The 1,153,433-nt window shown below is 40.8% G+C and overlaps 2 long non-coding RNA genes and 1 pseudogene across 2 annotated transcripts; 1 reads left to right on the forward strand and 2 right to left on the reverse strand.

Annotated features, from left to right (window-relative positions):
- Nucleotides 1-203,515: 203,515 nt before the first annotated feature.
- Nucleotides 203,516-204,767, reverse strand: LOC137498383 (uncharacterized). The gene is made up of 3 exons (XR_011017771.1): nt 204,433-204,767; nt 203,952-204,110; nt 203,516-203,664 (listed from the first exon to the last, which is right to left on the reverse strand). It is a non-coding gene; the product is annotated as an uncharacterized lncRNA (long non-coding RNA).
- An 801,354-nt stretch (nt 204,768-1,006,121) lies between these two features.
- On the forward strand, nt 1,006,122-1,008,157 carry LOC136863036 (uncharacterized; annotated as a pseudogene).
- Nucleotides 1,008,158-1,099,586: 91,429 nt separating this feature from the next.
- On the reverse strand, nt 1,099,587-1,113,291 carry LOC137498384 (uncharacterized). Its single transcript, XR_011017772.1, has 3 exons — nt 1,113,177-1,113,291; nt 1,103,996-1,104,153; nt 1,099,587-1,100,187 (listed from the first exon to the last, which is right to left on the reverse strand). It is a non-coding gene; the product is annotated as an uncharacterized lncRNA (long non-coding RNA).
- Between the last annotated feature and the right edge of the window lie 40,142 nt (nt 1,113,292-1,153,433).

Raw genomic sequence — 1,153,433 nt, forward strand, 5'->3', positions numbered from 1 at the left:
ACAATCCGTCTTTGAGACGACTGAAAGCCGGTGTGAGAAAATGGAATAGAAAGTTAAAATATGACAAAAACACGAAAATTTAGGGGAGAATATGATAATAGTATGAAAAATTATCGGAAAATGGTGAAAAACGTTAAACGAGCCAAAATATCTCTGTATGACCCGTGAAAAAGGCATAATGTTAAACACCGTAGATAAAAGCATGCTTAACCTGTATTTTCCATCGAAATAATATAAAGAAATACAACATGGCATGTCATAAACATCCGGTCTTTTTATATTCGTTTGAATAATGCAGGGTGAAGAAGGAGGAGTGACCTAGGGTCAGTTTCTGCAGATGTTGAAGGACTTGAGTGATAGCATCGTAAATAATGAATAAATATCAATTTCTTTTGGCTCGCCTCGTCTCATTTTGTAGATAGGTTCTCGTCTCTTCCAGAATGTTCGCTAAAGAGTGCTGTTGTTTCGCCTCCTTGCTTGTTAATGGCCTGTTGAGTGTAACCTGTTCTTTTTACTCGAAAGGCCTTGTAGTATGGGTAATTATGCCCCTGTATATTATTTATTGTTCTTCGGGTAACCGTGTCTATGTTTAGGTTCCCTTTATAATACGCGTGGATAAACCCACCATGGGGCAATCGGTGTATGAACACTATGAAGTGGGATCATACTAGGGTTACAGAGTGTAACTGAGATTGTAATAGGAACTGATTGCTTGATTGAGGCCAGCTTCTATTGTATCTGGGAGCTGAGACTCCTATAATATTGTACTTGTTCGCAGCAACTATGCTCCTTCATAACATTGTACCTGTGAGTAGCAATTATGCTAATTTCATATATAAGTTAATGACTGAGAGTTCTCCCAATTAATTTTATACCTGATTAAGGACTTCTAAGTCCAAGTCCTTGTTGTAGCTGACGAACTTGTTGTTAACGTAAATATCCTCAAGTTATATTTCAACTGTTCCTTGTTATGCCATTACATTTCTCTCTCTGAAGTTTATGAAAGGATATAAATAAAATTTCCAAATTTGTTAAAGTAAATGTTGATCTAAGAAATCCCCTGTCCAGCCATTCAATCCAGGCGCTTCCTATTCCTCTGTGAGCCACGGAGTCGCGGTGGTAATAATACTAATAACATTATTATTATTATTATTATTATTATTATTATTATTATTATTATTATTTTGCGTGGCTATTCCTAGCCTGGTGCAGCCCATATAAGGCAGACCCTGCAATGAGGGTGGACGGCGTCTGCCGTTTATGGGAAGTGCGTGTTTTTGTAGTGGAGGATAGTGATGTGTGTGGAGTGTGAGTTGCAAGATTGTTCCGGCCCGGACCACTTGTATCAACGGCCAGAATGTTTACCATTTAGCCATGGAGTGTCCGGCCTTCTTGGCTGAATGGTCAGCGTAGTTGCCTTCTGTTCAGAGGGTCTCGGGTTTGATTCCCTGGCGGGTCGGGGATTTAAATTCCGATTGATTAGTTCGTCTAGCTCAGGGGATGGATGTTTGTGATGCCTTCAGCATTAGAAATCATCTTGGGTAGGGCCCCATCCTCGCAGACATGCAGGTCGCCTATAGGCAGTATACTAGAAAAAGACCTGCACCAGACCTCTGGCTAGGGAGCAGACCATAGCCGTAATGGGCATTCAGCCAAAGAGCAGGTCGCCTATAGGCAGCATACTAGAAAAAGACCTGTACCAGACCTCTGGCTAGGGAGCAGGCCATAGCCGCAATGGGCATTCGGCCAAAGAGCAGGTCGCCTATAGGCCGTATACTAGGAAAAGACCTGTACCAGTCCTCTGGCTAGGGAGCAGGCCATAGCCGTAATGGGCATTCAGCCAAAGAGCAGGTCACCTATAGGCCGTATACTAGAAAAAGACCTGTACCAGACCTCTGAGTAGGGTGCAGGCCATAGCCGTAATGGGCATTCAGCCAAAGAGCAGGTCACCTATAGGCCGTATACTAGAAAAAGACCTGTACCAGACCTCTGAGTAGGGTGCAGGCCATAGCCGTAATGGACATTCAGCCAAAGAGCAGGTCACCTATAGGCCGTATACTAGAAAAAGACCTGTACCATACCTCTGGCTAGGGAAAGGGCCATAGCCGTAATGGGCTGTTACACCTTGGATTTTTTGTTTTTGTTTGTTTTAGTACGTCCAAGGAGTCAGAAAAGGAATGTGGACAAGGAAATAGTCTTTCAGTTGAGCTCACGGAACTGAATGAAACCTGTTCCAGTCCTCCGCCCAAGATTAAAACCTTTGGAGAAACCGGGTTATAGGTACCTCTACGTAAGAGACAGGCACACAACGTTACATATACACTACGGGAATGACATACAATAAGAAGGGTTTTGGGAACTAGAGCAATTGCAAATTTGTGCGTGATAGGGAGGGAAAATCACCCAGAGTCCCCGGAGTAAATTCTCAACAAGAGAATTTTTAGTTAGTCAACGTTAAACGGATGTGCAAACTAATAGACTTGTTATGTAAAGCTGCGAGTTCAGCGCTTGCTTTCTGCGAGCTGATTTAACAGACCAGACGATTAACACTTGAGCTTAAATATGAGAATCCGTGTCAGAAGATTTACGTGACTAAGTCATAAGCCAAGAGACTCACAGTTTTGCGAGGAATATCAGTTAATAGGATGTGACTTTCTGTTTCGAAATTCTCACCTCCATTGTCGGCTATTTGAACCACGGTGAGAAGCTAGTGACGAAGTCAGTGATAAAAAAGCGGTCGCTCCTTGGCTGAATGTTCAAAATACAGCCCTTCGGTTCTCGGGATCTAAACCCGCTTAGGCCGGGTATTTTAACCACATGTAGTTAATTCCTCTAGCTCGGGGACCGAGTGTTTGTGTTTCTCTTAATATATACACAATAAACCACATTACAAAACCCAACAGAAAATCACAATAGCGAATAAATCCTGCCACACACTGTTTGCGTCGGGGAAGAGGACATACTCCATATTAGTAATGACCCTAGATAACTGGGAAAATTGCCAGAAAAGAAGAAGAATTATCAGTAACCAGTTTACTTCTCCTAGAAGGCACCTTTTCAGGTGTGAGTGAGGTAAGGTGTACCATCAGAATTGGATTTTCGAAACACCGGCCACAACTTGAGATACAGTAGGCTATAATCACTTCAATTCTGACGTGCTTAATTTTTTAAAAAATTAAATATATTCGGAAGAGTATCTTTCTGGCGCCCAATATTCATTTTCTATTTTGCACGGCCTTAACTAAGAAGGTAGAGGAAGGAACAGAATAACTCTGACGATCATTCGTAGGATTACCTTTTTATCAATATTTTGTTGAAACCATGGCAGCTGTTCGGTGCTAGTATATTCTAATAGCTCAATTTCAGGCACAGTCACATAATACTTGAAATATACAAGCATTATGCCATGTTCACCACCGAATGCTATTACAGTACTTTGGCTAGACCGGGTTCTGCAGCCTGCCCCACCTCCAAGAGGAGATAAGAGTAATACTCGTAACAAGGTTCTGTTTCCACTCGAATTATGATTTCCATTTTTCTTGTCTGAGTCCCTTATGTATGTATAGTCACCATCTTGTGATCTTAATTGTCATGATGATAATGTTGATGATCATCATCATTGTAGGATACGAAAGATAAGTCTATCATTGCAGTCCTCTCGAAATAAGGATGAGGAGAATTCGGTGGTTTCCAGTAAATTTCGTCCAGTGAAACTGGCGCTCAGTAGGGTGCATATATTGTACCTACCATATAAGTGCGGATGGTGGACATAGTTATTGCTCTGTCTGGTTCTTAAGTCAGATATTTCGAATTCCGATTTATGCACACTCGAGAACGATGTATTTGTGTTTCCTTGATGCATTTCCTGAATCACAGCATAGAAACATAATGGTAAACGCTCTTATCTCTAAACATCCATTTTTAAGACATCTCGGGCAGCGATATGTTGCATTCGAAATATCTTGAATGTCAACAACATGGTTATATTTCACCCATTTAAGTCATTTTTTTTTTTTTTTTTGCTATTTGCTTTACGTCGCACCGACACAGATAGGCCTATGTCTTATGGCGACGATGGGATAGGAAAGGCCTAGGAACTGGAAGGAAGCGGCCGTGGCCTTAATTAAGGTACAGCCCCGGCATTTGCCTGGTGTGAAAATGAGAAACCACGGAAAACCATCTTCAGGGCTGCCGACAGTGGGGCTCGAACCCAAGTCATAATAAATGGCCACATTGTTGACTGGGGAATCAGATTTATTTTGCACGCCAGTACTTTGAACATACTTGTCACACAAAAACATGCATAAAATACTAATGAAGAAAATACACTAAAGATTTCGCATTCATGTCATTGAAAGTTATGACTCACCCATACTTCATTCCTTGAAAGACTGCAGGCTGCAGTTCAAATGTTTCATTTTAAATAATTTCAAAAAGAGAGGATACATGTACTCTAAATACATCGCAAGTTCAGACGGTTGGCGGAAGTATTTCTGAAACACAACGCTCATTTATCCAATTTGTCCTCTTGAATTCCAACTTTATCTTCTTTACCTCCTTTCAAACTTACTCGTCTACTAACGTCATTCCACGCCATTTCCCCACTGACAGCTCTGAACATACCACTTAGTCGAGGAGCTCGTCTCCTTACTCCCAAGTCTTCCCAACCCAAAATTTGCCGTTATTTTGCAAGTTGCTTTACGTCGCACCGACATAGATTAGTCTTACGGCGACGATGGACAGGAAAGGGCTATGAGTGGGAAGGGAGCGTCCGTGGCCTTAATTAAGGTACGTCAGCATATTTTGTCTGGTGTGAAAATGTGAAACCACGAAAAACCATCTTCAGGGCTGCCGACAGTGGGGTTCGAACCCACTATCTCCCGAATACTGGATGCTGGCCGCACTTAGGCGACTGCAGCTATCGAGCTCGGTCCCAAAGTTTGGAAGATATCCGTAACACTACTCTTCTGTCGGAAATGAAATGGCGTATGGCTTTTAGTGCCGGGATGTGTCCGAGGACTTCGGCTCGCCAGGTGCAGGCCTTTATATTTGACTCCCGTAGGCGACCTGCGCGTCGTGATGAGGATGAAATGTTGATGAAGACGACACATACACCCAGTCCCCGTGCCAGGGGAATTAACCAATTATGGTTAAAATCTCGACCCTGCCGGGAATCGAACCCGGGACCCCTGTAACCAAAGACCAGAACGCTAAACATTTAGCCATGGAGCCGGACTCTTCTGTCGGAAATCATCCAGAACAAATCGTGCTGCTTGCCTTTGGACCTCTTCCAGTTTTCGTAACAAGTAATACGACGTTTATTAACACGAATTAAAGAAATACTGCTGAGATAAGGAGCCACCGGGATGCTAGAATTTTGCCTTGGAAAGGAGTTCCTCATCAGTAAATATACTGACATGAATTCTTCACATGCAGGCATACTTAGATTCCAGCCCACTGTACTTGAAACTGAACCCGCAACCGTGAGCAGAGAAAGAGATGAAAATATCTGAGCTACTCAGGCAATTGGTAGCAAATAGCATCAACAGTTGAGAAGTGAATAATGTCCCATACGTGGCCACTTTAGAAGTAGTTTTCCGTGATTTACACATTAATCTCATGGCTCTGGTCCCATTCCTCCCCTAAAGGTGGAGGCGGATCTCAGGCCAGGAGATTTGTGGAGAAGATGAGGGGATTGACGGCCGTGGCCTATACTCCCGACATTCGCCTTAGCGCAAGAGAATGGAAAACCAGGAGGAACCATTCTCTGGACAACCGACTGTGTGCACCAGCCTCTCTCCGTCTCCCGAATGCTGAGATGCAGAGCCATGGTATAGCCCTGGCCACCCCTCCTCAACTCAATTGATTGGTCTCCCAAAACATGGAAAAGGCCATCCTGATATCTAACATACGACTGCTTCTTTCCTAACCCTAGCCCCAGTAATCTGCTAATACACAAACCAATCTTCAGACGCGGGTTGTCACAAAAACTCCGAACACCTCTTCATACATGGTCTCGACTACGACATTCCAAGCTCTTTATGCAAACAATGTCAACAACAACAACAACAATAATAACACTGAGATTAATATGATATTAGAAACAAATGTTTGCGGCAATAAACTGTAGCGAAATTGAGCCTGACCCAGCTTCGTGATGAGAAAGCACTCAAACAATGAGGCACAGTCATGTGACAAATTACAGCATTTGATTTGGAGAATTCAACATAAAGGTTCAGTCATAATAACCGTGAGTGACAGAAAACAGTCACCACATCGTTGTTAATGACTGCTTCCCTTCCTAGCGGCGTGATGGCTGCACGCAGGATGTGTACAATATTACTCCAGTGACGGAATAATTGATAATTTGTTACTGACGTGTAATGGTGGGAAACCTCTGATTATACATTCACTTTCCCAGAAATATAGCAGTAAAGAAGCTAAGATAATAATGTGTGTATGTTGGGTATTCAGCCCGAAGGCTGGTTTGATCCTCTGCAGCTCCACCAACAGCTGTCATAAATAGCCTAGGCGTCACTGAAGAGGCATCCTAGGGAAATGAGGAGTGAGGTAGTTTCCCGTTGCTTTCCTCACCGAGCCAGCCGCTGCGTTTACATATCAGTCTGCCAAGCCCACTGAAATGCATGCACCAACCGACCCTATGAGCGATATTTTCACACCATTCATAACAGGGACTGGCTGCATAAGGAATGGTATTACTAGCATCACTCATACCTCAGTCACTTTCATATTGTCAAAGCCAAGGATGAGACTGAGACAGGTCAATGAAAGTAACAAATTTGATATAGCCCATCCCAGAAGACATAGTGCACTGTAAACACTACATCTTGCCAGCAAAGGCATAAGATAATAATAATAATAATAATAATAATAATAATAATTTTCCTGGCCTAGCTTTCCGGCCATATGCCGTTCCTGACGCCAACCCTATATGGAGGGACATAATCACTATTGCGTGGTTCTCTGGTAGCTGCTAGTGTGCTGTGTCGTCTGTAGACGAAGAGATGTGTACTGAGATGAACGCAAACACCCAGTCACCGAGCGATCGGAATTAACCATTCACAGTTAAAATCCCAGGCCTGGCCGGGAGTCGAACCTGGGGCCCTCTAAACCGAAAACCAGTACGCTGACCATTCAGCCAAGGTGCCGGAAAATATTATTATTATTATTATTATTATTATTATTATTATTATTATTATTATTATTATTATTATTATTATTATTATTATGCGTGAATGGTCCCTTTCGGAACACACGAAGCTTTATTTATGATTTCGTTTGCGGAGGATCCAGGATGCTTTCATCTGTTGACTAAAGATCCTTTTCCTTTCTTCCGTCCACTTGGTACCTGCTCCTTTTGGTACTTCATTCTCTGGAGTAACTTCCCAATTGTCAATTTTCTTTCTATATATATTTCGATTCAAAATATCTTCACAGAGAATTTGTGCGTTCTTCATGTCTGCTTTTGTTTGTTGTATCCAAGGAAAATTCTTCAGTTTGTCAACTCTTTCAAGAACTTGGTGGGTTAGTCTAGTTTCTGGAAGCCTCTTAACATTACCATAAAATTTTAGCCTTTTTTTCCTGAGGTCTGCCGCAATATTAGATAATTTTTCTGTGGATTTCCGGGTTTGGAGGCGGTACCCTTCTCCCGTGTGTCTTGGTCCTAAAATTTTCCTCATGATTTTTCGCTCTTCTTTTAGGATATTTTCCAGTTCGCCCTTTCTATGAAGCGTTAGAGTTTCCCATTATTATTATTATTATCATCATCATTAACATGTTCCCCAGTAGAAACCTCTGAATGATTAATATTAACAGTAAATAATTGGAACATGGACCCCATCGGCGACGTCAATAACCTTTGCTGCTCTTCCAACATGACTGTGGTTGTGTCTTCAGCGAGAGGACCATTGTCGTGTCAAGGCTGGTTCGATGGCAGAGCGAGGTACGGGGAAGAGCGGAAAACGTGATATAAAGCTTAACTCACGTGTACCAATTACGCTGTTATTATATCTAATTTTCCTCAGGGCGGGCAATGATGTCCGGTCTTTATGTTAGCGCAGAAACTTCGTCCTTGCAATTCCAAAGCAAAAACTTTACTTTCCTCAGACGTTCACTGCAAGTTTCTATTCTTTTTGTCGCGTATTTTTCACATCATTCTGCCCTCAGTGGTGGACTTAACGTCCCGCATTCATTACCTTTGTCAACTCTTGAGTGAGACAAGAACTATCTACGAGTAGCATACTGAGTGTTTTAAAATAGTTTTAAAGACGCCCCTTGAATGAAAATGAGACAAAGACTTCATTTTTTTTTTGCTATTTGATTTACGTCGCACCGACAGAGATAGGTCTTAAGGCGACGATGGGAGAGGAACTGCCTAGGAATGGGAAGGAACTGGCCGTGGCCTTAATTAAGGTACAGCCACAGCATTTTCCTGGTGTGAAAATGGGAAACCACGGAAAACCATCTTTAGGGCTGCCAACAGTGGGATTCGAACCCACTATCTCCCGGATGCGAGCTCACTCCAGCGCGCCCCTAACCGCACGGCCAATTCGTCCGGTAGACTAAGACTTCAAGCCACGTCCCATGAAGTAGTTGAAGACTGAGGAAAATTGTGTGCTAAATTTTTTAACCAGCTGCAAGAGGTGATATTTTTTCCAGGTTACTATTCAATATATACAGTCGGGCTGAGTGGCTCAGACTGTTAAGGCGCTGGCCTTCTGACCCCAACTTGGCAGGTTCGATCCTGGCTTAGTCCGGTGGTATTTGAAGGTGCTCAAATACGGCAGCCTCGTGTCGGTAGATTTACTGGCACGTAAAAGAACTCCTGCGGGGCTAAATTCCGGCACCTCGGCGTCTCCGAAAACCTTAAACGGGTAGTTAGTGGGACGTAAAACAAATAACATTATTATTATTACTATTCAATATTGCATTTGAGAGGGTTATGAGAAAGATACGCAAGGAACGATAGTTAATGGAATGACTCAAGACCTCTTGTCGGTATAACATAGACGTGTTTTCTAGGAAAAGACAGGATCTTGAAGGAAAATTGAGGAAAACAGTAAATAGAAATAGGAATGAAGGTCAAAATATAAAAAACAAAGTATATGTTTGTTAATCCTTCCAGAGCCTAAATATCCAAGAACTATTATTACAAATAATAGCGATGTAATAGAAGATATTTTTATATACTGTATATTCTTATTACGACTAATGGCGTTCGGCCTCGGAAGACCATACGGCCAGTATTTACACAGTGAAAGAGCATACACTTATAGATATTCGAGGCTGAGATAGAGTCATAATTTAATACTACAGTCTGTTAACTATTGAGAAATTACAGGGCATAATTATGGAGTTAGGCTCGATACGAGGATGACAAATGAAGTTAGCAGTGAGGTATTTAATTTCAATAGAGAAGAGTGCAGGTCGTTCTGCTGTTGGGAGTACTTCTTACATGACAGTAGTATGAGGTTCAAGTCGGCTGTTTCTCTAGGGTATTCAGGGCAGTGAGGGTTGTCGAAGACCTTGATCCTGTGTAGATGGCTCGGATAGCATCAATGACCAAGACGTATTCTTTTTAAAGATGTGAGGTGTCTTCGTGTTAACTTCAAATTCTTGAACCAGACTTGCGTCTAGATGGTGGGCTGAATTCTAGCATAACGCTTTCCTCTTGCAAGCTGTGACGTTTTCCAGTACTCAGACCGTACCCTGTAGGCCTGTTGCTTGATTGCGGGCAGGAAATCAGAATATGGTAATTGTTTGTAGAGGTCGTGTTCACATGTTGTGACTTCTTTCGCTAGCTGGTTTACTATCTCGTTCATCGTTATACCAGCGTGTCCTTTAATCCTAGGAGATGTACTTCCTGAGTTGCTTTCTGGGCGGTATAGATACAGTTCAAAATGTCTAATACACACTGATGTGTTGATAGGTCCCAAAGTGAATGTTGTAACTTTTGAAGGGCACATTATGAGTCAGAATGTGACGAAATCCATAGCTAATGGCTGAATGGATAATAACTAAAATTTCTGCTGTAACGTCCCTTGAGGTAAGGAGTACTTTGTTGACCCCTGAGATGCAGCACATAAGAATGACGGGAATTACTTTGTCGTCGGCAGAGTAGTGAAAACAAGAAACCTTAGAATAAACCTTTCTTAATAATTTATCGTACTATGACGATACCTCTATTAACGTATGATTCAGGGACCTAGAAATGGCATGTACGAATGAGGAACTGTTAAGGAGATAGGAAAGAAAAACATTTAGAAAGAACGCCAGTATCCAGTATTCGGGAGATAGTAGGTTCGAACCCCACTGTCGGCAGCCCAGAAAATGGTTTTCCGTGGTTTCCCATTTTCACACCAGGCAAATGCTGGGGCAGTACCTTAATTAAGGCCACGGCCGCTTCCTTCCCACTCCTAGCCCGTTCCTGTCCCATCGTCGCCGTAAGACCTATCTGTGTCGGTGCGACGTAAAACAACTGGCAAAAAAAATTTAGAAAGAATATGGTCCAGTAAATGATTTATTTCGGAGAGTGTCGAGCAATAGAATGATCAGGGAATTGTACAGTGGACCCAATATCGTGTCAGAAATTAAACTTAACTGACTGCGCTGGCTGGGCCATGTGAAAAGAATGGCAGAGAATGGAATTGTCAAGAAGTTTTCCAAGGGAAAGCCAGGACGACGTCGAATGAGGTATAGGCCAAGAACTAGGTGGCTGGATGGAAGAGAACCTGAGAAGGATGGGAGTTAGAAGACGGCGAACTAAAGGGAACGTTCTAACAGCATAATCACACGATTAATACCCCAGTACAAGGAACAACAGGCAATGCGATTTGTGTCAGTCACCAAGCATTTGTGGCGTAGGGCAGTTGTGTGTAATAGCGGACAGAATGTTTGTTAATCGCTAACTGGTCCTCACCTGACAGCTGTCATACAAGGAACAACATAATTCTACGAGTTTCAGTAATATAACTTGTACAATACGTGTCCGATGTCTGACTTATAATGTCATACACTGTACCTACGGCAAACATTGTGTGCTGTAGGCCTATGTTTATATTCATGAGGTATGTTGCAACGGGATGAATTATACGACATACTTTCTAATTTTCTCCAAAAGTCGATCGACATTATGCCTGCATTAACCGAAGTTTATTTTATTCACAAGTCTTATCATCTAACAAAAAGCGTAATTAACATGTTCTCAATTGTACCGATGCCAAAATCGTACTACCTTCCTAAAAGCTAAAACAAAAACAACTACAACGGATTATGACATCTACTTCCCCAGCATTTGCTTGGTGTGAAAATGGAAAACCACGGAAAATGATCTTCAGGGCTGCCGAGAGTGGAGTTCGAATCCACTAGCAACGAAAAGAACGAGTGACAATGTTGTATATGTCTTAAAACTACGTCAACATGCCCTAGTGCTCCGGTAGTAACTGATATGAGCTGGCGATGATTTGTCTTAAAGGATCTGTCAAGGATTGAATGGCGAAGTTTACCAAATCGTACCGACCTACGTTTCCTAAATGGTACTGAAACTTACGTTTAATATAGTAGAAAATATCTAGTACCTAATAACTTGAAACATGAGCAACATCTGGCAGGCAAACAATGGTGCCCTACTTTCATACTTTGTGAAGCAGGCAGCCTGAATCAATTTCTATGGCTCAAACAAGAGGATACAATACGGAACGAGTGTATTACTTCATTTACCTTTAGTATCCAGTATTTGGAGCCGCCCCCCTGGTGGAGGTGTAGCGTACCTGCCTCTTAGCCGGAGGCCCCGGGTTCGATTCCCGGCCAGATCAGGGATATTTACCTGGACCTGAGGGCTGGTTCGAGGTCCACTCAGCCTACGTGATTAGAATTGAGGAGCTATCTGACGGTGAGATGGCGGCCCCGGTTTAGAAAGCCAAGAGTAACGGCCGAGAGGACTCGTCGTGCTGACCACACGACACCTCGTAATCTGCAGGCCTTCGGGCTGAGCAGCGGTCGCTTGGTAGGCCAAGGCCCTTCAAGGGCTGTAGTGCCATGGGGTTTGGTTTGGTTTGATCCAGTATTTCGAAGATCATGGTTTCGAACCCCACTGCCGGCAGCCATGAAGATGGCATTTCGTGATTACCAATTTCCTCACCGGGCAAATGCTGGGACTGTACCTTACTTAAGGCCACGGCCGCTTCCTTCCCACTCCTAGCCCTTTCCTGTTCCATCGTCACCATAAGACCTATCTATGTCGGTGTGGCGTAAAGCAACTTGTAATAATGATCAATTATTTTATCTTCTGAAAAGCCTATGCGATAGACACAAGCTAATTCCTACCAGAATAAGTTATTAAATGTGGAAAAAAGTGTGTTCTCTAAGGTACAGAAAAGAAGAAATATTGTTGCTCTAAAGGGTAAGAAGTAAGTCGGTGTGATCTCCAGCTGAGAAAGTTGAGTGAACATAACAACGGTAAGCTGTGTCAGCGCCTCCGTTTAGTATATTTAACCAACGATCATTGTCAAGAGGCAGATTAGCAAATGGTATTCTACCCAGCAGCATATAGACAACATATGAAACAGCAAACACAAATTCGGAACATTTTGTGAAATTACAGCAACACATTATTTCCGGTATCCGCCGTACGAAAGAAGAGTCAGTATTGTTACTACCCGATTGGAATGCTGGGGCTGTACCTTAATTAAGGCCACCGCCGCTTCCTTCCCATTCCTAGGTCTTTCCTCTCCCATCGTCGCCATAAGACCTATCTGTGTCGGTGCGACGTAAAACAAATAGCAAAAATTACCTGATTGGCATACGAATCACAGTTAGTAAAATAAGTTGACCAAGAAACAGTATTTGTAGTCCAAGTTAGGAACCCACTGGTCCAATTTAGGAAACCAGTTTTCTAATTTTTACCGATTGCAAATTTCCAGACATCTGATCCTGTAGATATCCTGGTACCTACCTCCAAACTTTTCTTAATTGCATATTGAACCCCTTTAAGATCCTTTGTAGGATACCTACCTTCCTTAACTATCAGCAAATTGGCATGACATCTTTCTCTTAGGTCGTTGATGGGTTCTTAGTTACTTGCTTAGGTAAGAGGCGGTTTTCAGTAATTTAAACTATGGTCTACAATGAAAAGAGTAGAGTCGAAAAATTGATAGTTAATGATCATGTGCGATAAAGTCGAAGAAACTTGTGACATTACAAACATCTAATCAACGAACTCAGTCTTGTCCATAAACAAAGATAACAACAATAACGATGATGAGAGACGCTGGCTTTTAATACCTTAACTCAATTGCCTGAGGGGCATCCTTACTAGAAACCACCGTCTTAATTCAAGTATGAAATAATGAAAGACTGGAGATTCCTAAGATCGGTTTCCATGCGAAACTGCATGTACCACCATAATGATTCGTGATGATCTAGCCCCCGTAACACGAGCTCTGGACTCTTGGTATAATTAAGGCAGTCCAATCGGTATGTGTCACAGAGTGGTTGTACGTTATGGACCCTTAATTGAATCGATGTGTCCTGTGACTCTGTCATGGGCCGACATCTAACTTTGTGATTTATGTTAAAGTCACTGTGGGCGATGACCGCAAGAAAAATGATGCTATAATGGCAGACGGCGCTAATCTAAGTCACTGAGGTTGATGATCCCATGACCATCCAAAATTCTAAGCTGAAGGCTGAACAAAATTAAGTTACAGTAGTTGATGATAAAGGTTTACGTATTAATAAATCCCCAGCACATCTGATGCTCAAAAAATCAAAATAAAAAATAATAACAACAACAACAAATGCTCACAATACTTGTGGCAGTAAAGTCCCTTACCATCGGACATGTCCCCTTAATCGTTACGTTAATAAGTTGAAATTTCCCAGCAAAAAAGCTAAGATTTTCAGAATACATGGTTTCTTTAAACTCCCTAACTGTGTAATTACCTTCTCGTTATCATTCGGATCTGTTTACTAGAAACATTCCTTTGACGAAAAATATTGATCTGCTATTGTTTATGCTCAACGTTTCCTTCAGCTGGAAAACGAAATACATTGTCATAACTACCATAACCATTTATTTATTTCATGACGTCACTCGAGTTTACATTATAACACTAATAATTATTAAGGAACTAGCTTGGATAACCATAACCTTACATCCTACAATCTGCATAAATTTATACACAACGCAAAATAAAATACCTATGTCAAATCGCTTATAACGCCTACGATTATCCCTTGGACTAATTCCGGCACCTCCTTCGATATGATTTCAGGTCGATGAGACTCAAGTGTCGTTATGCACCTCACCCAACTCTAGGGTGGATGGACTGCTGCACCCCATGTGCTCCACAAGCATGACCTCATATCACATGTACCTACATTTGTGCCTTGGAAACCAACAACAATAACAACACGATCATCCATCACGAACTGTATGGATTGACAGCTGTCGTGACGTTCAAATAAAAATGATCGCAAATCTTTAGACAACCCTCAACAACACGAAACCATGTCATTGCAGATTCTCAAATTTTGACATCCCTGAAAATGGTTATTTCCAACATAACATACCATCGAGTCATTTCCGTCGCTTCGATAATGAATCTCAATACTGATCTTGTTGTATGTCCGGCGCTCCCGTCTCGCCTCCGCCAGCCAGCTGCACGCGCGCCTGTGTATCATTCTGCTAGCTTCGACGCGCAGCCCTCAGTGCGCGTGCCTGACCATCGAGTGTACTATAAATAGGAGCTCCCTGCCTGCTCACTAGCCCACTTGCCCGGTGTCCAGCTCCAGAATACACCCTACGTCGAGCACGGAGGCTACTCCTCTTGAAAATGTGCTTCGACCAGGTGGACTGAATTTCTGGCAGTACGAGGTCTCACCTCTGGTCACCGCTTCCTTACCTGTTTCCACTGCCTATGTTCCGTAATTCTTTCACAAGCCATTTTCATTCCCTAAGTTATGCAAGCTCCCTTAGTTTCGCTAGGTGGAATTTCTTCAATCAATTGAACTTGCTTTTTAGGAATTCAGGCACTTCAACAAACAAGGACTCTCAAAGACATTTATGTTAGTGTGCCAGATAGTTTTCGACTATCAACGTGTCAATTCACAAAGACTATCTTTTCAAGATAGAAGTGTATATAAAGACTGTAAACCTGTACATATTGTATAAAGACAAACTTTTCGCAAGATTCAATATTCCTTTTTGCTTCAAAATAAACTTCAGTTATTTATGTAAATATCATAAAGTGAAGCAATAAAAGTTGTGTTTTGTAAACTGCAACCTTGGTTACAACACAACTCTATGGCGACGAGGTAAAAACGCAACCACCTACAATTCTTCGACCCCAGTTGCCAACTCTATGGCGACGAGGTAAAAACGCAACTCTACAATTCTTCGGTCCCAATCGCCAACTCTATGGCGACGAGGTAAAAAAGCAGCAACTCTACAATTCTTCGACCCAGTTGCCAACTCTATAGCGACGAGGTACTAAGCAACAAACTACACGTCATCAGCCCCAATCGCCAACTCTATAGCAACGAGGTAAACACGACACTACAATTCAACAGGCCCAGTTGTCAACTCTACGGCGACGTGCTACACAACAACGACACTCCAACCAGTTCTGACACACAGCTTACCTTACTCTTTCTTGCACGCATCTCGCAATGGCTACTGCGGAACAACTCGCTACGGTCTTCCAAGCCTTACAGCAGCAACAACAACAGTTTATGCAACAACAACAGGCAGCATTAATTCAGGCTATTCAAGCTATTTCTGTCTCTACACAGCCATCAGCTATTCCTCCGTTCTCTGCTTTTGATCCGGCTAAGGAAGAATGGTCAGTTTATTTAGCCCGTTTCCAACAGCATTTCATCTGCCATTCTGTCCCAGATGATCAACGCCGCCGCGCACTATTTCTTAGTTCGGTTGGCAATGCTACGTGTGAATTACTACGTAAATTAAGTCCGGAAGAACACTTATCTGAAGTACCCTTCACGCAGCTCTTGGCCCGTCTCACGGAACACTATGCCAAAGCTCCTCACATAGTGGCTGCTCGCTATAAATTTTTTCAAAGCAGAAAGCAACCCCATCAGACACATACTGAATGGATAACTGAATTGCGTGGTCTAGCTAAACCCTGCCAGTTCATCTGCTCCAAGGACGGTTGTGGTTCATCCTACACTGATTCTCTCATTCGGGACATGATAATTTTACATACTCCTGAAGACAAAATACGTTTTCACGCTGTCAAGCAGAGTAACCCTTCTTTAGAAGACGTCCAGCGTATTGCTACGGTTTATGAGCTTACTACCAAGACTGCCGCAGCCATAGCTTCTCCACACGAAGTTGCACAAGTCTCGCCTCAGGCCCGCAAGTCCTCTGCTACAGTGAACCGTACGGATAAGGCGCTCTCCACCAAGCATTCTCGCCAGGTTCCCTCTCGTAATGCTACACGGAAGCCCAATTCTAAAAGCACCTCGAAACTCCTGCCTTCCTGCCGCGGTTGTTTCAAGCATCATGAACGTCGTGACTGTCGTTTTTTCAAAGCTACTTGTGAACGATGTAATAAACTTGGACACATTAAGACTGTCTGTCAAAGTTCGCTCCGTCCTGCTAAGACTACTGCAGCACGCCGGAAGCATATACAGCCCCGCCAAGACCTGGAAGTTGATCAGATCAATCTTATTCTTCCCACAAAGGATTCTCACAAAATCATCATTCCTCTCTCATTCTCTGATCGATCTGTCGATTTTCAATTAGACACTGGATCACCTGTCTCTATTATTAACCTGACTACCTACCACAACTTAGGTTCACCTTCATGCTCTCCAGCGGACATCCAGCTCGTGACATTTAACAAGAAGAAAATTGACATCAAAGGTCAAATCAAGCTTCAGGCTAGTTATAAAGGAATTCAGAAGGCCATTCCTCTTCTCGTAGTTAACAACTACACTGCATCAAACATTATGGGCATGGATCTATTTAACTTATTTGGTTTCCAGATACATGACAACATTAACGTCGTATCTACATTGCATCCTACTTCTGACGTTACCGCTCTCCTAGCGCAGTTTCCTGAAGTCTTCGACTCTCAGCTCGGAACAGCAAAAGACTATACAGCTCACATACAGCTGAAATCCGGAGCTAAGCCTCGCTTCCTCAAATCACGTCCAGTACCCCTAGCACTTCAAGACCAGGTCACGAAAGAATTAGAAAGATGGATACAAACTGGAATTGTTGTACCAGTTACTTCTAGTCAATGGGCTACTCCACTCGTGGTAATCAAGAAACCTGATGGTAATGTTCGACTTTGTGGCGATTTTCGATCTACAGTCAACGCACAACTCGACACAGATATCTTTCCTATTCCACGTCCAGAAGACTTATTCCGTCGTCTCTCTGGTGGACAATTCTTCTCTCGAGTTGATCTTAAAGAAGCATATCTCCAGCTACTTTTAGACGAAGAATCAAAGAAATTTCTCACACTCAACACTCCTCTCGGACTGCTCCAGCTCCAGCGGCTCCCATTCGGTGTTTCATCCTCAGCGGCTATTTTTCAGCGCTATTTGGCTCAACTCACCGCCTCCATTCCCGGTTGTGCTAACTACCTGGATGATATTATTGTTACTGGAAAAGATCATCAGGAACATCTAACCAATCTACGCCTCCTTCTCCAGAAATTGAAAGACAATGGCTTACGAGCGAATCTCGCTAAATGTACCTTCTTTCAGCCTCAAGTTCACTACTTAGGACATATACTTGATAAGAATGGAATTCGTCCTAGTACACAGAATGTCTCAGCGATAGTAAACATGCCAGCACCTCAGAACCTCAAGCAGCTTCAGTCCTTCATAGGCAAAGCGAACTATTATCATAAGTTCATTCCACGCTTCGCTACAGTGGCAGCTCCATTAAACGCTCTACGTAAAAAAGGTGTTAAGTTTCAGTGGACTCCGCAATGCCAACAGGCATGGAAAACAATCAACAACGCCTTAATTCAAGCTATACAACTCACTCATTTTCAGCCCGACAAGATCATCACGCTAGCTACTGACGCTTCAGACTACGGTGTCGGTGCCGTTCTCTCCCAGAAGGATCGTAATGGACAAGAACGCCCCATCGCCTTCGCTTCGAAAACACTTAATGACCATCAACGTCGATACTCACAGATAGAGAAAGAAGCTTTAGCCATCATCTTTGGTATTCGCCGTTTCAATGAATATCTCTATGGCAACCATTTCCTGATCATTACCGATCATAAGCCTCTCGTACACTTATTCCATCCTGGTAATAAGATCCCAGAGAATTCCCTCAGAAAGCTTCAAAGATGGTCCATGTTCCTTTCTGATTATTCCTATCAGATTGTATATCGAGCCACATCCCAGCATTGTAATGCTGATGCCCTCTCCCGCTTACCCGTTGGTCCTGATACTGCCTTCGATTCTCAAGAATCTGAATGTCTTCAGTTGGACATAGAACTTGAAGATACTGTATCCAGTTTTCCTATTGATGCTACCTGCATAGCTAAAGCTACGGATAAGGACAGTACACTTGCTACTGTACGTACTTACATCCGCCACGGTTGGCCTCTTCAGAGCACACTTCCTGCCCACCTGGCACCTTATCATCGTATGCAGCATCGTCTCACGACTCGTGCCGGAGTTGTATTACTAGAAGCAGGCACCATCTTCCGAGTGGTTATCCCACTTAGCCTACAGAAACAAGTTCTCGGATTATTACACCAAAGCCATTGGGGTATCTCCAGAACAAAGCAACTCGCCCGTCAACACTGCTACTGGCCCGGTATTGATGCCGCCATCGAAAAGCTAATACGTCATTGTGAGCAATGTCAAACGAATCAGAACGCCCCGTCTTCTGATCTTGCTTCATGGCCTCCTGCTACTACTCCATGGGAACGAGTTCACATAGATTTCGCAGGTCCTTTCCTCAATTCCATGTGGTTAATAGTCATCGATTCACTGTCAAACTTTCCATATGTCGTGGATATGCATTCGACTACTACAACCGAAGCTACCATTCGGGCTCTCCAGAAAATCTTTACTACAGAAGGTTTACCGCAAGTACTCATTTCGGACAACGGACCTCAATTTACAGCTACTGCTTTTCAGAACTTTTGTACACATAATGGCATTCGTCATATCCTAGCACCACCTTTTCACCCTCAATCTAATGGTGAAGCTGAACGCTTCGTACAAACATTTAAAAGAAGTATGAAGAAAGCTGTCTCTTCAGGCTTAACTAAAGACCAAGCCTTGCTCCAACTCTTAAACAACTACAGAACTCTACCCGGCGCTGATAATATCACTCCTGCACAGAAGCTCCATGGACGACCTCACAGAACTTTACTTTCTCTGTTACAGCCTCTTCCGACCCAGCATAAGACATCACCAACGAAGTTCTCCCTCAACGACAAGGTCTACACCAGGACATTCAAATCCAACCCACTCTGGATACCTGGAGTCATCTGCAGATCTTTGGGTCATCGTCTATACGAGATACAGACTACGGAGAAACGTATCTGCCGCCATCAAGATCAGATACGTCTGCGCTACCGCCCCTGTCCTGCTATTGATGCTCTTGCTAAACCTGATAAATCTATTGCTGAACGCGCTTTAGATCATTTAATAACAATGGGTTCCTTTCAGGACGAGACAGCGCCACTCCGCCCAGTTCCAGCTCCGGACAATACAACAGAGACATCCGCAGCTCCGCCCCAGCATCGCAGTCGCCGCCAGCGCCGCCGCCGTTTCACGCCGTACCGGCGTATTTAGGAGGGGAGGGTGTTGTATGTCCGGCGCTCCCGTCTCGCCTCCGCCAGCCAGCTGCACGCGCGCCTGTGTATCATTCTGCTAGCTTCGACGCGCAGCCCTCAGTGCGCGTGCCTGACCATCGAGTGTACTATAAATAGGAGCTCCCTGCCTGCTCACTAGCCCACTTGCCCGGTGTCCAGCTCCAGAATACACCCTACGTCGAGCACGGAGGCTACTCCTCTTGAAAATGTGCTTCGACCAGGTGGACTGAATTTCTGGCAGTACGAGGTCTCACCTCTGGTCACCGCTTCCTTACCTGTTTCCACTGCCTATGTTCCGTAATTCTTTCACAAGCCATTTTCATTCCCTAAGTTATGCAAGCTCCCTTAGTTTCGCTAGGTGGAATTTCTTCAATCAATTGAACTTGCTTTTTAGGAATTCAGGCACTTCAACAAACAAGGACTCTCAAAGACATTTATGTTAGTGTGCCAGATAGTTTTCGACTATCAACGTGTCAATTCACAAAGACTATCTTTTCAAGATAGAAGTGTATATAAAGACTGTAAACCTGTACATATTGTATAAAGACAAACTTTTCGCAAGATTCAATATTCCTTTTTGCTTCAAAATAAACTTCAGTTATTTATGTAAATATCATAAAGTGAAGCAATAAAAGTTGTGTTTTGTAAACTGCAACCTTGGTTACAACAGATCTGCATTTAGGGCAGTCGCCCAGGTGGCAGATTTCCTATCTGTAGTTTTCCTAGCCTTTTCTTAAATTATTTCAAAGAAATAGGAAATTGTGGGTGACGACTTTCTTCTAAAATAATGAAATCTAATTCCAAACCATTACTACAAATGACAAAATCTCAGTTAGAGTTTCTTTCTAACAATAAACTGGTTCGACCGCCCAACAGCTGGCTTATTAACGGGAACACTACCCCTCCTCGCTATCTCTTGAAAGAACACATAAAAAAACCAAACCCCATGGCACTACAGCCCTTGAAGGGCCTTGGCCTACCAAGCGACCGTTGCTCAGCCCCAAGGCCTGCAGAGTACGAGGTGTCGTGTGGTCAGCACAACGAATCCTCTCGGCCGTTATTCTTGGCTTTCTAGACCAGGGCCGCTATCTCACTGTCAGATAGCTCCTCAATTCTAATCACGTAGGCTGAGTGGACCTCGAACCAGCTCTCAGGTCCAGGTAAATTCCCTGACCTGGCCGGGAATCGAACCCGGGGCCTCCGGGTGAGAGGCAGGCATGCTACCCCTACACCATGGGGCCGGCTGAAAGAACACATACCTGTATCAAATGAAAACCTCGCCTCGCTGACAGTTCGCTTGAAATAAAATTCTTGACCCACATAGACTAAATGAAGAGATTTAATTTAAAACGTAACTTGAAATATTCTTATCCATCACGGTCCTGCGGTTTCACGTGGAATCCTAACTATGGAATGACCCAATTCCCATATCATTAAACTATACAAAATAACTCCTTGGATTTTCTACAATGAAAATTCTGGCATAAAGTCTCTTCAACACTACAGGATTTTACCAACCTGATCCACATTCCTTCCCATCTTTGCAAGATTTGAAACACTTGCTACTACAAATAATCTACACGACAACAATATGGAATATCTCTCTTGGGTGACCCACTATGTTGTTACATAAAATACTCTGTGACAAACTAACCATCTCTCCTCGCATGTCTGAGATTGACAACCCAATACTTCCAAAACCGAAACTCACAACTTGACTTACAAAAATTCTTACCGTTATTTTCCTCCCATCAGTTCTACACAGATCTTAAGAGACTTTTGGAATAGCATTCCCCTTTCACAAATCACACACCGGTCTCGCTTCGTACCTTCCCTTGACAAAATTTACAGCGCGGAACACATGACGGTGTGCCTTCCGCAACAGTTGACATTCCATCATTACCGCGTACTCGCTCTAAATGGTAAATCACGGATTACACTTACAGGAGTTTCATCTTTTCACTGAACAGAATTTTATGATAAATTAATCTTAACTTTGGCAAACAACAAATATAGAAAATAGACGTACGGAAATGATACTTTGCTCTAGACATCATGTTCGTTTTACAGCCATCAAATCTACAATTATACAAACTGGGGAAAATATTCATTTATAGGAAGGGGAGTTAGGGATTGGTATAACTTACCAAGGGAGATGTTCAATAAATTTCCAATTTCTTTGAAATCATTTAAGAAAAGGCTAGAAAAGCTACAGATAGGAAATCTGCCACCTGGGCGACTGCCCTAAATGCAGATCAGTATTGATTGATTGAATATTTCACACGCTAGTATCGCGACTTTTGTGTTATCCACGAAACAAAAAAATATGCCTTTTTGTCGTATTCCTCTGACATTTTTACGAAATAAAAGGGTGACCAAAATGCGTGACAGATACACAAATAAAATGGTGATATCATGAAATAAATAAAATGCACTTTATGAGAAGGTAGTCTACATACCTGAAGTCGTACGTGGTTTCACATCGTAACAGGCCCACCAGCAACTTTCATTCTTTATCTAGCCATCGAGACAGACAGTGACTATACAAAACATACTTTTCCCGTCTTTACATTTGACATCATTCACTTGAAAATAATAACATAATTAAAAAATGCCCTTTAACACATTCTCTTCCTCGCGAACCGAACACGTTCGTCAAATCACCGATCCGCACACGCAAGAAAGTCAAACAATGATATTTCTAATTGAAGTGCAGAGGTTCGGCATTATATTAGCCGTCTGTTGCCCTGATGTGAATTTACATGATTGTTCCCTGTGGGAATACTGTTAATTTGACTGATAATCTCTCTCCACTTGGAGATGACGTTAGATAGCCACCTTTGGCCAAAACTGCCTCCCCTTCTGGAGACTTAGTCTCCACAACCGATTTTGTATGTTAGTCTGAATGACGCACGGTCGCATCAAGTTCGCTAAAAGCAATGCGAGAATGCAAATGGCGCGGTGTTCTTTTATAAAATTTAGTCCCACGCCCATGCCATCTTCATTTACCGCCAAAAATTTACAGACACTTTTTCCACCCCACAGAAATTATGGCTCATTACGACATAACACGTAGTTGCTTAGTTCAGTAGCGGTTTTGATGATAAACATTTAGTGTTTCTCTTAACTAACTGAGTTGTTAAATTAACTCATAAGCTGGGCACTATATCTTTTTCGATGTAACAGAGTTTGAACGAACAGGCGCGTCCTTCAACAATTTTCATCCTGGAGCTATTTAGCGGTCTAAAGTCTTTACCACTAACAACCGAATTGTTTCACTTACGATATCCTGACGTTTACTACGGCAGTTTCATCGCTAATTCTTCTTAAAATATACTTTTTCTAAAAAAAGTCCCGCAAATTCCTTCGTATCCTTGCACATTCTACATGTGTGGGTGACATAATTACTCTAGCGTGAGAAAGAGAATCACCATCTGTTCTTTACATACCGTCTTTGGTCAGAGATAAAAGAATGGAGGTAAAGCTCTTCCTGACTTGTAATTTATATGGGGCCTCATGTAATGAACTAGTACTCTGGCTCCTTATGACTCAAAGTTCATGGGTTGAATATTTCTCTCAACTCACTCTTACCCGGAGGCCCCGGGCTCAATTCCCGGCTAAGTCAGGGATTTTTTCCTGAATCTGACGACCGGTTCGAGGTCTACTTAGCCTAGGTGATTACAATTTATGGTGAGATAGAGCCCCCGGTCTAGAAAACCAAGAATAACGGCCGGTAGAATTCGTCCTGCTGACCACACGACACCTCGTAATATGCGGGCCTTCGGGCTGAGCAGCGGTCACTTGGTAGGAACAGGCCCTTTGGGGCTGTAGCGCCATGGGGTTTGATTTGTTAATAACGATTACGCTTTTGTTTTTCAATTAACTCTGAAAGTGATAATTAAAAGAAATAAAAAGTTACGAAAAATGTAGGCCCTTTAATTTAGGCAATCTTCAACTAAATGTAGATTGCCTATTACTAACAAAAGAAAGCTTGTTCTTTATGATATAGCCACGGGACCTCCATATTTACGTGAATTTGAACTACAGGAATGTGACTTTTTCTTTTAACAATCCCGCTTGCATTGGCCATCTTGGTGGAAAACCAGTGACGTCGCTCGACTGTCACAGTCCGATTCATTACAAACAGTTGGGATGCCTAGTGAGTGTATTAATTTGACATCTGTCTGCAAGAAGTATTTCGCATTTTTTATAAAGGGCTCGTTGCCTGAATAGTCAGCGTTCAGTTCAGAGAGCCCCAAGATCGATTCACGGACGGGTAGGGGGTTTGATCTGCATTCGGTTATTTGGTCTGGCTCGAGGAGTGGGGCTTTGTGTTCGTCTTAATACACACGTCTTCATGTACATACAACACACGGAACTAATAATTACCACAGAGACATCCAGTAGTGAGTACATCCCTCCACATAGGGTTGGCGTAATGGAAGACATCCGTTCCTAAAGCCAGGTGAAATCCACATCGAGTGACAACCCCAATAAATTGGGGAAAAGGCCAGGAGGAAAATAAAGTGGACTCGATTTCTGGATGTATCACAATTGAATTATCCGCCTCCGTGGTGTAGCGGTTAGTATGATTAGCTGTCACTCCCAAGGCCCGAGTTCGATTCCCGGCTCTGCCATAAAATTTGAAAAGTGGTACGTGGTCTACTCAGCCTCGGGAGGTCAACTGGGGTTTCGATTCCCTTCTCAACCATCCTCGAAGTGGTTTTCTGTGGTTTTGCACTTCTCCTCCAGGCTAATGCTGGAATGGTACCTAACTTAAGGCCACGGGGACTTCCTTCCCTCTTCCCTGTCTATCCCTTCCAAACTTCCCACCCCCACAAGGCCCGTGTTCAGCATAGCAGGTAAGGCCACCTGGCGAGGTACTGGTCCTCCTTGCCCAGTTGTATCACCCGACCAAATGTCTCACGTTCCAGGACACTGCCCTTGAGACGGAAGAGATGGGATCCCTCGCCGAATCCGAGGGAAAAACAACCCTCTACGGTGAACTGACTAAGAAAGAAGAATTAAATATCATAGTCGAAGGCATGTTAAATGAATGGTAAAGTGTCACTGCTCGCCACAGCTAATTTCACTGAATATCATTGAACATAAATTTGTAAGCTATTAAGTTATCTCGAACTGCAGGGCGGCACAGGAATCATGCGTGAGTTTGAGTCTTGTAACGGTTCAAATCCCGTTACAAGATTATATCTGTATTTTATTATTTTATCTGTATTATTATTATTATTATTATTATTATTATTATTATTATTATTATGATTATTATTATATCAGTATTATTATTATTTTATCTGTGATATTATTACTATTATTGTAATTATCAGTCTTATTCAATTCTATTTTGCAATGCCTGTTGCTTGCAAGATTGTACTTAGATGTATGCATATATACGTATGTGTAGAATAACACTCAATACCTGTACAGTGAGAATTGTTGTATATATCAGAGATTGGATGTGACGTTGGTACATTGTGCAAGATTGGTGGCGATTCTGCCAAGTCATTGCCACGCCATGGCTACGTCATCGTATCTAGTTAGCACTGAGCTCACTTTCTTTGAGAAACCCAACGAGCCGGCGGCGGTTTCACAACTGTATGTAATATTTGCTGCGTTGTGGGAGTATGTCATGGTAATAATAATTTCGTGTGGCTATTACTAGCCGATTGCAGCCCTTGTAAGGCAGACCCTCCGATGAGGGTGGGCGGCATCTGCCATGTGTAGGTAACTGCGTGTTATTGTGGTGGAGGATAGTGTTATGTGTGGTGTGTGAGTTGCAGGGATGTTGGGGACAGCACAAACACCCAGTCCCCGTGCCATTGGAATTAACCAATTAAGGTTAAAATCCCCGACCCGGCCGGGAATCGAACCCGGGACCCTCTGAACCGAAGGCCAGGACGCTGACCATTCAGCCAACGAGTCGGACTATGTCATGGTTATTTCTGGAGATTGCGTAGGTGTGTCAACCAATGGTTATAAGTACGAGGACCAGCGCCTTATAGAGTCAGTCTACGGGAAGGAGAGGCCTCAGTCGGTCATAAGTCATTAGTTATACGGATGCAGTACAGTGAAGAAGTCTACTAGATCAAGAGGCCTTAGTTGGTCAGTGAACGAGTGTGAACGAGAGATGGCGAAGACTCAGTGAGCCATTAATTATTGGTCATTGAGAGAGTGAGGACAAGGTTGGTCGCTCACACAGTTGAAGACACGGACGCAAGGGCTTACCATGAAGTCAGAGAGGGCAACCCTGGACCTGCCAAGAGGTCATACCATATTGACTTACAAAGAAGTCAGATGATATGGAGAAGAAGCAGTCACAAGGATGTATCACCAAGTTAGGCGTGACACATCTACAGTAAACACCAGATCAAAGGAATACGTCGTAATTACACTCAAAGTGTTGAAGGTACAGTCAAGTGAATCAGTGAGGGAAATATTTCGTATAAATTGTTAAATGTCCGGTCAAGAAGAATTCAAATTCATGCCTAGTTTCTTTCAGTTGCAATGTCATAATTTCATATTCTCATCTGTTTTATCGCAACAAGACTCACTATTTTTTGATATATTATTTAAAGAATATATATTGTTCTATCAAACGAATTCATAGTTTTATTTCATTGACAGTAAAATATCTTAACCTCAAAATTAATGGGGAAACCGAACGCCAATCTCCTTTTCCCAGAACTTATATGGTATGTTGTCAAAAGTAAGCTTATTACCCCACACCCTAGAGATAGTCAAGAGTCTCATTCTATTATTGCTGCACTGAGTGGCAGCTGGCGCCCTTCAAATAACGTATGTGTAAGTAAGCAGGTAACAAGTAAGTGTGAGTACAAGGTTCGACGAGTGTGTATTTTATTTAATGAATATTAATTTTCATAATTTTCATTATAAATGCAAATGTTCAGATTTTCCAAGTTAAATGCAGTTTTATATGTTTGTAAATTCAGTCAGACAGTTAGGAAACTTACAATGTGTCGACGCAACGTGGTGCTCGAATAAATTCAGAATTTGTTCTGAAAGACAGCATATCATAGGTTCATTTGGGAGAGTGTGCGCATTTAAGCCAACGGAAATTATTACCGGTAAATGTCAGGAGTGTAATTTTTTATATATATATTTGTATTTTGGGGACATGTCAAGGGATTTGAAGAGGGAAATTAATTTGAGATCGCGTACTATCACTAGTGAACCAAAGATGGACACGGAAGGCAGTAACAAGTCATGTAACGACGAGGTCATTGCTTCTGCGGACATCCAAGGTGAAATTCAGAATAGGGAGCAGGTGAGCACGACGCAAGTTTCTGAGGTAATTCAGGAAAGTGCAGAAATTGAGAAGCACACTGAAACTCAAAAGGAAATCTCGGGGGGAATGAACCAAGATTTTATAAATTTGATGATGGCCAAATTTACCGAGATCAGTAATGAAAACTGTAAAAAACTGAGTGAAAATAGTAAGGTAGAGATGAAAGAAATGAAAGAATTTTTTAGTAGTAGTAGTGAAAATAGTCAGAAACGTATGGAGGAAAAGATTGATACGAGTAGTGAAAATAATAAGAAAGAGATGAAAGAATTTTTTAGTAGTAGTAGTAGTGAAAATAATAAAGAGATGAAAGAAATGATTGGTATTAGTAATGAAAATAATAAGAAAGAGATGAAAGAATTAATTGACAATAGTAATGAAAATTGTAATACACAGATTAACGCTATAAGTAGTAAAATCGAAGAATTGATTAATGGTAACAGTGCGATTAATGATAAATTAGATAGGTTAAGTGAATCACTAAATTCTAAAATAGATACTAAGATAGTAGAAGTAACTGGTCAAATATACAAGTTAGAAAATAAGTTTAATAAAGTGTGTGTTGACCTTAGAGGAGAAAGGGAGTTGAGTCGGAGCGGTTTTCATACTCAAATTGAGCATGTCAAAGGAACATGTACAAACAAGATCGTACTGTTAAGTAATAACATTTCGAGTAATCGGGAAGAAATTCATGACCTAGTCGAGAAAAGATTGGACAAGAGTTACAATGCAGTTGGGGAAGATACGAGGGAACAGATTAGTAGAAATGAGCAAGTTGAAAGCAAACTTGTGGAGGTCATTGAACTACGGAATGAACAGGAAATGCTATCACAACAGGTGAGAGAGAGAGAGAGAGGAAGAATTGAAGGAAGAAGTGAGAATAGTGGAAGAGAATTCTGAGAGAGCAGCGGAAGAATAAGAAGAAGAAGTTGTGAACTGCCAGGAAGTGATACGGCAGGAAGGTAGAGGTGAGACGGCGGGAGAAATGATAGTAGCGAGTGGTTTGTTCAGTAGGGATCGTGATTTAACCGGGTTTTCTGGAAAACAGTTCAGTACTACAGAATTTGTGAAAATAGTTGAGAAAAGATTTGCAAGTAAGTCGAGGAATAATATTAATGAATGGGAATATGTGTTGGAGATTTTGTCTAATGTTGTTATTGGTGAAAGTAAAATATGGTTTCGAGTGTACTGGGATAATATGTCTAATTTGGGAGAATTTAGAGAAAATTTCATTGACAGGCTTTGGAAGGAATGTGTGGAAGGGCGTGCGCGTGAGAGAGAACGCATGATGTCTGGGGAAAGTAGTATAGTAGAGAGAAGGGGGAAAATGTTAGCCGTGTATCAGAGGAGAGGGGGTGATCATGATCCGCAGAGGATTAATAGTTGTGTCGATAGTGAGAGGAGTCAGAGGAGTAACGAGAGAGAATCAGAAGATGGGAGGCGTATGGATTTGAGTTGTGAGAGAGAGGATCAGAAGAGTAATCAGAGAGAATCGGAAGATGGGAGGCGTATGTATTTGAGTTATGAGAGAGAAAGTCAGAAGAGTAATCAGAGAGAATCGGAAGATGGGAGGCGTAGGGATTTGAGGTATAACAGAGAAGGTCAGAAGAGTAATCAGAGAGAATCGGAAAATGGGAGGCGTACGGATTTGAGTTATCAGAGAGATTATGATAGTCTGAATATGAATGTTACCAAGGTGTCGTTATCGAGCCAGAGTATTTCAGATTCACAGGGAATCGGGTAAATTAAGTGAACAGGTCCGAAGGTAGAAGATGAACTGGTATTTAGTATAAGTAGTTATGTAGTGAAAGTAGATTTAAGAGTATAGTGTGATTGTGACCTAAGTAGTGTTAAGTGAGACATTTAAGTAATGACGTAGTCGTAGATAATGATGTAATTAATGGTAGCAGTAAGTTAGACGTAAGAAGTGTTCTGGTAAGTGATGTAAGTACATATAATACTGAAAATATGATGTAAGTAGTGAGATAGTAACTCCAATGATGGAAATTGTGATGTGAAGAAGGTACTATTTTATAACAGCCGTTGGGTAAGTCACAGTGAGTAAATAAGATAGCGGTACCAGTCAATTGAAGATAATTGTAAGTTTCATCTATGCGTTGTACCAAAACGTGTGTATTCAGTTGTTTTAGGAGCTGACTTGGTTGCAAATCATGGAAGTAGAATAGACTTTAATTTAGGTAGTGTGTGTTTGTTCTGGGAGTAATCTAGCAAAGAAGTACATGTTAATTATGATGGTCTGAGGTAAGTGTGTTGGTGACGTGTGTTCTTTGAAATATATGGGAGGTAAGTTAAGTTGTTCCTAGTGAGAGGAAATGTTTTGTTGGGTGTGTTACGTGCCTGTACGACCAGTATCCGAGGGATAGTTGGTATGAGGCAGTGACGTGAGGTAATTTGAGTGAATTACAGGAGGAGTAATTGTGTTCGATGTTAGGTAAGCATCGAGATGTATTTAGTGGTAATTGAGGAAGAACACGTATTTGAACATAAATTTGTAGTACATGACCATTGATCGTTTGTGGGAGGCAAGTACCCCATTCAACTTAAAAATGCTAGTGAAGTCTAAGAACAAATAAACATTATGCTGGATTACGGAATAATTGAACCATCTTGTAGCCATAGTATTAATTCTTTAATTATTTTTGCCAAGTAGGATGTGATTTTTTGAGATATGTAAGTTTACAAGGGCAAAATTGATTCAGTTTGGGTGACAAGGTGCTACTCAGAGTTCCATTCCCATCATCTGCAGAGGCGGGAAATATGTCTAAATTCTTTCTTTTGTATCAGGGGTATTTCACTATTGTGAGCCGTATCGGGAAGTGTGCATATTCCTTAAAAGATCAGGAAGGGAAGATTGTCGGTACTTACAACATTAAGATTTTAAAGAAGTATTTCACGTGAGATTTGTTGAGATAAGAATAAGATGATTAATTTGTGTGAGAAAGTGGCAAAATAAAAACTAACATATGTGAATTTGCGTGTGAACCAAGTGTCGTATTGGTGTATTGGAAGAATAAGTGCTACATTGTCATGTGTTGTGTGGCAAAAGCGGAGAACAGGACATTGGACAGTTACCTGCGATAACAATATGCAAGAAAAGTTCTCATATAAGTGAATTTTCACAAAATATTTTGATATGTTAAAAAAAGGAGAAGAATGTTGTATATTGATTGAAAATTATTTGTGTGTGTTAAATTAAGGGCTATGCTCTTGTGAATTGTATGAGAATGGGACACTGGACACAGTTATTTGCGATGACAATGTGCGAGAAAAATTCTCATACCTTTGATATTTTAGAAAATGTATGGATGTTGAAAAAGAAAATTATTGTTGTATACTCATTTAAAGTGTTTATATGTGTCAGTGTTATATATATAATTTTGTTCATAAATCAATCGATTCTTTGTTCCTCGATTTATTTATAAGGGAGGCGAATTGTAACGGTTCAAATCACGTTACAAGATGATATCTGTATTTTATTATTTTATCTGTATTATTATTATTATTATCATTATTATTATTATTATTATTATTATTATTATTATTATTATATCAGTATTATTATTATTTTACCTGTGATATTATTACTATTATTGTAATTATCAGTCTTATTCAATTCTATTTTGCAATGCCTGTTGCTTGCAAGATTGTACTTAGATGTATGCATATATACGTATGTGTAGAATAACACTCAATACCTGTACAGTGAGAATTGTTGTATATATCAGAGATTGGATGTGACGTTGGTACATTGTGCAAGATTGGTGGCGATTTTGCCAAGTCATTGCCACGCCATGGCTACGTCATCGTATCTAGTTAGCACTGAGCTCACTTTCTTTGAGAAACCCAACGAGCCGGCGGCGGTTTCACAACTGTATGTAATATTTGCTGCGTTGTGGGAGTATGTCATGGTTATTTCTGGAGATTGCGTAGGTGTGTCAACCAATGGTTATAAATACGAGGACCAGCGCCTTATAGAGTCAATCTACGGGAAGGAGAGGCCTCAGTCGGTCATAAGTCATTAGTTATACGGATGCAGTACAGTGAAGACGTCTACTAGATCAAGAGGCCTTAGTTGGTCAGTGAACGAGTGTGAACGAGAGATGGCGAAGACTCAGTGAGCCATTAATTATTGGTCATTGAGAGAGTGAGACCAAAAGGTTGGTCGCTCACTCAGTTGAAGACACGGACGCAAGGGCTTACCATGAAGTCAGAGAGGGCAACCCTGGACCTGCCAAGAGGTCATACCATATTGACTTACAAAGAAGTCAGATGATATGGAGAAGAAGCAGTCACAAGGATGTATCACCAAGTTAGGCGTGACACATCTACAGTAAACACTAGATCAAAGGAATACGTCGTAATTACACTCAAAGTGTTGAAGGTACAGTCAAGTGAATCAGTGAGGGAAATATTTCGTATAAATTGTTAAATGTCCGGTCAAGAAGAATTCAAATTCATGCCTAGTTTCTTTCAGTTGCAATGTCATAATTTCATATTCTCATCTGTTTTATCGCAACAAGACTCACTATTTTTTGATATATTATTTAAAGAATATATATTGTTCTATCAAACGAATTCATAGTTTTATTTCATTGACAGTAAAATATCTTAACCTCAAAATTAATGGGGAAACCGAACGCCAATCTCCTTTTCCCAGAACTTATATGGTATGTTGTCAAAAGTAAGCTTATTACCCCACACCCTAGAGATAGTCAAGAGTCTCATTCTATTATTGCTGCACTGAGTGGCAGCTGGCGCCCTTCAAATAACGTATGTGTAAGTAAGCAGGTAACAAGTAAGTGTGAGTACAAGGTTCGACGAGTGTGTATTTTATTTAATGAATATTAATTTTCATAATTTCCATTATAAATGCAAATGTTCAGATTTTTCAATTTAATCCAGATTTATATATGTTTCAAAAGTTAGTCAGCGACTCAGGAACTTGTTCTCAGTCTTTTAAACAATTTTTTTTTCATTTTGAAAGAAATGCTATGATTTCAGCCACAAACATCATTTACAGGATTTAGAAATATGTACACACTAGTTGAGGAAAAGTATGTCCTTCAAATAACCATCATTCGCTTCCTCGCAAAGATATTTTACAGATAATTCTTCATAACTTTGTCAAGAAATTCTGGCTTTAACACACCCATTTTCGCTCCAACATCGACCTAAATTCCTCATTTGTTGCTGATTTGTTGACGAGCACTCCTTCAGATATTCTCACAGAAAAATACCGGGGCTGTCAACCCTGGGGAAAAGTGAAATAATCGATTGCTGATTTGCGAAGAAATGGTCGGTAAGTTTTGTAATAGTAATAGTAATAGTAATAATAATAATAATAATAATAATAATAATAATAGTAATAATAATAATAATAATAATAACCGGGCGAGTTGGCCGCGCGCGTAGACGCGCGCGGCTGTGAGCTTGCATCCGGGAGATAGTAGGGTCGAATCCCACTATCGGCAGCCCTGAAGATGGTTTTCCGTGGTTTCCCATTTTCACACCAGGAAAATGCTGGGGCTGTACCTTAATTAAGGCCACGGCCGCTTCCTTCCAACTCCTAGGCCTTTCCTATCCCATCGTCGCCATAAGACCTATCTGTGTCGGTGCGACGTAAAGCCCCTAGCAAAAAAAATAATAGTGTTTTGCGTCCAACTACTTTTACGTTTTTTGGAGACGCCGTGGTGCTGGAATTTCGTCCCGAAGGAGTTCTTTTACGTACCAATAAATATACAGACACGATGCTGATGCATTTGAGCACCTTCGAATACCATCGGCCTGAGCCAAGGTCGAACCTGCCCTGCTGGACTCAGAAGGCCAGGTCTCCACCGTCTTTGCTACTTAGCCGGGCAGTATATTTTGTCACCGTTAAGATTCCCGTGGATACTTACCCAAATAGACTTTAGAAAACAGTAAACAGCAAAAATAATATTGAAAAGGCGAAAGCTATGAGGTATTTTAGTCCATACGGGATTCTCTACTATCCTGCTTTCCAGGTGTTCAAGGAATTGACGACGCTCTCATTTCGCACCTTCTGACACTGTCATCAACGTTGTATCAGCATAATTGTTCAGACCTGGACGAATCGGATCACCTTACTGTTTAACTACTACTACTAAAATGTTTTCATTCCTCCCCTAAAGGGGGATGTGGGCCTCTTAGACGGTGACGCTGTCTCTGAGGCCGGGAGGTTTGTTACGGTGGAGATGCTCGGAGAAGGCGAAGGGGTTGGCGGCCGTGGCCTAAACTAGCAACTGTCCCGGCATTCGCCTCAGTGAAGGAGAATGAAAAACGACGGAAATCCATTCTTAGGACAGCCTATGGTTGGGGCCAGCCGCGAGGTCCAGCCCTGTCCCGTCTCCCGAATACAGAGGCGTAGAGCCACGGTAGAGCCGTGGCCACCCCTCCTCTGCTCGGCTGGCCGATCAGAGTGCAGAGCTGTTGGACTACGAAACAACCGTGGCCACTTGTGGGCCGAGACACACTCTGCATCCACCGACCTGCTACTGTTTAAGTCCACCACCAGGTCTGATAATAATAATAATAATAATAATAATAATAATAATAATAGTAATAATAATAATAATAATAATAATAATAATAATAATAATGTTATTTGCTTTACGTCCCACTAACTACTCTTTTACGGTTTTCGGAGACGCCGAGGTGCCGGAATTTAGTCCCGCAGGAGTTCTTTTACGTGCCAGTAAATCTACCGACACGAGGCTGACGTATTTGAGCACCTTCAAATACCACCGGACTGAGCCAGGATCGAACCTGCCAAGTTGGGGTCAGAAGGCCAGCGCCTCAACCGTCTGAGCCATTCAGCCGGGCCCACCAGGTCTGATGCACTCACGAATGCTCTTCTGAAGTGCGAGGAACACGCTCGAGCACCTTGTCAGAGAATACTATCTAATGAAATATTAAGTCATATAATTTTAATTTGGAGCTAATTATTTTAATTTTTACAATAGGGTTAATTATATATTTTGATTTAATAACCAGCATAAATCTTTTTTTAATCCTGCATTTTCCCCGTACTTTGGGGAGGTGAAGTGGGAGAGGAGGGTGTTGGCTCGCTTTCAGCCTTCACCAGGGATTTAAAACCGGTTGACCTTGCTGTCACAATACGCTCCTTTTAAAATTTACCTCTGAATTGTCCAGATTCACTGATAGTCTCACAAAATGGACGATTCTTTAAACAGAGAATAATTTTTGGAACATATCCAATACTAGCTGTCATGGCGGTTGTTGACGGGATAGTTTCTGTAGAATTGCAGCAGAATAATGTCATCTAGCCGCTAGATTCTAGCGGAGATGAGAAAGAACAGAGCGCACTTCAACTAACAACAACAATAGTCGGCCAGTTTCATGCTATTGTTAAAAAGTTTTATGGGCTAGTCACAGGCTACAACACGCTAGACTCCTTGGCTGAATGATCAGCGTTAAGGCATTCCGTTCAGAGGGTCCTGGGTGCGATTCACTGCCGGGTGGAGGATTTTTAGCGAGTCCGATTAATTCTTCTGGATGGGGAACTGGGTGTTTATGTTCGCCTCAACACTTTGTTCTTCATAGGTGTGGGAAGAAGTGGTAGAATAAGAAGAAGTCGTAGGCCATCTGAGTTTATTTTCTTCCTTCTCAATGGTATTAATGAATTCGACGTCTAGGCTTCCAGCCCTCTCTTTTCTTTTCCCCCCTCATTCTTCAAGTTATCGTTCTTTCTCGTTTTTCTGATTTTGGTAGCCTTCTTTCTTATCTTTTTCTTTCTTTCTTCCTTTCTTAGTTCGTTTACCGTCCAGGGTTGCTTTTTCCCTCAGACTCAGCGAGGGATTCCACTACTACCACCTCAAAGACAGTATCCTGGAACGTGAGACGTTTGGTCTGGGATAAAACTGGACAGGAGGACCAGTACCTTGCCCAGGTGGCCTGACCTGCTACGCCATCCTTGTGAGGGATGGGAAGATTGGAAGAAATAGGCAATGAAGAGGGAAGGAATCGGCCTTGGCTTTAAGTTAGAAAATCCCGGCATTTGTCTTGAGAAGAGATGGGAAACCACGGAAAACCACCTCAAAGATGGCTGAGGTGGGAATCGAATCCCCAGTTGACCGCCCGAGGCTGAGTGGATCCCGTCCCAGTCCTCGTATCACGTTTAAAATTTCGTGGCAGAGCCAGGAATCGAACCGGAGCCTCCAGGGGTGGCAGCAATTCGCACTAACCACCACACCACAGAGGCGGATCTTTGTTGTGTTCTTCTTCAATAGTGGCTAATGACTACGTCTTTTTTAAGATTATAAAAACAGTCACCACAATCGGTAATTAGTACGTAACCATGACGACTAAACAATATTTCGACATCAGCGATGCTGGCCGTTGATAGACTTAGCAATTAAAACCTAAACTTTTAATTATCACTAATATTACACGTCGTACGGTAAAACTGTACCAGTCGTAAATCATTGAACAATGCACGTTCTAGAATTGTTATGTACACTTGTTAAACACAACCTATAGTTCAGGAGATATTTGGACCTTTGTGAAAAATACAATAATCGCTAATATTTTTGTTATAAATCCGTCTTCTTCTTCTTCTTCTTCTTCTTCTTCTTAATCTGTTTACCCTCCAGGGTAACTTTTCCCCTGGGACTCAGCGAGGGATCCCACCTCCACCGCCTCAAGGGCAGTGTCCTGGAGCTTCAGACTCTGGGTCGAAGATACAACTGGGAGGATGACCAGTACCTCGCCCAGGCGGCCTCACCTGCTATGCTGAACAGGGGCCTTGCGGGGGGATGGGAAGATTGGAAGCATGAGGGAATGAAGCGGCCGTGGCCTTAAGTTAGGTACCATTGCGGCATTTGCCTGGAGGAGAAGTGGGAAACCACGGAAAACCACTTCGAGGATGGATGAAGTGGAAATCGAACCCCCCCACTTTCAGTTGACCTCCCGAGGCTGAGCGAACCCCGTTCCAGCCCTCGTACAACTTTTCGAATTTCGTGGCAGAGCCGGGAGTCGAACCCGGGCCTCCGGGTGTGGCAGCTAATCACACGAACCACCACACCACAGAAGCGGACATAACTCCGTCATATAATTGCACAAGTTATCTGCAATTATATTTTTACAACATTCATTATTTACAGTTTTTCGACAAAAGTTATATTAACGGAGGAATTTGACATTTCCTATTTTCGTCACTTTAATATTGCTACGCTAATATACAGTAACCAAGTACAGTATTATATAGGCGTAGTTCACACACCGGCTATTCCTAAACTTAAATACCAAGTTTTGATTAAGTCTGTTTTGAAGTTTTCCCATAAAGTCACAACAAATAAACCAATAAATAAGCAGACGAACGAACAGAAAAAAAAAAAAAAAAAAAAAAAACTGAACCTATTTTCGATCTTTGTTCACCTAATCCGAGAAAGTGACTTAAGCCGGAATTACACCGAGCAAATACTGGGCCGAGACAGTGCATTCGGCCGAGTGCTCGGCTAATGTGCTGAGTACAGCCAGTACTCGGCCTAGTAGCGAGCGAGTGATTAGGGCGAGACAGTGGATAGAAACGTGCCCCAACCGCTCGGCCGAATAAGCACCCGCACCACCTGCCCACTCACCCCGGCGCTTCACTCGCTCCTCACTCGGTCGGTGCGGTCAATCGAGTGACATATATGTAGGAGTGTTCTTGTTTTGTCTGGCGCCCTGTGATTCGAATTATTCATAAACATGGCTAACTGGAGTAATGAAACAACGTAAAAAGTTCCTCCTCTATTTTCTCTTGTTAATAGTCACGGTCTTATCTATTTTCTGAGGGACTGCCTGGTCGAGGCGGTAAAGGCGTGCTCGGTTCATCTGGTAGAACGTGGGTTCGATTTCCCGCCAGGAAGTCGAAAAATTTAAGAAACGAGATTTCCACATCCGGAGGTTCAGATGGCCCTGAGGTTCACTCAGCTTACACCAAAAATGAGTACCAGATTAATTCCTGGGGGTAAAGGCGGCCGGGCGTACAGCTAAACACTCTACTCCCATCAAGTGCCGAGGTTACGGATAGTGGAAGCCTTTACCTTCCACCCCACCAAGGGCCTTCATGGCCTGCACGAAGATGACCTTCCTTTGCTTTTATCCATTATCTATTATTGCTAATTTCATCTTCAATTCTGTCTATTATGGTAGGTATGAGCGCCGGCCCCGTGGTGTAGGGGTAGCGTACTCGCCTCTTACCCGGAGGCCCCGGGTTCGATTCCCGGCCAGGTCAGGGATTTTTACTTGGATCTGAGTGCTGGTTCGAGGTCTATTCAGCCTAGGTATATTGCAATTGAGGAGCTATCTGACAGTGAGATAGCGGCCTCGGTCTAGGAAACCAAGAATAACAGTCGAGAGGACTCTTCGTGCTGACCACATGACACCTCGTAGGCCAAGGCCCTTCAGGGCTGTAGTGCCATGGGGTTTGTTATTTATGGTAGGTATAACCAAGTTGCGATAGTATTTAAAAACACTCTTAATTCCTCTCATTTCCCTCCGCCGCGGAATCATGTGTACCGTAGCCTTTAAACTAACCTCACTGAACTGACTCGTCCTCTGTCTCTTGCACATGTGATCACCTCTACTCTTCAATAAGTTTCTCGGTCGAGCAACAAAGTGAGTTACTCGGCCCAGCACTCGGTAGGTGTAATTCCGCCTTAAGTATGAGACAAAACGTTTAATTGTACAGACTGCAGACAAAATTGTAATTGTATTCTTACGTTTATAGGAAGGGGTGTTAGGGATTGAAATAACTTACCAAGGGGGATGTTCAAATAATTTCCAATTTATTTGCAATCATTTAAGAAAAGGCTAGAAAAACAACAGATAAGGATTCTGCCACCTGGGCGATTGCCCTAAATGCAGATCAGTAGTGATTGATTGATTGATCCTATGGTACAATACAGTATTACGTGTAGGTGCAAGCACGACATTTTGAGCACCTCCTGTATCAGATAAGGGAGTAGGTTACTGTGTTGTACTACATAACATCGTCCTTGTTCAAAGCTGTAAACCGCCGGGCTGAGTGGCTCAGACGGTTGAGGCACTGGCCTTCTGACCCCAAGGTGGCAGGTTCGATCCTGGCTCTGTCCGGTGGTATTTGAAGGTGCTCAGATGCGTCAGCGTCACGTCGGTAGATTTACTGGCACGTAAAATAAATTCTGACGGACAAAATTTCGGCACATCGGCATCTCCGAAAACCGTAAAAGTAGTTATTGAGACGTAAAGCAAATAACATTATTATTAAAGCTGTAAACCACGTACTGTTGTTACTTTATACTAACTAGAACGACGGCACCCGGTGTACAAACACATAAGGCTCCCAATGTACCCATGTGTACAAGGCAACACATCAGTGGCGAAGTGCAAATATGTGCCCACCTCTATTTTGCGAACTCTTCGATTGCGAGCCCATGTTCACAGAGGCGTTTTTGCCCCATCTATCGTGCATTTTCCACCGTTTCGGCTTGTGCGAACACTTTCAATACATCCTGTATAAGCCGTGTGAACGTAAACTGTGTGATTGCTATGTCCGTATTGGTACACATATTTGCAGTTTAGGATTAGGGATAAACTTGGGAACGAAAACGACTCTGTCCTGTACGTCAGTTATTATTCGTTCATTCACCTGGATTTGATACCAAAAAAACCTCGAACTTTATGGCCAAGAGGATCACTTTTAACCCACTATCCGTCCCAGTTGTTGTCAAGTAGGCACGATCAGACCATTTCAGCCCTCGAATCAGAATTTACATCCCCCATAGTAGAGCTTAGGTTGTGATTTTGACCATCAGGGAAGGGAGGGCTCGGATTTTTATGGCATGTCATATTTTCATCGTGGTTTATTTTCCATCCCTAAACTAATATATGCACGTTTCTAACATTTGTAAACTCGACGAAGTTTTTATTGAAGCTTTTATTAGTTATATAAATACATATTTGAATATATTTTAGCGTTAGATCCTATTCTAGTCAATTCAAAGAATAAAAGCATACTTTTAATCATATTTATGTAGTATTTAACATTTTAGCAGATGTTGTTCTACACATCATTTCATAATGTTTGTGCAGCTGATCGTAAGGAGGTTTGTTTGCCAATGTTCATTTGATGGTAGAGGAATTTATCATGAATATGCTGTCAAAACCTGCGGGTGAAAGGTTATATACGGAGTTATTCAGCTAAGTTTTCCCCATAAAATTTCTTCTGATTCATTAAAAATATAGACATTCTGTTTTGAAATTCGTAAATTGTATTAAGGGGAACATAAAAAAATACCCAGTTCGTATCCGTCACGTACGTAAACCGGTAGCAACATTTCATTTTTAAATAGAACTGTACTAATTACTCCTCCCAAAAACACCCTAAGAATCGAGCGACAAGTTCAGTGGTGTGCTTAGTTTGCAAATCCGACGAGTACTTTAGGATATGTTAAAGGGTTTCTAATGTGTAGGCATTAGAAAGAAAGTGATGCGCCATAGTATCTCCCAGACACAAACTCTCTCTCTTCATTTACGTACATGTGTCTGAAAAACAACGCGTGTACGAATAAGCCAAGCGAGATGGTTTAACACAAGCGCAGATATGCTGAGAAAGATAAAATACCATATACTCAACCACTTTTTCGGTGACTGTAAATTTCCCCGCGTGATGAAGGTGGTTGAAAAGGGAAAGAATACAAGTGTATTCCTAAAATTACCTGAACCATTTTATCTAAACAGCGGTGTATGCTAGCATCCGTACCAGAGCTAATTACTCCCCAACTCGACCACTGCATGTTGCAAAGTACATCGATCTAACATGTTGGCTTTAGGAAGGATCAAAGAACACAGCAATAACGTTCTCTGATAATTTTTGCGTCCATCGTTTTCGTCAATGTCCATGTCATCCATTGGATTTTGAAGTTGTTGATTTCATTTCACGCACTGTGTACTCATGATAAGGACAATAAAACACTTGAATTATTTTTACAATCTCACTGTGTTATTTCGTCCCATTCCGATTTAACATCAATGAAAGACAAGTTTGGAATTCGGAAATGCTGTACATCGTACTGTTGATTCTCCGGGCCCGCTCTAGATAAGAGTGAGGTACACTGACTTAGCAAATGTCATGGGATAGTCACCTAATAGCGTGTGGGGCCTCCTCTGGCCCTGCGAACTGCAGTGAGACGCCGTGGAAGTGAGTCGACAAGTCCCTGGTGGTCCTCTGGACGCAGCTGACACCAAATCGTTTGCAGAGCAGCCGCCAATGCTGGTCTGTTCGTGGGTGCAGGATCCATGGCACGGAGCCTGCGTTCCAGGATATCCCAGATATGCTCGATAGGGTTCATATCGGGGCTCCTGGGTGGCCATGGCAGTCGTTGGACCTCCGCTGCATGTTCCTGGAACCATTCCCGGGTGACGTTGGAGCGATGTGGCGGCGTGTTATCATCTTGAAACACCGCAGAACAGTCTGAGCGCTGGAAGGCCAAAAATGGGTGGAGATGGTCTCCGAGCAGCTCAACATACCGCGTACCATTCGAAGTCTCTTCCAGAACAACTAGGGGGCCCATTCCATACCAGGAAAACGCACCCCAGGCCATAAGAGAGACACCAGCGCCCTGGACCACACCTTCGTGGCAGGCGGGATCCATCACTTCATGTGGTCTGCGCCATACACGGTGCCTCCCATTGGCATGTTGAAATGCAGTTGAAATCGTGATTCATCCGGCCATGTCACGTTACGCCATTGTTCTAGTGTCCATTCCTGGTGACTGGCGACAAATGCGCGTCGTTGTGCCCGATGACGTTGGGTTAACAGTGGCACCCGTGTGCGGCGCCGGCTCCCATACCCTATATAACCCATGTTCCTACGGATTGGTCACTGGGAGACGTGTCTAGCACGGCCTGTGTTGAATTGAGCCGTGATTTGTTGCACGGTTGCCCGTCTGTCACTATTGACAATCCGTCTCACATGTCGCCGGTCACGGTCATCGAGGGTGGCTGGACGGCCGGTCGTTCGTCTGTTGTGGACGGTGACACCCGCATTCAACCATTCACGATACACCCTGGACACGGTTGATCGTGTGAAGCCGAATTCCCGCACCACTTCCCAAATCGCACTTCCCATTCTTCGGGTACCGACCACCAGACCCCGTTCGAACGGCGTCAGCTCACGACGACGTTCCATTTTACACTTGTCACATGCACAGCCATTGCTCACAAGGTCTCCTATACAACTGCCGCTGGCACAGGGGGCGTGTGGTGCGCAGACAACACACCTGCGCATCAGTGCTCCACTATCCCATGACATTTGCGCAGTCAGTGTACGTGTGTTTATCAACACGGCGTGAGTCACAGCGAATGGGGCATTGCTTTCTGTCTAATGCCTATACATAAGAAACCCTTTACTATCTCCAAAAGTTCTCGTCGGATTTACAAAATAAGCACATCACTGAACTTGTCACTCGAGTTTTAGTTGTTCTATTGGGTGAAATTAGTGTAGTTCTAATAAAAACACAAAGTTGCTACTGGTTTCTCGGTAATTACGTACGTGATGGAGACGAATTGGACAGTGCTTCATGGGCCCCTTAATGCAATTTACGAAGTTGAAAAGAGAATGTCTATATCTTTAACGGATCAGAAGATATTTGAGGTGAACAACTTAGGTGAATAATCCTATATAATTATATAAGTTGTACCTACCCACCTTGACGGGTTCGTTTACACTAAGGCGAATGTTCCAAGAATGAATGCTAGTTCTGTGTTGCCTACTGTGGAGGCTGAAGACAACATGGTTATCACCCATTACTGTTTACATTTCACAGCCCGAAACAATGTCACATAAGGGATGTACACACACGAAGGATATGGTACGTAACATTTTCGTTATTGACATACTAAATTTTAGACCTCTTCATGTGAGGCCAATTCTACGATATTTGAGATACTTGGAGCCAGTCATTTTATCTAATGCTTCTTTGTACACCATATTCGTCGTTCTATTACCGTAAACACAAAGAAAGTGTGGTTTACTGTAACTAACACGGGATCATGAGATGCGCAGTTTGCCGTGTTAGAGGTAGTTCGACTTGAGGCCAAGTCCTCCAACTTTAGTCTGATCCTGTGACCAGCTGATAGTCAATCGCGTGAAACTGGAAACATTTGAACTGGAATGGATAGTTCGTAGGATCAACGAAATTCTTGGTATGATTATAATTGCCTCAATCATATGCCTGCGCAATGCCGTTAGTTGTAACCTGGTGTAACATTGCAGACTTTCGGAAGGGACAGATTCCTATGAAGCATGATTGGTGCTTATGCGCTGGCAGTCAAGGGAATGTGACAGAACTGAGGAACGGTACCGCATCATCCTAAATGACGACTCGATTCACCGAATTATACAACACCTCCTGCGTTTGAGGTCTGTTCATGATTGATTGATAGTTCTGGCTTTCTACTGTAGTTGGTCGGAGCTAGCACCGATCATTCACACAGCCATTCACTCGATTTCAGGTTTATTTCTTGAAGAATGGGGTAAACTTTGTTGATGTCTTCATCGATACTCGGAAGTATAACTTACACATTTCATCTGATAAAAAGCTATACCTTTACTTCCTCCCATCGTTCTATTGCCAATAGATAGGAGTGTCTCGGAAGCTTGTGCTGTCGGGAGTGCCTCCAAGAACAACTCTCGTATTTCGGGTGAGCGAGCGTTTATGAATAATGGCCATTGGACCTATATCTGATCTTTTCAGAGAGGCTTTAACTTCATCAACTCTGGTTCCGTTGGCGACAACAGTCAAAGTCTATCGATAGTTACCGGAGAAGAGGATTGTTACTCCACCAAAAATTGTGTTGCAATTGCTAATATCTCAAAGCATCCTGTCAACTTCATCTGTGGAATTTTTTGTGTGATATTGTGCACTCATCCCATACAATCAGTACACAATCCCGGAAAACCTTCGCTGTAGTGCTGGTTTTCGGCATACTGCACACTGGTGCCTCAGAGTTGTCGAGATCAATAGGCACTTCAAATATGAAATACGCTGTTTTACCTTCCAGTAGAAGAGTTGCAGTGATTCCGGAGTATTCAACAACGACAGCAATCTTGACAACGCGTGTGAGCTTGGCAACTAACTAATTGATTAGGAACGTCTTGCTTGTACCACCAGGGGCATCAATGGGAAATGTTTTGGTACTGCTTGTTCCGACACGGAGTAATACCTCTCGATAAACTGAGCACTGCTCGTTGGTCAGTTTCGGCTCATTATGGAGAACGGTGTTCGCCATGTTACACCTGCAGTAGCTTGTTTCTCTGAGATATTCTAAATTCAAGCATTTCTCATTATCAGGAACAGAAAGTCTGTAATTAATCAATTGCTGACCTATCGATAAAGAAAATGTATTCCAATGATCAAAAACATTCATTTTCTGCATTTATGTTCTGCATTCCCAAAGTGTCTGTGGCAGGTAGTACTTGTCTTCGAAATTATTTCCATTATTTCCATTTCCATTATTTCCTCTTTCTTATCCCACTGATGTAATGGATGAGCTGAAAGAAGAACAGTACTGTATACTAAAATACAGTAACCTTGAAAAGCTGCCGCAGCTTTATTGGACTGCGAGAAACAGAACTGATGCTCCCTTCATAGCGGAGTCCCAATGATAGTCATCTTCCAGAAAACCCAGGGTTTGCTGGCAATTAAATACACGATTTCGGTATTCCTATAAACCCCAGGTCCTTTCAGGGACTTTGAAATGGGATGAGTCCAAAAATATACATACATGGATTATAAATATGAAGTTTGGTTCAGATATGTACAGTGATTTTCAAGTTATTAGAAATCAGCACTGCACGCACCTGTTGCTGGGCTATGTCCCCTAGGACTTAGACTGTAAAACATTCAGTTCAGAATATCTCCCTTATTTGTCCTGCTATCGGAAAGTGTACTTGAGAAAAATGTTTTAGAATAGAGTTCCATTAAAGGTTTTGTTGCTCATGGCTATTTTGTGGGGAGTAAGATCACTGTTTCGGTCTTCCTATAGATCCCGAATCCATTCAATGATTCTGAAATGGTAAGTACCCTACAACCTACGTTTGGGTAGTTGGATTCTAAATATGAAGTTTGGTTCGGTGATAATTTTTATGTATATATTTTATTTTCTAAAATGTGTGGAGTGAACATTACGGCTGAGAAACGTTTTACAGTCCAATAACATTGTGATACTTCTAAACATAAAAACTATGTAAAAAGAGAATTAGCCGCGGAAAGCAAAGAGCGATTGCTGTTTGAGGAACCACACAGCAAATAATCTCCAACGGGCAATAAACCTCAGTTTTCTAAGGAAATTTGTATAATTATGGTTTTATCAAACATACATTCATATAAAATAGAGGTATCTAGTTTCCAAAAGTTCTCAGAAAAGTACAAGACTTGTCCGATTTCTCCGCGTCTACATAAAGAAAAACTATCTGACATCCTGTTACGATGATAAAATGAATGAATAATAAATAGTGTCGGCAACAACAAGTATGAGTCCCCATAGATGGAATCACCTACATAGGCAATAGATTTGTGGCAAATGTTACTGCAAGCACCCTTAAACATGACCAGCCTGGAGAAATATGTCTGTTGGCGTGTGAGGTGTTGGATAGAGTTAACGACTTCTCCATCGCTGCTTTTTTCGAAACTGCAATGCATTTGTTGTAAGTAAGGTTGATCGAAGAATGTACTTATCTTCGTAACGGACGCTGCTCCTTACATGGTAAACGCTGCAAAAGGTCTTCAGATTCTGTATCACAAAATGGTGCATGTAACTTGTCTTGCGCACGCTCCCATTGAGTGGCTGAAGAGGCTCGAGGGAACTATCCTGAGGTGAACACCTTCTTGCTGACGGCAAGAAGCTATACGTATAAGACTTCGCTTCGAGTGTATGAGTTTAAAGAAGTGCAATCAATCAATCAATCAATCAATCAATCAATCAATCAATCAATCAATCAATCAATCAATCAATCACTGGTCTGTATTTAGGGTGTCGCTCACGTGCCAGATTCCCTATCAGTCGTTTACCTGGTCTTTTCTTAAATAAAATCAAAGAAGTCAAACACTTATCAAACATCTTACTTGGTAAACTATTCCAATTACTAATTCCCCTTGCTATAAACGAGTATTTTTCCAATTCGCCCTTTTAAATTCCAAATTTATCTTCACATTTTCACTACCCTTTCCCCCAGAGCCCGTTTTAACACGTAGGGGGACTTGGCTTAATGGTGGAAACTACTATTGCAGAAACCACAGTGAGATTGAGATCTTCAATACCTTCGACAGAAGTGATTGGTCTTCATTCAAAACTGTACAAGAGTTGTTTTCATCCACCATGTCAAAACATTTAGCGTACATAAAATCAAATTTCTCCACGACATCAAAATCTATCACTCACCTTGAAACTGTGGGTATGGGATTGTGTGATGCATTAAGCAATTTGAAGTAAACTGAAAGTGAGTTATTAAGAGAATAGGGTGAAGTAGTTGACAGGGTTAAGGAAAAATTACGACGTGTGCTTGAACGAAATCCTAGATACACAACAGTGTGTAATGTTGCTGATATTCTTTGTGGAAAAGAAGCAGAATTAGACGAAAATCAACCGGAACTTCCCGCGAAATATTTAACTTTTGTTAAGTATGCCCCTGTTACGTCGTGCGATGTAGAAAGAACTTTCTTCAAGTACAAGGCTGTACTTTCTGACGACCGGACATCGTCAAGTTTGCCAGCTGAAACCCCATGTCGTCATCCAGTGAACTCTGCTGAAAATGAAGGCTAGGAAAGGTATGAATGCATATCTTCGTTCGTCGTTATAATTTTTAAGTAATATTTTCAGTTTTAAGTCGTATTTTGGTAATATTAGGACATAAATGCGTGCATATTTCAAGAGTTTTTAGGTCATAGATATTCGGACCCTAATGATGCCTATGTATGTATGTATGTATGTATGTATGTATGTATGTATATTTTAAGAACTGGGCAACACTAATCACCTCTACGACCACTCTTGTAACATGAAAAGAGGTGCATTGAGTATGATATAAATACTAGCATTTTCAAGACTACAGTGATGTCAGTACGGAAGAAACCTAAGGGAACTGAATGTCAGATTGGAAACACAAAACTGGAACAGGTTCAAGTACTTATGATATGCATTCTTACAGGATGGTAGTTTAGTAAGTGAGATTGAATCAAGGTACAGCAAGGCTAATGCAGTGAGCTCGCAGTTGTGATCAAATGTGTTCTGTAACAAAGAAGTCAGCTTGCGGGGGAAACTGTCTTTACACCGGTCTGTTTTCAGACCAACTGTGCTGTATGTGAGTATACTGTATGTCGTTGTGAGAGCTATAGAGAAGAATGCTAAAAGCAGAGTTACAAGCAACATTATTAAAATATGCAACTCTATTGTTTTTCAATATAGAATGTATTATTCATAGAAATAGATCTCATGAATGCAAAATGTTACGACTTGTGGCTAAATAATAAAAAAAACGATGATAATGACGGTAGTAAAATTAATTTTAAAATGTATTTATTTATTGACGCGTAAGTCGGCTGTACTGTGAGTGGTTTCCCCATTTGAATTCCGGGCAAATGCTGGGACAGTTCCTGTTCATAGGCCACAGTTGATTCCTTCCACCTCCTTACCCAATTTAATTCGCCATCATTCATTCCATCTTCATTATCTCCTCAACTGAGGTTGGTGTCAGCAAGGGCATCCGGCTCTAAAACATGCCATATATTGTAACATATCATCTCCGACCCCGACATACATACATACATACATACATACATACATACATACATACATACATACATACATACATACATACATACATACTGTGCCCTTCTGACCGCATTATGGGTGCAATACATACATACTTACATACATACATTTCTTGTCGTATAAAAAGACCATTAAACATGTTTGGTCAGACCCAGAATAATTATCTGCTCTTATTAAGGCCTGCAAATCATTTACTGACTTATCTACCAATGAAACCATTTTCTCTAACATTAAATATTTAACTGTGATTATCCTTTCTGTTTAATAATATTGTTGTAGGTTCTACGTCGCACTAAAAACTTTTACACCGGGCGAGTTGGCCGTGCGGCTAGGATTGCGCAGCTGTGAGCTCGCATTCGGGAGATAGTGGGTTTGAATCCCACTGTCGGCAGCCCTGAAGATGGTTTTCCGTGGTTTCCCATTTTTACACCAGGCACACCTTAATTAAGGCCACGGCCGCTTCCTTCCCATTCCTAAGCCTTTTCTGTCCCATCGTGGCCATAAGGCTTATCTGTGTCGGTTCGACGTAAAGCAAATAGCAATAGCAAAAAAAAAACTTTTACAGTTTTCTTGAACACCGAGGTGCCAGAAACTTGTCTTGCAGGAATTCTTTTACGTGCCAGTAAATCTACCAGCACGAAGCTAACGCATTTACGCACCTTCAAATACCACCGGACTGAACCGGGATAGAACCCGTCAACTTGGGCATTGAAGACGAGCGATCTATCATCTGAGCTTCTCAGCCCGGCTCCTCTCTGTTTATTTGCAATATTATCTAACCGGACTTTCAAACGTACTACGAAAGTTTCATACTTAGGGACACGTTTTGTTTCTATTTGTAGTATGTTTTACCTCTTTTATCTGAACAGGTCTTAAAAAGTTTATTTCTTGAGTATTTACTGCCCGGTCAAATTTTCATTTCTTGTTCAAAAATGAAAATCTACAGCTTGTTTCCAGACATTCGATTGGGTCAGGAATGGATTACAGTGACTGTATATGTACGGTACAGTGTGGCCAACGAATGTTTCATTCTGATTGGCTCTGCCATGTTTAGCCAAATGTCCCATCAGCTGATTTAAACATATGTATTCCGCAGAGGGTGAGATCATTCTTTATGCAAATTCAGCTAATTACAGGCTACCTGTTTTAACATTAATACTACCGAAAATATTAAACCAAGAGGGAATATTTAGTCGACTATTATTACTTTCTAAATGTGTGTGAATTTACGTATTTCTGGGGTCTGAGTTTTGAAGAAATTTGCGGCAGGCTGTTGTGCTTATGGATACAGAAATAGATCTGGAAGGGGTTTTAAAATGAAATATGAAAATTGCTTGTTTTCAGCTCTGAAGTTACAGGAAAGGTTACTTCCGATCATTTATGTCTAATTCATTTTCACCGTATGAGATGTGATTGATGTACTTATTCTCGGATTCAAGCGTTCATGGCTATTCATCTCTTAAAGGTTGTGGTTATAAGTGCCACCTAGCATCAAGTTGATATTTTTCCATGCATTATAATGATAATTAGAGTCCGACTTCGTGGCTGAATAGTCAGCGTACTGCCCTTCGGTTTAGAGGGCCCTGAGTTCGATTCACTGCCAATTGGCTCGGGCTTGGGGACTGGTTTATTCCAACACTCTCCTCTTCATCTTCAGACAACACACCAAACTACAAACCACCACAGAAACACGCAATAGTGATTACAGCCCTCCATAAAGGATTGGCGTCAGGAAGGGCATACGGCCGTTAAACAGCGCCAAATTCACATGTGTGACGTAGTTCGCACCCACAACCCCACAATTGTGGGAAGAGCGGTAGAAAAAGAAGAAGGTAATGATAACAGTAATAACAATGCAGGCCTATTAGCACAACCGATAGCAGCATATAGAATGTTTAAAATACAGCGGGTATCTACCTGTACTAAACGAACCGTTGCACAGAGTTAGTCGTACATCACAGGGATCGAACCGCGGGTGGTCGGTTACCGAGTCCTGAATACAAGTACTCCGGGACCAGAATAATTGCTTGTTTTCACCGAGCAACAAATAGTATTTTCTCAAACTACATTGTATAGTGATACCAGTATTTAATTGCTCATTGCGGGGATCAAACCGTAGCCGTCATTAACAGAGCACTGTACACAACTATCCCGGGACACGGCAGTTGCTTGTTTTCACCACTAAAGAGTAGCAGGTTTTCGTTATTGTATATACACTGACTGACAGAGCAAATGCAACACCAAGGAGGAGTGGTTCGAAAGGGATGAAAGTTGGGGAAAAAACAGAGTCGGCACGGAAGAATAATTGATGTTTATTTCAAACCGATATGCAGGTTACACAATGCGCACGGCATCGACTCAGTAGGATGTAGGACCACGGCGAGCGGCGATGCACGCAGAAACACGTCGAGGTACAGAGTCAATAAGAGTGCGGATGGTGTCCTGAGGGATGGTTCTCAATTCCCTGTCAACCATTTGCCACAGTTGGTCGTCCGTACGAGGCTGGGGCAGAGTTTGCAAACGGCGTCCAATGAGATCCCACACGTGTTCGATTGGTGAGAGATCCGGAGAGTACGCTGGCCACGGAAGCATCTGTACACCTCGTAGAGCCTGTTGGGAGATGCGAGCAGTGTGTGGGCGGGCATTATCCTGCTGAAACAGAGCATTGGGCAGCCCCTGAAGGTACGGGAGTGCCACCGGACGCAGCACATGCTGCACGTAGCGGTGGGCATTTTACGTGCCTTGAATACGCACTAGAGGTGACGTGGAATCATACGCAATAGCGCCTCAAACCATGATGCCGCGTTGTCTAGCGGTAGGGCGCTCCACAGTTACTGCCGGATTTGACCTTTCTCCACGCCGACGCCACACTCGTCTGCGGTGACTATCACTGACAGAACAGAAGCGTGACTCATCGGAGAACACGACGTTCCGCCATTCCCTCATCCAAGTCGCTCTAGCCCGGCACCATGCCAGGCGTGCACGTCTATGCTGTGGAGTCAATGGTAGTCTTCTGAGCGGACACCGGGAGTGCAGGCCTCCTTCAACCAATCGACGGGAAATTGTTCTGGTCGATATTGGAACAGCCAGGGTGTCTTGCACATGCTGAAGAATGGCGGTTGACGTGGCGTGCGGGGCTGCCACCGCTTGGCGGCGGATGCGCCGATCCTCGCGTGCTGACGTCACTCGGGCTGCGCCTGGACCCCTCGCACGTGCCACATGTCCCTGCGCCAACCATCTTCGCCACAGGCGCTGCACCGTGGACACATCCCTATGGGTATCGGCTGCGATGTGACGAAGCGACCAACCTGCCCTTCTCAGCCCGATCACCATACCCCTCGTAAAGTCGTCTGTCTGCTGGAAATGCCTCCGTTGACGGCGGCCTGGCATTCTTAGCTATACACGCGTCCTGTGGCACACGACAACACGTTCTACAATGACTGTCGGCTGAGAAATCACGGTACGAAGTGGGCCATTCGCCAACGCCGTGTCCCATTTATCGTTCGCTACGTGCGCAGCACAGCGGCGCATTTCACATCATGAGCATACCTCAGTGACGTCAGTCTACCCTGCAATTGGCATAAAGTTCTGACCACTCCTTCTTGGTGTTGCATTTGCTCTGTCAGTCAGTGTATTAGTACCACGAGGAGAATGGTACAGTATATTATGTTAACATATTGTGTTAGGATAAATATGGAGCTAGGTAATAAAATTTTGTCTACCCATAGGTTAACTAACCATATTATTTTCTATCTTCTGCATGTGTTAAGATTATATACATACCGGTAAGTCATACATAAAAAAGTACTTTTCTATGTATAGCTTGATGATATTGCATTGTATATTCTGATATCTAAAGCTATATAAGCTGGAACATGGTAATGTAAGGTAAGGTAAGGTAAGGGTTTATTCTGGCCGAAGGCAGGTCCGAACTCCGCAGAGGTTTGCCTGATCCGGAGTTTACGTACGGTAGGTTGGCCAGTTCCTTTCCGCTCCCCCATTCACTTACCCCCACCAGGAGCGCGAGGCAACCCATCCAGATCTGGACCACGCTCAATATTGCTTAACTTCAGAGATCTCACGGAATCCTGTGTTTCAACACGGCTACGGCCGTTGGCTATGGTAATGTTGATTTTTAAAATTTAAATATAAGGTAACTTTACAGTCATCACATACATTATTCAAGACAATGATTGTACTATTTTATGCCACATGTATTATAAATTTATGAATAACATCTTAAAACACTGGACTACTTTATTCTTGATAAACAATAATACTAACACTCTCCTTCATCTATCAGCTGATTGAGTACTTGGCTAAAACATGGTGGCTGGACTGGACTCGGCCACAGTGCATTATAGAGTTACTGTAGATTGGAATGAATGAAGCCCCCATCTAGCGACGAGAATAAGAACTGTGCCGGCTGCCGAAGCCTGCCGCACTCCTATGGGGCAATTATTAATAATAACTGACAGATGAAATGAAATGATATGAAGAGTGTTTGTGGAATGAAAGATGAGAGGGAAAACCGGAGTATCCGGAGAAAATACTGTCCCATCTACGCTTTGTCCAGCACAAATCTCACATGGAGTGAAGGGATTTGAACCACGGAACCCAGCAGTGAGAAGCCGGTGCGCTGCCGCCTGAGCCACGGAGGCTCACTTTCTTGTTCAGTCAATACATTTTATTATTATTTTCTTCTATCGACAGCTTCACATATCTCGTTGCTTTGAATCGTCTTCCCTTTTGTAATATAAATTTGTTTAAAACAATAACAATGGCGTATGGCCTCCGGAGAGGCCTGGTGCAGGTCTTTTTCTAGCAGACGGCCTATTAGGCGACCTGCATGTCTGTGAAGATGAGGGCCCTACCTAGGACGATTTCTAATGTTGAATACGCCACACCCGAGCCATTGGAATTAAACAATTAAGGTTCAAATCCCCAACCCGACCGGAAATCGAACCCGGAACCCTCTGAACCGAAGGCCAGTACGCTGACCATTCAGCCAACGAGTCGGACATTAAAACAATAATAATAATGAAACGTAAAGCAATTAAGCACCAAAAACCACGGTTCATCGCTAGGTATTTTGCCTTGCACTACGTCAGGTAGACCTACAATGAAATACGAGGCAGGTTGAAACTAATGTCCCCTAGAGATCTATTTACTAAAGACTACTTAGTTTAGACTCATTGTGTCGGTGCGACGTAAAGTAAATTCTTAACAATTAAAAAATCTCACCTACTGAACTAATCACCAAACCCCGCCTTTATGCTATTTACTTCACAATGATAGCAAGTGAGTAAGATGGCTATAAGGAAATGTAAACCCCGGTTTCTAATAGAGAAGTTCAGGAAAGGTCAAAATGATCTTTAGCCGAAGAAGTGCGGGATTTCCTTTCCTGATAGCAGCTTATCGTATCCAACAGGAAGAAATTGTGCAATATCCTATTCCGTTTCTTATGAACAGGAATATTATTTCACAGTTTCGTCACATTCCTGTAATTGCGGTTCTCCCTGATACTTCTGTTGTCTGGCTTCACGGGTCTGAGGGACATTAATCGTATTCATTTCATACTTGTTAGCTTACACTGCCGTTATCCAGTCAGATGTACAATTGAAGGGAGAGAACTAATAACTGAACCTCACCTTTATGCTCTAATTCACCTTTTCAGTGTTATTTGAGGAGTATCGTTGCAAAACGTGTTATGTGAACTGACTGAAACTTTTTTGAGAGAAACGAATAAATTATTATAGGCAAACCAGGTAATTAATCACGATAACAGTATAGTTGTTCTACGTTATACACGCACCCGGGAATGATAGAAATTGAAATAATTTCAGATTTGGATTTTATGGAAAGTGAAGAAACACTCCGGACATAATACGACATTTTTATAAGTTGCTTTACGTCGCACCTACACAGATAGGTCTTACAGCGGCAAAAAAAAGAAAAAAGAAAAAAAAAGAAATGACGTATGGCTTTTAGTGCCGCGAGTGTCCGAGTACAAATTCGGATCGCCAGATGCAGGTCTTTTGATTTGACACCCCTAGGCGACCTACGCGTTGTGATGAGGAACAAATAATGATGAACGACACATTCACCCAGCCCCCGTGCCAGCGAAATTAACCAATTATGGTTAAAATTCCCGACCCTGCCAGGAATCGAACCCGGGACCCCTGTAACTAAAGGCCAACACGCTAACCACTTTGTCATGGAGCCGGTTCATATGATGACGATGGAATAGGAAAGGACTAGGTGTGGGATGGAAACGGCCGTGGCCTTAATTAAGTTTAAGCCCCAGCTTTTCCGTGTGCGAAACTGGGATGGGATACCACGAAAAACCATCTTCAGGGCTGCCGACAATGGGGGTTCAAACCCACTATCTTCCGAATGCAAGCTCACAGCTGTGCGCCCCTAACCGCACGGCCAACTCGCTCGGTGCAATACGATTTGATCCGCACAGAATGGCAATAGATTTTTTACATTTATATTTAATTAGTATACTTAAATTATGGAACAATATTGCAAACAAACGCATTTACAAGAAATGATACATAAAGACGTGTGTAAAATGACTGCATTTCACGTTTAACATTCAGATCTTGCTCCATCATTATATCGGAACTGAACTCCCTCTGTCCAATGTTGTTAGTGACCGAGCGAGTTGGCCATGCGGTTAGGGGCGCGCAGCTGTGAGCTTGTATTCGGGAGTAAGTGGGTTTGAACCCCACTGTCGGCACCCCTGTAGATGATTTTCCGGGATTTTGCATCTTCACACCAGACAAATGCTAGAGCTATAACTCAATTAAAGACACGGCCACATCCTTCTCACTATTGATCATTTCCTATCCCATCGTCACCATAAGACATATGTATGTCATTGCGACGTGAAGCAACTTGTAAGAAAATTGTCGTGAGTGAATGGCGCCTAATTTACAGAATATGCAACAAAAGAATGCAACGAGCTTCCATTATATCGAATGAACAAAACATATCCGTGGATATAAAAAGGTTTGCTCCAGTCGTTCCGATGGACAAAATGAGAATTTAAAGGACAGTAACATTTCTAGTCTCATTTATCCTAGTCAATCTTACATTTTGACACAATTTGATTTCGCAGTATGATACAACCCATGAAAACCTGCACGAAACTGCATCAAATTAAATTTTGTCCATTGATGGTTATAATATGGTTTGCAATGATACTCATCATTTGGTGCTTGTGAGATTCTCTTTTAGCCACATAATCATCTTCTTCTTCTTCTTAATCTGCTTATCCTCCAGGGTCGATTTTTCCCTCGGACTCAGCGAAGGATCCCACCTCTACCGCCTCAAGGGCAGTGTCCTGGAGCTTCAGACTTTCGGTCGGGGGATACAACTGGGTAGAATGACCAGTACCTCGCCCAGGCAGCCTCACCTGCTATGCTGAACAGGGGCCTTGTGGAGGGATGGGAAGATTGGATGGGACAGGCAAGGAAGGGGAAGGAAGCGGCCGTGGCCTTAAGTTAGGTACCCTCCCGGCATTTGCCTGGAGGAGAAGTGGGAAACAACGAAAAAAACACTTCCAGGATGGCTGAGGTGGGAATCGAACCCACCTCTACTCAGTTGACCTCCCGAGGCTGAGTGGACCCCGTTCCAGCCCTCGTACCACTTTTCAAATTTCGTGGCGGAGCCGGGAATCGAAGCCGGACCTCCGGGGGTGACAGCTAATCACGCTAACCACTACACCACACAGGCGAACAGCCACATAATCTACGATGAATATTTCCTGAGGATTCAATCTAAATTCGAGCAGAGGATGTAATATACCCACTTTCGACATATCCAGTTGGGACTGATAAGCCTTTCCTAAACCATTCACTTCTTTCCTTGACACTTTTCGCACATCGTGCTGAGTTCGCGAGTAATGTTTCAGTTGCACATATCGAGTCGTGTCTGTTTTACGGCTGGCTGACATTCCTGACGCCAACTTTATGTGGAAGGGTGTATTGGACTGCCGGTATTGTATGTTTCTATGGTACCGAGTTAGTTGGCTGTGCAGTTAGGGGCGCGCAGCTGTGAGCTTACATTCGGGAGATAGTCGGTTCGAACCTCACTGTCGGCAGCCCTGAAGATGGTTTTCCGTAGTTTCCCATTTTTAACCAGGCAAATACTGGGGATGTACATTCATTAAGGCCACGGCCGCACTCTTCCCACTCCTAGCCCTTTCCTATCACATCGTCGCCATAAGACCTCTCTGTGTTGGTGTGAGTAAAGCAACTTGCAAAAAAAAAAGTTTCTGAGGTGACTGGAAGTGTGGTGTGTTATGTGTAAATGAAGAGGTGTGAATGTAAACAAACATAAACACACAGTCCCCCAGACAGAGGAATTAACCAGACTTGGTTTAAATTTCCGGCCTGATCGGAAAACGACCCCGAGAACCCCTGATCCAAACATTCTGCCAAGGGAAGTTAAACGAGCTCTCCATGCGGAGTTCACAAAGGAGTCCATTCGAATGAAGAATACTTTCTCGGTTAAATGTGCCAGGGCGTAAGCAGAAAAATATTTTAGAAAGGAGGTGAATGATGAGCTGAAGTTGCATAATTACAAAATTATAAATACATGTTTGACTACTTAAAAACTACAATATAATACTTTAATAAATAATATTAATAGAAATTTGGTTTAACGTCTCATTAACTACTTTTTACGGATTTTCGGAGTCACCCATCTGTCGGAGTTTTGTCCCACAGGAGTTCTTTTCTCCGTCTAGCAAGCCAATGAAAGCGGCCGAGAGGATTCATTACACTGAAGGCCTGTCACTTCATAATCTGCAGTCCCTTGGGCTGAGCAGCTATCGCTCTTCAGAGCTCTATTGCCATGGAGTTTGTTTGTTTAGGAGTAGGCCTACTTTAGGTGCCTACAAATCTAAGGAATCGAAGCAGACGTATTTGAGCATCTTCAAACATCACCGGATTGCGCCGGGCTCAAACGCGCCGACCTGGGCAGAGCCACTCGATTCGGCTATTATTATTATTATTATTATTATTATTATTATTATTATTATTATTATTATTATTATTATTATTATTATTATTATTATATTTCTAACACTAGCGGTAATGCTGTGATTTTTGCAATATTTTTTGCGTAAAATGTGATTAATTATTTGATTAAAATTCCATATGTTCCTTGCATTTTATGCGTCCTTGAGGAATAAAACGAAATATACTAACAACGTTAAAAGTACGCGTTTAAGAAATGTTCCGAATTCCTTGGGAAAGCTGGCCTATATTTACAGTATGTGAGGCACTTCCGAAGAGTTGTTGAAAATGTGGACTTATTTTCACGGCAATTAAAATTAATATTGTATCATCAGTACATTATTATTCTTTCTTTCTTTCTTTCTTTCTTAATCCGTTCACCGTCCAGGGTTGGTTTTTCACTCAGACAAAGCGAGGGATCCTACGTCTACAATAGCACTGTTCTAGAACGTGAGACATTTGGTCGGGGTTACTACTGAGCAAGAGGACCAGTAACTCGCTCAGGTGGCCTCACCTGCTATGCTGAACAGGGGCCTTTTGGGCAATGGGCAGAATGGAGGGGATAGACAAGGAAAAGGGAAGGAAGTGGCCGTGCCCTAAAGTTAGGTACCATCCCGGCATTTGCCTGAAGAAGAAGTGGGAAACTACAGAAAACCACGTCGAGTATGGCTGAGGTAGGAATCCAATCCCTTCTACCCAGTTTACCTCCCGAGGCTGAGTAAACCCCGTTCCAGTCCTCGTTCCGCTTTCCAAATTTCGTGACATAGCCGGGAATCGAACCCAAGCCTCCGGGGGTGGCAGCTCAACACACTAACCATTACACCACAGAGGCGGACATTTTTAATATTACTGGTGAAAATATGTGAACGGCATGGCCATGCTGAAACACTGGCTCCCGTCAGAACTCTGCAGTTAAACAATTGGACATAGGTGAGTATCCCACATACTATTATCTGGTTCAGGAACGGAAAGAACTGGCCTCCCTATCGCAAGTAGGATCATACTGTAGTTGAGCATGCCTGATCAGTGGCCCGCGGTCTTGCTGAGGGAACTAATTAGGTCTTCAAAATGTCGAGCTATGGTCAAGATACTTGGTGGTGTTTCTGTGATTCCAATAGTAATTTCGAAAAGTTCAAGCCCGATTTGAACCCGACAAGCACACCTTGACCCATGCCCGGCAAACTGGTCTAAACGTCGGTCCGGGCATGGCGCGAGCGCGAGAACATCTGAATATCTGCCCCAGATTCACCAGTGGGTTTGACAAGAGTCGTGGCATGCTGGAGCTATAGACTCCACTTAACGAGAGAATCTTCTTTCTCCAAAGTTTTTCCCACTCACTGGTCTAGTGCGAGTTTGACTTGTCCCTGTTTTATTGTCTTATGCCCTCCAGACGCCAACCCTATGTGCAGACATGAATTCATTATTGCGTATCTCTATGTTGTTTCGTGTGTAAATTAAGATAAACACAAACTAGCAGAATTAACCAGACGCCGATTAGATCTCAGACTCGGCCGGGAATCGAGCCCGGGACCGTAGGTCACTACGCTGACCATTCAGCGAAGGAGGAGCCCAGTGCACTCCACTAGAAGATAACGCACAACATTTAGACTAAAATTTTATGAAATTGTTCTCCTTGTACATGCCTGTCAGGAGAGGACATTCCGTACCACTTGAAAGAGAAGAGGTTTATTGAGAAGTAAAAGCGATTTCCTAAAGGATGTATTCATTTGTACATCCATTGTCCACTACTGTCCGTCCGCACGGTGTGACCACTGCTGACGTTTACATTCCGTCGGGCGTAATTGACCTGATTGGGCGCGTGTTAATTCTCATCACGTATTCGTCATTCGCGGGGAACCTAGCTACTTCCACCTTTAAGTAGTTTCCTGTTTCCGCGTGACCTTCAAGCACATATCGACCAGTTCATCAGAATCTTTTATTTTACTTACTTGATACTGAAATAATGCAGTAGTTTATAAATATTCACAATAATACTAATATTATCCATCCTTGATGCCTTTGCTGGCAAGATGTAGTGTTTACAGTGCACTATGTCTTCTGGTATGGGCTATATCAAATTTGTTACTTTCATTGACCTGTCTCAGTCTCATCCTTGGCTTTGACAATATGGAAGTGACTGAGGTATGAGTGATACTAATAATACCATTCCTTATGCAGCCAGTCCCTGTTATGAAGGGTGTGAAAATGTCGCTCATAGGGTCGGGTGTGCATGCATTTCAGTGGGCTTGGCAGACTGATCTGTGTTAGCAACGGCTGGCTCGTTGAGGAAAGCAACGGGAAACTACCTCACTCCTCATTTCCCTAGTACGCCTCTTCAGTGATGCCTAGGCTAATTATGACAGCTGTTGGCGGAGCTGCAGAGGGTCAAACCAGCCTTCGGGCTGAATACCCAACATACATACATCCATCCTTGTGCTCGTCAGGCACATTGCGCCTGAACACAATGTGTACTTCTATTGTGTTGTTTTGTTTCAGGCTTTATACTTCAAAAAATCGACTTTCTTATGATATCTACGTAAACATAACTGATAAGTATAGTTTAAAGGGCAATTATTAAAATAATATACAAGTTTCCTTCAGCAAATGTTGTAAATTATTTTTGTTCCTGATTTCTAAAGTGTGCCTGTCAGGCGTGGAAATGGAATTTCAATTTGGTATCAAGTGGTACGAATTGTCCTGGCGTAAATATTTGGGGATTACGGGAAAACCGTTCGCAGGTAGATAACGACCTAGGTGGTACGAAATGTCCTCAAAAATCAAGTGGTACGGAATGTCCGTGGTACGAAATGTCCGGACACTGACCGTGTCGTGAAGAAGACTAGTGCTCGCCCACACTTTCTACTAAGTATGCATTGCTCACCACCTCTCCAGATACAGTCACGATAACAACACTCTTGTGACGCCATTCATCCACCGATTAGTGGGACCCCACTGCCGTTGTCTCAAGCGTGTTGAGACATTCAGACTAAGTAATGAAGCGGTGTTTTATTCACCACCTCGCCAATAGGGACTCTGAATGCGGCATGTTTTGTCAGGATACCGATACCCTGTATACAGAGTGCCCGAGAACACACCAGGGGCACAATGATCCAGGATCTTATATTCATACTTTTTCCTGAACTGTTTGGATTGCGCTCATTTATTACTTAAAAACGTGATGCAATGAATTCACGAGAACACACCAGATGAGAATATTATTGTTATAGAAACAAAATAAACCTCATGGCAGTAAACTTTTGAAAGGCCTTGGCCTACCAAATGACCTATGCTCGGCCCGAAGTCCTGCAGACTACGAGGTGACGCGATATCAGTCCGACGAAGCCTTCCGGCCAATATATTTGTCATCAAGACCGGGGCCAATAGTTCGCCGTCAGATAGCTCCTGAATTGTTTTCATGTAGGCTGAGTGGACCTCGAACTAGCCCTCAGATCCAGGTATAAATCCTTTATCTGGCCGGGATTCGAACCCAGGGCCTTTCGGATAAGAGGCTGGCGCGTTACCACTAGACTTCGGGACAGGTGCTGGCCAGCTTTCCCAAGGAATTCGGAACATTTCTTAAACGTGTACTTATAACTATGTTAATAAAATCATCAAAATTGAACTACTAGTAAATCTCTTAAACTTAATATTTCGTTTTATTCCTCAAGGACGCATAGTACGGTCGACTGTCGTGCAAGAAACGTGTGCGCATAAGAAAATAAATGCAAGGAACACATGGAATTTTAATCAAACTATTAATCACATTTTACGCAAAAAATATAGCAAAAATCACAGCATTACCGCTAGTGTTAGAAATATAATAATAATAATAATAATAATAATAATAATAATAATAATAATAGCCGGATCGAGTGGCTCTGCCCAGGTCGGCGCGTTTGATCCCGGCGCAATCCGGTGATGTTTGAAGATGCTCAAATACGTCTGCTTCGATTCCTTAGATTTGTAGGCACCTACAGTAGGCCTATTCCTAAACAAACAAACTCCATGGCAATAGAGCTCTGAAGAGCGATAGCTGCTCAGCCCAAGGGACTGCAGATTACGAAGTGACAGGTCTTCAGTGTAATGAATCCTCTCGGCCGCTTTCATTGGCTTGCTAGACGGAGAAAAGAACTCCTGTGGGACAAAACTCCGACAGATGGGTGACTCCGAAAATCCGTAAAAAGTAGTTAATGAGACGTTAAACCAAATTTCTATTAATATTATTTATTAAAGTATTATATTGTAGTTTTTAAGTAGTCAAACATGTATTTATAATTTTGTAATTATGCAACTTCAGCTCATCATTCACCTCCTTTCTAAAATATTTTTCTGCTTACGCCCTGGCACATTTAACCGAGAAAGTATTCTTCATTCGAATGGACTCCTTTGTGAACTCCGCATGGAGAGCTCGTTTAACTTCCCTTGGCAGAATGTTTGGATCAGAGGTTCTCGGGGTCGTTTTCCGATCAGGCCGGAAATTTAAACCAAGTCTGGTTAATTCCTCTGTCTGGGGGACTGTGTGTTTATGTTTGTTTACATTTACACATAACACACCACACTTCCAGTCACCTCAGAAACTTTTTTTTTTGCAAGTTGCTTTACTCACACCAACACAGAGAGGTCTTATGGCGACGATGTGATAGGAAAGGGCTAGGAGTGGGAAGAGTGCGGCCGTGGCCTTAATGAATGTACATCCCCAGTATTTGTCTGGTTAAAAATGGGAAACTACGGAAAACCATCTTCAGGGCTGCCGACAGTGAGGTTCGAACCGACTATTTCCCGAATGTAAGCACACAGCTGCGCGCCCCTAACTGCACAGCCAACTCACTCGGTACCATAGAAACATACAATACCGGCAGTCCAATACACCCTTCCACATAAAGTTGGCGTCAGGAATGTCAGCCAGCCGTGAAACAGACACGACTCGATGTGTACAACTGAAACCTTGTATGCGTACATATGTTACCATATAACATGAACAATGGACAATAAGAAGAAGATTATTTCTGAACGTATGCAAGTATTCAATGTTGTGCTTGATACTTCATCTCAATTTTGTTTCTTTGAACAATTAACGTTGTTAGTGTCCAGTTATTTCTTTAATCTTTAGATTTTTGTAATGGCATTTTATTATTTGATTTATTTGATTTTCGAGTAGTATGATTCGGGGATATTTATGCATAAACTCATCCTACCCCATATTATGGTTTCTCATTCGTGTTATACCTCCATTTTCCTGCCATTTACTTATATTTAAGTGTAGAATTTCTAGGTTGTCCTTACAAATTTGGACAGGTCAAATTGAGATTTACAATAGTGAATGTGGTTTGACGAGCCATTCCGAAGGCTGGATATGATTAGGATCATGGTTCGAAAACTGGAAGTGACCAAGAGTTGGTATCCAGATAATTATTAAATTTAAGAATGATGGATAGGTAATTTCGAACCAAAGGCGCAATTTAGGAACCTGACAACCTAACGTTCAGACGTCTTGAGTCTAGAGTCCCATGTTCAGTACTACGAATTACAGTAGGCGGACATGAAAGGGCAAGGTTTCTTCGGAAATCGTGTATTTAGAATGCAGAGCAAAATCTAAGTGCATTACGTTAGGAACATCGGCAAAAATGTTTGATTTAAACTATGTTAGGAAGAATGAGAAACACATAGCCGATAAGTGAGGCGTGTCGTAGTAATAAAGGAACACTATTTGAGTCAGAGAACTATAAAAAGATTTCTCTAATGAGGTAGAATGGTCGATGACGTGTCCTTCAGACATGCGTTGATCTTGACATAGCCTGGAATTTGTGTGCAGAGCAAATTTCAATTGCCAGTAAGGATAATTTTATTTGATTTAGAGTAAGGCTAGAGAACTTAAGATCACCTCAGTCTTAAGCAAATGGTGGTGATGTTTACAATAAATGGTGATGATTCGAGACTGGTAGACCTATGCTGGAATATTAGCCTTGAGTCGGAGGTATTTATGGTAAATATGGCCCAGTACTGTTGTCTAGTACTTAGCCTAGAGCTCAAAAGACAGGTGAATTAATGTTGTTTAGATTATAAGAATTTGGGGCTACAATATTAGTAAAATCTTTTCAAAATTAATGATGATGCGTTTGTTTATGTTATTCGCGGTAGAACATAAATATCCCGAATCGATAGGAAGCTTCTATATGGCAATTTAGAGGCCATGTTTTCTTTGTGCGATGATTAACGTAAATTATAGAAGCTTTACAGTAAAGTCAATATTATTCGGACGGAGTACACAAGATACGGAATAGGATACTAGGCATCGGGGAGCATCTTTGCGTTTTCTCAGTATACGTTTTTGGTATGGCGGTGACGATGCAGGAGCTGTTGGCGGAGATGGACAGAAGGGAGCAGGAGCGTATGGCTGAACTATCGAATAAGTTAGATGAACAATTTAAGCAGGCGGAGGAAAGGGTTGATGAACAGTCTAAGCAAGTGGCGGAAGAGATTAGACAGGTGTTTAAGCAGGCGGAGGAAAGGGCTGATGAACGGTTTAGACAAGTAGCAGATAGGATTGATGAACAGTTTAGACAGGTAGTGGTTAAAACTGAGGTACAGTTAAAGCAGGCGGCAGAAAAACTGAGGAGCAATTCAAGGTGGCGACCGTTGAGCTACAGGGAAAGATTGACTTTGTTCGTGCGTGTTGTCTAGAAGGTATGGGAAAGTTAGAGAAACAACTAGATACCGTAGAACATAAAACACAGACGCAGATTGAAAAAATTAAAAATACTGTTGAGGAAATTGCCGGTCGGGTGACAGAACATATGACTAGCACTGATAAGCGACTGGGAGAGTTATCGTCTACTTTAGAAGAGGCAACAGCGGAAATTACACTTCAGCGGGGTGCAATTGACAAGCTGCGAGTTGATACGGAGACGGGACCGGAAGAGTTCACCACGGACATTGGTAAACAAATTATGGAGGCTCAACAGAAGACTGAAGATAAGATTGACCTGAAGCTTAAGGTGAAGCAAAGAGAGACCGAGGACAGACTGAAGGAAATAGAAAATCAGCTTCACTTTGAAATGCAGGAGGACATTGAAGAGACTGGGAAAGAAGTTAAGAGTATGATAATGGCAGACAGAGAAAAAACTAAGGAAGACTTACAGGTACTTGTTTCGAGTCTGGAGACGTGGACGGAAGTTTCACAGAAAAATCAAGTTAAGATAGAGACTGTAGAAAAGGAAATAGCTTATATGAAAGATAAATTGGAACTGTTAGACTTATGGACTGACAAAGAGCTCAGTAAATTAAAGTGTGTGGTTCAACAAACCAGTATGGAAAAGGTGCCGAGTCAAACGAGTGATAATGTTGCGCTGAGCGATATTTTACAATCACCGCGCCAGGAGGTTCACTGTTCGACTCCTAACGAGGCTCATAACGTTCCTATTTATAATATCTTACGGAGTAGTGAAGAAAAACCACGGAAATTCACGGGAAACGATGAAAGAACACCAAAAGCTTTCTTGAGAGGGATGGATGATTTTCTATCAGACTACAGAGTACCACTGGAGCGTAAATTGAGAACAGTAGATACATTTTTGGGTGACTCTGTTGCGGAATGGGCAAACGCTTTATGATACACGTTTACCACATATGAGGAGTTCAAGGAGGCTTTCCTTAAGAAGTTCTGGGACGTGTCGACACAACAGTCATTGCGAATGGAGCTGTACTCTCGCAAGTACCCAGCCACATCGCCAACGAAGTTCTCTCAGTTCTTCATTTCACAAATGAGAAAATTTAGGGACTTAGACATGCCCCCAAGCGAGAGCGAGATTATCGCCGCGATATCTCGGCAATTACCCCTCGAAGTACACAGGACATTAATCGCTGCTAACGTCAAAACGGCAGCCGAAGCGGAAGTGACTCTACGACAACTAGACTTAACGTCAAGTCAAAATCAGCCAAGGTTGAGGCATGTTGAGGCTATCCATACGGTAGAGGTAGAAGAATGAATTAATCCACCGAAAATAAGGAGGCGTGTAACCAGCAGAGCTCAGGGACTCAGACACTGCCTCGTGAGCAAACAAATGGAAATGCTGTACCTCAGGAGGGAAGTTGGCAGCGGAGAGACAGAAGAGATCAATACAGAAGAAATAACTATCAAGAAAATGGCACAAATCAGCGAGGATATAGTTATCCAAGTGGACATAATGGGAGGACTTACAGATACAAGTATCGGAACTATAGTGCACCCAGAAGGCCATGCTATCGCTGGGATGAGAAGGAGCGACATCCAAGAGCAGGAAGAGGAAATTACCAGGAGAACCACGACCAAAAAGCTAAGAGTCAAGACGGTATATTGAAGAGTTGAGAGGAAAAAGGCAAGAGGAAGACCGATGGAGAGGAGCCATACAAGCCAGCAGTAATGAAGACTGTCATGGAGCAGAAAGTGTTCCTTACAGGGAACACCGCGTAAGACAGCAAGAGAATAGGTTGAATCCCAATGCACCCAATTATGAGGGCAGAGGGGCGGATAAAAAAGCACAATAAAGAATGAGGAAGATAGCCTGAATTTGACTGAAGGGGATAATAATGGATGGACTGTAGTATCCGTGGACAGTTGGATTGTAAGACCAGAGGATCTACTGGAGGAAGAAGTGCCACAGAATTATAAATCTGTTAAGCGTCCACCCGTAATATATACTAGAGCTGGTCATTTATGTGTGAAAACTCTGGTGGACACAGGAGCGTCGATTAGTGTAGTGTCTCAGGCACTGATCAACGAACTGAAATTACGGATGAAAGTACTCACTATTCCCATATCAAAGTTAAAAGTTAGAGGAATTGCGACGGACAAGACTGCTGTATGTAAGGAGCAGGCTCTTTTGGACATCAGAATTGGGAATCCAGTCATGTCACATCCATGTGTAATTTTAGCCAAGATGGAATTTAACTTAATTCTCGGTGCAGATTTTCTCGGAGAATACAATGCCTTGATTAATATGGGAAATAATAACATAATTTTTCGGACACAAAATTCTAAAGAAGAGCTGAGATTGGACCAAGTCGAAGAAAATGTTGGAGATGAAACCATTTGGACAGCGTCTGTAACTGAGGGAAAAGAAGAATTGTTTGAATTCCCAGTAAATTTTGTAGAAAATTGTAATGAGCTAGCAGAGTATTTTGAGGCCATGAGGATAAATTTAGAAGCCGTGGAGGATGACAAATTTTCGAAATTGTTACCAGAGAAATTAGCTGAGGCACCAGTGAATGAAGAAGCCCGTGGGAAAATGAAAGAAATTTTGGTACAACATAAGAATGTATTTGGATCCAAACCAGGAAAGATACCTAACTATAGATACAAAATTATTGAGAATAACTGGGAACCATTCAAACAGAGGCCATACCCCATTTCCGAGAAGATATTCCCTCAGGCGAAGGAGTTGGTAGACGATATGGAGAATGATGGGATTATAATCAAATCGCGTACACCATTTTTAAGTCCTATCTTGGCTGTTCCAAAGGCAAACGGTTCTGTAAGGGTATGTTTGGATGCGAGAGAGATCAACAAGCGCTTAGTCCCCGAGTATACGCAAGCTCCAGCAATCAAGGATATTTTAAATAGGTTCGGAGGCATGGAATACTTCGGCACCGTCGATTTAACCTCGTCATTCCATCACATTGAATTACATCCAGAATATAGTATGCTAACCGGTTTCATGTTCAACAACCAGACTTATCACTTCTTAAGATTGCCATTTGGGCTCAAGAACTCAAGTTCTGCATCAATCTGTGCACTAGAAGATAATTGAAGTCCAGACATAAAAGCATTTACCATTATTTACATCGACGACATACTTTTCTGTTCAAAAACAATTGAAGAACATTTGGATGAAATCAACCGTCTTTTGGCAGACCTCAATCGTTGCAACTTCAAAGTAAATTTAGAGAAATTCCACTTTTGTAGTAAGAACACGTTATTCTTGGGCCATGTCATCGATGGAAATGGGATCAAGCCTAATCCGGCGAAGATATCAGCAATACAAAATTTCCCTAAACCTACCAGAGTTAAGCATATCAGACAGTTTTTGGGGCTTTGTCAGTTCTTCTCTGACCATTGCAAGTCGTATACGGATACTGTAGCACCATTACAGGAACTTTTAAAGGTGAACAACCGATGGAAATGGGGAGAAGACCAAGGTGAGGCCTTCAGAAAAAACAAGGAAATGCTGGCAAAAGCAGTGCAGCTAGGCTATCCTTCATATAACCGTCCTTTCATCATCCAGACAGACGCCTCAAGTGTAGGCATAGGAGCCGTTCTATATCAGGAAAATCCAGAGAACGAACCCAGGATCACTTACCTGGCATTCACAAGCAGGAAGTTACGTAACCATGAATTAAAATGGACCACGACAGAACTAGAAATGCTGTCAATTGTAGTCGCCCTAGGTCAATCAAAAAAGTATATCAACGGATTTCCGATCATCATTCGAACTGATCACAAGGCATTAACATTCATCCTAAAGTCAAATGTGGGTAGCGACAGGGTGTACACATGGTCGTTATTTGTGCAACAATTCGATCTGATACTAGAACATTGCCCAGGCAAATTGAACACCGTGGGAGACGCACTTAGCCGAAACCCGGATGATATTGAAGCTACTGTAAATCTGGCGATGCTGGGCGAAGAAGACCAAAACATTTTAGATAAGCTCCCAAGTTTAGACCAAGAACAGAAAAATTACGGACCAACTAAATTATTAATTGATTACTTCAATAAGAAACTCGAACCCGGTACACCAAGATTCATAGAAGCACAAAAGAAGGCACCCATTATCATTATTTAAAACTTACTACACATATTCATTGATGAGGAACATACCAAATTTCGCATTGTTGTTCCACCAGTGTTCCAGAGGGATCTGATATGGTTAGGGCATCATACCACTGGACACGCGGGTAAAGAAAAAGTAACAGCTACTCTACACGATACTTTTATTTGGCCAAGGATGAGGCGCATGATCCAGCAAGTTTTGCGAACCTGCGACACATGCCAACGTATCAAACCCAACACCTTTCTATTAAAACAACAACCGAGACCTGTATTGCCCACAATGTCCAGGAAACTGTTTGCGATTGACTATTTTGGAGCGTTGCCTGCAGGACGTCGTGGCGTGAAGTACATTCTAGTTTGCATGGACGTATTCTCTAAATATGTAACCCTCTGTCCAGTACAAAAGGCTAATACTAAATCCGGACTACATCAGATTAAGAACAAAATTATTCCAAGAATGGGTAAGCCAGAGAGTGTACTGAGTGATCACGGGCCACAGTTTACCTCACCAGCTTTCAAGAAAGAGTCAGAGAAAATGGAGATAAGACATGTGTTAAGATCGGTCAGACATCCGGAGTCTAACCCGAACGAACCTGTCATGAGAGAGATAGCGAAGTACTGTCGAATCTTCATACCAAGAGAACATTGGAAATGGCCAGATGTTGTACCGATTATCATGGAAAGTATTAACTCCACAAAATATGAAAGTACCGGACAGATTCCAAACATTATTCACCTTAACTAGTACCCACAGCGTCCCTGGCACGAGAAAATTCAATGTCCAAATGATCCACGGCCGTCTGCAGAAATATGCATACGTGAGACTGCAGAGAGATTAAAGGCTCAGGCAGATAAGAGGCTACGAAGAAGACGGAACAAGCGCTTCCATCGACAGCTGCGGGTCGCTGACCTTGTATTGATAAAACGTCCCCAAAGCTCAGATGTGTCAGCACGCTTCTGTCAAAAGTTTGCCGAACTATATATAGGTCCATATAAAGTTAGTCAAGTGTATGGAAACAATTCCTACAAAGTACGAAGCTTGGATGGATCAGTAGAGAAGGTTTTCAACTCTGACAACCTTAAGCTTTACTACCCCAGAGGTCAAATCAGAATTGACGACATACCGGAAGAGGAGGAAGGAGCGATAGCAGAGGAAGAAAGTGAAGAGGATGGAGAAGAAGAGGAAGACCCTAATGACGGTCCAGTGATGGTGGAAGGAGACAACAACGAAGAAGACAATGAGAACGTTAACTTTACCGAAATGGAAAGAGATACTCATTCAGAAGAAGAAAATTGCGAAGAATGTGGCAGCGTACAGCGACGTTTTCACGCACTATTAGATTAATATTACAACATCCGCCAAGACAATGAGCGATTATGGGAAGAAAATGTAAACTTGCGAAATGACAAATAGCACTAAAAGACAGAGATTCCACATATCCAGAAGATAGTATACAGTCAAATAAGATATATATATATATATAAAATAAATACACTGTATTCATTTTTCCCGGAGTGGGAGAGGGATGAGCCGTATCCTGCCGGCCCATAAGAGATACTCGGATTATTATTTGACGTAATATGTACATTTTATTGATATGAATTGCAGTCATAGATGGTAAAGTAAGGAATCACAGGATAGCTGAGACCGGAAGTTTATGGAGCCATCAAGTCGCTGGATATTGCCCAATACTTCCTCGGGACCGTGAGAATGGCTTAGCGTCACTAGGAGTTGGCACATCTCGGCACGTGTACAAAGTGCTGACCAAGCGATATATTCAGCCAATGAGAACGTGAGGATATGGCAAATATGGAGGCTACATCGCGCGCAGTCATAATCCCAGGTTGACCAACGGGTACAGTTGCTTGAGATAAATTCTGTTATTTGACGGATTTCCACAGGTCTATAAGTGAAATATAATCAGGAATACGGTACAAAAATTATAGGAAGAGATTTGTTATAATCTGAACTGTGTTTTATTGATATGTTATAATTGATATTGTGTCATTATAAATGGCAACCATTCTGATTGGTGGTTTTGTCTAGACAAGCGGGAATCCCATAGTTGCAACGGCGTTACCTACGCTTCCTTAGCACCCCAAGCTCTGGAGAGCGTCACTCTGATCGGGTAGTTTGGAGAGTGTAGAAGTGCGACTCTGATCGGGCAGTTTGGACAGTGTAGAAGTGTAACTCTGATCGGGCAGTTTGGACAGTGTAGAAGTGTAACTCTGATCGTGGATACTGACGTGAGGTGGACGTTGTTCGGTGTGCTCCGAGAATTGTACTTAAAGGTTGCCACGTGAATATATCATTAACAGAGTATGGTTAATAAGACCAATAAACAGTGTTTCAGTCGTGCAGTGGAATAAAGTAACTGATGCAGAGTTAATTGCAGATCATATTATCGCAAAGTTCACTACCAATATATAGACGGTGATAATTAGCCGCAGTGTAGAAAGTGCAGGAGAGACGTTCCATTGTCTCATATTTTCGTGTCGGTCGCGTTTCGCGAGGAACTCTCGATTCGTACCGCGTGCCGCTCTCAAAAACTGTGTACATAAACTCTCAAGTGTAAAATTTACAGTGTATTTATGTGTCAGTGAATTTGACTGAAGGGTTATTCGGCACGTGCAGAATTGAGCGGTGAAGAGATATTCATCCAAAGCCTTCTGTGTTGCAGTGTTCAATAATTTTCAGCAAGATGATGGCTTCGCCTATGGAAGAAGGAAGTGTATTTCTACGTGTTGAAGCAGTGATCGACATGGAGTAGACAACCAGTACGGCGGAGATGTGAGCTGCTGCCATGTATCCAGAGAGTCGTCCAAGATAAGGCGCATGTGTTAATTATGGAATGTTACATGGGTTATGTGAAAATACTAGTGCAGTTTAGAATAGGGATTTTATTTAACGTAAAGTAAGCCTGACGGCATGTGTTTGTTTCACTTTTATATTGTTGTATATACGGATAAAAGAGAAATGCATGTTCTCTTTATTTTTATTTTTATTTATGGCTAGATAGTTGGGATAATGAGGGATTTGTTAGGATTATTTTGTTGTTGATTTATGCATGATAATTTAGTTTAGTTTTATTCCGCTTTTCCCTTGTATATTAGTGCTAGGAGGATTAGATTGACAAGATTATCCAATTTTCAAAGTTAAACACTTGCTACGTTATTTTATTTTGGTCATTTAGGGAGTCAGTAACAGTTAATTGCATGACGCATGGTATTTCAGAAGCTGTACGTAAGGAGCTGTATAACAACGTTGAAAGAATAAGATCTTCGAATTTAGGTTGGAATCTGTTTTTGCCCAATGATTTGCACAGGAAACAAACCGGGTCTCATAATGTAAAAGGCTGATGTGATTTGTAAGAGATATGAGAAGTTATAATGCATGCGGAGTTATAAAGTGATTATGCAGGCCGATTGCATGCCTGATAAGTGAAAGAATAATGTGCAGTGGATATGTACCTGCCATTGTCTTCTGAGAGAATATTAATTATCAGAATTGACGGAATTGATTCCAGACCAATGAGTCTGATGTGTGTTAAATTGTCGAAGCATGCTAGGAAGGTATACGATTGTACGTGAGTTTCCGTGTAGCCGACGAAAGATGATATCTCATTGCAAGCTGATATATTGGCCGTGTTTTCTTAGACGGCGTGAATGAGATGGTATTTCCGTGTTACAATCTTGGCGGACAGAATCCAAGCCTTAGTACAGTGTTGAGTTCCAACATTTCTTTTCAGCTCACAGCACACCAGGAAATATGTGAAGGATGATCGCGCTGTTGAGTGCGCAAATGCAGCAGAAGAAGAAGAAGTCAATGTTGCCCATTGCTTTCCACATTAATATTGGTGGATAATTATATGTTTTTCTCTTACAGCAAGGTGTTTTATGATGTTTCATGTTGTTTGAATATGTTGTCTTGTTGTTTAATGGGGAACAGCCCGAGTGCTGAGTTATATTGATGGTCAATCTAGTTCTGACTAGATCTTTTGTGGTGAACCGCGATTCACGTAGAATCTGTGTAGTATGTAAGACTTTTCTCTTTATCCGATGTAAATAGATGTGTTATTTTGCTTACTTTGTTTATTGTAAATATAACGTAGGAAATGGCACTAGTATTTTTCATAATTCATATCATGTCCCATTGCGTCTTAATTTTCTTTTATCTTGGTTTTTCTTTTTATCGTAACTCTTTTATATTGTAATTTTCCTTTTAACGTTTAATCTTGCGACGACTCTAAATTAAATTACAAACCCGTATCGATGTGATACTTTCAAGTGTGACTCCATTTGAAATAAATACGTATCAGTATATGGGTACATATGTTACCATATAACATGAACAATGGACAATAAGAAGAAGATTATTTCTGAACGTATGCAAGTATTCAATGTTGTGCTTGATACTTCATTTCACTTTTGTTCCTTTGAACAATTAACTTTGTTAATGTCCAGTTATTTTTTAATCTTGAGATTTTTTAATGACATTTTATTATTTGATTTTCGAGTAGTATGATTCGGGGATATTTATGAATAAACTCATCCTACCCCATATTATTGTTTCTCATTCGAGTTACACCTACATTTTCCTGTCATTTACTTATATTTAAGTGTAGAATTTCGACTTTTAGCCTGAACCAATGACGACCAACCCACTCTCTGCCCAACCCTGAGTTAGTCGGATGCTCATACAGGAATGGAGGCATCATCCTAGAGGGTATTTACCCCTGGGTACGGTACAATACCACTTTTCAAATTTCGTGGTAGAGCCGGGAATCGAACCCAGGCCTTCGGGGCTGGCAGCTAATCACGCTAACCACTGCAACACAGAGGCGGACTATTTTCGGACCTTAGGAAGTTCATTATTTTTAGCCGTTCGTGGCCCTTTTCATTCTTTTGCTGATAACTTCATTTTTCGAAATATCGGACCTCTTCCACTTTCCTTCTGATTGGTGTTAATAGATGATGGTTACCAAGTTTTTCTTTCTCTTAAAACAATAAACACCACCACCACCACCACCACCACGTAATCTTACGTAGCAGGTACGGGACCTGGCAAACCTCTACACCATTTGTCTTGTGAAGTGAATTTTCAGCAGGGATTTGTGTAATATTAAAATATATTTAATGTAAATGTATTTTTTATCTATTAAGTTAAAATGAAATTGTCTTCTTTATTATTAACCGAGTACATTGGAATCCTATTTTCTTTTATTTCCATTGTTTAATTTTAATGTATAAATAACAGCAGAAAATATCTACAACTCAAAAGAGGCAAAAAAGGCATTACATTAGTAAATAGGCACCGGAAGTTAAAATAGGCAAAAAGATCAAAAAAAAAATTGGTCCTACCGTTCCCAAACGTACGGAAATATGTTTGTGTCTATTTGACACTTCGATATAAACATCCAAATAAAAAGGGCATTTTACCTAACATCCGGCCTCTAACTTATTGCAATTGAGGAGCTATCTGACAGTGAGATGGCGACCACGGTCCAGAAAACCAAGAATAGCGGCCGAGAGTATGCGTAGCACTGACCACGCCTCACCTCGTAATCTGAAGGGCTTCGGACTGAGCGGCGGTCGCTTGGTAGGCCAAGGCACGACAGGGCTGCAGTGCCAAGCGGTTTGGTTTTTTATTAAACACAGCAATACTTTTATCCAAACATATTCTAAGTCCAGATTTAAGGAAATATCATGATAAAGAAAACATAGGTGTTTTCATGTTGACATAACACAACAGCAGCTACTTCTTTCCGAACTGTTTTAATAAGAGTAAAGTATTATGGGCCCTGTTCCAAAATGAAGATACTAATTTTCTACATCCTTTTATTTCGAAATAAAACATGTTCGCTTTAATTGTTCCTATTAAAATGTACTATCCCGATACAGTGTCAGAAATCCTGGCAGAACGTCACTGTTGTCACCCCTTCCCCTGCCTCACATACGCCGCTTGAAGGACAAGCCCGTGTGGGAGAGTAACTGAAGCCTACACGATAGTGCACTGAGGTGTTGACTCCTGTACTAGGCCAGACACACTTTGGACTACCTGGAACTTCCTTTACTCAGAAATCTTTGAGCTAAACTAACCCTTGTCATTACAACATTCGAGATTGTAATGTTCACTTGTATCACATACTATGGGTTACATAGGGATATAAATTAAAATACCTGAAACTGGAGAGCCGAACATGTCCTCGGAAACTCCCGGCACCAAAAGCCATACGCCATTTCATTCCAGTGGTTATTATGAAGATGTTTCTCAGTTGAGAGATTCGATATGTACTGCTTTTACCGGCGGGTTATAATAACTGTTCTCTCACAAAATTGTGAGCAATATTTTTCTACGCGTCCGTCAGTTGATGTTCATCAGAATGAAGACACTTCCATTAACCATGCGCGATCACAAGCTTCTCTATGATACTCTGCAATAACGAGGCCAAGCGAGGCGGACACCAGTACTGTATGTTACACGCTCCGTCCGATTGGACCAGGGTGACAACATGAATGTCACCAGCCGGCCAAATACTGTAGGTGATGCCTTAGAATTTCTTCACGACTAACTGTTACCCTGGGCTTCGCACGCGTGGATTTCGTAATTTGATAAAAATAATAGATCATCGGTACTACACTCAGATATTATCTGAAAATTCCTATAGTATAAGAACTTCTGAAAAATTGAGTTTCATTTACCACACTACCTCCTTGTACGTTTGTGGTATTGTATTTCGGAGCTAAGATGATCAGGCTACTGGCAGAGCTAACACCAGAACATGCGAGATAGAACTGTCCAAGTGAAGAACAGTCATCCCTCAAGTGGATGCCGGCCATGTTCAGTGACTGTTTTTGAGATTTATTGATAATCATAGCAAAGTACACCTTAGAGAGAACGTAACCTTTTTTTTTCACTTTTTCACACCCCCCAAGTGCACTACTCGAAATTTTAAAAATGCGTTTCTTTATTTTCAGAGGAGATTGCAGTACCAATTTTCACGTCTGTAACATCTTCAATAGGGAACATGCATGATCCGGGGTTTTAATTAAAAATATGCTAATCAGACTCAAAATTGCATGCAGAATTCAAAAATGTGATCAGAATGTACAAATAATAACTCCAAACATGATAAAAATGTACGAAAATGTCACGTCACGCAAGTACGCGATCTCATTGGCCTGACGTCATCGTACAGGTTGACTGAATTAGCAGACGAAATAACACATAGTGTGCTGTGAGAAGCAGGATACACTACGCTTATTTCTACTTTACGTTAGTGTCTAGTATGGTTAAATTCGAGGTCTATACATTGGATAATTATCTCAGTGGTATATTTTAGACTTAAAATGAATCCTGCGCAGACAGTGAGGCAGAAAACTTATAAATGGTGTAGAGTTCCGATGTGTAATAGCACATCGCATACCATACCAAACAAATTGTTTATAAACGTTCAAAAGACGCTAAAACTAGGGAGAAATGGATTTTGGCGAGCTGGAGAAATGCTGGTGATATATCGGAAAAGATTTTAACGTAAGATGAATTTGTTTGAATTTTCAAATCACTTTTCCATGTCAGCTGTTCTAGTGGTAAAACTTTAAATTTTAATGTATGATGCTTTATTTAAATGCTTCAATTACATCTTGGAATATGAAAGTAATAAACAGTGCATTAAATAATGCTGATTATTAAAGTATTCTCCAAACCTAACTTATGTTTTGGGTGATCCATGTCAAGATAATAAATCAAAGGGGTTATGAACCATTTTGACAGCTCTAATTCTACCAATATATCTTGGCATGGGACAGTTATGTATGTCTTTATTGAAGAGCTTAATTGGTAAAGAAATTCAGGCTATATCTAAATACTCTATAATGTAACAAAGAATTGGCGTGTACATCATGAAAGGAAACAAATGTATAACTCTACACAAAACCAATGCTTGTCTGTTGGGGTCTTATAAGTTAACAATGCTCAATTATAATAATCATCATAATATTAATGAAATAAATAACATAATTGCACACAGGTGAAAATAGTGATGTAGGTGTTTAAAATATTATCCAACTTAGCCTAAGTTTTAGGATATACAAGCCAAGTCAATAAACCGAAGGGTAAAAATACCGGGCGAGTTGGCCGTGCGGTTAGGAGCGCGCAGCTGTGAGCTCGCATCCGGGAGATAGTGGTTTTGAACCCCACTGCGGGCAGCCCTGAAGATGGTTTTCCGTGGTTTCCCATTTTCAAACCAGGCAAATGCTGAGGCTGTACCTATGGCCACGGCCGCTTTGTTCCCATTCCTAGGCCTTTCCTGTCCCATCGTCGCCATAAGACCTATATGTGACGGTGTGACGTAAAGCAAACAGTAAAAAAAAAAAAAAGTAAAAGTCACAGCACCCAAAGACATTCCTGTATTGTGCGACTAAAATGTCACCAGGACACTTTTCTTTCCTGATATGCTCAGCTTGTTAAAAGCCAAATGTAATTAATGTTACTGGCTTCACGCCCCGCTAACTACTTCTACGATTTTCGGAGACGCCGATGTGCAGGAATTTAGTCCTGCAGGAGTTATTTTACGTGCCAGTAAATCTACCGACACGAGGCTGACGTATTTGAGCACCTTCAACTACCACCGGACTGAACCAGGATCGAACCTGCCAAGTTGGGGTCAGAAGGCCAGCACCTCAACAGTCTGAACCACTCAGCCCGACTTGTGAAAACTAGATGAAGTCATATTTATCTTTATCATGTTTAACTTTTTCCCTCCACAAAGATATTTAATTCTCTTTCATGGGCCCCGGAAGTGGGTAGGCCAGTTGTCCCAACCATAAATATATATATTTTTTGGGAATGATAGATTATAGCCCTATAGTACTATGATCTTTCTTTCTTTCCTTCTTTCTTTCTTTCTTTCTTAATCAGTTTATCCTTCAGGGTTGGTTTTCTCTCGGACTCAGCGAGGGATTTCACCTCTACCACTTCAAGGGCAGTGTCCTGGAAAGTGAGTCTTTGAGTATGGTGATGTAACTGGTGAGGAGGGCCATTACCTCGCCCAGGCGGCCTCACCTGTTATGCTCAACAGGGTCCTTGTTGGAGGATGGGAGGATCGGAAGGGATAGACAAGGAAGAGGGAAGGAAACGGCCGTGGCCTTAGGTGCCTGGAGGAGAAGTAGGAAAATACGAAAAACCACTTCGAGGATGGCTGAGGTGGGATTCGAAACCCTTCTACTCAGTTGACCTCCCGAGGCTGAGTAGACCCCGTTCCAGCCCTCGTACTATTTGTTTTCAACTTTCATGGCAGAGCCGGGAATCGAAACCGGGCCTCCGGGAGTGGCACACATTAACCACTACACCACAGAAGCGGACTAGTACTATAATGCTACCTATATGTTCATGTTAGTTCTGAAATCCGATTTCTTACTTTACTAATGCTAAAAGCCCGAAAATGTAATGTTATTCTTTAATAGGGGAATCAGTCTAGAAGGAAATGTTGAAAGTGATGTGATATCTATCCAGGTTCGTTGTTATCCTAATACTATGGGTTACAGTACATTGCACGTATATAAAAGACACCACTTACAAACTTGCTTGCTATCCGCGAATTTCTGCGGCCACAAAAGTCACTATTTTTCAAGAATGATGACATTTACACATGATAGATTGTCTGATTGTGCTGTTTTGAACCTTTCTTCTGTCATTTTGAAGTTATTCGCGATCATGAATAATAAACAATCGGCTTTTAGCAACGGCTGATGCACAACGGCTGGTAGAGCTCCATGCGGTACTGGATCGTGACGTCACAGCTCGCCGCTTACGTCAGAGGCCGTTTCACTCGCCTTGCGGAAAGGCACTAGTAAATATTTTTTTAACGGTAGAAAACAAGGCAACATACCACAATGTAATACGTTTACGTACTATTTCATTGGTGTACTTTTCAAAAAAAATATTTTTGAAAATGATGCATGTTCCCAATTGTTGAGATATAAGTATCCTCATAAAAATAATTCAACTCCTTTTTCATTTCTTTTCACCGCCGTTAAGTGGATTTTCCGAAACGAAAAATATATATGTTTTTATTTTTAAAGGAGATTACAAATGTCAATTTTCACGTCTGTAACATCTTCTGTTTTTGAGATATAAGTACTCTCACAACAAGAATTCAACCCTTTTTCCACTTCTTATCACTTCCGAAGTGGATATGCAAAAACAAAAGATATGTCCTTATTTTCTATAGGAGATTCCAAATAGAGATCTTCCACGTCGCAACATCTTCAGTTGTTGAGATGAAAGTATGTTCATAAAAATAATTTTAACTCCTTTCTCACTTCTTTTCAAATTACCTCTAAAGTAGACTTTCCGAAAACAAAAAGGTATTTATTTTTAAAGGACATTCCAAATATCTGTATTCACGTCTATATCATTTTCAGGTTTTGAAATATAGGTATACTCTTAAAAACAATTATTTCCAATTCTTTAGAGCCTCCCTCCCTCGTTGAATAGATTTTCCGAAAATAAAAGTACGTGTTTCTTTATTTTAAAAGCGAGATTCCAAATATAAATTTTCATCTCTGTAACATATTCAGATTCTGAGATATAAGCAACCTCATAAAAGGAATTCAATCCATATTTCAGTCCTTTAGACCTTCACACTCCCTCCGCCGTTTAGTGGATTTTCCGAAAACGAAGTAATTACGTATTTCTTTACTTTTAAAGGAGATTCCAAATACCAATTCTCACGTCCATACACATCTTCAGTTTTTGAAAAATAAGCATCTTTATAAAAATAATTCAACCCATATTTTAGTCCTTTACACCCCCGCCACCTCAAACTCCTACCCTCCCCCCCCCCCCCGTTCAGTGGATTGAAAACAAAAAAGGGTTTCTATATTTTTAATGGAGATTCCAGATGGAAATTTTCACACTTGTTACATCTTCAGTTTATGAGATATAAGTGTCTTCATAAAACTAATTGAATTGTTTCCACTTCTTTTCAGCCACTACCTCTTAACTAAATTTTCCGAATACAAAAAATACGTGTGTCTTTATTTTAATGGAGATTCCAAATACCAATCTTCACGATTGTAACATCTTTAGCTTTTGAGATATAAGTATCCTCATAAAAATAATTCTTCTTCACTTCCTTTCATCCCTTTTAAGTAGATTTTGCGAAAACAAAACATATGTGTTTCTTTAGTTTTGAAGGACAATCCAAATACCAATTTCCACGTGTGTAAACTGTTAAGTTTTTGAGCTATAGATATACTCATTTAAAGAATTAACGCCCCCTTTCACCACCTTAGTGATGGAATATCCAAGAATCCTTTCTTAGTGAGCACCTACAACTGTAATGCAAATGTATTCCCAAAATTTCATTTCTTTATGTCCAGTAGATTTGGCTCGGCGATAATGAATCTGTCAGTCAGTCAGTCAGTCAGTCAGGACATGTTATTACATATCTATATAGATAGATCTAGCTTACACTTGCAGAGACGACGGCTTCTTACGTCCTAATGTGCTTTAATACCTTGATAATTCTACCTCACATAACAAAACTTTATTATCTTCGTTCTACGCGCCGTAGAAATTAAATTGACGGAAATCTCTGCTCACAAGTAGGTAGTCACTTCACAGCGTGCTGACATTCTTTTTTTAAATTTGCTTTACGTCACACCGACACACATTCGTCTTATGGCAACGATGACCTAGGATCGGGAAAGATGCGGCCTTGGCCTTAATTAATGTATAGCCCCATTATTTGCTGGTGTGAAAATGGGAAACCACGGAAAACCATCTTCAGGGCTGCTGATAGAGGGTTTCGAATCCACTGCTTTACGAATACAATGAAAATAAAAAAATAATAACTACAACAACAAAGAACGCTCACAACACTTGTGGCAGTAAAGTCCCCTTGCCATCGGCCATGTCTCCTTAATCGTTATATTAATAAATTGAGATTTTCCCGCAAATAAAACTGAGATTTCCAGAATACATTTTCAAGTTAGGCACTTGGTTTTAAGCCGATTCTCAAATACGATTTCACTGAATTAAATACATTAATAAATGAAGTAATGTCCGACTCGTTGGCTGAACGGTCAGCGTACTGGCCTTCGGTTCAGAGGGTCCCGGGTTCGATTCCCGGCCGGGTCTGGGATTTTAACCTTAATTGGTTAATTTCAATGGCACGGGGGCTGGGTGTATGTGTTGTCTTCATCATCATTTCATCCTCATCACGACGCGCAGGTCGCCTACGGGTGTCAAATAGAAAGACCTGCACCTGGCGAGCCGAACCCGTCCTGGGATATCCCGGCACTAAAAGCCAAACGACATTTCATTTCAATGAAGTAATCTCATAATCATAATTAACAGCAAATTTTATCTACCCCGGACGAATGGTTTCTTTAAAATCCCTAATTATTTATTTTCATTATTGTTTTACCGGGACCTGTTTATCAGAAACGAAATTTTGATCTAATATTGTTTTATGATCATACTTTTGTTCATCGCCGCTGGAAACGGGATACATTGTCATAATTACCAGTACTATTTATTTATTTATTTATTTATTTATTTATTTATTTATTTATTTATTTATTTATTTATTTATTTATTTCATCACGTCACTCAACGAGCTTACATTATAACACTAACAACTATTAAGAAACTAGCTTGGATAATCCTAACATTAAATCCTATAATCTGCTTAAATTTACACACAACGCAAAATAAAACAACCCATGCTACATCGGTTATAACGCTTACGGTTATCCCTTGGACTAATTCCGGCAACTCCTTCGATATGGTTTAGGGTCGGTGAGACTGAAGTGTCGTAATGTACCTCATATCACAAGAACCTACATTTGTGCCTTGGGAACCAACAACGACACAACACAATTATCCATCACGGACTCTACGGATTGATAGCTATCGTGACATTCAAATAAAACGTTGTACAACCCTCAATAACATCAAACAATATCACTACCGATACTCAAATTTTGACATCCCTTAAAATGGTTATTTCCAACATGTCGTAACATCGTCTCATTTCCGTCGCTTCGAAAATGAATTCAAGTTTCTACTACAACGAGTCTCTTCTAAATAATGAAATCTAACTCCAAACATTTCACTACAAATGACAAATATCAGTTACAGATTCTTTCTAGAAGTAAGCTGGCTCGACCACCTAACAGCTGGCTGGAATAACGGAAACACGAGCTCTTCCCTGATATCTCAAAACCAAAACACTCACGCTATCTTAACTTGCATCAAATATAAACCTCTCCTCGCTGGCAATTCACATGAAATATAATTCTTGACCCCACATAGATTAGGCGAATAAGTTTAATTTAAAACGTCACTAAAATGTTCTTATCCATCACGGTCGTACGGTTTCACGTGTAGTCCTAACTATGGACTGACCCTATTCCCATCTCATTAAATTACACAAAATAACTCCTCGGGTTTCCTACACTGAAATTCCCGGCATCAGCACTTCAGGGTACAAGAACCTGACTCACATTCCTTCATTCCTTCCCATTTTCGCAAGACTTGAAACACTCGCTACCACAAATTCTCTACACGAAAATAATATGGAATATCTCTCTTGGCTGACACACAATGGTGTTACATAAAAGACTCTGTGACAACTAACCATTTCTCCTCTCTCTGAGCTAATATTTCCAAACCGAAACTCACAACTTGACTAACAAAATTTTTACCGTTATTTTCCTCTCATCAATTCTACATAGACTTTGGAAAAGCAATCACCTGTAACAACTTTTATCGGTCTCACCTCGTAACTTCCCTTGACAAAATTTACGTCGCCGAACACAACGGTGTGCCTTCTGCGCCAGCTGAAACTCTACTATTACTGCGCACTCGCTCTAAATGAATAACCACGGATTACACTTACATGAATTTCATTTTTACACCGAACAGAATTTTATGATAAATTAATGTCTTAATTTTGGCAGACTACAAATATAGAAAATAAACGCACGGGAATGATACGTCGCTTTAGACATTATATTCGTTTCTCAGCCAACAAATCTACTACTATACAACACTTCACACGCTAGTTTCGCGACTTTCCCGATTATCCAAGAAACATAAAACATAACCTTTTGTCATATTCCTCTGATATTGTCACGAAATAAAAGGGTGGCCAAAATACGTCACAAATACAAAAAGGTGACATCATGAAATAAATAAAAGCACTTTATAAAAGTGGTAGTTCACATACCTATAGTCGTACGTCGTCTCCCATCATTGCAGGCTCACCAGCCTCTCAGATTTTTTATTTAGCCATCTCGACAGATAGTGGCTTTACAAAACATATTTTTCCCTTCTCTGTCTTTGTTATCAGTCTCCTGAAAATAATGACATAAACAAAAATGCCCTTCACAGGATCTCTTCTTCGCGAACCGACCACTTTCGTCAAAACACCGATCCGCACACGCAAACGAAGTTAAATAAATAAATGTTGGTTAATTCGATTGCAGGACTTCGGCATTACAATGACCGTCTCTTGCCTTGATATGAGTTGATATGATGGTTCAACATGGGAATTCGTTAATTTGACTGGCAATCTTTCTCCACTCTGATATGATATTATATAGCCACCTTTGGCCACACTGCCCTCCTGGTGGGAACTTAGTGTACACAACCAATTTTTACTGTTCTTCTGAGTAGCGTGCGGTCATTTCGAATTCTCTGAACACAATGCGGTATTGCAAAATGGCGCATAGTTCTTTTATAACATTTACTCCCACTCTTATGGCATCTGCATTTACCGCCAAAAATTTACAGATCCCTTTTCTACCCACTGAGCTCGATAGCTGTAGTCGCTTAAGTGCGGCCAGTATCCAGTATTCGGGAGACAGTGGCTCGACCCCCACTGTCGGCAGCCCTGAAGAAGGTTTTCCATAGTTTCCCATTTTCACACCAGACAAATGCTGGGGCTGTACCTTAATTAAGGCCACGGCCGCGTCCTTCTCAATCTTAGCCATTTCCTGTCTCATCGTCGCCATAATACCTGTCTGTGTCGGTGCGACGTAAAGCCAATAGCAAAAACCCCTTTTCTACCCCATAAAAGGAGCTGCCTGGCCGAGGCGGTAAAGGCGTGCGCGGTTCGCCCGGAAGGACGTGGGTTCGAATCCCCATCAGGAAGTCGTAAAATTTAAGAAACGAGTTTTCCACTTCCGGAGGTGCATATGGCCCTGATGTTCACTCAGCCTACACCAAAAATGAGTACCAATTTAATTCCTGGGGGTAAAGGCGGCAGGGCGTTGAGCTAACCATTCTACCCCATCAAGTGCCGAGGTTAACAATGGTGGAAGCCTTTACCTTCCACTCCTCCAAGGGCCTTAATGGCCTGTACGGAGGTGACTTTGCTTTTTTTCTACCCTACAAAAATGTACTTATGGCAGATCACGACGTAGTAGCGGTGTTGATGATACGCATTTTAGGATTTCTCTTAACCAACTGAATTGTTAAATTACCTCGTAATATAGGCACTAGGCCTATATTTGGTCGATGTAACAGAGTTCGAACGAACAGGCGCGTCTTTCGACGAAATTTCTCCAGGAGCTATTTAGTGGTCTAAAATATTTACCATGGCAGTTTCGTCGTCAACTCGTCTTAAAATGTACATTTTATTGAAGAAAAAAGTCCCGACATATCCCTGCACATTCTACATGTGCGGGTGGTGTAATTCCTCTAGCGTGAGAATGAGAATCACCACCTGTTTCTTCACGTGCTGTCTCCGGTCAGAGATTTAAAAAATGTAGCTAGAGCTCATGACTTGTAATGTATATGACTTTAGGACTCTGGCTTCTTATGGCTCAAAGGTCAGCGGTTCAATACGTATTTCTTGTGGGTTTATTTATTGTTTGTTCGGTTTCTCACTTGAAAACTGTAGCACGCAGTTGAATTTAAGTACGAATCGCCACTGCTTATTTGTCAGCTATCCACTGGGCCTTCGGTCCGAGATCGGTGGAGACCGATTAGTAGTTCAAACGCAAGATGTACTCGTGAATTTCCCCATCAGTTTAAGATACTCAGTTCATCAGGAACTATTGTGACGCCTCTATAACGGAGGGAAAATCCTGTCTTTCCTTAGCGGAGTGGTCTTGCAGAAAACACGCAAGAATAATAATAATACGCACATACATCTTCATTATAGACTGTTATGCCCTTCAGAATTCAGCCTGCAAGCATTTGTGAAATTACTAAACGCCTCTTCAATTCTCTATTTGTAACTAGCTGTTTGGTCCTTTTAAGTTCGTTACCTCTCGTCTCTAAAACATCAGAAACTGAGTCTAACCCTTATCGTCTTGGTCTTCCTCTAGTTCTCTTACCCTCCATGACCGAATCCGTTTTTCTCCTACGTAACCTGTCCTCCTCAATTCAACTCACATGGCCCCACTACCGAAGCCATCGAATTCGTTCCTAACTAAGTCTTTATCTCCTCATTCCGAGTACCCACGTGCCATTGTTACACACAAAATATCCTGAATCAACGCAGCCTTCATTCACATACAGCACAGTTGGTCTAAAAACAGACCCGTGTAAAGACAGTTTCCTCCACGAGCTGATTTCTTTGTTACAGAATACTGTTGGTCGCAACTGCGAATCTACTGCATTAGCCTTGCTGCACCTTGATTCCATCTCACTTTCTATACTGCCATCCTGGGAAAAAGCACATCGTAAGTACTTGAAATGATCTACCTGTTCCAGTTTTGTGTTCCCAACCTGACATTCAGTTCTCTTAGGTTTCTTCCCTACTGACATCATTGTAGTCTTGAAAGTGCTAGTTTTAATATCATACTCAATGCACCTATTTTCAACTTCCAAGAGTGGTGGTAGAGGTGATTATTGTTTTAAGAAGAAGTACAACTGGCCAACCATCTTCTATTAATACTAATCAGAGGGAAAAAATGGAAGCGGTCCGACATTTCGAAAAATGAAGGTATCGGCCAATGAAAGACAAGTACCATGTAGGGCGTGAAAATTCCTCGGCAACGCAAAGCTTATGCTGTCGGGGTCGGAGAAGAACAAGTGTTGAACAAGGGAGGTCGGATAGGAATGATGAAAGTACATGAACCATGTAAACTATGAACAACAAAGGTGAAGGATTACCGCCTTGCCTAACCCCTCGAGGTACCATGAACTACAGTAAGAACTCATACTATCATCAATTCTCACTGCAGTCCAATTGTCAATATATATATATAAAAAACTAGCAAGATACCCGTGCTTCGTTACGGTATTATAATGAAATTTATAATTGAATGCTTAACGTTTTATATATAACCCGCCGAAATTCGCGATCTGACTCGTTTTCTGAGAGAATCAGCCAAAATTCGCGATCTGACTCGTTTTCTGAGAGAATCCGCCAAAAATTATGATCTGACTCGTTTTCTGAGAGATTACGGCAAAGTTCCTCCCATTTTTTCAATCGTTCTTTCCTGCAATCGACTTCGTACTTCCCGGGCTAGGTATAGGTATTCCACCGGGTCCGTTGGGTCTAAATCTGTGCCATTCTTTCCTATAAACATTTTTAATATGGATCAAATACTCGTGGAGGTCCGGTGTGGTGTCGTCTTCGGTGCCTTGGCTGTACTGAACCCGCGGCCGGACTGCAATCGTAGTCATTACCCGGCCAGGACCCGTTTCCAGCGCAGACGATGGTCAAGAACATTATTATTATTATTATTATTATTATTATTATTATTATTATTATTATTATTATTATTATTATTATTAATGTTCTGGACCCCACAGCAAGATGCAAGACTGCTACTTGGCGGTAAATTACATCTGCTGCCATTGTCATTACTGACAATGTGACCAGCACCATCGTCGCGCATAGGCAAGTACGGGAGATTTCTGACGACCCGAATGATATACTTCCGTGCATTACTGACATTATTATAGAGGTGAACAATTGTCCGGTCAATATCATTCCTATCGTTTAAATCAAATGTGTTTAAATTTTTATTTATGTGGCAGGAGAATGTACTGTAATCTAACTTTAAGTTTTCCAAATGAAAAGATTGCTATTGAAAACGAATACAGGCAAGATTAAAAATGATCACTTTATGATCAGAATAAGTACATGATGAACAGTAAAATCAATTGGTCTTTACTCCTTTTTCACCCCACCGCCGAAGGTATCAGACGTGAACATTGGTATTTGGAATCTCCTTAAATCATAAAGAAACACGCCTTCTTTTTGGGAGGGGGAATCAATTGAACGGTGGTGGGGTGAAAAAGTAGTTGAAAAAAATGATTTTACTCTTCATAATGTACTTATCCTAATCATAAACTGTTCATTTTTAATCTTTCCTGGGTTCGTTTCCAAGAGCCATCCTTTCCTTTGGAGAACATAAAGTTAGATTACAGTAGATTCTCCTGGCATATAAATGAAAATTTAAAAACATTTGAAATAAACGATAGGAGTGAAATTGACCGTGCAATTGTTCACCTCTATAATAAGGTCAATAATGTGCGGAAGTATATCATTCGTGTCGCCAGAAATCTTGCCTACGCGCCACGATGGTGCTGGTTACATTGTCAGCAATGGCAATGGCAGCAGATATAATTTATCGCCAAGTAGCGGTCCTGCATCTTGCGGTTTAACTCCAGAACATCAATAAAAATAATAATAATAATAATAATTATGATAATAATAATAATAATCTGGACCGTCGTCAAAAAAGTGCGGACCGCGCTGGAAACGGGTCCTGGCAGGGTTCGGTACCGCCAAGGCACCCAAGACGACACCACGCCGGATCTCCTCAAGGATTTGATCCATATTAAAAATGCTTATACCGAGCTCGATAGCTGCAGTCGCTTAAGTGCGGCCAGTATCCAGTATTCGGGAGATAGTAGGTTCTAACCCCACTGTCGGCAGCCCTGAAAATTGTTTTCCGTGGTTTCCCATTTTCACACCAGGCAAATGCTGGGGCTGTACCTTAATTAAGGCCACGGCCGCTTCCTTCCCACTCCTAGCCCTTCCCTGTCCCATCGTCGCCATAAGACCTATCTGTGTCGGTGCGACGTAAAGCAATTACCAAAAAAAAAATGCTTATAGGAAAAGATGGCAAAGATTTAGGAACCCAACTTACCGGGTGGAATACCTGGGCCTAGCCCGGGAAGTACGAAATCGATTGCTGGAAAATATTGATAAACGGGAGGAACTGTGTCGTAATCTCTCATAAAACGAGTCAGATCACGAATTTAGGCGGATTCTCTCAGAAAACGAGTCAGACCGCGTATTTCGGCGGATTATATATAGGACCATTAAGCATTCCATTATAAATTTCATTATAATACCGTAACGAAGCACGGGTATCTTGCTAGTACGTATAGAAAGATGAAATGTTTTTAATTACACATGTACTAGTTTATTAACATCATATCTACATTATGATACAACCGTTTAACATGTCGCTCACGCGATGGATTTGATATTCACAGAGTTCATCCGCGCAACTCATTTCACCGTATTTCCTTACCGGCCGACATGCTGCTTGTTTATAATTAACTCGCTCACACGACTGCACGCGAAAGTACCCGACCACTTCCGAGACGGGCTACCCCAGGAAGTGGGGCAGTGCCAATTCAGTGGCGTTCTCTTCAACCACAAACATACCGCCACACCTAAATGTATCACATTTAACAATTACACGAAATGTTGAATTTAAATTGAACAAATAGTCGTATTATGAAGTTTTTCACCATCAATACATATGCCGATTACGAGACACGCGCAACTTCAACACAATATAACTTGGCAAAAAATACACAGCTGTTCAAACAATGAAGAGTAAATGAAGGAATCAATTCCTACAATAAAAATTACAGCACTAGACACAAACAATACAGGAAACTGATCATAATTAAAATCTTTAAGACAAGAGCAAAGAATTTAACACCAACACAAAATGAGACACTGAATGTATTTGCAAGTATCAGCCTTGAGTTGGTAATGGACATAAATTATGTACAGAACGCCTTAAAATTCCATTGCTGGTGGGAATGGTAACCGTAGGCACTTGTCTATCCTTCCCAGGATGAGTTTTCTCGGCCGTTGCAAGTCGCCAAGAGAGAGGAGAAGTGTTGTCGTCCTTAACTAAGACGATAGTTCCAGGCTGAAAGTTAGGTCGACTCGTCAACCGTTTCTGCCACTGTTGTACGCTATTAAGATGGCATTAGACCACTGACTCAAAAAGTTCTGCTGCAGCGCCGAATGTAGCGCCATCTGGAAATATAAGAGTACACACCGTCAATAAGGTCAGGTTGAGGGAAGGATAGCAGGGGAGCTCAGATCAGAAAGTGGCCAGGAGTTAGATATGAGCGTTCATCAGGGTCGTCTGAGAGTCTAACGAGTGGTCTTGAAGTTAGGCATGCCTCTATTTGGCAAATTAGGGTATACATCTCGTCATATGTCAAGCACGCATTGACAGCAGTTCTTCACAAATGATGTTTCATGGTTCTTTCACTCCAGTTTCCCACATTCCCCGAAGTGAGGCGAATCAGGAGGAATGAAATGCCAAGTAAATCCCTCTTAGGTTGCGTTGTTCAGCATTTCTGACTTCCACTGCTCCGACTGGTACACTTTCAACAATTCATTTCTAGCTCCTACAAAATTAGTAACATTGTCGCTATTTATAGGTTTGTGTACCTCCCCCTCCTGGCTGCGAATCTCCGTAAGGCGGCAATGAAGGCCTGTGTGGTCAAGTCACGAACTAATTCCAAGTGTATTGCCTTGGTAATACATAGCATTTTACCTTGACCTTGCTCCTGGTTGCACCCTGTTCAATGTACAGCGGGCCAGAGTATTCAACTCCCGTATTCAAGAATGGCTGCTATGGAGTCACTCGAGGAGAAGGTAGCTGCCCCATGAGTTGCATTGCTGTTGAGGCTCGTATTCTCAAACACTTCACACATTTGTGAATGACAGTCCGTACCACTTTCTTTATGCTCACTACCCAATATTTGGCCCTAAGTGAAGATGTTACATGATTTGCACCAGCATATAGCTGCCGAATATGCTTGTCAGCCACAATCAACTGGGTTACATTATTACTCTGAGGTAATATGATTTGATGCCTTTCTGCAAATGGTTTCAAAGAGTTGTGTAAGCGTCCACCTACTCGTAATACCTCGTCCCCATCTAGGAATGGGTTCATATTTCTTAATCAACTTTGCGGTGAAACTGATGAGTTCGACTTCAACTCGCCTGTTTCCCTTGTGAATGTTACATGTTGAACAAGTTTGATACATATCTGAAGTCCCATCGCTAGCTCTTCTGCAGATAATGGCCCCGTTCTTCTTACGTTGTTTCTTCTGGAATTGAACACAAATCTTTTGCAATAAGCCATCATGCTCTGTAGACGACGGAGAGATGAGAACCTTGCGTGATTTCGTCAGATGGAGTGGCACTAACTAAACATTGTACCGTATCCCCTATTCCTGGACGTTCGTCTGCATAGACGTTTGAATCCTTAGTGGGCCAGCTACTTGCGTCTTGTACTAACCATGCCGGTCCATGTCACCATTGTTCGTTACATTGTAGGTTGACGGTCCTTCTCCCCTTGAAAGAACATCGGACGGGTTGTCTTCTGGCATAACATGACCCCACTCGGCTCTTCCATTCAACTGCTGTATCTCAGAGACACGACTTGTGACGAACGTTTTGCATCTCGTCGGTTCAGCTGCAAGCCACGAGAGTAATATTGTCGAGTCAGTCCACAAGAAAGTGTTGTCCATTTTCGGGTTGTACCAGACGTGCCAACTAAAGAGCCCCACACAGTTCTAATCTAGGTAGAGACTCTGGATTTCGAACATACCAAATGTACCGAAACTTCACCGTGTTGATTGGTACTGCGGATATACACACACGCTGCGTAGGTCCGTTCAGAATGGTCTGAGAAGCCACGAAATTGTATTTGGATTACTCTTCCTGTGCAAAGATTCAACTTGTCGATGTGAATGTTGTTCAGTGCTGGAAGATCAGTAAAGATTTTAATCTATCCCTCAAGTAAAGGAGATTATAGTGGTTCATCCCATCCTAGTTTTCCTTGCAGGCTGATGACCTAGATGTTATGCCCCTTTAAACAAGCATCATCATCTCGTCATCAGTTCTTCTTGCCACAACTGTTGCATTAAAATTTTACATAATACGATTACTGGTCCTATCAGCCCTATTGGATCAAATACAGAGGCTATTATTGAAAGCACCTTTCTTTTCGTAGGACCTCCATTTTTCTCCTTGATGTGGACCTCAAACTGGAACTTGTCAAGAAGGGGATGCCATAGCAATCCTAGCTTTTCCATGTTGTCTTCCTTATCAAATCATAGCGGTAACTGTGATTCTCTCAATTCTGTTGGTATCGTCTCAAGTACAGCGGAGTGATTCGAATTCCACTTGCGGAGCGGGAAGCCTCCACGTTGCAGCAACTGTTGTTGTTCTCCTCGCAGCTGTATAGCATTTTCCATTGTATGGCTACCACACAATACATCGTCCATGTAGAAGTCCCGCTTCAATACGCGAGATGCTGTAGGTAACAGGTGGGTTTCTTCTTTAGGTACGCTGGGTTACACATATTGTGGTTAGGAAGGACATTGAGGATGTACCGTACGTTACAGTCTTCAGTTGGTAGGTGTGTAGTGGCTCAGATGGATGTTTTCGCCAGGTTAACATCCTTGTCGTCTACTCTGCTCTGACTGTACAGTTTTGTAATGTCTGCAGTCATCGCAATCTGATGTGTGCGAAACCTTCTCAAAATTGAAAGCAGATCTTGTTGAACAGCAGGTCCCACCGCGAGAGTGTCACTGAGGGAAACGCCATTGTCAATTTTGGAGAGCGCGTGGAATACAATCCGTGTCTTAGTAGTGGTACTCTCCGCCTTCAAAACTGAATGATTTGGGAGATAGCAGAATGCTTCTTTGTCCTTGCATATATCTGCGGCCAACTTCATATGACCCAGGGTCTCATACTTCTCCATGAAGTTCATGTAATCAGCTAGCAGATCAGGTCTCTTCTCAAGCCTCTGTTCCAGTAATCTGAATCTTTTCTCCGCTATTTTGTAAGATTTTCCAAGTTGCAGACATTCTGCTTTCGTATGTAACCTCACAATGAAACGGGAACTGTTGTCCCGTCTGGCGTGAGTTGTGAAATGATCCTCGCAGTGCTGCTCTTCCTTGGTTTTGGGCATTCTTCTAGTTATCACTTCTTCTGTTGATTAGAATTTTTCCATCTTCCTGTTGAGATCATCGTACTATCTGAGGAAAATAATGAAGTTGGTGGAGTTTCCGCGTTTTCGCTAGTCCAAGCCTGGGATCTTATTGGACCTGATAATATCTATCTTAACAGAGTATTCTTCAAGATGGGTAATTCATCGCAGTTTTTCCGCCACCCTTCTCGCAACAACGGTATACAAATCTCAGTACCGATGAGCATATCCTCTGGTCCTGGCTTGTTGAAGTGAGGATCCGCCAATGTGATATCCTCAGGCAGGTTCCACGATTTACAATCAGTATGTTTCGCTGGAATATCGCCTGTTATGTGAGGGAGTATAGAACATGTTATACCGGGCGAGTTGGCCGTGCGCGTAGAGGCGCGCGGCGGTGAGCTTGCATCCGGGAGATAGTAGGTTCGAATCCCACTATCGGCAGCCCTGAAAATGGTTTTCCGTGGTTTCCCATTTTCACACCAGGCAAATGCTGGGGCTGTACCTTAATTAAGGCCACGGCCGCTTCCTTCCAACTCCTAGGCCTTTCCTATCCCATCGTCGCCATAAGACCTATCTGTGTCGGCGCGACGTAAAGCCCCTAGCAAAAAAAAAAAAGAACATGTTATAACAGTTTCAAATCTGGACACATTAGAAATGATACTAACGTCAACAGTTTGGCATGCGGTGACAGCAGTGTTATTTATACCACTAATTGGATTAGAGTGTCTATGCCGCTGCAGTATCAGCTTACTTGCAAGAAACTCTGTTGTGAAATGTGATTGCGATGCATTGTCAAGTGGAGCTCGGCACTGGTAAATTGGACCCTTCTGGTCTGCAAATCCTTCTATTGCAGTGGAGAGCATTACTTGCGACTATGGTTTGAATTTTAGTGTGCAATAACTAGCATTACTCTGACCTTGCTCGTCATTTCTAATACCGGTACCTCAACTGGCTTGGGTATCCTTGTTTGTAGACGTTTGTTTGTGCGTGGAATAGTCGAAGTGAATCAAAGTGTGATGTCTACGTTGGCGTGCCTTAGAGCTATCCGATTTGCACACGTTGATACTATGATGCCTAAAACGGTTAAAAATAAACCCTTCCTTTTGACAAAATCATATCGTTGTCTTGTGTTAGCTTGCAGAAAACCTTCACACCGATATAACGGATGATCTGAGTCACAAGAGTCACACTTCCCCCTTGTAGATACTTATGAGTTAACTCGAATTGAGCTTTCATTGTTTCTCATAAATTGGTGCTTAGGTGGATTTGCCGCGCTTCCATTTTGTTCCAGTGTCGCCATTATCAATTCTAACACTTGTGCCATTTCTTCCAAAACGATGAATACCTCAGCGAGTCTTGGAAAATCATCACTGTGGGCTTTCATCTCATATTCTTTACGGGTAGCGGGATCTAACTTGTCTATCATTAGCTGCTGGAGGAAGACTTCGTGTAAAGGCACTGAAAGGTTGAAATTTTGAATAGCACAAATTGCTTAATACGTGGTTGTTCAACTTCCTTAGGTCTGATGCTGTATCCTTGTGACAAGTAGGTAATGAATATAGAGCCTTGATATGCTGTGTTGCTATCAGTTTTCTGCTCTTGTACCTCTTGCATACGATTTCCCAAACTACTAAGAAGTTAGGTTTGTAAACAGGAATGTTCTGAATTAATTGATGAGGCTCGCCTTTGAGTGCTGGAAGTAGATAATGAAAACGCTGAACGTTTGATATTTTTAAATTATTAACAACTAAAGCCTGAAAAGTGTCTTGAAAATGAGTTCAAGTATCATATTGCCCATGAAATGTAGAGAGGTTAATGACGGGCAATCTTATCTTCATGTAATTCTGTTGGGAATTGCCGCAAGAATGCTGAGACAACTGATCGATATTCTGCTCGGAGGTTATGTTCTTTTCTATCAGCGTAGTCATTCCCACCTCTAAATCGTAATGGTTTCCTTCGAACTGCTCCCTGTCCCGTTCGTGATTTTCGAAGTTTTCGTCGTCATTAATTTCAAGTTTACATTGAACATGCGTATATTCTTCCCAGAGTGAAGGCAGTTGTTTCAACCTGCTACGTAATGCATTAATATCGGAGCCCGCCACAAACTTGTCAATATATTTACTAATTCGTGTTAGAGGCCCTTTAATAACCGCTCGTTGTTTCACCAACAGGTTTTTATCATTATACTCCATGATAAAATTAGGAAAGAAAGGAAAAATGACAGGAATGTCTGACCTCTGGAATTACTGCTGTGATGTGTACTTATCGTTTGTCCGCCTCGTCTCGTTCAGCATGCCGCAGGGATGATGATGCACGTGCTCCAATATTCTCTCCACAGATTGTCAGCACTCGGAAAATAGACTCAAAAACACCGGAGGACTACATAATATTATAGCATTACGACACTTTCACGAATCTGGTCCGGTATGGCCATGTTCCGACCTCGTTCGGACAGGTCCCTGAGAACACGTGGTGCTAGCAACCACATGCTGGTTCATACGTATAGAAATATGAAAGTCATTTAATTACACATATATTAGTTTATTAACATCATATCTACATTGTGATACATCCGTTTAACATGTCGCTCATGCGATGGATTTGATATTCACAGAGATTATCCGCGCAACACATTTCACCATAGTTCCTTTCAGGCTGCCATGTTGCTTGTTTATAACTGACTTGCCCACACGATTGCACGCGAAGGTGCCCGACCACTCCCGAGACAGGCTACCCCAGGAAGTGGGACAGCGCCTGTGCAGTGGTGCTCTGTTCAACCACAGACATCTTATTACTCTGTAAAGTCATTTCGTCCCTACTTTCCCACTATATTTTAACATTTCAGGTCTTATTTCATCTATTCCTTCTCCTTTGTGAAAATAGAGTTTATTCACCATCCTTTCCTTTTTCTCAAACGTAGGTAATTTCACTAACATCATTGTCCTCCTCCCCATGATCTTGGTTGTCTACGACGTCAACAGATACATTTCCTTATATGTTGAGAAGATTTTCAAAACACTCCTTCCACCTGTCCAGTGCTTCCCAGGGATCTGTTGTGAGTTCACTTGATTTATACAAAACACTATTCATTTCAATCTTCACTTGTTTTCTATGATCTTTATTACTGTTCAAAAAGGTTTTTGCCTGCGGCTTGAGTAAGTTTCTCCAGGTTTTTACCGAAACATTTCTACGACTTCTGCTTGGATTCAACAATTACTCGTTTCGCTCTGTTACTTTCATCTACGTACAATTCCCTGTCTGCATCAGTCCTTGTTTGGAGCCATTTCTGATACGCCTTTTATATAGTTTTACAAGCTTCGCTTCCTATATCCTGAAACTGCTTATTGCCTGTTGGTTGGAACTTTTCACTAATCATATCCATGTACTTCTGTTTAATTTTCTCGTCTTGGAGATTCTCTACATTTATTCGTCTGCAGACAGGTTCAACTTTATCCTAAGCCTAGAGATACTTAGTTCACTACAGGTCAGATTGTTGGTCTGTATCATCAAAAATCATCGGGCACATTCCTAACAGACTTCCTGAATTCAAAGTCAGTTATGGTATAGTTTACAATGTATCTGGTGCCCCTTCCCTCGTATGTGTAGCGGTGAATATTTGCTTGAAGAATGTACATATTCGTAATGCTGATCCCGTACTAGCAGAGAAATCCAGTAAATGTTACCCATTCCTTTAGCTTCAGTATTTTCCCCAAATTTACCCATCAACTTCCCACATCCTTCACTTTTATTTCCAGCTGTCGTATTGGAATCGCCTATTAGAACTATCTATCCCTTTTGCTGATTTCTGACTGCGGTATCACTCAATGCTTCATAAAACTTGTCAACTTCATCCTTATCTGCCCCCTCTCATGGTGAAAAGCATGAGATAATTCACGTCCAAATTCTTCCAAATGCTAAATCTACCCACATAATTCGCTCATTTACGAGCCTAAAACAGACTACGTTGCGTGCAATAGCATTTCTGATGAACATTCCTATCCCGCACTCTGCCCTTCCCTCTTTAACACATGTAAAGAACATTTCTAAATTTCGTATTTCTTTTTCGCTATCTCCCCTTATTCAGATATGATTATTTCCTGACTCGTTATAGACTGTTATGCATTCCAGCGTTCAGTCCGCAAGCCGCTGTGAATGAACTATGTGCCTCCAATGCCCTGTTGAACGTCGGGAGTTTCAAATCCAATTGAACAGCGGTCTACAAGCCTGGGTTATTTCCATTATGATATTCAGAGTACGTTAATTCCTAGTATCATTTTCACACTCGTACTGATGAAGACATGATGATGATGATCATGATCATGATTGTTATTTTAAGCGGCCTGACATGAATGTCATCCACACACAAGCCCGTACTAATATTTATCCCAAACCTAGGTTTAAACGATAATAACAGTTGCACTATCTACAACAGGCCTGCAAAGGTGTTATATTTCCGCGAATTTAGCCATGTCTGTGCAGTTCTTGTGACTCGTGGACCGAGTGTTTTTGTTTACCCTAATACATACCTCTTTATACACACATAAAGCACTGCACTACCCAACCAGCCAAGAAACGCGTAATAATGAATACCTCCCTTTACATAACGTTGCGTTGGGAAGGTCATCTGACTGTAAAACAGGACCAAGTCCACATACGTGACACAGTTCGCACCCGCGACTCACCAGATTTAGTGAAAAGCAGTGGAAGGATATTATTATTATTATTATTATTATTATTATTATTATTATTATTATTATTATTAATACTTGCATAATTTTTCCCTGTTTTCCTAAGCTTCGTTCAATCCGCTGCGTCGTTCCTATTTTTAAAGAGACCGGGCGAGTTGGCCATGCGGTTAGGAGCACGCAGTTGTGAGCTCGCATCCGGGAGATAATGGGTTCGAACCCCACTGTCGGCAGCCCTCAAGATGGTTTCCGTGGTTTCCCATTTTCACACCAGGCAAATGCTGGGGCGGTACCTTAATTAAGGCCATGGCCGCTTCCTTCCCATTTCTAGGCCTTTCCTCTCCTATCGTCGCCATAAGACCCATCTGTGTCGGTGCGACGTAAAGCAACTAGCAAAAATATTATATATATTTAAAGTGTGATGTTTTTGAGGCATACCTATGCTATAACTGAGGTGTGGTCATTCCTGCGTTACAAGGCGCGGTACTATGACTGTGTGGTGTCGTAATCTGAGTTACTGACAGTATTATGTGTGCGTAGATAATACTACTGTATTCGTCAGATCCAATGGCATGAAGAAATCACATCACGTGATTTGAATTATATGATGTCCTCTTGCAACTTGTTTATGATTTTCCTTCTTAGCTGCCAGGTAAGAACTGCACTCAGCTGCAACAGATAATTATATAGCGGCTATGTTTAGATAACTTCTACGTGATGTTGAGAAGAAAACTTATGCATTGTTGGTATAGTAGAATGAGCAAAATCTGCAGTAGGATATGTTTCGCAGCGGAATAAAATAATAATTCTTTGGTTTGTAGATAATGGAATATAATTGATCGATCAACAAAAGAATGTCAAGAGACGGCATTCTTGGTATGCCGTATGTACAATGATAGACATGTCTGAAGCCTGTCAAATAACTTGTATAGTAGTCATGTCTGTAGAAGGAACTCCTCATCAAATTCTTACAGTATGTGATAAATTTAGTTGATATTCTTCAGTAATACTATGTACAGTCCAGACTACTACTACTACTACTATAATATTAATAATAATAATAATAGCAATAATATTAATAATAATAATAATGTAATATTTCTAAAATCCCTCCAATTCCTAAAGTTTTTCAGAGACTTACTATGTGCCCGAATTTTGTTTCGCTGAATGTCCAGTTCGCCAATGACACGGAGCTTTAAGATTTAAACACTCGCAAATCCTTAACCTTAGCTGGTAACAGAAACTGGGCCAGGCTTTCGAACGTCGTCACACACACGCCAAGCTCAGTGGCTCAGACAGGAGAAGCGATGGTATTCTGAATCCAAATTCGTGCGTTCGATCCCGATTCTGTCCGGTGGTATTTGGAAGTGCTCAAATATGGTGTCGGTAGATTTACCAGCACGTAAAAGAGCTTCTTCGGGACAAAAATCCGACACCTTGGCGTCTCGGAAAAACATAGAAGAAGTTAGGATGTAAAACCAATAACATCATTATTTCACAAATTAAGTTCCCAGAAAGGAACAATTGCTTAATTTCACTGAATGGCAATAATACTGATATACGGTGGAAATGTCACGATAGAAAGGTTATAAAGAACCTGAATATTTTAACATTATTATTATTATTATTATTATTATTATTATTATTACTATTATTATTATTATTGTACCGGGCGGTACACCTCCACACCGCTAATTTAAAATGTGCGCCTGTTGAAACTCCTCTGCTGGAGGAAGTCTGAACTTTATGGACAGTATTAATTTTCAAGTTTCTCAGAAGATGTCTCTACCTGGAAATTTTGGAGTTTTTGAACTGTGTCATTTTCGACGTATTTTTGTTTTGCTTGTAGTAAGAAGTGTGAACTTTCTCTTCTAGAGGACACTACTGAAGATCAACAATAGTGCACCCTAGTGCGGAGTGAAAGAACTATTTTTTTGGAGAAGTTCTTATTTCAAAAGTTTGTTTCTTTTTAAATTTCTTTCTGTTATTGTTTAAGTTGGCTGTATACCCCTCTTTTTCCCCTTGTTTTAGATTTATCCAATCCCGAATTTCTTTTAGTAATTTCCGACCAATCCGATGTATCTTCCCCCAACTTGGATATGTTTCTGTACCCTAGCCAATAAAGTGATTGTGGGCGGGTGTTCTCTTCCCTAAAACGCCTAGAACCTTCCGCGAGAGTATTTAAACTGCTGATTTTTGGGTCTCCGGGCCACTTCTGTTCCATCTTTCAGTGTGTAAAGTACATAGCAGGGGGCGGGAAGCGCCTCTTTCTTCTCCTGCTGTTCAACACCAGGTAATGGCCTCTTAATAACTTGTTTTTTTGCTAGGTTGGCAGTTTAACTCTCGGAGCGGGTTCGAAGCGTTTCCACCATGTAACCTTTTCCTAAAATGTAACCAATCTTTTCATCTATTCTCTTTTAAAGCTGCATATCGGGATAGAGAGTGCTAACCCTCTCGAGCTCCCACTCACATGGTTTTGAGGTGAACATATTTTCTCAACCTATTCTTCGTTAACGTAAAACAAATTGCTCTTTTCTAAAGTCACCTCTGTAGTATGGGATTAGCCCTTGCATTAGTGGCCTAGAGCCAGATTAGGTTTTAAAAACAAGTGTATTAGGAGTGTAGATCGCCTCCTCTCAAATTGTTATTTTAGAGGTCATGTAATTGCCCCTTTTCATTTAATAGACCTCAGTAGGTTGGGTATTTTACCCCTGTGTCTATGTCCAGTGAGGACAACTCGAAGGTGGAGTTTGGTGTGGCCTTTGAGAGGCTTAAAGTTGAGAGCGTGTGGCTCTTTTGAAAATTGAGTGTTGTATGCCTCGTGGAGGCTTTTCAGTGTAATTTGGAGCAAGGACTCCTAGGCATGAATGGGGTTTTCTGCCCCTCTGTTGAAACTTGTGTTTGGGGTAAAACTGAGCTGATTGCCCAAGCATTGTGAAGTCAGGGCGCGAAGCCCAAATCCTGTAAATATTGTAACTACCCTTTGGACTTGCTACTTTGTACCTGCCATGCTTGTTATTTCTTTGTTTTTGAAGAGAAAATATAACCTTGTTAAATTTTACATTAACTTTGATTCCGTAGTTTGAGACCCGTTCACGCCCGCACCTTCTTTCACCTCTACCTACCACTAAAACACGGTAACAATTATTATTATTATTATTATTATTATTATTATTATTATTATTATTATTATTATTATTATGTCCGGCTCCATGACTAAATGGTTAGCGTGTTCACCTTTGGCCTAGGGGTCCCGGGTTCGATTCCCGGCTTGGTAGCGGATTTTAACCCTCATTGGTTAATTCCAATGGCTCGGGGGCTTTTGTATGTGCCGTCTTCAGAATTAGAATTCATCCTAGGTAGGGCCCCATCCTCACAGTCATGCAGGTCGCTTATACTGCATCAGCTCGAAAGACCTGCACCAGACATTTTCGGAGGCCACACGGCATTATTATTATTATTATTATTATTACTATTATTATTATTATTATTATTATTATTATTATTATTATTATTATTATTATTATTATTATTATTATTATTATTATTATTATTATTATTATTGTTACCGTGTTTTAGCGGTAGTTATGCGTAAAAGAAGGTGCGGGTGTGAATGGGTTTCAAGCTACGAAAGTATAGTGCATGTAAAATTAATTTAAAATTTAACAAGGTTATATTTCCTTTTCAAAAACAAAGCAATAACAGACATGGCAGGTACAATGTAGCAAAACAAGGGGAGTTACAATATTTACAGGTTTTGGGCTTCACGCCCTGACTTCAGCGATCAGCTCAGTTTTACCACAAACACAAGTTTTAACAGAGGGGCAGAAAACCCCATTCATCCCTAGGAGCCCCTGGCTCCGAATTACACAGAAAAGCCTCCACGAGGCATATGACACTCCATTTCAAAAGAGCGATCCGCTCTCAAAATTTAAGCCTCTCAAAGGCCACACCAAACTCTACCTTCAAGCTGTCCTCTAAGGACGTATTCACAGGGGTAAAATACCCAACCTACTGAGGTCTATTGAATGAAAAAGAAGGTTGATTACATGACCTCTAAAATAACAATTTGAGAGGAGGCTAACCGCACTCCTGATACACTTTGTTTAAGACCTACTTGGCACTAGGCCGTTAATACAAGGGCTAATCCCATACTACGGAGGTGACTTCAGAAAATAACAATTTACATTACATCACGGAAGAATTGGTTTGAGAAAATAAGTCCACCTCAAAACAATATGAGTGGGAACTCGAGAGGGTTAGCACTCTCTATCCCAATATGTGGTTTAGAAGATAGGATAGGTACCAGTAGTCTTTACATTTTAAAGGAAGGTTACATGGTGGAAGGCCTAGAACCCGCCCCGAAGATTAAACTGCTGAGCAAGCAAAGAAAGAAGTTATTACTTGGCCATTACCTTGTTGTAGACGCCGCCGAAGAAAGAGGCGCTTCCCGCCTCCTGCTATGTACTTAATACACTGAAAGATGGAACAGAAGTGGCCTGGAGACCCTAAAATCAGCAGTTTATATCCTCTCGCGGAAGATTCTAGGCGTTAGGGGAAAGAAAACACCCTCCTACAAAATTTTTATTGGCTAGGGAAAAGAAACCCCTACATAGAGGAAGAAGAAACACATTATTGGTGGAAAATTAATTAAAGAAATTCGGGATTGGCTAGATCCAAAATAAGGGGGAAAAGAGGGGTATACAGCCAACTTAAACAATGACAGAAAGAAATTTAACCAAGAACAAACTCTTGAAATAAAAATTTCTCCAACAAAATAGTTCTTTGACTCCGCACTAGGTCGCACTATTGTTGATCTTCAGTAGTGTCCTCTAGAAGAGAAAGTTCACACTTCTTACTTCAAGCGAAACAAAAACACATCAAAAATGACACAGTTCACAAACTCAAAAATTTCCAGGTAGTGACATCTTCTGAGAAATTAGTAGATTAATAGTGTAGATAAAGTTCAGACTTCCTCCAGAAGAGGAGTTTCAACTGGCGCAACTTTTAAATAAACAGAGTAGAGGTGTACCGCCCGGTACAGACCTCCCCCCCCAAAAGTTCCTCCAGGGGTGACACATGAAATCAGTTTGAAACAAGTTCCAAGTTATAAAGTGAATATGAAAATAGTTTACAAGATTTTCAGAATGTTGTGTGATTCAGTTTCACAATTTGTTGTTGCAGGTGAAGTAAAGTCTTTCTGTTTTTAGAATTTGAATTTCTGAAGATAAACTTTTAATACTTAAAGGTGAAGAAAAATTTTGCAATGTCCACCAAATATTGTTGTTGAATTCCCAAGTGTAGTTATTGCTTATGGTGACTGTCCATGTAGTTGATGTAGATTGAGTCGGATGGCCAGACCGGCCGTTGCAGCTTGCGTCCAACGGAGGCCGCTCGGACCCCTCAAGTACCCTGAGATACCGCTCGCCCGCACTATGAGGGGAGCAGAGGTGTTGAAGCACGCCGCGCCCGCGGTGAACAGATACAGGCTGCGGGCATGTAGCAGGTCGTGCGCCGCACATCAGCCTTGGCCGGGAGGAGAGTTCCGGCTCGCCGTGCACATGTCGTCCTCGCTGGAGAGGAGGGGGCCCATCCCCCTCCCCAGTCGCTGCACGGCGCTGCGCGGCTGCGGGGGCGCTGAAACATTAAAGCTAGGCGGCAGAATTGTGTTGGACTATCATCTTCTTTGAGGGTACAGGCTTGTGGAGAGGTTGAGGGGCCAGCGGCGTGTAGATATCCATGGCATTTACTATTATGAAGCCACAGTGTAAGGTGGAGCAGGAGACGGGAGCGTGGTAATGGCCGTGGCAAGAACAGGATGGCAGTTTAACGGGTCGGGGCAGGTTTTACATAAGGCTTACATCTAAAACCAAAATATTACAGAAGGGGCAGAATGCCTTAAAAGTGAGACTCAAAAAAAATATAACCTTCATATCCTTTCAAAATAATATGAAGCAAGTTAACACAGAAATTACACCGGTTTCACCTGGGACAGGTGAACTCTAAATATCCTCTCGGTGGCTGGATTACTTAGCAATAAGGTAACCGGCGTAAGAAAATCGAGGATGATACAAGGCCCATGAAATCTGGGGGCAAGCTTGCCCGCGGGAACAAAATTTTTGACCATAACCTGGTCACCTACCTTCAAAGAGGTGGGTCTCCGTCCACGATCATACCTTTCCCTAACCTTTTCATGAGACACTTTAAGATTAGCTTTAGCCTTCTTCCAAAGATCTTTAATGTTGTCCGGATCTATTGTCTCGGGCAGAATGTCATTCAGAGACCAGAGGTTAGAGAGCGGCGTGTTGGGAACAAACTTGAACATTAAAGAAGCTGGAGTAAATTTGTGTGATTCATGGACCGCCGAATTCAAAGCAAAAGCTAACCAATGCAGGGACGTGTCCCACCTAGAATGATCTTCATGATGATAGGCAATAAGTGCGGACCTGAGATTACGGTTAACCCGTTCAGCCAGAGATGGTTGAGGGTAATAAGCGGAAGTAGTTACATGAGAGATGGACAAGTCAAAACAGAATTTACGAAATAAATTAGATGTAAAAGCCTTAGCATTATCAGATACAATGTATTGGCACGGACCAAAAGAAGCGAAAATAGAATTTAGGCAAGTAATGGTGGACTGAGCGGTAGCCAGCTTAGTCGGAAATAACCAAGAAAATCTGGTAAAACCATCTACACATACAAAGATGAATTTGTTGGCATTTCCCTTCGACTGGGGGAAGGGTCCTACATAATCAATATACAGGCGTTCCATGGGGCGCGACGCTTGATGCGAAGACAACAGGCCTACCTTGGTGGACATGGTGCGTTTACTAAGCAAACAAGATTTACAAGCTTTTACAAGTTCACGGATTTCACCGTCCATACCTTTCCAAATGAACATTTCACGAATTTTTTCACGGGTTTTAAAGATTCCAAGATGCCCTCCTAATGGGGTCTCATGATAATACTTGAAGATCATAGGCACAAGAACAGCTGGAACGACAACTTTCATCATCTTGTCATGCCTCGAAGGGCAACATAAAACACCATTCCTCAGAACATAAGGGACAACATGTTCCCCAGAAGAAAGGGTTTCCATTATCGGAGCCAGCGTCGGATCTTCACGTTGGTACTTCTCAATATCTCTAAAGAGCATGGGAGCATCTGTTAGGATGGCATTAACCTCAGATAGTATGGACTCGGAAGGTGATGAACTGTCGACAGGTTCATGGGTCTCGACGTCGTTAGAAAACATACGGCTGAGTCCATCAGCAACAACATTTTCAGTACCTCTGATATGTCGTACATCGAATTGGAAGGCAGAAATACGGATGGCCCAACGGGCTATACGACCTGTACGATGGTGAAATACCTTCTACAATAGCCTGCACAATCTGATCTTCAGGAAAGTGCAGAGCAAACACCCTAGTGTAGAATTTGATATCTTGTATGAAATCAGCCAAGTTTTCATCCAAGCGCTGTACACGGTAATAGTACTTCTGAATCAGGGAGGACCTGGCCCTAGCCGGGATGAAGTTAGCTAGCAAATGGGCATGGAAATCCTCAATAGATGATTGCTCGGCAATGGCTCTTACGATTTTATCAGAGAGAATACCAATAGCATACGGATAGATAATTTGCAAAATTTGACATGGCGAAAGAGAAAAAACAAGAGCATGATCCTGAAATTCCACTAGAAATCTTAAAAATGAAATTACATCACTGGTGGTGTTGACGGAAAACTTAGAGATACCTCTAAGCAACATTGCCAATGGATGAGGCAAGCTACTGAACCCAGGTGACATAGTCGTTAAAGGTTTCAATGGCAAAGAAGTTAATTCAGAGCGGATGTTACCCAATGACGCACGGCGTTCAGATTCGTTGTTCGATGGGGCAGAGATAGTTTGAGCAGCAACGGTTATCCTATTGACTTCTCCCTGAGGAGGCTCTTCATCACTACCTACGTTCACTGTGGCGGGTTGATCAGTTTTGGGAGGAACTTCGCCGGTTAGCAATTGAGTAACCTTATTAGACAATTCAGAAATAGTTTCAAGGAGCGTATTAGCGTCCTTCCTCTGAACGTCATTCACCTTTAGAGACAACAGATCATTAACTCTATTTGCAAAGTGATACAGCCTGCCTTGCACACGCTTAATTTGATTAGGAGACGGATCGTTTTCATCAAAAAAGCTGACTACAGATGCTAGCCCAGTAATATTCTCGACGATCGTGGAAAGAGAATCATCAATTTCTTTCTCTCCCAAATTGGGGATGGAAATGGGCAAATCAAGGGACTCTCTAAGCTTGTTGGTGTCGATTGCAACCGTGCCTCCAGATTGCACATTTCTGATAGTTAACTCGTATATCAACTCCTCTTTGCGCAAATAGTTAAGGAGGAGAACATCGCGAGGGCCGGGCATGATGACAGAACAATTTTGAAAAACTCAAAAAATTCCAGCAACTGAGACAATTGTTAGAGTTCGAATCAAAGCAATGTTTAGCCGTCAAAAGGGGCTAAATTGAGACCCATTCAACCACGCTCTGCTACCACTTGTTACCGTGTTTTAGCGGTAGTTATGCGTAAAAGAAGGTGCGGGTGTGAATGGGTTTCAAGCTACGAAAGTATAGTGCATGTAAAATTAATTTAAAATTTAACAAGGTTATATTTCCTTTTCAAAAACAAAGCAATAACAGACATGGCAGGTACAATGTAGCAAAACAAGGGGAGTTACAATATTTACAGGTTTTGGGCTTCACGCCCTGACTTCAGCGATCAGCTCAGTTTTACCACAAACACAAGTTTTAACAGAGGGGCAGAAAACCCCATTCATCCCTAGGAGCCCCTGGCTCCGAATTACACAGAAAAGCCTCCACGAGGCATATGACACTCCATTTCAAAAGAGCGATCCGCTCTCAAAATTTAAGCCTCTCAAAGGCCACACCAAACTCTACCTTCAAGCTGTCCTCTAAGGACGTATTCACAGGGGTAAAATACCCAACCTACTGAGGTCTATTGAATGAAAAAGAAGGTTGATTACATGACCTCTAAAATAACAATTTGAGAGGAGGCTAACCGCACTCCTGATACACTTTGTTTAAGACCTACTTGGCACTAGGCCGTTAATACAAGGGCTAATCCCATACTACGGAGGTGACTTCAGAAAATAACAATTTACATTACATCACGGAAGAATTGGTTTGAGAAAATAAGTCCACCTCAAAACAATATGAGTGGGAACTCGAGAGGGTTAGCACTCTCTATCCCAATATGTGGTTTAGAAGATAGGATAGGTACCAGTAGTCTTTACATTTTAAAGGAAGGTTACATGGTGGAAGGCCTAGAACCCGCCCCGAAGATTAAACTGCTGAGCAAGCAAAGAAAGAAGTTATTACTTGGCCATTACCTTGTTGTAGACGCCGCCGAAGAAAGAGGCGCTTCCCGCCTCCTGCTATGTACTTAATACACTGAAAGATGGAACAGAAGTGGCCTGGAGACCCTAAAATCAGCAGTTTATATCCTCTCGCGGAAGATTCTAGGCGTTAGGGGAAAGAAAACACCCTCCTACAAAATTTTTATTGGCTAGGGAAAAGAAACCCCTACATAGAGGAAGAAGAAACACATTATTGGTGGAAAATTAATTAAAGAAATTCGGGATTGGCTAGATCCAAAATAAGGGGGAAAAGAGGGGTATACAGCCAACTTAAACAATGACAGAAAGAAATTTAACCAAGAACAAACTCTTGAAATAAAAATTTCTCCAACAAAATAGTTCTTTGACTCCGCACTAGGTCGCACTATTGTTGATCTTCAGTAGTGTCCTCTAGAAGAGAAAGTTCACACTTCTTACTTCAAGCGAAACAAAAACACATCAAAAATGACACAGTTCACAAACTCAAAAATTTCCAGGTAGTGACATCTTCTGAGAAATTAGTAGATTAATAGTGTAGATAAAGTTCAGACTTCCTCCAGAAGAGGAGTTTCAACTGGCGCAACTTTTAAATAAACAGAGTAGAGGTGTACCGCCCGGTACTATTATTATTATTATTAATAGTATTATTAAAATCTGTACACATAGATTCACACATAGTGGTCACTAAATCTTTCCATCCTTCATTCTTTCAAGATGCTGAGCATAAATTATTCACTTCCATTGAGGTCCATAAGTCCTATTCGATGTATGAACTTCTTGTAATACAGTTAAAACTCCTAACAGTAGAATGGACAGGTAATGATCTTGTACATTGACAACCAAGAGTTGCCTAACTAAGCCGGTGCACGGGCGTTGATTCACATTGTTTTAATTATCCATCAGGAAGTTCAGAAATTTTAAAACGAAACCTTCTGAAGTGGTGTACGGTCCCTGCTAGTCATTCAGCCTATACCAAAATATTATTCCAGGTTTATTTCTGGGGACTAAGGTGGTTAGACGTAGACCTGCCACTGTATCCACTAAGAGACGTTGTTACATACTGTGAAAGTCTTTACCTTACACTCCACCAAGGGCCTTCTATATTCATTCGGTTCATTTGTAAGGATATAGGTTCGTTTTTTTTTGTCACGAAGTCCAAACATTTGGAAACACGGTTTGCATTGTTGGAGTGGCACATGGCCCCGAGGTTCACTCAGCTTACACCAAAAATGAGTGCTTGGTTAACTAGTAAGGCAAGGATGGCCGGGTATATCCCAATTAGTGACGATGTTACGAATATTGAAAGCCTTTACTCTTCACTCCTCGATGGAGTGAATTTATGGAGATGGCACTGTTTTCACGAACAGTGTGAGCTTCTGTCTTTCAGCGTTTCAGGGAATCTAAAACAAGCTCCTAGTTTGCTGTCCGAAGTGGCGCTGTCAGTTATTCGTTGTCCTTCTCTTCCCAAAATAGTGAGTTTGATCTCAGCTCAGCTGAAGTTTGTGACGTTTGTGGATGTTTAAATGTGATAACTTCATATTTGACACGTTAAAGAACTCCTGCAGGAAAATATTCTGACAACCCATGGTATATTAACATCTATAGCAATTGAAGGGACTTTATGAGTATTGCCTTTACCATCACTGAAATTTGTAGTTTTACGCGAATTTTTATGTCATTATCGTAGCCACGGGACATTTTAGTTTTATGTGAAATACGAATGACACTGATGTGAATTTCCATTGCAGAGACTCCCAAATGTGTTGGGCATTCGGACCGCGCCCGTACTGGTGAGACGTTAGTGACGACCTCCCAGTCCATGATAGGTGGATTTGTGAAAATCAGGTTACGTTACTATGGTTTGGACTACATGTAAAAGAGAATATCCCTTTTTTATGATCGCGATATGAACAGACACGGGAAACTAACAACTTGCATGCCTTTTAATCATGCAACTATGTGGTTGAGGTACTTTTGACAGTTCTTCTAAAATCTTCACCAAAATTAATTTATGCCAAGTTTCGACGTAAGTTGTCAAAGCTCTTAGCAGGTATGAGTCTTAAATATTGAAATATAGACTCCGTGTGGTCTCCATAATGTAGTTACGTTACCACTTAGCGAGTTGGCTACGTGGCATGGGTCCTGTAGCAGTTAGTTTACATTCGGGAGACTGTGGGTTCGACCCTACCCACGGCAGCCCTGGCTTCAAAATTACATACCAGAAGAATACTGCAGTAGTAGTTTAATTAATGCCAAGCCCGATACCTTCTTTGTCCTAGTCTTCTCCTATTCCAGAGTCGCAGAAAACCTATCTGTGTTACTGTGATATTAAATGGTTGGAAAAAAAGAAGAATTATGTATTTGAAGCAGAAACGTTGACAAATTTAATTCGTTATACTTACATAGAATTTCATGGTACTTAATTATTTGAATCGTTATCATTGTCAGCCATCTTGAATACATAGAGCTGATTAATTTATGAACTGATGGAAAAATCTAATATATATACCAGTTTATAATACTAATTCTGTTTAGTTCTAAGTATTATTTAGTTGAGACGTTCGTCGTTGTTAGTAGGCTAATCTTCCTGTTTTATTCAAGCAGCAAAAAATTCTTCTTTTTCTCCCGAAATTAATCCCATCGGTAAATATTGTAACGACGTCACAGATTTTACGTAACGCAGTGCAAATAATGTAACTGACCAAGCTAGCTTAACACCTGAAAATCTACTCCAGTCAATGAGTATCCTTGTCTCGGGAGACTGGTAACTTTGACACCCTCCGTCGGCCATCTTCGGGACAGTGATTCGCGGTTTCCTCTATACTTGTTTATGTCATAATTGGTTGCCTGGTGTCTCTGTCTTCCATCCTCTATATAACACTAATCAGAGAGAAAAAATGGAAGGGATCCATCTCTTCGAAAAATGAATATATCGGTCAAAGAATGACAAGGGCCACGAAGGCGTGAAAATGAAGGACTCCCTAGCCCTCGCAAACCTAATAGCGTCGGGGTCGGAAAAGAACAAGAGTTGACCAAGGGAGGTCGGATAGGATAGATGAAAGAGAGGAGCCTGGCACAAGTATGTGGAAGCAATGCCAGGACTCAGCTAGGGGCCCCGTGGTCGCCAACCCACGCTCCAAAGTTCAGAGTCCCTTAGGCCCCTTTTAGTCGCCTCTTACGACAGGCAGGGGATACCGTGGGTGTTATTCTACCGCCCCCACCCACAGGGGGAAATGAGGGGTGGGGGCGGGAGAGGGGAGAACATGAATACTTCAAATACACACATCGACGAACACTAACCTACCGATAATTGAATATTAGCCTTGTGGTCCCTTATCAGATACATAAACATATTATCGTATCTTTATAATACTGAACTGTCCGGCTCCATGCCTAAATGGTTAGGGTGCTGGCCTTTGGTCGCAAGGGTCTCGGGTTCGATTCCCGGCGGGGTCGGGAATTTTAACCATCACTGGTTAATTTTGCTGGCACGGGGACTGGGTGTATGTGTTGTCTTCATCATCATTTCATCCTCATTACGACGCGCAGGTCGCCTACGGGAGTCAAATCAAAAGACCTGCACCTGGCGAGCCGAACATGTCCTCGGACACTCCCGGCACTAAAAGGCATTGCAAACCTACCATTGGAAGGAACAGGTAAGTCCCGCATACGTCATATTTTTAATTTATATTTTCAAGAAATCCAACAACACTTAATCAATACACTCGACTCTATGTTCGATTTGTTTCTTTTACCCTCAGTTTACGCTATAAAAGCAATAAACATACTTCTGTAAATTTTCACGAAATTTGTAGAACACGTTTTCTTTTATTTCCAATTTGTTATACGTCGCACTGACTCAGATAGGTCTTATGGCAACGATGGGATAGGAAAAGCCTTGGAGTGGGAAGGAAGTGGCCGTGGCCTTAGTTAAAGTACACTCCAGCATTTGCCTGGTGTGAAAATGGGAAACTACGGAAAACCATCTTCAGGCCTGCCGACAGTGGGGCTCGAACCCACTATCTCCCGGGTGCAAGCTCGCAGCTGTGCGCCCCTAACCGCACGGCCATCTCGCCCGGTCAACACGTTTTCTACTTCTCTGTAGCACGATTTTATTAAGTCTTCTGGATCCTGGTAGGTTTCAAGAAATATTATCAGGATATATTGTACAAACAAACAAAAACTCTCGTTCTTAACATTTTCCCCTGTGTATAGTTTTTTCTGAATCATAATACTTCCGGACTGGTAAGATATCGCACCTTATAAAATCTTCACCAATTAGGTCACTAGGCGACGTTAAAGTGAATTTTCAGTTTTTTAAAACTTAGTGAGTGTTTAATACGGATTCTTTAAATATATGAACCACCGGGCGAGTTGGCCGTGCGCGTAGAGGCGCGCGGCTGTGAGCTTGCATCCGGGAGATAGTAGGTTCGAATCCCACTATCGGCAGCTCTGAAAATGGTTTTCCGTGGTTTCCCATTTTCACACCAGGCAAATGTTGGGGCTGTACCTTAATTAAGGCCACGGACGCTTCCTAGGCCTTTCCTCTCCCATCGTCGCCATAAGACCTATCTGTGTCGGTGCGACGTAAAGCAAATAGCAAAAAAAGGGTTTATTTACGTGTCAGTAAATCTCCTTATACATCTCCCACGTTTTAAATATACTTCAGTGTCTAAGGATTGTGTCGCTATTCAATTCTGAAATCTTGAACAACTCCACTAAAAACTTGACCAGCAACATTCGGGAAATGAATGGTGATTTATATCACTTAAAAGGTACGGAATTTGTAATAAAGTAATGAAACTGGCTGGTTTTTACCTTGGTAGGTTTGTAAATGAGTTCGATTTCTTTCAGTTCTAACAGACTTTATATTCACGGCGAATTAATTATATTACGTGACAAATATGAACAAAATAAATACTTTTCTTCAGTTTATAGGGTCTCTTAGATGACCTGAAGTATGTACATTTATTAGAGTACAAGAAGATGGATTGTACACCGCTTACGATGTATGAGATGTGGAATGAGTGACTGTATCAGACACCAACATCTGTTTCTGCAAAAACGAGAGCAAAGAACGGAGCAAGGTTAACAAGGTCATTATTTGTCATTCAAGAAATAAGACATGGATTTACAAATGATAGACCTCAAATACACAGATAAAGCTAATTAATACTCCTTAATCAGACTTCGAGCTCAACAGTACAACAAGACAGATTTTCAAAGAACGAATCCAATTTAACGACGTGTGTAATTTTATTAAACACGTGTTCAGTGAACAACTCTACTTTCGTTTGTGGTACCTACCTAACATACTTTCTACATCCCATTATTTTAGAAAAGACTTCAATAGCCCGCTGATTGTGGAACATTTCTTTACAGAAAGTTGTCGGCAGCAGAGCTGAGTTGTCTCAGAGCAGGTTATCAAAGGCCAAGATCATTTCGCTATTTTGCTTGTCCTTTTTGTTATGAGCCTAACGTTCATTCAACTGTTGTCACTCTTGGAGAGTTACCACAGGCAGGTAGTTTACCTAAATAAATCTTCCTGAATGTACAGGTAAATTTGTAGCCATGGGTCTTTTCAATGCTAAGCGACTGTGCCAGGAATCGACCCTCTCATCCTAAGCGTAGGAGGCGAGTGCTCAGGCAATCACGCTACACAGCTGGACATGATCCTTTGTTTGAGATCACTTAAAGTCCATGGTTTACAGACACGTAGAATGTCGCAATAGTGGTAGACTTAACAGGCACTTACGTCAGCTCCAGATAGTTACCAGTTCTTGAGACATTAATCACCTAGTGGTCTAGAGTGTTATCCTAGCGGTCCTGAGTTTGGTTCGAAGACCTGGTCCCTTAATACACTGGTAGTAAACGGGATCCACTCAACCTCATGTTGAAAACTGAGGAACTATCTAAATTAATCATAAAGTTGGTAACAGTAGTGTTGTACGGCGGGGGGATCTGACTATGCGAAACACAGTTCTGCCAAAAAGAGGTCGGTTGACTGTTAAGTAGTCCGCCTCTGTGGCGTAGTGGTTAGCGTGATTAGCTGCCACCCCCGGAGGCCCGGGTTCGATTCCCGGCTCTTCCACGAAATTTGAAAAGTGGTACGAGGGCTGGAACGGGGTCCACTCAGCCTCGGGAGGTCAACTGAGTAGAGGTGGGTTCGATTCCCACCTCAGCCATCCTGGAAGTGGTTTTCCGTGGTTTCCCACTTCTCCTCCAGGCGAATGCCGGGATGGTACCTAACTTAAGGCCACGGCCGCTTCCTTCCCTCTTCCTTGCCTATCCCTTCCAATCTTCCCATCCCTCCACAAGGCCCCTGTTCAGCACAGCAGGTGAGGCCGCCTGGGCGACATACTGGTCATACTCCCCAGTTGTATCCCCCCGACCCAGAGTCTGAAGCTCCAGGACACTGCCCTTGAGGCGGAAGAGGTGGGATCCCTCGCTAAGTCCGAGGGAAAAACCGAACCTGGAGGGTAAACAGATGATGATGATGATGATGATGATGATGATGATGATGATGATGATGACTGTTAAGTTTAGTTAAATATTTAGACTGGACCCCAGTGCTGCAGAACTGGTATAATAATAATAATAATAATAATAATAATAATAATAATAATAATAATAATATTAATAATAATAATAATAATAATAATAATAATAATAATAGTAGTAGTAACGAATGAAAACCTACAACCTGTTTTCCAGTCAGAGATCGTGTCAGGTATGTAACGAATGAAGCATACATACGCTATTAGTACGATGGGGTCGCCACTCCCAAAGTGATTTTATTAATGACTGATAGATGCTACAAAATGAGAATGGAGGGTGTTGCTGGAATGAAAGATGAGAGGGAAAAGCGGAGTACCCGGAGAAAAACCTGTCCCACCTCCGCGTTTTCAAGCACAAATCTCACGTGGAGTGACCGGGATTTGAACCACGGTATCCAGCGGTGAAAGGCGGACGCGCTGCCGCCTGAGCCACAGATAATAATAATAATAATAATAATAATAATAATAATAATAATAATAATAATAATAATAATAATAATAATAATATAGAATTGGGATTGTAGCTGCCGTGGAAATAATTAAGGCACAACCCTGGCATTTCCCTAGTGTGAAAGTCACTCTAGTAATGGTGAACGCGAAGTGCCAAATGATGTTTACTGCTGTTGTTGATGTCTGGGCGATCTTGCTCATCAACCCTGAATTTTGTGAGTGACGTCTGTCTACACTGGTGTGTGTACTTATAATTCCCTGGGGGTAATGTTAGAAAGGAAGTGACCAGCACCTACATATTCGATAACGTCCCATGAATCATCTGGTGTTGAAATGGGAAAGAGAGGGAAAGTAGTTCCTGGATGTTCGATGGTGGGATTTTGTTAGCCAAATCTACATTTACTTATGTAACCCTCATTGTTTTTTTTTTTTTTTTGCTTTACGTCGCACCGACACAGACATGTCTTACGGCGACGATGGGATAGGAAAGGTCTAGGAATTGGAAGGAAGCGGCCGTGGCCTTAATTAAGGTACAGCCCCGGCATTTGCCTGGTGTGAAAATGGGAAACCACGGAAAACCATCTTCAGGGCTGCCGACAGTGGGGATCGAACCCACTATCTCCCGATTAATGGATACTGGCCGCACTTAAGCGACTGTAGCTATCGAGCTCGGTAACCCTCATTGGAACAGCCACATGAGAGGCCAAAGCTCCCCACACTGGTAGATGCTTTCGTTTCTTCCTACTAAGGCTCTTTCGCAGGACTGGCGAACCCACAATCTTCTGAATACAAGCTTACCGTTTCGTGATCTGTACGCGTAGCCGAATTATTATTATTATTATTATTATTATTATTATTATTATTATTATTATTATGGTCCGCCTCCGCAGCGTAACGGTTAGCGTTATTGGCCGCCGTTCTCGGTGGCCTGGGTTCGATTGTCGGTACTGCCAGAGATGTCAGAATGGCAGCAGGGCTGGTACGTGGTTGACATGGTACATGCCGCTCACCTCTATTGGGTGTGTGCCTGAAAAGAGCTGCATCACCTTGGGACGAAGACGGAAATTACTTTATTATTATTATTATTATTATTATTATTATTATTATTATTATTATTATTATTATTATTATTATTATTATTATTATTATTATTATTATTATTATTAACATTAGCCTCCGTGGCTCAGGCTGCAGCGCCCTAGCCTCTCACCGCTAGGTTCCGTGGTTCAAATCCCAATCACTCCATGTGAGATTTTTGCTGGACAAAGCGGAAGCGGGACAGGTTTTTTCCGGGCACTTCAGTTTTCCTTGTCATCTCTCATTCCAGCAACACTATCCAATATCATTTCATGTCGTCTGTCAGTCGTTATTATTGCTCCAGAGGAGTGTGGCAGGCTTCGGCAGCCGGCACAATTTCTATCCTCACCGCTAGATGGGGGCTTGATTCATTCGACTCCTGACCTATGACTGGAAACAGACTCTGGATAATAATAATAATAATAATAATAATAATAATAATAATAATAATAATAGCCCTACTCCTTGGCTGAATGGTAAGCGTACTGGCCTTCGGTTCAGAGGGTCCCGGGTTCGATTCCCGGCCGGGTCGGGGAGTTTAACCTTCTTTGGTTCATTCCAATGGCCCGAGCACTGTCTGTTTGTGCTGTTCCCAACATTCCTGCAACTCACACACCACATAACACTATCCTCCACCACAATAACACGCAGTTACCTACACATGGCAGATGCCGCCCACCTTCATCGGAAGGTTGCCTTACAAGGTCTGCACTCGGCTAGAAATAGGCACACGAAATTAAATTAAATTAAATTAAATTTTTTTTTGCTATTGGCTTTACGTCACACCGACGCAGATAGGTCTTATGGTGACGACGGGACAGGAAAGGGCTAGGACTGGGAAGGAAGCAGCCGTGGCCTTAATTAAGGTACAGCCCCAGCATTTTCCTGGTGTGAAAATGGGAAACCACGGAAAACCATCTTCAGGGCTGCCGACAGTGGGATTCGAACCCACTATCTCTCGAATACTGGATACTGGCCGCACTTAAGCGACTGCAGCTATCGAGCTCGGTATAATTTAATTAAAATGATTATTATTATTAGGGCCTATTATTATTATTCTAAGTCACTCTAGTAATGGTGAACGCGAAGTGCCAAATGATGTTTAGTGCTGTTGTTGCTGTCTGGGCGATCTTGCTCAACAACCCTGAATTTTGTGAGTGAAGGCTGTCTACACTGGTGTGTGTACCCTGGGGGTAATGTTAGAAAGGAAGTGACCAGCACGTATATTTTTGATAACATCCCATGAATCATCTGGTGTTGAAATGGGAAAGAAAGGGAAAGTAGTTCCTCGATGGTCGATGGTGGGATTTTGTTAACCAAATCTACATTCACTTACGTAACCCTCATTGGAACAGCCACATGAGGGGCCAAAGCTCCCTCCACTGGTAGATGCTTTCGTTTCTTCCTACTATGGTCTTTCACAGACGACAAATGCAACAAAGATTCTTCACATTAAATCGAAATCTTTCCAGTATTCAAAACAGTACTACTAATAAGGGAACATAGCTACCCTTTTGAGAAACATTTTCTTGCCTTTCATGGAAATATCGGTTTTGGGTACCGTAAACTCTTTCTCCTACAGAGCGGTGTTGATGTATCTGACGATATGAAGGATAATTTTAAGAAGTTGACAACGCCGTTCAGCGGCTATGAGCGGTACTGTCACCTCACTGAGCAAATACAGTTTAAATATAACTGCCGACATTATTGAGTACATGTTATTTCTTTGTTGGAGACTTAAAAATGAGTGGTCCTAAAGAAGGAACTCTTCAAAAATAATTCCACGCGGAAAAATCACTAACTGTCCTAGAAGTGATTCAAGAACTGCAGCTCAGATTTCCTCGGCGGTTGAAATTCTACACGTGATTACGATTTAGAGTTACGTTAGTTGCTCATTTCAACTATGGAATAAAGTGCATTGTATCATATACAGGGTCTTTATTTATGCTTGGCAGGGACTTTCTCGCTCGACCTTGACCACCAGTGACGGTTCAGTTGCCGGCTACCGCGCGTGCGTATGTACGGCAGAATACGGTGCTCAAAATCATTATCAGGCATTTTACTCACCATGTTTACAGTTTATGCTAAAAAATCATTACCATGCATTATCATGCATTTTACTCACCATTTTTACAGTTTATGCTGAAAATGTTCCCCATGCACTGTCAAAATAATCGGCATCTCCTAATGAAGTTTTCGGTTACTCTGCCAAGTTCTTCAGCACTGATGGATGCAATTGCAATTCTTATATTGTCTTGTTTTTCTTACTATTGGCTTTACGCCGCACCGACACAAATAAGTCTTATGGCGACGATGGGACAGGAAAGAACTAGGAGTGGGAAGGAAGCGGCCGTGGCCTTATTTAAGGTACAGCCCCAGCATTTGCCTGGTGTGATAACGGGAAACCACGGTAAACCATCTTCAGGTATATTGTCTTTAAGTTCATCTAGTGTGTGAGGGTTGTTCCCATAAACTACACTTTTAAACATTCCCCACAAATAAAAATCACATGCCGTTAAATCTGGGCTACGAGGGGGCCACCGATTTTTACTTACGATCCTCATACTTAACACGCTTCAGTAAGGAGATAACGACCTTTACGTCTATTTTTATTGTTTACTGAACCTGTAGGTTTGAATCTCTTGGCCAGTTATTTTATTGTCCAATTGACAGGAATGGGTCTCCATGGAAATTTTGCTCGAAACTTTTGTCTTGTCCTAACGCACGATTTTCTGCATTTAATGTAAGTATTGTGCAGATATACACGTTCACGTAACGAATATTTCACATACATTACAGCACCATACACAATCACAATAAAACACTATACAATACGACATACAGTACGCAGTAGCTTCATTGAACACCCTACTATCTCGGAGCTCAGCTCTCAGCAACTGCAGGAAGTGCCGGAAACCGCGCGCGCCAGTGGCCGTTAGCGACCTGTCATCGGCGGACAAGTTCGAGCGATAAAGCCCCTGCCAAGCATAAATAAAGATCCTGTATTAATGAGATGTTGCATAAGGACAGTTATAGCAACTTCCGTCAATAACAATTGCCTAAACATGCCTTTATTCCATATCCTCTCAGCAGACATCATATTTGATTGCATATGATCTGTAGCAGTGAATACATCTTATCATCAACGCTCTTCCTATAAACAAATCTAGCTGCACCACTGATTTCACTAATGGCTATCGTTGCTACTGATACTGGGTTCGCAGCCTCTAATCATTTGATACTTAAGGCTGAGTCAGCCCTCTTCCTACCCTCAAATGAAAATGAAAAATCACCAGTAATTAACCCCAGAAATCCGCATAAGAATCAGAACCATAATCCCTGCAGCATGAGGCACACAATATATGCCTATATGAATTCAAGACACAGGCAATTAAACAGTACTTAAAATTAATTGTGAGTTTTGAATTCATATAGGCATATCTTGGGCATATTTACCTAATCAACTGTTCTGCAAAGTCGATCTCGTTACGAAAGGAGATGACCGAGCGAGTTGGCCACGCGGTTTGGGTGACGTGTAACTATCAGCTAGCATTAGGGGGACAGTGGGTTTGAATCCCACTCTCGGCAGTCCTGGGGATGGTTTCCGCGGACTCTTATTTTCACACCAGGCACCTTAATTATGGTCACGGTAGCTTCCTTGCCAGTCCTAACTCTTTCGTATCCCATCGTTGCTAAAAGACATGTGACCGGGCGAGTTGGCCGTGCGCGTAGAGGCGCGCGGCTGTGAGCTTGCATCCGGGAGATAGTAGGTTCGAATCCCACTATCGGCAGCCCTGAAGATGGTTTTCCGTGGTTTCCCATTTTCACACCAGACAAATGCTGGGGCTGTACCTTAATTAAGGCCACGGCCGCTTCCTTCCAACTCCTAGGCCTTTCCTATCCCATCGTCGCCATAAGACCTATCTGTGTCGGTGCGACGTAAAGCCCCTAGCAAAAAAAAAAAGACATGTGTATGTCATAAAATAAATAGCGAAAATAAAATGTGAAAGTGATGCTGATATTCATAAAACTACACTGTTCATACGAAGGTGGTTCAGTAAAGTAACAAGACTTCTGGCATGTGTGCTTCCTTCCGATTCTTCGTAAACCCAGGTTAGGAATATCATTACTTCCCGCTATCGCTGTAACACGGTCATGCTGGGGGGGGGGGGGGATTATCAACCACTGTGGTGCGTGGTGTTACACAATTTTTGCCTTAAGATGGTATACCAACACCCGAGAAGAGTTGAAAAGGAGCGCATTTATCAAGAAATAGCAACAGTTCATGAAAATATTATATACCAAGTCCATATCAGTGGCGTACACTTATTTATTGATTCGCCGTCGTTATGTATCGTTTTCAAATCTGTTCAGCAGCTTTTTTTTTTTTTTTTTTTTTTTTTTTTGCTATTTGCGCCGCGCCGACACAGATAGGTCTTATGGCGACGATGGGATAGGAAAGGCCTAAGAATGGGAAAGAAGCGGCCGTGCCCTTAATTAAGGTACAACCCCAGCATTTGCCTGGTGTGAAAATGGAGGGGGGAAAGACCCAGCTTAACAAAGGAAAAAATAGGTTAATATTCATTCGATTGTTAAATATGCTACAATTGTTGTTGACAATTGCTGCACATATCGCAGTATTGGCATGCTTCCTGGCAACCAGAAGCCACTTTAATAATGTCAGAATTTTTATAATTTTAATATTTTAAAATAAAATGTTCAAAATTTCCCGCCTTTTAAACAATATATCACTGTTTCCCTTATAAATTGCAAATTCATAAGAATTTTCGTACTTTTCCTTTTTTAAAGTGTGTATCAAAACCCCAGCTACAAAATGAACCTCAATCATTAGCATGCACTGTGATTTGGATTTTTTGTCGCGTTTTTATTCCAAGCACCAGAAAATATTTATAGTTTTTGAAATAAAAATGTTATATAAAAACTAATTTAAATCTTATTGATCTGAACGAGGTAGGCCTACAGACTGTAGTACAACACTATGGAAGGAAACTCTGAAAAATTCATAATTATCCGCGAATCAGTAAGAGGGTTATGAAAGAAACCGTGCTATATTGTTAAAAAGGCGGGAAATTTTGAACATTTTATTTGAAAATGTTATAGTTAGAATTTTGACATTATTGAAGTTGCTTTTGATTGCTCTGAAGCATGCCAATACTGGGATATGTGCAGCATTTTTCAACAACGTTTGTAGCATATATAACAATCGAATGAATATTGGCCTACTTTCCCCGTGTTAAGCTAGGTCTCCCCCTTAATTAAGGTACAACCCCAGCATTTTCCTGGTGTGAAACTGGGAAACTACGGAAAACAACCTTCAGGGCTGCCGACAGTGGGGTTCGAACCTACTATCTCCCGGATGCCAGCTCACAACTGCGCCAAGTCGCCCGGTGTTTAGCAGTTTCAACATATTTCAGTAGGAATGGGGATTTCTTGAATTCTGTGTTCACATAGAATATTCCAACGCAGAATGAGTGGTATTCTCCAGGAGCGTTTATGAAAGAAGTGACAAATGTGTCGGATGTGGTTGTCTGGCTACTGCTGGTCCTAGCAGGTTCTCGTAAAATAAGCCATTACCCCGGCACAGGCTCGAAATGCCGACGCTAAAAGCTTCATGTATAATAGTTAAATTAGAGAGATAAGGTGTGTGTAAAGCTACAAATTGCCGGCCTCACAGTACTGGGTGCTAGCTGGTATTTCTGGTTTTCGGCTTCCGCAAAACCTGCATGGCTCGTGGAAGTCCGTCGCCGCGGGGCCCGCCACATGCATGAGATTGAGTTGTTTAGTGCAGTCAATTAGCATAGGAGCTGCCTCTATGTGTACACATGTCGCATTGATTGATTGGTCCTTAAAACGGAACATTTCAGGTGATAAAATCGTATCGAATTCCTCGATGAATATTTTAGTGGGGAAACAATGAAAAACAAATTTCCATGAGGGAAGAAAAATTCACTGAAGGAATCTCTTCTCACACCAACACAGAAACAATATGAGTCTGTTAATTTGTTAATACTGTTTGTAATGGAAACAAATTAAGGATGTTTGTGTTTCAGTTCCGTTGTAAGAGTTCTAGCCACTTCATACTCATGCGAAGAGGAATAAACACGTCCTTTCTCAGCACGTCAGCCCGAATAACTCAGATCAACATTATAAAAGTTATTAGTTTGCCATGGCAATTTTGATAGATGTTGCACATTTGCATCCCTCAGTATTTACAACGGATTACAATATTTTGGAGGTATTGTTAAAACGATAGTCTAATGCATTCAGCCATCATGTACGAAGATATAAAAAACATATTTGAAGCTCACAACAACCCGAAGACATATTTATTGTCTGTCCGCCATCTTGGTGCTTCTGAATGCTTCCCTCCAGCATGGTGTTAGTCTGAAGTAAACTGGCACTGGCATAGATTTCATGAAGTCGAGGTCCACAAGGTGCTCCTATAGTCACAATTCACGTAGCACAGGTAACGACTGACAAGGTACTTAGAAGTGGAGGTTTATATCAGACATACAGTACACTGTAAGAAGTAAAGTTTTTAATTTATCGATACATAGTCCTTGTTGCCTTCAAAGAAAGTAAACCTGTCTTTACTGCCAACATTTCGGTAGGATTTTGGAGCCAACCTGAGAAATCTGTTTCTTATTTAATTTTCCGCTTATCTTCCACTCCCATCTGAGTAGATGCATCGTCTTTATGGAACTTTCCTTTCAATGTTGTTCTTTCAGTCTGGGAAAGAGGAAGAAATCGAGGCTGCGTTAAACTCCGGTAGTATCTTATGGAAAGACTAGCAAGATACCCGTGTTTTGCTACGGTATTATACTGAAATTTGTAATTGAATGCTTATCGTTTTATATATAATCCGCCGAAATTCGCGATCTGATTCGTTTTCTGAGATACTCCGCCGAAATTCGCGATCTGTCTGGTTTTCTGAGAGATTACGGCAAATTTCCTCCCTTTTTCAATCTTTCTTTCCAGCAATCGATTTCGCACTTCCAGGACTAGGTCCAGGTATTCCTCCCGGTCAGTTGGGTCCCTAAATCTTTGCCATCTTTTCCTGTAAGCATTTTAATATGGATCAAATCCTTGAGGAGATCCGGCATGGTGTTGTCTTGGGTGCCTTGGTGGTACAGAACCCCCGGCGGGACTGCATTCGTAGTCCTTACCCGGCCAGGACCCGTTTCCAGCGCGGTCCGCACGTTGGACGCGGTCCAGATTATTATTATTATTATTATTATTATTATTATTATTATTATTATTATTATTATTACTACTATTGATGTTCTGGACCCCATAGCAAGATGCAAGACTGCTACTTGGCGGTAAATTACATCTGCTGCCATTGTCATTGCTGACAATGTGACCAGCACCATTGTCGCGCGTAGGCAATTGCGCGGGATTTCTGACGATACGAATTATATACTTCCATGCATTATTGACCTTATTATAGAGGTGAACAATTGCGCGGTTAATATCATTCCTACAGTTTATTTCAAATGTGTATTTGTATGCCAGGAGAATCTACTGTAATCTAACTTTGCGTTCTCCAAAGAAAACAAATGGCTCTTGAAAACGAACCCAGGAAAGATTAAAAATGATCGGTTTATGATCAGAATCAAGTACATTATGAACAGTAAATTCAATTGGTCTCAACTCCTTTTTCACCCCACCAGAGTTAAGTTGATTTACCCCCCCCCCCCCTCCAAAAAGGAAGGCGTGTTTCTTTATGTTTAAAGGAGATTCCAAATACCAACGTTCGTATTTGTTACCTTCAGTTTTGAGATATAAATATCCCCATAAAAAGAATTTACTTTCTTTCACTTCCTTTCACAGACCCCCCCCCCGGTTAAGTGATTTTCCGAAAAACATACTTGTTTCTTTATTACTAAAGGATCTTCTATATACCAATTATCGCGACCCCCGCACTCCAAGATGATTTTCCCCCCAAAATGCGTTTTTCTTTGTTTTCAAAGGAGATCCAAATACCAATTTTCACGTCTGTAACAACTTTAGTTTTTATTAGATATAAGCTTCCTCATACAATTAATTCGATTAATTTTTCAATTCCTTCAATCCCCCTTCATTGGATTTTCCGAAATCAAAGGAATACGTGTTTCTTTGCTTTTAAAGCAGATTCCAAATACGAATTTTCACGTCTGCAACATCTTTCGCTTTTGAGATAATAGTATCTTCATACAAATAATTCAACTAATTATTCAATTTCCCCCTTCAAGTGGATTTCCGAAAGCAAAAAATACGTATTACTCTATTTTTAAACGAAATTCTAAATACTAATTTCCATGTCTGTAACACCTTCAGTTTTTGAGATATCAGTATCCTAATAAGAATAATTCATCCCCATTTTCAGTAATTTTTACCCCCCCCCCCCGAAGTGTCTTTCCGAAAACAACAAATACATGTTTCTTTATTTTTAATAGATATTAAAAATATCATTTTCACTTCTGTAACATGTTACGTTTTAGCGATATACTGTAGACCTGCACATTTTAAAATTTCACCCCCTTCTTAGTCCCCCTTAAGTGGAGGTTCCGAAAACAAATTACCTTTGTTTCTTTACTATTACAGGAGATTCCAAATACCAATTTTTACGTCGTAACGTTTTACGTTTCTGAGATATACTGTAGATGTAGTATTTATAAAATTTCACCCCATTTGTCACTCCTGTTTAACCCCCATTAATCGGATTTTCCAAAAACAAAAATATTTGTGTTTCTTTATCTTTTAAGGAGTTTCTAAATACTAATTGTCAGGTCTGTAATATTTTCAGTTTCTGAGATATAAGTATCCTCATTAAAGGCATTCAACCCCATTTTCACCCCTCCTTGCTGGGTTTTCCGAAAACAAAACAATATGTATTTCTTTATTTTTAAAGGAGATTCTAAATATCAATTTTTACATCTGTAAACTTTTAAAGTTTTGAGATGTAGATACCCTTATTTTAAAAATTTCGAAAAATTCATCCCATTTGTCACTCCTGTTTAACCCCCATTAATTGGATTTTCTAAAAACAAAAAATACATGTTTCTTTATTTTTAAAGGAGATTCCAGATGCAAATGTTCAGGTCTTTAATGTCTTCAGTTTCTGAGATATAAGTATCCTCATTAAAGGCATTCAACCCTTTTTTCACACTTTTCACCCCTCCTATTGGGATTTTCCGAAAACAAAAAAAAAAATGTTTATATTTAAAGAAGATTCTCAATACCAATTTTTACACCTGTAAAGTTTTAAAGTTTTGAGATATAGATACACCCATTTTTAAAAGTTCACGCCCCTTTTTACCCCCTTAGCGACGCCGACGGAATATCCAAAAAATCCACCCTTAGTGAGCACCCAGTATCCTCAAAATTTCATTTCTTTATGTCCAGTAGTTTTGGCTCGGCGATGATGAATCAGTCAGTCAGTCAGTCAGTCAGTCAGTCAGTCAGTCAGTCAGTCAGTCAGTCAGTCAGTCAGTCAGGACAAGTTCTTTTATATATATAAATTCAGGTTATGTACATTATCGCACAGAAACGGAGTAAAGTTAAGCACAGAGACGGTGTAATCTCCCTCACGGAGACTGAGCGAACGTCAGCATAAATACATATAAACTCCGCTAGAAGAACGAGTAACTAAACTTCAGCCCAGAGACTGTGTAAACTTCAGCACAGAGACCGAGTAATCTTCAGCACAGAGACTAAGTAAACTTCAGCATAGAGACGTAGTAAACTTCAACACAGAGACGTAGTAAACTCCCACACAGAAACCGAGTAAACTTAAGCACAGAGACTTCCTAAACTTCAGCACAGAGACGTAGTTAACTTCAACACAGACACGTGGTAAACTTCAGTGCAAAGAGTGAGTAAACGTTCAGCACAAAGACGTAGTAAACTCCTGCAGAGTAACCGAGTAAACTTCAGCACAGCGAAGTACTAAACTTCAGCATAGAGACGTAGGAAACTCCCGCACAGAGAACGAGTAAACTACAGCACAGAGAGGTTGTAAACTCCCGCACAGGGACTAAGTGAACTCTAATGGAGAGTCGGAGTCAACTCCAGCACCATGGGTCCTTTACCAGTCTCAGTGTTTCCTAGCCCATCATATCATGTTTCTTCTCACATTACCAGACTTAGGACTGGTTCTACTCATTGCGTACGTGTAGGTAATATGAGATTTCGCTTATTTTACGTTTGAGTACAAGGTGGAAGTCTCATGAGAGATGTTTTATAATAAAATATAGGCTAATCCAAAATTTCAAAGTAGAGGTAATAACATCTCATGTGGGAGTTTTCGTCTCTGCTATATTTTGACCCTCAAAAACATGTGCCAGACGTAACATGTTTGTGATTTTGTGTGCGCTACTAAAAGAAAACAGACAACTCTGGCGGAGTTCACTATCACTTAGAAAGCGCATGATCACATATCAAGTGGCATGGAGGTTGTGGAATATTTGTGGCTCCGTGTTTGGCAATACATTAATAGACCAGAGTAGTCATGCATCATCACACAAAAAAAATCATCATCCATATGGCCAGAAGAAAGTATATCACGCATGCCCAGGGTCACGTGCATCTCTAGAATACACACCCCATTCTACAGGAGTAACTGTGACCTGATTGTCTCTGAAATGTAGATTTAGTTCAGGACTTGTAGTGACACAGGCTGTACCTCATGGGATGACGGACGAGGTAGAACGGTATTCATAATTAAAAGATCATGTCTTTCATATCAGCCCTTATGTCTTGACATTGTGTTCGGTTGACTGGAAAGCTTTTTCACAGTACGTGAGAACATTATTGAGTGGCTATCTGACGGTGAGATAGCGGCTCCGGTCTAGAAATCCAAGAATAACGGTGCAGTGAACCTCTAACCAACACTAAGGTGAAAGGATAAACATATCTGGCGTGGCCGGGAGTCGAACTCGGGGCCTCTGGGTGAGATGCAGGCACGCTCCCGCAGACAATGGGGCAGCGTTGTTCAGATATAGCACAGGCACAATTAATAGATACAGTATGTCGTAGTAGATTAAGATGTCTCCTCAATGGTTCTACTCACTTTATTTAAAGGGTAATGCAAATAAATAATAATAGATTTATCATCTATTTATATCATATATATTTGATATATCGTTTGTAAAAGTATAGGCTTATGTTTGTTAAAACCAAATTACTATTTTTTATTTATCTTCATAATAAGGTTTTGTGATATGTAACTTTCTGTAAATAGTACTGCAATTTTTAGAAGAATGTATTCAAAAAAATTAAATTACTTTAGAGAAAAATGTATTGTATTAATGAATCGGTCCCTAGAGGTCCTCTCTTCATATACGTGCGCTGAGCCAAGCTTTACTGCTCTATATGACGATTGCGGCATCTCAATGAAATAAGTAACCTTGTGCAGTTCCTGAATCTAAAGCCTGAATGCCAATTCCGTTTGTGTATAAGTCAGTTTCCTCGCCTTCTCAAAATCATATACATGTTTAGACATAACGTGTGAGTATACTAAGGTAATAGGTTACTCTATGAGTTGGGTTAACAGTGGCACCCGTGTGCGGCGCCGGCTCCCATACCCCATAGAACCCATGTTCCTACAGATTGTCCACTGGGAGACGTGTCTAGCACGGCCTGTGTTGAACTGAGCCGTGATTTGTTGCACGGTTGCCCGTCTGTCACTATTGACAATCCGTCTCAGATGTCGCCGGTCACGGTCATCGAGGGTGGCTGGACGGCCGGTCGTTCGTCTGTTGTAGACTGTGACACCCGCATTCAACCATTAACGATACTCCCTGGACACGGTTGATCGTGTGAAGCCGAATTCCCGCACTACTTCCGAAATCGCACTTCCCATCCGTCGGGCACCGACCACCATACCCCGTTCGAACAGTGTCAGCTCACGACGACGTTCCATGTTGCACCAGTCACACGCACAGTCACTGCTCACAAGGTCTCCTATAAAAGTGCCGCTGGCACAGGGGGCGTATGGTGCGCAGACAACACACCTGCGCATCAGTGCTCCGCTATCCCATAACATTTGCTCAGTCAGTGGATATATTGCAACGCAACCCCGAGATGTGAAGGAATGACGTCACGCTCACCAAACGCCATAGGGTTACGTTAACAGCAAAAAGAAGGTTGCGCAAACAAATATACAACACACAAACGCGCAAGAAAAAATAACTTACCCAGGCACAATCGGAAGCGATGAAATCTATACTGAAAACCCACCTCATAAGACAAGGTATATGATCCTCAGGAAATACTGAGCCAGGTCACCAAAAGACAACACCAGTATTCTTGAAAATTAAATTATTATTAAGTTTTGGAACAGATTACATTTACGAAGCTTGTTAAATCAATCACGTTTTTTTGTAAATGAATGAAAATTTGAAAATATAAGGAAACAAATAGTTATAATATAATAAATCTTCTACAAAATCAATCAATCAATCAATCAATCAATCAATCAATCAATCAATCAATCAATCAATCAATCAATCAATCAATCAATCAATCAATCAATCAATCAATCAATCAATCAATCAATCAATCAATCAATCAATCAATCAATCAATCAATCAATCAATAAAGAGACTAACATAAATATAGGTATTTAAATAAATTTTATCAATGAAAATATATTAGGATTGGTGCACCGTTATATTTAATTTATTTTTAAGAAGGTTTAAATGTGGAACGAACAACTAGGGTGAGTAAACGTGAGGAGCTTATCACAATTCCTTGTGGAGGTTTCACGCACCCGAGATATGGTCTGAGACATAGTTCCATTAATCGTCACATGAAATTAAAACGTAATGACTATCCAGACGAAAAACATTTAATACAAAACCAGCCCAAAATTTACGAAAAATATCAAACCCAGATAAATCAAACATAAATCCCAAAATGAAATAAAATATATAGTAAACCAACTAAATTAAATCTCATGGGCAATACTGTAACAATTTGATGAATACTACTAAATAAAATCATGAATAAAATATATAAATAAATAACATTACTCAAAAAACTTCATAAAATACTTTAAATAAATTAAATTAATAAAAATAGTTAATCGAAATGTCCGTAGTATGGGCGTCAGAGTTCACCAGAATGGATCCCTCGAATTTTGATAGAGCATGATAAACTTCATATCCCAGGGCGTGTACATAATGCTGCGTACTGGTACATCTGCTGCAGGCCTTACCTAACCTCCTGAAAACGAATAAATAGGTAGGAAATGCACCTAGGTTCATCAATAACTCCACTGATTCTAAAATAGCTAACTATATTCTTAACAAAATCTGTGCATGAGCATCTCATCAACACACAAAATTATACATATAATACATACGTAAAATATTTGTATTTGTAGATAGTCCGATGAACAATGTACATACATGTAGATAAATACCCTTCACTGTTTCTGTATCAATACTGCTTGCCAGTTCTCATAATCAGTACTTCTAACATCACACAGATACTGTACCTCGCAATACTGTGTTCACAGACTAACACTTGTTGTAAAGATATATACATTTAAGTAACACACGCTTATCGAACCTGAACATAAATTATGGAAAGTCTGAGATAGCTTTCACCAACATATAAAGCCAGGCCGCCACAAGTGCTACGATACTCAATGCGCAAGCACTCCACAATCATCCACTTTCCACGAACATAACAAGACTACGCTCCACGAACGTTTGAAGTCCAGTCCATTGCAGCCGTGTCACTCCAGTACCCTGTATCAGCACCACTTCCTTCCCGTACAGTGTGTCAGTTGTGGTTCTCTTCCGTAGTAATTCTCTGGTTCCCGCCGTTTGATCAACCTTCATCAGCATTCCCATTCCTCTCAGATAACACGTCAGGATTGGTCCTTGCCAGCCAATCATCAGTGATCCCTTTAACAAGACCATGCCCTGAACTTCCCCTTGGTTCCAGGACATAAATAAACGCTGGGGTATATCACACGAGTCATCGAACTTTCCTAGTACCACAACAAGCTCATCTCATCAGACTGGGATATATACATGACTCATAGAACTTCCCGACAACAAGTATATCTCAACAAACACTGGGATGTCCACATGACTCATCCAAATTACCAGAGTTATTAAAGCAATGTTTTCCCACTCGTGCAAAACAAATTACTCATACCTACATATGTGGAGATCTCCCAGCTTATAAATATAAGTGACAAAATATAGAAATGAAATACCGAAAATAATAATAATAATAATAATAATAATAATAATAATAATAAATCGAATACTGACAATAATATCTCTAACTTCTACATACAATTCGAGGGTGTGATATACGTACTATCACAATACAATAGAAATCAAGTCAGGCACGGTAACTTAAGGCGTCCACACACACTAAGAATCAACAACGATCAAACGCCAAGATCAAAACAATAACAAATCAGCGTCACCACGCGAGGACAAAAGAATTATGCGCAAGGTAAGGCAATTATGACACCATTACGTAATTGGGCAAAATGGAGGCAAGATAAAGCAACAATGAGAAGATTAGGTAAGGACATAAACGCTTGAAACACTCCACTAAGGAACTCATAAACCTCCACTACACATCTTACAATATTTCAATTAAACCATACACTTGAATTAAACAAGCTTTAAAGTATCTAGGATGTCCCAGCATTAATAATTAATAATCAAAGGTATTCTACTAAATTACTTATATGGGTATTAACTTTTGGAAAATACGAAATATTTACAATACTGAACAGGTTTTCAACATAACAAAGAAAATTTAAAATTTACTATACTTGAATGATTAAATAATAGTAATAATCAAACAATGTAAATTTTAAGCACTTGGGGATAAAATATCCATGTGAGGTAAAACATTTACGAAACAAAAAAATAATAACAAATTTAGCTTAAGAAGAAAAAGATGACAGATATGGTAATTACGCAGCGCATAGATCAACACGAGGTAATTACGGAATCAAAATAAACGCAATTAATATAAATAAACGTTAACGGAATGACGAAATGAAAACCCGCAAGAACACGGGGCAAGAAATACCACAAAGCACAAGAAAGTTTAATGGAAATAACACACGCACCAAACGTAATAATAGAAGAAAACACAAAACGAGCAGATATAATAATAATAATAATAATAATAATAATAATAATAATAATAATAATAATAATAATAATAATAATTAGAGAGGGGAAAGTGAAATTTGGATAACCCAAAATGAAATTCAACGTTACCGTTCAACAATGGGCATGCCATTTAAATATCACCAACATGGCGCGCAAACGGCAAATAGATGTAGAACAGAAAACCCGAAATCACACCATAATTCCCACAGCAATAATTGAAATGACACATAGTAAAACAATTACATGAGCCCACAACAATATATAAAAAGGAAGTACTTACAAGAGTGGAGAGGTATATGATAACGTCTTACCCGTGCTGACATATGCGCTGGTAATCGCCGACACCAAACAAAGTACAGTTAAATCTTGCATTCTAAGCTTACATTAGTAAAAAGATAATTTAATCCCCAAACGGATTCTTAAGAGGGATTCATCCGACTCTAGTCGGATAGTCTTTCATCTTAGAAGATGAAAGCTGAGACATGGCATCATGAGTCTACACTTGACCAGTCTCAACGGCAGACAGTCCCTTTCAGAAAGTGACCAATTGATGTCTGGCGAATAAGGTGCGCTCTAGTGATAGAGTCCGTACAGAAGAGTACTAGTCAATTCAGTGACAGATGGCGTCAGAGTCCACACGTAGCACATACGAGTTGCCACGAAGGATTGTTTCACAAGGAACACAATGACAATATGCCAAAATGAGCAGAAGAAGACCTTGACAATGTCGAATCCATATCAGAATTTAAGGTTAGCTGTGGTGTACAGACACGTATTTTAAAATACACTGTTTTTTGAGTAGAGTCTGATTACGATTAACATTTTGCTAATGTAATAACGTTACAATATATACATTTATTGTCCTTCACTGTTTTTGTGTATCAATACAAATTGCCGGCTCTCCCTACCAACACACGGTATACCACTTTGATACTGTACCTCTTTAAGCTTTGGTACAAACATTTGGTTTTAGAGAGACTTTCGCACGCAAAAACACACGCTGTTGTTCTATGCCTTGAAACCAGGCTACAGATTACCGAAATTTGCCATGAGATATAGAAGACCAAGTATACAGTATATACTAGATCAGTACACTAGCACAAGTGTTGTGTAAGTATTCGTAAATTCTTCGAAAGTAAATTGTTTGCTGGGACGCTTCCTCCACACGCATAAATATATTTCTTCATTCCCCACTTCCTCTCGATATTTCCAAGATCGTTCGGCGTACCTGTTCAATCACGAGGGAGAAATTTTCCGCACTATGGTACCCACGTGGCTGTTTACCGACCACACTCATACATACCACTTTTTGGTCCATAAGTAGCAACGGGGCCGACTTCAAGGATATCTATGTCCCAGACTTAGATTCTCCGTATGATTCACTAGAACATTCCCAGGATGTTTTTCCAGGCCTGGAAATAGGTCTGGTTTCCCAACTGCTTGTACAAAATAAACTACTACACCCATGTTTATAAAAAAAAACACCTTGAAAGACTAGAGATAGGAAGTTCATGTTCACAGGACATATTCATTTGTATCTTCTGCAGAAAAGATTAGCATTTCAGTTACATAGGTTCAGCATGTGTCCTGCTGCCTATAAGCACTGGGTCCTCCATGGGCACTGATAACTTGTTCCATGCGCCATGGCACCGACGCGCATAAGGTGCGAAGGACGCTCTGGGGTATAGCCATGCATGCTGCATTCACCTGTTTCCACAGTTCATCTGTGGTGGTTGGCATTGGGTCACAGCGTCGCACCCGTCGTTTCACCATATCCCACACATTTCCGATTAGTGACAAATCCGGTGACTGGGCCGGCCAGGGCAACAGTCTGACATCCTGTTCGTGCAGCAACATGTGGCCGCGCATTGTCCTGCTGAAATATAGCGTCTGGGCTGTCGTGCAGGAAGGGTATGGCTACGGTTCGCAGGATGTCATTCACGTAGGTCAAACTGGTCACAGTGCCCTGGACACGTACGAACTGTGGTTTGTGGTTGTACCCAATAGCACCCCTCACCATAAGGCCTTGAGTTGGCGCTGTATGTCTTTTGCGAATGCAGTCAATGTGATGACTCTCCCCCTGTCTATGGAGAACCACAATGCGGCCATCATTTTCAAACAAACAGAACCCGGATTCGTCCGAAAACACTATCTGCTGCCATTCCTGTCCCCAGCGACGTCGTTCCATACACCATTGCAGTCTAGCATGTTTATGCACATTACTCAAAGACAGGTGGAGAAATGGACGACGCGCCGGTAACCCAGACCGTAATAAACAGAGACGGACTGTCACTCCTGATAGTGTACAATATTTTACACTGTTCCACTGTTGCGCCAGAGCCGAGGAGGACGCATATCCGTCCTGCAATGCCATTCGGATGAGGTGTCGATCTTTTCGGGGGACGGTCTGTGTGGTGCGACCAGACACACCTCGTCGTGTTCTAGGGCCTTCTGTGAACCATTCTGCACACACTCGTTGGTACTGCCGACACACTTCGTCCCACACGAGCAGCGATTTCCCGGATAGATGTATCACGTTCTCGCATGCCAATAATGTGCCCTCTTTGAAACTCACTCATTTGACGGTACGGTTCTCGCATACGTCTGCGAGGCATCCTGCATGTCTGCCCAAGTCGTAGTGATCCATTACCTTCGGTTTATAGCGTCAACGAGAGCCGCAGGCACATTTTACCAGTCGGTGGTGGTGCGCCGAGATATCGATGTGGACCTTGAACCTGAGGGCCGACATGATTCAAATGCTAATAATTTTTCAGAACATACTAGTGCACATGTTATATGAGTATGAAACTCCTATCTCTAGTCTTTCAAGGTGTTCAGGTTTTTATGAACATAAGTGTACTATCTAACATCCTTCCAGCTTAATAATAATAATAATAATAATAATAATAGTAATAATAATAATAATAATAATAATAATAATAATAGTTTGTGATTAATACAGTGCGGGGGTGTGATATTTGTACCATAACTCAGTTACTGAACTAGGTCTACTGTTTGTTTGTTATCTGTTTTGCCCTGTACCCACACGTTTAATGTTCCAGTTTTTGTTTGTGGGGGTGTATATTAACTTTAACTTCAGAATAGCCTTTAGGTTGCCACCAGATAAAAAGTTGCTTTTTCTGTCCTCCTGGACCGTAGCAGGCAGGTATATGAGGTCGCCATTGTCGGTCTATACTCTGTAGGCTTTACTCTTACGAGCTGATCTTGGCCCGTCCACAGCAATCCTGCCATTCACTTGCCTACAACGTAACTAGAATTCATCCTGTGCTTGCAAGTATTCCGAAAAGTAAAATTATTTGACCTTATATTGCTTTGCTGCGTCTAGCGCCAAGCAGACAGGAAATAGCTAAGAGAGTGGGCTTTGGGGTTTGTGTAGTTCTTTCCAGTAGCGGAAATATCACGTCAAGCGTGCTTGACCCGTCGAGCGCGATAGCGGACACCGATGACTATTTTCGGATTTCCTGCTAGGCCACGGCGGACACGATTGTCGGCCTGCAGAGGTTAAAAGTGAAGTTTCCGTCCGTAGAGCAAAATTTCAGAAAGTAAATAAATTGGCGCTCAAAATGTTAACCTCTCCAAATCATAATTTATTCGGAGAGCTTAAATTCTAGTAGAAATTTAGTGCGTCTCTAAAATGATTTTAATACGATAGTCGAATTGAAGAATAAATTCACTTTCTGCGCAATCTCTAGTCTACATTACCCACAATCCAGGTGAGCTAACACTATCCAAACGATTATTATTTTCCTATCAGCATTGCTATCAGTAAAGGATGTTGTAGCTTCGGAGTTAAGCAGTCCAACTCTTATCTCTTTCTGCACAGCCGCTGGCCCGTGTAGTGACCTGTAAGACAAGATTGTTAGCTTTCCAGATAACCAATAACAGATACCGAACTAAAAGTACTAACAATTGCAGAAACCTTTACAAACCTATCATCGGCTAGGATGATGATTCTCACTGAAAATACACTTTCATAGTTACCAACTGGACTTTCCCCAGGTATTTGGGAGCAGTAAGGGGTGAACGAGGAGAATGTTTCAAAGAGAATATTTACAAAAATAGAGCTCATATATATTGTATACCAGGTGGGCCAAATAAAACTGACCCTTGTTCATGAACTGCCCATCAGAGGAAATGTTGAAAACTGAGATTTCGATGAACCAATGGTTTGCTGTTATGACTGCGCGCGGGCGTCTCCTGCATGCTCTGTCCCAAGTACGTCACTATGAGTGATTGAGAGGAGCAGACCTGTTTAGTGACCAGTTGAATGCAGTTCAAAGTGGTGTTCACGATAATACATCGCGTGTTCACTGTCGATTGTTGTGCGAAGCACGATTCGTGGAAAACCTGTGCACAGCTGTTTTTGCAAGAGTTTAAGAGTGGAAGTGTTTTGGCAAAATCTTCGGCAAAGTCTGCAATGCAAAACGTAGTAGCAAAATGGTTCGAAATGGGCTCTGTAGCGAATAAAAACCGTAACTATCCCAAATGGTTTCGATTTCGAACACCAGAATATGCTGGCGTGAAGGAAAGCCTGGAACGAAGTCCAACGAAATCTCGACGCCATTCATCTGTGCAAGTGGGAATTAAGAAATCGTCGTTTGGAAACATTATCAAAAAGGATCTTCATCCGTATTCTTTCTTACAAATTTACTGTTGTGCACGCGTTAAAAAGCATCCAGACGAATCTTCGCGTGTTGGATTCTGCCGGTGGTTTCTGAGTGAAGTGGATTCAGGACATTTGAATCCTCAGTTTTTCATTTTTTTCGGATGAGGCCTGGTTCAGCCTGTCAGGATGTGTGAACTCACCGAACACGCGCCATTATGTATAAGTAAATACCCATCAGTACGTCGAAAAGCAGTTGCATAATCTCAAGATTGGTGCGTGGTAAACAATATCTAGTGTCCGCATCGTAACACGATTCTGTCACCAAACTGTTAATGCTAACCGGTATGTCCAGATACGGTTTAATCCATATGTGGATCAAATCACTGATGATCAACGACTGTATAGATATTTCCAGTAAGACAGAGCAACAGAATACACCGCCTTGACAACCTTGTGCATCTGGTGTTCGATGAGGAGAGGACAATCAGCAGAGGCAGTGCAATCGAATGGCCACCGCGAACACCTGATCTCTCTCCCTGTGATTTTTACATGCGGGACAAATTGAAGGGTGAGGTGTACTCCAATGATCTTCACACACTCGAAGAGCTACAGCAGAACATTGAAAACGCTACTGCTTCTATCCGTCAGGCAGAGCTGCTACGTGTATCTCACAGTTTGATAAATCGAGCACAACAGTGCATCGACGTCAACAGTGGCCATTTCCAGCATCTTCTGTGATGTTCATTGACAAGGGTCAATACTGCGTAATCCTGTTGTAAGTATTTCCCAGGCCAGTTTTATTTTGTCCACCTTGTATATAAATGGAGTTTGGCTACTGCGAACTCAAGGCATTAGTTTTTCAATACTCTGCTTTCATTTCTATCACCATACTGAAAATCAGGTGTGATACACAGCCTAGTACTTGAAATGGTCCTTCTGCTACGATTTCTCTTTTCCGTACTTTTCGTATGATTATCACTCCCGTTTCAGGAAAGCGGCTCCTTTCTACGTTGAGTGGCTACCTGTAGAGTGTAGACATTTCCCTTTTTGATGAACTGTGGGCAACGACTGGGCGACCTTCTAGTTGCTCGTAAGGTACCTGTTGTTATTATAAATGAATAGTAACGTTATTTGCGTTATGTCTCACTAACTACTTTTACGGTTTTCGGAGACGCCGAGGTGCCGGAATGTAGTTCCGCGGGAGTTCTTTTACGTGCCCGTAAATCTACGAACACGAGGCTGAAGTATTTGAGCACCCTCAAATATCACTGGGCTGAGCCAGGATCGAACCCTCCAAGTTGGGGGTCACAACCGTCTGAGCCACTCAGCCCAGCAAGATACATATTATTATTATTAGCCTATTATGATTTGTATTATTATTACTATTATTATTGTTTTTATTATTATCATTCTTATTCTTCTTTTCTTCTTCTCCTCCTCCTTCTTCTTCTTCTTCTGCTTAGGCATCCAGTGTTTACGACATAACACCGTGGTTAGCTGGTTCGAATCCCACTGGTGGAGAAAAAAGTCACAATCAGAATGTTGACCAGCAGGGTAGGAAAGGTACTGGTATAAAATGAATCACTAGATAGCGAGCCAGAAGCCTAGTTTCAATTTCAAAAGTCTCCGCAGTGTTCATATTGGGTACGGGGGTATGGCGCTGTTGACGGAGATTTGCCCGTCGGATAGAGATGTTAAACCTTGAGAAGACCTCTTGGTGCTATTCGACAGTAGTAGGCTATGTGCCGACACCGGATTTCACCCTCTCCTTACTCATCCTAATAATAATAATAATAATAATAATAATAATAATAATAATAATAATAATAATAATAATCATCATATCTCACATCAAGATGCACAGGTCGCCCCTACAGGTCAAATTGAAAGATCTGCACCAGGCATCTCCGGAGGTCGCTCGCAATCAGTCAATCAATCAATCAATCAATCAATCAATCAATCAATCAATCAATCAATCAATCAATCAATCAATCAATCAATCAATCAATCAATCAATCAATCAATCAATCAATCAATCAATCAATCAATCAATCAATTATTATTATTATTATTATTATTATTATTATTATTATTATTATTATTATTATTATTATTATTATTATTATTATTATTAATGCAGCCGACCACGTGGTGTAGAGGTAGCGTGCCTGCCTCTTACCCAGAGGCCCAAGGTTCGATTCTCGGCCGGTCAGAAGATTGTGATTCTTGAACAGGGCTTACTTAGCTTTGCGAGACCAATGGACTGGATGTCAGTTAAGAAAGGCAGCGGGCCGGTCACGAAACCCAAACAGCGTGGCTGATGATGTTACGCTGACAACGCGCTCTCCAAAATCTGCAGGCCACCTGTCCGAGTAGTGTCCCAACGCCCTTTTCCATGGGTAATAATAATAATAATAATAATAATAATAATAATAATAATAATAATAATAATAATTATTATTATTATTATTATTATTATTATTATTATTATTATTATTATTATTACTATTAATTTAAAACTCAGAATTCTATTTCAGGGTCTTGCAAGTTGTCACAAATGGTATGACATCCACGTCCACTGGGGCACAAATGTTTCTGATAATGTTTCTACCTTCCGATGCAAAATTCCTCCCTTTCATATCGCTATCTGACCTCTTGGCTAACTCTTGATGATCCTCTCCGACTCGGACAAGATTAAGTTTACAAAGCATGGAACCTTTTATATTACACTTTTTATAACCAGTCTGCCTACTTCACCACTCAATGAGGAACACTTTGTCATTTTCTCTTGTGATGTGGCAGTAGGTCTAACAATAAACAATATTTTCAGGCCAATCATTATACTATTGTTGCAATCCCCGCATTTGCTGGAGTGTAGATTATTCCTATATCAGAAGATTCCCCAATAAGCAAAACCACAGCCACTTAGCCTTCGTATTCCTATCATTTTGCTCTCTAGACAACCACATTTAGATAATAATAATAATAATAATAATAATAATTGTACCGGGCGGTACACCTCTACGCGACGCAAGTTCAAATCTTGCGCCAATTGAAACTTCTCTACTGGGGAAACCCAGAACTTTAACCACTGAACTAACTCTACTAGTTATCAGAAGAGGTCACTGAGTGTTTTTGATTTGCTTCTGTTTTTTATTGATCAAGAAGTGTGAACATTCTCTAACAGATGCCTCTACCAAAAACTATGGTAATACACTCTGGTGTAATGGAATGTACTCTCCTGAAGAAATTTTGTATTCCTAAGTTTTGTTTTTACTAAATTTTGTTCTGTGGTTTGTGGGTTGGCAACAGTTATCCTTTCTTTCCGCCTGTTTTGAATTTAACCAATCACTAATTTTTGTAATTAATTCCTGACCAATAGTGTCTTCCTTCTTCGATGTTGATGTATAACTTTTAGCGACCCAATAAAATTGAGGAGGTGTGTCTACTCATTCTTGAAAGGTCTCGAATTCTCCACGAGGGTATAAAAACTGCTGATTTTCTTGTCTCGGTGCCACTAGTATAACATCTAATTCTGTGTGTGGGTATGTAGCAGGGGGCGGGAAGCGCCTCTTTCTTCTAGCAGCAGTTCTTCTACAAGGTAATGGCCTTTTAACACCTTTATTGCTTGCTAGCTCAGCAGTTTAACTCTCGCGGAGGGTTCGAATCCTTTAATATGTAACCCATCTTGTTAAAATGTAAATTCCTTTCTGTCTATGTAAAATCTACAAATTTTTTTCACTGTATAGCGGAGATAGAGAGTGCTTTACCCTCTCGAACTCCCCCTTCACTTTGAAACTGAGGTAACTACGTTTTCATAACCGTTTCTTCTTTTCCTTAATGTATTAAGGTTCTCGTACGGGTCACCCCCCTAGCTTGGGATTAGCCCCTGTGTACCAGCCTAGAGCCACTTAGGTTTTAAAGGTGTATTTTGGAGTGCAAGTTCACGCCTCCAGTTCCTTCTGTACCTTGGGCCAGTAACTCATCCTGATGTTTTGTTTTTTTCATGCAAAGGCCCTGTAGGTTGGGTATTAGATACCCCTGTTTCACTGTATGTGTGCCTTGAGGGCAGTTAGGTGTAAGGGTTGTTGTGGCCTTTGATAAGGCTGGTAAAAAACGAGAGCAGGTCAGCTCTTTCTGGTATTTTGAAAAGTGTCTCTAGGAGGCCTGACATGGTTAAGCGGGAGCAAGAGCTCCAGGTACTGAAGGGGTTTTCTGCCCTTTGTTGAATTGTGGCTGTGAGCTGGGAGCTCAGACTTTGGGGCTTGTAGTCCAGAATTGTAAAGTTGCTGTGTACCTGATTTAACTGTCGTTATTTGTTGTACGCTCAAAATTCTATGTTACCATTGTTAAGTTTTGAAAATATAACCTTTGTTAAAGTTTTAAATTAACTTTAATTTTGTAGTTGAGACCTATTCCAGCCCGCACCTTCTTTCACCTATAACTACGGATATCTCCGTAACAAGTGGTAGCAGAGCGTAGTTGAATGGGTCTCAATTTTGCCCCTTTTGACGGCTAAATATTGCTTTTGGTTCGAACTCTAACATTTTTCTCCGTCGCTGGAGTTTTTCGATTTTTCTAAATTTGTAAAGTTGTGCCATCATGCCCGGCCCTCGCGATGTCCTCCATCCCGGCTATTTGCGCAAGGAGGAATTAATCTATGAATAAACAATTAGAAATGTGCAATCTGGAGGCACGGTTGCAGTAGATACCAACAAGCTTAAAGAGTCCCTTGATTTGCCCATTTCCATCCCCACATAGGTAGAGAAAGAGATTGACGACGCTCTATCCACTATCACTGATAATACTACTGAGCTAGCATCTGTAGTTAGTTTTTTGAAGAAAATGATCCCTCTCCAAATCAACTTAAACGTGTGCAAGCTAGATTGTTTCATTTTTCTAATAGAGTTAACGATCTGTTGTCTCTAAAGTTGAATGACATTCAAAGCAAGGAAGCTAGTGTTGTTCTCGAAAACCTTTCTGATTTGTCCGGTAAGGTTAGCCTCTTGTTAACTAGAGCAGTCCCTCCCAAAACCGTCCAACCCGCTACGGTAAACGTAGTTAGCGAGGAAGACTCTCCTAAAGGAGAAGAAAAGAGGAAATCAGTAGGAGTGCAACAAACCTCTTCCCCATTAGACAATGAGTCTGAACGCCGTACCTCTTTGAATAATGCACGTTCTGAATTAGCTTCTTCGCCACTTAAGGCCTCTACCTACTATGTCACCAGGGTTCAGCAGTTTGCCTCATCCATTAGATCATGCCCTTGTTTTTTCTCTTTCTCAGTGTCAAATTTTGCAGATTATTTATCCCTATTCAATTTGGGTCCTATCAGACAAGATAGTTAGTGCAATTGCTGAACAGTCATCCATAGAAGACTTCCACGCCCATCTGTTAGCTAATTTTATTCCGGCTCGAGCTAGGTCATCTCTAATTCATAAGTACTATTATAGACTGCAGCGACTTGATGAAAACCGGCCAGACTTCATACAAGACATCAAATTCTATACTTGGGTATTTGCCCTTCATTTTCCCGAAGATCAAATTGTTCAAGCCATTGTGGAAGGAATTTCACCGTCTTACAGGTCATATTTGTGCTTTGCGTCACGTCCGCAAACCTTTGCCGAGTTGGAAGCTATGGCTGTTTCAGCCGAAGGGGTTAGGTATGCTGACACATTACGTGTTGCGAGGGAGCCCGTTCCGTCTTCAGGTACTTTCGGCCTCCGCCTCGCCGAACCGTCACCACTCGCAAATGTTATGCTTGTGGCTCAACAGATCATCTTCGGAACAAGTGCCCCTTGATTAAATCCAATGGGACAAACAAGGGAGCAGGGTCATCCCAAGGCTGTTTTAGATGCGGCGCGTTCTCCCATATTGCAAAAAATTGCCCGAATTCGAATAGCACTCCCTCCTGCTCAACTTCGGGTGCAACTTCCACCAACAATCATAAGTGACTAGTGGCGCCGGCTGAGCCGGCAGATTCATCTTTTCAAAGCTCAGCCCAGGTTAAATCCGACGAAAATTCAGGGAAAAATCCGAACTGTTCTACATTCCCATTTGTATGTCCCAAAGAATGTCTTAGGATTGCGGCGGATTCACCCGCACTTGTTCCCTTTTTCAAAATTGAATTGAATAATGAACCTGTAACAGCTCTATTAGATTCTGGCAGTGTTTGTTCTATTCTTTCGGCTGAATGGTATTCCAAATTAAAATCTGTCTGTAAATTTCCTGATTTTTGTTCGTCTTCAGTGCAATATGTTGCGGCTACCTCCTCTCCATTAGAAATCGAAGGTTTTCTGTATGCTAAAATTAGAATTGCCAAATTTACTTGGAAAGTTATACTGTTCGTGGCTAAGCACTTGTCTTGCCCCATTATATTGGGAGCGGACTTCATGTCCCACACTGGTCTAGTGCTCGACCTTCAGAGCAAGTCGTGCACTTTCAAATTTGCTAGTAAATTCAATATCCCTTTATTAAAATGTAGTTCTGTATCTTGTTCATCTGTTTCGCCTACCCAGGATGAGATGTTGTTAGACCTTAGACATCTACCTGAGGAGCAGGCTGATAGTATTCGTAAGTTGTGTCAGTCGTTTCCAGAGGTTTTCTCTGATACTTTTGGTGTTACTGACCTCATTGAATACAAGATTGAGGTTACGGATTCGATTCCAGTCCGGTTTCCGCCTTATAGGCTGTCTCCACCTAAAATGAAAGCTTTGAAGGAAATCATAGATCAGATGTTGAAGGATGGTATTATTCGACCCTCTAAGTCGGCGTATTCCTCGCCTATTTTTCTAGTCCCGAAACCCCAAGGTGGTTTCAGGCCTGTGATTGATTATAGGGCTCTCAATCGGAAGGTGGTGTTACAATCTGTGCCCCTTCCAGACCTTCACTCTTGTTTTTCATGGTTTCGAAAGGCTAAATTCTTCCCCATCTTAGACCTTAATCAGGCTTATAATCAGCTACCGATAGCAGAGGAATCTAAACACCTGACAGCTTTTGCCACGGATTGGAACTTGTATGAGTACAACCGCGTGCCTTTCGTGCTCCCCACGGGAGCAGCTGTGCTTACGAGATTGCTGGATAGGGTCTTCTCCGACATCAAATTCGAATACCTATACCAATATCTTGATGATGTCGTCGTATTTTCTGAGACCTTTGAAGAACTCATTGATCATCTGAAAGAGGTCCTGAGCCGCCTTCGAAAGGCAGGGTTAACGGTGAAGTTGTCCAAGGTTGCCTTCGCTAAACCTTCTATGTCATTCCTAGGGCATATTATGTAGCCCGATGGTGTCGCAGTCGATCACTCTAGAACACAGGCCATCCGTGATTTCAAACCTCCCAAGGACATCAAAGGCATTGCCAGGTTCATAGGCATGGTGAACTTCTTCAGGAAATTTATTCCAAATTTCGCCAATAGAGCGGCGCCCTTGAACCTTCTTCGTAGGAAAGGCATCAAATTTTAGTGGGGGCCTTCTCAACAAGCCGCTTTCGAAGACCTAAAATTAGCCTTTTGTAATGCCCCTGTCCTCGCTATGCCCGATTTCTCTAAGAAATTTATCGTCCAATTCGACGCGTCGTCGTCAGCGGTAGCTGCAGTACTTCACGAGACTGAACTAGGGAGGCGACCCATCGCCTATGCCTCTAGGACATTATCGGCCCAAGAATCCAAGTATTCCACCTACGAACTTGAAGGTTTAGCAGTTTTGTTTGCTCTAGAAAAGTTCCGCCTGTATCTGGAACATGTCAAGTTCGACTTGGAGACAGATAACCAAGCCTTAAGTTGGGTGTTAGGTAAGCCGCGTCGTATAAATCGCATAGCCCGCTGGGCCATCAGAATTTCTGCCTTCCAATTTGACGTTAGGCATATTAGAGGTACTGAAAATGCTGTGGCAGATGGAATAAGCCGTATGTTTTCGAATGACGTAGAGACACCTGAACAGGTTGATAGTTCTTCACCTCCCGAGTCCATACCTCCTGAGGTTAATGCCATTCTAACTGATGCTCCCATGCTCTTTAGCGATATTGAAAAATAACAACGTGAAGATCCGACGCTGGCCCCTATCATGGAAACCCTTTCTTCGGGGGAACATGTAGTCCCTTATGTATTGAGGAATGGAGTTTTATGTTGCCCGACGGGGCATGATAAGAAGATGAAAGTTGTGGTTCCAGCTGTTCTCCTATCTATGATCTTCAAGTATTACCATGACACGCCACTAGGGGGGCATTTAGGCATCTTCAAAACCCGTGAAAAGATCCGTGAAATGTTCATTTGGAAGGGTATAGACGGCGAAATTCGTGAATTAGTAAAATCTTGTAAATCTTGTTGGCTGAGTAAACCCACCGTGTCCACTAAGCAAAGGGCTCTTGTCTTCTCATCAAGCGTCGCGCCCCATGGAACGACTCTATATCGACTACGTCGGACCCTTCCCCCAGTCAAAGGGGAATGCCAATAAATTCATCCTTGTGTGTGTAGATGGCTTCACTAGATTCTCATGGTTATTTCCGACTAAGCTGGCTACCGCTCAGTCCACCATTTCTTGTTTAAATTCTATCTTTGCTTCTTTTGGTCCGTGTCAATATATTGTTTCTGATAACGCTAAAGCTTTCACCTCCAATCTCTTTCGTAAATTCTGTTTTGATTTGTCCATCTCTCATGTGACTACCTCTGCTTACTATCCTCAACCATCTCTAGCTGAACGGGCCAGTCGTAATCTAAGGTCGGCTCTTATTGCCTATCATCACGATGATCATTCTAGGTGGGACACGTCCCTGCATTGGTTAGCTTTTGCTTTGAATTCGGCGGTTCATGAATCCCATAAATTTACTCCAGCTTCTTTGATGTTCAAGTTTATTCCCAACACGCCGCTCTCTAACCTTTGGTCTCTTAGTGATATTCTACCCGAGACAATAGATCCAGATAATATTAGAAATCTTTGGAAGAAGGCCAAGGCCAATCTTAAAATTTCTCATGAAAAGGTTAGGGAAAGATATGATCGTGGACGGACGCCCACCAACTTAATGGTAGGAGACCAAGTTATGGTCAAGAATTTTGTTCCCGCGGGCAAGCTTGCCCCCAGATTTCATGGGCCGTGCACCCTCTTGGATTTTTTTAACGCCGGTGACATTGTTAGTGAGCAAACCAGCCACTGAAAAATCTTTAGGGTTCACCTGTCCCAGGTGAAACCTGTGTAAATTACTTGCTCCTTGGATCTTTAACATCTTGTAAGAACCCCAAAAGATTATATTTTTCTCTAAATCCTAGGTCTTCTGGCCCTTATAGTTTTACATTTCTTTTTTTTTGTTATCTGCTCTGTATAAATTTTGTGAAATCTTCTCTGAAGTTACTCTGCTGTCCCCTCTGTATGGCCATTACCAAGCTCCCGTCTCCTGCTAAACCACACCAGTGGCATTAAATTAAAGTAATGAAATAAAAGTTTCCACGCCGCTGGCCCCTCAGCCTCAACTCTAAGATAGTACCCTAAAACATTATTTTCCAACAAAATTCTGCCGCTGAGATCATAATGTTTCAGTGCCCCCGCAGGCGTGCGGCGCCGTACCGCCATTGAGGTGGGGTACGGGCCCACTCCACTCCAGTGAGGTCAACCAGTGTACGGCGAGCCGGAGTCCTCCTTCCGGTCAAGGCTGATGTGCGACGCACCACCTGCAAACTGCTCGAGGACTGTAAACAATCGTCGCGTCTGCGGTGTGCTTCACCACGACTACCCCTCTCATAGTAGCGGGAGACGTGTATCTCAGTGTACTTGAGGGGTCCGAGCGGCCTCCTCTGGATACAAGCAGCGGCTACAGTTCTTACAGTCAAAATTAATCGACAGCTTATATACTTCTTATGCCACATGGACATTCCATATCCGCAATTACTACATTTTTGCTCCAATTAACATTTGGTGGACTCAAAAAAAAAAGTTTTTCCTTTCAAGAATTAAAGTTTTTTTAAAATTCAACTACTACAAACATAGAGACCTTTCATCAAAATCTACCACTAAGAAACTCTAAAGCTGGACTTAAACTAGTTTCATCAGACCATTTAAGAAATCTTCGGCTACTGGAAAATTTTATTTTCTCTTCTAAATCCTTCTGCAACTAATTTCTATAATCAACACCACCAACTTGGACTTGGTTTTGGAACAATTTTTTTCCTCTGTGTCACCCCATGGATGGACTTTTTGGAGGGGGGGGGGAGGCCTGTACCGGGCGGTACACCTCTACGCGACGCAAGTTCAAATCTTGCGCCAATTGAAACTTCTCTACAGGGGAAACCCAGAACTTTAACCACTGAACCATCTCTACTAGTTATCAGAAGAGGTCACTGAGTGTTTTTGATTTGCTTCTGTTTTTTATTGATCAAGAAGTGTGAACATTCTTTAACAGATGTCTCTACCAAAAACTATGGTAATACACTCTGGTGTAATGGAATGTACTCTCCTGAAGGAATTTTGTATTCCTAAGTTTTGTTTTTACTAAATTTTGTTCTGTGGTTTGTGGGTTGGCAACAGTTATCCTTTCTTTCCGCCTGTTTTGAATTTAACCAATCACTAATTTTTGTAATTAATTTCTGACCAATAGTGTCTTTCTTCTTCGATGTTGATGTATAACTTTTAGCGACCCAATAAAATTGAGGAGGTGTGTCTACTCATTCCTGAAAGGTCTCGAATTTTCCACGAGGGTATAAAAACTGCTGATTTTCTTGTCTCGGTGCCACTAGTATAACATCTAATTCAGTGTGTGGGTATGTAGCAGGGGGCGGGCAGCGCCTCTTACTTCTAGCAGCAGTTCTTCTACAAGGTAATGGACTTTTAACACCTTTATTTCTTGCTAGCTCAGCAGTTTAACTCTCGGGGAGGGTTCGAATCCTTTAATATGTAACCCATCTTGTTAAAATGTAAATTCCTTTCTGTCTATGTAAAATCTACAAATTTCTTTCACTGTATAGCGGGGATAGAGAGTGCTTTACCCTCTCGAACTCCCCCTTCACTTTGAAACTGAGGTGACTACGTTTTCATAACCGTTTCTTCTTTTCCTTAATGTATTAAGGTTCTCATATGGGTCACCTCCCTAGCTTGGGATTAGCCCCTGTGTACCGGCCTAGAGCCACTTAGGTTTTACAGGTGTATTTTGGAGTGCAAGTTCACGCCTCCAGTTCCTTCTGTACCTTGGGCCAGTAACTCATCCTGATGTTTTGTTTTTTTGATTCAAAGGCCCTGTAGGTTGGGTATTAGATACCCCTGTTTCACTGTATGTGTGCCTTGAGGGCAGTTAGGTGTAAGGGTTGTTGTGGCCTTTGATAAGGCTGGTAAAAAAAGAGAGCAGGTCAGCTCTTTCTGGTATTTTGGAAAGTGCCTCTAGGAGGCCTGACATGGTTAAGCGGGAGCAAGAGCTCCAGGTACTGAAGGGGTTTTCTGCCCTTTGTTGAATTGTGGCTGTGAGCTGGGAGCTCAGACTTTGGGGCTTGTAGTCCAGAATTGTAAAGTTGCTGTGTACCTGATTTAACTGTTGTTATTTGTTGTACGCTCAAAATTCTATGTTACCATTGTTAAGTTTTGAAAATATAACCTTTGTTAAAGTTTTAAATTAACTTTAATTTTGTAGTTGAGACCTATTCCAGCCCGCACCTTCTTTCACCTCTAACTACCACGGATATCTCCGTAACAATAATAATAATAATAATAATAATAATAATAATAATAATAATAATAATAATAATAATAATAATAATAATAATAATAATAATAATAATAGCAAACTGAGTGAGCTGCTTACGATTGATACGGGTCGTGCAAATGTAGCTTGCGTTTTGGGAGAAGTGGGTTAGAACTTGACTGTCTATAGTAATGAAGATTGTTTTCCATGACTTCTTTTTTCACTCCAGACAAAATCCCGGAGTTGTTCATCAATAGAGGCCAAGGTCGTTACATCCCCATTCCTAGCCCTTTCCTTTTCTATCATCGCCGAGAGCCTGTTCAGGTTGGTGCTATTTCATACAGATGTCAAGATAATAATAATAATAATAATAATAATAATAATAATAATAATAATAATAATAATAATAATAATAATACGACGGATGACCGACTCTCGATGGACGAAACGTATCTTCAGTATATTTGACGCAAAACCAAAAACGGCAATGCCATGGTACGTTAATGTCAAGAAAGATCTTAAAGAACTGGGCCTACAAGCAGAAGATGCACAAGACCGAAATCTTTTCAGAGCAGCCATCAAGACTTTTGGGACTTTCCGGGACGAAAAACGGGCAACTGGTGCTAAATGGACAGAAGAACGTCGTGCTAAACACAGTGAGCTAATGAAGACGATGTGGATCAAGCGAAAGATGAACAAATGCCAGAATGTAAAGTGAGGCTTATCGTGGTCCCTAGTTGGCCGATTAGCGAAGTTGAATGAATGAATGAATAATAATAATAATAATAATAATAATAATAATAATAATAATAATAATAATAATAATAATAATAATAATAATAATAATGACGTTGACCGTGCGGTTTGTGTCGCGTAGCTGTGAGCTTGCATTCGGGAGATTGTGGGTGCGAACCCCACCGTTGGCAACCCTGAAGAAGGTTTTCCGTGTTTCTCTACAATCACGCCAGACAAATGCTGGGGCTGTAACTTATTTAAGGCCCTGGCCGCTACTGTCCCAGCTTTCCCATCCTTGCGACAACTACACATTTGATGTGTTGGTGCGACAACATACGATAATAGTAATAATAATAATAATAATAATAATAATAATAATAATAATAATAGTAATAATAATAATAATAATAATATTGTTTCTACGTCCCACTAACTAACTTTTAACGGTTTTCTGGGATGCTGAGGTGCCGGAATTTTTTCCCGCACTTCTTTTACGCGCCAGTAAATCTACTGACACGAGGCTGACGCATTTGAGCACCTTCAAATGCCACCGGACTGAGCCAGGATCAAACCTGCCAAGTTGGGGTCAGAAGGCCAGCGCCTCAACTGTCTGAGCCACTCAGCATGGCGACGACATTATACCACTGAGAATAATAACTATAATTATAATGACAGACTGGGTGGCTCGGACGATAAAGTGCTAGATTTCTGCGGTCATGTTGATGGGCTCGCTACTGGTTCAGTCCGGTGGTGTTAGAAAGTGCTGTAATATACCTTGCGCCGCTATATTTGATGTTGTTTGGGTCCTCAGTCCATATACTGATTTGGTGCAGCTTTCCATGCCACGCTATTCTGTACTAACCTTTTCATTTCTACGTAACTATTATATCTATTCTAATGCGTTTGTCATTATTCACACATTGGTTTACCCCTACAGTCCTTACCGCAAACACTTCCCTCAAAAACTAACTGAACAATTCCTTAAGACTTAAGATGTGTCCTATCATTTTATCTCTTCTTTCTTTCTTTCTATCTTTCTTTCTTTCTTTCTTTTGTTCTTTACTGGGTGAGTTTGCCGTGCGGTTAGAGGCGCGCAGCTGTGAGCTTGCATCCGGGAGATAGTGGGTTCGAACCCCACTGTCGGCAGCCCTCAAGATGGTTTTCCGTGGTTTCCCATTTTCACACCAGGCAAATGCTGGGGCTGTACCTTAATTAAGGCCACTGCCACTTCCTTACTATTCCTAGGAATTTTCTATCCCATCTTCGCGTAAGACCTATCTGTGTCCGTGCGACGTAAAGTAAATAGATTTCTTTCTTTCTTTCTTTCTTTCTTTCTTTCTTTCTTTCTTTCTTAATCTGCTTACCCTCCAGGGCTGGATTTTCCTTCGGATTCAGCGAGTGATCCCACCCATACTGCCTCAAGGGCAGTGTCGTGGAGTGTGAGACATTGGATCGAGGGATACAACTGGGGAGGCCGAACAGTACCTCGCCCAGGCGGCCTCACCTGCTATGCTGAACAGTAGGTTTGGGTAGACCGGACCATTCAGTTGTTCCAGAACATTAGGAGCTTGAGGTGGAGTGTTTCTGTATAGTGTGCCGGCACACGGCACACGGGACTGTAACTGCGCAGTAGAGAGAACTTCGTGAGGCAACATGACATGCTCCGCTTCAGCAGGAATGTGCTGCTGTACCGGACGCGCTGTGTGTAGTTACGGCCAGAGTAAAGCTGCACGGCACGTGAAGGAATAGTCGGAACACTCAAATTCGCGGCAATTAATAACGTTTAAAGGCTGCTTTTAGGTGAAGATTTTTCCGGTCAATTAGAAATACACATACTCCTACGCTGGTATCTTCATCTTGTCGCGATGTGGGAGCTTGTGTGCCTAAGTGATCCTGAGAGCTACTGTATGCCGGCGGGAGCATAAGCTCCGGTAGGGCCACCCAAGCCGGACAGGTCAAAGGTGATAGGCCACATTAGGAGGGATACCCTGGTCCTCCAGGTTGGGGGTTGATGATGGGGCTGACAACCCTATATCGGAAATACAACTCGTTACGAAACTCATAGTCAAGAATAGCCGGACTGATGACAATGGTAAACGACCCACGCGAGGAAATGGAAGATGCAAACGGAAATATGATATGTATATAGCAACCTAGAATGTACGAACCCTGAATAAACCAGGAGCCCTAAACAGTCTGAAACAAGAAATGGAGAATAGAATATTGGAATAGCAGCAATTCAGGAAGTCAGATGGAAAGGAAGCGGTGTTTTTAGAAGTGGTAGAAGTGGTGGAGCCAGAGGTACAATAGGTGGCTCAGGCTTCCTAGTGGATGACAGATATAAGTCAGCAGTTTTGAATTTTAAACCTGTAAATGAAAGAATATGCCCTCTAAGGATGAAGGCCCATTTTTTCGATATCACGCTTGTATGTGTGTATGCACCTACAGAGGAGGCTGAGGACGAAGGGAAAGATATGTTCTATTGACAATTGGAACAAGAAATAGAATGCATCCCAAGACAAGATGTAAAAATCATACTTGGAGATTTCAACGCTAAGGTGGCTAAAGAAGAAGCCTATAGGGAGACAGTTGGGAAGCAAAGTTTGCATGATGAGTCAAATGATAATGGACAGAGGCTAATTGATTTTGCCCTGGAAAACTCGATGGTGGTGAAGAGTACATGGTTTCAGAGAAAGAATATACGGAAAGCCACTTGGTGTTCACCAGATGGTGTCACCTTGAATCAAATAGACCATGGAGTAATCGATAGGAGACATGCCTCTGACATACTACAAGTTGACAGTTGTAGGGCAGCTGATTGTGATTCGGACCATTACTTGGTACGGGTAAAATACAGGCAACGTATTGCATCTTACAGATCTGCTGAGAAAGGGAAAGCTCTAAGGAGATATATGGTCTCAAAATTGAAAGATAAAGAAACTGCGCAGCTATATGGATCCAGTACGGAGAAGAAATTGGAGGCTAAACAATAAAGCTGGGCAGTGGAAAACATCGAAAGAAAGTGGATTTTATTGAGGGATGCATTGCAGGAAACTGCGGATGAAGTACTAGGAGTGGAAGTAAAGACTGAAAGGCAAGGATGGTTTGATGATGATTGCAGAAGAGCAATTGAGGAGAGAAATGAAGCAAGGAAGAAAATGTTTAGCAGGAAAACAAGAACATATATAGAAGGAATTAGGAAGGAGAGGAAAGAGGCAGACAGAATTTGTAGGAGAAAGAAGAGAGAGGCAGAGAGGAAATGGATTACAGATTTGGAGGAACAATATGATATGCAAGAAGTACGGAAGTTCTATGGGAAAATAAAGGACGTACTGAAAGGTTTTCAACCACTTGCTGTATTCTGTAGAGATAATGAAGGAAACATGATAGGGGGAAGAGACCTGATTCTTGACCGATGGGCGGAATACTTTAGTGAACTGTTGAATGTGGCTGCAGAGACGGTGAGACTGGAAGAAGAGAATGGGCAGCCTTAGCCGGATCGTAGCCTATATTTAAAACCAGTGCCTGTACAATCTATAGAAGAAGTGAGGACGGAAATTAAGTACTTGAAGAATAATAAGGCTCCAGGAAGTGGCAACATTTCAGCTGAGATGATTAAATACGGGGGTGAACAGTTGACGCAATTTGTTCACCAACTAATTGTGGAAGTTTGGGAAACAGAACAAATGCGAGAGCATTGGAGCTTAGCGATTATTTGCCCAATTCATAAGAAGAAAGGTAAAGCAAATTTTGAAAATTATAGAGGTATATCTTTCCTTAGTGTGGTTTATAAGGTCTTAGCCAAGGTTTTGTCTATGAGACTCACTCCACTGGTTGAGCAGATACTAGGAGACTGCCGAAGTGGCTTTTGCCAGGGTAGATCAACAACAGATCTCATCTTCACTATCAGCCAAATAATGGAGAAATGCAATGAATATAATGTGGATGTCCATCAACTGTTTGTATATTTTCGGCAGGCTTATTATAGTGTGAAAAGGAGGAAACTGTATCAAACAATGATGGACATGGAGTTCTCAACTAAATTGATAAGACTGGTACAAATGACCCTAACAGGTACTAAGTGTATGGTTAAAATAGAAGGAAATCTTACTAAAGAATTTGAAGTAAACCAAGGTTTGCGGCAAGGGGATGTGTTATCTACCCTGCTCTTCAATGTGGTTTTGGAGCGTGTGATGAGAAAGGTGGAGGTCAGAAATCCAGGCGGTACGCTCTTCAACCGTGCAACACAGAATCTGGCTTATGATGATGATGTTGATATGCTGTCTAGAAGATTGAAAGACCTAGAGGAAGGACTGGATAGATTAGAAAAGGAAGGAGGAGAAATGGGGCTAAGAGTGAATAATGCCAAAACTCATTACCTGTTTGCATCTAGGAGGACCATAGTTAGGGAAGACATAAAATTAAATGGGATTAACTACGAGAGATGTGAAAAGTTTAAGTATTTAGGAGTGCTGGTGACAACAGATAATGACATGAAAGAGGAAATAAAAGCGAGGATTGCTGCAGGCAATAGGGCTTACTTAGCTTTACTGAAAGTGTTTAGATCACGCAGCCTTAGTTGAAGATTAAAGTTGACAGTCTATCGAAAAGTTTTACGACCAGTGGTAACTTATGGCTCTGAAACATGGACAATGACCAAAGGAGACGAAGAACTGTTGAACAGATAGGAGAGAAAACTACTGAGAAAGATTTTTGGCCCAGTGAAGGAAGGGGAATTGTGGAGAATAAAGAAAAACAAGGAATTGGAAGAACTCTATGGACATCCAAGTATCGTAACCGAAATAAAAAGCAACAGCTTAAGTGACTGGGACATGCGGAGAGAATGCCAGATACTAGGGTTGTCAAGAAGATCTATAAAGGAAATCCAGGTGGTAGAAGATGGAAAGGAAGACCCTGGAAAAGATGGCTGGATGATGTGGAGGAGGATTTAAGAAAGATGGGAATAAGGAGGTGGAGGAGTCGTGCAGAAGATCGTGAAGATTGGGCTGCAATCGTCAAAGAGGCCAAAGCACTGCAAGGGCTGTAGCGCCGAGGAGTAAGTAAGTAAGTAAGTAAGTAAGAAATACACATAACACGGTTACAATGGCAGTACAGGTGTTTAAAAGTAACTAATCCAAGGATATTTTCACTAAATGAATGTATCAGCCTCTATTGTTAGCAATTAGGGCCAGAATAAAACTTCATGGCACATGAAAAAGCAGTCGGAATTCTGAAATTGGCACCCAGAAAATCATTTCCAAATGTTGTTTTTAGGATAAGAATGTTTTCATTCATTCTGAAATACACCTTTCATAATTACACTGGCAGTAGATGTTTACAAATGTTACAGTGTTATTTCACCAATTAAAAATATACTCGCACAGTTGAAACATTCGTCAGTGCTCTATTTCCGTACATAATATACAAGCGGAACACGAAAATTTAAAAAAATCATACAAGCAAAACACGAAGATAAAAATTAAACACTATATACAAGCGGAACAGGAGATTAAAAATAAAACTAGGCCTATACAAGCAGAAAGCGAAAATAAAAATTGTAGGAAGTTTAGGTTTCAAATGTCTCGTCATTGTGCCGGTTGAAGATCCCTTTGCAGACAAAATAAAAGAACATAAATTGCATGTCACTCTGTTCGGTTTTATTATAGCAAAAAGTCCTAAACAGGACTCCGGTGCGACATTATTCAAAGTTTAACGTCTTTCGTACAGTATATATTACTAGGCTTTAATAAAACACTCTCATAAAGTAGAACGCATTAAGTTATCCACATGTACCGAAGGCCAGTTGCCGGTGCAACGGAACTTACAGAACAAAGAGGATACGACGGAACGCGGAACACTCCAGCACATAGCGGCACACTGCCGGTATCGACAGTCAAATAGTAAGTAAAGGGCAGTGCATAGTGGCGCGTCTGACGGGACAGCGAGTCACTGTCTCGGTGGTGGCGTGCCAGATGCGACCGTGCCGCATGCGACCCGTGCCACTAGCGACCGCATAATCTGTAACCGTGCCAGATGCGACCGGCGTTGACAAGCCAATTGTCATTTAATAAGTTGTGTCATCACCCAAGATAAGGTAAGCTAAACGAAGTGCAATGCCATTTTAATAAGTCCTATAAGCAGCTACTGCCCCTACTTTACATAACACTTCTGGGGGAAACTCGTTTTACAACACGAAACATGGTGATGCGTTTACGTCGTTTTCCACCGGGTGAGTTGGCCGTGCAGTTAAAGGCGCACGACCCTGAGTTTGCATCCGGGAGATAGTGGGTTCGAATCCCACTGTCGACAGCCCTGGAGGTGGTTTTCCGTGTTTTCCCATTTTCACACCAGGATAATACTGGGCCTGTACTTTAATTAAGACCAGGCCCGCTTCCTTCCCATTCCTAGCCCTTTCCTATCCCATCGTCGCCTTAAGACTTGTCTGTGTCGGTGCGACGTAATGCCACTCGCAAAAATAGATCCTAATTCTCTGAAATTATTTACGACTTAGGCCTACTTACTTATCGTGTCCTATTAGTACCAGGAGTGTCCGAAGACGTGTTCGGCTTGCCTGGTGCAGGTCTTTCTATTGACTCCCGTGGGCGGCCTGCGCATCTGGATGTGGGATTATGATAATGAAGTAGGGAGAGAGGAAACCCGGTTTCGGCACGTAGCCTACTCCTCTCGAATAATACCAAGGCGTCTGCACAATGCTTTTCGTCGCCATCCGACGGCTGAATCACCATCAATAGCATTATATCCCCTCACTCAATTTGAACACTGCGAAATGGTTTGGATTTGAATCCAGGCTTTTGGCATGCAATCTAGTGATTAGAAACTACCTACCACCAACTTTCCTCCCCTGCCGGCCAACATTCCGATGGTGAATTTTTTTCATCCAGGCTAAGTGGCTCAGACGGCTCAGACGGTTGAGATGCTGGTCTTCCGACTCCAACTTGGCAGGTTCGATCCTGGCTCAGTCCGGTGGTATTTGAACGTGCTCAAATACGTCAGCTTTGTGTCGGTGGATTTACTGGCACGTAAAAATAAGTCCTGCGGGACTAAATTCCGGCACCTCGGCGTCTCCTTAAACCATAAAAGTAGTTACTGGGACGTAAAGGCAGCAACATGATTATATTTTTCTTTCGACCAACGGCACTCGAACCTGCTAACCACGGTGTCAGACCTTTATTTTAGAAAAGACCAAGTTAGCTACTTATAAGCAATCTGCCACTTGGTGACAGCCGTTAATGCAGATCAATTGTAAGTGATTGATGGGTCGCATGCGGCACGATGCTTATCTACTCGGTCGCTATTGGCACGATAATGGCCGGGTCGCATCCGGCACGGTCGCATCTGGCACGTAACCGTCTCGGTCTTGCTTGGGAATGTTTTGGAACAACTGATGCTCCGTGTTCCGGAAGAGCAGAACATAACTATGCACCGGTGCAGTGTGCCGAAACAGGGACATAGTGCCCAACGCTACTGATTATGGGCCTTGGTGGGGGATGGGAAGATTGGAACGGATAGACAAGAAAGAGGGAGGAAAGCGGCCGTGGCCTTAAGCTAGGTACCATTCCGGCATTAGCCTGGAGGAGAAGTGGGAATCGAAACCACCTCTACTCAGTTGACCTCCCGAAGCTGAGTGGACTCCGTTCCAGCCCTCGTACCACTTTTCAAATTTCGTGGCAGAGCCAGGAATCGAACTCGGGCCTCCGGGCGTGGCAGCTAATCACACTAACCACTACACCACAGAGGCGGACATTTTATCTCTTCTTCTGTTCAAATTTTGTCAAATCGTTATTCTCACAACAGTTCGATTCAGTATCTCTTCATTAATGATTCGTTCTACCCATCACACCTACAACATTCATCTGTAGCACCACACTGCAAGAGCTTCTATTCTCTTTCTGAAGTAATTATCTTCCATACTTCACTACCATACAATGTCACACTCCCGAGAGAGTCTTCAAAATTCTGTACCGATGTTCGAAGATAGCAACATTATTTTCTTTGGAAATGCCGTCCTAGTCTGCAGGTTATTTCTTTACTTCTGCTATTATTATCCTTCCACCGGGAAAGTGGCTGTTCGGTTTGGGTCACGTGGCCATCAACTTGCACTGGGGATATAGTGGGATCGAACCCCACTGTCGGCAGTGCTGAAGATTTTTTCCGTTGTTTCCATTTTCACACTAGGCTGTACCTTAATTAAGGCCACGGTCGCCTCCTTACCACTATTAGCACTATCCTATCCCATCGTCACCCTAAGGCCTTTCAGTGCCGGTGTGACGTAAATCAGACTGTAAGAAATAAAATAAAAACATAGTTATTTCACAAGCCAACTAACAATATTCATCTGCTTCCTTTAAGAAATCATTTCCTAATCTAATATTTCTTGTATCACCTGACTTGGTTCAATTGCTCACCATTACTTTTGCATTGGATTTACTTATTTTCATCTTGCACTCCTTGAAGACTGTGTGTACACCATTCAGCAATTTCTCCACATCTTCCGCAGAATCAGATAAAATATCAATATCATTGGCTTGTCCTTCTCAATTCGATCCTCTAAGATCAGAATCAAAGTCAGAATTGCTTGACGTGTTCCTACATTTCTACCGAGACAAACTGATCTTCCAACTCAGCTTCAATTTGTTCTTCCCTTCTTCTATGAATAATAAGCGTTACCATTTTGCGAGAGTGAGATACTGAACCGTTTTCACATCTGCCAGCACCTGCATTATTTCAAATAGGTATAACGACGTTCTGTCTAGAATCGTATTGCACTTCTTGTGTATCATAGATCTGACACACGAAGTGGAATAACCTCGTTATACTCGTTACCCATATGGCAGTCTGTATTTCTGAGGGTATTTCATTAATTCTAGTTACCACGTTGCTATCTAGATCTCTTAAAGCCCTGTCGAATTCTGACCCCAAAAATGGGTCTCCCATTTCATTGGCATCAATAGCGACATATTGTTTCAGACCCTTATTACATACTATATTTCTTACCCTTGATACAACTGTTGGATATGTTCCCGCCATCTTTCTGCTTTGCCTTCTTTCCGTAGAATGGTCTTTCATATGTGCTCTTAGCATTCATACACCCAGTTCTTCTTTCTCCAAAATTTTCCTATATTTTCTGGGTTTGAACCTCACTGTCAGCAGCTCTGAAACTAATTTTCCGTGGTTTGCAATTTTTAAACCAGGCAAATGCAGGGGCTGTACCTTAATTAAGGCCACAGCCGCTTCCTTTCCACTCCTAGGCCTTTCCTGTCCCATCTTCGCCATAAGACCTATCTGTGTCGGTGTGACGTATAGCAAATTGTAATTAAATGAGTCTGAAATTAGTCATGGAAAATTACACCTCAAATGATCGGGTAGTCGTCTTTGTAGATTTCCATAAAGCGTCCGATTCAGTCGACCGTGAAGTGTTAATTGACAGAAAATATCAAGCAGACTCTAACTCTCACCTGCCCTAAAGTAAAAGTCATGGGTGAATTTTCCAAGGAGTTTGAAATTAAAACTAGAGTATGGCAGTTGATGGACTGTCACCGACTCTCTTCTTTAATTGCGTGTGCGAGAAGGTTATCCGTGAACAGGAAAAAGAACTTAACAAGAAAGGTATTTTTCCAATCTGAATTACGTTGCACCGACGCAGGTAGGTCTTATGACTACGATGGGATAGGAAAGGGCTAGGAGTGGGAAGGAAGCGGCCGTGGCCTTAATTAAGGTAAGCCCCAGCATTTGCCTGGTATGAAAATGGGAAACTACTGAAAACCATCTTCAGGGCTGCCGACAGTGGGGTTCGAACCCACTATCTCCCGATTACTGGATACTGGCAGAGCTTAAGCGACTGCAGCTATCGAGCTCGGTAGGAGACAGACTGCCAGAGGGAGAACACAACGATACTGAGCTGCAAAGAAAGCTTCTAAAAATGTGTAAATGTTGCTTATGGCTGTAAACTTCTAAATAATAATGAAATGAATTGAAATGCCCTGTGGCCTCCGGAGAGGTCCGGTGCAGGTATTCTTATTTGACGCCCGTAGGGGACCTGCGCGTCTTGATGAGGATCAAATGATGAAGACGGCACATAAACCCAGTCCCTGTGTCGGGGGAATTAACGAATTATGGTTAAAATTCCCGACCCTGCCAGGAATCGATCCCGGGACCCCTGTGACCAAAGCCCAGCACTCTAATCACTTAGCCATGGAGCCGGACATAATAATAATAATAATAATAATAATAATAATAATAGTAATTATAATAATAATAATAATACGATTCATTTCACGCCCCACTATGTACATCCTGACGGTTTTAGTAGACCCCGAGATGCCACACTATTGTTCCGCAGGATTTCATTTACATACCCGCAAATCTACTGACACGGGGTTGGTGTATTTGAGCACCTTCAAATACTACCGAAGCGATCCGGGTTCGAAACTGCTATGTTGGGTTCAGGAGGACAGCCTATTACCGTCTGAGCCACTCAGCCCTCCTCGGAGAACAATGGATTCGTTCATAAAGGGTAAGAGAAGGAGAGGGAGACCTCGGTGGCAATGGGCAGTTTGTAATAGTAATGCATTTGAAAGAGGATTAGGCCAATTAAGCCTCAGGGCTTTTCACAAACAGAGTAATTTTGGTACCACGTAGTTCATTACAGAGAGTTGTAGACTGAACGTTCAAGAGTATAGCATTCTATAATGAAGATGCATGTAGTCAGGATACTTTTCTGAATGGTCAGGAGACTGGCCTTTAGTTCAAGGGACCGCGGGTTCAATTCCCAACCGGTTCGGGAATTTTAGGTGTGTACAATTAATTCCTCTGCTGCGCAGTCTGGATGCCTGTATTCGTCTCAATGCACACATTCTTCTACAAACAACACATCACACTAAAAACCACCACAGAAGCACACAATAGTAAATACATCCCTCTCCTTAGAGTTTGCGTCAGGATGGACATCGGAGCGTGAAACTGGGCTGATCCACACAAAATGCCGACTCCAGGGAAATCGGAACAACTACGAAGAAGATTGATTGAATGAATGAATGAAGATGCATGTACGTATGAAATTAATTAATTATTATTATTATTATTATTATTATTATTATTATTATTATTATTATTATTATTATTATTATTATTATTATTATGCCCGGTTCCATGGCTAAATGATTAGCGTGCTGGCCTTTGGTCACAGGGGTCCCGGGTTCGATTCCCGGCTGTGTCGGGAATTTTTACTATAAGTGATTAATTCCCTGGCACGGGGACTGGGTGTATGTGTCGTCTTCATCATCATTTCACCCTCATCAAGACGTGCAGGTCACCTACGGGAGTCAAATCAAACGACCTGCACCTGGCGAGCCGAAGTCCTCGGACACATCCTGGCAGTTAAAGCCATACACCATTTCATTTCATTATTATTATTAGTAATATAATTATGACAAAGTACAAGGTACGCACATATGTTGCTGACATTACGATGTGAATAATAATAATAACTCGTAAATGTCAATGGACTGCCATGGGAATGTATGAGTCGCAGTTATGACCATAGGAGGCGAGCATCTGAACAACTACACTACGCAGTGAATTGTGACTAATAGGGAATAGTGTTTGAAGTCCTCGTCAATGCTCTATGCCCTTGGTAACACTAAGTGGATGTCTATGAAATGTCTACGTCTGGTGATCATTTCATTGTATTTGCAATGTATTCCACTAAAATTGGTGTACACACACTTAGCCGGTTTTTCTCCCTATACATTTTGTTGTTCCTCATATATTCGAGGCATATCCCTCCGCGGTATCTCGATCACTTTTCTGAATACTACTACTACTACTACTACTACTAATAATAATAATAATAATAATATAATAAATTACACTAATTTTTGTATCACAGAGGGCCGAGATCCGTGCATTTATGGCACTGCAAATTACAAGCAACGTAAATCCAACATGTGCGGCCCTCGGACCTGGTGTAGTGCATCGACCTGGCACCGTCAGCAAAATGACCTTTGCTCCAAAAGACAGCGTGTTCTGTCACTTTAGGAATTAAACGTATGACGGTCGTGGCCGAGGCGGTCAGCACGTACTGGCTAGGCCGTAATGTGATTGTCAAAGTGCTTCAAAGAATTGGAATATTATTGTGTTTCGAGATTTTTATATTTCCTGCGAATTAGCATTCCGAGGTTATATCCATTCACTTGCTCGTGTGTCTCCCCCTCCAGCACGTCCGGCGCACGTCCGGCTGGGGATATCAACCTCACGGCAGGAAGTCTCGACCCCACCCTTTACACACCTGAAGTGTGCGGAGAGGAGGTGCGGCCCTCTCTCCAGATTCCACACATGCCGATTGAAAGCGGGGCCCAAATTAATAATGACCATTATTATTATTATTATTATTATTATTATTATTATTATTATTATTATTATTATTATTATTATTATTATTATTATTATTATTAATGAATTTATTTTCCTTTGCTTTTTTATGGATTTTAGAGAGACGCCGAGGTGCCGTAATTGTGTCCCAGAAGAGTCCGTTTACGTGCACGTAGTATAAATGTACTGACACGTGGCCGGCACACTTGAGCACTTTCAAATAGCGCCGGACTGAGCCGTGATCAAGCCTGTCATTTAGGGTTCTGAAGGCCTACAGTACCGAGCTTGAGAGCTGCAGTCGCTTAAGTGCGGCCAGTATCCAGTATTTGGGAGATAGTAGGTTCGAACCTCACTGTCGGCAGCCCTGAAGATGGTTTTCCGTGGTTTCCCATTTTCACACCAGGCAAATGCTGGGGCTGTACCTCAATTACGCTACGGCCGTTTCCTTCCCACTCCTAGCCCTTTCCTGTCCCATTGTCGCCACAAGACCTATCTGCGTCGGTGCGACGTAAAGCAACTTGCGAAAAAAAAAGAAGGCCTACAGTACTATCTGAGCTACATTAGTAGTTTTTTTTTTCTTACAAGTTGCTTTACGTCGCACCGACACAGATACGTCTTATGGCGACAATGGGACAAGAAAATGCTAGGAGTGGGAAGGAAGCGGTCGTGGCCTTAAGTAATGTACAGCCCCAGCATTCTCCTGGTGTGAAAATGGGAAACCACGGAAAACACATTCTGGGCTGCCGACAGTGGGGTTCGAACCCACCATCTCCCGAATGCAAGTTCACAACTGCACGCCCCTAACCGCACGGAAAACTAGCTCGGTCATTAGTAGGATTATTATTATTATTGTTAATGCCCGACTCATTAGCTGAATGGTCAGCGTTGAGGCCTTCGGTTCAGAGGGTCCCGGGTTCAATTCCCGGCCGGGTCGGGGATTTTAATCGAGTCTGATTAATTCTTCTGACCCAGGGACTGGGTGTTATTGTTTCTTCCAACACTTTCCTCTTCATATTCAGACAACACACTACACTACCAACCACCACCGAAACACGCAATAGTGATTACATCTCTCCATATAGGGTTTTGCGTCAGGAGAGGAATCCGGCCGTAAAACAGGGCCAAACCCACATGCGCGACACATTTCGCACCCGCGATCCCACAGATGTGGAAAAAAGCGGTAGAAAAGATTATTATTACTATTATTATTATTATCATCTGACTTGAGTCTCCATGTATAAATATGTAGTTTTATTGCGACGTGAGGTAGAGGTCTACATCTCAAAATGAGCGCTGGTCTCGTTTTCCTTTTTCTATTTGTTTTTAACGTCGCATCGACACGGAGAAATCTTATGGCAACGATGGAAATTGACAGGGCTAGGGAAGGGAAGAAAACGAACATAGCCATAACTAAGGTACAGCTTGGTGTGAAAATGGGAATCCACCGGAAAACATATTCAGAGCTGCCGATAGTGGGATTTGAACCCACTATCTCTCTAATGCAAGCCTGCAGCTCCGTGGGCAAAACCGCACGGCCAACTCACTCACTCGTTCGCTTTATTAATAAACAGCAAACCTGAGACAGTTGCTAGACTCATATTAAGGTCAAATAATTTTCCATCGAAGATCCTGTATGGATTGACACGTGTGGCAAGGAGATCTGTGGAAATCCCGGACTTCGAAACATTGATTACGTCTGTTACAATCCCTGAACTAATTTCACAATCAGGGACACACTACTACTGATTCAATGAATCAAACTATTTTCAATATTTTCATTTCCTGTATATTTGCCTTTTTTTGCTAGGGGCTTTACGTCGCACCGACACAGATAGCTCTTATGGCGACGATGAGATGGGAAAGGCCTAGGAGTTGGAAGGAAGGGGCCGTGGCCTTAATTAAGGTACAGCCCCAGCATTTGCCTGGTGTGAAAATGGGAAACCACGGAAAACCATCTTCAGGGCTGCCGACAGTTGGATTCGAACCCACTATCTACCGGATGCAAGCTCACAGCCGCGCCCCTAACCGCATGGCCAACTCGCCCGGTTTTTTATTTTTTAATTAGCAGTTTAACACCAGAAACCCTATTCAGGCTGCTGGCAGTGGGATTGGAACCCACCATCTTCTGAATGTACGGTTACAGCTGCACAACCCATGTTACACAGCAACTCGCTTGATTTCCTGTGGTATCCTAGTTTAAAACCAGGTGAATTTCAGGATGGTATCAAACATACAGGTCATGGCCGTTTCCCCCTCCCCTCCCCGCCAGTAAAGCCAACATCATGTCCGTACAGATTATCAAACAGATGTCTCAATTTCTAAATCTCTATTCATCTACGCTAGTGATTTAACCCTCGCATTAACACATGGAGATATTTCGGCGACGGAAGGGTGGGAAAGTGGGGACCATGGCCTTAATTAAGGGACAGTCCCAGCAATTGCCTGGTGTTAGAAAGGAAACAACAGAATCTATCAGGGCTGTCAACGGAGGGATTCGAACCCACAGTCTCCCGAATGCAAGCTTACAACTACGAAACCCAAACCACCGCGTGACCAAAGAGTTCGGTCTAAAAAAGAAAAAAAAGAATTCTTGTGTTCATCATAAATAGCAATGATTCATCTTTGTGTTTAGAATCACAAATATTGTCTTTGAATTCCCTTCACAATCCTACCATATACTCGAAATAAGTAGCATTTCGATGTCTTGACAAATGTTTTTTACTCACCTGAACGAGTGTGTGTGATCAGAATATCATTTTACTACCTTTATAACGGGTCTTAATTAGTTTTCCAGCCGCAGTTTCATAGTGCGTCTCTTTCTGCTTCTACTACTACTTTTCCTACACCCTAGTAGGTTCGCTGTGTGAACTGAGTCAAAGATGATTTGGCCTAATTTTACGGTCGGATCTCCTTCCTGACGCGCACCCAATGTGGAGGAATGTGTGGGGTGTTGTGATATGAAGAGATGTATAGTAAGACGAAGAGAAACGCCCAGCCTCCAAGCGAGGGGAATTAACCAGATGCGAATAAAATCCCTGAAAATTCAGTTGAAACGTCGGATATGAGCAGCACATAATATTAATGGCAAAAAAATGTGACGTAGACTTATGATTTGTTGATATTAATAGGTGACCACTGTACTAATTCTTCTTTCCTGATCTATTTCTCAGTTATGTGGGGTCAGACTACGATTGGGTGACCTTGCTGACATCAACCCTATATGAAACAATGTGTTCACTGCTGTACGTTTTTGTGGTGAATGGTAGTTTTTCTTTTCTGCTAGTGGTTTAACGTGTCACTAACACAGGGCCTCTCAAACGCCCAAAATCTCACGCGTGCAAACTGCGGCGCAGAGTTCCTGTCCACAGTGCATCGGTCCCACTCGGCTTGACTCAGACCAACGCTTCGTCTCTGGGCTACTCGGCTAAACTCGGCTTAACTCGGCTCGGATTTGGAGCGCTACGGAGCAAGTGAGGAAGAGGGAGACAGGCGGAGCGAGCAAGATAGGCGTGGGGAAAGAGAGAGAGACAGCGCTGTTGCCCCAAATCGAGGAGTGGGGGTCTGCACTCTGGTCAACCAAGCGAAGTCGTCTTTTGCACCGTGCACAGTGCATGCACCCTGGGAGGCCCTGCACTAACACATCGAAAGTTTTCTGTGACGCAAGGATGGGAAAGTAACAGCCATGGGGTTCATTAAGGCACAGGCACAGCATTTACTCGGTTTGGAAACCAGTGAAAACCGTTTCCGGTGGGTGTTTGAACCCACGAACTCCTAAATGCAAGCACATAGCTACGTGCCCTGAAACGCGCAGTCACTTTCCTGGGTGATGTGTTCTATGTGAATGAAGATACAGTATGTAAAGATGTGTATTGAGACGATCAAAAACACCCAACCCCCGAGCTAGAGGTATTAACTGATTGCGGCTAAAATCCCCGGCCATAGCCAGGAATCGAATCCGGTATCCTATTAAGCGAACGCCACTAAGCTGACCATCCGCCCAATGATGAGACGAGTGACCACTGTACATCCTACTATATGTTCTCGTAGACATGTAGACATGTTAACAGTGAGGTTTTCTTCTGATTAATATAATGTGAGGGAGTAGTGGAGGATATGTACTGTAGGTACTATTTTTTGAATATCAGTTCTCATTTGAAAAGTTTAAGATATTTAGGTTAAAGTTATGTAGTCAGTGTTAGTTAAATCCATTACAAATCATGGAATGATATTTCGCAAACAGACTAGTTGATTGATCGAATGAGTTTCCAAATGATTGCTTAAACTGTCTCAACCTACTATGTACACGTCTTGAGGTGAGGTCGATGCCTCCTAAAATTGTACAAGTTTTCACTCAGCAAATCGCATTGCATGAGTGACAAATTAGTGAAAATTCTACTAAAACAGCCACTATTCGAGCATGGCTGATGGTTTCTGCACAAAATAGACTTGTGTGGATTGACTCCCAGCAGCTGCAGTTGTGCCCGAATTTAAGTATGAATTAAAAATCGGATTTGAACACTGTTGGTGACAATAGTAAGCAGTCCAGTTGACCAATCTCTCCTCGGTATGTACACCATATCTTGGCAATGAGAGAGCCCCGTTCTTTGAGCTAACGGCATGAGCGCTGTAAGAGCCAATAGCAGCTGACTTCTACTAATTTGTGCTGTAAAGACTAGATGGCGACATGCGGAGCCTGGCGCAGGCAGTCACAGCAATGTACCCGGTTGAGTACATTATGTTTAAGCAATACAATAGTACAGTTCCTTTATGGTTCACGGTTTATGCTGTATTCTTAAACAAGCTTTTATTTTGACCTACAGTAATTCTATGAGTACAGGTAGTAATCAAATGAACGCTTAGGTACAACATGTCAAAATTATTAATTTTGTTTCCTGCACATAACCTATTGAAATGAATGCACAAGGTGTACAACTTTGCTTCCGCCGTTTTGTCCCCAATATTGGAGGCTTTAATGAAACAGATTACTTACACATGTATCATTCAAAGTAGTGTCCATCGCTGGCCACGGCTTTCTCCCATCTTTCGGGCAGTGTTCGAATTCCGTGTCGAAAAAATTGTTCATCTTTGAAGCGATCCACGAATCGATCCAATTTGTGACTTCTTCATCAGATCGGAAGTGTCGGTCAGCCAGGCCATGCTCCATTGATCGAAACAGGTGATAATCAGAGGGAGCAATGTCTGGAGAATACAGCGGGAGGGGTAGGGCGTCCAATTTTAACATTCCCAGGTATGTTTTGACCTCTTTTGCAACATGGGGTCGAGCGTTGTCGTGTTGCAAAATCACATTATCGTGCCTCTCGCTGTATTGCGGCCGTTTGTCTTTCAATGCTCTGCTCAAACGCATTAATTGCGTTCGATAACGAGCACCTATGATTGTTTCACCGGGTTTTAACACCTCATAGTACACGACGCCGAGCTGGTCCCACCAAATGCACAGCATGATCTTGGAGCCGTGGATATTCGGTTTTGCCGTCGACGTTGAAGCATGGCCGGGATATCCCCATGATTTTTTGCGTTTAGGGTTATCGTAATGAACCCATTTTTCGTCCCCGTTCAACGTCTCTTGGTTTCAACTCATACGGGACCCAAGTTACTTCTTTCTGAATCATGCCCATAGTCTTGAGTCGTTTTGAAATGGCTTGCTGTGTCACTCCCACTGATCGTGCCAATTCTTCTTGAGTTTGACGCGAGTCTTCACTCAGCAATGTCTCGAATTCTGCATCTTCGAAAACTTTCTCTCTTCCACCACTATGCCGGTCTTCGACGTTAAAATCACCGTTCTTGATGCGTTGAAACCACTCACGACACGTTCTTCCACTAGTAGCGTCCTCACCATACGTACGTGAGAGCATTCGATTGGACTCAGCCGCTGTTTTCTTCATTTTGAAACAAAACAGTAACACCTCCCGCAAATGCCGAGAATTTGGCTCGTACACTGCCATGCTCAATCGAGAACAACTTTATGATGCAGACACACATCGACTAAGTTTGAATGGGGTTATGTTGACTTTTTTTTTTTGCTAGGGGCTTTACGTCGCACCGACACAGATAGGTCTTATGGCGACGATGGGATGGGAAAGGCCTAGGAGTTGGAAGGAAGCGGCCGTGGCCTTAATTAAGGTACAGCCCCAGCATTTGCCTGGTGTGAAAATGGGAAACCACGGAAAACCATCTTCAGGGCTGCCGATAGTGGGATTCGAACCTACTATCTCCCGGATGCAAGCTCACAGCCGCGCGCCTCTACGCGCACGGCCAACTCGCCCGGTGTTATGTTGACTGAGGTCCAAGCTAACTGCCTGACGTCTGCGATTTGTTTCGTTCGACCGCTACGTACCGTTGTCGCCATCCATCGGCAAACGGCGGAAGCAAAGTTGTACACCTTGTAATTAAACGTATTTACATATATGTCATTTCACGAGAGTTTAATCCTGATGTAAACATGGTATGTCCACGCCTCCGCCAAAGAAAGAGTTGTGATTAGCTGAGCGTGTAGTACCCACCTCCACCCCGTCAACGTCTCGTGTTCGGACATACAGGGCTGCGCACCACATTCGACAACAGTGCGAAGTTCTGAACTTCTGAATAAACATCTAAACCTGGATTCTGTTCAATTAGTTTATTGAACACATTTACGATGCACTGCCTATGGTCACTCCTGAGCGGTTTTCCACTTTTGTGCTTCACTACACGCGATGGTCGTACCTCTTGTTCCATTTCTCTCTCGTATGAATACTGACACTGACTGCTGCGGGAAGATGCAACACCTTACCTCCACGCTGTACAGCTTGGGACTTTCCCTCACTACGAGAAGACTTCCTGTATTACACCACGCCTTGAGCCTTCATTTCTCGTTATTTAATCACTATTTTATTTACTGGTATATTGGGCAACATTATTTTAATTTGATTACGCACTCTTCCAAACTCTCTAAATGTAATAAACTAAAATAAAATAAAATTAACGCGACGTACTACTTTTCTTCGAGCTCGCATCCAGTCGAGTGAGTGCGACGGTTGCTTCTCCAATCAACCACGTCCATGTCCACGTGCAAAGGCAATGTGCTGCTCCGCCAATTTGTTTACATCAGGATTAAACTCTCGTGAAAAGCGGTATAGCACATGGTGTTTGTATTAAAATAGCTTACTTTGTTTCCTCACCATAATCTAATGCAGTGAACAGAACGAGACATTACGCACAATAAAAATGTTAAAAGTTTAAATCTGTTTAGGTACGCACCGCTTCACCAGTTGTAACGGAGAGCCGTGTAGGCAGCTGCTAGGCTGTATCTTCCATCAGAGAACGAACTCTGCCCCTTTAACATCCTGAACTGGTGCGCCATTCCTTGAGTAGAATTGTGCCTGCCATTGCTGTACATCAAATAGCGTGTCCTTTCTTCTAGCTACGGACATCAGTGTATTATCCTTGAAGAATCCCAGCTGTACATTGGCTTGTTCCATATTTTCTTTCGTTATACTTCGCCATCCACCTTAACGAACTTTCTCTCGGAATGAACAAGTAGTAAATGAAATGTCGTACGGCTTTTAGTGCCGAGAGTGTCCGAGGACATGTTCGGCTCGCCAGGTGCAGGTCTTTTGATTTGACGCCCACAGGCGACCTGCCCGTCGTGATGAGGATGAAATTATGATGAATACAACACCTAACCAATGATGGTTAAAATTTCTGACCCTGCCGGGAATCGAACGCGGAACCCCTGTGACCAAAGGCCAGCACGCTAACCATTTAGCCATGGAGCCGGTGAACAAGTAGTATTATTGTTGGACATGCGCGAGTAATGAACATTCGTAAGGACTTCCCCCTGATACACCCAGCACAACCCGGCCGTATGTTCCGTCGTTGCATGTCTCGTCCCCATTCCGTCCAAAAACGTAACCAACAGTCTGTCTCGTCACCGTTAGAAGTTAGGTCTGTCAAATCATGAACCTGTCTCGTCATCAGGTCCTAGTTTGTCAAACGATTGCAAATACAGAAATAACATTTTGACATGGTACTTTGGCCTTCTATGTATGGATGCAGGTGAAGTCGAAGATGGTTTCGTTTACGATTTGATTTGCTACCAATCACACCGAATAACGAACGGCTGAAATATTTGGAAATATATTTGACGAGAAACTATTTGTTTAAATTTCCTTCATCCTGGTCGATAATATGGATTGATTCTTCTGTAGCACGAACCAATCTTCAGAGTTGTCGACAGTATTGTTCGAACCCACTACCTCCCGAATTCAAGCTCACAGCTGCGCGACCCTCACCGCACAGCCAACTTGCTCCGTCAATGTATCTCTATGTACGTCATTTCGTGTTTTATAAATCACTAATTTATCAATAACTTATTTAACCATCACCATCCTGACAAATTTATTCCCGCAGGAGTACTTTTGCGTTCCACTAAATCTACTAACACGAGGCTGACGTATTTGAGCACCTTCAAATATCACCGCATTGAGCCAGGATCGAACCAGCGAATTTGGGGTCAGAAACCAGCGCCTCAACCGTCTGTGCCACTCAGTCCGGTAGTAAATTAACCAAATGCCCCGTTTTGAACAGAACAGTAACGTATTTCGAAAGTTGTCCCAGTGTCCCGATGGGTTTTATTAGAAAAAGCTATTTGTACCGAGCTCGATAGCTGCAGTCGCTTAAGTGCGGCCAGTATCCAGTAATCGGGAAATAGTGGGTTTTTGCCCCAATGCCGGCAGCCCTGAAGAGGGTTTCCGTGGTTTTCCATTTTCACACCTGGTAAATGCCATGGCTGTACCTTAATTAAGCCCACGATCGCTTCCTTCCAATTCCTAGGCCTTTCGTATCCCATCGTCTCCATAAGACCTATCTGTGTCGGTGCGACGTAAAGCAAATAGCAACAAAAGAAGTTATTTGTCTTATGTTTGTGGTGTACGGCTTCACCGGGAGTGCCCGAGGAAAAGTCCGGCTCGCGACATGCAGGTCTTTTGGATTTGACACCCGTAGGCGACCTATGCGTCGTGATGATTCTCAGCCCTGCTCCGGCGGAATTAACCGATTTAAGATTCCCGACCCTGCCGGAAATCGAACTAGGGACTCCTGTGACCATACGCCAGCACGCTAACCATTTAGCTATGGAGCCGGAGTATAGTACATAGATAAACAGTCAAGTTAACAAGTGTGTCATTTCGCGAGTGCTGTTATAAAATTGTATATTGTGTTTACAGTAAGTAAATAAACAGTCATATAGACAGAAGTGTTATTTGTCCGACTCGTTGGCTGAATGGTCAGCGTACTGGCCTTCGGTTCAGAGGGTCCCGGGTTTGATTGCCGTTCGGGTCGGGGATTTTAATCGCTTCTGGCTCGGGGACTGGGGTTATGTGTACGTCCCAACACTCTCCTCATCATATTCAAACTACTTACCACAGAAACACGCAATAGTGATTACATCCCTCCATATACACTACCGCTCATTAATTTCAATACACCCTGGTATTTAAGATTTACAATACAAATCCAACGTTATTTTTCACAAAAGATAATTATACTAACTTACACATATATAATACAATCACAAACATTATATTTTACTTTCATCAAAGTCTCCTCCTTTGGATTTAATGACTGCCTCACAAACTCGAGGCATGCTGTCAATCAGTTTTTGTAGGTATCGTGAATCTATATGATTCCACACATCCTTAACAATATTCCAGAGATGTTCCTTGCTGGATATATTAACTTCCCTGATACGTCTGTCCACTTCATCCCAGACAATTTCAATGGGATTACAATCGGGGATTTGGGACGGCCATACCTGATACTTCAGTACTTTCTGTTTTTCCTTTGATGCAATGTAGTTCGTACAGTATGCCGACCGATGTTTTGGGTCATTATCCTGTTGTAAGGTGAACCCTTTCCATATTAAGCGCAATCCACTTGGTACTGCATGATACTGAAGTATGCGGTGGTACTGCTTCTGATCCATACATCCTTCTATTCTCACAATGTCGCCAACTCTCTCCGCCAAAACATCCACAAACCATAATAGAACCTCCGCCGTGTTTGACTGTAGGTAGAGAAATAAGGAAATGCTATTTGGTCCTTGTTTCAATGACGGTGAAATCCTGACATTCACCTCCCCGCGGTAGAAAGGGGGCAACGACTGCATATAAAAATAATATTTTATATGCAGGCGGCTAACGAATGAAGGGACCGATTATCTCCCGGTATAAGTAGATCCCCTATTCCAAGTGCCAACAGTCTCTTTGAGAGTGGATGAGCGGGTATGGGTAAGGTCACTCTATTGTCCTGGGGACAAGAAATTGTTCCCAAAGGCGGATGAACCAGTTTGGTCAACGGCATTAGGATGCAGAAGGCAACGGGAAAACACTGGATTAAAGATCTTGAGAGATATTCCAATAAATCCTGGCATGGCTGCAACGTCAAGATCGGAGCTGGCCGTGTGGATCGTCCACCTCCGTTTGGAGACGACGCCTCAAGAAGAAGAAGAAGAAGAAGAAGAAGAATACACTGCTAGGCTAGCCTTTCCCCTACAAATCGGCGAACAAATATTCTCCTTTTGGTTCCAAAAATCTCGAACTTCGATTCATCGGTGAATAACACCTTCGTCCAATCTTCCGATGTCCAATTACGATGCTTTCTAGCCCATTCAAGTCTCTTCTGTTTATTCATGGGCCTTAGAAGGGGTTTCCTTGCTGTGACACATCATTTCAAGCCGGCTTCTATCAGTCTCCTTTTTACTGTTGCAACAGATATTGTTGTCGTGTTCATTTCTACCAATTCTGCACGAATTTGGGGCGCTGTTTTGAATCTATTACTCTTACTGGTAATTCTGATATATTTATCATCGCTTTTAGTTGTTTTACGAGGTCGTCCTGATCGTGGAATGTCCTTATTGCTGCCTGTTGTCTTCTGGCGGTGAAGGGTGTATTGCACTCCCCCTAAAGACACACTACACTGTTTTGCAATTTGGCGAACAGATAAACCTGCTTGGCTAAGTGCTACAATTGCAGCACGTTTTTCTATGGATATCTCCACTCGTGGAGCTATACTACGATGTGCACACTTCAACTGTCACGAACGAACTGACATGCAGGAACCACATGTTATGTATCGTGGCAATACTTGCCGTTCGCTGCAGATATCACATCACTAGAGGGAACAACACAGGTGCACCAAATGCGGCGTCCGTCGGGAAACAGGTAAACAAACATATCCAATAGGTACATAACGTTTATGTACACAGCATTGTTTGTTGGATACTATTGTGTCTTGATGACCATAAACAAAAATCATGACCTGTGTTCAACTGTTGTACTATTCTTTTGCTTTCTCAACCGTACCCACGGTATTAGACCTTATCTATAGAGAAGTAGGTAGTTGTCAATTATTGGGTGTATTGAAATTAATGAGCGGTAGTGTAGGGTTGGCGTCAGGAAGGCCATCCGTCCGTAAAACAAGGCAAAATCCACATGTGCGACGCAGTTCGCACCTGCAACCCCACATGTGTGGGAAGAAGCGGTAGGACAAGAAGAAGAAGAAGAAGAAGACATAAGTGTTATTTGTTCATTAATATAATAATGTTGCCTTACGTGTTATAGTAAATAGATAAACAGGCTTATGGTACTTCTACTTGCATTATTTTGAAGTAAAAGCTGGGTGGACAGAAAACACATACAGGTTTATCATTTAAAAAGCAAAAAACAACCTCCTGTATTAACAGGCTGCCATAAAAGAGAAGGTAACACAGATCACATGTGATGGAGATATTACAAAGGAATAAAACACAAAAAATGAGGCTATTGGTATCAAAAGGAGCAATCTCCACTTCTCGTTGAAAATGCTATTGTTTTACGTCGCACCGACACAGATACGTCTTATGGCGACGATGGGATAGGGAAGGGCTAGGACTGGGAAGGAAGCGGCCGTGGCCTTAATTAAGGTACAGCCCCAGCATTTGCCTGGTGTGAAAATGGGAAACCACGGAAAACCATTTTCAGGGCTGCCGACAGTGGGGTTCGAACCTACTATCTCCCGAATACTGGACACTGGCCGCACTTAAGCGACTGCAGCTATCGAGCTCGGTCGTTGAAAATGAGTTACAGATACCGTTGTATTGTAATAATAGCTGTCTATAAAACTATGTTGTTTGTCTTTTTCAAAAAGAACAAAATACCATCGTTTCAGAGCACGAAAGTACAGTGTGACTTTCAAACAGAACAATCTCCGCCAACGGTTGGAATCAAAAGGGACAATCTCCAGAACTACCAATCAGCTCTTCCTGCTCACGCCATGTGGTTGCCGCCATATTTGTTCAACTGAGTTATAAATTGAGACTGTCTTGCTTATGCATGCTTATTTTTCAGTTTTAGAGTAATACTGGAGGTATTTTCGGAGTTTTGAAGGTATATGAACGTGCACGAACATATTATATTACCAAAATAAACTGTAGCTTTCTTCAGTGTGTTCTCTGATGGACATGCTACCCCAAAACGTGACACCTGTGACACCCACAAAAGTGAGGAAATAGACTCACGATCATAGGAAATGGAAATCAGTTGTTGCAAAAAAGTGGCAATAACATTCAGTCAGTAAATATTTTCTTACCAGGTAGAAATTCAATTGGGAAATGGACTTATATACTCTTGTATATTCAATATCCATATGAACTGATCGTAACCTCAGGGCGCTTTATTATAACAGCTATCCGCCGCAGTCGCTTAAGTGTGGCCAGTGTCCAGTATTCGGGAGACAGTAGATTCGAACCCCACTGTCGGCAGCCCTGAAGATGGTTTTCCGTGGTTTCCCATTTTCACACCAGGCAAATGCTGGGGCTGTACCTTAATTAAGGTCACGGCCGCTTCCTTCCCACTCCTAGCCCTTCCCTGTCCCATCGTTGCCATAAGAGCTATCTGTGTCGGTGCGACGTAAAGCAACTAGCATAAAATATAACAGCTATCCTTACTTTACAGATTTCTCTTCCTTCTTTTTACTGACTATCTGAAGAATAATGTTAATTTTTAAATTTTATTGTACCCTATATTGAATTTATGGTAATAAGATTGTTTGCAAATATAAACTGGCAAATCTAAACTGATGTGCTTCTTGCTGGTGGTCTTCCGTTTTTCAGTCTGGGTAATATTATTTATCACTTTTGTAACTCTTAAATGAATGTTCCGGTACAGTTCATTATAGTGAAATTCTTGACGTTTCAATCTAGTGTAAAGAAAAGTAGTGTAGGTATCACAATTCTGTAAGTTATTAGCAAAACGAGCAATCTCCTTACATTTTGGTATCAAAAAGAGCAATATCCACGAAAATCTGAAAGTTAGTATCAAAAGGGACAATCTCCGAAATACAATTTAAAATATCTAATCAACCATTAATTATATGGTAGGTTTTCTTTGATTACTCGCTCACAGCCTGTCTGTTGTGTATATAAGACAAAAATCACCCAGATAGAGTGAATAGAAATGCATTAGATAAAAAATAACTCCCCCTGTTAAGTGCGGGAAGGTGGAGATTGCTCTTTTTGATACCAATAGCCTCAAATACAACATTTCGAAAGTTCTTGTTAGTAATGACATTATGCACTGCATACTGTATGTGGTGCCTCTCGTGTCTAATGGAACATTCGGAGAGCTGTCGTAACTATTTCGTGGATCACCTCCATGGGTAGCTAGAAACGGTTCCATGTGTCGGCGAAGTGTCGAGGTATGGTGCCGCATGCTGGGACGTTAATCCTGTTTCTTCAATCTCAATGTTGAACGATTAAGGGGAGAGGTTGAGGTTGCAAAGCTCTCAGTATTGTCAGCTGTCCCGTTGTCTTCTTCAAAAAACTTGATCATATGATATACAGAAATAAAATTTTGACATGGTACTTTGGCCTTCTATGTATGGATGCAGGTGAAGTCGAAGATGGTTTCGTTTAAGATTTGATTTGCTACCAATCGCACCGAATAACGAACGGCTGATAAAATTGGAAATCTATTTGACGAGAAACTATTTGTTTAAATTCTCTTCACTCTGGTCGATAATATGGATTAATTCTTCTGTAGCACGAACCAATCTTCAGAGTTGCCAACAGTATTGTTCGAACCCACTACCTCCCGAATGCAAGCTCACAGCTGCGCGACCCTAACCACACAGCCAATTTTTTCGGTCATTGTATCTCTATGTACGTTATTTCGTGTTATATAAATCACTAATTTATCAATAACTTGTTTAACCATTTGGAACAGACTGAAAAATTATCATTGAAATCTGTTGGGGGTTTCCGAGATAAGCTCCAACATACTACCAAATTCACAAACGTTCTCTTTTTATAACATTAACATACATAATAGATTGGTGGAATATTGTTTTCGAAAGTCGAAGACCTAGACTATATATTTCCGAACAATAAAATAGCTCTCTTTGAAGTGAATTCTCTTCCGAAATAAATGCAGAGCATGCAATTGACCATGAGCTGTGTAGAAACCGGAGGAGCATATGGATACGATCAAACCACATAATGTCAGTGAATTGAAGTAAGAAACCTACCATCACTACTCACCGTTGGCCGTCGTTCTTCAGCGGCACAAAAAATCTAGTTATTAACATACCGTCACGGACCTTTCGTGGTAGTCCGGACAGTACGTATTAAGCCAATAAAAGAGACAGGTAGATTACATACTCCCAGCGACGGCTTCCAATTCTCACTTTTCATTTTAGTTTCACCAGACAGATTCTTATCCAGCACGAACGGACTGTTTACCTGAAAAGAGAAAAATACTCCCATTGTTTGAACAAATTGACCCAATTAGGTTTATATTCTTTTAGTCTTGCCGATAAATTCCACGAGTAATCTTTCTATGGATGAAGTGTTATTTACTCTTCTCTATCAAGACTGTAATAAGAGACTGTCATATATGCTCTTTCCAATGTATGACATCTAATGTTGATACAGATATTGACGTTGATGACTGAAACGGTACATACTCTTCCATTTTATTATTACCTACTTATTTACCAACAATTGTTACACAATTTAAAGATTGAACATGAAAAAGGGGCGAGCACCTCTTAAACATTTGTGTCTCCAGCTCTATCGCTAAACTATACAGACTACTGCTTTTTCTTCTTCCTGAACACTTACAGGGATTAGACAAGGCTGTAATCGTTCACATTTGTTGTTCGTAGTTTATTCTGGGTGGCGGGGACGGATTCAGTTAGGTGAAAATTTAGTAAGCAGTCTGACCTAATGCTGACGACTTGGTCTTAATGGCAGATTGTGCCGAAAGCTTGCAGTCTAATATCTTAGAACTTGAAAATAGGTGGAATGAGTATGGTATGAAAATTAGCCTTTCGAAGACTAAATTGATGTCAGTAGGTAAGAAATTCAACAGAAGTGAACGTCAGATTGGTGATACAAAGCTGGAACAGGTAGATAATTTCAAGTATTTAGGATGTGTGTTCTCCCGGGATGGTAATATAGTAAGTGGGATTGAATCAAGGTGCATAAAGTCAATTCAGTGAGCTCGCAGTTGCGATCAACAGTATTCTGTAAGAAGGAAGTCAGCTCCCGGACGAAACTATCATTACATCGTCTGTTTTCAGACCAATTTTGCCTTACGGGAGCGAAATCTGGGTGGACTCAGGATATCTTATTCATAAGTTAGAAGTAACAGACATGAAAGTAGCGAGAATGATTGCTGGCAAAAACAGATGGGAACAAAGACAGGGGGGTACAAGGAATGAGGAGATAAAGGCTAAGTTAGGAATGAACTCGATGGATGAAGCTATACGCATAAGCCGGCTTCGGTGGTGGGGTCATATGAGGCGAATGGAGGAGGATAGGTTACCTAGGAGAATAATCGACTCTGTTATGGAGGGTAAGAGAAGCAGAGGGAGACCAAGACGACAATGGTTAGACTCAGTTTCTAACGATTTAAAGATAAGAGGTATAGAGCTAAATGAGGCCACAACACTAGTTGCAAATAGAGGGTTGTGGCGACATTTAGTAAATTCACAGAGGCCTGCAGACTGAATGCTGAAAGGCATAATGGTCTACTGTATAATGATTATGTATGTATGTACGTACGTACAGTATGTGTCACTGTTATTCGTACAGGCTTCAATTTCTTATCGAGTCTCGTATATTCACAGTAACCACTGAAAAACTGAAATAAATCTTACATTACGGGTAAAAACATGATTTGTCAATGATAATTCGTTCGTCAAAACCGTACTTATATACATACAGGCACGAAGATTTTATATGAATATGCCGGCATCGACAAACGGGTGTACCAATTGTATTCGTACACATGGACAGGATGAAGCGCACAGTTTACTTGCGATGCACGGAAAAGTCTCATTGACGGTATACGACTAGTCAAGTGTGTTAGTCTCCTTCCTAATGTATCTGTGGTGGACATGGGTAGGAGTGCAGAGTTAAGTACGGAACTTAAGAACACTATGTATATCAACTGCAACTTCAAGGATTTTCATTACGAAAAATTGGAGAGCTGGTCAATAGAATACATTCTAAGGTGCAATATGTGGTTGATAAATGTAAATAGACACTACAGTATTAAGAACACTCCAAGGAAACCCAGGAGAAAGTGTTTAACTGAAAGGAAAGAACATCTTCTGTTCGGCTGCTAAAGTCAGATTCCAAATTAAGTACACCAGTACTGATGCAACTCACGGAGGAACGACCTGGAGAGAAGATCAGCAACTCCACCATCCGTCGGATCCTGTATCGGCATGGGTACTAGGGAAGAATTCCATGGAAAAAGGCCATTCGTAAGTTGAAAAAACAGACGGCTTAGACTGACATTCTCTAAGGAGCATGTATATAAAGAGAAATCATTCTGGAATGACGTTATTTGGTATGGTGAGACAAAAATGAACCTATTCGGGTCAGATGGCATCCACGGAATATGGAGAAAAATTGGTACGGACAATTATTTGGCAAATACACTCCCAACTGTAAAATACGGTGGTGGGTCTGTAATGTTTTGGGGCTGTATGTTAGCCAGAGGTGTGTGTAACATATATTTCATTGACGGAATAATGAACAAGGAGGGCTATAATGCAATCCTAGGGCAAACGTTAAGCAGAGTACCGAAAAAAATGGGGTTTCCACCTGTTTATATGTTCCAGCATGATAATGACCCAAAACACACTGCTGACATTAATATGACATGGTTGATCTGGAATATTCCTAAGCAGCTAAGAACACCTCCCAAGTCTCCGGATTAAAATCCCATCGAAGATCTTTGGGCTACGTTAAAGAGGAATATCCGTAGGAAACGTGTGCGTACGAAGGAGGAACTTAAAAGCGTGATTCTTCAGGAATGGCAGAAAATCAGCTGTGAAATGTGCAAGAAATTAGTGTATCTATGCGGCGACGATGTCAGGAAGTTAAAGAATGCTAGGGGATATTCCACTAGATACTAACAAATTTCAGGAACCCTTTATTTTTTGTTTATTTCAAGTGTCCAGTTTGTTTGTACGAATAGGAAAGATACATGATTATGTGCGCGCTTTTCGTTATTAGAAGCTGTATGTTCTGTTAACATGGTTGCAAACAGATATAGTAGATATATGTGTTCTGAAGGCTCTTTTGAATATATGTTCAGTGAATAAAATCATTTTCAGTTTATTATTTTCTGGCAGTGCGTTGAGGTACTAAAGCAAACAGTCCGTACGAATAGAATAGGTACATACTGTATGTATGTATGTATGTATGTATGTATGTATGTATGTATGTATGTATGTATGTATGTATGTATGTATGTCTTATGTATGTATGTCTGTATGTATGACCTTTTCCCAACTACATGAGGATTTGTATGGATTTAGCTCAATTTTACGTACCGAAGCTTTTCTTCTCGCTAACCCTATGTGGTGGTCTATTCATCTTTGCCTCTTTCTTTGGTGGTTTGTAGTGTGATGTGTTGAATGTAAGTTAAGATTTATATTCAGACAAACACGAACAGCCAGCCACCGAACCAGAGGAATTAACTAAAGGACGTTATAATTCCCGGCTTGGACGGGAATTGAACGCAGGACCTTGGAATCGAAGTTCGCTGCACTAATCATTCAGCCAAGAAATCCGGGGTAAACTATGTAATAACGGTGATTCAGTTACATATCTTATATAGCCTACACTATTTCATGGTTATCCGTATTTACAATAAGTACAACAAATTTCTCTCTCTTACAGGGCGAGTTGGCCGTGCGGTCAGGGGCACGCGGCTGTGAGCTTGCATTCGGGAGATAGTGGGTTCGAATGCCACTGTCGGCAGCCCTGATGATGGTTTTCCGTGGTTTCCCATTTTCACACCTTAATTAAGGCCACGACCACTTCCTTCCAACTCCTAGGCCTTTCCATCCCATCGTCGCCATAAGACCTATCTGTGTCGGTGCGTCGTAAAGCAACTAGCAAAAAAAAATCTCTCTCTCTCACTCTGTCTCACACACACACACACACACACACACACACACACACACACACACACACACACACACACACACACACACACACACACACACACACACACACACACACACACACACACAATTTTAAATGTTTTGAAAGTCAATATGAGCTTTAGGTAATGAAATCTATCTATATATATAAAATAGCTTGTCCTGACTGACTGACTGACTGATTCATCATCGCCGAGCCAAAACTACTGGACATAATGAAGTGAAATTTTGGAGATACATTCATATTGAGATGTAGGTGCTCGCTAAGAGAGGATTTTCGGATATTCCATCGTTAAGGGGGTGAAAAGGCGGGTGAATTTTTAAAATTAGTGTATCTATATCTCAAAACTTTAAAAGTTTACAAATGTAAAAATTGGTATATAGAATCTTCTTTAAAAATAAGGGAACACGTATTTTTTTGTTTTCAGAAAATCACAATAGAACGGGTGAAAAAGGGTGAAAAAGTGGTTCAATACCTTTAATGAGGATACCGGTACTTATATCTCAGAAACTGAATACATTACAGACCTGAAAATTGGTACTTTGGATCTCTTTTAAAAATAAAGAAACAAGTATTTTTTTGTTTTGGGAAAATCCAATTAATGGGAGGGTGAAAAAGGGGGTGAATTTTTAAAATGCGTGTATCTATATCTCAAAACTTTGAAAGTTTACAGATGTAAATATTGGTATTTACAATTTTCGTTAAAAATTAAAAAACACGTATTTTTTGTTTTGGGAAAATCCCATTAGAAGGTGTGGAAAGGGGTGAAAAAGGAGTTGAATGCATTTAATGAGGACACTTATATCTCAGAAACTGAAGATATTACAGACCTGAAAATTGGGGTTTTGGATCTCCGTTAAAAATAAAGGAACACGTATTTGTTTGTTTTTGGAAAATCCAATTAACTGGGGAGTGAAGAGGGGGTGATTTTTTAAAATTAGTGTGTTTATATCACAATACTTTTAAAGTTTATAGATGTAAAGATCGGTATTTAGAATCTCCTTTAAAAATAAAGAAACACGTATATTTTTGTTTTCAGAAAATCCCAATAGGAAGGGTGGAAAAGGGTGAAAAAGTGTTGAATGCCTTTAATGAGGCTAATTATATTTCAGAACCTGAAGATATTACAGACCTGAAAATTGGTATTTGGGATCTACTTTAAAAATAATAAAGAAACAGGTATTTTTCGTTTTTGGAAAATCCAAATAATGGGGGGGGGGCGTGTAAAGGGGGTGAATTTTTAAAATGAGTGTATCTACATCTTAAAATTTTTAAAGTTTACAGATGTGAAAATTGGTATTTTGAATCTCCATTAAAAATAAAGAAACAAGTATTTTTTGTTTTCGGAAAATCCCAATAGGAAGTGTGTAAACGGGTGAATAATCGGTTGAATGCCTTTTATGAGGATACATATATATCTCAGAAAGTGAAGATATTACAGAACTGAAAATTTGTATATGGGATCTCCTTTAAAAATAAAGAAACACGTATTTTTTTGTTTTTGGAAAATCCAATTAATGGCGGTTAAACGGGAGTGACATATTGGGGTGAATTTTTTGGAAGTCGATATCTACAGAATATCTGAGAAAAGTGGAATGTTACAGACGTAAAAAGTGATATTTGGCATCTCCTGTAAATGTAAAGAAACATAGGTGATTTGTTTTTGGAAACTCCTCTTAAGGGGAACTAAAAGGGGGGTTAAATTTTAAAATGAGAATTTATACAGTATATCTAAAAAACTTAACATGTTACACAAGTGAAAATGTTATTTTTATCTCTATTAAAAATAAGTAAACGTGTATTTTTAGTTTTCGGAAATACCACTGGGGGGGGGGTAAAAGTGACTGAAAATTGTGCTGAATTCTTTTAATTCGGCGACCGTTATCTCAAAAATGAAGATGTTACAGACGTGAAATTTGATACTTGGAATCTGCTTTAAAAGTAAAGAAACACGAATTCTCGGAAAATCCCATGAATTGGGGGGGGGGGGGGGTGAAAGAATTGAAAAATTACTTGACTTAATTGTATTACTATACTTGCATCTAATAAAAACTTAAGTTGTTAGGGCCTACAGACGTGAAAATTGGTATTTGGATCTCCTTTAAAAACAAAGAAAAGCCCGTTTGGGTGGGGAATCATCTTGGGGGGCGGGAGTGAAATGGAGTTGCATTCCTTTCATGAGGACACATAAATCAAAAACTGAAGAAGTTACAGTCGTGATAACTGGTACTTAGAAGAACCTTTACTATTAAAGAAACAAGTATTTATGCCGGAAAATTCACTTTGGGGGGGGGGGGGAATAGTGTGAAAGTGAAACAATGTGAATAATTTTAATCTCAAAACTGAAGGTAATAGGCGTAAGCAATGGTGTTTGGAATCTCCTTTAAACATAAAGAATCACGCCTTTCTTTTAGTTTTTTTTTGGGGGGGGGGAGGTAAATAAACGGCGGTGGGGTGTAAAAGGAGGTGAGACCAATTGATTTTACTGTTCATAATATACTTATAAGGAGCCTCCGTTGCTTAGGCGGCAGCGCGCCGGCCTCTCGCAGCTGGGTTCCATGGTTCAAATCCCGGTCACTCCACGTGATATTCGTGCTGGACAAAACGGAGGCGGGACAGTTTTTTTTCGGATACTCCGATTTTCCCTGTCATTATTCATTCCAGCAACACTGTCCAAATTTCATTTCATTTGTCATTCATTAATCATTGCCCCAGAGGAGTGCGACAGGTTTCGGCAGCCGGCACAATTCCTATTTAGCCGCTAGATGGGGCTTTATTCATTCCATTCCTGACGCTGTCGAATGACTGCAAACAGGCTGTAGATCTTCGATGTACTTATTCTGATCATAAACCGATCATTTTTAATCTTTCCTGGGTTCGTTTTCAACAGCCATCTTTTCATTCGGAGAACGTTCTTAGATTACAGGAGATTCTCCTGGCATATAAATAAAAATTTAAACACATTTGAAATAAACTATAGGAATGAGATGGACCGTCAAATTGTTCACCTCTATAATAAGGTCAATAATGCACGGAAGTATGTCATTGGTATCGCCAGAAATCCCGCACACTTGCCTACGCGCGACGATGGTGCTGGTCACATTGTAACAATGACACTGGCAGCAGATGTAATTTACCGCCAAGTAGCGGTCTTGCATCTTGCTGTGGGTTCCAGAACATCTTTTAATAATAATAATAATAATAATAATAATAATAATAATAATAATAATAATAATAATATTCTGGACCGTTGTCAAATGTGCGGACCACCCTGGAAACGGGTCCTGGACGGGTAATGACTAAGAATGCAGTCCGGCCGCGGGTTCAGTACCGCCAAGGCACCCAAGACGTCACCACGCCGGATCTCCTGAAGGATTTGATCCACATTAAAAACGCTTATAGGAAAAGATGGCAAGGATTTTGGGACCCAAGTGACCGGGTGGAATATCTGGACCTAGCCCGGGAAGTACGAAATCGATTGCTGGAAAGAAAGATTGAAAAATGGGAGGAAACTTACCGTAGTCTATTGGAAAACGAGTCAGATCGCGAATTTTGGCGGATTCTCGCATAAAACGAGTCAGATCGCGAATTTCGGCGGATTATATATCTAAAACAATAAGCATTCAATTGTAAATTTCAGTATAATACCGTCGCGAAGCACGGGTATCTTGCTAGTATATATATAAAGTAACTTGTCCTGACTGACTGACTGATTCATCATCGCCGAGCCAAAACTACTGGACATAAATGAATGAAATTTTGAGGATATATTCATATTAAGATGTAGGTGCTCGCTAAGAGAGGATTTTTGGATATTCCGTCGCTAAGGGGGTGAAAAGGGGGTGTGAAATTTTAAAATGTGTGTATCTATATCTCAAAACTTTATAAGTTTACACATGTGAAAATTGGTATTTAGAATCTTCTTTAAAAATAAGGAAACCCGTATTTTTTTATTTTCAGAAAATCCCAATAGGATGGGTGAAAGAGGGTAAAAAAGGGGTTGAATGCCATTTAATCAGGATACCGGTACTTATATCTCAAAAACCGCAGACATTACAGACCTGAAAATTGGAACTTTTGTTCGCTTTTAAAAATTAAGAAACACGTATTTTTTTGTTTTTGGAAAATCCAATTAATAGGAGGGTGAAAAGGGGGGTTAATTTTTTAAATGAGTGCATCTATATCTCAAAACTTTTAAAGTTTACAGATGTAAAAATTGGTATTTAGAATGTTCATTAAAAATAAAGAAACACGTATTTCTTTGTTTTCGGAAAATCCCAATAGGAGGGGTAAAAAGAGGTGAAAAAAGGGTTGAATGCCTTTAAAGTGAATGCTTATATCTCAGAAACTGAAGATATTACAGACTTGAAATTTGGTGTTTGGGATCTCCTTTAAAAATAGAGAAACACGTATTTTTTGTTTTTGGAAAATACAATTCATGGTGGGGCTGAAAAGGGGGTGAAATTTTAAAATGAGTGTATCTATATCTCAAAACTTTTAAAGCTTATAGATGTAAAATTTGGTATTTAGAATCTCCTTTAAAAATAAAGAAACACATATTTTTTTGTTTTCGGAAAATCCCAATAGGAAGGGTGGAAAAGGGTGAAAAACGGGTTGAATGCCTTTAATGTAGCTACTTATATTTCAGAACCTGAAGATATTACAGACCTGAAAACTGGTGTTTGGAATCTCCTTTAAAAATAAAGAAACACGTATTTTTTAGTTTCGGAAAATCCAATTAATGGGGGGGGGGGTGAAAAGAGGGCTTATTTTTAAAATGGGTGTATCTATATCTCAAAACTTTTAAAGTTTATAGATTAAAATTGGTATTTAGAATCTCCTTTAAAAATAAAGAAACATGTATTTTTTGTTTTCGGAAAATCCCAATAGGAAGGGTGGAAAAGGGTGAAAAAAAGATTGAATGCCTTTAATGAGGCTAACTATATTTCAGAACCTGGAGATATTACAGACCTGAAAATTGGTATTTGGGATCTACTTTAAAACTAAAGAAGCAGGTATTTTTTCGTTTTTGGAAAATCCAAATATGGGGGGTGAAAAGGGGGGGGGTGAATTTTTAAAATAAGTGTGTCTACATATTAAAACTTTAAAAGTTTACAGATGTAAAAATTGGTATTTAGAATCTCCCTTAAAAATGAAGGAAAACGTATTTTTTTCTTTTCTGTAAATCCCAATAGGATGGGTTTAAAAGGGTGAATAATAGGTTGAATGCATTTAATGAGGATACATATATCTCAGAAACTGAAGATATTACAGAACTGAAAATTTGTATATGGGATCTCCTTTAAAAACAAAGAAACACGCATTTTTTTGCTTTTGGTAAATCCAATTAATGGCGGTTTAACAGGAGTGACAAATTGGGGTGAATTTTTTGAAAGACTATATCTACAGAATATCTGAGAAACGTAAATTGTTGCAGACGTAAAAAGTGTGTATTTAGAATCTCCTGTAAATGTAAAGAAACATAGGTGATTTGTATTTGGAAACTCCACTTAAGGGGAACTAAAAGTGGTGAAATTTTAAAATGAGAATTTCTACAGTATATCTCAAAAAAGTTAACATGTTACAGAATTGAAAAATTGTATTCTTTATGTTATTAAAAATAAAGAAACATGTATTTTTAGTTTTCGGAAATACCACTTGGGTGGAAGGGGGGGGGGGTAAAATGGACTGAAGATAGTGTTGATTTATTTTAATTAGGCTACTGATATCTCAAAAATGAAGATGTTACAGACGTGAAATTTGATGTTTTGAATCTGCTTTAAAAAGTAAAGAAACACGTAATTTCTGAAAATCCAATGAGGGGGTGGGGTGAAATTATTGAAAAATTAATAGACTTAATTGTATGAGAATACTTACATCTAATAAAAACTATATTTGTTACAGGCGTGAAAATTTGTATTTGGATCTCCTTTAAAATCAAAGAAAAACGCGTTTTGGGGGGAATAATCTTGGAGGGGGCGGGAGTGAAAAGGAGTTGAGTTCCTTTCATGAGGACACATAAATCAAAAACTGAAGAAGTTAGAGTCGTGATAATTGGTATTTAGAAGATACTTTACAATTAAAGAAACGAGTTTGTTGCAGGAAAATTCACTTAGGGGGGGGGGGTGGAGTGTGAAAGATGTGAAAATATTGAATTATTTTTATGGGGATACTTATATCTCAAAACTGAAGGTTATAGACGTGAACAACGGAGTTTGGAATCTCTTTTAAACATAAAGAAACACGCCTTCTTTTCTTTTTTGCGTGGGGGGGGGGATGAAACTAACGACGGTGGGGTGTAAAAGGAGGTTAGACCAATTGATTTTACTGTATATTCATTCCATTCCTGACCCTGTCGAATGACTGGAAACAGGCTGTGGATTTTCGGTGTACTTATTCTGAGCATAAACCGATCATTTTTAATCTTTCCTGGGTTCGTTTTCAAGAGCCATCTTTTCCTTCGGAGAACGTTCTTTGATTACAGTAGATTCTCCTGGCATATAAATAAAAATTAAAAACATTTGAAATAAACGATAGGAATGAGATTGACTGTCCAATTGTTCACCTCTATAATAAGGTCAATAATGCACGGAAGTATGTCATTCGTATCGCCAGAATTTCCGCGTACTTGCCTACGCGCTACATAGGTGCTGGTCACAATGTCAAAAATGACAATGGCAGCAGATGGAATTTACCGCCAATTAGCGGTCTAGCATCTTGCTGTGGGGTCCAGAACATCTATAATAATAATAATAATAATAATAATAATAATAATAATAATAATAATAATAATAATAATAATAATAATAATAATAATAATAATAATAATAATATTCTGGACCGTCGTCAAATGTGCGGACCGCGCTGGAAACGGTTCTGGACGGGTAATGACTACAAATGCAGTCCGGCCGCGGGTTCAGTACTGCCAAGGCACCCAAGAAGACACCACGCCGAATCTCCTCAAGAATTTGATCCATATTAAAAATGCTTATAGGAAAAGATTGCAAACTTTTAGGGACCGAACTGACCGGGTGGAATACATGGTCCTAGCCCGGGAAGTACGAAATCGATTGCTGGAAAGGAAGATTGAAAAATGGGAGGGAACTTGCCGTAATCTCTCAGAAAATGAGTCAGATCTCGAATTTTGACGGATTATATATAAATCGATATCCATTCAATTATAAATTTCAGTATAATACCGTAGCGAAGCACGGGTATCTTGCTAGTATAGGTATAAAAATGAATTTTTTTAGATACAATATTACTTCAGTACGACTGAGAAGGGATCATGTCGTGAAGCATATATCTAGCAAGATATTTGATTTTGAAGGCACCAGTAAGTCATACCTAGGGATCGGATAATTATGTGCTAAACTTTTCAGAAATAGTATTTACTTACTGTATGTGCTTCAAAAGTGGAAAAATGTGAGTAAATTTCCAAAACGTTTTCATAAATTGACACTATATTATACCACCCAGTTCCAAAAAAATATAGTTGAAACATCCAGCAGATTGACTAAGATAGTCCACAGTACAATTGTTCCGTCAGATGCACTTCCCGTCTAACAGGCAAGCGCTTGCAGCGATTTCCATATCCTTACAATACTTACTGCGGATTCGCGATACGAAAGCATGTATGTGCTGTTTAGAAATTTGATTTTAAAGTGTGGAATAAGAAGACACTTCGGAACATTCTCTAGCACTGATTGTTTTGTCTTATACTGCTACTAGAGTACCTGAAATAAAAAAATGGAATGGCGTATGGCTTTTAGTGCCGGGAGTGTCCGAGGACATGTTCGGCTCGCCAGGTGCAGGTCTTTTGATTTCACTCCCGTAGGCGACCTACGCGTCGTGATGAGGATGAAATGATGATGAAGACGACACATACAACCAGCCCCCGTACCAGCGAAATTAACCAATTAAGGTTAAATTTCCCGACCCTGCCGGGAATCGAACCCGGGACCCCTGTGACCAAAGACCAGAACGCCAACCATTTAGCCATGGAGCCGGGCACTAGAGCACCTGAATATGTTCGATTGAAGTTAACTAAAATTAAATTTGGTCCCTTGTACGCCTCAAACACGCATAGTCAGACAGTAACACAGCGATATCTTTATCCGTGAGTAGACCTCAAATGCACTAAAATTCGCTATTTGGTTTTCATCAGCTAGTTTCATTTATACAGAAAAATGACACCATTTTTCCCTTTGCGAAAATCAGATAATCATAAGTATGGTCTTCCGGTCATGGCCATCCATCAACGACTGCTAATTTCAGATCGCAACCAACCGTAAGACATAGCCTGCACGGTTGCTAGGTAACATACTACTACTACTACTACTACTACTACTACTACTACTACAATGTTTTCATTCCTCCCCTGAAGTGGGAGGCGAACCTCTTAAACGGTGACGCCGTCTCTCGAGCTGGGAGATTTGTTACAGTGAAGGAGATGCCCGGAGAAGGTGAAGGGGTTGGCGGCCGTGGCCTATACTAGGAAATGTCCCGGCATTCGCTTTAGTGCAGGAGAATGGAAAACCACGGAGAACCGTTCTCAGGGCAGCTGACGGTTGGGGCCAGCCGTGAGGTCCAGCCCTGTCCCGTCTCCCATATGCAGAGGCGTAGAGCCACGGTAGAACAGTGACCACCTCTCCTCTGCTAGGTTGGCCGGTCAGAGTGCAGAGCTGTCAGACCAGGGACCAGCCGTGGCCCCTTATGGGACGAGACCCACTTTGCATCTACCGACGTAGGTAACATTTTCTGACCATCCATCCGTATGTTACATCACTGCCTACCTGGCTGATATAGTTACACTTCCGTCTCACATTTCGTCGTGTTACTGTACAATACATAACTTTTCGGACGATCCCCAGCCATGAGACATATTTATGTCAAAATACTACAGCAATATTTTCACATGCAAGACGCATAGAACATATACACACAAAACGACACAAGATTTCGTAATTTCCAAATGGTAACATGTACACAAATAACGCATTAGTAATTCCACCACCAGCTGACTGCCAATGCCAAAGACAAAATAATGCATAACTCTACTTATGCCACTGGCTGCCACACACAAAACGTCTTACACTGGAGCATTTTACTTGCGTATAACACAAAGAAGGAAAGACAAAACTGCTTTGATTTCACGAATGTAACCATGTTTAATAACGTAAAAGAAATATACACCCTCTTTGTCATTCCAAATGGCAAAGAGAAATACATTGCACAGGTCGAAGCTTCCTCGTACGCTTTAGCATTACAATGGACAACAAACAGCACTGTACATTTTTCAGAACGAAAACTCTGTCCATTTTTAGTTAAAACCGAAAAGTTTCTCTCCACATCGAATGAGATCACTGGTGCATATTGAAAAGTTTCTAACTTCTTTAGTAATTTTAAAGACATACAAATCTGAATTTAAATGAAAAGATATGAAAATTAATATTCATTAAATAAAATACGCAATCGTCGGACCTTGTACTCACACTTAGTTCTTACCTGCTTATTTACACACACGTTATTTGAAGGGCGCCAGCTACAACTCAGTGCAGAAATAAGAAAATGAATGAGATTCTTGAATATCTCTAGGGTGTGGGGTAATAAGCTTACTTTTGACAACATACCATATATGTTCTGGGAAAAGGAGATTGGCGTTCGGCTCCCCCATTAAATTTGAGGTTAAGAAATTTTACTGTTTAAATAAAACGATGAATTAATTTTATAGAACAAAATATATTCTTGAAATACTTTCAATAAAATAGTGAGAACTGCTTCGATTAAACAGATGAGAATATAAAATTATGACATTGCACCTGAAAGAAACTAGGCATGAATTTGAATTCTTCTTGACCGGACATTTAATAATTATACACAAAATTTATCCCTCACTGGTACACTTGACTGTACTTTCAACACTTTGAGTGTAATTACGACGTATTCCTTTGATATGGTGTTTACTGTAGATGTATCAAGCCTAATTTGGTGATGTATCCTTTTTGTTTCACTGACAACTCAGTATCCATGTGACTGCTTTTTCTCCGTCGAGAGTACTTCTTTGTAAGTCTGTCCTGTATGCCTTCATGGTAAGTGTATCCCTCTAACTGAACTGACCGACTGAGGCCTCACCTTCCACTTGACACCATCACTGTTCACCTTCCACTTTACTTCTTCTCTCTTCACCTTCCGTTTGATTAATGACTGACGCTACAAGATACAGCTACCTTATATAGGCGTCAGTTGACGCACCTACGCCATCTCCAGAAATAACTATGATCTACTCCCACCTCGCGACAAATGTTACATACAATGGTGAAATCGCCGTCGGCACCCTAGGTAACTCCCACGAAGTGAACTCACCGCTAAATGCATACGATGACGTAGCAATGACTCGGCAGATACTCCAGTAGTATTTCGCAATATTACAATGTCACAAGTTATTGCACACACTACATCCACATCTGATATAAAGCAACTCTTACTGTACATGTTTTTAATGTTAATCTACACACATATATACGTAACAATTTGACTACAATCACGCAAGCGACAAGCATTGCAGAATTGAATTGATAAAAAATAATCGTAAATAAATAGTAGTAAAAATAATAGTAATAATATCACAGATAAAATAATAATAATACTGACATAATAATAAAATCGCAGATATAATAATAATAATAATAATAATAATAATAATAATAATAATAATAATAATAGCGATAATAATAATAATAATAATAATAATAATAATAACAATAATAATAATAATAAAATACAGATATAATTTTGTGACTGGATTTGAACCGTTACAATTCGCCTCCCTCATAAATAAATCGAAGAACAAATAATCTATTGATTTATGAACAACATAATATATATAACTCTGACACATATAAACACTTTAAATGAGTATACAACAATAATTTTCTTTTTCAACATCCATACATTTTATAAAATATCACAGATATGAGAATTTTTCTCGCACATTGTCATCGTAGATAACTGTGCAGTGTCCCATTCTCTCCCTCTCATACAATTCACAACAGTATAGCACTTAATTTAACACATACAAATATTTTTAAGTGATTCTACAACATTTCTTTTATTACATATCGAAACATTTTATGAAATATCACTTATATGAGAACTTTTCTCGCATATTGTTATCGTAGATAACTGTCCAATGTCTCGTTCTCCGCTTTGTCATACAATACATGACAACGTAGCACTTATTCTTCCAATACACCAATACGACACTTGGTTCACACTCAAATTCACAGATGTTAGTTTTATTTTGCCAGTTTCTCACAAAAATTAATCATCTTACTATTATCTCAACAAATCTCATCACTAGAAGTACTTCTTTTCATTTATAATACTATAAATACCGACAATATCGCCTTCCTGATCTTTTAGAAAACATGCACACTCCCCGATATGGTTCACAATTGTGAAATAACCCTGATACAAAATAAAGAATTTAGACATAATCCCCGCCTCTGCAGATGATGAAAATGGAACCCTGAGTAGCACATTGTTACTCAAACTGAATCAATTTTGTCCTTATTAACTTACATATCTCAATAGATTCATCCTTCTTGGCAACAATAATTAAAGAATCATTACTATGGCTACAAGATGGTTCAATTGTTCCGTAATCCAGAATAATGTTTATCTGTTCATCGACGTCACTATCATATTTAAGTTGAATGGGGGTACTTACCTCCCACAAATGACGAATGTTCATGTACTACAAATTTATGTCCATATACGTGTTCTTCCTGACTTACCACTAAATACATCTAAATACATCGAACACAATTACTCCTCCTGTAATTCACTCAAATTACCTCACGTCACTGCCTCATACCAACTATCCCTCGGATCCTGGTCGTATAGATACGTGACACACATCACAACATTTCCTCTCACTAGGAACACCTTCACTTACCTCTCATATATTTAACAGAACACACGTCACCAACACACTTACCTCAGACGATCATAATTAACACGTACTACTTTGCTAGTTTTCTCTCAGAACAAACACACACTACCTAAATCAAAGTCTACTCTACTTCCATGATTTGCAACCAAGTCAGCTCCCAAAACAACTGAATACACACGATTTGGTACAACAAGGCATGGCTGAAAGTTACATTTATCTTAATCGTGATTGGTACCGCTATCATTTTATTGACTCACTGTGACTTATTACCAACGGCTGTTATACCTCACTACTTACATTCTCAGTATTATAAGTACTTACATCCCTTAACAGATCACTTCTTGCGTCTAACTTACTACTACCATTAATTACTTCATTATCTATGACTACGTCACTACTTTAATATCTCACTTAATATTACTTAGGTCACAATCACACTGTTCTCTTAAATCTACTTTCATTACATAACTACTTGCGCTATATACCTGTTCAACTTCTACCTTCGGCTTGTTCACTTAACTTACCAGATTCCCTTGCGTTTGGAATAATCTGGCACGACAACCACTCTTGAATAACATTCATATTTGGCCAATCATAATCTCTCCGATATCTCAAATCCATACGCTTCCCAACTTCCGATTCTCTCTGGTTACTCTCCTGACCTCTATCACCATCGAAATAACTCTTCATCCTTTGCTCATCAGGATTACTACCTCTCCTCTGATACTCAGCTAACATTTCCTCCCTCTCTCTACTATACTACTTTTACCAGACATCATGCGCTCTCTCTCGCGCACTTGCACACATTCCTCCCAAAGCCTGTCAATTAACTTCTCTTTAAATTCTCCTAAATTAGACATATTATCCCAGTACACTCGAAACCATATTTTACTTTCACCGATAAATCATTCGACAAGATTTCCAGCACGTATTCCCATTCAATAATATTATTCCTCAACTTAGTTGCAAATCATTTCTCAACTAGTTTTACAAACTCCATAGGATTGAACTGTTTTCCAGAAAACCTAGGTAAATCACAATCCCTACTGAACAAACCACTCGCTACTATCACCTCACCCGGTGTCTGACCTCTAAATTCCTGCCGTATCACTACCTGGCAGTTCAAAACTTCTTCTGCTTCCGCTACACTCTCGGCATTCCCTTCCACTAGGCTCACTTCTTCCTGCAATTCTTCCTCTCTCCCTCTCATCTGCTGTGACAGCGTTTCCTTTTCGTTCCGTAGTTCAGTGACACCCCCCCCCCCCACCCACAAGCTTGCTTTCAATTCGTTCATTTCTACTAATCTGTCCCCTCGTATCTTCCCCAACGGCATTGTAAATCTTGTCCAATCTTTTCTCGACCCCTTCATGAATTTCTTCCCGATTACTAGAAATTTTATTACTTAACATTACGATATTGTTACTGTACTCTGTACATATTTTCTTGACTTGCTCGGTCTGAGTATGAAGATTGCTCCGTTCCAACTCCATTTCACCTTTAATTTCAACAAACTCTTCATTTGACTAACTTTCTAACTTACATATTTGCTTTGTTACCTCTAATATCTTATAATCTATATTGCTAATGATTGTATTATTACTATCAATTAATTTTTCCATGCTACTGTTAATGTTTATTCACGTTTTTATTATTACTACTAATTACTTGTTCCAAGTTGCTAATTATCTGTTTATTCCGATTTTCGAGTAATTCCTTCATGTGTTTATTCCTACCTTCATTATTAATATCAATCTTTTCCTGCATCTTGCTAAATCTACCAATAAATAATTCTTTCATCTCTTTCATCTCTTTCTTATTTTCTTTACTGATCTCGGTAAATCTGGCCATCAGCAAATTTATACAATCGTGGTTCATCTCTTCCGCGACTTCCTTTTGAGTTTCCGTGTTCTTCTCAATTTCTGCACTTTCCTGAATTATCTCAGAACCTTCCATCGTGTTCATCTGCTCACTATTCTCAACCTCACCTAGGATATCCTTAGAAGCAACAACCTCGTCGTCACATGACTTGTTATTGTCTTCCTTGTCCATCATTGGTTCACTAGTGATAGTACGCGATCTCAAATTAATTTCCCTTTTCAAATCCCTTCACACACCCCCAAAATACAAATATATTTCACAAAATCCTGGCATTTACCGGTAATAATTCCGATGGCTTAAGTGTGCATACTCTTCCCAAAATGAACCTATGACATGCTATCATTCAAAAACAAGTTCTGAATGTATTCGAGCCCCACGTTGGGCGCCACAATGAGAAGTTTCTAACTCCTTTAGTAATTTTAAAGACATACAAATCTGATTGAGATAATTTCAATAAAAATAGTGAGAACTGCTGCGATTAAACAGATGAGAATATAAAATTATGACATTGCAACTGAAAGAAACTAGGCATGAGTTTGGATTCTTTTTCACCGGACATTAAACAATTACACACGAAATTTATCCCTCACTGGTTCACTTGACTGTACCGTCAACACTTTGAGTGTAATTATGACGTATTCCTTTGATCTGGTGTTTACTGTATATGTATCAAGCCTAATTTGGTGATGTATCCTTTTTGTTTCACTGACAACTCAGTATCCATGTGACTGCTTCTTCTCCATCGAGAGTACTTCTTTGTAAGTCTGTCCTGTATGCCTTCATGGTAAGTGTATCCCTCTAACTGAACTGACCGACTGAGGTCTCACCTTCCACTTGACACCATCACTGTTCACCTTCCACTTTACTTCTTCTCTCTTCACCTTCCGTTTGATTAATGACTGACGCTACAAGATACAGCTACATTTTATAGACGTTGGTTGACACACCTACGCAATCTCCAGAAATAACTATGACCTACTCTCACATCGCGACAAATGTTACATACAATGGTGAAATCGCCGTCGGCACCCTAGGTAACTCCCACGAAGTGAGCTCACCGCTAAGTGCACACGATGACGTAGCAATGATTCTGCAGTTACTCCAGCAGTATTTCGCAATATTACAATGTCACAAGTTATTGCACACACTACATCCACATCTGATATAAAGCAACTCTTACTGTACATGTTTTTAATGTTAATCTACACATACATATATATGTAACAATTTGACTACAATCACGCAAGCGACAAGCATTGCAGAATTGAATTGAACAAAAATAATCGTTACAATAATAGTAATAATATCACAGATAAAGTAATAATGCCGACATAATAATAATAATAATAATAACACTGATAAATAATAATAATAATAATAATAATAATAATAATAATAATAATAATAATAATAATAATAATAATAATAATAATAATACAGATATCATGTTGTAACGGGATTTGAACCGTTACAATACTTAAAACACGCAATTTCTGGCAACGAAAATTCTTCTTTGTCGGGCTCTATATCTCCGATCCCACTAAGAACAATACTTATTTGCAAAAGTTTATTGTATCCCGGATTCTTTGATAAGACTTTCGTTAATTTCGCCTAAACTTCTTTTTCTGGCTCTCCAAGAGAATTCTGAAGCTACTCACAGACTTCAGTCATGTCCTGCAGAGACGACGAAAGCGATACACCTTCCTTTTCAAGTTTCGCGATTGTGGAACTTAAGAAATCAAAGTTGGATTCAATGTATATCAGGGGTCTTCAAATGACGGACACTGGTCGGATACGGACCCCAATGCATTTTTTACGGACCTGCACGGTTTATTCGATGTCAAGGATAAGAAGAAAAGATAACGAATTGTGATTAAAACTGTGAAAATATTTTAGAGAGTAATTTGCGACATATACGTACCCTAGGCCTAGAAAAATTTTTCTCCATAGATGGCAGTACCGTATCTTGAACATGGAGGTAAAGTATCGTAAATGCAAAAACTACTATTTTGAGATTTTACCGCATGCTGGTTTGGTCGTGACTACTTATGGGTAAACTATTGTATGTTTTGCAGGAATGAATATAAGTTATGTGATGCTATCGTGTTTGCAAGGGGAAATCAGCCATAAACAACGGTAAGTTATGATACAACAGTTCAGCCTTACGCCGTCCACCGCACTCCTTATCTTATTGGCTCTTACGATAGTTTGCCCTGGTCAGAACCGTCGATTCGACTTGCCTTAAATAGGTAATAGCATATGCGCCTCAGCAGCTTCTTTCAGTTCTCCTATGAAGTAAATGAAATTACATTTACGATAGTTTATCTCTGCCGACAAGAATTATTCGAGCCTTATCTGACTTATTTTTAATTACGTAGTCTTACTGTCCGTACATTTCGAATTTTCGGCCGACACTTCGTTTTTGTTTCGGATACGGATAATAATGATGAACTCCACCCTCTGATTTATTTCTATCCGTCTGTATGCGGAAGTATCAACACAAATATAATGGAATGATGGGTATGGATTGAGTAGAATGTATATACAGATGAAGGAGGCTACAAATCAGAGGTATCTCCAAAGCTCCTACGAGTATTTTGCACAAGAAACCACAGGATTATTTATTCCAAAAATTGTGCGTAGGATATATAACAAAATTTGTAGGCAGTCCTGTACAATTTCAACTTTTGCGTTCAAATTTATTTTTCTGGTAAGACGAGTCATTATTGATATATCTTCGAAAGAATGATTCTGATATTTTTTCACATTCATAAATACATAGTACATTATTGTTGTCAAGATAGACACCAAACCAACGCCCATTACAATAGTGCGTGCAACTCTATATGCCTACTAGTTCAGCGGATGATGAGGAAATCGAAAGAATATGTGAAAAGATAGAAGTTTTAATACAATATGTAAAAGGTGACGTGAATTTAATTGTGATGGGAGACTGGAATGCAGTGGTAGGCCAAAGAAGAGAAGGTAATGCAGTAGGAGAATTCGGATTTGGGCAAAGGAACGAAATAGAATGTCAGCTGGTTGAATTCTGCACCAATCACAATTTAGCCCTTCCTAATACTTGGTTCAAACACCACAGATGCTAGCTGTACACATGGACGAGACCTGGAAACAGTGGAAGGTATCAAATAGACTGCATTATGATTAGGCAGAGATTCAGAAACCAGGTGTTGGATTGCGAAACTTTCCCAGGAGCAGACGTGAACTCTGATCACAACTTGTTGGTCATGAAATGCCATCTGAAGTTGAAGAAATTGAAGAAGGGAAGAAATCCGGTGAGATCGGATCTAGACGAGTTGAAAGAAAAGAGTGTGAAGGATTGTTTCAAGGAGCATGTTGCATAAGGACTAAATGGAAAGGCTGAAGGAAACACAGTAGAAGAAGAATGGACAGTCATGAACAATGAGGTCAGTAGGGCTGCTGAAGAGATGTTAGGAAGAAAGGAAAGATCCAATAAGAATCAATGGGTAACTCAAGAGATACTAGACCTGATCGATGAACGACGAAATTACAAAAATGCAAAAAATGAAGAGGGCAGAAAAGAATACAGGCTATTAAAGAATGAAGTGGATAGGAAGTGCAGGGCAGCTGAGGAAGAATGGCTGAAGGAGAAGTGCAAGGATGTTGAAATTTGTATGATCCTAAGAAAGGTAGATGCTGCGTACAGGAAAATCAAGGAAACCTTTGGAGAAAGGAATACTAGGTGTATGAATATTAAGAGCTCAGATCTTCTAGGGAAAGAAGACAAGACAGAAAGATGGCAGGAACAAATCCAACAGTTCTATCTAGGTAAGGACGTAGATGATATTGTTCTGGAACAAGGAGAGGCTGTTTATGTTGATTAAATGGGTGACCCAATTTTGAGGTCAGAATTCTACAGAGCTTTGCGGGACATATATAGGAGCAAAGCATCTGGAATAGATGGCATTCCACCTGAATTACTGACTGCTTTAGGAGAAAGCAGCATGGCGAGGTTATTCTATTTAGTGTGCAAGTTGTATGAGACAGGTGAAGTGCCATCCGATTTTCGGCAGAATGTTGTTATACATATTCCCAAGAAAGCCGTGTTGACAAGTGTGAAAACTACTGCACCATTAGTTTAGTTTCTCACGCCTGCAAAATTCTAACACTTATTATTTACAGAAGAATGGAAAGACAAGTTGAAACTGAGTTGAGAGAAGATCAATATGACTTCAGAAGAAATGTAGGAACGCGTGAAGCAATCCTGACTTTACGTATGATTTTAGAGGATCGAATTAAGAAGGGCAGGCCCACATACATGGCGTTCGTAGATCTATAAAACGCACTTGATAATATTGATTGAACCAAGCTATGTGAGATTCTGAAGGTGATCGGGATCAGGTACCGGGAAAGAAGAATTATCGACAATCTATAAAAATCAGTCTGCAGTGATAAAACCCAGGGCTTTGAAAAAGAAGCAGCAATCTAGAAAGGAGTGAGGCAAGGCTGCAGTTTGTCCCCCATCCTTTTCAATGTTTATATGAAACACGCAGTAAAGTAAATTAAAGAGGAATTTGGAACGGGGATCACAATCCAAGGAGAGGAAATCAAAACACTGAGATTTGCCGATGATATTGTTATTTTTGATCTGGAGAAGTTGCTGAATGGTATGGATGGAGTCCTTGGGGGAGGAGTACAAGATGAAAATAAATAAGTCCAAAACAAAAGTAATGGAGTGCATTCGTACGAAGTCAGGTGATGCAGGAAATATTAGACTAGGAAATGAAGTCTTAAAGAAAGTAGGTTAATATTGTTACTTGGGTAGTAAAATAACTAACGATGGCAGAAGGAAGGAGAACATAAAATGCAGGCTAGCGCAAGCAAGGAAGGCCTTTCTCAAGGAAAGAAATTTGCTCACTTCGGATATTGATACAGAAAAAAAAATGTTTTTGAAGACTTTCTTTTTGAGCGTGGCAATGTATGGAAGTGAAAGATGGACGATAACTCGCTCAGAAAGAGAGAGAATAGAAGCTTTTGAAATGTGGTGTTACAGAAGAATGCTGAAGGTGAGATGGATAGATCGAATCATGAATGATGAGATATTGAATCGAATTGGTGAGAGGAGATCGTTTTGGGTAAATTTGACGAGAAGAAGAGATAGAATGATAGGACACATCTTAAGACACCCAGGACTTGGGCAGTTGCATTTTGAGGGAAGTGTAGGGGGTAGGAACGGTAGGGGTGGACCAAGATATGAATATGAGAAGCAGATTAGAGCAGATGTAAGATGCAGCAGTTTTGCAGAAATGAAAATGTTAGCACAGGACAGGATGGCATGGAGAGCTGCATCAAACCAGTCTATTGACTGATGACTCAACAACAAGTACATAGTACTATAACCTGGTTCCTTTGCTCAATGGTCAACGTGCTGGCCTTCGGTTCAGAGAGACTCGAGTTTGACTCCTGGTTGGGTTGGGATTTTAACTGCATATAGTTAATTCCTCTGGCTTGGGGCTGGGTATTTGTCTTTGTCTCAGTACACATCTTCACCTGCACAGAACTTAACGCACCACAAGCCACCACAGAGGCACAGAATAGTTAAAAGATCCTTCTACATAAGTTTGGCAAACAATCCTGCCGTAAAACTGGGGTGAATACATTCGAAGTGACGACCCCAGGTTAAAAGGTAAAGGCCAGGAACAGGAATAATAATAATAATAATACGAAGATAATGTTATAATTTCAATGTAACAAGGTAGGGTAAGGGTTATTCTGCCCGAAGGCAGGTCCGAACCTCCGCAGAGGTGTTCCTGAGCCGGAGTTTACGTGCGGTAGGGTGGCCAGCTCCTTTCCGCTCTTCCACTTCCTTACCCCCCACCAACAGCGCGTGACACCCCATCCAACTCCTGACCACGCCCAATATTGCTTAACTTCGGTGATCTCACGGGATCCGGTGTTTCAACACGGCTACGGCCGTTGGCAATATAACAAGAGGAGAAGAAAAATAAAGAACTCTACATTAAAACAAGAAACAAAAACTACAAGACAATTAAAAATTAGCAACGAGCAATGTAATGAAAACAGTCACATTATCATTCCTACGAAATATACAGAAAATGACTTGAAACATGTCAGTACGTGTAGCGTTACATAATTACAACGTAGTGGAGCAGACGCCGAGAGATTTGGCTGCGCAGTTCGGTCACGCAGCCGTAAGATAGCACTGAAAGTATTTTGTTGTTTTTTTTCCTCATTTTTACTCCAAGTACTTTTTTTTTTACAATTAGCTTTTACGTCGTACCGACACAGATAGGTCTTATGGCAACGATGGGGTAGGAAAGGGCTAGGAGTGGGAAGGAAGTGGCCTTGTCCTTATTTAAGGTACAGCCCCAACATTTACCTGGTGTGAAAATGGATAACTACGGAAAACCATCTTCAGGGCTGCCGACAGTGGGGCTCGAACCCACTATCTCCCGGATGCAAGCTCCCAGCTGCGCGCGCCTAACCGCACGGCCAACTCGCCCGGTGGTGCACATTGTACTAATTGCACTACATACACTGTTTTAAGGACATGACTCCGTTTATTTTAAAGTATTAAATGAAGCATTTCATCTTTTCTGCTCTGAAAAAGAAAATAAAAGAGAAGAAAGGAAATAAAACTGCCGGTTCCTTGGGGGACCAGACTGTTGGGTTTGGAACTGGACTATGTCTACGTTACTTGGCAGGGCACAGGTCAGTGTCCTGTGGGATGTCTCATTGTCGAGACATGCCCGGCAAGGATCGTTAAGATGCCCACTCTTATTGCAAGTGTGTGCCTTTTGTTTCCTCCTCTCTTCAAGTTTTTGATTGATTTACAAGACATTTTACTGCACCTATATGGTCGTTATTCATTGTGTTTTGTTGTTTCCCTAGTCAGTAAGTTCCTCCCTCCAAGACCTTCCCATGTTTTCTTCAAGGAGAACTCTCCCGTATTGGCTGGGTGACGGTAAGCCGTCAAGAGGGCCATTGATGCCTGCATATGGAGATTATACAGCCAAATGGGTTAGTTCTTCTCTATTTAACTGCTTAGGTGCGGTATGTGGTCAACGTCTGCATCAATCAAATTAGTTATGGCTAAGGATTTTTAAAATTAGTTTACTACTAGCAAGTTAAGTTCCTAGTCACGTAAACTTACTATTTCTATTGTTACTGCATTGAGACACGTTTACAATTGGCTTTACGTCGCACCAACACATATAGGTCTCACGGCTAGGAGTGGGAAGGAAGCGACCGTGGCCTTAGGCTAATTAAGGTAGAGCTTTTACTTGGTGTGAAAATGGGAAACTACGGAACACCATCTTCAGGGCTGCCGACAGTGCGGTTCGAACCCACTATCTTCTGAATGCAAGCTGACAGCTGCGTGCGCCTAACCACACGACCAACTCAGCCGGTGAAACTATCTTTACGTCGGAGTTCTCAGACCAGCTTTGTTTTAGGGGAATGAAAGCTGGGTAGGCTCAGGATATCTCCATGGCTAAATGGTTAGCGTGCTGGCCTTTGGTCACAGGGGTCCCGGGTTCGATTCCCGGCAGGGTCGGGAATTTTAACCTTAATTGGTTAATTTCGCTGGTACGGGGGCTGGGTGTATGTGTCGTCTTCATCATCATTTCATCCTCATCACGACGCGCAGGTCACCTGCGGGTGTCAAATCAAAAGACCTGCATCTAGCGAGCCGAACATGTCCTCGGACACTCGCGGCACTAAAAGCCATACGCCATTCCATTTTATCGTATTGATTAAATAGAAGTAACAGACGTGAAAGTGACAAGAATATTCACTGGTACAAACAGGTGGGAATAATGAAAGGAGGGTACTCGGAATGAGGAGATAAAGGCTAAGTTAGGAACGAACTCGAGTAGTGAAGCCGTACGGATAAGCCGGCTTGCGTGATGGAGTCACGTAAGGCGAGTGGATTACATTAGGTGATCTAGGAGAATATTGGACTCGGTCAAGACTATGTTTAGACTCAGTTTCTAATGGTTTGAAGATAAGAGGTATATAGGGACCGTGCGCGCACGAGATTTTTAGTAGCTAGCGCCCCTAACGGAAGCAGCTGCAGTCGTTTGATGGGGCACTCACGAGACCATTGACAGTGCAGTTCATTACAACCAGAGCAGTAAGCTTTGACTTGTGATTGTAAAATAAATAGGTAAAGCCGGACAGTAATGGTTCGACTGTAGCAGCGACCGCTATAATTTATGTAGGGTTTCAGACAGTGCAACACTCAGATTATTTCCGGGAATCCACGCTAAAGAAAGGTGCAGATTTAAATAGCAGTAACCATGTCTTTGACGTGAAGGAAAGGTTAGGGCAAGAAATATACTGCAAATGTCTAAGGGAAACGAGTATTAATCACTCACCATACAACGTTGAAATTAAGGTATTTACTATATTTTCTTCCTATTTCGGGAAATTGTTAATTAATTATTTATTCACAATAACTTTAGTCATAAATTATTGAATCATTGCGCGGGGCCATTACATACACTGAGTCCTGTAAGAGTTGTAATCATGAATTTAGAGTCGGATGCCTTTCCTGAAACACAATTCTTTCAACTGAACATTGCACTTCAGTGACACTGGGGTTCAAACCACGGTCACTAAAGTCAGAGGCTAGCGGCTAAGCTAACATAGTAAAAGCAAGCCAATTTTTCTCAGTTATTCTACTTTATTATAAAGGAGGTAGCGAGCGGCTTGCTTCAAGTTCCGGTGACTGTGGTTCAAATCCCGACAGATTTTCACTTTTTAAATAATGAGTGAGGAAGGACAACCGACCCGCTATTCAAGGCGACAACTTCTTGAGTGTACTTCCACTGTGCAGGCGGGATAAGCTGTGAATTATGATGAGATGGTTCAAAGATTATAACAAACTTAATTCCTAAAGGTGATGCGATAAATAATTCCTCATTATAAGTATTTTTATTTATTTTCACATTGATAATAACAGGAACATTGTTGACGGTGATTGTGGATGAAAAGCAGGTCAGTCGAAACGCTGTAAGGACATTGCTGCTTTGTGTTCCTTTATTAACTCCGAGAGGGACTCCTCCAAAACAACCATAGTGCAGCAATGGAAAAAATAAACCTAAGTGTGCTCGTAAGGATCTATATTCGAAAGGAGAGAAGATAGCAGAACTATTGAAACCATACGTCCACGTTGCTGAACAAACAGAATCAACCACTTTCAATAAAACGTGTTTGTACCAACGAGTAAAAACATATTGAGTGTGCCCTCACTGATATGCTCAAAGCCGAATGTGAGAGTGAAAATTACGTGGTGGCAAGTTCCATTCTACAAAAAGTTATAGATGATGCTGTAGAACGAAGCAAAATTGAGGATTTGATCAAGTGTCTGAACGAAGTACAAAATCGGAATACCCATGCAGTCCATAGGTGCTATTTTATTACAAAAATGCCCGCTGTTAAATTATCAATCAAACCCGTGAATTACCTCAATTTCTTGCCTCAAGATGTGCAACTATTTTATATCGCAAATGTTACAGTTACAACAGAACAGATGTACAAAATTGCGTTTGACACAAGGTTTCAATATCGCTGTGTTGCATGGTTCAAACAAAGAAAATTACGCTTATCTGCCAGCCAGCAAGCTGATCAGATTAAGACACTGAGAAGTGGTGATTATGATCAGCTTGCAAGGTCATTTCTAATTTCCACACCCCTTAACACACCTGCGATGAGGTACGGTAGGAACTCTGAACAACTTGCGGTGGCTGAGTACTGCAAACTCAATGACCGTTTTGTAAAACAGGTGGGAGTGTGTATCAAAGTAGAGCACCCATTGCTGTGTTCGAGTCCAGGCGGGATAGTATTTCATCCCAATGGCTTTTCTCTCCTGGAAATTAAGTGTCCTTTTCGTGTAAAGGAAAGCCTATTATTCAAGAGAAACGGAGCAGTGTACCGTATTCGTATGTGACACAACAAGGTGAAATTAATATTAGAGATAGTTACGTCTACTACACCCAAGTGCAAATATCAATGTATGTTTTGAACATCAACTTACGTGAACTGTTTGTATATTCTCCTAAAGGAAGTATCACTGTGAAAATTTCAAGGCATGAGCAATTCCTGAGTACTGCCATTCCCTTATTGGAAAGGTTTTATTTTCAGTATTATCTGCCATTAATTCGGAATATGTCGTTACGGGTACCGGTAGTGTCACATTGAGGGGCACGTGTATACACTTTTATCTTTTTATTTTGCTCACTGACGTACTTCAAAGTTTTCAATGCAGAGAACTAACAGTAACAAAGATACATTTTATTCGGTACCAAACGCTATCAGGGGTTGAGAAGACATTGCTTTCTCTTTTTTGGCTAACGTTGGGAGGCTTACCATGCTGTAAAACCCACCTTATGTCTCATAATAAAACAGGGTGAACACAACGAGGCTAGTTCATTTTAATTTGAAGGAGAAGTCCCCTACAATAAATGTTAATGTCAATTCCTTGCTGGGAGATGAGTGAAAGTTTCGTTTACTTTTACTCGTTCGACTCTCCATTCTTTCAGTTTACACCGTCATGAACTAAGCCCGCTGTCACACAGGGCATCGAACGATCAAGAGCGACCAACTGGCATCGAGTACTAACGACTAAATTCATTTACCTTGTCACACTGCTCATCGATCGAGAGGGATCGACTGCACGGAAACAGCTGATATTCCCGCCCAGTACCGTACAGGCTACAGACGTATTCATATTCACGGGAGAAAAAGAATGTGTTGTGAAAGCGATAATTCGGGTGGAAATATGATTCTAACCTATGAATATATTAGGAGAAAGGAAAGAACCAGACGATCGCAGTGGACGAGGTAAAGAGCCATGGAGAATTCCACCAAAGTGTGCCTTCGTTGTGGAATGACGAAGAAAAATTCAGGAACTAGTACCGAATGTTCATCAATAATTACGGTATAAGGAATTAGAGGAAAAAATGTAGTCACTAATAAATATCAGGCAAACAAATTACAGGAAAAGTATAAGTTCTGAGGAAAGGCTGACACTATCGTTAAATTCAATATTCACAACGATTTTTTTAGGTTTAAAGTCAGAAGTGATGTTCACCTCCGAAACAACTACTGTATGTCCGTGGCAAAATATATCAAATAAAGGATTAGTGGCAGGTACATTTCTTTGCATTCTGTAGGATTCTAATAAAGTATTGATAAAAAAGGACTGAAAACGGTTATGTAGCCTACATCAATTTGAATTCATAATTTGAAGGTGCTACAATGACCAGTGGAAATATATTTATTTAGGCCTACAGGTTTCTGGACATTGGTGACTCATACGGATTTAGGATTGCTCACAATACATCAGTGGATTTGTTCCTATTATTTGTGATGCCATTCATAGAGCACTACAGCCAGAATTCTTGACAGGGTGAAAGTTCCAACAAAAGCCTCACAACAGTGGCTCATTGTACTTCAAATATAAGACTAATACCATTTATGCTTATTTGTTTTAATGATGCTGGATCTTGGAGCATAGTTACTGTCTTTTCAAATGATATTTTGAGGTGTTTATTTGATGGAGGTTAACAGCTTTTTTTTTCCATACCACTTGGTGAGATCCCACCTACCAAAACAATAGACATATCAAGAAATGCTTCCAGTCAAAATTTACATTACCTAATGTAGAAATAATGTGTCAAGTTTCATTACAATCCTGTAAATAATTTTGAAAGGAAAAAAAAATGCACATATGCTCTGAATATTGTGAAAATGATAAAAGTATTGGAGTTCCTTACACTGTTTCTCTCCCTCATGATCCTCTGCAAATCTCTTGTTGCCTCTCCTCTTCTTTGTTATTGTGCCATGTTCAGAATAGTATCATATTGCTTTCATGACAAAGATGTTGCTGAATTTCTGTAGGCCTACTGTGTTTTGTGCAAAGAATCCAGGTCCATATCCAAACTTTGCAAGAATGACAATCCTGTCTTAATTTATATCATTGAAGACTACAGCAGCTTCAAAAGCAGCTAATTTTACCAAATGGCTGTGAAGAAAGGTTGTCTATGGACATCTCTTCCAAAGTAAATTCTCTTTGGGGTTCTGTGTATTCACATATGTGTACATTTCTTGAGGAGTTCAGGTGAGGCTAGTGCTCTACACTAGCTTAATAACTATAGGAAAAGCTTCTGGAATATTGTTCTAATAAGTTGGCAGTGTAATAGACTGATACTTGTCACAACTACATGTAAATTACACACAAGGTCTTGTTTATAACCCTCATCACTAAGCATAAAGTACTGTCCCCCCAAACTTCGCACTGGCAAGCTGCTCTAATTGCTCACTTGACAATAATAAACCAATTAATATAAATCCTGCACTTCCATCCAAGTTACTGGTAAACTCCTTGGTACAGAGTAACAACTTTTTCCGCAAAGGTCTGGTAGGACTCTCTTTCTTACCTCAATGTTGATTTTGCCTTTCTGTGCATTGTTCATATGTAACTTCTTTACTGATATGAACACTACGAAGCCTATCTATCCATCCTGAAATACTTTCCTTATGAATCAGTTCAAGGAAAATGAAAACTTTGCCTTCAATTTAACCCAAAATGAGAACCAAACACTGCAAAAAATAATAGGTGCTAATAACAAGCACCTTGCCTTCTATTTTTAGAAGTGAAGAGTGTGCCTTTCTAACAACTAAATACTATTGCCATCTACAGTAAAATGTTATTTAGGCCTGTTGCTCAGGTGGTAAATGATTTAATTTTGCTATTTCTTACATTGCCTGTCAAAACTGTTTGTAAATACCAATTATATAAATTAATGTTTGACAGAGTAGGGTGTATGGGTCTTTTAAGATCTTGGATTGACTTACAGGGTAATTAATCTACTCAACCTTTCATTACAAGCATGTAACTGTCATATGGATATACTTTTTATAAATATGTACATGTTCTGCCATCATATCCCCTTAATATCACATCCCGCAAAATACAGTTTTTTTTATGTTGTAGATTAAAATCTACAAAACTTTGGTAGAAACACCTGTCAAAATAGTTACAAATGAATTTTTCATCTTTGTTTTTCATTGTTTATATGGATCTACAGCACAAGAAATAAAATAATCGGTCTACCTTGATGCCCCCTGTAGGCCTATATGTTATTAATAAATTATAAGTACAGTAACAGACATGAAAGTAGTGATTGCTGGTGCAGACAGGTACCAATGGCAGGAGAGTACTTGGAATGAGGAGATAAAGGCTACCTAAGTTACAAAGGTATAAGATGGCAGGGAGGGATTCTGTCAGGTATAACTCTAGTAAGAATTTTGTCCTATGCAAACGACTTGGTCTATTGAAACTGTGCAATCTAATATCTTGCAACTTCAAAAAGGATGCAATGAATATGACATGAAAATTAGTCGTTTCAATTCTAAAGTGATGGCAGTAGGGAAGAGTAGTAGAACTGAATGTCAGGTTGAGAATACAAAATTGGAACAGGTAGATAATTTCAAATAGGTATTTAGGATGTGTATTCTTCCAGGATGGCAGTCTAGTAGGCAACATTGAATATAGATGCAGTAAACCCAATGCAATGAGCTTGCAGTTGTGTTCAACAGTATTCTGTAAGAAGACAGTTAGCTCCTGGACAAAACTACTCATGTCTTTACACTGGTCTGGTTTCAGACCACCTGTGCTGTACATACCTAATGCAATGAGTTTGCAGTTGTGATCAACAGTATAGGTACCAAAAGAAGGAAGTCAGCTCTTGGACAGAACTATCAATACGCCGGTCTGGTTTCAGACCACCTGTGCTGTACAACTGCTTACTACATACACACAGAAGGGACCTACTACATGTATTTCAAAATACTCCTTTCCTTGTAAACCATACGTGTTCTACCACATAAAATATACAAATTAAGATGTTGTAATAATGCTAATAATTTAAAAAAATTGGAGTTAAGGTTCTTTCCCATCAGGTGCTAATACACATAACTCACTGAGGATTCAAATAAATATTGATAGATAAGTATAACAAAAACTGATTTAATTAAAAAAGTAGAACATTTCTCAAGAACATAAATTTTATTTGATTCTTTCTTGATCTAACACTGTATACAACAGTTCCTGAATTTTAACTTTGAAAACCCTTCGACCTAGTACACTCATTCTTTCCATGTCATCACAAAGACACTAAAAATAACACTGATTACATTTTCTTTTCAGTTTTCAGTATCTTTTCTAAATATTCACTTAACACATCACTGTCACTGTCACTGTCACTTTCACATTTCTGTTTCTTTTATTTTTAACTGCTGGCAGAGCTGTTTGTAGAAGCAGAAGCCACTGGACTGGAAGTTGAAGTCCCTTCAGTAATTTCTGAACTGCAGGAGTTAGACCCCTCCAACACAAATTATTTCTGCTTCCTCCTCCTCTATTTCAGCTTGGTGAAAAGGCTCTCACACATCAGGTGCCACTTCCATAGATGTGTTTGTTACAGAACTGAAAAAAATGAACAACATATTAATGCAATTCTTCTAAATTGGAGCTATATTTTAGTCTGGACACAAGCCTTCTGCTTAAGAAATTGTTACTTTCAATAATTATTTTAGTAAGATGATTGTTAGGTTGGATTATATTATATTACTTTCAGTTATATCTGATAAATTAATGAACAGATGGGTGGAACTTATGGCCTACAGACTGAATCTTCCCCTCACTCTTTCACAACTATAACACTGGTCTGTAGTGTAGGCCTACTTTTAAAAATAAATATTACAGAATTGTACCTTTTTCCAGCAATGAAGAGTTCCAGAAAGTTGAGAGCATTGAAGTAGACCCATTTTATGTTTTCTGTACAGCAGAACCTGGGAGGAGAGGGAGGATGTTATCTCTCCAAGTTCGATATCCAGCCTTCAGAATTTGCCTTGTTTTGGCACAACTTTTTCCTGAAACAATGAATCAGAATATTGTGACAAAGAAAATATACATGTAGTAGGCCTACTTATGGCATAGGCCTACACTTATTTGTCATTAAAGCGAACAATGGTAGGCCTATTCATTTCATTAGGTACCGGTACGAGATGGAGGTTAGGAAAGCACTGCATATGTTTTCCAAACATTTCTTCAATTAAGTTACAAGAATGATAATTACTAGTTCTCCTAGTATAACTTTTTTTACCAATCTATTCCGTATAATATATTTTATCAATAAATAATCTAAGATAACACTATTCATAAGATAATCGTAAAAATATAATAATTACTTACCAGTTTTTGTCCCAGTTCTCGACGCTATAGAATGCCATACAAAATTCACGGTCTCCCTATTACTATATCCAGGGAGTCTAGGATTATACACCACTTTGTTTTCATACACTAAGCAAATTAATGTTTCGATTTCATCAACAGATGACTATGTTGCGTCCGCCATCATCGAACGACTGCGACTGAAAAACGGACACGTTTGTTTTCACAAACCAGTCGATCTTCATCGCTCGTAGTTGATCGCTGACGATCGATGCTGTGTGACTGGTGCCACTGCCCTCTGTAGGTTTGTTTTCTTAGTCGGTTGATCGCAGTCGTTCGATCGAGCCTGTGTGACAGCCCCCTAACTCGAGCGCTGGCTTGCAGCTTACCCCAGCAAACGTTTTCTGAGGTAGTCGCAAGAGCGCACCACTCGCCATTCGCACGGTCCCTATAACCAAACCAGGCCACAGATAAAGTTGCAAACAGATGATTTTGGAGACGTTTAATAAATTCACAGAGACCTGCAGAGTAAGTGCTGCAGTGCATAATAGTCTGCAATGAAGATATGCGTATGTATCTACGTATGTATAGTAATAATAATAATAATAATAATAATAATAATAATAATAGTAATAATAATAATAATAATAATAATAATAATAATAATAATAATAATAATAATAATAATAATAATAATAATAATAATAATAGCTCAGATTTCTATAATAAAATCTCCTTGATATATGCAGTTACTTACGCTATAAGAGTATCAAAGTATGGCACAAAAACTTGGACATACGTCGCAAGTGGATTTACACATTGTCAAAAGAATACACCAATCTACAACTATTATCTGCGCACTTTTTAGTGATAGATTTTTGTACTCGTTGGAGAAGTAAGAAGGGTTCCGTCAATACTGCCAACTGAATGGAAATGAAATCTGAATTGAATCGATAATATGATCGATCGATCGATATGACTTTTATAAACCTTTATTATTTTAAGCAAACAACTGTGTCACACACACAATATATAATACTATATAACATTTTCTGTTGCGAAACGTGTTCCTAGCATGAATTCAATAGTTTGGCTTTGCTGTGTAAACAACAACAGTACGAGTACTTAAAGTGTCCGCCAGATGTCGCACAGCGATGATAAGCGATTCTTAGTTTGTGTTTCAAAGGTTGCCAATACGAATCTCGAAGATAACCGAAGTCGACCACTTCAGCACTAGGATGTAAATCTATCACTAAAAAGTGCGCAGATAATATTTATGTTAGATATTAACTCCTTGTCTTTGGCCGCAGCGGACTGTCTACCATGTAAAAAGAAAATAGTATAGGCATACGTAATTTTTTTCCCAATATACAAGAATGCGCAGTGCAAAAGAAATACACCTCACTAGTCTTTCTTTTCAACAGCGTTCCAGTAGATGACGACATGCATTTTTAAGTTCTCAGTCTTGAAGGCCTTTCAGTTTTCATAATTATAGTCTTTACTTGGAGAAACTATGTTCTATTTCGTATAACATAACAACGGCATATTTAAAAACAGTCAATTCATTGCTGGAAAGACCTCGTTTTCTCTCATCCAATTCTGCTCCAGCTAAGGATTTTACACACTATATAATATCCTGGATTTTGTATAAGCAAAAATTGTAATTTTTCACTATCCCTCTCAACCTCATCAACCTGGAAACCTTCAAAATCACAAGAAAGTACATCATTTGGCATTATCGGCACAAAACATGTGAATAATAATTGAAAACTGCTGAAACATTCATAAGATCACTCATCGCGAGGAAAAACCAGATAAGTAATTTTTTTCGGTTTCTTTACTTTTGAAGTAACCTACTAAGGCCTATGCTCTTTACCTTTTGACACTTACAAGATCAGTTATTTCGTCATAATACTGAAAAGTAGCTAAATTGTATTTCCAGATTATTCAAGAATAGAAAACAGTCACCGGTAAGAACCAGATAAGTTGAGTTATCTTGGGAATACTGTTAATAAAAGTGGATTCTACCAGATAAGTCAGCTTGTCTTTTCTGTTGGTATTGCGGACGCGGGAATTATTGTCTTGTAAATGAGTTACTGGTAGTGAATTTTTCCTTTGTTTAAGAGAACTGTTAAAACTTACTAGCTAACAATACACACACGTGACTTACACCAGTTTGGTTTTGAATGGTCCACATCAGAAAATAATACAAGGTCATTGTAGGACAAAACACTTTCATTCAAGATTCAAAGCATATTTTGAATTAAACAAAATCAAACTAAAACCATTAAAAGCTATTTCATATATCGCAGAATGGTTTGACAATATTTGCTGAATCGGTGATTTCGTATTGTTTACAAACAAAAAGTTTCCTCTGAGAACTTCAACTTTCTTGACTTATCTTGTTATTCCTTGGAATGAGCGAAATATCGAAAAATATGCTTTTATACAGTTTTGTTCAAATGTGACTTGTAATAAAAAATATGCATGTATATGACCAATAACCTACCCTGTGAGCATGTGACCTTGTAGTGAAGGGGATGTTTGTGTGTCTCAGTAAAGCAGGTAGCCGAGCCGTAACTCCAACTATATAGCATGGGTGTCTGTCGAGACACTAGACTAACGACCTGTTCATCGAAATGGGGCTAGCAGCCTTTCGGAAGCTGCATGGTTGGCGGTCTGGACCATTGACTAATATGGCCTTGTAATAATATTGAATATGAATTTTCTATGTTGATATTCCTATACGGCTGAAAGCAACGGTAAACTACAGCCGTAGCTAATTCCCGAGGACATGCAGCTCTCTCTGTACGAATGTATGATGTACTGATGAAGGCTTCCTCCCGGGTAAAATATTCCGGAGGTAAAATAGTACGCCATACGGATCTTCGGGAGGACACAACACGAGAGGGAGCAATCCACAGGAAGATTAATACTGACATTCTATATGAGCCGGAGCGTGGAATGTTAGAAGTTCCAATCGTTGTGGTAAGTTAATGAATCTGAAAAGGGGATACACGAAAGTTAGTTGGAGTTAATATAAGCGTGCCGAATGGGTCGCGTAGCTGTTAGCATGCATTCGGGAGATGGCGGGCTCGAATCCCACCGTCGGCAGCCCTGAAGATGGTTATCCGTGGTTTTCCATTTTCACTCCGGGCAAATGCAGGGACTGTACCTTAATTGACGCCACGGCCATTTATTTCCTTCCTTCCTTCCTTCCTTCCTTCCTTCCTTCCTTCCTTCCTTCCTTCCTTCCTTCCTTCTCCCATCCTTGCGTCGCTGAAAACCTTCAATGTGTTAGTGCGATTTAAACAACCAACAAAAACAAAACAAAAAGCACATATATATATGTAAAAATGAAGTACGTTGAAAGGAAGATAAGGTAGATGCTAGTTGTTTTACGTCACACCGACACAGATAGGTCTTATGGCGACGATGGGACAGGGAAGGGCTAGGAGTGGGGAGGAAGCAGCCGTGGCCTTAATTAAGATACAGCCCCAGCATTTGCCTGGTGTGAAAATAGGAAACCACGGAAAACCATTTTCAGGGCTGCCGACAGTGGGGTTCGAACCTACTATCTCCCGAATACTGGATACTGGCCGTACTTAAGCGACTGCAGCTATCGAGCTCGGTTGTTGAAAGGAAGAGCGGGATTCTTCGTCAGGCGAATACAGAATGATCAATTCAAAATCAAACGAGGGGAAAAAATGAAATGGAGTATGGCTTTTAGCGCCGGGAGTGTCCAAGGACAAGTTCGGCTCACCAGGTGCAGGTCTTTCGATTTGACTCTCGTAGGCGACCTGCGCGACGTGATGAGAATGAAATGATGATGAAGACGACACATACACCCAGCCTCCGTGCCAGCAAAATTAACCAATGATGGTTAAAACTCCCGACCCTGCCGGGAATCGACCCCTGTGACCAAAGGCCAGCACGCCAATATTTTAGTCATGGAGCCGGACATCAAACGAGGCAAATGCAGGCTTTGGTTTCGTTATGAATAAGAGAGTAGGGCAGCGGGCAAGCTACTATTACCAGCATAGTGAACAAGTGTTATCAAAGCAAACACCAAGCCAAACACCAATGATGCAGAAATCGAAAGAATATAAGAAGAGATAGAAGATTTAATAAGATATGTAAAGGGAGTGAGAGTATAGTTGTGACGGGAGACTGGAATGCAGTGGTAAGCCGAGGAAGAAAAGGTAATATAGTATGAGAATTCGGATTAGGACAAAGGAATGTAAGAGAACGCGGCTGGTAGAATTCTGCACCGATCATGATTTAATCCTTGATGATACTTGGTTCAAACACCACCAACGACGCCTGTATACGTGGACAAGACGCGGAGACACTGGAAGGTATCAAATAATTTTCAGTATGACTGATTAGGCAGAGGTTCAGGAACCAGATATTGGATTGCAAGACCTTCCCGAGAGCAGACGCAGACTCTGACCATAAGTAGATGGTCATGAAAGGTCGTCTGAAGTTGAAGTAGTAGAAGAAAGGAAGGAAATCAAGGAGATGGGATCTAGACAAGTTGAAGGAAAAGACAGTGAGGGATTGTTTCAAGGATTACATTAAAAGGGTGAAAGAAACACAGTAAATGAAGAGTGGACGGTCATGAATAATGAGATCAATAGGTCTGCTAAAGAAAGGCTAGGAAGAAACGCAAGATCCAGTAAGAATGGATAACTCAAGGGATACTAGACCTAATTGACGGACGACGTAACTACAAGAATGCAAAATATGAGGACAGAAAAGTATGCAGGCACATAAATAATGAAGTAGAGAGAAAATATTGGACAATTAAGGTAGTATGTCTGCAGGAGAGCTAAGCAAGTATGGCTGAAAGGGAAGTGCAGGGATGTTGAATTTTGATTGTTGTAGGAAAGGTAGATGCATCACAAATAAAAATCAGGGAAACTATTGGAGTAAGTGAATGCTAGTTCAGATGGAAAACTACTCCTTTTTGCAAGTTGCTTTACCTCGCACCGACGAAATTAGGTCTTATGGCGACGATGTAATAGGAAAGGGCTAGGGGTGGGAAGGAAGCGGGGGTGGCCTTATTTAAGGTACAGCTCCAGCATTTGCCTGGTGTGAAAATGGGAAACCACGGAAAACCATCTTCAAGGCTGCCGACAGTGAGGCTCGAACCCACTACCTCCCGAATACTGGATACTGGCCGCACTTAAGCGAGGAAACTACTTCTAGGGAAAGAAGACAAGGAAGAAAGATGGCAGATGCATATTAAACAATGCTATTTTATCAAGGGATAGAAGTAGATGACGAGGTTCTGAAATAAGAAGAAGCTGTTGATGTTGGTAAAATGTGGGACCCAATTTTGTGGTCAGAATTATACAAGGCTTTGAGAGACCTAAATAGGAACAAGGCAATTGGAATTGATGACATGATCTCAGATTTAATAACTTACTTCAGAAAACCAGCATGTCGAGGTTATTCCATTTAGTGAGTAAGATGTATAATACAGGAGAAGAGTGATCCGAATTTAGACAGAATATTCTTATACCTAATCCCGAGAAAGCACGTGCAGACAAGTGTGAAATATACCTCACCATTTGTTTAGTATCTCACGGTTGCAAAATTTTAACACGTATTATTTACGAAAGAACGGAAAGACAAGTTGAAGCTGAGTTGGCAGAAGATCGGTTGGCTTCGGAAGAAATGTTCGAAGGAACACGTGAAGCAATGCCGAAGTTACCTCTGACCTTAGAGGATTGAATAAAGAACGACAAGTCCACGTACATGGCATTCGTAGATCTATAAAAGGCATTCGATAATACTGATAAGACCAGTCTCTTAAAGATTCTGAAGGCAATCGGGATCAGATGTCAAAAAAGGATTATCTACAATTTGTATAAAAATCAGTCTGCAGTGATAAGGATCGTGGGGTATGGGAAAGAAGCAGCAATCCAGAAAGGAGTGAAGCAAGACTGCAATTTATCCTCTCGCCTTTTCAATAGTTATACAGAACAGGTGGTAAAGGGAATCAAAGAGGAATTTTGAAAGGGGGTCACTATCCGAGGAGAGGAGATCAAAACTCTGAGATTTGTCACTGATATTGTTATTTTATCTGAGTCAGCAGACGATCAGGAGAAATTAGTGAATGGTATGGACACAGTCTTGGAAAAGAAGTACGGTAAAAATGAAAATAAATAAATTCAATTCAAAGGTAATGGATTGCAGTCGTACGAAGTCAGGTGATACAGGAAGTTTTCAATTAGGATATGAAGTCTTGAAGGAAGTAGATGAATATTGTCACTTGCGTAGCAGAGTAATTAACGATGATAGTAGTAAAGAGGACATAATGTGCAGATTAACACAAGTAAGGGAGGTCTTTCTTAAGAAAGGAAATTTGCTCACTTTGAATATTGATACAATCATTAGAAAGATGTTTTTGAAGACATTCGTATGGAGCGTGGCATTTATTGGAAGTGAAACATGGACGACAACTAGTTCATAAGGAGAGAGAATAAAAGCTCTTGCAGTGTGGTGTTACAGAAGAATGCTGAGTGTGAGAAGGGTAGAACGAATCACGAATGAAAAGATACTGAATCGAATTGGTGAGTGGAGAACGATTTGGCGAAATCTGAACAAAAGAAGAGAATGGTATTATGATACGTCTTAAGACACCCAGGACTTGTTCAGATGATGTTGAGAGAAGTGTAGGTGGTATGAATGGTGGGGGTAAACAAAGGCACGAATATGACAAATAGATTAGAGTAGATGCAGGATGTAATAGTTACGTGGGAATGAAAAGTTCAGCTTAATATAGGGTGGTATGGAGTGCTGCATCAAACCAGTTTATGGACTGATGACCCAGACAATAAAAACGACCAACGAAAACTGTGTTACCGTGTTTGTGAAAGCTAGATATATGTTTAATTTAATTTTGCAAAAACGGACCAGAATTGTCATAGAAACCCGAGGCGTAATAATAATAATAATAATAATAATAATAATAATAATAATAATAATAATAATAATAATAATAATGTACCGGGCGAGTTGGCCGTGCGGCGCGCAGCTGTGAGCTTGCATTCGGGAGATAGTGGGTTCGAACCCCACTGTCGGCAGCCCTAAAAATGTTTTTTCTGTGGTTTCTCATTTCCACACCAGGTAAATGCTGGGACAGTACCTTAATTAAGGCCACGGCCGCTTCCTTCCCACTCCTAGACTTTTCCTGTCCCATCGTCGCCATAAGACCTATCTGTGTCGGTGCGACGTAAAGCAACTAGCAAAAAAAGTAAAATAATAATTAACTAAACTCGTGTCCTCGTCCCTAGGTAATGCAGCTCTTTTTCAGACACTTCCCCATTAGAGGTGAGTTACGTGTACTATTTTAACCACGTACCTGCCCTCCTGGCATTCTTAAATTTCTGGCAGTACCGCGAATAGAACCCGAGCCCTCAAGGAGGGCAGCTAATAGTGCTAACCGTTACGCTACGGAGGCGGACATAATAATAATAATAATAATAATAATAATAATAATAATAATAATAATAATAATAATAATAATAATAATAATAATAATAATAATAATAATAATATGGTTTCAGCTACCACGTGTAGGCATTTTAGTTTTGACGCATCTAGACTCTCTCTGCGTTAGTTTCGACGTTCCGTTTTACTATACTGTGACACTTCGTAGAGAAAGCGGAAAATATGCGATCTATGGTTGAGTTTTAAGAATTATCTCTGTTTTTTAATACCAAGTTTGTGATGAGTGATGGCATCGTACAACATGGATCCTCCTAGTTCTTCCGGGTTCGAGCCCACGATCTTCGGATGCAAAGGCCAGTATTTTACCACAGGTCCACAGGTTAAGGTGCATCATTTACATTGCCTGAGTATATTTATTATTAACTGAGGATTGGAGAACGAAGACTCCAGCCTCGTTCCATAGAGATAGCAAGTTCGGGTGTTGAAAGAAGTTAGAACTATCAAAAGAAAGTATAGTTTCATCTCTAGATTATATCCAATAAAATAATTTATAATTTCCTGATAAAATTGTTAATCAGTTGTTAAGAAACTAGTCCTAGAAACATTTCATTCTATATTTACTAAATTATAGTTAAATATAAATCCATTTTTACATACGTTGAAACAGGTATTTTCAAAACTAATTGACCTGAAAATCTGTGGTTTTCACAGTTTTCTAAAGAAAACTCCATTATTTGCTCTAGTAGCATTTTTCAAACGAGAATGGCTGTCTAGAGTGTGGTATTTGCCTTATAATTAAGTGTTTAGTTATGGAGTGGAGTTGAATTACTTTGAGCATGATTTCGACAATTTGACACTTTACATTATTTTTTTTACACACGGGGTGTTTCAGGATTAATAATAAATAAGTCGGGAAGCTGTGGTGTACATTATTTCGAGAAAATGTCATATACAGTAAATATTTGTACGCTTATATGGCAGACATACGAATAAGCGTACAAAATGATTTAGGACACATAAAAGACAAATGACAATCTCACAAACTACTCAAAGTATATATTTTTTAATTTTCATCAACGCATTAGGGCAGTTAGGCTAAACAACCAAAGTGAAATTGTAGCAGAGTTTTTCTGATTATTTGAATTGACCAATTTGCATAATATACGATTTTCTCATAAACTACTGCTTGTAAAAGGAGCTCATAAATCTTTTCTAGTTACTACAATCCTGTTTCAGTGAAAACTTACAACCGATGATAAGTACAGATATAAATAATTTATTGTTTCTGCACAGATTTCGGAAATGCAGGGACGTGCATTAGGGTAGCGTGCCTGCCTCATACCCGGAGGCCCCAGGTTGGATTTCCGGCCAGGACAGGGAATTTTACCTGGATATATATTTTAGTGGCTTAACGTCGCACCGACACACATAGGTCTTATGGTGACGATGGGATAGGCCTAGGAGTTGGAAGGAAGCGGCCGTAGCCTTAATTAAGGTACAGCCCCAGCATTTGTCTTGTTTGAAAATGGGAAGACACGGAAAACCATCTTCAGGGCTGCCAACAGTGGGATTCGAACCCACTATCTCTCGGATGCAAGCTCACAGCCACGCGTCCCTAACCGCACGTCCAACTCGCCCGGTGTTATATCATATATCTCTCGTATAGCAAACATTATGTTAATTGGTATCATGAATGAAAGTGTACATGGTTGTTAGTTTCTATTTACGTAATTTACAATGACTATTAGTGGCCACTTCAAGCGATGGCATTTGAAAATTGCGAGAAAACATGGATAAAATTGTATTTGACTCTAACGGTACGGAAAATCGTCTTGTAGGAGTTAGTACCCCAGGCGGTAGATCACTTGATGAATCCACTATCGCATCAAGCGGTGCATTCTGGGGAACTTGCACCAGAAACTCTAACCTTGGACAGAACAAAATAAAGACCAAACTCTTTTTGGAACGCTTAATATAAACGCCCTAATTAAGACAGGAAAATAAATGGAACTAACTAAAATGTTGTATTAATATGACACTACACTCGAGGAGTGTCTGTTCAAAAGGTGCTATTTCCACCTTAAGGAATTTGTAGGAAAAGTGCAAGAAACGTAAAATAAAAGGTAAATGGAACGTACTCATGATTAGGTTTGGCACAACTTTTAAGGAATTTCATCCTCCTGGTCTGGATTGCTCAATGCAGTGGATAATATTCAACTACTGTAATGCATGTGGACGAAATACTGATTAATTTTTTCTAAGTGGAAATAGCACCTTTTGAACAGACTGTACAAGAAACAAGATACATGGATGAAAATGTTAAAGAAGTGGAAGCGTACGGAATATTCAAAGGAAAACCAGCAATAATAATTGGTAAAGGGATACCTATACTTGGCACAGCCTTATTTCTCAGCAAAAGAATTGTTGTTGCTGTAGTCGATCGTTCAAGTCCATCTGAGAGGTTATTCTTGTCAACAATGCGATGTGGGGGTAAGGGATACGCGCTCATCAGCGCCCACACATTGATTAACAATGATAACAGAACTGGCTTAATCGTAATAAGGTACTGTAGATGAATTGTGGCAGCTTTTGGAATACAAGATATCACACATACCACACAAAAATATTAACGTACTGCTTGAATTCAATTCACAAATCGGAAGGGAAGAGAACTTTAAGAACATTTTAGGAGACCCCCAACCCATGACGGTACACATATGTATCCTTCAACTTACAATTAACATCAACCTATTTTAGGTACCTGTCACGGAAACAGAAGACGATCATCAGGTAGCGGGGTTGGTGAGAAGCAGACCGATCATGTGGCGATTTCAAGAAAATCACTTAAGGAAGTAATGAACGTTAAGGTAAAACGAGGTGCGGATTTTTTTTCCTGATCATTACCTAACAAGGATTAAGACAATATTCATTCCATTTAGTAGGAGGCAAAATAAACTGAGAATCCCTAGATATGATGTTCAGGAGCTAAGGATCAACAAAGGGATGATAGAAGAATACCAATAAAATCTGACGGTAAAGCTAGCTGATTGGACTGACATGGCAAAGAATGTTCAGCTAAGGTGACCATTGTGGTATCTAGAAAGAGGAAGAACGTGTGCTGGAATGATGAATACGAAGAGACCTTAACCCGAAGACGAGAATAACGAAACAAACCATTGAAGGTCTTAGTTGTGCAACACGACAAGGTGCTAAAACATTTAGAATAGCCAGGAGGACATGCGGCAAACAACAGCTATCGCAAAATGAGAGTGACTTCAAGAGGAACAGGAGCAGAAGTTATGAACGTCCGTAACCTAATCCCATGGCACTACCACTGTTGCCAACTTATATTTTCAAGATCCGCTAAATACTACTAAAAATCCGCTAAAATTCCGCCAAGAATTCCGATCTCAAATAATAATAAAAATGAGCAGTAATAATAATAATAATAATAATAATAATAATAATAATAATAATAAATGTCTGCACTCACATGCCGGCGAGCTAAAACTTGTAGGCGTTTTAGTGCCGGGTGCAAACTGGGTAAATCCCCTACCTCAAGGGCCACACACAAAAGAGGCCAGTTCATTAAACGATCTTCCTTCATAGCATAAATATAAATGCTACCCTCTCACAGTTTCATTATCTGTCGTCATTCGTCAACTAAGAGATAAGAACCCTTTCCCCACGTTTTACAAATTTATGATACCATGATCTCATAACATCAAATCCAAATAACACGTTTTCCTCGTGTGATTACTAGCTCCTGATAAGAAATTCGGAATAGCTCGGAGACAGACTGGAGTACAAATTTTTAAAAAATGTAAAATTGATAGAACACTTAATTCCGCTATAATAAATCTAGAATTCCGCCAAAAAATCCGCTGTCCGCTAAATGATATTTTTCTCCGCCGACAGACAGTCTTCTAATTCCGCCAAATTTAGCGGAAAATCCGCTAAGTTGGCAACACTGGGCACTACAGCCCTGAAGGGCCTTGGCCTACCAAGCGACCGCTGCTCATCCCAATGGCCTACAGATTAAGGGGTGTCGTGTGATTAGCACGACGAATCCTCTCGGCCGTTATTCTTGGATTTCTAGACCGGAGCCGCTATCTCACCGTCAGATAGCTCCTCAATAATTGTCATCACGTAGGCATATATATAATATAACCAAATACTGAAAGACCTTCATTTTATGTGCTAACTACATCAATATAATTAATTATTGATGTTTGTGACACAAGATAATTCGAGGAATACACACGTCGTCAGCATGCAAACTTCTCTCTTTCGACCAAGTAATTCTATATGTCTGTGATGTGTTGGCTTATAGTGTTCAACGTTCTTGGTACATCTACAGCTAGTCATGAGAAGAGACTAGCTTTCTGCTCATATCTCTGTATGTTATGCGGAAGGTTTCTTTAAAAATTCATACCACTTAGAGCATATTGGTACCTTCTTATGTCTTAAATTTTTTAAATTATGATTTTTACACTGCAGATCTCACGAATCTCACCAACATTATAATAATTGTTTGTGACCATTGGCATATTCGTCAAACAGTTCCTCTATAGTCTTTATGAGACTTGGTACGCCCGTTCCAGATCACTATACAAACGAGAAAACGTTACATAGCGCAGGCGATGGAGTCTAAAACCACTTGGATTGGAGTAAGCACCACTAATCACTAAACTGGGACAGAATTCAGAGAACTAATCGCTTTCGCATTAAACCAATATCACCGAGCGACTTGGCTACGTTGTATGGTCATGCTACTGTAAACCCGCTTTTAAGAGTGAGGGGTTTGAATCCTGTCGTTAACAGCCCTGAAGATGGTTCTTGTTGTTTCCTATTGGTAGAGCCCTACACGGATTCGGATATCCGCGAATTTCGTGTCCTGGCGGATATAAGCTGTATGGCAGTGCGGATAATTCTGCTGATAATTTCTAAATAATGACATTTATTGATTTTCACTCAGGTATAATCTTGTTTTTGCTTGTGGTTAGGCGACCCTTGACATTGTTATGAGAGAAAACCAAACCCCATGACACTACAGCCCTCGAAGGGCCTTGGCCTACCAAGCGACCGCTGCTCAGCTCGAATGCCTGCAGATTACGAGGTGTCGTGTGGTCAGCACGACGAATCCTCTCGGCCGTTATTCTTGGCTTCCTAGACCGGGGCCGCTATCTCACCGTCAGATAGCTCCTCAATTCTAATCACGTAGGCTAAGTGGACCTCGAACCAGCCCTCAGGTCCAGATAAAAATCCCTGACCTGGCCGGGAATCGAACCCGGGGCCTCCGGGTAAGAGGCAGGCACGCTACCCCTACACCACAGGGCCGGCGGTATGAGAGAATAGTGATGTATAAAAAGCCTTGAAACCATAAAGCCGTAAATCTGACCTAAGCCTAACTGGCTCCTGCCCGCAATTAATGGAAGGAAGGAACGAAGGTCAATACGTCGGTAGTTGTCGCAAGAGGGAATTCCTCATAAACCTGTGACTGTAGAGGTTCTGGTGCGAGGTGTCAGGCCGATTGTATTATGTTTTACAGAACTATCCGTTTCAATACCTTGGGTGTAACATACAGTAGTTAAATTATCCACGGATAACCATTTTGCGGATGCTGATAACAATTCGAGGATGCGGGTGCGGATGAAGGACGTGCGGATGCAGATATTATTTTGTACATCCGCGCAGGGCTCTACCTATTGCCACACCATTCAGCTACTCTAATTAAGGTCAGGGGAACTACTCTCAGTTGCTGGGTTCTGCAGTTGTGCTAGACTAGTCTAGCAGTTAGCCCCAACATGACTATTCTCAGTTCACAATGCATCATACTGGAGTGTGGTTAGGCGTACGATGTATTGCTTGGGACGAGTCAGCTATCTTTTCCGCTTGGGTAGTACTACGCTGTCACCATAGAAAAGCGGTGTGTTCGTCACCAGCTGTTTACCTTTCCACGCACCCAAAAATCCCATAAACTAACGGTACATTTTAAACCCTAGCATTTTTCCATCCTACTGTCGTCAAAATCGTGTTAGTGTTAGTGCGACGTTAAGTTGCAAACAGCAAAATAAATAAAAATGTTTAAAACATAGCGGGGCTGAGTGGCTCGGACGGTAGAAACACTGGCCTTATGAGCTCAAGTTGGTGTGCTCGATCCCAGCTCAGCCCGATGGTTTTTAAAGATACTTAAATACGACAGCCTTGTGTCAGTAGATTTACTGGCACCCGAAGGAAGCTCTACACGGAAAAATTCTGACACTTCTTTCTCCGAAAACCGTAAAAGGAGTTAATTGTTCGTAAAACCATTATTATTATTATTATTATTATTATTATTATTATTATTATTATTATTATTATTATTATTGTTGTTGTTGTTGTTGTTGTTGTTGATATTATTATACAAATATAAAATACAATGGAATAAACCATATTTTCTGTTATTGCTATGATAGAATAAATGAATTGTAATACATTATTTCTTTTACTTCCTTCCAATTGCCATAGAACATCCTATTCTTGACCCTCATGAGTATGTTTAACGTGCTGACACGGAGTTGTCGCATTTAAGCACGTGATACAAGAAAATCACAGATTACGTTTATATACGTAAACTAGCAAGATACCCGTGCTTCGCTACGGTATTATACTGAAATTTATAATTGAATGCTTATTGTTTTAGATATATAATCTGCCGAAATTCGCGATCTGACTCGTTTTCTGCGAGAATCCACCAAAATTCCCGATCTGACTCGTTTTCTCTTATTTTACGGCACGTTTCCTCCCATTTTTCAATCTTCCTTTCCAGCAATCGAGTTCGTACTTCCCGGGCTAGGCTCAGGTATTCTTCCCGGTCAGTTGTGTACGTAAATCTTTGCCATCTTTTCCTATAATCATTTTTAATATGGATAAAATCCTTCAGGAGATCCGGCGTGGTGTTATATTGGGTGCCTTGGCGGCACTGAACCGGCGGCCGGACTGCATTCTTAGTCATTACCCGTCCAGTAGCCGTTTCCAGCGCGATCCGCACTTTTGATGACGGTCCGGAACATTATTATTATTATTATTATTATTATTATTATTACTATTATTATTATTATTATTATTATGTGTTGCTGGAATGGCTGATGACAGGGAAAACCGGAGTATCCGGAGAAAAAACCTGTCCCGCCTCCGTTTTGTCCAGCACGAATGTCACATGGAGTGACCGGGATTTGAACCACGGAACCGAGTTGTGAGAGGCCGGCGCGCTGCTGCCTGAGCAACGGAGGATCCTTATAAGTACATTAATCACAGTAAAATCAATTGGTCTCACCTCCTTCTACACCCTACCGCCGTTAAGTTTATTTACCACCCTCCCCACCAAAAAAAAATTAAAAGAAGGCTTGTTTCTATATGTTTAAGGGAGATTCCAAACACCAATGTTCACGTCTATTACCTTCAGTTTTGAGATATAAGTATCCCCCATAAAAATAATTTACTTTCTTCACTTCATTTCACACTACTCCCCCCCCCCCCTAAGTGAATTTTCCCGCAAAAAATACTTGTTTCTTTAATAGTAACGGATCCTCTAAATACCAATTATCACGACTCTAACTTCTTCAGTTTTTGATTTGTGTGTCCTCATGAAAGGAATTCAACTCCTTTACACTCCCGCCCTCCAAGATGGTTTCCTCCCAAAACGCGTTTTTCTTTGTTTTTAAAGGGGATCCAAATACGAATTTTCACGTCTGTAACAACTTTAGTTTTTATTAGATGTATGTATTCTCATACAATTAAGTCAATTAATTTTTCAATTCTTTCACCCCCCCCCCCCAAACGTTAATTGGATTTTCTGAGAATACGTGTTTCTTTACTTTTAAAGCAGATTGCAAATATCAAATTTCACGTCTGTAACATCTTCATTTTTGAGATATCAGTAGCCTAATTAAAAGAATTCAACACCATTTTCAGTCACTTTAACCCCTCCCTCCACCCAAGTGGTATTTCCGAAAACTAAAAATACACGTTTCTTTATGTTTAATAGAGATAAAAATACCATTTTTCACTTCTGTAACACGTTAAGTTTTTTTAGATATACTGTAAAAATTCTCATTTTAAAATTTCACCCCTTTTGAGTTCCCCTTAAGTGGAGTTTCCAAAAACAAATCACCTCTGTTTCTTTACATTTACAGGAGATTCCAAACACCCACTTTTTACGTCTGTAACATTTTACGTTTCCAAGATAATCTGTAGATATAGTCTTTCAAAAAATTCACCCCAATTTGTCACTCGTGTTTAACCGCCATTAGTTGGATTTTCCAAAAACTAAAAAACGCGTTTCTTTATTTTTAAAGGAGATCCCATATACAAATTTTCAGTTCTGTAATATCCTTCGTTTCTGAGACATATGTATCCTCATTAAAGGCATTCAACCCATTTTTCACCCTTTTACACCCCTCCTATTAGGATTTACAGGAAACAAAAAAATACGTGTTCCTTTATTTTTAGAGGAGATTCTAACTACCAATTTTTACATCTGTAAATTTTAAAGTTTTAAGTTGTAGACACACTCATTTTAAAAATTCACCCCCCTTTTCACTCCTGCCCCATTATTTGGATTTTCAAAGAACGAAAAAATACATGTTTCTTTACTTTTAAAGTAGATCCAAAATACAAATGTTCAGGTCTGTAATATCTGCAGGTTCTGAAATATAAGTAGCCTCAATAAAGGCATTCAACCCATTATTCACCCATTTCCACCCTTCCTATTGGGATTTTCCGAAAACAAAATAATATGTTTCTTTATTATTAAAGGAGATTCTAAATACCAATTTTTACATCTATAAACTTTAAAAGTTTTGAGATATAGATACACACATTTTAAAAAATCACCCCCTTTTCAACCCCCCCGCATTAATTGGATTTTCCACAAACAAAAAATACGTGTTTCTTTATTTTTAAAGAAGATCCCAAACACCAATTTTCAAGTCTGTAATATCTTCAGGTTCTGAAATATAAGTACTGACTCATGAAATGCATTCGACCCATTTTTCAACCTTTCACCCCTTCCTATTAGGATTTTCCGAAAACAAAATATACGTGTTTCTTTATTTTTAAAGGAGATTCTAAATACCAATTTTCACATCTATAACCTTTAAAAGTTTTGAGATATAGATACACTCATTTTAAAATATTACCCCCCTTTTCACTCCCCTTAATTGGATTTTCCACAAACAAAAAAATTCGTGTTTCTTTATTTTTAAAGGAGATCCCAAACACCAATTTTCAGGTCTGTAATATCTTCAGTTTCTGAGATATAAGTAGCCTCATTAAAGGCATTCAACGACTTTTTCACCCTTTTCACTCCTCCTATTGCGATTTTCCGAAAACAAAAAAAATACGTGTTTCTTTATTTTTAATGAAGATTCTAAATACCAATTTTTACATCTGCAAACTTTAAAAGTTTGGAGATATAGATTCACTCATTTTAAAAATTCACCCCCTTTTCACCATCGCATTAATTGAATTTTCCAAAAACAAAAAAATACGTGTTTCTTTATTTTTAAAGGAGATCAAAAGTACCAATTTTCAGGTCTGTAATATCTTCAGTTTCTGAGATATAAGTACCGGTATCCTGATTAAAGGCATTCAACCCATTTTTCCCCATTTTCACCCTTTTCACCCCTCCTATTGGAATTTTCTGAAAACAAAAAAATACGTGTTTCGTTATTTTTAAAGAAGATTCTAAATACCAATTTTTACATCTGTAAACTTTTAAAGTTTTGAGATATAGATACACTAATTTTAAAATTTCACCCCCCCCCTTTTCACCCCCTTATCGACGGAATATCCAAAAATCCTCTCTCAGCGAGCACCTACATCTTAATATGAATATATCTCCAAAATTTCATTTCTTTATGTCCAGTAGTTTTGGCTCGGCGATGATGAATCAGTCAGTCAGTCAGTCAGGACAAGTTATTTTATATATATAGATTTGAAATGTGTTCGTATCCTTTAGCAGTTGATAGGAGAAACTATTTCCTGTATGAGTTTGGGGAGATATTTACTAATTTAAGCACAATCTTTTCCAAGAAAATCGAGTGAGTTGGTGCAGGGTATGAGGTCTGGTAGCTGTACGCTTGCATTCAAGAGATGGTGTCTTCGAGCCCTCCCGTCGGCAGCCCATATTCTAGTTTTCCCGTTTTCCATGTTCAAGTCTGTCAAATGCGGGGCATATTCCCTCATTCAGATGCTGGCCGCCACCTTCTGATCCCTAATACTTTTCTATCCCAGCTTGGCGGAAATCCTAGTTGTGTTAGTGCGAAGTTAATCGAATAGTAAAGAAATCTTACATGAGATCCTCCATATTACTAAAACCGTTCAATGAATTTTAATTCCATTTCTGAATGAATGTCTATCTCTTAGTGCTGTTTCTTGATACATTTAAATGACCTATTAAATGATCTCTTACGGAAAAGAAAAGCCACAGCCTATTTCCAGTCATTCGACCGGGTTTGGAATGAATTTAATTTAAAAAATCCAGCGGCGAGGATAGGATATGTACCGCCCGCCGAAGCCTGTCGCACTCCTTCGGGACAATGATTAACACTGCATTAGTCGCGTGTTATCTGAGAGATACACGGTGGTGATTATTTGCTATAACATGGGCTTGCTTTAGGCTAGAAGCCCATCTCCCCTCCTAGCTTCCTGCCTCTTAAGTAGTGTTGTGACCTTCATGCAATACAAATGTCGTGAACTGCTGCCAGCTTTATCTCACAGATACAATGCGAGTAAATTAGTACAGTATTCATGTTTATCACTAATGCGTTTGATTTGCTGTTAATTAGCTCATTACTGTTTGTGCTAGTGCTTGCAGGTCGAGATTTTTGAAACTGAAAATGAAGGTGAAGATGATTTGAAAAACTGCATTGTGTTCAGTGAGTTGGTTGACTAATGAGTAACATTACAATCTGAGGATCCTGAAGACTGTGAAAAGAACAATCACATAATTAGTTTAATAATTTCAAATATGCCAGTGTCATTTCTCAATATTTCAATGGATATGTTGTAAATAAACTTTAAAGTACATTTTATGTTGATTTCTATCTTCTACAAATTATATAGGGGTTGTGTATATGGACTGAATTTATGTATCTCTCAGATACGACGCGAGAATTGATGCTACTTTTAAGACGCACCTAATGCAGTGTGAATGACTCACTGGTGAAATAAAATGATATTGGAAAGTATTTCTGGAATGAAGGACGACAGAGAAAACTGGATTACCCGGAGAAAACCTGTCCCGCCTCCACTTTGTCCAGCACAAATCTCACATGGATATCTCTAATGAAGCACTATGGTAAAACGAATAGTTTCTAAACTACCGTAGTTAAAGTAGTTTTAAATGTGCTGCGCCATGGACGTGTTTAATGCATACTGAATACATTTGCAATGTATTTTGCATCGTTTCTGGAAAGCCTATTCATTTTATCAAGAATTTCATACGAAATTATAAGTATTTGATTCTTTGTACTGGCTCAGAGAATTCAAGTGATTCAACAACTTTCGTAGTACATGTAACTTAAAATATAACCTATTTTAATTGATTTTAGAAACACCACAAGATTTTTCGAAATGTTAGCAGCCGCGGTATAAACGCGGCTTAACAAAGAGAGTTCAAACTGTCGATCTACTCTGAAATCCAGCAGGAGGTCGACAGTTCATTATAGTTTAATGCACGACATGTTAGGTTAGTGGAGGTTTCTTGGCAAAATATGGAACGCACACCATTCCCCATAACCAAGACATTGCCACACTTAAACGCCCCACAGCGCCCGGACCATGCATTTCCGGACAGGGGTTCACTTCTGGAAAATGATCAGTCACCCCTTCTAAGCGTTGTCGGTGCTTTTATCATCCACCCAGTAAATGAATGTTATGTGCAGATAGGGGTAGGGCTCGGTTCACGCGGAAGGACGTTCAATCGATTCCCCTGAGAGGAAGTCAAACAATTTTGAAACGATATTTTTCATTTGTGGAGGACCTCACGACCCTGAGGTTCACTCATTCTACGATAAAAATGAGTTAATTGGTTAATCTCTGCAGGCAAAGGCGGCCGAGTATAGTGCTTAACATCCTATCCCTCTTACTACCGAGGTTACAAATAGTAAAAGCCTTTACCTTCCACTCCTCCGAGAGCCTTCGTGGCCTGTACGGAGACAGATTTATTTGCATATGCAGTAACGAACTGTAAGCATGTTCATGTGTTCGAGAAGAAACTCGAGTTTTCATTAGTTCATGTTACATGTCCTTTCGTCGTGTCCAAGAGATCACCTCTGAATTGGCTCCAACCACTTACTGTAGATGGGTTATTGTCTAACAATAAATTCTCCATCCCAATTACTGTATTGGAAAATTCCAGTGTGGTTGGTACAACCCTCTTTCTTAATTTATATATGCAGGTGAGTGACGGAATGTGAATGATCTATATACGGATATTCCACTGGCGTGTTCGTCTAAGGTGGATTTGGAAACGATCTGTGACTTGGAATGTCTTACCTTTAAAGGACCTAATTGAGGGAACTTACAGCATAATTCCTTCACCATGATTTCCAAGAAAAAGGGTCCATGCAAGTTTTGCAGTCTTAAGTAGCTGTTAACTTCATGATCATAGGCACGGAAATTCTAGTTTTACATGGAATCCGAGAGACGTGTGTTCATTTAAAAATCTTACATACATTGGTTAGAATGTGAACTCTGGCCGCCATGGTGAGAATGAGAAGCGAGTGACAGTGTCACTCGAACAGAATACCCTTCCTCCCAATTCCATCTTAATTGTTAATATACCCATTGCCCACTAAATTACACAGGTCAGTTATTAACCTATCCTTATGTGGGATTACCCACGGTCAAGACTTAGAAGTCTGTTAGTGTGACCCAGTGGGCTCGTATCCTTCGAACGCGGTATCCCAACCAAATACAGTAAGTAGATGTCTGCCCATCCCAAGCCTGACACTTTTAATGAGGGTTTGTGAGGCATTAAGACCGTTTAAGAAATCATGAAGAAGAACCACCCAAAACTCGTACCCGTCCACAAACCGTGCTTCATCACTAAAGAAGTCCGGCTCCATGGCTAAATGGTTAGCGTGCTGGCCTTTAGTCTAGGGGTCTCGGGTTCTATTTCCAGCCGGGTCGGGGATTTTAACCTTCATTGGTTAATTCCGATAGCTCGGGGACAGGGTACTTGTGCCGTCTTCAGCTTTAGAATTCATCATAGGTAGGGCCCCATCCTGACCGACGCGCAGGTCGCCTATACGGCGTCAACTCGAAAGACCTGCATGCCACAAGCCATTATTATTATTATTATTATTATTATTATTATTATTATTATTATTATTATTATTATTATTATTATTATTATTATAAATACCAGTACTGAAAAATGTTGCCCAAAGTATTCTAGCGTGTCCTTGTCTTTAAGAGTCACCTTTCAACTTCTGGCCAACGGCCGTAGCCGTGTTGAAACACCGGATCCCGTTAGATCTCCGAAGTTAAGCAACATTGGGCGTGGTCAGGAGTTGGATGGGTTGCCACGCGCTGTTGGTGGGGGGTAAGGGAATGGAGGAGCGGAAAGGAACTGGCCATCCTACCGTACGTAAACTCCGGCTCAGGAACACCTCTGCGGAGGTTCGGACCTGCCTTCGGGCAGAATAACCCTTACCTTACCTTCAACTTCTACGTACAACACTGCTGGGTAGACAAATATGGCAGCTCTGAAAGTGAGCCATTATTTCTGGAAGGAACTGTTACTTTAAAATAAAATACCTTACGTCCTCTGACGAGTACTTACCATGAATATGACGGTTACTGAGTATAATTTTATGACATATCCTTATGATCAAGTCCCACGCTATTTGTCGTCTTGTACGGGTCGTTTGCATGGCATATGATCCACGTTTTATTACAGTTTGTTCGTTATATCCGTCCTGTGCTGTCTTCCCTCCTTCGTATACAGAGGCAGGGGAGGGAGAAATGGCTGTCTAAATCACACCTCAAAATACGGAAATCAAGAATATTTTACGAGTTCTGTTGCTCCCTACATTTTGATATCGAAAGATTATAACTGCAAGGACAGGAAATTCATTTCGACTGCAATATATTTTCCTAGGGGAAAAAGTGGTAATTTAAATTCAGAAAATAAGCAGAGCTTGCTCGTAAGCGCGTGGTCTGACCCAGAAAGTAAGGGGTCGGGGGAAGGGGGAGGGGGACTGCTAATTATCACATGGTGTTACATCAAAGGGGAGGTAGCGACTCGCAAGTGCTCCTGCGGTTGACATTTACAAAATATCTCCCTCACTCTTCTGTCTTCACACCCTCTAACCGAGCACTCAATTGTTTCCCAGCTGGTGAAACGTCCGAAAAAGAAACAAAATGCGAGGTTATTATGCTAATCGTATGTTTTCGTTACACAGCTAAGCGAAGTGCGCAAAACAGCTAACAGTCTACTAGAAAGATAAATCACGCTCAGTCAAGGGTGTTTTTGGATGGAAATTAATCCTTAAGTTATAATATCTGCATGGCTGCGTGAATTTTTTAAACATTCTCTCTCCATCAAATGTTAAGTTAATGTAGACTGCCGTCGCACAAGAAACCAAGTTGAGGAGAATCTTGAAGCTCAAATATTACTACCAAAGCAAGGTAATTTTCTTCAGCTTTATTACAACCACGTGCATGTGTTTCAAATTTGGCGCGACACCACCTAAGAATTTCTCACCCGTCACTTACACTGATAATTCCGTGCTAACTTCTCATTGACTTGACCAAAATTTCAAATTAGACGACATTTATGAACTGATAACAATGTTTGAACACTAATTTTGCAATATAATGCATAGTAAATGGAATAAAAAATAATTTTATCCAAACAGCACATTTGTCAGACAAGCAATTCAAGTATTATTATTATTATTATTATTATTATTATTATTATTATTATTATTATTATTATTATTATTATTCATAACAAGTGTTATCATTTTCAACTGATTTCACCCGTATCTCCTACTATTGAAGGCACCGTAAATTCCCTGTCCCAGAATTTAGCTGTTATACTAACCGTTACAGGCAACAATTACCACACGTTTATAGAATAGAACATTTCTTTATTTCCCACCCTAGTTTACACCTTCGGCTTACAGGCAATAAAGACAGAGTGAATCAAACAGAAGAAATACAAAAACACAAAGGCAAACATACAATATCTACTATAACTCTCTTACAAACTACCTAACTACATCACTAAATCTACTGAGCTGCCCCTAACAAAGGCGGATATCCTGACCACATGTTAGGGCACCCACTACTAAAACAAACAAAATCTATTCTATCTCTGAGCAAAAGTAAGGAAAAGAGAAAAGAAAAAAACAACTTACTACTTCACTAAATCTACTGACACACGTTTATATTGCTCAAGGAGGATGTAGCTTATCTCAATCTTGGAACCATCTCAAAGAAAAGTACAACCGGAAGCCAAGCATGTCTAAACTCTCTCTGAAAAACCATCAAACACCAATGATTTTATAAGAAAGTATGATTGGTGGTCTTGCAAACTGGGAAGAATGTTTGGAATTCAGCCCAAAGTGAGTTTTATCATCGGAGTTACTTCGAAAGACATAAAGGATGTTGTTCCTACTACCAGCGCCCTCATAAAATCTCCGCAGGATGAAATAGTTTTAAGCTCAACTTGCAAACATCTGAAACCGCTTTAGAAATCACAATGGCTAATTCAGAATAAATCCAACCTTTATATTGTGGCATTTCTTCTGCATCTAATTGCCCACCTCCTTATCAAATGGTCGTAAAAAGTTCTAATCATTTGCAGGTATAAAGGAGTTAGACTTACTCTAGTTCCCAGCAACACCTTAGTTTCTTAGTTTATGTACTACTTATTAATGACTTGTAAAATGATGAAATAAAATATTAATTATTTGTAAAATTAGTTTCTTCAGGGCATGACAATAATGTAATAAATTTCTTGCACCAATTCCTTCCATTGTCTATTCCATACACTGTGTTAAAATTTATGAAATATGTTGTTCACTTCATCAGCTGATGTATTCGTGTTACATACAGCCTGTGCGGGTATGAGGTATTCGAAAGGATTGTAGATTTCTAAATTAGCGCATTTGGAAAGTTTCTATTCAAACCACAAAAACATTTGAGCTACTGTAAACAATTTGATGGTGACTTCTCCACTATTTCTAACCTCATCCAAGAGAAATATCACGATCATCACACATGTACCCTGATCCGTAGTGGTCTATACTGAGACTATATCGATGTCATGATCCATGGAAATAGGATTAGGCCGTTGTTAATTATCGCAAAGTTTGACGAAGAAATTGTCGGAATACGATTCTCTGTCCAACTGAAAGCTGGACCTGGCTACCCTAGTATCGGCGTCTGGTTAGGATGGGAAAGCGGGCACCCCGGCGTTGTCATAATATTACCGTAGCTCTGCATTTGTGGGTAACTTGGCTCATGTAGAGTATAATGCTGCAAGAAAACAGACTTCAGGTATTTAAGAATCACACGGGTGTAATAAAAGTTCTGATACATTCTGTTATATTGTTAGTAAATATGAAGTGAGTGCTTTGTGGAAAAAATAGATGAAAGTATAAAAATACTTTATGAGAATTGTTTAGGTTGTAAATTAGTACATTAGGAAACAAATTGGGTTCCTCACGTCATGCACAATTCCTGTAGAGTGATGTATCGTTGGAAAAATACGAAAGAACAAAAGTGCCTTAAATATTCTGTAGCAACAATGTGTAAGAAAACGCAGCATTTAATAGACTGTTAATTTTTCATGAATTACATTAAAGGATTCACTGCAAAAATAAGAGTACAATTTCATGCATAAATGTGTCAACAGTAATAAGACCAACTGAAGTGAATTCGAGCAAACGTAATACCGATACTAAGCACAGGGACACTAATGCCAAAAAGAGATGATAAAGCGATAGAAACAGACGAGAAACTTATTGATGAACATAGTAGGATATCGATAACATTAAAAAAATGAAGCCGTTTACAGTCCGTACAGCATTAAATCAAGTGTTCCTATACTAGTACAGCTGCAAGTTTTAAATGATCTCATGGGTGATCTAGAGTTAACGAAATATGGTGCAGAACTACTGCTTCATTTTCTGCAAGAAAAGTAACTTCTTAACACCGAATAAGAAAGTCTCTTTTAAACGAGATAGAAAAAATTCCGGAAATATTTAAAAAATATGAAGAAACGCACTCAGTATGTTGCTGTTAAGTAAGATATTTAATGGACAACTTCAAGAATGACGTGTATAAAGATGAAGAGTGCAGGCTTTCCATCGATTGTTCGAAATGCAGCATCAAAGGTGTTTTACTGCATAATACGAACGTCTTCGCTCATATCCCAATATTTCACTTAACAGTACTCAAAGAGGAATATAAAGCAATGTAAACATGCTTTAAAGACAAAACGAAGTATGCAGATCGCAAATGGAAAATCTGTGGTGATCTCAAAATTATAACTATGATACTTGGGAAAACAATGTGGTTTAACAAAATATCCATGCTCCTTGTGGTCTGTGGGGTAGCAGAGATAGAAACAATCGTTACAGGAAAAAAGATTGAACCTGGCTCCAAAAATACCGTTCATGAAACTTGGTTTATCCTAAGAAAATCCTTATCCCATCCTCCACATCAGGCTCGGTCTCATGAAACAATTTGTTAAATATTAGACAAGGAAGGTCAGTGCTTCAAGCATTCAGGTCAATACCGAACTACTTCCGATGCTAAATTAAAAGAATGTTTGTTCGGTGGACGATAAATTCAGACTTTGTTCAAGGATAAATGAGCAATATTAAAAAGAGGTTTTGACAACTTTCAAAGCAGTAGCGACAATTTTCTTAGACAGCAAAAAGAGTCCCGATTACAAAGAAATTGTGGCTAAGATGATGAAGACTTTGAAAAGCTGAGGTATTTAATCAGTTTAAAATGAAGTTTCCTTGACTCACATCTGGATAGATTCCCAAAAAATCTTTGGAGATTATAGCGAAGACCCAGATCAAAGTGATGGAACAAAAATATCAGCGTAGGTGGGATGAAAATGTGATGGCTGATTTCTGTTGGATGATGAAGAGGAAAACAAACAGGAGGAGAAAACGTAAGTGGAGCTCTCTGCAAAGTTCTTTTGAAGAAAAAAAAGCACGTTACAATGGCAAAAACCTGGAATAGAGACAATTTGTTAGTTTTCTGAAATATGGTTTGTGATAAATAGATTTTAGTGTCACGTTCGGATTCAGCGAAATATATAATATGGCGTATGGCTTTTAGTGCCGGGAGTGTCCGAGGACATGTTCTTCACGAAATGAAAGACATAAACATATGTCACCTTGGCATGTTTCTTATATAGATATGACGTGGGTTGTTCAGGAGAGAAAGGTAGGTTTTCCATGAAATCTAACGTATTTTTACTCAGCGGAAAAGTGAGTCGTGTTGGGCCAATTCTGATGACGGATTTGGATTCAACGAGTCAAATTACATGAAAATTTGTTACTTTTGTATGTTTATTGTGTAAATAGTAAGAGGGTTATAGTGGATTCTGCAAGAAAACCTATTTTTTGGGAATTTCGACCTATTTTTGAGTTTTATGAGCAACTCTGACCCGATGGACCAATTCCGATGGCGGATTAGCTTTAGTGGGTCAAGGATATGTACAGTATGTTTAGTTACCAGATCAAGATATTTTTTTTGTGTGGCTGTGAATTCATTACTGAATGGCACATGAAATTGAACTGGTAATCTCATCAGCCGTATCAGTTGTCTCCCATGCCGTATCGGTCGAGCTACCATCCGATTCCCTAGCTGCAGTGGTATGGGTTCCTATCACTATCTTCATTACTACTTTCCAGATCAATATTTTTCACTATTCTCTAAATTCCTGCTCCATTAGTGCGTAACAGCACCAGTATTCTTTCTCAATATATTTAATTTTTGCATACACTTTCATCCAATCTCCTTTCGTCACTCTTCGCATGCTGTGGCGTGTTAGTTGTTTCAAAGCCGACAGCGAGAGATTAGATATTATTTGCGGCTAATTTTTGTTTCATTAAGTTCTCAATGAGTTCGATTGGTTTAAGGTCACGGTGATACGGAGGTAATCTGAGAACAGTAAACGATTTCTTTCAAAATCCTGTCAACCGTGTACACAGGTTCCGCTTTATTTCCTTTTAGGCCTATAAGTTCTACCAACTCACTCCTGGTCAGTCACAGCAATTTTGTTGTCCTTCAACCACGACACTAAAACGTCTTTGCAAGCAGCACGTGTGGGAGGTTTGCTTTCCTGAACGGTATGGTACGGTGCATTGTCAAGGACTACAGTGCAGCCAGGCATAATTTGTGCTCTTGACTTCATCATGGTAATCTTGTGATGATTCTCCTACCGCTTTTCCCATACCTGTGAGGTCGCGGATGCGAACAATGTCACACAAGTGTATTGAGCCCTGTTTTACGGGAAACCTTGCCTACTGCTAGACACTATCGAGTAGGGGAGATTTGAACAAGGGATGTAATTACTATTGCGCGTTTCTGTGATGGTTGGTAGTGTGGTGAGTTGTTTGAATATAAAGAGGAGAGTGTTGGAACAAACACAAACACCCGGTCCCCGAGCCAGAAGAACTAATCACACGAGAGTAAAATTCCTGACCCAGCCAGGAATAGAACCCGGGACCCTCTGAACCCAAGGCCTCAATGCTGATGGTAATGCTGTGATTGCGCCTTAGATCGTAAATCAACTCTGCACCTTGAATGAACCCCATTCCACCATCTGCATGAACCACAATAGACCTTTGACCTGCACTTTGCTTCACCAGCACACCTGGAACGTTTTCTTGCTGCCGCACTTCTTCACCGTGTAGTTGGTATGGGCCCATGTCTCATTATGTATACGGCAGACCTTTTAGGTCCATTTTCGTTCTGTCTCAGTGCGCGGAGAAATGCTGTGCGTCGTGCAAAAATACCACTACGCTGCATCAATATATCGATGGCTTATATCTAAAACCCCGTATGTCTCAATGCTCTTCCTATCCATTATATTCCTTAAGACTGTCTTTTTTTTTTTTTTTTGCTAGTTGCTTTACGTCGCACCGACACAGATAGGTCTTATGGCGACGATGGGCGATGGGACAGGGAAGGGCTAGGAGTGGGAAGGAAGCGGCCGTGGCATTAATTAAGGTACAGCCCCAGCATTTTCCCGGTGTGAAAATGGAAAACCACGGAAATCCATCTTCAGGGCTGCCGACAGTGGGGTTCGAACCTACTATATCCCGAATACTGGATACTGGCCGCACTTAAGCGACTGCAGCTATCGAGCTCGGTCTTCAGACTGGTCACGCCTCCCAGGCACGTATGCATATGCAGCTCATCAGAACAATTTTCGTTGCGTTCATTTTCCTATGCTAATGTGTAAACGAAAATGAACCTCAAATACATTATACTGTAGGAGTGCGTAAATACGCAATACAAACAACATCCCTACAATACGGTATGGTAAGGTCCATTTTCCTTTATACGTTAGCGTAGGGAAAAGAACACGACGAAGATTATTCTTGTAAGTTGCTTTATGTCGCACCAACACAGATACAGTAGGTCTTATGGCGACGATGGGACAGGAAAGGGCTAGGAATGGGAAGGAAGCGGCCGTGGCCTTAATTAAGGTACAGCACCAGCATTTGCATGGTGTGAAAATGGGAAACCACGGAAAACCATCTTGAGGGCTGCCGACAGGGGAGTTCGAACCCATTATCTCCCGAATACTGGTTACTTGCCGCCGATTATAATGGCAGACCGCCTTGCCTAACGTCAGTAACATTTTAAATGGGTAAATTTGTTTATAATGGCGGGAAACCTTGCCTACTGCTAGACACTATCGAGTAGGGGAGATTTGAACAAAACTCCATGATCCATTGCCTTCTGCTAGTCAAACCGAGAAGGGAATTATTCATTAACATGGTAGGCCTTCCTTACTAATCCCAATAAAAACAGGAGTTGGAGAAGGACACCACTCCAACTGCCAGTCAAAGCAGATGTGGGGAGAATTGAATAAAATAGGAGACGCCCTCCTATTGACAACCCCTTTTATCGCTCTCCATGTTTTTGGTCCTAAAACATTATCTAGTATGTCCCATATTTATGGGTTAGATTTAAATAGAAAATTTGAATAGGTTGACATTTGGGTACATTCTTAACACTTTACATTATTTTTCGCATACTTATGTGGAAGCTAGAATCATAACTTTTGGTTCAAATGTGGCCATCGGTCGTGTCAATGTGCGTACCAAATTTGATGACTCTTTCTTATAAGTGTGTCAAACAAGGCAGTATACCTGTAAAAATCATAAAATTTACGTACAATCGAGAAATACATCCAAATCTAACGTATAAGGGAGAGAGATACGATAAAACGTCATAGGACAAAAGTTGTAGATGACTCCAAATTGAACTGAGATTGTGCCATCCGTATCGTGATACGGCGTACCCTTTAGCCATCAAATACCTCGAAAGGAATGTATGCACAGTCATTAAAATCGACTCCATATTTCGATATATTTCCGGGGTAAGAAGTGAAACATTTAAACATCTTGGAATTTTTCCGTCGGTTACAGGTTAAAATCTATAATTTCACCAAACTTCAATTTTCTAGCTCGTCTGGCGGATTGTGGCGCCATCTTGTTTTGCAGGGAGGGAGGGTTAAAAATTAGGAATATCCTGATAGTTTTTAAGCCCACGAAACCTATAGGTTGTCGCTTTCAATAAATTATTATACGACTGTGTTCTTATGCTGAGCCTAAAATTTGAAGCCCCCAGCGTGACCCCCTCAGGGAATTTTGAGAATTTCGAATTTTCCAGGGATCCTGAGGTCATCAGCTTCTCTGGTATCAAATTATACGTTTCTGAGATGCGTGAAAGTGCCTCATTAATTCACGTAAATTTTAATTTTATACCTTTATATATAGATCTTTTAAAAACCGAGTGGTACAGCTGCCCCTATTCACTCAGTTTTATACAACCCGCAGATTATACTGTAGTCTAACCTACAAACATTCACCTTGGCTATTCACAGCGATGTCTGGTCTTACAACTACGCTTACTATAATTCGTTTATTCGTGTCAACAAAATCAGCACTGACGATAAAATACCGAATGATGGTAAAGAATCGTGAAAATTCGGTATCACAGAAACTTCATGTACAGAGAATATGATGACTGAATGACTAGAAATAGTGTTGATATAACGCTGGCAAACGACAGGTTGTGATAGCCGAGCGTGCTTGAAGTTATAGGAGGAAAAGGGTGCTTGTTAGGCGGAGGTTCGAGTGCGATATAAGACGAATTTTTAATTTCGTTGATAAATGTTTGTGTGAGTCGCGGCGTTGAAAACAAATTTAAATAATGATCCGTTCTCATGTTGCAGGTACTCTGTTATGTTCGTTTCTAAGTAGCTCTTAAAAGACCTATTTGCAGTAAAATAACCTATTACCGACAGGGGTGCAATGGGCTTGTGCATGGCCATCCGATAAATGAAGGAAATGTTCAAAACAACCACATCCTTCGTTAATGCATATCTGATCACGGTAGAGGTGAGCCATTCTTGCTTGCTGAAACGTATGTGGTGGGACCTGCCTACACTTTGCTGTAAAGATCACCATGTCCTGTTTCTTGTGCCGTACGTATGAAGTCTAGTCATTCTTCGAGTCGAACATGTGCAGTTGCTTGGCTGAATGGGTGTGTCATAATGCTGGCAATAAGTGCAGTGCTCTTCATTCGTTGTAGCCGTATGCCATAAGAAAGTCGCCTGCTATTATTACTTTATGATGTACGCTTTCTTTTTAAAGGTGAAAAGTGACTTTTGGCACTTAAGGAAGTTAAAATTTATTTCTTTCTTCTTTCTTAATCTGCTTACCCTCCAGGGTCGGTTTTACCCTCGGACTCAGCGAGGGATCCCACCTCTACCGTCTCAAGGCCAGTGTCCGGGAGCTTCAGACTCTGGGTCGGGGGATACAACTGGGGAGGATGACCAGTACCTCGCCCAGGCGGCCTCACCTGCTATGTTGAACAAGGGCCTTGCGGGGGGTGTGGGAAGATTGGAAGGGATACACAAAGAAGAGGGAAGGAAGCGGCCGTGGCCTTAAGTTAGGTACCATCCCGGCATTTGCCTGGAGGAGAAGTGGGAAACCACGGAAAACCACTTCCAAGATGGCTGAGGTGGAAATCGAACCCACCTCTACTCAGCTGACATCCCGAGGCTGAGTGGACCCCGTTCCAGCCCTCGTACCACTTTTCAAATGTCGTGGCAGAGCCGGTAATCGAACCCGGGCCTCCGGGGGTGGCAGCTAAACACACTAACCACTACACCACAGAGGCGGACAAGTTAAAATTTAATAAGTTAAACCTTAATTACGAATGCCTCTAATAGTATACGAAAATGAATAGCTCTTAGTAAGATTCGAACTCTGAATCCGTCGAAAAAAGACACGCTGGCTGCGATTAGTGCCATATTTCCACTCCAAGCGTCGAAGAGTAGGTCTCGTATCTCAGTACTAACGAATTAATCCACGCTATTGCTTCGAAAATCATCTTGTATGTTACAATTTCTGTCATGTGCAGACAGGTTCACCTTGCTGCAAACACCACATTAAGCTAAAGATTAATGTCTCTCTTAAGCCCAGATAGTAGCAACCATTACCTACGCGTAGAGTATGTACCTATTGCTTGGCAAAATGAATCCAGCATAATGTTTCCGGTGATATTCACAATGAAGTTGTCCGTAGGAGGTTCTTACGTGGCCATAATTATTATGTCTTTTTATTATAACTTCCTTAGAAGAAGATCTGAGACTTCAGAAAAGTCATGTCTTCGTAAAGGATGCATAGAAGGGTACGAAATGAAAATGAAAAAAAAAGACTCAATAAGGCTTCGAAATCTCACTGCTCCACGTAGCTTACCCACGTGCATCTAACATGCCAAATTCACCGTAGCTACTTCATGCGTGAACGTTCAGCTCTTACAACTCTGTACTCATGAGGGGGGGGGGGGGGGGAGGAGCGAAAGTTCTCGCTTCGTAAATTTACCAATGTGTTACAGCCTTAAGGTCCAGTTTTATGACTTTATTGAGCGCTGTAACGGTAGTAATTACATAGCGTAAGCTATCACATCAGCTGTACAGCATTTACGTGCCATAGATTATAAAATACTGTGAAAAACACGTTTCTATCAATTTCGATGTGATGAGACTCCACAAAATGGCGGTGAATTGAGATGTCTGTAATTGGTTCTAACCTATCACGTTTTCTATGATACCGTGACCACTCTTTTCTATCAAAAGGAAATGGCCTCTTGAACCAATCAGGTGCGCAATTCTCTACCAACAGAGGTAGGAGTGGCTATGATTTGTACAGTACAGTAACATTTCCTAAAATGACCGGAGTATTGGACTCCGCTTTACATAAAATGGTATAGTGTTTTTGAGATGGGTCTCACTTACTGCCTCTTGTATCGTTTTTGCATTGTGCGCGGAAGTCTAAATCGGGCTAACTGCACATAAAATTGCTATAAGATGTTGCGTAAGATAGGACTAAGAGACATTTATTTCCTGGCTGGTTGCATATGTTCGGGAGAAGCTAGGGGCAGCTGTACCACCCGGTATATAGACGAGCCAAGTTTGCTCACTTCTGCTAGGGGGAAATAAATCCGAACATATTATTCGCTGTATTTATTTATGTTTACATCATAATTCGCGTCAATGAATGGTTATTCTATAGCGAAATAGGAGGTCGATTTCAGCACTGACAAGTCGAAACAATTGGAATTTGCGATCCGAATGAAAAACCGAATGCAAACGGAAACAATCGATTGTAACGGCAGTTGACGACTATCGAATAATTCGGTAGTTTTCATCCAATAGTCCCATAACTAATACACACCACAGATATTTGGTTGATGATGATGATAATGATAATTATTATTACATCATATTCTGTTTCATTCATAAATAAGGACATGATTTTGAGCACAGTTACTTATGACCTGGTTTCTATCCCGATGAACGCGGTTTGATTCGCGATGATGGCAAATTGGAATTTTCTCCCGAAAATCATGTGGTGTCATGAAGGATTTCGGGTCTAAATCCCGCAACTAAAACTGAAGAATGAGCCAAGGTGCTTCCTGTGATCACAGTTATAACTTACTTTGCCGAAAGGATTCTCTCTTTCTTTATGTTCGTCTCATTAACTTGGGTCTGAGGAAAAATAAGCAAGTTTGCTGTTTTCATAACTCTTGATACCGTGATTGCAGCCACATGACTTCCAGTTTAACGTCGAATCTGAATCACAGATTCCTCAAATCCTACCTGCATTGTTCGGAATTTGAAGCACAGTCGCCTTGGTGAGAAGACAGTAATGATAACCACTCGGCTATCACGCCCCAAAGCGAATGAGATGGGAAGGATCTTGCCATAGAAATGTTCCGACCATGCTTTAAATAAGGTGCAGCCCAGCATGTAACTGGAATGAAAATGTGAACCACGAATAACCACATCTTAAGGGCTCCTGCGGGACAAAATTCCGAAAACCGTAAATATAGTTCCCGGTCTGGAAAGCCAAGAATAACGGCCGAGAGGATTCGTCGTGCTGACCACACGACACCTCGTAATCTGCAGGCCTTCGGGCTGAGCAGCGGTCGCTTGGTAGGTCAAGGTCTTTCAAGGGCTGTAGTGCCATGGGGTTTGGGGGGGTAAATATAGTTAAGAGGGAGGTAACATAAATATTACTATCTCGCCAATGCAGGCTGTACAGTATATATGACTCGTACCATGGAACCAGTATGCTCAGTAAAGGAAGTTCTATTTTATATTAGCCGGCCCCGTGATGCAAGAGTAGCGTGCCTGCCTCTTACTCGAAGGCTCCGGGTTCGATTTCAGGCTTGGACAAGGATTTTTACCTGGACCTGAGGGCTGGTTCGATGTCCACTCAGCCTACGTGATTAGAATTGAGGAGCTATCTGACGGTGAGATAGCGGACCCGGTCTAGAAAGCCAAGAATAACGGCCGAGAAGATTCGTTGTGCTGACCGCACGACACCTCGTAATCTGCAGGCGTTCGAGCTGAGAAGCGGTCGCATGGTAGGCCAAGGCCCTTCAAGGGCTGCAGTGTCATGGGGTTTGTTTTTTTGGTTATTTTATATTAAGGTACCGACAGTGGTAAATCCGCGTGGCGAAACCACGATTCACTCGGTGACGGGTGGGTTTCAATATTTTCATACCCTAAGTAGTTTTCTATGGTTTCTCTGTTCATCTCAAGCCTAACGCTCGTTTGATCTCTCTTTGATCTCTCTAACAAGGCCAAACGCATTTCCTTATCTTGCCAAAATATTACAAATATACACTTTTCCAAAGTAACGAATCAAACATTACTTACACATATATTAAGTACATGGAGCTGATACAGTCGATGCCCTGAAGCTCCTGAAATGATACACCAGCAACTGACTTACTTTACAGATGACCTTGACTACAAACAAATCACCAAACTGAAGGAGATTGCATCTTAGAAAGAGAGTTTTTCACTATGGACTGGATCCTCTTGGTGCGCTGGGGTGTTACTCCTAGCGATTCCTAGCGATATATCTCCTGCATCCCTACATGTAGCTCTGAATTGTTTCGCGAGTTGCCTCAAGTTATATCTAATAAATCAAAGAATGTGACGCATACGTAATGAGCTCATCACTCCTGCCGGAGGTAGTATAAGAATTTTCAATTCCTTTTTATTAACGTGATCTCCGTTATGGCTGGCAATAGAGGAAAGGATGAAATTCCAAACATTCCGTATGCCAAGAATACAAATATAATACCTATCATAAAATGCGTTTTTTCGCTTTGCTTCTCTCCGTCTCTCTAGGCCCTTTCCTTTATTGATGGGTTTAGAAGTAGAGGGGTGCCCAAAGTTGTCAGAAACTCAATTTAGCATTTATACATGTTGTCTTAGTTATTGCTTTCTAGCAGGAGCTCAGGGTTCCGATCTTAGTGACTGCGTTGTGGAATTTGCGTGTCCTATCAAGAACGTTCCTCGGGTCGAAACCGGAAATGAGCCAGGGTGGATCAAGTCACTTCTGTAACAACTAGAATATTTTTTTTTATTATTATCGTAGATTTTTGTAAGTAAATTTCATGTCACCATCAACGCTAAACGCTGCTTAAGAGGTATTACGACTTTCATCTCTATGAAAGATATTTTAATACGCGAACACGTCAGTAACTAACATCTTCTTATGCTTCTTCTTAATGATATCCATGTTGGAGGTGTGTGAGGGTAGTGGGTCTGCCTCGTACAGGAAGGCTCCAGATGCTAATCTCGGACTAAGGGTTGTAACGGGATTCAGTCAGCCTCCCGAGGTCAACTGAGGAGCTGTCTGCAGTGGATTCGGCCAAGAAATTATTGTATAATACGGCTGATCACGTGACAATACAGTATGTACACACCATCTTACTGAGCAGCATTTGCCGTGGTAGACCAAGACCATCAGTGGTTCCATGTGCCATTCGGTCTTAGGCCTACTGCACAGCTTTCACCTTGGCAGACAAAGTCATTCAGTACGCAGTATGTGCCACAGAGAATTGCTGGGCAGCATTGTTCCTGACGGACACAGACCTTCAGTGGGTTGTATGTTCGCAGGATCTTACTGGGCAGCATTCGCCTTGGCAGGCCAAGTCATTCATTGAGCAGCATGTGCCACAGAGACTTGCTGGGTAGCATTCGCCGGGACAAACTATGACGGTTAGTGGGTGCATGTGCCGTATGTGCGGACTGAGTCGGGATCACAGCACTCTACCATTTGAGCCACTGACACTGGCAGGATTAAATACCTGGACAAGCAGGTTAGAAGAGAGACACGCTGTCCCTGCATCAACCCTACCTGAATTATTATTATTATTATTATTATTATTATTATTATTATTATTATTATTATTATTATTATTATTATTATTATTATTATTATTATAAAGTAGTATGCGATATAACTCGTAAAACAACTCGATCCGCGCAGACACCCGATAATTTTCTTTCCGTCTGTAATGTTATAGCACCTTGCGTCAGGAGTCTCGAGTCCTAAGTCTATCGACAGACGTGACAGCATCACAATTCATCGCTACGCTTCTCGTCACCCACGCATTCCTCGTCCTGTCGCGTGCTCAGTCGATTTATTTCTTACCTCATAACCGAGGAACATAGCTTCATCCGTTACCTAATAGAGCAGTGTTTCAATTACCAGACATATCAACCTAAAGAAAATTTGACCGAGCTCGATAGCTGCAGTCGCTTAAGTGCGGCCAGTATCCAGTATTCGGGAGATAGTGGGTTCGAACCCCACTGTCGGCAGCCCTGAAGATGGTTTTCCGAGGTCTCCCATTTTCACACCAGGCAAATGCTGGGGCTGTACCTTAATTAAGGCCACCGTCACTTCCTTCCCACTCCTAGCCCTTTCCTGTCCCATCGTCGCCATAAGACATCTGTGTCGGTGCGACGTAAAGCCAATAGCAACAACAACAACAAGAACATTTTTTCACAACAGAACCACATGACTTTGAGAAAAGTTAACTTGACCTTGATTTTTGTTGAAGGAATAGAAAAATTATCTAGAAAAAGTTAACAACTGTGTTAGTTTTAGCATTTTACAAATGTATGGTCAATTGTTCTTTTTATTACCCCTTAGTCCTGTTTCTTGATAAGAGGTCGGAGATAATGTAAGATGAATTTATGTGGCAGGTTTTACGGCAGGATGCCTTTCCTGACGCCAACCTCTGTTGAGGAGCTAATGAAGATGAAATGAATGATAGTGAAATAAATTGGGTAAAAAGGTGGAAGGAATCGGCTGAGGCGTATGAATTGGAACTACCCCGGCATTTGCGTAGAAATGAAAATGGGTAACTAGAGAAAACCATTCTTAGTACAGCCGGCGGTGGAGCTCGAACTCACGAGTCTTCCGAATGCGGACTTTCGCTTCGATGTCGCAGCGCGAAAACGTGTGTGGCCACTCCGCTCGGTAAAGATATGACTAATTAATCACAATTTTTTTTTCTTTCTTTCTTTCTTCTTCTAGGGTTGGTTTTTCCCGAACTCAGCGGGGGATGCCACCTCTACCGCCTCAAGTGCAGTGTCCTGGAGCGTGAGACTTTGGGGCGGGGGATACAACTGTAAATGAGGACGAGTACCCCGCCCAGGCGACCTCACTCGCTATGCTGATCAGAGGCCTTGTGGAGTGGGGTGGGGGGTGGGGAAATTGTAAGGGATGGACATGGAAGAGGGAAGGAAGCAGCTGTGTTCTTAAGTTAGGTACCATCCCGGCATTTGCTTGGAGGAGGAATGGATAACTACGGAAGATCTCTTCGACGATCGCTGAGGTGGGAATCGAATCCCCTCTACTCAGTTGACCTCTCGAGATTGAGTGGACCAGAAAGTTATCCCAACATAGTAGGTTCTATACAAGTCTGACAAGTAGCTGAATGGCTCAGATGGTTGTGGGTACGATTCCTGGCCGGGTCGGATATTTTAGCCGGGTCTGATAGATTCCGCTGACTCGTGGGCTGAGCATTTGTGTTTGTATTAATACACACCTCTTCATATACACAGAACACATTACACTACCAATCGCCGGGCTGAGTAGCTCAGACTGTAGAGCTCAGCTCAAGTTGGCGAGTTCGATCCTGGCTCAGTGCGGTAGTAGGCCTACTTGAAGGTGCTCAAATACGTCAGCTTCGTGTCGGTAGATTTAGTGCCACGTAAGAACACTCCTGTGGGACAAAATGCTGGCACCTCGCTGTCTCCGAAAACCGTAAAAGTAGTTAGTGGAACGTAAAACCATTATTATTATTATTATTATTATTATTATTATTATTATTATTATTATTATTATTATTATTATTATTAACCGCCACAGAGAAACAGTATAATTGAATACAGTCCTCCATACAGGATTGGTATTAGGATGAGATAAATTCCTAGCGTGATTTTCAATACAGAATGGCGCAAATATGGCCAGGAAGTAAGGAAGAAAAGATTGTAAGTTATTCTATATACAGGATAGGCCCTTCATCATGGAGGCAGCGTGGATGTCTCATTTCCATTTCACTACACTAGCAGTTAGTTGTATAATATTATACCATGATATGTTGAAAATTTTATCTGATTTATAACTTGAACATTGTTGAAAGAGTGGGCTTTAGTTATGCTACTTGCTTTACGTTGCACCGACACAGATATGTCTAATGGCGACGATGGGATAGGAAATGCCTAGGAAGTGGAAGGAAGCGACCGTGGCCTTAATTAAGGTACAGCCTCGGCATTTGCCTGGTGTGAAAATGGGAAACCACGGAAAACCATTTTCAGGGCTGCCGACAGTGGGGCTCGAACCCACTATCTCCCGATTATTGGATACTGGCCGCACTTAAGCGACTGCAGCTATCGAGCTCGGTGCTTTAGTTACGCAAATATAGGCTACAGAAATAAATATTTCGTCTTAATCAGGTATAATTTATTCCATTTCTTCCTAAGTCTATCCCCATATTTTTCAGAGCATACCTACTGTAAATATGCAAACATTTTCGGTAACTTCATTACAGTCTTCGAAGCCAGAGTGATGATATCTCTTGAATGTCTTCTGAATACAAACGTGTGGGACAAGCTCATAGATAGTTTCACGCGCAGTACACATATTTCTAAAATGCTTTTTTTGCTAGTTGCTTTACGTCGCACCGACACAGATAGGTCTTATGGCGACGATGGGACAGGAAAGGGCTAGGAGTGGGAAGGAAGCGGCCGTGGCCTTAATTAAGGTACAGCCCCAGCATTTGCCTGGTGTGAAAATGGGAAGCCACGGAAAACCATTTTCAGGGCTGCCGACAGTGGGGTTGGAAGCTACTATCTCCCGAATACTGGATACTGAGTTCTAAAATGTACGCGTCATCAGAATAATCATACAAAAGAAAAGTCAATTCCAGTAATCAATGAAGCAACATTTGTGAAGAAACGGAAAGTACGAAAACGCAATATTCAGTACCGAATTCTACGCTAATCCCGAACACTGTCTCACATATCTTTTACATTTTCAAAAGAGATGAGTTGTAAAGAAACCACTAATTTCACGACTTTTTAATTTATCTGCTGGAGGATACAAGGATGCCGTTACTAAGAAAGGGCAGCCATTAGAGGCTGGTTTCCTGTAGCCTTAAATCCAGATCATAAATCGTTTCCACATCGGGCATTTTATGGGCCCATCAGAATTTCGAACGCCGTCTTTGCCGCCACATCATTAAATACGACATGGCAAAATTTTAGGCATTATGAAATAGATGCGAAGGAAGTCTAGGGTAATGAAATGGGGAAGACTGGATAAAGGAATCCGCTGTTACGTAACAGAGCTTCGTCTCGGAATAACAGAATGTAAAGATAAACAATGTACGTACCTTCTAATAATAATAATAATAATAATAATAATAATAATAATAATAATAATAATAATAATAATAATAATAATAATAATAATAATAATGTAATTTGTTCTCTGCACATTCTAACTGCTGATGGTCTTGACGAATGTCAGGGCCTGTGGAAATTGGTCTCACGAGTGTTCTTTAACGTTGCGGAGCCATCGTCACGGAGTTCTTGCATTTATACCCCATTAAATGCCAATGAGAGAGTCCAGGGTCATTCGTTAGGAATAGAAGTCCAAAGACCATCTGATCGTGCCACCGAGTATACAAGTACTTCCTGTTGCAAGGACAAAATCTTTGTATTTTGCAAATATAAAAGAAAAATCACACAAAAAATAATAAATAAGATATTCGCTGAATGACTCTAAGCAGAGAAAAGGGAATGAGCAAGTAAATTATGGTAAAGTCCAAGACAAACAGTTAGAACGTTTTGGAAATATAATCTTAGGACATTTCCGCCAAGCTGTTCTTTTGTAATCTAGAAACGCACTCATAAAAGGAGCGGAAAGGGAAACCAGTGGCTAACAAAGCTTCTGGTACTTTGGAAAGTCACGATTGAAAGATGTTTTTAATCCTTGCAATACATCTGCACAATAGACTATTATGTCTTCCAACTTTCAGGTATGTAAAAAAACCAAACTCCATGGCGCAACACCCCGAAGGGCCATGGCCTACCAAGCGACCTCTGCTCAGCCCCAAGTACTACAGATTACGAGGTGTCGTTTGGTTGGCATGACGAATCCTGACGGCCGTTATCCTGCCAACAGATAGCTCCTCAATTGTAATCACGTAGCCTGAGTGGCCCTCGAACCAGCCCTCAGATCCAGGTAAAGATTCCTGAAATGGCTGGGAATGGAACTCGGGGCCTCCGGGTAAGAGACAGGCACGCTACCCCTATAGCACGGGATCGGCTCTCAGGTCTGTAAGCCTCTATGAATTAACTGGACGTCTCCACAGTCCTCTATTTGCAACTAGCTCGACACACCTACCTTTAGGTCATTAAAATCTGAGAGTAACCATCGTCGCCTTGGACTTCCCCTGCTTAACCTTAATAACTTATTAATTATTCTCCTAGGTAACCTATCCTTCTCCATTCGCCTCACACGATCCCATCACCCCAGCTTGTTTATACGCACAGCTTCATTACAGTGTTCATCCAAATTGAACCTTTATATCCGCATTTCGAATACTCTCCTGAAAGTGTTCTCATCTGTTCATGCCGCCATTTAGTCTCGCTACTTTCGTTACCGTGCCGCTATGTCGATCTGAAAGAAAAAAATGTCATGTAAAGATATTTTCCTGGAGCGCACTTCTTTCTTACAAAACACCGCTGATCGCAATGGGAGGTACAGAAACATGATGAATTAAACTGAGTTCAGTTTGTCAATGTCTTGAATATTAAGATCGTGAAGGAATAGAACGAAATTACGAAAAAGGGAATCGTATAATCAAAAATTAAGTTCCCATAAGGAAATTTGAATTTAGTGCTTCCGAATGAGAATATTAAATAAATTGAGGTTATTCAATCTGCCAGATGGCCCAATGCCGCAATGGGGAAAAATACCGGTATTTTCCAAGTTTCCTAATGGGAACTTAATTTTTGATCCTGAAAGCCTAGGAGGGTAAATGCAGCCAGCGGGACATATCTTCTACCCAAGTACATCGTCAATGCATTGTGCTTATCAGAGAATGGCCTGTAGTTGCGTCACCGAGCAGTTCCATTTTGAAAGAGAGCTTTGCATTCGGGATGCGGTCGGCTGTCCTGAGAATGGTTTTACATGGTTTCCAAATCTCCTCAATAAGATAAATGCCGGGACAGTTCCTTTATAGTTCACGGCCGTTCCCCTTTCACCTTCACCTCACCTCAAATCATCGCTTCTTCTGGCCTGAAAAAGAGCGTCACCCACTAAGAGGCCAACCGTACCCTTAAAAGTAGCGTCAGGACGGTGTAGCCTACTAGCCAACCAGTGGTGCGGTATTACAACTGATAAGCTCAGTGCCACACTGGTGTCAAACACTGGTATTTTTGCGATTGAGTAACTTGAAGTCTGCCTCTGTGGTGTAGTGGTTAGCGTGATTAGCTGCCACTCCTGGAGTTCCGGGTTCGATTGAAAAGTGGTACGAAGGCTGGAACGGGGTCCACTCAGCCTCGAGAGGTCAACTGAGTAGAGGTGCGTTCGATTCCCACCTCAGCCATTCTCGAAGTGTTTTTCTGTGGTTTCCCACTTCTCCTCCAGGCAAATGCCGCGATGGTACCTAACTTAAGGCCACGGCTTCTTCCTTCCATTACCTCGCCCTTCTAATCTTCCCATCCCTTCACAAGGCCCCTGTCCACTATAGGAGATGAGGCCGCCTGGCGAGGTACTTGTCCCCCTTCCCAGTTGTATCTCCAGACCCAAAGTCTCACGCTCCTGGACACTGTCCTTAAGGCGGTAGAGGTGGGATCCCTCTCCGAGTCAGAGGGAAGAATCGACCCTGGAGTGTAAACGGATTAAGAAAGAAAGAAAGAAAGAAAGAAAGAAGAGTAACTTGAATTTATTTAAAGAGAAACACAATTGCGAAAGGAAACATAATAAATAAATAACTTAGTGAAGAAGGTTAAAGCAGCTAATAACCAAACCAAACTCCATGGCGCAATAGCCCCGAAGGGGTTTGGCCTGCCAAGCGATCGTTGCTCAGCCCAAAATCCTTGCAGATTATGAGATGTCGATTGGTCGGCACGGTGAATAATCTCGGCCTTCTAGACTAGGGCCGCCGTCTCACCGTCAGATAGCTACACAATTGTAATCCCGTAGACTGAGTAGTCTTGGAACGAGCTCTCAGATCCAGGTAAATTCCATGAACTGGCCGGGAATCCGGGTAAGAGGCGAGCACGCTACCCCTACACCAATTTAAGCACCTAGCTAGGCGAAATAGGCAAAATTGGGTGAGGTAGTGTACAATGGAAGGGCAGGATTAAAATAGTTTCACAAAGTAACAGAACCATCTCCAAACTTCTGTTACGGTTCCCACCGTTTGTATAAAATCAATAAGTTGTGGAGAAGATAACAAGCAACATTACACAAAAAGGGGGAGGGGGAATCACGTATTAGTGAGATCCTAAAGTTAAAGGTATTTAATAATGTTGTTTCAATGTTCCGCTAACTATTGACGGTTTTCGGAGACATCGAGGTGCCGGAATTTAGTCCCGCAGTAGTTACGCTGGAGGAAAGAAGTATCCAAACACCAAGAACGGGTTGTGCTAGATTAACGAACGTTGGTAGGTGTGTTTATACATCTGAAAGATGACGTTGATTCAAAATTTTCGCAAATCGCATTATGGTGGCACTAGTAGCGTCCCCATGATATTGCACATCAGGTTTGCTTTAACTACGGGCTGTACTGTGCGAGAGGGTTAGTTACCTGTGAGGTTGGACGGTGTGACTGTGAGTGGGTCAGGAATGCTTTTACGACGACGAAGAGGTCAGTATCAACCGCTCACTGAGGTTGAACGAGGCCGTATACTAAGCCGCGTATACACTTGAGCATTCGCCCCGAATGAGCATGCGTTTGCCCAGTTTTGCCCAGATGAGTACAGGGCGAACCGAATGGATCCGCATGCCTCAGCCCGATCCGAATGTTGTCGGTACCTCAAAGTGAGCATGTGCTCAGTGTGGACGATTGATGACGAGTGGGGTAGCCCGAACAGTATGAGCCGACTGCTTCCGCTATGCTTCCTGCAGCCAGAAATCGCAGTGTCACAGCTAAGCGTTCCTTGGCTTTCCTAAATATTGTGTCCTCTCTCTCATTCGTAGCCCTGATACTATGCAATATCCATTCAAAATCTTCGGATGACATTCTCGTAAAATTTTTAAAATTGTTGTCTCCTTTCATGTCCGATCGTTTGTAACAATTGAGCATTGCATCTCTCTTCTTACCCTTTGCCACCACCGCTTTCTCCTTTTTGTTTTCAAGGAATGCAACAAATACATATAACAATAACTGGCGACGATCAATTTTCGATTCGATTCACAATTGTAGCCTCAGGTCAGGCAAAACACTACACTACACCTAAACACAGACGGTGTTCTCGGTCCGCACGAGCTCCGAACACAGTGGAAACTTGCTCAACAGATTGGCATGCGAGTCGTGCTTGTGCGTTCCCGTATCGGCAACGCATGGTCATTCGGGGCGAATGCTCAAGTGTATACGCGGCTCTAGAGCTACGTCAAGGTGGATTTTCCTTCCGTGCTATTGCACAACGACTTTGCAGGAATGTCTCCACAGTGCATGTGTGCTGACAGCAGTGATCACGAGCACCGGACGTCCACATTGCACCACCGAGAGCGAGGACGTATGGATGTGGAGCATTCAACAGTCAGGCGATTACACCGGTTATTAATGGGCCAGCATGGCACATTTGCGATGGTTTTTCTCGCGCGGATATTAACTTGTAGTCTTGTATTTCTAACAAATTGAATATGTTACCTCGACAAACATATTTCAAAAATTTCCGTATTCTACATTCCTTACTTCATGATGTTTGAATATTATCTCCGCTAGTTTGTTTTTCGTGCCCGTAAATCTACCGACACGAGGTTGACGTATTTAACATATTTCAAATACTACCGTACTGAGCAAGGATCGAACTTGCCAAGTCGGTTTTAGGTATTTAATTACGGATGAAATATTTCGAGCTAGATAAGGTACACCATTCTATTTGCCAAGAAACAGAGAACAATAGTATTATTGGCTTTACGCTTTGGTAACAACCATGTGTACGGTTTTCAGAGACACCCAGCTGCCAGAATTATTTTTCAATAAATGCTACGACATGGAGCTGGCGTATTTGAGAACTCACTTATTTCTTTACGATTGTTAGGCTGTAACAATTCGTGACTATTTGCCCTGAAGGTGCATCTAATATAACCCTACAAAAGTCAGCTTTTGGCACATTACTCGCTTATTTCTGAGGTTATGAACGTTACCGTGCATTTTCGTCATCGGCAGCGCTTTCTGGTTCATTTTAGCAGCTGGAAATATGTTTGGTCACCAATTCAGTGAACGTTTTGTGCATAGGCGAGTTGAAACGGTATCATATAGTGAGTCCATAATTCCACATTGCTGAAATGCCAACTCTGAGATGGAGAAAAATCCGCGTCCACTTCTTTATTGCAAGCTCGCCTCGTATTCCGTGGCGTGTCAAGTCACAGCGGGAGGCGATCCCCAAATTATTGAACGAGGTCGGAACAATTCGGAAGATCTCGGGAAATTAATAATGGAATTCTGGATAATAACCCTCAATGTGAGACATGTCGGCACTGTTATTAGCGAACAAATAAGTAATTAAGAATTTTGGGAAACATTTGATGAAGCTACAGGGTGGAAATGTATTTCATTATGCTCAGAGAGAAGGTAGCATGCTTGAAAGCAGAGTAGAATTGCACGTGTCAAGGACATACGGTCAAAATACGCGGGAGATATCGTACAGGGAATTAATTAATTACGTCCGTTAAAGAAGCAGGAGAAATCAGCGATCAACGCCATTGAGATTGGAAAAATAGGCGGAATCTCTGGTGCGAGCCTCAAAGAAATCGGTCCGGCGGTCATCGAATGGAACGATTGCACAGTGATTGATAGAAGTAAAGTACCGCGTCTCTAGAGAATGCATAAATACCCCTTCTGCCAGTGAGACAGGCAGTCATTATTCAGCTGTCCGAGAGAGCGAACTTACGACAAGTGATATCAAGAAGAGGACTTCTGAAGTTAAAGTGTGGGAAATAGACTGGGAAATCTCAAACAGTCAGGCGATTACACCGGTTATTAATGGACCAGCATGGCACATTTGGGATGGCTTTTCTCGCGCGGATATTAACTTGTAGTCTTGTATTTCTAACAAATTGAATATGTTACCTCGACAAATATATTTACAGTTGGCTTGAGAGACGAAAATTTTACAAAGTGATAATGAGGAGTGAAGATAATTTAGATATTGAAACTTTGTATTTACAACATCCATCCCCGTGAGGGGGAAAATCGTAAGTAAAATAATTTTTGGATTCCTGAACTTTTGCGTAGAGGGACAAATGATTCATAGATATCTCTTTGAATAATTACAGACAAGGTTATTTTGGTAATCGGTAAGGGAGGACTGTTTTAGTCTAGCAGAAATAAGCTTTTGGCCTCACGGTCTTTCACATCTGTGCTACAACTGGAGGAAGAGGAGTTGGAAATTTCCACGAGGTGCATCAGTTGAATTTTCGACACAAGGCTGGGCGATTTAATTGTTGTATATGTGTACTGAAGAAAATTTATTGTTAAGTTTCATAAAGGAAATCAATGTGTGTTGCTTCAAGACGAGTGCGGAATCAGTGTATTTGTAAGGTAGTATTTAAGCGAAGAATGTGTCCTGCAATTATGAGGAGCTATGTCAGAGGTGGCTGGAGCAAGATGAAGCCGAGATAATGCCACGCCATGTGGCACAATTACAAGTGTCTCTAATTTAAATATTATGTTTTGTAGTTAGAGATGTAAATGCTTGGCCCTTTAAATTAATAAATTAATAAATCATAACATTGCGTTGTATACGTGGCGGGTGTAAATTTAAGTATGGTGCGATGCTGATGATGTGTATTGTCGTTATTCAAGTGTGGAGGCGAATTGTCTGTTATTTATGTCAGCGCGCGAGACGTTAAACTGTGTTTAAATTTCTTCAAAAATAAAAGTGAAGTTAAATATTGCAATGAAAATCAATGACATAATGTTCTAGCCGGTAAAAGTTATAATAATTATCACGATAAAATAACCGTTATGATTAAGATAAAGCCAAATAACAACGTATCCAAAAATAATAGTTGTAATAATAATAATAATAATAATAATAATAATAATAATTTCACGTCAGGATAAAATTTGAGATACTAATAATAATAATTCGTTCAGCAGTTATGTAAGCGAGATTTGCGGCTTATAACGAAATCCAGTGAAGTATGATAGAGTTGGCATTTTTTGGGAATTTATACTTTGTGACACCGTGTATTTGTGATTTAGAAGATCACGGAATGTTATTTTGCTCCTGAAGTCCGGATACGTTAGAGAAGTTAATTGTGAGGTAATTATAAAAAATTTTGTTCAAGGGATTGCTTGTTTTTAAGAAAAGGTCCAAGCAAGAAGAAAATGGATTGTAATGGAAATGAAATATCATGATAATAATTAGGAAGGTGTTAAAGGCAGAGTAAGCCTGGATTTTATGAGTGATGTAGAATACGCAGGACGCGGAGAATAAGAGGCCCTGTAGTTCGACGGAGAGGAATTTTTGTGACATGATGTGTAGGATGAGGTGTAATATTTCTAAGACAGGCTGTATAAGAGGAGCGATGTTCTGTAGCAATCCAGAACGATTGAATAATGTAAGGGATGTCAAATCCAAGTTGTAACGCCTATGATAAGCACAAGTTTATGTTCTCCCATGGTTACTATTTTATGTATGACCGTACGTAACGGCAGTTAAGTCTAGGTGACGATTCTATTTGATACCAACGAAGTACATTTTGTGATAGCCGACCTCACGAACAAAGCATATTCTGACACAAAGCAAGCAAAAGCAAAGTTATCTCCGTACAGGCAACGAAGGCCCTTGGAGGGTGGAAGGTAAAGGCTCCCACTATCCGTAACCTCGGCACTTGATGGGATAGAGTGGTTAGCTTTACGCCCGGTCGCCTTTGCCCCCAGGAATTAATCTGGTACTCATTTTTGGTGCAGACTGAGTGAACCCCAGGGCCATATGCACCTCCGGAATTGGAAATCACGTTTCTTAAATTTAACGACTTCCTGACTGGGATTCGAACCCACGTCCTTCCGGGCAAACCGAGTACGCCTTTACTGCCTCGGCCAGGCAGCACATGCTGACACAAGGTCAATATAATACTTAATTATTGTAAATAGAATTCTATTCTGCATCTTGACGAGACGAAAATATCGCTGACTGGAAATATCGCGGGTGCAAGAAGGAGTTTTATTAGACTGAGAGTTTAGCTTGCGTAGGTTGATGGGAAGTTACTTCACTGGACAGTTCACGATGATTCATGTTCGGAGTATTGACATGTCAGGTCAGTTGGAACCTCACACTCGAGTAATACCGTGAATAGTGATGGTTGTAATTATTGTTTTCAGTGATATTCCGTGGTATCAAACGAGATTTGAGTTTATTTACACATTTGTTTAAACTCTAATGAGGAATAGAATAAACTATTCGAACCTGTTGTTTAATTTCGATGTCATGCTTTATCGTAGGAAATAAACACAGTAATATTTCCAGATGCGAGTTCATTTTTGTAGCGAATGTCACTTCATGTGACAGAGTTTCAACGAGGATCAGATTCAAATGTCCGGACATTGTGTTAAAGTTTCGATTACCGGGCGAGTTGGCCGTGCGCGTAGAGGCGCGCGGCTGTGAGCTTGCATCCGGGAGATAGTAGGTTCGAATCCCACTATCGGCAGCCCTGAAGATGGTTTTCCGTGGTTTCCCATTTTCACACCAGGCAAATGCTGGGGCTGTACCTTAATTAAGGCCACGGCCGCTTCCTTCCAACTCCTAGGCCTTTCCTCTCCCATCGTCGCCATAAGATCTATCTGTGTCGGTGCGACGTAAAGCCCCTAGCAAAAAAAAAAGTTTCGATTACGCCTGGCTGTATGAATGATGTGTAGATACCATAAAGTTGGCTCAACGAGAGATTTATTATGCCGCGTGTATTATAATTACTGTATCATTAAGGATGAGTAGACACTGTAACGTTGACTCAACGACAGGATCAGAACGCCGTCTGTACATACGTAGGCGACTCATAGGTTAGGCATCTTTGCGAATCGACTTGAACAGTGTTAGTGTTTGCAGTAGTGGATACGAGTGTGGAAGATATTAGCAGATACTGTTTAGTCTATGTTTCGGCATAATTCTTGTTAGGCGGAAGGTGCTTCCATAATAGCAATGAATCAGTAGCGGCATGAATGTAAGGGATGTCCAACGTGGAAACCTGGCTAATTGAGATTGATCCCTACTACTTAGCCGTGTGTGTTCAAGTTCGATGAACTTTCGTTTATATTTGTTTCTTTCTTTACTTTAAGATTTATTGTTCGGGTGTCCGGTATATTATGATAGTGCTGTGTGTTGACACTTAGTTGATTTATGTAGAATTTACAATACGAATGCGGTTTTGATTCGCCAGCTGTTAGTATATTTTATTTTCATTTTTCGTTATTCACATTATTTACATGAGACGTTGATCTACCGATCACGTCTAGTTTGGTTTAATGGGACAAGTGTAGGTAGACAGATTTGTAATTGTAGTCGTAGTTATAGGAAATTGGAAAAACTTCCCGTTGTTTGTTGTATATTGTGGACTTGTATTTTAGCGAATTTAACGACGTAACTGTTTCATAACCTGAAAGTTGGTTTAGTAAGAACATTTTCAAGTGATTTAACACGTTTCTTTAACTGCAGTGTTTGGCGTTTCTTCTAAACGAATAATGAAAATGTTTTCCTGCATTTCGCAGTTTAGTTCCCTCAGAACGATGTAACGTAAGATCCCATCGAATGAAGTGTTGTTGTTCATTCAGGACATCTGTTTGGGGTGATGCATGTTTCAGCATTGAGATTCCTCTGTAACTTAAGGGTGTCACGAGATGACAGTACATGGTGGATTTTTATTTTTGATTGTGACAATTGCTGTTAGCTTGTAATGAGCACCATGCTTTCAAGCAATATTTCGCAAAATATCCAAAGCAACTGATGGTCGATTTGGTTCGATTAAGGATCCATTCGGGGCATTTTCCAATTTTCTATATGTTAGTCGACTGGTGGATAAGCTTAATTAAATGCAAATGTAGAATTCTACTTGTTGAAGGTCAGATTTTCCACGGATCGTGTGGGTTAACTCTCAGTTATCGTTTGGATCAGTGTTGCCCGATTTTCAGGTTTTCTATTCTTTTTCTGGTTTTGCTGTCCACAAAACTTACATTGCGTTTTCATTCATCGGAAGATAATAATATAAAGAATTTCAAGATACTTTTACCACTCACGCTGTGCATTGTAACTGTGTTATAACATGGTGTGAAAAATGTAACTGACTTTTCTTGCCTATTTAGTAAACAAATGATCGTGTTTTACATTCAATAAATATTTTAGTAAGCACATTTTTGCTCCTCAGTTGAAGTAGTTATGCTTTCCACTGAACTCTATAGTTTGGTCGATGAAGTGACGGAAAAAACTCTTTTTAATCGTAGTTGCTTTACGTCGCACCGACACAGGTAGGTCCTATGGCGACGATGAGACAGGAAAGGGCTAGGAGTGGGAAGGAAGCGGCCGTGGCCTTAATTAACGTACAGCCCCAGCATTTGCCTGGTGTGAAAATGGGAAAGCATGGAAAACCATTTTCAGGGCTGCCGACAATGGGGTACGAACCTACTATCTCCCGAATACTGGATACTGGCCGCACTTAAGCGACTGCAGCTATCGAGCTCGGTGGAAAAAGAAACACGTAACGACCCCAAGATCCAAGAGTACGATATTGCTCTACCGAAGCAGCCGAGGCAGACGGCCAACGATGGAACGGTAAGTTCAAGAGTTCAGTATGTGTGTGTGTGTAATATATGTTGAACTGCATGTATTTTATAAGACATGGTTTGGAAGAACGGCAAGCTTTATAGCCTGAGTGTCGCCAATAATTAAAGGTATAATAATGATAATAATAATAACAACAATAATAATAATAATAATAATAATAATAATAATAATAATAATAATAATAATAATAATAATAATAATAATAATAATAATAATAATAGTAATAATAGATACTTTGGTAGAAGTACAGTTGTTTTTAATGAACAAGAAAACAGCCGACACTTTGAAAACTTCCTTCAACTATGAGTAAGTACACTGTACAATCTCTGTAAAATGTAACCGTAACAGCCTAATTAAGATAGTTTTCTTGTTCATTAAAACAACTGCATTTCTACCAAAGTATCAAGTAACATTTCTTCATATTGTGGTGGTACCTTATCCTAACTAGAATGACGTTTATACACAATCAAATTAGTGGTGGCTAGTAACCACAAATTCTAAATTATCTCGTTAACCGTTCGTTTGAGGACCCATGTTTACGAAGACTTTCTTGCTTGTAGTATCGTATAATTACAGCTGTTTCAATTTGCGCCATTAATTGTGATACATCCTGTAGAGTCTACATAGGCAAACCTCCTTAACAAACCGCTACAATTCGGCACTAGAATTGCAGTCAAAAAGAATATATCAATATAAAGCTTTACATTTCCTTATGAAAGAATCTCACTACTATATATTGCACCCGCCCACCTCCTGAGTCCCAGACTAGCATTTATCTCAGGGGTGATCAGTTCGAAAACAAATAAAAAATTTTATATAAAAAAAAAATATATATCGGCGCATCAAATGAACACAGGGATGAACGGGGCATGAAAATTTAAGGTTACGGGGGACGACTCATTCATGGATACAAAATTCTGACTCCACAATAGGACTGGGAAGTGACAACTTAAATTCCATGGGCATACTGGACTAACTACAATGAAAAGATATGGAAGCTGTTTCCTATTGAAATTGCAATGAGGAGCAATTTACTCACTTATTTTGCATACTACACATGATGACAAATTTACATTGGGACACTTTTAATCCTGAAAAATAAATGACATAATATTTGGATTTTACCTCACTACTCTGGTAGTGTAAAACATCTGGTGAATTCGTCCCAATTGGTTACTGGGGATCGAATTCACATCCGTATGATTGGACGTTTCACCGCTGGAGATATTCTTTCGGCGACGAAGGCACGACAGTAACTTTTTACTGTCGTCTCCTCGTTCCGTTTGGACATGAGACACTTCCGGTATGTACATTCTGGTGAGCCGGACACCCACCGTAGAAAATGTTATCGCCTCGAAAAAACGGGAATTTATGATACGGACAAACTCTAGCCTATTATTTCCAGATTCACAAACACACCAGGTAGAGTTCATTAACTCAAAAGCTACTTTAATATTTACACTTGTCAATACGACAAGACGTACGGAAAGGTTCATTACTCTGCTCTGACCCTGCAAACATGTGCCGTCCGTGGGTTATTTACGTATCTACCGCTATCTCCCCGTGAAAACCCAACATGTGGTTCGGAGCAGTTCGACACAGGATGACTGTCCCTAGCATACCCTCCTATGATTATCAAATAATCTCATTACCATTCTTTATCTGATCATTAGCATATACTTTGACTACCATCAATTAATTTTATTATTATCATTAATTTCAATTATAATCCGGTATTTGATTATTATCATTTGTCATCCGGGATGATTATATGCCAACCCTTGCCGACGTTTCAAACGAAGGTTAGTTCTTCCTCCTAAATTATCCGCACAATATAATGATCAGCTTCCTCATAAATATTTTTATTATTATTATTATTATTATTATTATTATTATTATTATTAATAGTGGAAATCGTGATTATCGTAACCCGTAATCAACCTCGCTATAATACTTCAACTTCTCGCTCTTATTAAATTCATCAAAAAAAAAAAAAAGTTTAAAAAAAAGTACCTTCATTGGTTATTCTTCTTCTCCTTCTTCAAATATTTTATTTATTATTATTATTAGTTAAAAATCTCAAATCTTTCATTTCATCTCCCAACATCATTATTATGTCCAAAATATAAAAAAAATTATTCTTCAAAAAAAAGTACTTTTCTTAATATTTATTATTATTATTATTATTTTTAACAAAACTTAAATTCGCCTGTTACACGGTAGTTCACTCTTAATATGTTTAACGCATAACCCCTTTTACAATTCCGATTTATCTTGGCACTAAGCACTCGATTTAAGACAAGATTCACTTGGAGAATTATTATTGTTATTATTATTATTAAAAATGGAAAGATGATATTTTAATATCCACTCTTTAGAATTTAGTCACATATGTTAAATCCCGTTATGAACCACTAAGATCTGCTTTATATCGGTCGGGACAATACGGTATTCGGGACCGTACCTTCAACTTCGCACTGCCGTTAATTTTATATGGGGACACCTGTCCTCCCAAGACACATCTCACAACCTATGGCACATCGCGGCTGGGCAAATACCTCCAATGCCGGCGATTGCTAAACTATTCCTTCAAATTTGAAGTCCATTTCCTTTCATCGGAACTCTTCAAACATTTAATTCATAAAATAATCCTCGGTGCGTGGATTCTACCACTAAGAACACCGGCATATGCATTTATATCATCTTAGGCCTTGAGATTCATCTATTTCATCATTACAAACAATACGGCTCAATTTATTTCACGCCGGACATTCGTCCCTCATGACTTCCAACTCTAAATATGGGCTCAAATCATTCTGGGCTTTTAACATATCGTGACCCTTCTAATTCACGTGCCTATATCGCTTTTAAACAAAATTTTAATGGTTAAATTAAAGTCCAAAAACGTAACATCAAAAATTTACGTAAAATCAAACTGACTACGCGAATGAAAGTCTTTAACGCTACATGTCATCTCCACATTGATTATTATATCTGCACTGGCTAACTCGCGAAGCACCGTCATTATTATTATTATTATACTTTAACTTGCACACGCCCAAATATTATTATTAATATTATTTTACTTTCCTTTGTCGACTCACAAACATGATTATTATTAGTATTTTAATGACCTTCCGTACGCAACACAAATCTTCCATACTCTGGCTCTTTCATAATCTGGCTGTCTAATAGAAATTATTCCTAATTAAATTACAAATGATCACCTCAGTGATTGAAGATCAAATAAATGGGTTAGCACAAAAAAGGAATTTAACACTTGAAATGAACTTAAGTCAAAGTATTACAAACAGCATGCATTAATTGAAAGAAATATATCCCATATTTACATTATATACAACAAACAAATGCTCAAATTAATTAATCTAACCCATTATTACGTTAATATAAATTAGTTCGTCCGTCTAACAAAAAAATAAAATCATGGACTCGGGAAGCGGACCATGTTAAGTAACCATAATTAATTTACACTGAACCCCGTTTAGTCGCGATAACATCCCCTAAATATCAAAATTGTGTACTCATTCCTGTGTAGAATTCCATTGTCTCGTAGCGGAGGAGATATAGGCCTTACGGCCCCATGGTGATTTACTCGTTCATCATGTCGCACAATACAAATTTGACACAATAAAACACTTCTGGGTGACTACCCATGATTAATACCTTATTACACTATTTTACACAAAAATATTAATAACAAAAAAAAACACTTATAGGTGCTCCTAGACCCATGACACTCGCACAATCTACTCTTCATATACGCCCGAAACACACGTCGTGACACATTACGGCGAAATGTCGTTCATTTGAACCGGCGCGTATCGCGTCTTCAACCGGCACTTCCTGGTTTATTTTCAAGCCGTCTTGATCATCGCCTAGCTCCTATAATTCCCTGCTCGGATAGTTATTCACCGTCTATCTTGAGATGTTTACTTCAGGCTCCGCACACTGCCTTCCAAAGGTACTATCGGCGTTCAGTTAGTTATGTATTATTTAAACACATGACATTCATTAAATTTAACATACAATTGTACTGATTATACACCCTCGGTACTATGGATAATTTCACTGTTCGTATTCATTCTCCTAATAATTCACGTACTTTCAGCTCTAACTGACTTCGAATGCGTCCCGAGGTACTGACTTACAGAGTCAACATGTCAGAGTCTCAACTACTTCATTACGACTGACACGACTGGTGACCGATAACGACTGGTGACTTGTAAGAACTGAGTACTGGTAAGAACTGAGTACTGGTAAGAACTGAGTACTGGTAAGAACTGAGTGATGTGAGGTCCGCTTCTGGACTTTTATGGACGATATGATTTCCCGCCGGGGTCATCCACGGTCAACTTTTGGAGAGGGGGGTTGGTTATCCTAAATCGGCAGATGCAGGTGGAGTTGGATCTCTTGCTTTATCCTACTTAATACACTGGTGATACACATGCATGTGTCGTATTCTGAACTCCTATCGTTCGGTGATCATGGAAATATCACTTAATTTCTGTCCTCCACCTTTCGCGCGCTAACTCGGCGTCCCTGATGGCGTGCCCATCTCGACCAATGGCGAGATAGCGTGGGTCATTTCCACGAATTCATTACTTTAATTTATTACGATTACCATTATTCAACATGGGAACGATATCACAAAAATCCCCTCTATTCAATCATGTGGTTGGAATAATTTAATTATTGTTATCGGAGAAGCTAACTGGAGTTCACTCTGAGTTTTTCTTATGTTGGTTCATCTGCGGCCTACGATAAATTTTCTCATTGGTCGACACCGCTTTGGTTAGTTTTAAATCTCTCCCTGTTAAACGTGGCCACACCAAATGCCTCGGGCGTGAAAATACCCGGTACGTCATATTCTCGGTATTGGCGATACACCTGCTCGGCCTTGGTCCGAAATATATACTCTTTCACTTCCTTGTAGTAATTATTCTGTTGTTGTGAGCTCTAGATTTTAATCCTCTTATCTTTTGACCAGGAAACCTTCTTCCCCTTAATGACAAGCTTACCGTGGCGCCGGACTGTCGCGATCATGTTGAAATTCTCCCGTCCACACAAAACTGACACTGTATTTATTTAATATTCCAATATATCTGTATTTCTCATATCAAAATCAAATCATGAAACTAGGGGATATCTCATCAGGGTACAATATCAAATCCCGAAATACATATTATGAACTAGTCAATGCACATGCACCTACAAACAATTAAATCCAAAGTGACCCAAAAATAATAAGAGGACGTCTGGGGATTACTAGAAGAAACTACAACCAAAATTCCAGTACACAATTTCAAAATTCTGCTGGGGGACTTTAATGGCAAAATTGGTAAAGAAAACGAATTCAGGACCACTGTAGGATTCTACCCTGCTTAGAAAAGAAGAAAATCGACACACAATAAAAGTGAAGAAGGAATAATAGGCGCCTGCGGTAATTTTCATCTCAAATTAATATCAACCCATTTACAATCGCTTCCTCACAAGAAAATACCACGGAGATACACTTAAGGGCATTTCAAGTAGATCACGTGGCTAAATGCAAGCAAAACCACCAAGAAGTTTTGAATGTTTTAATGTCAAAGAAAGGAATCATTTACTCCGACCACCAACCATCCCTTATCACAGTAAAATTTCAACCCGACAGGCACAAACCTCAATCAGAAATACACGAATTTGTTCAGAATTTCTTAAACAAAACTCAAGCAAGTCGTCTTCTAACTGTCCAGAATTCGAAGACACACTCGCGAAAGCTTCCCTAAACATCGTTATAACCCCAGGAAACTCATGCACAAATGGTGAAATGTCACTTGCTACAAGGCTATAGAAATTTAGAAGTAGAGCCTGGCAAAAATAGGATTCCCATGGAACTGATGAAAATTGGCACGAATTCATCAAAACCCGGAAATAAACCTGAAACGTCATCAGATCCGATAATTCCGAAAATCGAAAATATGATCAAAGCGAACTGGCGGAAATTGAACGAGATCTCAACAAAAACTACACACGAATATCTACAGAACATTCAGAGAAGAGTGATCAAATTACCAGGAACCTAGTTTGTGTTTCAAAAGTCCGAAGAGGAGACTGGAAACAAATAATAAGGAAGACTGTAAAAACTTAGTGAATCCTTGTCTTACCGTTCCATCGTTGGTCGGCCACAGCGGCTACAGTAGAGCAATATTGAACTCTTAAATCTTGGGGTCGTTGCGGGAATGTTTCGGTCACGATCTTAACCAAACGATGGGGTTCAGAAGAGAGCCTAACTACTTGAAATGAGGAGCAAATATGTGCTTACTAACTTTTATTAAATTCTTAATGGCACAAAACAATTATTTATATAAATCCTTGATCAACAATTAATTATTATGAAATGTTTCAACGCAGTCACATTGCATAGCGTCTATATTTTCTTTTACAATATCGAAGAATTTGCTTCGGTGAAAGTAGGAATATCATAAATTAGTGGACGGCGAAACTGATAAAAGTGAAAGGAAAACCTGAAAAATCGGGCACCTATTAATCCAAACGATAACTGAGAATTAATCCACACGATCCGTGGAAAATCTGACCTTCAGCAATTAGAACGCTTGATTTACTCTCAATTAAGGTTATCCACCAGTCGAATACCATTTCGGATACGGAACACCCGTCGAATGGACCCTTAATCGAACCAAATCGACTATCAGTTGCTTTGGATAGGTTGCGAAATATTATTGGAAAGCATGGTGTTCACTACAAGTTAACAGCAGCATTCACAATTGAAACAAAATTCCACCATGTATTTGTCATTTCATGACACTCTTAAGTGATAAATTAAACCCGATGCTAAACGTGCATCACCCAAACAGCTGTTCAGAAGGAGCCAACAACAACACGATCCGCAAGGATCTTACGTTACGTCGTTCTGAAGGAACAAAACTGCGAAATGCAGGAAACACTTATTCATCACGCATTTAGAAGAAATACCAAACACTGAAGTTAATTAAAAAGTGGTAAATCACTTGAAATATATTATTATAAAACAGACTTTCAGGGTATGAATGGTTACGTTACGCTTAATAAAATTACAAGTCCACAAAGAAAAAAATACACAAATTACAGAATTCTTTCCTACTTAACAATGACTACCATCACAGATCCATCTACTTATTGTTTGTCCCAACACACTACCTACAAAGCTATCAATTGATCGAACTCAACTACGTATAAAAATGAAAGAACGACAAAGATTGAAAATAAAATATATTATTGGCTGACGAATCGAATCCACATTCGTAACTCAAGTCTCACACTAATACGTTGAGTGTCAACATGCACACTGCCAAAGCAAAAATGGACATCATAACGACAAAACAATTAGGTCCGTAAAATAAAATACAATACCGAAGTCATTTGAACTCAAACACGCATGGAGAACTACACCAAAATATTCAATCACCGTTAGCTCAGTACCCAATGTTGGACAACCCTCATTTGCCGATAGCGGTTCCATAATCTTAGGTAAACACCTTCCAGCTGTTGAGGGCTGCGCGCAAGTTTGACCACGTTATTACCGATCTAACACTCTTCCCATTTCGTATTTTACTGTAGACACTACCTTTGACCAGGTCACTTCGCAAAAACATCTAATCTAAGATTTGAGTATGTACAGCTGACCTACCAGACCTATCGGCGGGCCTACTCAACATCTGCACACCCTAACACTAACCTCTATGTACACGTACCTTCCTAATTCTATCGTTGAGCGTGAACTAGGGCGTCTCCTCATCAGTATACTCCTAGGATAACACGTGACGTCCTAAATCTATTGTCGGGCGGAAACTGGGTCGTATACGCTTCCCCTAGCATATCAGGCGAAATCGTAATTTCAAACAAACTCAGATATCTTTAGCTGTAAATCTGGTCGAAATGAATAACACACAACGAAACAACTCTAGCCACAGAGCGAACGCAAGTCGGAAAATGCAGTAAGTCTCTATCTTGTTACAAAATGAACGTGAACTTGAAAATAAATATCGCGTGGCGAACAATCCCCCACCTCAAACACGATCTCAGCATGCGCAATGAAGTTTAGGAAAGAATAATTTAGACTTCCCACACCCGTTTAACATTTAGTGGATGTCGTAAAAAATAATAATCATCACCACCGCAGAGATCCATACTATAATTTTAGGGTGAGGCCCTCAGATCGCCTACCGTCATTTTTCAAACATGCATATTGTAAGTTTCCTAACTCGCTGACTAAATTTACAAACATATTAATCTGCATTTAACTTGAAAATATTAAATATCTGCATTTAAAATGGAAATTATAAAAATTAACATTCATTAAATAAAATACACACACGTCGGACCTTGTACTCACACTTACTTGTTACCTGCTTACTTACACATACGTTATTTGAAGGGCGCCAGCTGCCACTCAGTGCAGCAATAATAGAATGAGACTCTTGACTATCTCTAGGGTGTGGGGTAATAAGCTTACTTTTGACAACATACCATATAAGTTCTGGGAAAAGGAGATTGGCGTTCGGTTTCCCCATTAATTTTGAGGTTAAGATATTTTACTGTCAATGAAATGAAACTATGAATTCGTTTGATAGAACAATATATATTTTTTAATTATATATAAAAAAATAGTGAGTCTTGTTGCGATAAAACAGATGAGAATATGAAATTATGACATTGCAACTGAAAGAAACTAGGCATGAATTTGAATTCTTCTTGACCGGACATTTAACAATTTATACGAAATATTTCCCTCACTGATTCACTTGACTGTACCTTCAACACTTTGAGTGTAATTACGACGTATTCCTTTGATCTGGTGTTTACTGTAGATGTGTCACGCCTAACTTGGTGATACATCCTTGTGACTGCTTCTTCTCCATATCATCTGACTTCTTTGTAAGTCAATATGGTATTACCTCTTGGCAGGTCCAGGGTTGCCCTCTCTGACTTCATGGTAAGCCCTTGCGTCCGTGTCTTCCACTAAGTGACGGACCAACTAACTTTTGGCCTCACTCTCTCAATGACCAATGATTAATGGCTCACTGAGTCTGCTCCATCTCTCGTTCACACTCGTTCACTGACCAACTAAGGCCTCTTGATCTAGTAGACTTCTTCACTGTACTGCATCCGTATAACTAATGACTGACGCTACAATATGCACCCACCTTTTATAGACGTTGGTTGACACAGCTACGTAATCTCCAGAAATAACAATGACATACTCCCACCTACGCGACAGATATTACATCCAGTGGTGAAATAGCCCTGGGGCGGCTGACTCGCTGAGCGCATATCTAAATAAATACAATGCCGTAGCCATGGCGCGGCGATGACTTGGCAGAATCGCCCCTAATCTTGCACAATGTCCCAACGTCACATCCAATCTCTGATATATACAACAATTCTCACTGTACAGGTATTGAGTGTTATCCTACACATACGTATATATGTATACATCTAAGTTCAATCTTGCAAGCAACAGGCAATTGCAAAATCGAATTGAATAAAACGGATAATTACAATAATAGTAACAATATCACAGATAAAATAATAATAATACTGACATAATAATAATAATAATAATAATAATAATAATAATAATAATAATAAAATACAGATAAAATCATACAATAATAAAAATACAGATATCATCTTGTAACGGGATTTGAACCGTTACAATTCGCCTCCCTCATAAATGAATCGAAGAACAAAGAATCGATTGATTTATGAACAAAATTATATATATATATATAACACTGACACATATAAACACTTTAAATGAGTATACAACAATAATTTTCTTTTTCAGCATCCATACATTTTATAATACATCACATATATGAGAATTTTCTCGCACATTGTCATCGCAGATAACTGTCCAGTGTCCCATTCTCATACAATTCACAAGAGCATAGCCCTTAATTTAACACACACAAATACTTTTCAATCAATATACAACATTCTTCTCCTTTTTTTTTAACATGTCAAAATATTTTGTGAAAATTCACTTATATGAGAACTTTTCTCGCATATTGTTATCGCAGTAACTGTCCAATGTCCTGTTCTCCGTTTTTTTTTGTCACACAGTACATGACAATGTAGCACTTATTCTTCCAATACACCAATACGACACTTGGTTCACACGCCAATCGCAGATGTTAGTTTTATTTTGCCAGTTTCTTTCAAAAATTAATCATCTGATTATTATCTCAACAAATCTCACGTGAAGTACTTCTTTACATTCATTATACTATAAATACCGACAATATCCCCTTCCTGATCTTTATAAGAATATGCACACTTCCCGATACGGTTCACAATAGTGAAATACCCCTGATACAAAATAACTTCAACATATTTCCCGCCTCTGCAGATGATGAAAACGGAACTCTGAGTAGCACCTTGTCACTCAAACTGAATCAATTTTGCCCTTATTAACTTACATATCTCAATAGATCACATCGTCCTTGGCAACAATAATTAAAGAATCAATACTATGGCTACAAGATGGTTCAATTATTCCGTAATCCAGCATAATGTTTATTTGTTCTTAGACTTCACTAGCATTTTTAAGTTGAATGGGGTACTTACCTCCCACAAATGATGAATGGTCATGTACTACAAATTTATGTTCATATACGTGTTCTTCCTCACTTAACTACTAAATACATCTCGATGCTTACCTAACATCGAACACAATTACTCCTTCTGTAATTCACTCAAATTACCTCACGTCACTGCCTCAAACCGACGATCCCTCAGATCCTGGTCGTACAGGCACGTAACACACCCAACAAAACATTTCCTCTCACTAGGAACAACTTCACTTACCTCTCATATATTTCAAAGAACACACGTCACCAACACACTCACACTTACCTCAGACCATCATAATTAACACGTACTTCTTTGCTAGTTATATCCCAGAACAAACACACACTACCTAAATTAAAGACTACTCTACTTCCATGATTTGCAACCAAGTCAGCCCCCAAAATAACCGAATACACAAGTTTTGGTACAACAAGGCGTGGCTTAAACTTACAATTATCTTCAATTATGATTGGTACCGCTATCATTTTATTTACTCACTTTGACTTACCCAACGGCTGTTATAATATTACCTTCTTCACATCACAATTTCCATCATCGGAGTTACTATCTCACTACTTACATCATATTCTCAGTATTATAAGTACTTACATCACTTACCAGAACACTTCTTACGTCTAACTTACTGCTACCATTAATTACTGCATGACCTACGACTACGGCACTACTTAAATATCTCACTTAACATTACTCAGGTCACAATCACACTATACTTAAATCTACTTTCACTACACAACTACTTATACTACATACCTGTTCAACTTCTACCTTCGGACTGTTCACTTAACTTACCCGAATCCCTTTGAGTTGCTCTGGCTCGATGACTATTCCTGAATACCATTCGTATTTGGCCTACTACCCTCCCTCTGATGACTTAAATCCTCACGCCTTCGGTCACTTTGGCCTATAAAGTTTCCTCGCCTTCCTTCTCCGGATTGCCCCTGGTAACTCTGCTGAACCCTATCACTATTGAAATTTCTATTAGTCGTCCGCTGATCATGATTATTCCCTCTCCAGCTATTCTGTCTATAATTCCTCACATAATTCACATCTGCACGCCTCCCATCTTCCGATTCTCTCTGGTAATTCTGTTGACCTCTATCACTATTGAAATATCTATCATTCCTCGGCTGATCATAATTATTCCCTCTCCAGTTATTCTGTCTATAATTCCTCAAATAATTCACATCTGCACGCCTCCCATCTTCCGATTCTCTCTGGTAATTCTGTTGACCTCTATGACTATTGAAATTTCTATCATTCCTCGGCTGATCATAATTATTCCCTCTCCAGCTATTCTGTCTATAATTCCTCACATAATTCTCATCTGCACGCCTCCCATCTTCCGATTCTCTCTGGTAATTCTGCTGACCTCTATCACTATTTAAATTTCTATTAGCCCTCGGCTGATCATAATTGTTACCGCTCCTCTGATAATTATCTGACCTGTTTCCCGCTCCCTCTACAGTTCTACTTGGCGGTCGATTACCCCCTATGCTACTATTCAGAGCCTCAAAACTATCTAACAATACCTCCATTTCTTTGATAGTACTGACTTTCTGCATACACGCAGCTTCCCTAATCTTATCAGAATAATGTTTTAACATAATCCTTACGATATCAACTTCTGAACCAATACTATTAAGATTTTTCCATATAAGCACGTGTGTCAGAAAGTATTCTGTCATAGACACTCCCTCCTGTTGTCTATATTTACCAAGCATAATCCGTTCTCTCTCACGATCTTGTATATTCTCATCCCAAAACTTGTCAACGAACTTCTCTTTAAATTCTCCTAAATTAGACATATCATTACGGTACACTTGAAACCAGGTTTTACTTTCACCGACGAAGGAATTAGACAAGATCTCTAATACGTATTCCCATTCGATAATATTATCCCTCAACTTATTTGCAAATCTTTTCTCAACTAATGTTACAAATTCCATAGGATTAAATTGTTTTGCAGTAAACTTAGGCAAATCTTGGTCCCTATTGTATAAACCACTCGTTACTACTATTTCTCTTGTAATCTGACCTTCTCTCATTTATTGCCGTAGTACCCTCTGGCAATTCAAAACTTTTTCTTCCGCCATTCTCTCCGCATTCTCTTTCATTATTCTTAATTCTCCCTGTAATTTTTCCTCTTTCTCTGTAACATTCTGAGACAAATTTTCTTGTTTGTTCTTTAGTTCTCTGACCTGCCCAAGCTCTTTTTCAAACGTTTCTACCTTACTGACACATTCCCTCATACCTTTCCCCACTGCATTATGGATCTTGTCCAATCTTTTTTCGACCATCTCATGAATTTCTTCCCGATTACTAGAAATCTTATTACTTAACTCTACGATATTCTCTGTAAATGTTTCTTTGACATGCTCAATTTGAGTATGACGATCGCTCCGATTCAACTCTATTTCTCCTCTGAGGTCAACACACTCTTTATTAAACTTATTTTCTAACTTACATATTTGACTAGTTTCCTCTATTATCTTAGTATCTATTTTAGAATTTAGTGATTCACTTAACCCGTCTAATTTATCATTGATCACATTAAAATTTTCGTTACAACTACCAATCATTTCTTCCATTTTACTACAGATACCAATCACTTTTTCCATCTGTTTCATATACTTTTCGTTATTCTTTTCAATCTGCTTTTTACAATTATCATTATTACTACTAATTAATTTTTTCATCTCTTCTTTACTATTTTCGTTACTACTAATTATTGTGGCCATCAGCAAGGAAAATTGATCTTGGTTCATCCCCCCTGGGACTTCCTTCTGAGTTTCTGTGTGCTTCTCAATTTCTGCACTTTTCTGAATTAACTCAGAAACTTCCATCGTATTCACCTGCTCCCTACTCTGAATATCACCTTGGATGTCCGCAGAAGCAATGACCTCGTCGTCACATGACTTGTTATTGTCTTCCTTGTCCATCTTTGGTTCACTAGTGCTAGTACGCGATCTCAAATTAATTTCCCTCTTCAAATTCCTTGACGTATCCCTAAAATGCAAATATATATCACAAAATTACACTCCTGACATTTACCGGTAATAATTTCCGTTGGCTTAAATGCGCACACTCTTCCCAATATGAACCTATGATATGCTGTCATTCAGACCAAATTCTGAATTTATTCGAGTCCCACGTTGCGTCGACACATTGTAAGAGTTTCCTAACTCGCTGACTAAATTTACAAACATATTAATCTGCATTTAACTTGAAAATATTAAATATCTGCATTTAAAATGGAAATTATAAAAATTAACATTCATTAAATAAAATACACACACGTCGGACCTTGTACTCACACTTACTTGTTACCTGCTTACTTACACATACGTTATTTGAAGGGCGCCAGCTGCCACGCAGTGCAGCAATAATAGAATGAGACTCTTGACTATCTCTAGGGTGTGGGGTAATAAGCTTACTTTTGACAACATACCATATAAGTTCTGGGAAAAGGAGATTGGCGTTCGGTTTCCCCATTAATTTTGAGGTTAAGATATTTTACTGTCAATGAAATGAAACTATAAATTCGTTTGATAGAACAATATATATTTTTTAATTATATATAAAAAAATAGTGAGTCTTGTTGCGATAAAACAGATGAGAATATGAAATTATGACATTGCAACTGAAAGAAACTAGGCATGAATTTGAATTCTTCTTGACCGGACATTTAACAATTTATACGAAATATTTCCCTCACTGATTCACTTGACTGTACCTTCAACACTTTGAGTGTAATTACGACGTATTCCTTTGATCTGGTGTTTACTGTAGATGTGTCACGCCTAACTTGGTGATACATCCTTGTGACTGCTTCTTCTCCATATCATCTGACTTCTTTGTAAGTCAATATGGTATTACCTCTTGGCAGGTCCAGGGTTGCCCTCTCTGACTTCATGGTAAGCCCTTGCGTCCGTGTCTTCCACTAAGTGACGGACCAACTAACTTTTGGCCTCACTCTCTCAATGACCAATGATTAATGGCTCACTGAGTCTGCTCCATCTCTCGTTCACACTCGTTCACTGACCAACTAAGGCCTCTTGATCTAGTAGACTTCTTCACTGTACTGCATCCGTATAACTAATGACTGACGCTACAATATGCACCCACCTTTTATAGACGTTGGTTGACACAGCTACGTAATCTCCAGAAATAACAATGACATACTCCCACCTACGCGACAGATATTACATCCAGTGGTGAAATAGCCCTGGGGCGGCTGACTCGCTGAGCGCATATCTAAATAAATACAATGCCGTAGCCATGGCGCGGCGATGACTTGGCAGAATCGCCCCTAATCTTGCACAATGTCCCAACGTCACATCCAATCTCTGATATATACAACAATTCTCACTGTACAGGTATTGAGTGTTATCCTACACATACGTATATATGTATACATCTAAGTTCAATCTTGCAAGCAACAGGCAATTGCAAAATCGAATTGAATAAAACGGATAATTACAATAATAGTAACAATATCACAGATAAAATAATAATAATACTGACATAATAATAATAATAATAATAATAATAATAATAATAATAATAAAATACAGATAAAATCATACAATAATAAAAATACAGATATCATCTTGTAACGGGATTTGAACCGTTACAATATCCATAACTATCCAGTGAAACAAAACCCAATGAATCTACACAGCCAAACATATCGCTTTAACGTCCAATATCTCATTTCACAAATGTTCCGATTTACTGATAAATTACCGCCTTGTAATTTATGAACTTTACTAATTGGAAACTCGTCATTACAGTCAAACAACACCAACCGTGTATTCAAATGCTCTTCCATCCTTGAGGTCATATTATTCTGATATTCATTACTGACTTTACGTAACTAGTCACTTGAAATTTAACTACCAAGAGTTACCATCTTCACCAAAATCGTTTTTCACTTGGGATCTTATTTGACATTTACTGTGCTTCACACAATAATTATTTCGGACCGACCTTCTCCAGGTCCCAGCTTTCGGATTGATAGCGGAATATCTACAACCTGCCACATAAATCTCACATTTAATATACAGCCTGTCTCAAAAATCCTTCCTCGGCAAATATGGCCTGTCTCAAAAACTCATTCTCCTCGCCTTCTCAAGGCGGTATTACGTAAAATCCAGGCTCCCTTTCGCCTTCAACATTTCTACCACTCTTATCTCCACATATATAAATTCTTCGCTCTCAATCCATTTTTCTTATATTTCAAGACCTTTTTCAAATCTCAATCCTCTTGTGAAAAACAACAACTTTTATAAAAATATACCTCCTTATTTTTACTGTTACTACAACTTTCGGACCTCGAGAATACAACAACACATCGTGATTTTCCATATCATCGACATTCACGATGTCACAAAATTTTACTTCCCATAAATAAAACATAACTTTATCGAATTTTACTAGAACTTTTCTAAACGCCCGCAATCCTTGTAGAACATACTTGTTAAATCCACTTTTAACATAGGAAAATTTTATCCCGCGGTAGACATTATTATTATTATTATTATTATTATTATTATTATTTCGACAAAAATTTTCTGAATTCAAACGATATTCGAAATTAAGACTTTCGCCACGACTACTTTATCATGATCACCTTCCTAAATTTCCTCACTTCGGACAATATCTCAAAGAACATTAACACAAGATTTAAACGTCGCATTTTATAGTTTCTTGATGTGAATTTTTACAAAACTAAAGATTTTCCCACGCTGACCAAAAATATAATATTTTTTCCTGATCATTACAAAATATCAACCCTACACATGCAATGAAAAATTTGGTTGGGACAAATAACATTCTAACTACAACATTGATTAAAAGTTACAGACCTGTGATCTTAGCCGTCATCCTTGGAGTTCTGGCTGCATTCAGCCAGCAAACCTCTCGTCTAGCCTACCACAACTAGGTTATACATCTTCTTTATAAATATAACTTAAATTACACAACACTTTCCTACGCACTTTCAAACGTTTAGCAAGCGTCGAACACTCTGCTCAAATGACCACATCTACTGTGTTCACAAGACTGTCCCCTTCTCGCCCGACTACGGCTAGGTATTCCAACAGATAAGAAACCAGACACAGTAGCTAACTTCAAACTCCTCTTTAACAAACACACATTGAGTACCGAGAGAAATTCAATTATTTCTAAACCTTCAAAGTTTCATTTGCTGCAGCTCAGACAATTTATATCATCTTCCATTCCTAACAGTAGATCCGAACCATAGCCGCGAACATGTAGTAAGTTATTTGGAGACCAAATTTTTAAACTTTTCTTTCGCCGAGTGATGTGGGCTCCGCCGCTCCAGGAACCAGACAGACACTGAGAAACATACGGAGGGAGGTTTCTTTTATACTCTATGGGGTGACGCTACTCACACCATGGAGCTTGGTTATGCAATATGCTAATTCCGCATCCAATAGACCGATTTTCCTGAAATTTGTTCCATAACTTCGGACAGACTTACAATTTATTTTGGCGTTAATTTCATAATTTTCCCATACTCGCAACAGGTGAAATAAATGATTTCTGCCCGGGCGTTTCGCGGGTTTTCTTCATTCATCGACCTTGGCACGTGTCAGTAGTCCGCGGATCGGACGCGGATTTGTCTCTAGGCTTAACTGCATTTATATTTACCCTGGGGGTTCTGTCTTCACGTAGGGATTAAGAATAATTTAGATTTAGATCTCTCGTTACGAAGAATTCCTTGAATTTGAAAAATTGTTGAATATTCGAAGTCCACCGAAGTGTCACGGTATTTCACGAGCTTGCGGCTCGGCTTGACATCGGGCGCTCGCTCCCACGAGACAGCCAGACTCATGAAATGGCCGCTCTCAAACAAGTAACTTTTATTTGAAATAAATATTGAGAAAAAATTCTCATCGTAGAATTATGGGTTCATTAGCAAATTATTGCAAGGAAAATAACATCACTGAAGAAAATGTAGCTAAAGAATGGTTATATAGAAAAATTTACAACGAAGATTTCAATTCCTCTTTCCAGTTCCCTAACAAAGACACTTGTGACGATTGTTATCGGCTCCAAAATCAATTGAAAGTTGCTGAAAATTACGAGGAGAAGCAGAACATTGTAAAAGAATTGGAAAATCACCATATAGAAGCAGATGGTAGGTACAGCTTTAAGAAGAAAGATAAAGAGGAATTAAAAGTAGATGCAATCAAGAGAACAATCACAATGGACCTTCAGAAATGTCTTCCTACACCATGCCTATCAAACTGTCAATCATTTTATTTGCACAAGCTCTGGACACTGAATTTAACAATCCATGACGCCGCTACAAATGATGGTTACTGTATGGTGTGGGATGAAACAATTGCAGGGAGAGGAGATAATGAAATAGCGTCTTGTTTGATGAAGGGGATTCAGTGTCATTTGTCGGATCAAAATCAGGTGTTAACAGTGTGGTCCGATAACTGCGCCGGTCAGAACAGAAACATTCAAATTTCTCCCATGTACATCTGGCTTCTGACACAGTTCCCACAACTTCATGAGATCAACCACAAATTCCTTGTGAAAGGCCACACACACATGGAAGTGGACAGTATTCATTCAACCACTGAAAGTAAAAAGTCGAAATTCACCAACTCGGAGATTGCTGTGCTATGTGATTGGGCTCAATTCATTAGAACATGTCAGGTAATAAGCTGCTAGTAGTCCATGAAATGCAATGTAGAGATTTCAAAACTTTTAAATCTTTAACTAAAAAAATCTGGATTCCCTTTCACGAATCGCAAGAAATCTACTACCGGTGAAATGTTTCTAATCTCAAAAGTTGTATGGCTTAAAGCTACAGCTGACAAACATGGATTTATTGCCTATGAGACATCCTTCAACGGCACCTGTTTTCAAGAAATTTATATCAGAAGGCATCGTAGAAATGCTATCCTGTTAGCAAAGGAAATCCCGACCGTATGAAGCGGACCCAAACTCATTAGTTAAGCAAAATACATGCACCTGCAATCATTACCTCAGTGGATTCCACAGCAGTACAGTGCATTTTACAGTGATCTCCGCCATGGAGAAGAAGATGATGAATATACCGATGAGTGATACTTCTACAGACATAAATTGAAATTATATGGAGGACATTTTATTCTGTAAAAAGTAATTTACAATAATTATCTTACGCAGAACTTCAAAGACAAAAATAATGTGTAAAAAATTGTGAATATTTTCTTAATGTGATAATTATTATAAAGTTTTGTGTGTGCTATATTAAGTTATCTTTGTTCATTTAGGCACAGAACGGATGTAGATTGATATTACAAACAGTTATTTTCGTATTAACTTACTTTTACAGCATTCAGAGTATAATAAGGAATTAAGAAGAAAATAGGCGTTTGTCCATTTTTACGGTTTTCCCCAAAAAACTTTAGATTGGGATTTATAAATATGAATTTATTACACATCTACATAAATATATGATATGCATAATAAATATACATAAGACATTTACAATTCTACTGTACTTGTATAACGAGCAATTGGCATAAATGTGCAGCCAGTTAGCTTATAGTGTAAAATTAACAAAATGGACATAAGCCCTTTTAATTCTCAGGTACTTCTCAGGTACGGGATAATAATTTTATCTCACGCTATGTACATGTACGGATTTGTGAGAAGTCGAAGTTCTAGAAATTTTTCCACAGGTGGTGTATTTGAGTTCCTTCATTTACCAAGCCACTCAGTCCGATGGTTCTTTTTAGTAAACGATATCGACTGCCACTACAGAAGAATAATTAGTTTGTGAGCTGGAATTTGGTCTCACAGGAGTTCTTTTACGTACCAGTAAATCTACCAACGCGAGTCTGACGTATTTGAGCAACTTCAAATACCACCAAATTGAGCCGGGATCGAACCTGAGAAATTGGGGTCACAAGGCCAGTGCCTCAACTGTTTGAGCAGCTCAGCCCGGCTGGAAATTAATTAACACGTCTTTCTTTTTCTTCCTTTCTTTTACAAGTACCGAGCTCGATAGCTGCACTCGCTTAAGTGCGGCCAGTATCCAGTATTCGGGAGACAGTAGGTTCGAACCCCACTGTCGGCAGCCCTGAAAGTGGTTTTCCGTGGTTTCCCATTTTCACACCAGGCAAATGCTGGGGCTGTACCTTAATTAAGGCCACGGCCGCTTCCTTCCCATTCCTAGCCCTTCCCTGTCCCATCGTCGCCATAAGACCTATCTGTGTCGGTGCGACGTAAAGCAACTAGCAAACAAAATCTTTTACAAGTTGATTTACGTCGCACCGACCAGATAGGTCTTTTGGCGACGATGGGACAGGGAAGGGCTAGGAATGGGCAGGAAGCGACCGTGGCTTTAATTAAGGTACAGCCCCAACATTTGCCTGGTGTGAAAATGGGAAACCACGGAAAACCATCCTTAGGGATGCTAACAGATAGGTTCGTACCCACTGTCTCCCGAATACTGGATACTGGCCGCACTTAAGCGAATGCAGCTATCGAGTTCGGTAACTGAACAAGTCTGGGTATCTGAATATAAATGTTTTACTAATTAATCTCATCTTCTGGTAAAATTTCACAAAATCATTCTCCTCTCACTAACTTGATATAGTATATCATCTTCCGTGACCAGATCTACCGTCCGACTCGTTGGCTGAACGGTCAGCGTACTGGCCTTCGGTTCAGAGGGTCCCGGGTTCGATTCCCGGCCGGGTAGGTGATTTTAACCTTAATTGGTTAATTCCAATGGCACGGGGGCTGGGTGTATGTGTTGTCTTCATCATCATCTCATCCTCATCACGACGCGCAGGTCGCCTACAGCCGTCAAATAGAAAGACCTGCACCTGGCGAGCCGAACCCGTCCTGGGATATCCCGGCACTAAAAGCCATACGACATTTCATTTTTCATCATATCTACCCATCTGACCTTCAGCATCCTTCTGTAACACCACATTTCAAAAGCTTCTTTTCTCCTTCTTTATGCACTGGTTATGGTCTATGCTCACTTCCATGCAATACCAAGCTCAAAATTAAAGTCTTCAAAACATATTTCTAATATGCATATCAGTCTTTGAAGTGAGCAAATATCTTTTCTGAAGAAAGGAATTTCTCTCTTGTGTTAGTCTGCATTTTATGTCCTTCTTCTGTTATAATTAGTTTTCTAGCCAAGTATCGGTACTCATTTAAGACTTCATTCTCTATTGTTAATAATATTATTATTTCTACAAGACCAAGATACTGCAAATAGATATCTAAATAAGATATATATAGTTGGTCTACCAATGCGTTCAGATTTGTGGGTTGTGCGATGAGGTGCGGTAATCCACAAGCTGCTTTCTGTACAGCTTCCTAGTGCTCTGCAGCTGTTGGCACAGAGGGCAGGTGTGCAATACACGACACCCACACATAGCTGCCACTCGGCGTACTGATGCGGAAGTGGGCACTATTAATTACCTCCAAATCTGTTGTACAATTTCTCACATATTTGAGTTTCTTAGTTTCTCAGGACTCGTACATACACAGTTTAACTCCTTGGCAGAATCAATCAATCAATCAATCAATCAATCAATCAATCAATCAATCAATCAATCAATCAATCAATCAATCAATCAATCAATCAATCAATCAATCAATCAATCAATGACCACTGATCTGCATTTAGGGCTTCACTGAATTTAATAGGGGAGATTGGGTTGTTTAATAGATTAGTTGCCTGTTCTTGGGTAACTATACTTACGTTTGTGATAATTATCGTTCTTAGTGCAGTTCATACATTGTATTTTTACTTATAGCCAACATGCTATGTTATATTCTGTAATGTATTCATGTTCTACTGTAGAGGATAAAGCCGTTAATTTATTTTATTGTTGGTACACTGATTGACGTTAAATATTTTAGTGTTGAATATGGATTTGAGTATCTTATGAGTGTGTTTAGATAGTTTAATAAAAATGTCGTTTAGCTCGATAGCTGCAGTCGCTTAATTGCGGCCAGTATCCAGTAATCGGGAGATAGTGGGTTCGAACCCCACTGTCGGCAGCCCTGAAGATGGTTTTCCGTGGTTTCCCATTTTCACACCAGGCAAATGCCTGGGCTGTACCTTAATTAAGGCCACGGCCGCTTCCTTCCAATTCCTAGGCCTTCCCTATCCGATCGTCGCCGTAAGACATATCTGTGTCGGTGCGACGTAAAGCAAATAGCAGGTAAAAATGTCGGTTTGTGATGGTGGCAGATTTCCTATCAGTAGTTTATCCATAGACGTGGTTAGCGTCGAGACCATCGGTTCATAAGTTCCGGGTTCGATTCCAAGCTGGCTTGAGGATTTTAACCGCGTCTGGTTAGTTCCTCTATTTTTTACGTTGCACCGACACAGATTGTTCTTATGGCGATGATGGGATACGAAAGAGCTAGGACTGAGAAGTAAACGACCGTGGCCTTAATTAAGGTCTAGCATTTTTGAAAATGAGAAAGCACAAAAAATCATCTTCAGGGCTGTCAATAATGGGGTTCAAACCCACTATCCCGAACGTTAGCTGACAGTTACGTGACGCAGACCACATTAATATTTCTGTCTCGGGGACTTGATATTTGTGTTTGTCCCAACACACTCCTCTTCATTCTGTATACATACACATAATACACGACACTACCAACCACCATTGAAAGACGCAATAGAGACTACATCCACAGGTTGAGGGTCAGGAAAGGTATCCGGCTGTTCACATGCGCGATGCAGTTCGCTCCGCGACCACACCAGGTGGAGAAAGGCGCCAGGAGGATGGAGTGTTTACATCCGCAATCGATAATAATTTTCACGGGATTCCCGTGGTTCACAGAATGATAAGAAGCGCCTAGGTTAAATGGCTGGACAAGGAATTAACAAGAGCAGAACGTAACACAGCAAATTTGGATATTTTATTTCCTTCCTTCCCTTTTTTCTGCTTTAAAATTAAGAGATAGAACATGTGAAAGTATAACAGACAGTATAACAATTTATTAATGAGCTCGTCAGCTCTAACAATATCGGGGACTTACGAGTCCGAAAATCAGGTACAAAAACTAGTGATAATTACCAGGCAAGAAATTTACATAGAAAGGAGCATTATTGCTCTCGACAGGTACAATATTTTACCAGAGCTCCAAGAAGGTACGCTACTCAGGAGTCTGAGCTCCGAAATACCCTAGTCTAACCTCGCAGAGGCAGTCCGTTTCCTTTGATAAACTGAAATTACACTTGGCCACATCGGGTGACCTCACTTTAAGGTTATCATTAGCTGATCCACAATAGCATTGATCACTGTTCCAAAAGGGAACCAAAATCAGAGAAACAGTTGCCCTAAGAATAATACATGTGACACAGAGGCGTAATTGCCCATACTACATGGCGTTAATGGAAAAAGGAAATAGTTACAAGGAGGCAAAACACCTGCACTTCTTCTAGAAATTATTAAAACCCTAAATGGGCTTACGGCCCGAAGATACAGAGCCTACTCCTATACTAGACGGGGGTGACTAAACGAGAAACGTTAATGCCAATACAACAATTAAGAAATTTATAGGTTGAAATATTTAGTCACTCAATGCAAGGTTGAATGGGAAACGACAGAGTTTCATCAATCTTTGTTCCCTTACATTACATATTTCCCACTAAGGAATAGACCAAACTCCTCACACCTCATACTTGCCGAGAATTGTACATTTAAAACCACTAGTTTACACAATTACATTAAAAGAAAAGAGGTTGAAACCTTCCTCTCAACCTATTCGCAGGAGTTATCCCACACATGTCTAGGTAAATTCTGCCATTACCTTGTGCCCTCACACAGGCCTCGCTGCTGCCTCCCTGCGGTCAGTTCGCACTCTCAAGCACCGGATCAGTTCGGACAAAACGGCCCTAAAGTGCCCTGCTGTTATAGTAACATAAAGGGGAAGCTTCCAGAACTCTTTACTGATAGGCTGGATTCTTGTACACACCCCCAGTTTTAATTGGCTAGAGAACATATTTCCAAGTATCTGATAGGTTGATTGCAACCGAGGAGAAAAGCAGGTGAAATGTTGAAAACTTCGGTACATTAAAAACAAAACAATCCTCAGAACCCAGTTTACAAACTTCAAAATGAAGTAATTACAAATCGATGGTCTAGACATCTAACGGTAGACAACAAAATCTTTAGAAGTTTACAAGTTCAAGTCCGTTGGCATAGATGCCCTTAGAGAAGGCGCGCAGTTTAAACAGCAGGGGAAGATGTAACTTACGCCTGGTACAATAATAATCCATTTAATTTCTTTGTTACCACCTATGTTGTTTTTATAGATGTAGATCATGACATAATCTTTCTTTCTTAATTCGTTTATTCTCCAGGGTTGGTATATCCCACAGACTCAGCGAGGGATCCCACTTCTACCACTTGAAGGGCAGTGTCCTGGAGCGCAAGACTTGGGTCGGGGAATACAACCAGTACCTCACCCAGACGGCCTCACCTGATATGCTGAACAGGGGCCTGGTGGGGGGTGGGAAGATTGAAAGGGATAGACAAGGAAGAGGGATGGAAGCGGCCGTGGCCTTAAGTTAGGTACCATTCCGGCATTTGCCTGGAGGAGAAGTGGGAAACCACGGAAAACCATTTCAAGGATGGCTGCGGAGGGAATCGAATCCCCCACTTTTCAACTGACCTCCCTAGGCTGAGTAGACAACGTCCCAGCCCTCACACCACTTTTGAAATTTCGCGGCAGAGCCGGGAATCGAAGCCGGGCTTCCGGGGGTGACAACTTATCACACTAACCACTACACCACAGAGGCGAACTCATGACGTAATACCATTTTAAGTTCCATTTGTTGAACGTCGAACGTCCTTTCTGTCGAACATGGTGCATCTCATCATTTCGAACCGAGTGGACCTCTATTGGAAGCTCCAGCCCATCTTGTTGAAGGGAGCAACAGGGCATCGTGATCTCACTAACATGCAAAATACACTTTAAACCTATGATGCTGTGCCCAGTGACATATAAAATGTGTATTATACTGAGCCCATAATTCTACATTTCTAAAAGAACTGCCGCACGGCTATGTAGGGCCAACAGCGAGAGGGGGAAGAAACGCGCATCCATCTTTGTAATACAGCTAGCTTCATGTCCGTAGCTTGTCACTTCACGTAGGCGATGATAAACATCGAGCGAAATCGGGACATTTCGGAAGACCTCGGGAAATTAATAATAAATTCTGGCTAATGACATATCTACTATGAGAGATTTCGGCACTCACATTAGCGAGGAAGTAATTAATTAAGAATTTTGGAATCATTTGATGAAGCTAACTTCACAGTTGGAAATATATTTAATTATTCCCAGAGAGAGAGACAGAGTTAAGTTACACGTGTCAAGGACATACAGTCAAAATAAGCGGGAATATTGTCCACGGAATTAATTAATCACTCCCGTGAAAGAAGCAGGAGAATCGAACAAATACACCGTTGCGATCGGAAAAATAGGCGGAATCTCTGGTGTGAGCCTCCTCAAAGCAATCGGACCAGGTGTTATCAGATGGAACGGCTGCACAATAATAGATAACGCGGGGTACCGCGTCCCCTGTGTGCGTATAACTACCCATTCTCAAAATTTAGAGAGGCAGTGAGTGATCGTTAGTCCGAGGTGACGAACCTGTGATAGTCGACATAGTGAAGAAGAACTGCAGAAATTAAAGTATTAGAAGGTAGACTTGGAAAGCTCACAAGCCAGTTGGCTTGAGAGATAAGAAATTTTTTAAAGTATTATTAAGAAATATAAACGACTTTGATATTAAAGCATTTTTTATTTACGACAGTTCATCCTGGTAGGAAGGAAAACCGTAGTGGCTATTTATAGGAATTATGAACTTCTGCAAGGAAGACAGCGAAGTCCCAGATATATCTCTGAAATTATTATTAATAAGGTTATTTTGACAATCTGTAAGGGAAAACAAATTGTTTCTTGTTAGAGATAGCATCATTGTCCCACGGTCATTCACATTTGGCGAACACCTGGCAGAGAAGGGTAGGAGCTTCCCACAGTTTCATTAGTTTACTGGTCGAGACGGAACGATGCGGTCCATTTTGTGTCAAGTGTGTAAAATCTGTTATCATGTTATAGTTACGGCTCAAGAAAATTAATTACATCAAGACAAGTTCAGAGTCAGTGTAATTGATAAGGTAGTTTTAAAGTGAAGAATGCCACCTGTCATGACGAGGGTATAAGTAGGAGATTGCTGGCTCGCTAAATGCAGCCAAAAATGTCGCCACATCGTTCAGCACAATTACACGTCTGTCGAAATTAAATATTAGGCTACTGTACCAGTAAAAGAGCCCGACTCTCAAATTAAATTTGATAGGGGCATGAAATAGAAATCTCAGGGCAAAACTGGATTAATTGTACCTAGGGCTCGGTACAGGAGGTAGGGTCCTATCTACAGAAAAACTTTGACTCTGATTGTATAAGAGTTTATTCAAATATGTCATGAATTTGCACATCACCTCTAAGTAGAATCGGACTGTCTTCCTCGTATTCCAATAGTATGGCTTGGGTTCTCCAGCTCACCAAGTCAAGCTGGTTGAAGCACGTTCCAGAAGACTCCAGGGATTCCAGGGACTCCAGATACTCCAGACAGAGGCAGCTGGACTGTCTGGATTGACGGCAAGTAGAGATGTCTCGAACTCTGAGGCCGGTGTTGAACCCCGATGATCCAGGCGATGTTGTAGATAGTCACGTACTGCCTCAGCCCAATGAGACTGAGAGGATTGATGTTCCCAAGGTCACTAGTAGCACTGAGTCCATGAACACCTTGGATGATCAACTTATAAGCAGAGATCTTGGTAATTGTACATCAAGACTTCCAACGCTCCTAAAATGATATGAGTGGTATTAATAATTTTAGAGTTCATCACTTGGAAAATCTTCGTCTCTAAATAACGTTTGGCAACGAAAAAATACAAGTCCCTTCTTGTGAAATTATAGTTAATCTCAAAGTTCATTACTGGCGAAGGTGCAAGTCTGCCTAAACTCGAACAAAAAAAAACACAAGTCCATTCACTTGGAAGTCTGAATATATTTAAAGTTATTCACTGGTGAAATTCATAAAGTCTTTGAGTGACGAAAACACAAGTCCATTCACATAAAGAAATTCACTGACGAAATTTATAAGTCTTTTAAACCAACACTGGCAAATGTACAAGTCTTTAAGTAAATGCAAGTGAAATCCTAACTCTGTTCAAAGCCGTTGGAAAGTTAAAGTTCATCACTAGCAATGTTAATCAATCACTGTCTATTAGAAGAATGAGTTCCTCAACAGTTGCAAATATTCCACGTAAAAAACACAAGTCCATTTTACGAACACTTAGAAAAATTCCAACTTCGAAGATATGTAAATAACACAAGTCCATTCAGTGAACACTTAGAAAATTCCAGCTTCGAAGACACATGAAAATAATGCAAGTCCATTCAGTGAACACTTAGAAAATTCCAGCTTCGAAGACGCGCAAATAACACAAGTCCCTTCAGTTAACACTTAGAAAAATTCCAACTTCGAAGACACGTAAATAATGTTCAGTGAACACTTAGAAGAATTCGGGTCTCGAACCCATGGAAATAATACAAGTCCATTTAGTTAACACTTAGAAAAATTCCAACTTCGATGACACGTAAATAATACAAGTCCCTTCAATGAACACTTGTAAATATTCCAAGTTCAATTACGAAGACTTAAAAAATTTCTACCACACTCGAAGTCTTATGAGTCCACTTTATAAAACTTGGAAGAATCGTCTTCCCACACTTGTATAATGACAGAGTTCCACGATGATAGTAGCAGCAAGAGTGTCCTCGCTGACTACTCAGCTGAGACTGTGTGAATAGGCTACAGTGGGTCCCCTTTTTATTCAATCCGGGATGTCTACGTCATAATACGGTTTGATTGAATATCTCCCGAATCCCTCGATTTGCTTGAAACTCGAGCATTGGGACGTTTAGGTGATTCCAAACACGATGACATATCGCTCGACTCGCTAGCACAATTATTATAGAAATTTCCAAATTTTCTCCATCGAACTCACTAGAACAAGTGACGTGGAATCCAGAAAATACCAGTCAAGGCTGGCAACACGTGTTGAGACGAGCGGGCTGCCTAGCTAGCCCCTGTGGCTACGTCACAGCTCACAGTCGTCATACACTTCGCTAGCTGGTCCTCGCTGTTGGTAAACAAACCATCCGCGCTCGGAACATTACGCGTGGTAAATAAACGTAACTTATGCTCAAAAAATACTTATGTACAGGTCGTAACCGGTACACTATGTTGTGAAAAATTTAATTGACATTTTTGGAATTCGGTAAAATATGATTACCGTGATTTCGTTGAAATGTTTTTTAGTAAGTACATTTTTGCTCCTCATTTGAAGTAGTTGTGCTCTCCTCTGAAAGAAGTGAGTGAAAATAATCCTACACGACTCTAGATCTAAGAATCAATATTCTTCTACCGAAGTAGCAGAGGTAGATGACCGACGATGGAACGGTAAATTCAAGGGTTCAAAACAGTAGCATAAGTGGATTCATAACATAAAGTTGAATAATCCAAGTTTAACGAAGTAGACTTACACTTACTTTGCACTTAGTTTCTTAGCATGTTACCTCATTTCCCATCACACTTTCACACAGAGACAGTAACTACTTGTACGGACATCACAACTGATATTACGTAACGGTTACTAATAGGTTAGTGTGATTAGCTGGCACCCCCGAAAGTCCGGGTTCGATTCCCGGCTCTGCCACGAAATTTAAAAAGTGGTACGAGGGCTGGAACGGGTTCCACTCAGCCTCGGGAGGTCAACTGAGTAGAGGTGGGTTCGATTCCCATCTCAGCCATCCTGGAAGTGGTTTTCCGTGGTTTCCAACTTTTCCTCCAGGCAAATGCCGGGATAGTACCTAACTTAAGGCCACGGCCGCTTCCTTCCCTCTTCCTTGTCTATCCCTTCCAATCTTCCCATCCCCCGCCAAGAAACCTGTTCAGCATAGCAGGTGCGGCCGCCTGGGCGAGGCACTGGTCATCATCCCCAGTTGTATCCCCTGACACAGAGTCTGAAGCTCCAGGACACTGCCCTTGAGGCGGTAGAGGTGGGATCCCTCGCTGAGACCGAGGGAAAAATCGACCCTGGAGGGTAAACAGATAAAGAAGAAGAAGGTTACTAATATCTCACTATTTCCTTAAACTAAACATCTGAGAAATTAAATGTGGAGACTGTCTACGTCGGAATGTGTAACTCGAACAAGCATGTACTGTTGGTAACCCGCATTTTCGTACGACTCCTGTCGTTAGATATTGTCGAGAGGTTCTTTCTTCAAATTCATAGAAAGGGACCACTATGACCAACCCTTAAGTCAGCCTGGTCAATTTTCCTTTATTTTCCAATGTGCTTTCCACTTATCTATGAAGGCAACTGTTATTGTTAAAGAGTTCCTGTGCGCATTAAAAATGATTAAATTGAATTATTATATAAATTTTAACCTTAAGCCAATTATAATATAATTAAAGTATTTTAAAATGTTTCAAATTCCGAACTGGATTTCAGATGGAATACTCTTGATATATTACGAGTACTTGTAAATCTTCAGTGTATGTGCTGTCAATTTTACCTCAGCGATGAGTGTTCTGACTTGCACATTGTTTGACATGTCCATAAGTGGTAAAGAAAAGCTAGAACTTCAATTACCGACGTCGATAGCTGCAGTCGCTTAAGTGCGGCCAGTATCTAGTAAATGGGAGATAGTGGGTTCGAGCCCCACTGTCGGCAGCCCTGAAGATGGTTTTCCGTAGTTTCCCATTTTCACACCAGGCAAATTCCAGGGCTGTACCTTAATTAAGGCCACGGCCTCTTCTTTCCAATTCCTAGGCCTTTCCTGTCCCATCGTCGCCATAAGACCTATCTGTGTCGGTGCGACGTAAAGGAAATAGGAAACAAAAAATCTTAAATTTTTATGGAGGTGTCTATCAAATTCAACTAAGTGTTTATTCCAAAGTGTTTAATATAAAGAAATCAACTCGGCAACATCTCAATTTCCTCCCTCAAATCTAGCAGAGTTCATTTTCAAAAAATTCTTGTCCAACGCTATCTATCCATTTCCCTCACAATTCAAATAGTATGTTCAGTCACCGCCACAGTATAATGACACAAATAATCTCAGAAGATCCTCTTACAAGTACACCGAAAATGAACAATGGTAGTCTATATCGATTGCCCAAATGGTTACCCTATAACAAGGAGTAATTCTCGTTGAAGGAAACTAACCTCACGCCTACTGGAAACATTCTTCTTCTGGTCATCCTTGGTTACAAAGATTATTTTTTATGTTTGTGGGCCCCGTGGCTACATCGGTATGAGAATAATAAAAGCATAGTTGTTGTTAAGGTTATACATAATTCAATATGCTAGGAACTAACGTAATCCCTAGCAGAAGAAGAGCTTCTCTGGTGTAGAAGAATCACAGAACTTCATTGTGTTCAAGTGACTTCGATGAGCACCTCGACGAAGAGTGCTTAGTAGTTCCACCACCGGGTGAGTTGGCCGTGCGGTTAGGGGCGCGCAGCTGTGAGCTTGCATACGGGAGACAGTGGGTTCGAATCTCACTTTCGGCAGCCCTGAAGATGTTTTACCGTGGTTTCCCATTGTCACTCAGGCAAATGCTGGTGCTGTACCTCAATTAAGGTCACGGCCTCTTCCTTCCAACTCCTAGGCCTTTCTTGTCCAATCGTCGCCGTAAGGTCTATCTGTGTCGGTGCGACGTAAAGCCAATTGAAAAAAGTAATTCCGCCATTTACACTACTGTGTGGGGAACGTGCTTGGTAGTAACGAGTCTGTGTTGATGTCTACACCAGTCATTTAGTTGGATCTCTTGAAATAAGGGCTTAAAATGAGATAGAACAATATTGTAGTATGTTCCGCCTCCTTAGCCAAACGGTTAGCGCTCTTAGTTGCCATCTCGGAGATCATGGTTCGATTCCCGGTACTTCCAGATATTTGGATGTATATATTTTAAGATTTGCTTCATGTCGCACAGACACAGATAGGTTTTACTCCGACAATGGGATAGGGAAGGGCTAGGAGTGGGAAGGAAATGTCAGTGGCCGTAATTAAGGTACAGTCCCAGCATTTGCCTGATGAAAAAATATGAAAATTCGGAAAATCATGTTCAGGGCACCCAACAATGGGGCTCGAACCCATTACCTCCCGAATGCAAGCTCAGAGATGCGCGACTTTTACCGCACGTGCAACTGGCGTGGTCAGACATTTAAGAATGGCAGAAGGGCTGGGAATATATGGCAGATGACACCCTCCCTCGCAAGTGTGCATCAGGCTACCAATAGCCACACGGAATTCTTCTCCTTATTATTATTATACCGGTAATTGTTATTGTCCGCCTGTGTGTTGTAGTTGTTAGTATGATAATCAGCCAACTCCTGAGGTCCGGTTTCAATTCCCGGGTCTGCCACGAAATATGAAACGTGTTACGAGGACTGGAACGGTGTCCACTCAGCCTCGGGAGGTCAAATGGGTAGAGGGGACTCGATTCCTACCTCAGCCATCCTCGAAGTGGTTTTCCATGGTTTCCCATTTCTCCTCCAGACAATGCCACAATGGTATCTAAAACCTTAAGGCCACGATCACTTTCTTGTCTATCCTTTCAAATCTTCCCATTCACCTCTCCCCCCCCCCCTACAAAGCCCAAGTTCAGCATATCAGATGAGGACACCTGGGCGTGGCACTGGCCCGCCTCCCCAGTTGTATCCCTGTCCCAAAGTCTCACGCTCCAGGACACTGCCCTTGAGGCGGTAGAGGTAGAAAACCTTGCTGAGTCCGAGGGAAAGCCAACCCTAGAGGGTAAACAGAAAAAGAAAATAATAATAATAATAATAATAATAATAATAAGTTGTTAAACATGTAATAGAAGAATAGTTGAACTACTGTATGTAATCTTATCAGAGGTATATGGGAAAAGATATCTATGAAAGTTAATAATAAGTGCGTGTGGCCTCCAACGAGGCCTGGTGCAGGTCATTCGAATTGACGCCGTATAGGCGACCTGCGCTTTTATGAGGGTGGGGCCCTATCTATGACGAATGAGTAGGGAATCAAACCCAGGCCTCCGGGGGTGGCAGCTAACCACACTAACCACTACACCACAGAGGCGGACTATAACTTAACAATAGTGAAATATTCATTTTAAAAATTCTACCTGTCTTATTCCAATCTATTTTACATTTTTCTCTGATTTCCCTTGTTTCTTTACAATCTTTGAGTAGGTCTGCCACGATGTCTTCATTACATGTCAGGTATGGAGTTCGCTTATCTTCGTGACTTGAGGCTTTATTCTTAAACAGAGTGTAACAATAAGGTAGGCTAAACATTCCTTACTCGTAAAAGAAGAAAATATATAGAGATGGATCCTTTCGCCTCTGTTGTGTAGTGGTTAGTGTGATTAGCTGAAACCTCGGAGGCCCGGATTCTATTTTCGGCTCTGCCACGAAATGTGAAAAGTGGTACGAGGGCTGGAGCGGGGTCCACTCAGCCCCGGGAGGTCAACTGAGTAGAGGTGGGTTCGATTCCCACCTCAGCCATCCTGGAAATGGTTTTCCGTGGTTTCCTACTTCTCCAGGCAAATGCCGGGATGGTACCTAACTTAAGGCCACGGCCGCTTCCTCCCCTCTTCTTTGTCTATCCCTTCCAATCTTCCCATTCCCCCCGCAAGGCCCCTGTTCAGCACAGCAGGTGAGGCCACCAGGGAGAGGTACTGGTCGTCTTCCCCAGTTGTATCCCCCGACCGAGAGTCTGAAGCTGCCCTTGAGGCGGTAGAGGTGGGATGCCTCGCTGAGTCCGAGGGAAAAACCTACCCTGGAGGATAAAGGGATAAAGAAAAGAACAAGAGATGGATCCAGAAACACATTATTTCCATGTTAGAAGTAATTTTCTATAACTCTGCATAGTATATTAATCATGGGAAAGACACAGGAACAGATCGTAAAAGCATACCACATGAAAGTTTTTCTTACGTGAAATGTTCAAAACGTCCTTCCTTACTATTGATACATGCACACGCAATATTTCAGGGACACATCAGCGCATCCAGGATTCAATGCGACGGTGGCTTGATGCGTGTATCAATGCTGACAGGGGGCATTTTGAACATTTCGTGTAAGAGAAAGTTTCTTGTGGTACGGTGGTGCATTCTGTTTCTTAGTGTTTTGCACGAGTAAGGGACTATGCAGCGTTGTAGAATATAAAGTTTTAACAAAAAAAGAAAGCGGTTTTTTTTACAATTTGTTTTACGCCGCGCCCACACAAATAGGTCTTACGGAGACGACGGGGGAGGAAAGTACTTGGAGTGGGAAGGAAGCGGCCATGGCATTAATTAAGGTATAGCCCACACGTTTGCCTGGTGTGAAATTGGGAAATCACGGGGCTGCCGACAGTAGGGTTCGAACCCACTACCTCCCGAATACACGCTCACAGCTGTGCGACCCTAAACGCACGGCCACTTGCGCGGTGAACTAAAGCGTTTCCGGATCCATGCCGATGTAGGATATTTTCTTCTACGTGTGAGAAATGGATCCTCAAAGTTGGGCCGTACATTATTGTTACATTCTGTATACTCCCATCGACCAACACATCGTCCCTCTGCCGAGCGAGTTAGCCGTGCAGGTAGGGTCGCGTAGCTCTGAGCTTACATTCGGGAGAGGATGGCTTCGAATACGCCGTCAGCAGCCCTGAACATGGTTTTCCGTGGTTTCCTCGTTTACACACGAGGCAAATGTTGGGAGTGTACATTAATTAAGGCCATGTTCACTACATTCCCAATCCTAGCCCTTTCCCATCGTTGCGTCGCCGAAATCTTTCGATATGTTAGTGCGGCGATAAACCGCTAGAAAACAAAAAAAATCAATCAAATTTCCGATTTCAGTCCTTCTTGTCATATTCTTACGTATGTGATACAATTCTACTAGTATTCTCTCGCTGTTACAATCTGTCCTTATTGTTTGTTTTTCTATGTCTTTCACTCATTCGACCACGACCTTACGCAATCTCATGTCATCCCTTGGTACACCTCTTTCCCAGTAGTACCCCATTACTATGTTATTTAACACATGCTTCATTGAATCCACCCAGCAATCCCCTCATTTTTACGTTTCATTTCAACTACAGGCACAAGCCTGGATGGTACCTAACCAATCGCTTAGGCCACTTCGTCATTAAATTGAGTTCCAGGTAATTAAAACCAGTACTAAAACCACAGTAATTCAGGTTATCACATAGATTTCATACACACAAAGTAAACATTGTTGTAGACCACTATCTCTCAAGCAACTTACAGGAAACAGCAACAAGAAGTAAATCTACGTCGGACAACACAACCATTAGAAGTGCCTGAAGCTGAAGACAATGCCTGTTCTACCTCCAAGACTTAATCAACAAGAGCATTAATTTTTATAAATGCCAATATAATGATCTGACCTAACATAAGGGCGTATTCGAAAGGTGTAACGGTGAGATATGGCTTTTATTAAATTCCCATTCATGGCCATTTGTGCCAGCTATTTTCATATTCATGTCTGGCTATTGTTCGAGTAAAGACGTGTATAGCTAGCCTCATTATGGCTGCTTGCTCGCTCACTGAAGCTTTAAAGTATTATGGCACAGTTACGAGTCTTTGTAAGATGATGCAATTTGTATACAGGAGGAATGGCTCTGACATATTGAAATCAATTTCGGTCATTTCAATATCAACTTTATACTAGAAGAGTGAGTTTCATTTAAACAGTAATTGCTGTGAGTTAAGTACTCCACCAGCAGCTATTTCTTGGTGGATGCCACATCTTTTCGTCTGTCCCTTGCAGAGCAAAATGTAGTTCCACTCAAGTCTTAGTCTTACTAGTGGTTGTGGCAGGACGGAAGCTGCTGACGTATGAGCGGCGTTGAACAATGGTATTCGAAGCATGAATAATGCGTCTGATTGTTGTGAAAGGTACTACCCTGAGCCAATAATTCTATACTGCTGAACTGCCAACTGCAAGAAGGAGAAAAAATGCTCATCCATATTTTTATTGCAAGCTCACCTCGTGTTCCATGGCTTGTCAACTCATAGCGGGAGGCGATCCCCAAAATATCCAACGAGGTTGGAACATTTCGGAAGACCTCGGGAAATTAATAATTAAATTCTGTCTAATAACCCTCATTGTGAGAGATTGCAGCACTGCCATGAACGAGGAAATAAGTAATTAAGAATTTTGGGAAACATTTGATGAAGCTCGGAGAGAAGTTAGCATCCATCCTGGCAGAGTGGATTTACACGTGTCAAGGACATACGATTAAATAGCGGGAACCATATTACACAAAATTAATTCATTACGCCCGTTAAAGAAGCAGGAAAAATCAGCGAACAACAACATTGTAACTGAAGAAATGGACGGAATCTCTGGGGGCTAGTCTAAAAGGAATCGGTCCAGTAGTCATCAAATGAAACGATTGCACAATAGTAGATAATGCAACGTACCGCTTCTCTAGAGAATGCATAAATTCCCCTCTACCAGCGAGACAGTCAGTCATCAGTCAGTTGTCCTAGAGGGTGAATCTAGGTCGAGCGATATCAAGCAGAGGACTTCTAAAATTAAAGTGTGTGGGATAGATTGGGCAATATCAAAAGCCAGTTGGCTTGAGAGACGAAAATTTTACAAGGAGGTAATGGGGAGTGAAGATAACTTCGAAATCGAAACATTGCGTTTACGAAGTTCATCCTGGTAGGTGGGAATATCACAGGAATTTTTGTAGGATTCCTGAACTGCTGCGCAGGAAGACAGCAGAGTCATAGCTAGCTCTTTGGAATTATTGCGGACAAGGTTATTTTGATAATATGTAAGGCAGGAATGTTGGAGCCTGGCAGAAATAACATCATTTGTCCTACGATCATTCACATCTGTGGAACACCTGGTGAAGAGGAGGTAGCAATTTTCCAAAAACTGCCTCAGATGAACAGTCGACTCGAGGCTGTGTGGTTTAATTTTTGTGTATATGATACAATTTCTTATTAGGTTAATTACTTCAAAAATTAATCTCTATTGCTTCAGGACGAGTGCAGAATCAGTGTATTGATAAGGTAGTATTTAAGTGAAGAATGCCTCCTACCATTATGAAGGCTAAATTCAGATGTGCTGGCTTGCAAGATGTAGCCAAGACAACGCCACGTCAAGCGGCACAATTACAGGTCTGTCTGATTCAAATATTATGTTTTTGTAGTTAGAGATGTAAATGCTTGTCCCTTTAAGTTAATTAATAAATCATAACATAGCGTTGTATATGTGGCATTTGTAGACTTACAGCATGTTGCGATAACCTTAATGCGTCCTGTCGTTATCCATTTGTAGAGGCGATTTGTCTGTTATTTATGTCGGCGCGCGAACGTTAAATTATGTTTAAATTTCTTTAAAAAGCGAAGTTAAAATGAAAATCAGTGAAATAATGTCCGGGCTGATAAAAGTTATAAATAATGATAACGAAAAAATAACCATTATAAATGTGATAGTCATATAACAACATAATAATAATAATACTAATAATAATAATAATAATAATAATAATAATAATAATAATAATAATAATAATAATAATAATAATAATATTCACGTCAGGATTAAATTGAGATAATATCAACATGCGTTCAGCAGTTGAGTAAGCGATATTTGCAGGTTATGTAGAAATCCAGTGAAGTATGATAAAGTTTGGCATTTTGGGAAATTTAAATATTGCTTCATGTTTATTATTTTTCTCGAGATCTGCAGTAAACAAATATCCTCTTGATCTGATAAATGAGAAAAATAACAATGTACAACCTTCAGCCATATTAACTAAAATGATATAAACAACAAATGCTGATAAGTGGCCATGCACAACTCCTTTCCGGAGATCCTATGGCCATGGCATTACGGCAGTAACGGCACACATATTTACAAACAGGCAAAATGTTATAGGAATGATGTAGGAATAAGAGGCGAAGGGGAGGTATAAGGGAATTGGTAAAGTAATTAGTGTGTTGTTTATTGGATACAGGAGTGAAGTTTGACAATTCTAGGTGAATATGCGTTTGGTATGAACTGTAAGGAAATGAGGCAAGTAATTAGTGTGTTGTTTATTGGATTTAGGAGCGAAGTATGGCAAAGTTATGTGAATATGTATTTGGTATGAATAGTGAATTGATGAATAGGGTGGTATAAGGTGAGAAAAGTGTATAATTGGTGTATTGACGATGAAAGCTTGAAGGCAATCTGAAGGTTAAGAGAGTGCATAATTGGTGTAATGATGGAGGTATATGTAGGGTGCTATTTGTAAGTTTGTAGGTAATGTGGAAAAGCAATTAGTGGGTTAATTGATGGTGCTATTTGTTTGGAGGCTGTTATGTTGGTGTAGGGATGAGAAAAGTGAATATTTGGTGTAAGGATAGTTGGTATTTGGTGTTCGTTGTGTAATTATTAGAGCAGATATATTGGATATAAGTATATGGCATTGGAGTAAATAGAACGGTAAATAAGCTATTGAGTGAAGAAGGCATGTAATGGAAATTGGAAGTAGAGTTGGCGGAGTATGTGGTCGAGGAGTTCGAAGCGTTGGACTGCCTTCCCACTGCACAATTGAGGGCAAGATGGAAATCTAAATAGTGCAATGCTGGTGAGATAATACAGGACAGCAGATTGAGTAAGTGTAATAATGTCATTATTTGGTATGTAGTAAGGTAATCTGAAATTGATTCGGAGTGTTAAGTGTAAGTGAATGATTGTGGAGTTGGATGGAGTTTTGGTAGATAATGAAGTATAAGTTGCAACTGGTATGTAGTAAGGTAATTTGGAAATGATCTGGAGGATGAATAAGGTGGTATAAGGTTGAGGAAAGTGAATAATTGGTGGAATGATAGATGCATATGTATGGTGCTATTTGTAAGTTTGAAGGTAACGTGGAAAAGTAATTAGTGGGTTATACGATAGTTTTGTTTGTTTATTGAAAGTAGAGTTGGCAGAGTATATAGTTGAAGATGTCGAAACGTTGGACTGCCTTCTCATGGCTCAATTGAGGACAAGCTGGAACTCTAAATGGTGCAATGCTTGTGAGGTAATAGAGGTAGTACAGCACTGCAGATTGAGTAAGTGTAAGAATGTCATTAAGGAATTTAAATGATAGAGGACTGCCCCGTGTAAACAGAAAAGTCAGCGCACTCAGCAGTAAACGCGATCTTGCCTGGGATAGCTAGGTGTGGAAGTGTGCTTCCAGACTAGCTGACTCAAGCAGACAATTTGGGACAGGATTAATGTTGCGTAACCCCAGTGGGTACGTAACATTGTCAAGTCAACTGGTATCAGCATCTGTCGTTCATTGTCAAATTTAAATATTGTGACACCGTGTATTTGTAATATAGAAAATTATGGCATGCTCTTTTGCTTTCTGAAGTCTGGCAAAATTTCGGGAAGTTAATTTTGAGATCATTATAAAGTTGTTTGGTTATGGGATCGCTTGTACTTAAAAGTTTCAAGGAAGAAGAGAATGGATTGTAAAGGAAATGAAATATTATGGGAATAATAAGGAAGAAAGTTAAAGTTAAAGTTAAACCTGTATTTTACGAGTGATGTAGAATCAGCAGGATGTCGAAGATAAGAGGCCCTATAGTTAGATGAAGAGGAAATTTGTGACATGGTGTATAAGATGATGTGTCATATTTCTGAGACAGGCTGTATAAGAGGAGCGATGTCCTGTTGCGATCCAGAACAATTGAAAATTGTAAGGGTTGTCAAATACAAGTGAGTGCGTTGTAACGCCTGATTTAAGTACACGTTGATGGTCTCCCATAGTTATTATTTTATGTAAGACCGTAAGCAACGGCAGTTCAGTCAAGGTGACAATTCTATTTGATACCAGCGAAGTGCATTTTGTGACAGCCGACCTCACGAACAAAATACATTCTGCCACGCGGTCAAGATAATATTTAATTATTGTAAATTGAATTATATTCTGTAGTTTTACGAGACGAAAACATCGCGGATTCAAAACATTGCGGGTGAGAAAATTAATTTTATTAGACTGAAAGTTTAGTCTGCGTATGTTGACGAGAATTTACTTCAGTGGACAGTTCACGATGAAACATGTTTGGAGTGTTGACACTGCAGGTCTGTTGGAGCCTCACACTCGAGTTTTGCCGTGAATATCGTGATGGTTGTGATTATTGTTTTCAGTGATATTACGTAATATCAAAGGAGATTTGAGTTTATTTTTATTTGTGAACTTCACCGCATATTTTTAATTTTTAATGAGGAAAATGTGAAACTATTCGAATCTGTTGTTTAATTTCGATTTTACGCTTTATTGCAGGAAGTAGACACAGTAATATTTCCAGATTCGAGTTCATTTCTGTAGCGAATTTCACTTCATGTGTTAGAGTTTCAACGAGGATCAGATTTAAATATTCGGACATTGTGTGAAAATTTCGACTTCGCCCGGCAGCATGAGTGATGTGTGGATACCACACCGTTGGCTCAACGATAGATAATGTTACCCGCGTGTATCATAATTATCATTAAGGATGAGTAGACACTGTAACGTTGACACAACAACAGGATTAGGATGCCGTCTCTTCATAGCCAAGTCATAAGTTAGGCACTTTTGCAAATCGACTTGTAGGATGTTGGTGTTTGCAGTAGTGAATAGGAGCGTGGAAGATATATTAGCAGGTACTATTTAAGCCATGTTTCGGCATAATCTTTAGTAGCCGGTAGGTGCTTCCATAATAGCGTTGCATCAATAGCGGCATGAATGTAAGGGTAGTCCCACTTGGAAACCAGGCTAATGGAGACTGATCCCTACTACTTAGACGCGTTCGTTCAATTTCGATGAACTTTCGTTTCTATTTATTTCTTTTTCTATACTTTATGAGTTATTGTTCGGGTGTACGGTATGTTATGCTTGGGCGTGTCACGAGATGACAATACATGGTAGAATTTTCTTTTTGACTGTGACAAATTTCTGTTAACTTGTAATGAACACCATGCTTTGAAGTAATATTTCGCAACCTATCCAAAGCAACTGATAGAAAATTTGGTTCGATTAAGGATCCATTCGTGGGATGTTCCAATATCCGGGAGGATAGTCGACTGGTGGATAACCTTAATTAAATGTAAATCTGCAATTGTACTTGTTGAAGGTCAGATTTTCCAAGGATCGTGTGGGCTAACTCTCAGTTATACAGTAGTTTGGATCAATGTTGCCCGATTTTCAGGTTTTCTATTATTTTTCTGTTTTGCTGTCCACAAATCTTACATTGCGTTTTCATTATTTGGAAGACAATAATATAAACAATTTCAAATTTCTGTTACCTATCATGCTATGCATTGTGACTGCGTTATAACATGTTGTGACTACTTAGTAAAATTAATTATCGTGATTACATTGAATAAAATTTAGTAAGCAAACGTTTGCTTCTCATTTGAAGTAGTTATGCACTTCTCTGAACCCCATCGATTGGTCAATGAAGTGACAGAAAAAACCCATAGCGACCCCAAGATCCGAGAATCGACATTGCTCTACCGTAGTAGCTGAGGCAGACGACCAACGATGGAACGGTAAGTTCAATGGTTCATCCCATAGGGTGTAATATGCTGTAAGAGCACTTTCTTATCCAATGAGAAAAGTAATGGTGAAGTACTTCTCTCATCTTCTTGCCCAGCAGTCGTACTCCTCACCCTGACGCCGCCGTCGGTTTTTGTTGTTTCCCTATTACTGCATAAACGTTGTTGGTGTTATGTGAGGATTCAATCAGCCACCGGGATAAAGACCTAGGAGACAGAGTTAGGTGCTAACTAACAGTTAAAGTTGCAGAGTATGCCGAGGAAGTCTATGTATGCCTCCTTAAAATGCTAAAACAATAGTGTCACTTGTATATTTGCTTAACATGGCAATAACTCATTTCGATTTTTTGGTGACGATGGGATACAAAAGGGCTACAATTGGGAACGCAGCGGCGTGGCCTTAATTTAAATACAGCTCCGATATTTACCTGGTGTGAAAGTTAGAATCTACAGAAAACCATCTTCAGGGCTGCCGACGGTTGGGTTTGGACACAGCATATCCCGAATGCAAGTTCACAACTACACGAAATCACCGTATGACAGATCAGGGATGTAGGAAGGATGGTTCACGGGAAGCGCCGTAGCAATTCACGCATGCTGCTTGCTCCGTGTGGCCTAGCGTTGTCGTGTGTATTGAGAGAATTAGGTCATTCTGCGAATTGCTACCCGCAAACGCGCCATCGTGTCGCAGTAATTTGCAGCATTCACTGTCGCTCCCATGGTGAGGAAATCAACCATCAGGACAATCCTCCCTACAGCCCTAACCTGACTTCCATCTTTTCGGACTGTAGAACGAGCACTTGGATGGTAAGCAGTTCAACGACGATACGGCTGTTCAGCAAGCCGTCATGACTTGGCTTCGGCGAATGGACACAGATTTCTTCCATATTCCTTCCGAGCTCAAATTGACAGGTTCGATCCCGGCTCAGTCCAGCGGTATTTGAAGATGCTCAAATACATCAACCTCGTGTCGGTAAATTTATTGGCACGTTAAAGAACTTCTGCGAGACAAAATCCCGGCACTTCGTCCTCTCCGTGAACCGTAAAATTAGATGGTGAGACGTAAAACTAATAACATTAGTATTATTATCGAGCGAGTTGGCCGTGTGGTTCGGGGTGCGCAGCTGTGAGCTTGCATTCGGGAGATAGTTGGTTCGAGTCCCAATTTCGGCCGCCCTGAGGATGGCTTTCCGTTGTTTCCCATTTTCACACCAAACTAATGCTGGGACTGTACCTTAACTAATGCCACGGCTGCTTCCTTCCCCCTCCCAGTTCCCATATCACCATAAATCCTGCCTGTGCCGTGCGTTGTAAAACCAATCTATATATATAAAGTAGCTTGTCCTGACTGACTGACTGACTGACTGACTGATTCATCATCGCCGAGCCAAAACTACTGGACATAAAGAAATGAAATTTTGGGGATATATTCATATTAATATGTAGGTGCTCGCTAAGAGAGGATTTTTGGATATTCCGTCGCTAAGGGGGTGAAAAGGGGGGTGAAATTTTAAAATGAGTGTGTTTATATCTCAAAACTTTAAAAGTTTAGAGATGTGAAAATTGGTATTTAGAATCTTCTTTAAAAATAAGGAAACACGTATTTTTTTGTTTTCAGACAATCCCAATAGGAGGGGTGAAAAAGGGTGAAAAAGGGGATGAATGCCTAATCACGATACCGGTGCTTATATCTCAGAAACTGAAGATATTACAGACCTGAAAATTGGTACTTTTGATCTCTTTTAAAAATAAAGAAACACGTATTTTTTTGTTTTTGGAAAATCCAATTAATGGGAGGGTGAAAAGGGGGTGATTTTTTAAACTGAGTGTATCTATATCTCTAAACTTTTAAAGTGTATTGATATAAAAATTGGTATTTAGAATCTCCTTTAAAAATAAAGAAACAAGTATTCTTTTGTTTTCGGAAAATCCCAATAGGAAGGGTGTAAAAAGGTGAATAATGGGTTGAATGCCTTTAATGAGGCTACTTATATTTCAGAACCTGAAGATATTACAGACCTGAAAATTTGCATTTGGGATCTACTTTAAAAGTAAAGAAATACGTATTTTTTCGTTTTTGGAAAATTCAAATATTGGGGGGTGAAAAGGGGGGTGAATTTTTTAAAATGAGTGTGTCTACATCTTAAAACTTTAAAATTTACAGTTGTAAAAATTGGTAGTTAGAATCTCCTCTAAAAATAAAGAAACACGTATTTTTTTGTTTCCTGTAAATCCCAATAGGAGGGGTGTAAAAGGGTGAAAAATGGGTTGAATGCCTTTAATGAGGATACTTATATTTCAGAACCTGAAGATATTACAGAACTGATAATTTGTATATGGGACCTCCTTTAAAAATAAAGAAACACGTACTTTTAATTTTTGGAAAATCCAATTAATGGCGGTTAAACAGGAGTGACAAATTGGGGTGAATTTTTTGAAAGGCTATATCTACAGAATATCTTGGAAACGTAAAATGTTAAAGACGTAAAAAGTGGGTGTTTGGAATCTTCTGTAAATATAAAGAAACATAGGTGATTTGTTTTTGGAAACTCCTCTTAAGGGGAACTGAAAAGGGGTGAAATTTTAAAATGAGAATTTTTACAGTATATCTAAAAAAACTTAACATGTTACAGAAGTGAAAAATGGTATTTTTTATCTCTATTATACATAACGAACCGTGTATTTTTAGTTTTCGGAAATACCACTTGGGTGGTGGGGGGTGGGTAAAAGTGACTGAAAATGGTGTTGAATTCTTTTAATTAGGCTACTGATATCTCAAGAATGAAGATGTTACAGACGTGAAATTTGATATTTGCAATCTGCTTTAAAAGTAAAGAAAGCCGTATTCTCGGAAAATCCAATGAAGTGGGGGGGGGGGGATGGTGAAAAAATTGAAAATTTAATTGACTTAATTGTATGAGAATGCATACATCTAATAAAAACTAAAGTTGTTACAGACGTGAAAATTCGTATTTAGATCTCCTTTAAAAACAAAGATAAACGCGTTTCGGTGGGGAAACCATCTTGGAGGGTGGGAGTGTAAAGGAGTTGAATTCCTTTCATGGGGACACATAAATCAAAAACTGAAGAAGTTAGAGTCGTGATAATTGGTATTTAGAAGATCTTTTACTATTAAAGAAACAAGTATTTTTTGCGGGAAAATTCACTTGGGGTGGGGGGGAGAGTAGTGTGAAATGAAGTGAAAAAAATAAATTATTTTTATGGGATACTTATATCTCAAAACTGAAGGCAATAGACGTGAACATTGGTGTTTGGAATCTCCTTTAAACATAAAGAAACAAGCCTTCTTTTAATTTTTTTGGGGGGGGGCGGGGGTGGCGGTAAATAAATTTAACGGCGGTGGGGTGTAGAAGGAGGTGAGACCAATTGATTTTACTGTTCTTAATGTACTTATAAGTATCCTCCGTTGCTCAGGCGGCAGCGCGCCGGCCTCTCACAGCTGGGTTCCGTGGTTCAAATCCCGGTCACTCCATGTGACATTCGTGCTGGAAAAAACGGAGGCGGGACAGGTTTTTCTCCGGATACTCCGGTTTTCCCTGTCATCAGCCATTCCAGCAACACATAATAGTAATAATAATAATAATAATAATAATAATAATAATAATAATAATGTTCCGGACCGTCGTCAAATGTGCGGACCGCGCTGGAAACGGCTCCTGGACGTGTAATGTCTAAGAATGCAGTCCGGCCGCGGGTTCAGTGCCGCCAAAGCACCCAATATGACACCACGCCGGATCTCCTGAAGGAATTTATACATATTAAAATGATTATAGGAAAAGATGGCAATGATTTACGGACCCAACTGACCGGGAGGAATACCTGAGCCTAGACCGGGAAGTACGAAATCGATTGCTGGAAAGGAAGATTGAAAAATGGGAGGAAACGTGCCGTAATCTAATAGAAAACGAGTCAGATCGGGAATTTTGTTGGATTCTCGCAGAAAACGAGTCAGATCGCGAATTTCGGCGGATTATATATCTAAAACAATAAGCATTCAATTATAAATTTCAGTATAATACCGTAGCGAAGCACGGGTATCTTGCTAGTCTATATATATAAAGTAGCTTGTCCTGACTGACTGACTGACTGACTGATTCATCATCGCCGAGCCAAAACTACTGGACATAAAGAAATGAAATTTTGGAGATATATTCATATTAAGATGTAGGTGCTCGCTAAGAGAGGATTTTTGGATATTCCATCGCTAAGGGGGTGAAAAGGGGGGTGAAATTTTAAAATGAGTGTGTCTATATATCAAAACTTTAAAAGTTTACAGATGTGAAAATTGGTATTTAGAATCTTCTTTTAAAATAAGGAAACACGTATTTTTTTGTTTTGAGACAATCCCAATAGGAGGGGCACAAAAGGGTGAAAAAGGGGTTGAATGCCTTTAATCGGGATACCGGTACTTATATCTCAGAAACTGAAGATATTACAGACATGAAAATTGGTACTTTTGATCTCTTTTAAAAATAAAGAAACACGTATTTTTTGTTTGGGGGAAATCCAATTAATGGGAGGGTGAAAAGGGGGTGAATTTTTAAAATGGGTGCATCTATATCTCAAAACTCTTAAAGTTTACAGATGTAAAAATTGGTACTTAGAATCTTCATTAAAAACAAAGAAACATGTGTTTTTTTTTGTTTTCGGAAAATCCCAATAGGAGGGGTGAAAAGGGGTGAAAACGTGGTTGAATGACTTTCATGAGGATACTTATATCTCAGAAACTGAAGATATTACAGACCTGAAAATTGGTGTTTAGGATCTCCTTTAAAAATAAAGAAATACATATTTTTTGTTTTTGGAAAATCCAATTAATGGGGGGTGTGAAAAGGGGGTGAATTTTTAAAATGAGTCTATCTATATCTCAAAACTTTTAAATAAAGATGTAAAAATTGGCATTTAGAATCTCCTTTAAAAATAAAGAAACACGTATTTTTTGTTTTCGGAAAATCCCAATTGGAAGGGTGGAAAAGGGTGAAAAAGCGGTTGAATGCCTTTAATGAGGCTACTTATATTTCAGAACCTGAAGATATTAAAGACCTGAAGATTGGTATTTGGGATTTACTTTAAAAATAAAGAAACAGGTATTTTTTTGATTTTGGAAAATCCAAATAATGGAGGGTGAAAAGGGGGGTGAATTTTTAAAATGAGTGTGTCTACATCTTAAAACTTTAAAAGTTTACAGATGTAAAAAAATGGTATTTAGAATCTTCTTTAAAAATACAAGAACACGTATTTTTTGCTTTCTTTAAATCCCAATAGGAGGGGTGTAAATGGGTGAATAATGGGATGAATGCCTTTAATGAGGATACATATATCTCAGAAACTGAAAATATTACGGAACTGAAAATTTGTATATGGGAGCTCCTTTAAAAATATGGAAACACGTATTTTTTTGTTTTTGGAAAATCCAATTAATGGGGGTTAAACAGGAGTGACAAACTGGGGTGAAATTTTTGAAAGACTATATCTGCAGAATATCTGAGAAACGTAAAATGTTATAGACGTGAAAAGTGGGTATTTGGAATCTCCTGTAAATGTAAAGAAAGATAGGTGATTTGTTTTCGGAAACTCCAAGTAAGGGGAAATAAAAAGGGGTGAAATTTTAAAAAGCGAATTTCTACAGTATATCTCAAAAACTTAACATGTTACAGAAGTGAAAAATGGTATTTTTATCTCTATTAAAAATAAAGAAACGTGTATTTTCAGCTTTCGGAAATACCACTTGGGTGGAAGGGGGGGGGTAAAAGTGACTGAAAATGGTGTTGAATTCTTTTAATTAGGCTACTGATATCTCAAAAATGAAGATATTACAGACGTGAAATCTGCTTTGGAATCTGCTTTAAAAGTAAAGAAACACGTATTCTCGGAAAATCCAATGAAGGGGGGGGGGTGAAAGAATTGAAAAATTAATTGAATTAATTGTATGAGAATACATACATCTAATAGAAACTAAAGTTGTTACGGACGTGAAAATTGGTATTTGAATCTCCTTAAACAAAGAAAAACGCGTTTGGGGGGCGGGAGTGAAAAGGAGTTGAATTCCTTTCATGAAGACATAAATAAAAAACTGAAGAAGTTAGAGTCGTGATAATTACTATTTAGAATATCCTTTACTATTAAGGAAACAAGTATATTTTGCCGGAAAATTCACTTACGGGGTGGGGGGGAGGGGAGTGTGAAAGGAAGTGAAAATAAAGTGAATTATTTTTATGGGGATACTTATATCTCAAAACTGAATGTAACAGATGTGAACATTGGTGTTTGGAATATCTTTTCAACATAAAGAAACACGTCTTCTATTTTTTTGGGGGGGGGGGGTGTAAATAAACTTAACGGCGGTGGGGTGTAAAAGGAGGTGAGATCAATTGATTTTACTGTTCATAATGTACTTAAGGAGCCTCCGTTGCTCAGGCGGCAGCGCGCCGGCCTCTCGCAGCTGGGTTCCGTGGTTCAAATCCCGGTCACTCCATGTGATTTTCGTGCTGGACAAAACGGAGGCGGGACAGGTTTTTCTCCGGATACTTCGATTTTCTCTCCCATCATTCATTCCAGCAACACTGTCCAATATTTCATTTCATTTGTCATTCAACGATCATTGCCCCAGAGGTGTGCTTCGGCAGCCGGCACAATTCCTATTGTCGCTGCTAGATGGGGCTTTATTCATTCCATTCCTGACCCTGTCGAATGACTGGAAACAGGCTATATAGTTTCGATGTACTTATTCTGATCATAAACCGATCATTTTTAATCTTTCCTGGGCTGGTTTTCAACAGCCATCTTTTCCTTCGGAGAACGTTCTTAGATTACAGTAGATCCTCCTGGCATGTAAATAAAAATTTAAACACATTTGAAATAAACGATAGGAATGAGATGGACCGTCAAATTGTTCACCTCTATAATAAGGTCAACAATGCACGGAAGTATGTCATTGGTATCGTCAGAAATCCCGCACACTTGCCTACGCGCGACGATGGTGCTGGTCACATTGTAACAATGACACTGGCAGCAGATGTAATTTACCGCCAAGTAGCGATCTTGCAGCTTGCTGTGGGGTTCATAACATCTTTTAATAATAATAATAATAATAATAATAATAATAATAATAATAATAATAATAATAATAATAATAATAATAATAATAATAATGTTCTGGACCGTTGTCAAATGTGCGGACCCCCCTGGAAAATGGTCCTGGACGGGTAATGACTAAGAATGCAGTCCGGCCGCGGGTTCAGTACCGCCAAGGCACCTAAGACGACACCACGCCGGATCTCCTGAAGGATTTGATCCATATTAAAAACGCTTATAGGAAAAGATGGCAAAGATTTAGGGACCCAACTGACGGGGTGGAATATCTGGACCTAGCCCGGGAAGTACGAAATCGATTGCCGGAAAGAAAGATTGAAAAATGTGAGGAAACATACCGTAATCTATTAGAAAACGAGTCAGATCGCGAATTTTGGCGGATTCTCGCAGAAAACGAGTCAGATCGCGAATTTCGGCGGATTATATATCTAAAACAATTAGCATTCAATTATAAATTTCAGTATAATACCGTAGCGAAGCACGGGTATCTTGCTAGTCTATATATATAAAGTAACTTGTCCTGACTGACTGACTGACTGACTGACTGACTGACTGATTCATCATCGCCGAGCCAAAACTACTGGACATAAAGGAATGAAATTTTGTGGATACATTCATATTAAGATGTAGGTGCTCGCTAAGAGAGGATTTTTGGATATTCCGTCGTTAAGGGGGTGAAAAGGGGGGTGAAATTTTAAAATGAGTGTACCTATATCTCAAAACTTTAAAAGTGTACAGATATAAAAATTGGCATTTAGAATCTTCTTTAAAAATAAGGAAACACGTATTTTTTTGTTTTCAGAAAATCCCAACAGGAGGGGTGAAATAGGGTGAAAATTGGGAAAAATGGGTTGAATGCCTTTAATCAGGATACCGGTACTTATATCTCAGAAACTGAAGATATTACAGACCTGAAAATTGGTACATTTGATCTCTTTAAAAAATAAAGAAACACGTATATTTTTGTTTTTGGAAAATCCAATTAATCCGAGGGTGAAAAGGGGGTGAATTTTTAAAATGAGTGAATCTATATCTCCAAACTTTTAAAGTGTGCAGGTGTAAAAATTGATATTTAGAATCTTCATTAAAAATAAAGAAATGCGTATTTGTTTGTTTCCGGAAAATCGCAATAGGGGGAGTGAAAAGGGGTGAAAAAGGGGTTGAATGCCTTTAATGATGCTACTTATATCTCAGAAACTGAAGATATTACAGACCTGAAAATTGGTGTTTGGGATCTCCTTTAAAAATAAAGAAACCCCCATTTTTTTTGTTTCTCGAAAATCCAATTAAGGGGAGGGGGTAAGGGGATAATATTTTAAAATGTGTGTATCTATATCTGAAAACTGTTAAAGGTTATAGATGTGAAAATTGGTATTTAGAATCTTCTTTAAAAATAAAGAAACACTTATATTTTGTTTTCGGAAAATCCTAATAGGAAGGGTGGAAAAGGTTGAAAAAGGGGTCGAATGCCTTTCATGCGTCTACTTATATTTCAGAACCTGAAGATATTACAGACCTGAAAATTGCTGTTTGGAATCTCCTTTAAAAATAAAGAAACGCGTATTTTTTGTTTTTGGAAAATCCCATTAATGGGGGGTGAAAAGGGGTGATTTTTAAAATGAGTGTATCTATATCTCAAAACTTTTAAAGTTTATAGATGTAAAAATTGGTATTTAGAATCTCCTTTAAAAATAAAGAAACACGTATTATTTTGTTTTTCGGAAAATCCCAAGAGGAAGGGTGTAAAAGGGTGAATAATGGGTTGAATGCCTTTAATGAGGCTACTTATATTTCAGAACCTGAAGATATTACAGACCTGAAAATTGGTATTTGAGATCTACTTTAAAAGTAAAGAAAAATGTATTTTTTCGTTTTTGGAAAATCCAAATATTGGGGGGTGAAAAGGGGGGTGAAATTTTTAAAATGAGTGTTTCTACATCTTAAAACTTTAAAATTTACAGATGTAAAAATTGGTAGTCAGAATATCCTCTAAAAATAAAGGAACACGTATTTTTTTGTTTCCTGTAAATCCCAATAGGAGGGGTAAATGGTGAAAATGGGTTGAATGCCTTTAATGAGGATACATATATCTCAGAAACGAAAGATATTACAGAACTGAAAATTTGTATATGGATTCACCTTTAAAAATAAAGAAACACGTATTTTTTAGTTTTTGGAAAATCCAATTAATGGCGGTTAAACAGGAGTGACAAATTGGGGTGGTTTTTTGAAAGACTATGTCTACAGAATATCTTGGAAACGTAAAATGTTACAGACGTAAAATGTGGGTGTTTGGAATCTCCTGTAAATGTAAAGAAACATAGGTGATTTGTTTCTGGAAACACCACATAAGGGGAACTCAAAAGGGGTGAAATTTTAAAATGAGAATTTTTACAGTATATCTAAAAAAACTTAACATGTTACAGAAGTGATAAATGGTATTTTTTATCTCTATTAAACATAAAGAAACGTGTATTTTTAGTTTTCGGAAATACCACTTGGGTGGAGGGGGGGGTAAAAGTGACTGAAAATGGTGTTGAATTATTTTAATTAGGCTACTGATCTCAAAAATGAAGATGTTACAGACGTGAAATTTGATATTTGCAATCTGCTTTAAAAGTAAAGAAACGTATTCTCGGAGAATGCAATGAAGTTGGGGGGGGGGGGGGGGTGAAAGAATTGAAAAATTAATTGACTTAATTGTATGATAATACATACATCTAATAAAAACTAAAGTTGTTACAGATGAGAGAATTCGTATTTGGATCTCCTTTAAAAACAAAAGAAAAACGCATTTTGTGGGGAAACCATCTTGGAGGGCGGGAGTGTAAAGAGTTGAATTCCTTTCATGAGGACACATAAATCAAAAACTGAAGAAGTTAGAGTCGTGATAATTGGTATTTAGAGGATCCTGTACTATTAAATAAACAAGTATTTTTTGCGGGAAAATTCACTTGGGGGGGGGGGGTTGTAGTGTGAAATGAAGTGAAAAAAGTAAATTATTTTTATGGGGATACTTATATCTCAAAACTGAAGGTAATAGACGTGAACATTGGTGTTTGGAATCTCCCTTAAACATAAAGAAACAAACCTTCTTTTAATTTTTTTTTTGGGGGGGGGGGTGGCGGTAAATAAACTTAACGGCGGTGGGGTGTAGAAGGAGGTGAGACCAATTGATTTTACTGTTATTAATGTACTTATAAGGATCCTCCGTTGCTCAGACGGCAGCACGCCGGCCTCACACAGCTGGGTTCCGTGGTTCAAATCCTGGTCACTCCATGTGACATTCGTGCTGGACAAAACGGAGGCGGGACAGGTTTTGCTCCGGATACTCCGGTTTTCCCTGTCATCAGCCATTCCAGCAACACATAATAATAATAATAATAATAATAATAATAATAATGTTTCGGACCGTCGTCAAATGTGCGGACCGCGCTGGAAACGGCTCCTGGACGGGTAATGACTAAGAATGAAGTCCGGCCGCGGGTTCAGTGCCGCCAAGGCACCCAATATGGCACCACGCCGGATCTCCTGAAGGATTTTATCCATATTAAAAACGATTATAGGAAAAGATGGCAAATATTTACGGACCCAACTGACCGGGAGGAATAACTGAGTCTAGCCCGGGAAGTACGAAATCGATTGCTGGAAAGGAAGATTGAAAAATGGGAGGAAACGTGCCGTAAAATAATAGAAAACGAGTCAGATCGCGAATTTCGGCGGATTATATATCTAAAACAATAAGCATTCAATTATAAATTTCAGTATAATACCGTAGCGAAGCACGGGTATCTTGCTAGTTGTAAAATAAAAATATGCAATAAACCGGAAGAGCTGTTGTATTATATCCAACAATTCGCTATGAAAGGGATCAACATCAGGTATCTGAAGTCAACCAGGAGAACCCAATTCCATTGAAAAACTGATATGTTATAGGACTACTGTTTGGCAGCAGGGGTACTGTGCCGTTATTATTATTATTATTATTATTATTATTATTATTATTATTATTATTATTTATTATTTGCTATACGTCGCACCGACACAGATATGTCTTATGGCGACGATGGGAGAGGAAAGGCCTAGGAAGTGGAAGGAAGCGGCCGTGGCCTTAGTTAAGGTACAGCCCCGGCATTTGCCTGGTGTGAAAATGGGAAACCACGGAAAACCATCTTCAGGGCTGCCGACAGTGGGGCTCGAACCCACTATCTCCCGATTACTGGATACTGGCCGCACTTAAGCGACTGCAGCTATCGAGCTCAGTGTGCCGTTGTTAGCCGGGAGACATATGAAAATCCTCGGATTTTCTTTAACTTCTCTTAATATCATTGCCTTAAACAGTATTAAGGACTCACTTAATATTCTCCATCACTATTTGTATTTCACGTGATCCTGTCACTAAACTATTCATACTGATACTCAACAATAAAAGTAATTGCGTTCTTGTTTCAGGACCCCCGTGGTCACTTACTATTTTTAAGCTGATACCTCTCTTGGAGAATGAAATGAAATGGCGTATGGCTTATAGTGCCGGGAGTGTCTGAGGACATGTTCGGCTCGCCGAATGCAGGTCTTTTGATTTGACTCCCGTAGGTGACCTGCGCGTCGTGATGATGATGATGATGATGATGAAATGATGATGAAGACAACACATACACCCAGCTCCCGTGCCAGTGAAATTAACCAATGATGCTTAAAATTCCCGACCCTGCCGGGAATCGAACCTGGGACCCCTGTGACCAAAGGCCAGCACGCTAACCATTTAGCCATGGAGCCGGACTCTTGGAGAATAAATAATAATAATAATAATAATAATAATAATAATAATAATAATAATAATAATAATAATAATAATAATAATACCGAGCTCGATAGCTGCAGTAGCTTAAGTGCGGCCAGTATCCAGTATTCGGGAGATAGTGGGTTCGAACCCCACTGTCGGCAGCCCTGAAGATGGTTTTCCGTGGTTTACCATTTTCTCATCAAGCAAATGCTGGGGCTGTACCTTAATTAAGTCCACGGCCGCTTCCTTCCCATTCCTAGCCCTTTCCTGTCCCATCGTCGCCACAAGACCTATCTATGTCGGTGCGACGTAAAGCGACTTGCAAAATAATAATAATAATAATAATAATAATAATAATAATAATAATAATAATAATAATAATAATAATAATAATAATAATAATAATAATAACATTTTCCATACCAGTGACCTACTGCTGTGTATGGTTATAAGCACATAGCACAGCAATGTATTCATCCCCTTGAAAGAACACATTGGTTGATTTAGAGCAATGTAGATGGTGTTGCACTGGTACCAGGCGGTCATGTGACCCTTAACCACTGATATATGACCATGGCAATGAAGAGAGAGAGAGTGTGTGTGTGTGTGTGTGTGTGTGTGTGTGTGTGTGTGTGTGCCATTCGGTTGTATGGAAACAGACTATCAACAAGGTCGAAGCAAAAACGTGATAGACCAGCGAAAGGGGGCCGTCACGTGCCCATGACCACACAGTGAATGAAGTTCCCCGATTTGCTGGTTATCAACGTGGACTGTCCAACGTGTCTGCAGGAAATGGTGTACAACTCGCTGTCATGAAACATGCCATAAGAACTGTGGTCGTAAAATGGTCTTAACCAACACGAACCGAAGACGAATTTTGTGCCTTGTCAACGAACATAGCTGCTACCTGTCCTGTATGTATTTATCCGGAATTAGGAACTGATTTTATTTTTGTACAGAGTGAAAATTAATCAGGAATCACACAACATTTCGTTCCGACATGGGAGAGAAACAGTTGTTAAAAGATACTCCTGTCTACTTTGCCTGATTTTGAACAAGTTATACATCTCTCTAGGGGCTGCCTGGCCGAGACGGTAAAAGCGTGCTCGTTTCGACCGGAAGGACGTGGGTTCGAATCCCCGTCGGGACGGAGTAAAATTTAAGAAACGAGATTTCCACTTCCGGAGGTGCATATGGCCCTGAGGTTCACTCAGCCTACACCAAAAATGAGTACTAGGTTAATTCCTGGGGACAAAGGTGGCCGGGCGTAGAGCTAACCACTGTACCCCATCACGTGCCGCGGTTAACAATGGTGGAAGCCTTTACCTTCCACTCCTCCAAGGGCCTTCATGGCCTGTTCGGAGGTGACTTTGTCTTTGTCTTATACATCTGTCTGGAGGTCGGATCATGTTCCGTTGCACAAGGGGATCAATTGTGTCACTTAGTTAACGTAAGACAATAAGAAGTGAGGAGAGTAGTTTATCTTCGTTGGATACAATGGGCTGAATTGTGTACGAATGTGGTATTCCAGACGCTGATTTCACTTGGACAATGGTGTCTCTTTCATCGAAGCTAGACAGTGTACGGTCTCTATGAACTGCATAATCAAATCCAGATTGGTCGGTATTCAACTGATGAATAATTACGAACGATCTTGTCACCGTATTCAATACCAAATATGCAATCGCAGAATTCTCAACATATTCATGCGAGTGAACATGTTTGTTAAGTTAACAAGTACGCAATGGCGTAAACTTCCAAACCCATGTCGATCCAGCTTTGAAATCAGTCAATCCAAGCGCTTTAGGTTTCGTGCACGCTCACCGACTAACACCCATTAGATTAGCCCTTGCCTCATGAAAAACTTACACCACATGTACTCCGGTATGACCTTGTGTTCCTCGCGTTTTTCCATGTTGTTCATAATATATCTGATAATGAGATGATTGTCTTTGACAATTCTAAAGTGATGAATGATTGCATGATGGTAAGCAATGACCATCCTTTTGCTTTCAGCTTTTATGACCATCTCCACACAATCGAACGGAACATAGTATATTGATACATCATCATTCAAAGGCTCATAAAAGGTTTCACATCACGGAAGAGATTTGCAATAGTTCTTCATCCTCCAGGATTTCAAGTAAAAATTTTCTGTGGCTATTCCTAGCCGGATGCCACCCTTGTATGGCAGACCCTCCGATGAAGATAGGCAGCTGCGTGTTATTGTGGTGGAGGGTAGTGTTATGTGTGCTGTTTGAGTTGCAGGGATGTTGAGGACAGCACAAACACACAGTCCCCGAACCATTGGAATTAGCCAATGAAGGTTAAAATCCCCGACCCGGCGGGGAATCGAACCCGGGACCCTCTGAACCGAAGGAGAGTCAGCCAACGAATCGGACATGATTTCAAGTGATAGTAGCGTATTCAAGTTTCTTGATCAAACTGAAAGTAGTGTTCGCAAGTTATCTTTCCCCCTCGTGTACTTCACGTGATGAAGACGATCATTCAATCTGGTGTAAAACCTCTAACACCTTATTTGCGTCAATTCTCATTGTGCAAGATACAAATGTAAAAGCACTCGCCGAACATCTGATATAAAATTCGACCATTGCTAGTACTGTCCCTGATTTGTGTACAGTTATGGTGAAGATGGTTTAGGACTGGGATAGAAGTGACCGTGGCCTTGGACAAGGTACAGGCCCATCACTTACCTCATGTGTAGATGGGAAACCACGGGAAACCATCGTCAGGTCTGCCGACAGAAGCTTTAAACCTACCATCTACCGAATGCAAGCACGCGGCTACTTGATCCAAACGGCGTAGCCAAATCGCTCCATACATTGTTACTGATTTCGTAAAAAGTGTCATACAAATTCTTGTTTGCATGTACAATATTAACCGCTAATGTTCCACGAGAAGGATGAGAAGTTTACGTTTAGTGGTCATCGCAAGAGTTCACAAAACAGAATAACCGTATGTCTCGTTTATGACGAGACACTCTCGTTATTTTATGTTGTCCCACATGTCCCGTCGGTTTTCCATTTTGTCCCGTTTTCAAAATGGATTTTTAAATAAAAATACACACAGTAGAATTTTGTGACAGTGACATCAGTTTCAGCATCGCCTTTTTTATGCCGTCCGGTATTCTGTGAAACCAACATATTCCTCACTAAAAAAAGTTTTCAGCCTTGCTTAATACGACAAACACATTGCGCGACATTGACGTCCAGACAAATTCCTTACTTTTCTGTCATTGAACTTCAGAAAACGCTGCAGACACGCTCCCTCGTCTCTCTTTCTTTTGTGAAATTTAGTACTGCATTTTATGCTGTACATACTTCAGTTTTACTCATTAATACTAAGACGTAAAAATAATTTGTACAATCTAAAATAAGCCTGAGTAAGTTTTTTCCCTAGATTGGCGTAAAATGAAATCCCAACAGCAAGAAGGAGTTGTGCTAGATAAACGGAATTCGGAGGGCGTGTTTGCATGCCTGAAATATGGCGGCTATTCAATTTTGCGTGCTAGACGACGAGGAGTGGTGCCACTAGCACCACTATGACCTTGCAAGCAAGTTTGCTTTAAATACGCTCTGTACACTTCCTGAACGTTAGTCATCGCCCGGTGTTGATGTTGTGAGATAGGAGTGGGTCAAACATACTTTTAAGAAGACGAAGGAGAAGTATCGCAGCTTACTGAGTTTGAACAAGGCCGTGTTCTAGGGCTACGGGCTATGAGGATGTGGATGTTCTTTCCGCGATATTGCAGAAAGACTTGGCAGGTATGTATCCGCAGTGCATCGGTGGTGACAACAATAATCACGGAAAAGCACTGTATCAAGAAGACGGAGGTCCGGCCGCATACGGGCCACTACGGAGAGGGAAGGCCGTCGTATTCGCCACATGGATATGGTAGATCGTAGTGCATCTGCAGCAGCCATTAGAGGTTCAATTGGCACCAGAGTGACACAGCGAACTGTAACAAATCGATTACTTGACCGTGCATGCCACTAACACCGAATCACTGCCATCTGCGACTTCAGAAATGTCAAGTTAGAACTCAGTGGAAGACTGGGTGAAGATCTGTTGTGTTTTCAGACGGGAGCCGTTTCTATCTTGATCCCATTGATGGCCGTAGGTTGCTATGAAGGTGACCAGGTGAGCGTTTGGAACCTAGCTCTCTGCGGCATTGACACACTTGACCTACACCAGGAGTTAGGTATGGGGAGTGATTTGCTTTGGCAGCAGGAGCACTCTCGTCGTTATCTCAAGTACCTTGACAGCGGAGTTGTACGCAGACTAGTGATTGAACAGGTTGTGCTGCCATTCATTCGCAGTATTCAACGGGGTGTTTTCCAACAGGATAACGCTCGTCCTCATACCGCTGCTGTCATCCAAGGTGCTGTACATAGTATCGACCAGTTCCCTTGGCCTGCGAGATCACCAGACGTTTCGCCCATTGAGTATGTACGGGGCATTACGGAATGACAAATCCAATACCAGTATTAATGGCTGCTAATTTGACTGACTAACTGCAACAGGCGTGGAACTCCATCTCACAAAATGACACATGCCACCTGTACAACACAATGCCCGTATGCATGCTTGCATTCAAAATTGTGGCGACTACAGTGGTTATTAACGTACCACCATGTGACATGTCTTCTCATGCAATTTTGAACCTGTGACCTGGAAACTTTAACCAAATAAATCTGTTACCTAGACAACTGCTAAGCCTAAATTGCATTCACATAAACCAATGTCTTCTTGATGTTCGAATTTCATTCTCCACCTCACTCGATTGATAGCATAAATCTGTGTTAATACACTGACTGACAGAGCAAATGCAACAGCAAGAAGGAGTGGTTCGAAAGGGATGAAAGTTGGGGAAAAAACAGAGACGGCACGGACGAATAATTGATGTTTATTTCAAACCGATATGCAGGTTACACAATGCGCACGGCATCGACTCAGTAGGATGTAGGACCACCGCGAGCGGCGATGCACGCAGAAACACGTCGAGGTACAGAGTCAATAAGAGTGCGGATGGTGTCCTGAGGGATGGTTCTCCATTCTCTGTCAACCATTTGCCACAGTTGGTCGTCCGTACGAGGCTGGGGCAGAGTTTGCAAACGGCGTCCAATGAGATCCCACACGTGTTCGATTGGTGAGAGATCCGGAGAGTACGCTGGCCACGGAAGCATCTGTACACCTCGTAGAGCCTGTTGGGAGATGCGAGCAGTGTGTGGGCGGGCATTATCCTGCTGAAACAGAGCATTGGGCAGCCCCTGAAGGTACGGGAGTGCCACCGGCCGCAGCATATGCTGCACGTAGCGGTGGGCATTTAACGTGCCTTGAATACGCACTAGAGGTGACGTGGAATCATATGCAATAGCGCCCCAAACCATGATGCCGCGTTGTCTAGCGGTAGGGCGCTCCACAGTTACTGCCGGATTTGACCTTTCTCCACGCCGACCCCACACTCGTCTGCGGTGACTATCACTGACAGAACAGAAGAGTGACTCATCGGAGAACACGACGTTCCGCCATTCCCTCATCCAAGTCGCTCTAGCCCGGCACCATGCCAGGCGTGCACGTCTATGCTGTGGAGTCATTGGTAGTCTTCTGAGCGGACGCCGGGAGTGCAGGCCTCCTTCAACCAATCGACGGGAAATTGTTCTGGTCGATATTGGAACAGCCAGCGTGTCTTGCACATGCTGAAGAATGGCGGTTGACGTGGCGTGCGGGGCTGCCACCGCTTGGCGGCGGATGCCGATCCTCGCGTGCTGACGTCACTCGGGCTGCGCCTGGACCCCTCGCACGTGCCACATGTCCCTGCGCCAACCATCTTCGCCACAGGCGCTGCACCGTGGACACATCCCTATGGGTATCGGCTGCGATTTGACGAAGCGACCAACCTGCCCTTCTCAGCCCGATCACCATACCCCTCGTAAAGTCGTCTGTCTGCTGGAAATGCCTCCGTTGACGACGGCCTGGCATTCTTAGCTATACACGTGTCCTGTGGCACACAACAACACGTTCTACAATGACTGTCGGCTGAGAAATCACGGTACGAAGTGGGCCATTCGCCAACGCCGTGTCCCATTTATCGTTCGCTACGTGCGCAGCACAGCGGCCCATTTCACATCATGAGCATACCTCAGTGACGTCAGTCTACCCTGCAATTGGCATAAAGTTCTGACCACTCCTTCTTGGTGTTGCATTTGCTCTGTCAGTCAGTGTACAACGCTCGTTTATAACGACACAAGTTATCAGGTTCCTTGGACGTCGTAAGGGCCTCCGTGGCTGAGGCGGCAGCGTGCCGACCTGTCACCTCTGGGTTCCGTGGTTCAAATCCCGGTCACTTCATGTGAGATTTATGCTAGACAAAGCGGATGCGGGACAGGTTTTTCTCCGGGTACTCTGGTTTCTCCTGTCATCTTTCATTCCAGCAACACTCTCTAATATCATTTCATTTGTCAGTCATTAATCATTGCCCCAGAGGAGTGCGACAGGCTTCGGCAGCCGGCACAATTCGTATCCTCGCCGCTAGATGGGGGCTTCATTCCATTCCTGACCCGGTCCAATGACTGGAAACAGGCTGTGGATTTTCATCTTCTTGGACGTCGTAGTAACCAAGTTCCACTATGCACTATTTTAAAATATTTTGTAGCACATGGCAATGTAATATTTAGTGACCTCCTCGACAGACCCGTTGGGAAGAGTGAAGATATGAATTCTTCCAAAGCTCTGTTTTTTCTCTTTATTTCAGCGACTTTTTTCTAGGTATCTTGATTACATTTTTAGTTATAACTGACAAAGTTAGAACACGTTATTATTATTTCATCCTATTATTTTTTTATTTAATACAGTTCCTGGCTATTGAGAAAAATTATATTTTTAACTTAATTGTTGTTCTGAAGGCGGGTGTGCCCCCTTAAGTGATTAATTTAATGTTGTTGAGAAAAATGTAAAAATTATGAAGATTCCATAAAAGTGAATAACCTATTGACATATTTGTACTTCATAACTAATATTACCCTCAGTAGTTCGTGGTTGAACCGAGTGATTTGGCTACGCTGTGAATGTGAGGTTGCATTCATGAGATTCTGGGCTCGAACCCCTCTGTCAGCAGCCCTGAATATGGTTGTCTGTGTTTTGCCAATTTACACCAAGCATATCCTGGGCCTGTACTTTAATTAAGACCATGATCACTTCCTTCCCAATACAGGCCTGTCCTAGCTTATCGTCGCCATAAAACCAGTCCGTTTCGGTGCGTCGTAAAACAGATCGCAAAAAGATATTTGAGATTGCAATTGAAAATATAACGAAATCAAAATACATTAGGGCCTATTAAGATATTTTCATTTTACGGGTTAAATAATTTGTTTTGAGGACAGATGACCCAGTTTTGAACTTTTAGAAATATGGTCACTCTGGCACAAAATCATCAAAGCAAACTTTTAACTTGTACCATGAGTAGTGCTTGCAGACCAAATCACAGCATGTTCGGCTCGCCAGGTGCAGGTCTTTCAATTGACTCCCGTAGGCGACCTGCGCGTCATGATGAAGATGGAATGATGATAAAGATGACACATACACCCATCCCCTGTGCCAGCGAATTAACCAATGATGGTTAAAATTCCTGACCCTATCGGAATGGAACCCGGAACCCCTACGACCAAAGGCCAGTACGCTAACCATTTAGCCATGGAGCCGGACACCAGACCTGGTAACAACACTAATGCACTTTAGTGGTCGTTCTACCTGTCACAGGGAATTGCAACTCTAATTATTTACATACTCGCCAATCGTCTAAATGTGTACGAAGTTTCATTGACGTACGGCCATTTCTTCTGGTGATTCAATTTTTTGGTAGGCAGTGCAAGTTTGTACAGATCTACACACAACAATAAGGCCCATTTACATTGTAACAAACACGTCCATTCTCTTATTTACTAAACTGGTTGGAAACGAATCGTGAAGTACATGTACACACTGCATAGAAGCCTGGTGGCGTTTATTCAAAATGTTTGAAGTTACACCTTGTCATTTACCAGTACATTCAGCGTATTTTAAATTAAATGGCAAAGGAGACCCTGGTTCTGGATGGCAGTGGCATACCCCTGTACGCCAAGCCTGTCGCATCCATAATAACTGCAGAACAGTCGACTAGCACAATCTGCAATAATAATGTTATTTGCTTTACGTCCCACTAACTACTCTTTCACGGTTTTCGGAGACGCCGAGGTGCCGGAATTTAGTCCTGCAGGAGTTCTTTTACGTGCCAGTAAATCTACCGACACGAGGCTGACCTATTTGAACACCTTCAAATACCACCGGACTGAGCCAGGATCGAACCTGCCAAGTTGGGGGTCAGAAGGCCAGCGCCTCAACCGTCTGAGCCACTCAGCCCGACACAATCTGCACTAAAGGTAGGTAAACGTTCACACACGTTTCGGCACCATGTAGCCCAACTGCAGTCACACCGAGAAAGGAGCGTCCAGTGACACAAATGACGAAATATTGTGTTCAGTAAGGAAGGCAGCTTGTACATTGGTACTAGTGATGGTCAGTTTCCTGAGCGGCGTCAAGAAAGGGAGCAACACTTTCCTCAATGAATTCAGTAGCGACTTACAGGATCAACGTCTGAAATCATGGTGTGGGAAACCTTAGCTAACAATATCCGTTCGCCTTTGGTGCTAAATCTCAAATTCCCTGGCCAGCAGGACCTTCAGACTTACCGCCCATACGGCATATACTGGACTGCATTGGACGTCTCTGTCCAGTCTACGACAATGGCGACAACCCTTTGCTACCTACGCCACGGCCGACTGGATCCCTCGCTGCGCTCCTTATACCGGCCTTGACAATCGCTTGTGAAGCCCAGCATAAAGCTGTAAATGGAAAGTTTCACCGTAAGGCCGCAGGAGCGCTGGCCTACTACCCACTGACAGGAAGCTGTATACCGCAAATTGCCGCATTTCCAGTTTTATTTATATGGTTTTGCTGTCGTAAATGTTGGCAATGTGTTCGCAATGAGGTGCTTGTTGGCTTGATATTGTGATCTGATAGTTATGCGCTAGTAAGTTTATTTTTTATTGTGTAGTGTGGTGATTACATTTTTAAATTGTGTTTACAAATCTTGGAATTTGTGACATTCTTGTGCACCTTTCCGTAGTTTGAGCAGAAATTTTATGGAAACAAGAACAAAGTGATTTCTCGCTGTAACTTCGCCCTAAACAAGGATTTTAATTTATGCGCTAATTCGTTTTTTAATGGTGTGGTGTTTGCTTTTCTTTAACTGTGTTAGGAAATATTCGAATATATATTGCTGTCTGCCTTTTTTGTATTCCGAACAGGAACAAAAGAGGCAAAGGGACACTATAATTTTACGAATTCTCTGTAGACCAGGACAAAACTACGGAGTGGCTAAAAGCAGGTAGCACTCTCATCTTAGTTTTCCGTTTCTATTTCGGGTATTTACCTTCATTCTTTCTTTCTTACTCTGTTTATCCCTTCAGGGTTGGCTTTTATCTCGGACGCAGTGAGGGATCCCACCTCTACCACCTAAAGGGTAGTGTCCTGGAGCGTGAGACTGCGCGTCGGGGGAAACAACTGGGAAGGATTACCAGTACCTCGCCCAGGCGGCCGCAACTTCTATGCTGAACAGGGGCCTTGTGTTGGGGATGGGAAGATTGGAAGGCATAGACAAGGAAGAGGGAAGGAAGCATCCGTGGCCATAAGTTAGATACCATCCCGGTATTTTCTTAGAGGAGAAGTGCGAAACTATGGAAAACCACTTCGAGGATGTCTGAGGTGGGAATCGATACCCCCTCTACACAGTTGACCTCCCAAGGTTGAGTGGGCCCCGTTCCAGCCTTCGTACCACTTTTGAAATTTCGTGGCAGGGTCAGGAATCGAACCCGGGCCTCAAGGAGTGGCAGCTAATCACGCTAATCAGGGATTTTTACCCATGGGTTTTCTTTCATAGAATAATCCTTTAGGCGGTGTCGTATTTGCCATATGACAGCAACACAACACAAATCCAAGATAATCTGAACATTAACATTTAAACATGTAAGTATGACGGTAAGGCCAACGTATGAAGTGTTGTTGCCTGAGCAATGGGGCCAATGACCTAGATGTTAGGCCCGTTTAGACAACAAGCATCATCATCATCGAGCAGAGAACAGTTTCCAATTTATTTATTCAAAATACTTTTCTCTCACTGAATTGTTTAAATTCTTCATCTTATTTTTTCGCTATTTGTTTTACGTCGCACCGACACAGATAGGTCTTATGACGCCGGTGGAATAGGAAAGGGCCAAGGAACCGGCCGTGGCCTTAATTAAGGTACAGCCTGATGTGAAAATGGAAAACCACGGAAAACCATCTCCAGGGCTGCCGACAGTGGGGTTCAAACCCACTATCTCCTGGACGCAAGCTCACAGCTGCAGGCCGCGCGGCCAACTTGTTTCACCCTAATGCATTTCAAGTAAAAAGTATTGTCTGAATTTAGCACGGCCAAATTGCCCGGTATTTAATATTCTGGTGAAAGGTATGAATGAAATGTAATCTGAAACTATATATTTTGAAATTAAATTTTAAACATGTTTGAGTCAAAATATATTATACATACAACGAATATGGAAAGAGTAAGACTTTTATGTTTTGCCCAGCCTCCTTCCTGAGAGCAGCGCTTGAATAATTTTAAAACTCTAATTGAACAATGACTCTTAATCTCAATATTAACATCAGAAGACAAAAGTATTGTGGTAAGTTCTGCTATGTATCTAAGTGCCATGATAATAAAAACGATTACTATTATTCCTCACAATTAAGGAACGTCAGTTGGACTACTCCATCGTCCGCAGTTTCATTTCACGACGTTATTTTGGCAAATATCAACGAAAGTAACCTTTAGGATCAACGATTTCAACGGTATTAACCAATGTAACACTCTCCACAACTCCAAATTACGATAAATAGGCAATCAAAGTCAATATATTTTCCATAAAGAAGTATGCATTTCTACCGCAAATAGGTCGGCCGCCAGCGCCACGTGTCGAGCTGTGTAACTACTCCGATTACAGTGCGTGGACCCGATTGTCAAGGCCGGTAAGGAGCTAGCTAGAGCGACGCATCAAGTCGGCCATGATTCATTTTACAGTGTTATATTCATCACCCCTACGATCGATCGATTCCGTGAGAGATCTGCATTGTTGGTGAATGAGGCCATTCGGAGTATTGAAACAGTCTGCAGGTGTCACTTGAAGTGTTGTCTTTGGTATGACACCTACTGTGCAATGTGTGTGTCAGTGAATAACATTTCCTTCCCCTAGGATAAAGACTTTGCCGAACTGAGTGGCTCAGACGGTTGAGGCTCTGGCCTTCTGATCCCAACTCGGCAGGTTCAATACTGGCTCAGACCGGTGGTATTTGAAGGTGCTCAAATACGTCAGGTTCGTGTCGTAAGATTTACTGGCACGTAAAAGAACTCCTGTGGGACTACATTCCGGCACCTCGGTGGCTCCAAAAATCGTTAGTAAGTAGCTAGTGGAACGTAACACAATAACATTATTATAATAAAGACTTTATGATGTGTTCTATTTTCTGTTATTCTTTTTTTTTCCTGGCATTAATAGCAATTTTTGAGGTCGGCACTTGATAGGAATTTGATCAAGTTTTACGCTCGGATGCCCTTCCTGACGCTAACCCTATTTAGAGGGATGTTACGTGTTTCTGTGGTGGTTAGTAGTGCCGTAATAATAATAATAATAATAATAATAATAATAATAATAATAATAATAATAATAATAATAATAATAATAATAATAATAATGGCGTATGGCCTTTAGTGCCCAGAGTGTCCGAGGACTAGTTCGGTTCGCCAGACGCAGGTCCTTTGATTTGACGCCCGTAGGTGAACTGCGCGTCGTGATAAGGATGAGATGATGATGAAGAGGACACATAAACCCAGCGCCCGTGCCAGCGGAATTAAAAAAGTATGGTTAAAATTCCCGACCCTGCCGGAAATCGAACCCGTGATCCCTGTGACCAAAGGCCAGTAAGATAACCATTTAGGCATTGAGCGGGACATTAGCACAGTGTGTTGTTTGTACAGTATATGCATAATTTCACAAACCTCCAGACCTCGAACCGGAGGAATAAACAATTCACAGTTAAAATTCTTGGCCCGCACAGGAATCGAACCCGGTGGCCATCTGTGCCGAAGACCAGTACGTTGATCATTCAGATATGGAGCCAGACCTTTTTCGCTTTCCGTTAATATAGACTTTTTGTTGATTTTGCCATTTAAAATTAATAACTGTAATATTGTCGACCGTTCATCTCAATAAGATCGATTACGCCAACAGCGAGACGTACCTAATTAAATTGTACGTCCAGTACCAACATTTGCGGGGTCAAATAACTGCAGAATGGGTTAGCATTTATCTGTGGGGTAGTGGTTAGCCTAATTAGCTGCCATCCTCGAAGGCCCGGGTTCGATTCCCGGCTCTGTCACAAAAATTTGAAAAGTGGTATGAGGGCTGGAACGGTGTCCACTCAGCCTCGGGAGGTCAACTGAGTAGAGGTGGGTTAGATTCCCACCTCAGCCATCCTCGAAGTGGTTTTCCGTGGTTTTCCACTTCTCCTCCAGGCAAATACCGGGATGGTACCTAACTTAAGGCCACGGCCGCTTTCTTCCCCCTTCCTTGTCTATCCCTTCCAACCTTCCCATTCCCCACATGGTCCCTGTTCAGCATAGCAGGTGAAGCCGCCTGGGCCAGCTACTGGTCCTCCTTCCCAGTTGTATCCCAGACCAATCGTCCCTGATTGCATTACTTCTCTAAACTCATTTCGAAGGTTCACAGGGACATAGATTGCCACCGAGCGTTCATATTTATGGCCGCTTCGGATAAACGTCACTATAGTGTGAGTGTGCCTAAAACAACCTTATAAATATATAAACGGATACGTCAGAAAGGCATTTGGAGCGGAGTCCGTTAGTTTTTCATAGAACATGAAACGGATTCATTGAAATCCCACACTGTGCAGTAATACTCTCGCCACAGTTTGAGAACTACTGACCTATAGGAATTGTAGAGGAATTGCTTAGGAGCAGAAAATCCTGTGTTAAGTGCATATGTAGCCCGTCTTGACGTGTCAATAAAACAGCAGAAGCGGGCGGCGAGCTGGTTGGAGTGCCCTTGTGAACTCCGTACAAAGTTTCAAGTACACGCTTTCCTTATATGGCCCGTTAGCCAATAAAGTGAGCTAAAGCCCGAGTATGTTATATACCTTAAAACTGATTTGTATGGGCGGAAAAATGCTCCAAAACTGGTCTAGACTTGGGCAATAAAAAGCACGGAGTGAAGCCATTTTTGAATGCACAAAAAGAAGAAAAAATATCATGAAAATAAACAAGTAAAAATGCGACCAGACGTTGGAATTTGAAACCATCTATTGTTAAAACTGACCACTGACCTTTCGTCCAGCATTGCAGCTCCAGCCAACTCTGCTTTGCTTTGCTTTGCTTTGGAAGAAAATAAAAGTAAGAATAACACTCAAAGAAGCGAAACTTGTAAGTAGACTAAATGCTGGCGTTACGGTACAGTCCGGTGCAGCCTCCTGTTGAGCACGAATGGACCTCGGTTGACCTCGACACCCAGCAGTGCGCGAGTGACAAGTATTTGTCGGGAGGGGGTGGTTATTTTAATGATGAGTATGATACTAGACTGAAGGGTCATCGACCTCTCATACGGAGAATGACTGAAGCAAGTGATAGAGGAAGAATAGATCTCAGCTCCAAAGGAATTAAGGTCACCAGAGTTTAAAAACAATGCGGCCAAGAGAAGCAGAATAGAAGATCCACCAAACTTCTCTAGAAAAAAAAGAGGAGGTGGAGCCTTATTAGGAATCCTGCGAGCTTACCAGTACCTCAATGCCCTACCTGCGCTTAGGAGCTTTAGGTTAACTATATGCATTAGTAATACCGTGTATAATTAGCTCCCAGGCAGAGCTTCAACTCCCGGATTTACAGATCGCGGGTTCAACCCGGCTGAGGTACAAGAATTTTTGAAGGGCGTAAGAAAGCCCATACACCGTACAGCATCTCTGCGGACATATTTGGAGTCTATCCGACAAAATTAAATTAATGTTCCCCCAAAGATCACCTAACAGTTTTCCCGCTCCTCTGGCACCTGGTAGTGTAAAAAGGGAACATCGAAACTGACATGCACATTCTAACTGGCGTCTTAGGCTTTGCTATTATTATTATTATTATTATTATTATTATTATTATTATTATTATTATACTTCCGAAATGTAACGGTTAGCGCTATCGCCCGTATTCGGAGGCCGGGTTTGATTCTCGGTGCTGCCAGAAATTTAAGATTGGCAGGAGTGCTGGTATGAACCGGTCCGGCGGTGTAGGGGTAGCGTGCCTGCGTCCGAACCGGAGGCAACCGGTTCGATTCCCGGCCAGGTCAGGGATTTTTACTTGATTCTGAGGCCTGGTTCGAAGTCCACTCAACCTACCTAATTAAAATGGAAGAGCTACTTGACGGTGAGATGTCAATCCTGGTCTAGGAAGCCAAGAATAAAGGCCGAGAGGACACGTTGTGCTGACCTCACGACACCCCGCAATCTGCAGGCCTTCGGGCTGAGCAGCGGTCGCTTGGGAGGCCAAGGCCCTTCGGGCTCTTGTGCCAGCGGGTTTGTTTCTTGTTTGTTTGATTTTTAGGAGTACTGGTATCTGTTTAAAAGGGTACATGCACCTCGCCTGCCTTGGGAGTGTGCCTGAATAGAGCTTCACCACCTCGAGATTGGAACATGAATTTTGTCAGTCTCATTGGTTGAATGGTCAGCGCAGTTACCTTCGTTTCAATTTACGGCCAGGTGAGCCAGGGGTGTAATATTAAATGGTTAATTCCCTTGGCTCGGGGACTCCTTATTTGTGCTAACCCCAACATTCCTGCAACTCATACACCATATACAATACTACCTTCCAGCACAGCAACACGTAGTTTCACACACATGCAGATGCCGTCCACACTCGTCGAAGGATCTGCCTTACAAAGGCTGCACCAGGCTAGAAATAGCTGCACGAAATAATAATAATAATAATAATAATAATAATAATAATAATAATAATAATAATAATAATAATAATAATAATAATAATAATACATTAGATCATGTTTGGCAGTATTATAATATAAACCAAATATACGCCCTTATAAGTAGAGCCCTGCGCGGATATACAAAATAATGACAGCATTCGCTCCGCATCCACACTCCCTTCATCTGCACCCGCTTCCGCATCCGCGAATGGATAAATGGATATCCGCATCCGCTCCGCATCCGCACTTCCTTAATCCGCACCCGCTTCCGCATCCGCAAAGTGGTAAGCAAACTCGTGTCCTCATCCCGAGGTGGTGCAGCTCTTTTCAGGCACACCCCTATTGGAGGTGAGCTGCATGTACCATTTCAACCACGTACCAGCCCTCCTGCCATTCTTAAATTTCTGGCAGTACCGGGAATCGAACCCGGGCCCCCGAGGACGGCAGCTAATAACACCAACCGTTACGCTACGGAGGCGGACTAAAACTCGTGTCCTCATCCTGAGGTGGTGCAGCTCTGTTTAGGCATACCCCCATTGGAGTTGAGCTGCATGTGCCATTTCAACCACGTACCAGCCCTCCTGCCAGTTCTACATTTCTGGCAGTACCGGGAATCGAACCCGGGCCCCCGAGGACGAAAGGAAACTCGTGTCCTCATCCCGAGGTGGCGCAGCTCTTTTTAGGCACACCCCTATTGGAGGTGAGCTGCATGTACCATTGCAACCACATACCAGCCCTCCTGCCAGTTCTAAATTCCTGGCAGTACCGGGAATCGAACCCGGGCCCCCAAGGACGGCAGCTAATAACACTAACCGTTACGCTACGGAGGCCGCAAAATGGTTATCCACGGATAATTTAAATACTTAACTAGAGTATATTACACCCAAGTTATTGAAACGGATAGATCTGTAAAAAAATACAATAGGCCTGACACCTCGCACCAGAACCTCTACAGTCACAGGTTTATGAGGAATTCCCTCTTGCGACAACTACCGTCGTATTGACCTTTGTTCCTTCCTTCCATTAACTGTGGGCAGGAGCCAGTTAGGCTTAGGTCATTTTTACGGCGTTATGGTCTCAAGGCTCTTTCTACATCACTATTCTCCCATGCCAATGTCAAGGGTCGCCCAACCACAAGCAAAAAGAAGAGTATGCCTAAGTGAAAATAAGCAAACATCATTATTTATAAATTATCAGTAAAATTATCCGCACTGCCATACAGCTTGTATCTGCCAAGGCACTAACTTCGCGGATATCCGCGGATAAATTCGCGGATATCCCCATCCGTGCGGGGCTCTCTCTATTTATAAGAGCGTGGTGCGACAGCCGAGTGACAAAGTCACTGGCTTCTCATCAATTCGGCTCCTTGAAACGAAAAGTCGAGTCCAAGGTCCTGTGGCCATTATCACGATATTAGGTCACATAAATCTACAAGCCTTATTGCTGCTCACTGGCCTCCCATCAAGGCGGGCGTGATTGAATCTCGGTCATTGAATCTCGTCGCTTGAGAATAGAGACCTCAAGTGTAACAAGAACCTGACTTTCCAGGAGTGACAAAAAAATGTCCTATTGTTGAAAATGGAAAATAAAATAATGTGAATGATTTTGATTTAAACGTTATAACAATCTTGTTGATTAGGACAAAAATAATGTTCTCACGAGGTACATGTAATACAAATTTCATAATATACGAGTCACAAGATGGTAGTGCTAGTTCATTTTGAGAAATTCTGTTGGGTTTTGTATTAGCCACAAAGGAATAATAAAACATATTTGTTTGCTAGTGGCTTTACGTCACACCGACACAGATAAGTCTTATGGCAACGATGCGAAGGGGAAAGGCCTAGGAGTTGGAAGGAAGCGGCCGTGGCCTTAATTAAGGTACAGGCCCAGCATTTGTTTGGTGTGAAAATGGGAAACCACGAAAAACCATGTTCAGGGCTGCCGACAGTGGGGATCGAATCCACTATCCCCCGGATGCAAGCTCACAGCCACGCGCCCCTAACTGCACGGCCAACTCGCCCTGTCGTAAATAAAACAATTTATTCGGGAAAATTTTAGACATGAGGTCTCCATTCTTTAGCTTACTTGCTTGTTGCTCTTATGTGAAGGGGGGATACTTGTTTTGAATATTGAGCTTGTGAAGTTGTGGAGTCAAATGATGCAGTCTAGAAGAAGAAAAGCCAAAGGTGTGATGGCCGAATTATATTGTCGCTTGGTTCTTACCAAGGTGGCCGTGGTTCCAATCCCTGATCCTACATGTGGAATTTCTGTAAGGAAAAGTACGACCATGGGGTTCGGGTTCCACGTAAAATTGGAGGTATCATGGATGTGATCATTACCAGTTACGTAAAATTACTGTTTGCTTGATGTGTTTAAGGCGAGAAGGCAATCTCAAGGTCATAGAATCAGTGATTCCCAGTAATAGTTTAGCTGTTGACACTAGAGCTGGGATGAGTAATCCGGTTGTAGCGGCAGAGCGCACCACCGACCCCCTCCGCTTACAACAGCAAGTACTCGCGGAGGACCAGAACACAGTGTAGGGCACGACCCGTGTTTAACAAGGGGAGACCACGATATTCGGATCACGGATTATCTTCAAAACTTGTACACTTTTAGTAGTCCATTAGGACAACATAATGTGCAAGTAGTAAGGCGTACTACTTACGCGTTTTCGAGAAAATCTCAAGAGAATTTTTGCGTCGAATATGTGCCGGTGCGTTGTAGTGATGGGACATTCGATTCATTTTACTGAATCGATTCATTGATTCCGTTCACGTTACTGAATCGATACAGTGATCCGATTCACGGCTCATTGGTCACCGCTCCTACTGCATCTGTGTAGTATGTGCTGGTAAGACAGAAGCAACAGCATTCAGTGCTCGCAGCTGCCATCTGGTCTTCATACTATGAACTCCTTTCTTAGAAAAAATGCTAGTTACTCTAATACATCGAAGGTTTCCGGCGACGCAGGGTGGGAAAGGTTAAGATTAGGAACGTAGCAGCCATGGCCTGAATTAAGGTACAGTCCCAGCATTTCCTGGTGTGAAAATGGGGAAACTACGGAAAACCATCTTGACGGCTGCCGACGGTGGGATTCAAACCCACCATCCGCCGAATGCAAGCGCATAGCCACGCGATATTAACCGCACGACAACTCGTTCAGTCATTTTTGAAAATATGTACACTGACTGACAGAGCAAATGTAGCACCAAGAAGGAGTGGTTCGAAAGGGATGAAAGTTGGGGAAAAAACAGAGACGGCACGGACGAATAATTGATGTTTATTTCAAACCGATATGCAGGTTACACAATGCGCACGGCATCGACTCAGTAGGATGTAGGACCACCGCGAGCGGCGATGCACGCAGAAACACGTCGAGGTACAGAGTCAATAAGAGTGCGGATGGTGTCCTGAGGGATGGTTCTCCATTCTCTGTCAACCATTTGCCACAGTTGGTCATCCGTACGAGGCTGGGGCAGAGTTTGCAAACGGCATCCAATGAGATCCCACACGTGTTCGATTGGTGAGAGATCCGGAGAGTACGCTGGCCACGGAAGCATCTGTACACCACGTAGAGCCTGTTGGGAGATGCGAGCAGTGTGTGGGCGGGCATTATCCTGCTGAAACAGAGCATTGGGCAGCCCCTGAAGGTACGGGAGTGCCACCGGACGCAGCACATGCTGCACGTAGCGGTGGGCATTTAACGTGCCTTGAATACGCACTAGAGGTGACGTGGAATCACACGCAATAGCGCCCCAAACCATGATGCCGCGTTGTCTAGCGGTAGGGCGCTCCGCAGTTACTGCCGGATTTGACCTTTCTCCACGCTGACGCCACACTCGTCTGCGGTGACTATCACTGACAGAACAGAAGCGGGACTCATCGGAGAACACGACGTTCCGCCATTCCCTCATCCAAGTCGCTCTAGCCCAGCACCATGCCAGGCGTGCACGTCTATGCTGTGGAGTCAATGGTAGTCTTCTGAGCGGACGCCGGGAGTGCAGGCCTCCTTCAGCCGATCGACGGGAAATTGTTCTGGTCGATATTGGAACAGCCAGGGTGTCTTGCACATGCTGAAGAATGGCGGTTGACGTGGCGTGCGGGGCTGCCACCGCTTGGCGGCTGATGCGCCGATCCTCACGTGCTGACGTCACTCGGGCTGCGCCTGGACCCCTCGCACGTGCCACATGTCCCTGCGCCAACCATCTTCGCCACAGGCGCTGCACCGTGGACACATCCCTATGGGTATCGGCTGCGATTTGACGAAGCGACCAACCTGCCCTTCTCAGCCCGATCACCATACCCCTCGTAAAGTCGTCTGTCGGCTGGAAATGCCTCCGTTGACGGCGGCCTGGCATTCTTAGCTATACACGTGTCCTGTGGCACACGACAACACGTTCTACAATGACTGTCGGCTGAGAAATCACGGTACGAAGTGGGCCATTCGCCAACGCCGTGTCCCATTTATCGTTCGCTACGTGCGCAGCACAGCGGCGCATTTCACATCATGAGCATACCTCAGTGACGTCAGTCTACCCTGCAATTGGCATAAAGTTCTGACCACTCCTTCTTGGTGTTGCATTTGCTCTGTCAGTCAGTGTATTTTTCTATCAGCTGAGGATTTTTTTAATCGTCATATTTTGTATCGGCTACCCGAGATGTACAGCAGCCCGCTGGTTTTCTGATTCAACATACTGTTATTGCGTCTGTCCACATATGATTGAAGTTTTGTGCAACGATGTGACATATGAACTGAGAGAATACTGAGCCGTTCTTCCCAATATAAAACAGGTACTTTTGAGTGGTCATGAGCATGACTCATAGTCATAGGGCAGGCTAGAGTCGAGTTTAATTGTCAAATGTCAACTAAGTTATAATACTAAGATTCATTAAACTAATAAATAGTATAACCTAATAGCCTACCTACTTACTAGCTACTTCAGAATTATGTTATGACTAACTTTTTAACACTGCAAATAAATCCATCTATTATTTAAACCTCCCTGTAAGAAGAGGACAGTGAATGCAAATGGGTATTATTTTCAAATGAGCTGAGCTCGAGAGTTCATTATAGCATACGATTCTTTCAGTGTAGCATGGCTCACTGTATGTCTCGCTCCAGTGAGCCGATAAGGAGCCGTGTGTATCATGTGTCTCACTGAGCCGCGCTCGTTCACGATTCCTTCGATGTGCCATGATTCACTGTCTCGCTGCAGCGGAAGCTCGGCTCCCCGTCAACGTCCAGTGAGTGCGCCACTCAGCACTGTCCACTGGGAGTAAGCTGAATCGTGTGCCGTGAGTTCGCCGTTCCTGTGAATCGATTCACTCGGACACTTCAATGAATCGATACACTGCTTCGAATCATGCATTCAGTAGCCAACACTAGTGCGTTGCGGTCACGAGCAGGAGATGGCGACGGTCGAGTGATTAGTGTACAAGCTCCGTAATCGCTGGGTCACTGGATCGAGTCCCGCTCATCAATTTTTTGTTTTTCAACACTTGTCATATTCTTTCATAGGCCCAATTATTGCAGGTCAAAGCGTCCAGGTGCTAAGCAGTTCCGTTTACCTTACCCGATTTCACTGTCAGGTATGAGGGATTTCGCAAATCACGACAGGCATATATTTTCAGGAAAACTTTATTCATTTGGTCGTTTACTTGTTGATAATTATAAATAATAAATGTTTTGTAGTCCGCCCCTGCGGTGGAGTGTTTAGTGTGATCAGCTGCCATCCCCGGAGGGCCGGGTTCGATTCCCGGCTCTGCCACGAAATTTGGAATGTGGTACGAGGGCTAGAACGGGGTCCGCTCAGCCTTGGGAGGTCAACTGAGTAGAGGGGGGTTCAATTCCCTCCTCAGCCATCCTCGAAGTGGATTTCCGCGGTTTCCCCCCACTTCTCTTCCAGGCAAATGCTGGGATGGTACCTAACTTAAGGCCACGGCGGCTTCCTTCCCTCTTCCTTGTCTATCCCTTCCAATCTTCCCATCCCTCCACAAGGCACCTGTTCAGCATAGCAGGCGAGACCGCCTGGACGAGGTACTGGTCATCCTTCTCAGTTGTATCCTCTACCCAAAGTCTCGCACTCCAGGACACTGCCCTTGAGGCGCTAGAGGTGGGATCCCTCGCTGATTCCGAGGGAAAAGGGAAAAGGGCAAACAGATTAAGAAAGGAAAGAAAGAATGAAAGGAAGAAAGAAAGAAAGAAGTGAAGAGCCAATTTCATGAAAATACACCTTTTTAAAAATATAACGTTGGGTCTGGGGATACAACTCGGGAGGATGGCCAGTACCTCGCCCAGTAGCTGCTATGCTGAACAGGTGCCTTGGTGGGGAATGGGAAGATTGGAAGGGATAGACAAGGAAGAGGGAAGGAAGCGGCCGTGGCCTTAAGTTAGGTACCATCCCGGCATTTGCCTGAGGGAGAAGTTGAAAACCACACTTCCAAGATGGCTGAGGAGGGAATCGGACCCACCTCTACTCAGTTGACCTCCCGAGGCTGACTGGACCCCGTTCCAGTCCTCGTACCACTTTGCAAATTTCGTGGCAGAGCCGGGAATCGAACCCGGACCTCCGAGGGTGGCAGCTAATCACACTAACCACTACACCACAGAGCCGGACTACATTATCTTTGAACTGCAATATATATGAAAGAATATGACCAGTGTTGCAAAACAAAACGACAAGCGGAACTCGATCCAGCGAACCAGCGATTACGAATCTTGAACGCTAACCACTCGACCATCGCCGTTTCGTGCGGACGATCGCAACGCACCGGTACATATTCGACGCGAAGACTTCTGTTGCGATTATCTCGAGAACGCCTTAGTAGTACGCTTTACTACTTGCACATTATCTTGTTCTAATGGAATACTCACTGTGTACAAGGTTTGAAGATACTCCGTGATCCGAACGTCGTGGCCTCCCCTTGTAAGTGTATTGTACCCGTATTCAGTCCGGCTCCATGGCTAAATGGTTAGTAGGCTGGCCTTTGGTCACAGGGGTCTGGGTTTGATTCCCGGCAGGGGACTGGGTGTATGCGTCGTCCTCATCACCATTTCATCCTCATCACGACACTCAGGTCGCCTACGGAAGACCTCCACCTGGCGAGACGAATATGTCCTCGGACACTCATCATCATCATCTGTTTACCCTCCAGGGTCGGCTTTTCCCTCGGACACAGCGAGGGATCCCACCTCTACCGCCTCAAGGGCAGTGTCCTGGAGCTTCAGACTCTTGGTCGGGGATACAACTGGGTAGAATGACCAGTAACTCGCCCAGGCGGCCTCACCTGCTATGCTGAACAGGGGCCTTGTGGAGGGATGGGAAGATTGGGAGGGATAGGCAAGGAAGAGGGAAGGAAGCGGCCGTGGCCTTATGGTAGGTACCATCCCGGCATTCGCCTGGAGGAGAAGTGGGAAACCACGGAAAACCACTTCCAGGATGGCTGAGGTGGGAATCGAACCCACCTCCACTCATTTGACCTCCCGAGGCTGAGTGGACCCCGTTCCAGCCCTCATACCAATTTTCAAATTTCGTGGCAGAGCCGGGAATCGAACCCGGACCTCCGGGGGTGGCAGCTAATCACACTAACCACTACACCACAGAGGCGGCTCCTCGGACACTCCCGGCACAAAAAAGCCATACGCCATTTCATTTCATTTACCTGTATTCAGTCTGAGCTTATTAAATTTGCGTCTATATTTCCTCCGCTTGTTGTGTTTTGTAGATAATGCAAAGTACATTAGATAATAATTGTGGTATTAGTTTGATATTTAATCCCATTTTTAGATGGTATTCATATTTTAGAATATTTAAACTAATTTAATAAATGTTCACAAACATTTATACCACAAATGCCACGAGAACCGTCTGATGCATGGCAGTTCTTTGAAATGACTGATGATAAAAATCAACAAAATGCAAATTTTGCGACCTCATTTACGCGACGGGTGGTGGTGTATCAAATTTGTCGGATCATATCAAGAGGCATCGCAAGGATGAAATGAGCAGGTCGGCTTCTGCAGCAGAAAACAACATTACTGTATTAAGCAAAACAGTTATATTGTGAGAAAAGGGCATTGAGTGGACGGGAGAAATACCTTTAGGCCTACGTTGTCATACCAATAACGTATTTAAACGTGCCGCTACAGTACATTCACTCGGCAGTTCACTCGGTAGTCCGCCTCTGTGGTGTAGTGGTTAGTGTGATAAGCTGCCATCCCCGGAGGCCCGGGTTCGATTTCCGGCTCTGCCACGAAATTTGAAAAGTGGTACGAGGGCTGGAACGGGGTCCACTCAGCCTCGGGAGGTCAACTGAGTAGAGGTGGGTTCGATTCCCTCCTCAGCCATTCTGGAAGTGGTTTTCCGTGGTTTCCCACTTCTCCTCCAGGGAAACGCCGGGATGGTACCTAACTTAAGGCCACGGTCGCTTCCTTCCCTCTTCCTTGTCTATCCCTTCCAATCTTCCCATCCCACGCAAGGCCTCTGTTCAACATAGCAGGTGAGGCCGCCTGGGCGAGGTACTGGTCATCCTCCCCAGTTGTATCCCCCGACCCAGAGTCTGAAGCTCCAGGACACTGACCTTGAGGCGGTAGAGGTGGGATCCCTCGCTGAGTCCGAGGGAAAAACCAACCCTGGAGGGTAAGCAGATTAAGAAAGAAAGAAAGTTCACTCGGTACAACCGGGTGATGACGTCACAACAACTGCTCTGCTCCGCACCGCTCCGTCCCTACCAGTAGTTGACACGTGGCGAATATTCGGTCAGTTGTAGTAGTAACGTCAACTCACGAGCCGTTTTCCTGTAAAGGCTCATGAGTGTTAAGTAATAATAATAATAACGATTTTTTTCCGGGGTGAGTGGCTCAGTCGGTTGAGGCGCTGGCCTTCTGACCCCAACGTGGCAGGTTCGATCAAGGCTCAGTCTTGAAGGTTTTGAAGGTATTTGAAGGTGCTCAGTTACAATAATAATGTTGTTTGCTTTACGCCCACTAACTACTTTTACAGTTTTCGGAGACGGCGTTGTAGGTGCCGGAATTTTGTCCTACGGAAGTTCTTTTACAATGCCAGTAAATCTACCGACACGAGGCTGGCTGAGCCACTCAGCCCGGCATTGTGCTCAAATACGTCAGCCTCGTGTCTGTAGATTCACTGGCAAGCAAAAATCCTGTGGGACTAAATTCCGGCATCTCGGCGTTTCCGAAAACTATAAAGGTAGTTAGTAGGACGTAAAGGAAAAAAGCATTATTATTATTATTATTATTATTATTATTATTATTATTATTATTATTATTATTATTATTTTATGTCTAATTACATTTTATAACGGTTTTTGGAAGGTGCCGGAATTTCGTCCCACACGATTTTTTCCCAAACATGCCGGTAAATCTACCAGCAAGAGGTATTCGAGCATCTTCAAATAGCACCCGACTAAGCCGCGACTGAACACTTCAACTTGGGCAACTTGGGCTCAGAAGGGTAGCGCTGGGTATTATCCATGCTGGCTACAAATACTGTACTTTGTCCGGCTCCATGGCTAAATGGTTAGCGTGCTGGCCTTTGGCCACAGGGGTCCCGGTTTCGATTCCCGGCAGGGTCGGGAATTTTAACCTTAATTGGTTAATTTCACTGGCACGGGGGCTGGGTATATGTGTCGTCTCCATAATCATCATTCCATCCTCATCACGGCGCACAGGTCGCCTAAGTGTGTCAAATCAAAACACCTGCATCTGGCGAGCCGAGCTTGTCCTCGGACACCCCCGGCGCTAAAAGCCATAGATAGATAGATAGATATGATTTATTTTAACTGGCAAAGTTAGGGACACGTGTCCCTGTCTTACACTTAACCAGTGAAATATATAATTAACATACTGAATAAATGAAAAAAGAGACTGAAACAAATTACTACGGTACTATGCTATCCTGCTATATATAAAAATAACTATTATAATACACAATATAAATTAAGATTTTGCTTCCTACGAAGAAATTAACATACAACAAAGAACGAATTACAATTTCAATAATAAAATTAATAATAATAATAATAATAATAATAATAATAATAATAATAATAATAATAATAATAATAATAATAATAATAATAATAATAATAATATAGATAAACCTACTAATATTTACAATTAATTTGTCCAATTCCAGAAATATATCACATTGACGAATGTTACAGTTTTCATGTGTTTACTGTGGGTGAAAAACATTGCTAAATGGGGATAGGGATAAGGATAACTATGCAGGAAACCACAGCTGAGTACTTTCTAACACTATTGATGAATAATAATAATAATAATAATAATAATAATAATAATAATAATAATATGAAGAAGAAGAAGAAGAAGAAGAAGAAGTACCATGGGGAGAAGAAAAAGAAGAAGAAGAATGAATAAGAATGACCATAATAATAATAATAATAATAATAATAAGACTGTCGCACTACGAGCTCGTTTCATTTTTATATTTTTCTTTACGCTATCCTCGTATTTTTTAAAGTTTGTTAGTTTAACGTTGAATTATGCATATTGTCTCCCAGAGAGGTTTTTTTTTTTGCTAGGGGCTTTACGTCGCACCGACACAGATAGGTCTTATGGCGACGATGGGATAGGAAAGGCCTAGGAGTCGGAAGGAAGCGGCCGTGGCCTTAATTAAGGTACAGCCCCAGCATTTGCCTGGTGTGAAAATGGGAAACCACGGAAAACCATCTTCAGGGCTGCCGATAGTGGGATTCGAACCTACTATCTCCCGGATGCAAGCTCACAGCCGCGTTCTCCCAGAGAGGAAATAGAGAAATTAAATAAGGTTTATCATAATTTGAGAAGTGGCTGAGCAGAAAAGAGAGGAGTTAAGAATTGGGACCTTTAGTACCATAATGTTGTGCCCTAAATTGGGTTTCTACAATTCGATTGTGAATCTATTGACATCATGGCTTCCTCGCACTTACGCGCATTTAACTGACAACCGACTTTGCCTGGATACGATCTCACAGCTTTGAATAGCTACGCAAAGCATGCGGCTAAACATTTACAATACATGCCCGAACTTCAGGTATTATTTTGCTTCCTTCTCAAAGAGTAAAGAGATACATTCCATGCATAATTACAAGTCACAGTACCGAGCTCGATAGCTGCAGTCGCTTAAGTGCGGCCAGTATCCAGTATTCGGGAGATGGTGGGTTCGAACCCCACTGTCGGCAGCCCTGGAGATGGTTTTCCGTGGTTTCCCATTTTCACACCAGGAAAATGCTGGGGCTGTACCTTAATTAAGGCCACGGCCACTTCCTTCCCACTCCTACCCCTTCCTGCCTCATCGTCGCCATAAGACCTATCTGTGTTGGTGCGACGTAAAGCAAAAAAAAAGTCACAGTTTTGATAAAATTTTCCTGTATTTCTCGAGGGTTAAATGACCAAAGGTACGCATTACATAGGGTGGGCGGAAATAACATGAACCGGGTATATATACATAAGAGTGTTTGGCATACTGATGAATCATTTGAAAGATATAATTCGATATCTCGTGCCATTGTCAATTTATCACCTCCTGAATTTAGCCAATCAGATCGCTTTGCGGGCTAATTGAAATGGGCTTTGCGAGACAGTGTTTCCAAATCTGCGCATGGTTTAAGACAGACTTGAGAGCCGTGTAGAGAACCGAGGTTTTCAGCCAGATTCGCCGTAGATGGCAGCTAATCACACTAACCACTACACCACAGAGGCGGGCAAGACTTTTCTTCAGATAATAAATTTGTTCACTTCGTATATTGATGTAGGAGTTAGAAATATGTTTTTGAAGACTTTTGTCTGGAGTGTTGCATTATATGGAATTGAAACGTGAACAATAACTAGCATAGAGAGAAAGACAACACAATCTTTTGAAATGTGGTGTTACAGAAGAATGCTGAATGTGAGATGGGTCGAATGAATCACGAATATCATTTTTGAGAAGAGAACTATTTGGTGAAATTTGACGAAAAGGAGATGTAGAATGACTAGATACATCTGAAAACACCCGAGACTTGCTCAGTTAGTTTTTGAGGGAAGTGTAGGCGTTTAAGAATGGCAGGGATAGACCAAGGTATGAATATGACAAACAGATCCGAGCAGATGTAGGATACAATAATTACGTAGAAATGAAAAGGTTAGCGAGGGGGGAAGGGTGGCATGGGAAGCTACATCAAATCAGTGTGTGGACTGATAACACAACATTACCGAGCTCGATAGCTGCAGTCGCTTAAATGCGGCCAGTATCCAGTATTCGGGAGATAGTAGGTTCGAACCCCACTGTCGACAGTCCTGAAAATGGTTTTCCGTGGTTTCCCATTTTCACACCAGGCAAATGCTGGGGCTTACCTTAATTAAGGCCACGGCCGCTTCCTTCCCACTCCTAGCCCTTCCTTATCCCATCGTCGCCATAAGACCTATCTGTGTCGGTGCGACGTGAAGCAACTAGCAAAAGAAAAATTAAAAAAAAATAAAAAAATAACAACATTACACACAACGCCTCTCAGGAACATGAACAAACCGTGTATCCAACTATCCAACACTTATGAGATGGCGGATAAAACCTGTATAATTCTATTTAACAAATGAATTTGGTATCGATCTCTCCGTTATACTAATCCTATGGAAGAGCGCAGGATATTGTGCATCAGTCCCTTAAAAGACCAAAATGTCTTTCACAGATCTGAAAATATATGAGGTGGTCGTCCATACTGGCTGACTATATATCATATGCTTTATGCCCATCACCATTTACCTGTATCTATATACATACATATTTATAAGCTTGGCTCTTATTTTTCAAATTGTAGAAAATAGGCCGAGTTCTTATGAAGGAATCACTTAAGACTCGTACAGGCAATGTGCTAGGGATATACATCGTATATTGTGCCTGCTAAAGAGGGGCTATTGAGAGACTTATTGCCGTAAATTGAGCAAAGGGACAGTCTTCTCTCTATTGGATTCTCATCGAGCCCTTCTCCCCTTGCGGCTCTTTGAAAGAGAGGATTGCTTGTTGATATAATTTATATGCTGCACCCCACGGCGTGTGGACGTTTACCTGCGTGTTCTTGACCTTCCCATCACCCCATTTGCCAAGCAAAAGACAGCACTTAGTTCTCTCCGTTCATACTGCCACATGCGAGAAAAGAGGGTTCTTTGTTAACTGTAGAGCATATTGGCACACCGTTGACATTTCAGCATTAAATGTACGAGAACACAGAGCTGTTATATAATTTTTGTCCATATTGGGAGTAAACACAGATATTAGGAATGTAAGGCTGTTAGTCTGCACTAGCGTTAAGCAACACATTCTCAAAAATAATTCCCTTTCCCCAGTTCATGTCCTAACACTTGACGATCTTCAACTAGTCTAGAAGTCGAGCGAGGTGGCCACGCGGTTAGGGTCACACAGCTGTGAGCATGCATTCGGATGGTGGGGAGTTCGAATCCCACCGTCAGCAGCCCTGAATATCGTTTCCAGTGACTTGCCATTTTCATAATAGGCAAATGCTGTGGTTGTACCTTAAGGCCTCGGCCGCTGCCTACCAAGTACCAGCCCTTTTCCATCCTTGCGTCGCCGAAAACCTTCGATGTGTTAGTCCGGCATTGAACCCTCTTCTTCTTCTTCTTCTTCTTTATCTGTTTATCCTCCAGGGTTAGTTTTTCCCTCGGACTCAGCGAGGGATCCCACCTCTGCCGCCTTAAGGGCAGTGTCCTGGAGGGTGGGACATTAGTTCTGGGAGACAACTGGGGAGGATGACCAGTACCTCGCCCAGGCGGCCTCACCTGCTATGCTGAACAGGGGCCTTGCGGTGGAATGGGAAGATTGGAAGGGATAGACAAGGAAGAGGGAAGGAAGAGGCCTTGGCCTGAAGTTAGGTCCATTCCGGCATTTGCCTGGAGGAGAAGTGGGAAACGACGGAAAACCACTTTCGGGATGGCTGAGGTGGGAATCGAACCCACCTCTACTCAGTTGACCTCCCGAGGCTGAGTGGACCCCGTTCCAGCTCTCGTACCACTTTTCACATTTCGTGGCAGAGCGAGGAATCGAACTCGGGCTTCCGGGGATGGCAGCTAATCACACTAACCACTACACCACAAAGGCGGACCCGGCATTAAACCACTAACAGAAAAAAAGAAAAGAGTCTACATATCGTAACGCAGATATGAAGGCGTATGAGCTTGTCATGCATTTGGAAATGCAAAGCACGAAAGCAAAGTCATCTCCGTACAGGCCATGAAGGCCCCATCCGTGACCTCGGCACTTGATGGGGGTATAGTGTTTGGCTTTACGCCCGGCTGCCTTTGCTCCCAGGAATTAACCTGGTACTTATTTTTTGGTGTAGGCTGAGTGAACCTCAGGACAATATGCACCTCCGGAAGTGGAAATCTCGTTTCTTAAACTTTTCGACTTCGTGAAGGGAAATCGAACCCACGTCCTTCCGGGTGAACCGAGCACGCCTTTACCACCTCGGCCAGGCGGCCCCTATTGGGAAGTGCCTGTGGACTTACGGAGATTGTTCTAAGATCAGAGAAAGTCATCCTAAGAACTTGAGTATATTTTCTATCGTTTCATTCATTACAGTTCCCAATACTCTAAAATTACACAAAACGTCCTAAAGCATGTTACGTTAACTTTCTGATTTAGTTGATAATTACAAAATTTTCACGAATATTGATGGAAATCACGAGCCTGGTTCCTTGGCTGAATGGTTAGCTCGGTTCAGAGGGCCCTGTGTTCGATTCCCGGTTGGGTCGAGGATTTTAACTGTGTATCGTTAATTGCCATGATTTGGGGGTAGGAAGGGCATCTTATCGAAACATTTGGTCAAATTCAAACACCTTCCAACCACCAAGACTTTGAGAAGGAGGCCAGGAAGGAGAAGTTACGGAAATCATGCACCAAACAAATTCTAGTGTAGTAGCGTGTAGATCGCCCTCCCGTCCGCATTTGTGGTGTAGTGGATAGCGTAATTAGCTGCCACCTCCGGAGGTCCGGGTTCGATTCCCGGCTCTGCCACGAAGTTTGAAAAGTGGTACGAGGGCTGGAACGGGGTCCACTCAGCCTCGGGAGGTCAACTAAGTAGAGATGGGTTTGATTCCCACCTCAGCCATCCTGGAAGTGATTTTCCGTGGTTTTCCACTTCTCCTCCACGCAAATGCCGGGATGGTACCTAACTTAAGGCCACGGCCGCTTCCTTCCCTCTTCCTTGTCTATCCTTTCCAATCTTCCCATCCCCCCGCAAGGCCCCTGTTCAGCATAGCAGGTGAGGCCGCCTGGACGAGGTACTGGTCATCCTCCCCAGTTGTATACCAGAACTAATGTCCCACGCTCCAGGACACTGCCCTTGAGGCGGTAGAGATGGGATCCCTCGCTGAGTCGGAGGGAAAAACCGACCCTGTAGGGTAAACAGAAGAAGAAGAAGAAGAAGAAGAAGAAGTAGAAGTCGCCCTCCTTCTAGATCCCGAGTTCACGAGTTCAAACTCGTCAAAGGGAGAAATGATGTCCATTGGGCACACCATGTCGTATGATGTGAGCATGCAAAATGCAATTTTCTATTGCTTTCACAGTGGTTCATGCTGTGGATTACTGTAATCACGTCCTAATTCGTGAAACATGGGCAACGGCTGAGTGGCCTAGTAAGTGGTCCTGAGAGTCGGGACACCAGTTGGTATGGAATGGGATTGGGCATCTCGGACATATTCTGAGTCATGGCACTCCGTGTGCTCAGGCGGCCAGGACTATATAATCCACCGGTGGTCTCTATCCCGTTAGAGGGGAGATCACCTATGTGGAGGCCAAGTAGAGTTGCATCCTGCTCCACTGAATTTACCGAGCCCAGAATATTTTAAGCAACCCTCGGACTAATGGGAGTAACGGAGTCCCACTTCAATTTGACAGGCGAGGGATCCCTTGGAAACAACTTCGCGAACGAAATGGAATTCGATACTGAGCTATCAGTATTAACGGGGGTTATGGAAGAAAGAAAGTAGAACTGGCTGAATCAGCTAGGATGATGCGTCTTGATGTGTTAGGAGTTAATGATGTTCCGGTAAGGGGAGATAAAGAAAGAAAAGACTGCAGATTATAAAGTGTTTTAACAGGTGTCAAAAAGGGAAAGGCAGAGTGTTCATCAGGAGTACTATTGCACGCAACATAGTTTCAGTTATGCACGTAAATGAGCGTATGATGTGGGCAGAATTAGCTGTTGGAGGAATTAGGGTAAAGATTGTTTCAGGGTATTCACTCTGTGAGAGTGCAGATGAGGACGAAGGTGACAAGTTTTATGAAGCACTGAATGACATCATAGTCAGATTCAGCAGCGAGGATAGGATGGTGCTGAAGGGCGATTTCAATGGGATAGTTGGAAATAAAGTATACGAAAAGGTGATAGGTAAATGTGGGGAAGATATGGAATATAATAGGAATGGGAAGCGTTTACTGGTTTTTTATACTAGCATGGAATACTTGCTTAAATCATAAGGTTATTCACCGCTACACATGGACTGGTTGGGGCACCGGATCCTTAACAGACTATATCACAATCGACTTAAAATTCAGGATTTCTGTTAGGAATGTGAGGGTTTCCCGGGTAATTTTCGATGATACAGGCCATTATCTGATCTGCAGTGAACTAAGTACCTTTAAGCTTAGGATAGAAAACGTGAAATCTGTCTGCAGACGAATAAGGGTAGGAAATAAGACAGAAATACGTTGATATAATTAGTGTAAAGTCCCGAACAATGACAATAAGCAAGTTCAAGAAATAGTAACAGAATGGGTGGCATACAGGGATGATGTAGTGGACACAGCAAGGGAATGCCTGGGAACAATTGTGTGTAATGATCGACAAAAGCGAGCATCTTGGTGGAGTGATGAAGTGAGAGTGGCTTGTAAAGGTAAAATGATGGCGTATCAGAAGTGGCTCCAAACAAAGACTGATGCAGACAGGGAATTGTAACTTACACAGAGGAAAGAAACATAGCGAAACAAATAATTGTTGAATCCACAAAGAATTCATGGGAATATATTGGTAAAAACATGGAAAGGCTTTGTCAAGCTGCAGGAAAACCTTTCTGGACAGTAATAAAAATCTTATAATTGGAAGGAAAAAGGAAATGTGTAGCGTTTTGTGTAAATCAGGTGAATTCATAGTAGATCCCAGGGAATCACTGGAAGGAATATATTTAAAATATTCTCAAAGTGTAAGGAAATCTTCCTGGCGACGTCGCAAACAACACAGCTCATGGGGAGGAGGACAATGAAGTCAGTTAAATTACCCTTGAAGAAGTGGAAGGGTTGGAAAATAAACTAACTTTTTTTAAAAATCAAATGAAATTAGAGGAGAAACGGGGAAATACGGTGGGACGGCAGCGATGAAATGGCTTCATACTGTAACGAGATCAGGAAGGATTGGACGAAAGCAGTAATTGCACCCATCCACAATCGAGGGAACAGGAAGGATTGCAACAACTGTCGAGGTATTTCGGTGATCCCTGTACCAGGCGAGATTTTCACTGGCACTTTAGAAATGAGGTTGCCATCAGTGGTTTAGAGTAATTTGGATGAACACCAGTGTAGTTTTAGACCACAGAGGGGCTGCCAAGATCAGATTTTCATTATGCACCAGGTAACTGGAAAGTGCTACGGGAGTAAGTGACAGTCATGTATATGTTTGGTACTGTAGATCTAAAAAAAAAGGCATATGAGAGAGTACCGAGGGAAAAGAAATTCACCGTACTGGGGGCCGGGGAATTAAGGGTAGATTATTAAAAGTACTCAAAGGTATTTATGTTGACAATTGTGGGGCGGTGAGAATTGATGGTAGAATGAGTTGGTTCATGTTACTTACAGGGGTTCGACAGGGCTGCAGTCCTTCACCTTTCTTGTTCATAATTTACATGGATCATCAACTGGGACGTATAAAATGACAGGGAGGGATTCAGTCAGGTGGAAATGTAATAAGCAGTTTGGCCTATGCCGACGACTTGGACTTAACGGCAGATTGTGCCGAAAACCTGCAGTGTAATCTCTTGGAACTTGAAAATGAGTGCAGTGAGTAAGATGTGAAAATTAGCCTTTCCAAGACTAAGCACTTCAGTACTGCATATGAACTGTTATTGCCGAGGGCTCGCCACACGCAGACCTTCTATACGTAACTGCTGTTTTTCAATGGGGCTGCCCCTAATTTGGAGAACAGACTCCTTTTGCAGCTGCACTAACCTGGAATTTAAAAAAAAAGAATATTTTGTCCACAGAGAGAACAATTCATGTTAGTAGGTAAGGAACCTATGATAATTGAATGTTAGGTTGGGAAAATAAAGCTGAAACAGGTAGACCATTTAAAGTATTTAGGATGTGTATTCTCCCAGGAATGTAGTATGGTAAGTGAAATTGAATCAAGGTAAGAAAGAAGTCAGGTCCAGGACGAAAATATCTTTACACCCGTCTCCTTTCAGACCGACTTTGCTTTACGTGAGTGAAAGCTGGGTCGACTCAGGATATCTTATTCATAAGTTAGAAGTAACAGACATGAAAGTAGCGAGAATGATCGCTGGTACAAACAGGTGGGAACGATGGCAGGAGGGTAATTTTAATGAGGAGATAAATACTAAGTTAGGAATGCACTCGATGGATGAAGCTGTACGCATAAACCGGCTTCCGTGGTAGGGACGTGTATAAGGCGAATGGTGGAGGACAGGTTGCCTAGAAGAATAGTGGACTCCGTTATGGACGGTAAGAGACGTAGAGCGAGACCAAGGCGACGATGTTTGGACTCCGTTTCTAATGATTTAAAGATGTGTAGAACTAAATGAGACCACAGAGCTAGTTACAAGTAAAGTATTTTTGCGGCATTTGGTAAATTCACAGAGGCTTACAGACTGAACACTGAAGGGCATAACCGACTCCAATGAAGATTTATGTAGTCTATGTATGTATGTATGTATGTATGTATGTATTGTGCCCTTCTCAAGGCAACAACTGCGGTGAACTCTTCCTTCTTCTGTGCGCCGGCTGCTCCTGTAATAAATGACATGTAAATCATACTCACCGCTGCATGTAGACTCTTCTTCCTCAGTCGTGACCGTCCGCTATCCCCGAAGAGAGGCCACCCGTCGAATCAAGGAGTGAGGAAATGAAAAGATGGGGGTAAACTAACTAAAATGACGGTACCCAAAGACTGAATTAAAATTTAAATAAAAGACTAATTTATTGAATAAAATGCAAAGTGCCAAAAGGAATGAACGTAAACTGAACTAGTGAAAAATGTAAACAAATGAACTAAATGAGACTAAGAAAATTAAAGATTGAAGATCTGCCTTACACTAACACCATAATCTGCCTAATAAACTGACTGAAGGTCAAACACATTGATTAAATAATTCCAGACTATGTTGTCACTGTCTCCAAGTTAATAACATGACTCAGTTTAAAACTCTGGTCAGAAAGACCACCTTCTTGAACTACAGAATGGTACTACGTAGAAAATATCTCTCCAAACTAAATTAAAATAGTTGAATCATAATAAAGTAATTAGTTACGTCATCAATCCACTGACTCATAGGAGTTATCAAATATTTATCATATGTGGCTCATTTGGTAAAATACCCAACTTTAAAATAATCATGGCCTGCACTAACCAAGTGTATCACATCAGGGATAATTCGAAGAAAACAGCCATGAACATCACCCTTCATTTCCTACATAACCATTGTCTTATTCAAACACCTCATGATTAAACAAATAAATTATTGAAACATCAATCTGAGTGTTACAACCACTCATCTAATTTTTAGACTTCACTTGCATAGCTGTGATAGACTGGACTGCTTAAAAATAATCCAAAGATTAGGCCAAGTGCCTGATGTTAACATTTTAAATGATAGCGATCCTTGTACATTGAAATTTCTATTCAATTTGCCGCTCACTGCATTTCATTATCAACGCATTATTTGTGGTACCACCACTAGATGGAGGCAGATGCCATCTTGTTTACCTCATTCATTGCGGCAGTTTATACAATTGGTTTATTAAAGATCGCTTCATTTCTAAATAAAATGTAGTGGATTTAAAAAAAAAAATTGGTAATTACTTAAATGCCTGGTATGAGCATACCACTACTATCGTTTCGACTGTGACCTAATCGACGATCCATTAACCTAACATCTGAAATCTTATTTACGTCATTAAATCTGTTAAATGGAGAAACATTGCTCCGACAAAGAAAATACAAAAATCAAAACTAGCCTATCTACACCTATCTATTTACATCAAATCAAATATAAATAATTCACATACGCCTACGTCCTACAAATAAACGGTAATAAAGTACACTCAGAAAGAAATAAAATAAGCAAAACTATATCCCACCATCGCGGCCTACTGGAAATTAAATAAGGATGGAATGCGCACAATAACCTCGGAGTCTCCAGAAAAATATACCCCGCTGCGAGTAGCAAAAATATTGCGAATTTGACGGCAATCTCTAACCTCAGACGATAAATGTCTGGACATGATACAATTCAACCTTTGTGGACAATAACTGTTATTTCATGTCATCCATGACTTTACATGATTATAAAAAAAAATAAAAAAAACAACATTGACTCGTCGCTCTGCTCACATTGTACAATGGCTAGCATATTTGCCGAGCATCTACTTTCCCTGGAATTATTTAAACAAATACAGGCTTCTGCCTACAATCATAACCCAAGTCGTAACACATTTAACACTCTTGGCTAAATTACTCATTTCACAATTCTCTTTGCTCATTAATTCTCGACGTCATCATTATTCATTATTCTCACAATACGGCCTCGCTCGTATCCGGCGGGCAAAATATCTGTCGTGCACATTACGACTTCTTACGACAGTTCATGACATGGTCCAAATATCATATTTCCATTATCAACGTAGATCATCAGGGATATTAATCATCTAGCTCGATCTCTTGATCATTCTCTGCTTCGCATCTCACAAAAAAATATTAGAGCTGACTCATCAATGGTTTCCTGGCACTCACTGTTTCTATATAAAAAAAAGTGGCGAGATTGCCTCTCAAAACACAGATGTTGAAAGATGTGTAACCGCAACTACACAGAAATAAATACTCGCGTCTACCAAAAATCGTCGCAAAAGACACGGGATAAGTACTATCAGACGCGGTCATCTGAAGGATGATCCGACAACATAAAACAAGCTGAATGCGCATAAAAGCAAAATAAACATTAAAATCATCGAGGCGGCGTTTACAAGATCAAAACTCCAACAAAAATATGACTCAAAACCAACGATATAATATGATGAATATTATAATTAATTATAAATCGGCATTACACTCATAGATCAAATATCATAGCTGCCTAAACTGTCAAAGTGACATACTACAGAAACAATCCATAACAACACGCAAACAACATCTACCTAAACGAAGTGCACACATAACCCTATTATTATTATTATTATTATTATCACTATTATTATTATTATTATTATTATTATTATTATTATTATTATTATTATTATTATTATTATTATTATTATAGTTACAATTATGATTATTTAAAAGATGTGAACTATTTACAATCCTACCTAATACTCTAAGCTACATTGATCATCGATTAGTCACGGTCCTACATTATTTATTTACATTATTTATTGATGCTCATACCTGTGTGATGGCAGCATGTTGGCTCACCCTCCAGCCTCGGTCATGGTGAATTTAGAATTCCATCTTCAAGCTGATGTGGTATTCCAAATTTTTACACACGCAAATTTGACACATATTTGCCATGGCGTAACACACGCTTACGTTGACAGAAAACACTCGTATTTCTCGCACTCCACTGCAGACTCCTGTCGTGAAGTTAGACGGTCGTCCCCGCTACCAGCCTGGAAATCACCTGTTGGTCTGCCACCGTTCTCTCAGCTTTTGTTTACATAGCAGCTTACCGTACATTCACCCCAACGGGACATAACTGTTTGCTCAAGTTTACCACTGCGGCCTTCATTAAAGAAAAGTCATTCTCCTCCCTGTCTGCCTTTACAAGTTTCTCCCCGTAAACATCTCGCTTGCCAAACAGTTTATTAAATGATAAAAAGCAAGCTAAATACAGTTCCAATGTTGTGGAGAAATTTATGCTTATAACAAATGTGAAACTACCCGTGGGTTAGAGAGGTTTTATGTAATTATGCTGAAAACATGGACTTGTTCCTCTCGACTCGTAATGTGAGTTTATTTAAGCCAAGTGTTGAAAGTGTAGCTCTTGTCTGTTATCTCTGCATAAATAGTAAGAGTTTGTTAAAGTGTTCATTTCTGTAGTGTTACTCTCCCAAGTAAAATAATACAAGGCTTTCTCAAAATGCCTACAGGTGTCTCTAATCACTTTCTTACCAGCCAAAAGTAAAGCTGACTAACTAAATTAGCTGTCACACTCTGTCACATTGTCGCTCTGATTCACACTGTCAAACTGAAGTTTCACCGAGAGTACTCAAGAACCACTGCGAAAACTCAAGACACACTGAGAATCTCAAGAAACACTGAGAAATCAACCCCCTGGTCGCTGGGTTTTGTAAAGAGTTCTCCCCCCACCTAGAAAATAGTTCCGTGGAAGGGATGTGGCGTAATGATCTAGCCCTCAGGAGCGCTTTATCGTACATCTGTAGGTTAGAGTTTCCGAAATTTATGTACAAATCTTCCTAATTTCAGTCTGACTTACATGTAATATTGCGCCGTGGGAAATGATCACAGGATAATCCACACGACGGCGCGCGTCACTGGTGTTATTTTCTTCCGGTGAATGGCTCCATCCCGCCATGACAGTTCGTTCTTCTGGGTCCTCTTACTCCTCCGTGTGAAGTTAAATTTTATTAATTAGGCACTAATTAACCACAGATTCGCACTGATAATTTTCCAAATATTATAAAGACGTCAGGACACTGTTTTTCACCACCACACCGGGCTTCAGATCGCGAAATACTGATTGTAGATTCCCGCTTATGACAGTTCATTCAAATTTAGAATATTGTGATTGGCTGAGACTTTCGCGCTCTTCGTAAAGTGGATACTTCCATTTCCTCCCAAGGATTGGCGGGTATTGTCGTTGTCCCTTTTGTCCTACCTAAGTAGGTCAGGCCTCAACGCGTGATTTTCTCGTGAGAACTAGAAGAAAGTCGCCACTCCTAGGCGGTGTCATAAAATTTATTGGAAGGAGTACTCAGGGTGGTTTACAAGTTGGACGTGCTCTAAGGAGAGTTTTGTGGATTCTACCCGCCGCCTGACTGGCGCCAGAAAGTTCCTTTGTGATTGCTAGTTTGCCAGCCTACTGTAGTATCCCATATGCGAAATATTCAACTTTTAATTTGTAAATTAATTATGTAAATTCGCTTATGGGTGCAGTATGTATGTATGTATGTTGATTTCATGTCGCACCGACTCGCTACAGTGGTCCAACAGGCAATGTAAATGGCGTGGGGCAAGGTGCAATATTTTCTATTCCGGACGAAGAGCACGTTCTGTGTACGTGAAAATGTTGGCAGGATGTATGTCTGCAGACAGATGGGGGAGTCACCGGGTGGCAGCTTACTCCACCAGCGCACCGCGTCCTGTTTTTTGATGATGTCAGTTTCGGTAACAGATCACCTCTCGTGCGATTCAGCACCGTAACGACGATTCCACTTACGTAAACACGATTGTGGGGACGGTCCTCCTTCCATATATTCAAGGGATCCCCGAGGCCACATTTCAGCAGAAAAACGCCAGACTGCATACTATTACGTGAAGGCGCGCCTTATTCCATGATTTTTTTTCGTGTGGCTATTTGTAGCCGAGTGCAGCCCATGTAAGGCAGACCCTCCGATGAGGGTGGACGTCATCTGCCACGTGTAGGTAACTGCGTGTTACTGTGGTGGAGGATAGTGTTATGTGTGTTGTGTGAGTTGCAGGGGTGTTGGGGACAGCACAAACACCCAGTCCTCGGGCCATTAGAATTAACCAATGAAGGTTAAAATCCCCAACCCGGCCGGGAATCGAACCCGGGACCCTCTGAACCGAAGGCCAGTACGCTGACCATTCAGCCAACGAGTCGGACATTCCATGATTACAGGAAGGTTTTTAATATCTGCTATCATATAGATATTTGCTCTTCGTTGAGATTAGGTTTCATTTTCGCAGGCTAGTAATTTCAGCTACAAGCTTCTAAACTGGACGCCCTTTGTTCGATCTTCGGCCCTGTCTTCTCACCTCAGGTAAATATTTATTATTATTATTATTATTATTATTATTATTATTATTAGTATTAGTATTATTATTAGGCTAGGGGACACTATCGTTTCCGTGGATATTGTATTCTGGCAGAAATAATGTGAAATATTTAGTCTGGAACAAAGAAAATACGCAGGTGCTGTTGGTCGCTATTAGCCAAGTCGTTCAGACGCAGTGTAATATAACGTGTGATTTCGATTGTTTTCACCATACCGAATATTTGTACATGTATTTTTATTTCCTTCTATGTGAATGTATCTCTTGAAGGTTACACCACATACCTGATGTAGTAAAATAAATGAACAAATATTTTTAACTGAATAAAATTAAGTAGTAACGCCTCTGTGGTGTAGTTCTTAGTGTGATTAGCTCCCAGCCCCGGAGGCCCGGGCTTAATTGCCAGTTCTGCCACGAAATTTTAAATGTGATAGGAGGGCTGGAACTGGGTCCACTCAGCATCGAGAGGTCAACTGAGTAGAGGCGTTTCGATTCCCACCTCCTCGAAGTGTTTTTCCATGGTCTCACACTTCTTCTGCAGGCAAATGTCGGGATGGGACATAACTTAAGGCCACGGCCGCTTCCTTCCTTCTCCCTTGTCCATCCCTTCCAATCTTCCAATCCCCACAAGAAGATCCCTGTGCAGCATAGCAGGTGAGGCCGCCTGGGCAAGGTACCGGTCCTCCTTCGCAGTTATATACACCGACACAAAGTCTCGCACTCCAGGACATTGCCCTTGAGGCGGTAGAGGTGGGATCCCTTGCTGAGTCCGAGGGAAAGAAAGAAAGAAAGAAAGAAAGAAAGAAAGAAAGAAGGAAAGAATAGGTTGAGTTTCGAAGACAGTCAAGTTACTAATGACAGCAAAAAAAGGGGTTCATTTCAAGAAACTATCAAAAGAATCTCGATGGTAAACTGTATGAGGAGCATGGACCAGTGGTACAGTGCCAGGAATATGAAAATGCCTTTCGAAAAGGGACCAAGAAGTCTTCAGAATCAGATGATGGTATTTTAGTACTTTTGGAAACTTTGCTGAATGAAGAGGATAGCGATCTTGAAACAGGCTACCTCCACCAAAAATGTGCACCAGGTAAAATCTGAAGGGGCAATGGCCGCTGGGGGTAGAGCTAACCACTATATCACAGTGCCGAGGTTACGACCACTGGCAGCCTTTACCTTTCATTCTTCCAACCACCTACAGGGCATTCTTTGCTTTTCTACCGGACTTCCAATTTTTTAGTTTTCTTCTCACTCACTTTATTATTGGAAAGGCTGATTTTCATATGCAACTCACCCACTCCCAGCCGAACCACCGCCACCCTACCGTAACGGCTAGCACTATTAGCTGCCGTCCTCGGGGGGCCCGGATCCGATTTCCGGTACTGCTAGATATTTAAGAATGGCAGAATGTGGTTAAAATGGTAGTCTACAAATAGCTCACCTTCATTGGGGGTTGGCCTTAAAAGAGCTGCACTATCTCGGGACGAAGACACGAGTTAACTTTTTACTCCCCCCAGCACACTCTCTCTAATGTTGCTAGAGCGCTGATGGGCCTTGGCCTACTAAATGAGCGTTGCTCAGCCCGAAGGCCTTCAGATTACGAGGTGACGCACGGTCAGCGAGACGAATCCTCTCGGCCGGTATTCTTCACTTTCTAGACCGAGGCCACTATCTCACCACGAGATAGTTTCTGAATTTTTCTCACGTAGGCTGAGAGAACATCGAATCGGCTCTCAGGTGCGGGTAAAAATTCCTGAATGTGCCGGAAATCGATCTCAGGTCTTCCGGGTAAGAGACAGGCTCGCTAACCAGCCGACATTCATAACTAATTCATTTCTTTTTTCTTAAGTAAATCCCTCACACGCATCGGTATACTGATGATTTGAAAAGCGCAACATATTGTGATCTTTAGGTAGATAACGATGGGATACTTTGCTCTTAAGAAACCTGTATTTCGTTCGCCGACAACTGGTGAATTTATAGCAAGGTTCAGCTGATATTCCAGGTAAGACAATGTGGCAAATGAACATTTTCAAGAGATACTACTAAGTACTGTACATGCGTTTTTGACATTCTGCTTCGAGTCAAAACCCGTACGTATAAGGAGACAGGTGAAGTGATGGCAAGGACAGGGAACGGGAGGTGAAAGCTGCACAATGCAGTGTGGGGGTAAAGCGCCCTTTGTCTCCCCTATAGCCGCAACTTCCTATTCGTTTCGTTTTTTCTTCCAAGTCACTGTATTGTTAAAAATGTTTCTATCATTTCTTATTTTCTACCCAATTCCTCTCTTTTTGTAGAAGGGTAGTTTTCTTCAGGATAGAAATCCCGCAGTGTGAAATATCACCTTTTGTACAAAACCTGTGAAACTTAGTTCGCAGCACGTTCCGACTTTTCACAAAACTTAATACACAGGAACGAAAGAAGGATAAAAAGATCGTTTCTCTACACTTTATTGTTAAAAGACCAGAAGCTAAACACAGTGCTATTTGCTGTGGGATGTGATTTATTATTGCAGTTGTTAAACTGTAAAAATATGTAATAAATCGCGGAGAAACGCAACTAAGTTCAAACCGAAGAAAGAGACAATGTTGCAACAAACGTGCATGAAAAGCAAATAGATCTCATTTTTTCTTCATGACAATCCGTGTATTAGATTTCTGTGAGGCATTCGGCCGAGGCTGTGCGTTCACAAGAAGGATTAACGTCGTACCTACAGTTTAGCTTTGCTCCCAACGTTATTATTTGAACAATCATCCATGTTGAGCAAACATGTTGATGTCAAAATTAATAATAATAATTGTTACGGAGTTATCCGTGGAAGGCAGAGGTGAAAGAAGGTGCGGGCTGGAATGGGTCTAAGTACAAAGCTGAGATATTAATTAAAATTGAATTAAAGGTTATATTTTCAAAAACTTAACAATTTTGACATAGAATTTGAACATACTACAAATAACAACAAGTTAACAAATCAGGTACAAGACAAGGAAAGCCAAGATTTAGAGATACTTTAATGGTCTGGGCTTCGAGCCGCACCTTTTACAATTTCTGAGCTCTCAGCTCACAACCACATATTACCAAAGGGCAGAAATTCCCTTATTGCATGGAGCACTTGCTCCCACCTTTTAACCTCAAGACTGCCAGAGGCACTTTTCAAACACAAGAAAGAGCTGACCCGCTCTCAATTTTTCAAGCCTATTAATGGCAACACCAGACTTTTACACTAAATTGTCATCAAGGCACCGCTTACATCAAATGAAACGGGGGTATCTCGTACCCAACCTACTGGGCCTCATTGGAAAAGAACATATTAATTAAGTGGCCCAAAACACCAAGATGAATGGAGGCGTTGCTTGCACTCCTACATGAAACCTTTTAAAACCTAAGGGGCACTAGGCCGATGACACAGGGGCTATTCCCAAACTAGAGGGTGACTCGTATAAGAAATTTTTTTAACACATTAAGAAGAGAAGAAAATCGGTTATGAAAACGTAGTCACCTCAAATCAAAAATGAAGGGGAGCTCGAGAGTGTAAAGCACTCTCTATCCCCGATTTACAGTTATAGTAATAAGAAAATTTTACATAAGCCGGCACTAAGTTACATTTTTAGACAGGTAGGTTACATTAAAAGGTTTCGGACCTTCCCCGAGGGTTAAACTGCTGAGCTAGCAAGAAATAAAGATGTTAAACGGCCATTACCTTCTTGAAGAGCTGCTGCCCGAAGGAAGAGGCGCTACCCGCCCCCTGCTACACGTCCATACACTAAGCTAGAGGTTGAAGAAGTGGTGACGAGCCGTGAAAATCAGCAGTTTTTAAACTCTCGGGGAAAGTTCGAGGACTTTCATGAATTAAGACACACCCACTCAACTTTATTGGCTGGCTAAAAGTTACACATCAAAATTGAAGAAGAAGGATACGGTTGGTCAAAAATTAATTACGGAAATTCTGGATTTGCGAAGTTCAAAACTGGCGGAAAGAAAAGATTTATATTGCCAACCCACAAATCAAAAAACGAAATTTAGTTATAGGAAAACTTATGAGTACAAAATATCTTCAAGGAAAGTTCCTTCACTTCGCACCAGGGTGCATGATCATAGTTTTTTAGTAGAGACATCTATAAGAGAATGTCCACACTTCTTGATTAATGGAAAACAAAACAAGTTGAACTCCACACAGTATTGACAACTTTGCAATCTCAAAATTTATGGTAGTGCCATCTTCTGAGAAAACATGTAAGTTGATACAGTTGTTAAAGTTCAGAGTTTCTCCTGTAGAGGAGTACTTAACGCGGAAAATTCAAAGGTGCGGCGTAGGGGTGTACCAACCGGTATAATAATAATAATAATAATAATAATAATAATAATAATAATAATAATAATAATAATAATAATAATAATAATAATAATAATAATAATTTAATTTTAATGGCATGTCGCCTCCGGAGAGGCCTGGTGAGGATCTTCGGAGCCGCTGCCCTGTAGATGACCTGCGTGTGCGTGAGGATGGGCCTTACCTACGATAAATTCTAATCTTTAATGCGGCACAATAACCCAGCTCCCGGGACGGAGAAATTAACCAATGGCATTTAATATCGCCGACCCGACCGGGAATCGAACCAGGACCCCTTGAATCAAAGGCGAACATGCTAACCATTTAGCCATGGAGCCGGATAATAATAATATTAAGAAGAAGAAGAAGAAGAAGAAGAAGAAGAAGAAAATAAAAATAAACCTAAGTACACCGAGCGAGTTGACGTGCGGTTAGGGTCGTGTAGCTATGAGCTTGCGTTCCGGAGATAGTGGGTTCGAATCGCATAATCGGCAGCCCTGAAGATGGTTATCCGTGGTTTTCCATTTTTACACCAGGTAAATGTACCTGTACCTGTACCTTGATTAATACCACGGCCGCTACCTTCCTTGCGTCGCCGAAAACTTTCGATGTGTTGGTGCAACGTTAAACCAATAGCAAAATAAGAAATGAAATTTTAAAAGATAATAATTGAAGTACAAAATATAATCAAAGCATTCAAAAAACAACAAGCCTTCTGGAGAAGAAACATGGAAATGTGCCAATGATGAAATGATCGGAAAACTCATACTTCTCCGAGAAGAAATTTCGGAAACAGAATAATTCCTGGAGAATGGTCATGTTCTCTGTTACATCCAATATAAGAAAAGGGTGATCCAACAGATGCTAATAATTACAGAAGGATCACTTTGCTACCCATAACATTTAAAACCTTATCTGAAGCACTTGTTGAATATTTTAGGAGAACAAGTTGACTGCCGAATTAGAGAATACCAAATGGGGTTTAGAAAGGGAATGTCTTGTGCAGAACAAATTCTAAATCTTAAATTAATCATCAGAATCCACTGCCTTGGTAACAGAGGTCTTGTACTAGTCTTGTACTAACCTTCGTAGACTTCAAGAAGTCAACTCAGTTGACGGAGATCCACTCTTTAATATGCTCCAAAAACTGGCACAGTTAAAAGTACCTTATCAATAATTAAGCAGGCATTAGCAAAGCCAGAATCCAAAATATAGTTTCTGGGAGAAATCTCAAAACATTATGAAATCAAAACTGGGATTAGACAAGGTGACGGTCTATCTCCAATACTCTCTGTGTTTTAGACAAAATGATCAGAAAATGGAAAATAAAACTCCAAGGAAAAGGATATTCAGGAAATCAGAATTCGATACAAAAATGTCGACATTACATTAAACTGTTTAGTCTTTGCAAATGATTGAGCTATTCTCTGAGATAATACAGGTACTACAACGGATCAATCGTCGCCGTAAGACCTATCTGTGTCGGTGCGACGCAAAGCAAATTTAAAAAAACAACGGATCAAATATTCGGTTCCATGGCTAAATGGTTAGCGTACTGGCCTTTGGTCGCACCAGTCACAGGTTCGATTTCCGGCTGGGTCGGAGATTTTAACCTTAAATGGTTAATTCCCTTGGCTTGGGGATTGGGTGTTTGTGCTTTCCCCAACATCACTGCAACTCACACACCACACATAACACTATCCTCCACCACAATAACACGCAGTTACCTACACATGAGAGATGCCGCCCACCCTCATCGGATGGTCTGCCTTAGAACGGCTGCACTCGGCTAGAAATAGCCACACGAAATTATTATCGGATCAAATTAACCTTTTGATAAAGAGCAGAAAAGCAGGGCTACAGATGTTGACAGGACAGAATTTACGATAAACATTAAAGATAATTCGAATTATCCTAACACGAAATATGGAAAAATTAACACTTTCAGCCCCATGTGTATCAAATTGATACACCGTTAAACCCAGCCAGAAAGTTGGTAAATTCACCCACAGCCCAAGGCTTACTATTGCATGAACTAGTTATTCTGGTGGCCTACGGGTGTTTTAAAACAAATAAAAACATTTTCTCATCTTTAACTCTCCTAAATAAGGTGTGAGTCAATAAGATGCACATGGACTATGAGTAAGTTATGCATGCATTTTTCGTGTGCGTAATTTTGATACACACACAAAAATAGTTTTAAAATATTATTTATTAATTTATTTTTATTTCAAACACTTCCATACAGATTTGGATATTGTTTTATGTTACTAGGGTTAGGTTAAGTTACGTTAGAATAGGCTAGGTTAGGTTAGATGACATGAATTTGAAATTTAGAAATGGACTCTCATGACAAGTTACTAGGCCACTCAGCCATTGCCCATGTTTCACGATCTAGGACGTGACTACAGTAATCCACACCATGAACCATGATATTTTATATGACAAAAAAATATACAATAAGAAATCTCTATCCTGGAACTTGAAATGAAGATATTACAAAACAGTGGCCCAGCCAGAAATGTTATATGCAGCAGAAACTCTTCAACTTACAAGAATTGGGGTTCTTGGGAAAATTAGAAAAGTGTGAAAGAAGAATTTTGAGAAAAACACTGGAACCTATAAGAAACAACAATGCCGAATTTAGACTAAACAGAGAGCTATATTTAAAAGATGAAAAATTGACAACTGTAACGAGGAAAAGAAGACTCCAGTTTTTCGAACACATTTATAGAATGAATAACAATAGACTAAGTATACAAATCTTCAACTTATTGAACAGTTACAAATCCAAGCCAACGTGGTTCATTGAAATTGAAAAGGATATTAAAAACGCTGGAATTAAAATAGATACGATAGAAAACAGAACACGTTTCAGAGTAGTAACACGAAAGATAAGATTTCAGGAGAGAAAGACGAAAATGGACTCAAGAGGAAAAGAAACAACATTCTCAGAAAATGAAGGAAGTTTGGGAACGAAGAAATTTAAATACAAAGAACAGTAACAAAAAGTGATTTATCGTACCCTCAGAAGGGTTATTCGAATAATAATAATAATAATAATAATAATAATAATAATAATAATAATAATAATAATGGTTTTACCGGACGAGTTGGCCGTGCGCGTAGAGGCGCGCGGCTGTGAGCTTGCATCCGGGAGATAGTAGGTTCGAATCCCACTATCGGCAGCCCTGAAAATGGTTTTCCGTGGTTTCCCATTTTCACACCAGGCAAATGCTGGGGCTGTACCTTAATTAAGGCCACGGCCGCTTCCTTCCAACTCCTAGGCCTTTCCTATCCCATCGTCGCCATAAGACCTATCTGTGTCGGTGCGACGTAAAGCCACTAGCAAAAAAAATGGTTTTACGTTCCACTAACTACTTTTACGGTTTTTGGAGACGCTTGCTTTTCATAATTAGAAATAACTTATTATTAGAAAATGCCCTTTGCACTTACTGCAACTTCGAGCATTCCGCCTGAGTGAAAGTTAAGGAATTAAAAGGTGTGTACTATTTAAGGCCTTGAAGTGAAAGTGTACCCACTAAATATTCCAGGGTAATTTACAATATTTAATTTCAATAACTATATGTCGATCACTTTTGGCACCTTGCGGGACTAAATTCCTTCCACTCCACGTCCCTTAGTTTTATCTTCCAGGACGATTCTACGTGTATCCTTGTTATCAATCAATCAATCAATCAATCAATCAATCAATCAATCAATCAATCAATCAATCAATCAATCAATCAATCAATCAATCAATCAATCAATCAATCAATCAATCAATCAATCAATCAATCAATCAATCAATCAATCAATCAATCAATCAATCAATCAATCAATCAATCAATCAATCAATCAATCAATCAATCAATCAATCAATCAATCAATCAATCAATCAATCAATCAATCAATCAATCAATCAATCAATCAATCAATCAATCAATCAATCAATCAATCAATCAATCAATCAATCAATCAATCGAAAAGCTACATTAATTTGCGTTTTAGATAACAAGAAGCTAATCAATAATACACTAAACATTTTCAGTGCAAGTCAATATCAAGGTGGTTTCCCAGAGAAGTTGTCTAATTTTGCGCTATTACGACAATAATACTCTAATACAATGTCTGCTGATCTCTATGCGCAGTCCTCATCCCCACTATCGGCTAACTTGATATATTCGCTTGTCAGTTCCGTGCTGCAGGATAAGTGTTCTTGCCTCTAACCCGGAGGCTCCGGGTTCGATTCGTGTCCAGTCCAGGAATAATAATTCTGGATAAGGGCTGAAACGTTGTTCGTTCTGCCTCGTGAGACAAGCCGAAGAACTGCCTGATATGAGAGACAGCAGAGCCATTTACAAAAGTCGAGTATTACGGCTGAGGATGTCGTCAAAGACGACCACGCGGCACTCAATTTTCTTGAGGCCAGGACATCTGGCTTGGTAACAGCGTCTTCGTAAGCTAAGGGACAAAATGAATGAATCATATAGTTTATCTCTAGTCTATTGGATGAGATCAAATCAACAAACCAAGAGGTAGACCTAAGTTCAATTAAATGTACACGAGAAGGACTTTCAGAACCACTTCTAACTCTCGAGTCATTAATTTTGGTTTGGCTAACATGAGTACCATTACGTAGCAGATGTCTACTGTCAGAGGTCACTGAGAGGCATCCATGGCGTGTAAGCCGAGACTGCTGGGTGTGTATTCGCAAACTATCACGGAATCGTTGATAGGCCTACACTCACATAATGTACTTCACCAATGTCGTACACTTCCTGGCACAAAAACTGAGCGCTGTCTTTTACGGAGGAATCAGCGGCAAACGTTGTATACCTCGCCCCATGCAATGATCATTCGTAAATGTATACATATATAGCTTCACGATTTTTTTTTTTTTGCTAGGGGCTTTACGTCGCACCGACACAGATAGGTCTTATGACGACGATGGGATAGGAAAGGCCTAGGAGTTGGAAGGAAGCGGCCGTGGCCTTAATTAAGGTACAGCCCCAGCATTTGCCCGGTGTGAAAATGGGAAACCACGGAAAACCATCTTCAGGGCTGCCGATAGTGGGATTCGAACCTACTATCTCCCGGATGCAAGCTCACAGCCGCGCGCCTCTACGCGCACGGCCAACTCGCCCGGTGCTTCACGATTTAATATATTGTATCGTGACGGCGGGTAGGTAAATAAACACACAACTGATATAATTTCTCTAGAATTTATTACCAACTAATAATTACTTACACAACTACACAAGTACACCAGGACCAACACTTACAGTACACAGTACATACTATTACATCATTTCGCGTTCTCTCTGCTCTCACTGCTCAGTCATTTATTAGTTGTTCACCCTATCGCTAACAGGCTAAAAAAGTCACATTACACACTCTTCCACACTGTCACGTAGAGTCTAAAACAGTTCCACAGTTATTCTCGCTGTACGCTATCACAACTACTTACATCACAGCCCACGCACAACAGTCTCACCATCCTTCATTTCGTACACTGTCCGTACAGTCACAGCAGACTTCGTTCACTGTCCCTTGCCGACTTCTCTCGCGCTGCACTAGAGACACACGTTCACCCACAGCAGCTGGGCACGAGAGACTTCAGTGGTCGACGACAGACATAAAATAAGGAATACTCTTTTCTCGGGCAGAACTGTACTCGTTGCACTGCGCTGCTCAGCAGCACTGAACCGCCGACTGACTGACTGACTGTGAAGTCCAAGGGAGTACTCTCACACAGAGTACTTCACCCAGTGCTTGCACACAGCACTCCCTAAACGGTACTACAGTAACTCTCTGAGTGAACTCCACATGAGACACTGGCAGAACTGAACCTCAACTTAACTGAACTCCACACACAACAGAACTTTAACTTAAATGAACTCCACACAGAACTGAACCACTAGAGTTCGTCCAGCCTGCCTTAAATATGGAGGCTGGCCATTCAAAGCACTTCGCGAAAGGAGAAGCCCCTAGAGTCTTCTCGAATCCGAAATATGTGAGTTCATCTTCTAGTTATTTCTCATAGCTATCTCCGGGAGATAGTGGGTTCGAACCCCACTGTCGGCAGGCTTGCAGGTGGTTTTCCGTGTATTCCCGTTTTCACACCACCAGGCAAGTGCTGGGGGAGCTGTACCTTAATTAAGGCCACGGCCGCCTCCTTCTCATGCCTAGGTCCTTTTTTATCCCAGCGTTGCCGTAAGACCTGTCTGTGTCGGTACGACGTAAAGCAAATTTTAAAGGTTATTTCTCACACTACTCGGAAGCCTCAAGTGAGGGGACAGGGATATGGCAGACTGGTGGCGAAGGGGGGCAGGTCATACACTCGCGGCTCGTTCCTAACTCGGTGGCGTCACTTATGGTCAGGACCAAGCTAACTTACTCTTTCCAAGGTCTTAGAAAAAAATTGACGGACAACGCCAGAATACACTTGTTCAATAGGTATATAGTTTGCCAGTACAGTTGTGTAGTCCTATTATGTTTGGAAGGTTACAAGCAGCGTTTGAGCAGAACTTGTAGCAGATGGTATCATTAGCACTCATTCAAAAACCATTTTAATTGTCAAAGTGTCCGGCTCTATGGCTAAATGGTTAGAATACTGACCTTTGTTCTAAGGATTCCCGGGTTCGATCCCTGATCGGGTCGGGGATTTTCGTATGCATTGGTTAATTCCTCTGGATCTGGGGCTGGCTGTTTGTGCCGTCTTCATCACATCGCTTTCTCTTTATCTCACCTACATGTTACTCGTTTTTATTTACATTCATCAGAACTGCGTACTGAAATATCGTTATAGCTTATATTTGACCAGAGTGCACAAAATCAAAGGACGTAACTCTGTTATTCTGTCCGACTCCCTGACTAAACGGTTAACGTGCTGGCCTTTGGTCGCAGGGGTCCCGGGTTCGATTCCCGGCAGGGTTGAGAATTTTAACCATAATTGGTTAATTCCCCTGGCACGGGGACTGGATGTATGTGCCCTCTTCATCATCATTTCATCCTCGTCACGACGCGCAGGTCGCCTACGGGAGTCAAATCGAAAGACCGGCACCAGGCCTCTACGGAGGCCACACGCCATTTCGTTACTCTGTTATTCTGATGTAGCCGACATCCGACTTAACGGCAAGCTGAAGCTCAAAGATTTTAAATGGAAAATTAAAACAGCATATTTCCGAGCTGAATATTTTGCTCTCCTATTAGGTCATAAGTACCTATGTATTTGAAGTTGTATAGCCTATTTATTCACTTTCATTTTAATTATTTAATTTTGTAGTTATGCTCAAAGCAAATTCAACTTGAGCTCCAGATTTCCTGTAGATATATTCTAGAGCTCTCGTTATTTGTGCATGTACTCGGGGACTTCCATTTCAAAAACTTGAAATGAACGCATAGTTTCTACCAGAACCTCACTGGGAGACGCAATCAAGATTCACTTCACAGATACCTTAACCATACGTCTTTTAAATGACTACATACGGAACATTCAAACGACTATCCTGAAAGACGAAAGTGGAAAATTTGAATATGAAAGAAACGTCATTCAGTTACTTCGTAATTCATTTGCTATTAGAGTTGGAATGCAGTGCTCTGATGAGGAGATCTGAGTAGGAAACTTCCTCGGGGTTGGAAAGAAAGCATTACTATCCCCATACACAAAAACGAAGGGGATGCACAATATTGTGCTTATCACCGAGGAATTAAACTACTTTGCCTTGCTCTAAAGCTCTGGGGGAGAGGGTAATCGAAGGGAGGTTAAGGAAAGAGACTTGCAACTTTAACCTGGTAGATCAACAACGGATGCCGTATTTGCCCTGAGAATGCTCATCGAAAAGTACCACCGGTACAGGAAATATCTGCATAGGGTCTTTATATATTTGTGAGAGGCTTACAATCGACTGCTAAGAGATCTGATTTGGTGGGCCCTTAAGTGGAAAAATGTTCCACATTCATATATCTCCTTCAATCAAGCTGTGTTTGATGAATGCCAGACATCTGTTTGCAGTTCATGCCGGTACACAGAAAATGTTGCAGTTAAAGAAGTGTGCATCAGGGCTCTGCAATTAGCATTTACCTCTCCATAATGATAATTTGACAAACTATAGGAGTAAATCCAGGAAGAAGCCCCTTGAAGTATGTTGTTTGCTGATGACATTGCGCCGGTGGCAGACAGTACGGGTGCACTTCAAGACACATTTAATAACTGGAGCGATATCACAATATCGACCAAAGAGATTCACAAGATATAACAGCATACGCACGAGGAAGCAAAATAAATTTTAATCAATTAAAAACTATCATTGGGACAGGAGTAATAGAAGACGATCTTAAATCTGCGGAAAAGAAGGTAACCTAAAGAAAAACACAACTACAGAAAATGTAAGACGCTACCTTGAGAGAAAAGGAATCAAAGATAGTAAGATATAGATTGCGAAGAACTACTTACCCAAGGAGACAAAAAGACCTTCAAAATAGTATTTCTGTTCAGTTTTATCGCGGACACACAATGAACAGATTTCTGGCCGAGAGGAGTAATGCCTGTTGCTCACGGTAAAATTTTCTGTCAAATTTATTGTACAATAATTTAATTTTATAAAATTGCTGTTGCTCACGGTCAAATTCAAGTTTTGTAAAACCTTTGATAAAACTTTTCAGAAAATAGGACATGTTCTATTCCGTAAAATTAATTTTACGAAACGAACCAATAGCGAAGCTGACATCACGATGGTGCTGGCGCTACGTCGTGAGAAGATTGTGAAGCTCGATTGTAAACAAACACTTCTTTGTAAAATGGCAGGACCCGGGTGGACTAAGGAAGCTGTTAGTGTTTTACTGGACGAATACCAGAATTATCCATATCTGTACGAGGTTAAAACGCCACTTTACCACAATAGAAATGCAAGAAGAGAGGCAGAAAACACAATCGCCGAATTCCTATATGAATCCTGGTCTTCTAACCTCAACTAATTTTCGACCAACGACAGCAATCCTCTACCTTCTTCTCTTCTTTTGATCCAATCCCGAGTCCAGCATTTCCTGGCATTTCTTTTCTTCCTTTTTACCACCGTACAACATATAATTGCAGCCAAAGCAGCAAGTGTTGCTTTGTTTGTTGGAGCCATACTCTCAAACACACTGTAAGTTGAACAGCTGATTCTTCGTTTATAAGTTCATCGATAGATGGCAGCACATGTACATCTTAGTTCAGAAGTGAGTTCATAGATGGTCATCCCGATATTTCCACGAATTTTATAAAATAATTTTACCGTGAGCAACACAACTTGTTTTCACCAAATTTTTATAAAATTAATTGTAGAACAAATTTTACGAAACATTTTACCGTGAGCAATAGGCATAAGGGTAAGGAGATTTCGTTTTCGAAAGGTTCAGTACAGCAGTGGTGCAGAACTGCTTACTAGAACATGTTCAAGATACAATAAGACACCCAGGGAGAAAATATTTTGTAGTCTTCATACATTACAGAAAAGCCTTCGATTTCATAAGTAGGGAAACACTCATCCGAAAAGCTCAGTCTGTTGATTGGCGAAGCACACCAAATAACGGAAATGCTTTCAGACATCTTAAAATGCAATTTCATCCAAATATATGATGATATCACGTTATCCAAGAGTTTAATTCAAACTGGCGGTGTTCTAAAAGAAAATCATATTAGTCCACTACTGTTCTATGTCATGACAGCAGACATTACAATTATCATTAAGGACAGTGCATCAATACTTCTGCTCTATGCAGGTGATATGGTACTAGGTTCAGAAGACAGAAGAAGAGCTCCAGAAGGTACTAAAGAGACTCACCTCATGGGCCCTAAAAATTACTTACAAATAAATCATGACAAAACTAAACAAATGACTTTCAGAAGAGGTGGTAAACTATCTTCAAAAGATACATTGACCCTTCAACATAAACCTCTAGAAGTAGAACCAAAATTCAAATATCTCGGAGTTACTCTTCAAACAACATTGACATCTTTTAACAATTATATCAAGGAAAGAACGACATCAGCAATAAAGGCAATTTACAACATTCAAAAACCGCAAATCTTTCAACGAAAACAGCAATGATACTATTAAAAACAGCTATAGTACCAACAGCAACTTATGGGATCCATATAATCCGGGATAAACTTAAAATTAACGACCGGATAAAATAGAGAAAGTTAAAGCTCGTTATATGAAACGAATTCTTGGTATCGGGAAGACAGCACCATCAAGACTAACCTATTTCTTTCCAAAAGAAACTTTCTTCATAGAAGACATCAGAATGCAAATACACCTGTCAAATAATAAGGCCTACGAGAACACATTCAAAATTTTCATAGAAAAACGCAGCTATATATGGAACGACTTTTATTCAACAGACGCCATAATGAGGGTTGATTGTTTTTTTTTTTTGCTAGTTGTTTTACGTCGCACCGACACAGATAGGTCTTATGGCGACGATGGGACAGGAAAGGGCTAGGAGTGGGAAGGAAGCGGCCGTGGCCTTAATTAAGGTACAGCCCCAGCATTTGCCTGGTGTGAAAATGGGAAACCACGGAAAACCATCTTCAGGGCTGCCGACAGTGGGGTTTGAACCTACTGTCTCCCGAATACTGGATACTGGCCTCACTTAAGCGACTGCAGCTATCGATCTCGGTGGTTGATTGGTAACAAGCAAATTACAAGCTATGACATGTAATAATGCGATATGCAACACATGGTTTTATCACAAGTTCTGCCAAAATAAGATAGACTATTTCATCACCCGTATGAAAATTGTGTTTGTGTGTGAATTGTGCAATGAACACTGTGAAAGATATCATGCAAATATCTGCAGTAAATGACTATTATCAATAACAAAACTAAGATTAGAGTAACGTAAGATAGTTTTTGTATTTTGCACATTGTGCGTGTTTTCGTTAATAAAAATAATAACTTGAGCGATATATTGAAGGAAAACTGATTAAAGTCAGTAGAGTTAAGACAGAGTACATGCACTGCAATTTTTCGATGGATGGCCAGACAAGTGCAGGACTGCTTCTTGACAACAGCAAGGTCATTCAAAACTGTACTTCCAATCATCCTGGATCTGTGGTGCAGGCGGACGGAGACATTGACAGAGATGTCACCGACCGGGTAAAATATAGATGGTCAAAGTGGCGGTCAGCAACATGAGTTCTGTGCGACAGGAAAATGCCTCTCCACCACGGTAGTGTGCCCAGCCATATTATATGGCTCTGAATGTCGGGTTACAAAAGAACAGATTACCGAGCTCGATAGCTGGAGTCGCTTAAGTGTGGCCAGTATCCAGTATTCGGGAGATAGTAGGTTCGAACCCCACTGTCGGCAGCCCTGAAAATGGTTTTCCGTGGTTTCCCATTTCCACACGAGGCAAATGCTGGGGCTGTACCTTAATTAAGGCCTCGACCGCTTCCTTCCCACTCCTAGCCCTTTCCTGTCCTATCGTCGCCGTAAGACCTATCTGTGTCGGTGCGACGTAAAACAACTAGCAAAAAAAAAAAAAAAAAAAAAAAAAGGAGAACCGATTAGCAGAGACTCCATGTCGCAGAAATGCATATGTTCAGATGGGCTTGGAGGGCAATCCGGAATGATGTTATCTACCATTCTCTAAGTGAGGAAAAGTTTCAAGAAAAGTGAATGAAGTGGTGCGGGCATCTTCAAAGATGACCTGACTATTATGTCGTACATGGAGTCGGCTGAGGGAAATCCAGCGATGGGACGACCGGAAATGAGATGGAAAGCTCGAGTACCAGAAGACCTGAAAAAACGCAATATACCCAGGAATACGGTCCAAGAGTGGTAGAGAATGACCAGAAAAGCCGACCCCAGATGATGGGAGAATGGTTAAGTAGAGGAAGATTTTAGTTTCTCGTCAGTGACTTAAACAATCCTTTTTATTATATTGTTTAAAAACTTTAAATTTCAAATTCTCAGACTGATTTTGTATAATTCATTTTAGTTTATCGTTAGCAGCTTAATCAATCCTTTTTAATGTTTATTTCTGTCTAACGACCATACTTACTGTTGTTTAAATTGATCATTCAACAAATTAATTTGAACTCTTACCCATTGAAAAGCCACAGTTGTTATATTAATTCTAACTAGGCAACACTCTAAACGAACGTTCTTCTTTTAATATTAATGATATTTGACACACCCTGCTTGCTGGCTCAGCTAATCTCTTGGTGTTTTTAGTGGTTATGGGATTACGCGGAAAACTGATGTCGCTACCAGCTAATAATTGAGGACCGTTTTTGCAAAACTTGCTTTCTGCAAAAAATTGGAAATTTACTTTTTTATTTATTCACATTCATATTGAAGTCCTCTATAGGATGGTGAAACCTGTTTTTGTATAACTTGCTTCTTGCTGCAGTAATGGTCGATAAAATTTAGCGAGCTTTTGCAAAACTAGCTTTCTACTACTTAAGAGTTACAGCAAAACTTGCTTTCTACAGGAATGATTTTCATTTTGAAGTCATTGAAACTGTTAATCTTTATAACTGCATGGATTTGGTTTAAAATTAATACGACAATGGTCCTCTTGTTGGTGTTAATAAATATCCGATAAAATTAGAATGATATTATTTTCCTTTCTTTTTGTGGTTTCTTTTATATTCATAAAGCGTATATGCCAATGTTTAAATTATTTTGAAGACTATGATGTCGAATAATTTTGAGTGAAAGGTGGATAAAATGTCCACGTAAATACATTTCATAGAACAAGAATAAAATTCTCTTCTGAATTAACTGATGGTGGTGGTGATTATTGTGGTGATTGTGGTGATTATTGTTTTAAGAGGAAGTACAACTAGGCAACCATCCTCTATATAACACTAATGAGAGGGAAAACTGGAAGGGATCCGACACTTCGAAAAACAAAGGTATCGGCCAAAGGAAAACAAAGGCCACGAAGGGCATGAAAATGAGACTCCCCAGGCCTCCATACGTAATACTGTCGGGGTCCGAAAAGAACAAGAGTTGACCAAGGGAGGTCAAATAGGATAGATGAACAATTAAGTGGAAATAATGCCAGGACTCAGCTAAGGGCCCCGTGGTCGCCAACCCACGCTCCAAAGTTCAGAGCCCCTGGGGCCCCTTTTAGTCACCTCTTACGACAGGCAGGGGATACCGATATTCATCAGAGTGTACATATCAGAAATTGCAGGAATGGTGTACTGTAAAACTTACACTGTTATTAAATACGTTTAATTGATGGAAAAACCATGATAACTCATGTTTTAGTAAAATTACTAACACTTTCTTCACTAATATTTTGTGTAGAATGCAAGTTTTGAAAGAACTGTTGACTTTTGAACCCTCATACAGTGTACAATTCTTAAATTAAATAAAACCCAAAGATCACCCTGTAATAAGCACTAATTATAAAGTTGATCAACAAAAACAAAGTTTATAACTAAAAAGCCCTTCTTGGAAAACAGTTTTTTGTCTCTCCTGAAAAATTTCACTTTTTCACAAAGCAAGTTTTACAAAAACGGTCCTCAATTGACCTTTCTCTCTTATCATGCCCCAAATGGGTATTAAAGATGTCCCATCGATTTATTTTGTTTCCAAGCAGTCGTGACCTGAAATGGAAATGAGGGTTCGTCACGATTTTATGATCCGTTTCACTTTGCACATTGATTGTTGTAGGCATGGAGAGTAATCCCGGCCAATGGACGTAATATTCTTGAAATAAGAATTCACACTGATAAAAGAAGTTGCGAAGATGACCAAAATAACAGCAGTCACATAGAACTACAAATGTTCTCGCTGCGTCTGCTACTGGACAATACTAGTCCATACTATTTACTTTTCGTAGAAGAAACGCATTATTTTCTTGCAACAGGAATTTGTAATATACTTCACAAGTAATTTGAATGATCTTGTATTTCACCGGATTCATCACGTTATTTAAACGTGTCAATAAATAATTAACATCCCTTTGCTCATCGAACGTTGATGAGAGTGGTCACAGTCAGTCGTTGCCATTACTGCCTGGATTAGCCAAATGATTCCTAAGATCATTGTTTTCATCTTATGTTTTCCCTTACGGAAAAGTTTGAATTCCATTGAATCTCAATTGCGTACAGGATAGTCCAGGGAGTCAATGTAAGTAGTCTGAGTAATTAGGTAATGATGATATCAAATTCCGTGGTCCTGTTTTCTTTCTGGTTGCGTAAAAAATCCGACCTCTGCAGGAAGGTTGCTTAGCAGTTTGTCCTTCTGTTCCAAGTTAGCGCGTTAGATCCTGGCTGACGTCCGTGTCTGCCCATGACCTAGATGTTAGGCGCCTTAAAACAATGAGTATCACATTAAGATCGTTGCCATTTAAGGATGCTTAAATGCAACAAATCCCTGATATTGACTTCCGGCATGTTAGAAATTGCAGTGAGGCACAATTCTGTCACCCTGGGACCTCCTAATATCTGCAGCAATTGAAGGGATATTACAAATAACGTTCTTCTTCTTATTATTATTACTCCGTTAATGTGTTCCCGAAAGGCCAACTAACTTATAATGCAATGGTTTGTTTCCTTTCACAGGAAGCATCGGAGAATATACAATCGTGTTTGAGCCAGTCACAGGCTAGAATCTCCCGTGATTCACACACATTACTAGTCATTCAATGTAATACACCATGAAACCAAACTTCATTTCTACATTTTTACACAGGTTAAAATTGCGCACTTTATATTTCACCTACGTTCGTCAGGGTCACTTCCTTGAAGAGATAGTGAGTGTGAAAAGCTGAACACAAGTGCTCGACGAAATTATGCTGTTAAGAAATGCAACGCTGATTTGCAATTTGCAGAATTCTTCATGCTTCATTTCATCATCGTAGTATTACTGTACACGTCATCTTATTCATGCAGCTCAATGTTTGTTTGGAAGAATATCCTTAGTGAAATATATTACTCGACTCCGTAAGAGTAGGTGGCAAGGACACAAGAATTTAAACGAATAATTTTGTCCCATAGAATATGTTAAGTTCTACTAGTAGTAAACTTTTGTCCTTGTGACTACATAAGATGTCAAGCGTTTGATGTTGTGAACATTGCCATCAAAACATCAGGTTCTCTGACTACATTCAATAATTTCCAATTCAGATAGCTCTACGGTTGTCAACTGCCCGGTATTTTACCGGCAGGGCTGGAAATATTATTACTATTTTAATTAAGGCCGGTGGCCGGAACGGACTTCTCACCGGCCCTGTATATAAGGTATTTTTATTTTCATTCGAGAATGAGAAATCCAAGAGCAATTTCGGACTGCTTAATGCACATGGGAATTTGTTTTGTAAAGACATTGTTGTGGCAACCCTTTTTATAAGTTATGTCGCGCGTATCCTATTTCGATACGTATGTCTTGTCACTTCTTTAGTCTTTATTGGCCAGCTGAGTTACTGCGTTTTTCGTTTTGTAAAATGTGTTATGTTCAGTGAGTTTGACCTGTTGACTGTTGTATCAAAATATCTTTAGATAGCAGTGATGATTGTTCCCCACCGTCAGGGAAGGAAAAGCGGTTACTGTAAGTTCAATAAAGACTGGCTAAAAGACGGTAAACACTCCGGATGGCTTTTTGCAGATGGCGGTTCAAATAAAGTTCGTTGTATCGCTTGTGAATGTGTTTTCAGTGTTAGATTTTGTGATTTTCAAGCTGTTCATGTTCACGCTGGAGAGAAGAAGTACATATCTGCAACAAGGGCGAGGAATACTACACGGGTAATTAATAAGATCTCTGTTAGAGAGACAGAAGAACAAAGTATAGTCCGCGCACCTTTTATCGATATTTCTTTGTACGGGGCGGTGGAGGAAGGAGGGAGCTCTCAGTGTTCCGGTTATACTGCCAACTGAATGAAAATGAAATCTGAATTGAATCGATAATATGATCGATCGATATGAATTTTCTAAACCTTTATTATCTTAAGCCAACAACTGTGTCATACACACTTTATATAACATCATATAACATTTCTCGATGCGAATCTTGTTCCCAGCATGAATTCTATAGTTTGGCTTTGCTGTGTAAACGACAACAGTACTAGTACGTAAAGTGTACGCCAGATGTCGCACAGTGATGCATAAGCGATTCATAGTTTGTGTTTCAAAGGTTACCAATTCGAATCTCGAAGATACCCGAGGTCGACCTATTCAGCACTAGTGTGTCCATGTATCGCTAAAAGGTGCGCGTACGGTATATCAATCATTGAAGCCAGTAAAACATCCTATACCGTCAAACATCACCTCAGCTACAATTCCATGACTGTGATAAACAGTTAAATACAACGATGTATGCAGATTCTAATGTAGCTTCTGAAGTTCTACCGGGAAGAAGAAAATAGACGCAATTGTTGAGAATGTTCTCGGGCCATTTTCTGACAAATACATCGAAAAAAAAAATATCCATGCCAACGGGTGCCTCCAATAAAGGCGATCGCAAGTTTTTCCTTCAGTGGTAAGGTTTTTGAACCTGAAAATGGATTCAACGATTATCTTTTGGGTTGTTATGAACGAACGAATCTTATCACTGTATCTCAGACACTACAATCGAGGCTCTTTGCAATCTCGATCTGGACATGGAAAATGTGGTACCATGTGCAGCAGATAACGCTTCAGTGAACTATAGGAAATGGGAAAATTAGCTTCGTTTTTCAAAAATTGTTATTGTTGTAACCAAATTAAATCAAGTCAAATTGTAAATGTAGCACACTAGGGAATGCCGGCAAGTATAGCTTCTCTCGTATTTTATATGATGTCGAAACGTTAGTTTTAAATATCTACAACCCATTTGCATCCAGTTCTAAAAATTTCGAATATCTAAAATGATGTTTCGATTTTCTACACCAAGATTATCGTGACGATTTGCGCCACATTACGGTAAGTTGGCTAAGTTTATTCAAAGCTATTGATAGGCTACTGATTCACTGGCAGGCAGTAAGTCATATTTCCTTGAAACTGGCGAAGAATGTGACCAGACGATTTGGAAATTTATTGGAGGTCAAGCAAATGGTTTAAATTCTGACTCTCAACCAACAATGGCGTAGTGCTATTTGTATTTTTTCACCATGTGCTACCCTTCTTTCAGAAAACTATTTTGATTTTAGAAAAGAATGACGTCAGTGCGTGTGATGTGTATTCTTCACGTGTAAATTAAGATATTCTTTGAAGAACGGACAATGAGATGATTTCTATGGTTCAAAAGCTAAGTATGGACTGAGGAGTTTAGACAAAATGGAAGCTTACAAGTTAAAACTCGAGAAACTTGGCGTGTATTTGCGCGCAATAACTTTTCAGCCATGGAAGTGTTGTAGTCTCTGGCATAATCTGCATATAAAGGACCTATACTAAATGTACAAACTTTATATAGACATCTAGATTGTTACAGTATTAATCTACTACGCTAGCTGTCACTGTAAAAAATCACCAAAGTCTCTACGGTATGCCCAGATTTTGCACTCAGTCACTATTTGTTGAACTGTGCTTCTCAGCACATCGGTCACATTCTGATGACGGTATTTTACGTAGGGCATCTGCACACGTTACATGGCCAGTCGAAATTCTATTGCAGATTGTCCTCATCCCATGGAGGATAACGAATATTCGCGCCTGTAGAATTCCTTAAACTACACGTATCCCCTGCGTGGTGCTAAATAACGGTCACTTCCAGAGAAACATCTAAAACTTGGAAGATTTGGCAGCCAGACACTCCCAGATATCTCCTGGCCAAATGTAGGAAAGTGGTGATGAAGAGGTGTTCCATACTATTTAAATTCGTCCTGTTACTTCTGTTAAGGTGCAGTAAGGCATACGGGCAACCGTAATTCATATTTAGCGAATTTCTATATTGGCTAATTCCAGAACATCCTATATATGTTGGAGTGAGCTCTCTGGTGGTGGGACTGTGAACTAACTTCTGCGCCCGTCACAAAGCACTGGTGGTTACGAATTGAACTAGTTATAGGATCCACTGCAATTGGAACTGTACTGTACAGTTGAGTTGGGAATTACATGTAGTGACTGGGGCTGACGAGAGGATTCGTCGTGCTGACCACACGACACCTCGTAATCTGCAGGCCTTCGGGCTGAGCAGCGGTCGCTTGGTAGGCCAAGGCCCTTCAAGGGCTGTAGTGCCATGGGGTTTGGTTTGATTGGGGCTGATAACAGGACCCGGATAATTGAGTACCGGGTCGCCGAGTACCTGTTTCGACGGTTACCCAAAGCAAAAATACCCGGGTACCCGTTACTTCGGGAATGGATTCGAAGTCCTGGGTTCCCATTACACATAATAGAGCCTACCAGTGCTTGCTTGTTTTCACGGCTATGCATTTGATTTCATTTTTCCCTGAGTTATTGCATCTCTGCTCTACTACTTTCCTTTTGCAAAACATAGCCTTCTTTGCCCAGGCAACAGTCATTCTTTCGTTTTACAAACAAAGTAAACTTTTCTAAAACTTTAAATTGAGAGCCACGTTTTTTCTTTCGTTGTTTAAAAATATATGCATATATAAATTAAAAATAATTTGATTTTTTAGAGTCCGTTTAGAAATAGTAAACTCATCTTGTCATCAGATTCGTCCGCTGGTAGGAATGTGTACGTTTTGTCCCATTATGCCACTATACCTTGTTTATGTACATAGAAAGAACTAATGTGAGATTCATTTATCTGACGAGTAGTGGTGACCTTTGTGCTGTAGTGGTTAGCGTGATTAGCTCCCACGCCCGGACACTCGGATTCGATTCCCGGCTCTGCCACGCAAATTGAAAAAGTTGTACGAGGGATGGAACGAGGTCTACTCAGCCCCGGGAGGTCAACTGAGTAGAGGTGGGTTCGATTCCCACCTCAGCCATCCTGGAAGTGGTTTTCCGTGGTTTCCCCACATCTCCTCCAAGCAAATGCCGGGATGGTACCTAACTTAAGGCCACGGCCGCCTCCTTCCCTCTTCCTTACCTGTCCCTTCTAATCTTCCCATCCCTTCACAAGGTCCCTGTTCAGCATAGCAGGTGAAGTTGCCCGGGCGAGGTACTTGTCCTCCTCCCCAGTTTTGATCCCCCGAATCAATGTCTCGCGCTCCAGGACACTGCCTTTGATGCTGTAGAGGCGGGATCCCTCGCTGAGTCCGTGGGAAAAGCCGACCCTGGAGGGTAAACAAGGGAAGTGTGTGTGCGCGAGATCTTGAAGAGGCAGAATTATTCAGTCAGCAGTATGTAAAGAGGGTGACAGATATGATACCGTGCTGCCAACTAAACCGCTGATGCTCCCTCACGCAGCAGCAGGTGGGCACTGCGGAGAAAATTTTCTGGCGCCATGACGTGGAGCTGTTCGTTTGCGTTGAAGTAGTCGGTGTGAGAGTAGGGAGGACGAACGGGTTTTAACGAAAGTGGGCATTATTCGCAGCTTATTTATACGAAGTGTCTCTTCGTAAATATGCCGTATCTGAAGGTGATGATGGGTTATAGGCCTGTACACGCTTCTTATTTTCCTGCCGGGTTGAGTGGCGCTGGCCTTCGGAACTTAACTTGGCAGGTTCGTTCCTGGCTCAGTCCAATGGTATTTGAAGGTGCTCAAATACGTCAGCCTAGTATCGGTAGATTTACTGGCATGTAAAGGAACTCCTGCGGGACAAGCTTCCGGCACATTGGCCTCTGCGAAAACCGTTCGAAATCTGGGCAAGCTATATCTATTGCTAGATGAGAGGATTGGCAATAAATACAACGCAGAGTCAAAACGGTACATGTGTCTGTTGTAAGTGGATCGCCGCTCCTAGCACAACAGCCTTGACTTCTACACTGTGAATCTTGGTGACAGAATCTTAAAAAATGTCCACACTGTATTACTGGACAAACATAAATGTCCACTGGACATCATGTCCCCAATATCATAACATGTGATGGTAAACACTGTGATCTAATCGTTAGTAAATACTCCGGAAGTACAATGGGGGATTTATTGTCCTGTCGTTTCTTATCATGAAGCGCTTCACATGAATAACAGGGAACTCACTTTCAATTTCTGTTCCTATTTCCTGCTCTATTAAAGTTACGTCAGCGTCGCGAAAAACGCCATATTTATGAATAAAAAAGTTTGGGATATACACTTCGAAATCTTTTTGCTGAAGAATGGTGGAAAGACTGAGGTTGTTAGCAGCCGCTGCAGTTTTTGTTTCGATTCTTATTCTATTGCGACCAAGCGGTTTCATATCAGTTATATCTGATGAATATTGCCTACATTCTTTTCAGAACATCCTACAAAGAGATACTGTAATACGACTTTATACCACTGCGACTGCAGTGATTTTCCCGACTACGATACTTGAAAGAAGGCTCGCTGTATCTATGTTATGTGTCGTGGGGAGTAGGAGTAGTTGTTGTTGTTGCCAAGGGCTTAAGTGTCCCATTTGGCAGAGACTCTTCAGCAACCGTAGAGTGTGAAGTGTCCGACATTATTTATTTCTTCTGCTTCTACAGGACTTGACTGAACACGAAGCTTTTTACGTTGCTGTACACTATCATCTTCATTTAAATTTAAAGTAGGATGTACCGAGCGATTTGGCCGTGCGGTTAGGGGCGCGCAGCTCTGAGTTTACATTCAGGAGATAATGGGTTCGAACCACACTGTCGGCAGCCCTGAAGATGGTTTTCCGTGGTTTCCAGTTTTCACACCAGGCAAATGGTGGGGCTGCACTTTAATTAAGTTAATTAAGGCCACGGCCACTTCCTTCCCACCCCTAGGCCTTTCTTATCCTATCGTCACCATAAGACCTATCTGCTTCGGTGCATCGTAAAGCAAATTGGAAAAAAAAGAAAGAAAGTATGATGCGTACCTGTTCAACTGTTGTCAGTAGCTGGTGGAACATTTGACATACCACTAGTAGCAGGTACGGGCATATCCATTAGCATGTGTTGTTGCTGCTGCATTAGATGTGTTTGTGGAGAGCTGGAATCCAAAGCACCCAACTGTACAGTGTCCGGATCCATGGCTAAATGGTTAGCGTGCTGGCCTTTGGTCACAGGGGTCCCGGGTTCGATTCCCGGCAGGGTCGGGAATTTTAACCATAATTGGTTAATTTCGCTGGCACGGGGGCTGGGTGTATGTGTCGTCTTCATCATCATTTCATCCTCATCACGACGCGCAGGTCGCCTACGGGAGTCAAATAATAAGACTTGCATCTGGCGAGCCGAACTTGTCCTCGAACACTCCCGGCACTAAAAGCCATACGCCATTTCATTTCAACTGTGCAGTATATCTTAACTGTAGTGAGTTTGTAAAGCCAGGTTAATGGTATGGCCCATATCAGTGGCCAAATATATTTTCCAGCTAATACATATACTCCCATCCACAATACTTAAACACCCAAAAGTACATATTTAGTTCTAATACACGCCTATAAGCTTGGTATCTACTCAAGCACAACAGTCTTAGCGTACACCACATTGTACGGAGAACAAGCACTGCGATGTTGACTCTACCAAGGAACAAACGGAACTGTAGCAGTGATTTTAGAGGTGAAGTAATAATAAATTACCTTGAAGTTCGCCTCCGTAGCCTAACGGGTAGCACTATTAACTGCCGTCCTCGGAGACCTGGGATCGATTCACGGTACAACTTACATTCACTTGAGATGACCTTGAAAGTGGATTAATAATTAAAAATAAACATCCACTAGGGATAACCTGCTGCCTGCTGTCATTTCTTGGTGGATACAGTACTTTTGCATCCATACCTTGGCACAGGCCAGAGTAAAGTATAGTTTCCACCGAAGTCCCAGTCAACATCCATGGCTGTGACAATATGGAAGTTGCTGGGGTATGGGTAGTGCTGAGTAATGACATTCAGAGCATGACTAGTGCATCTGAGTGTTATGAAAAGTGCTGCTCATAGGGTCAGTCGTGCTGCAATAGTACTTTCTGACCCAGTGAGGAAAGCAATGGCAAACTACCTCACTCCTCATCTTGCCCAGTACGCCTCATTTTGGTGCTGTCATTGGTTTTTGGGGTTTCCTTATAACCGCATAACATTTGGTGGTGCTACTTGAGGATCCAACCAACCTCTGGGCTGATGACATAACAGATAGACAGGGATAACCTTGAAGTTGAAATAATAATCCAGATATAACATCCAATAGAGATGACCTAGAAGAGGAATTAACAATTGATACTTAACATTTATTAGAGAAGACCTAGGGAAGTTGAAATAACCGAGATTAAGCATTTTCTAGCGAAGACCACGAAAGTCAAGTAATTATCAATATTATGCATCCGCTTGAGAAGAGCTTGAACGTGAAACAGTAATCGAGGTTTCACTTCAACGGGAGAGAATGTGAGAGCATTTTACTGGCAGCTGAATACATTTGATAATGTATAAACGAAACTTAGAAGTCGTCTTAAAAATGTCATTACCATCCTATCAATAGGCATTCATCATCATATCAAATTAATCCAAACTCACGTTAGGAGATTAGAAACACCATATGCAATTGCGTTTAGAAATATTGCAAACTTTTTGAAAAGCGGGTAAAAAATTTGCAAGTTAAAAGTCCTATACATAGAAATTACACATTGTCTAACTTAGCTGGTTTTGCTGTTCCCGTAATATGGACCTCACTATTCTCCAGACAGCGCAACAGCTGTTTAGTTTGGAACATGTGAGGTATATGTGAAATTTGTTCGAATGTATTGTTGGACCAAAATGGATGTTTTGTGTGAATGTAGATAATTTTACTCTCAGGAAAAAGTTTCAAAATGCAATACAGTGAGCTCTATAGGTGAAGTGTCTAAATACACTCTTGTGGGCTCTAGGAGTGGAGATGTGGACTGATTGATGGAACCGTTAAGGAGATAATTTTATTCCACATAAATATACACAGACGGACATAAGTGTTCACACAGATGCCCATTGACCTATTAGTCAGTGTAAAGTTGACACGGTAGCAAACTTTGTACGTTATTCAATCTATCATGAATTGAAATGATACATTATGCATACATACGCTAAAATACGTACTGTAAAATCTTGATTATACGTGATGAGATGAGGAAAATAAGGCCGGGCAGAGGTAGTATGCCTGGACAAAAGTCTACACACACCGATGAAAGCTATCCACAAAACAGAGTATTACACATCAGTTCTGACTTGGAACATTCGAGGAGTGAACACAGTTACGAGCCTTGTTTACATCAGAAGTTGATACTGGTGATTCAAGATGGAATGGGGAAAATTAGGAAGGAAGCTACAATTGAAGAAATGAAAATAATAGTAACTCTGCATGATGAAGGCAAATCATACGCCGAAATTGCACAAATCATTAAACGAAGCAGAAACACAGTGTGCTGTATCATCATCATCATCATCATCATCTGTTTACCCTCCAGGTTCGGCTGTTCTCTCGGACTCAGCGAGGGATCCCACCTCTACCGCCTCAAGGGCAGTGGCCTGGAGCTTCAGACTCTTGGTCGGGGATACAACTGGGGAGAATGACCAGTACCTCGCCCAGGCGGCCTCACCTGCTATGCTGAACAGGGGCCTTGTGGAGGGATGGGAAGATTGGAAGGGATAGACAAGGAAGAGGGAAGGAAGCGGCCGTGGCCTTAAGTTAGGTACCACCCCGGCATTCGCCTGGAGGAGAAGTGGGAAACCACGGAAAACCACTTCCAGGATGGCTGAGGTGGGAATCGAACCCACCTCTACTCAGTTGACCTCCCGAGGCTGAGTGGACCCCGTTCCAGCCCTCGTACCACTTTTCAAATTTTCGTGGCAGAGCCGGGAATCGAACCCGGACCTCCGGGGGTGGCAGCTAATCACGCTAACCACTACACCACAGAGGCGGCCCGTGCTGTATCATTAGGAAGTAAAAAAAAAACTTCAAAACATTGCTAAATAAAGAGAGAAGTGACGTCCCCGTAAACTCACTCTGAGAGAAGAGAAGACGGTAATTAGGTCAGTGCAAAAGACTCCGAAAATATAATCTTCCGAAACTGTAGCAGAACTTCAGGAGTTCCATGGTAAACAGATACATCCTAAGACCATTCGTAGAACTCTTCATAGAGCTGGATATCATGCCCGAAGTCCGAGGAAACACAAAGAAGAGATTGGGATTTGCTCAAGAGTACATAATGAAGAATGACCCCTTCTGGAAAATAGTTTTTTTTTTTTTCGGATGAAACAAATTTAACATTTTTCGCCATGATGGGACAAACTCCGGGCTACAGTTAAACACGGTGGTGGAGGTGTTATGGTGCATGACGGCTTAAGGTGTCAGCGACCTAGTGTTTATACATCTAACAATGGACCAGTATGTTTATTCGGATATTTTAAAAACAATTTACGACATAGTACCCTAAAATTGGGTCTACATTCTGATTACTACTTTCAGCAGGACAACGACCTAAACAATACTGCTAATAATGCTCGTTATTGGATTGTTGTCCGACTCGTTGGCTGAACGGTCAGCGTACTGGCCTTCGGTTCAGAGGGTCCCGGGTTCGATTCCCGGCCGGGTCGGGGATTTTAATCTTCATTGGTTAATTCCAATGGCCCGGGGGCTGGGTGTTTGTGCTGTCCCCAACATCCCTGCATCTCACACACCACACATAACACTGTCCTCCACCACAATAACACGCAGTTCCCTACACATGGCAGATGCCGCCCACCCTCATCGGAGGGTCTGCCTTACAAGGGCTGCACTCGGCTAGAAATAGCCACACGAAATTATTATTGGATTGTTTATAATACACCTCATATCCAGAACCCCCCCCCCCTCAGTCCCCCGACCTTAATCCCAATGAAAATCTATGGCATGAACTCGAACAAGTCAGAAAGCACCACATATCCAGCAAAAACCAGCTGAAAGTATTGCTTCTGCAAGAATGGAATACTATTGGTGAAGATGTCATAAGAAAATTAGTAGGTTCAATGCCTAACAGATTAAGAAGTGTTATTCGCAACAAGGGAATACACACACATTACTAAACCTTACACAAATGGTGACGAACGTGTAGTTTAAATTGTTGTGGGGGCATTTAGGTCCACCCATAAAAAGACTAGATGTCTATCTTTGTTTTATCTTTTAACAAATCAGCTCTTTTAAGTTTGTGTATTCTGTAACTAAATATACAGTTATAAACGAAATCTATTTCTTTTAAATATCTATTTTAAAAAGCAATTACTATTGCCAATAAATGTATATGACAAATGTATCTACTGCTGTGTGAACACTTATGTCCGTCAGTGTATGTTATCTTTGCATTTCCAGCCTAACTGAAAATTACTGTCGTTATATGTGTAATGATAATCATATCTCCATTTAACATGCTTCACTTAGCAAGTGGCTTTATGGCTTGGGTAACGTAGCTAACAGCTTGCATTCAGGAGATCGTGGGTTCGAGCCTCACTGTCGATAGCCCTGAAGATGGTTTTCCGTTCTTTCCCATTTTAACACTAGGCAAATCAAGGCCACGGTCGCTTCCTTCCCACTCCTATCCCTTTTCTATCCCATTGCCGCCACAGGCTTAGACCTGTCCGTGTCGGTGCGACGCAGAGCACATGGTATAAAGCTAAAACAATAATTTCATACCGTATGTATAAAATTTCTACGCCAGACTCCTGGTGCAACATCACATGAAGGGCCACTTCCTGCCAAGATGACTGCTGCCCAATCAGGTAGTCTGCAGTAGAAATGGTCTAGAGGTAGAATACTTATCATTTATTTGGAGTCCCCGGGTTCGATTCCTGGCCAGTCAAAGGATTTTGATCCTTGACTGAGGGCAGCAAACTCAGCCTTGTGAGACCTTCTGTGAAGAGCTATTTGATATGAAATGCGGCCTACCTTGTCACGAAATCAAGCATTACCTATGAGGATGCTGTCACGCTGACCAAGTGACATTCCAATGACTGAAGGCCATCTGGCTCAACAACAGTCGTTCTGGAAGGCCAAGGTTCTTAATGAGCTGTAAGTGCCACGAGTTTGTTCTTTTGTTCATTAGACAAATCAGAGTTTCGTAATCGTCTGTGTAAGAGAGGGTCATGAGCCCTATCTTCATCACGACAATAAAGCTTTTATCTATCTATCTACCTATCTATCTATCTGTCTATCGTTATGTTTTCGGCTCGTAAGAATTTTCAGATAGATAATTTACCATAACTTACTGGTATAATAATAATAATAATAATAATAATAATAATAATAATAATAATAATAATAATAATAATAGCCTTCCGTGGCTCAGGTGGCAGTGCGCCGGCTTCTCACCGCGGTATATCGTGGTTCAAATCCCGGTCAATCCATGTGAGATGTGTGCTGGACAAAGCGGAGGCGGGACAGGTTTTTCTTCGGGTACTCCAGTTTTCCCTGTCATCTTTCATTCCAGCAACACTCTCCATTAACATTTCATTTCATCTGTCAGTCATTTATCATTGCCGCAGAGGAGTGCCACAGGCTTCGGCAGCCGGCACATTTTCTATCCTCGCCGTTAGATGGGGCTTCATTCATTCCATTCCTGACTTGGTCGAATGACTAGAAACAGGCTGTGGATTTTCAATAATAATAATAATAATAATAATAATAATAATAATAATAATAATAATAATAATAATGATAATAATAATAATAATAATAATTCCCGGTCATTTGACCAAACATCTGGGGTCGGCACTATTGTGGATTAAGCCCAGTTTTGTGGCCGAATGCCCTTTCTGACTTCAACCCTATATGGAGTTATGTAGACTGTTCACTATTGCGTTTTTCTGTGGTCGTTGATAATATGATGCGCTGTATGTAAGTGAAGATGCATTTTAAGACGAACACAAGCCAAGCCCCCGAGCTAGAGAAATTAGCCAAACTTGACTAAAATCACCGATCGGGCTGGGAATCGAAAGGCTGCCCATTCAGCCAAGGACCCTGAAGTAGTAATAATAATAATAATAATAATAATAATAATAATAATAATAATAATAATAATAATAATAATAATAATAATAATGGTTTTAAGTACTACTCATTACTTTTAGGGTTTTCGGATATCCGTGGAGCCAACATTTTGTCCCGCATGACTTCTTTTACGTGCCAATAAATCTACCGGAACTAGGCTGATGTATTTCAGCATCTTCAAATAAAACCGGTCAGAGCCAGGATCGAACTCGCCAACTTAGACTCTAAAACCCCCGCGCTCTACCGACTGTGCCACTCAGCTCGGCCGTGAAGATTATAATATTAAAGACTGAAGTAACAGAAACATTCACCTGTCCATTACCATCACTACACGTTTAATCCTACTCACATGAATATCATCCTGAAAAGTATCACAGATCTAAGAAGCATGTGTTGACATTGTAAATGATCTATAGCTTAACATTCGCACCATTTATGAACCAAGGACTCTCATAATTATACCACGACAAATATTGAAATATTTAATGAAAATTTAAGCTAATTCCAGGGCAGCTGCATGAGCATGACTAAGTAGCCTATATGATATTATTCCCATATGCATGGCAGACTGCCAAACATATGTATCATTATTTATTTGAAGTCAGAAGTAATCATTCGGTTTCTCAGTTGGGGTGGGATACCTGCCGTGATGTACACTCATTAGAAGTAAAAAATGGGCCAGACAGTATCTTAGAAGGTTTATTTAGCTTTTTCTTTCACAAGGGTATTCTTGTTGATTACGTTTCATATTTCAAAATCTTTATCACGTTTTATATTCAATAACATGTAATAAACAAGCAAATTTCTATTTGATATTCTGTATAAATCCTGGCGCCCATTGTCTCTCTGTGAATACTTTACAACACTCAGGGCTTTCAAGGATGCTGGGAGATGACGTACACTATTAATCATGGAAGCTGACCGATGGAGCTCGTCACAAACCAAGTCCAAGTGTACAATAGTTTATAAAGCTTGCATCTTACACTCTCCCTTACTTGTCTCGATCAGTTTAGTATGCCATGTGGACAGTTCCCAAAGAAAGCGATGAGGAAACGATTAATAGCATAAAATAATGCATTAAGAGAGGTTGGATTATTTATTTAGGCACGAATATGTTTTTAAGTAAGGTCCTTTTGTCAATAGAACAAAATTAGTAATTATACTGTCAGAACCATTTTATTATGTCCTCTTTACACATTAAGCTATTTTATACACAGTTACCGTGTTTGTTTAAACATTCATCATAGCGTTACTCGAATTTTAACGTAGACTTCCGTTCCTGGACAACGGATACATGGAAAGACAAATTTTAAGACGCTTTTAGTGTTTGGGTTGAACGCGTATATCGCCAAGAGTGTTTTAATTACTGTTATGTTTAAGGTCTCAATTGACAGGCAAAAGAGGAGGGTACCTGTTGTAAAAAAAAAATTGTGCTAAGTATGTGACGTCACCGGGCGAGTTGGCCGTGTGGTTAGGAGCGCGCAGCTGTGAGCTCGCATCCGGGAGATAGTGGATTCGAACCCCACTGTCGCCAGCCCTGAAGATGGTTTTCCGTGGTTTCGCATTTTCACACTAGACAAATGCTGTGGCTGTACCTTAATTAAGCGCTTCCTTCTAATTCCTAGGCCTTTCCTGTCCCATCGTCGCCATAAGACATATCTGTATCGGTGCGACGTAAAGCAACTAGCAAAAAATAAAGTATGTGACGTCATACACACTCTGTTATAAGATGGTGGTGTGTTGACTCGCGCGCTCAGCTGGCGGATGATTTTCTCTAATACCAATTTAATTTGAATGTTGTGCCGAGCAACTATCCCAGCAAATTGTGCAATTCATTTTTTGATCTTCCCTTAACTCTTCTCATTACTCCCTAACTCTTTAATTATGTCTCTTGTTTCTCATAACTTATCTCAGGCCCATACTACACGGAGTTATTACGCACATTCCAAGTGCACCACTTTCTATTGAATAATATTTATTATCCACATAATACTGTCTTCTGAAATTGAAAACCTAACACCTGTTTTCCAGTCAATGGCCGGGTCAGGGATGGGATGAATGAAGCCCCCAACTTGCGGCAAGGATATGAATTGTGCCGAGGTCTGTCGCACTCCTCTGGGGCAATGATTAATGACTGACAGATGAACTGATATTGGAAAGTGTTGCCGGAATGAAATATGACAGGGGAAACCGGAGTACCCGGATAAAAACCTGTCCCGCCTCCGCTTTGTCCAGCACAAATCTCACATGGAGTGACCGCGATTTGAACCACGCTATCAAGCGGTGCCCGCCTGTTTCCATTTCTTGATGGATGCAATATTTATGTATCCATCTCTTGGCACAGGCCAGAGCAAAGTGTAGCTTCCACCGAAGTCCTAGTCTCATCCATGGCTGTGACAATATGGAAGCTGCTGGGGGTATGGGTAGTGCTGAGCAATGACATTTGGAGCACAACTAGTGTCGATTGTTATGAAAGGTGTTGCTCATAGGATCAATCGTGCTGCAATAGCACCTTCTGGTCCAGTGAGGAAAGCAGTGGCAAACTACCTCACTCCTCATCTTGCCTAGTACGCCTCGTTTGGGCTCTGCCATTGGTTTTTGTGGTTTCCCTATAACTGCATAGCCTTTGGTGGTGCTATTTGAGGATCCAACCAGCCTCTGGGCTGATGACCTAACAAACAAACAAACAAACAAACAAACAAACAAACAATCCAGCGGTGAGAGGCTGGCGCGTTACCGCCTGAGCCACGGAGGCTACCAATATTGTCTTTTATTTCTATAAAATAAGTCTACGAAACCCTCAAAATCCCGCAATAGAGACAGCCTACCGCCAATGTTTTAAATTCGCTCATAGCAGATCTCTGCCGCCTGTGAATGAAGCCGATCTTCCACTGCTGTTTTCATTCCTTCGTCGGTGTCAAACCGCTGACCGGCGAAGAACTGCTTCAGATAATTGAACAGATGATAATCGCTCGGCGCAAGATCCGGGTTATAGAGGAAGGGGGGGTCCATTTGCTCCCATGCAAAATATCGGATTAACTCTTGAGCTTGAGCAGCAAAATGTAGTCGTGCATTGCCATACAGCAACAAAACTGCAGATAATAGTAGACCACGTCGCTTATTCTGTACAGCACTCCGAAGCCTTTTCAGTGGCCTGCAGAACGCAGCTGACTTTATTGTTGTCCCTCGTGACATAAAGTCGAATAACAGGACACCATGTCTGTCCCAAAATATAGTTGCCATAATTTTGGGTGTTGACATTGTCTGTTTGGCATTCACATTGACTGGAGATGACGCGTCTCGCCATTCCATTGATTGCTGCTTCCATTCGGGAGTCGAATGCGAAACTTATGTTTCGTACCATGTGACAATGTGGTCCAAACTTCGATCTCATTCTTCGCTGTATCAGGACAAAAATGTCAAAACACAAGCCATTCTCCTAATTTTGTGTCCCTCAGTAAGCAGTTTGGGATCCCATCGTGCACACAGTTTTCTGAACTGCAAGGTGTCAGCAATGATATTGTATAGCACGGACATTGAAACTTATGCTAATTTCAGTGACAAGGCGAAAACCGTGAAACGCCGATCTTCATGGATGTTTGCGTCTACTGCACGCACCAAATAATCCTATATTACAGAAGTACGGCCCGATCGATGCCACACCCGAAGGCCCGGGTTCGATTCCACGCCATAAAATTTGAAAAGCTGTACGAATGCTGGAGCGGCGTCCACTCAGCCTTGGGGGGTCAACTGAGTAGAGGGCGTTCGATTCCCACCTCAGCCATCCTCGAAGTCGTTTTATGTAGTCTCCCACATTTCCTCCAGGCAAGTGCTGGAATGGTACGTAACTAAATGCCACGGCCGACTCCTTCCCTCTTCCTTGTCCATGGTTTCCAATGTTCCCACCCCCCCCACAAGGCCTCTGTTCAGCATAGCAGGTGAGGCCACCAGGCCGAGGTACTGGTCCTCCTCCCCAGTTTTATCCACAAAATCAAAGTTTCACGCTCCAGGACGCTGCCATTGAGGGGGTAGAGGTGGGATCCCTTGCTGAGCCCGAGGGAAAACCAACCGTGAAGGCTAAACGGATTAAAAAAGAAAGAAAGAAAGAAAGAAAGAAAGAAAGAAAGAAAGAAAGATTTTAAAACCGGAAACGTAGAAGCGACCAATATGACATTTTGTCTTTGAACGTCGAAAAGTAATGGAGGAATGAATGTTTTGTTTTATAAATATTTCGCATTTAATATGTAAAGTTAATTTTGCACATGAAACGGTTTCGGAAGAACGAATATTGTGACAATGTTTCAGAGGCAACCCCTCCTAAGCCCCTTAGGGAAGAAATATTTTGAAGTATTAAACCCTTGAACTTACCGTTCCATCGTCGATCGTGTGCCTCGGCTGCTTCGGTAGAACAATACTGATTTTTAGATCATGGGGTCGTGTAGGATTCTTTTCAGTCACTTCATTGACCGATCGATAGGGTTCAGAGGAGAACATAACTACTTCAAATGAGGAGTAAAAATGTGATTATTAAAATTTATTGAACGAAATTACGATAATCATATTTACTGAATAACAAAAAAAAATTATCATAAAATGTTACAACGCAGTAACATTGCATAACGTGAATGGTGAAAGCATCTTGAAATTATTTACATTAGTGTCTTCCAAAGTGTGAAAATTCAATGTAAGATTTTTGGACAGCAAAACCAGAAAAGGAACAGAAAACCTAAAAATCAGGCAACATTGACCCAAACGATAACTGAGAGTTAACCCACACGATCCAAGGAAAATCTGATCTTCAACAAGTAGAATTCCAGATTTACATTTATTAAGGTTATCCACCAGTGGAATATCCTCTCGGATTCCGGAACATCCCTGAATGTATTTTTAATCGAACCAAATTAACTGTCAGTTGTTCTGGATAGGTTTCGAAGTATTATTTTAAAGCATGGTGTTTATAACAAGTTAACAGCAATTATCAAAATCTGAAATAAAATTCCTACATGTGTTGTCATCACGTGACATCCTTACGTTATAGATGAATCCCGATGATCACCACAAACATATGTTCTGAATGAACCAAAAACACTCAATCCGAGGGGATCATACCTTACATGCTTCTGAAGAAACAAAATTACGAAATGCGGCGAAACATTAACTCACTACGCGTTTAGAAGAAACGCCAAACACTGAATTTAAGTAAAAGTGGTAAACAGTGAAACAGTTACGTGGTTAAATGAGCTGAAGTACAAGTCCACAATATAAAGAAACAACATGAAGTAATTCCAATTCTACATAACTATAACTACAATTACAAATCTGCCTACCTACACTCGCCCCTTAAACTAAACTGCAAGTGACCGGTAGGACAACGTCTCACCTAAGTAACGTAAATAACATAAAATAAAATATTATAACAGCTGAAGAATTGAAATCGCATTCATAGTGTAAATTCCTCATTACAAAAAAGTGAACTGAGTGTCAACACACTACACTATCGCAACATACCGTACACCCGAATAATAAATCTCGAAGTAAAGGAAAGCTTGAACGCACGCGGCTAAGCAGTAGGGACCTGTCTCCATTAGCCAGGTTTCCACGTGGGACAACCCTTACATTTAAGCCACTACTGATGCAACGCTATAATAGAAGCACTTTCCTGCTAGTAAAGGTTATGCCGAAACGTGGCCTAAATAGTACCTGCTGATGTCTTCCATACCTGCATCCACTACTGCAGACGCTATCATCGTTCAACTCGATTCATAAAAATGCCTAATCTATGACTTGGCTATGTACAAACGGCGTCCTGATCGTATCGTTGAGCCAACACTACAGTGTCCACACACCTAATCATATACCGAACTTATCGTTGCGCCAACACTAAGGTATCTACACACCAGTGATACTCTCGAGCGAAATTGAAAATTTCAAACCATGTCCGGATATTTCAATCTAATTCTCATTGAAATTCAAGCACATGAAGTGAAATCCTCTACAGAAATGAACTCGAATCTGGAATAATATTAACTATGTCCATTTCCTACGATAAAGTGTGAAATCGAAATTAATAAACGTGTTTGAATAGTTCAATTTATCACTCATTAAAATTTAAACATAAACAGTGAAGTTCGCTGAATTAAAGTTAACTCAAATATCGTCGGGTATTACGTGATATTAATAAAAACAATAATCACAACTACCACGATATTCGCGGCAAAATTAAGAGTGTGAGGCTCCAAATAAACTGCAATGTCAACACTTCGAACATGTGTCATTGTAAACTGTTCAGTGAAGTAAACTCTCAATCTGATAGATTCATTCTCTCACCCGCAATGTTTCCAATTCTGCGATGTTTTCCGCCTCATAAAGATGAAGAATAAAATTAAATTTCCAATAACAAGTATTTCCTCGACCGTGTGTAAGAATGTATTTTGTTTGTGAGGTCAGCTATAAATAAATCACTTGCCTGGTATCAAATAGAATCGTGAACTTGACGTAACAGACGGTATCTACAGTCTTACGTAAAATAATAATCATAGGAGAACATCACTTACACCTAAAATTAGCGTTACAAAGCACTCACTTACATTTTACAACTCTTACATTTTTCAATTGCTATGTTTAACATAATTCACGATTGCTACAGGATGTCGCTCCTCTTATACAGCCTGTCTCGGAAATACTACACATCATCGTATACACCCTGTCACAAAATTTATCTCAATCACACTACAGGGCCTTTTCTCTTCGGCATCTTGCTTAGAACTTCCCAATCATAACATACATGGCTTACTCTGCCTCATCCTTTCTTCGTATTTATTCTCATAAATAATTCCTAGTTTCGATCCATTTCTTCGTGCATGATCAAATTTGAAGTACAAGCTATCCCATAACCGAATAACTTCATAATGATCTCAAAGTAGCTTCTCTAAATTTACCCAGACCTCAGGAGAAAAATAGCATGCCGTGATTGTGCATCTCAAATACACGGTGTCACATAATTCAAATTTCAAATGCCAAAATTATCTCAGTTCACTGGATGTCGATATAAAAACTGTAAACCTCGCTCACACAACTGCTGATGCCTTATTATTATCATCTCAATTTACTCCTAACGTGAATATTATCATTGTGATTATTATTGTTGTTGTTATTTGACTTTATTACACTTATAATTGTTATCCTTCTCATTATCAGTATTATAACTTTTGCCGGCACGAACAGATTTAACGGATTTTCATTGTAATATTTAACTTTATATTTTAAGAAATTTAACACAGTTTAACGCCTCGCATGGCTACATGACCTAAAATCTCACCTGCAGTATTTCCTGGATCATTATCCAACATGACACATAGTCTTCATCGTAACACACTTAGTTCTACACATGCCACATATACAACGCGGTGTCATAATTTACTAATTCAAAGGGACATGCATTTATATTTCTAATTACAAAGACATAATATTAGAATTAGACAGACCTGTAATTATGCTGATTCATGTGGCATCATCTGCATTTAGCAAGCCAGGAACCTCCGACTTAGCACCTCGTAATGATGTGGCATTCATCGCTTCAGTACTAACTTATCAATTACACTGATAATGCACTTGTCTTGATGCAACATAAATTAATTTTTTGAGCCTGAACTAACATAATAAAAGATTTCATTATGCACACAACACAAAATGGACCACATCGCTCCGTCCTCTACCAGTCAACTGATGAAATCGTGGAAATCTCCTACCCCTTTTAGCCAGGTGTTTACTAAACGTGATTGACCGTGGGACAATGATGCTATCTCTCACACGAAACCAACCGTCCTCCCTTAACGATTGTCAAAGTGACTGTGTTAATAATAATTTCAAAGAGCTCTCTGGGACTTCGCTGTCTTCCTCGAAGAAGTTCATAAATACTACAAATGGCCACTATGATATTCTCATCTACCGGGATGAATGTCGTAAATAAAATGTTTTAATATCAAAGTTTTCTCTTTTCCTCATTAATACTATCAATTTTCTATCTCTCAAGCCAACTGGTATTTGAGATTTCCATGTCTAGCTTCTAACACTTTAATTTTTGTAAGTTCTTCTCATGATGTCGATTGTGGCTGGTTCGCCCTCTCTGACCGTTGATTGCTGAGTGCTTCTCTCCTTTTCAGAAGGGGTATTTATGCTCACTCTAGGGACGCGGTACAACGCGTTATCTCTGTTGTGCAATCGTGCCATCTTCTAACCGCTGGACTGATTTCTCTGAGACTCACACCAGAAATTCCGCCTATTTTCCCGATCACAGTGATGTTTTTCATGGATTTATCCTGCTTCTTTCACGGGCGTAATTAGTTAATTAATTAATTCCCTCGGTGATATTCCCGCGTATTTTGACTGGGTGGCCTTGCCTCATATCACTTTCACGCTGTCGATAGACAGGTGAACTTCTCTCTGGGCATAATTAAATATATTTCCCCCTGTGAAGTGAGCTTCACCAAATGATTCCAAAATTCTTAATTCATTACTTCCTCGCTAATGACATTTCCTAAACCTTTCGCAATAGGGGTTATTAGCGAAAAATGTTATTATTAATTTCCCGAGGTCTTCCGAAATTTTCCGATCTTGTTCGAAGTTTTAGATGACACCGTGATGTGAGTAACAAGCAACGGACATCTGGGTAGCTATTTTACAAAGACGGATGCGCGTTTTCCCTCTTACACAGCTGGTCCTACATAGCCGTGCGGCGGTTCTATCAGCAATGTAAAATTATGGGCTCAGTACTTCAAACGGTTTTTGAGGGACGAATAATTTCGTTTCCGGAGCTAACCACATTCAACCCTTCAGAGGTGAGAGGTTTTAAAATAGTTCCGATGCACACCCAGCCTATAAAATATATACCCCAATTTGGAGTTCTTTTTTGTACGAAAAACAGTTTCGGACGAGTATGTTTGTTTCAGAACTTAAATCCCATTTAACTCCCCGAGGGTCAATATCTTTATTTCTTTCTTCCTTTCTTTCTTTCTTTCTTTTTTTCCTTTCTCTTTTCGTTTACCCTCCGGGGCTGGTTCTTCCCTCAGACGCCGCGAGGGATCCCACCTCTACCGCCACAAGGGCAGTGTCCTGGAGCGTGAAACATTGAGTGGGGGATGAAACTGGGGAGGAGGAATGTTGACAGCGAGGATTGAACCCACAATCAGCTGAAGGTAAGCTAATAGCTACATGACCTGTGCCAGGTAGCCAACTGGCAGGGTACGTACATATTGAACCCATGATCTTTGTGCCTTAAGGATTTTAAATCTTAAAGTTACCACATGGGGCCCCATGTCAATTGTAATGGGAAGCTTGAACATATTTTTTATATCGCAGAGGCGACATGAGGCAAGAAGATGGCTACTCTCTTTCCCACGCTAAGAGATGTGACGTCATCCGCACGTGTTGAAGGTGGATGGATACAGCAGAAAGTTTAGGTTGAATAAATATATTTAAATAAAAGAATTAGCAGTGAACACAGTATAATGAGGATCCTGTATTTATCTATTAGATAATTGGTCTTTAGTAAGACAGATTTGAGGCTGATAAGCCATTTTCGTGCATATGTCAAGAAAGTCGCGCGTGTCCATTTTACCCACGCTGAGTCGTCAGAAAAAAATGCTTGTCAAATGAGGTCATTTTATCCCTCAGCGTCGCAGCCATTTGAAGAACTTCGTACCCCGCGGCCGGAAGTGATTTCAACTACGCGCGACTGAAATACATTGATTCACTTAAAGCGTTACTACAAGAATAAGAGTAGCCCGATCTTCAAGAAATTTAGAATTCTTTATGACAGAACTATGTACATGCGGATAATTACATAATTGTTTCACATTTCCTTAGTAATTTAGCTCCGTGTGATAGAGTTCGAAGCATTCTTCGAGACAGAGACCAAGTCACACTCCTGGCAGCAGTACACTGACGTCTTCTTTTCGCCGTGTTTTGAACAGACGATACAACGTCTCTGAGGTTTGGATTTCTCACATTTGGGTGCTAATTTCCTGATAAAATGTCTTTCCTGCAAACTTGGAACTGTATTATCTGATGCACGCCGGCCTTCAATATTTCCTTCTCCGCCCGAGCGAGCGTATTTTGTAAACAAACCTTTCACCCGCTGAGCTAGATAAGGTAATTGCTCAATATTTTTATCTGTGACCTGTGTGAATATTATTAGAGAATTTAGGAAGCAAAATTCACTGTTGAAAACTTCCCTTTGACCTGTATAATTATCTATAGTCTCCTACACGAAATTTCCAAGCACTGTTTCCTCCTCATCGTCACTCTCATCATTTACCACTGCCACGTCATCTATTTCATTATCACCTCTGCTCATACTATCACTACTACTTCCGACTAATCTTTCATCTGAGTTATACAATATTTCAAGTACGTTACTGTCAGCTAGACCACGGCTGGAGCTAGTCATTGAGCGTGGCGCGTCACATGGACTGATGAAGCTGCAGCGAGACCGAAAGCAGCAGGAAGAAACTGAATGAGGGGAATGACATTTATGACGAAACAAACCAACTCGATACATATTTCAGATGAAAGGTCGAGACATCGTCTTTCAAGCGAGATATATACCATGCACAACTGTCTCTCGTATCGTATGACAGAAAGTAGCACTTACTGATGCCTACACAGAGCGCTCGTTGAGAGTTACGACAATATTATGAGCTGAGAAATAAAGAAAAAAATAAGAAATAAACCGCACTCCCAATGTACAAATAGAGCAAAGAACATCACGCGAAAATACAAACTTCTGAGATCATCATTTCTTTATCTTATTCTGTGGGAAAGAATGAAGCAAACAGACTTTTAAAACAAGCAGAGATTAGTGCTCAGACTTACTTGACAAACAATTATCCTTGCAGAAACAACTAAATCTTAACGATTTTCAGTTCTTATTTACAACACTGATAAACCCGAATATGTCTTCTTGGAAACAAAACAATTTGCAAATCCATAACTCCAAAACTCTTCGCGCTATAGCCGTAAATGTGAAACCATGTATGGGTCTATACCACGTATAGAGGTCTGCGACTACGGAAGAAAAGAGGGTCTATACCACGTATAGAGGCCGGTGCTGAGGGGTTAACCGGTTTATGTAGTAAGAAATAATTTTCAATGTTCGTGAACACTGTCGATAGCAAGTTAGCAAATACTTGGTTACATCAAAAACTCTTTTTAATACAGTTCCACTAAGTCGGAAAACTACTCAAATTTTCTTGGCGCCAAAGGAGAAATGCCTGAGAGAGGGGATAGAGTCTATAAAATAAGAGAGAACGCCATCTTGAAACCCCCTGCATTTGTATCATTGAGGCTCTAGAGAGAGGGTTGAACTGTTCAGTAAATCGATCATCAAGAAGTAGACTAAGCTCAACATGTTTGGCCGATGTGACCGGGGTCTTGACTCCATGTGGAGATAGTTGTTCATTGCAGAAGTAAACTGATAAAAGGCGGTCAAGATACCGATGTAGTATTTGTGAAGTTGTAAATATTGTATTGTAAAGAAAGTAATTCGTGTGCGGGTAACAAATACAATCAGTCGAGTGCGATCAACGAATACACCGAGTGAAGGGCATTTCTTTTTTATGCTTTATTTTCCAGGAAAACATGAATAAAACCAATTGTAAAGCCAGAAATGTAAAAATGGCCAAAATAAAAAACGACAGAGGGATATTGGTAAGCCTAAAATGGAGGCTGACATGCAGTTAAGGTAGGTGAAATGCCATCTTACCGCCTACTATATCTTGTTTCACGATGTCAAACTTATATGTATTTGTAACGGGTATTTACGACGCAGTTGGTCACCCATTTGTTTCGTGAATGTCAGAAATATGGCGAAAGGTCATTTGTTTTATTTTCTGCTTGGACAAATTTTTAAAGTATTGCGAGTGCCGCGTAACATGTTGTAAAAGTTATTAATGATGGTTACGAAGTGATATCACGTACAAAGTAGATCGTCATTTCCGTTAATTTATTACCTATATTTTTGCGATGTCAAGATGTTTTATTTGACGTAAAAATTTTCTGTTCGATAAATGGAATTGGTGCAAGACATCCGTGGTTACCCATTTTCAATCGGGTGTAAGCGCGCTGTCATGGTGAGTAATGCACATCGGTGAATATCTGTCACGAAGTGTAATGCTATTCTATGTCCGTTTAAACTGTGTCTGATTGACAATAAATAACAGTAAAGTTTGTCAGTCATTTTTGTGAAAATCCAGTTTTTAGTACGAGATCATTTTATGCGAAGTTGTTCATTGTTAAAGTATTTGTGCGTAATTATGCGTCGTGGACTCTAAAGATTATTATTCCATTCTTTTGTCAGTGAGATTTGTCGAGTTTGAGACACAAGGTTAGATTTGTCGTATGAATTGAGGTAGGATTTGTGAATCAGGTGACTGGAAGCCTGTAATGATGCCGGGACATTTGCGTGAGCGCGAGGAAGATATTTGTATAATGTTTGGGATGGGAAAGTGTGAGAGAATCCACGCAAGTGTTAATCTGCGACGTGTACAATTATTGAAGGATATTTAAAAGTAAAATATATGTGCATAACTGTTTCGTCAGGAATATCGTTTTTAATTCTATTTGCGAAGTCGAAGATTTCATTCTCGTGGGACCAGTTAAGCGTGAAGGACAGATGTTTTATATCTAAACTGACAGCGAGGATGGTCGCTTGCTTCCAATGCCGCCAGCTGATCGAGGGTGGCAGTTCGCAAATAACGGGAGTTGTGCTGCGTGTTACGTGTTGAAAATGAGATTGCATTCTTTTGAACGGAGATCATTTATGTGCGCGAACTAGTTGAATTTTCATCCGGGAGTAACGTGTAGGTTATTAGATAATGTGAATTTGTTTAATTGAGATCGTAATGTATATTTGAAACCACAAAGTTAGACTATAATGAGTGAAGTTAGTCAATTCTAGGGTTGTCCAAAATATAGAGTGATGGTAGTGAGGACTGATTTATTTTTGAGGGGTGCACAAAGCTTCATGGAAATGTCATGACGAGATAAGACATCGTAATTTGCTTACATATTTTCGGTGAGTTACTTATGCAGATTTGTTTTGTACTTAATTATTAGGGTTATCCAAGTATTAATAATTGCTAGTATTAGATTAAATTTATAGTGTAGTGTCATGAAACGAGATATAATACTGGAAATAAATTATGTAAACTTTCTTCCAGCTGGACGATTCTAACGAAGATAAACCATTGTAACAATGATAAAATATAACTACGTCAGAGTTTGAGTAGGGACTTGTTAAAGAAACCATTCGTCCGCAGAGATAGAATTTGTTGTTCATTAAGATCCATTAAATCATTTAAATTTATTAAATTATTCAATTCAGTGGAAATCGTATTTGTGAAATAACTTAAAACCAAGTGAATAACTTGAGGGTGCATTCTGGACATCTTTATTTTTCTGGGAAAGTTCAAATATTAACGTAACGCTTAAGGGGACATATCCGAAAGTAATGGATTTTACTGCCACAAGGTATTGTGAGCGTTGTAGTTGTTGTATTGTTTGACTTTGATTGATTGAGCATTAAATGTACTGGCATTAGTAAAGTGTAAACTTTGGTCATCAACCGATGTAACTTAATTGTGTTTAGCCTTCAGCTTAGAAACTTGGATGGTCATGGGATCATCAACCTCAGTGACTTAGATTAAGGCCATATGCCATTTAGCATCATTTTCCTTGCGGTCATCATCTACAATGACTTTAAAGTAACTTAGAAGTTTAGAGGTCGGTCCATGACATAGTCGCAGGTCACATCGATTCAATTAAGGGTCCATGCCGTACTACCACTGTGTGGCACACACCGATTGGACTGACTTAATTATACCCAGAGTCCAGAGTTCGTGTTACGAGGGCTGGGCCATCAAGAATCATTATGATGGTACATGCAGTCTCACATGGAAGCCAAATTTAAGGATATTCAGACTTTCTTTTCTTCATTTAATATTTGAGACAATGGTTTCTAGTAAGGATGCCCATGAGACAGTTAAGTCAAAGGCTCAAACCAGTATTCTGATCCTCTGTGTTAAATTATTGTGGCATCAAGTGGAGAAGATCGAGTCCAAATTATTTTGAAATTTAATATTTTTCATCGTGATTTCATTAATAAATACAAACATTTTTTGAATAGACCTTTCATTTGGGTAGATAGATTAGGATTACTGAACCCTACCTTTTACCTCAGCAAGTGACGAAGAACCCGTAACGAAACAAGAGACATATCTCATGAAAACTGCTGATAGGTTAGGAAGGTAGGTATCCTTCATAGTGGCCCAAGGGTTCAGTAAATATACATATAATACTTACATTCATTTGACGTTGTGATTCCATAGCCGTTGGACTGAGTGAGTTGGCCGAGCAGTTAGAGTCGCGCAGCTGTTAGCTTGCATTCGGAAGATCGTGGGTTCATATCCCACAATCGGCAGTCCTGAATATGGATTTCCGTGGTTTTCCATTTTCACACCAGGTAAATGCTGTGGCTGTATCTTTATTAAGGCGACGGCCGCTACCTCCCCAGTCCCACCGCTTTCAACTCCTGCAGTCGCCGAAAACCTTCGATGTGTTAGTGCGACGTTAAACCAGTGGCATTGTAGTTGGTTCAATAATTTAATTTTAAAATCGACATGAACTCCAGGAAATCAACTGGCCAACAATATTCATTTATGAAAATATTCGAGATATTGCCTTATGTGAAGTTAGAAGGAAACTTTCCTAGTGTAAACCCGTTAATAATAATAATAATAATAATAATAATAATAATAATAATAATAATAATAATAATAGTGTGGGTCACTGCAGTCACGTCCTAGTTCGTGAACCATGGGCAACGGCTGTGTGGCCTAGTAAGTGGTTCTGAGAGTCGGGATACCAGTTGCTATGGAATGGGAGTGGGCATCTCGGACATATTCTGAGTCGTGGCCCTCCTTGTGCTCAGGCGGCTGAGACTATACAATCCACTGGTGGTCCATAACCCTTTAGAGGAGCGATCCTCACTTACACTATGTGCAAGTAGGGTAGCATCCTACTTCATGAATTTACCGAGCTCAGAACATTTTAAGCAAGCCTCGGACCTATGGGAGTAACGGAGTCCCACTCCCATTTGACAGGCGAGGGACTCCTTGGAAACAACTTGGCGAACGAAATGGAATTCGATGGGGAGCTATCGATATTAATTGGGCTTATGGAAGAAAGAAAGTAGAACTGGCTGAGTCAGCAAAGAGGATGCATCTGGATATGCTAGGAGTAAGTGATGTACGGTAAGAGGAGATAACGAGGAAGAGAGAGGAGATTATACAGTGTACTTGACGGGTGTTAGAAAGGGAAGGGCAGAGTATGGGGTAGGACTGTTTATCAGGAATACTATTGCACGCAACATAGTTTCTGTTAGGCACGTAAATGAGCGAATGATGTGGGTAGATTTGGCAGTTGGAGGAATTAGGAGGAGAATTGTCTCAAGGTATTCACCATGTGAGGGTGCAAATGAGGATGTTGATACGTTTTATGAGGAATTGAGTGACGTCGTAGTCAGGGTGAACAGCAAGGATTGGATATTGCTAATGGGCGATTTCAATGCGAGATTTGGAAATAGAACTGAAGTATACGAAAGGTTGATTGGTAAATGTGGGGAAGATATGGAAGCTAATGGGAATGGGAAGGGTTTGCTGGACTTCTGTGCGAGTAAGGTTTTAGCAGTTACAAATACATTCTTCAAGCATACGGTTATTCACCGCTACACATGGGAGGCTAGGGGTACCAGATCCATAATAGACTATACCTTAACCGACTTCGAATTCAGGAAGTCTGTTTGGAATGTACGGGTTTTTCTGGGAATTTTCGATGATACAGACCACTATCTGATCTGTAGTGAACTAAGTATATCTAGGCCTAGGGTAGAGAAAGTGAAATCTGTCTGCAAACTAATACGGGTAGAAAATCTCCAGGAAATTAGACAAAAGTACATGGATATGATTAGTGAGAAGTTTCGAACAGTAGACAGTAAGCAGGTTAAGGATATAGAAAGAGAATGGGTGGCATACAGGGATACTGTAGTAGAAACAGCAAGGAAATGCCTAGGAACGACTGTGTGTAAAGACGGGAAAAACGAACATCTTGATGGAATGATGAAGTGAGAGCAGCTTGTAAACGTAAAAAGAAGGCTTATTAGAAATGGCTCCAAACAAGGGCCGATGCAGACAGGGAATTGTATGTAAATGAAAGAAACAGAACGAAACAAATAGTTGCTGAATCAAAAAAGAACTCATGGGAAAATTTTGGTAATAACCTTCAAAAGCTAGGTCAAGCAGCAGGGAAACCTTTCTGGACAGTAATAAAGAATCTTAGGACGGGAGGGAAAAAGGAAATGAACAGTGCTTTGAGTAATTCAGGTGAACTCATAACAGATCCCAGGGAATAACTGGACAGGTGGAGGGAATACTTTGAAAATTTTCTCAACGTAAGAGGAAATCTTCATGGTGGTGTCGTGAACAGCCAAGTTCATGGGGAGAAAGAAAATGATGTTGGTGAAATTTCGCTTGAGGAAGTGGAAAGGATGGTAAATAAGCTCCATTGTCATAAAGCATCAGGAATAGATGAAATTAGACCTGAAATGGTGAAGTATAGTGGGAAGACAGGGATGAAATGGCTTCATAGAGTAGTAAGATTAGCATGGAGTGTTGGTAAGGTACCTTCAGATTGGACAAAAGCAGTAATTGCACCTATCTATAAGCAAGGGAACAGGAACGATTGCAACAATTGTCGAGGTATCTCATTGATTATTATACCAGGTCAAGTATTCGCTGGCATCTTGGAAGGGAGGGTGCGATCAGTGGTTGAGAGGAAGTTGGATGAAAACCAGTGTGGTTTCAGACCACAGAGAGGCTGTCAGGTCAGATTTTTAGTATGCGCCAGGTAATTGAAAAATGTTACGAGAGGAATAGACAGTTGTGTTTATGTTTCGTAGATCTAGAGAAAGCATATGACAGCGTACCCAGGGAAAAGATGTTCGCCCTACTGGAGGACTATGCAATTAAGTGTAGATTACTGAAATCAATCGAAGGCATTTATATTGACAATTGTGCTGCAATAAGAATTGATGGTAGAATGAGTTCTTCTTTCAGGGTACTTACAGGGGTTAGACAAGGCTGTAATCTTTCACCTTTGCTGTTCGTAGTTTACATGGATCAGATGCTGAAAGGTATAAAGTGGTAGGGAGGGATTCAGTTAGGTGGAAATGTAGTAAGCAGTCTGGCCTATGCTGACGACTTGGTCTTAATGGCAGATTGTGCCGAAAGCCTGCAGTCTAATATCTTGGAACTTGAAAATAGGGGCAATGAGTATGGTATGAAAATTAGGCTCTCGAGGACTAAATTGATGACAGTAGGTAAGAAACTCAACATAATTGAATGTCAGATTGGTGGTACAAATCTGGAACAGGTAGAACATTTTAAGTACCGGTATTTAGGTTGTGTGCTCACCCAGGACGGTAATATAGCAAGTGAGATTGAATCAAGGTGTAGTAAAGCTAATGCAGTGAGCTCGCAGTTGCGAACAACAGTGTTCTGTAAGAAGGAAGTCGGCTCCCGGACGAAACTATTTATACATCGGTCTGTTTTCAGACCAGCTTTGCTTTACGGGAGCGAAAGCTGGGTTGACTCAGGATATCTTATTCATAAGTTAGAAGTAACAGACATGAAAGTAGCGAGAATGATTGCTGGTACAAACAGGTGGGAACAATGGCAGGAGGGTACTCGGGACGAGGAGATAAAGACTAAGTTGGGAATGAACTCGATGGATGAAGCTGTATGCATAAACCGGCTTCGGTGGTGGGGTCATGTGAGACGAATGGAAGAGGATAGGTTACCTAGGAGAATAATAGTCTCTGTCATGGAGGGTAGGAGTAGAGGGAGACCGAGACGGCGATGGTTAGACTCAGTTTCTAACGATTTAAAGATAAGAGGTATAGAACTAAAGGAGGCCACAGCACTAGTTGCAAATAGAGGATTGTGGCGACGTTTAGCAAATTCACAGAGGCTTGCAGACTGAAAACTGAAAGGCATAATGGTCTGTAATGATAATATATGTATAATAATAATAATAATAATAATAATAATAATAATAATAATAATAATAATAATAATTTTTGTTCAATATCATTTCAATTGACATAAAATTTAAGATACACGTGGAGGGAGGAGGAAGCAGAATTTTGTCTCACAGATGTTCTTTAGCTTACGGAAAGTCAACAATTTTTCTCATTTATACACCTACAGATGCTTGTGACGAACTTACTCTAAACCGACTGCCGCATTGAGATTGGTAAGACACGCGTCTGCTGTCAAAAGGTGCAATGGTTGATCTTACTACATTGCCTGCTTAGCTTTCTCGGCATAGAAATGTTAAGATCTATAATGTAGGGATGATTGATAAACGCTGATATATTGCCTTATAAGAATTTCGGAGGGAACCTCCCAGCCCAAAGCCATATAATTACATTCACGCACACTGCAGTAAGACAACCATTACTCAGTTTTACAAACAGTTATTTCGCTACAGGTCTGAAGATCATAAAAAGAAAACAATAACAACAAAATACCACAGGGACCTGGAACAGTCATAAAGTTATCAGCTGTAGAATATTCATCTCACTATGTACTTGTAGCCGATGAAGAGACGACGAGTGCTATACTGGAGAAGTTTACTCGTTCCCCTAATATATGAACACTTCTGCGTAGTCATCATTAGTTTCTTAATGTCAGTCAGATACCCACACTCAATTGTGTCAAAATTAATCCTACCAGGTTGTTAATTAGAAACCGTGCTTGTTTGCCTTGAAAGTATATTTATGTACTGTAATTCCTGCGACGTAATTTAATGCAGTGTCTTTCCTTTCCATTTATTTACGTATCGTTAGCAAGTTAAATCAGAGTGCTTGTGGGTTCTCTACGTGTAAGGGCATGGTCTTGAATTCAACGTGGTCAATAACGAAGTATCGGCCTGAAAACCACACAAGTGATAATTCGGATTGGTATGAAATGAGGAATGACAGCGGAAAGTAGAATAGGTCTCCTGCTTCTTGATTCTTCTCTGGTTCTTTCAAGGTATTCCTGCGTAAGCTGGAAAACTGGTATAGAAATTTAAAGATCTATAATATAGCGACGATTGACAAAGGCAGGTCATTTCAATTGAATAGCCCCTATGCTGGGCCCAGGGCAGCTCCGGGCTCTCAGGTTTGAGAGCGAGTCTCGAAAGAGAGAGAGAGAGAGAAGAAAGAAGAAGGGGGAGTGAGGTGTATGAACGGCACATTTTATGAGACATAGGAAGAATTTTAAAAATCAACGTTTTGAAAATATAATACAACAAAAATATACTGTGCTTTTTTCTGCATATTTTCTTACAATTTGTTCTATGTACGTCGCACCGACACAGATAGGTCTTATGGCGACGATGGAATAGGACAGGGCTAGGAATGGGAAGGAAGCGGCCGTAGCCTTCATTAAAGTACGGCCACATCATTTGCCTGGAATGAAATTTGGAAACCACGGTAAAACATCTTCAGGGCTGCCGACAGTGGGGTTCGAGCCCACTATCTTCCGGATGAAAGCTCACAACTGCGCGTCCCTAACCGAATGGCTTTCTGCATTTGGAACGATAATTGACACTTTTAAATTTCATTAACTTAGTGATGCCGAAAAAAATTGTTTTAGCAGAATGAATGCGTAACCCTACTTCCAACGCAACATCGGACAAACATGACCCAGTTCTGTTCGTATTCAAATTCATGACTGAGAGTGTGTATTTGCAAAGGTATGCAGGGACTAATACAATACCGTTCGTGTTATCTGAAGCCACCTCCTTTCAGTTTCTAGTCGCTTCCATTTATTATAATTAAAATAGAATATTATACCTGAAAGAGAAACAGCTTAAAAATATTTACACTCTTTAGGATTTTTCAGTCGTGAAATTACCATCGTTTCGCCCCAGTGTAGCAGTGCGCTCATCAATTGGATTGCTACACCTTTCCGAGACGCTGGCGGCTAGTGCACCGTTGAGACTCCACTGCAAGCCTCTTATGTTGGGCAATGCAGTGACGGTGCACTGGGGGAAGCATGTGCCTCCACTTGTATAAATGCCTGCCTTTGGCCTTTATAAAAAAATAATAAGGTTCCTAGAAGGAAACCATAATATAATTTCATCGATTGTAAATGTTAAAAACATTGAGCTCTTTAGGCCTTTTCAATTGTGAAATTACCAGTGAGTGAGTGATATATTGAAGTTCTGAAAGTTAAAAAACAACTTAGTGAAAATAGAATAGAATTCTACTTATATTAAGTTGTTTCTTATTCTTTCTTTCTTTCTTTCTTTCTTAATATGTTTACCCTCCAGGGTCGGTTTTTCCCTCGGACTCAGCGAAGGATCCCACCTCTACCGCCACAAGAGCAGTGTCCTGGAGCCTCAAACCCTGGGTCGGGGGATACAACTGGGGAGGATGACCAGTACCTCGCCCAGGCGGCCTCACCTGCTATGATGAACAGGGACCTTGCGGGGGGTTGGGAAGATTGGAAGGGATAGACAAAGAAGAGGTAAGGAAGCGGCCGCGGCCTTAAGTTAGGTACCATCCCGGCTTTTGCCTGGAGAAGTGGGAAACCACGGAAAACCACTTCCAGGATGGCTGAGGTTGGAATTTGTTTAAAATTAAGGCAACCCTGCCTTCTTTTTACCGATATTTTCTTTCTTCCTCATTCTTTCCTGGTTTTTCGTTTCATTTTCTGCTTAAGGACGACATACACACCCAGTCCCCGAGCCAGCGGAAATAACCAATTAAGGTTAAAATCCCCGACCCGGCCCGGAATCGAACCCGGGGCTCCTTGAACCAAAGGGCAGCACGCTAACCATTCAGCCATGGAGCAGGACAGAATCGAACCCACCTCTACTCAGTTGACCTCCCGATGCTGAGTGGACCCCGTTCCACCCCTCGTACCACTTTTCAAATTTCGTGGCAGAGCCGGGAATCGAACCCGGGCCTCCGGGGGTGGCCACACTAAACACTACACAACAGAGGCCTTGAAGAACCTAACAGTTATAAATTAACACAGTGCTGGAAACAAATTCGCATGGCAATGCGTAGATACGCGGAAACACCCTTTTGTCTTCGTGTACTCGTTGGGTATAAGTAATGGTACCTGGCGAGCAGAACATATCCTCGGACACTCCCGGTACTAAAAGCCATACGTCATTTCATTTACAAGTAATAGTGCCTTGTGTTCGGTGCTTCAGTTTGTGACTTTCAGTAAATTTCGTAGTTGAGTTGACCGTTCTGAAAATTTAGAGCTATGTCTCGTAGACATCAGATTTCAATCTCGGAATTCAGAACTTCAATGTACCACTCACGCCACGATAATGACATGTGTTTCATCAGCATTAAAGCAAAATATGAAATTAACAATCTGAATATCTCTCCCTTGGTTTGCCATTTCATATCCAGGGGAAAGCCAGAATGATAGCTAATATATAGGCAACATTTTTCCAATCCCACTCCCAGTTAGTTACAAATGTACGGTGGTCCCTAGAATGTGCGAAGTCGATAGTAGGGTAAAGGAAGATATATTCGTAATATAGGTTATTTCGTGATACATTTTATACTAGTTCTCGCGAAATACCTATTGCAGCTGGTAACTGTAATTTTGTCCTTTTGTTCCAGGGAAGTTTCGCAGATTTCAGCATCTATCAGAAAGTTAGTTTGTAGCGGGAACGCAGCTGACAACTAACTTCTTTCAGTTGTAGCCATTTAGTTAGGTAGTGAGTTGAGACCAGATGCGCGCTGTATTTGTTCGACAATATCCTGAAGAATTCTAAGGTGTGTTAGCTGTAGGCTACTATACATCAGTTTATAGCCTAAGGTTTCTGTTTCAGATAAATGTATTCCACAAATTATTATAATGAATGATATATTGTCTATTTCTCCAAGCTCGTTTCATAGGACTTCAGCTACAGTAAGTCACTCAGAGTTAATTATTTTAAGTCGTAACAGATTTTATACACATTTCTTGAAGAAATGTCATGGTAGAAAACTAAATATGATGAAATTTAATATTTATCACTTTTTTCTGTTTTAAAATTGTGCATAGTCAGAAAATTACCTACTGTCATGAAATTAACTCCCATAATTTATCTTTCAGGAATAAGATGTGTAATAAATGGGGAAAATACCGTAACTATGACTCAGATTATCTACTTCAGGCTGAAAAGCGGGTTAGAGATGAACATTTCTCAATATACAAGCCTGCGAAACAAAACGGGGTCCCATGGAGTTCGCTGAAAGGTTTTCGTGTGAGAGGACAAGAGAGCAATGATAATTTACCTAAATTAGATAGACCTTACACCCTTACATCAGAAATGAAAGTAAAATTGTACACATACATAACTGAAGTGCAGGAACTGGTGTTTGGTCTCGCAGTTTCTATGGTTCGAAAAGAGGCACATCATCTAGCCGCGATTGGAGGAAGAGTACTGAAAATGACGGCCCACTACGCCCCAGTCAAAATCCATCAAGGATACAAAATTCGAAAAGTGGAAGACCGCTGAAGTCGATGACGTCTAGGAATGCGGTGTCTGTGCCATCAGGTTATCGGAGGACATGTGTCAGAAGAATGGTGCCATACCATGTGAGATGCCAACCAAATGATGGCAAGGAAGAAATTTTCATGTGTGACAACTGCTGTGTTCCCGAAAGTAAAAATTCCGACTAAAATGTGCCTAAAAATCAATGACAATGGTTAAGAGTTCCCAACAATTATAAATGATGATCAAGAGTTCGTAAATCTACTGAACTGAAAGTAGCCTAACATAATTGTTAAGTATTTTAATTTTGCAATAAAGATAGTTTTTGCAATAAATGCTCCTGATGAAAAAGATTTCCAGTTCACAAAATCACCTGCCTATTATCAAAAAATTAAATTATCCCACCAAAAAATGTGTCTTTTAAGAAATTCAGTTTTTTTTACCTTTTGCTAATACTGTTGAGGCAAAAATTTGTTGGTCGACGCAATCTCCTATTCAGGTACAATGATTGATAAAAGAAAGTAAGTTATCTAGCAATTACAGGAAGTGAATAACTACTGTCAAAACTCAAGAAGTATCACGACGTTACCTTACTTTACCCTACACCTAAAAACAACATAAAACGTCCTGTGAAAATGCGTCCTACGGTCATATGTTTACGAGTTAGGTCTATTCCTGTTCATGTTATCATCTGAAATGAAGGGGGATGTTCCTTATTTCGTGTTAATTTTTGGAGTCAGGAATTCTGTCTCAAGGCTTCGTATCATTTAATTTACCACCTAATCATTACGTGTTCGATGATGTCTTTTCTTCTTCTGTTGCCAAAATAACGTCGTACACGATTCCCAACAACACTCGGAGATACACTACTCAGTAGTCAAAATGCGTTCAAACTTGTGACACATTTTGTGCATTCCATGAACAACCAAAAATAAATGGTCACAGCTCCTCGAACTGGGGTATGGCAGGTAGGGCTTTTACAAACAATTCCTATACAATTTTTGAATGTCTGTAATTCGTAAACGATCGACCATAGAACGTATGTTCATAGGGACGTTTTGTGTGGTGCTTTTCTTTGAGGTGTACTGTGTACGGCCCAATTACTTTCCACGTTTTCTTGAACATCGTATATAAAAGCCAGAACCGACACGACAGCAGTACAGGTTATTAGAAATAAATTTCAAGCAAGATAGATACTGATTTTATCTTACTGTTAATATCGTGAACATAGCCTTAGGTTTTACCCTGAATCCGAATCGGAGATATGTCGCTATTCACTTAAAGTATCTTATAAATTTGGCCACGATTCAAACCATTGTCGCTTTGGTGAGAAGCCAGTGACAGCATCCCTCAGCTATCGCACTTCTTCCCCTTTAAGGATAGGGTGAATATTCTTATTATCTATATGTCTATCTACTTGGTTGAATGGTCAGCCTCATGGCCTTCGGTTCAGAGGGCCCCGGCTTCGATTCCCGCCCGGGCCGGGGATTTTCACTGCGTATGGTTAATTCCCCTGGGTCGGGAATCGGGGTTTGAGTTCGTCTAAATGCACAACTTTATGTACACGGAACACACAACACTACCTACGAACACTGAACACTCAAGAAAGATAACATCCCTCCACATAGGGTTGGTGTCAGGAAGGGCATCGTGCCGTAAAGCAGGCCAAATCCACACAAAGATCCTATCCGAAGGAATTTTTAAAAGCCAGGAAGGAGATTATTATCTATACAGTACATTCTGCAGTCATTTCTGGGTTTTGGTAGAAAGTATCAAAAATATTTTCATTAAATACAAATATACTTCCATTCTCTCTTTCGCACCTAAAACGTCCAGTCGGTTAAATCTCAATAGTTAAAGTGTGGAAATCGAACACAACGTTTGTAAGCTGAGAGCCTCCAGATTGCTCTACGTCGGGCTGTTAGTCAGAGTGCTTGATTACTGTAGTGAAGTTTATTATGTCTGGTTGTGGACCAATCAGTGCACTCGTTTGGTATAATAGAAGTATATTATGTTAATTTAAGCTAATAGTAAATTGCAGCGTATGCGCTCTAGCCTGTTAACATTTATTGTGTTGAAGTGAGTTAGTTGTTATATGATCAAAGTCACTCCCATACTCATCACAGAGCGCTGAGGACTCGACTACAGCATGTGAGAGCGATGGACGGGTCCCCGAGTCACAGTAAACGTATACACGCGGTAAGGCTGCTGGTTCCCTTCCACTTAGCTGTCTACCACAGCACGAAGAGGGCTCTCAGATGTCCTCAACAAAACGAAATACCTTACCGTACCTCGGATGGTTCGATTTCGGCCTTTCACCGCTCTGTTCGAAAATCAATCGTTATGTGTAACCTTTGCCGGCTGAATCCGGGACGAATTACTTTTTTATTTCGATATTACCTGTTTCCCATGTCCTTTTCATTATAGTATTGGTTCATTAGCATTCATTTTTCATCAGCTCTAAATTGCAAGACAAACTTCGTCAGATGACACAATATTCGTAGATTGGTACTGAACCCTTGAACTTACCGTTCCATCGTCGGTCGTCTGCCTCGGCTGCTTCGGTAGAACAATATTGATTCTTAGATCTTGGGGTCGCGTCGGGTTCTTTTCAGTCACATTATTAAACGATCGACAGGGTTCAGAGGAGAGCATAACTACTTCAAATGAGGCGCAAAAATGTACTTACTAAAAATGTAGGTTTTGAAAAAATCACGATAATCATATTTATTGAATAACCCCCCCCCCCCCAAATTAAATTTGTCACAAAATGTTATAACGCAGTCACATTGCATCATGAGAATGGTGAAGGTATTCTGAAATTATTTACATTAGTGCTTTCCAAAGTGTAAAAATGAAATGTAAGATTTGTGGACAGGAAAACCAGAAAAAGGAATAGAAAACCTGAAAATCGGGCAACATTGACCGAAACGATAACTGAGAGTTAACCCAGACGGCCCGTGGAAATTGTTTATTACAAGTTAACAGCAATTATCGCAATCTGATATAACATTCCACCATGTGTTGTCATCTCGTGGCATCGTTAAGTTATAGATGAACCCCGATGCTGAAACATGCATCACCCCAAAACAGATATTCAGAATGAACCAACAATACTTGATCCGAGGGGATCTTACGCAACATCGTTCTGAGGTAACAAAACTGCGAAATGCAGGGAAACATTCATTCACTATCCGTTTGTAAGAAACACCAAACACTAAAGTTAAATAAAAGTGATAAATCACTCGAAAAGTCTTTTTACTAAACCAACTTCCAGGTTATGACATGACACAGTTAAATCTTTAAATTAATTAAAGTATAATTCAACGGTATAAAATGACAACATGAAATCTTTCCAATTCTATATAACTAAAACTACAATTACAAATCTGTCTACCTACACTTGTCCCCATAAACTAAACTACAAGTGATCGGTAGACCAACGTCTTACCTAAATAATGTAAATAACGTAAAATAAAATATTATAACAGCTGACAAATCGAAACCGCATTCTTAATGTAAATTCCTCAATACAAAATAAAACTGAGTGTCAACACACTGCACTATCGTAATATACCGTGCATCCAAACAATAAATCTCGAAGTGAAAGAAAAACAATGTCAAATAGAAACGAAAGTACATCGAACTTGAACGCACGCCGGTATGTAGTAGGGACCAGTCTCCTTTAGCCAGGTTTCCACGTGGGACAACCTTTACATTTACGCCACTACTAATGCAACCTTCCAGCTATTAAAGGTTATGCCGAAACGTGGTCTGCTAATATCTTCCGTACCTGCATCCACTACTGCAGACACTATCATCGATCAAGTCGATTCATAAAAAATGCCTAACCTATGACTTGGCTAAGTACAAACGGCGTACTGATCCTATCGTTGAGCGATCGCTACTGTGTCTACACACCTCTAACAATAATAATGTACATACGACATCCCGAACCTCTCGTTGAGCCAACACTAAAGTGTATACACATCAGTAACTGTAATAGTCCGGTTCCATGACTGAATGGTTAGCGTGCTGGCCTTTGGTCACTTGGGTCCCGGGTTCAATTCCAGGCAGGGTCGAGAATTTTAACCATAATTGGTTAATTTCGCTGGCACGGGGGCTGTGTGTATGTGTCGTCTTCATAATCATTTCGTCCTCATCACGACCCGCAGGTCGCCTACGGGAGTCAAATCAAAAGACCTGCATTTGGCAAGCCGAACTTGTCCTCGGACACTCCCGCTACTAACAGCCATACGCCATTTCATTTTTTACTAACAGTAATCATGTACATACGGAATCCCGAACCAATCGTCGAGCCAACGCTATGGTATCTACACATCACTGATACTCTCGGGCGAAGTGGAAAATTTAAAACAATGTCCGGATATTTAAATATAATTCACATTGAAATTCAAACACATGAAGTAAAATCCGCCAGAGAAATGAACTCAAGTATGGAATTATATTAACTATATCCACTTTCTGCGATAAAGTGTGAAATCGAAATTAAATAACGGGTTTGAATAGTTCAATCTATCACTCATTAAAATTTAAACACGTGCAGTGAAGTTCGCTAAATAAAAGCAAACTCAAATCTCGTGTGATGTTGTGTGATATTACTGAAAACAATAATGACAACCACCACGATAGTCGCGGCATAGCTTAGAGTGTGAGGCCCCAAATAATCTTCAATGTCAACACTCCGAACATGTAACATTTGTAAACTATCCATTGAAGTAACTGTCATCCACATACGCTGCATAAACTCTCAATGTAGTATATCCATTATATCACCCGCAATGTTTCCAGTTCGCGATGTTTTCGCCAAGTAAAGATACAGAATATAATGCAGTTTCCAAAAGCAAATATTATATCGACCGCGTGTGAGAATGTGTTTAGTTCATGAGTTCGACTATAACAAAATCAACTTCGATGGTGTCAAACAGAATCGTCAACATGACTTATCTGACGTTATCGACAGTCATACGTAAAATAATAATCATGGGACACTTCACTTATACTTAAAACTTGCGTTACAAAGCACTCACTTGGATTTGACAACCCCTACATTTTTCAGTCGCTCTGGATCGCTACAGGACTTCGCTCCTCTTATACAGCCTGTCTCTGATGTATCACACATCAACATACTCACCCTGTCACAAAAAATCCTCTCCATCAAACTTCTGTGCCTTTTCTATCCACTCATAAAATACAGGGCTTACTCTGCCTCAAACTTTCTTCTTAATTATTCTCATCAATATTTCCTCTCTTATTACGATCCATTTCTTCTTGCTTGATCAGATTTTAAGTACAAGCTATCCCATAACCAAGCAATTTCATAAAAAATTCAATCTCGCTTTTCTAAATTTTCCAGACCTAAGGAGGAAAATAGCATGCCGTGATTTTATATCACAAATAAACGGTATCACAAAACTAAATTTCCAAATGCTATTCAATCTCTCCAATGCACGGTGTCACAAAATTAAATCTTCAAATGCCAAAATTACCTTACTTCACTGGATTTCGATATAAAACTGTGAACATCGCTCACACAACTGCTAAATGCATTATTATTATTATTATTATTATTATTATTATTATTATTATTATTATTATTATTATTATTATTATTATTATCTCAATTTACCCCTAACGCGAATATTAGTATCAATGATATTATTAGACCTTGTTACACTAATAATTTTTATCCTAACTTTATAATTATTATTACCGGTATTATAACTTTTACCGGCACGAAGAGATTTAACCGATTTTCATTTTAATATTTAACATTGCATTTAAAGGAATTTAACACAGTTTAACGCCTCGCGACAAAAATAACGGACAATTACACCTACAGTGTTTCCTGGAATACCGACGTGACACATAATCATCATTGCTACACATTTAATTCTACACACGCCACATATATAACGCAGTGTCATGATTTACCAACTAATTTAAAGGGACTTGCATTTACATTTCTAACTGCAAAGACATAATATTGGGATTAGACAGGCCTGTAATTGTGCCGATTGATAAGGCGACATTTTGGCTGCATTTAGCAAGCCAGCAACGTCCGACTTAGCACTTTATAATGATACGTTGCATTCTTCACTTAAGTACTGCCTTATCAATTACACTGACTCTGCATTTATCTTGACGCAGCACAAATTAATTTTCTTGAGCATGATATTATGCACATAACACAAAATGGACCACACCGCTCCGTTATCGGCCAATCAACTGAGGAAATCGGGGAAAGCTCCTACCTCCTTTTTGCCAGGTGTTCACCGAACGTGAATGACCTTGGGACAATGTTGCTATCTCTCACATGAAACCAACGGTTTTCTATTTCAGATTGTCAGAATAACCGTATTAATAATAATTTCAAAGAACTATTCATTGCCTTCCTCGCATATTCACTATGATATTTACACCTACCAGGATAAATTGTCGTAACATTCAGGGACGTCTCTATTCACCTTTAATACTTTACAAATTTCCTATCTCTCTAGCCAACTCGTTTTTGAGATTTCCAAGTCTAGTTTCTAACACTTTAATTTCGGCCAGTCTTCTTCTTGATGTCGATCGTCGCAGATTTGTCCTCCCGGACCGATGAAAAGTGAGTGAGTCTCCCGTTTTGAGAATGGGTATTTATACGCACTCCAGGGACGCGGTACAACGCGTTATCTATTATTGTGCAATCATTCCATCTGTTAACCGCTGGACCGATTTATCTGAGATTTTCACCAGTGATTCCGCCTATTTTACCGATCACAATGGTGTTGTTCGGTGATTTCTCTTGCTTCTTTCATGGGCGTAATTAATTAATTCCGTGGATAATATTCCCGCGTATTTTGGTTGGATGGTCTCGGCACGTGTCAATTCCACTCTGTAGATATACATATGGGCATAATTAAATATATTTCTCCCTGTGAAGAAAGCTTCATCAAATGATTCCAAAATCTTAATTAATTACTTCCTCGCTAATGACAGTGCCGAAATCTCTCACAATAGGGGTTAATAACCAGAATTGTATTATTAAGTTCCCGAAGTCGTCCGAAATGTCCCGATCTCGTTCCTGCGGTGGGTAACAAGCCACGGACATGAGGCTAGCTATTTTACAATGATGGATGCGCATTATTTTCCCTCTCGCTGTTGGCCCTACAGAGCCGTGCGGCAGCTCTTTCAGCAATGTAGAATTATGGGCTCAGTACTTCCTTATGGCACAGAATGTAGATACTTCAATACGCTAGGACATGTAATAATAATAATAATAATAATAATAATAATAATAATAATAATAATAATAATAATAATAATAATAATAATAATAATAATAATAATAATAATAATAATAAGGAGAATCCTGAGGAAAATTCTCTGCCCCCGAAAAACAGAAGATGGATATAGACTGAGGTCACGCAAAGAGACAGAAGAGCATTCCAACATTGCAGCAGACATCCGTAAAAGACGTCTGAAATTCTATGGGCACGTCCACAGATTGCCGGCAAGTAGACTGACACACAAGATTCTCACCTACATAGAACATCTAAAAAATATTCCATGGGTACTAGAAGTGAAGAAGGATCTGGAAAAAGCCCAGATAAACCCAAATGACACCGCGGACAGAAACCTTTATAGGAAAAAAATTAATGGATGGAAGGTGCAACCAGAGAACGAAGTGAAAAAGAAGACTGGAGCAAAGTGGACAGAAGAACGAAAAAGGATCCACGGAGAAAGGATGAGAGCTGTTTGGCAACTCAGAAAACAGAATCGTTAGAGCTTTGCGTGATCCATTGGGTCCATACGCACATAATAATAATAATAATAATAATAATAATAATAATAATAATAATAATAATAATAATAATAATAATATGGGCCCTGTGGTACAAAGAGCCCATTGGCGGCTGCCTAGGTGACTATTTTCTAGCGTGATGGACGACAGTACTTTAATGTCAGCTGGTCAGAGTGACGAATTCCACATTCGTATTACTTGGTTTTCTTGACTGAGTCAGTTACAATAGTTGCAAGCATGGCATCGCGAAGATGAGTGAATCCCACTGTAACGTTCAGTCAAGGAATAAAATACATGGGTGGGACTAGGAGCTCCCAGGAAAGAGACATACATGCTACCACAAAACCACGGAGCTGGGAACAACAACAACAACAACAACAATAATGATAATAATAATAATAATAATAATAATAATAATAATAATAATAATAATAATAATAATTTCGTGTGGCTATTTCTAGCCGAGTGCAGCCCTTGTAAGGCAGACTCTCCGATGAGGGTGGGCGGCATCTGCCATGTGTAGGTAACTGCGTGTAATTGTGGTGGAGGATAGTGTTATGTGTGGTGTGTGAGTTGCAGGGATGTTGGGGACAGCACAAACACCCAGCCCCCGGGCCATTGGAATTAACCAATGAAGGTTAAAATCGCCGACCCGGCCGGGAATCGAACCCGGGACCCTTTGAACCGAAGGCCAGTACGCTGACCATTCAGCCAACGAGTCGGACATAATAATAATAATGTCGCTATGTATTCAACGCCCCTTCAACTGCTATTGGTCTTGACAGACGTACGAATGAGGAGTTTTGCCCTGAAAACGACTTCTTCAACGTACTAGTCAATCCACTGATAATAATAATAATAATAATAATAATAATAATAATAATAATAATAATAATAATAATAATAATAATAATAATTGTACCGGGCGGTACACCTCTACACCGTTTATTTAAAAGTTGCGCCTGTTGAAACTCCTCTTCTGGAGGAAGGTTGAACTTTATCTACTCTATTAATTCTCTACTTTCTCAGAAGATGTCACCACGTGGAAAATTTTGAGTTTTTGAACTGTGTCACTTTTGATGTGTTTTTGTTTAGCTTGAAGTAAGAAGTGTGAACTTTCTCTTCTAGAGGACACTACTGAAGATCAACAATAGTGCAACCTAGTGCGGAGTCAAAGAACTATTTTGTTGAAGAAATTTTTATTTCAAATGTTTGTTCTTTGCTAAATTTCTTTCTGTTATTGTTTAAGTTGGCTGTATACCCCTCTCTTTCCCCTTGTTTTGCATGTAGCCAATCCCGAATTTCTTAAATTAATTTCTATCCAATCAGATGTATCTTCCCCCAACTTGAATCGATTGCGGGGTCCTAGCCAATAAAATAATTGTGGGCGGGTGTTTTCATTCCCCTAACGCCTAGAACCTTCCACGAGAGGTTATAAACTGCTGATTTTTGGGTCTCCGTGCCACTTCTGTTCCATCTTTCAGTGTATTAAGTACATCGCAGGAGGCGGGTAGCGCCTCTTTCTTCTGCAGCGGTCAACAATAAGGTAATGGCCGATTAATAAATTCTTTCTTTTCTTGCTCAGCAGTTTAACTCTCGGGGCGGGTGCGAAGCGTTCTACCATGTAACCTTTTCCTAAAATGTAACTTCTCTTTTCTTCGATTCTCTTGTAAAGCTACATTCTGGGATAGAGAGTGCTAACCCTCTCGAGCTCCCACTCATATTGTTTTGAGGTGAACTTATTTTTCTCAACCTATTCTTCGATAATGTAAAACAAATTGTTCTCTTCTTAAGTCACCTCTTTAGTATGGGATTAGCCCTTGTATTAACGGCCTAGCGCCAAGTAGGTCTTAAACAAAGTGTATTAGGAGTGCAAGTTCGCCTCCTCTCAAATTGTTTTAGAGGTCATTTAATTAACCTTCTTGTCATTTAATAGACCTCAGTAGGTTGGGTATTTTACCCCTGTGTATATGTCCTTTGAGGACAGCTTAAAGGTGGAGTTTGGTGTGGCCTGGGAGAGGCTTAAAATTGAGAGCGAGTGGCTCTTTTGAAAATGGTATATTGTATGCCTCGAGGAGGCTTTTCAGTGTAATTTGGAGCAAGGGCTCCTAGGTATGAATGGGGTTTTCTGCCCCTCTGTTAAAATTGCGTTTGGGGTAAAACTGAGCTGATTGCCCAAGAATTATGTTTCTGACTTTTGAAGCCCCAAACGGGGTACCTATGTAAATGTATTTTTCAATTGTGTTTCGGCTACTAAGTACCTGTTCTATTTGTTGTTACCTAATTTTGAAAAGAAAATATAACCTTGTTAAATTTTACGTTAACTTTGATTCCGTAGTTTGAGACCCATTCACCACCCAGCACCTTCTTTCACGCATAACTACCACCAAAAACGCGGTAACAATAATAATAATAATAATAATAATAATAATAATAATAATAATAATAATAATAATGGCTGTGCGGTTAGGGCGCGCACATGTGAGCTTGAATTCCGGAGATAGCGGGTTCGAGCACCACTGTCGGCAGGCCTGAAGATGGTTTTCCGTGGTTTCCCATTTTCACACCAGACAAATGCTGTGGCTTTACATTGAGGCTACAGCCGATTCCTTCCCACTCCTAGCCCTTTCCTATCCCTTCGTCTCCACAAGACCTAACTGTGTCGGTGCTACGTAAAGGAGATTGTGATAATAATAATAATAATAATAATAATAATAATAATAATAATAATAATAATAATAATAATAATAATAATATTGACGTATGGCCTCCGTAGAAGCCTACTGCAGGTCTTTCGAAAAGACATATATAGGTGATGTGAGCGTCTGTGAGGGTGGGGCTCCGCCTGTGATGAACTCTGATGCAATGAACCAATTAAAGTTAAAATCCCCGACATGCCCGGGAATCAAGTCCAGGGCCCTTTGAACCGAAGTCCAGCACGATGACCATTTAGTCATTGAGCCGGACAGTGAGTCTACTAACTAGAAGTGTTAGCAGACTGTGGCTGAATTCGCTCTGCGACCTTCAGCACATAAGGCCAGTGTTAAATCCATTCCACTATTCAGCCTATTACCTCACACTAAGGAGGTGTTCAGATGGCTCTTGTGGTTCAAGGAATGTAGATGGTTTGTTACTAGAAGTAAGCCTTGTTTTGTCTACTTCGAACTACTAACGTGAAACTGTTGAAAACATCCCACGACTAGAACTCGATACTGGCGTCTGCTTTCGCGTTTGAGGGTTTGCATTTAACGAGCATTCAAAGAAACATCAGTGTAGTGTTTTATATGAGAGAAAACTGGTAATGTTCGTAAGGATATGCGATATAAATACTAAAACAAACATGAGCAGATGTTCTCACAGCCCAGTAAGTCGAGCCAGGTCATCAAACCACTGGATAGACATGCGGAAATAATTGAAGAACTCTTTTTCTTCTCACACATGTGTGCAGAGTCATAAAAGCTCTCTACAGACGAGTCTCTGGGCTTCAAATGGGCGAAAGAAGGCTGTTTTGCCTTTTTAGTAAGATATTGAGGATTTTTCAATAGCCGAATGCGTTTCATGAACAAAAGAGCTTTGTAGACTGCTTGTCCAAGGAAGTAAGCAAGCGTGGGTTGTTTAGGTTTGAAAATCAGTACTATGTATTTTGTTTAGCTTCCAAACAATCTGATATCAACTTATATGTCCGTGCATTCATTGAAATGGCGTGTGGCCTCTGAGGAGGCCTCCTGCAGGTCTTTTGATTTGACGTCCGTAGGCGACCTGCACGTTGTGATGAGGATGAAATGATGATGAGGACGGCACATGCAATCAGTCCCCGTGCCAGGGGAATTAACCAATAAATTATGGTTAGAATTCCCGACCCCGCCGGGAATCCAACTCGGGACCGCTGTGGCCAAAGGCCAACACATTTAGCCGTGGAGCCGGACCGTGCATTCATTGATGAACGCCTTATGCTACGTAATAGGGGTAACATCATGTATCGAATCCCACTATCGGCAGCCCTGAAATTGGTTTTCCGTGGTTTCCCATTTTTACACCAGGCAAATGCTGGGGCTGTACCTTAATTAAGGCCACAGCCGCTTCCTTCCAACTCCCAGGCCTTTCCTGTCCCATCGTCGCCATAAGACCTATCTGTGTCCGTGCGACGTAAAACCCCTAGCAAAAACATGTATCAAGTTCTGCAACATCTGTTCTAAACCTCAGTTTAAATAAAAATGTAATACAATTTATTTTACGTCGCGCCGGCACAGATAGGTATTTTGGAGACCATGGGATAGGAAAGGCCTAGGAGTGGGACGGAAGAGGTAATGCCCTTAATTAAGGTACCTGCCTGGTGTGAAAATGGGAAACCACTTAAAACCATATTCAGGGCTGCCGACAGTGAGGCTCGAACCTACTATCTCCCGGATGCAAGCTCACAACTGCGCGCCACTAACCGCACGGCCATCTCGCCCGGTGGTTTAAATAATTACAGTTAGTAACACTTCAATAGAGCCTACACTAATACTGGATTTCTTGTAGGTTTCACAAATACTGCGCATTATCTGGGATAGTAACCGCAAATATTTATACTCATAAAATGAATAATTTCAACAACAACAACAACAATACGTTTACGAGATTACTGTTGTTCGTCATCTTCATTAATTTATGAAAATCTTTCCATGATTACAGGCGATGAAAATAACATACAAAAATGGTATATTTCGACAGAGAATTTGATTAGGTTCCTAACTACCTTATGGAGGATGTATGAAAAATGATATCTTATAATAGACCGTGAAAGAGGGTGACATGAAAATTTAAATATTAATAGGAACCAACCCTCTAACTCCCAATTTTCATCCAGAATCATCTAAGGAAAACGTAAGGTAGATTTGCAACCATAATTTATCAGGTAGGAACATTGGCATGGGAATATCCAGGGTGTTGCTGGTTCGTACCTGATTCAATGTAGGAGAGGATGAAATACTTTCCAGGTTTCTACTGACGTTTTACGAGGAGAAAAATATATTTTCCAAATACAATATTCAATGTAGAGAATTATACGAAGAATGACATAAATAATTAAAATAGTAATAATAAACGTGAAAAAATTACCTGAAATTAACTTACTTGAAAAGTCTGGATACTTTTTCACAACCACACAACCACGGTGACTATGTATATCATGAATTCATGATAAATTAAAACGTCCTTCGAAACGTCCATCTAATTTAATCTTCATGTCCTTTCATTCAGAAGTTGGTTTTTCTTTCGAAACAATATTACTTTTCTCACTAAATGTATGTGGTCCTAAGGAGTGGTATAAAAGACTTTCTATTATACAGTTACAATCAAAGGAGAATTCTTCATCAGTCAGTTTAGAAGCCATGCTTAGGAACTGTAGGTAGGTAAGGGTTGTTCTGCCCGAAGGCAGGTCCGAACCTCCGCAGAGGTATTCATGAGCCGGACTTTTCTTGCGGTAGGGTGGCCAGTTCCTTTCCGCTCCTCCATTCCCTTACCCCCCACCAACAGCGCGTGGCAACCCATCCAACTCCTGACCACGCCCAATGTTGCTTAACTTCCGAGATCTCACGGGATTCGGTGTTTCAACATGGCTACGGCCGTTGGCAGGAAGTGGAGGGGAAGGAGAAAAACACCGTTTGCCTTTGTGCCTAATGGGCAAATAATGCACGACACACTCTCATCAGAGTATTTAGAGGTTGTAGTAAAGATGTAAAGGATAGGGCATGAATGTCTTTGGTAAGGTTTAAATTAGAGTACGGTACCAGTGTATGAAACACTCACCAGGATTACTTGATTACATAACTGGAAAGAATCCAAAGAAAAGCAACTCGATTTGTTCAGGGTGATTTCCGACAAAAGAGTAGCGTCACAAAAATGTTGCAAAGTTTGGGCTGGGAAGACTTGGGAGAAAGGAGATGAGCTGTTCAACTAAGCGGTATGTTCCGAGCTGTCAGTGGGAAGATGGCGTGGAATGGCATCAGTAGGTGAATAAGTTCGAGTGGGGTTTTTAAAAGTAAGAAAGATCACAATATGATGATAAATTTGGAATTGAAGAGGGGGAGTTTGCAGTTGAAGCGCTGCAAGCACCATGTGGCCTAAATCGGAAACATTGAAGACGTTTTGTCTGTGTAAGTTACTATGTATCAGTTCGATTCTTCGGTGCTAGATGGCTATCTAACTGTATCTTTTCTGGCATGTGCTACGGGAACCTGGTGGATTTTGATTGTTGAAAGTACAAAAGTGGTTTAGTAAGGCAAAGCAAAGCAAAGTCACCTCCGTATAGGCCATGAAGGCCCTTGGAGGAGTGGAAGGTAAAGGCTTCCACCATTGTTAACCTCGGCACGTGATGGGGTAGAGTGGTTAGCTCTACGCCCGGCCGCCTTTGCCCCCAGGAATTAACCCTTTACTCATTTTTGGTGTAGGCTGAGTGAACCTCAGGGCCATATGCACCTCCAGAAGTGGAAATCTCCTTTCTTAAATTTTACGATTTCCTGACGGGAATTCGAACCCACGTCCTTCGGGGCGAACCGAGCACGCGTTTACCGCCTCGGCCAGGCAGCCCCTGGTATAAAAAGGAATATACTTAATTTCTATTTTTCTGTATGTTGTCGGCGATAACACCGGAAACTTTGGCCCTACGCCCCTTGTTTGGAATATCCGCAGTCGTGAACTTGGTGTCTGCTCCATTTTTATTTTATTTTTATTTTTTGCTAGTTGCTTTACGTTGCACCGATACAGATAGGGCTTATGGCGACGATGAGACAGGAAAGACCTAGGAATGGGAAGGAAGCGGCCATGGCCTTAATTAAGGTACAGCCCCAGCATTTGCCTGGTGTGAAAATCGGAAACCACGGGAAACCATCTTCAGGGCTGCCGACAGTGGGGTTCGAACCCACTATCTCCCAGATGCGACCTCACAGCTGCGCGCTCCTAACCGCACGGCCAACTCGCCTGGTCATTTTATTTTATACTGCTGAGTGCAAACATTTGATCTTTGACTTTCTATAACCTCTAGATATGAAGAAAAGAAGCGGGTTCTGCATGATAATTGCTATATAAGGAACGTTTTGAGACATCTGGGATGCAGGCCACGTCTGAAACGACATGACGTTACTTGTCTCATATGTACAGGAATGAAAATTTTAAGTTAAATACAGTAATTGTTTCGTAACCTCATTTTAACTATCCACATCTCCTGTGATTATTGAGCGGCTTGTTTTAGTACATCCTGTGTGTGTTCGTTTGTTATTCTTCCTGAAGTTTCTGAAGTTAGTGCTCGGCTGATTCTAATGATCTGAGAACCGCACCTTGTTTCTGTGGGCGAGCGCTCGTCGACCTATACGGGTATCGCAGATTGGCGATGAAGCAACACATTCCTAAATATCATTGAAACATGCTTTACTTAGCAACTTTATGAAAAGAAGTACTGAAAATGGCCGCCTTCGTTGTACAAATATTTTAATTTTTATATAAGACACCAGACATGCCCAGCTCCCTGGTCGAATGAACTGCCTAGTTACCCGTTCAGAAAGTCTTGGGTTCGGGATATTAGCCATGTATGGTTAATTCCTCTTACTAGGAAGCTAGAAGCTGGTGCTCGTCTTAATACAGATCTTCATTTAAATAGAACACATCACACTACCGACCCTGGAGTGAATACATCCCTCCGTTAATATCTCAATAGTCAACATAAAGCAAAAATTGAAAGAGAGAAAGAATTCCCTGCAATTGTAAACTTATTAAATATAGAATGGATTGCACCGCGAAGAGCAGCAAAATGTTTCTGCATTCTAAGAAATATATGGCAAAAGAAAATAAGAGAAAATAAAACAAGCTCAAACTTAACCAATGAAGGGTGGGGTACATGCTTGTCCTAGAGTATAAAACCATGTACAACACCTAGGACAAGAAAGATAAAACTGATCATTTGTAGAATGTGTAATAAACACTATCAGATTTAAATATAATATTTAATGTAGTAATAGAAAAATATTTGCAATAAGGAAAATCAAATGCATGTATAAAAGAAATGGGTTGCAATAAATAAATACTCTCCACAATTTCAGGTGATCCGGAATTCTGGGAAAGGGAGTATTCTATTCTGAATACATCCTTCCACGTGGTGTTAGTGTCACGGAAGATATCGAGCCGTACAACTCGGCTTAATCCATATCTAGCGCCAAGTTTAAGTAATTGGATTGAGATAGGAAGAAGAAGAAGGATGTAAGAAACTATGCATAAATTGTCGTGGGTTTTATTGAGTAATGCTGGGTATTTCCGGACTAATGTTAAATCTCAGTTCCCCGAGTGGACCATTTGGATTTGTCTTACACACCGCTATTTTTAGTTTACCTCTGAGGTAAGATCAGGAGACCAAGGGGTCCACAAATACCTGTCTGCTGAGAACACTTTCAGTATCACCTATATGAACTATAACAGAGTTATGTTGGATGAAGCTGAAATCACACTCTTTGACAGTACTGTGAAGAATGGTTGCTGAATTGTATTTATATATTTGCGGGAGTCAATTTCTGTCTCAAAGAAAATGGGTCCACACACCAGTTTTCTTCATGTTCTAGATCAGGTTTTGACAGCACTCCAATAGCGATTGTAACACGATACACGCAACCATGGATATAGAATTCAGCTTAGAGAGTAATATTTTGTTTTTTTAATGTGGGGTTATTTCTCCATTATTAATATTCATCATCCCTTAACAAAATGTGTGCCGGCGTAGGGGGTCACTTTTTCGAAGAGTATGCATTATAGTTATTTATACGTCTGTAAATTTAAAAGGACAGCAAAGCTAATGCAGTGACCCCGCCGTTGTGATCAACGGGATTTTGTAAGAAGGAAGTGAGTTTTCGGACGAATCTCTCTTTACGTCGATCTGTTTTCAAACTGACTTTGCTGTTCGGAAGTGGAATCTGAGCGGATTCAAGATATCTTATTCATAAATTAGAAGTAACAGACATGAGAGTAGCGAGAATGATTGTTGGTACGAGCAGGTGATAATAATGGTAGGAGGGTACTCGGAATGAGAAGGTAAAAGCTAAGTTTGGAACAAGCTCGATGGTTGGTGCTGTACGTAAAAACCCGCTTCGGTGGTGGTGGTAGTGGTGGTGTTGGTGGTGGTGGGGCATGTGAAGCGAATGGAAGAACATTGGTTACTTGGGAGAATAATGGTATCAGTCATGAAGGGTAAGATTGGTAAAGGGAGACCAAGGCAACTATGGTTATTCTCGAATTTTAATCATTCAGTGATAAGAAGTGTAGGACTAAAGGAGGCCGAAGTGGTAACAGGAAACAGAGGGAACATATCGATGAACTTGGGTTGGACACATTGGGCGAAACTGTGAGAACTGGTGTAGATGGCTGAATAATGTGATGCGAATAAATGAGAGTAAGTTACTCCATAAACTGTGTAATCAACCGCAGACAGTAAAACATGAAGATAAGAGACGAAGGTTAGACTCGGTATTTAGTGATTTCACGGTAAGTAGCAGTGGTAACAGGAAGGACCACAGTGCTAGCTATGGAAAGAGATTACTTCATTCAAAGAAGATGCAGGCATTGCAAGCCATGAACATCTGTTACGAAAGTGTATGTATGTATGTATGTATGTATGTATGTATGTATGTATGTATGTATGTATGTATGTATGTATGTATTGTCCCCGACGAAGTCAGTCAGCGAACACGAGACACCCCAGGGGTGCTCAGTTCGATGGCTGTAGGCTTATAAAAATAAATGAATGTGGCAGGATTAACATAGGGTTCGAAAAATAAGCATGTTCAAAATGTAGAACAAATATGACACTTTTATTGAATAAAATGAGATATTAGCCATCCTGCAATCTGTGATAATGGATATGATCACTACTTTACGTAATTTACTGTGGCTCTTGATGTAACAAAATCAAATGCAAACAAATGGGATGGTACACGTAAGTTGTTTTCCCTACCATTCTAACAGAGTATTTTACATTAGTGTATTCTTTTCTTCGATTTAATGTTATTAAATTAGTAATTTAAAGTCGAATTGAATTTGTTATTTTAAAAAATGAGGTCTTGACCAAACATTCCTCGAACAATCTGGAAAAATGCATTAATTTTAATAACGTGTATAAAAGAAATATCCAAGATTCATTAGTTTTACTTTCATGGCAATATAAGATTGAAATTCGTTTTATCAAAATTTTGGTTGACATAAAAAATATGAAAAGTTGAATTTGCCTTTATTTTTCTAAGTTAATCCGAGACGTCGGATATATCTGTTCATGTCGTCTCACATCTCTTTTCGTGAGAACTAATACAGAACTTATGATCATTTGGTTATTAACTGAACAAAATAACACGCCTTAGGAGCTTGCGAAAATTAATAAATGGAGAAATATCATCAGTGTGGAAATCCCATCCACAATCCATCAATACTGTCAAAGTGTCACACATCAGCACATCAAACACATAGAAAATAATTATCTTACAACTAGAAAATCACTACATCTACTACTAACTACTGAAATTATCAAGAAGAAAATATCTGCAATATTTACACGTCGTCTAGTGTCGATCAATCTTATCACTCTCCTGTTAACAAATGCCATTATGTTCCAACAAGATCGAGTTACCACATGAGTGTGAAATACTACTTTGAAGAATGAGCCTGCCTGGTTACGAACCGAATATTATTAAAATATTTAATTGAAGATCTGTTGTACAGACCTAAGTTCTTCATGAAGATCAACCCATACCTTAACTCGAAATTATTACATTTCCTAAACACGATTGGAGTATTATCACGAATTTGGGAGTACATCGAGTAACATGGACTTTATTTTATCATCTGAAGACACTATCATCTTAACTACACTGCGTAACGTCTCGAAGCTTCCATATTTTCATTACATCCTGATCAGCATCAGGCACAACAGTATTACTCAGTTTCACGAAGATTTATATCATACGCAGCTATTCCACCTATTTTACACGTACAGTGCATCACAATGACGACTCTAACTTGTCACACATGTGTAGTCGCGAAACATAAGGACCCATCATCGTCCTAAAAGTACATAATATTCTGCGTCTAGATGATTAACTGATCCAATTAATTATCACATGCTACAATGCACGTACTCTAATTAAATTCATACATGTAATTCAGAATTAATATCCCGATGACAAGTTATCTCAAACGTGAGGTACAAGTAGACGTCCTATTTCCATGAAAATGTCGAAAATATTATCAAAATATTACCTCATCGAATTCGCCAGACATAGATTAGCTCACATTCGTAACGAAATGCACACCATAAGCAAGGATGGTTTCGATAACATACGGATAACTCTATCAGAACCCTCGCTGTCAAACTCGTTGCCACGTGGTCATTAATCAGCCAAGTGTGCTAATTTTACGACATATCCCATCGGAAGAGACAACCAGAAAAATGTCTAGAAAATAAATTACTAGATAATGAAGGACAAATCTAAGAAGAAAGAATAGAATAAAGCTACATAGAACAGATATAAATAAGACGTAATCGACTTAACTTAGCAGATGTCTTTACATCAAGAAGTCTGGATCCTCAATCTCCATTCTAGGGTGAAAGACTCTGCATCCCGCCGTCGCTGACGGTGGTCGATGGTTTAAAACTTCATGGTGACACACTTGTAGTCCATAGCACGAAATTCCATCTTTTCCTGGAGATGATTACGTAGAGGTCCTCCTTCACGTTCACTCGTGAAATTGCTGAAACTTACACAAAGCGTGTTACAATAAATTCTAAACACACACGTAATTGTATGTTGGAAATAACACGTACATTAGGAATTAATATCTGCACATTCGACGTCTGATCACAGCACTATTCCAAGTCGTAGGTTAACATAATCATAGGAAGTGTAGAGCACAGGAACGAAGCCACTACCCCTGATGATAGTATTCCAAGGTGTTCTGCGTTGAAAATCCGCTGGCAATGTCTCCCAAGTAACTGATGATAATAGTTCAGGAACACGTCACCATGTGTGCGTATGTACTCGTATGACTTGACTTAAATATCGTGTCCGGCGCTCATGAACGGAAGTGACGTCAACGTAAGTACTGAATTCTTCTGCGGTATGACTATATCATTTTATCATCATTTTAGCCAAATGTCGTGGAAATTAATTCAAAAATTTTAGTTTTTAATTTATATAATCTATGCGTGCAATTACTAATCCAGTTTATTATAATATGATCCATGAGCATTCCATAGTTATACATGTTACGCCACCAAATATTATAAATATTTCATTCATTTTGTTCCATGTAATTACAGGTGACACGCGCTAGTTGCTTTTTATCTCTCGTCCACCTTTATTTTTATTTTTTTATCGGCCGTACTGCCACCCTCTTCACGTCAGAAACCAGTTCTCTGTCACCGAGTCAAAGCCCCACGCGCTCCCTTGCCGACAAGTGAACTCGGGCCGCACACCAACACATACACAGTCAGCTGTGACCTACTTACGGTCACAGTATGTATGTATGTATTTACTGAACCCTTGAACTTACCATTCCATCGTTAGTCGGCCACAGCTGCTGCAGTAGAGCAATATCGAACTCTTAAATCTTGGGGTCGTAGCGGGAATATTTCGGTCACGATCTTAACCAAACAATGGGGTTCAGAATAGAGCCTAACTACTTGAAATGAGGAGCAAATATGTGCTAACTTTTTTTGAATCAATTAAATGCAAAAAATATATTTATATAAAATAATTGATCAAGAAAAGAATTAATTATTGAATGTTTCAAACGCAGTCACATTGCATGGCGCTAGTTTTATTAGTTACAGTATCGAAGAATTTTCTTCGGAGAAAAGAATAAATATCACAGATTAGTGGACAGCGAAAACTAGAAAAATAAAAAGTAACCTGAAAATCGGGCACCTATTGACCCAAACGATAACTGAGAATTAATTCACACGAACCGTGGAAAATCCGACCTTCAACAAATAGAGTTCCAGATTTACTCTTAATTAAGGTTATCCACCAGTCAAATATCCTGTCGGATATGGCAACACCCGCCGAATGGAGCCTTAATCGAACCAAATTGACTATCAGTTGTTTTGGATAGGTTGCAAAATATTACTGGAAAACATGGTGTTCACTACAAGTTAACGGCAGCAGTCATAATTAAAAATAAAATTACACCATGTATTGTCATCTCGTGATACCCTTAAGTTATAGACTAATCCCGATGCTGAAACATGCATCACCCAAACAGCTGTTCAGACGGAACCAACAACAACTCGATCCGAGAGGATCTTACGTTACGTCGTTCTGAAGGAACAAAACTGCGAAATGCAGGAAACACTTATTCATCACGCATTTAGAAGAAATGCCAAACACTGAATTTAAATAAAAAGTGGTAAATCACTTGAAAAATATTATTATAAAACCAACTTTCAGGTTATAAACGGTTATGCTACGCTCAAGAAAATTACAAGTCCACATGGTAAAATAAAATAAAAATTTAGGAATTCTTTCCTTTACAACAACGACCACCATTACAGATCCATCTACTAATTGTTTGTCCCAACAAACTAACTACAAAGTTATTGATCGACCACAATCAACTACGTATTATAAAAATGAAAGAACGACAAAAATTGAAAAATAAAATATATTCCCGGCTGACGAACCGACCCCGCATTCGTAACTCAAGTCTCAGATAAATAAGCTAAGTGTCAACACGCAGACTAGCAAAGCAATCGAATGTCAGAACGACAAACAATTAAGTCCGTAACTAAAATAAAATACTGAAGTTCAATGAACTCAAACACGCGTGGCACACTGCAATAAATATTCAATCACCGTTAGCTCAGTACCCAATATTGGACAACCCTCACGTTCATGTCACTAGTGATTCCATAATCTTAGACAAACACCTTCCAGCTAGTAAGGGCTGTGCCAAGACATGGCCTCAATATTACTTGGCTAATACTCTTCGCATTGCATACACTACTGCAGACACTACCATCGCTCAAGTCACTTCGCAAAAACACCTAATCTAAGACTTGAGTATATACAGCCGACTCCCTAAACCTATCGTCGGGCCTACATAATGTATACACACCCTAACACTAACCTCTATGTACACACACGCACCTTCCTAAACCTATCGCTGAGCGTAAACTGGGACGTCTCATCATCAGTATACTCCTAGGATAACATGCGTCGTTCTAAATCTATTGTCGAGCGGAAATTGGGTTGTCTACGCTTTCTGTAGAATGTCAGGCGAAATCGTAACTTCAAACACACTCATAGATATTTTAGCTGTAAACCTTGTCGAAACCAATAGCACACAATGAAACAAATCTTGCCACAGAATGAACGCAAGTCAGGAAATGCAACTAAGTCCCTTTCTTGTTAATAAAACGTGAAATTGAAAATAAATAACGCGTGGCAAACAATCCACAACTCAAACACGATCTCGACATGTGCAATGAAGTTTGGAAAAATGATAAGGACTTTCAGCACACGCCTAACAATACGTGAATATCGCAAAAACAGTAATCATCACCATCGCAAAAATCCACACTGTAATTCTAGGGTGAGGCCCGCAAATAGCCTACTATCTCACTATTCCATACAAATCGTATCCATAACTATCCAGTGAAGCGAAATTCAATGAATCTACACAGCCAAACTATCGCTTTAATAACGTCCAGTATCTCATCCCACAATGTTTCCGATTTAATGATAAATTATCGTCTCGTAATTTATGAAATGTACTGAGTGGAAATTTGTTGTTGTTGTTGTTTGAGTCATCAGTCCATAGACTGGTTTGATGCAGCCCTCCATGCCACCCTATCCTGTGCTAACCTTTTCATTTCTACGTAACTATTGCATCCTACATCTGCTCTAATCTGCTTGTCATATTCATATCTTGGTCTACCCCTACCGTTATTACCCCCTACACTTCCTTCAAAATCCAACTGAACAAGTCCTGGGTGTCTTAAGATGTGTCCTATCATTCTATCTCTTCTTCTCGTCAAATTTAGCCAAATCGAACTCCTCTCACCAATTCGATTCAGTATCTCTTCATTCGTGATTCGATCTATCCATCTCACCTTCAGCATTCTTCTGTAACACCACATTTCAAAAGCTTCTATTCTCTTTCTTTCTGAGCCAGTTATCGTCCAGGTTTCACTTCCATACAATGCCACGCTCCACACGAAAGTCTTCAAAAACATCTTTCTAATTCCGATATCAATGTTTGAAGTGAGCAAATTTATTTTCTTAAGAAAGCTCTTCCTTGCTTGTGCTAGTCTGCATTTTATGTCCTCCTTACTTCTGCCATCGTTAGTTATTTTACTACCCAAGTAACAATATTCATCTACTTCCTTTAAGACTTCATTTCCTAATCTAATATTTCCTGCATCACCTGCCTTCGTTCGACTGCACTCCATTACTTTTGTTTTGGACTTATTTATTTTCATCTTGTACTCCTTACCCAAGACTTCATCCATACCATTCAGCAACTTCTCGAGATCTTCTGCAGTCTCAGATAAAATAACAATATCATCGGCAAATCTCAAGGTTTTGATTTCCTCTCCTTGGACTGTGATTCCCTTTCCAAATTTCTCTTTGATTTCATTTACTGCATGTTCTATGTAAACATTGAAAAGGAGAGGGGACAAACTGCAGCCTTGCCTCACTCCTTTCTGGATTGCTGCTTCTTTTTCAAAGCCCTCGATTCTTATCACTGCAGACTGATTTTTATACAGATTGTAGATAATTCTTCGTTCTCGGTATCTGATCCCTATCATCTTCAGAATCATAAATAGCTTGGTCCAATCAACATTATCGAATGCCTTTTCTAGATCTACAAATGCCATGTACGTGGGCTTGTCCTTCTTGATTCGATCCTCTAAGATCAGACGTAAAGTCAGGATAGCTTCACGTGTTCCTACATTTCTTCTGAAGCCAAATTGATCTTCTCCCAACTCAGCTTCAACTTGTTTTTCCATTCATCTGTAAATAATACGTGTTAAAATTTTGCAGGCATGAGATACTAAACTAATGGTGCGGTAGTTTTCACACCTGTCAGCACCGGCTTTCTTGGGAATAGGTATAACAACATTCTGCTGAAAATCGGATGGGACTTCTCCTGTCTCATACATCTTGCAGACTAAATGAAATAACCTTGCCATGCTGGTTTCTCCTAAGGCAGTCAGTAATTCAGAGGGAATGTCATCAATTCCAGGTGCCTTGTTCCTATTGAGGTCACTCACAGCTCTGTCAAACTCTGACCTCAAAATTGGGTCTCCCTTTTCATCAGCATCAACAGCCTCTTCATGTTCCAGAACCAAATTATCTACATCTTTACCTTGATACAACTGTTGGATATGCTCCTGCCATCTTTCTGCTTTGTCTTCTTTCCCTACGAGTGGTTTTCCATCTGAGCTCTTAATATTCATACACCTAGATTTCCTTTCTCCAAAGGTTTCCTTGATTTTCCTGTATGCAGCATCTACCTTTCCCAGGACCATAAAGCCTTCGACATCCTTGGATTTCTCCTTCAGCCATTCTTCCTTAGCTGCCTTGCACTTTCTATCCACTTCATTCTTTAATCGCCTGTATTCTTTTCTGCCCTCTTCATTTCTAGCATTCTTGTATTTTCGTCGTTCATCAATCAGGTCTAGTATCTCCTGAGTTATCCACTGATTCTTAGTTGATCTTTTCTTCCTTCCTAACATTTCTTCAGCAGCCCTACTGACTTCATTTTCCATGACTCTCCACTCTTCCTCTATAGTATTTCCTTCAGCCTTTTCATTTAGTCCTTGTGCAACATGTTCCTTGAAACAATCCCTCACATTCTTTTCTTTCAACTTGTCTAGATCCCATCTTTTTGCATTCTTTCCTTTCTTCAATTTCTTCAACTTCAGATGGCATTTCATGACCAACAAGTTGTGGTCAGAGTCCACGTCTGCTCCTGGGAAAGTTTTGCAATCCAACACCTTGTTTCTGAATCTCTGCCTAATCATAATGAAGTCTATTTGATACCTTCCAGTGTCTCCAGGTCTCGTCCACGTATACAGCCGTCGTTTGTGGTGTTTGAACCAAGTATTGGCAAGGACTAAATTATGATCAGTGCAGAATTCAACCAGACGACTTCCTCTTTCGTTCCTTCGTCCCAATCCAAATTCTCCTACTGTACTACCTTCTCTTCCTTGGCCTACCACTGCATTCCAGTCTCCCATCACAATTAGATTCTCGTCACCTTTTACATATTGTATTAAATCTTCTATCTCCTCATATATTATTTCGATTTCTTCATCATCCGCTGAACTAGTAGGCATATAGACCTGCACTATTGTGGTGGGCATTGGTTTGGTGTCTATCTTGACGACAGTAATTCTTTCACTATGCTGGTCGTAGTAGCTTACCCGCTGCCCTATTTTCTTATTCATTATTAAACCAACTCCTGCATTTCCTCTGTTTGATTTTGTGTTGATAATTCGATAGTCGCCTGACCAAAAATCTTGTTCTTCCTGCCAACGTACTTCACTTATGCCAACTACATCTAACTTTAGCCTATCCATCTCCCTTTTCAGATTCTCTAACCTACCACAACGATTCAAACTTCTAACATTCCACGCTCCGACTCGCAGAATGTCAGTATCCATCTTCCTGATGATCGCCCCCTCTCGTGTAGTCCCCACCCGGAGATCCGAATGGGGGACTAGTTTACCTCCGGAATATTTTACCCGGGAGGAAGCCATCATCAGTACATCATTCATACAGAGAGAGCTGCATGTCCTCGGAAGTTAGTTACGGCTGTAGTTTCCCGTTGCTTTCAGCCGTGTAGCAGTATCAACACAGCTAAGCCATGTTGAGTATTATTACAAGGCCGTATCAGTCAATCATCCAGACTGCCGCCCTTGCAACTACCGAAAGGCTGCTACCGCCCTTTCGATGAACCATTCGTTAGTCTGGTCTCTCAACAGATACCCATCCGATATGGTTGCACCTGCGGCTCGGCTATCTGCATCATTGGGACACGCAAGCCTCCCCACCGCGGCAAGGTCACATGGTTCGCAGAGACAGTGAAATAACACCAACCGTGTATTCAGAATGCTCTTCTACCCTTGAAGTCGAATAATATAATATTCATTACTCTGACTTTACATACATCGTCACTTGGACTTAACTGCTAAAAGCTACAATCTTCAACATAAATTGTTTTTCACTGGGGATCTTAACTTGAAATCATAATGTGCGTCAGAGAGCACTCATTTCGAACCAACCTTCACCCGGTAAGCTGTTCCGGATTGTTAGCGGAATATCACTACAGCCTGCCTCAGAAATATCACATTTAATATACAGCCGTCTCAAAAATTCCTCGCAATCGACAAATATAGCCTGTCTCAAAAAGTCATCTTTATCGCCTCTCACGGCGGCATTACACATGAAATACAGGCTTTCTCTGCCTTTAACATCTATACAACTCTTATCTCAACATATCATTCCGGCACAATCCATTTCGTCCTGTTTCAAGTCTTTTCACCTCAATCCTCCCGTGACAAACAACTTTTATATAAGAATCGTATTCATTTTTTAAAATTTTTACTACAACTTTCGCACCTCAAGAATACAATAACACACCGTGATTTCCTATATCACCGACATACACGATGTCACAAAATTTAACTTCCCACGAATAAAAACATGACTTTATCAGACTTCACTGGATTTCGAGACAAACGCAAACCTTATTGAACATATCTGTTAAATACACTTTTAACATAGAAAATTTTTATCCCACGGTATATATTAATTTATTATTATTATTATTATTATTATTCCGACAAAAATTTTCTGAACTGATACGATATTCGAAATTAAGACATTCACCACGACTACATTATCGTTGTCACCTTCCTAATTTTACTCAATTTGAACAATATCTCAAAGAATATTAACACATTATTAAACTTCGCATTTTAAAGTTTCTCGGCGTGAATTTTACAGCCCTGAAGAGTTTCACACGACGACCAGAAATGTAATACATTCGCCTGATCATTATTAAATATCAATTCGACACACGCATTGAAAAATTTATTGGGACAAACAGATTCTAAGTACAACATTGGTAAAAATATAGTCACAGACCTGTAATCATAACCGTCTTGGAGATTCTGGCCACATTTAGCCAGCTGGCCTCGTGCTTAGCCTTCCATGGCTACATTTGGCATCATCTTCTTATATATATAACTTAAGATACACAGATTTTTACACTAGGTGTCGATTAACACCGCAAATACCGCACTTTCTTCGCGTTTAACATGCGACGAGCACGCTTCTCAAATGGTGACTGCCACTGTTTCCCAGGACTCTGCTTTCGTTCACGCTACTGCTGGCCAGGTGTTACAAACAGATAAGAAAATCAGACCTCACGGCTATCCTCCAGACTTCCCTTTGAGAAATCTCAAACGCACACGATTGTAATACAGAGAGAAACTCAGCTACGTATTTTAACCAAATATCTAAACCTTCAAAGTTTTCATCGGCGGCAGTTCAGGAAAATTTCTATCACCTTCCACTTAATATTATACTTGAACCATTGACACGAATATGTAACAAGCTACTTTGAGAACGAAACCCCGCACTTCCTTGCAGATGAGTGACGAGGGTTTCACCATTCGGACCAACAGACAGAATGTGTAAAATAAGCAGAGGGGGTTTCTTTTATACTCTCTGGGAGGGACGCCACCCTCTCCACGAGGCTCGGTTATGCAATCTGCTAATTCCACATCCACTAGACCATTTAAAAAAAAAATTCCATACATTCCATACATTCCATACATTCCATACATTCATATTTTTCCCATACTTGCAACGGGTGGAATGAATTATTTCTGCCCTGGAGTTTCGCGGCTTTTCTTCATGAAAATGACCTCGCCACCAGTCGCCGATTCGCGAGCAGGACGCAAACTTTCCTCCAGGCTTAACTGCATTTATATTTACCCTGGGAATTCTATCTTCACACACGGTTTATAAATAATTTAGATCCTTTATTCCTGGATTTGCCATGTCACCAAAATCTCTCGTTATGGAGGATTTTTCGAAATTGGAAAATTATTCATTACTCGAGGTCCACCGAAGTGTCCCGGCATTTCACGAGCTCGCGGCTCGCTTGTCACGGAGATCTCTGTTCCCACGAGAGAGCCAGACTCTTGAAATAAAAACATGGCTATTCTCAAAAAAGTTGTTTGTAGCTGAAATAAATGCTTGGAATTATTATTCATCGTAGAATTATGGGTTCAGTATGTATGTACGAAGGGCGCACTATATCGTTTTACACTTAATTTTTTCTACACAAAAGAAGTATATTACACATCAGATGTTACGTCTACCTTCTCAACATAATCTCCTTGTAACTGTATGCGCTTTTGCTATCGATGCGTCAGTCTCTCCAGACCTTCCCGAAACCTTTCTTTCGGAGTGCTGCGTGCCCATGCCTTGACAGCTGTGTCCAGTTCTGAAAAATCTATAAAACGGTGACCACGCAGAGGTTTCGTCATGTTCCCGAACAGGTGATAATCACTTGGTGCCAAGTCCGGACCGTATGGTGGGTGTGGCAGCACCCATTGCATCGATTCTTGTTCGTTTGTGACTCATGTTAATGGAGCCATATCTCACCACCAGTCACAAGCCTAGCCATGAAGTCGGTTGGATCTTGATCATGGCGTTGCAAAAGATCTCTGCAAACGTCCACACACCTCTGCTTTTCGTCTGCAGACAAGAGTCTAGGCACCCTCGTGGATGACACCTTCCCCAATGGTAAGTTGCTGTGCACGATCCGCCACAGGGTGTTTCGGCTAATTCCCGTGGCTGCCTCCATTTCCGTAAATGTGATGCATTTGATCCCTTGGATGGCCTGTTCGACCAGGGCAATGTTGGCTGGTGTTGACACTGTCACATTCCTTCCAGAACTGGCTCCATTGTCCACCGATGTGCGCCCAGTTTTCCTACATTCCACCCAGTTGTAAAGTGTTGTCCGTGACGGCGCATGTTCTCCACAGACTGCCACCAAGCCCCGATGAATTTCTGCAGTGGTCACGCCTTCTTTCCATAGGAACCAAGTCGTATAGCGCTGTCCCTGACGGTTGCTCTCCATTTTGTCTGCTCTCACGCTGACAGTGTTGTTATGAAATGGCTATGAGGAGTGCATTCGCTGGCCCCTGTGGGTGTCCTGCTACCAAACGGAGGAACAAGACACTAGTTACACGTCACCACCTTCAGAAGTAAAATGTGAACCATACCCGGATGTACAAAAAATAAAGTGTAAAACAATATAGTACGCCCCTAGTCTGTCTGTCTGTCTGTCTGTATGTATGTATGTATGTATGTATGTATGTATGTATGTATGTATGTATGTATGTATGTATGTATGTATGTATGTATGTATGTATGTATTGTCCCCGTTCGAGTATCAACATCTTGTAATGCACCGACTGGTCAGCGAACTCCGGCTTGCTCAGCTCGTAAGAGAGATAAAGTAATGCAAATAATCATGAAGCCAAAATTTTGGGAACATGTACTTCAACATAAACGGAAATGGGAACAGAAGTAAACTACTCTATAAACGACTGGTAAATTTGATTATCATAAAGAAATGAATTGCTAAACGCAAGATCCATGAAGCATATGCAGTTTTTCAAATTTGTGACACGAGCTCGCTGATTCGTTATACAGCTTCACGTTGGGTGAGTCAACTTATACCATTCCCGTGCAAACATCACTGTGGCATAATATCCTTACCTGCGTAAACATCTAGGGGAATGTCTACACCTAATTATACATTATCTAAAATCTGAGGGGTTGCACGTACGATGATAACTACTGTACTTTGAAGACACTAAACCGGACAAAATATCCCAAAAATAGGTGTATTTAAAGACCACGCACGACACCGTATTTACAAGAAATGAAAAATAAGCACACCCATAAAAATCACTAATATGAACATACCTGTAAAACAAAATGTCGAAACATCCACTATTCAAGAATTCATGAAAAATAAAATAAAATTACGAGAATTTGAACCTCACATCGCCTACTAGAATGATATATTCATTTAATAATGAATTAATCATTTCAAAATTGATACCTTCAAACCACATACACTCAATGTTGTTTTCAGAAGAGGGAATAATCAAACTCTATCTTATACTAAACATACTTATCTTCGATGATCCTGCTCCTACTCGTGCAATTGTTACATATCTCAAATATAACCATTTCTATACAGTTATGAATGCTTTAGAGGACTACCGGGCGAGTTGGCCGTGCGCGTAGAGGCGCGCGGCTGTGAGCTTGAATCCGGGAGATAGTAGGTTCGAATCCCACTATCGGCAGCCCTGAAAATGGTTTTCCGTGGTTTCCCATTTTCACACCAGGCAAATGCTGGGGCTGTACCTTAATTAAGGCCACGGCCGCTTCCTTCCAACTCCTAAGCCTTTCCTATCCCATCGTCGCCATAAGACCTATCTGTGTCGGTGCGACGTAAAGCCCCTAGCTTTAGATGACTGACACAGAAGACTGACTAAGGACGTGGCTGGTAATAAGAAAATACGCCTCCCATAAGCAACATAAAACAATCGTTGGGTATCGAAATCAAATTATAGAAACCATACCTCGTTGGCGAAAATACAATAGAATGGAGATCACACTCTCCTCAAACAACGCAGCAAATTATATGGAGACCATTCTTCTCCTAGTACTTTGAAGATCCTGGCCTGTCGTTTCCAGGTCCATGGGATAATACTGCGGCGAGTAGACGATACACAAGGCCTGTCAACATTTAACACATTCTTCAACTTTTAACGATGACTTCCGTAGCTTCTGAACATAACAACATGCTAATCCATACACCCTGAAATTGATCCCTACTTGCGATATTGAAAGGTTTCTACCCCCAAAAATCTATTAAATGCACAATAATTCCAACATAAATAACTCAAGTGCGTTATCTAAGCACATTTTAAAGACAATCGTATCATGCACATGAACTTTAAGATTTTAACACACATTCCTCTGAATGCACACAAATGGATTTAATTATTTATTGATGATCATAAAATTAGACCACTAGAGGTTCACTACTTTCGACTACTAAGGCATCCATAAAACCAAATTTAAAATACTCTTAAAATATTGTAAGTGAAATTTAAACGTACAGAAGACACATTATTTTGACCAAATTTCTCACAATGTATTCATCGGATATCGAACTGAGATCATGTCATTCAGAAATCGCACATAAAAAGTAAAATATAGACGGGATGACATTGTAACACACATTTATTAATAGATTAGGGCACATCGTTGCCTTTTCTAGATTAATGGGCATCCGGGAGTCGTATATAAGAATAACCGTGCATAAACCTCGATGCGAAACATTCACAGGACATCGAACAGAAGACCATAATTAGTAAACACAAGGTATTCCTATATATACTACACTAGTGTCCAAAAGTTAAGCTGCAGTCGTTTAAGTGCGGCCAGTATCCAGTATTCGGGAGATAGTAGATTCGAACCCCACTGTCGGCAGCCCTGAAAATGGTTTTCCGTGGTTTCCCATTTTCACACCAGGCAAATGCTGGAGCTGTACCTTAATTAAGGCCACGGTCGCTTCCTTCCCATTCCTAGCCCTTTCCTATCCCATCGTCGCCATAAGACCTATCTGCGTCGGTGCGACGTAAAGCAACTAGAAAAAAAGTTAAGCATAAATTACGAGTAAGCAGGGCAACAGGAAATAGACCGCAAATCGCACGACATATGCACCAACCAACCTTACGTGTTCGCTCTGTATAGGAAAGGAATGTTCCCTGCTTTGACCAGCTGCGTAAACGCAAGGTAAACACAGCCAGTGCCTGCGCCCCATATTCCCTCAGTCGTGTTTGCCCTGTTATAGTGTGCGGAGTGTAGCCGCCTGGTGAACGTGACAACATAATGGCACAACGACACCATTTGGACCCCGTTTTCCAGGGTAGAATACTCGGCGGCCTGGAAGTAGGCCAGACACAGACCGAAGTCATCGTATCTTTGAATGTGCCACAAAGTGTCATTTCCAGGCTTCGGAGACGATTTCGAGACACAGAAGATGTTAGTCGTAGGCCAGTACAAGGTCGACCAAGGGTAACCACTCCACAGCAGGACCGATATCTGGCCTTTACCGCCCGACGAAATCGGAGTACACCTACAAGACAATTGTCGGCGGAGTTTGCTGCTTTCTCAGGGGTTGGCGTTTCCTTTCAAACAGTGTACTGGAGGCTCAGAACTGCAGGGCGGTTTGTCCGACGTGCAGTGGTGTGCGTCCCGCTCACTCCAGCACAGAGGCGGACCTATTTCCTGTGGAGCCGTCAACATCGAAACTGGACAATGAATGAATGGAAGCATGGGAGCAAATGAATCCCGCTTCAGTTTTCAGAACGATTCCCGTCGCACATTAATGTGGAGAGAACCGGTAGCCGATACAACCACAGGAACATGGTGGAACGGGACCAGTATGGTGGTGGTGGCGTCATGGTTTGGAGCACAATCATGTTGAATGGCCGTACGAATCTGCACATCGTCATGAGTGGTCCACGGAGCACTGTTAACGCTCAGAGATACAGGGATGAGGTACTGAGACCACATGTTCAACTCTTCAGAGGTGTGGTTGGTCCAGACTTCCTCTTAATGGAATATAATGCCCAATCGCACCGCGCTGCTCTGGTGGATGAATTTCTGGCTGAGGAAGATATTCGTCGCATGGACCGGCCAGCGAGGTCTGAGGATCTGAATCCTATAGAACATGCCTGGGATGCATTGGAGATGCGAATTGCATCCCGTCAGCCTCCACCATAGACCTTCGCATTGCCCTTTCGGAGGAATTGGATCGACAGCCACAAGAGCTCTTAGACCATCTGATAGAGAGCATGCCACGTCACAGCGAAGCATGTGTGGCCCCATTAACAGCATATTTCATTGTAGAAGACATTGCCAAGTTGTGTTAGTTGTTGTCAAATGTGTATCTTAGCTATCAGGACATTTCTGAATTTGTTTTTCTTGGACAAGTTGTGTGACATATGGTGTATGAGTCAGCTTCCGTTTGTTCAGCAATCTGTCTGACATTCCTGTCAGGTGGTGTGGCCTCGTTTAGTGATTATGCTCAACTTTTGGACACTAGTGTGCATAGTTCCTTGTCTCTATCTAACGAAATGTCCGTCTTCACAGCAAAAGTCTTAGCTAAACGTGAAGCATCGATATTAAGGTCGATCTAGAAACTTTTCCAAGATACTGATCATCTCCGACTCACGAAGTGCAATTAAGTTCGAACAACGTGAGAGATGTAACCACACTAATGCGTACCTCTCGCACAACTTGGACTATTGTTTACTTCTTAATAGGTTAGGGCACATTATTGTGTTCTTGTGGATGAAGGGACATACGAGAGTCGTATATAATAATATTGCTGACAAGTCGGCCCAATACGGGGCTTGCAATGGAGCTTTACTTGCGATACGCCTCCTGTCCTCAGACTTGTATGCTAAAAGCAAGCGCCAGATGTACGCCGAATGGACAGCTTTGTGGATACAGCCCAGCACCACAACGGCATGTATTATGCCTATATTCAGCCAAATATATCGAGACGACAATGGTATAATGACGTTCGGTGAGCTAGGAAACGGGAACTACTCGTACAATCATACGGATGAGATTTAGTAAGGGGACATTTGCGGCACATCTGAAGAAGACAGGTGTCACAGCTACATGCAGTTGTCCCTGTAGTGCTACAAATAGTGGGGATATGAAACATGTTTTTAATCCGGGAACACCGAACAGCATACCGCCGTTGCCGGGACAAAACCTCCTATGTGATAATATTTTTGAAGATATACTGACCCGCAGCACATACATTATGAAGAGCGAGAATGCCTTGACACTATGCATACAATATTGTACCTTAGATGACAGAACCTTTCCGGCCAAAGTTCTAAGCTAAAATATTTCACATAGGACGGCAGCGACGATATATTATACTTCGTCAAGTTTTCGTACAGCTTGGAGCTCCACAGCCAACAGGTGTCCATAATATACTGGAAAATTGCCTCTTTTCTGTAGAAAAGTGAAATTAAAACTATTAAGTACTGACAAATCTCTAATAATTCAGTGGTTATATTATTACTGTTGTTGCTGTCATTAGCATTACATTTGTGTTTGCAATTATTTATTTTTTACAGGGACTCCAACGGATATGGACAAAATGAACAGTTTTTCCAAGTAGCTATATAATCGTCTAGGTATTTGGAGTAATTTTGTTTCATTTTTGTCAGTGTATAGTGTTGATGAAAAAATGTCTCCTGGACAAAGGTCATGCCAATAAAAAAATTGCCTTAGAAATCGCTCAGTCCAGCTCCAATAATCATTGCAATTGGAACATAAAATTCGGTATAAATTTTATTTTTATTTAATCAGTTTACCGTTCAGGTTTGGTTTCTCCCTCGGACTCAGCGAGGCATTCCACCTCTACCGCCTCAAGGGCAGTGTGCGTGAGGCATTTGGCCAGGGATATAATTGGGGGAGGAACATTCCTAGCCAAGGCGGCCTCACCTGCTATGCTCAACAGGAACTTTGTGGGGGATGGGAAGATCGGAAGACATAGGTAAGGAAGACGGAAGGAAGCGGGCGTGACCTCAAATTACGTACCATCCCGGAATTTACCTGGAGGAGAATTGGGATACCACGGGAAACCACTTCAGGATTGCGGAGGTGGGAATCGAAGCCCCCTCTACTCAGCTGAATTACCGAGGCTTAGTAGACCCCGTTCCAGTCCTCGTACCACTTTTGAAATTTCACGAGACAGCCGGGAAACGAACCTGGGGCTGCGGGGTTGGCAGCTAAATCATACTAACCACTACACCACAGAGGAGGACAAAATCGGTATATCGGCCATGTAAATAACACCACTTTGGACGTGGTAGTCGTGATATTACTTTTTATTTCTAATTGATCACTGAGGATCACGCAACAATTTCATTTCTTCTTTGTCTGAAGTTTCCTCTTCCTCCATTTCTCCTTCATATGGGCGCTATGCTGTTTCCTCTGTTCATCTTTCCAGCCTCTTCCCGTCATTGCAATTCATTCGACATGAAACTCTTCCAAATTATGAATGACAATGATAATCCTCAGCCTATTTACAGTCATTCGACCGGGTCAGGAATGGAATGAATGAAGCCCCCATTTAGCGGCGAGGATGGGAATTGTGCCGGCTGCCGAAGCCTGTCGTACTCCACTAGGGCAATGATTAATGAATGACAGATGAAACGAAATGATATTAGAGAGTTTTGCTGGAATAAAATATGACATGGAAAACCGGAGTACCCGGATACCCGAAGAGAAACCTGACGCGCCTCCGCTCTGTCCAACACAAATCTCACATGGAGTGACCGGAATTTAAACCACGGAACCTAGCGGTGAGAGGCCGGCGCGCCACGGAGGCACCCCAAATTTTGAATCATGGTCCGAAATGTTTTCCTCTCTAACATCCGAACTTCCTGGAAGCTGGACTTCTCTAGATCTTTACGAACTTCCTTAATCCATGCCGTCGTCGTCCCCTTGTTTCACAGGTAGTCGAATAACTTTTTGGTTAACCTGGTTTTGTCCATTCTGTACAAATGACCGAGAAATAACCTTCTCTTTTTCAAGGTCTCTAAAATCTTCTCCACATTTTTATAGACTTCATTGTTGTTCCGAAGTTTCCAGCCGGTTTCAGTCAGGATTGGGCCCAAGATTTTCCGTTATCTTCTTCTTTCAGGTATCTCCAGCTCCTCCAACTTTTAGTTCATCGAGAGGCATTGGCTGGCTTACAGACATTCTGTTCTTATTACAGTGTTGTAATGCCTTATTTTGGCATTCCATGAGATGCATTTCTTGTTGTGGATGTGCTTAGTCAGTCTATAAGCTCTCTCCATTTTTGAGATACGATCCTCTACAGCAGCTTTCTCTAGTCCATTCTCTTGTATGATTTGACCAAGGAGTTTGAACTTTTTAACCCTCTGAATCCGTCCAATCTCTGTTTCAAGGAATTGTGTTTCATGTTTGTCGTTCAACAAGAACTTGGTCTTCCCTTTCGAGATCTTAAGTCCCGCCTTGTTAGCGATATTTTCTAGGAGGTTGATCTGTATGGCTGCTTCCTCTAGGTTCTCTGAAAGTACCAGAAAATCATCAGCGAAAGCCAAGCAGTTGACTTTGATCCCTCCCGACTTTCTTCCTATGCAGATCAGGCTTTTCCCTTGATTTTCACGTTCGGAATTCCAAATTCTCACAATCTTCTCCAAGACACATTTGAATAACAGTGGTGATAATCCATCACCCTGTCACACACCTGTCTTTATTTCAAATGACTGAGACAATTCCCTCATGAATTTCAACTTAGAAGTTTTGCCTGTTAAGGTTTCTCTGATAATGTTTGCAAGTTTGGTTTTGATCCCAAATTCTCTGATGATCTTATCTAGGGTCTCTTTGTCCACCAAGTCAAAGGTTTTTTTATGTCAATGGCAGAAGCCACTATATATTTGCCGTTCAGCACTCTGTGATGAATTATTGATTTCAAATTAAAGATTTGCTCAGCACAGGGGAGGCCTCTCCGGAACCCACCTTGGTATTCTCCAAGTTGCTTATATAGGATTCCTTAAACTCTGTTCGGAAGTATCTTGGACAGGATTTTGTAAGCGACTGGGAGTAGCGACGCGCTTCTGTAGTTGTTAACATCTTGTTTGTTCCCTTTCTTATGGAGTGGGTGAATAAGCGCTGTTTTCCGTTCCTCTGGTAGATTTTCTGTCACCCATATTGTCTGGAAAATATGGTACAGGTCGTCCAGGATTTCCGATTCAGCCTTTTTCACATTTCTGGCTTTGTTGTTCTTGAGACTTTTCAGGGATTCTTTTATTTCTTCTTTTTTTGTTGGTGGGATATCATTTTCTGGGTTCATAGGAGGAGCCACAAGTTCTAGTTTGTTTGTTGTAGGTCGGCAGTTGAGGAGTTTCTCAAAGTATCTGGCTAATGTATTGAATTTTCTTGATTGTTCAGTCCAATTTTGCCTTGTTCGCTTTTGAAGCTTTTACCTGGATCCTTTGGGCTCTTCTTTAAAGGTTTGGAAGAAGTCTCTGGTGTTATTCTTAAAGAAGTTGTCCTGGAGGTTTTGTAACTTTGCATTCTCAAATGATCGTTTGGTCCTGCGGAATATCGCTGATGTTTCTTTCCTCTGTTTTCTGAATTGTTCCAAGTGTTGCGTATCTCTTGAAAATGTCCATTTTCTTCACGTGTGAGATCTCTTTTCGAATGCTCTCTAACATTCTTCATTCCACCAGATTGTACGTTTCCTCTTTTCTAGTCTGAGTGTTTTCTTTGCGACTTCATTGATCTCTTGAGAGAGCTGTTGCCAGATCTTTCTTCTAGGAGAGCGGATTTCTTCTCTGAAGTTATCTATAATATCTTCTTTGTAGTTCATTCGGTTGGTGTTGTGTTTTTTTCAGTTTGGGCGGATCTTTTTTTTTTTGGTGGAAGAAAACGTGTTTTAACTTTAGAGAGATAGTGATCAGGGTCGAATTTAATATTTATAATCGTCACCTCCCTGGTGCTTTTCCTGGTTATTTCTACGTAGTCTAATTGCAATTCCCCTAGGTTAGGATTTGGAGATACCCATGCATTTGCTTTTCTTGGGCGTTTCCGGAAGTGAGTTGATGTTCAATTCAATTGGAAGGTTTTGCAAAGTTCGAGGAGCCTTTCTCCATTCTTGTTTGTCCTCCTGTGTGCTGGGTAGTCTCCTACTATGTCTCAGTATTTTCTTTATTTCCCTATTTGTGCGCTGAAGTCTCCCAGATGGATTTTTACATGGTTCACAGGTATCTGAGCGATTTATGTTTCCAAGAGGCCCCAGAAGTCATCAACTTTCTGTGGGTTCTTATTGTCTTCTCTGATAGGAGCGTGGAAGTTTATGAGAGTATACTTCTTGTTTTTTCACTTCATTGTCAATAGGGATAATCGTTTAGATTTTGATGAGAAATCTGTAACACTACATGCTATGGTTTTGTTAATGTAGAAGGCAGTCCCAAGGAGAGTGGTGTTAACTATTATCTTTATTGCTGGCTTTCCTTGGAATACTCCGTGGCGTTGTGTATCCATGATGTGGTCATCTAGGACTCTAGTTTATTGTACAGCCAAAATCTGGATTTGTTGGTCGTCGAGGAGCTATTCCAATTCCTTCTGTTTTCCAACTCGGAGAAGTGAGGTGACGTTTATGGTCCCAATGAAGTATTTTTTCTTGAATTTCAATTCGGAAGGCGTTTCAAGACGCTTCGACTCATCTTGTACGCAAATGGTGGGATTCCCCAGAATCCTACGTCCCATTGCATTGCGTCCTGCAATGATTGATTTCCCTTTCAAGTTACTACCTGGGGTAGTGCTCTCATTTAGCGACATTTCCATTCTGCATATGAAATTGTATGTACAGATAGGAAATTAATTCCAAAATGAGATCGGATTGTTAGTCCGAAATTATTGTTCCTCGTAGTTTACTCTACTAGGTTCTTCCTCTCTCTCTGCCGTTGGGAATTGAAATTTATCATCCGCCTTTGAGACCGTTGACCGTGTTTCACCCTCCTCCTTTCACAACCGGGCTTGGGACCGGCTATGGCGGAATTATTATTATTATTATTATTATTATTATTATTATTATTATTTCCTGTTTAATATCGTATTAAAGCAGCCAAGTTTTCTGCGGTGATAGGATAGGAAAGGAGCAGAACTGAGAGGACAGTAGTGTGGTCTTAAGGAAGCTACAACCCCCCCCCCCCAACATTTGCCTGGTGTGTTGGGCTGAGTAGAGAACTGGCCTTCTGAGCATGAGTTGCCCTCACTCCGATAGTATCCGAAAGTGCTCATATACTGCACCTGTCCAGGGCTCCAGTGCATAACAATTTACATTAATCGGCTTGTGAATTGGCTGTAAGGATTTATTTGACGAGACCCTCGGACGGACCCTGGAATCGAAGCCCATCATCCCTACTTGAGTCTTTCCTTGGCTTGCTCAGAGCTTGGGTGCGTGGTCTGTCCGGAAAGGGGCTTAAACTATTTAATTCTAAGTAGAGGGAAAGAGTCTCGGACATCAAAGGAATACGAACACATTACTAATGAGAAGGAACATCGTCTATTTTGCAGAAACACTTTTAATTAACTAAGGAAAACACTTGAAAATTCATTACATACAGATATGCCGAGATATTTATTAATACACTACAGTAATTCATACTCAGGCCTGAGCTTGAATGTCCTTTTCTGTCCTTTTCTCACACCGGCATTTGTCATTTCATAACCTTCAAATCATTAAACACACTGAAAAGGGCGTCCCCTTTGAATTACCTAACACATGAAGATCTTATTATATTAAGCATTTTACACATATATTATTTACAAGGGCATATCTTCTTCACGGCATGAGTTGTATCACTCAAGTTAATCAAATCATGTTAATTGAGGGTCGTTGAAATTATCGAATACACTTTGAAACACATGATAGCTATGTCACATTCTCTATGCTAATAACCTCGTCTGATTTATCACGCGGAGTATTAACCCCTCATAACGCCTGTTTCATAGGGATTTACCTAGGCGTTAATATAACACGTGACATTTCATTTCAACGGTGTTCCTAAAAATGACAGGCATATCAACCGACAACCAATAAATTGCATCACCTCATATAATACACTTACTGGAAGAAATAACATAACACCTTGCATTTGCTTCTCCATGCCAGATAAGAGGAAAAAACTCAGGATCTTGGTACAGCTCAGCTTAGTTACCACATGTGGGCAACAGTCTCCGTTGAACCCTGGAGCCTCGAGCTCAGGACTCCCATATGTGGGGTGTAAAAAAAACTGAAAATCCTATCACGGTTTTTATTTTAACAATAATAACAAAGGTGGAAGGAGTTCATTCATTTTTCAAACCTGAGATATATGCGACGGTGTCTTTATCTTGAATTATGCATGTTTTCGTTCTACTATGGAAAGAAGAAGGACTGAAAGCATCCCTTTACACAGTGGCCAGCGAGCTCCTCTCCTCCCCTCTAGGCCATAAACTTGTCAGTCGGCTCGGCTCGCCTGTCCTTTATTTTCTTTTTTTCTTCCCCCACAGAGCGAGGCTATTCACTTACTTGCTATATTTCAATACTCGTATTATCGCAAAACAACTTTTTCTCTGCGATTCATTGGCGCTGTCAGCGTGACATCCTACATATGGCCTCAGCCATCTCATTCATATGTCGGCATTTCCATCGTCGTTCTACCGGGAAATCCACATATGTAAACACACTGTACTTCCATACTTACGAACTCACAAATCAAGTACCGTCCTTTCGATCCTCATACTCCGAAAACTATGCACATTTAAATAAAAGACTCTAGCCTTCAGGACAAAATAAAAAAAAATCATGGTTAATCGCGGTCTATGTAGTTCAAGTACACCCCACAATTGGTTCATTGCCGTCTTGTAGTATGCAGCCTTAAATCTATACAGGAAGAAATTCTATCATCAGGTGATGTATCATCCTAAATAACTAATCGGGAATTTTGTGATGATTCGTAGTATTTAAACTCAGCCTTGGACGATCGGATCATATTATGAAACCTTATTCCCCTTTATTTACATCACGTCACCTGTAAATTATACTAGGGCCTTATTAATTACCATGCATTATATCCCCTAATTAATGAAGTGAGTGGCTCCAGCCACGAAGAAAATCTCACAGGAAAATCTTATCAACTATAATCCCTGAAACCTGCGTTATACTCAAATGATATTCAAAGTATTTACATGCAAATGATTTTACTTCCCTACACGTGACTAGCTATCAAGATAAATGAAAGAGTACTCAACACTTCTGCAATCAGCTCTCCTCAGGGAGTATATCCATCAGCTTAGGCGGTCATCGGGGCGTTGATATCTGCAGGGTTGTCCAGAGTCCTCATATGCCGGTTCGTCCGCATGCCGATTGGATCCTCAGATGTCGTCGGAAAGTCCAGAGTATACCTGATGTGTTGAAGTGACTATACAGCGGACCGCTCACCAGCCCTGAAGTTCTCGGAGGTCAAATATGCAATGAGGAAGGATTAATGTGTTTTAAATGCACTAATTGTGTCATATATTATAACTCTGTCACGGCTAAAGGTACTCTTATATTCAAGTATCCTAGCCCTAGATTGTTAATCTGTCTTGCAGCTCGACACCGTTGCCTTCCCTTGCACACACTAGTTCTCCATAAATACTGTAGTTGAATCTAGGAGCACCACACACTAGACGGGCGCACTCACAGGGTTCGAACATACGTGTTAATATATTTTTTTATCGGTCATCAATCGACCCACTCCGCTTCAATAACCTTTAATACAATGTGCAACTCACTGCGTTAGAGCGAATACGGCGGACACTGCCCGGTCTACAAAAAAAATGATGGCTGAATGCCAGTCACTGATGTCGTCGGTTCGAACCTCACTGCAACACTGTGATCGAACTATATCTTTAACACCCCGCGCCTCTCTGATACATAATCCGAATAAAAAATTCACATCCAGATCATTGTAGACTGCATTAGAAACATAATAAATATCTGGCTTGCAACGCACTGTCACTCACTATATGTTGTCATTTACTATTACATATCACTGTTCGGTGAGGAATTTCCACAATGTAAAACACTGAGTATTCATACTAACTGTTCACTCACGAATAGGCCTGTTGATTAGACCGAATGCACAGAATATACTGGAATACACTGGTCTCTTGCCTCTCGCCTATATGGTGGAAAGAATTATTTCTGGAGGGGGAATAAGTCCACGCCCTCTTGTCAAACATCGATCCGCTAGCAGATACATTTACACGTTGAATTTAGTATCGAATTAAAGCCTGTACATTCCACTTTCCGTTAATCAATTTTCATTGCGAATCCTTCACGGGCTCGCGTGTAATTATCAAAGCGTCATTACCAATTTAATGTAGGTGGAGCTTGACCCCCGGGAATTTTTCAGTCTTCCTTGTCCCGTCATAGCCAGGCATCTGGTTTTTCTCATCTCAGGCGATCAGCTATGTGCGTACTTCCTCTTATTCTTATTATGTAAAATGGCTCTCCACATGATTAATCCACATAAAATCCCCTCATTTATTGAAGCTGTAACTCGAAATTATCTATCAAGCATTTCCGAGTTATTAACGTTCATAGCCTCGAAACAGTTGAAAGCTATACATTGGTGCCACCAGATATTTAGGGGAATACATGGGGTGATATCGTCTCGAATGTTGGGACGACTTCTTTGAGGCTGTTTCGTTACCTCGCCTCTCAGTCATGTGACATCTCGCTTGCCCCAGCTCTCTCGCTTAGAGAGAGAAAGAATTCCACTTACGGGAGCCTGTACTCCCTGTTTTCTCCATTGCGCGCAACGAGAGGAGAGGCGCGTGACTCTACGGGGAGCGGCTCGCATCCCGGAACCGTCAAGATTATCCCCGTTCGGCGGCTATTTAACGTAGAACCGCGCGGAAAACGGCATATTCTCTCTAAAGGATGTCTCCGTATACGTATGACGATGTCATGAACGGTCACAATACATCAGCCTCATGTCGGTAGATTTACCGGCATATTACATAAATCCTGTGGGACAAAATTCCGGCACGTCGGCGTCCCCGAAAACGGTAAAAAAAGTTAGTGGGACGTAAAAATCAATGCCATTACTATTTGTCTGGCCCTTCCCCAGGATTAAGCCTAGTTTTATGGCCGGATACCCTTCCTGACACAATCCTCCTTAGAGAAATGTGTTCTGTATTGCGTGTTTTCGTGGTGGTTGTTAGTGCGGTGTGTTGTGTGTAGATGAAGAGAAGTGTATTAAGACGGATAGAAACACCGAGTCATTGAGCCAGAGTAATTCACCATACGTAGTTAAAAGCTCCGATCCTGCCAGGAATCGAACATGTGTCCATCTGAACCAAAGGCCGATATGCTTACTATTTAGTCAAGAAGCCGAACAGTGAATAAACTAATATAACACCTATAAATCAGAGTACGTTTCTGTTATCGACCGTAAGAGTTGACGATGGAACAATGTGTCATTAACCAAATGACGAAATAACATTCTTACAAACGCTCAATGGAGGTGTGGGACGGACGACCTTTAGTTTGCAGTTGCTTTATTTCACTTAAAATTAATGTTAATTCTCTCTTAACAATCTGCATGATGGCTATCTAAAACTTCCCGTACGTGCGAAGTTGGGCAAGTCGATTTCGTTTCTCAATCACGAATGTAAGAGATATTATCAACTTCAAGCCAGGTTTCGACAGTGGATTTGGGACGTGGTTAGGCCACTGTTGGGTCGAGTGTTTGTTCCGTCCAAGCATACGAGATGAGAGAGACTACTTCATTATGGCTTGCCTCATTAGTAATTTATCAAGATTCTCAGATCTCTTCTGGACAACGAAGGTCACTTTGATTAGTTCTCAGAATTCGGTGAAGAAGCAAGTAATTAGTTTAAAGAACTGTAAGAATATCAATAAGTTATCTTTCCAGTATTTAAAACTACTCTCCAGTAAGGCACAACATTTTGAAACCAATCTCAGTAGTGCTACCTGTAGTGTGAACGAGCGATGGTCTCATGTGGAACTCGAAATGAAAGTGAAGTCCATATATCGATCTCTGTTATGGACTGACTCTTAACATCCAACGTATTTATTTATTTTATTAATTCGAGAAAGTTTATTAAGTGATACAGTGGACGTATTCCGTCCTTTGTTACTAACATATCCTCGGAATGTCTACGAGTTTTGAATATTTTATTTATTTACTACGTATATATTTATTCCTCATTTCCACTTTCCCGTGTATGTATGGGATCGGTGGAGCCCCGAGCCTCAATCTGGACGTCGTATGCGGGTCTAAGGCCGGAAGCCCTTCCTGCCTTCTCCGTGTTTTATTTTAAAGTTTTCATTTCCCACCCTGAAGGAGTACGGCGGGCCACTTGAAGGGTGACGCCCTCTCTTGCCAGGAGATAGTGTGACGGTGATTTGAGGTGCGGTGAACGGTGAGGAGGGACCGGCTGTGGCCTATAAAAGGAATTGTCCCTGCATTTGCCTGAAAGTGGGAATGGGAAACCACAGGAAACCATTCTCAAGACAACCGGCCGTGAGGTCAGCTCACTCGCCTCCCGAATGCAAAGCTCGCCTCTCTCTTAAGGGTTGTGACGTGGATGTGCTGAGTGGTACTTGTCCTGCGAAGCGTTTGCGCCGCAGACTACCTGAAGCGGGCATGACACATTTGACAGCTGAGCCTCCTTACAGACTGAGTGAGAATTGCGCCGCATAGGACCAGCACTAGCTCGCATGAGTGGAAACATCAATAGTATGATTAAACACCTATTGCAAACAAATTTTAAATTTGTATTACCAATTTTTTTTCACCAAATCGGTGTTGATTCATTATACCTTGTTCAGGTAGTCTCCACTGAATTTATAATAACCGCTTATATATTGCTAGAATGATTTGGCTTTATTTAACAAACCAAGTTGCCTGCTGCCATTTCTTGATGGATACAGTACTTTTGTATCCATCTCTTGGCACAGGCCAGAGTAAAGTGTAGCTTTCACCGAAGTCCCAGTCTCATCCATGGCTGTGACAATATGGAAGCTGCTGGGGTGTGGGTGATGCTGAGTAATAGCATTCAGAGCACGACTAGTGCATCTGAGTGTTATGAAAGGTGTTGCTCATAGGGTCAGTCGTGCTGCAATAGCACTTTATGACCCAGTGAGGAAAGCAATGGCAAACTACCTCACTCCTCGTCTTGCCTAGTACGCCTCATTTTGGTGCTGCCATTGGTTTTTGCGGTTTCCTTATAACCGCATAAGCTTTGGTGGTGCTATTTGAGGATCCAACCAGCCTCTGGGCTGATGACCTAACAGACAGACAACAAACCAAGTCTGGCAATATTAAAAAAAATATTTTCTCGAACTTGTCATCCTAATAAAAACTACTACTTACAAACATGATATACACATTCGGAATAATGTTATAACCTAGTAAAAGTCTCAAAGCTAATATTTAAATTTTATGTTTACAAAATATTCGACGTTATCGAAACAGTATGCCAAAGATGGGCCGTTCAGACTATATGTCTAGTCAGGCTTGAAGTGATATATTGCTTTCAAATTTCTTTATGTCGCCGCTTTCTAAATATGTTTCTGTTGCTCTCAAGATTCTTTCACCATGTTTCCTGCAACATATCTTCCTCCTTTTCCCCTGAAAAATGAGTTCATTCCGGACGAACTTCATATTTCAACTTACCATTTACGGCTTCAGAAGGAGAAAAATATCACTCGTGGGTGTGAATAACGAAATGTGAATTTAGTTTCACCTACACACTTAAACAAGTATGTGTAAAGGGATATGAAGAAGGTAAATGGAGTAAAATGATTCATACATTCAAAACTCTTAGAAATCACGGAGGAATTTTATATTTTAGTAACAAAGGACGGGTCCAGCCCCGCGGTGTAGGGGGCAACGTGGCCGCCTGTCACCCGGCGGCTTCGGGTTCGATTCCCGGCCGGATCAGGGGTTTTAAATTGCAAATGATTAATATCCTTGGCCTGGGGTCTGGGTTTTCGTGTCGTCCTTAATGTTCCCTTCCTCACATTCAACACTCTACACTTCCGTAATTCCAATTACACGCAGGTTCATATCACATGGTGCAAGTAATGGCAAAAGGTATCTAAGAGTGAACGCCACGAACAAATATCAATTAAAAAAAGACGGAATACGCACAGTGTATCAGTTAATAAATTTTCTCGAATTAATAGAAGCCGAGAGAGAACCATGGAACCACGGTTGTATCCAAGGGAAATTATTGGGATATTTAGATTATACTTTCCTTATAGATTGGCAAATACAGTATGTGTGCGTAAAGGCGGCGCAGGTAACACTCGTCTGTTCTACATAGGTAATCAGACCCAACAAAAATGTATGGACTCGGCGCATCTAACAGGACATCCTCTCAAGCCGCTTCCTAGTGTATATGCCACCCGAAGTCATCGGGATTCGAACATGGATTGAAGTCGAGTAATTCCCTCGCGTGAGTTCATATTTAATTAATTAATTAATTAATTAATTAATTAATTTAAGGCCATATTTTTCACCTCATATTTTAAAACTGCATCGTCTTCTATTATAGTTGACCCAGATTTTTAGTAGCCTATGTATAGCCTACAGTATCTGTAAGATCACGATATCAGTACTCATGAAAAATTGAAACCTTGCTAACAGTGTCTGTAACTCATTACCGTAGTGTATTCTAAATAGCTCCTACGATCCTAACCAGTTCATAATAATGAAACCTACAACCTGTTTTCCAGTCATTCGACCAGGTCAGAGGTGGAATCGAATGAAGCCCCCATCTTGCGGCGAGGATAGGAATTGTGCCGGCTGCCGAGGCCTGTCGCACTCCTCTGTTGCAATGAGTAATGACTGACAGATGAAATGAAATGATAGTGGACAGTGTTGCTGGAATGAAGGATGACAGGGAAAACCGGAGTACCCGGAGAAAAACCTGTCCCGCCTCCGCTTTGTCCAGCACAAATCTCACATGGACTGACCGGGATTTGAACCACGGAACCCAGCGGTGAGAGGCTGACGCGCTGCCGCCTGATTCACGGAGGCTTCAGTTCGTAATAATAATAATAATAATAATAATAATAATAATAATAATAATAATAATAATAATAATAATAATGATAATAATAATAATAATAATTCTTTCACTTTTTCTTAATCTGTTTACCCTCCAGGGTTCGTTTTTCCCTAGGACCCAGTGAGGCCACCTCTACCACCTCAAGGGCAGTGTCCTGGAGCGTGAGAATTTGGGTCAGGGATACAACTGGGAAGGAGGACCAGTACCTCGCCCAGGTAGCCTCACTTGTTATGCTGAACAGGGGCCTTGTGGGGGGATGGGAAGATTGGAAAGGATAGACAAGGAAGAGGGAAGGAAGCGGCCGTGGCCTTAAGTTAGGTACCATTCTTTCATTTTCCTGGAGGAGAAGTGGGAAACCACGGAAAACCACTTCGAGGATGGCTGGGGTGGGAATCGAAACCTCCTATACTCAGTTGACCTCCCGAGGCTGAGTGGACTCCGTTCCGGCCCTCATACCACATTTCAAATTTTGTGGTGGAGTCGGGAATCGAACCTGGGCCTCCGGGGGTGGCAGCTAATCACGCTAACCATTACACCACAGAGGCAGACTATAATAATAATAATAATAATAATGTCATTGGTTTTACGTCGCAGTAACTACTTGTACCGTTTCCGGAAACGCCAAGATGCTAGGAGTTCTACAGAAACGAAGCTAATGTATCCTTTTAAACGAACACTACTTGTTTCTTCCCAATTCCTTGCCAAGGCTCGTTCTCCTTCCAAAGTTTCTATAGAGTAAGCAACAATCTGATTCCAAGGGCGATGCCACATTGGAGGATAAAATGATAAAAATAACAATTATAGTAAATAGAAAGCGCAACCAATGAAACCAAAATACAGTAGGCTATATCAAACTCGAAGGGAAAAAAAACAAAAACAAAAAAAAAAAAAAAAAAAAAAAAACGAAGCAAACATGCTTGCAATTTTAGTAAATCTTGAGATCCTTAGCCATGTGACGTATACTTTTACGTGTAACATGCATAACATGGACGCAAATTTCCCTCTTAAAAATTTAGGTACACACGTTGGTTGAGATTGGAACCGCTGTTGCCTTGGTGAGTAGACAGTGACTATGTCTCTCTGCTATCATGGTCCCTCCAGCAAATTGATCGAACCAAAATTCGTTAATTGCGTTCATGCAGTTAATTTTCTCTATACCTGGTGTTTAGTGCGAATGTAGATATCGTTAATAATACAACGTGATTTGAGGCCCTGTCTATGGCTAAGTTATAGGGAGACATCGGAATGCCGGAATATCGCCTTAAAAGGGATTCTTTAACGTACCAGTAAATCTACTGGCATAGATCTCTGCAGCGTAAGCATTCTGAAATGCCGACCGTCAGCACAGGATTCAATCACATTACCAATAGTGGACTTAATTTTAGTGTTCCCAACATCTTTGGCCATGTGATCCGTTCTGGACGTAAATGTGTGTGCCTGTGTTACTGCAGTCCATGAAAGTATGTTTAGTTACGTGCAAAATACCTTTCCTTTGTTTATTACAGTACAAAGCAGCTTCCCTGTTGTCTTCTCGAGGCTAGGTAACTAGATCAAGCTAATACTTGTAATTTCCTAGCAGAGTTTGTAATTGACTTCTATAAAGACTATTGCAGGAATGTGATCTACCGGTGATAAAGAATAACTTTCATCAGCTTATCCCTAGTATGTCTGGGATCGCCAGAGCCACCAAGACTCATTTTGCTTTTGGCTGGGAGTTTTTTAAGTCCGGATGTCCTTCCGGACGCCACGTGATAATTAAGATGAAAATTTCAACCCAAAACCGATCTGGATTCGAACCTGAGCCTTCTGAGTAGTAAGCCAGCAGCTATGCTGCTGAGCTAATAATCCCTCCTCCACAAAGTGTTACAAAATTCTCTGTACAAATTGATAAAGTGGACAGAGAACACCAAGGCGAACACATTCCTTGTTGTATATTCACCGAGGTCGGCAGCTGATGCGAGGAGATGTGTTGCTGTAATTGTGACTTGAGTAGGGAAATGGGATTGGAATAAATTATCAAGGGAAATGTTCGATTAATTTCAATGTTCGTCGAAAATATTTAAGAAGAAACTAAGTAAACGTCCGCTTCTGTGGTGTAGTGGTTAGTGTGATTAGCTGCCATCCCCAAAGGTCCGGGTTCGATTCCCGGCTCTGCCACGAAATTTGAAAAGTGGTATGAGGGCTGGAACGGGGTCCACTCAGCCTCGGGAGGTCAACTGAGTGGAGGGGGGTTCGATTCCCTCCTCAACCATCCTGGAAGTGGTTTTCCGTGGTTTCCCACTTCTCCTCCAGGAAAATGCCGGGATAGTACCTAACATAAGGCCACGGCCGCTTCCTTCCCTCTTCCTTGTCTATTCCTTCCAAACTTCCCATCCCCCCACAAGGCCCCTGTTCAGCATAGCAGGTGAGGCCGCCTGGGCGAGGTACTGGTCATCCTCCCCAGTTGTATCCCTGACCCAAAGTCTGAAGCTCCAGGACACTGTACTTGAGGCGGTAGAGGTGGGATCCCTCGCAGAGTCCGAGGGAAAAACCGACCCTGGAGTGTAAGCAGATTACGAACGAACGAACAAAGTAAACAATTTATAGGGAATCTGCCACCTGGGTGACAGCCTCAAGAGCGGATTATTGATGAATGATTTGATTTGATTGAATTGATTTTGATGGGGAAAGAAAACCAATGTGTTCCGCTTCTACTGCAGTTGCCTACATTATGCAGCCTCATCTATCCGGAAGATAGTGAGTTCGAACTCCACTGTCGGCAGGCCTGAAAATGGTTTTCCGTGGTTTTCCATTTTCACACCAGGCAAATGCTGGGGCTGTACCTTAATTATGTCCACGGCCGCTTCCTTGCCATTTCTAGGCCTTTCCTTTCCCACCGTCGCCATAAGACCTATCTGTGTCGTTGCGACGTAAAGCAAATAGCGAAGAAGACACCCACCGCTTTACAGTGAACGTCAGTGCTGATAGCCAAGTGTGGGAACATCGCTGGATCATCATCATCAGTAGCAGCAGTCGGTTTACTCATTGCTGAGCGTTGTGACCTCATTTCTTCACTTCATTAGTAACTGCATCATAACAAGACTTTTCCATCCTGAGCGATCTTCTTAATATATTGTGAAGAGGTAGACCAGTGATCTTCTTTGCTTGGTGTAACCATGTACTTGTTGTTCTGCCTCTTGGTCTGGTGCCTTCACTTTTGCCTTGCAGAATGGTCTTTCCTAAATTGTCGCCTTCTCTCCTCAAAATGTGTCCCACGAACTGGAGGTAACTTTCAATAACACGGAAAGATAAACGTTTTGTGATGCTCAGTTCTTCTATAATGGAGGCATTTGTTCTTCTTTCTGTCCATGGTATACGGAGCATTCTCCGCCAACACCACATCTCAAAGGCATCTATTCGGTTCTTGTCACTACCGTTCACAGTCCAGGTCTCACAACCGTATAGGAAAACAGAGAACACCAGTGATTCCACCAACGTATTTTCACTGTTTTGGATAATGCCCGGTTCTGCCAGATCTTTGTAAGTCTAACCATTGCGGCACGACCTAGGACAATCCGTCGTTTCCCGTGGAGCCCAGATATACACAATCAGTCACCAACTCCAGATTTTCCAGGCATCCTCTCATTTGCATTAGGATTTGACTTTGTCGGTTGATAACTATTAGTTTGGTGTTTTTGATGTTAATTTCTAGACCAAAATCCGAACTAATGATTTTCACTCTGGACACCAATTCATCAAGTTCTTGTCCACTTCCTGCAATGAGTTTAGTATCATCAGCGAAGCATAAATTGTTCATTTTCCTACCACCAATCGAAATTCCACTACCCCAGCCATCCAGTGCTCTTCTCATTACAGACTCTGCGTAGACGCTGTAGAGTTGGGGTGACAATATACAACCTTGTCTGACTCCATTTGTTACACTGAAAAATTCTGATAGGTCGGGGTAAATCCGTCACCCGATCTTATGAATGATACCTCTAAGGTATCGGAAGAGGGCTTCGTCTACGAATTGTTGCCGTCGCAGGAACTACTCATGGCAGGAGTTTTTGAACGTATGCGACAGTACAATCAATGTCGAGTGTTGTTATTCATGCGCTCATACCAATCATCGTACCTTCGAGCACCTTCTGTTCCTAGCTTTCCACACTATCTCCACCACCAACTTTTTAAACATTCTCTAGCGACAGCAGATGGATTCAGTGAACATGTATTATTATCCAAAATAAGTTTGTATTGGTGTGTTCTATTCCCCTGATCATTTTGCACAGACGGTTTTGCATCATTCGCAAAAAATATGCCCCACCCCTCCCCCCACCCGTGACATATTGTAAAGAAACATAAAACTGGCGTCATAGTTTTAGAACTCTTCTTGTGAGCCCCTGAGGTCTTCATTTCATTCCGCTCTCACCAAAGGCACGATGTACCGTGAGCGTAACAGCTGAGAAGACGCTAAGGCAAATGAACTATTACAAAGCTTATGTAGGTTAAGATTTACTGATGCGCTGTTCCCCACTGCCATAGTTACCCTTCCAGAATATTCTTACCGCACCACATCTGTTCAATATTTATCAGTTTGCGTGTGCCACGCCCAGCGTGAGTGGTGGGGTGTTCATTGAGTACCGGTGAGAGGTCAGCTGTGGTCACGAATCTCGACCAGTCTAGTTTGTGACGGACACGAGCCTAGCGCCACGCCAGACCGGTTTGCAGCCTCTTATCACTGGCTCGCCTCGCCTGGCATTCGGCTGCGGTTCAAACGCATATTTGTAACGCTAAGCCAAGTAGTCAGCCAATTATTCAGATCAGTACAGTTCTGGCTTGTTTCCTGTTCCCACCTACTCTACGAGCACTCAGTTCATCCTAATAATAATAATAATAATAATAATAATAATAATAATAATAATAATAATAATAATAATAATAATAATAATAATAATACCGGGTGAGTTGGCCGTGCTGTTAGGGGCACGCAGCCGTGAGCTTGCGTCCGGGAGATAGTGGGTTCGAATCCCACTGTCGGCAGTCCTGAAGATAGTTTTCCGTGGTTTCCCATTTTCACACCTGTACCGTACCTTAATTAAGGCCACGGCCACTTTCTTCCCATTCCTAGCCCTTTCCTGTCCCATCGTCGCAATGAAAGCTGTCTGTGCCGGTGCGACGTAAAGCCACTAGCAAAAAAAAAATATATATAATAACAATAATAATATTGGTTATACTTGGCCGAATGGTTAGTCTTCCGTTGTAACCGGCTAGGTTGCGATTCCCATCCTCCGGAATTTTAGCCGCGTCTGGTTAATTCCTCTGTCCGGCTCAATGGCTAAATGGTTAGCATGCTGACCTTTGGTCACAGGGGTCCCAGGTTCGATTCCCGGGACGGTCGGGAATTTTAATTATGATTGGTTAATTTCGCTGGCACGGGGGCTGGGTATATGTGTCTTCTTCATCATCATTTCATCCTCATCACGACGCGCAGGTCGCCTACGGGGGTCAAATCAAAATACCTGCATCTGGCGAGCCGAACTTGTCCTCGGACGCTCCCGGCACTAAAAGCCATACGCCATTTCATTTTTTTTTCAATTCCTCTGGCTAGGGGAGTGGGTGTTCGTCTTTTCTCAATGCATACCTCTTTATAAAGGCTACACACAACACACTACCAACTACCAAGGAAACACACAATAGTGAATATATTTCTCCCTATTTTGTTGTCGTCAGAAAGGGCATCCGGTTGTAAAACAGGGAGAAATCTACATGTGAGAGACGCGACCGCACAGTGTTGCACCTAGGGATCGGACCAAAGGACTAGTGAGAGAAGTCCGAGACCTTATAGCGAACCGAGATCCATAGTTTTACGTAGGCCTACAATATGCAAAACATTGACGTGAATTATCAAAGACGCGGGCGCCTTCATCTACACGGATCAATCTTCAGATTGATCCAAGAATCCAGTACAATAATAATAATAATAATAATAATAATAATAATAATAATAATAATAATAATAATAATAATAATAATAATACAAAATAAGAACAATAAAAATGAAAATAGAAAAATAAACATAAAATGCGGAAAAAGGAAATCAAGTAAAATAAAAACAAAAGAAAAATTAGAAATAAAATGTAACAATACAAAGTTTTATCAGCAAGTACTGACGATCTTTATTTATAGAGTGTATAACTGTACATATTGTGTACATATGACAATGAAGTGTTAATTATTTCTTCAGTCAAAGAAAGATACCTCCGTACAGACCATGAAGGCCCTTGGAGGAGTGGAAGGTAAAGGCTTCTACCATTGTTAACCGCGACACGTGATGGGGTAGAGTGGTTAGCTCTACGCCCGGCCGCCTTTGCCTCCAGGTATTAACCTGGTACTCATTTTTGATGCAGGCTGAGTGAACCTCAGGGCCGTATGCACCTGCGAAAGTGGAAATCTCGTTTCTTAAATTTTACGACTTCCTGACGGGGATTCGAACCCACGACCTTTCGGGCGAACCGAGCACGCCTTTACCGCCTCGGCCAGCCAGCCCCTAATTTCTTCAGTAATAAGTAATAAAAAATATCGTGTGAAATTCAGATGATATCAAAACGTAATGGTATTTTGAGCAGCAGTGTATTTTGGTATAGATATAGGATTAGGTGTCCTAAGAACGTGTAGGTTTCTATCTTGACACTTGATTCGATTGAGCTTGAAAGGAACAAAGAAGAGATTTCACCTTCGAATGGCCCAGTGTTACAGATTTTAAAAGAAACTTCTTGGAGCTACAGGCTTAATAGGCTTTGGACTACCAAGAGACCGCTGCTCTGCTCAAAGGACTGTTTATTGCGAGGTGACGCGTGGTCAACGCAACGAATCCTCTCGGCCATTATCCTTAGCTTTCTAGACCAGAGCTGCTATTTCACCGTCAATTGTTCTCACATGGGCTATGTGAATCTCGAACCAGCCTTCAGATCCATGCAAAAATTTCTGACGTGGTTTGGAATCGAATACGGGGCCTCCCAGGAAGAATCCCGGGGTCAACACTTTCCAGCTCCGTGGATGAAGAAAAGTAGGAACATAATCTCTCAAACTGATCTACATAATTTTGGATGGCGTTTTGGATGTGTTTGCAATGCCGCACCGATGTGGCGGATTATTCATCGTCGTAAAGGAAAGGGACTTGGGAGAAGACTGTATCTCACATGTACAGTTTTATGTCGCCTGGTCACCTTAGCTCCAAAAGGTAATAGGCCTACCACAAACATAGTTTACAAAGAATTTCTGGGGTAAATGAAACTCAATTTTTGGGTGTTTTAATAATTTAGGAATGTTCAGATAATGTCTTAGTACAATGCCGAGGAACGATTACTTACGAAATCCACGCGAGCGAAGCCTCGGGTAATTGCTAGTACCATAGAAAATCAGAAATTAAATCTAAGTTATGCACGACTAACAAGACTATAACCTCTACTAAACAGGAAATCTTCCCTCGAATTTTGAATGTGTATTACTTCTCTAGAAATCACTGCTACGTCCTTTATTCACATACGCCTTCCATTCTGGGGAGGGGCGGCTCGAACCACTATCAGACGTCTGCAATCATTCCAAAACAAAGTTCTCCATATCATCACCAACGCTCCTTGGTACGTCCGAAACAAACAGTTACATCGTGAACTTTTAGACACTCTGGAACACGTGAATACAACGCAAGCCAAGACGTTCTCCACGAAAGTACAAAATGTGCCTGGTGCTGTGTTCTTCGCCCTTGGAAAACGATCAACACTTCAACGCCGGATTAGAAGTAGACTTCCTCAATATATTTTACTTTCGCCAAGAGCGGAATCTGAAGATGATCAGTGAGTGTTCGTGTATTAAAAAAAGTGTACAAATTTCCACTCGTGTGCTGTTGTTCAGTGCTTCTCTTAATCCACTGCCAATTTACTTTTCAATGAAATATTTAGTATAACAAGTATTACAGAAAAAAAGTTAACCTGAAATGAAAAACTGGAAAATCCATTTGTCTTCGTGAACAATTGCTTTTTTTATTTTTATGTGCATGTGTGTGTATCTTTTCCAGCACTTTTTATTACAAAACTTTCCTCACTTATTATAGTTATAGAAGGGCCTACAGGAGGTCGACTTCAGATCACGTCGTTAGTTAGTAAGTGATTATTATGTTCTAAGATTTTTATTTGTTGCTTGTTTGGTTGGTTTTTTTTATCTCTTGTCAAGAGTAATCTGATATAGCATGCACTGAAAAAATGAAATGTCGTATGGCTTTTAGTGCCGGGATATCCCAGGACGGGTTCGGCTCGCCAGGTGCAGGTCTTTCTATTTGACGCCAGAGGCGACCTGCGCGTCGTGATGAGGATGAAATGATGATGAAGACAACACATACACCCATCCCCCGGCCGGGAATCGAACCCGGGACCCTCTGAACCGAAGGCCAGTACGCTGATTGTTCAGCCAACGAGTCGGACATAGCTTGCACTTATTCCGAACGACTAAATACCATATGTAAAAAAAAAAAATTTGCTCCTCATTTGAGGTAGTTATGCTGTCCTCTGAACCCTATCGATTGGTCAATGAAGTGACAGAAAAAAACTCGTAACGACTCCAAGATCCGAGAGACGACATTGCTCTACCGAAGTAGACGAGGCAGACGACCAACGATGGAACGGTAAGTTCAAGGGTTCAGTACATCACATCAGTATACCATACTGACATAATTATTCACCAAGGACTCCTTATGTGAAATGTTCCAAACGCGCTCCGTCAGCAGGCTGGTTGATGCTTTTAACAACGCTAACGGAGGGAATTTTGAACATTTCATGTATCCTACGAAAGAGTTTCATGTGGGTATGCTGGTACGTTCTGTTCCGGTGTGTTTCCCCATGATTAATGGAATTCTATGTAGAGTTGTAGAAAATGAGTCCTAAAATGGAAGTAAAGCGTTTCCGGACCCATGTCCGTATGCAATATTTTATATTTCTATGTGTGTGGAATGCGTCCTGAAAGTTTGGCCGCTACACCCTGCACATCATGAGAATTTCCCCGCAGGGTTTCGCCATCATTATTGTGCCACCATGGACCGCAGCAGTAGGAGATTGGAAGCCGCACAGTTTGTCCAAGGCAACCTTTGAAAATTACAATGCCCTCTTAATGCCTTCTCCTTGACCGAGTGAGTTGGCCGTGCGGTTATGGTCATGCTGCTGTGAGTTTGTATTTCAGATATGGTGGGTTCGAATCTCACCGTCAGCAGCCCTGACAGTGATTTTCAATGGTTTCCCATTTCACAGTAGGGAAAACCTGGGGCTGTGACTTAATTAAAGCCACGGCCGCTACCTTCCCAACCTAGTTCTTTTCCACTCTTGAGTCGCCTAAAACCTTCCATGTGTTCGTGCGACGTTAAATCACCAGGACAATAATTTTAAGAATGAAATCAAAACACATAATTCTTGGACATTCCCCAGTTTCTTGGGGTCGGCAATTAGTGTGAATTTGCCAGAGTTGTCTTTCTTTCTTAATCCGTTTACCCTCCAGGATGGGTGTTTCCGTCGGATTCAGCAAAGGAACCCACTTCTGCCGCCTCAAGGGCAGTGCCTTGGAGCATGAGAATTTGGGTCCGGGGTGATACAAATGGAAAAATTGGCCAGTACCTCGCCCAGGCGGCCTCAACTGCTATGCTGAACAGGGGCCTTGTGGGAGGGAGGGAAGATCTAGGGCATCGGCCCCGGGGAAGATTTAGAGGGATAGACAAGGATGTGGAAAAATAGCGGCCGTGGCCTTAAGTTAGGTACCATTGCGGCATTTGCATGGAGGAGAAGTGGAAAACCACGGAAAAACACTTAGAGTATGGCTGAGGTGGGAATCGAAACCCCCTCTACTCAGTTCACCTCCCGAGGCTGAGTGTACCCCGTTCCAGCCCTCGTACCAAGTTTCAAATTTCGTGGCCTAAACGGGAATCGAACCCGGGTCTTGAGGGGTGGCAGCTAATCACATTGACCACTACATCGTAGAAGTGGACTTGGCTCAGTTTTACGCCAGTTATCCTCCGTGACACCAACCCTATGTGGAGGGATGCATTCACTCCTGCGTGTTTCTGTAGTGATTCATAGTATTGTATACTGTGTGGAAGGGAAGAGATGTGTATTACAGCGAACACAAACACCTAGTCTCCGAGCAAGGTTAGCTAACCATACGCAGTTAAAATCTCCGACACTGCGAAGAATCGATCCCGGGGCTCTCTGGACTGAAAGCAACTACGCTGACGATTCAGTCTTCGAACCAGTCCATGCACTCCTGTCTGTGGCAAGAAATTATCATTCGCACTGATTTTCTCACGTTACCAAGGGAGGTCACAATTTAAGAACTTCCCCTACGTTGATGTAAGATTCAACATTCCGGATCTGCCAACTCCGAATTTGGAAATAGAATCATTTCTTTTTAAATATCCCGTGTTACAGTTTCCAGTGATAAGAAAATTTTGCTTATAGTATCACTTGACTGTCAATATCGTGACCATCACAATCGGACTTCCAGTTTTACGTGGAATCCTAAAAACTGGGATGTAACTTTTCATTTCCAAAGCCCCAATTGCATCTACTAGGATTCAAACCGCGGCCATTTTTGTAGGAATCCAGGTACGACGTCACTATACCACCACGTGCCCCTTTCTAGCAAAGACGGGGTGAAACTTATTTATGAATTAGTAGCCAATAAAAGGAAATTCTCGACGTGTCCTGGTGACTATGGAAACACGAATATAACACATTGTGCAAATATTGTGCAAGTATTCACTATTGTTTTCACTATTTTTATGTGATAATAAATCGTGGCTGCGTAGCAGAATTGATTATTGCTGTCGTTTCCTATGCTGAATTTGTGGGATCAACCCTCGGAGCCTTCACTTAAAATGCAAAGGTAGAAATAGTCACGCAGAAGAATCTTTTTAGTGGGCAAAGTTGCACAAATTCGGCATCTCCCTAGACTGATAGTAATTGTATAGATGTTAATGTCATGATCTTTTCTTTCTTTTTTTTTGTCTCTACACGTCGCACCGACACAGATAGGTGACGATGGAATAGGAAAGGCCTAGGAATGGAAAGGAAGCGGCCGTGGCCTTAATTAAGGTACAGACCCAGGATTTGCCTGGTGTGAAAAGGGGAAACCATGGAAAACCATCTTCAGGGCTGTCGACAGTGGAGTTCTAGCCCACTGTCTCCCGAATGCAAGCTCACAGCTGCGCGACCCTAAGAGCACGGCCAGCTCGCTCGGTGATCTCTCACTCCAGAAGGCCTAGGGTTCAATTCCCGGTCGGGCCAGGGATTTTAGCCGCGTCTAATTAATTCGTCTGGTCCGGGAACTAAGTTAGATGTTTTTGTTCGTCCCAACCGACATCAATATTCACAAATACACAAAACACATCACACTACCAACTGTCATAGAGACACGCAATACTGAGTACATTCCTCCACGTAGGATTAGCTTCAGGAATGGCATCCGGCCGTAAAACTGGGCCAAATCCACAAGTAGTGCCGATCTCAAGTAACTGGATGAAGGCCAGGAAGATTATTATTATTATTATTATTATTATTATTATTATTATTATTATTATTATTATTATTATTATTATTATTATTATTATTATTATTATTACCCATACTGTATGGATAGCGTGCCTGGCTTTTATTCGAAGGTCCCGAAATCGATCCCGGTCAGGTCAAGGACTCAATTCCCAGCCGTGTGCCGGAATGGAGTTCACTCAGCCTCGTGAGGCTGACTAAGCAACTGTTCGATATGAGCGACAGTGGATCTGGTGGCGAAAACCAAGCAATGCGGATGAGGATATCGTTACGTTGACCCGAGTAAATCCTAATATCTGTTCGCCTCTTGTCAGGCAGACGATCTTAACGGGCTGGTCCACTACAGGTTTGTATTTTGTTCTTATTACTAGTAACAAACATGTCCATATCCTTGACTGAATGATCAACGTAGTGGCCTTCGCTTCAGAGGGGCCCGGGTTCGTTTCACGGCCAGGTCGGAGGTTTTTTTTTTTACTATTTGCTTAACGTCGCACCGACACAGATAGGTCTTATATGGCGACGATGGGGTAGGAAAGGGTTACGAGAAGGAAGCGGCCGTGGCCCCGGCATTTGCCTGGTGTGGAAATGGGAAACCACGGAAAACCATCTTCAGGGCTGCCGACAGTGGGTTTCACGCCCACTATCTCCCGAATACTGGATACTGGCCACACATAAGCGACTGCAGCTATCGAGCTCGGTTCGGAGTTTTTAACTGTGTATCGTTTATTCCTATGGCTCGTTTCAATACACATCTTGATCTACACATAACACATCACCACAGGACACGCAATAATGATTACCGCCCTTCCCATGAGTTCGGCGTCAGGTAGGGCAATAAGCCGTAAACACAGGTCAAATCCACACACGCTCCGACCCCCAGAAATTGAGGAAAAATCCCAGGAAGTAGAAGAAGATCAAGAAGAAGGAGTAGAAGAAAAAGTAGAAGTAGCAGAGGAAGAATAATATGTGCTATGCGTTTTATGTCTAGTTTCGTTTCTATGTCCTTTTGTTTCGTCTTTATTTTAAAACCTCTTGTCGAGTCCTTGATTTTCTTCAGTATTAATGAAAGTAACAGTTGTTTTGACGGATAGGAAGCGAATGGCATGACTGTGTCATGCTGAGCGAAACCAGCGGTGCGTTTGCGTCAGTGATTCGTGACCCGTTTGATGAACGGACGTGAACCAGCCGCAATAGCTAGGACCACACTAACTGCTTTCGAACAGAGGCTGGGTTTGGGCAACTTTGTGAAAGCTTTGCATAATAAAATGACTGCTCCATATTCTACGTGTAGGTAAAATAATGCTAAAATTATGATCCTGCAAGTAACATGGTTCAACAATTTAAGGGGGGAGACCCAGCTTAACAAAGGAAAAAAAAAATCATTCGATTGTTAAATTTCCTGCAATTGTTGTTGACAATTGCTGAAAATATCCCAGTATTGGCATACTTCCTGGCAACCAGAAGTACTTCAATAACGTCAAAATTCTATTAATTATAATATTTTAAAATAAAATGTTCAAAATTTCCCGCCTTTTTAACAATATATCATGGATTCCCTTATAAATTCCAAGTTGATGAGAATTTTCGTAATTTTTCTTTTTTTAAAGTGTGTATCAAACCTCCAGCTACAAAATGAATCTCAATCTTTAACATAGACTGTGATTTAGATATTTTTGTCGAGTTTTTATTCCGAGAACCTGAAAATATTATTATTTTTGTAAATAAATATGTTATATAAAATCTAATATAAATCCTATTGATCTGAATGAGGTACAGATTGTATTACAACATTATGGGACCGAGCTCGATAGCTGAAGTCGCTTAAGGACGGCCAGTATCCAGTAATCGGGAGATAGTTGGTTCGAGCCCCACTGTCGGCAGCCCTGAAGATGGTTTTCCGTGGTTTCCCATTTTCACACCAGGCGAATGCCGGGGCTGTACCTTAATTAAGGCCACGGCCGCTTCCAATTCCTCGGCCTTTTCTATCCCATCGTCACCATAAGACCTATCTGTGTCGGTGCGACGTAAAGCGACCTTGAAAAATCATAATTATCCGTGAAACAGTAAGAGAGTTATGGAGGGTTATGATTGCTCTGAAACATGCCAATACTGGGATATGTGCAGCATTTGTCAACAACGTTTGTAGCATATATAACAATCGAATGAATATTGGCCTATTTTCCCCGTGTTAGGCTGGGATTCCCCCCCTTAATTATCTTTCTGTGAATATTATCGCCTTTGTAATGTAGCTGGTTAGACGTTCATTCCTCTTTATCAAGGTAGCGGGATCGAATTCCTTTGCATTTGGTTGATGTTCACGAGATCAAACATTTGAGAGATTTTCTTACTACGCACGTACTGGCATGTTCAGTACCGCATGTGGCATATGACCAATAATATTTAATATTGTGTGGCCTCCAGAAAGGCCTGGAGCAGGTATTTCGAATTGACTCCGTATAAGCGACCTGCGCGTCTATGAGGATGGGGTTCTACCGCGGATGAATTCGGTAACAAACCCGGTCCCCGAGCTATTGAAATTAACCAATGAAGGTTCAAATACCCGATCCGGCTGGAAATCGAACCCTGGCCAAAGGCCAGCACGCTAACCATATAGCCATGGAGACCGGCCGTCTGACTGTGTATTTACTTTCCTGGGTGATGACTAGAACGTGAGTTCTCGCGTCCCTTGGTGCAACTCGATACCCTTCTTCTTTGTTTGTTCATACCTCTTCTGTTGATGGTTTAGGTGTAATGTTTCGTTATAGATTCTGTTATATTTCGGAATTGATCGCAATATAGTGTGGGGGGTAGCTCAGAACAATGCATGATTTTGAATCCCACCAGCCGTAGAACATAACCTTCTTTGCTAATTCATTTGACCCCACTAATCCATTTTCGGAAAATAATAGTTTTATATTTCCCTGCGAGTAGGTGATTTATTTTGTGGTGTGTTTGTCACACTGGAGGCATTCTGGTGCCTCCAAATATTACTTCAAAGGTAACAGTTGTAGGGCTTACCATCAGCGAAGCAGTACAGTCGATGAGTAAACACCGTGTCGGTAGAATTACCGGCATGTAAAGAAATCCTGCGGGACAAAATTACGGCACCTCGACGTCTCCAAAAACCGTAAAATTAATTAGTGCGACGTAAAGCTAGTAACATTATTATTATAATGAGTAAACAACAGCTATTTTTTTAAAGAAATTACCTAAGGTAAAATGTAACCACCGTGGTGTAGTGGTTAGTATGATTAGCTGCCAGCCACACCCGGAGACCCGGGTTCATTTTCCGGCTATGCCACGAAATTTGAAAAGTGGTACTGTACAAGGGCTGTAACGGTGATCACTGAGCCTCGGGAGGTCAACTGAGTGGCGGAGGGTGGTGGGGTTTTTCGATTTGCACCTCAGTCATCCTAGAAGTGGTTTTCCGTGGTTTCACACTTCTTTCCAAGTAAATGCCGGATAATACGAAACTTAAGGCCACAGCCACCTCCTCCCTCTTCCTTGTCTATCTCTTCGAATCTTCCCATCTTCCACAAGGCCCCTCATCAGCATAGCAGGTGAGACCGCCTGGGCGAGGTTCTGGTCCACCTTCCCAGTTGTATCCCCGACCAAATGTCTTCACGCTCCAGGACACTGCCCTTCAGATCCGGCTCCTTGGCTAAATGGTTAGCGTGCCGGCCTTTGGTCACAGGGGTCCCGGGTTCGTTTCCCGGGAGCGTCCGGAAGTTTAACCATGATTGGTTAATTCCCCTGGCACGGGGACTGGTTGTATACGTCGTCTTCATCATCATTACGTCCTCATCACGACATGAAGGTCGCTTACGGGCGTCAAATCAAAAGACCTGCACCTGGCGAGCCGAAATCCTCGGACACCTCCCGGCACTAAAAGCCATACACCATTTCATGTTACTGCCCTTGAGGCGGTAAAGGTAGGATTCCTCGCTGAGTTCGGGAGAAAAACCAACCCTGAGGTGTAAACGGATTAAATAAATATTAAACAAATGGTAACTATGTTCTGCCGCAATTAACAGTTTTTTTTAAATTTTTAATTTCGTGTGGCTATTTCTAGCCGAGTGCAGCCCTTGTAAGGCAGACCCTCCGATGAGGGTGAGCGGCATCTGTCATGTGTAGGTAACTGCGTGTTATTGTGGTGGAGGATAGTGTTATGTGTGGTGTGTGAGTTGCAGGGATGTTGGGGACAGCACAAACACCCAGTCCCCGGGCCATTGGAATTAACCAATGAAGGTTAAAGTCCCCGTCCCGGCCGGGAATCGAACCCGGGACCCTCTGAACCGAAGGCCAGTACGCTGACCATTCAGCCAACGAGTCGGACGCAATTAACAGTAATCTATACATACAAGGATATTTAGTTAAGTTGCTGCCTCAAATAACTCGTGAACGATTAAATATATCGACATTCTGTTTTCACTTTCAATAATGGTACCACGGGGCTCATAATCGGCCTCACAGTACATTTTCATGGCGTAAGTATCTTCAGAGTCCGCCTCTGTGGTGTAGTGGTTAGCGTGATTAGCTGCCACCCCCGGAGGTCCGGGTTCGATTCCCGGCTCTGCCACGAAATTTGAAAAGTGGTACGAGGGCTGGAACGGGGTCCACTCAGCTTCGGGAGGTCAACTGAGTAGAGGTGTGTTCAATTCCCACCTCAGCCATCCTGGAAGTGGTTTTCCGTGGTTTCCCACTTCTCCAGGCAAATGCCCGGATGGTACCTAACTTAAGGCCACGGCCGCTTCCTTCCCTCTTCCTTGCCTTTACCATCCAATCTTCCCATCCCTCCACAAGGCCCCTGTTCAGCAAAGCAGGTGAGGCCGCCTGGGCGAGGTACTGGTCATTCTCCCCAGTTGTATCCCCGACCCAAAGTCTGCAACTCCAGGACACTGCCCTTGAGGCGGTAGAGGTGGGATCCCTCGCTGAGTCCGAGGTAAAAGCCGACCCTGGAGGGTAAACAGAATAGAAGAAGAAGAAGTACCTTCAGAGATATTGGTACTAACTTTTTTCTTGAATGGATCTACATTCATTTCTACACATAGCCTTAAACCTACAAATATTACCAATTCAGCACCGTGATTATTTTGTAAATCTGACAAGTAGTTCCTACTTCTCGATAAAACGTAATGTACTGTATCAAACCTCATTTGCCAGCTGGGGACTGCCCTGTTCGATTCGGGTACGTATGAAAGATGAACTAGCTGTTGCTTCACCTTCTTCTGACAGATACTGTAGGTATTCTCTCTACTGTACTCGTATATAAACTACGATAACATAGTGGTGTAGTAGTTAGTGTGATTAGCTGTCATCCCCGGAGGCCCGGGTTCGATTCCTGGCTCTGCCACGAAGTTTGAAAAGTGTTACGAGGGCTGGAACGGGGCCCACTCAGCCTCGGGAAGTCAACTGAGTAGAGGTTGGTTCATTTACCACCTCAGCCATCCTGGGAGTGGTTTTCCGTGGTTTCCCACTTCTCCTTCAGACAAATGCCGGGATGGTACCTAACTTGAGGCCAAGGCCGCTCCCTTCCCTCTACCTTGTCTATCCCTTTCAATCTTACCATCCCCCGACAAAGCCCATGTTCAGCATAGCAGGTGAGGCCGTCTGGACGAGGTACTGGTCATCCTCCCCAGTTGTATCCATTGTTGCCAACTTATATTTTCAAGATCCGCTAAATACTACTGAAAATCCGTTAAAAATCCGCCAAGAAATCCGATCTCAAATAATGAGCAATAAAAATTAGCAATAATAATAAATAATAATAAAATTAAATGTCTGCACTCACCTGATCTGTGAGTTTCACTGAGATTACCTCCCCCCTCCCCTGCCTGCGACCCGGCGAGCTAAAACTACTGTAGGCGTTTTACTGCCGGGTGGAAACTAGGTGAATCCCCTACCTCGAGGGCCACACAGAACAGGCCAGTTCATTAAACGGTCTTCCTTCATAGCATAAATATAAATGCTACTATCTCACAGTTCCATTACCTCTTGTCATTCGTCAACGAAGAGATAAGTAACACATTACAAATTTATGATACCATGATCTCATAACATCAAATCCAAATAACATGTTTTCCTCATGTAACTTATAGCTCCTGACAAGAAATACGGAATAGCTCGGAGACAATCTGGAGTACAAATTTAAAAAAAGTAAAATGTATAAAACCCTAAATTCCGCTACAATAATCTAGAATTCCGCCAAAAAATCCGCTGTCCGCTAAATGATATATTTCTCCGCCGACGGCCTTCTAATTCCGCCAAATTTAGCGGAAAATCCGCTAAGTTGACAACACTGGTTGTATCCCCCGGCCCAATGTCTCACGCTCCAGGACACTGCCCTTGAGGCGGCAGAGATGGAATCCATCGTTGAGTCCGAGGGAAAAACCAACCCTGGAGGGTAAACACATTAAGAAGAAGAAAATACTCCTTCTTTCAACAGTAGGCTATAATTTTAGAATCACATAATTTAAAAAAATGAATTCCGTTTTTTAAGAAAAGTACTTTACTTGCAGAATTTAGACTGAATTTTTTTTTCCACCTAGGATGAATTCAGTGAACCCGCAATGGACATCCTGGAAAAATAAACTGAAATTAGTATAACTCAAATCATATGCGGCTCAACCGGACTTGGATTACAGAAATTGGAATTCCGAAGCCTTACCTCAGTTGGCCTTACAGCACATCACAGTAGTCATCCCCAGGTTGTTAGCTGTAAAGGATCGTCGGTTTTCAGACAGAACGTTGCGGAACATCGAGAAACTTCCCTCCATATCAACGGATGTTAAGGGTTCCTGGCCAGTAAAAACGTAAAAAATGTAAAAATTTGCATAAAAAGATGTTAAGATCTAAAAGATGCAGTCGAAAGAAGGTGAATTTGCAAAAAAGACTTAAGACTTAAAATGTAGTCGAAAGAAGGTGAATTCGCAAAAAATGACGAAAAGAGGACCGATAAGCCGAAAAACTGTGGAAAAGGCAAAAAAGGACAAATAAACTCCATCATTTTTTGGCCTACAAAATCCGAGAATGAACATATATTATGTTGGGCCTCGTCTTCAGAAACACGAGGGAAAAGGATTTTTCCTCAACTTCCGAACCCTAGTGATAACACTAGGAAAAAATGCAAGTCGAACATGATTGACGTCATGAGGGACATCTCCCCGTAAAACTGGGCTAAATAAACATGCGTGACACGGATCGCAACACATCCCCACAATGTCGTGGGAAAAGTGACAGAGAAAGGTGGAGGGACTTCAATAAACAAAAAGAGAAAAGGCCCAGTTTGATGTTGTAAAGTTAGTGCTATTTGTTGAAGGACAACTAGCACAACTTGGCAATCACCCCTTCTTAACACTAATCAGAAAGGGAAAGGAAAGAAGTGGTTCGATTATTCGGAGAATAAACAAAAGAAAGAGAACAGCCACGGAGGCCACGAAAATGAAAGGAAGCCTAGGCTTCGCAAACCTAATACTATCGGGATCAGAAAAGAACAGGGATTGATTAAGGGAAGTCGGACTGGAAAGGAAACTTCTCACATATCTGCTTCTCCTTTACGACGTAAAGCAGATTGTAAAATTGGAAATCGTTAAATCTTAAGGAGACTTATCCGCGTCATAAATAAGCTTAGACGAGACAAAATTGCCCTTTCTGTGTAACAGCATGCGTAACTGATGGCAGTTTGCGTGCTTGTTACTAGTACCGCCACCGAGCTCGATAGCTGCAGTCGTTTAAGTGCGGCCAGTATCCAGTATTCGGGAGCCCTGAAAATGGTTTTCCGTGGTTTCCCATTTTCATACCAGGTAAATGCTGGGGCTGTACCTTAATTAAGGCCACGGCCGCTTCATTCCCACTCCCAGCCCTTTCCTCTTCCATCGTCGCCATAAGACCTATCTGTGTCGGTGCGACGTAAAGCAAGTAGAAAAAAAAAACTAGTACCGCCGATGAAATGGTCAATGTTTCACGCGTGTGTTTTGGATTCGAGACTCGCTAGATCCTTATTTTTTTGTTTTCTATTCTCCTCCCTTCTGCCTTTTCTTCTTTCATTGATATTATATCATTTTTCTCTTTGTCTATGTTGACTTATTGTTAATGTAAATTTAAAGCTTTTTTGTCGGTCGAAAAGACTACATATGATACATATAACACTGTCTCATGCCTGTAAAAATACGGACTATTAAACATGTTTCATTCTACAAAAACATTCTAAGATTCTATCAAATCACTTTAAATCATGCGCATATACCGGGTGGTCTACGCGAATTTACGATCTAGTTTAATGCAACACACCGCGTTTACTACAATTCTGAATACATCGGTCCCGCTCCCCAAACCGGGATAATATAACGAGATGTGTGGTTACGGGATAGACAGCAGCAGGAATCGTAAGTCCCCGTAACACGAGCGTGGATACAAAGAATACGTACCTTACAGCAGGAGGTGCACACACACAGACCTGGAACAGGTATTGTATAGGCTGGGAAATGCCGCTGCATGACCAGCCTCGCAATAGCTTACTTGGCGTTGGCGCGGTCAGTGATAAGACAGTGGTCAGCGCCCGATGGTATGGATAATCGAATCCCGGGCATGACATTTTATTTAACCGCCAATTGCCTGGGATGTATCAAGGTTGCATGTTCATAGATTCAACAGTCTAATTAATTAATGTATTTGTTTATTAATGAATGAATTAATTAATTAATTTATTTGGCCGCAACTTGTTTGAACGTCACTTATGTTGTATTGATACTCTCGCAATACGCCTCACATCTTGTTTTAGAACGTGCCACAGTGTAACGCCAGTAGTAGCATACAGAGCAGCCTGCACGGTGCCTATACTACAGACTTCAGGAAAGAATTTTATTTTATTTTTGCGTCCCATGAACTCCCTTACGGTTTTCGGAGACGTCGAGGTGCCAAAATTTTGTCCCATATGAATTCTTTTAAGTGCCAGTAAATCTACCGACATGCGACTGGCGTATTTAAGCACATTTGTTTTCCCATTTTTAACAGACTGAGGACTGCCTACTGCTACTGCAGTAAGAATGTTGATGGAATGCACCAAAATTAATTCCCCAGTTTTGAGGTAGAATCAATAATTATTAAAATGAAATGAGCGTAACAGTTATGTTTAAGCCGCAGCTGGTAAAAATTCAAAACATACATGTTGCAAGAATGAATATTTAATTATACCGCCTTCTTATAAACTATCAGTCCACTTCTGCTCACATTTTTTCTTCTTCTTCTTCTTCTTCTACAATTGTTCTTCCTAGGTTGATTATATTTCCACTCATCAATATAATAATAATAATAATAATAATAATAATAATAATAATAATAATAATAATAATAATAATAATAATGTCCACACCGTCTAGAGGAAGGGTGCCTGCTTCTCACCCGGAAGCCACAGCTTTGATTCCCGGCCCGGTCAGGAATTTTTACCGGGACCTGAGGGTTGGTTCGAGGTCCACTCAGCTTACAATTGAGGAGTTATCTGACGGCGAGATAGCGACCCCGTCTAGAACGCCAAGAATAACAGCCGTAAGGATTCGTGGGGCTGACCATTCGGCACCTCGTAATGTTCAGGATTTAGGGCTGAGAAGCGGTCGCTTGGTGTGCAAAGGCCCTTCAAGGATACTGTGCCATAGGGGAAGGGGTAATGTAATGTTTAGCTGACAGATAAGAGGGAGTGGCAGTGGTGCCGCCGTATTTAAATAGTCATTTAAAGTACACTTTTGTTGCAGGAACATGCACTATTATATATATATTTTGATCCAGGTGAGCTCACTGAATTCAAAGAAGTAAAATACTCGATATGAAATTTCGATGAGTTTTCAGGTCCACATGCCTTCAACTCAAGATTTCCTGGAAAAAATTACAAAGAAAGCTGAAGGGAGACTACAACAAGAGTGACTGTAATACGTGGTGGGGACCGAACCTTCTAACTCCAAATAGTGCTGCTCGTTTAATCGACCAAGAAGAAGGATAAGAAATTGCACCAGTAATGATTAATAATATATTTCCTCATTTCCTTACTTCTCTATAATACTTAATATTAAAAAAATAAAAACTACAGACTAAACATTTGATCTAAATGAGCATTCATGGTGGAGTATCTCTCCTTCTGCATGGAATTTCATCAATGTGTCTGTGATACTTTGCACATTCATGCTATTATTGATTGAGGTCATTATTTACACCAGTCCAATTTATCCGTTTGTATGAGAACTGTCCGACAACCTATTTTTTGAGACGCCTTTGGAGATGTATGTGTGCCCGTCCTAGTCAGTCTGCGAACACGAGACACCCCAGGGGTGCTCAGTTCGGAGGCTGTAGGCTTATAAAATAAATGAATGTGGCAGGATTATCATAGGGTTCATCAAATGAGTGCGTTCCAAGTAGAAAACAAATATGACACTTTTATTCAATTAAATGCAGTATTGGCCATCCTGAAATCTATGATTATGATTATGATCGTTACGTTACGGAATTTTATCTGGCTCTTGATGTAACAAACCTAGGCACACACAAATGGGATGGTACACGGCAGTTGTTTCCCTGACATTCTAACAGAGTATTTACATTGTAAAAAAATTTTTTATCGTCTCCAAAGTTATCAAGTTATTTGTTTAAAGTTGAATTGAAAATTTTCATTCAGAAAAATGAGGTCTGGGCCAAGCCTTCATCGATAATCTGGAAAAAATGCAATAATTGTAAGAACGAATTTAGTAAAGAAATAACCAAGATTCAAAAAGTTAATACTTATGACAAAATAATAAAATTTACAGTCGTTATCTTAACGATAAAATGAAAAGTTGAATTTGCCTTGGTTTTCTCTAAGTTAATCCGAGACGTCGGATATACCTGTTCTCGTCATCTCACATCTCCTTTCGTGAGAATTTATATTGAACATTAAGTATTTGACCAATGATTAAACTAAATAAAACGCCTCTTGGGCTTACAAACGTAAATAAATGGGGATAATACCATCCATGTGGATATCCTGTCCACTATCAATCGATAATATCAGTGTCACATGTTTCAGAATAGAACACATAAAAAATAACCCTCTAAATACTAATAAATCACTACTTCTACAGCTAACTACGGAAATTGGTAAGAAGACTGTGAGTACAAAGAAGAAAATATCTACACTATGTACATGTCGACGAGTGTCGATCAACCGCTTTACTCTCCTATTAACAAATTTATTGAGTTACAGCAGGATTGAGTTATCACATGAGAGTAAAATTACATCGACGAATGAGCTGGTATAATCACGAATCAGACATTATTTAGATATTTCGTCGAAGACTTGTTCTTTAGACCTAAGGCCTTCTCGAACATTCCTCTGTACCTTGAGATTGAAATTACTGGATTACTTGAGAAAATTTGGGATATTCCCACGAATTAAAAGTACATCGATAAACATGGACTTTCATTTTCTTCATCTGAAGACACTAATATTAGGCTACACTGCATTTATCGCGAATAATCAATAAACATGTGAAAAGCTCAGTATCGCGAAGATTCATGCCAATTATTCCATATACTCTATACGTACAATGTACCACAATGACGACTTTAACCTGTCGCATCTTAATCTCAAATATGTAGCCGTGAAATATCAGGACCTACCATCGTCCTACAAATACATAATATCCACTTAACAGTGTCTCGATGATTAATTACATCCAATTAATTATCACATGCTTCCAATGCACATGTTCACATTAAATTCGCACATAGAATTCGGACTCAATATCCCGATGACACGTTGTCTCAGACACGAGGTACAAGTAGAAGTTCAAAATACAAGGAAAATATAGAAAATACGGACGAAATATCCTGCCATTAAATCCATCAAACATAAACTAATTCATATTCGTGACGAAATTTACACAATAAGCAAAGATGGTGTCGATAACACATGGATAACTCTATCAGAACCCTCACTGTCAAATTCATGGCCACATGGTCATGAAATAATCACATGTGTCAGTTTTATGACGTATTCGAGCAAATAAACTGCCATAAAAAGTGTCAAAATAGCTTACTAAGGAAAAGAAAGAATAGAACAAAACTACATAGAACAGATATAAATGAGACGTAATCGACTTAACTTATAGATGAATCTTCATGTCTGGAAGTCTGGGTTCTCAATCAGCCATGCCAGGAAGAAAGAATCTGCATCCCGGCGCCGCCAACGATGGTCAAAGGTTTAGAACCTCATGGTGAAGCACTGATAATCCATGATGTGAGATTCCGTCCTCTTCTGGAATTTATTCACGTCCACGTCTTCCGCGTCCACTCGTAAGACAGCTGAAACTTACACAAAATGTTTTAGAGTAGGCTCCAAGCACACACGTAACAGTATTTTAGAAATGACACGTACTTTAAGGGATTAATGTCTGCACATTCGACGTCTGATCACAGCACTGTTCTAAATTATATCCAATTTTCAGACGTGTAGAGCACAGGAGTGAAGCGACGTTCCACGCTGAGCGACGGAAGGTGATAGTCCAAGACACGCCAGAGGGTGTGTGAGAGCGAGTATTCGTATCACATGACTTAAATGTCATGTCTGGTGCACATACACGGAAGTAAAGTCAATTGAGGGGCTAAATTCTTCTCCTGTACGAATTTACAACTTCATCACCATCTTAGCCACAAGGTCGTGCAAATTATTCCAAAATTTCAGTTTTTAATTTATATCCTCCAAATGTGCTATTCTTTTATCCAGTTTATTTTACTTTAGTCCTTGAGCCTTCTGTGATTATGCACGTCGCCACCAAAGATATTACAAATATTTCATTCATATCATCCCTCGCAATTACGAGTGACACGCGCTGGCCTCCTTCTTCCAGTCACCAACCTTCATTTTTCTATTTTTATTCCGTTAGCCAGTCGGCCGCTCTCTGCACAAAAAAACTCGTTCTCGCCCCTGCCCAAGGTCGCGCACACCCCATCTCGCCGACAAGCAGACACAAGCCGCACCAACACCTGTTCACTCATTTGTGGCCTCACGGTCACATCCACCTCTTACTGGGACAAAAATTTTTAAGCAAGGTTAAAAATTTTTACAATCGTGTTCATTCCTTAAAATGTGGTCCGTATGCTGCCTACTTCACTGTTTAATTTTCCATGATATTTATAATTTCAGGCATCTGTCAGTTTTCTGAACGGTAATCATTCTGCACGGCACAAACTGGTATTTCTTCGATAGCCGACCTGGGTCTCTTCTTTTTTTTCTTTCACTCTTCTGCTTTACGGTAGAGTCTTAGGTTCGAGGCATTGAATATAAATGTTCATAGGAGAGTAATGGTTTGATATCTTCACATTGGAGTCTTTCTTCTGGCGCCCTGATTTTCAGGTTGATATTGTGGTGCTGAGGGATTTAATCTATCGTCATGAGGTGAATTCCGGTGTCGCTGGAACTGTGGGCTCTCGGCTCCCATCACATCTGGATCGGTGTCTTGATTATGAATGGCGTCCTTCCATTTTGAGCCTTTTTCAGTTTCCTTCCTTAATTCTTCAATGTACCTCATGCTTTCTCGATGACGGTTCTCCATTTCATCTCTGAAATTCCGGTAGTTACGATCTGAATAATATCTAGGTCTATCATAGGGCCTATTCCGTCTGTAGTCCTGTGGTCGGTCCCGTGTCCTGTAATTCCCCCTTCTTCGGACATTCTTCGGATCTTCCATCCTGTCCTCTCTGGGTCTCATTCTTCTCTCTTCCCATCGACGATCGTACGCTCTGGGATAGTTTTTGTACTCTTTAGGTCCACTCTGATTTCCGTTTTCAGGCATTGGAGGCGAATTCCGGTTTTTCGGAATGTCTATTACGTTGACCTGATAAGTATTGCTCCTTTGAGTTTTCGGTACTGTTGAGACGTTCATGGTGTGGTCGAGCTGTCTGAGAATAGTCTCAGCCTGCACGGCGGTCTGAACGTTAGCAGCAATGAGTAAGCGCTGTACTTCCACAGGAAACTGCTTTGTTATCGCCTGGACCAACTCATTTTCAGATGGTGGAGTGTCGAGGTCTTTCATTCGTCGTACTTGATTACAGAAGTAATTAGCGTACTGCGTCTGCCCATCTGTGGAATATTTTCGTGAATACAAATCCAACCGTAGTGCTTGTTGCAGATCCGCTCCCCAGTATCTCTGTAGGAATAAGCGCTTGAAACCTTCATAGTCTTCAAACGTATAACGGAAAGCATGGTACCAGTTGAGCACGTCTCCCTCTAAAAATTTCTCCGCTGTTCGCAGATGTTTTTCAGTAGGGATCTTCTGTTCACGAATATATTCATCAAGGTCCCTAATGAAATTTTTAGGCGTGACCCCGTTTAAGTTGTTGAATTTTCTAGGCCTGTCCTCGCTCATTCGGATAAAATTAATGATTTGAGGTACGCTTTGTGCCGGTGTAGTACTGGGATTTACTGTGGGTTGTTCAATGTGGGTAATATTCTGAGACGATTCAGCTATGGGCGATATTCCTTCTGTTACAGTAGATTTAGCCTGTACGACCTCTTCGACATTACTCTGTCGGTCCATTAATGATGTCACTAAGACCCTAGTGCTCCTATCCTGCAACTTCAAGAATCCTACTTCTTTTTCTAATTTTTGGAGGGCGTCCATATTTTCCTCCATCTTCTGTTTCCCGGACTTGACATCTCCGGCAAGATTAATAATTTGTTCGAGTATTTCCGACTTGTCTTTGTCAATCATGCTCTTGATATCATCGAACTGGAGTGAAATATCTTGTATCTCCATTTGGTTGACTGAGATACTGTCCTTTACGGAACGGAGATCATCGTCGACCTTCTCTTTTATTTTCTTCAAGTCTTCTGCGACCTCTCCTCTAAGATTTTTCACTTGTTCTGACATCTCTTCTTGTGCCGTAGAAATCTCTACCCTTATAACATCTATCTCTTTCCTCACTGATTCAATGTTATTTCTGACTAGGACTACGTCACTCTGAAGAGCGGTGACCTTCCCGGTGATAACCTTATTATCCTCTTTAATCTGGCTCGTCAGAGTAACAACTTGTTCCAGGGTTTTTTTCTGATTTTCCCTGCACTCTAACACGATATTGTCAATCCGACAACTAGTTTCCTCCAGTTTTGCATATAGTTCGTCACGACCCTTTTTCGCCTCTTCCTGTATCGCAGCACCCATAATGTTCATTTTTTGACTCAACCGTTCATTACTATCTTCCTGAATTTTCCTAAATTCCTCTGTATATTCTTCCTGTATTTTCCTATTCTCTTCCTGTATTTTTCTGAATTCCTCCTTATTCTCGTCTTGTGCTCTCCTACTCTCTTCCAGCATCTTCCTAAATTCCTCTTTATTCTCCTCCTGTGCTCTCCTACTCTCTACTGTCATAGTCTCTAATAACTTCCTAATCTCCTCGAGATCCATTCTCTTATTCATAAAGTGACCTGTGTCAGCAAACGCCGAAATGCAGAAACTTTCCCCCCAGACATGTTAATTGTGATAAGGCAAATTCAAGTTTCACGAAGAAAATTCCTAACCCTCATTTTTCCATGTGAAACACATAATCTTAAGTAAAATACTCTGAAAATTCCGCGTACTCTGTTAGAATTCTACCTAACTGGGATGGCATTAAATCTGAAATGAACCTGCCGAACCGTGAATAATTAATAATTTGAGCAAGTCAATTTAAACCACGTGGAGAAGCAATTAATCAAGTTCCACGATGGATTAAGCCACATTTTTAAGCCACAAATCGAGCCCCACGGATGGGAAAAGCCACTAAGATGTGCCCGTCCTAGTCAGTCTGCGAACACGAGACACCCCAGGGGTGCTCAGTTCGGAGGCTGTAGGCTTATAAAATAAATGAATGTGGCAGGATTATCATAGGGTTCATCAAATGAGTGCGTTCCAAGTAGAAAACAAATATGACACTTTTATTCAATTAAATGCAGTATTGGCCATCCTGAAATCTATGATTATGATTATGATCGTTACGTTACGGAATTTTATCTGGCTCTTGATGTAACAAACCTAGGCACACACAAATGGGATGGTACACGGCAGTTGTTTCCCTGACATTCTAACAGAGTATTTACATTGTAAAAAAATTTTTTATCGTCTCCAAAGTTATCAAGTTATTTGTTTAAAGTTGAATTGAAAATTTTCATTCAGAAAAATGAGGTCTGGGCCAAGCCTTCATCGATAATCTGGAAAAAATGCAATAATTGTAAGAACGAATTTAGTAAAGAAATAACCAAGATTCAAAAAGTTAATACTTATGACAAAATAATAAAATTTACAGTCGTTATCTTAACGATAAAATGAAAAGTTGAATTTGCCTTGGTTTTCTCTAAGTTAATCCGAGACGTCGGATATACCTGTTCTCGTCATCTCACATCTCCTTTCGTGAGAATTTATATTGAACATTAAGTATTTGACCAATGATTAAACTAAATAAAACGCCTCTTGGGCTTACAAACGTAAATAAATGGGGATAATACCATCCATGTGGATATCCTGTCCACTATCAATCGATAATATCAGTGTCACATGTTTCAGAATAGAACACATAAAAAATAACCCTCTAAATACTAATAAATCACTACTTCTACAGCTAACTACGGAAATTGGTAAGAAGACTGTGAGTACAAAGAAGAAAATATCTACACTATGTACATGTCGACGAGTGTCGATCAACCGCTTTACTCTCCTATTAACAAATTTATTGAGTTACAGCAGGATTGAGTTATCACATGAGAGTAAAATTACATCGACGAATGAGCTGGTATAATCACGAATCAGACATTATTTAGATATTTCGTCGAAGACTTGTTCTTTAGACCTAAGGCCTTCTCGAACATTCCTCTGTACCTTGAGATTGAAATTACTGGATTACTTGAGAAAATTTGGGATATTCCCACGAATTAAAAGTACATCGATAAACATGGACTTTCATTTTCTTCATCTGAAGACACTAATATTAGGCTACACTGCATTTATCGCGAATAATCAATAAACATGTGAAAAGCTCAGTATCGCGAAGATTCATGCCAATTATTCCATATACTCTATACGTACAATGTACCACAATGACGACTTTAACCTGTCGCATCTTAATCTCAAATATGTAGCCGTGAAATATCAGGACCTACCATCGTCCTACAAATACATAATATCCACTTAACAGTGTCTCGATGATTAATTACATCCAATTAATTATCACATGCTTCCAATGCACATGTTCACATTAAATTCGCACATAGAATTCGGACTCAATATCCCGATGACACGTTGTCTCAGACACGAGGTACAAGTAGAAGTTCAAAATACAAGGAAAATATAGAAAATACGGACGAAATATCCTGCCATTAAATCCATCAAACATAAACTAATTCATATTCGTGACGAAATTTACACAATAAGCAAAGATGGTGTCGATAACACATGGATAACTCTATCAGAACCCTCACTGTCAAATTCATGGCCACATGGTCATGAAATAATCACATGTGTCAGTTTTATGACGTATTCGAGCAAATAAACTGCCATAAAAAGTGTCAAAATAGCTTACTAAGGAAAAGAAAGAATAGAACAAAACTACATAGAACAGATATAAATGAGACGTAATCGACTTAACTTATAGATGAATCTTCATGTCTGGAAGTCTGGGTTCTCAATCAGCCATGCCAGGAAGAAAGAATCTGCATCCCGGCGCCGCCAACGATGGTCAAAGGTTTAGAACCTCATGGTGAAGCACTGATAATCCATGATGTGAGATTCCGTCCTCTTCTGGAATTTATTCACGTCCACGTCTTCCGCGTCCACTCGTAAGACAGCTGAAACTTACACAAAATGTTTTAGAGTAGGCTCCAAGCACACACGTAACAGTATTTTAGAAATGACACGTACTTTAAGGGATTAATGTCTGCACATTCGACGTCTGATCACAGCACTGTTCTAAATTATATCCAATTTTCAGACGTGTAGAGCACAGGAGTGAAGCGACGTTCCACGCTGAGCGACGGAAGGTGATAGTCCAAGACACGCCAGAGGGTGTGTGAGAGCGAGTATTCGTATCACATGACTTAAATGTCATGTCTGGTGCACATACACGGAAGTAAAGTCAATTGAGGGGCTAAATTCTTCTCCTGTACGAATTTACAACTTCATCACCATCTTAGCCACAAGGTCGTGCAAATTATTCCAAAATTTCAGTTTTTAATTTATATCCTCCAAATGTGCTATTCTTTTATCCAGTTTATTTTACTTTAGTCCTTGAGCCTTCTGTGATTATGCACGTCGCCACCAAAGATATTACAAATATTTCATTCATATCATCCCTCGCAATTACGAGTGACACGCGCTGGCCTCCTTCTTCCAGTCACCAACCTTCATTTTTCTATTTTTATTCCGTTAGCCAGTCGGCCGCTCTCTGCACAAAAAAACTCGTTCTCGCCCCTGCCCAAGGTCGCGCACACCCCATCTCGCCGACAAGCAGACACAAGCCGCACCAACACCTGTTCACTCATTTGTGGCCTCACGGTCACATATGTGGTGGTAAATTTTGGGCGTGGGACTGTATAATTATCTCGAATTGGAATATTAAACTACCATAGCATTTGTCTGGGGTGTGGCTGTTAGAATCCGAAAAATAAACCCACATAGGCCTACAAGACAGCCAGTAATATTGCCATAGCACTATACCTTACAACTCTATTCTGTGTTTGAATTTCTATCATGGTTCATAGAGCTCGTAATTTAATGCATTTGGGTACAATGTACAATGAAATGCTTAACTTACTCTGTATAGTACCGGTAACGCTGAAGTATATTGAACCGGGCGAGTTGGCCGTGCGTGTAGAGGCGCGCGGCTGTGAGCTTGCATCCAGGAGATAGTAGGTTCGAATCCCACTATCGGCAGCCCTGAAAATGGTTTTCCGTGGTTTCCCATTTTCACACCAGGCAAATGCTGGGGCTGTACCTTAATTAAGGCCACGGCCGCTTCCTTCCAACTCCTAGGCCTTTCCTATCCCATCGTCGCCATAAGACCTATCTGTGTCGGTGCGACGTAAAGCCCCTAGCAAAAAAAAAAAAGAAGTATATTGAATGGTGCTATAGTGTATGGTTAGGATCTGTTAAAACATTTGGTTGTCCGAGATGTATTCAGATCTAAAATGGAATTTTCTATCAATTGTATGAAGGAGGTTTCTATAAATATAGTAAACATTAATTTCTCTTCTACAGCATTAAGTACAACGCTGCCCGAATGCAAGTGTTCCTTCTCTAAGTTTGAAAACATCGTGTGGTTTAGTTTAGAACATATAAGCAATGTCGTGCAGTCCTGTGATTGAACGTTCAATTGACGTTTAATATACCTATCTAAGTTAATATGTGAATGCATAGGGTTAACTGTGGTTCACTGGTCTGCAGGAGAGTTACAAGTTTATTTACGTCGCACCGACACAGATACAGTAGCCACATAAAGTATTTGTACACCAACATTTTAATGTATACCTTGTATATTAAGCACCGTGGAGTAATATAAACACATCCAGTGAGACATATGCATAAAGAAAAGACACCTGGGTGTACATTTGCTATGACATTTACAGCGCTCAACATAATAAACAAATGAACTCGTCTTTTAACACAACAAAAAGTATTCGTACACTACTAGATAATTCAAACACTTTCCGAAGTCTTTGTTCAAACACAGTCTTAATACTTTGTATGAATGCCTTTAGCTTTGATGACCTGTTCCAGACGTCTCGGCATTGAGTTAACTAAACGTTCGGTGTACTCTGCAGATATATTGGACTATGCATCTGAGAGTATCTCTTTTAAGATGTTCTTTACTACTAGGATGGCGTTTTTGCACTTCTCTGCCTAGATGATCCCACAGGTTCTCTATGGGATTGAGATCTGGACTCCGCGGTGGAGTGAGAAGTCTTCTTGCGGCACTGTACAGCATCCATTCACGGGTTATCATGGCACAATGCTTAGGATCATTGTCCTGTTGGAAGTGGAAGACTCATTCCAGATGAAGCTTGTGTGCACTGCCGCTTAAATTAAGGCGCAACACATCTATGTAGTTCCTGGCATCCATAATACCATCAATAAATGCGAGGCTCCCCAATCCATTCGCAGCTATGCAGCCCCAAACCATCACACTCACTCATTCATTTTTAACCGTGGGGGTTACATGTTGAGGTTCAAGTTCGGTGTTTGGCTTCCGCCATACCTTGCTGCTCCTACCAGTTCCAAACTGTGTAAACTTCGCTTCATCAGAAAGAATAACGGTACTCCAAAAGTCCCTTGCCTTTTCACAATACTCTTTCGCGAACTGTAGGCGCTTCTGCCTATTTCTTTCACTTGTAAGTGGCTTCTTTCGTGGACATCTACTACGCAGGTTCGCGCTGTGCAATACTGTCCTTATAGTTTGCACACTCACCGTTTTGTTGGACCTTGAAGCGAGTTCTGTAGCAATGGATGCAGCACTCCGGGGCGATTCCTTTCGTGCCGAATGCACAAATAATGCGTCGCTCCCCTACTGTCAGCACTTTTGGACGACCAGATCTTGGTTTGTTTTCCATTTGTCCGCTGTGCTTGTAGTTATTAACTATTGAACTCACCGTAGTATAGCTTATGTCCAGCTGTTTTCCAATCTGACGATAATTTTTACCTTGTTTGTACAGTACCACTATATTCTCTCGTTGACTCACTGAAAGTTCTCTCTTCTTTCGCCCCAAACTAAATAACCTTGCGACAACAACAGCACAGTGATGCCTGACCAGATAACAACCCCTCCTGCAGGCACAGCAGCGTAAACCTGTGCGACAACCGGTTTAACCAATCACAAAGGCAGTACACGCGCACTGTACGAATACTTTCTTGACAATACAATCTGCAGTCTGTATACAGTATCGTGCCGATCATGTTACATTTTTAAATGATCTGTATGTTCAGCGTGTATATCTGATGTCTGTCAGTAGTATAATAGGACAGTTCGGGCGCGGCCTCCTCCTCCGGGCTCTCAGGGGCCCCTCCACCTCCGCCTCACGGGAGGCCCTCCCAGAGGCCCCCTCCGCCTCCGCCTCACGGGTGGCCCTCCCAGAGGCCTCCTCCGCCTCCGTTACTCGAGGGGCCTTCCCAGAGGCCTCCTCCGCCTCCCGCGGGAAATTTGAATTGGTAAACAAAGCCACGTGCTTTCTGACAGCTGTCATCGACAACAACGCATCGCTAACCTCACTGCTGCCACCTTGACGGGCCTAAACCTCAGTGGTACCAACTTAACCTAACTAGCGCGAGATTTGAATAGAAAAACAAAGCCACGTCCTTTTTGACAGCCACGTGCTTTTTGACAGACAACAAATACAGTAGAGACAATACACGACACTTACGGATTTCGCCTTGCTAAAATGGGAGACAATTCGACGGTGGCGCTCCTAGTGACTTGACCTGAAGAAATCGCGCTAAATTCAAATATCAATGGAAATGTATATACGGAAATGGATAAATAAATTACGTCTAGAAAGAAAGTGGTATTGAGATATTAACTTCGAAGTTGCTAAAGCAATTCTGAATAAATGAATGAAGAATTATTTAAAAGGTTATTATTCAAAGACTGAAATTAGACATATAAACAAGGTGTGAAATGGACTGCTGTGAAATGGCTTGATCTTTCATTTATGCATTACTTTTTTAGCTTTAGAATACCTACCTGAAATCTTACGGTTGGGTTTGTCTTTTGTCCTCATTTAAAAACAATGTATCATCACATTAAGACATTTGTCAATAAAAATATCGGCACATTCCTTACACATATGATGCAATGAATTAACATTTAATAGCTGGGCAATTTTCCTCTTAACATGAAGCCTACTAACAGAAAGAAAATCTATAAAATCCCGGCTTTAATCTGAGAAGAGGGATAAAAGAAAGAAAAGTTTGAAAATGTTGTCGATAGTGATGCTTTGAGGAATATTTACGTACAATTAGAGTAAAAATGTAACATACCCTTGGCTGTATAGTCGAGGATTTTTAAAGTCGCTGGCCTGGAAATGATCTGAACAGATCCTATAATTCTTATACAAGCGTAACGTCCCTTCTTTCTTGTACACTTTATCCAAATCGCTTTTGTGACATTTCAAAACCCACAGATCACACCTACAACTACACATCGGTATTGAAGGTTAACTGCTGCACTATACAATAAAATATGCGTATTATATTTTAAGCCCGTGAAAACATAGGTCGAGCAGGTCAGAAGATTATGAAATACTATAAAAATCTCTGTCACTGGAAGAATATATATGCAAACACAATATTACTTACATGTTCTTGTCACGAGGGAACCTGAAGAACGACCGCGCATTTTTCTCTACTTCGTAATTACTGCAGCCAAACACAGCACATACCTTTCCCCTCATGTTGAGAGGAGATATCAGAAAATGACACACGCTACTATTTAATTATGTCAACTCACTGAAAACGCATAAATAACACCAAAAACTTCACACAAAAATACACGTGCTCTTATGACAGAATCAGTACCGTTCAGGTCTATCCGCTAGAGTGAGCTCCAATAGCTGTCCCTCGATATCTCGCTCAGTGTCGTGTATTGTCTCTACTGTATTTGCAGACAACAACACATTGCTAACCTCAGTACTGCCATCTTGACGGGAATAAACCTCAGTAGTACCAACTTAACCTAACTAGCGCGAGATTTGAATCGGTAAACAAAGCCACGTGCTTTTTTGACAACCACGTGCTTTTTGACAGACAACAACGCATCGCTAACTTCAGCGTTACCATCTTGACGGACCTAAACCTTAGTGGTACCAACTTAACCTAACTAGCGCGAGATTTGAATCGGTAAACAAATCCACCTGCTTTTTGACAGCTGACATCCGCCATCTTTCATCAACAGAGCACAGTGCTGCCCTCTTTAGCTACTTACCTTTGAAATGTGGCGGCGGATAATTTGAAAAATGCTTTTTGATAGCAGCCATCTTTAATCGACAGAGCACCGTGCTGCACTCTGGTGACAGACAATTCCACGTGAAAGCAGCCATCTTTAATCAAGAGAGCACAGGGCTGCACTCTATGTGGTGGCGGCAATTTGAAAAATTTCACATGCTCTTGTTTGGAAACAAAGCCACGTGCTTTTTGACAGCTACCATCCGCCATCTTTAATCAAGAGAGCATCGTACTGCACTCTCTAGTTGAAATGTGGTGGCGGCAATTTGAAAAATTCCACGTGCTCTTGTTTGGAAACAATGCTACATGCTTATTTGACAGCTACCATCCGCCATCTTTAATCAAGAGAGCACCGTGCTGCACTCTCTAGTTGAAATGTGGTGGCGGCAATTTGAAAAATTCCACGTGCTCTTGTTTGGAAACAATGCTACATGCTTATTTGACAGCTACCATCCGCCATGTTTAATCAAGAGAGCACCGTGCTGCACTCTCTAGTTGAAATGTGGTGGCGGCAATTTGAAAAATTCCACGTGCTCTTGTTTGGAAACAATGCCACATGCTTATTTGACAGCTGTCATCCGCCATCTTTAATCTATAGAGCACAGTGCTGCCTTCTTTAGCTGAAATGTGGTGGCGGATAATTTGAAAAATGCATTTTGACAACAGCCATCTTTAATCCAGAGAGCACCGTGCTGCCCTCTTCAGCTAGATACCTTTGAATTCCACGTGACAGCAGCCATCTTTAATCAAGAGAGCACCGTGCTGCCCTCTTTGTGGCGGTGGCAAATTCTTCGTGCTCTTGTTTGGAAACAAACTCACGTGCTTGTTCTGACAGCTGTCATCCGCCACCTTGCATCACAAACCTCAGTGCTGCACTCTTTAGCTAGATACCTTTGAAATGTTGTGGCGGCAATTTGAAAAATTCTATGTGCTCTTGTTTGGAAACAAAGCCACGTGCTTTTTGACAGCTGTCATCCACCATGTTTAATCAATAGAGCACTGTGCTGCTATCATGCGGGCAATTTCGTCAGCTGTCATCCGCCATCTTTAATCTACAGAGCACCGTGCTGCCCTCTTTATGACATGTAGTAGCGGGCAATTTGAAAAGTTCTGTTAGCTGTCATCCGCCCTCCTTAATCAAGAAAGCACCGTGCTGCCATCTTTAGCTAGATACCTTTGAAATGTGGTGGCGGCAATTAGAAAAATTCTATGTGCTCTTGTTTAGTAAACAAAGCCACGTGCCTTTTTGACAGCTGTCATCCACCATCTTTAATCAATAGAGCACTGTGTGCTATCATGCGGGCAATTTCGTCAGCTGTCATCGCCATCTTTAATCTACAGAGCACCGTGCTGCCCTCTGTAGTAGAGGGCAATTTGAAAAGTTCTGTTAGCTGTCATCCGCCAATCAAGAGAGCACCGTGCTGCCATCTTTAGCTGGATACCTTTGAAATGTGGTGGCGGCAATTTGAAAAATTCTATGTGCTCGTGTTTAGTAAATAAACTCACGCGCTTTTTGTCAGCTGTCATCCGCCAACATTCATCGCAAACCTCAGTGCTACACTCTTTAGGTACATACCTTTGAAATATGGTGGCGGATAATTTAAAAAGAAAAATTCTACAGCAGCCATCTCTCGACGCTAATTGCACAAGATGGTGGCTATACATGACTCCTTAAAGGTGCTTATGCAAGATGGCCGCTATACAAAGGTACTTATGAGACTCCCTTGGGATGCTTGCGCAAGATAGCGGTTATACAAGGCTCCTTATGAGACGCCCTAGAGATGCTTGCGCAAGATGGTGGTTGCTCTTATGAGGCGGCTTAAGGGTCCTTGCACAAGATGGCTAGAGACGCCCTAAGGATGCCTGCGCAAGATGGCGGACGCAAGATGGCAGCTATACACTACGCCTTAAGGGTGCTTGCGCAAGATGGCTGCTGCTCTTATGAAGAAAGCCAGCTTAGAGGCTAACGTGTCATGCTAGTTCGATTCATTAAATATGGGGCTTAAATGTTAAATATCTCGAAAACGGTGCATCGTAGAGCAAAACGGACAAAATATTTCTGCCCAATAACTCGGTTCGCAGAATGAGGAACAAGAAAAACATAGTCTGATGACGAGATCAACGGTTCGGTTCCTACTTAGGCCCTTTGGCATTCGCTCTGTTTTAGCTTGTATTGAAGCAAGTCTTCGTAACATGATCAGGTCTAGCTATTGTAGAGAGTATAACGTGCCGTGCAGGTTCGATTCATTAAATTTGGGGCTTAAATGCAAAATGTTAAATATCTCGAAAACGGACAAAAATATTTCCATCGAATACCTAGGTTTGCAGTATCAGGAACATGATAGCATAAGAGAAACATAGTCTAATGATGAGATCGACGGTTCGATTCCTATTTAGGCCCTTTGGCATTGGCAGCTATCTAATTCTACAAGATGGCGGCTATACATAGCTTCTTATGAGACAGCTTAAGAGCGCTTGCACAAGATGGCTGCTGCTCTTATGAGACGCCCTAGGGGTGCTTGCGCAAGGTAGCAGCGACAAGACGGTGACTATACACAGCTCCTTATGATACGGCCTAGAGGTGCTCACACAAGATGGTGGCTGCTCTGATGAAGAAAGCTAGCTTTGCATCGTGCAGGTATCTTTACAGCACTAAACCTCATACCTTTGAAATGTGGTGGCGGGTAATTTGAAAAATTCTACATGCTTTTTCTTAACAGCAGCTATCTTTAAACAATAGCGGCTATACATAACCTGTTAAGGCCTCCGCTTATGTCAAGGCATAGCTCTAACGGGATAGCTAGAGTAAGCACGTGCTGCAGTGATGACGTCATTATGCATGTTTAGACTTGCAAATCACAAAAGAAACGTAACAAGACTAGAATCGAACACTGCACTCTATGCCGTTAACTCTATCATGTGATCGGAACATTGATTGAAGTGTTTAGAACACTAAATAAGTGATCAAGACTAAAATAGAATACTGTACTCGATACATTTGTTTAGAACATGTCAGGGGATACCTTTGTTCTAAGAATATTAGATTACCGCACATTCCTTGTAGGGCTAATAGGCTAAAGGGCTAATGGGCAAAAGGGCAAAAGGGCTAAAGGGCTAATGGGCTAAAGGGCTAATGGGCTAAAGGTCTAAAGGGCTAAAGGAGCAACAACCTCATCGACCGCTATAAGCAAGAACGCTTGTACTTTGTTAAGTGTAGAAAATTAATCTTTATTGGTAAATGGTTTTATGTTCAGAACAAGGAATGGAACCTTGGGGTTACGTCTTACCTAATAAAATCCCCGAGGTGCGATGAGTTGCGTTTTTCTAACTAGTGTTTGGAACACTGAACTTTTCAAGATGATAGCAGAGAGGTTAGCAATGTTCTGTTGTTGGATTTTAAATCCCGCGCTACAACATGCATAAGGTGGCAGCCTTGAGGTTTACCACCGTAAAGATGGCAAGAGTGAGGTTAGCAATGTTCTGTTGTTGGATTTTAAATTCCGCGCTATAACATGCATAAGGTGGCAGCCTTGAGGTTTACCGCCGTAAAGATGGCAGCAGTTAGGTTAGCGACGCTCTATTGTCCTTCAAAGTGAGGTTAGGGTCCGTCAAGAAGACAGCTGTCAAGAAAGCACGTGGCTATGTTTACCAAACAAGAGCACGTGGTCCTGACGTCAAGTTCACGTAGTATGCTGCTTCAGCATGCAAAGTTCAATGTCTACACCTACGTAGTAAACAATCTGCTATGTTCACAAGATTTTTACACACAACTATTCTTTATGCTTTAAGTTCCTGCACATAGGTTATGTTAAGATACCAGCACAAGTACAAGCGATGGTCGCACGCTCGCGTAGAGGTTGTTTAGTACGATAGTTGATGTATGCATTATCAAAAGGTGATATGTACACGCTTTTAAATCTTGCTATTCTTACTGCTACTATGTTCGCAAGATTTTCAAACATCGCTATTCTTTGTGATTTAAGTTCGTTCGCTTAGGTCATGCTAAAGTAGCAGCGCAAACACATGTGAACGTTGTACATTCTAGCTGGATGTGTTTAGTACGATAGTTGTTGCATGCAAAATCGATAGGTGTTGTGTACACACTTTGAAACTTAACTATTCTTTGTGCTTTAAATCCGTGCACATAGGTTATGCTAAGATAGCAGCACACTCTAGCGGGAGAAGTTTTGTACTCTAGTTGATGCATATACAATAGATAGGCAATGCGTACACGCTTTTAAAACATTGCTATTCTTACTGCTGCTGTTATGTTCACAAGATTTTTATACATCACTATTCTTTATGCTTTAAGTTCATGTGTATAAGTTATACTAAGTTAGCAGCATACTTATAAGGTTGTCGCACACTCTAGTGTAAGAAGTTTAATACGAAAGTCGATGCATGCAAATTCGATAGGTGATGTGTACACTCTTTGAACTTGGGTATTCTTTGTGCTTTAACTTCGTGCACATAGGTTATGTTAAGATTGCAGCACACACAAGCGATGATCGCACGCTTTTGTGGAAGAAGTTTAGTACAATAGTCGATGCATACATCATCGATAGGTGATGTGTACACGCTTGGGAACATAGCTCTTCCTTGTGCTTTAAGTTCGTGCACATGGGTTAGGGATACACAAAAGTGATTGCTACATGCTCTAGCGGAAGAAGCCTAGTACGATAGTCGACGCATGCATCATCAATACGTGATGTGTACACGCTAATCTTTATTCTTTAAATTCACGCACATAGGTAGCAGCACACAATTGCGATCGTTGTACACTCTAGCGGGAGAAGTTTAGTACGATAGTCGATGTATGCAAAATCGATAGGTGATGTGTACGCGCTTTGTAATATAGCTATTCTTTGTGCTTTAGCTTTATACACATACGTTAGCAATACACATTTGCGATCGTTGTACACTCTGGCGGTAAAAAATAGTCGATGCATGCGAAATCGATAGGTGATGTGTACACGCTTTGAAACATGTTAGTACGAGAGTCGATGCATGCGAAATCGATAGGTGATGTGTACACGCTTTGAAACATGGCTATTCTTTGCACTTTAAATTTATGGGTATAGGTTATGCTAAGATAGCAGCACAATCTAGCGGAAGAAGTTTAGTACGTGATTCGATGCATGCAAAATCAATAAGTAATGTGTACACGCTTTGAAACATGGCTATTCTTTGTACTTTAAGTTCATGCGTATAAGTTATGCTAAGATAGCAGCAGAATCTAGCGGATGAAGTTTAGTGCGATATTTGATGCATGTGAAATCGATAGGTAATGTGTATACGCTTTGAAACATGGATATTCTTTGTACTGTAAGTTCATGTGTATAAAATTATGCTAAGATAGCAGCACAATCTAGCGGAAAAAGCTTAGTACGAGAGTCGATGCATGAAAAATCGATAGGTAATGTGTACACGCTTTGAAACATGGCTATTCTTTGTACTTTAAGGTCATGCGTATAGGTTATGCTAAGATAGCAGCACGATCTAGCGGAAGAAGTTTATTACGAGGGTCGATGCATGTAAAATCGATAGGTGATGTGTACACGCTCTGAAACATGGCAATTCTTTGTACTGTAAGTCCATACGTATAGGTTATGCTAAGAAAGCAGCACGATCTAGCGGAAGAAGTTTAGTACGAAGGTCGATGCATGTAAAATCGATAGGTGATGTGTACACGCTTTGAAACATGGCTATTCATATTGCTGCTCTGTTCCCAAGATTTTTAAATATAGCTAATCCTAATGCTGCTCTTAGCGACGTAGAGCTAAGGATTGATTACGTGACCGTGACATCACGACCACGTGCTCTTGTTTGGTAAACATAGCCACGTGCTTTTTTGACAGCTGTCATCTTGACGGACCCTAACCTCACGTTGAAGGACAATAGAGCGTCGCTAACCTAACTGCTGCCATTTTTACTGCGGTGAACCTCAAGGCTGCCACCTTATGCATGTTATAGCGCGGAATTTAAAATCCAACAACAGAACATTGCTAACCTCACTCTTGCTATCTTTACGGCGGTAAACCTCAAGGCTGCCACCTTATGCATGTTGTAGCGCGGGATTTAAAATCCAACAACAGAACATTGCTAACCTCTCTGCTATCATCTTGAAAAGTTCAGTGTTCCAAACACTAGTTAGAAAAACGCAACTCATCGCACCTCGGGGATTTTATTAGGTAAGACGTAACCCCAAGGTTCCATTCCTTGTTCTGAACATAAAACCATTTACCAATAAAGATTAATTTTCTACACTTAACAAAGTACAAGCGTTCTTGCTTATAGCGGTCGATGAGGTTGTTGCTCCTTTAGCCCTTTAGACCTTTAGCCCATTAGCCCTTTAGCCCATTAGCCCTTTAGCCCTTTTGCCCTTTTGCCCATTAGCCCTTTAGCCTATTAGCCCTACAAGGAATGTGCGGTAATCTAATATTCTTAGAACAAAGGTATCCCCTGACATGTTCTAAACAAATGTATCGAGTACAGTGTTCTATTTTAGTCTTGATCACTTATTTAGTGTTCTAAACACTTCAATCAATGTTCCGATCACATGATAGAGTTAACGGCATAGAGTGCAGTGTTCGATTCTAGTCTTGTTACGTTTCTTTTGTGATTTGCAAGTCTAAACATGCATAATGACGTCATCACTGCAGCACGTGCTTACTCTAGCTATCCCGTTAGAGCTATGCCTTGACATAAGCGGAGGCCTTAACAGCTTATGTATAGCCGCTATTGTTTAAAGATAGCTGCTGTTAAGAAAAAGCATGTAGAATTTTTCAAATTACCCGCCACCACATTTCAAAGGTATGAGGTTTAGTGCTGTAAAGATACCTGCACGATGCAAAGCTAGCTTTCTTCATCAGAGCAGCCACCATCTTGTGTGAGCACCTCTAGGCCGTATCATAAGGAGCTGTGTATAGTCACCGTCTTGTCGCTGCTACCTTGCGCAAGCACCCCTAGGGCGTCTCATAAGAGCAGCAGCCATCTTGTGCAAGCGCTCTTAAGCTGTCTCATAAGAAGCTATGTATAGCCGCCAACTTGTAGAATTAGATAGCTGCCAATGCCAAAGGGCCTAAGTAGGAATCGAACCGTCGATCACATCATTAGACTATGTTTTTCTTATGCTACCATGTTCCTGACACTGCAAACCTAGGTATTCGGTGGAAAAAGTTTTGTCCGTTTTCGAGATATTTAACATTTTGCATTTAAGCCCCAAATTTAATGAATCGAACCAGCATGGCACGTTATACTCTCTACCATAGCTATACCTGATCATGTTACGAAGACTTGCTTCAATACAAGCTAAAACAGAGCGAATGCCAAAGGGCCTAAGTAGGAACCGAACCGTTGATCTCATCATTAGACTATGTTTTTCTTGTTCCTCATTCTGCGAACCGAGTTATTGGGCAGAAATATTTTGTCCGTTTTGCTCTACGATGCACCGTTTTCGAGATATTTAACATTTAAGCCCCATATTTAATGATTCGAACTAGCATGACACGTTACCCTCTAAGCTAGCTTTCTTCATAAGAGCAGCAGCCATCTTGCGCAAGCACCCTTAAGGCGTCGTGTATAGCTGCCATCTTGCGTCCGCCATCTTGCGCAGGCATCCTTAGGGCGTCTCTAGCCATCTTGTGCAAGGACCCTTAAGCCGCCTCATAAGAGCAACCGCCATCTTGCGCAAGCATCTCTAGGGCGTCTCATAAGGAGCCTTGTATAACCGCTATCTTGCGCAAGCATCCCAAGGGCGTCTCATAAGAACCTATGTATAGCGGCCATCTTGCATAAGCACCTTTAAGGAGTCATGTATAGCCACCATCTTGTGCAATTAGCGTCGAGAGATGGCTGCTGTAGAATTTTTCTCTTTAAATTATCCGCCACCATATTTCATAGGTATGTACCTAAAGAGTGTAGCACTGAGGTTTGCGATGTAAGTTTGGCGGATGACAGCTGACAAAAAGCGCGTGAGTTTATTTACTAAACAAGAGCACATAGAATTTTTCAAATTGCCGCCACCACATTTCAAAGGTATCCAGCTAAAGATGGCAGCACGGTGTTCTCTTGATTAAAGATGGCGGATGACAGCTAACAGAACTTTTCAAATTGCCCGCTACTACAGAGGGCAGCACGGTGCTCTGTAGATTAAAGATGGCGGATGACAGCTGACGAAATTGCCCGCATGATGGCACACAGTGCTCTATTGATTAAAGATGGTGGATGACAGCTGTCAAAAAGGCACGTGGCTTTGTTTACTAAACAAGAGCACATAGAATTTTTCTAATTGCCGCCACCACATTTCAAAGGTATCTAGCTAAAGATGGCAGCACGGTGCTTTCTTGATTAAGGAGGGCGGATGACAGCTAACCGAACTTTTCAAATTGCCCGCTACTACATGTCATAAAGAGGGCAGCACGGTGCTCTGTAGATTAAAGATGGCGGATGACAGCTGACGAAATTGCCCGCATGATAGCAGCACAGTGCTCTATTGATTAAAGATGGTGGATGACAGCTGTCAAAAAGCACGTGGCTTTGTTTCCAAACAAGAGCACATAGAATTTTTCAAATTGCCGCCACCACATTTCAAAGGTATCTAGCTAAAGAGTGCAGCACTGAGGTTTGTGATGCAAGATGGCGGATTACAGCTGTCAGAAGAAAGCACGTGAGTTTGTTACCAAACAAGGGCACGTGGAATTTGCCACCGCCACAAAGAGGGCAGCACGGTGCTCTCTTGATTAAAGATGGCTGCTGTCACGTGGAATTCAAAGGTATCTAGCTAAAGAGGGCAGCACGGTGCTCTCTGGATTAAAGATGGCTGCTGTCAAAAAGCATTTTTCAAATTATCCGCCACCACATTTCAGCTAAAGAGGGCAACACTGTGCTCTATAGATTAATGATGGCGGATGACAGCTGTCAAATAAGCATGTGGCATTGTTTCCAAACAAGAGCACGTGGAATTTTTCAAATTGCCGCCACCACATTTCAACTAGAGAGTGCAGCACGGTGCTCCCTTGATTAAACATGGCGGATGGTAGCTGTCAAAAATGCACGTGGCTTTGTTTCCAAACAAGAGCATGTGAAATTTTTCAAATTGCCGCCGCCACATAGAGTGCAGCCCTGTGCTCACTTGATTAAAGATGGCTGCTGTCACGTGGAATTGTCTGTCACCAGAGTGCAGCACGGTGCTCTGTCGATTAAAGATGGCTGCTATCAAAAAGCATTTTTCAAATTATCCGCCACCACATTTGAAAGGTAAGTAGCTAAAGAGGGCAGCACTGTGCTCTGTTGATAAAAGATGGCGGATGTCAGCTCTCAAAAAGCACGTGGATTTGTTTACCGATTCAAATCTCGCGCTAGTTAGGTTAAGTTGGTACCACTAAGGTTTAGGTCCGTCAAGATGGTAACGCTGAAGTTAGCGATGCGTTGTTGTCTGTCAAAAAGCACGTGGTTGTCAAAAAAGCTCGTGGCTTTGTTTACTGATTCAAATCTCGCGCTAGTTAGGTTAAGTTGGTACTACTGAGTTTTAGGCCTGTCAAGATGGCAGTACTGAGGTTAGCGATGTGTTGTTGTCTGTCAAAAAGCACGTGGCTGTCAAAAAGCACGTGGCTTTGTTTACCTATTCAAATCTCGCGCTAGTTAGGTTAAGTTGGTACCACTGAGGTTTAGGCCCGTCAAGATGGCAGCAGTGAGCTTAGCGATGCGTTGTTGTCGATGACAGCTGTCAGAAAGCACGTGGCTTTGTTTACCAATTCAAATTTCCCGCGGGAGGCGGAGGAGGCCTCTGGGAAGGCCCCTCGGGAGGCGGAGGCGGAGGAGGCCTATGGGAGGGCCACCCGTGAGGCGGAGGCGGAGGGGGCCTCTGGGAGGGCCTCCCGTGAGGCGGAGGCGGAGGGGCCCCTGGGAGCCCGGAGGAGGAGGCGGCGCCCTAACTGTCCTATTATACTACTTCTGTCGTTATGCCGTTTATAAATCTAACTTCAGCTCGTATGCCATAATTATGTTCCATCACATTCCATAAGTGTACGAATACTGTCTGTGGCCACTATGGGTCTTATGGCGACGATGGTACAGGAGAGGGATTGGAGTGGGAAGGAAGCGGTCGTGGCCTTAATTAAGGTACAGCCCTAGCATTTGCCTGGTGTGAAAATGGGAAATCACGGAAGACCATCTCCAGGGCTGCCTACAGTAAGATTCGAACCCCTATCTCCCGAACACTGGATACTGGACACACTTAGGCGACTGCAGCTATCGAGCTCGGTTGGACTGCACGAGAAATTGCACAGTGCATCTTTAGAGCGACCCAATAAAACTGCAGGAGGTCTTTCGTCAAGAATGCAACCGTATTTCCCCAGACTCCAGTGGAAGTTGACGCATTTCGTGCCAAGGGTATACAAGACAATCTTTATTGTTAACGATGGTTATTTCAAGGAATGCAATGCTGACTTATTTAGGGCTAGGTGAAGCATTTTCACAATATAGTGCTTAAGTTTAGTTTCTTTATATTCGTCCTTATGAGTCTCCTTTCTGAAAGAAATCTGCAATGCAATGCTAGAAACAAGAACATTAATCTTGGCGCTGAATTTTACAACTAGAACTTATTAATAAACTCTGTAAGGTAAAACTTAATATTATAAAAATGGTAAGCCCAGATCGTTGGCTGAATGGTCGGCGTAGTAACCTTCCGTTCAGAGGGCCCCAGGTTCGAATCTCGGCCGTGTCGAGGATTTTAATTGGGTATGGTTAATTCCACTGGCAAGGGGACTGGGTGTTTCTATACGTCCCAGTGCATTTCCCTTCATCTACTTACATTACTAACCACCACAGAAACACGAAATAGTGTATACATCCCTCAACATAGATTTGGCGTCAGGAAGGGCATCCGGCTGTAAAACTGGGTCAGATCCAAAAGTGACTACCCCATTTCTTAGGAAAATGGCCAGAAAGAAGAAGAAGAAGAAGAAGTATATTATAAAAGTGATAAACATATTGTATCTGGAAATATAGTCATGTTACCGACAAACTGTTCTTTTACAACACTTTGTACTCGTCAATGGACTCTTGCGCCAAGCTGATCTTTGTTTATTCTTACAATAAGAAATCGTTTTCAACATGTTTAATAACGTAGGATATTTCCGCAGATATTTGAAGCAAGATAAATTCTGGGCATAAAATATATAAGCAACTTTAAATTCTGCAAGTCTGCTTGGTGATTTCCTTTTACAAATTCATTTTAATGTTTTTCTTCCAAACTTGTTCTCAGTTGGATCTCAGTATTCCAGCACTCTACCATCAACCCGGCCGAAGTTTGTATTGTGGTTTATTCAATCTCGTGACTAGCACTGAAAAGCTTTCTGATACGAGAAGCATTGAAAACGGTCGGGAGAAGTAAGTCTGAGCAGACCACTGGCTTTGTGTCTATGGTGGAGGATTTGATCGCTACTCTCACCTGTGCTATTAGAAGGTGTTCAAATACGGCGGCCTCATGTCGGTTGATTTACCAGCACATAAAATTACTCCTTTGAGTCAAGATTTCGGCAACTTGGCATCTCCGAAATCCATAAAATGGTAGTTAATGAGACTTAAAAACTATAACATTGTTACAGTGCGCTGAGCAATCTGGCACACTAAATACGAGTCACTTCAATATCCTCAGGCTATATAACTGGACAGAAGTAGTGTGCCATATCATATATGCCCCAAATATTAATTATATAATATGGTGTAACATTGTGCATCTAATACAAGCAGGAGTCAAGATGCAACCTAGAAGTTGCGTAATGCAGTATTCCGTCATCGCGTGACATCAGTAATAACTTCTTATCTTTCATAGTGACAGCGTATATCTCGGGTACTCCGTATGATTCAATCGGGGATTTACGAGAGTATGTGAGAGCGGCCGATTATAAAAAGCACCAGTCACAGCCCTGGAAGCGATATGGCAGAATGAAGGGATTTACAAAACAAATTAAGTCAGTCTTACCAACTTCTAAATTTACAGTGCTGCACTACTCTTTATTTTATTAGGCAATTTGTTATAAAGCTATACTCCACGGTTTTAATGTGAAATAGATACCAGTTAAACATTAAAAGATCTACCTGTAGACAGTTGCAATACTTAATTTGAATTAATAAAGTAATTAACATATTTCTATTGAATCAGCGCTTTTGCAGAGTAGTGGGTGAGCAGTAACGTCATCGCGCCAGTGGAATCCCCTAAGATATGACTAATACCGGAGGTTTGGTGTATATAGCAGCCTTTGGAAATGGAAAGTCACTCTGCTTTGAAGTGTCAAACGGCGCGGGTCGGCGTTTTTGATATTAAGCCAGTGGTATAGGAAAGTGACTTTTTTTAGTGACCAGTTTTGAACATATAAGTAGTCAATTTGTGAAACTGAAACGTTTCTTTTATGAAAACATGCATTACATGAATGCAAGTGATAGATTGTAGTTACGAGTGTGCATAATATATTAACAGAGCAATTACCTTTGCTATATAAATAATATCACGTATCACGTATGTCAAAGTGCGGTGGTGACACGGGATAATAACAATAAAAACGATAGTTACTGTCGATATTTCCGTACCCGTGTATACGTAATTTGCATACGGTTTGTGCAAATACCGTGTTCGGTACCCGTCCGGTTTCGCGAAGGACTTCTGCGAACCGACGTCATCGTATCGGTAAAATTAAATGGTGTGTGCGAAGCACTATTACTACATGATGAAGAGAGAAGAAAAGACTTGCAGAGTATTTGATAACGCCATGCAGTTTGGTGCAATAATGGCGTAATTTGCTGGACGCTGTGGCCTGGAATCATGAAGAAGCTGAGACGCTACCAGTTGAGTTCATTTTAATTATAGGCACGCTTAGATAGAAGGAATTAGGCTAATTCGATCCCAGTGTAATGTAAATGTAAATGCCAGTCTTGTTGTGACTGAGCTATGTTGTATTTTTGTAGATTAATATCATGTTTCAGGGAAATGCAGGTTTGGAACCCTGATTTTTATATACGTATTATTTTATTTCCTGTTTATAAGATGGGAAAGAGGGAAATGATTAGGTGTAGATGAGGATATATATGTCTAAAGGTAACTGTGTATTCCATTTTGGTACAAGATGTAGACTCTTTTAGTATGAAGGCTACACAGCCTAAAGTTTGGTCTGGGAATAAAATTTAGCAAGGTATTTTTTTTCCTGCATGTAGCACGTTTATAGGAGTGCATGGCAGTGATGACCAACGTAAAAGTGCACCGTCGAACTAATATCTTCTAGATCCGCAGATAGAACTAGCTAATTGGTATTGAGTTATGTATTTACGAGAAAAAGGCAAGATTAGCCTGACACTGAGATTACAATGTGTGTTACACAGGACGGAAGTGCCTAGAAATGAATATTGGGAAAGACACAATGGTGTTAGCTGCATGAAAAGAGAGAGGTTTGATTTGCCTCAAGTGTTCATTATGATTGTGAGAATCGAACTCACGGACCCCAAAGTGTTAGGCCAGATGTGTTGAGTATCATATCTGCAAGCCGTGTTATATTGGAATATGTAGTTAAGGCCATAGGAATGTCTATTGGTGCCTTAGTTTGAGATCGAGGCCTTGTGTTAATTAAATGAAAAGAGAAGTGAATGGCAGCGTAATTTATGTTCCCAAATACATTAGAATTTCTCAGGCAAGAATTACCAAACCAATTAGTTAGAGTCTTTTCTGGCGAAGTAAGATGTTTCATAGCTGAAGCATTAGAAGTGTTCCGTGATTTATATTACAGCGTGCGAAGTGGAAGATCAACAGACGGATAGCTGAGCCTGGAGTTCGGTGTTCTTTTTATATGAAGGAGTCTAGTATCTTATTGTTTATATTTCAGATATTGAATACACAGATGATATTTTTTTATTGCATGTCTTTACAGGTTTCTCCGAGAGTGTATTTTGTATTAATTTGTGTTACTTGGATTGTTGTTGATTATGTCATTGCCAGCGTTGATATATACCTGCTTTAAAATATGAGTCCGGAACTCATGTTATTGGGAAGTAGGCTTTTAAGCCATCCAATTTATAACAGAACAGTCTGTTAAGTAAATTCAGTGTAGATGTAAGCTAAGGTCCCTGAAATATTGATTTGATGATAAGTGATGTACATATAGTTTTATTATGGATCGGATTTAGCATAATTTTATTCTGTCGCGGTATGTCCTGTAATTATAATTTGAATGATATCCGTCAGGATGCGTTAAAATGTATTTAACTGCGTAAGTCGAAGCGAAGTGTGAATTTCTTCCCCAGGTCGTTGTGTTTATTTTGTTAATATTTTCATTTTCAAACGGGACATTGCCCGTCTTTTGTGACTTCTAATAATTAATGATATTTATGTGCTCGGCGCATATTAAATTTTTGGCATTTATTTGAGCCAGATTCTAATCGTTTTTTCACATTTTTGTTTATTTTGAATTTCAATAATGTTTATTAGTAAATAAATCCATCTTACCCCTTATTTTGAATTTTATTTCGGAAATTTATACTGTTTCCCGTTCATATACCCATGGTATTTATTTTATCCTGAGATTTTTAATTTATTTTAGCCCGATCAAATTTTTAAGAACCGAACACGCAGCTCTCCGATTGGCGCCGGTAGACTGTATTTCAGACGGGAACGGTATAGTAGCTCTATGAGGATGAATAAGGCACTTCAAAGTCTGTATGTACAAAGCCTCACGTTAGGCTAGACTACGCCAATGTACTAGCAGAAATATAACGACCGTGACCAGGTTTCATCGATGCTAAATATTTGAATTACAAGTATTAATCTCTTGGCTGATGTAGCTATGGCTAATCCTTCAGTCCAAAATCTATGACCACCTTCCAGCTGGTAGTTGTTCTAAGTGGTCATCATTTGATGTTATTGCTCGTAGAAAAATCCAGGAGTCATTTTCGCGTCCGACCAATAATTTCAGCTTATTTCTAATTATTTACCAGCAGCTAAAAATCTATTTTCGCTTAATGTCGCACCGACACATGTAAAGTAGGTCGTATTGCGACAATGGGATGGGAAAGGGCTAGAAGTGGAAAAGAAGTGGCCGTGGCCTTAATTAAGGTACAGCCCCAGCGTTTTCCTGGTGTGAAAACGGGAAACCATCGAAAACCATCTTCAGGGCCGACAGTGGGGCTCGAACCCACTATCTCCCGGATGCAAGCTCACAGCTGTGCGGCCCTAACCGCACGGCCAACTCGCTCGGTAAAAAAAACGATTTGGCGGTGAACTAATGGTGAATAACCATAAAATATAATCCTCTTGGAAACTGTTATCATACGGTAATTCCATACTCCTTTCGGAGCAGCACATTTTGCTTCTCGCTCACCATCTACCAAAACCAAAGAGCAAGCTAATTAAAGAGTCACTGTGAAATGGTCTGAAATCCAGGTGTTGCGTCGGCCACATAACGGGTCGTGCCTTCTTTGAGGTCACAGTTTTTCACTCCTTTTTGTGTTAGCACTGTATGTAACATACGTTAGAAAACATTAAAATAACGAACAACGAACGTGTGCATGTGGTTGTGTCTTAAAATATTTTACAGCCTTAGCTATCTTTCTTGTTATGCGACCAAGACGTAGATAAGAGAGGATCATAGGACAATTATTTCGACGTTAATGACACTTCCAGGCTACATGTTTATCTGATAATTTTGATAATCATGCGGAAAGAGAAGGTTGAATACTAATTTTGTGGAATTAAATTACTATGTTACATATACCACGTAAGAAATGAGCTACTTAAAACCCATGGTTTGATCGTTCAAACCTGTTCCTTATAGCAACCATTAATAATTATGGTTTCCCGACTTCGTCCTCCGCATTCACTCTTAACTAAGTTATATTTAATTCCCCGGGATTGCCTTCCTACAACTAGCCCCCAAATAATAATAATAATAATAATAATAATAATAATAATAATAATAATAATAATAATAATAATAATAATAATAATAATAATAATAATAATAATGTTATTGCCTTCTACTTCTCACTAACAACCGTTACGGTTTTCGGAGACGCCGAGGTGCCGGAATTTAGCCCCGCAGGCGTTCTTTTATTTGCCGGTAAATCTGTCCATACGAGGTTGACTTATTTGAGCACTTTCAAATACCAACGGACTGAACCAGGATCGAACCTGGCTCTTTGGAGTTAGAAGGCCTGCACCTTAAGCGTCTGAGCCACTCAGCCCAGGAATAATAATAATAATAATAATAATAATAATAATAATAATAATAATAATAATAATAATAATAGCAGCGTGGTGGCTTAACTGCTGGATTTCTACGCAGACACTGGAGAATGGTATCCGGCCGATTATGGCGCAGAATTATCACTTGCAAAGTCAAGTGGCGTAAGGAAGGAAATTCTGTCCTAAAGCATGGACAAAATCCAAAATGAACCAGAAGGTGGTTCAGTGACCATAGCCAAGGGACTTCCAGTTTTTCCAGGAATGCAGACCACAGTAATATGGTGTTTCATTTCAAAATCTCTCAAGCACTGGCCTGGGTTCGAACTGGGGTTGTCTAGGTGAGAAATCAGTGCAGATTTCATTCAACTATGACGCCCTACACTTCAGTGATAGCATTGATAGTTACATGCTTCTGAGGTAACCCTTTGAGATAGCTGGACATGGAATGTGTGTCCTCTGTAGTGTGAAGTGCAGACCTTGTCTACTCTTAATTCTATCTGGTAAATTCCTATAATTTTACCGTATCACGGTATTCAACCATTCCACTCCTGTTATCTGGGCAAAATCTGACAATATTGTGAAATTCTTTCCTATCGATCAATGAAAGCTACTGAAGTGTAACTCAGTTGTTTATGACCGTATCGGTTCCTAAGTGTTCTGACAGATAATATCAGCTGTTGGCGAAACGAATAAAGATGTGTACAGAACACATATAAAGGAGGAGTCCTGCAGATAATTATGGACATATCACCCTCGTCATCATCAGGAGTGAAACATGAAAGTGATGGTCGTGGAAGGGATGCTTCCTGCCTTGAGGAAGACAGGAAGGATGACCAGTGTTTGGCTAAATGGTCAGCATACCGACCTTCTGTTCAGAGATCTGTGGTTCGATTCCCCGCCAAAACGAAGGGTTCTAATTGTGTATGGTTAATTCCTCTGGCTAGGGGACTGGGTATTTGTGATCGTCTAAACACACATCTCTTCATCTATAACTAACACAGTTTTCCAACAACCATCACAGAAACATGCAATAGTGATTCCTTATTTTGTTTCGTTTTTTGCAATTTGTTTAACATGGCACTAACACATCGAATGTTTTCGGCGACGCAAGGATGAGGAAGTGATAGGATTGGGGTGGTAGCGGCCGTTACTTTTATTAAGGTACCGCGTCAACATTTGCTTGGTATGAAAATGGGAAACGACGGAAAACCACCTTCAGGGCTGCCGACGGTGGGTTTTGCGACGATAGGATAAGAAAAAGCTAGGAATGACAAGGAAGAGACTGTGGCCTTAATTAAGGTACAGCCCCAACATTTGCCTGGTGCGGAAATGGGAAACCACGGAACGTCATCTCCATGCCTGTCGATATATTATTATTATTATTATTATTATTATTATTATTATTATTATTATTATTATTATTATTATTATTATTATTATTATTACTGGCGCCTATGTAGTGTAGTGGTTAGCGTGATTAGTTGCCACCCCCGGAGCCCGAGTTCGATTCCCGGCTTTGCCACAAAATTTGAAAATTGGTACGAGGGCTGGCACGGGGTCCACTCAGCCTCGAGAGGTCAACTGAGTAGAGGGGGTACGATTCCCACCTCAGCCATCCTCGAAGTGGCTTTTCCTGATTTTCCACTTCTCCTCCAGGCAAATGCCGGGATGGTACCTAACTTAAGGTTACAGCCGCTTTCTTCCCTCTTCCTTGTGTATCCGTTCCAATCTTCCCATCCCCCCACAAGGCCCCTTTTCAGCATAGCAGGTGAGGCAGCCTGGGCGAGGTACTGGTCCTCCTTCGCGATTGTATTCCCCGTCCCAAAGTCTCACGCTCTAGGACACTGCCCTTGAGGCGGTAGAAGTGTGATCCCTCGCTGAGTCCGAGGAAAAAGCCAACCCTGTGGGTGTAAGGGGATGCTATGCTGAACAGGGTTTATTATTATTATTATTATTATTATTATTATTATTATTATTATTATTATTATTATTATTAGGCCTAATTCCATATAGGTCCTGATATAGAGCACAGTGCTTCGAGAATGAAGCCACAGGGCTACTTAAAATCTGCCTCAGGGCATTTATCTCCCGAACTGAAGAGTTACGCGACTGGCTCCTGAAGTCAGTAACATCAGTCATCTTATGTCCCTAATTCCTGCTTTACGTTGCTCCCCGCTCGGTGATTACGGACACTGTCCACAGCTATTAAAATCGGAGTGACCTTGGAGAGTTCAGCATCCTCCTCCCAGTACCTTCGATGAGCTCCATACTATTCGAGATCAGTTGAGCAGAGTGAGTTGCTTGAAAGGAGGTCACAAGTGCTAACTCTCTCGCCGATAATAAAACACGGATTTAATCGCGACCTCAGCCCTGGGGGCGCATCATGGGTGTACAGGCAGGGTTCCGTTCCACATTGCCGCTACCAGCTGCTACCACTACTTCAGAATTGTATTGAATTGAGCTGCTCGGCTAGACACTCACTTAGGCACACAATGAGGCCAATTTTTCAGTTAGCCAGGAAATTAATCTAAATGGAACAAACACAGAATAATACAAGGAACTTGTGGCAGTGCTTACCAGTCCTGACCTTCAGATGACTATGCGCTTGGATTCTCTACAGCATTTCTGCACAGAGTCGAAGGTCTGGTGAAGGAAGTAAGGATATCAGTCCTGTTGATTAAGTTCCCCTACTTCCTTCTCGGGGCCAACGTGGGATCACTCGGTGGAGCAGTGGTAACAGATCCGACTCGTGATTACGAGTTCGCGGGTCCAATCCTGTCTGAAGTGGACGAATTTTTAATGACGCTCGAATATACCGGCACGTCAAGTCATTGCTGTTTCTGTTACCCGGCAAAACTTCATCAATTCTACCATCGAATTCGGCTAGTATAATTCCGCTTGCCGCCTCTGTGGTGTAGTGGTTAGCGTGATTAGCTGCCACCCCCGGAGGTCCGGGTTCTATTCCCGGCTCTGCCACGAAATTTGAAAAGTGGTACGAGGGCTGGAACGGGGTCCACTCAGCCTCGGGAGGTCAACTGAGTAGAGGTGGGTTCGATTCCCACCTCAGCCATCCTCGAAGTGGTTTTCCGTGGTTTCCCACTTCACCTCCAGGCGAATGCCGGGATGGTACCTAACTTAAGGCCACGGCCGCTTCCTTCCCTCATCCTTGCCTATCCCTTCCAATCTTCCCATCCCCCTACAAGGCCCCTGTTCACCATAGTAGGTGAGGCCGCCTGGGCGAAGTACTGGTCATACTCCCCAGTTGTATCCCCCGACCAAGAGTCTGAAGCTCGAGGACACTGCCCTTGAGGCGGTAGAGGTGGGATCCCTCGCTGAGTCCAAGGGAAAAGCCGAACCTGGAGGGTAAACAGATGATGATGATGATGATGATGATGATAATTTCGCTTTCGTTGACAGATAGCAGCACAAACGGTATGTCGAAACAGGCAGACAGGCTGTCTAGATGGTACAACTTCAGAAGGTCTGCAACTCGGCAGTTGAGGCCATACGATTATTATTCATCATCATCATCATCATCATCATCTGTTTACCCTCCAGGTTCGGTTTTTCCCTCGGACTTAGCGAGGGATCCCACCTCTACCGCCTCAAGGGCAGTGTCCTCGAGCTTCAGACTCTTGGTCGGGGGATACAACTGGGGAGTATGACCAGTACCTCGCCCAGGTGGCCTCACCTGCTATGCTGAACAGGGGCCTTGTTGAGGGATGGGAAGATTGGAAGGGATAGGCAAGGAAGAGGGAAGGAAGCGGCCGTGGCCTTAAGGTACCATCCCGGCATTCGCCTGGAAGAGAAGTGGGAAACCACGGAAAACCACTTCCAGGATGGCTGAGGTGGGAATCGAACCCACCTCTACTCAGTTGACCTCCCGAGGCTGAGTGGACCCCGTTCCAGCCCTCGTACCACTTTTCAAATTCCGTGGCAGAGCCGGGAATCGAACGCGGGCCTCCAGGGGTGGCAGCTAATCACGCTAACCACTACACCACAGAGGCGGACTTATTATTATTATTATTATTATTATTATTATTATTATTATTATTATTATTATTATTATTATTATTATTATTATTATTATTACTTTCTTTCTTTCTTAGTCTGTTTATCCTCCAGGGTTGGTTTTTCCCTCGCACTCAGCGAGGGATCCCACCTCTACCGCCTCAAGTGCACTGCCCCGGGGCGTGAGATTTTGGGTCGAGGGATACCACTGGAGAGGAGGACCAGTGCTCGCACAGGTGGCCTCGCCAGCTATACTGAACAGGGACCTTGTGGGGGCACCTCCAAGTCCTTAGCGCTGCCACTGAAGATGATGATTATGATGGTGATGTCCTTTACAGACACCTTTCTGTGTCTTAAAATCACCCGACATTTTACCATTAATTCAGGCAATTACTTTGTTTGCACCATAAAGGATTTTTAATCAACCGAAACCGACGGTGCTCCCATTTCTAGTAAGATTTGCCAACTGAACACAAAAACCGTGCTGTAGTTTTGAAAGCAAATGATTAACAGAAAATTAAATTTCTTGTTTTTCTGAATTAGTCGTCTAATGTTCAATAGTAGTTATCTAATACGATTTCCTTTGTCAAATCGAGCCGGCAGTGGGAAATTTTGCGAAGTGAAGAAATTATGAAGCCTTTCTTTCAAAATAGGTCTGATTCTTCCAGGTCCTTTCTCAATTATCTGGGATTGGCACTTTGAAAGGATTTAGCCTTCTTTTATTGTCCTGACGTCAGCCCAATGAGCAGGGATGTAGTCACTATTCCCCGTTTCTGTGATGGTTTGTAGTGCGTTGTGTTCTATGTATTTTAAGATGTGCGTTAAGACAAAAACAAACGCCATGCTCCCTAGATAAAATAACCAGATTCAATTAAAATCCCCGGCCCACTCGGGAATTGAACACGGAGCCCTCTGACCTGTAGGCCTGTACGCTGATTATACAGCAAAAACGATGGTCACTCTTCCTAAATATGTATCTCTTTGTATTCGATATAGGGGCTGCCTGGCCGAGGCGTTAAAGCCGTTCTCGGTTCGCCCGGAAGGACGTGGGTTCGAATCCCCGTCAGGAAGCCGTACAATTTAAGAAGTGAGATTTCCACTACCGGAGGTGCACATGGCCTTGAGGTTCACTCAGCCTACACCAGAAATAAGTACCAGGTTATTTCCTGGGGGCAAAGGCGGCCGGGCATAGAGCTTAACCACTCTACCCCATCAAGTGCCAAGGTTACGAATAGCGGAAGCCTTTACCTTCCACCACTCCAAGGGCCTTTATGGCCTGTACGGAGATGATTTGCTTTGCTTTTTTGTATTCGATATTCTGTATCAAGTTGCCATTCAAAGTTATGTTCATTGGAACAAGCAACTCTGCAGTTCCTTTCACGATCATTTGCCATGGGCGTGATATAAAGAATTCTCACTGCATTCGTTCTAAAAATAAAAATAAAATGATCATGTAGTCCTGGCAAGGGTTGATCAGCTGCTTGTCATGGGAAAGGAAAAGATGGACACTTACGACATTTATACCGTAGCAGCAGCTGAATTATCCATCGTACTACAATGAATACACACACACACTCAGTGCAACTTTCGTGACGTTGAATGTCAGTAATTCGACAACCGATCACGGTAGCATTGCTGGTCATTGTAAAGAACATCTGTTATATTTCATCAGCGTACGCTTGGAAAAGGTGATCAGTCCATCGTCAAGGTGATCTTAATTTGTAGTGAAATAGGAATGTTAAGAGACCGAGAAGGAGAATACTTAAAAAAAAAACACAGTAGTAATTGGGGAATTAGAAAGATTTAATCTCAACATGAACTTTAATTCGATGTAGAACATCTGCACCAATCTGATTCCTGATTGCACGGAATGTATCCCTGTGGCCAGTGTTGGAAACGCATTGAGTTTCATTTCTTTCCAGCAAATTAGATGTATACATTCTTAAAGAATCAGTTGTTGAAATTATGATTCTCTTGCTAGAATTTCTTATGTTTCGGCTGATGTTGGAGAGAAAATTGAGAGTGGTCCGTTGGTGATTTGAATCTCCACTCATCTCGGTTTTGCTTCCTGTGTTCTAAGCACTTGAGTTACCATGACTTATCCCCATTTCTTCTCTGTCCATCACCATGAAGCTCTACAAACGACCCAACAGTTAAACACATTTATATATTATTTACCGAGCTCGATAGCTGCAGTCGCTTAAGTGCGGCCAGTATCCAGTATTCGGGAGATAGTGGGTTCCAACCCCACTGTACGCAGCCCTGAAGATGGTTTTCCGTGGTTTCCCATTTTCACACCTTAATTAAGGCCACGGCCGCTTCCTTCCCACTTCCAGCCCTCTCCGTCCCATCGTCGCTATAAGACCTATCTGTGCCGGTGCGACGTAAAACAAATAGCAAAAAAAAAGCATTTATATATTTTGCCATTGTTATCATAAAAGCGGTCAACTTGTGAAAATATTGTTGCACACACAGTGAAATTATAAAAATATTGATTATCTGCCATACTGGTCACAGGAACAGTCTGAATTTACTCTCCTCTTTCCAGCTGATTTTGGTCCATTTTGTATACGTCATTGAAAACTTAAGTCTGGCTTTTCTGTTCACCTCAGTAATGAGTGATTTTCGAGAAGATCGTCTACTATTGTGATCAACAGCTGTTAATAGACGTTTAAGCGTAGAAACTTTAAGCCCTTGATTTTTTCACTAGATCATCTCCTCCTGCTTGCGTGCTCTATTTTTAGGATCAGCTACCGACTGCCTACGGATGATTCTATCTTCTTTTACTGTTTGTTTTCCAATGCGACCACTCGAGATTGATTTGTACAGTCTTCCGTTTCTTCCGAAGCTACTTGGAAACTCCGAAGTGCTATGTCCCGTATCACATTGTTTTACTTTGATTAAAGGTATTTAACACAGTTTGTCTTAATTCAATAGGAAATGGTTTCTTTTCCAACATTTCTGTAGACAAATAAAAGTTAATGGCAAACATGAAAAACCTTAACATTTGATTACTGCGTCTTGATAACGCTACAAGCTACCCATGAGTTAATAGATGTTTACTGAAAATGCAAGTAAGTGTTTCCCAACACTCATCACATACAACTACGGAGATATGAGCTGTCTGCACTCTGAACCCTCAGTGGACAATGTTTTAATTCTGCTTGCAACTACTCAGGACTACTAACGGAATACCTCTAACACAAAACACATTTGAGGTCTACTATAGAGCCGACGGAAGCAATGGCGTACCGGTATACTGAAGGAGAATTTTCAAAGCATACTCTAAATAATAGAAATATTGCTATTAAGGTCTCTTAATCAAAATTCTATGGAATGAAAACGATAATGCATTATTATTATTATTATTATTATTATTATTATTGGGAGCTTCCGTGGCTCAGGCGGCAGTGCGCCGTCCTCTCACCGCTGGGTTCCGTGGTTCAAATCCCGGTCACTCCATGTGAGATTTGTGCTGGACAAAGCGGAGCCGGGACAGGTTTTTCTCCGGGTACTCCGGTTTTCCCTGTTACATTTCATTCCAGCAAAACTCTTCAATATCATTTCATTTCATCTGTCGTTCATTAATCATTGCCCCAGAGGAGTTCGACAGGCTTCGGCAGCCGGCACAATTCCTATCCTCGCCGCTAGATGGGCGGGATTTGAACCACGGATCCCAGCGGTGAGAGGCCGACGCGCTGCCGCCTGAGGCACGGAGGCTTATACCACGTAGTAGCTGATGTTATTCATAGTTCGAAAGGCGACATTCGCTATACCCTTGTTTCACTTTCTCATACTCCTTAGGAGGATTTCATATTAAAGATTACAACGTGTTGAAATCTCTACCGCAAGTTCTAGAGACTGGTAAGGTGGATGTAGAAAACGAGCCTTGTATACAATTAGAGGTCACTAACGTGCACCAGTAGATTGAAAACGATACGTTATGATCGTATAACACACGTGATATGGAAGTAAGATGGAAAAAATACAATTAATGTGGAACTGTATATCGTAATACCCTACAGACATGTTTAGCAAACATATGCGAGTGAAAATACTGCCATTAGTACTTAACTGACACAAGACCAGAAAGGACGCGATAATGTGATTCTGAGAAGATCAAATGCCTCAAATGTATTCAGAATTTTATCGCCATCTGACTTGTGTATGTTATGAATTATGCACAGTTGAGGTCAATATCTGCCTGCTGTCAATTCTTGGTGGTTACAGTACTTTTGCATCCATCTCTTGGCACAGGCCAGAGTCAAGTGTAGCTTCCACCGAAGTCCCAGTCAACATCCATGGCTGTGACGATATGGAAGCTGCTGGGGTATGGGTAGTGCTGAGTAATGACATTCAGAGCACGACTAGTGCATCTGAGTGTTATGAAATGTGCTGCTCATAGGGTCAGTCGTGCTGCAACAGCACTTTATGACCCAGTGAGGAAAGCAATGGCAAACTACCTCACTCCTCGTCTTGCCTAGTACGCCTCATTTCGGTGCTGCCATTGGTTTTGGGGGTTTCCTTATAACCACATAACCTTTGGTGGTGCTATTTGAGGATCCAACCAGCCTCTGGGCTGATGACCTAACAGACAGACAGAGGTCAATATATACAATGATTGGTTGCCGTGGTATTAAGGTATGAAAGTAGAAACAGAAACTTGGTCAGTAGTTCCAAAATATCATAAAAGATTGTATAGAAGTTACTTGTTATTTCATTTTTCTTCTGTTACAATTTGCTTTATGTCGCACCGACACAGATAGGTCTTACGGCGACGATGGGGTAGGAAAGGGCGAGGAGTGGGAAGAAAGCGGCGGTGGCATTTGCAATTGGCTGATGTGAAAGTAGGAAACTAAAGGAAAACCTCTTCAAGTCTACAGACAGTGGGGTTCGAAGCCACCATTTCCCGAATGCAAGCTAACAGCTACGTGGCTCAAATCACGCAGCCACTGCCTCGGTTTGTTATTTAATGTTTTTCCAAAATAATTTAAGTTGGTAGAATGTCAAAAAGAAAGACGATACGGTCATTCCGAACGGTAATCTGGAAACTTTTTCACTTCTTCAAAGGAATGGAGAGAACTTCAAAGTTCCTTGAATGCAAAATCGTTATACTCTCCTTAGAACTATTGTAGGCTCCAGAAATAAATAAATATTCCATGGTTACTGTTTTTCCATCTTAACTTCATTCGGAGTTCTCTCGGTGGTATACAAAGCTCCTTTTTCATGAAATCTCTTGAGGAAATTAAGTGAAATGAGCCTTTGCAATTAACTTGATCATATTTAACAAGTTAAGATACACCGATATTGACTCGGGAAGAACGTCCGACTACTCCTTATCAGACCTGCGGAAATTGGAATGATATTTATGCTCCTACCTGACTTAATGTCCTCTGCCAAGACATGTCATAGTTACTTGTTCAAAGCGACTACAAACTTGCTGTGCAGTGAATGTACCTGAAGGCTTTGAAATTCTTGTTCTGCCTAAGGCGTGAATCGTAGAATATGTAACTGTTTGACGTCAGGAGAAAGGATGTAAAGGATGGAGAAATGTATAGTAATGAAGCTTTGTGTCAACATATTGCTGCCGACAATTCCATTCTCTGTTGTACAAGACTTGTGCCTCTTTTAAGTGCATTTGTCTTCGCGTTATTACATTCTTCAAGGACTGTGTGAAGATAATAGAAACGGGATCTCTTCCTGAACCTGCTTCTCTCGCACCTTAACCGCACTGTATTACATATTATTCTGATTCATAGGACCAGATATGCCAGATATATATCGATATAATAAAGCTATTTCATATTTAATTGGGGTTGGATACCGATTTTTGATGACTTTTATAGAGCTGTGGGAATTAATACCTTTACGTGACACTATCCGGTCTAGAAAGTCAAGAATAACGGCCGAGAGGATTCGTCGTGCTGACCACACGACACTTCATAATCTGCAGGCCTTTGGGCTGAGCAGCGGTCGTTTGATAGGCCATATCCCTTCGGGGCTGTTGCGCTATGCGGTTTGGTTTGGTTTTAAGTGACGGTATATTCTGTGGAGAGTTTCTTCATAGATGCCTTATCGAAAATTGTTTTGCTTCCTTCTCCCATCAGACATGGTTTGCTAGCTACTGCTGTAAAATGTGTAGCCTTCTTTAGTTTATAGAATTACCAGCATTTCCTGCGGTTTTGCAAGCGTTGAAGTCAGAGTTAATTATATTTTTACACTGTTGGAAATACAAAATTGTGTACTAGAATAACAACGTACCCCTGATCACCCTCTCTGTCAAATTTCACCTACCCTCTCTGCCTCTACGTGTCCAAGGACATAGCCAGGGAACATCATATTTTTCTAGAACCTGTACATCTAACAGATTAGGCTGTGTATTTTCTTTCAAAGGCTGCAGAAGTTCATTTCTTTTGGACCACATTTTCTTTCATTGTAGCTGCCTTCCTCTTCAAACATTCTCTCACTGAGTGAATATGTAGACTGCGAGATTGTTAGACACGCGCCACTAATGGACACAAATAACGGTTTTCACCTTAACCATCTAAATGTACCACACTCGACGTGCGAGTGTCCCGGGCCGCTAGCTCGAAATGCTCCTTAATTACTTGAACCAAACAACTTTCTGGCAATCCTTTAGAGGTACGAAGAAAATGCATGTGTATATTTTATGGTAAATGCAATTCAAATTCCTTCATGAAGGGCCCTTTTCTTATAATCCTAACGGTTTACCTGTTGTTTTCATATCTATCGGACAAAGCGTACGCCAATATGCATAAAATAAGATTTTTGGAAACATTTTAAAGTTAGAAAATATTTCATACGAACTTATTTGTAGAGATTTGAATTCCTAGTATACTTGTCAATTTTCAATTTTTATTGAAACTATAAGTTCAGGCTGCGTATTATGTCAGTATTCTTCATTTAATTGTACGGCTTTGGGATTAGCAAGTTAGCCTGGAACGGCCGCGAGTGACGTCACAGAGTTAGGATCACGCCCGCTCGCCACTGTAGCAACCTGTCCGGATCCATCCAAGAGCTCAAGGCCAGCCTCATCTGCCACCACTCCGTGATCATATTGCAAGCCTCCCTGACGGCGTGAGAAAGGACTATCGCGAAGTATCTGGAAGAACTGGCCTCCCTATTAAAGGCACGCCGGACGAGATTCAATGGTTCAGTTTGGGTTCAGTCCAACTAGCAATTGAGGCTGTTCAGTTCCGTGAGAGATTGTAGCTGTGGATCACGAGATCAGTCAGTAGACAGTTACTGTGTGAGTGTGTGTGTGTGTGTGTGTGTGTGTGTGTGTGTGTGTGTGTGTGTGTGTTTTGACGGTGAGTGCAGGACTGTGAAGCTGAGCCACAAGGGACGGTAAACGAAGATCACTGTGAGAGTACGGGCATTGTACCTAGTGCAGATTTGTAAGACTTTGTTGCTTGCGTGGAATCTATGAACAGCGTAGCCGTGATAGTGTACAACCAGTGTAATTGTGAACTGCCCTAGGGTCTAGGTGACAGTTGTAGAAGAGTGCGTAGTGTGACTGTTTTAGTTTGTTGTGATAGAGTAAATAACTAGTATGACTGAACAGTGAGAGCAGAGGAAGAACGTACTAGCGTAATTGTGTGAATTAAAATTGAGTCAGGAAGAAATTAAGTTAAAACTAAAATCGGAATTAAGTGAAATGAAGGTTAAGTTAGAACATGAAGTGTGCTCTCTACGAATGATGGTGAAGAGTGGCATCATGCAGGACGTTAACTAAATGGTTTAGAAGCCGTTTAAGGAGCCCCGCAGGTTGTAGGGTCAGGCGTTCGATACCTGAGTGTGGAAATGATTGCCCTGCGCACACCAATGACGGCTGCGGAAATTCGCACCAAGCCCAACAGTTGCGATGGTGGATCGAACGTTGCGAAGGTGAAACCTCCACGTTATGATGGAACCACTTCCTGGAGGATGCTTCGCCTAGTTAGAGATCGTCTGTGTGCACAACGGTTGGATGTCGGAGGGGACGGTGGTACACCTGATCTCCGGACTACATGGAAAAGCAGTGGAGGTATTATACAGCCTCCAACCGGTTGCCACCTGCATGAGTTTGTGGAAATGCTCAACGGGTACTAAGGTACCATTTAGTTAACGTCTTGCATTATGCCACTCTTCACCATCATTTCAAGAGAGCACACTTCATCTTGCAGCTTCCAACCGAGCCCAGCTAAGAAAATGAATCCAACGCGCCTACGAGAAGCTGCAGGAATTCGCCGCCGAAGTCAAGAAGCTTGCCCACAAAGCCTTGGTAGGGCTACCTCTGGATTACATCCAGCACATGGTAGCCTATAATTTTATCGATGGGCTCTGCGACGCCGTCATCCGGCAAAGGCCGATGCTCAGCCATGAGCGTAACCTCATGTTTAATGGGAAGGATATTCCTAAGGATGGAGGCAGTTGAGGAATCTGCACCACCTTGAGCGAGGACTCACCGGAGGCTCCTCCATTAATAGGAGAGCAACGCACGCCACCGCCGAGATTTCGAGGCTCCTGTGAGTTCGCATTCTGGAACTGTGTACAGCGCGGCCAACTGAGGATGTAATGCCATATGGGGGTCGGCCCCACGATCAGAAAAAGGAGTAAGGACCGACAAGGAGAGGGGATTGTCGGCGCCGCCACTGCCATCCCCCTCATTTCACGCGAAACGTGGTCACCGTGGGGAGCGACGGGTGTTTGATGGCCTAAAGATGGCTCGGGGACTGCCATGCCGTGTCACAGTAGATACGGGGGCAGCATTAACTAGCGCCCGAACAAACATCGCCGAGGGATAGCAAGAGAGAAAGCTCTACAACACTTGTCTGCTGCGAAAAAATTCGGGAGACAAAATTCCTGCCTGAAGGAGAAGCTACTCAACATGACTCTGGGACAGCGACGCCTACGAGTCTGGGCTTTCGTTGCTGTTACCACGCACGAGATCATCTTGGGCTTGAACGCGCTACGGGCGTACGAGGCGACTGTCGACGTGAGGTGACATGTTCTGCGGTTTGGTAGGCGAGAGCGCATATTGATTAGATTCATTGCCTCGTCACACGATACGTTGCGGAGTGCCATAATCTGTTTAACTTCTCTTAACCTAACGTATTCCAGACACATTTTACGGTAGATAGATGGCGATCAGTATAATTAATACATCTAGGGCTGTCCTCCACGTTACATTCACGTTCATTATGAAGTCCGAAAACTGTAACGCATCTTTATGCCGATTTGCATGGTTTTTTGCGTAAGTTCGAAGCGTAACAGTTGAAACACTGGATTACTTACGAAATATGCATTTCTACTCGTGAGCGAAATAGTTACTGTTACGTACTCATGCGACTTCTATTGCCCGGAAGGAATGAGTGAGTCATGCTGGGAAGATCCCGACCTGCCTGAGGTCATGTGACGGTCTCTCCGTCTATTGTGCATTTTGACTGGTGTCATCGTAGAGTATCTAGAACTTTTCTATTCTGGTCTAACTCTTAAGATATTAGAATTTACCACGAATGTAAATGCAGGCTCACCGCGAGGAAGAGTAGTGTTGATTTGTTGTAGAGCTGTGTTTTATTGTCTTGTCGAGTGACATTTGTTTAGTAATTCAGTATGTTGAGCAGTCACGTGAGTTGATTGTGCGAGTTATAGGTCTTGTCTGGAGTCGAGGCATTCAACACTCGTGTGTTGTGATAACGAACATGGGTTCAAACCTTGCCACATGAAGCTGTGTGTGAAGTGACTGGTGCGTGCAAATCGAAGTGAAATGTGATATCTGGCAGTCAAGATAAGGTAAGGCTCACCCACTCCAGGTAAATACAGTCAGCCGAAGCCCGCTGTGTTACGCCATGAATTAAAACTGACATAATGAATAATGAACCAAAACCTGTTGACATCTTCTGATTGCACTTATATGTCCATCTTTCCATCCGTATGTATTGCTGAAACGATTGTAAGTTCAGTTGTCTTGATTTCCGTCGGTGTTCCATAATGAAATGAATAGTTGCTGCAGTGAGCGATAGAACTGCGTTGTTGACCGTGGCCGGGAGGAAAGCATATTCTATGTTGAGAAGTCGATATTCAAAGATGGGGTGTGGGGTCATATGAAGCATGTTGCATATTCTTGCGAAAGACCACGCCCATATGTCCGCACTTACACAAGACTTAACACGATGTATTAATGTATCTCTTTGTTGACAATGTTCACAGATATCGGAGTCAGACCGTCCATGTCGAAATAACTTATCCTTTGTTGGTATAGTTTCATTTATTGTTAAGTATAAAGTTGTTTTCCACTGGAGAGGAATCCATTTATTAGCAATATTATTCCATATTAGTTTCCAGTGTCGCGAGGGATACTTTGCCTGTATTGGAGGTGGTTTAATATTCTGGTTCATTATATGGTTATAGATGCATTTTGTTGTTACAACTGAAGTTGGAACTATTAAAGTTCTTGGAAAGTTATTTACAAAGCTCAATACTCGTTTGAAATGCAGTGGCAAATTATGATGGGAAGTGAGAAAGGCCACGCTTCGGATAATATTTTTCAGATCCGCCTTAGCATAATCGTCATCAGGTCTGCACTCACAATTAATAATATTTCGCGCGATAAGTGCAGTGCATTGAGCTTCTGCAGAAACTAGTCCTAACCATTCACACTTAATGCTTTGGTGCAATTGTGTTCTGGCTATCTTGTAGTGGTGTCCTCTCCATAAGTAATACCCAATAACTAGATCCACTTTCTTGACTATTATAGGTGGTGGAGGTAAAATGTACGCTACGTACCACAGTTTACTTAGTGCAAAGGTGTTAACTTAACTGTCAAGACTTCTTGACATATATTGAGGTTTCGAAGGTGTTGAACAAATAGGACAGCGTGAACTGTATTGAGCAATTTTCTCCAGTTGTCATCCATCATTTGAGTCAAATTCGCAGAAAATGTTATTCCGAGAATTGTATGTGTTTCGGCAGAGGGAATCCATTGATCTTGTGTCGGCCAGGGTCCAAATGGTAGTATGGCAGTTTTGTGTGGATTAATTTTTGCTCCAGAATGATGTTGATAGTCGTCTGTGACCAAACTTAAGATAACAGTGATGTCGTCCGCATAGACATGCGCTTGTAAGAATGTTGCACCTAGTTGTATTCCTAGAAGCTTCCAAGTTAATTGTCTAATGAATGGTTCCACACTGATGACCAAACTTAAGTCTTAGAGCTGTTTGTGCTGTGTCAAGATAACAGTGATGTCGTCCGCATAGACATGCGTTTGTAAGAACCTTGCACGTAGTTGTATTCCTGGAAGTTTCAACGTTAATTGTCTAATGAATGGTTCCACACTGATGGCGAAAAGAACTGCAGAGAGTGGACAACCTTGTCAAATCGATCTCTGAATGTGGATTGTTTTGAAGAGAAAGCCATTGGGTAATCTAGATATTGCATTGTTGTATAAGTTTCGTAGTGTTGTGATTATCCTGTTGGGGAAAGCAAATCTTTTTAGGACAGACCATAGATAAGAATGTCTAACGCAGTCAAAAGCTTGTTGAAAGTCTATACTGACGAGTGCGACAGAGCTGTTGGCTTGAGAAGGCATGTGCAGCACAACGTTACGTAGAGTTGAGAGTCCATGTATGATGTTGGAGTTATTCAACACATTATGTTGCTCGGAACCAAAGATATGAGGTAAGGTGAGTCGTATGCATCTGGCAAGAATTTTTGCAAACAACTTGTAATCTGTATTAATTAGTGTCAGCGGACGGCAATCCGACAAGGATTTGGGTGATTTAATCTTAGGTACTAAGACCATTATTCCTTCAGCGAAATTGTTCATCTGTGCTTCATTTGTGAATAGTTCTTGGAAAAGTAACAGTAAGTCATCCTTTATGTATTGCCAATAGGATTTGTAAAATTCGAAAGAAAGACCATCAGGGCTGGGTGATTTTTTACAACATGCGTTGTTGATAGTTTGTAACAGTTCATCTTGGTGTATGTCGCTCTCTAGTTGCTGGACGTCATCTATTGATAATTGTTTGTGTATAGGTTGTAAAAAGATTGAACTGTTGTGCTCTGTTGAGGCGAGTCCTGAGCAAAAGCTAATTCAAAACGATCGGTTGCCATTTGAATAATATTGTCAGTTCCTGTAATGGACCCCCCCCCCCCGCTGTGATTTGTAGTTTTGAGATAAAGTTCTTCCTATTTCTACCCTTCTCTTTGGCAATATGGTATAACGACGTCCTTTCGTCTTCGTCTAATGAAGGAATACGTGTGCGTGCCTGTACACTCTGTATATCATGTTTTATCACTTGACAGAGTATATGTTTATTTTCTGTTAATTTATGCTGTACGTCATATGCGTGCTGTTGCGCGCGACTCTAGTCGTGTAAGGCTTGTTCGTTATTGCTGATTGTGTCTTCGTTCCAGAGCTTTATGAAAGGACAAATTTCGGAATAAACATCGTATGGCAGGTTTAGCCGCGTGAATCCACCAGCGGAGTTGTGAGGAATAATGCCGTTTCCTGTCGACTATTCGTTCCCTAGGGATCGTCGTTTGGGAACATTATCAAAAAGGATCTGCATCTGTGTCCTTAAAAATTCACTGTTGAGCATGCGTTAAAACGTCCAGACGAACCTTCGCGTGTTGACTTCTGCCGACAGTTTCTGAGTGAAGTGGAGTCAGGTCTTCTGGATCCTCAGTTCTTCATTTCTTCAGATGAAGCCATTTCACGCATCTTCTATGATGTCCATTAGCAATAGTCAATCCTGTGTCAGTCCAATTGTAAATATTCTCCGGGCCAGTTTTAATTTGCCAGCCCGGTTTATCATTTTCTTCTGAATCTTCATTCTCCTAGGTGAACGCCTAATGTTGACTTTCCTGATTTCTGACTGAATGCATTGCATTAGTTCGGTTACCGAAAGCGAAGTATCTACATTACCTATTATAGATTAATTGTATTTATAAATTCGTTCCTTTTAACGTCCTACTAACTTCTTTAACGGTTTTCGCAGTTCCGAGGTGCAGGAATTGTGTACCGCGGGATTTCTTTTACTTTCTGATAAATCTACTGAGACGGGGCTGATTTATTTGACCACATTCAAATACAACGGGACTGACCTAGGATCGAAACTTCCAACTTGTTTTCAAAAAAGCCAGCTCCTTAACAGTCTAAGCAACTCAGTCTGACTTATTATACCTTGACGAGTGGTTAAAAACTGAGGTATATACTGCACCAGTCCAAATGATACCTTACGAAAAGGATATTTGGTTTAATTTGCATTTTATTCATGCATACACATGGGCCAGATAACAGCCGATAGCCAGGCCGTCCCGTTGAGAGGAATGTGTTCCGGAACTGGGTCGAGTGGTCAAGGACGCGTGGGCTACGTCACAGCGGTGTGCCAACGTCATGCAAGAAGTTTGAAGAAGGGGGTGTCAGAATTCTAGAATGATCCGTACTCTCGTGACAGGGAACAAAATCACAGTTAAGCTGAAATCTCGACTAATAGTAACTCTAATCGGGAGATTACGTCACTTTACTAGTTCATTGGTCGAGAGGTGTAATGTTAAGACGATGTGAGCGAACGAACATTCTTCTTACTTTTTTCCCCTCTTTGAAGAAGTAGGAAGGTGTGAAGGGACAAACATTCTCTTTCTGAAACAGTCTGGATGATACAACTTCGTCTTGTATACTACATCTGGAAACTTCGAATACGTCTACGTAATCTTATAGACTGTGTCTGTAAATGTCTTATGAGTTCGTATTTCAACTTCGAGTCTGAATTTCATTCTATGCTTTCGTGTGGGGTACTTCGTTCTGAAGTAAACTTGGGACATTTCAAGTCGTCGAGAATAAATTATTATTTCACGAGTGAACTTGTGAACCCGTCAAACATGAAGTGGATCAACATACAAGATTACTACCGTGCGTAAGTCACCTAGAGACAACTTCAAGCAGTTTATGGCGAGAGTTATACAATTTTAGGACATAGACTCAAGATATTAGCTAGGAGTGAAAGGTATTGGACATTATTTCAAGGTGCCAGAGGATAAATGTTGTACATCTTTGCGTCAAGAAACACACAACTTAAGTATAATAGTGCACAACTTAGTAATGTAATGCAAGTGGATGAAATTTCTAATTTGAATCTTAGTTTCAGCCTAACTACGAGAGCAAGATCATCAGTCATGGATCGGCGAGGGGGAATCTCCACAAGAATTTCATGGAATTATCGCCACAACTTCGTATTGCCTGACTTTGTAGACAACTTGTACTTCAAAGCTGTGATTGTATGAGCCTACACAATGAACTTGTACGATCCAACTTAATGGGGAGATGAGATCTGTCTTCACGTCTACACATCCCAGCTGAATCTGTCTGCACCGAGAAATATGAGTACAAATTAAATATCACTTTTTCTTTTCTGTATATTTTCGTCAGATTGTATTGTAGATTAATTCATTTCTTCACTATTAGATAAATTTGAACTTTGCTTTCATCTTGGTATTGGTTAATTAGAGCATGGGTGTTACTAGTCCACTAGTTGAATATGTGTGTGTGAATTATGACCTTCAAAGGTTATCACTGGAATAGTGAGGCCCTAATAATAATAATAATTGTACCGGGAGTAAGGCCTACACCTCAACGCCGCGCATTCAAAATTAGCGCCTAAATGAACTCCTCTTTTGGTAAAACAGTGAAACTGAAACTACACCAACTTGGAACTTTAATCAGAACATGTCACCCCCGAAATATTATGTAATTTTGTTATCGTGCAGTTTCCTAAACTGAGTGAATTTCTCCTTGTTTTGTTTGCCATTTATCAAGAAGTTTGGACATTCTTCCATAGATGACACTACCAAAAAAACTATGATCATGCACCCTGGTCGAGGTGTAAGAACTTATAATTTAAAGAAGTTTTGTATTTCTAGGTTTTTGTAACTAATTGATGTTCATTTATTTTTGGATTGGCAACACTTCCTTTTCTTTCCGCCAGTTTTGAATCTAGCCAATCACTAATTTCTGTAATTAATTTTCAACCTATCACTCGATTCTGAGTGTAACTTTGAAATTAACCAATTGAATTGAGAGGGTGTGGCTGGTTTATTCTTGAATGATCTCGAACCTTCCTGAGGGTTTATAAACTGCGCCTTTTCACGTTTCTTTGCCAATTGGTCGTCGTCTTTCTGAGTGTGTGTGTTAATCAGGAGGCGGGCAAACTCTTTCGTCGGCTGCTAGAACATCTACAAGGTAATGGCCACATCACTTTATTCTTTCTTGCTATCACCGCAGTTTAATCCGAGGGAAAGGTCCGAATCTTTAACCAAGTAACCTACGTTTCTAAAATGTAACTTTCTTTCGGCTAATGTAAAACTTTAAAACTTTCATAAAATCTTTAACTGTAAATCAATGATAGAGAGTGATGTACCCTCTCGAGCTCCCCTTCATCTTGGTTTGAGGTGAATACGTTCGTAACTGTTTTTCCTTCTGTAATGTGTTAAAGTAATTTCTATGCGAGTCACCTCAGTAGTTTGGGAATAGCCCCTGTTTCATCGGCCTAGAGCCCTTTAGGTTTTTATATTTTCTTTGTCTTGGAGCGCAGTGTATGCCTCCATTCCTTTTGTGTTTGGGCCAATTATTTAACCTGTTTTTTTCCATGAATCTCCCGTAGGTTAGGTATTAAATACCCCTGTATAAAATAATTTTTCAAATTGTAAGTTGTGCCTTGAGAGACCAGTGATTGCCTTAAGTAGGCTTGGAAAACTGAGAGCCAGTTAGCTCTTTTCCAAAGTTTTTGTAAGATTAACGAGTGCCTCCAGAAGGCTAGAAATTGTATTTTGTGAGCAAGTGCTCCATGAATTACGGGATTTCTGCCCTTGGATAAATTTGTGCTCTTCCGTAAATTTGAGCTGGGAGCTCAGAAACTGTAAAGCGAGGGGCTTGAAGCCCAGGATTTGTAAAGTTCACTAATTTTGGATTTTCCTTGTTTGTCATTGTACCTGATGTTTCATTGTTATGAAAAATTGTTACGTTTGAAGTCCTAAAAAAATAACCTTAGTTAAAGTTTTAAATCAATGTTTGATATTGTAGTTAGACCCAATCACCCCGGCACCTTCTTTAACCTCTTTCTGCTCCACGGGTAACCAGGTAATAATAATAATAATAATAATAATAATAATAATAATAATAATAATAATGAAATATTTTAATAATAATACTTTCAGAAGTCAACATTGAAGCAATGACTTAAATTAGAATATTGATTGAAGTTGAGACGTATACTATACACTGACTGACAGAGCAAATGCAACACCAAGAAGGAGTGGTCAGAACTTTATGCCAATTGCAGGGTAGACTGACGTCACTGAGGTATGCTCATAATGTGAAATGAGCCGCTGTGCTGCGCACGTAGCGAACGATAAATGGGACACGGCGTTGGCGAATGGCCCACTTCGTACCGTGATTTCTCAGCCGACAGTCATTGTAGAACGTGTTGTCGTGTGCCACAGGACACGTGTATAGCTAAGAATGCCAGGCTGCCGTCAACAGAGGCATTTCCAGCAGACAGACGACTTTACGAGGGGTATGGTGATCGGGCTGAGAAGGGCAGGTTGGTCGCTTCGTCAAATCGCAGCCGATACCCATAGGGATGTGTCCATGGTGCAGCGCCTGTGGCGAAGATGGTTGGCGCAGGGACATGTGGCACGTGCGAGGGGTCCAGGCGCAGCCCGAGTGACGTCAGCACGCGAGGATCGGCGCATCCGCCGCCAAGCGGTGGCAGCCCCGCACGCCACGTCAACCGCCATTCTTCAGGATGTGCAAGACACCCTGACTGTTCCAATATCGACCAGAACAATTTCCCGTCGATTGGTTGAAGGAGGCCTGCACTCCCGGCGTCCGCTTAGAAGACTACCATTGACTCCACAGCATAGACATGCACGCCTGGCATGGTGCCGGGCTAGAGCGACTTGGATGAGGGAATGGCGGAACGTCGTGTTCTCCGATGAGTCACGCTTCTGTTCTGTCAGTGATAGTCACCGCAGACGAGTGTGGCGTCGGTGTGGAGAAAGGTCAAATCCGGCAGTAACTGTGGAGCGCCCTACCGCTAGACAACGCGGCATCATGGTTTGGGGCGCTATTGCGTATGATTCCACGTCACCTCTAATGCGTATTCAAGGCACGTTAAATGCCCACCGCTACGTGCAGCATGTGCTGCGGCCGGTGGCACTCCCGTACCTTCAGGGGCTGCCCAATGCTCTGTTTCAGCAGGATAATGCCCGCTCACACACTGCTCGCATCTCCCAACAGGCTCTACGAGGTGTACAGATGCTTCCGTGGCCAGCGTACTCTCCGGATCTCTCACCAATCGAACACGTGTGGGATCTCATTGGACGCCGTTTGCAAACTCTGCCCCAGCCTCGTACGGACGACCAACTGTGGCAAATGGTTGACAGAGAATGGAGAACCATCCCTCAGGACACCATCCGCACTCTTATTGACTCTGTACCTCGACGTGTTTCTGCGTGCATCGCCACTCGCGGTGGTCCTACATCCTACTGAGTCGATGCCGTGCGCATTGTGTAACCTGCATATCGGTTTGAAATAAACATCAATTATTCGTCCGTGCCGTCTTTGTCTTTTCCCCAACTTTCGTCCCTTTCGAACCACTCCTTCTTGGTGTTGCATTTGCTCTGTCAGTCAGTGTATATTCAAATCAGATCGTAACATTAATTTCATTCCTTGGCAGCCACGTGATATTTATTTCTTCGGAATATTTTTCATGAGATAGGGAGTAATAATCAGAAAATAAAGGTCATGTAGAATAGGACAGGATAATTAAACACGTGTTGTTGAGTGTAAAATTTGGTTGAGTGGATTGTCGAAATGTGTAAGATGCCCAATTTGATTGTAATGATATGGAATTGAATCCATGCGGCGAATGTGGTGCATGAGTGGACTAATTGCGATGGTGGATTGAACTGTAACCACGTGGTGACTACTAGGCTACACGTTGGTCAGGTATAATATTAATTTAATTTAAATGAACTCAACAACAATTTATGATTTGTATGCTGTGATTTAATATTGGTTTCGCATGTTTGGGCGTGTGTTATCTGAATTTATCCCTAACTGTAGGTGGTGATCGCGGATTGATTATGTCTGATCGTGATTTATTTTCGTCTCATTACTTGTTTTCATCCAATGCTAGGAGTTGCGCGTGTCGTCATTGTAGGGTCATCTACATAATCTGAGGGCTGTAATCTAGAAAAGTAATGAATAATAATAATAATAATAATAAACCTAGATAATAATAAGTTAATTCCGTAAAGAAACCCTTATCTGATATGATGGTGTGGTTGCGATGTATTTTGGAATCTTGTGTACATTATTTTTGTGTTTATTTCATTTGGATTGTCGGAACTCTGTACGTATTCGCGTAGCGAGAGATTCTGATCACGTCGAAATCAGGACTATGATTTGTGATGGATTATGCTCTATATTTCCAACAAATGGTTTACATCAGTAAAATGTAATTTTGTTTACTGATGAACTAGATTGAATACAATCGAGCGAGATCTCGGAAAGGAGGGAATAAACCAAAGAATCTGATGAGTAATCTGATAAGAATTGTGTGTGTTCAGTCTTCAGCCCTAAGGCTGGTTGGATCCTCAACAGCTCTGCCATCAGCTGTCATAGATGGCCTAGGCATCACTGAAGAGGCGTACTAGGGAATTGAGGAGTGAGGTAGTTTCCCGTTGCTTTCCTCACCGAGCCAGATGTTGCTATTACAATCAGTCTGCCAAGCCCACTGAAATGCATGCACCAACCGACCCTATGAGCAACATTTTCACACCATTCATAGCAGGGACTGGCTGCATAAGGAATGGCATTACTAGCATCGCTCATACCTCAGTCACTTTCACATTGTCAAAGTCAAGGATAAGACAGAGACAGATCAATGAAAGTAACAAGATTGCTCTAGCCCATACCAGAAGACATAGTGCACTGTAAACAGGTCCTGCCAGCAAAGGCATCTGATAAGAATAGAAATTTATAAAAATGAAGGTAGTAAATAATAGAAACGTGTTGTAAAGGAATTGAGCCATACGGATATAATATTCACAGTTCCAGTTGACTAACTGAAGTGAGTGAGGTAAAAGTCTAATATGAAAAATAAATAAAACAATTAATGATTATAAGGTTAAAATGCAACATAAATTGACAATAGGAGTGAACCTTGCCGATAATTAGATGGGAAGTAGAAATGGTAACTTATGTTATGACATAAAAGGAAAATAACTGAAACTTAAAATAAAGCCTAAAGCAATTAGATTATTTCAGATTTAACTCGAATCTTTATGTATAAAATGTACAGTCGCATAGGCAAAATTTAAGACATAGTCTTAAATAATACTCTAATTTCTTAAAGGATGAAATACATGGTTTAACGAGCTACTGAGTAAGTAGAGTGCTCAATTTCTCAGAAAAACAAAATGTCATTGGAAGCAAATGAATTTATTTTGAAATGTAACATTGTTATTTGAGATGGTAGGAATTTTCACTTATGTTGACAATTTTGATTGATTTTCAGTTATTATGATTCACCTTCGATGCCTGGAAGTGGAGTACACAGACGATAATAAATAATTTCTTTGTTCATGTGTAAAAATGCTAGGGAAGTTCAAGAAGTATAAGCACATGTAATTTTCTTCTTCTTCACATTCAAGACAAGAGTTAAAATTTTATTTCGAGAATAATGTCCAGAATTGTCTTTGTCTGTTTTATTCTGTTTTTGTGTATTTTCTTGTGCCAGCCATCGCCTATCCTGCCACCAATGACCTGCGAATATGAATTTTAATAAAAATGTCCTTATATAGCAATTTCAGCTCTACGAACGTTCCACCCTTGGAACTCACGTGCAGCCGACTGACCGACCCCGGAAAATGGGCAATACATCTTCAAAACTTCAGATTTGAAGAAGTCGAGGGCTATAATTCTGCTTCTCGAGGCAAATGCCGTTAGCCTCATACAGATTCGATTTCTACCAATACCTTGTATATTGACAATATTAATTCACAAATTATCACATTTGCCAGTAAAAAAACGAAAACGCTTACAGAAAACTATTCGGCAATGTCCTGCAATATGCTCATTAACACTATCTATGTACACACAGAATGGGTCACTTGCGGATGACGAATAGCTATTGCTTTCCTTACGATATGGTGCAGGGGAAATTGGTTTATCAACTCGTATCAACCATCGAGCTATCTAACACAGACATAATTCACTTTACGTCACACCGACACAGATAGGGTTTATGGCGACGATGGAATAGAAAAGGGCTAGGAGTGGGAAAGAAGCTACCATGGCCTTAATTAAAGTACAGCCCCAGCATTTGCCCGGTGTGAAAATGGGAAACCACCGAATACCATATTCAGGGCTACCAACAGTGGGGTTCGAACCCACTATCTCCCAAGTGCAAGTTGATAGGTACGTGACCCAAACCGCGCGGCCGCTTGCTCGGTTCGGGCACTTGTTCAGACGATAATATACAAGAAATGTCGGTATCGTTATCATAGCCGGGCTGGGTAGGTCAGGCGGTAGAGCACTGGCTTTCTGAGCCCAATTAGGCAGGTTCGATCCTGGCTCAGTCCGGTGCTATTTGAAGGCACACAGTTACGTCAGCCTCGTGAAATAAATACACTGGCACGTAGATGAACTCCTGTGGGACAAAATTCCTGCACATTGACATTCCGAAGTTAGAAGTGTACACCTGTTTCCCCTCGGTCATGTCCGAGTCTGTTATAACACTGTTTACTTGCACTTGAGTGTCCTCCATAAATATACACACTTAAAACTATACACACTTAAAGTAGATAGAACAACAATCGAACAAAGGATCAATGGATGGTAATTAACTTATAATTTAATGTCCAGAGGATTTAGCCAATTCACTGCCTCTTCACATGCCGCATGAAGTTTGTGGTACCCTCCCTGGAAGCTCCGAAGTGGGCACATCATTACAACGTGGTGGACTGTCTGAGCCACGTCACTGCAGTCGCAATGAGGGCTGGAATTTTTTCCTCACTTGTGGAGCCAGAAGTTGCATCTTCCAAGAGCGGTCCGCACCCTTTTCAACGGGGATGGAGGTCAAGATTTTGATCTTCCATGCTTCTGAGGGTTGCAGTCCTGATGAATCGGCAAGAGTGTATTTGCAGTACGCTTTAACCATTCCTTCTTCAGAGCAGTTAGCCTTCGAAGGTGAGGAGGATGGATGTTAGTTAGTACTGGCAGCCATTTAAATGGTGTGGATTTGAGTGTGCCAGACGCTGTCCTCATGGTATCATTCAACTGGACATCAACTATTCCTGTATGTGCCCTGTTGATCCATACAGGGCTGCAATATTCTGCAACTGGGTATACTAGGGCAAGAGCTGTTGTTCGGAGGACATTAACATTTGCTCCCCAACTAGTGCCACTGAGTTTGTGAGGGATGTTGTTGCGTGTTTTAACCTTTGCTGCTGTTCTGCAGAGGTGTTCTTTATACGTCAACGAGCGATCCAGCAGAATACCCAAGTATTTTGGATAAGCGCAGTATTTTAGCTGTTGGCCTCTGAATTAAACTCGTGGAATGTAATGGGCTCTCCTGTTGTCTAGATGGAAATTACTAATCTCTGTTTTGTTTACGTTGGCAATATTGATAGAACGTAATAATACACGAACTAATGAACTAACGAGTACAATTGTATTACATTGCCTCATTATAGTCACCCGCAAAGTCTATTACCTTTTGTCTAACGTCGGGAAGCCATTCGGGACCGTTGGCAAGGCGTTCTCTTCTGATAACAGGTACGGAACGCCCTACTGCACAGAGTACAGATGCCACGCCAGGAAATCGGCGGCCTCAGAGGGGTTCCTTCAACTTCGCAAGCAGGTCGAAGTCACAAGGACTCATGTCTGGTGAGAACGGAGGATGTTCCAAGACCTTTCAATGCCACTGTTACAATAAGAGCTTGCCATTGTTTGCGACATGACAATTGCGCTGCCATGCAACACGATAGGGCGATCGTCTCGCAAATATGGAGGTTTGCGCCGCATAGCCGGACGCTGATGTCGCTCCAGAAGTCGGCAATAATAGGCACTGTTGACGGTTTGTCCCTCAGCCACAGTATGCGTAAGAATACCACCCTCGTGATGGTTACTTATACCATCGTGCACATGTATAAAGTAATAAATAAGTTACAAGATTGTGAACAACTGCAAAATGACCTTGATAATGTTGTGAGATGGACAGTAGTCAATGGTATGATGATAAACGCCGTTAAATGTCAGGTTGTGAGTTTCGTAAATAGCAAAAGTCCTCTCAGTTTTAATTACTGCGTTGATGGGGTGAAAGTTATTTTTTCGGGATCATTGTAAGTACCTAGGTATTAATGTAAGGAAAGCTCTTCATTGGGGTAATCGCATAAATATGATTGTAAATAAAGGTTATAGATCGCTGCACATGGTTATGAGGGTATTTAGGGGTTGTAGTAAGGATGTAAAGGAGAAGGAATATAAGTCTCTGATAAGACCCCAGCTAGAGTATGGTTCCAGTGTATGCGACCCTCACCACGATTATGTGATTCAAGAACTGGAAAAAATCCAAAGAAAAGCAGCTCGATTTGTTCTGGGTGATTTCCGACAAAAGAGTAGCGTTACAAAAATGTTGCAAAGTTCGGGCTGGAAAGACTTGGGAGAAAGAAGACGAGCTGCTCGACTAAATGGTATGTTCCGAGCTGTCAGAGGACGGATGGCTTGGAATGACATCAGTAGAGGAATAAGTTTGATAGGTGTCTTTAAAAGAAGGTAAGATCACAATATGAAGATAAGGTTGGAATTCAAGAGGACAAATTGGGGCAAATATTCGTTTATAGGAAGGGGAGTTAGGGATTGAAATAACTTACCAACGGAGATGTTCAATAAATTTCCAATTTATTTGCGATCATTTAAGGAAAGGTTAGGAAAACAACAGATATGGAATCTGCCACCTGGGCGACTGCCCAAAATGCAGATCAGTATTGATTGATTGATTGATTGATTGATTGATTGATTGATTGATTGATTGATTGATTGATTGATTGATTGATTGATTGATTGATTGATTGATGCCATAATAACAGACGTATAATTCTGGACGTCAGCGGTAAACTATCGTAAGTGGCATTTTACTAACTTTACAGGAGAGTAGGAGGAAGCTGCTGAGGCACATATTTTGCTACCTTTAAGCAAGTCATATCGACAGTTCTGGCCATGATAAACTATCGTAAGAGCCGGACGGCATAAAGTTGAACTGCACATACGATAGCATCACATAGCTGCGAAACATAAAATTATGTATCTATAAGAAGACACGACCAAAACAAGTCATATACGATAAAAATCTCAAAATCGTCGTTTATCATTTACGATAGTTTACATTTGACGTCCAGAACTAAAGTCCGCAGAAACCGTCCATCATGTATAGTCTGAAAATATATGTTTTAAGTCTATTTATAACAAGGACAGGGGTTTAACTTACTATTTTTATTATTATAATATTTGTATTTACATTCTCCAAGAGTCGTGACATAGAAAAGCATATGAATACACAAAAATTAAATGTGTACAAAAATCATTAGAATTAAAAAACAAAATCCACTGTTTGTAAGATAAAGATTTGTGGTTTTGAAGCGTAAGTTATATTATTACTGTACAAAGCAAATGTGAGAGTAGAAACAGAAAATAAAATAAAACAATGTTATAATTTTTCCACAACCGTAACGTTTACACGTTTGCATCTTTAAAAAAATTAGTACAAGAGAGCATCAAGTTGTTCACATAATATTTGAACTGAAAAAAATGAAAACAACTAATTCCCTTTTCACACTAGAAGCAGCGAATTGAATGTCTCATCTTTGTTATCATAATCACTTAACAATACACAGTTATACTAAACAAAAAGTACTCTTCACATGAACATAAAATTTTATAGATGTTACACACAACACATAATGTGAAGGTACTTCAAAATTTGTAAAGATGTTTTCCAAAGGCTTCTTGAAGACACTTCTGTTTGACCATCTTCCAGCGTTCTTTCCGGAGATGATCCAGGTACCCAGTTAATGTCGCACTTGTATGCTTAGTGTACGCCTTGATATTGTAATTAATTCTTCCAGCTATTATCCGTAAGCAAGCGTTTTCGCTCTCGATGTGTCCGTGATTTAGTTCCAGATTCAGTATCTCCCTCACTCTGTCAGTGGTTGTTGTTGTCCCTGATATCCGGTAGATAGCGTTTAGTGTCCATCTCCAAACTAATGCCGCATTACTGCATGTCGTAACTCGATGGTCCAGATTGCCCGTCTGATCACACACCAGGCATTTGTCATCAGATACGTGTCCATGTCTTTTCATTTTCTCAGCCGTAGAGATGATTTCATTTGTGTATATGTAGAGCGATACCCTCCATTCAGTTGGGATCCATTTTTTCCATATATTTTTCCAGATCTGCTTCCAGTCTCGATGTGAGTATTTCTGTTGTATTGTCGGAATAAATTTATATTGCGTCAATCTGAAGTTGTATATATTCTTAGCTTTGTCCAACTTTCCTTCCATAATTTCTGTTTCTCGAAGTTGTCGTAGAATGGAGAAAGCGTTTCGTAAGCAGCACCGAAATGGATCTTTTTGTAATAAGTAATACCTGGTTGCCAGCCATTAAGAATTTATGTAGGTAGTTACCTTCCCTGTCCCTTCACTATTGTTATTTCGTCTCGGTGCTTTCCAAATTCGAACGTTCCTCGTCGCCAAATATTTCATTCCAGGCTTGTGTCTATATCATACACCCGTCTATGTCATATGTTACGCAAGCACGTTATGTGAACCGCTTAGTCTGATTGTGATGGTTCGGTCAGCTTCCGCTTCGAACGCTAGCGTTGTGCCGCGTCCTGGGGGCCATCTGGTGGCGAATGAACGTACCATTTCCACTTCTATTATAAAGTCCAAATTTCAAAGTGTCATTGTTTAAGAAGCCTTTCTCGTGGTCTGTCGAGATTTTCTTCTGATGACGCAGAGCACAGTTTTCTGCGAAACGTTAAGAATTTCAACTTATTTTCTTGACACGGCATAACCCCAAAAGCCTATACAGTATCATGGATCTTCTTGTTTCAGGTTTGTTGTTACACACAATTTTAACATTGCACTATCAAATGCATCTTCTCTTGAGTACAATGCCTTAATGATATGTGACAGAAAGAGTGCTGTGCATTTCTTTTGGACTGCAATTAGACGCAAGCCACCATCCTGTTCAGTCAGGTGAAGTTGGTCTCTCCTTAACCCTGTATCTGTAGCCGTTCCATAGATAAAATCCAATTGCTATTCCAACACGTTGACAAATGACATGTGAAGCTGGAAGAATTTGGGCAAGGTACCAGAGCTTCTACAGAGCAAAAATATTAATATGCCGAATTTTTTGCTAAATGTTCAGACGCTTTGACAGTTCCTCATTTAGATGAAACCGTAGAGTGTTTAGAGCAGATGTCCAATTAGTCTCTATCGTCTCTGAAATATCCTTACTGAAGTTAATCCTCAATATCTTGCAGTGGTTAACAATTGGAATTCTGGAGCTGTCAAATATTTTTCGATTTTCGTTCGAACCTAATAGCAATAATGAGGATTTTTTATAATTCATTTTTGCACCTGACACCTTACAGAAGGCCTCCAAAGTCTCTTGTGCATTATTAGCATACTCGTCACTGGTCAAAAATAGGGTAATGTCATCCGCGTATGCGCGTTCTGTGAAGCATTCGTTGTTAATAGTTAGAACAGTTACAGAATTTTTCAAACTTTGAATCAGGGGTGCTATTGCTAAAATAAAAAGTACCATGGATAATGGGCATCCTTGTCTAATTGATTTGTTTATTGAAAATTTTGCTGAGAGAAGTCCATTAATCATAACTCGTGAGGATGACTTCTGGTATATGCGCTGTATTGTTTCTATAACACTGTTTGGAAACCGAAACTTTTTAAAACTTTTCAAAGATAAGAGTGTGCTATCGTATCCAATACTTTGCTGAGGTCAATGACAGCTAGTGCTCCTGAAACACTGTCACTCACTGAATGATATATGATTACATCTCGAACTGCCAGTAGTTTATGTACCGGTAATATGTTTTTCCTCGGTGTAGTGCAAAGCTCTCCATTATTAATTAATGAAGGGGGATCGTTGTGATACCGTTCACTAAGATCTTGACCAGTAGCTTATAGTCCGTATTTAATATTGTAATAGGCCTAAGTCACTGATATAGGTGCATCTGGAGAGTTTGGAAATTGAGATGATAATTCCCTCTGTAAATGAATTATTTAGCGTGTGACTGAAAGCATAATTAATAACTTGTGCCAGGTCTTTAACGATATTATTCCAGAATGTCTTATACCATTCATACGGGATCCCATTATAACCTGGTGTCTTATTTGGCGCAGTACAGTGTAACGCTTGCTTCACTTCTTCTTCGGAAATATTATTAGTATGATGTGCTATGTTATCTATTTCTATATGACTGTAGAATATCTACAGTATACCGCAAAAACGTAACATGTTACAGACGTGACAATTGGCTTTTTTAATCACTTTTAAAAATCAACTAACATGTATTGTTTTGTTTTCAGAAAAAGAAAACACTTAAGGGGGAAATGTACGCAAAAGGGGGTTGAATTATTTTTATTAGGATACTGATATCTCAAAAACTGAAGATGCTACAGACATGAAAATTGATATTTCTAGTTTCCTTTAAAAGTAAAGAAATACTTCTTTTTGGTTAAAAAAAATCCACTTAATGGGGGGGGGGTGAAATAATTGAAAAAAGTAGTCGAATTCTTTGTATGAGGATACTTGTGTCTAAAAAACGAAAGATGTTACAGACGTGAACATTGGTATTTGGAATCTCCTTTAAAAATAAACACTTATTTCTTTCGTTTTTTGTAAAATCAACTTAGCGGAATGGGGTGGGAGTGAAAATAAGTAAAGAAGAAGTTGAATTCTGTTTATGAGCATATTTATATCTAAAAAACTGAAGATGATACAGACGTGAAAGTTGGTATTTTTAATCCCCACTAAGAAAGAAACACGTATTTTTTGTTTTCGGAAAGTCCACTTAAGGGGGACAGGATTGGTAAGGTGTGAAGAAGAAGTTGAATTCCTTATGTGAGGACACATATAGCTCAAAAACTGGAGATGTTACGGATGTGAAAACTAGCATTTGGAGTCTTATTTAAATATAAATAAAGACGCGTATTCTTGTTTTCAGAAAATCTACTTAAGGGGCTGGAAAGAATTGACAAAGCGGGTGAATTTTTAAATTCAGTACCGATATATCTACAGTATAGCCTATGTCAAAAACATAACATGTTACAGACAAGAAACTTGGTATGTGGAAAGTACTTAAAAAATACAGGGACATGTATTATTTTGTTATCGGCAAAGACATTTAACTGGGGTAAGAAGAAGTGAAAAAATAGTTGAATTATTGTTTATTAGGATACTTAAATCTCAGAAACTGAAGATGTTACAGACGTGAAAATTGGTATTTGGTATCTCCTTTAAAAATAAAGACTTATATTTTTTTGTCTTCGGAAAATCCGTTTAGGTGGGGGAAGGACTAATAAAGGGGTTGACTTCCTTTTATGGGGGTACGTATATCTCAAAAATTGAAGATGTTATAGGCGCGGAAATGTGTATTTGAAGTGTCCTCTAAAAATAAAGAAACATGTTTTTTAGACTTGAGTGAAGACTCTTTTTCTCACATGTACAATTCTATGTCGCATGGTCATCTTAGTCCCAGTTCGGCTCCATGGCTAAATGGTTAGCGTGTTGGCCTTTGGTCACAGGGGTCCCGGGTTCGATTTCCGGCAGGGAATTTTAACCATCATTGATTAATTGCTCTGGCTCGGGCGCTGGGTCCATGTGTCGAGTTCATCTTCATTTCATCTTTATCACGACGCAAAGGTCGTCTACGGGCGTCAAATCAAAAGACCTGCACCTGGCGAACCGAACTTGTCCTCGGACACTCCCGGCTCTAAAAGCCATATGCCATTTCATTTTTCATCTTAGTCCCAAAAGGCAATACCACAAACATGGTTTACAAAGAGTTTCCGGGCTAAATGAAACTCAGTTTTAGGTGAGTTGTTATACTTTAGGGATTTCCAGATAATGTCTTTGTATAGTACGGAGCAACGATCACTAGTACTAATATATAATTTGAAAAAATTAATTCGATATCTATCACCGTTGTTTTAATAGCTTCTAAATTTAGGTAATCAGATCTCTTGCGGGCGTATTTAAATAGGCTTTGTGAGGGGATGTTGCTAAATCTGCACGTGGCTTAGGGCCGGCTTTAGAGCCATGCCGAGAAATAAGCATCACACCCAAACAGCCTGTGTCATCGTAGCGTACTTGTTGTGGTGCGATCCTGTAAGCACGGAGGCGATTGGTGTTCTCAAACCGGTCTTCAGCTACGTTCATATTTAGCAACACCGCCTCACAAAGACCCGTTTGAATTTGCCCGCGAAGTGTCCTGATTTGCTAACTTCAGCATCTGATAAAATGACAATGGCGCGAGATATCGAATTATTTTTCAAATTATTTATTACTATGACTAACCCTTTAATGCTCATGTACACGGTTTACGTTGTTTCCGACCACCCTGTACACGCTACACTCAAAAATGCCATTGTTTTAACTAATGCCATTTATTATTTTCAATGTTCTATATAAACCTCCTAGAGAATAAACGCATTTAAATGGGCATGCAAGGTCATCTCCCTGTATCGGAAATTGCGCCACGTCGAAAGATTTCAACTCTTTCGGGTAACCGGAAACTACAAACAATATTTTTAGCGTACGGTTTTATTAGTCTTTTATATATATTCGGCTGATAACATATTTTTTCAAAATGGTCACAAATATGGATCTTTTTTCCAAGAAGGTAATACAGTAAATAGGCCTACTTTAATCAGATGAGACACTCTACCTAAGAGCCTCTTTCTTCCAAAAAGTTAATACAGTACATACTTTCATCAGATGAGACACTCAACGTAAGTGCCTCTTTCTTCCAAAAAGTTAATACAGTACATACTTTCATCAGATGAGACACTCAACCTAAGAGCCCCTTAGATGAATGGCAATTCTCAGGATTAACTTGACGTAATCAATGTTCATTATCCAGCGAGTTGGCTAAGTCACACGTTAATAAATGCCTGGCCGGTATCTTCTCAATACAGCGCCATCGATGGCCTGCATATGTTAGTAGGACGTTAAGCCGATTGTTCTTTATTGTTGTTTTAAATGGATTAGCAACTAGGTCATCGGCCATCGTTAAACCGCTAGCAAAAATATTAATATAATAATTTACTGTAAGTGCGAGGGACGTTGAGGGAAATGGAGGAAGTTACAGCTAAGGGGGTGAAAGACCAAAGGACCAGCATTCTCTAATTGAAATAGGAAAGTATCGAAGATTCGTATCCCGAGACTAGATTGAAAAAGTAACGAGTTTTAGGTAAGGATACCAACCTGGGGTATTTCTGCATCCACAGGAAGGATATTAGAATCTTAGTATTAACCACGACCGCCGCTGTGGGGCAGCGGTTAGTGTGATTAACTGCTACCCCCGGAGGCCGTGGGTCGATTCCCGACTCTGCTACGAAATTTGAAAAGTGGTACTAGGGCTTGAACGGGGTCCACTGAACATCCGGAGGTCAACTGAGCAGAGGAGGTTCCTGTGGTCTCCCACTTCTGATAGTGATGATGATGATGTTGATGACGACGACGTTTGTTGTTTAAAGGCGCGCGGCTGTGAGCTTGCATCCGGGAGATAGTAGGTTCGAATCCCACTATCGGCAGCCCTGAAGATGGTTTTCCGTTGTTTCCCATTTTCACACCAGGCAAATGCTGGGGCTGTACCTTAATTAAGGCCACGGCCGCTTCCTTCCAACTCCTAGGCCTTTCCTATCCCATCGTCGCCATAAGACCTATCTGTGTCGGTGCGATGTAAAGCCCCTAGCAAAAATGTTGTTTAAAGGGGTATAACATCTAGGTCATCGACCGCTAATGGTACGAGTGCAACAAAATGAAACGAAAACTTCAAAATTTATCCACTGACTAGAATCTGAAACGAATGGATGATGAATAAATGATGATGAAGCCAAAACAATCAGTGGATACAATTCATATTGCTTTAGTTACTGGAATGCTGCTTATTATCAAAAGGGGTCCAAAATCCAGGTCACCGACCCCTCATAATGGTACTAATCACTGGAAAAGTGGAACCATGGTGTTCCTCCTGTGTGGTACTAATCACAGGTATCGCAGACCCATGATGTTCCTTGCATGGTGGTAGTAATCATAGGTGATGCAGACCCATGGTATGTCACACACAGTGGCACCACTCTTAGGTACCTCAGACCCAACGTAACGTAGACTCATGCTGTTCCTCACATTGTGGGACTAATCGCGGGCGCCGGCTCTATAAGCGGTGTTTCTCACATGGAGGTACTAATCTAGGCAACGTTGACCCACGGCGTATCACACATTATGGTAACACCCACAGGCAACACTGACCCATGGTGTTCCGCACATAAGGGTACTACTCTCAGGCAACGCAGACCCATGGTGTTCCTCATATAATAGTACCAATCACGGGCGATGCACAAAGTCGTGGTGTTCCTCACATAGTGGCACCAATCACAGGCAACGTAGACCCATGGTGTTCCTCGTATAGTGGTGCTACTCGCAGGTAACGCAGGCCCATTCTGAACATATTCCAGCCTGTACAACCGAGCGTCCGCTCACCCGCCCACGGTGGGATGCGCACAATGGTAATAATCAGAGGCAAGGGACCAGATCCGTGGTGAGCCGCACGTAATGGTACTGCTCATAGGTAACGTAGTCCCATGGTGCTCCTCACATGGTGGTACTAATCGTAAGTAACGTCGAGCCACCGTGTTCCTCATGTAACGGCACTGATCGCAATTAGTCTCATGGTTCTAATTTCATCATCCCTTTGTCGCTCCTTTTAGTCGCCTCTTACGATAGGCAGGAGATACCGTGGGTGTATTCTTCATCTGCGTCTCCCATCCGCAAGGGGTTTTCCCATTTCTCCAGGCAAATTCCGGGACGGTACCTAAGTTAAGGCAACTGCCGCTTCCTTCCCTCTTCCTTTTCCATCCTTTCCAACCTCCCCCACACCCCGCCACAAGGCCCCTGTTCAGGATAGTAGGTGAGGACGCCTAGGCAAGGTACTGGTACCTCACTACAGTTGTATCCCCGAACAATTGTCTCACGCTCGAATATACTGCCCTTGGGGCGATAGGGGTAGTAAACTTCGCTGAGTCCACGGGAAAAACCAACTCTGGACGGTAAACAGACGAAGAAAGAAAGAAAGATCAGCCTCATTCAGTATATTTCCACATATATAGCCTACTAGCCAAATTCTGAAACTGAATCCTATGTAAAGACATCGAACGTTTTTTCTCGTCCCATAATAAGACAATTCCAGAAAAAGCACACTAATGTGGAAACCATTTTAAACTATAATGCATACTGTCAAGCACGTCAGAAATTCTGCGTATGTCTGTTGACTGCGGGATCGCAACCTGTGTCAACGTTGTGGGATCGTATACTGGCACAAGGCTACACTAATGTGTTATCCAGGTTATGTGTGAAAAGGTAAGCATAATTGGCGTCAATTGAGAAATGTAGAGAAGTATTAACTACGAGGACATCGGAATGGTTCGAATTGCGCTCATCGGATTATTCCTTGGAAAATTTCCTGTACTCACTAAAGAGCTGAGGAAGAAGATAGGGGTCGTCTTGGCAAGTGCTGTGAGCTTGCACCCGAGAGTAGTGGGTTTGAATCCCACTGTCGGCAGACTTCAGTATGGTTTTCCGTGGTTTCCCATTTTCACACCAGGAAATGCTGGGGTTGTGCCGTAGTTAAAGCTACGGCCGCTTCCTTCCCACTCCCAGCCCTTTCCTGTTCTATCGTTGTCATAAGACCTATCTGCGTCGGGGCGACTTAAAGACAATTGTAAAGAAAAGTGACTGTGCTTACAATATGATAGGGAGTTGTATCCATCTCTTGGCACAGGCCAGAGTAAAGTGTTTTTTGCTACTAGCTTTACGTCGCACCGACACAGATAGGTCTTATGGCAACGATGGGACAGGAAAGGGCTAGGAGTGGGAAGGAAGCGGCCGTGGCCTTAATTAAGGTACAGCCCCAGCATTTGCCTGGTGTGAAAATGGGAAACCACGGAAAACCAGTGCCGACAGTGGGGTTCGAACCTACTATCTCCCGAATACTGGACACTGGCCGCACTTAAGCGACTGCAGCTATCGAACTCGGTAGAGTAAAGTGTAGCTTTCACCGTAGTCCCAGTCTCATCCATGGCTGTGACAATATGGAAGCTGCTGGGGTATGGATGGTGCTGAGTAATGACATTCAGTGCACGACTAGTGCATCTGAGTGTTATGAAAGGTGTTATTCATAGGGTCAGTCGTGCTGCAATAGCACTTTTTGACCCAGTGAGGAAAGCAATGGCAAACTACCTCACTCCTCGTCTTGCTTAGTACGCCTCATTTTGGTGCTGCTATTGGTTTTTGCGGTTTCCTTAGAACCGCATAACTTTTGGTGGTGCTATTTGAGGATCCAACCAGCCTCTGGGCTGATGACCTAACAGACAGACAGATGATAGGGAGTACAGAGTGGATTTGAACCATTGTAATTTATACTCTATCGCCCATGTACAACACGTCTACCAACTACTACTACATCTCACTGTCAGAACACGTCGCATGACCTCCACTTACCATAGAGATCTGTTATTGACGGGTTTATCGGAGTAATATCTGTTCCTTTACATTCTCGAAACAATTTCCTGCGCTTCTTTATGTGTTATGCGCCGATCTTTAAAGCGGATCTCATTGTCAGTGATGGCTACAGGCTAGATACTACATATTCTTCCATTTTACGACTAGTGCTGACCGTATGCCTGTAGGCTTATGTCTGAGAGCACATACTGACACTAAAACAAGATCAGGTTCGATACTTGTCCGATAGGAAGCATTTGTCATGTCGGCCAGTTTAACATCGTCACTTTCAAGGTTGGTGGTGTACATATATCAAGAGTAGAAGTGAGGTAAACAGCAAGTGTGTCCATTTCTTCCACTGACCGCATTCGAATTGTGACATTGTTGCAAAGTGTATCGCGATAACTGGTCGTATTGAAGTGAGTCAGAATGATTTCTTCATAGTTCGTAGAAAGTTCAGAGAGATACAAACGGTTGCTGATCAATGGACATGATGCTCACGCAAAACAACTTGCAAGGAGAATCAATATTTTTCTTGCTTCCAGCACGTCTTAGGCCCACTGCTGCGCCTACTACCACCTTGTTCCGCCTAAATCTTCGGAGGGCCAACGAATGGAACATGTAAGAGCGGAAAGTGCAAAACTGGCTGCACGACGGAAGAATGATATCAAGGAGGCCTCTGAACCACGTCATAAGACAGCTAGTGTCAGGTGGGAAACTTCTCATAGCCAGTGGCATCATGAACAGTGGAAACAAACGCTTTTTGCTGTTGTCACCAGAAGCTTGCGCCCATGCAGCAGGAGCATAAGAATCTGGAGACGATCCGGAGAGAGGTGGAACGAGCCGTTCTTCCTGGAATGCAACGGGGTTCCACTACCATCATGTTTTGTTTTGGGATCATGTTCGGATGACGTACGTCTCCATTTCATACCCAGGGTAATATGACTGGTCTGGTATACAAAGACAACATCCTCCAATCTGTAGCTACACAATTTGCTACCACTGTGAGCGAGGACTTTATACTAGTGAATGTTAATGCTCGTTCCCATCGAGCCACAATGCCCAATCAGTTCCTTCAAACGCATGATATAACGCGAATGGTGTGGTCGGCATATTCTGCGGACATGAACTGTGTGGCGTGAACTGAAGAGAGCAATCTCCCGCCGTCCCAATCCTCCTGCCAATATTCAACAACTGACTGAAGCTGCCGTTTAAGAGCGGGATAATCTGTCCTCGACAACTCAAAAAGCGGATTCTTTGGTGCTGAGTATGCCGCGTCGTGTTCAAGTATGCCTCACTGCCCGAGGAGGCAATGCACGATATTGTTCCGCCACACAAAGAACAATCATTTTTTGTTCAAAATCCTACAGAACCAAATCTGTGCTTTTGTCGTTTTTTGTACTTTTCTCATGCCTGTCTGCAAGTTCTTCGTAATGCACATGCATACGCATAGCAACATAAAAATGCACTAATCCAAAATGTACAATTATTTAGCACTGGAATACGATGAGCGTCCGCCTCTGTGGTGTAATGGTTAGTGTGATTAGCTGCCACCCCGGGAGGCGCGGGTTCGATTCCCGGCTCTGCCACGAAATTTGAAAAGTGGTACGAGGGCTGGAACGGGGTCCACTCAGCCTCGGGAGGTCAGCTGAGTAGAGGTGGGTTCGATTCCCATCTTAGCCATCCTAGAAGTGGTTTTCCGTGGTTTCCCACTTCTCCTCCAGGCAAATGCCGGGATGGTACCTAACTTAAGGCCAAGCCCACTTCCTCCCTCTTCCTTGGCTATCCTTTCCAATCTTCCCATCCCCTACCAAACCCCTGTTCAGCATAGCAGGTGAGGCCGCCTGGGCGAGGTACTGGTCATCCTCCCGAGTTATATCCCCGACCCAAAGTCTCACGCTCCAGGACATTGCCCTTGGGCGGTAGAGGTGGCATCCGTCGCTGAGTCCGAAAGATAAACCAACCTGGAGGGTAAGCAGATTAAGAAAGAAAGAATACAATGTGCGTTATACGACTCATTTTGTTGCGGGAAGAGTAACAGAAACTGTCCTGGGCTACTTCCCCTCTTCGGAACATCCCATCGTACAGAACTCTTAACCGCAACTCGGATATGCACATTTATTAATGGTATAGGTAACTTTATGAAACACACAAAATAACACCTGTTGCCGAAAAACTTCACTCGCCCTAAGCACATGGGTGGGCTTCTATTTCCAGTTCTCTTCTATTCGACCTCAGTGAGCTTGGAAGAATTTGAGGGGATGTTTAAAAGCGACAAATCCGTGTTACTGAATTCTGGCACAGTAAATAGCTCTTGGAGACTAATTTCTGCCACCCTGGCGTTTGGTAAGACCATTAGTATTTAGACCAGATGTTAATAAACTGATTGCATGATTAATTACAGCGGAGTGTTGACCTCGATGTTGTAAGTGCTTAAAATAAGCAATAACTTTACACAACAAAGGTTGGTCAAACACGGAACAATACTATGCTCCAGACTGTTAGAGGGACGATACAAAAATAGGCAATGAACCTTCGTATCTGCTTACAGCAATTCCAGAGCTTCTCTTTTTCTGCGAGCCACTTCGCGGCTTTCATACAGGTTTTTGTTATCTGCCTCCTTCTCAATGACGTCAATGGAAATTTTGTCCTAATTCTTTTCGCGCTACATCTGCAGAATTAGCCAGCGTACCTTGAGAGTCACAAAGACGTGATGTTGGTACGGTATATTTGTTATCTTCCCTCATCTTTCGAGGTTCATATGTTACCTCGTTTAATCACAGGATACATTGAGATCTACTCTGCCGTACAACAGGAACATTAAGTTATGTGTACAGTACAGCGTGTCTCAAACGTAAACTGCGATGATACCTATACAGAGTGTCCAGCTCCATGGCTAAATGGTTAGCGTGGTGGTCTTTGGTCACAGGGGTACCGGGTTCGATTCCCGGCAGGGTTGGGAATTTTAACCTTCATTGGTTAATTTCGCTGGCACGGGGACTGGGGGTATGTGTCGTCTTCATCATCATTTCATCCTCATAACGACGCGCAGGTCGCCTACGGGCCTCAAATCAAAAGACCTGCACCCGGCGACCGAACATGTCCTCGGGCAGTCCCGGCACTGAAAGCCATACGCCACGTTTTTACCTATACAGGGTGAGACACCTGAATAACACCGTCATTCGTATAATGACAGAGAAACCGGATGAGTAAGCCGTGCGGTAGGGGGCGCGCAGCTGCGAGCTTGCATCCGGGAGATAATGGGTTCGAATCCCGCTGTAGGCAGCCCTGAGGATGGTTATCCGTGGTTTCCCATTTTTACACCAGGGAAATGCTGGGATTGTACCTTAATTAAGGCAACGGCCGCTTCTTTCGCACTCCTAGGCCTTTCCTTTCCCATCGGCGCCGTAAGACCTATCTGTGTCGGTGCGACGTAAAGCAAGTTATACATCTTTTTAAAGTGATAGAAGAATCTTCATCAGAAAAAAGGCGTATGACTTGAAGAGGGGCATAATGCGGTCATTATATTTTCTTCATAGGTAGAGATGTAGACGAGATATCAAAGTCAGCTTTGTTATTTTAAATGGGCTCATGTTTATTATTTGTGTTTTAGTACGTATGAAGACGTGTACAACGACTGTATTTTCAGGATCATTCAAGAAAATTCGAGGTTAAAAACAAACATACCTCATGGCGCTGCAGCACTGATGAGCCTTGGCCAACCAAGCAACCGCTGCTCAGCCACAAGAACTGTAGATAAAATTTGACGCATGGTCAGTGCGAAGAATCTTCTCGGCTGTTATTCTTGGCTCTCTAGACCGGAGTCAGTATCTCACTGTCAGATAGCTCCACAATGACAGTGACATAACCGGGGTGGGGCAGCCAGGGTCTGTGCCCTGGACGCCACTTGGGGGTTGGGGTGCGTGGTGGGTGGGCTTGCTCATATAAATAAACTAGAAAAAACAACCCTGATGAAATTATTGATCCGTTCGCTACAGTAAAACTAGAAAACTATTATAATTTAATTTCAGTTTCGTCAATCTTGTTTTGATTAAAATCGAAGTAGTTATGATATATACGTATGAAATGTAAGTTATAGACATGAGTAATTAAATATGTGTTGTAAAGTTTAAAAAGGATATGTATTTTCAATAATGTTTTAAGTTCGTTACATACTACGCGTTGTTCACTTTACCGAATTATAGATTTTTTATTTTTAAAATCTGCTTTACGTCGCACCGATCAAGATAGGTCTTAATGCGACGATGGGATAGGAAAGGGCAAGGAGTTGGAAGGAAGCGGCCGTGGCCTTAAATTAGTACAGCGCGACTGTGAGCTTGTGTCCAGGAGATGGTGGGTTCGAATCCCACTGTCGGCAGCCCTGAAGATGGTTTTCCGTGGTTTCCCATTTTCACACCAGGCAAATCCTGGGGCTGTACCTTAATTAATGCCACGGCCGTTTCCTTCCAACTCCTACACCTTTCCTATCCCATCCTCGCCATAAGACCTATTTGTGTCGGTGCGACGTACCGCCACTAGCAAAAAAATTTATACAGCCCCAAAATTTACCTGCTGTGGAAATGGGAAATTACAGAAAACCATCTTCAGAGCTACCGATAGCGTGGTTCGAACACCCTATCTCCCGAATGCAAGCTCACATCTGCGTGACCCTAACCGCACGGTCTACTCGCTCACTACTTAATTTTTTTTAAAGCTACATCCTAATATTTGGAAGGGCTGCCAATTCACGGCGTATCCTGGGCGCTATTTTACTTAGTTACACCACTGCACAATTGTTCTCAAGTCAGCTGAATGGACAACGAACTAGCCCTCAGATCCAGATTCTGGACGGGAATGGAATCAGATCCGGCAGGTAAGTACCTGACTAAGGAAAACTAGTTTAGTGCTTAGCTTTCTCAACCGTATTACATTTGAAGTATTAGGTCGTGTTGAGTACATTCAGAATTATTCGTGCACTACCCTTTGTTAATGAGCGGCACGCCAGACGGCCCAGGCCAGTGTCACCAACCGAGTGACTAAAATGAGAATGCGGTGTTGCCAGGTTGCCACTTTTTCTTACACGCTCGAGGGGGTCATACGATTATTAACCAGAAAACTAAGTGCACTCGATGGACTGCAAACATCAGTTATCATGTGGACACCGCTATAAGCTTTTCAACGACCCTGAAATATTGCAACGCTCACTCTGCGTGGAGTAGTCACGCACTGCTACTGGATCACTGCTGTTGGAGAATGAGACAAATGAACGCAGCTTATAGATGCGGGGAGGAAAGAAGGTTCAGTTATTCCGCTAATATTATCACTTACTGTTACAGAAATCCTACTGGTCGTTAAGGAGCATAGTACGCGTGTGATATATGCCAAAGTGATGTTAAGTTCACAATTAAAATTGTCAACTTGACACCGGTTGGAGCCTGACCCACAACCTTCGAATTTCGCGTCCAATGATTTCTCGATTGAGCTACGGTGGAACCGGAAATTATTGTTCTATTGACAGGGATTAGAACTACAAGTCTAACACAACGGCTATCACAGCTGAAGAGTGCGAGCAAGTTACCCGCTGTGGACCATTTGAATTTAATTTATAGCCGTTGCGCCTCGAAATGTTACTATGTTGAGGGGAGAAATACTGACCCGCACCACACGTAACGCTTAAGAACGAAACTTCGTTGATACAGTTCATGCAATACTGAACCTTAGATGACAGAACCTTTCTGGTCAGAGCTCTGAAATGAAATATTATCACATAGAGGTTTTTCTAGGCGCAACGACCATATACTAGTAGGAAGTACTCGACAAGCCCTAATAAGGTCGAAGTCTACTTTAAAATTTGTTTACTTCAAGGAGCCGATTAACAGCTTGGTTTTCTGATTGCACAGTAGGAACCGTAAAAAATCGAATGCAAGCAAACATTCAACGCGTTGTACTGTTTCCTTCTTGTATCTGTTTACATGAAGACTATTAGTCTGTAGCATACTTTAGTAGTCATCAGATGACTTGCTCAGATTACTATTTTGATCACATGATCTAAGTCTGTTACCGCAAAGTGTGATCTGTTCTTTCATAAGAGTATTGCTCATCATTGACCTGCAAAACAACAACAACAACAACAAGAACAACAATATCATAATAATATAGATACTATGAGGGCATTTTCAATATTGAATTTACCAGTGTTTCACCCTCGTGTGGCATTGAGCTCGTGAGTTTCATGGCGCTGGTGGCTATGCCCGCGTTTAAAATCTATCTATCTATCTATCTATCTATCTATCTATCTATCTATCTATCTATCTATCTATCTATCTATCTATCTATCTATCTAGTATCTACTTATCTATCTAAGAACGTTTTCATTTCACACCCTGAAGGGGTGTGGTGGGCCACCTAGAGGGTAACGCACTCTGTATGGGCTGGAGATTTGTGTGTTTCGAAGTGGGAGTGAGATTAACATGTGATGGGTAGGGAGCATTGAAGAATTATTTTTATGGATTCAACGTCTGATTAGCAGCTGCCTGCAAGTGCACGAGTACGAGTGGGCGGAGGGGTGGATGTTATACAATACACCTTATCATGTCCTTCACGGGCTGCAGACGGGGTATTGTATTGGGGCGTGTTGAGTCTGTTATAAGACAAACAACGCTCAGAACGAATTAGTTGCGGTGGAGGGGTACGAAAAGCTTCCGCCTTTTGGTGATGGCGATGGATTGCAACCCCACTCGTCAGGACTCGATCGACGTCCTCACGAGTGGGATGGAATATGCTGACCATATAGGTGGCCTCGCGGGAATACCCTTTGCAATAAGTTCGTTTAAAGTAGTTTCTTCTGAAATACCTGGGTCCATCCCCCGGATCACACAGATAAATAAATTGCGCCTCAGTGGTGGTGGTGGCGGCGGGGTTCGAACTGGTGGCTGTGAGTGGGGTTGAAATGGAGCACGAGAGATCAGTTGTGCTAAGCCAATAGATTGAGTCAGTCTGCGCGCAGCGTCCTTGTCCTTGACTTTAATTATCACGCATTTTGATGTTGGGCGGTTATCAACCACTGCCTCCCTCCACATATTGTAACGCAGGAGTGTTGAGAATATGTTTGATGAGGAGCGGAACTTTAGTGTGGGGTTTAAGAGGAGGTAAGGGTGCGTGCCTGCAGGGGTTGTATAGAGGAAACGAGGGTTTGAAACAGGGTGACGTGTTCCCGATATTGTGAGTTCAGATATAGTTGGGTGGGTGGGTCGGGGTGAGGAAGGAGGACTTAGCATCCATAGGGCAAGCATCAGATGATGAGATAGTCGTGGCTGGTGCTGTCGAAGGATCAGCGGTGAGGCGGTGCGCAATGAGTTCGGCATCAGTCGAGAGCTGTGGCGCGGTACATTTATTTCACACCCGCGAGACCTCGCGCTGGAGGGCCGGAACCACCGTAACGAGCGTAATATCAATGATCGGCGTCAGCGGACATTAGGGCTGTGTGGTTGGCGACAAAGTGAGAGGTGATGGTAGTGGTGGTTTTCGTAGTAACGACGAGGAAGTACGGCGAGTATGGGTGCATGGTGGCGAATGGTGTTTATGAAGATTTGTTCAGAATGAACCTATTCTCTTCAGTGTTGACTCAGTTAGTGTAACTTAAAAGATTTTTAGTCTGTCGAAAACTCTGATTATAACACATATAACACTATAACATACCTGTAAAAAACAAAACAAAGAATGACGTTTCGTTCTACAAGAATATCCTCAGTTTCTGTCTAATCACTTTAAATCATGCGCATACAGTGTGGTCGTAAACAACGTGAACCAGAGTATATGAGTGGGTCTGCCATGCTGATAAATCCTTTGAAAAATAACAAATGGATGAAATGAATAGTCGTTTGGCTTTTAGTCCCGGGAGTGTCCGAGGACATGTTCGGCTTGCCAGGTGCAGGACTTTTGATTTGACTCCCGTAGGCGGCCTGCGCTTCGTGATGAGGATGACGTGATGATGAAGACAACACATGCACACAGTCCCCGTGCCGGCGAAATTAACCAATGATGGTTAAAATTCCCGACCCTGTCGGGAATTGAATCCGGGACCCCTGTGTTCAAAGGCCAGCGCGCTAACCATTTAGCCCTGGAGCCGGACAATAATTCGATATCTCGCTCCGTTGTCATTTTATCAGCTGCCTAAGCGAGCCAATCAGATCGCTTCGCGGGCGAATTCAAATGGGCTTTGGGAGGCGGTTTAGTTAAATCTGTACATGACTTCTGAGCGGCATCACAGCACCATTCAACCAATAAAACTGAAATCCCATACTTGAACAAAATAAACACACGGAAAAAATTAAAAACACTAGTCAACTGGGAAGATTTAACGACATTTCAACCGCCCTGTTTCAAGCCATTATTTTAATTATTTTTTCAACATGGTTCATTTTGAATCTAATATCAACTGTTGTTTATATTCACTAGACACTCCGTCTTCATAGAGAGTGTCCAACGGAGGTGATTAGCCGATGGATACTTCGACGAACTATTTTGTTTGTGTCTAAAATATAATTTGTCAACACAGACATCCAAGTTGAATTACGACGTAATGCAATATTTTTACATGAGCTGGTCATAAATCACATACAAAATTTCACATCTTGAAGCCATTTCTGATTAGACTGCATCAGGACCGTAATATTGAGGTAAAAAATCCTTTTTTGGAAATGAATACAAATTTGGAATCCTTTTCCATATTGTTTTACAATGTAAAATACGCGTACAGTAAATTGTAATTATATGTATTCTGCATTAATTCCTAATATTTTGTATATAAATTTTAAACTGTCTTCGAACATAGCATCAAATAAGACTTTAACTACCATTGTTGTCAATACTGTACATATGACGGCCTTCTTTTGAGTGAAAATTCACCAACGTGTTCACTAGTGTAACATTTTTTAATCAATTTGATATTTTGTTAATGATAAGATCTTGTAAATGTTTTTTAATGTATTCACTCATGCTACATATTTTTATAATTTCCAACCAGACGTCTGGTAGAATTTTGAGGTATTTGATATGACTGACTGATGATGCCCCATCAGAAGGGGCGAAACATGTCTCAACTATTTTTAACGATGTTTAACTAATATGTTGTAATACCTTGTACTGTATTGAATAGGTTGAGTTAAAATAAATTTCTTATATCATTATAAATTAAGATTCTTTCAATACGGAGAAAATGATTTTCATTACTTGTAATCACAGACAAATCGAAGAATAAAACTTCGCCAGGCGAGGAGTTTGAATACGGATCTCCGAAATGACGGGATCATGCCATGGCAAGTACTCTACCGTGGCATTGCCTGAAATCAACGGCGAACTTGCGTTTGACGCTGATATCTCGGCACAGCTCTCAAGCTGAGGGCAAGTCACGTGCACATTTAGCAACACTGCCGCGCAAAGCCCATTTGAACTGCCCGCGAAGTGATCTGATTGGCTAAATTCAACAGCTGATAAAATGGCAACTCTGCGAGATATTGAATTATCTTCTACGAAATATTTATCAGCATGAACAATACTCTATCGCTCATAGACACGGTTCACGTCATTTCCGACCAGCCTGTGTATATGTAATATTGTTTACATTGCATAAACTTGTCAATGATTGTGAATTGGTGATGTAATGAACAAGTGAGATAAATTATGAATGCAGTAGTCCTCAACAGTCAGCTTAGTAACATTGAGAAAGTTTTCTGTACTTATCTAAGCTACTAATCGCCCGTTACCTCCAATGACACTGTTTGGGCTGAAGACAGTTCCTTTGCTCTTTTCATGGTTGTAATGAAGTGGTGTGAGCGGAATTCTGTAGGCAGTAACTAATTCATTGGTGAGGGGCGGGGGGGATTAGGGGGTGAGAGGAATGTTGTAGGCATTAGCTCTGTTGACTGGAGAAAGGAGGGGAAGTCGTCTTCGTCATCTTATAATGTATTTTAGTGTATTAGGTAGCCAAGGCAAATTAATGGTTTTGATGAAATAAAAGTGTGGAATTGAATTAAAATCTTGTAAGAATATCAAGAGCTGTCCGGCTCCGTGGATAAATGGTTAGCGTGTTGGCCTTTGGTCCAGAGGGTCCCGGGTTCAATTCCCGGCCGGGTCGGAGATTTTAATATTAAATGGTCAATTCCATTGGCTCGGGGACTGGGTGCTTGTGCTGTCCTCAACATCTCTGCAACTCACACACCACACATAACACTATCCTCCACCACAATAACACGCAGTTACCTACACATGGCAGTTGCCGCTCACCCTCATCGGAGGGTCTGCCTTACAAGGGCTGCACCCGGCTAAAAATTGTCACATACTGAGCTCGATAGCTGCAGTCGCTTAAGTGCGGCCAGTATCTAGTATTCGGGAGATAGTAGGTTCGAACCCCACTGTCGACAGCCCTGAAAATGGTTTTCCGTGGTTTCCTATTTTCACACCAGGCAAATGCTGTGGCTGTACCTTAATTAAGGCCACGGCCGCTTCCTTCCCACTCCTGGCCCTTTCCTGTCCCATCGTCGCCACAAGACCTATCTGTGTCGGTGCGACGTAAAGCAAGTAGCAAATATATAATGAAATGAAATGTTTGGTCGAGTACAACCGTCAAATTACTTTCGCTGACCGGTCAAAGATGAATCGAGTTTAAACCAGTTTATGTAGCCTTCGAATTCAGATGGCCAGCTGGCGTCGCTAAAGTAGGCAAAATAAAATTAATTGGCGTTGCTCTGAATGAAATGTAAATGTGCGAAAACTGACTGCGACGATTTGGGCATGGGCTGCGAAGAAAATCTGATACTATTGAAAGTATGGGTTACACGCTGGAAGTCGTTGGAAAGAGTCCCAAGAGACGATCTACGCAACGATGGGCAAATACTTGGCACAGCAATGTTAAAAACGTAAACCTGCTTCTCGTCATGATATAGGATTGAATGAAATGGAGACAGTAGGACCACGTCTGTCTCCATGGCTAAATTATTAGCGTTCTGGCCTTTGGATCATAGGGACCCGGGTTCTATTAACGGCCGGGTCGGGGATTTTAACATTAATTGGTTAATTCGTCTGGCTCGGGGGCTGTGTGTGTGTGCCGTCTTCATCACTAGAAATGTCCGGTTCCATGGCTAAATGGTTAGCATTCTGGCCTTTGGTCACAGGGGTCCCTGGTTCGATTCCCGGCAAGGTCGGGAATTTTAACCATCATTGGTTAATTTCCCTGGCTCGGGGCTGGGTGTATGTGTTGTCTTCATCATCATTTCATCCACATCACAACGCGCAGGTCGCCTACGGGGGTCAAATCAAAAGACCTGTACCTGGCGAGCCGAACCCTTCCTGGGATCTCCCGGCACTAAAAGCCATACGCCATTACATTATCACTAGAAATCATTTAGGTAGGGCCCCATCCTCACAGACATGCAGGTCGCCAACAGGTCGTCTACTGGAGAAAGACCTGCACCACCCTCTCCGTTTGCCATACGCCATTAAATTAGTAGAACCACATGGTGGACCCTGCAACTGAAGAACAATTTCTATGATTTGCCTGTAAAAGCCTTCTACTTATGGTGACACCGTAACAGGAGAGAGAGCATTCTATTTCCTTAATAATCAACCATAAACATTATGTAGAAACATGACCGTTTACTCCTCTTGTAAAGATTCTCATTTACTTGAATAATAGTGAAAAGCTAGCCTTGAATAATATATCTCGAATCTCCTCATCAAATCTACAAAACCTAACAACTACCGGGTGAGCTGGCCGTGAGGTTAAGGACGAGCATCTGTGAGCTTGAATCCAGGAGATAGTGGGTTCGAACCCCACTGTCGGACTCCCCCAAGATGGTTTTCTGTGGTTTCCCAGTTTCACACCAGACAAATGCTGGGGCTGTACCTTAATTGAGACCACAGCCGCTTCCTTCCCACTCCTAGGCCTTCCCTATCCCAACGTCGCCATAAGACCTATCTGTGTCGGTGCAACGTAAAACAAATTAAAAAAACCCTAAGAACTATCTGCTGATTTGATTTTTATGTTTCAGTGAAAACGTTACTGAAGTATTTGAAGTGTTGTACTAGTTCCTGTTTGGCACTTCCTATTAGGAATGTAAAATCCTTGTCACTTCCTTACGAACATTTGTTATCTTCGAAATGGTGACTTTTATATCATACAGTACTATCTACATTTTGGTACAAGCTCTGAAAATTTAGACTGTAACTCAAGAAAGAATTTGCAAATAGGCCAGAGTAAAGTGTAGCTTTCACCGAAGTCCCAGTCTCATCCATGGCTGTGACAATATGTAAGCTGCTGGGGTGTGGGTGATGCTGAGTAATGACATTCAGAGCACGACTAGTCCATCGGAGTGTTATGAAAGGTGTTGCTCATAGGGTCGGTCGTGCTGCAATAGCACTTTCTGACCCAGTGAGGAAAGCAATGGCAAACTACCTCACTCCTCGTCTTGCCTAGTACGCCTCATTTTGTTGCTGCCATTGGTTTTTGCGGTTTCCTGATAACCGCATAACCTTTGGTGGTGCTATTTGAGGATCCAACCAGCCTCTGGGCTGATGACCTGACACACAGACAGACAACCCAGTAAGCAGGCCATAAACCTAAATTACTTTTCCGTACCAAATTAAGCTCTTGGTAAATAGCCCAATGTACAGAATGAAGGATAAGGACGAAATACTAGTCTTGTTGCACTCCAGTAAATTCTTTGAATCAAGAACTCGTTGTACAATCGATTTTTCACGCAGATTTATTGTCATCATACAGTTTGTCTTGTCTTTCCATTGATTGTGCGTAAAGTGCGTTCCCTTTGAAACAATCATCCATGAGAACCGTTATCTTATTTTCCCCTTGGTAGTTAATCCTTTGCCTTCCCCTGACCTACAAAACGTACTTCCTCAGATTATTACGAAATTATTTGAAGTGTGCTGAAAGTGTGGTCGTGACAGCCTCTTTTAAATCTCAAAACACACTATCAAGGTAATCTCTACACCGAGAAGTATTCGGGAGAGAGTGGGATCGAACCACACTTTCTGCAGCCCTGAAGGTGTTTTTCCATGGTTTCCCATTTTGACCCCAGGAAAAACTGTGTTTGCACCTTAATTAAGGCCACGGCCTATCTTAGTCGGTGCGACTTAAAGCAACTTGTAAGGAAATGGTAATCCCTATTTTGTAGGCCTACTTCAAGTTTCATAATTCTTCTAGATATTATTGTTCCAATACAAGTTGCTAATCATTCACTATTCTAGTTTGGTTCATTCAGAGGAATATCATTGTAAAAAAACGTGGGCTTGTAATATTGTATTTGACGTTTGATATTGTGATCATAGCCACGGGCTCTTTTTTACTTGGAATCCAAACCACAAGAACGCGACTTTTAATTTCAAAAATCCCTCGTGCATTAACCTGGATTAGAACCAAGTCCTCTTAGAGAGAAAGCGGTGACAATGCTACTTGGATATCACGCCCCTAGAATGAAGATTTTTCCGCAGTTTAAAAATCAAACGATCTCTACTGGATTTGACCCGCACACACCACTACTGAGCCAAAGGGGGAGCAATAGGTCTCCTGGTAGTGTTTTCATTCCTCCTTTCTGTGGTATAGTAAATAGGAATTTCGCAACTGACACTCAGGTAGCCTAGGTGGCGTCAAATAAAAGTCCGACTTGTTAGCTGATCCAATACGATTTATTATTATTATTATTATTATTATTATTATTATTATTATTATTATTATTATTATTATTATTATTTATTATTTATTATTTATTATTATCCTCTTCTTCTTCTTCTTAATCGACTTACCCTCCAGGGTTGGCTTTTCCCTCGGACTCAGCGAGGGATCCCTCCTGCTACCGCCTACTGCAGCGTGAGACATTGGGTCGGGGTACAATTGGGGAGAATGACCAGTAACTCACTCAGGCGGCCTCACCTGCTTATGCTGAACAGGGGCCTTGGTGGGGGATGGTACGATTGGAAGGGATTGATAAGGAAGAGTTAAGGAAGCGGCCGTGGCCTTAAGTTAGGTACTATCCCGGCATTTGCCTGGAGGAGAAGTGGGAAACCACGGAAAATCACTTCGAGGATGGCTGAGGTTGCAATCGAACCCACCTCTACTCAGTTGACCTCCCAAGGTTGAGTGAACCCCGTTCCAGCCCTCGTACGACTATTCAAATTTCGTGGCAGAGCCGGGAATCGAACCCGGGCCTCCGGGAGTGGCAGCTAATCACACTAACCACTACACCACAGAGCCGGACTATTCTTCTTCTTATTATTATTATTATTATTAATATTAATATTCGTCTCCATGGCTAATTGGTCCTTGTAGTGGCCTTCTGCTCAAAGAGCCTCGGGTTTGATTCCTGTCTGAGTCGTGGATTTTAACCATGTTCGGATAATTCCTCTAGCTCGGAAGCTTAATTCTTGCTTCATTTACACTCAACATATTCTTCTTCTTATTCCTGCACTTTTCCCACATATGTGGTGTAGCACAAGTGGATTTTGCCCTGTTTAACGTCCGGATGCTCTTCCTGACTCCAAGCTGTATGGAGGGATGTAATCACTACTGCGTGCTTCTCTGGTAGTTGATAGTGTAGTGCACTGTCTGAATAGTAAGAGGAAAGTGTTGGGACAAACGCAAACTCTCAGTCCCCGAGCCAGATGCACTAATCAAACGCTCCCCGACCCGGCCGGAAATCGAACCCGGTACTCTCTGAACTGAAGGCTTCAACGCTGACCATTCAACCATTGAGTGGGACCATTTACACTCAACATATCATTCTACAAACAAACAAACAAACAAACAAACAAACAAAAACCAACCACCACAGAAACACGAAATGGTGAATACATCCCTGCACATAGGCTTAATTCACATTAGTGTCGGCCCCAGATATTGGAGAAAAAGCCTGGAAATAATGTATTATTATTAAAATTATGGCAATTATACTAATAACTGCTGAGTCTACAGTAAGACAGGTTATCAGAAAGTTCCTACACTGACAAGATGTTCCAAGTTGTCTCTAAAATGAGTCAATGTCTGCATGTGACACCACGTACAGTATAACAGCAGTATAGGTCACCTACCACACTTGTTGACGTCACGTAGACCCAAAAGAACCTTGAAGACTGCGTTAGGATGGCCACTGGCGGAATATGTGAAGTAATTACCTTGAAGTGCATCATGCTCAAGTTTCGTAACGCCGTTGAATGATGTTTTTTAAATTAATGTTTTTTAACGTAGCGGATATCTAATATAATCGGCTGGTTTAATACAAAAGAATTGCTCTTCATATCATACATGGAAATTAGAATTAATTCTCCCAGAAAAAGATGTGACGCTTGATAGCGACATCTTCACAATCCACCACTGACTGGTAGTAGAAGCAGGGAAGAGACCTAACTTCTATAACCAAGACAGCCGGTAAAATGACCGACTGTGCAGCGTAGTTGATTGAGTTGTTTGGCTTCTGTGCTTAAAATTACGGGACCAAATCTGCACACAGTTGGTTCGCATAAAGAACTCGAATACGAGAGATGTATGTACCCAGTTATTAGTAGGTTTCAGGAAAACATTCTAGAATTTATTTCTTGTCTGTGCCGGGCTGAGTGGTTCAGACGGCTGAGGCGCTGGCCTTCTGACCCCAACTTGGCAGGTTCGATGCTGGCTCAGTCCGGTGGTATTTGTAGGTGCTCAAATACGTTAGCCTCATATCGGTAGATTTACTGACACGTAAGAGAACTCCTGCAGCACTAAATTCCAGCACCTCAGCGTTTCCGAAACCGTAAAAGTAGGCAGTGGGACGTAAAACTAATAACATTAGTTATTATTTCCTGTCTCTATGACTATGATCCTTACTACGTCAAGTCTACATGGTCTGACACCACGATTAACCGGTTCGAGTCCTGTTGGTGGAATAAAATTTCACCCTCAGAGTATTAACTGGCAGGGTAGGGGAGTTGATGGTATACACTTAATAATCGTCCACATTCGCAGCGTAACGCTTATTATTGTTAGCTGCCGCACTCGGGGGCCCAGGTTCGATACCCGGTGCTGCCAGAAATTTATGAACGGATGGTTGGCTGGTATGTGATTAAAATGGTACATGCAGCTCACCTCATGCCTTAAAAGAGCTGCACCACCTCGGCACGAGGACACGAGTTTACTTCATAATCACTAGATTGCTTGCCAAGAGCCTGGATTCAGTTCTATTTTTTTTTTTTTTTTTGCTAGTTGCTTTACGTCACACCGACACAGACAGGTCCTATGGCGGCGATAGGACAGGGAAGGGCTAGGAGTGGGAATGAAGCGGCCGTGGCCTTAATTAAGGTACAGCCCCAGCATTTGCCTGGTGTGAAAATGGGAAACCACGGAAAACCATTTTAGGGCTGCCGACAGTGGGGTTCGAACCTACTATCTCCCGAATACTGGATACTGGCCGCACTTAAGCGACTGCAGCTATCGAGCTCGGTGGATTCAGTTCTAAACCACTCCGCAGTTTTCATAATATGACGCTGTTAATGGTGATTCCTCCATCGGATGGCGACGTTAAACCTTGAACGGAACTGTTGGTGTTGTACGACAGGAGTAGGCTATGTGCCGACATCGGGTTTCACCCTCTCCATACCTCATTATCATCTCACACCAGGATGCGCAGGTCACCTATGTGTGTCAAATAGAAAGACATGCACCAGGCGAGCCGATTATGTCCTCGGACATTTACGGCACTAAAAGTCATACGAAAAATAAATAAATAAATAAATAAATAAATAAATAAATAAATAAATAAATAAATAAATAAATAAATAAATAAATAAATAAATAAATAAATAAATAAATAAATAAATAAATAAATAAATAAATTTTACTTGCGCTTCTTTTCCCATACTCTAGTGGGATAGCGGGCGGGAATCCTGCCGTACATGTGGACTTGGACCTGTTTTACGACCAGAGGCCCTTTCTGACCCCAACACTTATGGAGGTGAAAATGAAATGACGTATGGCTTTTAGTGCCGGGATTGTCCGAGGAAGCGTTCGGCTCGCCAGATGCAAGTCTATTGATTTGATGCACGTAGGCGACCTCCGCGTCGTGATGAGGATGAAATGATGATGAAGATGACACATAAACCCAGCCCCCGTGACAGCGAAATTAACCAATTATGGTTAAAATTCCCAAACTTTCCAGGAATCAAACCCGGGATCCCTGTGACCAAATGCCAACACGGTAACCGTTTCACTCTTCAAATACTTACAACTTGCATCATTATTGTGGACCGCTTGGATTATCGTCGCGGCCCCCCAGGGGTCCGCGGACCATTGTTTGAGAATTGCTGCTCCAGGGCATTAATCGACTTTGTCGAGATTCGATTCCACTGGAAACGAATATGTGTCTAGTTACGCTTCCATGGTGGTCCTCCTTTGCTAAGAAGATAGGTGTCTTTGTATGTATGTATGTATGTATGTATGTATGTATGTATGTATGTAATTAACTTAGATATTGTTTGGATCCACAGACAGGAACCCATGCGCTCCTCCCGAAATACGGCTGGTTACACACACACACTCACGCAATATGTTGTATTTCCTCAGTGTGTTGTTGTGGTCTACCTGCAACTTTTTATATGCCAGTGCCATAAAACGTGGTCTGGTCGTGTTCTCTTGCAGAGATGTTAAGTGTCAGTGGAGAGACGTCAAACAAGAAAAAGAATCCGGACAGATAGAGAGCTGAAGATAAGCCCATCACACTGGCAGTTGGTATTCTGGGATGAGATACAAGGTTTTGAAACAGAGGTTCGGGCTTTCTTCTGAGAAAAAATGTACCCATTCCGCTGAAGTTCGTCAGATTCCTCTTTGTTTCGCTTGTCGTAGTCGTTCTCCACTTAACTATTGCTATTTGCTCACAGTTCATAAGTTCAGAAAACCAAATATTATCAATATGAATTTAACATTGCTTGGATTTTTCTAGAGGTCGATCATGGACGTTTTTAGCAGTTTATTTAATCGTTTAGGGAAGGACAATGTCCGGATATTTGGCGTAATGGTAAGCGTATTTGCCTTCTGTTCAGAGGGTCCCGGGTTCGATTCCCAGTCAGGATGGGAATTTTGGTCGTGTTTAGTTCATTCCTATGGCATGACGACTGGATGTTTGTGTTCGTATAATACACACCTCTTCGTCCACACATAACACACGACACTACTGTAGTAACCTGCAGAGGCACACCCAATACTGTATACATCTCTCCACATAGGGTTGGCGTCAGTAAAGGCATTTGGCCGTAAAACTGGGATTGTTCAACCCCGAGTAATTGGGAAAGCGCTGAGAAGAAGAAGAAGAAAAATAAATAGGATAAGAAAGAAAGCTCCAGCTGAAGTGCGTGGATTTGAGTATCTCTCATATGATTAGTTCTTGTGCTAGTTCTTGTGGCTTTTAGTGCCGGGATATCCGTGGACGGGTTCGGCATGCCAGGTGCAGGTCTTTCTATTTGATGCCTGTAGGCAACCTGCGCGTCGTGACGAGGATGAATTGATGATGAAGACAACACATACATCCAGCCGCCGTGCCATTGGAATTAACCAATTAAGGTTAAAATCCCCGACCCGGCCGGGAATCGAACCCGGGACCCTCTGATCCGAAGACCAGTACGCTGACCGTTCAGCCAACGAGTCGGACGAATATTATTGTGACCCGTCTTCTAAAGATTATCCAACAGAGCGAGTGGCTGTGCGGTTTAGGTCACGTAGCTCCCAGCTTGCATTCGGGAGGTAATGGCTTCGAAACACCCTGTCGGCAGTCCTGAAGATAGATTTCCATGGTTTTCCGTTTTCAAATCAGGCATATCTTGGGGCTAAACCTTAATTAAGGCCACGGCTGCTTCCTTCCCACTCCCAGTCCTTTCCTATCCCATGGTCGCCATACGACCTATCTATGCCCGTGCGACGTAAAGGAAATTGAAAAAGAAAAATGAAATCCCTGGTTAAAGCTCGCCACATCTTTAAAGCTAAACAGCTGAAGTATAGAGACTGGGCATTTTGAAGTGGTTAGAAGAAGAATATTGTTTTCATGTCCCACTAATTACTTTTACGGCCTTCAGAGGCACCAAAATTCCGGAACTTTTTTGTATCGCAGGTGTTTTTTTTTTTTTTTACGTACCGCTAAGTCTATCAACACAAGGTTGGCGTATTTGAGCACTTTTCACTTACCAACGTCTACCGAAGTGGTTCGAAAGTTTTCTCCAGTTTCTTGTAGGCAAATATCCGCCTTCTGCGTTTTTTCTCTCTTCTAGGTTGTATTTATTAAAATTCAAGAACGATTACAAGTTTATCCTTCACCGGGCGAATTGGCGCGCAGGTGTGAGCTCGCATCCGGGAGATAGTGGGTTCGAACCCCATTGTCGGCAGCCCTGAAGATGGATATCCGTTTTCCGTGGTTTCCCATTTTCACACCAGACAAATGCTGGGGCTGTACCTTAATTAAGGCCACGGCAGCTTCCTTCCCATTCCTAGGCCTTTCCTGTCCCATCGTCGCCATAAGACCTATCTGTGTCGGTGCGACGTAAAGTAACTAGCAAAAAGAAGTTTATCCTTCAAATGCTGTTGACGTTACTTTTCTCAGTTTCTAGTAACAGACAAAGTCACCTTCAGGAAAGATCTCTTAATACTAACATAATTGTCAACTACACATACCAATAGTTTAATTTACAGGCCGTTTAATAAATAATAATGTTATTTTCTTTACGTCTCACTAACTACTCTTTTACGGTTTTCGGAGACGCCGAGGTGCCGGAATTCAGTCCCGCAGGAGTTTTTTTACGTGCCAGTAAATCTACTGACACGACGCTGACGTATTTGAGCACCTTCAAATACCACCGGACTCAGCCAGGATCGAACCTGCCATGTTGGGGTCAGAAGGCCAGCACCTCAACCGTCTGAGCCACTCAGCCCGGCTACAGGCCGTTTAATATCATACTAATTCTAATAGGTTATCGGTGCAACTGGTAGAGGACTGCATAAATTACAGTAAGTTGTACGGGTGGACTCAGAATTAACTTCAAATGCACATTTTTTTAACAAAACAAGTTACAATTTAAACCACATAAAATTAAATCAGTTCGTCCTGGTTTACTGGATTGTATCAAATTTTAAATCACAGAATAGTTGAAAAATTAACACGCGCATAGGCACAACTCAGTGTAAACCGGAAAAAGGTAGGCATTTTGTTAAAAAAAAAATCAGAACTAGAACGGAAAAGAACTTAAGAAGAAAAATGAAAAAATTTAAAAATGAAAGTCTTGATGTTGGAATCGTCTTCTGTCTTTAAGAACTATTGTTTAAATAGAGTGCTATCGATGTGAGCGCATTCTTCTTGAAAAGGGCGATGATATGCCGCCCACGCAAGCGAATGAAGGGTACAGCTCCAGCATTTGACTCGTGCGAAAATGGGAAAACCCCTGCGATCTGGAAGTTAACATAGTAGACTCGTAGCCCTGTGTTCTTTTCCAGGATTTACCGCAGAAGGCTTAAATCCTAACATAATTCCTTGGAGAAACATGCGCCAGCCACTTGAGGGCAACCCAGAGGAAACATAGATTCGAATCTCACTGTCGACTATCCTAGATTGCTTTCTTAGGTTTCACACTTTGATTTCAGACGTATGATGGGATATTATCCAACACGCATTCCTTAGCCTCAACCTTTGACGATCCTTGCCTCAAGTGCATACATTTCTTTTCTGTGGCCTCCAGACAAGATAGGCACATTACGCTTCCTCCACGGAGCTGACGCTCTACTGAAGGTAATACGATTAAAATACTTAGATCTAAGTGAGAAAGAAATAGTGTGAAACTATTTCATTACACATTAGGAACTGATAGTTACCCCAAATTGCCAAAAATAGGTGTAAGATTAACAAATATGTATGAAAAGCCGCTCAAGCAGAGAAAATTAACGTTCCCTTCCCAAACCATCATCATTTAATGTTGGTAAGTTGAAATGACATTCTTTCTTGTAATATGGTAATTCCATTCCATGTTAATTTTTTTCAAAATTGTTCCTGATTTAACTTGAACAAATCAACATACCAGACATAGTCCTCACGTGGATTATAGGTGTTAGCTACAGGTATAGAACTGAGTCAATCTTAGAAGACAGTGGAATGGTGTAATGGATATTTAAATATATTTACAGATGGTATGCTTATCGTACGTAATTTTTTTGAAACCTGTAATTTAACATCCAACCAAACTTCCGAAAGAAAGAAAGAAAGAAAGAAAGAAAGAAAGAAAGAAAGCGTGGTACTCTCCAAGTTCTAACATATGCCAGTTATTGGTGTTCTTACGTTAGGTCGCATTTGATAATTTCAGCCTCGTGTACCCTTGACCGCGTAGAGCAGCCGTGGCAAAAATGTGAGTAGCGATTGCATTTTGCACGCCACGCATTTCTCTTGCTTCCTAAATCCTCTCCCCCTCCCCTCCAACCCCTATTACCTATCTGGCCGGCAGTCGACTTCGTTTCCATTTATATTTGGCGTGCTGCTAGTGGTCAGACTCATGCGTCACTTCCACTTCAGATACTATTCCTCCTCCTCCTAATACTAGAAGGTCTCACTCCGTACCCCGATGGGGTACGACGGTCCTCTCTCCTGCCAAGAGATGTGTGCTGTGATTTGACGTGCGGGGGAATATGAAACGTCAGTGGCCGTGTCTTATAAAGACCAGTCCCGGTATTCGCCTTAGTGAGGGCAATGGAGAACCACAGAAATTGCAAGTGACTAATCTCATGTTTTAATCCGTATTGAAATCTTTTATTCGCAATTAAAAAGTTTTATTATTATTATTATTATTATTATTATTATTATTATTATTATTATTATTATTATTATTATTATTATTATTATAATCCACCTGTTCAATACATTATCATGTTGTTACATTTAAAATATCTTCATTAATTATAAAGTTATTTGTGGGACATGTTTCGCCCCCTTACAGAGCATCATCAGCCAAATCTGATTCTCGAAGAATAGTTATGTTCGTAAATAAAGGCTCAAGGACTATTAAACCATTTTTTCACAAACTTAAACTTACTTTACTAGAATATCATAAAATACAGAATCTGTGGTGACATGCCTTAATAAGTTGGGCTTACTAGGAGAGATACATTAAAATTGTGGTAGAATGAGATTTAAAAAAATACTTAACCCTTTGTTGCATTGTGTAACATATATGCAACAGAGATTAACGAACAGTTTAGCACGCCTCTTGTGGGCAATTCATGAACCAATGCACGTTCCACGTGTGTTTCAAGATGTTTATATAATATATTTGACCTTAGTTACTCATAGGTTGGCTGTATTGTGACCTTAGAGTAGCATATGGTATGAGATGGGAGAGCCTACACCTCTTTGTTGCATGATGTAGCATATATGCAACATAGATTAACAAATTGATTTGCACGCCTCTGATGGGAATTTCATGAACCAGTGCATGTTCCGCATGAGTTCCAAGTTGTTTATAGTATATGTTTGACCTTAGTTACCCATTTGTATATATTTTATGTAGGAAATAGTTGAATGGCAACCGTATCAAAGAGAATGTTTATTCATGATGTAGCATATATGCAGCATTATTGAAATTTTTTCAATATTTTTCCCGTTCTACTAACCTTATGGGAAGTCCAAAAATAACTTTTAAACGTGAAAATAAAAAATCATGCATTAAAGGGTTAGAACAAGTAGCATGTCTAAATCTTAGAAAGACGTGAAATTCAATCTTAAGAACTAAATTTGAAAATTTCTTTGCAATGAGATCTGGTAAAAAAAATTATATCCCTTAACACGTTCGCTGCTATTGTTACACTGTTGACATTAAGCGTGAGTGCGTCACGAGGCACATGTGACTCGTCCTACGGAAGTAGTTTTGCGGGCTGCCGTTGTATGGCGAAAGTATATTACTTCAAAATAATTAGATTGACACCTGCAAGTCATGTCATGTTCTCACATTCCTCAGCAGGAGGATGCACCAGTGCTCGGTTTAGCGGCAATAATTATTTTAGTCCACGAGTCACCCGTGCCTCGCGTAACACAGAGCAGAGCGTTAACATCCCTTTCTGCATGTTGGTAAAGATTGATTTACATGAGCATAAATGCATTTTTACGCAAACAATTGTATATCCTGTAGTTACCTCACAAGATGACAAGGGTATTAACACGCTGTCACAACTGATTTCCGCCAGCCTACAATGACGACTACAGCACGATAATACTCGATCAACAATACATAGCCCCTATTGTCCACCCCAGTTGAGCGGGACGTCTAGTGACTCGTATAGCAAATATTAAAAGCTGCATGACATCCATGCGTCAGGAATCACCCGTGCCTTATGGTGTAAGGTAGATGTTAAATGGACACCTATGCCATAGAACAACATAGATACCACCTGTGACTCCCTGTCGTACTGTTACGCAAAGTTATCATTGTAGCAGCATAGGAAAAAAATGTGTAATTTTGTCCAGTACCACATATTTGTGCTGTACGAGTCACATGTGACTCGCAAAGCAGGGAACGTCTTAAGGATAAGAGTCTATAAAGATTCAAAAATCTCGTCGATTTGACAATTGAACTTGTGACAGAATGAATATTGATCTTCATGAAATTAAAGAAAAAGAACCACAGAAATCCATTCACAGGACAGCCGACGGTAGGATCAGCCCACCACCTCCCGAATGAAGAGCTGTAGAGCTACGGTAAAGCCGTGGCCACCATTAAGCCGAAATCTTATATACTCTGTGCCCTTCGGGTTTCCTTCTCCTAGAAAGTTGCTATACACGTTGGAAAACCTACGTACACAGTAACCCAGCACACGTTTATATTTTTGCCAGGGCTGGAGTGGAGTATCTAAAACCTTACGTTTTGTTATATCTGTAATCTTGTACAATTCTTATTGTTTTAGGCGAGAATAGGAGCAGCATTCTCAAAACTTGGAGTAAAAATTGAGTGTGTAATATCCCCAGGATGTTACCATGAGCTGAGATCTAAACAATCAATTTTTCAATCCTAACATGAAAAGGGCACGTACACGCTCGGTTATGGAAATACAGGTTAAGAGAGAAAAACTTTTTTATCCCTTTCAGACCGAGTACGCACAATTGTGCGGGTTCGTATTTTAGTTATCCCTGGCCGTATTTGATGTTTTTTCGGCGCTAGACCGGACTGCAGTGATTGTGCGGGACTCGTGGCGTGTATTTCAATTGCTTTTAGTATGCGCTTGACCGCCAGGGCGAAGGAAGAAGAGTTTAAAAAGCACAGTTGATCGGCGAGATGACGGGAAGCAGTAGTGCCAAAATTAAGTATTTATTTATTGCATGTATGTTAATCTAGAAGCTTTACTGAATACCGGAATATATTCAATGAAGTGTGTACATTGGTTAGTGAACGTAAATTTTGCAGATACATCATCGTATGTGATACAACGAGGTTTTGAATTTTGATACGCACAATTGTGTGGGTCCTGCTTTTCGGATGTTAGTTTTTATTTTGTAAAATAAACTATCAATATGTGTATTGAGAAGCATTTTAGTAAGTTTTTGACATACAAACAAAAATTCACACCTCCAGTTTTCTTTCAGGTCTGAAAGGGATCAGTGGCTTGCGAATGAACTGAGTGCGTCCATCAACGGGTTTGTGCTCAGCACTGTGCAATGCGAGAAATCGTTAGAGATGCATGTGCGCTGCTCTGTTTCAGCCTACCTTTTCTTAGTGATATGGAAAGGTTATTGGCATGGTAAGAACTGCACAGCAACAATAATACTGACTGTTGCATACGCGCTTTTCTCACATATTGATACAATAAAAGGTAACAAGATAAGGAAGTAAAGAGTGTTGCAAAAAATGAGAAAGCATAAACAAGATAGCACGCCGCCTTTGTTATTTTTTCGGAAGTTAACACTTAGAGTGCCCAATACGATACAATCATAACATTGCTTTAATTATTATCGGTTTTCGTTAAAAATCTGTTCTGTTCTTGTTCATATGCATTGTTTTATAGATCATGGAATTACACAAATGAAAGTTTTCCAAAGCATTATCCATTGCGAATTTAAACAAGAAATAACGCTCGTTGATAAGCAATTCAAGGCGGAAATACTGGTTCTGATAAAAATATGCATAATACGTACTTTTGCTGAAATTGTAGGCTATAAGAACTGAAAGGCATCAAACAAAGTTTGAGAATTTGTGCTTTTTAGAAAGAAGTGCTGCTTTAAAAGTGTTCAAAATGTTCATTAATTTATAGAATGAATCTTCAGCTTTAACATGGAAAAAGGACAGACAAATACATCAAATATTTCTCAAGATATAAGAAATGATAAGGAGTGTGAATTTTTAGGTAGAATATTTCGGCAATTTATGTAGGGGAATTTGATAGATCAGCTGGCATTGAATTGGTTAACAAGGATCTGATTCATGAAATAAAAATCGTAAGAATAACTTAAAGTTACTACCATATAATATAATCAATTATTTTAATGTCTTTTCCATTCAAACATCAAATAATCACCACACTTTTGGGTCATTTTTCAAGGATCACAATTTGTTTTTAATCGAGAACGTGCCCAATAACTCATTCAAGAACGATAAGGACACTTCTTCTTCTTATTGCTTATCTTCTTCCTCTCCGATGTCCTTAGAGATAAGCTGAAAGGGTAAGGCTCGCATTTAACTCCGGTTCTCTGCCTCATACACTCCGAAAACCGTTTTGTCAGAAGTGTTATCATGTGTAGCGAAAATAGTACACTTAATATGTAGCCAAGGGTTAAAACAAGGACAGTCCAAATCGTTCCTTTGAGTCTTTGTCACAGAATATGGCGATAAGCCCGTTTTTCAGTGAAGTTCGGTAGTTCGCCTGAAGGAAGATGCTTGACTGACATTTTGTTAGTACCGGTACGCATCGGAAATACATTTACATTGTAATTACGAATCGTCCTATTCTCGAATTTGATGGTCAAAAGTAATTTCTTGTTTGGAAATTTTGAAGAGACCTGATAGAAAATTAAAGCAAATGATATGTGCACTTTCAAGGAAAAATATTTCCTCATTTCTTAATACGACAGACATATGTGTCTAGGTTGTATATAACGACATTTTAAACCTGAATTTGAGTTAAGAATTCCGCCATGCGGGAATGTCATCAACTGAAGCTGAAGATGGTTTCTATGACAATGATAGTCTGCCTTTGTATGAATTACAGCGAAAAATGGACTGTGATATTCTGAATCGATGCGACAATGAAACATATTCTTGAATTGACGATAGTCTACTTACAACGGAGGCACAGACAACGATATTATATGTTAAGAGAAGAATAAGGACAACCACGAAGAGGGGGAAAAAGAAAAATCTGATGTGCCTATCCCAACATTGAGTGTTGCTTTAGAAGCCAAAAATGTTGTGAATATGTTCTGCGAAGCTAGAGGAAGGTACCGTGAAACTGTGACTCAAATTATGAACGTGCAATTTAATTTAGGAAGTGCGTATTGGGCATGTAAGAGAAGATAGGCAAAAAGTAAACTAAGCTTGGCGAGTACTGTATACACTGTACGAGATAAAACTGTTTTATGAAATTCAATAATACATTTAATATTTTACATACTTCAATTATGTGATTTAATGTCAGGCTTAAATGTATGTACTGTAAAATAAAAAATGAACCTAGTAAAATTTTGCTCTGTATCATTTTCCACCTTAATCGAATGATAGGATAGATGATTACAATGACTCGCGTTTATAATGACACAGTTGATCAGATCCCTGGGATTATCCCTACAACAATTTTGAGTGGAAATGCATTTATGTAAAAGCGCAAAATTTAGGCAGTGAGAAATTCCTTGTTGTGATTTCGATTAAGAGGTTCCCATTACCTGCTTTAAAATCTTGTTGAAAATTTGCATATTATCCATTCTGTAGTTTGAGAGACATAAGAACGTATTATATTTAAAATATCAAATGTCAAAAATTCACATTAAAGTATTGCATCATGTGTAGATCCACTCATGGAAAAAAGCAAGCATCTCACACTGGTGAGATTTATTTCGATGCTAATGCTAAAAGCGTAACAAATGGATCTTCTTCTTCCTCCAGTTATTCTTCTTCTTATTTTTTCCTTCCCTATCTTCTCCTAATTACCTGGGTTCGGCATTTTATTTTAATTTGGCCAAGTTTTACGGCCGGGTACCTTTCCTGGCGCCAACTGTATGTGGAGGGAAGTATTCATTATTGTGGATTTCTGTGATGATTTGAAGCGTGTTGTGTTGTGTGCAAATGAAGATGTGTGTTAAGACGAACACAAAAGCCTAGCTCCCGAGCTAGAGGAATTAACAAGACATAGTTAAAAGCCCTGACCCGACCTATATCGAACCCAGGGCTCTCTGAACTGAAGGCCACTACGCTGATCATTCAGTCAAAGAGCCGAATTGACGTAAATAATGAACCTGTTTCTACATATTAATTCTCTGTCACTTAGTTTTTGAAGTGCAGAGATTTCAACAGATATTAAATGGAGTAATTTCTTAACTTTAAATTAATAAAACTTGTTTCTTAAATAAATTTCTTAATAAATCATACCCCAATTTAATACGGAAATTAAAACATATTTCGTGGTATGAAAATCTAAAAAAAGTCAATATTTTCGATGTTTAGAATTTCAACTCCCCTTTCTAAAAGTTACCACTTCTAGATTCAGTAACTTCAATCTCCGTCGAGAACAGTGGTGTGATAGTACATATATCACACCCCCGAATTATATGTAGAAGTTAGAGATATTATTGTCAGTATTCGATTTATTATTATTATTATTATCGGTATTTCATTTGTATGTTTTGTCATTTATATTTATAAGCTGGAAGATATCCACATACGTAGGTATGAGTAATTTGTTTTGCATGAGTGGGAAAACATTGCTTTAATAACTCTGGTAATTTGAATGAGTCATATGGCTGCCCCAGTGCTTGTTGTGATGTACTTGTGTCGGGAAATTCATGAGTCATGTATATATCCCAGCCTGATGAGATGAGCTTGTTGTTGTATTAGGAAAATTTGGTGATTCATGTAAAACTCCCGAGAGTTTGTTATTGTCTTGGGAGGAAGAAGTAGTTCAGGGCTTGGTCTTGACAAGAGGTTCACTCATGATTGGTGGGCAAGCACCAATCAAGACGTCTCATCTGAGAGGAGGGGGATGTTGATGTCTATAAAGGTTGATCATACGGCGGCAACCAAGACATTGTATTGAACATTGTAAGGGTGATTGTAGAGGTCATTGTAAAGGAACGAGAAGGAAGATAACTACAACTACAACTACAACTGAGGCACTGTACGGGAAGGAAGTGGTGCTGATACACGGTACTGGAGTGACATGGCTGCAATGGACTGGACTTCAAACGTTCGTGGAGCGTAGTCTCGTTATGTTCGTGGAAAGTGGCTGATTGTGGAGAGTGCTTGTGCATTAAGTATTGTAGCACTTGTGGCGGCCTAGCATTATATGTTGGTGAAAGCTAGCTCAGACTTTCCATAAATTTATGTGTTGAGGATCGACAGACATGTGTATATATCTTTACAACAAGTGTTAAAATATGTGAACACAATAGTACAAGGTACAGTATCTGTGTGATGTGATAACTGCCGATTATGAGAATCGGTAAGTCGAATTGATATAGAGACAGTGAAGGGTATTTATCTTCATACATGTACATTGTTCATCGGACTATCTACAAATGGTAACTTAGTTCTCGCTTTCGTTTTCCCACTGTTTTCATTATTATTATTGTTGTTGTAAATATGGAGTCTTCCAGCAATATTTTATGTGTGTATTATATGTATAATGTTGTATGTTGATGAGGTGCTCATGCACAGAATTTGTTAAGAATATAGGTAGCTATTTTAGAATCAGTGTTATTGATGAACCTAGGTGCAGTTCCTACCTAATTAGTCGTTTTCAGGAGGTTAGGTAAGGCCTGCAGCAGATGTACCAGACCGCAGCATTATGTACACGCCCTGGGATATAACGTTTATCATTTTCTTATCTAAATTCGAGGGATCCATTATGGCGAACTCTGGCGCCCATACTACGGACATTTCGGTTAATTATGCTTATTAATTTTATTAAGTTTTTGAGTAATTTTATTTATATATTTTTATTCATGATTTTATTTGATTTTATTTATTTATTATTATCATCAAAAAAAGTTACAGTGGGTTCTTGAAAATAGAAAAATTCATCCCACGTCCTGTCGTTCATGTTCGCATTGAAATACCTCTGGTGTTATTTAAACGATATTCTCCCGGAATTTCAACATAGAGTTCTCGGTTTTATCATAAAAGAATAGTAATAAGGTAGCGCAATCCGTTAGCGAGAACATACCAACAAATTCTATGCACAAGTAGCGCAGGGGCGGCACTTCAAAAGAATCTTATTACGGCTTCCGAGGATTACTATTATTATTATTATTATTATTATTATTATTATTATTATTATTATTATTATTATTATTATTATTATTATTATTATTGTTGTGTCTTTGTTATGCCCATTCAAATAGCGCGTTTGAACTTGTTCGTTGGCCTGATGGTTTTCGCCTTCTTATCTTCCGAAAATATCTTCATGTATGCACTGTGTTTCATCATGCGTTCAGTGGACCACTTCCTACCAGTGTTCTTTTCAGGGTTCTCCACGAATTTGTGCTTGGCTACTGTTGTACTAAAGGCTCCACGATCTTTTATGATGTCGTCCATGATATTCATTTCTTGAAGGTCCGCCTTAGTTTACAACCTAGTTTCCTTCTTCTTCTTCTTCTTCTTCTTCTTCATCATCATCTTCTCCTTTTCCTACCGTTTTTCCCACACCTGTGGGTTCGCGAGTGCGAACTGTGTCGCACATGTGGATTTGGCCCTGAGCTACGGCCGGATGACCTTCCTGACTCCAACCCTATATGGAAGGATGTAATCAGTATTCCGTGTTTCTGTGGTGGTTGGTTGTGTATTGTGCTGTGTGAATATGAAGAGGAGAGTGTTGGGACGGACACAAACTCCAAGTCCCCGAGCCGGAAGAATTAATCTGAAGCTATTAAAATCCCCGATCCGACTGGGAATCGAACCCGGGACCCTGTGAACAGAAGGCCAGTACGCTGACCCATCAGCCAACGAGTCTCTTCTACCCAGTTTTATTATTACTTATAAAATAATTGATATTTTCGAGAGTTTCTGGAAGAACACCTAAAAACAGCATTTCATAAGTCATGGAAACGATTTTTTTTTCTCGCAAACAGAAGATAACACGAAATATCTAAGACATGCATTTGGACGTATAGGGCATGTACTTATGCATAGTGCCTGAAGACAAATTCTGACTTCAAGAGATTCTCGTAGGAAAGTGACAGAACACAGGCCATTGGTAAACATTGTTTTTATTTTAGTAGAGACAGCAAATACACAGGACTACGTACAAAGGACAGGTCTCCACTGGTTACAGACACTGATCGGTCACCATTATCCGTACATCTTTGTCCATGGACACTGGACGGCCTGGGCGAGGCAAATCGGCAGTTGATACTCTACCCCTTCTGAACGTCTCCACCCACCTTGCCACTGTTTTATAGGGCATGGCATGCACACCTAATGCTTCCCGCAGCTCTGCATGGCATTGGCCTGCATTTCTGCCCCGGAAAACTGCTCGATCGTTGCTCCTGCTTGTTGACTTCCATTTTGTGACGCTCTCACTCACACACTGAACTTGGGGGCATGCTTAGACCCACACTGTTGTTTACATACACCATTTAGTGGCATCCTACGCAAGTACATACCGTACGTTTCCAAATGCATATCTTAGATTTTCCACGTTGTCTCCTGTTTGCGAGAAAAAAAATAGTTGCCATGTTTTATGACTCGACCTACGTACATGTATTCAACTGGAGGAGTATCGCCAATCGAAATTCCAGTATCCCTAAATCCCCACTGAGCGAAGCGCAAGAAAATAATCTTTAACACCAATCTAATTTGGAAAGGGGAAGTTAACACTTGCACTTTTTACTACTGTGCATGATAGAAAGGTTTCGTCTTGGTTTCTAAAAATGTTGATGATATTGATGAGTTTGCTATAAATGGCAGTGTTACCGAAATAAAATCCGGCTTCGTGGCTGAGTAGTCAGCGCCTTTACGTTTAGTCCTCCTGATACCGGATTCAATTACCGTCTAGGGCAAGGGATATTTTATCATAAACGGTTAATGACCTTGCCTCGGTGACTCGATTTTTGTGCTGTCCCCAACATTCCTGCAACTCATATATACATACCTTTATCGGAGGGTCTGCCTTAGAAGGGCTGAACCAAACTAGCTATAATCATATGGAATTATTACCGAAATGAGGGTTTTGCAAACACTTGAATGTGTGAAAGGGGTTCTTTTTAATTAAGAATTGTATTCCTGTTGAAGCCCGGAATGTGAGAGTTAATATTAATAATATTGGTTTCACGCCCCAGTAACTACATTTATGGTTTTAGGAGACGCCTACGTGCCTGAATATTTTCCCTCAGGAGTTTTTCCAGTAAGTCTACCGACGCGAGGCTACCATTGAGCAATTCAAATATCAACCCGTGCATGTGAGAGTTTAGTGATAATGTCACTATAATCTATTCTTTATTAGGTGACTGTAGTGTGAATCTCCGTCTTTCGTTATTATTCCATGAAATACTGTAAAGTTTTCACATTATTTCAAGACACGTAAATTATACGCTCCCTTTAAAGGTGTGCGTAGCTTCTTTCTCTCCATGATAGGGTAGATGAAAAGGCATATTAAGGGCTGAATTGTTATTTGTTTATCGGCCCTTCAATGGCTACATAGGTTAACAGAAGCAGGGAAGTCAGAATTTTGTCTCACATAAATTATTTAGCGACCAGTCTCGTGGTATAGGAGTAGCGTACCCATCTCTTACCTGGAGGTACCAGGTTCTATTCCCGACCAGTTTAGGACTGAGAGCTGGAACGGGTTGCAGTTAACCTCATGTGGCCAACTGAAGGGCCGGCTGATATGAGAGACAGCGGACCCGGTGGCGAATGCCAAACAATACGGCTGAGGATGTCGTGACACTCACCACACGGCACTCCAATACTTAATGTTCAGCTACCTGGGCAGCAGCACTCTTGACAGGCCAAGGTCCAAACACAGGTACAGGGAATCACCGGATTTGAGAACCTGAATTGTTATAGTCTCAGCAAGAATCAAACTCGTTTACCTTGTGAATGATTATTAACCGACTATACCACTGAGGCCGGCGTACAAATGAGATTAAGATGATCGCTTTAAGGTGCCAAAGATCGAGATCATCAGCTCCTAATAATAGGGAAACTCAAGTTGTGTTCAGGTGAGATTTCATCAGGACACTATCAAATTTTCGTGATAGAACCGTCGCTAATAGGAGCGTAACTGGATAGAGGAAACAAAAATGATCAAAGTGATCAATTTTAAGTATATGGTACATTTGTAGACCATTTTCTAATGGATGAAAATTCAATTACAATTTATCAATTCATGAGTTGAGGTTAGTGTGAAAACCCTAGGAAAAATATATCAGAATTTCAAACAAAATTTACCATGGCCGGGCTGAATGGCTCAGACGGTTGAGGCGCTGGCCTTCTGACCCCAACCTGGCAGGTTCTATCCTGGTTCAGTCTGGTGGTATTTGAAGTTGATCAAATACGTCAGCCTCGTGTCGGTAGATTTACTGGCACGTAAAAGAACTCCTGCGGGACTAAAATCGGGCACCGCGTCGTCTCCGAAAGCGGTAAATTTTGTATGATTCAGAATTGAACCTATGAACTTCGTCTTTCCAATCTTTAACATCAAAAGTGATTTAGCGCTATCGTCTAAGGAATTTTATCCCCAGAAGAGGGGTTTTATGAGGCAAAATATTTGGAATATCAATCTGCTCACTAGAAAATAGATCCATCCTTTACTACCACGAAATAAGATCAATTAATTGTTAGGACGCGGGTATTTGGTAACGGGAGTAGCCATCACTGAGTTGCGATTAGTTAATTGGGTGGAGACCATCTGGGTGTGAAACATGTGGAAGTATTCATTGGCGCAGGCATGCGTCTCGGGCTCGCGGCAGTCAGCTGCTGAAAGCAAACATTTGCTTTTCGTAGAGTAGTTGGCAAATGAGCGAGAAAGGTATTTGCGACAAAAGTAGGCTAGGTGCCGCCGTGGAGTTCAATACACTGGTCAGGCTGAATGGACGCGAAGAACTGTTAGATGGCCGGCCGCACACGCTGTTGGCTGAACTGTGCCATTCACGCCCGCCTTCAGCTAACTGTTGTTAGCCAGCTGTCATCAGGTACGCAACAAACAAGGAAACAAAGAGGGAGAGGAAGAAAAGAAGCTAAGAAGAGACGAAGGGCATAACACTCCCAGCGAAGACAATACTGGGTCACTTGTGCACGGAACCCGACTGTACGTTGTTTATGACAGTCATTTTAACTTTTTTATTGCAGACGGCTTTACATACAGACCATATCCCCCCGAGGGGCCACATAACACAAACCAATATTAATTTCCTGCACGTTTCCTGTTTAATTGAGGTCATGCATTTGCTTACCAGACTTCCAAGTACTTTTCCCAATATTTGGGCAACGAATATCTTCAGGCTTGGTCTCGGTTCGCACCATAATAGGAAACGTGACAAGCAGGATTAGTTTACGAAACAATACGAATCTCTGTTTACGTGATAAATATCAAGCCAGCACGCAGTCATACGGTAACAAAGAATATTGTTCTGCGTCTGCCTCGTACGCTGGCTCTGTTTCCTCAAGATCTTGCACGTGTGAAGCACTGTCTTCATAATTCAGTATTTAGAGCTAGGATGAAGAGTCAGGGACGTCCAGAGCGCGCTTCTTGGTGAAATACAGTGAGCGTCATCGTCCTAACGCGACGAGGACGTCAAAACGACAGGAGCCGATGTCAACTCCCTGAGTTAACGGTCCTCAAGCTTTGAGAGAGCGCAGCTCGGTAAATTCTTTTTTCTATAATACGAGGGCCCGATCCCAACAAATTTACCTACACTTAAATACGTATCCATTTTTTGACTTCATACATTTAACTAAAGTAACATAAAATAAGGCCCGCCTCTGTGGTGTAGTGCTTAGTGTGATTAACTGCCACCGCCGGAGGCCCGGATTCCATTCCCGGCACTGCCACGAAAGTTTAAAGGTGGTACGAGGATTGGAACGGGGTCCACTCAGCCTCGGGAGGTCAACTAATTAGAGCGGGGTTCGATTCTCCCATCAACCATCATCGAAGTGGTTTTCTGCGGTTTCCCACTTTTCTCCAGGCAAATGCCGGGATGGTACCTAACTTAAGGCCAGCGCCGCTTCCTTCCCTCTTCCTTGCCTATACCTTCAAATCTTCCCGCCTCGGGAGGTCAAATGAGTAGAGGGGAGTTCGATTCCCTCCTCAGCCATCCTCAAAGTGCTTTTCTGTAGTTTTCCACTTCTTCTCCGGGCAAATGCCGGGATGGTACCTAACTTAAAACCAGGGCCGCTTTCTTCCCTCTTCCTTGCTTATACCTTCAAATCTTCCCGCCCCCCCACAAAGACCCTGTTCAGCATAACAGGTGAGGGGAGAGGTACTGATCCTCCTACCCAGATCTATACCCGACCGGATGTCTCACGTTCCAGGAAACTGCCCTTGAAGCGGTAGAGGGGGATCCCTTTCTGAGTCTAGGAAAAAAAAACAACCGTGGAAGATAAAAGGGAGACGTTCAATACATTTCCAATTTCTTTGAAATCATTTAGGAAAAGACTAGGAAAGCAACAGATAGGGAATCTGCCACCTGGGCGACTGCCCTAAATGCAGATCATTATTCATTCATTCATTCATAAACGGATTAAAGAAACAAATCTATATATATAAAATAACTTGTCCTGACTGACTGACTGACTGACTGACTGATTCATCATCGCCGAGCCAAAACTACTGGACATAAAGAAATGAAATTTTGGGGATTTATTCATATTAAGATGTAGGTGCTCGCTAAGAGAGGATTTTTGTATATTCCGTCGCTAAGGGGGTGAAAAGGGGGGTGAAATTTTAAAAAGAGTGTATCTATATCTCAAAACTTTAAAAGTTTACAGATGTAAAATTTGGTATTTAGAATCTTCTTTTAAAATAAGGATACACGTATTTTTTTGATTTCTGAAAACCCCAATAGGAGGTGTTGAAAAGGGTGAAAATAGGTAAAAATGGGTTGAATGACTTCAATCAGGATACCGGTACTTATATCTCAGAAACTGAAGATATTACAGATCTGAAAATTGGTACTTTTGATCTCTTTTAAAAATAAAGAAACACGTATTTTTTTGTTTTTGGAAAATACAATTAATGGGAGGGTGAAAAGGGGGTGAATTTTTAAAATGAGTGAATCTATATCTCCAAACTTTTAAAGTTTGCAGATGTAAAAACTGGTATTTAGAATCTATATTAAAAATAAAGAAACACGTATTTTTTTTGTTTTCGGAAAATCGCAATAGGAGGAGTGAAAAGGGGTGGAAAAAGGGTTGAATGCCTTTAATGAGGCTACTTATATCTCAGAAAGTGAAGATATTACAGACCTGAAAATCGGTGTTTGGGATCTCCTTTTAAAATACAGAAACACGTATTTTTTTGTTCCTGGAAAATCCAATTAAGGGAGGGGGTGAAAAGGGGGTAATATTTTAAAATGAGTGTATCTATATCTCAAAACTTTTAAAGGTTATAGATGTGAAAATTGGTATTTAGAATCTCCTTTAAAAATAAAGAAACACGTATATTTTGTTTTCGGAAAATCCTAACAGGAAAGGTGGAAAAGGTTGAAGAAGGGGTCGAATGCTTTTCGTGAGTCTACTTATATTTCAGAACCAGAAGATATTACAGACTTGAAAATTGGTATTTGGGATCTACTTTAAAAGTAAAGAAATACGTATTTTTTCGTTTTTGGAAAATCCAAATATTGGGGGTCATAAGGGGGGGTGAATTTTTTAAAATGAGTGTATCTACATCTTAAAACTTTAAAATTTACAGATGTAAAAATTGATAGTTAGAATCTCCTCTAAAAATAAAGGAACACAATTTTTTTTGTTTCCTGTAAATCCCAATAGGAGGGGTGTAAAAGGGTGAAAAATGGGTTGAATGCCTTTAATGAGGATACATATATGTCAGAAACGAAAGATATTACAGACAATTTGTATATGGGATCTCCTTTAAAAATAAAGAAACACGTACTTTTTAGTTTTTGGAAAATCCAATTAATGGCGGTTAAACAGGAGTGACAAATTGGGGTGAATTTTTTGAAAGACTATATCTACAGAATATCTTGGAAACGTAAAATGTTACAGACGTAAAAAGTGGGTGTTTGGAATCTCCTGTAAATGTAAAGAAACATAGGTGATTTGTTTTTGGAAACTCCACTTAAGGGGAACTCAAAAGGGGTGAAATTTTAAAATGAGAATTTTTACAGTATATCAAAAAACTTAACATGTTACAGAAGTGAAAAATGGTATTTTTTATCTCTATTAAACATAAAGAAACGTGTATTTTTAGTTTTCGGAAATATCACCTGGGTGGAGGGGGGAAAAAGTGACTGAAAATGGTGTTGAATTCTTTTAATTAGGCTACTGATATATCAAAAATGAAGATTTTACAGACGTGAAATTTGATATTTTCAATCTGCTTTAAAAGTAAAAATGCACGTATTCTCTTAAGATCCAATGAAGCGGGGGGGGGGGGGGTGAAAGAATTGCAAAATGAATTGGCTTAATTGTATGAGAATACATACATCTAATAAAAACTAAAGTTATTACACATGTGAAAATTCGTATTTGGATCTCCTTTAAAAACAAAGAAAAACGCGTTTTGGTCGGGAAACCATCTTGGAGGGCGGGAGTGTAAAGGAGTTGAATTCCTTTCATGAGGACACATAAATCAAAAACTGAAGAAGTTAGAGTCGTGATAATTGGTATTTAGAAGATCCTTTACTATTAAAGAAACAAGTATTTTTTTCGGGAAAGTTCACTTAGGGGGGAGGGAGTAGTGTGAAATGAAGTGAAAAAAGTAAATTACTTTTATGGGGATACTTATATCTCAAAACTGAAGGTAATAGACGTGAACATTGGTGTTTGGAATCTCCCTTAAACATAAAGAAACAAAATAAACTTAACGGCGGTGGGGTGTAGAAGGAGGTGAGACCAATTGATTTTACTGTTATTAATGTACTTATAAGGATCCTCCGTTGCTCAGGCGGCACCGCGCCGGCCTCTCACAGCTGGGTTCCGTGGTTCAAATCCCGGTCACTCCACGTGACTTTCGTGCTGGACAAAACGGAGGCGGGACAGGTTTTTCTCCGGATACTCCGGTTTTCCCTGTCATCAGCCATTCCAGCAACAAATAATAATAATAATAATGTTCCGGACCGTCGTCAAATGTGCGGACCGCGCTGGTAACGGCTCCTGGACGGGTAATGACTAAGAATGCAGTCCGGCCGCGGGTTCAGTGCCGCCAAATCACCCAATATGACACCACGCCGGATCTAATAAAGGATTTTATCCATATTAAAAATGATTAAAGGAAAATATGGCAAAGATTTACGGACCCAACTGACCAGGAGGAATACCTGAGCCTAGCCCGGGAAGTACGAAATCGATTGCTGGAAAGGAATATTGAAAAATGGGAGGAAACGTGCTGTAAAATAATAGAAATCGAGTCAGATCGGGAATTTTGGAGGATTCTCGCAGAAAACGAGTCAGATCGGGAATTTCGGCGGATTATATATCTAAAACAATAAGCATTCAATTATAAATTTCAGTATAATACCGTAGCGAAGCACGGGTATCTTGCTAGTCTATATATATATAAAATAGCTTGTCCTGACTGACTGACTGATTCATCATCGCCGAGCCAAAACTACTGGACATAATGAAATGAAATTTTGGGGATATATTCATATTAAGATGTAGGTGCTCGCTAAGAGAGGATTTTTGGATATTCCGTCGCTAAGGGGGTGAAAAGGGGGGGTGAAATTTTAAAATGAGTGAATCTATATCTCAAAACTTTAAAAGTTTACAAATGTAAAAATTGATATTTAGAATCTTCTTGAAAAATAAGGAAATACGTATTTTTTTGTTTTCAGAAAATCCCAATAGGAGGGGTGAAAAAGGGTGAAAAAGTGGTTGAATGCCTTTAATCAGGATACCAGTACTTATATCTCAAAAAATGAAGGTATTACAGACCTGAAAATTGGTACTTTTGATCTCTTTTAAAAATAAAGAAACCCATATTTTTTTGTTTTTCGAAAATCCAATTAATGGGGTGTGAAAAGGGGGGTGAATTTTTAAAATCAGTGTATCTATATCTCAAAACTTTGAAAGTTTACAGTTGTAAAAATTGATATTTAGAAACTTCATTAAAAATAAAGAAACACGTATTTTTTGGTTTTCGGAAAATCCCCTGTAGGAAAGGTGGAAAGGGGTGAAAAATGGGTTGAATGCATTTAATGAGGATACTTATATCTCAGAAACTGAATATATTACAGACCTGAAAATTGGTGTTTTGCATCTCCTTTAAAAATAAAGAAACACGTATTTTTTGTTTTTGGAAAATCCAATTAATGGGGGGTGAGAGGGGGTGAATATTTGAAATGATTGTATCTATATCACAAAACTTTTAAAGTTTATAGATGTAAAAAATTAGTTTTTAGAATCTCCTTTAAAAATAAAGAAACACGTATATTTTTGTTTTCGGAAAATCCCAACAGGAAGGGTGGAAAAGGGTGAAAAATGGGTTGAATGTCTTTAATGAGGCTACTTTCATTTCAGAAGCTGAAGATATTACAGACCTGAAAATTGGTATTTGGGATCTACTTTAAAAATAAAGAAACAGGTATTTTTTCGTTTTTGGAAAATCGAAATATGGGGGTGAAAAGAGGGGTGAATTTTTAAAATGAGTGTATCTACATCTTAAAACTTGAAAAGTTTACAGATTTAAAACTTGGTATTTAAAACCTCCTTCAAAAATAAAGAAACATGTATTTTTTGTTTTTGGAAAATCCAATTAATGGGGGGTGAGACGGGGTGAATATTTGAAATTTGAAAAGTGGTACGAGGGATGGAACGGGGTCCACTTGTGGAGGGAAATTGTGAAATTTGATATTTGGATTCTGCTTTAAAGTAAAGAAACGCGTATTCTCGAAAAATCCAATGAAGGGGGGGGGGGTGTGATAGAATTGAAAAATTAATTGACTTAATTGTATGAGAATACTTACGTCTAATAAAAACTAAAGTTGTTACAGACGTGAAAATTGGTATTTGGATCTCTTTTAGAAACAAAGAAAACGCGTTTTTAGGGGGGGGGAATCATCTTGGTGGGCGGGTTTGAAAAGGAGTTGAATTCCTTTCATGAGGTCACACAAATCAAAAACTGAGGAAGTTAGAGTCGTGATGATTGGTATTTAGAAGATCCTTCACTATTAAAGAAACAAAGTTTTTGCCGGAAAATTCAATTCGGGGGGGGGGGGGAGAGGAGTGTAAAGAAAGTGAAAAAAGTGAATTATTTTTATGGGGATACTTATATCTCAAAACTGAAGGTAATAGACGTGAACATTGGTGTTTGGAATCTCCTTTAAACATAAAGAAACATGGCTTTCTGTTATTTTTGTGTGTGGCGAGGGGGCGGGGGGGTAAATAAACTTAACGGAGGTGGGGTGTAAAAGGAGGTGAGAATAGTTGATTTTACTGTTCATAATGTACTTATAAGGAGCCTCCGTTGCTCAGGTGGCAGCGCGCCTGCCTCTCACAGCTGGGTTATGTGGTTCAAATCCCGGTCACTCCATGAGACATTCGTGCTGGACAAAACGGAGGCGGGACAGGGTTTTTCTCCGGATACTCCGGTTTTCCCTGTCATCATTCATTCCAGCAACACTGTCCAATATAATTTCATTTCATTTGTCATTCATTATCCATTGGCCCAGAGGAGTGCGACAGGCTTTGGCAGCCGGCACAATTCCTATTGCCGCCGCCAGATGGGGCTTTATTCATTCCATTCCTGACCCTGTCGAATGACTGGAAACAGGCTGTAGATTTCTGATGTACTTATTCTGATCATAAACCGATCATTTTTTATCTTTCCTGGGTTCGTTTTCAAGAGCCATCTTTTCCTTCGGAGAACGTTCTTAGATTACAGTAGATTCCCCTGGCATATAAATAAAAATTTAAACACCTTTCAAATAAGCGATAGGAATGAGATTAACCGTCCAATTGACCCAACTGACCGGGTGAAATACCTGGACCTAGCCCGGGAAGTATGAAATCGATTGCTGGAAAGAAAGATTGAAAAATGGAAGGAAACTTGCCGTAATCTATTAGAAAAGGTGTCAGATCGTGAATTTTGGTGGATTCTCTCAGATAACCAGTCAAATTGCGAATTTCGGCTGATTATATATAAAACAATAAGCATTCAATTATAAATTTCAGTACAATACCGTAGCGAAGCACGGGTATCTTGCTAGTCTATATATATAAAGTAGCTTGTCCTGACTGACTGACTGACTGACTGACTGACTGACTGACTGACTGACTGATTCATCATCGCCGAGCCAAAACTACTGGACATAAAGAAATGAAATTTTGGGAATATATTCATATTAAGATGTAGGTGCTCGCTAAGAGAGGATTTTTGGATATTCCGTCGCTAAGGGGGTGAAAAGGGGGGTGAAATTTTAAAATGAGTGTGTCTATATCTCAAAACTTTAAAAGTTTACAGATGTAAAAATTGGTATTTAGAATCTTCTTTTAAAATAAGGATACACGTATTTTTTTGTTTTCTGAAAACCCTAATAGGAGGGGTGAAAAAGGGTGAAAATGGGGAAAAATGGGTTGATTGCCTTCAATCAGGATACCGGTACTTATATCTCAGAAACTGAAGATATTACAGACCTGAAAATTGGTACATTTGATCCCTTTTAAAAATAAAGAAACACGTATTTTTTTGTTTTTGGAAAATCCAATTAATGGGAGGGTGAAAAGGGGGTGAATTTTTAAAATGAGTGAATCTCTATCTCCAAACTTTTAAAGTTTGCAGATGTAAAAATTGGTATTTAGAATCTTCATTAAAAATAAAGAAACACGTATTTTTTTGTTTTCGGAAAATCGCAATAGGAGGAGTGAAAAGGGGTGGAAAAAGGGTTGAATGCCTTTAATGAGGCTACCTATATCTCAGAAACTGAAGATATTACAGACCTGAAAATCGGTGTTTAGGATCTCCTTTAAAAATAAAGAAACACGTATTTTTTTTGTTTCTGGAAAATCCAATTAAGGGAGGGGGTGAAAGGGGGGTAATATTTTAAAATGAGTGTATCTATATCTCAAAACTTTTAAAGTTTATAGATGTAAAATATGGTATTTAGAATCTCCTTTAAAAATAAAGAAACACGTTTTTTTTTGTTTTCGGAAAATCCCGATAGGAAGGGTGGAAAAGGGTGAAAAAGAGGTTGAATGCCTTAACGAGGCTACTTATATTTCAGAACCTGAAGATATTACAGATCTGAAAATTGGTATTGGGGATCCACTTTAAAAATAAGGAAACACGTATATTTTCGTTTTTGAAAAATCCTAATAATGGGGGGTGAAAAGGGGGGTGAATTTTTAAAATGAATGTGTCTATATCTTAAAACTTTAAAAGTTTACAGATGTAAAAATTGGTATTTAGAATCTCCTTTAAAAGTAAAGGAATAAGTATTTTTTCGTTTTCTGTAAATCCCAATAGGAGGGGTGTAAAAGGGTGAATAGTGGGTTGAACGCCTTTAATGAGGATACATATATCTCAGAAACTGAATATATTACAGAACTAAAAATTTGTATATGGGATCTCCTTTAAAAATAAAGAAACGCGTATTCTCGGAAAATCCAATGAAGGGGGGGGGGGGAAGAATTCTAAAATTAATTGACTTAATTGTATGAGAATACATACATCTAATAAAAACTAAAGTTGTTACGGACGTGAAAATTGGTATTTTTATCTCCTTTAAAAACAAAGAAATACGCGTTTTGTGGGGGAAACCATCTTGTGGGGCCGGGAGTGGAAAGGAGTTGAATTCCTTTCATGAGGACACATAAATCAAAAACTGAAGAAGTTAGAGTCGTGATAATTGCTATTTAGAAGATCCTTTACTATTAAAGAAACAGGTATTTTTTGCCGGAAAGTTCACTTAAGGGGGGGGGGGGAGAAGTGTGAAAGGAAGTAAAAAAAAGCGAATTATTTTTATGGGGATATTTATATCTCAAAACTCAAGGTAATAGACGTGAACATTGGGGTTTGGAATCTCCTTTAAACATAAAGAAAAACTCCTTCTTTTAATTTTTTTGGGGGTGGGGGGGTAAATAACATTAACGGCGGTGGGGTGTAAAATGAGGTGAGACCAATTGATTTTGCTGTTCATAATGTACTTATAAGGAGCCTCCGTTGCTCAGGCGGCCGCGCGCCGGCCTCTCACAGCTGGGTTCCGTGGTTCAAATCCCGGTCACTCCATGTGAAATTCGTGCTGGACAAAACGGAGGCGGGACAGGTTTTTCTCCGGATACTTCGCTTTTCCCTGTCATCATTCATTCCAGCAACAGTGTCCAATATTTCATTTCATTTGTCATTCATCGATCATTGCCCCAGAGGAGTGCTTCGGCTGCCGGCACAATTCCTACTGTCGCCGCTAGATGGGGCTTTATTCATTCCATTGCTGACCCTGTCGAATGACTGGAAACAGGCTGTATATTTTCGATGTACTTATTCTGATCATAAACCGATCTTTTTAATCTTTCCTGGGTTCGTTTTCAACAGCCAACTTTTCCTGCGGAGAACGTTCTTATATTACAGTAGATTCTCCTGGCATATGAATAAAAATTTAAACACATTTGAAATAAACGATAGGAATGACATTGACCGTCCAATTGTTCACCTCTATAATAAGGTCAATAATGCACGGAAGTATGTCATTCGTATCGCCAGAAATCCCGCACACTTGCCTACGCGCGACATTGGTGCAGGTCACATTCTCAACAATAACAATGGCAGCAGATGTAATTTACCGCCAAGTAGCGGTCTTGCATCTTGCTGTGGGCTCCAGAACATCTATAATAATAATAATAATAATAATAATAATAATAATAATAATAATAATAATAATAATAATAATAATAATAATAATAACAATGTTCTGGACCGTCGTCAAAAGTGCGGACCGCGGTGGAAACGGGTCCTGGACGGGTAATGACTAAGAATGCAGTCTGGCCGCATGTTCAGTACCGCCAAGGCACCCAAGACGACACCACGCCGGATCTCCTGAAGGATTTGTTCCATATTAAAAATGCTTATAAGAAAAGATGGCAAAGATTTAGGGACCCGACTGACAGGGTGGAATACCTGGACCTAGCCTGGGAAGTACGAAATCGATTGCTCGAAATAGAAAAATGGGAGGAAACTTGCCATAATCTATTAGAAAGCGAGTCAGATCGCGAATTTTGGCGGATTCTCGCAGAAAACGATTCAGATCGCGAATTTCGGCTGATTATATATCTAAAACAACATTCAATTATAAATTTCAGTATAATACCGTAGCGGAGCACGGGTATCTTGCTAGTAAAATAATAAATTTCGTTTTTAATATACTCACAACGAACAAGAGGAATCTTTGTTGTGGTGGATACTAATTTTGTCAAGCTTTCGTGAGGTTTTTCTACATTATTATTATATCAATATTTATTTCGGACGTCCGCCTCCATAGCGTAACGTTAGTTCCATTAGCTCCCGTCCTCGGGAGCCGGGGTTTGATTCCCGGTACTGCGAGAAATTTAAGAATGGTAGGTGGACTGGTAATGCCACTTCATTTCATTATCGGTATTACTTCCAGGATGTTTTTATCCGTCGCACTCAGTGAGGGATCCCACATCTACATCCACAAGGGCAGTGTCCTGGAGCGTGCGACATTTAGTCGGGGATAAAACTGGGTAGGAGGACCAGTACCTCGTCCAGGTGGCCTAATCTTCTATGCTGAAGAGAAACCTTGTTGGGGGATAGGAAGATTGGAAGGGATACACAAGGAAGAGGGAAGGAAGCGGCCGTAAGTTAGGTTCCATCCCGGCATTTGTCTGGAGAAGAAGTGGAAAACCACGGAAAAGCACTTCGAGGATGGCTGAGGTGGGAATCGAACTCCTCTCTACTCATTTGACCTCCCGAGGCGGGAATATTTGAAGGTATAGGCAAGGAAGAGGGAAGGAAGCGGCGCTGGCCTTAAGTTAGGCACCATCCCGGCATTTCCCTGGAGAAAAGTGGGAAACCGCAGAAAACCACTTCGATGATAGTTGATGGGAGAATCGAACCCACCTCTACTCAGTTGACCTCCCGAGGCTGAGTGAACCACGTTCCAGTCCTCGTACCACTTTTCAAAATTCGTGGCAGAGCCGGGAATCGATCCCGGGGCTGACGGGGTGGTACCTAATAATACTGACCACTGCACCACAAAGGCGGACCCAGATTTCAAACACCAATTATAATTCACATAAGCCAGTATTCAGCGAGTCATGTAACAGTTTGCTTCCAAGCTCCTCCGTGTAAACCAGGGCCTCTCAGGGTGCATGCGCCTGGTACATGCACTGTGCATGGTGCAAAAGACTACTTCGCTTGCTTGTCCAGAGTGCAGACCCCCTCTCCTCGATTTGGAGCAATAGCGCTGTATTTCTCTTTCCCCACGCCTGCCTCGCTCGCTCCCCCTATCTCCCTCTTCGTCACTTGCTCCGTAGCGCTCCAAATCTGAGCTGAGTTGAGCCGAGTTGAGCCGAGCTTAGACGAGTAGCCCAGAAATGAAGCGTTGGTCCGAGCCGAGCCGAGCGGGACCGATGTACTGTGCACAGGAACTCTGCACCGCTGTTTGCACGCGTGAGATTTTGGGCGTTTGAGAGGCCCTGGTGTAAATAAAAGGAGGACAGTCAAATAGTTTAAGTTTCAATCAAGCGATCAGTAAGTTGACGACCGAGTGAGTTGGCTGTGCTGTTAGAGGGCTAAGCTGTGAGCTTGCATTCCGGAGATAGTGGGTTCGAACTCCACTGTCGGCAGCCCTCAAGATGGTGTACCATGGTTTCCCATTTTCACACCAGGCAAAGGCTCGGGCTGTGTCTTACTTAAGGCCAGGACTACTTCCTACCTACTCCTAGCCCGTTCCCGTAACGCCTACCTGTGTCGGTGCGACGTAAAGAAAATTGCAAGTAAATTGACGAACCGTATACTTCAATGACAACTTTCACGTCATGCGACTAACTAGACTCTTCTGCTGTCTACCTGCCCTTCACCTCACTTGGCCTAGGCACGTGATTTCACGGCATAACTCTACAAAATTGATCAAGTAGAATTCGAACTAAAAGTTTTATGTTCCTAGGTGTGCACGAAAAGTATGTTAGTTTGCAGAAAGTGCGTTACTGTCACTATCTCAATGAAGGCGAGCGGGAAGTTATGTTTAGAGCCCTGCGCGGATATACAAAATAATATCCGCATCCGCACTTCCTTCATCCGCACCCGCATCCGCATCCGCGAATGGTTATCCACATCCGCAAATGGTCATCCGCGGATAATATAAATATATACCTACAATACATTACACCCATGATATTGAAACGGAAAGATCTGTTAACATAATACAATAGGCCTGACACTTGGCACCAGGACCCCTACAGTCACAGGTTTATGAGGGATTTTCTCTTGCGACAACGGCCGACGTATTGAGCTTTGTTCCTTTCTTCCACTAATTGCGGGCAGAATCCAGTTAGGCTTAGGTCGGATTTACGGTTTTATGGTCTCAAGGCTCTATATATCACCATTTTCCCATACCAATGTCATGGGTGGGCTAACTATAAGCAAACGTGAGAGTATACCCGAGTGAAAATCAATAAACATCATTATTTAGAAATTATCAGCAAAATTATCCGCACTGGAATACAGTTTGTACCCGCCAAGACACTAACTTCGCGGATATCGGCGGATATTCTTGAACTGAAAGAGGAAGGTTTCGTCGACATAGACAATGAAACAGTCCGAAAGAAAACAGTCTGCTGGCAAGTACTACCTAAACTTACAAAGGCTAAGAAACGTGGTGCTTGCTCTCTTAATATGTGTAAAGCTAAATTGGCGTGGTTTACAAAAGAAGATTCGATGTTGTTTAGTGTAACTGCCACTAAGATATACGATGTGAAGCTATCGCCACTACCCAGATAACGAAATATTCCTTCCAACTTCGTTTATCCGCGCACGCTCTCCTTGTGTGTTCACAAATGTGGCTTCAAATACTTGACTCCTCTAATTTTTCCTGTGTAGATTAGTCTTAATGTGCTCGGATTCGAGTCGGCATCGAGTTTCCTTCTCTCTGTTGATTCTCCGTATCCCTTTAAAATGTCCTCTTTCATACTTCTTTTTTAAGTACAGTATATGTTATTTCTGACGTGATGTGTCTTCCAGTACCATTTATTCTATTCGGTTCGTTACGACCCCTGAGAATCACGAGTGACTTGTTCGGCACGTCTTCTTACTTCCCAATACCTCTCCATTCTCTCACTCCTCCTCTTTCTCTCTGCTTTCGTGATCTGAATCTGGATCCTGGTGTCAGTCCATCTGTGATCTTCCACGAGCTTTCTGTATTTGGACCTATTCTGTACTGTCATCACTGGATATTTTTCCTTTATGCCAATAGTCTCCCAATCTTCTCTGACTTCCTTCATCCACTTATTTCCAGTTAATCAGGTTGCATTACATATCTTCTTCGTCCAGTAACGTTTATCAGTACAGTACTTCATTGTGAAATTTTCAATTTTCAGTTATTTATTTATTTATAATCTGCGGACGTATTTAAAAGGCATACAGTACATCTAAAAAAAAAGTCATCCGCCAGCTTGACCACTATACTACGAGAATACTAATTTGGCTTCTATAATGGCCTAAAGCTGGTGTTTGAAAACTGAAGCGATAAAATCTCAAAAAGTAAAGCTATTTCGGGAGAATTTAGATTACCCTCATGAAAGTTCGACAAAGACGGTACCAGCCACAATTATACTCTTCTTGTAAGAAGCATTCAAATTATTTCAACAAACGAAGCCCTATGACCTCCATACTTCAGAAAAAATGCAATTATCAGTCCACAGTCCAATTTGATGCAGCCCTTCATGTGCCCTATTCCGTACTAACCTCGTTATCACTATGCAACTATTGCACCCTACATGTTCTCTGGCCACCTTGTCATATTCATGACTTCTTCACCTCCTACTGTTCATGCACTCCACACTTCCTTCCAAAAACTGACTAAAAGGTCATGGATGCCTCAAAATGTCCCTATACTTCTACCGCTACTGGTCAACGTTTAATTATTCTCCCCTCATCAGCCTGATACAATATTTCTTCCCTCGTGATCTCATTTAAATATTTTCCGCTCTTTGGCTGAATGATCAGCGTAGTTGCGTTCTGTTCAAAAGGCCCCGGGTTCGATTCCCACCCGGGCTGGGAATTTTAACCGCGTCGGGTTAATTCTGGTATTTGTGTTCCTCTTAATACCAGAAACCCTAATATAAACACGTTATAGTGAATACAACCCTCCACATGGGGTTGTTCAGGACAGGCTTCCGATACCAGGTTATTGCGAAAGGCCCAGGAAGAGGAAAAATAAGATTTCATCTAAATATCTCACCTGCGACGTTCCTCTGTAACACCACATTTCATCAAGTTATGTTCTCTAGATACTTTCTTTATTTCACTTCCAAATAAAGTCCGCTTCCATACAGAGGTCGTCAATAATAACTTTCTAATAAAAATACCTACGTGGGGGGTGCATATGACTCTTGTTCAGAATATTTTCGTAACTTTGGGTAGTTTCTCTTTCATGTTCTCCTTACTTTTAACACCTAGTATTGTATTACTGCCAAAATAAAATATCCCTGTACTTCTTTGAATATGGCAGTCCCTAATCTGAGATATGAAGCATCACTTGACTTCGTTGGACTGCATTTTAAAACTGGCATATGGAAAGTTCATTGAAGCAGGATGTTGTAGAACATCGCTGAAGAAGAGGACTGCGCTGGTTGAAGGATGTGGAGAAAGACCTGAGACTGATGCCTGTAATGAAACAGGGAGAGAAGGTATGTGACATACAAGAATGAGCTCTTATGAGGGAAGCCAAGGGTTAAATTTTCTCACGGAAATGTAAGTAGTCCTCTTCGGACTAATATAAAAATTCGAATGGATTATTTCATATCATATAATAGTCCGATTACACTAAAACATAACTAACATTCTGGCTGCATAGATACTTCAGACCTTTCCAACTGATGCATTACAGATGATCAAATTGCAGGAAATACGTGGGTCATAGCATCGCTTTCTTCAGACGTCTAACTTTAACTTTCTGATTAGCTGCAGTCTTCGTTAGGAAGTAGGTCCCAAAGAGATCTTCCTCGGTCCAGGCCATCGGCAATTCTGTAATCATTACCAGGGATGGGGCTTGTATCACGGATCATCACGACAGGTTTTTTCACCACACTTGATGGCTGATATACATAAACTGAATAGCGAATAATACTTATATTCCGTTTATACATTATGAAATTATGGCACTCTTGTTCATAAATACATGATCACTAAGAAGCAGTTGTGACGGTCATATGATTTTCGAAAGAAGCATTTATTATGAAGATATGAAGTAATGATTAACATGTCACTGTCATACTGTCATCCGTTCCATGCACGAGCTGCTGTACCTGTCTAGGCATCGACTCATGAAGTTTTAATAGTGACCTGAGGAAAAGCCATTCACGCATCATTAATCGCGCCCAAAGTTCATCGTTTGCTGCAATATTGTCAAAATGTTTCATTCGTCCTTTAACAAGGCACTATAGCCACAGGAGAGTTTCGGTGTTGCTGTCGCCGCCACATTGTGACCTGGGTTTGTCTTGCTGACGTGTGACGTGTAAGAATCGAAACACTATTAGTCTCGGAACGTTCACTGATCTCTTTATTTCTCAGACCGTGCCATAGGTGGCACATGTCGATAGATATACAGTATAAGCATTTTAAACACTTTCGATTTAGAGTTTATTAAACTAAGATATCATCTTCATCATCATCATCTGTTTACCCTCCCTCGGACTCAGCGAGGGATTCCACCTCTACCGCCTCAAGGGCAGTGTCCTGGATCGTGAGACATTGGGTCGGGGGATACAACTGGGGAGGATGATCAGTACCTCGCCCAGGCGGCCTCACCTGCTATGCTGAACAGGGGCCTTGTTGGGGGATGGGAAGATTGGAAGGGATATACAAGGAAGAGGGAAGGAAACGGCCGTGGCCTTAAGTTAGGTACCATCCCGGCATTTGCCTGGAGGAGAAGTGGGAAACCACGGAAAACCACTTCCAGGATGGCTGAGATGGGAATCGAACCCACCTCTACTAAGTTGACCTCCCGAAGCTGAGTGGACCCCGTTCCAGCCTTTGTACCACTTTTCAAATTTCGTGGCAGAGCCGGGAATCGAAGCCGGGCCTCCGGGGGTGGCAGCTAATCACACAACCACTGGAGGGTAAGCAGATTAAGAAAGAAATGAATGTGTTTGTGACCCTAAGAAGAGCCGATTAGTTAGCAGGCCAGACACATACGGACCGGAAATAATAGGAACACAATTGCCTTGACAACGTTTTATCGCAGCAAATTCTCGATGTGATGACCATTTTGGTTTATGCACATTCGGACCCGGTATCCAATACATCGTCTTGCACGCTCAAGCATTCCAGGTATAATTGCTCGCCAGGCGTCCGCGATGAATTGCCGGAGCTTGTAGGGTTTTACCGGCGCTTGAGTGTAAACGACGTTCTTCAAATGCCCCCACAAGAAGTCTAACGGCGTTAAATCCGGTGATCTGGCGGACCTAGAAACAGGGCCCTCTCGTCCTATCCATTTACCTGGCAGTTCCTCGTTCAGACGGTTACGAATAATACTTATATTCCGTTTATACATTATGAAATTATGGCACTCTTGTTCATAAATACATGATCACTAAGAAGCAGTTGTGACGGTCATATGATTTTCAAAAGAAGCATTTATTATGAAGATATGAAGTAATGATTAACATTGTAACTGTTCCCTCTCGTTATAACACTTGGGGAGATGAAAGTTATTATCTTGGGACACATGAATATTAAATAAACTATTTGTGGCTTGCCCGCAAATTGCCACGCAAATAGAAACAATTAACATTCCATGGTTCCCCATTTCTCTATGTAATATTTGGGCGCCATGGTTACAGTTTTAAATAAAACCGTAAACCAAAATTTATATTTACTAGCATAGAGACTTATACTTAAATCACAGGGGTAGGATTTTAAATAATTAACCATTAAGTATCGCTTAAGAAAGAAAATTAACGTAATATAAAATACAAATGAATTTATTATACAAAAAAAATGAGATGAATCGGAAAAGTTTCCTTAAAGCGTGGAGGACTTTATAATTTACTGAATTTACCATTGCTTGCTTTATCTAATTGAAGCTCACCAATTGCAGCTTCCGTTGAAGTCATCTGGTTTCCGTGGTTACTCGTTCTCTTCTTCTCGATGTAGAATTTGCTCCATGGACATCCTTCCTTCCTTCTCTGATGTAGTATGGGCTATCTAGACTAACACTCCCTATTTGCCTAGTCTTTAAATTAGACATTGGCCCTATACTTGTAATAACTGATCAGCGTTGATCGTAAGAGGAGAAAATTCAGAGATATGAATTTTTCCATATTAGTAGAAATCTCAATCCAACTGAGCTATACTATGTATACGATACAGACTTGTACCAAAATTCCGTAGACTTGAACTAAACATCGTTCTTTGTCCATAATATTTACTGAAAATAACACAAGCCGTAAGCTTGTTTCGTTTCACGCAGTTCCGATAACATTACCGCTCTAAGTACTGTATCGAAGCGATAACACATTGTACAAAAATAACTATGTCGCGGAGCGACCGCACACTGTTTCAAAAATCAAATCACGTCGTACAAAGTAGATGTTCACAGTAGAAGTACTAGTGATGGAGTACACGTAGTTAGGTTGTAAGGTCCCGTTCTCGTGTTGAGAATCAGTATATATCCGGGCTCACCCCCACTCTTGGTAACAGTTCAATCTTAAAAACTCATATACAACGAAGTATCTGATTCGATAGATCGAAGCATCAACTCCCTTTCTCTTCTTCCTCGACAAGTCCAGAAGGCGTGGCGATGATATAGCTGACCAGCTTGCAAGCCTCGAGCACGGGTCGCTGTTTACTAGCCTTGGTCATAAAATAAACCCATGACTCACGCAAAATCCCAAGCTTCAAGAATAACCCTCCGTATACACAAATATGAGATGAAATGAAAACAACTATGTCTCAACATATTGACCGTATTTACAACATAATGAATTCTTATCCTACATAATATAATAATTTAAATAATAAAACGATGTTATCATATATACAATATGATTCCAAAAAGCCTTGATTACAAATGATTGACGTTGAAAAAATATGTTATTTACAAATAATTGCCGATGGCGGATAAACTTGATATCAAATGATATCGCGTAAAATGATATTATATTAAATTAGTAGGGCTGGAAAAGCCTGGACGGTTACAACATGTCACTGTCACACTGTCATCCCCTCCATGCACGAGCTGCTGTACCTGTCTAGGCATCGACTCATGAAGTTTTAATAGTGACCTGAGGAAAAGCCATTCACGGTTCGGTGTTTAAGACATTAATTACTGCACTGTTACCTAGTTTTATGCATTGATTCCCCTCTCCGTTACACCCAGTCACGAGGCATGGCACATTAACATAGTTACATGAATGGATGTCCCTACATGATTTCTAGGCGTCATGTTTTGCGAGCGAACGATATAACCTGTCGGTAGGGTTGTGCAAAATGTGCTCACTGGACATTTGTACCATACAATACGCTTGCAGGAGTATAGCCACCTTATAACCATATCGCAACTCAACAAAACTACATTGAAAGGGGTGGCTAAATCACACGGTATATATATGTAAGGTAGGTGAGGCAAATAAGGCCCACTTACAGATAGATAGCCGTTTGCTCTTAAAGTAACAGAGATACAAGAATTTGTTTCAAATAAAAAATGTTCCTTGATGTATCTTTACACCAGATATCACAAATAAATAATTGTAAATGTATCCGTGGTTCCCACATAGCACAATTATGTAATTAATGTAATTGGGCCTTATTTCCTGCTCTAACATGTAATAAGGCCCGCAGTGGAAGAGTACCTTAACCTCATCTCTATGGGCAATTACGACGTCAAATTGGAATAGGAAATGGCATGTTTTGTAGATAAGATGTGTTAAAAGACATGTTCATGAATTCGTAAATATTTATGTTGAAATTTTAAAATTGGAAATATAATATGAAACATTTACCATGCTAAGTTAAGGAGACATGAATTTTCTTCTTTAAAAGTCACAGGAAACATAATTTCCTCTCATCTTACTTCGAAAAACCAAGCTAATGTGCTTTAATAAAATTAATTATAACCACTAAATATGAAATTCTTGAAATTTAAATCACACAAACATTCAAAAAACACTTAATTTTCAGACTGTCATTTTTAACTTTTCCTTTCCCTTATTTAAAAACTAAGTTAATTTACTTTAAGATAACATTTAATTCTGTATGAAATAAAAGTCTTTGATATTTTGAAAACGAAGTCTGAAAACACAGAAACTTATGAGCAGTCAGGACAAAAATAATCTTCCTTGTCGTTTATAGTCAGTCCAACACACATTTCATGCACCCAAACGCGGCAAGTTTTGCAAGCTCGTATGTCCGCCACGTATTCTTCCTGGCATGCAGCACAAAACCAGCTTATATCTGGGGTTGTTTTTAATATAAAACTGAAAGCTTCCAAGAGAACTGCTGCTCGGCTTGTAGCCTACAGATGGAGAGGTCATGTGGTCAGCATAACGCTTCCCTTGGTTTTTCGACCGATGCCGCTACTTACAATTGTTCTCACGACGCTGGGATAACACCATTCCAGATCATCTGGCCTCCTGGCTTTTATAATTTACGTGCCAATACCGGGAATCGAATCCAGGCCAAGGAGCTAGCATGCTACCCTGAAATTACCGCGGCAGTCATTAATACAAAAGTCGTGTGTAAGAACATGTCTTCGACTTCAAATTCAGATCAATACCAATGTGTACACTGGATAAAAAATATAAAATTGTTTGCTTATTTAAAATAATTTTAGTCTATTTAGTATATTTGTGAAACTTTACGACCTAAAATAACATTGGGTTAGCATATTTTTGTATTAAATTGAAACTAAATATTTCGTAGCAGCAGCAGGAAATAAGGCCCACATGTTGCAAAGCGTGGGCCTTATTTTCTGCGTCGTGACCTTGAGGGTTTTTCGATGACACCATCTTGAGTTCTTAATCAAATTCAATAAAATATACACCGTTTCATTACTTATTTAATGTACTAGGAGGTACATATATTATTTTAATGCTATCCTAGCACTAACATTCCCTTTTTTTACTTCCCTTTCCAAAGAAAAGTTATAAAAATGAGATCAACTCACCTTCCCGCGTCTTAACTCTGGCCTAGCAACCAAATACTGAGGAAGGCCGAGTTCTCATTTTCTCCAACAGGTAGCAGGCATAGACAGTAAGCAGACGTATAGGTTTACTACCGACTAAAGAAGCGGCAAATACGAAAATCAAACAGTGGGCCTTAATACCTGCTGGGCCTTATTACCGCAACCTACCTTATATATAAATGGTATGCAATGCAGAATGCTAAAGTAGACAACACTGAAGTTAAATCATTGAGAAATTATTATTTGAAAGAAATGTTATACAATATTTTATGCATTGAACATAAGACTGATATCAGAGGGAACTGCTAAGCAAATCATTAATATCCTCAACAATTTGAAAGAGCCGTAGTAAGAGTCCGAGTTTCATTAAACTAGTTTACTACGGAGTTATTATTTTCATGAAATGCGTTTTCATTGGTCGAGGAATAGTGCATTAAGGGCTATAGACGGCTCAAAGTCACAGGATGTAAAATGGGTTAAAATACCACGATTTAGGGTCAAACTGCCAGTGCTTGTCTCCAGTGGACCATTGAAATGGTCATACATGTCACGTCAGCAAGCACGACATTTTTTGCAGCGTCTGGCTGAGTGCTCAACTTGACAGGTTCGAGCCTGTCTCAGTCCGATGTTACTTGAAGGTGCTCAAATACGTCAGCCCCGTGTTGGTAGACTTACTGGCACGTAAAGGAACTACAGTAGAGTCTCGTTAATCCGAACTAATTGGGACCGGAGTCTGTTCGGATTACGAAATTTTCGGATTAACCGGACAATATTTTCTAATAATAATGTTATTGCTTTTACGTCCCGCTAACTACTTTTACGGTTTCCGGAGACGCGTAGGTGCCGGTATTTTCTCCCGCAGGAGTTCTTTTATGTGCCAGTAAATCTACTTACACGAGGCTGACGTATTTGAGCACCTTCAGATACCACCGGACTGAGCCAGGATCGAACCTGCCAAGTTGGGGTCAGAAGGGCAGCGCCTCAACCGTCTGAGGAAAATAGTTTCTACAATACAGTACAGTACATACTGTAATTTGAAATGTCCATTCTTTAGCAGTTACATTAACAAAATACAAAATTACAGAAGGGTATTTAAAAACCCGTAGACGAGGAAACGACAGTGAAAATGACATTAGCGAGTGGATGGAAGCTGACTGTCATCAATTACAAACAGACCAAGGAATTGTAGCTATGGTGGAGAAAGAATCTGGAGTTGATGAGCAACAGAGTGACGACGAAGAAGACCACAATGGACAACTAGTGTCACATTCAGATGCCGCGGCCGCCTTAGAACTTGCCGTACGCTACGTCGAGCAACACTCCGCTGCTACGTCCAATGATGTGATGTTTATGAGACGCTGGTTTAACACTGCATCTTCGAGTAGGTTCCAATCACTACGGCAAAAGAAACCAACAGACTTTGTAAAGATAAACGGTGATTGATGGTTTATGATGTGTAATTATGTTTACATTAAGTTATTCTAGTAAAATATGACTAGTAAAATGCAAGGAAATCTTCATTCCATAATATGTTCTTTCATTTCAATAAGGAGATTTAAAAAATTGAATACTTCAGTTCGGATTAACGGGACTCTACTGTACTAACTAACCTAACCTAACTCAGCCCATGGCACTACAGCCCTGAAAGGCCTTTTCCTACCAAGCGACTGCTGCTCAGCCCGAAGGTCTGCAGATTACGAGGTATCTTGTGGTCAGCACGACTAATCCTCTCGGCCGTTATTCTTGGCTTTCTATACCGGGACCGCTATCTCACCGTCAGATAGCTCCTCAATTGTTATCACGTAGTCTGAGTGGACCTCTAACCAGCCCTCAGATGAAGGTAAAAATTCCTGACCTGGCCGGGAATCGAGCCCGAGGCCTCCGGGTAAGAGGGAGGCACGCTACCCCTACATCACGGGGTCGGCGTAACAAAACTACTGCGGGACAAAATTCCGGCACATAGGCGTCTCAGAAAACCGTCAAAGTAGTTAGTGGGACGTAAAAGCAATAACATTGTTATTACAGTCAAGTTAGCGAGTTTGAAAGAGATCGCGTTGTTGGCATGAGAGAGTGTAACACATCTTTTTGGCAGTATTTCTGTTGTCCAAAGAGTATGCAAAGAATGATTCGAAGAAGTACATACCATTCGCACAGAACGCTCTGGACGTCCCATGGACAAAGATTGCTGTGATAACATGCACGTGAGTGACCGTTCTGCTTCCTGTGGTCCGAGTGTCTAGCCTATCCTTGAACGCTGTTTTTCTGATTCAAATAAAAATGTATGCTGTTTGAAGAAATATATTGTATTCTGCGTTGCTGAGGCTACTAATTACTGCTAGAACTATTTCAGTAGGTCATGTAAACGAGTGACTCATAAATAAGTCTCATATTTTAAGAATTAATTGTTATATTACAACATTATAGAGATAAGTAAAACCGAAATAGAAGTCCCCAGGTAAGGTTCAGAAAAGGACTGTTATTCAAACACTTGAAACACTTTGAGATTTACCTGCATCACTGCAGTGCAAATAGAGAGTGTTGCGAAAAAGTATTGAACGTTATCTGAAGGATTTCATTTCCAGTTATCTATGATTTTGTCAGCGTGGACCTATTTGAGATAAAGGATCTGAAGTTTAGCGATGAAACTGTAGTTTTATAAGCAGTGTTTTAAATAATATACCGAAACATAATGAAACGGAAACTGTGTTAGAACATCACTGCAAGTTCTTATTGTATGGTTAAGTATTTGCACAACGGATCCCACAGTAACACACTCTACTGCACATGTTCCACATGTACCGCAGGAAAGCGTCCGGATTTTCAGCCACACACACACACACACACACACACACACACACACACACACACACACACACACACACACACACACAAGTATGGAGGGAAAGATATGATGATTACCTTCTATATTATTTTCACATTAACATTTCACACGCTCATGCCCGTTTCTTTCATTTTCACGCTTTGCATTGAAATCACACTTTAGCAATACAATATCTTTGATTGTTGACTCTCACTTCTAGTAACCTACTACTCATCGCTTACACTGAGACAATCCTACCCCTGTAAGCATATACATCTTCCCGAATCACTGGTTCATGCAAGACCCATGCAAACACTGTGTTAGGTGTTCCTGATGGACAATTCCACTCCTCACAATGAACTGGTTCTTTTCTCTCCGATTAAGAAGATTTTTTTTTACTTCATACGTTTTCTTCTGTTTCTGGATTTAGAACATTAAACTAGTAGTACTTCTTGTAATATTTTTTCCCATGGAATTACTTTTTGTACACTCGTTGTTGTAGTTATGTTTTATCTTTACTATCACTTTTAACTTGGGGAGTAGCAGCCTTTAGGAAGTTACAAGGACGGCGGTCTATATGATTGGCTGATATGCCCTTGTAATAATACTCAACATGGCTTAGCTGTGTTGATATTGCTAAACGGCTGAAAGCAACCGGATACTAGAGCCGTAACTAATTCCCTAGGACATGCAGCTGTCTCTGTATGAATGATGTACCGATGATGGCTTCCCCCTGGGTAAAATATTCCGAAGATATCCCATTCGGACCTCCGGGTGGGGACTGCATGAGAAGGGGCGATCATCAGAAAGATGGATACTAACATTCTGCGAGTCGGAGCGTGGAATGTTAGAAGTTTGATTCGTTGTGGTGGGTTACAGAATCGGAAAAGGGAGATGGATAGGCTAAAGTTAGATGTAGTTGGTATAAGTGAAGTACGTTGGCAGGAAAAGCATGATATTTTGGTCAGGCGATTACTGAATTTTCAACACAAAATCAAACAGAAGAAATGCAGGAGTTGATTTAATCTATATATATAAAATAACTTGTCCTGACTGACTGACTGACTGACTGACTGATTCATCATCGCCGAGCCAAAACTACTGGACATAAAGAGATGAAATTTTGGGGATATATTCATATCAAGACGTAGGTGCTCGCTAAGAGAGGATTTTTGGATATTCCTTCGCTAAGGGGGTGAAAACGGGGGTTAAATTTTAAAATGAGTTGCTCTATATCTCAAAACTTTAAAAGTTTACAGATGTAAAAATTGGTATTTAGAATCTTCTTTAAAAATAAGGAAACACGTATTTTTTTGTTTTCAGAAAATCCCAATAGGAGGGGTAAAAAAGGGTGAAAATGGGGAAAAATGGGTTGAATGCCTTTAATCAGGATACCGGTACCTATATCTCAGAAACTGAAGATATTACAGACCTGAAAATTGGTACTTTTGATCTCTTTTAAAAATAAAGAAACACGTAATTTTTTGTTTTTGGAAAATCCAATTAATGGGAGGGTGAAAAGGGGGTGAATTTTTAAAATGAAGGAATCTATATCTCCAAACTTTTAAAGTTTGCAGATGTAAAAATTGGTATTTAGAACCTTCATTAAAAATAAAGGAACACGTATTTTTTTGTTTTCGGAAAATCGCAATAGGAGGAGTGAAAAGGGGCTAAAAAGTGGTTGAATACCTTTAATGAGGCTACTTATATATCAGAAACTGAAGATATTACAGACCTGAAAATTGGGGTTTGGGATCTCCGTTAAAAATAAAGAAACACGTATTTTTTTGTTTCTGGAAAATCCAATTTAGGGGGGGGGGTGTGAAGAGGGAGTAATATTTTAAAATGAGTGTATCTATCTCAAAATTTTTAAAGGTTATATATGTGAAAATTGGTATATAGAATCTCCTTTAAAAATAAATAAACACACGTATTTTTTAGTTTTTGGAAAATCCAAATATTGGGGGGTAAAAAGGGGGGAGGGTAAATTTTTTAAAATGAGTCTGTACACATCTTAAAACTTTAAAATTTACAGATGTAAAAATTGGTAGTTAGAATCTCCTCTAAAAATAAAGGAACAGGTTTTTTTGTTTCCTGTAAATCCCAATAGGAGGGGTGTAAAAGGGTGAAAAATGGGTTCAATGCCTTGAATGAGGATACATATATCTCAGAAACGAAAGATATTACAGAACTGAAAATTTGTATATGGGATCTCCTTTAAAAATAAAGAAACACGTATTTTTTAGTTTTGGAAAATCCAATTAATGGCGGTTAAACAGGAGTGACAAATTGGGTGAATTTTTGAAAGACTATATCTACAGAATATCTTGGAAACGTAAAATGTTACAGACGTAAAAAGTGGGTGTTTGTATCTCCTGTAAATCTAAAGAAACATAGGTGATTTGTGTTTGAAAACTCCACTTAAGGGGAACTCAAAAGGGGTGAAATTTTAAAATGAGAATTTTTACAGTTTATCTCAAAAAACTTAACATGTTACAGAAGTGAAAAATGGTATTTTTTATCTCTATTAAACATAAAGAAACGTGTATTTTTAGCTTTCGGAAATACCACTTGGGTGGAGGGGGGGGTAAAAGTGACTGAAAATGGTGTTGAATTCTTTTAATTAGGCTACTGATATCTCAAAAATGAAGATGTTACAGACGTGAAATTTGATATTTGAAATCTGCTTTAAAAATAAAGAAACACGTATTCTCGGAAAATCCAATGAGGGGGGGGGGGGGGGTGAAAGAATTGAAAAATTAATTAAATTAATTGAATGAGAATACATACATCTAATAAAAACTAAAGTTGTTACAGACGTGAAAATTCGTATTTGGATCTCCTTTAAAAACAAAGAAAAACGCGTTTTGGGGGGAAACCATCTTGGAGGGCGGGAGTGTAAAGGAGTTGAATTCCTTTCATGAGGACACATAAATCAAAAACTGAAGAAGTTAGAGTCGTGATAATTGGTATTTAGAAGATCCTTTACTATTAAAGAAACAAGTATTTTTTGCGGGAGAATTCACTTAGGGGGGAGGGGAGTAGTGTGAAATGAAGTGAAAAAAAGTAAATTATTTTTATGGGGATACTTATATCTCAAAACTGAAGGTAATAGACGTGAACATTGGTGTTTGAAATCTTCTTTAAACATAAGAAACAAGCCTTCTTTTAATTTTTTTTTGGGGGGGGGGGTGCCGGTAAATAAACTTAACGGCGGTGGGGTGTAGAAGGAGGTGAGACCAATTGATTTTACTGTTCTTAATGTACTTATAAGGGTCCTCGGCAGCGCGCCGGCCTCTCACAGCTGGGTTCCGTGGTTCAAATCCCGTTCACTCCATGTGACATTCGTGCTGGACAAAACGGAGGCGGGACAGGTTTTTCTCCGGATACTCCGGTTTTCCTGTCATCATCCATTCCAGCAACACATAATAATAATAATAATAATAATAATAATAATAATAATAATAATAATAATAATAATAATAATAATAATAATAATAATAATAATAATAATGTTCCGGACCGTCGTCAAATGTGCGGACCGCGCTGGAAACGGCTCCTGGACGGGTAATGACTAAGAATGCAGTCCGGCCGCGGGTTCAGTGCCTTCTAGGCACCCAATATGACACCACGCCGGATCTCCTGAAGGATTTTATCCATATTAAAAATGATTATAGGAAAAGATGGCAAAGATTTACGGACCCAACTGACCGAGAGGAATACCTGAGCCTAGCCCGGGAAGAACGAAATCGATTGCTGGAAAAGAAGATTGAAAAATGGGAGGAAACATGCCGTAATCTAATAGAAAACCAGTCAGATCGGGAATTTTGGTGGGTTCTCGCAGAAAACGAGTCAGACCGCGAATGGATTATATATCTAAAACAATAAGCATTCAATTATAAATTTCAGTATAATACCGTAGCGAAGCACGGGTATCTTGCTAGTAATGAATAAGACAATAGGGCAGTAGGTAAACTACTACGACCAGCATAGTGAAATAATTGTTGCGTCAAGATAGACACCAAATCAATGCCCACTACAATAGTGCAGGACTATATGCCTACTAGCTCAGCGGATGATGACGAAATCGAATGAATATATGAAGAGGTAGAAGATTTAATACATGTAAATGGTGACGAGAATCTAATTGTGTTGGGAGTCTGGAATGCAGTGGTAGACCAAGGGAGAGAAGGTAATACAGGAGGAGAATTCGGATTGGGACAAAGGAAAGGAAGAGGAAGTCGGCTGGTTGAATTCTGCGCTGTTCATAATTTAGTCCTTGCTAATACTTGGTTCAAACACCGCATACGACGGCTGTAAACGTGGACGAAACCTGGAGACACTGGAAGGTATCAAATAGACTTCATTATGATTAGGCAGAAATTCAGAAACCAGGTGTTGGATTGCAAAACTTTCCCAGGAGCAGACGTGGACTATTACGACAACTTCATGGTCATGAAATGCCACCTGAAGTTAATGAAATTGAAGAAAGGGCGGAATTCAAGGAGATGGGGTCTAGACAAGTTGAAAGAAGAGAGTGTGAGGGATTGTTTCAAGGAATATGTTGCACAAGGACTAAATGAAAAGGCTGAAGGAAACACAATAGAAGAAGTGTGGATAGTCATGAAAAATGAAGTCCGCAGAGCTGCTGAAGAAATGTTAGGAAGGAAGGAAAGATCAACTAAGAATCTGTGGATAAATCAGGAGATACTAGACCTGAATGATGAACGACGAAAATACAAGAATGCTAGAAATGAAGAGGACAGAAAAGAATACAGTGGGTTAAGAATGAAGTGTACAGAAAGTGCAAGGTAGCTAAGTAAGAACAGCTGAATGAGAAGTGCAAGGATGTTGAAGGTTTTATGGTCCTGGGAAAGGTAGATGCTGCATACAGCGAAATCAAGGAAACCTTTAGAGAAAGTATATCTAGTTGTATGAATATTAAGAGCTCAGATGGAAAACCACTTATAGGGAAATAAGACAAAGCAGAAATATGGCAGGAACATATCCAATAGTGGCATCAAGGTAAAGACGTAGATGATTTGGTTCTGGAACAGGAAGAGGCTGTTGATGCTGATGAAATTTTGAGGCCAGAGTTTGACAAATCTGTGAGATACCTAAATAAGAACAAGGCACATGGAATTGATGACATTCCCTTTGAATTACTGACAGCCTTAGGAGAAACCAGCATGGAAAGGTTATTCCATGTAGTGTGTAAGATGTATGAGACAGAGGAAGTGCCATGCGATTTTCGGCAGAATGTTGTTATACCTATTACCAAGAAAGCCGGTGCTAACAAGTGTGAAAACTACCGCACCATTGATCTTAATGGATCGAATTAAGAAGGATAAGCCCACGTACATGGCATTCGTCGAACTAGAAAAGGCATTCGATAATGTTGGTAGGACCAAACTATTTAAGATTCTGAAGTTGGTTGGGATCAGATACCGAGAACGAAGAATTATCTAAGATCTGTCCGCAGTGATAAGAATCGAGGGTTTGAAAAAGAAGCAGCAATCCAGAAAGGAGTAAGGCAAGGCTGCACTCTGCCCCCCCCCCTTCTTATCAATATTTACATAGAATATGCAGTAAAGGAAACCAAAGGGAAATTTGGAAAGGGAATCACAATCCAAGGAGAGGAAATCAAACCCTTGAGATTTGTTGATGATATTGTTATTTTATCTCAGACTGCGGAAGATCTCGAGAAACTGCTGAATGGTATGGACAAAGTCTTGGGTAGGGAGTACAAGATGAAACTAAATAAGTCCAAAACAAAAGTAATGGGGTGCAGTCGAACGAAGGCAGGTGATGCAGGTAATATTTGATTAGGAAATGAAATCTTAAGGGAAGTAGATGATTATTGTTACTTGGGTAGTAAAATTACTAGCTATGGCAGAAGTAAGGAGGACATAAAATGCTGACCAGCACAAGCAAGGAAGAGCTTTCTTAAGGAAAGAAATTTGCTCACTTCAATCATTGATATAGGAATTAAAAATGTTTCTGAAGACATTCATCTGGAGTGTGGCATTGTATGGAAGTAGATCATGGACGATAACTAGCTCCAAAATAAGGAGAATAGAAGTTTTTGAAATGTGGTGTTGCAGAAAAATGCTTAAGGTGAGAGGGATAGATCAAATCACGAATGAAGAGATACTGAATCGAATTGGTGAGAGGAGATCGATTTGGATAAATTTGAAGAGAAGACGGGATAAAATGATAGGACAAAATTTAAGACACCCGGGACTTGTTCAGTTGGTTTTTGAAGGAAGTGTAAGCGGTAAGAACGGTAGGGGTAGACCAAGGTATGAATTTGACAAGCAGATTAGAGCAGATGTAGACGTAGAAATGAAAAGGTCAGCACAGGATAGGGTGGCATCAAACCAGTCTATGGACTGTTGACTGAAACAACACAGTGCTAAGCTGGTAGTAAGTTCAAACTTTGTATTGTAAGCGTAGTACTGGAAATTCTTGAGATGTGTGTGAATTTGTACATGATGATGCTGGATTATAGTTAAACTATTAGTATTTCGTGTCATATTTTCTTTCCATGGAAATGTCCGGCTCCATGCCTAAGTGGTTAGCGTGTTGGCCTTTGATCACAGGGGTCCCGGGTTCGATTCCCGGCAGCTTCGGGATTTTTAACCATAATTGGTTAATTTTTCTGGCTTGGGGGCTGGGTGTATGTGTCGTCTTCACCATCATTTAATCCTCACCACGACGCGCAGGTCGCCTACGGGCTCAAATCGAAAGACCTGCATCTGGCGAGCTGAACTTGTCCTCGGACCCTCCCGGCACTAAAAGCCATACGCCATTTCAATTTTTTTCCCATGGAAATTCTTGTTGTACTCTTGTTGTTGTTGTTGTTGTTGTTGTTGTTGTTGTAGGGTAATTATGGTTTAACTTCACTTTGTTATCACTTTTAATGTTAAGCTAGTAGTAACTCAACCTATAGTATTGTAAACCGTAGTGTTAAGCTAGTAGTAACCTCAACCTATAGTATTGTAAGCCGTAGTGTTAAGCTAGTAGTAACCTCAACCTATAGTATTGTAAGCCGTAGTGTTAAGCTAGTAGTAACCTCAACCTATAGTATTGTAAGCCGTAGTGTTAAGCTAGTAGTAACCTCAACCTATAGTATTGTAAGCCGTAGTGTTAAGCTAGTAGTAACCTCAACCTATAGTATTGTAAGCCGTAGTGTTAAGCTAGTAGTAACCTCAACCTATAGTATTGTAAGCCGTAGTGTTAAGCTAGTAGTAACCTCAACCTATAGTATTGTAAGCCGTAGTGTTAAGCTAGTAGTAACCTCAACCTATAGTATTGTAAGCCGTAGTGTTAAGCTAGTAGTAACCTCAACCTATAGTATTGTAAGCCGTAGTGTTAAGCTAGTAGTAACCTCAACCTATAGTATTGTAAGCCGTAGTGTTAAGCTAGTAGTAACCTCAACCTATAGTATTGTAAGCCGTAGTGTTAAGCGCTGGAAATTATTAAGTTGTGTGTGAATTTGTGTACGAAGATGCTGGATTTAGAATGTTAAACGAGTAGTATTTCTTGTAAAATTTCCTTTCCATGGAATTGCTTTTAGTACTCTTGTTGTTTTTGTTGTGTGTTGTTGTTGTTGTTGTTGTTGGGTAATTATGTTAACTTTATTATTACACAGCTGTGTGTGACCCTGGCTACCGGAATATTTCCCATTTGCGATGTATTTTTAATAATAATAAATGTATTTTCTTCCTCCCATAAACCTTAATCATAGACCACTAGTGCACCTCATCGCATACCTATTCACTCACTGATTTCCTGGAAGTCTCTGATCTATGAAATGGAAATGGGAATCAAACTCTTCTAGACTTGTTAAGGACTTTGTAACAGTACTTGCATGTTTGTACTGCGTTATTTACATGTAGTCACATGGACCATTTAACTCTAATAGTTTAGGGACCACCTATGAATCGAGTGGAATGGGTAGGCTAAGCACAAAGTGGTGGGGACGACTGAAATGCCTAGGATGCCCATTCCCGTTCTGTGGTAAAATAATGACACAGTAACATAGCAAAAATATCGCTTGCTAGGCCATTTATTATTTGCCATTGGTTCACGAACTACAACGTGGCTAGAAGAGCCCGTTCCAGGAATGACGTCGTCGTTGGTTATGCATAATTAAAATTATTAGAAAGAATATAATTCCACAACATACCACGTCACACTACAGGTCATCTAGTTGGACAGCGGCCGTCTGACAGACCAAAGCTCTTAATTAGCAGCATTTGCTAGAGGACTTGTATCCATTCTTGAAAGAGGGACAATAACATTGGGTGGTTATTCATTTTACTTTCTGAGGTTGTATTTTTTAATGAACCAAGCCCAGATAAAATAAATCAACGCTATAAATAATCCTATTAACTATTAGTTATTAATAGAGCTAGGAAGTTCGTCACTGAGCTTTTACAACTGGACACAGAATTCCCAGCATCAAGCAAAACACACGACTCACTCGATTCACATGACATGTGTCAGAAACTCGTACCGTCGTGTGCGGAACAAGCGTATCTTCGATTCATATTATCAGAAAGCAATAACCTACTGCCCAAGGATAATTATTAATTTTGTATACTTACAAATCTGTTCACACGCTAGCTGACGTTGGATATAACGACGTGCAATATCAAGAAACTTATAAAGTTCGGCCCCTTGGCTGAATGGTCAGCGTCAAGGTCTTCGGTTCAGAGGGTCCTGGTTTCGATTCCCGCCAGGGTCGGGGTTTTATAACTACCCCGATTAATTCCTCTGTTCAATTGAGTGTTAATGTTTGTTAAAATGTAATCATCTTTATATATACACAACACCACCAACCATCTCAGATATTCACAATAGTGAATACTTTTTGCTAGTGGCTTAATGTCGCACCGACACAGATAGGTCTTATGGCGACGATGGGATAGGACAGGCCTAGGAGTTGGAAGGGAGCGGCCGTGGGTACAGCCCCAGCATTAATAGTGAATACATCCCTCCGCATAGAGTAAGTGTCTGGAAGGGCATCAGCCTGTAAAACAGGACCAAATGACATGTGCAGCACAGTTCACATCCGCGACAGCATCGGGTTTTGGGAATAGTGGCGGAAGGAGGATGAGAAGAAGAAGAAGAAGAAGAAGAAGTAGAAGAAGAAGAAGAGGAAGAAGAAGAAATTGAATAACTTATAAGAAACAGCTGAAGTACTTATGTATGTGTTGACAAACAAGGGGAAATTATAATAGTCCTAATACTTCTAGTTCTGTAATAAAAGCTAATAACTTAAACTTTTGGACACAAAATTTGACTGGTCTAATGTTCACTATAAACCATTGAAGCCTGTACGGTATATGCACTTTGATAGCCCTATGATCCTTGTTTCGCATTTATGAATATTCACATGCGAAAGCGAGCCTGCAACAGTGAGAAAACCATGTTTTGGGACAGGCGGTGAATTTTCCGCGAAATATTTAACTTTTTTAAACACCACTAAACACTAATATTTTCTACACTGACTGTCATAGAAGACGTTGAGAATATATCCATCGACGTTTTAGGCAAAGGAAAAAGGGGAGGGGGAGGTGTGCACAGGTGCAGAGGCCTATAAATTTTGCTCACAAGTAGAGTGTCCCGGGTTGGAATCCCAGCGACTTCACGAGGGGTCTACTACAATCCGCGCATACTGACTGGAGGACATCCAGTTTTAAACCATACCGAAGATCTAAATTGAGCCTGGGTGCTCGACATAAACGCTGGAAGACGACGTATAAATCATTATAGGCAAAGAAAAATGAGCAATAAAATTCAATTCTTTGTTTGAAAATCAGTGCGCTATGATTTACAAACATAATTTTTGTTTTATACTGTCGCAAGCACATGTTCCTTATTGTTTGCCATAAATAAATAAATAACTAAATAAATAAATAAATAAATAAATAAATAAATAAATAAATAAATAAATAAATAAATAAAAGTAAAAAAAATACCTCGTATGGCCATAAAGAGTGTTGCATATTTTAATAATAATATGTGGAGAGCAGACTGGAATGGAGAAATACAATTTTAGGTATGAAAGGGAACTACTAGGAACTTTCGGAAGACTAATGAAAATGTCAGCCTTTTTCTCAAACACAGGACTTAATCCTCCTAGCCACGCACCCATTGCGCCACGCAAGGGAAATACGCTACAATAGCCTTGAAGGATCTTTTTTAGGCTGTCAATATCAGGATGTCTCTTCTTACAGACCATTTCCTCAAGCACTGATCACAATTTGGAATCTAAATAATTGAGTTTCGAACTACCAGATGGCCGAATTTGACAATATGAAAGTGATTGAGGTACGAGGCATTCCTTAGGCGCAGCTGTGAGCTCGCTTCCGGGAGATAGTGGGTTCGAACCCCACTGTCGGCAGCCCTGAAGATGGTTTTCCGTGGTTTCCCATTTTCACACCAGGGAAATGCTGGGGCTGTACCTTAATTAAGGCCACTGCCGCTTCCTTCCCATTACTAGGCCTTCTTTGTCCCATCGTCGCCATAAGACCTATCTGTGTCGGTGCGACGTAAAAGAACTAGCAAAAAAAATTCCTTAGGCAGCCTGTCACTGTGTGTGATGAATGGTGTGAAAACGTCGCTCTCGCAATAGGTTGGTGTGGACTTCTTACTAGACTTAACAGACTAATATGTAATACAGTAACACATTCGGGCCCAGTGAAGAAAGTAACGAGATACTACCTCACCCATCAATTCCCTTGTATGCCTCTTCAGTGACACCTACGAAGGAGCACAACAGGGTTCTGTTCTGGGTCTTCTCCTGTTTTCCCTCTATATTAATGATATCTCCTGTAACATAAAGTATAATAGATATCACCTCTTTGCTGGCGACCTCCAAATTTACTGTCACGTTAATATAAATGATATATTGAACTCAATAAGAGATATTAACTCCGACCTTCAACAACTCAGAGTGTACGCCAGTGAAAACTCTCTCCTCCTCAACGCCCAAAAGAGTAAATTAATCATAATTGCTTCTCGGAAATTATTGAACGTCGTGTATAAAAATCATGCTATTCTTCCGGTGGCATTGAATGCAACCGCAATCCCGTACAGTAAGGAAGTGAAGAACCCAGGTACGACCCTGACTGAAACTCTTGACCGGCCTGCACACGTAAGAAATACTTGTAGAAAGATGTACTGTGATAGTACATATATCACACCCTCACACTGTATTTAGAAGTGAGAAATAGTATTGCCATTTTATTATTATCATTATTATCAATATTTCAGCGGAAGCGCTGATGGACTGAACGAACTATGAGGTGCACATGCACGGATGCTATTCAGAATGTAGTTAGTTATTTTAGAATCAGTGCAGTTATTGATGAACCTAGGTGCAGTTCCTACATATTTAGTCCTTTCTGGCACTTCTCTTGCTATTCCTATCACCACTCTTCAATATCTGGGTCACGATTTTTGAATTCACTTCCAGCTGCTGTCAGGAACTCTAACTCAATATGAAATTCAAGACTGCATGTAGAGATTACCTGTTGAATACTGCTGATTGTTTCGTGTGATTGGTGCAGTACGATAGCGGTAGGTAGGCTAATAACATTGCCATTTTACTGTACAGCTGAAGAACGCTGTTGTTTTTAATTAATATTAGGTTATTATTATTATAGTGCAAATGTACATAATATTTAGCTTTTGACATAAGTATATAGATCACTGTTTATGGTCATACTTTAATTTCTATTACTTTATTATGTATTTGTTCTTTTTATGCATTGCTTATATTTTTCAGTTTGTATGTTACTTTTTTCATTATGACTTTTCTCTTTCTTTCTACTTCTATGTTCCGAATTTCTTTTAATTTATTTTATTTGTTGAGCATTGCTTTCTTTCTTCACTACATACTGTATACTCAAATTTGTAATTAAATTGCTTATATTTGATTTTATAATGGAAGAGTACATTTGTTTTATATAATATGTATTATTATTTGTAACTAGCACGTGCCCGCTGCTTCGCCGCGTTTATTAATTCAACCGTTGGATGTTTTGAAACCATTTATTTTAGAGCAAAAGAGAAAATAAATATATTTATTAACACACACCGTTTTTACATAAATTACATGAATTACATTATTTTATTTTTGTACAGTTGGCAATGGAAGAAGCACCGTTTTCGGAGATGGAGTCCTAAAACATTAAGCGATTGCCCTTGTCCCTTTTTGATGCACATGGCATGTTCAATCTTGACGGCGAATCAAATAATATTCGGCATCATTTTCTTGATAATCGTGTTTAGTTGCAGAGGGAAGGAGGATTCATGTTCCTGAGAAGGATAATTGGTGCCACAATCGTCCACTCCAAGATATTCAAGGGTAATCCAGTTGATCCAAAGTTATTCAAAAGCACTGTCGTGTAGTTGACAGCCTCATCTTTATTACATGTCGTGTAAATTTGTAGAACACCGAATAACTCTTGTAAATATTGTTTGTTGATGTCGTTGACAGCTTCATTTCTTGGAGCAAGAATTGTTCTTTGACACAGCTATGCTTGATCGGTGAAATGCTGTCTCTAACTGGTTCAGTGAGAAATTAACACATGTAGAGAAAGACACAACTGCCTTTAAAATTGTGCTGTAATTTGTGATTTTCTTCTTGCTGTAGTTTCTCAGGTCTAATGTTTTTCGTGACTTATGTTTGTAGTTGTTGTTGCCTTCTGAGAGTACCTGTGCAACGAATATCAGTTACGTCCTTTGGTTGGGACGTAGGATATATTACGGTACCCCATGCCTGTCGTAATAGGCCCCTAAAAGAGGTAAGCCTAGGTTCTGAACTTCAGACCGCAGGACCCTTACCCATGTCTGACATTGCTTCCACGTACTTCTAGCAACTTAACGACGTTCATCTTTCTATCGGACCTCACTTAGTCAACCGTTGTAGTCTCCTGATCCCGACAATATTTGGCTTGCGACGCCTAGCCAAACTTTTGACGTTCATAGTTCCCTGAACACAGAATATAAGATACACGCATGATATCCCAACTCTTGCTTGATCTGACCCCATCGTTGTTAGGTTTGTAAGATTTAGGGAGTGGACTAGGCCCAGTTTTACGACCGAATGTCCTTCATGACACCAACGCTGTGTGGAAGAATGCATGCAGTAAATGCGTGTTTCTGCAGGGGTTGGCAGTGTGCTGTGTTGTGTGTAATTCGAAGATGTGAAACAGAACCCTATGAATTAAATAATACTATTATTACTATTACTGCTTTACGTTCCAAAAACTACTTTCAAAATTTTCGGAGAAGCTGATGTGGCTTAATTTTGTCCCGCACAGTCCTTTCTCGTGACAGTAAATCTACCCACACGAGGCTGACGTATTTGAGCACATTCAAATACCACTGGACTGAGCCAGGATCGAACCCGCCAGTTGGGGTCAGAAGGCCAGGGCGTCAACCGTCTGAGCCACTCAGCCTGGCTGACCACATTGAAATATCGCTTCTACTGTCTGAGGCAATCAGCTCGACATACAGTTCAAGACCGTTAAGCTGGTTATTCAGTCATCAAGTACCCATCTCTGCGGTATTATTGAATTTTATATCTATTCTTTCTCTCTTACTTTCTTTGTCAATCTGCTTACCTCCAGGGTTGGTTTTTCCCTCGGACTCAGCGATGGATCCCACCTCTACCGCCTCAAGGGCAGTATCCTGGAGAGTGAGACTTTGGGTCGGGGAATACAACTGGGGAGTAGGACCAGTACCTCGCCCAGTTGGACTCACCTGCTATGCTGAACAGGGGTGGGGATAGGAAGATAGGAAGGGATAGACAAGGAGGAGGGAAGGAAGACTGTTACGCTCTTCATGTGTTCAGTGTGCAAGCCTCAGTGATATACTGTCATCCTCCACAATCTACTGCAACCAGCTCTGTAGCCTCGTTAGCTTTCTCATATCATTAAGAACTGAGTTTATACATTGTCGCCTTCGTCTCCCTTTACTTCTCTTAGACTCTATGGTCGAGTCCATTATTTTCCTAAAAAACATATCCTCCTCCCTTCGCCTCACATAACCTAACCGCCGAAGCTGGTTCAGGCGTTCAGCTTCATCCATCGAGTATATTCCTAATCTGAACTTTATCTCCTCAATTCGCCCTCCTGTTACTGTGCCCACCTCTTTTTGCGACCAATCATTCTCAATATGTTCAGGTCCGTTATTGTTCGGTTCCGTGGCTAAATGGTTAGCGCAATGTCCTTTGGTCCAGCGGGTCCCAGGTTCTGTTTCTGGTCGTGTCGGGGATTTTAACCTTAATTGGTTAATTCGTCTGCCTCGGGGGCTGGATGTTTCTGATACCTTCAGCATTAGAAGTCATCTTACGTAGAGCCCTATCCTCACAGTCATGCAAGTTGCCTAATAGGCTGTCTACTAGAACTAGACGTGCACAAAGCTTCTACAGAGACCATACGCCTTAAAATGTCCGTTGATTCCAACTTATGAATAAGATTATTTCAGTTAACCCTGCTTTCACTCACGCACAACAAGGTCGGTCTATAAACAGGCCTATTAAAGGACTGTTTCGTCCGAGGGCTAACTTCTTTCGTACAGAATAATCTGTGGCTTGGTCTTAAAAGGGCCAATGTCATTTTTAAAAATCGAAATTGAGATATTAACTGATACAAACGCGTTTTATCCTGGCTTGCAACATGTTATAAAAAGGGCCAATGCCTCTGTTAAGTACTCAACGAACAGTTAACGTTTAATTAAATAAGCCCTTGTCAATAATGTTAGATTAACAATAAAGATTAGAGACCTGGAAATGTTTAAAGAATACGTTAGAAAAACGTAGCGTTTAATAAGGTGCCTTCCACCAAGAAAGTATAAAGTTGTTGAAAGTTAGTTGCTGAAAAAAATAATTGGAAAACTATAAGCAAAACTTCAAATGGTCATAGCTCAAAAACAGGTTTTTTGACATTTGCCCTTTTAGAACCAAGCCACAGTAATATCCATCGCAACTGCGAGCTCAGTGCATTAGCCATTGTGCACTTTGATTCATTTTCAATGTGTACTCTTTACTAGAACTTATCATCCTGGAAGAATAGAGACTTTAAATACTTGAAACGATCCACTTGTTCCAGTTTTGTGTTCCCACCTGCCTTTCAGTCCTTGAAGGTTTCTTGACTTTTCATGACTGCATGTCTTTTCATGCCCCAGGACGTTAACCTGCGGGCTTTCAGCGCAGTCTGCAAAGGTGTCAGCCTGTTACAGTAGTAGTCGGAATAGGCCAAACCACTTACTACTTTTGCTCCCAACTGAATCTTTCCCTCTCATTTAATACATTTCAGTAAATAATCCATGTATAGAATGAACACAAAAGTACTCTAAAATATTTTTTGTGGCGTGTGGTCTCCGGAGAGGCATGGTGCAGGTATTTTGATTTGACTCCCGTAGGCGACCTGCGCGTCGTGATGAGGATGAAATGATAATGACGACGGCACGTACACCCAGTTCCCGTGCCAGGGTAATTAAACAATTATGACCAAAAGCCAGCACGCTAACCATTTAGCCATAGAGCCGAACAAGTAAAAGATAAGGTTGAATAATTTACAACAAATTTTGTTTCCATATCTTCATCACTTTAATCTCAGAATTGTTAATTTTCATATCATACTCTCAGCGCCTCTTTTCAGGTTCCAAGGCGCTACACCAAGGTATGCCATTATATCAAGTCATCGACGTGGGACAAACTGCGAACTATATTTCCATAAAACTGAATTCTTCCTTGCCATTTTATGCCCTTGGGTAAGTGATCCATGTGTTCTATGAACAACGAAGGTGACAGCGGTAAGTACTCTGAACAAAGAACTCATTGAACCATCAATTCAGACTGTGGCCCAGTTGTTAACACAGTTAACAACCTGGTCGTAATTCCATAATCCATCCGAACCACTCACATCTTTACCCTCTGTCATATGACTTCTCTAGATCTGCGAAGCATAGAGATAGCTGCCTATTCCTCTCGTAACGTTTTTCAGTTACTTGATGCATACTGAAGATGTGATCCTGAAATTCTCTCTGAAAAATGAAAACCTACAACCTGTTTTCCAGTCATTGACCAGGTCAGGGATGTAATGAATGAAGCATAGGCCTATATAGGCTGTTAGTACGATGGTGTCGCCACTCCCAAAGTGATATATTAATGACTGATAGATGCTATGAAATGAGAATGGAGAGTGTTGCTGGAATGGAAGATGACAGGGAAACCGGAGTACCCGGAGAAAAACTGTCCCGCCTCCGTTTGTCCAGCACAAATCTCACATGGAGAGACCGGGATTTGAACCACGGTATCCAGCGGTGAGAGGCCGACGCGCTGCCGTCTGAGCCACGGAGGCTCCTGAAATTCCCTCTGTGCTCTAAAATAATTCGAGGTCCACTCAGCCTACGTGATTAAAATTGATGAGCTATCTGACGGTCAGATAGCGGTCACGGCCTAGAAAGTCAAGAATAACAGTCGAGAGGTTTCGTCGTGCTAACCACACGACACCTCGTAATCTGCAGGCCTTCAGGCTGAGTAGCGGTCGCTTAAAAGGCCATGGCCCTTCGGTGCTGTTGCGCCATGGGATTGTTACGGTCTAAAACTACACTAGTTATCATCCAACTTACTATCCACCATTTATCACACCCTCGTTTCGAAAATGTCAGTGAACACCTTGCCTGGTATTCTGATGAATGAAATACTTCATTCGTTGTTGCAATCCTTTCTCTTCTCTTGTTCACAGATACGTAAAATTACTGCTTTCTTCTAATCGGAATGTGCCTTGCTCATCATCCTAATCATATTACTGTATGAAGCTAATTCATCCCTACCTTCCCACTATTTTTCACCATTTAAGGTCTAATTTAACATATTCTGTGTCCAGTAATGAGTCCATCCGATTTATCTAATATACTCTTCATTTCACTTTTCCCTCCCTTTCTAAGATCCCCTTGACCAAGCCTTTCCAGGTTATTGCCAAAATGCCCCCATGATGGAATGTTCATCTTAGACTCTACAATGACTTCTTTCACTCTGTTTCCTGTATCTACTTACACTTCCCAATGTAGTTGAGTTCTTGCTTGTAGCCATTTCTAATTCGCCTTCCTTTTACGTTCATAAGCTGATCTAACCTCATAATTTCAATAAAATGTTCGCATTCTCCCACCCTTGTGTGTTTGAGTCATCAGTCCATAGACTGGTTTGATGCAGCCCTCCATGCCACCCTATCCTGTGCTAACCTTTTCATTTCTGCGTAACTATTGCATCCTACATCTGCTGTAATCTGCTTGTCATACTCATACCTTGGTCTACCCCTACCGTTCTTACCACCTACACTTCCTTCAAAAACCAACTGAACAAGTCCTGGGTGTCTTAAGATGTGTCCTATCATTCTATCTCTTCTTCTCGTCAAATTTAGCCAAATCGATCTCCTCTCACCAATTCGATTCAGTATCTCTTCATTTGTGATTCGATCTATCCATCTCACCTTCAGCATTCCTCTGTAACACCACATTTCAAAAGCTTCTATTCTCTTTCTTTCTGAGCTAGTTATCGTCCATGTTTCACTTCCATACAATGCCACGCTCCACACGAAAGTCTTCAAAAACATCTTTCTAATTCCGATATCAATGTTTGAAGTGAGCAAATTTCTTTTCTTAAGAAAGCTCTTCCTTGCTTGTGCTAGTCTGCATTTTATGTCCTCCTTACTTCTGCCATCGTTAGTTAATTTACTACCCAAGTAACAATATTCATCTACTTCCTTTAAGACTTCATTTCCTAATCTAATATTTCCTACATCACCTGCCTTCGTTCGACTGCACTCCATTACTTTTGTTTTGGACTTATTAATTTTCATCTTGTACTCCTTACCCAAGACTTCATCCATACCATTCAGCAACTTCTCGAGATCTTCTGCAGTCTCAGATAAAATAACGATATCATCGGCAAATATCAAGGTTTTGATTTCCTCTCCTTGGACTATGATTCCCTTTCCAAATTTCTCTTTGGTTTCCTTTATGGCCTGTTCTATGTAAACATTGAAAAGGAGAGGGGACAAACTGCAGCCTTGCCTCCCTCCTTTCCGGATTGCTGCTTCTTTTTCAAAGCCCTCGATTCTTATCACTGCAGACTGATTTTTATACAGACTGTAGATAATTCTTCGTTCTCGGTATCTGATCCCTATCATCTTCAGAATCATAAATAGCTTGGTCCAATCAACATTATCGAATGCCTTTTCTAGATCTACGAATGCCATGTACGTGGGCTTGTCCTTCTTGATTCGATCCTCTAAAACCAGACGTAAAGTCAGGATTGCTTCACGTGTTCCTACATTTCTTCTGAAGCCAAATTGATCTTCTCCCAACTCAGCTTCAACTTGTTTTTCCATTCTTCTGCAAATAATACGTGTTAAAATTTTGCAAGCATGAGATACTAAGCTAATGGTGCGATAGTTTTCACACCTGTCAGCACCGGCTTTCTTGGGAATAGGTATAACAACATTCTGCCGAAAATCGGATGGGACTTCTCCTGTCTCGTACATCTTGCACACTAAATGAAATAACCTTGCCATGCTGGTTTCTCCTAAGGCAGTCAGTAATTCAGAGGGAATGTCATCAATTCCAGGGAACTTGTTCCTATTTAGGTCACTCACAGCTCTGTCGAACTCTGACCTCAAAATTGGGTCTCCCATTTCATCAGCATCAACAACCTCTTCATGTTCCAGAACCAAATTATCTACATCTTTACCTTGATACAACTGTTGGATATGCTCCTGCCATCTTTCTGCTTTGTCTTCTTTCTCTATAAGTGGCTTTCCAACTGAGCTCTTAATATTCATACACCTAGATTTCCTTTCTCCAAAGGTTTCCTTGATTTTCCTGTATGCAGCATCTACCTTTCCAAGGACCATACAGCCTTCGACATCCTTGCACTTCTCCTTCAGCCATTCTTCCTTAGCTACCTTGCACTTTCTATCCACTTCATTCTTTAATCGTCTGTATTCTTTTCTGCCCTCTTCATTTCTAGCATTCTTGTATTTTCGTCGTTCATCAATCAGGTCTAGTATCTCCTGAGTTATCCACAGATTCTTAGTTGATCTTTTCTTCCTTCCTAACATTTCTTCAGCAGCCCTAAAGACTTCATTTTTCATGACTCTCCACTCTTCCTCTATAGTGTTTCCTTCAGCCTTTTCATTTAGTCCTTGTGCAACATGTTCCTTGAAACAATCCCTCACACTCTTTTCTTTGAACTTGTCTAGATCCCATCTTTTTGCATTCTTTCCTTTGTTCAATTTCTTCAACTTTAGATGGCATTTCATGACCAACAAGTTGTGGTCAGAGTCCACGTCTACTCCTGGGAAAGTTTTGCAATCCAACACCTGGTTTCTGAATCTCTGCCTAATCATAATGAAGTCTATTTGATACCTTCCAGTGTCTCCAGGTCTCGTCCCACCCTTATACAGGCATTTCTTTTCTGTTTCTACTACGGCATCTCCGTAATCCGCAATTTCTCTTTCTATATTGTTTCTGTGGAACTTTTCACTAATCGTATCTATGTACTTTCTTCGTCTTGGGTATTTTTTATCCTTTCCGTCTGCAGACGGCCTTCACTTTCTCTATCCTACGCCTAGTGTTACATAACTCATCGCAGATGAGATAGTGGTCTTGAAAAATTTTCTGAATTCAAAATCGGCATCCTTGTGCCTGAAGAATGAATTCGCAGCTGCTAATCCCATACTTTTTTTTGCTTTTTGCTTTACGTCGCACCGACACAGATGTGTCTTATGGCGACGATGGGATAGGAAAGAGCTAGGAATTGGAAGGAAGCGGCCGTGGGCTTAATTAAGGTACAACCCCAGCATTTGCCTGGTGTGAAAATGAGAAACCACGTTAAACCATCTTCAGGGCTGCCGACAGTGGGGCTCGAACCCACTATCTCCCGATTACTGGATACTGCTAATCCCATACTAACACAGAAGTCCTGTAAACGCACCCCGTTCCTATTTGCTTTCATAATTTACCCTACATTTACCCATTATATTCTCGTATCCTACAGTTCTATATAAAATTCTCGCGTCCACATATCAATTAGGATTATCCTGTCCTTAACACTTGCCCCTCACTACGATATCAATAAATGCATCATCACACGTGTGTACTTCATTCTCATCTCCTTCCTCACATGATGAATACACTGAGACAATTCTCGTCTTACTGTCAGCAGTTACAAATCTATCCAAAACATCCATTTACGTGGCTAGCGGAAACTATAGGCCTATTGCGTGTTATGGGTGTTTCTGATGCACACTCCACCCTACACTCTGTCCTTCCCTGTTAAGAACACCTTAAAACCCGCTATTTCTTCCTCGTTATCTCTCCTTACACAAAATACCGATAACTCCTAACAGATCCAGACGCATATTCTTTGCTGACTCAGAGAGTTCTACTTTCTTTCTTACATAGACCCCATTAATATTATAGCATCATATCGAATAACACTTCGTTCGTCCAGTTGTTTTAAGAAGTCCCTGGCCTGTCAGATGGAAGAGGGACTCCTTTAGTCCCATAAGTCCGAGACTTGCTTAGAATACCCTGAGCGCAGTAAAAGTCTATGGAGTAGGTTATTTACCTACTTAAACATAGTTCAAGTCCGCCTTCGTAGTGTAACGGTTAGTGTTATTAGCTGATGTCATCGGGGGCCAGAGATCGATTCCAGGTACTGCCATAAATTTAAGAATGGCAGAAGGGCTGTTGTGTGGTTCAGATTGCACATGCAGCTCACCTCCATTAGGGTTGTGCCTGAAAAGAGTTGTGCCACCTCGGGATGAAGACACGAGTTTGCATTATTATTAACATAGTTCCAGAGAGAATCTCTCCTCCGACGGTTCAGCAGCCCCCGGTGGATTGTATAGACCTATCCCCATGAGGACAAGAAGGGCCACGAGTCGGAATATATCCGAGTGCCCACGCCTGCTATTTCATTCCAATTGATATTCCGACTCACAGGATCACTTAAGCTACTGGGCCACATAGCCGTTGCCTATGGTTCATGTGACTACACAACCCACACCACAAACCACTTATAATATTAATATTTAATTATAATATCCTTTCTACCAGTCAACGATCTTAACAGACACCTAGATGTGAAACGTAATTCTGCAGGAATTCTTTAATGTGCCGGAAACCAAGAATAGAGAGTGGGTTATTTAAGTACCCTACTTTTCCAACGACTCCAACGCGAACCTGGAACATGGTTTTTCTGGGCACACGTGGGCAACGAATACATGACTGAGGTGCTGAAATTGGGATGTTTTTGGGTCATCCTGATGAACAGCCCTATTTACTTACTGTGTGTGAAATATGTGTTGCTGTGCTGTCTGTACTAGTGTACGTACTTGTATTTGTGTTGGTCATGGTCTCTGTTTTATGTAACATCTCGACTTTCAAGTAGGGTTGTGATGGGAAACCACAACTGGGTTGGTCGAGGTTCGGACTTTAACCTACTCCCTTTCTCTTCTCATATATTACCAGGCACTGAGTCTGTGTACCCCATTCAGTCCCTTCAACCGATCGTGGCAGACCGAGAATCAAACCTTTGTCACCCGTACAGGAAGCCACATTGCTAACCGCTAGACCACAACGCCTACTCTGTCAGCCTTTGTGGTCTGGCGATTAGTGCTGCCGATTAGTTCTCATCTTGGCCGGGACCTTAAGTTAAAAAAAAGGGATTCAAAAATGGGTGGCGTAAATGCGCGAGGACATTTTTTTTTTGCTAGTTGCTTTACGTCGCACCGACACAGATAGGTCTTATGGCGACGATGGGACAGGAAAGGGCTAGGACTGGGAAGGAAGCGGCCGTGGCCTTAATTAAGGTACAGCCCCAGCATTTGCCTGGTGTGAAAATGGAAAACCACGGAAAACCATTTTCAGGGCTGCCGACAGTGGGGTTCGAACCTACTATCTCCCGAATACTGGATACTGGCCGCACTTAAGCGACTGCAGCTATGGAGCTCGGTAGGACAATTTTTAACCTTTTACCATTCATTAGGGTAGATCCATGTTAGGGACTTGCGAGATCTCTCTTAAAAATCTCCGGGTGACTTTATGTGGATTTTCTGTACGTCTGATAACCTGTAGTTCTGTAAAGAGGGCCACAATGTGTGTAGCTGGAATTATTTCGTCTAGGTTTTGGATGGTTTCTGTAGGCTACACGAATAGTTCCTAGGAGCGAGCCAAGTATCTAAAGAAATCACTTTGAACATTGACAACACCAGCACCACGATTTGAATATCAGTGAATTTGTGGGATGCATCGTGGAACGTGAGTAGATACGCGAGGGTGAACTGTTTAATATATTTGATGAGTGCCCGTCCACAAAATCTAGAGCAACTCTCGACCAAATGAGATAACGCTGATCAAATTTCGTGGTTTCCAAGACAAACGACAGGTTGCTTGAAGGCGAAATGGTTGCTACCTGAATGGGAGATATAATAGCAAAACTTCGTAAATTTCTCATTACTCTTATGTTAACATCGTTGATAATATTCATGTATCGAGCAAGTTGTCTGCCCGGTGAAAAAACCGCGTAGCTGCAAGCTTGCATTCAGGAGATGGTAAGTTTGAAACCAAACTTCTGTGGCTCTGAAAATGGATACGATATCCGTGATTTCCCACTTTCACATCTGGCAAATACATGAGATGCACCTTCCTTTATGCTGTGGGCACTTTCTCTCCGGTCACAGTCCGTTCCTATCACATCATCGCCGAAAACGTACCTATTTTAGTGCGACACTGAAACCATGTCATATTAAATTACGTAAACACGTAAAGTGACGAGCCGTGAGGGACTTGGATGCGGGAAACGAGTGGTCTCTTATCCCGAAAACGTACCTATTTTAGTGCGACACTGAAACCATGTCATATTAAATTACGTAAACACGTAAAGTGACGAGCCGTGAGGGACTTGGATGCGGGAAACGAGTGGTCTCTTATCCCGCTATCGGCTACCGACGAAAGATTAGTAATTGGTTTCCCATAACAACTTGATATAATTGCAGGTATGGTGTTTTCTTCAAGTCCATAGCCACTTCTTTTCCAGTCCTTCCCTCCACTGATTACAAACACCCCTCACCAGGAATGGCTCCAAATACAAGTTTAAGGTGGAAATTGACACGTTTAGTTAGTGCATGGTGTTGTTGACCAGCATATCCCATGCTCCTACAGTAACAAAACAACAACAATCACATTAAAAAAAACACGAATAAAAATCTTTCTATTATATACTACTATTCCCCAAAATCAGGAAACATATGAGAAGTGGCGCTATGGTATTAATTTTTACAGACAATTAGTAGGGTGGCCACCTTTCGCACCTATCACCTGCTGCACGTACGAGCCAGATAATGTTCAAATGGTGTCGTATCATATAACCATGTGCTCTCTATTTAACCAAATCCAAAGTTCATCAAGATTTTTTCTGATGGACGGTTGTACCTTTGAAATCATTCTTTGAATACGTTGTAGACTTACAATGGGTAATAGACTGGACTGTCTTGCAATCCAGGACAGTAATGCCATGTTGTTTTCACGGTAAAAGGCACGAGTTGGTGCTGTAATATGTGGTCAGTGTTGAAAAGAAAACCTACAACCTGTTTTCCAGTCAATGATCGGGTCAGGGATGGGATGAATGAAGCCCCCATTTTGCAGCGAGGATATGAATTTTGCCGGCTGCAGAGGCCTGTCGCACTTCTCTGGGGCAATGATTAATGACTGACAGATGAAATGATAGTGGAGGGTGTTGCTGGAATGAAAGATGACAGGAAAAACCGGAGTGCCCGGAGAAAAACGTGTCCCGCCTCTGCTTTGTCCAGCTCAAATCTCACATGGAGTGACCGGGATTTGAACCATGGTATCCAGCGGTGAGAGGCCGGAGCGCTGCCGGAGGCTTCATGTGGTCAGTGTTATGGTGCTGAGATACAGAATATTCTTGAGGATTCCCTGAAGATATGGAACGACTGGCCTCAGAACAGCGTTAACCTAAGTGACACCCGTTGTGGTGGTACTGAATCGTACGAGAGGTGATCTGTTGTCGTACTCAGTGGCATCCTAGCACCAGAACGTGGTCCGGCTCCATGGCTAAATGGTTAGCGTGCTGGCCTTTGGTCACAGTGGTCCCGGGTTTAATTCCCGGCAGGGTCGGGAATTTTAACCATCATTGATTAATTTTGCTGGCAAGGGGCTGGGTGTGTGTGTCGTCTACATCACCATTTCATCCTCATCATGACGCACAGGTCCCCTACGGGCGTCACATCCAAAGACCTGCACCTGGCGAGCCGAATATGTCCTCCGACACTCCCGGCACTAAAAGCCATACGCCATTTCATTTCACCAGAACGTGAAGTGTTCGTGCAATATGCCAGATGCAAATACAGGATGTGAGACGCATCTCCTTCTGCCTTCTGACAATCAGACCCGGTCATAATTTTCACGTAAGCAGAAGAGAGTTTTGTCCATAAACACAACATTGTGCCACTCGTCACGCCAGTTACCTCGTTTGTTGCACCACCTGCTGACCAGTAACTATAAGAAGGGGAGTTGATGGTAGCCGGTGGTAGAGTCGACGTTCACGAAGCCCAGTCTGCAATAAACGCCAAAATACCGTAACATCAGGCATACATCAAGCAATGTCTCCATAGGACATCTTTCATGCCGACAAGTCGCTGATGTGTCTGTACGGCTGTCTAACATGAAAATGATCACTGTTTGCTGGCCATCTACGGACCTTGCGACTTGCGTCGACTCATGTAACAAAATGACCAGCGGTGATAGGTCCATGACATTGTACTTGCTAATTGGCCTAGGGTCGATATGCATGGACAAATCACATTGCAAAGGTAATCATTTGTTTTCGATTTTATGTGAAAATAAGGATCATGGTGCAACTTCTCTTGTCTGTTCTACTTTGATCGAATAGTACTGCAATAACAAGAATATGGAAGTTTAAGGAAGATAACTGGTGTAATACTTTATTTGGATTTAAAATTGAAAAAAAAACCGGGCGAGTTGGCCGTGCGGTTAGGGGCGCGCAGCAGTGAGCTTGCATCCGGGAGATAGTGGGTTCGGACCCCACTGTCGGCAGCCCTGAAGATGGTTTTCAGTGGTTTCCCATTTTCACACTAGCAAATGCTGGGGCTGTACCTTAATTAAGGCCACGGCCGCTTCCTTCCCATTCCTAGGTCTTTCCTGTAAGACCTATCTGTGTCGGTGCGACGCAAAGCAAATAGCAAAAAAATAAAATAAAATTGAAAAACCTAGAGTATTATTCCAATAACAGTCGATGGTGGAATGCGAACCGGCTTATTTCAATAATCCACGAATTTAGCTACTCTAGTAGCTTGATAAAGCTTGATAGCGTTGTTTGTTGAGCGTCTATAGGACCATCAAATACTTTTTCTTTACAATTTGTTTTACGTCACACCGACACAATAGCTCTTATGGTGACAATGGGAAAGGAAAGTGTTAGGAATGGGAAGGTAGCAACCGTGGCATTAACTAAGGTATAGCCCCAGCATTTGCCTGGTCTGCAAATGGGAAAACGCCGAAGACCATCTTCAGGGCTGCCGACAGTGGGGTTCGAACCCACTATCTCCCGAATGCAAACTGATAGCTACGTGACCCAAACTAGGTGACCCAAACCACGCAGCCACTTACTCAGGAAGTCTAGGCATCACTGGAGAAACATGCCATGGGAACGGTAAGTTCGGTATAGATAGATTCAGTTTCAGCCTGACTAGTGAGTTGCCTGGTAAGTACACTCATGTGGCCCTGCTCTCCTGAAGATGATTTTCCATGGTTTTCCTTTTTTTTGCACACCAGTCATTTCCCTTGCCAATCTCGCGTCTTAGTATCGCTGAAAGTCTAATCGTGTAGCGTGACGTTTGACAACAACAAGCAAACAAAACAGCGATAGTTTCCCGTTCTCTTCCTCACCGATGTAGAGCATACTATTCTGTATCACTCTGTAACACGTACTGATATGCCTAAAAACCAACGGATCTCACAAGTGGCACTTCGCACCATATTCATTACAAGGACTGGCTACATCATAAGTAGTATAATTGGCGTTATTATTGCTAGTTGCTTTACGTCGCACCGACACAGATAGGTCTTATGGCGACAATATCATTGGCGTATTTCGTACCTCTGCCATTTTCATATAGTAAACACTAACGATGAGAATGAGACAGGTCGTTTTTTAGCCCATTTCAGAAGACAACTTGTATGGTAAACACTAGATCCCACTTGAAATGGATCCAAGATCGAGCTAGTATTCTAAAATCTCTTATTGAAGATGAATATTTTACTAAGGATTTTCGTTAAAAATAACATATATTTTAATAAAAAGCATTCCTTCGCAAAAACCCCTTCATATTTTACATATATTGTGACAATCATAATTACTGCAGTCTGTGGTAATTTGAGGAGTGTCTGTTCAAAAGTCGCTATTTCGACCATAATAAAGTTATGGAAAAACACAAGGAAATGTATTAAAAAAGGCATATGGAACGTACCCATGGTTGCATATGATAAATACTTTAAAGTATTTCATATATCACATCTGGATTACTCATGACATTCCATAGTATTCAACTACTGCAATGCATATGGACGGAATAATAAACATTCTCGTGAAGTGGAAGTAGCACCTTTGGTACAGACACTCCTAATTTGTGTAACAAAGTCTGTATATGGTAGAATAGGGGTAGGTGGACTGGAACTTGACACTGGGTAGAATCTAAACATTCGTTAAAACGAAAGCCACATTCGAATAGCCACCAAAATTGCTGTGATCTGAATCGAACACCATGACTTTAATGCCCTCGTCTTTATGGAGGAATGTTGCACTGTACAGTATAGAATTACCGAATATAAGGACCACCTGGATCATGTAATATACAGGAAATTAATCGTACTCATACTTGAAGTACTACATCAGGCAAATGATGGGGCTGTACCTTAATTAAATTCTTCCCACTCCTAGCCCTTTCCTATCCCATCGTCGCCGTGATACCTATCTGTGTCGGTGCGACGTAAAACGAATTCTAGAAGTACTACATTATACAGCTAATTGTGTATATGAAATGCGACAATATACAATGATGTGAAGCTCATATAAATCTCTGGTAAGATATATTATCTTGCCTGATGTAGGCCAGAACAAGTTTATTATTTCCTTAAACATTTCATGAAACAGTCTGATCATTGGCTTTGGCAATATGAAAGTGATTGGGATATAAGCGACGCTGGTAACACCACTTCCTATGTACCAAATCCTTGTAATGTTTTGCTATTATTATTATTATTATTATTATTATTATTATTATTATTGCTATTTGTTTCACGATGGGATAGGAAAGACCTAGGAATAGGAAGGAAGCAGCCGTTGCCTTCATTAAGGTACAGCCCCGGCATTTGCCTGGTGTGAAAATGGGAAACCACGGAAAACCATCTTCAAGGCTGCCGGCAGTGGGGTTCGAACCCACTACCTCCCAAATACTGCATACTGGCCGCACTTAAGCGACTGCAGCTATCGAGCTCGGTGTGTAATGTTTTGAAGACATCATTTAGCATATTTATTTCAGTGGGCCTGGCAGACTCTCTGCCTCGTAGAAGAAAGCAGTAAATAATGTATAGTACTCCTAATTTTTCTAGAATATTCCTTCATTGATGCTGAGGTTCACCATGACAGCTGCTGGTAGAACTGTACGGGATCTGAGCAGCCTTCGATCTGAGGTCTCAAAATACTTGAGTACAATATTATATAGTCCCGGGTTGTTGAAGCAGGTTATTACGTACGCACGGGAAGCAAACCACTTGTGAAGAAAAACATTAACATCTTTCATTAAACTAAGGAAACATGTTCGATGCTGAGCAGACTGAGACATACACTACACTAAAATGCAACACCGTCCAGAGAACAAAAATTTAAATCCTAGAATTGACAGTCACTGTCGTGAATGTGGTCTTCCCTCACTCCTTTCAAGTAAATGCTACTTCAAGTCCCTCGACATGGACACTTCAGTCCTAGCGTCAAATAATTACAAACATTACAATGGTAACAAAGCTATCGGGCATTTCCTGCCACCATAACCATACAGGATTGATAACTGAACATTATTCAGCCGGGCTGAGTGGCTCAGACGGTTAAGGCGCTGGCCTTCTGACCCCAACTTGGCAGGTTCGATCCTGGCTCAGTCCGGTGGTATTTGAAGGTGCTCAAATACGTCAGCCCCGTGTCGGTAGATTTACTGGCACGGAAAAGAACTCCTGCGGGACTAAATTCCGGCACCTCGGCGTCTCCGAAAACCGTAAAAGAGTAGTTAGTGGGACGTAAAACAAATAACATTATTATTATTATTATTGAACATTATTCACAATACAAATCGACAGCAACGCTAATATAACAAGAAACATAAATTCAGGAATGAAGTCGTCTTTGAACATGCCTCTGGAGATGTGGAAGGCGAAAGATGGCACTGGTAGTAAACACGATAGTAGCAATAATAATAATAATAATAATAATAATAATAATAATAATAATAATAATAATAATAATAATAATAATAATAATAATCGGACCCCATTGTCGGCAGCCCTGAAGATTGTTTTCCGTGGTTTCCCATTTTCACAACAGGCCACGGCCGCTACCTTCCCACTCCTAGGCCTTTTCCGTCCCATCGTCGCCGTAAACCTATCAGTGCGACGTAAAGAAAATTTTAATAATAATAATAATAATAATAATAATAATAATAATAATAATAATAATAATAACGTCCCTCTAATAGCTGTGAGATTAAAGCTACCCCTGGATAACGGAATTTTGTTCCGTAAGAGTTTATTTTAGTGCCACAAGCCAATGGCGCAGAATTGTCGCATGTTAGCACCCTTAATGCCGCAGACATCAGGTGGGATCGAACTTATTATCTTGGGAAGAAGAGGACAACACTTATTTGATTGCACTATTGAGGTTAATTTGTAAACGTAATTAACAAGGAAGTAACGCGGAGAGCATTAACTGAATAGATTTGTATTTTTACAATTGAGTGCACATGAAGTATATTATATTATATTATATTATATTATATTATATTATATTATATTATATTATATTATATTATATTATATTATATTATATTATATTATGTCTAGCCTCGTCACCTTTTCCGTCATATGTTCCAAAAATACGCCTGCTATTATTTCTTGATGATGCAGTATTTTTGCATTAATCTCTTGGCACAGTCCAGAGGAAAATGTAGCTTCCACTGAAGCCTGTGAGCTGAGCAGCATGAAATCTACTGAGGTATGAGTGGTGCTGAGTAATGACACTGAGAATACAATTTGTGCGTCATGGGGTTGTGAAAGGTAGTAGGCTACTCACAGGGCAGTAACACTTTCTGGTTCAGCGAGGAAGTCAATGGACGATCACCTCACTCCTCTTCATGCGGAGTACGCCTCATTATGGTATCACCATCGGTTTTTGCGTTTTCCCTTTAACCGCATAACCTTTCGTGAAACTATTTGAGGATCCGACCACCCTCCTGGCTGAATAACTAAGCAACAACGCTTGCTTCTCATTCTTTCTGGCACACACACAGCCGGGAAAAACAATCAGGCGGAGTTCATAGGCACTAAGTACACTGGGCCGTTGATCTTAAACTGAATCGCCTCCACCACCACCACCACTACCAACAACAACAACAACAACAACAACAATAACAACAACAACAATTACCTGCTGTGACTGACGAGTTCGAAATCTGTACGGAATGACGGACACATAGCAAGCTTGTATTGTTAATTGGCCATAGCCAGAGGACCTCCAGTTTTACGTGGAATCCTAACTACGGGGACGAACGATTTCACTACAAAAATTCCAGAGATAAGTCCGGGATTTTAACCTAACAGCCCTGGTAATGAAATGGCGTATGGCTTTTAATGCCGGAAGTGTCCGAGGACAAGTTCATCTCGCCAGATGCAAGTTCTTTTGATCTGACGCCCGTAGGTGTCCTGCGCGCCGTGATGAAGATGAAATGATGATGAAGATGACTTATACATCCAGCCCCCGTGCCAGCGAAATTAACCAACTATAGTTAAAATACCAGACCCTGCAGGGAATTGCACCCGGGACCACTGTGACCAACGGCCAGTACGCTAACCATTTAGCCATGGAGCTAGACATAGCCTTGGTGAAAAAGCAGTGACGATATTACTCATCTATAATGCCCTCGAATGATGGAGAGATTTGTACACGCAGTACAAGTGCAGACTGACATCAATAATTGAGGGCATCATTTTCACCATCCCCATGTACTTGAGAAAGTATGGACTGCCTGAGTGTGGAATAATTCAACTTATTGTATGGTCTGAGTGAGTGCAGTGTGTTCAGCTGTATTTATTAGGACTTACTTGGGACAAATTCCCAGAACCTGAAATGAGATGCTATAACAGAATGTACTTGAGTTTGGGCGGAAAATCGTTGTTAGCGTCGGCATTCAAATCTAAAATGTACGAACGGTCCAATATTCCATTGCTATTTCGGACCTATCGTTAAGATACCCACTCGACGTACATTTCAGAGTGCTTAAATGCAAGAGACCTGCAGTATTCGGTAGATTAATAATAATAATAATAATAATAATAATAATAATAATAATAATAATAATAATAATAACTTTACGTCCCACTAACTACTCTTATACGGTTTTCGGAGACGCTGAGGTGACGGAATTTAGTACCGCAGGAGTTCTTTTACGTGCCAGCAAATCTTCCCACACGAGGCTGATGTATTTGAGCACCTTCAAATACCACCGGACTGAATCAGGATCGAGCCTGCCAAGTTGGGGTCAGAAGGCCAGCGCCTCAACCGTCTGAGCCACGCAGCCCGGCTATTTGGTAGATTAACAACTTAATAAACTTGGTTAGGTTTCCGGCCGTGTCGAGGATTTTAACTGCATATAATTAATTCCTGCAGATCAGAGAATCACGGATCACACTACAAATCACAACAGAAACGTGGTTAGTGAATACATTCCTCGACATGGTGTTGACGTCAGGAACGGCATCCGGCCATCAAACTAGGCCGAATCTACATCAAGTGCCGACCGCAACGAATTCAGAAAAGGACATGGAAAATGAAGAAGAAGAAGAAGAAGAAGAAGAAGAAGGTGTACAGCCACCGATGGCTGCGTAGTTATGACCCTTAAGACGAGAGACCATCATTATTAGCAATTTCTACTGCTCGTGCTTGTATGAAAATGTGTTACATGCTAACAGTTTCCACAAGTAACATGACCGAACATTCATCTGGATTATAGACAGGTTAGCCAGTAGTGTGTGTGTGTGTGTGTGTGTGTGTGTGAGGGTAGGGGGGAATGGCAGTGGAGGGGGTAGAAGGGAGGGGAGCTCTTGGACTAGGTCTGCTTCAAGTGTTTCTTGAACCCAGCCCCCTCTCCGTCTGCTTATTATAAAGTATTTATGATAATGCGTTTTCTTGGAATGGATTTCTCACCTTATTTTTTATCTTGTTTTCTCTTCATTCTTGTTCCCCTTGTCTCCCATTGCGGCGTAATGAATTGGAGATGAGAGATAATCAGGATTACTGGCGATCATTAATATTTTGGTTTGTATCTTATTTGCTTTTTGCTCCACTATTTTTCTATTGTTCACTTCTTACCTCTTTTTTGCTCTTAGAACATTCCTACATATGAAGTCCGGTGTTGCCAGAGAGTGGGATGCTAGGCCTCACGTGAAGTGAAATATGAATTTGATGATAAAGCAAATTACATCCGTCTCGAAACTCTATTGAAGTCGAACACGGCCCGAGAGTTCGACAGCAAGGCCGTTAACCTCGCAGTAAGGCAACAGACGTGATGATTATCTATTTATCAATCGCAGAACGCCACGTGATAACAAGTAAGAGACCATTGTTACGGAGACGGTTTGAAATTAGTCTCACCGATCATGTTGGTTAAATGTATTCAAATACACCCTAATGAGATACGCATTTAGTAAGACATAATAATAATAATAATAATAATAATAATAATAATAATAATAATAATAATAATAATAATAATAATAATAATAGTAATAAAATAAGGCACTACACTACAGTGGTGAAACTTGAATGTACCGAGCTCGATAGCTGCAGTCGCAAGTGCGGTCAGTATCCAGTACTCGGAAGATAGTAGGTTAGAACCCCACTGTCGGCAGCCCTGACAATGACTTTCCATGGTTTCCCATTTTCACACCAGGCAAATGCTGGGGCTGTACCTTCATTAAGGCCACGGCCACTTCCTTCCCACTCCTAGCCCTTTCCTGTCCCATCGTGGCCATAAGACCTATCTGTGTCGGTGAGACGTAAAGCAAGTAGCAAAGAAAAGAAACCTGAATACCTATATGCAAGGGAATTCCGTGTACTAAACTATACTCTAGATTAGATAAACTTGAGGTACTAGAAGGGAGTATCATGAGAAAAATCTTGTGTGTGTGTTCAGTCTTCAGCCCTAAGTCTGGCTGGATCCTCAACAGCTCTGCCATCAGCTGTCATAGATGGCCTAGGCATCACTGAAGAGGCGTACTAGGAAAATGAGGAGTGAGGTAGTTTCCCGTTGCTTTCCTCACTGAGCCAGAAGTTGCTATTACATATTAGTCTGCCAAGCCCACTGAAATGCATGCACCAACAGACCCTATGAGCAACATTTTCACACCATTCATAGCAGGGACTGGCTGCAGAAGGAATGGTATTACTAGCATCGCTCATACCTCAGTCACTTTCATATTGTCAAAGCCAATGATAACACAGAGACAGATCAATGAATGTAACAAAATTGCTCTAGCCCATACCAGAAGACATAGTGCGCTGTAAACACTAGAACCTGTCAGCAAAGACATAGGCCCTGCAAAAACGACAGAAGTATGGACATTAAGATCTAATGATGAAATATACAGGAACATAGAAAACATAGCAGAAACCATAAGAAAAAGGTGATTGCAATTTTTTGGACATATTTATAGAATGGATGATTCTAGATTAACAAAAAAGGATTTTCAAGTACCTTTGGGACAAAAAGGCAACAACTGGCTGGGTTCAAGAAGTAAAGAAAGATTTAGAAAGAAATCATATAAGAGAAGAAGAAACTTCGAACAGAGAGATTTTTAAAAAAAGGGCAGTAAGTATGGAAGGATTCCAAGGAAGATTAAACAAGAAACCTGGTGCGAAGTGGTCCGAGGACAGAAAGAAACAGCATAGTGAAAGGGGCGGAAGAGAAAACAACAAATTATGAAGAATTTAATTGAAATTGTCACGTGGTCCTTGACAGGCCTCATCGGATATAGTAATAATAATAATAATAATAATACTAATAATAATAATAATAATAATAATAATAATAATAATAATAATAATAATAATAATAATAATAATAATAAGTGCTTTCTTAAGTAAAAAGGGGGGTGATATTCACCCGAATTTCATAAATTGAATCTCACACTTTATGGATATCTGTAGATCTACCGCCTTCCTCACTTCCAAAGGTATTGATTTTGCTACTGCCTCACTTTGAGGAAATGTTCACTTCCAGATGTTTTACCGGTCCTAAACTTGTAAAATCTTGGCATACATTACAACCTAGCATTTTGTTTTTCGCATAAAGCCACTCGTTTCTCTGGAAGAAATCATGTTTCTGAGTTAATATCCAACAATCGAGACCATCATGGTCAGAATTATTTCCCCTCTCGAACTGCAGTAAATCTATCGATATTTGCGATGTTTTCTTCGCATTCACTTGTTTCACTGCTAACAGGTTCAGGAGATACTTAAAAAAAATCGTCGTGGTTTATTTTTTTGCGCACTGGTACAAAATAGCTGTTTTATTAACTTTATTTCTCTATCTTGTGAAAAAAGTGCACCCCCTTCCTCCTACTAAATAACTATGAACTCGCTTGCTTCGGCAGCACAAAGCAAGTGTTTATGATTTTCAGATTATTTACAAACAACGAAAGCGGCTAAATTTAAACACTCATTAAACCCAAATTAACTATGACGATTAGCTGTTTACTAGCTTGCTGCTACGTTGGTATTAACGGCACTTGATGCAATACGGATACCGTTTGATTGTCCTTGACAAAAACAATTCCTTTGCAGAAGGTTGAGAAAACCAACCCCCTACTCCGTTGTATTCCAGTAGCCAAAAATATGGAAGGATAAGAAACAGCAAGACGAAGATTATCTCATTGCTTTCATTTAACCACGAACTGACGACACGAAATGGTTAAAAGCTAGTTGCTTTACGTCGCACCGACACAGATAGGTCTTATGGCGACGATGGGACAGGGAAGGGCTTAGGAGTGGGAAGGAAGTGGCCGTGGCCTTAATTAAGGTACAGCCCCAGCATTTGTCTGGTGTGAAAATGGGAAACCACGGAAAACCATTTTCAGGGCTGCCGACAGTGGGGTTCGAACCTACCATCTCCCGAATACTGGATACTGGCCGCACTTAAGCGACTGCAGCTATCGAGCTCGGTAATGGTTTAAAAGGATAAGAATGATAATTTTAGGACGGCAGTTTATAGTAAGTTCAATTCTGTGCTCGTGCGCATTATATATACAGAACCGTGATAAAAGAGGACAAACAAGCTTGATTTTAAGCCATAAGTTAAGTCAGCACCTCGCAGGACTGCAAGCATTTAGCCTCAGCCAGGAATTTCTATTTCATCTTCTTATTCTTCTTTCCCACCGCTTTTCCAACACCTGTGGGGTCGCGGGTGCAGTGGATTTGGCCCTGCTTTACGGCCAGATGCCCTTCCTAATACCAACCCTATATGGATGGATGTAGTCATTATTGCGTGTTTCTGGGTGGTTGGTAGTGTGACGTGCTGTCTGAATATGAAGAGGAAAGTATTGGGACAAACACAAACACCCAGTCCCCGGGCCAGTAGAATTGATAAGAGGTGATTAAAATCCCCGACCAAGCCGGGAATCGAACCCGGGACTCTCTGGACCGAAGGCCTCAACGCTGACCATTCATCCAATGAGTCAGACCAGGATGTACGAAAATTATCGTCCAATAATAATGGACAATTTTTTTTTTACAACAAAACGGAATACGGACTCTAGTACAGTTTTTTAATCTGAATTCAAATACTCACCAGAAATGTTCTACCAGTCACACTTTTTGTGGCGGTCACTTTTGTATATTCTCTCTATATATAAAATAACATGTCCTGACTGACTGACTGATTCATCATCGCCGAGCCAAAACTACTGGACATAAAGAAATGAAATTTTGGGGATACATTTATATAAGGTGCTCATTAAGGGAGGATTTTTTAATATACCGTCGCTGAGAGGATGAAAAGGGGGGTGAATTGTTTAAATGAACAAATCTATATCTCAAAAACCAAAAGTTTACAAAGGTAAAAATTGGTATTTCGAATCTCCTTTAAATATAAAGATATACGTATTTTTTTGTTTTTCGAAAATCCCCTTAAGGGGGGGGAAAAAAGGTAAAAATTTGGTTAAGTGCCTTTTATGAGGAGACTTATATCTCAAAAACTGAAGATCTTACAGAGATGAAAACTGGTATTTGGAATCTCCTTTAAAAATAAAGAAGTACGTATTTTTTGTTTTTGGTAAATCCAATCAGTGGGGGGTTGAACAAGAATGACAAAAGGCGTGAATTTTTAAAACGATAATATCTACAGTATATCTCAGAAACATAAATTGTTACAGACGTGAAAATTGGTATTTGGAATATCCTGTAAAAGTAAAGAAACATAGATAATTTATTTTCGGAAAATCTACTTAAGTGAACTGAAAAACGGGGGGATCTTTAAAATTGAAATATTTACAGATCATCTCATAAACTTAACATGATACGGACTTGAACATTGGTATTTTTAATTTCTTTTAAAAATAAGATACATCTATTTTTTGTTTCCGAAAAAAATTGGGGGGTGGGGTTTAAAAAGGACTGAAAATGTGGAAATCTATTACGATGGTGATATCTGAAAAACTGAAGATGTTTCAGAGGTGAAAATTGGTATTTGGAGTCTCCTTTAAAAATAAAGAAATACATATTCCTTTGTTTTTGGATAATCCTCTTTGTGGGGTGGGAATTGAAAAATTAGTTGAATTCTTTATACGAGTATAATTATACATCAAAAACTAAAGAGGCTGCAGACGTGAAAATTGTTATTTGGAATCTCCTTTAAATATAAAGGAACACGCATTTTGGGGGGGAAAGTAAACTTAGGGGTGGGGATGAAAAAACGATTTGAATTATTTTTATGAGGATACATATATCTCAAAATCTGAAGATGTTACAGGCATGAAAATTTGTATTTGGAATCTTCTTTCAATGTAAAGAAACACGTATTCTTTTGTTTTTGTAAAAGCCACTTAATGGGGGTTAATGAACTGAATATTTCGTTGCATTCTTTGTATGATGGTACTTATATCTCAAAAAGTTAAGATGTCATAAACGTGAAAATTGGTATTTGGAATCTCCTTTAAGAAATAAAGAAAGCGTATTCTTTCGTTTTCGGAAAATTACTTAGTGGGGGGGGGGTTGTAAAATTGAAAAATTGGTTAAACTATTTGTATGAAGATACTTATGTCTAAAAACTAAAGATGTTACAGACCTGAACGTTGGTATTTGGAATCTTTTAAAAAAATAAAGGAACACGTATTTTTCTTGTTGTCGGTAAATTGACTTAAGGTGGAGTGGGGATGAAAATAAGTAAAGAATGAGTTGAATTCTGTTATCATGGATACTTATTTCTCATAAACTGAAGATATAACAGACATGATAGTTGGTATTTTGAATTTTCATTAAAAATAAAAAAAAAAACAGGTATTTATTATTTTAGGAATACCCACGAAAGGGGGGAGAGGGATGGAAAGAAGTGAAGAAGAAGTTGAATTTTTTCGGTGAGTTTTTTACTTTATGGATTTTCAGATAATGTCTTAGTACAGTACCGAGGAACAAATTACTTTTAACAAATTACGAAATCCACGCGAGCGAAGCTGCGGGTAACTGCTAGTATACCTATAAAAATGTAAATCTTCCTTTGTTATGATTTTCGTAAGTGGATACTTATATCTCAAGAACTGAAGATGTTACAGACGTGAAGACTGGTGTTTGGAATCTCCTTTAAAAATAAAAAAGGAGCTGCCTGGCCGAGGTGGTAAAGGCGTGCTCGGTTCACCCGGAAGTACGTGGGTTCGAATTCCCGTCAGGAAGTCGTCAAATTTAAGAAGCGATATTTCCACTTCCAGAGGTGCACATGGTTCACTCAGCCTACACCAAAAATGATTACCAGGTTAATTTCTGGGAGCAAAGGCGGCCGGGCGTAGAGCTAACCACTCCACCCCCATCAAGCGGATAGTGAATGCCTTTACCTTCCACCCCTCCTAGGGTCTTCATGACCTGTACGGAGATGACTTTGCTTTGCTTTTTTAAAAATTAAGAGACATATTTTTCTGAGGAGGGACTGATAAATGGGTTGAATTATTTTTATGGGAATACTTACAGTATATCTCAAAAACTGAAGTTGTTACAGACTTGAAAATACGTATTTGGAATCTCTTTGAAAAATAAAGAAACATGCTGGGAATTTTTTCGACTTGAGGGAAGACTATTTATCACATGTACAGTTCAATGTCGCATGGCCATCTTAACCCCAAAAGGCAATATCACAAACGTGGTTTACAAAGTTTCTGGGGTGAATTAAATTCATTTTTTCGGTGAGTTTATATACCTTATGGATTTTCAGATAATGTCTTAGTACAGTACCGAGGAACAATTACTTTTAATAAATTACGAAATCCACGCGAGTGAAGCCGCGGGTAACTGCTAGTCTATATATATAAAATAGCTTGTCCTGACTGACTGACTGACTGACTGACTGACTGACTGATTCATCATCGCCGAGCCAAAACTACTGGACATAATGAAAATAAATTTTGGGGATACATTCATATTAAGACCAGCAAGATACCCGTGCTTCGCTACGGTATTATACTGAAATTTAGAATTGAATGCTTATTGTTTTATATATAATCCGCCGAAATTCGCTATCTGACTCGTTTTCTGCGAGAAACCGCCAAAATTCGTGATCTGACTCGTTTTCTAATAGATTATGGCAAGTTTCCTCCAGTTTTTCAATCTTTCCTTCCAGCAATCGATTTCGTACTTCCCGAGCTAAGTAGATGTATTCCACCCGGTCAGTTGGGTCCCTAAATCTTTGCCATCTTTGCCTATAAGCATTTTTAATATGGATCAAATCCTTCAGGAGATCCAGCGTGGTGTCGTCTTGGGTGCTTTGGCGAAACTGAACCCGCGGCCGGACTGCAATCGTAGTCATTACCCGCCCAGGACCCGTTTCCAGCGCGGTCCGCACATCTGACGACGGTCCAGAACATTATTATTATTATTATTATTATTATTATTATTATTATTATTATTATTATTATTATTATTATTATTATTATTATTATTATTATTATTATTATTATAGATGATCTGGACCCCACAGCAAGATGCAAGACCGCTACTTGGCGGTAAATTACATCTGCTGCCATTGTCATTGTTGAGAATGTGACCAGCACCATTGTCGCGCGTAGGCAAGTGTGCGGGATTTCTGGCCATACGAATGACATACTTCCGTGCATTATTGACCTTATTATGGAGGAGAAAAATTGGACGGTCATTCTCATTCCTATCGTTTATTTCAAATGTGTTTAAATTTTTATTTTATATGTCAGGAGAATCTACAGTAATCTAAGAACGTTCTCCGAAGGAAAAGATGGCTCTTGAAAACGAACCCAGGAAAGATTAAAAATGATCGGTTTATGATCAGAATAAGTACATCGAAAATCTACAGCCTGTTTCCAGTCATTCGACAGGATCAGGAATGGAATGAATAAAGCCCCCATCTAGCGGCGACAATAGGAATTGTGCCGGCAGCCGAAACCTGTCGCACTCCCCGGCGGCAATGATTAGTGGATGACAAATGAAATGAAATGATATTGGACAGTGTTGCTGGAATGAATGATGACAGGGAAAACCGGAGTATCCGGAGAAAAACTTGTCCCGGCTCCGGTTTGTCCACTTGGAGAGACCGGGATTTGAACCACGGAACCCAGATGTGAGAACCCGACGCGCTGCCGCCTGAGCAACGGAGGCTCCTTATAAATACATTATGAACAGTAAAATCAATTGGTCTAACCTCCTTTTACATCCCACCGCCGTAAAGTTTATTTACCTTCCCCCCCCAAAAAAAAAATTAAAAGAAGGCGTGTTTCTTTATGTTTAAAGGTGATTCTAAACACCATTGTTTACGTCTATTACCTTCAGTTTTGAGATTAAAATAATTCACTTTTTTTCCACTTTCACACTTTCTCCACCCCCCCCCCCCCCCACACCAAGTGAATTTTCCGGCAAAAAATACTTGTTCTTTTAATAGTAAAGGATCTTCTAAATACCAGTCATCACGACCGTAACTCTGTAGCTTCTTCAGTTTTTGATTTATGTGTCCTCATGAAAGGAATTCAACTCCTATTCACTCCCGGCCCCCAAGATGATTTGCCCTCCCCCCAAAACACGTTTTTCTTTGTTTTGAAACGAGATCCAAATACCAATTTTCACGTCTGTAGGCCCTAAAAACTTTCATTTTTAATAGATGTAAGTATTCTCGAACAATTAAGTCAATTAATTTTTCAATTCTTTCACCTCCCCCCCCCCCACCCTCCTTCATTGGATTTTCCGAGAATACGTGTTTCTCTACTTTTAAAGCAGATTCCAAATATCATATTTCACGTCTGTAACATCTTCATTTTTGAGATAACTGTAGCCTAATTAAAAGAATTCAACACCATTTTCAGTCACGTTTAACCCCCTCCCCCCCACCTTCCAACCAAGTGGTATTGCGGAAAACTAAAAATACACGTTTCTTTATTTTTAATAGAGATAAAAATACCACTTTTCAATTTGTAACATGTTCAGTTTCTTGAGATATACTGTATAAATTCTCATTTGAAAATTTCACCCACATTTAGTTCCCCTTAAGAGGAGTTTCCAAAAACAAATCACCTATGTTTCTTTACATTTACAGGAGATTCCAAATACCACTTTTTACGTCTGTAACATTCTACGTTTCTCTGATATTCTGTAGATATAGTCTTTCAAAAAATTCACAGCAATATGTCACTCCCGTTTAACCGCCATTAATTGGAATTTTCAAAAAACAAAAATACGCGTTTCTTTATTTTTAAAGGAGGTCCCATATACAAATTTTCAGTTCTGTAATATCTTCAGTTTCTGAGATATATGTATCCTCATTAAAGGCATTCAACCCATTATTCACCATTTTACACCCCTCCTATTCCGATTTACAGAAAACAAAAAATACGTGTTCCTTTATTTTTAAAGGAGATTCTAAATATCAATTTTTACATGTGCAAACTTTTAATGTTTTGATATATAGATACACTCATTTTAAAAATTCACCCCCTTTTTCCCCCCTCCCAATTAGTTGTATTTTCCAAAAACAAAAAAATAGGTGTTTCTTTATTTTTAAAAGAGATCAAAAGTACCAATTTTCAGGTCTGTAATTTCTACAGTTTCTGAGATATAAGTACCGGTATCCTGATTAAAGGCATTCAACCCCTTTTTTCACCCTTTTTCACCCGTCCTATTGGGATTTTCTGAAAACAAAAAATACATGTTTCTTTATTTTTAATGATGATTCTAAATACCAAATTTTACATCTGTAAACTTTCAAAGTTTGGAGATATAGATACACTCATTTTAACAATTCACCCCCTTTTCACCCCCCCCCCCCCCCGATTAATTGTTTTTTCCAAAAACAAAAAATACGTGTTTCTTTATTTTAAAAGGAGATCCAAAACACCAATTTTCAGGTCTGTAATATCTTCAGTTTCTGAGATATAAGTATCCTCATTAAATGCGTTCAACCCTTTTATCACCCCTTTCCACCCCTACTATTGGGATTTTCCGAAAACAAAAAATACGCGTTTCTTTATTTTTAATGAAGATTCTAAATACCAACTTTTGCATTTGTAAACTTTCAAAGTTTTGAGATATAGATACAATCATTTTAAAAATTCACCCCCCCTTTTCCCCTCCCATTAATTGGATTTTCCAAAAACAAAAAATAAGTGTGTCTTTATTTTTAAAAGGGATCAATAGTAACAATTTTCAGGTCTGTAATATCTTCAGTTTCTGAGATATAAGTACCGGTATCCTGATTAAAGGCACTAACCCCTTTTTCACCCTTTTTCAGCCGTCCTATTGGGATTTTCTGAAAACAAAAAATACGTGTTTCCTTATTTTCAAAGAAGATTCTAAATACCAATTTTTACATTTGTAAACTTTTAAAGTTGATATGAATGTATCCCCAAAATTTCATTTCAGTACGTCCAGTAGTTTTGGCTCGGCGATGATGAATCAGTCAGTCAGTCAGTCAGGACAAGCTATTTTATATATACAGATGTAGGTGCTCGCTAAGAGAGGATTTTTGGATATTCCGTTGCTAAGGGGGTGAAAAGGGGGGGGGGTGAAGTTTTAAAATGAGTCCACTTACATCTCAAAACTTTAAAAGTTTACAAATGTAAAATTTGGTATTTAGAATCTTCTTTGAAATTAAGGAAACACGTATTTTTTTGTTTTCAGAAAATCCCAATAGGACGGGTGAAAAAGGGTGAAAAAGGGGTTAGTGCCTTTAATCAGGATACCGGTACTTATATCTCAGAAACTAAAGATATTACAGACCTGAAAATAGGTACCTTTGATCCCTTTTAAAAATAAAGACACACTTATTTTTTGTTTTTGGAAAAACCAATTAATGGGAGGGGGAAAAGGGGGGGGAATTTATAAAATGAGTGTATCTATATCTCAAAACTTTGAAAGTTTACAAGAGCAAAAATTGGTAATTAGAATCTTCATTAAAAATAAAGAAACGCGTATTTTTTGTTTTCGGAAAATCCCAATAGTAGGGGTGGAAAGGGGTGATAAAATGGTTGAACGCATTTAATGAGGATACTTATATCTCAGAAACTGAAGATATTACAGACCTGAAAATTGGTGTTTTGGATCTCCTTTTAAAATAAAGAAACACGTATTTTTTGTTTTTGGAAAATCCAATTAATCGGGGGGGGGGGGGGGGGGTGAAAAGGTGGTGAATTGTTAAAATGAGTGTATCTATATCTCCGAACTTTGAAAGTTTACAGATGTAAAATTTGGTATTTAGATTCATCATTAAAAATAAAGAAACATGTAATTTTTGTTTTCAGAAAATCCCAATAGGACGGGTGAAAAAGGGTGAAAAAAGGGGTTGAATGCCTTTAATCAGGATACCGGTACTTATATCTCAGAAACTGTAGAAATTACAGACCTGAAAATTGGTACTTTTGATCTCTTTTAAAAATAAAGAAACACCTATTTTTTTGTTTTTGGAAAATACAATTAATGAGAGGGGGAAAAGGGGGGTGAATTTTTAAAATGAGTGTATCTATATATCAAAACATTAAAAGTTTGCACATGTAAAAATTGATATTTAGAATCTCCTTTAAAAATAAAGGAACACGTATTTTTTGTTTTCTGTAAATCGGAATAGGAGGGGTGTAAAAGGGTGAATAATGGGTTGAATGCCTTTAATGAGGATACATATATCTCAGAAACTGAAGATATTACAGAACTGAAAATTTGTATATGGGATCTCCTTTAAAAATAAAGAAACGCGTATTTTTTGTTTTTGGAAATTCCAATTAATGGCGGTTTAACAGGAGTGACATATTGCGGTGAATTTTTTGAAAGACTATATCTACAGAATATCAGAGAAACGTAGAATGTTACAGACGTAAAAAGTGGTATTTGGAATCTCCTGTAAATGTAAAGAAACATAGGTGATTTGTTTTTGGAAACTCCTCTTAAGGGGAACTAAAAAGTGGGTGAAATTTTCAAATGAGAATTTATACAGTATATCTCAAGAACCTGAACATGTTACAAAAGTGAAAAGTGGTATTTTTTATCTCTATTAAAAATAAAGAAACGTGTATTTTTAGTTTTCCGCAATACCACTTGGGTGGAATGAGGGGGGGGGGGGTAAAAGTGACTGAAAATGGTGTTGAATTCTTTTAATTGGGCTACAGTTATCTCAAAAATGAAGATGTTACAGACGTGAAATATGATATTTGGAATCTGCTTTAAAAGTAGAGAAACACGTATTCTCGGAAAATCCAATGAAGGAGGGGGGGGGGGGGGGTGAGGTGAAAGAATTGAAAAATTAATTGACTTAATTGTTCGAGAATACTTACATCTATTAAAAATGAAAGTTTTTAGGGCCTACAGACGTGAAAATTGGTATTTGGATCTCGTTTCAAAACAAAGAAAAACGTGTTTTGGGGGGTCAAATCATCTTGGGGGCCGGGAGTGAATAGGAGTTGAATTCCTTTCATGAGGACACATAAATCAAAAACTGAAGAAGCTACAGAGTTACGGTCGTGATGATTGGTGTTTAGAAGATCCTTTACTATTAAAAGAACACGTATTTTTTGCCGGAAAATTCATTTGGTGTGGGGGGGGGGGTGTGAAAGTGGAAAAAAGTGAATTATTTTAATCTCAAAACTGAAGGTAATAGACGTAAACAATGGTGTTTGGAATCTTCTTTAAGCATAAAGAAACACGCCTGCTTTTAGTTTTTTTTTTGAGGGGGGGGTCGGTAAATAATCTTTACGGCGGTGGCGTGTAAAAGGAGGTAAGACCAATTGATTTTATTGTTCATAATGTATTTATAAGGAGCCTCCATTGCTCAGGTGGCAGCGCGCCGGCCTCTCACAGCTTGGTTCCGTGGTTCAAATCCCGGTCTCTCCAAGTGACATTCGTGCTGGACAAACCGGAGCCGGAACAGGTTTATCTCCGGATACTCCGGTTTTCCCTGTCATCATTCATTCCAGCAACACTGTCCAGTATCATTTCATTTCATTTGTCATCCACTAATCATTGCCGCCGGGGAGTGCGACAGGTTTCGGCTGCCGGCACAATTCCTATTGTCGCCGCTAGATGGGGGCTTTATTCATTCCATTCCTGATCCTGTCGAATGACTGGAAACAGGCTGTAGATTTTCGATGAACTTATTCTGATCATAAACCGATCATTTTTAATCTTTCCTGGGTTCGTTTTCAAGAGCCATCTTTTCCTTCGGAGAACGTTCTTAGATTACAGTAGATTCTCCTGACATCTATATATATATAATAGCTTGTCCTGACTGACAGACTGACTGATTCATCATCGCCGAGCCAAAACTACTGGACATAATGAAATGAAATTTTGGGGATACATTCATATTGAGATGTAGGTGCTCGCTAAGAGAGGATATTTGGATATTCCGTTGCTAAGGGGGTGAAAAGGGGGGTGAAATTTTAAAATGTGTGTATCTATATCTCAAAATTTTAAAAGTTTACAAAAGTAAAAATTTCACCCCCTTTATAGTTCCCCTTAAGAGGAGTTTCCAAAATCAAATCGCCTATGTTTCTTTACATTTACAGGAGATTCCAAATACCACTTTTTACGTCTGTATCATTCTATGTTTCTCAGATATTCTGTAGATATAGTCTTTCAAAAAATTCACCCCAATATGTCACTCCTGTTTAGCCGCCATTAAAAAAAATACGTGTTTCTTTATATTCAAAGGAGATCCCATATACAAATTTTCAATTCTGTAATATCTTCAGTTTCTGAGATATATGTATCATCATTAAAAGCATTCAACCCATTATTCACCCTTTCACACCCTCCTATTCGGATTTACAGAAAACAAATATACGTGTTCCTTTATTTTTAAATGAGATTCTAAATATCACATTTTACATGTGCAAACTTAAAGTTTTGAGATATAGATACACTCATTTTAAAAATTCACCCCCTTTATCCCCCTCCCATTAATTGGATTTTCCAAAAACAAAAAAATACGTTTTCCTTTATTTTTAAAAGAAATCAAAAGTACCAATTTTCAGTTCTGTAATATCTTCAGTTTCTGAGATATAAGTACCGGTATCCTGATTAAAGGCATTCAACCCCTTTTTCAGCCTTTTAAACCCGTCCTGTAGGGATTTTCTGCAAACAAGAAAAATACGTGTTTCTTTATTTTTAATGATGATTCTAAATACCAATTTTTACATCTGTAAACTTTCAAAGTTTTGAGATATAGATACACTCATTTTCAAAATTCACCACCTTTCAACAACCGGATTAATTGGATTTTCCAAAAACAAAAAAATACGCATTTCTTTATTTTTAAAGGAGATCCAAAACACCAATTTTCAGGTTTATAATATCTTCAGTTTCTGAAATATAAGTATCCTCATTAAATGCATTCAACCCCTTTTTCAGCCCTCTCCACCCCTCCTATTGGGATTTTCCGAAAACAAAAAAATACGTGTTTGTTTATTCTTAATGACGATTCTAAATACCAATTTTTATATCTGTAAACTTTCAAAGTTTTGAGATATACATACACTCATTTTAAAAATTCACCCCCCTTTCCCCCCCATTAATTGGATTTTCCAAAAACAAAAAATAAGTGTTTCTTTATTTTTAAAAGAGATCAAAAGTACCAATTTTCAGGTCTGTAATATTTTCAGTTTCTGAGATGTAAGTACTGGTATCCTGATTAAAGGCATTCAACCCTTTTTTCACCCTTTTTCACCCGTCCTCTTGGGATTTTCTGAAAACAAAAAATACGTGTTTCCTTATTTTCAAAGAAGACTCTAAATACCAATTTTTACTTTTGTAAACTTTTAAAGTTTTGAGATATAGATACACACATTTTAAAATTTCACCCCCCTTTTCACCCCCTTAGCAACGGAATATCCAAATATCCTCTCTTAGCGAGCACCTACATCTCGATATGAATGTATCCCCAAAATTTCTTTTCATTATGTCCAGTAGTTTTGGCTCGGCGATGATGAATCAGTCAGTCAGTCAGTCAGTCAGTCAGTCAGTCAGTCAGTCAGGACAAGGTATTCTATATATATAGATAAGCATTCAATTCTAAATTTCAGTATAATACCGTAGCAAAGCACGGGTATCTTGCTAGTATAAAATAAAAATTTAAACACATTTGAAATAAACGATATACCGGGCGAGTTGGCCGTGCGCGTAGAGGCGCGCGGCTGTGAGCTTGCATCCGGGAGATAGTAGGTTCGAATCCCACTATCGGCAGCCCTGAAAATGGTTTTCCGTGGTTTCTCATTTTCACACCAGGCAAATGCTGGGGCTGTACCTTAATTAAGGCCACGGCCGCTTCCTTCCAACTCCTAGGCCTTTCCTATCCCATCGTCGCCATAAGACCTATCTGTGTCGGTGCGACGTAAAGCCCCTAGCAAAAAAAACACATTTGAAATAAACGATAGGAATGAGATTGATCGACCAATTTTTCGCCTCCATAATAAGGTCAATAATGCACGGAAGTACCGGTATGTCATTCGTATGGCCAGAAATCCCGCACACTTGCCTACGCGCGACAATGGTGCTGGTCACATTCTCAACAATGACAATGGCAGCAGATGTAATTTACCGCCAAGTAGCGGTCTTGCATCTTGCTGTGAGGTCCAGATCATCTATAATAATAATAATAATAATAATAATAATAATAATAATAATAATAATAATAATGTTCTGGACCGTCGTCAGACGTGCGGACCGAGCTGGAAACGGGTGCTGGACGGGTAATGACTACGATTACAGTCCGGCCGCGTGTTCAGTTTCGCCAAAGCACCCAAGACGACACCACGCTGGATCTCCTGAAGGATTTGATCCATATAAAAAATGCTTATAGGAAAAGATGGCAAAGATTTAGGGACCCAACTGACCGGGTGGAATACCTCTACTTAGCTCGGGACGTACGAAATCGATTACTGGAAAGAAAGATTGAAAAATGGGAGGAAACTTGCCATAATCTATTAGAAAACGAGTCAGATCACGAATTTTGGCGGATTCTTTCAGAAAACGAGTCAGATCGCGAATTTCGGCGGATTATATATAAAACAATAAGCATTCAATTCTAAATTTCAGTATAATACCGTAGCGAAGCACGGGTATCGTGCTAGTATACCTATAAATAGCCTATTTATGCCTTTCTTTGTTATGATTTTCGTAAGTGGAAATTTTTGGTTAAATGTGCGAAATTTTGCTCACATATGTAAGTTCAGAATGGACTGGCAGCAATGTACAGACTTATTTATGTGTCGAGATGCTGTAATATTTAGATACTGCTGGCTATTGTTAGCAGACAGCCAGTAATGGAGTTGTAGGCAACCCGTAGTGTTTTGTGCTATGTATTGTTCTTATTTGTGTGTTTATTAGGTCATGGAAGAGTTTCACCATGGCAAGAAAGCGTTTAAATTATCCAGACAATTTTTGCTACGTGTGTGATGAAGTATCCTTCAAATCCCAGAGGTAAAATTTTACGCTGCTTTAAAAATGTGTTTACCGTGCGAGTTGATCGTGCGGTTAGGGGCGCTCAGCTGTGAGCTTGCATTCGGGAGGTAGTGGGTTCCAATCCCACTGTCGGCAGCCCTGAAGATGGTTTTCCGTAGTTTCGCATTTTCTCACCAGGCGAATTCTAGGGCAGTACCTTAATCCCTGTACCGCAGTCCGTACTTACACCACTTTTGTCCGCTGTCATCAAGTCTTCCATGCTGAGTTCAGTGCGATGTGAGTTTCCAACTTACATACATCTACGTTAGTTCGCAGGGTACTGGAATATTCAAATGTATAAATTAAATCACCTCTAGCGCAAGATAAAATTCACTTCACCGATATACATAACACCATACACTAACTAAATATACTGCTGACTTTGAGAATGCACCTAATGAGTAACTAAACAGCAATACGGAAGGTAACTTTACTATGCGTTCGTATAAGTACATTATCTTGCCTGTAACTTCAGAATCACAACCATGGGGCTCGGGAGTTCCTACGTCCTACCACCCTGCGCCCGACCTTGCGAGTGTGGGTTGGGAGTTTGTGCGCTAGCCAGCATGCGGATTTACTAGAGAAAGTTAAAGGATTTACTTCTTCTTCCTCTTCTTTATCTGTTTACCCTCCAGGGTCGGGTTTTTCCTCGGACTCAGAGAGGGATCCCACCTCCACCGCCTCAAGGGCAGTGTCCTGGAGCTTCAGACTATAGGTAGAGGGATACAACTGGGGAGGATGACCAGTACTTCGCCCAGGCGGCCTCACCAGCTATGCTGAACAGGAGCCTTGAGGGGTGATGGGAAGATTGGAAGGGATAGACAAGGAAGAGGGAAGGAAACGGTCGTGGGCTTAAGTTAGGTACCATCCCGGCATTTGCCTGGAGGAGAAGTAAGAAACCACAGAAAACCACTTCCAGGATGGCTCAGTTGGGAATCGAATCCACCTCTACTCAGTTGACCTCCCGAGGCTGAGTGGACCCCGTTCCAGCCCTCGTACCACTTTTCAAATTTCGTGGCAGAGTCGGGAATCGAATCCGGTCCTCTGGGGGTGGCAGCTAATTTCACTAACCACTACACCACAGAGGCGGACTAAAGGAAATTACGACGTGTAATATTGCATGCAAATTCTAAATCAATGAATTCATTAAATATTTAAGATTTGAATGGAAGAGGCGCTCCCAACACATCAATGGACACTGCACGCCTGGATGTAAATAACGTAATGGCAATATTGATGAAATGCAATATATAACGAACTAACAAGTAAAACTGCATTACATTCCTTCAATGTAGTCACCCGCAAAGTCTATTAACTTTTGTGTAATATCGGGAAGCCTTTGGGGACCGCTGGCAAGGCGTTCTCTGTTGACGACGGAGACGGAGCGCCCTACTGCACGGACTACAGATGCCACGTCAGGAAATCGGAGGCCTCGGAGGGTTCCGTCAACTTCGGAAACAGGTTGAAGTCAAAAGGACTCATGTGTGGTGAGTACGAAGAATGTGTTCCAAGACCTCCCAATGTCACCGTTGCAAACGAGCGTTGTCATGCAACACGATAGCGCGATTGTTTCGCAATAAACGTTGACGTTTGCGCCGCAAAGCCGGACGCAGATTTCGCTCCAGAATTCGGTAACAATAGTTACGGTTCACGGTTTGTCCCTCAGACGCAGCATGCGTAAGAAAAACACCCTCGCAGTGGTATGTCGCATCAGCATTAGCTTCACCCGACTGCGTTCCTGTCGAAATTTCCATGTACGTGGCGAACTTGGGTGGCGTCATTCATTAGATTTACTCTATAATTCAGGCTCGGAGGCTCCTGGCCACGTATCATCAATGGCGACAATACGCTACAGAAATGCGCCTCCTTCGTTGCGATATCTGTCCTGGTGGGTGCCAACCAGTGCATTTCTGAACGTCGGTTAGTTAATATGGAACCCAAAGGGATGCAATATTCCTCATACTAAGACATTTTCTCAGTATGTGCCACACCGTTTGATGACTGAGATAATTTCCGGAGAGTCCATCGATGGTCTACGGAAACGAGACCACTCACGATGTCAATCTGATCTTGAGGAATGGACGGCTGACCTGTGCTGTGCAAACCCCAGTCTTATTCCGACCCGTACGAAACGCCTTGACCCATCGTGCAACCACCCTCTGCGGCAATGCATTCCCGCTACATGATTCACATAATCCTTGACAACATTTGGATGCATTTTACCCACGGGCAACCTCAATTTTAATCTACGAACACTGACCATCTTTTGAAAAAATGCTTTAGAGCGGTGCAATCAACATCTTTCACTTCAACGCAACACAGCAACACACTCCCTACTGGATGCCCGTCAGATGCACACTACACATCGACAACAGCGCCACTTGACCGCTCCCATATCCTATTTGCGTATGCCCGATCTCCTGCGAGTGTCTGGATTACGCTGACACTTCTTTATATATAGCCCTCGTATTTTTCTTGAAGGCATGTACATCAAAAGCCCACAAAGTGGTATTTTATGAAGAGAACATCCGCCATACACGGTCCACGGTATATTGGCTATATGGAACCCTCACCAGAATTGATTCGAGAACTAAAATGAATCCAAAGGAATGGGCCGTGATTTGTTCTGGGGGAATCAGCTATCAGAGCGACAGTCCTAAATGCTGATCATTGGTCAATGCCTCATGATATATAGGGTGTACTTTTGGTTTCAGAAAGACTTTCACCGTTTTCTCAGAAGTTGTTACAGTAGTAAAAACAACAACATTAATAATAATAATAATAATAATAATAATAATAATAATAATAATAATAATAATAAAGTTGGTTTCATGCCAAACTACCTACTTTTATGGCATTTGTGGACGCCAATGTGGTGTAATTTTGCTCCTCCAATTTTTTGCCAGAAAATCTATCGATACGAGGCTAGTGTATTGTGCCCGTATGCTGGTCTCCGTTAGTCAGATATGGGTCAGTGTGTCACTGGGCTAGCTTTGTCAGCATGGCGCGTGTGTCCTTGGGCCAGGTGGTAACCTGTTTCTAGCCAGAAGGGGGAGCTTAGCCGACTCGGGAAATAAAAAAAATAAAAATAAACGTGGCCGAGAGATGAAAACAACTAGAATATGTTCGTCTGCAGTCACACTGGATTTATAGCAAAGGAAATATTTGTAATATCTTCGATGGCGTGATATGCATAACTAAGAATGTGTACAATAATGATATTTGACTGGACAGTGTTAATGATATCACGTGTGAATTGTAAATTTTAGTAACTGAATTTTTATTTAATTTGAATGATATTTCGCTAGAAATTAAGGTGAATTCATTTAATGAAACCAATAAGAATTCAGTACTTGAATTGACTCTACTTCCTACAACGAGTGCACATCTACGGTACTTAAAGCGAGTCATACGTATTCAAGCTCTCACATACTTCTAACTCACTCACTCCTGTCACTTCGTTCGCCTCGCCAGCTTTATTTCATCGCAGAACGTCAGAAGGGATACTGTCATCGACAGGGATTGGACTCATTTCTTGTATTCAACTCTTACTTCAGACTGTGCCAGCTTACGACTCTAATTAGTGTAACCAACAGACGTCGAAAATATCAGGTAACTCATAAATGTACGTGTCTTTTTACAATAATTTGCAGGATTGTGCCCAGGATTTTTCTTAATTCATTTGGTACAAGTTTCAACAATCATCAGAGAGTGTAAACGTGGAAGAGGACCTCTACATTGTTCATCGCCAGAAGATGGAAGTTCGTGCCAGGGACCACACACATTCCATCATGAATTTCTAAGTCTGTAGACCGGCGTCGACAACGGAGAAATGCAAGGATTTCAGCCCTAGAATGTGTGATTGAGGATCCCAAGAGTTCAACATGAAGTCTACAGTACAAGTTAAATCGACAACACCTTACTTATATCTGTTCTCTGTAGCTCTTTATTTCTATTCTTATTCTTTCTCTGTAGTCTGCAGTTGATTTCATTTTCACGATATTTCGTTGATTATTTCCTTATATGTGAGATAGGACTTGTTTAATTCCTGACCACGTATTGATGAGTTCGGAAATGACAGATCAGTTGAAGTTATCCATGTGTTATCAGAACCATCCTTTCTTATTGTACGAATTTCATTATAATAGTGAGTTAATCTGTGTCAGATGAATTTATCGAGGTAATATTTTTCCAGTATTTTTAACATTTTCATGATGAATGGACTTATATACTCGTGCCTCGTGTTAATGATAGCATGTCATCAGGATATTAATTCCTAATCGAGATTATGGATTTATTAAGAGTACATGCGCCGTGATATGCGATTATTAATGGATTATTTAGTCATCGAGACAAATTTAATGGAAATAAGACTTGTTTTGGGACGATAACAGGTTCTTATAATTTTTCTGACTACACATTGTGTGATAAGTGGTTATGATGAATAGTAGTCGTCATATAATGTTGTTATTGTTCGTGGAATTTTTGTGGAATTAGTACATGTGATATGAGTCTTTGTGATATTGAATTGTCACGTGTTAATGTGGCGATATTTTTATACATGATGTTGATCATGGTAGAAGGGTGATAATGAATCTTCGAGATTATACGAGGTGTAGTCACTCTAGTAATGTCTTCAGATGATGATATGAATAAGTCCATGTCAATCGATGTGCTCCATAATTCAGCCTAAATATTTTGGAATAAGCTTATCCTGATATAGCTCATGGAAGTCAGTAATTCGAAGTTTTGATGTATGTGTAAATCTTATTGTAGGACCTTAAGTCTGGAAAATAGATCCTCAATTTAACATCCTAATAATATTATAGTTCGATACCAGGCGAGCTCACTTTTCATCGCCATAATTTGTACTCACGTGGAGACTTTACATTTCAACGACATTTCTAAATGAACTTATTGGAGAGTGGTGATATTGATTAGTACCTGAATGTGACGTGTAGATACTGTAAATATTTCTTCTTTTGGAATTTTCCAGTAGTTAGTTGTAGATTTAGTAAGATTTACTAGTGCTAAGACATTTATTGTGCATTTGTGATGTGATAATCTGTGACACTTTAGTGGTGATTATTCATAGTTGTGGACAGGACTTCCACGTTGATGAAGTATTTCTTTTCTATTTAATTATTTTTTCGAGGAGTCATAATGCTAATTTCAGTTTCTTATGATGACCACGCCATAGTAAATTTAGTTGTTAGTTCTCACGAGGAGATAAGTGGGAAAGACGTTGAACAGATATACTCGACGTCTCGAATTATCTTCATTAGAAAATAAAAGTAAACTCAAGTTTCATTCAGATGCTAATAACATTTTGATGAACATAATTTCACTAATATTTTGTTGAAAGGAGTAAATTTGTTTATCTTGAATATTTATCTTATACACTTCATTAAAATGTAATGCATTTTCCCAGATTGTTCGAGGAATTCGAGGCAAATATCTCATTTTTCAGACTAATGAATTTCAAATTATTAAATTAATATTTACAAAACGAAAATGTTATGTTCAACACTCTGTTAGAATTGTAGGGAAAACTAAGTCACGTGTGCCACCCCATTTGTTAGTATTTTTTTACGTCACATCAAGATTCTGCAGTAAATTAACGTAACGTAGCGATCATTTTTCATCATCATAGATATCAGGGTGGCAAATATTTTATTTTATTTGAATAAAAGAGTGATATGATTTTATATACTTAAATATTCTTATTTTCCGAACCTTATGTCAAATCCTTCCATTTGTATTTATTAAGTCACTAATCCTGTCGAACTGAGCACCCCTGGGGTGTCCCTTGTTCACTGGCAGACATAGTTACGGGTACAGTATATGAGGGCTTTTGTTGGACGAGAAACATCCGATTTCAGTGCAAAAATAGTACACGCAAGCTTATCATATGCCACATCACAAGTGCGTAATAATAATCATTTGTTAAATAGCGTACGTCACGGTTTTGTGTCAAAGTGTCACTGATTGTTTAAAAGTGGTAATCAGGCGTACAGTAGTTACAATGAATGTAAAAGAGGTCGCACTACCGGTATCTGGGAGTGTAACAAGTCGCTCCAAGAAATGTTTCGATCGATGGGGTGGTAATGATGTGCAGAGAGTGGACAGAGAATAATTCAAGGAAGGATAAACTGTACCTCACTTAGAGAACATGCTGGATATCTGAGACTGACCTACATACACCAAAAGTCCCTAAGGTGGTGTTTTGTCACATAATACCTGTCAAAATCAAGTTAGTCTGTAAGTCACATCATTAGATTAATATATTAAATCTGTAGGGATGTCATCGAGTGACCGCTCTGCTCCATTTACTGAACTGGTGAACAGTAGCACGTTACACAATCGAAGATGAATACCTTTTATGAGGACACATATATCTCAATAACTGAAGATGTCAAAATTCCATGAAGGGGGTGAAAAGAGGTAGAAAATCGTTTGAACACCTTTTATCAGGAGACTTATATCTCAAAAACTGAAGATGTTACAGACATGAAAATTGGTATTTCGAATCTCTTTTGAAAATAAAGACACACGTATTTCTGTGCTTTTTGATAATCCGTTCAACAGGGGGTGAACAGGAGTGACAAACGGGGTGAAGTTTTAAGAAGACTATATCTGCAAATTATCTCAGACAGGTGACACATTACAGATTTGAAAACTGGTATTTAGAAATTTCCTGTAAATGTTAAGACACATATTCTTTGTTTTCGGAGGAGGCACTTGACGGGGGTGGTGAAAAGAAGTGAAAAGTAGTTGAATTATTTTTATGAGGATATTTATATCTTCAAAACTGAAGATGTTACAGACGTGAAAATTGGTATTTGGAATCTCCTTTAAAAATAAAGGAACATGTATTTTTTTCTGAAATACACATAGATGGGGTGGGGGAAGGACTGATCAAGGGGTTGAATTCTTTTTATGGGAATACTTATGTATATCGCAAAAACTGAAGATGTTACAGATGTGGGAATAGGTATTTGGAAAATCTTTCAAAAATAAAAAAACATGTATTTATTTTTTCGACTTGAGAGAAGACTGTATCTGACATGTACAGTTCTATGTCACATGGTCGTCTTAGACCCAAAAGGTTTGCAAAGATTTTCTGGGGTAAATGAAACTCAATTTTTGATTGAGTTTTTATACTTTAGGAATTTTCAGATAATGTCTTAGTCCAATGCCGAGGAACGATTACTTTGATCAAATTACGAAACCCACGCGAGCGAAGCCGCGGGTAATTGCTAGTTGTATATATATATATAGATAATACTTGAATGCATTACGTTGCGATTTTCTCATGAAGACTATTACACCTCACTTTAAAATACTTAGGATTAAATGGCAATTTTTCTCCACCAATCGCTAATATTACTTAAATCTGATTGTAACAATTCACAATCACTAATGTTTCCAATTACCATATAGACTTTAAGGTTATCAGCTTAGAGAAGGTAGTTGCTCGAATGGATTTGTGATTGCAGATCATTGACAAATAGAAGGAAACACAAAGTTCCCAGTAACGAACCTTGTGGAACTCCAGACATAGGCTGGTAAGGACGAGAAATAAGACCCTCGTATTTTACTAAATATCATCTCTTTTTTCATATTCCTTTTAATGATAGTCTAATAATAAAAGTAGAGCAAGAAACTGTAGGTTGAACCCCTTTAATGCAATATTATTATAATAGGATTTGTAAAGATAATTTAAACGAAACACTTCGGAAATAAAATTAAACTTACAATCATACCTAAAACACTCATAATTACAAGTATGCCATTCAGTTCGGTGGAAAAAATGACAATTTTTCTGTAGAATTTGTGTCCACACATATATCTGGAATGCTCCCTCACTGATGTGACTTTCTTAATCTCTAGCAATACACCAACTAAAACATATGTACCAAATGTACCAAGACTGTATGACATACATTATGCTTGTGAAGATCAAAAGTAATGTAGATGGCGACTCAAGGCTGCGTCAAGCTGTTGGTGTTCGGAGAGCTCCATCGTTCCTTCTTCAGATGATCCAGAAAACCAGTCAGGGTGAGGAACTTTGTTTGCTTATAGTCAGAAAGGTTATAATGAATGGCAGTGGCTAAAAACCATAGGACTGCGTTTCTTTTCTTGTTCGATTTTTGTGGAACGTCAAATTGCAGGAACTCTTGTTGGAGAGAATTACCAGTCTGTGTAACCTGTATTTTGTTGATAACATTCAACGCCCATTTCCATATTACAGCAGCGTTTAGGTATGATGTTACTTAAACCATTCGAGCAAGCGTCCATGAACGCCGAATGCTAACAACTTAGTCAGTAGAGCATTATGCTGCACGGAGTCAAAAATTTTGGAAACATCCGTGTACAGGTGTCGTAAACGTTGCGCCGAGTAAAAGTTGCGCCGTGTTAAAATCAGTAAAACTTGCGCCGTGGTCATTAATCATTCTAGGATCTCATTAACGAGAGGTCTTGTTTGGAAATTTCACAGGGAAGTTTCGTGTTTCAGAATGTGACAGTGTCCACTGCCTACTTACCCCTTATCAGGGTTTTTAAAATATTATTTCTGATTTTTTCATCTTTATATCAGCATCACTGTTTGAAACAATTTCATCTGCCATTTATTAATCTTTTATAGCCAGGGGAATGTGACAGTCCTCACCAGGGCACACAATTTCCTTTCCTTGGCAGTAGCTATGGTTCATTCTTGGCCCCTATCACTTCATAAGGGGTGCACGTCAGGGGAAACGTAGGGTGAGACAGTTTTTCTTTCTGTTTTCACCAGTCATTCAACAAATTCGCTATCATTTCATTTGCCATATATTAATCTTTGTCCGGGAAAGCACGCCAGACCTCGAATTCGGCAGCATTTTCTTCCTTTAGTGGTATTTCACCCTTCATTCATTCTATTCCTGACCCTGTCAGTTAGCCACAAACAGGTTGTGCATATTCTTTTTTTTTTGCAAGTTGCTTTACGTCGCACCGACACAGATAGGTCTTATGGCGACGATGGGACAGGGAAGGGCTAGGAGTGGGAAGGAAGCGGCCGTGGCCTTAATTAAGGTACAGCCCCAGCATTTGCCTGGTGTGAAAATGGGAAACCACGGAAAACCGTTTTCAGGGCTGCCGACAGTGGGGTTCGAACCTACTATCTCCCGAATACTGGATACTGGCCGCAATTAAGCGACTGCAGCTATCGAGCTCGGTGTGCATATTCTTCATGAGACTGAAAAGTTGATTCCATGTTTCCACACTTGGTTTGTAAATAAAGTCAAACTACGTAGTTATACGCATTTCACCCAGCGATATAAATACGATGCAGATCTTTTAAATGTGCAAGAAACCAACATTGATAGAGTGAATAACATTTTATATACATTCACTAGCAATTACCCGTGGCTTCGCTCGCGTGGATTTTGTCATTTGAACAAAGTAATCGTTCCTCGACATTGTACTAAGACATTACCGGTATCTGAAAATTCATAAAGTATAAAATCTCACCCAAAAAATTGAGAGTCATTTACCCCAGAAATTCTTTGTAAACCATGTTTGTGGTATTACCTTTTGGGGCTAATACGACCGTGCGATATACAACTGTACATGCGAGAAACAGTCTTCTCTTAAGTCGAAAAAATAAATACATGTTTCTTTATGTTTAAAGGAGATTCCAAATACCTATTCCCACATCTATAACATCTTAAGTTTTTGAGATATACGAAAGTATCCCCATAGAAATAATTCAATCCCTAGATCAGTCTTTCCCCCAATCCCACCCCCATCTAAGTGTATTTTCCGAAAATTAAATTCGTGTTTCTTTATTTTTAAAGGAGGTTCCAAATACCAATTTTTGACGTCTGTAACATCTTCAGTTTATAAGATATAAGTATCCTCATAAAAAGTAATTCAACTATTTTTAACTTCTTTCAACCCCCCCCCCCTTGTTAAGTGGCTTCTCCGAAAACAAAAAGGTGCATGTTCCTATATTTTTTTAGGACTCTCAAAATACCACGTTTCTTGTCCTTAACATGTTATTTTTTTGACACATAAGGTAAATATACCGGTACTCATTTTAAAAATTTACCCGCTTTTCCAATTCTTTTCAGCCCCTTAACCGGATTATCCAAAAACCAAAAAGTACGGGTTTCATTATTTTTAAAGAGATTCCAAATACCAGTTTTCATGTCTGTACGTCTGTAACACCTTCAGTTTTTGAGATAAATGTATACTCCTAAAAATAATTCAACTTCTTCTTCTTCACTTCTTTCCACCCCTCTCCGGCTTATGTGAACTTCCCAAAAACAAAAGAATCGTCCTTATTTTGAAAGGAAATTGAAGATACCAACTTTCACGTCGGTAACAACTTCAGTCTTTAAGATAAAGCAACCTCATAAATATATTTCAACTCTTTATTTACTTATTTTCAAGTCCACACCCCTTACGTCGATTTTCCGAGAAAAACACGTGAGTGCTTCTTTATTTTTAAAGGAAATTCCAAATACTAATTTTCACGTCTGTAACATCTTCAGCTTTGAGATATAAGAGTCCTCATAAAAGTAATCCAACTCCTTTTTCATCCCCCCCTTTCCTACACGTATTCCCCCTCCGAAAAAGTGCGTGTTTATTTTTAAAGGAGATTCCAAATATCAATTTTCACGTATTTAGAATCTTTAGTTTTTGAGATATAAGTATCCTCATACAAATAATTCAACTTATTTTTCAAATCATTCACCCCCCTTAAGTGGATTTTCCGAAGACACAAGAACACGTGTTTCTTTGCTTTGAAAGAAGATTTCAAATACGGTACAAATGTTCATGCCTCTAACATCTTCAGTTTTTGAGATATAAGTATTCTCATAAAAAGAATTCAACTCTTTTTTCACCCCAGCCCGTTAGGTTGACTCCCCCTACCCCTCCAAAAATGCGTGTTTCTTTATTTTTAAAGGAGATTCCAAATACAAATTTTCACGTGTGTAACCTAAAGTTTTTGAGATAGAAGTTTATCCATAAAAAAATTCATTTTTTCACTTCCTTTCACCCTCCCCCCCCTTAAGTCAGTTTCCGAAAACCAAAAATACCCGTTTTTTATTATAAAGGAGGTTCCAAATGCCAATTATCACGACAGTAACATCATCAGTTTTGAGAGTTGATATTCTCCCCCCCCCCCAAATGCGTGTTTATTTTTAAGAGAGATTCCAAACACTAATTTTCGCGTCTGTAACATCTTTAGTTTTTGAGATATAAGTATCCTCATGAAAGGAATTAAACTCCTTTTTCACTCCACCGCCGCCCGTTAAGTTGGTTTCCCCCACCCAAAAAATGCGTGTTTCTTTATTTTTAAAGGTGACTCCAAATACCAGTTTCAACGTCTTGTAACCTTCAGTTTTGAGATATAAGTTTCTCGAGAAATATAATTCAATTTTTTACTTCCTTTCACACTCCCCACACAAATGAATTTTTCAAAAACAAACACTACCCGTTTCTTTAAAATAGCTTCCAAATACCAATTATCACTACTTTAGCGTCTTCAGTTTTTGAGATATATGTATCCTCGCAAAAGGAATTCATCTCCGTTTTCACCCCCCGCCCCAACACATTGATACCCTCCCCCCCGCAAAATGCGTGTTTCTTTTTTTTTCTTTAAGGAGATTCCTAATACCAGTTTCCACGTTTGTAACATCTGCAGATTTTTGGTATATATATTATCATACAAATAATTCAACTAATTTTTCAATTCTTCCAACCCCGCCCCCCCCCCGGTCAAGGATTTTTCCGAAAACCAAAGAATACGTGTTCCCTTATTTTTAAAGGAGATTCCAAATACCAATGTTCAGGTCTGCAACATCTTACATTATTCAGATATACTGTAGATATGCTAATTTTAAAAATTCACTCCCTTTTTTCACTTTCTCTTAAGTGGATTTTCCGAAAAAAATATGTTCCTTTACTTTTACAGGAAATTCCTAATACCAGCTTTCAAATCTGTAATATGTGAAGTATGTGAGATAATTTGCTGATATAGTCGTTTTAAAAATTCACCCCTTTTGTCACTCCTGTTCACCCCCTATTCGTCGGATTATCCCAAAACACAAAAATACATGTTTCTTTATTTTCAAACGAGATTCCAAATACCAATTTTCACGTCTGTAACATCTTAACGTTTTAAGATATAAATCTCCTCATAGAAGGTGATCAAACCCTTTCCCCCCCATTTTCACCCCCCCCCCCTTAATGGGATTTTGTGAAAACAAAAAATACGTGTTTCTTTATTTTTAAAGGAGACTCCAAATACCCATTTTTACGTCTGTAAACTTTCAAGTTTTTGGGATATAGATATCCTCATTTTAAAAATTCACTCCCTTTTCGCCCCCTCGGGACGGAATATCCAAAAATCCTCCCTTAGTGAGCACCTACACCCTAATATAAATGTGTCTCGAAAATTCCATTTCTTTATGTCCAGAAGTTTTGCCTCGGCAATGATGAATCAGTCAGTCAGGACGTGTTATTTTATACAGAGTGAAGCGAAATTCGCGCACTCGGGCGTCGCAGCGCGACTCCTCACATGCCAGCAATAAAAAAATGTCTCTCACAAAAGATCGTCCTGCGAGTATATCCGGCAGAAAAAGAGCGTTGAAGAGTGGCAATCTGGCAACATCGTAACCACATGTAGGGTAACTACCTCTGTCAGGGCGTGTTAGCCGTGCTGTGTAGTTGGTGCAGTGGGTAGAGTTTTCGGTTATTATGCAGGAGGTCGAGGGTTCGATCCTGGATTGAGGCGCTTTTTAATTTGCTAATTTCCATCGTACATTACATACTGTAACACAGTAAGACACCGTTTCGTAGGTCACATGTATCCTATATTTACAAAATTTAGTAACGCTGAACACGTTGTAACGCTTCTAGTAGATGAAGTGGTGCGAATTAATTCACGCCCACGACGTGGAAAGGGCGTCTTTCAAAGCTGACCAATGAAAACGAATGTTCGACCATTTCTAGGATCGTAGTATGTAACTGCAAATGGTTTCTAGAGGACCCACTGCAATCGCTGTTGACTATTAAGATGCCAGATACCATACCACCTGTACTACATTGTCCTGTCCGCTGGTTTTGATGTGGGAGCACTGTACAATGCTTTGTACATGACACTTTTAGCTACTTTGGAAACGAGTGAAAGTGTATAGAGTCAATGTACAAACTACAGTTGAATCAGACCATGCAAGGCCCGAATGTAGCGATAACTATAGTGCAGTATGCATGTTCTACTAGAATGAAATATCACAACCGTGTATGAACAGAAGTTAATGAACTTCGGAAAAAATGAAATATCGTATGGCTTTTAGTGCCGGGATATCCCAGGACGGATTCGGCTCGCCAGGTGCAGGTCCTTCTATTTGACCCCGTAGGCGACCTGCGCGTCGTGATGAAGATGAAATGATGATGAAGACAATACATACACCCAGCCCCCGTGCCATTGGAATTAACCAATTAAGGTTAAAATCCCCGACTCGGCCGGGAATCGAACCCGGGACCCTCTGAACCGAAGGCCAGTACGCTGACCGTTCAGCCAACGAGTCGGACAACGATCTTCGGACACATAGGCCCTATAAATTATGTACGGATACTTTTTTCATAGGTTACCATGAATACTTATTTCATTCGATTACTAGTCCATTACAACGGATTATAAGAGACGGGAGTGACCTACAATTTACTTATTGATTCTGTACATCTTGTTCGTATGACAGCAAAATTTTAATAATTTCTACAGTAGGCCCTACTACTCAAGGATCATATCCATTGAAAACCAGTTGGTACTACTACTACAGCCAGAAACATACTTCTATCTCTTAAAGTAAAATTACTGCCAGTGTACCCAACAAAATAATAATAATAAGAATAATAATAGAACTTTGTAAAGGCCATGTGCAGGTCTTTCGAGCTGACGTCCACGGGTGAACTGCGGACTGTGCTGAGGCCCTACCTTGGAAGAAATCTAACATTGAAGACGGCAAAAATACTCAGTTCTCATGCCAGAGAATAAAACCTCACCTCTCCCACAATCGAACCCAGGACCCCTTAGACCAAAGGCCAGCTTTCTAACAAGTTATAGTCACCGGGACAGACGCCCAAAAATGCATTGCTATTGAATACCGATCAATTGTGCCAGGAGTTGATCATGCAGCTTTGATAATTATGTTTTAACGGACCAAACATAGGGGTCATCAGCCCCGAGTACATGAGATAAGCACTTATTCTACAGTGTTCGCTAATATGTCTTGTTATTGAATTCAGCTTTCGTCCATAACTCTGTAGTAAATCTTCTCACCTGCTTTCATTTCAGCCAGATGGTTCTGTCCTAAGGATGTCGCCGTCAGATATAATATTCGGCTTTGGAAGTAGACGCGTGTTTGTGTGAACACAGGCTTTCACTTATTTCAGGTATGACCGAATTGAGAATGTATCATCCCGTTTTCTATAATTTAATTTTGACGACTCAGGTAATGATGATTGCATTACTCAGTTGGTTTCATGATAGTTGATCGGTGCTTATTTCTGTGATTTTCATAGGAACATTACTGATATTTGCATTGCAGAATTGGAATACAGTATAGCCTATTTAATTTAATTTATGTTTCTTTTAAACACCGGTGAGTGGGGACATGAAACTAAAGAGAAGTTATGTTTACCGAGCTAGTAGCTGCGTGGTTTAGGTCACGTAACTGTAAACATGGTCCGCCTCTGTGGTGTAATGGTTAGCGTGATTAGCTGCCACCCCCGGAGGCCCTGGTTCGATTCCCGGCTCTGCCACGAAATTTGAAAAGTGGCACGAGGGCTGGAACGGGGTCCACTCAGCCTCGGGAGGTCAACTGAGTAGAGGTGGGTTCTATTCCCACCTCAGCCATCCTGGAAGTGGTTTTCCGTGGTTTCCCCACTTCTCCTCCAAGCGAATGCTGGGATGGTACCTAACTTAAGGCCACGGCCGCTTCCTTCCCTCTTCCTTGCCTATCCCTTCCAATCTTCCCATCCCTCCACAAGGCCCCTGTTCAGCATAGCAGGTGAGGCCGCCTGGGCGAGGTACTGGTCATACTCCCCAGTTGTAATCCCCGACCAAGAGTCTGAAGCTCCAGGACACTGCCCTTGAGGCGGTAGAGGTGGGATCCCTCGCTGAGTCCGAGGGAAAAGCCAACCCTGGAGGGTAAGCAGATTAAGAAGAAGAACTGTAAACATGGATTCGGGAGATAGTAGGTTCGAACCCCACTGTCGGCAGTCCTGAAGATGGTTTTCCGTCGTTTCCTATTTTCACACCAGGCAAATGCTGGGGCTGTACCTTAATTAATGCCACGGCCGCTTCCTTCCCATTCCTGGGCCTCTCCTGTCCCATCGTCGCCATAAGACCTATCTGTGTCGGTGCGACGTAAAGCAAAATAGCAATAGCTTCCTTTCCAGTCCTAGCCCTTTCCTATACCATCGTCGCCATAACACCTTAAAATTTGCTTTACGTCGCACGGAGACGGATAGGTCTTATGGCACCGAAGTCATAGCAGGGCTAGGAGTGGGAAGGAAACGGCCATGGCCTTAGTTAAGGTACAGCACCAGCATTTGCCTGGTGTGATACATAAGACCTAACAGTGTCGATGCGACGTAGCGACGTAAAGCAAATTGTAAAAAAATAAAAAAAACTGCTGACTTTCGCTGATATAGATCGCACAGTGGTGAATATCCTAACAGAGAAAATCAACTTATGTAGAAATATAAGCTGGGCTAAACAATGAGAATTACACCTTCAGTATGAATTCAATTTCGAAAGTAAATGGTGGGCTGTATTTTTCTCTCAGTCGGTTGAATCGAGGAAGCCAGCTGAGAGGTGTTATGTTCTATTGTCGAGAATACTGTAGCAGCACACGTAGTCCATATGTTGAGTTCGTACAGCCAGTTAGGAACTTCCGGTACTTCAAGGTAAAGCAACGATCAAATAAACATACAAGAAATGAATAACGTTCAGTTTAACGACGTGCAATAAATGCATTGAATGAAAATAATTCCACGGTTTCCTTCAAGTAGGACTATGTAGTGAAAATGTTGAAGGAGGGCTTGCTGGAATGTGATAGAGCCTACCTAGTCCTATATACTGTAGTAAAAAACTGTAGAAAAGGAAAATACCACTCCAAAAAACCCACATGGTGCAGTGGTTCACTTGGTTTACTGTACAACAGAAATTTGTGGCAGTACAATTGGTGGTGAGCAATTACGGCTGGGCATAAAGCAGACTATTCTTTACTAATTAGTTAGAGCTGAGGTTTAGTGCTCTCCGCCTCAACAGTTAATGCACATTTACAAGTATAATATACACTCACTATTTTAAAGGACTGCTAATTCTACTGTGAAGTAACTGGAAGTTCGAACCAAGAAGTATCATTCATCACTAACTACATTCTTATAGCGTTTGATGATTGGAAGAATGAAAATGAATAAATGAATGAAATACACGTCAATAGCTTTGCTTTCTGTCAACAGACTAAGCTCCGGCACAATTTACAGCTCTAAAATGTGTACAAGTCTGTCTGCTTATAATTCATTTCACATCTTAAATGACAATATAACTGTGTCACTCAGTATCTTCACCTAGGCAGGTGAAAGCACTCGCGTGCACTATCCCTTCGTCAGGTTTGAACGAGGCGAAAACAATGTACTTAGACAAACTGACGAAAGGTAGTATACAGTAAACTTATTCCAGTTGTATGGGTTAATAGAGGAGACCATACATATGAAACAATCTGCATATCTACAGCTGTGTATCATTTCCTTGTTGTGTGATGAGAGAATGATGTCTAATGTTTGCTTCAACACTTCGCTGGAACAGTAAATCACGTGATCAGTATATAATTAGCATACAGCCACCTGCAAGCAATCATATGTTTTGTTGTACTGTATTTCGTAACAAATATCTGTCATGGAAGCGTCCAGTTTAATGAAATCGCTTTCGCCGTCTGTAGTGTTACAACATGTAGTTCAGTTTCTTGGTTCCACCATATAATAGAAAACCTTCCATTCTGTTCTATTTATATACCGCGCTGAGTGGCTCAGACGGTTGAGGCACTGGCCTTCTGACCCCATCTTGGCAGGTTCGATCCTGGCTCAGTCCGGTGGTATTTGAAGATGCTCAAATACATCAGTCTCGTGTCAGTAGATTTACTGGCGTGTAAAAGAACTCCTGCCGTGCTAAATGCCAGCACCTCGGCGTCTCCGAAAACCGTAGAAGTAGTTAGTGCGGCGTAAAACAAATAACATTATTATTTATCATAGCTGTGAATTGTATTGCCTTTACTAGACGTCTAACTTGTTGTTTACCGATTTCGACAGCTGCAGTCGCATAAGTGCGGCCAGTATTCCGTATTCGGAAGATAGCGAGTTCGAACCCCACTGTCGGCAGCCCTGAAGATGGTATTACGTGGTTTCCCATTTTCACACCAGGCAAATGTACGTTAAGTAAGGCCTCGGGCCCTTCGGTGCGACCAAAAGCAGCTTGTAAAAAACTCTGTTTAGACACACTTCTACGGCCGAGAATAATATTGTAGTCATGATATTCTTTCACGGCAAGAACCCTAAATGATGCTATGTATTTCTTCTTCTTCTTCTTCTCCTTCATGTTGTTGCTATTGTTGTCAGTGATTTATTTGAGAAACTAGGGATAATTCTTGCTTCCGCTCCCTGTACGGGAATTTGGAAATTAATAATAATAATAATAATAATGATGTTATATGTTTTACGTCCCACTAACTACATTTTCGGTCTTCGTAGACGCCGAGGTGCCGGAATTTAGTCCCGCGGGAGTTCTTTTTCGTGCCAGTAAATCTACCGACACGAGGCTGACGTATTTGAGCACCTTCAAATACCACCGGACTGAGCCAGGATCGAAACTGCCAAGTTGGGGTCAGAAGGCCAGCGCCTTAACCGTCTGAGCCACTCAGCCCGGCAATTTGGAAATTATCTGATAATTTTTCAAATTCACTGTGTCTTTAATAGTAGTCTACTGTATGTATGATGGAAGTATTAAGATCTAGGACTGGAATACGTTCCCCAGGGCTCCAAATTAAACACTAAGCCACCAGTTTTATAGTACCGTATGCGGAAAGATCAGGTGAAAATCACCCGCAAGAGAGTCGACGAAAATGACAATATCCCAACATTGAATCTCCTAACTTGAGTTTATCGGTTCCGTTGCGAAAGATAGCTCATGAGTATTACATAAATAAATATGATGTCACCTGGGAAGAAAATTGGGAAACAAGTAGCTATATTTTACCCTTACCAAGTGGAACAAACCATTTTCTTTAAATGGAGGAATCTTATTTGAAGGTTGTGATGAGTCTAGCTGTTCTCAATGGTGGACTTGGCAAATTATCGGCGTGGTCGTTCAGAGTTTAACTCCACGAGAGTAGGCCCTGTGTATATTATTGCAAATTCAAAAAGTATTGACATCATAGATAATTTATTTCCTTGCGATAATAATAATTGCGAAGTTAAAAGAATGTAAATTTAGTTTGAAAATTAATCTCTATGCCCCATGATCCCCAGTGTGAGATATGTCGGGATTAGTGAATAAATAAATAAATAAATAAATAAACATGTAAATTTAAACTGTCTATTGCGCAAGAGAACACTGTGGTGGATATTCACGGACACAAATCACCTTCTCCATGCTGAGTCAACTAACTACGGAATTCAGACATGCTATGCTTCCTGCATACACTTTGGTGCCGCCTGCCTGGAGGGGAGCAGTGGGCGGGAAGAGTACTGCAAAGGCAGGAGGGGTGGGGGGAGGTCTGCGCAGCGGATGAATTGGAGAATATTAGGTAATGCCCCGTGTCCCGTACGCTGCGCTGGGAAGGGGGTACGCGTGGCTGACATCGTAGAGGGGCAGAGGGGTTTGTAGAAGTCAATGTCCTCTCCTCTAAGACAAAGATACGCAGCCTATTAGGGTTAACCTACATTCATGGGTTATGTGGGGAACACTCTCCAACTCTTGCTTATCATTATTGCATGAACAAATATGCGAAGTCCAATTTAGTGAAGGCTTTGGTATTACAGGCAAAACAAATCGTTAGTTCCTTCACAAACAGGTTTTATGGCTTCACTATGCTCCAGAGAAACCACAAACACGCCGCGACCTCTCTTTCTGCACAACATACAAACTTGGAAGGAGGCTTCGTCTTCCCCGTCGATACTTGGGAGTCCCCTCCAGACAATTCCTCTGCCACTGAGATTAAACAAAAAAAAAAGCTTCCAGCTTACGTGACTCTTGATATAGTGATCACGGCCAAGGCACCTCCCGTATTACGTGGAATCCGAATCACTTGGACGTGACTTTTCATTTCAAAGATCCGCCATACGTTGGCCAGGATTCAAACCGTGCCCGTATTGGTAAGTAGCCAGTGACGGTGTAACTCGGCTATCACGATACAGCAATTAAGGAATTAGGGGGAGCCGGCGAGGTGATTGCGAGAGTTTCGGCCATTTTGTAATGTATACACATTTGTAATTTAGCGTTTCATATAAGAAAAATATGTAATTTGAGTTAAATCTGATAAATAGGTACCGAGCTCGATAGCTACGGTTGCTTAAGTGCGACCAGTATTCAGTTTTCGGGAGATAGTGGGTTCGAACTCCACTGTCGGCAGACCTGAAGATGGTTTTCCGTGATTTCCCATTTTCACACCAGGCAAATGCTGGGGCTTTGCCTTAATTAAGGCCACGGCCACTTCCTTCCCACTCATAGCCCCTTCCTGCCCCATCGTCTCTATAAGACCTATCTGTGTCAGTGCGACGTAAAGCAAATTGTGTGTGATGAATACGTAATGTATTTTGATAATATTCATATGAAATTAAAATCGCATTTAGAACAACATAGAGTTCATGCCTTTGCTGGTGAGAAGTAGTGTTTATAGTGTTCACTGTCTTCTGGTGTATGCTAGAATAAATTTGTTACTTTCATTGACATGCCTCAGTCTCATCATTGGCTTTGGTGTCCGACTCGTTGGCTGAACGGTCAGCGTACTGGCCTTCGGTTCAGAGGGTCCCGGGTTCGATTCCCGGCCGGGTCGGGGATTTTAATCTTAATTGGTTAATTCCTACGGCACGGGGGCTGGGTGTATGTGTTGTCTTCATCATCATTTCATCCTCATCACGACGCGCAGGTCGCCTACGGGAGTCAAATAGAAAGATCTGTACCTGGCGAGCCGAACCCGTCCTGAGATATCCCGGCACTAAAAGCCATAGGCCCTACGACATTTCATTTCATTGGCTTTGGCAATATGAAAGTGACCGAGGTATGAGCGATTCTAGCAATACCATTGCTTATGCAGCCAGTCCCTGTTATATATCGCTCACAGGGTGGGTTGGTGCACAAGTTTCAGTAGGCTTGACAGACTGATATGTAATAGAAACATCTGGCTCGCCGAGGAAAGCAACTTCGCTCCTCATTTCCCTATTATGCCTCTCCATTGACGCCTGCGCTATTTATAACAGCTGTTGGTGGAACTGTGGAGGATCAAACCAACCTTCGAGTTCAATACCCAACACACAATAGTAAAATAAAAATGTATAAGAGTATAATAAATCGGACTTCGTCTTCTTCTTCTTCTCCTCCGTTCTGGCCTTTTCCCAGCTACTTGATGTAGTCACTAATATGTATTAAGTCTAGTTATACCGCCGGATGTATTTCCTGACGACAAACTACGTGGAAGGTTGTAGAAAGCCTATTCATGGTTTTGTGCTGGTCTGTACTCGGATGTGTTATCCGCAAATGAAGATGTGTAATAAAACGAACACAATTACCCAGCTCCCGAGCATGATTAATTAACCAAACATGTTGTTGTTGTTGTTTTTACAGTTTACATTACGTCACACCGACACAGATAGTTCTAATGGAGAGGATGGGATAGGAAACGTCTAAGAATAGGGAAGATGCGTTCGTGGCCTTAATTAAGGTACATCCACACCATTTACCTGGTATGAAAATGGGAAAACACGAAAAGCCATCTTCAGGGTTGCCAACAGTGGGGTTCGAACCCACTATCTCCAGGATGCAAGTTCACAGCTCCGTGCCCCTAACCTCATGGCCAACTCGCCCAGTAAATATGGTTAAAATCTATGACCCGAATACATACAATGTTAACTGAAGTCATGTCATGAATCAGTGACACTGTTCAAGGAATTGTCGTTCGTAATCTTTTATCACTTACAATGTCCAGCTCCATAGCTAAATGGTAACGTGTTGGCCTTTGGTCAAGAGGGTCCCGGGTCCGATTCCCGGTCGGATCAGGGACTGTGTGTGTGTGTGTGTGTGTGTGTGTGTGTGTGTGTGTGTGTGTGTGTGTGTGTGTGTGTGTGTGTGTGTATTCTGCCTTCATCATTAGAGTTCATCATATGTAGGACCCTATCCTCACAGACGCCCATAGGCTATCTCCTATACGGCGTCAACTCGAAAGACCTTCAGCAGGCCTCTTCGGAGGCCACGCGGCATTATTATTATCACTTAGAAGTAAATTGTATTTGCTGAAATATCTTTCAGCACATACAATCTTGGTAGGACACCAAATACATTGCAGAGCTGCTTGGGCAGACTGTGAGTATTTGTGCTTACCGGTCAACAGCATTTGGGGCAGTTCAAGGCTGCACAGACATTTAAGTTTCGAAAAGAAAAAGAAAATACGGAAATGGAGTATTATTTGAAGTTTTTTACACTGTTTCGCATTTAGGTCTATATCGCATTTTAAATAAATTTCGCATGCCATTTATTTCGTAACACATTAAAAAGTTGTTTAAAGGTCGTGATACAACAGTTCAAGCCTCTATATGTATTTTACATGGCTTCGCTATTGCGAAAAGTCAACACTTCTAACGAAGAACAGTCCACTGCGTTCACAAGAATTAAGTCATGTCTATGAGACAGAGGGCGTGAGCAGGGCAGTAGTTTAGCTGCTGGCTTTCGAATCATGAAATTTGAATAACAAATATTCTGACAGATACAAATTCAAAAATTAGAGACATACGCATACACTAGTGTCCAAAAGTTAAGTATAAGTTACGAGTAAGCAGGGCAACAGGAAATAGACCGCAAATCGCTCGACATATGCACCTACCATCCTTACGTTTTAGCGCTGTATAGGAATGGAGTGTTTGTTCCCTGCTTTGACTAGCGGCGTAACCCCAAGGTAAACACAGCCAGTGCCTGCGCCCCAAATTCCCTCAGTCGTGTTTGCCCTGTTATAGTGTGCGGAGCGTAGCCTCGTGGTGAACGTGACAACATAATGGCACAACGACGGCATTTGGACCCCGTTTTGCACGGTAGAATACTCGGCCGCCTGGAAGCAGGCCAGATACAGACCGAAGTCGCCGTATCCTTGAATTTGCCACAAAGTGTCATTTCCAGGCTTTCGAGAATTTCGAGACACAGGAGATTTTAGTCGTAGGCCAGTACCATGTCGACCAAGGGTAACCATCCCACAGCAGGACCGATGTCTGGCTTTAACCGCCAGACGAAATCGGAGTGCACCTGCAAGACAATTGTCGGCGGAGCTTGCAGCCGTCTCAGGGATTACCGTTTCCCGGTAAACAGTGTACCGGAGGCTCAGAACAGCAGAGCTGTTTGCCCGATGTCCAGCGGTGTGCGTCCCACTCACTCCAGCACAGAGACGGGCCCGTTTACTGTGGAGCCGTCAACATCGAAACTGGATCACGAATGAATGGAGGCATGTGCTCTTCACAGATGAATCCCGCTTCAGTGTGCAGAACGATTCCCGCCGCACATTATTCTGGGGAGAACCGGGTAGCCGATACAACCACAGGAACGTCGTGGAACGGGACCAGTATGTTGGTGATGGCGTCATGGTGTGGAGCGGCATCATGATGAATGGCCGTATGGACCTGCACATCTTCATCGGTTGTCCAAGGAACACTGTTAATGCTCGGAGATACAGGGATGAGGTACTGAGACCACATGTTTGACTCTTCAGAGGTGCGGTTGGTCCAGACTTTCTTTTAGTGGACGAAGACATTCATCGCATGGACTGGCCAGCGAGATCTGCGGATCTGAGTCCTATATAACATGCCTTGGATGCATTGGGGAGGCGAATTGCATCCCGTCAGCCTCTACCAAGGACCCTCCAAGACCTTCGAATCGCCCGTCGGAGGAATGGGATCGAATGCCAAAAGAGCTCTTAGGCCATCTGATAGAGAGCATGCCACGTCGCTGCGAAGCATGTGTGGCCGTTAGGGGTAACCATACACCCTAATAACAGCATATTTCATTGTGGAAGACATTGCCAAGTTTTGTTAGTTGATGTCAAAGGTGTACCTTAGCTATCAGAACCTTTCTGACACTGTTTTTTGGACAAGTTGTATGACATATGGTGTGTGAGTCAGCTTCCGTTTGTTCAGCAATCCGTCTGACATTCCTACCAGGCGGTATGGCCTCGTTTAGTGATTGTGCTTAACTTTTGGACACTATTGTATGACGTATACACGTTAGTTATTATGCTAGTTATATCTAAACAAGATAATTACATTTATTGTACTTATAACTACAGTATAGGCTATTGATATTTTGAATTTGTGGTAGTGGTTTGAATACGTGTTATACAGACACCACTAAGCCTTGGTTAACAATAATGTTAACCTGTGCATGTCAATGCTACAGATTAATACCGGAAGAAACGACAACTCGTAAACTTTTATATATAAAATATCCTTATTGAGGCTGTATGTATAATTTATTATCGAAGGATGCAAGGTAATATTTTCAATGACAGGAAAATATGTCAGTATGATACACAACACAATAGGCATACACAGGGAGTTTACGAAGGATTAGCAAATATTTCGGGAGGCAGTTGTATGGAATATTTCACGTACTAAAGGTTATACTTAGATATGTGTACAAGCAATGTGTGTGGAATTACATCTGTTTGTATGGTTCGCGTAAGACAAACCTTACACAAATGACACTGGTAAACACGGTTTTTGGAACACGAATCATGTAAAGTGTTTTATAAATGTAACATTCTACGCTGATTTCAAATACGCAATCAGTTTTCCTCCATCACACACAGTTTTTGCGCAACCTCATTTTTAGTTACTATTTTCTTAAATTATCGTGTTATTGTAAAAGCCGTTTACTAATGGACACGCAACAATATTTTAGTTAATTAAATTTGAACCAAAGAATGGCATAGTTTAGTATTACACATTTACTAGCTATGTACTACAACGGTGAACAGATGTGAGACAAACATGGGACAAACATGCCAGTATTGTGCACGCATCCATCCAGTATATTCACATTCTGTTTTTTTCCTTGTGGTATACAATGGTTTAGTTGTGTGAACACAATAAGTAAGTATCCGGGATTAAGCAGCGGGTAAATACGCCAAGGAGGCGTGTAAATCAGCCAGATAACATTTGTTATGTGTGTGCAGATTTGACACTTAAAGATCAAGACTCCGGAAATTAAGAAATATTGTCTACTGTATTTTGGGTGTAAGATAGGGGATCAAGACGAGAACTGGGGCCACACATATCTGATATTCTACCTACGTAGAACGCAGAGAGATTAGGCTAATGGGAATAGCCACATGAACTTTGGTTTATATATGGTTTGGCGTGAACCACAAGATCAACCAATCGACTGTTATTTTTGTCTTACAGAGATAAAGGTATAAGTAGCAAATCAAAGCACACAGAGAAATACCCTAACTTACGATTTGCTATGAGGCCAGTACCTCACAGCGTGGATTTGCCGATACCAGATCCTCCCTTGAATATAACTGTAGAAAATGAATCTGAAAATGAAGAAAACACAGAACATCAAAACGAAGAGGCAGGTGACCCTACATTTGAAGAAAGGTTCAGTAAGCCTCACCTTATAACTAAAGGAGAACGAAAACGACCTAGTTCGGGATTTAAAACTTTCGAAACTACAAGATTGAAAGGTTAGAATCTTTTTCAAAAATACATTAAAGTGTGTTCCTTTCGTAACCGCCAGGAAGAATTTCTTAACTGCTTTTCTGGAGGAAATTATTTCGTGTATCGTAATGACAGTAATGATGTAATGGGCCTTCTTGATCATGAACATAAACCACCTGAGTGGAGACTGTTCATTGACTCCACGAAAACCAGTTTCAAGGCTGGAAGTTTGCACGTTGGTAACAATCTTCCTTCTGTTCCATTAGCTTATGCAACTGATATGAAGAAAACATACGGAAACGTGAAAATTCCACTCAAAAATTTTCAGTACGAAAATTTAAAAATAGGTGCTTTCTTAACGTGTATGCAGCTAGGCTACAAGCAGTTTTGTTGTTTCTTGTGCGAATAGGACAGCAGAGACAAGAAAATCCACTACATCAGAAAGGATTTGTCAGCACGTCAGTCGCTTACACCAGGACAGAAATATTTTGATAATGCTCAGCTACTCAACTCTGACGTCATTCTTCTGCCTCTGCTTCACAAAAAACTGGGGCGTTTCAAAAACATGTTAAAGGAACGGATAAAACTTTTTCTGGTTTTCTTTATTTGAAGGAGAAATTCCCTCGTGTAAGTGATGCTAAACTCAAGGAAGGAATACTTGTAGGTCCCCAGATTTGAGCTTTGATTAGCGATGAGTTTTTCGTAGAACAGATAAGCCAAGCCGAAAAAATCGCATGCAAGTCTTTTAAAAATTCTGTTCGATATATTTTAGGAAACCACAAATCCCCGAATTACCGTGAAATCTTAGGTAAATTGTTACAAACATACAAAACTTTGGGGTGTAAAATGTCCCTCAGGGTGCATATCCTGGACTTCCACCTGGATTTCTTTCCTGAGAATCTCGGTGCGGTCAGCGATAAACATGGGGAGCGTTCTTATCGAGATACCCCCGCAATGGAAATGAGGTACCATGGAAAATGGCATGGGCGGATGCTTACTGATTAACACTGGACATTGAAAAAGGACATTTCTGATGTCAAGTACGGAAGAAAATAGAGAACAGTTTTAGGTAAGCCGAATATCAGGAAGTATATTTTAAGTGCAGTAATTTCATTAAAAATTCAACATTGCATCAGTGAGAAACTGTACGTGTTGGACAAAAACTAACTGTGTGTTTGAAATCGGGGGAGAAATACTACTAGGATCAGATAGTTTTCCTCATGTGCCAAAAAGGTTATTTTGTTGGCACTGTGTACACAATGTAAATATAACAGTGTAATACAGTATATGTGCGTTCATATGATAAAAATAACAACAACAAAAAACACACCAGTATTTCTTGCATGTGATAACAGAGTGTATTAACTCTGCATATGCATGATTCGATTTCGATTTGGCAAAGAAACCTCATGTGATACAGAAAAACTAACTTCAGTTCCGTATTCAGCATGCCCGAAATATAAAATATCACTATTTAACATTATGTAATGATCAGAAAGTTTAAATTCGCAGGCTAGTATTATTAAAGACATAGAAACGAATTATTTATACGAAAAACCATACATCATTTACGCAAGAGTTCAACCTATATGACTTACTGAGGCAAACATGTTACATAATGTGCAGCAGTTCAACGCTAATTACTTATCGATGCATTTATTGACGCAGGCAAGGCCCTACACCGCTGGCTGCGCAGAAGCGTGTGACTGGGGAAGACATGTCCACGCGCGTACCGCCATGTTGCGGGCGCTCCTCGGCTTGACGCGGAGATCGTATGGAATTCATGCTTTATCTTACATTTCGCACACATGAAAACATTCGCCTTATAAAATTAATGACAGCCTACACCGACTACCGTGTACACACGCAATAAATATACATAATATCAAGACTGTGGTTATATTAAAATATACTTCTGTATAAAAACTGAACAAATCCTTTGGATAGCCTATAGGTGGCGCACCTAAAAAAAAGAAACCTTTAGCAGACTGAATAAGAAGACTGAAAAATACACTACTACACAAGTACACTAGCGGTACCTTGAAAATGATAATTTCGCTCACTTTAATATACGGTCCATGTTTGTAACTGATGTGTTTGAACATTGTAACCATGGCAAGAAGGCCAGACTCAAACGACGAGAATCACGTGGCAATCTGTCTCTTGCGAAACCTAGGATCAATCATTATTTAGCTTTATTGAAAATATGAAGACATGTTCAAAAAGCGGTCTACAACTTCAGTATGATTACATATCCTGAGATAAAAATTACCTGTCTCTCAGCAGACTCGAGAACACATAAATTAAATATTTACAAACTCCTGTACCGATAACAATAATATTCAATATCAACAAAACAGGAAACCCGTGAAATAAAATCTTAACCGCACGGCCAACTCGCCCGGTTAGGCTTAAGTAAGAATGTTATCATTTAAGATGTAAACCCCTCCTCATAATACAATCCTCTTAAATATTACTGCTTTTACAAACTCATTCTGAATTAACATTATCTGAGGACATAAAAACTGAAAGTGCGTTCTAATTTTTCTCTAATATGAGCACCATGATTTACATCAGAATGAAAATAAAATGAAATTGAAAGTAAAGCACTTGCAAACAAGAAAGATTATTATCATAGCGAAAAGTTAATTTGATTACCGTTTTCTAATGCAGACTAGGATTGACAACATTGTAATGAGCTTTGTTTAGACTTTATATTGTCAGATTATTCTGGAATAGCGACTAATCTTTTATTATAAAGCAAGTGGGGAAAAATTGGAGAAATTAAGACGTACGATACTAATAAATCATTTTTCAGATTGTACCGGGCGGTACACCTCCACGCCGCTAATTTAAAATTTGCGCCTGTTGAAACTCCTCTGCTGGAGGAAGTCTGAACTTTATCTACGCTATTAATTCTCTACTTTCTCAGAAGATGTCACCACGTGGAAAATTTTGAGTTTTTGAACTGTGTCATTTTTGATGTGTTTTTGTTTGGCTTGAAGTAAGAAGTGTGAACTTTCTCTTCTAGAGGACACTACTGAAGATCAACAATAGTGCAACCTAGTGCGGAGTCAAAGAACTATTTTGTTGGAGAAATTTTTATTTCAAATGTTCGTTCTTTGCTAAATTTCTTTCAGTCATTGGTTAAGTTGGCAATATTAACCCCTTCTTTCCCCTTGTTTTAAATCTAGCCTATCCCGAATTTCTTAAATTAATTTTCCACCAATTATGTGTTTCTTCTTAGTATTGTGTAGGGGGTTTATGGATGAACCAATAAAATCCTCGTGGGAGGGTGTTCTCATTCCCCTAACGCCTAGAAACTTCCGCGAGAGTATATAAACTGCTGATTTTAGGGTCTCCGGGCCACTTCTGTTCCATCTTTCAGTGTATTAAGTACATAGCAGGAGGCGGGAAGCGCCTATCTTCTCGGCAGCGGTCAGCAACAAGGTAATGGCCGATTAATAACTTCTTTCTTTGCTAGCTCAGCAGTTTAACTCTCGGGGCGGGTTCTAAGCGTTCCACCATGTAACCTTTTCCTAAATGTAACTACTCCTTTTATATATTCTCTTTTAAAGCTGCATACTGGGATAGAGAGTGCTAACCCTCTCGAGCTCCCACTCATATTGTTTTGAGGTGAACTTATTTTTCTCAACCTATTCTTCGTTAATGTAAAACAAATTGTTCTCTCCTTAAGTCACCTCTTTAGTATGGGATTAGCCCTTGTATTAACGGCCTAGTGCCAAGTAGGTCTTAATCAAAGTGTATTAGGAGTGCAAGTTCGCCTCCTCTCAAATTGTTATTTTAGAGGTCATTTAATTAACCTCCCTTGCATTTAATAGACCTCAGTAGATTGGGTATTTTACCCCTGTGTTTATGTCCGTTGAGGACAACTTGAAGGTGGAGTTTGGTGGGGCCTGGGAGAGGCTTAAATTTGAGAGCGAGTGGCTCTTTTGAAAATTGAGTGTTGTATGCCTCGTGGAGGCTTTTCAGTGTAATTTGGAGCTAGGGCTCCTAGGCATGAATGGGGTTTTCTGCCCCTCTGTTGAAACTTGTGTTTGGAGGTAAAACTGCGCTGATTGCCCAAGCATTGTGTTTTTAGGGCTCGAAGCCCAAATCCTGTAAATATTGTAACTACCCTTGGACTTGCTACTTTGTACCTGCCATGCTTGTTATTTCTTTGTTTTTGAAAAGAAAATATAACCTGGTTAAATTTTAATTAATTTTACTTTAGTAGCTTGAGACCCGTTCACCACCCCGCACCTTCTTTCACGCATAACTACCACAAAAACACGGTAACACAGATAATTGATAATTTGAAGCAATACCTTACCCTAATATTAGAAGGTTTTATCAAGTTGTATCAATCATATCTTACGGATTCTAGGCCCAGGTTTATCAAATTTGTAATACCGCTACACAGTTTGTATGAAAAATATGTAGTCTTGTTCAGAACAGCTTTTTAGTTCTAAACAATTATCCCCGATGAACTGGAAAAAGGCAAACAAGTAAAAGAAGCCTAAATATTCTACATTTCATGTCCATGCGTACTCTGAATCAACCACCCTATAACCTGTTTAGTTCTCGATTATGGCAAATGAAAGTTATTTTTTAACAGTTCAATTTCTATTCACATGTGAAAAGAAATACTAGATCCCTTCTGATAGCAACCTGTACAAATGAAGGCTGCACATGAATTCACCCTCGTGAATATCTTTCCATTGCACAGGTAATGCTAACTTTAGGCCTAATATTGCCGATCAATTTACCTAACGTAATATATCAGCTCCCACATTCCTTGAAAATATTTGATAATATCACTCCATCACATATAATACCAAACCAGATCCACTAACAGGGATGATTCAAATCGAAAACTTGCAAGGGTCTATATACATTACCACGTGCTAGCCATGCATTCGAAGCTGAAGCGCCCGCAACATGGCTTAGCATCAGCGTGCTCTGTGAGTCTAGATAAGTAATATTAAAGTCTTTGGACGCAAGAACCTACGCACACACACACACACACACACACACACACACACACATGCGCGCACACACACTAAACTTGGATACCAGTCTATATAACCATTCTTACACGCATACTCATTTGGGCTCTGCCATTGGTGTTTGCTGTTTCTTTATAACTGCATAGCCTTTGATGGTGCTATTTGAGGATTCACCCAGCCTCTGGGCTGATGACTTAACAGACACACGCATACTAGTGCCTCCCGACTTCGTGGTTAGCGGAATAATTCAAATTTCATTCTCATGAAAAAGGGAGAAATTGTAGAGGGGATGGCGAAATTAAAAATAGACTGAAGCGTCCGAACTTTAAACATTTACCTATTGTGACATCACGTGGAGATAAGCTGAACTCTCTGTTATATGAAGTTCTGAAGCCGAGTTGTTGATAACACTTTCCTGATTAAGGTTGCCACCTAGGAACATATGTAGGAACTTTCTTTTTCGACCATTCATTAGGACAAGTAATAGTTAGGTGCTGTGAACCCTTTCTCCTTGGTCACTTCTTAAGATTTCTTCTACTGAACATTACTCAACCAATCATAACCCAGTCTGCCCCTACAATAAGAAAGGCCAGTTGCCTGCTAAAGATTATCTTGACTGTGTGATCAACAACGAGGTTCTCACATGACATGAGGTGACTGGGGTGTTGCGGCAACAAGTAATGTAGACTTCATATTCGAAACTACGTCAATCTGAAAGATCATAGTGGCTTCAGGGAAGATAACAGCGTTTTCTTAGAAGGTGAAGTTAGGGTCGTACCGTGCCTTCTTCAGTTTTAACGTAGGCCTAGGGATGTCAGTATTTAATTTATTTCCGTATCGTGTAGGTCTCTTTAATTTTTTGAGGCAGCGAATTTAAATCGCCCTAATGGGTGTAATGTCAAAAGGAAGCTCAAGTGTGGATCCTCGTTTCCCATATCCCAATTATGTTTCTTGCGACTAGGATTTTCTAAATTTAATTGCACCTTTCACTTTTTGGTCATTAATTTTCCGTCCTGCTAGTCACAAGGTAGTATGGGGTTATCCTATGTACCTCTAGGTTTTGTGCCCTATTAGGTTTTGTTTTTATACTATGTTATCCCTCTCTCTTTCCAAATGTTTCTGATCCTTTAGAATTCAACTTTGACTTTATCTATATTTGTACGTAGTATGAGCTCTGCTCCTGATCAGTTGAGGAGTCTTGCCGTTCTCATGTGTATTTTCGCTGGCTTTACTGAAAAATAAAAGGGCAATGAGGGTGCAGTGGAGTTATTAGGATATATGAAGGCTCGTCGGCCTTGAAAATTAGGAGTTTTCTTCTCCCTTTTAGTTGACGAAACTCTGAGATCTGTTGCACTGTTGTAAAAACATGGTGATAGATCATCATTCTTAACCATTTTTTTCATGGTAAGGGAATAGAATGAAAAAGAGAAAGAAGAACACAGTAAGATGGAAAATATATTTGACGTTTCCTTTATATAGTAATTTGTCCGTCCAGACCTACAGCCCAGTCACTTGGTTCCCCACACATTTGTGAACCACAGTAACACTTCGCAGCAGAGCGTGGTTGGAAAGACCTGAACGAAATCTATTAGAACTATTTTTCAATCGTTTGGAGTGTACTCTGAATATTTCGGTCTTAACGTGTTTGCGCCATGGCTAACGATTCATGCCCTTGTTATCCTCGCAAGGAGGAGTTAGTCTATGCAATCCTTATTAGGAAAGTGCCATCCGGTGGCACGGGTAATGCCGACGTACAACTCCTTAAGGTATCCTTGGATCAGCCTATTGAAATTCGTTCATACGAGGAAAAAGTGGTTGGTGAGTCATTATTCACAGTCGAAATATATATTACAGAGTTTAGCTCTGTCGTTAGCTTTCTTTTAATGGCGGGCATCTTACCCCTAAGGACCTTCAAGCCCAGTTATTACATTTTCTTCATCGTGCCGAGAATATATTTTCTGCCAAATTAACAGCTGAGCACACAAAAGATACTGATGTTTTATTAGAAAAATTAATTCTCTATACGCCAAGGTAAACTCTTTGCTGACGGCACTAGTGCTAGCAAAGCTAATGATACCCAAGTAGCTGTTGAGAATATCGATCAGGGCCATAGCGATTAATCAGAAAGTCTGTTTCCGCACGATCTGAATGTTCTAGGACCACCTCAGTTTCAACTACCACCTCCCATCAATGTTAACTTCGCTTCTTCTCAGGGTTTCTGTAACTTGCTCCATCCCCTTGGCTTAGTGTTGAAAGGGACTTCGTGAATATCATTTAACCCTACCAGTGACGTTATCGCTAGCCTTCGATTTTAGCTGAGTTTCAGGATGATGCATTGTATTTCCACATTCTCAGACGCAAACGTTTCAAGTTATTTACCCATACACCGTGATGTTCTAGCGGACAAGATTGTTAAGACTATTTCTGATAAACGTTCTCTTGAGCAATTTCACACGCATCTCCTGCAGCAATTCATTGCTTCCAGAGCACTTTCATCCCTCGAGCAGAAATTCTATTTTCGAGTGAAGCGTCTGTATGAAAATCTCGCGGATTTAATGCTAGTATATTCTCTTTAAACGACTCCGTAGCTCAGATGGTTGCTACTATTGTTTATAGTATTTCCATTGCGCATGTATCATACTTGTGTTTTTCATCTAGAGCACAAACCTTTGCTGAACTAGAAGCCATGTCAGTCTCTGTTGAGGGTGTAAAATACTCAGACACCTTGAGAGTAGTGCACTCCCCTCCACCTTCCCACGCTGTGTCTAGCCCTCCCTGGCGTAATATTGATATCCCTCGTAGGTATTTCGCTTTTGGATCTACTGATAATCTAAGAAATGAATGTCCCATAGTGCAATCTAGTCCTAAGCCCCAGCAAGGGAGAATTTGTGCGTCATCCGGAGGATATAATTACTATAAATCTTCTAGTTGTAGTGGGTATTCTAAACCTGACCACATTTGACTTCGCCGTAAGGCCGAGTCAGTTGTGTCCGGCCCAGCTAGGGATGAGTGCAGTGATTTATCATCTGTTCAGAATGACAATACAGTAGTTCTGGTTCCTTCTGGTGTCCAGTATAATGCCTCTAGATGTCAGCTAATATGTGCGTGTTTGCACATTCTCAGCCCCTGATATAAAAAACGAACCTGTAACTGACCTTTTTAACTTCAGGTGTGCACTACATTTTATTAGTGGAGATTTGTATTCAAGTAGGAGACCCATTTGTAAATTTTCCGATTACTCTCCCGCTCCTCAATATTGTATTCCCCTATTTCATCTACCATTGTATTATTAGGTTCTGTTCTGTGTAACGCCAGGGTTGCTAAATTCAGCAGGAAATGCCGGTTTTTATCATTAGAAAATGATCATGTCGTCGCCATAAGACCTATCTGTGTCGGTGCGACGTAAAGCCCCTAGCAAGAAAATGATCATGTGATGTTATTCTGGGTGCCGATTTCATGTGTCATGCCAGTCTAATTTTAGACTTACAAAACCGTGTGTTTCAGCTCAAATTTTGCAGTAACTTAACATTTTCCTTGTTAAATAGTAAATCTGTTTACTCTTGTTTTGTGTCACCTGTTCAGGAGAAAGTGCTATTAGACATCAGTCATCTGACGATCAGGCGAATGATATTCGCAGCCTATGTGAAACTTCCTCACATGAACACTGACGTAGCAAATGTCATGGGATAGTCACCTAATAGCGTGTAGCGTGTGGGGTCCCCTTTGGCCCTGCGAACTGCAGTGAGACGCCGTGGAAGTGAGTCGACAAGTCCCTGGTAGTCCTCTGGACGCACCTGACACCAAATCATTTGCAGAGCGCCTGCCAATGCTGGTCTCTTCGGGGTGCAGGATCCATGACACGGAGCCTGCGTTCCAGGACATCCCAGATATGCTCGATTGGGTTCATATCGGGGCTCCTGGGTGTCCATGGCAAACGTTGGATCTCCGCTGCATGTTCCTGGAACCATTCCCAGGTGACGTTTGAGCGATGTGGCGGCGCGTTATCATCTTGAAACACCGCAGAACCGTCTGGGCGCTGGAAGGAAAAATGAGTTAAGATGGTCTCCGAGCAGCTTAACATACCACGTACCATTCAAAGTCTCTTCCAGAACCACTAGGGGCCCATTCCATACCAGGAAAATGCACCCTAGACCATAACAGAGACACCAGCGCCCTGGACCATACCTTCGAGGCAGGCGGGATCCATCGCTTCATGTGGTCTGCGCCATACACGGTGCCTCCCATCGGCATAGTGCAGTTGAAATCATGATTCGTCCGACCAAATCACGTTACGTCATTGTTCCAGTGTCCATCCCTAGTGATTGGCGACAAATGCGCGTCGTTGTGCCCGATGACGTTGGGTTAACAGTGGCACCCGTGTGCGGCGCCGGCTCCCATACACCATAGAACCCATGTCCCTACGGACTGTCCACTGGGAGACGTGTCTAGCACGGCCTGTGTTGTATTGAGCCGTGATTTGTTGCACGGTAGCCTGTCTGTCACTATTGACAATCCGTCTCAAATGTCGCCGGTCACGGTCATCGAGGGTGGCTGGACGGCCTGTCGTTCGTCTGTTGTGGACGGTGACACCCGCATTCAACCATTCACGACACACCCTGGACACGGTTGATCGTGTGAAGCCGAATTCCCGCACCACTTCCGAAATCGCACTTCCCATCCGTCGGGCACCGACCACCATACCCCGTTCGAACGGTGTTACCTCACGACGACGTTCCATGTTACACCTGTCATATGCACAGCCACTGCTCACAACGTCTCCTATACAACTGCCGCTGGCACAGGGGGCGTGTGGTGCGCAGACAACACACCTGCGCATCAGTGCTCCGCTATCCCATGACATTTGCTCAGTCAGTGTATTCTCCGAGAAGTCAGGAGTAACACATGTCATTGAATTTAAAATTGAAGTGACGGATTCTATCCCATTAAGGTTCTCTCGATACCGTCTCGGCCCTCCTAAGATGAATGCTTTGAGGGAATTACTAACGACATTCTCAGTCATAGGATAATTTGACCTTCTACTTCGAATTATACGTACCGTGCTCGATAGCTGCAGTCGCTTAAGTGTTGTCAGTATCCAGTATTCGGGAGATCGTGGTTTCGAGCCCCACTGTCGGCAGCCCTGAAGATGGTTTTCCGTGGTTTCCCATTTTCACACCAGGCAAATGCTGGGGCTGTACCTTAATTAAGGCCACGGCCGCTTCGTTCCCACTCCTAGCCCCTTAATGCCTCATCGTCGCCATAAGACTCATCTGTGTCGGCGCGACGTAGAGCAAATAAAAACAATTATACGTCACATATTTCTTTGTGTCTAAACCATAAGGTGATTTTCGCCGTGTTGTTGACTACCGAGCGTTAAACAAAAAGGTCATCTAGCTGTCTGAATCTCCTCCTGAATTCCGTTCGTGCTTCTCCTGGTTTCGCAAGGCTAAATATTTTACTACTTTGGATCTCAATTACGCTTAATATGATATCCGTTAGCCGAAGTGTCAAAACCTCTGACAGCCTTCTGTGCCCACCGGAAATTATATGAATTTAACAGGGTTACATCCGTATTTTCTACCGGCACAGCCGATCTCGCTAGGTGGCTTGACCAAATTTTATCTGACGTTGAGTTTCACTACATCTATCATTATTTAGAAGATACCATTGCAAATAGTGGGTCTTTTGAGGAACTTGTTTCTCATATTGCGAATGTTTCACAGCGTCTTAGGAAGGCTTGTCTTACAGTCAAATTTTCTAAGGTTTCGTTTGGTAAACCTAGTATGTCCATTGGAGGACATATTGTTTCGCCGAGCGGTGCGTCCGTTGATTAAACTAGGACGCAGGCTATTCAGGCTTTTAAACCTCCCACTAACGTTGGCTTAATCAATTTCTGCAAGAAATGTTTCCCAACTTCACCCAACGAACTGCTCCCCTTAAACTTCTGCACCGTAACGGAGTGAAATTTGTGTGCATTTCGTCCCAGCAAGCGGATTTTGATGATCTGAAACTTCCCCCCTGTAATGCCCCAGTTCTGGCCAAACCCATTGTTTCCAAAAAGTTCACTGTTCAAACTGAAACACCTTTATCCGCTGTCGCAGCAGTATTCATACCAGATTCTGAATTGGGAAGGCGGCCGATTGCATACTCTTCTAGGACACCCACACATCAAGAATATAAATAATCGGTCTATGAACTTGAAAGGCTCGAATGAACTTCAAAATGTACCTTCAGAATGTGAAGTTTGAATTCGAGACCGACAACCAAGCCTTTAGTTGGATTGTTGGTGAACATCATGCTGATCCCTTGGCACTCTGGGCCAAAAGGATTTCGGCCATTCAATTTGCTATACGTCACATTAGGTGTTCGGACAATGTGGTGGCCGACAATTTAAACAGGATGTCTTCTAGCACATCTCCTAATACTAAATATCTTATGACTCCTGTGGTGTCTGACGCTCCTCTTTTGTACCATGATATTGCTAATCATCAGAAGAAAGACCCGGAATTTGGACCAATTATTAATTATACCTCTTCAGGCAAGGTAGTCCAAACATACACCTTGAAAAATGACGTTCTGCTCTGCTCTTCTCGACAGGATCAGGATCCGTCTTGGTTCCAATTATTTTCAAATATTATCATGAAACTCCGGTCGACGGTCATCTTGGAGTGTTCAAAGCTCGAGAAAAGATTCGAGAGTACTTTATATGGAAATCTACGGATCGTGAAATCCGCGAATTTCTGGAAGCCTGTTTTATCTGCCATCTTAGTAAGCCTCCCTGAAACACCAAGCTAGGCTTATTCTCTTCTCATAAGGCTACTCAGCCTATGCAACGATTGCGTATCTACTATTATGGGCTTTTACTCGGTCAAGAGGAAATGTAAATAAATTTGCGCTAGGGCGCGTTGACGGGTTTACTCTTTGTAGATAGATATTTCCAACCACACTGGCTACTTCCCAATCAAACATAATTAGTTTGAATTCCATCTTTGCATCTCTCGATCCATATCAGTTTTGTTGTGTCTGGCAGCGCTAAATCCTCTGCATTTAATGTATTTTCAAAAGTTTTACTTCGAGCTTTCTGTTTCACATATCACCAAAGCTTATTATCCCCAGCCGTCGTATGCTGAGAGAGTCAACCGTAATGTTTCGTTCAGCACTCATTGCCTTTCATCAGGATGATCATTCCATTTGGGATACATTTCTACATCGATTATCGTACGCCTCCAAATCCGATGCATTTGATGTTCTCTTTTGTTCTTAACTCACCATTGTCCAACATTTGGTCATACGATGAGTTGTCACTAGATACAATAGATCTGGACAAAATCCGGGACTTGTGGTGAAAGGCTAGAGATAACCTTAGACGGTCCCATAGGAGTGTGAAAGAACGGTACCACCGTGGACGAAGGCCTACTCGACTATCTTTAGGCGACAAGGTTTTTGTCAAAAATTTCCCTGGGAACAGTGGTGCAGCTCAGTTTTCTGCAAAGCTTACCGCTTGATACTGAGATCCATGCACCATTCTTGAGTTTCTTACTCCGGTTACTTTTGCTTGTAAGGAACCAGAAGACCGAGAACCTTTTTAGGGTTCACCTATCTCAAGTTAAGCCCACTTAAAGGGGTTTTAATTATGTTCTGCTATTTTTCTGATACCTACTGAGGTATTTTTCTTGAAAACTTGTTGTGTAATTATTTCCTTCTCTAGATTTCTTCTTAGTGTATAGCTAAAGGATTTGTAAAAGTTCTCTGATACCGTTAAATGTGAGTACGTCAAACAATTTTATATGCTTAAGATACTTTTCCCTACTGTAAATTCGTTATATTACTCGAGGAATACTGAGCCTTTCCTCTTCTTAATGTCTACCTCTACCTATTGTGACACATTGTAGAAATAAGCTGAACTCAATGTTACAATAAAGTTCTGAATCCTACCAATAGATAGCACTTTCCTGTTTAAGGTTGCTACCTAGGAACCTATGCTGGAACTTTCATTTACGTTCATTTATCAGGACATGTCATAGTTACAGGTTGGCAACTCTTTATTTTCGGTAACTTCTAAAGGTTGCTGCTATTTAACTTTATTCAACTATATTAACCACGAAAATATGTAATATTTTTCTACTCCTTCTTTCAATGTAATAATAATAAGTTAGCTTTTACTAGCTACCCCAGCCGCCTATAATGTCGCCTTGTTTAATTAAGAAACTTCAGTCCCTTAATAAACCAAAGTCCCTACCGAACTCTACTCACGTATCAGCTATGTTCAACATTTACATATTGCAATCAGTAAACGTTTCTGTCGTCGAGTGATGTTCTGTATAGTCCCTCTTATTTCTGCTGACTGAATACGCAGACTTATGATCTCGAGGTGTAGCGGTGATCATGAACGTGTGGCCCCAGTTCATATTCTCCCTCGAGCACAGTCTTGCCGTACCATCATCATCTTTAATATTTTCAGTCACCCTGGGACATCAGCCATAGTGGTTGCTGCTCTGGGACTTTGCAACACCATACAGTTCCGTATGATGTATGGAGGCTCTATCTATGGCTAGGACTTCTACCACAAGCCATCATATCTCTCATAGTACCTGGAGCATTGTATCGCAGAATAAATGGAGGATCCGGCTTCCTGTATCCGGCCCTCTGTAACGTCGGCCTCACTCGCCATCAGCCATGGTCGCATGTGCTTGCACATTTTGGATGCAATATTCCGCATCTACTGAACTTCCCCTCTGCATTTGCTTTACGATATGAACTGAAATACAAGATTTTAAAGATTTTTCAAATAAAAACTCTCTAATTTAGAAACAGTATTAACTCTATGTGGGGGAAGTCTGTATCATGAAGAAGGCCTCTCTTTAGAGTTAGAAGCACATTAAACATCTACCTATTGTGACACATTGTAGAGATAAGCTGAATTCTATGTTACAATAAAGTTCTGGATCCTACCAATAGATAGCACTTTCCTGTTTAAGGTTGCCGCCTAGGAACCTATGCTGGAATTTTCATTTACGTTCATTTATCAGAACATGTCATAGTTACAGTTTGGTAACTCTTTATCTTCGGTCACTTCTAAAGGTTACTGCTATTTAACTTTATTCAACCAATCTTAACCCAGTTTGGAGCTATAAAAGGAAGGGCGAGTTGCCTGCTAAAGTTTATCTTTACTGTACGACCAACGGACGAGTTTCTCACCTCGCGAGAGGTAGCTGGAGTGCTGGGGCAACAAGTAAGGTAGGTTCCTTATCCTAAGCTATTTGACTCTAAAAGCTGCTACTGGCTTCTACTGGCTTCAAGGAAGAAAACAGCGTTCACTTAGAATGTAAACGTTTAGAGTTGTGCCTCACCTACTTCAGTTTTAATGTAGGCTTAGGGATGTTAGTACTTAACGTACTTCGTTATCATGTAGGATTCATTATTTTCTGTAGCGAAGGTAAACCGCACTAATGTGTGTAATGTCTCAAAAGTAGAAACGAGTGTGGACGTTCGTTTCCCTTTTCTCAATTTTCTTTCTTATGATTTGGCTTTTCTAAACTTAATTGCCTTTTTTACTTTTCGGTCGTTAATTTTCCTTCCTCCTTATCACAAGGTGGTATAGGGTCATCCTTTGTATCACTTGGTCTTTGCCCATTTGGGTTTAATTCTTATACTATATTGCGAATTCGATTGGTGCCTCTCAGCATCCCTTCTCTCCTTGTTTATTGGCCTATTTAAGAACTTTGTCTCATCCTTTGGAATTTAACTTTATTTTGGCCTAAATTTGTTGTGTGAATTCTGCTCCTGATCAGCTGAGAATTCTTGCCATTCTTAAGTTTATTTTCGCTGACTTCTCCGCGAAATAAAAAACAACGAGTGTGCAGTAGAGTTATTAGAATACATGAAGGCTCGTAGGCCTTGAAAATTGGGTGCTCTGTTATCCCTTGTAGTTGACGAAGCTCTAACAGCTGTCGCACTGTTGTGAACACAGGGTTAAAGATCATCATTTTTAACCAATATTTTTCATTGTAACGGAATATAATGAAGAAAGAGAAGGATGAACAGAGTAAGATGGGAAATATATTTGAGATTTTCCTTTATGTGGTCATTTATTCGTCCCGACTTATGGTTCTGCCACTTCTTTCCCCAAACATCCGTGAACCAAAGTAACAATGAAAGACACAGAAATATCTTATTTAAGCGAAAAACCCTACATCATATGCTAGAGTTCAACCTTTATGACTTATTGAGGCAAAAACTTTACATAATGTGCCACAGTTCAACACACGTTACTTATCGATGAATTTATTGACGCTAGAACCTACAAACACACACACACACACACACACACACACACACACACACACACACACACACACACACACACACACACACACACACACACACACACACACACACACACACACTATAACTTGGACAGCCGTTTATACAACAATGTTTACTCGAAATAGTCCATACTACTGCCTCCCGACTTCGTGGTAAGCAGAATAATGCGAATTTCCGTCGCATGGATGAACAAGAAATTATATATGGCATTCTAAAATCAAATATACACTCAGACAGTCGAAGTTCGAATCCTGGCGAATCTTAGAGTCGAATTTCCTCCTGAAAAATGACTTCTTTTTTTTCTATTTGCTTTACGTCGCACCGACACGGATATGTCTTATGGCGATGATGGGAGACGGCAGGACTCTAGGAATTTGTAGGAAGCGATTGTGGCCTTAATTAAGGTACATCCCCAGCATTTTTATGGTGTGAAAATGGGAAACCACGGGAAACCAACATCCAGTCCCCGAGAAAGAGGTAAAATCCTGACCTGGCCGGGAATCGCACCTGTGCCCTCTGAGCTTGAAGGCCACTGCGCTGAGCATTCAACTGAGGAGCCGGTCCCCAGAAAAAGATCGACTGCTTAGCGCATTTGGTTTAAGTGATCGCTTTCAATGCTCAAGGTCGTGGGACTGAACCCTGGTGCAGGCAGTTGTATCAATAATAATAATAATAATAATACTGAAATGTCCTTTTGTTATTTCTGATTTACGACGCACCGACATAGGCAGGTCTTATAGTGACGATGGGAGACGGCAGGACTAGGAATTTGTAGGAAGCGATTGTGGCCTTAATTAAGCAAGAGCCCAATTATTTTCCTGGTACGAAAACGGGAAACGATGGAAAACCATCCTCAGGGCTGTCGACAGTGGGGTTCGAACTCACGGTCTTTCGAATGCAAGTTTACGGCTACTTGAACCAAACAGCGTAGCGAGCTCGATCGGTGTTATTGATATTGGTTGTGTGGCGAAATACCTTAATACATTTACGGTTTTCGGAAGCGCCGAGAACCCGGACATTAGGTACCTTGGAAATTACTTTGCGTACCGGTAAATCTGTCGACATTAGTCTGGCGTATCTGAGTACCTTCAAATGTGAACAGATTGAATTGGAATAGAACCCACCACCGAGGACTCTGAAATACAGCATTGCATTACCCGAGCCATCAACCTCGGTAGTTGGAATTTAAGGAACATAAATACGAGAGACTCCTCGAATCAGATTTAGTAGCACATTAATGTAACCCTTTCCAGAGCAATATTTCGGCAGTCTGTCGCCTCTTAAGATCTGCAGCAATTGAAGGGATCTTAAGGTCATTTTATTATTATTATTATTATTATTATTATTATTATTATTATTATTATTATTACCAGGAAAATTGTGCAAAACTTACGCGTAATGTAATGATTTTTGATGGGTTCATAGACTTATTAGTCCAACACCGACCTAATAAATAGACTTTGTACATTCACATACGTATGTACTGATATTAATGTAGCCTACGTCGAGTCTTCATCCTGAAGAGTGGTTAGATCCCTCATCTTTCTACCATGAGCTGTCAATAGGCATCACTAGAGAAGCGTAGCAGCTACATGACGAGAGAGGTAGTTCTCCTTTCCTTCCTCGCTGAGTCAAAAGTTGCTACTACATATCAGTCCGCCAAGCCAAATGAAATATACACATTGGCCTACGCTATTAGTCATTTTTCACGCCATTCTTTAGCGGGACTGGTTGTTACTAGCATCACTCACACCTCAATCACTTTCTCATTCTCCAATCCTAAGATTAGAAAGAGTGTGTCCGTGAAAGTAGCAAATTTAACCTGAGAATATTCAAAAGACAAAGTCGTGGCTCAGTCCTGGGTTACGACAGTTTTGATGACCATTCTAAGAGTGTTTCTTTCCCTGAGTCTGACATGTGTCAGGAATGCTATTCACAATATATCGGGTTCGATTCTACCTGAGGTCAGTGGCAATTCTGGTTGCTTAACTTATAGTACACGGGACAACTCCGTGTGGTGGGCTTTCGGCAAGTTACACAATGTACAACAAATCTCCGACACTTAGGTGTCTTAAAATCTGCGTTTTATGAAATTTAATTCTGTATCTACTATATTTACTGAGTTTGCAAGACCATCCCAGGAGCAGACGTGGGCTATGACCACAACTTGATCATGAAATACCGTCTGAATTTGAAAAAAAATTGGAGAAGAAATGAACGACTGCAAGGAGGTGGGGTCTAGAAAATTTGAAGGAAAAGAGAGTCGGAGACTGTTTCAAGGAACATTTTGAACATGGAATAAATTAAAATGCTTAAAATTCCCAAAGAAACAATAGATTTTGAGTGGGTAGTCCTGAAGAATAGGGGCTGCCTGGCCGAGGTGGTAAGGGCGTGCTCGGTTCGCCCGGAAGGACGTGGGTTCGAATCCCCGTCAGGAAGTCGTAAAATTTAAGAAACGGGATTTCCACTTCCGGAGGTGCATATGGCCCTGAGGTTCACTCAGCCTACACCAAAAATGAGTACCAGGTTAATTCCTGGGGGCAAAGGCGGCCGGGCGTAGAGCTAACCACTCTACCTCATCACGTGCCGTGGTTAACAATGGTGGAAGCCTTTACCTTCCACTCCGCCAAGGGCCTTCATGGCCTGTACGGAGGTGACTTTGTCTTTTAGTCCTGAAGAATAAGAACAGTAGAACTGCTGAAGAAAGGTTAGGAATAAAGACAATCTCATATTAAAACCAACGGATAACTCAGGAGATACTTGACCTGATTGACGAACGGCGGAAGTACAAGAATGGAAAATATGAAGTGGGAAGAAAAGAATACAGGCGACCAAAGAATGAAGCAGAGAGACAGTGAAGGACAACTAAGGCAGAACTGCTGAAAGAGAAGTACAAGGATGTTGGAGTTCGAATTATTGAAGGAAGGTAGATGCTGCTTATAAGGAAAATCTAGGAATTCGTTGGAGAAATGAAAAGCCAAGATGAAAAACCACTTGTATGGAAAATGGCAAGGCAGAATGATGGTAGGAACCTATTAACAATTGTGCCACAAAAAGGAGTGGATAACAAGGTTATGTAACAAGGAAAGCAAGTTGATGGTGATGACATGGGAGACCCAAAAGTGCGGTCAGAATTTGACAGAGCGTTGAGAGACCTAAACAGAAACAAGGTACCTGGAATTGATGACATAACCTTAGAGTTACAGACTGTCTTTGGAGAGGTTATTCCATTTAGTATGTAAGATACATGATAGAGCAGAAGTGCCAACCCGATTTTAAAAATAGTGATGTTATGCCTATTCACAGCCGGTCTCCATCCAAAAGGATTGCACAGAAATCGGTCTTTTTCAAGACCACTTGTATTAATCCCTTTAAAGATCGAGGGATTTTCTCGAGAGAAAGAAGTCCTATTAGCTAATTTGCGCCAAAAACATGCATGTGTCATCCTTCCTGTTAGGAGAAGAAATAGGTATCCTCCAAGTATTGCTGGTATGTTGCAGGTGAGAATGAAGTTGACAGGTTTTATGAAGCACTGAGTTACATCGTAGTCAGGGACAGGGACAACAGCAAGAATAGGATAGTGCTACTGGGCGACTTCAATACGAGAGCTGGAAATAGAACTGAGAGATATCAGAATTTGATGGGAAAATATGGAAGCTAATAGAAACGGGAAGCGTTTAGGACTTCTGTGCTATTATATGATTAGCAGTTACGAATACATTCTTCAAGCGTAAGGCTATTCACCGTTACACATGGAAGGTTAGAGCACCCGATCCATGATACAGTAGACTACATCATAAACGACGTTGAATGCCTAAAATCTCATAGGAATTTGCGGGCATTCCGAGGTTTTTCGATGATAGTACCACTGTGTGATCTGTAGGGAACAATGTGATACCTGGCCTAGGATAGAGAAATTGAAATCTGTCTTCAGACGTATAAGGGTAGAAAATCTCCAAGACAAGGTAATTAGATGGAAGTACACGGATATGATCAGCGAAAAATTACAAACATTCGACAGTAAGCAGATTCAGGGTACAGAAAGAGAATGGGTTCATACAGGGATACTGTAGTAGAAACGGCGAGGGTATGGCTAGGAAGAGCCGATTATAAAGATGGGGAAAAAGCGAACTACTTGGTGGAATGATGAAGTGAAAGCAGCTTGTAAACGTAATAGGAAAGCGTATACGGAATGGCTCCAAACAAGGATTGACGCAAGCAGGGAATTGTACATAGATAAAGGGATCGGAGAAAAATAAATAATTGTTGAATCCAAGAAGTCATGGGAACATTTTGGTGAAAACCTGGAGAGACTACGTCAAACAGCAGGGAAACCTCTCAGGGCAGTAATGCTCTTAGAAAGGGAGGGAAAAAGGGAAAGAACACTTTTTTTGGGAAAATCAGACGAATTCGAAATACTGAACAGGTGGAAGGAAGATTTTGAAAATTTTCTCAAAATAAAAGAAAATATTTCTATTGACGTCGCGAACAACCAAGTCCATGGCGAGGAGTACAACCAGGTCAGTGAAATAACGAGGAATTGGAAAGGATGGTAAATAAACTCCAGTGCCAAAAACCAGCAGGAATATATGAAATTAGACCTTAAATGATGAAATATGGTGGAAATACTGGGATTATATAGCTTCATAGACTACTAAGATTGCCATGAAATATAAGTACCTTCTTATTGGACGAAAACGGTAATTGCACCTCTCTCTAATCAAGCGAACAAGTAGGATTGCAAGAATTATCGAGCTATTTCATTGATCAACCATATCAGGCAAGGTGTTCACTGGCATTTTGGAACGGAGGGTGAAATCAGTGATTAAGAGTAAGCTGAATCAAAACCGGTGTGGTTTTAGACTAAAGAGGGACTGTCAGTGTCAGATTTTTAATATGCTCCAGGTAACTGAAAAATGCTTTGTGGGGAATAGACAATTAGGCTATATTTATGTTTCATAGATCTAGAGAAGGTATATGACAGAGTACCGATGGAAAGGTGTTCACCGTACTTGGGGATTATTGGGATTAATATTAGATTATTAATAACAATCAAATGCATTTGTATGTATGAGACATCAGTCCATAGACTGGTTTGATGCAGCTCATCATGCCACCCCATTCTATGCTAACCTTTTCATTTCTACGTAACTGTCCGCTCTAATCTGCTTGTCATATTCAAATCTTGGTCTACCCCTATCGTTCTTACAGCCTACACTTCCTTCAAAAACCAACTGAGCAATTCCTGGATGTCTTAAGACGTGTCCCATCATCCTATCCCTTCTTCTTGTCAAACTTAACCAAATCGATCTTCTTTCACCAATTCGATTTAGTGTGTCCTCATTCGTGATTCTATCTACCCATCTCACCTTCATTATTTTTCTGTAACACCACATTGCAAAAGCTTCTATTCTCTCTCTTTCTGAGCTAAGTATCGTCCATGTTTCACTTCCATACAGTGCCACGCTCCAGATGAAAGTCTTCAGAAACATCCTTCTAATTCTTATATCTATGTTTGAAGTAAAAAAATATCTTTTCATATGAAAGCTCTTCCCTGCTTGTGCTAGTCTGCATTTTATCTCCTCCTTACTTCTGCCATCGTTAGTTATTTTACTACCCAAGTAACAATATTCATCTACTTCATTTAAGTCTTCATTTCCTAATCTAATATTACCTGCATCACCTGCCTTCCTTCAACTGCATTCCATTACTTTTGTTTTGGACTTTATTTTCATCTAATACTCCTTACCCAAGACTTCGTCCATACCATTCAGCAACTTCTCGAGATCTTCTGCAGTCTCAGATAAAATAAAAATATCATCGGCAAATCTCAAAGTTTTGATTTTATCTCCTTGGATTTTGGTTCCCTTCCCAAATTCCTTTTTGATTTCCTTTACTGCCTGTTCTGTATAAACATTGAAAAGGAGGGGGGACAAACTGCAGCCTTGTCTCACTCCTTTCTGGATTGCTGCTTCTTTTTCAAAGCCCTCGATTCTTATCACAGCATACAGATCTTTATACAGATTGTAGATAATTCTTCATTCTAGGTATCTCAATCCAATCACCTTCAGAATCTCAAATAGCTTGGTCCAACCAATATTATCGAATGCCTTTCCTAGATCTACGACCGCCATGTGCGTGCTCTTGTCCTTCTTAACTAGATCGTCTAAGATCAGGCGCAAAATCAGGAATGCTTCACGTGTTCCTACATTTCTTCTGAAGCCAAATTGATCTTCTCGCAACTCAGCTTCAACTTGTCTTTCCATTGTTCTGTAAATAATAGGTTGGTAAGGGTTATTCTGCCCGAAGGCAGGTCCGAACCTCCGAAGAGGTGTTCCTGAGCCGGAGTTTACGTGCGGTAGGGTGGTGTAAATAATAGACTACGTTTTAGATTTTTGCAGGCATGGGATACTAAACTAATGATGCGGCATTTTTCACACTTGTCAGCACCAGCTTTCTTGGGAATAGGTATAACAGCATTCTGCCGAAAATCGGATGGCACTTCTCCTGTCTCGTACATCTTACACACTAAATGGAAAAACTTTGCCATGCTTGTTTCTCATAATGCGGTCAGTAATTCAGAGGTAATGTCATCAATTCCAGGTGCCTTGTTCCTATTTAGGTCTTTCACAACTCTGTCAAACTCTGACCTCAAAATTGGGTCTCTCATTTCATCCGCATCAACAGCGTCTTCTTGTTACAGAACCATATCATCTACGTCCTTACCTTGATACAACTGTTGGATATGTTCCTGTCATATTTCTGCTTTGTCTTCTTTCCCCAGAAGTAGCTTTACATCTGAGCTCTTAATATTCATACACCTAGATTTCCTTTCTACAAGAGTTTCCATGATTTTCTTGTATGCAGCATCTACATTTCCTATGACCATACAACCTTCAACAACCTTGCATTTCTCCTTCAGTCATTTTTCAGATGGCATTTCATGACCAAAAAGTTATGGTCAGAGTCCAAGTCTGCGCCTGGGAAAGTTTCGCAATCCAACACCTGGTTTCTGAATCTCTGCCTAATCATAATGAAGTCTAGTTGAAACCTTCCAGTGTCTTCGGGTCTCATCCACGTATACAGCCGTCGTTTGTGGTGTTTGAACCAAGTATTAGCCAGGACTAAATTATGATCAGTGCAGAATTCAAGCAGCCGACTTCCTCTTTCTTTCCTTTGTCCCAGTCCGAATTCTCCTGCTATATTACCTTCTCTTCCTTGGCCTACCACTGCATTCCAGTCTCGCATAACAATTAGATTATCGTAAACTTTTGCATATTGTATTAAATCTTCTATCTATTCATATATTCTTTCGATTTCCTCATCATCCGCTGAACTAGTATGCATGTAGACCTGCACTGTTGTGGTGGGCATAGATTTGGTGTCTGTCTTGACGACAATAATTCTTTCACTATGCTGATCATAGTAGCTTACCCGCTGCCCTATTTTCTTATTCATTATCATTATTAAACTAACTCCTGCATTCCCCCTGTTTGATTTTGTGCTGATAATTCGGTAGTCGCCTGACCAAAAATCCTGAACTTCCTGCCAACGTACTTAACTTACACCAACTACATATAATTTTAGTCTATCCATCTTCCTTTTCAGATTCTCTAACCTACCACAACGATTCTAACTTCTAACATTCCACGCTCCGACTCGCAGAATGTCATCATCCATCTTCCTGATGATCGCCCCCTCTCGTGTAGTCCTCACCTGTAGATCCGAATTGGGGGCTATTTTACCTCCGGAATATTTTACCCGGGAGGAAGCCATCATCAGTACATCATTCATACAGAGAGAGCTGCAGGTCCTCCGGAGTTAGTTACGGCTGTAGTTTCCGGTTGCTTTCACCAGTGCAGCAGTATCAACACAGCTAAGCCATGTTGAGTATTATTACAAGGCCATAGCATTCAATCATCTAGACTGCCGCCCTTGCAACTTCCGAAAGGCTGCTACTCCCCTTTCGATTAGTGATGGGACATTCGATTCATTTTACTGAATCGATTCATTTGATTCCGTTCACGTTACTGAATCGATACAGTGATCCGATTCACGGCACATTAGACTCACCGCTCCTACTGCATCTGTGTAGTATGTATTGGTAAGACAGCAGCAACAGCATTCATTGTTCGCTGCTGCCATCTGGTCTTCATACTATGAACTCCTTTCTTAGAAAAAAATGCTAGTCACTCTCATACATCGAAGGTTTCCGGCGACGCAGGATGGGAAAGTTCCTGGATTAGGAAGGCACCAGCCATGGCCTTAATTAAGGTACAGTCCCAGGATTTCCTGGTGTAAAAATGGGGAAACTACGGAAAACCATCTTAACGGCTGCCGACGGTGGGATTCGAACCCACCATCCCCCGAATGCAAGCGCATAGCTACGCGATATTAACCGCACGTCCAACTCGCTAAGTCATTTTTGAAAATATGTACTGTATTTTTCTATCAGGAGAGGATTTTTTTAAATCGTCATATTTTGTATAGGCTACCCGAGATGTACAGTAGCCCACTGGTTTTCTGATTCAACATACTGTTGGTTAAGTTATTGCGTCAGTCGGCTCACTTACTGTCCACATATTATTGAAGTATTGTGCAACGATGTGACATACGAACTGAGACAATACTGAGCCGTTCTTCCCAATATAAAACAGGTACTGTACTTTTGAGTGGTCATGAGCATGACTCATAGTCATAGGGCAGGCTAGAGTCGAGTTTAATTAATTGTCAAATGTCAACCAAGTTATAATACTAAGATTCATTAAACTAATAAATAGTATAACCTAATAGCTACTTTAGAATTATGTTTTGGCTACCTGTTTAACACTGAAAATAAATTCATCTATTATTTAAACCTTTCTGTAAGAAGAGGACAGTGAATGCAAGTGGGTATTATTTTCAAATGATCTGAGCTCGGGAGTCCATTTAGCGTACGATTCTTTCAGTGTACCACGACTCTGTATGTATTGCTTCAGAGAAAGCCCGGTTCTCCGCCAGTGTCCACTGTCCAGTGTGCCGATAAGGAGCCGTGTGTATCTTGTGTCTCACTGAGCCGTGCTCGTTCACGATTTTTTCTGTGTGCCATGGCTCACTCACGGTTACTAGACTAGACGGTAGGGGTCATCAGTTGGGTGCGCAATAGCAAGCCACGCCTCCTGACGTCACAAGGCACCCTTGTTCGCTAAACGAAGCAGAGTGCTATTAGTCTAGTGATGGTGTTTACCTTGTCAACAGTAATTTTTCTGTGCTGTGCTGTGCTGTGCCATGGTGTGTTGTGCTGTCGCCGGTTGCTCTAACCACGATAGACACCAGAAGGATTTAGACATTAAATTTCATCGCTTTCCAAGGAACAGTGACATTAAATTAAAGTGGATTAATGCCTGTAAACGGACTGACTCCTTTACTATTGAGAATGCTCGTGTATGCTCTGTACACTTCGACAATTCGGACTACAGAAGGGACTTGAAGGGTGAGTTGTTAAGCCTTCCAATTAAACGTAATTTAAGGACTGACGCAGTACCACATTTAAATTTACCACTGAGTAGTAATACTTTAGCGAGTCAGTCCTGTAAAGATCGAGAAATAAGGGCACAAAAGCGAAATCATCGTAAGGAGATACGGCAAATTTTACAATCGCAGGCGCCAATTGAAGCAGAAAATATTAATAATGCAATCTTGAGGAAGGAATTAGATGACAGAAGTAAACATTAGTGTTTCTGTAATGAGAAAATTGCTGAACTGACTGCAGAATTGGAGTTAATTAGACTAGAAAATTGTGACTTAAAACAGCAAAATAAGGATCTTCAGGACCGTCTTAGTGCAGCTAATACCGAGACAATAAAATTACAAAATAATGTTCAAGTTTTTGAGGGTACTTTTTCTAAAAGTCAACAGCAAGCTTTAGTAAGAGGCAGATGCTCAAGTTCGTCATCTGAGGGCATTGCTAAGGCGGTAACCTTACGGTCTATATCATATATAGCATTGTCTTTTGTTAGAGACGTGATTAATTACCCTCTTCCTAGCGAAGTTACAATCAAACGACGGCTAAGACAGTTTTCTATTTCTCCTGGATTCATTGAGTTGAGCATTAATATCTTAAAAACACAATCAAGTCTTTTTACAAATTTTGAAAGAGATGTTGTTCTCAGCTTTGATGAAATGAAGGTTAACAACGACTTGTGCTTTGATCAAAATGAAGAAATGATTAGAGGACTGCATGATAATGTCCAAGTCATTGTAATAAGAAGTTTAGTTCAAAAGTGGATGCAACCTATCTACTACAACTTTGATACAGCGATGTCAAGAGAACTGTTAATAGAAGTAATTCATGTCGTAGAAAGCACCGGATTTAAAGTTAGGGCAGTTGTATGTGACATGGGACCTTCAAATAGGAAATGTATGACAGATCTGAATATTTCGTGGCAAAAACCGTCGCTGGAAAACCCATCAAGTAAAGAACGTAACATAAGGTTTTTTGTGATGTGCCTCATGTACTTAAATTACTGCGGAATCACCTTCTTGATGAAGGATATAAACTGGAAAGTGGGCAATGTTTCACAAAAGAAGCATTTACAAAATTAATTGAAATGCAAAGTGAGGGCGAAGACCTACAATATGCTCACAAGCTTTCAATGAAGCATATCCTTGTGACTGGAACGGAGAGGCAAAATGTACGGAAAGTCGCTGAACTGTTATCACTGACTGTGGGTAAAGCAATATGCCATAACTTCCCAGAGCTCAGCTATGTAGGAGAGACTGTAATCACGATTAATAATGGATTTGACGTCCTAAACTCCCGTGTCCACGTGTGTGGCACAAACAGCTTAAAAAGTGCCTATGGGAATTGTATAGAGCAACAAAATCATGTTCTTGACAAATTATTCGAATTAATTTTCACCATGAGAATAATTGGCAAAAACAAACTCCTTCCTTTTCAAGAAGGTTTTCTAATGTCTATAAGTAGCCTTCGTGGTCTATATAAGGACTTAAAATCAGAAGGCTATACTTACGTAATGGCGGCCAAATGTAACCAGGACATAACTGAGAGCTACTTTTTCCAGATCCGAGGACTTGGTCGCTTTTATGATCATCCTCTCCCTACCATTGTATCGCAGCGAATTAAATCATTAATTTTAAGCCGGAATGCAGGTGAAGTGATAAACAGCAAAAACTGTCCAGATGAAAAAAAATCCAATCTCTGAGCGCAGACGTTTTGTCTGCGCAAGATGAGGTGCCTCAATACTTCATACTTGTTAATGACGAACATTGCCAAGCAGTGTCCAACCAAAATCGAGAAGCTTGCGACAAAAATTGTAATGTTGAGGATGAGGATGAGGATGAGGATGATTTCACTTCAGCTGTCAATGGACTTCTGGAACATTTTCAAGATGAAAATAATGCAAACGTGTCTGTCGAAGTAGTTAGAGAGAAGAACGAGCTACTACAAATGATTGCTGGCTATGTAGCTTATAGGGTGAAGAAAAAGTACCCCCAGAAAGCTAATATGTACGAGATCCGAACCGTGAACATTTCTCCTTCACCTAGGAATTGGCTAGAAACCATTTCGAGAGGGTACTTAATGAAACCCACGGATGAGTGCATTAATTCTGTTATTAAAATGGAAAATGAATATAGTGCCTTCCATGGAAACTGCATTATGAAATGTCCAGGAGTTTTTAGATTGTTAAATGAAAAAATTACGAAAAAATATCCTGATCTTGAAGATTTTGTTGTTTCATGTTTTGTTAGAACCAGAACCTTCATAAGGATGAAAAACATAAACAAACTTAGGTACATGAATTCTTATAAGAGGTGTAAACGAACTCCTAATGAAAAAAGGAAAAGTGTGAAAAAAGTTAAGAAAGTTGTTGGATAGACTGATTTTAAATAATGTAAAACAACGAAATAACATCTAGATGTAAATATTTTGTGTGGTACCTATATAATGTAAATATGTATGCAGTTTTAGCACCATCATAAAAATTGGATGTATTTATTAGGTGCTTTTAAATATTGAACTTTTGATCGCATTTTCTGACTGTGAGGGTTTTCTCCGTACCACAGGTCTATATGGCTTAAGCCTGTGGAAGCCTCTTTCCCCCAAAAAAGAGTGACCCCTGATATGGTGGAAGAGGTTGACGTTTCTTCAGGGGCTTTTTACCAACATTCCATCGGCCAATACACATTTATAAATAGTTACTTACCGGGCGAGTTGGCCGTGCGCGTAGAGGCACGCGGCTGTGAGCTTGCATCCGGGAGATAGTAGGTTCGAATCCCACTATCGGCAGCCCTGAAAATGGTTTTCCGTGGTTTCCCATTTTCACACCAGGCAAATGCTAGGGCTGTACCTTAATTAAGGCCACGGCCGCTTCCTTCCAACTCCTAGGCCATTCCTATCCCATCGTCGCCATAAGACCTATCTGTGTCGGTGCGACGTAAAACCCCTAGCAAAAAAAAAACAAAAATAGTTACTTATACATAAATATAATATTAGGTGTTTACAACACTACTTAAAACCAACAATCAGCCAAAACAACGGTAAAAAGCATCCCGTGCGATTGGTCATATTTCTTTAATTTTAGTAACGAGTTTTAGAAATAAATCTGTGTATAAAATCGTTCTAAAATCACTGGATGGATAGAAAATACGAAAACCGAACCGTAAATACTTTATTTGCGAGGCGAAAGATAATTTAATACTGAGAAAGCTACTGGAATAGTTCGCTAAGCACAGGGTCATTATATTACTTGTAATCTTCTGAAAAATACTCAAATAAATTACAACATAATTATCTACACATAACAACCAGCAATTACATTTGACAAAATTGAAAAATATTAAGCAAATGGTTAAATAAAAACATGCAAATCATTAACAGAAACGCACAAATACAACGGGTCGCGTTCACTGCAAGCCGGCCAGAGGAGACCCGATGACGTCATCAGCCAAAACCAGCCTGCGCGTGACCCCTACCAACTAGTCTAGTAACCGTGGGCTCACTGTATGTCTCGCTGCAGCGGAAGCTCGGCTCCCCGTCAACGTCCAGTGAGTGTGCCACTCAGCACTGTCCGCTGGGAGTAAGCTGAATCGTGTGCCGTGAGCTCGTCGTTTCTGTGAATCCATTCACTCGGACACTTGAATGAATCGATACACTGCTTCGAATCATGCATTCAGTAGCCAACACTACTTTCGATGAGCCATTCGTTAGTCTGGTTTCTCAACAGATACCCATCCGATATGGCTGCACCTGCGGCTCGGCTATTTGCTTCATTGGGACGCGCAAGCCTCCCCACCGCGGCAAGGTCACATGGTTCGCAGGGGAGGCAAATGCATTTATGTTGGCAATTACGCTGCAGTGAGAACTGATGGGAGAATGAGTTCTATTTCAAGGTACTTGCAAGGTTTGACAAGGCTTTATTGTTCGTAGTTTACAAGGATCTTCTACTGAAAATTATGAAGTAGCAGGGAGGGATTGAGTTAGATGGAAATGTGGTAAGAAGTTAGGCCTATGCCGACGACTTGGTCTTAATGGCAGTTTGTGCTGAAAGCCTGCAATCTAATATCTTGGAACATTAAAAATAGGTGCATTAAGTATGATATGAAAAAGATCCTTTCAAGACTAAACTGAATTCAGTAGGGAAGAAATCTAAGAGAACTGAATGTGAGTTTGGGAATAAAAACTAGAACTGGTGGATCATTTCAAGTATTTAGGATTTGTATTCTTCCAGGATGGTAGTATAGTAAGTGAGATGGTATCAATGTGCATCAATGAAATTGCGATCAACAGTATTCTGTGAGAAAGAAGTCAGCTCACGGACGAAACTATCATTAAATCGGTCTGTTTTCAGACCGTCTTTGCTGTGCGGGTGTGAAAGCTTTGTGGTCCCAGGATATCTTATTCATACGTTAGAAGTAACAGACATGAATGTAGCAAGAATAATCGCTGGTACAATCGTGTGGAAACAATGACAGGAAGGTATTCGAAATGAGATCAGGGCTAAATTAGGAATGAACCAGATTGATGAAGCTGTACATATTACTTGGTTTCGGTGGTGTGATCATCTGAGGTAATTTGAGGAAGATAGATTACCGAAGATGAATATGGACTTGGTCATGGAGGGTAAGGGAAGTAGAGGGAAAATACGAGGACGATGTTTAAGTCAGTTTCTAATGATTTAAGAACAGAGGTATGCAACTAAACGAGGCCGCAGAGCCAGTTAGAAATAAATGATTTCGGAGGCGTTTAATAAATGCCCGGAAGCTTGCAGACTGAACTCTGAAAGGCATAGGCCTAACAGTCTATAATGAAGATGTATGTATGTAGTTTACCAGGAACGCACGGTACATGCCGTATTTATTAAGAGCGATGTCGTGTAATCATCACGCGCGCTTAGAACTACAAGCTCGATATGTTTACATCTACCAGGACGAGCGAGCCCGTGAGCAAAACAGCTGTGAGTGACGTAGATACACGAGCGAGGTAGACTAACCCGACCAACTCATCAACTTGCTTCTTGACATGGATACACCTGGAACAATGAGTCAGGCATTCTAGAACATTCGATTTACAGATTTAAAAAACTTCCTTAATAATGGTCTTATCGTCTTGGGAGATGCGTTATTCAAGAAAATCCACCTAGACATTTTCAAGTAAATCCACTTTTAAATAATCACTTTAGCGGATGACGTGTAGGCTTGAACATATAAAAGACGAGGCTACCCAGCAATAGAAAAGCATTCTTCGACAAGGGCTCTGCATGGCCAGACCCTCTGTTATTCTGTCCGTCAACAGTAGATTCAAGTGAAAATGTAGTGGTTATCAAGCGCGACGTGTAAGTTCTCACCCCGAGAACTTAACTCAGTGTAATTTTCAAACTACGCAACTTCATTTTTCATCGGTCAGAAACCAAGTGAAGTGTTTAACTTATTCCATTGATATGCAAATATTAAAACATTATTTTAGTAACTATAATATTTGAAAGATTTGAATATATGTCATCATAATAACACAAGTGTTGGCCTATTTTTTGCAATTCAACACTTAGGTGCTCCTTAACTGCTGATAAATTTCGAGTACGATAAACTATGCCAACGGCACTGTTAAAAGTGAGCGACGTGGAACATAGTACTTTCAAGTTTATGGAACGTGGCTGACCTACAATTGTGGAGTTCTTAGGCACTAAGTATTGTAGCACTTGTGGCGGCCTGGTATTACATGTTGGTGAAAGCTTGGATGTACTCTATCTCAGACTTTCCAGAGTTTACGTTTTAGAACGACAGGCGTGTGTTTCTCAAGTGAATATACAGGGTCTTTTCTTTAGCATGCTCGGCAGAACCACTCAGAGCACGGCACGGCTGGCGCAATGACACTCGGTCGCTAGCCGGTATAATGCGCGCTTTTCCTCCGCACTACTCACGGCAATTCACACTTATAGAAATCCATTTCTAGTGAAACTATTAGTCTAAAACCTACCTGGCATTACATTTGATGTTCAAAATGTTGTCCCTCAACTGTCAAACATGCCTGACACCTCGTAAATAGGTTTGCAGACACTCAACGAATCTCAGCTCGTGTGATGTTCGAAATAACTTGTGTAATGTTCTCTTGTAGTTCTTGTCTTGTGTGAGGATTGTTCACATACACTTTTCCCTTCAGCATCCCCCACAGGTAATAATCACAGGGATTTAAATCAGGAGATCTAGAGGATAATTAACCACACGATCTTCGAAAACTTCCCGTATTACCTCCATGGACCGATTAGCAGTGTGTGCCGTCGCATTATCTCGCATACAGTAACCATTACTCCTTTTTTCTTCCGTCAGCTCTTGAAAGAATGGTCTGAAAAAGGTCTATATATCGATCAGCATTTATTGTTTCGCGGAAGAATATAGGCCCTGTAATTCTGCGAGCACTTATTGCGCACCAGACTCCTATTTTTACATCATGAAGTGGACGGACATGTAGCTGGTGGGGATTTTCTGCACACCAATAGCCATTGTTTTGACTATTTACATAGCCACTTAAGTGTAGCCATGCTTCATCACTATAAAATAAAAGTTCTGGGTCAACATACCCATCGTGAACTGACTGAAGCAACCAGTTACAATACCGAACCCTATCGAATCTGTCAGGTCCTCTTAAATATTGGGCAGGGGTGGGTTTGTACGGTTTTGCTTTTAACAGCTTTGTGGCTTTGTGGGCAGAAGGTAATGACACATTAGCTTGTACGGCGGGACGCGACAGGGATTTTGTTGGAGTTTTTTCCAAGAGAGCACCTAATTCATCAAGCTTTTCCTCTGTTAAAACGGGTCGTCTCCTGCGTGATTTCTTGTTAAGAATGGACCCGGTGGTGGGGAACTTCTTTACTATTCTACGTACCGTACTCCTATGGGGAGGGAGGATTCCAGGAAATTTGCGAATGAATCGAAAGCGGCATTCTGTATAAGAAGAATGCTTCCCATAGCACAACACAATGAATACAGGCTGTTCTACTGTATACATCACTCGTTAAACACACGATTAGTATTCCTACAGAAACTACGCTATTTTAAAGCGAACACATTGAACACGCTACCAATGCCGCAGATGAACTGAACTATTGCTGTGTGTGAAGCAATGGTTATCGCTACCGTACTGCATTAGATCATCTTAGCCGGTCATGAAGCAATATATCTCTCGGCAAATGAGTCACCCGGCCGCGCTATCGCCCTCCGTGCGTGTTTTCCTGACACACGGAGCAGGCCATAAAAAAGACCCTGTATCTTTAAAACAAGTGTTAGAGTCAGTGAACACAGTATTATGAGGTACAGTATATGTGTGATATTATAAGTGCCGATTATGAGAATCGGCAAGTCGTATTGATACAGAGACAGTGAAGAGTATTTATCTACATATGTGTACATTGTTCAACGGACTAACTACAAAAGGTGGATTAGTTCTCGCTTTCGTTTTCCCACTGCTGTCATTGTTGTTGTTGTAAATATGGAATCTTCCAGTAATATCTTGTGTGTGTATTTCATGTATATTTTGGGGTGTTGATGAGGTGCTCATGCACGGATTTTATTGAGAATATAGTTAGTTATTTTATAATAAGTGGAGTTATTGCTGAACCTAGGTGCAGTTCCTACCTGTTTAGTCGTTTTCAGAAGGTTAGGTAAGGCCTGAAGCACACGTGCCAGTACGCAGCATTCTGTACACGCCCTGAGAGAGAAAGGCTTATTATCATGCTCTACCTAAATTCGCCCGTGGTGTAGGGGTAGCGTGCCTGCTTCTTACCGTAGGCCCCAGGTTCGATTCCCGGCCAGGTCAGGAATTTTTACCTGGACCTGAGGGCTTGTTCGAGGTCAACTCAGCCTACGTGATTAGAATTGAGGAGCTATCCGACGGTGAGATAGCGTCCCCAGTCTAGAAAGTCAAGAATAACGGCCTAGTGGATTCGTCGTGATGACCACACGACACCTAGTAATCTGCATTCCTTCGGGCTGAGCAGCGGTCGCTTGGTAGGCCAAGACCCTTCAAGGGCTGTAGTGCCATGGGAGGGCTATCTAAATTCGAGGGATCCATTCTGGTGAACTCTGGCGCCCATACTACGGACATTTCGATTAATTATTGTTATTAATTTATTAATTCATTTTATTTCAATTATTTTATTAAGTTTCAGAGTAATTTTTTTATGATCATTTATTATTATTCACAAACAGTTACAAATGGCACCCAATCGTGGGGCAATGATTATAGTTAATTATTATTATTATTTATTGGTATTCACAAAGAGTTACAAAGTAACATTCAATCATTTCTATCTGCAAATGTCAAGTGAATTTTTGGTATACTTCAAACTTCGTGTTGTGCGACTACATCAGTATTAAGGTCAGTCTTTGGTGTCAAGTTATTCTGAACGTGTCGGGGGACTTTACGACCGTGGACACTCGTATAAAGTTAAATCACGAGGGATTACCCGGCATCGAGATCGCCACAGACCTTCGAGAAATTTGAGACCTTCAGGTACGACGTACGGATTCGAATCCATTTTGGTGAGCGGACTTGGGAGTACGACTCCAGTTCCATGGTGACGAGAGGATCCTGGAGTACGAGCCCAAATCCATGGTGACGAGAGGATCCGGGAGTACGAGTTTGCCAGGAGAACCCTTCGGGAAGGTGATTCGGGAGATGGCGGCTCACTGCACCAAGGTGATATGAATTTCAACTTGCCAATAATTTGGAATAAATTAATCATTTAAAATAAATAGTCACTCATTGTAGATACGAGGGCAGATCAGAAAATAAGTTGCACTTCCCAGTTATGGCCATTTATTACACCACCTATACAACAGTAATACGACTATAACGACATACACTGTAGCGTCACTCTTCCACATAGTTTCCAAGAGACTCCAAACATTTCTGCGAACGCACAACCAACTTGTCGATGCCGGATGCATAGAAATTTCCTCCAGCGTTCTCCAACCACTCGGAGACAGCGGCCTTCACCTCCTCATCGGTCTGGAAATGTCGACCACCGAGCTCCGTTTTGAGCTTACCGAACAGATGAAAGTCACATGGCGCTAGGTCGGTACTATAGGGTAGATGTTGCCAGACCTCCCACTTGAAACGCTGCAGCAGTTCTCTCGTTTGGCGGGCCTTGTGAGGTGTTGCGTTATCGTGCAGCAAAATCACACCGGCACTCAATTTCCCCCGGCGCTTCTCTTTAATCGCTTTACGCAACCGGTGTAACGTTTGACAATACGACGCCGCGTTGATGATCGTTCCTTTCGGCATGAATTCCACGTACAGCAAAACCTCCATGTCAAAGAACACTGTCGCCATAACTTTACCGGCTGAAGGTTGAACCTTGGCCTTCCTTCGTTGTGGTGATGAGGGGTGCACCCATTCCATTGATGTTAGCTTCGTTTCGGGGGTGAAGTGGTGGACCCATGTTTCGTCGCCTTGACGATTCGCCGCAGAAACCCGTTGCCGTCTGAGGCATAGCGTTGCAAAAATGCCAAGGTGGATTGCAAAAGTTGTAACTTGTGCTCATCGGTGAGAAGACGTGGGACCCATCTTTGACACAGCTTACGATATCCAAGGTCCTCGTGAACAATGGCGAACACACTGCCATACGACATGTTCATATGCGTCGCTATTTATCTCATTTTAATGCGCCGGTTCTGTCTAATGATCGCATTTACACTGTTGACCTTTGCACGGGTCCTGGACGTTGCGGGCCTGCCTTGGCGATGGTTGTCCGTGATATCCGTGCGTCCGGCTTCGAATTGCTGACACCACTTTACGATACCTTGCCGGGAAATGGCCCGCTCCCCATACACAGCACTAATTTCACGATGAATGTCCGTGCAATTCTTCCTTTTAGCCCATAGGAATCGGATTGTCGCACGCAACTCATATTTGGTGTGAACGTCCAGTTGACGCGCCATTCCATTTGGCCACTATTCACACAATACTAGACAAGACACCACAGCGACCTGCCTAACAGACGTGTGGGCAATGTCTGCCCCTTTCTCCGCTGTGCCCACGTTTGCGACACACAGCGCGCTGCTGCGGGGCGTTAGTGCAACTAACCTTTTGATCCACCTACGTAGAACCTATCCTCCTGTATCAAGCCCTAGCTATTTTTGCCTAGGAAACGCATTGATAACTTTCATCCATGCTATTTTAAATCATTAGTTAGGACGGACTATCTTTGATTGGTACAGTATGTATGTATGTACGTATGACCGGGCGAGTTGGCCGTGCGGTTAGCGGCGCATCCGGGAGATAGTGGTTCCCATATGCAAGCTCACAGCCGCGTGTCCACCGCCAACGCTTCCGGTGGTTAAGTTTCACCAAGTCGTTCTCCTCTCACCACTTCGATTCAATATCTCTCCATTCGTGATTCCATCTACCCATCTCACCTTCAGCATTCTTCTGTACCGATCTCGATATTTGCAGTCGTTTAAGTGCGGCTAGTTTCTAGTGTTCGGGAGATAGTGTGTTCGAACCCCACTGTCGGCAGCCCTGGAGATGGTTTTCTGTAGTTTCCCCATTTTCACACCAGGCGAATGCTGGGGCTGTACCTTAATTAAGGCCACGGCCGCCTCCCTCATCATAGGACCTATCTGTGTCGGTGCGACGTAAAACAAATTGAAAAAATGTATGTATGTATGTATGTATGTATAACAACATGCGTTTAACATCCCATTAAAAATAATATCATCTCAAGAGTCGTGGGAGTGTAAGAATAAATAATGACCTTGGTGGAGCCCTTTAGTGAGTAGGTAAATCTGTATGCAAGTACAATATTTCTCCAGATAGCCTTATTCAATGTCGCTCCTCTCCATAAAAATTCGATTCTGCACCCTTGATCATATATTTAAGCACCTAACCAACTGGGCTACAGCAACCCGCCGGATACTAAAGAAATTATGTGATGGCTTGAAAGTGTGTTACTTCACTTGTAATTAATTTTGTATTTTCATGCATTCTTTTTTTTTTTGCTAGGGGCTTTACGTCGCACCGACACAGATAGGTCTTATGGCGACGATGGGATAGGAAAGGCCTAGGAGTTGGAAGGAAGCGGCCGTGGCCTTAATTAAGGTACAGCCCCAGCATTTGCCTGGTGTGAAAATGGGAAACCACGGAAAACCATTTTCAGGGCTGCCGATAGTGGGATTCGAACCTACTATCTCCCAGATGCAAGCTCACAGCCGCGCGCCTCCACGCGCACGGCCAACTCGCTCGGTGGTGCATTCTTTTGAACTGTTGTGTAGTTTGTTGTAATTTTTTATTTGTTTTCATGTAACATTTTAATGTACGCTGTTTTCGGTTAATTATTTGTGGTTTCTTTCGGCTCTTCATGTAGTTGTTGTTGCTTTACCTCTGTGATCAGGTATTTCCACATGGATATATTTTAACTGTAATGTATTTCTTCCTACTACTAGTATTAATAAGCTCAGTGAAGATATTAGAGGAAATGCCTGTTTTCATTCCCCAGTTCTCAGATTTCTGTAAGAATTGGATTCTTATTCCAGGTCATTTTAAGTTTTGTTTTGTCATCTTAGAATTCAAAGCATGATAGTCTTTTGTGCTCATGGAGTACGAAGTGAGGCAATGTTTCATAATTCTTAATGTTTCATAGAAAACCTACTATAGCATGATCTTGGTTTCTTCGGAGGAACCGAAGTACTGTATATCTGTTGTAAGACGTTATGGACTTAAGTGGTTCATCTGCTCTCAATGGGCATAAATACACAATGTTTCATAAATTGGACATTTTACTCCCAGTACGACCTCTTGCAATTTTTGATTGCTGCAGTACCTGTCGCTTGGCACAAAGCAGATCAATATGTAGGCCTGGCTTCCACTGAATTCCCAGAGTCAATAGGAAAGCTGCTGAGGTATAGGTAATAATAATAATAATAATAATAATAATAATAATAATAATAATAATAATAATAATAATAATAATAATAATAATAATAATAATAATAATAATAATAATAATAATAATAACTGTACCGGAGGTACACCCGCTTCGTGCATTTAAATCAAGTCCTTTTATATGGCCATCTGTAATATAAACTCTGAAACTGCTAGTGGAAGAAGTTCGAACATTTACAGTCAGATGTCCATACGGTCGAATTATGTGCGCCCTCTGGTGCGAATATGAACAATCAATTTTCAAAATAATTTTGTGTGTAAAAGTTTCCTAAACTCAATTGTTTGTAGATTGTTTTTGGTGTTCTAAGGCTTCTAGCACTTCTATCTCTTCCCTCCGACATTAAAAATTAACCAATAAGGAATTTTTGAAATTTATTTAATTTACCAATAAGAATTGTGGGTGTGTTCAGGGCTTCGGCCCAGATATTTCTGGAACCTTCCTCTCCACTATAAAAGCTGGGACCTTTCGGGCCATATTGTCATTTCGATCGCTCCAGTCCAGCAGTAGAGTGTGTTCGTAAAGGAGGCAGGGGAGGGCTTGCCTCAGCCATCTCCGGAAGGTCCCCAAATTCAAGGTAATGGCAGACATCTTTTAATCATGTACTTTTCAAAGAAATATTTCTTCAGCTCATGAGCTAACCTAATTTAGTCCATTGTTATTTGTGTAAAGTTTAAAATCTGAAAAGAAAATAGAAAAGAAGGGAAGAAATGAAATTCCAAATGTTAAAGTTTTTAATTAAAATTTGATCTTCTCTCTATCCACCCATTAATGCCCACACCTTCTTACACAGCTGTCCACCACAGTATCCCAGTAATAATAATAATAATAATAATAATAATAATAATAAGAAGAAGAAGAAGAAGAAGAAGAAGAAGAAGTAGTAGTTCGTGTGGCTATTGCTAGCCTGGTGCAGCCCTCGTAAGTCAGACACTCCAAAGGGGGTCGGCGACATCTGCTGTGTATGTGAAACCCCGTGTTGTGGTGGAGGATATTTTAGAATGGGTACTTATTACCCCTGTTAAAGTTAACTACTATTATTCTATTTCCTATGAAAATTCGACTGTTGAACAAATAAGACAGTGAATACTGTTTGTTTTGTAACAGGTAACACTGTGGTGTTATTCCCTTGCTTGAGCGCTCGTAAATCAATACTTTTCCGTCACTCATTTGTCTCCAGTTTTTCTAGAGAGAGAACATCACTTTGCTAGAGCGAGAAATTGTTATTCCGAGGTCTATGGGACGATAAATTACTCCCATATGTCGTTCTCTATGCATGGGTGTCAGCGAATGGAAGCCGTTGCCGCTTGGTTGTCCATGTTAACAAGAACTTCTGTCTGAAAGAATAATCTTATTTCTGCCCGTTTATAAGATGGTATCAGGAACAAACATGAAAACATTATGTGGATAATTATCACTACGAAATTTTGATTACGAAACGTCTATGGGAGAAACGTGCTATTTCATACGCCAAGACCAAGTGTTCGCACCTGTTGTCAAAATGAAGCCCAGATTAAGAGGTACTGGAGACACAGTACGTATGACGCAAAGGAAGAAAGGCGTATTAGCAAGTGCGTAATGGAAGACACTGTATGTTGATGTGTCCGGTGTCAGCTTAAATTTGTGAGCCCTAGGATCATCATTTCAAGTTATGAGACTCTGAATATCAATCAGTCACCACTGATTTGCATTTAGGGCAGTAGTCCAGTGGCAGATTACCTATCTGTTGTTTATCTAGCCTTTTCTTAGTAATTGCAAAGAATCTGGAAATTTTTTAACATCTCCCTCGGTACATTATTCCAATCTCTAACTTTCCTTCCTATAAACGAATATTTGCAACAGTTTGTCCTCTTGAATTGCAATTTTATCTTCATATTGTGATCTTTATTACTTTTAAAAACACCACTCAAACGTATTCGTCTACCAGTGTTGTTCCACGTCATATTCTCACTGTCAGCTTGGAAATTAAAACTGTGACGAGCAGCTCGTCTTCTTTCTCCCAAGTTGTCCCATCCCAAACTTTGCAACACTTTCGTAACGCTACTCTTTTGTCGGAAATCACGTAGAACAAATCGAGTTGCTTTTCTTTGGATTTTTTCTTTTCTCGAATCAATTAATCCTGGAGAGGGTCCCAGATATTGGAGTCTTACCGGAGACTTATATGCCCTCTTCGTTATATCTTTATTACAACCCCTAAATACCCTTATAACCACGTGCAGAGAACTGTACCCATTATTTACAGTCCCGTTTATATGATTACCCCAATGAAGGTCTTTCCTTACATTAACACCTAGGTAGAGTATTTACAGTGATCCCCATCACGAACTTTCTCCAATAAAAACAGTAATTAAAACTGAAAGGATATTTTCCTATTAGTGAAACTCACAACCTGACTTTCAACCCCGTTTATAATAAAATTTCATGCTGTCCATCTCGCAACATTGTCGAGGTTTATTTCAGTTGCTCACAATCTTGTAGCATATTTATCACTCTATAGCCTACAATATAACATGATCTGCAAACAGCCTGATCTCTTATTCCACTTCTTCACTCATATCATTTATATATAGGAAAACATAAAGGTCCAAAAATACTGCCTTGAGGAATTCCTCTCTTAATGAATACAGGATCAGACAATATTTCAATTACTCTAATACGATGAGTTCTGTTTTCTATAAATCACTCTATAAGTCACTCTTTTGTCTAGTCCAAATGCTGTCATTTTCGACAGTATTCTCCCATGATCCGCCCTATCAGATGCCTTGGGAGAGGTCAAAAGTGACACAGTTTATTTGGCCTCCTGAATCATTTTCTATTGCTTGCTGGAGGAATAACTTTTCCTACTATAAACGCGAACTGCCTCCTATCAAAGCTCTTAGTAATTTTGCAAATGTTTTTACTATAATGAGGAATAATACTTTCCCAGAGCTTGCAAGCAAATTACGTCAAGCTGGCTGGCTTGTAATTATCTGCTTTATGTTTAGCACCCTTTGCTTTGTACACTGGGACCAATATAGTGATTCTCCATTAATTTGGTATCGCTCCTTCTTGCAAACAGTAATCAAATATGTCTTTAAAATTCGGAATTATATCCCAGCCCATTACCTTTAGTATATCCACAGGAATATTATCAATTCCAGCTGTTTTTCTACCTTTCAACGTGTTTTGTCAATGTATTTCTTGTTGTATGTACGTTTCATTACTTCATCAGTATCATCTACCTTCCTCACCTGGACATTAGCCTTAAATCCCACTATCTTGAAAATTTGCTGACTGAATACTTCTGCCTTCTGTAATTCCTATCCTTGTTCATTAATGACTTCTGGAATATCCGTTCTGGAACCTGTTCCTGCCTTAAAATACCTATACTTATCCTTCATTTTTCTCTAAAATTCATATGACTGCCATTTATGTTTGCCGCCATGTTATCCTTAGCTGACTTTTTTTTTTTACTAAATTCAATATCCTGCAGTGCTCCTTCAATCTCTCCTTACTTCCACACTCATTCCTAACTCTTCATGGACAAGGAATGCAAACACAGTCGGCCAGCTGTGCCTCAAAAGCGTGCCAATCGTTAACGAGGAAATTGTAAAAACTGTACCAAGAAATAATGACGCCTTTTTGTTTAAAGGCTGGAATGGGTGACGCTGACTCTGTAATCAGCTATGTGAGGAACGACATGCATCCCTTTAGTCTCTTTATTTCTCTGTTATAATATGTTTTGTCTTCGCTATTCATTACTAACTTACCTCTTTTTCCACACTCCTCAACGAAATTGCTTTAAACCAATCCAACAGGCCGTTTACATTTTTCTTTACCATTTTGCACTGATGGTACATACATTTCAGAAACTCCTCCGTGCATCTCTTTTCACCCATACTTTATCGAATAATAATTCTTCCTCTTTATAACACTTACTTTTAATTACGACAAAAAAACAGCGTCGAGATCACTTAGACCATCTATAACGTCAGTTTCCCTATAGATCTCATGTAGTTTAATCAGCACAACGTCTAGAATATTTCTCCCTCTGGTTGGTTCCATCACTTTCTCATTCAGCTGCTTTTCCCAGATTAACTTATTCACCATTTTTCGGTCCAGATTTCCGTCAATCCCATTACCTTCCCTGTTAACAATTGGTAAATCGTTAAAGTAATGCTCCTTTCTGTGACGTTCCTCTCATTGTCGATCACAGTATCAGCGTCATCCCTTCCAGGCCTGTAAACAAAAGAGACGTCGATGTTTCTTGGTATAGTTTTTTCAATTTCCTCGTTAACGACCGGCACGCTTTTGAAGCCTAGCTGGCCGGCTGTATTTACATTACTTGTCCGCGTGGTGCTAGGATTTACCCAACTCGAGACACAGCGTTGTCAACTCTCCGTTTTAACTACTTAGCCTCTGAGGGCGAACGGAGAGACTGTGCAGAACTGCGTGCAGCTGTGCAACACTGGATACCTGAGAAGGGAGCCGGCTCCAGGACAGGTACGCTTTTGAAGTACTCCAGGTGGACTGTCGCCGACTAAGAATGCATGCTATTGGTCACAACAGAGACGACAGCAGACAGTCATAAATCTGGTTACTTTCGGGAGGTGGTACTGCTTAACGTTTGAGTCACCGGCCGTTAACGAGGAAATTAAGAGAATTATACACTTCTACTAGCAGGAACTCTCTAGCGACCTGTGTATGCTTTTTAGGGATGTAGGGGTGGTGAAAAATGAAATGAAATGTCGTATGGCTTTAAGTGCCGGTATATCCCAGGAATGGTTCGGCTTGACAGCTGCAGGTCTTTTTATTTGACTCCCGTAGGCGACCTGCGCGTCGTGATGAGGATCAAATGATGATGAAGACAACACATAAACCCAGCCCCCGTGCCATTTGAATTAACCAATTAAGGTTAAAATCCCCGACCCGGCCGGGAATCGAACCCGGGACCCTCTGATCCGAAGGCCAGTACGCTGACCGTTCAGCCAACGAGTCGGACTGTAGGGGTAGTGTTTCTACTCGAAGACCCTGGACTAAGAGCTAGAACGAGGTTTACTTCAGCCTCCTGAAATCAATCAAAGAGAGAGCTAATCTGAGAGGTACGTGTGGACTTGGTTTTAGGACAAGAAAGCCAATCATTCGTCTGAGGAAGATGCTACTCTGACCACGTGCCACTCCAATATCTGCAAGTCATCTGGTAGTCATGAGTTATCACACTCAGCTACGAAAGTAAGCTTTGAGGTCAGTTACCATATATAAAATTACTGGGTAGAACATGGCGGTAACAATTTAATCTATAGTCACCGTGATTTAAACCCTGATTTCAAAGGTGAGAGAAGGCCATCCAACTGGGAGGAGCCCGAGCAGCTTGAAGACATTCTTAGAGAATACCACATACTTTCTACACCTCACTCCTTTGTGGTTAACTCCAACCTCTGCTCTTATTGTGTGCTGTGGTACTCTCGGTCCACACTCGTGAGCTTCTCCATCCTAACATTCGTATCAGGATAAAGTTTACATAATAAGTTAGGTCGTGTCCTGGGCCACTATTTTGGAGTGAAAAGGTGTCCGAGAATAGAGTAAACCACTCTATCTCAGTTTATGTTGTGGTTACGAGTACTGGAGCAATTTACCTTCCACCCCTCCAGCATCTTAAACCAAAATAAATATAGATACAGTATTAATACGACCACTAATTCCGTGGCATATGCAGTCCATTAAGCGCTCTGGCCTGTCAAGATGATAAAGAAAATGACTATACTTCTCTTTGAACCCATGTTTACATACTGAATTGTGTAATGTGGATAATGCAACTTCTATTATTGTCGCTTATTTCTTCTCGTAATCTATCAGACTATTTCATGCAGTGTGTTAAAACATTAATAGCACTATTGTATTCCTGTCTCAGAGAAGAAAAGTGCCGATAAGTGGAAGGAATACTGATAAAAATTCCACGATAAATTCTGGGCAAGCTGTTACATTTACTTTTTAAAATTCTAATTGCATTACTAGATTACATTAATTTGTCATATGTGTTAAGTTAGCCCGACGATCTACGCAACATTCTCATTCCATAGTTCGTCAGTATCACCTACCTCCTTCACCTGGACTTCGAGAATGGCTGAGGAGGTAATCGACCCCCCTCTACTCAATTGACGTCCTGAATAATAATAATAATAATAATAATAATAATAATAATAATAATAATAATAATAATAATAATAATCCAAATCCCATGTCGCAACAGCCCTGAAGGGCCATGGTCTGCCAAGCGACCCGCTGTTCGGCCCGAAGGTCTGCATATTAGGTGTCGTGCGATTGGCACGACGAATCCTATCAGCCTATTCTTTATTTTCTAGACCGGGCCGCTATCTCACCGTCAGATAACTCATCAAATGTAAGTACGTAGGCTGTTTGGACCTCGAACCCGCCTTCAGATTAAGGTAAAAATTCCTGGCCTGGCTGGAAGTTGAACCCTGGGCCTCTGCGTAAGAGGCATACAAGCTACCCCTCCACCACGGGGCCGGCAATAATAATCATTTTAGTTTTACGTACCACAAACTACTTTCACTGCTTTTTGAGACGCCTTTCAAACTTCGGTCATAGCGATACTGCAACATAGGCATGGGCGCCCGCAAGGGGGGGGGGGCAAGGGGGGCACTAACCCCCCCCCCCTGGAATTCTAAAGATGTTGATGTTCAATTGTTTAATATCATACCAGATTATTTCATAAACTGATTTACTGACAGTCATCTAGCATATGTTATAACTGGAAGTTTCTGTAAACAATTTAATGTTGCTGACGTTATATTGGTTTTTATATTCAAGAAAATTGTTAATGTGCCCCCACCCTGGAAAAGATCCTGCGGGCGCCCATGAACATAAGCAAATAAGTCGATATCTGCACCTAGTCTCGTAGAAGCCCATTCTTCTCTTAATTACTAATACTGCTTCGATTTTCCACAAGAGTCTGCCTAGTCGAGGAGGTTGAAGGTGGTTGGCTCACCCAGAAGGACGTGAGATTGGTTCTCCATCAGGAAATCAAAAAACTAACAAGATTTCCACTTCTGGAGAGGCATACATCCCTGAAATTCACTCAGCCTACACCAAGCATGAATACCAGGTTACTTTTAGATTTTGGAATAAAAAGGTGGTCGAGAATAGAGTAAACCACTCTATCTCATTTTGTGCTGAGGCTACGAGCAGCGGAAGGTTTTACCTTCCATGCCACTAGGGGTCCTTCTCGTCTACATAGATATGATTTTACTTTGCTTTGATTCATATTTATATCAGTTGTTTAGCTCTTGTGCATACAAAGAAAAATTTAAAAAAAAAGATATTTGTATTTATTCGGGCATCGTTATCTCTTGGTTAGTACGAATATTATCACGACAACGGTATCCCATATTGATACTTTGTGCATCAAGCTATGCTTATAGATTTAGTCCAGCACTCAGTGACCAAATATTACTTGTTTTGAAGCTATGAAATAACAAAAGAAGAAAAGAAGCCCAGTCTGAAAGAAAATAAGGTAGAGATATTACACTCATTCTTCAACTGGGTGAACGTTCATGGATGGCAAAAAAAAAAAAAAAAAAAAAAAAAAAAAAAAAAAAAAAAAAAAAACGAGCTACCAATTATATCGCTGTATTTGTGATATAAATACAGTTTATGTTCGAAAACATGTTCTATTTGTCAAGGTTGAAGAATTGAGAAATGGAGGAAATAAATACTGGGTAATCTCTGGTTGATAGTTCCGTCGGAGCTTATATTCATGCATTCAGTTCTAAACAACTTTAACATTCAACATTTTTCGTTCATGGACTTAACAACAGTAACAAATAAGAAGCATACAGTAAGAGCCTACTTATGTCAAGAATTTAATGTAATGCGATGGCGTATGGCTTTTAGTGCCGGGATGGGTCCGAGGACTTCGGCTCTCCAAGTGCAGGTCTTTTGATTTGATTCCCGTAGGCGACTTGCGCGTCATGATGAGAATGAACTGATTATGAAGACGACAAATACACACTGCCCCCTGCCAACGGAATTAACCAATGACGGGTAAAATTCCCGACCCTGCCGGGAATCGAACTCGGGACCCCCGTGACTAAAGGCCAGCACGCTAACCATTTTGCCATGGAGCCGGACGAGAATTGTAATGAAGATGTGTGACTCAAATGTCACACTGTTGGTCCAAAATTTGGGAATATCTTGAAATTTCGAAAAGGACATTGGAATATTATGACAATCAATTAAGTTTCAGTTAGTAAACCTTCTTCGTCTTATTCCTCTTCATATACCACATTTTCCACACCTGTGAGGTCGCGAGTGCGAATTGTGCGACACATGTGGATTTGGCCCTGTTTTAAAGCCGAATGCCCTTCCTGACCCCAACCCTATATGGAGGATTGTAATCACTATAGCATGTTTTTGTGGTGGTTGATAGTGTGGCGTGTTGTCCGAATATGAAGTCGAGAGTGCTGGGACAAACACAGAACTCCCAGCCAGAAAAATATAACAGACGCGATTAAAATCCCCGATCCGGCTGGGAATCGAACCCGGGACCTTTTGAACCAAAGAACTCAACGATAACCATTCAGCCTAGGAGTGGGACATTTAATTAGAACAATTCACTTGCCCATCGTAGAGATATTATTTTATTTTATTTTTTATTTTAAAATTAGTCCATTGTTATGAGAATGTACGAAATAAACAGACATAATGTGTGTAGAAAACTGTTGCTTGGAGTTCTAAATAACTGTTAGGACAGTAGAACAGCAAGAAATCTTCTTTACCATTAGGTGATCCGCTTTGCACTACTCTTTGGGTGGGAATATTCAACTTTTTCAAGTTTTAATATACGGTACGCAGAGGGATGAGCATTGAAGTCCTCATTTGTATATCCTTGTTGCTTACTGACGAAGTAAGGAATGTGCTTGTACATATAGTGTGAATAAAAAATATGTTGTATTATTTATTTATGTATTAGTTTGTGTGTACAAGTGTGTATTCGGTAATTTTTTTTTATTATTATTATTATTATTATTATTTAATCCACTTACCCTCCAGGGTTGGTTTATCCCCTGGACTCAGTGAGGGGTTCCACATCTACCACCTCAAAGGCAGTGTCTTGGAGCGTGAGCCATTTGGTCCGGGGATCCAACTGAGGAAGAGGACGAGAACCTCGCCCTGGCTGACTCACCCGCTGTGCTGAACAGGGGCCTTGTGGGGGATGAGCGGATTGGAAGGGATGGACAACGATCAGGGAAGGAATCGGCCGTGGCCATAATTTAGGTAACATCCCGGCATTTACCTAGAGGAGAAGTGGGAAACCACGGAAAACCACTTCTAGGATGGCTGAGGTGGGAATCGAACCCACCTCTATTCAGTTGACCTCCCTAGGCTGAGTGGACACCGTTCCAGCCCTCGTACCACTTTTCAAATTTCGTGGCAGAGCCGGGAATCGAACCTGGACCTCCGGGGGTGGCAGCTAATCACACTAACCACTACACCACAGAGGCGGACTTTTCGTGAAATTTTCCATAAAAATCCACAGCCTGTTTCCAGTCATCTGACCGGGTCAGGAATGGAATGAATGCAGCTCCATTTAGCGGCGAGGATAGGAATTGTGCCGGCTGCCGAAGCCTGTCGCATTTTTCTGGGGCAATGATTAATGAATGACAGATGAAATGAAATGAAATGATATTGGAGAGTGTTGCTGGAATGAATGTTGACAGGGAACACCAGAGTATCCGTATAAAAAACCCGTCCCGCCTCCGCTTTTATCCACCACAAATCTCACATGGAGTGACCGGGATATGAACCACGGAACCCAGTGGCGAGAGGCCAGCGCACTGCCGCCTGAGCCACGGAGGCTAAGTTATCCATGTACTGTTTAACTGTCATCCCATGCTGAAAATAATAAGAATCGTGAAAATACTTGTAAAAGGTTACCGGTCAGATGATTTGTATTACGAGAGGCTAGCTGTCGTTACGGACATGTTATACCATATTAGAGAGAATATTGTTTAAATACGAATTAGATGGTCCAAGTTCGGTGCTACATAACGTTAGAATTATTACACATCGCTGGTTCCCTGGGTGATGCTGTTATGTAGCATCAATTCTTCACAAGTACATTTTTAGTTTACATTCATTTTTTCCTGTTCTGATACTATTTGCTTTACGTTGCACCCACACAGATAGGTCTTATGGTGACGATGGGATAGGAAAGGTCTAAGAGAGGGAACGAAGCGGCCGTGGCGTTAATTAAGGTACATTTGTCTGGTGTGAGAACGGGAAACCACGGAAAACTATCCTCAGGGCTGCCGACGATGGGGTTCGAACCTACTATCTCCCGAATGCAAGTTCACAGCTGCGTACTCCTAACCGCACGGGATTACATTCATCTTGTAATTAGTGTCTTTTATGATCGTACTCATATATACGCGTGTTCAACTTCATACCTCCTCAGTGACACTCATACTTGGCGAAGTTGAAGTCCATGTCAGGGCCACTTCACATTTTTACTTTTTTTAGTTTCGTTACTTTACTAATTTGAAGTATGGAGTCCTTAAATCCTTGCTAAGACTTAGTGTCCCATAAAGTGATGGTTGGAACAATACGAAACTAAGCGACCATCCAGACCATTTAACTTAAAATATCTCTGTTCAGCATTTAACGTGACGAACTTTCAACAATGCCTCTCAAAATGTCCCCCATGAACCAAAAAAACGTCATAAAATGCCGAAAGAATCGATCCAGTAATTGTGTACTGTAATTAAAACAATATTACAGATTACTTCATCGAGCACAACATCAATGACACAAGCGGAACAACGCGGGATGAGTAGCTCAGGCGGTAGAGTGCTGCTTTTCTGAACTCAAGTTGGCGGGTTCAATCCTGGCACAGTCCGATTGTATTTTAAAGTGCTCAAATACACCATCCTCTTTTCCGTATGTTTGCTGGTGCGTAAAGGAAATCCTGTGGGACGGGATTACATTCATCTTCTAACGAGTGGCTTTTATGATTGTACACATGCATTTGCGTGCACAACTTCATACCTTCTCGGTGACACTCAAACTTGGCGAAGTTGAAGTCTATGTCAGGGACACTTCACATTTTGCCATTTCCGAAAACAGTAAAGGTACATAGTGGGACGTAAAATAAATAAAAATATTATTCGTAAAAGCTCGAGAATATTGTATAAGCAACTTGCGTTTAGCACTCAAAGCATTCAGCTAATAAGCACTGCGTTCCAACCAGGTAGTAATTCTTGCACAAACACAACTATGGCAGTTTACAGTAAGTTGGGTTTAACTTTCGATGCATTTGACAGATCAGCATGTAAAGTATACAATGATAGAGTTAACAGAGTTTTAGTTCATTTATTTAATTTGAAACCTTGTTTCCTATATAATGTTGCAGGTATTTTGATAGTAATAATGTTATTTATTTTACGTCCCGCTAATTACTTTTACGGTTTCCGGAGACGAGGAGTTGCCGGAATTTTGTCCCGCAGGAGTTCTTTTTTTTGCTAGTTGTTTTACGTCGCACCGACACAGATAGGTCTTACGGAGACGATGGAACAGGAAAGGGCTAGGAGTGGGAAGGAAGCGGCCGTGGCCTTAATTAACGTACAGCCCCAGCATTTGCCTGGTGTGAAAATGGGAAACCACGGAAAACCATTTTCAGGGCTGCCGACAGTGGGGTTCGAACCTACTATCTCCCGAATACTGGATACTGGCCGCACTTAAGAGACTGCAGCTATCGAGCTCGGTCAGGAGTTCTTTAACACGCCAGCAAATCTACTAACACGAGGCGGACGTATTTGAGCGCCTTTAAATACGACCGGTCTGAGCCAGGATCGAACCTGCCAACTTGGGCTCAGGTATTATGATGTCCCTTTAGTTTCTGAATTTATGTTTATTTCCGGACAAATATTCGTTTATAGAAGGAGTTAGGGATCGGGATAATTTACCAGAGGAGATGGTCGATAAATTTTCAAATTATTTTAAATTATTTAAGATATGGCTAGGTAAACAACAGACAAGGACGCTGTCACCTGTCCGCCTGCCCTAAATGCAGATTGGTTGTGATTGTGTAGTGTTGTATTGATTTTCCAATTTTGCGTTTTTAAACTTTAATGTGGGTTCGGCAAACTTTGACAAAACTTGGCACCATTTGAAAACGTGTATGAACTTCACGATATTAATGTTACTAATATTTAGCGAAGTTCCATTGAAGAATAATTTTCACCATAGCTGAACTCCCACAACTTTCCACTGACGAACAGTATCCTCAGATCATTTCAAATACATTTCAGGTGTGGTTCTCCAACAACCGAACTCGATAGCTGCAGTCGCTTAAGTGCGGCCAGTATCCAGTATTCGGGAGATAGTAGGTTCGAACCCTTTTGTCGGCAGCCCTGAAAATGGTTTTCCGTGGTTTCCCAATTTCACACCAGGCAAATGCTGGGGCTGTACCTTAATTAAGGCCACGGCCGCTTCCTTCCCACTCCTAGCCCTTCCCTGTCCCATCGTCGCCATAAGACCCATCTGTGTCGGTGCGACGTAAAGCCACTAGCAAAAAAATAACAGGTTCTCAAATATTTTACCTTTGGTGACACCGCTGACAAGAGAAATTACAATGTGGCCTCCCATCACGGACTGATTTCTTTATCAAAATAGAAATCATACACCAAGCGAGTGGATGCGCGGCTGCTTGTATTCAGGAGATTGTGGGTTCGAACCCTAGTATCGGCAGTACCGAAGATGGTTTTCCATGGTTTACCATTTTCACACGAGGCAAATACTGGGGCTGTACCTTAATCAATTCTACGATCGATTAATTCCCACCCCTCGCCCTTTCCTGTCCCACCGTCTGCCATAAGAACTATCAGTGTCGGTGCGACATAAATGAAATTAAAAAAGAAACATACAGTTTCAATATTTATTCAGTTTGTTTCTGAGTTCAACCGATTTTTACTCGAGATCAAAGCATGCCATATTAAACCTACGATGACATTATTTTAACACTTGTAACTGTCCCATACAACTGTACTGAAATGAAACTAAATTTAAAGATTCGAACTCACAACCGAGAAAAATTACATTTTAGGAGTCGACTTATTTAAAAAGAAAATCAAATATTTAAATATTTAAGTTAATAGTGATGGATGGGCCTCATTTTGAAAACAGCGTTTACCAAACGTGGTCCAGCGTCAGAAATAGCTACTCGCAATGTTTACGCTGAATTGAAATATTGAAGGCATAAGAGCATTAAACCTCAGAAATACCGATGAACGTTTCTAAGTTTGACTACAAACGGCTGCTACACGTCCCATACCAAAGGGACGCCAATAAAATGTACAGTGCTACCTGGAAGTGATTACGGCCGCTGCCAAACGATCAACGCTGCCTCTGGAATATGTATTATATTAGCCACCATCGAAGAGCATAATTATTTTGAAATGCGTTACGTTTCTTGTTGTGGGTTACTGTAGTCACGTCATTGTTCGTGAACCATGGTCGGAAGACCAGATGCTGTTGCAGTGGACTAGGATTAGTCACCTCGGACATGGCCTTCCATGTGCTCAGCAAAGCTAGAACTATACTGTCGCCTAGTTACATTAATGAAACAGAGCAAAATTCATTACAAATAGAAAAAAGATGTATTTATATCGCTAATAAGGGTTGGAAAATATTTCGCTAGATGTCTCTTTTAACACCACAGAAAGAAGAATATATTGTCGTTAAAATTTATGATAGTCGTCAAATACAGTTACAAAATCACAATTTTGGTGACGCTGGACGTTTTCTACATTATATTCGCCATATGCTGTACTCCCTGCCTGCTGTCATTTCGTGATGGATACAGTACTTTTGCATCCATCTCTTGGCACAGACCAGAGTAAAGTGTAGCTTCCACCGAAGTCCCAGTCAACATCCATGGCTGTGACAATATGGAAGCTGCTGGGGTATGGGTGGTGCTGAGTAATGACATTCGGGGCATGACTAGTGCATCTGAGTGTTATGAAAGGTGCTGCTCATAGGGTCAGTCGTGCTGCAGTAGTACTTTCTGACCCAGTGAGGAAAGCAATGGCAAACTACCTCACTTCTCATCTTGCCTAGTACGCCTCATTTTGGTGCTGCCATTGGCTCTTGGGGTTTCCTTATAACCGCATAACCTTTGGTGGTGCTATTTGAGGATCAAACCAGCCTCTGGGCTGATGACCTAACAGACAGATGCTGTACTCTATTGGTTGAAATAACTTGTGCTTGTTACATGCTGCATTCTAGTGGGTGAAATAGCTTGTGCTTGTTACATGCTGCATTCTAGTGGATGAAATAGCTTGTGCTTGTTACATGCTGCATTCTAGTGGATGAAATAGTTTGTGCTTGTTACATGCTGCATTCTAGTGGGTGAAATAACTTGTGCTTGTTACATGCTGCATTCTAGTGGGTGAAATAGCTTGTGCTTGTTGCATGCTGCATTCTAGTGGGTGAAATTGAAACGTTGCGTCACACGACTACTGGCGCTCCCTAAGCTCTTTAGCAACAACACAAACCCAAGTCAAGCAGCCTTTTGTACAGTGTCTTGTGCTCGGAAGCGGTGTCCGTAAAATCCGGTACACACAATCTGACAAGCGCCACCAGAACGCATATAGGTTTTGCGCGCTCGTTCAAATGAAGACAAATTAAGATATGAATACATGTTCTTGCATTAATATAAACTGTTCTTGAGAGAAAAAATCACATCTTCTTTCTTTATTAGATTGGTGGTGCCATGACACACCGGTACTATCTCACGAACCGCCCTTGCTGTCTGCACGTATACTACAATCACTAACACTAGCACAGATGTAAAATTTGCTCAAGTCGACCCGAAGGTAGGGCGTACAGTCCATTTCGGCGGTACTTGAAAATTGCGGGACTGAAACGTCCGTTTGATGATGTACGTCACGTATCGCCGTGCTTATGTAACACGTGTTTACTCATGAAAGTGTCTTCTGCTCCGTGGCACAAGGTACATAGGAGATTTTCTGCCATACTAAGTGTACTGTTCGTTGGCACACTATCATCAATGGCTGTAAACCACCATAACTGAAGTTCAAGTCGAAGAACCCTATGTGTAATATTCCTCCAAATTAGGCTCCAGTTGCGTACTAAAAGAGACTGCTATGTCCGGGGGAGGGCTACATATTGACTACGCTGCAGGAAAGTATAGACCCTTTTCGATGTCACTTCATCATTAATGGAGGATTGGAGTAGAGAGCTTATTTCATACTTCATATATCGTTGACGTGAAGCGAATTTATTCACATCATAGGAAAGGTTAGGGGTTGGCATTACCTATAAACTGCACCACTTTTGGAGGAATTTTCGGAAATGCGGATGAAATTCACTATTCAGGAGTTTCACGTGTCGATTGAGGAATAAAGCTTTCGCGTGGTTCTTGATCCACCAGAAGAACTTGACAGAGTTAAGGTATTAGCCTACAGTTCACTCTAAGGAATGTACCCTGCCAGAAGTACCATCCTATTGCTAAAATTATCTTAATACCTGTTGTCCAGGGCATAGGTAGGATTTGACCCATATATTCTACTTTACTGACTATGTATGTATTGATATACTGAATTATCTGCATGAATGAGAGATTTTTGTATTTTCCTCGTATCACGGTCACGGTTCTGCTCCCGTTATGCTGGGTCGTTTTGTGGATACTGCTAAAACAACTAAGTTTTAAAATTGTTAAATTGTTACCGCTTACTGCACCGTCACCCATGTAATTGTCTTAGTTAAAGAACCGTTCAAGTGGATTTTCGTAGACCTTCCCCGAAGCACTGTGTTATGACGTTAATGTATCGGATGCCTGGTCAAATTGCACGTAGAACATCAATTAAACAGGTGTTAATCACTCTATGAAACGCGTGGTCCAAATCTTAAAAGTAGTGGTTTGTTCCCATTTTTTACAAACACGATACATACGCATTTCGCTTTACACCAGATATGTTGCAGTAGTCGCCGATGGCTTTTTTAAAGAAATTGTCAGTTTGTTCTGCGATCAGCAATAATTGTGACGTTATCATCAAAACAAAAATGTCTATCATGCATCTGTCCCATGAACACCCTAACTTACTTAATAGTGGTTCAAGATATAACATAAATGATAACATATGTAACGGACATGCTTGTTTTTGAGCTAATTGTCTCAGTGGAGAAGCCGTTGAAGTGCACTTTCGTAGACCTTCCCTAAAGAACATGTTGTATTATCTTAATAAATAGGATGCCTTGTCCCATTGACCGTAGAACAGCAATTAAATAGGTGCGATTCATTCTATCAAGCGTAAGATCGTAATCCAAAGATATTAGTTGTTTACATTGTTTTCTTACTGTACAATAATTGATAACGTCTCTTATAGCACGTAATGTATGTATAATTCTTCTACCAGTAGCTTCAAATGATTGATGTGCTCCTAAAGCGTCGGGTATAAGGAAGGTAATTCTCTTTATGATATCCAATGAGTAACTTATCATCGAAATTCAGGGTAATGATTGGGATACCAGGCGAGTTGGCCGTGCGGTTAGGAGCGCGCAGCTGTGAGCTCGCATCCGGGAGATAGAGGGTTCGAACCCCACTGTCGGCAGCCTTGAAGATGGTTTACCCTGGTTTCCCATTTTCACACCAGGCAATTACTGGGGTTGTACCTTAATTAAGACCATCACCGCTTTCTTCCCGTTCCTAGGCCTTTCCTGTCCCATCGTCGCCATAAGACCTACCTGTGTCGGTGCGACGTAAAGCAACTAGCAAAAAAATATGATTGGTCTATAATCTTCCATGCACTTAGGATTTTTAGTACGGTACCAACACAATCAAGTCTTATTCTACGCGAATTATATTAGGTTTTGAACATAACGCATTATTTACAGCTACCGTAAAGTCTTCCTTGATAACTGACCAAAATATATTCTGGAAATCTCTTCTAGGACCATATGGTCCAGTTGACTTGATAGGCAGACTTCTCTGTATGGCTGTATAAATGACTTCCTCTTGCAATTCTTCGATTAAGTAATTTTGTTGTGCATGTGTCACTCTTCCTCTGATAGAATCCAAAAGGCACTGTTGCTGTCAATAAGGGCATCGGTCGCTTGTTCGTACAATTCTGTGAAGTAATGTTTGATGATATTTAAATCATTGGAAGACTCCTCACTTGACGACATCACTTTAGAAGTACATTTTTGCTTCCCTCGCATACTGTCTCGTATGAGAAAGCACAATGATGACATTTCAGGAATATCATCTCAATGACCTCGTGCTCTAATTTTAGATCCTTCATTCATCTGCCTGAACAATCTGCGAAGAGGTGCTCTTGGTTTTTACATAGATATTGGTAAAGAATCGGATTTTTATTTATGTGGCGAGTATACTCAGCACTAATCCGTTTTATAAATTTGTTTACATTGGTCTTTCCATAAAATAACCACCATTCAAGGCTCGTTTTATAACGTGAAATATGCTTCCTCCATAGTTGCCACTATACATAATTCTTTCCTTCAGTTCTTACTGTAGAGAATACCTGCAGTTAGTTTCCGTATACCCTTCCCTTGAGCTACTCCCAGCGCTGCTGCTGTATTTTACCTATATATGCTGCGTGGTCCGAAAATTCTATAGGATACACATCAACAATCTAACATACTCCTAGAGACTTTGGCCGACAAATATTTACGTCAAGTTCATTGTGTTATCTCATTTATTCTGGTCGTCATTATCATAGTCATCCGTTTGGTATAAATCAGAGCCTTCAATGCGCAGCCAGCACAACTGTGGATTTGACAGATTTCTTCTAGACGGAAATACATCATTATCGTAGACTTCCCTCCAAATGCAACACCTCATATAACATTAATGACACTCTAGTTAAGTGAAAAACAATAAAATGTATATAACAAAAATATACAGTACTTACCTAATGACAAGCGTGGTGCATGCACTCGGTGTGGCCGTACTGACACTGCAAATTTAAAAGTCAATTACACTTGCTCTGTTGAACAATTATTTATAATTTCTATTCGAACAAATTCCCAAGGTTCTTGTAACAAAATATCCGGGTTTACTACTACCACTTAAGGGAGCCTCCGTGGCTCAGACGGCAGCGCGTCGGCCTCTCACCACTGGATACCGTGGTTCAAATCCCGGTCACTCCATGTGAGATTTGTGCTGGACAAAGCGGAGGCGGGACAGGTTTTTCTCCGGGTACTCCGGTTTTCCCTGTCATCTTTCATTCCAGCAACACTCTCCATTCTCATTTCATAGCATCTATCAGCCATTAATAAATCACTTTGGGAGTGGCGACCCCATCGTACTAATAGCGTATATCTGCTTCATTCATTCCATCCCTGACCCGGTCCATGACTGGAAAACGGGTTGTAGGTTTTTCACTACTACCACTTATTGAATATATTTTCCGGTATAACTACTCCGTCCAGAATGGTGTATTCCAACCCAAAACAAGCTTGCAAGAGTTGATTCAGGTCATAAGGTATGCAAAATGTAGACATAATATAATGATATAGGCCTACGTTCTATAAATATCGTCTAAATTTAGACTTCAAAAGGATCATTGTCGACCAGGTCCATCTATACCGTATATGCATGAACACAACTTATCAGTAGAGCTGGGATTTTTATGTACTATCAAGTGGCATAATATGTACATAAATATGTAACAAAAAGCACCAAAATATGTAGAATGGTCAAAATATGTAATACTATATAATTAATATAAACTTACCATTTTGTCAGTTACAACACACTAAACACGCTTTATATTAAGTTTTGCAGCGCAGTGAACAATTAAGTATTTTTCAATGTTCTTTGGAGTCATATTATATGAATATATCACACACATATTCAATAGAAAATTATTATTTTCAACCCTCAAAGCACGTTTATTTCTTAAATTTTGTAGCACAGTGAACTATTAAGTATTTTTCGATGCAGAGAAAGATCTTTCAACATCACATGATGTAACTGGGGCAAATTTTAGGAGAGGAATTTTCGCCGGAGAAATATCCTCGGGAGGATCAACGTCATCTCCATTTAGAATTTGGCACACACTGTGAAATAATTTCTCTTCAACATTTTTTGTAATTTACTCAATACACTTGCACCAGTTTCCCCATGCACAGCACTTAGTTTTTCAATAGCATCCTCTATGATGACAATAGAATCTTGCAGTGCCAGTCCTGATGTTTGATGGTTTCTGGAAGCCAGCAGAAGTTGCCCCTGATGTAGGTGATTGAGGAGACCACTTTGGAGTTACTAAAGGCAGTTTGTGATTCACTAATGGACATAGCATTTTCAGGATCAAAAGTATCTACCACAGTCTTTATAGCATCTAGATGCTCACTATAGAATTTAACTGCTTCTATCCATGTCCCCCACCTCGTTAACACTGGTTCCGGTGGCAGTGTGATCTCTGGCAATTGCTGTTTGTAAGATAGCACTCGTTGTAGAGCTTTTAGAAAAACCTTTTTTGTTGCTGAAATTAATCTATTCACTTGTGGAAACTTAGTTCTAATATCTTCGGCAACACGTTGCAGTCCATGAGCCAAGCATATAAAATGGAGCATATTGGGATAAAACACCTTCAAAACAGTTGAAGCCCTAAGCACATATGCTGCAGCATCAGAATACATCACTTATACCTTTTCCTCTTTCATCTCAGTCAGCCACAGAGCTCTTAATCCATCATTCACAAATCTCGCAATAGTTCAGTGATTTGTATAGTCTAGCTCTTTACAGTAGATCAAACATGGTTTTGAGGCGCTGTCAGGTTGTAGCTTCCCCACCACAAGATTTGCAATAAATCTACCCATAGCATCTGTTGTTTCATCAACAGCAACCTATATGAAAGAATTTCCTATATGCTGTCTTATGTTGTGCATTACCTTGTCGTAGCAGACTTGAAGATAATTCTTGCGTAGTGTTGATTGGTTAGGAACATGTTGCTTGCAGTATTTTTCCAGAAAAGATGTGAATTCAGGCACTTCAAGTTTATACCATGGAATATTGCCTGCAATCATTGCACTGCATAAGTCTTTATAAAAAGTGTTACTTGAAGGTGAAGGCTGCATCTGTGTAAAAAGATTTATTTCTTTTGTAGACCTAACTGTTGGGTTTTTTTTTCTATGCAGAGCACTTCGTGCATGTTGCTCAAGCTGGGACTTCATGGAACATGCGATATGTTTGTTGCATGCTTGGCAAATCACTACGTTGCCATCAGTTGCAAAGGACTCGTCAACTGCAATCCATGATTTTAACTTTGAAGCCAGCGAGGACGCTACTGGTTCCATATTGACTCTAGAGGAAACTGATGTTCATGAACTATGTTCTTCAGCTGTTCAAAAGAAACTAAAACCTAATTGAGACATTTCAAAGGAAGACAGCTCTAACAACAGATTTGGAAATTCCTAAGTACCTAACAAAGAGGTCACAGAAATGCGCTTAGAAAAATATTCCTGGAAACTCCAACATGAAAGTGGCTAGTTGTAAAGCAATTAACTCTAAAACGGATGAAAGATTTAAGACTGGCACATGTAAAGTACCGGTAACAGTTTTCCTGCAGCTAATTGGAACCTTTAGAATAACCTATTTCGCAAGGGTTGTAACTTTTTTGATGACTACTTATAAATAATTTCTTGAATATCATAAAATATATCATTAATGAAAATATTCAAAATAAATTACATTACTTAAAAGCTTCATAAAATACTTGAAATAAATTAATAAAATATTTAATCGAAATGTCCGTAGTATGGGCGCCAGAGTTCACCAGAATGGATCCCTCGAATTTTGATAGAGCATGATAAACTTTATATCCCAGGGCGTGTACATAATGCTGCGTACTGGTACATCTGCTGCAGGCCTTACCTAACCTCCTGAAAACGACTAAATAGGTAGGAACTGCACCTAGGTTCATCAATAACTCCACTGGTTCTAAAATAGCTAACTATATTCTTAACAAAATCCGTGCATGAGCACCTCATCAACACACAAAATTATACAACACATAAAATATTGCTGGAAGACTCCATATTTACAAGAACAATAATAATAATGAAAACAGTGGGAAAACGAAAGCGAGAACTAAGCTACCATTTGTAGATAGTCCGATGAACAATGTACATGTATGAAGATAAATACCCTTCACTGTCTCCATATCAATTCGACTTACCGATTCTCATAATCGGCAGTTATCACATCACACAGATACTGTACCTTGTAATACTGTGTTCACATATTTTAACACTTGTTGTAAAGATATATACACACGTCTGTCGATCCTCAACATAAATTATGGAAAGTCTGAGATAGCTTTCACCAACATATAATGCCAGACCTCCACAAGTACAACAATACTTAATGCATACGCCCTCCATAATTTGTTGATCAGCCTCTTTCCACGAACATAACAAGACTACGTTCCATGAACGTTTGAAGTCCAGTCCATTGCAGCCGTGTCACTCGAATACCGTATATTCAGCACTACTTCCTACTTGTACAGTGCGTCAGTTGTAGTTCTCTTATACAGTGTCACTGGTTGTAGTTGTCTTCCTTCTCGTTCCTTTACAATGTCCCTGGTTGCCGCCGTATGATCAACCTTTATAGACAACAACATCCCCCTCCTCTCAGATGATACGTCTGGATTGGTGCTTGCCAGCCAATCATGAGTGAACCTCTTGTCAATACCATGCCCTGAACTTCTCCTTGCTCCCAAGAGATAAACAAACTCTGGGGTTTATTACATGAGTCAACAAACCTCCCTAATACAGCAACAAGCTCATCTCATCAGGCTGGGATATATACATGACTCATGGAATTTCCCGACACAAGTACATCACAACAAACACTGGGGTAGTCACATGACTCATCCAAATTACCAGAGTTATTAAAGCAATGTTTTCCCACTCGTGCAAAACAAATTACTCATACCTACATATGTGGATATCTTCCAGCTTACAAATATAAATGGCAAAATATACAAATGAAATACTGATAATAATAATAATAATAATAAATCGAATACTGACAATAATATGTCTAACTTCTACATATAATTCGGGGGTGTGATATATGTACTATCACAGGGTCTCTACCTGCAATTATCATCCTCTCAAGTACCTGTCACACATAATTACCTTAATCCCCCTGTTGAGAGAACAGACAACAGCCCCACATTAATTGTGAAACTTCAATTCAGCAATTTATTATATATGAAAAGAGGAAAACGCTAAAATATATAATTTTATGTAATATCACTAAGAATATGTAGAATACCCACAAATATAAAAAAATATGTAAAATGAAATTCGGTAATAATAACCCTAATATAGTGTTTTGTGAACATATGACTTTTCCCAGCACCTAAATAGCAAGGAACAAAATATGTAATTACATAGAAATCCCAGCTCTACTTATCAGTCAGGTTTTAAGAATAATCACAGTACAGTTGCAGCATTGTTGGGAGTTACTGATGATATTAATTGATCATATAAACTCAATGCTGTAATAGCGCAAACGTATGTGTAGCCTGGTTCAGGTGATGGCTGTATCTCACACGTGTCTGTCATTTTGAGTCCTTTACTAGGGTAGATAATGATACGCATTTAGGGAATCTTCAGCTCTGATGTCTCTGCTGATGACTGCATTAAAGTCCCGACCAATGATCATTTGATCTGTATGATTTTTAATTACAGTAGAGGTATGATATCGCTTGTATAAAACTGACGACGTTCGACACTCGCCCGAAAACCAGAAAATGTTCGAATAGTGTGATTCTGTCCGCCAGTTTTAAGTGCGGTCTTAAATGGAGCAACTCAGCCTGGCTCCTAGCGGCGGGCGACATCACCGAGTTAGGACCATGCTCTCTCTTTACAGCAGATAACCAGTCAGGGAAGAAACAAGTGCGCATTGGTCACACCTTTGTCCCCACTACTGACGTCACTACGTCATCTCAGCGCAGGCCTTCCTGATAGCTCTAGAGAAATCCAGATCTTTCTGATTCCAGAGATTTCGGGGATTCTATTACTATTAATAATATCTGGAACGGGTGCCCCCCCCCCCGGCACTGTATAAGGCATGTCGAAAGAGTCTTGGATGGTTCATAGTTAGATCAGTTAGTCAGCGATTGAGAACGAGCAGTGCGGTTCTGACGGTTCAGTTCTTAGTGACATCACTGTGCTTCGGAGCTCTGGAGTACTGTGAATGGGCGAAACAGTGCAGCTGTGCGACGTGGGACTGCCGTGTTGGTCTGAAATCTGTACTACAAAGAAACCCGTGAGATTGTGTGCGCGCACACGTAAACTGTGGACTGTGGGGCCGCTAAAGCTGTTCAGTGAATTTATTAGTAAACTGCTCTAGGGTCGGAGTGACAGTTATTAGGGTGTGTGTAGTGTAACTCTTTTACCCCCTACGTGTCAGAGTGAAATACTAATGTGACTGAACAGTGACAACTGAGAGAGAGCACTAACTAGTGTAATTGTGTGCCTGTGTGTACGTGATTACTGGAGTTAGTTATTAGAAATTAGAATAAGCGCTACCAGTCGTGTATTTATTTATATACCACCCCGCCACGTTACAATATACTCGTATATAAATCCATTTGACGGCGAAGCTTATACCACGGGAACCAGGAAGAATTATTGTATCTGTATGGGGACTGTTGTCCCTCTTCTGGATTCATTGTCATTCACTATTCGTCCATACCCAAAAGTATTGATGGAATCATCCTTAGCAAATTCCGGTAAAAATGCTATGTAGACATTTTGGCCGATAATTAAATTTATTAAGAAATTGCTGTATACTGGCTCTTCGTATGACTACAGTTAGGGTCTTACTAATAAAAAGTCCTTATACCGTTGTTTAACTCTTGTTTAGTTATACAGTGAATAAACCCTGTATAAGCGTTTTACATTTTTCTTACTAATAAACGAGGTATACGCATTGTATTACTACACAGCACGTATACACTCGTTCCAAGGAGTAGGAATCTCTTCCTGCAGTTCACTGACGTATTTCGCACGTTCGCCGCCTTTATGATCGCTTCTGCTGGTTATCTACGAGCAAAACTTTCCGGAAAGTCGCACAGTAGCACGGCATATCGAACAGGCAGTGGCAACACTGAGACAGCTGGAAATTCGCTTATACTGATATCAACATTTCTTCAGCTTGCTTGTGTAATGAACGCCCAAAAAAAGAAATGGAATGGCTTAAGAAAAGATCAATAGCTCCTAACTGGGATAGTACGGAAAACGTAAGCAATTGTAATTGAATCGGCGAGTTGAAAAGGGTACACATTCCAAAATCCTTACTTTTCAGGAGATAGGAAAACCTGTTTTTTAGCTAAACGAAAGGTTAGATCAAAAAAGTTTCTATTAGGCACTTATACATCATATTTCTACGTATTCAACTACAAAGTATGGAAATCATATTACGTACGGTTTTCAAGTTATACAATTTTTTATGTCAAGGAATATGTCCCTTTTTATACTCAAATTTGAGAAAGATCTAAGATCTTTGTAGAGGCAGATAATGTATAATAAACTCGCAATTTAAAGTCTATTAAGCAGTAACACCTTATTACACAAACATACGCCCAACCATCATTTATTTTATAGTTATTCATTGTCATTCCGTGAGACAGCTGGAAATTGACTTATATTGACATCAACATTTCTTCAGCTTGCTTGTGCAATGGACGCTAAAAAAGAAATGGAAAAGCTTAAGAAAATATCAAAAGCTCCTAACTGGGGTAGTACGGAAAACGTAAGCAATTGTAATTGAACCGGCGAATTGAAAAGGGTACACATTCCAAAATACTTACTTTTCAGGAGAAAGGAAAACCTGTTTTGTAGCTAAACGAAAGGTTAGATAAAAAAAGTTTCTATTAGGCATTTATACATCACATTTCTACGTATTCAACTACAAAATATGGAAATCATATTACGTATGGTTTTCAAGTTATGCTACTTTTTATCTCGAGGAATATGTCCCCTTGTATGCGGTAGGTACTCAATTAAGAAAGATCTTTGTAGGGGCAGATAGTGTATAATAAACTCGCAATATCAAAGGTCTATTAAGCTGTAACATATTTTTACACAAAAATACGCCCAACCATCATTTCTTTTATAGTTATTCATTGTCATTCCGTCTCTTTAAAGTGTTTTACTTTACGAAGATGTCTAGCTTCCATAACCTCTGAATGGTGTACCGTATGTCTTCTATGTTTAAAATATCGTGAAGATCATCAACGTTATCGTCATTCTTTCAACGTGTGTTCAATGTTAAATGGATAAGTCGAATATTTTACAACGATTATATTACTCTCGACAATAAATACCACGAAAATAAACTGCTCACTCGTTTCTTTTTTTCCGCTACACGCTGCTATACAACGCTTATACAAGGGTCCTGGACTGTATAAGCAATTCAGTGAATAACTATAACAGATGTATACACAGCAGGCTTATACACGGTTTATTAGTAACGAATTTCGCGTAAACGGTGTATAAACCTTGTATAAAAGTTATACACCGTTTATTAGTAAGACGGTTAATGTCTAAGGTCGTTATAGTGTACGTTAATAACATGAGGAATGTAGTAGTCATACCTAACGTAACTGACAAGCCCCTTGACTTGATAAACACTACCACACCGAAATGTTTCCTACCCCCTCGCTCCTTGCCGTCGAGGGTCGTAAGGGCTGAGGTGCGGCCATGCTGACTAGTAGACGCCATCTTTCGTGGATTGTGTAGATTTTAGATTATTTACGTTCTTCACTGACAGGACAGTTTCAGTGGGAGGGGAGTGTCCAAAAGTTGTGTTTGAGGCGAGCTCTCTAGGACATTCGACCACAGCTATTTAGGAGCCTGTCGGAATTTCACTGATGTCACTATTGTCGGTTTCTAGTTCCGTATCTTCCTTTAATGGAATGCTAATGCTGAAGTCGCTGTTAACTAGCTGGGTATGTTAAATTCCATATTTGCACATTGCTAGTTCGGAGTCGATAATACTGTTCAGTGTCAGCTACATTAAACTGGGATGAGTGTACTTTAGCCTGAGTGTGTTGTATGAACTGCTCTAGTCCTACAGCTTCGACATCTACTCGTTGGGGAGCTATTCCAGGTCCGTTGAAACAGACCGATTTACCTTTGTCTCAACTTGCGTTGTAATAACCTGAACTGCATCGTTTGGTGTGTTTTGTTCCTTCATAAATATCCAGAGGACGATACCTGTACCCATCAATTGTCACTACATCGAGATAGCGCTTCGCAGTTCAATACGCATAACTCTGATTCCACATTACATATTGAATTTGTATGTGGAAGACTATCATTCATTACGAATTTCCCCAACGTTTCCATATTTATTCAAATAACCTGCCACTCGTTCATTTTCCATTTATACGGGATAATCCATCATAGAAACTAATTTTGTGTCCACATCGACGCATGTTATAAATAAATTTGCTTACCTTTAATTTTACTCCAGTTGATATCAAAATTCTTTCCATTAGAAGTTTTCAGGTTAGTTTGATATAAACTCAGGTTTCCAAGTTGCCTAATTGAATAGCTTCCACCTGATTCACGTTTAATCTAAGAACAGTTTCAATCCATTCATGAATCTCTGCCGGTCTAGGTTTGTTTACTTTGCCAGGAGAGCACAATTTATTGTGTTATTCCTAATACTAGATGGTACCATTTCCCTTTCATGTTATACCATCAACTCTCTAATAAAACTCCACTTTACAAAACACGATAGGATAGAACACATGATGTTTGCTCTGCTACGTCTCGCAGGGAGCTGGTAATATGGGCCTCGCTGCAGATGACAAATTTGGAAAGTTAACTGTAAATTTTGTTTTAGATGTGATTTCTCTCATGTTAATTAAACAGAAATAGCAATTTTTGAATGATACTTCCGTTACCTTCCAAACCACAGGAACTGCAAATATCATATCGTCTTTGCGCCTGCGAAAACCTCCATGTGATAATGTTTTGGCAGAGATACTGACCCTAGTACATATGTCACCAAGAGAGAAAATTCTTTGAAATTAGTCGCACAATATTAAACTTACCGGCCGAAGTTCTAAGCTGAAATATTTCACATGGTGGTTTTCACAGGCGGAACCACGATATGATTATGTAGGGCCTACCAGTTTTCCATCCGGTAAGAAGCCTAACATAATTATGATACACAGCAAATATCTAGGGCCCTATCTTTGTCAAAATCACCAACTTTACACCCAAGAAGGTTACTAACACTTTTTTCCAATTGGCTTTACGTCGCACTGACACAGGTAGATCTTATGGCGACGGTGGTAGTGGAAAGGGCTGGGAGTGGGAAGGAAGCAGCCGTGGCCTTAATTAACAGAAAGTAGTTGGAAATGTTCAATTGAAAACTACTTAAGGCTCCTTTCTTTTTTTTCGTTTTTTGCTAGGGGCTTTACGTCGCACCGGCACGGATAGGTCTTATGGCGACGATGGGATAGGAAAGGCCTAGGAGTTGGAAGGAAGCCACCGTGGCCTTAATTAAGGTACAGCCCCAGCATTTGCCTGGTGTGAAAATGGGAAACCACGGAAAACCATCTTCAGTGCTGCCGATAGTGGGATTCGAACCTACTATCTCCCGGATGCAAGCTCACAACCGCGTGCCTCTACGCGCACGGCCAACTCGCCCGGTCCTGTCTTTTTGTTGCCATTCATGAGGAATTAGATATTGTTGAAAATGATCCACCAAAGCTAACTCTTTGTTTGAAAACAAGAACAAAGATACTTAGGCCGCTTTTCAACGAGCGCATTTATGACTCCATACCGTTCATTAGCTGTGTGGCTTTAACAATTGAATACAATGAATTGTTGGCCCTACCTTTTATTTTCCATAAGAAGGGAACGTATGGAACACGCATGGGTACGACGATTTGAATAATAATTATAAATCGGATAAGACAGAAATCTAAAAAAGCTTCAGTTATCTGAAAAAAGGTTCGCGAATTGAATTTTATTTAAGAGAGCAGCATAAAAGAGCTATGGGAAAGCGAATGAAACTATTAAACAAAACAGGAAAAGTACGTGTCTTTTAATAACTACTGTTTACTTTTTAGGCTTTCAGGGACTTGCTTTTAGGGTTAAAAACAAAGTAGTGTGCCTTTGAACAGAGTTATCTATGGCACGTTACGATTATCAACGAACCTAATTGGACACTTCAGTAGTTTTTTGTGGTACTTCCCCCGACGTCCAGAATGATTTAACATTAAATCTCTCTCTCTGAGGTGTTGACTATCACAGGCGCGTTTTGTTTCCTTGATTCTTAGGTTACTTATCCACGAAAAACCCGAGAGTTGATCAAGTTTACAAGAAGTAAGGTAAGCAATATTTTACTTAAATGCATTCGAAAGCATTCAGTAACTGTTAAAAAGCTAAAAGAAACTACTGTGTTAGTTTTAACGATAATCGCAAACGAATTCAATAGTATACTTTAGTTGACAGCTTCCTCTAAGCAGAAAACCACGCTACGGTCTTGTTCACAGCCCTCGTATGTATGCCACTAATATTAAAATTAGACATTTTATAGGCTCGTAATAACGTTTGAATGAATTTTCTGCAATTCAATGAAATTCAGATAATTAATTCATGATAACAATCTGTTTCCATAGTCCGGCTCCGTGGCTGAACAGTCAGCGTAGTGGCCTTCGATTCCCAACCGGATGGGGGATTTTAATTTTGTCTGGTTAAGTGCTCACAGAATACTGAATACATACCTGCATAGAGGATTGGCGTTAGGAAAGGCTTGCTCAGCGTGGCGCTCTATACAGCATCCAGCATCTAGCAATGAGATGCGTGCTTGTTGTTTAAAGGGGTCTAACCTCTAAGGTCATCGGCCCCCAGCAATGAGAAAACAATGGGTCTTACGGGCTTTCACTTGTTACGGTAACCTCCGTACATTGGGTTTTGCTATCTGTATGTATGTTCAGTCTTCTGCCCTAAGGCTGGTTAGATCCTCAACAGCTCTGCCATCAGCTGTCATATATGGCCTAGGCATCACTGAAGAGGCATACTAGGGAAATGAGGAGAGAGGTAGTTTCCAGTTTTTTCCTCACAAGCCAGAAGTCTGCCAAGCCCACTGAAATGCCTGCACCAACCGACCCTATGAGCAACATTTTCACACCATTCATAGCAGGGACTGGCTGCAGAAGGAATGGCATTACTAGCATCGCTCATACCTCAGTCACTTTCATATTGTCAAAGCCAAGGATGAGACTGAGACAGATCAATGAAAGTTAAAAAAAATCCTCTAGCCCATACCAGAAGACATAGTGCACTGTAAACACTAGATCCTGCCAGCAAAGGCATTTTTGCTACGTATCCCGTTTTAATGAAACAACACTAAAAACACATTTGTCATCATAACAGCTTTCTACAATTATCTGCCAATTAATTACCTTCGTTATTGCATTCAATATAGATTTTATTAAGTCTTAGTAATTTTAAAATTTCGAGTTTAGCATGCTAGAAGGAAGAGCCACGTCCTCTGCTGCATGATCGTCTGAAGCGAGCAAGTAACTTACTCAGTTCCACCCACAACGTAAGTTCTGCTGTTGTTTGTGTTACTGTTGTGTGCCTGTATGTGTATTTATTACGTGTTCAATCGAATTGAAATGCCTGATATTTTGGTGAAACGAAAAAGAGGTGAGGCAATGAGAAGTAAAGAGAGGACAATAGGTGTAAACGGTTTCAATTATTTAAAGAGTATACATCCCGGCAAACGTATGAATCGGATCGCCGAAGAAACTCTTGTTGCTACAGAACGTTAGTGTTCAAACCTGGCAATGAAGTGACTCCCTGGTGACACCTAATAAGAAAGAGGGAAGGCAATTTAAAAGACTTACAAAATTGAGTTATTTCGTTAAAAGTGCTATAAGGCTATTTGCTTTACGTTGCACCGACACAGTTAGGTTTTATGGCGACGATGGGACGGGAAAGAGCTAGGACTGGGAAGGAAGCGGCCGTGGTCTTAATTAAGATACAGCTCCAGCATTTGCCTGGTGTGAAAATGGGAAACCACGGAAAACCATCTTCAGGGCTGCCGACAGTGGGGATCGAACCCACTATCTCCCGAATACTGGATACTGGCCGCACTTAAGCGACTGCAGCTATCGAGCTCGGTGTGCTATAAGGCGCAACGTGAATGATTTTTCTTTTTAAGAAATCAGCCACTGTCATTATGAACTGTGTTAACGAGCGCTAATGCTGACCCCGACCTTCCGAATTTTAAAAGAAGCAGGTTTCCTGCCCTTTTAAAAGATCTTGGTTTCCTTGCGGGCCAAAAAAGCTCTTAATTTGGAAAGAGACGATCTACTTCATTGGCGCCGTAAATATTTACATCAAATACAGGAATTACGAGCGAAGAGAAGGAATATTATGCGCACAGACGAAACCTGGGCAAACAAGGGACAAAGCATTGAGAGACACAGGCTAGACAGTACAGTTAAATCATCAAGGCAGGCTTTCCTGGCTGGACTTTCCTCAGACTTGAGGGTACCAACAGCGCACTTTTCTTTTCTTTTGTCCATACGGGTAAAGAGAGTGGGTATGTGGACAACGCAAAGTTGGTATTCCTATGTAAAAGAACATGACAAAATGGATGGGGACTGTCGAATATTATTAACACCACTTGAAATAACTGCCCAGTCCCCCGCCACAGTCAGTGATACGGCTTGACAATGGATAGTACCAGGAAAGAGCACATTCAGACAATGTCATGGCAACGGCAAAGCGTGCGAGAATGGCTTACGTCCAAGAGTGTCCATTATGAAGACTACATGCTTAAGTAGGATCTTATAGAATTTGTGAATTCCATCAGAAGGAAAGAAGACCCCAATAAAATAGATGAAATGGCGAAAGAACAGATACATTAAGTACTTCGCCAACCTCCGTATCTCGGTGAGCCGAACCCCATTCGGTTCAAATTAGACGTTATGTAGGAATAAATAACACAACATACAAAACGAACGATGTAGAAAACATCGCCGGCTCCTTCGGAATTGTTTCGAATGAAAACTGGAGTAATTATTTAGACCACGTGAAAGAAATACAGATCAACACGTGGCAGGCAGATTAACGGCAGGAGGATATTGAGACATTCACAATTCAGTTGGAAGACAGTCATCAAGTGATACATCTGAAAGTAATGACCGTGAGACCGACATCGACATGAAAGGAATCGAACCACTGGTGACTGATGAAAGGATTACATAGTAAGTAGAACGACTGAAAATCCTAAAATATTATTATTATTATTATTATTATTATTATTATTATTATTCTTATTATTATTATTATTATTATTATTATTTGCAAATTATTAAACAAATAAATAATGATTTCTTCCCCTCGTAAGAATACTAATGCGGAGTTTAGAGTCTGTAAGATACTCCTATCGCGCGCAGGTTAGAACTCAATCTTACTGCAGTGTATGAAACGGCTGTCTCATCATATGGTTTGTGCGAGGCATAAAATGACATATCGGAGAAGGAAGTGTTGTGCTCTCCAATTCTGACAATCAGTAACGCGTCCTATGATGACGAAATGAATGCCCTTATTAGTTTATTACCCGTATCCTTAATATTAGCCCACTTGGTTATAACCTGTAAAACTTCTCCTTCTTGGCCGTGTCCTATGACAGGTAGCTGCTGATGTTTGCTATGTCGCTAGCTTGTGAAAACTCAGTACTCGAAGAGGGTGAAAATAATATCTGACGTCAGCACTACGGCTGCCTAGAGCTAGCAACACTGTCGCCGTAAGGCTTCCAGTCTTTTCTTAATGTTGGATGCTCTATAGGTGTCATGAATAATTATGAAGACGTGTTAGATCGGCTCGGCTCGGCTCGGCTCGGCTCGGCTCGGCTCGGCGAGTTACAGCTCAGCTCGCCGCGATGTGCTACGCGTGGCGCTCTACAATAGGTATCATGAATCATGATGACGAGTTACCTCGCCAGGACCGAGCTGGCACGAGCTGGGGTAGCGCGTTGCACACCTTTGCTTGGGACCTTCACTGTTTAGACTAATATTTGAAAGATCCTCGCCGCTATTTCCGAACAGATCCGATGTATGCTCTTTCTGAACTTTAAATTCTGAAGACTCCATGATGTTGTTCTTGCCAGCCCAGTTACGAATATTTTGTTAACCTTAGGTAGAAGGAGTCATGTTTGTGACATGGATCTTCAAGCTCTTCGTACTTATCTCTCTTCCATTTTTGTTTGGCTTTTCGGATGTTTCTCAGAATCTCTCCGTTCAGATGATTGTACATGCGTGCGGTTTTTACCTTTGAATTCGGCGTAATTCCATCAATACCAGGATTTCATCTGCCATCCATTCTTTTACTTCATAACACTTCCTGTGTTATCGTCAGTTATTTCCGCCAGAGCTATTTTGATATACATTCGGCATTTACATCTTTATTAAATGTCTATCAATTTGACGAAGGTGGTCGTTAACGCGCCTTTTCATATAAGTCTTCAAGGCGCCATTCAGTTCATTACTTGGCCACTTATTTTTCAACAACTTCAGCTTTACACAAATATTAGTTACTACAGGACTCTAACCAGTCACTTAAAAGTAAACGCAGTTACTGGGACGTAAACATAATAACATTAGGTCTTTGTTATTATACAGGGTCTTTCATAAAGAATGAACAGATTTCGAAGGCTTATTGTGCCGTACTCAAGCCACGCAGCGGAACGAGTAGCATACGTTACAAAGGGCGTGGCCTCATATTTCTATTAGTAGTCAGTAGAGTGCTCCGCGCTTTCCTCCCCTCCCCTCCTCTCCTCACCGCAGCCCACCCGTCCACGCCCCTCCCCCGACTCCATTCAACACTGCTACGGATCGTGCTCTACTCGCATGGCCTCCAAGATCCGCAGACCTCACTCCTTGGGACTTCATTCTGTGGGGATACGTCAAGGACAATTTTTTTTGCTAGGGGCTTTACGTCGCACCGACACAGATAGGTCTTATGGCGACGATGGGATAGGAAAGTCTTAGGAGTTGGAAGGAAGCGGCCGTGGCCTTAATTAAGGTACAGCCCCAGCATTTGCCTGGTGTGAAAATGGGAAACCACGGAAAACCATTTTCAGGGCTGCCGATAGTGGGATTCGAACCTACTATCTCCCGGATGCAAGCTCACAGCCGCGCGCCTCTTCGCGCACGGCCAACTCGCCCGGTAGGACAAATTTTATGTTCCGCCATTGCCCATTACACTGGATGACCTTCAAGAGCGGATAACACGTGTGATCAACTCAGTGGATCGTGATATGCTGCAACGCGTTTGGGAGGAATGTCCTATCGCGGTGATGTGTTCCGTGCTGCTGGTGGTGGTCATATTGAACACTTGTAGGATTAAACTTGAACAACAGTCAAACACATGTGTCTTAGGTTTAAACTTGTACTACTGACTGTTGGGAAAATATAGCTTGATGAAATCGGTTCATTCTTTATTAAAGACCCTGTAGATTCTTCACAGTCTGTACGGAGATGGCTTTGCATTGTACTATTACTACCGTTCTTTCAATAATATTCATATACATGTGTTATTATACAATTATTTATCGTAATTCTCCTGCGAATCATTTGTAATCGCACAGCGAAACTGTCTCAGGTGGGATGTAAATGCATTCCTACCACTTCATCAGAAAATTTCTAGAGTTTAGAAGTGCTAGGAGCCAACGCAAGGCAGCTGTCGCATTTAAACATCCTTAAATGCAACCGACCTCAATCGGAATCGAACTCAGTATCACTGGAACAGACAGACAAAGAACTACATTATTGTGCTATTAAAATAAGTTTAAATAAATAACTTAAATATGCTTACTTTAATCGCTTGTAAATATACGTACGAAATTAAAGATTTCCATTTTAACAAGGCTAAATACAACCATGCAGGCCCCGTGGTGAAGGGGTAGCGTGCCTGCCTCTTACCCGGAGGCCGCGGGTTCGATTCCAGGCCAGGTCAGGGATTTTTACCTGGACCTGAGGACTGGTTCGAGGTCCACTCAGCCTACGTGATTAGAATTGAGGAGCTATCTGACGGTGAGATGGCGGCCCCGGTCTAGAAAGCCAAGTATAACGGCTGAGAGGATTCATCGTGCTGACCACACGACACCTCGTAATCTGCAGACCTTCGGGCTGAGAAGCGGTTGCTTGGTAGGCCAAGGCCCTTCAAGGGCTGTAGTGCGATGGGGTTTGGTTTTTAAATAATACCATAAAGTAATGCATGCTCAAACACGTGTGCGATAAAGGAAACTCAGAGAACTGTACATCATTCGAATCCTCTGTTTGAGTAGATACTTTCTCATCTTACTCCAGACGAATAATAGAATTTCAGTCTCTAGAGATTAATTTCTGTTGAAAATCAATGCGTACTTGCTGACAGCATAACTGTAGAGGTTGACAATTCTTCGTAGTTTCACTGGTTAGACTCCTGTAAACTCGATGGCATTCAGTAGGTTTGTATAGATAATGGATATGCATATTTAATGAATATTTAATTGAATGTTATGATTTAGGGTTTACTAAATTGGACGAATCATTGAAACTTTCTGTACTGAAACGGAAGTACGCCTGAGGGTGATTGGCGAGCGTATGATAAAATTTACCTCTAAAAGTGAGGAGATAAAATCGAAGAGCATATTGGAGCAAGCACTGAACTTTTGTGTATTCTACTAGATCTCACGGATTACCACCTTGAAAGGAGACCAAAGGACATAGCTGAGTGTATAATTCGAACCCACATTTCTCCTTAGTTCCTTTTTGTAAGTGAGTGCACTCTGTTCATCATTCACAGTAGGATGAAATTCCCCATGACAGGGTTTAGAAATACAGTGGTGTGAAACTAAACGCTTATTTTAATTGCTTTTATGTCCGACTCGTTGGCTGAACGGTCAGCGTACAGGCTTTCGGTTCAGAGGGTCCCGGGTTCGATTCCCGGCCGGGTCGGGGATTTTAACCTTAATTGGTTAATTCCAATGGCACAGGGGCTGGGTGTATGTGTTGTCTTCATCATCATTTCATCCTCATCACGACGCACAGGTCGCCTACGGGAGTCAAATAGAAAGACCTGCACCTGGCGAGCCGAATCCGTCCTGGGATATCCCGGCACTAAAAGCCATACGACATTTCATTTCGTTGCTTTTATAGTTCATATTACATATCACTCACTACTCTTAAAATTATTGTGAATCAGCTGTGCAGTACAGCAAGGTTCTTTCATGTATTATGTATTGTTGTGGGTCTGTTTAAAATAAATCATGTGATAAATTTTAAGCTTTTTATAAATTATGTCAACGTGTTGAATTTGCTACCTTTAACTCATCAGTACATACAGTAAATCCATTGCTTATCATTGTTTGTGATCGTATTTGAATTGAATTGATTTACTTGAAGTGTTCTGAAGATGTTTTGCGTTTCTGACACTTTTCTGTTTTAATTTATGACTATTGAATCATTAGTATTGTAACTACATCAGAAACTAAGGTTATAGGTACCAGGGCGGAAGAAGACCGTGTCCTCAACTTAATATTTAATATACCGTATATTGATATTCCTTTTACATTCAGGTAGATCCATATTTGTTTCAAAGATGAAGAGTTCCATCTTACAACCCAGAAAGTCAACTGTGGACGAGAATTAAATTTTCCTTGGAATCAGCGAAATTTCAAGCGACGCGTGATATCTGTTGTGCACTGTTGTCATCGCCTGCCAGCGTCTACGCATTTCACTTCATAATCTGAAGAGTCCAGAAATAACTGCGTATTAACCCTGATAACTGCCAAGACTGGTCTGCTGTCCTCACTAGCACCGTTTGTACGATCGTGCTGGTGAAAAAATCTGCCCCCCTCACCCCAAAAGTGGAGGAAGGACACCGAAATGAAAATAACAGGAGTACGAGATCGATTGGAAGATGTATTCCCTTTCTTCCTCATGTAGAGGAAATTTCACATTCAGTCATTAGGACTCTGCAGTGGTGAAATACGGCAAAAAACCTTACAGCCATCCGGGCGTCTACTTGAAAACCTCAGTATGAATTTCGTTCGCAATTCACAGGTTGGTCGGCTGATAATATTAAGCAGATGTACTAAATGTTTAAAGGGAGAATGTTCCTCGTTACCCCTCATTACCTCAACATTCACACACTCCCACAAATCAAATAGTGCTTAATGACCGGTTAACCATGGCTACTTGCCAGTACGGAGTTCTCGAACTGGGTCACTGCCGGCTGCAGGAATCGGTTCCGGTCTTAAGAATAAGTGGATGACCTCAAGGAACCCACGCATGTGTGTATTTTCTTTGAGATACAACAGAAGAACGTAGTTAATACATCCTAAGATAACCTCAAAGAAGGGTGATGCTGATTGTTGTTCGTGAAACACTGAGGACATCGGCCCTAAAGAAGGGAGCGAATAATGAACAAGATGGCAGTAGTGTTAAACCCGCACGATTAGCGGCTGTTGGTACGATGGTATTTGTACAATGTTAAATGAATATCTAGAGTATGTAGAATTTGTCTCCAGACTTCAATGGATATGAGATCAAGGGAGGCAATGGGAAGGGAACAAATACAAGGGTCCACCCATAAGTGCATTGTTTCGTGTTGAATTGCTGTTTTATAAACATCCGAAAAGCATAAATGACCCTTGATAAACTACCGAGTTTTACAATAAAGGTGTTCTCTGTAGTGAATTGCACTGATCTGGTATAGGCCTATTATCCCTGCTGTTCTGTCCACTTTTACCTGATGAATGTACTGTTCGGGTCAATATGATCCGCCATACCAAAATGCTGTAGAAATCTTGTACAAACCTACATTTTTGAACAGTTGTTAGCTGTTGAAATTGTTGTTCTAGTCCAATACTTTGTTGATGTCCGGCTCCATGGCTAAATGGTTAGCGTGCTGGCCTTTGGTCACAGGAGTCCCAGGTTCGATTCCCGGCAGGGTCGGGAATTTTAACCATCATTGGTTAATTTCGCTGGCACTGGGGCTGGGTGTATGTGTCGTCTTCATCATCATTTCATCCCCATCACGACGCGCAGGTCGCCTACGGGGGTCAAATCAAAAAAGACCTGCACCTGGCGAGCCGAACATGTCCCCGGACACTCGCGACACTAAAAGCCATACGCCATTTCATTTCACCTTGTTCATAATAATAATAATAATAATAATAATAATAATACACTAAAACTTTATTAAAGAACATTTTCTATTTAAATATTCACATGAAGTTCAAATAACAGACAGTTTTCAGTACAATTATCTTAGAAAACACTACAGTTCATTCCATACTTTTCTTCTTACTGATTGTAGTGTGGACACAACTAGGTGACATGCGTTCTGCAAATATTTACTACATTTTCCACACAACGTGTTTCTTTGTTTCCTTTACTGTCATTGCTGGATGGGCAGAACTTACAGCATGCATGTTTCGTAGATTTTATTGATGTTACTGACTGGCACACCAGTCACATCTTTAGGCTTTTGGATGCTTCTGATCATTCTCAAAGAATCTTCTGTTCTTGGAAAATGCATTCTTGATGCAATGTGTTCTCTTATCAGTGACTTTCCAAGTTCCCCCAAGAATATTCTCCTTCTAGTCAATTTATTCATATTCCATTTAGGGTCAATCAAGTCCACAATTAAGTGCACTATAAGCAGAAACAACAAGAATATTGTAGAAAACTATCATTGGCCATCTTTTAGTTTTATTTTTGCATGTACATGTAACTGATAGCTGATCAAGCATGTCTACAGCCCCTTTGGTTGAATTATAGTCCAAAATCCTTTTTGGAATCTTAACAGACATGTCACTGATTTCCTCATCATGGTAGAGACTGCTCATACGTACAACATTCTTATTTCTCTTAGCAATATAATTGATCACAATAGTGTCATTTGTGAAGTAAAAGAACTAGTACATCGTTGTTGGTCATTTTATGTGGTAAGTCTGGCTTATTTTTCCCCGTAGAGTTCCCAACATAGTGCATTTCCTTTTCAGAAGCAGCTGTCCCGAATTGCATGACGTAAAAAACGTGTCACACGTGATATTCTGACCATGTAACTCAAAAGTGAGATCAGATACTATCCTCATTCTCTGATTTCTTTCTGGTGCCAGTCCGATTGCCTGCTAACTCCGTGGGTACTCTTGATGATGTCCGAAGCTGGTAAGTGGAGCTGTTGTGGTGGTGAATGAAACTGCCATTTTATATTCCCATTTTTAGAAAGAAAAGTCTCTACATTATTTTGTACAGGCTGTAGATTGTTGTAATTGTCATCAGAACACACTATTTCAGATGCATTACTGACATGATCTTCGAACTCAGAAAGTGATTTTTCATCTGCCTAGGCACTTACTAATTCTCCCAACTCATCATCAGTCAATGATGTAATCGCTATGGTGTCACAATTCAAACTAAGCAGAAACAAAGCATTCAGATTGTTGAGATCTGCTAATTATAATTTCCTAGGAAGAGCAAGAAACAAGCCCATTGTTGTGAACGCATGGAGGCTTAGTTGATTGTTGAAAGTAAGTTGGAATGATAAAAATCACTATTCTCATAAAATATAACAAAAACAAAGTTCAACATTTCCATTCTTTGAAAATAAATCCGAATAACAGTAATCATATTTGTGTAGGGTCACAATGACCCAAACGTTATATATGTAACTATTACGGTTTATGCCCAAACTACTTAAACCACTAATAAACCTTTCTAAACATGTGCTGCTCTTCTACTTTCAGACAAAGTCACCTAGTTTCATAAACATTTATTGGTATTTAAAATATAAAAAATGACGTGTACATTCATTTTGGGTCATACAGACCCGAATAGAACAGCAGAGTTACACAATGGAATGTCTCATTTCGTAAAATAAGTGGTAATTGGTTAAATATACCCCAGATTCAGGTTAAACTGTCAGTGGTTATTTGAAGCTGTTAAAGGAGCCACGTAGAGTATAAAACAGTCATTGTGTTCCGCAGTATTTCATCACTGTTCACCAAGTTTACAATCAACTCAGCGAGTCAGAGGCCAAGGCCTATAGTTTGCATTCGAGAATTTAATATGTCATTCCGGGAAATTTCACCGTCTACGCGTCGCAGTGTTCCTGTTGTGCGGAGAATATGCAGTGAATGGTTTCAAGGAATACGTACCACACCGAGAGAATGTCTTTGACACCGATACTGAAAAATCTAGGGGAAAATCGTCATCTTGTGAGAATGTTAGTGATAAGCATTCCATTTCATCTGATGCATGAGTCCAAGTTTAGTATACATGAACATAGTACCCAATGCCTTTTGAAGGAGTCTGTATTCAACATTGTTATTTATCACGTGAGCTGAGTCAAAAGTGGTGGTGGTTATTTCTGTTTTCATACCCTCCTTCCAATGTTCTCTCAAGCAATCATTCTCGTGACTATCATGTAGGCTATGTTCAGATTAGGAATATTCACTCCCATACTTAAAATTCAGCTTGAAAACAGGGCAACAGGAAGGAACTATTGATCACGTTTGCGATGCGTGGACTACACTGCAGAACTCTGTTTTGGGGATGGTTGTGTAATGGTCGCCTAGTGACATACCCGTTCATGCGATCATAAAAAACACATTATTAAGTGAAGGACCGCACTGAACGGCACTCTCTCCAAACAAGGTGACATTCCCTGGACTGCAGACCTCGTAATGCTACAGGCTATTAGCACCTATGTACAAGCTGATATACTCCTTCTGTTCAAACATTCACCTCGCGTGTTTTACGCCTAAACTTGAACATTTTTTGTAGTCTACTTGTGTCTCTTAGTACATCAAAAGCTCTGAACTGTTGAGAAAGCAATAATCCGTGATTTATGAAATCGTTAACGCTCGTCAGAGTAATTTTTTTATGGAAATAAATTTACGTCAACTGCAATCATATACGTGAGTACACAAGCATCACGGAAATGGTGAATTATGAGGAGTTTCAAGTAAATAACGATGCAATTTGCATTACCTCGCATCGTCACAGATAGGTCATGTGGTGACTATGGGACAGAAAAGAGCTAGGAGTGGGAAGGAAGTGGCCGTAGCTTTAATTCATGTAAGCCCCAGCATTTTCCTGGTATGAAAGTGGGAAGCCACTGAAAACCATATTCAGGGCTGCCAACGGTGGGATTCGAACCCACCATCTCGCGAATGAAAGCTGAGTGCTACGTGACCAGTAACTCGCTCGGTGCAAATATATTACAAAATATGAAAATGTGCTTAGGAATTTAATACTAATGTATCAATAGTTAACCTATATATTTCCGTGCTTCCTTTCTTGGCAATCGCTGAAATTAAATAGAATGTACTTGTATTTTCCTTTCATGCAGGCTTGTCCCTTCTTACTCTGCTATTGCAGGCTCATAGCACATCGCGGTGTCGTGCAAATTATTGTGAGACGAATTGTGACTACTGGGCATTATCTAGCAATGGGAATCATCTGTTATTTATTATCTGACACTTTCCACCCTCGGTTACATTCCTTGTTTCTTCGTGTCTGTCGCTCACAGAACTACTTCCCCTCCCAGAGACATATGCCATCTGTTGAGTGTTGGAAAAAGTGAATTCAAATATGAACTTCAGGCTGTCTTCTGCAGATTAGTTGACAGTCAATTACCTACTTGCTTTTACACCAAACCTGGAGCACTTGAATCATGACTGTTCTCGATTAACCCACAAGTTCAGCCGTTTGCAATATTTGGCCCATTTCTTCTGCTTTTTACGTCGCACAGTTTCACAGTTTTAGGAGACATCGAGGTGCCGAAACTTAGTCTCTCAGGAGTTCATGTACATGCCAGTAGATCTACTGACACGTGGCTGATGTTTTTGAGCACCTTCAAATACCACCGCACTGAGCCAGGATCGAACCTGCCAAGTTGGGTTCAGAAGGCCAGCGCCTCAAACGTCTGAACCGCACAGCCCGGAATCAAACATTGATAAATTCATCCTATTCCGTATGAAATTCAGATGTTATCCATATTACGGGCAGCGGGGAACTGTGTGTTCTCTAGAATGAAGGGTTGAACGGGTAGTATTCATCTTTCTTGAGGTGGTCAAAACCAAAATTATGTGCAAGAGAGGAGCCATGTTCAATGGAAGGTTGTATACTGAGTAGGACATCTCACGAGTATTTCCTTTTGAATCGTTAGCTTGAACGAATTTCTGTCCACTGCAAGTAATATACGGGATAATTTTGAGTTCTCTCCAGGTAACTTTACATTGTTAGAAGAATCTCAGTAAACCTGCTGAAGATACAATTGCGTGTTATGTCAATACTGCATCTCTTAAGCATGGTACTAGGAATAGCAATTGCCAACTGCAGTCGAGCGAAAGGCTGCAGCCCGGTAATGTAGTGACAATAGCCTTTGAGTTAAAATCGAACAAGTCATAATATAGTCTACCAGTTGATGGCCCTTCATTAGAGAAACATTCATGCCAATTTTCAAACCAGTAATGAAACCTTTGAGACGAGGTATCAGCTTGAACGTTCCGGTAGAGTCTAAGTGCATTTCTGTGAAACCCGTGGCAGAACACTATCAGGGATGTGTGGGACATCAATACAAACATCCTGTACTATTTGCAAAGTGTAAGATTAGAAATGACAGTTTTCATGGCATTATTATTGTTCATAAGTTACTAATGTTGGTAATAACAAACAGATATGTTCAAGTACTAACATTCTTTGTATATTGGGTACCTGAATTTTTCATATTTAGGCTAGCAATCGCAACTCTTTCCGGCATCATGGTGAATACAATTAGAAACCATCTATGTAGCACGGGTTGTCCACCTGACAGCAACGATCTCGGCAACTCAAAATTAAACACCGCAAGAAATGCAAACGTTGAATAAACTCCTTCCTATCCTTCTGCCCCTGGTCTCTCAAGATCTATAGGTTTCTAATCTTTACAGGGGATAGTCCCATCACGAGCCGATTGAAGTGAAGATTTCCCAATGTTGCCAAATAGTGACCGAGTCAGTGCTCATGGGAGTCGTTTCGGACAAGCCAGCAATGAAGTGCTCCTGCTCTGTGCTGGTCTATTACTGAGCACGGCTTGCCTACACCGAGATGTGTGCTGGCGAGAACCACGAATTAATACCTAGTTTTGTCGGCTCTCTTCAGCTGAGTATTGCACTGTATTATGTGTTCTGACGTCTTTGTGGGAATATGTAATTACTACTACTAATAAAATGTTTTCATTCCTCCCCTGAAGGGGGTGGCGGGCCTCTTAGACGGTGATGCCGTCTCTCAGGCCGGGAGATTTGTTACGGTGAAGATGTACGGAGAAGGTGAGGGGGTTGGCGGCCGTGGCCTGTACTAGGAACTGTCCTCGCATTCGCCTTAGTGCGGGAGAATGGAAAACCACGGAAAACCATTCTCAGGACAGCCGACGGCTGTGGCCAGCCGTGAGGTCCAGCCCTGTCCCGTCTCCCGAATACAGAGGCGTAGAGCCACGGTAGAGCCGTGGCCACCCCTCCTCTGCTCGGCTGGCCGATCAGAGTGCAGAGCTGTTGGACCACGGACCAGCCGTGGCCACTTGTGGGCCGAGACCCACTCTGCATCTACCGACCTATGTAATTTGATCCTATCGGAAGTATATTATTTCCGTTCTTTAAGTAATGGCAAGTGCTAAAAGCGAAGTTGTTCATAGCTGAGGGATAGAGATAGCAACAGCGCGTTCGCCATCTACTCTCTCATACTCGCCCTGCTCTCTCTCACACCAGCTGATGGAATTAGCGCTTATATCGCTTGGCTTCCAGGGTCCGATTGGTTGGTTGAATGGTCAGCGTACTGGCCTTCGGTTCAGAGGGTCCCGGATTCGATTCCCGGCCGGGTCGGGGATTTTAATCGCTTCTGATTAATTAGTCTGGCTCGGGGACTGGGTGTTTGTGTCCTTCCCAACACTCTCCTCTTTATATTCACACAACACACTACACTACCAACCACCATGTCTCCATATACTGTAGGGTAGACGTCAGGAAGGACATCCGGCCGTAAAACAGGGCCAAATACACATGTGCTACGCAGTTTGCACCCGAGAACTCACAGGTGTGGGAAAAGTGGTAGGAAAAGAAGGAGAAGGAGGAGAAGAAGAAGAAGATCGCTTGGCTTCCAGGATTTTACTTCAGCTTGTCGAACTGTAGCAGCGTTTCACGTTTACTCTTGCTGGAATCTTTTTAACGTAGAGACTGACTTCTCGTAATTTCACGTCGGCACTGTACATTCCGGTGTGCATAAGCTGTTTGTTCGCCAGCGCGTTTGCTGAAGGTCTGTGCTCAGACAGTGCACCCAGTCCGCCTAGGCTTCGATAAGGTGTATTGTTCCGGGTAGGCCATTGTGTTGTCGTCTGCGCGTTGTTCTATTTTACTTCCTCACGCAATTATTAGGCCGAGAGTAACATTTGGTTTGTTTCTCACCTCGCTTTTATTTCGGAGTTACGCCAGGTTCTCGACAGACCTGATAACAAAGGAAACTTCCGTTATGGCGAAAATGTTGTTTAACACAAATTATCGTTTAGTGATAATCTTTATCAGAACTTACGTCCGAAATGGGAAAAACTCTAGTAATGAGTGTTACGGGGTTACCCGTGGAGCAGAAAGAGGTTAAAGAAGGTTCTGGGGTGAATGGGTCTATCTACAATATCAAAATTAATTTAAAATTTGAACTGAAAGTTATATTTTTCAAAAAAAAAACATCAACTTAACAATTTTCACTTGGTGAAAATAACAAAACATATCAGGTACAATGACAATCTTGAAACCAGTCAAGGAAAATACAAGGTTAGAGAACTTTACAAATCCTGGGCTTCAAGCCCCGCCCTTTACAAATTCCTGAGCTGCCAGCTCAAATTTACAAAACAGCACAAATTTATTCAAGCACAGAAATCCCTTAATTCACAAAGCACTCGCTCCCCTACATACAATTTCTAGCCTTCCAGAGGCACTCATTAATCTTACAAAAACTTTGAAGAAGAGCACACAGGCTCTCAGTTCCTTACATCAATCTCTTGCCTCCCAAACCACCATTTACAAATAAAACTTACCTTACAGGGGTATTCAATACCCAACCTACAGGGCCTTCATGGAAAAAAGAATAGATTAGATAAATGGCCCAAACACAACATGAATGGAGGCGCACAATGCGTTCCAGGATAATGAACACTTAAAATCGTAAAGGGCTCTAGGTCGTTGAAACAGGGGCTATTCCCAAACTACTGAGGTGACTCGTATAGAAATGACTTTAATACCTTACAGAAGGAAACCATTACAAAACGAAGTGACCTCAAACCAAGATGAAGGGGAGCTCGAGAGGGTACACTACACTCTATCCCCGATTTACAATTAAAGATTTTATGACATTTTTACATTAGCTGAAAGAAAGTTACATTTTAGAAACGTAGGTTACATGGTTAAAGATTCGGACCTTTCCCTCGGATTAAACTGCGGAGGTAGCAAGAAAAATAAATTTAAGTGGCCATTACCTTGTAGATGGTCTAGCTGCCGACGAAAGAGGCCGCCCGCCTCCTGCTTAACACACACACACACACACACTCAGATAGACGACGATCAATTGGCCAAGAAACGAGAAAAGCCGCAGTTTGTAAACCCTCAGGGAAGGTTCGAGATAATTTAAGACTAAACCAGCCACACCCTCTCCATTTCATTGGTTGAGTTCAAAAGTAACACTCAGAATCGAACAAGAAGCCTGCGATAGGTTGAAAATTAATTACAGAAATTAGTGATACAATGAGTATCTTAATAAGGCTACAAAAGGGAACCTATGTGCAAACCTTTGCGGTTTGTACCACAGCTGGTTATGTAGTAAATGGGCTAGGTTCCTATAACGCTAATTTGAACGATACCGAAATAAAATTGAATCGGTTATTTTTAAAACCCCGTAAGTCAAGAATTTTAAATGTTTGGGAAAATAAGAAAACTGGAAATAATTAAATAGTAGGAAACATTTAAATGATTTTATTGCGCCTAAAATTTAAACCTTGATTCAGCATATCATAGAGATATGTAATTTTCTTGTTGCAAGAGTGTTTTAAATTTTCATAAATTATGGGATTTCAAAAACTAATGTTATAATTTATTTATAAATAAAAAACCCACGAAGATAAAAGAAATTTGAATATATTCTCACAAAACTGACCTAATTATTTGAAGTTCGTTGCAAGTTGAGTCACATTCCAACAGATATGCGAATAGGAACCCCCCCCCCTAAAAAAAAAACATAAAAACCGGAACATCGGGTACCGCTAACCTCAGACGATAACTGGTAGTCGACTCGCTGAGCCGTGGAAAATCTGAGTTTCAACAACTAGAACTCCAGATTTACATTTAATTGAGGTTGTCCACCAGCTGAATATCCTATTAGATACCGGGAACACCCTCCGAATGGACCCTCAATCGAACCTAGTCAACCAGCAGTTGTTCTGAGTCGGTTATCAAGTTGTTAATCCAAAGCATGGTGTTTGCTACAAGTTAACGGCAATTACCAAATATAAAATAAAATTTGCACCATGCGTTGTTATCTCATGACACCCTTAAGTTACAGAGAAGAAACTAATGAAGAAATTTTTATCATAACATGGCACATGTTTCTTACAATAATATTTCGAATTACAATATTCATCCAGAAAATGATTTCCATGTCAATCAGTAAAACATCGCTAGAAAGTTTAGAAAATTTCGCTTTTATGAGTGTACACACCATAAACATTATTTTGAAATAAAGAACTTTTCCTAACCAGTCTCTCTGTCAGTGATACCTCAGTCATCCACGATTTTCCACAATTTTTGAATTTCCCTTTCATTGGTATTTATCTTCCAATTCTTTTCAAATTTTCCATTTTCTCTATATTAATTGGAAGATTCTGTTTGCACGCTCTTCTTTCTGGCATGGCAATGGCATTGGGCGTACTGTTAAGAAGCCTGAGGTTTTAGCTTATAAAACCATCAACGTACTGCGTGGTGTTAACTTAACAAAGAGGTCCCTAGAATACACGAATTAGTTATAGCCTACTGTGAGACCTGAAACTTTACTTTCATATCCCGAGGCATTCCCTTTCCATGGGATTCAATGGAGTGGACAGACTTCTTGAACAGTACAGGTCTCCAGGAGTTGTAGACAATACTACAGTAGTTACGTTCAGAAACCCCAAAAATCAATGACTTAAGGAGTTTCGATACCATACCCAAAGTTCCCAGTGTCCTCATATCCACTCTATTCATCACACTTGCGGGATTTCTGCATAGAATTATGCACCTATGTTGCAGCCTTTATTTTCTCATATAACATGACAATTACGAAATGAGACTTAGGAGGTTTTAAAAATAACCGATTCAATTGACTTGCAAGATCCAAATGTGATGACACGACTCATGAATGAAGGAGACACATATAGCTTTAGCGACACAATAAAGTACTTGGAAGAAGGAGGATTTGCAATTCTCACGCCGGCACTGAAAGTCTATTGCAAGCCGTTTACTGCATTGGAAGCCAATAATTCCCACCGTGACACAATGATCCGTTGGGTAGATGAGGCCATCCATGGGATCATTGGACAAAATATCCGTCTGCTCTATTAACCAGTGGATACAATAATAATTTCGTGTGGCTATTTGTAGCCGACTGTAGCCCTTGTAAGACAGACCCGATGAGGGTGGGCGGCATCTGCCATGTGTAGGTAACTGCGTGTTATTGTGGTGGAGTGTTATGTGAACCAGTGGATAATAAACAACAATTATGCTAACTACTTGCCTTTTTAACAATATTTCTGCAAAACTGTTAGAGGCGGACATCGGTCTAAATGAAGAAATTCTGGCACAAATGGAGAGGCAGAAGACCATTCCGAACACACTACGATAAGATGTCAGTGAGTAAGGCTGCAGACGACGTCGTCACTTCCAAATTGCTACATCACAAGATTTTCTCGATTTCCGAGTGATGACGGCTAAGGACTTGCACATACCTCACACAGGTAGCCCACGTAAGAGCTATCATGGGAGGTTTCATACCATGCTGAAATGATGAATGAACGTCTTACTGGTCTGGTGTAAGACCTGTCCGATTTTCCTCAAGGGAGGATTTCACTGTCTTATCCGTCTACAGCCTTTGACACTCCATCTAGTGAGCTTCAATTAGCCAATTCAGTTTCGAAACCTCTGCCTTAAGTAGAATTAATATTGCGTATTTCCTCTTTCAGCAAATTACAAGATCATAACATTAAATGGGTCAGTATCAGCATTTGACAAACGTATTTGTATAACTTTAAAACTCTATAAATCTTAGTCCCCCTTAAAAAGTGTACTATCGTTGCCATAAGACCTGTGTCGGTGCGTCGCAAAGCAAAATATCGAAAATAAAGAATGTACTTTTCATTTACACTCTTTATTACGGACAGGAATACAGGTTACCGGGCAGTATTTTGTAACCCGTACGTTATCTCGGAAAAAAGAATCATCAGGAGGCAAAAATATTACCGGATAGAAGATTGCAGTCATGTCCCGTTTCGAAACTTTGGGGACCTCACCCATTAGATAATGATCAAATTCAACGTTCCTCTATTAAAGTATTCTCAAGGAATCCTTGCATCGACAAGGCAGCTGCTGACATATTAATACATATACCATAGAGTATAAGCAGATGCAAAGGCTAATTCAACTAGAATACACTCCTTTCTCACTAGATAATTCAGGATGAAGGGTGAGCACTTTAAATCGAAATTGAACTACATTGTTATTTTGTATTATTATTATTATTATTGTTACCGTGGTTGGTGGATCAGCAGAGGTGAAAGAAGGTGCCAGGATGAATGGGTCTAACTACAGAGTCAAAGTTAATTTAAAATTTTAACAAGGTCATATTTTCTGAGTTTTAACAATCAATAACAACAAAATTTAAGAGGATCCAAGAATTTTAACTCTCTTGGGCTACAAGCCCCTAGTTTTACAATTTCGAGCTCCTAGCTCCACGCCCAAATTTGTTCAAGGCCAGAAATCCCCTAATAACATGGAGCACTTGCTCCCACTTTACAATGTCAAGCCTCCCAGAGGCATTTCAACAACACTAGAAAAGAGCTGACACGCTCTCAGTTGTTCAAACCTTTTCAAGGCAATATCAGAAACAATTACTAGCCATCAAGGCACAACATACAAAAATGAAACAGGGGTATCTCGTACCCAGCCTACAGGGCCTTCGTGTAGAAGAAATAGCAGATGGCCCGAAAACAAAATGAAAGGAGGCGAACACTTGCACTCCTCTATGTAGCTACTTAAAACCTAAAAGGCACCAGGCCGATGAAACAGGGGCTATTCCCAAACTATGGAAGTGACTCGTATAAGAATTATTTAAGACATTAAGGAAGAGAAGAAAATCTGTTACCAAAACGTAGTCACCTCAAACCAAAATGAAGGGGAGCTCGAGAGGGTAAATCACTCTCTATCCCCGAATTACAGGTACAGATTTAATTAAGTTTTTACATAAGCTGGCAGAAAATTACATGTTTTGAAAGATAGGTTACATAGTAAGGTTTTGGACCTCTCCCGCGGGTTAAACTGCTGAGATGGCAAGAAATAAAGACGTTAACTGGCCAATACCTTGCTGAAGACCTGCTGCCTGATGGAGGCACCACCCGCCTCCTGCTTCACATCCACACACTTAGATAGATGTTGATCAAATGGCCAAGAGACGTGAAAATCAGCAGTTTATAAACCCTCGGGGAAAGTTCGAGACCTTTCATGAATGATCAAGACACACCCACGCTGTTTATTGGTCAACTTCAAAAGTTACACTCAAAATCGAAGAAGAAATACATGATTGGTCGGAAATTAATTACAGAAATTCTGGATTGGCTAAATTCAAAACTGGCGGAAAGAAAAGATCAATATTGCCAACCCATAAATGAACGAACATAATTTAGTAAGGAAAAAACTTATGAATACAAAATTTCTTCAAAAAGGTTCCTTCACTTCGCAGCAGGGTGCATTATCATAGTTTTTTAGCAGAGACATCTATGAGAGAATGTCCACACTTCTTGAAGAACGAAAAACAAAACACGTTGAAATTCACGCAGTACTGGCAACTTCATAATCACAAAATTAAGGTAGTGACACCATCTGAGCAAAAGTTTAAGGAGGTTTAGTTTTATGTTCAGTGTTTCTCCTGTAGAGGAGGTTTTCTTGGCGCAAGATTTAAAAGTGCGGCGTAGGGGTGTACCGCCCGGTACGATTATTATTATCATTATTATTATTATTATTATTATTATTATTATTATTATTATGATTATTATTATTATTATTATTATTATTATTATTATTATTATTATTATTATTATTATTATTATTATTATTATTGTACCGGGTGTACATCCCCACGCCGCTAATTCAAACTTTGCGCCAGTTGAAACTCCTCTACTGGAGGAAGTCTGAACTTTATCTACTGTGTTAATTTTCAAGTTTCTCAGAAGATGTCACTACTTGGAAATTTTGAAGTTTCTGAACTGGGTCGTTTTCGATGTATTTTTGTTTTGCCTGTAGTAAGAAGTGTGGACATTCTCTTCCAGATGGCACTACTGAAGAGCTACAATTGTGCACCCTAGTGCGAAGTGAAAGAACTCTGTTTTTGGAGAAATTTTGAATTCATAAGTTTGTTCTTTGTTAAATTTCTTTCAGTTATTGTTTAAGTTGGCAATATTAACCCTTTCTTTCTGCCAGTTTTGAAACTGGCCAATCATAATTTTCTGTAATTAATTTTCCACCAATAAGGTGTTTCTTCCTCATCTAGTGTAGGGGTTTTCGTCGTTAACCAATAAAATTTTTGTGGGAGGGTGTTCTCATTCCTGAAACGCCTCGAACTTTCCACGAGGGTATATAAACTGCTGATTTTCGGGTCTCCGGGCCACTTCAGTAACATCTATCAGTGCGTAAAGTACGTAGCAGGGGGCGGGAAGCGCCTCTTTCTTCGGGCAGCAGTTCAGCCACCAGGTAATGGCCGTTTAATAACTTCTTTTCTTGTCAGCTCAGCAGTTTAACTCTCGGGGCAGGTCCGAAGCCTTTCCACCATGTAATTGTTCCCCTAAAATGTAAAGACACTCAGTATCAATTCTATCTTTTAAACTACATATTGGGATAGAGAGTGCTTAACCCTCTCGAGCTCCCACTCATATTGCATTGAGGTGAACTTATTTTCACAACCGTTTCTTCCTTAAAGTAATGTAAATTGTTTCCTTCTAAAAGTCACCTCTTTAGTATGGGATTAGCCCTTGCAGTAACGGCCTAGTGCCAAGTAGGTTTTATATAAAGTGTATTAGGAGTGCAAGAACGCCTCCTCTCAAGTTGGTATTTTAGAGGCCATGTAATTTACCTGTTTCTTTACTTAATAGGCCTCAGTAGGTTGGGTATTTTTACCCCTGTTTTCATGTCCTTGGAGGACAACTTGAATGTGGAGATTGGTGTGGCCTTTGATAGGCTTAAATTTTGAGAGCGAGTTGCTCTTTCTTGAAAATTGAGTTGTTATATGCCTCGAGGAGGCTTTACCGTGTAAAGAGGAGCAAGTGATTGGGGTCTTCTGCCCCTTTGTTGAATTCTGTATATCGTAAGGTTGGGCTTATAGCTCAAGAATTGTGTGTCTGGCTCTCGGAGCTCAAATCCTGTAATCACTGTAATTGTACATTTTCGAATTGCGTTTCGGCTACCGAGTACATGTTCTATTTGTTATTTCTTAATCTTGAAAAGAAAATATAACCTTGTTAAATTTTATCTTAACTTTAATCCCGTATTTTGAGACCTGTGCACGCCCGCACCTTCTTTCACCTCTGCACATCCACTATACTCCGTAACAAGTGGTAGCAGACGTGGTTGAATGGGTCTCAATTTAGCCCCTTTTGACGGCTAAACATTGCCTTGTTTTCGAACTCTAACAATTTTCTCCGTTGCTGGAATTTTTTGATTTTTCAGTTTGTTTTCAAAATTGCTTTGTCATCGTGCCCGGCCCTCGCGATGTTCTCCATCTTAACTATTTGCGCAAGGAGGAGTTGATCTATGAATTAACTATTAGAAACGTGCAATCTGGAGGCACGGTTGCGGTAGACACAAATAAGCTTAGAGAGTCCATTGATTTGCTCATTTCCATCCCCACTTTGGGAGAGAAAGAGATTGACGACTCTCTCTCCACGATCACGGACAATACTACTGAGCTGACATCTGTAATTACCTTTTTTGAAGAAAATGATCCTTCTCGCAATCAAATTAAACGTGTGCAAGCCAGGTTATTTCATTTTTCTAATAGAGTTAACGATCTGTTGTCTCTGAAGTTGAATGACGTTCAGAGGAAGGAAGCTAGTGTGGTTCTTGAAAATCTTTCTGAATTGTCCAGTAAGGTTACCCAATTGTTAACTGGGGAAGTTCCTCCCGAAACTGATCAACCCACTACGGTGAATGTAGGTAGCGAGGAAGAGCCTCCTAAGGGAGAAGTCAATAGGAAAACCGTTGGAGCTCAAACAATCTCTGCCCCATTGGACAACGAGTCTGAACGCCGTACCTCGTTGAATAATGTACGTTCTGAATTAACTGCTTTGCCACTTAAACCTTTACCTACTATGTTACCTGGGTTCAGCAGCTTGCCTCATCCTTTAGCAATGTTGCTCAGAGGTATCTCTAAGTTTTCTGTTAATACCACCAGTGAAGTAATTTCATTCTTAAGGTTTTTAGTTGAGTTTCAGGACCATGCTCTTGTTTTTTCTCTTTCTCCATGTCAAATTTTGCAGATAATTTATCCTTATGCAATTGGTGTTCTCTCAGACAAAATAGTAAGAGCCATTGCCGAACAATCATCTATTGAAGACTTCCACGCCCACTTGCTAGCTAACTTCATTCCGGCTAGGTCAAGGTCCTCACTTATTCAGAAGTACTATTATCGTCTACAGCGGTTGGATGAAAACTTGGCAGATTTCATCCAAGATATTAAGTTCTATACTAGGGTGTTTGCTCTTCACTTCCCTGAAGATCAGATTGAACAGGCTATTGTGGAAGGTATTTCACCATCTTATAGGTCATATTTGTGTTTCGCGGCGTGCCCGCAAACCTTCTCTGAACTTGAAGCATTGGCCGTCTCAGCGGAAGGAGTTAGATACGCCGTTTCCTTGCGTGTCGCGAAAGAACCCCCTCCTTCTTTTAGTAATCCTCGGCCTCCACCTCGCCGAATAGTCACACCCCGTAAATGTTATGCTTGCGGGTCGCCTCACCATCTTCGCAATAATTGTCCATTGGTCAAATCTAGTAGGGCAAATAAAGGAGCTTGTTCATCACAAGGTTGTTTTAAATGTGGGGCTTTCTCACATATCGCCAAGAATTGCCCAAATTCGAATAGCACCCCCTCCTGCTCAACTTCTGGTGCAACTTCCACCAATGTCACTAATAATAAGTGACTAGCGGCTTCGGCTGAGTCGACTAATTCAGCTTCCCAAGGCTCAGCCCCCGGTAAACAGGTCGAAAATTCAGGGAAAATTCAGTCTTCAAATTCATCTTTTGAATGCCCCAAAGAATGTCTTAGGATTGCGGCAGACTCCCCCGCACCCGTACCTTTTCTCAAAATTGAGTTAAATAATGAACATGTAACAGCTCTTTTAGATTCTGGCAGTGTTTGTTCAATTATTTCGGCTCAATGGTATTCGAAATTGAAATCTATTTGTAAACTTCCTGACTGTTCATCGTCTGTTCAATATGTTTCGGCTAATTCTTCTCCATTAGAAATTTTAGGTTCCTTATATGTCAAAATTCGTATTTTTAAATTTACTTGGAAAAAATTAAATTGTTTGTTTCCAAGCACTTTTCTTGCCCCATTATATTAGGAGCTGACTTCATTTCTCACACCGGTCTAGTGCTCGACCTTCAGAGTAAGTCGTGCACATTAAAATTTGCTTCCAATTGTAAAATCCCCTTGTTAAAGTGTAATTCTGTATCATGTTCCTCTATTTCGCCTACCCAGGATGAGATGTTGTTAGACCTTAGACATCTACCTGAGGAGCAGTCTGATAGTATTCGTAAGTTGTGTCAGTCGTTTCCAGAGGTGTTCTCTGATACTCTTGGTGTTACTGACCTTATTGAATACAAAATTGAGGTCACGGATTCGATTCCTGTCCGTTTTCCACCATATAGGCTATCTCCACCTAAAATGAAGGCTCTGAAAGAAATCATTGATCAAATGTTGAAGGATGGTATTATTAGGCCCTCTAAGTCGGCGTATTCTTCAACCTATTTTTCTAGTCCCGAAACCCCAAGGGGGCTTCAGGCCTGTCATTGATTATAGGGCTCTCAATCGGAAGGTGGTGTTACAATCTGTGCCCCTTCCTGACCTTCATTCTTGTTTTTCATGGTTCCGTAAAGCTAAATTCTTTACCATCTTGGACCTGAATCAGGCCTACAATCAAATTCCCCTAGCCGAAGAGTCTAAACACCTTACAGCGTTTGCCACGGATTGGAATTTGTATGAATACAACCGCGTGCCTTTCGGGCTCCCCACGGGAGCAGCTGTACTCACTAGACTGCTAGATAGGGTCTTCTCCGACATCAAATTTGAGTACTTGTATCACTATCTTGATGATGTCGTCGTATTTTCGGAGACTTTCGAAGAACATCTAGATCATCTGCGAGAAGTTCTCATTCGCCTTCGTAAGGCTGGGTTAACTGTGAAGTTGTCCAAGGTTGCCTTCGCTATGCCCTCCATGTCATTCCTAGGGCATATTGTGTCGCCCGATGGTGTTGCAGTCGATCATTCTAGAACACAGGCCATCCGTGATTTTAAACCTCCCAAGGGCATAAAAGGTATTGCCAGGTTCATTGGTATGGTGAATTTCTTCAGGAAATTTTTCCAAATTTCGCTAATAGAGTGGCCTCTTGAAATTACTCCGTAGGAAAGGCGTCAAATTCGAGTGGGGGCCTTCGCAACAAGCCGCTTTTGAAGACCTGAAATTAGCTCTCTGTAATGCCCCTGTCCTTACTATGCCAGATTTCTCGAAGAAATTCATCGTCCAAACCGACGCGTCGTCGTCGGCGGTAGCTGCAGTCCTTCTTCAGGAGACTGAACTAGGGAGGCGACCCATCGCCTATGCATCTAGGACTCTATCGGCTCAAGAAGCCAAGTATACCATCTATGAGCTCGAAGGTTTGGCAGTCTTATTTGCCTTAGAAAAGTTCCGTCTCTATCTGGAACATGTCAAATTCGACCTGGAGACGGATAATCAAGCCTTAAGCTGGGTCTTAGGTAGGCCGCGTCGTACTGGTCGTATAGCCCGTTGGGCCATCCGAATTTCTGCCTTCCAATTTGACGTTATGCATATCAGAGGTACTGAAAATGTTGTCGCAGACGGTTTCAGCCGTATGTTTTCCAATGATATCGCGACCCATGAATCGGTCGATAGTTCATCACCTCCCGCGTCCATACTATCTGAGGTTAATGCCATCTTAACAGATGCTCCCATGCTCTTTAGGGATATCGAGAAATACCAACGTGAAGATCCGACGCTGGCTCCGATAATGGAAACCCTTTCTTCTGGGGAACACGTCGTCCCTTATGTACTGAGGAATGGTGTTTTATGTTGCCCTTCGAGGCATGATAAGATGATGAAGGTTGTCGTTCCAGCTGTTCTTGTACCTATGATCATTAAGTACTATCATGAGACCCCATTAGGGGGGCATCTAGGCATCTTTAAATCTCGTGAAAAGATTCGTGAAAGGTTCATCTGGAAGGATATGGACGGTGAAATCCGTGAACTAGTAAAGGCTTGTAAATCCTGTTTGCTTAGTAAACCCACCATGTCCACCAAGGTAGGCCTTTTGTCTTCTCATCAGGCTTCGCGCCCAATGGAACGCCTGTATATTGATTATGTAGGACCCTTCCCCCAGTCAAAGGGAAATGCCAACAAGTTTATCTTTGTATGTGTAGATGGTTTTACAAGATTTTCCTGGTTATTTCCGACTAAGCTGGCTACCGCTCAGTCCACCATTACTTGTCTAAATTCAATCTTTGCTTCTTTTGGTCCGTGTCAATATATTGTGTCTGATAATGCTAAGGCTTTCACATCTAATCTATTTCGTAAATTCTGTTTTGACCTGTCCATATCTCATGTGACAACTTCAGCTTATTACCCTCAACCATCTCTGGCTGAACGGGTTAACCGTAATCTCAGATCCGCGCTTATTGCCTATCATCATGAAGATCATTCTAGGTGGGACACGTCCCTGCATTGGTTAGCTTTTGCTTTGAACTCGGCTGTTCATGAATCACATAAATTTACTCCAGCTTCGTTGATGTTCAAGTTTGTTCCTAACACGCCGCTCTCTAACCTCTGGTCTCTGAGTGTCATTCTACCTGAGACAATAGATCCCGATAACATTAAAGATCTTTGGAAGAAGGCTAAAGCCAATCTTAAAGTGCCTCATGAAAAGGTTAGGGAAAGATATGATCGTGGACGGAGACCCACCCATTTGAAGGTAGGCGTCCAGGTGATGGTCAAGAATTTTGTTCCCGCGGGCAAGCTTGCCCACAGATTTCATGGGCCGTGTACTATTCTCGATTTCCTTACTCCCGTTACCTTATTGCTAAGCAATCCAGCCACCGAGAGGATATTTAGGGTTCACCTGTCACAGGTGAAACCGGTGTAATTTCTGTGTTAACTTGCTTCATATAATTTTGAAAGGAATATGAAGGTTAAATTTTGTTTGAGGGGTTTCACTTTTAAGGCCTTCTGCCCTTGGAATCTGTTTCCTTTGTGGGTAACCATTTATTGTAAACCTTCCCCGACCAGTTAAACTGCCATCCTGTCCTTACCACGGCCATTACCTCGCTCCCGTCTCCTGCCCAACTACACACGGTGGCTTTCAAAAGAAATAAATATTTCTACGCCGCTGGCCCCTCAGTTCCACCACAATGAATGTACCCTAAAATCATTCTGGTCCAACAAAATTCTGCCGCGAAGCTTTAATGTTTCAGTGCCCCCGCAGCAGCGCGGCGCCGTACCGCTACTGAGGCAGGGTATGGGCCCGCCCTTCTCCAGTGAGGCCAACCAGTGTACGGCGAGCAAGAGTCCTCCTCCCGGCCAAGGCTGATTTGCGGCGCACAACCTGTAACTGGCCCGCGACCTGCATGTTCGCCGCGGGCGCGGCGTGCTTCAACTCCACTACTCCTCTCATAGTGTGGGCGAGCGGTATCTCAGGGTACTTGAGGGGTCCGAGCGGCCTCCTCTGGACACAAGCAGCAGCGGCCGGTCTGGCCGTCTAACTTAATCAACCTTGGCTATATGTAATCAGCTACATAGACATTTAATATCAACAATTACTACAGTTTTGAACCCAACCGCAATATCTGGTGGACTTAGAAAATTTTCCTCAACTTTAAAAACTGAAAGTTTCCTTCTGAATTCAACCTCCACAAGCATTAAGACTCTACATCTAAAGTTACTACAAAGAATTCTGAAACTGAATCAAACCAAATTTAGAAAAAATTTATAAATGCTTCTGCAATTAATTTCTATATCAACATCATAACTTGGACCTTATTTTGAAACAAAAGTTTATGTTCTTCTGTGTTACCCCTTGGAGGAACTTTTTTTTTGGGGGGGGAGGTCTGCACCGGATGGTACACCCCCACGCCGCTAATTCAAACTTTGCGCCAGTTGATACTCCTCTACTGCAGGAAGTCTGAACTTTGTCTACTGTGTTAATTTTCAAGTTTCTCAGAAGATGTCACTACTTGGATATTTTGAAGTTTCTGAACTGGGTCGTTTTCGATGTATTTTTGTTTTGCCTGTAGTAAGAAGTGTGGACATTCTCTTCCAGATGGCACTACTGAAGAGCTACAATTGTGCACCCTAGTGCGAAGTGAAAGAACTATGTTTTTGGAGAAATTTTGAATTCATAAGTTTGTTCTTTGTTAAATTTCTTTCAGTTATTGTATAAGTTGGCAATATTAACCCTTTCTTTCTGCCAGTTTTGAAACTGGCCAATCATAATTTTCTGTAATTAATTTTCCACCAATAAGGTGTTTCTTCCTCATCTAGTGTAGGGGTTTTCGTCGTTAACCAATAAAATTTTTGTGGGAGGGTGTTCTCATTCCTGAAACGCCTCGAACTTTCCACAAGGGTATATAAACTGCTGATTTTCGGGTCTCCGGGCCACTTCAGTAACATCTATCAGTGCGTAAAGTACGTAGCAGGGGGCGGGAAGCGCCTCTTTCTTCGGGCAGCAGTTCAGCCACCAGGTAATGGCCGTTTAATAACTTCTTTTCTTGTCAGCTCAGCAGTTTAACTCTCGGGGCAGGTCCGAAGCCTTTCCACCATGTAACGTTTCCCCTAAAATGTAAAGACACTCAGTATCAATTCTATCTTTTAAACTACATATTGTGATAGAGAGTGCTTAACCCTCTCGAGCTCCCACTCATATTGCATTGAGGTGAACTTATTTTCACAACCGTTTCTTCCTTAAAGTAATGTAAATTGTTTCCTTCTAAAAGTCACCTCTTTAGTATGGGATTAGCCCTTGCAATAACGGCCTAGTGCCAAGTAGGTTTTATATAAAGTGTATTAGGAGTGCAAGAACGCCTCCTCTCAAGTTGGTATTTTAGAGGCCATGTAATTTACCTGTTTCTTTACTTAATAGGCCTCAGTAGGTTGGGTATTTTTACCCCTGTTTTCATGTCCTTGGAGGACAACTTGAATGTGGAGTTTGGTGTGGCCTTTGATAGGCTTAAATTTTGAGAGCGAGTTGCTCTTTCTTGAAAATTGAGTTGTTATATGCCTCGAGGAGGCTTTACCGTGTAAAGAGGAGCAAGTGATTAGGGTCTTCTGCCCCTTTGTTGAATTCTGTATATCGTAAGGTTGGGCTTATAGCTCAAGAATTGTGTGTCTGGCTCTCGGAGCTCAAATCCTGTAATCACTGTAATTGTACATTTTCGAATTGCGTTTCGGCTACTGAGTACCTGTTCTATTTGTTATTTCTTAATCTTGAAAAGAAAATATAACCTTGTTAAATTTTATCTTAACTTTAATCCCGTATTTTGAGACCTGTGCACGCCCGCACCTTATTTCACCTCTGCACATCCACTATACTACGTAACAATTATTATTATTATTATTATTATTATTATTATTATTATTATTATTATTATTATTATTATTTTATTATTAATTCTTTTAAGTATGACGCACCATATCGATAGGGTCGTGACTGATGCCATACCAAGTAGGCTATACTAGGGTCCATGAGGTATTAACGATGGTTTGAATTTTCCAACAGTAATGTCATCTCTAAGTTGCAACAGAAATTAAATAATAATAATAATAATAATAATAATAATAATAATAATAATAATAATAATAATAATAATCATTGCAGCAAAGGGCTGGTTTAAGGAGGAAAAGGCAGGGCCTTAGGGCTGGAAGAGGGATGTGAGAGACCAAGTTTCAGAATGTACTTATAAATATTTAACTCATTCTTCCTTCTGTTCTCAAATCAATTAACGAAATATATAACAAGTAATTAAATATCTAAACATGATAGCAAACAAATAACGTGAGCTCTACAATTAATAAAAATAGAATATAGTTAACAAAGTGCGAGACAACCTCAGAACCAGTCTCCTAAACGAACATGTTAATAATAATGCTCTAAAGCGAAGGAGTGTGCACACAGCGGGCTGTCAGGACACATTTAACTATGGAGATATTTCGATCTGGGGCATTCACGTCCCGCAAAGAAAATTTCAGTGTTTAAAACCCAGTTACTACTAACGAGGTAATATGAAACAAGTTATAGCAAAATACGATCCTAATCGGGAATTCCTCCCTCGTATGCAAGAGTTGATCTCACATTGTATAGGTGTCCAATTATTATTATTATTATTATTATTATTATTATTATTATTATTATTATTATTATTATTATTATTATTATTATTATTAATTGTTTTCAGTATGACGCACCATATCGATAGAGTCGTGACTAATACCATGTATCTTCCAAAAGGAGAAAGAAACCGGTATATTTAGAAAACATCCCGAAATGGCAAAGGCTAACGATTCTGAAAGTAACATTGAATCCCATAAAAAACAAGACATCAGAGAACAACCCAATGGGCCACGATTGTCCAATTTAATCAGGGGAAAAGCCAAACTATGCTGCGACTAGGAGAAAATGGAGACAGAATTCTAGCCATTTAACAACAGTTCAATTACGAAAAATACCCAGTCGTAGACAGATAAAAGAGAGGAGGATACAGAGGGTAAAAATGATATGGCGTATGGCTTTTGGTGCCGGGAGTGTCCTAGGACAAGTTCGGCTCACCAGATGCAGGTTCTTTGATTTGACACCCGTAGGCGACCTGCGCCTCTTGATGGGGGATGAAACGACGATGAAGACGACACATACACCCAGTCCCCGAACCAGCGGAATTAACCAAATATGGTTACAATTCCCGACCCTGCCGGAATCGAACCCGGGAACCCTGTGACCAAAAGCCAGCACGCTATCCATTTAGCCATGGAGCCAGACATACAGAGGGGTAAATCACTGGAATATCCGTATGAAATGTTTACGTTAGCCTGGCATGGCGAAATCGCATATGGTGAACATGCAATTGCCGAATAATTCGTTAAAAGGCACATATATTCCATACAATTTTCATTTTTAGAAAACCCGAAGGTCCTGCCCTATGAGTTACATTACCGTTTAAAACCTATGAAATATTTCCCTCAGCCAGGAAGCAGTCACGATGATGGCTTAAGTCCTTACATGTTTAATATACCCCTTAATTTCCCACCAGCCAACACACGCGACGTTAAAAGTTCAATTTCAGACGAAGGGAAGAATCTCACTGAGCGACATGAATCCCTGGTTACAGGCAGCTGAGTTTCTGTTGATTGGATATAGTTATTGCTATGTCAACAATCCAGAAAATAGCGGAACCAACACCAAAACAGGAATACATCACGGCAACGCAAAGTTCCAGGAAGTGTGACTAGAGCTAGTAGATGGCGTGCAGTAAATATGTAGGAAGGGTAGACTAAGTACAGGGGAGGCTTTAAGTCCCGTAGGTTGTGTCACAACAATAATAATAATAATAATAATAATAATAATAATAATAATAATAATAATAATAATAATTAACGTTCCCTCATCTAGAACTGGTTAAAGGAGGTGAAGCATTAGAGTGCCGAAATTTTCCCCTAGAATGGAACTTCAACATACTAGTAAATCTACTGACATGGGTCTCACATACGTAAGCATTTTCAAAAGTCGGCTAATTGCATTGTGAAGCCTTGAGCATAGGAGACGACGTCTGGTCAGTTATGCATTATAATCCATAATTATATTATTAACGACTGTTTGGATTCTTGCAAAAGTAATGTCATCTCTAAGTTGCAGCAGACCTCAGCTAACAACAATTGTTAGCCTGGGTAAAGTTATTGTAGATACGTTTTGTGTCCTTATACCGTTGCAGGCCACGATACGTTATTTTATTCTCGGTATGCGATATTAGAACATTCGAGGTCAAGGGAGTCTTTCATTTCCCGCTTCTTTCAAGACCCCATTTCTTCTTATTTTTCTTTTTCTTCTTCTTCCTCTTCTTATTCTCCTTCTACCTCTTCACGTTTTCCTTGTCATTTCCATTGGCATTTTAATTTTGTTCCTGATCTTTTTTTTTACCTGTTGCTTTAGGTCGCACGGGCACAGATAGGTTTCGTGGCGACAATGGGATGGCAAAGTACTAGGAGTGGAAAGAAAGCGACCATGGCCTTAATTAAGGTACATACCCAGCATTTTCTTGGTGAGAAAATGGTAAAGCACGGAAAACCATCTTCAGGGATGCCGACAGTGGGGTTCGAAGTTACTATCTGCCGAATGCAAACTCACAGCTGCGCGCCCCTAACCGCACGGCCAACTCGCTCGGCCTTTTCCGGGTCAATGTGGGTTGATGACCACACGGCTTTGCACCTCAAGAGAAAAATCACAACAACGACGATCATCATGGCCAGATCACACTACCAGGCGACTGAACAATATTTTCACTTCAGAGGCGTTCGACGATGATGGACTTTACATTAGTAAAGCCAATTCATGAAAGATCTGTTATGACACGTCCGGTAAAAATGTGTAAGATATACAGTAAATGGTAAAAAACTGTAATTTCTGTAACTCTTATTATATACTGTAGCAGGAAATACCCGTACTTTAGGCTTGAAGAGCACGAGATTTACGCAGGGCGTGTACGGTACATTAACTGAAGTGGTACAGAGAGAGATACACGTTTCAATTGAAATGAACTTCGAAGAATTTTTAAAATTGTCTGATTTATTGAAGAAATTCAAGTTTATATCACCTCAGTACAGGAAAATAATGGGGTGTGACCTTTCCCCGTCCTGTGGCTGGCGATGTCCCACGTTGATCCGCTACTCTTCTCATATCACCACGGATCAGCTCTCGGCACCGTGGAGCCACAACTCTTCCAGCGATGGAAGCTCTAAAGGTTCTACGAGGTCTAGAAATTTTGGAAGGTCTGGAAGGTCTAGTAGGTCAGGTAGTTCGGTACGTTGAGATCGCTTACTTGGAAGGATGACGTGAATACACGTACTTAAACCCTTGGATGTGTTGATCTGACGTGCATTTTCTGCACAGAGGCAAATCAATGAAATGATGAACTCGAGGACGAAATGTTTCTATAACACCAATAAAAAGTTCACTCGAAAGACTAGAACATTAGCCCTTACGTGGTCGAAAGTTAATGAAATCGAACCCGTGACTTAAATTGGTCACTTGAAAACAGAGAAGCAAACTTTTATGTGATCGAATGTTAATGGAATCGAACGCGCTATCAAATCATGACACTTGAGATATAAAGGAATAGACTTTCGTGCGGTCGAATGTCAATGAAATCGAACTTGCGAACAAATTTGCCACTTGGGAGAAATTAATGCAATACACTTTCATGCGGTCGAATGTCAATGAAATCGACCTCGCAAACAAATTTAAAGTACGTGACACTTGGCACAAAATAGTTCATTTAAGTTTTCGAAGAATAGAGTCCTACGACTTGGCGATTATTTACAAGTATTTACACTGTTTATTTTACACTGAAGGCAGTCATTTTAAATTGTCAGAAAATAAACTAAGTACTTTGCTCGTGAAGTCAGTCTCGTTCACACGTACTGTAATAATAATAATAATAATAATAATAATAATAATAATAATAATAATAATAATAATAATAATAATGCTGGTAAGTACTTTGCTAATGGAAATAAATTTTGTTCACTAAGAGCTCCAGGTTTATTCACACGTAACTTCTTTCCTACCATTCAAATTAAACCTGAATAAACACAAATCCTAATGCACTGTTTTAAGTCTGTTATCTGCAGAAATGTTTCGATCATTTGAAAATATTCTTCACTCGAGAAAATACACGTCCGATGACATTGTTACGGAGTCTAAGTTTATTAACCGGAGAAATATTTCAATCACCTTAATGCGTTTGACATCTAAGAAAATACCAGTCTTACTACACTGCTCTGAATTTGCTAACTGCAGAAATGTTTGAATCACTTGAAGACATTTAACACTGACACAATATACGTCTTACTGCACTGTTCTAAGTTTATCAATTGCAAGAATATTTCTATCATCTGAAAGTATGAACACTTGGAAAATGCAAGTTCTAATGCACTTGTACCTAATTGTAGAAATAATCAATCCCCTTGAAACGTTAATGCTGAAGAAAAGTTCTACCGCGCTGTTCTGAGTATAAATAATTCAATCGCTTTGCATCGCTCACCACTGAAGAAAACACAAGTTCTACTGTATCATTACGGAGTCTAAGTTCATTCTCTGCAGAAATAATTCAATCACTTCTCGTAATATATCGCGACGCGGACCTCCACAAGCCGACCGTCGGGTCTCAACCGTGAGACTTGACTGTGTCCTGTTGAAAATGCGCTCTCTTTTTATAGCAGAATCGTGGCAATTGCAGCTATTTTATTTCGTTTAATATATTCTTTAATCCTTGGAAGATTTTAATGAAACTTGATGGGAGTGAAGATATTAAAGAGACGAATATGGCGGCGTTGTCATTATATTTTTATCGTAATTCCCAGAAACGTTATTCATGATAGAATATTTGGAATGCTCAATGGGTGATGTAATATAGCCTTGGCGAGTCGAGGCAGGTTAATACGTCATCCGCTCCACGTCACACACAGCATGCTCGCAGCTGGCGAGCGGCGCGTATCATAAATTTCAAATACCTGGCCTTTATTACCGGACCAGCGTTCCTGGTACAATACAGTTTGGAACTAATATTTTCAGAGATATTAAGAATATTCTGAAAATGTAACAATTACTGTACGAATATTTCCATTATTAGGCCTATTCCTTATATGGAAAAACGCTTGAAATATAAAGTTTGGAAATAATGTTTTACATAACTTTCTTTATACAGCTAATACTAGAGGAGAAACATATTACCCGCTTTTATCTCCTCAGAATTGCTGCACAGCAGTATACTAATCAAATACTGTAATATATAGCCTAGTGCACAACGCGGCTATCCCTGAATTTAAATACTGAGTTTCGAGAAATTCTATTTAGCCATATTTCCAGTGATGTCACAACAAGGAAGCAAACGAACAAGCAAACAAATAAACTAACAAACAGCAAACAATCATTGAACTGAATCTGCTCCCGACTTTTTCCCTACTTGCTCAACTTCCCACTAACACATCGAAGCTTTTCGGCGACGGAGAGGAGGGAAAGGGCTGGGATTGGGAAGGCAGCGGCCGTGGCCTTAATGAAGGTACAGCCCCAGCATTCGCCTTGTGTGAAAATGGGGAAACGCGGAAAATCATCTTCAGGGCTGGCGAAGGTGGGATACGAACCCACTATCTCCCGAATGCAAGTTCACAGCTACTGTCAACTTTTATGTACCTAATCCGACACAAAGGCGAAGTATGATTGAAAACTTTATGTTGTACAGGCAAAATTATAATTATATTTCTTCTTCTCCCTCTTCTGCAACTTCTTCCTGGCCTTTTTCCCCGTTTATTCGGGTCCCCAACTGATATGGATTTGTCTCAGTTTTACGGCCGGATGTCTTCAAATCAAATCAAAATCTCTTTATTTGCAAATGAGGTGTCTACCTCGGTGGCAAATGGTACACTAAAATACATCATTGTCAAGCACTAAATTTTAAATTAACAGGAGACGAAGGAAATTTTCCTAGAATACAATATTACACAATTTACGCTAATAATTTTTTCTATTAAACACACACATCATCCTTAATAAATTTATATTGTTTACAAAATTCTACTTATAATATCTTACAAACATAGTCAACTCATATACAGTACGGTATGTGAAATTACTTCTAATAATACTATACAACTGGTATAAGATTAAAATTAACATTCAATTTATTTACATATTTATATTTTACCCATTTTGGAACCTAAATAGCATAACGACCTGCTGCGTCTTAACCAGAGCCCCTTTTGCCACCACTTTTCAGAGTTCCTGAAGGGCCTTCACAGCTACCGTAGCGGTCCCAGGGCCCTCGAAGTCCCCACTGTACTTCACCCCTACAGGCAGTCCCCTACTTGGGCTGTCCAAACTCCTTAGACCAGGGGATGGAATTAATTTAATCACACACATTTATTATTTACAATATCCTGCACTGGTCGAATGCCCTCTAACATTTAATTTATTATCTCTGTTGTTGTTTATTCTCTTCTTGAATATCTGTACAGATTTTGGAAAAGGATCAAACACTACCCCTGGTAAACTGTTCCACTCCTTCACGCCCTTCCCAATGAAAGAAAATTTACCCCAATCGCTTCTGCTAAAATTCCTTCTAATTTTGTACTTGTGGTCAGTTCTACCAATATAATTATTTTCCAACCGAAGCCTCTCACGGATATCTCCCCATGCTTCTTCTCCTGTATAGGCTCTATATAATCCTATAAGTCTACTTTTCTCCCTTCTCTTACTTAAGGTTTCCCACCCAAGTTCCTTTAACATTTCTGATACACTACTCTTTCTCCTGAAATCCCCTGTTACAAACCTTGCTGCTTTCCTCTGCACACCATCTAGTTCTTTTATTAGGTATTCTTGGTGAGGATCCCAAACACTGTTTGCATATTCCAATAATGGACGAACCATACTTAAGTAACATTTTTCTTTTAATTCTTTGTTGCAACCTTTAAGTAGCCTCATTATGACATGTAACGATCTGTATGCTTTCCCAACAACGTCATCAACATGACCCTTCCAGTGCAAATTACTTTCAAATCTCACACCTAAGTATTTGCACTTGCCATCTTTTGGGATAACTACCTCATCCAAAGTATATTCAAATTCAGTTTTAAAGCTCCTGTTTGTAAAAGTTGTAACAGTTGATTTGGCTCCATTAATCTTCATATTATTTTCTTCAACCCATTCCTGGATACTGTCAAGGTCCCTTTGTAATTCTGAACAATCCTCAATATTATTTATTTCCCTATAAACAATTATGTCATCTGCGTACAATCTTATTTTCGATGTTATATTGTTCCCTAAGTCATTTGCGTATATTAAGAAAAGTAACGGACCGATTATACTACCCTGTGCAATTCCCTTCCAGACTTTCTCTTCCTGTGATATATTATTTCCTACTTTGACTTTCTGAACCCTTGAATTTAGAAATGTTCTTATCCAACGTATAACCCTTACGTCCAATCCTATTCCCTCCAATTTCTTTAATAATATTCCATGTTCTACTCTATCAAAGGCTTTGGAAAGATCTATGGCTATGCAATCTAACTGGCCTCCTGAATCTAACTGATCTGATATGTCCTGCTGAAATCCCACCAGTTGTGCCTCGCAAGAAAATTTCTTTCTAAATCCATACTGGCTCCTCATGAACCAATTTTTATCATCACATATCCCTCTGATATACTTTGCTATTAAACTCTCCAGTATTTTACAAACTATACTGGTCAGGCTGATTGGTCTGTAGTTCTCTGGTTTCCTTTTATCACCCTTTCCTTTATAAATTGGTATTATTATAGATCCCTTCCATTCCTTTGGTATCACACTATTATTTATGACATGGTCAAAGAGAAATTTTAAATAAGGCACTATATACCACCCCATTGTCTTTAATACCTCCCCAGTAATTTGATCACTTCCTGCTGCTTTTCCTTGCTGAAGCAGTTGGATTTCTCTGAAAATATCTTCATTTGTGAATGAGAAGCTTCTTGTTTCCCTCTGTGTCTCTCCCTCTCTATCTTCTGTTACGGTTTCCAAGTCCTGACAATCTTCTACTGAATCTCGGAATTCCCTACTAAAGAGGTTTGCTTTCTCAGTATCTGTTAAATAGTGTTCACCCCCTTCTCCCACCATTGTAGGAATTTGGATTCCTTTTCCTTTTTGATTCCTAATATATGAATACAGCTTTTTCCATTTCCCTTTGTGGTCATTACCCTCTTGAAGAATGCCATTCATATAATTCTCTTTTGCTTCCTTTTTCACTCTATTCAGTTCCCTCATTAGTTGTTTTCTAGTTTCTCTATTCTCCCTACCTTCTTTGATTTTCCTGTTTACTATTCTACATTTTCTTTTTAATTTTCTTATTTCCCTTGTGTAATAAACAGGGTCTGAGGTCATTTTACCCTTCTTAACAGGTACAAATCTCTTCTCTCCTTCCCAAATTATTCCTTTAAATTTAGCCCAAAGTGTATCCACATTACTCCCTTCACTTATCCAACAACTGAATTGTGATTTAAGGTAAGTCCCAAATTCATCAACTTTAGTTTTTCTGTATAATTTCTTGTCTTTTGTGACCCTCTTGTTAAGCATTTTTGGTACGAATCCTACATCCATTATTACAGCCTTATGGTCACCTATTCCTTCAATTACCTCAGTTTTATCAACAATTTCCCATGGTTTAACCAAGAATACATCTAGCAAGTTATTGAGACGAGTTGGTTCTTGTACTACTTGTGTAAATCCTCCCTCCCAAATTAACTTATTTGCCAGTTTCTGTTCATGGGCTTCGCTTGCAGCTCCATTCCATTCAACTTCAGGCAAGTTTAGATCTCCCCCAATTATTACCGTATCATTATTGTTTTTATGAGTATAATCTATTATTTTCTCAAATATTTCCATATCTCTTTCCTCTCTTCCAGGCCTATATGTTCCTATAATTCCCACCTCCTTCATATTATCACAAACTAATTTTATCCCTAATATTTCATCCCTTTCATCAGTAAACCATTCAAGCGAACAATAAGTTTCCTTCACCAGAATAAATACCCCTCCTCCTTTTTTATCTCCTCGGTCTCTACGATAGACTGTATACCCTTCTGGAAATACTTCTGTATTACCCACCCCTTCTCTCAACCACGATTCCACTCATATCACCACATCCGTCTCATAAGATTCCATCAATGTACCAAATTTTAAATGTTTATTTACTACACTCTGACAGTTTACCAAGAGCAATCTCAGACCTCCTTCCTCCCTAAAACTTGACTGTTGCAATTGGGTAACGTTTGACTCATGAGTTGAGAACTTCCCTTCCTGATGGCAACCCTATGTGGAGGGATGTCTTCGCTATTGTGTGTTTCTGTGGTGCTTGGTAGTGTGTTGTGTTGTATGTAGATGCAGATAACTATACTAAGGCGAAACGGGCATACGGTCTCAGAGCCAGAGGAATTAGCTATACGCTGTTAAATTCTTCAACTAAGCCGGGAATCGAAACAAATAAACCAAACCAAACCAAACCCCATGGCACTACAGCCCTTGAAGGGCCTTGGCCTACCAAGCGACCGCTGCTCAGCCCAAAGTCCTGCAGATTACGAGGTGTCGTATGGTCAGCACGACGAATCCTCTCGGCCGTTATTCTTAGCTTTCTAGACCGGAGGGAATGAGAAAAAAGCCCTCTGAATTGAAGGTCAGTGCTTTGACCATTCAGACGAGTAGCCGGACGTAATTTTATTTTATCGATAAACCATATAGGCTACTAGAGTGAAGGATCACTCTTCCACTATTGTCAACAAGCAGTGTCTTGTTGCTGACAGTATCTCTGTTTAGAATGTCGATGTAATTTAAAATCACTTGCTTCCTGCATTTATTTGTACCTGCGTTACTGCTACTTCCGGTTAGATAAGGAAATGTCGGATTGAAAACTGCAAGACGGGGTATGATAACCAGGAAATTAGTAAGATGTTCAACAAAAGTGCACAAATATACTATCTATTGACGTGAAGATGGTAGTATAAAAAACTGATGAAATTACTTAGAAAAAGGATTAACATAGATATTTAAGGACTTTAAATACACATTTTACAAACACATTTTTTGAATGAAATATAGCAAGAGTTCGGTATAATAACATTAAAATTTCATGTGGCTATTGACAGCTTGGCGGAGCCCTTGTAATGCAGACCCTCCGACAAGAGTGGGTGGCATCTGCTGTGTATGAGAAACTGCGTGTTATTGTGATAGAGGTTGGTGTTGTGTGTGAGTTATAGGGATGTTGATAGAAGCACAAATAACTTAACCCCGAGCCAAGGGATCGAACTATTTAACTTTTAAAATTTCCAACCTGGCCGGGAATCGAACACGGGGCACTTTGAACCGAAGGCCACTACGCTAACCATTCAGCCTAGAAGCCGGACCAAGTGTTCGGTGATAGGTCAGAATTAAGAAGTTTCTTTCACCGGATTTGAACCATGCACTTTATAGTGATAGGGGCTGCCTGGCCGAGGCGGTAAAGGCGTGCTCGGTTCGTTAGGAAGAACGTGGGTTCGGTTCTCCGTCAGGAAGTGGAACAATTTTAAGAGACGAGATTTCCGCTTCCGAAGATGCACAGGGTCCTGAAGTTCACTCAGCCTACATCTAAAATGAGTACCAGGTTAATTCCTGGGGGCAAAGGTGGCTGCACCAGGCGAGTTGGCTCTGCGGTGAGGGGTGCTGGGCTGTGAGCTTGCATCCGGGAGATAGTGGGTTCAAATCCCACTGTCGGCAGCCCTGAAGATAGTTTTCCGTGGTTTCCCATTTTCACACCAGGCAAATGCTGGGGCTGTACCTCAATTGAGGCCACGGTCGCTTCCTTCCAACTCCTAGGCCTTTCTTATCCCATCGTCGCCATAAGACCCATCTGTGTCGGTGCGACGTAGAGCAACTAGCAAAAAAAAAAAAAAGAAAGAAAGAAAAGAAGGTGGCTGGGCGTACAGCTAACCCTCTACCCCACAAAGAAGACTTCACCTTCCACCCCTCTCAGGGCCACCGTGGTCTGTCCGGAGACGACTGCGTTTGCTTTACCTTAAACTCATCATTATTTCGCTATGCCTGGGTTATGGTAGCCGAATTACATCTTCCCTGAATTCTCACAAAGCTGTCCTGATTCAAATCCTGATGGATAGGTTTGGGATAATTGAAATGAAGCATCATGTTCCTGTGGTTCGGGTTCTACCAAAAATTAGGGGGTCTCCTGGCTATGTTCGCTATACGAATTCTCAGGCAATACTAAAAGCTTTCTTTCTTTAGGCCAACAGTATAACGTGGGAGTCTGAAGTAGGCTATATCTATTCTCTTCGATGTAAAATACAACGGAAAGGTAGACTGATGACGAGTTAATGGCGATGCCGTATAGAAGTTACGCTGATATATTGTTCTTCTTTTTCACAATTTACTTCACGTCGCACCGACACAGGTAGGTCTTTTGGCGACGGTGGGATAGAAAAGGGCTAGAAATGGGAAGGAAGCGACCGTGGCCTTAATTAATATACAGCCCCAGCATTTTCCCGGTGTGAAAATGGAAAACCACGGAAAACCCTGTTCAGGGATTCCGACAGTGGGGTTCGAACCCACTATCTCCCGGATGCAAGCTCACAGCTGCACGCCCCTAACCGCACGGCCAACTCGCCCGGTCGTATTGTTCTTAACGTGGGTAGCCTATCTAACGCAGTACAGACGGGCTAAATTCACCCAGATTAGCCAAGCGTCGATTATGCGCCAGGAAGTTCAGAATTATAAAACAAAAACACAAGACTTCCTCTTTCAAAGAGGGATATGAATCAGACGTTTACACAGATTGAAACAGAAATTATTAACAGATAAACCCATTAAAGCCCGAATTATTGTTATTGTATAATTAAGTTCTAGCATCTTATCCGGTTCGATTCATGTCCAGTCCAAGGATATAATTTTTTGACTCAGGGATGAAATCGGGTTCTTTGAGCATAGTGGGGCCAACGGACGACCCGGTCACGATAGCCAAGCCATAAGACTAAGGATGTGATCACGTGCCCTCCGAAATGTCTGCACTATTCACCTGTTTGTGCAACAGTTGTCTTGGCAGGCTGAGGTTCATAATGAGCTATTGCAAAATGATTTAGTGAAATCATATCACAATCATCATCATCAGAATCATCATCTGTTTACCCTCCAGGGTCGGCTTTTCCCTCGGACACAGCGAGGGATCCCCCCTCTACCGCCTCAAGGGCAGTGTCCTGGAGCTTCAGACTCGTGGTCGGGGATACAACTGGGGAGAGTGACCAGTACCTCGCCCGGGCGGCCTCACCTGCTATGCTGAACAGGGGCCTTGTGGAGGAATGGGAAGATTGGAAGGGATAGGCAAGGAAGAGGGAAGGAAGCGGCCGTGGCCTTATGTTAGGTACCATCCCGGCATTCGCCTGGAGGAGAAGTGGGGAAACCACGGAAAACCACTTCGAGGATAGCTGAGGTGGGAATCGAACCCACCTCTACTCAGTTGACCTCCCGAGGCTGAGTGAACCCCGTTCCAGCCCTCATACCACTTTTCAAATTTCGTGGCAGAGCCGGGAATCGAACCCGGGCCTCCGGGGGTGGCAGCTAATCACACTAACCACTACACCACAGAGGCGGACATATCACAATACAAATATTAAAATGTAAACAATTGTTTAATGTGCTGAAATGGCGCATGGATTTTAGAGCCGGGAGTGTCCAAGGAAATGTTCGGCTCGCCAGGTGCAGGTATTTTGATTGGGATGAAATGATGATGAAGACGACACATGTACCCAGCCCCCGTGCCAGAGAAATTAATCTATGATAGTTAGAATTCCCGACCCTGACGGGAATCGAACCCGGGACCCCTGCGACCAAACCATTTAGCCATGGAGCCGGATTTTAACGTACTTAGGTTTGGTGACATTGACTATCCTCAACAGCACACTACACCTAACGAGGAGTAATTTAAAGCTGCTCAAAGAGGAATGAGCGCATGCTATTGTATGGTCCACATATTTAATACTAGCAGATGTACCCGTGCCTCGCTACCGAATTCTACATTGTATACAGAATTGTAGGTTAGGTAGTGTACACGTTGTGAGCAAGACTGTATTAAATTGCACAGCTCTTAACGTTACCCTAGAAACGCGATGGAGAAATCACCAAACGTCTTTTCTCATATGAAGACTGCGTTAGGGAATTTTCATTGACTACCATCATTCACAATTAGGTTGGGGGAATCGCATTATAATGGCAGACACTCGCTCTCCACCTGCCTTTTTACATCCTCAGAAAGACTGTCTTAGTGGTTTTCCCAACTGAAATGAACATAGGTCATTACAATGACGTCAGTAGGAATGGCGCGAGTCAAAGCAATGATTTCACAGGAAATACTCGATCAAATGAAAAACCACACTTTTTCTCTCTTTTAACGAACAGGACTACACTGCTGATCTAACAGTCCAAAGTTCCAGAGCTGGAATGACCAGATCACAGACAGTCGTGATCCGTGAGCACTCTTAGATTTATGTCAGGGGGGCGGGAGTGGTTCGAAGGTGGAGAGTACCAGGGCAAAAACTATGCCCTTTTACTAATCCGTTTCCTAGGAGTACCCGATGAGTCGGAAAACCTCAATTCACTACACTGGCGGCGGAAATATCTATCTGACTTGGGAGGCAATATTTTCCTACAAGCCAGAGGAGAAACCCCCTCTTCACTCCTAATTTTGAATAAAATGAATGTAAAATTTAATTAAAGTGAAGAGGAAAAATCTCCTTTTAATAAACGGCTCTTTTCAGGGTTGAATTTTGAGTTATTTAGTGAATTGTGGTGATATAACCTGGAATATGCCTAAATTGTAATTCTAAACCAGTTCATACTACTACTACTACTACTACTACTAATAGTACTACTACTGAGCGTCTGCCTTAAGAGTGCACACTGCTCATTCAAAACAGTGCGTCAGAGTAGGGATCGAATAACTGGAATACTATGATGAAACAGTGAGTTACGTACTAGCAGTACGGTATCAGAAAATGTATGAACCAGAGGAATGACGTGCTAAGGAAGAAAGTTTTCTAACTCCTCAGCTCTTTCCTTCCAATATACAGTCAGGCTGTTATACTCGGTACGCAGCAGTAATCCCATCTATAGGAGTTGAGCATCAGCATAAGATACAAAGAATATCACCACAAACAATGGACAATGTAATGTTATTGTTGATCAATGTCAAGCGCTTTCGATACTGTAGGTCTTCACATTTAGTTTCCTTCCTACTTTGCAACACCACTCTTATCATAGTCGGTACGGTAAAATTGAATAAAACCTAAATGGTCGGAAACTGTATTTTCTATAACTGTTGTTATGTAGTACTTTTCGATAGGACCAATAACACAGGTGTTTAAAAATTAAATTTTAGGCGCCTTCCCCTAAATTACAATTTCATACAGGGCTAATGAAATTTTTTATGTCTTAGACTGTAGTTTCTTATTCCCCGACTCCATAAACAGACTGTCATTAAATTATGTTAACCCATTTTCTCGTGGCTCGGCCTTCATATGGACTTGGCAACAAAAACACAAATTCATGAATATGTGTTATCAAGGCCGGTACGGTAACAATGTATGACATAACTGATCGGAAATTTAATTCTGCATAACATTAGTTATATAGTATTTATCGATAGGACCACTAATAGTATAAATATTTGAGAATTAAATTTTAGGCCTTCCCCTAAACTACCATAAATTGATTTATAGCCTAGATTGTAGTGGCTCTTCCCCCGACATCACATACCGATTTTCATTACATTCTCTTCAGCCGTTTTCTCGTGATGCATGTACATACAAACATCGTCGTCGTCATCTGTTTACCCTCCAGGTTCAGCTGTTCCCTCGGACTCAGCGAGGGATCCCACCTCTACCGCCTCAAGGCCAGTGTCCTGGAGCTTCAGGCTCTTGGTCGGGGGATACAACTGTGGAGAATGACCAGTACCTCGCCCAGGCGGCCTCACCTGCTATGCTGAACAGGGGCCTTGTGGAGGGATGGGAAGATTGGAAGGGATAGGCAAGGAAGAGGGAAGGAAGAGGCCGTGGCCTTAAGTTAGGTACCATCCCGGCATTCGCCTGGAGGAGAAGTGGGAAACCACGGAAAACCACTTCCAGGATGGCTGAGGTGGGAATCGAACCCACCTCTACTCAGTTGACCTCCCGAGGCTGAGTGGACCCCGTTCCAGCCCTCGTACCACTTTTCAAATTTTCGTGGCAGAGCCGGGAATCGAACCCGGGCCTCTGGGGGTGGCAGCTAATCACGCTAACCACTACACCACAGAGGCGGACACATACAAACATACAGACAGAAATGACGGAAAAGTAAAAAGTGATTTTTCTTGTTACTATGGACATGACCAATACAGAAATACCATTCTTTTCAAAATCTGAGCAATGTATAGACAAAACTCTTATTTTATATATATAGATTTTATCTGACTTAATTTTTAACAAAGACTTTTAATAAAGATTTGTGACACAAAAGTAAGCACTAAACAACTTGGGGTGGGGGTGGGGGTGGGGGGAGATACAGTACATGTTTGTCCTAGACTCATAATGAGCTATTAAAATACGATTTAATGAAACCATATCGCAATACTAATATTAAAATTTAAACAATTGTTAACGTCTAGGACAAAACAAACAAATAAACTTAAGAAAGAAAACTACAATTTAGAAATAGGGTTCAAATAGTTAATGAGTTAAATTGTAATGTTTAATGTAGTAATAGATAAACTGTGTCCGCCTCTATGGTGTAGTGGTTAGTATGATTAGCTGCCACCCCCGGAGGCCCGGGTTCAATTCCCGGCTCTGCAACGAAATTTGAAAAGTGGTACGAGGGCTGGAACTGGGTCCACTCAGCCTCGGGAGATCAACTGAGTAGAGATGTGTCCGATTCCCATCTCAGCCGTCCTGGAAGTATTTTCCGTGGTTTCCCACTTATCCTCCAGGCAAATGCTGCGGTGGTACGTAACTTAAGGCCACGGTCGCTCCTTCGCTCTTCCATGTATATCCCTATTAATAATATTAATGTCATTTGCTTAACGTCCCACTAACTACATTTTATATCCCTAATAATAATAATAATGTCATTTGCTTAACGTCCCACTAACTACATTTTAAGTCTTCGGAGACGCCAAGGTGCCGGAATTTAGTCCCGCGGGAGTTCTTTTATGTGCCAGTAAATCTACCGACACGAGGCTGACGTATTTGAGCACCGTCAAATACCACCGGGCTGAGCCAGGATCGAACCTGCCACGTTGGGGTCAGAAGGCCAGCGCCTTAACCGTCTGAGCCACTCAGCCCGGCTGTCTATCCCTTCCAATCCTCCCATTCCCCAACCTGGGCCCTGTTCAGCATAGCAGGTGAGGCCGCCTGGGCAAGGTACTGGTCATCCTCCTCAGTTGTACACCCCGACCCAGAGTCTGAAGCTCCGGAACACTGCCCTTGAGGAGGTAGAGAAGGAATCCCTCGCTGAGTCCGACGGAAAACCGACCCTGGAGAGTACAAAGATACAGAAAGAAGAATAGATAAACAGTAATAAAGAAAGGAATGCATGTATCAAAACACATTCTGGGTTACAATAAACTATTACTCCCTCCCTAGTTTCAGGTGATCCAATACTGTAGGATGAGAGCATTCTCTTCTATTTTGTATTCTATTGTGTTTAACACTGACTGTTTTATTGAACTATTTTAATCGAGGATGACCCAATTAGAACACACAATTATACTCGACAATGAATAACCACACGGCTATTTACTAAAGTCTCTTGTCCCCACGGAGGGTCTGTGGCTGGCACCGTTTACCTGGAACGGTTGATCCTTCCTAATATTGATTGACATGTCTCACCTTTCAGTTCGCCTCGTACGCACGGGTCACATCGCACAGCAGTCCCATGTAAACAGGTTCGAATACACGTCCTCTGGCTATCAAAACTGAAGACTGACGTACACTTGGGTCGACTCTAGATAAGACCGATAAGTTGCACAAGCAACGCACGTGATCACTCAACACACTGAACTCTTGGCTCATGTCTCGTAGCTGACATTTCAGCATTCACCACAATGACACAACAACAACACAACCCAACTTCGACCGCCTGCTCACTGCGAGCCTGCTTTTATATACATGGCGATGAAGTTCTAGTATCTTCGGGGTGTGGCCAGGATAGGAGCGTTTTAGTTTCGTTTTCCAGAAAATTCACGTAGACACTAGACGAAAAGCGCAATATCAGAGGACGCCACATGCCTTCAGGCCGGCCGGGAGCTCACCAGCCTGACTCACTCATCCCTTCCAGGGAAGGGAGCTGTAATGCGGATGACGCGACAATCTAACAATTGAATAGGCGTTGATGAAAGTGTGAAAGTTGTAGCAAGACACTGTAATGCTGACAACCTGTTGGTGAGTTGTGGAGTAAATTACGAATGTGGTGCTGATTACTGGAAAACTCATGTCTAGCCTGAAACGTATCAAAGAAATTTGCGTTAGAGGCCCTTCGATTAATAAATACATGTACCCACTTGCAAGGACCTTTCTGTTACTTTTAAGAGAGGATTAAGTTATCTTCAAAATAGGGCACTGGGTTAATACGTCGTTACAGCTAGTGATGTATGTATGTATGTATGTATGTATGTATGTATGTATGTATGTATGTATGTATGTAATGGGGTATGTATGTAATGGGGTATGTATGTATGTATTGTACCCTACTGGGTTTCGGATGGGAGACCCAAGCATACTAATGTATGAGCGTAACCTAATAAACAACCACGGATGAGACTATATTGAAGAGCAACCGGAAACTGCCAACACGAGCTTCGAATTGCCCTCCTCCTACTTTTGTGCTAGCCTCGGCAACTCGAGCACTTGGAAGGTGGTTACGTTCGAAAGAAAAATATAGAAAACGTAAGATGGAGTCTTATTTAATGTGAAAGTAGGATTTCTGGGTTCAACTATCTACAGGATACTGCTTAGCACTGCTAGAAATGACAAGAATCATGTAATGGGGTCACGAATATAAATTTGTTCTGAATTGTGACATAGGAAGAAAAGGAACACTATTGCAATAAACTCTCCGCCCACGGTGGAAAAAGGAAAAGAAATAAGCAATTTAAATTGACTCACCTGAAGAGCGTTCAGTGACCTCCCTCAGCACAAGCTTCATTACCAATGAGGTAGAATCGAAGTCTGGCGATTAACATTACCTATCTTCCCGTTGTTAATTTACTGCCTCGGTCGATCACACCGTGTAATTTGAGAAGATGTCCCCTACATAATATATTCTATTCTTAGCACGTAATTAACCGGTCCCTACGCTACATAGTCGATACATGAGAAAAATATTTGCGTAACAAAAAACACAAAACACTGAGCAAAACTCTCCGGATTATCCGTGGCCTGACACCAAGAGAGACAACAATGAACATCGGTTCTGTATGAACTCAAAGAAATACACACTATACCCTGAACACAGTCATATGTACACTGTATGTATCAATGAGGCATTTCCTGAAAAAAAAAAAAAAGAGATATCACCTTCTTCTGCCTCCGACGAAAGTTTAAGACAAGCTTGCGCAGGCTGGCTCATTCTGACATGGGTTCAAACCGGGCTCCTTCTGAATGAGAGATACATATCTGAAAGTCCCTAGATATCCATGGCCACATACTACCGGATATTGGGGGGATACATAATAATTTATTAACAACCATCTAACTTATCATGTGATTACCATTTTACACGAGTGTTCTTAAACCGAACCATTGGAAGAAAAAGAACCATGTGAAATCAGAGGGTGAAATCAGTCAGGACTCTTCTGCCTAGGATAAACGTATTATTGCCCAATTTATTTGTTTATTGCTTTTATTTCATATTACCGCAGACTTCTCAAGAAATATTATTCATTTATTCTCTATTCTCTCATCCTTCACGTCGAATATCTTGGGGCAATATAACATTCGAATTCCTCATTTCACATTTCATCGTAGGATATTTTGGTCATTCGGCCCTCTCATTACTTCTCATACGGCGTATCGCAATTCCCTGGGCATAGGGCTCTCATTATTCCTTTCTCTACCCTTCAAATTTCTCCTCGCTCACCGTAAAGATTCTGACTACTCGTCCAGCCTCCGGTACCATCGCACTTCACACTGGTTACGGACAAAAGAACATTTCGGACGGACTCTGGTAAAATAATCAGTAATCAAGGGAAATTTGCATATTGACCGTCACATAATTTACCTAACACAGTTTGTATCTCTCTCAGTCAGGACTCTTCTCTCTTGATGATCATGCCTTTATAGTACGTATCAGCTAAGCATGCATTGTCTAAATGGCCCGTGAGTTCCCTGGCTACTACGACAACCATATTGACATTAATACTAACCTCTTGGACATGGTACCCCTTTTTCATCACTCACTATTGTTTCCAACACACCCTAAGGGAACTCAAAATACTCGTGTCTCCTTGTTTCTCATACTTCCTAGGATATTATTAATTATTGACCATAAACTACTGCTCACTAAAGATTTATCAAAAGAGAGAAATTGTTTGTCCGGAGAGTTAGCTCCCTTAAATTTAGGTTAACATGACAAAAGACAAAATAAACTTCCGTATTAGGACATGCATTATTTACAACATTTATGTATTAACAAAGAAACTACTACATTCTATTGCTCCGGCTGTGCTGTATCGTGCTAAGAAATAAAATGTAATCAACTAATCTGTATGGTGGTCGTTTCTTCTTCCATGGGAAACCCATGATAGAGTTCTACTCGTACATCTTCTCGGCGCTGTAGACGAGAGTTTCAGCCTTCGAAATTGGTCTGCAAGAGTCCATCATCCTGGTTGGCTCGTCCGACTGCTACAAATCTTGACGTAATCCAATTGGTATGTGCTCCAGAACTCGTCACACGTTTCCTTTGTCTACAAGGACACACACGCAGATTTTACACAAGATTTTCCCTTATGTAGGCACGTCACTCTAATCGAGGGCGGCACTCATTAATACAGTGAGTCGGGTGACTCATAAGGCTTGAGGAACGCGAACTTTGAATAGCGGATTGACCCGGTCGACGCTATTCTACCGCCTGCTCCGAATTATATACCACTAATTTCTGATAGCGCGTACTAATTTATCTCGGTATTGTTCATAGCGGACTCCGTCTATTCATTTGTATAAATGTTTCTAGCGGCCTACTTAATTTATGCACAGCACTTGGACAATCTTTTAGGCTCGCTTGGCTATTGTTCGAATTCCTAACACAGTTCACAAGGTTATAAAATTTACGGTCACGAAGGGGACAATAATTTCGTCTTTGTAAGTTGTCAATAGACTGTTCTTAGCGCGGCCAGGGTCTGCCTTATATTGTCAAATCGCCGCTCGTTGTGGTTGAAGGCTTCTTCACGCTTCATTAAGGAAATCTGCTCCGTTAATCACGGGAGTTCAAGATATTTAATGGGTGCGTATTGTAGACCTCTGTCCCCTCATTGACTCGAGCCAAGTGTGATCGCAATCCGATTGGCAGTTCTTACGTAATCAAGCTCCCACCATTAATTAGCTCATCCGCCTTCATTTGCGGGAGGAGCTAACTTTGGGCTCAATTCTTGGCTTGGTAGACGCTCTACATTCACACGTGTTAGCAATACATTACAGCTGGTCATCTGGTGACCTCAGTAGGCACCACGAATAAAGTATTCCATATTTTCAGTCTGGGATACACAGAAAATTCAGCTCTATTCATTGGTGTCCCTCACATACCTTTCCTATGTCTGGATCAAACTATCACATAATTTTACGCGCCAAAATTCGATGTTGGCACCCGTGACACGTGCCGAAAAGACAGGAAGTTTTTTCTGTTAGTGTGGAACCCTGTAGAATTGGCCGCTCCTCTGGGCGTATTAGACTATCTTTGCGTCGCGTCTTATCTCCAAATTTGTCCCACACTTAAGAGGGCTTTTTTCGCGGACTTGGCCCCAGCCACAGTTTCCAATTGTCTGCCGGGCCTATCTTTCGCCGGTCAAGTACTGACCACACGCCTCTCGAATCTCTGGAATATTCCTTTTGCCCATCATGCTACAAATAACGCGATTTGTGAAGTGATTTTAGTAGGATGGAAAGACACAGATGCTGTCAATGAGCTGTACAGGACACTGTACGGTTTCAATATGTATGTTGAGTCTTCAGCCGAAGACTGGTTAGATCTTCAACAGCTCCGCCTTCAGCTGTCACAGGCATGGCTTCACTGAAGAGGAGTTCGATGGAAATAAAGGGTGGTGTAATTTCCCGTTGCCTTTCTCACTGAGCCAGAGGTTTCTGGTACATATCAGGCTGCCAAGTCCAACGAAATGCACGCACCAACCGACGTCATGAATGATATTTTCACCCCATTCACATCAGGGCCTCGCTGCGTAAGGAACGAAATCAAAAGCACTGCTCAAACGTCTGTCACATTCATATTGTCAAAGCCAAGGCTGAGACTGAGACAGGTCAATGAAAGTAACGAATTTGCTTTCGCCCATATAGGAAGACAATGAGCACTGTTTACATGTATTACTAGAAATGGATCTGCACCTAGATGACGATGATGATCATATTAATAATAATAATGGAACTATTAGTTAGGCCTCTCCGACTATTTGAAAACTCCGCCATACCTAACGAGTTATACCATTGAAGAAGTTTCATCGGTAGGGGCCAGAGGTCTCTAGCATTGTTTTGTTAGCGTAGTCTAGTGTTTAAAGACTTCAACTACTAATGAGAAACTTGTTGATTTGAAGCTGGTTATGTAATCTGCCTTCGTTTGTTTGACTTATTTCATCCCTGTTATTAAAGTTATCCTCCAATCATATTGCTTCTCCTCTATTTCCTATCCTCCAATCAGGTCTTCTCTTTCTTATTCCTTCTGGAAATACCTGCCGTGTTGCTGTTTAAGGGGTGGGTTCTTCTGAACCTTAGGTCTTGTATTGCGCCAGTGGAGTCTTAATAGTGTTACTGGAAAGAGAGTTGCTCTGAAGGGGAAATTGCCGGAAGTGGGGGAGCAGCCGGCGTAAGAAAGCAGTTACGACGTAGGCAGAGTACCAGTAATGTGAACTATCTGCGTGTGTTCTTAGGGAAGATTTCTACGACCCCCTTTATAATTTAATTTTCTGTTCCAGGTCTCTTTTAATTTTAATGTAGGGTATTCTCTGGCGAACTTAAATTTATATAGGCCTCCTTCTCCTGTCTTCGGACTTATACATTCATTCCCCTAATGGAAACTTGTAAAAAATAAAAAAGCACGAGTGTTGTACCCTAGTTAAAGTTTCTCTCAAAATTAAATTTGGCGAATAAGTTCTTTCTTCCTTACTTTCTTTCTTTCTTCCTTACTTTCTTAATCCGTTTACCCGTCAGGGTTGGTTTTTCTCTCGGACTCATTGAGGGATCCCGCCTCTACCACCTCAAGGGCAGTGTCCTGGAGCGTGAGACTTGGGTCAACTAAGTTTTACTAACAGTTAAATTAAATCTTTTCCCTTCGGCCTACAACATTTTCTTTCATAACTTAGTCACCGATTTGTATGGATTAGCTTCTGCTTCGCCGGGCATTCTGCTCTACTAGGTAATGCAAATTTTTTTCTGGAGTGCTTGGATTTTGCCTCCATTCATTTTGATTTTAGGCTATTTTTAAATGTTAACCTTTTCACTCTTCTGGCCGTGTAGTGCGGGTCTTCTGCTCCCTCTTACGATGGATCTGTAGATTCCTTTCCTTTCCGGTGAATTACAAAAAATCGAAAAGGTATAAATTTTTGTTGAAGTGGGCATGTATGAAATGCCAATAAAGTAACAGCGGAGGAGAATTGCCACAAAGCCAACCTCTTGCTGAGGTGGCGATGCACATGCGCAGTAGCAGCGACCAAGGGGGGCAAAAAATACATTTTTATTCCATTGTAGCCACCTAAAAGAAGGAATGATAAAAAAGCAATGGGACGTAAACCCTGTTGTCTGTTACATAATTATTTTTAAATTTCTTTAAATATTAAAAAAATCTTTCTTTCTCTTTCCTTAATGTGTTTAACCTCCAGGGACGGTTTTCCTTGGACTCAGCGAGGGATCCCACCTCTACCGCCTCAAGGGAAGTGTCCTACAGCGTGAGACTTTGGGTTGGGGGTATACAAGTGGGCGTTCTCACCTGCTATGCAGAACAGACACCTTGTGAGGGAATGAGAAGATTGGAACGGATAGAAGGAGAAAAGGGAAGAAAGCGGCCGTGGCCTTAAATTAAGTATCATCTCAGCATTTTCCTGGGGGAGAAGTGGGAAACCACGGAAAACCACATCGAGGATGGCTGAAGTCGGAATAGAACCCAATAAAAATAATTAGTAGGAATACGCAGAACCTAGACATCTTCGTATCGTTTCCTTCCTTCCGTCGTGATATTTCTCATATAACTTAACTAGCAAGATACCCGTGCTTTGCTACGGTATTATACTGAAATTTAGAATTGAATGCTTATTGTTTTATATATAATCCGCCGAAATTCGCGATCTGACTCGTTTTCTGAGAGAATACGCCAAAATTCGCGATCTGACTCGTTTTTTAATAGATTACGGCAAGTTTCCTCCCATTTTTCAATCCTTCTTTCCAGCAATCGATTTCGTACTTCTCGGGCTAGGTCCAGGTATTCCACCCGGTCAGTTGGGTCTCTAAATCTTTGCCATCTTTTCCTATAAGCACTTTTAATATGGATCAAATCCTTGAAGAGATCCAGCGTGGTGTCGTCTTGGGTGCCTTGGCGATACTGAACCCGCGGTCGGACCGCATTCTTAGTCATTATCCGTCCAGGACCCGTTTTCAGCGCGGTCCGCACATTTGACGACGGTCCAGAACATTATTATTATTATTATTATTATTATTATTATTATTATTATTATTATTATTATTATTATAGATGTTCCGGACCCCACAGCAAGATGCAAGACCGCTACTTGGCAGTAAATTACATCTGCTGCCACTGTCATTGTTAACAATGTGACCAGCACCATTGTCGCGCGTAGCCAAGTGCGCAGGATTTCTGGTGATACGAATGACATATTCCGCGCATAATTGACCTTATTATAGAGGTGAACAATTGGACGGTCAATCTCATTCCTATCGTTTATTTCAAATGTGTTTAGAATTTTATTTATATGCCAGGAAAATCTACTGTAGTCTAAGAACGCTCAACGAAGGAAAAGATGGCTCTTGAAAACGAACCCAGGAAAGAATAAAAATGATCGGTTTATGATCAGAATAAGTAAATCGAAAATCTACCGCCTGTTTCCAGTCATTCGACAGGGTCAGGAATGGAATGAATAAAGCCCCCATCTAGCGGCAACAATAGGAATTGTGCCTACTGCCGAAACCTGTGGCACTCCTCTGGGGCAATGATTAATGAATGACAAATGAAATGAAATGATATTGGACAGTGTTGCTGGAATGATTGATGACAGGGAAAACCGGAGTATCCGGAGAAAATCCTGTCCCACCTCCGTTTTGTCCAGCACGAATGTCACATGGAGAGACCCGGATTTGAACCATGGAACCCAGCTGTGAGAGGCCGGCGCGCTGATGCCTGAGCAACGGAGGCTCCTTATAAATACATTATGAACAGTAAAATCAATTGGTCTCACCTCCTTTTACACCCCACCGCCGTTAAGTTTATTTACCCCCACCACCATAAAACTAAAATAAGGCGTGTTTCTTTATGTTTAAAGGAGATTCCAAACACCAATGTTCACGTCTATTACCTTCAGTTCTGAGATAAAAGTAATTAACTTTTTTTCATTTTCACACTCTCACCCTCCCCCTCTAAGTGAATTTTCCGAGAAAAAACCCTGTTTCTTTAGTAGTAAAGGGTCTTCTAAATACCAATTATCACGCCTCTACCTTCTTCAGTTTTTGATTTATGTAAGTATTCTCATACAATTAAGTCAATTAAGTCAATTAATTTTTCAATTCTTTCACCTCCCCCCCCCCCCCCCATTCATCGGAATTTCCGAGAGTACGTGTTTCTTTACTTTTAAAGCATATTTCAAATATCAAATTTCACGTCTGTAACATCTTCATTTTTGAGATAACAGTAGCCTAATTAAAAGAATTCAACACCATTTTCAGTCACTTTTACCCCCCTCCACCCATGTGGTATATCCGAAAACTAAAAATACACGTTTCTTTATTTCTAATAGAATAAAAATACCATTTTTCACTTCTGTAACAAATTACGTTTTTTGAGATATATTGTATAAATTATTTTAAAATTTCACCCCCGTTTTAGTTCCCCTTAAGAGGAGTTTCCAAAAACAAATCACCTATGTTTCCTTACATATACAGGAGATTCCAAATACCACTTTTTACGTCTGTAACATTCTACGTTTCTCAGATATTCTGTAAATATAGTCTTTCAAAAAATTCACCCCAATTTGTCACTCCTGTTTAACCGCCATTAATTGGATTTTCCAAAAACAAAAAATACGTGTTTCTTTATCTTTAAAGGAGATCCCATATATAAATTTTTCATTTCTGTAATATTATCATTTTCTGAGATACATGCATCCTCATTAAAGGCAATCAACCCATTATTCACCCTTTTACACCCCTCCTATTGGGATTTACAGAAAAAAAGAAACACGTGTTCCTTTATTTTTAAAGGAGATTGCCATTGGCAAATAGATGGTAAGGTAAGGGTGTGTTCTGCCCGAAGGCAGGCCCGAACCTCCGCAGAGGTGTACCTGAGCCGGAGTTTACGTACGGTAGTGTGGCCAGTTCCTTTCCGCTCCTCCATTCCCTTAGCCCCCACCAACAGAGCGTGGCAACCTATCCACTTCTCGACCACGCCCAACGTTGCTTAACTTCGGAGATCTCACGGGATCCGGTGTTTCAACACGGCTACGGCCGTTGGCAAAAAAAGGGCACTTTATAGTATAAAGTACATATAACAGTACCAGTACATGCCCAACAATAAAATGTCAAACATAAAGCACTACAGATAAAAACGACTTTGTCCAGCTGGATATGATTCCTGGCCCACTGTGGGGTGTCATGTGTTATGGCGGCAACATCGCGCGACTTCCCCTGCATCGGCTGGCTACTCATCCATATTATTCCACCCAATACAAACACAAACTGATAAAAAGAAAGGGAATTAATTTACCTATTTCACAGTCATACAGTTTAACCATGGATATAAATATATAGCAATTTTTTAACTACCCCGAACTGAGAAAATTTACCACACAAAATGTATAACAACGTCTCTTGTTGGACACATACAATTTTGAAATTTATAGACAATGTATAAATATTCCAATCTATATTGGGTTAAATTATATATTCGATCAGATAATGGTTTTTGAAGAAACGATATCTTACTTAAATTTGAAGCATGGTTGAAACATGCTTAAAAATGGGCACTTTTTCTGCGTTCCACCTCCGATGAAAATTATTCAGATATAAATTTAAAATTCGAAACCTACTCGAACTAACGTGAAATGAAACGAGAATAATGATGGTGTGGTTTTCTGTAGGCCAATTCTTATTTCATAAACAACCTCCAAACTTGAGCACATAATACTTTGGTCAACAGTAGTCAGTTCACGCATGCCTTTGTGGTAAGTAGCATATGCATTTGTGACAATTTGCATATTTAAAATTGACCCAACCACGCATTTGTTGCAATTTAACCGGTACCCACCAGTCGTATTCCGAAGGCCGGTACTCAGCACTAGCTTCTATATTGTCTCAGCCATTATGATACATTCTAAACACACGCAAACTTACCATGATTTTCCATTTTAGCTTATGAACTGAAGATAGAACCGGAGACTTAGTTCTTCTGCCTACACAGCAAAAGAACTGCAGCGCATTGAACGCCGGTCAATGAACCATTGGCAATTTGGTATGTGTGAATGGAAATGGTTACCTCGCGGCGAACAAAAATCATAGGGCCTAGCGGGATTGTTCCGAAAATCATTACTCATTTTCGATCTTTGGAACAGTGCGGAGAATGTCCAAAGTCTAGAAGGAACGTTCTGCTGCACAGCTGAACATAGCATGTACATGTTGTAGGCTACACATTCATTGAAATCACTACTTTCATGAGCAACACAGTTTTCGAAATTTAAAAAAAAAATGTTATTAAAACAGTGCACTTGGACATTGTCGACAGTGTACACGATCTTTTGCACCTTACATTATATTGTCAAATGAACCTGCTGCAGTACTTCTTTGATATTGTCGCTCGTCAGTAATAGCAGTGCTAGTGGGGCGTGATTGGCTCAGCATCTAAGCTGCTGGATTTCCCACCCGGAAGGCTGAAGCTCGAATCCCAGTCAATTTTGGGTCGAGACTGTCATCTCATGAATCACTTGGCGTCAGGAAGCGCATACGATCTTAAAACCTCAGCCAAACCAAACCAAATGAGCCCGAATGGCTCCACCAACCCCAGAAGTAACTGGGAAGAATTGAGGAAAGTAGCCAGTAATATTTATTTATTAAATATCCTGACGTCCTTTTCTGGGGTGTAGTGGTTAGTGTGATTAGCTGCCACCCCCGGAGGCCCGCGTTCAATTCCCCGGCTCTGCCACTTGAAAAGTGGTACGAGGGCTGGAACGGGGTCCACTCAGCCTCGGGAGGTCAATTGAGTATAGGTGGGTTCGATTCCCACCTCAGCCATCCTGGAAGTGGTTTTCCGTGGTTTCCCACTTCTCCTCCAGGCAAATGCCGGGATGGTTCCTAACTTAAGGCCACGGCCGTTTCCTTCCCTCTTCCTTGTCTATCCCTTCCAATCTGCCCATCCGCCACCAAGGCCCTGTTCAGCATAGCAGGTGAGGCCGCTTGGGCTAGGTACTGGTCATCCTCCCCAGTTGTATCCCCGACCCAATGTCTTACGCTTCAGGACACTGCCCTTGTGGCGGTAGAGGTGGGATCCCTCGCTGAGTCCGAGGGAAAACCAACCTTGGAGGGTAAGCAAATTAAGAAAGAAAGAAGAAATATCCTGACAGTTAGAACCCTGTCCGACTCCTTGGCTGAGTGGTCAGCGTTGAGGCCTTCGGTTCAGAGGGTCCCGGGTTCGATTCCCGGCCGGGTCAGGGATTTTAATCGCATTTGATTAATTCTTCTGGCTCGGGAACTGGTTGTTTGTGCTTGTCCCAACACTCTCCTCTTCATATTCACGCAACACACTGCACTACCAACCACTACAGTAACACGCAATAGTGATTACAACCCTCCAAACAGGGTTGGCGACAGGAAGGGTATCCGGCCGTAAAACAGGGACAAATCCACCTGTGCGACACAGTTCGCACCCACGACCCCACAAGTGTGGGAAAAGCGGTAGAAAAGAAGAAGAAAATCCTGACAGTTTGAACCCTATTGTACATGAGTATATCAGGGTTACAGTTTTGATCAGTTTTAAATTATTGGTCCTTTACACAAAATTAGGAAACTAAATTACTGAAGATGTGGTGAATGAACTTAAAGAACTGTTTTTTAGCAGCAGGATTTCCAGAACAGGTGGTATAATGGCTTTGAAAGTTCCATATTATGACTGTTTAGGTAACACTCAAGTTCGAATCTTGTCCTTACAAACATGGCACAGTCGAACAGTAAATGGTCCACTGTTTGTGAAGATCCACTAAAGCACAAGTAATCGATTGCAATATTAAGTTTGAAGTGTTCAAACTAGCACTTAAACTTTCCATGGCCGGAGAGAAGCTGAGTGAAAATGAATTCGGGCACTAATGTTTTGCACTGGATTCGGCTATACCTATATGTCGGGAAAAAATAATTCTCTTGCGAGGGACACTTTTTTACTTGATGTCCAGAGGTTGTTCCACTGTCTTATTAGATGTGTTTTGATTTGGCCTTTTACATAGCTTAGGAGTGATTTGTTGTAAGTGATTTATATATTGGGTGAGGAGGCTGCTTTTGCGAGAATGTCTGCCTTTTCATTTCCAGGAGAACTGGTGTGTACTCGGATCCAGGAAACCGAGTAATATCAGCGCTAAACGATACAGAAAGGATTATGATATGATCCTACCACTTAATACTGTTATCTTCACACAGAGCAGCTTTAACCCTACAATAGATGTGATAAACGTTGCATTGTGACGGTATTCCCCTTTTCTGAGATTATAGCTTCGTAATGTGCCACGCAATGCAGTCTTCTTCGGGAATCGATAACAATCTTGTACGATCGATTATACATGGAACGATCTTTTTTGTTTTCGATTGCAGAGATTACAACCTCTATTTCTGTGGATGATTTCGTTTTCCTAGTTAGCCATAACGAGTGCTCCTTGTTTACGAACCAAGCATTGTTCTTATTGCGTACGTCAGAGTTGCCAGGCAAAGGCTGTGGTTGAAATTATACAAAAATTACAGAGTTTAAATTATCCAAAATTTGTATGTATACCAGAAATCAGTATACAATTTTACACATTTTTTTTCTATATTAAAATTACTCTACAGTTACTTTTCAGGGTTTTATTTGGGGTGGAATTTGAAAAATGTTAATCATTTAAAAACTAATTTGAGGGCTAACGTTGGAATATAAGAACAAGACTGTTTGTTTCATAAGTATACTGTCGGTGGGACGTGATTAGTGTAGTGGATTAGCAGCTGGTTTTCCACCCGGACAGCCAAGGTTCAATTTCGCGGTCGATTCCGGGCTGGAATTTTCACCTGAGAAAATCCATAACCGAAAATGAGCCAGGTGGCTCAGTGGTCCCAGAAATACCTGGGATAAACTAAAGGAAGTAACACACTGAGTAAAACGGCATGTTATACCTTCGTTCATCATGTCTGAAAGTGAGCAATATACAGTGTGTCTGATCATACCAAGAAAACGCCTATCACTTTCTTTCTTTCTTTCTTTCTTAATCTGTTTACCCGCCAGGGTCGGTTTTCCCCTTGAACTCAGCGAGGGATTCCACCTCTACCGCCTCAAGGGCAGTGTCCTGGAGCTTCAAACTCTGGATCGGGGATACAACTGGGGAGGATGACCAGTACCTCGCCCAGGCGGCCTTACCTGCTATGCTGAACAGGGCCCTTGCGGGCGGATGGGGAGATTGAGATAGACAAGGAAGAGGGAAGGAAGCGGCCGTGGCCTTAAGTTAGGTACCATCCCGGCATATGCCTGGAGGAGAAGTTGGAAACCACGGAAAACCACTTTCAGGATGGCTGAGGTGGGAATCGAACCCACCTATACTCAGTTGACCTCCCGAGGCTGAATGGACCCCGTTCCAGCCCTCGTATCGCGTTTCAAATTTCGTGGCAGAGCCGGGAATCGAGTCCGGGCCTCCGGGGTTGGCAGCTAATCACACTAACCACTACACCACAGAGGCGGACAGCGCCTATCACATCAGGGAAAATGGTCATCCCTTCCAGGGTGAAGTATGTAAGGAAATGCATTTACAATACATTGACAATTTTCCCTGGCGATAAGTCGAAGTGGTCGAAGTGGGGGGGGGGGGGGCGATGACCTCTAGCGACGAGTTCCCTGAGGGCACTCCGCCCTCCTGCCCTATATAGGCCTAGTCGATACCTATACAGTTTAACACAAGGTCTTGACTGTAGGGTGCCCCCACGCCAGGACGCCGCCTCTGTATTTCCGCTCAGCATAAATTGCTGTCTGTGGAACTAGATAGCCAAGTGTTGCGTGCTGCATTGGCTATTTTCCGAACTATGTGATATTGATAGGACACACGACTGTGCAGTCAGCATCGCCTTCTCGAATCCACGCCAGCATTGGGCATAAAGGGATCTTTTATGAACACTATGACGTCATTGAACACGTGGTCCAATATTACGTGCCTTGTTTGGTATTTCATCAGCAACGCTATTTATAACACTGGCATTAATGTATATTGTTGTTAGCAATAAGCACGACTGTTCAGAGGTAGACACTATACTATTTAAAATGAAATGTTCCTTCTTGATAATCACGTTCTAAGTCACAAGTGGTCATAATGTACCGGTACGTAATTACCTTGGGCCCTAACGAGCTGATAACACTTCACACAAGATAAGACGAGTACACAAGGATATTAAGTAGTACTCCGGAGTACAATAATTAAATTCATGCTCCTCAACCATGCCGGCCTGAGTGGCCCAGACGGTTGAGGCGCTGGCCTTCTAACTACAACTTGGCAGGTTCGATTCTGTCTCAGTCCGGTGGTATTTGAAGGTGCTCAAATACGTCAGCCTCGTGTCGGTAGATTTACTGGCATGTAAAAGAACTCCTACGGGACTAACGTCCGGCACCTCGGCGTCTCCGAAAACCGTAAAAGTAGTTAGTGGCACGTACAGCTCCTAAGTCTTCTAGTTCAGCCAACGCTGTTACTGCCTCTTCTCCAGATGCCCCGGGTTCCACTCCCGGCCAGTCTACGGATTCTAATTCTGAACTGAGGGCTGGGACGGCGTTCACTCAGATTCGTGAGACGAACTGAGGAGTTCTTGATTCGAAAGGCAGTGGAGTTGGTGAAGAAAGCCAAGTAATATGGCCGAGTATGTCAAAATTTGACAACGTGTCACTCCAGGCCTACAACTGGCTGGGCAGCAGTCGTCTTGGTTAGACAAGGCCCTAGTGGGCTGTTGTGCTGCACGTTTTTTTTTAGCCTTCTTGACTAATCATATAGCCACATTGAAACACTAGATTCCGCGAGATTCTTTTTACATTTGTATACGTGTAAAACTCTGTACAAGTGGCCGTGTATTTTCAAAGTGCACTTTTTAAAGTGTGCGATTGACCTGTCTAAGGCATTTGATAGGATAAATCATGGGAGTCTACTGGCAAAAATGAGTGCAATTTGACTAGACAAAAGTGTGGCTGAAAGGGCGGCTATGTTTCTAGAAAATAGATCTCAGAGAATTAAAGTAGGCAGAGCTTTATCTGACCCTGTAATAATTAAGAGGGGAATTCCTCAAGGCAGTATTACTGAACCTTTATGTTTTCTTATATAATTATATAAATTACATAAGTAAAGAAGTGGAATCAGACTTTTTGTGGATAATGTTATTTTGTGTGAGGTGGACAGCAAGCAATGGTATGATGATAAACGGGTTTAAAAGTCAGGTTGTGAGTCTCACAAGTAGGAAAAGTCCTATCAGTTTTAATTACTGCGTTGATGCGGTGAAAGTTCCTTGTGGGGATCACTGTAAGTACCTAGGTGTTAATATAAGGAAAGATCTTCATTGGTGTAACCACATAAATGGGATTGTAAATAAAGGGTACAGATCTCTGCACATGGTTGTGAGGGTGTTTAGGGGTTGTAGTAAGGACGTAAAGGAGAGGGCATATGAGTCTCTGGTAAGACCCCAAATAGAGTATGGTTGCAGTGTATGGGATCCTCACCAGGATTATTTGATTCAAGGACTGGAAAAAATCCAAAAGAAAGCAGCTCGATTTGTTCTGGGTGCTTTCCAACGAAAGAGTAGCGTTAAAAAAATGTTGCAAAGATTGGGCTGAGAAGACTTGGGAGAAAGGAGACGAGCTGCTCGACTAAGTGGTTTGTTCCGAGCGCTCAGTGGAGAGATGGCGTGGAAAGATATTAGTAGACGAATAAGTCTGAGTGGTGTCTTTAGAAGTAGGAAAGATCACAATATGACGATAAAGTTGGAATTCAAGAGGATAAATTAGGGCAAATATTCGTTTAAAGGAGGGGAGTTAGGGATTAGAATAACTTACCAAGGAAGATGTACAATAAATTTCCAATTTCTTTGAAATCATTAAGAAAAGGCTAGGTAAACAACAGATAGGGAATCTGCCACCTGGGCGGCTGCCCTAAATGCAGATCAGTAGTGAAATTGATGCTTCGTCACTAGTCTCATTAAAATAATAATTTTCCTTCACAATGATTTTTCTTCAAAGTATTTTTGTGTTAGATCTACATTGTAAATATTTAAACCAAAAAACTCAATTTCAGGTTTTTCGCTCGTAACTTGTTCTTTCTTATCTTAATATAATCTGAAGAGGTAGGCGAGTGATCTTCTCTTCATCTAACCATCTATTTCATGGTCTACTGCCTTCAAGTTATCCTTGAAAGCTGGTATTTTCCTAATTCTGTGCTTCTCTTCTGAAAATGTGGTCAAGAAGTAACAATCACTTAAGCGGGGAGATAGAGGATCCTTGATGATCAGTTCATCTATCGTGGAATCATTCGTTCTTCCCGGCCTGGGTATATGCAGCATTCTCCGCCAACACCACATCTCAAAACATTTTTCTCATTAGCGTTCACTGTTTACACGTACAAAAAGGCGAAGGACACTCTTGATTCAACCAAGCGCATCTTCGTAGCTTTGGGTATTGCACGCTTCTGGCAAATCTTATTGGGTTTAACCGTTGCAGCTCGTCCTGGGACAATGGGTGTTGTCATCTCATTTTCACTGTTTTCCGTGTCACTGATGACTGACACCAGCAATACGAATTCCCTGACTACCACTTCCTAGAGTCATCATGTAAGTTAGATTTAACCTTGTCGATCAACTACCTTTAGTTTGGTCTTTTACATGTTTATATCTATACCATAATAAGGACTAATGTTCTTCATTGTTGCAGTCAGGTTAGTAAGTTCCTCTTGAATGTCAGCGTAGAGGGAAGTGTCATCTGCAAAGAGCAGGTTGCTGATATTTCTGCCGGTAATCGAGATTCCAACAGTCCAGTCACATAGTTTTCATAGAGTTGAGGTGATGATATACAAAAAACAAAAAAACAAAAAAACAGTCCGAGAAATCACCGTTCACCTGTATGGTTTGAGCATGGTTGTTATAGACACCTCTCAGTAACGGTATTAAATGCAATGGAACCCCAAATTATTTGATTATCTTCCACAATTTGTCTCACATAACACAATCGAAGGCCTTTTGGTAGTAAAGGAAACAAATAAAGACAGACACTCAAATCTCGCGACAATTTTCAATTACCCGGCTCATGTTCAAGATTGACTCTCGTGTTCATTTAACTGTGACAAAACCTGTTTATTTCGCGGATATCTCAGTTCGCGCGAATTACTTTAGTCGTTGATTTATTAGGTAGTTCAGGAATTTTCCAGCATGGAATATTAACACTATACTGTATTAAAAACTGAATGTAAGGCACGCAAACCCTCTTTTCCCATCACTTTCAGTATTTAGCCCCAAATATCATCGATGCGCGGGGATTTGTTTTTATTCAATTGGTTCCTGGAATTCTCGATTTCATTGAACACAATATCAGGCTCCTTGTCGGATCTTGTTGAATTTCCTGTTCCACGGGGTTATTTCCTTTTCAATACACCGTTTCAGAGCGTTGTTTCCTCCGCTCCATTGCTCTGTTCTATCAGCAATGAAGTTGCCATCTTCATCTTCTATCAGGCATGTGCGTGGTTTGGTTCCTTAATTTTTTTCTTTTTTTTTTGCTAGTTGCTTTACGTCGCACCGACACAGATAGGTCTTATGGCGACGATGGGACAGGAAAGGGCTAGGAGTGGGAAGGAAGCGGCCGTGGCCTTAATTAAGGTACAGCCCCGGCATTTGCCTGGTGTGAAAATGGGAAACCACGGAAAACCATTTTCAGGGCTGCCGACAGTGGGGTTCGAACCTACTATCTCTCGAATACTGGATACTGGCCGCACTTAAACGACTGCAGCTATCGAGCTCGGTGCTTAATTTTTAAGAAAGTCACGTGTTTGATTCAACTCTGGATGTAGGTCTATTTCATCACACTTACTGGTGGGAATAAAATTTGCTTTACTTCACACCGACACATGTACGTCCCATCGCGACGATGCAAGCTCAACTTCGGGGCCTTTTATTTGTGTTGTCTTCAACATTAAAAATTATCTTGGATAGGGCTCCATTCCCACAGATATGCACGTCATCTACAGGCCGTCTACTAAAAAAAAAATCTGTACCAGGCCTCCCCGAAGGCCATACGCTATTATTATTATTATTATTATTATTATTATTATTATTATTATTATTATTATTATTATTATTATTATTATCAGTAGAATGGTGTTCGATATCCAAGGATGCTTCACCCGAAGATACTTAGTAATTGGTTCAGATAGAGGCGAATTAATGATTGTCTTGACGTTGTCCCATATTTTGGATGCTGCTTCTTCCTCCTCATGTATCCACCTTTATGTATCTAACATAGCTTATAACTCTAAAATAAGTTCTAAAAATACTACCTGATTTTTTACTTGCATTAAGTGGCAGCGACACAGAAAGGTCCTACGACGACGATGGGATACGAAAAGCCTAGGAGTGGGAAGGAAGCGGCCGTGGACTAACTTAAGGTACAACCCCAGCATTTGTTTGGTGTGAAAATGGGAAACCAAAAATAATCTTTAAGGACATAATGCTTCAAATATATTTTTATTAGGGCTGCTTTTATGAATTAATAATGGCATGTTCTTTTGCTTGTTTCTTGCCGTACTAACACTTATTTCGGTGACTGTGGGATGGGAAATGACTGAGACTAGGAAGAAGGTGACTGTAGCCTATAAGGCATTAGTCCTTGATGTGAAAATCGATGGCTTAATTATAAAACCTCATATGTCCCAATGGTCTTCTTATCCATTATATTCCTTAAGACTGGTCACGCCTTCCAGCCACATGTGGATAATTTTCGTTGTATTTGTATTCCAATGGGAAAATGAACCTTAAATACATCATAGTGCAGGAGTGCGTAAATTCTCTTGCAAACAACATCCCTACAATGCGGTATGTTAAGGTCTATTTTCCTTTACACATTAGCACGGGAAAACGAACACAAATATGTATCTGGAAGGTGTGCCCAATCTTAAGGAATATAATGGGTAGGAAGAGGATTGGGTCAAAGATGGTTTTAAAAGAAAGCCATCGAAATGGAAAAGCATGGAAAACCATAGTCAGGCCTGCTGACGATATGATTCCAACCCACTTTTTCTCGAATGCAAGCCTAAGGCTACTCTACCCGCAACCTGTAGCTTCTACACTCAGTGTAAAATGTTTTATAAATTAAACAAATGTGTAATACAGTAGTCTATTTCCCTTGGAGTCTACATCGTGATACACTGTATCACAAAATATACTCAAATAACTTTATTATGATGGTTAAGTAAACCGTTGCTTTCTTCTCTAAATGTGCATGAATATAATTTACTTTAAACGCACTTGCTCTTCGTAAAAGCATTCGCATTTCACAACCAATTGCTTCTCTCAAAGTTTTCGAGGGACAGTTTAAAGATTTTGTGTGTTAGCATAAACTCGAAGGTGGAAAACAAAAGTTAAACATCCACAGATTATTTCGGAATTACTATTATAGGAAAGTAGCATTTCCCCGACTTCCCAATAAACTATTCAGTACCGAGTGAGTTTGCTAGTTGGCGCGGCTCGAGTAACTGTAAGGCTGTATTCCCGAGATAGTGGGTTCGAACCTCACCATTAAAAAAATATGGTGTGTGGCTTTTAGTGCCGGGAGTGTCCGAGGACAAGTTCCGCTCGTCAGATGCAGGTCTTTTTATCTGACGCCCGTAGGGGACCTGTCAGCGAAAATTAACCAATTACGGTTAAAATTCCCGACCCCGTCGGGAATCGAACCCGGGACTCCTGTAACCAAAGGCCAGTACGCTAACCACTTAGCCATGGAGCCGGACACCTCACCATTAACGGACCTGAAGATGGTTTTCCGAGGTTTCCCATTTTCTTACCAGGCTGTGCGTTAATTAAATTCCGACTTCTTGGCTGAATTATCAGTGTACTGGCCTTCAGCTCAGAGGGCCCCGGGTTCGATTTCCAATGGATGAGGGATTTTAACTTCGTCTGTTTAATTCCTATCGCTCGGGGACTGGGTGTTTGTGTTTGTCTCGATACACACCTCTTCATCTAAATGCCTCATACCACACTACTAAAGCATAACAGAAATACGCAATTGTCAATTTATCTCTGCACGTAGGGTTGGCGTTAGGAAGAGTATTTGACCGTAATACCGGGCCTAATCTTCATCAAGTTCCGACCTGAATACATTGAGGAAAAGACGACGAAGAAGGAGATGAAGTGAAACATCCTGTGCATTCATTAAGGCCAAGGCCACTTACTCCCCAATCCTACCCTATCCTCACCGAAAACCTATCTCATTTAAATCGATGTTAAACAAATCTCATCTCGTCAGGAACAAAACCAATCTTCTGCTTAAAATCTGATGTCTACTTACAGCCGACTGAAAAATCCAAAATCTTCCTGTCATTACTTGACGATGACAGTGTAGTCCATTTAAGGGCAGCTCGTGGAGACGCAGTCAGACTAGTCATCTTCAGGTTTAATGACGTGCCCACGGTGGCTGAAAGTCATCATGTTGTTGCGGATGGTAAACGACATTCACGACAGCTGAAGACAGTAAAGTGGATTCAGTCATTATGTTCTCATAGCCAGTGTAGCGTGTCACTCCTAAACGTTGTTGGTTTACTCTCTCGGGCCCTCTTCACCACTTACAGCACGAAATTGTTGCCACGACATGGCCCGAGGGTAGGGGCACGTGTTCTCTCTACCGACTGACTGGTGGGTCACGCGACGATGGCTCATCACCAACAGACTCGTAATTCATCTCAAGTGTTGAGTAATTTCAGCAATTTGGGTATGTTTCACGACTTTAATAAAAAAAACATAGGAAAATAAGAAATGAGCCAAGGTGAGCTGAGGACTTGAAAAAAACGAGTTTTTAAAATCTAAAATTATTAAATCGCTTATTTGGCACACCATTGGGTACTTTTATTATTATTATTATTATTATTATTATTATTATTACAATTATTATTACGTGGTCTGACGAATGTCAGTGCTGTTTTAACCCCTTTGGTATTTCCTGGTAGGACAGGGTGAGGCAGGCCGGAGACCTCCCGGTTGGCCAGAGGACGTGTGACGACCTCTCCTTGTATCCTACTTTTCGTCTGATGTGTCCGTAGATATTTTTGAAGGTGAAACTAGAACGTACCTATTCCGGACGCATCCCGGGAGTGTCCGAGGACATGTTCGGCTCGCCAGGTGCAGGTCTTTTGATTTGACGCCCGTAGCGACCTGCGCGTCGTGATGAGGATGAAATGATGATGAAGACGCACATACACCCAGCCCCCGTGCCGGCGAAATTAACCAATGATGGTTAAAATTCCCGACCACGCCGGGAATCGAACCCGGGACCCCTGTGACCAAAGGCCAGCACGCTAACCATTTAGCCATGGAGCCGGACATTGGCCAACGATTAAATGCTAGTACACAGGACCAAACTTGTCCAGTATGTTAAGCCAAACACGAGTGGCTGAAATTGTCGACCCAGTTCGGGAACCGAACTCTGGTCCTCCTGAACCGAGGCCTCGACGCTGATCATCCTGCCAAGGAGCGAACTTCCCAGCCATTTGGATAACTCTGAAGAAAACAGAATAGTCAATGTCAGGGCCATAATTCGATCCTTTCGGCACAGTTTTCCAGTCGTACAGTGGAGAGTGGAGTGATGGCTCACCTACGCAGGTGGATAACCTGTCACAGTAGCTAGTGCAGGCCCTCCCACCTTTCTACGCCAGCCTTATACCTACTTATACCTTATACCCACTAATGAAATAATAGTTTAATGATGATTCATAAATTCCTGTTATTGATAAGGTAATTGATAACTCCACGTGGGGACAAACCGCTGCGTTGTAGGAACAGTCACGCTGTTATTCCTATCCTTAACGTGCTGATGTGGCATACTGCGTCATCAGTTACGGCGACAAAACAAACACAAGATGATTAGGACAGCTACAGTTACAAGTGCCATGTTGCAGTGTGTACTGTCCCCACACCATACTGGACAGTCTTCAGGCTGCGTTATGTAGGAAAGAAGAAAACGCTGCTTTTGATAAATGGCGACAGATGTTATTTTATTATGGCCTATATTTACTGGACTGTCTTAAAAAATTGAGAAGTTGCCTACTTAATAACCGGTTTAGCCATGTTCAAACTCGAGATTCCATCAAAATCCTCGAGGTTAAGCAACAATAGACGCGGTAAATGGTTCAGTGGGTAGCCCACGAGCTGTTGGCTAGAAGAGAAGCAAGACGGAACTGACTATATTATCGTTAGAAAAACTCAGCCTCTGAGTGGCCCCTAGCCTAGCTGACAAATTATAATTTCACTGGAAGTCATGGGATGGAATCCCAGCCGGCTGCCTACAGTGAGATTCGAACACACTATCTACCGGATGCAAGCTCAAAGCCGCACGCCCCTAACCGCACGGCCAACTCGCCCGGTAAGAATCTTCTTAAGTGAATTACAAAATAAATCTTGGACCTTTGTTTTCCCCGTCTTTTTCTACTGCAAATACTCAAACTCGTACAGACTCTATAATAATCGTAATTATGACTTTTTTCTTTGACGCCCCATCACTCGCTAGGGTCTTACGATTTTATCAGAACCGAGCGAGTGGCTGTGCGGTTAGGGTCGCGCAGTTGTGAGCTTGCATTCGGGAGATAGAGGGTTCGAACACCACTGCCGGCAGCCCTGAAGATGATTTTCAGTGGCTTCCCATTTTCACACCAGACAAATGCTGAAGGTTAGATGCTTGTCTTAAATACGCTTCCTTTCATTTACACACATAGTGGCTTTACGTCGCACCGACACAGATAGGTCTTATGGCGACGTTGGGATAGGAAAGGCCTAGAAGTTGGAAGGAGTCGGCCGTGCCTGGTGTGAAAATGGGAAACCACGGAAAACCATCTTCAGGGCTGCCGACTGTGGGATTCGAACCCACTATCTCTCGGATGCATGCTCACAGCCGCCGCCTCTAACCGCACGGCCAACTCGCCCGGTCACTGATAATGACTGCATAAACACGTTCAATATCTCTCCCTTCATACAGTTAGTGTCAGGTAGGTCATTCAGTCGTAAAACTGGACCAAACCTATATTGTCGCCACCGATCGTGCCATGCCGTGCCGTGCCGTCCGACTCTTATCCCTTTCCTATCCCATCGTCGTAATGGGACCTATATGTGTCGTAAAGCAGATGGTAAACATTTTTAACAGACGCCGAAATGTTGTAATTTTGTTTCGCAAGAGCTCTTTCTTCATCGTTCACTGTTAGTCTACTCTTCTCACACCTTGGTGCGTTCATGGGTGTGATCCGTGTCCTAAACCTGCATTTGACCCAGTTTTACGGCCAAGTGCTCTTCTCTATGCAAAGGGATGTATTCGACTGTTACGTGTTTCTGTGGTGGTTGATAGTGTACTGTCTCGCGTGAGTTTGTTATTATCACAAATACCCAGTCCCCGAACCAGAGAAATTAACTAGACTTCCGGGATGATTCCTGGCTTTCTGAGCCCAAGCTGGCATTTCGATACCAGTTCAGACCGATGATTATTTCGAGGTGTTCAAATACGCCAGTTTCGTGTCGGTAGATTTTCCGGCACTTAAGAGAATTCCTGTGGTACAATATTCCGGCACCTAGACATCTCCGAAAAATCATTAATGTAGTTAGTGCGAAGTAAAACCAATAATATTGTTATTTAATACTATTAACCAAATACGATCAGAATCTCCGACCTGGCCAAAAATCGAACCTGGGACCAACTGAGATAAGGTCGCTTTGTTAATCGTTCAACCAAGGAGTCGGGCCTCGCAAGAGCTGTTATAGACAGGAAGTCAGAAACATCAAGTTTGAAGGACCGCATCTTACCGGCTGCTCGGTTCTTCTTGTTCTACCTAGTCTTATCCCAATTACTTGGGAGTTGGGACTACAAGTGGTTTTGGTCCAGTTTTGCAGACTGGTGTCCTTCTTGTTGCCAATCTCACGAACAGGGATGTTTTCACTACTGCGGCTTTCTGAAGTGTTTGGCGGTGTGGAGTGTTGCACGTAAATGAAGAGAGTGTCTGACGACAATCGCCAACTCCTCGTCTCTGCCTAGAATCGAGCTGTGGACCATCTAAACTCAAGGCGTAACGCTGACCATTCGGCCACGAAGCCGCACTTCGCAAGAGATCCTTGACGGGCAATAAGACAACAACACACGATATGTTATTCGAAGGAACAGGACCACGAACAGCTGGTTGTACTTCTGAGGTAGGTAAGTTCAAAATATGATTGCACTCGGCCATGCCAGAAGCTACTGATCGTTCACGTCTAGTGCTCTGTCATCCGGCACAGACTCAATGTCTAGAGCCCTGAACGGATATCCGCGAAGTTAGTGTCTTGGCGGATGCAATCTAGTGCCGTAAATAATGAAGTACCGAGCTCGATAGCTGCAGTCGCTTAAGTGCGGCCAGTATCCAGTAATCTGGAGATAGTGGGTTCGAACCCCACTGTCGGCAGCCCTGAAGATGGTTTTCCGTGGTTTCCAATTTTCACACCAGGCAAATGCTGGGGCTATACCTTAATTAAGGCCACGGTCGCTTCCTTCCCAGTCCTAGCCCGTTCCTGTCCCACCGTCGCCATAAAACTTATCTGTGTCGGTGCAACGTAAAGCCGATAGCAAAAAAAAAAAAAAAAGAAATAATGAAGTTTATTGATTTTCATTCAGACATACTCTTATTTTTGTTTGCGATTAGGCGACCCTTTTCATTGGTATGGGAGAATTGTGATATATAAAGAGCCTTGAATCCATATAGCCTTAAATCTGACCTGCTCACAATTTGTGGAAGGAAGGAACAAAGGCTCCGAAAGGAAACCGCTCAATATATCGGTAGTTGTCACTGTAGACGGTCTGGTGAGAGGTATCAGGCCTGTTGTATTATGTTAACAGATCTATGTATTTCAATAACTTGGTTGTAATATAGTTAAATAGTTGCAATATCCGTGGATAACCATTCGCGGATGCGGATAATATTTTGTATGTCCGCGCAGGGATCTAGCTAGCTCAGTTGGTCATTCCTTGGTGATACAGCAGTTCCCTTCGCTCTAACGTCCCCAGCCTCTGAACGACCAACACATATTCCATTCTGAATTCATCCTATTGTTTTTTCATTTGGAGCACTCACATATTCTTCTCTAGAACTCATCTTGTCCTGTCTGTAATGAGATATTCATGCTATGGCTGTACTTGCTCCACTGACATAACCCCTGGTCGCCCCACTGTCATCCGATAAACGGACACTAACGCCGCTTAGTTCTTGTGCAAACGTTTTTGAATATACTGTATTATAATAAGCATGGTTAATAATTTTAGTTTAACGTCCTTTCAGTTTTATGCGACGCCAGTCTGTCAGGTTTGTTTCGCAAGGGCATTTAGGGACAGGAAGCTTAACGACCAAGCAACTGCGCCACAGAAGACGGTAATATCCATGATTACCATGCAGACGACACACACCGCTGGTAGGGCCTCACTACGTGTGCGGTAACTCGATGGTTATGTGCTTCCATTTCTTCTGCTTACCATTACACATTCCATTAGACTCCTTACATGGTGATTCCTCGCCGTATGTGGAGAAGTATACCGGATATTGAAGTGGAAGTTTTAATTATGATTGGTGATAGCAAGACGGAAGTCACATCGGCAACCTCTTTTTTTTTTCTCCATACATGCCTGATTGTCCTTTGTTCTTCATCGCAATCTTTATGGGAATGCATAACCATATGGAAAGCGAGATATACGTCGTCTGCCAGTTATGCTTGACAGTGGAGCACTAACTTTCACATTTGGTTTTCTGAAAGGAAACATTGAACAGGTTCCTAATCATACTAACGGGTTGTGTAATTCTTATATTCAGTATATGACATCCTTCGTTGAAATCATAATACCTGAGTCCAATATTGTCTTCTTCTTATTATTATTCTTCTGATTGGTTTCTTCGCAATTTATTGGGGTCGGCATTTGACGGGTATTTGGCCCAGTTTTACGAATGGACGCCCTTCCTGACGTTAACATCTATTCACTATTATGTGTTTCTGCGGTAGTAGTCTACGTAGTGCGGGGCGTGTTATATGTAGATGAAGAGTAGATTGAGACTAACAGAAACACCCAATCCCTGAGCTATAGGAATTAAAATATCATTAAAATCGTCGATCAGGACGGGAATCGAACACGGGACAGACTGAACCGAAGCCCAGTGCCCTGACCAATCAGTCCATTACTCTAACTAACTAACTAACTAACTAACTAACTAACTAACTAACTAACTAACTAACTAACTAACTAACTAACCTCATGGCACTACAGCCCTGAAGGGCCTTGGCTTACCAAGCGACCGCTGCTCATCCCGAAGGCCTGCAGATTGCCAGGTGTAATGTGGTCAGCACGACGAATCCTCTCGGCCGTTATTCTTGGTTTTCTAGACCGGGGCCGCCATCTCACCGTCAGATAGCTCCTCAATTTTAATGGCATATGCTGAGTGGACCTCGAACCAGCCCTCAGATCCAGGTAAAATCCTTAATCTGGACGGAAACCGATCCCAGGGCCTCCTACACCACGGCCCTCAGGTTCAAGGTCCATATCGATATCTCGGGGCACCACCACTGACTGGTAAAATGTGCCTGCGGCTCTCGTTGTCACTATAAACCGAATGTAATGGATCAGTGTGACTTGAGCAGACGTGCAGGATGCCTCGCAGACGTATGCGAGAATCGTACCGTCAAATGAGTGAGTTTGAAAGGGGGCACATTATTGGCATGAGAGAACGTGATGCATCCATCCAGGAAATTGTTGCTCGTGTGGGACGAAGTGTGTTGGCAGTGCAACGGGTGTGTCTAGAATTGTTCACAAAAGGCCGTAGAACACGACGAGATGGGCCAGGTTACACCACCCTGACCACCCCCAGAGAAGATCGACACCTCATCCGAATGGCATTGCAGGAGAGTTCTGCGTTCTCCTCGGCTCTGGTGCAACAGTCGAACTGTGTAACACATCGTACACTATCAGGAGTGGCAGTCCGTCGCCGTTTATTACAGTATCAGTTACCGGCACGTCGTCCACCTCTCCGTCTACATTTGACTAATGTGCATAAACATGGTAGACTGCAATGGTGTATGGAACGACGTCACTGGGGACAGGAATGGCAGCAGATAGTGTTTTCGGACGATTCCAGGTTCTGTTTGTTTGAAAATGATGGCCGCATTTTGGTTCGCCACAGACAGGGGGAGAGGCATCACATTGACTACATTAGCACAAGACATACAGCGCTAACACAAGGCCTTATGGTGTGGGGTGCTATTGGGTACAATCACAAATCACAGTTGGTGCGTGTCCAGAGCACTGTGACCAGTCTGACCTGCGTGAATGACATCCTGCGTCCGGTAGCCATACCCTTCCTGCACGACACACCAGACGCCATACTTCAGCAGGACAATGCACGATCACATGTTGCTTCACGAACACATGCCTTCTTGTTGTCATAGGATGTCAGACTGTCGCCTTGGCCCGCCCGATCATCGGACTTGTCGCCAATCGAAAATGTGTGGGATATGATGAAACGGCGGGTGCGGTCCTGTGACCCAATGCCAACCACCAAAGATGAACTATGGAACCAGGTGGAATCAACATGGATGGCTATACCCCAGGGCGCCATTCGCGCCTTATACGCATCGATACCATCACGCATGGAACAAGTTATCAGTGTCCATGCAGGATCCAGTGCCTACTAGGAAATAGGACATATGCTAAACCTAGGTGATTGAAATGCTAATCGATTCTCCAGAACATACTATTGAACATGTCCTGTGAATATGAACCTATCTCTAGTCTTTCAAGGTGTTTTGCATTTTATGAACATAAGTGTAGTTAGTTAATTGAATATGCGTCAATATTAACGCTGCATGAACAAATCAAGCATTCCCTGAATTCCATTTAAAAGCCGATTAAATAGAGTTCTTTTTATAGATCATATGATCTGTTTCTCAACACATTAACACATCCTTGAAAAATCAAATTGACGTCATATAGACATTAACATCTGACCATCCGTCAGAAATTACATCATGAAAATTATCTATCTTCACTGAATATGTCGTAGTTGTTTATATATTGAAATTTAAACTATTTTGCGCAATTATCATAGTCATGGTTTTGATGTAGTGAAACGAAAATGAGCCTATTCGTCATAAATTATTCCCTTTAAAATAAATTAGAACTCAAATAAAAAATTTAACTTAATTCCTATTTCCGACTACCAAGAAAAATATTAAAATACCTACGAGAAAAGAATTTCACAATAGCCAAACTAAACAGTGTGATTTGATCTGATCATCTGGATGGTGTCTGTTTTACGCCTCAGGATCATATTTCGACTATGTTACTTGGCTTAGGTCACCATCTCCTCCACTTTGATAACCACAATAGTTTTAGTACGTAGGTGGATCAAAAGGTTAGTTGCACTAACGCGCCGCAGCAGCGCGCTGTGTGTCGCAATCGTGGGCACAGCGGAGAAAGGGACAGGCACTGCCCACATGTCTGTTAGACAGGTCGCTGTGGTGCCTCGTCTAGTATTGTGTGAATAGCGTCCAAATGCAATGGCACGTCAACTGGACGTTCAGTCCAAATATGAGGTGCGTGCGACAATCCGATTCCTATGGGCCAAAAGGAAGAATTGCACGGACATTCATCGTGAAATTAGTGCTGTGTATGGGGAGCGGGCTATTTCCCGGCAAGGTATCGTAAAGTGGTGTCAGCAATTCGAAGCCGGACGCACGGATATCACGGACAACCATCGCGAAGGCAGGCCCGCAACGTCTAGGACCCGTGCAAAAGTCAACAGTGTGAATGCGATCATTAGACAGAACCGGCGCATTAAACTGAGAGAAATCGCGACGCAGCTGAACATGTCGTATGGCAGTGTGTTCGCCATTGTTCACGAGGCCCTTGGATATCGTAAGCTCCGTCAAAGATGGGTCCCACGTCTTCTCACCGATGAGCACAAGGGACAACGTTTCCAATCCTCCCTGGCATTTTTTCAATGCTATGCCGCAGACGACAACGCATTTCTGCGGTGAATCGTCACAGGCGACTAAACGTGGGTCCACCACTTCACCCCCGAAACGAAGCGAACATCAATGGAATGGGTGCACCCCTCATCACCACAACGAAAGAAGGCCAAGGTTCAACCTTCAGCCGGTAAGGTTAGGCGACAGTGTTATTTGACATGGAGGGTTTGTTGCACGTGGAATTGATGCCGAAAGGAACGACGATCAATGCGGCGTCGTATTGTCAAACGTTGCACCGGTTGCGTAAAGCGATTAAAGAGAAGCGCTGGGGGAAATTGAGCGCCCGTGTGATTTTGTTGCACGATAACGCAACACCTCACAAGGCCCGCCAAATGAGAGAACTGCTGCAGCGTTTCAAGTGGGAGGTCTGGCAACATCCACCCTACAGTCCCAACCTAGCGACAGGTGACTTTCATCTGTTCGGTAAGCTCAAAACGGAGCTCGGTGGTCGACGTTTCCAGACCGATGAGGAGGTGAAGGCCGCTGTCTCCTAGTGGTTGCAGAACGCTGGAAAAAATGTCTATGCATCCGGCATCGACTAGTTGGTTGTGCGTTCGCAGAAATATTTGGAGTCTTTTGGAAACTATATGGAAAAATGACGTTACAGTGTATGTCGTTATTGTCGTGTTGCTGTTGTATAGGTGGTGTAATAAATGGCCGTAACTGGGAAGTGCAACTTATTTTTTGATCTGCCCTCGTACTTCATGATGCTGCTCGAAATTTTACGTGGTCAACTATTTTCTTATTGGAACGATTATGAAACTAAAATAAATTATATTAGTAAATGTTTCGGCAATAGTCGTTTTTCACTATGTTTTGTTCATAGTTTGAAGTTCGAGATGGGTCTAGTAACGCCACCCAGACCACTTTCCGAGAAAATCGACACCTCATCCGAATGGCATTGCAGGACAGATTATTATTATTATTATTATTATTATTATTATTATTATTATTATTATTATTATTATTATTATTATTATTATTATTATTATTATTATTATTAAAGCGTCTTTATTGTGGCGAAGTTAGGGCTCCCGGCCCTTTCTTACACTTAACCACTTCATGTATATACAATGTAATATTTTTACATTAAAATTTAATCATATGAAATTTTTACAACCTAAAGTATAACTAAAGCAACTAAAGTATCACTAACTAAACTAAGGTGAGTAAAGTATAACTAAATTATATACAGGAACACATTGCAATAAACAACCATATTCACTATCATTCATGCATCCCATTCACACTCAAGAAAGACTGGAAGTGCTTAAAATATGACGCTGGCAAAGGATTTTAAATTTTGTCTTAGATTTAGCTTCTCTGATGTCATTGGGGAGTTCATTCCACCAGCTCGTGGCGGTGATCGTGAACGATCTGTTGTAGGTTGCGGTTCGATGCACAGGAATTTCTAGCGTACAGCCTGACCGGGTATTGAACAGGTGTAGGGAACTAAGGTAGCGAAATCTGGTGGATAGGTAAGGAGGAGTGTTTTCAGAAAGCACTTGATACACCAAAGTAGTTGCATGGAGTCTACGTCTGCCGTTCAGTCGTAACCAAGACAATTGTGCATAGAATGGGGATACATGGGCGTATGGTTGTATGTCGAATGCATACCTGATGTATGCATTTTGGGCACGTTGCAGTCTCATGCTTTGCTCGTTATTGATATCAATAAAAACTGTATCACAGTATTCGAGAATTGGAAACAAGAAGTATTGAATGAGCTTTATTTTCAAGGACCAAGGAAATATATTTTTAAACCGCTTCAGAGGATGCAGGATACCTTTTGGCACACTTTCGTCACATGTTGCGACCAGTTCAATGTTTCGCTTATAGCCACACCAAGATTCATAACTGTTTCACGAAATGGAATAATGGTATTGTTTAGTGCTACAGGAGGAATTTCGTATTGTTTTAAGACGTGTAAGTTTTTCGAAGTACCAATGATTATTGCTTGCGTTTTAAGAGGATTAATTTTGAGATTGTTACTCAATGCAAAATTACTTATGAGACTTAAATCAGCATTAACTTTTTCTACAGCACTCTGAATTTTATCAGTTCTTGAGTGGTAGTAGATCTGCAGATCATCAGCATAAAGATGATACTTGCAATGTGTAATCGATTTGGCAACATCATGTAAGTAAATTGCAAACAGCAATGGTCCACGTACGAACCCTTGGGGGACACCGAGTGGTTTGTTAAGCCACTCAGATCTGCTATTATTTACTTTGACACACTGACGGCGATTTTTGAGGTACGAACTGAAAAAGTTTATTGCCGTCTTGCTGAATTTTAATGAATCCAATTTTGAAAGTAGCAGTTGAGGAACAACAGTATCAAAAGCACTAGAAAAATCAAGTAGAACCAGTACAGTCACTTGTCGAGTGTCCATTGCCTGTCGGATATCATCAGTTACTTTCAGTAGGGCAGTCGTTGTGCTGTGTCCTTTCTTGAAACCAAATTGGTAAGGATCATGCAGTGAGAAGTTAGTCAAGTAAGTGAGGACTTGTTCGTGTACCAAGCGTTCTAGTACTTTGGAAAGGGGTGGGAGAATGGATATAGGGCGATAATCTGATGGTAAACTAGGAGAACTCTTCTTAGGAGTAGGAATGACGATACCGTGCTTCCACACAGTTGGGAATACTCCCTGTACTAGGCAATGATTAAATATATGCGTCAGAATAGGTAATATGGCACCAATAATATTTTTTATGAAAGATAATGGTATTACCCGGAGCATCTGACTTGAGGGAGTAAATTACACGCTTCACATCGTTCGCACCAACTTTTTTGAAACTGAATTTTACTTGATTTACTCGGGAATGAACATTTATGGCGTTAATATCATCATCAGTTAGGTCATCAACTGGTCGATGATGATGATTATTATTACTATTATTATTATTATTATTATCATTATTAGTATAGTTAGCATCATAGCCATTATTGTCAGTAATGTCATTATTAGTGTATGCTGCTTTCGTAAAATGAGAATTTAGATCATCAAGTGGTATACTGGGTGTCTGCATGGTCAGGCTGCGACCTATACCCATCTGATGCAAATGTTTCCATATTAGTGCTGAATTTCGTCTGTTTGTTATCTCTTGAATATATTTATACTTGCTGTTACGAATTAATTTCTTAACTTGATTTCGAAGAATACGGTAATTTTCGAAATCACTAGTGCTTTCAGTTCGCCTAAATCGCCTATACCAAGCATCACGATTTGCCATGACCGACTTAATTTCATTTGTTAGCCAAGGAGACGAAGGGTGAGAAACTCGAATTTGCTTCTTCGGAGCGTGTTTGTCATACAGTCCTGCGTCCTGCGTCCTCCTCGGCTCCGGTGCAATATAGTTTATATCACTAAATTATATGATTCTCCTCTCTGATTTAATTTTTTAAATATTTTCTAGGTGACGCAGGCGAATTTACGAGAATCTCTGTTCGTAATTAGGTCTAATTCCCTTACGACGCCGTTTATATTTTTACAGATGCTTCCTTTCCAATCTCAGACTTTCAAACAACCATAACGGTTTTCTTGTATTATATTATTATTAATAATAGACATCTAAACCTACTAGTTCGTCATTCCATCATCATACATACGTCATGAATTTTACATCGTAACCTATCTCGTGCATGGCAATGTCAATTCATGCTCCATGACGTTTGGTTCTACGTTGTCCGTCATATTTGTTCCAGTGAATAAAAGGTTTCGGTATATCGACGGCTTACTTCTAAAACCTCGTATGTCTCAATGATCTTCCTCTCCATTATTATCCTTAAGACTGGTCACGCCTCCCGGCCACGTATAGATATGCAGTCCATCAGAACAATGATCGTTGTGTTCATTTTCCTATGCTAATGTGTAAAGGAAAATGAACCCTAAATACATGATACTGTGGGAGTGCGAAAAATTCCCCTGCAAACAACATCCCTGCAATACGGTATGGTACGATCCATTTTCCTTTACACATTATCGTAGGAAAGTGAACACAACGAAAATTATCGTAATGGACTGCATACAAATATATGGCTGGGAGGCGTGACCAGTCTTTAGGAATATAATGTGTACAAAGAGCTTTGGTACATACGAGGTTTTAGAAGTAAGCCGTCGATATATTGTGTGGCGGTCAAACTATGTCTTAGTTCCAGTTGAATATATTTTAAGTCGGTCCTTACCAGTAGCAGTTAAAGCTATACAGTTTAAAACTATTTTTTATTACATTCACAATAAGCTAATGTACAGTATAAGGCTCCTCTTGATCTCCCATCAAGCAGAAATCCTGTATGATTCTGAAAAATGGGCTCTTCAAGTTATATGGCAAATGGCGGCAATATTTATGTCTTTTTAAGTGGACTTTCATGTCATAAATTTTCTTGATAAGGAAATTTAGTATGTCTAGGGGCGTGCGGCTGTGAGCTTGAATCCGGGAGATGGCGGGTTCGAATCACACTGTCGGCAGCCCTGAAGAGGTTTTACCATGGTTTCCCATTTTCACATCAGGAAAATGCTGGGGCTGTACCTTAATTAAGGCCACGGCTGCTTTCTTCCTACTCCTGTCTCTTTTCTCTCCCATTGTCGCCATAAGACCTAATGTGTCGGTGCGACGTAAAGCAATTTGCATTCTTCTGTAACGCCACATTTCAAAATATTCTATTATCTTTCTTTCTGAGCTAGTTATTGTCCATGTCTCACTTCCATACAATGTCACGCTGCAGGTGAAAGTCTGCGAAATCATATATCTAAGTTCTGTAAAAGTGTACGATGTGAGCAAATTTACTATTTTCAGAAAGGCCTTCCTTGGTTATGCTAGTCTGCATTTTATGTCCTTCTTAATTCTGCCATCGTTATTTATTTTATTACCCATGTAACAATAATTATTTACTTCCTTTAAGACTTTATTTCCTTCTGCAGACTCGGGGTAAAATAACAATATCATCGGCAAATCTCAGACCTTTGATTTCCTGTCCTTATATTCTGAGTCCCTTTCCAAATTCCTTTCTGATTTCATTTACAGCCGGTTTTACAGTGTATAAATGGGTTGTAGTAAGGATGTAAAGGAGAGAGCATATTTGTCTCTGGTGAGACCTCAACTTGAGTATGGTTCCAGTGTATGGGACCCTTACCAGGATTACTTGATTCAGGAACTGGAAAAAATCCAAAGAAAAGCAGCTCGATTTGTTCTGAGTGATTTCCGACAAAAGAGTAGCGTTACAAAAATGTTGCAAAGTTTGGGCTGCGAAGATTTGGTAGAAAGGAGACAAGCTGCTCGACTAAGTGGTATGTTCCGAGCTGTCAGTGGAGAGATGGCGTGGGAGGACATCAGTAGACGAATAAGTTTGGATGGTGTCTTTAAAAGTAGGAAAGATCACAATATGAAGATAAAGTTGGAATTCAAGAAGACAAATTGGGGCAAATATTCGTTTATAGGAAGCGGAGTTAGGGATTGGAATAACTTATCAAAGAAGATGTTCAACAAATTTCCAATTTCTTTGCAATCATTTAAGAAAAGGCTAGGAAAACAACAGATAGGGAATCTGTCACCTGGGCGACTGCCCTAAATGCAGATCAGTACTGATTGATTGATTGATTGATTGATTGATTGATTGATTGATTGATTGATTGATTGATTGATTGATTGATTGATTGATTGATTGAAAAGGAGGGAACAAACTGAGGCCTTGCCTCACTCCTATCTGGATTGCTGCTTCTTTTTCATAGCCCTCGATATTATTCTTGTAGATCTGTAACAATATCTTTAGTTTTACTGTTTAAATACTGAAATGCGTTTTTACTTGATCCACAGTCCGAGGTCTGAAACTTTGTATCATTGCTTTTCTCGTCCGACTCCTTGGCTGAACGGTCAGCGTACTGGCCTTCGGTTTATAGGGTCCTGGGTTCGATTCCCGGCCGGGTCGGGGATTTTAACCTTAATTGGTTAATTCCTATGGCACGGGGGTTGGGTGTATGTGTTGTCCTCATCATAATTTCATCCTCATCACGACGCGCAGGTCGCCTACGGGAGTCAAATAAAAAGACCTGCACTTGGCGAGCCGAACCCGTCTTGGGATATCCCGGCACTAAAAGCCATACGACATTTCATTGCTTTTCTCAGCCAATATTGGTCTTGCCACCTTCATTCCAAAGGTTATACAAGCATACATTCCTCCTATATCACGCTTTTACTGACAAACTCATACTGACTCGTGCTTCGATTACACATTCCAATACAGTAACGCCTGTAATACGACACTGAACTCTCTACATGGCTTAAATGGAATTGTTGAAGGGGTTCGTCTTATCCTCTTCAAAGTATCCGCCTCCACAACCGATACATGTCTTCAAGCAAGGTTTTGGAAATAGCCTGAGAGAGCGGGTTTTGAAATGCTTTTCAGATCAGTTATTGCTGTCTTCCGAATAGCTGCAATTTCCATAAGTTTCTTTTTATTTTAGGGACATTTTCAGCCAAGATCAGAGGAGGAAAGTGTATAGTTAAATATCAGGAGACTGTGGAGGAAGAACAATATCTACCGTACAGTATAACATGACTGTTTGTAAGAAATACGTTAACGGGCAGAGCAATCTGTAATCGTGCAATTTCCAACAATAAGAACCATTATCCAAACTCCCAGAGCTCACGCATGTGAGTCATGCCTAAAGCCATATATTTATAGAATACATTCTCCATAACGGAATAATCTCTATGGGAACAACCATGATGTAAAAGTTTAAAGAAACATATATATAATTTCGTGTGGCTATTTCTAGCCGAGTGCAGCCCTTGTAAGGCAGACCCTCCGATGAGGGTGGGCGGCATCTGCCATGTGTAGGTAGGAGGATAGTGTTATGTGTGGTGTGTGAGTTGCAGGGATGTTGGGGACAGCACAAACACCCAGACCTCGGGCCATTGGAATTAACCATGAAGGTAAAAATCCCCGACCCGGCCGGGAATCGAACCCGGGACCCTCTGAACCGAAGGCCAGTACGCTGACCAGTCAGCCAACGAGTCGGACAAAGAAATATAGACCAACCCTGACACATTTATGACCAAGGTTGTGATCGTTCCACTGGTAACATACTGTACAATAATAATGCAATATCAAAAATTAAATTGTCTATCACAAAGTTGAATTTTGCAGTCGAATTTCAGCGTACCGCTTGTGCAAAGTAGACTCGACAAAATAATAGTGGAGTGATATGAATCCAAGATTATGGCATACTTTTCTACCGGTTGTTACCTATTGCAAGGGATTCATTTATCGCCGAGTTATTTTATAGTATGGACAGAACAAGTGCATTCATCCTTAGCAATACAACTGAGAAGAAAGGTTGACTAAATACAGTCTCGGCCATCCAAAAAACAGATTTCTGTGATTTCTAAAAGAATATCAGGATGCTGAGTTCAAATTAATTACATGTTCTCTAAACAGCATGGATACCACAATAATGTAGGTCATCAAACATATTTCACACGCACAAGTTCACAGGGCTATTAAATAACATTTCCGCCAATTATATGAAGAGCCAACAACAAAGGAGCAAATTCATGCCGGGATGAGTGGCTCAGACTGTAGAGCGCTGGCCTTCAGACCCCAGCTTGGCAGCTTCCATCGTGGCTTAGTCTGGGGGTATTTGGTGATCAAATACGTCAGCCCCGTGTCGGTAGATTTACTGGCACGTAAAAGAGCTCCTGCGAGACAAAATTCCGGCGCTTCAGTGTCTCCGAAAACCGTAAAAGTAGTTCGTGGGACTTAAAGCCAGTAACATTATTACTATTATTATTATTATTATTATTATTATTATTATTATTATTATTGTTATTACAGTATTATTATTATTAAGTAAATTCATCTTCCTATATGCTATGAAGGCCCCTGGAGGAATGGATATAAATATTTATGCTGTCCGTGTCTCGCCTCCTATGACAACAGGAATTAACCTGGCTTTTACCTCTGTTCTTGGCTTAGTGAACCACACGGCATCTGTCTCTCCAGAAGAGGAATTCCTGTTTCTAAATTTCAGACTTCCTCACGGGGAATCAAATCCACGTCCTTACGGATGAACCAAGCATGCCATCTCGGCTGAGAAGACTGAGATAGAATGTTTTGTTTTATAACCGACTGTTTTTTCTGGTTCTCATTTCTGTAGTAGTTTGAGTGGATCTTGCATCTACTCCCACCGTTCTTTGTAGAGTACATTGTTCAATTTTTATCCCCGAGCGAGTTCCCTGCGCAATATGGGTCGTATAGCTGTAATTTTGCATTCGGGGAATAGTAGAGTCATACCCGATCATGGTAGCTCTGGCTCCTTGGCTAAAGGGTTCGATTCCCGGCGGGGTCGAGTATTTTAACCATCATTGGTTAATTCCACTGGCACGGGGGCTGGGTTTATATGTCGTCTTCATCATCGTTTCAGCCTCATCACGACGCGCAGGTAGCTTACGGGCGTCAAATCAAAAAGACCTGCACCTGGCGAACTGAAAGTTTCATTTCATCGGTAGTTCTAAGGTGGTTTTGCGTGGTTCCCCATTCTCACATCTGACAAATGATGGGGCTATAGTTAATTCATTAATTAAGGCAATGATCACTTCCTTCCTTCCTTCCTTCCTTCCTTCCTTCCTTCCTTCCTTCTCCATTCTAGCCCTTTCCTATCTCAACGTCGTCGGAAACCTCTGTGAGTTAGTGACATTAAGCCACAAGCACATACAAATTTTCATGAAGCGAATTCTTTATGTAAAAGGATCTATGCGGGATTTTCTTTCAGAGCAATCTTGAAAACTCAGGGTTGTATTCCAGTTTTAAATAAAAACTCTAATTGTCCACTCATGGAAAAAACTGGATTTGGTACGGTTTCATGTAGTGTTTCGTATGCTCTTTCATGCTGAGAAGTCAGATTGTGTCATACTGTATGTTTCCTAATGAAAATTAGAGTAGAAAGTGACTGACGTTTCAGATCGTATGCTGTCCATCGAACTGACCGGAGCAAACCGTTTTATATCCACGGATATATTGTGTTATATTGGCTACAATGGTCATTTGTTGCATTGTTACGTTGGATTATCTGCAGATTAAACATTATTCACATAGGACAATACTGAACAGACTGAGCTCAGTTGCAGTTTGATAATGTAGCAAGATCTCAGCGTAGAGGAGAACTAAACTTTAAAAACTGTCTTTTTATACATAATTTTATCTGTAATACATAATGTTTCTTGTAAAATCATTAGTTTACTTCAGTGACAATAAAGTCCCTAAAAAAGTTCCTAATATGATACTGTTCGGATCAAATAGCATACTGTATGAAGTGTTCTTCCGATTTTCGTAAAATGGAATTCTGAAATAATTTCATTTTACGTGGTTCCTGGGTGTATGCATAACTTAGAAATGCCATACTTTTACTGCTTCATGATTAGTCTAAGTACCTGGATTCTCTTTATTTTCTTTCCTCTCGTTAAAGTTCGTTAAAGTTCACATAATGGACATAATGAGCCTGTGCAACGATACTTCCCAATTGTAGTTTCTCCTGAAAAAATATAATTTTCTTAAGTACGGCTATTTTTAAATGGAACAATTCATTTAAAATTGTGCCATTGTATTATTTAAATACACCTAGCCACTAACGATTTTGATTCCATACAATCTTTCAAGTATTATATTAACACACTAGCTCATGTCTCAAACCTCGCTGATATGAAGCCACATTTTGAGATAGAACTTGCAACATGGTAAATATTCTCTCCACACATGCCATTGTTTACGAGCCTGGTGCGTCACTTCATACTTGGCGTACGGAAAGTATACCGTTTATAGAATTATCATTGGAATACGACAGCAGTACATAGCTAGTAACAAATTCTAGCACTCAAGTCACACAGTCTGAACGTGCGTGTAGACGTGACAGTTTTTAGTAACAACGAACAAAATAAAACAGAAGAATTGCAAAACAAAGGAGGAAATGGCATGAACATAAATGTGCACAGATATGTAAGTTGCTACCAGTCAAAACTATACAACACGTAGAATGGGAAGATACGAAGGAGAATAGTACGTTCAGTGGGTATCAGAGATCACATACTCTAATTGAGTCCACATCACGACACAACAAATACTCATGCATTGGGCTATTTCAGACCTTAATCGGGTAAGTCCGCTTAGCGACAGGACAAGGAATCTGCGCCTTCCGAAGAGACGAGGTTGGGATCCGAACGCTGATATCGACTTCTCTAACAATGATATCCTCTCAGGAATTTTTACAAAAAATTAAAGTGGTCCACTGTCCACACACAAAAAAAAGAGTTTTTCATAATTTTCACACTTATAAATAAGTGTAAATTTCAAATGCAAATGTTCTAATCCACTACAAGGAATTATCAGCAAACATCATTTCAAAATATAAATAAATAAAATAAAATAAATAAATAAATAAATAAATAAATAAATAAATAAATAAATAAATAAATAGAATACCGGTACTCTTCTCTCCTAATCACGGATGACCACCAACTGAGGAGAGAGAATTATTTTAATGTTATCATAACTAATACATGCAGTCATTTTTATAATAGAAAATACTGAAGATATTATTCTAACTAAAAAATGTTACAAGCATAATAAAATATTGTTTAATTATACATATTCAAATAATACTTCTTGAACCTATCTTTAATGATTAGATAATCTCATATTTCTGAGGTATTTCCTAGACCATTATGAAATCATAAAGTTTTGGTTTACCTCACCTTGCATTTCCTTATTACTAGCCACGTAGATATTTTCTACTGCCACCATTATTGTATTTATTTTCCCACATTCCTGTGATAAAATTACGTAATTATGCTGCTTTTCTGATTTCTTCTGTTCAGTATTTAAACTTTTGAGTGCGAAGTATTTTCAGATTATTTTCACGACAGCGAACATGGGCTCGATTTTGGATCAAAAGTACTCAATCCGCCCGTTAACTACTGCAGCATGTCATTACGTAGCTTCACACTGTACTTGAAGTTACCCTTTAGTACACATATACACTTAATTATAATATTTAAATTAACATTGTATAAATTGAGTACTTTTGAGAATAAATTTGCAGCGAGAGAGGTGGCCATGCGTTTAGGGGCGCGCAGCTGTGAACTTGCATTCGGGAGATAGTGGGTTCGAACGCCTCTGTCGGCAGCCCTGGTTTTCCGTGGTTCCTAATTTTCACACCAGGCAAATACCTTAATTAAGGCGACGGCCGCTTCACTCCTACTCTTTGGCATTTTCTATCCATTCGTCGCCATAAGACCTATCTGTGTCGGTGCGACGTAAAGCAAATTGTAAAAAAGGAAAAAATAAATTTGCAAAGTGCCAAATTTTTGAAAAACTTGGATTTTTCGCTAGAAGGGTGGAAAGGGTCAAGGAGCGTTATATGTCATCAGGACTACGTCCAGGTTCTTATGTCAACCAAAAGATGGCCGTGGTGCACATGTGAAAAGTGCAATGTACCATTCACGTTTTTTGATTAGTGTTCCTTTTTCTGGTAGCAAATGGGTTATTTGAAAGTATAGAATAACTGCATCTTGTTAGTGGACGTAATTTCCTTTCTTGTTACTCTGATTTTGCTGTTATATATAAAGCAAAGTAGTCGCACAGACATGATCCCACTGATCTCCATCGAAACATCGAACATATCCTAAGTTGTAAGCGTCCGCTATGCCTCGTGCCAGCTATGTCCGACTCGTTGGCTGAATGGTCAGCGTACTGGCCTTCGGTTCAGAGGGTCCCGGGTTCGATTCCCAGCCGGGTCGGGGATTTTAAACTTCATTGGTTAATTCCAATGGCCTGGGGGCTGGGTGTTTGTGCTGTCCCCAACATCCCTGCAACTCACACACCACATATAACACTATCTTCCACCACAATAACACGCAGTTACCTACACATGGCAGATGCCGCCCACCCTCATCGGAGGGTCTGCCTTACAAGGGCTGCACTCGGCTAGAAATAGCCACACAAAAAATAAATTCGTCAGCTAAGCCTCATGTGAATATTAGCATGTGACCATCGTCAGCTATGCCTCATGTGAATATTAGCATGTGACCATCGTCAGCTATGCCTCATGTAAATATTAGCATGTGACCATCGTCAGCTATGCCTCATGTGAATATTAGCATGTGACCATCGTCAGCCATGCTTCATGTGAATATTAGCATGTGACCATCGTCAGCTAAGCCTCATGGGAATATTAGCATGTGACCATCGTCCGCTATGCCTCATGTGAATATTAGCATGTGACCATCGTCAGCTATGCCTCATGTAAATATTAGCATGTGACCATCGTCAGCTATGCCTCATGTGAATATTAGCATGTGACCATCGTCAGCTATGCCTCATGTAAATATTAGCATGTGACCATCGTCAGCTATGCCTCACGTGAATATTAGCATGTGACCATCGTCAGCCATGCCTCATGTGAATATTAGCATGTGACCATCGTCAGCTATGCCTCATGTGAATATTAGCATGTGACCATCTGAAAAAAGAAAAGAAAAAAAGATACGGTGAGATTGAGATTGACCGTACGGTAAATGTTCTGAAACACGTAAAAGACACGCAGTCAGCAATGTTAGAAGTTAAACGTTGACAATTTGAAGGCAATGATTCCATTTGGCCATGGAAGAGCGAAAAGAATAGGCCTATTATTTTCAGATCTGTGACAAATAAATATAACAAAGAACATATGAAATGTTTGTAGGACGTTTCATAAATTTTGGTATTTGTTTTATTTCACGGTGTAGGTATTTTAACATTATCATCGATGTATTGTTAAAGAGCGATCAAAAGTTTTCATTTCTTTTAAATTCTTCATCTTCTTTATCTGTTTACCCTGCAGGGTCGGTTTTCCCTCGGACTCAGAGAGGGATCCCACCTCTACCGCTTAAAAGGTAGTGTCCTGGAGCTTCAGACTCTGCGTCGGGGGGGGGGGTACAACTGGGGAGGATGACCAGTACCTCGCCCAGGCAGCCTCACCTGCTGTGCGAAACAGGGGCCTTAATGGGGGATGGGAAGATGGGAAAGGATAGACAAGGAAGAGGGAAGGAAGCGTCAGTGGCCTTAAGTTAGGTACCATCCCAGCATTTTGTTGGAGGAGAAGTGGGGAACCACGGAAAACCACTTCCAGGATGGCCGAGTTGGGAATCGAACCCACCTTTACTCAGTTGACCTCCCGAGGCTGAGTGGACCTCGTTCCAGCCCTCGTACCACTTTTCAACGTTCGTGGCAAAGCCGTGAATCGAACCTGGGCCTCCGGGGCTGGCAGCTAATCACACTAACCACTACACCACAGAGGCGGTCTTCTTTAAAATTAATTCTCAAAAATAAATCCCTTAAATTGCTCGTCAGAGACAATTTCTTTCAATCATTTGCTGTTCATAAATTTGTCACTTAGCGCCTCTCTACTTATAAGTAAGTATCCAATTTCTGTCTTCAACAATTTTGATGCTTGTAGTATCGTAAAGGCAATTTTCGATGCAAAATCCTACATCGTACGTGCTTAAAACACTGTGAATATCTGTAAAGTCTTCTTCCAATTCTAAATTATAGACCGGTTCAGAAGACAGAGGGTATAAGTATTTGAGCACTCACACTCACCTGCTTAGCTGCCAGCAATTTTGACACACTGGAAGTATATTCCTTGCTCCCAAGACTTGTTGGAGACGTCTACCTTGTAGTAGTATCGCACTGATAGTGAAGAACTCTTTCGTCAACATCATTCCAAGGACTCAACAACTTAGTCTAACAAAATGTCTGAGGTTATGTTTCCTGCTAGTACAGAAAAGACTACCCCGAGTGAGTTGGCTACGTGGTAAGTAAGGATCGTGTAGCTGTGAGTTTAAACTCGGGAGATGGTGAGTTAAAACCCCGCAAACGGCAGCCCTAAAGATGGTTTTCTGTGGTTTCTCATTTCCATACCAGACAAATAGCAGGGCAGTAAAGCCAAGTCCATGACCTTCCCACATCTAAACCTTTCCTATTCCATCGTCGGCTAAAATCTGTATGAGTTAGTGCAGCGTATTAGAAATAGCAAAATAAAAGTCCACTGAGAATCTTGGAAAATATTAATACCCTCGATAAATGTAATTAAGCACTAAAATGCTGTAAATCAAAGTTTGAAATATCAAATTACCGCCAGAAACTGAAGCAATAAGGTAGAACGAAAGCAGGAAAGAGTGAATTAAAGAGAGAAACTGACATTAAATTCACAGGTTCATAATTTGCCACTAAGGCAAATATATATATATATCACCAATATTGAACATACAGTAACACACGTTTGTTAAATAAATTAAGAGATAAAACTAGAACTAACGACACAAGTCATATTTCACTTATTCAAACAGGTTAAAAATAAGTATGAAGGTAAATGCGATAAGTAATCTCAAGGTAGATTAACGCAAATTTTAGCATGAGCCTACTGAATAATAAAATATAACCGAAACTTGATATAAAGGCAATTTGGAGGCAGTTAACTTCGAGGGTAACAGAATATCACTAATATGGACTTAGAAACAAAAATATTACACGTTCCTTGCAATAGACAGTGGTGATGATGATCATAATAATGGCGTATGGTCTCCGGAGTGGGCTGGTGCAGGTCTTTTTCTAGTAGACAGCCTATACGCGAATGTCTGAGAGGATGGGGACCTACCTAAGATGATTTCTAATGGTGAAGACGTGACAAAAACCCAGCCCCGAGCCAGACGAATTAACTAATTAAGGATAAAATACCGGACCCGGCCGGGAATCGAACCCGGGTCCCGTTGGACCAATCGCCAGCATGCTAACAATTTAGCCATGGAGCTGGGCAATGATGGTTATTATAGTGGTGGTGAGAAGTAAAGAAGAAGAAGAAGAAGAAGAATAAGAAGAAGAAGAATAAGAAGAGTGAGTTGGCTAAGCAGTTTGACGTCCAGCCGTAAGCTTGCATTCGGGAGACAATTTGTTCGAACACAATTGTCGGCAGCCCTGAAGATGGTTTTCTGTGGTTTCCTCTTTTCATACCAGGCTGTAGCTTAATTAAAGCCACGGCCGCTTCCTTCCCAGTCCTAGTCCTTTCATATTTGATCGTCGCTATAAGTTTGCCTGTGTCGGTGGGAGGTAAAACAAATAGCGGATACATAAGTTAATAAAAGAAGAGTTAGTTTGAAGTTTCAGAACTACTTTAAAATTTATAAAAATTATGTTGGAGAAAACTAAAAGAAATATAACTTGCCGGCGTGGTGGGGAAGAAACAATGAAAGTGAGTCGAAGGATTCACTATTGATCGCTTTATGTAAGATACTGCGCCTCTTCACAGTACGCGGAGATATCTCGAACATGAGTTACGGAGTATGCGACTTTCAGTTTCTAGCTAGTTGCTTTACGTCACACCGACACAGATATGTCTTATGGCGACGATGGGATAGGAAAGGCCTAGGAATGGGGAGGAAGCGGTCGTGGCCTTAATTAAGGTACAGCCCCGGCATTTTCCTGGTGTGAAAATGGGAAACCACGGAAAACCATCTTCAGGGCTGCCGACAGTGGGGTTCGAACCCACTATCTTCCGATTACTGGATACTGACCGCACCTAAGCGACTGCAGCTATCGAGCTAGGTACTTTCAGTTTCCTGTGATGTCAATGAGTGTTAACATCTCTGAAATATTCAGGTCAAAATGTCCTATATTTGGTGTATCCACTTCGCGATTTATTACTATTTATGCCTATGTATACTTATTAGCAACAATCAAGATTCTAATCAACACTTTCAATCGTCTAGTTCTAGTGATTACTAAGCCTCCCTTGGAAACTCAGGAAGCAACACCTTATTCCTGACGTAAAAATGTTGAAAGTGATTAGTGCTCATGCGTTTGCTTAAAATCCACTCGAGCAATTTGGTTGTCGTCTTCGGAAAACAGACCGTCATGTGGTCCACGGATGACTCTTGTCCAATACATTTGTTGTTTTTGATGTACACGTTGTCCCTGAATCGCGTCTACTTTGTTATAATACGTAACCTTAATGACAGCAGAAGGGATGCGCAAAGGCGCTGGTATAAGATTTCCATTTTTTTTTTTTTTTTACCATTACCTTAATAGTGAATGCTTCCTTCCACTTCAGTTCTTTTATTTAAAACTGACTTCATGGTATTGCTAACATTGTCACCGTGTATTGTATTTGCTGTACGGTACTAATATTTAGCTTTGATTGTTACATTGACCTAACCGACGTAGGCCTATATTTACAAGTATTAATTCCAATTCGTTTAGTAATATAACATTAATGATATGATTACGAATTAAATATTCCGTAAAAAATAATAAAAATAATCATAATAATAATAGCAGAAACAATAAGGAAAAGGAGATTTTTTGGACATAACTATAGAAAGGTTGGTAACAAATGGACAAAACAGATATTCAACTACCTTTGGGGAAAAAAGTCAACAACAAGGTAGATACAAGAGGTCAAGAAAGATTTAGAAAGAAAGAAAATAGGTCGGCCTCTGTGGTGAAGTGGTTAGTGTGATCATCTGCCACTCCCGGAAGCCCGAATTCGATTCCCGACTCTGCCACGAAATTTAGCACGAGGGCTGGAACAGGGTCCACTCAGCCTCGGGAGGTCAAATGAGTAGAGGTGGGTTCGATTCCCACCGAAGCCATTCTGGAAGTGGTTTTCCGTGGTTTCCCACTTCTCCTCGAGGCAAATGCCCGGATGGTACCTAACTTAAGGCCAAGGCCGCTTCCTTCCCTCTTCCTTGTATATCCCTTCCAATCTTCTTATCCCCTCACAAGTCTCCTGTTCAGCATAGCATGTGAGGCTGCCTGGGCAAGGTACTGGTCCTCCTCCCCAGTTGTATCCTCCAGACCCGATGTTTGACGCTTCAGGACACTGCCCTTGAAGCGGTAAAGGTGGGATCCCTCGCTGAGTCCGAAGGAAAAACCGACCCTGGAGGATAAACAGAGTAAGTAAGTAAGTAAGAAAAAAAAATAGGAAACTATAGAAACAACGACGTTCAAAAAGAAAGTTTTCAGAATGGAAGGATTCTAAGGAGGAATGAAAAGGAAACCCGGTCTAAAGTAGTCTGAGGAGAGAAGAATAAAGCATAGTGCGATGACGAGTGAATACTATAAAGAATGGAAGAGGAAACAAAAAGGAAGGGCAAATTGCTAGTTGCTTTAGGTCGCACCGACACAGATAGGTTTTATGGCGACGATGGGACAGGAAAGTGCTAGGAATGGGAAGGAAGCGGCCGTGGCCTTAATGAAGGTACAGCCCCAGCATTTGCCTGGTGTGAAAATGGGAAACCACGGAAAACCATTTTCAGGGCTGCCGACAGTGGGGTTCGAACCTACTATCTCCCGAATACTGGATACTGGCCGCACTTAAGCGACTGCAGCTATCGAGCTCGGTGAGGGGCAAATTGAAATTGACACGTGGTATCTAGCAGGCCTCATCGTAATTAATAATAATAATAATAATAATAATAATAATAATAATAATAATAATAATAATAATAATAATAATTGTACCGGGCGGTACACCTCCACGCCGCTAATTCAAACCTTGCGCCAGTTGAAACTCCCCTACTGGAATAAGTCTGAACTTTGTCTTATGTGTTAATTTTCAAGTTACCCTGAAGATGTCACTACTTGGAAATTTTGAAGTTTCTGAACTGTGTTGTTTTCGACGTATTTTTGTTTTGCTTGTAGTAAGAAGTGTGAACATTCTCTTCTAGAGGACACTACTGAAGAACTACAACGGTGCACCCTAGTGAGAAGTGAAAGAACTGTTTTCTTTGGAGAAAATTTCATTTCAAAAGTTTGTTCCTTGCTAAATTTCTTTCAGTCATTGTTTAAGTTGGCAATATTAACCCTTTCTTTCCCCTTGTTTTGAATTTAGCCAATCCCGAATTTCTTTAATTAATTTTCCACCAATAATGTGTTTCTTCTTCATCTTGTGGAGGGGTTTTCTTTATCCACCAATAAAATGATTGTGGGCGGGTGTTTTCCTTCCTGAAACGCCTCGAACATTCTGCGAGAGTATATAAACTGCTGATTTTAGGGTCTCTGCGCCACTTCAGTAACATCTTTCAGTGCGTAAAGTACATAGCAGGGGGCGGGAAGCGCCTCTTCCTTCGGGCAGCAGTTCAACAACAAGGTAATGGCCGATTAATAACTTCTTTTCTTGCTAACTCAGCAGTTTAACTCTCGGGGCGGGTCCGAAGCTTTTCCACCATGTAACTTTCCCTAAAATGTAAAGAATCTTTGTATTTATTCTATCTTTTAAGCTTCATATTGGGATAGAGAGTGCTTAACCCTCTCGATCTCCCTCTCATATTGCATTGAGGTGAAGTTATTTTCACAACCGTTTCTTCCTTAACGTAATGTAAATTGTTTCCTTCTAAAAGTCACCTCTTTAGTATGGGATTAGCCCTTGCATTAACGGCCTAGTGCCAAGTAGGTTTTAAACAAAGTGTATTAGGAGCACAAGTTCGCCTCCTCTCAAATTGGTATTTTAGAGGCCATGTAATTAAATTTTCTCACTTAATAGGCCTCAGTAGGTTGGGTATCGTTACCCCTGTGTTTATGTCCTTAGAGGACAACTTGAAGGTGGAGTTTGGTGTGGCCTTTGATAGGCTTAACCTTTGAGAGCAGATCGCTCTTTTGAAGTTTGTTTCTGCGCGCCTCGAGGAGGCTTTAGGATGTAATTGGGAGCAAGTGCTCCTGGGCATGATTGGGGTCTTCTGCCCCTTTGTTGAATTCTGTATATCGTAAAGTTGGGCTAATTGCTCAAGAATTGTGTGTCTGGCTCTCGGAGCCCCAAATCCTGTAATTGTACATTCTCGATTAGTGGTTTTGCTACTCTGTACCTGCCATTATTGTTATTTCTTGTTTTTTGCTAAGAAAATATAACCTTGTTAAATTTTAAATTCACTTTAATTCCGTAGCCTGAGACCTGTTCACCCCCCGCACCTTCTTTCACCTCTAACTACCACGGAAAACTCCGTAACAATAATAATAATAATAATAATAATAATAATAATAATAATAATAATAATAATAATAATAATAATAATAATAATAAGCCTCCGTGGCTCAGACGGCAGCGCGTCGGCCTCTCACCGCTGGATACCGTGGTTCAAATCCCGGTCACTCGATGTGAGATTTGTGCTGGACAAAGCGGAGGCGGGACAGGTTTTTCTCCGGGTACTCCGGTTTTCCCTGTCATCTTTCATTCCAGCAACACTCTCCATTCTCATTTCATAGCATCTATCATTCTTTAATAAATCACTTTGGGAGTGGCGACCCCATCGTACTAATAGCCTATATCTGCTTCATTCCTTACATCCCTGACCCGGTCAATGACTGGAAAACAGGTTCTAGGTTTTCATTTCAATAATAATAATAATAATAATAATAATAATAATAATAATAATAATAATACATCTCATACGTTATGAATAGGGAATCTCAAAATTATCTCTTAGGTAACAACGTTGACCTTCGCATCCGCAACTGTTTTTTGTGTACGAGTGGTTAGGGCTCCAGCCTACAGAGTTTTAAACTAACAATCTATATAAATAAAATTGTAGGGGATCCGCTGTCTGCAATTTATTTTGTTTTGCCAATTTTTCAGATATTTATCCGTTTTAGGTCAACTCAAGACCGAATCGGTGGTTTTTACGTTTCGTGTCTGTCTGTTTATCTGTCTGTTTGTCTGTTCCACCATCACGTCGAAACGGCTGGATAGATCTCAACCAAACTTCATATTTAGAGTATACTCATCCCGGGGAAGGTTTCGATATGCACATCGTTTTAAAATCTTTGAATACACGGGGGGTTTATAGGAAAACCAGAATGGTTTTTCCACCATCACGTCGAAACGGCTGGATAGATCTCAACCAAACTTCATATTTAGAGTATAATCATCCCGGGGAAGGTTTCGATATGCATATAATTTTCAAATCTTTGAATACACGGGGGTTTATAGGAAAACCAGAATGGTTTTTCCACCATCACGTCGAAACGGTTGGATAGATCACAACCAAACTTCATATTTAGAGTACACTCATCCCGGGGAAGGTTTCGATATGCATATAATTTTAAAATCTTTGAATAGACGGGGGGTTTATAGAAAAACCTGAATGGTTTTTCCACCATCACTTGGAAACGGCTGGATAGATCTCAACCAAACTTCACATTTAGAGTATACTCATCCCGGGGAAGGTTACGATATGCATATCATTTTAAAATATTTGAATAGACGGTATACTTATTCTGGTTTTCCTCCATTTTCTCTTATACTATTGATTTTCTGTAAACTTCGTTTACCGTACGTGAAACGTCTCTTCATTATAAACAGCTTTCGTTATGTTCATAATTTACCTTACTCTTCACATGACGGAGAAATTTACAATTTTCCGCTGGTATCATGCTCTGCATTGAGTGACCGACAGACCGACAACGAACCTACAAGTTACCATGGCAACGTCTCTGACTGCATGCCAGCAGGGAAGTAACGTATTGCCATTTTCCCCATCATGATTTTAAATTCGTGGTTGTTCCTTGGGTAGAAGGCAAGAGAGGCGTCAATCGGCCTATCTGCGGGATATTGGCGGAATATCGTTGGATGTTATAACAGCCCTCGAACAGATAAAGTAATAAAACCATTAGTCATCTCCTTATCTGTTTACCTAAGAATCAATTTCTCCTCTGTTACCGCTTTATTATATCCATAACTCGCACCAGCACAATTTATTGATGGGCTTTTGATTTTCCAATACATTCACTTGGCATTTACATATTTGTCGTTATACAGCTGTCCTCAGTTATAATCCATTTTCTATTAATTTCAACTTTCTTAACTGTTTTATTTTTTCTTAATTACTCCGTATGTAGGCGAGTGCTAGAGTGTACTGGATATATTTCCACCAAACTTCATATTTAGAATCCACATGTCCCTCGGTAGGTCTTAGGGAAAATATTGTTTCTAAATCCCTGAACTAACTGGGGTTTATACGAAACCGAAACCGTGATTTTGCACTCCCACAAAATATACACAACCAAACTTAATGGAAATCCACCTGCCTTAATGGAAAGTAATTTCTAAACCTTTTTTCTCATGTGAATCATTTCGATACGAGGATTAATAAGGGAGATATCATTAACGGGCCGTTTTTCGGTAAAAGTTCCATCGGACTTAACTCAAGAGCGGGTGCTTGTAAAGCGTATTTATTACAACTTGAAAACTACTGAAGATATTCGAACCAAACTTTGTATTTAGCATCCACCTGTACAAAGGTAGGTTTTAAAGGTCTATAACATTTCATGTTCCCGGAATAGACTTGTGGTTTATAGGGAACCGGAATGGTGATTTTTCCACAATATATACAGTACAAGACCAACCTGACTGGAAATCGACCAAACGTGATGGAATTCCATCTCTAAAACTTTTTTTTCATGTGCATTTTTTCGTCAGGAGGATTAATAAGGGAGATATCATGAATGGTCAGTTTTGCAGGTTACGTCCAGCGGACATAGCCCAAAAGGTGTTGTACGTGGAGCAGATTCGTTATCTATCTATATAAATAAAATCGTAACGACTGTGTGCCTCTACATTGACTATTTTGGCGAAATGTTCGCACAGTTACCCGTTTAAGGGGTAATAATGGCCAACTGCATATTTTTTGGTTTAGTTTATTGAAAGTCCTGATTTTTACCCTCCTCGCCCAAAATCCAGATTGCGGCATAATCTGCCAGAAGAAAAAGAAGATAATTGAAATTTGACAAAATTATACGTTTTAGGCTGTAACGAACGGAAAACATCCTAGATCATTAAATTTTTCACTTTTTATCCCCGAAGAATATCGAAATATGCAGGCAATTTTAATGATGGTGCACACCTTCGGAACAGACATAATGGATTGCACAATCTCCGTTCAATTTGGAATGATCTACAACGTTGGCCTTATGACTTTTTGCCGTATCTGTATCCCTTTTACGTTTGATTTTTCTCTATTAATCGATGTTAAGTCAATTTGGAATTTTCACATGCATAATTCATATTTTCAATTACATATATGAAATACAGAATCATCAAACTCTTCACGAAAATTGGCCCACCCAGTAGCCATATGTGAGCCAAATGCTATGTATGTAGCTGTCACATAATTATCCGAAAGGTAATGTAATGTGAGATAATCTTACAAAACCTTTACCCTGTTCCACGTTTCTAACTCAATCTGACCCAAGAATAGATGACGTATCATAGGACCAGCCATTTAGGCCACTAAATCTAGCGTGTCTTATGGTATAATCCTTTGTCGATATGACGTACGTTTAGTAGCAGTTAATCTGTAAATGAAGGTCTTCAATATTGTAAACACGCATATACTTTCGTATGTCGATCTATATATATTCACTGATGTCGATTTTTAGCGATCGAGAAAGGGTGGGTCTGCTATTGTAATCAGTAATCCCCACACCGACTTTGACTGGCAGTAGGAAAGGGTTCCTTCTCCAACTCCTGTGTAACTGTCATTAGTAAGGAAGGCCTACAATTGTAATGAATAGGTCCCTTCTCGATTTGACTTGCAGAAGGCAAGTGAGCATGAAGTTTTGTTTAAAACTCCCCTACCCGATTGTGTTTGGCAGTAGGCAAGGGTGCCCGCCATTATAAAGAAATGCCATCATCTAAAATGTGACTGGCATTAGGCATAGTGGCCTGCTATTTTGTTGGAAACTCACCAACAAGCTGGCTGGCAGTAGGAAAATGGGCCTGGCATTATAATGATAACTTCACAACTCAATTTCGAGTGATAGTAGGGTAACTGCCTACCAATATAATAGAAACTCTTCAACTGTAATCGGTCTGGAAGTAGGAAAGGGGGGCTGCCATCTTAACGAAAACTCCCCAAATCGATTCTGTCCGCGTAGTAGGCAATGGGGCCTGCAACTATAATGTAAACTTCCCAACTCGATTGTGAATGGCAGTAGGCAAGTGAGCCTGCCGTTATATCACAAATCCGTAACAAACACTTTACATTGGAAACAACGTACGGGGACCGCCCCATGCTCTTTCTCGGATAACGCTAAGAGACATGCAATTTTAAAACAATCTTATTTACTGCATGTACACTATTTATTTCGATATTCGAATACAATGTAGAATACCGTAGCGAAGCACGGGTACATTCGCTAGTACATAATATCGAAATATAAAAGTAATTATGTCCGACTTCTAGGAGCTTCGAAGAGATTTGTTATCCGTTAAAAAAAGTTTAAAAGCGATGACTCTTGCACGAGGGCGTCTCCAGTGATAGTGCAAATACATGGTGGAAATCTTTCTGCTACTCGAACACTGTATCAACAACCGTTTCTACGAAGTCGTCTCTTCCGGCGCACTACCGTACGAGTAGACACACACACAGGACTCTACGACCAGTCTGTGAAACAAGGGTTAGTTCGATTGTTTAATGGGCGTCAGGAATATGTTCTGGCTTTCTTTCGCGAAAACTTCCACATGAGCATCAGATAAACCCCAGTCGATTTAGGACTTAGCAGGACTTCTATTCAACGAGTACTCATAGGACAGAAGTGGCATCAACACACTTCGGTTGGTTCAAGCGTTGGCAGAAAATAACTTTCAAACCAGAATAACCTATTGCAATGCAATGATAGAGTGTTCCTAACAACGGCAGCTGTAGTGATGGACTGAGTAGCTCGAACGGTAGAGCACCGCCCTTCTGAACTCAAAATAGCGGATTCAGTCCCGGCTCAGTTTGGTGGTATTTGAAATTGCGCAAATACGTCAGCATCGTGACGGTCGATTTACAGACTCGTAAGTGAACTCCTGCAGGACAAAATTCCGGTACCTTGACAATTCCAAAAACCGTAAAAAATTAGTTAGTAGTACATAAAACCAACGACAGTAGTATTTATAGGATCTGTCATTGTGTACCTATTTCAAGACGCATGGCTAGTGCATGCCGTGGAAGCCACTGCGTAGGCTACCTGAAGCTACCGGCAGTGCCAATGTACTACGAGAGACCTTGTCTCATCACCAAAAGTTGATGCCTGCTTGGCCATCAGATGATACAGATGTTGATTCCAGTAGGGAACCTGAAATATTTTTCCCGAATGAGTCTTGGTGGGTGTACTAGGTACCAACTGATGAGCCCAACTTAGCACACGGGGGCGAAGCGCTGGCAGCCGGGAATGAGTTGGCTGGAAGATTTGTAATGTCCAATGACCTACCATTTATATTGGTATTATATTTACTCATTCAGGAAAAATATTTCAGGTTCCCTATGGGAATCAACATCTATATCATAAAGTTAGGATTCACAGACATTGCCTACGACTTGTACTATGTTTTTGTCTTGTTTTTTGTTTTCAAGATTTGCTATAAGTGAATGTGTAAGCCAACGTTGAAAGAGGAGCAGTAATGTCATCACCGCAAGTATTCGAACACTAATTTTCAAAGGAGTAGCCCCCGTGGCTCAGGCGGTAGCGCGCCGGCCTCTCGTGGCTGGGTTCCATGGTTCAAATCCCGGTCAATCCATGTGAGTTTTGTGATGGACAAAGCGGAGGGGGGACAGAATTTCTCCGAGTACTCCGGTTTTCCCTATCATAATTCATTCCAGCAACACTCTCCAATATCACTTCATTTCATCTGTAATTCATTAATCAGTGCCCCAGAGGAGTGCGACAGGCTTCGGCAGCCGGCACAATTCCCATCCTCGCCGCTAGATGGGGGTTTCATTCATTCCATTCCTGACCCGGTCGAATGACTGGTAACAGGCTGTTGATTTTCATTTTCATTTTCATCATCGAAGGAGGACTCACTGTTATGCCGCATGATGGTGTGATTTTATTTTTAAGGTCCAGCTCTTGGTTGAACGGTCAGCGTATTGACCTGCGATCTAACTTGCCTGTGGTATGTTCCCGGCCGCAACGGCGATTCTAGCCACGTCTGAATAATTCCTCTGATTTGGGGCTGGTTGTTAGTGGTCCTCTTAACACACACATCTTCATTATATCATAAAACTCATTACACTACCAGAAGCATGCAATAGTGAATACATCCCTGTGTACAGGTTGGTGTCAGGGAAAGCATTCGGCCGTACAACTGGGCTGAGTTAACATCGCCGCCCGCCAGAAATTATTAGGACAAGGTGAGGAAGAATATTGAATATTTTATGGGAAAAATGATGGGATTTTTAGCTTTTCTGAATATCAATCATAAGAGAAAGAACGCGAGTTCTGAGCCTGCTAAGAATGATATCAGGTAGAGAGAGGGAAATCCATATAAGGCGAAAAGTGTAAACCTCTCTGTCTCGAAAACCGTACAAGGTAGGGCAGAAAGAAAAACCAGAGTTTACCAAGGAAGGCTGGATAGGTGAAAGATAATATGCAGGATTCTGGCACATGGTGCCACCATTTCACATCCACAAGTATTACTTGTCATTACAAGGGTTCAGAATATCAAGTGATGATAATGATTATGATGATAAAAAAGTAATCTCGTGTCCTCATCCTGAGGTGATGCAGATCTTTTCAGGAACACCCCTAATGGAGGTGAACTGCATGTATCATTTCAACCATATACCAGCCCTCCTGCCAGTCTTAAATTTCTGGCAGTATCACGAATCGAACCCGGGCCCCTGAGGACGGCAGGTGATAACACTAACCGTTACGCTACGGAGGCGGATATGATGATGATGATGATGATGATGATGGTGGTGATGGTGGTGATAATTAAATCATTAAGTTCTGAAGTGCAGTCATTTAGTCGTAGATCTGTTTCCAAGACAAGGGATTCATTCCCTGATGAGTTCAATGACATTTGAGGTTGTTTAAATGCGACAACTCTGAATTGTTAGTTCCTAGAACGTCAAGGAAGTCCATATCCCAGCTCTTATTAAGACTGTCAGCGGTTAGAACAGAGATCAAGTTATTAATAATAATAATAATAATAATAATAATAATAATAATAATAATAATAATAATAATAATAATAATAATAATAATAATAATAATAATAATAAGAATAAGAATAAGAATACCGGGCGAGTTGGACGTGCGGTTAGGGGCACGCAGCTGAGAGCTTGCATCTGGAAGATAGTGGGTTCGAATCCGACTGTCGGCACCCCTGCAGATGATCTTCCGCGGTTTCCCATTTTCACACCAGGCAAATGCTGAGGCTGTACCTTAATTAAGGCCATGGTCGCTTCCTTCCCACTCCTAGTCCTTTCCTATCCAATCGTCGCCATAAGACCTACCTGCATCGTGCGACGTAAAACCAATTATAAAATAATAATAATGCGAGAAGAAGAATATCAGGTATCTTCGACTTCCGTTGATTAAAGCAGTTCAAGCGACACCACATGGCCGATGTGCGTCACTTTTGACGTTTCCGAAGTTGACAAAAGGTTACGTCTGCGTAGTCAATTGCTACAGCAGAAATGTCAGTGTTCGTAGTCACATAGTCTATTCATTATGAACAGTACACACGGCAGTATCGACTACACGAGCATTAGCTAGTGATCAGAGACTGTTTATAAAATGTTCAGCCCGGTGGCTGGTTGGATTCTCAAATGGGTCCATCCATTGTAATGTAGTGTATGGAAACCACAAGAACCAATAGCGGTTCCGTAATGAAGCGTACAAGACGTGATAATGAGTGGGGTATTTTGCCATTCCTTTCCTCACTGGGTCTGAACGTACTATTTCAGCTTAACTGGCCCAATGAGTAGCACCTTTTACCACATTAAGACGTTCTTATCATTAGGAGGCCGGCCCCTTGGTGTAGGGGTAGCGTGCCTGTCTGTTACCCGGAGGCCCCGGATTCGATTCCCAGCCAGGTCAGGGATTTTTCCCTGCACCTGCGGGCTGGTTCGAGGTCCACTCAGTCTACGTGATTAGAATTGAGGAGCTATCTGACGGTGAGATAGCGGCCCCGGTCTAGAAAGCCAAGAATAACGGCAGAGAGGATTCGTCGTGCTGACCACACGGCACCTCGTAATCTGCAGGCCTTCGGGCTGAGCAGCGGTCGCTTGGTAGGCCAAGGCCCTTCAAGGGCTGTAGTGCCATGGGGTTTGGTTTGGTATTACTAGGAGCGTCGAAGCTGATGCGAAAGTTAGCACCATCTCAAATATTCGTAAACATTAATCAGCAAACGAACTTATACCATATTATTATTATTATTATTATTATTATTATTATTATTATTATTATTATTATTATTATTATTATTATTACAGGGACATCTTGAGCAGCAGGTATAATTTAAAACTGGCCCTGTCACACGCCAGGGCTTTCCAAGTGTTCGAAACGTACAACAGCCCACGTTCTCAATTACTTTAGTCGACTTTAGCATAGATTAGGAGCATATACAGTATATATGCTCTGTAACGGAATACGTAGTGAGTAACTGATCAACTACCGTGACTCGTATATATTGGAATGTTCGAACTGTTAACGGAAGCCAGGAGTTGACTCATTCCGTCTGGAACACTAGACATCAAGTGCATTTCCACTGCGAAGTGTATGCTGATAAGATACCACACAATGAACTGCGATTGTGTTCTGTAGTCTTTGTTTGCAAGTAGAAAATCACGAGACATATTTTCTAAGTTGAATTCAATTTATTTATTTTAATAAACTCCCAAGTAGAGCCTCCGTTTCTCAGACGGCAGCGCGTCGGCCTCTCACCGCTGGATAACGTGGTTCAAATCCCGGTCACTCCACGTGAGTTTGTGCTGGACAAAGTGGAGGTGGGACAGGGTTATCTGCGGGTACTCCGGTTTTTCCTGTCATCTTTCATTCCAGCAACACTCTCCATTCTCATTTTATAGCATCTATCGGTCATTAAAAAAATTACTTTGGGAGTGGCGATCCCATCGCACTAATAGCCCATATATGATTCATTCATTACATCGCTGACCCGGTCAGTGACTGGAAAACAGGTTGTAGGATTTCATTTTTAATTTTATAACTCATTTATTGTATTCTCCGTTCTTGAGAAGTCAGTCATAGTGCCTTATAGCTCACTATATTTACTAAGTAACCGATATCACGATTTTATGGTTTTTAAAACAGTAATAATACTCACCATCTACGGAGTTATTAATGAAAGTTCCAATCTTGTCATCTCACCATCCCCTTTATTATCATCCTTATACTTTACATGACAACATATAAAGTGGTGACGAGACGTTGCAACAAGTTAAGGGCACGTAAACACGAAAAGTGTTTATTGCAGCAACATACAAATAATACTATATATTGAACCCATGGCCGTTTTTGAATTCAAGAAAATTTACTCTATTAAAAAAAGTGAAAAATCAAGATGTTAATTTCTTTACTACTAATGAAATATATATTTTCAACTAGAGTGTAAGTTGTCACCACCTCCAATTTTTTAATTTTTTTTTTTTTGCTATTTTGCTTTACGTCGCACCGACACAGATAGGTCTTATGGCGACGATGGGACAGGAGAGGCCTGGGAATGGAAAGGAAGCGGCCGTGGCCTTAATTAAGGTACAGCTCCAGTATTTGCCTGGTGTGAAAATAGGAAACCACGGAAAACGATCTTCAGGGCTGCCGACAGTGGGGTTCGAATCCTCTATCTGGGGAATGCAAGTTGACAGCTACGTGACTCACTCGCTTGGTATTTGCACCCCTGTTGATGAAGTAAGGGTGATATTGAACCCGTACCTAATAGGTACAAGTTCGATGTACGCTTGTGAGAAGGAGCGAGTGTCATGCGTGTCTTGTCAGTTCCTTGGAATTGGAGCAAGCAAGAGAGCTAGGATAAATCAAGGTCACAAGGTGTTTGATTCAACAGTAGTAAAAGGACTGGTTAGTGTGATATTTACACGAAAGGAAATCTGTGTCCGCCTCTGTAGTGCAGTGGTTAGTGTGATTAGCTGCCACTTCCCGGAGGTCCGGTTCGCTTCCCAGCTCTGCCACGAAATTGGTAAAGTGGGACGAGGGCTGGAACTTGGTCCACTCAGCCTAGGGAGGTCAACTGAATAGAGGGGTTTGATCCCCGCCTCAGCCATCCTCGAAGATGTTTTCCGTGGTTTCCCACTTCTCTTCCAGGCAGATGTCGGGATGGTACCTAATTTAAGGCCATGGCCGCTTCCTTCCCCTTCCTTGTCTATCCCTACCAATATTCCCTTCCACCTACAAAGCCCCTGTTCAGCATAGCAGCTGAGGCAACCTGGCCAAGGCACTGGCCCTCCTTCCCAGTTGTATACACACGACCCAAAGTCTCACGCTCCAGGACACTGCCCTTGAGGCGGTAGAGGTGAGATATCTCGCTGAATCTGAGGGAAAAGCCAACCGCGGACGGTGAACGGATTAAGAAAGAAAGAAAGAAAGAAAGAAAGAAAGAAAGAAAGAAAGAAAGAAAATCCGTATTCTTTCTGAAACTATGTCGGAACTATCACCAGTGTTTTAAAAAAGATTCTTGTGGTTTAATGAAGAAGATAAGTGGAATTACGATATCAAATTCTGGAAGTTTAAACATGATGCAGGGGCGTAGCTAAAGGTGGGGGGGGGGGGGGAGGGTACTGGGGGTTAGACCCCCCCCTTGGAATTTTTGAGCAGAAACTGACAATAAATAAGTGAAAGTCGACTCAGTATGTTGGCTCTTTTGAACATTCACAGAGACGAAATTGTAAAACCAACATAGAATCAAAATGAATATCCACAGCCTGTTTCCAGTCATTTAACCGGGTCAGGAATCGAATAAATGAAGCCCCCATCTAGCGGAGAGGATAGGAATTGTACCGGCTGACGAAGCCTGTCGCACTCATCTTGGGCAATGATTGATGACTGACAGATGAAATGAAATGATACTGAAGAGTGTTGCTGGAATCAAAGATGACAGGGAAAACTGGAATACCCGGAGAAAATCCTGTCCCGCCGCCGCTTTGTTCAGCACAAATCTCACATGGAGTGACCGGGATTTGAACCACGGAACCCAGCGGTGTGAGGCCGGCGGGCTTCCGCCTGAGCCACGGAGGCTTGTAAAACCAACAGATCTCTTGAATATAATATCTAAGAAGCCTCGAATGTTGGATTTTAGATTGTAATCTGAACATACTATTCGCTGTAAAACTGTTGACCTAGATCATATGGTTCTTGCTCGGTATTTTTGTAGTGTACTGGCACTGCAGTCTGAATATCAATATAATTCACTTGTATCAGTGTCCTTATAATGACACCCATGCTGCGCGCACCACACACGCACAGGCATCTTCATTATGTTCTCTTGTTATTTGGAACTATAAAAACAACGCCCCTCCACATCGGTCGATCCTGGCTGCGCTACTAAATGATGTCATTAATCAATCCCAGTTGCAATCTCTTCTACGTTATCTAGACGGAGTTGATGTGTGTCTTTGCCACACAATTTTCATTCTCATAATTTTTCGTTCTTCAAGGGAGCAAGTTAAGTATCCTTCTCTGCAGTCGGTCGTCGTTAGAATAGATAATTCGCACATAGACGATTATCTTTGTTACAGGTGGAGACGGATAAACTCTACCAGATTTGTCGCCGTATTCCAGATGGATGTCCACAACCTTTCATCCAGATTCGGACCATACGGTGCATCTGCTACCACCGTTTCCGGCACGGAGATTTGCTAATCATGTACGCGAGGTCCTGACTTCAATGATGACGTCCGGGAACAGCAGAATGGAACCTTAAGGAAACCGGGATACCTTTGGGAGGAACGAGACAGCAACGTTTCAGTACAAATGTAAATTAGTTACTACTTCACCTTTCCAAATTCTGTTTGTAGTGATAAAGGGAGTAACTGTAGTGAATGTTTAGATAACATTCCATTTCAAATTTCCTTACTAATGTGCTTGTGGTATTGGAAAATATTTGGTGATGAGCACGACAGTAATTCTGTGTAACATGATTGAAGTTCATTATGATATTTTCAAAAGCCAGCGTTGTACTAGTTTAACAAACACAATTTAAAAATCATTCATTCAAACGAATATTGTGAGTGATAGTTACGTGAATTCATCTTTATTGGGATTCAAAGTCATCGATTAAATCATTATCCTAGAAGTATTTTCAGACTCGTGGGGTATGTTCAGGAAGGGCAGATAATTGGAACCTAATATTAATTAAATAATTTATTAATGTGTGATATTAGGTAATGAATTAGTAATCATGATATTAGTATGTGTCAGGATGAGTGCAAATGTTACTAGATTTGTGTGTGCTCTGTAATTAAATTTTCCATTTTCTGGTAGGAAACACAGTGTAGGCCGTTGAGTCATTATGATAATGGATAAATTTGGGTCTATTCTGATACATGTATGTGGAGCACAAGTGATAGATTTTAGGCACTCAGAAATACAATTAAGACAGGAATGGAATGTTCCTCTGCCCAGTTCTTCGTTAATATCTTAGCCAATTAATTATTCATGTTAATGAACATTGAGTTTTGTACAATTTCTACGATCATTTGGAAGATTTATTTTTAGATTTTTGATAATATTTCCTACGTTTTATGATAGAATTCTAACCATGATACAAGTGACTATTGCTAAGCTTCTGTCACATGAAATTCAGTCATGTTATTGAAATAATAGGATGATTATCGAAGGAAACCCGAAGGAGACATTCTCAAAAATTTTCTTACGTTACCCCCAACTCTAATTAATAATAATAGTAATAATAATAATAATGTTACCGTGTTTTGGTGGTAGTTATGCATGAAAGAAGGTTAATACATGACCTCTGAAATACAATTTGAGAGGAGGCGAACTTGCACTCCTAATACACTTTGCTTAAGACCTACTTGGCACTAGGCCGTTAATACAAGGGCTAATCCCATACTACAGAGGTGACTTAATAGCAATTTACATTACATTACGGAAGAATTGGTTGAGAAAAATAAGTTCACCTCAAGACGATGTGAGTGGGAGCTCGAGAGGGTTAAGCACTCTCTATCCCGATATGTCGTTTGAAAATAGAATAGATACCAGTTGTTTTTACATTTTAGGAAAAGGTTACATGGTTGAACGCTTAGAACCCGCCCCGAAAGTTAAACTGCTGAGCTAGCAAAGAAAGAAGTTATTAATCGGCCATTACCTTGTTGTTGACTGCTGGCGAGAAAGAGGCGCTTCCCGCCCCCTGCTATGTACTTAACGCACTGAAAGATGGAACAGAAGTGGCCCGGAGACCCGAAAATCAGCAGTTTATATCCTCTCGCGGAAGGTTCTAGGCGTTAGGGGAAAGAAAACACCCTCCCACAAACTCTTTATTGGGTAGGACCCCGCAACAGATTCAAGTTGGGGGAAGATACACCAGATTGGTCAGAAATTAATAGAAGAAATTCGGGATTGGATACATTCATAACAAGGGGAAGAAAGGGGTAAATATTGCCAACTTAAACAATGACAGAAAGAAATTTAACAAAGAACAAACTCTTGAAATTAAATTTTCTCCAAAAAAGTAGTTCTTTGACTCCGCACTAGGTTGCACTATTGTAGATCTTCAGTAGTGTCCTCTAGAAGAGAAAGTTCACACTTCTTACTTCAAGCGAAACAAAAACACATCAAAAGTGACACAGTTCTAAAACTCCAAAATTTACAGGTAGTGACATCTTCTGAGAAGGTAGAAAATTAATAGCGTAGATAAAGTTCAGACTTCCTCCAGCAGAGGAGTTTCAACTGGCGCACATTTTAAATTAGCGGAGTGGAGGTGTACCGCCCGGTACAATAATAATAATAATAATAATAATAATAATAATAATAATAATAATAATAATAATAATAATAATAATAATATTTGTAGATATTTGGGAGTTTAGATGGTGTTTTCTTGATGTAATAATTGATTTTGTGCATTGATGATATTGGTTCTAGATATTTTCTGCAATAACTATCCTTATTTTTTTAAAATAATCTTATCGTTCTTTGGAAAGGGAGAGGATTATTTTGCGATGTTTAAGTCTTTTCAGAATAAAGGCGAGATCGTAGCCTAGTATTTTATTCCGCAGAGGAGATTTAAATGGGTTTAATTTAAAATTTGTTTGATTTAATGGTAACTTACTTCACTTCAAACTGTTTAATTAATTTATTTAATATGAAGGTGTGATTAATTTAAAAGGCGTTAAATTTGCGATGCTGTTTGGTTTCAATGGGAACTTGCACAGTTTATCACGAAGAAAGTTGATTTAAAATCGATAAAGGAATCTCATGAGAATAAAAACGGAAATTTTGTTAAATCTTAATAATTTGGAGAATATCTAGAACTTGTAAATCATTTATTGGTAGTTGTCAATGTATAGAATTGAAGAAAGGTTTTTTGCATTACCTGACGATGAAAATTAAATTAATTATCAATTGTTACATAGTTTTGAGATATTCTACTCAGTGATAAGACAGATTTAATGTATTTTATGAAATCCTTGGAACATTTCAAGCAATGCGACTGATATAAAATGATACAATTGTTGAAACGAGTTTTGTAAACTGTAGTGAGTATCACAAAGTTATATTTCAATACAGAATAATCTGAAAGCGTATGATGGAAGAAAGGAAATCGATCGGAACATTTTTAGAGTATATTTTCGAGTTGAACGTTTATGGCGTATTTTTGTTCATTTAAATTTTTCTTTGAGCCTTTTGTTAATAAAGTCGAGTTTTATTTTACTTGTGTTTCAATATTACATGTCCTTTCCATAGGAACACTATGTTATATCAGTGTTTACTGCGTCACATTAGTTTCAGCATCTCATAGTTCTCATATTCGATTTAACCATTGTGCTCACAGAAGGTCCACACCTGTGAATCTCTCATGACTCCCAGTTCATAGCTAGGACATATTTTGCATGGGATAAGGGGGCAATATGTAGTTGATGTCATGCATGCATTTTGCCCAAGTTGATGTTAAATGGTGAGCAAAGTTTTGGTAGTCTCGTAATGAATTGTTTATTAGATATGAACCCACTCAATGGGCCTTAAAACATGCAGGGATCATATTCAGGTCCGACTAAAGCCGTGTTAATACTACTCTCAAAATATCTGGACAGCAACATAAGTGTAAATTCGTGTCATCGTCCCTAGGCGGTGCAGCTCTTTCTAGGCACATCCCAATGGAGTTGAGCAGCGTGAACAATTCTAACCACATGTCTGCCTACCTGCCAAACTTAAATTTCTGGTAGTACCGGGAATCGATCACGGGCCTCCGAAGCCGGCATCTAATAGCGCTAACCGTTACGCTAGAGAGGCGGACATCTGGATAGTAAAAACATACAGGAGGCCCATAAAGGAAGAATAAATTCATAGGTAGCCTATGTGTAGGACAAATTTTCATCTTCTAAGATTTGAATCAACCCCACAAATCTGGACCCATTATTTTGGGAATCCAGGCTCTGCCTGTCACAAGTCAGGACAAGAAACTCTTGGTCAAGCCGATCCGGCTGGTATTACCTTGTAATGACCCCTCGTCAAGGTTACAGGTGAAATCTCGTCGACGGTCTTAAGGAAATGTTATTATCAACGGCAGAGAGAGAGAGAGAGAGAGAGAGAGAGAGAGGAAGAACCTAGTAGAGTTAACCACGAAAAACAATCTTTGTACGTCTCTTCCCCAGGTTAGGTGCGCCACAGAGGGCGTCTGTTTCCCAGGCTAGAGCTGGGCTCAATAAAGTGCAGAAAGAAACGGGAAATCACTGCACTGCGTCATCCCAAATTAAGCGAAATATGTCGTTAACTGATCACGAGGCACGGAACTTAAGATTGGGCATGGTAAAGGGCGAGTTTTCCGATGTCGTCATTAAGCTAAATCCTGGCAATAACGAGGTAATGAAAACTGGAACTTGGAATGCAGGAACACACCTGGAAGCAGGAAAATGGAAGAAGCTAAACTTTTCTGGATGAAAGAGAACTGAATATTCTTGGGATGTGTGAAACAAGTTGGCCATGAAATGGTGATTTCTGGAGTGATGAAATTAGGATGATCTATAGTGGTAGTATAAGTGGAGGAAGTAAAGGAAATGAACTGCTAGTTAGACGTAACTGGGAGAAAAATTGTGATAAAGCAACTATCACGTTAATGACAGCATTCTAGTTACAACAATCAAAACAAATCCCAGGAATCTACTTATTGTGCAAGTGTACTTTCCCACATCAACCATCTCCGATGAGGAAATAGAATAAATGTATGAGAACATTGACGAAATATGGAATCTGTTAAAGAAATCAGATAATGTAATAATCATGGGGAATTTCAATGTTATTGTTGCAATGCAACCAGACCGAGAAGAATTGGGAAGTTTGGTCCAGGTGTCAGGAGCAAGCGAGGGGAGAGATGACTGTGATCAGTGCAGTATGATTGAGACAAACTATTCGACGCTCCACTACGTAGGAGATAAAACTGGAAAGCACCGGGCGAGTTGGCCGTGCGCGTAGAGGCACGTGGCTGTGAGCTTGCATCCGGAAGATAGTAGGTTCGAATCCCACTATCGGCAGCCCTGAAGATGGTTTTCCGTGGTTTCCCATTTTCACACCAGGCAAATGCTGGGGCTGTACCTTAATTAAGGCCACGGCCGCTTCCTTCCAACTCCTAGGCCTTTCCTATCCCATCGTCGCCATAAGACCTATCTGTGTCGGTGCGACGTAAAGCCCCTAGCAAAAAAAAAAAACTGGAAAGCCTCAGATGACACTGCCCATTATCAAAATGACTATATCCTTGTCAAGAGGAGACATCGCAAGCAAATCAAAACAAGCCATAGCTACTCTGGGTCAGCTAGTCACGGTAAAATGCAACATTCAAGTGAAAAGAAACGGACATCGAAAAGGAAAACATTTAGATTTAGCCAAGCTAAGAAACCATCGAAATAAGGAACAAAAAACAAACGAATTAGCCAAAGTAAATGAAGACCTGAAATGGGATACTTTTAAATAGGACTTGCTACGTGTAGCTCCTGAAATACTGGGAACAAGAACTGAAACCAAGAAAACCGTGGATTTCCAGGTAAATACTGTGTCTGATAGTGAAAAGAAACAAGTGCAGGAGAGGGAACACAACAGAAATTCATGAAGAAACCAAGTCAAAAATCAAACTACAACTCTTTGTAGAAGTGCGAAAGAAGCGTGGATGATCGAGGTAACCGAGAATATCGGAAAAGATATTGCTGAAGGAATTACGGACAGAGCATATCGGAACATCAAGATATTAAACCAGAAACCTGAAGCGAAATGTTCCGTACTAAGAGAGAAAAATGGGAAGATATTAATAGATAACGATATCAGCACACCTTGGAAGGAGTACTTGAGCAACGGTATGATAGAGGAAATGAACTGAATGAACCGGGACATCAAGGAGAGGAAGATAACAAAGGTCCTACAATCACAAGGAGGGAGTATGAATCAGCTCTTCAGTGATTATTTGAAAATAAAGCCACCGGTCCAGATAATATACCAGGAGAACTGCTAAAGAATATGGGGGAGAAATTGGAAGGACATCTATATGCCATGAAACTGTATGCAGATGTTACGATGGTCAAATTCCAGAAGACTTCATCAAAAGCAGAATATTTATGACATCAAAGGTAAAGAGGAGTGTTGAATAATATTTTTTAGTTGATGCGTCCCATTAACAATATATTTTTACGGTTTTCGGAGATGCCTAATGTAGAATACTCCGAACACAGAACCATAACTCCGCTCTCTGATACATCCACACCACTATCAGTAATATAAAACAGCATAAATAACAAATTAAACGAACGAATTGATCAGGATCTGTTCCTATTTAGCACAGGGATGGGAAAAAGGGAAGCAATCTACGCTTTCTGAATAATTTGAAAGGAGGTTGGAGGTGAGTAGAAACACCTATGTAGCGTTTGTAGATAATGAGAAGGCTTTCGTAAACGTGAGTTGGGAGAAAGTATTTAAAATACTTTAAACTACATGTTTGGACTGGAAAGACAGGAGGCTGATACTTCGATTCAGTGAAGGACAGACCATGACCGTAGATATGGGAGAAAGTATCTAGACAGAAAAAATTAGAAAAGGCGTAAGGCAGGGCTGCTCTCTCTCACCGTATCTCTATGATTTGTTCATTAACCCTTTCTTGACCACTATATATATAAAAATATTTTTTGTTGAATATTGTTAAATTTAAGGTTAATACACTCTAAATGAAACATACTACATAGCATTTTACAGAAAGGATAAATACATGATAACAAAAAAGAATGGGACTCAGAAGTCCCGTTGGGCAGTAAACAGTCACAAAACCCAGTATTGACCACAACATATGTTGAGACAAGATATACATTAATTATTTACAATTATTATTTAAATAGGAAGCACATGATTTGTGATGAATTATTAAATAAGTATAAAGTAACTATTTAACTAATATTTACAACTGAAAACACAAAATTTGAAATAGGCTTCCTGTAAAAATTTGTGCATTCTAACTTATGACATCAAGGTACAGGACACATTTACAACTGAAAAATACAAGTATGAACTGTCACTCTTAACTTATTTCTGCTTCATGGTACAGGGCAAAGCAGTTTTACCTGTCATTCCAGCACAAATGAACTTCACAAATCTTACAAATTGAGTAAGGCCTCGACTCAACTTTCTGTAGGCTGTACACTTCACATCTTCCTATATTCAGTGAAAATGCAGGCCAATGACACCCCCTATTTCCTAGCCTTACATCATTGGACACTGAATAGGCACTTCCCTCTTTTAGGTTGGGGTGCATCAGTTGGCATGGGTCTTTGGCTGGATCTCTTCCTTCCTACATTCTTTTTTGTCACCAGTCCTTGGGCAACAGCTCTTCTGAATTGCAGGTCTGTTATCTTTGGGTACATCTGGTTGTGTATGATGAAGGCATTGACAAGAATTATGTCAAATATTCCCCAAAACCTCCTTTGCCACCACTTTCTTGACTTTCTATCAACACAGTACACGGCACGCAGATGATCACCTTTGTCAGCTCCTCCCATATCTGCATTGTAGTCTTTTACTACAATGGGGCACTTTACCTCTATTTTAGTGCCATCATTTCTTGTTCTTTGCACAACAGATGTTCATATACAGATATCACCGTCGAAGGGGGCTTTCTTCTCCATCCTCTGTTGGGCTCAGGAAGTTTAGCTTTATTTCTTGCAGTCTTACTTTCAATTGATGGACCATCTTCAGCATTTGCTTCAAAAACATTGCACAGTTCATCATAGTCATCACCATTTTCAGGATTAACACCTAAAAAGTGAAACAAATATGCTATTTATAACAGCCTCCAAACCATTCTAGTTGGTATCTTATAATTATTAGGCCTAACACTGCAAATGAAGAGCAGTCCTACTCAGGAATAGAACTATTCAGACATCACTGTGTATTTGTCTGTTGATATAACTAATAGGGAAAATCAATCAATCAATCAATCAATCAATCAATCAATCAATCAATCAATCAATCAATCAATCAATCAATCAATCAATCAATCAATCCTAGTACCTGTTCTGTGACGTTGTCAGTGACTAACATAACCCCATAAAAGTAATGAAAATTATATTGAGCAAAATACCATTCAAATATCATTGTATATTTTTATTTATTTGCATTTGTATTATTTGTATTTGTATTAGTGTTAGGCCATTGATGGGAAAATAAATAAATACTTACAGTCATCAGATTCCAATTCTGCATCAAATACACTGGTAAAATTATCAGCTGTTTCTTCTTTGTCACAGTCTTCCAAATCGGTTAAGTTTCCTTCATCCACTGGAATATCTTCACATAAGACAGAATTAAGTTCATTTTCACTTAATCCTTTTGTCTTAGGCCTAAACATTTTCAACATTTCACTCGAATTCTGACTAACACAACGTGTATAATTCTTACCGCCCTCCAACAACACTAAGGCAAGGAACAAAACACTCACGACACGAGTGTCACTAGCTGCCCATCAGGACTTGCAAGTCCCTTTTAGAAATATGTGAATATTTACGATATTACATATTAGAAGCCTTGTGCAGTAATAGAAATATATTCCCAAATATGCATGCTTCATAAATATAATCTCATAAGTTTATTTATACTGTCACACAAGGCAATAAATAATTTGAAAACTGATTACACTTTTCTCTACGTTTGCCTAGATACCACAGCTACAGTAAGATATAACCGTTTACCTGCCAAGTCCCAATAGTCAAGTGCCATTAAAAACTTTGCGAATAAAATGTGAATACACTTTTATAAGGGCGGGACTTGTAAGTCCCAATGGTCAAGAAGGGGTTAAGTTAAAATGAATGGGGACCATATCCAATACGTTTGATTTGCAGATGACATAGCAATTATAGCAGACTCCGAGAAGGAGTTGTCCAAGACACTGAATGTATTCTCATCAGTGTTGTCAGATTCACGCTTAGACATTAATTTTAACAATACCAAGGTATTAGTTGTGAGTAAACATTCTGAAGGAATTCACGCTAACATCAAGCTTACTAAGAAGGTAGTGGAACAAGAGACCAGTTTCTCTTACCTAGATAGTTTAATCACTGATGACAACAGGCAAATTAGCTAGGTGAGAGGGCAGGCAGCGTTTGCCAAACCGGCGTTTAGTAATAAGGGAAATAATTTGATCAGTGCAAATTTAACTTTATGAATTAGGAAAAAAATTATGTCGTCCCTTGTACGGACTATGCTACTGCATGGACGTGAATCTTAGGCAATCAGGATTGGAAACGAAGCGTTTGAGATGTAGGTCTGGAGAAGAATGCTACGGATTAAATGGATTGAAAGAAGAACAAACATATGCATCCTGCAAGAAATTCAAGGGAAGGGAGAACTGATGTTAATGATACAGAGAAGAAGAAATTAATTCACTGTAGTCACACCCTGCGACATAATACCTTTCTAACCGACCAATTTGCTGGAAAGGAAAATTATAGGGAAGAAAAGCTGCGGAGCACGGAGGAAAAATTCCTTCAAAACTTGGCACATAATCCTCAATATGCTTACCAGATACTGTAATAGGAGTTGAATCATCCTGTTAGGGTTTTGTCGGACGAAATGTAGTACGACTAAGAAGTATTGTAGTGTAGGAGTATAATAATTACCTTACTGCCGTGTGACCTTTGTGTACTATTCTAGACAATATTTCTTTCCTTTCACTTTTTACACAGAAGAAGTTATTTTATTTTTCCTTTTATTTTTATTTTTCCGTAAAGAATGGCTAAGCAGTGCAAGTGTACGAAGTGTGGGTGTGGCCAGGCGTTAGAAAGTATGAGGGGGGAGTTGGAGAGTTTGAGGGAGATAATTAGGATTCTCTCAGAAGACAGCAAGGAAGGTAGGTCTCCCTCAAACAATCTACAGGATAAAGTAGGTGTAAAGAGAAAGTCTTTCTCGTGGACAGTCGAGTTTTTCTTCTGATGACGCAGAGCACAGTTCTCTGCGAAACGTAAAGAATTTCACCTTATTTTCTTGAAACGGCATAAGCCCAAAAGCCTATACATTATCATGTCTATAGGTGGTCTAATGTTCTAAGGGGATGGAGATTGCAGGCTAAGGGCTCTATCCAGGATCAGAATTCAGGACAGGTGTCTGTGAGAAATCGGTACGAGTCACTGCAGGTAGAACAACAGAGGGAAGATGAGGAACAGTGAACTGTTGCTGAGAAGTGTGGAAGTAGGAGGAAGCGAAAAGGTGCGAGTAGAGTAGAGTAGATGATAGGAAAAGACAGGTTAAACCGGGTCATGGGGGGGCGGAGAAAAAGGGAAGAGGAAGTAGCTTCTGCAGCTGTCAGGAAAGATAGGGCTGAAAAGGAAGGGATGAAATGAGGTAGGTAGGGTTGAGTCTCAGGTTAAGGGGGATTCCATTGTTAGACATGTGGGGAAAGTGTGGGGAGTAAAGGGAGCTCGGGTAGAGTGTTATCCAGGAATTAGGTTGAGGCAGATGTTGAAGAAAGTAGAAGAGAATGAGGAGGGAAAGGGGAAGGTGGAAGTGTTTCATGTTGGTACCAACAACGTAAGGCAAGCAAGTATAAGTACCAACATAGTTGGGGGTGTATGGGATCTGGTGAATGCAGCACGGGTGAGTTTTAAGGAAGCGGAGATTGTTATCAGTTGAATACTGTGCGGGAGGGATACTGACTTGAAGGTGATTGAGGATTTAAATGAGACTATGGAGTGGGTATGTGGGAAACTGGGAGTGAGATTTCTACAACCTAATGGGTGGGTAGGAGATAGGGATCTGCGCTCAGATGGCCGTCACGTAAACCGTAGTGTTACGTACAAGATAGGAAATTTGTTTAGAAGGGTTATAGGGAGAAACATTCAGGGAAACGGGATGATTTCGGAGGCAGTGATAAGCGAATAGGGATCTGGAAGTTAAGTAGGGATGACATAACAATGTTAGTGTTTAACTGTAGAAGTATTGTAAATAAATGAATAGAAATTATTTAATAGACATATACTTACCAGATATTGTAAAAGGAGTTGAATCACGGCTGAGAAATGATATAGTGGATGCAGAGATTTCCTCACGGAACTGGAGTGCGTATCGTAGAGACAGGATAGGAATGGTAGGAGGGCGTGTATTCATTCTGGTGAAAGAAGAATTTGTCAGCTACGAAAAAGTTAAAGATGACAAGCATGAAATTCTAGATGTAAGGCTCATTTCTAAAGATAATAGGTAACTTGATGTCTTTGGAGCGTACAGTTCAGGAAAGGATAGCGGTGATGCAGATTCAGGATTATTTGATAAGATAATCAGTTATGTGGGAAACGATATGGAAAGGAATGTGATTGTAGCGGGAGATCTGAATTTACCAAATGACAATTGGGAAGGTAATGGGAACGACAGGAAGCATTACGCAAGTATGATAAAATGATAGGCCTATAACTTGAGAACAGTATTCTTTAACCTATGGGTAGATAATGAAAGTATCGATCTCGAATGATTCTTCTTCTTCTTCGTCTTCTTCTTATTATTATTATCATTATTTGTGAGGCATGGCTATGAATTATTTACAACCACTTATTAGTATTATTATTTACGATCGCATTGTCTGTGAGGCTATGGTATGAAACATGTGCTATATATTCGAGTTTAGTTAATGTATGAACCTGTAATTAATAGTAAATATATAATTTATTATTACCTGTATTACCTGGTGTGTAATCCACTACAGTATTGTACAACACATTGTAATATCCAGAGTGACTCTAGGTAAGACGTGAACTATGGATAACTTTTCTTCCAATTGTAACTATGTATTAAGCGCTCTAGAATTTACTAGAAGATATAGTGTGACATATCCTTCTAGAAGCGTGGCCAGCCGACATATATAAGGAAGAGGTCTTGATGGTGGAGTGGAGTTATTGTTCAGTTGGAGTTGTCTTCGTGAGCATGAGTTGCGTTTAAGCCGACATGCTAATGTAAGTAGTCAGCAGTCAACTGTTTCAAGGTTGCAATCTCCATACGCTTCGTGATAGGCAGTTGTTAAAGATGGTGGTTTATTGATGTTAGTGTGTTTTGTTTGTAGCGGCAGTTGATTAGGTTATGTGTGATTATGTGTATATAATTAATTATAAATAAAAATCAGTGTACGCAAGTTGACAGCATTTTGTGTGCGTCTTTGTGGCTACATCAAACATGACGCGCAAATGGTAAATAAGTTAATATGGGAGAGATAGCTGATTCAGAAAGTGATGGAACCAACTAGAAGGAAGAATATTCTGGACATGGTGCTGTAAAATCAGATGAGCTCTATAGAGAAACCGAAGTAAGACATGGTATTAGTGATCACGGAGCCGTTTTTGTCGTAGTTAAAAATAAATGTGATAGAAAGGAAGGCCATAAAAGTAGGAACATTCGGGGGTACCATATGTCTGATAAAACAGGCATGAGGGAGTTTCTAAAAAGTAACTGTGATCGCTGAAAAACTGTAAATAAAAAAGCGAACAGACTCTGGGATGGGTTTAAAGCCGTTGTTGAGGAATGTGAAAACAGGTTTGTACTTTTAAAGGTGTAAGTAATGGTAAAGACCCATTATATTAAAACAGAGAATTAAGGAGACCAAGAAGGAGGTGCAGACTGGAAAGAAGTAGGGTTAGGAATGGCTGTGGAAGTAAGGAGAAATTGAAGGAACTTACTGCAACGGTTAGGGCTTTAGTCTTCGCACCTAAACTAAGTATGAACCAGCTCTGAGTACATCGGGCGACAAAATGAAACTGGCCCTAAAAATTGGGCAACAGAAATGAGGCTTACATTAGGTATATCAGGGCAATATTACTTAATTTGTTTTCACAAACAGATGTACAGATGGAACTTTTCGATGAGAACCGCCAGAAGTCACTTACCAGGCTTGAAGTCTCATCCTCCCTACTTTCATAAGATCACCGGCTGAATTCGTAGAGCAATATGGGTAATGGAATGTCCGATAAAGAAATAAAATAGGCACTATCTAAAATAATGAAAGTAGGATTCTATAATATGAGAGGGATATGCTAATATTGCTAAATGAGAAGAATCTCCGTTCAAGTATATATTCTAAACATATTTATTATACTGATATGAACCACACAAATAATGTTGTATCTCAACATATGAGTAAAAGAAACAATTAAACTGATACAATTATATACATTATATGCCTTCTTTTCTTGAAATTGTTTTGGCATAATGAATTCTTGATGCACACCAATTCATTCGATCAACATACACTGATACATGATATTAAAAAAAATTGATATTGAATTTATTTGTTAAACTCTCGTCACAAATGGATATTAAATATGGTTCCGGTACCGAGGATCGAACTCGAGCCTCCTGGTGAGAACCAGATATCCTTCATGTGTTAGTCATAAATGGATATTAAACCGTGTCCTTTGTCTACCGGTCATGATTTGGAGAAAAGAAAAGAAATTATAACACAATATAAGCACATCTGATATACACACGAGATTGCATTGCCGAGTATCGAACATGTGATCCATTTGACCACGACAAATGTATATTTACATTGAACACTTACGATGAACATACACGCTGAACATATATGTGCGTATCCTGGGTTTACTTAACAAATTATATATTAAAGAAAATCAGTCAAAGCTGGAATCAAACCCATCACCATAGTATACTTTGGGAAATAATAAAACACACAGAAACAAACATATAAAAAATATCAAATATATTTACACAACACATCTTGAAGATATGGCTTAACCAAGCCATAATATCTGGTTAAATCTTCGCTCCAACATCATTCGAACCAACAGTCTTCGGCTTCCAAGGTAAAACTTTTTGGACTCCAATCAGAGGCTAAATTAACGCTTAGCATAAGAAGGGATCTATCCTTCACAAAATCCGGAAATTATCCGTGTTACTTGCAACGTATAATTAGAATGGGATTGAGATTACTTTGGTAAATGAAAAGAGCTTGGCCCGTTAACATCGCTTTGCTAGAGACTGCAAAGTTTGCTCGGCCTACGGTCGACCAGCATATACCTGTCCATCACAATAACAGCTGTGACTAGTCCTTGGTTGTGGATACCATAAATCGTCCGTCACTCTCCCTTTCATTTCTCTTACATATCATCTCGGCTCATTGTCAAGTATGCACTCACTTGAAAGCCATTATTTCTTATTACTCGTTATCTGGCTATATATTCAGCCCAATTTTATATCTCACAACAGCTATAATTATTTATTCTTCCTTATCACTCCAACAACAAATCATGTTACAGCTTCGCCCTCTCATGTCTTGGCATCGTATCTCAATCCGTTCATTTAATTCACAGAGAAAACCCCATTATTTCAGGTTATTTTATTCTCACAATTTCATACATAATTATAAATTAATTACACCTCGGTTTGGATCAACTCCAATGATTATCTAATATTATCCGGGATTACAAATACCCGAATCTTAAACGTATCATTTATATCCAAACTACTCTGAAGATCTTTACCCGACGAAGAAATATAAATCTAGCTAACATGCCGTTCTTCCCAAAGATAGTTCATATAAGCTAAGAACTTTGAAGTCTACATAATAATTCATGCAAATGAATTTTGTTAAATATCAATGATTATCTTAAAAATCACTTGATGATCCTAACTAATAATAATAAATCTTTCCCAGTCATACGCGCATAATGTTCCCTACATACTTAATATTTAATTATGACATTATAATATTTACAAATATTACTATTACTGGCATGCATCTCTCGTGTTTAGGGTATATTAAAGTATTACTATTACTGGCATGCATCTCTCGTGTTTAGGGTATATTAAAGTATGTACTTACCAGTTGGTGAGTAAGGCTTGCTGTCATCTAGGGTACATCTTAGATCTTTACACGAACATGATGAATATTCTTGTTCCTAGTAGTCCTTGGTTCTTCTTCATACGACGATCCATGACTCGAACTGCTGTTTTCTCAGTTGAATTTCGGGACGATCCTTGTAAAGCTGATTGCAGGCACTCAGGCGCGACTCTTGTAGGCTCCGAGTCTTGGGTTCGACGACCACTCACGAACATACAGAAAAATGGAGAATAAGTTATCAAATACTGTTTTATGCACTTTCAAAGGGGGGTCTACTTGTAACAAGATCCACTCTTAAGTTCAAACAGATTAACGCAAGTAGTGATAAGTTGTAAAATCACTGTTCATTCCCTGACCGTCACACAGACTATCACAACGAATGTCCCTGGAGGATGCGAATATTAATTTTGTCAAGAAAAGTTATTTAATTTTTGCTAAATGTCACTCGTTCTTAAATGCTCAGGAGCGGTGATAATTAGCCCCTGCATATATTAATTAACTGTCTCACCACGCCATATAACCTGAAGCGTTTGCCCTCCGTTGGTGATTGCACCATTAGTCATAATTAACTATCTTCGACGATTGCGATGTTGAAATGCCAAATTAAGGCTTCTATTCGGCAATTATGTACATTAACTTGTACCACACGGCTTATTCCGTAAATATATTTACATCACGTTGATGTGTTTCTTCAATGGCACAACACTTTGTACAGTGATATCCAAGTAACTGATATCCAAGTCCGCTTCTGAAATGTTGGGCTGCCACTATACAGACGACAATTAAGTAACGTGTTACCACTGCAGTTACACAGTTGAGAATGAGATACAGTGTCTGGGTCTTGGATATATTTACAGCCTACGGGCAAAATGGTCAGGGGGGAGGTGAATTATGCCCCTGTTGGAAATGACAGTCCGGTAATCGAAGTTTTTGAACGACGTGATAACAATCGAATTAAAGCTCATGACCTCTACTTTCTACTGAACATCTGTGAAACCAAAGCGATCAGTAGGTTATTCATAATTTTCAAAGCGTCCTTTTGGAAAATCATGCGTCATGTTTCATCATGCAATATCTCCCACTTTTTTCCACATGTTGTCAGATTTCAGTAGTCGCCTTTGATCTGCGTACTACTGTATGATAGGCGTCATTACTGATCCATATTTAAAGTATTGTATTTATATGCATTGACAGTCAGCATAAAATACACTTGTTCGAATAGGACCTGATTTATAAATTTAGAAAAATTATTTCATATAGAAGTATTCTTCTTCTTCCTCTTTTTCGTAAATTATGGTGAAGTGGTACTAATGAATGCGGTGTTGAATTTATAGTGGGCATTTATTTTTCAACGGTTAACACACCTTAATTTGGCCCTGTCTCAAAAACCTCCATCTCCGTGCGTAGCGTTATTATCATCTCTTCTCGCTCGCTCGGAAAGAGAGCGCGGTTTCAATGTTAACAATACTGCGCTGTCTTCTTCTCGTCACAGCGTAGGGAAACTGCTCCCTCCGGACTGGCGCGTCGCGGATCATACCGCGGTTAAGCATACAGAATGCTAACTACTGCGTTATATGTCACAGGATGTTGCGGAAAACGGCATATATAATTAGCCAGACCTCCTAACATCTCCATGGCATAACGGTGAACGGTCACATCACTAGGAACTTGAATCTAGCAAAGAAGTCAGCTAAGGATAACATGACGGCAGCATAATTGGCAGTGATACAAATTTTAGTAAAAAAGGAAGGGTATGTATAAGTACTTTAAGGCATAAACAGGTTCCAGGAAGGACATTCCAGAAATCGTTAATGGACAAGGGGAGTGTGTATGTGAGGATCTTCAAAACACAGAAGTATTCAGTCAGCACTATCTAAAGATTCTTGATTACAAGAATAATGTACAGATAGAGGAGATGACTAATACTAAAGAAGTACTAACATTTACCTATGATAACTACGGTATTTACAATAAGATACAAAATTTGAAAACTATAAAAGCGGCTGGAATTGATAATATTTCTGGGGATATACTAAAGACAATGTGTTGGGATATAGTGCCGTATCTGATGTACTTATTCGATTATTGTTTACATGAAGTAGCATGAATAGAGAGTTGCTATAGTAGCCCTGTATATAAAGGAAATAGTAAGCTGAAAATTACTAGTCGGTCAGTATGATATGCATTGCACGTAAGCTTTAGGAAAGAATTCTTTCTGATTATATTAGACATGTTTGCGAAATTAACGACTGGTTCGATAGAAGACAGTTCGGGTTTAGGAAAGGATATTCCACTTACGCTCAACTTGTAGGATTCCAACAACATATAGCAGATATCTTGGATTCAGGAGATCAAATGGACTGTATCGGGACTGACCTCTCTAAGGCATTACATAGGGTGGATCAGGGAAACTGCTGGCTAAAATGAGTTCAATTGGACTAGACAAAAGAATGACTGAATGAGTAGCTATATTTCTAGAAAATAGATCTCAGAGAATAAGAATAGGCGAAGCTTTATCCGACCCTGTAATAATTAAGAGGGGAATTCCGCAAGGCACTATTATCGGACCTTTATATTTTAATTATATATAAATGATACAAGTAAAGTAGTGGAATCATAGATAAGGCTTTTTGCATATGATGTTATTCTGAGTACAGTAACAAGTATGTTACAAGATTGTGAGCAACTGCAAAATGACCTAAATAATGTTGTGAGATGGACAGCTTTTTTTAAAAGTTGTTTTACGTCGCACCGACACAGATAGATCTTACGGCGACGATGGGACAGGAAATGGCTAGGAGTGGGAAGGAAGCGGCCGTTGCCTTATTTAAGGTACAGCCCCAGCATTTGCCTGGTGTGAAAATGGGAAACCACGGAAAACCATTTTCAGGGCTGCCGACAGTGGGGTTCGAACCTACTATCTCCCGAATACTGGATACTGGCCGCACTTAAGCGACTGCGGCTATCGAGCTCGGTGCAAGTTCCTTATGGGAATATAATATAATATAAGGAACGATCTTCATTGGGGTGATCACATGACTGGGATTGTAAATAATGCGTACAGATCTCTGTACATGTTTTTGAGGGCGTTTAGGTGTGGTAGTAAGGATGTAAAGGGGAGGGAATATAAGTCTCTGGTAAGACCCCAACTAGAGTATGGTTCCAGTGTATAAGACCATCACCAGGATTGCTTGATTCAAGAAATGGAAAAAATCAAAAGAAAAGCAGCTCGATTTGTTCTGGGTGATTTCCGACAAAAGAGTAGCGTTACAAAAATGTTGCAAAGTTTGGGATGGGAAGACTTGGGAGAAATGCGATGAGCTGCTAGACTAACTGGTACGTTTCGAGCTGTCAGTGGAGATGACGTGGAATGACATTAGTACATGAATAAATTTGAGTGGTATCTTTAAAAGTGTCCGCCTCCGTGGTGTAGTGGTTAGCGTGATTAGCTGCCACCCCTGGAGGTCCGGGTTCGATTCCCGGCTCTGCCACGAAATTTGAAAAGTGGTACGAGGGCTGGAACGGGGTCCACTCAGCCTCGGGAGGTCAACTGAGTAGAGGTGGGTTCGATTCCCACCTCAGCCATCCTAGAAGTGGTTTTCCGTGGTTTCCCACTTCTCCTCCAGGCAAATGCCGGGATGGTACCTAACTGAAGGCCACGGCCGCTTCCTTCCCTCTTCCTTGCCTGTCCCATCCAATCTTCCCATCCCACCGCAAGGCCCCTGTTCAGCATAGCAGGTGAGGCCGCCTGGGCGAGGTACTGGTCATTCTCCCCAGTTGTATCCCCCGACCCAAAGTCTGAAGCTCCAGGACACTGCCCTTGAGGCGGTAGAGGTGGGATCCCACGCTTAGTCCGTGGGAAAAACCGACCCTGGAGGGTAAACAGATGATGATGATGATGATGATCTTTAAAAGTAGGAAAGATCATAATATGAAGATGAAGTTGAATTCAAGAGGGAAAATTGGAGCAAATATTCATTTATAGGTAGAGGAGTTAGGAATTTGAATAAGTTACCAAGGGAGGTGTTCACTAAATTTCCAATTTCTTTGAAATCATTTAAGAAACGACTAGGTAAACAACAGATAGGGAATCTGCCGGCTGGACGGCTGCCCTAAATGCAGATCAGTATTGATTGATTGATTGATTGATTGATTGATTGATTGATTGATTGATTGATTGATTGATTGATTGATTGATTGATTGATTGTAACTCTACAGTTAATGTTAGTTTCCAGCTAGGCTGATGATAGATCGTAGAGCTCTGACTTTCTGAGCCTGAGTTATCGGGTTCGATCCCTGCTCAGTTGGATGCTATGTGAAGGTGCTCAAATAAGTCAGCCTCGACGTAGCTGATTTACCTTCACGTAAGGAACTCACGAGGGACAAAATTCCGGCATCCGGGCGTCTCCGAAAACTTAAAATTTGTATAGTTCGATGTAAAACCAATAATGTTATTTTATTATTTGTCTAGTATATAATTGCTCAATTCGTGGGACCAATTCGAGCTATGTACATTCAGCCACTTGACCGCACGTGGAGTGCAGCTCAAAATGTTCAGTGCTCCTTTGACTAATCTGCTCCCTACATTTAAGACTCTGGGCAGGGCATTAGGAAGAATAAGAATAATACTGAAATATCTCTGAAACCACAGGGAAAAGGAGAAAGTAGTTTCATTCCTCATTCGTGAGAAGTTAAACGGGTCGCTCATGCTAAGATCACGATATCAACAATAACATAATCGTAGGTTTTCAGCGCACGCTGGCCTGAGTATCCAGCTTTCGGATAGCAGTGATTTATGGTTGGATTTTCTAGGACCAGCGTTTGGCCGCAGGAAGCGTATCTGGTTTTACATCTATAGCTTGATCCTAAATTGGGCCTAGATGCTCCACTAAACCTATATAAGCGTGAGAATATGGTAATGGGTGCATTACGTATAATCGCTCATAAATTTGGAATTATTGATCAAATCGCATTTAAATATTTGGGATGATTACAACTTTTGTCTCTCTCACAGCATACGTCTTGTCATCATCTACACTGTCTTTACGCAAGTAGGACTGGGTGGTTGTAGACTGGATCTTCAACAAGCGGACCCCAAGCTACGTGCAAATCGCCTGGCTGGCTTCCGGCGTACATGAATATAGTTCTTATTACTTGGTATACGGCATTTTTCCGGCAATTTAGTGTTCACGTGTCCTGAAAGCATTAACATCCACGAACAGTCTTTTTGACGAATGAGGAAAGTACAGTGTAGAATAACTACTCAACATCTAACTGCATACATCTCTATCACCAGTCATGGAACGACGAAACTACCAAATTTCTTATAAAAATGAATGTGCGGTAATAACAATGGTGTGTGGCCTTTCAGGAAATCTGGTACAGGTCTTTCGAGTTGACGCCGTGTAGGCACCCTGGGCGTCTGTGACCCTTCTTAAGATGAATTCTGCCGGGCTGAGTGGCTCCGACGGTTAAGGCGCTGGCCTTCTAACCCCAACCTGGCAGGTTCGATCCTGGCTCAGTCTGGTGGTATTTGAAGGTGCTCAAATACGACAGCCCTGTGTCGGTAGATTTACTGGCACGTAAAAGAACTTCTGCGGGACTAAATTCCGGCATCTCGGCTTCTCCGAAGACCTCAAAAAGTAGTGAGTGGGACGTAAAGCAAATAACATTATTATTGTTATTAAGATGAATTCTCTTACCGAAGATGGCACAAACTCCCAGCCCTGATCTATAGGATTTTAAAACCCGTGAGCCAGCCGGGAATCGAACCGGGGACCCCTTAGACGAAAAACCGCCATGCCGGATATTACGCGGTTATTTAACTGTAAACATAATTACGCAGTCCAGTAGTTCAGGTTTAGGATACTTGCCCCAGGACTTCAAATAAACTACCGCTTGCATGTTTTGTTTCAACTGGTTGTGTGACATTTCCCTGAAAATGATTCCAAGGATCTCCAGCAAATATTAAAATATCCCGAAATACAACTAATTCTTATTTCTGTTCCTGTACATGTCATTGAGGATTTTTTTTTTTTTAAATTTTTTAATTTTTTTTTTGCTAGTTGCTTTACGTCGCACCGACAGAGATAGGTCTTATGGCGACAATGGGACAGGGCAGGGCTAGGAGTGGGAAGGAAGCGGCCGTGGCCTTCTTTGAGGATTCAGTATTATAGAGTTCAGCATAACATTTAGAGGTATTTTCTGGATATTTGTGTAACATTCATATTCTGAGCATTTCAACACGCCAACATTGCAATCTAGCATGCCAAAAATATTTTATGCAATAAAACACAAACAGGAATCAATGATATGATTAGGAAAAGTACATTTATGTATTCTAGTAGGACGTAAAACAAATACGGTAATATTCAAAAATATATTTATGTATCCATTATCTGAGGAGGCGTTCAAGTTGGTGATAGAAGCTCTTAATGACTCTAATTTCAACTTCAATTTCAATTTCAATGCGGAAACACTGACATAGGATAACGGAAGAAACGTTTTCCACTAACAATATTATTACAATTTATAGTTATTTGCTGAATTCCTGAAGAATGTCTATAAACCAGGAGATTGTATTATTCACAGAGTCTGAGGCTAAGGCAGTAAATACAGTTGCAGCAAGCAGCGAATACTGTACCACGGCAATTGCTGCCGCTGGATGCCACACGACGGTAGCAAATGCAGTTGTAGCATAGTTGCTGAAGAGCAAGAACACCTGTTGTTCCCGATGATCTAGTTCAGTTATGAATCTTGCTGTTGTTGTTATTCATGAGAACCTGAAGCTTTACCCAGACAAAGCAAAAGCAAAGCCTCCGTACAGGCCATGAAGGCCCTTGGAGGAGTGGAAGGTAAAGGCTTCCACCATTGTTAACCTCGGCACGTGATGGATTAGAGTGGTTAGCTCTACGCCCGGCCGCCTTTGCCCCCAGGAATTAACCTGGTACTCATTTTTGGTGTAGGTTGAGTGAACCTCAGGGCCATATGCACCTCCGGAAGTGGAAATCTCGTTTCTTAAATTTTACGACTTCCTGACGGGGATTCGAACCCACGTCCTTCCGGGTGAACCGAGCACGCCTTTACCGCCTCGGCCAGTTTTTAAATATTATTGAATGTCAGTGAACACTTTTCACGATCTATTGCCAGTTATAAGAGGCGAAATGTCGTCGTCGTCGTCGTCGTCGTCGTTGTTGTTTTCAATTTTTTTTGGGGGGGGGAGTGGCTTCTTAGCGCCGCTACTGCCCGTATTGTACAAACATGAGCACTTCTACACTTCCTGAATGACACGTTCACTGTCCACATACTCCATATTTCGTAAATATACTATTGTTGTATACGTCATCATCATCATCATCATCTGTTTACCCTCCAGGGTCGGCTTTTCCCTCGGACACAGCGAGGGATCCCACCTCTACCGCCTCAAGGGCAGTGTCCTGGAGCTTCAGACTCTTGGACGGGGATACAACTGGGGAGAATGACCAGTACCTCGCCCAGGCGGCCTCACCTGCTATGCTGAACAGGGGCCTTGTGGAGGGATGGGATGATTGGAAGGGATAGACAAGGAAGAGGGAAGGAAGCGGCCGTAGCCTTATGTTAGGTACTATCCCGGTATTCGCCTGGAGGAGAAGTGGGAAACCACGGAAAACCACTTCCAGGATGGCTGAGGTGGGAATCGAACCCACCTCTACTCAGTTGACCTCCCGAGGCTGAGTGGACCCCGTTCCAGCCCTCGTACCACTTTTTAAATTTCGTGGCAGAGCCGGGAATCGAACCCGGACCTCCGGGGGTGGCAGCTAATCACGCTAACCACTACACCACAGAGGCGGACTGTTGTATACGTAATGAACGAAAACGAAATACGCAGTAAATACTGTCTTTTGTGGCCACTCTTCAACAGCTTATGCAGTGAAAGAAATGGGCTCTGGCCTATCCCTTCAACTGCTTCATGCAAACTGCGTTTACTGGCAAGTGTGGTCCATCACATTGCAACACACGGTGCACATATCTTCTCCTGTATTTGCTGCTGACTTCCAACAGAGTGAACTGCTCGTGTGGCCGTAGCCCTGATAACAGAAGGAAACGAATAATATGTAATATTTCGAACTTGAAGAATTCCCAAACCGGACGAGTTGGCCGTGCGGTTAGGGGAGCGCAGCTGTGATCTTGCATCCGGTAGACAGTAGGTTCGTACCCCACTGTCGGCAGCCCTGAAGATGGATTTCCGTGGTTCCCCATTTTCACACCATGCAAATGCTGGGGCTGTACCTTAATTAAGGCCACGTACGCTCCCTTCCCACTCCCAGGCCTTTTCCATCCCATCGTCACCGTAAGACATATCTGTGTCGGTGTGACGTAAAACGAATTAATTGTAAAAAAATGATTTCCAAACCCTTCTGGGAGGAAATAGAAAGAAGAGATGTCACAGACATCTAGCGCTAAGAATGAGTAAACATATTTGCAAATCTTCTCCTCATAATTCAATGTTCTTGCAAATGTCACGAAACGAAAATACTGAAATCAATCCTGAATCGTGCGAGTACAAGTTTAGAACATGACTTAAATAATCTTGCCATTTACAAATTCGTGGTCATTTTTTGCGATCAATTTATAAAATAAAATACATTAAAGTAAGCAAAGTGGGAGGGAGCTAGGTAGCTAGCAAGCAAGCAAGGAAGCAGGCAATTAAGTTAAACCCCTTCGTACAGGTCCCTAAGAGGAGTGGAAAGTAAAGGCTTCCACTATTCGTAACAATGACAGTGGGATAGAGTATAGTTAGCTCTACCTAGGTATGTTCAATTGTCCTTGCTCCAGGAGTTAGCATAGCTTATGTGACTAACTAAAAGTGGATGTTTCGTTTCTATATCTTTCAGTTTCTTGATGGGAAATCGAACCAACGTCCTTACAAGTTAGGACTGAACCAAGCATACGACTACCGCCTCGTCTAGGCAATCTTCTTATTATTAGAATAAAATTAAGATAAATAAAGAATTACGTAATATTTTCTCATTTTGTACGTAGACTTGTGAAAAATTTGTGAATTTCACAGATAATACAGTACATATACATTATGCCCAAATAAACGTAACATTATAATTAGTTAGGATCTTGAAACTGGGACTGGATCAGGTTTTTCAGGTAATGACTGGTATTTTTTAGAACTTGTAGCAGGCAATCTTATTTGCAACATGAGCATTTTAGTACATTTTCATTGCAAATTTTCCGTCCTTACTCGACTGTCGGTTGTCAACTTGAGAGAAAATTGCAATATTAGGCAATCTTCTTCTTATAAATAAGTAATAAATAACAGTAATAATGAAAGTAAACACAAGAAGGGGAAATGACGGGAAAGAAGTGGCCTCACGCCTGGGAGCTGTGCGTGTTCATTGATTGCTGTCGTCACTCAACTCTCCTGTTGTAAATACCTCATCACTTCGCGTGATTCAAGTTCGCCTCTGAGGTCTTCTTGCAGCAGCAGTCAAATTAGGAATCAATGCCGCAGCTTCTCGTTGTTATTAGCTTAATGACCAAGTATTTGAATATATTAAACAAGTAGCTACGAACCTGATTCTTTTCCTCCATAGGATCTGAATCGTGACTCACATTAAGAATTCTCTCCATTAACTGGTGAGAGCATCCACCAATAACGCACCAATATAGAAGATTACTTCTCTTCAACGTTTGTAATCAGCATTTTTGTGACTTTTGCATTGAACAAGCCTCATACGGCACCGTATTTGGACGGTGTGCTGTCAATTTGTTTCAAGAAATTTCACCACGGCCACTGCCGTGCTCTACGAGTTGGTTGACCCTCATTCGAGTCCCGGCTCTACCACGAATTGGCGGACTGAAGAGTTCAAACAGCAAAACACTTTTGAGCTCAACTTGGCGTATTCGACCATGCTGCAGTCCGGTTTTATTTGAAGGTATTCAAATGCGCCAGATTTGTGTCGGTAGATTTATTAGCATGTAAAAGAACTTTTGCGAAGCAAAATGATCTGCGTTTCTGAAAGCCATAAAAGTAGTTAATGAGGGCGTGAAATCAATAACAATGTTCTTATTGTTGTTCACAGAGCGAGTATGATGCATGGTATGCATCGCGTAGTTGTGACGTTGAATTCGGGAGATGGTTGGTTCGAACCCCTATGATGGCAATTTTGAAGATAGTTTTTCCTGATTTGCCATTTTCACACGAGAAGAATACAGGGACTGTAACTTGATTAAGTCCACCGTGTCTTCCTTCCTTTTTTCTGTGCCGTCGTTGCCGATACTGCGATATAGGTATATATATTACAATTTGCTTTATGTCCTGTGAATATGAACTTCCTATCTCTAGCCTTTTAGGTGTTCTGGATTTTATGAACATGAGTGTATCTCCACTGGAAAAGCTTGTAGAACGACAGCAGGTCGTTGTAGGCTTCTTCTTCCTCTTGTGTGTCTTATTCTTATTACTACCATTGACAGTAAGCAGTAGTATTGGTAGTTGTAGTAATAGTTGTAGTAGTAGGAGTAGTCGTGGTAGTAGTTGTTGTAGTCAGCAGTGGTTTTTCGATTACAAAATCCTTATTCCAACTCTTACTTTAATACCTAAACAATACTTTTCGCCCATAATTAAATTATGGATACTGATAACCACCTTAATATAATCGATTCAAACAATGCTTAAGATTATTAATTATAAATCATTGTGCGGTTAGCCAGGTTATTATTATTATTATTATTATTATTATTATTATTATTATTATTATTATTATTATTACTTTCTTAATAACTTTACCATCCAGGGTTAGTTTTTCCCTCGGAATCAGGGAGGGATCCCACCTCTACCGCCTCAAGGGCAGTGTCCTGGAGCTTCAGACTCTGAGTCGAGGAATACAACTGGGAAAGATGACCAGTACCTCGCCCAAGCGGCCTCACCTACTATGCTGAACAGGGGCCTTGTGGGGGATGGGAAGATTGGAACAGACGGACCAGGCAGAAGGAAGGAAGCGGCCGTGGACTTAAGTTAGGTGCTATCACGGCATTTGCCTGGATGAAAAGTGGGAAACCACGGAAAACCACTTCAAGGATGGCTGAGGTGGGAATCGATGCCACTTCTACTCAGTTGACCCCCCGAGGCTGAGTGGACTCCGTTTCAGCCCTCGTACCACTTTTCAAATTTCGTGGCAGAGCTGGGAATCGAACCCGGGCCTCCGGGATTGGCAGCTAATCACGCTAACCACTACATTACAGAGGTGGACATATAATAATAATAATAATAATAATAATAATAATAATAATAATAATAATAATAATAATAATAATAATAATAATAATAATAATTATAATTATAATTATAATTATATACTAATTATATATTATTATTATTATTATTATTATTATTATTATTATTATTATTATTATTTATCTTCATTTCTAGATAGGTATTACTTCATTACTGTACATTTACTAAGACATATATCCATTTATATTACGTATAATTTTCTTCTTATCCTTCTTCTCCTTTTTCGTCTACCAGTTTTCCCACACCCTGATGGGGTTGCGGCTGCGAAGCGTGTCATACATGTGGACTTGGCCTGGTTTTATGGTGGGATCACCTTCCTGACGCCAACCCTATACGGGGGATTTATGCACGATGTGGCGTTTCTGTGGTAGTTCGCAGTGTGATGTGTTGTGTGTATATGAAGAGGAGAGTGTAAGGACAAACCAAACGCTCAGCCCCCGAATCAGAGGAATTTTAATATTGCCAATCCGGCCAGGAATTGAACCCGAAACCCTCTGAACCGAAGGCCTCAACGCTGATCATTCAGCCAAAGTGTCGGAACAATTTTGTATATACAGTAATAGTATATTGTGTAACTGCAATATAGTATTTTTTGCTAGTGGCACCGACACAGATAGGTCTTATGGCGACGATGGGATAGGAAAGGCCTAGGAGTTGGAAGGAAGCGACCGTGGCCTTAATTAAGCTAGTGCAATAAGGTAGGAGTTGGTCTAATATTTCATTTACTTGTGTATTTACTGATTAAGTTTAAGACTGAGACAACTGACCCTAACTTTGCTAGGTAAAACATCATCTATCTATCTATCTATCTATCTATCTATCTATCTATCTATCTATCTATCTATCTATCTATCTATCTATCTATTTATCTTTACATTATTGATCATAACATTGTCATTGACTTATTTTTACATGCAACTAATTAAGCAAACAGAATTAGAAGTATCTGGCAAAGCCCGTCCATTGTGAATATTATTGTAAATGAATATTGCAAATAATTTATATGGCTGTAACGGAAATAGCAAACGAACGCAAGGAACAACGGAACATTAAATTTCAATCTGTTTTGAACCAGCCAACAAGTTTGAAGTTTATACTCCTATATACTCCTATACCACACAGTGTTAAGTATAACAAAATCAAAAGAAATGAAAATCTGAATAGTAAAGCAGGAAGCTTCGTAAAAAGCTGTAAACAAAACGTTCTGCGATAAGCTTGAGGTAGAACATAGCCAAGAAGCAAACTGTAAGTTTTCTGCGTTCTCATGGTTTCCTTTACATGATGTCAAATGTTCAATATTCTTAAAATGCTTTCCATAATAATTTGTAAATGTGTGGGAACAATTCATTAAATTACTGGTAAAATTAAAAAAATACGTCACCTTCATCATAATTATTTTACAATTCAGCACCAAAATTACGAGCCCAGTTGTGTAATCATAAACGTTCCTCAGTGAATTCAAACCAGAGATGACCGCAGAACAGACGCAGGGTAAAAATGAAAATAAATAAATGTTTAAACATACCGCAAGGAAATCCCCGGTATTGGTATCCACTACACATTACTGCATAGCAACTACACGTAGTCCGCTGCTGTAAAATACCTGATGTGTTTAATGTGGTCATGCAGCTAATGACGATCAGGTGCATTGTAGGAGGTGGGTAACACTTCGAATAAAATCTAAACTAACGCAGTGTTGTGCCTACTGTATTTAATTTTGATATGTTTGTTTTCTTCAATTCATGATTTTTCCAAATAATTATAATTGTGTTCGCTTTAACATATTCTGCATCTCATGATCAGTGCTAGATTTCTGTCTCATACATTTTTGCCTTCTTTTCCAGACGGAGATGGAATTTAGGTTTATGAGATCACTTTGTGTATTTGCAAAGTGTATTCCATTAACTTCCCGAAGGTTGTTCTAATTGTAATGCAACTAGCCATGATGAACGTATTACTTCTATACATCTCACAGTATTTGTTCTCTTTAACTCTTATAACGTTGCTAACTGCAAAAATACCTATAATATATTGTTTTCAGAAACGTTTATTTCGTTATAGAATTACTAAAGTTATTTCTCTCACACGTAATACCGTGATGTTACTACTGTTGAACACTCAGTCATGCATTTCATTTATGCCAGTGTCATCAACCGTTAAAGGCATAATTAACACTTTTCACCTTCCACGACTTTCAGCGACTGTTTAAATTTTTCACGATTTAATTCCTGCTCATGAACATTCACAAGGTCCCTTTCTCTAATTTCCATTCCTCTGGTTACAATGTCATTCGACGTTGCTATGTAAACAAAATATTTACTGCAAGTTTCGTGTATGCCAGTAGAAGTGTATGTTTCGGCCTCTAAGAACGTTCGTGTTTAAAATAACTTCATTGTTAATCGAGATCGGATATGTTATATTTTAGTGTACGTTTGTACTGTCATCAGGAGGTTGTGAAAAATACATTGGCCCAGCTGTAGGCTTTTCTCCTGGTCAGTCAAATTTCCAATCCCCGTACTGATTCCTCCGATTCGTGATTTGGCTGCTGCTCCTGCAAGAAGACCTCGGATCCTGGATTGGGATTTCCACGTGAAAAGTATCGTGAAGTGAGGAAGGTCCGATCTTAAATCTGACAGTCATAACCAAAAATGAGTGTGAGTTTCAGCAAGAAGCGTAGAAATACGTAGGACGAACTGAAGAAAATTCTCTTTTAGTTTATTTTATTTTCAACTACTAGAAGTAGCAGATCAAATTATTTTGTCTATCCTCATGTGTCTCTCAGCACATCACACTTTCAGTTAAACTTAATATGGCATTAGCACCACATGTAAGCTATCATTATTAAAACATTCGTTTATGCTGGTGCTGTGGATTTACATAAATAATTATAAATAGCAATAATAGGCCTAATAATAATAATAATGCTTGCTTGTTGTTTTAAGAGGCCTAACATCGAAGGTCATCGGCCCAATAATAATAATAATAATAATAATAATAATAATAATAATAATAATAATAATAATAATAATAATAATAATAATAATAATCCCATTGGGTGATGGAGCAGCTTACCGGACTTCAGTTCAGACGATTCCCGGTCGGGCTGAGTGAGGATTTTATTTGATTTTGGTTCATTCCTCTGGCTCGAGGCCTGAATGTTTGTTTCCATCTTAAAATACCTTTCGTCACAAACACACCACACTGCCAACAATCATACAAACACGCAATACTGAGCATATCCCTCCACGTCAAGAAGGGCATCAGGCCGAAAAAATCGACCTAATCTACTTCAAGTGCCGACCCCAATAAACTGGGGAAAGGCCGATAGTAACATGATTATAATATCGCCTGCATAACGCAGCTAATTAAGAAAGCACTTTCCTTTCTCAAGGGTACAAGATCGAATTCAGACACAGTCAATGTTTAAAAGAAGACCTAGTTAAATGCGAGATACTTGTGTCAGTAGGTATACTGGTTTGTTAAAATTGTAACTATTATTCAGGGCTTATAACAATACAGTAATTTATATGGTGTTTATATACATTTTCACACCTAGCACTTTCCTGTACCATCGTCACTATAAGACCCATCCGTGTCGGATGTGCATTAGTAGGCTCTGAAGAAATGATTAGCAACTGAACCTAGTCGACCCACGGGTTCAAGGTCCACATCGATATCTCGGCGCACCACCACCGACTGGTAAAATGTGCCTTCGGCTCTCGTTGTCGCAATGAATCAGAGGTAATGGATCAGTGTGACTTGAGCAGACATGCAGGATGCCTCGCAGACGTATGCGAGAACCGTACCGTAAAATGAGTGAGTTTAAAACAGAGTGCATTATTGGCATGAGAGAACGTGATGCATCCATCCGGGAAATTACAGCTCGTGTGGGACGAAGTGTGTCTGCAGTGCAACGGTTGTGTACAGAATGGTTCACAGAAGGTCGTAGAACACGACGAGTGGGTCTGGTCGCACCACCCAGGCCATCCACCGAGAAGATCGACACCTCATCCGAATGGCATTGCAGGAGAGATCTGCGTCCTCCTCGGCTCTGGCGCAAGAGTGGAACAGTATAACACATCGTACGCTATCCGTCACCGTTTATTACGGTCTGGGTTACGGGCGCGTCGTCCACTTCTCTGCCTACCTTTGACTAATGTGCATAAATATGCTAAACTGCAATGGTGTATGGAACGACGTCACTGGGAACAGGAATGGCAACATATAGTGTTTTCGGACGAATCCACGTTCTGGTTGTTTGAAAATGATGGCCGCATTTTAGTTCGCCGCAGACAGGGGGAGAGGCATCACATTGACTGCATTCCCACAAGACATACAGCGCCAAATCAAGGTACGGTTGGTGCGTGTCCAGGGCACTTGTTACCAGTTTGACCTACGTGAATAACATCCTGTGTGTCCCGTAGCCATACCCTTTCTGCATGACACCCCAGAAGCCATATTTCAGCAGGACAGTGCGCGACCAGATGTTGCTTTACGAACACGTGCCTTCTTGTTGTCACAGGATGTCAGACTGTTGCCCTGGCCCGCCCGATCACCGGACTTGTCGCCAATCTAAAATGTGTGGGATATGATGAAACGACGGGTGCGGTGCTGTGACCCAACGCCAACCACCAAAGATGAACTGTGGAGCCAGGTGAATGCAGCATGGATGGCTATACCAGAGGACGTAACTCGCGCCTTATACGCGTCGATGCCATCACGCATGGAACAAGTTATCAGTGCCCATGTAGGACCCTGTGCCTATAAAGCAACAGTTCATATGCTGAACCTAGGTGATTGAAATGCTAATCTTTCGTCAGAACATACTAATGAACATGTCCTGTGAATATGAACATCCTACTCTAGTCCTTCAAGGTGTTCTTTTTTATGAATATAAGCACGTTCGTTTAAAGCTTTCGTGGTTAGATATGATGATGATGATGATGATGATGATGATGATGATGATGATGATGATGCTTGTTGTTTAAAGGGGCCTAACATCGAAGGTCATCGGTCGGGTTTGATATTCGTCCGACCTCTTGCGGAAGCAGGTTCCATTCATGGCTTGCCACAACAATGACGCAATAGTTTAAGGTTAAGAATTTATGCTTAGGAATAGCGAGCAGTTACGCGTTCAGCACTCTGGTATTTTTCTCATGGGGTTCAGAAAGCCTGCGAAATTGTTCACATAGGTCAGTGGGTTAGGGGTTCAGTAAAGTGAAGTCAGTCTTCGAGGCGTAACTATCCGAGGTGAACGTAAAATTGGGTAACGTGATCAGAAAATTTCAAACTACAACTTAAATTAAAGGGGTTGCAATAGGACTGTTTTATGTTACTTGATTTAGTGTGTTGTATATTATTTTGCATGTTTCGAGAAATAAATTAATATCTCGCACCCAATTCATATTCGTCGGGCGCCTTGGCTGAATGATCAGCGTACTGGCCTTTGGTTCAGAAGGCCCTGGATCGATTCCCATTTGGGCTATGGATTTTAACCCTTTTTGATGAATTTATCTAGCTCGGAGGTGATTGTTTGTGATCGTCTTAATACACATCTAATTTCAACGCCTCACACTACAAACCACCACAAAAACATGCAATAGTGAATACATCCCTCTACGTAGGGTTGGCGTCAGGAAGGGAACCCCGACGTAAAACTGAGCTTAATACACATTATTGCCGACCACACGTAGTCGGGAAAAGGTTAGGAAGAAGAAGACTCTATTCAAGTAATAATTTAGGAGGACCCAAAAACCAGTGACCGGAAGACTTGGCCGTGCGGTTAGGGGCCCGCAGCTGTGAGCTTGCATGCTGGAGATAATGGGTTCGAGCGCCACTATCGGCAGCCGTGAAGATGGTTTTCCACGGTTTCCCATTTTCACACCAGGCAAATGCTGGCGCTGTACCTTAGTTAAGGCCACGGCCGCTTCCTTCCCATTCCTAGGCCTTTGCTATCCTATCGTCGCCATAAGACCTATCTGTCGGTGCGACGTAAAGCCAATTCTAAAAAAAAGCAGTGAAAAATTGTTATAAAAGTTAAACATTTTCAATGCAGTAAACAATAATATTGTGCTTCAAATGTATAAAAGAATCTTAAACACCACGTTAAGGAAAACCGTGTTGATGCAAAATGAAAGCCGTATTTTGCTGAGTCGACATGATTACTGTGAGAGTGTGAAAATTTGTACACAATTTATAATACAAAAAAAATTGTTATGGCGTAGGGCTAAAATCAAAATATTATAAAACACACAATGGACAAGTTTCGTCCAAGCAAGAGAACATCTTCATAACTCAAATTAAAATTAAATATCCATGTGACTTCTTTTTAATTTACTCGTGATGTTATTTCCGTCTTAACCCGAGTTATGTATATCAAGTAATGGCTTCATACAGCTTCACGATTGTGACGACATTGTAACCTCCGTTTATTACGATAAGTGGCAGCCTTGCCGCATCTGTCGCGGAAGGTTTATTTTTCCACCGGATAGTTGACAACACACTCTCTGATTTGACTTAATCTGGGTCTTTTTGGTTAAAAACTATGAGCTCCATGAATCTCGGCACAGCATTTCTATCCTGTAAAAGTGGTTTTAAACGCTCTGAAATGAAATTCAATCACCTTTCGTGTTTTTGGAAGGTCTGTTTTTGCCTTTGTATGTAAGAAACTCAAGGTAATGGTGTATGTGTGATTATTGTATGTGTGTTTGCCAATACCTCCTGTTTGAGCAATGCTATGCTTTATGTCTTGCATTTGGTAGATATACCCCTGGTTATTCCACGACATGAATGGAGGGAGTGCTTCTCTGTGTCTTGTGTGATTTTATGCCTTTTTTACGACAATGTGGTACGAGAGTTTATTACATATGTGTGCTTAACTGAACTTCATCAGTTGTACCACCGTAATTCGTATCGGTGTGGGGTATCACCCAGTCTGTACGGATTACGACGTTGATGAAGCTTGAGGAGAGTATTGGGATTTTCTGCTCCCGTTTCTGGAATTATATTTATGTGCACACACGCCGTGGTACTTGGGAACCCTTTTTGTTCTGACTATTGTGTTACGCATTGCTTGGTTTGGACCTTTGATGGATGCACGTGGCCATTTTCTTTTTCGGTCATGGTTTATTGAGTCTGTGTGCTGGGATGCGAGCGTGTGTGAATGGGTGGCTTAACGGGGTGTATATCGACTGTTGAATTTTATCTTACTGTAGTTTTTATTTCATTCCTCCAACTTTTGTTTGGCATGCCCCGTTCCTTTTTCTAACCCTCTCATTTATTTATATTCCGATATTTTAATTATGGCGGGCATGTCTGCGTTTACATCTTCTTTCTTGGGACCTATACGCATACTCTCGTTTCTCGCCCTGATTTTTATTTCTCTGTGCTCGGTGTTTTGGTCATCCTTTTACCTGTTCCTTGAGTATCGAAATAAGAACAATTGATTGAGGCTGTTCTTTGATGCGTGAGAGAGTTAATTATGATGGCATTGTTGTTTGTGTACTGTGGGGACGGAAGATCTGCTGGAAAGATCGACCTTTTCCATGTTATAAAATGAGTCGAGGTGTTATTTATACTAATATGATCTGAATGCACCTACACATTGTTAGTAGTCCCGCTACTTGTGAAATGATACGTTCTACTAAGAAGTGATGTAAAAAAAGATTATGCTGTTCCAAAGTTTAATGCAAAGTTTGATCACGTATGTGTTTTCCCCGATATTTATGTTTTCCTTCCATAATATTGATTCATTTTCATTCTCTGGGTTCCTTTTATTCATTCAATAAACCAACTTTTGATACATTTTGCGTTTTATTGTGTTCTTGTTATCTCACTCCCTCTCTGATCAAAATTGTCGCATTATTTATCAATCTGCCACCTTCACTGAAGCGTATTTACCAGCTGAGCCTAGAAGTCATATTTTCATACTAATTTTTTTTGCTAGTTGCTTTACGTCGTACCGACACAGATAGGTCTTATGGCGACGATCGGACAGGAAAGGGCTAGGAGTGGGAAGGAAGTGGCCGTGGCCTTAATTAAGGTACAGCCCCAGCATTTGCCTGGTGTGAAAATGGGAAACCACGGAAAACCATCTTCAGGGTTGCCGATAGTGGGGGTTGAACCTACTATCTCCCGAATACTGGATACTGGCCGCACTTAAGCGACTGCAGCTATCGAGCTCGGTTTTCATACTATTAACTCGACGACTAGAGGAACTGCCTTGGCGTTTCCCAGTCACGATCTGGAGTTCGATGTTAATTTTATGGGGTTTTCGAATAGGCATGGGACAAGACTAAGCTAAATATACAATATCAAAGCAAAATTGGAAGTATGACGCATTTTATGAATGGTTATCAAAATATCATTTATACACTGGAACAACTGTTACTTATGCTAATAATATAGTTTACTTTATCAATCAATTCACTTAATTTTAATGGTAATACTTCAGCTAAATCCGCAATAGTCCGGATAATTCCTGGATAAATGTATATTGTGAAAGTACTAACGTTAAAAATGCCTGTCTTTCAAACACAATAAACAAGATAAGTGCTGAAGTTTCTTGGTGCTACCACCAAAGATATCCACTGTACAGTTTTCAAATATTAATATTAGAGTGCAAGACAGAGGAGGTAATAAGCCTCATCACGTTGGAGTAAAGCCGAAGTAAATTTACTGTATATTTCAGTCCCTGTGGGGTTAACCTTATTGCGGATATAGCTGAGCCTCCACTACGGGTATTTGGGTAGATTCGTTTGCAATGTGGTGCTGGAGCACATACTGGCACATTTATAATTTACAACCATTAAACCATGTTTTCGTTTCCAGTATATTAATAAGTTTACTATGAGGTACATTGCTTCCCATTGCTTTCCTCTCTGATCCCAATTGTCGCATTATTTATCAATCTGCCACCTTCACTGATACGTATTTACCAACTGAGCTTAGAAGTCATATTTTCATACTATTAATTGGACGACTAGAGGAACTGGCTGCACAAGGAATGGTAGCGTCACTTACACAGCAGTCAGTGTCATGTTATCGTAATTAAATTTGTCAGCTCCATGGCTGACTAGTCGGCGTCTTAGCCTTTGGGTTTCGGGGACCGAATTCTATTCCCGGTGGGGTTGTGGAAATTTGATCGTGATTGTTTTGTTCCCATGATTCAGGGAAGCGATATTTGTGCTGTCCATATCATTCCGGCATCTCACAAACCACATCAAAACACTACTTTACCGGGCGAGTTGGCCGTGCGCGTAGAGGCGCGCGGCTGTGACCTTGCATCCGGGAGATAGTAGGTTCGAATCCCACTATCGGCAGGCCTGAAAATGGTTTTCCGTGGTTTCCCATTTTCACACCAGGCAAATGCTGGGGCTGTACCTTAATTAAGGCCACGGCCGCTTCCTTCCAACTCCTAGGCCATTCCTATCCAATCGTCGTCATAAGACCTATCTGTGTCGGTGCGACGTAAAGCCCCTAGCAAAAAAAAAAACACTACTTTCACCTCATTAACACACAGTTTGCTAAATACGGCCGCTGCCCTCTACCCACATACGAGGATCAACCCTACAAGGGCTACGCTCAGCCATAGTGGTAGCACGAAGCGAAATTATAATGAGACAGATCAATGTATGCAATAAACTTACTCTAGCCTATATAAGAGATGTGGTGCACTGTAACCCTACATCACACAGAAGGTGGATCTAGTCTTATATTTGATTACTAATGTCCTGAAAATTCAGATTTCTTTTTGTGACAGCTACTAAATACTCTGAGATTCCTTTTCAGCCGGAAAGCAATTAAGTGAAACGGCAATGTGATCTGGATAGAAAACAGAAGAAACTAACCTGAAGCATAAACTTATCTTATGACTCGTACAGCCCTTACAGGGCTATAGACCTGCCAAGACGGCTACTACTGGGCCAAATGACCTGCAGATATTGGGTCGATACGTGATCAGTATGACAACTCCCACAGCCGTATTATTTAGCATTCATGACCAGGTTCTCTGTCTTACATACCAGCAGACCTCAACTGTACTAAAGTGTCTGAGTAAACCTAGTCCCATTTCAATCCTGTAAACAGTGACAATAGTTTCAGAAAACGAAATCTCCCGCTAAGGGATGGAGACACAACTCACAGGGCACAGGGTCGTCTACAGTGCAGTAGATTGGCCCTGAGAATTATGTATCTCAATACCTATGTTACCTATTCGAACAAGGGATAGCCTATTACTAAGGTTGCAATAGAGCAGTCTGTCCCACTTATACAGTACTTCCAGTGCTGATTCATGCAAGCTTCCGAGTGAGAGAATCTCAAATTGTCACGCAGCGGGCGATAGAATGATAGATAGATAGATAGATAGAAAGATATGGGCTATGATTTATTTTAACTGGCAAGATTAGGCACACGTGTCCCTGTCTTACATTTAAAGAGTGAATACATGAGTAGCATAGAGTACCTAACAAAAGTTTAAGTTAATGAACTCCTGGTCCTGTATTTATTATAGGAGTTAGTCTGCATATATGTTTTGACTTATTCGTGCTGGTATACAACTTTTGAAAAATAACCGTAGAAATATCGAACGAAATTTATGAGTTATAATATTTGAAATATTTTGAAAACATAAAATACCCCATTTTTTCGTGTGAAGGCCATCCTGTTCACTAAAATATAGCAGATGTTATGGCTGCTTAATTTTTTTCTAAATACCTATCAAATAGAGTGTATATTTCCGTAAGTAAGTCGAAAGATGAAAGTACTGTATAGCAGGGCGGTTTTCTCTGTATTTTTCACGATACTCACGGTGACTAGAACATCAAAGAGAAAACATCAGTGGATAATTCTACATCTGTAACATGTATCAGCCCTTACGATCTGTTTAACGAAGCCTGTCCTATGCAAGGAGTGCAAGTTCGGTGACGATAGCTCGTTCCAAGAATTTTTCCAGCTTTTTTTTATAGAATTGGCTTTACGTCGCACCGACACAGACAGATCTTAGGGCGACGATGGGATAGGAAAGGCCTAGGAGTGGAAAGGAAACGCCCTTGGCCTAAATTAAAGTACAGCCCCAGCATTTGCTTTGTGTGAAAATGGAAAACATGGAAAACCATCTTCAGGGCTGCCGACAGTGGGGATCGAACCCACTATCTCCCGGATGCAAGATCACAGCTGCGTGCCCTTAACCGCACGGCCAACTCGCTCGGTTTAAGCATTTCTGAATACGGTATTAGAGTTTTTATTATAGTATTAAAGTGCAAAATTTCAAAAAGAATATCCCGATAAAACGACCCTATGACATTTTCACCTTTCTGCTTTTATGGCAATATACACTCTATTGGATAGTTATTTAGAATAAAATGAAGTAGCCATATACAGTACCTTCTGTAGTTTAGTGAATAGGATGGCCTTTACCGGGTACACCTATAAGTGCGGTATTTTTATAGGTATTCAAAATGTTAGAAAAATTATATCTCTTAAACTTCTTTCGATATTTCAACGATTTCATTTCAGAATCTGTATATTAACACGAATAAACCAAAAAATATTTTGCAGACCAATTCGTGCAATAAATGTAGGAGGAGGAGTTCATTAAATGATTTTGGTTGGTGGCCCTAAACTTTTGTTAGGTACTGTAAAATGAAAACTGAAGTAAATTGCTGTACTACTGTGCTATCTTACTACACATAAAATATCTTATATACTACACAATATAAAATAAATGGACATTTTACTTTCTAAGTACAAAGGTTTAAAGGTTTAAACGGAAATTACAATAAGAACAAGAACAAGAACAAGAACAAGAACAAGAACAAGAACAAGAACAAGAACAAGAACAAGAACAAGAACAAGAACAAGAATAAGAATAAGAATAAGAATAAGAATAAGAATAAGAATAAGAATAAGCGTGCTATTATTTACAACTTAATGTTGAATACCAGAAATTTCTCACATTGAGAGAAGTTTTAGTTACCATTGTAAACCTATGGGCGAAAAATATTACAAAGTAAGAATAAGGAAAAGGATTACTAAAAGTAGAAAACGCAGCTGAGTACTACAACAGCTCTACTCCTTACGTTTAATAACAGTAATGACGATATAATTATTGTAAGAAGAAGTAGGAGGAGGAAAACGTCTGTCGTTCTATGAGCTCATTCGATGGAGGTATTTTGTGCCAACTCGTCTGAAGCTTCCGTGGTTTGATATCCCTCTGACTTCTTGCGGAGGGGGTACTATTCATGGCTGGCCAAAACAGTGAATGAATGCTTGTAGGTTGAGGATTTATGCTTAGAAATAGCGAGCAGTGTCGTGTTCAGCGCACTGGTAGTTTCCTCATAGTGTTCGTTGGGGAATGCAAGGTAAGGATTCGGTGCAGTGAAGTCAAGGTGTGCAGCGTACGTCTGTCTTCGAGGCGAAGCCATCCGAGGTCAACGTAAGAGTGGGTAATATGATCAGAAAATTTTAAATTACATTTAAATCTTACAAAGGCATTCTGTGCAAGTTGTAGTTTATCTCGGAGTTCAGTTTTTGTAAGCTACGTGACAGTAGTTGAATGTTGAAAGAACGAGGGTTTAGATTAGTTTCGTCTTTAAACTGAATGGAAAAGTAAATTTTAAATTGCTTCATGCATGTAACGTGGCACAAACTTATGTACTCACAGATATTGAATGGTCCGAACACGAGAGGTGATTTCAGAGGTTACTCCCAGGACTCCTTACACACTAAAACCAAACCCCACGGCACTTAACGCCCTTGAAAGGGCCTTGGCCTGCCCAACGACCGCTGCTCAGCCCGAAGGCCGGCAGATTACGAGTGGTCGTATGGTCAGCACGACGCATCCTCTCGGCCATTACTCTGGGCTTTCGAGACCGGCCGCTATCTCACCGTCAGCTCCTCAGTTCTAATCACGTAGGCTGAGTGGACCTCGAACCAGCCCTCAGGTCGAGAGAAAAATCCCTGACACGGCCGGGAATCGAACCTGGGGCCTCCGGGCGAGAGGCAGGCACGCTACCCCTACACCACGGGGCCGGCTTCTTACTCACTGGCAAGACAGTAAAAACAGAACAAGGGGCTGCGCGGTTTGGGTCACACAGCTATCAGCTTGCATTCGGGAGATTTTGTGTTCGAACCCCACTATCGACAACCCTGAAGATGGCTTTCCGTGCTTGAGCTATGCCTTAATTTTGGCCATGGTCACGTCCTTCGCACTCCTTGCCCTTATCTGAAGTTGCCTTCATACGTACCACCTTCAACCAAGCCATAACGAACGCGACGGTTGCTGGCTGTGGGCGGTCTCAAGGTTTACAGCAAACTTGCGATTATCCGGGCTGATCACCTTACAAATTCGCACGGATAACTGAAAACACGGATAATAGGACTTTGTGGATTATAAGACTCAACGAAACATATAATAACACAGAACATACAACAGCCTACTGTTTAAAAATACAATAATGTCGAAAAATTAACCCATTCAATAACCACTTGTATAACAAAATAGTAGTTATGTCTATTGTTGGTAATATACAGTACTTGAGGTACCGGTACCGGTACAAAAGTACATGATGATGATGATGCTTGTTGTTTAAAGGGGCCTAACATCGAGGTCATGCCCCTAATGGTACGAAATGAAATAACAAAAATCCAATTTCATCCACTAACCAAAATAAAATAAAAAAATGTCATGAAGAATGAATGGATGAACATGAACCCAACAAAAAAACAAAAACAAACAATAACAGTGGATCAGACTCAAAAAAGGCCTTGCAAGTTAGAGGGGTCCAGAATATAGACCACCGGCCTCTCATAATGGTACTTATCGCTTGGAAAGTGGAAACATGCTATTTGGCATGCTGCGGTACTAATCAAAAGTATCGTAGACTCGCGGTATTCCACACATTATGGTACTACTCACAGGTAATGAAATTCGCACATGTAATACAGACCTGTGGTGTTTCACACATAGCGGCGCTATTTACTGGCAACGCAAGCCTATGGTGTTCATCAGATAAGTGTACTAACCACAGGGACTCGTACTATCCCGTAGTGTTCCTTATATAGTGGGTTCTGATCATAGGCAAGCCACAACCCTGGTGTTGCTCATATAGTGCTACTAATCACAGGTACCGTAAAAGCCTGACCGCACGGTGCTCCTGATTGCTACTAATCACAAACCTATTTGGTACCTAACATAGTGGTACTACGCGCAAGTAATAGCGACCCATGGTGTTCCCCACGTAGTGGTACTAATCGCAAGTACAGTAGTTTCATGATTCCAATCCAAACATCCCTTGGTCGCCCCTTTTAGTCGCCTCTTACGATAGGCAGGGGATACCGTGGGTGTATTCTTGGTCGGCGTCCCACACCCACAGGGGGTTGTGTGTTTGGTCCGCGAGAGGTATTTTATTTCCGTCAAGTCCGCCGGCAAGCCGGTTAGGACCCTCCTGTCCGCCCCCTGGGACGCGTCACGTGGGAGTATCACCTCTCCCTCCTCATACGTCAGAGATGGACATGCGGTAGTTACTGGAAATGAGTCTTGCTTTGGTTTGGTATTGGGTCTAGTATGTCGTGGTTGTTGAGATAATTTATGATTTGATTGCGTACAATATGTTAGAGTCCTGTGGCTGCTATTGACAGCAGAGGCCTATTAATAAGTCTGTAGTTACTGTTTGAACCAGGAGGTTTAGTCTTCAATAAAGGGTGTACCAAGGCCATTTTCCAGATAGTTGGGAATACACTGGGAGAAGTTACTGTATACAAGGTGTATCTTAATTACTGTATATTAAATAAACCCATGGCGCAACAGCCCCGAAGAGCCAAGGCCTACCAACCGACCGCTGCTCAGCCCGAAGGCCTGCAGATTACGAGGTGTCGTGTGGTCAGAACGACGAATCCTCCCGGGCGTTATTCTTGGCTTTCTAGGCGGGTATCTTAATTATACCGAAACAATCCGGGATGCTCTTCCTGTTATGTAAAGGACGATGCCGCAATTAGATTGACGGAGACATTTATTCTTCCCTAGAAAATGTGGTTACTTTGTTACTTGCAGGCGCAAGATTCAAATTGTCGAACTCGCCCTATTTGCTCTACCAGAGTGCAAATCGCTGCCTGCTACTGTGCATCAGAGGAGGGAAGGGATGTGCGCTGTATGATACATGGAGACAGAGATAATGCTCGGTGTGAATGCACAGGTTTCTCGTTCGTTTAGCGCAGGCAATTCCCAGCCCAAACATGCAGTATACAGTTTTGTCCATATTAGCTACTATGTTTGCGGTATAAATTGGTGAGAATGACTGTTTCGGTACACAAAAGAAGAAATTGCTGATATGGGTCTAGCCTATGGCGCAGCAATTGGCAATGGGAGAGAATCCGCAGTGATTTATGGCGCCCGGCACCCTAATCTCCACCAACCTCATTATTCAACCTTCGTTACAGTTGGCAGGCGACTGCGAGAAGGATAACGGAATAAACCCAGCATGTGACAGTAATACCCATATTTGAACATAGGTTTAGTGTCAGTACTTGGGCCCACCGGGCGAGTTGGCCGTGCGCGTAGAGGCGCGCGGCTGTGAGCTTGCATCCGGGAGATAGTAGGTTCGAATCCCACTATCGGCAGCCCTGAAGATGGTTTTCCGTGGTTTCCCATTTTCACACCAGGCAAATGCTGGGGCTGTACCTTAATTAAGGCCACGGCCGCTTCCTTCCAACTCCTAGGCCTTTCCTATCCCATCGTCGCCATAAGACCTATCTGTGTCGGTGCGACGTAAAGCCCCTAGCAAAAAAAAAGTACTTGGGCCTGCATTGTTGTTGACTATTTACTTGGCCGAATGTCCTTCCTCCCCATCTGAACGGTGAGGAATGCTATCGTATCTCTTTAGAATCACTGCCTGGATTCTTGGAAGATGTTCCTCTGGGTATTCGGCAGTGAATGTGATTGTGGCGTAATGGCGCCCCATCGCATTTCACTCGTCGTGAAACGCAGTATTTAAATGATCATTAGACAGGGAGATGGGTAGCCGTGATGGGATAATTAACTCCCATAGACTTTTCTTGTTACCTGTAGATCGAAGTAGAAGGTGGGGAATATTGAAGATCTACTGTAGTCAAACCATTTGGCGTATTGCTTCTTTGGTTCAGTACGTAATTCCTTTTGCAATATTGGAGTAAAGGAATGCGCGATCGTGTAGCAGCAACAATATATCTTTGGGGATGTTAAATAATAAAAAATGTTACTGAGACCAACAGACGAGAGGAGAAATGATCGGGTGCATTCTTTGACTGGCAAGACACAAGGAGTCTGCGTGAATCGAACGAAGAAAGTTGTACATTCACACCGAACATTATCTCTGTCTCCGTCTATCAAACACCCCACTTCTCCTTCCTTCTCTGAATCACAGCAGTGGACGGCATTTTACGCCCTGGCGCAGCAAATACGGCGAGTTCGTCAATTTGAATCGCGCGTTCGGAAGTAAAAATGTAACCTTACTTTCTCGGAAAAAAAAAAAAATGTTCTCCGCCAATCCAATTGCGCCTTCGATCGTTTTATAACACGAAGAGCATTCTCGATTTCTTCTGTCTGTATAATTCAGATACACCCTGTATATAAACGTCAATATTGGAATAAAAGCGTCGATAATATTCTATAGCATTACAATGTCCATATTGTCCACTCTGGATTTAGTTTTAATTCGCGAGATAGCAGCTTTCACATTCAAATGTGAGACATAACTAACATACAATTTGTCTCTATTTTTACTTTTCGGTAATTTCTGTCTGTCTGTCTGTCTGTCTGTCTGTCTGTCTGTCTGTCTGTATGTATGTATGTATGTATGTACACGCATCAATAGAAAACGGCTAAAGAGAATTTAATTAAAATCGGTATGCAAATTCGGAGAATTCGCTATAATCTAGGCTATAAATAATTTTATTCACGCTGAGAGAAATGGTAGTTTAGGGGAAGGCCTCAAATTTAATTCTGAAATATTTACGTCATTAGTGGTCCTATTCCATTGAAAACTGGTATACGAAGTCGGAGAATGAGCTACTAAAATCTAGGCTATGAATCATTTTATTCACGCTGAATGAAATGGTACTTTAGGGGAAGACTAAAATTTAATTCTCGAATATGTATATTATTAGTGGTCGTATCGATAAATACTATATAACCAAAGTTATATAGAATTTAATTTCCGACCATTTATGTCCTATACATTTTAGCCTACCGGCTATGATAACAGAGATATTCATGAATTTGTAATTTTGTTGCTAAGTCCATATCGACGCCGAGCCATGAGAAAATGGGTTAACAGAATTTAATGAAAATCGATATATAGATTCGGGGAATAAGAAACTACAGTCTAAGGTATAAACAATTTGATTCACCCTGGATGAAACTGTAGTTTAGGGTGAGGCACCTAAAATGTACTGGTTAAATACCTATGTTATTGGTTCTAGCGAAAAGTACTACATACGAAAAGTTACAGAGAAAAAAGAGGAAAAAATTGCCTCCAAGTCAGATAGATTTTCCACCGCCAGTGTAGTGAATTGAGATTTCCGACTCATCGGGTACTCCTAGGAAACAGATTAGTAAAAGGGCATATTTTTTGCTCTGGGAGTCTCCACTATTCGACCCTCTCCCCGCCGAAGAAATGTGAAGAGTGTTCACGAATCACGGCTGTCCGCAGCCTGGTCATTCCAGCTCTGGAACTTTGGACTATTAGATCAGCAGTGTAGTCCTGTTCGTTAAAAGTGAGAAAATGTGTGGTGATTCATTTGATCGAGTATTCCACATGAAAGCACTGCTTTTAATCTCGCCATTCCTACTGACGTCATTGTTATGTATGTTCATTTCAGTTGGGAAAACCACTAAGATAGTCTTTCTGAGGATGTAAAAAGGCAAGTGGAGAGTAGGTGTCTACCATTATAATGAAAACTCCCCAACCTGATTGTGACTGATGGTATGCAAGCGGGTCTACCATCATTACAGTGAAAATTCCCTAACTCAGTCTTCATATGAGAAGAGATGTTTGGTGACTTCCCCGTCGCGTTTCTAGGGTAACGTTAAGTGCTATGCAATTTAATACAATCCTGCTCACAACGCGTACACTAGAATTCCGTGTGCAATGTAGAATTCCGTAGCGAAGCACGGGTACATCAGCTAGTATGTATATATATATCAAAAATCTGAAGATGTTACAAACGTGAAAACTGGTATTTGGAATCTCCTTTAAAAATAAACAAACACGCATTTGGTGGGTGGAATCAACTTGGAAGGGGGGGGGGGGGGTTGAAAACAGAGATGAATTCCTTTTACGAGGATAATTGGCATTTTGTAGCTCCTTTATGAATAATCAAGTTTCTTTTCGGATTTCGGAAAATTCACTTAAGGGGGGAACGTGGAAGGAAGTGAAAAAAATTAATTCTTGTTATGGAGAATCTTATATCTCAAAAACTTAAGGTTATACACGTGAAAATTTGGAATCACCTTAAAAAATAAAGAAACACGTATTTTTTGGCGGGGGGAAATCAACTTAACGGGCTGGGGTGAAAAAGGAGTTGAATTACTTTTATGAGGATACTTATATCTCAAAAACTGAAGATGTTAGAGGCATGAATCTTCTTTCAAAGTAAAGAAACACGTGCTATTTTGTCTTCGGAAAATCCACTTAGGGGAGTGAATGAATTTAAAAATTAATTGAATTCTTTGTATGAGGATAATTATCTCTCAAAAGCTAAAGATGTTAAAGACCTGAAAATTGGTATTTGGAATCTCCTTTAAAAATAAAGGAACACGCTATTTTTGGAGGGGGAATCATCTTAAAGGGTAAGAGTGGGGGTGGGGGGTTGAAAAAGGAGAAGAATTACTTTTATGAGGATACTAATATCTTAAAAACTATAGGTGTTACAGACGTGAAAATTAGCATTTGAAACCTCCTTTAAAAATAAAGAAACACGCATTTTTTTCGGAAAATCGACGTAGGGAGTGTGAGGTTGAAAATAAATAAATAAGGAGTTGAAATATGATTATGAGCATACCTTTTCATAAAAACTGAAGCTGTTACAGACGTGAAGGTTGGTATTTTGAATTTCCTTTCAAAGTAAAGAAACACGTATTTTTTGTTTTCGGAAAGTCCACTTAAGGCGGGAGAGCGGTGGAAAGAATTAAAGAAAAAGAAGTTGAATTATTCTTATGAGTTTACATTTATCTCAAAAACTGAAAGTGTTGCAAACGTACAGGCATGAAAACTGGTATTTGGAATCTCCTTTAAAAATAATGAAACACGTATTTTTTTTGTTTTCGGAAAATCCAGTTAAGGGGGTGTAAAGAATTCTAAAAGCAGGTGAATTTTTAAAATGAGTACCGGTATATCTACATTATATGTAAAAAATTTAACATGTTATAGACAAGAAACTTGGTATTTGGAAAGTCCTTTAAAAATACATCAACGTGTACCTTTTTGTTTTCGAAGGCACTTAACAGGGGGTGAAAGAAGTGAAAAATTGTTGAATTATTTTTTATGAGGATACTTATATCTTAAAAACTGAAGATGTCACAGACGTGAAAATTGGTATTTGGAATCTCCTTTAAAAATAAAGAAACGTGCATTTTTGTTTTCGGAAAATGCACTTAGAAGGGGTGAGGGGGGTGGGAGGGGAAAGGACTGATCGAGGGGTTGAATTCCTTTTATGTGGATACTTATGTATATCTCAAAAACTAAATATGTTACATATGTGGGAATAGGTATTTGGAATCTCCTTTAAAAATAAAGAAACATGTATTTAAATTTTCGACTTGAGAGAAGACTGTTTCTCACATGTACAATTGTATATCGCATGGTCGTCTTAGCCCCAAAATGTAATACAACAAACATGGTTTACAAAGAATTTCTGGGGTAAATGAAACTCAATTTTTGGTGAGTTTTTATACTTTAAGGATTTTCAGATAATGTCTTAGTACAATGCCGAGGAACGATTACTTTGATAAAATTACGAAATCCACGCGAGCGAAGCCGCGGGTAATTGCTAGTATATATATATAATTAACGTCCAACTAATATAGGTAGATTTTCGGTGACGATGGAGGAGGCAAGAGCTATGACTGGTACAACCTCTGGATTTTTCTGGTCTGATAAAGGTGTAAACCATGAAGATCCATCTCCAGGGCTGCCAGCGATGTGGTTTGAACCTATCATCTCCTGAATGAAAGCTTACAACTACTTGCTCCCTACTCTCTTGCGAACTCGCTCGGTACACTTACCTCGTGTATTAAATAACCTAACTTATACATACATGTACGTACACACATACATACATACATACATACATACATACATACATACATACATACATACATACATACATACATACATACATACATGCATACATCCATATACATATGTTATAATGTCACAAACACTACGATGAATATTTTCATTCCGCCCAGGCAGTGACAGTGTACAAACAAGGTTCCCTTGCACGGGAAGTTCTTCAGTCACCTGTCATCCAAGTACCTAAGGAACACAAACGAAGAGCGATGGTCTTTTCAACGCCCACATATCCTTAGCGCTGTTGCATTTAAGCAGGCTTTGTTCGTATTTAAAGTGAAAAGCATTTCGTACCTTCCTTGAAGTTATCTGGCGAGTTCTATTCCAACCAGGTTTAAACATCCAGAGATAACACATTATTACTGACAGTTTGATCAGTGTAGCAGCCACACACATCACCGAATATGACACTGGTTCAACAATTTTGTGGTTATACATTAAGACACATCATGAAAAGAGTGTACATGCCACTAAAACGGTTTTTCTGCAAGAATTCAGTCAGCTTTTAACTATATCAGTCGTCTACAGTATGTAAATTCACGACGTTTTTGTAAATAAAAGTAGGCCTAGCGTATGTTGTAATCTCATAATATGTGCAAATATTTCTGGAGTATCAGTGCTGCTAGTTTTCATTCTAAATATTAAAAATCACAAATCATCTTTTCTGCCACATTTTGTTTGTCTCTATTTGGTTTAAATAAGTTCTAGTGAGTGCTCTAATGTTAATTTCTGAAACAAAAAGTCACGTCTCCGTGGTTTGGATCCCACGTAAAGCTGGAGGACCCCTGGCTGTGATCACGATATCAAAAGTCACGAAAACTACAAGCTTGCTTAACGTTATCACCGTATGCGACAGAGGACTGACGTACGGTACTGTTCCTTGAATGCCTCGTACACGGGACATTACCGACAGGTAGTAAATGAAATGTCGTATGGCTTTTAGTGCCGAGATATCCCAGAACGGGTTCGGCTCGCCAGGTGCAGGTCTTCCTATTTGACACCCTTAGGCGACCTGCGCGTCGTGATGAGGATGAAGACAACACATACACCAAGCCCCCGTGTCATTGGAATTAACCAATTAAGGTTAAAATCCCCGACCCGGCCGGGAATCGAACCCGGGACCCTCTGAACCGAAGATCAGTACGCTGACCGTTCAGCCAACGAGTCGGACACCGACAGGCAGTAACACGACCCGACAAGTTGACTCTATCTCTGTACAAATAGACATTACATGACTCGAAACTGGTGTTGATTCTTTGTGCTTTTGTGGAAATAGCTGCAAAGCTCGCTAGGATGTTCCGATATGTTGCTCCACTGCTATTTTGCTCAGGCAACATTAATTTCAACATCGTTCCTATTATATCCATCAAGAAAAGCGCCGTCCGCATTAACAAATGTTCAGGTAACCATGGAACGTTTTAGGAGGGCCACTGGTTATGAATTTGGCAGAGCTCGGGGCGATGTCCGTCTAGTTTTCCTTTGAAACAACGCACTCCCTAATGGAAAACTGGGCTACTTTGAAAACCTGGACTCATTTGCATTCAAGTTATTCACGTTAAAACATTACTTACGAGAGACCTGCATTACCACAAACGGATGGTGCGAAACTATTTCTGTTTTGAAAACCTAAAACCTGTTTTTCGGTCAGTGATCGGGTCAGGGATGGAATGAACGAAGCCCCCAGCTTGCGGCGAGGATAGGAATTGTGCCGGCTGCCGAAGCCTGTCCCACTCCTCTGGGGCATGATTGACAGATGAAATGAAATGATATTGGAGAGTGTTGCTGGAATGAAAGATGACAGGGAAAACCGGAGTACCCGAAGAAAAACCAGTCCTGCCTCCGCCTTGTCCAGCACAAATCTTACATGGAGTGACCGGGATTTTAATCACGGTATCCAGCGGTGAGAGGCCGGCGCGCTGCCGCCTGAGCCACGGAGGCCACACTATTTATGTTTCCTTCGCTTTAATTCTGCCCAAACTCGACGTGATGATTATATTGTATTGAAGGAGCCTTGACATTAATCACTATCTGGAAATAATACTACACAAACAAAATCAAACGAGTAATGCAATAGCCCACTCAGCGCGTTGGCCAGCCAAGACCATTACTGAACAGCCAGATGACCTGCGGATAATAGTGTACCGTGGTCAGGGTAACGAGATTCAATTACACTGCCATTTATAGTTCCATTATGTAAATCCATTTTCTTCCTGGCCTTTTTCCTGAATTACCCGATGTCGGCATTTTGTATGACAATAGCCCAGTTTTATGTCTGGATACCCTTCCTGACGCCAATCCTGTATTAATGGATGTACCGTAAACTGGGGTTACGTTGTGACTGCATGGGTTACTTTGTGACAGGTGCGCGCTAAATACTTATTTCATATTTTACGGGATGTGCAGCGATCGTCTGACAATGAACGGAATATATTTTCACTCCTCAATAACGCTGCTACCTGTGCGTAGAATGACAACTTCTTACGTGTTGAATTGTTGGCGACAGAGAGCATTTTGTTGTATTGTACTGAGAGCGTTGTTTTGTGGATAGCGGAAAACCTTTGTTGACGGCATGAAACGTTAATGAGGTACACACATCAAGTTTAGTGGAAATCTTAATTTCATGCTTCCTGATAAACAAGCACAATTCTCATGCCAGTTTGAGCTTTCTTTTCAGTTATTTATGTTAACATAATATCAAAAGGATAACTTTAAGGGATAATTTTGAGACAACAACTATGCCGAAACAAGAATGTCCATTTCTTACTAAGATCTAATTGAGAACTAGATAAAAATCATCCGAATAATCTACGTTATGGATTCAGGAAATGTGGTATTTTCCTTTTGAACCGGGAAGATGTGCTGAAGCACCTGTACAACAGGGCAAAGGATGTAGGAGGTGATGCTGTGAAACAAGCTGTAAGTTTCCATGAGTACCTGAATCACAAAATAGGTAAAGTAACAACTAAAGGCCGAAAAAAGGGGAGACATATAGATGTGCCACCTGGATGAGGTATGGCAGCTTCAGATTTCGACAATGCAGATGGAATTCCTAGCTGTATTTTGGCACCAACAAGAATTTTCTCAAGAAACCGTAAAGACACTCGAACTGAGGATTCATGTAAAAATCACGATGATATATGTACTGAATCAAAAGACAGTTCAGTGCATGAGGAAGAATCTAATTCTGATTCTGAAGAACTTCCTACTCGTGAAAATCATGCTATCCAATCCGAAGATAATGCTGTTGGAACACACGTAATCGTAATATTCGAAGGCAAGTACTATCCAGGAATCGTAAGAAAAGTACACATGCAGCCTGCAGTTGTCAGTGCAATGGAGAGCATGGAGAAGTGGCTGGATATCAAGGAGGAAATCTAGTATGCAGATGACAAAATATGGCGTAAAAATTAATCCAACCACACAAAGTGGAAAACTTGAAATCTATGACATCCCAGAGCTCACAAATCACAAAACAAAGTAAACAGTTTGTAAATTATTCTCTCTTGAATGATGTGAATATTTCAACTGTTTATATCTGAGGGTTTAAAAATATAATGTGTGTAATATTATCGTGGTTGTGAAAGAAATTCTCCTTTAAATTTAACCGAAGACTTCAGAAACCACTTAATGAGGGTAAATTTGTGACATCTTGACCTAACGTGGAAATGCAATGGTAAAATGATGGTGTCACAAAGTAACCCTACCTAATGGGGTAACATTGTGACAAGTTATTTTTGAAATATTGAGTGATTAAATGCACATATAATCTAAAAATTGTTTCAAAGCATCACCGAAGAATGGAAGCATACGATAAGATAGGAAAACATCAATATATAACGATATTATTCTGATTATATGGAAGAAATCACCAAAACTGTCATAAAGTAACCCCAGTTTACGGTATTCATTATTGCGTGTTTCTGTGGTGGTTTGTACACTGACTTAGCAAATGTCATGGGATAGTCACCTAATAGCGTGTGGGGCCTCCTCTGGCCCTGCCAACTGCTGTGAGACGCCATGGAAGTGAGTCGACAAGTCCCTGGTAGTCCTCTGGACGCAGTTGACACCAAATCGTTTGCAGAGCGGCCGCCAATGCTGGTCTGTTCGTGGGTGCAGGATCCATGGCACGGAGCCTGCGTTCCAGGACATCCCAGATATGCTCGATAGAGTTCATATCGGGGATCCTGGGTGGCCATGGCAATCGTTGGACCTCCGCTGCATGTTCCTGGAACCATTCCCGGGCGACGTGGGAGCGATGTTGTGGCGGCGCGTTATCATCTTGAAACACCGCAGAACCGTCTGGACGCTGGAAGTCCAAAAATGGGTGGAGATGGTCTCCGAGCAGCTCAACATACCGCGCACCATTCAAAGTCTCTTCCAGAACAACTAGGGGGTCCATTCCATACCAGGAAAATGCACCCCAGACCATAACAGACACACCAGCGCCCTGGACCACACCTTCGAGGCAGGCGGGATCTATCGCTTCATGTGGTCTGCGCCACACACGGTGCCTCCCATAGGCATGGTGCAGTTGAAATCGTGATTCATCCGACCATATCACGTTACGCCATTGTTCCGGTGTCCATCCCTCGTGACTGGCGACAAATGCGCGTGTTTGTGCCTTAGGACGTTGGGTTAACAGTGGAACCCATGTTCCTACGGATTGTCCACTGGGAGACGTGTCTAGCACGGCCTGTGTTGAATTGAGCCGTGATTTGTTGTACGGTTGCCCGTCTGTCACTATTGAAAATCCGTCTCAAATGTCGCCGGTCCCGGTCATCGAGGGTGGCTGGACGGCCGGTCGTTCGTCTGTTGTGGACGGTAACAGCCGCATTCAGCCATTCACGATACACCCTGGACACGGTTGATCGTGTGAAGCCGAATTCCAGCACCATTTCCGAAATCGCACTTCCCATCCGTCGGGCACCGACCACCGTACCCCGTTCGAACGGTGTCAGCTCACGACGCGTTCCATGTTACACCTGTCACATGCACAGCCACTGCTCACAAGGTCTCCTATACAACTGCCGCTGGCACAGGGGGCGGTGGTGCGCAGACAACACACCTGCGCATCAGGGCTCCGCTATCCCATGAAATTTGCTCAGTCGGTGTAGCTTGATGTGTTGTATGTGAATGATGATATGTATTTAAACGTCAATCAATCAATCAATCAATCAATCAATCAATCAATCAATCAATCAATCAATCAATCAATCAATCAATCAATCAATCAATCAATCAATCAATCAATCAATCAATCAATCAATCAATCACCACTGATCTGCATTTAGAACATTCGCCCAGGTGGCAGATTCCTTATCTGTTGCTCACCTAGTATTCTCTTAAATAACTGGTAAATTATTCTAACTCTTAACTCACCTTCTTACAAAAGAACGACAACTAACTCCCAGCCCCCGAGCTAGAGTTAGCCATACACAGTTAAAATCGCCAACCCGCCTGGGAATAGAATCCGAGGCCATCTGAACCTAAGGTCAGGAAACTGATATTTCAGCAACATGTTGTATGGTGCATAAGCATTTTATTATATAGAATTAGTTCTTTGGTACAGAAGCATTACACGGCATATGAATATGAGAATCGTGCAGTATTCTGAGTTGAGCAATGTTCTTACAACATAAGACAACTTGCCAAGTGGTGAACATCTGCTGATGATAATACAGAAAGAGAATAAGGGGATTTTCTAACTGAAGTTACGGCGTAGTTTGTAAGACAGAGAAAGATATTTCGTTTCATTTTTGAGAGAGTGAGCTGCTCAAAGGAGTGGTACTTCTTGCCTAGTTTCAACCTATGAGAGAGTTTCTACGTTCACTTGTCTGCTATAAGAAGACGAGACTCTTTGGACTAACTGCAATAGTAAAATGAAATTATTAAAGGCATTATTCACTTTTAGATGGGAAAAAATTGATAACTGCCTCTGAGTTGAAAGTGTAACTCTGTGTCTAGTTTGATAATATCAGTGTAGTACGCATCATCTTCTATCTGTGACATTTGCAACCAGGTAACGTGGGCATGGAACATGCAGTACCAGTGACACACATATCATAAATTAAATAAATTAACTTATATCACAAGAAGCAGTTCGGATATTTACACGTTGAAAATTGTCATGAAATGGCTTGTGAACCCAAGAACTGTGGATATATCATTCAACCCGTGGTTGTTGATGGGAAACCCAATTTAAAAGTACGGCAGATTTGGATGTTACCATAAATAAGGATTCCGCCTTAACCCAGTGTCCTATTCCTTTGTTGTAATTTAATGTCAATAAATTGTACTTCAAATAGGAGTCAGTCTATTTCATTCACTAGATTAGAGCTAATTAGGAAACCCTTTGTGCCCTAACAAGGTATGGCGGACGATGTACCCCTGGGAAGTGAGAACTAGGTGAAGCAAAGAGTAAAATATTATATTTGTTCGTGTGTTTTTCAACTTTTTCACTGGTCCCGACATTTCCTTTACTGTTAGATAAAGTTTTGTTAAGGTGTAGTACAGTCTATGCTACCCTCGTAATCTTCACGGCAAGGTAGGCTTGTTGGGAGCCCTAAGTTTCACAAATTACTTGAGTGGTAAATAGAGAAAAAATAACACTTTACCCTTTATAAATCTTTATTCTCGAGGTACACTTGTGTCCCATTCCCGCAGATCACACTAGTATTTTCTCTTCCGTACGGTTTCCACATTTACCTAATTAACATTCAACACCACCCAACCCTTACCGCTTCTCTCTGTGACTGGCTGGAAGCAAGTCCGGAGAAACAAAAATGAAGTCCCTTTTAATGAAATTTCGTTTGATTGGAGTAAATACAGAGACATGGGCTAGCACAACTTAATATTATCAGAGACTCATCCTCATCGACTAGGGCAGGTAAGAACTTCTCATCCATATTAATTATGTTGCTACTTCATACTTTGCATCCTCGATCTTTCAGCATTGAAGGGAAGTTTTAATTTCTGTTAGCTTGTAGGGATAAAAAGAAAATCTTTGTAATAAGGATTTACTTTTAACTACGTTTCTGTTGTTTCAGTTAACCTATTGTAATTAGGATATGTCTAATCGCAGATTAGGATTATTATAGTGCAGTTATTTCATTAGAAATGATCGTGATTGCATTCTTATTGCGTAATATTTGTATAGTAAGAGGTCCGAATCGTTGGCTGAATGATCAGCGTTGAGGCCTTCGGTTCAGAAGGTCCTAAGTTCGATTCCCGGCCGGGTTGGTGATTTAATCTCATGTTATTAATACTTCTGGCTCGGGGATTATATATTTGTGTTTGTCCTAACACTTTCCTCTTCATATTCACACAACACACCACACTACCAAGCACCACGGAAATTCGCAATAATGATTACATCCCTCCAGGTAGGGCTGGCATTAGGAGGAGCATCCGGCCGCAAAACAGGGCCAAATCCACATGTTCGACACAGTTCGCACGCACGACCCCACAGGTGTGGGAAAAGCGGTAGAAAAAGAAGAAACATTTGTGTAGTAGGGGAATATCTGTCTAGGAATTTAGCTCTTACTAGAATTATACTGTTTCAGTAAACCTGTTATAATTCCGATAAGCCTAATTTTATTGCAGTTTGGAATTGTAGCTTAGCTACTTTTATTAGATAGCATATTGCTTGTTTCTTCTTTTTGCAAGTAATAATAATAATAACAACTTCGTATGGCCTCCGAAGGGACCAGGGTGAAGGTCTTAAGAACTGACGCGTATAGGCGACCTGCGTATCAGTGAGAATGTGGCCCTACCTATGAAGAACTCTAATGTCGAAACGGCACACACACTCAGCGCACTACCTAGAGGAATTAACCAATTAGAGTCAAAATCCTCGACCCTGCAGGGAATCGAACCCTGGCCCCCTTGAAATAGAGGCCAGCACGATAACCATTTAGCCATGGAACTGCACATTTCTGACTCATTTTGTACATCGTTAGAATTGACTAAAATTCTAACTCTATTTTATCTTGGTTGTATTATCAGTTGTACGAATGTCGTTTACATGTAAGTTTATGTAGCTCCTGTTTTGGTTTCTGTCCTAGTTGATAAAAAGTTACGCACATATTTCTTTTACTTTTTGCCTTACGTCATTAAATGCAACGGAGAGAGCCAGCAGCTCTAACTTTGCCACGAGCTATAAATTGAACTAATTAATTAACTAAGTGACTAACCAACTAACTAGCCGGGATGAGTGGCGTGGACGACGGAATCGCTAGCCTTCTGATCCTGAGTAGGTGGATTCGATACCAGCTCAGTCCGGTGGTAACTGAAGGTGCTCCAATACGCCAGCCTCATGTAAGCAGAGTTACCATCACGTGAAAACATTCCTTCAGGCCTAAACCCCGACACCTCGGTGTCTTCGAAAAACTGTAAAATGGTAGTTAATAGGACGCAAAACTTATAATATTATTATCACCCTCCATGCCTTAATTTATAAACTTGAGTTGTATTGGGTTAGCTGCGTGGCGTAGTTGTTAAGACACGTCCGTCATACAGTACCGGTCAAAAGTTTAGGACCACATAAAGAAATCACGAAATGTCATCTAGAACCTAAAATTGAACCACTAGACCTCTGTAATTTCCTTTTTGAGCTCTCATATCTAATAGGATATATGTCGACTGATTTCACTGAGTTAGTCCAAATACTGTAGAAGTTATGAATTTTTAACTCTTGGAAGGTCACACCAAAAGTTCAAAAATTTTGGTAATATAATGTACTAAATACTCTAAGTATCACCACCAAGATTTTTCTATAAACTTAGGAATTTTTGTATAAACATAAAAATTCCGAAAATGTGCGGCACCGGTTTTTTCGTGTTTTATTTTTTTTTGAACCAGGGCCAAAATTGTTGATTTTTCTTTGCCTTTGTCACGTAAGGCCTAAGGTCTCAGGGCGAGCTATCGGCGTCAAACTTATCTGCCCTGATAGTTTCATTTGCACTCTGCGGATGTCATGCAAGAACACATTTCTGATACCGATAGCTCACACTGAGACCTATGACAAGAACAAGGAAAAATTGACTATTTTAACGCTGTTTTGAAAAAAAGTAAACGCAAAAAGTGGGTGCCGTTTTTTTCGGAATTGTTGTATTTATACTAAAATGACCCCTAACTATTCATAAGTCTCTACAAGAATCTTGGTGGTGATACTTGAAACACCGGGCGAGTTGGCCGTGCAGCTCTGAAGATGGTTTTGCGTGGTTTCCCATTTTCACACCAGGCAAATGCTGGGGCTGTACCTTAATTAAGGCCACGGCCGCTTCCTTCCAACTCCTAGGCCTTTCCCATCCCATCGTCGCCGTAAGACCTATCTGTGTCGGTGCGACGTAAAGCAACTAGCAAAGATACTTGAAACCAATTAGAGGATACAGGACGTAATATTTCCAAAAATGTTGACTTTCTGATGTGACCTTCCAACAGTTAAAATTGCATAACATATACAAAACTTGGCGTAAATCACTGAAATCAGGCGATGTATATCATACTAGCAACATACCCGTGCTTCGCTACGGTATTATACTGAAATTTATAATTGAATGCTTATTGTTTTAGATATATAATCTGCCGAAATTCGCGATCTGACACGTTTTCAGCGAGAATCCACCAAAATTCCCGATCTGACTCGTTTTCTATTAGATTACGGCACGTTTCCTCCCATTTTTCAATCTTCCTTTCCAGGAATCGATTTCGTACTTCCCGGGCTAGGCTCAGGTATTCCTCCCGGTCAGTTGGGTCCGTAAATCTTTGCCATCTCTTCCTATAATCATTTTTAATATGGATAAAATCCTTCAGAAGATACGGCGTGGTGTCATATTGGGTGCCTTGGCGGCACTGAACCCGCGGCTGGACTGCATTCTTAGTCATTACGCATCTAGGAGCCGTTCCTAGCGCGGTCCGCACATTTGACGACGGTTCGGAACATTATTATTATTATTATTATTATTATTATTATTATTATTATTATTATTATTATGTGTTGCTGGAATGAATGATGACAGGGAAAACGGGAGTATCCGGAGAAAAACCTGTCCCGCCTCCGTTTGTCCAGCACGAATGTCACATGGAGTGACCGGGATTTGAACCACGGAACCCAGCTGTGAGAGGCCGGCGCGCTGCCACCTGAGCAACGGAGGATCCTTATAAGTACATTAAGGACAGTAAAATCAATTGGTCTCACCTCCTTTTACACCCCACTGCCGTTAAGTTTATTTACAGCCAACCCCCCCCCCCTTCCAAAAAAATTAAAAGAAGGCGTGTTTCTTTAAGTTTAAAGGAGATTCCAAACACCAATGTTCACGTCTATTACCTCCAGTTTTGAGATATATGTATCCCCAAAAAATAATTCACTTTTTTCACTTCATTTCACACTGCTCCCCCCTCCCCTAAGTGAATTTTCCCGCAAAAAATACTTGTTTGTTTAATAGTAAAGGATCTTCTAAATACCAATTATCGCGACTCTAACTTCTTCAGTTTTTGATTTATGTGTCCACATGAAAGGAATTCAACTCCTTTACACTCCCGCCCCCAAAAATGGTTTCCCCCCAAAACGCGTTTTTCTTTGTTTTTAAAGGAGATCCAAATACGAATTTTCACGTCTGTAACAACTTTAGTTTTTATTAGATGTATGTATTCTCATACAATTAAGTCAATTAATTTTTCAATTCTTTCATCCCCCCCCCCCCACTTCATTGGAGAACACGTGTTTCTTTACTTTTAAAGCAGATTGCAAATATCAAATTTCACGTCTATAACATCTTCATTTTTGAGATATCAGTAGCCTAATTAAAAGGATTCAACACCATTTTCAGTCACTTTTCCCCCCCTCCACCCAAGTGGTATTTCCGAAAACTAAAAATACACGTTTCTTTATGTTTAATATAGATAAAAAATACAATTTTTCACTTCTGTAACATGTTAAGTTTTTTTTAGATTTGCCGTAAAAGTTCTCATTTAAAATTTTCACCCCTTTTGAGTTCCCCTTAAGTGGAGTTTCCAAAAACAAATCACCTATGTTTCTTTACATTTACAGGAGATTCCAAACACCCACGTTTTACGTCTGTAACATTTTACGTTTCCAAGATATTCTGTAGATATAGTCTTTCAAAAAATTCACCCCAATTTGTCACTCCTATTTAACCGCCATTAATTGGATTTTCCAAAAACTAAAAAAATATGTGTTTCTTTATTTTTAAAGGAGATCCCTTATACAAATTTTCAGTTCTGTAATATCTTCCGTTTCTGAGATATATGTATCTTCATTAAAGGCATTCAACCCATTTTTCACCCTTTTACACCCCTCCCATTGGGATTTACAGGAAACAAAAAAATACGCGTTTCTTTATTTTTAGAGGAGATTCTAACTACCAATTGTTACATCTGTAAATTTTAAAGTTTTAAGATGTAGACACACTCATTTTAAAAATTCACACCCCTTTTCACCCCCCCCCCCCCATTACTTGGATTTTCCAAAAACGAAAAATACCTGTTTCTTTATTAATTTTAAGTAGATCCCAAATACCAATTTCCAGGTCTGTAATATCTTCAGGTTCTGAAATATAATTAGCCTCATTAAAGGTATTTAACATATTTTCACCCTTTTCCACCCTTCCTATTGGGATTTTCCGAAAACAAAAATATACGTGTTCCTTTATTTTTAAAGGAGATTCTAAATACCAATTTTCACATCTGTAAACTTTTAAAATTTTCATATGTAGATACACTCATTTTAAAAATTCACTCCCCTTTCACCCCCCCCTCCATTACTTGGATTTTCCAAAAACGAAAAATACCTGTTTCTTTATTATTTTTAAATAGATCCCAAATACCAATTTTCAGGTCTGTAATATCTTCAGGTTCTGAAATATAATTAGCCTCATTAAAGGGATTTAACATATTTTCACCCTTTTCCACCCTTCCTATTGGGATTTTCCGAAAACAAAAATATACGTGTTTCTTTATTTTCAAAGGAGATTCTAAATACTAAGTTTTACATCTATAAACTTTAAAAGTTTTGTGATATATATAGATACACTAAATTTAGAAATTCACCCCCTTCTCACCCCCATTAATTGGATTTTCCAAAAACAAAAAATACGTGGTTCTTTATTATTAAAGGAGATACAAAACACCAATTTTTAGGTCTGTGATATCTTCAGTTTCTGAGATATAAGTATCCTCATTAAATGCATTCAACCCCTTTTTCACCCCTTTCCTCCTTTCCTATTAGGATTTTCCGAAAACAAAAAAATAGGTGTTTCTTTATTTTTAATGAAGATTCTAAATACCAATTTTTACATCTGTAAACTTTCAACGTTTTGAGATTAGATGCAAGAGCTCAGGAAAAACATACAGAGGTCTAGGTGCAAAATTGTAGGTCCTAGATGGAACTTCATGATTTTTTAATGTGGTCCTAAACTTTTGACCGGTACTGTAATGTGCCCCAATCGACCCTGGCACAATTGGTTGGAATTCAAGAGTATATAAATGCTAGGACTTGAGTCAGTAATTTACTGGTATTTTAAGGAGCTCATTTCGAGAAAAGCTTCTGTCACTATGGCGGCATCAAGGCCATCCTTAGTTACAGAGATGTTACATGGTAGTCAAGTACTGCTCATGAGATGTGGATCAGAAATAACCATTAAGCAAGCTCGTCGCAGTGGAATCATTTCGTGAGAAGCTTTGTCGCCCTGTGATACTCAGGAGACAAGTGCTCACGTAACAACAAGTACCAGAGTAAGTAAGATATCCTGGGTAGACTTCCTCAATGGGCCAATTTAGTTAATATACTGGTTGAGTTTAGGCCGACTGGCCGATACCATTTGACTTAAACTGAGCGTGAAGGAATCTGTCGAGCCATCGTCTAGTTGTAAAACAAGCCACCATTATTGTACTGGATGAGCTCTACCTTTATTCTTAAGTAGATTATTTTTTAATTGCTTTGAAAACTGGTCTGATGGAAACAGTAAAGATGTGCGTGATTCATCTGGATGGATATGGCTTCGATTCCTGGCGAGGAAGTCGAGACATTTAGGAACGAGATCCACTCTTCGATAGTCACATGAGCCAGGGGTTCATTCATCCTTCGTCTGAAATGAGTACCGGGCTAATACCTGGTAGCAAAGGCTGCCATGAGTAGAACTAATAACATTATCACATTCGATTAGGAGAGTACGAACTGTGGAAATATTTACCTTCCACTCCATTATTCTACTGAAATGGATTTGCTTTTGGAATAATAATAATAATAATTACTATTATTATTATTATTATTATTATTATTTTTTTTGTTGCTATCTGTGACACTGACTCTCCGTCATATAATGGTAAGGAGATAAATTTCTAAAAATTGTATTTATGATAGTTCAAAATCTTCGTACACTGCTTAAGCATTTGCCAGCTGTCGGAATTTCTGACTGAGTTTAAGAAGGAAAACATTCCTGGAAGGCATTTTAGGTAAAGCCTATGTCGAATCGGGAAGTAATCAACTTAACGGCCTGGTAGTCTGTACTTTATAAGGAAACAACGGAAGAATAAGCTCGAATATATTGCTAAAATAATTTACTATGTTCCTGAATAAAGGAAAGGAAATGCCCTAATATCTTTTGCAGAGAATATAAGAAAAATTAAAAATAACCTTGTTAGCTTACTTAATAAGGTAACTTTGTAATGGTAAATTTTTATTTTTTACCCTTCGTTTTAAAAATAAGCAGTTTTTTTTAGTTTTCATAAAGTAAATACTACGAAGACCTTCAGTGGTTCATGTTCATTTATTTCTTGGCACATTTGATTATTTAATGACATTTTAAAATACAGTTCATAAATACTGTTAACCTAACACCATGGCACTACAGCCCTGAAGGGCCTTAGCCTACCAAGCGAAAGCTGCTCAGCCCGAAGGCCTGCAGAATACGAGTTGCCGTGTGGTCAGCATGACGAATCCTCTCGGCCGTTATTCTTGACTTTTTAGACCTGGGCCGCTATCTCACCGTCACATAGCTCCTCATTGTAATCACGAAGGCTGAGTGGACCTCGAACAAGCCCTCAGATCCAGGTATAAATACCTGACCTGGCGGGGAATCTAACCAGGGCCTTCCGCACGCTAACCCTACACCACGGGACCGGCTTAATAAATAGTACTAGAAAAGGAAAATAGCGCACTTTAAACCATTTCACAACAACTATTTATAATAATAATTATTATAATAATAATTATACTAATAATAAATATAAGAATAAGAATGATGATGCAATATTCATTTAGTGATGTGTTCTATCACGTGCCTCCAAATCTAATATAGTATACCATTAGCCTATAGTGATTTAAAGAATATACTTCCTTTTCTTCTTATTATTATTATTAATCTGTTTACCCTCCAGGGTTGGTTTTTCCCTCGGACTCAGCGAGGGATCCCACATCTACCGCCTCAACGGCAGTGTCCTGGAGTGTGAGACTTTGGGTCTTGCGATACAGCTGGGAAGGAGGACAAGTACCTTGCCCGGGCGGCCTCACCTGCTATTCTGAACAGGGGCCTTGTGGGGGACGGGAAGATTGGAAAAGATAGACAAGGAAGAGGGAAGGAAGCGGCCGTGGCCTTAATATAGGCACCATTTCGGCATTTGCCTGGAGGAGTAGTGAGAAACCGCGGAAAACCACTTCGAGGATGGCTGAGGTGGGAATCGAACCCACCTCTACTCAGTTGACCGCACGAGGCTGAATGGAGGCCGTTACAGTCCTCGTACCACTTTTGAAATTTCGTGGCAGAGTCGGGAATCGAACCCGGCCTCCAGGGGTGGCAGTTAATCACGCTAACCACTACATCACCGAGGTGGACATATATTATATACTTCAATTCCATGAAATTTAGTAAGAAATATTAACTCCATTCTCTAATCACCAGAAATCGCTTTAAGTACGAGATTTCTGGTACATTTTCTTCTTGAACACAGTTTGAAATTTTTCTCCGTAATTGCCTCAATAAACTGTTTCGTCATTGTTTAGCATTTTGGCCTAGGTACTGTACATCTAGGTCCATTTCCCTGTGCAATTAGTGATTAGGGTGGTTGTACTGTTATTAATTCCGGCTCCTTGGCTGAATGTTCAGCGTAGTCGCCTTCGGTTCAGAGGTCCCCGGGTTCGTTTCGCGGTCGGGTCAGAGATTTTAACCGTAAATGTTTAAATTCCCTTGATTCGGAGGTGGGGGTTTGTACTGCCTGCAACATCTCTGCATCACACACAACACCATCCTCCAGTACAATAACATGCAGTTTTCCATACACGGTAGATGCCGCCCACCTCGTCGGAGGGTCTGCCTTACAAGGGCTGCACCAGGCTAGCAATAGCCACACTAAATTATTACTGCTATGATTGTAATGTTGTAATTACTTAAAGTGACACGGATGATTCAAAACTCTATTATACAATACAATACAATACAATACAATATCGTTTGGCATAATTACAGGGTTCATATCCTGAACCCCGCTGTATAATAAAGGCAGTTTTAATTTTTAATTTCGTGTGGCTATTTCTGGCCGAGTGCAGCCCTTGTAAGGCAGACCATCCGATGAGGGCGGGCGGCATCTGCCATGTGTAGGTAACAGCGTGTTATTGTGGTGGAGGATAGTATTATGTGTGGTGTGTGAGTTGCAGGGATGTTGGGGACAGCACAAACACCCAGCCCCCGGGCCATTGGAATTAACCAATGAAGGTTAAAATCCCCGACCCGCCCGGGAATCGAACCCGGGACCCTCTGAACCGAAGGCCAATACGCTGACGATTCAGCCAACGAGTCGGACGATAAAGGCAATAATAATAATAATAATAATAATAATAATAATAATAATAATAATAATAATAATAATAATAATAATAATAATAATAATAATAATAATAATAATAATATTTTGTGTCCTTTGCGCCGTCATGCCTGTAAACTTGAATTTCTTTGGAGCAGTTGCTCGCTTCAAATAAAACTATTATTGTTAGTCCTGGAGGGCCTATGTTGTTATTAAGGCGTCTGTTTTACGGCCTTATGGTAATCCTCCTCCTTTATCCGGGCTTGGGACCGTCAACAGCAACTGCTGTCCAGTATCCCTCTAAGCATCAGGATGTCTTACCCTCTCTCAGAATGGCGCGCTCGCTAAGTTAGAGCAAAACGGGAGAAAGATCCTCCACAATATACTTGGCCCAAACTAAAAAAACGGGATCTAAAAAAATCCAATCACCGAGCTCGGTAGATGCAGTCGCTTAAGTGCGGCCAGTATCCAATATTCGGGAGATAGTGGGTTCTAACCCCACTGTCCCTATCCCTGAAGATGGTTTTCCGTGGTTTCCCCCACTTTCACACCAGGCAAATGCTGGGACTGTACCTTAATTAAGGCCACGGCCGCTTCCTTCGCACACTTAGCCCTTTCCTTTCCTATCGTCGCCATAAGACCTACCTGTGTCGGTGCGACGTAAAGCAACTACTCTATGATAGAGAAGATCACGGACACAATGCACAAACGCACGGCTCGCTTCTACGCTCACTTACGACGAATGGACGACTCTCGATGGACAAAACGCATTTTTAACCATTCAAAACAAAAACAAAAATCCCTGGTAGGTTAACGTCCAGAAATGGGCCGACGATCAGATGACGCCCACAAACGGGACATTTTAGAAACATGCATCGTAACTTTTGGAACTTTCCGAGATGAGAAATGGTAAACTGATGCAAAGTAGTCGGATGAACGCCATGCTCTACACAGCAAGCTAACGAAAACCTACTGGATAAATCGAAAATGGACTAAATGCCAGAATGTATGATGAAACATATCATGGTCCCTAGGTGGCCGATTAGCAAATAATAATAAATAAATAAATAAATAAATAAATAAATAAATAAATAAATAAATAAATAAATAAATAAATAAATAAATAGATAAATAAATAAGTAAATAAATACATAAATAAATAGATAAATAAGTACATAAATAAATAAATTTATTAATTAATAATTCTCACTGTTTACAAATAGCACTACTGTACCATACGCTTGCGATCTACCAGTGCCATGTTCCAGTGCTGAAATTGGCTGATCACAGCGAGGGCTGAAGACTGTTCTGCTGTGTTCTGTTCTGTGTTGAAGCTCCCCATTCCCATCGGCAACTCCATAGCGCGGATCGATTAGCTCGAATATTGGATGGACCAGTGTGTTAAATACCTGTACAGTAGTTATCAGAATATGTATTTTCCTGACGAATGGCAAGATGAAAAGGAAATTTACCCGACTTTTCAGCTACTCCCCATCAATATAAAGACAGACTGTACCACTCAGCGAGATAACTCCGTTGAATCACGTGTTATGGGGACCTCCACTCACGGTCCACTTTAGGATAGATAATGATTTCAAATATCGGTAACGTTAATCTATCTAATCGAAACCGGCTCCCAACCTATTAGGCCGTGTTACGCACATTTAGTACGTGCTGAAGAGATGTTACGTTCAGGACAAAAGTGGCCAACCGGACACCAGTGGGATCCGAACATACAACCTCCCGATTTCGGGTCGGTTGCTGTATCAATTGAGCTATGGTGGCCTAGGCCATTTTTGCTCTGTTGGAAACGACCTAAGCTACAGGTCTGGCACTACTGCCATCACACTGTAGAGTGCGTTTAAGTCGCCCGTTGAGCCGTGAAAATTCAATATTCATTGACTTTTCATTTTTAGACTTTCTTTCATCCTTTCTTAATCCGTTTACCCTCCAGGATTGGGTTTTCCCTCGGATTCAGCGAGATCCCACTTATACGGTGTCAAGGGCGGTGTGTGTTTCCTGGAGCATCACTCTTTTGGTCAAGGGGAACAACTAGGAAGGACGACCAGTACCTCGTCCAGGCGTCCTCACCTGCTATGCTGAACAGGGTCCTCGTGAGGGGATGGGAAGATTGGAAGGGACAGATAAGGCATCCCGGCATTTACCTGGAGGAGAATTGGGAAACCCGGGAAAACCACTTCGAGGATAGATGAAGTGAGAATCGAAACCCCCTCTACTCAGTTGACCTTCTTAGGCTCAGTGGAGCCCGTTCCGGCCCTCGTACCACTTTTCAAATTTCGTGGCAGAGCCGGAAATCGAAGCCGGGCCTCTGGGTGTGGTAGCTAATCACGCTAACCACTACACCACAGAGGCGGACAGACCTTCTCCTAATTTACTATTTTACCCAGCCTATCGTGAATAACATAATTTTTAACGTAGATTGAAGTGCCTTCTCCACTGACTTAAATATCGTTTTTCGTTAAATTATGTTCATTCTCTTTCCCGTGATGCGCAAGTATATGCAGACAGACATTAGAGAAAATAAAAAAATTACATTTCCACCTTATTCTGGACATGGCGAACATAGTAAGGTAAGAGTGTATTCTGCCCGAAGGCAGGTCTGAACCTCCGCAGAAGTGTTCCTGAGCCGGAGTTTACGTGCGGTAGGGTGGCCAGTTCCTTTCCGCTCCTCCATTCCCTTACCCCCTCCCCCCACCAACAGCGCGTGGCAACTCCTGACCACGCCCAATGTTGCTTAACTTCGGAGATCTCACGGGATCCGGTGTTTCAACACGGCTACGGCCGTTGGCTGGCGAACGTAAAAATACCATTTTTTAAATTGTCGCCAAAATACATTACACATTATATTACATTTATTATACAATAGTAACTTACATGCACGTCACATCACAATAAATGTACAATTGTCAATCTCGGTAAATATACTTGCAAGTACATATCCTATGGGCTTATCTTCTTCATAAATACACACACATATATATAGTAAAACAAATCAATTAGCAATTCATTTCACTGCAAAATGAAATAGCCTCTTCCTGCTCATTAACAGATGCGACATTGATAAGAGTTCGTAGTGTAGCCAGCTACCGGGCAACCGATGTCAGAGAGTTCCGTAAAATTCTTGTGTATGAATTTTGTCTGATACCTGATCGGTGTCAGATTTGAAGAGTACATTTTTATCTGGGCCGAGATTGAGAGAGGGCCTGCCTGACCGAGCCTTTAAAGGCGTCCTCTGTTCGCCCGCAATGACGTAGGTTCGCTCCTCGTCAAGGAAGTCGTAAATTTTAAGAAACGAGATTTCCATTTCCGGAGTTGAATGTGGTAGAACAATCTAAATATGTACCAGTAGAGTGAGAACCAGAAGGTGCGAAAATAAGTTGATACTGGAAAACAAGGTAAAAAGCTTGTGAGTTATATCACCTTATGTTTTATGTTCTTTAATTTTAATAATAATTTTAATGTTATTGGCTTTACATCCCACTAACTACTTTTCACTTTTCGGAGACACCAAGGTACCGGAATTTAGTCCTGCACGAGTTCATTTGCGTGCCAGTAAATCTACCGACACGAGGCTGACGTATTTGAGCACCTTCAAATACCACCGGACTGAGCCAGGATCGAATTCGAACCTGCCAAGTTGGGGTCAGAAGACCAGCGGCTCAACCGTCTGAGCCACTCAGCCCGGCCATATTTCTTTGTTTGCTAGGGGTTTAACGTTACACACATCAAAAGTTTTCAGCGAAACGAGGAAGGGAAAGGGCTTGGATTGGGAAGTTACCGTCCACCAGAACTTACTTCCTGCATGGGCCTCGTAATAGGCAACATTTGTTTGAAAGTATAGCTCTACTCTACCTTTCTCTTCTACTCTGACGCTATGATTAGAGGTCCTAAGAATTGAGAAATTCCACACAGTAATTCGCTTTATCTGTCTTTTATTAGTTCTATTGCTTATTATGGTTTTGTTTCATTATGCACGCTGCTCTTGCTTTAAGATGACCTTCAGACCAGTGGAGTAGCATAAAAATTTACTCGTATGTTAAGAAATGAGCCGACCCCGTGGTGTAGGGGTAGCGTACCTGCCTCTTACCCGGAGGCCCTGGGTTCGATTCCCGGACAGGACAAGGATTTTAACCTGGACCTGAGGGCTGGTTCGATGTCCACTCAGCCTACGTGATTAGAATTGAGGAGTTATCTGACGGTGAGATGGCGGCCCCGGTCTCGAAAGCCAAGAACAACGGCCGAGAGGAATCGTCGTGCTGACCACACGACACCTCGCAATCTGCAGGCCTTCGGGCTGAGCAGCGGTCGCTTGGTAGGCCAAGGCCCTTCAAGGGCTGTAGTGCCATGGGGTTTGCTTTGGCTTTTATGTCAAGAAATGAACAATTTCCAGAAATATTCCTGCTTATTGCAATAGCCATATGCAACACCGCGTATGAAGTAGTGCCGTATTTGCCAATAAGAGTGGCAACTATTCTGGTCAACCATGACTAGTAATACAACTGAGGACGTCGTTACGATCACCAATACCCCACCCCCCCCACCAAATACCTTAAGGCCAGACTTGATACACTTGATACACTGAAGACGTTAATGTTCAGAACGGACTTTGGGCGTGGTTTTAAGCCTCCATAATTTACATATCGGGAATAAGTTCTCAAATCTTCATCACAATGAATGTCACCCGTTGTGCTTTTACAATCATCGCTATAAAACCAGAAATACAGTGGGCTTTTATTTGTGGATTCCAAATCGAAATGAATATTGCCAGCCTTATGTCAATTAAATTCCCGCACCAGCCAACAGAATTTCCCACAACTGGACAAAAATTCCCCACGATCTTAGACTGCTGAATAACTTTACCGGATCTCATACTTCTCCATGCATTGCTTTAAAAACAAAGAAATAATTTGGAACATTAAATATATACTACTGCCGTAAGCAAGCACCTTATTAATAATATAACCTGAACCGAGTGAAATGGGCCCGCGGTTACAGGCAGCAGTTCTGAGCTTGTATTAGGGAGATGGTGGGTTCGAATCCCACCGTCGGCAACCCTGAAAATGGTTATCCGTAGTTTCCCATTTAACACCGGGCAAATGCTGGGACAGTACTTTAATTAAGGCCACAATCGCTTCCTTCCCATTTAGGGCTTTCCTCTCCCATCGTCGCCATAAGACCTATCTGTGTCGGTGTGACGTAAAGCAAATTGCAATAATAACAATAATAATGGCGTGTGGCCTCCGTATAGGCCTTGTGCAGGTTTTTCGAGTTGACGCCGTATAGGCAACCTCTACGTCTCACAGAAGGCTATTCGGCCCGAAAACCTGGCCAAAAGTCCATTTTAAAAAGCAAGTAATTCTCGGAATGCATAACTTTCTGTGATAGACCGATAGATGGGGCATTGCTACGGCAGTGGTTTGTTTGCGTATTGTGCACTGATAAGCGGTCGAGATAATCTGTAGTTACGTCTCGCGTGCACTGCATCTGAAGCTTTTCAACTGGCTTGAAATCACCCTGCGTTTGTGTCTGTTTTAAAGTGTGTTGTGACGTGAAGTGGGGTGAAAATCATTATGGATTCTGAAGGTCCGGGTATGTATTGTTAATTATAATTAATTTAATTCATATTTTTTACTATGTGTATAAGTAATAAGTCTATTAACATTAGCATGTGAAGCAAATGTAATACTCTTTGCAAGTACAGTAATGCAAAGGATTTGTTATAGTTCAGGGTGTTTCTCTGAATATGTTTTAATGCAGTGTGAAAGACAAATTGTTCTTCCACAGGAAATATAAAAAAAGTAGCTGCTGAATAACTCAGCTTGTTTTGTACGATTTGTTTACAGAGCCAGTTATAACCAATGCCATTTCCGGAAAGAATTGTGAAGACATTTTTGTTTTATCCTAGGTGCTTCTAAATGTAAACTGATGACCAGAAAAGGCCTCTATGATCTTACGAAGAGATGGTCTGAAAAGGAATTTTTAAAACGATTTGATTTTATGGAAAATTTTATATTATCAGATCCTACCTTCTCAAACGATGAAAAGAAAGATTTGTGATAGTACATATATCACACCCCAGAATTATATGTAGAAGTTAGAGATATTATTGTCAGTATTCGATTTATTATTATTATTATTATTATTATTATTATTATTATTATTATTATTATTATTATTATTATTATTATTATTATTATCAGTATTTCATTTGTATATTTTGCCATTTATATTAGTAAGCTGGAAGATATCCACATATGTAGGTATGAGTAATTTGTTTTGCACGAGTGGGAAAACATTCCTTTAATAACTCTGGTAATTTGAATGAGTCATATGGCTACCCCAGTGTCTGTTGTGATGTACTTGTGTCGGGTAATTCCATGAGTCATATATATATCCCAGCCTGATGAGATGAGCTTGTTGTTGTACCAGGGAAATTCGATGATTCATGTAAAACTCCAGAGTTTGTTATTGTCTTGGGAGGAAGAAGTAGTTCAGGGCTTAGTCTTGACAAGAGGTTCACCCATGATTGGCTGGCAAGCACCAATCCAGACGTATCATCTGAGAGGAGGGGGATGTTGATGTCTATAAAGGTTGATCATACGGCGGCAACCACGGAGATTGTAAGGGTGATTGTAGAGGTGATTGTAAAGGAACGAGAATGAAGAGAACTACAACTGAACTACAACTACGGGAAGGAAGTAGTGCTGATGCACGGTACTGGAGTGACACGGCTGCAATGGACTGGACTTCAAACATTCGTGGAGCGTAGTCTTGTTATGTTCGTGGAAAGTGGCTGATTGTGGAGAGTGCTTGCGCATTAAGTATGGTAGCACTTGTGGCGGCCTAGCATGATATGTTGGTGAAAGCTATCTCAGACTTTCCATAAATTTATGTTGAGGATCGACAGACGTGTGTATATATCTTTACAACAAGTGTTAAAATATGTGAACACAGTAGTACAAGGTACAGTATCAGTGTGATGTGATAACTGCCGATTATGAGAATCGGTAAGTCGAATTGATATAGAGACAGTGAAGGGTATTTATCTTCATACATGTACATTGTTCATCGGACTATCTACAAATAGTAGCTTAGTTCTCGCTTTCGTTTTCCCACGCTTTTCATTATTGTTGTTGTTGTGAATATGGAGTCTTCCAGCAATATTTTATGTGTGTATTATATGTATAATGTTGTATGTTGATGAGGTGCTCATGCACGGAATTTGTTCAGAATATAGTTAGCTATTTTAGAATCAGTGTTATTGATAAACCTAGGTGCAGTTCCTACCTAATTAGTCGTTTTCAGGAGGTTAGGTAAGGCCTGCAGCAGATGTACCAGTACGCAGCATTATGTACACGCCCTGAGATATAAAGTCTATCATGCTCTTATCTAAATTCGAGGGATCCATTCTGGTGAACTCTGGCGCCCATACTACGGACATTTTGGTTAATTATGCTTATTAATTTTATTAAGTTTTTGAATAATTTTATTTATATATTTTATTCATGATTTTAATTGTTAGTATTCATAAAAAAGTTACAGATTTTAAACAAAAACTGTCTGATATAAAGTCACAATTAAAGAAAAGGTGGCTAGCTTCACACAAAATTGAAAGTACCTTCTTAGAAAAGAACTGTAATTGACTGCAAAGTACCATTATATTTCCATGTTGCAAAATTCGAGTTGCTAGGCCATCAAAGTCGTTAATCGAACTCAGTCAAAGGCGTAAGACACAGCTATTGAGAATCAGTCTTGATGCCACAGAATTAATGTATGCCAGGCAAATGAAGCTCCGAGAATCATATTACTTCATCTCCTACAGGTGGAACAACATACAGACAAGCATAAGATCGCAGTAGTTATAGAGACTTACAAGACAAGAAACGACTTTCACATAGCCTATCCAAGCTCTGTCAATCATTGTGGAAGTCTCACTGACAAGGAAAAAATACCAAATAATACGAACAGCTGATGCGAATGTCAATCCCTGTTAAAGTATCCTTCAGGAGGCAAAAAAGCAGTGCTACCTGGTGACTGCCACATGTCCGGAGATTCAACTTCAAGCCTTGCTTAATTGCACATGTGCGCGATTAATACTATATTTTAATAGGTTTTAAATGGTCTGCCACTTGATAACATGTAATCATTGGAACTTATCTCTAAATGGGGTTGTGATGGTTCACAGCAAATTCAGTTCAAACAAAAATTTGAAAACAACAGTGATTCTGGTGCAAACGTATTTCAGTCATCTTTAATGCCTCTCCAACTTGTTATCCGCAAGAATAAGGAACTAATTCTTCGGAAATATCCTACATCATAATCCCCTCCATATTGCAGACCAATAATAATTAGATTTATTCATGAAACAGCTTATTTTACGGAGGAATAAATTGTTTATATGAACAGTCAAATTGAAGCATTAGAAGGAACAACAATTTTAAGAACAGAGGGTGATTTATCCTTAACAAACACGTTGCTGCTTACCGTGGTAGATGCAAAGGTCTGCAATGCAGCAACAGAAACAGCGTCGACAATGAGATACTACATTTGCAAGGCAAAAGCAGAAAAGAACATTGGTCTAGAGAGGAAAAGTGTCACACAAGAGCAGTTTCGAAATAGATTGGGCTTAACTGTAGATGTTCCCAAGCCGGGCTATGGAAACAGCAATGATGGAAATAGCGGTCAGAGATTATTTGCAGATCCTGAAACATCAGAAGAAATATCAGCTGTAGATCTGCAACTCATCCATCGATTCAGGGTTATTCTAGAAGCTATTTCCAGTGGACATCAGATAGACATAGACAAACTTTCTGATTATACTGTCGAAACTGCAAGACTGTACGTTGATTTATATCCATGGCATCCTATGTCTACCACTGTACACAAGATTTTGGTGCATGGCCCAACTGTGATTGAACATTCCCTATTACCCATGGGCAGCTGATGAAAAGAAGCAGCTGAGGGCTGCTATAAGCACTTTCGCCTGTACAAAGTTTTGCCAGGAAATTCTCACGTGAAACACGGAATCTGGACATAATTAACAGGCTACTACTGCCATCTGATCCATTAATACCAGGCACGAGACCGAAGCCAAAGAAAAATAGCAAACATTTCATAAAAGAAACAATTACATTTACTGCTCTCAAGCTCAGGAAGCATAAAGAAGATCCCTCAAGCTTAATTTGATGATGAAGAGGAGTCCACAATAGAAACAGAGTACTCGGATGAACAAGACTGGAAATCATCGTCTGAATAATACACCGTATTGTAGTTAAGAAATAAAGAAATAATGCATCTCATAATATTACCATTATGTTGTTTCATTCCTTGTATAACATATGTAACTACCGTATTATCCAAACACTATGTTCAATACGGTCTCGCAGTACAGAAAAACTACAAAATAATTTTGGCCAACTTTCTGCACTAAATACCCCTAAGTGCGTCTGTGAGGATGAGGCCCTACCTAGGATGATTTCGAATGATGAAAACGGCACAAAAACCCAGCCCACGAGCCACAAGAATTCTTCTTCTTCTTCTTCTTCATCATCAGTTTACTCTCCAGGGTCGGTTTTTCCCTCGGACTCTGCGAGGGATCCCACCTCTACCGCCTTAAGGGCAGTGTCCTGGAGCGTCAGACATCGGGTGGGGGATACAACTGGGGAGGATGACCAGTACCTCGCCCAGGCGGCCTCACCTGCTATGCTGAACAGGAGACTTGTGGGGGGCAGGGTTGCCACCGGGCAAAAAATGCTCGTACTAAATTTTCCCCTAAAAAGGTACTGGATTATGGAAAAAAGTACAAAATCATTTTTTGACAATGGAGAAGGATTATTCACAAAGGCAGAGTATACTTATCAAAAATACACATGCATTAAATGAGAAATTTGTAACAATAAGAACTTAGCGGTTTTGATATTTATGATGGGAAGCAGCAATGTTGCAGTTTCAATCACCACCATCCTAACACATCCAGTTCCGAGCTGACTACGAGTTGAGAGTCATTTATTTATGTTTAGAATATGAACACTATGAAAATTCTCACGCATTTCAGTTCAACATACAAACCACACACACACACACGCGCGCACGCATTTTGTCTTCATGCACTACCCAAATGTTGGTTGTCTTTCAGAATATATTCACATTTTGCTCTCCTCGTAATCCTTGTAAAATATTGCCAAAGCAATAAACTGTTTTGCAATGTGAAAATTTTGGACAGACGAATGTTTTAGTTTCTCCTTTGGTAGAAGGAGCCCATTCAACATACAAAATTGGAGTTTGTTCCTCAGTTTGGTCTTATTGATAGTAATAACAGAAAAAACAAGCGTTCTGTTGCAGAAGAAGAATGTGGTAGGCTAAACAGAGCACTGCCGTCACAAAATTCGTCAGATTTGGAAAGATAAATTTGCCTACAGGAATTTTCATTTCAAAAACAGAGTTCCAAAATTTCATAAATTATTAATTTTCTTTAAGCGATTCTGTCGACTTCCTTGTTAAGAAGGAAGCCATACTTTCCAGTGTCGACTCAGTTAAATGTAACTCAGTCTGTCGAACATGCCAGTTCAATTTTAATATTGTTCAAAAGTGTGCTTTTTACAGGTACCAGAATGTTATAGCGTAATATTTATACTGAGGTTGTTTCCTCGTCAGACTGAAAAGAAGTTCAGTTTCTGTGGACTTGTGTAACCATCATTTCCTATCTAAGTTCATAAACACTTTCTGTAATTGCATTAGGGAAATATGTAGCTAATGGGATTATACTGATGAAACTGTCATCTCTTTTGCAATTTTCTAGGTTCCACATGGATAGGCTTCGTAAAATAGGATCACGAAAATGCACCCTCTTAAAAATCTGTACGCAGAATTCAACATGAAAAGACAGGCACGTGGCCCTGAAACTTCTTATCAATTTCTTTCTTGTTCTTCTGCTGCAGTAGAAGAGCTTCTACTCTACCTTCTCAAAAGGTACTAGATTTTCATAAAAGGAACTAACGTATTAAGAATGTCCATGAAGTACTAGATCTAGCACTAAAGTACTAAAGGTGGCAACACTGGTGGGGGGATGGGAAGTTTGAAAGGGATGGATAAGGAAGAGGAAAGGAAGCGTCCGAGGCCTTAAGTTAGGTACCATCCCGGTATTTGCCTGGAGAAGAAGTGAGAAACCACGGAAAACCACTTCCAGGATGGCTCAGGAGGGAATCGAACACCCCTCTACTCAGTTGACCTCTCGGGGCTGAGTGGACTCCGTTCCAGCCGTCGTATCACTTTTCAAATTTCGTGGCAGAGCCGGGAATCGAACCCAGTCCTCCTGGGGTGGCAGCTAAACGCACTAAGCACTACACCACAGAGGCGGACGCCAGAATAATTAACTAATGTAAGTTAAAATCCCCGACCCTGTCGGAAATCGAAGCCGGGATCCTTTGAACCAATGGCCAGCATGCTAACCATATAGCCATGGAGACATTATACTATCCATTATACTTATCTCTTGATGTCAAAACATACACCATCAGGACAGTCGAAATATTTCCCATTGGATTTCAAAATAAACGAATACCGAGCTCGATAGCTTCAGTCGCTTAAGTGCGGCCAGTGTCCTGTATTCGGAAGATAGTGTGTTCCAACCCCATTGTTGGCAGCCCTGCAGTGGTTTCTCCGTGGTTTCCCATTTTCACACCAGGCAAATACTGGGGCTGCACCTTAATTAAGCCCACGGTTGCTTCCTTTCCACTCCTAGCCTCTTCCTGCCCCTTCGTCGCCATAAGACCTGCCTGTGTCGGTGCAACATAAAGCAACTCGTGAATCAACGATTACTTAAAACTTCACCCGCAGAGGGTAATCTGAAAATCGTCCTGAATAATCAAAATAATACCTTTTGATGTAAAATACATATAATTAAGGCTATCCACAGCATTCTTTGACAGAGAATATCAGTCTAGCTTTCATACACTCGTCCCTGAGTACAGCGCCAGTACATGAAGGGTTATGAGGCTCTAGCTGGATAAAAAAGAGAGAACTTGGGGTGTCAGCCACACGGTGCCGTAAAGCGTGTGGCAAATGGGATACAATTAATCATGTAGGAAGCCCCTTGGGCACCTGGCGATCCCCCATGAGGCTTCACAACAGCAGGGGAAGTTTCATCCTTTGACTTGATTTTCTCAATTGACTATGAGAAATGTGGAAACACGCCTGGAGTGAACCAGTTTCAATTCTAGTTATACGTGTTCCATCCAGCACGATTCAACGATTATATTCTAACTCTTATAGCAAAAAATGAAAAGCTTCTTCGGGAAACATCGGACAGTATGAGAAGAAAACTGACAGTAGTGTGGAACATGAAACCGGTCAAGAGACGAATGTGAATAGTGAAATATGCATGTTATGTAGAGTAAGCATACCTGTGGCCAGTAGAAGAAACATTTCCTCATGGTTGCTTCAGGAAATCTAGCACATCCAGTGAAAGACGAGGGGATAGCTTTAGAAAACATTGCTCTTTATAAAGAAATGCCCCAGCTAACGTCGAAAATTTTAAAAACACAGCCTTATGGTGTGCGGGAACACATTTTCTGAGAATCTCAGAAAAAAAGACAATCCATGAGAAATAATTGTATTTGGTGGTGCTGGTTGATAAATACTCCTTCGGTAGACATTTTGAAAAATGAAGAAGTGTTTCATAATGCGAGTGAAAAATATATTCTTGAAAACATTAAGAGTTGAGAAAGACATGATTGATCATCCGTTGAGACATTTAGACTCACCGAGTGAGTTGGCTACTGTGTGCGAGTCGCGTAGCTGTGAGCTTGCTCGGAAGATGATGGGTTCGAATCTCACCGTCAGCAGTCCTGTAGATGAAAAGCAATAAGGCTGAGGGTGCCGTTACATTGACCACGTGGTTCTCCGAAATCTACCGACCATCTGGCTGTGCAGTGGTCATCTTGGATGACCAAGGTCCTTGATGGGAAACTGTGCCATGGGTTTGCTGGGTTCAATAGTAAAATGTATGCAGCCAAAAAATAGGTTCTTTATATCTATTTATGTAAATTTTTTATTTCTTCTTGTTAATCTGTTTCCCCTTCAGGGTAGGTTTTTCCCTCAAACTCAAGGAGGGATCCCACCTCTACCACCTCAAAGGCAGTGTCCTGGAGAGTGAGACATTGGGCCAGGGGATACAACGGGGGAGAATGACCAGTACCCCGCCCAGGCGGACTCATATGTTATGCTGAATACGGGCCTTGTGGGGGGATGGAAAGATTGGAAGGGATAGACAAGGAAGAGGGAAGGAAACGGTCGTGGCCTTAAGTTAGGTACCATCCCGGCATTTGTCTGGAGGAGACGTGGAAAACCACTTCCAGGATGGCTGAGGTGGGAATCGAACCCACTTCTGCTCGTTTGACCTCCCGAGGCTGAGTGGACCCCATTCCAGCTCTCATACCACTTCTCAAATTTCGTGGCAGAGCAGGGAATCGAATCCGGGCCTCCGCGGTTTGCAGCTTATCACACTAACCACTACACCACAGGGGCGGACTATTTTCCTATTTATTGAATCTGGATGGACAAATTGTTTACTGAAACATACTTTAATATGAAAGAAGAAATTATTATTGGATGTAGAAGTGGAACTGATCAATGTGCATGTCTTTTGAGAAGAAAATTACATACACACACTTGACTCCTATAAAGTTTGTATTTATATGTTGTTTCTACAGAGATCGTATACCATAAACTGATGTCGGTTGCGAACTGTCCTTTGATCCATATTAATCAAATATCTATGGCACAAGTTGTTACGCCAAGGGTAAATTTGAATATAAATCTGTTGCAGTATTTCCATTGTATCTCATTTGGTATTTCTAAAAATACATTCAGAATGTTTTTAACACGGTATGAATCAGATGAAATATGCAACTTTAAGAACATCGAGATATCAAATAAAGTCAGAAATAAGGAAGTGCTGAATAGCAGAAGTGTAATGTTCTAGCATGTGGGGCCAGTATACGCTGATTCTCACACGGATACAAGAGACACTATAACTCTATTCATATCAGTAATAATTATGATACTCCATATTTAGATACATTTCAGTGAGAAGTACTTACGGAATTTTACATGGTCATAATGTTGGTAGCGATTACAGTGATATTTTAACTTGGAGTGTGTAAATATTAAAAATTAACGAATAAGTAATCAATTAACAGCGATACAGCATGAAATCCTTCATCTTGACCATGACTGATGCAGGACCATTACCAATAACCCGTTGTGTTGAGCAGCTAATTAAAGCACTCACTCACCTCCTGTATCACCCGTTGCAGGACCGAATCTCGAAAATTCGGTTGAAGTTCAAGAGTGTTTCAGTGTGAGAGACCAGCTGGTGACTCACAACTTTTTCAGGACGTCTATTGAGATCGACAGGCATTCAAGAAGCTTATTCATATCATTTAATTAAAAAAATTACAGTTGGGAAATATCCCGGTGGCAATGTATGCTTAGGGTAAAGCAAAGTCACCTCCGTACAGGATATGAAGGCCCTTGGAGGAGTGGAAGGTAACCTCGGCACGTGATGGGGTAGAGTGGTTAGCTCTACGCCCGGCCGCCTTTGCCCCCAGGAATTAACCTGGTACTCAGTTCTGGTGTAGGCTGAGTGAACCTCAGGGCCATAATGCTTAGGGTAGGATATCAACTAAACTGAATAATAGTTAAAAAGCGCATTTAAATTTAAAATTATTTACGAGTCCTGTAACATAATAATTACGTGTTATTATTATTATTATTATTATTATTATTATTATTATTATTATTATTATTATTATTATTATTATTATTATTATTTCTCGTGACCTCAGATAGTATTATCGTGCACTGTGTTCATCTGATGGTATGAGCAGAATGAAGTTTAAATAATAATAATGTTATTGGCTTTACGTCCCACTGACTACTTTTATGTTTTTCGGAGACACCGAGGTGCTGGAAATTAGTCCCGCAGGAGTACTTTCACGTACCAGTAAATCTACCGACACGAGGCTGACGTATTTGAGCACCTTCAAATGCCACCGTACTGAGACAGGATCGAACCTGCCAAGTTAGGGTCAGAAGGCCAGCGCTTCAAACATCTGAGCCACTCAACCCAGCAGAAAGAAGTTTATCGACCCGTTTTTTTCTGATCATTTGAAAATGGCAGTGTTATAAACGATGCTAGTACCGTACTTTCTTATGCGGCCAGTTCTTGAAATGAATGATGTAGCCTACATGCCATTTGTTGGATTAATTCATATATACATTTCAGACGCCTTGGCAGGCTATAGCACTTTCTGAAGTGGTATAATAATAATAATAATAATAATAATAATAATAATAATAATAATAATAATAATAATAATAATAATGGAATCGAATCGAATCGAATGGGACCGATGGTCAAGTCGCTGACCAATCAGTCGAACTTATGGAATGGTGAGGAGAACAAGGAACTAAATCGCGTTAATGGTTAGCTATTCTCTCGGACGTCTTTGCCCCCAGGAAGTAACCTAGTACTCATTTCTGGTATAGGCTGTGTGAACCTCAGGTCCATATATACCTCCGGAAGTTGAAATCTCGTTTCTTAAATGTTTCGACTTCCTGATGGGAAATCGAACCCACGTCCTTCCGAGTGAACCGAGCACGCCTTTACCACTTCGGACAGGCAGCCCTAATAATAATAATAATAATAATAATAATAATAATAATAATAATAATAATAATAATAATAATAATAATAATAATAATAATAATAATGGAATGGAATGGAATCGAATCGAATGGAACCGATGGCCAAGTCGCTGACCACTCAGTCGAGGAGAACAGCAAGGAATTAAATCGCGTTAATTTATATTAAAACTCCCTATATAACCTTATGGTGGAACTGCTGAGGACCCAGTCAACCTCTGAGATGAGTGCTGTATCTACTTCTTCTTCTTCTTCTAATTCACTTTATTATTATTATTATTATTATTATTATTATTATTATTATTATTATTATTATTATTATTATTATTATTATTGGTTTTACGTCGCACCGACTCAGGGAGGGCTTATCTTGACGATAGGTGGAACAGAAAGTGAACCGAGGACTTAATTTTGCCTGGTCTGTAAATGGGAAACCGCAAGAAACCATCTTCAGAGCTGTAGATGATGCAGTTACAACCCACCACCTCCCGAATGCAAGTTAACAGCTTAACGGACTGAACTGCGCAGTCAACTCGGTTCGTGTTATAATAACTGCTCGCATAAACATATCGTGAGCATCAGTCACAAACACAGTGATAATGTTGGGATGGCAAACCTTTACCGACTAGCGTGTCCATTAAGGTCTTGTTTATTACTTTTTGCTGCCTAATGTACCATCGTCAGGCTCCATGGCTAAATGGTTAGCGTGCTGTCCTTCGGTCACAGGGGTTCCGGGTTCGGTTCCCGGTAAGGTCGGGAATTTTAACCATCATTGCTTAATTTCGCTGACACGGGGCCGGGTGTATGTGCCGTCTTCATTATAATTTCATCCCCATCACGACGCGCTGGTCGCCTACGGGCGTCAAATCGAAAGACTTGCAGCTGGCGAGCCGAACTTGTCCTCGGACACTCCCGGCACTAAACACTATAGGCCATTTAATTTTTTCAGTGTGCCATCGGTTATTTTCCTTTAAGGTCATCATGAAAACACTCATTTGACTTAATTTAGGTATTAAAATACATTATATATAAATCAATACAGCTGAATGCTTTATGACCTTATTCTGCAAACCACCGCAAATCACATTTTTTAAAACAGGTCAATTTTAAGAATAAGGTACATTTTTGCTTTCACCTAATAACGTTTGTAAAAATATGGCCATGGAATTAATTGAGATATATTTATTTATTAAAGCGTAATGTTAAAATATGCTATGTTGCTAGAATTCCAACCAATTTATTACATGATTAAAGCATGAAAATATATTAGTATGTTGTCTAACGTGCCACTGAAGACGTGTTCGTGTGTCACTTAGTAGCAGTAGTAATGATGAAATGTAGAGCGATCACATAGAGTCTTGAAAAAATAATAAAATTAGTGATCTGTTTAGATCTGGAAGCCATGCGTTAAGGAAAAACCTTAGAATATATGAAAAAACAGACGTTTTGTTTAGATCCGTGAGCCTGGGGAAACATCCGCGAATATATATAGGCATAATAAAACCAGCATTTTGTTTAAATCCGGGGATCGTGTGTTAGAGAGAATACGAAAAAACGAAGCTTTCATTTTAAACTGGGAGCCGTGTGTTAGGGAAACTGAGTATACGAAAAACGAAGCTTTCATTTTAAACTGGGAGCCGTGTGTTAGGGAAACTGCCATGAGTATACGAAAAACGAAGCTTTCATTTTAAACTGGGAGCCGTGTGTTAGGGAAACTGCCATGAGTATACGAAAAACGAAGCTTTCATTTTAAACTGGGAGCCGTGTGTTAGGGAAACTGCCATGAGTATACGAAAAACGAAGCTTTCATTTTAAACTGGGAGCCGTGTGTCAAGGGGAATTGCCATGAGTATACGAAAAACAAACCTTTTATTCTAAACTGGGAGCCGTGTGTTAGGGAAACAGCCACTAGTATACGAAAAACAAAGCTTTTATTCTAAACTGGGAACCGTGTGTTAGGGAAACAGCCACGTGTGTACGAGAAACAAAGCTTTTATTCTAAACTGGGAACCGTGTGTTAGGGAAACAGCCACGAGTATACGAAAAACAAACCTTTTATTTTAAACTGGGAGCCGTGTGTTAGGGAAACTGCCATGAGTATACGAAAAACAAACCATTTATTCTAAACTGGGAACCGTGTGTCAAGGGGAATTGCCATGAGTATACGAAAAACAAACCTTTTATTCTAAACTGGGAGCCGTGTGTTAGGGAAACTGCCATGAGTATACGAAAAACGAAGCTTTCATTTTAAACTGGGAGCCGTGTGTCAAGGGGAATTGCCATGAGTATACGAAAAACAAACCTTTTATTCTAAACTGGGAACCGTGTGTTAGGGAAACAGCCACGAGTATACGAAAAACAAAGCTTTTATTCTAAACTGGGAACCGTGTTTTAGGGAAACAGCCACGTGTATACGAAAAACAAAGCTTTTATTCTAAACTGGGAACCGTGTGTTAGGGAAACAGCCACGAGTATACGAAAAACAAAGCTTTTATTCTAAACTGGGAACCGTGTGTTAGGGAAACAGCCACGTGTATACGAAAAACAAAGCTTTTATTCTAAACTGGGAACCGTGTGTTAGGGAAACAGCCACGAGTATACGAAAAACAAAGCTTTTATTCTAAACTGGGAACCGTGTGTTAGGGAAACAGCCACGAGTATACGAGAAACAAAGCTTTTATTCTAAACTGGGAAACGTGTGTTAGGGAAACAGCCACGAGTATACGAGAAACAAAGCTTTTATTCCAAACTGGGAACCGTGTTTTAGGGAAACAGCCACTAGTATACGAAAATAAAGCTTTTATTCTAAACTGGGAACCGTGTGTAAGGGAAACAGCCACTAGTATACGAGAAACAAAGCTTTTATTTTAAAATCGGAGCCGTGTGTAAGGGAAACAGCCACGAGTATACGAAAATAAAGCTTTTATTCTAAACTGGGAACCGTGTTTTAGGGAAACAGCCACGAGTATACGAGAAACAAAGCTTTTATTTTAAAATCGGAGCCGTGTGTAAGGGAAATAGCCACGAGTATACGAAAATAAAGCTTTTATTCTAAACTGGGAACCGTGTTTTAGGGAAACAGCCACTAGTATACGAAAATAAAGCTTTTATTCTAAACTGGGAACCGTGTGTAAGGGAAACAGCCACTAGTATACGAGAAACAAAGCTTTTATTTTAAAATCGGAGCCGTGTGTAAGGGAAACAGCCACGAGTATACGAAAATAAAGCTTCTATTCTAAACTGGGAACCGTGTTTTAGGGAAACAGCCACGAGTATACGAAAAACAAAGCTTTTATTCTAAACTGGGAACCGTGTTTTAGGGAAACAGCCACGAGTATACGAAAACAAACCTTTTATTCTAAACTGGGAACCGTGTGTTAGGGAAACAGCCACGAGTATACGAGAAACAAAGCTTTTATTCTAAACTGGGAACCGTGTGTTACGGAAACAGCCACGAGTATACGAAAACAAACCTTTTATTCTAAACTGGGAACCGTGTGTTAGGGAAACAGCCACGAGTATACGAAAACAAAGCTTTTATTCTAAACTGGGAACCGTGTGTTAGGGAAACAGCCACGAGTATACGAAAAACAAAGCTTTTATTCTAAACTGGGAACCGTGTTTTAGGGAAACAGCCACGTGTATACGGAAAAACGAAGCTTTTATTTTAAAATCCGAGCCGTGTGTTAGGGAAACAGCCACGAGTATACGAAAATAAAGCTTTTATTCTAAACTGGGAACCGTGTGTTAGGGAAACAGCCACGAGTATACGAAAATAAAACTTTTATTCTAAACTGGGAACCGTGTGTTAGGGAAACAGCCACGAGTATACGAAAATAAACCTTTTATTCTAAACTGGGAACCGTGTGTTAGGGAAACAGCCACGAGTATACGAAAAACAAAGCTTTTATTCTAAACTGGGAACCGTGTGTTAGGGAAACAGCCACGAGTATACGAAAATAAACCTTTTATTCTAAACTGGGAACCGTGTTTTAGGGAAACAGCCACGTGTATACGGAAAAACGAAGGTTTTGTTTTGAAATCGGAGCCGTGTGTAAGGGAAACAGCCACGAGTATACGAAAAAACGAAGCTTTTATTTTAAAATCCGAGCCGTGTGTTAGGGAAACAGCCACGAGTATACGAAAAAGCGGAGTTTAATTTAAAATGGCAGACGTGTGTTAGGAAAACTGCCATGAGTATACGAAAAACGAAACTTTTGTTTTAAAAAGTGAGCCGTATGTTGGAAGACAGCCACGAGTATACGAAAAACAAGGTTTTTATTTTAAACTAGGAGCCTTGTGACAGGGAAACAGCCACGAGTATACGAGAAAACAGAATTTTTGTTTTAAGCTGGGAGCCATACCTATGTTAAGGGAAACCGCCAAGAGTATTCGAAAAAACAAATGTTTCCTTTAAATACGGGAACCGTGTGTTGGAGGAAGAGTCACGAGAATAAGATAAAACGAACGTTTTGTTGAAATCCGGCTGACGTAAAGTTGTCCGCGGCCAAGTGGATTACCTAAGAAATAACTGATAGAGTGGCTCAAATTCGACCTTCATTAATTTTTATTAATTAACATAATTCCCATGTAAGCAGCAACAGTGTAATATCATATAGGAAATACTGTACCATAACTATATTTGAGGTAGTTCTTGGATGAGCTATTTTTACTGTAATATAACTATGACTACCCTATGATATAGCGACTGAATAATCAGTTCATTGAATTGCAGTGCGTTATTTAATGAAGCAAGGGCTCAAGATGGCTTCCAAGTTCGTTAATGCAAATTTGAGCACGTTACCGGAGACACGTTCTTGTACGTTGCAACATGCGTGGTGTTACGTGTCTATAGGCAACAGGATTGCAGAACAGCTCTATTTGACTCGAGTTCTGCAGTTCCTATAACTAGATTCTTCCCTTTAAACAACATTACATGCTGAAATTCTCTGGGAGCAGGTAAGATGATTTTGATGGCAAAGTAACAGTTATACTAGGGGCAAAACATCTTAGGTCGACGCCCAGAATAAATAGCTTTAAAAAAGAGTTATACTTATCAATCAATCAATCAATCAATCAATCAATCAATCAATCAATCAATCAATCAATCAATCAATCAATCAATCAATCAATCAATCAATCAATCCTGATCTGCATTTAGGGCAGTCGCCCAGGTGGCAGATTCCCCATCTGTTGTTTTCCTAGCCTTTTTCTTAAATGATTGCAAAGAAACTGCAGATTTATTCAACATTTCCCTTGGTAAGTTATTCCAATCTCTAACTCCCCTTCCTATAAACGAATATTTGCCCCACTTTGTCTTCTTCAACTCCAGCTTTATCTTCAATACTGTGATCTTTCCGACTTTACAAGACACCACTCTAACTTATTCGTCTACTAATATCAATCCACGCCATCTCTCCACTGACAGCTTGGAACAGAGCACTTAGTCGAGTAGCTAGTCTTCTTTCTCCCAAGTCTTCCCAGCACAAACTTTGAACATTTTTGCAACGCCACTCTTTTGTCGGAAATCATCCTGAACAAATCGAGGTGCTCTTCTTTGGATTTGTTCCAGTTCTTGAATCAAGTAATCCTGGTGAGGGTGCCATACACAAGAACCATACTCTAGTTGGCATCTTACCAGAGACTTATATGCCCTCTCCTTTACATCCTTACTACAACCCCTAACCACCCTCATAACCATGTGCAGAGATCTGTACCTTTCATTTACAATCATATTTATGTGATTTCCCCAATGAGTATCTTTCCTTATATTAACACCTAGGTACTTACATTGATCTCCAAAGGGAACTTTCACCCCATCAATGCAGTAATTAAAAACGAGAGGACTTTTCCTATTTGTGAAACTCACAACCTGACTTTTAACCCCGTTTATCACCATACCATTGCCTACTGTCCATCTCACAACATTATCGAGGTCATTTTGCAGTTGCTCACAATCTTGTAAATTTTTATTACCCTGTACAGAATAACATCATCTGCAAAAAGCCTTATCTCTGATTCCACTTCTTTAGACATATCATTGATATATATAAGAAAATATAATGTTCCAATAATACTGCCTTGAAAAATTCCTCTCTTAATTGTTACAGGGTCAGCTAATACTTCGCCTACTCGAATTCTCCGAGTACTATTTTCTAGAAATATAGCCTCCATTCAGTCACTCTTTTCCCAAGTCCAATTGCGCTCATTTTTTCCAGTAGTGTCCCATGATCTACCCTATCAAATGCGTTAGATAGATCAATCGCGATACAGTCCATTTGACCTCCTGAATCTAGGATATCTGCTATATCTTGCTGGAATCCTACAAGTTGAGCTTCAGTGGAATAACCATCCTAACCCCAAACTGCCTTTTATCAAACCAGTTATTTATTTCGCAAACATGTCTAATATAATCAGAAAGAATGCTTTCCAAAAGCTTGCATGCAGTGCAGGTCAAACTGACTGGCCTGTAATTTTCATCTTTATGTTTATCACCCTTTCCTTTATACACAGGAGCTACTATAGCAACTCTCCATTCATTTGCTATAGCTCCTTCATTCAAACAATAATCAAATAAGTACTCCCAACCCATTGACTTTAGTATATCACCCGAAAACTTATCCGAAGTTCTACGGAATTACTGTCGTGTGGAGGAGTTACAACCTGCTGGAATAACATCCGTAAGTACGTAATTAGGAGCACATGCTTTGGCAATGTTGGTATATTCTATCAATCTGACGATACTGTGGTCCCGTGTGGCTGATATCCAAGAAATAATTCTGAATTCAACAGTCGCCTGAAACTTTACCTGAAATGCAATTTTCCTTATACGCGAGGATTATCTGTCCTTCTATGTTATGACGATTCAACGCTCGTAATCCGCTGTTTTTAAATATGAATCCACCCCTAACATTAATGTTCAGTAACAATTCTACATCGGTTTTCAAGTTCGGAATTACGTAAGGAGAACATTCTGCTTGTGCTTGGAAGTTGTATTCCTGGAACTCCTGGTACAGTCGTAGATGATGGAAATAATTATTGCACTGATCGAGATTCTTGATTCAGTGAACAATGCAACTTGACTATCTCCCCAGATTATCACGATGAAATTACACTGTACGGATGATCGATCATGTGTAATGGTCTTAGAGCGACAATTGGAGTGTTCACTGGTGCATTATGCACAGATGCCTTCACCACACATTGCTGGAGCATTGCAAACACGTGATTTCTTTTCGACCAACGTTATTTCACAAGATTTATTTCAACACTCTAAAATTCATCATTTCTACCTGAAAATTGTTCTTCGAGCAAGCATCTTACCCATCCACCGACTAATATCTTGCTCTGTTAATTGTGCATCATAGTATTAATATCTCGTTGCTGAATAGATAGTGTGCACCTGTTCAAATACCTTGATTCGTACGTATTGAACCCTTGAAATTACCGTGCCATCGTTGTTCGTCTGCCTCGGCTGCTTCGGTAGAGCAATGTCTTACTCTCAGATCTTGGGGTCGTTACGACTTTCTTTCTGTCACTTCATTGAATATTCGATAGGGTTCAGAGGAGAGCACAACTACTTCAAATGAGGAGTAAATTTTAGCTTACTAAAATTTTGTATTCAATGTTATCACGATAATTTGTTCACTAAATAGGCAAGGAAAGGCAGTTAAATTTGTCACAACATCTTATAACGCAGTCACAAAGCATAACGTGAGTGGTAAAATATCTGGAAATTGTTTTATTGTGTCTTTCGAAGAATGAAAACGCAATCTAAGATTCGTGGACAGCAAAAACCAAAAGAAGAGTAGAGAGTCTGAAAATCGTGAAACATTGATCCAAACGATAACTGAGATTTAACCCACACGATCCGTGGAAAATCTGACCTTCAGCAAGTAGAATTTCAGATTTAAAATTAATTAAGGTTATCCACCAGTCCACTATCCTGCCGGTTATCGGAACATCCCGGAATGGATCCCTAATCGAATCAAATCGACTATCATTTGCTTTGGATACGTTGCGAAATATTACTTGAAAGCATTGTGTTCATTACAAGTTAACAGCAATTGTCACAATCAAAAACAGAATTCCACCATGCATTGTCATTTCGTGACACCATTAAGTTACAGAGGAATCCAGATGCTGAAACATAAATTACCCCAAACAGATGTTCAGAAGGAACCAACAACACTTGATCCGATTATATCTTACGTTACATCGTTCTGAAGGAATTAAACTGCGAAATGCAGGAAAACATAAATTCATTATGAGTTTAGAAGAAACGCCAAACACTGAAGTTAAAGAAAAGTGATAAATCACTTGAAAATGTTTTTACTAAACCAATTTTCAGGTTACGAAACGGTTACGTCGTTAAATTAGTTCAAACACAAGTCCACAATATCAAACAAACAATATGGAATCTTTCCCATTCTCTATAACTACGACTACAATTACAAATCTGTCTTCCTAAACTTGTCCCATTAAACCAAACTATAAGTGATCGGTAGATCAACGTCTTACTTAAATAATGTGAATAACGAAAAATTAAAATAATATATACTCGTACTAACAGCTGACGAATCGAAACCGCGTTCGTAGTGTAAATCCTACAAAAATTTAACAAAGAATCAACACACGGCACTATCATAATATCATACACCCCGACAATAAACCTTAAAGTAAAGAAAAAGAAACAAATAGAAACGAAAGTTCATCGAACTTGAACACGCGGCTAAGTAGTAGGGATCAGTCCCCTAGCTAGGTTTCCACATGGGAAAACCGTTACATTCATGCCGCTACTGATGCAACGCTATTACGGGAGCACCTTCCGATTAGCAAGGATTATGCCGAAACATTGCCTAAATAGCATCTTTCACACTCGTATACACTACTGCAAACGCTAACATCGTTCAAGTCGATTCGCAAAAATGCCTCACCTATGATTTGGTTGTGTACAGCGGCGTCCAAATCCTGTCGTTGACTCAACGTTTCAGTGTCTACCCATCCTTAACGATAATTATAATGCACGCGGCATCCTAAACCTTTCGTTGAGCCAATGTTATGGTATCTACACATCACTCATACTGCCAGGCAAAATCTAGGGTTTAACACAATGTCCGGATATTTAAATCTGATCCTCATTGAAACTTTAACACATGACGTGGAATTCGCTACAGAAATGAACTCGAATCTGGAAATATTACCGTGTCTATTTCCTATAATAAAGCGTGAAATCGAAATTAAACTACATGTTCGAATAGTTTAATCTATTCCTCATTACAATTTAAACGCATGCGGTGAAGTTCGCTAAATAAAGTTAAACTCAAATCTAGTTTGATATTACTTAATAACACTGAAAATAATAATCACAACCATCACGATATTCACGGCATAACTCGAGTGTGAGGCTCCAACTGACCTGCCATGTCAACACTCCAAACATGTATCATCGTGAACTGTCCAGTGAAGTAATTTCTCATCAACCTACGCAGGCTAAACTCGGAATCTAATAAATGTTCGCACCCGCAATGTTTCCAGTCCGCGATGTTTTCGTCTCGTAAAGATACATAATAGAAATCAGTTTAACCGGGCGAGTTGGCCGTGCGCGTAGAGGCGCGCGGCTGTGAACTTGCATCCGGGAGATAGTAGGTTCGAATCCCACTATCGGCAGCCCTGAAAATGGTTTTCCGTGGTTTCCCATTTTCACACCAGGCAAATGCTGGGGCTGTACCTTAATTAAGGCCACGGCCGCTTCCTTCCAACTCCTAAGCCTTTCCTATCCCATCGTCGCCATAAGACCTATCTGTGTCGGTGCGACGTAAAGCCCCTAGCAAAAAAAAAAAAATCAGTTTACAACAATTAAGTATTAACTTGACCGTGTGACAGAATGAATTTTGTTCTTGAGGTCGGCTATCACAAAATCCACTTCGCTGCTATAAAATAGAATCGTCACCTAGACTTAACTGTCGTTACCTACGCTCTTACATAAAATAATAACCATGGGAGAATATAAACTTTTACTTAAACTAGGCGTTACAACGCACTCACTTGGATTTGACAACCCTTGCATTCTTCAATCGTTCTGTCTCGCTATAGGACATCGTTCCTCTTATACAGCCTCTCTCAGAAATATTACACATCAACTTATACACCATGTCACAAAAATTCCTCTCCATCGAACTACAGGGCATCTTATTCTAGGCGTGCTGCTTATTCTACATCACACATAAAATACAGGCTTACTGTGACTTTGACATCTTCATAATTATTTTCATAATATTAAATTTCCGTTACAGTCCATTTTCTTTGCTTGAGACTTTTAAAATAAAAGCTATCCCATAACCAAACAACTTTATAACAATCGCAAAATTAACTTCTAGAATTTTCTTCGGACCTCAGGAGAAAAATTGCTACGAAAACAATAGATAGGTAATCTCCCACCTGGGCGACTGCCCTAAATGCAGATCAGTATGGATTGATTGATTGATTGATTGATTGATTGATTGATTGATTGATTGATTGATTGATTGATTGATTGATTGATTGATTGATTGATTGATTGATTGATTGATTGATTGATTGATTGATTGATTGATTGATTGATTGATTGATTGAAAATAGCATGCCGTAATTTTCTATATCACAAATACACGCTGTCGAACTTGATCATACTTCACTGGATTTCGATATAAACTGCAAATCTCTCTTGCCTAACTGCTGAACGCATTATTAACATTATTTCGATTTAATCCTGAAATTACCGGGCGAATTGGCCGTGAGGTTAGGGGCGCGCGGCTGTGAGCTTGCATCCGGGAGATAGTGGGTTTGAATCCCACTGTCGGCAGCCCTGAAGATGGGTTCCGTGGTTTCCCATTTTCACACCAGGCAAATGCTGGGGCTGTTCCTTAATTAAGGCCACGGCCGCTTCCTTCCAGCTCCTAGGCCTTTCCTATCCCATCGTCGCAATAAGACCTGTCTGTGTCGGTGCGACGTAAAGCCCATAGCAAAAATATCCTGAAATTATTATTATTATTATTATTATTATTATTATTATTATTATTATTATTATTATTAATGTTTGAAACGTTTGTATTTGACTTTATCACACTTATAATGCTTATTTATATTTCTTTATTTATTTGTGTCTTTATTAAGTGGCGAAGTTTGGGCTCATGGCCCTCTCTTACACTTAACCACATACAATTTTTATTTTTACAGTATATATCTAAAATATCATTGCAATCAATTACTGCTATTGAGATATGTGAGTCAGATAAGGAATTATAATAATACAATTAATTAAGGTATCGCTATCATTATTATATTTACCGGCCCGAACCTTATTTAATTGATTTTAATTGTAATGTTTAACTTCACAGTTTTTAAAGAATTTTAAGCACAGTTTAACATCTCACGCACTGACATAAATAACAGAGGTTTCGCACCCACAATGTAATAACGACAAAACGCATCATCGTCATCGCAATATACATAACTCTACACACGCCACATATACTACGCGATGTTATGATTTATGAATTAATTTATGTGGAGGGACACGCATTTACATCTCTAGCTACAAAAACATAATATTTGAATTAGACAGACCTGTAATTGTGCCGCTTGACGTGGCGTTATCTTGGCTTCATCTTACAAGCCGGCCACTTCTGATCTTAAACCCTCATACTGGTGGGAGGCATTCTTCGCTTAAATACTACCTTATCAGTACTCTGATTCTGCATTCGTCTTGTAGCAACACACATTCATTTCCTTGGAATAATTAACAATAAATGTTATTCTCTGCCCATACACAAAAATTAAACCACACAGCCTCGTGTCGAGTATTCAACTAACGCTGTTTGTGGAACATTCCCACCTCCTTTTCACCAGGTGTCCCACAGATGTGAGTGCAGCCAGACTCCAACAGTAGGCCCACTCCCTTACCGATTATCAAAATAACCTTGTCCGTAATAATTCAAAAAAGCTATCTATGAATCTGCTGTCTCCCTACGCAGAAGTTCAGGAATCCTACAAATATTAACTTGTGATGTTCCCACTGAACAGGATGGATGTCGTAAATACAATGTTTCATTATCAAAGTTGTCTTCGCTCACCATTACCACTTTGTAAAATTTTCATCCCTCAAGCCAACTGGCTTTTGAGGTTCCCCAAGTCTGCTTCACACACTTTAATTTTAGAAGTCCTCTTCTCAATATCATTCGATGTAGGTTCACCCTCTCGGACAACTGAAAATGATTACTGCCTTTCTCGCTTATGGGGAAGGGGTGGGGGTGGGGGTATTTAAGCATTCTGTATAGACGCGCTGTATTGTATTACCTATTGTTGTGCAGTCATTCCATGTGATGACCACTGGACAGATTTCTTTGAGACTCCTCCCAGACATTCTGCCTATTTTTCCAGCCACAGTCAGGATGGAGTCGTTCGCTTATTTTTCCTGTTTCTTTAACGAGAAAATTAATTAATTTCTTGCACGATGGTTCCCGCGCATTTTGACCTGTATCCTTAGCACTTGTATTCCACTCTGCCAGGGTGGATGCTAACTTCCCCCCGAGCATAATTAAATACATTTCCACCCTGTGAAATTGGCTTCATCGAATGTTTCCTAAAATTCTTCATTACTTCTTTCCTCGTTACTGACAATGCCAAAATCTCTTACAATGTGGGTTATTAGCCAGAATTTCATTATTAATTACCCGAGGTCTTCCGAAATGTTCCGATCTCGTTCGATATTTTGGGTGATCACCTCCCGCTGTGAGTTGGCACGCCACGGAACACGAGGTAAGCTTGCAATAAAAATATGGATGTGCGTTTTTTCTCCATCTTGCAGTTGGCATTTCAGCAAGGTAAAATCATTGGCTCAGTATAAATATTTGAATTGCTGCAAAGATCACAAGTACTTAAAGTTTTGGATATTTGCAGTGTGGAGAGAGCCTCTAATTAGCTATTGTAGCTTAAACGTAGTGTTATGCACATTGTTATGTACTGCATTCAACATCCATTAGAACAATGTATAAGATAATATTTTCATACTGCGTTCATCTTCTTATGGTTGTTACGTTATTATCTTACATTTGAGAGCTGCAATATGTCAAATCTTCATCGTAGACGTCTGCAAAGGAGCACAATTGAAGGAAAAAAACATGATTTAAAAATAGTTCTCATTCATTCTTATGGATTCACTTCTCACCAACGTTTACAGGTTTTCGCTGACGATGGAATGGGAAAGAACTGGAACTAGGGGGCTGTACTTAACTAACGACACCTTCGGCATTTGTCTGATGGGAAAATGGGAAACAACGGAAAGTCATCTACAGGACTACCGAGAGTGGAGTATGAACCTATCTTCTCCCGAATTCAAGCTTACAGTTTCACGACCCGCATCCCAAAGCCAAGAAACTGGAGTTTTTTAAAAATAGAACGAGAACAGTTACTATATATGTATTCCATCAAGGTTCAGACTATTTGACGTTACAGTTTCACAAACTTAGGAAACTTAATTCTAAGTTCGAAACGTCACTTAAGTGTTAGAACCTTTTACATGTTCGTAGGCCAACGTTGCATTTCCTACCTGAAGTACCTGTTAGGTCTACTATTGAAAATGTACGTGTCGTATTTTATGTCAGAACTAAATTTACATGGGTATTTTTATTTCTAGTTTTTAGTGCAGGGTTTTGTTACAAGAATATGGTTCGCATTCAATTACCTCTGGCAATGAAACCAACGTCATTGCAGTAATTACGTGCCTGCCCGAGTTGATTTGTTTAGCTTTCTAAGCTCTATCTGATGGACTTCTGGCTGGCTTGTGTGTACAATATAAAATACCCTGCAGGAGCAAGAAATTCTGTACACTCCACAATAATCGTAAATCAAAGGGTGGGGTTTGTTGGAGCTGAGGTATCACAATTATCGTCAATCAATCAATCAATCAATCAATCAATCAATCAATCAATACTGATCTGCATTTAGGGCAGTCGCGCAGGTGGCAGATTCCCTATCTGTTGCTTTCCTAGCCTTTTCCTAAATGATTTCAAGGAAATTGGAAATTTATTGAACATCTCCCTTGGTAAGTTATATAGCGCTCTATAAGAAAGTGCTGGATTAAGAGTCAAGGTTTTTATCTGTATCTAGGGGGGCTACCTAGCCGAGATTGTAAAGGTGTTCTCGTTTCACCCGGAAGAACGTAGGTTCGATTCCTCATCAGGAAGTTAAAGATAATGATCACATCTCCTCATTCCCATTCGGATTATTGTACATCATATGTTCAAGAAGTGTCCGCATTTGGTTGCTTGAAACATGCCACAAACCGAAGAATCTTATGGGGTGATTATCAAACACATCATATATTGGTTAAGTCTTTACGTAGTGAACTACCTAAGCGTAATAATGACTGACTGACTGACTGCCAGCAGAAAAAAAATGGAGAAGAAAGGTAACTCAGAGACAAAGCTCTCAAAGTGACATATCATTCCCTTTCGTAAAAATTCGATTTCAGGCGAACCGACAAAACAGATGAATAATAATATTCGTGAATATTCGTGAAGTCTTCATCAGCTGTATTGCTAGGCTATCATAACTGCGCCCGCTGGCTCTTACATCTAACAGCTCCTCGGTTGGTTTAACGAGGCAGACTGGTCCCCATATCAGACCTCAGTCAAGGATTTTATTCCCTGGTTGATCCGGAAATCGAGTCCGAGGCCGCCGTGTAAGAGGCAGGCACACTATCACTACACCACGTGGTTCACTGAACAGTTCTAAGACGATTAAAATAATTTAACAGGCAATGTGGAGTTCATTTTCTTTAATCCAGTAACAGAATGATAATTCAGAGTTATTATTATTATTATTATTATTATTATTATTATTAATATCTTTTTACTGGAAAACCAAGCAATTTCTCATAAGTTTCGTAACAACAATGGCTACGTACACTATCTACCAGCCACTCATATTTTTTCTAGTGACATTCACTTGATTTCCTCCTCCTAGGGAAAAGATCAAAATGTTACTATTAATCCCCTTACTACAACCTCTTTTGATTTATTTTCAAAGAAAATAACAAACTTAGATCATCAATTTAACATTCATATTCAACGAACCACGCATTCAGGTAGGAAAACTCATACCAGAGTTTACAAGTCAAGGCTTTCCTTTACCGATGGCTATGATTCCCCAGCAGCATTGTCGGTACGTTTTGATCAAAGCGGTCCAGGTTTGAATTCCGGCCAGTGCATGTGGTTTCCTTAAAAATAAAAAAAGTCTCGTCCCTATTGATCGGATTCCATATAGAATCGGAGAATCCGTGGCTATTATCACAATATCAGCTGTCACTTAGAACTACTTCGGCTTTATGGCTAAACGATTAGCGTGCTGGCCTTTGATCACAGGACACCCGGATTCGATTCTAGGCAGAATCTGGAATGTTAATCGTAATTGGTTAAATCCGCTGGCACGGGGGCTGGTTGTATCTGCCGTCTTCATCATCATTTCATTCTCATCACGACGCGCGGGTCGCCTATGGGCGTCAAAACAAAAGACCTGCATCTGGCAAGCCGAACTTGTCCTCGGACACTCCCTGCGCTAAAAGCGAGAGATAGGCCTACACCATTTCTTTTATCTTAAAACTATTCGTGTGTTTTTATAGCACACAGCTACTACGAGACAAATGGTCGCAAAAGAGTTATAATGTTTGATTTGGCTCCGTAAAAATATTGCATGGGCGATGAGAAATATATCGAGTTATTTTTACATTTCTGGTTCTCTGTTTGCTAAGCCAGGATATCAACATAATCCCAAATGCACCATGTTTGATATCTAATTGACTATCCGTCTCACTTATTTCTCTTCGTATTGTCAGATAAGACTAATGGAATGTTGATGTTGGAAAGATAGTCTACAGATCCATAAGAATTCCAAAGAACATGAATACTTTAGACAGACTACTGCCGAAGGCCGCAGGTATCATCAATCACGTTGTTGAAGATCTGAATCCTATAGTGCTTCATGACAACTAAGAGGCTACAGTAACACGGACAGAACTGTGCCCAAAATAACACACAATTGTCGAAAACAATCGTGGCTGTGACATTAGGTAACACGTAGAGGAACACAAATGGAATATTTAATAAATGGAATTGGGCGTGACTATGCCTTTTAGAACGTTTTTGAAGAATTGAAGCAACCAATATGATTTTCTTTTTGCTATTGGTTTTACGTCGCACCGACACAGATAGTTCTTGCGGTGACGGTGGGACAGGAAAGGGTTAGGAGTGGGAAGGAAGCGGTCGTGGCCTTAATTAACGCACAGCCTCAGCATTTGCCTGGTGTGAAAATGGAAAACCACGGAAAATCATCTTCAGAGCTGCCGACAGTGGGGCTCGAACCCACTATCTTCCGGATGCAAGCTCACAGCTGCATGCCCCTGACCGCACGGCCAACTAGCCCGGTCAACCAATATGAAAAGTCCCCAAGTGCATGACACAGTTTTTAATAATTACTTAATAATTAATTGATTATGCTTTACGTTCCACTAACTACTTTTACGGTTTTCGGAGACGCCCAGATGCCGGAATTTAGTCCCGCGGGAGTTCATACGTGCCAAAAAATTCACTTACACGAGACTGACGTATTTGAGCACCTTAAAATACCACCCGACTGTGCTAGGATCGAACCTGCCGGGTTGGGGTCAGAAGGCCAGCGCCCCAACCGTCTGAGCCACTCAGCCCGGCAACACAGTTTTTTAGGAGGAGGTTTTTCTCTCTCATGAGTGTAATGTGGGAGGCTGCTGAGGATGTAATGAATAGTTATTTACAGCTGAGGACCAGTTCACGAGATTCTACTCGTATTTGTGAACATATTGACGCATTTTAAGCCGAAGAGGTTGTCATTGACTCAGGAGTTGGGTTGTTCTGACACTGATTTTCATTTCAATACCTCTTCAGTACATTGTATATTTATATACTTGATACTAATATACTTATATACTGTTATTGAGACTACTAACGTGCTACTACGCACAATTGAAAATGTTTATTAAAGCACTAAATTAGGCACTGTACTAATTAGTTGATATCACTAATTTTCTCGTTGGCTGAACGGTCAGCGTACTGGCCTTCGGTTCAGAGGGTTCCGGGTTCGATTCCCGGCCGGGTCAGGGATTTTAACCTTATTTGGTTAATTCCAATGGCACGGGGGCTGGGTGTATGTGTTGTCTTCATCATCATTTCATCCTCATCACGACGTGCAGGTCGCCTACGGGAGTCAAATAGAAAGACTTGCACCTGGTGTGCCGAACCCTTCCTTGGATATCCCGGCACTAAAAGCCATACGACATTTTATTTCATCACTAATTTTCATCATCACTACGTATTTCACCAATTTTAAAAATTAAAACGCTATAACAGCTTCGGACTATACTGTACGATACTTGCAGTGTTCTTTTTTACGCCGCACAAGCACAGATATGTTTTATATCAACAATGGGATAGGAAAGGGCTAGGAATGGGGAGGAAGCGACGGTGGTCTTAATTAAGTTACAGCGTCAAATTTTGTCAGGTGTGAACATAGGAAGCAACGGAAAACCATCTTCATGGCTGCTGAAATTGGGGTTCAAACCCGCTACCTCCCGAATTCAAGCTGACAGCTACATGACACGAACAGCGTAGGTAACTCACTCGATACGGAGTTCCTTTACACCACACAACTTACAGGTGGGAGGCCACAGCTATATGGTCATTGATTTCATTCAAGCATTGGACGGTTGAGCTACGTCAAAAACTAAGAACTAACTGTCGGAGTGATTGTGACATTGAAGGAGAAAATGTGCCTTTAAATTTAGCAGTCTTCATAACTGTTGTCAGTTTTCTTAATTGACAATAATAGGGCACCTGATCCAGTGCTCATGATGAAGCAATGCAGTCAGAACGGTACATAGCAGAGCAGATACAAAGTTCTACATCACATTAGTTACATTTACATAGTGTCCATTAAAATTAGGAAAGTATAGACCAACACAGAAATAAAAAGTAGAAGTAACATCTTCATTTTACAACAATGTAATATCAAGGGAATCCGACGTAATCAGTAAAGAATGCCAAAACTGGATAAGTGCATTGACAGTTTTCTTTTCCTTTTCTTTTTACAAGTTGCTTTACGTCGAACCGACACAGATAGGTCTTATGGCGACGATAGGAGAGGAAGGAGCTAGGAGTGAACGCTGTGAATTGAGTAGTAGTATCATTGAAAAAAACAAAACAGAAAAGAATAGGTGATAATTTACACCCCTGTTTTAGCCCATTTTAAAAATAATCTCTCCGGCGACTATTCTTTCTTTCACTCTCAATGTGCATTTTACTTTGGCATATTTATCTTCTGTCGCTCTTACCATCTTACGACAATCCAACTACTGAGCGAGTTGGCCGTGTGTTTGGGGTCGCATAGCTGTGAGCTTGTATTCGGTAGATGGTAGGTTCGAATCCCACCATCAGCAGTCCTGAAGATGTTTGACTTGCTGATTTATGGAATATCATGTAAATAGCTTTTCCTAAATTATTTCTTCACTGTTTTCGTTCAACCAAGACTATAAAAATGAAATATCGGTCTGCATCATAGTTTCAAGATTGTTTTGACATTTGTCAAAATAAAATACGTTCGTATCATCATAAAATAGCATAGAGATGTCTTTTGGATTTGTAACAATTTTATTCTGTTACCTTAGATGTATTTCTTTGCTACTACCACGGTTATCATTGGTAAAAATGTCGTAAACTATTTTCTAATGGTTATTTGTATTATTTAACGGATCAACAAAGTAATAATTCGGTAGTTCTCTTTTCAATTTAGTATTTTGTTCTAAAAATAAGTTTCTTCTTCTAAGGTTATCAACCCGAAGGTTGTCCGGCAGCAGTTCTGCAAGATTCGCGGTCTTTTGCCCAATCTCTTCAGCTCCACGTAAGATCGGCAACCCAACTCCTCCATTAGTTGCCCGGTGTATTTCAGTCTAGAGCTGCCTCTATAATTTCTTCTCTTCACAGAACCCTCCAAGAGCATGGCCAGTAAACTTCAATGCCTGATTATGTGTCAAATCCATATGTTCCCTCTTTCCCTCATGTGTTGTGTCCTATAATTCTCAGTACTACTTGGTTGATAACCCCGTCTGTCCACGATATCTTGAGCATTTTTCTGTAACACCATAACACGGATGCTTCGACCCTTCTTCTATACGTTACGCCTAGTTTATAATAGTGTATTAACACTTCTGAATAACTGACACATCCCATTTTTTTCTAGTTGTTATCATTTTATTTTAGCAAATATTTTATGTTTTGTTTAACTAATTTCAAAAATTCATGCGTTATCCATGGGAAAATTGATCGATCACAATTTGCGTTACCTTGTCGATTAACAACATCAATACAACTTTCTACTAGATACTAACTTTATTTATTATCGCATCGGAGTTATCAAAATTGTAGGTAGCAGGTAGATAATTTCTTTTTTTGCAACGATTTCATTAACGTGAGTTGTTCTAGTCACTACTGGCTTACTATTAGCTTTGATTATTGCTGGAACAAGCAAATCACAGATCAATAAGTTATAGTCACTGAAGTCGTCAAAAACAGTGTACTCCATTGGTTCATTTACATACACAGTTAAAAAAATTAGGGGGAAATGTTTGTAACGTCTGGTATGTGAACGTTAATTTGGTAGACGGTGTTCCGATGATCGTACAGCATACCTTGAGACCAGACCATACCTACTCAGGGTATGTGAAATCGAAGTTATACTCCATCTGTAGGCGTAGACATGCATTAAACTATCAGGTGACACCTCAAAACAAAGTGAATAGCGGCACGTCTGTGTGTCGTTGTGTGGTACACTGACTACTGCGGTCTTTAGAGCACGTTGCACGTCAACCAGCACATCCCATGAGAGATCTTAACAAGGTTCAAGTCGCAAGGGCTGTCCCTTTGATCCAGGAAGGATGATCGTCGTGTTGCTATGGATCTCAATGTCTCTACGTCAGTTATTCAAAGCTTGTGGAATCACTACAATGAGACAGGATAGTTCACAAAGAAGGTTGGACAAGGTTGTGGACGCATGACAACCCCATAGGATGACCGAAATCTGACCATCTGTGCGTTGCGGCGTCGTTCAGCAACTGCCAGAGAACTGCAACAAGAGCTCAGGAGGGTCATTCGAGTTACGGTGTCTGACCAGACAGTAATGAACAGGTTAAGAGAAGAGTCCATATGATCCAGACGTCCTGTTCGAGTGCCCCGTTTAACGCAGCAACATCGCGCAGCTCGCCTTATGTTTGCCCGTACCCACGTCAACTGGCAACTTCGCCAATGGAGATCTGTGTTACTCAAAGACGAGTCCAGATTTCCCCTGACACAGCGTGATGGACGTCAATGTGTGTGGAGACGCCGTGGTGAGCAGTACATGCCAAATGTTGTCCAAGAAGGCGACCGATTCGGACAAGGTTCTGTGATGCTCTAGGGTGGCATTGGTATTGATGGCCGTGTGTATCTTGTCGTCGTCCATGGTAATCCTACCGCTGCGGGGTACATCGAGCAGATACTGCTACAGCATGTGTTGGTTGCTGCATACGGTGTTGGCCCTGAATTCGTACTCATGCATGGCAATGCCAGGGCTCATGTAGCGCGCATCACCACCGCTATCTTGCGAGAACTGGGCATTCAAGAGATGGAATGGCCAGCAGTGAGTCTCGACCTTAATTCCATCGAGCATGTGTGTGATAGGTTTGGCAGAAGTGTTCGTGGGCGTCCTGTTCCACCACAGACTCTCTAAGACCTCCATCAGGCTCTCATTGAAGAATTGGACCTGATAACGCAACCTGACCTCCGTCGACTTATACAGAGCATGCCAAGTAGGTGCCAAGCTGTGATAAACGCTCGTGGAAGACATACACCATACTGAAGCCCTCCAACTGTGATAAAAATCCATCCTGGAGGACTGTTAACACTTTGTATTCGCCCCTATTTGGACATTTCCGTTTATGTTCTGAAAATGAACGCGAATCCATCAATGTTCTTTTGTATACTTTAACGGTAAGGAATAACGGTTTAGTTGGTATTATACCTGGGTATGAGGTATTGTTTTGTGGAGCATGGCAAAAGTTCAAAAACATGTTCCCCTAATTTTTTGAACTATGTATATATGACCTATTAAGGTAGCAGTGCTACCAGTAATCCTAGTAGGAAAAATATTATTACATGAAGTTTGATTACAACAATCAATGAGCCGAAACAATTGTACTGACTTATGATTCACTACCTGTTTGTCAATATTAATATCTCCAACTGTGACACACAAATTTTCGCCGTGATTGTTCCATATTTTCTCAAGTTGCAAAAGAAATGCGTCTGTGAACTTGATACTTAGATTATAACATCGTCCAATGCACATATTATTTGTAATATCACACATTCTTACCATTAACATGAGGAAGTACGTAATACCATGGGTTTGAACCCTCCGTTTTAATATTCTTATCCCTTTATCCTTTTACCTGCCTTTCCTTTGTGCGTGTGGTCGCCGAAGTGTGCAAATTAAATATAAACTCGTTTGCCGCCGGTGGCTTCACAAATCTTCACTTTTTCTACTATTTTATAACCAGTGCTGCAATTATGATACGAGATGGAGAGAGAGAATTACGTTCTACTAACTAAAATCAACCTGGAATTATAGTAAACGTCTTTTTAGGATATTGTTTTGCTTTTTTTGCTACTTGTCTTACGTCGCACCGATACAGATAGGTCTTATAGCGACGATGGGACAGGAAAGGCCTAGGAATGGGAAGGAAGCGGTCGTGGCCTTAATCAAGGTACAGCCCCAGTATTTGTCTGGTGTGAGAATTATTATTGAATGATTATTTATTGAATTCGAAGAACAAAACGCCACACATTCTGAAGATAAACGTGTCTCCAACTCAAGACCTTCTTATGCAGTATAGAAATACCTTCCACTACTGAGGTTTTACTGTAAATAACACTTGAAGACCCACAGTACACTGGAATACTCCTTCTCACCATCCGTGTCCAAACTACGGTATAAAAATTCTGAAATTCGATCGGCATTTCGGAAATTTGTGTGTGAGAGTCTCTTTGAAGTAGATTTATGAGCAAGTGGAAGAATAATTATCAGTGTGTAAAGAATATATGAGGAGCAACGTTTCAAATCCTATTAGGTGAACAGATAATAATTTTACAGGAAGCTAAAAAATTTTACTTCCAAACCAAATAAGACATGTCAAAAATTCTGAACGGCAAGATCTAGGTGTTGAGGTTAAGTTCCGGATCAGTCATGATTGAAATAATTTCCCAATACATGAAGCCGCCATCCTAATTATAGAATTCACTTAATACGTTTTGAACCAATTCACTGAACAAAGTACGTTTCGGTACAACAATTTTTTCACATAATACGATTTGAAACGTTATTTTGATTCCAGAGTATTTTTATTAAAATTATTTTTAGATACAGTACATCATGCACAGTTAATAAAGTTATTATTAACACCTTGTTGACGGTATATAGATTATTTTTTACAGTCTTGCAACTAATCCTTATTTCTCTTGCAAACAGTCACAGTTTTTTTCCTATATTTTCTTTAAAAAAATATTTTTCATATATGTATTTTTAGATTTCTTTTTAAAACTGACATATTTTTCTTATTTTTCTAATTCTCTCTTTGTTTCTCTTGTATTTTTCTGTTTGAGGACGACACAAACACCCAGTCCCCAGGCCAGTGGAAATAACCAATTAAGGTTAAAATCCCCGACCCGGCCGGGAATCGAACCCGGGGATCCTTGAACCAAAGGCCAGCACGCTAACTATTTAGCCATGGAGCCGATCATCGTCATCAACCGTCGTCATCACGAATCGGCCTACCAGTATCTGATGTTGAACAGGTATTTAGTGCTGAAACATAAAACTTTAAACTATCAAACTCTATCCATTTGTGATTGCATTGGGGCTCGAAATTGCTTAGATGTGGATCTCGATTCGAGTACCTAAAATAAAAAGACGTCCACGTTATCATTCATATTGCTGTAGGACTAGTAATAATTATGGGAAGAGAAGCTTATGCAGTGTATAAAACATGCTTTTATGCAATCCTTCGTATGCGAATAGTTCATTTAATACACCGACATTATAAATTTCACTGATAATGATAATCTGTAACGTACATCAGGAGTGTTTTATTACCGAGCTTGCTTATCACGTTGCCTTTTAGTTTTCGGAGCCGGCCCCGTGGTGTAGGGGTAGCATGCCTGCCTCTTACCCGGAGGCCCCGGGTTCGATTCCCGGCCAGGTCTGGGATTTTTACCTGGACCTGAGGGCTGGTTCGAGGTCCACTCAGCCTACGTGATTAAAATTGAGGAGCTATCTGACGGTGAGATAGCGGCCCCGGTCTAGAAAGCCAAGAATAACGGCCGAGAGGATTCGTCGTGCTGACCACATGACACCTCGTAATCTGCAGGCCTTCGGGTTGAGCAGCGGTCGCTTGGTAGGCCAAGGCCCTTCAAGGGCTGTAGTGCTATGGGGTTTGGTTTGGTTTGGGTTTTAGTTTTCGGAACTCTAATTCACTTTCTACTTCCTTTCGAACGCTCTCCCACGGGAAGGTAGCCCTTCATGGTGACGGAAAGACCACGGCAATCAATCAATACCGCACTGTAAACTACGATATAAAAATAGCGGGAACAGCCAACAATAGAGCGGAATACATGCAGGCCGGAAAACATTTCGTGAACATAACACGTTTTGAATCGTGCATATAATACGATTTGATCCGAATCATGTTTATTAGCACTAAATTCCTATGAGAAAGAATACGAAATGACCTTATCTACCGCTTCTTCACAGTTTCCTGGTTGATGTTGATTTCCTGAAGGTCTGAGTCTATTTCATTTAGCCAGTTGTTCTTGACTTTCAGTGTGAGGGCAAGATTTAGAATCCTTTTGGTCAGTCTATCATTGTTAATTCTGAGAATGTACCCATAGAATTTCAACCTCCTTTTCCTGATAGTGTCTGAGATGTTTCACAATCGCAATACGTTTCATGAGATTTCCTTTTCATCCATACTCCCTCTGTACAGACTGGCCCGAAAATTTTCCGTAAAATGTTTCTTTCTTGCTTTTATATATCTTTTACGAGTGATCTACCGCCAACGATTAAGGTTCCCGATGCGTATAATGCTGCAGATTTTATTACTGTATTATAATGTCTTAGTTTTGTTTTCCTAGAAAATGAGTTTTTCTTATATGTGTTCCAAACGATTCGATATGCTTCCTGTAATTTTGTAATTCTCTCCTTATTTGCTTCACGATTTAATCCAGAAGGTTGGATGATTTCTCCGAGGTACTTAAATTTATTTACATGGTAAACATGTCCAAATTTAGTCATCATAACTTGCCCATCTAGAAATAGAGAAGCTCCTTACATGTACTGGGTTATTGCGAATGATATTTGAAGCCATGTATTGCCTGCAATTTCATGTAGGTTTTCGAGGGAGTGGAGTGCTTCTTGCCTATTATTAGACAGAATTTCCAGGTCGTCTGCAAAAGCTAGACACAGCACGTGAATTCCATTTTTCAGTTGTCTACCAAGCGTTATTCCTTTAACTTCTTTTTCCCAGATTTTGGTTACTTTTTCTAGATCAAGATTGAACAAGAGTGTTGAACCCTTGTCGAACCCCTGTGTTGACATCAAAAGGCTTATATATTTATCCTAAGTATTTAACTTTGGAACTAGTGTCAGTTAATGTTTGTCTGATCAATTATCTTGTTCTTTTATCTACTTTAAATACTTCGAGTACTTTGAAAAGTGTCTGTCAGTCTACGGAGTCATATGCTTTACGAAGGTGATCACTGTTTGTCTAGTTTTGCGCATTTGTAAGATAGTTTTGAGATTGAGTATTTGTTCTGGCTGGTATTCTTCAATGAGGTGATCTGTTTGTCTTTCAAGTCTTCTCAGTAGAACTTTGGAGAAAATTTTGGAGGTAACTGATTCCAAGGAGATACCTCTATAGTTGTTGATGTCAGTTTGATCACCTTTCTTTTGTGCAGTGGGTGAATTATTGCACATTTCCAGTCCTCAGGAGTCTTTTCCTGATTCAGATATCGCTGAGAATAACGCGAAGGTTCGAGGCGAGAATTTCGCCACCAATTTTACACATTCAGTTCACTGGTAATTTGTTTGATTTCTTCTATATTTATGTGGTTCTGAATCAGGATTTGGTGTGGGTTTCTCAAAGGTGAGTTGGTCTCCTGGAGATTCACAGTTTAGAAGTTTCTGAAAATGGTTTGGGAACAGTTTGCAATTATCCTGGTTGTTTGTTTCTAGAGTTCTATCCGGACGTTTGAAACAAATGCTAGATGTCTGGTAATTTGATATTCCTTCTCTGAAAGTTCTGTAATACTTTCGTGTGTTATTGTTTGTGAATTCCAGTTCAATTTCTGCCAATCTCCTGTGATTATATTTGCGTTTCTCACATCTGATGATATTTTAGGTTTTGTTTCTGGATTATAATGAATTCCTGCCAAGTTTGTCCAGTTTTATGGGAATTCCAATATATCCCGGCTTTCGTTCTGTGCTTACGTTTCCTGGGAGGGATGCCTATACTTTTGGAAGTTTCTAGAAATGCTTCTTTGAGTTCTAACCAGTTGGATGGATTCTGAATGGAGATATATGCAATAAAGGAGGCCGAGTTTTCTTTAAGATGTTCCGGGTCGATTCACAGTTTCCTGTTTGTTCGGATTTGGGTCTGTTAGGTTGACATTTGACTTTAACTAGAGATAAGTGGTGATCGGAGACAATAACGCCTTTCTTGAATTTAACATGCATAATTTCCCTTTGATTTTTCTAACTGGAATTCCCCTAAATGAAAGTCAGGGGATCTCCGAATCGTTTTCTTTAGTGGTAGTGCCAGGAAATGAGTTGACATTAATTTTAAATCAGAACTTTCGCAGACGCCAATTAATCATTCTCCGTTTCTATTGGTTCCTTGATGATCTAGATAGAGTCTCGCGATGGTTCTGAACTACTTTTCCTTGCCAATTTGGACATTAAAATCTCCCAAAATGATTTTGACATGATGCTTGGAATTTTGGCTGTAGCTTCCTCTAGTAGTTCCCAGAAGTCGTCTACTTTCTGTGGAGCTTCTTGATTGTTGTTGTTTGTAGGTACATATGCATTGATTAGTGTATAGACTTGTGAGAGTAATGACGTTCTTTCAGAAGGAGACTTGAAGTTCAGTACTAAGTTTGTAAGATTTCTTCTCACTGCAAACGCAGTACCAAACTGATTTGGCTTGTTAGAGAGTGAGATTGCTAGTTTACCTTCGTAAATTCTGTAACTGTCTGAATCGAAATGATTTTCATCAGCATACCTGGTTTCTTGGAGTGCTAAAATGTGGACGTTGAATTCATATAGGATGCTTGTTAGTTGTTTTAGCTTTCCAGTCTTAATTAGAGGTTGCCTCATGATGTTTTCTGGCTGTACCTGTTTTGGGTCCGCGAGAAGCATTTTATTTCCCTCAGACCTTCTGGACAAGTCCGTCGAGCCCCCCCCACCCGCCACCTGGGACGCGCCCGATAGTGGAACTGGAAATCTCCCACGGGATTATTATTATTATTATTATTATTATTATTATTATTATTATTATTATTATTATTATTATTATTATTATTATTATTACTACTATTATTACTATTATTATGTCCGACTCGTTGGCTGAATGGTCAGCGTACTGGCCTTCGGTTCAGAGGGTACCGGGTTCGATCCCCGGCCGCGTCGGGGATTTTAACCTTCATTGGTTAATTCCAATGGCCCGGGGCTGGATGTTCGTGCTGTCTCCAACATCCCTGCAACTCACACACCACATATAACACTATCCTCCACCACAATAACACGCAGTGTGCCTACAAATGGTAGAAGCCGCCCACACTCATCGGAGGGTCTGTCTTACAAGGGCTGCACTCGGCTAGAAATAACCGCACGAACCTATATATTATTGTTATTATTATTATTATTATTATTATTATTATTATTATTATTATTATATGAGTAACGATCCGCTTCCAGAAATTAAATAGAATATTACTTTTCAAAATCTTAAGTTAACTACACCTTAATACTTCTCTCACCGGGCGAGTTGGCCGTGCGCGTAGAGGCGCGCGGCTGTGAGCTTGCATCCGGGAGATAGTAGGTTCGAATCCCACTATCGGCAGCCCTGAAAATGGTTTTCCGTGGTTTCCCATTTTCACACCAGGCAAATGCTGGGGCTGTACCTTAATTAAGGCCACGGCCGCTTCCTTCCAACTCCTAGGCCTTTCCTATCCCATCGTCGCCATAAGACCTATCTGTGTCGGTGCGACGTAAAGCCCATAGCAAAAAAAAAATACTTCTCTCAAGCGAAGGACTTTAATTAATAGACTAACGATATTTACCTTGGGAGTATTGATCCCTGGAATAGAAAAGATGAGAACTCGCCGGCGATAACCTCATCAGTCCCGACACTTTGTTAACTGAAAGTTTTGGTAACAATTATTTTTTCATATTCATTTCAGGTGAATTCTTATTATTTTGATTTTATTCTATAATATTATTCGTACACAGGGTCTAATACTAGTGCAACTTTTACAGTAATATACCCGTTACTCGTAAGTGGATTATCATTGAGGAGCTTTCTTGTAAACACCACTTAAGTAATTTTTGGCACTTTTTAGTTTTTATGTTACAAATGCTTGTTAGAATAATGTGCCCGGCTCCGCTGTGAGAACGTGCAAAACCTATTTTTTTACAATTTGCTTTACGTAGCACCGACAGAGATAGTTCTTATGGCGACAATGGAATAGTGTATGTCTAGAGTGGGAAGGAAGCAGTTGTGGGTTTAATTAAGGTACAACCCCAGGATTTGTCTGGATTTAAAATGAGAAACCACGGAAAACCACCTTCAGGGATGCCAACAATGGGGTTCGAACCCACTATCTCCCGGATGCAAGCTCACAGCCGCGCGCCCCTAACCGCACGGCCAACTAGCCCGGTCAAAACTCATTTAAGTCACGTCCAGTTTACATTTGGAAACTTGCTTTTGTTTTTAGAATCCCCTTAAGTCATTCAAACATTTTCTTCGAAGTCCCGCCTAATTCACATATTCATTCTAGACCTCAGTTCGTGGTCGGCTGCCAGCGTATAATGGCAATTGAGTTGAATTACAGGACCTTCAACAAGAACAATGCCATCATTTAAGCATGGACTGAAAAGGATCGAGAAAAAGGATCGGATGAAGTGGTATTTTGCTTGGCAAATTTCTTTAAGTTATTACAAAAGAAAATTCATCCCGTGAATACACTACTCTGGAGCTATTTGCCAGAGAAAAGAAAATTAAGACCATATTGGCATTCTTATTATCTTACATATAAGAAGGTCTGTTTGATCTGATTGAGTTTGTAATTCCTATTGGAGGACATTCATGCTTACCTGAGGATCGAATTTGCGGGCATATAGGAATGGAGTATAGGAACTATGAAAATTTTTTAAGTCCAGAAGATTACTAGATTCGTAGGAAAAGTTGTGATAAATCTAAAGACCTGATCTTAATTTTAGTTTAGTGTCGTATATACCAATACCCACCGGATAAGTCTAAAATAATCCCCATTTAAAATATGATAAAAGCAATATATATTTTCGTTCCTGCTGTAAAGTTACTCGGTAGAATTCGGAAGAAAGCTCCTCAATATGTCAAAATACAACACGGAGCTTCTTTCTATAAAGAAAATACGAAAGTGCTCTTTTAGATGGACCTACATATGAAACAAATATTTTATTTAACAGAGGTAGATTACACAATTACGTTAGATACAATACGGGATTTATCCTACTAAGAAAAGTTAGCATTAGTAAAACTTACATAAAGATTAGCATAGTATGCGTATGGAATTCTAAGAAACAGTTTCCATCATTTAGCACACACAGACAGATTTTTTAGGCCACACATTTCACACGTGTTCTTCCAGCACATCCAGATTTCTGGCATCGTTTAGCAACAGATCGCGTTTTAGAAAGCCAAGAATAACGGCCGAGAGGATCCGTCGTGCTGACCACACGACACCTCGTAATCTGCAGGCTTTCGGGCTGAAGAGCAGTCGCTTGGTAGGCCATGGCCCTTCCGGACTGTTGCGCTATGGGTATACCTCTAGGTATTGCTTTCGAAATTATTTCAATACGGAAGAAAGAATCCCAGTAAGGATACTTTCTCGGGTAACCAAGTAACCAAGGGTACTCATTGCCACTGATATCCCTAGCAATAATTTCTTTCACTCTTAGTAATTTTCTTTTACTTAAACGATAGCTTTGTTCTGCCACAATTTCAAAAATGAATCGTCAAAGTATTCACTCAAATAGGGCTATTGTAATGGATTCCATTCTTCTCTAGACCCACATGTGATATTCGGTGCAATAAATTGTGGCAGATAATTTTTCAAATTATTCCAATCCCTTTTAACAAGAGATCAGAGATCTTCCTTGTCTCTCGCCTCTTACTCTTCCTCGACCCGTTCCTTGTCCTCTTCCTCGTTCGCGGCCCGTTCCTTCTATTTTCTTGGACCCCTTCATTGTTGTCTGCCTCTTCCTCGTGCTGGACTGTTCCTTGTACTCGTCTCGTTTCATGACCCCGAGATTTACTTATCCCTGGTCTCTTCGAAGCCCTCGTTTCCATCCAAGATCCTAATCCAGGGCTACATCCATTTATAAGCAAAGCTATAAGAGTACTTTCTTTGTGTTCATATAAGTTATCACCTTGGGTGTTATTGGCTTCTACATCCTGCTTGACACCTTGGATGTTGCTTGGGTCTTCATCTTGGTTGTCACCTTGGGTGTTGCTTGCATCCTCATCCTGGTAGTCACATTGGGTGTTGCTTGCGTCCTCATCCTGGTAGTCACATTGGGTGTTGCTTGCGTCCTCATCATGCTTCACCGTGAGTGCTGCCTGCGTCCTCGTCCGGGTAGTTACCTTATTGCTTGCGTCATCATCCTGACGGTCACAGTGAGTGCTACCTGCGTCCTCATCCTGGTATTTACCTTGGTTGTTCCTAAAGAGTGTTCAGCATTGTCAGGAAATTCGCGTTTTGATTCATTATTGCTTTCACCCCCGTATCGTAAAGATGGAACATAATCAACGTCGTCAACGTCAGTGCCATCTATCTCGACGTCACCGTTGTCTATAATTTCAAGCAATTCTTCATAAGAGACTAGACGTCACGCGGAAACCATATCTAGAAGCAAATTCACCTTTGATTAGAATAGATTGTAAATTTAAGTTTAAAAACTGAACATGAAAACAAAAGAAATTATATGTGATTTAACCCCATGTATGCACGTATGTACAAATATAATTAGTCCGAAGTTGTTACTGAGACCCAGTGTATACATGTGTATACATATTAATTTACAACCACATAGGTGTTTAACAAACGATTTAAATGATTTGTAAACAGCTTATGACCATTTCTTATAGTAACAGATAATTAACAAAGTCCACCCAAATCTGCTATAATTAAATTACAGAGAGGTAATATTTACCTGAATGCAGAGATAACCCAGCATGACTCAGACTTCACATGAGCCATGTTGCTCACTCTCAGCTGGCTGCTTATAGGCTTGCCAAAGTCTTTGAGAGTACGGCACAGACCTTAATTCAAAGAGTGGACAACTGTTTGGCGGCAAATTTGAACTCTCGTAGATATTAAGTAATTACGAATGTGGGTATGTTAGGATCAAAGTTGAAGCTAGGCTTACTACTTCATATGAACTCAAAGCACGTTATCGTATTCCAAGAAATTTATAGTTGCACGGGGAATATTAAATATGGGAATGTAGTAATGCAGAAATAACCCAGCATGACTCAGACTTCACATGAGCCATGTTGCTCACTCTCAGCTGGCTGCTTATAGGCTTGCCAAAGTCTTTGAGAGTACGGCACACACCTTAATTCAAAGAGTGGACAACAGTTTGGCGGCAAATTTGAAGATATTTATTCAGATTAGATTTCGAAGTGGAGATACTACTGTACGTGAGAACATTTTCAGGTTTTTACAGAGGTATTGTACCCATAAAGAAGCTCAAAACATTCGCAAAGCTAGCATTAATACCTGACGAAATATGTGTAATTTGATCCGTGCAAGAACTAGTTGATATAATAATTTCGTGCGGCTATTGCTAGCCTGATACTGACCTTGCAAGGCAGAACTTCCAGCGGGGAGGGCAGCATCTACCTTTATGGGAAACCGTGTTCTTGTGGAGGAGGACAGCAGTGCATGTGAGGTGCGGAAATGTTGGAGACAACAGAAACGCCCAGTCCTCAAGTCCTCAAACCATTTAGGATTAAAACACCTCGCCATGGCCGGTAATAAAACCCAGAGCCCCGGTGTCCGAAGACCAACACGCTGACCACTCAGCTATAGAGCCAGATACAAGAACCAGCTTAACGCAAGGCATATCATTCACCCCCCCCCCCTCTGCGAACCATGTGACCTTGCCTGTGCGTCCCAGTGAAACAGATAGTCGAGCCGTAGGTACAACCATATCGAATGCGCATCTGCAAAAGAAACCAGACTAACGGATGAATCATCGAAAGTGGGGTAGCAGCCTTTCGGAAGTTGCAAGAGTGGCAGTCCAGATGATTGACTGATATGGCCTTGTAATAATATTTAACATGGCTTAGCTCTGTTGACACTGCTACACGGTTGAAAGCAACGGGAAACTACAGCCGTAACTAACATCCGAGAACATGCAGCTCTCTGTATGACTGATGTGCAGATGGTCGCTTCCTCCTGGGTAAAATATTCCAAAGGTAAAATGGTCCTCCATTCGGATCTCCGGTGGAGATTGCACTAGAGGGGGCAATCATCAGCAAGATGGATCGTGACATTATGCGAGTCGGAGCGTGGAATGTTAGAAGTTTGAATCGTTATGGTAGGTGAGAGAATCTGAAAAGGGAAATGGTTAGACCAAAATTTGATATTTTTGGTATAAGTGCAGTACAATGGCAGGAAGAGCAGGATTTTTTATCATGCGACTGCAGAATTATCAACACAAAATCAAACAGGGGAAATACAGGAGTTGGTCTGGTAATGAATAATAAATAGTGCAGTGGGTAAGCTACTATGACCAGCATAGTGAAAGAATTATTGTTGTCAAGATAGACACCAAACCAATGTTCACCACAATAGTGCAGATCTATATGCCTACTAGTTCAGCGGATGATAAGGAAATCGAAAGAATATACGAAGAGATAGAAGCTTTAGTACAATATGTAAAAGGTGACGAGAATCTAATTGTGATGGGAGACTGGAATGCAGTGGTAGGCCAAGGAAGAGTAGGTAATACAGTATGAGAATTCGGATTGGGACAAAAGAATGAAAGAGGAAGTCGGTTGGTTGAATTCTGCACTGATCATAATTCAGTCCTTGCTAACACTTGGTTCAAATACTACAAAGGATGATATATACATGGACGAGACCTGGAGACACTGGAATGTATCAAATAGACTTCATTATGATTAGGCATCGATTCAGAAGCCAGGTGTTGGATTTAAAGGCTTTCCAGGAGCAGACGTTGACTCTGACCATAACCTGTCGGTCATGAAATGCCATCGGAAATTGATTAAATTTTTAAAAAGAAGGGACGCAAGTAGACGGGGTCCATACAGGTTGAAAGAAAAGAGTGTGAGGAATTATTTCGAGGAACATTCTGCACAAGGACTAAATGAAAAGGCTGAAGAATGCACAGTGGAGGAAGAATGGACAGTCGTGAAGAATGAGATCAGTAGGGCTGCTGAAGAAGGGTTAGGAAGGAAGGAAAGATCAACTAAGAATCAATAGATAGTTCAGGAGATACTAAACCTGATTGACGAACAGCGAAAGTACAAGAATAAAAAAATGAGGAGGACAGAAAAATGCAGGCAATTAAAGAATAAATTAGATAGAAAGTGCAGGACACCTAAGGAAGAATGGCTGAAAGAGAAGTGCAAGTATGTTAAAGGTTGTATGGGTCTAGGCAAGGTAGATGCTGCATACAGTAAAACCGAGGAAACCTTTGAAGAAAAGAAATCAAGGTGTATGAATATTAAGAGCTCAGATATAAAACCACTTCCAGGGAAGGAAGACAAGGCAGAAAGTTGGCAGGAACATATCCAATAGTTGTATCAAGGGAAGGAAGTAGATGATATCGTCGCTCGACCGGTAAAAGGTTGTATTCCACAAAGCTCTTCCTATCAATTATTCTCCTTAAGAATGATCACGCCTCCCAGCCACGTATGGATATGCAGTCCATCAGAACAAATTTTGTTGTGTTCCTTTTCCTATGCCCATGTGTAAAGGAAAATGAACCTTACAGTACCGTACTGTAGGAATGTACGTTTGCATTACGTATTTACGCACTCCTAGTGTACAATGCTTGTAAGGTTCATTTTCGTTTAATCGTCGACATAGGAAAACTAACACAACGGACATTGTTCTGATGGACTGCGTATCCATATGTGGCTGGGAGGCGTGACCAGTCTAAGGAGAATAATGGATAGGAAGAGTATTGTGGGATACAACGTTTTACCGGTGAAGCGACGATATGGTTCTGGAACCAGAAGAGAATGTTGATGCTGATGAAATGGAAGACCAAATTTTTAGGTCAGAATTCGACAGAGCTTTGAGAGACCTACATAGGAACGAGGCACCTGGAATTGATGACATACCCTCAGAATTACGGACTGTCTTAGGAGAAACCAGCATGGTGAGGCTATTCTATTTAGTGCGTAGGATGTATGTTACAGGTGTTTTGAACGTAACTCACTCACTTGATTAAATAATAACATTTATTACATTTAAGACACTTATATAACACATTATAAATACATAATACTGAGTATTGATGGGCAGATGCCCTCGATAACAGTCAGTCACATGTTCTCATCTCCTCTCGCACGAGGCACCCAAGCATAACAGTCTCTCATCCCCTTCCATCCACACCACTTCCGGCTGGGTGCTGAAGGGTGCTGCTATCTGTCCTAAAGTGGTAGCGAGTAACTAGGTGGTCTAGCCATAGCTAGGCCGGAACATGCTCCCCACCGTTGAATCACCATGATTCAACCGAATTAAATTGCCTGATATGCCCTCATGAGAGCTCAGTTCAAATATCACACAGGCACTGACATACAGAGTTCATGTACAGTAACCAAAATGAGTTGATCATTCAACAAAATATACATATAAACATAGGCAAAACAGAAACACAAGCAACAAAATATTTACACACTGTTAACAGAAGGTACTAAGTAGGTTGACTGTGTCCTCATCCATTATTATGCAATATGAATTAAGCACACTATAAGTTCTCAGTTCAAATCACGCACACACAACACCATAATTACACTTTGAAATGAACAAGAAAAAATATTCACATGAAACACATTATATTTTAGCCACAACGATCCTGTTTAGTTCTCAATAGTAATGTAATTAACTTGTTAACAGGTCGTTTAAAAAGACCACTGGTTGTTCTGATGGTAGCCACTCGTGCAAGTCCATCCTTCCCAGGGTGAACAGTCTCCACCACAGCCAACTTCCAACAGAGAGGAGGAAGATTGTCCTCCTTCAGAAGAACAACTGTACCAGTAGCTAGGTTCTCCTTGGGACAGGTCCATTTTTTCCTCTGCTGCAGTGAGTTCAGGTAATCGGCAGACCACCTCTTCCACAACTGCTGCTGCATTGACTGGATACGCTGCCATCGAGCCAATCTGTTGATGGGCAGGTCAGTAATGTCAGGCTCAGGGATGGTTGTAAGGGGGGCACCAATTAGGAAATGAGCAGGTGATAAATAATTAAGGTCACTGGGGTCATTAGATAAGGCAGATAGGGGGCGAGAATTAAGACAGGCTTCTATCTGTGCAGTAAGGGTACATAGCTCCTCAAATGTCAATAGCGCATTACCCGCAACTCTTCTCAAGTGGTACTTCATGGACTTGACAGCTGCTTCCCACAGTCCGCCAAAGTGTGGAGAGCTGGGAGGTATAAAGTGCCACGTGATGCCTTCCATCGCTAATGAATTCCTTATCTCTTCACAAAAGCTGGTTGAAAGGAATAGTTTTTGGAGATCCTGCATTCTTCTATTGGCACCAATGAAGTTAGTCCCATTATCACTATAGATGATGGAGCATTTCCCACGTCGAGCTATGAATCTCCTCAGGGCTGCCATAAAGGCATCAGTAGAGAGATCACTCACCACCTCCAGGTGAAGAGCCTTGGTAGCCAGACAGATGAACAATGCAATGTAGCTCTTCGTTGTCTGTTTGCTTCTTACATTTCCCCTCTTAACGAAGAAAGGACCAGCATAATCAGTTCCTACATTAAGAAATGGGCGACTCTGTTGCACTCTGGTAACAGGGAGCTGTCCCATCAGCTGTTCAGCTGTTGACGCCTTGAATCTAAAACAGGTCAGGCACTTGTGGATGACTCTTCGAACAACTGCCCTAGCCGTGGGAATCCAGAATCTTCCTCTTAATGATGCAATTACTAATTGAGCACCTGCATGTAAAAGCCTAATGTGTTCTGCCATCACAACAAGGTTTCTGAGAGCATGCTGGGGAGGAAGGATAAGCTGGTGCTTATTGTCATAAGGTAGTTTTGAATTTACTAGTCTTCCTCCTACCCTTAGCATTCCCTTATCATCTAAGAAAGGATGTAAATCTGCAATTTTACTTTTCCTTGAAATGCAACACTTAGAGTTGAGACTGGCTATCTCTTGAGCGTAACACACTTGCTGTGCAATTTTGATACAGGAGTGCAAGGCCATCTGCAGCTCTTGTGTACTTAATATCCCTAACCTCTTGTCTTGAGGATTGGCACTATTGTGAATAAATCGCCAACAATATGCAGTAACTCGAGTCAGTCGGGACAGTGACGAGTACTTCAGCATAAGTTCATCCCAGTTTGTACCTATCAACATAACTACAGAAAGTGTGCTTCGTGACTCAGGTAGTTCCTCTTCTGCATGGGCTGAGCTTGTGTCAGGCCATGATTCAGTGGGCTCAGTTAATCAGGATGGTCCGTGCCACCACAGGTTCATACCTCGTAGTTGTTCTGGAGCAACACCTCTGGATATTAAATCTGCTGGATTACAACTGGTAGGAACATGTCTCCATTCAGCCTTGTGAGTGTATTCTTGAATTGAAGAGACTCGGTTGGCCACAAATGTTTTCCAGCGAGTAGCAGGAGATGCGATCCAGGCTAATACAATGGTGGAGTCTGTCCACAGGTACAGCTTGCTGACTGGCAGAGACAAAGCTGGAAGGGTCTTGTGGAGTAGTCGGGCAAGTAGTAGCGCTCCACACAGTTCAAGTCTTGGTAGTGTCAGTTTCTTCACCGGTGCTACTCTGGATTTAGAACATAATAATCTGACACAGGTCTGTCCCCCTTTGTCGACAGACCGTACATAAAGACAAGCTCCATAAGCTTGTTCTGAAGCATCAGAAAAACCATGAATTTGTATATCAACAGGGGGTCCCTTACATGTGACTAACCGCTCAATATAAAATTCTCTTACTGCCTGTGGCTTAAAGTGAAGTTCTTCCCATTCTCTGACTAGTTGAGATGGTAGTCTGTCATCCCAGTTCAGATTGACTAGCCAAAGTTTCTGCATAAAAACCTTGTAAGAAATTACCAAAGGGCTGACCAACCCAAGTGGATCAAATATTGATGCAATAACAGATAAGACCTTTCGTTTAGTTACATGAGAGTCAGCATGATAGGGACTGTCTGAATACAGATTGCCACAAATGAGAAAATGATCAGTAACTGGATGCCATAATAGGCCTAAAGATTTCACGCTAGTGCCTTCATCAAGACTTAAAGGCAGCTGGGTTTCCCTGTCCTCTTCTGAAACTGCTTCTAGTAATGCTGGGTGGTTTGAACACCATTTTCTGAGGTGAAATCCTCCACTCTCTAGTAAATTAATAATTTCAGACTGCAACTGAAGAGCATCCTGGATATCGTCACAGCCGCTTAATAAATCAACATAAAAATCTCTGCGAACAACTTGTGCTGCTCTGGGGAACCTCGATTCTTCATCTTCAGCAAGTTGCTGCAGGCATCTGGTAGCTAGGAAGGGTGCTGATGCTGTACCATATGTTACAGTTGTCAGTTCATAGTGAGAGGGTGGGTCCCTAGGTGATTCCCTCCAGATAATCCGCTGAAGTTTCCTATCATCTGCATGAACCATGACTTGCCGATACATTTTAGCAATATCTGCGGTGAAGGCAAAGGTATGCATTCTGAATCTTAGAATGATAGAGTAAAGATCCTGTTGTATTGTCGTTCTAACCATTAATATGTCATTCAATGAAATGTTGTTAGAAGTTTTAGAAGATGCATCAAATACTACCCTAGTTTTGGTAGTCGAGCTACTAAGCTTAAAAACTGGATGATGGGGTAGATAATAGCTTCCATCTTCATTCCCTGACTGAGTAGATGTATCCACCTTAACCATATGCCCCATCGCCTCATACTCGTGAAGAAAGTTAGAGTACTCGTGCTTAAGTGAGGGCTGCCTGCTGAAACGCCGTTCTAATTGAGTTAGTCTTGACATGGCATGATTGAAGGAGTTTCCCAGAACCTCAGGTTTCTGCTTGAGGGGTAAGCGAACTATGAATCTACCTGTAGCATCCCTAGTAGTATTCTCTGTAAAATGTTTTTCTGTGGCTCTCTCTTCTCTTGTCATGACTCGTGACGTAAGCTCTTCTATTTCCCAGAACCGTTGTAGTTGGGTGTCTAACCTGTCCTCTGACTTCAAGAAACATGTAGTTAGAGTAGGATTTTTCTCTTCCCTACGATGGTAGTGTCCAGCAATAATCCATCCTAGTTCAGTGTCTTGAAGGATAGGATAATCTGGTGATCGAGTTCTGCGCCGAGGTTTCAGTAATGAAAAGAAATGTTCTGCGCCTATTAACAATTCAATGTCACCTGGCTGGAAGAACTTGGGGTCAGCGAGCTTCAAATCAGTGGGCAAGTTCCAATGCTCATGCTGAATGTAACTACTGGGCATGTTACCTGTGATACGTGGAAAGACAGAGCAAGTCATACTCACAGTGAAGTTACTTACAGTGGATTGCAATTCTAACTGAACACTGTACCTTGATTGAGAAATGGAATCATTTATGCCGCTGATTGGTATGGGATTCTTCATTTTCTTAAGGCCTAATCGCTGTGCTAGACTTTCAGTGCAAAGATTAACCTGGCTGCCACTGTCAAGAAGTGCCCGGCAGACCTGCATTTGCCCCCTACAATCTAGTACCTTGACCATGGAAGTGGACAGCAGAACCCCTACAGGGTCTTTTGTATTGCAGTATGTGTGAGAGGAGTTGGATGCAGTTTGATGGGCTGTACCTCCCTCTCTACCTGATGGATTATGTAATGAGGTGTGATGCTTCCTACTACATAATTTACAGCCACGTGATTTGCACTGTTTGGCAGAATGCTGTGTACGCAAACAGTTAAATATAAGTCCATTTCCTTAACCCTTCTTTGTCTATCTTCCACACTGAAAGCTGCAAACTCTTCACATTTAAATATCGGGTGATTACCATGACAGCAGGGACACTTTATGAGACTGGTAGTGGTGTAAGTGTAACGTGGTTGAGTATCCCCTTGAGGTTTAGGCTTATTTCTGTCAGCTTGTTGTCTGTGCGATGGTGCAGTGTGCTGTGAGCTAGGGAAGTTCTCCAGAGCTTGCCGTTTATGCTCAACAAATGACAGCAAGTCATCAAGTGATGGAACCCGAGTGTCTGCTTGTGATAATTCCCAGTCTCGTCTAGTACAAGCATCAAGTCCTTGAGCATACAGTTGAATCAAAATAACTTCATGCAATGGAATGTTAAGTTCTAGGGCCTTGAGTGCATTCAAATGACTATTAAAAGTGTTAGAGTACCTTAACAGTTCTGTGGCTGTTTCACTGGAGACTGATTTTAAAGTTAAGAGTGCCTTAACATGAGTAGCTGCTATTAGTTTCTTGTTCTCAAATCTGTCCTTCAACATTTTCCACGCTACCTCATAATTTGCCTCTGTGATGGGTAAATTTTGAATTAATTGGCTGGCTGGGCCCTTGAGAACAGATGCTAAGTAGTGAAATTTCTGGACACTTGGCAGATTATTGTTGTTATGAATCATAACTTGAAAACTGTCTGCGAATGAGAGCCAGTTTTCGTATTTTCCATCGAAATGTGGAATGTTAATAGCCGGTAACTTTAAACTCGCGACACTGCTGACCTGAGTTCTTCCTGAATCTACCGTGTCGCGTGATGACTCTTCAAGGCTCGCTATTATTTTACTCATTTCGCCCTTTACCTTGTAGTATTTGGCTTCGAATTCGGCACGCACCTGATCATGAACTTGCTCGTTTTCAACGTCTCCTAATTCTAATTCTGACTGCACGTCATCAAACTTCGACATTAATGCACTCATGTCTTCGTATCGCAGTTTAATTTCATGCGAATTCGAATGCTGTTGAGCGATGAAATTTTCAACGAATGTTTCCGAGCGGGTAAGTTGCGCTTGAAATCGCGACCTCTGCTTAAGAAGCTTTTGCCTTGTTGAAGATTCCATGATGGAGGGGGTAAGACAATAACAAGGAGAAAAGGAGAGCCTTAAATGAATAGTACTGACCTGCCTTCTCAGTTTAGTTTACCTCTGGTGCTGGAACATCGAACCTGGGACTGCCAGATGATGTCATTGAAGTGAACTTCCAAGTATTTCCATGTTACTGTAGAAACTAGTCGTCCATACTACACGCCACGCTGCTTTCACGAGGTCCTCGTGGTGTAGATAATCCGTCCCGGTAATTGGACCATGTTTTGAACGTAACTCACTCACTTGATTAAATAATAACATTTATTACATTTAAGACACTTATATAACACATTATAAATACATAATACTGAGTATTGATGGGCAGATGCCCTCGATAACAGTCAGTCACATGTTCTCATCTCCTCTCGCACGAGGCACCCAAGCATAACAGTCTCTCATCTCCTTCCATCCACACCACTTCCGGCTGGGTGCTGAAGGGTGCTGCTATCTGTCCTAAAGTGGTAGCGAGTAACTAGGTGGTCTAGCCATAGCTAGGCCGGAACAACAGGAAAAGTGCCATTCGATTTTAGACAGAATGGTGTTATACCTATTCCCAAGAAAGCAGTTGATGACAAGTGTGAAAACTACAGCACCATTAGTTTAGTACCTCACGCCTGCAAAATTCTAACACATATTATTTATAGAAGAATGGAAATAATTTGAAACTGAGTTAGGAGAAGAGCAGCTTGGCTTAAGAAGAAAATTAATATAGGAACACGTGAAGCAATCCTCAGTTTACGCCTGGTCTTAAAGGACTAAGCCTTTTGGGATTCTGAAGGTGATCGTGATCAGATACCGAGAAAAAAGAATTATATACAATCTGTACAAAAATCAGTTTACAGTGATAATAATCGAGGGCTTTAAAAAAGTAGCAGCAATCCAAAAATGAGTGAGGCAAGGCTGCAGCTTGTCCCCTCTCCTTTGCAATGTCTATATGGAACAGGTGGAAAATAAAATAAAAGAGGAATTTGGAAAGGGAATCACAAGCCAAAGGGGAGGAAACCAATATTCTGAGATTTGCCGATGATATTGCTATTGTATCCAAGTCTGACAAGCAGATCAGGGTATATGTAGAAGGTAGTAGTTACGTAGAATGAAAAGCTTAGGGCAGGAAAGGGTGGCATGGAAGACTGCATCAAACCAGTCTACCGACTGCTGAATTAACATCATTTAACATGCTTCTCACCGGGCCGTGCGATTAGGGGCGCGCAGCTGTGAGCTTGCATCCGGGAGATGGTGGGTTCGAATTACACTGTCGGCTGCCCTGAAGAAGGTTTTCCCGTGTTTTACCATTTTCACACCAGGAAAATGCTCGGGCTGTACCTTAATTAAGACCACGGCCGCTCCCTTTCAACTCCTAGCCCTTTCCTATCCCATCGTTACCATAAGACCTACCTGAGTCGGTGCGACGAAAAACCATTAGCAAAAAAACGAAGCATGCTTCTCCAAAATTTGTACAAGTGTTAATAATTCGCTGCAAGTAGCTGAGCGCATTTCCTGTGCCCATAAGTACGGATCAGGGTTCCGGCATTTACAAATATATGAAAGCTAGAGACTGCGAGTTGATTTTCTGTCGATAAGATGAATCACCATGGAGGGACAATTCCAGGACCCTGAGAGTAAAAATGGACGGGAAGCTCTTTGGGTAGATGCGTTCATATTCCCCGCCCCCCACCTACGATTGCCTTTGCCAGGCATTTCAAAACACTACCGCCATCTGGTGTTACTGATAGTCAATAGACAAAGCATTAGTAAACGTCATTCTTTTTCAGAGGCTGTCAGTCTGGATTGTCAATCAGATTAGACCTTGGAATGTATAGAATTCAGTTTCTCGTGCGGCATACGTACGACCCCCTGTCTCCTTCTTTTTAAGTAGTCCACAGAAGACAGTGAGTTCCATCTAGCACGTATGTGTGTGTGTGTGTGTGTGTGTGTGTGTGTGTGTGCGCGTGTGTGTGTTGTATGAAAAGTTACAGTTTCATATTAAATGCCTAGGAAACACTTGGTACTCGCCCTCATATATTTTCTGATCTTGTATCTTCTGGTATGGGCTAGAATAAGTTCATTACTTTCATTGACCTGTGTCAGTCTAATCCTTGGCTTCGACGATATCACGTGACAGAGGTACAGAGCAATGCTTATAACATCATTCATTGCACACCTAGCCACTGTTATAAAGAGTGAGAATGTCTTCTTCATAAGATCGATCGGTGTATGCCTTTCAGTTGTCTTGGCAGACTAATACGTGTTACCACCTTGTGGTTCAATGAGGAAAGCAACGGAAAGCTATCTCACTCTTCACTTCCCTATAACGCTTTTTAGTGACACCTGCGCTGATGGTGGAGCTCTTGCGGATCCAACCTGTGTTTGGTATGAGAAATACAGATTCAATGGGGCTCATAGGTAGTTTCAGTAGTTGTGGTTAGAATTCTTGGCGGGAAATCAAACCCATGTCCTTCCGAGTTAACTAACGTGATTTTCTCGCTCGAATAGACAGCTCCCAAGAACAGACGTACTAATATTGCACCGAGCTCGACAGCTGCAGTCGCTTAAGTGCGGCCAGTATCCAGTATCCGGGAGTGGGTATAATAATAATTTCGTGTGGCTATTTCTAGCCGAGTGCAGCCCTTGTAAGGTAGACCCTCCGATGAGGGTGGGTGGCATCGGCCATGTGTAGGTAACTGCGTGTTATTGTGGCGGAGGATAGTGTTGTGTGTGGTGTGTGAGTTGCAGGGATGATGGCGACAGCACAAACACCCAGCCCCCGGGCCATTGGAATTAACCATTGAAGGTTAACATCCCCGACCCGACTGGGAATCGAACCCGGGACCCTCTGAACCGAGGGCCAGTACGCTGACCATTCAGCCAACGAGTCGGACAGATAGTGGGTTCGAACTCCACTGTCGGCAGTCCTGAAGATGGTTTTCCGTGGTTTCGCATTTTCAGATCACCTTAATTAAGGCCACGGCTGCTTCCTTCCCACTCCTAGCCCCTTCACACCCCATCGTCGCCGTAAGACCTGTCTGTGTCGGTGCGACGTAAAGCAACTTGTAATAATAATAAACTAATATTGGTTTAGAATTTCGATCTAATATCAGACATGGAACCGGGTCTTGTAGCGACGGTGGGGGTAGCAAAGTCGTTGGACTTGGAAAGAAGCAACCGTGACTTTAATTAAGGTATAGCATTTTCCTGGTGTGAAAATTTGAGAAACCACGGAAATGCATTTTCAGAGCTTCCGGCAGTAATAATAATAATAATAATAATAATAATAATAATAATAATAATAATAATAATAATAATAATAATAATAATAATAATAATATGGCCTCAGCTACGGTGCGCAGACATTTCAATTTGACGCCATCCGGCTGTCTGCTCGTCAATTTCGACGTTCCGTTTTACTCTAGGTCCACTAGATGGCAGACCGAGTAAACCGAAACTCCCTTGGGCGTCTATGGCTGAGATTTAATGAATTTTGTCGGGTAAACACCATATGTGTCCCCAGAGATCTTTTGCATGCCGACATCGTACGACATGGAGTGTCGAATGGACTTTTTTCCGCCCTTCAAAAATCCGACTACCTCCGCAGGGTTTGAGCCCGCTATCTTGGGATCCGGAGGCTGACACTCTACCACTGATCCACAGAGGCAGTGAAGAGTTCGAACCCGCTATCTCCTGAATGCAAAATAACAGCTACATGCTTCAAATCGCGCAACCAACTCGCTCGGTGCAAGAAACAGAAGAAGAAGAAGAAATTTTGCAATAGAAGCATATTTTGCTTATCATTTCAAGGTACTTAGCTTACACCTTAATTTACTCTGATTATAGAACTCAGAACAAACTCTACTAGCAAGGAAATCTTCCTGCACAAACGCGAGTGCTAAGCTACATTTCCGAATAGAACTAGAAATGCATAGGTCGATTATGGACCTGCTTGTAGCACGTGATATCCGGGTAATGTTGTCAGTGGCTTCTACCGGAGGAGTAGGGAATTCGAATCTCGTTGAGTATATGGGTATTTTGGAAATTATACGTAACATAACTTTGGTTTGCATTCCACGGAAATTTATACGTCCGGTGGGTTCTTACCACAGGGCCTTATGCCTCCTAAAATTGTTAATTTGAGTGTTATTCTCATACTTTATATTGTTTATCTATAGCCTACGTTCCTGAATAGTATGGAAAGTATGGAACTGGAGTTCATCTCTATCCTAGATTTGTTTCGATATATTATTGTTAATAAAGGTGTGTGGGGGGGGTGGACTTTCACCATTACTGTTCAACTGTGTTTTGGAGAAAGTCATGCAAGAGTGGAAAGTCAACTAAACATCAAGATTGGAAAAAATATTCAACTTAATTGATTAGCATTCGCAGATTAAATTGCATTACTTGCAAATAATAAAAAGGAAGCTAAATTTGAAACAGAAGAACTTGAAAGAATAGCAACAAAAGTTGGATTACAAATTTCATTTGATAAAACAAAAATAATGCCAAACTTCAAAGTTGAAGCACCAGCTATTCTACTAAACAGTACCAAAACCTGTTAAGGTTGTACATACGTTTAAATATGTTGGAGAAATTATAGCCTGGAACTCCAGTGAGAGAGAGCATCAATAGAAGGCAGAACATTTAAATTACAGTAAGCATAACGAATTACCTGGCCAACATACAAGAATTTTGATGAATGACATATTTCAACATTACTATTCCGCCATTATGCCTGAAGTGACTTATACTAGTGGAACACTATTTAAATTGAACACCAGGTCAACAACGGATAGACTACAGAAGGTTGACAGGCAGTGGTATACCGGGAAAGTGGGTCAATAAAAAACACAATGAGAAAAAGGAGAATTACCTTTTTCTGCCATTTATCAATAACTTATTAGATTAAACGAGGCTATGCAAATAACTATTTAACTACTTTTGGAAAAGTAAAACAAAAAATAATCGGTTGAAAGAAGTCGAAGATGAGTTAGAAGAGTTGAATATTACAATACAACAAGTTGCAAATAGATAACAGAAAACGGTTCCAAAAGAACAAACATACGAGGCTTAAACTAAAAACATTGCATCGAAAACAATATGTCATATCTGATGAAGAGAGGGCAACCAGGTCGGAAATTATGAAGAGGTTTTGGCAGAGGAGGAAGATAATGAAAGCTAAATTCCCAGTTAATTCTCTGAATACTTAGATGTATATGGTTTGATTTAAGTGCTAAACTGTGGGCGTAAAATATCCAATGTAAATAAATAAAGGAGTGTAGTAATTTTGTTTTTGATAAATATTAGATACTTAGAACACTGATTTTTAGAGAATTAAGGATACGTTTATGTCTGATATTACCAAAAATGCCTGAGAATCACTTATTGGGTTTACCACCCCGCAAAAAGTTTGCAGCCAGTTTATAGAAAACAGATGGTAATCGCGGATACCCCGTACCAGTTTCTACCGGCCATCCAATGAAAAATCCCTTCTGAAGTCACCAGGATTCGAGCCCAAAACAGCCGAGCTAAGAACAAAATATGCGGTGCCCCTCTAAAAGCATTGTTTGCGATGGACATTGCTGGCATATAGTGTTTATGGCAAATTAGTTCAAATTCGCTCAAATATGTTTTATCAATAAATATTTCTAACATAATTTGATAGTTCATGAAAATTGAACCGTAGCGAAGCCATGCTGAAACAGCAAATTTTGTGAAGTTAACCAACATTTGCCATGGATGGGAAGCCCACATTCTGTTGTCTAGAGGTGAAGCGGAAAGGAACTGTCCACCCTAGCTCAAGTAAATTCTGGCTGAAAGTGTCTGACCAGGAACCCTTTAACGTAGCTATGTCACTGACTGAGTTTTGATAAGGCTTTAACTTTGCTTTCTGCTTTGCTGTATGCTGTAAGTTGAACTAATTAATGTTCCGTCGATTCCAAGAAATCCAAATGGAAATGAAATGAAATGGCGTATGGCTTTTAGTGCCGGGAGTGTCTGAGGACATGTTCGGCTCGCCAGATGCAGGTCTTTTGATTTGACACCCGTAGGTGACCTGCGCTTCGTGATGAGGATGAAATTATGATGATGACGACACATACACCCAGCCCCCGTGCCAGCGAAATTAACCAATGATGGTTAAAATTCCCGACCCTGCCGGGAATCGAACCCGGGACTCCTGTGACCAAAGGCCAGCACGCTAACCACTTAGCCATGGAGCCGGACATCCAAATGTAGTTTTGCCTGAACTATTTTACTCTCTGAACCCCATATGTCCACCGTATGCTTCCCAAGACAGGCTTATTTTATCTCCATACTAGCAAGGTACCCGTGCTTTGCTACGGTATTATACTGAAATTTATAATTGAATGGTTATTGTTTTAGATATATAATCCGCCGAAATTCGCGATCTGACTCGTTTTCTAATAGATTACGGCAAGTCTCCCTCAATTTTTCAATCTTTCTTTCCAGCAATTGCTTTCGTACTTCCCGGGCTAGGTCCAGGTATTCCACCCGGTCAGTTGCGTCCCTAAATCTTTGCCATCTTTTCCTATAAGCATTTTTAATATGGATCAAATCCTTCAGGAGATCCGGCGTAGTGTCGTCTTGGGTGCCTTGGCGGTTCTGAACCCACAGCAGGACTGCATTCTTAGTCATTACCCGTCCAGGACCCGTTTCCAGCGCGGTCCGCACATTTGACGACGGTCCAGAACATTATTATTATTATTATTATTATTATTATTATTATTATTATTATTATTATTATTATTATTATTATTATCATTATTATTATTATTTTTATAGATGTTCTGGACCCAACAGCAAGATGCAAGACCGCTACTTGGCGGTAAATTACATCTGCTACCATTGTCATTGTTGAGAATGTGACCAGCACCATTGTCGCGCGTAGGCAAGTGTGGGGGTTTTCTGGCCATACGAATGACATACTTCCGTGCATTATTGACCTGATTATAGAGGTGAAAAACTGAACGGTCAATCTCATTCCTATCGTTTATTCCAAATGTGTTTAAATTTTTATTTATATGCCAGGAGAATCGACTGTAATCTAAGAACGTTCTCCGAAGGGAAAGATGGCTCTTGAAAACGAACCCAGGAAAGATTAAAAATGATCGGTTTATGATCAGAATAAGTACATCGAAAATCTACAGCCTGTTTCCAGTCATTCGACAGGGTCAGGAATGGAATGAATAAAGCCCCCATCTAGCGGCGACAATAGGAATTGTGCCGGCAGCCGAAACCTGTCGCACTCCTCTGAGGCAATGATTAATGGATGACAAACGAAATGAAATTATATTGGACAGTGTTGCTGGAATGAATGATGACAGGGAAAACCGGAGTATCCGGAGAAAAACCTGTCCCACCTCCGTTTTGTCCAGCACGAATGTCACATGGAGAGACCGGGATTTGAACCACGGAACCCAGCTGTGAGAGGCCACCGCGCTGCCGCCTGAGCAACGGAGGCTCCTTATAAATACATTATGAACAGTAAAATCAATTGGTCTCAACTCCTTTTACACCCCACCGCCGTTAAGTTTATTTACCCCCCCCCCCAGCCCAAAAAAACCTAAAAGAAGGCGTGTTTCTTTATGTTTAAAGGAGATTCCAAACACCATTGTTTACGTCTATTACCTTCAGTTTTCAGATTAAAATAATTCACATTTTTCACTTTCACACTCCCCCCCCCCCCTCAAGTGAATTTTCCGGCAAAAAGTACTTGTTTCTTTAATAGTAAAGGATCTTCTAAATACCAATTATCACGACTGTAACTTCTTCAGTTTTTTATTTATGTGTCCTCATGAAAGGAATTCAACTCCTTTTCACTCACGCCTCCCAAGATGATTCCCCCCCCCCCCCCCACAAAACGGGCTTTTCTTTGTCTTTAAAGGAGATCCAAGTACCAATTTTCACGTCTGTAGGCCCTAAGAACTTTAGTTTTTATTAGATGTAAGTATTCTCATACAATTAAGTCAATTAATTTTTCAATTATTTCACCCCCCTCCCCATTCATTGGATTTTCCGAGAATTCGTGCTTCTTTACTTTTAAAGCAGATTCCAAATATCAAATTTCACGCCTGTAACATCTTCATTTTTGAGATAACATTAGCCTAATTAAAAGAAATCAACACCATTTTCAGTCACTTTTATCCCCCCTCTCCACCCAAGTGCTATATCCGAAAACTAAAAATACACGTTTCCTTATTTTTATAGAGATAAAAATACAATTTTTCACTTCTGTCACATGTTAAGTTGCTTGAGATATTCTGTATAAAGTCTCATTTTAAAATTTAACCCCCTTTTTAGTTCCCCTTAAGAGGAGTTTCCAAAAACAAATCGCTTATGTTACTTTACATTTACAGGAGATTCCAAATATCACTTTTTACGTCTGTAACATTCTACGTTTCTCAGATATTCTGTACATAGTGTCTTTCAAAATATTCACTCAAATATGTCACTCTTGTTTAACCGCCATTATTTGGATTTTCCAAAAACAAAAAAATACGTGTTTATTTTAAAGGAGATCCCATATACAAATTTTCAGTTCTGTAATATCTTCAGTTTCTGAGATATATGTATCCTCATTAAAGGCATTCAACCCATTATTCACCCTTTTACACCCCTCTTATTGGGATTTTCCGAAAACAAAAAATACATGTTTCTTTATTTTTAAAGGAGATTCAAAATACCAATTTACACATCTGTAAACGTTTAAACTTTAGGATGTAGATACACTCATTTTAAAAATTCACTCCCCTTTTCACCCCCCATTATTTGGATTTTCCAAAAACGAAAAATACCTGTTTCTTTATTATTTTAAAGTAGATCCCAAATACCAATTTTCAGGTCTGTAATATATTCAGGTTCTGAAGTTTAATTAGCCTCATTAAAGGCATTCAACACATTTTCACCCTTTTCCACCCTTCCTATTGGGATATTCCGAAAACAAAAATATACGGGTGTCTTTATTTTTAATGGAGATTCTAAATACTAATTTTTTACATGTATAAACTTTAAAAGTTTTGTGATATAGATACACTCATTTTAAAAATTCACCCCCTCTCACCCCCCCCCCATTAATTGGATTTTCCAAAAACAAAAAAACGTGTTTCTTTATTTTTAAAGTAGATCCAAAACACCAATTTTCAGGTCTATAATATATTCAGTTTCTGAGATATAAGTATCCTCATTAAATGCATTCAACCCATTTTTCACCCCTTTCCACCTTTCCTATTGGGATTTTCCGTAAACAAAAAAATACGTATTTCTTTATTTTTAATGAAGATTCTAAATACCAATTTTTACAACTGTAAACTTTCAAAGTTTTGAGATATAGATACACTAATTTTAAAAGTTCACCCCCCTTTTCACACTCCCATTAATTGGATTTTCCAAAAACAAAAAAATGCGTGCTCCTTTATTTTTAAAAGAGATCAAAAGTACCAATTTTCAGGTCTGTAATACCTTCAGTTTCTGAGATATAAGTACCGGTATCCTGATTAAAGGCATTCAACCCATTTTTCACCGCTTTTCACCCCTCCTATTTTGATTTTCTGAAAACAAAAAAATACGTATTTCCTTATTTTTAGAGAAGATTCTAAATACCAATTTTTACATTTGTAAACTTTTAAAGTTTTGAGATACAGATTCGCGACGGAGTATCCAAAAATCCTCTCTTAGCAAGCACCTACATCTTAATATGAATGTATCCCCAAAATTTCATTTCATTATGTCCAGTAGTTTTGGCTCGGCGATGATGAATCAGTCAGTCAGTCAGTCAGTAAGTCAGGACAAGCTATTTTATATATATAGATAGTTACTGTTTCTCATGACGCAGTTTCAACTTTCAGGAAACTCTTAAGCAGGCAAATAAACAAAAGTCCTTTCAACTGCTGTAGATTCTTAAGATACATCGGGGAGTCGGAATTGTGCTCTCAAAAGTGATTCTTAATGTGCCAGAAAGTCTACTGATACAGGTTTCTCACATATAACTCTTTGATCGCCAGTCGAGCATATAGATTACCAAGCTATTTACCTATCCATGAGAAATATTTTGTGTATCTGCCGTTATCTATTATTTTGAAGTTGAAGAATAATTTTATAAATGAATAACCACTTGCGAACATTTTTGTAGCACCAAACCGTTTCAAAAACACAACATTTTGACGTATGTAAGTTATTTTGAGTTTTCGTACATTATCAGTACAGCAAGCACGTGTTACGTATATCTTCATGGAATTCCATCAAATAACTCCGTATTTCCTACTCAGATTGCTTACCAAAGGATGCCATAGCTTGCTTATATTTGCCACTGATATTGTTTCGTGGGAAGCCTCCGTGGCTCAGACGGCAGCGTTTCGGCCTCTCACCGCTGGATACCGTGGTTCAAATCCCGGTCACTCCATGTGGGATTTGTGCTGGACAAAGCGGAGGTGGGACAGGTTTTTCTCCGGGTACTCCGGTTTTCCCTGTCATCTTTCATTCCAGCAACACTCTCCATTTTCATTTCATAGCATCTATCACTCATTAATATAACTCACTTTGGGAGTGGCGACCCCATCGTAATAACAGCCTATATCTGATTCATTCATTACATCCCTGACCCGGTTTTCATTTCCATTTTCATTGTTTCGAAGAATATTCATCCGTCGAATTCAATGCTCGTCCGGCTCCGTGGTGTAGGGGGCAACGCGTCTGCCTGTCACCGGGCGGCCCCGGGATCGATTCCCGGCCGGGTCAGGGGTTTTTAATTGTAAATGACTGGGGGTTTGTGTCGTCCTTAACGTTCCTTTCCTCACATTCAACACTTTATTCCGTCTGTGAATATTGCACGGAATTTTTCATACACCCTATTTACGTGCGTTAATCATTGCAGCTGAGAACGATGCGTTATAATTAAAATGAACCGCGTTCTTAGTAGTTCTTTGTCGCGATTGTGGCTAATGTAACAAATAACATGCCCCAAATCGCACGAAATTAGCTGAACTAACTAAAAAAGAAACGAACAGGGGCTGAAATTGGAATTTGTGATGTAACAGCTTTGTCACTCACATTTGAATTTAGTGAAGGGCTGGATATCTTAAAAGGACTTCCTGGAACGAAATCTTGGGATGAGAACATCGAATATTAGAAAACTAGTAAATGGAAGATGAAGACAATGAGAGAGATACGGTTCATCTCGTTTAAGCAGAGAGCTGCACTAAGCAATAAATCTCCCCCTTCCCCAGCTTTTCTAATTTTGTTCTCTCTTTCTAGCCCATTAGCATTTCCTGGCACATCAATAACTACTTCAAGTTGCTCCCCACTCTCAATTACGCTGCAGCCTGCTTGCTTGCAAGCTAGCCTCGCTCCAAATTGTACCACACACTCGAACTGGCAACGTTGTATTTAGAGTATACATACATATTCTTCGAGTGATGCTTCTTGTTTTCTTTGTTTCAGTTCCTTTCATTCTTTTTTTCTCTGTATTTTCCTCTCTTATTAATAATCTGTCAAGTTTCAGACGGCGCCATGGTCTCACCTGCTGGCTGTTTTGCTGGGACCTAACAAAAGACTATCATGATCCACACCGAGCGAACGTTCTCTACACATGGCGAGGAAAACAAAAGCTGCGTGCGAGGGAAAAAGAAGAAGGTCGAAGTGTCATTGCGAAACAAGCAAATGATAATAATAAACATAATTGGAAATAGTATCAGGTTATATATATGCATGTAATGAATGAAATAAAACGGAATATTAAAAGGTAAAAAGAAATAAAAGGATATGAGAAAGATTTCATTCCCCGCTGAGAATTCTAATTTGATATCATCTGCTTCGTAAAAACGAAGTGCATTTCTTTTTTCTTGTGAAGTCTTCTTCCATTTAATCGAGTTCAAAGTAGCAGGCTCTTTTGGAGAACACAGAATTTTGAAGGTTCGTTCGAGGTCGTTACGGCTTTAAATCATATTGCTGCTTATCGGATTTAATGAACGGAGCCGTGTAACGTTCTGTTCCCCATTATGTTCACAACTGGAGGAATACAAAACAACAACAACAAAACAGTGAATTAATCACTTTGACTTTCTTCAAATGGTAAGGCCTAGTGTTCGACCCGCCTCGGGAAATAATCTTATGACCTTCTGACTCCACTGGGAGGTGGAGGTGTTACACGTTACAGCCCCTCTCTCGCCGCAGTCATTAGCCTGTGGCAGGCTAATTCCATCACTTTGATGTCAGCACACTGTTAGGTGGTTGAGATTCGGATACCAGGTTCGATATCCGTTGAGATCTATGGAATGAAAACATCCTTGGACTGCATCAGTCTCAACTTATTTCCAGGAAAAAACTTCTAGAGGAGACACCGTTATATCATCAGTCTTAAGCCAAAATTGGAATACATCCTGAGAATGATTATCAAAATAATATTTTACACTAGAACAACTGTTTCTTATGTTATATTTATTTAGTACTTCAAGATAATGTTGTAATTTACTTTTTTCCATTAATTCACTTATTTGTAAAGTAGTATTTCGGCTTAAACCATAGCAGTCTGGGTTTTCCGCAGCATAATACGGCTAATTCCCAAGTAGTTGGGGAATTCATTGCTAATAATACTGAAAATAGTACTACTTTAAATTAGTAATAACTATTGTAGCAGCAGTCGCCTTAAGATACCTCCAAAGGGATCCACTGCACAATTTACAACCTTTACCATCAGAGTAAAAGAGGACGATCATACCTTCTCCTCACTCTGGGGCACAGCCACAATAAAGCCGTATTTAAGTTACTGCGGAATTAGCCGTGGTGAGGAATTATTTTATAAATCAATAAACACTTTCTAATATTTTTGTAGTAGCAAACCATTTCAAAAATACAATATTTCAAATTATATAAGTTGTTTTGAGTTTTTGTACATTCTCAGTGCAGCAAGCATGAATTACGTATATCTTTATGGCATTCTTATGAGTCTTATGAGTTTCCCCTATGAGACAAAATTTCAATATTTTCATAACTTGTTCATCAGTTTTTAAGTGTCCGGCTTTTCCGCTGAATGGTCATCGTACTGGTCTACAGTTCATAGGGCCCAGGATGGGAAATTTAACTGCTTATTGCTCATTCCTCTGGGGGTTTGTGCGCCTTAATACATAAGTTCCTCTATACTCAACGCACTTACTTCCAGAAACATGCAATAGTGAATACAGTTTTCCACATAGGATTGACGTTATGAATTGCACCCGGCCTTAAAACTGGGCCAACTCTACTCGAAGTGCTGACTCCAAGAAAATGGGAAAATGGCCTGGAAGAAGAGGTAAGGTAAGGGTTATTCTGCCTGAAGGCAGGTCCGAACCTCCGCAGAGGTGTTTCTGAGCCGGAGTTTACGTGCGGTAGTGTGGCCAGTTCCTTTCCGCTCCTCCATTCCCTTACCCCCCACCAACAGTGCGTGGCAACCCATCCAACTCCTGACCACGCCCAATGTTGCTTAACTTCGGAAATCTCACGGGATCCGATGTTTCAACACGGCTACGGCCGTTGGCTGGAAGAAGAGGAAGATATCATTTTCCGAGCCTTAAACTCAAGCATTAATAATCAAGATCTTTATTTTTCAGGGATGGGATAGCAGAGTGACACTGTTGCTGTCTTCTCACAAACGCAGTCTCGATTCGAATCCCGGCCATTGAGGACTTTTCATCCTTCGATACCCAATTTTTTCTCACCGGTAGTAAAATAATTTTCATGAAATATATTCTTCTGACTAGACACAAAATGATCACAAGCTTTCAAAATGACGTTCCATATTTAAGAAAATCGTTAACCTTTTATGCCATATGTATGTTTATATACAAGTTTTACTGAAAGACATCATTCTCTACACAAACCACATATGACTATCTTTCATGAAAGGTAAACTCTCTCTACATATTGTATATGCGACCTGTATCTTTTGTGTAAGATGAAATAACATTTATCCATGGTCTCTAAATAAGATACGAGCTATTCCTGTACTCCGCTCAGAATTTTTAATATTTGGTTTAAGTGTGTGTCGATTATATCCAGAATAAAAACGAAATGCATTTTTTAAATTTCCAACGTGTCTGTCTGTCTGTCTGTCTGTCTGTCTGTCTGTCTGTCTGTCTGTGTATATAGTTTGTAAATTACGAGACAATGGCTGAACAGAATTTCATGAAAATCACTATTTAAGAACATGGTAGAGGGGATACAACTATGGTATAAATAATTTTATTCACACTGGGCGACCGAGCTCGATAGCTGCAGTCGCTTAAGTGCGGTCAGTATCCAGTATTCGGGAGATAGTTGGTTCGAACCCCACTGTCGGCAGCCCTGAAAATGGTTTTCCGTGGCTTCCCATTTTCACGCCAGGCAAATGCTGGGGCTGTACCTTCATTAAGGCCACGGCCGCTTCCTTCCCACTCCTTGCCCTTTCCTGTCCCATCGTCGCCATAAGACCTATCTGTGTCGGTGCCACGTAAAGCAACTAGCAAAAAAAATAGCACTCTGGGCGAAATGCTAATTTAGGAGAAGGTCTAAAATATAATTCTCAAACATCTCCGTTAATACTGGTCCTATCGAAATTTACCACCGGACAAAAGTCGTAGAAAATTAATGTTTTGATTTTATGCGCATTATTAATAGATCCTACGGCGAAAAAGAACGAAAATATTGAAGTCTTTCTATCTTTCTATTTTCTTAGGTCTACCGTTGTTCGTACCGAATATTGCTTTGATAAATTAAGGAAGGAATAGACAATTCTGATTTTCCTAGTGTCACACTATTTTTATCATATTTTCCTGCTATGTTTTATCATGGTTCTTTTATGTTTACCAGTTCTGATGCTATAATGTAGTACTCTATCTGTCCTATAGCAGGCCGTGAGCGGGTGAAAAATACGTTGTGCCACATTTCATCAAGCAAATTATAATTGGTAACATTGTTCCTAATTGCAAAATTTGGCTCGATTATTTATATTCCGGCAAGAATACTGACATCATTATCTTATTTGAATTTGAATTAGCCTACATGGCCGGTGTATGGATGATAGTCACGATAGCTAGTTTACTCATAAAGTCATTCAGTTTGGGACTGCCTCCTCCCGGTAAATGTTCAGTCATGTTGGCTGGGTGTTGATGACAGTAGAAGAATAACTACAGGTAGTTCTTATGAACGGCACTAACTTGTAAAGAGAAGAAGTAGGAAAATCTATGAATATGTACAAGAAATTTCAAAAGTTGTGAAGTATGATGGAACGTTATTGATCACCCACACACCAACGAGAAACTACGTACATTATAATGAACACGGGGTCCTCAATGGTTAAAATGAAAAGTCACGTCTGTTTTGTACGGATTCCACTTCAAACTGAAGGACCCGCGGTTATGATCACGAAATCGGCGGACACATGAAACTGTAAGCTTCCTTGGCATTTTTTAAGTCGTGATAATTTCTACTGGTCATTCGAGATAGCACAGTGTCGAAGATTGGATCCCTAGACATTCTAAATCCATCCAAGAGCCCCGTGATTTGATTGGAGATGTATAAGCTTCCTAGTTGGAACGGATGTTAGATACACAGCTGTGGCCTTTTCTGGAGGTTCCAGGTTGACTCATCCAGCTGTACAATTTAATGATGGGTAGATTTTTTCCAATGACGAAATCCTCTAGAGATTAGAGTCGAAGTCACATGACACTATTCTCCTATACTAGAGATCAAGACAGTGTAGAACATTAACTTGAATATAATTTAAATATTTCAGGTATTATATTTGAATTTTTAAGCGATTGCATTTTAATTACTGTGCTACACTACACTTAATGGAATACTAGAAATTATATTTTGTAAATTCTGAGTGTATTTTTGAGTGACTTCGTTGTATTTGTGTTACGGTACATGTAAGGAAATATTTTAATTTATTTAATGTTAATTTCGTGTAAATTCCTATGTGATTGCTGCTAATTATTGTTACACCACCCGTAAGTACATTTGAATTGTCATGCAATCCTTGATTTAATATCTAATTCTATTTTACTCCTCTCATGCCTTTATCATAGAATTTCTTGTTTTGATATTATTTATAATATTCTGTTTTCATGTAATTGTTTGCTATAGTTTTTTTCTTAGATGATTTGTATTTTAATTGAATTTAGCTCCTATACTACTATAAGCAGACTTGCCACCGGGATATTTCTCATTTTCAATGTGTTTGCTAAGAGGTGCTTTACCCATGTAGATACCAACCCAGGTCTAGATTTAAGTAACAGTTTATGCCGTCGGTCAGCGATAGAATAGAAACCGAGACATTAAATTTATAAGACTCTGTAAAATAGTGGGCTCAACGGTGTTGATTTTATCTCATTTATGTGATGAAGTACATTATCACGATTATTAACTTTTAATTAATCAAACGGGTAACTGGAACGTTTTCCTTCATAACATGCTCGCGCTACCGGTGTACGCTTATCTTAAATTGTAATATCTTGACTAGAAGTCCGTAGGTGGTCACTACTGCGATCCAGATTTCATAATTAAATGCGATGTGTAATATTTATTTCAAAGTATATTGAATAAACCTATGTTAAGGAAAAGTATTTTTAACTCAGTTGTCCCAAAATGTATTGTTTAATGAACCCTTTGGTCCACTGTGAAGGATACCTACCTTCCTTACCTATCAGCAAAATTTCATGCGATCTGTCTCTTGGGTCGTTTCGGATTATTCGTCACTTGCTGAGTTAAAAGGTGTGGTTCTGTAATCCTAATCTATCTACTCAAATGAAAGGTCTGTTTAAAAAAATATTCCTATTTATTCATGTAATTTCTGAAGGAATAATCATTTATAATCAATACAATTTGGACTCAAATCTTGTCCACTTGACACCACAATCATTTTTACAAAGAGAGGCCGAACGCTGGTTTGAGAGTTTGACTTAACTGCCTGATGGGCATCCTTACTAGAAACCATTGTCTCAATTACTAAAAGAAAGGAAAGTCTGGAAATCCTTAAATTCGGCTTCCATGTGAGACTACATGTACCATACTAATGATTCTTGATGGTCCAGCCCTCGTAACACGAACTGTGGACTCTGGGTATAATTAAGGCAGTCCAATCGGTGTGTGCCACACAGTGGTTGTACGGCATGGACCCTTAATTTAATCGATGTGACCTGCGACTATGTCATGGACCGACCTCTAAACTTCTAAGTTACTTTAAAGTCATTGTGGATGATAACCGCAAGGAAAATAATGCTACAGTGGCATATGGCCCTAAATAAGTCACCGAGTTTGATGACCCCATGACCATCCAAGTTTCTAAGCTGAAGGCTAAACACAATTAAGTCACATCGGTTGATGACCAAAGTTTCCACTTTACTAACCCCAGCACATTTACTGCTCAGTCAATCAAAGTCAAATAATGCAACAACAACAACAACAACGCTCACAATACTTTGTGGCAGTAAAAACCATTACTTTCAGACATGTCCCCTTAATCATTACGTTAACATTTAAATATTCCCAGAAAAATAAACTAAGATTTCTAGAATGCATCTTCAAGTTATTCGGTTGGTTTAAGTTATTTCACAAATACGGTTTCCACTGATTTTTTTAATTAAATAAACTTAAAGGATTTAATGAAATCTTAATGAACAACAAATTCTATCTCCACGGACGAATGGTTCCTTTCACAAGTCCCTACTCAAATTCTGACGTAGTTATTTTCAGTTCATGTTAAATGTTTATCATCTATTGTTATCGTGCAGCTGGAAAATATTTACATCATATATTTCCAGTATTATATCTTGTTTCATGACATCACACTTTAAATCTAATCTAATACTAACCATTATTAATACTTGGATAACCCTAATAATTAAGTACAAAACCATAAGTAACTCGCCGTACAATGTAAGCCGATTACGATGTCATGTCTTGTCATAACATTCCATAAAGCTTTGTGCACCCCTCCCATACAAACAACCATCACTACCACCACTCTATATTTTGCACAACCCTGAAATTGGCTAACCTCGCTCATATACTCTAACTTCGTGGTTTCAAATATACATCACGATCTCAATTCAACAAATTCACAGTATCTAATAACCTACACGTTATTCCCGGATGAACATTTCAACTATTTCCCGCAATTAATGATCTCCGTTCCAAAGAAGGCAATTTCATTTTAACACGTAGGAAGCGCACAACCCCGTTATTCGAGCGGCAAACTCCGATCAGCTGGTGGCATTGAAAACAAACGACCCTCACCCTGTCTGTCAGTTTTAACATGAAACACATGTCTTTTGCCACGCTTGACGGGCCTCTAAGGATGAACCCTTTTGACTTCGCAATATAGAATAAGATACGATATTCTGACCAAACAAATATGCACACAGATTTTACTTTTAAATGTCCTACAATAATTGTATACGTCGCAAATTAATACCGGCGTGGATTCTCGTACTCTACCTTCCATCCCAAACGTTATAAAATCTTCCTCGGGCTTACACCAAAGTCCCGGGATCACAACAGGCTTCCAATCACCTGATTCGCAAATCCCATCTCAACTCATAACAACAAATTTAACCTCTTGTCACAAACTCGACGACTCTTACTGACAAAACAACTGGAATAAAAATCCTTACTAGAATCCACGACGCATAATAACGCACAAATACTTTAATAATGAACAACTTCGCACAACATGATCTCGTATTTTAAAACTTGGATTTTCACAAAAAATGACTGACAAATTTTACTGTTATTTATTGTCACATAGACCTAGTTTAAGCGGACATGGAGTAACGTTACACTTCGTGACAAATTTCACCGATCTGCATTACTCAACACTACATACAGCGCTTCCACCCGATGGAAAAGTGGTAATCACGGATCCCTTTGCACGAATTCCATCAAAATTCCAACAGGAAATTTTACGTCGAATAAACATCTTAATTTGACATCACAAAATATGGGCAATAAATTCACGGAAATGACGATCTACTTTGGACGTGATATCACTTCGAAACCCTCACTAATAACTTTTTACAACATTACACGGCACTCGCAATACTTTTAAAAATGTATCCAAGCAGAAAATAAAACAAATGACCTTTCATCATATTTCTAACATTCACAAAAACTCATGGGTGACCAACTGAGTCATAAATACCCATCTCAAATACATATAAGTTTGACATCATAAAACAAGATATAGTAGGCTGTAAGATGGTATGTCACCTACCTCATGTTACGTCAGCGTCCATCTTTGGGTTCACCTCTGACCCTCTGTCATTTATTTAGCCATTTTTATATTTCTGGCTGTACATAGAATTTTCTTCATGTTTCCTGTAATAAAGCATTAAAAAATGCCCTTTCATTCGGCGTCATCGTTGATCGCACTCGATTGATTGTATTTATTACCCGCACACGAATTACTTTCTTTAGCACACAAAAATTTATAAATACTTCTTCGGTATCTTGACCGTCTTTTGTATACAATTACTTCTGCTCAAGAAACTATCTCTACATGGAGTCAAGACCCCAGCCACATCGGCTAAAATCTGTTTGTTGGACTTAGTCTACTTCTTGTCGAACGATTTAGAGAACAGTTCAACCCTCTGTCACCAGCCTCAACGATACAAATGCAGGGGTTTCAACATGGCGTCCCTTTTTATTTATAGACAGCACCCCCTCTCTCCAGGCATTTTCCCTTTGCCGCCAAGAAAATTTGCGTAACTTGTTCGATTTAAATGAACTGTATTTAAGAGAGTTTTTGATATTACCACATACTTGCTACGTTGCTAGCGGTAATGTTCATGAACATTTAAAATGTATTCTTATTAAATTAACCGGTTAAATGACGTCATTTGATAGGCGCTATTTTCTGTCAACTTAGCGTGGGTAAACTAGACACGCGCGTCCTTCTGAAATAATCCTCAGAAACGGCTTAGCAGTCTCAAATCCACCTTACTAAAGACCAATTGTCTTATAAATAAATACAGGACCCACATTATACTGCGTTCGCCATTAATTCTTTCATTTAAATATACTTATTCTTCCTAAACTTTCTTCTGTATCCTGTATCCTGTGGATGACGTCACGTATCATAGCGTCGGAATGAAGGTAGCCAACCCCTTTGCCACGTGTCGCCTCGGATATATAAAAATTCGAGCTTCCTATTACAGTTGACATGGGGCCTCCTGTAATAATTTTCATACTTAAAATTCTTACGGCACAAAGGTCATGGGTTCAGTATGTTGAGTAGTCAGTCTCTAAAGGCTGGTTGGATCCTCAACAGCTCCGCCATCAGCTATCACAGATAGCCTAGGTGTCACTGAAGTGGCGTACGAGGGAAATGGAAAGGTGAGGTAGTTTCTCGTTGCTTTCCTCCCGTTGATATTGTGTGTCAGTCTGCCAAGCACAGTGAAATAATCGTACCAACCAACCTTATGTGTGACATTTGCACATAATTCATAACAAGGACTGGCTTCATAAGGAACGACATCACCTAGCATCGCACATACTCCAGTCACTTTCATTATGTCAAAGTCAAGGAGAGACTGACACAAGCTCAATATAAGTAACAAATTTGTTCCAGCCCATATCATATATGGGGACATAGTGCAGTGTAAAAACCAGGTCTCACCAACGAAAGCATCGGCATTTGTTATCTAGATACCATTTAATGTTGACCGAAATTCGCGATATAGAAAGGACTGCTTATATTAATGAAATGTAAACTAATTTAAAAAATGAATGTTTTATGTCCTTGTCTTGTAGGAGTATTAAACAGGAAAACGTATTATGTTCACTCAAATTTAATTTTCTTTAAGAGCAAGACTTTTCGGTTGAGCAGGACGTGCAACACTTTAATCCTACAAATTCGTGTGAAAAATATAATAATAATCGGACCGGAGGTACAACTTCTCCGTCCATTTGAACGACGCGCCTTCTAGAAGGACATCTGTGATATGAATCATTAATTATGTACCTGAGTATATTTGGTCCTTTAATCTTTAGATGTCTGTACTGTCGGCCTAGGTTCCCCCTCTGTCGGGAGGACGGACAATTAATTTCTTTAAGTGAATTTGCTATTGTCTAAGTTGGTAGCTAACACTCTGGTTGAACATATTTCTGAGTTGTCGAATAAGGTTAATCAATTGTTCTCCGGATCCGCTAGTGGAAAGAGTGACTGTTCTCCCCCATTAAATGTACATACTGAAGAGGACCCTAATAAGTCTTCTGATAGTGGGGAATCAATTGAACCACAACAAGTTTCTGCCCCATCCGAACAAGTCGTTAGTAATCCACATCATCTTCCCCCTTTTTATCAGTAACGCAGCTTTTGAACCTCCTCAACATCCCGAGCCCTCTTCTGTCATATCACCAGGCTTCAGTAGTTTACGTGACCCCTTAGCCATGTTGCGTAAGGGTATTTCGAAATTTTCATTTCACACAAGGCAAATGCTGGGGGCTGTACCTTAATTAAGGCCACGACCACTTCCTTCCCACTCCTAGCCCTTTCCTATCCCATCGTCGCCATAAGACCTATCTGTGTCGGTGCGACGTAAAGTCAATAGCAAAATAATCGTTTAATTCTACTAATAACGTTATAGCAATGATGTTATGGCATTCCTTACATTTCTTGTAGAAATTCAGGGCAATGCCTTAGTGTTCGCCCTCTCGCGTTCACAAATTACAAATACAATTACAAATACAAATGTGTGCCTTTCGTACTCCCCACTGGCGCCGCGGTTCTTTCTAGGCTCCTAGATAGGGTCCTCTCCGACATTAAATTTGAATATCTGTACCATTATCTAGATTATGGCGTTATTTTCCCTGAAACCATTGAAGAACACTTAGCCCATCTAGAGGAAGCTCTAAATCGCCTTTGGAAGGCAGCATTGGCAGTCAAGTTATCAAAGGTATCTTTTGCTAAGTCATCTATGTCCTTCTTAGGGCATATTGTGTCACCTGACAGAGTTTCAATCGATCATTCCAGAACGCAGTAATTTCCCTAACTTCGCTAATAGGGCGGCGTCCCTAAACCTCCTCCGTAGGAAAGGTGTGAATGGCTTGGATGCTGAACCCCAACCACCCACTAAATCATTGCGTGGAACTATGCTACTTGGTCCTTAGCAACCATCACCATGGCTACCCCTTTCAAGGTAACGGGAGAAAGGTATCTGAGGGTACATGGAAGGTCCGGGGGATCCCATCCTGACATCTGCTGTGGTGGCTGCTCTTGCCGTCAAACTTGGGCATAACTGACAGAACTTCTAAGTCCTTGCCAACTACATCAAGATTCATTTCTTCAAAAAACTAATTAGAACTGACTCTCTATCAAGAAATTTTCTAACTTTGATCTATAATTTCATTGTTTTGCCGCAAGAATTCAATCCGAACAGACTGTGCTAAAACCTTAGAGGATTGAGGTCTGTTCCGGAGGTACACCTTCAACGTCCATTTGAACTACGCGCCTTATAGAAGGCCACCTAAGGTATGAATCATAAATTATGTATCCAAAGATATTTGGACATTTAATGTTTACATGTCTCTACTATCGGCCTATGTGCCCCCTCTGGCGAGAGGACGGACAAGTAATTTCGTTAAGGGAATTTGCTATTGTCTAAGTTGGTAAGTGTTTGTAATTTGTTTTTTTATGTGATGAGGTTGTCGGCACTACTACGGCTTCCTTCTTCCTTATATTATGGACCAATCAGTAATGTTTGTGTATATTTATCTAGCCAATTAAAATTGGGTTGTGTACAGGCATTCTACCTAAGTCAAGAGAGTTCTGGAACCTTCCCCTCTGCTATAAAAGCTGGGCGCTTTAAGGTCATATTGTCATATTCATTGCTCCCGTCTAAGTGTGTGTACGGCATAGTAGGGGGCAGGGGCAGCCTTGCCGTCGTCGGAAGGCCCAACAGCTCAAGGTATTGGCAATCATCTTTTAATATGTGATAGCTCAAGGCAGACAACTAGAGGGGAAGGTTTCAAATTTCTTTCTTAATATAGAATTCTAAAGTTTAATGTCACCTTTTAAATGTAAATTTTCTGGCAAGACCGAAGACTTTGTTCAATCCCTGCTGGAAAACATGCAACCTAGGTAATAAAGAATGTTCACCCTCTATTAATTCCCATTTAACTTGGTATGGGGGTGACCATGATTCTTTAAAACTCTAAATTCTTCTGAACTATTTTGAAACTTAATATTTAGCACCTAGTCACCCCTCTGTAGTATAAGCTTAGTCTCTGTAACCTCGGGCCATAAGACCGTGTATGATTTTAATTGTATTCCAAAAGCCTTTTGTTTAAGGCCTATAGTCCTAATCCTTTTCTTTTGTACGTCTAGGCCATTTAGAATGGGCACTCATTCCCCGTCTTAAATTTTCATTATTTAAAGACAGGTATAGCTGAAATGACTGTATACACCGTTTTTAAGTTTACCTAGTGTAAATTTGGATAAAAAAAGTGGTGCCTCCAAAGAGGCTGGATTTTATTAATGTTTGAGGCTCAAAGTACTGTACGATGTAAGTGAGTGGAACAAATATGCTCTTTGAAATAATGTACCTATAGAGATACCATGCTCATTCATTTGTAAACTATTTTATCGAAAATCTCCATTGTACCTGATTCCTGAATTTAAGTCATTGTTGTTGTCAGAGTTAACGAGCTCACCGTCATTCCATTTAACTGTTATTTGCTGTTGGTTATTCAGATTATCTATCAAATTTTAAAATCATAAAAAATGAGGAAAGAAATAACATTTCAAAATATAGTGTTTTATATTATGCTTTGATCTTTCTTTGTTCACCCATTCACCCGGGCACCTTCTTACACCTCTGTGAACCACATAAATCTCGTAGTAATAATAATAATAATAATAATAATAATAATAATAATAATAATAATTGTACCGGGAGGTACACCTCTGAGACGCACATTAAAATCTTGCACCTAAAAGAATTCCTCTACTGAAGAAATCGTGAACTAGAAACTAGACCTACTTCAACCTTTACTCAGAAGATGTCACTAAAGTAACTGGACGTAATTTCCTTATTGTGAAGTTTCAGGTACTGTATGAAATTCTACGTGTTTTATTTACCAGTAATCAAGAAGTTTGGACCTTATTCAACATAGGTCACTGCTAAAAAACTATGATCATGCACCCTGAAGAAGTTTTGTATTCATAAGTTATTTTTTTACAAAATTATGTTCAGTCATTTTTGGGTTGGCTATTTTAATCCCTTCTTTCCGCAAATTTTGAATTTAGCCAATCATGAATTTCTGTAATTAATTTTCTGCCTATTGCAGGCTTCTTCCTCGATTCTGAGTATCATTTTTGATGTTATCCAATAAAATTGAGAGGGTGTGTCTGGTTTATTCGTGAAAGGTTTCGAACTTTCCCCGGGGGTTTATAAACTGCGGATTATCCTGTCTCTTGGCCATTCGATTAACATATAACTAAGTGTGTGTGTCAAGCAGGAGGCGGGAGGCGCCTCTTTCATCAGGCAGCAATTCTTCAGTAAAGTAATGGCCTATTAACATCGTTATTTCTTGCTAGCTCTGTGGCTTAACCCGAGGGGAAGGTCCGAAACTTTAACTATGTAACCTATTTTTCTGATAATGTAATTTCTGACAGCTTATGTAAAAACATAAAATATTTTAACCATAAATCGGGGATAGAGAGTGATGTACCCTCTCGAGCTCCCCCTTCATATTGGTTTGAGGTGACTACGTTTTGTAACTGTTTTTCTTCCTTTCCGTAATGTCTTAATTTTTTCTTATAAGAGTCACCTCAGTAGTTTGGTAATAGCCCTTGTTTCATCGGCCTAGTGCCCCTTAGGTTTTAAGAATTCACCTCTAGGAGTGCAATATTTCGCCTCCATTCATTTTGTGCTCGGGCCATTTACTTAACCTGTTCTTTTCTGCTACGGCCTAATAGGTTGGGTACTAGATACCCCTGTTTCAAATTTTGTAAGTTGTGCCTTGATGACAAGTAATTAAAATTTTCTGATATTGCCTTGAGTAGGCTTGAGAACTGAGAGCACGTTAGCTCTTTTTCACATGTTGTAAAAGTGCTTCAGGGAGGCCGGATTTTGTAATTGCTGGAGCAAGGGCTCCATGTATTAGGGGATTTCTGCCCTTAAGTAAAGTTGTGATCTTTGTAAATTCGAGCGTACAGCTCAGGAAATGTAAGCAAGGGGCTTGAAGCCCAGGACTTGTAGAATTCACTACCTTGTATTTTACTTGATTCATTTCTAACTTGCCTATGGCACCTGTCATATTGTTATTTGTTGATTTTTTGGAAATTCTAAAAGAGAAAAGAAAATATAACCTTTGTTAAAGTTTTAAATTCCATTCTTGACTTTGTAGTTAGACCCATTCACCCCGGCACCTTCTTTCACCTCTGCGTCCACGGGTAACCCCGTAACAATAATAATAATAATAATTGTACCGGTTGGTACACCTCTACGCCGCACATTTGAATTTTCCGCCTTAAAGTACTTCTCTACTGGAGAAACCCTGAATTTTAACAACTGAACTAACTTTACTGGTTATCAGAAGATGTCACTGTGTGTTTTTGATTTACTTTTGTTTTCATTGATCGAGAAGTGTGGACATTCTCTAACAGATGTCTCTACCAAAAACTATGATAACGCACTCTGGTGTAAAGGAATGAACTTTCTTGGAGAAATTTTGTATTCATAAGTTTTGTCTTTACTAAATTTTGTTCTGTCATTTGTGGGTTGGCCTGTTTTGAAACTAGCCAATCAGGAATTTCTGTAATTAATTTTCGGCCAATCGGGGCTTTCTTCTTCAATGTTGTATGTAACTGTGTACTGTAGCCAATAAAAGCTTGAGGGCGGGTTGTTATCGTTCATAAAAGGTCTCGAACTTTCCATGAGGGTATAAAACTGCTGATTTTCTTGTCTCCGGGCCACTCGAATAACATCTTTCTCAGTGTGTGAATATGTAGCAGGGGGCGGGAAGCGCCCCGTTCTTCAAGCAGCAGCTCTTCAACATGGTAATGGCCTCCTAACATCTTTATTTCTTGCTAGCTCAGCAGTTTAACTAGCGGAGAAGGTTCGAAACCTTTAATATGTAACCTATATCTTTAAATATGTAAGCCTATTCAATCTTTGTAAATGCTCCACTTAATTGAACTGTAATTCGGGGATAGAGAGTGCTTTACCCTCTTGAACCCCCCTTCATTTTTGGAATTTGAGGTGACTACGTTTTCGTAACCGTTTTTCTCTTCCTTCTTAATGTGTTAAATTTATTTTGCAGACTAGTCACCTCCATAGATTGGGATTAGCCCCTGTATTATCGGCCTAGCGTTTTTAACAAGCTTTAGTGTAGGAGTGCAAGAACGCGCCTCCATTCATCTTTGTGTTTGGGCCATTTAATTAACCTTTAATTTGTTATTAAGGCCTCGTAGCTTGGGTACTAGATACCCCTGTGTCCTTATAATTGTGCCTTGAGAGGCAGTTTAGAGGAAAGTTTGTTGTTGCCTTTAACAGGCGTGAGAAACTGAGAGCGGGTTAGCTCTTTCTGATGTGATAGATGTGCGTCTAGGAGGCCCAATATGTGTCTTTAGAGCTAACGCTCCCGGCAATGAAGGGGTTTTCTGCCCTTTGAAAAGTTATTCTGTAACTTGGTATTGTTGAGCTAAAATTCAAAGATTGTCAGATTGAGGGCTTGGAGCCCAGGACTTGTAAGAACCCGAAACTCGGGCTTTCCTTGTAAATCTACTCTTGTACCTGATTTTGTTATTTCCCCTAGTGGAAACTGGCTAAAATTTTCTCTAAATTTTGGACTTCTTGGTCGGGTACCTGATTTACTCTGTTGTTATTTGTTGTATGCTCAAAATTCTATGTCACCATTGTTAAATATCGAAAATATAACCTTTATTGAAATTTTAGATTAATCTTTTGGCCTTGTAGTTTAGACCCATTCCAACCCACACCTTCTTTCACCTCTACTGTTCCACAGATACCTCGGAATAATAATAATAATAATAATAATAATAATAATAATAATAATAATAATAATAACATGAATCGTGTGGCTGTATACCTGTATTCCTGCATCTGTAAGGTAGTGGATTCGAATCTCACTGGTAGCAGTGGCGAAGATAATTTATTGGGATTTCCATTTTTCTCACCAAACAAAGTGTGGGACTGTACATTAATTTATTTTTGCTAGGGGCTTTTACGTCGCACTGACACAGATAGGTCTTATGGCGACGATGGGATGGGAAAGACCTAGGAGTTGGAAGGAAGCGGCCGTGGCCTTAATTAAGGTACAGCCCCAGCATTTGCCTGGTGTGAAAATGGGAAACCACGGAAAACCATCTTCAGGGCTGCCGATAGTGGGATTCGAACCTACTATCTCCCGGATGCAAGCTCACAGCCGCGCGCCTCTTCGCGCACAGCCAACTCGCCCGGTGTAAATTAAATTAAGGTCATAGCCATTCTACCTTCTCAGTCCTAGCACATTCCTGGCCCGATGTCACCGAAAAATCCTCCCGTCTTACGCGACATTAAATAACTAACAATCGAGCGAGTGGGCTACTCTGCAGAGCTCGTGTATCAGGAGGGTTGCATTCAAGAGATGGTGGGTTTGAATCCCACGGTCAGTAAACGTGAAGACGCTTTTGTACCTTAATTAAGAACACGGCCAATCCTTTTCAAGTCCTAAAACCATCCCACGGTCGCCGAAACCTAAAGTATGAGTATTGCGCCGTTGACATGCTGAATAAGATGCAAAAGAAAGTAAGTCATATGAAACTCTCACAGGGTACGGTAATAAACTCAAAATAATGTAATGTTTTTCTTCTTATTCTTCTTCTTCTTGTTATTATAGGTAGTAGTAGTACGGTATTAGACCTAATATTATTTGACATGACATTTGTCCCATTCCAACTACGATCAGCTCTCTTCTTCTTTTTCTTCTTATTCTTATTCTTATTCTCCTTCTTTTTCTTTATCTGTTTACCAGCCAGGGTCGGTTTTTCCCTCGAACTCAGCGAGGGATCCCACCTCTACCGCCTCAAGGGCAGTGTCCAGGAGCTTCCGACTCTGGGTCGGTGGATACAACTGGGGAGGATGACCAGTACCTCGCCCAGGCGGCCTCACCTGTTATGCTGAACAGGGGCCTTGCGGGGGAATGGTCAGTTTGGAAGGGATAGACAAGGAAGAGGGAAGGAAACGGCCGTGTCCTTAAGTTAGGTACTATCCCGGCATTTGCTTGGAGGAGAAGTGGGAAACCACGGAAAACCACTTCCAGGATGGGTGAGGTGGGAATCGAACCTACCTCTACTCAGTTGATCTCCCCAGGCTGAGTGCACCCCGTTCCAGCCCTCGTACCACTTTTACAAATTTCGTTTCAAGGCCGGAATCGAACCCGGGCCTCTGGAGGTGGCAGCTAATCACACAAACCACTACACCACAGAGGCGGACGATCGGCTCTCTCAATCAGTTTAAATTCACAATTTTCCCTGTCCCGGTTTATTATTGTATTTGACCGAGGGGTTGGCTACACAGTTTCGGTCATGTAGCTATCAGCTTGCATTCAGGCGATAGTGGGTTCGAGTCCCACTGTCGGCAGCCCTGAATATGGTTTTCCGTGGTTTCCCATTTTTACAGCAGGAAAATGCTGGGGCTGTACAGTATTTAAGGCAATGTCACTTCCTTCTCCATCTTAGCCCTTTCCTATCCCATCGTGCCATAAGGTCTATCAGTGTCGGTGCGACGTAAAGCATTAAAATAGAACCTTATTTATAGTCACGATCTCCTCCTATCCTGTCCTATCCCTTTCCTGTACCATCGTCACCATGAGATCTGTCTGTGTCATTACGACGTAATACAAATAGATAAATGTACTTACAATTAGTTGGACTTCTCCGAGGTCTTTTTTTATAACGTTCATCCAAGTTTGACGAGGTCTTCCTCCATCTATCGCAGAAGTGCTCGCGCTGGGTATTTCGTCCCGCGGGTGCCCAGCACTAGCCTATAAGTGGGCGGGCGGGCAGGTGATGATCGTATGCTACTTGTGATTACGTCACAGGCCGAGAAGGTTGGGCGAAGTTCTCCGTGTCAATCTCAATCACTGTGGCGATACACGAGTTTGAAATGGAAGCTGAAAATATAGACAGAAAGGGGGCAGAAATCTACGTCATTTTCAATTTGCGTTGTATGATATGAATAACTGAGTGTACATTGCAATTTACGTATTTTGACCAGATTCAATAAAGAGACCTACAACCTCAGTTTTTTTTACAAGTTGCATCAAGTCGCTCCGACACAGATAGGTCTTATGGCGACGATGGGACAGGAAAGGGCTAGGAGTGGGAAGGAACCGGCTATGGCTTTAATTAAGGTACAACCCCAGCATTCGCCTGGCTTGAAAATGGGGAAACCACGGAAAACCATCTTCAGGGCTGCCGACAGTGGGGCTCGAACCCACTATCTCCCGAATACTCGATACTGGCCGCACTTAAGCGACTGCAGCTATCGAGGTCGATTAAATATTTTTGAAATGTACTTAATGAATTACAATTTTCACTTTTAAATTTTAAGAGGTGCTTTAGAAGCATTTCTAATATAATACGGAGTTAAGGTGGATAAGCTGTGTCTTGTGATTGCTTGGGTTTAAATTATCTGATAAACTCACCAACAATCCAATCATGCTTACCGGGAATAACATCAGTTAGGTTATTTATTTGTAGACACACTGTACATTTCTTTGATAGATACATTTACATTTTTGTTGTACTTAAATCTTGGATAGTAAATATCAATGCCCCCACTCGATATGAATCTCCCTCGTCATTTAGAGGCTAGCTATTATCACCGGAAGCCTGTTAAATTTTAAAAACAATTTTCAGATATTCGCTGAACAGGGAAAGTCACATAACACTAAAACACTGTGCTAAATCAAGCAGTAAACTTGTTGAATTGGGTAATTATACTACTTTTTAAATGGAAATACTGTCATGCTCATACAAGGAATTGTAAACCGTATCTTGCACGCTTAAAACCTGTACCTTTGTAGATTGTAAAAAAAGAACGTGCCAGTTTTATATGAATGAAGAAATACAAGAAAATAAGACTGATTGTTTAAATCGAGCGCAGTATAAATCAATCCGGAACATCTTGAAAAGGCCATGAGCTTTTTTGTTGCGATTATAGCGCTTTAATTGAAATACTGTACCCCAATCAGCATTTCGCTTAGTATTGGAAGAGAGCTTCGTAATCACAATTGAGCGTCAATGCTCCCTCCCTACCCTGCGAAGTGTGTTCGCTGTCTCGGTTCACTGTGACGTATACTTGTTACGTGAGCTGCCCGCTAGGGCTCTCTAAAGACTAGGTATGCTCGCTCGCCATTATGGTTCATTCCTGCACTACGTTGGTGAGGCAGTTGACCGCCCCAGCCTTATATATCACCCTTTTTTACTGTTCTCGACGCTAGAAAATAATGCTAAACTAACATACTGTAAAAATACTCATTCTCAGTATTACTCAAACGGTTGCTCAACATAAATATTAGTGTATTTCGTACATTATTGTGTAATTTTTACTCGAGACGGTGATTGTAAAAGCAAGGTCGTTGATAATTTACCTTATAATAAACAAACAAACTAGGCATGTACTCTCACTGGAGAAATATTAGAAAAATAGCTTATTAATAAATCGTTTTTTACTATTATATTATTAAGTAGACAGGTTGTTCGTAAGCTATGCGCCGCGGTACCGTCTAACGAAATGAGGGAAACCGTGGTATTGATATAGGCTACTGTCATTCTTAAATCGTGGAATTTGACGAGGTAATCGGTCAATGTTGAAGATATATAAATTGTGATAGATGATTTTGATACCCCATGATCTCAGTCGGTATTTCATACTTGGGTAAAACTGATTCAGCGCTATTTTCAATGTTGTCAAAATAATAAGAAAAATATTCTTGGAACAAAAATAATGCTGAAATATGATGTACGAAGACGAACACACCCAAGTAAGTGGGATTCTTAAACTGTATTTCTTTCTACTAAAAATTTAGTCCATTTTCTTATTTACTAGTATTTTTAAAAAACATTCTATGTGCAAAATAAACTTAATTTTTGGTAAGTGTTTTCTTACAAGTTGCTTTACGTTGCACCGACACAGATGGCTCTTATGGCGACGATGGGACAGGGAAGGCTTAGGAGAGGGAAGGAAGCAGCCATGGCCTTAATTGAGGTACAGCCCCAGTATTTGCCTCTTGTGAAAATGGGAAGCCACGTTAAACCATCTTCAGGGTTGCCGACAGTGGGGTTCGAACTCACTATCTCCCGAATACCGGATACTGGCCGCACTTAAGTGACTGCAGCTATGGAGCTCGGTTTTAGTGAGTGTTATGAATCTCATCAGCTTAAGCAGTTGTAATGAACAGAGGATTTTAGTTTGTTCAACCGAACGTTCATGAAACAAATGTTACGTTATTATAAACTACACTCGGGAAGAAAATAGGAATAGAGTAACTACTTCTATAGCTGAATCTTCTCTCCCAACCTGAAGTATTGCAGTGATAATCAGTTACCAGTGACTTGTACGGGGAGTGACCCACGAGGTGTGGAGAATATTGACAATTTTTGACTTTGGCGAAGTTAACAGTACTTCTTTTTACAGAGATTCCTCTGCTTTGAGGAGAAGTAGTATGATTTCTCAACACGACTCAGCTTATTAAACTTCAAAGGTTTGCAACATTGGTTAACTTGCTCAGGCAGCATATTAAAAAACAAAAGATATTTAAGTAATTTTTACAAATTTACTGTCTCCTTTTATTACCGTACAGTATTTACAAAACAATAACATTCCATTCCTTGCTTACATTTTTCTCTTCTTTTCCGAAACAGTTCCATATATTTCACCTCGTTTCCGTACATTTTTTTAAAAAGTCCACAACGGTATAGGATCGAATTTTGAAGAAGTGTGTAACAATTTTTTCTTTTAAATTTCAGCATGTTGGAGAACATATACTGGTGCATTAATCATTCAAACTTTTCTCCGTTACAAGATTTGCACCATTTTGCATTATATAATGCTTATAATCCTTATATAAGACCTCACAGTTACAAATTAATTTCATAACTTCAAAATTTGGTTTCTTTAAACCACCCCATTTTTAATATTTCAGAGCTTGAGTGAGAAAGCTCATAGTTTAAAACCATGTAGGCCTACCACAGATCTTGGTTTACTAAACTGCATTTGCTGAACTACCAAACAAAGCTAAGTCACCTCCATACAGGCCATGAAGGCCCTTGGAGGAGTGGAAGGTAAAGGCTTCCGCCATTGTTAACCTCGGCACGTGATGGGGTAGAGTGGTTAGCTCTACGCCCGGACGCCTTTGCCACCAGGAATTAACCTGGTACTAATTTTTTGTGTAGGCTGAGTGAACCTCAGGGCCATATGCACCTCCGGATGTGGAAATCTCGTTTCTTAAATTTTACGACTTCCTGACGGGGATTCGAACCCACGTCCTTCCGGGCGAACGGAGCACGCCTTTACCGCCTGGGCCAGGCAGCCCCTGTTGTACTACCACCAACGTAAAACAAATTATTTCTGCCATGTGAAGTTAGTTTTGACAAATATCATAACTGTGTTGTTTGGATGTTGAAGTCCTGTTCCCGGAGTTTGAATATTGAATGATCAATGTGACTGATTTAAGGGATGTAGTATTGTCAGTGGAGCTGAATGCAGGTTTAAGTCAGCAGTTGAAGTAGAAGGTGTAGCAGAGGGAATGGATGCATAACGCAGACCAGAAGGGAATCGAAACAACCTGTATCCCGCAGTAGAGACATTACTACAATTAGGTGCAGAACAACCGATCATTATGTAATAAATATCCACACAAATATAGCACTATTCCGTCCCTGCACGCGGTGATTAAAGCAATACGTTCAATGTGACGAAGCGTGCGCTCGTAGGAGAAACTAGAGTTTGATCACATGGCCCATTGAGCATGTATGAACCAAAATGGCGGCTAAGCATACCCATCTTATAGAGCCTTACTGCCCGCATTTACGTCACGCCAGCCCGGCCGCACTGGGCTATCCTCAACGGGCACCCAGCTGAGCACCTCTGATCTACTGGTTAAGTTCTGTCCGAATCATTTGGTCTTCTAGTATTCTCATAACATGGCCGCGCTATCTTAACCTGCCCTTGGAAAGATTGTCAGCAAGGGACCAGGCACTGAAACTCCAATTAATGTGGTCCTTTATCAGTTTGCCCAATAGGGTGACTCCACCGGCCCATCTCAGCACATCTAACTTGGCCACTTCTACTTATTACGGGCCAACATCCCACACCATTCAATAGAGCTTTGTTCTCATAGGAACTCTGATTTCGCATAGTAGTCCAGACAGGTCTCTCCATGTCATCCACTCAGAGTTTGTGCGATGTGCTATTATTATTATTATTATTATTATTATTATTATTATTATTATTGTTATTATTATTAGTTGTATTATTGGTATTATTAATTGTTAAAACATGTTCCAGGATTTAAAGTATTATGGCAGAAATACAAAACCTTGCAACAGGTACGGCAATAGGAAATATGACACGGCAGTAAAAGCACGTGAAGCAATCAATGGTAGTGAATAAAGCCCAGTCTCATATACCAAATAATTGATTTTAAAGTCGACGTTATCGTAATCATGGATATTTAAACCGCATAAAGATTAGGTTATGCACGACTTTTAAAAGTCATAAAAGTATCCAATTTATGAAAAGTGAGCATGTTATACAATGCACATAAAAAGTGGAGAGCAACTTCATAACGGACACGACTACGTGTTGATAAATTCTTACTACAAGCTATATATATAGATACTAGCAAGATACCCGTGCTTCGCTACGGTATTATACTGAAATTTATAATTGAATGCTTATTGTTTTAGATATATAATCCGACGAATTCGCGGTCTGACTCGTTTTCTGCGAGAACCCACCAAAATTCCCGATCTGACTCGTTTTCTATTAGATTACGGCATGATTCCTCCCATTTTTCAATCTTCTTTTCCAGCAATCGATTTCGTACTTCCCGGGCTAGGCTCAGGTATTCCTCCCGGTCAGTTAGGTCCGTAAATCTTTGCCATCTTTTCCTATAATCATTTTTAATATGGATAAAATCCTTCAGGAGATCCGGCGTGGTGTCATATTGGGTGCCTAGAAGGCACTGAACCCGCGGCCGGACTGCATTCTTAGTCATTACCCGTCCAGGAGCCGTTTCCAGCGCGGTCCGCACATTTGACGACGGTCCGGAACATTATTATTATTATTATTATTATTATTATTATTATTATTATTATTATTATTATTATTATTATTATTATTATTATTATTATTATTATGTGTTGCTGGAATGGATGATGACAGGAAAACCGGAGTATCCGGAGAAAAACCTGTCCCGCCTCCGTTTTGTCCAGCACGAATGTCACATGGAGTGAACGGGATTTGAACCACGGAACCCAGCTGTGAGAGGCCGGCGCGCTGCCGAGGATCCTTATAAGTACATTAAGAACAGTAAAATCAATTGGTCTCACCTCCTTCTACACCCCACCGCCGTTAAGTTTATTTACCGGCACCCCCCCCCCCGCCCCCAAAAAATTAAAAGAAGGCTTGTTTCTTATGTTTAAAGAAGATTTCAAACACCAATGTTCACGTCTATTACCTTCAGTTTTGAGATATAAGTAGCCTATCCCCATAAAAATAATTTACTTTTTTAACTTCATTTCACACTACTCCCCCCCCCCCCCCTAAGTGAATTTTCCCGCAAAAAATACTTGTTTCTTTAATAGTAAAGGATCTTCTAAATACCAATTATCACGACTCTAACTTCTTCAGTTTTTTATTTATGTGTCCTCATGAAAGGAATTCAACTCCTTTACACTCCCGCCCTCCAAGATGGTTTCCCCCCAAAACGCGTTTTTCTTTGTTTTTAAAGGAGATCCAATTTTCACGTCTGTAACAACTTTAGTTTTTATTACATGTATGTATTCTCATTCAATTAATTCAATTAATTTTTTGAATTTTTTCATCCCCCCCACCTTCATTGGATTTTCCGAGAATACGTGTTTGTTGATTTTTAAAGCAGGTTGCAAATATCAAATTTCACGTCTGTAACATCTTCATCTTTGAGATACCAGTAGCCTAATTAAAAGAATTCAACACCATTTTCAGTCACTTTTACCCCCCCCCCTCCACCCAAGTGGTATTTCCGAAAGCTAAAAATACACGCTTTTTATGTTTAATAGAGATAAAAAATACCATTTTTCACTTCTGTAATATGTTACGTTTTTTGAGATAAACTGTAAAAATTCTCATTTTAAAATTTCACCCCTTTTGAGTTCCCCTTAAGTGGAGTTTCCAAACACAAATCACCTATGTTTCTTTAGATTTACAGGATATTACAAACACCCACTTTTTACGTCTGTAACATTTTTCGTTTCCAAGATATTCTGTAGATATAGTCTTTCAAAAATTCACCCAATTTGTCACTCCTGTTTAACCGCCATTAATTGGATTTTCCAAAACTAAAAAATACGTGTTTCTTTATTTTTAAAGGAGATCCCATATACAAATTTTCAGTTCTGTAATATCTTTCGTTTCTGAGATATATGTATCCTCATTAAAGGCATTCAACCCATTTTTCACCCTTTTACACCCCTCCTATTGGGATTTACTGGAAACAAAAAATACGTTTTCCTTTATTTTTAGAGGACATTCTAACTACCAATTTTTACATCTGTAAATTTTAAAGTTTTAAGATGTATACACACTCATTTTTAAAATTTTACCCTCCACCTTTTTACCCCCCAATATTTGGATTTTCAAAAAACGAAAAAATACGTGTTTCTTTATTTTTAACGGAGATCCCAAACACCAATTTTCAGGTCTGTAATATCTTCAGTTTCTGATATATAAGTAGCCTCATTAAAGGCATTCAACCACTTTTTAGCCCCTTTTCACTCCTCCTATTGCGATTTTCCGAAAACAAAAAATACGTGTTCCTTTATTTTTAATGAAGGTTCTAAATACCAATTTTTACATCTGCAAACTTTAAAGGTTTGGAGATATAGATTCACTCATTTTAAAAATTCACCCCCTTTTCACCCTCCCATTAATTGGATTTTCCAAAAACAAAAAAATACGTGTTTCTTTATTTTTAAAAGAGGTCAAAAGTACCAATTTTCAGGTCTGTAATATCTTCAGTTTCTGAGATATAGGTACCGGTATCCTGATTAAAGGCATTCAACCCATTTTTCCCCATTTTCACCCTTTTTCACCCCTCCTATTGGGATTTTCTGAAAACAAAAAAATACGTGTTTCCTTATTTTTAAAGAAGATTCTCAATACCAATTTTTACATCTGTAAACTTTTAAAGTTTTGAGATATAGAGCAACTCATTTTAAAATTTCACCCCCGTTTTCACCCCCTCAGCGAAGGAATATCCAAAAATCCTCTCTTAGCGAGCACCTACGTCATAATATGAATATATCCCCAAAATTTCATCTCTTTATGTCCAGTAGTTTAAGCTCGGCGATGATGAATCAGTCAGTCAGGACAAGCTACTTTATATATATATAGATAATAGCTTATGTTTTTATTGACCGAACTCGATAGCTGCAGTCGCTTAAGTGCGGCCAGTATCCAGTATTCGGGAGATAGTAGGTTCGAACCCCACTGTCGGCAGCCCTGACAATGGTTTTCCGTGGTTTCCCATTTTCACACCAGGCAAATGCTGGGACTGTACCTTAATTAAGGCCACGGCCGATTCCTTCCCACTCCTAGCCCTTTCCTGTCCCATCGTCGCCATAAGACCTATCCGTGTCGGTGCGACGTAAAGCAACTAGCAAAAAAAAAAAAAATTTTATTGTGAAATTAAGTTCATTTCTTCGACATACAAAACGAACGTTACACTTACACTGGCATTAATGTGGTTTACCTCCTTTCCCCTAGAACAGTATTTGTAAATGACGCTGTATGATAATAATAATAATAATAATAATAATAATAATAATAATAATAATAATAATTTAAAAATAAACTCCCGCCACGTACAGCCCATCAATGGTCCGAGCCTGCCATGGCATCTGCTGTCCACCAGTTAGCCTGCATATGATTAGCAGACGTTCAGACAACAGATATTCTAACAAGATATATTCACTGTTCATGAAATTAATCAACAAGATGTAATTGTTAAGAATTTTAACAACGGTCAATTCGTTAACTATTTGTTCTCCTCAATAAATTGAAATAGCCCAATGCAAAACGTACGTTTTATAACGCCTATTTACGTACTCCCTGTATATAGTTTCTACTTGTAGCTGATGTTCAAAAATAGAGAGGTATGTCATCGTTCTTTCTGTATTCATCATACTTTCGTATAATATTTTCAGACTTGCTCTATTTCAGTCATCAATGATCTGCCCAGGTGGCGTATTCTCTAACAGTTCTTTACCTAGCCTATCCTTAAATGTTTACAAAGAACTTGCAAATTTATTGAACATTTCCATCGATCAGTAATTCCAGTCGCTTACTCTTCGTCCTACAAATGAATATTTGATCAAATTTCTCATCTTGAATTCCAGATTCATCCTCATACTAACATTTGTACCCGTTCTTCGGACGGGAATTTACGGTGGGTTACATGTTCCCTTCAGGAATTTATGCGAAGTAACATGGCTCCATTCAGACGTTTATTGCGATGTGTTAAAATGAAAGCGCGTGGCAGTAACGTGAAATGTGATGAAGCTGAACAAAGTCGAGAGAGAGTGATGAATTTATTGTACGGTACAATTCCTGGTCCAAAGTTGCCCGAAATTCTCTGTGGTTCTCAGGTTGCGTATTGTATCTCTGACCACTGGCGTGGAGCTCTGACGTTAATGATATCTCCCTTAATATTTGCCCTTTCGAAAAGAGTAAAATGGCTCTTTAGTTTTCCCACTGCCCTCCTTGAAAGGAACATGCACGGCATGTCTCACGGGACTTGGACTAAAAGTCCCAATTTTCGTAATCATATGCGTTATTATCCGTCGTACGATAAATACGCACATGGCATAAAGGAACGGAAATTAACATATTCTTAAACGTTTGTTGCATACAGTATTTTGATAGACCTAATTTTTACGATAATATTTGAGAATAATCTTCCTATAAATACCAACTCCGTGTGATTACCATGACATCATATGCACCTGATAACACAATCCTGTGTTAGTAGATTCCAAATACATAATTTGGTTGAAATAAGTCCAGCAGTTTCCCACTTTTAGGATTATACAAACAGATATATAACTAGACAGACAAACACAAAAGGGAAAAGTTCCACCTCATTCATGTTTCCTCGGTGTTCAGTTACATTAAGTGGGGTTAATTTTCAAGCCGAGCGAAATAATATGCACTGTGTGATTTTCTCCTATTATGGATCCTTTAAATAACTGAGAGGGTGTCCATCACTGGCTGTAGAACATGAAGCCAGTAGAAAATAGTAATTTCTCTGTCATTTGAAGAGAAAGCGAAAATATGTACATAACAAACATTATTTAAAATGAAGTGGCGTTTCACGTATAATCTACGGGCTTTACACATAACCAATAGTGTAAGACGAATTAAAAAGAACTCTTCTGGTCTTGCTATAAACTCCCAGTCTATTCAGTGATTTTTAAATGATATGCATGTTGAAATATCTTCCTTGGTGAATTGACTCTAAATGTGAAGTTTGGCCAAGATATAGACAATAGCGTTAGAGAAAATTGAAAAGAACACTTCTGGTCTTCCTGTAAACACCCAGTCTATTTAGAGATTTTTATACGACATGCATATTGAAACTGGCTCCTGGATAAGTATACTCTAACACCCAACTCGAAGAACTTAGCGCAAAGAAGTTAAGAGAAATGGTAAGAAAAAAAATGTATAGCAAATGGTGTGCATAAAGAACTCACGGTAAAGGAGCCATTCTCTCTCAAGAATACACACCGACTAACTGATGAAGTGACACCCTAAATAGACTTCCCGGATCAGAGTGGAAAGACGCGTTAAAAATTCAATATAACGTGGCTCCTGCACGGGCCCTCCCTGGACGTGGCCGGGATGGAGTCCACTGCAGGCACTGCAGTGAGCCTTAAACCCTACCTCATGTTCTTGGTTCATGTCCACGGTAGGACATGCTTAGGGATGTTAGGCACAGCATAATAAGATCTAGAATTGCAGCAGCATTCTTCCAGAATGGTTACGAGGTACATGAAGAGGTGCCATGTGTTGCTGACGGTTGAAGCAACCGGAGAATAGATATAATCGCAATTGACCGAGAAAAAGGCTTTGCATATATTCTGGACGCCACCATTACATGTGAGGTCGCTTGAAGTGAGCCAGCAGAGGTGGATAGATAGATAGATAGATAGATAGATAGATAGATAGATAAATGTCTTTATTATCGTAGTTAAGGCCATTGGGCCTTCTCTTACACTAAACCAATTAGTATACATTAAAATCATAAGTAATACTACCGTAATTAATACTAGAATACACAATTTAAACACAATCAAAATATAAGTGAAATAAAATTCCACCACAGTGGGGACATACATACAACAGCAATATATAATAATAATAATAATAATAATAATAATAATAATAATAATAATAATAATAATAATAATAATAATAATAATAATAATAATAATAATAATAATAATCATAGGAACAACCCAACGTCGCGCATTCAAATTCAGCGCATAGAGAACTCCTCTATTGGTAAAACAGTGAAACTGAAACTACACCAACTAAGAAATTTAACCAGAAGGTGTCACCACTAAAATATTATGTAATTTTGTTATTATGTAGTTGCCTAACCTGAGTGAATTTCTCCTTGTTTTGTTTGCCATTCATCAAGAAGTTTGGACATTTTTCCACAGATGACAATACAAGAAACAATGATCATGCACCCTGGTGCGAAGTGAAAGAACTTATGATTTGAAGAAGTTTGGTATTCATAAGTTTTTTCTGATTGATGTTCATTTATCTTTGGGTTGGCAATATTTCTTTTCCTTTCCGCCAGTTTTGAATCTAGCCAATCCCTAATTTCTGTAATTAATTTTCTACCAATCACTGTCTTCTTGTTGGATTCTGAAGTGTAACTTTAAATTGGACCAATTAAAGTGAGAGGGTGTGGCTGGTTTATTCCTGAATGATCTCGAACCTTCCCTGAGGGTTTATAAACTGCGGCTTTTCACGTCTCTTGGCCAATTGATCGACATCTTCTGAGTGTGTGTGTTAAGCAGGAGGCGGGCAGCCTTTTCGTCGGCAGCTAGAACTGATACAAGGTATGGCCACATAATTACATCTTTCTTTCTTGCTAACTCCGCAGTTTAACCCGAGGGAAAGGTAGAAATCGTTAACTATGTAACTTACATTTCTAAAAATGTAACTTTCTGCCGGCTAATATAAAAACTTCATAAAATCTTTAACTGTAAATCGGGGATAGACAGTGATGTACCCTCTCGAGCTCCCCTTTATCTTGGTTTGAGGTGACTACGTTTTGTAACTGTTTTTCTTCCTTTCCGTAATGCATTAATTTACCCTTATACGAGTCACCTCAGTAGTTTGGGAATAGCCCGTGTTGCATCGGCCTAGTGCCCTTTAGGTTTCAAGTGTTCATATCTAGGAGTGCAAGTATACGCCTCCATTCATTTTGTGTTCGGGCCAGTAATTTAACCTGTTATTCTTATCCCACGAAGGCCCAGTAGGTTGAGTATTTAATCCCCCTGTAAAAATAAGTTCCATTTGTAAATATTGCCTTGAGAGGCCTGTATTTGTAAATTGAGGTTGCCTCGAGTAGGCGTGGAAAACTGAGAGCCTGTCCGCTTTTTTTTTCAAACGTTTTGTAAGGTTTATGAATGCCTCTTGAAGGCTAGATGTTGTAATTTTGGGAGCAAGTGCTCATTGAATTAGGGGATTTCTGCCCTTGTACAAATTTGTGCTCTTTTGTAAATTTGAGCTAGGAGCTCAGGAAAAGTAAAGCGAGGGCTTGAAGCCCTGGATCTGTTAAAACCACTAATCTTGGATTTTCCCCATCTTGTTTAATGATTGCTACTTGTACCTGTAATGTTGTCCAGAAAAATTGTTGTTTGAAGTTATAAACCTTCAGTTTAAGTTTTGAATTAATTTTGATTTGGTAGTTAGACCCATTCACCTCAGCACCTTCTTTAACCTCTTTCTGCTCCACGGATAACCCCGGAACAATAATAATAATAATAATAATAATAATAATAATAATAATAATAATAATAATAATAATAATAATAATAATAATAATAATAATAATAGCTAGTAATGATATTGTAGTAGCACGATCACTGAAAGCCCAGAAATGCACAGGTCACTCGCATCCTGCTGTAACTCTTAACGTTCTTTTAAATGACACTGTAGTTGGTATTCCTCTGACGTCGTCCGGTAAACGATTCCATTCTCTAGCGGCAAACACCGAGAATGAGCTGTTATATGCGGCAGTCTGATGGTGAGGGATGATGATGTTTTGGATGTTTGAGTCTTTGTATGTCTGTCATGAACATTTGAGAAGTAATGGAAACGCGAAGAAAGGTAGGATGGGGAAGATGTAGTAAGAACTCGATGGAGGAGAGACAAAGTATGATGGTTAGGACGAATATGGAGTCGCGACCACTCTAATTTTAGGAAACATGGTGACACGTGGTCATATTTTCTTAAATTGCATATATATCTCACACATGCACTTTGAGCGCGCTGTACCCTTAGGGAAAATTGCGTCATTGAAAACAACATCACATTAGTCCAAATGTAACATTACAAGAGCTTCAATTAATTTTTTTTAAGCTCTTGCGGAGAAGCGAGCCATCTATGGACCAACCATTAGGTAGGCCTACTTCAAAAAATCATACGGCATCTACTGTATAAGGGTTGTAGGACTTTTCATCGGAGCAAGAGGAATCATATCAAAGTTCTTTGTTGAGTTTTTCGAAAGTGTGGGCATTCCCAAGAATCTGTACTGTGATTTAGCCGTCTTGGCCATTAAAGGCTCCGTCAAAATTGTAAGAAATTTCCTCTATAAGACTGCATACGAGAAGGATTAACTCCAGAAAACTCTCCATGGTTACATATCCATTCAATATTCAAGTGTTATGGTATACTTTGTGATATTTAGGCAGCCTACCTTTGTAGGAAGTACAAATAAATAAAATTGGTCGCGATATAATCAATAGTGTAAGAGTAAATGGGAAAAACTCTTCTGGAGTTCGCATAAACCCCAAGTCTATTCGGTGATTTTTAAATGATATGCAAATCGAAACCCGCTCCTGGACGAGTAGACTCTAAGTATGAAGTTTAGTCGAGATAAAATCAATAGTGTAAGAGAAAATTAAACAAAACTCTTCTTGTCTTCCTCTAAACCCCCAGTCTGTTCAGTGATTTTTAAATGATATGCATATCGAAACCTGCTCCTGGATGAGTAGACTCTAAAAATGAAGTTTGGTCGAGATTTATTCAGCCGTTTACCCGTGATGATGGAACAAACAAACAGACAAACAAGCAGACGAACAGACAGACACGAAAGCTATATATGCATATATATAGATATATCAAAATTTGGCGAAATAAGTGACATTACTGACAGCGGACCCTCTATAATGTAATTTGTAAGATAATTTTCTTTCCTACTTTTAAAACCTCCATTAAAGCTTATACGGTTATTAATGTCATTAGACACCGTCTCTCCTCTGACAGCTCGGAACATACCACTTAGCCGAGCAGCTCGTCTCCTTAGACCCAAGTTTTCCCAGCTCAAAGTTTGCAATATTTTTGTAACACTGTTCTTTTGTTGGAAATCACCAAGAACAAATCGTGCTGGTTTCCTTTGGATCTTGCATTCGGGAAATGTATGGTTTGACTCCCACCGTCAGCAGCCCAGAAGATGGCTTTCCATGGATCCCCATTTTCTCACCAGGCTGTATGTCCGACTCGTTGGCTGAATGGTCAGCGTACTGGCCTTCGGTTCAGAGGGTCCCGGGTTCGATTCCCGGCCGGGTCGGGGTTTTTAACCTTAATTGGTTAATTCCAATGGCCCGGGGGCTGGGTGTTTGTACTGTCCCCAACATCCCTGCAACTCACACACCACACATAACACTATCCTCCACCACAATAACACGCAGTTACCTACACATGGCAGATGCCGCCCACCCTCATTGGAGGGTCTGCCTTACAAGGGCTGCACTCGGCTAGAAATAGCCACACGAAAAAAAAAAAAAAAAAAAAAAAAAAAAAAAAAAAAAAAAAAAAACAGGCTGTATTTTAATTACGGCCACGGCCGCTGCCTTCCCAATCCCAGCCCCTTCTCATACCTCCGTCGCCGAAAACCTTCGATGTGTTAGTGGGACTTTAAAAACTAGAAGCAGATCCTTTGGATCTCTTTGACTTCTCGTATCAAGTAGACCTGATGTGGGTCCCATATATTAAATTGTGGTCTTACAGGAGACCTTCTGCCTCCTTAGCGTGTAACGGTTAACAATATTAGCTTCCGTCCTAGGTGGTCTGAGTTCGATTCCCGGTACTGGCAGATATTTAAGAATGGCAGGAGTTCTGGTAAGTGATTAAAATGGCACATGAAGCTCACTTCCATTGGGGGAGTGCCTGCAAAGAGCTGCACCACCTCGGGGCGAGGAAACGAGTTACTACCAGAGACTAATCCGACCTCTCATTTACATCCTTTCTTACTAAACCCCTAAAAGCCCTCATAACCATGTGAAGAGGTCGGTAACCTTCCTTTACAACCTCATAGTGTGATTACTCCTTCTTCTCCATCTGCTTACCCTCCAGGGTTGGGTTTTCTCTCGGACCCTGCGAGGGATCCCACCTCTACCGCCTCAAGGGCAGTGTCCTGGAGCGTGAGACATTGGGTCGGGGGTACAACTGGGGGAGGACCAGTACCTCACCCAGGCTGCCTCAGCTGCTATACTGAACAGGGGCCTTTTGGAAGGATGGAAATATTGGAAGGGCAGGCAAGGAAGAGGGAAGGAAGCGGCCGTGGCCTTAAGATGGGTACCATCCCGGCATTTGCTTGGAGGAGAAGTGGGAAACCACGGAAAACCACTTCCAGGATGGCTGAGGTGGGAATCGAACCCACGTCTACTCAGTTGACCTCCCGAGGCTGAGTGGACCCCGTTCAGCCCTCGTATCACTTTTCAAATTTCGTGGCAGAGCCGGGAATCGAATCCGGGTCTCCGGGAGTGGCAGCTAATCACACTAACCACTACACCACAGAGGCGGACATAATGTGATTAGCCCAATGGAAATCATTCCTTATATTAACACCGAGGTACTTACAGTGGTCCCCATGAAGTAGCCTACTATCACCCCATCAACACAATAATTAAAACTGAGATGAGCTTTCTTCTAGGTGAAATTTATAACTTGTCATTTCAACCCATTTACCATTGTACCATTGTCTCCTGTCCATCTCACAACATTGTCCTGATCTTTTTGTATTCGGTCACAATTCTGTAACTTATTTACTACTCTATAAAGTATAGCATCATCCGCAAATACCCTTACCTGTGACTCCAGTTTTTTACTCATATCATTTATATGTAACTTATATGAAAATATAAAAGTCCAATAGTACTGCCCTGTGGGGACCCACCACTTAATCATTACCTACTCTGCTGTAATTCTCTAACTTCTACTTTCTAGAAATTTAGCCACCCATTCAACCATTCCTTTGTCTAGTAAAATAGCCGTCATTTTCATCAGTAATCTCCCACGATCTACCCTATGAAAAGCCTTGGATAATTCAATAGCGATGCAGTCCATTTAACCTTCTGAATCCAAAACATCTGCTATACCTTCCTGGAATCTTACAAGTTTAACGTCAGAGGAATAACCTTCCCTAAACTCGGACTGCCTTCTGTAAGAGAGAATGCTTTCCCAGAGCTTACAAACAACATATGTCATGCTGACTGGCCTGTAATATTTGTCACGTTTTCCCAAATACACTAGGACTACTATTTCAACTCTCTGTTCATTTGACATCGCTCCCTCATGCAAACAGTAGTCAAATAAGTGGGCACTGTATCCCAACTCATTGCCTTTAAAATATCCCTTGAAATCTTATCAATCCCAGAGGCTTTTCTAGCTTTCAACTTTTGAATCACTTTGTAAATGTCTTTGTTATCATAGGTAAATTTCAGTACTTCGACAATATTAGACCCCACCACTGTGAAGACCTTCTCCTTATCTCCAACTACCTTTACATAATGCTGCCTGAATTCTCCTGGCTTCTGTAAGTCCTCACACATATACTCCCATTGTTCAAAACTTATTTCTGGAATAGCATTCCTGGAACCTGTTACTGCCTTAAACTATCTATATTCATCCTCTCCTTGCTCCATGAAATTCGTATGGTTGCCTATTATGTTTGCCAACATGTTATCCTTAGCTGACGTGTTTGCTAAATGCAGTATCCAAGTAAGTTCCTTCTCTCTCTCTCTCTCTCTCTCTATCTCCTTACTCGGGCAACCATTCCTAGCACCATTTCTTTCTAATCTGCTCCTCTTTCTTAATCTTCTTATTTTAATGTTAAAATATAATTGGTCCTCACAATTCCTCACCACATTTAAAGGTGCATACCTGTTTTCACGCTTCCCAACAATTACTTTACACCCATTCCATAGGCTGTTTACATTCGTATTACCATTTTCCATTGACCATAATTGAAGGGGTCGGGGCAAAAGAGTGCCAAACAACATTTTCTTAACTTTAAGGGAGAGCAGTTAGAAAGTTTGTTCAAATCATGAAATCGTACCATTCACGGGAATGATGTAATAATAGCTTTGTAAGGTTCAGTAATATTCATTGTATGTGATTTGCAGGCATAATTTCTTTTGGGCTGCTATTTGTAGAGTAAAAGTCAGTACTTTTAATACCACGTCACTGAATACTGTGGCTTGGCCCTTTATTGCCCCAATGGGAGTGACACTTATCTTAGGAATATTACTTTATGATAATGAAACAATGTCTGATATTTCAACTATTTTAATCAGAAATGAAAACTAACACCAATATTCAATTAAAACATTTCCACCAATAATATTTAAATTGGTAGCAGTGGAAATCGTGGTAGAACTGGCAACTGGAAAGAAATTTAAATAAATCAACATAAACCCATCACGGAAAAAGGTCTGTTTGTATATTTAACTAATGATGTTTTTTTCAAAATATGGAATTTAGGGACTTATAACTGCACATGCATAACACTAAAACTAAAAGATCAGCTGCTCCTTTCCTACACTTCTTCAACTTCATTAGTGTCTTCAGAATCAGGAATCAAGCTGAGATAAAACTGGTGATGGACAGGTGGGACATAGTTCAGGAGTTTCAACACATCTTGCAGTTTATTTTTCTTTATTTTTTGCACAGTAGTGTACTTTCGTTTCAAGCTCAACGTTGTGGTGTTGTCTCTTTTTTGCACGCTACAGTCTTAAAAATCCATATTCACTCTTGTTTTTAGTTTGATAAACCACGGATTACTTGCTTCAAATTTGATCAAATTACGTCTGTGAATTTAAATTCCATGCCACTTACACATGTTTTATTACTGGTGTTCAGGAGTCCTACTTTTAGTGCTGCCAGGTCATAAAAGTCGTCTTGTTTCATGTCTGTTACACTGAACTTCTTCTTTCTCCCACATTCTTGAATGATACATTTCTAGTCGGCAGCGTCGTACACAGGCGGTTGATTTCGTTGGTACTTCTCAATTTTAACAAAGTCTCTATCTGATGGCAAGAATGTGTGGCCAGATGTTAAAAACCAGTGTTCGATCTCATTAAATCGTTTAGTGTGAATTAAATAAGGCCAGAGTGCCATTATATTCCAGTTTTTATTCTGGCCCCCGCAGTTATCAGAAAAAATCACAAGCTTTTTAGCATCGACGGCGTTTGTTTTCAGATACTTCAAAACAACACTACCTATTTCGTCACTGCCTCTCCTACAATACTCTTACCCCACAAAAACATGCACAGTAAGTCTTTACCACAGTCATGAATGCCTACATTGTATGTCCACAATTTCCGTAGCTTGGCTCTCCTTCAGGTGTCCTGTATCTCCGTTTTACAGGAATAGCTCCAATACATCCAAATAAATAAGCATTTTGCTTATCAAAATCAGCGAGATCCTAAATCCCATTAAATATTGACAATATCTGTTGTTCTTCAAATTCAAAAAATCTCAGGGGACAGCGACATAGCTCTCCAACTTCTGCTCCTGGAACAACTTTTCCGGTCTTACGCGCTACATATTCTCTTCCTTCGTTTCGCCTCTTCTTATTCATCTGTATCTTAATACGTCTATTTCTCTTCCTAGAATTCGTACCTTTCTCAGGCGAATGTTACGGTATCCTTGAATGATCCAGGATATCCTAAACAGTGCAAAACACCAAGTCTTAGTACGAGAAATATCATTGTTTTATCCTCTGTTATTTAACTAATAACGATACTTTAACAAGTGTGCTGCAAAATTATGCACTAGTTTGTCTGTTAACTCGCATAAACCTCTGGTCGCAAGTGATAATGTAACCTTTCTTGAGAAAAATGATGACTGACAGCAACAGATTTAAAATTGGAGCAATATAGCGCCAAGCCACATAATGCATATTTGCGAATGTTGGTCAACAAAGGCCTTAAACTAACTTGAGTAAACTTTGAACTGAAAAAGCCACTTGCTATAGATCCAAGAGTGTGTTATAACGGTTCCTAAAACATAACCTAATGACTTAATAAGTTACATAACCCCAGCATCAATGGCGGAAACTTTAGTTATGGTCAAAATAATGCCAAGCAACACTTACCTCACTTCCACTTTGAGAGGAAATTTCACATGCTATGTGAGGAAGATAGTCAGCGTCTACATCAGGATCACCGAGATATTCTTCAGAATCACTCGAAAACACCAGCTTCCTCCTACAATCCAAGGTAATCTGGGTCTCCTGGTTGCTTGACACTGTTTTGCTCCGAGTGTTTCTAAGAACTGTTGGGGGCAACAAGATGAAAGTCACATGCAGTGCCACTTGAATGTGTTTCTATGCAAGTTTCCAGTATTTACTGATAGCTTATCATAATCCTCAACAAATGGCACCGACAGCTCAGTTTTGTCAAAAATGTTGCTTGGCACTCTTTTGCCCCAACCCCTTCAATTGCTATTCAAACATTCTCGCATGCCTCTTTTATCATCCATGTGGTAATTATTATTATTATTATTATTATTATTATTATTATTATTATTATTATTATTATTATTATTATTAGCATTAACATTATTAACAAATACATCGCAATTGGGAAATATCCCGGCGGCAATGATTACTTACAGTAGGGCAATAATAAAGTAAAGTTAAAACATAATTACCCAGCAACAACAACAGTACAGCGAGCAATTCCATGGAAGGAAAATATTAAAAAAAATACTACTAGTTTAACATTCTAAATTCAGCACCATGATATACAAATTCACACACAAAACTTAAGTAGGCCTATATCCATAGCTTAACGCTACTGCTTACATTGTTGTTGTTGCTAGTTGCTTTACGTCGCACCGACACAGATAGGTCTTATGGCGACGATGGGATAGGAAAGGCCTAGGAGTTGGAAGGAAGCAGCCGTGGCCTTAATTAAGGTACAGCCTCGGCATTTGCCTGGTGCGAAAATGGGAAACCACGGAAAACCATCTTCAGGGCTGCCGAAAGTGGGATTCGAACCCACTATCTCCCGGATGCAAGCGCACAGCCGCGTTCCCCTGACCGCACGGCCAACTCGCCCGGTCTACTGCTTACAATACTATAGGTTAAGCTTATTACTAGCTTAACATTACAAGTTAGACTCAAGTTTAAACATGATTACCCAACAATAACAAGAACAGAAACAACTACAATAACAACAGTACAACAAGCTATTCCACGGAAAGTAAATATTACAAGAAATACTACTAGCTTAACACCCTGAATCCAGCAGGAAATATCAAATTCAGTGTCCTTCATTTACAACTTTTACTTTTCACTTTACACTAGCACTAATGTTCTTCTTAAAAGATTTTATACCGGAGGGGAAAGTATCAAAGACTGCTACAGGTAATTTATTCCAATCCGTGATGGACCTCTTTACGAAGGAATACTTACCCACATCCATATGCTTGTTTCTGGCCCTAATTTTATGCTTGTGATCATTTCTCGATAAGTACGAGGGAGGTTCCAGTCTATTTCTAGTACTACTTTAGGTAGCCCTTCCTTTGTAGCTCTTATAAAGACCACACAGGCGAGCTCTAGTTCTTCTAGATTCAAGACTTTCCCAATTAATGGTATTCCCGTTTACGAAACGCATCGCTCTTCTTTGAACTTTTTCTAGGGAATTTATTAAACCTACCCTGTACGAATCCCAGCACACAGATCCATATTCGAGAATCGGTCTTACCAAACATTTATAAGCTTTACTTTTGACACCAGAATTAGCTTTGCTGAGATTCAACATAATAAAATGTAACGATCTCCGGGATTCCTTGGCTACATTTTCCACTTGCTCTGGCCAGTTTAAATCTTTTCTTATAGTAACACCTAAGTACTTACAACTATCAACATCAACAAAATTTCCCTCCTCCCCCAACCCCCAACTTCGTAATCCCTCTTTCCTGTCATTTCTTTCTAAATGAAAGACAATTTCTTGCTTTTTCCGCTGTGGATTTTCATTCGATTTGTCCAATAATCCTGCTTTTACAACATTCCTTTCCATCACATTATTTCCAACTACGACAATAAACATCTTCATGGTCACTTGTCACTTATACCATCTATCACTTCAGTTGCTCTATAGAACTCATCTGGTTTTCTTCCTCTTGTTGGTTCCGTCATTTTCTGATTCAGCTTTCCTTCCCATATTAATTTATTCACCATTTGGTGGTCATGCTTCCTGTCGCTCTCATTCCGTTCCTTGTAAGTTATCATTTGGTAAATTGAGATCATCCGCTGCAATAATGTTCCTTTCTGTATCGTTTTCCACATACTTGAATATCTTATCAAGCAATTCCGCATCAGCGTCAGCTCCATTCTTGCCATATCTGTGCATCCCAAAAAACAACAACTAGCCTATTACCTTTAGAAATAAGTCTTACACCTAGAATTTCATGTTTCTCATCCTGAATAGTTTCGTAGCTGACGAATTCTTCTTTCACCAGTATGAATACCCCCCTCCCAACGTTCTTAACCTGTCTCTATGATAAACTCTCCTATTCCGTGAGAACATTTCTTCATCCATAATATCATTTCCAACGATTTCAGGGAAGGTTTTTACAATTCCGTTGGCGAACAGACGTGGCTTTGTGCTAGAAGAGTAAGATATCCCTTCGTTGAAAAATAAGGATTCAGTTGACATTATATTCCACTGTATCGTGTAATAGGAACCTCTCAAATGTATTGAGCGCATCATGCTGTGCTCGTGTGACTACCTCAGGGAGTGATCTAGGTAGTGTGTGTTCCTGTTTGGAAGTCCTACAATAATAGTGTTTGATTGTTATTGGGTATTAGCGCTTTTCTCAACATGGTTGTTGGCGTCTCGTTAAGGCGAGTACGCACAAGGGTATATGCCGTGCCGAATAGTCCACCGAGAATGTGTAGTCACTAAAAAAATGGAATGGGCGCATGGTATTGTATGTTCCTTGCATTTATTATTTTATCAGACTTAATTTTAATTATTATCAAAATATAAGTTAATTCACCTCCCATGTCGATATAAACCTTGTTGATACCCATAGCACACATTAAGCTACATCCATAGGTTTAATTGTTTCTGAGAAAAGTATACCTGCGAGGAACTTCTACAATACCATGCGGTCATTTTTTGTTTTTGTTTTTGTTTTTTAAGTTAGAAATAACAGACAATCAATCAATCAATACTGATCTCCATTTAGGGCAGTCGCCCAGGTGGCAGATTCCCTATCTGTTGCTTTCCTAGCCTTTTCCGAAATGATTTCAAAGAAATTGGAAATTTATTGAACATCTCCCTTGGTAAGTTATTCCAATCCCTAACTCCCCTTCCTATAAATGAATATTTGCCCCAGTTTGTCCTCTTGAATTCCAACTTTATCTTCATATTGTGATCTTTCCTACTTTTATAGACGCCATTCTAACCTATTCGTCTACTAATGTCATTCCACGCCATCTCTCCGCTGACAGCTCGGAACATACCACTTAGTCGAGCAGCTCTTCTTCTTTCTCTCAATTCTTCCCAACCCAAACATTGCAACATTTTTGTAACGCTACTCTTTTGTCGGAAATCACCCAGAACAAATCGAGCTGCTTTTCTTTGGATTTTTTCCAGTTCTTGAATCAGGTAATCCTGGTGAGGGTCCCATACACTGGAACCAGAATGATTGCTGGTACAAACATGTGGGAACAATGACAGGAGGGTACTCGGAATTAGGAGATGAAGGCTAATTTAGGAATGAACTCGATGGATGAAGCTGTACACATAAACCTGCTTCTGTGGTGGGGTCATATGAGGCGAATGGAGGAGGATAGGTTACCTAGGAGAATAATGGACTCTGTTGTGGAGGGTAAGAGAAGTAGAGGGAGACCAAGAGGACGATGGTTAGACTCAGTTTCTAACGATTTAAAGATAAGAGGTATAGAACTAAATGAGGCCACAGCACTAGTTGCAAATAGAGGATTGTGGCGACATTTAGTAAATTGGATGCCGTTATGCATCACTAGACCAAGCGCCAAAAGTTGGTTGCGAGATAATCGCGTTTAAATTTGGTTCTATGTGTAAATTCGAGCGAACATAATTTTACTAAATATGGTATTACTGGTGTTGTAGGATAATAGATTGTACCTTCTCACCAAATTTCAACATTTTTATACTCGCACTACATAGATTTCCTTCAAGAAATGGCGCTTAGTCTACTGATGCAATTTAAGGTTTTTCTCAAGTGCGAATAATGTATCACGATGCTACACCAAGAACCCTCAACTGTTGAGTATCTACTGAGTAAAACTTCAAAAAATACAACGTTGCAGCAGCCGCGATTAAAAACTGAATCTCCTACTGTCTGAAAAGGCCCGCTGAGTGCTTGATCCACCACGAGCCGCGCCACAACTCCGGTACATTATTCAAGTTTTAGATGGATAAATTCTAGAAGGAAAGCTATTCTCTAAAGTCGTTGCTATAACGACTTACTGATTTGAGGAATTTCAACTTATCTGAGTCAAATACATTTGTAAGACATGAGCCATTGTAGTCTGTACAATTTTTGAATGGATTTTCCTTCACGATGGGCCTATTATGTTCTGAGAGTACAGTATTGACGTGATATTTTTAAGCCTTGTTTTGTTCTGCTTGAGACAGAAAATGTGATTAAAGATGTTTTTTCCCATAAATACACACAAATCACTGGATAGGTAATAATATTGTTGCTCTCAGTTCATTCAATCTCGAAATCAGGATATCCATTAAACCTATCTACGTCATCCACGATGTCTGAATCTGCTTGAAGATTCTGGTAAAATTGTTTGGCATCTGCAGGTATTAGGTGCATCAGCGAACCAAAGTCTCTTAGTTTGTCTTCAGAGATAATAGGTTTTTATTTTGGCCAAAATGGTATTAATGCCTGGTGAAAGGGAACTCTACTTTCCCGTGGTCGTCTCTGTCTTGACTTATTTAGATTTATTTCCTGAGATTCACCATCAAATTCTAGAGAGTGATTCTCAGACTCAACCTTCTTAGCAAGCTGCATAAGTAACATTGTCCTTCTCCTTACTTTTGGGAGTACTTGATACATCGTTGAACTTCGTCACTTGATAAACTACTCAGTGTATCACCACGTAAAAATGTCAGCACTATCGAAAACGCGGGCTCCTTCGCTGTCATCCGCGCGCAATGTGAGGAATGTGGCGCTTGGTCCAATGATGCAAACTGGAACGTCGCATAGTCTACTGATGCAATATACATTTTTACTGATTCCCGCTTTGTCGCTTAGGTTTTCTATTTATTAACAACTAACGGCCTTTTGTAATGCAGTGGGGAATTTTTTATAAATAGTTCAAGCCTTCCTCAACAAGATGGCGCTAAAATCTCAATTTTCGTCAAATGGCGCTTAGTCTACTGATGCATAACGGCATCCAATTCACAGAGGCTTGCAGACTGAACGCCGAATGGTATAACAGTCTATAATGATAATGTATGTATGTTTTGTTTTTGAGCGCGACTGTACATTTCGAGGTCGCTGAAGCGATCATTCTACCGAACGACGGTGCGTGCTTGGTTGGGGCTTTTGATCCATTTAGTTAGGTGACTCGCTGTTTGTGGTTAAAAATGACATCCTTGCAAGTACCTGCTGAAGTATAGAGTAGGCCTACATCTTCATTCCCATTTTGAAGGCAGAGAAACCTAGAGAAAGAAGATGGTGGCAGACGCAATTGTACCGCAGCAGAGAAGTACAGTATAGAGTGATTCCCGTCTCAGTGAAGAAACAAGACATAACATACTCTTGCGGCATTTTCCACCGTGGTTCGCATCTCAGAAGCGACTTCTTCCCAGTCATGGTTTTTAATCCGCGAGGGGTCGCGTGCCGAGTGTAAGGGCTTTTTCACACACACCGGTTTTGACCGGCCTGTAACTTGCCGGCCGGTCTAAGTTTCATTTTCACACTTGCCGGTTGAAACCGGACGTTCAGTCATACGCCAGCTCTCGTACAGTATGGATCATAGTCGCATTATTGCCATGTGGCTTTTGTATAGACGTTACTGAAAAAACAAAAGGAATTGAATTCATTGGGTTCATCCAATAAATGAAAAGAGAGAGGAATCAGGTCTGTTTTATACGCAGTTTGAAGATTTAAGAAAAGATGGAAAAAAGTTCTTTAACTATTTTCGTATCTCCATTTCTACCTTTGATGATTTACATCAGTGGTTAAAATATAATCTTCGGCGTCAGAACACAAAGATGAGGAATTGCATTCAACCTGAGCAGATGTTGGCTATTGCAATAAGGTAAGTAACACACTACTTATTTGCTGAAAATTCTTTACTGACGTAACGTACAGAAAGTAATAAATAAACTGTAGACATTTATCAGCTTATCTCACAGAGAGGTAAAGTCTATATCTGTATTATATGAAGACGTTGATAACGCCGGAGGTACACTGTCTGAGTGACTCATTTCTAATGCTGACGTTGTGGACTGGTGCGGGCCACACGTTGTGTGAAATTGGCCTAATGACGGAAATTGTATTCCCGACGATCCAGTACTAATGCACGGGGAATTTCCTTGAACTACCAGCGCCTGACCTGGATTGAACATATTGTATTGACAGGGTGTTTGCACACCGGAAACGGCTGGAGACTGATAAAAACCTTGTCTTTTTGCACGCTTAATATTCTCTATGAGTTGAAGGACACCTATTTGGAATTTGATGATTTCATCATCATCAAATGTTTGTAAATAAGGTATAATACCGTTGAAGAATGACAGGTGGCGATTTGGCTGGCCACTACTTTCAAGTGCCTGCAACATTTTTATCTCTAGCTCATCAGGTTTACGACGCTTTCGGGAACCCTTTTCTTTATTCGGCACTTTCAATTCCTGAGACTGTTCAGTAAAATTGTTCACCCCCATCTGTGTATTGTCTGCCAAGCTACCTTCTGTATGACGTCCTTCAGCCAGCTTCTTTAAAAATTGTAATTGGTCGTTGTACACATACTTTTTTATTTTGGAAGCCCCAGAACCGCTCCTTTGATGTTCTTTTGCCTTTTTACATGATTTGATGAAAGAATCTCTGATGTTTCCCCATTTTTTCATTATTTCTTTACCTGCAAATAATACACACGTATTATTGCCCTTGTTTCAGATACTTAGCAAGCGGATGCACTTTCACAGACCTTCACTACAATTACAGAATTGGCATCTCAACAGCCAGCTCTATAGTTAGAGATGTGTGTTCCAGTATTTGGTCCACCTTACAATAGGAATGTATTCCTACACCTACAAAAGGCCGCTGGGAAACAATTGCTGCAGAATTCGAAAAGAGAGCTAACTTTCCTCACTGTTTAGGGTCAGTAGATGGAAAAACATATCAGAATAATTTGTCCACATAACAGTGGTTCGATGTTTTACAATTACAAGGATTATTTTTCTGTAGTTTTGATGGCTGTTGCAGATTCAAATTATAGATTTGTTTATGTAAATATTGGAAGTTTTGGAAAAGACTGTGATTCATCAATTTTCAAAAAGTGTTCATTGTGGGAATCAATCGAGACAAATAATCAGGAGCTACCAGAGGACAGCTGTCTTCCCGGAACAGAAAGTCCTAATGTGCCTTAGTTTTTTGTTGGAGACGAAGCGTTTGCACTGCACAGAAATCTACTACGCCCTTATGGAGGATCTAACCTCACACTGAAAAAAGAATTTTCAATTATCGTCTGTGTAGAGCAAGGAGATATGTTGAATGTACATTTGGAATTTTGAGCAAAAAATGGAGAATTCTACATAGACCCATAAATGTAAATCCTGATTTTGCCGTAGATATTTTGAAAGCGTGTGTTGTACTACATAACTTTGTCCGTGACAGAGATGGTTATGAGACTGAGGATACCATGACAATAACTGGATTAGAAGATCTGCCATCTGAAGAAACAGCACGAGGTGGACTGGGAGCAAACAACTTGAGGGATGTATTAGCTGATTATCTCTTAACTGATATTGGTGCCGTTAAGTGGCAAATGTCAAAGGTTTAAGACCTAACAGTGTCTGTGTCTGTTTAAAATGCAATAATGAAAAGGTGTTTCTGTAGTAGGTCATCACTTGTAATAAAAGTTACTTACCAAAAATGGTTTTTTTCGTTATCACTCACTTCTCCAAAATCTTCCTTCAGACCTTCACATACTTCCTTCAACCCCTTCCGTGTACCATCCCGATCTTTATAGATATCACTTGACTTGTCCCACAATACAGGCCTGGTCTCAACCAACGATATCAATAGTTCTATGTCAATTTCCACGTCCTCTATATTTACACTCAACTGTACTTTCTGAGAGCAGCCGGACGACTGATGGCCGGTGTGTGTGAATACACGCATACAGCCACGTGCACTAGTGATGGGACATTTGATTCATTTTACTGAATCGATTCATTTGATTCCGTTCACGTTACTGAATCGATACAGTGATCCGATTCACGGCTCATTGGTCACCGCTCCTACTGCATCTGTGTAGTATGTGCTGGTAAGACAGCAGCAACAGCATTCAGTGCTCGCAGCTGCCATCTGGTCTTCATACTATGAACTCCTTTCTTAGAAAAAAATGCTAGTTACTCTAATACATCGAAGGTTTCCGGCGACGCAGGGTGGGAAATATTAGGATTAGGAAGGTAGCAGCCATGGCCTGAATTAAGGTACAGTCCCAGCATTTTCTGGTGTGAAAATAGGGAAACTACGGAAAACCATCTTAACGGCTGCCGACGGTGGGATTCGAACCCACCATCCCCCGAATGCAAGCGCATAGCCACGCGATATTAACCGCACGACAACTCGCTCAGTCATTTTTGAAAATATGTATTTTTCTATCAGGTGAGGATTTTTTTAATCGTCATGTTTTGTATAGGCTACCCGAGATGTATAGTAGCCCGCTGGTTTTCTGATTCAACATACTGTTATTGCGTCTGTCCACATATGATTGAAGTCTTGTGCAACGATGTGACATATGAACTGAGAGAATACTGAGCCGTTCTTCCCAATATAAAAAAGGTACTTTTGAGTGGTCATGAGCATGACTCATAGTCATAGGGCAGGCTAGAGTCGAGTTTAATTGTCAAATGTCAACTAAGTTATAATACTAAGATTCATTAAACTAATAAATAGTATAACCTAATAGCCTACCTACTTACTAGCTACTTCAGAATTATGTTGTTACTAACTTTTTAACACTGCAAATAAATCCATCTATTATTTAAACCTTCCTGTAAGAAGAGGACAGTGAATGCAAATGGGTATTATTTTCAAATGAGCTGAGCTCGAGAATTCATTATAGCATACGATTCGTTCAGTGTAGCATGGCTCACTGTATGTCTCGCTGCAGTGAGCCGATAAGGAGCCGTGTGTATCTTGTGTCTCACTGAGCCGGCTCGTTCACGATTCTTTCCGTGTGCCATGGCTCACTGTATGTCTCGCTGCAGCGGAAGCTCGGCTCTCCGCGTGTCCAGTGAGCCGATAAGGAGCCGTGTGTATTATGTGTCTCACTGAGCCGCGCTCGTTCACGATTCTTTCAATGTGCCATGATTCAATGTCTCGCTGCAGCGCAAGCTCGGCTCCCCGTCAACGTCCAGTGAGTGCGCCACTCAGCACTGTCCGCTGGGAGTAAGCTGAATCGTGTGCCGTGAGCTCGCCGTTCCTGTGAATCGATTCACTCGGACACTTGAATGAATCTATACACTGCTTCGAATCATGCATTCAGTAGCCAACACTAATGTGCACCACTGTAGGCTTGCTCCCGGCCGGCGACCGGATTCTCTAGTGAGTGTGTCCGGCTGCTACCCGGCGTGTTACCGGGCACCGGCATGTGTGAAAGCCATAATGCTTTTACATAAACCACTACTTCGTCCGGCATGAACCGGCCGGTCAAAACCGGTGTGTGTGAAACGGCCCTAACGTCAGGAGTCGCGTACGGTCGTTTCGACCGGAAATGAATAAAACACCAAACGCTTACTTAATACGCTATTTATTGTTATAATATAATACTATTTAAACATAGACAAACCCTTTTTAACATAATTACAATAATGAGATTGCCTTCTGTTGATGAAATTGAAAATAAAAATTCAAGTTCTGTTTATGGAAAATACGTTTAAAATTATGTTTAATTTCATTAACCATACATCTAGACAATGCTCCTTCTCTCTCTACTCTACAATGAATGATAACAGTCCACTTTCCGCATTATACATAAGTCTATGCAATGAGTCGCATATGGTTGAATAGAACGGATACGGGTAACGTGAGGAGTCGCGTGAGAACGAAACGACCGGATAGTCAGTTTTCCACTCACTGAAGGAGTTGAGAGGGATAACAGTGATGTGACAGGGGTGTGGACGAGTCCATTGAAAGGTACTGAGGTGTAGGAAGAATAATATACCATGCTCGCGGAAGGATTAATCAAAATAAACGGAAATGGTTGAAACGACCGGACGCGACCCCTCACGGGTTAAGAAACTCGTTGAGATGCTTAGGATCCCGCAGTAATTCCCTTTTTCCTATAAATTCCAACCAGTTGTACAGTCTCTTATTCTTTCCACTAGGTTTCTTAATCAAGAGTAAGTGTTCATCTCACGAGCGATGACAGTCAACTGTGTACGGGGAGGAATGATCGCAGCCCCGTAAATTGCTTGTGCCACATCCTTTTATGTCAGAAAATTGACAGACAGTTGCATAGATAAGATAATCCGTTCCCGCGAACCACACCATGAAGTGCGCACGAGCATGTTAAAAAAACCCGTTCATATGCGCATTCATTCTTCGGCGCGGCACTCCGCACACGGTACATGTATTAACCGGTCTCCGCTCATCTTTTGATTGCACGAACCACTTCCTTCACCCTTATCGACACAGGTTCATTAGCACATAGGTGGTCTCCCAAACTGATGATGCCGGGCTGAGTGGCTCAGACGGTTAAGGCGCTGGCCTTCTCACCCCAACTTGGCAGGTTCGATCCTGGCTCAGTCCGGTGCTCAAATACGACAGCCCCGTGTCGGTAGATTTACTGGCACGTAAAAGAACTCCTGCGGGACTAAATTCCAGCACCTCAGCGTCTCCGAAGACCTCAAAAAAAGTAGTTAGTGGGACGTAAAAGCAAATAACATTAATTATACAAACTGATGATATCCATATGACTCTCTACGTCGAAATTGGTTATACAGGAACCAGTACACGTGCCTTTGAGAACACAGTGCCAGCATTTTCGTGTCTTCTTTTTGTTACACGTATTACACTTGTACCCGTAGTAGTCGTTCTCACTGAGCGAGTTGGCCGTGTGGTTAGGGGAGATAGTGGGTTCGAACTCAACTGTCGGAAGCCCTGAAGATGGTTTTTCCGTGGTTTCTCAGTTTCTGCACACGGGGCATGTATTAACCGGTCTCCGCTCATCTTTTGATTGCACGAACCACACCATGAAGTGCGCACGAGCATGTTAAAAAACCCCGTTCATATGCGCATTCATTCTTCGGCGCGGCACTCTGCACACGGGGCATGTATTAACCGGTACCTTAATTAAGGCCACGGCCGCTACCTTTCCAATCCTAGCCCTTGCCTATCGCATCGTCGCCAGAAGACTTATCTGTGTCGGTGCGAAGTAAAGCCAATTCTAAAAAAAAACCGTAAGTATGCTTCTATTGGATTCTATTAGTCAAGCAATGTCGAATTTTAAAATGTCTATTTTAAGATCAAAACTGCGAAGGCCATATACCAAGACATCTGTCTCGGTTTAGAAATCAGTGTCTGACGTGAGGAGATGACGGCTCGCCGTTCTTCACCATCGGTTTCTAATCATCTTCAACGTTGATGCTCCTTCAGTGGCCAGACTAGATAAATATCAGTGGCAGATTAAGACAGAATAGTCCAATGCATTCTAATGGTAGTGTTATTGAAAGTCGCGTGTGTGATTAGCTTATTGTGGCTGGTTTCACAGTACAGCAATACGACGATTTTTAACGGCAACTGGAGTCGAGTCTTTTTTTAGCTGCTGATATGTCCCTTATGCTAAAAAATCGGATCATACTATGTATCTCAATACTTTAACATTTTTTCCACTAGCCCGGTTATCTAACAAGTGATGCTGAAACAGTATGACTGATACGAGGTGCGTTTAATGGCCGGAAAATTGAATGAAGGTGCACCAACTCTGGTTTGGGCAGTAATGAGTATGAACTAGGGAATAATACCCATTTGAAAGGCGAGCTGAATAACTCAGGCGGTGCAGCGCTAGCCTTCTGAGCCTACCATGATGGGCACAATCCCGGCTCAGCACGATGGTATTGAAGGTGCTCAGATACGTCTCCTTCGTCTCGGTATATTTTCCGGCCCGTGAAACTCCTGCGGAACAAAATCCAGCATATCGGAGTCGCCAAAAATCATGCATCTATTTAGTGGGGCATAACATTATTATTATTATTATTATTATTATTATTATTATTATTATTATTATTATTATTATTATTATTATTATTATTATTATTATCATCATCACCATTGCACGTGTGACGGACATTGGAACATGGGTTATTGTCGACCTACCTATTAGTTTCCTTATTATATTTGTAAATAATATTTACAACATAAAATGTGTGTAATAATTACATTACATTGCCATCTTTGGTAAAATGTTCTGTTTTTGTCCCTGGCTAGGTTAAACTCTCTTTCGTTACCTGATGTGCTTAACGTCCTTTTTACTTCTATCGATCTTAAGGGACACTGAAGTTCCTGAACTGGGCCCTGGAAAGGACCTATTTAATGGGTAAAAGAATATGTCTTTAAATGCTAAGCAACAAATCCCACTATCTTGAGCACATCAGGCAAGTGCCTAACCAAATGCGCTGCACTTTTAGTCACGCACTGTAGACAGCTTACATACTTCGTCTTGAAACGGAACTATCCCGATTGATACCAGTATATTATTATCGATTGACCTAGACCAGGGCCTCTCAAACGCCCCAAAATCTCACGCGTGCAAATCGAGGCGCAAGAGCTCCGTGCACTGTGCATCGGTTCTACTCGGCTAGGCTCAGACCAACGCTTCGTTTCTGGGATACTCGGCTAAGCTCGGCTCAACTCGGATTTGGAGCGCTACGGAGCAAGTGAGGAAGATAGAGAGAGGGGGAGCGAGCTAGACAGGCGTGGGGAAAGAGAGAGACAGCGCTATTGCTCCAAATCGAGGAGTGGGGGTCTGCACTCTCGGCAACCAAGCGAAGTCGTCTTTTGCACCGTGCACAGTGCATGCACCAGGCGCATGCACCCTGAGAGGCCCTGACCTGGACCTTTGTAGACATCATTGTTTTCCACACTTTGGAACTTGGCTTTCTAGGTGTATATCATAATTATTCCCCACATTAAATAAATTCCGCATACAACTGAACTTCCGGGGATCCGCATAAAATACGTGATACCTTTAAAATACGTGATAATTTTCGTGATACACACGTTAACGTTTCACACAGAGCTGTAATTTACATTCAGAAAAGAAATCACGGTACATGGCATAAATCAAAAAGAGTTTATTTTGTCGGTAACCACATACTACAGCTCATAGGTCTTCTACGAACGAAGGAAGGAAGGAAGGAAGGAAGGAAGGAAGGAAGGAAGGAAGGATGCGGCCGTGGCCTTCATTAAGGAACAGCCCAGGCATTTACTTGGTGTGAAAACTGGAACAGCGGGAAGTCTTCTTTAGGACTGCCGATTGTCGGATTCGAACCCCTATCTCCCGAATTAATCTCGTACGGTGGAGCGAACTCTCTGGGTACCAGTAGCTTACTCTTTGCTTTCATGTATCATTCGTACTTCTATGGAGCTGCGTGGTCAGTGAGGCAGCTCAGGGGGTGTGCATTCTTCAAGAGTATACGACTAATGCATTCCATACGAGTCACCAATGACAATTTTCCTTCTATTTGATTGGCATCCCTTCAAACGCTATATATTTGAAGAGACACAGGGGTATGATATTTTTGTCCTGGGTGATTTTCTTTACATGCTGATAGCCTACGACAGAAAGTTACTCCAACCAAGTGCTCTTAAATGCCACCGACCGTGCACGGGAACGTTCCCGCTATCTATTATTCTACTGCTCCGTGGTTATAGTGACTGTCCACAAGAAAATACAACGAACAGTCACGTACCTTCGTGCGTCGGCCCTTTCTGTAAATTAGAGCGTTAAAACACACTCTACTGTAGGATCCGGAATCAGCAACTTCAGGGTTGGATCTCGTAGTAGATTACAGAGTTATCTAACCACACTAACCACAGGAAAATTCTGGGACGGTATCCATATCATCCATCTCAGTCTTAGTTGGGGATGTGTGGGATCTGGAAAATGCAGCACGGGTGCAGTTTCAGGAAGCGGAGATTGTTATAAGTGGAATGCTGTGTAGGATGGATACTGACTGGAGGGTGATTGGGGATTTAAATGAGAATATGGAGTGGGTATGTGGGAAACTGGGAGTTAGAATTCTAGATTCTAATGGGTGGGTAGGAGATAGGGATCTGCGCTCAGATGGCCGTCACATAAACCGCAGTGGTACGTATAAGTTAGGAAATTTAATAATAAATAATAATATTATTCGCTTTACGTCCCACTAACTACTTTTACGGTCTTCGGAGACGCCGAGGTGCCGCAATTTAGTCCCGAAGGAGTTCTCTTACGTGCCAGTAAATCTACCGACACGAGGCTGTCGTATTTGAGCACCTTCAAATACCACCGGATTGAGCCAGGATCGAACCTGCCAAGTTGGGGTTAAAAGGAGTTAGGAAATTTGCTTGGAAGGGTAATAAGGAGGTACATTCAGGGAAACGGGGTGGTCTAGTGAGCTATGACAAGGGTACAGGGATCTGGAAGTCCAGTAGTTATGACATAAAAATGTTAGTGTAGAACTGTAGAAGTATTAAAAAAAGGAATAGAATTAAGTAATTTAATAGATATATACTTACCAGATATTGTAATATGAGTTAAATCATGGCTGAGAAATAATATAATAGATGTAGAAATTTTCTCACGGAACTGGAGTGTGTATCGTAGAGATAGTATAGGGATGGTGGGAGGGGGAGTATTCATTCTGGTGAAAAGAGAATTTGTAAGCTACGAAAAAGTTAAATATGACAAACATGAAATTTTAGCTGTAAGGCTCATTTCTAAAGATAATAGGCAACTTGATGTCTTTGGACTGTACAGACCGGGAAAGGGTAGCGCTGACGCTGATTCAGAATTTTTTTTAAGATAATAAGCTATGTGGGAAACGACATGGAAAGGAATGTGACTGTAGCAGGTGATCAGATTTTACCAAATGTCAATTGGGAAGGTAATGCGAACGACAGGAAGCAAGACCAACAAATGGCAAATAAGCTAATATGGGAAAGACAGCTCATTCAAAAAGTGATGGAACCAACTAGAGTGGAAAATATCCTGGACGTGGTGCTGGTAAAAGCAGATGAGCTCTATAGGGGAACCGAAGTAATAGATGGAATTAGTAAACATGAAGCTGTTTTTGTCGTAGTTAAAAATAAATGTGATAGAAATGAAGGTCTTACATGTAGGACTATTAGGCAGAACCATATGTCTGAAAAAGCAAGCATGAGGGAGTTTAAAAAAAGTAAGTATGATAGGTTGAAAACGGTAAATAAAAATGTAAATATACTCTGCGATGCGTTTAAAGAAATTGTTGAGGAATGTGAAAACAGGTTTGTACCTTTAAAAGTGGTAAGGAATGGTAAAGACCAACCTTATTATAATAGAGGTAAAAAGAGACTAAGAAGGAGGTGCAGATTGGAAAAAATAGAGTTAGAAATGGTTGTGGAAGTAAAGAGAAATTGAAGGAACTTACTAGAAAATTGAATCTAGCCAAGAAGTCAGCTAAGGATAACATGATGGCAAGTATAATTGGCAGTCACAAAAATTTTAGTGAAAAATGGAAGTGTATGTATAGGTACTTTCAGGTAGAAACAGGTTCAAAGAAGTACAGCCCAGGAATCATTAATGAACAAGGGGTGTGTGTGTGTGAGGATCTTCAAAAGGCAGAAGTATTCAGTCAGCAGTATGTAAAGATTGATGCTTAAAAGAATAATGTCCAGATTGTGAAGGTGACTAATCCTAAGAAGAATTAATATTTATATATAATAACAAGGAAATTTACAATAAGATAAGAAAGTTGAAACTAGAAAAGCGGCTGGAATTGATAAGATTTCTGGGGATATACTAAATACAATGGGTTGTGATATAGTACCCTATCTGAAGTACTTATTTGATTATTGTTTGCATGAAGAAGCTATACCAAATAAATGGAGAGTTGCTATAGTAGCCCATGTGTATAAAGGAATGGGTGATGGGCGTGAAGCTGAAAATTACCGCCAGTAAGTTTGACATGCGTTGCATGTAAACTTTAGTAAGGCATTCTTTCTGACTATATTAGACATGTTTGCGAAATGAATAACCGGTTCGAAAGAAGGCAGTTCGGGTTTAGCAAAGCTTATTCCAATAAAGCTCAACTTGTAGGATTCCAGCAGGATATAGCAGATATCTTGGATTCAGGAGGGTAAATGGTCTGTATGGGGATTGACCTATCTAAGGCATTTGATAGTGTGGATCATGGGAGACTACTGGCAAAAATGAGTGCAATTGGACTAGGAAAAGGAGTGACTGGATGGGTTGCTATATTTCTAGAAAATATATCTCAGAAAATTAGAGTAGGCGAAGCATTATCTGACCCTGTAATAATGAAGAGGGGAATTCCGCAGGGCAGTATTATTGGACCTTTATGTTTCGTTATATGTATATATTAGTGAAGAAGTGGATCAGAGATAAGGCTTTTTGCAGATGATCTTATTCTGTATAGAGTAATAAATAAGTTACAAGATTGTGAGCAACTGCAACATGACCTGGATTTGATGATAAACGGCGTTAAAAGTCAGGTTGTGAGTTTCACAAATAGGAAAAGTCCTCTCAGTTTCAATTACTGCGTTGATGGGGTGAAAGTTCCTTTTGGGGATCATTGTAATTATCTAGGTGTTAATGGAAGGAAAGATATTCATAGGAGTAAGCACGTAAATGGGATTGTAAATAAAGGGTACAGATCTCTGCACATGGTTATGAGGGTGTTTAGGGGTTGTAGTAAGGATGTAAAGGAGACGGCATATAAGTCTCTGGTAAGACCCCAACTAGAGTATGGTTCCAGTGTATGGGACCCTCACCAGGATTACTTGATTCAAGAACTGGAAAAAATCCAAAGAAAAGCAGCTCGATTTCTTCTGGGTTATTTCCGACAAGAGAGTAACGTTACAAAAATATTGCAAAGTTTGGGCTGGGAGTACTTGGGAGAAAGAAGACGATCTGCTCGACTAAGTGGCATGCTCTGAGCTGTCAGAGGAGAGATGGCGTGGAATGACATTAGTAAACGAATAAGTTTGAGTGGTGTTCATAAAAGTAGGAAAGATCACAATATAAAGATAAAGTTGGAATTCAAGATGACAAACTGGGGCAAATATTATTTTATAGGAAGGGGAGTTAGGGATTGGAATAACTTACCAAGGGAGATGTTCAATAAATTTCGAATTTCTTTGAAATCATTTAAGAAAAGTCTAGGGAAACAACAGATAGGGAATCTTCCACCTGGGTGACTGCCCTAAATGCAGATCATTATTGATTGATTGATTGATTGATTGATTGATTGATTGATTGATTGATTGATTGATTGATTGATTGATTGATTGATTGATTGATTGATTGATTGATTGATTGATTGATTGATTGATTGATTGATTGATTGATTGATTGATTGATTGATAGGAGTAAATATGATCACATCTTACTATAACTTATGTTTGAGCCAATAACCGCACGTACATATACACGAGTTTGAAATCAAAAGCCTTTCAAATCCCTTATTTGATCAATTTCAGCAGTCATCAAGTGGCCAGTAAATGAAGAATTCTTATCCACAATATTTGATCCGAGTTCAAACTGAGTTGATTTGTATTGCTCCCAAATATTAATTTGAATCAGGCAATGCAGCTAGTAACCAATTACACCTCTGTACCCCGCTTGATCAGATCTTTCAAATATGCCGATATAACTGCAGTAGAGCATTTATCGGAAATCAATTATTTAACAAAATGACATATATAAAGTTCTAGTCAGTCTGAGTGGCCCAGGCGTTAGAAGGGCCGGCTGGCTGTCTGAGCCCAATTTGGTGGGATCGATCGCAGCTCAGTCCAGTGGTAATTGAAGGTGCTAGCCTCGGGGGAGGATACAGGATGACCAAAAAGTTTATTAACATTTGACGAGCCAATACTTCACGGATTCTTCGAGGGAGAGAGGTAATAATTGACGCCCATGCTTGACATGACATGGGGTTTTATTGACACCAACGAGTGCACAAACAGGTCAACAGATGGCGCTGGACAGCAACACGTCAGTAATGCCGCATGATACCCATGTACGGTATAAAAGGAGCTGACGTGAGAGAGGGCATCAAATGCGCCTGCAATCGCAGGATGTTGACGTTACCAGAAAAGGCACTGTTAGTGAACTTTTATTTACTTTCGATAGCCATAGGGTACATACAATAGTCGATTAAGATACCCTACCCGCTACTTTCTGAATGGCATTGAACTACCTGTGTGACTTTAGCTTGCACTGGGGAAAAATTAGGTCCGAATCTCACCACTGGTAGCCCTGAAAATCGTTTTCTGAAGTTACTTGGATTCACACCAATTAAATAACAGGAATGTGCTACAATCAAGATCACTGCCGCTGCCTTCTCAGTAGTAGCCCGTTCCTATTTCCGCGCCGCCAAAACCTACCTGTGTTAATGATTTGTGAATGAAACAGAATTTAAAAGAAAAGTTACCTCTGTGGCTTTTGTATGCTAACTACGAAGTGGTTATTTGTAAGTCTCCTTATTTTTACGTGTTTAAAAAAATATGTTTGTAAACACGTCCGTAACGGAGTTCAGTATTATACCCTGCCGTAAACAGAATTGTTCCGCCTTCTATACTGTTGTGGTTGATATAAGAAAGATACGTGTTTTCAACAGTGTACATTTTCGTTGCTTTTCACCTATTTGTAGTACTGGTGGAAGATGCCGGTATCTAAGGACGACGTATGTATACAACCGGTAGTACACGCAGACATTTTGAACAATGCACGTTTCTGTGGAGATAGCTCTATTTCCTTTCTGTACCTACCGAAATATTTTCTTATCCTACTGAATGAGTAACGTACAATACTTTCAACTGCTATGAATTCTGACGGACGCCAGAATGCTGGAAGGAGGAACATTTTATCTACCCTCTGTAATTTCCGTCAAACATTTCAAGAATAAGCAGAAGTTTCTTCAAACTTGAATGTAACTTTATAGATCCCAAAGTTGCGGTAATTAAATCTCAGAACAACACTAGTACAGACAAATTAACGTACTGCATCTTATAGAACTGGCAATGGTTGTTCTTGATGTTGCTTTTGTCGTTATTATTATACACTGATCAGCCAGTACATTATGAGCACCTTATTACAAGGTATGTCCACCATTGGCACGGAAAACAACGGCGACGCGTCTTGGCAAGGAAGCAATGAGGCCTTGATAGGTCGCTGGAGGGAGTTGGTACCTCATCTGCACACACAAGTCACCAAATTCCCGTATATGCGGGGAGAGGGGGCGATGAGTTCTGACGCCACGTTCAATCACATCCCAGATGTGTTCGATTGCGCTAAGATCTGGCGAGTTGGGGGGCCAGCACATCAATTGCAACTCGCCACTGTGTTCCTCAAACCACACCATCACACTCCTGGCCTTGTAAAATCGTGTTGAAAATGCCACTGCCGTTGGTATACATGTTCGCCATGAAGGAGTGTACATGGTCTGCAACCAGTGTACAATACTTCTCGGCCGTCATGGTGCCTTGCACGAGCTCCACTGGACCCATGGATAGCCACATGAATGTTAGCCAGAGCATAGTTGAGCCGCAACCAGCTTTTCTCCTTCCCACAGTACAGGTGTCAAGGTGTTGTCCCCCTGGAAGACGACGGATTCGCACCCTCCCATCGGCAGATGAATAAGGTATCGGGATTCATCAGACCATTCAACCTTCCCCCACTGCACCAACGTCCAATGACAATGGCCATGTGCCCATTTCAGTCGTAGTTGCCGATGTCGTGGTGTTAACATTGACACATGCATGGGTCGTCGGTTGCGGAGGTACATCCTTAGGAGTGTTCGGTGCACTGTGTGTTCAAACACACTTATACTCTGCCCAGCATTAAATTCTGATGTCAGCTCCACCACAGTTCGTTGCCTGTTCTGTTTTACCAGTCTGCCCAGCCTATGACATCCGACATCTATAATGATGAGTGGCCGCCCAACCCCTCGACGTTTGGACGTGGTTTCACCTTGGTTTCGCCACTTGTTCAAGACATGCACCACAGCACTCCTCGAATACCCGACAAGTTGTGCTGTTTCCGTAATGCTTATGCCGAGCCACAAGGTAGTCCCAATCTGCCCTCGGTCAAACTCAGACAGATCGCGCGCCTTTCTCATTCTACACACGGACCTCACGCTCACTGGTACCACATGTACCGTGCGTGTGTCTAACCATCAGTCATTCCTCGTCAGGTGACGCTGCTATCGCCTGGACGGGTTTATATCGATAGTAGGTAGATGTCCATAATGTTCTGGCTGATCAGTGTATGTTGTAAGGGGCTTTGACCATCATGGTTAAGTTTTAAGGTTTAACGGCGACGATGGGGTATGAAAGGTTCATGAATATGAAGGAAGCGGCCGTGTCCTTAATTAAGGTGAATTTCCCACTGATGGGACTTTGTAAGGTAAAAGGAAGCACGAATGATGTACCCTCGTTATTACTTCCTCTCAACTTAAATTTGATGAATATGTTTTTTTCCCTACGATTAAATTTAATTTCTTCCCTTTCGGCTTTTAAACGTTAACACAACTTAGTCGCCAGGTTGTATGGATTAGCAACTGTTTCGTCGGGCTTTACGTCCAATTAGTTAATATGTGAATTTTCGTTGGAATGCTTTGCTTTCCGTCGCCATTCATTTTGGATTTCGGCCCTTTTGTAATATTTGATACTCCTAGTGCTTACTTCCCTATTTTTGCGGCCGTGTAGTGTGGGCCTTCTGCTCCTCTTAACTATGGATCGTTAGATCCTGTTTCTTCCGTGTTCCCCTGTCCCGTAAATAACGAGTGTACGACTGTTTTTCTAGCAGCTGATTGTTGCTCTTTCAAATGTAAATATAATCTACTGGCCCAATTGAGGGCATTTGGAAATTAATGGACTCCTGGGTTTAAGAACCTTGTAGAGTTTTGTAAATGTAACTACAGGGTTTGATTCCCACCTTTGTAAAGCTACGGCTTCTTTTTCACACGGTTTTTAACATTACTTACCCAAACTGTACAAGTACCGGTAATCTAAACCTCGTATTTCGGCGTAGACTATAAAGTCAAAATTTTGATGAGTAAAACTGTAAGATGTTGATGAGAAAAATCCTCTCTGAACTGTTGAGATATTCTTGTAAATGATCTCTTAACTTAAGAGCTCACATTGTTGTACAATTTGCTTTACGTCGCACCGACGCAGGTAAGTCTTATGGCGACGATGGGATAGTAAAGGCCCAGGAGTGGGAAGGAAGCGGCCGTGGCCTTAATTAAGATATAGCCCCAGCATTTGTCTGGTATGAAAATCGGAAACCGCGGAAAACTGCCTTCAGGGCTGTCGAACGTGGGCTTCGAACCCACTATATCCCGGATGCAAGCTCACAGCTGCGCACCACTAACCGCACGGCCAACTCACCCGGTGTCCACATTGTTAAATAGCTGACGAGCTCCACTTAGGAGTTTATGTTTATCAGCTTTTGTAAATTTTTCTGAGCCTTGGGCTCCACTAGTTGCAGTCTCAGATTTGGCTCTTTTCTGTTTGTTTGTTAAATTGTTTTTTGATATGAAACTAAAATTAAAATTTCTCATATTTTAACATATTATCTTGAACCTTATATTTTGCTGTGTTCACCCATTCACCCCACACGCTTCTTCTGCTCTATGCTCCACGATAATAATAATAATAATAATAATAATAATAATAATAATAATAATAATAATAATAATAATAATAATATGTGAGTGATAAAGACATCTCCATACATTCTTACAGTATACAAGTTAGACGACCCTGTGATCTTGTCCCGGCAGTCAGTTGAGAAAACACCCGATCAGAATCACTTGAAAGCCCTACGAGGTTACTTGTAGGCCACAAAAATCTGTAAGTCTTTATCAACATAAGGAAAAGGTAAGAAAAGGTAGAGTTAATATTTTCAGGTTACTGTCTGACTTGATGTTGAATGTCACATTTACGTACTCTCACATGAGTTGCAAACAAACCACTTCAGGTCAATGTCTACTAAAATCTCTCCACTCGTCCACACTTTTTTTCCCAGGACTGTCTTACGGGTTCCATTGTTGGGTATTCCATTTAAAATCGGACTGCAAAGAGATGAGTATTTTATTTTTCCTTTTTGATGTAATGTCTCAGAAAATTGAAGTAGTTGGAGTTATTTACTTCTGCACATTGTAAGTTTTTGAATTTTTGACATTCTCGCTCTTCCCTACATATTTTTATCCATTCTGTTCACTGGTGATATCAATTATGTCGTACAGGGTCATTTTATTACTGAATTTTGTAATATTTTATTTTTTTGCTAAGTCTCACGAGGGATTTTGATAAAAATCATTAAGTGGCTTAGCGTGCTTCTTCTGTTAATTGCCATTGTTCTTTGTGATTTATTCGCATTAGTTTCATTTATTTAACGTTCTTAAACATTGTTGGCATTTGTTACTGTTTTTAATTATTGTTGCCTTTTCGTGCCATTCATTGAAAGAAACGTTTCAGTTTAAAAATGTAAATCACCTGAAGAGAAAACTATTTGTTTTATGAACTGCTCGGTCTTCGTTAAGTCATGTCGTTTTTCGTGAAGTACTTACGGCAGGTAAAACACATTAAGACAGTAAGTTATTAGTTAAACTTGGCTAGCCACAAAGAAATAAAATTTCAGCCACACGGTGCTACTTTGGACACCCTACCCTTATGAACCCACCACATAATGTTAAAGAGAAATATTACTATTCTGAGGGAAGATATCAGTAATGAAAACTGTGAACATTTTCAAAACTTTCTTATATATAAGATCTTTGACCTAGGCGTTTTGCCGAAAGTGTTTATTATAGTATATTTTGCCAACATTCAACTTCTTAAGGAAATATTATGAACCATGAATTAAGGACAGGAGTTTCATTTATCTATAGTTCCTATAGTTATTACGTAGAATACAATAATTAACTATTTTAGAAATATAGTTGGGTATTATTATAGTCTGAATATATATTTATTAAATTTGAAAGACTTCCCCAAAATATTTATTTTGAAAGTCTCTATGGTTTCTATTCAAAAGAGGAGAAAGACTACGTTCACGAAACTTTGGAGGTCTTCCTGTAATTGTATGGAAGTGAACTTATTTGTTCGGTTTTAGAAACTCGCGCCAGAAATTATGCAACCCTGCATGGCCTGTAATCTCTGTGCACTTCAGTTGAATACGCGCTACATTGCTGAGTAGGCCTACAGGAGCTACGTGCTTCTGTAATATTCCACCAAAAGTCTACATGCTACTTCACTTACCTTCGTCGTCGAATTCTGCATCGCCACCATACTACCAACTCCTCGCACCGCTGCCTGTCATATTACTGAATGCCGCATGCCTCTGCTCTTCGCTCACCGCGCCGTCGTCACGTCACGAATACGTCATTTTCTGCCGACTTTCTCCAATATTTTCGTATGTCTCCAGAACCTTCCACATGCCCTATATATACTGAGACTTTCCGTCCCTTTCTCAGACCACTCTTGGCAGTGGTGTGTGTGAAGTGCTCAACATCTCGCCGTGCTGCGTGCTGGTCATGCCTTATTATCATCCTGCACCCAGGACAAATTTATATGGAGACAGTTGGTGAGCAAAGACATTTTATTATTTCTAGGGACTTAGTTTCCCATGAACTTCCTGGATCCGGCTCCTCTCGCCTCTATTCAAGCAATCATATTATATTCTTGTAATTTTGCGCATTTTGGTGCGAGTGCTATGCTTGATTATTTTATATAACTAGTTTTGGAATTGAAGATTCACGATGTCTGACTGTTGAAACATTAAGTGCAATATTCTCCGTCAGTGTCTTACACACCCTTTCTTTATGTGTTGATACTTTTCTAAATATTCGGGCCGGGCTGAGTGGCTCAGGCGGTTAAGGCGCTGGCCTTCTGACCCCAACTTGGTAGGTTCGATACGGGCTCAGTCCGGTGGTATTTGAAGGTGCTCAAATACGTCAACCTCGTGTCGGTAGATTTACTGGCACGTAAAAGAACTCCTGCGGGACTAAATTCCGGCACCTCGGCGTCTCCGAAAACCGTAAAAGAGTAGTTAGTGGGACGTAAAACAAATAACATTATTATTAAATATTCGGTCTTTTTACTTTGCTCGGCAAGGTCGCGTTTCCCATCCCTGTTTTTGACCTCCCTTTCCTTCCCCAGTATAGGATACTTTTCTCTATCTAGTTGCTTTATATTGTGTAATTGTGCTTGGGTATCTCATGTTATTTGAAATGTCATTATTGGATTTTCCAAAAGCAAAAAATACGTGTTTATTTTTAAAGGAGATGTTAAATACCAATTTTCATATCTGTAACATATTCAGTTTTTGAGAAATAAGCAGCCTCATGGAAAGTATTCAGCCCCTTTTTCATCATTTTCCACCTACATTAATAGGATTTTTCGAAAACAAAAAGTACGTGTTCTTTTGTTTTAAAGGAGATTCCAAATACCATTTTTGACGTCTGTAAACCAAGTTTCTGAGATATGGATATACTAATTTAAAGAATTCATCCCCTTAACGACGGAAGTTGAAAAAATCATCCCTTACTGAGCACTTGCACTAATATAAACGCATCCCGAAAGTTTCATTTCTTTATGTCCAGTATTGTGGCTCGGCGATGATGAATCAGTCAGTCATTCAGGAAGTATTATCTTATATATATATAGATAATCAGGGGAATATATTATTGTTATAAAATTCAAACCCACAGCCTGTTTCCAGTTATCCGACGGGGCCAAGGACGGAATGAATGAATCCGTGTTCTATCGGCGAGGATAGGAATTGTGCCGGCTGCTGAAGCCTGTCGCACTCCTCTGGGGCAATGATTAATGACTGACAGATGAAATGAAAATATATCGGAGAGTGTTGCTGGAATGAATGACAACAGTGAAAACCGGAGTACCTGGAGAAAAACCTATCTCACCTCCACTTTGTCCAGCACAAATCTCATATGCAGTGATCAGGATTTGAACCACGGAACCCAGCGGTGAGATGCCGCTGTAACTGATTTACAATGTATAATACAGTTCTTGTAATCTCACTGTGTTAACAAATATACAACAATTCTTGGCAAACATCCAAGCCGGGTTGTTGAACAAGTGTGGCCTCATGTAGGCCCATTGAAAGAAAAAGATTAGTATATAATAACGGAAACAAGATTATTTTATCACCCATCATAATACACAATGCACAAAAATACACAATGACTGTATTTTTGCTGTTGTTGATTTGTTGTTGATGGTTATGGTGGTGGTCGTAGTAGTACAATTCTACGACAAACAAAGGAATTACTTGAAGTGAAAGATTTGGCACAGATAGAAAAACAGAACATAAACAGACTTGGCCGGATATTTCATACTCGCTTGTAGTATGCAATATTGCTTCGCAGAAGCGTTTGGTGGTTTGCCGATATTGCCAGGTGTCAGATTATTTCGTATCCAATGTTCTGCATTGTAGGTAACGTAGGGCTCTAATAGGAACCATCTATAAATATTGATCTTCTTTACTGCTGAATGCAGAATTTATCCGGTAAACTCATGCTAGATCCCAGGGAATCACTCTACAGGTGGAAGGAATATTTTCAAAATCTTCTCAACGTAAAAGGAAATATTTCTGGTGACGTCTCGAGCAATCGCACTCACGGGGAGGAGGACAGTGATTTTGATGATACTGCGCTTGAGGAAGTGCAAATAATTTTAAATAAACGGCAGGAAAACTTTTCTGGGCAGTAATATATAATCGCTTGAGGAAATGGAACGGATAAGAAATAAACTCCACCGTCATAAAACAGAAGGAATAGATGAAATTAGAATTGCAATAGTGAAATATAGTGGGAAGGCAGGGATGAAATGGGTTCAGAAAGTGATAAGATTATCATGAAATGTTAGTAAGGTTGATAACTTCTGAAGGACGAATGCAGTAATTGCATCTCTTTATAAGCAAGGGGACAGGAAGAATTGCAGTAACTACCGAGGTATTTCATTGATCAAGTGTTCACTGGCATTTTGGAAGGGAGTGTGCGATCAGTAGTTGAGAGGAAGGTGGATGAAAACCAGTGTGGTTTCAGACCGCAGAGGGGCTGTCAGGATGAGATTTTCTATATACGCCAGGAAGCGTTTATGTTTCGTGGCTCTAGAGAAGTATCGAGAGAAATGATTTTAGCCGTACTGAGGGATTATGGGATTAACAGTATGTTATGAAAATTAATCTAAGGCATGTATGTTGACAATGAGGATGCAGTGAGGATTGATGGTAGAATGAGTTCATGGTTCAAGGAACTTACAGGGGTTATACAAGGTTGTTATCTTTCACCTTTCTTGTTCATAGCTTACATGGATCATACACTGAAAGGTATAAAGTGGCAGTGAGGGATTCAGTTTGGTGGAAATTTAGTAAGCAGTTTGATCTATGCTGTCGACTTGGTCTTAATGGCAGAATGTGCAGAAAACGTGCGATCTAATATATTGGAAAATGAATGTATTTGGAGTGAACATGACATGAAAATTTGCATTTCCAAGGGTAACGTAATGTCAGAAGGAAGAAATTTTAGATGGTTGAATGTCGGGCTGGGAATACAAAACTAGAACAGATAGATCATTTCAAGTAAATATGATGTGAATTTTCCCAGGTTGATACGTAGATGGATCAAAAGGTTAGTTGCACTAACGCGCCGCATGAGCGCGCTGTGTGTCGCAAACGTGGGCACAGCGGAGAAAGGGACAGACACTGCCCACACGTCTGTTAGGCAGGTCTCTGTGGTGTCTCGTCTAGCATTGTGTGAATAGCGGCCAAATGCAATGGTGCGTCAACTGGACGTTCACTCCAAATATGAGGTGCGTGCGACAATCCGATTCCTATGGGCCAAAAGGAAGAATTGCACGGACATTCATCGTGAAGTTAGTGCTGTGTATCGGGAGCGGGCCATCTGTGGTGTCAGCAATTCGAAGCCGGACGCACGGATATCACGGACAACCATCGCGAAGGCAGGCCCGCAATGTCCGGGATCCGTGCAAAGGTCAACAGTGTGAATGCGATCATTAGACAGAACCGGCGCATTAAACTGAGAGAAATCGCGACGCAGCTGAACATGTCGTATGGCAGTGTGTTCGCCAATGTTCACGAGGACCTTGGATATCGTAAGCTGTGTCAAAGATGGGTCCCACGTCTTCTCACCGATGAGCACAAGGGACAACGTTTCCAATCCTCCCTGGCATTTTTGCAACGCTATGCCGCAGACGGCAACGGGTTTCTAGGGCGAATCGTCACAGGCGACGAAACGTGGGTCCACCACTTCACCCCCGAAACGAAGTGAACATCAATGGAATGGGTGCACCCCTCATCTCCACAACGAAAGAAAGCCAAGGTTCAACCTTCAGCCGGTAAGGTTATGGCGACAGTGTTCTTTGACATGGAGGGTTTGGTGCACGTGGAATTCATGCCGAAAGGAACGACGATCAACACGGCGTCGTATTGTCAAACGTTGCACCGGTTGCGTAAAGCGATTAAAGAGAAGCGCCGGGGGAAATAGAGCGCCGGTGTAATTTTGTTGCACGAAAACGCAACACCTCATAAGGCCCGTCAAACGAGAGAACTGCTGCAGCGTTTCAAGTGGTAGGTCTGGCAACATCCACCCTACAGTTCCGACCTAGCGCCATGTGACTTTCATCTGTTCGGTAAGCTCAAAACCGATCTCGTTGGTCGACGTTTTCAGACCGATGAGGAGGTGAAGGCCGTTGTCTCCGAGTGGTTGCAGAACGCTGGAGGAAATTTCTATGCATCCGGCATCGACAAATTTGTTGTGCGTTCGCAGAAATGTTTGGAGTCTCTTGGAAACTATGTGGAAAAATGACGTTACAGTGTAGGTCGTTATAGTCGTGTTGCTGTTGTATAGGTGTTGTAATAAGTGGCCATAACTGGGAAGTGCAACTTATTTTCTGGTCTGCCCTCGTAGCATAGAAGTGAGATTGAATAAAGGAGTAGGAAAGGTAGTGCAGTGAACTCGCAGTTAGGATTAACAGTATTCTGTACGGATGACGTCAACTCCCGGACGAAACTATCTTTACACCGGTCTCCCTTGGTTTCTAATGATTTGAAATGAAGAGGTAGGCAACAAGTGTTGCAAACAATAACGTGAATAAAGCCACTAAACACACACAAAACCCACCGAATTTAACAAAAAACCCACTGATTTTTTTCTCACTCGCTATATATACTTCCCAATATCATTAAGATTAGTACACTTGTATTAAGGTAGCATAAGGCCCCACAGAGCTGTTACAACAACAAAAATCTTTATTGAACACTTACCAAAACTAGAAAATTAATACTTCTGCATCTCCATATCCGTTTTCTGGAGTGACTGTAAATGTTGAAGCTCCTGCAGACGTTGCCTTGTAGGCTTGTACTGTCCCAATTTGTTTTAACACTTGTTGGGCCAGTTCAAAATCATGGCAACATTATTTTACTAAGTCGTCTTAGTCCAGCTCTAACTGTCAAGATTTTTTAATATTTATTTATTCAGGATCAGCAACAGCATAACGAAGAATTACAAAGATCCAAGCTAAGTACAACAGATATTAATCTAAAATGAAGGAAATATAAATATTTACAAAGGACACAAATATACACAATAAAAATTGTACAATGCTATATAATACATATTTACATAAACAACGACATTAACAAAGTAAAAACCGGGCGAGTTGGCCGTGCGGTTAGGGGCGTGCAGCTGTGAACTTGCATCTGGGAGATGGTGGGTTGGAAGCCCACTGTCGGCAGCCCTGAAGATAGTTTTCCGTAGTTCCCCATTTTCACACCAGGCAAATGCTGGGGCTGTACCTAAATTAAGGCCATGGCCGCTTCCTGCCGACTCCTAGGCCTTCCCTATGCCATCACTGCAATACGACCTATCTGTGTCGATGCGACGTAAAGCAAATTGTAATAAATAAACCAATGAAAATACATTTACAGTAAATACAGGAGAAGAAACGGGAAAGAACAAGAAGGAAAAATAAGTTATATGATAAATATCATGACAGAAGGAAGGTGATGATGAAGCTTGTTGTTTACAGGAGCCTAACGTTTAAGGTCATCGGCCCCACAGAAGGAAGGAAACGATATGAAGATGTCTAGGTTCTTGTTGATAGATAAGTTATTAAATATTGCTGGAATAGGTACAGAAAAGGACCTTTTGGTGAGAGAAAGCCGGGAGTAAGGAATATGGAATAGGGTCTTCATTCTGGTACTACGGGATGGAACGTGGATTGTGAATAAGGAAAATAAATCTGGAGATCTATATAGACCATTAGCTGACTGTCCGACTCGTTGTCTGAATGGTCAGCGTACTGGCCTTCGGCTCAGAGGGTCCCGGGTTCGATTTCCGGCCGGGTCGGGGATTTTAACCTTAATTGGTTAATCCCAATGGCCCGGGGGCTGGGTGTTTGTGCTGTCCCCAACATCCCTGCAACTCACACACCACACATAACACTATCCTCTACCACAATAACACGCAGTTACCTACAAATGGCAGATGCCGCCCATCCTCATCGGAGGGTCTGCATTACAAGGGCTGCACTCGGCTAGGAATAGCCACACGAAATTATTATTATTATTATTATTATTATTATTATTATTATTATTATTATTATTATTATTAGCTGACTGCAATAGCTCAGTCCCCATGCTATTTCTAACTTTGGTTTTTACTACGTTCATTTGACTGAACAACCGTTCCAGCTCTGCATTTGACCATGGCAAAGATAACATTAATAATGAAAAAACTGCTAGTTCTTTAAATGCGTTTATGTTTGATGCATCTCTGTAACTATTGACTTCACACCAAAAACTTCTAGAATAGCTGACATTCTGCTATTTAATTAAGTTTACTAAACACCACTGTGCCTCTACTTTTCCCCTTTACGTCCGGTGGGATGCTAAACGTGTACATTAATGGAATCTAAGATTCTTTAATTTTGTCGGAGTGCATGACCAGGACTTTGTCAAGCAACAGTCTTTAATATTTCCGTATTGTCACGTAGTCTTCTCTGCAGTTCCTTGATCAAAGAAATGACAAAATATGCACAGCGTCTTCGAATTAACTGTTAAATGTCCGACTCGTTGGCTGAATAGTCAGCGTACTGGCCTTCGGTTCAGAGGGTCCCGGGTTCGATTCCCGGCCGGGTCGGGGATTTTAACCTTCATTGGTTAATTCCAATGGCCCGGGGGCTGGGTGTTTGTGCTGTCCCCAACATCCCTGCAACTCACACACCACACATAACACTATCGTCCATCACAATAGCACGCAGTTACCTACACATGGCAAATGCCGCCCTCCCTCATCGGAGGGTCTGCCTTACAAGGGCTGCACTCGGCTAGAAATAGCCACACGAAATTTATTTTACTGTTAAATTTCTGGGGTGAGACTTTGTTCCGTCTTCATATTTTCAGTTTTTCACATAAGTAGGTATGGTTTAGGGTTAAGATGGTTTTCAAAGTAGGCATTACAGCAGGTTTTCTCGATGATTCAATCAACAATTGTAAGTCAGTTAAGAGTTTAGCTTGGTCTGCTGTGTTTGATTCAAAGGTTTTATTTACTCGTGTAACATTCCCAAGAACAGCAGGTAAAATAAATTGTCTTCATCTTTAAGCATAGCATGCAGAGTTTCTGCAATATAGCAGTCGCCACAGTCGCTTCCTTCCCACTCCTTGCCCTCTCCTCTCCCATCGTCGCCATAAGACCTATCTTCTATGTCGGTGCGACGTAAAGCCAATTGTAAATAAATAATGTGCACTTGGCTTAATACTGGCTTGAGAGAACCAGTTGAAGAAATAAATTTCACCAGCGGAGGGATTTGAACAAGGACTTCCGAGATGATAGGATCGCGCCACCGTGGCACCGGCTAAAACCCACACTATGTTAGTGTTTGATGCTGATTTCTCGGCATGGCTCTAAACCCGGTCTTAAGCCAGGTGCAGATTTAGTAACACCGCCTCTCAAAGCCCATCTCAATTCACCCGCGAAGTGATCTGATTGGCTAACTTCAGCAGCTGGTACAATGACACCGGTGTGAGATATCGAATTATTTTTAAAAATAATTTATTAGTATGGTCAACCGTCTAACGCTCATATATTCGGTTCACGTTGTTTCCGGTCACCCTGAAAATGAACATAATCACGTGAAACTTCTCTCTTTATTTTCTCGAAAATTCTTGAGAGATGCACGAGCATTGTCCTAAGTGTCCTCAACACGTGTGTGAAGTCCAGAACAAATCAATATCCTGAAAGTCCGCTTGTCCGGGTGCGAAATCGCGGATGGAGGGAGGGTTCCCCCCTCCACCGATGATTTTATCTCAAAGGTTCGCCCCCACTAAAATTGCCCCAGGGGGGATTCTTTCATTATAAAATGAGGAAAATGTAACACAAGTATTACTGAAATCGGTGTTTTTACTGTGCATATTTTCATAAAAACAACAACAATAATACACATAGGATGGAAATAATAGAATGATTGCCAGACCTTGAGCAATAAAACAAAGCAGCGGTGGCAATTCCGCACATGCAGCCTATTCTTCATGTTTCACTCTGGCAAGTCCACCTGAAACCCGGGAATACTTTTCTACTGGACACCATTCTTATTATAACAACAGAATTCGAACAGAAATATTTTAAATTTATATTTTTCAGGGGGAGATGGTAATTTAGTTACAAAGGAATTATACACCTCCTCCTCGGGTGTGTACTGCTTAAACTAAGCACTCCCACCATTTTTTTCCCCGATTTTTCACCCTGTCCGCTTGCCCGGGTGGCTGGCAACAAAGTAGTAAGACTAGAAGTAGTTTCTGCGATGAAATTCACTATTTTGGAAATACAAAGCATACACTGGTTCCCTCAACCTAAAAGTATCGGTGTAAGGTTGTATACAGGCAGCTGTTGTTTGTCTGTCAAGTGTGGTACGCTGCGGGCGACAGGCTGGATTATCGTATTCCTCTGAAACCACCGAGTACTCTCCAAACTAAGAGGCGTGCTGGGAACAGGTAGAAAAAGTGCCAGGGAGCGAGGAGTTGATTAACGTGTCTTTTCACAATTGTAAATCACATGGTACGTGTTGAGGCTGGCTTTGGGTTGATATTATTGGTAAAATGTAAACTCGTGTCCTCATCCCGAGGTGATGCAGCTCTTTTCAGGCACACCCCCAATGGAGGTGAGCTGCCTGTACCATTTCAAACACATACCAGCCCTCCTGCCATTCTTAAATTTCTGGCAGTACCGGGGATCGAACCCTGATCTCCGAGGAAGGCAACTAATAACACTAACCGTTACGCTACGTAGGTATATTATTGGTATAATTCATCCGGCTCCTTGGCTGAATGGTCATCGTACTGACCTCTAGTTAAGAGGGACCCGGGTTTAATTCCCGGCCGGGCCGTAGATTTTAACTGTCTATAGTTAATTCATACGGCTCAAAGACAGGATGTTTACGTTTGTCCACACACACACATCACACTACCAACTAGCACGGAAACACGCAGTAATAAATATACTGTTACCGGGCGAGTTGGCCGTGCGGTTAGGGGCGTGCAGCTGTGAGCCTTCATCCGGGAGGTAGTGGGTTCGAACCCCACTGTCGGCAGCCCAGAAGATGGTTTTCCGTAGTTTTCCGTTTTCACACCAGGCAAATGCTGGAGCTGTACCTTTATTAAGGCCACGGCCGCTTCCTTCCCACTCCTAGATCTTTCCTATCCCGTAGTCGCCATAAAACCTATCTGTGTCGGTGCGTCGTAAAACAAGTAGCAAAATATATAAACTGTATCTTTCCACATAGGTTCAGCGTCGGGAAGGGCATTCTGTTAGAAGCCGGGCCAGGTCCACATGTGCGACTCCACCAGTGTAGAGAAAAGCGGTAGAAGGTAAAAGAGGAACATATTATTGGTATTATTCTCCAGGCGTTGTTTACAGGAATGGTCTTCCGGAGATTATGTGAACAATAGTCGTTAGTACAGAAGAGGAGAGGGAGTTGAACTTGGTAACGGTGAATCTGATCACCTCCTCTTAGAACAAGGCCGTAGTCTCAAGGATCACATACGTCAGCGCTTACTTCTCGACCACCAACTCTGTCTCCCCCTAATTCAAACTCACGGATAAACTACAGTATGTACACTTGTTTGGTGCAGTCTTCGTATATTTCTAGAAATTAGTTCTGGAGTGAGATGCTATTTGAGCGGTGACACACTGTTCAGTCTAATATTCGAGGCTCTAAATGGATCTGGTTTTTTAAACAGTTTTCCTTATTTTGCTCATTTTCATTCTAAAAATCAGTTGTATTCGTGAGATACTAGCAATGAACAAATTTTTAATGTCTTTTCCATTGTGGGTCGTAAGTTTGAAGGTTCTGTAATTCGGTGGCGGCTAGTGGTATCTGAATTTTCTATGTCACATTTTTATATGAGAAGTTTACAGAAACAACAAGAAGATCTATTATCGTTAAGAAATCAACTGCATTCCTTTGAAACTGAAATATATTCGGCAATTAAAACACAGAAAATAAGAGGTTGATTATAAAGTATAACTGCAGTTATTCTTACCTCACTTGAATTGAAAATTTGGCCTCTTGTTTTGCAATGATGCAGAATTTTGATAATATTGTGAGTGGACCGGTATGGCTTACCCTTGTAGCGTGGAACATAAATGACCGATGCGAGCGGAGAGAAAGCAGGCATGAAGTCATCTCCGCAGAGTGGTGCAATCTAATAGGGACGTTTGGAGTTCTTTCTGGACAGGGGACTTGCCGGTCTCGTGCAACACCCAAGAACCGATGCTGGCTAGCGTGCTGCCTGATGCTACGTATAGGTTTAGCCTTACCGCTTGGGTGTTGCTGTAGGAAAGCAAACCCCATGAGTTTTATACGAAGCCGGCAGCGTTTATTGGTCCATTACGAAGCATTAGTACATCGAACGACGAATGATGATTGATTTTAACGTATTTTAGAATATATGCTTGGCTTATTAAACTAAAAGTTCAGAAGAAAAGACGACAAGTGAAGTGTAAAAATTATTGGGAGTTGTGCAAACTGCTCAAATACCACGCACTGCCCCTGCTGAAACGGCCAAGTCTTTCAAACATGTTGTCTTTCAAAATTACCGTTTTTTCGCCCCTGAGGTATCATACAGTATTGTTCTTCAGCACCGCAGACTGACTTTCATCGATACTCGAAATGTTTGGACACTTAGTAGTCTTCTATAAGTAATCAATGTACTTGCCAGGTGGGGTAGCTCAGACGGTAGAACGTCGGCCTTCTGAATTGAATTTGGCCAGTTCGATCCAAGCTCAGTCTGGTGATATGTAAAGGTGCTCAAATACGCCAGCCTCGTTACAGTAGATTTACCTACACGTAAAAAAACTGCGAGATATAATACACCTCGGCGTCCCCGAACACCTTAAAAAGCAGTTAGTGAGACGCGAAACCAGCAAGATTACTAATCTGTTAATATTGGCAGCACGGAGATTTCCGGTCGGTTGGCTCTAGTTCATTTTCCGGCTCTGCCTTTGATTCTCTCAATCTTAACTAACATAATTTAGGAGGAAGATGCCAGGCTGTGTGGCTCACGCGGTAGGTCTCTGGCCATCTGAACCCAACTTAGCAGGTTCGATAGTGGCTCATGCCGTGGTATCTGAAGGTGTTGAAACATCTCAGCAGGGGCCGATGACCTAGACGTTAGGCCCATTTAAACAAGCATCATCATCATAAATATGTCAACCTCGTTACGGCAGATTTACTGGCACATAAAAGAACTACTGCGGGACAAAAGCCTGGTAACTCGGCGTCTCAGAAAACCATAAAAATATATTTAGTGGGACGTAAAACCAATAACATTTTTATTTAAAAGAAAATGCGTTAAATTCACTCACAACAAGTCTTGAAATGATTTTCCGTTGTTTCTCTCTCCTCTGCCAGGTGAATGTCTGTAAGATACGGAACACACAGACAACGGTCGCTTCCTTCCCTCTTCTAATAACAATTAATTATAAATACAACTAGATCAGGTTGGGTTACGAGAGTGAAGTCACTACATACGCTAGCAGTACAGCCAATTAGAACTATTGTGCTTCTCTACTTTAATCTCTCTGTATAATTTCATAATTAGTGATAAATATCGTGAGGCTATCAAGAAAGACATTAGAAAGGTCACTAAAATCAATAAAGTGACTCCCATGGAGTCATGGCTTCATCTGCCTTATCACATCTAACGCAAGAAAAATTAATAGTGACTCCACCTTGTATAGATATTTTTAGTCCATAGTAACCAGTGAGAAGATCAGTTGTCCATTCCAGATTTCTTCTGCTCATATGAAGTAGTTCATTAGCCTGTAAGTTTATTAGTGATACTTGCTCCATACTTGAGCGTCAATTGTAACACTACTTGCAACCACGTTGGTCGCCATAAAACGAATATATGCTCATCACTCGTCATTGGGCGTCAATTGAACAATCAAATGTATTATTTCATACCAATAATAATAAAAATTTGGGTAAATGAGCTCCAGAATTCACAAGAGGATCCCTTAAATGTAAATGATAATAGTGGTAGAGCAAATGTAAGTGTCATTCCAGGTCGCGTTCATGAACTGCAAATCTGGTGTTCAGTTGGTCGTTACCTTATACCCCCAAAAAATGATGGAACTGGGGTACAACGTGCCACGAGGATTTCTTCACGATCGACAAAAAAAACTTGGACTAATAAATATAATGAACTACATATTTAAAAATAACATCTCTTAAGGAATAATCAACAGAATCCGATCAGAATGCCATTCCCAACAATTTACACTATTTATTCAATTCTCCCTTATACTTCCCTCGTAAGTAACTTGATGCCTTTTAATTCAACATTTTTAATAGGACCACATTTTTCTCCCAATTTTCATTACTTAGTGAAATCCGAGTTGTCAACTAGTATTCTATCTCGCGGATACGTTCCATCTCCGTGTTTCGAAGAGCTTCTTCTTCTTCTACTCTGTAACCTAGCGGGCATATGAGAGCCTACTTCTCCTTCCAATGCATTTGGTGATACGCAAATTCCACATGACTGGAGGAAAGCAACTGCAGTCCCGATTTTTAAAAGGGGAAGCAGGCTGCTATTGGACAACTACAGTATAGGCCCACTAACCTTACGTCCACTGTATGCAAACAAATAGAACACCTCATTTCAGAATATCTAAGGGAACAATGGGAGAAAAGTTTATGGATTAATGGCCATCAACATGGTTTTAGAAAAGGTTTCATCTGCGAGAGCCAGATGTTGTCGCTCTTTCAAGATATCAGCGAGTCATTAGACAAAGGTGTGTGAGTTGATGCTATTGTAATTGATTTTGCTAAAGCATTTGATGTAGTACCACATGACATTCTGGTCCGAAAATGGGTGGAAACAAACATTGATAAAAGGGCGGTTCTGTGGATCCGGGAATTTTTGACAGACTGCACGCAGAGTGTGAAGGTGGGAAGTGAATTCTCCGACGAAGTTTCCATAACGTCAGGAGTAGTACAGGGTAGTGTTATAGGGGCACTCCTGCCAGAGGAAATTCGAAGTGAATGCAGATTGTTTGCGGACGACTGCATAATATACAGAAACATACAGAATGCTAGCGAAAATAGGTTACTATAAGTCAATACTCCATAAGTGGGCACTCGATAACAAAATGAAAATAAATTCTCTAGAATGCAGTCCCATAAGAATGGGAAAGAAACTTATGCAAGGGTACTTTCAATATTGTCTTGGATCGGACGCTCTGGTAGAGTGTGACTCATGCAAGTACCTAGGAATATATGTAAAGAGAGATCTAAAATGGGACACCCACATAGGAAGTGCAATTACCAAGGCGTCCAAGTCCTTATACTTCGTGATGAGGGTGCTAAAGGGCAGAAGTTCTCGGGCGAAGGCGCAGGGCTGTATATCACTCATTAAGCCCTTCCTGAAATAAGGAGTAGCGGTATGGGATCCGTACCAAACAAGACTCATTAAGGAACTTGAGATGGTACAGCAAAAGGCTGCAAGATTCGTGTTTAATGATTTCAATCCTAGAAGTAATGTGAAAGGAATGATAGAAAAACTTTGGTGGGAGACACTGGGGACTAGAAGGAAACGCACACAGTTATGTGCCATATATAATGCTTACACGAATAAGCCAGCTTAGAAAGAGTTGAACAATCAACTAGAAAAGCCATGTTACAAAAGCAACTCAGATCATCCGCGTAAAGTAAAAGGTAGATCGCATAAAACTAACTACGGTAAATATTCGTTTGTAAATCGGGGAGTTGATGACTGGAATGCTTTACCTGCAGCTGTCTTAGAGACTTTTCCCAAAAATGTAAGTACTTCAAATAACAGACTCCATTCTGTAAATTGCGTGTAAATTTCTATGTGATGGTGTCATATTTTAATGAAACGCTCAACCCACTGTAAATTGTAGTATTATGGCATCTGAATTATTTAAGGTATGTGTGAATTTGTATATGATCGTGCTGTATTTACAATGGTAAGATAATAGTAATAGGGACGCTCAGTCTACTATAAGTCATAGTGTAAAATTTTGAAATACTTAAAATTCGTGCGAATTTGTATACGACGGTGTAATGTTAAGCTAGTTGTAAGCTGAACCTATAGTGTAGTAAACCGTAGTGTTAAGCACTGGAAATACTTAATTTGTGTTGGAATGTGTATATGATGATGCTGGATTTAGAGTGGTAAACTAGTAGTATTCCTTGTAACAATTTCATTTCCGTGGAATTGCTTGTTGTACTCTTGTTATTGTAGTTATTATTGTTGTTGTGTCATCATGTTTTAACTTTACTGTATTATCAAACTACTGTAAGTGACCATTGCCACAGGGATATTTCCCAGTTGCGATGCATTTGTTAATATTATTATTCCTGTCAGAAACATTGAAGTTAATTGGTATTAATAATGCATAATATGTACGTGATACAATATAACATTGAACTGACAGTTTGTCTACACTTTTGCCTCCCAAAAGTTAGCAACATCGATTGCATCAGGTCCTCCAAAGTACACGATGCCGGACATCGACTACACTGGAGCAGGTTGGAGGATGTCTGCACCTCGCCACATTCACATAGCGGCGACTCCGTACGGAAACCCCACTTCATCAAGTCATTCCTGCATTTTTTTAATAACACCTGAACGTAATCTCTTCAGCAATCTCCATGCGGTCAATTTCTCTGGGTATCCAGCGGGGTGTTCTTCACAGGGTGTGAGCCATCCCTCAGGGCTGTTAAACCTTGCACGCCAGCAGGGGCGTATTCTCCTTGAATGCAAGGCATTCATTGCATGCGTTATGATAACACAAAGAACTGTCTGATGTACGATTTTAGGTTGTTTCAAGTCAAATATTAACGATTTCATCTCTCAGAAGTTCCAAAGGTCCGCGCAACTGTACTAGTTCCGTTGCTTGACTACGTGTGGTGCTGGTGTAGTCTCGCCGTCTACTCCACTCTAGGAAGAAAGAGACAGCAAATGGAGGAGTTAAGGATGTAAGGCATTCAGTCTTAAAATTGCATTCGGTGGCAGGCGTAGTTCTGAAACCCTCCGCACGATGTCGCTGCAATTGAAACTTGGTCAGAATTTGTCACCCCATACCCGTGCTACCCTCTGCCATCTGTTAGCAACTTGGAGAAAGTCGGCATCTTTACAGCGAACGGGACCCACAGATTACCCCCCAGCGAGAACCCAACGTGACGAAACTGACCAATGCCACTGGGCTGACTTACCTCCAGTGCTTGAGTTGTGACTAACTAGTGAGTTAATTCATTGTGTTTTCGGTGTTTTATTATATTTTGCGCACATGTGGTATTGACGATGGATGAGTCTAAAACGGATATAATTGTAAATCAGTTTGAAAAGCCATTTACTGGCCATTCGTTTGATGAAAAGATTCAAATAGTTAAAGCCGGGAGACCTCTACTTTCCCTCGTAAATTTCTTAAATTTCTTCTTCTTATTCTTCTTCTTCTTAATCTGCTTACCTTCCAGGGTTGGCTTTTCCCTCGAACTCAGCGAGGGATCCCTCCTCTACCGCCTCAAGGGCAGTGTACTGGAGGTTCAGACTCTGGGTCGGGGGATACAACTGGGGAGGATGACCAGTACCTCACCCAGGCTGCCTCACCTGCTATGCTGAACAGGGGACTTGCGGGGGATGGGAAGATTGGATGGGATAGACAAGGAAGAGGGAAGGAAGCGGCCGTGGCCTGAAGTTAGGTACCATCCCGGCATTTGCCTGGAGGAGTAGTTGGAAACCACGGAAACCACTTCGAGGATGGCTGAGGTGGGAATCGAACCCACCTCTACTCAGTTGACCTCCCGAGGCTGAGTGGACCCCGTTCCAGCCCTCGTACCACTTTTCAAATTTCGTGGCAGAGCCGGGAATCGAACCCGGGCCTCCGGGGGTGGCAGCTAATCACACTAACCACTACACCACAGAGGCGGACGCTCGTAAATTTAAAAACAGAAAACAAGAATTGTGTACGCACGTTCAATCCAGAAACTTACAGTAAAACTGTTTGGCTCGAGTTCACCTACTTGTAATTAGGGTGAGTAGAATTGAAATTTACGTAATACATTGTGTTAACTGCATGGTTACTAGTTGCATGCCTCAGTGGAGATTCCAGGATACGCCACTGCACGCCAGAGATCAGTTCGGGAATGCTGTGGTGCCCCGATAAGAGCCTCTGTTGCTCCTTGATTTTAATCGTGGGGGTTTCTGGTTGGTATCCATGTAAAGGATGTGCTTGAGAAGTTTGTACCTTGTTTTGCCGCTACCTCTCTACGGATGTCAGGAGGTGCAATACCAGCAGGGAAATAAAGCTTGTCAGGCGGAGTGGGCTTTAAGCACCCGGTGATGATCCGACAAGTGTCGTTAAGAGCAACATATACTAATTTGGCATGACTAGATCGAGACCACACTGGACTTATATATTCCCCGGCAGAATAAAAGAATGCAAAAGATGATGTTCTTACAGTGGTAGGGTTAGCTCCCCATGTTGTGCCTGTTATTTTCCTTATCATGTTGTTTCTGGTTGCCACTTTTGGTTTGGTATTCAGGTAATAATATTAATAATAATAATAATAATAATAATAATAATAATAATAATATGGGTGGCCGCCTCTGTGGTGTAGTGGTTAGCGTGATTAGCTGCCACCCTCGGACGTCCGGGTTCGATTCCCGGCTCTGCCACGAAAATTTGAAAAGTGGTACGAGAGCTGGAACGGGGTCCACTCAGCCTCGGGAGGTCAACTGAGTAGAGGTGGGTTCGATTCCCACCTCAGCCATCCCCGAAGTGGTTTTTCGTGGTTTCCCACTTCTCCTCTAGGCGAATGCCGGGATGGTACCTAACTTACGGCCACGGCCGCCTCCTTCCCTCTTCCTTGTCTATCCCTTCCAATCTTCCCATCCCTCCACAAGGCCCCTGTTCAGCATAGCAGGTGAGGCCGCCTGGACGAGGTACTGGTCATTCTCCCCAGTTGTATCCCCCGACCAAGAGTCTGAAGCTCCAGGACACTGCCCCTGAGGCGGTAGAGGTGGGATCCCTCACTGAGTCCTAGGGAAAAGCCGAACCTGGAGGGTAAACAGATGATGATGATGATAATATGGGTGCAGTATCACGTAGACACTTATGCTCAATCAGGAACATACATATTGTCGTCCCCAAAACGGGCTATTAATCTTTAATGGCGTACACTAAATGCCTTTAACACTCTTGTTATACTATGAAAACTGATAACAACAAACTAATCTCCGCACCATGGAATTAGATTAAGGTTAAGGATACTTCAAAAACAATATTAATTCACACGTTATTAACATTTAGACACCATCACCGTCTCGCATTCTCCAGCACTGTTACAGTAAGTATATATAGTGTCTGAGCAACGCCGCAACCTCATCCACTCACTGCTGCAATATAACGGGCCTTTTCCTGATTGCACCTTCCTACTTCTATACCTGCAGGCTTGGCCACGCCCTTGGTTTGCAAAGCTAACTAGTGCAACCCAAGTTTCCATTGCAACTCACATTACAGAAGACAAGATTTCCGTCTGAGTCACAGGATAACCCTAGCATTCACTCCAAAATACAACTTGCACAATTTTTAGTCCCCCACAAAAAAAAATATAAAAATAAAATGCCGTCTGATCTCAGTAAACTACAATATATAAACGTATTCTAACATGTACTATATTTAATCAAATAATAATACACCACGTTATAAGATATACATATGTTTTTTTTTTTTTTTTGCTATTTGCTTTACGTCGCACCGACACAGATATGTCTTACGGCGACGATGGGATAGGAAAGACCTAGGAATTGGAAGGAAGCGGCCGTGGCCTTAATTAAGGTACAGCCCCGACATTTGCCTGGTGTGAAACTGGGAAAACACGGAAAACCATCTTCAGGGCTGCCGACAGTGGGGCTCGAACCCACTATCTCCCGATTACTGGATACTGGCCGCACTTAAGCGACTCCAGCTATCGAGCTCGGTTATACATATGTTAATCGTAATTGAGAGCGGATACATTTAATAAAATAAGGAGTTGCAATATGAACATGTTACAAGACCTACTTGTTTCTGGATTTTTTTAATGAGCTTTTGCGTACTTGTACAAAAACAATTACAAACCTTAAAAGCGAGGGTTCAACTTCATATCTGCTACAAAATCGCTCTAGGTACGTCTACATCTCAGTACCTAGCATAATGATTTATTAAGCTCAATGACTCATCAACTAAACACCTGCTCTGATACAGGAACACCCTGACTAACCCTGCACACCACGAAACGGTACACCCATTTCTTCCCCCCAAGTACAGCACGCGTGTGATGCTTGATTTCAGACGAGTAACGGAACCTGACGTCAAGATCGTCATTCAAGAACCATTGTAATAAATACTGCCTATTTAGGGAATAGGGAAATACAGTTATGACTACCGTAACTGTACTTACTATTATTATTATTATTATTATTATTATTATTATTATTATTATTATTATTACTATTATTATTATTTTCTTACCCGGAAGCCCCGAGTTCAATATCCCGCCAGTCCAAGGATTTTAATCCTGGACTGACGAGTGAGGGGTGGAACAGAGTTCACTCATGCTCGTGAGTCCATATGAGGGACTGACTAATACGAGAGGCAGCGGGCCCGGTCAATAAACCAAAAAGTATCTCTACGTGGAACTCCAATGTCTCTGTGCCATCTGCCGGGTAGCAGTTGACTTCGCAGGGCAAGGTAAATAAGCTTTGCGAGTCACGGGTTTGTTTATTAACAAAAGGGCTAATATAGCTGTTATTATTTTGAAGATGAAATTTCTGCTTTCTAGTATTTGTAAGTAGTCTTAGTTTTATACCGGCCGAGTTGGCCGTGCGGTTAGGGCCTCACGCTGTGATCTTGCATCCAGGTGATAGTGGGTTCGAATCCCACTGTCGGCAGCCCTGTAGATGGTTTTCCGTGGTTTCATCTTTTCAATACCAGAAAAATGTTGCGGCTTCCTTCCCACTCCTAGGCCTTTCCTATCTCATCGTCGCCATATGGTTTATTTGTGTCGGTGCGACGTGAAGCAAAATTGAAAAATAGTTTTATAGACATGGACCGATGAACTCGATGTTAGGTCCCTTTAAACAAGAAGCAAGGAAAGAAGCATTTTATAGACATAACCGTCTATGGTGAATATATATGTTAACCTTGGTTAAGTGTTTTTTTCTTTTGCTAGGGGCTTTACGTCGCACCGACACAGATAGGTCTTATGGCGACGATGGGATGGGAAAGGCCTAGGAGTTGGAAGGAAGCAGCCGTGGCCTTAATTAAGGTACAGCCCCAGCATTTGCCTGGTGTGAAAATGGGAAACCACGGAAAACCATCTTCAGGGCTGCCGATAGTGGGATTCGAACCTATTATCTCCCGGATGCAAGCTCACAGCCGCGCGCCTCTACGCGCACGGCCAACTCGCCCGGTTGGTTAAGTGTAGTCTAGTACTTAGTATTAGGCATCATATCTGTTATCACGCAATGGAAACTAAACAAACTACTGAATAAAACTTATATATAAATAAAAAACAAATAAATAAAAGTGCACACGAATTTAATAGTAATATTATTGATTTTACGTCCCACTGACTACTCTTATGGTTTTCGGAGACGCCGAAGTGCCGGTATTTTGTCTCGCAGGAGTTACTTAACGTTCCAGTAAATCTACCGACATGAGGCTGACATATTTGAGCACCTTCAATTACCACCGGACTGAGCAAGAATCGAACCTGCCAAGTGGGGCTCAGAAGGCCAGCGCTCTATCGCCTGACCTACTCAGCCCGACCGCAGGCTAGTGTAAACACTAACGGCAGATGCATTTCAGACCTAATGAATTGAGTACCCAGTACTGTTGATCAGTATGTCCCAAGCCTCGTACAGTAGGAAGAAAAACAACAATGTATCTATTTATATATTTACCCCCGCATGTCGAGATATGCATCAACTAAATTTCTTTTGATTCATTTCTTTTTTTGTCGTCATAAGACCTATCTGTGTCGATGCGTCGTTAGGCAAACTTATATGATTCTTTTTACTTTATGTTATCGAAATGCACCACAAAAACCTGAATTTAGTTTTATTCAGGAAGTAGATATGTTAAATCCAGGTTGAAAACACTCTAATATCTCGCTAAGAACTCTCTGGATGAGACGTGATCGTTATCTTGCGTATTAAGGCGTACGAAGAAGTTGGTAGGCACTAAACTGTACAGTTCAAAAATTAGGGGAACATGTTTTTGAACGTATACCATGCTCCACCAAACAATACCCCATACCCAGGTATATTACCAACTAAACATTTATTCTCTAACGTTGAAGTATACAAAAAGAACATCGATGGATTCGCGTTCATTTTCAGAACAAAAACGGAAATGTCCAAATAGGGGCGAAAAGAAAGTGATAACAGCCATCCAGGGCAGATTTGTATCAAAGTTGGAGAACTTCAGTATGGTGTATGTCCTCCACGAGCATTTATCACAGTTTGGCATCTACGCGGCATGCTCCGTTTTAGTCGACGGAGTTCACGTTGCGGTATCAGGTCCCATTCTTCAATGAGAGCCATTTCGAGGTTTTGGAGAGTCTGTGGTGGAACAGGGCGCCTACGAACACATCTGTCCAGCCTATCCCACATATGCTCGATAGGATTAAGGTCGGGACTCACTGCTGGCCATTACATCCCTTGAATGTCCAGTTCTCGGAAGACAGCTCTGGCGATGCGCGCTAAATGAGCCCTGGCATTGTCGTGCATGAATACGAATTCAGGGTCAACACCATATGCAGCAACCAACACATGCTGTAGCAGTATATGCTCGATATATCCCGCAGCGGGAAGATTACCACGGACGACGACAAGATCCGTACGGCCATCAATACTGATGCCACCCCACTCCATCACAAAACCTTGTCCGAATCGGTCGCCTTCCTGGACAACATTTGGCATTTGCTGCTCACCAAGGCGTCTCCATACACACTGACGTCCATCACGCTGTGTCAGGCGAAATCTGGACTCGTCTGTGAACAACACACAGGTCTCCATTGGCGAAGTTGCCAGTTGATGTGGGTACGGGCAAACAGAAGGCGAGCTGCGCGATGTTGCTGCGTTAAACGGGGCACTCTAACAGGTCGTCTGGGTCGTAAGGACACTTCTCTTAACCTGTTCCTTACTGTCTGGTCAGACACCGTGATTCCAGTGACCCTTTTGAGGTCTTGTTGCACTTTTCTGGCAGTTGCTTAACGACGTCGCAACGCACTGACGGTCAGATATCGGTCAACCTGTGGAGTTGTCATGCGTCCATGACCTTGTCCAACCCTCCTTGTGAACTGGCCTGTCTCAATGTAGCGATTCCACAAGCGTTGAGTAACTGACGGAGAGACATTGAGATCCACAGCAACACGACGAAAAGTCCATTCTTCCTGGATCAAAGCGACGGCTTTTGCGACTTGAACCTCGTTAACATATCTCATGGGATGTTCTGGTTTACGTACAACGTGCTCAAATGACTGCAGTAGTCTGTGTATCTCACAACGACACACGGACGCAGCGCTATTCACTTTGTTTTGAGGGGTCACCTGACAGTTTATTGCATCGCTACGCCTACAAATGGAGTATAACTTCAATTTGACCTACCCTGAGTAGCTAAGGTCTCAAGGAATGCTGTACGACCATTGGAACCCCATCTACCAAATTAACGTTCACATACCAGACGTTAAAATTCATGTTTCCCTAATTGTTTTGAAATGTGTATTTCATATCGGTTGGGTATGGACAGATTGCTTTACATAGGGTGCTGTGAGCGTACACATTTAAATCGTGCTTGTATAGCACCAGCACCTCGTAAACCTGTGTCCGGTAGCGCCCAGTTTATTTACATATTGCCCTACTCTGTAAGACCAGATAGTGTCAAGCTAATTCCTTGAGGTTCTACGAGGGAAATCATGAAGACTCGATTATTCTCGAGAATGGTAATTGTTGCGGAGATATCGTGGTGGACAGAGGTGAAAGAAGGTGCGCTCATGAATGGATGGATAGAGAAAGATTGAATAGCAATTTAAAATTTTAAAATTTGGAATATATTTCTTTCCTGTTTTTCTTTCTAACTTTATACTTTGCTGAGCAAATAGCAAATAATCAGGTACAAGGTCTACTTCGTGAGCTCAAGAAACAGTATAAGAAAATCTATAATAATCAGATAACAACAATTTATCCACATGAGCTTGAAGCTCCCCCCGTTACATATCCAACAAGTGCATCCTTGCTCCCTTCAATACATACTCGAGGAGACGGAGTTCCAAATTTTACATCAGTAGGAAGAGCGTCTAGCAGACTATTTTCCAAAATTTTCAAGTTCCAGGCCTGTCAAAGTCACAACCTACACTGAATCAAAACAAACAGTAGACATTGTCTTTTTTGCTCAACAGTCGAAATTACATAGAAGTTAGAATGAGAATAGTGAACGTTAACAGGGACAATAAGTGCCCATTCTACGTGGCCTTAGTTAAAAAAAAGAGGAAGTTAAGGTGACTGGCCTAAAATCAAAATGATAAGAGGCGAACACTTGCACTATTTTGGAATTCGCCAGAACATCATTAAAACCCTATGAGGGCTTATTATGAACCACGGAGATGACTAGATGGAGAGAAAGTTTTAATTTACAAAATTAAGAGGTAGATTTTAAAGATTACAAAATCAGTGACACCTCAATATCAAATTGAGAGGGAATTCAGGAGGGTTCCTACTCTTTATTCCCGAGATTCGGTTAAGTTCTTAAAATTAGTTTGAGAATTTACATTGAGAAATATAAGTTACATTACGAAATAATTTCAAACCTTACCCTCAAACTAACTTTCAGAGACTACTACATGATTACACGGAGTCTGCCATTACTATGAGCTGGTGGACCTCCCGGCGATGGCTGAGGCAGCCCTTCCCTTGTCTCCGCTACGAACACACCCTAAACCTCTTGACTGGAGCGATCGAAAAGACAATATGGCCGGAACAGGCCCAGCTTTTATAACGGAGAGGAAGGTTCCAGATTTCTCTCGGCCGAAGCCCCGACACACCACCTTTTCTATTGGATAATCAATTAAATATAAAAATTTCCTCATTGGTTAATTAACTAATTTTACAAAAGTCCCTATTGGCTACAATATTAAGTTGGCGGGAAGAGATAGAAATGTTGATAACTTTAGAATACCAAAAACCATCTACAAACAATTCAGTTTTGCCAACTAATGACAACCAAATTTATCTTGAATTGTAATTGTCCATCCTGCCATCACAGGGAGCTCCTAGGTTGACAGTAGAGACATCTGTCGGAAAATGTTCAAACTTCTTCCGCTAGCAGTTTCAGAGTTTATGTTATAGATGGCCTTCCAAAAGGCGCTTGTTGTAAGTGCACGGGGCGGGTGTACCTCCGATACTATAATATAGGGCAAACGGGATAATTAAACCTTTCCCTGTGTGTGGATTAAATGAATGCATTCAGCTCCACCTTGCTATCGATCTTAATTAGTGAAGATATTTTAGAAGATATTGTGTAAAATAAGCAAGGGTTTGAAATACAGTTGTGTTCCCAAGTTCTTTCCTTTCTTTATTGTAATTTAAGGGTGATTGTACCTTGTCTAATAGCAATGTTTTCATTTTTATTTTAACATTCTCATGCAATTTTAAGGTAGAATGTACTACTGTCATCTTATGACTTTTCCTCGTTTGGTACTTGAATATGGTCGAGCTGATAGCCAAGAATTACTACATAACTTACGTTATTAAACATCTATACATGCCTTTATGTTCTTTCAAACGGTTTAGAAATTGTTTTGATCAAGGTTATATAAACTAGATTCCGTCGGTGGACTTAGTAAGTCGTTGAGAAAGATTTCATGGCAGTTATCTGGACATTGCATAGTTATTAAAATATCATTAGGTATCTATAAGAATAATTGGCTTTGCCCAGCACATTGTGTCACGCATGTAAAAATGAAGTGGCTTGTGTTTTATTTCTCATTAGTAGTCTACTTAGGGAGTTGACTACTCAGTAGGAGTCATGTTGCTGAGAGATGATTCGGTTCGAACGTTACAACCGGTAGCCCTAAATATGGTATTCCGTGGTTTACAATTTTCACACGACCTGTCGGAATTGTACCACAGCCACTACCTTCTTGAGCATAGTTCTCTCCCAAACAAATATGTGGTAGTGCGTCTAACCACTAAATGAAAAGTCGTCGATATCACTATACAATGATTTTCGAACGCCACTCTGAAATTTGTCCAGTTATGAGTAAGCAATTTCCCCGAGTATTAAGTCGTTTTGCATCTAATTATTATAAAAAGCCCGGGTAAATATCGTTATACCTCCGTTCCCAGATACTACAATAACACAGGCTATCAGAGAGACAGAACGGTCAATGAGAAGAAGGCGGGCCTGACTCATCTCCACCACTTCTCGTTCTTTACTAAGCCTCAGGGGCGACTGTTGGTGAGAAGATCAAACGCCTTCACTGTGCTAGAGAGCTCATACCTCACGCATTCCTCATTATGATTTGATTGGATCACTGATCACTTCAATGATAATACTGACGGGAATTATTTTCTGAGAACAGTATGAGAATCGTTCTCCTCACAGAACAATATTGACGTGAATAGTTTTGAATTTCAGAGCGAAAATATCTATAATCATCTGAAATAATGTGTTGACATAAATGTTCCTCATCTGACCAATAGGCTATAACCTGACAGCTAGTCACATCTATAGCGTATGATATTAGGACCTTGCATATACTAACTTCAGCCTGGCAGAGTGGCCCAACTTAGCAGGTTCAATCCTGGCTCAGTCCGGTGGTATTTGAAGGTGTTCAAATACGACAGCCTCGTGTCGGTAGATTTATTTGGACGTAAAAGAACTCCCACAGGACGAAATTCCGGCAACCCGGCGTCTCCGAAAACCGTAAAAGTAGTTAGTGGGACGTAAAGAAAATAGCATTATTATTATTATTATTATTATTATTATTATTATTATTATTATTATTATTATTATTATTATTATTATTATTAGACTAACTTCAGGTTTCTCCATTATTTTCTTCAAGTGTCACATGCTGGTTGTGAAAACAGACTGAAAAAGGGGTTGAATTATTTTTATGAGGATACTTGTATCTCAAAAACTGAAGATGTTTCATACATGAAAATTTGTATTTGGAATCTTCTTTTCAAAATAAAGAAACACGCATTCTTTTGTTTCCGGAAAATCCAATTCAGGGAGGGGGGGATAAGTGAATTGAAAAATGAGTTGAATTCTTTGTTTGAAAACACTTATATCTCGAAGACAAAGGATGTTACAGACGAGAAATTTGATATTTGGAATCTCGTTTAAAAATAAAGGCACGCGTATCTTGTGGCGAGAAGTGGGGTGGAATCAAATTAAGGGGAGTGGAAAAGGAATTGAAATATTTTTGTGAGGATAAAAATAAAAAGTGGACTTAAAACAATACACCCCTAAGGGGTGATGAATGATGACAAAAATATGCATTTATAATATGAAAACGTTTGAATTATGACGTTAAAATTTCAAATGATATCATAGGTGATAAATAACAAAAAGATCGAAACAAATGTAACCACTCAGAGAGTTAAATGGAGGTTAATGTCCGAAAACAAATATATATTAATTCCTTCCTCCGAAACGGTTTAACGTACGAAGACAGAATTCCAAATAGCGGTATTATTTTAAATCCTAGGTGTTAAATAGGAAATATTTTTTAACGTTCCACCCCTAAAGTGTTAAATGAGGTTAGCTCCGTAAGCGAAATTATTCATCCCTCCAAAACTGATTGACGTACTGAACGATTCTGTTCATGGACCAATAGTATAGATTTTAGTATTAGATATTGGGATTACCTGAGACCACCCATGGAGTCATTGTCTTATAGTTTATTTCATAAAAGATTCCAGAAGAAGCGTTCTCGTGTGAAGAGAGCTAGAGCGTCATTATGAAAATCTCAAGAACCTCATTAAATTGAGTTATGTCCCAAGCCAAGCCTCTTAATGAAGATTGGGGACGCTCCCCAGATCCCGGCAAAACTAACCTTCGGAGGGAAGAAGGAATTAAATTAATATCTTTGGTTACGGAAGAGATGCATTGGATCTGATACAAGAATTGCAACCTGCATAATTTATGCTTAATTTTGACATGCATTAGGGCTGCAATCATAAATGCATTCGTTAAGTAGGGTACTTGACGTGCTTTGTGCGGGAAAACTTCGAGTCGCGGGCGCCCGTATCCTGCACGCGATCAAGCGGCGTGGCTACGCCAACCTGATTATAAATGCAAGGCCGCCTGGCACATCAGCCTCATTCTTTGACCGTAAGGCTGCTTGAACAAAGTCGTCATGCTGCGAGTCGGTACTGAGAACAACGTTGTATCTTCGAGCTGCACATACAGCTAGTACTACTGAATCTGCGAGGAAGTAAGTAATTGACTTGCATATTCAGCTAAATTCTTAATATTACCTGTATTGATATGCTATGGTGAGATGAGGTACTGCCTATAATAGACGGATGAACTAGTAGCTTCATATTTCTGTGAGGTCAAGTTGTAACTGACGTAATGCTAGAATAAAAGTAGGCTCAGGGTAGTTCTTATAGCACGACATGTTGTCCGAGTGAAAGGATGGAATAACAGTGTTACTAAGAGTGGTGAAGAAACTATAGTGTACCAGGTTTAAAATTCAGAACAAGACTTGGTCGATGTAACGTGTGAGACACGATAGTAGTGGAAACAGGCATTGAGTCTGGACAGTCTGTAATAAATGAATTTGTTTTCAGTTACCCCTGCATCAAGCCAGAACGAGCTTCTACATCATCATTGCGAGGAAGCCACAACGGGAGCTGAAGTCGGCACGACATCGGGAATCGATCCAGGAACGTTGGGCGTACCTGATCAGCGCGACGTCGAAGGGGACATCTTCCAACCATCTAAGGAGCTGTACGAAGGACTCACGCAAGATTGAATGTCTCCAATTGTTCACCAGTATCTGCTGCAAGCGTCGCAGTTTGTCATGATGTGGTAAATTCAGTGGTCCACAGGAAGGGCCGCTCCGTCATGTCATCAATCATATAAGGTCAGAGCTTTCCAATTCTGTTTCAAGCATGTCATTTAAATTTAGATAGGAATAGCGGGGCCGTCAGCCAACAGGTTAGTTTATGGTAGGAAAATTCTTGGTAATAAAGAGCTAGGCTTCAAGCTCGAACCCCGTACATTAGGGTAGATGATAGTTTGTAGATTCCTTGTTGGTGTGTTTATGTTACATTTCGATAGTATTATATTAGAGTACGTGTTATCTTCATGGGTCAGGTCGAACTCCCTTGGTCATGGTAGGTTAGTCTGACAGGCAGGCACTATTTATTGTGTCGCGTTTAGGCATTTGTCTCTGCAGACGTAGACTGTATAGTTGAGACCAGGATTTACCCCGTAATTCACCTAGCTTTACTGACAGGGCGAGCGAGTCCGAATATTTGAGAGATGTGGGCATTATGCATGTAGCTGACTGTATGAATTGATATGAGAGAGCCCCAGCACAGTTTGAGAGTGTATTGGATGCATTTGAGATGCCTTATTATGGCCATGTGACTATAGCTTACTGTATTGTGCCTTTGTATTATCAAGGTTGAGCCCATGGGAGGCGGAAATAAGATTTGTTATATTGCTGGTGATATTGAGATGAGGGCGGATAGCCCGTGTGTATTTAAAAGAGTGCTTTTAGCAGCCAGATTATGTGAGGTACTTTGAAAGGCGAGGTTTCTTAGCACGCAGTCAGTCAGCTGGGCTCATAAATTGTGTGGACTGCAGCCTGTCGAGTGCTCGACTGATGAGGGTTATTGTGCCTGACGTCACAGTCTTGAAACTCGGTTATATTGCTGTCTGCAGCTTGTCGAGTGTGTAAGGGGGAGAAGACGACCTTGATGTTTTGAACGCAAGGAGAGATTTTTGTTCTGTTTGTTCTACTTTAATTTTAACACTGGCCCGTTTGATATTGACCCCTTGGACATGTTGGTTTTGTTCCTTTTATATAGTTTGTATATGAATATTCAACGCCTTACTTTTCATGGGACCAGGGTTCGAGACCGGGTCAGGGCACTGTACATTATGTGTTTATATTTGTTTGCACCGGGGTTCGATGGTACGAGGCATAGTAAATTTTATGGAAATTACTGTTAGATGTGTATTTCAGCAGATACCCATTTTCTCTTTATTTCATTACTTACACAATTGTATCATGCTTGTTACAGCAAAGCTGTTTCGTGAAGGCAGTGAACTGGTAGTCATCAGCTCAACCTTATCTTTACCCCAGTCACATTTGAAAGCTCTTATATTTGTAAATAGTATTTTTATGTAATAAATCCCTGATTGTAAAACTTTGAATGCAGCGATGTTTTCTGTTAGATTTTTTCATTTATTTTAGCTGATTCTTACCTGATTAGTCACATATCCTAGTGTTTTATCTTAATATTGCCCTTTGTTCTCCCTTGTCATCCCTGAGAAGTGCGCGATTGTGCGGCCGAGCGTGGATATGTGTTCAGGTAAGACTATGTGCACAAGCTCACGTTTGTGGGAGTTCTTTCACTACTGTACTCTGGGTTCGAGACCGGCATTCGCCTGGCTGGAACCATAGGGTCCTGTAGGGCACAGTACAAAGTTGTAATTTTAATGTGAAGGGTCTTTTATTATGTCCTAGGTGTAAAATATCGTAGACTACAAAATATTTCTCCCCTAAGGGGTTTAGATGGTGGTTGATTCCCCAAAACACTATCCATTCTTTCGAAACCGTTTCGGGCACGAACTTCATATAGGGCGAATAAAATTGTTTATAACTTAGACTGCAGTTTCTTATTCCCCGACTCTATATACTGACTTTCATTAAATTCTGTTAACCCATTTTCTAGTGGTTCGGCGTTGATATGAACCTAGCAACAAAAATACAAATTCATGAATATCTGTGTTATCATAGCTGGTACGGTAACAACGTATGGCATAAATGATCGGAAATGTAATCTATATAACGTTAGTTATGTAGTATTTATCGATAGGACCACCACTAATATAAATATTAGAGAATTCAATTTTAGGCCTTCACCTGAACTACCATTTCACACAGCGTGAGTAAAATAATTTATAGCCTAGATTGTAGTGGCTCATCCCCCGACTTCACATACCGATTTTCATTAAATTCTCTTCAGCCGTTTCCTCGTGATGCGTGTACATACGTACATACGTACACATACATACATACATACATACATACATACATACATACATACATACATACATACAGACAGACAGACAGACAGACAGACAGACAGACAGACAGAAATTACGGAAAAGTAAAAAGTGCATTTCCTTGTTACTATGGACATGACTGATACAGAAATACCATTATTTTCAAATTCTGAGCAATGTACAGACAAAACTCTTATTTTATATATATAGATGTGTGTGCGTGTGTGCCCAACTAGTAATTCTTATGTTCAATAGTACATTTGTCAAGGATTTGACATAGAGTCACTTCATAATTTGTGATGTAGCCTTTACTGTTATCTTATCAAAGAGAAAGAGTCTGTATATCAAGAGTCACATATAATAATTTGCTCACATTAAGAAGCATGAAGTAATCTTACTTCCTCCACGACCTCCACACGTTCCGACATGGGACCTGTTAGTGTTTAATCGTAAGAATTAGAGTCAAGTGTCTATAGATATTTAAGGGGTAGTAGGAATTTGAATTATGTGGTGTTTGCAAACTCTTTTCTTAGATCTACAATTATGAATTATCTTTGAAATGGTCCCTCTTAAGTTGCATTGGATATCCATAGGACCACTAAATGTTTGGGGTGTACTGGCGTAGTAAACAATCCTAGCATGAAACCGGTTATGCAACGTAAACGGGAACACACGATATTTACTATATAATGTAGGACATATATCATTGGCACATTATTTATTATTGGTAAACTTCAATACTGAGTACATGCACTTACAGAGCCATCTACTCTTGCAAATTCCTTCTTAGGACTATAATTACGGCAGCATGGTGTGTGTGTGTGTGTGTGTGTGTGTGTGTGTGTGTGTGTGTGTGTGTGTGTGTGTGTGTGTGTGTGAAAGTTATTTTGAAATCCAAGGAAAGAGGAATCAGCTTTGTGTGAAGGTAATGAAATGGCGTATGGCTTTTAATGCCGGGAGTGTCCGAGGACAACGTGTGAATGTAACGCATAGGGAGAATGGAGGCAAGTGGGCTAGAGGGCATGTGACTTGTAAGAGAGAATGGTAATATATGACCTCCAGTAATGAAAACGAATTCAATTTGGATGGACCTGATGGATGGTCATACTGCAGATATGACTTCAGGAAAGTGTAGATATTTTCTCAGATACAGCAAAGGAATGTCCCTGATGGTGTGGGGTGGATTCGGTTATTGAGTAACGACAATCTTTCTTTCCCTTCATGTCGTACGAAAGGCGATCATAGACTGCTTAATGACCGTCATTTACCAGCTGCAGGGGAGGCCGGCACAGAGTCCTGGGTATTTCTGCAAGACAAAGCATTTTTGTTTCTAGATTACAGTACACCAAATCACTTATTCTGTATTACTAAAATGTCCTCTAAAGATTGTAAACCTTTGTTACAAGTAAATTAACATAAATTTTGTTTTTACTTTCTTTCACAGAGAACACTTCCATTGATGATCTTATAATTTTCCAACGCACCTTGCTAGGTTTCATCATATACTGTACTTAAGTTTGGATTCTTCCAAGACTGCCCCTTTCTTCTGTGTGACTGACTGCTGATGTAGTTCACTTTCATGTTCATCACACTTGTCACTTTCATCATCGTCAGGCACCTTAAAGGCAAGATTATATTGTTATTCTCAGAAATCTTTTAGAGACAGCCATTCCTTTGATGCTTGCTTACCATCCTTTTTACACTCTCTACAAATAGAGTGAATACAATCAATCAATCAATCAATCAATCAATCAATCAATCAATCAATCAATCAATCAATCAATCAATCAATCAATCAATCAATCCTGATCTGCATTTAGGGCAGTCGCCCAGGTGGCAGATTCCCTACCTGTTGTTTTCCTAGCCTTTTCCTAAATGGTTTCAAAGAAATTGGAAGTTATTTGAACATCTCCCTTGGTAAGTTATTCCAATCCCTAACTCCCCTTCCTATAAATGGATATTTGCCCCAGTTTGTCCTGTTGAATTCCAACTTTATCTTCATATTGTGATCTTTCCTACTTTTATAAACGCCACTCAAACTTATTCGTCTACTAATGTCATTGCACGCCATCTCTCCGCTGACAGCTCAGAACATACCACTTAGTCGAGCAGCCCTCCTTCTTCTTCTCAATTCTACCCAGCCCAAACTTTGCAACATTTTTGTAACGCTACTCTTTTGTCGGAAATCACCCAGAACAAATCGAGCTGCTCTCCTTTGGATTTTTCCAGTTCTTGAATCAAGTAATCCTGGTGAGGGTTCCATACACTGGAACCATACTCTAGTTGGGGGTCTTACTAGAGACTTATATGCACTCTCCTTTACATCCTTACTACAACCCCTAAACACCCTCATAACCATGTGCAGAGATCTGTACCCTCTATTTACAACCCCATTTATGTGATTACCCCAATGAAGGTCCTTCCTTATATTAACACCTAGATACTTACAATGATCCCCAAAAGGAACTTTCATCCCATCAACGCAGTAATTAAAACCGAGAGGACTTATTCTATGTGTGAAACTCACAACCTGACTTTTAACCCCATTTATTAACATACCGTTGCCTGCTGTCCATCTCACAACATTTTCGAGGTCACGTTGCAGTTGCTCACAATCTTGTAACTTATTTATTACTCTATATAGAATAACATCATCCGCAAAAAGCCTTGCCTCTGATTCCACTCCTTTACTCATATCATTTATATATATAAGAAAACATTAAGGTCCGATAATACTGCCTTGAGAAATTCCCCTCTTAATTATTACAGGGTCAGATAAAGCTTCACCTACTCTAATTCTCTGAGATCTATTTTCTAGAAATATAGCAACCCATTCAGTCACTCTTTTGTCTAGTCCAATTGCACTCATTTTTGCCAATAGTCTCCCATGATCCACCCTATCAAATGCTTTAGACAGTCAATCGCAGTACAGTCCATTTGACCTCCTGAATCCAAGATATCTGCTATATCTTGCTGGAATCCTACAAGTTGAGCTTCAGTGGAATAACCTTTTCCAGAAACGAACTGCCTTCTATCGAACCAGTTATTAATTTCACAAACATGTCTAATATAATCAGAAATAATGCCTTCCCAAAGCTTACATACAATGCATGTCAAACTTACTGGCCTGTAATTTTCAGCTTTATGTACATCACCCTTTCCTTTATACACAGGGGCTACTACAGCAACTCTCCATTTATCTGGTATAGCTCCTCCGACCAAACAATAATCAAATAAGTACTTCAGATATGGTACTATATCCCAACCCATTGTCTTTAGTATATCCCCAGGAATCTTATCAATTCCAGCCGCTTTTGTAGCTTTCATCTTTCGTATCTTATTGTAAATGTCATTGTTATCATATGCAAATGTTAATACTTCCTTAGCCTTAGTCTCCTCCTCTATCTGGAGAGTGTAACCAACAATCTTTACATACTGCTGACTGAATACTTCTGCCTTTTAAAGATCCTCACATACACACTCCCCTCGTTCATTAATTATTCCTGGAATGTCCTTCTTGGAACCTGTTTCTGCCTTAAAATACCTATACATACCCTTTCATTTTTCACTAAAATTTGTATGACTGCCAATTATGCTTGCCTTCATGTTATCCTTACCTGCCTTCTTTGCTAGATTCAATTTTCTAGTAAGTTCCTTCAATTTCTCCTTACTTCCACAGTCATTTCTAACTCTATTTCTTTCCAGTCTGCAGCTCCTTCTTAGTCTCTTTATTTCTCTATTATAATAAGGTGGGTCTTTACCATTCCTTACCTCCCTTAAAGGTACAAACCTGTTTTCGCATTCCTCAACAATTTCTTTAAATCCATCCCAGAGTCTGTTTACATTTTTATTTATCGTTCTCCACAGATCATAGTTACTTTTTAGTAACTACCTTATGCCTGCTTTATCAGCCATATGGTACTGCCTAATAGTCCTATTTTTAAGACCTTCCTTTCTATCACATTTATTTTTAACTACGACAAAAACAGCTTCATGATCACTAATACCATCTATTACTTCATTTTCCCTATCGAGCTCATCTGGTTTTATCAGCACCTCATACAGGATATTTTTCCCTCTGGTTGGTTCCATCACTTTCTGAATCAGCTGTCCTTCCCATATTAACTTATTTGCCATTTGTTGGTCATGCTTTCTGTCGTTCGCATTTCCTTCCCAATTGACATCTGGTAAATTCAGATCTTCCGCTACAATCACATTTCTTTCCTTGTCGTTTCCTACATAGCTGATTATCTTATCAAATAATTCTGAATCCGTGTCAGAGCTACCCTTTCCCGCTCTGTACACTCCAAATATATCGAGTTGCCTATTATCTTTAGAAATGAGCCTTTCACTTAGAATTTCATGTGTCTCATCGTTAACTCTTTCGTAGCTTACAAATTCTTCTTTCACCAGAATGAATACTCCCCCTCCCACCATTCCTATCCTATCTCTACGATACACACTGCAGTTCCGTGAAAAAATTTCTGCATCCATTATATCATTTCTCAGCCATGATGCAACTCCTATTACAATATCTGGTAAATATATGTCTATTAAATTACTCAATTCTATTCCTTTCTTTACAATACTTCTACAGTTCAACACTAACAATTTTATGTCATCCCCACTTGATTTCCAGTTCCCCGTTCCCTTATCACCTCTCCCTAGGCCACCTCGTTTCCCTGAATGTACCTCCCTATAACCCTTCTAAACAAATTTCCTAACTTATATTTACCACTGCGGTTTAAATGAAGGCCATCTGAGCGCAGATCCCTACCTCCTACCCACCCATTAGGAGCTAGAAATTTCACTCCCAGTTTCCCACATACCCACTCCATAGTCTCATTTAAATCCCCAATCACCCTCCAGTCAGTATCTCTCCTACACAGTATGGCACTAATAAAAATCTCCGCTTTCTTAAACTCCACCCGTGCTGCATATACCAGATCCCACACATCTCCAACTATGTTGGTACTTATGTCAGCTTGCTTTACGTTGTTGGTACCAACGTGAAACACTACCACCTTCTCCTTCCCCTCTTCCCTCTCTTCTACTTTCCTCAACATCTGTCTCAACCTAATCCCTGGATAACATTCTACCCTGTTTCCCTTTCCTCCACACTCTTTCCCCACGTGTCTAACGATGGAATCCCCCATGACCAGAGCCTCAACCCTACCCACCTCATTTGATCCCCTCCCCTCCTGGTCAGAAGCTACTTCCTCCTCCCTTTTCTCCTTCCCATGACCCCATGACCCTGTTCCACCTGTCTTTTCCTATCCTCTACTCTACATTTCCCTTTCCTACCTTTTCCCTTCCTACTTCCACACATCTCAGCAAAAGTCCCCTGTCCCTCTTCTTCCCTCTGTTGCTCTACCTGGAGTGACTCGTACCGATTTCGTACAGACACCTGTCCTGAATTCTGATCCTGAATAGAGCCCTTAGCCTGCAATCTCCTTCCCCTTAGAACATTAGACCACCTGCTTTCTACAACTCACCCCTTTCCTTCCCGTCCCTCTTGTACACCTACTGTAACCTGTACATTGTTTGAGGGAGTCCTATCTTCCTTCCTGTCTTCTGTGAGAATCCTAATTATCTCCCTCAAACTCTCCAACTGCTCCTTCATACCTCTCAAGGCCTCGCCACACCCACAGTTCGTACACTCGCGCTCCTTAGCCATTCTTTACGGAAAAAATGAAAATAAAAATAAAATAACTTATTTGCAAAAAATAAATGAACGGATGGGTATATTGTCTGGGATAGTACTCAAAGATCACACAACAATAAGGTAATTAATATACGACTACAGTACAATACTACTCTATTTTTTATCCTACAAACCCTAACAGGATCACAACTGCTGTTAATTACTTAATATCTAAAGGAATACACAAGAACTACACAATTCCAAACTGCAGTTAAGCCTATCTTAATTACAACAACAGAATTTTAGTAAGAGTTTCTACGGATACCACTGCCACACCAGTACTACACAAATATTTTACAATAATAAAATAAGCACACTAAATTCTGATAGGATATTAGGCTAATCGTATACTACTGTACAGTACACTACAGTATTTTTTAAACTACTTTCAGACGTATCCTAGTTACAATACCGGTACCGTATACATTTTTGATACCGTGAGATCATTTCAAATGATCTTCCCTTTCGTTCTTTTCTTGCTGTTGTGATTCTCTTCTGATGGAAATTGGTCAATAGTACTCTTCTATCATAATCCATAATATAGATCATGTAGAAATTCATTGAATGTTACATATTTACCTCATCTGTAGGCATCTATGATACCATTTTCTCTCACTCTCTTCAAGGCAGATTTTGAAAAACGAATAATTACTTCCAGTGTATTTTAAAAAATTGTTCCACTTGCGTGGATTTTCTCACCCGAAGTAGATAAGAAATAAATACTGATTATTACTTCTGCCAGTTATTTTTCTTGACTGCGTGGTCTAATTCAATAACATGCTGTGATGCTATCAGAGAAACAATGAACTATCTATTAACGTCCCAACTCTTGTCTGCACTTCATAATTCATCGACTATTTGGTGACTTCCTGTATCGCTCAATTTTACTGAGCGCTTCGTTCTTCGGTTTCTACACTTATACTCAGAAACAAGTTTAGCAAACTCCTTTTCCCCCGATATTTTTATTTTTCTAATATTCCTCTTTCATAATGAAGAATTACGTCACCGTTTTCTATAACTATCCTCATTATTTTAAAAATATTCAAACTATTACCTTCGGAGGCTGATTACGAAGCTAGCCTAGTAGCAGTCGTTGAAGATGGGATAGAAACGGCGTTCCATTATTTAAGCTTAATATTACCAGTTGATGAATGTAGGTTTTTTATTCCTTGGCAGCCGCCTGAGTGATGTACAGAGGAGAAACAATTTGCTTTCTCCATTAGAAGAATAGTGATTATTAGAAGAAGTGAGACTGGTGAACGGAGTCACTTCAGCATTTTTTAGCAGTGTAGTTTGCTTTTCTTCACCATCTCCTTCAATATATTCGATATCATGCAGGAGCCCAAAAACACAGGAACTTACTCTATTGCTACACTTAGATTTAACATTGCCAATGGATAAGGAATTCAAATGCAATAGCTATGGAACCGCAAATGAAGCTTTAAAAAAAGGCATGGGAAAATATTCATGTTCAGAGTAAACTCTTAATCTGTGTATTATGAACTGCACATTCTGCTCAAGGAAATAAATTCAGTAATTCACGCATTACGTTAATTTCCTTCGTTATAAAAGCCAGCAGAGTAATATTGAAATTTGGTGCGGGGTGTGCTCTAATTTGGCTGTTGTCACTTTAACCCGTAAGTTAATAAAAAAGTATCACCCATTCAACAGTGACGGCACACGTAAAGTAAATAACAATCCTCGCATAATCACTCCTTCATGTTATTTATGGCAGAAATTCCTGTTAATAATTTATTTAACTATTTTAGTTTAAAGTTTTGTAGTATTTAAGAGTCGGGATACCAGTTGCTATGGAATGGGAGTGGGCATCTCGGACATATTCTGAGTCGTGGCCCTTCTTGTGCTCAGGCGGCTAGGACTATACAATTCACCGGTGGTCCATAACCCTTTAGAGGAGAGATCCTCACTTGGATTATGTGCAAGTAGGGCAGCATCCTGCTTCATGAATTTACCGAGCTCAGAACACTTTTAGCAAGCCTCGGACCTATGGGAGTAATGGAGTCCCACTCCCATTTGACAGGCGAGGGACTCCTTGGAAACAACTTGGCGAAGGAAATGGAATTCGATGGGGAGCTATCAATATTAATGGGGCTTATGGAAGAAAGAAGGTAGAACTGGCTGAGTCAGCAAAGGGGATGCATCTGGATGTGCTAGGAGTAAGTGATATTCGGGTAAGGGGAGATAATGAGGAAGAGATAGGAGATTATAAGGTGTACCTGACGGGTGTTAGAAGGGGAAGGGCAGAGTCTGGGGTAGGGCTCTTTATCAGGAATACCATTGCACGCAACATAGTTTCTGTTAGGCACGTAAATGAGCGAATGATGTGGGTAGATTTGTCAGTGGGAGGAATTAAGACAAGAATTGTGTCCATGTATTCACCATGTGAGGGTGCAGATGAGGATGAAGTTGACAAGTTTTATGAAGCATTGAGTTACATCGTGGTCAGGGTCAACAGCAAGGATAGAATAGTGCTAATGGGCGATTTCAATGCGAGAGTTGGGAATAGAACTGAAGGATACGAAAGGGTGATTGGTAAATGTGGGGAAGATATGGAAGCTAATGGGAATGGGAAGCGTTTGCTGGACTTCTGTGCTAGTATGGGTTTAGATGTTACGAATACATTCTTCAAGCATAAGGCTATTCACCGCTACACATGGGAGGCTAGGGGTACCAGACCCATAATAGACTATATCTTAACAGACTTTGAATTCAGGAAATCTGTCAGGAATGTAAGAGTTTTTCGGGGATTTTTCGATGATACAGACCACTATCTGATCTGTAGTGAACTAAGTATCTCTAGGCCTAGGGTAGAGAAAGTGAAATCTGTCTGCAAACGAATAAGGGTAGAAAACCTTCAGGACGAGGAAATTAGACAGAAGTACATGGATATGATTAGTGAGAAGTTTCGAACAGTAGACAGTAAGCATGTTCAGGATATATAAAGTGAATGGGTGGCATACAGGGATGCTGTAGTAGAAACAGCAAGGGAATGCCTAGGAACAACTGTGTGTAAAGATGGGAAAAGGCGAACATCTTAGTGGAATGATGAAGTGAGAGCAGCCTGTAAACGTAAAAAGAAGGCTTATCAGAAATGGCTCCAAACAAGGGCCGAGGCAGACAGGGATTGGTACGTAGATGAAAGACACAGAGTGAAACAAATAGCTGTTGAATCCAAAAAGAAGTAATGGGAAGATTTTGGTAATAACCTGGAAAGGCTAGGTCAAGCAGCAGGGAAACCTTTCTGGACAGTAATAAAGAATCTTAGGAAGGGTGAGAAAAAGGAAATAAACAGTGTTTTGAGTAATTCAGGTGAACTCATAATAGATTCCAGGGAATCACTGGAGAGGTGGAGAGAATATTTTGAACATCTTCTCAATGTAAAAACAAATCATCATGGTGGTGTTGCAAACAGCCAAGCTCATGGGGAGGAGGAAAATGATGTTGGTGAAATTACGCTTGAGGAAGTGGAAAGGATAGTAAATAAACTCCATTGTCATAAGGCAGCAGGAATAGATGAAATTAGACCTGAAATGGTGAAGTATAGTGAGAAAGCAGGGATGAAATGGCTTCATAGACTAGTAAAATTAGCGTGGAGTGTTGGTAAGGTACCTTCAGATTGGACAAAAGCAGTAATTGCACCTATCTACAAGCAAGGAAACAGGAAGGATTGCAACAACTATCGAGGTATCTCATTGATTAGTATACCAGGCAAAGTATTCACTGGCATCTTGGAAGGTAGGGTACGATCAGTCGTTGAGAGGAAGTTCTATGAAAACCAGTGTGGTTTCAGACCACAGAGAGGCTGTCAGGATCAGATTTTCAGTATGCGCCAGGTAATTGAAAAATGCTACGAGAAGAATAGGCAGTTGTGTTTATGTTTCGTAGATCTAGAGAAAGCATATGACAGGGTACCGAGGGAAAAGATGTTCGCCATACTGGGGGACTATGGAATTAAAGGTAGATTATTAAAATCAATCAAAGGCATTTATGTTGACAATTGGGCTTCAGTGAGAACTGATGGTAGAATGAGTTCTTTGTTCAGGGTACTTACAGGAGTTAGACAAAGCTGTAATCTTTCACCTTTGCTGTTCATAGTTTACATGGATCATCTGCTGAAAGGTATAAAATGGCAGGGAGGGATTCAGTTAGGTGGAAATGTAGTAAGCAGTTTGGCCTATGCTGACGACTTGGTCTTAATGGCAGACTGTGCCGAAAGCCTGCAGTCTAATATCTTGGAACTTGAAAATAGGTGCAATGAGTATGGTATGAAAATTAGCCTCTCGAAGACTAAATTGATGTCAGTAGGTCAGAAATTCAACAGAACTGAATGCCAGATTGGTGATACAAAGCTAGAACAGGTCGATAATTTCAAGTATTTAGGTTGTGTGTTCTCCCAGGATGGTAATATAGTAAGTGAGATTGAATCAAGGTGTAGTAAAGCTAATGCAGTGAGCTCACAGTTGCGATCAGCAGTATTCTGTAAGAAGGAAGTCAGCTCCCAGACGAAACTATCTTTACATCGGTCTGTTTTCAGACCAACTTTGCTTTATGGGAACGAAAGCTGGGTGGACTCAGGATATCTTATTCATAAGTTAGAAGTAGCAGACATGAAAGTAGCAAGAATGATTGCTGGTACAAACAGGTGGGAACAATGGCAGGATGGTACTCGAAATGAGGAGATAAAGGCTAATTTAGGAATGAACTCGATGGATGAAGCTGTACGCATAAACCGGCTTCGGTGGTGGGGTCATGTGAGACGAATGGAGGAGGATAGGTTACCTAGGAGAATAATGGACTCTGTTATGGAGGGTAAGAGAAGTAGAGGGAGACCAACACGACGATGGTTAGACTCGGTTTCTAACGATTTAAAGATAAGAGGTATAGAACTAAATGAGGCCACAACACTAGTTGCAAATCGAGGATTGTGGCGACGTTTAGTAAATTCTCAAAGGCTTGCAGACTTAACGCTGAAAGGCATAACAGTCTATAATGATAATGTATGTAATGTATGTATGTATGTATAATGTATTTGAGGAAATCTTACGTCTGCTAACTATTTCGTTCCACTCTGTATCTAGAGATGGAATCACATCAGAGCAGCTAGGTTCTGGACTGTTACTATTATTGTTATTAATGCCTGGAACACAATTTGTTATGAACGTTGGTGCTAGATAATGGGCGACTTTGACTTTTTTATCTGAATGTACTCTGTATGCTTTACTGCTGTGTATCCTGAATCGACCGAACTGCCATCTAAGTGTGATTTCAGATATCGTTACAAAATGACTGCTTGCATATGTTTTCTGTAAGATGAGGATAAACGCCATTACAATGGCAGATTGCTTCTTGAAACGGATATTATAGTAGAACTGGTGAGCTCTACCTCAGGGATGATTTCTTATACTATTACGAATGATTCAGACCTAGCATGATGTTTCATTCAAAAGATTGGAAGGAAAAATCAATTTGTAAGTGACTGTCCAGAGAAATCAGAGACATTCATATCCGTAACTAAACAAATGTTGCCTTTATTGCCTGACTTGCTACCTGTGTATCATTCATTTTGCACGAAGATCCCAGTTACTGAAAATGAATAAGAGCGAAAGAGAAAGCAAAACATTATTTTGATATACTGGAACAAGAGTTCGATAATATTAACTGTGTAATTTATTCAAGAGAGTAGGCATGCACGGAGTATCTACCAGAAGAAACAAAGCTCAGGGCGAGTTGGCCGTGCGTTTAAGGGCGCTCAGCTATGAGCTTGTTTCCGGGAGATAGTAGGTTCGAACCCCGCTATCGGCAACCCAGAAGATGGTTTTCCGTGGTTTCCCATTTTCACACCAGGCAAATTCTAGCTGGGACTGTTCCTTAATTAATGTCACGGCCACTTCCTTCCCACTCCTAGGCCTTTCCTATCCCATCTTCGCCATATGATATATCCGTGTCGATGCGACGTAAAGCAAATTTTAAAAAGAAATCTTCATAATTTTTATTTAATTTATTCTACTTATAGGCCTACTTGTTTTTATTTTGCAAACCTGATAGCTATTTTTCTTAATCAACAACCAAATAAAATTATATTTTGTCTTTCACTGCGAATGGTTCATGGTGAGAGTTACTGTAGTCACGTCCTAGTTCATGAACCAAGGGCAACGGCTGTGGCTTAGTAAATTGTCCTGAGTGTCGGGATACTAGTTACTATGGAATGGGAGTGGTCATCTCGGACATATTCTGAGTCATGGCCTCCTTGTACTCGGACAGCTAGGACTGTACAATCTATCGCTGGTCCCTAAACCGTTAGAAGAGGGAATCTCACTTGAACTACGGATTAGTAGTCTAGCATCCTGCTTCACGGAATTTATCGAGCTCCTATGGGAGTAACGGAGACCCACTTCAATTTTACAGGCGAGGGCCTCCTTGAAAAGAACTTGGCGAACGAAATCGAAATCGATGGGGAGCTATCAGTAGCTATTAATGGGGCTTATGTAAGAAAGAAAGTAGAAATGGCTGAGTCAGCAAAGTGGTTTTGTCTGGATGGGTTAGGAGTTGATAATATCCGGGTAACAGGAGATAACAAGGAAGAGATTATAAATTATTCTTATTGTTAACTGTTCATACTATTGCACGCAACACAGATTCTGTTAGGCACGTAAATGTGCGAATGGTGTATAGATTTAGCTGCTGGAGGAATTAGGATGGGAATTAAGTCTGTGTATTCACCATGTGAGGGTGCAAATGAGGATGAAATTAACAGGTTTTATGAGGCACTTAGTGACACTGTTGTCGGGATCAACAGGATACTTCTAGTGGGCGATTCCAGTCCGAGAGTTGGAAATAGAACTGAAGGACACGGAAAGGCGAGGGTTCACTGAGGGGAAGATATGGAAACTAACAGGAATGGGAAGCGTTTACTGGACTTTTGTGCTAGTATGAGGTTAGCAGTTACGAATATATTCTTCATGCATAAAGCTATTCACCGCTACACGTGGGAGGGTAGGGGCACCAGATTCAAAGTAGGCTATATTGAACCCTTGAACTTACCATTCCATCGTTGGTCGGCCACGGCTGCTACAGTAGAACAATTTAGAACTCTTAAATCCTGGGTCGTTGCGGGAATAAATTCGGTCACGATCTTAACCAAACGATGGGGTTCAGAAGAGAGCCTAACTACTTGAAATGAGGAGCAAAAATGTGCTTACTAACTTTTATTAAATTGAAACAGCACGATAACATCATTAATTTAATATGCATTCTTGCAAAATAAAAAAAATTATATAAATTATTGATTTTGAATGTTCCAAACACAGTCACATTACATAACGTCACTTCGTTTCTTCCAATGTCGAAGAGTTGCTTCGGAGAAGCTAATATGTTAGTGGACAGCGAAACTGAAAAACTGAACAAGGGAAGACCTGAAAACCGGGCACCTATTATTCCAAACGAGAACTGAGAGTTAATCCACACGATCCGTGGAAAATCTGACTTTCAACAATTAGAACGCCTGATTTTCTCTTAATTAAGGTTATCCACCAGCCAAATACCCTTCACGGATACGGAACACCCGCCGAATGGACCCTTAATCGAACCAAACTGACTATCAGTTGCTTTGGATAGGTTGCGAAATGTTATGTGAAAGCATGGTGTTCACTACAAGTTAACAGCATCATTCACAATTGAAATAAAATTCCACCATGTATTTGTCAGTCATGACACCCTTAAGTGATAAAATAATCCCGATGCTAAATGTGCATCACCCCAAACAGCTGTTCGGAAGGAACCAACAACAACATGATCCGAGAGGATCTTACGTTATGTCGTTCTAAAGGAACAAAACTGCGAAATGCAGGAAACAATTACTAATCATGCATTTAGAAGAAATGCCAAACACTGAAGTTAAATAAAAAGTGGAAAGTCACTTGAAAAGTATTATTGTCGAACCGATTTTCAGGTTAGAAATGGGTTTGTTATGCTTAATAAAATTACCAGTCCACGCTAAAATTTACTACATCTTTAAGGAATTCTTTCCCTTGAAAAACAATGCTACCAGTACAGATCTCTCTATTTACTGTCTGTCCCAACACACTACTGGTAAAGTGATTACTTAATTACTCTAACTATGAATAAAAATGAAAGTACGACAGGATTGAAAATAAAATTATTACTGGCTGACGAATCGAAACCGCATTCGCAACTCAAGTCTCACTCTAATACACTGAGTGTCAATATGCACACTATCAAACGAAAACGGACGTTAAAACGAGAAACAATGAAGTCCGTAAAAATAAATTAACATCTCGAAGTCATACAGCTTAACACGCATGAAGAATCACAGAAAAAATATTTAATCTATATCGAGCCGATATCCAACACTTGGACAGCCCTCACTTGTCAACAGCAGTCCCGTTATCTCAAATGGAGAGCTACGCATTGACCCTCTACAATAAATCATATCGTACTGTAACTGCTACCTTCCTCCAGGCCACTTCAAAAAAACAAAACAAAAGAAACATCTAAACCGAGACTTGAGTATGTACAGCTACCATCCCAGACCTATCGTCGGGCTCACATTGAAATCTGTATACCCTAAACCTAATCATTATGTACATGATGCCTTCCAAATTCTATTGTCGGGCGTGACCTAGGACGTCTCATCATCAGTGACTCCAAGAATAACATCTGACGTCCTAATCCTATCGTCGGGCGTCGCAGTGGGTCGTAATGCGCCTCCCTTAACATATCAGGCGAACAGCAATTTCAAACACCTCCAACATTAACACTAAATCTGGTCAGACAAAATACGCACGACGGAACTACGTCTCTTCCTATCAAATGAATGCAAGTCGAAAAAATACAGTAAGTCTCTACCATTACAATACATGAACTCAAAAATAAATATACGTGAGGAACGATTCTCCACCTCGAACACACTCTCAGCCTGTGCACGGAAGTGTTAGGGAAGCAAAAGAAATTTCCCAACACATATTTGCCATTTTGTGGATACCTTCAAAAATAATAATCATCACTACCGCATTCGAAATTCTCAAATCGCCTATCATCACCTCCAACTATATTTATCGACGACCTCTCCAGTGAACAAATTCAATACAACCCAACCATGGGTCCAAAGTGCTCTTCGATCCTTGAAGTCGTTCATTACTTTATTATCCATACGGGCTTTACGTAACAGAGATCACTGGATGTGTACTACCCAGACTTTAACATTTTACTATGGTCGTTTTCACTTGGAATCTTTCTATAAATTTTACGATGCTTCACATCATAGTCGTCTCAAATTTGGATTGATTGCGGAAAACAATACAGCCTGCCTCACACAGCCTGTTCCTAAATACTTCCTCTACAAAAATACAGCTTGTTTCAACACAGCCTTCTCCTCGCTTTATTCCAGCGGTATCACTTCCATCTATCTCGTCTCCACATACCTATAAATTCGTCGCTCTCAATCCCTTTTCCTTCAAGACCCTTTTTCATACATCGATCCCCTGGTGAAAACGACAACCGTTATTAAACACATCTCTTACTCGAGAGTCCAAGAGCACCCAGCGACTTTTCGTATCATTGATATACACGATGTCTCAAAATTTCCTTCCCATTTATGACTGTGACTCTAACAAATTTCACCGAAATCATCTAAATATGCCTGCGATCTTTGTAAAAATATACTGGTTAGATGCACTTTAACATAGAAAAATTTCCTTATCCCGCGGTAGACATTATTATTATTATTATTATTATTATTATTATTATTATTATTATTATTATTATTATTATTATTATTATTATTATTATTATTATTATTATTATCGACCAACATTTCTGAATTCAACTGGCATCTGAGATTAAGATATTCGCCACGACAAATTTACACTTATAACGTTCCAAAAATCCACGCTTTGAATGATATCTCCTCGAACATTCAACACAAAATTTTTAAGCGTCGCATTTTACCGTTCTTGACATGAACTTTACACACTGAAATTTCACACGCTGACCAAAATTTACAACACCTTTCGCCTGATAATTACGCATATCAACCCGACAATCATCTGGAAAAGTTGGTTGGGACAGACAATGACTAACTATTTACAACATAATATAAAATAGACAGACCTGCACAATGGTGACATTCTCAGCATTCTGATTACATCGTCGCCAGCTGATCTCAGGCTTAGCCGCTCATTTTCACAGATAACATTTTCATTTCCAAAATCTCACTCATATAAACCACTACCCTTCACACACACGATATTAAAATTACCACATAAATCAGGCACTTTCTCTGTAACTTGCACCACGAACTTCCCTCGTCCTGCAGTCGACTACAACTGTCTGATGCGTTCCCAGAATGGCTTCTCTCTCCGTTACCTCAATAAACAGGTGTTCGGCCGATAAGGGAGCAAAACTACTCTGACTAGCTTCCCCCAAGATTCTGCTTCACTTTCAAATGTACACAAGATGATATAAATAAAACCCGCTGTGTAGATTTCAACCAGCCTACACCTTCCTAGTTCGTCGGCAAACGTTCAAACTTTCCCAATCACTTTTTCTTCTTAACTAAGTATATGGACCTTAGCCACGGACATGTATTTAATTATTGTCGGTCAATCTGGCGCGAATTTCCAATGGCGACGGGCACGAGCTCCCGCGGCTTCAAGTTCCAGATCGACACTCCAAAAATCTACGGTGGGGGGTTTCTTTTATAATTTCAGGAGGGACGCTATCCCCTCTATGAGGCTCGGTTGTGTAATCTGCCAAATTCGTGTCTAATATCCCGATTTTGATAAGACTTGTCCCAGAACTCCGGACAGACTTGCACTTATGTTAGGTGTTAATTTTATAATTTTTTTCTACACTCACAACAGGGGAAATAAATTGTTTCTGCCCGTGCGTTTCGCGCGTTTTCTTCCTCTACTGACCTTGGCACGTGTAGCTGGTTCGCTGCTCTCACGCTAACATGTACTTGGGCTTAACTGCATTTAAGTTTTTCCCTGGTGTCTCTGTCTTCACGGAGGGTGCACGAATAATTTTGCTTATTTATTTCTTCATTTACTAGATTGCCAAAATCCCTCGTTGTGCAGAATTCCATGACTTTAAAGAATTGTCGGGCACTCGAGTCCCACCGAGGTGTCCCGGCAATTCACGAGCTTGCCGTGAGGGAGAACCTTCCCACGCGACATGGGGGCTCGTAGGAGCGCAACATGGCTGCCTTCAAACATAAAAGTACTTTCTTAATGCCAAATAAATATTGGAGAAAAAAAAATATTTTTCTCACCGTAGAATTATGGGTTCAATATCTTAATGGACTTATAATTCAGGAAATGTGTTAGTAATATGCTGGTATTCCGGGGATTGTTTAATGGTACAGACCAATATCTGATCTGCAATGAACTACGTATCTGTAGGTCTTGGGCACAAAAAGTGAAATCTGTCCGAAGACGAATAAGGGTAGAAAATATCCATGATGGGAAAATGGACAGAAGTACATGGATATGAATAGTGAAAAGTTCCTAACAACAGACAGTAAGCAGGCTCAGTATATAGAAAAATGAATGGGTGGCATACAGGGATGCTGTATTAGAAAGAACATGCCTAGGATTACTGTGCGTTAAGATGGGGAAATGCGAACATCTTGGTGAATGATGCGTGAGAGTAGCTTGTTATTGTAATAGGTAGGCGTATAAGAAATGGCTTCAACCTTCAAACAAGGGCTGACGTATACAGGGAATTTTACGTAGAAAGGAACAGAGTGAAACAAGTTATGGTTGAATCCAGGAAGAAGTTGTGGGAAGACTTTGATGATAACCTGCAAAGGCTAGGTCAGGTGTCAGGGAAAACTTTCTGGATATCAATAAAAAAACTCAGAAAGGGAGGGAACAGGGAAATGAATAGAACTTTAGGTAAATCAGGTGAACTCATTACAGATCCCAGGCAATCACTGAAGAGGTGGATTTTGAAAAAATCTTCTCACCCTGAAAGGAAATGAAATGAAATGGTGTACGACTTTTAGTGCCGGGAGTGTCCGAGGACAAGTTCGGCTCGCCAGATGCAGGTCTTCTGATTTGACTCCCATAGGCGACCTGCGCGTCGTGATGAGGATGAAATGATGATGAAGACGACACATATACCCAGCCCCCGTGCCAGTGAAATTAACCAATTATGGTTAAAATTCCCGACCCTGCCGGGAATCGAAACCGGGACCCATGTGACCAAAAGCCAGCACTCTAACCATTTAGCCATGGAGCCGGACACCCTGAAAGGGAAACGTTCTGTTGACGTCGCGAACAAAGAACTCACTGGAAGGACCACAATGATGTTGGTGATATTACGCTTGAGGAAGTTGAAAGAATGCTAAATAAACTCATTGTCATAAAGCAGTAGGAATAGATGAAATTAGATCTGAAACTGTGAAATATAATGGGAAGGCAGGGATGAAATAACTCCACAGAGGAATAAGATTTAGCATGGAATCTTAGTAAGGTACTTTCTGATTGGACGAAAGCAGTAATTACGCCTATCTATAAGCAAGGGGACAGGAAGAATGTCAGCAACTAACTAGGTATTTAATAGTTCAGTATACCAGGCCATGTGTTCACTGCCATTTTTAAAGGGAAGGTGCGATCAGTGGTTGAGAGTAAGTTTGGTGAAAACCAATGTGATTTCAGACCACAGAGGGTCTGTCAGCATCAGATCTTCGGTATGCGCCTGCTAATTGAAAAATGCTACGAGAGGAATAGGTAGTTATAATTATTAAATCTAGAGAAGACATGACGGAGTACCGCGGAAAAAGATGTTAGCCATACTTGGGGACTTTGGATTAATGTTAGTCTATTAAAAGCAATCAAAGGAATTTATGTTGACAGTTGGGCTGCAGTGAGAATTGATGGTAGAATGAGTTCTTGGTTCAAGGTACTCATTGGGGTTAGACAAGGCTGTAATTTATCACCTTTGTTGTTCACAGTTTACATGGATCATGCACTGAAAGGTATAAAGTGCCAGGGAGGCATTCAATTAAGTTGAAATATAGTAAACAGTTTGGCCTACGACGGCGATTTGGTGTTAATGGCAGACTTTGCTGAAAACCTGCAGTCTTGAAAATAGGTGCAGACTGTATGGTATGAAAATTAGCCTTTCCAAGACTTAAGTGATATTAGTAGGATAAAAACCTACGAGAATTAAATGTCAGGCTGGGAACACAAAACTGGAACAGGTAGACAATTCAAAGTATTTAGGATGTGTATTCTCCCGGGATGGTAGTAAGTGAGTGAGACTGAATCAAGATGCAGCAAAGCTAAACCACTGAGCTCGCATTAGCGATCAACAGTATTTTGTAAGAAAGAAGTCAGCTCCCTAACGAACCTGTCTTTACACCGCTCTGTTTTCAGACCATCTGTGCTTTACGGGAATGAAACATGACTGGATGCAGTATAACTTTTTCTTAAATTAGAGAGTAGAAAACATGAATGTAGCGTGAATGGCAGGACGACACAAGTAATGAGGAGATACAGGCTAAATTAGGAATGAACTCGATCGATGAAGCTATACGCTTTAAGCGACTTCGATGGTGGGGTCATGTGAGGTGAATGGACGAGGATAGGCTACCTAGGAGAATAATGGGCTCGGATGTGGAGGGTAAGAGAAACAGATTGAAACAATGATGACGATGATTAGACTCAGGGGTTTTTTTACTTGTTGCTTGGTGTGAAAATGGGAAACCGCGGAAAACCATCTTCAGGGCTGCCGACAGTGCGATTTGAACCCACTATCTCTCGAATACGGGATACTGGCCGCACTTAAGGTGGGGCAGCTACTGAGCTCGGTGGGACTCAGAGGTATAGAACTAAACGAGGCCACTATTAGGGGATTATGGCAGCATTTAGTAAATTCACAGACTGAATGCTGAAAGGCACAACAGTCTATGAAAAAAATGAAATGTCGTATGGCTTTTAGTGCCGGGATATCCCAGAACGGGTTCGGCTCGCCAGATGCAGGTCTTTCTATTTGACTCCCGTAGGCGACCTGCGTGTCGTGATGAGGATGAAATGATGATGACAACACATACACCCAGCCCCCGTGCCATTGGAATTAACCAATTAAGCTTAAAATCCCCGACCCGGCCGGGAATCGAACCCGGGACCCTCTGAACCGAAGGCCAGTACGCTGACCGTTCAGCCAACGAGTCGGACACAACAGTCTATAATTAGGATGTATGCATTTATGTTTTACTGTGAATTTTTGCAGCAGTACCTTACACTATTCTGGGCTACTTATATAACCTTCTATTTTTAGTTGTTTTCGTTGGGGAAATAAAACAGTAAACAAAATTATAAAGAGCTCTTACATGCAGGCGTACAATGTTCAATCATTTAGACTCACATTACTAGTCCGGTAACTATTTTATGAACTGAAAGTGCATATCTATTTTTCTAACGCATCCTATAAAAAATGTAAATCAACAAAAAGGTAAATAAGCTAATCTGACCCTCAAATTATTTTTAATTTTGTTCATTGTGGCACTTTTTACTAACTTGCACCAAGGTACAAAAATGATTAATTCTTTTTTTATTACTACACATTGGAATTGGGATATATTCCGGTGGCATAGTCAATGAAGTAAAATTCAAACGACAATTGCATAGGAACATCAACAACAACAAATAATTCCATGGAAGCCAAATATTGCAAGAAATTATATCGAAACAACTAATTTCACAGTAACAAATTAATAAAAATGAGATACAAAAAAAAACAATCAACAAAAGTATACGTGACAGTGGCGTATACTGAGGGCTACCAAGGCTATCGCTGAAGCCCAAACCTCAGTTGAGAAGGATGGAATTCTAAAGCGCATTATAATGTGAGCGTCTGACAAATTGTTCCATTTACAAAACTTGAAAGCGTTAAGAAAAAATGTCGCACGTATTTCTGAGAGCAAGGCATCTGAGACTGATATTGCAGCCCAGACTCTCGTCCCTCTCCCCTCGACCCACTTCACGCGGCTTGCTGACGTATGTCCGATAGGTGCTGGGACCGGGATGATAGCTGTGCTAGGCTGCGTTCCGTCAGATCGCCACTGCTAACTATCAACTATGCGTTCCTCATCATATATACTTCCTCATCTCATACTTATGACTTACATTGATAACAGAGCGCTGGTATTTCACACCCGTTTACTTCTACATCCTTGTAGGAAGACGCTGTATTGAGGCTGTTATAGGAGTAATACAGTTTCTTTTTTGTAGGTAGATCTGCTTAAATGAAATGCATTCTTTCAGGTTTAGTGTTCTCTTTTGTTGGTTGAATTGAACCCGTGATTATAGGTCGGACACCACCACTGATTTCCTGAGCAAGGTAATTAATTAGTGAATGATGGGTACGATCGCCGTAAAATTCAGCATATTCACTTAATATAATAATAATAATAATAATAATAATAATAATAATAATAATAATAATAATAATAATAATAATGGGGAATGGCATCTGTATAGGCTTGGTGGTGACCTAATGAGGACAAAATGAATGGCGAAGACGTCATAAACACCCAGTTCCCAAGTCAGGGCAATGAAGAGTATGAGGGGGTTGATTCTGAAAAACTGAACCGGGGCTATCGGACCAAAGGCAAGCATTCCATCCAATACGCCACAAAGCCGGACTTTAATTAGCGAAACCTTAAGCTACCATCTCCACTGATCAGGTGTCAGGTGTTGAGTATTGGCAGTGACAGAGGCCAGGGCAGTAGCTTGTGAAGCAGCCTAGACAACAGAGTAGGCTTCTCCGTTGGCTATTGGCTGCAGCTCAAAACCAAACATCGAAAAGGGGTAACCTAAGTCTAGTGGTAGCCCAAACTTTGATCCCAGCATACGCCACTGATACGTGACAAAAAATGACGTACGAGTAGTGTGTGATAGTATATATCACACCCTCGCACTATATTCACAAATAAGATATATTATTATTATTATTCCATTTGTATATTTATTCTTAATATTTTTCACAATTTGTTTACGTCGCACCGACACAGATAGGTCTTATGGCGACGATGGGACAGGAAAGGCCTAGAAATGGGAAGGAAGCGACCTTGGCCTTAATTAAGGTACAGCCCCAGCATTTGTCTAGTGTGAAAATGGGAAATCACGGAAAAATATCTTCAGGGCTGCCGACAGTGGGCTGCGACATTTTTTCTTAATGCTTTCAAGTTTTGTAAATGGAACAATTTGTCAGACGCTCACATTATAATGCGCTTTAGAATTCCATCCTTCTCAACTGAGGTTTGGGCTTCACCGAAAGCCTTGGTAGCCCTCAGTATATGCCACTGTCACGTATACTTTTGTTGATTGTTTATTGTATCTCCTTTTTATTAATTTGTTACTGTGAAATTAGTTGTTTCGATATAATTTCTTGCAATATTTGGCTTCCATGGAATTATTTGTTGTTGTTGATGTTCCTATGTAATTGTCGTTTGAATTTTACTTCATTGACTATGTCAGTCCGCCTCTGTGGTGTAGTGGTTAGCGTGATTAGCTGCCACCCCCGGAGGCCCGGGTTCGATTCCCGGCTCTGCCACGAAATTTGAAAAGTGGTACGAGGGCTGGAACGGGGTCCACTCAGCCTCAGGAGGTCAACTGAGTAGGGGTGGGTTCGATTCCCGCCTCAGCCATCCTGGAAGTGGTTTTCCGTGGTTTCCCACTTCTCCTCCAGGCGAATGCCGGGATGGTACCTAACTTAAGGCCACGGCCGCTTCCTTCCCTCTTCCTTGCCTATCCCTTCCAATCTTCCCATCCCTCCACAAGGCCCCTGTTCAGTATAGCAGGTGAGGCCCCCTGGGCGAGGTGCTGGTCATACTCCCCAGTTGTATCCCCCGACCAAGAGTCTGAAGCTCCAGGACACTGCCCTTGAGGCGGTAGAGGTGGGATCCCTCGCTAAGTCCGAGGGAAAAACCGAACCTGGACGGTAAACAGATGATGATGATGATGATGATGACTATGTCACCGGATGTGAGCTCACAGCTGCGCGCTCCTAGCCGCACGGCCAACTCGCCCGCTTCTTAATATTTTAAGCTGGAAGGTCTTCATATATGATATGAGTAATTTGTTTTGTACAAGCGGATGGGAAAACGGTGCTAATAACAACTCGGAAAGTTTGCGTGAGTCATGCAGATAACGCAGAGTCCGATAAGGTGGCCTTGTTATTGTATTGGGACCAGGAAATGGTTCAGTGCGAGGTCTTGGTACGGCAAGAGGATCTCCTACTCGTGATTGGATGGCCAGGATCAATCTAGACGTATCATGTGAGAGTAAATGTAAGCTGATGTCTATATAGGCATGTGAGAGAACAGCGGAGACTACTTGAGTGAAAATTTTGGTAGTAAGAGGAGATGTAATTTTTTTGGAACGTGGTCTTATAATGTTCGTGGAACGTGGTTGACCTACAAACTATGAAGTGCTTAGGCACTTCGTATTGTATCACTTGTGGCGGCTTTGTGTCTTATATGTTGGTGAGAGCTATGAGGCCCTCTATATCAGACTTTGGATAATTTATGTTCTGAAACAACAAGCCTGTGTTGCTGGAGTGAATGTATCTTTAAGTCAAGTGTTCGAGTCAGTGGACACAGTATTATCAACGTACAGTATCTGTGTGAGTGTCTGTGTGATATAACAAGTGCCAATCATGAGAATACTGTCTGCAAGTTGTGCTGATTCACAGAGACAGTGAAGGGTATTTATCTACGTATACAGAGTGAAGCGATATTCACGCACTCGGGTGTCGCAGCGCGACGCCTCACATACCAGCAATAAAATAATATATCTCACAAAAGTTCGTCCTGCGAGTATATCCGGCAGAAAAAGGACGTTGAAAAGTGGCAATCTGGCAACAGTGTAACCATATGTAGAGTAACTACCTCTGCCAGCACGTGTGAGTCGTTCTGTAAAGGTGGTGCAGTGGATAGAGTTTTTGGTTAGCAAGCAGGAGGTCGAGGGCTCGATCCTGCGTTGAGGCGTATGTTTTTTATTTCGTAAATGTAGTCCAGGTGGTATGGTATCTGACATCTTAATAGTCAAGAGCGATTGCAGCGGGTCCTATAGAACCCATTTGCACTTAGATACTACGATCCTAGAAATGGACGAACAATCGTTTTCATTGGTCAACTTTGAAAGACGCCCTTTCCACGTCGTGGGCGTGAATTAATTCGTGAATTAATCTTAATAAGGGTCATGTCCACTGCATTCCCATCCCTATCCCTTTCCTATCCTATCGTTGCGATAGACCTATCTGCGTTGGCGGTACGTTAAAACACGTACTCATAAGATTCCCTTACATTCCGCATATTTTGGTCCAAATTGGTTGAGCCAGTTTAGTATTATTTCCAAACATCAGCTACAGCTGCCAACAGCGTAGATTTTAAGTAGCTTTAAATGTTGAATGTTCATTAGATTTTAATTTATGTACATAATTTTTTTTTTTTTTTTTTTTGAAAGCGACGAGTAAAGTATTTCTCTATAGAGGAAGATTAATTAGAAATTAAGTCGTCTACCATTGACAACAGTGATGTAATTGGAAAGAGAATTTATAGAATGTCCATATGATGCGCTTGTATTCTTCAAGGCTGATATTCTTTAGAATCAATTCTTTGCTTTTTATCAAGTCGGGATCGTCAACAAATGATTCATCTCCTCTGAAACATACGCCTCAATGACACTACCGAACGTTACGATATTGCATGTTATTCAGATGTTCTTACGTCTCACGAAGTTAAATATGAATTGGATCTACATCGAACACTTATTAGTTCATATCCTTGTCTGAACTGTCAGAAATTTTAGCCTTCGGTTTAGAGAATCCTGGATTCGAATCCCGGGATACTGGGTGTTCGTGTGTATCTTAGTACACACTTCTCCGTTTATATACAACACTACACACTACAAACCACCACAGAAAAACGCAATAGTTTTTCTCTTGCCAGGGACGGTGTCAACAAGGGCCCCTGGCCGTAAAATTGGGTCAAATTAACATGTGTGACCAGATCCCACCCGCGATCTTAGAAGGGTACGGGGAAAATGTGTACAGAAAGAAGAAACACTGAACAATATATTATTTAAATATATTTATCATTTCTGGTTGAGAATACCGATGACCGAGCGCGATAGCAGTCGCTTAAGTGCGGCCAGTATCCAGTATTCGGGAGATAGTAGGTTCGAATCCCACTGTCGGCAGCCCTGAAAATGGTTTTCCGTGGTTTCCCATTTTCACACCAGGCAAATGCTGGTGCTGTACCTTAATTAAGGCCACGGCCGCTTCCTTCCTACTCCTAGCCCTTCCTTGTCCCATCGTCGCCATAAGACCTATCTGTGTCGGTGCGACGTAAAGCAACTAGCAAAAAAGAATACCGATGAAACTGAAGTTAAAGAAATAAAAAAATGCAACCTATTAGTTAATAACGAACATTTTATCCGATATTCAGATTGACCTTTCAAAGTTGTCCTTTTTTATATTTGTATATTTTGAAATATACATATTTTTAAAATTTAGAACAGAGTTGCTTGTTAATAACCAAACTGTCTTTATTTCCCCATGAGTAAATATGAATAAATATATCTTTCATTTCTGGGCTGTACCTCAGTCAGTGTGAATACATTGTGATAACGATGGTATTCCTACCATTTAACAGGGACGATACAATTCCTGGTTGTCGGACTTTCGAACAACATGCCAAACGCCTACAGACGAGTGATCTAGTGACGTGAGCCATATCTCCATATATTGTCTTCTGATTACTTAGTTAGGCGTGAATGTTCGCAGCGCAATGTGGGGTTAGAGTAGAAGCCTTATTTTCGGGAAGACCCAGGGTTAATTCCAGTATAGAATATATCACGATATTGATGCATATTTGGGGATTTGAAATATTCACGTGCCGTTGTTGGGACCACTCTATGGCAGCTTTCGACTGGAAAGGCGAACATGTGTCCACAGAGTCTTGTGGACAATTGATGATGATAATGATTATTATTATTATTAGCATTATTATTACTATTATTATTATTTAAAAGACCTAACATCTAGATCATTGGCCCTGTGGGCAGTAGATTGAGACTTCTAACTTATAATACTGTTAATTGTTTAGCATCCCTTCATTTGCTGTAGACTTTTCGAGATGCCAAGGTATCAGACTTTTGGCCCGCACGGGGTCTGCCACGCGCAAACGACCAAAAACAAGGAAATGTTGCATTTGAACACCCTCAAATACAAGCGACCTTAGTCCGGATCGAATCCAATCCCTTGGGAACAGGATGCTGACAAATCGACTGTGCCAGTGAGATCGACGATTGCGACATTTGCATCTACCTTGAATATATACATTTCAAGCGTGTTATCATTAGTGGCTTCATTCCCAGCTGTTAGAGCAGCAGCCCTATTTTTGGGAAGTCTCAGGGTCGATCCTAGGATCTATCACGATTTTAAGGCATATTTGGTGGACTGAAGTGTTTACGTGACCTTGTTAGGACCACCTGAGGACAACTGTCGATCTGTGGACTAAGGAACCACGAATTCTATTATGCCAAGGGATTTATTGGCCTGATTCTTTGCCTGGATCTGCATATTACATTTGTTTAAAGGATGAAATATACAGTACCACCCGCTAAGCAACGGCAGTGATAAAGGCCATCGAGGCAATTGGAATTCAGAGAGGAACATTCCTTCTAACACACAAGTTTCGTCTAGAGTCAGAAACCATAATTTATCAAGTGGAAGTCTGCGAATTCGTTGTTCTTGGACACATTTCGATTTTTACTTTCGAACGACGATCGGAGTGAAGGGATCCCTATTGCATTCATGCAAAAATTTGACATCCGGCTTCTGGCAGATCTTGGCATTTTATGACATTACCAATACAAAACGAAAAACTGGGTTTTGCAAAATAAATGTGATTTAAGACGTTGTGGATGCATCTTTCAAAGTATTTGGGCAGCAGATCTCAGCTAAAACGCCATTATGCTTCTTGTCTCATTCGACCGAATGAAAATTGCAAGTTAGGCCTACCTGGTTGGTTCCTACACCCATTTTTGCGTCGTGGTCCTTTTTATCAGGACCTGTTATTATTGGACAGCATTTATCCTTCATTCTGTATGTACTGACATAACCCACAGAATTCAAGTAGCAATCAAAGCCTCAATCTACGGACTTGAGATATAGGTGGATTTGAAGCCCATTGTCTGCAAACTCGAAATATGTCTCCATGGGTTGACATTTCCTGAAAACTATGGGACTGACCTCTTCAAGGTATTAACCCTTAACCTTGGACGACCGGTCTGTGTGACCGTGGTAAAGAAATAAACTTATCCATCTCATAGTTCACTCATTTATATTAGAGTACCTTTCTGGCTTAATCAGGTCTATCACCCATGTTCCTCTTGATGCCGTTAGTATCAATGCGATAATGATAACAAGTAGTTTTTATAGCTATACGGTTGACTGAATGTCTAGTCCGGCTCCATGGCTAAATGGTTATCATGCTGGCCTTTGGTCACAGGAGTCCCGGGTTCGATTCCAGGCAGGGTCGGAAATTTTAACTAAAATTGGTTAATTCCGCTGGCACGGGGGCTGGGTGTATGTGTCGTCTTCATCATCATTTCATCCTCATCACGACGCGCAGGTCGCCTACGGGAATCAAGTCAAAAGACCTGCATGCGGCGAGCCGAACTTGTCCTCGGACACTCCCGGCACTAAAAGCCATACGCCATTTCATACTGAATGTCTACAGTTCGTAGTCAGAAACAAAGTACAGTGCAGAGTGACTGATCCCTTGCCAGATATGTTGATTTTCAAGTCGCAAAACTGTTATTCTATAGGCAAAAATACAACCAAAGATGAATATTTAAGTAAGAATGTTTAAAGACAGCTACAGCTAAATCTCTATGAACCGAAACCCCAGTAACCGAAATACCATTTAACCGAAATGTCCCACTGCTTATTTAAAAATCACTGCAGGCGAATTAGCAAGCGAGCATTTGATGTATTTGGCAGTGTGAAAAAGAAAATTTTATTTTTCAATGAAAGGGAAAAGGAAAGAGAAGATAAAATGAGTTTAGTGAATGGCTAAATGGCGATGATCTTGAACTAGACCTTAGTGACTTGGACTCTGTGAATATGGTGTGGTGTTACAACTGAAGAAAAACACTAAAAGTGTTGCAGACGATGAGGACGACTTAACAGAAAACAACTGTGCCATTGCCGACAATAGATTGAATGTGCTATAGGTAAGGGTTTTTCTTCTTGGTGTAATTAGAGCATTACCTTAAGAATTAAGCTTTTTCTACAAACATGTTTGTATTTTTTTATTTAGCTTGACACTTTCTTGAACAAAGTAATGGAACCAGGCTATTTGAGTGTCCTAACAAACCGTGCCGGGATACTGCCTCAAGAAAACGCAGTGAAAACATAGTTCAGGAAATACCTTAGTTTTTTTGTATACACATTACTTTGAAAATTAGTAGGGCTATTATGATTTAAACGTACACAGCCAATGGATAACATTACTTTGATGTAAACTTGTGCATGAATCATTTTCTACATTTTTACTCCAATAAGCACCATTTACTTCCTACCCGAAATTTTGGTTAACCGAATTCATGTACCCTCCCTTTATTTCGGTTAATAGATGTTTTATGGTATTTTTTCGAACTTACAATTTTAGCACGTATAGTCTATTTATAGTCATTAGAACTTAAAAGCATAGTCCGACTCTTTGGCTGAACCGTGAGCGTTGAAGCCTTCGGTTCAGAGAGTCCCGGGTTCGATTCCCGGCCGGGTCGAGGATTTTAATCGCGTCTGATTAATTCTTCTGGCTCGGGGACTGGGTGTTTGTGTTTATCCCAACATTTTCCTCTTCATATTCATACAACATACTACACTACTAACCACCAGAGAAACACGCAATAGTGATTACATCCCTCCATATAGGGTTGGAGTCAGGAAGGGCATCCGGCCGTAAAACAGGGCCAAATCCACATGTGCTACATATTTTGCATACGCGACCCCACAACTGTGGGAAAAGCGGTAGAAAATGAAAGAAAGAAAGAAAGAATGAACGAATGAATGAATTTTAAAGCATTGCCTAAAGTCTCGGTTATAATTCGAATGAAAAGTGGTAAATGGTGTTTGATGGTTAAAATCAGAATTGAGCGCACTGCATCTTATCTAGGATAGAAAATAGTGTTGCAGATAGTCCTTGTCCATTGTTAAGGGTTTAGTCCAAGTCAATGAAAATTCACACACGATATCACTATAGCCAGTCAGATAGCACAGTTTGCCAGACAGATTTTTCATACGAGATTAATGGTCACGATATCGCAAACAATACAACAATTACAAATGGTTAGAGTATATTCCTTAAAGAAACACTCGTTGTGTTCAAAGCCATGCGCGCACTTTTGAAGGATACTGGTGGGTCCAATTTGTGGAACTGACAATCATCGACATTAGGAGAATCTCTCTCTCACTCTCAATCTCTCTGTCCTTTTCTGTCTGTAGATAAAGAGAAAGATAGCAAGTCGGTAAGCGAGCTGAAAGGAATGCCATGCGGTGTTGGAGGGAGGGCACATGGCTTGTTTGGAGGAGGGGGGATCCCAGGAGGGGTACATCACTGCTGTATGCTCACAGAGCATATTGAAGGTGAGGAGGCTCTAGCTAACTTTGAATATAGCACCTCATTTGGTCTCTCTGGTGTTCCACAACAACGTGAAGCCGAGGGAAAGTCAAGCCGCCATGCCGCCATCAGTTCTTAATCGGCATGACTCTCAAAATTCCAAATAAAGTGACTGGTTATACCACATAGGGTGAGCTAGTTACTACACTTACAGTATCTCTGATACTGAACAGATACTCCAAACTGCGTCTTGCTCTACGACAGAAGATACGGGGATCGATTTCGAGCCCTGACAGCGATGGTTCTGTGCGTGGTTATCCTTCAATTATTATTTGCAACCCTCCTGTTAGGATTCAGGCTTCTCATAATTATCTTTCCAATCCAAGCTCACTTGATCAACACTTCTTCTCTCCGAACCCCCACGCAGTGCCCCATTTAGGTCTAAGCAACCTAGGATAGGTGACACACGAACGTGATTTCGGGAAGGGGTGGGGGTAATGCTGCATACAATGTATTGGCATTTAGGCCAATTAATGTTTTTAACAGGCAATTAACAGGATTAAAATCTAGCATCATTCGGACGATCAGTGCGACAATATTGCTAGGAACAGTAAGGCCGGCGAGTTCTTCACGTTCGCTCACTCACCCACCTTGCACCATTGCACGACGCATCCTCCCGGCCGTTATTCTTGGCTTTCTAGACCGAGGCCACTATCTTACCGTCAGATAGCTCCTCAATTGTAATCATGTAGACCGAGTGGACATCGAACCAGCCCTCACATGCAGGTAAAAAAACCCTGACCTGGCCGGGAATCGAACGCTAGTGAGGTCCGTGTACTTCTTTTTTTGTTTATTTCTAACATTACACTTTAATAATAATAATAATAATAATAATAATAATAATAATAATAATAATAATAATAATAATAATAATGTTTCTACGTCCAACTAACTACCTTTGACGGTTTTCGGAGACGCCGAGGTGCCGGAATTTTGTTCCGCAGGAATTCGTTGTCGTGCCAGTAAATCTAGTGACACGTGGCTGGCGTAATTCAGCACCTTCAAATACCACCAGGCTGAGCCAGGATCGAACCTGCCAAGTTGGGAGTTCAGGAGGCCAGCGCCTCAACCGTCTGAGCCACTCAGCCCGACATTACATGTTAATAAAGAAGTGTGTTACAGTTAATTAATTCTATGGACTTACTATATATGCATATATTTTACAATTTGTTTTACGTCGCACCGACACAGATAGGTCTTATGGCGACGATGGGATAGTACAGGCCTAGGAGTGGGAAGGGGGCGGCCGTGGGCTGAATTTAGGTACAATCCCAGCATTAGCCTGATGTAAAAATCGGAAACCACGGAAACCCATCGTCAGGGCTGCCGACAGTGGGACTCGAAACCACTATCCCCCGGATGCAAGCTCACAGCTGCGCGTCCCTAACCGCACGGCCAACTCGCCCAGTACTATATTTTTACAAATTGTTTTAAAGTAATGCAAAATACTGTAGGCCATATGTCTTACTCTTAATATTGACATTTTTAAAATGTCGGCTTGATTTTTTGTAGTATTTGCAAAATAAAATCATGGAATTTGTAGCTCAATATAGCGTACCTAAATGTGATGCAATCTCATAACTAAATAACACATTAGCAAATATAATTTCGAAATTCGAAGTGAAAAGAGAGGTTTCATGAAAAGTAACGGATGGCACGCTGGATATTTGGAAATAGTAAACAAGATATGAATTGTCACTCTAGTAGGAAAAGGCTTGCCATCCCTGACCTAGGTGGTTGGCTAAGATAGTAGTTCCCATGGGGTAGCACTTTCTCTCATAATTAATGAATCTGAAAAGGAATGTGTTCACCGTTACTGCTGTTTAAGTAAAAACGATGTAGATAAAATGTATTAAGACTATGAGGAACAGTTTATGACAAAGACCTCTTGTATGTTCGTCTTAATATTGGTATGGTGTTGCGTACACCCCCACCTCCTCATGGCGCATGGCCATGGCCTACAAAACGACCGCTGCTCAGCCCGAAGACCTACAGATTACGAGGTGTCGCGTGGTCAGCACGACGGATCCTCTTGACCCTTATTCTTGGCTTTCTAGACCGAGGCCACTATCTCACCGTCAGATAGCACCTCAATTGTAATCACGAAAGCCGAGTGAACATCGAACCAGCCCTCAGATGAAGGTAAAAAAACATGACCTGGCCGGGAATCGAACCCGGGGCCCTTGCGTACATTTAGTGAGCACTTATTGCAAATTATTCGGTGGAGATATCATTTTCAGTGCGCAGGATAATTAAATTTACATTCGTTGGAGAGAACGTAGAAAAGGTTGAATGCTTCGTTTATTCTTTACATCGAGTCTGATGTAGTTCGTCAGATCAACTTTGGTGGCATCATCACTGCTTTCTCCTTTAAGGAAATGTGGATGAAAACTCTTATAACTCAAAGCATAATGCATGCACTTTGATTTCTTAGGTAATGGTTTATAAATAGTTGTAAAATTTCGTCTTGAAATAAAGTAAACATGACCTATATAACCGTTTATAATTTTTTCTTGTTTCTGGAAGGGAAGTGCGATACCCAAGTGGCATTGTCACTGCCTACCCACTACGAAGGCTCTGGTTCAAATCTTGAGATTCATGAAATGAAAAATCATGTCCCTGTGCCGCGGACTCCAACTATAATTGGAATCTCGTGGCTATGATCGCAATACCAACAGCCATGCAAAACTATAGGCCTAAGCTTGCTTTTTTTCTGCAAGTTGGGGCCAGAGGATTTTAGCATTACTGAGGGCGGCACTATCCATAAATACGTCCCTGCCCCTGTGGTATTATTGTAAGTTTACAAAGATTAGGGAGTCTTTCATAGCTCACCGCCGTCTTTTACGAATATCTTCATTATCCAAGGCGTTGCATTGGTCCTCTTCGTTTTTCAACTTCGGTAAGTTTCAAGGGGGGGAATGATCATTTTGACTTTTCCCTTAGGGTAATAATCACGATAATTACCACTCATTTCAGGAAGAGAATCGGTTAGTATCTTAGTTTTAATCCCATTTGCTTCGATTCCATGGTGCGTGGTGTGAGTTACTGTAGTCACGTCTTACCACGTGAACGATGGACAACGACTTTTTTACTAGTTGCTTTACGTCGCACCGACACAGATAGGTCTTATGGCGACGATGGGACAGGGAAGAGCTACAGGGGTACAGTCCCAGCATTTTCCTGGTGTGAAAATGGGAAACCACGGAAAACCATTTTCAGGGCTGCCGACAGTGGGGTTCGAACCTACTATCTCCCGAATACTGGATACTGGCCGCACTTAAGCGACTGCAGCTATCCAGCTCGGTGGACAACGACTGAGTGGCTTAGTATGTGTTCCTGAGAGTCGGGATACCACTTACTATGTAATAGGAGTGTGCTCAGGCAGCTGGGACTATACAATACGTCGATGGTCTCTAACCCGTTAGAAGAGAGATTCGTACTTTTAATGTGTGTAAGTGGGGTGGCATCCTGCTTCACAGAATTTGTACTGAGCACGCTCAGAACGTTTTAAGCAAGCCTCGGACCTATGGAATTTACGGAGTCCTATTTCCATTCGACAGGCGAGGAACTCCATGAAAAAATCTCTGGAACGAAATGGAATTCGATTGAGAACTATATTAATGGGGCTTTTAGAAGATAGAAAGGGGAACTGGCCGTATCAGCAGAGAGGATGCGTCCGAATGTGTTAGGAGTTAATGATATTCGGGTAAGGGGAGATTACGAAGAATAAATAGGAGATTATAAAGTGTTCTGTGTGGTGTGATGTAGGACTGTTTTTTAGGAATCCTATTGCACGCAACGTACTTTCTGTTAGGCATGTACATGAACAATTCCCTGTTAGGCATGTACACGAACAATTGATGTGGGTAGATTTACCATTTGGAGGAATTAGGACCAGTCTATCCACCATGTGAGCGCGCAGATGAGGAAGAAATTGACATGGTTTATGAAGCACTGAGTGACATCGTATTCGGGGTCAACAGCAAAGGTAGGATAGTGCCAATGGGCGATTTCAGTGGGAGAGTTGGAAAGATATGTATGCGACCGTGGCCTTAATTAAGGTACAGCCCCAGAATTTGTCTGATGTGAAAATTGGAAACCAGGGCTGTCGACGGTGGGATTCGAACCCACCATCTCCCGAATGCAGGCTCACAGCTACGCGACCCTAACCGCAAGAAATCCAAACACAACACAGATTATTACATATTTATTCATGGTGTGAGGAGAGGAAAAGGAGGCACAGTGAGCAGATGGAGGAGTATTGGAGGAGGAAGGAGGAACAACAAAGGATGAAGCATTGAAATTGTTTCGTGGTCCTCAGAAGACAGAAGAATAACGAAATATCTTTAACGTTTGCTCTTACTTCTAGCGGGTTTACTAGATACCAGATTAGAGATACCGGATTAGAGGTGTACAAAAATGAATGCCATAATTTTTCGCTCGAATCGAACCCACTCTCTCCGGAACAGAAGACTGCATCGCAAAGGTCAGCAAAGAGGAAATGCTAAATACATTAGAAATAAGCAGCAATGAGGCAGAGGGAATCGAAGGAATTTCCAAGAAAGAGGAACTTGCTCTGAAGAAAAATGAACTTGGCGTGTAATTCGAATGTAAAGTATTCTGTAGTGACGGTAATAAGTTGTTGCTGCTGCTGTTATGGATTTATCATAAGAATTATAGGATATCTTTATACAGGTCTCGCTAATGTTTTTGACTTTGCACTTAACTATACAGTATATATTTGGGTCTAGATTTCGCTAATGAGCCCTGCGGGTTGAATAAAGGTGTATCATGCTATCGAAGTATGCGCCTGAAATACGTTTGGAAGCATACGATGCAAAACCACCATTAGAATAGTTCAGCAATGCCACTATTGCGTGCGATCAAGCCATAGAGAATTGACGAAGGTGTAGTCACTCAGACATATGGCATGTGTGGTGTTATTGAGATTACCGGGACGTCCCGGGATCGATTCCCGGACAGGTCAGGGATTTTACCTCGATCACAGTGCTGGTTCGAGGTCCACTCAGGTTACGTGACTACAGTTTTAAGGAGCTATCTCATGGTGAATCGCGGCTCCAGTCTAGAAAGCCAAGAATAACGGCCGAGAGTCCGGCTCCATGGCTAAATGGTTAGCGTGCTGGCCTTTAGTCACAGGGGTCCCGGGTTCGATTCCCGGCGGGGTCGGGAATTTTAACCATAATTCGTTAATTTCGCTGGCACGGGGGCTGGGTGTATGTGTCGTCTTCATCATCATTTCATCCTCGTCACGACGCGCAGGTCGCCTACTGGCGTCAAATCAAAAGACCTGCACCTGGCGAGCCAAACTTGTCCTCAGACACTCCCGGCACTATAAGCCATACGCCATTTCATTTCATTTCATTTCAACGGCCGAGAGTGTTCGTCGTGCCGACCACACGACACCTCGTAATTTGAAGGCATTCGGGCTGGGCAGTGATTGTTTGGTAGGGCATACCCCTTCGGGGCTGTTGTGCCATGGGATTTGGTTTAATTTGATTTGGTATTATTGAGAAGTTCGATAAAAAATAAATATTATATAGCCTATTTATCGTCGCGTTACTGTAAGGGAACGACTCTAGTATTAATAAATATTATAAAATCACTACCAGGAAAAAGAAAAGAAGTAGTGTTTAATGCCTGGTGTTTTCATGAAATACATCCTGATATTATCTGGCTCACTGTGTGAATAGTTAGCATAGTGGCCTTCGGTTCAGAGGGCCCGTAATTCGACTTCAGGCTACGTCGGGGATTATAATCTTAAATGATTAATTCCATCCGCTCGGTGACGGTGTGTTTGTGTTGTTCCCAACATCACTGTAGCTCATAGCCTACATCTCCACTACCCTCCACTAGAATAACTCTTAGTTTCCTATACACGGCAGATGTCACTCACCATTTTTGGAGGGTCTGCCTTATAATAATATTTTTGTTCTTTTACGTTCCACTAACCCCGTCAACGTTTTCCGGAGAAGCCGAGGTGACGGAATTTTGTCCCGCAGGTGTTATTTAATGAAAATCCACAGCCTGTTTCCAGTCATTCGACCGGGTCAGGAACGGAATGAATGAAGCCTCCATCTACCGGCGATGACAGGAATTGTGCCGGCTGCCGAAGCCTGCCGTATTGCTTTGGACAGTGATTAATGACTGACATATGAAATGAAATGATATTGGAGAGCGTTGCTGGAATGAACTAAGACAGGGAAAACCGGACTAAATCTCGTCCACCTCCGCTTTGTCCAGCACAAATCTCGCATTGAGTGACCGGGATTTGAACTACAGAATCCAGCAGTGAGAGGCAGGCGCACTACTGCCTGAACCACGGAGGAGTTACAGGAGTTACTGAACTTGCCAGCAAATCTACCGACACAGTGTTGATATAGTTGTGCACCGTCAAATGCCATCGGGATGAGCCGTGCCGGGTTCTAACCCGTCAACCTGAGCTCAGAAGGCCAGCGCTCTACCACCTGAGCTACTTAGTCTGGCGGTCCGCCTTACAAGGTCGGCACCAGGCTAACAATAGCCACATGAAAATATTATTTTTATTGTTATTACTGTCCGACTCTTTGGCTGAATGGTCAGTGTTGAGGCCTTAGGTTCAGAGGGTCCCGGGTTCGTTTTATTTTTACAAATAATAGCCTATTTGGCCATTTTTCACATTTTTCATATAGATTTAGAATTAAGCAAATTTCTTGAGGTGAGAAAGACACACGGTCAAGGAATTCATGACTCGTGCCAGTTGCAGTGTTTGTGAGTAGTTCAGAACGGTGTGACAAAAATATTCAGGGCTGATGTACAAACAAAAAGATGCATCTGTACTGAAGGGGCAGAGGTTAAATATTAGGGAACTTTCAAGTAGGCCTATTTATTTTGTTAAATTTGCTGTGATGCTGAACGTTCATTTTCAGCATACAGGTTTATATTCAGTGAAAACCTGCGTACCATCACAACCAAAATATTTGAATAAAGAGAAACTTGTGGTTTGCAGTTATTTGAGTTATGGGTAAATGTTATTTAAAAAGGGTTATACATTTATGATTTAACAATAGTTATGTTTTTACAGTAAATATATGGTAAGAATTATTTTAATACCTTCATTCTTTATCTTCTGGACCTCATATCTATATCAAACTGCAGCTAATCTTTATCGCTTAAAAATGCTATAAAGAGCCTCATAACTTGCTCACATTTAATTTTAATCCATATCTAAAAGCCTTTAGTGCATATTTTAAAGGTTTTTAGTGCATAGTTGCGTGCATATTTTGGATATTTATACTGCGTATAAATCCTCAGTCTACTAATAACAGACACTTTTCCATTTAAACGTCTAATGCTGCCAACTATCAGGAAATATGATCCAAGATCATTTTAATGTTAAATTTTAATGTTAGCCTTTAAGAAAGACATTAGTATAATCTGGGATTAAGAGACGTGATCTTCCCGTAGTAAAATGAGAAAGTGTACATAATTTAATGAAGCGTTCTTCTGAATGAAATTCTTGCTGTTATCCCAACGCATAGGCCTATTGTCTGCACCGTCCAAGACGCCATACAGGGTAATATTGATGTACTTCATCGCAAGGATTGTAAACTGAAATATGTCCTTTAATCTCTTGTAGCCGGGCTGAGTGGCTCAGACGGTTGAGGCGCTGACCTTCTGACCCCAACTTGGCAGGTTCGATCCTGGCTCCGTCCGGTGGTATTTGAAGGTGCTCAAATACGTCAGCCTCGTGTCAGTAGATTTACTGGCACGTAAAATAACTCTTCCGGGACCAAATTCCGGCACCTCGGCGTCTCCGAAAACCGTAAGAGTAGTTAGTAGGACATAAAGCAAATAACATTATTATTATTATTATTATTATTATTATTATTATTATTATTATTATTATTATTATTAATCTCTTGTATATGCTAAAATAGGACTGTAGGTTACATACACGCTAATTTTCAAGACAATTATTATTTTTTCCATGGAATTTAGGCAGTGAATTTCAGATTTCTACGGTAGATGGTAGTGGTATTCGTAGAAAAATCAAATCGAAATTAATTGACAATTTCGGGAATAAACGAGATGATGAAACGAAATTAAACTAACAGCATTTCCATTGGTTAGTAGCCTACTTATAGAATCGTGCCCTGTTCCACGTCTTAATTATCAGAATACCAGCCTTGGATTCAGACAACCACGGTTTCGATTTAAAAAGCCATATCGGGGATTTTAATTCCTCTGGCTCGGGAACTAGGTATTCGAATTCGTGTTAATATTAATCTCCTTATCTACAGGTTTTGTTTTTACAATTGGGTTTGCGTCGTACAGACAGAGATAGGTCTTATGGCGACGATACGGTAGGAAAGGGCTAGGGAGTGGGAAGGAAACGGCCGTGGCCTTAATTTGCCTAGTGTGAAAATTGGAAACCATGGATAACCATATCAGGGCTGACGACAGTGGGGTTTAAAACCACTATCTCTCGAATGGAAGCTCACAGATGCTCGGCCCTAACCGCACGGCCAATTCGCTCGGTTTTATCTGTTGTACAGACAACACAACACATTATCAATTACCCCAGTAACACGCAAATGTGAATACATCCCTTCAAAGTTTTGACGTGAGAAAAGGCATCCAGCCATAAAATTGGCCAAAATCCACATCAAGTTCCGATAGCAATAAACGGGGGAAAACGTCAGGAATGAGAAAAAAAAGAAGTGTCTATAGAACCTTTTTGTGTAAGAACACAGGATCTTTCATCACATTGTAAAATGAGGCAAAAAACGGTGAAGTTAAATAGTCGCACGGTAACTGGCAAGCGGTGGTGCATAATGCTCCCTAAGTTCACTTTGGCGAGTCCTTCTTTGACCACCTCTGGTGGTGGCGGTGGCAATTGTTTTAACAAGAAGTGCAACTGGGCCAACATCTTAAACCACCTCCTGTCTAGCTGTTAGTACTGCAAACTACTAGGTTCAATTCTTCCCTCTTCCAGGAATTCAAAACAGACTTGAACATTTGGAAGAGGATTCATTCAAACTCCAAAAGACGTAATGTGGGATAAGCCGATTCGAGAATGTAGCGCCCCAGGTCTAGAACGACTGTGAGGTACATCTTCCGGACCATGCAAAGTAATGTCCTACCCCAATCAGTTCGATCCCTGGTTCTGCCACGAATTAAGAACCAGTTCGAGGAACTGGACCGGGGTGCGCTAAGCCTCAGACAGCACAAATCAAAACGAAAACTTCTAAAAATCGCATTCGCCATCATCCTAGAAGTCGTTTTCCGTTTTGTCTCAATTCATTCCGAAGAGAATAATAATAATTACCAGGCCCTAATATGTTTATGGCATTGTACACGAAAATATGATATAGTACTAACACACAGGTATATACAAACAAGAACTGGACAAATAATTGAAACAATCAACTTATCCGTACGGATTTCACAGCCATATATCCAGTTTGTCCAGCTGCTGCATTGGTCTGTCTAGAGGTTACCACCGTCCTTCAGTGATCCAGAGAACGCTCTCCTTGGATATTCCGCTACGATTTATAGTGGATGGTTTGATTCGCTGCACCAGAGCATCAGATGAGGGAAGTTCGCCTGCCCCACTTAGAAGCAGTGAGCCACATCGTCCATGGCTTGATCGGATTCTGTTCAGGGCAACCCAAAGCTTCGTGGGACATCAAAACTAGCAGGAGGGTGCATTCTGTGAAATCACATTTGCCACTCCATTGAAGCTCCGTTTCTCCATATGCTACAGATTTCCATTTCGCCATTATATTGCAGGTTTTGTTGGTGGGCATCTGTGCCGTCTGAACTGGTGGCGACCTTGCCCTGTATCCTAAAGCCATTTCCTGATGAGGGCCGATGACCTAGCTGTTAGTCCCCTTTAAACAACAACCATCATCATCATTTCCTGATGATATTCTTCTGTTCTCTCTTACGAGGTTGTTATAGGGTGTCTTCTTCTTGGAGTGAACTATTATGTCTGATGTATTGACCCCAACTCTCTCGTCAGACTCCTTGGCTGAATGTTCAGCGCACTGACCTTCGGTTCAGAGGGCCCATGGTTCAATGCCCGGCAGGGTCGAGAATTTTAACTGTGTTTGTTCTCCTCTTCATATACTTCACTTCATCTACATACAACACACCACACTACCAACTATCACGGAAGAACGCAATCGTGAATACGACACCCCACATAGGGCTGGCGTCAGTAAAGACATCCGGCCGTAAAACTGGGCCGAATCCACAGCGAGTGCCAACCCAAATAAATTCTGGAAAATTTCAGGAATAAGAATAAGTATTGATCAATTCTCGGTTAGTTTAAAAATATGCAAATCAGTACGAACACTTTCAGACTCCTTGGCTGAATGGCCAGCGTTGAGGCCTTCGGTTCAGAGGGTCCCGGGTACGATACCCGGCCGGCCCGGGGATTATAATCGCCTTTGATTAATTCTTCTGGCCCGGGGACTGGGTGTTTGTGTTTGTCCCAACACTTTCCACGGCATATTCAGACAACACACGACACTACCAACCACCACAGAAATACTCTATAGTAATTACATCCCTTCATATAAGGAAAGGGCATCCGGCAGTAAAACAGGGCCAAATTCACATGTGCGACACAGTTCGCACCCGCGACTCCGCGGATATGGGAAAAGCGGTGGAAAGAGAAGAGTACGGACACTTTCACAGGCTATTAGACGGACTTCATACGCGCGAAGTACGCGCGTTCACCTGTTGTCATGAATCTGGGATGACAGATTTTCCTGCTCCACTCATAGGACGAATGTATTGTCATCCCAGCATTTAGCATGATAAGCTTATTTATTTATTTATTTATTTATTTATTTATTTATTTATTTATTTATTTATTTATTTACTTATTTCCTTTGGTTTGCATGGCGCAGTTAAGGTTACGAAACTCCCTATTGTACTCAACCAAGGTTAATAAGTACATGAACCTAATACTACTCACAATCATTAGGAAATAATAAAAAGTTACCTGTAAAACAATGGAAAGTAGGCTATACATGATTTTTATATTATTAGTATTATTATTAGCGAACGGAGTGGCCGCGCGTGTTAACGTGCTACGGCTAACGAGCCAAGCTCTGCATTTGGGAGACGCGTGGGTTCGAAACTCTCCGTCGGCTGTCCTGAGAATGGTTTTCTGTGGTTTCCCATTTTCACTTCCAGGTAAATGCCGTAACAGTCTCCACTCATAGGCTACAGCCGATTCCTTCCACATTGTAACCAGTTGTATACAATCTTCATTAGCTCCTTAACAGGGGTTGGCGTCAGGAAGGGCATCCGTACGTAAAATCATGTCTCATATTACCTCATGCCCGACCTCGTATCAAGAAACGGGACTAAGATGGTAGACGTACATACAACAACAATAATAATAATAATAATAATAATAATAATAATAATAATAATAATAATAATAATAATAATAATAATAATAATAATAATAATAATGTAAACAGTAAACATAGGTGCACGTGAAGTTTCCAAAATAGTGCGTGAACATGGTTTGAGCGACGAGCTCGACATCAGGCTCCGTAACTCGTCTGGTATCGAGTTGCAGGCACGTGTTACATCTAACGTGAAGGAATGGGTACACTGATTAATGGTGTGTGCAGGGATGGTCAGGGTGTTAACACAGGGGTCAACCACGTTCAGAATAGTGTCATTACTACCATTTATCAGTCTTTTCATGGAGCCTGCCGCAAGGTTTTTTGGTACCGTAAATGGAAAATATGGTCATCATGTGAAAGATGCCCGGTAGTGTTCTAGTGTGTGGTACTGAAATTGAGTGATGCAATTTGAAACAACATCAGAAGAATGTAATAAAAAACAAATGTGGATAACAGTCATTGGCATGGAAATAACCCATTTTCTTTGCTGAAGGGTATAGTTGCAGTCCCGAATCACAATTATCGAAAATCCTTGTCGTCTCATAGAGGGGGGCGGGGGTACCCATAAATTATTTTCTGGGGGATAGGCCTATTAGACCCTAACTATTAACATTTGAGTACCTCTATAAAATAATGTTGAGTGCATATCGTGAAATTATCGTGAAGCATTAAATTAAAACTTTCAAAATAACACACTTATTTAATTAAGACACTTTTATATTCATGTTGATAATTACAACAGCAGACGTCTCCTGATTTTTGGCCAGCTCATGGATTATATCGATGACTTACCTTTAAAACCTCGTATGTCCCAATGCTCTTCCTACCAATTATATTCGTTAAGACTGGTCACGCCTCCCAGCCACATATTTATAAGCAGTCCATCTGAATAATTTTCGTTGTGCTCATTTTCCTGTACTATCGTGTAAAGCAAAATAGACCTTAACATACCGTATTGTAGGGAGTTCGTTTGCAAGAGAATTTACGCACTACGGTACATGCTATTCTTTGTGTATAGGCTATACAAAAGAGCTAAAACATTCAATCCTTCCTGTGCGTCATGTTCTGCAAATAACCTTTTAAATATTTCAGCGACGAAAAAGAGCGCTCTGGTGTGGCAGTGGTTACTAGTATGACAGCAGTTTAAATACCCGATGTATCGGGGGAGTTGGCAGTGCGGTTAGGAGCACGCGACTGTGAGCTTGCATCCGGGAGATAGTGGGTTCGAATCCTCCTGTCGCCAGCCCTGGAGATGGTTTTCCGTGGTTTCCCATTTTCACACCAGGTAAATGCTGGGGCTGTACCTTAATTAAGGCCACGGCCGCTTCCTTCCCCTTACTAGGCCTTTCCTATCCCGTCGTCGCCATAAGACCTATATGTGTCGGTGCTACGTAAAGCAAATAGCAGAAAAATTTAAAGCAAAACAATGAGCTACCTAAAATCATCATTTACATGGTTGCCACAATTCATCACAAGTTCTAAACTTCAAATTTTTCGGTGGGGGGATTTATCCCCCCCCCCCCTTATGCGTACGCCCCTGGTTTCTACCTATTATTACGAATCTCCTCGTGTCACGCCCGCAGGAACAAAGCGAGCCCCTGTGTTGCGCGTGTTGCTACTGATCTTTTGATGAACCGAAAACTACTTTCGAGTTGTTCTTCCAAGGTCTTTTGAACTACAATAACGTTCTACGTCCCGGTTGGACTGTATCAAAGTTCTATGTGCATTATATTATATAGGCCTACAGATTGCAGATGTTTCGAATACGTTGCAGTATAATTTTATCTGCTTGGGGAGATTGATTACCTCGAATCTAGTAGGGCTATGCCAGTTACCTTGATAAACAATACTGTAATGTATTGGAAACGTCTACGACCTGTAAGCCTACATAACGTGCATAGAACGAAATACAATAGAGGAAGAAGTAGAAGAAGAAGAAGCCGGGCATAGCGCTTAGCCGATAGAGCACTGGCTTTGTGTGCCTACGTTGACGGGTTCGATCCCCAATTAATTCGCTGGTAATTGAAGGTGCTCAAATACACTAGCCCTGTGTCGTTAGATTTACCGGCACATGGAAGAACTCCGACGGGAGAATTCGGCCTCGGTGTCACTGATAACCGTAAAGGTTGTAGTTGGTGGGCCGAAAAGCCAATGACGTTGTAATAATAATAATAATAATAATAATAATAATAATAATAATAATAATAATAATGGCGTATGGCCTCCGGAGAGGCCTAGTGCGGGTCTTTTTCTCGTAGACGGCCTATTAGGCGACCTGCGTGTCTGTGAAGATGAGGGCCCTACCTAGGATGATTTGTAATGCTGAATACGCCACACGCACCCAGCCCCCGAGCCATTGGAATTAACCAATTAAGGTTAAAATCTCCGACCTGGCCGGGAATCGAACCCGGACCCCTCTTGACCAAAGGCCAGCACGATAACCGTTTAGCCATGGAGCCGTACATAATAATAATAATAATAATAATAATAATAATAATAATAATAATAATAATAATAATAGACTAATAATTTAATGGCGCTTGGCTTCCAGAGAGGCCAAGAAGTGTCCGAGGACAAGTTAGACTCGCCAGGTGCAGGTCTTTTGACTTGACTCCCGTAGACGACCTGCGTATCGTGATGAGGATTAAATGATGATGAAGACGGCACATATACCCAGCCCCCGTGCCAGCTAAATTAACCAATGATGATTAAAATTCCTGACCCTCCCTGAAATCGAACCCGGGACCCCCGTGACCAAAGGCTAGCACGCTAACCATTTGGCCATGGAGCCGGACAACTGAAGTTGACAAAACATTAGCATTGTGTCGTTTCCTATTTATGCTTGCTTCGTGGCAAAATCCATTCTCACTTCTTTGGTAATCTTGAAATTGTCAAATAAAACTGCTTTCAACTTACTTATCGATACAATTTCTGTAATAGCTTTTCTAAATGAAATGTTCTCGTTACGTCAATCTGGCAACGTACGGTAATGGACTCTGTAAGATATTACACGTGTGGTATGCATTTTTTTTAAATCTTGGAATTTAACGACGAATTTGTTGAAGTGTAGGCGTATGTTGCAGTGTTAGGCCTACGTCATTTCACCTTACTGTTATATTTTTTTTTTTATTTAACATTATATTTTTGTTCAATAATCATTAAGATAAAGCAGAAAAAAATAATTAGCCTTTACAATCAATATGGGAAGTATTTCCTGGATCCCCATTATTAAGACAGTGTCTATGCTCAAATCAGAGCAACAAGAATTGAAGTTCGAACATTACCTAGTATAAGCTGAGGTCTTACGAAGCACACTTTAAACTATGATTAAAATCCCTAAAAGAAAATATCTTGAGTAGGGCTACATAATATGGGTTAAAGTGACGCTGACCAATGTTCTTTAGCTTCACTTTTTATGATATCATGTAACATCACTTGAGGGTAAGCGATAGATAGATAGTGGTGTTCATTTTTCGCGATACAGGTAAGTTATTACGCTAAATGATTGTTTCACGACCTGTAAACTACTTCCTAATGCGTTATGAAAAAAGCGATGAAATGAAAAATTCATATAAAATGCGATATAAATGAGAAGCCGACTTTTTAAAAATAAAACTATATTTACCTTAGGTTTCTTATTCTTCGTCTGGAAACTCATACCGGGGAGTTTGCGCACCCCTGGACTGTCTGCAAATGTTGTTGGCTGTTGAGCTAAAGTACCCAGTGTTTGCCCAAGCAGGCAAGTGTTGGGAGAACACGAATGACGGAACAAAATGATCAGGTATGTTCTACGATTCCCTTGAAAAGTGTCACTGATTTTGTATATCGATGGCTTTTTTAAGTGTTATTTGTTCGTGGCGTCGACCTCCACTACTTTCACCATATGATATGAACCTGCGTGTAAGTGGAATTGCGGAAGTGCAGAGTGTTGAATGTGAGGAAAGGAACGTTAAGAACGACACAAACACCCAGTCCCCAGGCCAGGGATATTAATCATTACAATTAAAAAATCCTGACCCGACCGGGAATCGGACCCGGGGCGGACGCGTTGCTTCCAACTCCGCAGGGCCGGACATATCGATGGCTTACTTCTAAAACCTCGTATGTTCCAATTCTCTTCCTACACATTATATTCCTTAAGACTGGTCACGCCTCCCAGCCACATGTGGATATGCAGCCCATCAGAACAATTTTTGTTGTGTTTGTTTTCCTATGACAACGTGTAAAAGAAAATGAACTTCAAATACATCTCAATATAGGAGTGCGTACATTCTCTTGCAAACAACATCCCTACAATACGGTATGTTAAGGTCTATTTTGTCCGCGTCTGTGGTGTAGTGGTTAGTGTGATTAGCTGCCACCCCCGGAGGCCCGGGTTCGATTCCCTGTTCTGGCACGAAATTTGAAAATTGGTACGAGGGCTGGAACGAGGTTCACTCAGCCTCGGGAAGTCAACTGAGTAGAGGTGGGTTCGATTCTCACCTCAGCCATCCTGGAAGTGATTTTCCGTGGTTTCCCACTTCTCCTCCAGGCAAATGCCGGGATGGTTCCTAACTTAGGCCACGGCCGATTCCTTCCCTCTTCCTTGTCTATCCCTTCCAATCATCCCATCCCCCCGCAAGGCCCCTGTTCATCATAGCAGGTGGGGCCGCCTGGGCACTGGCCATCCTCCCCAGTTGTATCCCCGACTCAGAGTCTGAAGCTCCAGGACAATGCCCTTGAGGCGGTAAAGGTGGTATCCCTCGCTGAGTCCGAGGGAAAAACCCACCCTGGAGGGTAAACAGATTACGAAAGAAAGAAAAGGTCATTTTAACACAGGAAAATGAACATAACATAACACAACTGCATATAAATAAGTGGCTGGGAGGCGTGACCAGTCTTAAGGGATTTTTTTTTCTTTGCTAGGGGCTTTACGTCGCACCGACACAGATAGGTCTTATGGCGACGATGGGATAGGAAAGGCCTAGGAGTTGGAAGGAAGCGGCCGTGGCCTTAATTAAGGTACAGCCCCAGCATTTGCCTGGTGTGAAAATGGGAAACCACGGAAAACCATCTTCAGGGCTGCCGATAGTGGGATACGAACCTACTATCTCCCGGATGCAAGCTCACAGCCGCGCGCCTCTACACGCACGGCCAACTCGCCCGGTCTTAAGGGATTTAACGGGTCGGAAGAGCATTGGGACATACGAGGTTTTAAAACTAAGCCATCGTTATTTTCTTTTTATTATTCGAATATTTCATCAATAGGCCTACGTTTTTTTCTTCGACATAAATTTAATACAAACGTACAGTCTTATTGTACTTAAAAAAATACACTGTTAGCTGTATGCAAATGCGATTTTAATTTTACATTAATATTATCAAAAGATTTTACCTATTTATCAGAATTAAGGCAAATTCTATATTTTTCTTCAAAGCGCTACACAATGCTGAACATACAAATGAAAATACTAAATATCTAATTTGAAACCACACGTTGTGATAAAGCAACTTCATAAAAATGTAGGGCCTAATGGAAATTTTCGTTAACATTACGCCAAATAGGAATAGCGTGGTTCAAATCATAATTAAATCTGCTGTGTCACATAGACTCCAGTTCATTAAGAGGTTTGGCTTGGCTTGACTTAGCTGCTTCCCATCCAGATGACCTGTAGATATTGAAGTGACTTGTGATCAGCGTGATGTCATCTTCAACCGTATTCTTGAAAGCGCCCGCAGCCTCTCCTCTGAGACAGCTCCATAATTGGTCTCATGGGGCTAAGTGAACCCATTCCCGCTCTCAGACTAGGACTAAAATCCCTCGACTAGCCAGAAATCGAACACAGGGCCTCCAGTAAAGAGGCATGCTCACAATATCTGCAACAAGGGATTGGCTAAATTAATCCAAAGAGTAAACTGAATAGATGTTAAACGTATAGTCTTTTTAAAACTACAATTAACGCTATGTTTCATGTACTGTGTTATACTTCTAACACATCCCTGAAGTTTAATATTTACTATTAAAAATATTTGCGAGGGAAGAAGCTTCTAGAGCTTCTAAAAAGTTTCCAAATGAAGTTCACAACAATTAAGTCATTCATAAATCATAAAAAGGAAACAGATGAAATATGAATCCGTATCGATAGTTTAACAGAAAACACAGTTTTGTCAGTTTTGAGAGAATTACAATAAATTAGGTTGCTAAATGTTTAATTAATTATTTTGCGAAACTGCAATAAGTAGGAACGTTCCTAATGGTTAGGGAAAAATACATGGATCAAGATATCGTTGGCTTATTTCTAAAACCTCGTATGTGACAATGCTCTTCCTAGCCATTATATTCCTTAAGATTGGTCACGCCTCCCAGCCACATATGTATATGCAGTCCGTCAGAACAATTTTCGTAGTGTTCATTTTCCTATGCAAACGTGTACAGGAAAATGGACCTTACCATACCGTATTGTAGTGATGTTGTTTTCAAGGCGAATTTAAGCACTCCTACAGTTTAAAGTATTTAAGGTTCATTTTCCTTTACACATTAGCATAGGAAAATGAACACTAGGAAAATTGTACTGATGGACTGTACATCCATATGTGGCAGGGAGACGTGACCAGTCTTAAGGAAGAAAATGGATAGAAAGTGCATTGGGAGATACGAGGTTTTAGAAGTAATCCATCGATATATCGTCGGCTTACTTCTAAAATCTCGTATGTTACAATGTTCTTCCTACCCATTATATTCCTTAAGACTGGTCACGCCTCCCAGCCACATATTTATATGCAATCCATCAGAACCTTTTTTGTAGTGTTCATTTTCCTATGCTAATATGTAAAGGAAAATGGACCTTACCACACCGTATTGTAGGGTTGTTATTTTCAAGGCGAATTTAAGCACTCCTATAGTTTAATGTATATAAGGTTCATTTTCCTTTCACTCTCCCACAGGAAAATGAACACAACGAAAATTGTTCTGATGGACTGTACATCCATATGTGACTGGGAGGCGTGACCAGTCTTAAGGAAGAAAATGGATAGGAAGTGCATTGAGAGATACGAGGTTTTAGAAGTAAGCCGTCGATACAACGTTTTTTGTAGGATAATATTAAAACAATCCATGTCATACAAAGCTAAACATTTTAAAAAATTAAAACAAATTTATTTCATAGATTGTCAATCATAATATCCAGCAATGGAGTGCTATATTTAATTATGTAATATCCTATTGCATTGTAAATGGCTGCTGGCAATTTTAGAGAAAATGGATGAATGAGAAACACTGGGAGAAATGTCGATATCACATAAACACAAAACACAGAATTTACCCCTCAACTTCAACTCTTAATATTCCCGACCGCTTACTTAGAATGTAAACCATTCTCGTCCAGAATTAGAAATGAGGTACCACTGGAGCATTTTCGGGACACTGCTTTGTAATAACGTAGCGAACATTCGTACTCAGAGCCAGGATACCAAACTCTGGATCAGTTAAAATTCAGATCATTACTCTCTTGTTACTTTCTCATGATGAACTAGGTCTCTTAAAGTACAAGACTATACTGTAAAGTTGCTAGACTATCTCCAAGATAGTTGTTTTGTAATTTAATTAGAATTGCAGATGAAGAAACAGAACAGTAAGAACCACATATTATTCCAAACGATGACAGCACAGAGGACGACAAAGGGACAATTATGTCCTTAATGTAGGCTACATTTAAACTAAATGTCTACTAACATAGGCCTATATCTCAAGAAATAAATATGAACACCAATCTCCCACTCGCACACTGAATAGAAACAATTTTTGGTCATATAGAAATATAACAGCCTATAGTTCTCAAGCATAGAGGCCTATTCTAGGTAGGCTACAAGTTATAGCTACATGTGGCCTACCATCCATGACCTTCAGCTCTTATTATGATTGATAAGTCAAAGTGTCGGGCTTAATGGCTCAGACAGTCGAGCACAAATCTTCTGAGCCTGAATTGGCGGTTTCGATGGCGGCTCAGACCACTGGTATTTGAAAGTGCTCAAATGCACCAGCCTCTTCTCGGTAGAATTACTGACACATAAATGAAATCGTGCGGGAGGGACAAAATCCCAACACCTCGGTGTCGCCGAAAATATAGGGGAGATTATTGACGAAAATGAGGGCGACTGGACTAGACAAAAGAATGGTTGCGACTTAATGTGCAATCAATAGCATCATTAGGCCTAAGTCAGAGCAGGAACATGGAGAGAAAATTTGATTAGTTCCGGGCTCATGTGAATGGAAAATGGTCAAGTGGATAGATTACGTACTTCACGTCGATTTAGGTGGTGCAGAACATTATTGGTCATCAGCTCAATGTGCTTGTGTGTGTTGAAACTGTCTAATATACACATTATTGTAGTCTCTGTTTAACTCTAAATATTTTGAATTATGACGGCAATTTGGAATTTAGCCTATTATCCATAAATTTTCCTGAACTGAGTTTGGAACCAGAAAGGAAAAATTCCCAAAGGCTACCTGCTACCAGCGCCAGGATTTGAAGCTCGGAGTTCGGACAAGATAGCTTCCCCACACTATTGTGTAGCATGCAGTAATCGTGCTCGGCTATGAAGGAGGGTCGTAATGTATATCAACTTGTAAACAGTGTGATTCTTCTCGAACTTTCCTTCACTCGTTCCAGGCAAACACTGAATATTGCTATCCTGCCAGATTGAATGTCTCAGTTGATTAGGTGATGGCTTTTAATACATAAGAATGGCACAGTAGCTCGAAGCTGCCTCAATCCTATGAAGCTTAAGAATGTTTCAGCCTCGCAGTTCCTTGTCTATAAGTAGGCCTACGGACTTAACGAAGGTTCACCATAAACAACAAATCTTATCTGGCACTTCTTAATACTCACCGCCTCTCTGAAAACTGTTTTCTGTTAACAGTATTTTATTGCAATAGCAAAACTATATTTCACAATAAGTTAGGCCTATTTGTAAAGCTGAAGTGTTAAATACCCGGGCTAACCTGCAGCATGGGCGACGAGTGGCTAATGAGTTCACAATAAATAATTCATCCCAGTCGATCGTATCAAGACCCTACAATTTACAGGGTTTAGCGAAAACCGTGTGCAATCATTCGGACGTTCCATAGGCCTAGAGGTTCACCATAAACAACAAATCTTATCTGGCGAACACTACACCTTCATCATAGTGATAGGCCTAATGTTTTTACACGTTCATATCTGTAGGCTAACTTGTCCGGCTGTTTTGCTGAATGTCAGCATACTAGCCTCCCGATTCAGATGACTTTGGGTTCGATTCACGTAAGTAGTTTAATTCCTCTATTCATCCCTTTATCTACATACAACACAACACACTATTAACGACCACAGAAACACGCAAAACTGAATACATCCCTCTACATAGGCTTGGTGTCAGGAAGGGAATCTGGTCACAAAACTGGGCCATATCCATACAAATTGCTGACCCCAATAAATTTGTAAAAGGCCAGGAAGAAGAAGATCAGACCTCTGTGGGCTTAGATTTTTCTTTTCTTTTTATTCAGTAGTCTAACTAGGCCTGAGTAAATATTATGCTGCCTTTTACAGTAATTTAAAAACCTGTTGTAGCCTATTTCCGGAATAATGATACATTATATTGTAAGATATATTATGTACTGAATCTCTTAAAATGGACTAAAATTCCCCACCTTGAGGTATAGACTTAGTCATTGTTAAGGATGCTGTTGTCCAGTCCATTCCAATCTGTTTTAATGTCTTTAGGCTACTGTTTTCACAACTTTAAAGAAAAAGTTTATTTACTACTTTCAGCCTGGTGATGACCATACAGCCAGCTTAGATACATCATCTGAAACACAAATGAACAGAACAGATACATAACATACGAGGAAATATTCACAGTAATTCTTTTTAAAGAAAATAATTTCTCCTGAGAGAAACAACGAGAGGTTTGAAAGTATTCTAACCTCATAACTTGGAAATTACAGATGAATTACTATGAAATTCAACGTAGAATTGACTACGGTACTCTCCTCTCCAATTTCTCAAACTCTGTTTACTCTCAACAAGAATTTTATTATTCCATTAATGGAGAATGCAGGACACATTATTTTTTCGTGGCCTTACTGTGAAAATTTGAGGTGATCAGTACATAACCTTATATTATGATATCTATGCTGGAAGTCTATAAATAGAAAGAAAAGTATTCTTACAAGGGTTCATGAATATTAGAGATCTGCAATAAAGCAGGTTCGAAGCTGAAATAGAGAAGTGGGGAGGGTAAAGTAATCGTGAAGTGCAGTGGATAGAGGGGAATCAAGAATGAGTATAATATCAGGCTGATGTTAATTCTACCTAAAACCACGCCTCTACATTCACTGAAGGGCATGCAGTCGTGAAACGATGTGACAACTGGACTTTTGGGCAAGGTATCGATAAATTTACCATAACTGAGAACATAGCACCCAGACGATGTTTTATCGTTGATACTTCTTGAGAATAACGTCATTTTAGTTCAGTTCATGGGAAATGAAAATATTTGTGAACATATCAAGCAATGTTCACAACCTGGCAGCACAAGTTGGTTTGTTAAACCACGCCTCTCACTCCGCCTTTGGACCATACAATTGGCTACTTTCTCCCATTAATCTCCTCCCCTTTTAAATATTGTCTGGTCAAAGCGCAGGGTCAGCTGGAATCCCCCGACACACACCTCCTGCCCCTTCCCCTTCCAGACCTGCGCATGCATAGAACGCCGTCCGCGCTCACTTGTTACAGCACTACAAGCAAGTACACAATACTTTTCTTTACTGGTATAAAACCTCATTTCCTCTTCTAGAGGCTGCAGAGATTCCAGAAATAAGATAATATATCTTTTGAATCACCATAGACTGCTATATCTATCGTGCCTAACGTCCCACTGAGAATTTAATGAAGTACCTATCTAATAAACACGGTATTTCGCATTTCAAAGTAGAAATGTTTTAAGTTAATGTAAAGTGTAAACTGCCGCTACATTTTGTTTTTTTATGTTGTGATGTTATATTTATTGCCCATATTTTCAGTTTACATCAAGAGAAAAATGAATGTTCCTAACAGTCGTATAAAAGACTGGAGGCCGGGCTGAGAGGCTCAGACAGTTGAGGTGCTGGCCTTCTGACCCCAACTTGGCAGGTTCGATCCTGGTTCAATCCGGTGGTAGCTGTAGGTGTTCATATACGTCAGCCTAGTGTCGGTAGATTTACTGCTACGTAAAATAACTCCTGTGGGGCAAAATTCCGGCACCTCAGCGTCTCCGAAAACCGTCAAAAGTAGTTTGTGGGACATAAAAAGACAATAACATTATTATTGACGGCAAGGGAAAAAGGGGAGGTGAACATTTTTCTTTAAATAGTTTACTAAACATGGCATCTTATTTACCTTTCAATGTTATTTTTATTTAACCTATTTATTTATTTATTTATTTATTTATTTATTTATTTATTTATTTATTTATTTATTTATTTATTTATTTAGCATCTGGCGTTAGTATCGTTGCTAACATTCAATATACGGCAGTCTAAGAAAAACGAAAAGAAGAAAGTTGCAAATTAATGCCGAAATAATGTACAAAGTGTAGAGTCACTTGAGAAGCATCCAAGAGATCCAAAAAAATTGCAAAGTAGGAGGACGGGGGACACTCCTCGGAAATATATTGTTTGATGGTTTGTCTGGGAAAACCGCATTTGCATGTTGAATCAGTATTTCCGCCCTACTGGTACATTGTAGGACAACGACTGTTCGCGTCATTCAGAAGTCACACGTGTCTCCTGGGTGGGGTGCTAAGGAACAGTTACTTCAAAGCGAAGTTGAAGATAAAGATAGTCGGATACTGCACATGATCTCCTGGCTTAAATTCATTGCTAAGACACAATCAGTATTATTTTAGTATGTCCATAATGTGTCCTCATAAACATCAGTCGTAGACAATTTGCATATTTTAGTCTATATAAACGGTGTTTATGATGGACAGTTGCCTCGTGAGCAATATTCCATTGATGATAGGCTGAATATATGCACTGACAAACCAAATTATTAACTAACATAAACGGACATAAGTAAAAGTAAATGGGTGTTGGTGATTTAATTAAAGTCCACAAAACAAACAATATAGGCCTGTGGAAAATGAAACGAAACGCAGTACAGAAGATACACAATTTATTTATCATTAATGGAGAAGAGTTCACATGCATGTTCCACGTGAAAATAAAAACATGTAACCCTCTTGTTCTGATAATTTCACATTACCCACTCCAGAAGACTGGTCATCATTATTAGCGAGTTGACGTAGTGGAAACTGAAAGTTATTCAGCGCCCCAGTTAGGCAACACTAGCAAACCCAACTTCAAAACAACCGTAAGAAAACTGTTGATGAATCTGTGGCCTTTGTAAAGGTGTTGACTCGTAATCTCTCCATATCATTTCCAAGAATTGTTTACTACATTTCATTCTACCTTTATGTATACAGAGATGAAAGTAAGTTGTTGATATGTTTACATTTTTAGTGGTATGCGAAGAAAAGAAGGGTATCTTGGATCGAGACTTGGTAAATATTTTTCCATGATGGAGAAGGGAAGACGTCCTTTTACATGAGAACACCGGTAGCCTACAGTGAATGTTATACTTTGAAAATATGAAATAACAGGCCAAGGAGGGTATAATCCCTCTTGTCTTTAAAGGCTGTGGTTACGCTACTACTACTACTAATAATAATAATAATCCACTTTCCCCACATCCTCATGTGATTGTGGGAGCAAATTGTGTCGCACATGTGGACTTGGCCCTCTTTTATGGCCGTATGCTCTTCCAATGCTATGCCAAATGAATGGATAGTTGCTAGAGTAGCCCCTGTGTATAAAGGAAAGGGTGATAGACATAAAGCTCAAAATGACAGGCCAATCAGTTTGACATGTAAGATTTGCGAAGGCATTCTTTCTGATTATATTAGACATGCTTGCCAAATTAATAACTGGTTCGATAGAAGGCAGTTCGGGTTTAGGAATGGTTATTCCTCAGAAGCTCAACTTGTAGGATTCCAGAAAGATGTAGCAGATATCCTGGAGTCAGGAGGTCAAATAGACTGTATCGGGAATGACCTATCTAAGGCATTTAATAGGGTGAATCATGGGAGACTACTGGCAAAAATGAGTGCAATTGGACTAGTCAAAATAGTGAGTGAATGTTTGGCTATATTTCTAGAAAATAGAACTCAGAGAATTAGAGTAGTTGGAGCTTAGTCTGACCCTGTAATCATTAATAGGGGACTTCCTCAAAGCAGTATTAATTGACCTTTATATTTTCTAATATAATATATATCTCAATGATATGAGTAAAGAAGTGGAATCAGAGAAAAGGCTTTTTGCAGATGATGTTATTCTGTACAGAGTAATAAATTAGTTACAAGGTTGTGAGCAGCTGCAAAATGACCTCGATAATGTTCTGAGAAGGACAGTAGGCAATGGCATGATCATAAACGGGGCGAAAAATCAGGTTGTGAGTATCACGAATAGGAAAAGTCCTCTCATTTTTAATTACTGCATTGATGGGGTGAAAGTTCCTTTTAGGGACCATTGTAAAACCTAGGTGTTAATATAAGGAAGGATCTTCATGGGGGAAATCACATAAGTATGATTGTAAATAAAGGGTATAGACCTCTGCAAATGGTTATGCGGGTATTTTGGGGTTGTAGTAAGGATGTAAAGGAGAGGGCATATACTGTAAGTCTCTGGTAAGACCCCAACTAGAGTATGGTTCCAGTGCTTGGGACACTCACCAGGATTACTTGATTCAAGAACTGGAAAAAATCCAAAGAAAAGCAGCTCGATTTGTTTTGGGTGATTTCCGACAAAAGTGTAGCGTTACAAAAATGTTGCAAAGTTTGGTCTGGGTAGACTTGGGAGAAAGGAGACGAGCTGTTCGACTAAGTGGTATGTTCCGAGCTGTCAGTGAAGAGATGGCGTGGAATGAGATCAGTAGACGAATAAGTTTGAGTGATATCTTTAAAAGTAGAAAAGATCACAATATGAAGATAAAGCTGGAATTTAAGGGGACGAATTAGGGCAAATATTCATTTTTGGGAAGGGGAGTTAGGGATTGGAATAACTTACCGAGGGAGATGTTCAATAAATTTCCAATTTCTTTGCAAACATTTTGAAAGGGCTAAGAAAACAACAGATAGGTAAGTTAATCTGCCACCTGGGCTACTGCTCTAAATGCAGCTCAAAAGTGATTGATTGATTGATTGATTGATTGATTGATTGATTGATTGATTGATTGATTGATTGATTGATTGATTGATTGATTGATTGATTGAATGCAGAGGAATGTATTCACCTTTGCGTGTTCCTGTGGTGGTTGATAATGAAGTGTGTTTCGTGCATGAAAAGGAACATATTGGGACAAACACAAACCTCCAGTCACCGAGACAGAGGAATCAACCAGACGCAATTAAAATCCTCGACACAGTCGGGAATCGAACCTGGGACAGTCCGATCTGATGTGCTCGTCACTGACCATTCAGCTAAGGAATAATAATAAAATCAATGAACGTCTGACTTCTTGACTAAACGTTAAGCGCACTGGCCTCACTGGCCTCCGGTTCTGAGGGCCACAGTTCGATTCCCGATCGAGCCATGCACATTAACCGTGTTTGGTTAATTCTTCCATCTCGGAGACTGGGTATTTGTGTTCGTTTCAATACACATCTTTATTTGGATACGACACATCACACTACAAATTGCCGCGGATACACGCAACAATGAATATATATCTCCAGATGGGGTTGGAGTCAGGAAGGCCATCCGGCCGTGAAACAAGTCCACATGTGCGATTTAATTTGCACCATGGCTCTACCAGGATGTGGGAAAAATGTACTGGGAAGAGGTCAGGACAGAAAAATAGAATCAATGAACCAGATATCGTTATAGTGAACAACAAAGGAAACATGGTCGTATTCATGTAGTAAATCCCCTCCTGAGGTGTGTGCACAAGATCTACACGGAGGAAACCATAAAACACTTCAGTTTTGCTGGTGGTATCAAGGCTAATTGGATCGTTAAAGAAAGAGATTCATTCTTCCCATTGTCATATCCAATATCAGCACAATATGCAGGACTCTCTCTCTTATGAAAGGGAATCATTACAAAATTGTCAAACTCAATGGCTCAAACGGTAGAAACCTGGCGGTCTGTACTCATGTTGATTGGTTTGATTCTGGCTTAGTCCGATGGTAATTTAAGGTATTAACACGTCACATGTCGACCGATGTACCGGCACGTAGAAATATCTCATGAGGGATTACATTTCGGTACCTCGGCGTCACCGTGAACCATAAAAGAAATAGTAAGAGTCAAACCAATATTATTATTATTATTATTATTATTATTATTATTATTATTATTATTATTATTATTATTAGACTTTTATGATCCATTACGAAATCGGTATTAGGAAGAGGTTTGTCCATTTGATGTACGACTGTACCATTGGGTATATAGCTGTCTCATCTTGAAAATGTGTTTGCTGATTAGGAAGGAAATTTATATGCTAGACCCTACCTGAAAATATATTTTTTTAAACATTTCTCATTTACTGCAAACATGTAGATATTATTGAGGAGACGAGAATTGGCTCTAAGAATAATAATAATAATAATAATAATAATAATAATAATAATAATAATAATAATAATAATAATAATAATAATAATAATAATTGTTATTATTATTATTATTATTAGACTATTATTATTTATTTATTTATTTATTTATTTAGCCTAGTTATTCATTTATTGTACTTCAGATAGGCACAGGCTTAATGATGTCAAACACATAGGCCTGTGCATAGAGACTACTATTACATTAAGTGAAAAGGAAAATCAACTTAAACATATATTTCCTATGAAAGTCCTTGTAAGGATAAAGCCATAATGAACTAATAATCTTATTCTTCTTTTTCTTCTTCTTATGCTTCCATCGCTTTTTCCACGCCTGTGTGGTTTCGGGTGCGAACTGTGTAGCACATGTGGATTTGGCCATGTTTTACGGCCGAATGATCTTCGTGTTACTAACTTTATTTGGAGGGATGTATTCACAATTGCGTGTTACTCTGGTGGTTTGTAGTGTGTTGTACTGTCTGAATATGAAGTGCAGAGTGTTGGAACAAACACAAACACCCAGTCCCAGAGCCAGAATATTAAATCAGACGCGATGAAAATCCCCGACCCGGCCGGGAATCTAACCCTGGACTCTCTGAACTAAAGGCCTCAGCGCTGACCATTCAGTGAAGAAGTTGGACATATGTAATAATAATAGACTAATAATAATAATAATAATAATAATAATAATAATAATAATAATAATAATAATAATATATCCTCCGTGGCTCAGACGGCAGCGTGCCGGCCTCTCACCACTGGATACCGTGGTTCAAATCCCGGTCACTACATGTGAGATTTGTGCTGGACAAAGCGGAGGCGGGACAGTTTTTTTTCCGGGTACTCCGGTTTTCCCTGTCACCTTTCATTCCAGCAACACTATCCATTATCATTTCATAGCATTTATCAGTCATTATTAAATCACCTTGGGAGTGGCGACCCCATTGTAATAATAGCCTATATATGGTTCATTCATTACATCCCTGACACGGTCAAATACTGGAAAACAGGTTGTAGGTTTTAATTTTCAATAATAATAATAATAATAATAATAATGATAAAAGGACTACTTTACTGTAGTTGTTAGTTTATGTTGACTTTCTGATAAAATATTGGTACTTTCTTTAGATGCTTCAAATCCGTTTTGATAACAAAGCGACCTGTGAAATGCCGTAGAATCCCTCTTTGCCACATGTCCTTAATACTGATATGTACGTTACTTTAGGCTACATCTGTCATTATTTACCTGCAGGTGGTTATAACTCCAACGGCAGTCAACGCTATGTTGCTGTTTCTTGTTTGAATTGTATGAACTCTCATGCCAGGACATTTTAAAGATCGCGCTCTAACAAATTAGTGGGCCCATACGCATTGTTAACATTTAATTTAATATTTGTGAAGCTGTCTGGACACAGTCCATTTTCTTTGGTCTCGTTCTGAGAACTGTTCTCCAGTGTTTTTATGTTCTGCTACGTATGATTAGGTTACTATCCTAGTTTAAGTTACTTTGTGCGTTGTTCTTTTCTTGTGCATTGAGCATAGGGGCAGAGCATATCTTTAGTCAACAGCCAAGTGTTTTTATTCACCAGGAAACTATCTGTACCATTATTAGGCTACTCTGGTGTCAGTAGTAATGCATGCAAATGCCTAATTATCTGGATCGCAGGGAGAGTCATGTACACAATGACGTGAAACAGGTACTGTCACACCATTTTCCTGTGATGATTATAGAAGGATCCATGCAGAGTTTGGATGGAGACGACATTCAGTACTGCAGGTCGTCGGTATCAAAGTTATTATTATTATTATTATTATTATTATTATTATTATTATTATTATTATTATTATTATTATTATTATTATTATTATTATTATCATTATTTCCCTTCTACCTGAAGAACTCAGGTTCAATTTCTCGGCCAGTCCAAGGATTTTTATTCCAATACTGAGTATTGGAACGTTGTTCTTCTCTGCCTCGTGAGTTCAACTAATGATCTGTCGGTATGAGAGGTGGCGGACTCAATCGAAAGAACCAAGCAATACGAATGAGGATGTAGTCAAGCTGACCACGTGACAATGATATAACTGCAGGTCATTTTTGCTAGTCAAACGTCTTCATGGTATGCAAATCCTCTAAGAGGATGTATGTGCCACTGTTTCCTTACCATTTTCTTTTTCAAGATTGCAATGCAATTTAAGGATAATGGAAGAAGAATTCCCACGGACACATTAAGTTTCCATCTCTGCGAATAAGCTATCTATGAATGTATAAATGGTTAAATTTCGTGTGGCTATTTCTAGCCAAGTAAGGCAGACCCTCCGATGAGGGTGAGCGGCATCTGCCATATGTAGGTAACTGCGTGTTATTGTGGTAGAGGATAGTGTTGTGTGTGGTGTGTGAATTGCAGGGATATTGGGGACAGCACAAACACCCAGCCCCCAGGCCACTGGAATTAACCAATGAAGTTTAAAAAATCCTCGACCCGTCCGGGTATCGAGTCCGGGATCCTTTGAACTGAAGGCCTGTACGATGACCATTCAGCCAACGAGTCGGACGTATAAATGGTAAACTGAAGAAATTATAGACCTACTGCATGTACTATGTGGGGCCTGTGTAGTCGTTGACAGGAAAATGTACTAATACATGCATTCTAAGACTGATGTCTAGAACTACAGGTCAGCATTATAGATTGTAGTCTGGATGGCCTGGGTTCTATTACTGGTTCTATCACGTATTTATGACTAACCTGAGTGTGTGGGACAGGGAGTATTAAACTATGATATTAAAATGAATGAGAAGCGAAGTAGGCTATGTCAAAATACCAGTAAGTTTTACTATCCATTCTTAGAGAGATTTTTCGTAGTGTTCTATTCCAGATTCAGGCGAATATTGGCATTGTATCTTAGACGAACACCACGGCCGCTTTCTTTCCAGTTCTAACCCCCGATAATTAGCAGTACACACAATACACACCTCACCGATTTTAGGGCAGACTTCACGGACATCAAGTGGACGGGCTGTTAGCTACGACGTTCCGATCCTTCCACATTCATCAACAACAGAATATCCGCAGAATTCGAACATATTGGGCAGTTTTCCAGCCTACCGTACTCTTTTCTAAGCATTGCGTTTCTTCTTCGAATGTGGAACTTTCGAGATCTGAAATATTGTAGCCTACCTTAATTAGGGTCTGTCTCTGTGACGTAATCGGTCAGTCGTTGTCCCTCTGTTTCCAAGGTAGTGTGTTCGACTGCAGCCGAAATCATAGGCAACTCCGAGTCAATGGCCTCCGACATGTTAAAGAATTCCTGTGGGACAAAATTCCGTCATCACGATATCACTCACAGTCTCCAGAAAATAAAAGGATGTTAATCAAATAACATTAATATCACTTAGAGTCCACGAACATCGTTATTATTAGCCCTGTGTTCATATGTGAGAGACTTCTTTTGACGACCTATGGAGGTGAATATCGAGTGATTAAAGGTATTAAATTTGATGAAGTTGCTCCCAGAATCAAAACTGTATCGTTGTTGGCAGTGTGAAAAGACAACAGAAGGCGGAAGAACGATGACCAATGAAGAGATGGTGACATACAATCTTCGGATGGTCATGTGTTTGATTCTTGAATTTTGTGTGTTAAATTGTTTGTTGTATAATCATTCTATCCAAATATATAATTTCGTACACACTTTGGGGGCTCATCCGTTATGGATGGAGAATAATGCCATATACGGAAGTATTTAAGACGCTGATTACGGAAGATACGACGCAATTGTAAAGAAGGCAACGAAGTGAAGACGAATTGCGCCGCAGATATTTGAAGACGTATGGTAAGACATGGATGGTGAATAAATCTTAAATTGTCAGCGCTACTCATTGGTCAAGAAGGAATGTGAATAAAAAATCTACAGACTTTTGAACTTATCAAGGTCATCAATTCCTGTGAAGAAATAGATGTAGAACCTAATGTCGAAGGATACCTGAAAGGAAAATTTTCAATATCTCGTTGAACAGTACAGAGCAGAGCAGATTAAAACTACTTGCAGAATGAACAACCAATTAACCAGAGACCCCGACGTCTTCCTTGCGAAGAAAGAAGTGTACCGTATTACGAAAATCTGTAGATGGGCTCTTCTCTCGTAAAATTATACAGTAATTACACAATCGAACATCGCAGAAACCCAAGAATGCGTCACGTGGATACACTAAGCCAGTATCCCGTCATGATTGTTGCCGACTACGGTTTCAACCAGCAGATGAATAAAGCTCAACTTGAAGAAGGAAAGGTAGCAGCAATTATGGACGTACTGAAAATCCTATGAAAATTATTCAAACTTTTTGGATGGCGTACCCCAAAATTCAATTGCTTTACTTTCGTACCCTCCGAAGTACTAATATATTGCGATTATATCAGAAACGAACAAATGATTGTTGCTTGTTGCTAAATAATATAATCGTCATCTTCCGGGAACTTAAGGTTGCACGATCTTCCTGAAACGAGGGAATTTTCAACGGAAAATCACACGCTAGCAACACTGGGAATCAAACCAAGGTCGACGAGATGAAGGCAAGCAGCTAAGCCACTTCACCAACCTGTTCCCCAAGAATAACAATAATGTGTTGTATATATCGTCGGTGAGCAAAGGAAACCTCGTAACTCCTTCGGAGGAAGGTTTACAGAAGAAGCACAAAACTGAGTGGTCAGCAATGGCCGGAGTAACAATTCCTGGGATTTTCAATGCTTAACGATAGCCCAATTGTTCAATCATTGGAGTCTTTTGTTCCCTTCTCAGGCAACGCGTCAAGTCTTCACAAGGTAGATGGAGAAACGTGGCTTTCTGGAGAGTGGAATTGCCTAGGAACGATATAGGCCTAGGCTGTATACACAATAAAGTTCGGTGAATGAAGTCAGAACGGTCGATCCGGCAACACTGGCGACACACAACGCTGCGCCTGCGTAGCAGCAGGTTTTGACCACCTGCTCCCAACGTTGATCAGTTGAGCATCGTGTGTGTGCCGTGTAAGACCTGTTTGACACAGTGCGTATTTAGTGTTTTGGTTCTGAACTGCGAACAGGAACATGAACGACCAAAAGATCAATGTACGCTTTTGTTTTAAGCTTAGCTAGACACCGAAAGAAACGCATGCGATGCTGGTACGTGTTTATGAAGATCAAGCACTATCCTTGAAGTGTGTGCACGAGTGGTTCGCCCGTCTTTGAGGAGGCCAGGAAAGTATTTCTGACCACCCCCGTAGCGGAAGACCGGCGACAGCCGTCAGTGCTGAAAATATTGAGAAGGTGAGAACATTAATCACGAACGATCGGCGATTAACTGTGCGCATGATAGTGGATGAACTGCAGATTAACCGTGAACCCGTGCGACAAATCGTTACCCAGAAGTTGGGGAAAAGGAAAATGTGTTTGTGCCACATCACTTGACTAACGATCAGCAGCAAGCACGTTTAGAGGCTTCACAGGATTTTGTCGAAACGGCGGATGCGATATCAAATTTCTTGAACTGTACTGTCACTGAGGATGAAACCTGGTGTCTCAGGTACGACCCTGAAACGAAACGGGAAAGCATGGAATGGCGTTCTCCGGATCACCTGGTCGGAAGAAGGTCAGATCCGAAAAGTCACGCATCAAACTCGCTTTGAAAAGTTAAGGATTTGACGATATTCCTGCCATCCAACGAAACCTGACGAGGCTTTTGAACACCATCGCAAAGGAAGCCTTCTTGCAAAGTTTCCAGGACATGCATCGCCGATCTCAACAGTGCATAATTATGGGAGGGGACTATTTCGAAGGACAGTATGGTCACTGTCGTGCATTGTTCATCTATGTTGATAGTACAGTACTATTCACCGAACATTATTGTCACAGGTAGTGTACAATACTGAGTGAGGAACGAACCCCAAGTACCACACTAGAAACTGCTCTCCGAAGTTACCGTGGGGAGGTATGAGACCAATATTATGAGATACGTAGAACGCTCGTACTTGATATTGTTTCCTTCTTAAATTATTCCTCTCCAAATTTTCAACCACCGTCATTCGTTGTAGCACGAGTGTGCATAGAATGCTATTGAGCAGGGCTGACTTAATTACTCCTATGAAGTAATGCAGTTTCTGAAAAATATTTGAAAATCCCTCAACTAGATTAATTCAATATTGTAAAAATAATAATACATTTATTTCAGCCAATGGCCATAGAGAAACTTACATACTGTATATAAGTAGATAATTAATTTCGTGTGGCTATTTCTAGCCGAATGCAGCCCTTGTAAGGCAGACCCTCCGATGAGGGTGGGCGGCATCTGCCATGTGTAGGTAACTGCGTGTTATTGTGGTGGAGGATAGTGTTATGTGTGGTGTGTGAGTTGCAGGGATGTTGGGGACAGCACAAACACCCAGTCCCCGGGCCATTGGAATTAACCAATGAAGGTTAAAATCCCCGACCCGGCCGGGAATCGAACCCGAGACCCTCTGAACCGAAGGCCAGTACGCTGACCATTCAGCCAACGAGTCGGACTATAAGTAGATGATTACAAATTACAATTTCATTAAATAATTCTCAGTCTGCACAGTATTAACTCTCTTCTGCGCAGAATTTATTAAGCGAGATACGCCGGTTCTCACAAAATTGCACGTGGCATCGTTCGCATAGCTTGCCACACAAGGAACACCTACAGTCTTCACATGGTTCATGGAATCGATCTGTGCAACAGACTTTGAACCTTTTTTTTTTTTTTTTTTGCTACTTGCTTTACGTCGCACCGACACAGATAGGTCTTATGGCGACGATGGGAGAGGGAAGGACTGGGAGTTGGAAGGAAGCGGCCTTGGTCTTAATTAAGGTACAGCCCCAGCATTTGCCTGGTGTGAAAATGGGAAACCACGGAAAACCATCTTCAGGGCTGCCGACAGTGGGGTTCGAACCTACTATCTCCCGAATACTGGATACTGGCCGCACTTAAGCGACTGCAGCTATCGAGCTCGGTAGACATTGAAGTAATAATCATAATTTCGTGTGGCTATTTCTAGCCGAGTGCAGCCCTTGTAAGGCAGACCCTCCGATAAGGGTGGGCGGCATCTGCCATGTGTAGGTAACTGCGTGTTATTGTAGTGGAGGATAGTGTTATGTGTGGTGTGTGCATTGCAGGGATGTTGGGGACAGCACAAACACCCAGCCCCCGGGCGAATGGAATTAACCAATGAAGGTTAAAATCCCCAACCCGGCCGGGAATTGAACCCGGGACCCTCTGAACCGAAGGCCAGTAGGCTGACCATTCAGCCAACGAGTCGGACAGACTTTGAAGTGGAAGCCGTGGATCGCGAACCTTGTCACAAGGTGCCTCAGCTCGTAGTTCGCTTCCTTCCTGTCATTTGTAATCATCGCGTCTGTGCTGTAGAAGTCAATCCAGATGTCTTGGAGAAATCCAAAGAGCAGAAAACAACTCTCATATGAAAACTGACGCCACCATGGTATCGCAGCAAGTTCAGAAGAGAACGCTCAAGGAGAAAGACAGGGTTTCAGCACAGATGGGTAAAGGACAGGTAGAGACAGACTCTAAGATGACAAATACAAACACAGAACCTATGACTGTAGATATACCAATATTGTAAAAATGAACAGGGTTTTGTGCCGGCAAATGAACGGGCTGAGTCTTCACATTAATCCTCGCTGACGACCATGCTCAGCACGTACTATGGTTCGATTCCAGGCAAGAATCATTGTTGACGTCTTTCTTTATAGCCTATAGTTTTTGCACAGCTCTAACCTTCTTCTGCTTACCCCAGATATTTCTGTGGTCACTAGAGCCATCTAACTCATTTTGGGCTTTAGTCGGTTTGAGCCTGGAGACGTTTACTTACACCGTGTGACTTTTCAGAAGAGAATTCCACCGTAGGATTCAAGAGAATTTGAGCCTCAACCATCTGGGTGGAAAGCCGTCAGCTAAAGAACTGCTCTAATCACGCATCAATATTTCTATCAAATTCTGTTGTAGTTGGAGGGTGGTGGATTGTGATGAATTGTTAAGACGATACATAACGATCACATAATAATAATAATAATAATAATAATAATAATAATAATAATAATAATAATAATAATAATAATAATAATAATAATAATAATAATAATAATAATAATAATAATAATAATAATTTATTATTATAACCATTATTATTATTGTTAGTATAATTATTTGTTTGTCCAACCCTTGTCCCGTTTCTCAACGTGGTCGGGTATGAGGTGAGATGAATCTGTCGTGGCGGGTATTTATGACCGGATGCCCTTACTGACGTCAATCTCATCAGAGGATTAAAGAGTTGAAATGAATGACGTGATCTATGATAGTAGGAAGGGAGAGGGTGAAACCCGTTGCCGGCACACAGCCTACTCCTGTCGAATAGCACTAACAGGTCTGCTCAAGTCTTAACTTCCCCATTCGACGGACGAATCACCATCAACAGCGTCATATGCCCTCATTCCATATGAGCCCTGCGGAGAGGTTTGGAATTTAATCCAGGCTTTTGGCACGCATTCTAGTGATTGGAAATTGTATGCCACCACCTCCCCTACCCTGTCGGCCAACATTCTGATGGTGACATTTTTTCGAACAACGGGACTCGAAGCGGCTAACTACGGTGCCGGACCGTTTAGACCTCAACGCCTTAACGATCATGGCCACCGGGCGAGCTATTATTATTATTATTATTATTATTATTATTATTATTATTATTATTATTATTATTATTATTATTATTATTATTATTAACAATAATAATGGTACCGAGCTCGATAGCTGCAGTCGTTTAAGTGCGGCCAGTATCCAGTATTCGGGAGATAGTACGTTCGAACCCCACTGTTGGCAGCCCTGAAAATGGTTTTCCGTGGTTTCCCATTTTCACACCAGGCAAATGCTGGGGCTGTACCTTAATTAAGGCTACGGCCGCTTCCTTCCTATTCCTAGGCCATTCCCATCCCATCGTCGCCATAAGAACTATCTGTGTCGGTGCGACGTAAAACAACTAGCAAAAAAAAAAAATATATGCTTTACGTCCCACTAACTACTTTTACGGCTTTCGGAGATGTCGTGGTGCCGAAATTTAGTCCCGCAGGAGTTCTTGTACGTGCCACTAAATCTACCGACACGAGGTAGGCCTACGTTCAAATACCACCGGACAGAGCCTAAAACGATACAGTCAACACATTTGGAAATATGACCAGAATGGACCTTAACCATAAAATACGAAGTAATCTAGGTTTACTCACATGATAAAGGCAATGAAATTTTACAAAATGTGTAATGCTTTAAGTAACAAGTTACTGTACTGTCTTGTCCCTCATGAGGAAATATCGTTTTTCCGATCGCAAATATATGGTATTGTGCCCACTGACTTCTTTTCTCGTGTAATCTCGGACCATTTGTAAAGTAAGCACACCCGTGTCCACCCCCACATGGAGGTGAGCTGCATGTACCATTTTAACCACATACCAGCCCTCCTAGCATTCTACCCAGAATCGAATCTGGGCCTCCGAGGACGGTAGCTAAGAGTATTAAACATTATGATGCGGACATTTTAAAAGTGATTAGACTGTACAACATTCAGTTTTGATTCGCAGTGAGTTATCAGTGACATTCAGTGTCATTTGCTTGGCATCCCCTATCTGATTCTTATTATTTTCTCCGAACACGTTATTTATTTGTCGCTCTTTAAGGCAAAATATTATTTGGATTCATATTTCTAGATCTATTATTATTATTATTATTATTATTATTATTATTATTATTATTATTATTATTATTATTATTATTCCGAGTGAGTTTGCTGTGGGGTTCGGGTCACGTAGCTGTGAGCTTGCGTTCGGGAGATGGCAGGCTGGAACTTCACATTCAGCAGCCCTGAAGATTGTTATCCATGGTTTTTAATTTTCACGCCAGGCAAATGCTGAGGCATAACCTTAATTAAATGCCACAGTCGCTTCCATACTTGTCATAGTGCTGTCAAATCCCGTCGTCGCCATAACGCCCACGTGAGTCAATGCGACGTAAAACAAACATAACATTGTATTATTATTATTATTATTATTATTATTATTATTATTATTATTATTATTATTATTATTATTATTATTATTATTATTATTATTATTGCCAACGGCCGTAGCCGTGTTGAAACACCGGATCCCTTGAGATCTCCGAAGTTAAGCAACATTGGGCGTGGTCAGGATTTGGATGGGTTGTCACGCGCTGTCGGGGGGGGTAAGGGAATGGAGGAGCGGAAAGGAACTGGCCACCCTACCGCACGTAAACTCCGGCTCAGGAACACCTCTGCGGAGGTTCGGACCTGCCTTCGGTCAGAATAACCCTTACCTACCTATTATTATTATTATTATTATTATTATTATTATTATTATTATTATTATTATTATTATTAATAGATTAATATGAGGGATAATTATCCGAACAGGGGACCGCAAGCTTTAATGTCCGCTATCTAATTACCCGCGCAGAAACAATACGTAAATGTACTGATTATTGAATGAAGTTCGTGGAATCCACGCTTCTACTCGGGCCCGATAGCCTAATCATTCCTAGGGGCAAGCTGGTATGTGCATCGTCTTATTCCGTATCGTCTGTACCACATAGCCCACAGATGATTGGTGACACTACACTGCATTCTCGAATATACCACCATTTAATTATAAGCTCTTGCCCACAGAGCATTGGTGACAGTACATTGTGTTTTCGAACCTGTGGGTAAATACCACCATTTACTCCTAATTTTCAAAGAAGATACTATGTATGATATTTGTGGGGATGTAACAGAACATGTAAATAACCCTTTTTACAAATACTATAGGTATGTGTTTCACTGGACTTGCAGAATTATAGTGGCACTCTTATATATCTAGCTAACAATGTTCTATGACAGAATTGGCATATATTGACTCAAGATTAGACTACACATGTACTTATTGACCTTAAAGCTGTCTGTCTAGAATGCTGCGCACCCTCTCCTGAAATAAATGTGTACATAAGTTACTCTGGAATAACAATATTGAAATTCATATTTGGATCAGTATAAGAAAATAGGATATGGAGGAAAAGAAACACAAAATTTAAACTGTAACTTATTCAATGGACCACACATTATAAGAAAGATAAGATTATGTGATTAAAATAGGCCGGGCATCAATTGACAATAGACTGGGCAAAAAATGAAGATCTTTAACATAATCTGCGATGGAACAAGAAAACAGGGAAGACCAAAGCTGAGGTGGGAAGAACTTGTGAGGCAAGGGCTAGAAACTGGAGGAGCTTGAGGCAGAATGGAGAAGAAAAACGGTAGTTTTTGAAGTACGTTAAGGTCCCCAAGGACTGGTCGTGTCGATAATGTTAATATATCAGATATTTGCGGACTGTTTCGTAGGCAGAGCCTGCTAACCTCTTTTCCAGTGTGCTGTGCCTCTCGTTCTGAATTGTCTTGCGAACTGCATACTAGAAAATAATATTATGCCAACAGTGTCAGCAGAAATGTTCTCACCCTTGATCTGTGGTCCCATCTATGTTCTACAGGAATTCACGAAACTACTCTACATTGATACTAGACACTCCATACATGAATTTGTAAGTAACAACAGAAACCGTGATAATAGTCTACATATGTATAACCCCCCGCACTGTATGCGTTACAACGCCTTATAATTATTGTTTCTTTGTGTATTCATTTAGTTATATGATAAAGAGTAGAAACTGCAATGTCTCCATATTGGATCCTGTACGTAATATATTTTGTACAGTAGTTGGAAAATATTGACAGATCTGTTGATAACATGGGAGAACTTATGAGTAACGTCTACGTCAACAACTCAGCCAGTATGGTAGCTATGGATCCAAAACTTCTATTGCAAGTTTTGGCTTCTCGGGGTGATTACACTGGAGATTGAGGGTGGTAAATGTCTCTCTTCGGATTGGACAAACGTAGTCCAACCGAGGTACGTCATGATGAATTGAAGGAGGAAGGAACCTAACTAGAACCCATGGCTAGAGAAGTTTTGTCAATGTTCTTCAGTTTCGTGGTCCTGAGCGTGTTATGACCGGCTCCTTAATTATCTTGAGATATAGATGGCATATAGGTCAATGAAGTCGATACCTCTTGGCAGATTCGCAAATAACAAAGTCAAGGTTTAAACCGTCAAGATGAAAAGCTTTTCAATTTATTTAAGGCTTACTCTAAAATCACATCCAGAAATGAAAGCCCTTTAAGATTTTCAAATCGAGATATCGACGTGGACAGTGCGATTGATGAGATGGAACAAGGAAAAACCTTTAGGATTTCTTTATGACATATTTTCTAAATATGATAGCAAGGCTGGGATAAAATGTATTAGCATGGAATGTGAGTAGGAAAACTTCTGACTGAACGAAAGCAGTAACTGCACCTATCGATAAACAAGGAAACATAAAGAATTGCAAAGCTATCGAAATATTTCATTGATCCTTATTCCATGCAAAGTGTTCACAGATATTTTGGAAAGGAGGGTGCGATCAATGGTGGAGACTCAGTTGGATGAAATCCAGTGCAGTTTCAGACCATCGAGGGACTGTCAGGACAGAGTTTCATTATGCAAAGTGTTCACAGATATTTTGGAAAGGAGGGTGCGACCAATGGTGGAGACTCAGTTGGATGAAATCCAGTGCAGTTTCAGACCATAGAGGGACTGTCAGGACAGAGTTTCATTATGCGTCATGTAACTGAAACAAGCTACGTTGGAATATACAGTTATATTTATGGTTCGTCGATCTAGAGAACGCATATGACAGAGTACCAAATAAACAGCTGTTAGCCATATAGAGGGATTATGAGGTTACCGGTAGGTTACTAAAGACAATCAAAAGCATTCACGTTGACAATCGGTTCCACTGAGAACGGATGGTCGAATGAGTTCTTGTTTCAAGGCAGTTACACGGGTTAGACAAGGCTGTGATGTCTCATCCTTGCAGTTCATAGTAGTCTATACAAGGATCATTTACTGGAAGGTATACATTGGCAGTGAAGGATTCAGCAGGGTAAAAATATAGTAAACAGTCTGGGCTATGCCCGAAGACTTGGTATTAATGGCAAACTGTGCGGAAAGCCTACTAGCCTATACTGGAGCTAGGAAAAAGCTGCAGAGAGTATGATATGAAAATTACCATTCCCGAGACTAAAATGATGACAGTAGGGAACAAAAAAGACAATTGAATATAATGGTAATGTTATTGATTTTACGTCCCACTAACTACAGTACTTTTACGGTATTCTACAGGAGTTCTTTAACGTGCCAATAAACCTACCGACACGAGGCAGATGTATTTGAGCACCTTCAAATACCTCCACGCTAAGCCAGGATCGAACCTACCAAGTTGGGCTCAGAAGGCCAGTGCTCCACCGTCCGAGCTACTCAGTCCGACAGGATTTTATGTCAGGTTGGGAATACAAAACTGGAACAGGAGAATCATTCCTAGTATTAAGAAGTGGCGTGCACTGAGCCCCATCTACCCAGCTCTGTTGAGGCAAAGCATTTCGCATTTATTTTTTCAAATTATTCCTTGCAGTGCTTTTAAGGAAGTTTGAAGATGTACAAGCTGCTAAGTCGGGCTAAGTACAGCTTTTTCCAAAATCCGCTCTCTCTACAGCAGTCCAGCTCTTGCCAGCGAGACGAGTTTCTATGCGGGAGCGAAAGAGCTATCCTAGCGAAATTCAAGTTGCTGGATTGACGCATGCGCTTTAAGTCACCTTGTCCTGGCGAGGTGGCGATTGGTCTGTGGTCCTACCCGAAGATTCACAGCGTTTTGTGGCGACAGACCAGCTAGCTAGGGTAAGGCAGGGTCACGTCACAAATTAGTTGTAATAGTTAACACTCGAAGTGTTTAGTGCCATACCCAGCAGGATACAAGGAAAAGAACAATATGTTAACAGAATAGCCACTTGCACATCGCCTTTCTAACAAAAAATAGGGTTATTTGTGAAATCAATTGTAATAAAAGTATTGCTTGTGTTTTTCGATTTCGGCATTTTAAAATTTTTGGCATCTATTCATCACTGCTACGTGTAGAAGATTATTTTCAATACATTCGGGTAAATATTGAGGCATGAACAAAGAGCCAAGCGCGAAGTACACAAATTTGTATTTTGTTTCTGTGGAAGTGTAGGTTTGCCTGTAATGGTGGTAGGGACCGAATTTTTGTAGTCTTGTTCTTCTATTATAAGTTTTCGCGAGTTATGTGACATTCTTCATGATTGTAACAGTGTTATTCGTCGTGAAGAATACGTTCCCACGTCTGTCGTCGCTGTACTCACACTCGGTAAACGAGTGAAACTGTAAAATTTGGGCCACATACTGTAACCGTTCACAACGTCACCAATAGTATGTCATAATACCCAGAAGTTGAAATATGTCATTTTCCGCGCTATTCTACGATAAAAAAATTCCGAACTAGTATTTTTCACCCCTTCCGGGATACGAATGGCACTGTGCTGGCCCGCGCGACTGTGCTCTAATTGCGCGTAATTAGAGGAAGTGGCCTGTAAGAGCGCTTGTACTTGAAATCGTTCTCTCTCATATGCGAGCGAGTTGGAAATAGGCACGCCATCACGTGACTGTGAACCTAGGTCACCAAGCAGCACTTATGTAGTATACCCAACATAAGAACTTGCATAATCCCGTAATTCCCTCGTACATTCACCGGTACCAACTCACAGTTTTCAACTGTCTTTAACAATAATAATAATAATAATAATAATAATAATAATAATAATAATAATAATAATAATAATAATAATAATAATAATAATAATAATAATAATAATAATAATAATAATAATTACAAAGTATTCGACGGTTATTCACGTTTAAACATTCTTCTGAATCAGGGAATTTTATGCATAATTATGAAGCAAAGAAATGCCTTACATAATTAAACGGACAATAATTACGTCGTAAACAAGGGTGTGACTTAATGGATAACAGATGTTGGCTCCTGACCGCGGGGGCAAACTGATGGATTCTCACTAAATTTGTAACGCCCACTGGCAGATAACAGATGACGCTTTCAAGATTATTTGAAAATCTAAGATGCGATTCTAATGAGATTTAATCAGTGAAAACGGGAGTGCATAAGCTGTAATTTGATACCTCATTAATTGTCGTGCGCCATATATTAGAGGACCACTTTATGACAAAGGGGCGTATTTTTCCCTCTCCACTCACTTCAGGGTTACTTTAATATATACGACGGAGCGGCAAGACAGACTTCATCACTTCTACTTTGCTACATGGTATTCTTCTATTCGTTGCTCTGTGATTATGTAACTTACTACTTGTGCGTGAGTTCTTTGTTGAAGTTATAATTTTTGAGGTGTGAATTGTGCACCACAGTGATATACTGAGTATTCGTGATTTTATGTGAAAATAAGCACAGTGTAGCAAAGTGATTTCCATGTAGAGTGCAGATAAAGTTTGCCGCTAGCATATTCATTAAAAACGGTAGGAAACCGTGCTTGTAGTTGTCCGTGTGACGAGGAGGTTGTGTGTTGAACCTCGTGAATTGCTAAACTACTGCGGCTTGTCTAGCATAAATTAGGCACGTTATTTAACCAAGTGTGCAGATAAATATGACGAGGAAGTGAGTTAGGGAGCTAATAACGGTTTGTTGGTAATAATCAGGAGGTAAACTAGGAGAGATCGTCGCCATAAGACCCACCTGTGTCGGTGCGACGTAAAGCCAATAGCAAAAAAATCTAGGAGTGAGAACTGACGGCTTATTGTCGATATCATAAATGGGCAACGTCTGCTGAGTAATCCCTCACGCAGTGAGGAGCTTGTCTTACTTATAACTAATGCAATGAAGTAGGCCTGAATTATCGTTATTTAACACGGGAAGTGCTGATAAAGTCAGCAGTGTATCCAGTGACGCTTCAAACGAACGAGTGTAGTTTAAGGGCCTAGATCGAATGTAAATACAGTCAGCAGTGCTGGAGATGGTTTTCCGTAGTTGCCCATTTTCATACCAGGCAAATAAAGCGGGCATGTAAAATAAATATCCTGAAAGTAGGGCACTACAATGCATTAGAATACTTCTTACTAATTACCTTAATTAAGGCCACGGTCGTTTTTTCCAACTAGGCCTTTCCTATCCCATCGTCGCCATAAAACCCATCTGTGTCGGTGCGACGTAAAGCCACTAGCAAAAAACGAATGTATCGTCACTCTCCATTTATTATCGTAAAGACAGAAAAACATAAGTTACACAAATGCACTAAGTTTAATTGTTAACCACTGTCGTATAATTGACATTCTTCATCGCATTTTTGAGAGTATTTAGTAAGTACGTTTCACATGAATCATCAAAATACCTAATCATGAAAATTCTTAAGTCGAAACCACTCAACATCGCATTATTTCAGATTCACTGAAGAATATTAGGGCTCTTCCCTTTCACTTTGATAATTATATCATTTGGATACTCACACTTCATTACAAAAGTCAATGACCTTGTTTGCCCCTTTGGCATATATACCCATCACGAATATACCACCAGGCGAGTTGACAGTGCGGTTAGGGTTCCCATAATATCTAATTACAAATTACTATACTACCGAACACGTGTCTCTACGGGGTGAGAAACTTATTACTAATATTCACAATGTGGACACTACAACGCTGGTGAGCCTGTAACTTCAGAAATGAATTTCCAAACAATTACACAGGACTCAAACAATAAGATACATGATACGGTGGAGCATATCTCCTGTAAACAAAGACAAAATTAAACTCAATGTTCTACGGAGTCTGTGACCCAACAAAGGTCTTCTGGTATCAACCCAAGAACATTGGTACCAATCGGGCACCGAACTACGCCGTTCCGGGTAGAGGTATTAGCTGAAATTCCCTAAATACGAATTTATTTTTGAACCGGCACAAGGACACCCAAATACAAACACGGTACAAATGAACAAATACAAGAAGAAGAAACAAATGCTACTTACGTTACCCTCAGTGAATTAAAATAAACAAAACGTGGAAGCTCCCATGAAATTAATTAGAGATAAAAGGCCAGGACTCAAAACGAAAATTGTCACTTGAAAAATTACTATAGATGCTCAGTATAGCAAATGATAAGACATGACCTTCTTAAGGTGGAAACAAAATATTTAATGATTAATAATAAAAAGCAACCTTACAATTAATCAAACTGGGATATGTGTCAAAATCTTATAGTGATTACCATAGATTTAAAAAAATTGTGGGTAACAGAAAGCAGTTCTCATATAAATCGCATATACTGGCCAGTATCATAACTCCTTTGATAGTTACAAATAAGTTACAAATAATCCAGTATAGTGAACTTAACGAAAGTAGAAATTTGTTTCAACCTTCGCATTAAAATGGTTATATATTATAATCATAGTAGCAATTCTAATTGAAAATGCATTTCAAATGCAACCTCAATGGAAGTTGAAATTAATCTCAATCTAATTAAGCCTTCAAATTATATGATTAAATATAAAATTATAGTAAAACTTCCCCTTTATAATCATATAACATTGAAGAAAATATGAGTTTTCCACCAAAACTGCAGAACAAAATTACACAAGAAAGGGAATCATGTTGCCAAAGCCAAGCTACTACTAACAACGGGCAAGGCCTGCTTAACCAAAGCGTACTAAAACAAAAAGAAAATCTACGCTAGTAATAATGTAAAGGAAGGAAACAAAACACAGATGTGGATCAGACTGGTGAGTGGCTAAGAAAAGAAATATTGATAATTAGGAGAATGAAATTTCAACTCTCTACATACCATGGTAATGATAATAATATCAATAGAATTACATTAATTTGTATGATTTAAATTTCATTGTACAAAAACATTAAATTTAACAGAAGACAAAATCTCCGTTAAAGAATTTAACATCAGCTGCCTTTGGAAGCGACATGATGGACTTATGAGGTACAATTAAAACAAAACTCCAGAAGAAGAAGAAAAGGAAGAATGAGTCCATCACGAGAAAATATAGAACATAGGCAAAAACCACAATTAAATAATAATGCAAATAGTGTACACGTTACATTGATAGGCAAAAATGAAGTAAAATAGAATACGTAACCCCGGAATAAGAAGAAGAGGAACAAACCCACAACACGCGTGAATAAGAAGAAATATACTAAAATGAAATAATGAAATTATACAGCAATCTCTACACCCATAGGCGCATATATATGCGATTCGCAATCACCTCAGTTACTCCATTAATAATATTACTACCTTTACGTAAAATAAGAGCAGTTTATAATGCCGAATGATTCCAAAACATTTTTGACAAGAAGCTACGAATCAACCTATAGTAAATAATTTTTTGGTCGGTGAAGAATATTCAAATAAAATCAAGTGCAGAGAATCGTTGCCGAAAAGTCCTTTAGGTAGTTACAAATCAACAATAGTTTCTTCTTTCCACGGAGTCATGACTTGCTTAGGCAGACGTCATAACAGGATTTTTCAAGTTGAGTTAAGCTTGAGGTATAACGTTCTTAAATTAATCTACTGGATAGTGGATCAGAAGAGTTTATATAAGGAATGGAAGTTGCTTACATCAGCCAAGACGAAAATTATGACTTTTTTTGCTAGGGGCTTTACGTCGCTCCGACACAGATAGGTCTTATGGCGACGATGGGATAGGAAAGGCCTAGGAGTTGGAAGGAAGCGGCCGTGGCCTTAATTAAGGTACAGCCCCAGCATTTGCCTGGTGTGAAAATGGGAAACCACGGAAAACCATCTTCAGGGCTGCCGATAGTGGGATTCGAACCTACTACCTCCCGGATGCAAGCTCACAGCCGCGCACCTCAACGCGCACGGCCAACTCGCCCGGTAATTATGACTTTAATCAAACTTAAGATACCATTCTCTCCAGGTCGGAACACTGCCAATTTTAAACTTTAAAAACCCCACGTCAAGATTTCAGCATCACACGATATATTTTTAAAAGGGTTGAGAAAACAAAATTAATACTACGTATATTCGACTACATTAGTCTATCCTGGAGTAACAAACTCCATTTCGCCGACCACAGGAGTTGTCCCAGTGGACACACGCATATGCTCATCAATCTTGAATGGCAGACACAAGCCGTGTGCGCCTGTTCAAGCTTGCTCGAAGAAGTAGAAGAAGAAGAAGAAGAAGAAGCGTTCATCTCAGCCAAGACGCATCAATTACATATCACATATTTTGAATAATTAGAAACTGTATTGAAACGGGAACGCCCTACGAGCATTCACGTTTCATTCTTTTATTAAGAGGAGCTCGCTAACACCCGGCCGTAAGCATTTAAAATTTGCGCCGAGCGCACAGGCATAGTGGGAACTGCAAGCAAGCTCGCGATGTTCTAGAACACCGGCCAAGGACAAGCGACGTCACGCAGAAGGTTCCTTCGTGTTCCATAGCATTGCTGCATGAACGAAATATAATCTCAATATTTCAATAACGTCACCTTGCAGGCAGGAATAATGAACGCTGCTAGCCGAAATTTCGTGCCAATCGGTGTGAAGATGGCCAAGATATAAAATTTTCTTGGGGCCCACATGTGTAGCCACGCCCACCGGCCTTCGGCAATATAAGCGAGTCGCCAGCCTGGGGTAAAGCAGAATGTGTGCAGCTGCAGTGTGCTGTAGGCAGAGAGTGAGGGAAGTCGGCAGTAAGCCGTGAGTTCAGTGAGTGTGTGCAAGTAAGCACGTCGCGACATAATTCGTCACTCGGTCCGGCTGTATACTTGAGTTCAGAACGTTCGTGTTAAAAGCTTTCTCCGTGGGCTTGATTTCATTTAAAGACTGTGTTCTCGCATAAACTGTGCCAACCTCAATTTCATTTAAAGACTGTGTGAAAACAGCGATAGTGTTTCTAGCCAGCCTTGATTTCATTTAAAGACTGTGTTTCTAGCATAAACTGTGCCAACCTCAATTTCATTTAAAGACTGTGTGAAAACAGCGATAGTGTTTCTAGCCAGCCTTGATTTCATTTAAAGACTGTGTTTCTAGCATAAACTGTGCCAACCTCAATTTCATTTAAAGACTGTGTGAAAACAGCGATAGTGTTTCTAGCCAGCCTTGATTTCATTTAAAGACTGTGTTTCTAGCATAAACTGTGCCAACCTCAATTTCATTTAAAGACTGTGTGAAAACAGCGATAGTGTTTCTAGCCAGCCTTGATTTCATTTAAAGACTGTGTTTCTAGCATAAACTGTGCCAACCTCAATTTCATTTAAAGACTGTGTGAAAACAGCGATAGTGTTTCTAGCCAGCCTTGATTTCATTTAAAGACTGTGTTTCTAGCATAAACTGTGCCAACCTCGATTTCATTTAAAGACTGTGTGAAAAGAGCGATAGTGTTTCTAGCCAGCTTTGATTTCATTTAAAGACTGTGTGAAAACAGCGACAGTGTTTCTAGCATAGACTGTGCCGACCTTCATTTAATTTAAAGACTGTGTCTATCCGTTGAACTGTGTTCATAATAAACTGTGCCAACATTCCCTCTTAAAGACAGTGGAATGCAGTATCGTGATTTCTTTCCGAGGAACCATGCCAATTCCCATCATAACCTGTTCAGAATCACGTATGATCTTCTAAAAATTACGACGTAATAGAACTTGGACTGTCATTTATTTCAACAAGTGTATTGTGCTCATGGAGTACAGTGCAGAGACTGTACCCGGTAAATTTAATTTTCTTTATGAAGTGCTTAATCACTGCACCTCGGAAGGTCCTAGATTGTTTTCGTTTGTTTATTATTCCAAATACGATAATTCCTTCCATCTTATCCTCGTGGAACTGTGACTCTAACTTTATCCTTGCTGCTAAAGTGCGTTCAATATCATTGACTGTGGGAACTATTTCGGCGTGCTTCGCCTTAGAGAAGTGTCACACCAGTGTCCCATGACGTCCAATGTGGAAGCTCCACATTTCCCCGTTCCTGCCTCAGGTTCGAGTCATCAACACTAATACAGAGAAAACACCAACGACGGAAGACAACGCCGACACCGACCGCAAGACGACGCAGCCGCCGCAGGGCGACGTCCTCTCCACGCCTTCAGGGACAACTCCACGATTCAGCTGTAAAAGGTGACATAATTCTTTGCATATCTATTGAATAAACTGAAGGATCCACTTAATCATGAATTTTTTTTCACTACCCTTCTCTCTCACTCTCTTAGCATGGGCCGTACACGCCTTGTCGTTCCTCATGCTCTCCGATAAACTGAAGTACGGGCGTTCCTGTTTCAGAGAGAAGGTAGTGAATAGTGGCACCCGTGACGTTGGGGCCAGATTAAAGAGAGTAAAGTGATAAAAATTAACTTTGAAATCAGTGATATCTTAACTTATCAATTCAAATAAAAGCGCATAGTACATACGTTAATTTCAGTTCAGTGAATGTGTTAAAATTTTACGAAGATCAGTTCAATGACTTTGACGAAATTTTAAACTTTTGGCACAGAACTCTGATTAAGTTTATGGCACAAGTGATTATTTTTTTCTTTCTCTTTCTCTTGTTATGTAAAACATTTCAGGCATAATATTTATGCACAGTCTCATATAAAATTTTGATATTTATGTCAGTGAAACATTGAACTTTACCATTGGACAATAATGGTGATATTTAATTTTATGCACAAGTGTTTGATATTTTGTGTTGGTGAGATTTTGAACTTTACCAATGGACAATAATGGTGATTTTACGTATGAAGTGAATGATTGTATTTTCTGCAGTTTGTGAAAATAACGACATTAATATGGAAAATGTACTAGCTGCCATTGAGGCTTTAAAAATCAGTCTAAATGACAGGAATACGGAAAGTAACACTAATCTCGGGCGTAGGATTGCTGAATCTAATAACACTTTAGGAGCTCAACTTAAAGAATCTAATAATACTTTACGAGCTCAACTTAAATAATCTAACGCGGCCCTGGAAGCCACTAAGGCTAGTATAGGTCAACTTAGGGAGGCTAATGAAGTAACTAATCGTAATATCACTCAACTAAGGGAGGCTAATGATGCCAACATTGTAAAATTGACAGAATCTGTTGATCAAAAGTTTGCAGAAGTTAATAATAATTTGGAACGTAGGCTCAATAGTGCAGGTGCCGAAATTGAAAAACGATTTAAAGAATCTAACAAAAGAATGGATTCTAAGTTTACGGAGATAAATGAAAGATTAACACGTGACTTAGAAACCATTAAGCAAGATATAAAATCACAAGTGGCGGAGGACTTAAAACTTGCTTTCCCGTCTTCTTCTCAGGAAGTCCTTAAAGAAGTAGAAAGCTTAAAGGAAGAATTTCAAGAGTCCCATGCTCAATTATCTCTTGCGCAAACTAAAATCGCTTCTATTCAAGACAAACTTCATGAATCTGTTAAAAATAATTTCATGAAGTTGGGAAACGAAATTACTCTTCTGAAAAGTCAGCAAGAGGAGGCCGATAAACGTGTCAAGACTCAGTTAGATAATGCTCACACGCAGATTACTCGTATCTGTCGCGATGTAGCAGAAGTCAAGACCGACATAGAAAAGGAGGTCCAGGAAATGGAGAATTCCGTACAGGGGAAAATTAAAACCCTAAAACTTGAACTCCAAGGAGGTATAGAAGCTCTCAACAGCAAAGTATCGCAAATCGAACAGGATGTTTCATCATCTAGCCTTCACAACACTAGTGGAGAATCCATGAATGTTTCCACAGTTTTCAAAATAACTGAGGAAAAACCAGCCAAATTTTCGGGGAAGGAAGAGTATACTGCTAAGGAGTTTCTCCTCAACCTCGAAGAGTTCTTTCAAGAAAATCACGTTAAGACCGACCGCCGATTACGAATAGCGTCTCGATTGTTAGAAGGCAAGGCGTTAATGTGGTTTACCGCTTTTAAATTCAGTATTAACACTTACGAAGAGTTTAAGGAAGCCTTACTTAGACGATTTTGAAGTGCTGAGGCTCAGCACCTGATAAAACTTCAATTATACTCCAGAAAGTATAACACATCCGTTAATTCCTCGCGATATTCAGATTATCTTATATCTCAGCTTAAAAAGATGCAGGTTTTCGACCCTCCTTTGCCGGAGCAAGAACTTATTCAGGTCATAACGCTGCAATTTCCACCAAATGTTCAGGAAATATTGGTGGCAGCAAACGTCCAGGACTTGGAGCAGCTCGATGATGTCCTGAGGAGACTCGATACTGCGCACACCCAGAGCGCAGCAAAAGCAGGTCGAACCAAAGAAACTACAACCAACTTTACGGAAATGAAGACTCCGGTTCAAGTAAATCCAGAACCGCGAGAAGAAAGAGAAACTCGCCGAGATATTCCGTTTCGGTACAGAAGATCTAGGAATCGTCCCTACGAAGGGAGGGCTAAGTTTCAACCTGGACCTTCATGGAGACAGGCAGCTAACCAACCCAATGATAATAGGAACTCCCAGCGGGAAGAATTAGAGAAACGTTGGAGAGAGACTACGGAATATATAAGGAATAAGAACAGGGAAGAGGGCTTACCTGGAGCAGCTTCTTTGGAATACCAGGCAGAGATGCAGAGAAGAAATGAGAGAACGGAAATGGATCCAAGAGCTACGGGTACCAAAAAAAACTTTGACGAAGCAATAAAGAGATTGCCTGAAAACCCGGAGGGAGGAGAAGTAGTATGTAGCGCACTCATTAACCATTGGCATTTAGAGGATGCAGATTTACTATATGAGGATTCAACACCACGACAGCCTCAGATACAACGCGGCTTACCGATCATTATCATTAAGTTAGGCAATATGATTGTCCACTCTTTAGTAGACTCAGGATCGCAAGCCTCACTAATTTCGCAGAAATTAATAGATGTGGCGCAGGAGACGACCTACATCTCCATCTTGCCGGTTGCTCAAGTTAAGGTTAAAGGCATAGTTCCTGACAAAGCTATTAAATGCAAATTCCAAGCGTTTCTTGAGTTAGAAATTGGTGGTGTTAAGTTCCAACATCTATTTTTGATTTTGACGCAAATGAAATTTGACTTAATCCTTGGATCAGACTTTCTCATTCAACATGGGGGAATCATTGATTATCCCGCTAATGTGATTAAATTTTTCCACGTCGAATCTGTAGGGCTACAGTTGGTTACTTATAATGACGTGAAGAATCAGGAATGTGAGACCCCGGTGGACATAGTAGAAGGCAAGATGAGCGAGGCTCCGCCTGTCGAAGAAAGCGTCCACGAAGAGGGGCCACCCGAGGAAGTGGGGCCCGTAGAGGACCAGATGGCGTCCATTATCGATGATGAGTTGAACGAGGACCACTACAACTTCACGCTTTACGCCAATGTAGCTGAAAGCCCAGATTACGATGATGATGAAGTAACAAAGGCAATCCAAGAGCTTTTCAAGAAGTTTCCAGATGTATTTTCCGAGAAACCTGGAGTCATTAAGGGTTTCAAGCACCACTTAGATGTTACTGACACTTCACCTTATAAGAAACGGCCTTATCCGATACCCATGAAGTACTTGGAAGAAGCTCGGGTCATCATTAAACAGATGGAGAATGATGGAATCATATCAAAATGTGTCACACCTTACATTAATCCTCTGGCTATAGTAAGAAAACCAAATAGTAATCTGCGCATATGCCTCGATGCGAGGGCTTTGAATGATAGACTGGTGCTAGAATATGACCACCCTCCCCTACTCCGGGATGTAATTAGGAGATTTCATAACATGAAAGTATATTCTGCTATGGACATGGCTTCTTCATATTTTCACATTTTATTGGATGAAGATAGTCGGAAATTTACCGGATTCATCTTTGATAATGTCACTTATGCCTTTAACAGACTCCCTTTTGGCATTAAGAACTCTGGTGCAGTTCTTATCAGAGCCTTAGAGGAACAACTCTCCGATGAAGTTAAGGCAATCACCACCATTTATGTGGACTATATCATCATTGCGTCCGAGTCCCTGGAACAACATGTACGAGATGTTCATAAGGTGTTGGAGGAATTACAGACCAAGAACTTTAAAATTAACGCCAAGAAAAGCCAGTTTTTCAAAACTGAAATTTTGTTTTTATGCCATCTTATTGGAGGGAATGGGATCAAGCCCAATCCGGCTAAGATTCAATGTATTCTAGAATTTCCCAAACCCACAAGAATGAAACACATCAGGCAATTCTTAGGCCTCTGCCAGTTCTTCGCGCAGCATTGCCCTAATTTTACTGAAACGGTAGCACCTCTGCAGCAGTTATTGAGGAAGAACAACAGGTGGAAGTGGACTGATGTCTGCGATAAAGCATTTGTGGCGACCAAACAGATGTTGAAAGACAATGTTCAACTGGCCTATCCTAATTACGAGCTACCCTTTTATATTGAATGTGACGCCAGCCGCATAGGGATCGGTGCAGCTCTTTTCCAAATTGATCCAAGGGAACCTGAAGTTCGCATCTTTCTCTCGTTCATGAGCCGCAAGTTGAGACCCCATGAAAAGGCTTATACGATAACAGAGTTAGAAGCCCTTGCCGTAGTACATTCTCTCATTTACTGGAAGAAAATAATCTTTGGATATCCGGTGATTATTTGCACAGATCATCAAGCGCTGACATTTATTCTCAAGTCAGACATTACAAGCGAACGGATAACCCGATGGGCGCTGTTTATACAGCAATTTGATATCACTGTTGTTCACAGGCCCGGAAGGAAAAATATCCTAGCCGACGCATTAAGTCGGAATCCGACAGATGAGGTTTCGATCCATGCGATTGAAGTCATGAATGATGAAGATGAAGAGTTCTTGCGACGACTAAGGTATCTAGCGCAAGCCCAAGGAAGAGATCCTCAAAGCCATGAGCTGATTCGTTTTTTAAAGGATTTATCCCTCAAGACGACGACGAGTATCCTCGTATATCTAGGATAGCTCAAAATTTTTGCTACCATGATGGCCTACTTCACAAGTACGTCGACCTCGCTAGAACAACAGATCGTATTTATGCCCCTCCTCGAATAAGGACTGCTATTATATGGCATTGCCATTCCATTTCTGGACACGCCGGTACGGACAAGGTCCTAAACCTGATTAGAGAAAGGTTTACGTGGGAATACTTACGCCGTGACATCCGTAACACCATTAGGACTTGTGATATTTGTCAAAGGATCAAGCCCAATAACAGGCTCCTCCGGGAATATCCACGACTTTTAATACCTGAAAAACCTGGCCAGATCTTCGCAATGGACCTATATGGACCTTTGCCCAAGGCGTTACGTGCCAACAGATACATTGTTGTCACCATAGATGCATTTTCTAAATACACTATGTTGCTTCCAATTCAGAAGGCAAAAACCGGGAACATTCTCCGCAGGATTCGTCGAAACATTATTCCCGAGATGGGCAAGCCGGAATTTCTCTTAACAGACCATGGAAGTCAGTTTACCTCCATGGAATTCCAAGTTGCACTGGAAGAACTTGAGATAAGGCATATCATGAACTCCATCCGACACCCGGAAGCCAACCCAGCCGAACGGGTTATGCGAGAAATTGCCAGATTCTGTAGATTGTATTGCGGACAACAGCATTGGAAGTGGGTTGAAGTTCTGCCCATTATGCAAAGGATCGTCAATACCACCATGCATGAGTCTATTCAGGACATCCCTTTGAGTGTACATAAAGGCCTCACTCCTGACAGACCTTGGGATCGAGTTTTGCCTGATCAACCTGATGCAGCGGTGAGCCAACAAGCTCGCATTACCAAGGCACTTCGGCAATTACGACATGCTGCTCAAATCCGAGAAAAGAAGTTACGACATCACAAGTTTCGACAACCCTTACAAGTGGATGACCTAGTATTAATACGCAAGCCTGCAGTTTCGCACCCCGACCAGGGAATTTACGCCAAATTTTGTCCCTTATTCATAGGACCCTTCAGGATGCTTACCGCACTAGATAATGGTGCCTACGAAGTAGGAAGGGCAGATAGCGACATTGAGGGAATCTTCAACTCAGCCAATCTCAAGAAATACTTTACTAGGAGATGAGCAAAAAGAAAATCGCCCAGCAATTTTCTTTTTCCCGAGCAGGGGGGGAGATGAAACCGGAACGCCCTACGAGCATTCACGTTTCATTCTTTTATTAAGAGGAGCTCGCTAACACCCGGCCGTAAGCATTTAAAACTTGCGCCGAGCGCACAGGCATAGTGGGAACTGCAAGCAAGCTCACGATGTTCTAGAACACCGGCCAAGGACAAGCGACGTCACGCAGAAGGTTCCTTCGTGTTCCATAGCATTGCTGCATGAACGAAATATAATCTCAATATTTCAATAACGTCACCTTGCAGGCAGGAATAATGAACGCTGCTAGCCGAAATTTCGTGCCAATCGGTGTGAAGATGGCCAAGATATAACATTTTCTTGGGGCCCACATGTGTAGCCACGCCCACCGGCCTTCGGCAATATAAGCGAGTCGCCAGCCTGGGGTAAAGCAGAATGTGTGCAGCTGCAGTGTGCTGTAGGCAGAGAGTGAGGGAAGTCGGCAGTAAGCCGTGAGTTCAGTGAGTGTGTGCAAGTAAGCACGTCGCGACATAATTCGTCACTCGGTCCGGCTGTATACTTGAGTTCAGAACGTTCGTGTTAAAAGCTCTCTCCGTGGGCTTGATTTCATTTAAAGACTGTGTTCTCGCATAAACTGTGCCAACCTCAATTTCATTTAAAGACTGTGTGAAAACAGCGATAGTGTTTCTAGCCAGCCTTGATTTCATTTAAAGACTGTGTTTCTAGCATAAACTGTGCCAACCTCAATTTCATTTAAAGACTGTGTGAAAACAGCGATAGTGTTTCTAGCCAGCCTTGATTTCATTTAAAGACTGTGTTTCTAGCATAAACTGTGCCAACCTCAATTTCATTTAAAGACTGTGTGAAAACAGCGATAGTGTTTCTAGCCAGCCTTGATTTCATTTAAAGACTGTGTTTCTAGCATAAACTGTGCCAACCTCAATTTCATTTAAAGACTGTGTGAAAACAGCGATAGTGTTTCTAGCCAGCCTTGATTTCATTTAAAGACTGTGTTTCTAGCATAAACTGTGCCAACCTCAATTTCATTTAAAGACTGTGTGAAAACAGCGATAGTGTTTCTAGCCAGCCTTGATTTCATTTAAAGACTGTGTTTCTAGCATAAACTGTGCCAACCTCAATTTCATTTAAAGACTGTGTGAAAACAGCGATAGTGTTTCTAGCCAGCCTTGATTTCATTTAAAGACTGTGTTTCTAGCATAAACTGTGCCAACCTCAATTTCATTTAAAGACTGTGTGAAAACAGCGATAGTGTTTCTAGCCAGCCTTGATTTCATTTAAAGACTGTGTTTCTAGCATAAACTGTGCCAACCTCAATTTCATTTAAAGACTGTGTGAAAACAGCGATAGTGTTTCTAGCCAGCCTTGATTTCATTTAAAGACTGTGTTTCTAGCATAAACTGTGCCAACCTCAATTTCATTTAAAGACTGTGTGAAAACAGCGATAGTGTTTCTAGCCAGCCTTGATTTCATTTAAAGACTGTGTTTCTAGCATAAACTGTGCCAACCTCAATTTCATTTAAAGACTGTGTGAAAACAGCGATAGTGTTTCTAGCCAGCCTTGATTTCATTTAAAGACTGTGTTTCTAGCATAAACTGTGCCAACCTCAATTTCATTTAAAGACTGTGTGAAAACAGCGATAGTGTTTCTAGCCAGCCTTGATTTCATTTAAAGACTGTGTTTCTAGCATAAACTGTGCCAACCTCTATTTCATTTAAAGACTGTGTGAAAACAGCGATAGTGTTTCTAGCCAGCCTTGATTTCATTTAAAGACTGTGTTTCTAGCATAAACTGTGCCAACCTCAATTTCATTTAAAGACTGTGTGAAAACAGCGATAGTGTTTCTAGCCAGCCTTGATTTCATTTAAAGACTGTGTTTTTAGCATAAATTGTGCCAACCTCGATTTCATTTAAAGACTGTGTGAAAACAGCGATAGTGGTTCTAGCCAACTTTGATTTCATTTAAAGACTGTGTGAAAACAGCGACAGTGTTTCTAGCATAGACTGTGCCGACCTTCATTTAATTTAAAGACTGTGTCTATCCGTTGAACTGTGTTCATAATAAACTGTGCCAACATTCCCTCTTAAAGACAGTGGAATGCAGTATCGTGATTTCTTTCCGGGGAACCATGCCAATTCCCATCATAACCTGTTCAGAATCACGTATGATCTTCTAAAAATTACGACGTAATAGAACTTGGACTGTCATTTATTTCAACATGTGTATTGTGCTCATGGAGTACAGTGCAGAGACTGTACCCGGTAAATTTAATTTTCTTTATGAAGTGCTTAATCACTGCACCTCGGAAGGTCCTAGATTGTTTTCGTTTGTTTATTATTCCAAATACGATAATTCCTTCCATCTTATCCTCGTGGAACTGTGACTCTAACTTTATCCTTGCTGCTAAAGTGCGTTCAATATCATTGACTGTGGGAACTATTTCGGCGTGCTTCGCCTTAGAGAAGTGTCACACCAGTGTCCCATGACGTCCAATGTGGAAGCTCCACATTTCCCCGTTCCTGCCTCAGGTTCGAGTCATCAACACTAATACAGAGAAAACACCAACGACGGAAGGCAACGCCGACGCCGACCTCAAGACGACGCAGCCGCCGCAGGACGACGTCCTCTCCACGCCTACAGGGACAACTCCACGATTCAGCTGTAAAAGGTGACATAATTCTTTGCATATCTATTGAATAAACTGAAGGATCCACTTAATCATGAAATTTTTTTTCACTACCCTTCTCTCTCACTCTCTTAGCATGGGCCGTACACGCCTTGTCGTTCCTCATGCTCTCCGATAAACTGAAGTACGGGCGTTCCTGTTTCAGTATAATATATCATTAAACAGGCGTACCAAACAATGGATAGTTAAACGGAAATAATATCCCAATACACAGGTTAAATATGCTCCAAGAAGTAGAGTTTTATTTATCCATGTTATAGTATTCTCCCCTCTTGAAAACAGAACACAGGTGTAGCGAAAAATTCAAAACATTGGATGCGAGGTTATACTGTACAATTTTGTCGTATGTCCAAATAATCATGATATCAATCACAGGATATACTGTACAAGTCCAAAATTTTATCAAGTGGAATTAACATGGAGTGGTTTTAGTTGGTTAACGAAAACCATATCTTCACAATTTACCAGGAGACAAACACGTTAGGTGACAAGAAGGGGATGTCAATGTGTCCATCGTCACATCACTCACCACACAGGTTGACGGTACATAACGTAGGAGTGTAATCACACCAGTACAGAGTGCAGTAAACAATCATAAGATTTTAACATTCTTGCTCCCCGTATAGTAGTTGCATAGATTGATAATCGCGCGAAAATATCAGCAACAGAAAAATGGATAAGCACAGAACATATCCAAGAATATCACAAATAATGTTGTAGACCGCAACACACACACACGCATTAATCACGTGGTGGCATGACATGCCTCATGACTAAAATCACTGGTACAGGCAAAGTGAAGCAGCACCCGATAATGTTCAGAGCAGAATACCCTTAATAATTTGTAGGCAAGGGGTTCGATATTTCTTGATGTTTAATAACACATATGATTCATATAAGGATTATCGCAGATATCAGTCAGTGACATTACACCTAGTATATGGACAAGTTACCTCATTTTGAACTGAATTAATAATTGTAATGTTAGGAAGAAATACAATTTACATGATTATTAATTAAGTTTGACAAAATTTTGGTGTATAAATAGGCTTGATTTGACTCAAGTGTACTCGTCTAATGCGTTTGGAAACAGGGTCATTAACTAACAAGGATACTGGAGTTAAAAATTCTAACACTGTACAAAGAACATGATAACGAGCAGCTAATTTCGCAGAAAATTTATATATAGCCTCACTACTAGGGTAAGACTTAACAAGAACAGTGTCACCAACTGATAGATTGGTAGGTCTGCGACCTTTATCATATTTCTTTTGCATGTTATCGTAGGAAACTACCTGTTTAGCTCTCGATCTGTCCCACAGTTGGAGAATCTCCTCCGGATCTGGATTGCCAGGAAGAAAAGAATCAATGTCAAACACATTAAAAATGGGGAAAAGTAGTAAACCAAAGCATTATGGACAAGGAAGTTTGCCCATGTGATTCATGAACAGAAGAATTTAATGCATAAAAAAGCCAATGAATGCAGGAATCCCATTTAGATTGCTGGTTATGATGGTATGCAATGAATGCAGCACGTAAGTTACGGTTAATTATTTCAGCAAACCTGGGGTTTGGATAATAAGGTGTGGTGGTAACACGAGATATAGATAAATCAAAGCAAAATTTCCTAAACAAATTACAAGCAAATGATTCAGCATTATCAGATACAATAAAGTTAGGAGGACCAAGTATAGAAAAGATAGAATTGAAACAAGATGTAGTGGTCCGAGCATCGATCTTTCTCGTCGGGAAAATCCATGTAACACGGGCGAAACCGTCAACACAAACAAGTGCAAATCGATTTCCTTTAGAGCTTAAGGGGAAGGCTCCCACATAATAAATGAATAGTCTCTCCATACGTTTAGTAGGGTGAGAAGAAGACAAGAAAGCAACATGGGTATTCATACTAGGTTTACTTATACTACACAGTCTACAAAAATTGACCATTTCCCTCATGTGAAAATCCGTATACTTTCTAATGAAGTGATTCCTACTTTTCTGGAGTTTTATAAACACCTAAATGTCCTCCAAGTGGAGAGTCATGGTAATACTTAAATATTTTAGGAATCAGAACTTCTGGACACACAATCTTATATATTTTTGTCATTCCTAGCTTGCAACACAGAGCATTATTAATGAGTTCATACGATTTAACAACATTTCCGCCCTCTAGTTGTTTAACAATGACACATATTTCTGGATCATTAGATTGCAATTTTTAAATGTCATGGAAGAGAAATGGGTAGTCGTTTAAGATAGCATTAATACAATTGGAATGGTATGTAGAATGGTTAGGAATGTTACTAGCATCGAAGTCAGAACGGTCAGGTAATTTATCTCCGAACATCCTGCTCAGTCCCTCAGCTACAACATGTTCAGTACCACGAATGTGGCGAACTTAAAAATTGAAAGCAGAGATGCGGATTGCCCAACCCGTACGTTTAGTTATATTCAGTACCCAACTAAGAGCTATGTTATCAGTTTCAAGAAGAAATTTAGAGTGCTCGACATGCATGCGAAACTTCTCAAGAGCAAAAATAACGGCTAAACATTCAACCACGTATATGGAATATTTCATCTCATCAGAATTCAAGGTACGTGAGGCATAAGCGATGGGTCGCCTACCTAATTCATCTTCTTGGATAAGAACGGCTGAACCAGAAGCATCTCTTTGGATAATAAAAGGTTTTAAGAAGTTCGGGATTGCCAAAACAGGCGCATTTGCCAGAGCAGTTTTAAGTTTTTAAAAATAAATTTTATGAGGTTCTTTCCAGTCAAATTTACCATCCTTACGCCGAAGAGCGATGGGTCGCCTACCTAATTCATCTTCTTGGATAAGAACGGCTGAACCAGAAGCATCTCTTTGGATAATAAAATGTTTTAAGAAGTTCGGGATTGCCAAAACAGGCGCATTTGCCAGAGCAGTTTTAATTTTTTCAAAATAAATTTTATGAGGTTCTTTCCAGTCAAATTTACCATCCTTACGCCGAAGAGCATTAAGAGGAGCAGCTATTTGGGCAAAACTAAGAATGCATTTGTGAAAAAAATTCGCCATACAAAGAAAGCGGGCTATTCCCTTCTGATCCTTGGGCGGAGCAAAATAATAAATGACCTGCCTTCTACTCTGGTCCACAGCTACACCATTAGGTGATACGATGTGCCATAGGAAGGATGTTTTCAGTTGTGCAAATGAAAACATAGAAGTTTCAATAAGACCAGCTTGCTTAAAGCGACGAAAAACTTTCCTAATATGAGAGGGATGCATATCTCATCATCACGATAGTTATACACAAACTTAAATTTAATATTAGATAGATTGGAATCTAGTAGTCTGGTGAGTACAGCTGCGCCCGTGCTAAGAACGAACGGAAACCTTTCATACTCATACAAGTTTCAGTCAGTGGTAAAGGCAGTTAAATATTTACTCTCTTCAGCCAGAGGAATTTGGTGATACGCTTGATTGAGATCAAACATCGAATAGTACTAAGCACCATAGAAAATTGAAAAGCAAGTATACAAATCAGGCAAAGGAATACATTGTGGGATAATCTTCTTATTGAGACCCCTGTAATCAACAACGAGCCGAAAGCTACTTTGAGGCTTATGAACATGGAAGATGGGGCATGCATATGCAGAAGGCCTGACTATTCCATCCTCGAGCATCTTATCTATAATTTCGCTTACGAACCTTCGTACGCGGAGGAGAAATACGATACGGAGGTAAACGAACAGGAATACTGTCACTTATGTACATTTTATATCAAGCACATTAGTTACACTCAGTTTATCAGTAAATACTTCAGGGAATTCATTGCGTAATTGATGTATCTGTTGAGCTTGTTCGGTTGTCGAATGATTCAGTTCACTTTTTTCCTCAGCAACTTGGTCACGAGCATCAACAGCACAAAGATATTTAGCAGAACAAGGAAGATTACTAACAAAGGGAAAGTATAGTTAGGGCAAAATGTAAAGGACAGGCAACGGTTATGGACATCAAGAATTAACCCTACGTGAACAGCAAAGTCATAACCAAGAATGAGATCATGGGATAAGCCATCAGCTACAATAAAATTAAACTTGCAGGTGAAACGATTGATACGAAATTTGACTTTAACAGAACCCTTAACATACAAGGTACAGCCGTAAGCGGCATGAAATGCAGTTGACACCGGTACAATCTCAGGAAGTTTACAAATAGATTTATATTTAGAAAATCAAGACCAACCAAAAGCAGAGGTATCACTGGCGGAATCCACCAGCGCAAATGCGGGTTCTTTATTGATTTCTACAGGAATAATGGGAATTTTAGTATGCACGATTCCCGAAATAACCAAACTACATTGTTATCACTGAAATAGTTGTTTTCGTCACATTTAACCAAATTATTCACACACGGGTGTCCATCACCAGTAGATTCTAGTAGTGAAACGCGTTAATTAGTGTTACTCTGATTGAAGTTATTTGAGGGAGGAGGGTAATAATGTAAAGGGTAAGTACCAGACCGAAATTGGGGTTATGATTGTTACCAGTAGAAGAACGTATTTTTTCACGAATGGGCATTTGTTTCTTGAATGATCCACAAGCAAAACATTTTTTGAAATAACTCGGGATTATAGGCAATCAGACCCGAAGGATGTGCAGAAGTAGGACCTATCAGAGGGAGTTCATTAACTGGCCTACAACTATCACTATGCTTAGCCTCTTCAGCTTTAATACATGCAACTTTCAAATCGTTAAATGTTTCAGGACATTTTCGAAAAGATAAGTACGAGCGGTACTCAGGCGATATTCCACTCATTATACTGTCGACCACATTTGCCTCATCAATAGATAGTCTAAATACATTGCAATAAAACCTACAATCACAGACATAGTTAAAGAGACTTTCAGAATACAATTAAACTCGAAAACAATGTTTTGCCGTTATGTCTTTAAGTGCTTTAAAAGGGATATTACCGGGCGAGTTGGCCGTGCGAGTAGAGGCGCGCGGCTGTGAGCTTGCATCCGGGAGATAGTAGGTTCGAATCCCACTATCGGCAGCCCTGAAAATGGTTTTCCGTGGTTTCCCATTTTCACACCAGGCAAATGCTGGGGCTGTACCTTAATTAAGGCCACGCCGCTTCCTTCCAACTCCTAGGCCTTTCCTATCCCATCGTCGCTATAAGACCTATCTGTGTCGGTGCGACGTAAAGCCCCGAGCAAAAAAAGGGATATTTTTTCTTAAGATAGCGTCATGAAATTGATCCAATAAAATTTCAGCCTCGAGATTAACAACGCTATGCGAAAACAAGGTGCGGAAAATAATAGAAGAGTTCAAGTGAAAGCAATTTGCAGTTTCCTTCACTTCCACTAGTAACATTAAAAAGGAGACCGTATCATCAATTGCATCTATTGATAACTTATTAACCCATTTATGCAATTCATTAACAGGATTTGCATTATCGCAACATAGCATCCCAGGATTATCTACCAGGAATATAGGTTGATCATAGAGAGGCGCTAGAGACTGATTACCAAAGAGAGAATTGGAAATTGGTTGGTTTAATTCAAGATTAGATGAAGTATTGGAATCATGACTATCTTGAGGATCAGAATTAATATTAATATTCCTCAATTTAACAGTTTGGATGAATGGCATTCAAATCTGCTGAACTAGTGACAGGCTTAGTTAGCAGAACAGTGCATTTATTCAAGGTAGGCCGAGCCAATTTCAATGTAAACAGATCCTGGAGACGATTCGTGTAATGTGTTACACAAGCGATTTGTCTCTGTACTTGACGTTCAGAAAGTTGAGAGGTTTAAAAAGCATCTGCTAATTCATTAATTTCATCTAATGCATCACTTATAAGTAAGACAGACTCACCAATCTCCGCTACTGACATTTCAGGAATGGAAATAAGTATATGAGAAATTTCGTAATGTAAGTCTACGTCACCCTGGGTAGTTCCGGATGACTTCCTACCGCGAATTTGCGCTTCATAAATTCACTCCAGCTTTCTCAGCATACGAAGAAATGGCAAGGGGCGAGACTCCATCATGGATATGAAACAAAATAGATGCTTTTCAGACTCTACACTTACCAGGCATGTCTCATTTAATAACTAGTAACATTCACTCAAGCAATTTATCAATTTCATCAACACAAATTGAATCAACAACAACAACTTATACCAAATAACCACGCTCGACGTGAACACTACTCACTGAACCGGCACAAGCAACATCCAAACCCCAAAAACGGTAAAAATGGTGAGCCCACTAAATATTTTGGTTGGTATCTACGAAATAGGCAGGGAAGTGATAGTAATATACAGTTCTTAGGTTGAATCTCTGTAAATCAGCCACGACTTCTGACACAAGCAGTTTCCTAAGCCTCGCGTCATCTCGTCATCTCTTTTGCACGATAGAGAGGGTAGCTTAGCTCTCTGCTTAAGAGTAATTACAGTTCCAACTTTTGAACTCGCCCAGTGTCGTGCTTATCCCGGACAAGGCATAAAATGTTATTTACAACGAAATACTTCGCAAATTGATGCGGAAAACGGCATATAGCCTATAGCTTACTAGGCTTCCCGACATATCTATTAACATGGTATTGAACGGTTTCATCATGTAGGCCTATGTATGTATACATTTATTATCTCATTCTATGCTGTGTTTACTTGAAGTTTGCATAGAAAATTTAGAGGAAGAATAGTCTTCCATAACCTGGCGGTGTCATAGATTTGACAAAAATGCGACGGATGCCCGTTACATTGTTATCTGCTTGCACGTACTAGTTCATGTACAAAAATAGCACAGGCCATCAAAAAAGGATTCACATTCAAAGAATACACACGTACCTAGTGAGTTCAATGTCATTACTCTCTGGACGAAGCTTTATTAACAATATACTTCTTTTCGTGGACCAGATCTTCGTTTCATACGAAGATAATAAGACAGGAATAACGTGCCCTGACCTCTGGACACACAGGTTTAATGATGAGAGTTTTCATTTACGGGTGTTACAGTGAATGTCGCTTTACTTAGTCATACATTTATTCAGCGAAAATGACTCTGAACCTGGAAATTTTACTTAAGGGCGAGATTTGTGGCTTAGTGAAATTTTAGTTCTTTGTGTGCTATAAAAAAGGCCGCTAAGATGATTACTATTTTAAGGCACAAAGCAAAATGATTTTCAAGGAACGTGAAGAATCAACTCCACGGGGAAGAATTACGGTATCATCCAAAGAAAGGAGTGAGCCATGAAATTGTTGAAAATCGAGGAAGTGAGGAAACCTTTACGTCCATAATTACTGACATTGAAGCATTCAGTTGCTAGATTGCTCCACCCATTTCCTTATCATCCCATTCCATATTGAAAAGAACGTACATTGAAAATGACTCCAAGTCTGTGTAGAACCCAAGAGTTATCATAATGCCTGCTACAAACTTCCTCTATTCTCACACCCGGCTCACTCTGAGAAGTACCGAGGTTTTGTAGAAGTAAAGTTAGATTCATCCGGAGCCTGTAATAGTCACACAATTCAGGTATGGAAAGTAAAGTCTTCCAAATTCGTAACCTCGACACTAAGTAGGATAGAGTGGTTAACTCTACGTCTGGTAGCCTTTTCCCTCAGGAATTAGCCTGGTATTTATTTTTGGTGTAAGTTGAGTAAAACTCAGATTACGTTCCTCTCCAAAAGTGGAATGTTTGATCCTAAATTTTCGATTTCCTGACAAGGAATCGAATCTACGTCCTTCGGCCAGCACGACTTTACCGCATCGGTTAGACAGCGCCTAATTCCTTGGGCTAGGGATTAAAATTAAGTACATTAAAGCTTTTCAAATGTAAGCATGTGAATTTTTGGAATTATGGGATGTTATCTGCCATTGGAATAACATGAGAGACCCACATTGGGTATGAATCAAGAGAAATGCCATGCCATGCAGAACTCAATAGAAAATGTATGAAATTTAGCTTAATACTTGAAATTTCCTAAACTTACATTCATTTCATACGCTTTCTTCTTGTCCTGCTCCTTGGCTAAATGGTCAACGTAGCGGCATTCGGCCGAGTCGGAGATTTTACTCCTAAATTTTTAATTCCTTAGGCTCGGGGACTGGGTGTTTGTGCTGTCCTCACCATCGCTGTAACTCATTCACCATATGAAACACTATCCTCCACCAGAATAACATGCAATTTCTCACACGCCAGATGCTGCCCATCCTTACCGGAGTGTCTGCTTTACGAGGGCTGCGCCAGACTAGCAATAGCCACACAAAATTAACTTCCTTCTTGAATGCCATTTAAAGCAACAACCACAAAACAGAGATTTTCCTTCATGTGTGAAAGTAAGGCATTATGACCAGATAGTTATGAATAATTTACAGGTTTTGTGACAATAATTCAAGAATGGTGGTAAATATTTGTCAGTGATTGCTCCGTATGTAGATAGTCTTCTCGCTATATGATTCAGTTGTAGTAATCATATTGCAGAACTGTGTAAGAAGCATGAATCGCCCTAGTAGATTTACGATATATGGGGGCTAGAGACATAATGAACTTCAGTCACATGAGGTTACTCTCTGAATAATGACTTTAACTGTCAATCTCATTGGTGCAGTAATTGCTGTTAGTGCATGGCTCCAGTGTATGGGACCCTCACCAGGACTACTTGATACGAGGACCGGAAAAAATTCAAAGGAAAGCAGCGCGATTTGTTCTGGGTCGTTTCCGACAAAGGAGTAGTGTTAAGAAATTGTTGCAAAGTTTGGGCTCGGAAGACTTGGGTGTAAGGAGAAGAGATGCTCGAGTATGTGGTTATGTTTCGAGCTGTCAGTGGAAAGTTGCCGTGGAATGACATAAGTAGAAGAATAAGCTTGAGTGGAGTTTTCAAAAGTAGGAAAGAACATAATATGAAGATAAAGATGGAATTCAAGGGGACGGAGTGGGCAAATTGAACAGGACGAGGAATAGGGGATTGGAATAAGTTATCAAGGGAAATGTTCGGCAAATTTCCTATTTCGCTGAAAATACACTGACTGACAGAGCAAATGCAACACCAAGAAGGAGTGGTTCGAAAGGGATGAAAGTTGGGGAAAAAACAGAGAAGACACGGACGAATAATTGATGTTTATTTCAAACTGATATGCAGGTTACACAATGCGCACGGCATCGACTCAGTAGGATGTAGGACCACCGCGAGCGGCGATGCACGCAGAAACACGTCGAGGTACAGAGTCAATAAGAGTGCGGATGGTGTCCTGAGGGATGGTTCTCCATTCTCTGTCAACCATTTGCCACAGTTGGTCGTCCGTACGAGGGTGGGGCAGAGTTTGCAAACGGCGTCCAATGAGATCCCACACGTGTTCGATTGGTGAGAGATCCGGAGAGTACGCTGGCCACGGAAGCATCTGTACACCTCGTAGAGCCTGTTGGGAGATGCGAGCAGTGTGTGGGCGGGCATTATCCTGCTGAAACAGGACATTGGGCAGCCCCTGAAGGTACGGGAGTGCCACCGGCCGCAGCACATGCTGCACGTAGCGGTGGGCATTTAAAGTGCCTTGAATACGCACTAGAGGTGACGTGGAATCATACGCAATAGCGCCCCAAACCATGATGCCGCGTTGTCTAGCGGTAGGGCGCTCCACAGTTACTGCCGGATTTGACCTTTCTCCACGCCGACGCCACACTCGTCTGCGGTGACTATCACTGACAGAACAGAAGCGTGACTCATCGGAGAACACGACGTTCCGCCATTCCCTCATCCAAGTCGCTCTAGCCCGGCACCATGCCAGGCGTGCACGTCTATGCTGTGGAGTTAATGGTAGTCTTCTGAGCGGACGCCGGGAGTGCAGGCCTCCTTCAACCAATCGACGGGAAATTGTTCTGGTCGATATTGGAACAGCCAGGGTGTTTTGCACATGCTGAAGAATGGCGGTTGACGTGGCGTGCGGGGCTGCCACCGCTTGGCGGCGGGTGCGCCAATCCTCGCGTGCTGACGTCACTCCGGCTGCGCCTGGACCCCTCGCACGTGCCACATGTCCCTGCGCCAACCATCTTCGCCACAGGCGCTGCACCGTGGACACATCCCTATGGGTATCGGCTGCGATTTGACGAAGCGACCAACCTGCCCTTCTCAGCCCGATCACCATACCCCTCGTAAAGTCGTCTGTCTGCTGGAAATGCCTCCGTTGACGGCGGCCTGGCAATCTTAGCTATACACGTGTCCTGTGGCACACGACAACACGTTCTACAATGACTGTCGGCTGAGAAATCACGGTACAAAGTGGGCCATTCGCCAACGCCGTGTCCCATTTATCGTTCGCTACGTGCGCAGCACAGCGGCGCATTTCACATCATGAGCATACCTCAGTGACGTCAGTCTACCCTGCAATTGGCATAAAGTTCTGACCACTCCTTCTTGGTGTTGCATTTGCTCTGTCAGTCAGTGTACTTCAAAAAATCCAGGTAAACAATTGATACAGAGTATGTCTGCCACCTGGGCGAAAACCCTAAATGTAGATGATTGAATAATAGTTGTTTCTCTGTTCCCATGATTGTGGGTACAAATACGGCTGTACTCAGTGATATTTGAGGATGTTTGAATGCAACATCTCCGTGTCATTAGTTTCCGGCACATTGAAAACCTCCTGTGAGATTAAATTTCAACATCCTGATGTCTCTTCTCTTAATGTCTGTAGCAGTTGAGGGTACGTTAAACTAATAACATTGTTATGTTGCTATTTTGATGTATGCTCGAAAATATGTTCTGTAATTTCTTGGATTACGGTAGACACAGTTTTTATGAGATTTTGAATGCTTTATATTGCTACATTAATAATTGTATGGGGAGAGAGTGGTAGAACTAGAAGTAAATCAAACCATTGAACGCGCTAACTCCAAACCACTCAACTTTAGAATGTGCTCCACTGCACCCTGCCTAGAATTTGGCTGCTCATTTGTTTCACTTTAAAAACAGACTATATTCCTTCCTGATTCATTTTTCAGAACATTTTAGTCGTCATTGAAAATAAAAATATTATCCTTTCCCCGCATTGTCTTGTTCTCACTTGTCGTATTGTTGTCATATAGGTAGCCTATATTAGTTCTCATTTCATTAGCCCGTGTTTAATTCACGGGTCTCTGTCGAGGATGATTTAGGTCTGATTGCGTGGGATGGAACGAGGTACACTCACCCTTATGAGGGTTCAAATCTAACTCTCTGCATCCAGGAAGTGTCTTAAAACTCCAGTCTAATGGTGACTTGGCATAAGAGATACAAACGAGAAGTGTCTGTTCAAAAGGTGCTATTTCCAATTCAAAAATTGTTTTCGTAATTTGTCCAAATATACTGAATTAATTGAATACTATCGAATACCATGAGCAATCCACACCAGAAATATGTAAATCATGGGTTTGTTGCATGTGTGTTGTACTATACGTTTCCTTGCGTTTCTCCACAACTTTCCTAAGGTGGAAATAGTACTTTTTGATCAGACACTCCTCAAACTAAAGATGCTTAATGCATGCATACAAGATTTGTGACCATTCAGAATGATCCACCACATTTAAGTGATTACTAAGATTATTATACACTTATTTCCCTAAATTGTCAGAATTCAGACTACCACACTTCTGTATAATTGTTTATCATTAATAGGTTCAATCAGAGTTGATGAATCAAACATGTCGTTCGCAACATGAACCATCTGTGCTGAGACATAAATGTCTCTCTGGTATAAGCGAGAATACTACAGGAAACACAAAATATCAGGGGTGTCCAGGACTATAGAGCAAAATCTATACCAATAAATGAGAAAAACCTAAATATTTATAGTACCGGAGAGTTCACATCAGTACACTTTCTTACCAAATCTAACTCTATGGCGCAAAAGCTCCCAAGGTCATTGGCCTGCCAAGCTACCGCTGTTTAACCGGGAGGTCTGCAGCTTACAAGGTGACGTGTGGTTGGCACGACCATTATTCTTGGCTTTTTAGACCGAGTCCGCTATCTCACCGTCAATAGCTTCTCAACTGCAATCACGCAGGCTTAGTGGACCTCGAACTAGCCCCCACATAAAGGTAAAAATCCCTGACTTGGCTGGGAACCGGAACCCGGCTCTCCGGGTAAGAAGTAGGCACGCTACCACTGTACCACTGGACAGCCATCACTTTCTAGCATGTATGGACATTTCCGGTAATCATCTAGCAATATTTTCGATCTACTGGTGATGAGCACCCACGAGTCTCGGCCCAATTAAACCCCTGTGTACGAACGAATACACATACAATTTCCTATGAAATATTGTACACCATCCACCGAACTGAGTAGCTCAGACGGTGGAGCTCCGAACTGAGCCACTTGACAGATTCGATCCTGACTCAGTCCGGTTGTATTTAAAGGTGCTCAAATTCTACAGCTTCGTGTCAGTAAACTTACTGACACATAAAAAAACTACTATAAGAAAAATCCTGGCACCTCATTGTCTCTGAAAACCACAAAAGTAGTTACTGGATCAGAAAACCAGGAAGCGGAAGTGCCAGACACTGGACAAAAGCATACCACGAAAATTTTAAATTTTGAATATATTTTCAAAGGTATCTTTGATTTCCTTTGATTTCATAATCTTACAACGCAACATCGATTTAACAAACAGTAATAACAAGTAGACTTTAGAAGGATATTTACAACATCATACGTTTTGACTAGAGAAAGGAAGCTCCCATTTTACCATACAAGACTTACGGTAAAGCCTTCACAGGACCAATATATCTTGCAAGTATCTCTGGTTAAATAGGGAGAACAATGAGCCTTCAGCCTTTACGAGTGAAGTTCCCCTTCATTGTGGTTGTTTGCTTGTTGTTTAAACGGGCCTAACATCGAAGGTCATCGGCCCCAAGTTCCCCTTCAGAGGGAATATCGAACCTTACTTTGTTTAAAATAGAGAAAAAATCTAGAGCTTCCAAAACAAAGTTTCCAAAATGGGAATCGAACCCTCACTTCAAAGGTTACACTTCAGTTGAGTCTCGAACCCTGAACCACAATTTCAATTTTCAACGGCAGGATGGGCCAATAATACACATCAGACACCACAATTTACCTTTAGGAGTTCACATCAGAACACCTCTTCTTATTCTTAACAGCTAGTCGGCTTTAACACTCGCTAACCTTACTCAATAGGGGAGCCACACACAAATTGCGGATCGAAAGATCGTGAAACAGGAGCTGGAGCTCATACTAAAAGCCAAAGGGGGAAAAAAGAAAAATTTAATTGGAAGGCCAGGAACAAAATGAAAGTGATGCTGAACACGTCAAGCGATCCCGTGACATGACTTGTCATAAAACCTAACAGAGCAGAAGGCCCGGTGACAGAGAGGATAACTCATACTACAAGATGACTAATACCAGTAAGAAGTTAATGTCCGAAACACAGGGTAGAAATTCAGAGTTAGAAAACTTAGTCACTAGAAAGCAAAGTGAATAGGGGAAACGAGGGTACACACTCGTATGCCCTTAAATTATATCGTCCCTATTAGGGGTTTACACCACGTCCGTAGGAAACCTACATGATATGACCAAACAGAAAATAAGGAAACCCTACATTAAAATTAAGATAGACGCTGCACGTCCTAACCATTACATGGT

This window comes from Anabrus simplex, chromosome 2, assembly GCF_040414725.1.
Source record: "Anabrus simplex isolate iqAnaSimp1 chromosome 2, ASM4041472v1, whole genome shotgun sequence".
Taxonomy (NCBI): domain Eukaryota; kingdom Metazoa; phylum Arthropoda; class Insecta; order Orthoptera; family Tettigoniidae; genus Anabrus; species Anabrus simplex.